Here is a 1153433-nt window from a genome sequence, read left to right on the forward strand (position 1 = left end):
CCACGCATTAACAAAGATCCAGCACAAACATAAACAAACTAATAAATAAACAAAATTATATATAAAACAAAGAAGAAATGTAACACTTTCCTTTGGTAAAATGCATGCATGCAAGGTCAGTCTTGTCTGACTCTTTGTGAACCCCATAGACTATAGTCCACTGGGCTCTTCTGTCCATGGAATTTTCCAAGCAAGAATATTGGAGAGGCTGTCATTTTATTCTCCAGGGGATCTTCTCGACCCAGAGATCAGGACCGAGTCTCCTGTTTCTCCTGCATGGGCAGGCAGATTCTTTACCACTGCACCACCTGGGATTTCCTTTGGTAAAATACTGTAGCACCACTGCAACTAGGGACTCGATAATTTATGCAGTCATTTTTGCTTAACTATATTACATAATTTTATTTACTTAACAATGGGCTTCCCTGGTGGCTTAGAGGTTAAAGCATCTGCCTCCAATGCCTGAGACCCGGGTTTGATCCCTGGGTTTGGAAGATCCCAGGAGAAGGAAATGGCAACACACTCCAGTTCTCTTGCCTGGAGAATCCCATGGACGGAGGAGCCTGGTAGGCTAAGGACACAACTGAGCGACTTCACTTTCACTTAATAATAGTACCATGATTATATTTGAGATTCAGAAGTACAAATAGGACTTTTACATGGATGCTATGTTACCTAATTTTTAAACACTAAAACAAAGAAAACAATGTCTCCCCAGAGAGTTCTGGGTCAACTAAATACAAGTTATTTTGAGTGCAGGGGAAATTTTAATGTCATGCATAGCCCTAATTCTAAAATGTAAATATTCTATTAAAATATTTGACTCATAACAAGGACAGAATAGCTGATTTTTGCTCATTTATGCAGATAATTCAATTTCCCAGTTTTTGAGAAACCCAAATAAGACGGTAGGTATTGTGAGAGGGCATCAGAGGGCAGACACACTAAAATCATAATCAGAGAAAACTACTCGATCTGATCACACGGACCACAGCCTTTTCTAACTCAGTGAAACTAAGCCTTGCTGTGTGTGTCCACCCAAGAAGGGTGGGTCATGGTGGAGAGGTCTGACAGAATGTGGTCCACTGGAGAAGGGAATGGCAAACCACTTCAGTATACTTGCCTTGAGAACCCCATGAACAGTATCAAAAGGCAAAAAGATAGGATACGGAATGAGGAATTCCCCAGGTCGGTAGGTGCCAAGTATGCTACTGGAGATCAATGGAGAAATAACTCCAGAAAGAATGAAGTGACGGAGCCAAAGCAAAAACAATACCCAGTTGTGGGTGTGACTGGTGATAGAAGCAAGGTCCAATGCTATAAAGAGCAATATTGCATAGGAAACTGGAATGTTAGGTCCATGAATCAAGGCAAATTGGAAGTGATCAAACAGGAGATGGCAAGAGTGAACATAGATATTCTAGGAATCAATGAACTAAAATGAAATGGAATGGGTGATTTTAACTCAGATGACCGTTATATCTTCTACTGTGGGCAGGAATCCCTTAGAAGAAATGGAGTAGCCATCATGGTCAACAAAAGAGTCTGAAATGCAGTACTTCGATGTAATCTCAAAAACGACAGAGTGATCTCTGTTCGTTTGCAAGGCAAACCATTAAATATTACAGTAATCCAAGCCTACGCGCCAACCAGTAACATTGAAGAGGCCGAAGTTGAACGGTTCTATGAAGACCTACAAGACCTTTTAGAACTAACACCTAAAAAAGATGTCCTTTTCATTATAGGGGACTGGAATGCAAAAGTAGGAAGTCAAGAAACACCTGGAGTAACAGGCAAATTTGGCATTGGAGCACGGAATGAAGCAGGGCAAAGGCTAATAGAGTTTTGCCAAGAGAATGCACTAGTCATAGCAAACACCCTCTTCCAACAACACAAGAGAAGACTCTACACATGGACATCGCCAGATGGTCAACACTGAAATCATATTGATTATATTCCTTGCAGCCAAAGATGGAGAAGCTCTATACAGTTAGCAAAAACAAGACCAGGAGCAGATGGTGGCTGAGATGATGAACTCCTTATTGCCAAATTCAGACTTAAATTGAAGAAAGTAGGGAAAACTCCCAGGCCTTTCAGATATGACCTAAATCAAATCCCTTATGATTATACAGTGGAAGTGAGAAATAGATTTAAAGGACTAGATCTGATAGATAGAGTGCCTGATGAACTATGGACAGAGGTTCATGAGATTGTACAGGAGAGAGGGACCAAGACCATTCCCATGGAAAAGAAATGCAAAAAAGCAAAACGGCTGTCTGAGGAGGCCTTACAAATTGCTGTGAAAAGAAGAGAAGCAGAAAGCAAAAGAGAAAAGGAAAGATATAAGCATCTGAATGAAGAGTTCCAAGGAATAGCAAGGAGAGATAAGAAAGCCTTCCTACGCATTCAATGGAAAGAAATAGAAGAAAACAACAGAATAGGAAAGACAAGAGATCTCTTCAAGAAAATTAGAGATACCAAGGGAACATTTCATGCAAAGATGGCTCGATAAAGGACAGAAATGTTGTGGACCTAACAGAAGCAGAAGATATTAAAAGGAGGTGGCAAGAATACACAGAAGAACTGTACAAAAAAGATCTTCACGACCAAGATAATCACGATGGTGTGATCACTGACCTAGAGCCAGACATCTTGGAATGTGAAGTCAAGTGGGCCTTAGAAAGCACCACTATGAGCAAAGCTAGTGGAGGTGATGGAATTCCAGTTGTACTACTTCAAATCCTGAAAGATGATGCTGTGAAAGTGCTGCACTCAATATGCCAGCAAATTTGGAAAACTCAGCAGTGGCCACAGGACTGGAAAAGGTCAGTCTTCATCCCAATCCCAAAGAAAGGGAATGCCAAAGAATGCTCAAATACTGCACAATTGCACTCATCTCACACACTAGTAAAGTCATGCTCAAAACTCTCCAAGCCAGGCTTCAGCAATATGTGAACTGTGAACTTCCAGATGTTCAATCTGGTTTTAGAAAAGGCAGAGGAACCAGAGATCAAATTGCCAACATCCGCTGGATCATGGAAAAAGCAAGCAAGTTCCAGAAAAACATCTATTTCTGCTTCATTGACTATGCCAAAGCCTTTGACTGTGTGGATCACAACAAACTGTGGAAAATTCTGAAAGAGATGGGAATACCAGACTACCTGACTTGCCTCTTGAGAAACCTATATGCAGGTCAGGAAGCAACAGTTAGAACTGGACATGGAACAACAGACTGGTTCCAAATAGGAAAAGGAGTCCGTCAAGGTTGTATATTGTCACCCTGCTTATTTAACTTATATGCAGAGTACATCATGAGGAATGCTGAGCTGGAAGAAGCACAGGCTGGAATCAAGATTGCTGGGAGAAATATCAATAACATGAGATATGCAGGTGACACCATCCTTATGGCAGAAAGTGAAGAGGAACTCAAAAGCCTCTTGATGAAAGTGAAAGAGAAGACTGAAAAACTTGGCTTGAAGCTCAACATTCAGAAAACTAAGATCATGGCATCTGGTCCCATCTGGTCCCATCACTTCATGGGAAATAAATGGGGAAACAGTGGCTGAGTTTATTTTGGGGGGCTCCAAAATCACTGCGGATGTTGATTGCAGCCATGAAATTAAAAGACACTTACTCCTTGGAAGAAAAGATAATGTATTAAAAAGCAGAGACATTATTTTGCCAACAAAGGTCCATCTAGTCAAGGCTATGGTTTTTCCAGTGGTCATGTATGGATGTGAGAGTTGGACTGTGAAGAATGCTGATTGCTGAAGATTGATTCTTTTGAACTGTGGTGTTGGAGAAGACTCTTGAGAGTCCCTTGTACTGCAAGGAGATCCAACCAGTCCCTTCTAAATGAGATGAGTCCTGGGTGTTCATTGGAAGGACTGATGCTAAAGTTGAAACTCCAATATTTTGGCCACCTCATGCGAAGAGTTGACTCACTGGAAAAGACTCTGATGTTGGGAGGGATTGGGGGGTGGGAGGAGAAGGGGACCACAGAGGATGAGATGGCTGGATGGCATCACCGACTCGATGGACATGAGTTTGAGTGAACTCTGGGAGTTGGTGATGGACTGGCATGCAGCAATTCATGGGGTCGCAAAGTGTCGGACACGACTGAGCGACTGAACTGAACTGAACTAAATGTACATAGCCAGCAAGAATCTTCCCCGCCTCCTCACCCACTCCCAGTAATGCATTCTCTAAATGAAGGCTGAAAATGGGTTGTTTACTTTCTACAACAAAATGCCCTGGCTACATCTACATTCAAACTCAGAACATTAATATGAGAACCTGAGTTGTTCAGTTTCTGGAACTGTATAGCTTATGCTCTTAAATGAAAAGATGAAACCTTAATGGTTAACAGTATATTTCTATCTGTGGACATATGCATAAATGCCTATATACATTTAGATCCAGGAAGAAGTTTCTACTCCAGCAATCTTTTCTGTAGGTCACTGAAGCCCAGTGTTTACATGGAGGATAAGTTCAAAAGATAGCTCTCGAAAAGATTAATAAAATGATACAGAATATTTATTTTGTTAGGAATATATTGAATAAACTAAAATTATTGTATTATACGTCTGTTGAATTCTATAAAAACTAAATATGTTAGGAGTTATAGCTGTGATTGAACTGTGGAATGACAATACAACCACTAAAATTATCTTCATCTCATGAATGTGTGTGTGTGTGTGTTAAGAGTATACTACAGGAATTACAAAACATCACAAAAGAGATTTATCATTATTACCCATCTCCATTAAATCGTGTTGTACAACATTATCTTTTATGTTACAACAGTCTATTTAAAGATCTTTTTTTTTTCTGTAAATCAAGCCTTAGTTATAAAATGTAAAAACAATTGAAAAATAATTTTCTAAGACACGGTGGTAAATTTTAGAAGTTATTATATGAGATATATCCAAATACAATTTAATAAATAAAGGACTCCTTCATTTAAGGATTTCACATACTCTATATGGGATGCATTAGGTAAAAAATAATCCTTTATCTGAAATTCAAATTTACCCAGGCATCCTGTATTTCAAATCACAAAAGATAACTAATCTTTTAGTTGTGTTCCAAATGTCTCATAACAAATCCATTTATTTTAAAAGTGTACTTTTTTCTTTTTAAATATAAGAAGTATTTGTTGAAAGTTTTTACTAGATTACATGCACATGGCTCAGAAATAAAAAGTCTGAGGAGGTCAGCGTGAAATCTCTAATAAATTTGCTTTAAAGGTACATCGATACATGACTACTGGAAAAACCATAGCCTTGACTAGATGGACATCTGTCGGCAAAGTAATGTCTCTGCTTTTTAATATGCTGTCTAGGTTGGTCAAGGCTTTTCTTCCAAGGAGCAAGAATTTTCTAATTCCATGGCTGCAGTCACCATCTGCAGTGATTTTGGAGTCCAAGAAAATAGTCTGTCACTGTTTCCATTTTTTCCCCATCTATTTGCCATGAAGTGATGGGACTTTTTGGGCTCCAAAATCACTGCAGATGCTGATTGCAGCCATGAAATTAAAAGACGCTTACTCCTTGGAAGGAAAGTTATGACCAACCTTGATAATATATTGAAAAGCAGAGACATTACTTTGCCAACAAAGGTCCGTCTAGTCAAGGCTATGGTTTTTCCCGTGGTCATGTATGGATGTGAGAGTTGGACTGTGAAGAAAGCTGATTGCCGAAGATTTGATGCTTTTGAACTGTGGTGTTGGAGAAGACTCTTGAGAGTCTCTTTTACCGCCAGGAGATCCAACCAGTCCATTCTAAGGGAGATCAACCCTGGGTGTTCATTGGAAGGACTGATGATAAAGCTGAAGCTGCAATACTTTGGCCACCTCATGCGACAAGTTGACTCACTGGAAAAGACTCTGATGCTGGGAAAGGTTGGGGGTGGGAGGAGAAGGGGACGACCGAGAATGAGATGGCTGGATGGCATCACCGACTCTGTGGACATGAGTTTGAGTGAACTCCGGGAGTTGGTGATGGACAGGGAGGCCTGGCGTGCTGTGATTCATGGGGTCGCGGAGAGTTGGACAGGACTGAGTGACTGAACTGAACTGAACTGATGGGACTGGATGCCATGATTTCATTTTTTGAATGTGGAGTTTTAAGCCAAATTTTTCACTCTCCTTTTAAAATTTCAACATGAGGTTTCTTCAGTTCCTCTTTGCTTTCTGCCATTAGAGTGGTATCATCTGCATATTTGAGGTTATTGATATTTCTCCTGGCATTCTTGATATCAGCTTGTGCTTCATCCAGCCCTGCATTTTGCATGATGTATTCTGCATATTAGTTAAATAAGCAGGATGACAATATACAGCCTTGATGTACTCCTTTCCCAATTTGGAACCAGTCCATTGTTCCAAGGCTGGTTATAACTGTTGCTTCTTGACTACATACCAGTTTCTCAGAAGGCAGGTAAGGTGGTCTGGTATTCCCAGAAACTTCTCTTGAAGAAGTTTCCAAAATTTGTTGTGATCCTCATAGTCAAAGGCTTTGGCATAGTCAATAAAGCAGAAGGAGATGTTTTTCTGGAATTCTCTTGCTTTTACTATGATTCAATGGATGTTGGTAATTTGATCTCCAGTTCCTCTGCCTTTTTCTAAATCTAGCTTGAATATCTGGAGGTTCTCAGTTCATGTACTGTTGAAGCTTCGCTTGGAGAATTTTAAGCATTACTTTGCTAGCATGTGAGATGAGTGCAATTGTATGGTAGTTTGAACATTCTTTGGCATTGCCTTTCTTTCAGATTGGAACGAAAACTGACCTTTTCCAGTCCTGTGACCACTGCTGTTTCCAAATTTGCTGACATATTGAGTGCAGCACTTTCATAGAATCATCTTTTAGGATTTGAAATAGCTCAACTGGAATTCCATCACCTCCACTAGCTTTGTTTGTAGTCATGTTTCCTAAGGCCCACTTGACTTCTCACTCCAGGGTCTGGTTCTAAGTGGGTGATCCCACCATCGTGGTTATCTGGGTCATGAAGATCCTTTTTGTATAGTTCTTCTATGTATTTTTGCCAGCTCTCCTTAGTATCTTCGCTTCTGTTAGGGATGTACCATTTCTGTCTTTTATTGTGCTGATCTTTGCATGAAATATTCCCTTGGTATCTCTAATTTTCTTGAAGAGATCTCTAGTCTTTCCCATTCTATTGTTTTCCTCTATTTCTTTGCATTGATCATTTAGAAGGGCTTTCTGATCTCTCCTTGCTATTCTTTGCAACTCTTCATTCAGATGGGTATATCTTTCCTTTTCTCCTTTGCCTTTTGCTTGTCTTCTTTTCTCATCTATTTGTAAGGCCTCCTCAGAGGCCTTTTTGTATTTTTTGTATTTCTTTTTCTTGGGGATGGTTTTGATCACCGCCTACTGTACAATGTTACTAACCTCCATCCATAGTTCTTCAGGCACTCTATCAGATTAAATCCCTTGAATATATTCTAATCCCTTGATCTAATCCCTCTCACTCACCTGACTTTTAAAACGCTTTACTGAAACACTTTGGGGTGTTCTTACTTTTAGGGGACTGAGCCGCCCATTCTCTTTGCATGGTTCTGCAATAACTGTTTTCCTGCTCCAAACTCTCAACTTCTTGTTTGTTCTGGTTTACTCTATCAGGCTTTGCACAAGTTCAGTAACCCAACAACATTTTCTCTTTCTCTGTGTTAAAGAAGTGTGGTTGTCGTAGTTTTATGAGAGTGAATAAAGACAAGTGTGCAGAAATGTTGTTTTGCTTGTATCCTTGACTATTAGGGCAGAAACTGTTGGTGAATGTCTTGGCCTAAGTTTATGAAGGAGTACACATGGTATGCACATGGGATTCTTGCCCACGGAGTAGAGATAACGGGCAGTGATAATGACAAAAACAGACACATTGGTGGCCCTAGAATGGGTTTACAAAATGTGCCCTGACTATACTTGGAAAAGTGTCAACAAGGAAAGCACATTGACATCTACTAGTAAGCCAGAAAGAAAAATCAGCAAGCTTCTAGAATGTACATTCTCTTGGCTTTTACAAGAGCAATGACAAAATACTATTAGTGCATTAAAATTAAAACATGAAAGGGAACATTTCTGGAAGAGAAAGGAAAACATGGGTTCCTTGTGCAAAGATATGGCAAATGCAGAAATTCCAAATTTACTTTGTCTTTGATGGAAGTGCAAAATTAACACCAATGAAACTTCTCAGTAATAAAGTTTTGGTATATCTTTTTCTAGTATGTAATTGGACACCTGAGGACTCTAATCCCTTTCCTCACCAAAAATAATAATAATAATAATAAACAAACTCTCAAAGGTCATGAATTCACTTCAATATCCTTTCCTTTATAAAAATCCAACTAATTCAAATTCAATAATGTGCTTTGTACTTTAATAAGTTGTTTTCAAATCTCCAGTGAGATCTGTGCCAAACATAACATTATTTGCTTATTAAAAACCTGTTAATTTGTAATGGCCCTATTTTAATTAAAATATTACCCAATTTAGGCAACAACTCTGTGAGAATATATTATCATTAATTTCCAAATGGGAAAATTAATACCTTAAGCTTAGAGAAATAAAGACAATTTTGGAGCAGTAACAAAAGCTAAAAAAGAAAAAAAAGTAGACCTGAGTTCAAACACAGACCTACTGACTTTAATTCAGTACTCTTTCTGTTATGCATGGGTGCTATTGCATTACAGGTAAGGCCTAGATTTGCTCTGCCAGAGGCTCATGAAAAGTTATCACATTTAAATCATTGCAACGATGAAGATTGCAACTTAAGCTTTATTTCTTCTTTCATCTAAGTTATAATAACTATGATTTTAAAGAACCTAGTATTGCACAAGATGCTTCACATATATTGTCAAATAACACAACTGAAAGTAGGTGTCATTTACATTCACAGAAGAATATATTTGGCTAGGATTAAGTAATTCATCCAAGTACATCTTGATAACATATTGTCTGGCAAGATGAGAATCAAACCCAGGGGCATGGAGCTCATTCTATGAAATCTTATCGCCTTTTATTCAAATACCTCTAGGTAAACGAGCCTGATTTATTAATCAAAAATCTCAGTTGACATATTCTCTATAATATTACAAATCATTCCTACATTTCCTTCCATAAAAGTTGAAAAAAGCATCAATATCTGTACTATCTTTCTGTATTTTTTCCAAAACTTAAAGGCATGAGATTATAAAAACAAACTACTGACAAGACTAATTTAGAAAGCAGTAATCCTCTCCAATCATTCCACCTTCACCCTCTCCCACAGAGTCCCAAAGACTGTTCTAAATGCCTATGTCTCTTTTGCCTATGTCTCTTTTATCATAAGTGACCAGTCCAGGTTCGATGCATAAATTTTCCTCTGTTCATTTCTTTGCATTTGTGCTTTTTTAATAAAATTCTTTTTTAGAAATAAAAAAATAAAAAAAAAACAAAGAAAACAAGCAAAAAAAAAAAAGAAAGCAGTAATCCTATTTTTTAAATTATATTTTAAAATTAGAGAGGTGTCAAAGAAAACTAAAATAAAACATTAAGAGGAGGAGTAAAAAGAAGCAATAAGAAATTTCTAAAGAGCAAAAGCAAAATTTTTAGAGTAAGTTTCAAAACTTGGGAGATCAGAGAGAATATAAAAATTCTAGAACATCTAGGGGGTTGATCTTTCATTAACACTTAGCCCAAATGCTAATTTTGGGTTGAAACACAATTTCTTTGCACAGGTTGACAATGTATAGTCACAAAAAGACTAGAGGTTGTGAAGTTAACAAGAGTTTCAGCCTTCGATCTTTCAGTCTTTAATAACTGAAGCAATTTGCTGATCCAGTCTGAAATACTGTGGAATCTGAAAGGACCCCCCAAAGGAAGAAGTGTTTGTTCTATTAAGAAGAATAGATATGACTTTTAACAATGCAAAAGATGATCCAGACCTGTGATTACTAAATGTCACAGCAGCTACATCAGACTTTCTTTAGACAATTTAGATTAAAAATCCTGAGGAAATTGAACATTTTAGAAAGAAAAATGTACTAATATGTAAAATAATTACTTGAATGTTACAGTTATAATACTAAATTAAGAGGATGATGTAGCTATTCAGTTCAGTTCAGTCACTCAGTCGTGTCCAACTCTTTGTGACCCCGTGGACTTTCCTTTCCATCACCAACTCCTGGAGCTTGCTCAAACCCATGCCCATTGAGTTGGTGATGCTATCCAACCATCTCATCCTCTGTCATCCCCTTCTCCTCCTGCTTTCAATCTTTCCCAGAATCAGGGTCTTTTCCAATGAGTCAGTACTTTGTATCAGGTGGCCAAAATATTGGAGGTTCAGCTTCAGCTGCAGTCCTTCCAATGAATGTTCAAGACTGATTTCCTTTAGGATTGATTGGTTTGATCTCCTTGCAGTCTAAGGGACTCTCAAGAGTCTTCTCCAACACCACAGTTCAAAAGCATCAATTCTTCAGCACTCAATTTTCTTTAAGGTCCAACTCTCACATCCATACACAACTACTGGAAAAACCATAGCTTTGATTAGATGGACCTTTGTCAGCAAAGTAATGTCTCTGCATTTTAATATGCTGTGTAGGTTGGTGTAGCTATGAAAAATAGCTAAAAAGTAATTTGCATGTTATTTAGAAACTACTGAATGTTTTAAAGTGAAAGAGAATGACAAAATAGTTTTGTGTTTGAAAAACATCACTGATAGAAGCATAAGGAGTGTGAATTTGAGTAAGGGAGGAATAGAGACAGAAAGATTAGTAGGAGTCTTTACTTATTCCAAATGAGAGTAAATTTTCAACTGTGAGGAATGGACAGGGATAGTATAAAGAAAAAGTGAAGTATTGTAGAAAATTTAGGAGATAATCCAGGTTTGACAGCACTTGTGACTCTTTGAATAAAAGAGACAGATCAGTCAATATGACCCTAGTTTTTCCACCCCACTGATTGCAAGAATGGCAGTTGACAATTGGAGCAGGGAAGTTGTGATACCAGTTTTTTCACCTTCAATTATAGATGCATTCACCAAAGTGTGAGAAAGAAAAACAAGTTTAGAAGATAAATGAAGGATAATGTAATGGTTAGTTATGTTTGATTGCTTGGCAATGCTTTAGCCATAACAAATCAGAGATTTTTTTGTTTTTTTAGTATCTAATCAGAGTTTTGAAAGCATCTGATTATAAACAATGCATACAGATTGAAAAGTTAATGCATTTATCAACTTTTATATTTACATTGACTTTGGTCTTTTAATCTTCTAGTTTAATGTTGATTGATTGTGGCATCACTAAGTGGTATGAATATGTTTGCATGTGTCAAATGAATGCCACATGCATGCATTTAGATTATTTAACTTATTAAAGGGGTAAAATTGTTTAAGAATTCTCTATGAATGTGTATGTGAAAACTCTAGTAAAGATTAACATCTATTTTTTTAAAGGGTCAAAAAATTTATGTTATACAGTGATTTCCATTTTTTGTAGATTTAATATTTTCTCCTTAGTTCACATAGTAGGAAAAATGTGTATTTTATAACAATATAGGGAACATCTCCTCTCTATAGTTATTCATCAAGTACAGTGGTCTCGGTTGTAATTTATTCTCTAGATTTTAAAGCTTGCCCTTCTTTTAAACAAGGATACAGAAAGATTTGGTGCCAAACCAAGTATATTAATAATAGCTCTAGACCTATGCAGGACACACATTTCAAAGATTCTCTTAAAAATGGCTCACAAAAGTGCTTCATATCTTTTAAAGTACTTATATACATCATTATTTTATTAGCAATGATGAAAGTAATAAGTTTTCCATTTTGGCCCAAGTGAGGACATTTCTAAAATTTTCTTTAATGTTCACCAAATAAATACTATCATACAGGATATTTTAGATAAGATCTCTGAGAGATCATGAGGGATAGTATAAGTTTTACCGAGGAGAATGTTTCCTGACATCTCTCACATAGTCAAATTTCAAACTCAGATTAATAAGCCTGAGCTTGATTGTTTCATTTTCTTCCAAATGATTAGTTTTCAGATTGAAGAATACAACAAATCTGAATGTAAATTTTACACCAGCCCTATGAAAAAGAGGGAGACTGTGATTAGGTCTAAATTATTCAATTAATAACTGAAAAAGGGCTAAGACCTGGGCATTGTGAATTTTTGTTCATTATACTTTCACTCGAGGGTATTTCATTTGCATTTGGAATTCATGCACAAATAAATATGTAGAATATTTAGGAGTTTTTAAATTTTAAACTTGAAAGGAAAATTAATGAGATACTCAAATGAGCAATAGTTTTTAAGTTGTAATACTTATTATTTTTGCTTCAGTTCATTTAGTACAAAAAAGTTAAAGTGAAAACGCTTGTGCTCTATGGAAAAAAAAAACAAAACTCATCACAAAGAGGGGTTAAATATCTTTGTGTTCTATAGTGCATTTAAAATCAGTGAGGGATTAAGATAAATTTCACTTGACCAATACAATAGAAAAAAAAAGACTCTGAATGCACATCATGTAGTGTTCATCTTCTGACAGCACAGTATTTCAGGAGATAACAGTAAGGAGGAATTTATGGCAGGTGCATTACTACTCAGGAACTAATCTCATCCACATGGCTGTTAACGTGAAATATGGATTTTAATAATCCTGACTCTGTGAGTTGTGTGATCCTGCCTGGTGGGAATGTGATTAGCCACAGCCTGAAAGATTAATTGAGATATATAACACATGATTACATCTAGCGGATTACAAGCAACTTTGATTATGTGAGAGTTTGCATAGTTAAATACAAACAAATAAACCAATATCCTATTATGACAAGAAAGAGAACTCTTTTTTCCTTAGGTCATTAAACAGGTCACTTAAAGAGAATATAAAAGTCTTTCAGGAAGAAGAAATTTTAAAGAAAAATGTAGATAGATGGATAGATGATGAATGACTAGATCACATAAAATTTCTTGAAATTTACTCCATCATTATGCATATTACCTAGAACAGAATTTTACTTGGTAAAGAAAAAGTTTCTGACATCAACACATAGAAATTTTGTTGTTATTGTTCAGGCACTAAGTTGTGTCCAACTTTCTGCAACCCCATGTACTGCAGCACACCAGGCTTCCCTGTCCTTCACCATCCCTGGTGACATGCTCAAATTCATGTTCATTGAGTCGGTGATGCCATCCAACCTCTGCTGCTCCCTTCTCCTCCTGCCTTTAATCTTTCCCAGCATCAGGGTCTTTTCAAATGAGTCAGCTCTTTGCATCAGGTGGCCAAAATATCAGAATTTCACCTTCAGCATCAGTCCTTCCAACTGAGGACTGATTGCCTTTAGGATTGACTGGCTTGGTCTCCTTGCTGTACAAGGGAATCTCAAAAGTCTTCTCCAACACCACAGTTCAAAACCATGAATTCTTCTGCATTTAGCTTTTTTTATGGTCCAACTCTCACATCCATACATGACTACTGGAAAAAACAGCTTTGACTAAAAAGGCAGAGTAATGTCTCTGCTTTTTAACATGCTGTCTAGGTTTGTCAAAGCTTTTCTTCCAAGGAGCAAATGCCTTTTAATACCATGGATGCAGTCACCATCTGCAGTGATTTTGAAGCCCAAGAAAAGAAAGTCTGTCACTGTTTCTGTTGTTTCCCCATCTATTTGCCATGAAGTGATGGGACCAGATGCCACAATCTTAGTTTTTTAAATGTTGAGTTTTAAGCCAGTTTTTGCACTCTCCTCTTTCACCTTCATCAAGAAGCTCTTTAGTTCCTTTTTGGTTTCTGCCATAAGGGTGGTGTCATCTACATATCTGAGGTTATTGATATTTCTCTCAGCAATCTTGATTCCAGCTTGAACTTCATGCAGCCTGGTATTTCACATGATGTACTCTGCATATAAGTTAGGTAAGCAGGATGACAATATACATCCTTGACCTACTCCTTTCCTAATTTTGAACCTGCTCTAATTATCCAGTGATACAATAAACTTCCATTTTTCTTGAACTTTAATGCCTACTTCCAACAGAGCTCAATTGCTAATTATTTCATGAATGATTATTGTTTCCCTCAAAAGTTTTCTCTTTGGAAAAGGTTTGCTGACATCACTCTCCATGTTCAGTACAATGAATCTGGCTGAGATTTCAAAGCACTTAACTCTAGTTTGCATTCTATTATTCTAAATAAAAAGATAGATTTTCAAATTCATCTCCCTCTATTTATTTTTCTGTATTCTGTTTTACAGCCAAACTACATGCTTTCCCAGGCCGTATATAGGGCCTCCTTTTTCCAACCTCTAAGCATACTAACACATAACCCTATGAATAACTGAATCCCTTTTTATCTATGTCTATTAATCAAGGAAAATGAGGTGCTCTAGAACAAGCAAACTCTCCTAAAGTCAATAAATGGGATTACACGCTTGTTTAAGTCAATTAAGGTTCTTGCAACCTAATGTGTATAGAATGAATATATTCAAGATGAGAGGAATTTGACTATACACATTAAGCAACTACCTCTGAGGTATAATTGAATTGATCAGAAGCATCAAGTTGCTTCTAAAGAAAGAAAAAAAAAATTAGAAATCTTCAGTTGGTAATAGTGAAAGCTAAGACTTAGGATTCAAAAAATATTTCAACAACTCTTCTCAGAGCACATCTGGATCACAGACCCAGTCTAGGACCAGAACTGGAGGGTATCCCTAGAATTCTGAAGAACACATGAAAGGCCTGCTGCTTCTGCTGCTGCTGCTAAGTTGCTTCAGTCGTGTCCAACTCTGTGTGACCCCCACAGACGGAAGCCCACCAGGCTCCCCCGTCCCTGGGATTCTCCAGGCAAGAACACTGGAGTGGGTTGCCGTTTCCTTCTCCAATAAAAGGCCTGCTACTTTATATAATTGGTAATGAAGCATAAAGTTCTAAGAAGACCAGAAATATAATATAAATATGTTCAAGACAGATCTGTATACACACTGTAAGTGATGGCTTTAAACTGGATCGCTAAAGGCACCCAGGATTTTTGAGGTTACCGTTCACTTTTGGGATTGATTCATTTCCTTTTCACTAAATAAACCATCAGTTCAGTTCAGTTCAGTTCAGTCGCTCAGTCATGTCCGACTCTCCGCGACCCCATGAATCACAGCACGCCAGGCCTCCCTGTCCATCACCAATTCCCAGAGTACACTCAAACCCATGTCCACAGAGTCGGTGATGCCATCCAGCCATCTCATTCTCCGTCGTCCCCTTCTCCTCCCGCCCCCAACCTTTCCCAGCATCAGAGTCTTTTCCAGTGAGTCAACCCGTCGCATGAGGTGGCCAAAGTATTGCAGTTTCAGCTTTAGCATCAGTCCCTCCAATGAACATCCAGGATTGATCTCCTTTAGAATGGACTGGTTGGATCTCCTTAGATACTGTCAAAAGCAGAATCATGTAAATTGAATTAAATCTTATTAAAATGAAATGTTATTTGGAAAACATTACTACAAACTCTCTAAGTTTAAGAATTTCTGAGCAATATGTATACATTTTAAAAGAAAGAATCAGATTATCTTCTGAGAAAGACAGAGTACTAAAAATGAGTCTTCTCATTTGGATAACTTTTGTATTTTTAATTTTTTACTCCTTCTTTTTGTATCTTTGAAACCACATGTATTTGATCTTCAGAAATAGCATGAATTCCAGAGAGAAACATACTCTTTCAGGAATACATAGATAGTTTACATAGATAGTGGTTAGTTAGTAAGTTAGTTAAGTTCAGTCGCTCAGTCATGTCCAGCTCTATGCGACCCCATGAATCGCAGCATGCCAGGCCTCCCTGTCCATCACCAACTCTGGGAGTTTACCCAAACTCATGTCCATCGAGTCAGTGATGCCATCCAGCCATCTCACCCTCTATCGTCCCCTTCTCCTCCTGCCCCCAATCCCTCCCAGCATCATGGTCTTTTCCAATGAGTCAACTCTTCGCATGAGGTGGCCAAAGTTTCAGCTTCAACATCAGTCCTTCCAGTGAACACCCAGGACTGATCTCCTTTAGGATGGACTGTTTGGATCTCCTTGTGGTCCAAGGGACTCTCAAGAGTCTTCTCCAGCACCACAGTTCAAAAGCATCAATTCTTTGGCAACCAGCTTTCTTCACAGTCCAACTCTCACATTCATACTTGACCACGGGAAAAACCATAGCCTTGACTAGATGGACCTTTGTTGGCAAAGTAATGTCTCTGCTTTTTAATATGCTATCTAGGTTGGTCATAACTTTCCTTCCAAGGAGTAAGAGTCTTTTAATATCATGGGTGCAATCACCATCTGCAGTGATTCTGGAGCCCATAAAGTAAAGTCTGACACTGTTTCCACTGTTTCCCCATCTATTGCCCATGAAGTGATGGGACCAGATGCCATGATCTCAGTTTTCTGAATATTGAGATTTAAGTCAACTTTTTCCACTCTCCTCTTTCACTTTCATCAAGAGACTTTTTAGTTCCTCTTCACTTTCTGCCTTAAGAGTGGTGTCATCTGCATATCTGAGGTTATTGATATTTCTCCCGGCAATCTTGATTCCAGCTTGTGTTTCTTCCAGCCCAGAGTATCTCACGATGTACTCTGCATATAAGTTAAATAAGCAGGGTGACAATATACAGCCTTGACGTACCCCTTTTCCTATTTGGAACTAGTCTGTTGTTGCATGTCCAGTTCTAGTATTTAATATTTTAAATATAATAGGTTCATGGTAAATATCACCTTGATATTACTGCTGCTGCTTAGTCACTTCAGCGACTCTATGGACTGCAGCCTGCCAGGCTCCTTTATGCATGGGATTCTCTAGGCAAGAGTACTAGAGTAGGTTGCCATACCCTCTTCCAGAGGATCTTCCTGATCCATGGATTGAACTCAGGTATCCTGCATTGAAGGCAGAATCTTTACCACTGAGCCACCAGGGAAGACCAAACATAAATTTAGTAATTGCAATTTGAGATAAAATCTGGTTCTTTTTGTTTTTTACCATACTAGGTATATTGAGAATCTTTATCGATAAACATTTGATAGTGAAAAAAAAAAGCAAAACATTTTCTTGTTCTTGTTATATATTCTAATCTTGATAACACTAAGAATATTAAATATGCTGCTAATTTTCCTCTCCCAAATTCTAATTTTTTTTTTAAACCAGGAATGTGGTTAAAAGTGGATGTGGCTTTTGGAATGAAATAAACCTGAATTTTGTAGCTGTGTCATTCCTTGTTTCACTTTAAGTGTGTTTCAGCAGCTAACTATAGCCCCCTATGTTTCCATGCCAAGTTGTTCAGGATTAATTATTTCCATTCTCACTCTATTTACAATCCTACACATGATAATACCATATATTATCATTTCTAGTAACAAAAATCTCAAAGTTGCTTTAATCTAATTACAGTGATAGAGATCCAGTAGAGTTACTCAACTGATACCTTTGTTAAACAATTGGTAAACAATTGCTGAACAATACCTCCTATATTGAAGTCCTATCAATGTAAGTATTACATGGAATGATGAAATGTGTCTTTAAAAGTGAATGTGCCTTTTGGAATGAAATAAACTTGAATTTTGTAGCTGTGTTATTCCTGGTATGTTTCTTAAAGTCTTTAAGCCTCAGATTTCCTCATCTTCAAAATAGGAAAAAAAAAAAAAAAACGCCTGCCATATGATTATTGTAAAGACTAAATGTAAAAAAAAAAAAAAATGAACATTTTTAAAGGGTTTTAAAATATGAGTTATAGGCCTGCTGTTTGAGAGATAGACATTTTCATTCAGTTTATAGAAGCAAAACTCTTTCAGTGTCCTTTTAAAGGATCTTTCGTTTCTTTAAATTAAATTTACAAATCTTGACATTTTATTGAAGTTTCTTCATTTTAAAAGGAAAAGAAAGTTACAGTACACTTCATACTTATATACTTCACAGATTCAATCTCATTTCCAGAGGTCATCACAGAAGCAAAGTGAGCAAGGGAATTTTTTATTTCCTGTATAGATGGTGCCTACTTTTGACCTTAGCAAACAGCTTTTCAAACCAATGTTTCAACACTCAAATAGTAAAAACATCTGGATCTTCTGTAGAATTCATGAATCGACCTGAAATATTAACAGATCAAACAGATTGGATATAAATACACAAGGGTGGATTCTGAATACTTGATATCCTGATAAATATTGATAAATAGTGCTTATGTGCTGCTTGTTTAAATATAATCCAAGCAATTTTGTAACACTTATTGCTGAGGATAGCAAGTATCAGGAGAATTAGTCTGTATGTCCATAGTTTTCAACTAGAAAAGGCCAATCTAATATAATAAAAACCGTAAAGTTATTATATAAGAATTTCATAATTTACGGTGATATCAATAAGCATGCTGTTTTTAACTGTATAGGATCTTTTCCATGGAAATAATTTGTAACATCTTATTCATTTAGCATTTGACATTGTATCAGAAATAAGTTGAAAGCAGGAAACTGCGGTACAGGTTGTGTGTTTTGTTGATGGCAAGGCTAGTAATAGAAAATTTCTCCATATTCCTGAATTTTATATTATTATTAGTTTTTGCTGCCCATTTGAAATATATGTCTTAACACATATGTTTGGATAGTTGTTCGGAGAAGGCAATGGCAAGCCACTCCAGTACTCTTGCCTAGAAAATCCCACGGGCGGAGGAGCCTGGTAGGCTGCAGTCCGTGGGGTCTCTAGGAGGCAGACATGACTGAGCGACTTCACTTTCACTTTTCACTTTCACACATTGGAGAAGGAAATGGCAACCCACTCCAGTGTTCTTGCCTGGAGAATCCCAGGGACGGGGGAGCCTGGTGGGCTGCCGTCTATGGGGTCGCACAGAGTCGGACACGACTGAAGTGACTTAGCAGCAGCAGCAGATTTTATAGTGAATTGTGGCTGCAAATAACTATTGCATGATAAAAATGGATAATCAGATTTCTTCAACCTGCATTCTCATAATACTTGTCTTTGATAATATAATTTTGTGAACTTTCATGAAATGAGAAGTTAACAAGAGCACCCTGTTTTCTCTGTTATTAATAGCTGTTTATTACTTAAAAAATAAAACCCACAAAAAATACAATGCATAAGTGAGGAATGAGACTTTTGTCATATTTTAAATTATTTTGTGCCAAGAAACTCTGAAAGTAGCAATATGAAGAAATTATGATTAAGACAGTACAATGTCAACAAAGTAGAATCTATTAATTATCTTTATACTTACTGTATGTTTAACAAACTGTTTAAATATTTAGATAACAATTATAGATGATGAAGCAAATTTTATTTAAAAATGATTTTTCTTAATTCAAAGTTGTGTATATTTATTATAAAAAAAGTACAAACAAACATGAAATTAAACACATTTTATTTCTTTCCTTTGTAGGTAACCATAGTGTATTTTAAAGATGTCCAATATCTATGCATGAATATTTAAAGCAGAATATATCACATCTTACATACAGATTTATAATATGAATTCATATTTGCAATGCTTTATTCTTCATATATATAATAATTTTTGCTTTGTTTCAGGAAACATTTCTAATATGTGTATCACATTGAAAAAAATTGGATATTAACAATGAGCCAATGTCCAAGATTAATTATTTTTACTAGTTATTTCATTTGAAACAAATTCCTCTGTCTTCTCATTTTGTTTAACTTACTCTGTCTCTATGAAATTAGGTGAAACAGTTTTGTTAGAAACCTGTTTGTCTTCTAACATCCTCTGAAAAATAGCTTGTTATGTTAATGAACTTTAACTATTATACACACACACACACGGAATATTCCTTGGCCATAAAAAGGAATGAAATTTTGCCACTTGCAACAACATGGATGGAGCTGAAAGGTATTGTGCTTAGTGAAATAAGTCAGACAGAGAAAGTCAAGCAGTGTATGTAGAAGAAAAACAGAAACGATCTCACACAGAGAACAAACGAGTGGTTACCAGCAAGGAGTGGGAAGGAGGAAGGGGCACGGTAAGGGTATGTGGTGAACCGGGACACTCCTATCAATCTCCCATCAGAAGATAGTCCTTCCACTGCCCTGGCCACTAGCTGTATCTCCTTGGCGTCTGGCCTGCCTAGGGCCCACCTCAACGTATTTGCATACTGCTAGAGAACAGCTCAGCTGGAAGGCCTTGAACACCTTCCTCAGGGTCAGCAGGATCAGGATCAGGATCAGAGTAACACAGATGATGGCCATAACCACTGCCAGCAAGTCCTTTAGTGTCCTACAGGAGAATTTAAACCATAACATGGGGCTTTAAAGTCCATGTCATGGTTTAAAGAAACTCTGTAATGCTTTCAAACAATGCTTTTATATTTTATACAAACCACAATGTATAAAATATATAAGCTAAAAATATATATTGCACAGCTCAGGGAATATAGCTGATATTAACAAATTTAAAGAAGATATAACCTATAAAAATACTATATCACTATGCTGGGTGCCTGAAACTAAAATTTTGTAAATCAGCTATATTTTGTAAATCAATTCTACTACAATGAGTAAATAAATAAATAGAACATTTTAAAATGCTGACCCTCAAACTACCTCACCCACTGTCTTTGGCAAAGTCTGACTCAATATAACCTGGAAAATGACAGATGTTATTTTACTTGTTGTGCAGATAGAAACAGGACAGTAACCATCGAACAGAATAAAATTCACCTACCTATTACTTATACCTCATTATACTTCTTTCAGTATTGCTCATCTAGCAGTTGTTGCATTATAAACCAAAATTGGGAATTTGACAGCATTAGAAAAGGAAAACATAAGAAGAAAAGGGAAACAAATCCACAAAGTTTTTTGATATTTTAATCAGCCACTCCAATATTTTCTATTGAACTTTTATGGCTAAGTGAAATAAAAATGAGAGGCATTAAACAAAATCATATATAAGTTCACATAGCCTCACACTGTTTAAAAACTAATGTTGTAAATATTCTGCATTAATTCGAATTTTCAGTTAATGCTGACCTCTTTGATTTTACTAAGCATGCTTATATTTCACCAATTGTACATTTCATACTCCAGATCAGGAAACTTATTTTCACATATCAAGACGTGTATGCAGAGTACATCATGAGAAATGCTGGGCTGGAGGAAGCACAAGCTGGAATCAAGATTGCCAGGAGAAATATCAATAACCTCAGATATGCAGATGACATCACCCTTATGGCAGAAAATGAAGAAGAACTAAAGAGCCTCTTGATGAAAGTGAAAGAGGAGAGTGAAAAGGTTGGTTTGAAGCTCAACATTCAGAAAACTAAGATCATGGCATCCGGTCCCATCACTTCGTGGCAAATAGATGGGGAAACAATGGAAACAGTGGCTGACTTTATTTTTCTGGGCTCCAGAATCACTGCAGATGGTGATTGCAGACATGAAATTAAAAGACACCTACTCCTTGGAAGGAAAGTTATGACCAATCTAAACAGCATATTAAAAAGCAGAGACAATACTTTGCCAACAAAGATCTGTCTAGTCAAGGCCATGGTTTCTCCAGTGGTCATGTATGGATGTGAGAGTTGGAAGGTGAAGAAACCTGATTGCTGAAGAATTGATGCTTTTGAACTGTGGTGTTGGAGAAGACTCTTGAGAGTCCCTTGGACTGCAAGGAGATCCAACCAGTCTATCCTAAAGGAGATCAGTCCTGGGTGTTCATTGGAGGGACTGATGTTGAAACTGAAACTCCAATAATTTAGCCACCTGATGTGAAGAGCTGACTCATTTGGAAAGACCCTGATGCTGGGAAAGATTGAGGGCAGGAGGAGAAGGGGATGACAGATGATGAGATTGTTGGATGCCATCACCAACTCAATGGACATGGATTTGGTTGGACTACCAGAGTTGGTGATGGACAGGGAGGGCTGGCGTGCTGTGGTTCATGGGGTCCCAAATAGTCGGACACAACTGAGCAACTGAACTGAACTGAACCATAGATACAATTTTGAATCGGAGTTACCCCATCTTTTAGTTGACACATTACTCATTCCGCTTCCAAACCATAATTTTTAACTTTCAGTCTCAAAGAATACTAGCTCTACTAAAACTGTGCATTTTTAAAGAAATAAACAAAGGAAAAAAATATGCCTTTCTCTGGATGAATCGTCAGATCTTTTAGATTGGTTTTATTTACTTTCGTTTTAGTAGTACTGTATATTTTTCATGGCTAAACCTCTGGAAGCATGGAGATCAATAAGATAATCAAGGTGGTAATAAGTAGAATAATCATTTATTCATTTAGTTATATATTTCATTAATTTGTCCAATATACGGCAGCCCATGGTGTTAGGGACTGAGAATGTATTCGCTTTGGAAGGCAGTGCAGTTACGAAGAGACATTGTGTAACCGTGGAATGCTGTGATACTTGAGCCAAAGGGATCTATTATGCAGAGCAACTAGAAACGCAGGCATTGTATTTGTGGAAATGAGTTCTAAATGTTGCCAAGATAAGAAGAGAAGACAGTGATTGCCTCTTTACAGGATGGGGGTGGGTAACTCTACAGGGAATGGTTAATAAGATATTTAAAGTTCTTCAACTGAATCCCACAAATGTAACCACAGTAAATTTACTTGAACTTTCTACTAAAACGACGTAGATACACTCTTGAAAGATTTCAATAGTAGACCATTTATCTATATCTGATATTGTGCTGAATACATTATTTGCATTATTTCAGTTGCTATTATAACTCCATGCTATAGATGAGAAAAATGAGAATATTATAATTTACTGACTTCTGCAGCTACACACATCTCATTTTTTAAAATTAATTAATTTATTTTAATCGGAGGCTAATTACTTTACAACATTATAGTGGTTTTTGCCATATGTTGACATGAATCAGCCATGGGTGTACCATAGAGACATCCAGCAACCTTCCAAAAAAACTCAATGTATAAATTTCCGGTCATATTTGAAACATATGTGTTATAAAATAATGTCCTTAAAATTTTATTATTAAAATACAATAATAAAATCTTTTCAATTTTAATATGTGCTTTTCGATTTTAAAAAGTTGCCTGAATTTCAATTTTTAAAACATTTGAAGCACAAATAAAACATTAAATATAATGAATAAATGATACTTTTAGATAATAAGTTTTACATCAAATTTTAATTCTTTCAGTCAATTTGAAACTGAGCTTTTTATGAAGAACATAATAAATTTTAAAAGTCTTGCTTAGAGTGATTTTTAAAGAGATTTTATAGGGTAATCATCAGGAAGCACACAAGATATGTTTTACTATGCATATCCAGTAGTTGATAAGAAGAAAATTGAATAGCAACTTTCTTCTCTTAATTAAAGAGCAATCTTTTTCAACAGCTTTATGTCCTTATTAACTTCTCTTTGCATTTGACTCAGAAGAACTGGTGCTTTACTTTTGTTTTTGTGCTCACAACAATAGTTCCTCTTTTAGAAATTCTCTACAATACTGTTTCAGGTATTTGCTTTCTTATCCTTGGGGACAGAGTTTACACAACTTAATTTAATGAACATCCAAATGAGATGAAAAGATTCACTGCTTTGTCATGTAGAATAATTTTATTTATCTTAATTATAGATTTGTGTGGCATGTGTGTGGTAAGTCACTTCAGTCGTGCTCAACAGAGAATCCCACTCTGTCCATGGGATTCTCCAGGCAAGAAACTTGAGCGGGTTGCCATGCCCTTCTCCAGGGGCTCTTAGCAACACAGGGATGGAACCTATATCTGTTACCTCTCTTGTTTTGGCAGGTGGGTTCTTTACCACTAGTGTCACCTGGAAAGCCCAATTATAGTATCGTAAAAATCAGCAATTTCATTTTTTTATTTTTCCACTAATTTTATAACATGTGGAAGAATGTAATAAACTAGTTAATTGTAAATACATTTTTGTATAAATAAAACAAAATAAAACTGTTTGCCATGAAACACCATGATGCAATTTCTAAAAAAATGTGTTCAAATAACTGGTATAGGAAAGGCATTTTAGATGTGCTGATATGTAGTACGTGAATATGCGTGCAGTGTTAAAGTAAAAAATGTCCTATTTCACCTCACGTATGTAAAATTACAGTTGGTAAAGGTATTTGACCTAAGAAGGAGACTATAAACTGGCTACATTTTGAATATTCATGATATATATTTATACATTTAAAATTACTTTATTAAAATGTGATTCTAGGGTTTTAAACCTCTGAAAATATTTTTAGAAAAGTGTGTTTAGTGAGTATTTGACTTTTATATCTTTTCCCTTACCTGATTGTTTAAAGAATTGAATTATATAAATTATCCTTAAATTTGCCTCTCCTTTATTTTATCTGTTAAATTACTGAAAAAGTAACACAGTTGAGAAAGCTGCTAGATTTCAGTGGCTACTGTAACAGTGATCTAAGAATGTAGGAATTATGTAGTAAGAACCCAATGCAAGAATTTCATCCCAGAAGTTTAAAGAAGTATGAAAACATAAATGCCCTGTGCATAAAGTGGAAAAAACAAGAAGTGAACCAATGGTGATAATAGTTAATGTTGAATTGTCATTTTTTATTTTTATTTGTAAGAAAAATAAATGAGGTGTATTTGAAGAGACTACCATAAAAGTACTTGACCAGTATAATGAAGGAGAACGTTAGGCAATAGTGAACATCCTCAAGATTGCTATTTTATATAATGTAACTAAATTTTTTTATTCAACATAAAATGTTTATTTTAGAATAATTTTAGATTTTCAGAAGAATTTTAAAATGGACTTCCATATACCCCATATTAGTTAGTTTCTCTTATTATTGATATATCACATTTTGTAAGGTACATTTGTCACAATTAATGATTCCATATTGATATACTCGTATTAATTAAAGTTCACATTTTATTCAGACTTACTTGGTTTTTACTAATGTCCTTCTTCTGTTTGAGGATCCCATATGGGGTACCATATTAAATAAATTACTCATCACATCCCCTTAAGGTCTTCTTGGCTGTGATAGTTTCTCAGGTACTCATTTTTTATGACTTTGACAGTTTTCAAGAGTACCGATCAAGTATTTTGTAGAATGACTTGGACTGGTCTGATATTTTTCTTATGATTATCTTGGGTTTATGTTTTTGAGGAGAAAGACTGTGGAGATAAGGCACCATTCTGGTCACACCAAATCAAGGTCTATAGTATCAACATGGCTTACTGTGTTGTTGACCTTAATCAAGGGACTGAGGTAGTATTTTCAGGTTCACCCTTAAAAATTACTCTTTTTCCTCTCTCTGCCTTTCCATACCCTTTGGATGAAAGTCACTAGAACAGTTCACACTCAAGCTGTGGAGTTTTGGAATTGTTCTCTGTGGATTTACTGACTTCCTCATTTACTGACTTATTCATAATTTACTTATGTTAATATGGACTCAAGGATATTCGTTTTATTTACTCTATACTTTGGGTATTAGTCCAATCTTACGATATTGCTCAAATTTTTCCAGTTTTGGACATATGACTCCCTTTCAGTTGGCTTCTGTGTCATTTTGACAATTCTAGTCATTATGGGTTTGCTTTTGTTTCCTTTTAGAGCACTTTTTCTTCATGCGCCAGGGTCATGGCTGACATTTTTTTAATGAATTTCATTTTTATAAGGAGAGGCGAAAACAGATGAAATACACATATGTATACACAAGTAAGTAGAAAATGTTGAATTCAGGTCAAACTCTTTCTCTAGTCTCATATTCACTGTATTTTAGAATAAATATCAGTTTATTTATGGAGCAGTAGAAAAATATGTGGAAGACTCTTATTTGAATTCTAAATGTTAGGGTTATAAAAAAAATAAACAATATAATAGATGTCACCACTTGTATGGTTCCTTCCATTTACAAGCATTATTTTAAAATCTTTTCATGTATCAATTCATTCAGTTTTCCCAGCATTCTTATCAGTAGTGTTACTAATTGCCATTTGAGGGAAGATGAGACAGAAGCATAGAGAAATTGAATACATTATATGAGGTAATAGGAATTGGTAGAGGCAAGATTTGAACACCGGTAGTCTGCTTTCACTGTGTTCTTAAACATCATAATACAGTGCTATTTTCTAAATCTAATGGACTATTAGAAAATATATAAAATATATTTTTCATAAAATTCTTACAATTAAATAAAAGGAAACGTCTGTTATGGACTCATTGCTAAAATCAAATGTATGTCTATTACGTACCCTCTGTCTCTTCCTACTTTGGCTTTTTAGTCAACAGACTGCTATCTTTCCCTTAGATCTATTTTAGTTACTTGAAAATAAACACATTGTACAAAACATCACATCATTCCTGCCTCATCCATGGATCTGCTTTCTGAATTACCCATGTCTACAAATGAATCCACTTATATGCGGAGTACATCATGAGGAAGGCTGGGCTGGAAGAAGCACAAGCTGGAATCAAGATTGCCGGGAGAAATATCAATAACCTCAGATATGCAGATGACACCACCCTTATGGCAGAAAGTGAAGAGGAACTCAAAGGCCTCTTGATGAGGGTGAAAGAGGAGAGTGAAAAGTTTGGCTTGAAGCTCAACATTCAGAAAACGAAGGTCATGGCATCTGGTCCCATCACTTCATGGGAAATAGATGGGGAAACAGTGGAAACAGCGTCAGATTTTATTTTTGGGGGCTCTAAAATCACTGAAGATGCTGATTGCAGCCAGGAAATTAAAAGACGCTTACTCCTTGGAAGGAAAGTTATGACCAACCTAGATAGTATATTAAAAAACAGAGACATCACTTTGCCAACCAAGGTCCGTCTAGTCAAGGCTATGGTTTTTCCCACGGTCATGTATAGATGTGAGAGTTGGACTGTGAAGAAAGCTGATCGCCAAAGAATTGATGCTTTTGAACTGTGGTGCTGAAGAAGACTCTTGAGAGTCCCTTGTACTGCAAGGAGATCTAACCAGTCCATTCTAAAGGAGATCAATCCTGGGTGTTCATTGGAAGGACTGACGCTAAAGCTGAAACTCCAATACTTTCGCCACCTCATGCAAGGAGTTGACTCACTGGAAAAGAGTCTGATGCTAGGAGGGATTAGGGGTGGGAAGAGACAGGGACGACCGAGAATGAGATGGCTGGATGGCATCACCGACTCGATGGACATGAGTTTGAGTGAACTCCGGGAGTTGGTGATGAACATGGAGGCCTGGCGTGCTGTGATTCATGGGGTCGCAAAGAGTCGGACACGACTGAGCGACTGAACTGAACTGAACAAATGAATCCATTATCCTCTAAGTACTCAAGCCAGAAACCAGAAGTACTTCCTACTCCTCCTTTTCTCTTACTCACTCCACTTAATCCATCAATAATTCAGTCCAGAAGTTCTGTTTATTTTTTTTACCTTTTATACTACACTCTTAAATGTATCTCTGTCTCCTTCCACCTAAATTCTATCCAGAAAATGCCTTTGTGAGATCTGTACAACAGATTCCTCGTAACCAGACTTCACGTAATTCTTGTCTTCATTTTCCAATCTGCTGTCTGGCGGCTCAGACGTTAAAGAATCTGTCTGCCATGCGGGAGACCTGGGTTCAATCCCTGGGTTGGGAAGATCCCCTGGAGGAGGGCATGGCAACCCACTCCAGTTCTCTTGCCTGGAGAATCCCCAAGGACAGAGGAGCCTGGCGGGCTACAGTCCTTGGGGTCGCAAAGAGTTGGCTATAACTGAGCGACTAAGCACAAAACAGCCAGATTGTGAAGAAATATGTTTTGGAGTTAGGCAGAAAGAGTTTAAATCCAACTTCTAAATGCCAAAATTTGGGGGGCCTTAGCAAGTTACTTGGAGAAGGAAATGGCAACCCACTCCAGTGTTCTTGCCTGGAGAATCCCAGGGATGGCGGAGCCTGGTGGGCTGCCGTCTATGGGGTCGCACAGTGTCGGACACGATTGAAGCGACTTAGCAGCAGCAGCAGCAAGTTACTGATCCTTCCTAAATCTCAGTATTTATAAAGTGGGACATGTCAATATCTACTTAGAATATAGTTTTGAGATATGATGAAAATGTGTAAATCATCTCCTCTGGTGCCTAACATATAGTAGAGATTCAAAAAGTGGTATATGTGTATCTGTGTTTTTCGATTAAAATAAAATCTAAGATCAATTTTTTTGCTTAAATATTTTATACAACTCATTATCTGTCAAAAGTCAGCCAACTGTTTCTGTAAATGTTTAGATAATCATTTTTTGCTTATAAGCCAGACAATCTTTGTAGAAAACCACACAACTTTATAATTGAAGAGTGGAAATAGCCATAGATAACACTAATCAAATGGGTTTGTCTACACTTAGCAAAACTATTTTTTCAGACCTCACATATCTGCTTATGCAACTCCTTCTATCTTGATCACCCTTCTTATTCCAGATTTAAGTCCTGTCTGTTTATTCATCATGTGTTAGCTGAGGCTTCATCTCACTCAGAAAGCCTTTTGGGAGATTTTGCTGCTGCTGCTGCTAAGTCACTTCAGTCGTGTCCAGCTCTGTGCGACCCCAGAGACGGCAGCCCACTAGTCTTCCCCATCCCTGGGATTCTCCAGGCAAGAACACTGGAGTGGGTTGCCATTTCCTTCTCCAATGCAAAGTGAAAGTGAAGAGATCTTAGGTTCCAACAGATACTTACGTATCTGTCTCCTTTAGCAACAGGGACTGTATAATACTCATTTTCCTACCTTTAGAGCATGACTCAATAAATATTTGTTCAGCCAAACTGAACTTTCATATATTCAAATATTATTCATTCCAAAAATCCTTGGTGTCATAATGGTTTAAATCAAAGGAACAATCTAGTCTATCTAAATCCTGTTGACATATTGGTTATTATATGTAAGAAATGAAATTCTTTTCCTCATCAAGTATTAATTTGGGCATTATGTGCACCAAGAAACCATGTTTGTCACCCTTGTCTGTTGTCCCAGGACCACTGGGCTCTGCTCTGTCCTTGAAGGCATCAGGTTTCACCCTCCACTGGGCCTTTGTGTCCTTAGCCTGAGAAGCCTCATTTCCTAACCTTCACCTTGTCAACTCCTGCTCATCTATCAACATTAGTTTGACATCTCTTTGCTTTAAATACAATTATCAGAGGCTGTACCTGTTTAAAAATACCTGTCTAAATGTACTGTACTTTTACATTTATTTATATAATTATTTGATTAAAAGATAAAGAGAACTGTCAGCACCATGCAGGGGATAATTTTTTTTTTTTTGCTCACTTAGGTATCACTAACCCTCAAATTTTGTCTGATGTATACAAAATAAATAAATATGTTGAATAATTGAATGATCTGAGTTAGTTTTATAATTTGTCTTTATCATAACTTTATTAAAATTGAAATAATTACATATTTTCCATGTAGCAACATTATATTTTTAGAGTGTGGATTTTACTCTTTCACATCAAAAGTAAGTCACACATATTTATGCTTTCAGTGCTATGTACACACAAACACATATACACACATATCAATGATTCTTTCATCGTATAACTATATTACTTCTCAAAACTAACAGGAAGTACAAATTTATCCCCTATATCAGAATGTTGCTTCAAGTGCTTGCTTATGTGATTATGAAAGTTTGAAACAATTATTTTCCCCATATTTTTATATGCAGTTCCTATTTAAGATTCACATTTGAAATATCCTAAAACCAATGTTTTATGATATTGTTTTCTTCTCCCAATGAGGATTCATTAGATTTAACTATTCTGCTATATATAATAAATACCCAACTAAATGTTCTAAAATAGTAAAGCTTTCCAAGAGTCGTTCAGTTCAGTTCAGTCGCTCAGTTGTATCCGACTCTTTACATGAATCACAGCATGCCAGGGCTCCCTGTCCATCACCAACTCCCGGAGTTCACTCAAACTCATGTCCATCGAGTCGGTGATGACGTCCAGTCATCTCATTCTCTGTTGTCCCCTTCTCCTCCTGCCCCAATCCCTCCCAACATCAGAGTCTTTTCCAGTGAGTCAACTCTTCACATGAGGTGGCCAAAGTATTGGAGCTTCAGCTTCAGCATCAGTCCTTCCAATGAACACCCAGGATTGATCTCCTTTAGAATGGACTGGTTGGACCTCCTTGCAGCCCAAGGGACTCTCAAGAGTTCAAAAGCATCAATTCTTTGGCGATGAGCTCTCTTCACAGTCCAACTCTCACATCGATACATGACCACGGGAAAAACCATAGCCTTGACAAGACGGACCTTTGTTGGCAAAGTAATGTCTCTGCTTTTCAATATATTATCAAGGTTGGTCATAACTTTCCTTCCAAAGAGTAAGCGTCTTTTAATTTCATGGCTGCAATCACCATCTGTAGGTGATTTCAAGCAGGTTTTAGAAAAGGCAGAGGAACCAGAGATCAAATTGCCAGCATCCCCTGGATCATGGAGAAAGCAAGAGAGTTCCAGAAAAACATCTATTTCTGCTTCATTGACTATGCCAAAGCCTTTGACTGTGTGGATCACAAGAAACTGTGGAAAATTCTGAAAGAGATGGGAATACCAGACCACCTGACCTGCCTCTTGAGAAACCTGTATGCAGGTCAGGAAGCAACAGTCAGAACTGTACATGGAACAACAGACTGGTTCCAAATAGGAAAAGGAGTATGTCAAGGCTGTATATTGTCACCTTGCTTATTTAACTTATATGCAGAGTACATCATGAAGAATGCTGGGCTGGAAAAAGCACAAGCTGGAATCAAGATTGCTGGGAGAAATATCAATAACCTCAGATATGCAGATGACACTACCCTTATGTCAGAAAGTGAAGAGGAACTAAAAAGCCTCTTGATGAAAGTGAAAAAGGAGAGTGAAAGTGTTGGCTTGAAGCCCAACATTCAGAAAACAAAGATCATGGCATCCGGTCCCATCACTTCACGGGAAATAGATGGAAAAACAGTGGAAACAGTGTCAGACTTTATTTTTTTGAGCTCCAAAATCACTGCAGATGCTGATTGAAGCCATGAAATTAAAAGACTCTTACTCCTTGGAAGGAAAGTTATGACCAACCTTGATAATATATTGAAAAGCAGAGACATTACTTTACCAACCAAGGTCCGTCTAGTCAAGGCTATGGTTTTTCCTGTGGTCGTATAGGATGTGAGAGTTGGACTGTGAAGAAAGCTGAGCGCCGAAGAATTAATGCTTTTGAACTGTGGTGTTGGAGAAGTCTCTTGAGAGTCCCTTGTACCGTAAGGAGATCCAACGAGTCCATTCTAAAGAAGATCGATCCTGGGTGTTCATTGAAAGGACTGATGTTAAAGCTGAAACTGCAATACTTTGGCCACCTCATGCGACGAGTTGACTCACTGGAAAAGAGTCTGATGCTGGGAAAGGTTGGGGGCGGGAGGAGAAGGGGACGACCAAGAATGAGATGGCTGAATGGCATCACCGACTCTGTGGACATGAGTTTGAGTGAACTCCGGGAGTTGGTGATGGACAGGGAGGCCTGGCGTGCTGTGATTCATGGGGTCGCGGAGAGTCGGACACGACTGAACGACTGAACTGAACTGAACTGAACTGAACTGAATCATCATCTGCAGTGATTTTGGAGGCAAAAAAAATAAAGTCTGACACTGTTTCCACTGTTTCCCCATCTATTTCCCATGAAGTGATGGGACCAGATGCTATGATCTTAGTTTTCTCAATGTTCAGCTTCAAGCCAACTTTTTCACTCTCCTCTTTCACTTTCATCAAGAGGCTTTTTAGTTCTTCTTCACTTTCTGCCATAAGGGTGGTGTCATCTGCATATCTGAGGTTATTGATATTTCTCCCAGCAATCTTGAATCCAGCTTGTGCTTCTTCCAGCCCAGGGTTCCTCATGATGTTCACTGCATATAAGTTAAAGAAGCAGGGTGACAATATACAACCTTGACGTACTCTTTTTCCTATTTGGAACAAGTCCATTGTTTCATGTCCAGTTCTAACTGTTGCTTCCTGACCTGAATACAGGTTTCTCAAGAAGCAGGTCAGGTGGTCTGGTATTCCCATCTCCTTCAGAAATTTCCACAGTTTATTGTGATCCACACAGTCAAAGTTTTGGCATAGTCAATGAAGCAGAAATAGATGTTTTTCTGGAACCCTCTTGCTTTTTCCATGATCCAGCGGATGTTGGCAATTTGTACTCTGGTGCCTCTGCCTTTTCTAAAACCAGCGTGAATATCTGGAAGTTCACGGTTCACGTATTGCTGAAGCCTAGCTTGGAGAGTTTTGAGCATGACTTTACTAGCGTGTGAGATGAGTGCAATTGTGTGGTAGTTTGAGCATTCTTTGGCATTGCCTTTCTTTGGGATTTTGATGAAGACTGACATTTTCCAGTCCTGTGGCCACTGCTGACTTTTCCAAATTTGCTGGCATATTGAGTGCAGCACTTTCACAGCATAATCTTTCAGGATTTGAAATAGCTGAACTGGAATTCCATCACCTCCACTAGTTTTGTTCGTAGTGATGCTTTCTAAGGCCCACTTGACTTCACATTCCAGGATGTCTGGTTCTAGGTGAGTGAACAGACCATCGTGATTATCTTGGTCGTGAAGATGTTTTTTGTATAGTTCTTCTGTGTATTCTTGCCACCTCTTCCTAATATCTTCTGCTTCTGTTAGGTCCATACCACTTCTGTCCTTTATCGAGCCCATCTTTACATGAAATGTTCCCTTTGTATCTCTAATTTTCTTGAAGAGATCTTTAGTCTTTCCTATTCTGTTGTTTTCCTCTATTTCTTTGCATTGATTGCTGAGGAAGGCTTTCTTATCTCTTATTGCTATTCTTTGGAACACTCCATTCAGATCCTTATATCTTTCCTTTTCTCCTTTGCTTTTCACTTCTCTTCTTTTCACAGCTATTTGTAAGGCCTCCTCAGACAGCCATTTTGCCTTTTTGCATTTCTTTTTCATGGGGATGGTCTTGGTCCCTGTCTCCTGTACAATATCACGAATCTGTCCATAGTGCATCAGGCACTCTATCTATCAGATCTAGTCCCTTAAATCTATTTCTCACTTCCACTGTATAATCATAAGGAATTTGATTTAGGTCATACCTGAATGTTCTAGTGGTTTTTTCTACTTTGTTCAATTTAAGTCTGAATTTGGTGTTCATGATCTGAGCCAAAGTCAGCTCCTGGTCCGGTTTTTGCTAACTGTATAGAGCTTCTCCATCTTTGACTGCAAAGAATATAATCAATCTGATTTCAGTGTTGATCATTGATCATCTGGTAATGTACATGTGTAGAGTCTTCTCTTGTGTTGTTGAAAGAGGGTGTTTGCTATGACCAGTGCGTTCTCTTGGCAAAACTCTATTAGCCTTTGCCCTGCTTCATTCTGTGCTCCAAGGCCAAATTTGCCTGTTACTCCAGGTGTTTCTTGACTTCCTACTTTTGCATTCCATTCCCCTACAATGAAAAGGACATCTTTTTTGGGTGTTAGTTCTAAAAGGTCTTGTAGGTCTTCATAGAACCGTTTAGCTTCAGCTATACTTGCCTTGAGAACCCCATGAACAGTATCAAGAGGCAAAATGACAGGATATTGAATGAGGAATTCCCTAGGTCTTTAGGTGCCCAGTATGCTACTGGAGATCAGTAGAGATATAACTCCAGAAAGAAGGAAGGGATGGAGCCAAAGCAAGAATGATACCCAGTTGTGGATGTGACCATTGATAGAAGGTCCGATGCTGTAAAGAGCAATATTGCTTTGGAACCTGGAATGTTAGGTCCATGAATCAAGGCAAATTGGAAGTGGTCAAACAGGAGATGGCAAGAGTGAACGTCGACATTCTAGGAATCAGTGAACTAAAATGGACTGGAATGGGTAAATTTAACTCAGATGATCATTATATCTACTACTGTGGGCAGGAATCCCTTAGAAGAAATGGCGTAGCTGTCATGGCCAACAAAAGAGTCCGAAATGCAGTACGTCAATGCAATCTCAAAAACGACAGAATCATCTCTGTTCATTTCCAAGGCAAACCATTCAATATTACAGTAATCTAAGCCTAAGCCCCAATCAGAAATGTTGAAGAAGCCAAAGTTGAACGGTTCTATGATGACCTACAAGACCTTTTAGAACTAACACTCAAAAAAAAAAAAAAATATCCAAGGGTCGTTCATTTCAGTTCAGTTCAGTTCAGTCGCTCATTCGTGTCTGACTCTTTGCGACCACATGAATCACAGTACGCCAGGCCTCCCTGTCCAGCACCAACTCCCGGAGTTCACTCAAACTCATATCCATCGAGTGGGTGATGCCATCCTGCCATCTCATTCTCTGTTGTCCCCTCAGTGAGTCAACTTGTCACATGAGGTGGCCAAAGTATTGGAATTTCAGCTTTAGCATCTGTCCTTCCAATGAACAGCCAGGACTGATCTCTTTAGAATGGACTGGTTGGATCTCCTTGCAGTCCAAGGGACTCTCAAGAGTCTTCTCCAGAACCACAGTTCAAAAGCATCAATCTTTGGCAATCAGCTTTCTTCACAGTCCAACTCTCACATCCATACATGGCTACTGGAAAAACCATAGCCTTGACTAGACGGACCTTGGTTGGCAAAGTAATGTCTCTGCTTTTTAATATACTATCTAGGTTGGTCATAATTTTCCTTCCAAGGAGTAAGCGTCTTTTAATTTCATGGCTGCAATCAGTACCCGCTGTGATTTCGGAGGCCAAAAAAATAAAGTCTGACACTGTTTCCACTGTTTCCCCATCTATTTCCCATGAAGTGATGTAATCAGATGCCATGATCTTAGTTTTCTGAATGTTGAGCTTCAAGTCAACTTTTTTCACTCTCCTCTTTCACATTCATCAAGAGGATTTTGAGTTCCTCTTCACTTTCTGCCATAAGGGTGGTGTCATCTGCATATCTGAGGTTATGGAAATTTCTCCGGCAATCTTGATTCCAGCTTGTGCTTCCTCCAGCCCTTGTTTCTCATGATGTACTCTGCATATAAGTTAAATAAGCAGGGTGACAATATACAACCTTGACGTACTCCTTTTCCTATTTGGAACCAGTCTGTTGTTCCATGTACAGTTCTGACTGTTGCTTCCTGACCTGCATACAGGTTTCTCAAGAGGCAGGTCAGGTGGTCTGGTATTCCCATCTCTTTCAGAATTTTCCACAGTTTCTTGTGATCCACACAGTCAAAGGCTTTGGCATAGTCAATGAAGCATAATTAGATGTTTTTCTGGAACTCTCTTGCTTTCTCCATGATCCAGAGGATGTTGGCAATTAGATCTCTGGTGCCTCTGCCTTTTCTAAAACCTGCTTGAACATCTGGGAGTTCATGGTTCACATATTGCTGAAGCCTGACTTGGAGAATTTTCAGCATGAATTTACTAGCCTGTGAGATGAGTGTAATTTTGCAGTAGTTAGAACATTCTTTGGCATTGCCTTTCTTTCACAGCTGACAATGAAAAGTAGCTCGGCCGAGAGGAGCTACCCCACACCCGAGGCCAGGGCCGGCAGCCAAGAGGAGTTACCCCACATCCAATAGGCGGTGGCTGAACTGTCGCAGGAGGGCCGAGAGGAGCTACTCTACTTTCAAGGTCAGGAGGGGCGGCCTTGAAGAGATACCCCTCGTCCAAGGTAAGGTGCAGCTGTGAAGATATATCCCACGACCAATGTAAGAGAAACCCAAATAAGATGGTTCGTATTGCGAGGGGGCATCAGAGGGCAGACACACTGAAATCATAATCACAGAAAACTAGTCGATCTGATCACATGGACGACAGCCGAATGTGGCCCACTGGAGAAGGGAATGGCAAACCACTTCAGTATACCTGCCTTGAGAACCCCATGAACAGTATCAAAGGGCAAAATGATAGGATACTGAATGAGGAATTCCCCAGGTCGGTAGGTGCCCAGTATGTTACTGGAGATCAGTGGAGAAATAACTCTAGAAGGAATGAAAGGATGGAGCCAAAGCAAAACTAATACCCAGTTGTGGATGTGATTGGTGATAGAAGCAAGGTCCGATGATGTAAAGAGCAATATTGCATAGGAACCTGGAATGTTAGGTCCATGAATCAAGGCAAATTGGAAGTGGTCAAACAGGAGATGGCAAGAGTGAACATAGACATTCTAGGAATCAGTAAACTAAAATGGACTGGAATGGGTGAATTTAACTCAGATGACCATTATATCTACTACAGTGGACAGGAATCCCTTAGAAGAAATGGAGGAGCCATCATGGTCAACAAGAGAGTCCGAAATGCAGTACTTGGATGCAATCTTAAAAATGACAGAATGATTTCTGTTCGTTTCCAAGGCAAACCATTAAATATTACAGTAATCCAGGCCTATGCCCCAACCAGTAACGCTGAAGAAGCCGAAGTTGAACGGTTCTATGAAGACCTACAAGACCTTTTAGAACTAACACCCAAAAAAGACGTCCTTTTCATTATAGGGGACTGGAATGCAAAAGGAGTAAGTCAAGAAACACCTGGAGTAACAGGCAAATTTGGCCTTGGAGCACGGAATGAAGCAGGGCAAAGGCTAATAGAGTTTTGCCAAGAGAACGCACTGGTCATAGCAAACACCCTCTTCCAACAACACAAGAGAAGACTCTATACATGGACATTGCCAGATGGTCAACACCGAAATTAGATTGATTATATTCTTTGCAGCCAAAGATGGAGAAGCTCTATACAGTTAGCAAAAACCAGACCGGGAACAGACTGTGGCTGAGATGATGAACTCCTTATTGCCAAATTCAGACTTAAATTGAAGAAAGTAGGGAAAACCACTAGACCAAGGGTCGTTAGTAGGTGTTTATTTAGGGAAAAAAAAAGGTATGATGAGGGTCCAATGGACAATGAAGTTGAAAGTTAAATAAGTAACAGATTTTTCCCTTACTATAAGAGCCTTTAGTGTACTAATGCAGAGAAGGCAATGGCAAGCCACTTCAGTACTCTCGACTAGAAAATCGCATGGACAGAAGAGCCTGGTAGGCTGTGGTCCACGGGGTCGCTACTAGTTGGACACGACTGAGCGACTTCACTTTCACTTTTCACTTTCACACATTGGAGAAGGAAATGGCAACCCACTCCTGTGTTCTTGCCTGGAGAATCCCAGGGACGGGGGAGCCTGGTGGGCTTCCGTCTATGGGATCACACAGAGTCGGACACAACTGAAGCGACTTAGCAGCAGCAGCAGTGTACTAATGAGTTTTCTGAGTTGCCTTTCCCCACCCAAAAGTAATGTTTCCCAAACTTATTTGAGGATAATTTATTAACTACGTATCTATGTAGAACTTTATCTTTGTACCTATCCCATATAGTAGTTTTCATGACTGACCCTTTACTGTACATTAAACTACTTAAAGTAGGATTACACTACACTATTTATCCCTATCTCACCTATTCCAGGGCTTCCTAGGTGACTCAGTGGTAAAGAATTTGCCTGCAGCGATGAAGACCCGGCTTTGATCCCTGGCTAGGGAAGATCCCCTGGAGAATGGAATGGAAACCCACCAGTATTCTTGACTGAGTAATCCCATGGACAGAGGTCTCTAGGGGGCCACAATCCATGGGATGGCAAAGAGCCAGACACGACTGAGTGACTAACATTCTCTTTCTTCACCTGTTACAACACTTTGTAAATAATTCATGTTGAGATAAATTTTTATTATTTAGTCGATTTGAAATGTTCAGTTCAGTTCAGTCATTCAGTCGTGTCTGACTCTTTGTGACCCCATGGACTGCAGCACACCAGGCTTCCCTGTCCATCACTAACTCCTGGAGCTTGCTCAAACTCATGTCCAGTGAGTCAGTGATGTCATCCAACCATCTCATCCTCTGTCATCTCCTTCTCCTGCCTTCAATCTTTCTCAGCGTCAGGGTCTTTTTCAATGAGTCAGTTCTCTGTTCATTTGAAATGTACTAGGATTTTTTTCTAAAACAAATTTCTACTAGATTTTTATTTTATTGTGCTACAATTTTCTGTTTCGTTTTACATACCCATATAAATTATAGTTTCTTCAAGTATGAAAAGAATAAACATGGTGAATATATTACAGCCTGAATTCACTGATTTATAAAAAAAAAAATAAGCCATTTTATAACCAATTAAAATGGCACCTTAAATTAATCTTGTAGCTCCTAGAAATCCTGAAAGTAACCTAAGTAGCCAGAGGATTATCTGAAGCTATGTTTCAGAAGGCTGCTGACTGAAGATATACATCTGAATTTTAAACTCAGGCATAAGGATTGATGCAAATAATACTAGGACTATAACTTGTGTCTCGGACAGAACCAGCACTTGATTCTTTTACTTTTGTTGAAAGTTTATTTGCCACATCAAGACATATTATGAAGACTTTTGCATTTAACTAAATCTATTTTTATGAGAAATGTACATGCACATAAAATCAGCAGAATCTTATGTTTACTATAATCTGTATCTGTAGTGGTATCAGTTATCACTGAGCTACCTAAATGTAGTATTAACTTTCATAAAGCCTAAGGAAGAATACCATGAAGTAAGTACCATGTAACGTGAGTGATTAGAATGAGCTACAGCCCATAAAGTACGGCTAATTGACCATTTTGAAAATTCATTGTGTGCTTCCTGGCCTTGACCTTCAAGATGTACCATAAGTTGAGAAATATGACATTCTGAGCACCAGCCTGTAGCTTACTTATCCAAGAGGCTCGACCCAACTGCCCGAGGCTGGCCTCCCTGCCTTCAAAATCTTGCAGATATTGCAATCCTGATAGAAGATGCTTTAAAACTCTCTTCTGGGGGCAAACTAACTATTTTTACCAGCCACCAAGTGAAACAACTCCCAAATGGAACAGGCCATTTATGGATGTCTGATCAAAGAATCCTCAGATATCGAGTAGTGCTGATGGAAAATCCAGGCTTCACTATATCCCCTTGTGATGTTCTTAACCCAGCCACACTCCTGCCTACCCCTGAGGGCTCTCTCCCATTTCACTCTTGCCTAGAGACCTTGGACCACTGGACAAAACCCTGAGAGGGATTGTTGGAAGATCCTCTCATAAATCCTGAGGAAATCTGGTACACTGATGGAAGCAACTTTGTCTTGGGTGGAAAAAGAAGAGCCGGATATGCAGCAGTCTCCAATTTTGAAGCCATAGAAGCTAAGCCTTTGCCATCAGGTCAACAAGCTACAACATGCAGCGCCAGTGCAACAAGGATATATAAAACTACAGCCAACCATGGAAAATATCACTCACCCTTAGATGGACACCACTATAAGGACTCTGAGGCCTGAGACTAGCAAGAGGGGAAGGCCCAATACCTCTCACCATCCCAGTTCAGCAGGAAGTAGCCAGAAAGACCTCGATGCCCCTATTCCCAAAGAATTGGGCCTCCCAGCTATTGATGGGGGAATGTTAGGTAGTTAGAATAGGAAACAGGGGTCCAAAATGGCAGTGGCTAAAAGACATGGAAGGGAAAAGCCTGCGAAAATAGAACAAAGGAAGGTCTGAGGACCTGAGTGAGGACCTCAGGTAGAACAAACAGCACTCCTGGCTAGCCTAATTTACATAGGGCAGGCCCAGGGGGAGGAAAAAAACATATAAAAAGCGGAGGCAAATGGCCAGGTCTTTCTTTCTCCCGCGTGTGCGCACTAGTGCATGCTCTCTCCTTTTCTCCCTCTCTCTCTCTTCTCGTCTTTTGGGTTGGCATGCCCTCACACCTCAAGGATGTACTTTCGTTTTATTTTCTAAATAAAACTGATCTACCGAAGAACTATAACACGGACTGTCCAAGAGCTGTGACCTGCCAAGGTCTTTAATGTCTGTCACTTCAAATTTTTGTTGACACGAGACAGAACCAAGGAGATTGCACTCGTCTGACAACATGAAGTTGGCTACGTAGCAATTTAGCTACCTAGAATATTATTTCAAAACTTTATTTTAATTGTTTTTGCAAAGAAGAGTGTATTGTCAGTCATCTAGTAAATTATAGGTATGATACACTGAATAGTATCTTACTGACCTTGTTAATATAATATTTAGTATCTATGAGTTGAGGAGTTCTTGGGTGCAATTCCCCATCTGGGAAGGTCAGTTATATTGATATGCAAAAAAGTGCAGAATTTGAATTGTTGATGTAAGTATATTAACCTTCAAGCTCTTCTTATATAAATAACTGTGGAGATGTCTAGGAAGTTGGTGACCTGAATACAACTCTTCACATAGACTAAAAATGCCAGTCTCTTTACTTTTCCTGAGGAAAATGTTTTCTGAAGTCTTGAATTCTATGGGAGTCTGGTCAGAAATAATTGGTATGAGGATTACTCATCTGTGGACTGATTGCTCATCTGAGGCGTCCGGATCCTGGGAAGAGTTTGGCTGACTGAGTTGAGGGTTAATATTTGTTCCAGGCCACCAAGAAGGGTCTGAACAAATGAGCTGAGCCCTCTAGTTTTCTGAGCTGGGAGGGCATATGACTTTTAAGTAGAAAAGCAGCAGCCCTCACAATCTCCATTACTGGCCACAGGAATAGAACCCACATGTTCCCTTCATCTGTGAGTCTGCTCATACCTAGAGTTCCCAAGAAGACACGTCAGAGCCCCAAAGAACCAACAACACGGTAGCAACCCTTCTGAATTGAGAAAAAGGAAATTAGTTATCTATATATAACTAATCAGTAATATATAATTACTAAGTATAATATACATAAATGTATTAAATATATAAATTATATATTATAAGTATATATAAATTTTATATCAATAAATATATGAGGAAATATAAATATATAAAATTATCTATAAATATATTTATAAACATTTATAAACTATATATTAATAAATATAAATATATAATTAATAAATTAGTAATATATAATTAGCTAAATTATATATTACATTGAGTTCACATGAAAGCTGGAAAAATAGCTTTAAGAATATTTTAAAAGTAGAATTTCCAAAGGAATTTTGGGTTAGAAAAACATACTTTTCTAACTGAGAAATCTTGCAGTTGTTTTAAAAGGAGATTATGTTAGTTTATCATTGGTTTAGAAGAGCAAGGTCAAGAAGTATATCAAAGCACCAAGAAAGAAAATAAAAGAAATAATAAGAAACTCAGATAAATCATCTCCCAGGAAACACTTTTATATATATATATATATATATACACACAAAAACACACATATATATGTGCATGCTCAGTCACTTCAGTCTCATCTTTGTGACCCAAGATACATATACATGTATATGTACGTGCACGTGTTAGTCGCTCAGTCATGTTTAACTCTTTGCAACCCCAAGGACTGCAACCCACCAGGCTCCTTTGTCCATGGGATCCTTCAGGCAAGAATATTGGAGTAGGTTGCCATTCCCTTCTCCAAGGGATCTTCCAGATCCAGGAATTGAACCCAGGTCTCCTGTATTGCAGGTGAATTTGTACATATATATGTATGTATATATACACACACCATTTTTTCATACATTTCATTCTGTACTTATTTTAAAATCTACATTAGTATTATCATTTAGTACAGAAAAAAATAAATTGGGTTACAAAAAACTTAGGAATTTTGGTCATGAAAAGACATTATTATCATAGTGAAAATACAAGTCATATAGTCACACATATTTGTCATATGAATGATGTTTGTAATGCATGCCATTGACTAAAGAATTACATCATACTTAGATAAAAAAAAAACAAAGATTTCCAAATCAATAAGAAATTATAGATAATTCAGCAGGATAGTAGACAAGACTTTTTTTTTCTATTTATATCTCCTTGTGTCACCTGAAAATTCTATTCTGTGTGTGGTTATTGTATTGGTGCATAGATACTCATTACACTTTGCCTATAATTAGGATTTCTTTCCTACTGTCTATATCTGTCAGATAAAGTTTTGCCATTCATTAATTTTTAGAATTACTCTGCTTTAAAGCGTGTTTCCTATATATAGTAGAGTTTTGGATTTCTCTTTATAAGTCAAATACATTTTTTTTTTTTTAATTTCAGAAGATGAGTTAAACCTATTCATTTTTATTGGTATGACTGATATGTTTGGGTTTAACTGTCATTTTTAGTATAATTACTATGTATTTTGTAACTTATTTACTATGTTTCTCAATTTATTGTGTCTTCTTTTGTTGTTTAACATTTCTTTTGGTGTTTAGGAAGTTTCACATGTTTGCTCTATTTATTATCTTTGTTTTTATACCTCATAATCCCTAAGTCTTGGTCCCTACATTTTCCCCCCTTATTTAGCCCTTTACTATCTGATTTCCATTTTTTGATGGTGTCCTTTAACTCACATCTATTATCTACACAAACTTTAATTATCTCATTCTATTTTAACGTTTCTCTAGCCCATCTCCTTTCATTTTATTGTTGAATACACTTTCCTTTGCCAAAGCATATACAATTTGCATACTGTTCAACCGCTCATATCCTTACCTTTATTAAAACTTACTTCTAGAATTAAATACACCGATGCTCCTCAACAGTTCTCTTGTTGAAATTTTTCCAGTTGTATTTTACCAGGTGAAGCTAATCATATAAAAGTTTTTCCAGAAACAGCCAGTGTGTATAGTGTTCCCTGGATTCTGGCATGCTAAGTTTTCTTGGACATAAAATCTTTCACTCAAATTTTGTTTCCTTAGGTTTCTTGAAATTGCTTTGCTTATTGTTCTTCAGAGTCTATAGCAGTCTATAATTAGTAGTTATATAATAATCAATAATTAATAATAATTATAATTAATTATTATTGTAAATAATTAAAAGTAATTTGATCTTTTCCTATAGATCCTAAAATATTTTTACTGTCTTTAAAGATCAATGGCTTTTGTAAGATATATCTTGGACTTCATTGTTTCAGCTCAAGCATATGATATATAGATTTAAGCTATTTTTATCTTATTTCTGCAAAGTCTTACTAAATTTAATGTAAATATAACTAACTTTGTTTCATTATTATCCTTTTGAAGGAATATATATATTTCCCTCCAAAAGATGACAATGAGAGAGAGAGAGAGAGATAAGGTTGGGAAGAATAAGAGACAAAAATAAAATGGTCAGAGAGATAGCAGCTGATAAGGAATATAGACAAAAGTGGTTGTATATCTCAGTTTCATTCTCTTGGTTGTTGACATGGTTTTCTTCTGTTCCCCATGCTTAAATTTTAATTTTTCTTCTCTTTTGGGCACCTAGCAATTTATTTTTTTAGTATTTTTCTTGAAGTTGATGCAATCAAATAATGTGGCCCAAAAATCTGTTCAGTGATTGAGTTTTATTGTTGGATTTATCTTTCTAGGGATAATTTTCTCTGTACTCAAAGCCCTATATTTCTCTCTTCTCCTTTCATGGATCTCTTAAACTCTCCTTCCCATTCTCCACACCCATAGGCTTGAAGTGGCCACTACACCTCTGGTCAAAAAACTGATGGGATTTCTCTGTTTATGGATAATCTGAAATTCATGGTATTTTCTCTGAGAAATGCTAATATGTTTGGTCTTATGTGGTTTTCTTTACATTTATTGCTGAATTATGGTTTCGGGAAAAAGACGGGTTGAAGAGTGGATTTAGGTGGCCACCATTAAGGAATAGGTATTTTTGAAATATATGTTGCAATGATTCTTTTGTTCAGTTAGGCTTAAGAATCATTCACTCTAGATTCCATAATTTCTCTTTGTCACAAACTTTACCTAATGCTTTTTAGCCTATGTTTTGACTTTTTCATTTATGAAAAACTCATTTGCTAGACAATCATGGGTAAGATCTTTATTTCAGAAAATATATATTCAAAAGTCAATTGGATAATAAAAAATCAACCAGACTTGAATATTTTATAACATGTATGTCCAATGATGTAATTTATCAAACAATTATTTATGTGTTGTTTACCTCTTCTGTGCGAGGTAGGGAAATATATCCAAAAAACAAAAATGCAAAAAGTATAAGTACTAACAAAGTATAAAGACAGAAGACTCATCTCATTTCTGAGGAATAAATCAACACAATTTTGAACAAGTGAAGAAACTTGTGTTTAATAAACATAATCTAGATTTCCAAGTAACTTTGAGATCTCTTTTTGTTTAGGAGAACTTTTGAATAATAGATTCAAAAAAAGAAAGAAACAGAACTATGATAACTGATACTGCATAAGTAACTAGAACAATATGGCATTACATGTTGCCCACTCTCCCTCAAAATATATGTATAGTTATGTAATTTTTTAAAAAATGCTGTAAATTTGACTGGTTGTTTTCGAAGCCAGTGTCTTCAAAACTTCTCATATAGCACAGTGTCCCACTGTTAGTCACGTACATGTCCTTTGGATCAGAAGCACATCCACTGGACTGATGTTTGCGGCAGCAAACATGATCTCAGATGTCTGCTGTAAAAATTGCTCCCACAAACATAAACTCACTTCACTACACTCACCATTGTGACTTTAGTTCTCTGAGCTATGCCTAAACAGAGGAGATAATTAAAGAGATGAAGGCTCCTTTTATTCTCTCTCTCTCTGAGCAATGGTCAATAAAACATAAATAATATTGGAATGCAATAAGCACATCTTTGCATAATATTCTAGGTGGCTGAGTATCATATCAATTTATCATTGTGCAACATTATAAAATATGCTTTTATTTCACAAAACCTGTTCTACTGAAGTTTTTATATTTTAATTTAGCTAAAAAATGAAAAACACTGTCCAGAAGACAGACATTTAAACAAATTTTCAGATGGATAATGAGTTTGAGTTTCTAAACATGTAGGCAAACATGTCATATACATATTTTAGAGACCTAGCACCACTCCTGTATGGGAGTGAAGAACTTTAAGTAGTGTGATTAGCATACAATGAGATCCCATGGCTGTAAGATTTTATATACTACAGAATTCCTTAATTTATAGCACTTTTATTTAAATAATAAATTTTTCTTTTGTAATGATTTGTGTGTAAGACTTTGGTCTACGGATTCATTTTTCACAGTGGCAAGTTCAAGAACTTACTAATTTTATTCTTAAGTTCTTTTTTTCTTAACAACCACCAAGTTATGAAAAAAAAAATCTATGGCTTCTGCAAAGTAATGCAGATTCAAAGTCTGCAGTATATAAAATTTTATAGGCAGAAGCCCTTGTAATTTTATTGCAGCAGGCTCCTAACACGTGTCAGCATGGCACACAGCAACTGCATTGGTCTGGGGAAGGGCCTGTGAGGGAGAAATATATTTCTTGAAAAAATCCTGTAACGTGACAAAAAGGCATATAGTATATTTATTTCTGCATCAGTTCTAACTGTACAGCACCAGGCAGCTTCCAGATTTGTACCTTCTCTAATGTTCCATTGTTATAACTTATGTTTTTGTTCTTTTTTGTATTAATATAATTATGAATAATAATAAATTCAACAATTATCCATAAAGTCTTTACAATATTCTGGGCACTCATGGTGCAATGCTGACCAAAATAGAATAGCTGTTGTGTAGGAATTCATGGTCTAGCATGGAAGTTAAGCAATTAAGTAGCAATTATCAATCACCAGAATACTAAAGTTGTCATTAGTTATTATTTGTTACATGATGGGCACTTAAGATACTTATTCAGATATGTTTAAATAAGATATTTATTTCAGGTATTTCTTTTTTCATCCAACAACCACAACATCCTTGAAAGGCAGAAGTGAGATAAGTGTAACATGCTCAAATTCTCTCAGAGCTCTGAGATGATGTGCCGAAAATTATTATTAATAATTATATCTACAGAGAGATTTATACTTTCAGAATATTTTCTTACATGTCATTTGATCATACACAGCCATGTGTGGTAATAAATCAAATACAGTTACGGTCATTTTGCATGGAGCTGAGATGAGATCCTTAAAGTTCCACAACTAGTATTTGGCAGTTACAATTTAGTACTCAGGGAATATGTTCCTTTTCCAGTTTTTCTTCCATTGTTTTAAATAACTTTAAGATTAGTATGTGAGAGTTGGACTGTGAAGAAATCTGATCGCCAAAGAATTGATGCTTTTGAACTGTGGTGCTGGAGAAGACTCTTGAGAGTCCCTTGGACTGCAAGGAGATCCAACCAGTCCATTCTAAAGGAGATCAATCCTGGGTGTTCATTGGAAGGAGTGATGCTAAAGCTGAAACTGCAATACTTTGGCCACCTCATGCGACGAGTTGACTCACTGGAAAAGACTCTGATGCTGGGAGGGATTGGGGGTGGGAGGAGATGGGGACAACAGAGAATGAGATGGCTGGATGGCATCACCGACTCTGTGGACATGAGTTTGAGTGAACTCCGGGAGTTGGTGATGGACAGGGAGGCCTGGCGTGCTGTGATTCATGGGGTTGCAAAGAGTCGGACACGACTGAGCGACTGAACTGAACTAACTGAACTGAAGATTAGTATGTTCCTATTTTTTTTTTTTTACTCTTCTACCAAAATGTACTTTTGATCTTAGGATGACATGGGCTAATATTTTTTTCCCCTCTAGTTTAGGATTTCAGTGTAATCAGAAATCTAGAAGAACCTTTCCTACTAAACACTGTGGGTGCAAATTATAACTTGGTTTTAAGAGTTTGCTCTTTATTAAAATAAGTATCCTACAAGATCACATGTGTTAGATAAGTACTTAATAGTAAGCTCTCAGAGTATTTCGGGCCATGAAGCAAGTTTGATTTCAAAAATTAATTGAGAATGAACAAAGGAGCTACAACTCAGAACTAAAAACACTGTAAAGGCTTGGTCAGCAACCAGAGGTTGGTGTAAAGGGGTTGGAAAAGTAATGTCTCTGCTTTTTAACATGGTGTCAGGTTTCTCATCCAAAAAATAAAGTCTCTCACTGTTTCCATTGTCTCCCCATCAATTTGCCATGAAGTGATGGGACTGGATGCCATAATATTAGTTTTTTGAATGTTGAGCTTTAAGCGAGCTTTCTCACTCTTCTGTTTCACTTTCATGAAGAAGATCTTTAGTTCTTCTTTGCTTTCTGCCATAAGGGTGGAGTCATCTGAGTATCTGAGTTTATTGACATTTCTCCGCGCAATCTGGATTGTACTTCATCCAGTCCAGCATTTTTCATTATGTACTCTGCATATAAGTTAAATAAGCAGGGTGACAATATATAGCATTGATGTACTCCTTTCCCAATTTGGAACCAGCCCATTCTTTCATATATGGTTCTAACTGTTGCTACTTAACCTGCATACAGATTTCTCAGGACGCAGGTCAGGTGGTCTGGTATTTCCATCTCTTGAAGAATTTCCCACAGTTTGTAGTGATCCACACAGTCAATGTCTTTGGAATAGTCAATAAAGCAGAAGTAGATGTTTTTCTGGAATTATCTTGCTTTTTACATGAACCAATGATTGCTGGCAATTTTATCTCTGGTTCCTCTGCCTTTTCTAAATCCAGCTTGAGCATCTGGAAGTTCTCGGTTCATGTACTATTGAAGTCTCACTTAGAGAATTTTGAGCATTACTGTGCTAGTGTGTGAGATGAGTGTTGATGCTGATGCTGAAACTCCAATACTTTGGCTACTTGATGCAAAGAACTGACTTCCTGGTAAAGACCCTGATCCTGGGAAACACTGAAGGCAGGAGGAGAAGGTGACGACAGAGGATGAGATAGTTGGAAGGCATCACCAACTCAATGGACATGAGTTTGAGCAAGTTCTGGGAGTTGATGAAGGATAGGGAAGCCTTGAGTTTGCAGTCAATGGGTCATAAAGAGTTGGACATGACTGAGCAACTGAACTGAACTGAGATGAGTGCAATTGTGCAGTAGTTTGAACATTCTTTGGCATTGCCTTTCTTTGGGATTGGAATGAAAACTGACATTTTCCAGTCCTGTGACCACTGCTGAGTGTTCCAAATTTGCTGGCATATTGAGTGCAGCACTTTCACAGCATAATCTTTTAGGATTTGAAATAGCTTTGCTGAATTCTATCACCTCCACTACCTTTTTTTGTAGTGATACTTCCTAAGGCCCACTTGACTTCTCACTCCAGGATGTCTGGCTCTAGGTGAGTGATAACACCATCGTGGTTATCTGGGCTATGAAGATCTTTTTTATATAGTTTTTCTGTGTATTCTTGCCACCTCTCCTAATATCTTTTGCTTCTGTTAGGTCCCTACCATTTCTGTCCTTTATTGTACCCACTTCAGTACTGTTACCTTGCGAACCCCATGAAAAGTATGAAAAGACAAAAATATATGACACTGAATGATGAACTCCCCAAGACAGTAGGTGTCCAATATTCTACTAGAGAAGAGTGTAGAAATAATTCCAGAAAGAGTGAAGAGATGGAGCCAAAGCAAAAACAACACCCAATTGTGGATGTGACTGGTGATGGAAGTAAAGTTTGATGCTGTAAAGAACAATATCGCATAGGAACCTGGAATGTTAGGTACATGAATCAAAGTCAATTGGAAGTAGTCAAACAGGAGATGGCAAGTGTCAAGATCAACATTCTAGGAATCAGTGAATTAAAATGGACTGGAATGGGTGAGTTTAATACAGATGACCATTATACCTACTACTGTGGGCAAGAATCCCTTAGAAGAAATGGATCAGCTCTCATAATCAAAAAAAAGAGTCCTAAATGCAGCACTTGGGTACAATCTAAAAAATAACAGAATGTTCTCTGTTCCTTTCCAAGGTAAAATATTCAAGATCACTGTAATCCAAGTCTATGCCCCAACCACTAATGCCAAAGAAGCTGAAGTTGAACAGTTCTATGATGACCTACAAGACCTTCTAGAACTAACACTAAAAAAAGATGTGCTTTTCATCACAGGGGACTGGAATGCAAAAGTAAGAATCAAGAGATATCTGGAGTTACAAGCAAGTTTGGCCTTGGAGTACAAAATGGAAGCAGGACAAAGGCTAACAGAGTTTTGCCAAGAGAACGCACTGATCATAGCAAACATCCTCTCCCAACAACAAAAGAGATGACCCTACACATAGGCATCACCAGATGGTCAATATTGAAATCATATTCTTTGTATTCTTTGCAGCCAAAAATGGAGAAGCTCTATAGAGTCAGCAAAAACAAGAATAGGAACTGACTGTGGCGCAGATTCAGTTCAGTTCAGTTGCTCAGTCATGTCTGACTCTTTGCGATCCCATGGACTGCAGCACACCAGGCCTCCATGTCCATCACCAGCTCCTGGAGTTTACTCAAACTCATGCCCATTGAGTCTGTGATGACATTCAACCATGTCATCCTCTTTTGTCCCCTTCCCCTTTCACCTTCAATCTTTCCCAGTATGAGGATCTTCCTAATGAGTCAGTTATTCACATCAGGTGGCCAAAATATTGGAGTTTCAGCTTCAGCATCAGTCCTTCCAATGTATGTTCAGGACTGGTTTCCTTTAGGATGGATTGGTTGGATCTCCTTGAAGTCCAAGGGACGCTCGAGAGTCTTCTTCAATGCCACAGCTGAAAAGCATCAATTCTTTGGCACTCAGCTTTCTTTATAGTCCAGCTTTCACATTCATACATGGCTACTGAAAAAACCATAGCCTTGACTCGATGGACATTTGTTGGCAAAGTAATGTCTCTGCTTTTTAATATGTTGTCTGTGTTGGTCATGACTGTTCTTCCACGGAGCAAGCATCTTTTAATTTCATGGCTGCAGTCACCATCTGCAGTGATTTTGGAGCCCCCCAAAATAAAGTCTGTCACTGTTTCCATTGTCTCCCCATCTATTTGCCATAAAGTGATGGGACCAGATGCCATGATCTTAGCTTTCTGAATGTTGAGCTTTAAGCCAACTTTTTCACTCTCTGCTTTCATTTTCGAGACTTTTTAGTTCTTTGCTTTCTGCCATAAGGGTGGTGTCATCTGCGTATTTCAGGTTATTGATATTTATCCTGGAAATCTTGATTCCAGCTTGTGCTTCATTCAACCCACCGTTTCTCATGATGTACTCTGCATATAAGTTAAATAAGCAGGGTGACAATATACAGCTTTGATGTACTCCTTTCCTGACTTGGAACCAGTCTGTTCTTCGATGTCCAGTTCTAACTCTTGCTTCTTGACCTAGATACAGATTTATCAGGCAGAATCTCTGGTCTGGTATTCCCATCTCTTTAAATATTTTACACAGTTTGTTGTGATACACACAAAGGCTTTGGTGTAGTGAATAAAGCAGGAGCAGATGTTTTTGTGGAACTCTCTTGCTTTTTTGATGATCCAACGAATGTTGGTAATTTGATCTCTGGTTCCTCTGCCTTTTCTAAATTAAGCTTGAACTTCTGGAAGTTCATGATTCATATACTGTTGAAGCCTGGCTTGGAGAATTTTGAACATTACTTTGCTAGTGTGTGAGATGAGTGTAATTGTGTGGTAGTTTGAACATTCTTTGGCACTGCCTTTCTTTGGGATTAGAATGAAAACTGACCTTTTCCAGTCCTGTGGCCTCTGTTGAGGTTTCTAAATTTGCCAGCATTTGAGTGCAGCACTTTCACAGTATCACCTTTTAGGATTTGAAAACGGCTCAGATTATGAAGTCCTTATTGCCAAATTCAGACTTAAATTGAAGAAGGTAGGGAAAAACTACTAGACTATTCAGGTATGACCTAAGGCAAATCCTTTATGATTACCCTTATTTGTTTAGTCACAAATTTACAATTTGTTGGGGTAGGTATGTAAGTAAGAATATGCCCTGTTTATAGTATGATGAGTAAAGGGCAATATGGGGTAAAAAATAAAAAGCCATAGGTATACATATGTCCACACCTTCTTGAACCCACCCCTCTAGGTTTTCACAGAGCACAGGCTTTAGGTTACCTGCACCATACAACAGACTCCCACTGACTATCTATTTTAAATAGGGTAATGTATATGTTTCAATGCTGTTCTCTCGTACCATCCCACCCTCTCCTTCCCCCACTGTGTCCAAATTCTATTATTAAATCTGTGTCTCCTTGAAGCACTGTAAATAGGACCATCAGCATTATTTTTCTAGATTCCATATATATATGTGTGTGTGTTAAATATGATATTTGCCTTCTTCTTTCTGATTTACTTCATTCTGAATAATAGGTTTTAGGCTCATCCACCTCTTTAGAACTGACTCTAATGTATCTCATTTCATAGCTGAGTAATATTCCATTTTGCATATGTAACAAAATTTCCTTATCTATTCATCAGTTGAAGGACATCTAGGTTGCTTCCATGTCCCAGCTATTGGAAATGGTGCTGCAATTAACATTGGGTGTACATGTGTCTTTTTAAATTATGGTTTCCTCAGGGTATATACACAGAAGTGGGATTGCTGGGTTGAATGATAGCTTTATTCCTAGATTTTAAGGAATCCATTCTATTCCCTATAGTGGCCTTATAAATTTACATATCCACCAACAGTGTAAGAGAGTTCCCTTTTCTCCTCCACACCCTCACTAGGATTTGTTGTTTGTACACATTTTGATGATGGCCATTCTGACTGGTGTGAGATGATAACCTCACATGTAGTTTTGATTTGTATTTCTCTAATAATGAGCGATGTTGAGCATCTTCATGTGTTAGCCCTCTGTATGTCTCCTTTGGAGCAGTGTCTGTTTAATTCTTTTACCCACTTTTTAATTGGGTCATTTTTGTTTTTTAATCTGGTATTGAGCTGAATGAGCTGCTTGTATATTTGGAGATTATTTGTCAGCTGTTTTGTTTGCTATTACTTTCTCCTATTCTGAGGGTTGTCTTTTCACCTTGCTTATTTTTGTTTTCATTTCCATTACACTAGGAGGTGGGTCATAGAGAATATTGCTATGATTTATATCAGAGAGTGTTCTGCCTATATTTTCCTCTAAGAGTTTAATAGTTTCTGGTCTTATGTTTAGGTATTTAATCCACTTTGAGTTTATTTTTAAGTATGATGTTAGGAAGTGTTCTAATTTCATACTTTTGCATGTAGTTGACCAGTTTTCCCAGACCACTTGTGGAAGAGAATGTCTTTTCTCCATTGTGTACTTTTGCCAGTTTTTCCAAAGATAAGACACCCTCAGGTGTGTGTATTTATCTCTGGGTTTTCTCTCTTGTTCCATTGATCTATAGTTCTGTTTTTGTGCCAGAAACATACTATCTTGATGACTTGATGCTTGTAGTATAGGCTGATATCTGGAAGGCTGATTCCTCCCGATCCAGTCTTCTTTCTCAAGATTACTTTGACTTTTCGGGGTCTTATGTGTTTCCATAAAATATTGCAATTATTTGTTCTAGGTCTGTGTAAAATGCTATTGATAGTTTGATAGACACTGCTCTGAATCTATAGACTGCTTTGGGTAGTACAGTCATTTAAAACGTGGAGCAACAGGAAAATTTGGCCTTGGAGCATGAAATGAAGCAGGGCAAAGGATAATAGAGTTTCACTAAGAGAATGCACTGGTCAGAGCAAACACCCTCTTCCAACAACACAAGAGAAGACTCTACACATGGACATCACCAGATGGTCAACACCGAAATCAGATTGATTATATTCTTTGCAGCCAAAGATGGAGAAGCTGTATACAGTTAGAAAAAACAAGACCAGGAGCTGACTGTGGCTCAGATCACGAACTCCTTATTGCAGATTCAGAATGAAATTGAAGAAAGTAGGGCAAACCATTAGACCATTCAGATATGACCTAAATCAAATCCCTTATGATTATAGAGTGGAAGTAAGAAATAGATTTAAGGGACTAGATCTGATAGAGTGCCTGATGAACTCTGAATGGAGGTTCATGACATTGTACAGGAGACAGGGACCAAGACCATCCCCATGGAAAAGAAATGCAAAAAAGCAAAATGGCTGTCTGAGGAGGCCTTAAAAATAGCTGTGAAAAGAAGGGAAGCAAAAAGCAAAGGAGAAAAGGAAAGATATAAGCATCTGAATGAAGAGTTCCAAAGAATAGCAAGGAGAGATAAGAAAACCTTCCTCAGCGATCAATGCAAAGAAATAGAGGAAAACAACAGAAGAGGAAAAATAAGATATCTTTTCAAGAAAATTAGAGATATCAAGGGAAAATTTCATGCAAAGATGGGCTCGATAAAGGACAGAAATGGTATGGACCTAACAGAAGCAGAAGATATTAAGAGGAGGTGGCAAGAATACACAGAACTGTACAAAAAAGATCTTCACCACGAAGATAATCATGATGGCTTGATCACTCACCTGGAAACAGACATCTTGGAATGTGAAGTCAAGTGGGCATTAGAGAGCATCACTACGAACAAAGCTAGTGGAGGTGATGGAATTCCAACTGAGCTATTTCAAATCCTGAAAGACGAAGCCGTGAAAGACCTGCACTCAATATGCCAGCAAATTTGGAAAACTCAGCAGTGGCCACAGGACTGGAAAAGGTCAGTCTTCATTCCAGTCCCAAAGAAAGGCAATGCCAAAGAATGCTCAAACTACCGCACAATTGCACTCATCTCACACACTAGCAAAGTTATGCTCAAAATTCTCCAAGCCAGGCTTCAGCAATATGTGAATTGTGAACTTCCAGATGCTCAAGCATGTTTTAGAAAAGGCAGAGGAACCAGAGATCAAATTGTCAACATCCACTGGATCATGGAAAAAGCAAGACAGTTCCAGAAAAACATCTATTTCTGCTTCATTGACTATGCCAAAGCCTTTGACTGTATGGATCACAATAAACTGTGGAAAATTCTGAAAGAGATGGGAATAGCAGACCACCTGACCTGCCTTTTGAGAAACCTGTATGCAGGTCAGGAAGCAACAGTTAGAACTGGACAAGGAACAACAGGCTGGTTCCAAATAGGAAAAGGAGTACGTCAAGGTTGTATATTGTCACCATGCTTATTTAACTTCTATGCAGATTACCTCATGAGGAACGCTGGGCTGGAAGAAGCACAAGCTGGAATCAGGATTGCCAGGAGAAATATCAATAACCTCAGATATGCAGATGACACCACCCTTATGGCAGAAAGTGAAGAGGAACTCAAAGGCCTCTTGATGAAAGTGAAAGAGGAGAGTGAAAAGGTTGGCTTGAAGCTCAACATTCAGAAAATGAAGATCATGGCAATTGGTCCCATCACTACATGGGAAATAGATGGAGAAACAGTGGAAACAGTGTCAGACTTTATTATTTTGACCTCCAAAATCACTGCGGATGCTGATTGCAGCCAGGAAATTAAAAGACGCTTACTCCTTGGAAGGAAAGTTATGACCAGCCTAGATAGCATATTAAAACCCAGAGACATCACTTTGCCAACAAAGGTCCGTCTAGTCAAGGCTATGGTTTTTCCCATGGTCATGTATGGATGTGAGAGTTGTACTGTGAAGAAAGCTGATCGCGGAAGAATTGATGCTTTTGAACTGTGGTGCTGGAGAAGACTCTTGAGAGTCCCTTGGACTGCAAGGAAATCCAATCTGTCCATTCTAATGATCGATCCTGGCTATTCATCGGAAGGACTGATGCTAAAGCTTAAACTCCAATACTTTGGCCACCTCATGCGACGAGTTGACTCACTGGTAAAGAGTCTGATGCTAGGAGGGATTGGGGGTAGGAGGAGACGGGGATGACAGAGAATGAGGTAGCTGGATGGCATCACCGACTCGATGGACATGAGTTTGAGTGAAATCTGGGAGTTGGTGATGGACAGGGAGGCCTGGCGTGCTGTGATTCATGGGGTCGCAAAGAGTCGGACACGACTGAGCGACTGAACTGACCGAACTGAACTCTAAAGTCTATGGTTTTTCCCGTGGTCATGTATGGATGTGAGAGTTAAACTGTGAAGAAATCTGATCGCCGAAGAATCGATGCTTTTGAACTGTGGTGCTGGAGAAGACTCTGGAGAGTCCCTTGGACTGCAAGGAGATCCAACCAGTGCATTCTAAAGGAGATCAATCCTGGGTATTCATTGGAAGGACTGATGCCAAAACTGAAACTCCAATACTTTGGCTACCTCATGCAACGAGTTGACTCACTGGAAAAGGGTCTGATGCCAGGAGGGATTGGGGGCGGGAGGAGATGGGGACATGAGTTTGAGTGAACTCCAGGAGTTGGTGATGGACAGGGAGGCCTGGCATGCTGTGATTCATGGGGTCGCGAAGAGTTGGACACGACTGAATGACTGAACTGACTGAACTGAACTGAAAATATATTGATTCTTTCAATCCAAGAACATGGCATATTTCTCCATCTGTTTATTTCATCTTTGATTTCTTTCATCAGTGTCTTATAGAATTTTTGCATACAGGTCTTTTGTCTCTTTAGGTAAATTTACTCCTAAGTATTTTCTTCTTTTTGCTGCATGGTGAACAGGGTTGCTTCCTTAATTTCTCCTTCTGATTTTCCATTGTTAGTTTATATGAATGCAAAGGATTTATCTGTATTAATTTTATATCATGTGACTTCACTATATTCATTGATTAGTTCTAGCAATTTTCTGGTGCCATATTTACAGGTTTCTATGTAGAGGATCACACCATCTGCAAACAGAGTGTTTCTTCTTCTTTTCCAATCTGGATTCCTTTTATTTCTTTTTCTTCTCTGAATGCTGTGACTAGGACTTCCAAAACGATGTTGAATAATAGTGGTGAGGGTGGGCACCCTTGTCTTGTTCTTGAGTTTATAGGAAATGCTTTCAGTTTTTCACTACTGAGGATAATGTTTGCTATGGGTGTGTCATATATGGCCAATAATAATAAATTATGTTGAGGTATATTTCTGCAGGCTGGAAGGTCATAGTTCCACTTAATTATGGCATCTGCCCCCTGTGGGTGTGGTCAAACCAGTGTCTTCTGAAGATTTCCTGATCTGGGGAACTTGCATCTGTGTACTGGTGGATAGAGCTGGAGCTCGTCTCCCTGAAAGTTGGTGTCTTTTCCATCAGTGAGTCTGGGGGTGTCGACGGGTTTGGCATTGCTTTGGGCAGCCTGTTTGTTAATGTTCAGTGTTTTGTTCCTGTCTTGCTGAAGGATCAATGTGGTGCATTTGGGCTTTGTGGCTTGCTTGTCTTTGGGTGAGCTTGATTTTAGTGTTGAGATGGAGGCGTTTAGGAGGGTTCTTGCCTATAAACGTTCCCTGGGCCCTGCAATTTTCTGGTGAATCAAAGTCTTGAGCTCTATTCTCCCACCTCAGGGGTTCAGGCCTGACTTCTATTGAAGCAACAAGACCTCACAAGTCTCATAGCACAGAAGACAAATCCCAAGACTCTTGGTGAAGGCAGCACTCAATAGCCCAGAACACCCAATGAGACTTACACCAAAGTCCTCTAACATTTCTAGGAAGTTCTCTGGACCTGTTGCGAGCAGTGTGGAATCAGCTCAGTCTCAGATCTGTCCTTATTCTAGTTTGTACTTCCTTCTAAAGTTCACATTTCAGTTCAGTCGCTCAATAGGGTCCGACTCTTTGCATCCCCACGGACTGCAGCATGCCAGGCCTCCCTGTCCATCACCAACTCCCGGAGTTTATTCAAACTCATGTCCATTGAGTTGGTGATGCCATCCAACCGTCTCATCCTCTGTTATCCTCTTCTGCTCCCGCCTTCAATCTTTCTCAGCATCAGGGTCTTTTCAAATGAGTCAGCTCTTCTCATCAGGTGGCCAAAATATTGGAGTTTCAGCTTCAGCATCAGTCCTCCAATGAATATTCAGGACTGATTTCCTTTGGGATTGACTGGCTTGATCTTCTTGCAGTCAAAGGAACTCTCAAGAGTCTTCTCCAACACCACAGTTCAAAAGCATCAATTCTTAGGCACTCAGCATTCTTTATAGTCCAACACATCCATATATGACTACTGGACAAACCATAGCCTTGATTAGATGGACCTTTGTTGGCAAAGCAATGTCTCTGCTTTTTAATATGCTAAGTTGGTCATAACTTTTCCTCCAAGGAGTAAGCGTCTTTTAATTTCATGGCTGCAGTCATCATCTGCCATCTGCGGTGATTTTGAAGTTCACAGGTGCCCCTAAATTTCAGTCTGATCCCAACCCTGAAACAGATGGGTGAAGGCCAAGGCTCATTAGGGCTCACTTGCTTGCTCGGACTGGGGAAGGGGAAGGATAAGGGAGCCACAACAGAGATGTATCAGGGAGCATCTGAGGCAATAGAGACCTGTAGGATGCTACAGTCTAAGATGGGTCATGAGCTCTCCCAGAGGAAACAGCCTCAGTTCGTGGGCCTCTAGGAAGAGCCAGAATGTTTAAGCTCCCAGCAAGGTGCAGGCAGTAGCCTGTACCTGCACACAGTCATGGGGTGTCTGCCACCTCTGGGGTCAGGACTGGATCAGCAGTGTTTTGTCTGCTACCTCAGGTACCATCTCTGGCTTTGGCAGTGGCGGTCACATCTAATCCCTCTGCTGTGTTGGGAGAAGCCCTCTTAGCATATTCTCCTGGTTACCAATCCCTGACCTCTCCCTGGGATCCTTGCTGGAGACTCCACACTCCACCCCTGCACTCTGCTGCAGGCTGAGGCCAGGGAGTTGCCTTGACATTCGCCCCTGCTCTCTGCTCTGGTCAAGGGGAGGCTTGCCAGCAGCTTCTCAGTGAAGCAGCTGCTAGCTGATTTCTGTAGTGAATTTTCTGTTTTGTCTTCTGAGCCTCTATTATTGAATTCCAGAAGCTGCCCACTGGTCTCACTTGTGAGGGGGTTTATTAGTGTATGGAAAAATTTCCTCCTTCATGGCTCCCTCCCTCAGGGCATACGTCCCTGTCCTGAAATCCTTTATCTCTTTTTACTTCTCTATCTTTTGCCCTACCTCGTTGCAAGGAGACTGGGTTGCCTTTTTAGGAATCTGGGGTCTTCAGCTGTCAATCAGAAGTTGTTCTGTAGGAGTTGTTCCATACTCTGATGAATCTGTGATGTATTTGTGGGGAGGCGGGTGATCTCCCCATCCTATTCCTCCACCATCTTCTTAAGTCCTCCCACTGCATTTTCTTTTTTCTGTGTTTGCACATTCATATTGAAGAATGTAAAGTCCACAACAGCTCGGGCTACACCCCACCAGAGAAAGTGCTTTTTGCAAATTTTGAATTCAAAAATAAAATATAAATTACAGACATTTATATTTTGTCATATTTTTAAAGAATATAATGCATTTAGAAAGAGCCTATCCATTAAAGAAAGTGTCTGATTGTTGAAACAAAGTCAGTTGAGGATCCGGCACTTTTATATACATTCTGAAAGGCTCTAGTCATTTTAACTCATCTCATCCTTCAAAATCAGTGACCTAGCACTCACATTTACAAATTTTCCTTGAATTTTTCATGTACTCCTGCTCAGTGTGTCAAGTGTGACAGAACAGATGTAGTCACTGAGTGATCAAACAGATGTTTCATTTGTATTACCATTCATTATAATATGTCATAATTGACAGCACACCCATGCAACTTGTAAAGTACCTAGAAATTCTTCTAGGTGTCTTTTTAAGGGAACTCATAGTTTAGAAATATTCCTATGGAATACACAGAAAAGTTGAAGATAATTTTCTAAGAGCAACTTTCATTACTGGGTAGTATTAAGCAGTTCACTTTCAGGTGAAATGAGAAGAAATTTTTGTCACTGCACAGAGCAATCATGAATACCACCAAGACTGTTCAATGAATCCCATGCAGCCCTTGCCAAATGCTTACCTCCAGTTCCTAGGTTATCTATGAATTAGATATCTAAAAATACCCCATACCTTCAAACGCCCCAAATAGATGAAGGCATAGTTTTACAGGTATGTTCTGCTACTTCTTAAATCAGTTATGTGATTGTGGTGATATTAATGATTACTTTTTTAACATCTCTGGGAAGATTCTTCATTTACATTGTCTCCTAGCTCTAGTAACTCTCATAGACAGTTTTAGGGATATCTCTATCTCTAACTCTCCAACTCTATCTGTATATCTATCTGTATTCATGCATGCATGCTAAGTTACTTCAGTCATGTCCAACTCTTTGCAACCCAATGGACTGTAGACCAACAGGCTCCTCTGTCCATGGAATTCTCCAGGAAAGAATAATGGAGTGGAGTGGGGTGCCATGTCTTCCTCCACGGATCCATTGATCCCAATGCAGGGATCAAACCTGCATCTCTTGCATTGGCAGGTGCATTTTTTACCACTAGTGCCACGTGAGAAGGGCATATATGGATATATAAAAATATAATACAATACATTATTTGTGTAGACTTTGCTTGTTGGGGGTTTGTGCTTTTTCATCAAGCTTTCTAATATTTAATATATACTTATTTGAGTCAGTTCAGTTCAGTTCAGTCGCTCAGTCATGTCCGACTCTCCGCGACCCCATGAATCCCAGCACACCAGGCCTCCCTGTCCATCACCAACTCCCAGAGTTCACTCAAACTTATGTCCACAGAGTCAGTGATGCCATCCAGCCATCTCATTCTCTGTCGTCCCCTTCTCCTCCCGCCCCCAACCTTTCCCAGCATCAGAGACTTTTCCAGTGAGTCAACTCATCACATGAGGTGGCCAAAGTATTGGAGTTTCAGCTTTAGCATCAGTCCTTCCAATGAACACCCAGGATCGATCTCCCTTAGAATGGACTGGTTGGATCTCCTTGCAGTCCAAGGGACTCTCAAGAGTCTTCTCCAACACCACATTTCAAAAGCATCAATTCTTCGGCGATCAGCTTTCTTCACAGTCCAACTCTCACATCCATACATGACCACGGGAAAAACCATAGCCTTGACTAGATGGACCTTTGTTGGCAAAGTAATGTCTCTGCTTTTTAATATATTATCAAGGTTGGTCATAACTTATTTGAGTATGTTTATTTAATCTTGACCTTTTTGAGAAAAAATATTTTTCAGCCCACAAACATAACTGTGCAAGAAATATTGTCTTTGAAAAACTCCTTAAAAATAAAATTAAAGATGCTGAACCTCTAGCTTTCTGGGATAGCTGAAAAATATTCTGTTGCATATTTTAAAGACACACAACAGAATCAGAGAGGCCCAAAAAGCTAAGGAAGAGCTGTTGCTTTCCAGTGCACTGTGGCTGTTGCTGAACTCCTGTTTTTGTGGTCCCTTTAAGCCATGTTTCTTTTGGCTTCCAAGTTTTCATGTCTCTGAATGGAACTTAGGCATATCTGCTGAGGCTGAGAATCTCTGAGTAGAGAATCTAGCTCATCTGGGTATTCTGTACAACTTGTACCCGCTGAGATTTTTCCAGCTTATCTTGCCATCATCAGCTCATCTTGTCCAAGGCATGGTCTTAGCAACTTCCTAAACTTCCACGCTTCCCAACACCCAGGAATCCCTTTCTTCTCAAGTGTTGCTTTAAAGGAAATCATCCATTTTTCCTCCTACATCTGACACTTTACACCATCTTTTCAAAAATCTTAAATTTATAGACAGGTGGAAATTTTGTCTTTTCGCATTTTCTACTCCACGTTGTGTAAAATTTCCTGAGGGAAGGAAATATAAACGGTCTAGCTAACTGTTTGGAATTTAAAGAGGGGAGACAGTAGGAGAAATGCAAATTAACATCCCAAAAGTTGTTAGGACAAATTTGTTTCTAACTTAACTTTTCCCCATAATTCACATTTATGAAGTGGTTATAGCAGGATCAAAGGGTAGGATGGAAGACAGGGACAGGTTTATTCATGATTCCAAATAAACTTATGTTTTTTATTCCATTTTGCTATGCAGATAAGTAGTTCTTTGCAACAAACCCCCTTAGCAAGAAACCACTTTTGTCTTGTCACTTTAGCAAAGCTATATTATCACTAACTTTTAAATCAAATGCCCCCATATTCTACTTGTCTCTGGCCCAGGTTCTATGACAAGACTGATAGCTGAGTAGACTCCTAGGCCAAATCAAACTTACAGTGTCCAACATCACTTTGAGGAATGACTGATTAACATTGCAGTTGCTTGCTTCCCAAAGGATTCAGATCTTTATAACAAACCTATGAACCTGGGGCTTTGAGGAGGTGGGCAACTTACCTTGAAGGAAGCATGCAAGAGACTTTTTTTTTCCCTAGGAAGAAAGGACCTGCCCATAAGTCAACATATTTAATTGTTAAGCTAAAAAAATCTCTGTTTAAAGCCTACATATAAATGCTTGGGATTTTTTAATGCAATCCAGCTTCCAAGATGTATTTGATACAAATAAGTTCCTTCTTGAAAAAAAAAAAAAAAGCATTGCAAAAATGTTGTTAATGGGAACTGTTTCAATCCTTTGCAGGCATAATTTTGGGTAAGTGATTTTCTTATAGAACAAGCAATTTAATTATAAAACTCAGTTCCTCATTTTCACCCACCCAGCACAGTAACACTCTATGAGAAAAGCTGAACGAACTGAAACCTGAACTGTTTGGTACTATGCCTGTGGCACCATATATCCATATATCATGGGTTCTCCTAATTGCCTCTTCCACTGTCTCTTCCATTATCAGAACTCCTAAATAGAACTTCACCTTTCTACAATTTCAGCCATGCTAGGCTCTGTGGAATGTCAATTGCCTATGTAAAAATCTGATGGATTCCTTACCAAGCTACCCTTTTAGGAAAGGGAGGCTGGTGATCCCAAAGTTCTAACACTATTCAGATTTTGTCTACTATATATTTGAGCTCCACAACTAAATAATGCGAATGCATTACTATCTGTGGATATGTGCTAATTTCTAGTGGGAAAAAAAAAAAAAAAACCTAAGGTGCTATATTTTCCATCAGACTGAGTGCTTTCTCCAGGACCTAGTAATGACCCAGAATTCACTTTTCTGATGAGTTGAGATGTTTATGTGAAAAGGAAAGGCCCTGCTCTGATAAGTTCCTTTTGAGCTTTCATGTGATTGCTTACATGACAGTGAGGCATTTATATGACTATTAAAGAGTGAAAAAAAAAATCCATTTACAGCCTTTTGTTTTGTTTTGTACTTAATTTGATGGATTTATCAGTCTTTTACTGGAAATAACAGTAGTGTGATTTAACTGACTTCATTGACTGACTGCTTTGGCACTATTTAGACAAAGAGGGATATATCATTTTAACTAGCAGTTTAAAAAGCTGCATAACAATCCATTGCCGAAATGACATTTTAAAAAAAAGCCTCTGTAAAATCAGTTGGCTTATTATGAGGAATCAAATATCCTGGATTAAATTCTCAAAGTCCAACCTGACTACATCAAAGAACTAATGAGATCTGTGCTCTCCTAGGAGCTCATTTAATTAACTCAAGCATTGCTTTCAAGTACGCATTACGGTGTTGCTTGTAAATTCACATATATTAAATGCAAATTATAAGCCATTTCAGAGGAGAGAGAGTTTGGTGGCAGTCTTATTTACATTTCTTTCTTGGCTGTAAGCATTTCCTCCTTCTCACGTTATACATTTAACATTGATACAAATTGAGGTTTTTTGTTTTCCTTGCTATTGTCAACAAGATATACATTAACTCCTTTAAAATATAGTAATTCTTTTAGGAAATATAACTGATTACTGATTCAAGCTTAAAATCTGGGGGCCCATATTTTAAAGGAGAGGAAAGGGGATCTACAAGCATTTAAGAATTTTATTAGTTGACTCAAAATCTGGATAAATTAGACTCTTAAGTGAAACAAGTTTTGCCCTGATAGCCAGATATTTTGCCTAAGGGTGAAGAATGAGATAAACATAACATATATGTATTTTTTAAGTTTTACTTTTAATGTGCTATAGATTTTGAGGAAAATAAAAAGACAAATCTCCTCTGTTCTACACTTTTCTGTACAGATCTAATATTTCCCCTTACAAGGTCATTTGTTGAAAATCTGAACAGATTAGTAAAACAAATCTTTCCCCTCACCTTTTATGTAATAGACACCTCTGTTGATACTACCATGTGTTGTAAAGATGTCATTAATGAAATTGGAGTCAGTGAATTTAGAGTTGAAATATAAACAAACAACAGTGATTTCTTTTCTATCTTTTCTCATCCTTATCGTGATGAAGTTCAATTTAATTCAGCAAATGGTGAGCTTACCTTAAGGTTTATATCTTTGAAATAACCCCTTTTCCAATGATCTTCTTGTCAGAGAGATTTAGTACATTTGTTTCAAATCCAGTGGTTTCTTATCTGAAACTCTTGGAGGCAGATGTGTTTCATAATTTGGGATTATTTTGGATTTTAGAAAAGTAATACTGAACACAGTTGGTATTTCAATAAACTTCTCCAGTAGAGAGTTCCATAAAACATATAATAATAGATATTTATAAAATAATGTACATATAATACACTTTACATAAGACATATTCATATTTTAGCATTGCACACATATGTTTGTACTAAATGGATTAAATAAATTCTGAATTATTTCTTACTTCTGCTCTGATTTATTCATCAAATGAGTTAGGATGGCACTCTTTAGAGCTTTTAAAGTGTATAATTGAGAATAAGTGACTATAGACTTCTGATAAGTCACTATGGTGGGCAAAATTCTCAGATGGATTCATCAGAGAATCCCACTTTCTGGTATATATGCCCTCCTTTTGAATACAGGGAGGACCTGTTGTATGATGAGATGATACATTCTTGATCACTTTATGCTTAATGAAAACAGTAATGAAATAGCTTGCCACTCCTGTGATTACATTGTGTAAGACTCTGCCATAGCTTCTAGGATGCCCAACAGCTTTGAAGAAGTAAGTTGCCATGTTATAAGAAGGTCATGCAGTTAGGACCTGAGGGCAACCTCTAGAAAATAGGACCCCAACGTTGGACCACCAACAAGATAGTGGAGGCCTCAGTCCTGCAATCACAGGGACCTAAGTCCTGCCAACAGTCTAAATGGCCTTAGAAGAGGACCCCACATTTCAGATAAGACATGAGATTGCAGCCCCTGCCAACATGTTACCTGACAAGACTGAGCAGAGTGAGCAACTAACCTGCAGTGGACTTCATATTATTCTCAACAGAGACCGAGAAAATGCATTTGTGTTGTTTTAAGTAGCAAAATTTGTAGTAAGTTGTTATGCCACATCAGAAAAGTAATACCATCAATGAATTGTTGTTGTTCAGCTGCCAAGTTGTGTTCAACTCTTCTCGACTCCATGGACTGCAGAACTTCAGGCCACTTTGTCCCTCCTTATCTTCTGGAGTTTTCTCAAGTTCATGTTCATTGCATCAGTGATGCCATCCAACCATCTCATCCTCTGTCACCCTATTCTTCTTTTGATGTCAATCTTTCCCAGCATCAGGGTCCTTTCCAATGAGTTGGCTATTCTCATCAGGTGGCCAAATAACTGGAGCTTCAGTAGTAGTCCTTCCAATGAGTATTCAGGGTTGATTTCCTTTAAAATTGACTGGTTGGATATCCTTGCTCTCCAAGGGACTCTCAAGAGTCTTCTCCAGCACCATAATTTGAAAGCATCAGTTCTTCAGTAGTCTGCCTTCTTTATGATTTCAACATTGATACATGACTACTGGAAAGACCATAGCCTTGACTATATGGAATTTTGCCTAAAGTGATGTCTTTGCTTTTAAACAAATTGTCTAGATTTATCATAGCTTCCCTGCCAAGAAGCAACCATCTTTTAATTTCATGGCTGCAGTCACCATCTGCAGTGGTTTTAGATAGCAAGAAGAAGAAATCTGTCACTCCTTCCACATTTTCCCCTTCCATTTGCCATGAAGGGATGGGACCGAATGCCACGAACTTAGTGTTTGCAATATTGAGTTTTAAGTGGCTTTTTCACTTTCCTCCTTCACCCTCATCAATAGGCTCTTAGGTTCTTCTTCACTTCTGCCGTTAGAATGATATCATCAGTTTATCTGAGATTGTTGATGAATTGTATTTCTTTCTTTTTTTTTTTTTTTTGGATTCATTTCTAATTCAAAGTATTTTTTTGGATTCTTAACCAAAATCTAACATTTTCTACAATTCTAATTAAGTCATTGTCTTAGTTCTATGAAGTAGGAAAAAAAGATACTTTTAGGTAAGGATTTTTAAGTTAATTTTATAGTCAACTGTTATCATAAAGAAAGTTTATATATAACACATAGTGGATGTTTTTAAAAAAAAAAGTTCTGATGAAAGCATAATAGAAAAGTGACTCAGTTTTAAGTTATATAACACGTCATTTTATTTTAACTAGAAGGGTTTTGGGAATGAGTCTGCTGTCAAAGATGAAACGGTAATCTGATCAAAATAAAACACACAATATTTATAATTTGGAATATCATTCATGAAAGTCTAATAGCTAAAACACTTTATATCTGTCACTTCAGTTCTTTCTAGGGGCATGAAAAGAGCTTGTTCCACGATATTAAATTTAAATGTGCTTTGGATCCCATTGCCTACAGCTTTGAATTTCTATCAGCATTTCCAGGGGTAAACTGGTTTTAGCATAGATATTATTCTTTTTAAAATCACTTCACATTTTTAACTCTTCATATTTTAACTTCTCAACTTCTTTTGTCTTTTAAAGTATCTAATTACTATCTGATCAATGCAAAGAAATAGAGAAAAACAACAGAATAGGAAAAACAAGAGACTTCTTCAAGAAAATTAGAGATTCCAAGGGAACATTTCATGCAAAGATGGGCTCGATAAAGGACAGAAATGGTATGGACCTTACAGAAGCAGAAGATATTAAGAAGAGGTGGCAGGAATACACAGAAGAACTGTACAAAAAAGATCTTCACGACCAAGATAGTCACGATAACGTGATCACTGACCTAGAGCCAGACATCTTGGAATGTGAAGTCAAGTGGGCCTTAGAAAGCATCACTACGAACAAAGCTAGTGGAGGTGATGGAATTCCAGTTGAGCTATTTCAAGTCTTGAAAGATGATGCTGTGAAAGTGCTGCACTCAATATGCCAGCAGATTTGGGAAACTCAGCAGTGGCCACAGGACTGGAAAATGTCAGTCTTCATTCCAATCCCAAAGAAAGGCAATGCCAAAGAATGCTCAAACTACTGCACAATTGCACTCATCTCACACACTAGTAAAGTCATGCTCAAAATTCTCCAAGCCAGGCTTCAGCAGTATGTAAACCGTGAACTCCCAGATGTTCAAGCAGGTTTTAGAAAAGGCAGAGGCACCAGAGATCAAATTGCCAACATCCGCTGGATCACGGAGAAAGCAAGAGAGTTTCAGAAAAACATCTATTTCTGCTTCATTGACTATGCCAAAGCCTTTGACTCTGTCGATCACAATAAACTGTAGAACATTCTGAAGGAGATGGGAATCCCAGACCACCTGACCTGCCTCTTGAGAAACCTGTATGCAGGTCAGGAAGCAACAGTTAGAACTGGACATGGAACAACAGACTGGTTCCAAATAGGAAAAGGTGTACATCAAGGCTGTATATTGTCACCTTGCTTATTTAACTTATATGCAGAGTACATCATGAGGAAGGCTGGGCTGGAAGAAGCACAAGCTGGAATCAAGATTGCTGGGAGAAATATCAATAACCTCAGATATGCAGATGACACTACCCTTATGGCAGAAAGTGAAGAGGAACTAAAAAGCCTCTTGATGAAAGTGAAAGAGGAGAGTGAAAAGGTTGGCTTGAAGTTCAACATTGAGAAAACAAAGATCATGGCATCTGGTCCCATCACTTCATGGGAAATAGATGGAAAAACAGTGGAAACAGTGTCAGACTTTATTTTTTTGGGCTCCAAAATCACTGCAGACGCTAATTGCAGCCATGAAATTAAATGACGCTTGCTCATTGGAAGGAAAGTTATGACCAACCTTGACAGTATATTAAAAAGCAGAGACATTACTTTGCCAACAAAGGTCTGTCTAGTCAAGGCTATGGTTTTTCCCGTGGTCATGTATGGATGTGCGAGTTGGATTGTGAAGAAAGCTGATCGCCGAAGAATTGATGCTTTTGAACTGTGGTGTTGGAAAATTCTCTTGAGAGTCCCTTATACTGCAAGGAAATCCAACCAGTCCATTCTGGAGAAGATCAATCCTGGATGTTCATTGGAGGGACTGATGCTAAAGCTGAAACTGCAATACTTTGGCCACCGCATGCGACGAGTTGACTCACTGGAAAAGACTCTGATGCTGGGAAAGGTTGGGGGCGGGAGGAGAAGGGGACGATGGAGAATGAGATGGCTGGATGGCATCACTGACTCTGTGGACATGAGTTTGAGTGAACTCCGGGAGTTGGTGATGGACAGGGAGGCGTGGTGTGCTGTGATTCATGGGGTCGCGGAGAGTGGGACACGACTGAACGACTGAACTGAACTGAACTGAACTGAATTACTATCAGAAATCAGTATTTCATAGAATGGTTGAAGAAGGTATCTTATAAAAATCATTGAATTCATGATCATTGTTTATAGCATCTGTTTTATTTTCAAATTTCAAACCTCATCAGCTAAGATATACGTGCTCAATTTATTCACATATATAATCTTAGTTTTTTATATGAAGCAACTTTTTCCTTATTAAGGAATGTTGATCGCAATTTGGTTCCTTCAAAGGTTTAAGTAGGGAGGGATAGAGAAGAATATTAACTGAGATGTGCATTGGGTCTTTTATAGGCAAATTTTCCCAACATGCTAAGCAGGACTGACAACTCTTCCAAACAAAGTGTCTTTCCATTTGTTGGACTCTAAGGATCCAGCATCCACCAGGATGTGACACCCTGATTTCTATTGAGGCAACGTCAGAACCCGCTCTCTAGACAAACTGTAGCAATGGTTCTCTAAAGAATACCAAGATATGGATGAGATAAGGTCATGTTTCAAGGAGCCTGAGAGGCAAGAAAATTGATGACTATTTTATCTCCTTGCCCCAAAAGTATTTTTATATATGCGTTAGTATACTATATTGATGTTTTTCTTTCTGACTTACTTCACTCTGTATAATAGGCTCCAATTTCATCCACCTCATTAGAACTAATTCAAATGCATTCTTTTTAATGGCTGAAAAATACTCCATTGTGTATATGTACCAAAGCTTTCTTATCCATTCATCTGCAGATGGACATCTAGGTTGTTTCCATATCCTCGCTATTATAGACAGTGCTGCAATGAACATTGGAGTACATGCGTCTCTTTCAATTCTGGTTTCCTTGGTGTGTACGCCCAGGAGTGAGATTGCTGGATCATATGGTAGTTCTAATTTCCAGTTTTTTGAGGAATCTCCACACTGTTCTCCATAATGGCTGTACTAGTTTGCATTCCCACCAACAGTGTAAGAGGGTTCCCTCTTCTCCACACCCTCTCCAGCATTTATTGCATGTAGACTTTTGGATAGCAGCCATTCTGACTGGTGTGAAATGGTATCTCATTGTGGTTTTGATTTGCATTTCTCTGATTATGAGGGATGTTGAGCATTTTTTCATGTGTTTGTTAGCCATATATATGTCTTCTTTGGAGAAATGTCTGTTTAGTTCTTTGGCCCATTTTTTTATTGGGTCGTTTATTTTTCTGGAATTGAGCTGCAGGAGCTGCTTGTATATTTTGGAGATTAATTCTTTGTCAGTTGTTTCATTTGCTATTATTTTCTCCCATTCTGAAGGCTGTCTTTTCACCTTGCTTATAGTTTCCTTTGCTGTGCAGAAGCTTTTGATTTTAATTAGGTCCCATTTGTTTATTTTTGCTTTTATTTCTGATATTCTGGGAGGTGGGTCTTGGAGGATCCTGCTGTGATTTATGTTGGAGAGTGTTTTGCCTATGTTCTCCTCTAGGGGTTTTATAGTTTCTGGTCTTACATTTAGCTCTCTAATCCATTTTGAGTTTATTCTTGTGTATGGCGTTAGGAAGTGTTCTAGTTTCGTTCTTTTACAAGTGGCTGACTAGGTTTCCCAGCACCATTTGTTAAAGAGACTGTCTTTTCTCCATTTTATATTTTTGCCTCCTTTGTTAAAGATAAGGTGTCCATAGGTGCGTAGATTTACCTCTGGGCTTTCTATTTTGTTCCATTGATCTATATTTCTGTCTTTGTGCCAGTACCATACTGTCTTGATGACTGTGGCTTTGTAGTAGAGCCTGAAGTCCGGCAGGTTAATTCCCCAGTTCCATTCTTCTTTCTATACTAACACATATATATGGAATTTAGAAAGATGGTAACCTTAACCCTGTATACGAGACAGCAAGAGACATAGGTGTATAGAACAGTCTTTGGGACTCTGTGGGAGAGGGTGAAGGTGGGATGATTTGGGAGAATGGCATTGAAGCATGAATATTATTATATGTGAAAAGAATCACCAGTCCAGGTTCGACGCATGATACAGGATGCTCGGGGCTGGTGCACGGGGATGACCTGGAGGGAGGATATGGGGAGGAGGGAGGTGAGAGGGGGATTCAAGAGGGGGAACACATGTACACCCGGGGTGCATTCATGTCAATGTATGGCAAAACCAACCAATATATTATTGTAAAGTAGTTCAGTTCAGTCAGTTCAGTTCAGTCGCTTAGTCATGTCCAATTAGCCTCCAATAAAAATAAATAAATAAAGTACTTTTAGAAAAAGGATTCATTCTTCTATCCATTAACATTTTTGAGAATGAACATTTAGACTATGGACAGTGAGACTATTTGAAAATACTATTTATAAAGATGCATTATTTTTCATTAAAGTAAATTTGACATAAAATATGTAACAAGTACATAGTACAGTGAACCACAAATTTTAAAGATTATACTCCGTTTATAGTTAAATTTATAGTTAAATGCAGTATAGTTAAAATGTTAGCCTTATTCTGTGGGTTGTTCAATATTTTCTTGTAGCTCATTTTATACATAATAGCTTGTAATTCTTAATGCCTACCATGTATTACCTCTTCCCTCTTTCCCCTCTCCATTAGGACCAGTTGTTTATAATCTGTATCCATGAATCTGTTTCTGTTTTGCTATATTAACTAGCTTGTTTTATTTTTTAGATTCCATATATAAGTGATATACAGTATTTGTCTTTTTCTGTCTGAATTATTTCAAGTCCATCTATGTTGTTGCATATGGCAAAATCTCAGTTTTTATGACTGAGCAGTGCTTCATTATATATATATATACACACATATATCACTCTTTATACATTTTTCTATTGATGGACACTTTGGTTGCTTCCATGGAATTCTGCAGGCCAAAATACTATAGTGAGTAGCCTATTCCTTCTCCAGTGGATCTTCTGACCCAGGAACTGAACTGGAGTCTCCTGCATTGCAGGTGGATTTTTTACCAGCTGAGCTACCAGGGAAACCCCAAAAGCTGCACTCAGTGTGGTGCCTGAAACCCATGATCCTGAGATTAAGAGTCTCATGCTCTACTGACTGAACTGGCCAAGCTCCACTAACTTGGCAATTGTGAATAATGTGCTATGAACATTGGATTCATGTATCTTTTCAAATTAAGTGGTTTGTTTCTTTCAGATATATACCCAGGAACTGCTAGGCCATATGGCAGTTCTAGTTTTAATTTTTTGAGAAGCCTCCATTGTATATTCTACACCAGATGTGCCAATCAACAGTGTACAAGGGTTCCCTTCCCTTTACACCCTCACTGACATTTGCTATTTGTGTTCTTGTTGATGAAAGCCATTCGGACCAGTGTGAGGTGATAGCTCACTGTGGTTTTGACAGGCATTTCCCTGATAATAGTGATGTTTAGCATCTTTTCATGTCCCTGCTTGCCATCTGCACATCTTCTTTGGAGAAGTCTTTGGCTTATTTTTTAATTAAGTTGTTTGTTTTCTCTTGTTGTTGAGTTGCATGAGTTGTTTATATATTTAGGATATTAACCCCTTATTTGTCATATCATTCGCAAGTATGTTCTACTATTTAGTAGGTTGTCTTTTAATTTTGTCAATGGATTCCTTTGTTGTACAAAAGATTTTAAGTTTAAATAGGTTCCATTTATTTTTGCTTTATTTTCTTTATTTTAAGAGACAGATACAAAAATCATTATTACAACTGTTTCTAAATAATTGAAGACATCCTGAGCTGAATTGGAAAACAAAACGTATAAAGCCAGGTTTCCAGAGAAGAGAGAAGCTACCTGGGAAAGCCTGGACTACCACTTTTGGCTAAAATGCCCTTATTTGGGACCCATGGATATCAATTTCCCAGGCCACAAGAACTCCCAATTTAATGTGTTCATGTTGCAAGCAGTCATTGTAAGGTGGACAACAGTGACTGTTGGTCCACAAAGAGGTATTATGAAGATTATCTTTGATGTCCATAGAGCTGTTAAAGACACAAAGCTGTCTCCCTCCACCACTATTATTTTCGTTGCTCTGACTTGTAGAGATAGAATGGGAGAAACATAAAAATAAATCTGCTTCTTTTCTGTCTTTATAGTCTTAGGATAAGCAACCTGCCAATGAGAAAATGTAGGAATCCCTCTGAGATAATTTTCAAATCTCATTGTTTTTGTCTACCACTCTATTCCTTAAATAGCACACAGAGGTTTTCAAATGTGTTGAATACTGGCTAAATGAATATAATATCCATTTGATTCCAAAACCCATGTTCTCTCACTATTCACAACTGTGAAAAAAAGTACATAACACTTTTTAGCACTTTTTCTGTCTAAGGCATATTCTCCTTAAATAGACTGTTTAATTTTTTTATGTTGTCTAAGATCCCACAGCTTTAAACTTAGATAATTTGATTTCAGAGCTAGGATTTTTAAACACTAACAGGTGTTGTCCCGTTTGTAGTGGAAAGGTCACTTGAGAGAGTGCCATCAAAAATCCAGGTAAGGTGAGATGGTATAATCTCAGAGAAGAGTACCTAAATACTTAAAACTAAGAAAAAAGTTATGCCAGAAAAGTGCCTTGCTTTTTATCTAAGGAAAGTGAAATCTATAATCAGGACAAAAACATGAGTGGTCTTCCTACAGTGCTGTTTGGAGAGAGTGATCTGGCCCACTGAAGCCTGGGTCTTATTCTTGCAGCATGGATGTTTTTATAATAGAGGTGGATGCATTGTGTCACCTTGTTTTGTTGTAATCAGCTATTCAGATAATGAACTAGATCTACCTGCGCAGAGTTCAAGCTTGCTAAACATCCTTCTGAATAATATTTGACTTCCCACTAGATTTGCTGAAAGGGAAAGAAAACACTGACCCTGAACATGAGTAGCTTATTTGATAGTTAAATTTCTCACTGTAAGTTAATTCATTAAAATTATGGCATTTATACTTGTCCTGTTGCTCTGTAATAATGTTTCAACTTAAGTAAAAATGTTCACCAAAAACTTTAATACAGAGATATCTTTCATTTTCAGATTTATGCACTAGTTACTAAAAAATATGTTTCATATTCTTGACATGTTCCAAATGAAAGGAAAAGATGTATTTCAGGTAGACTGCAATTCTTCCTGACACAGAAATGTATACTGATCTACACATATGTGTCCCAGAAATCATATCTATGGGAATGAAAAATAGTATAATTTTTCTATGAGGAATATTCATTTGTAAAATGATTGAAAATACACTCTGGAATCAAGTAATAATGGAGGTAAAATATTTGACCTATTGCTTTGTTGTTTTGTTTTTTATATTTTAAGTAATAAACATCTTGTAGCATTCTAGCTATTTGAGACTAATCACCAACACATACTGTTATTTTGCTGTTCTAAACAGTCCAGAAACAAATTTTCTCTTTTAGTATTTGTTCATTATTCATATAATTCTATTCAATTTCTATTTGTAAAACATGTGAAGTTTGTTCCAGGGAAACTAAAGTTGCAATATTGGTATTTTTATATTTACAATAATCAATATATTAATATATTCTGAACTTTCCTATTCTGAATTTTCTAATAGAAAGTCTTTCTTATTCACATTTCTTCTGTGTCAGAATTCAAGAGGGATGCTTATTGATTTTGATGAGAAACAAGCTTAATGACTGAATGAATACATGCACAGAATATTTTAATAGGTTTCAATTAATAGAAGTAATTTGGAAAATAATTTTATGATTTTATGAAAAGGTGGGAAACTATTTGTATAAGTAAGTAAGTATAAGTAAGTTTCTTGGTAAGATAACTGACATTGACGGAAAGCCTTCAAACTTTTTTTAAAATGTACATGTTTTTATCTGCTCTTTGTTAACTATTTCCAATTACCTATTAATTCAATGAAAAATGTTAATGTTTTTATTTTTATTTATTTTTTATTTTTTTAAATTTTAATTGGAGGCTAATTACTTTACAATATTGTATTGGTTGTGCCATACATTGACATGAATGTTTTTCATCGGTTCACTCATTTATTCAACAAATGTATTTTGAACATCTTTTATGTGATAGAAAATATACCTGATGAAGAATTACAGAGATAAATATACAAAATTTTTCTTCAATAAGTTCTCAGCATACTGTAGAAGACAGATACATAGGCAACAAGTACATGACAACATTATTTCTGAAATAGCAATTTTATTGAACAGTCAGCTAGGCATGAGTGTGAGCAGCTTCCTTGCCTTTTCTGGCACGGATGTGCAAGATATCACCTCGAGTTTTTGCATGCTACTTTTTGGTTGATCCTTGCTTCTGAGAGAGTGTAGCAAGATCATTACTATAAAGACATCTGTCTGTCTTGCTAAGGACACATGAAAAGTGTCAATACAAATAGATTGAGTTCTCCACAATCAAATGATAGGAAAAATGGGATACCAAGTTCATTACATGTGCATAATAAGGTAGATGTAATTCCTCCAGATAGAAAATAGGTATTAATCTACCTTGCTATCAAGCTCCTCCACTTTTGACATGATTTTCCAATTTTTCTTTCAGGCAGTGATTGCACATAGACATGAGCTGCCCAGCAAAATAAACAAAACTGAGCAAATGCTTTCAACTGCAAATAACTCTAGCTCCTGGCAATGTATTGCCCAGATCAAAAATCAATACTGAGAAATAGACTCTGCAAAAACAAATTAACTGCACTAGTGACTTGGACTTGTTCTGCAAACTTTTGTTCTGATGTTGTTTAACCCTTATTAACCCTTATTTAATCCTTCTTGTGAGAGTAATCCAATCAAGGAATAGATTATAGATATAACTGATTCTTTCATTAGCAAACTTCAGTGTAGTATACGTTTCAAAAATCCATACAGTAAAAAATCCATACACTTTCATCTCCAAATATTTTTGTTGTTGCTGTCATTTTATTTCTTTGTAATGTCAAAGTTAGTTTCCGGGACAATGTGTAATGTATTTGAACTTCAAAGCAGGATATTTCATTTAAGAATTTGAGAATGAGTGACTATTAGATGAAAGAAAATAAGTGTTTCAAATCGAGTCTTATTCTGAAATTTCCTTTAGTTTCTAACCTCTAGTATTACATAAAATGAAAAACTTTTAGTCATAATCTTACTAAGCTAGATAAATGTTATACTATATCTATAAATTATATTACTTTTGTCAGTTGTTAAATTAGTGAATGTTTACTAAAGATTTGTTGAAATAAACTTAAGTGAATTGATCAACAAGTAAAAACTCGATCTAAGTGGCTAATTTTAGCTGCTTACTTGTCCTAATATTTTAACTTATTTTTGAAAAATTTTCACAATATTGATAAAAATCTGTGACTGAAAAATTTAAAAGTCTAAATTCTAATGTTAACAATGCCAAGTTTGTCTATTTGAAATATTGCCTGTAACGCGGGAGACCCAAGCTTGATCCCTGAGTCGGGAAGATTTCCTGGAGAAGGGAATGGTCACTCACTTCAGTATGCTTGACTGGAGAACTTCACTGACAGAGGAGCCTGGTGGGCTATAGTCCATGGGGTCGCAAAGAGTTGGACACAACTGAGTGACTAACACCCCCACCTGACAGACAAAATAAATTATTTATAGCTTATTAATTATTAGATTTGAGATGGTTTTCTAAATGTTGAGACATACAGTGATAAAGGCAGACTCTGTCCCTACTCTTTTTTATCCTATCTTCTTCAGCTCACCACAGATCTCAATGACAATGCAGTCTAAGTGTAGTACAAGAAGAAACAAATAGCTTGACAATTGTTGGGCATCTATACAAGAGAAAGAGAAAAAGAGGGGAAAAAAAAACGAGTTCACTTTTCTTCCTCTCAAATGAGCTCAGAAGTTCTCAACTAGATCTCATAGCAAGATGAGCAGTAACACATTTCATCTGGGCATGATGGAGAAGGACAGTATGCAATATCAGTTTCTACTTTCTTAATTTATTTTATATTGGATTATAGTTGACTTACCATGTGGCATTAGTTTCAGGTATACAGCAAAGTGATCCAGTTATAAGTACACCTAAACCCATTCTTCTTCAGATTCTTTTCCCATATAGGTTCTACAGAATATTGAGATTTCCCTGTGCTATACAGTAGGTCTTTGTTGTATATTAACTTTTATTCTTTCTTTAAGTGCTGGAGAAAGTATCTGGATTTGCTATTCAGATATTCACTGGGGACATGGGCATGGTTTGGGGGCAAAACCACATTGATTTATATATAGTTTTATACATGAAGTTCTGTTTTATGCAGAGAAATATTTATATCTTTTTGTTCAAAAACATTTTTTCTTTTTTTTAAAAAATCATTTATTTTATTTGGAGGCTACATACTTTACAATATTGTATTGGTTTTGCCATACATTTACATGAATCCACCCTGGGCGTATATGTGTTCCCCATCTTGAGCTCCCCTCCCACCTCCCTCCCCATATCATCCCTCTGGGTCATCCTAGTGCACCCGCCCCGAGCATCCTGTATCATGCATTGAACCTGGACTGGTGATTCATTTCACATATGATAATATACATGTTTCAACGCCATTCTCCCAAATCATTCCACCCTTTCCCTCTCCCACAGAGTCCAAAAGACTCAAAAACATTTTTAAGAGCAGATCTGTTGTATATAGAATATAGGCTCTATGATACAAATCTGTTGTATATAGAATATAGGCTTTATGTGAAATATTGAGAAAACCATTTATTTTTTAAATTAGTGAAATTTAAAATTCACTAAAGTTAGTAAAATTGTATTAGGAACATGTGTATTAAGTTTCAAAAAGTGAATACTGTTCTCTTTGATGTTATTTTAATGGAAACTGTTTTAAACTATCAATATTTGAATTTAAATACATAAGATGCTATTTGAAAATAATGTCTGTCTCCTGAGAAACTCAGTTCCTTTCTAAGGGCCATACCATAGAACTGGGATCTATGTATGGTTGTGTGGATCACAATCACAAATTGTGCTGGTTGTGCTTAAGATACACTTGGTACACAGGCAGTAGTAGCTATCATTGTAATTATAGTTAATATTAACAGGTCTGCACAACCTATATCTATTACTTGTTTTTTATGCATTTAAATTACATATACACATATTTATGTGTATATATATATTCTTCAGTTCAGTTCAGTTCAGTCGCTCAGTCGTGTCTGACTCTCTGCGACCCCATGAATCACAGCACGCCAGGCCTCCCTGTCCATCACCAACTCCCAGAGTTCACTCAAAATCATGTCCATTGAGTCGGTGATGCCATCCAGCCACCTCATTCTCTGTCATCCCCGTCTCCTCCCGCTCCCAATCCCTCCCAGCATCAGACTCTTCTCCAGTGAGTCAACTGTTCGCATGAGGTGGCCAAAGTATTCTTAGGCATCGTATAAAAATACATTTATACTGAATGTTTATAAATCCCTGATTGTTCTGAAAAGATATGTGCATTAATTCATTTAATACTCAGTAAATCTATGGACTGAGTACAGAATCCTTATTCTTATTTAGATGTGTGAATATGAACACCAAAATCCAAAGCAGTCCAGAGAATATATCGTTGGAATAACACGTACTGGAAACAGAATTCTATCTCATGTAACATGACTATACATCCATGATTTTGGTCATCACAAGGTATTGCCTGCTTACAAATCTGTTTATTTATCTATTATCTGTATAGCAAATATCTGTATATATATATACATTGTACACAGACATGGCACACATATACAAAAACATATATATATTTATATATACACACATATATGTGCAATTATTCCAGTTCCCTAAAGATTTATTAAGTGAACTATGTAAAGAAATATACAAAAATAATAGAATGGGAAAGACTAGCTATCACTTCAAGAAAATTAGATACCAAGGGAGTATTTCATACAAAGATAGGCACAATAAAGGACAGAAACGTTATGGACCTAGTATAAACAGAAGATATTAAGAAGAGGTGGCAAGTATACACAGAAGAACTATACAAAAAGGGTCTTAATGACCTGGACAACCACAGTAGTGTGATCAGTCACCTAGAGCCAGACATCCTGGAGTGAGAATTCAAGTGGGCCTCTGGAAGAATTACTACTAACAGAGCTAGTGGAGGTGATTGAATTCCAGCTGAACTATTTCAAATCCTAAAATATGATGCTGTGAAAGTGCTGCACTCAACATTCCATCAAATTTGGAAAACTCAGCAGTGGCCACAGGAATGGAAAAGGTCAGTTTTCATTCCACTCCCAAAGTAGGGCAATGCCAAAAAATGATCAAACTATTGTACAACTGCACTCATTTCACATGTCAGCAAGGTAATGCTCAAAATTCTTCAAGCTAGCCTTCAACAGTATGTGAACTTCCAGATGTTCAAGCTGGAATTAGAAAAGGCAGATGAATCAGAGATCAAATTGCCAACATCCATTGGATCATACAAAAAACATGAGAATTCCAGAAAAAAAAAACAAACAATTTCTGCTTCACTGACTATACTAAAGTTTTTGACTGTGTGGATCACAACACACTGTGGAAAAATTTTTAGAGATGGTAATACCCGACCCCCTTACCTGCCTCCTGATAAACCTGTAAGAAACAACAGTCAGAACCAGACATGATACAACAAACCAACTGGTTCATATTTGGGAAAAAGGTATGTCAAGGTTGTATATTATCACTGGGCTTATTTAACTTATATGCACAGTACATCATGTGAAATACTGGGCTAGATGAAGCTCAAGCTGGAATCAAGATTGCTAAGAGAAAAATATCAATAACCTCAGATATGCAGATGAAACCACCTTAATGGCAGAAAGGGAAGAAGAACTAAAGAGCTTCTTGATGAAAGTGGAAGAGGAGAGTGAAAAGCATGGCTTAAAACTCAAAATTCAGAAAACTAAGATCATGGCATCTGGTCCCATCACTTCATGGTGAATATATGGGGAAACAATGGAAACAGTGACAGACTTTATTTACTTGGGCTCTGAAATCAATGCAGATGGTGACTGCAGCCATGATATTAAAATATGCTTCCTCCTTGGAAGGAAAGCTATGGCAAACCTAGACAGCGTGTCAAAAAGAAGAGACATCATTTTGCCTACAAAGGTCCGTTTAGTCAAAGCTATTGTTTTCCCAGTAGTCGTGTATGGAGGATGTGAGAGCTGGAACAAAAATTAGTGATTGATCTTTCAGACTGTGGTGCTGGAGAAGACAATTGAGAGACCCTTGTACAGCAGTTGATCCTAATGGAAATCAACCCTGCATATTCATTGGAGGACTGATGCTGAAGCTGAAGCACCAATACTTTGGCCACTGGATGCCAAGAGCTGACTCACTGGAAAAGACCCTGATGCTGGGAAAGATTGCTAGACAAAAGGATAAGGGGGCAACAGAGGATGAAATGGTTGGATGGTATCACCGATTCAATGGACATGAGTTTGAGTGAATTCAGGGAGATAGTGAAGGAAAGGGAAGCCTGGAGTGCTGCAATCCATTAGGTCACAAGGATCAGACAGAGTGAACGACTGAACAGCAGTTACAAATATTTCTCACATCCATGGCTGAATTTCCTGAAATGAATACCTGAGGACAATAATAATAAATTATTTTTGCTTCAATAGGATTATTTGAGTTTACATGAGATATAATACATTTCAAAAGCTTAATCCATCATTTGGAACATATGAAGTCCTTATAATAAGAAATTTTCTATTGCAAATGACAGCAATCCAACTTGGACCAGCTGAAGAATAAAAAGTCAAAAAGCAAGGAAATTTATTGGCTCATGTAACAAAATTACAGAATACTAGTGTACAATCAGTCACTTGGGGACCATGGAGGCAAGAAACATGGGTACTCTGTGGACTCTCATTATCTCTCTAAATCAGGTCTGTCTTTGTCAGGAGCAGCCTTTACAATTACATAAAGCACATCAAATGAAATTTTTTCCAGCACAGCAAGGAACATGACCAGAGGCTACTCAAGACTGGCATTCTTTTGAGTAGAATGAGATTTTCCCATCAGTTTCACTTAAAAAAAAAAAAAAAGTCCTAGAGTAGGATTCTGGATAATCTAACTTAGGGTTTTTCACATCATTGCCCCAACTAAGATGCCCCCAAAATGAGGTCACACATGCATGTGTGTGATTAGCAGAGTAGGTACAAGTGACTGACAACCTTCAACTGAACCAAAGAGTTGGGATGAGAGAGTAGTAATTCTCTCAAAAATAGTAAGCAATGACAAACCATATAGTTAATGTTAGCTGTTGCTTTTATTGTGCATTTAATAAAACTTGAATTGTGGAAGGGGTAATTGAGGGATAAGGGGAGTGTGGAAAACTTGTCCAACTAGTTAAGATCCAAATCAAATTTGCCCTGGTTTCAGTTGAGGTTTGGTGCCCCATAAAAGCAGCGACCTCCCCAGCTTAAATATCAACGGAAATATAATGGGCCCATGATTGGCTGAGATTTTGAAGTTAGTGACACTGATTCCATAAATCTCCCTGTTAGTTGGTATCTCTTTCATAGGCTAGCATCCATGTAATGGATTTAGGAGTTACAGGTTCACTGTCTGTATTTCTACTTCCCAAGATAGGTTGCTTATCATTTATTCATCCATGAACTCCAGGGCATGATGTTGTATATCCTATCCTCTCCTTGAAAGCACCCCTCTCTACTCTCCATTCAGGGATAAGAATTTAGGCTCATTTTGTTTGAGAATCTTGCCCAGAAGGACTGGAACCAATTCACAATTTAGTTACTAGAATTTAGTTTTTATGGACTGATACAGATTGCTTTTTTTGTGCTATATTTCTATTAATAGACTATACTCTTGTTTCTCCAATCAGTCTTTGACTGCTATGTTCTACGCAGTACTTCGGCCCAAGTTCTAGGTATATAGTTTTTTCTCTGCATCTCTTAAGAAATCTCAATAGCTGAAATATTAAAAATTTAATTATCAAATTCATTAAAAATATTAAAATTTTAAAAATAAAATTTAAAAATTTGAATTAAAAATTATTAAAAATTTAAATTATTAAAATTTTACAACCAGACAGCACACTCCATCTATGGGACAAAAAAAAAAAAAGATTTCTGAAATCAAGTTCTTCACTATTCCTAGTGAAGAACTTACTTTCTGGTTCTCCTTATTTCCTTCCAGCTTTTAAGACAGGAACTCTTTTCCTGGCTCTGTGTGTGCTTGTCTGGGAATTCTTCTTGGTGAAGAGACAGATGTCAGCCAGCCCACTTCCAATGACTGTATGCAGGAATTCCAAGATTCAGCCCTTTCCCTGAATTTAAGATAAATCTAAGTAGCCAGTATTCTTGCCTGGAGAATCCCATGGAGGGAGGAGCCTGGTAGGTCACAAAGAGTCGGACACGACTGAGCTACTTCACTTCAGTTCACTTCACCCTTTACAGGTACTGTTTTCAGGAGTACTTCCCAGATTTTAACTTGCAAACCCCCATCTTACTGAGTTGGCCCAATGTGTGTGTGGACTAAGATGACATATATGTACAGAAACATTGAAAATTCACTAAAATGTTTTGTGCTATTTCTTTAAGCATAAAAATGAATACATTTTCAATATTTATTTACTCATCATATGTTAGAAACAATACTAGAACCTCAGGACACACTGCAGTGCTCTCTGTAATTGCCTCATTTTCAGTATCATATTCAAATGAGATTATGAAATATAAGAGGAGAACATGGCTCATTCTAGATCTCTTTCTTAAAAATCAAGGGCGCTGTGAATTAACTTTCTCTCAGATATCATGAGATGGGAGACGTAAGAGAGAGAAAGAAGGAACTAGAACAAATGTTGAATTTATATGTGAGGGCATCTCACTTCATCACTTGTGAGAATCAGTGTGATTCTGATCTTTTAGGCAAACACAGATACAGGAGCGTAAAAGCAGGCAAATACAAGAGCCAGAATCTTTGAGAACAAGAGTTTTTCTCACAGACACATCCAATTTCACTCTTGGGCATATACCCTGAGAAAATCATAATTCAAAAAGACACATGTACCCTAATGCTCATTGCAGTACTATTTACAATAGCTAGGACATGGAAGCAATGCAAATGCCTATTGACAGATGAATGGATAAAGAAGTTGTGGTGCATACAAACAATGGAACCTTACTCCATCATAAAAAGGAATGAAATTGCGTCATTTGTAGTGACATGGATGGACCTAGAGTCTGTCATACAGAGTGAAGTAAGTCAGAAAGAGAAAAACAAATATCATATAATAACACATATGTATGGGATCTAAACAAAAATGGTACAGACAAAGCTATTTATGTGTGAAATAGAGATGTGGGAGTACAGAATGGACATGGGGATGCAGTGGGGAAATGGGAGGGCAGGGAGAGTTGGGAGGGTAGCACTGACACACATGCATTGCCATATGTGAAGCAGCTAGGGCTGGGTAGCACAGGAGCTCCCCTCAGCGCTCTGTGATGAACTAGAGGGGTGGGATGAGGGAGTGGGGTGGGAGGAAGGTTCAAGAGGGAGGGACATATGTACACATACAGCTGACTCACTTTGTTGTACAGTAGATGCTAAGACAACATTGTCAAGTAATTATATTCCAATAAAAATAAATTAAAAATAAAATCTAAAAGAACATTCAACTCTTACCTAAAACCAAGGAGAGGAAATGCACAAAGGTTGGTCCAAGGACAAGTAAGGATAAAAATTAGAGCTACAAATGATGAATGATATCCTTTGTATATTATTAATAAGTATATAAGGAGTAACAGAAGTATATAATACAAGTATATAAGTAATAATAAGGAGAGCCAAGAAGTTGGGAAGCATACAGAATACTGTTATAATAGTTAATTTCAAAGTGACAATATAAATGATAATTACAAAATTATTGACCATGTTTTATAGCCTAGCTACTAAGATGTGAGTATATCCAAAACAGATTAGTTCTGGGAATTTTTTTTTAAAAAGAACCAGTCCTTTTCTCAACAACAGAAAAAACATTACTATTGGTTATATTTGGTTTAGTTTTCCCTATATATAATATTTTAACTTTTAAAAATAGCTCTAAAAATAAAATTGACACATATTCTCCTTTACTGTCAAAAATGAAATCTAATTCATTCAGTTCTGTCCGATACTTTGTGACCCCATGGACTGAAGCCTGCCAGGTTTGCCCAACCTAGTGATCAAACCTGGGTCTCCTGCATTGCAGGCGGATTCTCTGTTATCTCAGCCACCCGGGAGGCAATCTAGAAGAGCAAATAAAGAAACAACAGTGATAAAATACTTCTCTAATAAACACTCTTCTTGGGTGCTTGTATCACAGTTCAGTTCACTTCAGTCACTCAGTTGTGTCCTACTCTTTGCAACCCCATGGACTGCAGCACGCCAGGCTTCCCTGTCCATCACCAGCTCCCTGAGTGTGTCCAAATTCATAACCATTGAGTTGGTGATGCCATCCAACTATCTCATCCTCTGTTGTCCCCTTCTCTTCCTTCCTTAAACCCTTCCCAGCAACAGGGTCTTTTCCAATGAGTCAATTCATGCTTTGTACAACACTGTACAAACTGACCTTACACAGCATGACTCGTAGTTTCATTGAGTTAGTCAAGGCTATGATCCATGTGATCAATTTAGTTGCTGCTGCTGCTAAGTTGCTTCAGTCGTGTCCGACTCTATGCGACCCCATAGATGGCAGCCCACCAGGCTCTGCCGTCCCTGGGATTCTCCAGGCAAGAACACTGGAGTGGATTGCCATTTCCTTCTCCAATGCATGAAAGTGAAAGTGAAGTCGCTCATTCGTGTCCGGCTCTTAGCGACCCCATGGACTGCAGCCTACCAGGTTCCTCCGCCCATGGGATTTTCCAGGCAAGAGTACTGGAGTGGGTTGCCATTGCCTTCTCCGTCAGTTTGGTTACTTCTCTGTAATTGTGGTTTCCATTCTGCCTTCCCTCTGATGGATAATGGTAAGAGGCTTGTGGAAGCTTCCTGATGGGAGGGACTGGCTGTGGGGGCATCTGGGCCTTGCTCTGATGGGTGGGGCCATGCCCAACAAATCTTTAATCCAACTTTCTGTTGTTATATTCTTTGCAACCAAAGAAGGAGACTGTAGTCAGCAAAAGCAAGAGGAGGAGTTGACTGTGGCTCAAAGCAAGAACTCCTTACTGCAAAATTCAGACTTAAATTGAAGAAATCAGGGAAAATCACTACATCATTCAGGTATGACCAAAATAAAATCTCTTATAATTATAAAGTGGAAGTGACAACTAGATTCAAAGGATTAGATTCCATAGATAGACTGCCTGAAGAACTATGAACAGAGGTTCACAACATTGTACAGGAGCCGGTGATCAAAACCATCTCCCAGAAGAAGAAATGCAAAAAGACAAAGTGTTTGTCTGAGAAGGCTTTATGAATAGCTGAGAAAAGAAGAGAAGGGAAAGGCAAAGGAGAAAAGGAAAGACATACCCATCTGAATGCAGAGTTCCAAAGAAGAGCAAGGAGAGATTAAAAAAGCCTTCCTACATGATCAATGCAAAGAAATAGAAAAAAACATTAAATAACAGAATGGGAAAGACTAGAGATCTCTTCAAGAAAATTAGAGATTCAAAGGGAACGTTTCATGCAAAGATGGGCACAATAAAGGACAGGAATGGTATGGACCTAACAGAAGCAGAAGATATTAGGAGAGGTGGCAAGAATACACAGAAGAACTATACAAAAAAGATCTTCATGACTTAGATAATCACGATGGTATGATCACTCACTTAGAGCCAGACATCCTGAAGTGTGTAGCCAAGTGGGCCTTAGGAAGAATCACTAGGAACAAAGCTAGTGGAGATTGATGGAATTCCAGTTGAGCTATTTCAGATCCTAAAAGATGCTGCTGCTAAAGTGCTGCACACAATATGCCAACAAATTTGGAAAACTCGGCAGAGGCCATATACTGGAAAAAGTCAGGTTTCATTTGAATCCCAAAGAAGGGCAATGCAAAAGCATGTTCAAACTACAGCACAATTGCACTCATCTCATACATTAGCAAAGTAATGCTCAAAATTCTCCAAGTGAGGCTTCAACAAGTATGTGAACCGAGAACTTCCAGATGTTCAAGCTGGAATTAGAAAAGGCAGAGAAACCAGAGATCAAATTGCAAACATCCATTGTATCATAGAAAAAGTAAGAGAATTCCTGAAAAGCATCTACTTCTGCTTCATTGACTACACCAAAGCTTTTGACTGTGTGGATCACAACAAACTGTGGAAAATTATTAAAAGAGATGAGAATACCAGACTGCTTTACCTGCCTCCTGAGAAATTTGTATGCAGGTTAAGAAGCAACAGCTAGAATCTGTCATGAAACATTCAGTCAGTTCAGTTCAGTTCAGTCTCTCAGTCGTGTCCGACTCTTAGCGACCCCATGATTGGGAAAGGAGTACCTCAAAGCTGTATATTATCACCTTGCTTATTTAACTTCTATGCAGAGTACATCATGTGAAATGCTGGGTTGGATGAAGCAGAAGATTGCAGGGAGAAATATCAATAACCTGAGATACACAAATGACATCACCCTCATGGCAGAAAGTGAAGAGAAATTAAAGAGCCTCTTGGTGAAAATGAAAGAGGAGAGTGAAAAAGTTGGCTTAAAACTCAACATTCAAAAATTTACTATTTTTTCCCCTTGCACATTGTGATTCACCCACAATGATATACACAGATTATCTTTATTCATTTCAGTGCTATATAATATCCCATATTGATATATATTATTCATGTGAGTGTCCCATAATTTATCTATTCTTATCCAGTTGATAGTGGTTTAAGTGATTTCCAGAATTTTGCTATTATAAGCTGTGTCAAATAAAGTTTGGATAGAATTGGAAAAGAATCTTAGTTAAATTTTAATGGATTGCATTATTTTTAAATAATTGGACAATTTATTGTTAAATAATTGGGCAATTTACTGCAGAGTTACCAGAGTTTCAGAAGCCACGAAAGCAGTAGTGTAATATTCTTCAGAAAGCAACAGTGGGAAATCATTTACCATTTAACATACCAGATTACTGGTGGCTTCCCTGGTGTCTCAGATGGTAAAGAATCTGCCTGCAATGTGGGAGACCCTGGGTTTGATTCCTGGGTTGGGAAGATCCCCTGGAGAAGGGAATGACAGCCCACTCCAGTATTCTGGCCTGGAAAATTCCATGGACACTGAGGCATGGTGGGCTACAGTCCATGGGGTTGCAAAGAGTAGGACATGACTGAGCAACTAACAATTTCAGGGGAGTTACCAAGAGTTTATTTAGGCCATCCATCTCCCTCAAACAACTGCAGTACTAAAAATATAAAAATAGCTAACAATAAAAATAGAATTCCAATCTTTTTTGTTCTTAACTGAACTATAAAGTGTTTCATTGATATAAGCACATGTGCATCTGATTTCAAAACTCAGGAATTTATGAAACATAAATAATACTTTCCTATTTATATAGTTTTCTAGTTTAGTTTTCTAAAGATGGAATGTATCTAAGAGAGTAAAAATAAATTTTAATTGAATTTTATCCATTTTAGATTTTGTTAAGTTTATTTTCCATTGAAAAGCAGTCAAAGAAAGCAGACAAAAGCATTTTCTTGTTTCAAAACATTGTTTTAGCATACCACTTGGGACATTCTCTTTTCCTGGGTTTCATACTTTTATATATAAAGTGACTATAATAAAATGAAAGCTGTGAAACCTCAAGTTCCAGCTTGAAAATAGTAACAAAACTGACATGAGAATATAAATATATAAACATAATTTATTTACCAACCTTGAGCCTGTCATTTTCCCCAGGGATGCTGTCATTTAAAGGACATTTTCCTGTCTCTTCTTTGTTTTCACAGTTATACAAACAACCAATAAATAAATTTGTAGAAGTAAAAATACTACTACATCTCTGGGATTCAGATTCCCTACTGATGTTACATCTCATAAAACAAAAATATTCCTAGACTCAGAATTTGGCAGATGAAAAGGTAGGAAGAATAATAATAACAAGTCCTGGGCTAAATTTTTTCATGGCTTTTATTAAGACAATTTCTAGTTTTATCATCTACTAGCTCTGGGATCCTACTCAGTACTTTTCAGTGTATTTACCTAATCTCTAGTCTTATTAATAAAATAATGATGAAGTTTTGGTAGTACAGCCCTCATCTTAAAGAGTCTGACCTACATAAGGCAAGAACAGCTAAATCTAATATTCAATGAGGATGTGCTGATCTCTGTGATTGTTGAGTTTATTGCTTTGGAATTTCATACAACTCTATGACTTTCACATTATACAGTGACATACATAAGCTATAGTTTAAATATTTTCTCATTAGTAACATACTGAAAAACACCCTAACCTAACCCTAAGCCTAAACCGTTTCTTGAAATTCCAGAGCAATATTATAACAAGTGAAAAGCAAAAGTATCCTCTTCATAGCCAATTCATTTACACTCTCCATTCTGACCTGAGAATTATTGTTAATAGTATGGTTAATATTGTCTTATTTTTTACCCCAAATGTATATTCTGTTTCCTATCCATCTACATGTGGGTGCTCAGTCATTCAGTAGTGTCCGACTTTTTGTGAACGCATGGACTGTAATCCACTTGGCTCCTCTGTCCATGGGATTTTCCAGTCAAGAAGACTGGAGTAGGTTGCCATTTCCTCCTCCAGGGGATCTTCCCAACCCAGGGATCAAACCCTTGTTTCCTGTCTCTCCTGCACTGCAGGTGGATTCTTTACTGCTAAGACATTGGTGAAGCCCCTATTCATCTACAGGGTTGACCAAAAAGTTCCTTTGGGTTTTTCTGTAACATCGTCAGGAAACTCAATCTTTCCTAACTGCACTGTGATTACAAAATCCTTCTGTCATTACAGTGGTAAGGGAGAAAGATTCCAAGTTGCATAGCTTCCACCTGCTAGGCAATAGGGTGGAGCAAGTGAGTGTTTCAGGGGCCACTAACCCCCAGGAAAGCTCTTATCTTTCTTACTTTTCAAAGTCCATCACTATTCTTCGCCACTACTGACTGTGAGGAAATGTAAAATGATTTGATAGGGAAGTGACTTGCCAGAGTTCCTCATCCTTCCTATTTAAAAATGGATGGTGTTTGGCAGAGGGAATGTGTTTTAAGGAACTTCTCCAAGAATCAGGTATAGATTAGTAAGAGAAACTAGAGACAGAGAATCAGATCATCACATGTACTAATCAATGTCAGAACTATCAACAGTTTCATGAGTTGAGTGGACATCATCCTGAAGATGGGGCTTCCCCAATGGCTCAGTGGGTAAAGAATCCTCCTACAATGCAGGAGACCTAGGAAACATAGGTGTGATCCTTGGGTTAGGAAGATGCCCTGGAGAAGGAAATGGCAACCCACTCCAGTATTCTTGCCTGAAAAATTTCATGGACAGAGGAGCTATGAAAAATTTCATGGACAGTGGGCTACAGTCCAAAGGGTCGCAAAGAGTTGGCATGACTGAGCGACTAAGTACCACAACCAGCACCATTCTGAAGATGATGTGGACAATGCAAAATAGTAAGGCAAAAGAATCAAGGCATTGCAATTAATCAGATGTAGGTGTGCAAGAGAGAGGGACACAAAGACCATCAAAGTGTTCTAAAATTTAGGAAATGGACTTTGATAAATATTGTTATCAGATGAGGGAGAAGATCTGGGGAGAGTCTATTAAATCTGATCTGCTAGATGAATACACAGTATTATGGGCCCAAATTCACATGTTGAAGTTCCTAGTACCTCAAAACATTAGGGGATATGGAAGCAGGGTCTTCAAGAGATAATTCAGTTGAAATGCTGTGCTTATGATGGGCCCTAATTCAAAGACTGGTGTCCTTGCAAGCAGAGAAGATAAGGACACTGACAGAGAGAAGTCTATTTGAAGACACACGAGATGACAGCCGTCTGTTAATCAGAGAGAGAGGCTTCAGAAGAAGCCAATCCTGCTGACACCTTGATTGTGATCTCATGCTTTGAGCCTCCAGAACTTTGAGAAATTAAATTTCTTCCACTTAGCTCTAGTCTGTGATACTTTGTTATGGTAACCTCGAAAAACTAACATATCCAGCCAAAACGTCCCAGAGATTGTTAGAGTTGGGAGTTAATACTTGGAAGGATTCAGAATAGGAATTTAATCTGGGAAAACTGTGAATGTTGATAACAACTGATGCTGAGAAATTCTTTATGGAAACACTATAACATATGTTAATGCAAAGACTTTAATTTAGAATTCTATAATAATCACTATTACCACCAGTTTATTTTTTTAAATTTCACATCAATCCCTTTAGTTAAATGATATCTTTATCGCTTCTGAAATCTCAAGGAGAGATTACATTGCTTGCCCAAACTAGTATCACTGTGTCAGAAATTGAATATAAATCCAGGCTTTCTGGCTGCTGACACTCTCAAGCATACTAAAGTATGTCTGTAATATTTACATAGACACTAGTTACTTATTTCCTTCTCTTTGGGTGAATTCTGCAGTTGTCACAATATTGCATGTTAATAATACCTCTTTGTGCCTAACAAGCATGTTAAGAAACCCTAATCTATTCACACATTCAGTTAGAAAGAAGCAAGTACTAAATATAAGACCAAGATTAGAATGCAAACACAATATTTTAGTGTATCTTCTTGATGTGTGCAAAATAAATTTCTTAGTGGTATTTGCACTGATGAGTACAATATTTCTTACATTATTTTATCTCTTGACTTTCATCATTTTCCTTTCTTGTCTCAGAGCCCTTTCTTCTCACCTGTATTTGGGGGCATTCATCTTCCACTTATTCTTTAAGTATAGATATTAATCAGACTTGAACTTAGCCTTTAAAACTCTTTCTTTAACCACTGCATATTATCTTCTAAGAGTATCTCTTTCCAATAAACTCCCTAGAGTCCGACCTCCAATGTATCTTGTGTATCATTAACTGATGAAGTTTCTAAATTAAAGACCTTTGCTTGCGGCTCTGTCATTTGGACTGAGATGGCCTTTATGTCAATATCTTGACCAGCGTCCTTTTTTCCGTGATTAGGTCTCACCTCCCTCTTTTGCCTGACCCATAGCCTCTCCAGCCATCATGCATGGTCTCTGCTTCTCTCCTACTGAAATATATGTCACAACAGCCACGGCTTCCAATGCCTATATGCATTTTGATGCTTGCTTTGCTCATTCTTCCTCATAATATTTCAAAATATCTAATCTTCTTATTCTAAATAAAATATTTTTTATACTATCCTCCTATCACTGCTCTCTTCCCATTCAAGAGAAAGCAGTGGGATTTTCCACTGTGGTCTATATCACTGAGGCCATATCTCTATGAAAGGGCTTGCTTTTCTGAATGCGATTGGCTTTGCTATTATTGCCTTATCTTCTACTCCAGACTCAAAGTTTTGATAGGAGAGAGTCTGTCTTCACTTTTCAGTAGCAAGTACCTAGAAGATGTTCTTGCTTATAGAAGCTGCTTGATAAACATGCATTGCAAGGCCAAACTATTCTGGGTAAATTTCAATTTTGAACTATGTAGTACCATTCTGCTATTCATTTTCTATCAAGAAAAGCCTTTTAGGCCTGACAATTAGTAAAATAGCTCTACTTTACAGTATTTCTAAGTAAGCTATTAGTGTAGTGAACAGGCATAAGCAGGGACAAAGTCTATACAGACTAGTTTTAAACAAATCAGCTTGTGTTCATGAAATGTGCCAAACTGATAATTCTAGGAACACAAATCTATTCTTGTCAGATTTGTTTTACACTGAAAAATGGTTACTGAGAAACTGGAGGGCTTCCCCCCGCTTTTTTTTTTTTCTTTAGGAATCTACAGCCATTGACTTGTGGAGAGTGACTTCTGTAGGTTTCAAATTGGAGCTAGCTCCCCATCCCACCAAGATTTGACCTACACTTCCTTTATATTCCTCAGTACACACAAACTCTGAACTACCTAGGGAGGGGTACATTTTCTTAGCATGCAATCAGTTTCATTTCCGTTCACATTCAGGTAAATAATATAATAATTACTTTTGCAATATAATCTTTGTCTTAGAACTAAAAGAAGGTGGTAATTTTTTTAGTCTCTCAAAGATAACCTTAAGGAGTATGCACACTAATGATGGCTTAAATAAAACCCAAGTAATAAAAAGGTAGTAACTTAAAGACTGGTTCCAAATAGGAAAAGGTGTACGTCAAGGTTGTATATTGTCACCTTGCTTATTTAACTTATATGCAGAGTACATCATGAGGAACGCTGGACTGGAAGAAGCACAAGCTGGAATCAAGATTGCTGGGAGAAATATCAATAACCTCAGATATGCAGATGACACTACCCTTATGGCAGAAAGTGAAGAGGAACTCAAAAGCCTCTTGATGAAAGTGAAAGGGGAGAGTGAAAAGGTTGGCTTGAAGCTCAACATTCAGAAAACAAAGATCATGGCATCTGGTCCCATCACTTCATGGGAAATAGATGGAAAAACAATGGAAACAGTGTCAGACTTTGTTTTTTTGGGCTCCAAAATCACTGCAGATGCTGATTGCAGCCATGAAATTAAAAGACGCTTGCTCCTTGGAAGGAAAGTTATGACCAACCTTGATAGTATATTAAAAAGCAGAGACATTACTTTGCCGACCAAGGTCCGTCTAGTCAAGGCAATGGTTTTTCCCGTGGTCATGTATGGATGTGAGAGTTGGACTGTGAAGAAAGCTGATCGCCGAAGAATCGATGCTTTTGAACTGTGGTGTTGGAGAAGACTCTTGAGAGTCCCTTATACTGCAAGGAGATCCAACCAGTCCATTCTAAAGGAGATCAATCCTGGATGTTCATTGGAGGGACTGATGCTAAAGCTGAAACTCCAATACTTTGGCCACCTCATGAGACGAGTTGACTCACTGGAAAAGACTCTGATGCTGGGAAAGGTTGGGGGCGGGAGGAGAAGGGGACGACCGAGAATGAGATGGCTGGATGGCATCACCGACTCTGTGAACATGAGTTTGAGTGTACTCCGGGAGTTGGTGATGGACAGGGAGGCCTGGCGTGCTTTGATTCATGGGGTCGCGGAGGGTCGGACACGACTGAGCGACTGAACTGAACTGAACTGAACTGAACTTAAAGACCCAATAACTTTTTGAATCTTAAAATCTAGTGCTAACCAATACAGAGCAGGTTCCTGAGACTCCTGCTAAAGTTATCGGGACTATTAAGAATTATTAAAATCTGCAACATTTAAACCCACAAAACCTCATAGTTTATCTATTAATAATAATATTTTTAAATATCTGTATAAAACTAGTTTCAAAAAATTCTCTATTTCCAGTTCTGTGATGCTGAAAGTGACAAGCCTAGATGCCTAGGGTACTAAAGCAGTCGTTAGTTTTGAAATCAAGAATGAGAAGGACACCAAGTATATTAGAACACCCAGCAGGTACATTCCAAAGATGTGTGTGTAATTCTGGGCTTTTGGAGTCATTCTAAATCCTCTCCACCTTGGCAGAGTTTTTCAGTCCCTGGACTTCAGCAGTGACATAGGAAAGATGATACATTTTCCCCTAAAATAATCACACAGCTCTGGTTGCAATTCAGTTGGAGTAAAGCTAAAAAGTTACTTGCATTATGGCAAACTTAATGCTTACAATAACTATGATTATTTAATATAAATATATACTTAGCTACATTAGATTATATGTACATATTTTTATTTTATATCTCATTCCATTAAGTGCTAAATTATAAAGCTAGATACTCACAAGAAGATCATAATAGGGTGATTTATGCAGTCAGACAGATGTTAGTTTGTATTTCAGATAAATCAGTTACTTAATACTGCCTAGCAATGTCACATTAAAAATTATCAAAATATAAATATAAGTTAAAGGAAAATGAATATGAACAGAACACTATAGTTTTTTCTAGAAAAAACAGATGTTATTCTTTTTACAGCATTATAATTATGTACTTTTTATTGAAAAATATTTATTACGCTGATTTAGTTTTTCTTTGTTAATGTAAACAATTTAAATGTCTTGAAAAATTAGACAATCCATTTTGTGCTTCTCTAATGCTATCTTTTTTTATTTTTTAGTTTTTTTTTTAATTGGAGGCTAATTATTTTACAATATTATATTGGTTGGTTTTGCCATACATTGACATGAATCTGCCCCGGGTGTACATGAGTTCCCCCTCCTTACACATGCTCATATTAACCTACACCTAAGTAAGCTGCTCACCTATATGGTTCTAAAACATATCAAATTTACTTAAGGTATAAAGAATGGCCTTTCATCTATTCCTGTCTCCTTTTCCAGGTGAACTGAACTCCATGTGCCTCTTTCTGTGTGGACATCTCAAACTCTTACTCTTCTGTATACATAAAAAAGCTAAAACTTTATTTCACTTTTCTGAAAAGTACTCAGTTTCCCCATATCCCTCACAGGTTCTGTACAATTAATTTACTGAAGCAAAAATCAACAATTCTGCAGGCTAAATTAGAAAAATAGTTGATGTATATAATCAAGAGAAATAGCCCAGACTCTACCTTTCTATGATATGAAAAATAAAGTCTTTTAATTTTAACAGGTGCATTGATGCTGAGGGTAGGAGATGCAGTAGGGAAATTTACAGTCCATGGTGCTTTACAATGTACATGAACAGGAAGTAATAAACCTAATTTATCTTCAAAATAGCAAATCGCTTCTGAGCAAATGGTCCACAAGGGTGCAATAAAAACAACAACATTAAAGAATCTTTGACATGGTAAATAATTAAGAGATTGGCCAAGGATTTGATATAAAGTTTCTACTGTCTAATCTACAAATTACTAAGACCCTGGAGTATATCTCTGGATAAGTGAATGTGCTACTCTATTCTATACTGCTGAAACAAAGTGCCAACTCTATCACACAGAATTAATGGCTAAGTGTTAACAGCAGATCTAAACTGTAACTAAGGAATAAGATTTCATCTTGAGAAAAATCATGTTCTCTACCATGTGTGACCATAAGTGTTAATTGTGTGAAGCGAGGAGTGAGGTGAGGTAGTGATGATGATGTGTTGTGTGTGTGTGTGTGTGTGTGTGTGTGAGCACATGCGCATCTGTGTAAAGACAGCAAGTGTAATTATTTGAGTCACTGGTGAAACCACAGCAAGTAAATGAATGACAATCATGTTCACATGGTTAAAATAAATCAACCAATAGAGAAAGGGAAAGTACATAGTGGGAAGTCTTCCCCACACCTCTGCCAACCTGATATCCTGTTCCTGCCACCTGATATCCTATTACTCCTTCCCCAGGAGTAATCACTACTAACAGTTTTCTTAAGGATGTCCCCAGCAATAATCTAGACATACACAGATACATCCTCAAAGCAAAACAATGTTTTAAAACTTGTCTTCAATACAGCCAAATATTTTGGTGATTATTTTTATCAGTATAAAACCATCTACTTTATATTTTAATTATTGAGTTTAATATAATTTAGTAATTTATCTTTGATGGACTTTAAATTGCTTGTGTTTTTCAGTTTTAAATGAAAAGTATGAATTATAATTACATATTTTCACTCTCCCACAGTGTAGAGGTGTGTGTATTATCAACCCATTTCAACTTAATTAAAGCCCATTTGAAGATGCCTGTTGAAATATTATTATCTAACAATATTACTAACTGAATACTCAAGTTTGAGATTTTATATTAAAACAATATAAACTTTATATTAGGTTATATATCAATTAAATCTCAATTATATATTGAGATTTATATTCAAATTTAATAAAAAATCAATCACCCCTTTAACCTTTATGTGTCTGAAACAATATATGCAAATTGTCAAGAGTGGATCTGGAAATTCATTCTAATTTTCACATTATGTGACTGAATAATTGTGACCACAAAGCATTTACATAAACTTAATGTTACTGTGATAATTTCTTACAAATTATATGCAAATAAAAGATTGTTGATGGATTTTTTTTATAATTTGAGAGACTAACTTTTAATGATTAAATACTTTCAGTTTTTAATGACAGAGAATCCACAGTATAAGACATGGATAATATTATGAGAGAGTCTTAAAACTCCTCATTTTAAAACACAATATGATAATAAAAAATTTGGTGTTAAACATAAGAATTCTTGACTCTCAGGTGGCAATTCAGTCCACTGAGTTTTTCTAGCAAAAGTCATACTGATGTCAAAATATTGTCTTTGAAAATACATGTCCTCCAACCAGATGAAAGGTTATCTTACTCTTGTTAATCTCTCTGTAACAATTCACTTTATAAAATTACATACTTTAAAAATTTTATGTGACAGATGTCATACTTAATTTAAAAAATCTTATTCTTTAAGTAAAGATTAAATAAAGTACATATTAAGTTTTAAAGAATTAATTCTTTACTTCTTGCCTTCCTTTTGTGGGCAAAAACCTGAGTTTCAGACATGCAAAATGCTTGGTTGAAGACATATATTTATAGAGAAAGAAAACAAGGATTTGAATTCTTGAATACACTTCTGAATATAATCTACTATCAACTTACGCTTTTCTATTTTTCTTCTGATACATTTTTCTTTTTTTGTTGTTATTGTTGTTATTTTGGGAGGCTTATCTGCCTTTAGTTTTTAATTTCCAATTGAGTATGTATCTTACGACGTGGCTCAGTGGTAAAGGACCCACTAGCCAATGCAGGAGACTGGGCCGAGATCTCTGGGTTGGGAAGATTCCCTGGAGGAGGGCATGGAAACCCACTCCAGTTTTTTTGCCTGGAGAATGCAACAGACTGAGGAGCCTGGTGGGCTAGAGTCCACGGGGTTGCACAGAGTCAGACGTGACTGAGGAACTGAACTGAACCGAAGGAGCCAATAGGGCTGCAATGTGGGAGACCTGGGTTTGATCCCTGGGTTGGGAAAATATCCTGGAGGAGGACATGGCAACCCACTCCGGTGTTCTTGCCTGGAGAATCCACACAGACAGAGAAGCCTGGCAGGCTCCAGTCCAGGGGTCTCAAAGAGTTGGACATGATTGAGCAATTAAGCACAGCACAAGGAGACAATAGCAGGATCTTTACTGAAGGTTCACCCAGGTTTCAATTCTACTTCTGCTATTCAGTAGAAGACATATGTTCATAGAGAAAGAAAGCAAGGATTGTGAATTCTTGAATATACTTGAATTCTTGAATACACAGTAGCTGTGTAACCTACAGGAAGTTGTTTATCCTCTCTGTGTCTCCCTTTTTCTCAAGGAATGGGAATAATAAACACCTGTCACTAAGGGTTGTTGTGAGGATGAAATAAACAAATTTCACAAGTGAAGCTAGTATAGATAATACACTCAGAACAAGATATTCAATTGGTAAGAACCTATTACCAACTTGTAGATAGGAATTGAAGAAATAGTCAAATAAAAACGCTTTATTATTAAAGGCATTGTGAAGATCTTAAAATTGACAGAACCGTGCCTTGGGACCCATGGCAAAGTGAAACACAGCAAAAGGAAACTGTTTTCTACCACTTCAGGAGAGTACTCATACAGTCAGGATCGAAAGAGACCATTATTACAGACAACAAAAGCTGCCTGATTATTTCAGAACTGGTAAGGGAGGCACACATACGTGCATGCTCAGTCGCTTCAGTCATGTCGGACTCTTTACAACCGCATGGACTGTAACCCGCCAGGCTCCTCTGTCCATGGGATTTTCCAGGCAAGAACACTGGAGTGGGTTGCCCTGCCCTCCTCCAGGGGATCTTCCTGATCCAGGGATGGAACCTGAGTCTCTTAGGTCTTCTACATTGGCAGGGAGGTTCTTTACCACTAGTGCCACATGGGAAATCTGCAGTTTAGAAGAACAGGATATCCAAGACCATTGGGCAGAGCTTGAGCAATACCTGCTTGGATTGTTTTCCTTAAGCCAGTGATGCAATGCTTTACAGATATGTCTTTATTTTATTGTTCCGAAACTGTTACTGTCAAGATATTTTTAATTAATTCCTCATATATCAAAGTTTGATTATTGATTGCAATCAGTTCTTTTGGATATTCTGAACTTAACTAGGGTACAAAATAGAAGTTTTCATTTATTCATTGATATTTATTCTAATTACTGTCTTCACCTAAGCTCTCTCTCTCTGACATGTTCGTTGACATCTTAGGATTCTTGAATATTTTTAAATATAAAAAGTCTGCTCAATTTGTAAATTTCAGTTTAATTTCCTATGTTATGATCATTTTCTTCTCATCTCCAGGGCCAGCTAAGCCTTGGCCTGAGACCACAGGAGAGAGTCTTCTCTTTTACCATTCTCGGCCATCGCTTTAAAGTTCAGATTCTCTACAGGATGCCAGAATGAGAAAGAAACAGGATAACTGCCTTCCAACTGACAGGTGCTAATATAACTTCTGGAGCTGTTGATGCCTTCCAAGAGGCAAGCACAGCCATGCTGCGGGATCCATATGAGCTTTTTTTCAGATGGGATTATGGGGGTTTCTTTAATGACTGGTTTGCTGATGTGGGAAGTAAGCTTTGCTTTACGCATTTCTGACTTTTCTCTTTCACCTCCAACCCTTGAAAGTGCACTACAGAGAAGCTTGTTGCTGGACCACTCATTCAGGTGTAGTCTGAGTGGATAATGGTCCACACAGCAGTGCAAGGGCAGCTCCCTTCTAAGTGTCCACCAGCTTACCCAATGGTGGAAGCATAGGCTGCCTCATTATAGACTATTCTCTTGTTCCATCACGTCTTTCTATTTCTCTAGAAATTATGGTTAAATCAACTAACAGAGACAATAAGTAAATTGGTTAAAGATTATTGATTCAATAAGGAGAAAGAGATGTTTTCTTCCCTTCTTGCAGACCGTATAATTTTTTATTACAAATGACTCTTTAACTGAGACTATAATAACTTGATTTGAAAATTATTTTCCCATAAATCCTGCACCCCTGATGATTCCTCTCTCAGTTAATTCTATGGATATATTGATGTTTTACCACATAAATTGGGGAGAAAGATGTTAAGATGATAGAGGGGCAATAGGACCATTTAAACCACTTCTTAATAGCTCCAAGGGAAATATTTGCCTCAAAGAACAAATTCCTTGAACAATGGATGCTTTTTAAGAATTCAGGGAAATGCTATTATTAACTTTTCAACCTTGGAACTCTGACCCTACTAGAGACAGTAGGAAAAACTTCATTCAACATGCTAATGAAATATCATTGTTTTAAATAATTTGTTTCTTATGTTCCCCAAGTTAAGCAAAATCCAAATGCCTTCATAAATTCAATTTCTTGTGTTATGTTCTTTAAATGCTGTTTTCTATGATACAGTCATCAAAAATAAAATCAAAAGGTGATTACTACTTGGGGTACTTACTTTCCTAAGAATAATAGACTGCATTCTTTTCATTACTAGGTCTGTACTTTTTCTGCATTCAGTTCAGTTCAGTTCAGTCACTCAGTCATGTCTGACTTTTTGCGACCCCATGAACTGCAGCACGCCAGGCCTCCCTGTCCATCACCAACTCCTGGAGTCCACCCAAACCCATGTCCATTGTCAGTGATGCCATCTAACCATCTCAGCCTCTATTGCCCCTTCTCCTCCTGCCCTCAATCTTTCCCAGCATCAGGGTCTTTTCAAATGAGTCAGCTCTTCTCATCAAGTGGCCAAAGTATTGGAGATTCAGCTTCAACATCAGTCTTTCCAATGAACACCCAGGACTGATCTCCTTTAGGATGGACTGGTTGGATCTCCTTGCAGTCCAAGAGACTCTCAAGGGTCTTCTCCAACACCACAGTTCAAAAGCATCAATTCTTTGATGATCAGCTTTCTTTATAGTCCAACTTTCATATCCATACATGATCACTGGAAAAACCATAGCCTTGACTAGATGGACCTTAGTTGGCAAAGTAATGTCTCTGTTTTTTATATGTTGCCTAGGTTCGTCATAACTTTCCTTCCAAGGAGTAAGCGTATTTTAATTTCATTGCTGCAATCAGCATCTGCAGTGATTTTGGAGCCCCCCAAAATAAAGCCAGCCACTGTTTCTCCATCTATTTGCCATGAAGTGATGGGACCAGATGCCATGATCTTAGTTTTCTGAATGTTGAGCTTTAAGCCAACTTTTTCACTCTCCTCTTTCACTTTCATCAAGAGGCTCTTTTGTTCCTCTTCACTTTCTGCCATATGGGTGGTGTCATCTGCATATCTGAGATTACTGATATTTCTCCAGGCAATCTTTATTCCAGTCTGTGCTTCCTCCAGCCCAGCTTTTCTCGTGATGTACTCTCCATATAAGTTAAATAAGCAGGGTGACAATATATAGCCTTGATGTACTCCTTTTCCTATTTGGAACATTCTGTTGTTCCATGTCCAGTTCTAACTGTTGCTCCCTGAACCTGCATACAGGTTTCTCAAGAGGCAGGTCAGGTGGTCTGGTATTCCCATCTCTTTCAGAACTTTCCACAGTTTGTTGTGATCCACACAGTCAAAGGGTTTGGCATAGTCAATGAAGCAGAAATAGATGTTTTTTTTTGGAACTCTCTTGCTTTTTTGATGATCCAGTTTATGTTGGCAATCTGATCTCTGGTTCCCTTGCCTTTTCTAAAACCAGATTGAACACCTGGAAGTTCACAGTTCACGTATTGCTGAAGCCTGGCTTGGAGAATTTTGAGCATGACTTTACTAGTGTGTGAGATGAGTGCAATTGTGCAGTAGTTTGAGCATTCTTTGGCATTGCCTTTCTTTGGGATTGGAATGAAAACTGACCTTTTCCAGTCCTGTGGCCACTGCTGAGTTTTCCAAATTTGCTGGCATGTTGAATGAAGCACTTTCACAGCATTGTCTTTCAGGATTTGAAATAGCTCAAGTGGAATTCCATCACCTCCACTAGCTTTGTTTGTAGTGATGCTTTCTAAGGCCCACTTGACTTCACATTCCAGGATGTCTGGTTCTAGGTGAGGGATCACACCATGGTCCTAATATATTTATTATTCATTCTAATACTACTCTGGAAAGCAAATTCCAGGAGCAGTTAATAGTTTAAGAAGTTTTTGTTTTAGTATTAAATTTGTACTTGTGAGTATGTGCTCAATCTATCAGATTTTTCCAATAATGCTGATCACAATCAAGTGTCACTATCTCAATGATCTTAACAGTAAATTGTCTACAAATTAACTGGTCACAGCTTTTACTTGTTTGAACTTTTGTAAACAACTCTGATTCTAAGTTTAAGGGTCAGTAATTATTCAGATGTAATTCCATTTCATTGACAAAGCAGAAAAAAGAAACAAATTATAATCGATGCCTATGTATTTTCTCTATGTCCTTTGTTAGCTCTTTAAGTATTTCCTTACCTATAAGAATTACTTCTGAAGATTCACATATAAATTTCGTGGATATGTTCTTCCTCTCTCCACAGTGTGTGTGTGTGTGTGTGTGTGTGTGTGTGTGTACACACATATATGGGCCTTTCCAGTGGTGTAGTGGTAAAGAATCTGTTTGCCCATGCAGGAGACACAAAAGACATGGGGTTGGTCAGGAAGATCCCGCCGAGTAGGGAATGGCAATTCACTCCAGTATTTTGGCCTGGAAAATTCCATGGACAAAGGAGCCTGGAGTGCTACAGTTCCTGGGCTTGCAAAGAGTCAGATACAACTGAGCATATATATATATATATATATATATATATATATATATGAAATATTTAGCTCTTTGTGGGGAGAGAGCAAATTAGCCAAGATGGCGTGTTTAGGCTCTGTCACCCCACATTTTGCAAATAATGACTATGTAATAGCTGAGATCATGTATAGCGCTGTGCATGGGTGTCACGAGTTACTGTCTTGGTCACAGGTAGTATGCAATATGTGTATGTGAGCTCCACCTAGAAAGCAGTGGCATTACTGCTGTGTCACGGCTGTGTCTGTTGGGTCATTCAGAGAGGAGAGAATACAGTGTGTCTGCTGCTACCGCTGCTGCACCAGCCGGGAGAGAATAAATGTGTCTGTAGTTCCTATGGCTCCTCCAGTCTCCTTCTAGCCACTTAGCTTGTGCCTTGCCTACACTGGGTTTAGCGAACAGTGAGGACAGTGAGATACAGCAAGACAATTGACTTCACAAACAGAATGAAGAGCACTACAACCAATGTAGTCGGCAGGATACCCAGCCGGCTGGGGAGCCCGAAGCTTCACTGGATGGAGGAAGCCAGTGGCCACCAGAGATCATGTGGTTCTGTGCAGCTGTGATCTTCTTGGTGTGGGCTCCAGTGGAAGATTGGGAAGCAGTGGATGGTTCACCCGATAGCATTGAAAAGGCGTTAAGGTGGTGAGTTCCTCTTTGCCGAAAAAGGCAGCACGGACTGCTACTGGCATTGTGAGATGGATTTTACTTACTGCCCTGAAGGTGAATGTGGACTGTGCCCTCTGTGATACTGTGTTGGTGTGCAATGTGGAGAGGCACTTGGAAGAACTAGACAAATGTATTGGTGTTAGAGCAAGGACCCTGTGACCTTGAAAAAACCCAGCATCTCTGAGGTGGAAAGTGATGGTGATGATGAAAGTTATGAGACTGCAAGGCAGCGAGGCCTATTGTACAGCAGAAAGTGAAACATGAGCAGTCTAAGGCCTATGGGGATCATCCTCAAGGGGCCCTCACTGTGACTGAGTTCACGTCTTATCGACCCTATACTCCGGCTGGGTAGGTTGATTTGGGTACACAATTTCTGCAAAAGCAAGGGGAACCCTAGGCAGCATGGCCTTTACGACTCTGGGACACAGGGGTGGGCCCGGTGCCTGTTGGGGGCTTTCAGGTCCTTACTGAGAGGAGTAACAGATGGCAGGTGAGACACCATTTTGAAAGCGTGAAGACCCCGAAGGGAGCCTGAGCTGGCAGGGGTCCTATCCGGGTTCAGTTCAGTTCAGTCACACAGTCGTGTCCGACTATTTGTGACCCCATGGACTACAGTATGCCAGGCCTCCCTGTCCATCACCAACACCGGGAGTTTACTCAAACTCATGTCGATTAAGTCGGTGATGCCATGCAACCATTTCATGCTCTGTCGTCCCCTTCTCCTCCTGCCCCCAATCCCTCCCAGCATCAGGGTCTTTTCAAATGAGTCAGCTCTTTGCATCAGGTGGCCAAAGTATTAGAGATTCAGCTTCAGTGTCAGTCCTTCCAATGAATATTCAGGACTGAGTTCCTTTAGGATGGACTGGTTGGATCTCCATGCAGTCCAAGAGACTCTCAAGAGTCTTCTCCAACACCACAGTTCAAAAACATCAATTCTTCAGCGCTCGGCTCTCTTCACAGTCCAACTCTCACATCCATACATGACCACTGGAAAAACCATAGCCTTGACTAGACAGAACTTTGTTGGCAAAGTAATGCTTTTTAATATGCTGTCTAGGTTGGTCATAACTTTCCTATCTGGGTTCAGTTCAGTTCAGTCACTCAGTCGTGTCCGACTCTCTGCGACCCCATGAATCATAGCACACCAGGCCTCCCTGTCCATCACATCACCAACCCCTGGAGTTCACTCAAACTCATGTCCATCAAGTCGGTGACGCCATCCGGCCATCTCATTCTGTCATCCCCGTCTCCTCCCACCCCTAATCCCTCCCAGCATCAGACTCTTTTCCAGTGAGTCAACTCATCGCATGAGGTGGCCAAAGTATTGGAGTCTCAGCTTTAGCATCAGTCCTTCCAATGAACACCCAGGGTTGATCTCCTTTAGAATGGACTGGTTGGATCTCCTAGCAGTCCAAGGGACTCTCAAGAGTCTTCTCCAGCACCACAGTTCAAAAGCATCAATTCTTCGGTGCTCAGCTTTCTTCACAGTCCAACTCTCACATCCATACATGACCACTGGAAAAACCATAGCCTTGACTAGACGGACCTTGGTTGGCAAAGTAATGTCTCTGCTTTTTAATATGCTATCTAGGTTGGTCATAACTTTCCCTCCAAGGAGTAAGCATCTTTTAATTTCCTGGCTGCAATCAGCATGTGCAGTGATTTGGGTTACACAGATGCAAATATGGGCTGATTTGTGCGGAGGTGTACTGTAAAAGTGATGCAGCTTTAGTAGAACATTGTACTGGAAAGACTGTGTCCTCATATTTAGAAAAGTGTAATCTTGTGGGTGGACTATGAAGGTCGCAAAAGATCCCTTTCGTGAAGTGGTGGCCCTGGCACCTGTAAGGAGTTTTGCGGATCCTTAATAAAAATTCCACAGGAGTGGAGTTGCCCTTGTGGAGGCATTTCTGCAATCTCACAAGAACATACTATGGACTGGACTTGGCCATAGAAGATAAAGGCACTCCACATGCGGTGTGTGGCTCTTCTAGCCCCACGAGGGCAAGGATGGCGACATGAGTTCCAAGTGATACCTGGTGTTGGGTTTCTCTGGGTTTTGGGGATCTGTTTGTTGTTGTAGCACCAGCGGTTGTTGCAAGATGTAAATCGAAGGGTCAGTGTTACTTGCCAACGAAATATCACAGAAAATGGACTGCACATGGAATGTGAGGCGAGAGACCCTGAAGGCGTGGAATGTTGGGAGACAGCAAAAGGCACTTTCAGGCTCTCACCCGCCGGTTTGTAAATAAAGACTGTTAACAGCCGAGAGCACGTATAGCACTGCGCATGTGCGTCAGGAGGTGCTCGCCCGGTTACGGGTTGTGTGCAGTACGTGTGTGTGAGCTCCACCTAGGAAGCAGCAGCATTACTGCTGTGTCATGGCTGTGTCTGTTGGGTCAGCCACGAGAGCAGAGAATACAGTGTGTGTGCTGCTATGGCTCCTGCTCCAGCCAGGAGAGAGGTCGTGTGGTGTTAGGCTATACTCTGGCTACTCATGCTGCTGTGTCAGCCAGGGGAGACTACCCCTACAGCTGCTGCGTCAGCCAGGAGCGAGACTATGTCACGGCTGCCGTGCCAGCCAGCAGAGAATAAGTGTGTCTGCAGTTCCTAGGGTTCCTCAAGTCTCCTTCCAGCCTCTTAGCTCACACTGTGCCTACCCTGGATCCAGCCAACAGTGGGCCCAGTGAGATACAGTGAGACAATTGGCATCAGGAACAGGGTGAAGAGCAATACACTCTTTCATTTCTGGTTCCACGGCAGTGTGTATGCATAGATATCAATCAAATTTTTAAGCAGATTTGCATTTTGTTTAGATTAGTAACAGTTATATTTGGTACACTGTGACCAAGTAGGAAACCAGTTTATCAGGTCAGAAACCATTGATGCTGATTGAATCATGCACCAAGATCTTAAGAATAACAGCTGATTTACTTTAAAATAGTGGCATAATTTTCCAAGTACCGAAATAGTTATGTTTTCACTAAATATGACTTTAATAGCTGGCAGGAGTTGGTATGTACCTGCCTCCATCTTGTCCCTCCAGTTAACTCTGAGAAATGTGCTCTTTCCAAAATTCCCCAGTAAGGTTATGCTCAGGAACATACAGTGGTGACTTGGTTAATAACAGTGTCTCCTCCCACATTCACTGACCACGTTCCCTCACTGTGCTACAACTGCTTTCTTCCATTGTAAACAGGGAGTCACCTTCCAAATAAGCTATAAAAACCACTTGAACTGAAACTTCCTCCAAGTCTTCTTTTGGAAGAAACCAAACTAAGATATTGTTACTAAAGAGTTAACATATAAGAACAGAGATATATGCCCTAAAACATTTTTACAATCAGTAGAACCAATCATTTAATGTATTTAAAACACAAAAATGAATAAGGGAATTATGAAATATTAAGAAAATATGCATTTATGAAAACATAAATGTTAAACACATTTATTAACACATAAAATGTTAAACACAAACATTCTAATGTTAGTAAAATTAATGAAGAATTCTTTGAAAATAAACTAATCTGTGAAAAAGAAATTTAATCATTTAAACAAATTGTTTAAAAGATTTAAAGACTAAAACAATCAAGTAATAATAGTTAATTTTTAAACATATTTTAAAAACCAGTCAAGAAAATAAACTCTATCAATGGTGTCATCTTCCAGTTTAGAGTGTATTTTTGTGTAATAAAATCACCATTTGCTCTAAGCCCTCTAACTGTACATTTTTTTAAATCAACTTATTTTCAATCAATGCCATCTCTTGGTTAGTAACTTTGAGATGTTCTTTTTAAATAGTTTTCATTTTTAGTAGGAACTGTGATCTTTTTGCTCTTGTGATTTATTTTTTAAATGTAGTATTGTGTGCTTTTTTTTTCATTTTACAAAACATATTTTACAATCTTAATCAAGTTTGGTAACATCATGGTTGTATTCTACTTGTTAAGTAAATCTGTGTCTAGAATAGGAATTATTCTTGCAATAGAAGCTGCATCAGCCAAGTTTTCACCAGGAGAAAGAAAGCTACTCTTGACAGTCCAAATGGAATGTTCAAAATGGGGAAATGCAAGGATTCTTTTGAAAGGGCTGAGAAAGTAAGCCCAGAGACATAACTCTTAGATTCTGGTGATTCAAGAGATCTGTGCCAAATCAACAGTCTCAAGGAGTGGGAGTGCCACCAATTTTTACTGCTTGCAACACAGAAGTAACAGGCTATGTGGAGATGGTCTATCAATAAATCTGCCTACAACTGACCTCTTTTATCTTTCAAATTCTGCACATGTTTTTCTTTGGTGGATTCTAACTGGAACCATATAGGGGAAAATAATCCTAATAAATGTCCTTCAGGTATTACTCTACAATGCTCAGGCAGCTGTGAAATAATGCATAATACTGTTAGATTGGCCATAGATAAGGTAAGACAGTGCTTTATTGATTATCATTTTATTCATCCTCTTGAGCTTGTGCAATTACTGAAGTTTTCTAAATAAATCTGCGTTTTCTCAACTTGAAACTTTAGTACAGCATGGTACTTTCTGCTGCTGCTGCTGCTGCTAAGTCACTTCAGTCATGTCCGACTCTATGTGACCCCATAGACGGAAGCCCACCAGGCTCCCCTGTCCCTGGGATTCTCCAGGCAAAACACTGGAGTGGGTTGCCATTTCCTTCTCCAATGTGTGAAAGTGAAAAATGAAAGTGAAGTGGCTCAGTCGTGTCCGACCCCTAGCGACCCCATTGACTGCAGCCTACCAGGCTCCTCCATCCATGGGATTTTCTAGGCAAGAGTACTGGAGTGGCTTGCCATTGGCTTCTCCAATGGTACTTTCTAGGTGTCCCTTAAGATGTAGATTTTTAGGTTTTAGATTATATATTTGTTTCACCCTAATACAAAAAAATATATTTTGTACTAGAACAGACCATGACATACTGCAAGTTTAAATACCAAACTGAGAAAACAAGCAATGCAACTGCTAGTAGTGATTAGTTGAGTCTGGAAGGGTGAGGGAAGATTTCTTGCAGGAGGTGACATTTACACTAGACTTCAAAGACAAAAAGGATTTGCAGACAGAGACAGAAAGAAGAGGCATTTCAGCTGCATCAAACTGAATGAACAAGGCAAAATCCTATAAATGTTCTTAATACTGCTGTTAAAATAATCTCCCAGAAATGTTATTCTAATCATGTCATTCTGTGAAATTAAAAATATTAAATAGTTTCTCATGTCCCAACAAATTCCTTAAAAACTTCACCAAATATGAGACAATGCAGACCCAACTGATCTTTCCACTGTCAGTCCTCATTAATATCCTACACAAAAACTCTGGCTTTGCCAGGCCAAATCAATCCTTACATATAGAGTAAGCTTTGGTCTCACTTCACACCCTTGCCATTCTTACTGGACTCTGTCCACAACTTCTACACCTGGCCCCCTACTGTGCATTACACATAACACAACCTTATGCTTCTCAGTCTACTGCAGATGTCCATGAAGTCTGCCTCTTTCTGTCCTCACTCTATGTTTTTCTCTGTTTTTATCTCCTCTTTTGTGTTTTGAGAATGCTTATTCATTCTGAATTTGATTAGGTTCATGTGTCACTATATCTTACCCCAGCCATGAGCTCATATGATATGTGATGAAAAGTTCATATGTCACTCACCTTTGTACTCCCTACCTCAGGATACAACATCTAAGAAAGGGTCGTGTATGAAACAGCATCTCAGAAAATATCTTTAGACCTGAAATATGTTATCATAAAAGGAGTCAATAGTTTCATTACCTTCCTGAAGGAAAGCAACAGGATGTAGAAAGAGTGGGAGGTATTTATGAGATTCAAAGATGTATCTCTAGAGTACTTTATTACTGTAATAGCTTCTAAGTATCTAGGGAATACAAAAATGATTTTAAAAACATAGGTAAAATGTGAACATACTTTTAACATATTTCGATCATGAATTAAGAAAAAGTTCAGTGCAATTTTTACATTAGTACAAATTGGTATTTCCTTTCTCTCTTTTAAATCTCACAAGTATAAATTAAAGGGTAATTCCACCTTTGTAGGAAAGATGCAATATTTCTAGAACATCTACGAAGGAAAGATGAATTATGCTACTGGTGATGTTTCTGTTCTGTTTAGTCTCATGACTCTCCAAATTTGTTTTTCCATGAAACACAATTTCCTTGCACCTTAATTACTATAAGAGGAATAAAAGTACTGTTCCAATTCATTCATGGCATCTACCGTCTCTCTTCCATTAATTTAATTCCTATCAGTTGGTAATCAAACAAGAAACAAATTTTGAACAAACATCAGATCACTGGAAAGTTTAATAGTAGATGAATGTAAAAGAAAAGACACTTAGAGGCCATTTCCATTCCTTCATATTGGCTTTAATATTTAGATATCCATTCATTAATTCTGGAACAATTATTTAGTTATCTTGCCATGTATGATTGCATCCATGAAATTAAAAGACGCTTACTCCTTGGAAGGAAATTTATGACCAACCTAGACAGCATATTAAAAAGCAGAGACATTACTTTGCCAACCAAGGTCCATCTAGTCAAGGCTATGGTTTTTCCAGTGGTCATGTATGGATGTGAGAGTTGGCCTGTAAAGAAAGCTGAGCGCTGAAGAATTGATGCTTTTAAACTGTGGTGCTGGAGAAGACTCTTGAGAGTCTCTTGGACTGCAAGGAGATCCAACCAGTCCATTCTAGAGGAGATCAATCCTGGGGGTTCATTGGAAGGACTGATGCTAAACCTGAAACTCCAATACTTTGGCCACCTCATGCAAAGAGTTGACTCACTGGGAAAGACTCTGAACCTGAGGAAGGATAGGGGGTGGGAACAGAAGGGGATGACAGAGGATGAGATGGCTGGATGGCATCACCAACTCGATGGACATGAGTTTGAGTGAACCCTGGGAGTTGGTGATGGACAGGGAGGCCTGGCATGCTGTGATTCATGGGGTCGCAAAGAGTCGGACACGACTGAGCGACTGAACTGAACTGAACCATGTATGAGACACCAGACTAGACGTAAGGGAGAATAAAATGACAATTATTAAAAGAGAAAACAGAATTCTCAGGTAACCTAAACAGCATGGTGATCTTGTCAAATGAAAACAGCACTACAGTTGTAGCACCATCAGGCGCAGGTTTAAACTATTTTTCTATATTTCTGCTTTAGTGGGGATGAATTTCTAAATCATTTTCATGTTCTCTCCATGTAACTGATGGGTGGTATTTTCAGAAATAATACTCTATATTTGCATAAAAATAAAGTGTGTGTACATGAAGCAAAATATCACTATCAGTATTGCATTAGCCCAGTGGTCTAATAAATATTGCCTATAGAGGGATGCTTATCAGAAATGGATCTCACCATCCTATGCTTTCTCATATATGAAGAACATTAGAGGAATTTGTTGAAAATTAGAAATGATAACTGATTATTATCAATTTATACCTCATGTAGCCATTTAATGTGTTTCAGATTGAACCAACTAAAACTCTGTTCTGGCAATATGTGGTCAATACTATTTAGTTTTATTCTTTAAATGCCTTCATTCTCTCCTTCACAACTCCCTATATCATCTACCAGCTTTTCTTGAGAGATTTTTGAAAATGATTTCCACTATATTTTTAAAAAATGATTTTGCATAAAGGGTATATGAAGGCCAAAATATGTAAATAGACATAAAACATCAATTCTTATTGAACACTATCAGGTAAGAACAATAATTCATCCTCTGACAAGAAGAATGAAAGTTCACCTAAAAATCCATATAGATTACTTGAAGTGAACTCAAAAAGCAAATGAAACCACCAAATTGTAAGTAGACATGAAATAACTATTTAGTCAATCAAAAGGAAAGCTTGTAAAGAAAGTATGCTCAAGTGCTAGCAATGAGGCTATTTGAAGTAAATAGAATATTATTTTAAGAGGGAACGAACTGTCGTTTTTTAAAGTTTTACCTTTACAATAAAAGAATCATTTTAAATCAATGCTGGATGTGAGGCACTGAGGTAGAGAGTGAGTGCACAGAGGGGTCCAAGGGAAAAGGTTTGCCTCAAAGAGCTTCCAGTTTCATCAAGTACACAGGACACGATATGCTTGCTGCACTACCGTAAGAAGAAAAAGCCAATTGAAAGACATTGCTAACAAATGTCTCATTTATTATGAAATGTCAGTTCGGAAGCTTACCATGACATTTCCCCTTTGACTTTGAAAGTGAAAGTGTGAGCTGCTCAATCATGTCTGACTCTTTGAGACCCCATGAACTGTGGCCCATGAGACTCTTCCACCCATGGAATTTTCCAGGCAAGAATATTGGAGTGGGTTGCCATTTCCTTCTCCAGGAGATGTTCTTGACCCAGGGATCAAACCCAGGTCTCCCGCATTGCAGGCAGACTCTTTACAGTCTCAGCCACCAGGAAAGGCCCTGACTTTTACTTAGTTCTTAATTTAATATATTGATATACATTTTGTCTTTGACCATCATATTTAACAACTGAAGGCAGAATATCAACCTCTCACCCTTAATTTGTAAGTCTGAGTGAACATGGTGTCATTCATTCTTTATTAAACTTTATTTAACTCTATTTTTAAAATGAGAACTCCAGTTATATAAATGAATGTTTATTAGAAACTAAGCTTTGGATGATTATACAGAGTAATAAAATATGCATCACAACTTCACTTTATAAATCAGATACTACACATACATAAGTAACAACAAATATATTTATAGCACACAGATTTTATCTTTTTTCTTTCTCAGCTAAACATCCCATCTCTCCACCACTCCTTTTTAGGTAAAAATAATATAGATTTATTTTGTGCAACTATCTACCCCACTTTTACAATCCCTATAATGTTTGTGGGGCTGATCCATAAAGACAGGGTTCTCCATTCTCTTATTCACAGTGATTTATCTGACTCTAAAAAGGCCAATATCGCTCAGGGCTGTTGCACTGGGATGAACCAGAGGGATGGTATGGGGAGGGAGGTGGGAGGGGGTTTAAAATGGGGAACACATGTACACCCAGGGCAGATTCATGTCAATGTATGGCAAAACCAATAAAATTTTGTAAAGTAAAAAAAAGAAGAAGAAGAAGAAGAAATAAAAGAGATCAATAAAGGTTAAAAAAAGTTAGCAAAAAAAAATATATAAAACAATAAAAAGGCCAATGTGAAAATAAATTTTGCATCTTTCTATATTCCATATATATGTGTTAGTATACTGTATTGGTGTTTTTCTTTCTGGCTTACTTCACTCGGAGAAGGCAATGGCAAGCCACTCCAGTACTCTTGCCTAGAAAATCCCATGGACGGAGGAGCCTGGTAGGCTGCAGTCCATGGGGTCGCTACGAGTCAGACATGATTGAGTGACATCACTTTCACACATTGGAGAAGGAAATGGCAACCCACTTCAGTGTTCTTGCCTGGAGAATCCCAGGGACGGGGGAGCCTGGTGGGCTGACGTCCATGGGGTCACACAGAGTCGGACACGACTGAAGCGACTTAGTAGTAGTAGTAGTACTTCACTCTGTATAATAGGCTCCAGTTTCGTATTATCATATGTGAAACGAATCACCAGTTCAGGTCGATGCATGTTACAGGATGCTCGGGGCTGGTATGCAGGGATGACCCAGAGGTAGGATAAGGGGAGGAGGGAGGTGGGAGGGGGGTTCAGGAAGGGGAACTCATGTACACCCAGGGCGGATTCATGTCAATGTATGGCAAAACCAACCAATATAATATTGTAAAATAATTAGCCTCCAATAAAAAAAAAAAGAAAAAAAAATTTGTTGGAACTTTTCTTGAAATAATTGAAAATAGTGCTATCTTCTAAGTAAGTTAAGAGAGACAGGTAGGTATCTACTCCATCCCATTGGATATCAAGTGACTGATAATCAAGTCACGTTAGTCGAGCCCGATTCTTTGTGACCCCATGGACTGTAGCCCATCAGTCAGGCTCCTCTGTCCATGGGATTCTCCAGGGAAGAATACTGGAGTGGGTTGTCATGCCTTTCTCCCATTCAAAGAAACAGAAAACTAAATCAAAGACAGAATACCTCAACTGCATACTCTTTGAGGCCTTGGATTCAGTTGAGCCTAAAATTGCTGCTGCTCTTTGAAATCCTCTATTGCTGGGACCAATAGTCTGCCCTTTCTTTGTTGTATAGACTATTATAAGTGAGATTTTTGTTGCCTGTATCTGAAAGAACTCTACCATAATTCTAATCAGCAATAGGTACTAAGAATACTTTAAGTCAAAAAAATGATTACTTTGCTAGAGAAAGATTATGAAGTAAGGCTTGACCAAGTGGAGTATTAAAAGAAATAACATTTGAACAGGATCTTAAAAAATGAAAAAAAATTAATAATATAACATATATCAGTAAAATCTGTATATGTATCTTAATATATATATAATATATTTATACTAGGGCTTCCCTGGTGGCTCATCAGTAAAGAATCTGCCTATAATTCAGGGATGCAGGAGACTCGGGTTTGATCCCTGAGTGGGGAAGATCCCGGAGGAGGAAATGGCAACACATTCCAGTGTTCTTGCTGGAAAATTCCATGGACAGAGAAGCTTGTTGGGCATCCACAGGGTGGCAAATATATGCAATTGAGCATGCATATATAATATTATATAAAAATAAAACATAAAATCAGTAAAAATAAATGTCATATATATTATATATATATATACATTATATATATATAATTTGTATATAGTAAGGGAAGTAATTCCAAAATGAAGGAAGGAGTCAAGAAGTATGGGGAGTGTTTAACAGAATGGTAAGTAGTTCTGACTGGACAAGTCAGAGATAACTTAAAGACTAATGGGAGTTAAAACTGGACAACTAGATTGGACTTGGGTCATAGTGCAGGTGTATATTTGGAGAACTGCTAAAAATTTTTTTAAAAAGCATAGGGTGTATATATGTATGTTCATTTGGCATTTGGGTTTCTTAGCCTTTCAATAAAAAGGTGAAACAAAACACCAAGAGGGGAAAATCGATTAACAAGTTAGCAGAAGTCATGTGTATAACCTTTCCAGGGAAGTGGCCTTTTCATTGAATAATCAATACTATAACACCTGTTCCCAAATCTAAGAACACAATCAAATTTAGATTGCATCTCTGGTAATTAGTATTCTACTAAAAACAAAGCTTAGAGAAGTTGGATCAGCATCTATTCTTGAAGCATCTTTTCACTGAAAGAGTGACTGATATTTTTCCATAGCTCAATTAAATGTACAGAAGTCATTAAAAAATGTCTCAAAATGAACCAGTTGAAAATTCAATCTCTAAATCTTCCCCAGAAAAAAAAAGTAGAATTTTCTTCTTTGTTGATTAATACAGAATAAATCCTGTTGTTTTTATTTTCCCCCAGTGTTTTGAAATAACTGTTTCTCATGATCTATTTAGACCACAAACATTTTTTCCACTATGTATTCAGAAGAGAACCAAAGGCCTTCTTCTCTCTAGTCATAGCGTATGACTTTAATTTCATTAAAACAAATTGATCGCAAGCTCATTTACATTTAAGGCAGAAGGGTGTTGTAAATTTTATTTTAACTGGCTGGAATACATGATACAAAAAAATTAAGGGGAAAAAGTCTCCTGCTGTTGCAAATATACAGTTATTAACTTAACTTATTGAATCCCACATGATAATGAAAAGTTATGTAAATGAACCAGGACTTCCACATTTCCAGGAACTAAGCAATAGAAATAAGATTTGTTTAATTAGTGCCTTGGTAGGGGAGAAAAGTACAACAGAACACTTTTAAAAAGATTCATTGTGTAAGTGCCTGTACTGAATTAGGTGTAAACTACCCAACTGTGTGTACTTCTGAAGTGTTTCAGATAAAATGAGTCAGATTTTATCCATCATGTTAGAACACTCAGTTAGCTCTTTAGGAAATAGCAGAAGATAACGTTCAAAAGCTGAGTGAATAGCAGTGCCCAAAGAGAAAATGCTGTCAGTATTTCTAGTTCCTTAAAGAAAATCATGCCATAGAACCATGTCATTCAATTCCATATTTACTGATAAATATTTTATGATATTTTCCTCTAGATATATTGTTGGCAATGATAAGCATATTGGGAAGATTATTTTATATGTCTAAGCTTTTAAAATTTTCAGGATAATTCACTTATTGTAAGGATAACTAATGACAAAAATTATACATTTTAGTTATAAATAGTATGATGTCCTTTTATATAACTCATGCAAATAATAAAAAGGATTAATTAGTGTTTACCTGCCTAAATGAAATCCTCTAAATAGAACATAGAGCAATATAAAAAGCATTATTCCCCAAATTATAAACAAAATTTAAGCAACAAATATTTATTGACCATACAATTCCTGCTTTCATATTATTAATATATATTATTCATTATTCTTGAAATGAAGAAGTTACTATTTGAGCCTTTTTGGATGATTTTGGCATTTTTATTCTAAACTTACAGTTACCCCTTTGTTATAGTTTTTTTTTTCTTTCTTTTTTTGTAGATAGCTTACAATTTTTAATCAAATTCTCTTAATATTAAGGACACTGGTTTTGCTTCTTCGATTGTTTGGCTCTAATATTTAAGCCATTTTTTTGATTCCAGGCTGATTACACATCATGCTGTGTCTAATTGGTCTGCTCTTTTTGTTCTTTCTATTCAACTTAAAGACCTTCACTTAAATGCAGTTTTTTGGGGTAGTCCTTCAATATTCGTCATGATTGAGCACTGGTTCTGTGTATCCATCACAGAAACCTGTACTTATGCTTATCACAACCCTTGAACTATAATAAATGTCTTGAGTTGTAATTGACTTATAATACTGTGTAAGTTTAATTTATACAATATATTGTTTTGGTACATTTATATATTTCAATTAATGTTTTTAGATTATCTGATCTCTCCCTATAGATTCTGGTAGATAATATATCTTGTCTGGCATTTGTATTTCTTTGGATTAGCACAGTGCCTTCCACAAATAGGCATTCAAATGCTTATTGAATTTACTAGAGGAAAATTTAAACGAAAAATTTAGGGAAGGCTCTGCCTGGTGGCTCAGTTGTAAAGAATCCACCTGCCGATGCAGGAGACAGGTTGGATCCCTGATCGGGGAAGATCCCAGAAGAGAAAAAAATAAATAACTATTAAGAATTGAAAAAAGTTATGGAAAAATATTTCTAAGTATAGTTAGATGCTTATATTTCTCTAATCTTAAGTTTTTATTATTTCTTTATCTGATCACTGTACTTAGTATTTTCTTCAGTGGAGTCACTATTTTTTAAATTGATAAACTCAGAGGCTCAGCAAAGTGTTTTCTGATCCTTGAGTGTTCCCTGTTTGTCTACACAATGAAAAAGCAACGTGAGAGAGGTTAGCTTTTCACTGGTTGGCTTCTCCATGCCCACAATTTGATATGTTACATATAGCTTTTCTGGGATTTCTGCTGGTACTAATTGCTGGGCCATCAGTCTTTAAAACTAGGCATGTAGTTAACTATATTAAGCATGGCTTTATTTATTCATTTTATGTTTTTTGGTGGTAAAATCTCAAAGAAAATAAGAGAGATTTAAAATCCTGCTAAGTCATTAACTCATCACACAGAGAGTAAGATATTTCTCAAATTTCAAAAGAAGAGTGTAAGATTTTTGCAGTGTTAAAATACTGTATACATGCAAATAATGTATATGCTTAGTTTCATTTAATTATAAACTATTAAGGAATTTTAAAATGCATATTTTGAAATAAAGACATAATTACAAAATACTATAAAAGAGATTGTAGTACTAATTATAGATAAGATAAACAAAGAGCATAACGAGTTGGAATGATAATACTTAGCCTTGAGGACAAATCTAATGTTTAATAGTGGTGTGGCTCTAAAGTTAAATAAATCTTCTCAGCCATTAACCAATATTATCTTGCAGATTCACTTTCAGCATTTGCAAAAAGATTGTGAATATTTATGTGCAAATACACAATAATTATAGATTAAATTTTCTCAGTTCCCTGAGCTAATCTAACTGTATTGATTTTTTAATATTGTACGGGGTTTTTAAAACTGAAAGAATATATGTATATATTTTAAGCTATAAAACTCAATCTAATGAAAGACAAACTCATTTCTTGACCATTTTAGGTCAACTTCACAGAATTTAGAAACTAAAAATATTTTGTTTCTTGAGTTGTTTACTTAAATTTCATTTTGATGCAAAGAAGTATAATATTAAAAAAAATATTTTATTGTTAAAAAATCTTCAGTTTGACAAGATGGGAAAGCTCTTAAGATGGATGGTCGCGACCCTTGCATGGCATTGAGAATGTGCTTGATACCACTGAATTTTACACTAAAAAATAGTAAAATGGTGAATGGTTGTTTATTCAACCACAATTTTAAAACCCTGAAAAAGCACCAAATAAAAATTTTCATTACTTATCATGATGCTTAATTCCTTACTTATTCAGATATAAAACTACTTTTTACTTTTATATCTGTAAAATTTAAGTTTTACAAATGAAACACATTTTTACATTTCTGTGATACATTTAGAATTTCTAATGGGCTATACTTATTTACTACTAGTCATATGTTAGGATCTATAAAAGTATTGTTAAAATCTAAATAGTCTTGTGATTTTTTTTGTTTGTTTGTTTTGATCAAGGAAAAAACTCTGCTTTTAAGATTTTTAGTAGGGTCAGTTTTTATCACAAGTGGGACAAATGGGACAATAGCATAGCAAACATTCTACCCACATTCTGTACTTTTTTGCTTTTCCATTTTTGTGCATGATGTCAGAGTCTGAAATGATGAATCTAACTTACTGTCCATTGGACTTTAGAATGCACAGTAAGTTAGATTCATCATTTCAGACTCTGACATCATGCACAAAGGTACAGTTAACCAACTGAATTAATTATCCAAAACCAGATATTCAAGAGTGAGAAGAAAAGCTATTAACAATTTCCCTGTATAACACATATAAACAAGAATATATGGTCACCTTATTTATGAGACATATTTGAATAGAACTGATAACACTCACATTAGTTTCAGTCACTAAACTTTAGTTTTAGTCACTTTAGTTTTCCTTAGTAAATCTCTGATTAAAAAGTAATAGCATGTTTTTGATTGAAATTGTGTGCTGAAGATATAGTTTCCCAGGTGGCTCAGTGGTAAAAAATCTGCCTGCCAATGCAGGAGACATGGGTTCAATCCCTGGGTCAGGAAAATCCTCTGGAGGATGAAATGGCAACAAACTCCAGTGTTCTTCCCTGGAGAATTCCATGGTCAGAGGAGCCTGGTGGGCTATAGTCCATAGGGTCAAAAAGAGTTGGACACGGCTTAGAGACTGAGCATGAACACACATATATGAGCTGAAGGTAGAGATTTAAAAAATATTATCCCAGGAAATTCCCTGGCAAGCAGTGGTTGGGACTCCATGCTTCCACTCCAGGGGGCACAGGTTGGATTCCTGGGCAAGGAACTAAGTTCCGACATACCAAATAGTGTGGCCAGAAAATTAAAAAAAAAAAAAAATCCATTTCCTCTTCTGATGACAAAGAACGGTTAAATATATTATAATATCTGCTTTCATCGAGATTACAGAGCAGATGATTAGACTCATGAAAAAGTGATAGAATAATAAAAGAGGTCAATATATTTGTCAAATGATTGGCATATGAAATCATCGCTCAGAAGTTCAAAGAAATGAAACCTATTCCACCCATCATGCCCTTACATTCAATTAGTTTACAATATAACAATTTCATGGAGATTATTGAATTATCAACTCTTGCTATTCTAAATTGGACTCTGTTGAGTTTAGGTTATTGTGTGATACTATATTAAATGTTATAATTACAGATAAATACGATGTGGACTCTGTCGTGCCACTCTAGTACTCTTGCCTAGAAAATCCCGTGGATGGAGGAGCCTGGTAGGCTGCAGTCCGTGGGGTCGCTAGGGGTCGGACACGACTGAGCGACTTTACTTTCACTTTTACACATTGGAGAAGGAAATGGCAACCCACTCCAGTGTTCTTGCCTGGAGAATCCCAGGGAAGGGGGAGCCTGATGGGCTTCCGTCTATGGGGTCACACAGAGTCGGACACGACTGAAGTGACTTAGCAGCAGCAGTAGCAGCATACAGAAACGTTAGCCAATAATGAACAAAGCAAGTGATAAATTTCTGCAGTTAAACTATGTAAAGGGCACTACAGAGGAACTGTTAGATTTGCCTTTGCTTTTTGTCTCAACATTCATTTTATGAAACTGACTAGTCCCAGTGCCTTCATTTTACAAATTTATCTATTCATATTTTCTTTGGCTTGTCTTCATGAGTTAATAGTTAATGCATAAATTTAGAGAATGATACATTAATATCAGTACAGCTCAGCATATCAGGAAAAAGCTTCCTAGAGCTGTAAGGATTTTAGGTATATTTCCTAGGTTTTCAATGAAGAAAATAAGAGGGTTAAAATACATATTCAAGGATAATTTAACAATAACCTTTACTGAAATTTATCTTCCAATTTTCCATCTATTCATATAACTCAGCTTTATGGAAATTTCTTGAGTCCTCATGGAGACAATGCACAAAGTATGTATGTTTTGTAAATCTAAAATCATATAAATAACAGCCTAGGTAGTATATTAAAAAGCAGAGACATTACTTTGCCAACAAAGTCCGTCTAGTCAAGGCTATGGTTTTTCCAGTGGTCATGTATGGACGTGGGAGTTGGACTGTGAAGAAAGCTGAGCGCTGAAGAATTGATGCTTTTGAACTGTGGTGCTGGAGAAGACTCTTGAGAGTCCCTTGGACTGCTAGGAGATCCAACCAGTCCATTCTAAAGGAGATAAACCCTGGGTGTTCATTGGAAGGACTGATGCTAAAGCTGAAGCTGCGATATTTTGGCCACCTCATGCGACGAGTTGACTCACTGGAAAAGACTTTGATGCTGGGAAAGGTTGGGGGCGGGAGGAGAAGGGGACGACGGAGAATGAGATGGCTGGATGGCATCACCGACTCTGTGGACATGAGTTTGAGTGAACTCAGGGAGTTGGTGATGGACAGGGAGGCCTGGCGTGCTGTGATTCATGGGGTCGCGGAGAGTCGGACACGACTGAGCGACTGAACTGAACTGAACTTCAACATTTTAAGCAAAATCTGGAGAGTTAAATGGAACTTGCATCTCTACAATTAAGCGAACATAAAGCAAAAATTTACTTAGTTTCAGCCCTCCAACTTTATTTTTTGATTATTTTTTCCTTCAATATTATGTTGGTTGTTCAAGGTGTGCTTTTCTTTAATATTTGATGCTAGAATCAAAGGATATTTTTGATCTTTTTTATTCCCGACCCTCAACATTACTTTTCTTTCTCTTTTTTTTCAATTATCCTTATTACTTTGTTCTTGTCTGCCTGATTTTATTCTTGCTTTACTTTTTGTGATTGCAGTTGGCCTTCTGCTGTTCTTGTTGATGATATTTGTGAACATTACAGCTCTGGACTAGTGACCTTAAGCCCAAACTCTGGATTTATTTGCTATTCCGCTTTCAAACTTCCTAGAAGCTAATCAGCTCTGATACCTTTCATTTCTTTAGATTCCAAATTTCAGCAACGCTCTAACGTCAGTCTTTGACTTGACCCTGCGTGTAGTGCTTTCAGTTCATCCACTCCTCTTTTTAGCACTCAAGTGTTTATTCATGTGTCAACCTCTTGACAGCATTACTGTCTCCAAGACAAGAATCCTGTCTTATGCAGTTTGAATCTCTGTTGTCTTGGCAGAGTACCTTTCAAGTAACACATTATAGTTGCTAAATAAAATAAAGAATGGTGTGAAGTAATTAGCCTCCAATTAAAATAAATAAATTTAAAAAAAGAAAAAATATATATATATAATAAAAAAAAAAGAATGGCTGATTGAATGTATGGGATGAATATTGACAAAACTGTGATTAACTGGACAAATATCTGGCAAAATTATAATGTCTGTGTTTTGATAAAAATATATATATATTTCTTTCATTTTGTAAAGGCTGCATTTGAGATCCCAGGCTACAACATGGTCAATTCATGAAAGGATTCTTCTGATTGAAAGTATTAAAAAAAAAAAAACTAAAGAAGACAATATGAGTTTAATGACTTCATTAAAAAGGGCATTTAATATACTAAGAAGAAAAATCACTAGAGTATTTACATTGTACAGATGATGAGATGTGATTGTTAAGATTTCACAAGATAATAACTTTTAACCTAGTCCATCCAAAGCACCTAAATGTTGATGCTGTTTTAGGTATCTTGTATTTATTATCTGCAAACCTTACAACAACTCTGTAATGGACATAATGCCTTTCACTCTATGGTATCAAAAGGATTAAGTTTCTGACATTGGGTCCACAGCTGGTAAATAGGAGAATCTTTTCAACACAAGTTTGCTTGACCTCAAACTCCCAAGTCCCATGCTCTTTCTGTCACATCTTGCTTCAAGCAGAAAGAACACTAATCTTGGGATTAGAGTGAAACCTGGGTTTGAATCTCAGTTGTGCAATTTAGTAGCTTTATGACTTTGAACACTCAACTTGGCAATTATAAGCTTCTATTTCCTCATATGAGAAGTCTAAATAATATGATCTACTTCATAAAGACTGAGAAAATAATAATGCAAGTGGCTGTTAATATTAGTGGGTGAATGTTATTATCTTCTTGGAAGGTTGTGGCTCTGCAAAGTCCTTAAAAATGCAGAATGCAATAGTGGATGATAATCCCTTTTGACTCTGCCTTTTACTCTCTCACATAGAATAAATTTCCCAAAATGCTCTTTATATTGAAGCAGGAGGTAGATGCCTACCCTCGAGGGTAAAGCAATTAGAGATTCATTCCCTGTGGATCTAAACTCCAGGATGAGACTAGCAGGACAATTAAAAGAGGGGGCTGGACCCTGCCCAGACCACATATTTCTCATTCTTAAAGTCAGGAGACCTCCCAGACCACACATGTGCAGAAAAGCTCCTTGGAGGTCAAGTGGAGTGGTGCTGAGGGACGAGCTACTCAAACGCCCCTGCACACAGCATCATCTCGGCTAAGAGAAGCGTGCACACACATAGAAGGCTCCTGACTGAGATACACCAAATGTGGACCATGATTCAGGCAAATCAAAATGACTGGCCAAAGTAAACTCGGAAAAACATGGCCCATAAAAGTAATTCAAATGGACTCAAGGATGTGACTCAGGGATTCTCTCTCTCCCTCTAAGCTCACCTATGTGTCTATCCACACATATTGTACTCGTTTTCCTCTGAATAAATACTTTACTTATTTCACTACTTTCTGACTTTGTGGGAATTCTTTTGTGCAGAACCGAACAGCCAGGGTCTGCACACTGACTCCCAGTCTAGGGGCCAGGCTTTGGGACTCTCCCAACCTGACCTCAGTCTCTGGCCCAGGACCAGAAACCCTACTTCAAGTTGCTGTAAGCTGAGGCCACCTAAGATCAATACTGTAGGGTAACAGAAGTCTATACCCATATTTGTCAATGTTTGCTTGAAGTTATGGCATCACAAGGTACAAAACTGTCATCCTGGATCACTGCCTACAAATATGACTTTCTTGTCTACAGCGCTGCTTCCTACTCAAATGAAGCTGTTAGAATAATGCTAGAGAAAGGAAGCACTCCTTGCAGTGAAAATATGTATATTTGCGTCCACATTTTTTTCAATTATATGGGTTGATTATACTATACATTAAACATGAAAGAATTGAAACTGGCAGATTCATAGCTATTGAACAGGACTGCTGTTTAATTATAGTTTTACTTTAAATAAATTGAATGAAAGTCTATTCTCCACTATGTATTTACTCTCAACTATAGACCCTATTGGACTTCCCTGGTAGCTCAGACAGTAAAGTGTCTGCCTACAATGTGGAAGACCCGGGTTCAGTCCCTGGGTTGGGAAGATCCTCTGGAGAAGGAAATGGCAACCCACTCCAGGACTCTTGCCTGGACAATCCCACGGATGGAGGAGCGTGGTAGGCTACAGTCCATGGGGTCGCAAAGAGTCAGACATGACTGAGCGATGTCACTTTCACAGACCCTATTAACAGGATGCTTAGAGAATCTGAGGGGCTTCTCTGGAGGCTTAGTGTTAAAGAATTGCCTGTGTAATGCAGGAGCCACAGGAGACATGGGTTCGATCAGAAAGATTCCCTGGAGGAGGGCATGGCATCCCATTCCAGTATTGTTGCCTGGATAATCCCATGGACAGAGGAGCCTAGCGAGCTATAGTCCCTGGGGTCACAAAGAGTTGGGCATAAATGAAGTGACGTGGCATGCAAAGAATCTGAAATTTTATTTATACAAAATTTTACTTAATATTTAACTTTTCTAAACTGACAGATAAATATAAGAAGTGTTGAGATTACATATATATATATATAGTAAGATTTGTCCTTGAGTCAACTTAATAAATTACAGTTGTGTCTATTTTACTTAGATGAATTATGTCTGTATTTGGTATCTCTGTTGGTGGGTTTAAACAGCTTTTGGAATGTATCTGTAATGAACCAACTACACTACTGAAGTGAAATATGGTATAATTCAGTATTAGTTTGGTATAGTTATTATGGGTTAGAAAACTCCTGTGACAGGAAATACTGTGAATGTGAAGAGCTGGCTGTTTAATTTCACAACGCACATGAAGGGTAAATATTCAAATATGATTTCTGATGTAAAAAAATATAGAAGCACCTATAGGAAAATGATCATCTGCATTGTGTCTGCTTGCACCTTGAGAAATAAAAATATAAAATAGTTTAAATTGTTATAGCAGACATGTAGCTACGTATAAGCAGAGAAAAATCACACATCTTGAAAGCAGCCGGGGCTGCTTTGTCCACAGGCAGACAAAAAGCAGAAACCTTCAGACTGACAGGAAACCACACGTTTTGGGCAAAGAAAGGTGGTGAAAGGCAGGAATCTTATGCATCCTAATGTAACCTGTTGCTCATTATGCTCTCATTAAAATAAAATTAGCCTTACTGACAAGAAATACTCATCACGCATCCAGCCATGATTACTTCTGACCTAAGCTAACTAAGGACAAAAATCCCCAATTCTGGGAAATCAACGCCCAAACTCCTCCATCCTCAGTGAGTAGTCCACCCCTTCATTTGTATGCCCCTCATAACCTGCCAAAGAAACATTTTGGAGAAGGAAATGGCAACTCACTCCAGTACTCTTGCCTGGACAATCCCATGGACTGAGGAGCCTGGTAGGCTACAGTCCATGAGGTCACAAAGAGTTGGACACGACTGAGTGACTTCACTTTTTTCACTTTCACTTCAGGTAACCTGCTTGCCAAAGAAATGCAGGGCAGCATTTCCTTACCTGTCTGTCCACTCTCCCTTTGAGTGTGTATCCTTGCTTAAATAAAACTTTACTTTCTTAACCTCTCTGCTTATCTCCAAACTCTTTCACAGCAAAGAAAGAAGCTTAAATTCACCAGGGACAACATCATCCTAAAAAACGCAGGCAAGAGCCTTATTGTTTGATCATTCATCACATAACCACAGAGGTTCAGATTATTGGGCCAAGATGACAGAGTAGGAAGATCCTAAACTCACCTCCCACAGTTGCACAAAAATTATAACTACTTGCCAAACAATTGTTGATGAGGCAGTTGTTGATGATCTGAGAGTAACAGAAAAGGTCATCTACAACTAAAGATAAAATGCCTGATTCATGTTAATGTATGGCAAAAACCACTACAATACTGTAATTAGACTCCAATTAAAATAAATAAATTATTTTTTTTAAAAGAAGGAAAAACAACAAGACAGATAGGAGGAGCAGAGACATATTAACTCACTCAAGACCCATCCCCGGGGGTGGAGTGGGGTGCTTTAGTTGCTAAGTCGTGTCTGAGTCTTGCAACCTCAGGGACTGAAGCCTGGTGGGTGATGCTGGAATGGGAAGGTAATTACACTTGCAGAGGTTCTCCAGGTGAGTGAGGGGCCCTACCTTACGTCAAGCTCCCCAGACCATAGGTCCTGCACTGAAAAGATAAGCCTTCAGAATAACCAGCTTTTAAGGTCAGAGGCTTTAAAAGCCAGAGGGAGGAGGGAGATGAAACTGCCTGCGGCCCTGGCTGGTTACTGTGACCGCTCCAGGAGCAGGAGCCCCAGGGCACCTCTCCACTAGAGCAAAGGCCACTGCTGTTATTGCCCAGGAGAAAACACACGTGGGCAGTACAGAGCTGGCTCGGATCCAGCACTGCATTTGGACAGGATGAGGGTGGTTTTTGCTGGTCGGTGCCCAAAGAGCCAGCAGATCAGGAGCTGTCTTGAGCTCTGACAGGAATGCTGGGAAATAAACCAGGGAGATAAAGAAGTACACACGTCTGGTTACAGAACAAATGACCTGAGGTAATGAAGTATACAGTGTGGGGAATATAGTTAACCACACAATTTTTTGTATAGTGACAGAACTAGACTTATTGAAGTGATCATTTTGAAATGTGTAGAAATATGGAATCTCTTTGTTGTGCAACAGGAGCTAAGATAGTGTTGTAGGTCACTGATACTTCAAAAACACACAAGCAAACAAACTCATAGAACAAGAGATCCGATTTGTGGTTACCAGAGACAAGGCATGTGGAAAAGGGGGATTGGATGAAGGCAGTCAAAAAGCACGAGCTTCCAATTATAAGATGTATATGTGCTAGGGATGTAAAGTATAACATGACAAGTACAGTTAAATGCTGCTGAACATTATACATTAACATGTTAAATTGGTTAAGAGAGTAAATCCTAAAAGTTCTTATCATAAAGAAACACAATTTTTTCTTTCTTTGATTTTGTATCAATATGAGATGATGGATACAGTGATAATCATTTCATGATACGTGGAAGCAAGCCAAATCATTATTCTGTAAACCTTAAACTTTTACAGTGCTTTATTAAAATTATATCTCAATAAAATGCAAAGAAAAGCACCAAGGAGGTCCAACCACAGTAATAAGTAGTTTCAATCACTTAGAGTTATGTGCCCTCTCCCTACGTTTCTGTAGGTATAGGATTCTATTTTTTTTATTGCTCTTTAATAACTGCTTCTTCTTTATTTCTAAAACCATTGTTTCCACCTCCATGCTATACACAGACATTGGGAAAACCTCTTAGATCTGCTCCCATTATCTGGAACATTTAATGAAGACCATCTAACGGGCTTCCCAGGTGGTTCAGTGGTAAAGAATCTGCCTGCCAATGCAGGTGACACAGGAGACATGGGTTTGATCCTTGGGTCAGGAAGATCCCCTGAAGTAGGAAATGGTAACCTGCTCCAGTATTCTTGCTGGGATAATCCCATGGACAGAGGAACCTGGCAGGCAACAGTCTATGGACTCGCAAAGAGTCGGACAGGACTGAGTGACAGAGCACACGTGCAAACTAAACCTACTGTCTTTCATTGTAACTCTCCATCTGCCTTCCATTATTTCCTAGCAAGTAGCCACTGGAACTCCTGCTTTACTGAATGTCAGGTGCTATCACTTTTCCTTGTCGTTCTTTTCACCTCATAGCCAGAACCATATACTTTACTTTCATCTGGTAATAAAACAAGTGTCACTGACTTTTCTCACAGAGACCCACTTCCCAGATTAATGGTCTTATCTCTTATATATCAGTTTTTCTTCTAAACCCCCGAGTGTGTTTAATTTTGTCCCCAGTCCTTGAACCTGACTATTGCACTCTCTGGTAAAATAAGATATACTTTAGGAATTGTTTCCACCTTCTTCCATCAATTATTCCTCAACATGGTATCATCATACCCAAGACTGGTCCTAAATGTTGTTATAGGTTTGAGCATCTATACCTGGATGAGAAATAATACCAGCCACAGAGAATAGTTTGCTTTAGGATCAAAATTAGACCAAATATATTAGTGAAATTTTCCAACTGAAAGTTCCACAGTCTTAGTATTTCAGAGTTTCTTAGAAAGAAGAGATTTGATATTTGTTCATAATGCTTCTGAATGTCAAATATCATGGTAAGTGGTTTGCACACATTGGAATGCAGAATGTTTAAATGTTAGAATTAGACTGCCTAAGTTCTTCCACTCACCATCATTACAGTACTGAATGAGTAACAAAATGCAAATCACTTTATTTATATTAAAATGGTAACAGTATGACTTGCTGTATGTTATGTGGATAAACAAAATAACACATTTGAGTCAGTGCACACAGTGCCTAGCCCACAGTACATAATATGTAATTATTAATTCTTATCTCACTTAGTCTTTACAATAACCACAGAAAAAGGAAAATGGCAATCTGTAAAAAGAAAGTCCTTAAAGAAAGAAGGACAACTAGAAAACAGCAAAACCAGAATATTAATATTGTTTTTTTCTTCAAAGCCTATGTTCTTTCCACTATAATCTTATACCCAATATGGATACTATTTCTACAACAGTTCTGAGAGATGATGACACATATCCAGTCTCAACAATCTAAAATTCTAAGTGGACAGCCTTGAAAGTCTGTCCCTAAATTGCACATGCTACATCAGCTTAAGCCAGGATATACGTATCAACTATTCAATTACTTCCCCTTTTCTGTAACAATCAATTTCTAATTTTCTACTTGGATTGTCCTTAACTCCCATTTGTTCCATGGTACCCTGAATGCAATCATTGTATTAAGCAACACCTATAACCTTAAGGGATTAGACCTGATAGACAGAATGCCTAAAGAACTATGACAATGTACAGGAGGCAGTGATCAAGACCATCCCCAAGAAAAAGAAATGCAAAAAGGCAAAAAGGTTGTCTGAGGAGGCCTTACAAATAGTTGAGAATAGAAGAGAAGCAAAAGGCAAAGGAAAAAAGGAAATATATACCCATTTGAATGTAGAGTTCCAAAGATTAGCAAGGAGAGATAAGAAAGCTTTCCTCAGTGATCAGTGCAAAGAAATAGAGGAAAACAGAATGGGGAAGACTAGAACCTCTTCAAGAAAATTAGAGATACCAAGGGAAATTTTCATGCAAAGATGGGCACAATAAAGGACAAAAATGGTATGGACAACAGAAGCAGAAGATATTAAGAGGAGGTGGCAAGAATACACAGAAGAACTATACAAAAAAGATCTTCAGGACCCAGATAATCACGATGGTGTGATCAGTCATCTAGAGCCAGACATCCTGGAATGTGAAGTCAAGTGGGCTTCAGGAAGCATCACTATGAACAAAGCTACTGGAGATTATGGAATTCCAGCTGAGTTATTTCAAATCCTGAAAGATGATGCTGTGAAAGAACTGCACTCAATATGCCAGCAAATTTGGAAACTCAGCCATGGCCACAGGACTAGAAAAGGTCAGTTTTCATTCCAATCCCTAAGAAAGGCAATGCCAAAGAATGCACAAAATATCACACAATTGCATTCATCTCACACACTAGCAAATTAATGCTCAAAATTCTCCAAGCCAGGCTTCAACAGTATGTGAACCATGAACTTCCAGATGTTCAAGTTGGATTTAGAAAAGGCAGAGGAATCAGAAATCAAATTGCCAACATCCTTTGGATCATCAAAAAAGCAAGAGAGTTCCAGAAAAACATCTACCTCTGCTTCATTGACTGTGCCAAAGCCTTTGACTTTGTGAATCAAAAGAAACCGTGGAAAATTCTTCAAGAGATGGGAATGCAAGAAAACCTGACCTGCTTCCTGAGAAATCTCTATGTAGGTCAGGAAGCAACAGTTAGAACTGGGCATGGAACAACAGACTGATTACAAATCGGGAAGGGAGTACCTCAAGGCTGTATATTGTCACCCTGCTTATTTAACTTATATGCAGAATACATCATGAGGAACGCTGGACTGGTTGAAGCAAAAGCTGGAATCAAAATTGCTTGGAGAAATATCAGTAACCTCAGATATGCATATGACACCACCCTTACGGCAGAAAACAAAGAACATCCAAAGAGCCTCTTGATGAACGTGAAAGAGGATAGTGAAAAAGTTGGCTTAAAACTCAACATTCAGAAAATTAAGATCACAGCATCTGGTCCCATCACTTCATGGCAAATATATGTGGAAACAATGACAAACTTTATTTTTCTGGGCTCCAAAATCACTGCACATGGAACTGCAGCCATTAAATTAAAAGATATTTGCTCCTTGGAAGAAAAATTATGACCAACCTAGACAGAATATTAAAAAACAGAGACTTTACTTTTCCAACAAAAGTCTGTGTAGTCAAAGCTATGGTTTTTCCAATAGTCATGTATGGATGTGAGAGTTGGACTATAAAGAAAACTGAGCACTGAAGAATCGATGTTTTTTAATGTGGTATTGGAGAAGACTCTTGATAGTCCCTTGGAGAGCAAGGAGATCCAACCAGTCCATCATAAAGGAAATCAGTCCTGAATAGTCATTGGAAGGACAGATGCTAAAGCTGAAACCCTAATACTTTGGCCACCTGATGTGAAGAACTGACTCATTGGAAAAGACCCTGATGCTGGGAAAGATTGAAGGCAGGAGGAGAAGGGGTCGATGGAGGATGAAATGGTTGGATGCCATCACCAACTCAATGGATGTGAGTTTGAGTAAACTCCAGTTGTCGGTGATGGGTAGGGAGGCCTGGGGTGCTTCAGTCAATGGGGTTGCAAAGAGTTGGACACAACTGGGAGACTAAACTGAACTGATAACCTTATCAAAGAAAAAAGTAACCTAGACAGTTGGGATCTTTCCTATCTGTACAGATGTTACTATAATCACTGGTATCATGAGAAGCTCTTTTTAAGATGTGCAGCCTAATTGCTTACCATTCATCTCTCTGAGTCTATGTATTCCTCTTAACTGTACTGTTTGTATTCTTCTCTCAAAGACAAATGGAATAGTTTCTTCATATTATATCATTTCAGGTAAACTGGTGACAAGAACGTCTACCTGAAATGTTCTATAGCTAATCACCAAACCTATAATCAATGTCTGCCTTTACTGATCCCATTATTAGATTTCTGCTATTACATACCATTGTCAGACCAAACCTGTAGCAAGATGCTTACCTAGACTCGATTAACTGCCATTTGGATGAATACTGATCCCTTGATTCCTTTCTGTTATCCTGGTACATGAAAAACTTCAGCTTTGAATTTAGGCAGAACCTGATTTAAACAGCTTTCTATAAGATTTGAACATGGTTAAGTCACATACTGGTCTTCCGTGGTAGCTCAGATGGTAAAGAATCTACCTGCAATGCAGGAGACCTAGGTTCAATCCCTGGGTTGTGATGATCCCCTGGAGGAGGGCATGATAACCCACTCCAGTATTCTTGCCTGGAGAATCCCATGGACAGAGGAGCCTGGCAGGCTACAGTCCATGGAGTCGCAAAGAGCTGGACATGATTGAGCAACTAAGAACAGAGCAAGTCAGATACTGGGGTTGCGAAGAGTCTTACAGAACTTAATGACTGAACAACAACAAAATCAAGTCACATACTGATGTTCCTAAGATTGTGATGCTTATACAAGATGAAGTGACTGATCTAATGTGTGTCCATCACACATTATAACTTTTTAAAAATAATAATATTTATTTATTCATTATGTTTATTTTTGGCCATGCTGGCTGTTTGCTGCTGCCCGGGACTTTCTCTAGTTGAGGTGAGCGTGAACTCCTCTTTAGTTGCAGTGCGAGGGCTTCTCACTGCTGTGGCTTCTCTGGCTGCAGAGCACGGATTCTGGGGCACATTGACTTCAGAGATGTGGTGCCCTGGCCTTAGGGCACAGGCTCACAGCTGTGGCTCCCTGGCCTTAGAGCGCAGGCTCACAGTTGTGGCTCCCAGGCTCAGTTGCTCTGCGGCATGTAGGTTCTTCCTGGACCACGGGTTGAAACCGAGTTTCCTATATCGGCAGGTGGATTCTTAACCATTGAGCTCACAGGGAAGCTGACACATGGTACATCTTTAATGATACTTCCACATTATTGAAGATAAGCAATGAACAATTGGATTTTTCTTCATACACCCTTCTTTTTTGCGTGCTTCATTTGATTTGGACCTTTCAATAGCAATATTTATATTTTACTTTAATCTAATCTTCAAGATTTAGAATATTGCAAGATTGACAAGATTTCTGTGACTTACTGATTTCTCCTTTCTCTGACTTGACCTTAACCCAACACTCTTGAACCAGTGTGGAACTGTGATTTGTTGGCTAATAATAAATAGATCATCAGTACCTTTGAGTACAATCCCACAGCTAGATGAAAAATGTCTTAGGAATAAACATGGGAAATCCTGGGGTTGTAGAGGCATTATAAGCACACATATACAGAGGTGATGGATAGCCCACCAGAAATTAGTATTCCTGGAACATGTAATGTCTTTTAATATCCATTTCTATACAGAACTGTATGTCCAAGACAATTCCTTTCAAAAAGTATTCCAAAGTTCTTACTAAAACACTTTAATGGCATTGACTAAAATTTCAGCATTAGATTCTCATGGAGAAAGCAGATTCCTTTCCAAGTGGACACACTTTTTTTTAAACTTCTAATCTAAAATACTGTGCGTTTCTACAGAAACAAAAATAGCTGTTTTATACTCCTCTTAAATATTGCTTTGATGCTCTTTGTTTTTCAACATATCCTCCACATTTATTTAGAGATAACTGAGCATTTTGGGGAAGAAAAGGCCTGAGACTTCAAAGTCACAAAGAATAAATCCCTTAAAGATAGATATCAGGATTGTAACACAAGGCCAGCTTGAATAAATATGAATAAGCAAAGGGTAAGAGAACAAAAATTTGAATTCCACCTGGATTTTCATACATTCATTGATCCAAACAAATCCATTCTAAGCTATTTGCATCATCTGTCACACCAATGTCAAGTCTGGGAAGGAAGGTGGACAATTGGGAATAATCATGCGAAACTGGCATAGAAAGATGAAGGGCAGGCTTAAGAAATGGAACTGTATACTTATCAGTGAGGAAGGAGAATAGCATCAAAACCAATATTAAGAGGTCATGATACAATACTCATTCCCACTGCAAGGCTGCGATATTCCTACACTTCTATGATCTCCACTGAATTAATATGCATAGCTATTGTCTTGAGACTTAAAACTCACAAAGACACACAGTGTTCTCATCATAATAATCTGCACACATATATGAAAAAGGAAATGGAAAGTTTAGTTTACTAGGGCTACTGTGACAAAGAACTACAAACGAGGTGGCTTACACAACAGAAATATAATCTCTTACTGTTCTGGAAGCTAGAACTCTGAAGTGTGGACTGTGTGGTTCTTTCTGAGGTCTGTGAGAGAAGTGTCTGTTCCACGCTTCTCTCCTTAGTTTGCAGATGGCTATTTTCTCTTCACTATAGTATCATTAACCTATGGATAAGGCTTTTAACTGGGATAACCAGAAATTATTTCTGATCAGTATAATCTCCTCTGCTTCTTCTGCTCCTTTTGTTGGAACTTCAGCTGTGCTCTTGGCTCAGCTCACGCTCGTGGTCGAAAAGTATAAATATTGTACATTCCCTTTAAACATTTCCCTTGAATTCAGTAAGTTAACAAGTTTCAATTTTACTTCTATCAACTATATCTATTATCCAACAAAAATATATTTTGGTTCTGATTAATATTACTAGACAAAGTAAATCATCACAAAGGAGGCTAGAGGTGAATATACAAAATCAGGCTTTCAAATTTATTGCACATGACATATAATTCTCTAAGAATTTGCATGTCAAAAGCTACTATGATATTGTAAAGTAATTAGCCTCCAATTAAATAAATTTTAAAAACATTTAAAAAAAGAATTTATCTCTATCTCATAATAATTATCTTGCCTACATCTCTTCATTTATCTACATGATTCATATCTATTGCTAGATTCTTGAGAACTTGCACTTCATTTGATACATTCAAAATCTCTATAGTATAATGATTATGTGGTAGTAGTGGTGGTTTAGTCACTCAGACATGGCTGACTCTTTGTGGCTCCATGGACTAGGGCTCACCAGGCTCGTCTGTCCCATGGGACTTTCTGGGCATGGAAACTGGAGTGGGTAGCCATTTTCCTTCTCCAGGGGATCTTCTTGACCCAGGGATTGAACTCAGGTCTCCTTCACTGGCAGGTGGATTCCTTACCACTGAGACACCAGCGAAGCCCATTTATATCATATATGCATATCTACATGATATTCAAAACATTTATAATACATATTTTAAATGGCATTTCATTGTATAGATACAAGCTAGTTTGTAATGATTATAAAGGTATGGGACATGCTCCCTATCCTTGAGAAAATTAAGTGTAGATGTGTGATGTTTACATCAGTCAGTTCAGTTCAGTCATTCAGTCATGTCTAACTCTTTGCAACCCCATGGACTGCAGCATGCCAGGCTTCCCTATCCATCCCCAAATCCTGGAGCTTGCTCAAACTTATGTCCATTGAGTTGGTAATGCCATCCAACCATCTCATCCTTTGTCATCCCCTTCTCCTTCTGCCTTCAATCTTTCCCAGTATCAGGGTCTTTTCCAATGAGTCAGTTCTTCGCACCAGATGGCCAAAGTATTGGAGTTTCAGCTTCAGCATCAGTCCTTCCAAGAAACATAAATACCATATGCAACCTTGTTAAATGGCTGACCCACAGAGAAAGTGTGGGCCTCTTAATTGTCTACAACTTAAGTGATATACTGTTTTCATCCATTTTTTTCTGATGAGGTGGAGAGCCTTACTTCAAGTCACCTAGATGTTTCAATGCTAGGAAAACTCTGTCTACAAGATTGTTATACAAATACAGGCTGCTTATCTTCTCTTGAGCTTGTCTTGAAGCTGCAAGTTGCAGAATGCTGGCTGAGGATTCCAGAGTGACGTATCCTAATCCTCCTGGTTTAACCCCTTGCCCTGGGATTGAGGAAGGACAGTTTGCCCTGGGAAGCTGACGTAGACTCACAGTGACTGGATCCTTAGCCTACCCATGCTCAGGCAACATTTGAAGGGGGCAGAATTAGTCACTGGCCTTCCCCTTATCCATTATAATTAGCACTTAATCAACATGAAGCATAATAAAGATGATGCATGCATGCTAAATCACTTCAGTTGTACCCAACCCTTCGAGACTCTAGGGACCTTAGCCCGAGGCTCCTCAGCCCGAGGCTCCTCTGTCCATGGGATTCTACAGGCATGAATACTGGAGTGGCTTGCCATGCCCTCCTCCAGGGGATCTTCCTGACCCAAGGATTGTACCCAAGTCTCCTGTGGCCCCTGCGCTGCAGGCAGATTTTAGTGTTACCAGGGGAAGACCTGGTAATGATAATACAAACCATTAAATGTGCTATATTTATTTTGTGGTAAGATATATTAGCTCACATTTTACTTTCAGTTCAGTTCAGTTCAGTTCAGTCACTCAGTCGTGTCCGACTCTTTGCGACCCCATGAATCACAGCACGCCAGGCCTCCCTGTCCATCACCATTTTACTTTAGGAGGGGACATTAATTTCTTATGCAGGCCTTATTTTGCCAACATAAAATGAAACTTGTTAATACTTTTAAAATATAGATAAACTCTTTATTGTGTATTAGTTCTTCAAAGTCAATCTTTAGTCCTGCAGTCATCAGGAGGATATTTTCTTCCTAATTTTAAAATAGTCTAACCATTGGTACGGAGAAGGCAATGGCACCCCACTCCAGTACTCTTGCCTGGAGAATCCCATGGATGGAGGAGCCTGGTGGGCTGCAGTCCATGGGGTCGCTAAGAGTCGGACACGACTGAGCGATTTCACTTTCACTTTTCACTTTCATGCATTGGAGAAGGAAATGGCAACCCACTCTAGTGTTCTTGCCTGGAGAATCCCAGGGACAGGGGAGCCTGGTTGGCTGCTGTCTATGGGGTCACACAGAGTCGGACAGGACTGAAGTGACGTAGCAGCAGCAGCAGCAGCAGCAACCATTGGTAAGTTTCCTTATTATTTAATTTTTTTTTATTTTGAAATGTTTCATAAGCCTGCCATTTTCTATATGGATTTTAAGCTTTCAACAAAGTGTCTGCTAAATACATAAAGTAAAACACCATTGATGTATTGTAAACATTCAATAAATTCCATTCTTGTCTGATCAAGGCATTGAAAATGGCCATGTAAGGACTCTGAGAAACATCTGCCCACAGGACTTGGTAGGAATGTAAGCATATTAAGCTTGACATTTGGTGGGGAAGGAAGGAAAAACTTCAATATATGAGATTTAAAATATTTTATAGATAATTAGATTCCACAAAAAAGCAATATCATAAGATATTTGTCTTTCTCTGTTTGACTTCACTCAGTATGACAAACTCTAGGCCCATCAATGTTGCTACAAATGCCATTATTTCCTTATTTTTATGGCTGAGTCATATTCCATGGTATATACGTACCACACCTTCTGTAACTATTCCTATGTTGATGGATATCTAGGTTGTTTCCATATCTTGGCTATTGTAAACAGTGTTGCAATGAACACTGGGGTGCATGTATCCTTTGGAACTGTGGATTTATCCAGATATAAACTCAGGAGTGGGACTGCTGGATCATATGATAGCTCTCTTCCTAGTTTTTTAAGGAACCTCTGCTGGGATTGGGGGCGGGAGGAGAAGGGGACTAAAGAGAATGAGATGCCTGGATGGCATCACCGACTTGATGGACATGAGTTTGGGTGAACTCCGGGAGTTGGTGATGGACAGGGAGGCCTGGCGTGCTGTGATTCATGGGGTTGCAGAGTCGGACATGACTGAGCGACTGAACTGAACTGATACTGTTTTCCATAATGGTTGTGCCAATTTACATTCCCACCAACAATGTAGGAGAGATTCCTTCTTTTCACAATCTCTCCATCATTTATTGTTTGTAGATTTTTTGATAATGGCCATTCTAGTTTTTTGATAATGGCCATTGTAGTTTTGATTTGAATTTATCTAATAATTACTGATGTTGAACATCTTTTCATGTGCTCTTTGGCCATCAGAATGTCTTCTTTGGAAATATGTTTATTTAGATGTTTCACTCATCTTTTTATTTTTTTAATATTGAATTGCATAAGCTATTTGTATATCTGGGAGATTAATCCCTTGCCAGTCACTTCACTTGTAAATACTTTCTCCCATTCCGTGGATTGTCTTTTCATTTTGTTCATGGTTTCCTTTGCTGTGCAAAACCTTTTAAGTTTCATTAGGTCCCATTCATTTATTTTTGTTTTGATTTTTATTCCTTTAGGAGGTAGATCCGAAAAGGTATTGCCGTGATTTATGTCAAAGTGTGTTCTTCCTCTGTTTTCCTCTAAGAGTTTTACAGTATCTGGCCTTACATTTAGGTCGTAAATCCATTTTGCATTTATTTTTCTGTGTGGTGTTAAAGAGTGTTCTGATTTCATTCTTTTTCACGTAGCTGTCAAGTTTTCCTGGTACCACTTATTGAAGAGGTTGTCTTTTCTCCACTGTAGTTCTTGGCTCCTCTGTCATAGATCAGTTGACCATATAGGTGCGCAGGCTTATCTCTGAACTTTCTGTCCTGTCCCATTAGTCTATATTTCTGTTTTTGTGAAGGTACCAAGTTATTTTGATGACTGTAGTTTTGCAGTTTAGTCTGAAGTCAGGGCACCTGACTCCTCTGTTTTTCTTTCATCAGATTGCTTTGGCTATTTGCAGTCTTTTATTTCCATATAAATTGTAAAAATTTTGTTCTAATTTGTCGTTGGTAATTTGATACATATTGCATTGAATCTGAGTAACATCTTTGTTTTCTTCAAAACATATATGTAATGACATTTGTATTCTATAACACAAAACAGTACATTTGTAAATAAATGACTTCAAATTGAGGTTGACTTATCAGACATGTTTGTTTTTGTTACATCATAGATATAATACGTAAAATAATAGACAAATCAGTAACAGATTGGAATGCATTTCCTACATGGATGAATCTATGTTTAAAATCAGTATTAAACTGTCAGGTAACAATTCTCTTCTAAAGTTACATTTTGATATGAAACCTATGAAAGGTGGATGCATTTATTTAAAAAAAAAATCAACTCAGTAAAATGATTGAACAGGGTTACTATGGTTATCTGAAAATAAATCAAATTTTCTCAATGCTTCCAGAATGTAGGTATCTTCTTTATATATTAAAAAAGTATATATAAAAAGATACTTACTTTAGACACAGTTTGTATTATGAGGATACAATGTTCTACTGCTTTGAAAACCATTGACCATCTACCTGAGGCATTTTAGAAATAGAATCAAAGAAGAAGAACTATGATTCATAATTTTAATCTGTTAGATGACTCAGTGGGTAAAGAATCTGCCTGCAATGCTGGAGACAGAGAAGACACAGGTCTGATCCCTGGGTCAGGAAGATCCCCTGGAGGAAGAAAATGAGAACCCACTCCAGTATTCTTGCCTGAAAAATCCAATGAACAGAGGAGCCTGCTAAGCCACAGTCCAAAGAGTCAGACACAACTGAGTGACTAAGTATGCTTGCCTGTAAATTACTTGTATCCAATTTCTTTCATCTTGTTTGATTAATAAAAGACATTATAAAGACATATATATCACCAGATAGTTTTGAGTTTTATAGCATTTTAAAAATTAATTTTAACTAACATTTAGAATAGATGAAAATTAAATATATCATTGCTTGTCATTAAAAATAATGTTTTGCATATATAGTAAAATATGAATTGTTCCCTATTCTGAATATCCTAAAGTTCTACAGTAAAGTTAGGAACATTTTACGATCTCATATAATATGATGATGTGAAGTATAACCTAGATATGTCCTCTTCTGCTCCCCTACGTTATTTCCTTTCTCATCTGAGTTAAATGGCAAGTGCTGGACTTTTAGCTCACACCTGAGGTAAAAATAAGCTTAATTTTGGATTCTAAACTTTTTTTTTTTTAAAGAACCTTTTCAAAGGTTAAGATTTCTTATTTTTCCACTAAGTTATCAAAGAGGCAAAAAGATTTCAAACACACACAGACACACACACACAATATGAAAAGGGCCTGCAGAATAGGAATGGCAAAGGATAGAATTTCAGAGAGCAATTATTGGTGAGTCTAAATGGTAATTCTTGACATAACTCTCACAATATGCAGGGGTATCTGGAAGCAAGGGATACTGGCACCATATTCCCTACACAGACTCATTCAACCACTTGACTTTTTAGACATATCCCAATGACTCAAAACTATGGGAGAATACCAGAAAGAGATGACAGATTGCAATAGCAAGGAGAAAGACATCATGGAGAGTTTCCTATCTTGAAGCACTGAGATGGTCTGGAAAGCAATCACTGGGCAAAGTGACCAGAGAACTAGGGAAAGATGCTAGGATATTTGCTGGGTTCTCTCTCCCTTGACTTTACCCCAAGAAGGCATCCAGAGATGAAAAATTACCCAACAAATCTGTAGGGCAGACCACCCATTGAGGATTTTGGGGGAAAGTGGTCATTTCTCCATTAAATTCCTGCTGCAAGAGAGTGGTCAATAGGGAACTGGAGGAATACTTAGTGGCCCATACAGAGGAGCAAGGAAAAGATGTTTCCTTAGTTGAGAAACAAAGCACCTGAAAATCAGCATCTGGATGCAGCCAGTGCCAAAAAAACAGCAGGTGAGAACAAACTAATCAAGTGATCTCAGGCTTTCTTCAGTTCAGTTAAGTTCAGTTCAGCCACTTAGTCGTGTCCGACTCTCTGTGACCCCATGAATCACAGCATGCCAGGCCTCCCTGTCCATCACCAACTCCTGGAGTTCACCCAAACTCATGTCCATCGAGTCGGTGATGCCACCCAGCCATCTCATCCTCTGTCGTCCCCTTCTCCTCCTGCCCCCAACCCTTCCCAGCATCAGAGTCTTTTTCAGTGAGTCAACTCATCGCATGAGGTGGCCAAAGTATTGGAGTTTCAGCTTTAGCATCAGTCCTTCCAATGAACACCCAGGATTGATCTCCTTTAGAATGGACTGGTTGGATCTCCTTCAGAGGTTCCTAAACAATAACAGAGACACTACTTCCTATAAACTGCCATCACTGCCCTCCTTTTGAGTGATGAAGTGTTTTGAAAGTTTAGAGTCAGCAACAGGAAGAAGATAGGTTAGAAATAGTTGAATTTTCCAATTACTATTCTACATGAGATTGTTTAAATCTGAAAGGACTGAGAATACTACCCAGGGTAGAGCAAATTTATGGAGAATGGAATAGCAACCCACTCCAGCATTCTTGCCTGGAGGATCCCATGGATGGCGGAGCCTGGTGGGCTGTCAGTTCAGTTCAGTCGCTCAGTCATGTCCGACTCTTTTGAACCCATGGACTGCTGCATGCCAGGCTTTCCTGTCCGTCACCAACTCCTGGAGTTTACTCAAACTCATGTCCACTGAGTTGGTGATGCCATCCAACTATCTCATTTTCTGTTGTCCCCTTTCCCCCGCCTTCAATCTTTCCCAGAATCAGGGTCTTTTCAAATGAGTCAGTTCTTTGCATCAGGTGGCCAAAGTAATGGAGTTTCAGCTTCAACATCAGTCCTTCCAATGAATATTCAGGAATGATTTCCTTTAGGATGGACTGGTTGGATCTCCTTGTAGTCTAAGGGACTCTCAAGAGTCTTCTCCAACAACACAGTTGAAAAGCATCAATGCTTCTGTGCTCAACTTTCTTTATAGTCCAACTCTCAGATCCATAAATGATAACTGGAAAAACCATAGACTTGACTAGACATTACTAGCAAAGTAATGTCTCTGTTTTTTAATATGCTGTCTAGGTTGGTCATAAATTTCCTTCCAAGGAGTAAACATCTTTTTATTTCATGGCTACAGTCACCATTTGCAGCCCAAAAAATTTTGGAGCTCCATGGATGGAAAAGCCTGGTGGGCTATAGTCCACAGGATTGCAAAAGAGTCGGACACAACTTGGTGACTTAATGACAGAGCAAATTTAACAGGTTTGGTTAGAATCAATCACTTGCTACATGGCATGGGAAAACTAAAGCTTTAGAGCCAGGAACAGTTCATGGAACTTGAATTTTATATATGTTTATATATATGTATATATGTGTATATATATATATATATATGTATATGTGTGTGTGTGTGTGTGTGTGTATGATGGCAAGTATATTACTTGTGTATTTGCTTATACCTGTTAGCAAGTCAATTATACTTGTTACCTGAACATGAATCATACTTGTTATGAATTATACTATAGGCATTTTAATATATCTTTTTGTAACAGTAGAAGGGTCTTCTGGATCAGAAACCATTTATTTCTAACACACTAGTTGAGGTCTGAAAGAGCTTTGTATATTATCTGAAAATCGAGATATATAAAGGAAATGTCTCTCAGAACAAAATGTTATTTATTTTTCCTTTTAATTTTTGGTTGAAGAAAATGTCTCATTATAACAGAATTGGTAATCGACCAGAGTATGTAATCATTTTTCAATTATATTCATTTTATATACATTACTATTTCAACCCAATATAATTAATTGTGATTATCATGATTTGTGTATTTGTAAAAGTCTGAATCATTTCATCTGATGGACCCCTTTGGTTTTACAGTTTGGCAAACAGAAGTCATTTTATACTGATGAAATGATCCTCCCCAATGCAGAAAAGCAATATATATTTTGTAAATTCATGGAAGTAGTCAAATTCTAGCACTCTGATAAGGAAACTCTGAATAGTGAATTGACTCTCCACTAATACTAAAATTCCAATTGGAATGAGAATTTTCTTCCATCTGAACGTGTGTTTAATGCCAATCTCCATCATTTCTAAGTATACTAGTAACACACCATGTTAATTTTAATTCGGAGCCAAAGATATATAAGAAAATACTCTTTTGCTTTAATTTGCTTCAATCATTTGCACACTCTTGTTCAGAATACATCTATGGGAACAGAAATCTCTTATGTTTTTCAGAGTTTCCAGGAGAACTTCCTTGATTGTCTTACTGTAGGACAGTCTGTGATAGAATTCAGTTCTGAGTAGGATTCCAGAATATTCATTTGAAATAATGACACGCTAAACCTATCTTCTGGTTTGAGGCAGCGTTTCTTAGTCAGGAAGTGGGTGATCTTTGGAAATTTTAAAACGGTCCTGAAGTGGCTCCAAAAAGTGAAACCAAGCACAGTGGCATAATTCATTAACAGCTTCCTTGACCTTTTCTGCAAAAGCTCTAATTTTGATTGTAATGCTTGGGCCCCAGACAGAATCTTCATTAAGCAAGACCCTAAAGATTTTCTAGATTGCTTAGTTCAGTATCTCTCAAACTTTAAATTGTGTCCAAGTCAGGGGGACCTTGTTTAAATGCAGATTCTGAGACAGTAGATGTGGGTAAGATTCTGCATTTCTAACAAGCTCCTGGGTTGCAGTCATGGGCCTGGGCCAGGACTCATGCTTTGAACAGCAAGAGTTTAAAAGGCTTATCACTCTTTTCAGGAATGTAATGTGCTATATTAAACTTTCATATTTATTGATTTACTAACAACAACAACAACAAAACTACAGTACCATCTTTGCAGGTGGCAGATGGCACTGTAGTTATTTTAATTAGTAAATAAATACTACAAATATACTTTAATAAAAAGAAGGAATTCAATGATGCTTAAAACTGACCATCTTAGCATCATGTACACAGCCTTTGTGTCATAAGTTATTCTTTACTTAGAAGAAGAGTTTGGAGAAAAGATGGGAAATTCATGCATTTCCCATTTACTCTTTAGCTTTTCCTAAAGTCCTAAGTCCTTTTGTGTATTAAACTTTGCTACTGTAGATTGCTTTTCAAAATCACACTCTACTATTTTCACTAATGTTTTAAGTTAATACTTGTTTAAAAGAGTTAATACTTTGAGAGGTTTAGATTATTTTCACATTGAATTTACTTATTTTAAAACAAATAATGAATCATATATATGAGGATATAATTGACACTGAGGAAAGTTCTACAAATATTTTCACTTAACATTAAATTAATGCCCTGTGACATGATGAGAGTGGTAATGAAAATAAGTCTACATTATAACCTAAGGGTATTATCAAAACTCAATTGGAAAGTGAAGATAACCTACCAGAATCATTTTAATGATAGCACCGCCTCTTACACTGTTGTGTGTAGTTTAAATGTTGCCACTTATAGTGTTGTGTTGATCTAAAAGTACCACCATTAACAGCAGTATGGCAAGCTGCTGTTAACCACCTACAGCTTTTGCTGGCAAAACTGATGCACCTATTGCTTTGTAACTAAAGTAATTCTTTTCACAGTTGCATAACAAGTTAAGAGCTCATATTGAGAGAACAGGCCAAGGCAAATCTAATATCCCACTATACCCCATTATATGATGGGTGGATTGCAATAGTTAACCTTTAACCTACTCCTAAAGTGCAGTGCCCTTCTTAACAGTGTACAGGTGAATAAAACATCATGATATGAATTGAACTTACATAAGGGTCTGGACACAAAGAAGTAGACCAAGGCTACCTTCTAAGTGCAAGCTTTGCCCAGACATCAGCAACATCCCTTAGACAGACAGGATGTTAAAGCCTCACTTGACTGCATTAGCTGGAGCTTTTCACACTAGTGCACTTAATGAAAAAAGCTACCGACCAAAGCACTCCACTCAGGAAAGCTGTTCCAAGTCAAAAGCTGGCAGCAAATAAATACTACCTTCCACAGCGCTAGAAGAGCGAACAATGTTGGGTCATGTAAGTTTGAAAACTAAAATGCTTTTTCACAAATAAAGTAAAATTGTCTGCTGAAGCCAATAAAGAGTAAACTGCATATACTGTGCATAAAAAATAGAGACTATGCTGGGTAGATCAGCAATTATAACCATTTGATACTTCTATGGAAAATCATGGTTAAAGTGTACTGATACTGGAGAGACACATATTCTTAATTACCCCACAATTTTTGTATAAAAGAGAAGATGTACTTCACCCTGTGTACTCCTGGTAAAGGCATAGATTAAACTAACTGCACACCCTAGTGATTGACTTCAGTTTGTCTTTATGCTGGAAATAAGAGAGATTTTGGAAAACATTCAAAAATAGGAATGAACATAATCCAAACCACAGGGATCTGGCAGAAGCTGTTAGATCCTTTGTGAACATAGATAAGGGAGAAGAACATATTTAGTTAAAAACAATAATACAAGAACATATTTTATACTGTGGGATTTTGTTCATAGGAAGGTAAGAACAACTTAAATATATGCTGATACATTAACATTGTTTTGTCTATATCTAAAAATCCTTTTCTACTTTAAAATCTGCTTCATATATAGTTAATTAGCCCTGAACTATAAAGACATACAATTTTTTACTATGGTGCAGTTAATGAAGACAAGAGAAAGAAATAGTATTCTTGTATATCAAGCTTTCGTGGCCACATGATGAAATTCCACTGATGGTGGTCTCCAGTGTGTGACATAATTACTTAAAAATCAGTAAAACCTGACAGCCGCCTTCACACAAGTGACAAGGGTTTGTATTCAATTTTTATGTCTTATGTGCCTTGTTGGTCTGTAACATAAAGCTGCTTTTTTGATTATGTATCCTTCGGGCATTCTAGTAATCAAGACAATATTACCAGAGAAGATAAAAAATCTTTATGCTCTTAATCCATAAATGCCTAAAATATTCATTTGGGTTTCAGGATTATAATGGAGGAAAAATCACTTCTCACTAATACAAGAAAATCTAAGGCCAGAAGTCAGAGAGATATCAAAGCTAGCTATAAAAAACAATTATGGTAGGAAAAAAGAAAATTATTTACTTTCTTTTTTGAACTGGTTTGTTGAATGCCTACGTTGTCATATTCTAGGTATTGTCATCCCTATCACTTTTGCTTCCTTTTTTTTTTTTTCCCATCTCTCATACTGCACATGAAAACCTTTGGGACATGTTGGTGGCTGTAACTTTTTCAAATATATCCAGAAATTATCACTACCTCAGCAGTCACCCTGTTGTTCCAATCATTTCTACTGTATTGGCATCCTTACTACTCTCCACTAAATTCCTAGAGTTCTAAGTTTAATTGTATACTTTCTTTGGCAAAATCTTGCAGTGACACTATTCTTCAATGAGAATAAAAGCTGAAGTCATTACAGTAACTCCAATGTAACTCCCTAAACAAGCAGCTTTCTCATTTTGTCTTTTAGCTGGGCAGAGGACCAAGATTCTCTGGAGGATTCCCAGGATGTTGAAGCTGAAACTCCAATACTTTGGCTACCTGATGCGAAGAGCTGACTCATTTAAAAAGACATTGATGCTGGGAAAGATTGAGGGAAGGAGGAGAAGGGGACGACAGATGATAAGATGGTGGATGGCATCACTGACTCAATGGACATGGGTTTGGGTGGACTCTGAGAGTTGGTGATGGACAGGGAGGCCTGGCGTGCTGCAGTCCATGGGGTCGCAAAGAGTTAGACACGACTGAGTGACTGAACTGAACTGAACTGAAGAGACCTAACAGCTAGGAGCCACTCAGGAGATGGAGCCTAGACCTCTGAGTGGACACCTCCCCTCTGATATTGTAAAATGACTGAAAAATAAACATAATATTGTTAAACCATTGGAGTATTTTCTGGTTGTTTCGGCAGTTAGCCTACACTGACAAAGCACCATGATTATAAAAGTAACAGAAGCTGTTTGATAGATGTGTGTCAACAAATTCTGTATGCCATACATTCAGTGTATAGCAGAAACCAGAGATCCAATTGCCAACATCCAGTGGATCGTAGAAAAAGCAAGAGAATTCCAGAAAAAACATCTACTTCAGCTTCATCGACTATGCTAAAGCCTTTGACTGTGTGGATCTCAATCAACTGTGGAAAATTCTTAAAAAGATGGGAATACCAGATCACTTTACCTACCTCCTGAGAAATCTGTATGCAGGTCAAGAAGCAACAGTTAGAACCGGACATGGAACAACAGACTGGTTCCAATTGGGAAAGGAGTATGTCAAGGCTTTATATTGTCACTCCGCTTATTTAAATTATACAGAGTACATCATGTGAAATGCCAGGATGAATGAAGCACAAGCTGGAATCAAGATTGCCAGGAGAAATATCAATAACTTCAGATATGCAGATGACACCAACCTTATGGCAGAAAGCAAAGATGAACTAAAAAGCCTCTTGATGAAAGTGAAAGAGGAGAGTGAAAAAATTGGCTTGAAACTCGACATTCAAAAAATGCAGATCATAGCATCTGGTTCCATCACTTCATGGGAAATAGATGGGGAAACAATGGAAACAGTGAGAGAGTTTATTTTCTTGGCCTCCAAAATCACTACAGATGGTGATTGCAGCCATGAAATTAAAAGACACTTGCTCCTTGGAAGAAAAGCTATGGCCAACTTAGACAGCATACTAATAAAGCAGAGACATTACTTTGTCAACAAAGGTCCATCAAGTCAAAGGTATGCTTTTTCCAGTAGTCATATATGGATGTGAGAGTTGGATCATAAAGAAAGTTGAGCGCAGAATTAATGCTTTTGAACTGTGGTGTTGGAGAAGACTCTTGAGAGTCCCTTGGACTGCAAGGAGATCCAATCAGTCCATCCTAAAAGAAATTAGTCCTGAATATTCACTGGAAGACTGATTCTGAAGTTGAAGCTCCGATACTTTGGTACCTGATGCACAGAACTGACTCATTGGAAAAGACCTTGATGCTGGGAAAGATTGAGGATGGGAGGAGAAGGGGACGACAGAGGATGAGATGGTTGGATGGCATCACCAACTCCATGGACATGTGTTTCAGCAAGCTCTGGGAGTTGGTGATGAACAGGGAGGCCTGGTGTGCTGCAGTCCATGGGGTGGAAAGGGATCGGATATGACTGACTGAGTCAACTGAACTGATACATTGAGTGTTCTTGAATGAAACAATATTGCTCTAGGTTAGATGCCTGAATGATAGTCAAAGTTCTTGAAGAATGAATAAGGACTGAATAGGTAGAACAAAATAGTAAAGCATGTGAGCAAGGACGAATGGAATGTTCCAAGTGGTAGCTGTGGGAATTTGGATGACCTATTGGTATTGTCAAAAGACTACTCTGGCTGAAGGTAAAAGAGAAATCAGGGAAGAGTCAAGGATAAGGGCAAAAACCCAAAAGTAACTGCTGCAACCTAGAAAAATGTCTAGGAAATAAGTGTTTCCTAGAGTCGGACATGACTGAGCGACTGAACTGAACTGAACTGAACCGAATCATCCGCACTAAATCTGCAATATAATTTCACAGTCATCTAAGAACTTGTTATCACTATTAATTGTATTCCCACCAAAGTATCAATTTCCAGCAACATCCTTTTAACAGCACCTCCAGTCCTTCCAACTGATTTGCTCAGAAACCGCTGGCTCAAAATTTTTTATTCTCTACTTTATCAAATCCACCTATTTTTCACTATGCAAGCCCTTAATCTCCCTTACTATCCTCTTTTCCTGGGATACACTCCATAATGTCAGGAATTTCCATGCCCTTGTTGCCCTCACTCCCCTCCTATTGTACTTGCCCATCGGATTTCCAGCCCCAGTTAATTCCAGTAACAGCTACTGTTATATACACATATAGATGCAACAACCAGCTGGGGAACACGAGTGAAAATTCACAACTAAACTTACTGACTTCCTTTTAAATTCCAGAACCTAAACCTCAAATTTACACTCAAACACATTTACATAATATGGTTTTCACACTCTTTAAAATAACTATTGTGAATATTTTTTAGGTCTCCTTAAATTGTCCATGTGTTCTCTTTCCACACTGAGCTTCTACTTTATTTATAGCCCTTACTCAGTTAATTAGAAGTGATTGTATCCACTACCACATCTGCAAGGTCATTCAGTTACTCCAGTATTCTATTTTTATTCCTTACAATTTAAGAGAAGTCTTTATTCTTGCTTTATGGCAAGTACTCCTTTAGTGTTGACTCATTCTTTCTTTATCAAAGGTTTTATTCCATTACTTTTCACTTTCTCTTCTTCATTTTATCAATTTCCCTCTTTCTACTGGATTATATTATACTCATTGACACAAAAATATGACCTTGTTCTACTTCCATTTAAAAAACTAGCAAAACAAAGCAAAAATTTTTCATTTCACACTGAGAGAATTATCTGCATGTCCTTGACGTTTTCCTTTTCTAATTTTTTACAGTCCTTCAAACCAAAAAGTCTAAGGAAAATGGCCTCTACCCATCAGCTCCAGTGCTTTTCCTTTATTTCACTTTCTTAACTAAAGAGCCTCTTGATGAAAGTGAAAGAGGAGAGTGAAAAAGTTGGCTTAAAACTCAACATTCAGAAAACGAAGATCATGGTATCTGGTCCCATCACAACTTGGCAAACAGGTGGAGAAACAATGAAAACAGTGAGAGACTTTATTTTGGGGGGTTCCAAAATCACTGCAGATGGTGACTGCCACCATGAAATTAAAAGATGCTTGCTCCTTGGAAGAAAAGCTATGAGCAACCTAGACAGCATGTTAAAAAGCAAAGACACTACTTTCCCAACAAAGTTCCATCTAGTCGAAGTTATGGCTTTTCTAGTAGTCATGCATGGGTGGGAGGGTTGGACTATAAACAAAGCTGAGCGACAAAGAATTGGCACTTTTGAATTGTGGTGTTGGAGAATGCTCTTGATAGTCCCTTGGACTGCAAGGACATCAAACTAGTCAATCCTAAAGGAAATCAGTCCTGAATATTCATTGGAATGACTGATGCTGAAGCAGAAACTCCAACACTTTGGCCACCTGATGTGAAGAACTAACTCACGGAAAATATCCTGATTCTGGGAAAGATTGAAGACAGAAGGAGAAGGGGATGACAGAGGAAGTTATGGATGGATGTCATCACCGACTCGACGGACACCAGTTTGAGAAAGCTCCAGGAATTGGTGATGGACAGGGAAGCCTGGAGTGGTGCAGTCTGTGGGGTTGCAAAGAGTCAAACTCTACTGAGCGAATGAATTGAACTGTAACATCCTTGGTTTACAAATATGGCAGGAAATATTCCATTTCTCACTACTTTGGGAAAGAAATGAAATAAACCATAAAATATATTTCACTCCATGAGCTTCTTAATATTAGTTCTTTCTTTTTCTACTCTAACACATATCTACGACACTCAATTTGGACCTCAAAGTTCCTTCCTAGAATCACATTCAACATTTAGTTGGCATACATTTCAATTATGTCAGACATCATGCTATATGATCTGAAAAACATTTTTCTATCTTAAAATCATTGCATGTCAATTACTGTTGTACCCGGAGCCTGCCCCTAGGGGGTTTGCCTGGAACAGACTCCCCGCCTCGCCCATATCCTTTGCTATATCTCTTAAGTACTTCGATAATTGTATCTCATTCATATTTCCTGAGTTTTTCACATTCTAAAACCACCACCAAATTGAAGAAATTAACTTCTTGATGATAATGAGCATGTAGCCCCTGACATAATAGCAGGTAAGGATTGATGATGTCAGCAGCCCTCTCAGTTCAACATCAACCAATCAGAGAATTGTGTACCAGCAGATCACATACTCTGAGTCAGCCCTCCATCACCTGATCTTTAGAAATGCTTTGCTGAAACTCTTTGGAGAGTTTGGGATTTGCAGGCGCATGAGCCACCCATTCTCCTTGCATGCATGTGAATTCGCTTCAGTCATGTCTGACTCAGCAATGCTATGGTCTGTGTAGCCCAAAAGGCTCCTCTGTCCATGGGATTCTCCAGGTAAGAATATCGGAATGGGTTGCCATGCTCTCCTCCAGGGGATCTTCTTGACCCAGGGATTGAACCCCTGGCTCTTATGTCTCCTGCATTGGCAGGTGGGTTCTTTACCACTAGCCCCACCTCATTTCAGGGTCCTGAGATAAACTTTTCTCTGGTCCAAAGTCTAATGTTTCTGGTTTGGTTAGCCTCATTGAACATTCAGCGTACAAACGTGGGTTCATTAACATTATCATTTCCATTTTAGTTTCTTATGCAAATAATAGGGTTAATAAACAGTAATGCCAAAGTTTAAACCCCAGGGTTCCTAATTTCAAATCCCAGCTTCTTTTCATTAGTCTCTGAGATTATTCATGACTTTTTCATTTCTGCATCTAGCAATCTTTTCTATTTTATTTTTGTTTTTAATATCAATAACAGCTTATAGCTCAGGTGGGAAAGAATTCACCTGCAAAGCAGGAGACCCCAGTTAGATTCCTGGGTTGGGAAGATCCCCTGGAGAAGGGAAAGGCTACCCTCTCCAGTATTTGGCCTAGAGAATTCTAGAGACTGACTAGTCCTTGGGTCACAAAGAGTCAGACACAGTTGAGTGCCTTTCACTTTCACTTTGAAATCATTCTTTATGTAACTGCCTCTATTATGCTTTTCTTCATACATATATAATCATATTAATTAATTGGTGTGAAATTCACTGTAGACAACATATTCCCATAATCACCCCTGATTCACTTTGCATTACAACATTTCTTCAAGGAAATATGACTGTTTTAATATTCTAAATAGACAAGTGATTTATTTCAAATTCTTCTTCCAAAGAAGTATTTTATTTTTGTTTTGGTAATTCAGTATGCTGAATACATGAATACTGAATGATCATGGTAGAACTTACTGAATTCTAGGTTAAAATTAATCAAGACACTTAAATATGCACATTTAACACACTTCCAAAATTATTGCATTTCTGCACCTTATTCATAGTGATTTTCGGTGCAATTGCAAACCTGCAAGTGATATGACTATGTTTGCCTGGTTTATGCCAATCCTTTTCTTTAGACATACAGTTTTTATAAAGCATTTCCCTCTACCAAATAGAATATTCATTTTAAGATGCCTCTTCAAACTCAAAGATACTGTTTATGTTAACATGTCACTCTATCATTGCTTTAGTTTCAGAGACTTGCTTCCACATTCTGTCAATGGCGTGTTCTACTCTGTAATTCTGTTCCCAAATAGCACACTACCTATCAATATACAAACAACATTGTTTTTTTAATTTCCAGGAAAAAATTCAAACCTAAGTATACTTGAGGGAAAACTATAATTACTTCACATAATTAATTACTTTTCCACAACAGCAACTGTGACAATTACTCATTCTAAGAAAGCATAATCACATTACAGAAACTTGATCCAATTATTTAGCTCCCATCACAGGCAGGGATACATCAAACATGCTGGTCTGTGCTGAGATCTGATATGTTGTGTCACATTGATGTCATTTCTACCACCCTAGATTTTTCCAATTTTTGCCGCCAAACAAAGCCCAGCCGTGTGTCTTCAGTGTCTCTGAGAGCTCACTGGGAGTTTAATGTCTCTTACTACATCTTGTTCCTAAAGTTCTAGTCCCCCCAAATTACTAATTTCATTCATGAATATTTTCTTTTTATTTTCTTTATCTTATGATGACAAAAACACAGAAAATAGAGATTTTTTCCTTGAGTTCTGAAAAGTACTATTTATATTAGGTGATTGTGTATGGTATAGTCTTAAGATTTGGGGCTGACAGTGGAGAAGGGATAGCAGTCTGAGGACTTTCTCAAGGGACAAATATTTTCTTCCAGCTCTTGTCCTCTTGCTCTATTGATTCTCTCTCTCTTTTTTTTTCCTTCTCTAATTCTGCTAAAATAAAACTTTAAAAAATTCCTCCCACTTCATTAAGTAGAATCATTTAGCTCCTTCTGTCTTTTAAGTTAACCTATTTTTCCAAGCTGTAAGCATACTCTTTTGAAAATCAAAATAGTCCATCAAAGCATTTTGTGAAACTGACATTTTTAGAGAGAATTTTGCTACAAGCTTTTCATCTGATTGTTATTTTGTTTTATTCCCTCCATAGTTTTCCTTCAGCAAAATTTTTTTATTACCAGAAAATTACTTCTGTCTTGAGAACATACACCCTCTCTCACAAACAGATTTTAAATTATCTCAGTGGTATTTGATTGGAAGTCAAGCATACCATCTAATAGAACTACACACATTATTACACAGACTGATTACAGAGAGAGTGACTTTTTGTTGGTGTCAAATGGCATCAAACTGTGGGTGTTTCTCCCACATGCCCTGTAACTGATCCTGATTGCTCTTCTTTTCAGGGCACTAGCTCCTCATATTCTGGTTAATCTGTGATTAAATTTCTGTCTCTTTGAAATTGACAAAAATACATTGTTTCTTTTAGCCAGTTCCCTTTCTACATTATTCTGTTCAGGTCTTCAATATGTACATTTTATTCCAAAAAAAGTCCCATCTCCCTGTGATGTTAATAAATGGAAGAATGTTTTTGAGTACTATTCTACATGAATGACATGGGTGGAATAGAGCATACTACACTTGCTTCACTCTCTAGTGTCAGAGGCACAATGTCAAGAGAATTGTCAGACTCTCCAGTTTTGGACAACTGTTTCTTAATAGCCAATGTAACCTTCTTGTTTTTGATACTACTCAGTTTTCAATATGGGCTTCCTTGTTGGCTCAGACCAGAGATCCAGGTTTGATCTTTGGGTCAGGAAGATTCCCCGGAGAAGAGAATGGCTACCCACTCTAGCATTCTCATTAAACTGAACTCTGATTTAACTTCAGTTACCTATAAAAAGTTGATTAATTAGACTTTCACAAACTACTATGATATTTATGATGTTTTTGTTTTTTTTTTTTGCTTAGGTGATGAAGATATTTAATATTCTTGGACAGAGTTACATATCTAATACTTTTTTGCTGCCCTGAATTTGAGTATTAGACTTTACTTTGATGTATTTCTTAAAAGTTTATGCCGTGTTAAGCAGATTTTTTTAGATAAGTGACTCTTCTTCAAATCTTTAAAAACACTTGGTCAACATGTGGATAAGAATTACTATCAACCACATGCATTTTGTGAACATGTACTATATGTACAAATGTCTTCTATGTAATGGAGGCTCCAATAAGACACGAGGCATAGTTTTTGCCTTGAAGGTTCTTACATTACACCAGTAATGTTAATAGTAAGGATAAAAATAATAGACATTTCAGGGATTGTACTAATTGCTTCATAAATATTATCTCATTAAATCTGTATATAAGATTATGAGGCAAGGACTATTCATTTCATGTGGGACAACATGATACAAAGAAAAGCATTAAGACTGAAGTATATTTAGTATATTTAAAGAGAAAAATAATACTTTGCTTTCATTGAAGTACTTTTTATTTAAAGAAAGAGGAAAATATATACTTAGAGAGGTTTTTAGGCCTTTGGCCATTATTGAGAAACTTAAAATTTATCATCTCATTAAATCGGTTTGTTTTATAACTGGTTGAGTTTAAAGGTTGATGATAATGTAGACAGGACTGAATTTAAGAAAGCTAATCAGTGAGCTTCCCTGGTGGCCCAGATGGTAAAGTGTCTGCCTGCAATGTGGCAGACCCGGGTTCAATCCTGGGTCGGGAAGATCTCCTGGAGAAGGAAATGGCAACCCACCCCAGTATACTTGCCTGAAAAATCCCATGGACAGAAGAGCCTGGTAGGCTACAGTCAATGGGTTTGCAAAGAGTTGGACACAACTGAGTGACTTTCTTTTCTTTCTTCAATCAGTGAGCAGATTTTAGGATGGGTTGGAAGAACAAAGGACTGATGGCACAGAAATGATAGAAATGGGCAGATTAGACTTGAGATGGTTTGGGCCTGGGCTTAATTAAATGAACAAAAAATAAAAGAATGGGATAACGATGTCAGATATTATAATAGAAACAATCAAGTACCTTACTATCTGACTGAATTCAGAAGAAGGAAGAGACGATGAACAATTTATTTTTCAAACACAACTTATCTTTACCATTCACATTCACCTGTTTCAACTTCGAAATCTTAAATGCCAATATCTCACTTAGTATATCAGTAGTTCATACGAGATAACAGGCCAAATACTTTATCATGTACTAAAAGGCTCTTCAGACATGATCTTCTTGACCTTATACATGATTACTTCTCTAGTCTTTACTCCTTTCATTTTAATGAACGTATAGATAGACTGTCTACAATGTTTCAAACTTTGTTTGACATTGAAACATGTATATTATCATATATGAAATGAATCACCAGTCCAGGTTCAATGCATGATACAGGATGCTTGGGGCAGGTGCACGGGGATGATCTGGAGGGAGGATAAGGGGAGGAGGGAGGTGAGAGGGGGGTTCAGGAAGGGGAACATACGTACATCCTGGGCGGATTCATGTCAATGTATGGCAAAACCAATCAATAAAATATTGTAAAATTAAAAAAAAAGAAAATAAATAAATAAAGTTAAAGTCTAAAAAAAAAAATTAAAAAAAGATCATTTACCAAAAAAAAAAAAACTTTTGTTTTTAAAGATCACTTACAATTTGAAAAAATTATTGAGATTCTCAAAGGATATCCTTTTAAGTGTATTATTTATATTTTCACTGTTAGAAATCAAAGGTTTTATATATATATATACACATATCTTAAAATAACTACAATAAATTAACAGTGAAGTCTGTTTGTGGTTGGTAGCACATTCTGTCAGTTACTCTTCCCTGAAGTGGCAGACCTACTTAGTTCATTTTAAAGAAAATATCTGCCCAGATATGTTCAAGCTTGATTAAAGTTTCTCAATCAGTCTTTCTTTGAAGTAGAAATGATGTTCTATGGAAGATTGGATGGCTAGTTTGTCTCACAATTGAAAAAAAAAAATAATAGTGAACAAAAACACAAAGTTTTTCCCTGAGGCAAACATTGGACTTCTGTATGCAGTTGTGTTGTTGTTCAGTTGTGTGTGACTCTTTGCAACCCCATGGACTGCAGCATGCCAGGCTTCCCTGTCCTTCACATCTCCCAGAGCTTGCTCGAACTCATGTCCATTGAGTGTATGATGCCATTCAACAATCTCATCCTCCCATCCCCTTCTCCCCCTGCCTTCTATCTTTTCCAGCATCAGGGTCTTTTCCAGTGAGTTGGCACTTTGCATTAGGTGACCAAAGTATTGGAGTTTCAGCTTCAGCATCAGTCCTTGCAATCAATATTCAGGGTTGATTTCCCTTAGGATTAACTGGTTTGATCTCCTTATAGCCCAAGAGACTCTCAAGAGTCTTCTCCAACACCACAGTTCAAAAGCATAAATTCTTCAGTACTCAGCCTTCTTAATGGTCCAACTCTCACATCCATACATGACCACTGGAAAAACCATAGCTTTGACTATACAGGCGTTTGTTGGCAGAGTAATGTCTGTGGCAGAGTAATATGCTATCTAGGTTGGTCATAACTTTTCTTCCAAGGAGCAAGCATCTTTTAATTTCATGGCTGCAGTCACCATCTGCAGTGATTTTGGAGGTGTACTTAATACAAACTCTCTATTTTTGTCATGCATATTATTAAAAGATTTGTATTCAAGTGTTTTATTTAGTAAAATTGATATTTTTCATGGTTTCATCAATGATGTTATTACATTGGACTAGCCTTTAAATTGTATTTAATATGCCTTTGTGTCACTGCCTTGTTTGAGCCTGGCCCTAGCAATTTCTTCATCATTACTTTTGCTCCTTCATTAAATACACCAAGGCAGTGAAAACGGCCCACAATATATTTATATTATGATGAAAAGTTTGACACTGTGAATGCCTGAAGTGACTCTGAGATCTTGTAGTTTGTGTCCCACACTTTGAGAAAGTTTGTACCAATTAAAACAGTAATCAAGGATAATGTGGCTGAAGGATAACAAGCTAGGAGGAAGGTGGTTTTTTTTTCTTTTTTCTTTTAGGTAGGGGAATATTAGGCAATTTTAGTGCTAAAGTGCATGACCTGGTAACATAGCATACATTTTTGTCAAAAGAGAGAACAAAACTATCTAACTTAAATATTCAATTTTAATGTGAATAGATTTGAATTGAAAAATTAGTTAGAGGAAGTCAAACTAGAACCCTTGAAATAGAAATCGCATCTTTCCTGCTAATGCCTTCAACACTGATAAATAATTTTCTGACTCATTTCACAAGATTATTTTATAATTATGACTTTTATTCATAGACAATAATAAATAAACATAGTGGGAAACTTCAAGAATTAATTCGTCACTATAAAAATCTTCAAGAATGAAGGACTATCTTTAAATATTTTAGAAGCAACAGTTGAAGGACTGTCCAACTTCTTTTGAATACATCTCTTTAGTAATTATTATGTGATATCCCTGTTCAGTTCAGTTCAGTTCAGTTGCTCAGTCGTGTCCGACTCTCCGTGACCCCATGAATCACAGCACACCAGGCCTCCCTGTCCATCACCAACTCCTGGAGTTCACTCAAAGTCATGTCCACAGAGTCAGTGATACCATCCAGCTATGTTAAACATTTTATTTTTTTCTATTTTGTTTATTACTCTAAGAATAGTTTTATGTTATATCTCAAAAGATAAAAAATTATCTCCCACTCATATTTTTAATTAAATGAAAATCATAACATTCTATAACAAACTACTGTACTGATACAAGTTATGACTTTGCCAACAAAAGGTCCATCTAGTCAAAGCTATGACTTTTCCAGGAGTCATATATGGATGTGAGAGTTGGACTATATAGAAAGCTGGGTGCCAAAGAATGATGCTTTTGAACTGTGGTGTTGGAGAAGACTCTTGAGAGTCCCTTGGACTGCAAGGAGATCCGACCAGTCCATCCTACAGGCAGTCAGTCCTGAATACTTATTGGAAGGACTGATGCTGAAACTGAAGCTTCAATACTTTGGCTACCTAATTCAAAGGGCTGATTGGTTAGAAAAGACTGATTCTGGGAAAGATTGAAGGCAGGAGGAGAAGGGGATGACAGAGGATGAGATGGCTGGATGACATCACTGACTTAATGGACATGAGTTTGAGTAAACTCCGGGAGTTGGCAATGGACAGGGAAGCCTGGCGTGCTTCAGTCCATGTGGTCGCAAGGAGTCAGACATGAATGAATGACTGAACTAAACTGACAGCACAATACCTAGTAGAAACATAAAAACATCTATTTGTTCTGGATTCTGTGCCTTCTCTAAACATTAAGGTTAATCATTTGAAGATAAACATGTAATACACTCTCGATTTTTTTCCTAACTGTGAAGTGTCCATTTAGAGAATATGGTTGTGGAATATGAGTGTTTGGGGGAAATGAAAGGAGATTGTGTACTGAAGGAAATAAGCAGTCTGAGCTAGTGCTCATTGTGTAAAATGCTAGTACATTTCTCTCCATTTTAATGCATTTTTCTTTTTCTTTTTTTATCATGACTAAGTGGGGTTTATTTTTGAAATACAAGGCCAGTTAAACATTTCAAAATTAATAGAACTCACTAAATTAAAAAAATAAAGCATTTGAAAACCTTACCAATTCATGATAACTTTTAGCAATCTGAAAATGAAATGATCTTGATTTAATTTTTTTTCTAATACTTGCATTTATTTTTATGGATTTCTTAATATAAAATCATGATTAAAATGAGTACCATAAAGAGGTTTGTGAGCTACAAAAAACTTTTTCCTGTTTGGTTTTCAGTATAATGATATATGAATAAAAATATTGGTCATAAATCACAGACACATGGTCAGTCTTTAACTTCATATATTCCAGACAAAAGACCTTGGACAACTAATTGAAATATCCCAAACTGTTCATATATTTTCAAAAAGGGTAACTCTAATATTTCTCATAGGGCTAAAAATAGTTTTAGAAGATATTCATATGTAGTTAAGTAGGATATTATTACTGCATAAAAAATGCCTCAATAAATACTCTTATTCACTCCATATTAGAGTTAGCATATTTTAGAAATAAAAATAATACTTTATAATTATAAATGCAAAATAATCTTCCATAGAATTCATGAGGAAATACAAAAAATCTCGAATAGCCAAAGCAGTCTTGAGGAAGAAAAATGGAACTGGGGGAATCAACCTGCCGGACTTCAGGCTCTACTATAAAGCCACAGTCATCAAGACACTATGGTACTGGCATAAAGACAGAAATATAGATCAATGGAACAAAATAGAAAGCCCAGAGATAAATTCACGCACCTATGGACACCTTATCTTCGACAAAGGAGGCAAGAATATAAAATGGAGAAAAGACAGTCTCTTTAACAAGTGGTGCTGGGAAAACTGGTCAGCCACTTGTAAAAGAATGAAACTAGAACACTTCCTAACACCATACACCAAAATAAACTCAAAATGGATTACAGAGCTAAATGTAAGACCAGAAACTATAAAACGTAGGCAAAACACTCTCAGACATAAATCACAGCAGGATCCTCCATGACCCACCTCCCAGAATATTGGAAATAAAAGCAAAAATAAACAAATGGGACCTAATTAAAATCAAAAGCTTCTGCACAGCAAAGGAAACTATAAGCAAGGTGAAAAGACAGACTTCAGAATGGGAGAAAATAATAGCAAATGAAGCAACTGATAAAGGATTAATCTCCAAAATATACAAGCAGCTCCTGCAGCTCAATTCCAGAAAAATAAATGACCCAATCAAAAAATGGGCCAAAGAACTAAACAGACATTTCTCCAAAGATGACATAGAGATGGCTAACAAGCACATGAAAAAATGTTCAACAACCCTCATAATCAGAGAAATACAAATCAAAACCACAATGAGATACCATTTCACACCAGTCAGAATGTCTGCTATCCAAAAGTCTACATGCAATAAATGCTGGAGAGGGTGTGGAGAGAAGGGAACCCTCTTACACTGTTGGTGGGAATGCAAACTAGTACAGCCATTATGGAGAACAGTGTGGAAATTCCTAATGCATTTTTCTTTCTGCTCATTCAGATACATTCAGTACCCCCTCATTCACTTAAGCCCTGGCTTTACCTGAAATTTTTTGGTGTGTATTAATAAATGTGCTGAGAGAGAGTTTCCAAAAGATCTCTAATGAGAGCATGATTAATATTAATATAAGGGATCCTCTATAACATAGAAGGGCTTCCCAGGTAGCAATAGTGGTAAAGAACCTGCCTGCCAACGCAGGAGACATAAGAGAAGTGGATCCAATCCCTGAGTCAGGGAGATCTCCTGGAGAAGGGCATGGAAGCCCATTCAAGTTATTATTGCCTGGAGAATCCAGTGGACAGAGGAGCCAGGTGGGCTATGGTCCACAGGATTGCAAAGAGTCAGACATGACTAAAACAAACTAGCATGCCTGCACATATACCATAGAGACTCCTGAGTATTGTTCCTTCCTCAGTGTAGATCCAGATTTGTTCACCAGTCCAAATATCTGTAATCTTGGTGAACAAAGATTATATAAGATATATTTTGGAAGTTTACCTTCCTCTGCAATTTTCTGGAAGAGTTTGAGTAGGATAGGTGTTAGCTTTTCTCTATATTTTTGGTAGAATTCAGCTGTGAAGTCATCTGGACCTGGGATTTTGTTTGTCGGGAGATTTCTGGTTACAGTTTCAATTTCCATGCTTGTGATAGGTCTGTTAAGATTTTCTATTTCTTCCTTTTTCAGTTTTGGAAAGTTGTACTTTTCTAAGAATTTGTCCATTTCTTCCAAGTTGTCCATTTTATTTGCATATATTTGCTGATAATAGTCTCTTATGATCCTTTGTATTTCTGTGTTGTCTGTTGTGATCTCTCCATTTTCATTTCTAATTTTATTGATTTGGTTTTTCTCCCTTTGTTTCTTGATGAGTCTAGCTAATGGTTTGTCAATTTTATTTAACTTCTCAAAGAACCAGTTTTTGACTTTGCTGATTTTTGCTATGGTCTCTTTTGTTTCTTTTGCATTTATTTATGCCCTAATTTTTAAGATTTCTTTCCTTCTACTAACCCTAGGTTCTTCATTTCTTCCTTTTCTAGTTGCTTTAGACGTAGAGTTAGGTTATTTATTTGACTTTTTTCTTGTTTCTTGAGGTATGCCTGTACTGCTATGGACCTTCCCCTTAGCACTGCTTTTATAGTGTCCCATAGGTTTTAGGTTGTTGTGTTTTCATTTTCATTTGTTTCTATGCATATTTTGATTTATTTTTTGATTTTTTCTGTGATATGTTGGTTATTCAGCAGTGTATTGTTCAGCCTCCATATGTTGGAATTTTTAATAGTTTTTCTCCTGTAATTGACATCTAATCTTACTGCATTGTGGTCAGAAAAGATGCTTGGAATTATTTCAATTTTTTTTTTTTTTTTTTTTGAATTTGAAAAGGCTAGATTTACGGCCCAGGATGTGATCTATCCTGGAGAAGGTTCCATGTGCACTTGAGAAAAAGGTGAAATTCATTGTTTTGGGGTGAAATGTCCTATAGATATCAATTAGGTCTATCTGGTCTATTGTGTAATTTAAAGTTAGTGTTTCCTTGTAAATTTTCTGTTTATTTGATCTATCTATAGGTGTGAGTGGGTATTAAAATCAGTCTCCCACTATTATTGTGTTATTGTTAATTTCCCCTTTCATGCTTGTTAGCATTTGTCTTACATATTGCGGTGCTCCTATGTTGGGTGCATATATATTTATAATTGTTATATCTTCTTCTTGGATTGAGCATTTGATCATTATGTAGTGTCTGTCTTTGTCTCTTTTCATAGCCTTTGTTTAAAAGTCTATTTTATCTGATATGAGTATTGCTACTCCTGCTTTCTTTTGGTCTCTATTTGTGTGGAATATCTTTTTCCAGTCCTTCGCTTTCAATCTGTATGTGTCCCTCGTTTTGAGGTGGGTCTCTTGTAGACAACACATATAGGGGTCTTGTTTTTGTATCCATTCAGCCAGTTTTTGTCTTTTGATTGGGGCATTCAACCTATTTACATTTAAGATAATTATTGATAAGTATGATCCCGTTGCCATTTTTATTGTTGTGGGTTCGAGTTTACACACTCTTTCTGTGTTTCCTGTCTAGAGAAGGTCCTTTAGCATTTGTTGGAGAGCTGGTTTGGTGATGCTGAACTCTCTCAGCTTTTGCTTGTCTGTAAAGCTTTTGATTTCTCCTTCATATTTGAATGAGATCCTTGCTGGGTACAGTAATCTGGGCTGTAGGTTATTTTCTTTCAACACTTTAAATATGACCTGCCATTCCCTTCTAGCCTGAAGAGTTTCTATTGAAAGATCAGCTGTTATCCTTATGGGAATCCCCTTGTGTGTTATTTGTTGCTTTTCCCTTGTTGCTTTTAATATTTCTTCTTTGTGTTGGATCTTTGTTAATTTGATTAATATGTGTCTTGGGGTGTTTCACCTTGGTGTTTATCCTGTTCGGGACTCTCTGGGTTTCTTGCACTTGGGTGATTATTTCCTTCTCCATTTTAGGGAAGTTTTCAACTATTATATCCTCAAGTATTTTCTCATGGTCTTTCTTTTTGTCTTCTTCTTCTGAACTCCTATGATTCAAATGTTGGGGCGTTTAATATTGTCCCAGAGGTCTCTGAGGTTGTCCTCATTTTTTTATTTTTTTATTTTTTCTTTTTCCCTCTCTGTTTCCTTTATCTTTTTTTAAATTTTTTTTATTTTATTTTAATTGAAGGCTAATTATTTTACATTATTGTATTGGTTTTGCCATACATTGACATGAATCTGCCCTGGGTGTACATGTGTTCCCCATCGTGAACCCCCGAAACTGGAGCCTATTATATAGAGTGAAATAAGCCAGAAAGAAAAACACCAATACAGTATACTAACATATATATGGAATTTAGAAGGATGGTAATGATAACCCTGCTTGTGAGACAGAAAAAGAGACACAGATGTATAGAACAGTCTTTTGGACTCTGTGGGAGAGGGTGAGGGTGGGATGATACGGGATTAATGGCGTTGAAACATGTAAATTATTATATGTGAAATGAATCACTAGTCCAGATTCAATTCATGAGACATGGCACTCAGGGCTGGTGCACTGGGATGACCCAGAGGGATGGTGGGGAGGGAGGTGGGAAGGGGGTTCAGGATGGGGAACACATGTACGCCCAGGGCGGATTCATGTCACTGTATGGCAAAACCAATACAATATTGTAAAGTAAAAACAATAAATAAATAAAACTGCAAAAAAAAAAAAGAATATTTAGGATATTTATTTATTTTATTTAATTATTTTATTGGAGGCAAATTACCTTACATTAATATATTGGTTGGTTTTGCCATACATTGACACGAATCCATCCCGGGTGTACATGTGTTCCCCTTCTTGAACCCCCCTCCCACCTCCCTCCTCCCCATATCCTCCCTCCAGGTCATCCCCGTGCACCAGCCCCAAGCATCCTGTATCATGCGTCGAACCTGGACTGGTGATTCATTTCACATATGATAATATACATGCTTCAATGCCATTCTCCCAAATCATCCCACCTTCACCGTCTCCCACAGTGTCCCAAAGACTGTTTTATATACCTATGTCTCTCTTGCAGTCTCTTATACAGGGTTAAGGTTACCATCTTTCTAAATTCCATATATATGCGTTAGTATACTGTATTGATGGAGAAGGCAATGGCAAGCCACTCCAGTACTCTTTCCTAGAAAATCCCATGGATGGAGGAGCCTGGTAGGCTGCAGTCTGTGGGGTCGCTAGGGGTTGGACACGACTGAGCGACTTCACTTTCACACAGTGGAGAAGGAAATGGCAACCCACTCCAGTGTTCTTGCCTGGAGGATCCCAGGGATGGGGGAGCCTGGTGGGCTTCTGTCTATGGGGTCACACAGAGTCGGACACGACTGAAATGACTTAGCAGCAGCATACTGTATTGATGTTTTTCTTTCTGGCTTACTTCACTCTGTATAATAGGCTCCAATTTCAACCACCTCGATAGAACTGATTCAAACGCATTCTTTTTGATGGCTGGGAAATACTCCACTGTGTATATGCACCAAAGCTTTCTTATCCATTTATCTGCAGATGGATATCTAGGTTGCTTCCATGTCCTCGCTATTATAAACAGTGCTGCAATGAACATTGGAGTACATGTGTCTCTTTCAATTCTGGTTTCCTTGGTGTGTATGCCCAGGAATGCGATTGCTGGATCATATGGCAGTTCTATTTCCCGTTTTTTGAGGAATCTCCACACTGTTCTCCATAGTGGCTGTACTAGTTTGCATTCCCACCAACAGTGTAAGAGGGTTCCCTTCTCTCCACACCCTCTCCAGCATTTATTGCATGTAGACTTTTGGATAGCAGCCATTCTGACTGGTATGAAATGGTATCTCATTGTGGTCTTGATTTGCATTTCTCTGATTATGAGGGATGTTGAGCATTTTTCATGTGTTTGTTAGCCATCTTTATGTCTTCTTTGGAGAAATGTCTGTTTAGTTCTTTGGCCCATTTTTTGATTGGGTCATTTATTTTTCTGGAATTGAGCTGCAGGAGCTGCTTGCATATTTTGGAGATTAATCCTTTATCAGTTGCTTCATTTGCTATTATTTTCTCCCATTCTGAAGGCTGTCTTTTCACCTTGCTTATAGTTTCCTTTGCTGTACAGAAGCTTTTGATTTTAATTAGGTCCCATTTGTTTATTTTTGCTTTTATTTCTGATATTCTGGGAGGTGGGTCTTGGAGGATCCTGCTGTGATTTATGTCGGAGACTGTTTTGCCTATGTTCTCCTCTAGGAGTTTTATAGTTTCTGATCTTACATTTAGCTCTGTAATCCATTTTGAGTTTATTTTGGTGTATGGTGTTAGGAAGTGTTCTAGTTTCATTCTTTTACAAGTGGCTGACCAGTTTTCCCAGCACCACTTGTTAAAGAGACTGTCTTTTCTCCATTTTATATTCTTGCCTTCTTTGTCAAAGATAAGCTGTCCATAGGTGTGTGGATTTATCTCTGGGCTTTCTATTTTGTTCCATTGATCTATATTTCTGTCTTTATGCCAGTACCATAGTGTCTTGATGACTGTGGCTTTATAGTAGAGCCTGAAGTCCGGCAGGTTGATTCCTCCAGTTCCATTCTTCTTCTTCAAGATTGCTTTGGCTATTCGAGGTTTTTTGTATTTCCATACAAATTGTGAGATTATTTGTTCTAGTTCTGTGAAAAATATCGTTGGTAGCTTGATAGGGATTGCATTGAATGTATAAATTACTTTGGGTAGTATATTCATTTTTACAATATTTATTCTTCCAATCCATGAACACGGTATATTTCTCCATCTATTAGTGTCCTCTTTGATTACTTTCACTAGTGTTTTATTGTTTTCTATGTACAAGTCTTTTGTTTCTTTAGGTAGATATATTCCTAAGTATTTAATTATTTTTGTTGCAACAGTGAATGGAATAGTTTCCTTAATTTCTCTTTCTATTTTCTCATTATTAATGTATAGGAATGCAAGGGATTTCTGTGTGTTGATTTTATATCCTGCAACTTTACTGGATTCACAGATTAGCTCTAGTAGTTTTCTGGTAGAGTCTTTAGGGTTTTCTTTGTAGAGGATCATGTCATCAGCGAATAGTGAATGTTTTACTTCTTCTTTTCCAATTTGTATTGCTTCTATGTCTTTTTCTGCTCTGACTGCTGTAGCCAAAACTTCCAGAACTATGTTGAATAGTAGTGGTGAGAGTGGGAACCCTTGTCTTGTTCCTGACTTTAGGGGAAATGCTTTCAATTTTTCACCATTGAGGATAATGTTTGCTGTGGGTTTGTCATATATAGCTTTTATTATGTTGAGATATGTCCCTTCTATTCCCACTTTCTGGAGGGTTTTTATCATAAATGGATATTGTATTTAGCATTTTTTTTAATCTCCAGTTTATCCACAGCATCCAGTACATTGTCTAATTCAGAGTAACATTTAATGCTTTTTTACTGAAGGAATAATATCAATGAAAGGGTACTTGGAGATTTATATGTCAATAAAGAGAGACTATCCAGTGATACAGAATAAACTCATGATTGGAACTGCAAAGTCTTACTTTTCTTTAATAACTGCCTTTAAACATCTCCTACCAAGTTTTCCTTCCCTTGCCCTAGATGACATTCTTTATGAGTCACCAGCTTTCCATATATTTTAAGGTATTAAAAGAAGACATGCTTTGCAACTGTATACGAATATATCCAGACCTGCCAAACTCAAACTTCAATCTGTCATCCCTCATCTCCCTAGATGAGGTTTGCCCTGTGCAAGGAGACCTGAGGTAGGGCCAAAGTGGTGTTTTTGTTTTTTCCCCTGTCATCCTGTCTCCTCATGAATCTTTCAGATGTTGTTGGAAAGATCAAAAGCAAAAATGCTAGTTGACTAACCACTGCTGTGATATGGTCACTGAGACTATCTGTACATCAGATAACAAAGTGCTGATTCTCTGGTGCCTTACACATAAAGAATCTTTAGAAACATCTACAAAACATTATGCTGCCCAATCCTGGATATGGCAATCCATTTTCTGGCTGATGTTCTATTCACTTTCCCCCTACGGTTCTAGTCCTGAGGCGGCTACCTCCTTTTCTTTGTCAGAGGTCATCTGCTCCTATCACTGGGAATTGACTAGAATCCATCAAGATACCTCAAGCCCAGCCACCTCTGCAGGATTTACATTTGTTCCCCAGGAAGTTTGTGACCTTTTGCCCTTCTACATGCTAGGACTCTGTGTATCATCTCATCTCATTCAGCCTTCAAGGGTAAATCCTATTGACTTCATGACTTTAAACAACAGGAGTTAGTTTCTATACTCTTACTACTATATCACCCACCCTCAAGATTTAGGGAAAGCACCTCGGCCTTTCTGAGGATTTTTCTTGCATGTTCTGCTCCATCATGATCTTTGGAAGGAACATCTGAGTTTCTGTAGCTTAGCAAGTATTTAATAGTGGAGTGAAAGACATGTCTCTTGTACTGGAGACACTCCCATTGCCACAAGGAGTTTCCCTAAAGCTTTCTCTATTGGTGTGAAGTGGGTATCTTTTTTCTTTCCCCTTAGTGACAGGAAGAGCAAACTCACTTCATTTCCATAAGTTTTATATAGTCTGATGATTCTTATATGTGAAATGAATCACCAGTCCAGGTTCGACGCATGATACAGGATGCTTGGGGCTGGTGCACGAGGATGACCTGGAGGGAGGATATGGGGAAGAGGGAGGTGGGAGGGGTGTTCAAGAAAGGGAACACATGTACACCCGGGGCGGATTCATGTCAATGTATGGCAAAACCAACCAATATATTAATGTAAGGTAATTTGCCTCCAATAAAATAAAAAAAATGCTTACCAAATTAAAAAATAAAAATAAAAAACAGCAAAAGAGATTTAAAGATTTAGTTAAAAATGAAGTAAGAGAGGAGGGGGAAAACAAGGCAAATAGTCTGAAATTAGGTGGTAGAAATCAATTGTGATTTAGTAGTAATCACAACCTCACCAATTAAATGGCAAATTTAAATAAGAAATATTTAAATAAGAAAAGAAAAACCTAGCTCCTAATATAAATACTGTTTACAAAAGAAAATTCTAAAATATAAAAATATGGAGAGTTTCAAAATTAATAGATGTAAAAGGCAAAAACCAGCAAATGATAACCAGAAAGTATTATAGTAATATTAATATCAAAAAAAATACATCATCAAAAAGTGAGAATTACTACACAGTGATAAGATTTCCAGTTTATCAGCAATATCAACTTGTATGGCCTTAATAAAATAGATATAAACATATATAATGCAAACTATGAAAAATCTACAAGATACTGACACATTCACCATTATTGTATGAATTTTCAATATATCTTTCTCAATTATTGATGGATAAAGTAGCCTGAAATAAGGAAAGTTAAAGAAAATTTAATCAACATAAGTTAGCCTGCTTGATTTAATGAACGTTTGTAGAAGTCTGCACCTAAAAATTAGAGAACATACATTAAAAAAAATTATTATTATATTTTTGACTGCACCACACAGCATGTGGGACCATCGTGATGGATCTTGGCTCCCCTACCAAGGATGGAACTGCACACCCTCCAGTGGAAGTGTGGAGCTGTAACCACTGGACTGCCAGAGAAGTCCCTAGAATATACATTGTTAAAGTATACATGGAATACTTATAAAAACGAATGGCATAATAAGCCAGAAAGAAATTCTCAACATATTTCAAATATTTATTATCATTAGACCATATTTGCTTACTACAGCACAATTATATGAAAATAAATGACAAAAGATTAAAAAAAATAAAAATAAACTTCCTTTAACCTTTCTTAAATTTCTAACGGTCTGATTGTTTAGGCAGGACTGTATTTGACCTCTTGTAGTCAATAGCTAGAATAGAAGCTGAAGCAGACCTAAAAGTAACAGAAGACCTAACAGAAGCAGAGATATTAAGAAGAGGTGGCAAGAATACACAGAAGAAATATAAAAAAAGATCTTCATGGCCCAGATAACCACGAGGGTGTGATCACTCACCTAGAGCCACACATCCTGGAGTGCAACATCAAGTGGGCCTTAGGAAGCATCACTATGAACAATGCCAGGAGGTGATGGAATTCAGTGAGCTATTTCAAATCCTAAAAGATGATGCTGTGAAAGTGCTGCACTCAATACGCCAGCATATTTGGAAAATGCATCAGTGGCCACAGGACTGGGAAAGTGTTTCCCTTCCAGCCCCAAATAAAGGCAACACCAAAGAATGTTCAAACTACCACACAATTGTACTCGTCTCACATGCTAGCAAAGTAATGCTCAAAATTCTCCAAGCTAGGTAGGCTTCAGCAGTACATGAACTGTGAAATTCCAGATGTTCAAGCTGGGTTTAGAAAAGGCAGAGGAACCAGAGATCAAATTGCCAACATCCGTTAGATCATCAAAAAAGCAAGAGAATGCCAGAAAAACATCTACTTCTGCTTTATTGACTACGCCAAAGCCTTTGACTGTGTGGATCACAACCAACTGTGGAATATTTTTAGAGATGGGAATACAAGACCACCTGACCTACCTCCTGAGAACTCTGTATGCAGCTCAGGAAGCAACATTTAGAACCGGACATGGAAAAATGGACTGATTCCAAATCAGGAAAGGAGTATGTCAAGGCTGCATATGGTCACCCTGCTTATTTAACTTCTATGCATATTACATCAGGCAAAATGCCAGGCTGGATGAAGCACAAGCTGGAATCCAGATTGCAGAGAGAAATATCAATAAACTCAGATACTCAGATGACTCTATCCTTATGGCAGAAATAGAAGAAAAGAGCCTCTTGATGAAAGAGGAGAGTGAGAAAACTCGCTTAAAACTCAACATTCAAAAAACGAAGATTATGGCTTCTGGTCCCATCACTTCATGGCAAATAGGTGGGGAAACAATGGAAACAGTGACAAATTTTATTTCCTTGGGCTCCAAAATCACTGTAGATCATGACTGCAGCCATGAAATTAAAAGGCGCGTGCTCCTTGGAAGAAAAGTTATGACCAACTTAGATAGCATATTCAAAAGCAGAGACATTACTTTGCCAACAAAGGTCCATCTAGTCAAGGCTATGGTTTTTGCAGTGGTCATATATGGATGTGAGAGCTGGACTGTGAAGAAAGCTGAGCGCTGAAGAATTGATGCTTTTGAACTGTGGTGTTGGAGAAGATTCTTGAGAGTCCCTTGGACTGCAAGGAGATCAAACCAGTCAATCCTAAAGGTAGTCAGTCCTGAATACTCATTGGATGGACTGATTCTGAAGCTGAAGCTCCAATACTTTGGCCACGTGATGCGAAGAACTGACTCATTTGAAAAGACCCTGATGCTGGGAAAGATTGAAGGCAGGAGAAGAAGGGGACAACAGAGGATGAGATGGTTGGATGCCTTTACCAAGTATTTGGACATGAGTTTGAGGAAGCTCTGACAGTTTGTGATGGACAGGGAAACTTGTCGTCCATGGGGTTGCAATGTGTTGGACACAACTAAGTTGACTGAACTGATTTGAGTCAATAGCATATGGACGTGTCTAGCAATATCTTTTCAAATATTGCAACACAATGTCTGTTCTCAGTTTTGAGGTGTAATAAAAAATTTGAGATGACTAGAAAACACTATTAGAATATAGAAGAAGATTTAAATAAAGTAGCCTAAGACATTGTGTCACAAAAATGAAATGAGGACTCACAAAGAAAGAAATGAGGACTTGCCCAAATTCTCAAGATTTGTGGCAAAGTTTAAAGTAGTACACAGCCCTCCCAATTCTAGTCTATGTCCCCAGCGCTGCCATGGGCTATTTTACATTCTGAAGAGAATCACTTATGGAAATTCACAGGAATCTTGATTTAAAACAAGGTTCTGACCAAACAGAATAACTTCACAGAATAGAATCATTTGAGTTTATGAAAAGACCATTTTTATAATCAGGTCTATTTTGCTGCTAGAAAAATAAATCTCGAGGGTTGGAATCCAAAACAGATTAGGTTCTTGACAATTTATGCTCCATAGTGAGATTCTAGTGCATTGTTTTCCCCCAATTCATTGCATTCATTTGACAATAACAACTGTTTGCTCTTAAATACAATATTCCATCATAGTTTGCCATCTTCACACTAATCTCTTTTTTGGTCTTTATTTCTACTGTTGGTTTCATTCTTCTCTTATATGCTTCATCAACATAGCAGACAGAAGATCCTTTTCCATTCTATCCTCTTTTATCCCTCATGTCCAATAAGGGGAAAGTCATCAGATGTATCCATATATTGTTTTTAAACTCCAACCTATTCTTTCCATTCTCAGTTCTACCTATAACTGTTTATCAAATTCTGGTAAACCCTGCTATTAAACATCCTCTGTTATTATTAACAAAATCATGTCAAATGAAATTTAAAATTTGTAACTATTTTTTAAGTAAAATTTTCAGAATCATAGATTTAAGGATTAGAGGAAAAATTGCTATCATCTGATCTAGCAAGCCTTTTGATGCTAAAATTATCTCTACATAATGATCATTTAGCTCATGCTTGGGAACTGACAGACTCTCTCAAGATACAGTCAATTCTAAATATCACTGAGCAACACTGACAGCTTAGAATGATCTTTTTAGACAAATTAGTTGTACTACTTATTTGACTATACTTTGACTGGTTTGTCCCACTGCATTTCTTTAGAATAAGGGTGAGCCACTTACATACAACAAACTTATAGCTCTTTTAATATAGTAGTTGTTAGCATTAACCTTTAAAAAAAATCTGTATTTTGAGCTGAGATTCTGGCCTATTTGCCATGTGACAATTCTTTCCTGCTATTGGAAATAAAATGTTGATGCATTTTACCAAGATATTAGCATCCTGAAAATGATACTTATGTATGATACAATAAAGGGAAAAATAGGTTACTTTTTTCAAAGTCTTCGCATCTTATTTTATGCCATTAACAACTATACTTACTTGTTAGGCAATATATAAAGGCAAGCTCTCAATATTCTAAATACAGAAGATAATCTACAATTGAAAGTCATTACTATTAATCTGGATATAGTAGGGGCAGATCAAATCAGTCTATAAATTATGACCAGAATCTAGACTCAAAGTTCAATTACCAAACAACAAACAAACAAGCAAAAACATTTTGCCTGCTCATCCTAAGACATTTGAATACTGGAATTCCGAATATTTTACTGATTGGTTTACAAAAGTTATTCAGCAATTAATTCAGGGAAGACATTGCAAGAGGGAAGTCTCCCCTGAATCTAGTAAAAAATTACCTTAAATAATAGCTGAATCTTTTTAATTTAGTTCTCACTTCTTTAATCCCTTTAATCTTTTCTCTCATATTATGGTTTCAATTTTTTTTTCCTCATCACTTTGCTTCCCTCCACTGAACTTATTGTTTATCTAGTTTCCATGATACAATCTAGCCTAGAACTGAACATAATAATACAGCCATTATTAACAAGTAGATCCAAAGTAGATCTAATCTCTCCCTTATTTTAGACACTGTCAGTACAGCTGAAGATCACATTAGCTTCTTTTTGTTAAGCATATACCACTGCTGACTTACAGTGAAATCCATAAATAAACACTGAATACTTGCAGGTCTAAATACTTCTTGTTGTCTTCTTTATTCCAGACATTTGCAGTAGTAACCTACCTGTTCACCCTAGTTACATTATTTCCCAAGTTCTAAAATCTATTTTCCATAAATAACCAAGCACGATCTTTCAACATGTTATCAAGTTACATCTCTCCTCTGCTCCAAATGTGATCTGATCGTTCCCTATCTATTCTACCCCTTAATATTCTTCTTGTTACATACTCTTTTCATTTATTTGGGTTTTCTCTCTTCTTCCAAACTGGTTCTTCTTCAGACACTTCTGCTGCTGCTGCTGCTGCTGAGTCACTTCAGTCATGTCTGACTCTGTGCGACCCCATAGATGGAAGCCCACCAGGCTCCCCCATCCTTGGGATTCTCCAGGCAATAACACTGGAGTGGGTTGCCATTTCCTTCTCCTATGCATGAAAGTGAAAAGTGAAAGTGAAGTTGCTCAGTTGTGTCCGACTCTTAGCGACCCCATGGACTGCAGCCCACCAGGCTCCTCCATCCATGGGATTTTCCAGGCAAGAGTACTGGAGTGGGATGCCATTGCCTTCTCCATCTTCAAACACAGTAAGTCTATTTCATCTTGATGGACTGGCATTGCTGCTGAAACACTTTCACTCAGGTATTCACCTGGTTTCCTTTTCCATATTTATTATTTTCAAGTGATATGACAAATAAGTCATATCGTGACAAGCCTGGATAAACATTTATCAATTATATTCATCTTTTCAAAAAACTAGTATTTGGTTTCATTGATCTTTTCATTGTTTTTCAGTGTCTATTTTATTTATTCTTTGATCTTTATTAATTCTTTCATTCTGCTGACTTTGGGATTTGTGCTTTTTATAATTCCTTTAGATGATATATTTATTTCAGGCTTTTCTTGTTTCTTGACTTAGGCCTGTACTGCTATAAACTTCTGTATTAGAATTGTTTTTGCTGCATCCTGAAGATTCTAGGAGACTTCCTATGTGGTACAGTGGTAAAGAATCCACCTGCCAATGCAGGGGTTGCAAGAGATAGTGGTTGGATTGGGAAGATTCCCTGGAGGAGCAAATAGTAACCCACTCCAACTTTTTAGCCTGGGAAATTCCATGGACCCTGGCAGGCTACAGTCTATGAGGCTGCAATGAGTTGGACATGACTGAACACAAAACACAACACAAAGATTTTAGAAAGTTGTGTTTCCATTTCCATTGTCACCCATGTATTTTCTTATCTCTTCTTTGATTTCTTCATTGACCCATTTTTTTTAATAACATCATGTTGCTTAGTCTCCACATGTACTACAATGCTAAAATAATCAAAACAACATGGTACTGGCTCAGAAATTGACACATAGATCTATGGAATGATATACAGCCCCTGAAATAAATCCACACATTATGGTCAATTAATTGATGACAAGGGAGGGAAGAAGATGCAATGGAGAAAAGATAGAATCTTAAATAAGTGATACTGGGAAAACTGGACAGCTACCAGTTAAAAAAGTGAGATTAAAATGTTTCTGCACATTATATATAAACATAGACTCAAAACGGATTAAAGACATAATTGTAATACCTAAAACCACAGAACTCCTAGAAGAGAAAATAGGCAGAAAACTCTCTAACATAAATTGTAGCAAAATAGTTTAGATCTGTCTCCTAAGGAAAATCAATAAAAGCAAAAATAAAGAAATGGAACCTAAAACAAAAGGACAAACTACTGAAGGAAAGAAAATATTTTCAAGTAATATGTCAAACATGGGGTTAATATAAAAGATATATAAACAGCTCTTACAACTCAATATTGAAAAAAATGAAAAACAATTTAATGAAAAATGAGCAGAGGATTTTACCAAAGAATATATAGAGATGGCTAAAAGGCGCTTGAAAGGATACTCAATGGTGCTAATCATCAGGGAGATGCATTTCAAAACCAAAATGAGAAATCACCTCACACTTATCAAAATAACAAATATAAATGGAAATGGTGAAGATACGGAAAAAAAGAGATATACAGGTAGGGATACAAATTGTTACAGTCATTGCGGGAAATAGTATGGGAAATTCCTCAAAATACTAAAAGCAGAACTCCCATATGATCCAGCGATTCCACTCCTAGGTACATATCTGAAGAAACAAAAACACTAAGTTAAAAATATGTATGCATCTCAATGTTCATAGAAGCATCATTTACAATAGTCAAGACATGGAAACAACGTGTCCGTCAAAGATGTGGTATGTGTATATACACACACAATGTAATATACACATACATACACACAATGGAATATTATTCATCTATAAAAATGGCATTCTGCCATTTGCAGTAACTTGGATGGATCTAGAGAGAATTATGGGTTTCCCTTGTGACTCAGCTGGTAAACAATTCACCTGCCATGTGGGAGACCTGGGGTGAGTCCCTAGTTTGGGAAGATCCCCTGGAGAAGGGAAAGACTATCCACTCAGTATTCTGGCCTGGAGAATTCCAAGGACTGTAGAGTCTGTAGGGTTGCAAAGAGTTGGACACGAAACTGAGCAACTTTGGGCTTCCCTGGTGGCTCAGAGGTTAAGGCGTCTGCCTCCAATGCAGGAGACCCGGGTTTGATCCCTGGGTCGGGAAGATCCCCTGGAGAAGGAAACGGTAACCCACTCCAGTATTATTGCCTGGAGAATCCCATGGACAGAGAAGCCTGGTAGGCTACAGTCCACGGGGTCGCAAAGAGTCGGACACGACTGAGCGACAGAACGGAATGGAGTAACTTTCAGAGACAATTATGCTAATAGAATAAGTCAGACAGAGAAAGTAAAATACTGTATATTATCACTTATTTGTGGAATCAAAACAAATTGCAAATGAATATATATAGCAAATCAGAAATAGATTCACAGATGTAGAGAACAAACTAACAGTTACCAGTGGATAGAGGAAAGGGAGGGTGGGCAAGATTGGGGTGTGAAATTAAAAGACACAAACAACTATGTATAAAAAAGATAAGCAACAAGGATATATTGTACCACACAGGGAAACGTGGCCATTATTTTGTAATAACTTTAAATGGAGTACACTCTATAAAAATATGCATTCACTATATTATAAACCTAAACTTTTGCCACCTGATGTGAAGAACTAACTCATTGGAAAAGACCCTGACACTGGGAAAGATTGAAGGCAGGAGGAGAAGTGGACAACAGAGGATGAGATGGTTGGATGGCACCAATGACTCAATGGACATGAGTTTGAGTAACTCCAGGAGTTGGTGATGGACAGGGAGGCCTGGTATGCTGTGATCCACGGGGTCACAAAGAGTTGGACCTAACTGAGCAACTGAACTGAACTGAACTGAAACTGATATAATATTGTAAATCAGTGATACCTCAATAAAAACATATATCCACACATCAGAATTATCAGGTTAGAATTCAAATTCATTCATACCTTTTGGATGTTTTATAACCAGAAATTAACCAAAAGCATAGCTTATGCCTCTCTTAACAGAAGAAACAAATCAAACAATTAATTGTTTCTTTTAATTCACTTAAAAATAGGTACTTACAGAAAGTATTATGCTAGATTTGGTGTATGGAACATCAAATAAAATATACTGCCTCTGCTTTGTAGAGAAGATGGCTTTATAATGTATTTAAACATGTAAAATCACAATCACAAAATATTCAAGTACTAAAAAGGAAAAGATCATCACCTACAACAAAATTTATCCCAAATCATCACCATCGGGATGGTTCCACTATACTCTAAACCCACAGTCAGTTAAGGTCATGCTGCAACCTGGACACCATCATAAACAGATCATTAGGAATAGTTAAGTTCTCTGAAAAATTTCAGTGTTAAAACAACACTGATAATTAGAATGGAAAGCATTTGTTTTTCAAATGCTGGATAGAAAAAAATATTGTATTTGACACTTCTATCAAATAAATATTTCCAAATATGGAAGTTGACTAATTTTTAAGAAATCTGCAGTTAATTTGATTAGCTATTAAAAATAAGATAGAAGACTATACAGCACTTAACCCTTTTTCATTCTTAACAACTAGTCATGCACGTTATATTTTCAGAATTGTATCCTGATAAACCTAAACAATTTATTTAAAATTAAGGAGAACAGAAATGTTTCCTTGCATTTCTTCTGTATCTCAAGTGTGTCCAGCTTGCCTTGGTACTCAGTGAATTTAGCTCTCACTCCATTTTACAGACAGAATTGATCTGTATATGAAACAAAGAGATACAAAAAAGTAGCTACTTTCTTGTTAATTACTCAAATTACTGCACAGGTGTAGCTCCCCTGAAGCCCATGCTAAGAGGTAAGACAATCTCCATGAAAAAGAAACATATTTCAGTGCTGTATTACCATCCTAGAAATTTATCTCTCTGTAAAAAAAAATGATATTGTGAACAACTGTATACATGTTCCTGTGGGTACTCGATACAATACACATTTTTTGATCATTATTTTAAAATAACAAAGAGAAGAAATGTATATGATTAATTTTCTATTACCAAATATTTATCATTGTTGAAATACTAATGCCAGTCCAGTTTAAGAAGCATTAGGTAACTTTTATGATAATGTCTAGATTAAAACATACTTTGATGTATATTGCTTTATCCTTAACCAAAATCAAGTGGAAAAATACTTTGAACATAGTTTATGTAAGATGAATAACATTTAGATGGCCTAATAAATTAGTTAATGCTCTGTTTAATCTCAAAAATACTGAGAGCATTTATTAATATTTATTCTCATTTCTCGAGGATGCTGAATCTGGTTTTCTTTAGTTGATGGTTTAATTTTATATCACCCCAGGAATTACTGACAATTTTAGATAACTTTTAACATTTTCTTTGTCTTTAAGATAAAAATAACAAATAAAATTCTCTAAATTAAGAGACAGTTACCCCTCACCTGCCGCCCACCACCTTGCACACAAGGAGAAATTAAACTGTATTCTGATTAATTACACTTCTAATACCACCAGTGCACAGCTGATAAGAGTCAGCTTGGTTTCCTGCACTGAGGTAGGCTCTGTTATCATCATGACTTCCTGGGGGACCAATTCAATGTGCACATGCATAATTTCAAAATGATCACAGAGGAGCTATAATCCATTTCTCTTTCTCAACTGCCGTAGGCCAGTCAGACTTAATATTATCAGGCACCTGTTTTCAGTAACACTTTTGTTTTCATATTTCTTTTAAAGTTCTTAGGCAGCACTCACTGACAGTGACAAAGTTCTGTGCTATTTACCACACTGCCAGTAAGAAGAAGAAGAGTGTTTGTATAACCTTATCAATGACAGACATTCTCTGTTCAATAGTGTATCATCCTTGTGGCAGAAAGAACAGACTGTCACATTTCCAATAAAATGGATTTAACCCAATGGAGGAGAATGGGGTCAAAGTAGAGAAAAAAAATGCTTTATTTGAGAGGTCTTTTTTAAATTAATTCATTTTTTATTGAAGGATAATTGCCTTATAGAATTTTTCTGTTTCCTGTAGAGAGGTCGCTTTTTAAAGCAATAATATCAAATGCATCTGAAAGCAATCCAGGGAAAGTAACTAGATGTACTTATGTAGAAGGAGATCAGTACAGATTTGAGCAACTGGATTTCCCTTTTGTCTCAACTTCATGGTACCTATCATGTCGAAAGCACTACTGTAGGAGGCAGCTTTCTCATTATTCTCCCACTGGTTATCATATATGTGATGTTTGGCATGTGACAGAATCTCCCTGAGCCTCATCACTATTAAGAGTGAAAGATGTCTTACTTGCCCAAGTACAAGGAACTGGACCTCATGATCTCCAAGTTATTTTTAATTTAAAGATTTATAAATGCAGTAAGTAAGATGAATACAATTTCAAATTTAGAAGAGATATAGATATATTTAGCTTTGATAAATCAAATTATATATTGTCTATAACTTTGACAGAAATACATAAATAGACTTGTGATGTTAACAAATATATGCTAGTATTGGGGAGTACAAAAACATTTTTGAAAACTCTTCAAACAAAAGAATGTGTGTTAATGAGTCTAAGAATAGCTGCTTTTAATTAGAATTATTCTAATAATACATATTAAAAAATTAATATTTGTATATGACATGTTTTACATGTACCATCTCCCCTAATCTCAGTGTCCTATCTTACCATTCCATTTCATTTCCCAGAAAGAAATCTATTTCCAATAAATATCGTTGTAACAGATTTCCCCAACTGTTAAACATTTAAAAAGAAATTAAAATAATTAGTAGTCACATTTCAAAAGGAATGTAGTGATTATGAAATCCATTAATAGAGGATTTCTCTATTAATTAAGCCCTTTAACTTTTGTTGCTATTGTTTATTTCTTTCAACATGGAGATTTGAATGAAAAGCAATTTACAAAGAACTCTGCAATATCAGTCAAGTTGCTTGTAAATCTGGAACCTTACAGTCTCCCCCAATCACTATTGCTACACATATTTGGAAGACGGTATATCTTTGAAGAAATACTTATAGAGAATACAACGACATGGATTTTGGCACAGTGAGGTTGAAATGTTGATGGTTTTTGTCACGTGTATATTCATAATTCAGTTCAGTTCAGTTCATTTCAGTCGCTCAGTCGTGTCTGACTCTTTGCGACCTTAGGATTTAGTAATTAGGACTCCTCCCTCGAATGATTTCACACATTCTATCCTGAAAAGCTTAAATTTTACTGTACTTAATTAATTTCATATTGATAAAAAAATTGACTAATCTTTAAAGCTTTTTTAAGCTCAGCTAATTGGGCTTCCCTGGTGGCTCAGAGGTCAAAGCGTCTGCCTCCAATGAGAGAGACCTGGGTTCGATCCCTGGGTCGGGAAGATCCCCTGGAGAAGGAAACGGTAACCCACTCCAGAATTCTTGCCTGGAGAATCCCATGGACGGGGAAGCCTGGTCGGCTACAGTACACGGGGTCGCAAAGAGTTGGACACGACTGAGTGACGGAAGGGAACGAGATTATTAGATCACAGTGCTTTCACCGTGACTGTTTCAGAAATAAAGATACAAAGAAATTCCTTTTTATTCACTGTTGACTAATACATGCAAAGATGGGCTCGATAAAGGACAGAAACGGCATGGACCTAAGAGAAGCAGAAGATATTAAGAGGTGGCAAGAATACACAGAAGAACTGGACAAAAAGATCTTCATGGCCCAGATAACCACGATGGTGTGATCACTCACCTAGAGCCAGACATCCTGGAATGTGAAGTCAAGTGGGCCTTAGAAAGCATCACTATGAACACAGATAGAGGAGGTGATGGAATTCCAGTTGAGCTAATTCAAATCCTGAAAGATGATGCTGTGAAAGTGCTGCACTCAATAAGCCAGCAAATTTGGAAAACTCAGCAATGGCCACAGAACTGGAAAAGGTCAGTTTTCATTCCAATCCCAAAGAAAGGCAATGCCAAAGAATGCTCAAACTATCGCACAATTGCACTCATCTCACACGCTATTAAGTAAACCTCAAAATTCTCCAAGCCAGGCTTCAGCAATACGTGAACTGTGAAATTCCAGATGTTCAAGCTGGTTTTAGAAAAGGCAAAGGAACCAGAGATCAAATTGCCAAAATCTGCTGGATAAAATGACTCTTTAACTAAAGCAAAAGAGTTCCAGATAAACATCTATTTCTGCTTCATTGACTATGCCAAAGCCTTTGACTGTGTGGATCACAATAAAATGTGGAAATTATGAAAGAGATGGGAATACCAGATCACCTGACCTGCCTCTTGAGAAACCTATATGTAGGTCAGGAAGCAACAGTTAGAACTGGACATGGAACAACAGACTGGTTCCAAATAGGAAAAGGAGTACATCAAGGCTGTATATCGTCACCCTGCTTATTTAACTTATATGCAGAATACATCATGAGAAACGCTGGGCTGGAGGAAGCACAAGTTGGAATCAAGATTGCCGGGAGAAATATCAGAACTTCAGATATGCAGATGGCACCACCCTTATGGCAGAAAGTGAAGAGGAGCTAAAAAGCCTCTTGATGAAAGTGAAAGAGGAGAGTGAAAAAGTTGGCTTAAAGCTCAACATTCAGAAAACTAAGATCATGGCATCTGGTCCCATCACTTCATGGGAAATAGATGGGGAAACAGTGGAAAAAGTGACAGACTTTATTTTTGGGGGCTCCAAAGTCACTGCAGATGGCGATTGCAGCCATGAAATTAAAAGACGCTTAGTCCTTGGAAGGAAAGTTATGACCAACCTAGACAGCATGTTAAAAAGCAGAGACATTACTTTGCCAATCAGGGTCCGTCTAGTCAAGGCTATGGTTTTTCCCGTGGTCATGTATGGATGTGAGAGTTGGACTGTGAAGAAAGCTGAGCACCGAGGAATTGATGCTTTTGAACTGTGGTGTTGGTGAAGACTCTTGAGAGTCCCTTGAACTGCAAGGAGATCCAACCAGTCCATCCTAAAGGAGATCAGTCCTGGGTGTTCATTCGAAGGACTGATGCTAAAGCTGAAACTCCAATACTTTGGCCACCTCATGAGAAGTCTTGACTCATTGGAAAAGACTCTGATGCTGGGAGGGGTTGGGGGCAGGAGGAGAAGGGGACAGTAGAGGATGAGATGGCTGGATGGCATCACAGACTCAATGCATATTAGTTTGTGTGAATTCCAGGAGTTGGTGATGGACAGGGAGGCCTGGCGTGCTGCGATTCATGGGGTTGCAAATAGTCAGACATGACTGAACGACTGAACTGAACTGAATACAAGATTATTATTTGTATGTTAAGACATTCACAGATATCAATAAATATGAGGTAGAAATGAAAACTAGGCATGGCTATTTTTACTGTCTTATGCACACTTAAACCACTTTATTGAGGTATGACTAATATATAATAAACTGTAAATAGTGCATACAAATTGATGATTAAACAATAAGTATATACCCATGAAATGACCACCATCAATGCTTTAAAATATATATTACCTCCAAAAGTTTTCTCCTGCTTTCTTTATATTGTATTATTATTGTTTTTAATGTTGGTGTTACTGTTGTTGTTATTTTGTGGTAAGAGTACTTAAGATCTATCCTGTTAGCAAATTTTTAAATCATACCACTTATATATAAGCTGCTGCTGCTGCTGCTGCTAAGTCACTTCAGTTGTGTCCGACTCTGTGCGATCCCACAGACGGCAGTCACCAGACTGCCACCATCCCTGGGATTCTCCAGGCAAGAACACTGGAGTGGGTTGCCATTTCCTTCTCCCCACTTATATGAGTAAACTAAAACAGTCAAAGTTATAGAATCAGAGTAGAATGGTAGTAACCAAGATGGGGAGAGAGTGGGGGGAACAAGACATATTGTGCAAAGGGTACAAAGTTTCAATTATACAACATGCATACTTCTTCAGTTCAGTTCAGTTCAGCCGCTCAGTCGTGTCCAACTTTTTGCAACCCCATGAATCGCAGCATGCCAGACCTCCCTGTCCATCACCAACTCCCAGAGTTCACTCAAACTCATGTCCATCGAGTTGGTGACGCCATCCAGCCATCTCATTCTCTGTCATCCCCTTCTCCTCCTGGCCCCAATACCTCCCAGCATCAGAGTCTTTTCCAATGAGATAACACTTCACATGAGGTGGCCAACGTATTGTAGTTTCAGCTTTAGCATCATTCCTTCTAATGAACGCCCAGGACTGATCTCCTTTAGAATGGACTGGTTGGATCTCCTTGCAGTCCAAGGGACTCTCAAGAGTATTCTCTAGCACCACAGTTCAAAAGCATCAATTCTTCAGCGCTCAGCTTTCTTCACAGTCCAACTCTCACATCCATACATGACCATGGGAAAAACCATAGCCTTGACTAGACGGACCTTTGTTGGCAAAGTAATGTCTCTGCTTTTTAATATGCTGTCTAGGTTGGTCATAACTTTCCTTCCAAGGAGTAAGCGTCTTTTAATTTCATGGCTACAATCAGCATCTGCAGTGATTTTGGAGCCCAAAAAATAAAGTCTGACACTGTTTCCACTGTTTCCCCATCTATTTCCCATGAAGTGATGGGACCAGATGCCATGATCTTCATTTTCTGAATGTTGAGCTTCAACCCAAACTTTTCACTCTCCTCTTTCAGTTTCATCAAGAGGCCTTTGAGTTCCTCTTCACTTTCTGCCATAAGGGTGGTGTCATCTGCATATCTGAGGTTATTGATATTTCTCCCGGCAATCTTGATTCCAGCTTGTGCTTCTTCCAGCCCAGCGTTCCTCGTGATGTACTCTGCATATAAGTTAAATAAGAAGGGTGACAATATACAACCTTGATGTACTCCTTTTCCTATTTGGAACCAGTCTGTGGTTCCATGTCCAGTTCTAACTATTGCTTCCTGACCTGCATACAGGTTTCTCAAGAGGCAGTTCAGGTGGTCTGGTATTCGCATCTCTTTCAGAATTTTCCACAGTTTATTGTGATCCACACAGTCAAAGGCTTTGGCATAGTCAATGAAGCAGAAATAGATGTTTTTCTGGAACTCTCTTGCTTTATCCATGATCCAGTGGATGTTGGCAATTTGATCTCTGGTTCCTCTGCCTTTTCTAAAACCTGCTTGAACATCTGGAAGTTCACGGTTCACATATTGCTGAAGCCTGACTTGGAGAATTTTGAGCATCACTTTACTAGTGTGTGAGATGAGTGCAATTGTGCGGTAGTTTGAGCATTCTTTGGCATTGCCTATCTTTGGGATTGGAATGAAGACTGACCTTTTCCAGTCCTGTGGCCATTGCTGATACATGGCTATAAATACTTGTGATATGTAACCATTTGTATCTACATTAAGCTAAACATGAGTTCACACTGAAGTCTCCCAAATCTAAACCATTATCACTTGGATCATTCTAGCCTTCTTCTCTTGTTCATCAGTGATGTCTCACTTCAACATTGAGACAATTGGCTCCCACCATCCATCATCAATTGACTTAATTGTTCAACTCCATGTATGAGCTTTTAGAGTTGCTAACACAGAGAAATAGCATTCTTAACTAGAGCACTGTCTCAAAAACAGTTTGTTTGAAAGTTATGTGGATCTGTCTCTTTTCCCCCCTACTCCCCTAAATAGAGGTTGCTTCATACATTTGGAATGCATTTGTAATAGAATTTCTGTTATATTCTGCATTTCATCCTGACATCCTCTAACCTCCTAAATTATTATTATTTTTCAATTAATTTATTTTTTCTTGAAGGATAATTGACTTACAGAATTTTGCTCTTTTCTGTCAAACCACAGCATGAGTCAGCCATAGGTATACATATATCCCCTCCCTTTTGAACCTCCCTCCCCACCCCTTCCCTCTAGGTTGATACACAGCCTCTGTTTCAGTTTCCTGAGCCATACAGCAAATTCATACATATTATTTATGTATGATAATGTAAGTTTCCATGTTACTCTCTCCATATATCTAACCCTCTCCTCCCCTCTCCACATGTCCATAAGTCTATTCTCTATGTTTTTTTCTCCATTGTTGCCCTATGAATAAGTTCTGAAGTACCATTTTTCTAGATCCCGTATCTATGTGTTAGAATACATAGGTTCATCCCCCTCATTAGAACTGACTCAAATGCATTCCTTTTTATGGCTGAGTAATAGTCCATTGTGTATGACATAAATCAAAGCAAGATCCTCTATGACCCACCTTCTAGAGTAATGGAAATGAAAACAAGAAAGAAGTGGGACCTGATTAAACTTAAAAGCTTTTGCACAGCAAAGGAAACTATAAATAAGGTGAAAAGACAACCCTCAGAATGGGAGAAAATAATAGCAAATGAAACAACTGACAAAGGATTAATTTCCAAAATATAACAAGCAGCTGACACAAACCAGAAAAACAAGCAACGCAATCAAAAAGTGGGAAAGAGACCTAAACAGCCATTTCTCTGAAGAAGACATAAAGATGGCAAACAAACACATGAAAAGATGCTCAACACTTCTCATTATTAGAGAAATACAAATCAAAACTACAATGAGATATTTTTAAAATTATATACATTAAGGATTCCTTTGTGTTACAAGTACTATTTGTTTTGATAAGTGTGTGTTATTTTCCCACCATTTCAGTATCACACAGAATAGTTTTCCCAAGTTGAAAATGCCTGTGCTTGGTTTACTTATTTAGTGATCCCCTGACACCAAGCCCTGGAAATCACCGATCTGTGCACTCTCTATAGTCTTTCCCTTTCAAAAGATCATATATAAAAATGAAACATACAGTGTGTAACCTATTCAGACTGGTTTCTTTCACTTAGCAATATGAATATAATATTCATTCATGTGTTTGTGTGAGTTGACAGTTCATTTATTTTTATTATTGAGGAATATAGCATTAGATAAAATTTCTATACTTTATTAACTTATTGAAGGGAATCTTGGTTATTTCCAGTTTTTAATGATGATTATTAAAGTTTCTGTAAACTCTTTGAGTGTGGGTATTTTGTGTTCCATCAATTTTAAAATCAGTTAGGTAAATCTCTGGTAGTTCAATTGCTTCATTAGAGGTAAAACTGTTTAGGTTTGTAAACACTGCCATACTGTCTCCCAAAGTGGCTGTACCATTTTTCCTCCCTACCAGCAATGAACAAAGTTCATATTTTCTGCATCCTCAAGAGCAACTGGCATTGCTTTTTTCTGGATCCTAGCCATTCTGATATGTATAATGGTATCTTATTATTGTTTCAATTATGAGTATATTTTTACTATAAAGTTGTATATCCCTATGAAAGCTGTCAAATTTTCATTGCTCCAATAGCCAGTTTTTAAACCTAAGGTTGTGTAAGAGTTCTATATTTCCTACTTAAACACAGAAAAGATACTCCGTGCATTAAAAAATGAATAAATAGAACAAAGAGAAAACACAATCTGGGTCTTATTTTTTAAATCTGTTTTGTTGGTTCAAATAACATCATCAACATAAAATATGCTTATGACCTTGATAACCTACATTATCTGTAATAATAATCAAGTTACCATGCAAAATAGGTCCTGTAATGTGATACTCAAACAGATAACCAGGAAAAAAAAGTAAAGAATAATAATAAAAGAATAATAAATACTGAATGTAAATATTGCCAAGTAACAAGAGCATTAATACGGGCTGTACTTCTAGAATAATTTGTTTAAATAAGAAGGTGAAGGTGAAAGAAAGGTTTTGACAATAATTATCTTTAATAAGTATCCTTTCAAGTATCTAATCAGTTTTATTTAAACAGCAGATGAATTCATGCTTTAAAAATAGTTAATATATATATGCTTCATATTAAATGCAGATGATTAAAGATCAAATCTTATGTAAAAATTAGAAATGGCCGTTGTTTTTGACATTTTTGTCTTCTTCTATAGTATTTGAATAGCAACTTACCTCCAAGCTCAGCTCATTTCACTGGAAAGAACAGCACCTAGATTCCTTATGAGCTGCAAATCTAGACATCAGGCCATCAGGGACACCACCTCAGGCTGACACATTTTGTCTTTCCATGACGAAGATAAAATACCTCCTTTGAAGTGACAGTTTATTGTGGGGGGATAAGTTGTGTCATTGCATGAAAATAAAACTTTGGAGTTATGTTACAATCTATCACTCTTCCTCCATCTGACATCATCATTTTATTATTTATTAATAAAAACATTGGATACCAGTTAAAATTACAATTTTGATAAAATAGCATATTGCATTTAGAACTAAAGTAATTATCTGCTGTTTATTTGAAATTCAATCTTTAGCTGGGTATGTTTTATTTCATCTTGTAAATCCACCCCCATTCCTCTCAGTTACTTTATCAGTTCAAGAGGAGAATGGTATTGACAAGAGGAAAGGGAGACCAGATCATCAGAAAAGATGATAATACTGCACAGAAAGAACCTGATAGGATATAGTATTTAAAGATTTCATATCTTTGGTAAGTAACTATAATCATGATGGACCAGGGTGTTCATTTAAACTTTGAATGTCTGAAACCATTCTCTTATTTCTCATGTTTTCACATTTGTCTCTACCCATATTTTATAATGATGGTTTAGATTGTAAATTAAAGTCAATAAGATGGGATGGATACTCATTTTACTAAGATTTATATGACATTTTTCTAAGTACCTTATTATATGTGCAGTGCTAACAGAAGTTTAAGGGTTGCTTTATCTTCTTTTGTTGTAAAGGGTGAATCATGACATGAGTTTAAATGAACACCCGAGGCTGTATTTAATGAAGACCTTTATATTTTTATTTGATACATAAAGCAGGCTTATTTTTTACCTGAAAGACACCCAGTGACTGACAGAAACAGAATAAGTTTCCAAGAGGAAGCCATCCTTGGTGACTAGGATTGCCTGTGTCCCAGTGTATTCAGCGTCTCTGATGTTTCTTCATTAAAAAATGCCCTGTTGAGATAGATAATACTTTTCAAAAATTGAGAAAAGAAAATACATGAACAAAAAGACAAACAAACAGAAACCAAGAAACTCATAATAAAGTGACAAATAACTTTCAATGCCAAGGTCAGGTTAATATATTGACAATAATAATAAAATTTCCATTAAAATGAATGCACAACACAAAAACTTTGGAAAAGTGATAAACCTTCCCTATCACATTTATTTATATTGAATACTCCCTCACAGGTAATAAAAACATCAGGTTCTAATGGTGATGATTTTTTCTCACAGGGAATGTATGCTGCTGCTGCTGCTAAGTCGCTTCAGTTGTGTCCGACTCTGTGCGACCCCATAGACGGCAGTCGACCTGGCTCAGCCGTCCCTGGGGTTCTCCAGGCAAGAACACTGGAGTGGGCTGCCATTTCCTTCTCCAATGTGTGAAAGTGAGAAGTGAAAGTGAAGTCGCTCAGTCGTGTCAGACTAGTAGTGACCCCATGGACTGCAGCCCACCAGGCTCCTCTGTCCATGCGATTTTCTAGGCAAGAGTACTGGAGTGGCTTGCCATTGCCTTCTCTGGGGAATGTATAATAGTTATATTTATCATGTGAGACAAATTGCTGGAGTAGAAAGATAGGGTAGAAGAACCAGTTACATTAATATATACTCCTCTACTCTAGAACAATAACTAATGATCAGTTAAGCAAGTGATTTTACATATTGTGTCTGTAGCTCATCTAAACTTCCACAGGGAATTTTTTTCATTTAATTATTAATATCAACTGCCTTTGTTTATAACTCCTGTGATTATCTGTACTGTACTATAGTTCCCTCTTTTTGTGAGTTATTTTCTCAGCATCCTTTGCTAGCCAGAACCTAAGGGAAATAAGGATTTTCATGAATATTTAACCCTTTCTGTCTAATTCCATTTTTTATAACAATAGTATAGCACATTAATATCCCTTGATTCCTTAGTCTGTCCTGAAACACACAATAAACATGAAAATACAATATTCCAGCATAGAACTTAATACTCAAAATCTTGAAAATGTGCACTAGAAACTCATAATAGACAAGCAATATCTGAGTTTTAAGGTGTCAGTTATCAGTATCCTTGGCCAAAAGCAACTAAATTGAGAAATAATTGTACAGTTTGTTGATTTTAAATAACAACTGCTTCTTTGCAACTGGTTCTTCCCAATAGACTTAGAATTTCAGGTCAACTCTTTCATTCAGGAAACATCTTAAAAATATAGAAAAGCATTTTTCCCCTAGTTAGGTCAATTCAATATAGACAGACCCAAAGAGGGAAATCTCATTAGTGAGTCTTCTACTCAAATGTTAGTTTCATTTCATTTATATTATAAAATCTAAGCCTTCAAAATCTACTTTAATCACAAGGTGAGGGATCACTAATGGAGAAAAAAGTTAATGAGTTATAACACTTGCTTCATAGACACCCTCTTTAAAAAGATACTTTTCATCATTGTTTTTTCCAAGTAAATATCAGAAATAAATACAGTTTGAAGCACAAAATGACCTTATCACTAATTTTTACAGTTTAAAATATTTTCATTATTTATACACTGCTTTTTACCAGAAAGGAAAGAAGAAAGTCAGCACTTCACACATAATAGAGACTTAAAGTTGTTGGAATAACAATTATGATTTATGAAAACTGCATATTTAAATTAGTGATTTGTCATCAATCCATGACAAAATAGGTCTTTATCAAATTGTGTGAGTTCAGAGATATTAATACAGTTTTGCTTATTTTGATGAGCTGAGTCCACATCTTGAAAACTGGTACTTTCCTTCTCTATTTACAATGCCTTCTGGTGTCCTAGGGTTTCCCTTGTGACTCAGCTGGTAAAGTATCTGCCTGCAATGCAGAAGACCTGGTTTGATCTCTGGGTTGGGAAGATCCTCTGGAGAAGGAAAAGGCTCCTGTATTCTGGCCTGGAGAATTCCATGGACCGTATAGTCCACGGGGTCACAAAGAGTCAGACACAACTGAGCGACTTTCACTATGATGTCTTGTTCCTCATCAAAATGGAAATATTTTCAGAGCATTTATATGCTGTACACTGCAAATGTCAAAGAGAAAACACACATACATGCATACAAGGTCACACACCACTCCCACACATACACTGAAGTTAACCATGGGCTATGAGGCAAATAAGGGCTTCCCCAGTGTCTTAGTGGTAAAGAATCTACCGGCTAATGCAGGAGATGTAGGTTTGATCCCTGGGTCAGGAAGATTTCTTGGAGAAGGAAATCACAACCCACTCCAGTATTCTTGCCTGGAGAATCCCATGGACAGACAAGCCTGGTAGGCTACAGTCACTGGAGTTGCAAAGAATTGAACATGACTTAGCAACTGAACAACAACATGAGGCAAATAAGCAGGGCAATGCAAGTGTAGCATAGATGCAGAGCCATCAAAAGAGAAATACATTGGTAAGGATGGCAGGAGCTGGGAATAGTGCAGAAGTAAACAAGAAAAATTCAAGAAGATATTGAGCCGAGACAAATGTCTTACTTTTGCACGGCACAAAAATGAGCACAAAGATGAATAAATCAGTATCAGACAGTGATTCACACTGTGAGAAAGTCAACAGAGTGAAGGGACAGTAAGAGAGCAGAGGATAGAGGTTATTGCTGTAAGGGTTCATGGAAGGCATTTCTGATAGGTGACATTTAAGTTCAGTTTTCATTTTCAACATGGCATTATAGAAAAATCCTTATAGTCCAGGCACATTTTTAAGTTCTTAAATAAGAATAGTGAATTTTATAACTAAAATAATACATTTTATGTTAAAATTTCTTCAAAGAGAAAAATATTCTGTGTTTGTGTGGGTGGTTGTGTGTGTGTATTCATTTTAAACATCAATGCTTGGTCTTTGGGGCTTAAACGCAAAAAATAATAGTCCTTCAAAAGCTGTTCTTTTTTAAGATGCCTCACTGACAGTTTCTTTTTGCTTGCTTGCTTTCTTCTCACTCTGTCTTTCAAGTAAAATAAAAAGTAAATAAAATAATCTGAAATAAGTTTGTATATGCTTCTCTAGAAAACACATTTATTCCATGTCTTTAATAAAATACTTGTATCAAGGTAATAAAATACTGTAAATAATCAGACATACATTAAGGTCCTACTACATGACAAGTTAAATTATAATCAGTTAATAAATATTACTAAAGCATATTCAGTTCAGTTGCTCACATATTAGGATACATATTTTAGAAATACCTTAATGGAAACTGACAGTTGTACATTAAATTGTTATTTATTGAGATTGAGAAGTCATAAATAATGTTACATATGATTATTTGGATATTTTCTTTTAAACAAACTTTTTAAATAGATTATTTCAATGTTTATTATACATGCCTATTTTCACTTGTGATATTCAAATAAAATGTATGAAGTGACTTGTTCCTTTGCATTTTTTCCTAGTTTAATGCAAATATTTGCAGGTGAAGTAAAAGTAAGTAGATCATTGTATTAGTATTAAGTCATAAATTATAAATAATACATGCATTGTGCAGTTGAATGCAAAGGCAAGTATTTAAAAACATCACACTTTAATTGGAGTCTGAAATAGGATTGCTAAACATATGTTATATAAAAATAAATCAAGTGACAGTATGCTGCCACGTGAATACAAGCTAGCTTTTCTTCTTACAGACACATATAGGAAATTGCCTAGTTAGTGGCCTGTGTACGTGAGTGTGCATAAAGAGAGGAAGATATTGAGAGAGAGATTTCTATCAATGTCTACCGATCTCTCTCTCCTTTACAGCAAAGGTTTCCTTCAGTTTGACCTCTGACTGGTTATTCACACAGCAGTCAGAATTATATTTTCAAACATAAATCAAGCTACATAATTTCCCTGTTTCAGTGGTTTATTCTTAAAATCCAAATTCCTCTTATAGCATTCAAGGTCAAATCCAATTTGGCCCCTGCCTAACTTTCTGATTTCACCTTTCGGCATCCTAGACTCCTACCAGGCTGTTTCTTGCTGCTCCTCATTTATGCCTTGGCCCCATAGTTTCCTTTGCCTGGACCCTACACCATCAGTTCTTTCCAGACTGTAGAGCTTTAAGTCAGTGAAGACTCTGGTTCTTTGGTCTTTCTTGATCCCCTTAAAATAGCCACCCCTTGCTTCCTGTCAGCCCTGTCACTGGCTTTCTTTACATTGCCCCTACTTTATTTTTCTTCTTACCAATCATTAGTGCTTAAAGTTATTATATTTATTTACTTTTTAATTATCTTTTTCTCCTACTGGACTGTGGTATCAGCGAAAGAAAGATTTTTTTTTTTTTCTCATTCATCTTTGTAAACCCAGTCTAGAAGAGAATCTGGTTGGTTTTAGGAGATACTCAGTTACTGTTTTGAATAACAATTATTGAATAAACTGGAACCTCTACTGAGTAAATAATTTGGCACAAGCTTATATGAGTAGAAAAATTATTATCCCCTAAATTTCCATAATAATGACAACAGCTACCATGTATGAAATCCCATGTATGAGACGTTGTATCTTGGACTTTACTTACACAACCTCTATTAATTAACTTGACATTACTTATTGATCAAGATAACTTGCCCAAGATCATACAAGTAGTAAAAGTCAGAACTGAGGTTGACTTTCAAGCTACATCATCTTTTACAGCATTCCCCAGATATTTCTACAAAAGTCTAAAGAAACCCTCTTATCTGACACAATTGGGCTGGTATTAAGTTAGTAAAAATATCATTTAAAATCTTACACACACACATTAAATGTTGTCATGTAACTAATACTATTTAGTCCTATATCCTTTGGCCTATCTTATTATATAGGAATGAGATCTTTTTCTGTTTTTCAATATTCTGGTGAAAAAAATTATTTATTTTATCTGAACATAAGTCCTTTTCAATAGAAGTCTTCTCTGCAATGCATCATATATAATTTTTAAATTTGTTTAGATTGGTATAGGATATGTGAAGTTGTCTAATGACAGCATCCTTGAGGTTTCATTTTATACAGTTATCTCACACACACCTATTTTATAGTATGTCCTAGGTCACTCATTTTATTGTTTGTCCAAGACTATTAGCTTTTGTTTTGTTTTGTGTTTTATCCTTTTCTTTTTTTTAATGCTCTCACTTTTGGTACACTCATATGTCATTGATTTCATAATGTTTCTTTGAATTATCTGATTAGATCAACATCTATAACCTCTACAAACAGATAACACAAAACGAACTTTTGTAAGTATACAACTTACATAGTGGCAGTGAGTAAACTAGAGGTGTTTTTACTTAACCATCAGCTTCTAAATAGCTACAAATTATTTTCATTTAAAGGGACAATAAAGGTTTTTAGTTACTCAGCAAGTTAGAAAAATAGAAATTGAGTAAAGTTCTGTTCCAATTAGCATTTGTCAGGCTGGGTGTAAATTTTAGTGAAAAGAGTAAGATTATCAACTATCTATTTTTTCTGTGTAACTTATTCTACACCTCAACAATGATTCTTGCTAAGGTTGAAACTAGTGGCACTTTTGCTGGAAGATAACCTTTAACAGTAGAGTAAGGCCAGGGAATCATAGAAAAGAATCATGAAAAAAAAAAAAAACTTATGGGAAGTTGTATTCTAGATGTCCTTGAATTTTTCTAGCCCAAGGCACCTGCACGAAACAATAGAAAATAAAATGCAGTGAAAACCTAGCAAGAAAAAATAAAAAGAATGTTTGTTGGTCTTGTTATGTTTGCTATCATGTATCTCTTGAGGACCAAGCAGCAAAGTCAGGAGATGGATACACAGAATTCTCACTTCAAAAATAATCAGAGTGAATTATGACATTGTGAATCGAAAGAATTGTAAATTAAATTTTGTATCCTGGACAAAGTGGTATGGGTTGCAGATGTAAGACTGAGCTCATAGTGTTTACATATATTGGTGGTATTATATTTTAATGGTTTTCTGTAGTATGTAGCTAATCACAATTCTGGTCTATTTTTCTCATCTAAGAATTTCTTTTGATCCCAACAGATTCTAGAGATCTGTTGATCTGCCTGTGGAAAATTGTACAGCAAAGTTTTAAGAAGGGTCAGCACTAGTCTTCTGAAACTTCAAGCCAACTTTTAATTTTATTTTTATTTAAAACACAAGGGTAGAGAAAGATATGACGCAACAGTAATTAATACTACATAGTATACTTACTGGAGACAAAGACCAGAAAAAAATAAATGACAATCACACTAGGAATTTGGTGTCAGAAATATTTTGTAATTCCTGTTGCCTGGTGATTGGTATAAGGAAAGGATGGAGGTGGAATTGTGGCTGAGTCTGACACCAGCTTCCATGAAAATTCTGACAAGACTTAAGCTGGGATCAAAACAGAAGATTTCCCTTCAGTAATTTTGGAAGTAGTGAGGTGTTAGTTGCTCAGTCGTGTCCGACTCTGCAACCCATGGACTGCAACCAGCCAGGCTTCTCTGTCCATGGAGTTCTCCAGGCAACAATACTGGAGTGGGGAGCCTTTCCCTTCTCCAGGGGATCTTCCCAACCCAGGGATCGAACCCATATCTCCCACTTTGCAGGCAAATTCTTTACCATCTGAGCCATAACTTTTAAAAAATAATATTGAATAGATTATAAAATATTTTAAGTGCTTCAATGAACTAGTTTAAAAGGAATAACTTACTAAAGATAAAAACTAACTAAAAATAGCAAGTTGAAAAATGAAGCTAACTTTCACTGTGAGACTATTCATCATATTTCACTGAACATTAGGTTGATGTTCACAACTTCTCTGGGATTCTCTGGGAGAATGGGACCAAACTCAAAACCTAGGGCCACATAAGATGGGTATTCAAATAGGAAACTCCTTGTATCTAGGATTTTGTCCATGGAATTCTCTAGGCAAAGAGTATTGGAGTGCGTAATCATTCTCTTCTCCAGGGGATCTTCCCAACCCAGCGATCAAACCCAGGTCTTTTGCATTGCAGACAGATTCTTTACTATCTGAGCCACCAGGGAAGCCCTCAAGATTATAGTGAAGGTGAATGAGAAGTATCTCTCCAGAGGGATACTCTATCTAGAGAATAACAAAGGAAAAATATTCAGTCTTAAACCATGAGACTGAATGGAAAGGAAAAAAAAAATTCTTGGTGAAAAATTAATAATCAATATTCACAACATATATAGGCAAACAAATCACAATAAATGAGAATCAAATGAAGCAATAAAGGTCAGAATCTGACCTGTAAAGAAATGACATTTGACTTTTCTGACACAAATCATCAATTAAATGTATTTGATCTATTTTTAAATATAAAGGCATTGGCATTATGAAAAAAAAGAAATAGAGATGAAGAAATTATTTAGAATGTAGCCAGGAAAGGCAAATCAATGGAAAATAAGATAAGAAGGTAAAGAGAAAGAAGCATATTGTATGAATATTTTATATACCCAAATAAATTTCCAGAAAGAGAAAAATAATATGATGAAGCAATATGGGAAGAAACAGATACTTGCTAAAAATTTACAGAACTGAAGAAATTTATCAATTTTAAAATGTATAAGAGTAGGGGAAAAAAGCAAGAAGAATTGAGACCTAGACAAATCATAGTGAAAATGCTGAACACTCAACACAAAAAAAGAGCCAGAGATTAAAAGAAGCCTTCATAATAAAAGTAGTAAAATCAGACTCACAGTTGAATCAACGACAGTAGCAATGGAATCCAAAAAACAATAGAATAACGTGTCAGTTAGAAGGCGCTGTCAATCTGAATGGCTTCTTTGGAAAAATGTATATTTGGGTCATCTACCCATTTTTTAAAAATTGAGTTGTTTTGCTTGTTTGTTTTTATAATATTGAGCTGAATGAGTCAGTTACATATTTTGGATGGTGGTACTTAAGTTGCTCAGTCATGTCTGACTCTTTTGTGACCCCAAGACCTGTAAACATTATCAGGCTGCTCTGATCGTAAGATTTCCCAGGCACCAATACTGGAGTGGGTTGTCATTTCCTTCTCCAGGGGATCTTCCCAGACCAGGTGTGGAACCTGTGTCTCCTGCACTGCAGGCAGATTCTTTACTGCTGAGCGACCAGGGAAGACCCATACATTTTGGATATTAACACTTTTATAGATATGCTGTTTGCAAATATCTTATCCCTTTCAGTAGGCAATTTTTTCATTTTGTTGAGTTTCCTTCACTGTGCAAAAGCTTTATAGTTAGATTCAGTCCCATTTGTTTATTTTTCCATTGTTGTCCTTGCTTTAGGAGATAGACCAAAAACTATTGCTGAAATCAATGTCAAAGATCATATTGCTTATGTTTTCTTCTAGGAGTTTTATGATGTCAGGTTTTACATTTAAGTCTTTAATCCATTTTGAGTTAGACATTTTTCCAAAGAAGATATACAGGTGACCAACAGGTATATGAAAATACATCCAACATTTCTAATCAACAGGAAAATTTAAATCAAAACCACAATGATATATTACTTCACATCTGTCAGAGAGGCTATTATTAAAAAGATGACAGATAGCAAGAAATGATAACGAAAAAAAGGAAATGTTTGTTCCCTGTTGGTGGGATTGCAAGTTGATATAATCACTGTGGAAAATATTATGGCAATTTCTCAAAAACTTAAACACAGAACTACTATAATATCCAGAAATTCCACTTCTGGATATTTATCTGAAGAAAACAAAAACACTAATTTGAAGAGACATATGCGTCCCCTATGATTATTGAAGCATTGTTAACAACAGTAAATATATGAAAACAATCTAAGTGCCTATAAATAGATGAATAAATAAACGATGTGATATATATGTATTTGTATGTGTGTGTGTGTGTGTGTGTGTGTGTGTGTGTGCAGGGCTTCCCAGGTGGCGCTTGTGGTAAAGAACCTGCCTGCCAATGCAGGAACATAAGAGACATGAGTTGATCTCTGGGTCGGGAAGATACCCTGGAGGAGGAGATGGCAACCCACTCCAGTATTCTTACCTGGAGAATCTCGTGAACAGAGGAGCCTGGTGGGCTATGGTTCATAGGGTTTGCAAAGAATTGGATGTGACTGAAGCAACTCGGCATCATATATACGTGTACATATGTTTATACACATTTGTGTGTATATATGTATATGTATGTGTACATATACAAATATATACACGGTTTCCCAGGTGGCACTAGTGGTAAAATCCTGCCTGCCAATGCAGGAGATGTAAGAGACACAGGTTCAATCCCTGGGTTGGGAAGATACCCTGGAGGAAGGCATGACAATACACTCTAGTATTTTTGCCTGGAGAATCCCATGGAGAGAGGAGTCTGGCAGGCTACAGTCTACAGAGTCGCAAAGAGTTAGACATGACTGAAGCAGCTTAACACACACAGACACACACACATCAGTTCAGTTCAGTTGCTCAGTCATGTCCGACTCTCCGCGACCCCATGAATCACAGCATGCCAGGCCTCCCTGTCCATCACCAACTCCTGGAGTTCACTCAAACTCATGTCCACAGAGTCGGTGATGCCATCCAGCCATCTCATTCTCAGTCGTCCCCTTCTCCTCCCGCCCCCAACATTTCCCAGCATCAGAGTTTTCCAGTGAGTCAACTTGTCACATGAGGTGGCCAAAGTATTGCAGTTTCAGCTTTAGCATCAGTCCTTCCAATGATACATATTGGTAAATCTAGACAGTTTGACTGAGAAGCTATGTGTGGTCCGAGAAGGTCTTTCTGAGGAGGTGACACCCAGGATTTGAATTGAATGGCATACAATTTGGTCAAGAATGTTCTCAAAAAAAAAAAAAAAATCCAAAAATAGTTTTATGTATAACTCTGATATATATATATATGTAAATATATATATATATGTACAACTCTGGTTAAAAATGAAATCTTGTAATTTGCAGCAACACAGATGGATTTAGAGGGTATCATGCTAAGTGAAAAAAGTCAAAGAAAAAAATGTCATATAACCCCACTTAAATATGGAATCTAAACAAGCAAAACAAGAAAAATGATACCGACTCATAGATACAGAAAACAGTTACCAGGGGTGGGGTAGGTGAGTGGGATAGGTAAAGGGGATTGAGAGGTACAAACTTCCAGCTGTACAATAAATAAACAACTGAGACATAGCACAAGCAATACTGTTGATAATACTACTACCTTTGTATGGGGACAGATTGTTGAAAGACACTGAAGTATTCATTTTATAGTGCATGTAAATGTTAAATCACTATGTAGTTCACCTGAAACTAACATAAAATTGTATGTTGATTATATTTCAATAAAAAAGAAATAATGGTCAATTTGTAATTCTAAACAGTGAGACTGTCTTGAAGGACATGAATTAACTAAAGTTCTTTCTACTCAACCAAAATTGAAGAGGTCAATTATATCTTAATAAAGCTGAGAGAGAAACTGAATTTTTCAAAATAAATCTTTACTGAGAAAAATAAAAAATGATATTCATCAGATAGAGGGAAAAATAATTGCAGAGGTAAGCTCTAAAATATATAAATGGAACATAACAGAAGCTAACTCATATAATATTTACTATATGCCAGGAACTATTCTAAGTGCTTTATTTTGGAAATTGATTCAATACATAGAGCTCCAAGAGATAAATCTAATATTCTCATTTTAAGGGCAATATATGTGAGGTACAAAAAGGTTAAGTAAAATTTCTAATATTACACAGCTATAGCGTAAACTTGAGATTTATATCTAGATAGTCTGTGTATAGCGTCCATGATTTTAAATAACACGTTAGTATAGTGCGCCTGAAAAAATATTGAGCATAAAAATACGATATGAGAGAAAATTTAAGAAAAGATTGGCTTACATGTGTCTTGGAAATGATTTTTTGGATATGACACCTAAAATACAAGCAACAAAATGAAAAATAGACAAGTGGGACTACTTCAAACTAAAAAGCTCTGTACAGCAAAAGAAGCCTTCAACAAAGTGAAAATATTTTCCCATTTTTCGTTACAGAAGGGGAAAATTATAAATATGTATTTGATGAGACGTTATATTAACCTCTCATATATATTTTGGATATTCCAAAATATATTCAAAAACTCATGTATTCATAAATCAATTACAAAAATTGCAATTAAAAAAGGAAATGAGGAAACATTTTTCCAGAGAAGATGTATGAAAGGCTAACATCTACTCCTTATTGCCAAATTCCCACTTAAATTGAAGAAAATGGGGAAAACGACTAGACTATCCAGGTATGACCTAAATCAAATCCCTTGTGATTATACAGTGGAAATGAGAAATAGATTCAGGGACTAGATCTGATAGACAGAGTGCCTGATGAACTATGGACAGAGGTTCTTGACATTGTACAGGAGACAGGGATCAAGACCATCCCCAAGAAAAAGAAATGCAATAAAGGAAAATGGCTGTCTGAGGAGGCCTTAAATACCTGTGCAAAGAAGAGAAGCAAAAAGCAAAGAAAAGGAAAGATATACGCATTTGAATGCAGAGTTCCAAAGAACAGCAAGGAGAGATAAGAAAGTCTTCCTCAGCGACCAATGCAAAGAAATAGAGGAAAACAACAGAATGGGAAAGACTAGAGATTTCTTCAAGAAAATTAGAAATACCAAGGGAACATTTCATGCCAAGATGGGCTCAATAAAGGACAGAAATAGTACTGACCTAACAGAAGCATAAGATATTAAGAAGAGGTTAAGAAATTAACAGAAGCAGAAGATATTAAGAAAAAGCGGCATGAATACACAGAAGAACCATACAGAATAGATCTTCACAGCCCAGATAATCACGATGATGTGATCACTCACCTAGAGCCAGACATCCTGGAATGTGAAGTCAAGTGGGCCTTAGGAATTATCACTACAAACAAAGCTAGTGGAGGTGATGAAATTCCAGTGGAGCTATTTCAAATCCTTAAAGATGATGCTGTGAAAGTACTGCATTCAATATGTTAGCAACTTTGGGACACTAAGCAGTGGCCACAGGACTGGAAAAGGTCAGTTTTCATTCCAATCCCAAAGAAAAGCAATGCCAAAGAATGTTCACACTACCGCACAATTGCACTCATCTCACACACTAGTAAAGTAATGCTCAAAATTCTCCAAGCCAGACTTCAGCGATACATGAACCGTGAACCTCTAGATATTCAAGCTGGTTTTAGAAAAGGCAGAGGAACCAGAGATCAAATTGTCATCATCCACTCGATCATCGAAAAAGCAAGAGAGTTGCAGAAAAACATTTATTTGCTTTATTCATTATGCCAAAGTCTTTGACTGAGTGGATCACAATAGACTGTGGAAAATTCTGAAAGAGATGCGAATACCAGACCACCTGACCTGCCTCTTGAGAAACCTGTAGGCAGATCAGGAAGCAACAGTTAGAACAGGACATGGAACAACAGACTGGTTCCAAATAGGAAAAAGAATACATCAAGGCTGTATATTGCCACACTGCTTATTTAACTTATATGCAGAGTAAATCATGAGAAACGCTGGGCTAGAAGAAGCACAAACCGAATCAAGATTGCTGGGAGAAATATAAATAACCTCAGATATGCAGATAATACCAGGCTTTATGACAGAAAGTGAAGAAAAACTAAAGAGTCTCTTGATGAAAGTGAAAGAAGGATGTGAAAATTTGGCTTAAAGCTCAACATTTAGAAAACTAAGATCATGGCATCCAGTCCCATCACTTCATGGCAAATAGATGGGGAAACAGTGGAAACAGTGGCTGAATTTTTTGGGGGCTCCAAAATCACTGCAGATGGTGATTGCAGCCATGAAATTAAAAGACACTTGTTCCTTGGAAGGCAAGTTATGACCAACCTAGACAGCATATTACAAAGCAGAGACATTACTTTGTCAACAAAGGTTTGTTTAGTCAAGGCTATGGTTTTTCCGGTGGTCATGTATGATTGTGATTGTTGGACTTTAAAGAAAGCTGAGGGCTGAAGAATTGATGATTTTGAACTGTGGTGTTGGAGAAGTCTCTTGACAGTCCCTTGGACTGCAAGGAGATCCATCCAGTCCATCCTAAAGTAGATCAGTCCTGGGTGTTCATTGGAAGGACTGATCTTGAAGCTGAAACTCCAATACTTTGGCCACCTGATGCAAAGTGCTGACTCATTTAATAAGACCCTGATGCTGGGAAAGATTGAGGGCAGGAGGAAAAGGGAACGACAGAGGATGCGATGGTTGGATGGCATCACCGACTCAATGGACATGAGTTTGGGTAAACTCCCGGAGTTGTTGATGGACAGGGAGGCCTGGCGTGTTGTGGTTCACGTGGTCACTAAGAGTTGGACACAACTGAGTGAGTGAACTGAACTGAACATCTACACAAGAAGAAGGACAACATCACTAGTCATTAGGGAAATGCAGATTGAAACCACAGTGAAATATCACCCCATACCTATTAAAATGGCCATCATTATAACAAACGCTGGCATGGGTGTTGGCAAAAGGAAATCTTGTACACTGTTGATAAGACTGTAAATTTGCATAGCCATTATGGAAAAGAGTAGGAGGATCATAAAAACATTGAAAATAGAATTACTACATAATCCACTTCTGAGACATAGACTAAGGAAACAAAACACTGATTTAAAAATATACTGCACCCCCATGTTCATTGCAGCATTGTTTACAATAGGCAAGACCTTGAAACAACCTAAATGTTCAATGATAGGTGAATAGATAAAGAAATTATACACACACACACACACACACACACACACATAGTTCCTAGGTGGTGCTAGTAGTAAAGAACCCACCTGCCAATGCAGGAGACTAGAGATGTGGATTTGATCCATGGGTCAGTAAGATCCCCTGGAGGAGGAGGAGGGCATAGCAACCCACTCCAGTATTCTTGCCTGGAGAATCCCATGGACAGAAGAGCCTGGAAGGCTAGAGTCTATAGGGTCACAGAGAATCAGACACGACTGAAGCGAGTTAGCACAGTACAGCAGATACACACACACACACACACACACATATCTCACAACATATGTATAATCACAACTTATACAACATATATAGGATTATTACTGATTATTATTCATCCATAAACGATGATGAAATTCTATTATTTGTTAAAACCTTGAAGACATTATGCTAAGTGAAACACACCTGACAGAAAAAAAAAAAGTACTGTAGTTATATGTGAACTCTAAAACAAGCAAACAATAACAAACTCATAGAAAAGAGATCAGACATGTGATTATCAGAGGCAGAGAGGGCGAAGATGGGGGCAATTAGAGGAAGTTGGTGAAAAAGTAAAAGCTCCTCGTTTAACACAAATAAGTACTGGGATTGTAATGTCCAACATGGTAACTACGGTTAACACTGTTGCAGGATATATAGGAACGTTGTTAAGAGAGTTAATCCTAAAAGTGCGCCTCACAGGGAGAATTTTCTTTTGTTTCTTTCACTTTTTATGTTATCTATATGACATGGTGGATATTAGCTGAAGCTGTTGTGGTAATCACTTCCCAATATCTATAAATCAAACCATCATATCATGTGTCTTAAAGTTATACAGAGATATATGTCAATTACTTTTCAATAAAACTCAAGGAAAAAAAGAATAAATGGAAAACAAATATGTTTTAATCAAACAAAAATAATTGTCTCTTGTGAAGTAAGATGTGAGGCAAAGCAAATTAAAATATATGAAAATAGTAACGTAAAAATCAGGACAGAAGTAAATGAAGTTATTAAATAGTTCAATAATTTATGTATAGTCAGAAAGAACATAAGATATTAATTTTATATTTTCATAAAATGTTAGATTTTCTAACTTAGCTAACAAAACAGTTATTTTAAATTTGTCAAAAAACAAATCTATATTCACTATAAACACTTACTACTTTCCACTGTTGAGTAATAAATAAAATTTTTCTATTAAAACTCTTACTCAGAATTCAGCCCATGCACAACTTGACACATGTCCTATAAAACAGAAACCTAAATTGTTTCTGTTTTCCCATGAGAAGCGCTGGGCTGATGAATCACAAGCTGGAATCAAGATTGCTAGGAGAAACATCAATAACCTCAGATATGCAGATGACACCAACCTTATGTCAGAAAGTGAAGAACTAAAGAGTCTCTTGATGAAAGTGAAAGAGGAGCATTAAAACAGTTGGCTTACACCTCAACACTCAGAAAATGAAGATCATGGCATCTGATCCCATCACTTCATGGCAAATAGATGGGGAAACAGTGGAAACAGTGGCTGAATTGTTTAGGATTCCAAAATGACTGCAGCCATGAAATTAAAAGATGCTTACTCCTTGGAAGGAAAGTTATGACCAACCTAGACAGCATATTAAAAAGCAGAGACATTACTTTGCCAACAAAGGTTGGTATAGTCAAGGGTATGGTTTTTCCATTGGTCATGTATGGATGTGAGAGTTGGACTGTGAAGAAAGCTGAGTGCTGAAGAATTGATGCTTTTGAACTGTGGTGAGAGTCTTTTGGACTGCAAGGAAATCCAACCAGTCTATCCTAAAGGAAATCAGTCCTGAATATTCATTGGAAGGACTGATGTGGAAGCTGAAACTCCAACACTTTGGCTACCTGATGCGACATGCTGACTCATTTGAAAAGACCCTGATGCTGGGCAAGATTGAAGATGGGAGGAGAAGGGGATGACAGAGGATGAGATACTTGGATGGATGGCATCACTGACGCAATGGACATGAGTTTGAGCAAGCTTCAGGAGACAGGGACAGGGAAGCCTGGCGTGCTTCAGTCCATGGGGTCACAAAGAGTCAGACATGACTAAGCAACTGAACTGAACTAATTGTTTAGTCTAACATTTAAGATTTTTAACAGTTTCATTCAAAGTGCACATCTTGTCATATCATCTATTACTCCACCTCAAACATTTAGGAGCCCAGCTAATGGAAATAATTTTTCATTTGCAAGTCCTATTTGTACTGTGTATCTTCCAAAAAAATTTTCCCACACATTCCTCAGCATAAAATGCCTTATTTCAAATTAGCTAGGAAGGAATGAAAGGCATTATTAAATGGCTTAATTGAGGGCATGCAAGTCTTAATTTAAAAATGTATTTGGAGTATTAGGCAACAGTGATATTGTCAGAATGGCTGTAGGGAGCTAGAGGTAGGGAATCAAATCAGTGAGTTACATAGGGCCAGATCGCAAAGTACTCATAGGTTTGAGAAATTAGTTTTAAATGTAATAAAAACATCATAATGAATATAAACTATTTCTAACACACACTGTTTCTGAAGTTCTCACTTTCCAATAATATCTAATTCTGTCATACAAAGTGCACAGGGACAAATGACACTCTGTACAAACTGGAAAACAGACATGAAAAAGCAATGGCACTTGCATAATATCTCCATAATTTAACGTCAGCTTTGGGAATTAGCACTCCTGTCTTTTGATTCCTGGTACAGAGAGCTACATATTATTTGCAAGTTTCATTTTCCATTTTTCTACTGACGAGCAAATGTATTTTAAATTCACAGTTGCTGGAGAGTTTAAGGAACACATTCTCACATATTTTAGGAGAGGTTCTTGTGAAAATGAATGGAATAACTTGTGACTTAAAATCTGATTTCTTGCAATAACAGGACCTCAGTGAAGGGCTAAATGTAATGACGGAAAAGGAGACCTGAGTTACTGCAGCCCATCCTGGAAAACAAACAGTTACGGCTCATGTTCAGGGTTCCACGTGGGAAGGCAGGTGAACTAAATTATAAACTTATTTAAAAGAGTTTTAAATGCATGATTTCAGGTCGATATATTCTTCCCACCAAATGGTGGGAGGTGGCAAATATTTAAGAAGAGTTAACTTGATTTCTTGATGAAATAAAGCAAACGTCTGAGAGGGAGTAGCGATGGCTTGACAGGTAGGAGAGTGTAGATACTGTGGAAGCCCAAAGGGTTTTGCGTCCTGAAGGTTTCTTTTATGTAACTCTATGGTATGAATACGATTTTAGAGTCATTGTTTCTAGCAAGATAGATGGAGTCATTATCCATCTTGGTATTTAATTTTCTTCTAATTTATTTAAATATGAAAACAAGAATCTTTTGAAGACATTTAAAATAAGCATCATTGTGCTCACTTAATCTTGGTTAAATTAAGTTTTTAATGATTTACTTAAAATTGAACCTGTATCTCCTTAGAAAATTGCACTTTGAATCATTATCGTCATCTGGCAGTTGATACCACAGGGCTAAACTGCATTTAAACAATGCCTTGTTATAGGCGCATGGTTAAAATGGGAATTGTAGATAATTCCAAGGCAATGTTTGAAACAGCTAATAGCAGTCCCCTCAGGAATCATATACAACTTTGTTCTTCATTTCCATATTAAATCCTTTCCTCAGAAACATTTAAATTCTCAAAAGATGAGTAAAATAGGGCTGATAAAAGATTTAAAAAAAAAAAAAGGAAAGCAAAGAAAGACACAAACAAAAACTTGGAAACATATCCCATGTAATGTGCATGCATGCTCAGTCGCTCAGTCTTATCAGACTCTTTGCAACTGCTCAAGGCTTCTTTGTCCATGGAAGTCTCCAGGCAACAATGCTGGAGCAGGTTGCCATTTCCTATTCAAGGGGATCTCCTTGACCCCGGGATCAATCCTGCGTCACCTGTGTCTCCTGCATTGGCAGGGATATTCTTTACCATTGAGCCACCTGGGAAGCCCTCCATACAATGTACAATTTGTTATAAAACATTAGGTGGCTCCTAGGTGGAATTTTACTTGCCATACCACAAAAATGTTTAAGTGTGACTTTCTATGTTGTTGACAGGGAACTTATAAAGAAACAGTGAGTTTAAAAAAGAGTGACTACAGAGAAGTACAGGGAGATCTTTTCAAGAAAAATTGGAGACACCAAGGAAATATTTCATGCAAAGATGGGCACAATAAAAAACAGAAACAGTATGGACATACCAGAAGCAGAAGATATTAAGAAGATGTGGCAAGAATATACAGAAGAACTGTATGAAAAATGTCTTAATGATACAGATAACCGCGATGGTGTGTTCACTCACCTAGAGCCAGACATCCTGGTGTATGAAGTCAAGTGGGCCTTTGGAAGCATTACTATGAATACAGTTAGTTGAAGTGATGGAATTCCAGTAGAACTATTTCAAATCATAAAAAATGATGCTGAAAAAGTGCTGCACTCAAATGCAAGCAAATTTGGAAAGGTCTGCAGTGGTCACAAAACTGGGAAAGGTCAGCTTTCATTCCAATCCCAAAGAAGGCAATCAAAGAATGTTCAAACTACCACACAATTGCACACATTTCACATGCTAGCAAGTTAATGCTCAAAAGTCTTCAGCTAAGTGTCAACAGTATATGAACAGAAAACTCCAGATGTTCAAGCTGGCTTTAGTAAAAGCAGAAGAACTGGAGATCAAATTGCCAACATCCATTGGATCATAGAAAAAGCAAGAGAATTTCAGGAAAAAAAATCTACTTCTGCTTTACTGACCATGCTAAAGCCTTTGACTGTATAAATCACAAAAAACTGGAAAATTTTTAAAGAGATGTGAGTACCTGACCACCTTTCCTGCCTCCTGAGAAACTTCTGTGCATGTCAAGAAGCAAGTTAGATCCAGACCTGGAACAATGGACTGATTGGAAAGGGGAGTGTCGAGGCTGTATATTGTCACCCTACTTATTTAACTTCTATGCAGAGTACATCATGCGAAATGCCAGGCCAGATGAGTCCCAAACTGGAATCAAGATTGCCAGGAGAAATATCATCAACCTCATATATGCAGATGATATAACCGTAATGGCAGAAATTGAAGAAGAACTAAAGAGCCTCTTGATGATGGTGAAAGAGGAAAGTGAAAAATCCACCTTAAAACTCAACATTCAAAAAACTAAGAACATGGAAACCAGTCCTAACACTTCATGGCAAATAGAGGAGGAAAAACTGGAAACATGTCAGATTTTATTTTCTTGGAATCCAAAATCACTGTGGATGGTGACTGAAGCCACAAAATTAAAAGATACTTGCTCCTTGAAAGAAAAGCTATGACAAATCTAGATGGTGGATTAGAAAGCAGAGACATCACTTTGTGAACAAAGGTCCATATAATAAAGCTATGGTTTTTCCAGTGGTCATGTATGGATGTGAGAGTTGGACCATAAAGAAGGCTAAGCACCCAAGAACTGACACTTTGGAAGACTCTTGAGAGTTGAAGACTCTTGAGAGTCCCCTTGGGCAGCAAGGATATCAAACCTGTCAGTCCTGAAGGAAATTGACTGAATATTCTGATGCTGAAGCTGAAGCTCCAATACACTGGCTACCTGCTGGGAAGAGCCAACTCGTTGGAAAAAACCCTAATGCTGGGAAAGATTGAACACAGGAAGAGAAGGGGATGACAGAGGATGAGATGGTTTGAAGGCATTACCGAGTCAATGGACATGAGTTTGAGCAGGCTCTGGGAGATGGTGAAGGACAGAGAAGCCTGGTATGCTGCAGTTCATCAGGTTGCAAAGAGTCAGACATGTTTAGGGACTGAACAACAACAATAGGAAGTGCAGTGGATATTTTATATCTCAAAACTGTAATCAGATAGATTATTACTCCCCACATGGTAACTACTGAAAAGGAACGTGATCAAGTCAATAGGGACGAGGAAGGAAAGTGAAGAAACCTAAATTCTGGGCAAAGCCACGTCCCTACCTCTCTCTGCCTAGTGCACTCAGTCATGGCAGCACTTGCTTTTCTAGACTCTCAAGGCCTAGTTATCTGATTCTGTTAAGGTGTTTGACGTCTCAGCAAAATGTCTAAAACCTCCAAAGGAGCATTACAGCTTCCTCGCATTGTTTCCCTCAATCAGTGAAATGACTTTGAAAATTCTTAATTTTCAATTTTCTCAACATTTACTTCAGAATCAAACATCTATTAGAGTTCACAGAGTTGCAAATGTAAGTATTTCAATAAATCCTACTCCTCATTACCAGATAATTCAGGGGAGAATTTATACAAGTGTCTAGAACTTGCCAGGATTATGATATTCATAGACCATGTTCCACAGCCATAGCGGACAAGGGACTGCTTCAGTTTTTGGAAAATGAGTAAAAATGGATTACCATAGTCTGGTATCTGAGAGAATTGGAATGGTAACTTTTTTGTAGAGTTACATTGGAGGCTTTGTTTGTATTCAAAATATTTATAGCTATTCAAGATAGTCTGAATCCTTAAAAAGTATTAAATTTATATATTTTTCAGACACAAGTGTAGTAATAATTTTGCATCATTTTACATTTTAACAAGCCAACAAGATACTATTTTATTGCTTGGGGAAGATGTTCTTGAGTTTTCATATAAGTGAACTAAAGAACTTAAGGAAAAATAAGCAGACTGATTCATTTCATAATCTAAAGTAAGTAGCATATCACATATTGCAATGGATTTTTATACACTACCTGTTTTGAAATAACTATAGATTCACAAGTAGTTGTAAAAAATGTACAGGAAGGTCCTGAGTCCTGTGCAGCTTTTACCTCTCTTCCCCTGTTGTTAATCATTAGCATCTTGCATAGCTATAGAACTCTAAAAACCACAAACAGTATTGTACAGTCTAGAGAGTTTACTCAAATTTCAACACATTGCATGCTGTCATCTGTAGAGTTTGTGTACTTCTATACAACTTTATCACGTGTCATCTGTAGAGTGTGTGTACTTCTATACCACTTTATCACTGGGTTTCCCAGGTGGTTCAGTGGTAAAGAAACTGCCTGCCAATGCAGGAGACATAGGTTTGATCCTTTATGGGGAAATTCCCCTGGAGAAGGAAATGGCAACCTCCTCCAGTATTCTTGCCTGGGAAATCCCATGGACAGAGGAGCCTGGTGGGCTACAGCTCAAGGGGTCACAAAAGAGTCAGACATGACTCAGTGACTAAACAACAACAATGACAGGTATTATGTAACTACCACTCCAATCAAGTGCAGACCTGTTCCATCACCAGAAGGCATCATCACGCTACCCTTTTTAGCATCCTCTAATATTTTATAATATTTTAAGTCTAATCCCCAGAAGCCACCAATCTGTTTTCCATCTCAATAATTACATTATTTCAAGAGTGTTAGATAAATAGAATCATTGGGCAGGAAACTATTTGAGATTGGCTTATCACTAAGCATACTTCCCTCTAGAGGTTTGTCTAAGTTGTTGCATGTATTCCTCTGCAATGCTGAACTGCAATTTATGATGTGGATTTATCATAATTGGTTTACCTATTCATCCACTGAAGAACATCTGGGTTGTTTACAGTTTGGGATATTGTAAATGAAAGTACTATTGACATATTTGTAAAGGCTTTTAAGTATGCGTGTCTTTTTAATTTCTTTGGGATAAGTGAGCAAGACTGCAACTGCTGCGTCATCTGTTAAATCCACTTTTAATTTAAAAAAATACCAAACTATTTTTCAGAATGGTCATACATTTTAAATTCTCATCAGAAATGCTGAGTGATCCATTTCTCTGTATTCTAACCAATTTTTGGTTTTAATTATTATTATCTTTAATTTTAGCTATTCCAATTGATATATGAAAGTGAAAGTGTTTGTCACTCAGTCATGTCTGACTCTTTGCAATCCTATGGACTGTAGTACCCTAGGCTCCTCTGTCCATTACATTCTCCAGGTAAGAAAACTAGAGTGGGGATCCATTCCCTTCTCCAGGGGATCTTCCCAACCCAGGCATCGGACCTGGGTCTTCTGCATCGCAGGCATTTTCTTTACCATCTGAGTCACCAGGGAAGCCCCAGTAGATGTATAGTATTAATAATAACTCATGCAGGCTTTATTTTTCACTTTTTTAATGGTCAATGATTTTGAAAAACTTTTTTATATTCTTAATTTCCATTTATATATGTTCTTCATAGTAATATCTATGGATATTTCTTACTCATTTTCTATCTAGGGTGTTTATATTTTCACTATTGAACTTTAAAAGTTCTTTGTAAATGCTACATACAGACCTTTTATCAGAGATGTGGTTGCTGCTGCTGCTGCATCACTTCAGTCGTGTCCAACTCTGTGTGACCCCATAGACAGAAGCCCACCAGGGTCCCCCGTCCCTGGGATTCTCCAGGCAAGAACACTGGAGTGGGTTGCCATTTCCTTCTCCAATGTGTGAAAGTGAAAGTGAAGTTGCTCAGTCATGTCCGACCCTTAGCGACCGCACGCACTGCAGCCTACCAGGCTCCTCCATCCATGGGATTTTCTAGGCAAGAGTACTGGAGTGGCTTGCCATTGCCTTCTCTGGAGATGTGGTTTACTTAACAAATATTTCTCCCAGTCTGTAGCTTGTCTTTTCATCCTCTTAATATGGTCTTTTATACACCAAAGCCATATTGATGAGGTCCAATTTATCTATGGTTTCTTTTATGAATTGTGCTTTTGGAGCCAAGTCTAAAGACTGTTCACCTAATCCAAAGTCCCAAAGGATATAAAATTGTTCTAGTACCATTTGTCGAAAAAAAGTTACTCTTCTCTATTAAGTTCCTTTGCACTGTTTATAAAAATAAGCCAGGCATATTTTGTGGGTGTATTTCTATATTCTCTTTCTTTTCCACTGACCTATGTGTCTGTGCTTTATCCCACTGCCTTGATTGGTATATTTTTATATTAAGCCTAAAATAAGGAAGAGTGATTATGTTCACCTTATTCTTTTTCAAAGTTGTTTTAGCTACTCTGCTTCTGTGACTTTCCATATAAATCTTGAAGCAAATTTTCTATATCTACAAAAAACTTGTGCACAGCTTCTGATAGGAGTTATGTTACACTCATAGATTTGCAGATATTTGGCATTTGTACTATGTTGATTCTTCCTGTCAATGAACAAGCTACATGTCTCCTGTTATTATATCCCCTTTGATGTTTTTCATGACATTTGATAATTTTCAGCATATGAATCATGACATGTTTTGCTGGATTTAAAACTATTTTAATTTTTTAATTAATACCTACTGATTACTTTCATAATCAGAAGAGCCAGTTCCTTATAGTCTCTCTCTTCTTCTTTCTGTTGTATGTATATGTATCTTCTGTTTCTCTGAAAACCCCAATTAATACAATAGTCCACAAATAGTGTGTGCACGCTAAGTCGCTTCAGTCACGTCTGACTCTTTGCGACTCTGTGGACTGTGGCCTGGCAGGCTCCTCCATCCATGAGATGCTCCAGGCAAGAATACTGGAGTGGGTTTCCATTCCTCCAGCCACAAACAGTATCGTTTCTTATATTTATTATAGTATGATCTTCACTATAAATATATTGTGAGGAGTAAATGTATATTCATTGGTAAGCTTTTTGATCTGTGCCCTTTTCACTTTTCTCTGCTCACAGAAACTCTGGTTCTTAAAGAGAAACATCTAAAATACATTATCCCTCAAAGTTAGATGAGATATATATGTGTTTATGAGTCCAAGTTTCTTGATATTATCCATGTATTTGTGACTCATTCTGATACTTTAAAAATTAAGCTAATGACATTTCCCATTTCCACAGCAGATCACAATTTCATTATTCTCTTAGCACAACACCAACATAATCTGCTGCGATGATTCTATATTATATAAGTAGCATATTTAATTGATATATTTAAATATACATCTTCTAATAACTGATGTTCTCAAAACATGCTGATTCACGATATTTTGGAAATGTTAAAAAATTAGAATTATACTCATTTAATTTATTTTGTATGGTATCTACTAGAGCAACCCTGAATATAAATATTCCTTATATAGGTTCATTTTATACTGATATTTTTAGGCTGTTATGACTGGCTCATACATTTTTTAAATGCTCCTAGACTCTGAGAAATATTTACATTTCCAGATGAAGAATGTAAATCTGGCAAATTTAAAGCACAGTTGAATTTCATATTTGAAATGCAAACAGATGTAATGGTCACCATAATCATTCACCAGGAAGACCCCCTTGACATATATCTTAAGTATTTTGCAGAAGTATATCATCAAAACAGAAGGTACAATAAATACATGACCACTGTAAATGGTCCACTGTAAATCAGGCAGTGACCTATATACCAGACACACTGTATAAAACTAATGGAGAATACATTTTTACTGTTCTTTTGGTACGGCTCAATTGCAGGATTTACTTTATTTCCAAGTTCTAAGAACTATCTATTTCAACTTTTGAATGCTGAGAAATAAAGTTCTGTTGAGTCAGGCTGAGGTTGTAATCGCACAGGAAAGAAAACCAGTTAAAGTCTACAACTAGTTAAAGTTTAATGATAGGCAAATTTCAGTTTGAAATAATTCTGTTCTTGGAATTTATAACGTAGATTTCAAGTCCTGGAAACGTTTAAACAGAGGTGACCGAATAAGGCATGTCAGACATGTCACACATGAGGCCATCAACTGCAAAGGGAGATATAGTGGCCTTTGTGTGGCAATACTGGATATGCTGCTCTGAACTCCATTCAAGGAAGAATTTTCTGTTCAACTTCAGAGCAGTTAGCATCTAGGAATCAGTTCTTTCAAAATCTTCCTCAGTGTTTGAGTTCCTTCTCATGATTAAAATTCCTTTAGATCTCCTTAGTCTGATGACTTTTTCTTTAGCCTTCAAGTCTCGTATCTTTCAGAAATGATTCTGTTTTTTTTTTAAATTTTTATTGGAGGCTAATTATTTTACAATATTAAATTGGTTGGTTTTTGCCATACATTGTTCTTTGACTTGCACATTAATCTACGACTTCTGCTGTGCTTTTGTTGTCGTTTGTTTGTATCCCAGTTTTCACGTATAATAGTCTGACAACAGTGAGTTTGTATCCTAACCTAAACTTGTGGTATAACCTAACCTCGAAGGTATAAGAAATATATTGTCAGGCACCCAGAAAAGGGCTTGGCATAGTTAAACACTCATACAAATGATCATATTTATTTATTATCAAATTGTCAACAAAGCAAACAATAACAGAAATCCTAGTGTAGAATTTGCTCTATATAAACTCTTCCCTCTCTTTAGTTGTCATTGTTAAGTCATTAAGTAGTGTCCACCAAATCTTTTGCAACCCCATGGACTGTTGCCTACTAGGCTCCTCTGTCCATGGAATTTCCCAGGTAACAATACTGGAGCAGGTTGCCATTTCCTTCTCAAGGGAAATCTTCCTGACCCAGATATTGAACCTGTGTCTCCTGCATTGGCAGGCAGATTCTTTACTGCTCAGCCACCTTGGCAACCAACGTTCTTTAAGCATCATTAGCTCTAAGACATTTTTCTGTATTATTCTTATTCCTTTATTCGCCAAATAAAGAAGTTTCTTACTCCACAGTTGTCTTGTCCATGTAACTTGTTTCTCCTAATATCCAGCAAAGCAGGCTACCTTAGTCAAGGACAAAGTATGCTGAGAAGAGTACTTGTGGCACACACAGGCATACTCTTTTCAGATAAATTGTGAGAATGAAGAATCTATAACCAGGGCAAATTCCCCTGCTTTGAATACACTCTGTGCTATCACTTTCACAAAAGAAAGAGCATTTAAGATTTAAGATATATTACAAAAATGGAGATCCTGGAGTCTAACTAGAGTCATCCCTCAGTACCCAGAACCTGCACAGATATAAAAATCTGTGAATACGCAAGTCCCACAGTCTGCTATCTATATCCATGGTTCTGTGTCTGCAGAGTCAATCAGTGCCAGATTGTGTAGTACTGTAGCCTTTATTGATAATAATAAAATAATACACATATAAGTGAATTCACACAGCTCAAACCCGTGTGGGTCACACATCAACAGTACTGAATCTATAAGCCTATTTAATGATTAGAGGGGCTTCCCAGGTGGCGCTAGAGGCAAAGAACCTGCCTGCCAATATAGGAGACACAGTGGACACAGTTTCAATCCCCGGGTCACGAAGATTCCATAAAGTAGGAAATGCCTACTCACGCCAGTATTTTTGCCTGGAGAACGTCATGGAAAGAGGAGCCTCGCAGGCTCAGTCCATGGGGCCACGAAGAGCCAGACACGACTAAGGGATTGAACACACACAATGCTCTGAATGCTGAGGCTATTTGTGACAAAAATGATAGAAATATATGGTGGAAAAAAAAAACTTTTATGTTGAACACATTTCCTATAAAATTTTAGCAACTTTTAATACTTTCCCTTTAGTGGCTATAGCATGAGAGATATTTGTAGTATTACGGAAAAAAAATGAAATTTTGAGACAACATACATGGGTTTAAATCTCAGCTAGATATCCAGTTAGTTTTGTGACATGGTTCAAAATTTTTAATCACTCTAGAATTTAACTTCTGTAAATGAATGATAGTAACTGGTAAATATATTCCATACATATTTAAAATATATAAATGAAATAAATGAAAGAAGCTAGCAATATAATAAGCATTTAATAAGTATTAATTGTCCTAATCTAGCTTTTTCAACTTAAGTTTTAGGTGTAAAAAATAATATTTAGAGACTATTTAGAGTAACAGCTACAGCTCAAAAAAATAAAAAAAAAATTGGGTACAACCATCATTTGAGCCACAAGGGAGAAAGTAAAACACTTGGTCTAGATTTCAAATGCAATGTTTCCACTTAATATAAATTTAAAATCTTAGAATATTGTCCTTTTAATTTTACCAAATGATGTTTAACAGAAAATTATATCATAAACAGTCTCATAGTAACATTTACATTTTAACTGGCAACATAAGATTGTTTCACTTTGCAATGAACTATAACACTGTGATAAAATTTAATTTCAAACTTAACAATTTAAAAGTCATGATCATTTAGACTAGAAATTTGAGTCATCTATGAATAAATCTATCATGTATCCTAATCTTTTTTTGTTGTTGGTACTGTGATATGGAAAAGTCATGAGACTTTGTCATCTCTCAAATGGAATTAGAATACCTGAACATAAGGTTGTTAACATGATTCAATAAAAGTATGTATGTGACAATGCTTTGGAAGTAAAGCATATTTGAGAGTTTGTCTTTATTATATTCAGAATGTTGGGATTAAAGGGAAGAGAGGAGAGTGATTCCTGGTTGAGGTTCAAGGGAAAGAGGAGAATGGTGTCAGGCTATACATCTCATCCTTATATACTGTCAGTAAAGTCTGCTGCCTGGCACCTTTGCCCTGGTATATGTACCCTTTCCCATGGCCCACAGAACATCCCAAAAGGAGTCATTGGGATTAACCTGGGTTTACCTTCTCCAGGAGGAGACTTGTCAAAGAGTATATTTCTGAAAATAAAACAAATCACTCCCTTGGCATAAGGAAAATTTAGACACATTAGTATTTCCCTTATGAATTACTTTTCCAACTACAAATTTCTGAATTTTATTCTGAAGCTGTATACTTCAGGAACAAGATAAATTGTTCTTAGGGGAAAGGGATACAAATGAGACAGGCAAATAGTTAACTTTACAACATGACTGCAAGGCAAAATAGCTATTGGCACAGACTTGAGAGTGGCACTCACTGTTCTAAAACAGTTATGGTGGTTTAAATGGTGATGATTTTGTTCATAGCCACTTTCCCCTTGAATTACTCCAATGCATTTTTAAAACTGCCACACTGAAAGATATTAATGGTGCAACAAATTGACTAGTATTATGGGAATGTATCTATTATTTTTATGGGCATATTTAATTGTACATGTTTCTTTAGGTTTCTAATTAAAACCAGCAGTAAAAATTATGTCTTTGTGTTTAAGCCTACATTTTTAGAGTTAAACATACCTCATAATTAGTACTAATATACAGATAGTTCAGAAAGAAATAGTGCTAATACATTAAAGTGGATTGGAAGTCCTATTATTAGTCTTATTATTAACATAGACCCTTGTCAGCAGGAAAAATGAAAACTACTATATGTGGAATATGTGCTGCTTCAGTTTCTTTTACACATTTTCTGATGTTATAGGCTAAATGTGAGAAAGATCAGGACATAAATGGTGGCATGATCCCAAAGGGGAGAGTTTACCCGTTCCACTGGATTTAATATTACACTGAAAACTGCATGTTTTAAATACTATCCCAAGAATTTACTAAGATTCAAACTAAAAATCCACACATTTCTGCAGACTGTTATGATAATTCATCAAATAATGATCTCTAACTATTTTTACTTAGTGTTAGGCAGTCACCAATTGCAACAGAGTTCTCAGAGTCTCTTAAGGACAGTTCCACACTTCACATTTCCAGTGGTAAATTGTATTTGACATTTAATTTAAAACCCAAGACACCATAACATGAAATCTTCTAGGTCATTAATGACATAGCATGAAGGTATTCCCTCACCTCCTTGTTGCCTGAGGCTACCTCTGTTATTTCCTAGAAGTCTCATTACTGCAACATCATGCCCATGGGGTAGTGTATTCCTAACACACGTGTATAGTCTGATCACTGGGCGTGCTTGGCTATACACCTCTTACAACTTCCTGTCAGCAAAAAACCTAGGACAACATGAACCCTTCAGACAGTAAGTTATTAATTGAATTTTTCATTGTGCTGGTAGTAGTGGTGGTAACTATTACGTTTTATGTTTAAAGAGAATGAAAAGACACAGACAATTATATATAAAAAAGAAAGAGTAGAGTGATTGATCATATAAACATCCTGCTTTGTTTGTGACTATTTTCGATTATATTATTAGGAGCCAGAATTTTCTTTGAATTCCTTCTCAGTGAATCTAGTTCTTTATGGTTTTGATCTGGTTGAAATATGACATTTGAACCAGAGAGATGTAAGTTCAATACCTGAAGCATTATTTACTAACTGTAAATCTTTCAGGATTTTACTGCACCCCTTTAAGACTATTTCTTTTCTTATGTGAGTAAGGCAACATATAATTCTGTGAATACTTTTGAAAATCCTGTACTAATAAGAACATCTCAAGTTAAATTTATGAATCGAGGAGCATACTTTCCTAAGTAGCACAGGATAATATTTAAGAGTTCATGCTGTGGGGTGAGAATGCCCAGATTTGAATTTCAACTCTATTCTTTTCTAGTCACTAAATCTTGGACAACTTATTTAAAATCTCTGAGCAAGGCTAGCACTAGCCAGTGTGGCTACTGAGCACTTGAAATGTGGTCAGAACATATTGAGATATTCTATAAGTGTAAAATAAACACTGGATTCCAATGACTGCATGAGAAAAGAAATGTAAAACATTGAAGCACATTTATTATATGTTGAAATAATTATACTTTGAACTTCAGATATTGGATGCCATTGTATTTTTTTTTACTATTTCGGTATGCTTTATTTAAATAATGTCATTTGTTTTTTACCTTAAAAATATGACTAATAGAAAAATTAAAATTACATATATGTCTTGCTTTTGGGACTTATTTTATATTTCTACTGGGCAGTGCTTCTTTAAGCCTTTTTTTCCCATCTGTAAAACTTAATTTATAACAATAATTTGTCTAGCGTTTCTTTCAGTATTAACAATATCATGCATAAAAAAAAATCATAATACTTACAACACAGTAGCTATTAGAACACATCTTATAGTTCATCATTTCCTCCTCCATGTGGGAGGGAGAGCAATTCCCCTAAATTATGAGAGAAATTGTGTTTGCTGCATTCTTCTAATTCATATCCTTAGAACAGAAAACATGAGGCAGTATTGTTTATCTGAAAGTTTTTCATCCTACATGCTGTATCTATAAATTTAATATCTTATTGAGTTTGCTTATTTACTAGTCTGTCTTTTTAAATTGAAGAATAGTTGATTTACAACACTATATTAGTTTCAGGTGAACAGCATAGTATTTGGTATGTTTACAGATTATACTCTATTGAATGTTATTATAAGATGCTGGCTATAATTCTATGCACTATAGAATACATCTTTTTAAAAAAATAAATTTATTTGCCATACATTGACATGAATCCACCCCGGGTGTACATGTGTTCCCCATCTTGAAACCTCCTCCCACCTCCCTGCCCATATCATCCCTCTGGGTCATCCCAGTGCACCAGCCCTGAGCATCCTGTATCATGCATCAAATCTGGACTGGCGATTCATTTCACATATGATAATATACATGTTTCAATGCCATTCTCCCACCCTTGCCCTCTCCCACAGAGTCCAAAAGACTGTTCTATACATCTGTGTCTCTTTTGCTGTCTCCTGTACAGGGTTATCATTTCCATCTTTCTAAATTCCATATATATGCCTTAGTCTACTGTATTGATATTTTTCTTTCTGGCTTACTTACTTCACTCTGTATAATAGGCTGCAGTTTCATCCACCTCCTTAGACCTGATTCAAATGTATTCTTCTTAATGGCTGGGTAATACTCCATTGTGTATATGTACCACAGCTTACAATACATCTTGTTGTTTATCTCTTTGGTACACAGCAGCTTGCATCTCTTAATCCCACACCCCTAGCTCACCCCTTCCCTTCCCTCCATCCTCTGATAATCACTACTCTTTTTTTCTACATCTGTAACTCTGTTTCTGTTCCATTATATATATTTGTTTGTACTATTATTATTGATTTAGACCATTTTTAAAAATTTTATTGAATTTATTACAATATGGCTTCTATTTTCTTTTAATAGTTTGGATTTTGGCCACCAACTAGGGATCAAATGCACAGTCCCTGCATTGGAGGTGAAGCCTTAACAACTGGACTGCCAGGGAAGTCCCTGTATTATATTTTAGAGTCCACATGTAAATGATATATATGTCTTTACTTGTCTAACTTATTTTACTAAGCATGATATTCTCTAGGTCTACCCATGATTCAATGACATAATTTCATTTTTCAATGGCTTACAGTCCATTATGTAAATATTGTGTTTCTCTATTCATTTGTCTGTTGATGGCACTTGGGTTGCTTCCATATCTTGGCCATCATAAATTGTGGTTCTACCAAACTGTTCCAAAAAATTGAAGAGTATGGAACTCTCCAAAATTTATTCTACAAGGCCGTCATCACCTTAATACCAAAATCAGAGAAAGACACTCCAAAGGGAAAAAGAAAAATAGGCCAATATCTTTGATGAATATACATGTAAAAATTCTCAACAAATTATTGGCAAACTGAATCTAACAATGTATAAAAAGGATTATACATCATCATCAACTTGGATTTATTCCAGGGACACAGGAGTCTTCAGCATATGTGAATCAATCAATGTGATACAACACATTAACAGAAGGAAGGAATAAAAATCATATGATCATCTCATATACAGGAATAGCATTTGACAAAATTCAACATCACTCATGATTAAAACTATCATCAAATGGGTATAGGGGGGAAATGCTGCTTTTGTTTAGTCATTAATCTGTGTCCAACTCTTTTGCAACCCACTGGACTGTAGCCAGCCAAGCTCCTCTGTCCATGGGATTTTCCAAGCAAGGGTACTGGAGTGGGTTGGCATTTCCTTTTCCAGGAGATTTTCACAACACAGGGATTTATTCCCACTCTCACTGCTTCTATTTAACGTGGTATTGAAAGTCCTAGCTACAGAAATCATATAAGAAAGAGAAACAAAAGGCATACAAATTGAAATAGAGGAGATAAAACTGTGATACTCATTCAATCTGTTTTTATTTTTAAGATTCATAGGAGCTGAAAATATGACATGCATTTTAACATCTTAAGGACAGGGCTTTGTCTTTTAACTTGTTCTGAAATAACTAATATTTGCATATTTATTGTTACAGATTTTAGAATTCCTATATATCTGCTGAAAGAAACACTGTTATTTAAAAGGAAACATACTGGTTACCAAGTACAGTATAAAGAATTTATTTAAAGACTGATAGTCTACTTTATATATTCAAATAATGCCCCCCAAATATAAATAACTTGATAAATGCAATCATTACCTGATAATGCCACTTTAGAATAATTAGCTTCTGAGGTTAAAAGAAAGGCTTTACAGAGTCATCCTAGTAAATTTGTACCTATAAAATTATTCATCTAGATTCTGTCAATCTCTCTCCCTGTCTCTGTTATACATACAAACATACATACTCATGTATGTGTGTGAATACACTCATGTATGTCTGTGTATATACACATATACACACTCACGCTCTGCTGACCCATATATTCCATCTAATCTATAACTTACCTTAGAATGTAGCTGATAATACTATTTTTTAAAGATTCAGTAATTGACAAACTATGATCTGATAAACCGTCCTAATTAGGTTTCATCTAATTGATTTTTTTTCTCTTTTACACTCTAAAGAAAAAAAAAAGGAGGAATTAAGTAGCTGCACAATTTTAGTGAGTTAAAAATAATCCTAAATGCTTGCTATTCTCAGTGTGTTTGGGCCTATCATATCTGGAAGGATTTATATTCTGAAGGAAAACAAATATAATCTAGAGAGATTAAATCTAAACTAGGGGACAGAGAAAGAAAGAGAAATAATACATTTTTACAAAGGTGGTATAATATTTCTGGCCACCTGAAAAATATATAATTTGCTGCCTATTCAACTTCTATTACAACTGCCTAGTTCAGTTCACCCTCACTTCTCTCTAAATCAGTTGTTCTTAATATAGCTATAAATTTGAATCTTCTGGGAAACTTCCAAAACATTCTCATTAAAAGAGCAGTTAATTCAACTTTCTGATAGAGCAGCTTCCCAGGTTATTCTAACAGGATTTGGAGTGGTTTCTGGCAACAATAATTTTGAGTGTCTCATTTTTTTCTTCTATAGCACCTACATTACTTTGCCAACAAGGGTCCGTCTAGTCAAGGCTATGGTTTTTTCCAGTAGTCATGTATGAATGTGAGAGTTCAACTGTAAAGAAAGCTGAGTGCCGAAGAATTGATGCTTTTGAACTGTGCTGTTGCAGAAGACTCTTGAGAGTCCCTTGGACTGCAAGGAGATCCAACCAGTTCATCCTAAAGGATATCAGTCCTGAATGTTCACTGGAAGGACTGATGTTGAAACTGAAACTCCCATACTTTGACCACCTGATGCAAAGAGCTGACTCATTGGAAAAGATCCTTATGCTGAGAAAGATTGAAGACAGGAGGAGAAGGGGACGACAGAGGATGAGATGGTTCGATGGCATCACTGACTCGATGGACATGAGTTGAGTAAACTCCATCAGTTGGTGATGGACAGGGAGGCCTGGCATGCAGCAGTCCATGGGGTCGCAAAGAGTCGGAAACAACTGAGCGACTGAACTGAACTGAACTGAAATGATAGCACCCACAGAGGAAGGAATAGAATTAACATGTAACTCAGTATTAGCAGCTTACATTCAAACAAACTAAGGCTGAACTTGAGTTTTCCTACCCCATCCTCTTCTCTCTCACCCTCCACATCCAACATATTTACCAATTCTACAGTTTCCCTTAGGTTAGTCCCTTATTCCATTGCTACCTAATGGCTTACTCTATCCAAAAGAGGCTATTGTCCTCTTTTGCCTGGACCACCGCAAGTTCCTACAATCTAGTCTTCCAACATTGCCACTTGTCTTCCTCCAGTTTGTTGCTCACAACATAGAGTAATATCTTCAAATATATTCACATCACAAAACTCATAAAATCCCTTTGTTAGTTTTAGTAGACCATGCTCTACAATGTAGGCCATGTTCACCATCGTGGCCCATAACATTCTACATGGTATGGCATCTCACTGCTTCCCAAACCTCATACACTTCCTTTTATTCACTCCACTCCGGTGATCTAGACTTTTTTTAAGTTTTTTTTAACACAACTGGTTCCCTATCAGTATACTACCTTTTGCATGCCTTGCTTAAATCTGAAATGCTTATATTTCTACTTTTCCGTATCTTGTAGTCGACTTATCACTACTCAGGAAAGCCATCATAGACAACTCCAATATGGGGAAGATTACTTTTCATATGCCTATGGAACTTTACTCTTCCCCTGTAGAATGGTAACCCCAAACTAGCACTATACATTTACGTGTGATATTTCAATTATGTAACAACATGGGCAATAATATAAAATAATATGTGATTAACTCATAAATAAAACATCAAATACATTCATTTTATAAGTACACTCGTATACATATATGTGTATATGTGTGATTTTATTGGTAAACTGCCATTTACAAAGTAGCATGTGTAGTACAAATTGTTCATCAAATTATTCTAATAATGTCCATATTATTTGCTGACTTTTAGAAAACATGTCTTGTGATATTTTGTTTAAACTAGATATTATCAGCTAAATTAAATTCCTTTCTAAGCCACGGCTTGAACATAAGGAATCATATCAAGTTTTATGAACAACAATTCCATTAAAATGATACTCATTAGTGACAATATCAATAAGCAGAAAATTTATTTCTCTTTATATCAATAATAGTATGCATGATACTAAATCTTTAACCAGTAATTACATTTAATTTATTTTTAGCCCTTATAATACCATATGGCATTTAAAAATATACCCAATATCACTATCATTAACTAAGTTATAAATTCTATTTATTGGAACATCTTATTTACTTAAGTTCAACTTAATCCTTAAGGTCAAATATGTAAGATAGAGCAGTGGAGCAGTAAGCTCTAAGTTTTATTTACAAATTTATTTTGTTCTTGGCCAAGAGGGCAAGCATTTGATAGGTTTTAGTAAAACCACTGCACTAAGCACCTCATGCGACGAGTTGACTCACTGGAAAAGAGTCTGATGCTAGGAGGGATTAGGGGTGGGAGTAGACGGGGACAACAGAGAATGAGATGGCTGGATGGCATCATCAACTCGATGGACATGAGTTCGAGTGAACTCTGGGAGTTGGTGATGGACAGGGAGGCCTGGCGTGCTGTGATTCATGGGGTCGCAAAGAGTCGGACATGACTGAGTGACTGAACTGAACTGAAAGAGGTAGAAATTAACAGAGATGGTGTAAAGAGGGACTTCTCATCAACCCCAGTTTTAATCTCCTGTCAGTCAAACCCTAGGGAATCCTATCAATGTCCACAGAGCCGGAAGTGCCTCCTTCCTCAGCTGCTCCTATGAATCTAGATGCCCTGCTCTCTTGGTCTCTCTGGGGTCCTCAAAATCAATATAGCTTCCCTATAGTCAAGGGAGTGGGGACCTTGCTGGCTGGCAATGGCTGCCTGCACATGTTGGGGCTATATGAGCTCTGTCTTTTGGCTACTGGTGTTCTAGCACCCTCACCACAAAAATTTCTTAACAAAACTAGGGGTGAAAAGATAAAATTTGAGCCAGCAATACTCTGATGTACAGTGATACTTTAGCATCTATTTTTATAAAGTTTTCACTGAGGGGGGACAATGTTAAAACCACAAAGAAACAAAAGAATTCCTTCAGTCCAGTGGTTGTCTACACTGACTACCATGAACATCCCAGAAAATACCAATTCCTAGGTCCCACACTTGAGCAATTACCCCAATAACCCATGTATTGGCTTTGGTGTAAGTATATGAGTGGAGCAGTGCTGGCTTTAGGTTGACAGGCACCATCCTGCTCTTGTGGTGACCCACTGCCTCTCCCTGGAACAAATCAGGAGACCACATAGTGGAATGTCTGTTTTCCTTTGCCTTCCTTGGATCTAAAACAAGCCAAGAAAGTAGCATTGTGGGGAGGGGGTGCACAGCTGTGTGGCATTTGCACTGACCAATCTAAACAGATGTGGAAGCTGGGTACCAGAGACCTGATTCTGTGCTTGGTGTTAATGCTGTAGCCACTGGGTAGTGAAGGGGGAAAGAAGAGGTAGTACCCCTGAGACAGCAGCTAGTTACCAGCAGTTATGTAATAATCAACTAGTTTATATGGATTAGTATGTAACGCAGTGAACTATCAGACTTGTATAATTAACTATTCCTTTGATTCTATCCTCCTACTAGGGTGGGCATTCTATGAGGTTCAGAGCCATAGTAGTCTGGTTCTTTTCTTATTTTGTTCCCTTTTTTCATGCCTAGTTTAAAGCTGTACCATGCAGCAGGTCTTCAATAAATATTTGTTATTACATGAATCAACGAGAGAAAAGCATGGTCATTCCTGTAAAGTGTGACCTTTCCTTCATGGTTTCAAGTCAACATGACAAAATCATTTTACCTTGGAAAATTAGACTCTCACTAGTCTCCAGTTTTCATTACAGACTGATTTCAAAAGGATGATTAGAAGTGATGAAAAATGTCTCTAGTATTTATGTTCTTTTAAGAGAGGGGAGCAAAACTACAAAAGGGCAGGTTGGTGGACATGAAGCTTTTGTAAATGCATGATCTTCTTTAGAAAAATAATATACAATTATGACTACATCAGTTCAGTTCAGTCGCTCAGTCATGTCCGACTCTTTGCGACCCCATGAATCACAGCACACCAGGCCTCCCTGTCCATCACCAACTCCCGGAGTTCACTCAAACTCATGTCCGCAGAGTCGGTGATGCCATCCAGCCATCTCATTCTCTGTCGTCCCCATCTCCTCCTGCCCCAAATCCCTCCCAGCATCAGACTCTTTTCCAGTGAGTCAACTCGTCACATGAGGTGGCAAAAGTATTGGAGTTTCCGTTTTAGCATCAGTCCTTCCAACGAACACACAGGATTGATCTCCTTTAGAATGGACTGGTTGGATCTCCTTGCAGTCCAAGGGACTCTCAAGAGTGTTCTCCAGCACCACAGTTCAAAAGCATCAATTATTCGGCAATCAGCTTTCTGCACAGTCTAACTCTCACATCCATACATGACCATGGGAAACAGATTTTGGTTGGCAAAGTAATGTCTCTGCTTTTTAATATGCTATCTAGGTTGGTCATAACTTTCCTTCCAAGGAGTAAGCGCCTTTTAATTTCATGGCTGCAATCAGCATCTTTAGTGATTTTTGATCCCCAAAAAATAAAGTCTGACACTGCTTCCACTGTTTCCCCATCTATTTCCCATGAAGTGATGGGACCAGATGCCATGATCTTCGTTTTCTGAATGTTGAGCTTCAAGCCAACTTTTTCACTCTCCTCTTTCCCTTTCATCAAGAGGTTTTTTAGTTCCTCTTCACTTTCTGCCAAAGGGTGGTGTCATCTGCATATCTGAGGTTATTGATATTTCTCCCAGCAATCTTGATTCCAGCTTGTGCTTCTTCCAGCCCAGTGTTCCTCATGATGTATTCTTCATATAAGTTAAATAAGCAGGGTGACAATATACAACCTTGATGTACTCCTTTTCCTATTTGGAACCAGTCTGTTGTTCCATGTTCAGTTCTAACTGTTGCTTCCTGACCTGCATACAGGTTTCTCAAGAGGCAGGTCAGGTGGTCTGGTATTCCCATCTCTTTCAGAATGTTCCACAGTTTATTGTGATCCACACAGTCAAAGGCTTTGGCACAGTCAATGAAGCAGAAATAGATGTTTTTCTTGAACTCTCTTGCTTTCTCTATGATCCAGTGGATATTAGCAATTTGATCTCTGGTTCCTCTGCCTTTTCTAATACCAACTTGAACATCTGGAAGTTCAAGGTTCACATATTGCTGAAACCTGGCTTGGAGAATTTTGAGCATGACTTTACTAGCGTGTGAGATGAGTGCAATTTGCAGTAGTTTGAGCATTCTTTGGCATTGCCTTTCTTTGGGATTGGGATGAAGACTGACCTTTTCCAGTCCTGTGGCCACTGCTGAGTTTTCCAAATTTGCTGGCAGATTGAGTTCAGCACTTTCACAGCATCATCTTTCAGGATTTGAAATAGCTCAATTGGAATTCCATCACCTCCACTAGCTTTGTTCATCGTGATGCTCTCTAAGGCCCACTTGACTTCACATTCCAAGATGTCTGGCTCCAGGTGAATGATCATGCCGTCGTGATTATCTTTGTTGTGAAGATTTTTTTTGTACAGTTCTTCTGTGTATTCTTGCCACCTCTTCTTAATATCTTCTGCTTCTGGTCCATACCATTTCTGTCCTTTATCAAGCCTATCTTTGCAAGAAATGTACCCTTGGTATCTCTAATTTTCTTGAAGAGATCTATTGTCTTTCCTATTCTGTTGTTTTCCTCTATTTCTTTGCACTGACCGCTGAAAAAGTTTTTCTTATCTCTCCTTGCTATTCTTTGGAACTCTGCATTCAGATGCTTATATCTTTCCTTTTCTCCTTTGCTTTTCGCTTCTCTTCTTTTCACAGCTATTTGTAAGACCTCCTCAGACAGCCATTTTGCTTTTTTGCATTTCTTTTCCATGGGGATGGTCTTGGTTCCTGTCTCCTGTACAATGTCATGAACCTCCGTCCATAGGTCATCAGGCACTCTATCTATCAGATCTAGTCCCTTAAATCTATTTCTTACTTCCACTGTAGAATCATAAGGGATTTGATTTAGGTCATATCTGAATGGTCTAGTGGTTTTCCCTACTTTCCTCAATTTCAGTCTGAATTTGCAAGAAGGAGTTCATGATCTGAGCCACAGTCAGCTCCTGGTCTTGTTTTTGCTGCCTTTAGAGAGCTTCTCCATAGTTAGGTATAAAGTAAATGTTTATATTGTCAGATAAAAATACCACATGCATTGCAAACTATAAAGACTGACAAATTCCAAATATACAAAATCCAGAAAAATAACATAATGACTTGATTAAATGTCTATACTCCCCAAATAATTTTACAATTTAAATATTTTATTTTTGTTTTTATGGAAAACTGCAGTTATATATTTGAACTTTTTGCTTACTTTTTTTCGTATAGCATTTTGTAATGCTATTTCACCTTTTTTCTTTTTATTTTCCTTTCTATTTCAGTACACCATGGTAATTACATTTTCCACATTGTCCATTCTAAAGTGTCTTTTTTCTTTCTTTTTTTTTTTTTTTTTTTTTACTGTTTTGACTTTTTATTCTCTACTACTAACTGCTGAAACTCCAACACTTTGGCCACCTCATGCAAAGAGTTGACTGATTGGAAAAGACCCTGATGCTGGGAGGGACTGGGGGCAGGAGGAGAAGGGGACGACAGAGGATGAGATGGCTGGATGGTATCACCAACTCGATGCACATGAGTTGGGGTGAACTCTGGGAGTTGCTTATGGACAGGGAGGCCTGGCGTACTGCGATTCACGGGGTCGCAAAGAGTCGGACACGACTGAGACTGAACTGAACTGCTACAAATTCATTTTCATAAAACTGACTATCTTTTCCACGAGTTCCTTAATTTCAATCTTTTGGTATGCCTTCAATGAAACAATTATTTAGCTACCTTTTCTATAGTCATTTATTTGCTAAGTCGTGTCTGACTCTTTGAGATCCCATGGACTGTATCCTGCCAGGCTTCTCTGTCAGTGGGATTCTCCAGGCAAGAATACTGGAGTGAGTTGTCATTTCCTTCTCCAGGGGATCTTCCTGACCCAGAGATTGAACCTGGGTCTCCTGCATTACAAGCAGACTCTTTACCGACTGAGCTATGAGAGAAGCCGTTTCCTCTCCTAGGCCATGATAAAATGTTTTGAATTTTCTGTTTCATGGCATTTATTCTAACAAAGGTTTCTTCTACTATTTTTATATTGATTCTTTTTCAACCTTTATATTGATGCCTTTGTAATTTCTCCTATACTGCTCATCAAATAATGAGTTGGATTCCTGACTGGTTATTTGTTGGCGTTTCCTCTGAGGAGTGCATGTTTTGTTGCCTTTTCTGCAATCTGTACCTCTGAATCATGTGGCCATTTTCTGGGGGTCTTTCTTGCACTTTCTTCCTTTGCAGGTTGTGCTTGATCCCTGCCTACTTCCATTAGATCCTGTAGATCTTGTTTGATGCAAATTACAGGATATCCCAATTCTGGGTGTGCATAATGCCTTCATGAAAGTTTATTTTTACTAGCGTTTCCTGGACAGTTTTATTGTCACTGTGTTCACTTCCCCTTGATAGGCTTCTGTTGCATTATATTTCATATAGAATTTGTGAGAGTCATAGCTTCTAGGCCAGTCTGTAAATGATGTATGCCTTTGGATTTCAATGAATATGCTATTTTTTTCTTTTCCTATTTTCTGTGATGCTTTTGTACGTATGATATGCAGAAAAAGAGGGAAATCATTATGTCTCTCCTGCCATGTTCAGACTGGAAGTCTTGAAATTAAGTTTTACTCTACCTTCCTTTGTATTGCTAAATTTGTTGCAACTTATCAAAATTCTCTTTTATAATTTTAAGGAAACTATTTTAACATATGATGCCATTTATTTTAAGACAGCACCTGTATAAAGGAATTGACAGGCTATTTAACTAGGGTTAAACTTCATATCCCTTGTGCACATATTCTGGTAATTTCTTAAAATGAACACAATGTCAAAAGTCACTCAGGAAACCCAAAGGGTTAGTGGCATCACGTATGCTGAATAAATGTTCAATAGATTATAATCCTTGGGGGAAATCTCAGGGAAAAGCAGTCATAAACTAAAGCACAATCAATAGATAAACCAGCAAGCAGGAGAGGCGTTTAGCCCAAAAGCAAACAATCAGTTATTTCAGACATACTAGCCTTCTCAGGGGAGACAGGTGGCTTTACTCTTAGTTAAAAGGGTAATGGATCTCAGGAGACATTTGAGATGTTAACAGGCTTACAATGAGCACATAGGTAATTGGGTACTTTGTGTTTTCAGTGTGCATGCTTAATTACAAATGCACAGCCTGTTTGTTTAATCAGACCCAATTATGGAAATAGTGTAAGTGTTTCTGTGACCAAAAGATCAGAACACTTTTGTGATCTTAGAAATTGCAGCAGCAGTGTCTTTCTCTGTATGTTGGTCTGAACTTCACAACTGTGAATACATATGACATCAAGTTCACTTGGATCAGGAATAATGCATCCAAGCTGAATATGCTGGTATCCATTGTGAAGAAACAGTAAACACAGATTTACACATAAAATGGCATGCCTTGTATATAGTTAGGTGCTAAATAAGCATTCATTGATTTGCCTTAACAAAGTATTACTATATCTCAGAGAATCAATCACTGTGACTTGAGATAATTTTCTGAAGCTTCTCACTTGTTTATAAGCTTTAATCTAGGGAGGTATGAACACAAACTATCCATGCATTGCCATATCTGAAGCCTCTAGGGATCCAAAACCTTCTGCATTCCTTTTGAGCTATTCTTGCATAAACCATTTCATCTCTTTGTAAAGTCAGTTCCGGGCTTCTTTGCTTTCAAACGTCAGTAAGAACCATGATTTCTGAAATGAAGTCATCTAATGAATTGAATAAGGTATTTTGGGCAGTTCTAAGTATCAAAGGAGACCACACAGTGGCTGGCAGGGTTTGGTCCCCAAGGTCTGATATATGTCAGTGGGAAGAGCTCTGTTTTGAAGCATTTGAAGACAACCACATTATCTCTTTTCTTCTTTTACCACATTTCTTTTTTCTATCTATTTTTGTTTTTTATTATTAAATCAAGTTATTAACACAGCACAATCAGAAATCCTGCTGAATATCAACAGACCACAAAACTCTAGTATAGCTGTATAAAGGCTTAAAGATAATTTAAAAAGTAACTCTTTTTTTTCACTTTAAAATCCAATCAGATGAATTGTCTTCACCTCAAAGGATAAATGTCACTTATACAAAAATTAAAAATAAAAGGCTTTTAACAGCAGTCTTGCTTTACCATAATTAAAGAAGTTTCATTTCTTTTTCTCATTCCAGTGATTTATGTGTGTGTGTGTGCCCTTTAGAGCAATCACATTAGTATCACCCTCTTTCTATTCTAGTTAAAAGATGTATTTTGGCGGGGTCGGGCGGTGGGGGGAACAGGAGCATCATTCTTTCTCTTCATTACACAATTTTGAACTTCTCATATGCTAAGTATCATGAGACTATGAAAAGCAGAAACACATTACAAAGGTGAAGACATAGCAAATGTTTCTACATGTGGAGCACATGGCTTATTTTTCTTCCTAGTGGCAAAAAATCTTCCCAAGCTAATTAATAGGGAAATATACTTGAACAAGTTTTGTTTACTCCTTGGAAGGGAAGTTATGACCAACCTAGATAGCATGTTAAAAAGCAGAGACATTACTTTGCCAACAAAAGTCCATCTTGTCAAAGCTATGGTTTTTCCAGTGGTCAGGTATGGATGTGAGAGTTGGACTGTGAAGAAAGCTGATCGCTGAAGAATTGATGCTTTTGAACTGTGGTGTTGGAGAAGACTCTCAAGAGTCCCTTGGACTGCAAGGAGATCCAACCAGTCCATTCTAAAGGAGGTCAGTCCTGGGTGTTCGTTGGAAGGACTGATGCTAAAGCTGAAATTCCAATACTTTGGCTACCTCATCCGAACAGTTGACTCACTGGAAAAGACTCTGATGCTGGGAGGGATTGGGGGCGGGAGGAGAAGAGGACAACAGAGAATGAGATGGCTGGATGGCATCACCAACTTGTTGGACATGAGTTTGAGTGAACTCCGGGAGTTGGTGATGGACAGGGAGGCCTGGCGTGCTGTGATTCATGGGGTCACAAAGAGTCGGACACGACTGAGCGACTGAACTGAACTGAACTGTTGCTGCTGCTGCTGCTAAGTCACTTCAGTCGTGTCCGACTCCGTGTGACCCCATAGACGGAAGCCCACCAGGCTCCCTCGTCCCTGGGATTCTCCAGGCAAGAACACTGGAGTGGGTTGCCATTTCCTTCTCCAATGTGTGAAAGTGAAAAGTGAAAGTGAAGTCGCTCAGTCGTGTCCGACCCTTAGCGACCCCACGGACTGCAGCCTACCAGGCTCCTCCGTCCATGGGATTTTCTAGGCAAGAGTACTGGAGTGGGGTCCCAGGAAACAAAGGGAAAATGCAAGAAGAAAATTGATTACTAACTATTGCTGAAGCTCTTCCTGCATGATGCAGAAAAGATCATTACCACCTATAACCATATACAGCAATAATATCAAGAGCAAAAAGGAGACTGTAGTGATAGTGTGAGATATTAAGCCAAGTTAAAGCAAACTTTATTTGTAAAAGGTGATTTTTTTGTTGCTGTTAACTTGAACATCTCTAAAGAAAACAGTGACTTACTTTTCTTTCATCATTTGAAAGTTTTACATATTACATGTAATTAGTATTACATTCATTTTCTTTGAAAAAATAAATAATGTTTAAATAAAATAACTTGAAATTTGTGTACATCAGGGGGTTTATAAAGTGTGTTCACATAAAGTATTCTGTATCAAACTTTAAAAGAATTTTGTGATGTGTGAGATTATTTATAGAGTTATTCTCATAAAAGAGTCACACGTCACCAGATTAAGTGGAAAGCCCAATTTCTGAAAGCTGAAGTGGGTAGTGAAGAAATGAAGTAATCCACCCTTAACCACATCTTTTTCATGACTTCATTCATACTATCATATCTAAATATAAATAATTTGGCTGTCAGCATGAGGAGGAGGAGGAGGGGGGAAGGGGAGAGAGGGGGTAGGGAGAAGGATTCAGCATTCCACAGTAGGAAGCTTACTGAACTTAGATTTGAAAACTCAAGTTCTATTTCTGGCTCCTTTGAATTTTAATAATATAATTTTTTGATGAGACTTAAAATATATGATGAATTTGAAAAATCTATATAAACTACATGCAACTATGCAATTGAAAGTTATTATTCTGATCATGTCATCAGTCATTTACCTCCTTAATGCATCCTGCCTTAATTGACAATTATTTGATGATGATTTCAAGGAGTACAAGCAAGGTCCCCAGTTGGCATTTTTGAACTACTCAAGCTTACTTCCACATCTCTATGTCATTGTCCATATCCTATTTATTTTGGCCAAGGTGAATATTTTTATTCTCTCTTTGGATTTCAAAATATGTGCTGAAGAAGAGAGAAGAGGCTGAAGGGTGTATGCATCCATGCCTCTGCCTTCTGCCTTTTCCAATGTCATATTTTTATCAATGAGATTTCTCACTCTTTTACTTTTTTTAATGAATTGGTAGGAATTGCTGCTGCAAAACTATTGGTTCCTCGGCATCAGATACGTTGAATGACTCAGAAGGAGCTGAGAAACTTTAAATCCTGCTTTAATATTCTTCTGATGCTTGTGTAAAAGCAAGAGGTAGACTCAAAGACTTTAGTTGGCTATAAATATAAAAAGTTTAACCAACATCTTCCCCTACATAATTTTCCTCAATCATTCTAGTAAGGAGTCCCCTATCTCTTTTGTGAAAACATTCAATTGCACAAAGAGCATGTGAGTTCAACTTAGCATAATTGACAGAGGTTGAGAGGGCAAAAAAGAGAATGAAGATGATACATAGCAGTTTATTAGAAGCAGCTTCATAGAAGAGATCAAATACATTTAGTTTTATTAGTTTATTCTGCTGTATTGATATATTCTAAGTTACTGGAAATATTACAGTTCTCACTTCACATTTACATTATTTTAATACCTGTATATAAATCCAAATGTAAATATTCTGCAAGAGAATCTAACATAAATGCTTTAATTTTCAATCCACCAAATATTTCTCTGGTTGTGTTGAATTCTCATACACTGTAAAAGCCAGGGCAAGCATAAAATAAACACTATATGGACACATTTAAATATTCTGGATCAGTGAACTGGCATAAAAGGTTGCTGCAGAAATGGCAGATAAGTAATCTAAAACAGCCAAGGAAGCATGAATGTGGAAAGAAAAATAAAGTAAATTATTTATTGACTACCTACTTAGAGAGTCTAGAATTCTTCTGGGTCTTTGAGGGTAAAATATATTAAATGCATGGTCTCTGACAGAGAAACTTACAGTCTAGTTAGTGTTGAATTAGGGCACATCAACTCTATTGACAGGACAAAGTGCCCCCTCCTTTTTTTTCATGTAAATCATAGGACTGAGTTCCTAGACTAGTTTGAATAACCACTGAATAGGACATCTTTATTTTTATTTGCTTAAACAAGCAGAAGTCTATCTACCCATAAATGAAGTTAAACTTAAACCTTAGCATTATCAATCAATAGGTGTCTTTAATAGACATAAAAAGTAGAAGCATTCCTCGGCACATATATTATAAACAAAAACATAATAAAAAAGGAAAATAATACATTCAAATCATCTTTGAAAAAGCTTTTTGTTTTTGTTTAAAAAAAATGATAATAAATTACAAAAATACACCAGACCATAAAAAATAATGTAAAACCCTGCTATTCAGAGATCTGTAGCATTTTAGTGAGCTATCATTTATACATTCATTCAACAAACACCTACTGTTGCCATGTGGCAGACACCTTATAAACAAAAACACATGTATATATCCCTACTGTCATAGACCTTAAAGTAGTGTAGTAAAGAAATCCTAACCCAATCATCAAATTAAGAAAAGTAAAACTGGTTCTGTGACAAATTCTTGGGAAAGTAGCATAATGCCAAGAATGAGAGTAGTTAGTAAGTAAAGTATCAGGATGTGACCTAGCAGGGTGATCAGGGAAGCATTCTCTAAGGAAATTAGCCTGAGCTGAGAATATAAGGATAAGTAGAAGCTCATTCAGTCAAACAGTAATGAAAAGGAATTCCAGATGTAGAGAACAACCCCGACAATAAGGAGAGAGCCCAAGCGCAAAGAAAAGCTGCAACAGGAGCTGGACTTGGCTAAGCCAGGTGTCAGATGAAGCTGGAGAGAGGGTACAGTTATGGGATCCTACCAAAAAATATCAGATGGGATAGGGACATGCTCAGATTGGCGTTTTCAAAAGTTCCCTCTAGATGAAGTATGGAGAATAAATCGAAAAGAAGAATGGTAGCATGGATGATTCAAACTAGTTAGTGGTAAGTTAGGAGGCTAGTTCAAACTGTAGATGAAAAGTGATGGTAACTTGAAGTAAAGTGTTGCAGTGGATATGGGCAAAACAAAAATTTTTAGAGATCTTACTTAGCCATAATTAATATAATTGAGTGAGAAACTAAATATGCAATGGAGAAAAAGAGAAGTTACCAAGAATGGCTTCATATTTTCTTTTCTTTTTTTTAGCTTTTCTGTTTTTGTTTGTTTTTTACTTTACAATATTGTATTTGTTTTGCCATACATTGACATGAATCTGCCCCGGGTGTACATGTGTTCCCCATCTTGAACCACCCTCCCACCTCCCTCCCCATACCATCCCTCTGGTTCATCCCAGTGTACCAGCCCTGAGCATCCTGTATCATGCATCAAACGTGGACTTAAATGGAAGACAATATCATTCACTTTAATTAAAAAAAAAAAGGAAAAAGACCATAAGCCTATGATATTTTTGGTCAGTACATAATATATCCATTGTTGCCATATTGGCCTGGCAAAAGATTGTAATTGCAATTTAAAAAATCACCTTCTCGTTACTACTTTCTTTTGGAGTGAAACACTTTTCATAATTGTAGTCACTGAAGTGACACATACAATTTAAGGTCATGGAGTTTTGAAGATCTTGTTGATGATTTCTTTCTTGTTGTTTTGGCTCCTAAAGTCTCAGACACTTTGGTGGTTTTATGCTCCTAGATTTACCATTTTTCTGCTGGTAAACATTTTCTATGTTGTGTGTTCTTCCTGTGTGTGAGTGCTCAGTCGTGTCCGACTCTGTGCCCTTCTTTGTGGACTTCCCTGATGGCTCAGATGGGAAAGAATCTTCCTGCAATGCAGGAGATCTGAGTTTGATCCCTGGGTTGGGAAGATCCCCTGGAGAAAGGAATGGCTGTGCACTCCATTATTCTTGCCTAGAGAATTCCATGGATAGAGACTGGCAGGCTAAAAGTCCATGGGGCCCCAAGGAGTCCGACACAACTGAACGACTTTCACTTCACACTTCACTTGTGGTCCGGTGGACTGTAGCCCACCAGGTTCCTCTGTCCATGAAATTTTCCAGGCAAGATATACTGGAATAGGTTGCCATTTCCTACTCCAAGGGAACCTTTCCAACCTAGGGATCAAATCTGAGTCTCTTGCATTTCATGCATTGCCAGGTAGGTTCTTTACCACTAGCGCCACACGACTATCTAGTTGGCTAAAATGCACTGAATTTGCTAGTAGACAATATGTAAGGTGATGGCCTGGCTCTCAATAGCCTTCCTTCACTATGAATGGGAACTTTTGGTCATGTCAATTTCATGAACCTGTTTTTGTCATTAACTCAGTTGTACAAGCCTTACTTAGTGTAAGCAAACCAGACTTAGTCTACTGGAAATTTGAAACCTATAACATACACATATATGCACACATGTGCACACACAGATATAGAACAATTAAAGTTGAGTCACATTAATTACAAAACTCTAAAAGAAGGTTCATAAATGATAACTGTCAGGATACCCTGAATTGACTCCAAATTAGTTCCCTTCTGGGCCATTGTTGACCATGGCCATTCAAACCTTCCTTTGATCTAATTCTTCCTTTCCTCCAACAATATTATTTTACAACAAAAATAGAATTGTCTGCTATGTCACAATAACTATACTGTTTATCATAGTTGCACACAAAATATAACATGGAAATTACAGTTTATTAATCCATGGAAACCATGTAAGCTGAAACTTATACAAAAGTTAGGTGTCCTCAACAGAAATATATGTGTGGAATTGTCAGTTGACATGTAAGAGTTATTAGAGACCAGAGATAACAAGTAAGAAAATGCTTCATGTAGAAAGTGATGTTATCACTAATTTATAGAAGACAATTAGGGTAGAGATTGGGACTCAGTGGGTGGAGCACTTAAGTCAGAGGGAGACAGGTGAGAAAATATTTAAATGTAAAGCAGCAGAAAATAGACTGGAAACAGCAATTATCTTGGGATGGCTGAGAAGTCTGAAGTCTGGGAGAGGAATAAAATGAGAGTGCTGTGAAAATAAACTTTGAGTGATAAGCAGGTACCAGATTGCAGAAAATCTTGTAGACCTTGCCAAGAGTTTCAGACTACATCCTATGAAAAATGGAGACACACTGAAGGGTATTAAGCAAAGGATTCACGTGATTAGTTTTACACTTCAGGAAAAGAGAGGCAGTAGACAAAGATCTGTGGCAATTTCCGGGGACTATTGCAGTGATGCGGACAGAGGTGATGAAGGTCAAAGGCAATAATAGGGGAGATACAGAAAAAGGAAAAATGCTAAGAAGAAAAATTTGATAGAGCTTGGTAACTGATTATATTTGCAGTAAAGAGAAGAGTGTGGGATACCTCTCATATTTCTGACTTCATACTTAATTTCCCTGCATTTGATTATTTTATCTTTAAAATGATTACTTTATCTTTAAAAACTGACAATAAGATGTTGTAAGGAATAGATTTTGGGCTTCCCTGGTGGCTCAGAGGTTAAGGCGTCTGCCTCCAATGCGGGAGACCCGGGTTCAATCCCTGGGTCGGGAAGATCCCCTGGAGAAGGAAACGGTAACCCACTCCAGTATTCTTGCCTGGAGAATCCCATGGACGGAGAAGCCTGGTAGGCTACAGTCCACGGGGTCGCAAAGAGTCAGACACGACTGAGCGACGGAACGAAACGGAAGGAATACATTTAGATAGCATTTGCAGAGAATCTATCACTGTGTACAGCATATAGAAAAATTTCAAACAGATTTAGCTTCCTTCTCCCTTTTCTTCTCTTTTTCAGATAATTTAAAATAGTCACAGAAGTACTCTTAATGCTGATCACAATTAGTTCCAATTTATTTTTCATTATATAAATGGCGAATTATTTCACCTGCTGGGATTAAAACAAATCCCTTAAAAATGTCATCTGACATAAGTATCTCAAACTAGTATTTTGTACATTCCAAATGAAATGGAAAAAAAGATTCTTTTAATGTCAAAATTTTTGAACATGGAATTAAATTTTATTAAAATATAAAATCACCTGCTGGAAATTTATTTAAAATAGAAGATTGAGTTAAAGCTGGAATAAAGTAATTCTATTTTAAAAACAAGGAAAATAAAAAAAAAAACTGCTATCAACTACATCAATAGCAATTAAAGAAACTCACATTTTCAAGTCATTCTCATTGGTGTCATTGATCTGATGTTAACAATTTAGATGAAGGTGTGTGCGTGTGTGTGAGTGCGTGTGCCATTCTTATTGCTTCATTGACCATCCTACTTTTCAAAAATAGACAAAATTGAAAAGAATAGAATGCATTATTTACCACAGAGACTAGAATATCTGTAAGGAGTTGGCCCTCTCTTACCATAAAAAGTGAGTCAAATATTGATTTTAATTACCCAAAGTTAAAAGGAAAATTTTCACTGATACAAAATAGGTTCTGCTAATCTGAAAAAAAATACAGTAGCTTAGAACATCAATAAGATATTTTACCATTATAATGGTAAAAGTAAGTTTTTATTATCACGTCTTACTGTTTATCTCACTTTAACTTAAAAATACAAGCTGGACTTAGAATTTACATCTTGCTAAATCAACCATTTTCTTAACAATACTTTCTTTTTATTCTGTCACTTATATGTAAGACTGCATATTACACAGCAACTGCTCAGTTCATACCACAATCAATAAAATGTGAGCTGCTTTCTACTATAGAGAAAATTTCCAGAAAAACCTAGCTGACCAGGAAATGTTCAGTTTGTCAAGGAATATAGATATACTCTTGTTTCTCTGTTTTACAAAAATATATATATAGATACAACTCTGGTGGCCTTAAGTATATGACTCTCCACAATATATTTTAAAAATATATACTTTTTAAAGTATCTAGCAATTACCCATCATAAATAAGGGCAATGACAATTTATGTAAAAATTGTTTACTATATAACCAGGTTTTAGGATTCAGTATTTTATTTGTACATCTTCAGTATTTTATTTATACATCTATGTATAAAAGATTTATACATCTTTTAATAAAACATCATTAGATTTAGAAAATTCATGCACCTATGGCTAAATAGAAATCCCCGATATGCAAATCAAGATTCTAATAGAGTGACTACAAGAGGGAAGGATGAAGGGTAATTTTTCATATTTTTCAAAATGTCCACAACTTGAATTTTATAAAATGCATCAGTTTTCTCTAAGTAAATCTTATGACCACTTAATGATTTCCTGTTATAAATAGGTATAACATAGGTATAAATATAATACTGAAAAACACAGACAACATCCTGGTCAGCTGAGTGAGCTTTTACCTAATACTACAAAATGAATTTTTTCTCTGAATCTCAGAGTTCAGAGAGTTTCAAGAAAACAAGTGTTTTTCCTCTAAGAATTTAGCTAAATCTACTCAGGCTGTGAATATCAATTGTAATTTTGCATATATTTTATCAAACATTATCATAAACCACAAGATCTCTACTGCTTTTTCTTACTTCAGTCAGGCTCATATTTAGAATGCTATATACTCACTGCTTCTTTTATGAAAACTATATAAAATAATTTGCTTCACAAATATGTTTAAACATATGAGTTGAATGAAAAATGCTTTTAAGAAAAGTAGGGCTTTTAAACGTCCTTTTTTATTAGGTACTTGGCTACTAGTCTGCTTAATCTATGTGATGATACTTAAGTTGTGGTTGAAATATTATGGTTTAAGAAATGTAAACATTTTACTATGAAAATCATAAATGTTCGTGTTTTATAAAAAGTACAAAATGGAAATATAGTCTTCCTTCCTGTCACCACAGCTGGTTCCAGCCTCCATAGACCCATTTATTGCAAATAATTATTATCAAATATTTTAAATTTATCTTCCCAGTAGGTTTCATTACATATATAAATATACACATATATTATGCATGAATATGTATATGAACTTTTTGGAAGCACATGCAATTCAATTTATACTGTAATTATTAATACTATATTGCATCCATTAGTTTATCCTTTAACAATATTGTAAACATATTTTAAATATCAGTAATATTTAGGCATGAAATGTCTAAGTCAAAAGACATGGGCATTTTAGTTCAGTTATTGTTTCTAAATTGCCCTGAAAAGGTTATATTAATTTATAGTCTCACCAAGAGTGTGTCTCTCTTTTTGTTCCCCTGTGTATTACTAACAGAGAAATATTTAAATCCATGTATCAGAAGTATCTTTTATTTTAACAGTTGTTTACAAGCATGGTCAACTGGACTTCCCTACTGGTTCAGACAATAAAGAGTCCACCTGCAATGCGGGATACCTGGGTTTGATCCTTGGGTTGGGAAGATCGCCTGGAGGAAGACATTGGCTACCCACTCCAGTATTCTTGTCTGGAAACTCCCATGGACAGAGAAGCCTGGTGGGCCACAGTTGCAGAGTTAGACATGCTTGAGAAATTTTCAACAACATGGTTGACTAAACGTCACATATTTGTTGCCTATATATATTCCTTATTGTGAGTTCTCTCTGCTCATGTATTTTGACTATTTTCCTGCAAAAATCATAAAATTTAAAACATATTGAGTGCTTATTATATCGGTCAAGCACTATTTTACGTAATATTCAGATATTACCTCATTTAAGTCTCACAACAAAAGCATGTCTTATTTTAATCTCCATTTTTAAAAAACGCATATAGGGTCATAGAACTGTAACAGATGGAGTAAGGATATGAAGCCAAACCCAGTGTTTCTGTGCTTACCTGCTGGGCAGTGGTTGTCTCTTGGTACTAAGTTGTTCAAATTTTTCATATTACCTTGGGAATACTTTTTCTATATGAAGAAATTTAAACCATTAAATTAAGAAAATATATACTAAGGAAATTAGCCCTACATTAAAAGATCTATAATAATTTTTCTATTTTTTCCATTGGTCTGTTGATTTTTTGTTTATACATACTTATTTGCATGAGGGGTATTATTTAAATGTAAATAAAAATCTCTGGCACATATGCTACTGATTTAATTATTGAGTTTTCCAAAATTTCAAACAAATATTTTGTGTTCAGTTCAGTTGCTCAGAAGTAACCGATTCTGTGTGACCCCATGGACTGCACCATGGCAGGACTCCCTGACCATCACCAAGTCCTAGAGTTTACCCAAACTCATGTCCATTGAGTCGGTGATGCCATCCAACCATCTCATCTTTTGTCATCCCCTTTTTTTCCTGCCTTCAATCTTTCCCTGCATCAGGGTCTTTTAAAGTGACTCAGATCTTCACATCAGGTGGCCAAAGTACTGGAGTTTCAGCTTCAACATCAATTTTTCAAATGAACACTCAGGACTGATCTCCTTTAGGATGGACTGGTTAGATCACCTTGCAGGCCAATGGACTCTCAAGAGTCTTCTCCAACACCACAGTACAAAAGCATGAATTCTTCGGCGCTCAGCTTTCTTTATAGTCCAACTCTCACATCCATACATGACCACTGAAAAAACCATAGCCTTGACTAAATGGACTTTTGTTGGCAAAGTAATGTCTCTGCTTTTTAATATGCTGTCTAGGTTGGTCATAACTTTCCTTCCAAGGAGTAAGCGTCTTTTAATTTCATGGACGCAATCACCATCTGCAGTGATTTTGTAGCCCCCAAAAATAAAGTCTGTTTCCCCATCTATTTGCCATTAAGAGATGGGACCAGATGCCATGATCTTCGTTTTCTGAATGTTGAGTTTTAAGCCAAACTTTTCACTCTCGTCTTTCACTTTCATCAAGAGGCTCCTTAGTTCTTCTTCACTTTCTCCCATAAGGATGGTGTCATCTGCATATCTGAGGTTATTGATTTTTCTCCCAGAAATCTTGATTCCAGCTTGTGCTACATCCAGCCCAGTGTTTCTCATGATGTACGCTGAGTTAAATAAGCAGGGTGACAATATACAGTCTTGAAGTACTCCTTTTCCTATTTGGAACCAGTCTGCTGTTCCATGTCCAGTTCTGTTTCTTCCTGACCTGCATATAGGTTTCTCCAGGGGCAGGTCAGGTGGTCTGTTATTCCCACCTCTTTCAGAATTTTCCACAGTTTATGGTGATCCACGCAGTCAAAGGCTTTGGCACAGTCCACAAAGCAGAAATAGATGTTTTCCTGGAATTTTCTTGCTTTTTACATGATCCAGAGAATGTTGGTAATTTGATTTCTGGGTCCTCTCACTTTTCTAAAACCAGCTTGAACATCTAGAGGTTCACTGTTCACGTATTGTTGAGGCCTGGCTTGGAGAATTTTGAGCATTACTTTACTAGCTTGTGAGATGAGCGCAATTGTGTGGTAGTGTGAACATTCTTTGGCATTGCCTTTCTTTGGGATTGGAATGAAAACTGACCTTTTTCAGTCCTGTGGCCACTGCTGAGTTTTCCAAATTTGCTGACATATTGAGTGCAGTACTTTCACAGAATCATCTTTTAGGATTTGAAATAACTCAACTAGAATTCTATCACCTCCACTAGCTTTATTCGTAGTGATGCTTCCTAAGCCCCACTTGACTTCACATTGCAGGATGCCTGGCTCTAGGTGAGTGATAACACCATCGTGATTATCTGGGTTGTGAAGATCTTTTTTGTACAGTTCTTCTGTGTATTTATGCCACCTCTTCTTAATATCTCTGCTTCTGTTAGGTCCATTCCATTTGTGTCCTTTATGGAGCCCATCATTGCATGAAATAGTCCTTTGATATCTCTAATTTTCTTGAAGAGATCTCTAGTCTTTCCCATTCTATTGTTTTCCTCTATTTCTTTGCACTGATCACTGAGGAAGGCTTTCTTATCTCTCCTTGCTATTCTTTGGAACTCTGCAGTCAAATCTGTATATCTTTTCTTTTTTCCTTTGATATTTGCTTTTCTTCTTTTCACAGCTATTTGTAAGGCCTCTTCAGACAGCCATTTTGCTGTTTTCCATTTTATTTTTCCAGCTTTGTGTTGGAGTTTCACAATTATTTTGACGAGTTCTGATTTAAAGTTAATTCAATAACACTTTTTTTGTTTCCTTTTCTGGTTTGATAATTTAACCAATATCTTTAACTATTTTCAGTTAACATAAGGCACACTTTGTCATTCCTATTTTGGATGTGCATAGATATCAGTATAAAATAAACCTTATAATATTATTTTATTAAATTATCTCTTCAACATTTATTTTCAATGCTTATTTTGCACATTTGTCTTGTGCTCTGGTGAAATGACTTCAGTTTCTTTCTTCCTTCTTAAAGTTGAGAGTTATATTTTATTCGGTGGGAATGTTTAGGACTTCAAGCCCGGGAGAGAGCATCTCAAGTGACCCTGATACAACTTTTCTGAGGGGTAGGGGAAAGAGTTTAGCTATACAGAATTTTTCAACAAGGGACAGATAGTCTAAACATCAAAAGAGTATTGTTAATTAGAGAAAACCAGATAGCTTTATTTAAGGAATTCAGCGCTTTTCTATTATATGCTCTAGAGTAGATTTCCTTCTCCAAGGGATCTTTCCAACCCAGGGATCAAACCCAAGTCTCCTGCATTTCCTGAATTTCAGGTGGATTGTTTACTGCTGAGCTACCAGGGAAACCCCATTTTCTATGTATGGGAAGAGGCAAGAGTCTGGGCTTACTGTAATCATTCTTTCATATGCATCTCAGCTATCTGGGGCAGACATCTTACAATCTGATTTTCACACCCTTAATTCCTTGATCACCATAAGGAGTAGCAGCATCCTGAGAGGTGCTGGATCAAAGGCACTGCTCTTCTTAGGCACCCTCCTGGCTCAGAAATTCACATTTGGAGGGCCAGAACTGCTGATGACTGTGACATCCTTTGTTTCCAAAATTGTTTATACTTGTGCCTCTGCAACAGTATGACTTTATCAATTTTACTAGCTACGTTACTTATATCTATACTATGAGAGTGTTATCTCTTAGTATGTAACCAGTCCTTCAACAAAAGTAATAATGACTAGGTAACCTTAAATAATTAATCAAAAATATAGTTCTGTATGCCATCAATAATTTTAATAGTGTGATTCTAGGTATGAGAAGAAGCAATGAGGGAACTATCTCCTGGATACTAATAGGTTTGAAGACAGAGGATCCAGAGTCTTTAATCTATCAGTGGGTCTAATCCAGAAATTAACACCTGGGGTGACATACCAACAAGGACAAAAAATGACTTCACTTTCTTATCTAACTCTGCAAAAGAACAAACGAACAAACAACAACAAAAACTATAATGGCAACAATCCTACTTCTTCAGTGGGAATTGTATGGAATGTAGGGTTGAGCTCACAGAACATTCTTATTCTTGTGACCTCAAACTTCAGAAATATGCATGAATATTCACTTTTAATAAGGATAAATCTATCTCATGATTTTCATTCAACCTACTGCTTTTGGTTCTGAAATATTTTTACCCCACAGACATATAACTGTACACGTTTTCCTAATTATGTTTCTGTGGGGTCACGGCCATTTTATTTTTATACTTCATGTATTTATATTTAAAACTCCACTCTTTGTGTTGTTGAATATAAGATATGGGTTGATATAAAAATCTACATTTTAAAAAATTGTGTTTTTATATCTTAATTAAATACCAGTAATTGTATTTAAAAATACTATTCAAGTAGCTGGGCAAGAGGAAAAGATAGAATTTAATTTATATGGAAGGAATGAATCTAGGTATTTTGTATGTATTAGTTACATTAATTATTCAAAAAGGTTATGAGACAAGTATTATTTTCATTTTACAGCAAAGGAAACAAAAGCTCAATAAGATCAATAAATTCTCCAGTGACAAAAGGAGGCAGTCACATATTCAGGACTTATACTATCCTGCTTTGGATTCAATACCTACGCTTTTTCTGAAAGATGGCATTTTCCATATTAGCTCTAAAACATAACTCTGTCCTAACACTTAACACATATTTGGGGCAGGAATTTGTGTAGAATACAAAAATGTCATTATATTTGACTACATTAACTGTCATTTCTGTACACTGCTCTGCAGTAAAATGAATAAAAGAAGAAAATCTCAAATTTACCTCATAAAAGTACGTGTGTGTTAAATGCAATAAGCCATTAATAACTTATGTACTCATTCATTTATGCAGTAGTCACGTACGTTGAATTTACTATGCCCAAGAAAACACTATGGTATTTAATATCTTGCCTCTACCCTACTGAAAACTATAAGGAAGTTGGAAGGAAAACTTTAAATGCAAAACACATTTACAATTGATGAAAAACTACAAAGCCACAGTCATCAAGACAGTATGGTACTGGCATAAAGTCAGTAGAAAGCCCAGAGATAAATAGAAGAAAGCCCAGAGATAAATCCATGCACCTATGGACACTTTATCTTTGACAAAGGAGGAAAGAATATAAAATGGAGAAAAGACAGTCTCTTTAACAAGTGGTGCTGGGAAAACTGGTCAGCCACTTGTAAAAGAATGAAACTAGAACATTGCTAACGCCATACACAACAATAAACTCAAAATGGATTAAAGATCTAAATGTAAGACCAGACACTATAAAACTCCTAGAGGAGAACATAGGCAAAACACTCTCTGACATAAATCACAGCAGGATCCTCCATGATCAACCTCCCAGAATACTGGAAATAAAGCAATAATAAACAAATTGGACCTAATTAAAATTAAAAGCTTCTGCACAGCAAAGGAAACTATAAGCAAGGTAAAAGACAGCCTTCAGAATGGGAGAAAGTAATAGCAAATGAAACAACTGACAAATGATTAATCTCAAAAATATACAAACAGCTCCTTCAGCTCAATTCCAGAAAAATAAACGACCCAATCAAAAAATGGGCCAAAGAACTATGTTCAACATCACTCAAAATCAGAGAAATGCAAATAAAAACCACAATGAGATACCATTTTACACCAGTCAGAATGGCTGCTATCCAAAAGTCCACATGCAATAAATGCTGGAGAGGGTGTGGAGAAAAGGGAACCCTCTTACAGTGTTGGTGGGAATGCAAACTAGTACAGCCACTATGGAGAACAGTGTGGAGATTCCTTAAAAAACTGGAAATAGAACTGCCATATGATCCAGCAATCACACTCCTGGGCATACACACCGAGGAAACCAGAACTGAAAGAGACACACGTACTCCAATGTTCATCGCAGCACTGTTTATAATAGCGAGGACATGGAAGCAACCTAGATGTCCATCTGCAGACGAATGGATAAGAAAGCTTTGGTACATATACACAATGGAGTATTACTCAGCCATTAAAAAGAATGCATTTGAATCAGTTCTAATGAGGTGGATGAAATTGGAGCCGATTATACAGAGTGAAGTAAGCCAGAAAGAAAAACACCAATACAGTATACTAACGCATACATATGGAATTTAGAAAGATGGTAATGATAACCCTGTATATGAGACAGCAAAAGAGACACAGGTATATAGAACAGTCGTCTGGACTCTGTGGGAGAGGGCGAGGGTGGCATGATTTGGGAGAATGGCATAGAAACAGGTATATTATCATATGTGAAACGAATTGCCAGTCCAGGTTCGATGCACGATATAGGATGCTCGGGGCTGGTGCATGGAGATGACCCAGAGGGAGGATAAGGGGAGGAGGGAGGTGGGAGGGGGGTTCAGGAAGGGGAAGTCATGTGTACCCAGGGCAGATTCATGTCAATGTATGGCAAAACCAACCAATATAATATTGTAAAATAATTAGCCTCCAATAAAAAAAAAAAAAATACTGCCCAGAAAAAAAACAAATACTATGGCAAGTGAAAAATGAGTCATGGCTGTAGTATCAAAATATTTTACTGCCAATATTTTTTTTAAAAAATTCAGAACAGAATAAAGGAAAAATAAACCCAAATCCAAGTGGCTCAGATATAAAAAATATTAATATTGTATTGCATTTCCTTCTAGAATAGTCTTAAATATATTATTTACACAGTTTACACCAGTGTTTGGTTAACTACATGTCACAAATTACTTGTTGGCAAAGAAATCACTTTAATGAGTCACAACTTAAAATTTTTAAAACACTAAACCTGAGGAAAAAAAGGAAAATGTCAATAGGCATTGTTTGTGGTAGGATGACATTGCTTCAAAATATTTTTAATATGCAACTTATTTATATGTATATGAGGGTCATATATACAATATATTGGTTAAGGAAGGGATCACAACATATGAATAACATTGATTTAGATTGTGTCCTAAGTTGAATTTTATATTCTGTTTTTTTCATATAAATAACATTTTTTATTTCCTCAGATATTTTTAAACCACACAGTTTCCTATGGCCATGGAATATTTCTTCAGACTGCTCCACCATGGTGTTAACAATTATTCTATGCTTGGGCATTTTGTTCTTGTCAAACTTTTACTATAACGAATTTTTCTAGATTTTTTAATATATTTTTTCAAACAGATTCCTTGGATTACAGTTATGAATTGGATATCAACTTTAAAATGTATAACTATTATTTATTTAAATATACTTATGTTTCTCTTTGCTACATTAAAATTCATATTTTTACAAATTGAATATATTACAGGAATTTAGATGAGAAAATACTTTTAATCTTCCTACACAAACCCTATTACTGGTTTCATCACATGGATCTACTCAAGTTTTCAGTGACTATTATAAAACACAAATTATCTAAAACAAATAGCAACACAGAATGCTAAAAATAAATTGAACATAGTGGTACACAAAAAAGCAGTCAATAGACTAGATGCACAGAACAGCCTTCATTCCAAAGAGATAAAGGTTTTATCTATAAAAATCTGCATAATATACATATTTTAAAGGGAGACAGTGTAATTACTCCCATATAATGACAATTATAATTATATTAACATCTGAGAATAACTGTCTTGTGCCATTACATCTAAAGAAGTATTTTTCTGTTTTTTTATTCCTACAACATGTTGAAAGTGCTTCAGAATTCACACAATACTAATTTTCTTTTGGTTCTGGTTAAATTATATATACCAGTTTAAAACAAATGGTAAAATCTGTAACACTGTTCAAAGTTTTAAAAAATTACTTAAGAATGGTTTTATATTTCTATGCCACCTTTATAGTTCGGGTTTCTCATTTCTTAATTAGTAAATTCAGCGTGCAGGTTCTATCCCAGGCTAATTTATACACTTCCGGAAGGAACGGCCACATAAATCCACGAAGTGTTGAGGTGGGGAGCCCCAACCACGTCAGATTCGTTTCACATATGATAATATACATGTTTCAATGCCATTCTCCCAAATCATCCCATCCTCGCTCTCTCCCACAGAGTCCAAAAGACTGTTCTATACACCTGTGTTTCTTTTGCTGTCTCATCTAGTCAAGGCTATGGTTTTCCTGTGGTCATGTATGGATGTGAGAGTTGGACTGTGAAGAAAGCTGATCGCTGAAGAATTGATGCTTTTGAACTGTGGTGCTGGAGAAGACTCTTGAGAGTCCCTTGGACTGCAAGGAGATCCAACCAGTCCATTCTAAAGGAGATCAATCCTGGGTGTTCATTGGAAGGACTGATGCTGAAGCTGAAACTGCAATACTTTGGCCACTTCATGCGACGAGTTGATTCACTGGAAAAGACTCTGATGCTGGGAAAGGTTGGGGGCGGGAGGAGAAGGGGACGACCGAGAATGAGATGGCTGTGTGGCATCACTGCCTCTGTGGACATGAGTTTGAGTGAACTCCAGGAGTTGGTGATGGACAGGGAAGCCTGGCGTGCTGTGATTCATGGGGTCACGGAGAGTCGGACACCACTGAGCGACTGAACTGAAGTGAACTGAACTGAACTGATACAGGGTTATCGTTATCCTCTTGCTATATTCCATATATATGGGTTAAGTCGCGGAGAGTCGGACACGACTGAGCGACTGAACTGAACTGACTAATACTGTATTGGTGTTTTTCTTTCTGGCTTACTTCACTCTGTAAAATAAGTTTCAGTTTCATCGACCTCATTAGAACTGATTCAATGTATTCTTTTTAATAGCTGAGTAGTACTCAATTGTGTAAATGTACCAAAGCTTTCTTACCCATTCGTCTGTAGATGGACATCTAGGTTGCTTCCATGTCCTGGCTATATTAAATAGTGCTGAAATGAACAGAGTACATGTGTCTCTTTCAATTCTGGTTTCCTCAGTGTGTATGCGCAGGAGTGAAATTGCTGGATCATATGGCAGTTCTATTTCCAGTTTTTTGAGGAATCTCCACACTGTTCTCCATAGTAGTTGTACTAGTTTGCATTCCCACCAACAGTGTAAGAGGGTTCCCTTTTCTCCACACCCTCTCCAACATTTACCGCTTGTAGACTTTTGGATAGCAACCATTCTGACTGGCGTGAGATGGTACCTCATTGTGATTTTGATTTGCATTTCTCTGATTATCAGGGATGTTGAGCATCTTTTCATGTGTTTGTTAGTCATCTGCATGTCTTCTTTGGAGTACTCTCTGTTTAGTTCTTTGGCCCATTTTTTCATTGGGTCGTTCATTTTTCTGGCATTGAGCCGCAGGAGTGGCTTTTATATTTTTGAGATTATTCCTTTGTCAATAGCTTAATTTGCTATTATTTTCTCCCATTCTGAAGGCTGTCTTTTCACCTTGCTTATAGTTTCATTTCTGTGCAGAAGCTTTTAATTTTAATTAGGTCGCATTTATTTATTTTTGCTTTTATTTCAAATATTTTGGGAGGTGGGAATGGAGGATCCTGCTGTGATTTATGTCGGAGAGTGTTTTGCCTATGTTCTCCTCTAGGAGTTTTATAGTTTCTGGTCTTACATTTAGATCTTTAATCCGTTTTGATTTTATTTTTGTGTATGGTGTTAGGGAGTGTTCTACTTTCATTCTTTTACAAGTGGTTGAGCAGTATTCCCCAGCACCACTTTTTAAAGAGATTGTCTTTTCTCCATTGAATATTCTTGACTCCCTTGTCAAAGATAAGGTGTCCATAGGTGCATGGATTTATTTCTGGGCTTTCTATTTTGTTCCATTGATCTATATTTCTGTCTTTATGCCAGTACCATTCTGTCTCGATGACTGTGGCTTTGTAGTAGAGTCTGAAGTCTGGCAGGTTGATTCCCCCAGTTCCATTTTTCTTTCTCAAGATTGCTTTGACTATTCAAGGTTTTTTGTATTTCCATACAAATTGTGAAATTATTTGTTCTAGCTCCGTGAAAAACACAGTTGGTAGCTTGATAGGGATTGCATTGAACTTATAAATTACTTTCGGTAATATATTCATTTTCACAATATGTATTCTTCCAATCCATGTACACGGTATATTTCTCCATCTATTAGTGTCCTCTCTGATTTCTTTCACCAATATTTTATAGTTTTCTATATATAGGTCTTTTGTTTCTTCAGGTAGATATATTCCTAAGTATTTTATTCTTTTCGTTGCAATGGTGAATTGAATTGTTTCCTTAATTTCTTTTTCTATTTTCTCATTATTAGAGTATAGGAATGCAAGGGTTTTCTGTGTGTTGATTTTATATCCTGCAACTTTGCTATATACATTGATTAGCTCTAGTAATTTTCTGGTAGAGTCTTTAGGGTTTTCTTTGTAGAGGATCATGTCATCTGCAAACGGTGATAGTTTTACTTCTTCTTTTCCTATTTGGATTCCTTTTATGTCTTTTTCTGCTCTGATTGCTGTGTGGCCAAAACTTCCAAAACTATGTTGAATAGTAGTGGTGTGAGTGGGCACCCTTGTCTTGTTCCTGACTTTAGGGGAAACGCTTTCACTTTTTCACCATTGAGGATAATGTTTGCTGTGGGTTTGTCATATATAGCTTTTATTACGTTGAGTAATGTTCCTTCTATTCCCGCCTTCTGGAGGGTTTTGATCATAATGGACGTTGAATTTTGTCAAAGGCTTTCTCTGCATCTATTGAGATAATCATATGATTTTTATTTTTCAGTTTGTTAATGTGGTGTATTACATTGATTGATTTGAGGATATTGAAGAATCCTTGTATCCCTGGGATAAGGCCCATTTGATCATGATGTATGATCTTTTTAAAATGTTGTTGGATTCTGGCTGCTAGAATTTTGTTAAGGATTTTTACATGTATGTTCATCAGTGATATTGGCCTGAAGTTCTCTTTTTTGTGTGGCATCTTTGTCAGGTTTTGTTATTAGGGTGATAGTGGCCTCATAGAATGAGTTAGGAAGTTTACCTTCCTCTGCAATTTTCTGGAAGAGTTTGAGTAGGATAGGTGTTAGCTCTTCTCTTAATTTTTGGCAGAATTCATCTGTGAAGCCATCTGGACCTGGGCTTTTGTTTGCTGGAAGATTTCTGATTACAGTTTCAATTTCCTTGCTTGGGATGGGTCTGTTAAGATTTTCTATTTCTTCCTGGTTCAGTTTTGGAAAGTTGTACTTTTCTAAGAATTTGTCCATTTCTTCCAAATTGTCCATTTTATTGGCATATAATTATGATAGTAGTCTCTTATGATCCTTTGTATTTCTATGTTGTCTGTTGTGATCTTTTCCTTTTCATTTCTATTGATTTAGTTTTTCTCCCTTTGTTTCTTGATGAGTCTGGCTAGTGGTTTGTCAATTTTATTTACCTTCTCAAAGAACCATCTTTTGGCTTTGTTGATTTTTGCTATGATCTGTTTTGTTTTTTTGTATTTATTTCTGCCCTAATTTTAATATTTCTTTCCTTCTATTAACCCTAGGATTCTTCAGTTCTTCCTTTTCTAGTTGCTTTAGGTGTAGAGTTAGGTTATTTAGTTGGCTTTTTTCTTGTTTCTTGACATATGCCTGTATTGCTTTGAACCTTCCCCTTAGCAGTGCTTTTACAGTGTCCCAGAGGTTTTGGGTTGTTGTGTTTTCATTTTCATTCATTTCTATGCATATTTTGATTTCTTTTTTGATTTCTTCAATGATTTGTTCATTATCCAGCAGTGTGTTGTTCAGCCTCCATATTGGAATTTCTAATATTTTTTCTCCTGTAATTGAGATCTAGTCTTACCGCATTGTGGTCAGAAAAGATGTTTGGAATGATTTCAATTTTCTTGAATTTGCCAAGGCTAGATTTATGGCCCAGGATATGATCTATCCTGGAGAAGGTTCCGTGTGCGCTTGAGAAGAAGGTGAAATTCATTGTTTTGGGGTGAAATGTCCTATAGATATCTATTAGGTCTAACTGGTCTATTGTATCATTTAACTTTTGTGTTTCCTTGTTAATTTTCTGTTTAGTTGATCTATCCATAGGTGTGAGTGGGGTATTAAATTCTCCCACTAATATTGTGTTATTGTTGATTTCCACTTTCATACTTGCTAGCATTTGTCTTACATATTGTGGTGCTCCTGTGTTGGGTGCATATATATTTATAATTGTTTTATCTTCTTCTTGGATTGAGCCTTTGATCATTATGTAATGTCCTTCTTTGTCTCTTTTCACAGCCTTTGTCTTAAAGTCTATTTTATCAGATATGAGTATTGCTACTCCCGCTTTCTTTTGGTCTCTATTTGCATGGAATATCTTTTTCCAGCCCTTCACTTTCAGTCTGTATGTGTCCCTCGTTTTGAGGTGAGTCTCTTGTAGACAACATATGTGGGGTCTTGTTTTTGTATCCATTCAGCCAGTCTTTGTCTTTTGGTTGGGGCGTTCAACCCATTTACATTTAAGGTAGTTATTGATAAGTATGATCCTGTTGCCATTTACTTTATTGTTTTGGGTTCGAATTTATACATTCATTCTGTATTTCCTGTCTAGAGAAGGTCTTTTAGCATTTGTTGGAGAGCTGGTTTGGTGATACTGAATTCTCAGCTTTTGCTTGTCTGTAAAGCTTTTGATTTCTCCTTCATATTTGAATGAGATCCTTGCTGGGTACAGTAATCTGGGCTGTAGGTTATTTTCTTTCATCATTTTAAGTATGCCCTGCCATTCCCTCCTGGCCTGAAGAGTTTCTATTGAAAGATCAGCTGTTATCCTTATGGGGATCCCCTTGTGTGTTATTTGTTACTTTTCCCTTGCTGCTTTTAATATTTGTTCTTTGTGTTTGATATTTGTTAATTTGATTAATATGTGTCTTGGGGTATTTCACCTTGGGTTTATCCTATTTGGGACTCTCTGGGATTCTTGGACTTGGGTGATTATTTCCTTTCCCATTATAGGGAAATTTTCAACTATCATCTCAAGTATTTTCTCATGGTCTTTCTTCTTGTCTTCTTCTTCTGGGACTCCTATGATTCGGATGTTGGGGCATTTAAAATTGTTCCAGAAGTCTCTAAGATTGTCCTCATTTCTTTTAATTCGTTTTTCTTTCTCCCTCTCTGCTTCATTTATTTATACCATTCTATCTTCTAACTCACTTATTCTATCGTCTGCCTCCATTATTCTGCTGTTGGTTCCCTCCAGAGTGTTTTTGATCTCATCTATTGCATTATTCATTGTATATTGACTCTTTATTTCTTCTAGATCCTTGTTAAAACTTTCTTGCATCTTCTCGATCCTCGTCTCCAGATTATTTATCTGTAACTCCAATTTACTTTCAAGATTTTCGATCAATTTCACTATCATTATTTGGAATTCTTTATCAGGTAGATTCCATATCTCTTCTTCTTTTGTTTAGGTTGGTGGGCATTTATTCTGTTCCTTTATTTGCTGAGTATTTCTCTGCCTCTTCATCTTGCTTATATTGCTGTTTGGGGTGGCCTTTCTGTCTTCTGGCAGTTTGTGGAGTTCTCTTTTTGTGGAGTTTCCTCGCTATGGGTGAGCTTGGACGGGTGGCTTGTCAAGGTTCCCTGGTTAGGGAAGCTTGTGTCAGTGTTCTGGTGGGTGGAGCTGGATTTCTTCTTTCTGGAGTGCAATGAAGTGACCAGTAATGAGTTATAAGATTTCAATGGGTTTGGAGTGACTTTGGACAACCTGTATATTGAAGCTCAGGGCTATGTTCCTGTGTTGCTGGAGAATTTGCGTGGTATTTCTTGCTCTGGAACTTGTTGACCCTTGGGTGGTGCTTGGTTTCAGTGTGGGTATGGAGGCGTTTGATGAGCTCCTATCGATTAATGTTCCCTATAGTCAGGAGTTCTGTGGTGTTCTCACAATTTGAACCTAATTCTCCTGCCTCTAGTTTTCAGTCTTATTGTTGCAGTAGCCTCTAGACTTCTCTATCTGTTACTTCCAAGGTGTTTTAGCTTCTGTTTGCTGGCCTCTTCAGTGTCTACTTTCCGCCCTGACACTAGGGGGTGGTGGTGAACACTTTTTAAGGCTCACTTGTTCAGTCCTGTTCTGGGAAGGGAGGAACACTGCAGACAAATATCTCTGGCGTCTGTGAGGAGTGCTTGCAATGTCCCGGCCACACTGGGTTTGCCCCCGCTCACCACGTGTGTGCTGTCCCAGTCTACACTGCACAGGCTCTAGGTTGCTCTGCCAGGAACTGTCCAAGGCCGGTGCTGGGTTGCGTGAACATCCCAGGTCTAAGCCACTCAGGTTCAGGTACTCGGGTACTCCACAAAGGCGCAGACTTGCTTGGGCCTGCATTTTGTGCCTTCCCCGGAACGAGCAGCTCAAGTGACCAGGTGTTTGGCGAGTGCAGTTGCTGCGACTTATTGTCTCCCCGGTCCCTCCCCCTTGGTTTTCTGGGTGTACAACTGGCGCACCTTCTCAGGCGGATGTTAACCGGCCAGAAACCCAAAAAGTCTTGGTTAACAATGAAGCCTGCCTGCAGTTTGGTATCGAATGTCTTTCTGGGGCCACGATTGCCCTCTTTCAGCTCTGGCTGCCCTCCCCTGCCTGTCTTGGCGGGGGATGGGCCATCCCCAGCCAGCCTGCTCTGTTCAGTCCTTTGTTCTGTGAGCGGGACTGGTGGAGTCTCAGGTTAGGGCTTTTCGCATTTTCACGGGGTAGCTACCCCACAGTCTGCTCTGCTATCTCCAGTCAGCTCGCCCAGACTGCCCTCAGGGCATTCAGGCCTGGACCTCTCTCTAAGCAGTTTAGCTGGCTCCTACCTGCCCAGTCCCCGCTTGTTAATGGTGGATGCGGGTGTCTGTGCTGCTTCTCCGCTGGGAGTTACCGTTGGGCTCCTAAGCTGTGAGTTTTAATTATTTATTTCTTTTTCTCCCAGTTGTGTTGCCCTCTGAGGTTCCAAGGGGCACACAGACTCACCTGTGAGAGTGTTTCCTGGTGTTCGGAAACTTCTCTCTTTTTTATGCCTCCCTTTCCAGGACGGAGCTCCGTCCCTATTTCTTTTGTCTCTCTTTTTATTTTTTATGTTTTTTCCTACCTCCTTTTGAAGACAATGGGCTGCTTTTCTGGGTGCCTGATGTCCTCTGCCAGCATTCAGAAGTTGTTTTGTGGACTTTACTCAGTGTTCAAATGTTCTTTTGATGAATTTGTGGGGGAGAAAGTGGTCTCGCCGTCCTATTCCTCTGCCATCTTGTTCCCGCCCCCCTCTATTTTCCTTTTTTAAACATAATCATTTAATAAATAAATTTATTTTTATTTATTTTTGTGGAAACTTTGATTTTTGGCTCAGACCCTGACTTCTTTGTTGGTCAAGGAAAAATGAGCATGAGGGCAAGCCAGGCTATTCAGATTCATGGATCAAAAAATTCCAAGATCAACCACCAGAAACAAATGTTAAAACCGTCAAAAATACTCAGAGCAACAAACTAGGATGCATAATGCAGTAGCCTAAGGTGAGGGATTACCTCTTGTTTAGTCAAGCACCTCAAACATGGAAGCAGAAGCCACTGTACCTGATCCATTGTTACTTGGAAAATTTAAAAGAACACACAGTATAAACACACATAGAATTTCAACTTGGCAATTAGCTTGCCCTTAGCCTGGAGCGTGTCATTCATTTATGGGCCAGTAACCAGGCTCCTTGCTGATTAGGTTCAGAAAATTCTAAGTGGGTAAAAGAGGATGATCCTTCCACGACACACTGAGGACTGTGCTCTCCCTGACATGGAGAAATACAGAGGTTTCACATTATTAAAAAAAAAGAAAAGAAAAGAAAGAAAGCAAATCTCAAAAGAGTATATAATTTAAGGAGGAAGGGAACTAATTGTGTTATCTTCCAGGTTCCAAAGCTTGCGTTTATAAAGAAACAGATAGGCAGCTATGAGGACCACAGAATTTTCCAATGGCTGGATTTATCCTGTATAGCAAACTCTCTGCCAGCTTTATAACATCGATGTTCAGGCCTACTGTCTATATGACCAGAGTGGATTACTCAAAAGTCATATTGAAAAAGCCGTTAGGCCAAAAACTCTAACAGCTCTCCATATTATACTAGCTCCTAAAATTAGTGAGCATGTTCTTTTTCCATTCTAAAAATAGTAATCAGAGTAGAATTATTAGAGGTACTAACAACCAATGCCTTTATTTTTCCAAATTGAAGAGTTAATTTCTACAATTAGAGATTAGTATTCTTTGAACATTACTGTCCCCTTGCTCACAATTCATACACTGAAATGTTAACCCCTGATGTGACAGTGTGAGGGAGTGGGGCCTTTGGGAGATGATTAGTTTCCTAAGGGCAGAGTCTTCATATTGGGATTAATGTCTTTATAAAAGAGACCTCACAGAACTCCCTAGACCCCTTTACTTCACGTGATGATAAAGGGGAAGTTGGCAAACTACAGCTCAGAAAAGGATTCTCACCAGAGGGGACTATGCTGGCACTCTGATTTAGGACTTCCAGCCTCCAGAACAGGGAGTAATGGATTTCTGTCATTTATAAGCCACCCAGCCTATGGTACTGTGTTGTTCAGCTGCCTGGTTGTTTCCAACTCTGCGACCCTACATACTGCAGTATGCCAGTCCTCCCTGTCCCTCACCAACTCCCAGAGTTTGCCCAAGTTCACGTTCATTGAGTTGGTGATGCCATCCAGCCATCTCATTCTGACACACTCTTCTCCTTCTGCCCTTGATCTTTCCTGGCATCAGGGACTTTTTCAATGAATCGTCTGTGCTCATCAGATGACCAAAATACTGGAGCTTCAGTTTCAGCATCAGTTCTTCCAGGGAATATTCGGGGTTAATCATCCTTAAGAATGATTAGTTTGATTTCCTTTCTGTCCAAGGGACTTTCAGGAGTCTTCTCCAGCACCACAGTTTGAAGGCTTCAGTTCTTTGGCATTCTGTCTTCTCTACAGTCCAGCTCTCACAACCTTACATGACCACTGGGAAGACTATCACCTCGACCATAAGGACCTTTGTCAGCAGAATAAGGTCTCTGCTTTTCAACACACTGTCTAGGTTTGTCGCTGCTTTCCTGCCAAGAAGCAGTTGTCTTCTGATTTCATGGCTGCAGTCACTGTCCGCAGTGATTGTGGAGCCCAAGAAGAGGAAATCTGTCACTACTTCCATGTTCTCCCCTTCTATTTGCCATGCGGTAATGGGGCTGGATATCATGATCTTAGTTTTTTTTTTTAATATTTAGTCTTAAGCCAGCTCTTTCACTCTCCTCCCTCACCCTCATCAAGAGATTCTTTAGTTCCTCTTTGCTTTCTGACACTAGAGTGATATCAGCCACATACTTGAGGTTGTTAATGTTTCTCCCACCTATCTTGATTCTGGCTTGTAGCTCATCCAGCCTAATATTTCTCATGATTTAAACATTTTTGACAGGTGACACCATGTTGGCTACTCAGACAGTAAAGAATCTGGGCAATTCCTGGGTTCAATTCCTGGGTCTGGAAGATCCCCTGGAGAAGAGAATGACAACCCACTCCAGTATTCTTGCCTGGAGAATCCTATGGACAGAGGAACCTGGTGGGATACTGTCCATTGGTTTGCACAGAGTTGGACACGACTGAGTGACTAACACTTTCCCCTTCATGAATCACTGCCTTGTTGTGGAGAAGGGGCTTGTATAACTCAATGAAGCTATGAGCCATGCTACACAGGGCCACCCAAGCACAGAAGAGAGAGTTCTGACAAAATGTGATCCACTGGAGGAGGGAATGGCAAACCACCCCAGTATACTTGCTGTGAGAACCTCATGAAATATATAAAAGGCCAAAAAGATATGACACCAAAAGATGAGTCTCCTAAGTCTGAAAGTGTCCAATACGCTACTGGGGAAGAGCAGAGGAGAATTACCAATAACCCCAGAATGAATGAAGTGGCTGAGCCAAAATTGATAGAATGCTCATTTGCTGAAGTGCCTGGTGACAAAAGTAAAATCCGATATTGCAAAGAACAGTATATTGCATGGTAACTTTTTACAGTCGTCTGAATGAGCTAAGGCAGAGATCCATACTTTGTGTTATCATATTTTTTAAAATACTAAGATCTTAATGGATACCATATAAAATCATCTGTTAGTTAGCCAATCCTTAATATGAATTAATTAAATGAGATGCTTTCTTACAAACAGCTAGTTCACAGTTGCTTGAGAGAAATGGTAGATACAATGCAAGAAAAGAAAAGGAAAAGCACTAGGATACAAATTAGTCCGGATAGGGTCCTGGTAGACGCAGAGACAATCAGAAGTCATTAAAGGGAGAAGTGAGAGCTGAGATATGTATTATGGGTTATAAAATATTCAGAGACTATTTTATTCAACCCATTCCCTTGCTTCCTACATTTTCTCCCTTTTGCTTACTTTGAGAGCAATAAAATATGCTCCCCGCACTCAAGGAGTTCATGGCTGATTAAGAAAAAGAACATCAAAGGCAAATAACTCTAATCCAATCTCAATGTCAAGGGAGCCCTTAGCAACAAGTGTTTAAGTTTATGTAGTTAGCAAAGAAGGCATCACCAAACGGAGCTTATTTCATTTGGAGCTTGAAGAATGCCTTCCTATTTGTTGCACTCACAGTAAGTTCCTGCTTAAAATTCAAAAATTAATTTAAAGTATAGACTTCCATAGAAAACGGAGTAGAAATATTAAAGCAAGCTACTGAATTGTTGGGTTTCCTAGGTGGCACAGTGGTAAAGGCTCCACCTGCCAATGGAAGAGACACAAGAAAGGAGGGTTTGATCCCTGGGTCGGGAAGATTCCCTGGAAGAGGAAATGGCAATCAACTCCAGTATTCTTGCCTGGAAAATTTCAAGGACAGAGAAGCCTGACGGGCTACAGTTCATGGGACTGCAAAGAGCTGGAGATGACTGAACACATACACACAACACAACACAACCCACTGAATTGTACAGGTCCAACACTGCATAACCATCTCAACTTCTTTTGGATGACATGAGATAAAAAGCGCATGTCTAAACTCAGGAGTACTAGGATTATTATTAAAATATTGAACTATCGTGCTACTCTACTTTTTCAGTAAAAATATTACTTTAAACCTTTTCAGACCCTGTTCACTACAGATTTATCATTCAAACTCATTGACTTGAATGTGGCTGAAGAAAAACTTGTAAGTCAAACAGCTGGGATAGAGCAATTAACACATAAAGAATGAATACAGAAAAGAGAGATTTAAATCACTCTATTAAAGTTTTTTGCTACAGTCCATGGGATTGCAAAACAGTTGGGCACGACTTAGCAACTAAACAGCAACACAACACACAGTTCTCCATAGTGGCTGTACCAATTTACATTCCCACCAACAGTGTAGGAGGATTCTCTTTTCTCAACAGCCACTCCAGCATTTATTGTTTGTAGACATTTTGATGATATCCATTCTGACTGGTGTGAAGTGATACCATACTGGAGTCTTAATTTGTATTTCTCTAATAATCAATGATGTTGAGCATCTTTTCATAGCTTTACGGTCATCTGCATGACTTCTTTGGAAAAAGAGATGACAGGATTCAGGATGTCCTCACTTTCTAGTACTTACTGTGTGCAAACATTGTAGGGTTGGAATAACAAAATACATTGAGGAAGTGAAGAAGATAAGAGAAGATGTATAAAGAGTAACACAGAGAAAAGATTATGAAGGACTATGTACATCCCTGTATGGCAAGAATCATATATGTTGAATTTCAGGTAAAAATTAAATATGACTTCAATAAAAGTGCTAATAGTAAATATAGAGAAGATAAGATTGATAACAGATATTTACTATGTGAAATAGACAGTGTTAAGTAACTTTTCAATATGAATAGACAGGGAAAGCCCACCAAAAGATGACTCCCAATTTCCCATGTGTGCTGCCAGAATTACTCCGGTGTTGTTCACTGAAATTTAGATTGAAAGTCAAGGAAACAATTTTGGGAAGGAAACAATATGTGAAATAAAGGACAGATGAGTGTGAAGTGCCTTTGGGTGGAAATGCAAATTAGGAAATAACAGGATTTTTCAACTTTAGAAGGGTACATGAATTGAGAACGTCAGGGATCTAGAGCAGAACTGCATTTTGCTTAAAAGAAATAACTGATAGGACACAAAAAATTCGCATTATTTGGAAAAGCAAAAATATTAAAAATTTATTTAACTGATATGCAGAGTACATCATGAGGAACGCTGGGCTGGAAGAAGCACAATAGGGAATCAAGATTGCCAGGAGAAATATCAATAACCTCAGATATGCAGATGACACCACCCTTATGGCAGAAAGTGAAGAGGAACTCAAAAGCCTCTTGATGAAAGTGAAAGAGGAGAGTGAAAAAGTTGGCTTGAAGCTCAACATTCAGAAAATGAAGATCATGGCATCTGGTCCCATCACTTCATGGGAAATACATGGAGAAACAATGGAAACAGTGTCAGACTTTCTTTTTTGGGCTCCAAAATCACTGTGGATGCTGACTGCAGCCATGAAATTAAAAGACGCTTACTCCTTGGAAGGAAAGTTATGACCAACCTAGATAGCACATTAAAAAGCAGAGACATTGCTTTGCCAACAAAGGTCCGTCTAGTCAAGGCTATGGCTTTTCCAATGGTCATGTATGGATGTGAGAGTTGGACTGTGAAGAAAGCTGATCGCTGAAGAATTGATGCTTTTGAACTGTGGTGCTGCAGAAGACTCTTGAGAGTCCCTTGGACTGCAAGGAGATCCAACCAGTCCATTCTAAAGGAGATCAATCCTGGGTGTTCATTGGAAGGACTGATGTTGAAGCTGAAACTCCAATACTTTGGCCACCTCATGCCTCGAGTTGACTCACTGGAAAAGACTCTGATGCTGGGAGGGGTTGGGGGCAGGAGGAGAAGGGGATGACACAGAATGAGATGGCTGGATGGAATCACTGACTTGATGGACATGAGTTTGAGTGAACTCCGGGAGTTGGTGTTGGACAGGGAGGCCTGGCATGCTGTGATTCATGGGGTCGCAAAGAGTCAGACACGACTGAGCAACTGAACTGAACTGAACTGAAGAATAATACAGTATTTTTTTTTTTTTTTTACAACATAGAATGCTTATGGAAACCATCAAGTTTGGTTGTTAGCAATGGACAGCAAAATATCATTCAATCACCTGTTACATATATATAAAATATAGAGGCAAGATTAAAGTGTTAAGGAAATATATTGTGTAAAATGAGAATATTACGCAGTATTAAATGATCTTTGAGCAATTTAAAAATAGACTCCAGTGTTATACTTATGGATCTTTTTAAATCAGGAATCTATCACTGATGACTCGATTATTGGGACAATCATGGACACTGATGGATGATGGAAAGCAGGAGAACAGATTAACTACTAAGTGCCTACTCATCAGGTCTTATACACATGTTCTTGTTAAATACTGAAGGTAGTTCAGGGGAAGGATTATTTGTCTCCATTTATAGGTGAGAATGTTATCTCTGAGAATTTGAATGACTTAGCCAAAGTCAAAGAGTCAGAGATAAAACTAGCTTTTAAACCAGGTGTGCCTTACTTCTAAGGAAGGATGATAGCATTCTCTTAGAAATAACACACTAAAAGGGTTTGCTGTGTGGATGGTTGAGTGAATGACTGAATCACTGATCCCCTAGTAATCAGCATATCTTTTACCTGCTTATAAAATACAGACCTTTTTCTGTCTAGAAACAGGCCCCGTTGCTGTTGAAGATGGAAATCGGTACTTTTGCAAATGCAGCATTTTGCTGGATACTAGGAGACAGTATTGCTGTGTCAGTGATGTCCTGAAGGCTGCATCTACATTTCCAGTTTATGTAGTTGGAAAAGGACTCATTGACAAATTAAGATTTCTAGCATTCTTTACATTAAATGTTACTTAAACAAACCTAGAGTTATTTAAACCTATTTCGAGTGATTTGCATTAATTTCAGTGTTTTCTTTCTTCATAATTGTCTTGACCTGGACCTCATTCATTTCACGAAGGAGCAGAATAATCATTACTGGAAAAGCAAATTGATGAAAAGAAGCTTGTCACTGAATGCTCCAATTACAATCCAGTTGAACAGGATCAAGAGGGAACTTCTACTTTCAATTACATGAACATTCCAGGAAAACAGTGAGTGTGTGTGTATATATATATTTGTGTATACACAAAAAGTATGCACACACGAATGAATAATATATGTATTATATATATATAATTTAACATGGATGCACCTTAATATGCACACACAGATTAGCATGTAGAAAAAAGGCACTGTTATATGGCTCTGTTAGAATAAAAAATTTATGCAATATTTTGGTAGGAATGTTCTAATATTTAGAACATCCAAATGAACATAATTTTAACAATTAATTTTAGTTCAGCAACGTACAGAAAAATAGAATACCATGTATAAAAGACACCTAAATGGAAATATATCCATTGCTATTATATTTACACAATTTTGAAAATAACGAAATTATGCCTAAACACATAAATAATAATTGGTGGTATTTACATACTATAGAATATTATGTTGCTATTAAAATCAATGATTTGTACTCATATAACAGAGCACCACCCTCTTCCAACAACACAAGAGAAGACTCTACACATGGACATCACCAGATGGTCAACACCGAAATCAGATTGATTATATTCTTTGCAGCCAAAGATGGAGAAGCTGTATACAGTTAGCAAAAACAAGACCACGAGCTGACTGTGGCTCAGATCATGAACTCCTTATTGCCAAATTCAGACTTAAATTATAGAAAGTAGGGAAAACCACTAGACCATTCAGATATGACCTAAATCAAATACCTTATGATTATACAGTGGAAGTGAGAAATAGATTTAAGGGACTAGATTTGATAGATAGAGTGCCTGATGGACTCTGGATGGAGGTTCGTGACATTGTACGGGAGACAGGGACCAAGACCATCCCCATGGAAAAGAAATGCAAAAAAGCAAAATGGCTGTGTGAGGAAGCCTTCCAAATAGCTGTGAAAAGAGAGAAGCAAAAAGCAAAGGAGAAAAGGAAAGATATAAGCATTTGAATGCAGAGGTCCAAAGAATAGCAAGGAGAGAAAAGAAAGCCTTCCTCAGCGATCAATGCAAAGAAATAGAGGAAAACAACAGAATAGAAAAAACAAGAGATCTCTTCAAGAATATTAGAGATACCAAGGGAACATTTCATGCAAAGATCAGCTCGATAAAGAACAGAAATGGTATGGACCTAACAGAAGCAGAAGATATTAAGAAGAGGTGGCAAGAATACACAGAAGAACTGTACAAAAAAGATCTTCACGACCAAGATAGGATAACGTGATCACTGACGTAGAGCTAGACATCTTGGAATGTGAAGTCAAGTGGGCCTTAGAAAGCATCACTATGAACAAAGCTAATGGAGGTGATGGAATTCCAGTTAAGCTATTTCAAATCTTGAAAGACGATGCTGTGAAAGTGCTGCACTCAATATGCCAGCAAATTTGGAAAAGTCATCAGTGGCCACAGGACTGGAAAAGATTAGTCTTCATTCCAATCCCAAAGAAAGGCAATGCCAAAGAATGCTCAAACTACCACACAATTGCACTCATCTCACACACTAGTAAAGTCATGCTCAAAATTCTCCAAGCCAGGCTTCAGCAATGTGAACCGTGAACTCCCAGTTTTTCAAGCAGGTTTAAGAAAAGGCAGAGGCACCAGAGATCAAATTGCCAACATCTGCTGGATCATGGAAAAATCAAGAGGGTTCCAGAAAAACATCTATTTCTGCTTCATTGACTATGTCAAAGCCTTTGACTGTGTGGATCACAACAAACTGGAAAATTCTGAAAGAGATGGGAATACCAGATCACCTGACCTGCCTCTTGAGAAACCTTATGCAGGTCAAAAGCAACAGTTAGAACTGGACATGGAACAATAGACTGGCTCCAAATAGGAAAATAAGTATGTCAAGGTTGTATATTGTCACCCTGTTTATTTAACATATATGTAGAATACATCATGAGGAACGCTGGGCTGGAAGAAGCACAATATGGAATCAAGATTGCCAGGAGAAATATCAATAACCTCAGATATGCAGATGACACCACCCTTATGGCAAAAAGTGATGAGGAACTCAAAAGCCTCTTGATGAAAGTGAAAGAGGAGAGTGAAAAAGTTGGCTTGAAGCTCAACATTCAGAAAATGAAGATCATGGCATCTGGTTCCATGACTTCATGGGAAATAGATGGGGAAACAGTGGAAACAGTGTCGGACTTTATTTTTTTGGGCTCCAAATTCACTACAGATGCTGATTGCAGCCATGAAATTAAAAGACGCTTACTCCTTGGAAGGAAAGTTATGACCAACCTTGATAGTATATTAAAAAGCAGAGACATTGCTTTGCCAACAAAGGTCCGTCTAGTCAAGGCTATGGCTTTTCCAGTGGTCATGTATGGATGTGAGAGTTGGACTGTGAAGAAAGCTGATCGCTGAAGAATTGATGCTTTTGAACTGTGGTGCTGGAGAAGACTCTTGAGAGTCCCTTGGACTGCTAGGAGATCCAACCAGTCCATTCTAAAGGAGATCAATCCTGGGTGTTCATTGGAAGGACTGATGTTGAAGCTGAAACTGCAATACTTTGGCCACCTCATGGCTCGAGTTGACTCACTGGAAAAGACTCTGATGCTGGGAGGGATTGGGGGCAGGAGGAGAAGGGGACGACACAGAATGAGATGGCTGGATGGCATCACTTACTCGATGGTCATGAGTTTGAGTGAACTCCGGGAGTTGGTGATGGACAGGGAGGCCTGGCATGCTGTGATTCATGGGGTCGCAAAGAGTCAGACACGACTGAGCGACTGAACTGAACTGAACAGAGCCCCAATATATGTTTTATGCAAAACACAAGCGTCTCGCAAAATGCATGTGAAAGAAAGAAAAGAAAAAAATAAAGCAAGAAAAAGTGGGAGAGAAAGAAAGGGAGAGGAAGGTGAAAGGCTGGAAGGAAAGAAGAAAAGAAGAAAGGAAACAAGGAAAACAGGGAAAGAGGAAGAAAGAAATAATGTTTAAATGAGAGAAAAATCATGTATGTCTTCTTGTTTATGTATAAACAATTCCTGAAAAAAATTTGAAGAACGTGAAAAGTTAAAATGAGTGTGGAAAGAGAGGCATTCATCTTTCATTTAAAACTCAAGTCTCTTCATTTATTTATGTATAATTAATTACAATGAACTGTTTTATTATATTTTTTTCAAAGCTACCACCAGAATCAATAGACTGATTTAAAAGGGACGTTAATGCATATGTGTATATGCTTGAGGTTACTATTACTAAATATGAACAATCTTATTACTTATGATTTTCAAATAAGATCAAAGAACATTCTTGATTTTTGTGATGGTTTGGCTTGAAGAATCATTAATAAACATCAATGCCATTTTCACCTGTGTGAATTTGTCATATAATGGATTACATACTAAAATAGTGTTCTTCAACTCACTGAGGGTTTGTTTGTTTTATTATCATAAGAAATTTTGGTTTTAGTGGCCTTCTGAGTAAAACAAATAAAACCCATGGCTTTATGAAATATCTCTTTCTCCCTTGTTAAGGCAGACATATTAGTTGACCACATATGAGTTTATTTCTGAGCTCTCAATTCTATTCCATTATTGGTATATGTGTTTTATGTCAGTACCATACTGTTTTGATTACTATTCATTTCTAATAAAGCTTGAAATCAAGAAGTGAGATGTCTCCAGGTTTCTTTCTGAAGATCACTGTGGCTATTTGGGATATTTGGTAATTCCATGTAAATTATAAGATTCTTCTGTTTCTCTAAAAATTTATATTGGAATCTTGAAAGGAATCACATTGAGTCCATAGATAATTTTGGGTGGTATGATATTTTCAAAATATTAATTCTTCCATTCCATAATTATGAAATAGTCTTCTATTTATTTGTGTCTTCTTCAATATCCTTCATCAGTGTTTTATAATTTTCAATGTACAGATCTTATAGCTCCTTGGTTAACTTTATTACTGAGCGGAGTTGAAGATGGCAGAATAGAAGGACGTGTGCCTCATTTCATCCCACAAACATATCAATATATATATATATATATATATGTATATATACACATCTTCATATGGAGCAATTCTCCCAATTATTTTAATAATTGTTTCGTTTGTTAAATGAGCAGTGGCCCCTAGGAAAAATGTGGAATGCATATCTGAGTTTGTCAATGCATAAGTAAGTCCCTTCCTATTAGATTGGGGGGGGGCATTTATCACATAAGTTCTTAATATCTGACAGAAGATATTTTATACAATCAAAATTATAAGAATGATCCTTATATATCCAGGTATAATGAGAGGGAAAAAAAAAATCTGGAAAGGGCCTGCACCCCTGGGAGGGAATCGTGGAAGAGAGAAGGTTCTCTTATCCTGGGAACCTCCTTCACCTGCTCGGAGATCTACTTGGTCAGACAGGGAGTTGCAGTTGTCTAGAATTTGCTCGAAAGGAGGGTGCAAGAACTGGCTTCCTTCCCACCAGGGTAGGGAGGGGCAGCACAGGTATTCCTTGCCACATCATCACACTCTCCCGCATAAGACTTGCACCTTCTAGTGTATGCTGCAATTGGGTGCTGAAACTCCAGCTTCAGCAGGCAGACTTGGTGAGAGGATTCTTTTTGGTAATGCAGAGACCACCCACAGGGCCTGGATTGTGATAGAGGCTGCTCTGGAGGTATATTAAGAATGGAATGTGGGCTTACCACTGTTGTTGTTTATTGTTTAGTCACTAAGTCATATCTGACTCTTGAGACTCCATGGAGTGTAGCCTGCCAGGCTCCTCTGTCCATGGGATTTCCCAGGCAAGAATACCGGAGTAGGTTACCATTTCCTTCCCTAGGGCATCATCTCTGGCCCAGGGACTGAACTTTTGTTTCCTGAATTGGCAGGCAGATTCTTTGCCACTGAGCCACCAGGGAAGATTGGAAGCTTACCATAGGAAACCAATTATTACAGTATGAAAGGCATGGCATAGTTCTCCCATCAGAGCCTTATTGTCAGCATGTTCATGGCTAGGTGAAGCACTGGCAGTCATGGGTTTTGGGAATACACACAAGCCAAAAGGCGCTGGCATCTATACTGATTGTCTGCACTCCCACAGCGGGGGTGGCTTCAGCTGACTTTGGGAGCTCACACGTATTGGAAGTGAGTCCATATCGATTATCCTTCCCAGAGAGGAGTTGGTTCCAGGGGAGGTGTCAGAAACAACATCAGTCTTTGTGGGCACACACACTAAAGTGTCAGGAGAAGTCCAGGGTCACAAGTCCCTGCTGATAGCTACTGAGGGAGAATATGAAGCCACTTTTTCCCAATGGGAGAATTTTGGTCCCACTTACTTCATACCACAGCTCAGAACCTGATCTATGGACCTTTGCTCCAACAAGTGGGGCACATTCACTGCCCCCACAGGGCTATTCTAACCACAGAGCAAAGAGGAGGCCCCACCTGATGGTCAGTGAAGGCTCTGGTTACCACAATAACAAACATACCTCCTATCAAGAGAACAATGATGATCATACTCTGAGGAAAGATAATGCAGGTATCCATACCAAAGTCAGTCTTCACACCAAAAATATTAGACTCACACAGTCTGCACAGGGACAGTAACACATAAATCTTCTGGCAGGGCACAATGGAGTGGCAACATACATTCAAAATCCTAAAAGGGGGGAAAAATACAACTACAACCTAGGATACTCTACCTAGCAAATTATCAGGTAGAATAAAAAAGAGATAAATTACTCAGTCAAGTAAATGTAAAAGAATACAGCAATGCTAAACCTATCATAAAATAAATATTGAAAAGTCTTCTGTATATAGAAAAGAAGCAAGAACCTATAGGAAAGGGGAAAATCACAATAGGAAATGCAACTATATAAAAAGACAGAATATTACTTAAATAAGCCCTGCATAGGTTGTTTTTTTTAAAAAGGAAAGAAGAAAATGTAAATTTTCCAGAATATGTTTGAGTTTATATAACTATCAATCTGAAGTAAGTAGATAAACTTTACAGGTTAACATGCTTGAAAACCAGAGTAAAAACAAATAAAAAATATACAGCATACTTGCAAAAAATGAAAAATAAAGGAATTCAAGCTTAATAAAAAATAAAACGATCAGACCACACACACACACACACACACACACACACACACACACACGCGAAAAGAACAAAGAAGAAATATAAAGTCAACTGGGAAACATGGTTCATTAACTAAAATGGCAATAAATATACACCAATCAATAATTACACTATTCTCAATGGACTAAATGCTCTAAACAAAAGACATAGAGTGGAAATTATAATGAAATAAGAACCTAAAATATGCTGCCTACAGGAGACCCATTGTAGGGCAAAAGTAACACATAGATTAAAAGTGAGGGGAAGGTAAAAGCTATTTCATGCAAAAGAAAATGACAAGAAAGCTAGGAAGCAATAGTTATATCAAACAAAATAGACCTTAAAACAAAGGTCATAAAGAAGGGCAAAGGAGAACACTATATTATGATAAAAGGATCATTATAGAAGCTGATATTACAATTGTTAACATATATACACCCAATATAAGAGCACCTTAATATATAAAACAAATCTAATATACATACGGTGAGAAACTGACCAGAATTTAAACACCCACTGATATCAATGTTTCTGACAGAAAATTAATAAAGCAACAGAGATCCTAAATTATACAATAGAAGAATTAGACTTAATTCTATCTACAGGACTATCTATCTATATACAATGGAATTCTTGTTGAATATGCAAAGAAAATAATCTAGGATAGATCACACATTAGGACACAAAACAAGTCTCAATAACTTTAAAAAAGATAGCAATTGCTTCAAGCATCTTTTCTGTCCACAATGGCATGAACTAGAAATGAACCTCAGAAAGAAAAATGAAAAAAAAAAAAAAAGAATTCATGGAGACTAAGTGAGTTTCTACTAAAAGCAAAGAATTGATCAATGATGAAATTAAAGCGGAAATCAAACAGTACCTCAAGAAAAATGACAATGAAAACACAACAATACAAATTCTATGGCATGCAGCAGAAGCAGTCTTAAGAGGGAAATTCAAATCAGTAATTGCCTTCCTCAGAAAGAAGAAAAGTCTAAAATGAACAATTTAGCCTGAGTGCTCAATTGTTCAGTTGTGCCTGACTCTTTGTGACCCCCATGGAATGCAGCCTAACAGATTCCCCTATCCCTAGGGTTCTCGAGGCAAGAAGATTGGAGTGGGTTGTCATTTCCTTCTTCAAGGGATCTTCCCAAGTCAGGGATCAAATCCACATCTCTTGTGTCTCCTGAACTGGCGGGTGGGTTCCTTACCACTGTGCCACCTGGGAAAGTCCAAAAAACTTAGCCTACCACCTAAAGTAATTTAAAAGAACAACAAACAAAACCTGAAGTCAGCAGAAGGAAGAAGATAATAAAGATCAGAGAAGAAATAATTATAATAGAGATAAAAATTAGAAAAAAAGTCAGTTAACCAAGAGCTGCCTTTTCAGAAGGATAACAAACCTCTAACCAGTTTCACCAAGAAGAGAGAGAGTACACAAACTGAATAAAAATTAAAGATGAGAAATAGCTCTTAATACAGAAATACAAAAAAAAATCATAAGAAAAAATATTATAGTTTTACACCTAGAAAATATGTACAATTTTCTAGAAACGTACAGGCTGTCAAAACTGAATCAGAAGAAACAGATAACATGAACAGACCAATCAATAAAAGTGAAATAAAATCAAACAGAATACAAAACAAAAAAGCTCCCTGCAAACAAAAGCCCAGGAGTAGATGGCTTCACTAGGGAACACACAAAGTATAACTTTCAACTATCCTTCTCTAACTCTTCAAAAAGGGTGAGGCAGTGCGAACACTACCAAAGTTATTCTATGAAACCACCATCATCCTGATACCTAAACTAGACTGAGGTACTGCAAAATAAAAAATAAGTAAAACTACAGGCCAATACCTTTGATGAATGTAGGTGGAAAAATCCTTAGCAAAATATTGTAATCTTATAACACATAGAAAGTATCATACACCATTATCAAGTTGGATTCACTCCATGGTCAAAAGGATGGTTCAGCATATACAAATAATCCAATGTGATACACCACAACAAAAGGAAAGAAGAAAAAAAAAAACCACGATTATCTCAACAGATGTAAAAAAAATCCTTTGATAAAATTCAACATCCATTCATAATAAAAACTCTCACCAAAGTCGGTATAGAGGGAACATATCTCAACATTATAAATGCTGTTTATGACAAAGCCAGCTGCCAAAGTAATACTCAGTGGTGAAAAGTTGAAAATCTTCCCACTAAATGCTGTAACAAAATGAGGATGCCCAGTCTAATGACTTCTATTTCACACAGGATTGGAAGTTTTTACAGCAATAGGACAAGAAAAAGAAATAAAAGGTATACAAATTAGGAAGGAGGAGGTAAAACTGCCATTTTATGCAGATGACATAATACTCTATAGATAAAACCCTAAAGATACCACACAAAAATTATTATAACTAGCAAATGAATCCAGTAAGGTAGCAGGATCAAGATTAATACAGAAATTTGTTGCATTTCATTACACCAACAAAGAAATCTGAGAAAGTTTATATATATATATATATATATGTATATGTATACAGTTAAAAATGTACCAGAATATAAAATATCTAGGAATAAACCTAACCAAGGAGATATAAGGCCCAAAACCTGAGAACTAGAACACACTTGTTAAAAAAAAAAATAGATGATAGATGAAAGAAATTAAAAGATATTACATGCTTTTCTACTGAAAGAATTAATATTGTTAAAATGACATATTACACAAAATAACCTACAGATTTAATGTGATCCCAACTAAATTACCTATGGAATTTTTCATGGGACTAAAACAAACAATTCTAAAATTTATATGGAACCACAAAAGACCCAGAATTGTCAAAACAATCCTAAGGAAAAAGAACAAAGCTGGAGGCATAACTAATCCAGACTTCAGACATACTACAAGGCTACAGTAGTCAAAATGGCACAGCATTGGCACAAAAACAGATATAAAGGGCAGCAGAACAGAATAGAGAGTCCAGAAATAAGCCCACAAATCTACAGTTAATCTTCAACAAATGAGGTAATAACATACAGTGATAAAAAGACAGTCTCTTTAGTAGGTGGTATTGAGAAAGCTGGACAGTCGCAAGTAAATCAATGAAGTTAGAACACTCCTCATACCATACACAAAAATTAACTCAAAATGGCTTCAAGACTTAAACATAAGACACATATCAAAAAATACTAGAAAAGAACAAAGGCAAAACTTTCTCTGATATAAATGATAGTGATGTCTTCTTAGATAAGGCTCACATTGCAATGGAAATAAAGCAAAAATGAACAAATGGAAACTAATCAAATTTGATAGACTTTGCATAGCAAAGGAAACCATAAACAACAACAACAAAACAACCTCTGGAATGGGAGAGAATAATTATAAATGATGTGACTGAAAAGTGCTTATTTTTCAAAATGCACAAACAGGTCATACCACTCAATATCAATATATGGGAAAAACCACCACAATATTGTAAAGTAATTAGCCTCCAATGATAACAAATAAATTGGTAAAAAAACACAACACATTTTTGGTGTACATCTGAGTTTTAGTGGAATTAAAATTTTTCACTCTGCTAAAAATAAATAAATAAAACAAGCAACCCAATCAAAAAATGGGAAGAACACTGAGACATTTCTCCAAAGAAAACTTACTGATGGTCAACAAGCACATGATAAGATGTTCAACATTGTTAATTATTACAGAAATGCAGATCAAATCCATAATGAGGTATTGCCTCAAATTGGTCAGAATGGCCATCATGAAAAAGTCAACAAATAATATATGCTAGACAGGATGTGGAATAAAAGGATCTCAACACACTGTTGATGTAAATGTATACTTGTCGACCACTATGGAAAACAGTATAGAGTTTCCTAAAAAACCTAAGAACAGAATTACTATATGATCCAGCAATCCCATTCCAAGGCATATATCCAGACAAAAATACAATTCAAAAAGATAGATGCACCCATATGTTCATAACAGTGTTATTTATAATAGTCACGACATGGATGCAACTTAAGCAAACTAAAGACACACACACACACACACACACACACACACATATACATATAAAATGGAATATAAATTAAAAAACAAATAATACCATTTGCAGCAACATGGATTATAGCCCATCAAAAGTAAAGAAGACAAATATTATATCAGCTTATGAAATCTAACAGATAATACAAATGAATTTACAAAACAGAAACAGAATCATTGACATAGAAAACACACTTACATTTAAAAAAGGGGGAAAGCCTGGAAGAGGGATGAATTAGGAATATGAGATTAAAAGACACATACCATTATAGATTAAATTAACAACACAAATTTACTAAATAGCACAGGGAACTACATTCAATATATTTTATAACTCTATAATGGAAAATAACACATATAAGTATATATAAAGACATACACAGATATATTAATCATTTTGCTGTACACCTGAAACTACCAGAATATTGTAAAGTACGGTTCAATTAAAATTTTTTAAAAAATATATTCCTATTTTACTGTTTTTGATGTTATTGCAAATTGTATTGCTTTTCACATAGTTTACTGTGTAGAAATGTAACTGATTTTTTAGAAAAAGACACAGGGATAAATTTCCTTGACACTGGGTTTAGTAAATTGTTATGGTTTACAATTTTCCAAGGAAGACTTTCAGGTTTGATAATGACTTAAAAAAAAAATGTCTTTGCTTTACAATTTTCCAAGGTGTTCAACATGTATGGGAAACATTCTCAACATTCCTAATCATCAGAGAAATGCAAACCAAAACCACAATAAGATAATAACTCAACAGAATGGCTGTTATAAAAAAGGCAAGATACAAGAAGTGCTAATGACAAGGTGCAGGAAAGGAAACTTGTTCACTATTGATGCAAATGTAAATTGGTGCAGCTCCTATGGAAAATGGTACAGTTGTTTCTTAAAAAAAAAAAAAAAAATTGGAACCTGTCCATTGTTCCATGTTCGGGTCCAACTGCTGCTTCCTGACCTGCATACAGATTTTTCAGGAGGCAGGTAAGGTGGTCTGGCATTACCATCTCTTTAAGAATTTTCCACAGTTTCTTGTGATGGACATAGTCAAAGGCTTTAGTTTAGTCATTGAAGAAGAAATAGATATTTTTCTGGAATTATCTTGCTTTTTCTGTGATCCAGTGGATATCGGCAATTTGATCTCTGACTCCTCTCCCTTTTCTAAATCCAGCTTGAATATCTGGAAGTTGTTTCACGTACTGTTGAAGCCTGATTCAGGCACCCAATCATGTCCGTCTCTTTGCAACTCCATGGACTATACAGTCCATGGAATTCTCCAGGCAAGGATACTGGAGTGTGTAGCCTATCCCTTCTCCAGAGGATATTCCTGACCCAGGAGTCAAACTGGGGTCCCCTGCATTGCAGATAGGTTCTTTACCAACTGAGTTGCCTAGCTTGGAGAATTCTGAGCATTACTTTGCTAGTGTGTGAGATGAATATAATTATGCGTTGGTTTCAACATTCTTTGGCATTGCCTTTCTTTGGGACTGGAATGAAAACTGACCTTTTCCAGCCCTGTGGCCACTGCTGAGTTTTCCAAATTTGCTGTCATGTTGAATGAAGCACTTAAACAGCATTATCTTTTAGGATCTGAAATAGCTCAGTTGGAATTCCATCACCTCCTTTAGTTTTGCTCATAGTGATGCTTCTTAAGGTCCATTGAATTCACACTCCAGGATGTCTGACTCTAGTCCAGTGATCATACCATCATGGTTATCTGGGTTATGAAGATGTTTCTTGTATAGTTCTTCTGTGTATTCTTGCCAACTCTTCTTAATGTCTTCTGCTTCTGTTAGGTCCATATGGTTTCTGTCCTTATTGTGCACATCTTTGCATGACATGTTCCCTTGGTATCTCTAATTTTCTTGAAGAGATCTCTAGTCTTTCCCATTCTATTGTGTCCTCTATTTCTCGGCCTTGATCACTTAGGAAGGCTTTCTTATCTCTCCTAGCTATACCTTGTAACTACAGATAACAATACTATATTAAATATTTGAGACTGTCTAAGAGAACAAATTGGAGAAGGAAATGGCAACCCACTCCAGTGTTCTTGCCTGGAGAATCCCAGGGACTGGGGAGCCTGGTGGGCTTCTGTCTATGGGGTCACACAGAGTCGGACACGACTGAAGTGACTTAGCAGCAGCAGCAGCAGCAAGAGAACAAATCCTAAAAGTTGCCATATGAAAAATATAGCAACCAGTTGAGATTTTGTGTTAACTAAATTTAGTGCAGTAATCATTTCACATATACTGAATCATTGTGCTGTACAATCTAAACTTATACTTCCCTGGTGGCTCAGTGGCAAAGAATCTGCCTGCCAATGGAGGAGATATGGCTTTGATCCCTAAGACGGAAAGATCTCCTGGAAAAGGAAATGTCAATCCACTCCAGTATTCTTGCCTTAGAAATCCTATGGACAAAGGAGACTGGTGGGCTACAGTCCATGGGGTCACAAATGAATCAGTGGCAAATCAATGACTAAACAACAAACATAAAATGGTATGTGTCAATTATATCTCAATAAAACCAAAAAAGAAAATCTTTCAACTAAAAGAAGTATGACCAGTGTGACAAATATCAAAATTAAGTAACTTTAAATAAGGGATTAATTCACTGTTAGAATTTTTTAATTTTTTTTTATCAATGACTCATATAAGAATTTGATCTGACACAATGTATATACTAACCAGTTTTAACATTTTTTGTTAAAAATTCAGGAGAAACATTTTTCAAGGACAAATTTTTGAAATTGGATGTTAACTGTCTTAGTAGTTGTAAAACTCAAAGCAGCATTGAAATATTTTAGATTTGATAATAGCAAAAATTTCTTTTGATAAATTATTTTAACAGGGAAGGAAGGCAGAAAGTCAAGACTGATTTAGGCAAGAAGGGCATTTACTGACTTGTATGATTGCAAATATTAGAAGTAGGAATGGCTTTAATCAAAGCTCCCTCTCTTCACTCTACTCACTCTTAACATGTCAGTTTCATCCTAAAATTAGTTCCCCTGATAACAAAAATGGCTGCAGTGGTTTCAGACCTCATGTACTCTCAGGATATGTTAACATGAAGAGAAATCATTTCTTTTGGCTCAGTGGTACTGAATCCACCTGCCAATGCAGGAGGCACAAGACATGGGTCCAATCGCTATGTTGGGAAGATCCCCTGGAGAAGGAAATGGCAACATACTCCAGTATTCTTTCTTAGGAAATTCCTAAGAGGCAGAAGAGCCTGGCAACTAGAGTCCATCAGCCCATGGGGTCTCAAGACTTGGACACAACTGAGTGACTGAGCATGCATGTACATGCAAAGGGAGAAAAAAAAATTTTCCTCCAAAAGTCCTAAAAATCTCCTGACACCTCACCTTTCATATTGTGTTATGCCTTCTTTCTTAAATTCATCCCTGGAGACAGAAGCCTAAATTATAATGTGCTTCAAAACTCATGTCTTTGCCAGGAAGTCAAACTTATTTAGATCCCATATCTGAATATTATGGAGAGGTTTTCCAAAAGAAAATCTGTGAAAAGTAGAGACTAGTGCTACTTAGAAGGACGATGGTAGAAGAAATTAACATGACACTTGCTTAAGAAAGATTACTTGTGAGAAAAATGAATAAGAATGAAGAATATTAGGTAAGAAATAATTGTGATAATTGCAGACTCAAGATAAAACAAACAAAAAACTTCTGAACGAGCAGTTAGCTGTACTAATAAAGAGACAAACAGATATAGGAAGCCTAAAACTATAACAACAATAGACGGCACACTGATTCTGCCCAGAACTGTAATAAAGCTGCTTTGTTACAAAAAAGAAATGCAGTGAAAATTTTATGTGTGTGCACGCTAAGTCACTTTAGTCGTGTCTGACTCTTTGAGACCCTATGGACTGTAGCCCATCAGGGTCCTTTGTCTATGGGATTCTCCAGGCAAGAATACTAAAGTGGGTTGCCATGCCCTCTTCCAGGGGATCTTCCCAAGCCAGAGGTTGAACCCGCGTCTCTTGAGTCTCCTGCATTGGCAGGTGGGTTCTTTAACATTAGTGCCACCTGGAAGGTCAGTGTAATTTTATATACTATACTTATTATAAAAATTGGTCCTTAGAAGAGAGTACAGTTTTAAGATGAACTACAAAAAAGCAGTTCAAACCCTAAAAGATGATGCTGTTAAAGTGCTGCACTCAATAAGCCAGCAAATTTGTAAAATTTCAGCAGTGGCCACAGGACTGGACAAGGTCAGTTTTTATTCCAATCCCAAATAAGAGCAATGCCAAAGAATATTTAAACTACCACATGATTGTACTCATTTCACATGCTCAAAATTCTCCAAGTAAGGCTTCAATAATACATGAACCGTGAACTCTCAGATGTTCAAGCTGGATTTAGAAAAGGCAGAGGAACCAGAAATGAAATTGCCAGCATCCCTTGGATTGTCAAAAAAGCAAGAGAGTTCCAGAAAAAACATCTATTTCTGATTCATTGACTACACTAAAGCCTTTGACCGTGTGGATCACAACAAACTGTGGAAAATTCTTAAAGAGATAGGAATGCCAGATCACTTTACCTAGCTCTTGAGAAATCTGTATGCAGGTCAAGAAACAGTAGTTAGAATCTGATACGGAACAATATACTGGTTCCACACTGGGAAAGGAGTATGTCAAGGCTGTATGTTGTCACCTGCTTATTTAACTTCAGTGTAGAGTACATCATGAAAAATGCTGGGCTGGATAAAGCACAAGCTGGAATCAAGATTGCTGGGAGAAATATCCATAACCTCAGATATGCACATGACACCACCCATATGGCAGAAAGCGAAGAGGAACTGAAGAACCTCTTGATGAAGGAGAAAGAGGAGAGTGAAACAGCTGGCTTAAATCTCAACATTCAAAAAACATAGATCTTAACATCTGGTTCCATCACTTCATGGCAAATAGATGGGAAACAATGGAAACAGTGACAGACTATTTTTTGGGGCTCCTAAATCACTGCAAATGGTGACTGCAGCCATGAAATTAAAAGACGCTTGCTCCTTGGAGGAAAAGCTATGATCAACCTAGACAGCATATTAAAAAGCAGAGACATTACTTGGCAGACAAAGGCCTGCGTAGTCAAAGCTATGGTTTTCCAGTAGTCAGGTGTCAATGTGAGAGTTGGAACATAAAGAAGGCTAAGAGCCAAATAACTGATGATTTCAAACTGTGATGTTGGAGAAAACTCTTGAGAATCCCTTGGACTGCAAGGAGATCAAACCAGTTAATCCTAAAGGAAATCAATACTGAATATTCATTGGAAGAACTGATGCTGCTGCTGCTGCTGCTAAGTCGCTTCAGTCATGTCCGACTCTGTGTGACCCCATAGATGGCAGGCTCTGTTATTTTGGCCACCTGATGGGAAGAGCTGACTGACTGAAAAAGACCCTGATGCTGGGAATGATTGAATGCAGGAGGAGAAGGGGATGTAAGAGGATGAGATGGTTGGATGGCATCACCAACTCAATGAAAATGAGTTTGAGCAAGCCCTGGGAGATGAAGGACAGCAAAGCCTTGGTGTGTTGAAGTACATGGGCATGAAAATAATCAGAAATGACTGAGTGACTAAACATCAACAACAGCAGGAAAGCAACAAAACTGGTTAAAGACATGGAAAATGTGACCTGTGTTTCAACTCTAAATCCACTGTGGCTACTCAGGGACCTGTTAGGTAACCAAAAAGATATTACAAGGACAGAAATTATAAAATGGCGAAGAGCATGAACTTGAACGCACAGTAGCTAGTGATGTAGAGAATAAAATCGCTGGTCAAAATCAACTCTAGGAAAATTTGGGATCATTTGGAATATAACCCAAACAGTAATATAACCAGGAGATTTTTTTTTTTTGCCAACTTTTCTAGGTAAGTTTCTGAAAGCATCATTACAGAATTTAAAATGGAGTTTTTATTTTTGCTGCAAAGCTTGACTGTTCCTAATACATTTTCACTTTCACTTAATAAGATATTCTCCTCATATTTTCACTACAGCTGTAACTTGTCAAATGCATCCTACTTTTTATAGCTGTGTAAAAAGTCTCTGATTACAAACAGTGAACAGTTAGTCATTTGTTGGAGCTGAGCTATATGCCTGTCATTGCAGCTCTTCTAGGATATTCTGCAGCTTTGCTTGTTTGCTCCCTCCCTCTTCATTAGCTAGTTTTGTTTTCTCTCCCTGGCTCATGCCATTATTACTTTTTCTTGGTGAACTAGAATTAACCTCTTTCTATGTTTTACTGCTAGTAAGTCCAAGGAGAAAAAAGGTAATTTTCTATTTGTGTTCACTAAATTTTTCCTTGGCTTCAACTAATATCATTTGCTTCTAATAGCCAGAATTTCCATCAAAGATAATTTCTCCATATATTTTTTCAAAAATGAAACTTGGTTTTTCTAACTTCATTTTTATAAATATTTTAATTTATCCTTAATTTTCTCTACTCTATTTTTAGAAAATGTATATATTTATAATACTAAAAGACAATATGCTTCCATAGAAATTAGTTGAGCAAGATTAAGCTAATTTCTCTCTTTCTGGAATTGCTATATGCTTGTCTAGGGAGTCTCTAATTATTGGTGTATTTTGGGCTTCCCAGGTGGGCTCAGTGGTAAAGAATCAGTCTGCCAATGTAGGAGGCAAAGAAGACTCAGGTTTGACCCCTGGGTTGGGAAGGTCCCCTGGAAATGACAACCCACTCCAGTATTTTGGCCTGGAAAATCCAAGGCAAAGAGGAGCCTTGTGGGCTACAGTATAGGGGTTGCAAGTAATCAGACATGACTGAGGAACTAAGCACAGCACAGGCTTTTTTTTTTTTAATGATTAATGTGCCATGCTCTGTGTAAAGCAATTTACAATATTTTATTTTTCTCTCTTTAAGTCTGTGATGTAAATAGCACAAACATTCATATTTTATATATAGGCAAATGGAGCCCCATAAGAGTAAAATATTCCAAATCAAACAATAAGGAAGTATTGGAACTTACACTTGAATTTCAGTCTATCAGACTACAACCGTGATATTCTTATGCATAACTTATTTCTTCTCTGTTTTCTTCTTTTAGTGTGATCATCAGGATCTACATTTAGGCTTCATGCTTTGAATTGAGACAGAATGAACATATATCAAAGTCTATAGCTATTTATGAACAGGAGATTTTTCACTGCATTTTATCTCACTTATTCATGACATTTTCCAAACAACCTCACAGAGATTCTTGCACATTCATCATCAAATATCTCAATCTAGAGTATCCAGAATGATTGTATATAGGAAGGATGAATTTGTTTAATGAATGCATTTTAATTCCTCAGTATCTTGCTAGTCAGACATTGATTTGATGTTTAAAATGATCTCTCTTAAAATTTATTTCCTGTTTCCATATACCTCTTAGGATCCCTCCATTGAGAAAGACTTGGCTGTTGAAACTGGATTTCCTCTTTCAAAACACATGGGGAACTTCTTAATATATCAAGCAAAAATTAAATAATAAGAATGAGGAGATAAAAAGAAACATTCTCTTTCTTTGATTTATGGGAAGTCAAATCCCACCTTTCATCTCTTATTTCTGACCACTTGTTAAAAACCATTTTCATGAATTCCTAGTCTGCTACACATCCCTTAAATGTTAACCCTGACAGAGTTTGAGCTCAGTCTTCTTTCCTTCTCTCTAAAAGGGCTGCCAGAACATTTCCATTATGATTTAATAATCACTAACTACCAAATCTATGTTTCAGCCTGTTTGTAATCTAATCTGTCAAATAATTTACAAAACAATAATACTTGGATATACTACAGACATTTAAAACTAGCAAGGCTAAGGGAGAATGCATAGCCTATTTCAAGGTATTCCTCCTCATTGCCAGGGTCAATGCAGGTAATTTTTAGTCCACTGCTTCACTTAAGCCAGGGAAAGTAAACTTTATTTCTTATTCCCACAATTCAGTCACCAATTTTCATCAGTTTTGTCTTTTTATTCTGTCTTAAATCTAACCTCCACATTTCTTACTTTCATAGATCAAATTTTTAATTCTTTTCGTAGACATGTGCACTAGCCTTTGAATTGCTCCCTAGAATTGAATTTACCCCTTTTCCAATTCATTTTCTATCCTGATATCAGAATAGTCTTTCTAAAGGATTAATAGACTCTTTACTGCTAGAAATTTTTCATTGCCTTCAGAACAAAATCCAAACTTTATAGTATAATACGTTATATCCTGTGTTCTAGCTATTATTTATCTCTCTGACCTACTGAATGAATGGTACTTACACAATACTTTTTAATTTCAGAAAGCATGATATTTCATGAACTAGGTACATGGTTAATGAGTTATTAACAGCATTCATGAAATATATGAAGGCATGATTCTATTCTATTGCATAGAATATATGATAATTTTACTATAATAAGAACTTGGATCAACCAAAGATTTTACATTTTTATTACAGCTATAAGATTTTAAATTGCAAAATTCTTATCTATATATTAATTAGAATTAATTACAAAATATAAGGAAGCACTTGCCATCTTTTTAAATGTACAAAAAATTATCGGTTTATTTGTTATTTCTCTTTTAAAAATAAATTTTTGTACAAAAAATTATCGGTTTATTTGTTATTTCTCTTTTAAAAATAAATTGTTACTTATTTTCTTTAGGTTGAGATGACTATCATGGGAAGAAACAATAGATACAAAGTGCTAGAAAATTAAGTAAGGCCTTTACCTGGTGATAGAAGTGGGAACAGACCTGTCAACTCTGTTAACCTGCATCGATTCAGCCATAAAATAAATATGTGACTTTACCACAGTAATCCATGGTAACCTAATTCTCAGGGACTAACTCAGACTCACAGACTAGAACATTTTGTTTAAAACTTCTATTTTCCACATATACTTATATTTTCTACAGAATCCCTGAAGAGTTTTATTCTAAGCTATTAAAGTTACATCAGTTTCTTAGACCTCATTACCAGAAGGTAACAAGATTTTCTTCACCTGTTAAATTCAAGATCTAAGGAAATTCTAGTGTATTGTGAAGCAATTATTTATCCCAATTAAGATAAAAGGTATGCAGTTCAAAAGATTTAGCATTGCCATTAAATATGCTACACACATGGATATATTTTAGGATTAAATCCATTTAAGCTTTACTTATGTGATATAGCCTGGCAGGAAAGTGAAAGGGTATGCAATTCCATTATTTTTGAGTTAAACCTTAAATACTGAACACACACATTCCTCTAAAGATTAAGAAGCACTTTATTTAGTCCTTGGTTTGCTACATGGAGTTGATTACTTCTAAATTTGATAGAAACCTGTAGAGTGAGTCTCATCAGTTCCAGGGGAGAATTCTAAAGCTCAGAATTGAATTTCTCAGAATGGCACAATGTGAAAATTAAAGGGATGTGTAGGCAGTTCCATAGATTTTAATTCTCAGGAAAATTATTTCCTGCAATACTTTTTATAATAAATGACTGTTAGGAACTTTATAAAAATCTATAGCTACAAATATGAGAAGTAATATACATAAAATATGATTATAGATACTTTTTGAATTTTATTAAACTTAGTAAATCTTACTAAAATCTTTTAAAAATTTAAATATTGTATTATAATTCATGATCACAATAATTAAAGGTATGAAGAGTGTGTAAAAAAGCAAAATCTTAGTGTGTGTGTGTGTGTGTGTGTGTATGCCAAATATATATATGCCAAACATTTATTCAAATTTTATTTTCTCACAGGGAATTTCCCTAAACATGTCAATTTCCTACTTTTTTCTTGTATACCCTGTCTTAAGTTTCTTCTCAAGACCCACTTTAACTGATACTATATATTAATTTGCTTATTCTGAATTTCACTAGAACAAGATTTGAGTTACTGCTATATCTCTAACACTTAAGACTCTAAATTAATATTTGGTAACTGAATGCATAAACTCATAATAATATATTTTAAAGATCTATGGATTTGGAATTAAACAGCATTGGCTGGAGCTACTGTTCATTATAATAAAAGGTGAAAGTTTATTGATACTCAACCTTATAGGACTTAACACACCCCCGAGGTCAGGGGCAGTGGCCGAGAGGAGCTACCCCACATCCAAGAGGCGGTGGCTGCGCGGGCACAGGAGGGCCAAGAGGAGCTACTCCATGTTCAAGGTCAGGAGGGGTGGCCTTGAGGAGATACCCCTTGTTCAAGGTAAGGTGCAGCAGCTGCGCTTTGCTGGAGCAGCTATGAAGAGATATCCCATGACCAAGGTAAGAGAAACACAAATAAGATGGTAGGTATCATGAGGGGGCATCAGAGGGCAGACACACTAAAATCATAATCACAGAAAACTAGTTGATCTGATCATATAGACCACAGCCCTGTCTAACTCAATGAAACTAAGTCATGCCATTTGGGGCCACCCAAGACAGGCAGGTCATGGTGGAGAGGTCTGACAGAATATGGTCCACTCGAGAAGGGAATGGCAAACCACTTCAGTATACTTGCCTTGAGAAGCCCATGAACAGTATCAAAAGGCAAAATGATAGGACACTGAATGAGGAATTCCCCAGGTCGGTAGGTGTCCGGTATGCTACTGGAGCTCAGTGGAGAAATAACTCCAGAAAGAATGAAGGGATCCTTCCAAAGAAAAACCAATACCCAGTTGTGGATGTGACTGGTGATAGAAGCACGGTCCGATGCTGTAAAGAGCAATATTGCATAGGAACCTGGAATGTTAGGTCCATGAATCAAGGCAAATTGGAAGCGGTCAAACAGGAGATGGCAAGAGTGAACGTAGACATTCTAGGAATCAGTGAACTAAAATGGACTGGAATGGGTGAATTTAACTCAGATGACCATTATATCTATGACTGTGGGCAGGAATCTCTTAGAAGAAATGGAGTAGCCATCATAGGCAACAAAAGAGTCCAAAATGAAGTACTGGGATGCAATCTTAAAAACAACATAATGATTTCTGTTCATTTCCAAGGCAAACCATTCCATATTACAGTAATTCAAGCCTATGCTCCAACTAGAAACGCTGAAGAAGCCAAAGTTGAATGGTTCTATGAAGACCTACAAGACCTTTTAGAACTAACACCCAAAAAAGTGTCCTTTTCACTATAGGGGACTGGAATGCAAAAGTAGGAAGTCAAGAAACACCTGGAGTAACAGGCAAATTTGGCCTTGGAGCATGGAATGAAGCAGGGCAAAGGCTAATAGAGTTTTGCCAGGAGAACACACTGGTCATAGCAAACACCCTCTTCCAACAACACAAGAGAAGACTCTACACATGGACATCACCAGATGGTCAACACCAAAATCACATTGATTATATTCTTTGCAGCCAAAGATGGAGAAGCTCTATATAGTTAGCAAAAACAAGGCCTGGAGCTGACTGTGGCTCAGATCATGTACTCCTTATTGCCAAATTCAGACTGAAATTGAAGAAAGTAGGGAAAACCACTAACCATTCAGATATGACCTAAATCAAATACCTTATGATTATACAGTGGAAGTGAGAAATAGAATTAAGGGACTAGATCTGATAGATAGCATGCCTGATGAACTATGGATGGAGGTTCATGACATTGTACAGGAGACAGAGACCAAGACCATACCCATGGAAAAGAAATGCAAAAAAGCAAAATGGCTGTCTGAGGAGGCCTTACAAATAGCTGTGAAAAGATGAGAAGTGAAAAGCAAAGGAGAGAAGGAAAGATATAAGCATCTGAATGCAGAGTTCCAAAGAACAGCAAGGAGAGAAAAGAAAGACTTCCTCAGCAATCAATGCAAAGAAATAGAGGAAAATAACACAATAGGAAAAATAAGAGATCTCTTCAAGAAAATTAGAGATACCAAGGGTACATTTCTTGCAAAGATGGGCTGGATAAAGGACAGAAATGGTATGGACCTAACAGAAGCAGAGGATATTATGAAGAGGTGGCAAGAATACACAGAAGAACTGGACAAAGGGGATCTTCATGACCAGGATAGTCACAAAGGTGTGATCACTCACCTAGTGCCAGACATCTTGGAATACGAAATCAAGTGGGCCTTAGAAAGCATCACTATGAGCAAAGCTATTGGAGGTGATGGAATTCCAGTTGAGCTATTTCAAATCCTGAAAGATGATGCTATGAAAGTGCTGAACTCAATCTGCGAGCAAATTTGGAAAAATCAGCAGTGGTCACAGGATTGGAAAAGGTCAGTCTTCATTCCAATCCCAAAGAAAGGCAATACCAAAGAATGCTCAAACTACCGCACAATTGCACTCATCTCACATGCTAGTAAAGTCATGCTCAAAATTCTCCAAGCCAGGCTTAAGCAATATGTGAACCGTGAACTTCCTGATGTTCAAGCAGGATTTAGAAAAGGCAGAGGCACCAGAGATCAAATTGCCAACATCTGCTGGATCATGGAGAAAGCAAGAAAGTTCCAGAAAAACATCTATTTCTGCTTCATTGACTATGCCAAAGCCTTTGACTGTGTGGATCACAATAAATTGTAGAAAATTCTGAAAGAGACGGGAATACCAGACCACCTGACCTGCCTCCTGAGAAACATGTATGCAGGTCAGGAAGCAACAGTTAGTACTGGAAATGGAACAATAGACTGTTTCCAAATAGGAAAAGGAGTACTTCCAGTTTGTATATTGTCACCCTTCTTATCTAACTTATATGCTGAGTACATCATGAGGAACACTGGGCTGGAAGAAGCACAAGCTGGAATCAAGATTGCTGGGAGAAATATCAATAACCTCAGATATGCAGATGACACCACCCTTATGGCAGAAAGTGAAGAGGAACTGAAAAGCCTCTTGATGAAAGGGAAAGAGGAGAGTGAAAAAGTTGGCTTGAAGCTAAACATTCAGAAAACCTCTGGTCCCATTACTTCATGGGAAATAGATGGGGAAACAGTGGAAATAGTGTCAGACTTTATTTTTTGGGGCTCCAAAATCACTGCGGATTCTGACTGCAGCCATGAAATTAAAAGACGCTTACTCCTTGGAAGGAAAGTTATGACCAACCTAGATGGCATACTAAAGAGCAGAGACATTGCTTTGACAACCAAGGTCCATCTCGTCAAGGCTATGGTTTTTCCAGTGGTCATGTATGGATGTGAGAGTTGGACTGTGAAGAAGGCTGATCGCTGAAGAATTGATGCTTTTGAACTGTGGTGCTGGAGAAGACTCTTGAGAGTCCCTTGGACTGCAAGGAGATCCAACCTGTCCATTCTAAAGGAGATTAATCCTGGGTGTTCATTGGAAGGACTGATGCTAAAGCTGAAACTCCAATACTTTGGCCACCTCATGCGACGAGTTGACTCACTGGAAAAGACTCTGATGCTGGGAAGGACTGGGGGTTGGAGGAGTAGGGGACGACAGAGAGTGAGATGGCTGGATGCCATCACCGACTCGATGGACATGAATTTGAGTGAACTCTGGGAGTTGGTGATGGACAGGGAGGCCTGGCATGCCGTGATTCATGAGTTCGCAAAGAGTCGGACACGGCTGAGCGACTGAACTGAACTGAAGTAAATAATGTCATTTGCCAGCATTGCAAGTTGACAGCATCAAATGAGCCCACACTAATGTACTCTGTACAGTGCTTTAACATTTACTAAGATTATGTGTTATCCTTGTCATTGCTGTCATTTTATGTTTTGAACCGGTGATTTAACTTTGAATTGTATCACATTCTTCAAAACATATTGTATCCCAAAAGGAATAAACAAACCTAACCACCTTGGACAATCCTGCTTCAACTCATGTGTTATATATTATGTAACAAAGTATAAGCAAATACTCAAATTGAAAAAAAAAAGATAAAATTTGGACTCTGTCATATTTCTATTACACCTACCACCTTCCTTAGAGAGATATCTTTTCTAAACATTTTTAATTTTTATATATGTTGCTTTTCATCAACAGTACCCAGAAAAGAAAATATTGCTGAAGTAGATAGAAACACGGATTCCTAAGTAATGAAGAATGTTCTCCTAGCTTAGAAGCCTGAAAAGAACAAGAATATGGGAAGAGCTGAAATGGTGGAGGAGGAGTACATATCTCTCCATGGATGCATCAGGAATACTTCTTCGAATGCAGAAGATCTCACAGAGCACCAGCTGAGAGCTGGTAGGAGTCCTTGATCACTGGAAAGGAATATACAGATTCATGCAAAACTCAGAACATGAAGGCAGGAAGGGAAAAAGAGGGAGTGAGCAGGACTGGACATACACTCAGGGGATGGGCAAGCTGAAGCAGAGGTGAGGTTTCCACATAGGGGCAACATGATTGGATAGAGAGGAAGCATTTGAGGCTGTTGGAGAATGAAGCAGCTGATTTGTGACAGTCTGAATGACAGTCTGAGATCCACAGAGACAACCCATGCTGTAGCCCTATGTACCCCAGAGAGGGACCCAAGTTCACCGGAATACACAGTGGATGGGAGCTGGAGCATATGGATTGGAGGGCAATTCCAAGGTAAGGACTGCTATTAACTACAGGGAGATGACCTGAGGGGACAGGCCTGAGGATTCTATGGTCGGCAATGCCTCTGGAGGAAAGCCAGGCAGCCATGGAGGCAGGGTGCTACTACTGAGTCATGTGCAGAGGATAAAGTCATCACTGTGGCCTCTCTCTCCCCACGCATTGGTGCTGGCAGCTGGCCAATAGAGAAAGACTGCAGAGAGGCTGGACCTTTGAGTGCCTGATGCTCTGAGCAGTAGAGAAGGACCAGCCAGGGAAGCCCTTTGAATGGCAGAAGCTAGAGGAAGATTCTGATAGCATCATATCTTCTGAACTCATGGTCACCAGGTTCCCTGAGCACCTGGAGCTGCCAGGGTCCCTGTGATCCAAGCTAGCTATGCCACCTCTAATAGCTCATGTACTCGTGGTCATTGGCTTCCCTGTGCACCTGGTGCTGCCAGGGTCCCCACTATACAAGCAGCCGTGCCACTTCCATACCCGGTCCTCACTGGGGCAGATCCATGTCCTCCAGGTGCAAACTTCTGTGGATGACCCACAAGCAGAGGTGGGGATAAAACCACAATTGAGTTCCAGGGTCAGAGTGACTAAGGAAGAGGACAGAAAACCTTTCCACCAGATGTACAATCCATAGATTAAATCTACATGATCAACTAGAGAGACTGTGTCTATAGAATATATAAAAGGCAAATGAGGGCTCCCACACAAGAAAATGCCCTAGGTCTGGAAGCTGTGGAGGTTGGAGGCAAGAACATACAGGAGCAGGGCCAAATAAGAGTTGGAGTTGTCCCCACAATAGGTTCAGGGGAGAGCTCTTCCCCTCAGTATTGGAGGGCCTCCTTGCTAGGTGGAAATGCGCTGTGACTCACAGTCTGGGAAAGGATGCTGACAGCTGAAACACAAGAAAATAATTTATTACTTTTTTAAAATATTTTGATTTGTTCTGTAGTTGGTTCTGGATTTTTTTCTCCTCTTCTTTTTTATTTTTTTCTCCCACTGTTGCTGTGGTTATTGTTTTCATTATCATTATTAACTTTATTTAAACTTTCGAGAAGTTTTATAACACATTATTTCCTTTATATACTTCTACGTCTATATTGGCTTTTGTAGGTTTGTGTGTGTGTGTGTGTTCTTTCTTTTTTTTTTTTCCTTATTTTTCACTTCTTGGTGTCTTTATTCTATAATATATAAAAATATTTTATATACTTCTATTTAACTTTGCTTTTCAATTATTTTTCTTCGTTTTCTTCACCATGTTTTTAGCTTGTCTTATTTGCTTTCTCCCTCAGTTAGCTCTTCGCTTTGGTCTTGTTTTCTGTTTTGTGTTACAGTTTTGTTTTTAATTGTTTGATATCATGTTTGCTTTCCTTCACTCACCTTGTTTCCTTTGGGCTGTTTTTATTTTGTCTGTCTGTGTGTGTAATCCTGCTTTTGTTACTATTTGTCTGATTTTCATTACCATTTGTCTAGGGCTCATTTTTTTTTTTCATTTTTTTGTGTGATTGTTTTAATCCCTATTATTGCCCTAACAAATGGCTTGTGGGATCTTGCTTGGTTCCCTGACCAGAGATAGGGCCTGAGCCTCTTGGGTGGGAGCATTGAGTCCAGGACACTAGACTGCCAGAGAACTCCTGAACCAGGAAGTATTAATTAGTGAGAGCTCCCACGAATGCCACATCCTGCATCCAAGAAAGGTACCATCCAACTACCAGCAGCACCTCACATAAACAACAAGCGAGACAAGAACACAAACCAAATCATCAGCAGACAGGCTTCCCACAGATACCTCAAAACACACCATCTCACATAGCTTTGCCTATCAGAGGGAAAAAACACACCTTTTCCCACCAAAACACATGTACAATTCCCTCCTAACATGAATCCTACACAAACCACCGGATCAACCTCACCCATTGAGGGCAAAAATCAAAAGCAAGAGGAACTACAACCCTATAGCCTGGGGAAAGGAGACTTCAAACATAGTAAGTTAGATAAAATGAAAAGACATAATAATGCAGGAAATGAAAGAACAAGATAAAAACCCACAAGACCAAATAAATGAAGAGGGAATAGGCAAACTGCCAGAAAGAGAATTCAGAGTAACGACAGTAAAGATGATCCAACATCTTGAAAATAGAATGGAAAAAAAATGAAAGAATCACTGAACACATTTAACAATGACCTAGAAGAAATAAATAATTAATAAACAGTGCCAAACAATAAAATTATTGAAATTAAAATTACTCTAGAAAAAAAACAAAAGCAGAAAAACCGAGGCAGAAGAACGCATAAGTGAGCTGGAGCATAGAATTGTAGAAATAACTGTTGAATAACAGAATAAAGATAATAGAATGAAAAGAATTGAGGATAGTTTCAGAGACCTCTAGGACAATATTAAATGCACTGTCATAAGGATTATAGGGTTTCCAGAAGAAGAGAAAAAATAAAGGGTCTAAGAAAATTTTTGAAAAGATTATAGTCAAAAATTTCTGCAACATGGGACGGCAAACAGTCTCTCAAGTCCAAAGAAGTGCAGAGTCTCATACAGGATATTCTCAAGGAGAAAAATGCTGAGACCATATTAATCAAAATAAAACAAACAAACAACAATAAAACACAAAGAAAAAATACTAAATGCAGCAAAGGAAAAGCAACAAGTATTATACAAGGGACACACCGTACTGTAAGCAGCTGATCTTTCAACAGAATCTCTGAAGATCAAAAGGGAGTGGTAGAATATATTTAAAGTGATGAAAGGGAAAACTCTACAACTGAGATTACTGTAATCACAAAGGATCACATTCAGAATTGATGGAGAAATCAAATGCTTTACAGACAAGCAAAAGTTCAGATAACTTAGCACCACCAAACCAGCTTTACAACAAATGTTAAAGGGACTTGGAGCAGGGAATAGCTACATACTTCAGTATTCTTGCTGGGAGAATCCCATGGACGGAGGAGCCTGGCAAATTGCCATCCATGGGGTTGCAAGAGTCAGAAACAACTGAGCGACTAACATACACATACACACACACACACACATAAGCAAGAAACACAAGAGAAGGAAAAGACCTACCAAATAAAAATAAATACATAAATAAAAAAACTAAAACAATTAAGAAAATGCCAATAGGAACATACATATCAGTCATTATTTTAAGTATAAATGCATTAAAGACTGCAACCCAGACACAGACTGGCTGAGTGGACATCAAAACAAGACTCCTAATATATACACTCTCTACAAGAGACCCACTTCAGACATATAAAGGCTGAAGGAGAGAGAACGAAAATGATATTCCACGTATATGGAAATCATATGAAAGCTGAGGTAGCAATTCTTATATCAGACAAAAAAGACCTTAAAACAAAGAATATTAAAAGAGATAATGAAGGACACTACATGAGCAAAGGCTCAATCCGAGAAGAAAGCACAACAATTGTAAATATTTACACAAACAATAGAAGAACACCTCAACACATAAGGCAAACACTAAAAGACACAAAAGGGGAAATCAACAGTAACACAATAAAGGTAGGGGATTTTAGCATCCCACTTACACCAATGGACAGATAATCAAAATAGAATATAAATAAGAAAACATAAGCCTTAAATGACACATTAGAGCAAATGGGCCTAATTGATATCTTGAGAATATTCCATCCAAATGCAGAAAAATACATTGTCTTCTAATGTGCACACAAAACTTTCTCCTGGATAGATCACCTCTTGGGTCACAAATAAAACCTAAGTAAATTTTTTTAAAAATTGAAAATGTATCAAGCATCTTTTCTGACAACACTGCTGACACTAGATATCAATTACAGGAAAAACTCCATTAATAAAAACAAATAAATGGAGATTAAATACATTTCTAAATATCCAACAGATTACTGAAGAAATAAGCGGGGAAGTAAAAAAAATACCTAGAAAAAAATGACAACAAAACATGATGATTCAAAACATGGGATGCAACAAAAGCATTTCTTAGAGGAAAGCTTATAGCAATACAATCCTACCTCAAGAAAGAAGAAAAACATTAAATAGGCAACTTAACTTTACACATAAAGCAAATGGAAAATCAACAACAACAAATGTTAGAAGGAAAAAATAATAAAGATCAGCAGAAACAAATGAAAAAGAAGGAAACAGTACTAAAAATCAGTAAAACTAAAAGTGTGTTCTTTGAGAAGATAAATAAAAATGACAAGCCATTTTCCAGACTCATCAAAAAGAAAGTGAAAAGACTCAAATCAACAAAATTAGAAATGAAAAAGGAGAGGTTACAACAGACAATGCAGAAAAACAAAGGATCATAAAAGACTATTGTGAGCAACTATATGCCAATAAAATGGATAATCTTGAAGAATGAGCTGATTCTTAGAAAAGCACCAATTTTCAAGATTGAACCAGGAAGAAATAGAAATTATGAACAAGTCAATCACAAGCACTGAAATCCAAACTGATCAAAGTCTCCTCCAAAGCAAAAGCTCAGTGCCAGATTGCTTCACAGGTGAATGGTATCAAGTGTTTAGAAAAGGCCTAATGCCTATACTTCAAAGACTCTTTCAGAAAATTGAAAAGGAAGGGCACTTTCAAACTCACTCTATGAAGCCACCACACCATGATACTAAAACCAGCCAAAGGCATCACACAATAAAAGAAAATTACAGGCCAATATCACTGATGAACATGGATGTAAAAATCCTCAACAAAATTCTAGTTAACAGAATCCAACAACACATTAAGAGCATCATACAACATGATCAGATTTGGTTTATTGACACGATGCAAAGAGTTTTCAATATATGCAAACCTGCAAATGTGATATACCATCTTATCAAAATAAGATTAAAATCATATGATAATTTCAATAGATGCAGAAAAGGCTTTCACCAAAATTTAGCACCCAGTTATGATACATTATCTCCAGAAAATCAGCATAGAAAGAACCTACTTCAACATAATAAAGACCCTATACCATAAACTCAGTCTTCCCAAGTGGCACTAGTGGTAAAGAACCTACCTTCCAATGCATAAGATGTAAGAGACACAAGTTCAATCCTTGAATTGAGAATATCTCCTCGATGAGGGCACAGAAATCCACTCCAGTATTCTTGCCTGGAGAATCCCTATGACAATTGACAGAGGAGCCTGATGGGCTACAGTCCATAGGGTTGCAAAGAGTCAGATATACCTGAAGCAACTTAGCACACACACATGATAAATCCAGAGCAAACATTATTTTCAATGGTGAAAAACTGAAAGCACTTCCTCTAAGATCAGGAACAAGACAAGTGTGTCCATGCTTGGCACTATTATTCAACATAGATTTGGAAGTCCTAGCCATGGCAATCAGAGAAGAAAAAGATATAAAGAGAATCTAGGCTGGGAAACAAAGAAGCAAAACTATCACTGTTTGCAGATGACATGATACTATGCATAGAAAGTCTTAAAGATTCTATCAGGCAATTACTAGACTTAACCAATGAATTTAGTTAAGTTGCAGGATACAAAATAAATGCATAGACTTCAATCCCTATCAAATTACCTATGGCATTTTTCACATAACTAGAACAAAAATATTCACTAATTGTATGGAAACACAAAAGATCCAGAATAGCCAAAGCAATCTTGAGAAAGAAGAACAGAGTTGGAAGATCCAATCTTCCTGAATTCAGACTATACTATAGAGCTACAGTCATTAAGACAGTATGATACTGGCACAAAACAAGAAATATAAACCAATGGAACAATATAGAAAGCCCAGAGATAAAGCTACACACTTGTTGAAACTTTATATTTGACAAAGTAGGCGAAAATATACAACAGAGAAAATATAATCTCTTCAATAAGTGGTACAGGGAAAACTGGAGAGTTATATGTAAAATAATCAAATTAGAACACTTCCTAATACCATACACAAAGATATAGCCAAAATGGATTACAGACCTAAAGGTAAGACTAGACACTATAAAAGTCTTAGTGGAAAACAGGAAGAACACTCTTTGGCATAAATCACAGCAAGATCATTTGTGATCCACCTCCCAGAGCAATGGAAATAAAATTGAAAATAAATATATGGGACCTAAATAAACTTGAAAGCTCTTGCACAGCAAAGGAAATCATAAACAAGAATGGGAGAAAATAATTGCAAATGAAGCAACTGACAAAGGACTAATCACAAAAATATACAAGCAGCACATGCAGCTCAATATCAGAAAAACAAAGAACCCAATGAGTAGGGGGAGAAGGCTGGGGGCGGGGACAGAAGATCTAAACAGACATTTCTCCAAGAAGACATACAGATGGTTAATAAGCACATGCAAATATGCTCAAGGTCACTTATTATTAAAGAAATGCAAATCAAAACTACAATGAGGTATGACCTCACACCAGTCAGAATGACCATAATTTAAAAAATCTAAAAGTGATAAATTCTGGAGAGGATGTGGAGAAAAAGGAACCCTCTCGCTATTGATGGGATTATATGCTGATACAGCCACTATGGAGAACAGTATGGAGATTCCTTAAAATCTAGGAATAAAACTAACATATGGCTGAGTAATCCTACTACTGGGCATATACCCTAAGAAAACCAGAATTCTAAAAGAAACATGCACCTTAATGTTCACTGCAGCACTACTTACAGTAGTCTGGACATGAAAGCAATCTAGGTATCCATTGACAACGAATGGATAAAGACAGAGCAGGACATATATACAATGGAATATTACTCAGTCATAAAATGGGACAAATTCATTCAGTTCTAGTGAGGTGGATGGAACTATGGCCTATTATACAGACTGAAGTAGATTAGAAAGAGAAAAACAAATACCGTGCATTAAGGCATATATATGGAATCTAGAAAAATGATAATGATGAATCTGTTTGTAAGACAAAAATAGAGACACAGACATAGAAAACAGACATGTGGACACAGTGGGGAAGGAGACAGTGAGACGAATTGAGAGAGTAGCATTGCAACATATACGTTACCATATGTAAACTAGATAGCCCGTGTGAATTTGGTGATGCAGGGAACTCAGATAAGTGCTCTGTGACAACCTAGAAGGGTGGGATGGGATGAGAGGTGGTAGAGAGATTCAAGAGGGGGTGGACATATACATACATACCTATGACTGATTAATGTTGATGTATGGCAGAAACCAACACACACTGTCAGGCAATTATCTTCCAATTAAAATAAACAAATTTTACAAACAAGAATGGAAGACTAGGGACAAGAAGCTGTAGAGAAGACATAATTAATATCCCTTTAGACATGATCACAAAGCATGTAGATATTTGTATTTCATGGTAATGCTCATCAGAGAAAATTAATGAGGGGACTTTCAACAATGAATGGACATGACCCATCCCAAGGTGTCAGACAGCTTCTCTCCTCAGCCACCCTACTCCAGTGTTTATGTGATGGACACAGGGGCAGAGTAACCATGGTGACACATTCTCACTGATGAATGTGAGACTTTCCAACAATAGAGACCAAAAAAAGTTTTCAATATGGCAAAATTCCTTGAAGAGACCAAGTTTCAAGTTGGTTACACAGCATCCTGTCTACCATAAAAGTGATAAATGTTTATCTTTAATGGCCTCAATATTTATTTTTCCTGCCTGGGGTGCCCCTAACTGTACCACCATCCAAGGTCTAACATAATATCTGGCCTATTGATATGTAATTCCAGGCGATGTTGCCTGAGACTAAAGAGCCCATTTTCTAAGAAAGTAGCTGTTGTCATGGGCGTAAAAACACAAAATGCACTGGCAGGACTATGTCCTTTATTAAGACAGCCAAACAATAGTGAACTGGGCTACAAAAGCCTCAGTTAAGATGCCATCCCAGAGAAGATATTCAGTAGAATTGAAATGCACTCCTTCCAGATATATGTATTTGCTGAATCAGTGACTATACCAAGTCCAATAACATGTTGGTCTTGAAAACAAGGGGTGCAAATAGAATTGATTCCTTCTTCCTTATCTTTATGTCTTTGCATAATATATGTGTTTCCTATCCTCGCCAACTCAGATGTTGCTATGTTAAAGGTTTAGTTACTAGGGGAGAAATATTTCCACCAGGAGTTATAATAAGAATTCCTCTGAACATGATGCTGCAAATATAACCAGTTTGCTTTGGATCTCTTGTGACAATAAGCTAGTGGTCACATTATTATGAGGAGCTAGGTTTGCAGCTCTGAAGACAGAACAGTAGGGTTAGGGAGGAGAATGTCTGAAACCGAGGGGGTTCACTAGGGCAACTCCTGGTGCTGCTCTGCCTGGCCCACTGACCAAGTGCGTGAAAACTGCAGCAACAAAGGCAGGACACCTAAAGATTAGACCGCTCATGAATAAAGATCTGAGGTCACTCCACTAGAAAAGCACAGAGACTAGCCTGAAGTACTGGCTAAAGGTGAGGGGAATCTAGAGAAGAGGTAGAACAGAGACACTGAATACCAATCAATAAGGATGTAAGAAGACTAGATGAAGCACTAGAGGCTGTAGCTTGCCTCTGTGATATCTTTCAGAGACTGAGGTGAGCTAAGACCTTGGGGGAGAAGAGGAATGACTGAATTTTATACCTGCCCTCCCTGTTCTTCTAGAAAAAGAAATGAGGATATTTTGTTCTCACAGAGATGGAGGTCCTGCATTGTTAAACAAAACCTGTATGTGAACGGCACTAGTGTATCTCTCTGGTGCTAGGGCTGAGAGGCATCATTTTTTCACATTAACTACCTCAGATCTTCCAGCCTTAACAGTGGTTTGTTTAGCTGCCACCATGAAGATTTGGTCTGGGTTAGGGCCTCAAATACTGCTTACAGGACAACTTCACATCTCTTTGCCTTGTGTCTGCAACTCCTATTCTGGGGATTGCCTAAGAATGGCTCCACGGACTCTTCTTGATGCTCACATATGCACAGCCTAGAAGCACTCATGTGTTAACACCCAGTGGAGACGAACTATTATCACTGAAAGGTGGGAGACTATGGGTAAATTCTGCTCTTCTCACGCCAGGACAGTCAGCCCTATATATTTGAATTCTAGGGAGATCAATTAGTCATTTAGCAGCTGTCATAGAGTGCTATGATTTCTGGGAAACCCAGGTTAAGGTTCTGGGTTTCCCCTAGTGGCTCTTTTGGTGACAAACAAAACAAAAACAAACAAACAAAACCACATCTGCAATGAAGGAGATCACCTGCAGCACAAGAGACCCAGGGGTTGAACCCCTGGAGAAGGAAATGACCACCTATTCCAGTATTCTTGCCTGGAAAATCCCATGGACAGAGGAGCCTGGTGGGCTGCAGTCCATGTGTTCACAACAGTTGGGCATGATTTAATGACTAAACTAGGACACAATCACAGTTTAAGATAAATATATCTTTTTGAATTGCATGATATTTCTAAAGTAAGAAGAGTTAACTGAAAATAAAGTTTAAAGATATAAGAACTGTGAGTAGAAATGGAATGGGAATTCTCTACCATATGGTTGTGTATAGACTCTTTGTTCAGAATAATACTGTTTACAGAAACATTTTTGACTTCTCTCATTTTATTAGTGTATGTAATAAGGTTCAAATAGTGCGCACCTAAATTTTACTTGTTTCGTTGATAAAAATCTGTAAATACTGGTCAAATTTAGGACTTATTTTTAACAATAATTTTAAGATTAATTAACATCACAAAAGACATTAATATTTGAAGAGTAATGAGTATACTAAACAATGTCCCAACATGTTTTTGAAAGAAAGAGTAACTCTCTTTTTGTGCAATCTATCACTTTACCAAGTAAGAAACCTAAGAAGTGAAATAATATGTTCAAATACTAGACATGAGTGTGTCCAGATATAGTAAAAGATTTAAACACAGGTTAAACTTTGAAATGTGAGGGCAAGACATCTGTTTCAAACCACTCATACCATAGAAATTTATCTGCCTTCATTTTTTTTCCAGTTTCTTATTTTAAATTCAATCCCTTTCTCGGTCTCTCGGCTTGCTCTCCTTCTTGTTCTTCATCTCTTGCCTCTCCTCTCAAACTCTGGCTAAGGATGTGCAGCAAAAATAGACAACACCAGAATCTTCCTGAATTCCTGGTGTAGTTGTATCATCTCTGAAGATACTCCACATTACAGAATAGAAATCTTGTTTCATAATTCATAAAAATATTACCTCAGTTGGATACTTGTGTTAAAAGACTACGTGTCATAAAGTATGTATGGATTCTGCAGTGTTGTAGGGAACTCAGGTGGGAGCAAATGATCTCATGTGATAAGCCTTCATTAATCATAGGTGTCAACATGAGTGAATAAAGCAACATTTGTGGTCCCTTAAAGGCAGGGACCACTAGAGAGAATGAGAAGTCAGAAGATATATATGAAAAATCAGATACTCTTAAGAGGAAGTCTGATGCTGTAATATTAAATTGTGTTCTAACTCTTTAGAAGGGTAATATTTCATTGTTTTAACAGCTTCTCTTTGTCATATTTACACACATACACACCAGGATAACTAATGCTCTATTGCATTTGAAGCCTGATTTTATTGAGTTACATGACTCTCTGGGGTCCCTAAATGTTATTTATCCCACTTCTTGGTTGAGTTATTTGTAGTTTAACACATAGCATACAAAGAATTTGATGGGTGCTTACATGTTCCAAGAGGAATACTTCTAAATCCAGAGAAACCCAAACTAAAAGAAAGTATTCAATTACACAAATGCATATAGGAGAAAACAAAAAGGAAAAGCAAAGTCATTTGATTTTTAAAGAAAGTAAATAAAATACTTTTATCCTTGGTAAGTCATAGAATAGGCTCTTTATGGTTTTCTGCCTTGTTTGATAAAGTCTGTATCATATGGTGTTCTACTGAGATTTACAGATGATATTCTAATATTTTTATTTTTTACAAGAAAGTATTTTAAACTTCTAGCCTTCATAAAAGTGTTGATTTTTTCCCTTGTTTTTCAATATTTTTCAACCAATTCCCAAACAAATTTTTTGACAATTATTGACCGTCCAAAGAGAAGCAATATATCCAGAGGCATTGAGTAATATAATAAAATATGTGGAGTTTTAGTAACATGACTGGGTAGATTCTCATCTATCTTGCTTCTTCTTGCACATACACAGAGAGACTGAATTTTCCACAATTCTATGTGATCAAATTGATACCCCATGACAAATTCTGAACAAGAGAACGTGGCAGGTGGTGATGTACCCCATTTTATCTTGTTTCTTAACATTTCTTGGAAGTGGATTGGGGATGTAACCCTCAGCCCTATGATTCTAAGTAAAGGATTTGAGATGTCAAAGCCACACAGTAGAAGGACACTGCAGTCCAGAATCACCACTAGGTGAATAGTTCCCAGGAGACATTCCTTACTAGCATCAGACAGTTAAGTAAGGGAAAAAAAATCCATTTGGCTGATCCATTGAAGTTTGGAACCTGAACACTGTAGAAGCCAATGGTAAACACTTCCATTATGTAGGGTCAAATACAATGATCCTGTAGGTGATTGTGAAAGTCAAATATAGTTATCAGTTCTACAGTTAGAGGGCAAGTTCAAGTGTGCAAATTTTTGTGTAACTTTGATCATTTCATATGCATTCACCTCATGAAATTTCATTGAACAAAAATAAGATATTTGACCATGACGGGTGGGTTCTTTGAGAATCTGAACACCTGAAACATGGAAAACTATAATCCTTACTGTGACCTAAAGTGAAGTTTCTCCATCTCTAGCCTCCAACCACAGAAATTTACTTGAAGTTATTTTATCACCAGGGAGTGATATGTTACTTTGTCTTCTATACAACTCTGCCAATATGTTTTCATAGAATTTTAATGTTTAGCTATTTGTGAAAGTAGAGATATTGATTATTGTGGGAAGAGCTATCTTTAAAAAACAGTATGGCAGTATATTGAAAATAATAAAATGCTAAAGTATGCTATTATTTTTAATTAATAAAAAATCAATAAGGCAATCTGGAGGAATTGTGTGTGGAGATAGCACAAAGGAAACTTATAGAAACATATCTGAAGCAAAGTAAAACATGTAATGATTTTAATACTAAAACCAAGCCAAACTCTATGGAGCCCTCCTAGGACAGACATTCCCAAGTCCTCTGCCTGCCTCTTGTCTGCATAAAAACATTTTAGCTGAAGAATAAATTTAGTCAGAGAAGGGAGAAAATGCTGAAGCAAAGGAAAGCAGTCAATAAGACCAAAGAAAAATAGGTTAGTCACTAAAGTCACAGACCTTTAGTTCCTCAACAAGAGATATAGATACTATTCTGAGCCAAATCTTTTGAGTTGTTTTACAGATGTTGAAACCCCTACCAGGGGGGAAGAGTTAACTACATGATGATCAGACTGTAGCCATGACATAAGCTTCTCCCTCTTACACAATTCTGAGAACTTGCCTCAAGGAAATGGAACCAAACCAACCCAGGAATTAAAGATTAATATACTTAGAACAATCAAGATGATGTCGATCAGACCATGATCAATTTCAAGATGACTGAAAACTTATAAATATCACGTGGAGAATGAGAGGATAGAGACATTGGACCTATAGAGAAAACATAAAATCATACAACTTATTTGTTCTGTTGTAAAATAACTAAATATGCGTATGAAGTGAAGTGAAGTCGTTTCAGTCATGTCTGACTCTTTGTGACCCCACAGATTGTAGCCTACCAGGCTCCTCCATCCGTGTGATTTTCCAGGCAAGAATAATGGAGTGGGTTGACATTTCCTTCTCTAGGGGAGCTTCCCAACCCAGGGATAGAACCTGGTCCTCCCACATTGCAGACAGACTCTTTACCATCCAAGTCACCAGAGAATTCCTAAATATGTATAAACATGTAGTTTATATAAATCTTGTTTTTATCACTTTTAGAATTAATGTACAATACAACACGCAAAAGATATCATCAGAGTACACGTAGGTGTTTTTAACATGGATAAGAAACAGTAATGATGCAGTTTCAAAAGTTGAGAAGTAAGAGGATTAAGTACAGATAAACAGATGTGTAGTAGTGCTAACATCTCCACATTTGCATTGAGATGAATCAGCAACTACTATGGAGAATTAAGAGGTCAATTGTTGTAGGAAGACACTGGTAAAAGGGTACTGGAAATAATGTAAGAGATTCACAGCTTCATGTCCCATAGCTAAAAATCAATAAATAATGTCTAGAATTAATGCAAAAACTAGTGAAATAAGTATCCTATGTAACATTATTGAGGTAACTAAAGCGAGAAAGTAAGTGCTGAAATATGTTTACTTGTAAAAAATAGAAATGCCAGTAAGGGGAATTTTGACAATAGACATTTGCTTTTCATAACTGCTTTTGGTATTTAAATATATATATATATATATATATGTGCATATTTTACTTTTTTCCTCTTTCTTTTAATGAGAGAGAAATTTTAAGAGAAAAGGGAAATTAAAAAAGAAAACTAACAGAAAGCAGTACTTAAAAGAAAGCACTGATCAGAAAGCAGACTGCCTGATAAGACAAAATATGGCATATTTAGAGACCCCCGACTACTCCCAAGTATAGATGGAAAGAGATGGACAAATAGCATAAAGTAGACCTTCTCCAGCTATTTCGTGGCATTTGAGTATGCCGTCTTGGTAAATGAGTGAATACAACAACAGAAATCATTAGCTTATTAGAAACTGCTTCTTTATGCATATTTGGACTTAAGGAACTGGTTTTGGATGAGGCAGTAGGCAAACTTATATAAAATTCAGGAGCCTCCTGGTTAGAAAAAAGATGAAAATATTATTGATGCTTCATGTTATTAGATTTCATTTTGCTGAACATTGGATATGATCTAAGGCTATCTCCTGACAAGAACTCAACTTGTTGTAGTTGTGGTTCAGTCACTAGGTCCTGTCTGATGCTTTGCAACCCAGTGAATGCAGCATTCTAGCCTTCTCTGTCCTCCACTGTTTCTGAGTTTGCTCAAATTCATGTGCATTGAGTTGGTGATGCTATCTAAACATCTCATTCTCTGCCAACCCTTTCTCTTTTTGCCTTCAATCTTTTCCAGCATCAGGGTCTTTTCAAATGAGTTGCTGCATTGAAACCACTCTTTGCATCAGGTGGCCAAAGTATTGGAGCTTCAGCTTCAGCATTAATCCTTCCAATGAATATTCAGGGTTTATTTCCCTATAGATTACCTGTTTTGATCTCCTTGCAGTCCAGTGACTCTTTTTTGAAAAAGATCCACAATTTGAAAGTATCAATTCTTCAATACTTACCCGTTTTATGGTACAACTCTTAACATTTGTACATGACTACCCAGAAGACCTTGCTTTGATTATATGGATCTTAATTGGCAAAGTGATGTCTCTTCTTTTTAATACATTGTCTAGATTTGTCACACCTTTCCTTCTAAGGAGCAAAAGTCTTTTAATTTCATGGTTGCAGTCACATTTCACAGTGATTTTGAAGCCCAATAAATTAAAATTTGCCATTGCTTTCAATTTTCCCCCCTCTCTTCACCATTAATTGATGGGACCATATACTATGATCTTAGTTTTTTGAATGTTAAGTTTCAAGGCAGCTTTTTCACTCTTCTCTTTCACACTCATCATGAGGCACTTTAGTTGCTCTTCATTCTCTGACATTACAGTGATATCATCTGCATACTTTGCCAACAAAGGACTGTCTAGTTAAGGCTATGGTTTTTCCAGTGGTCATGTATGGATGTGAGAGTTGGACTGTGAAGAAAGCTGAGCACCGAAGAATTGATGCTTTTGAACTGTGGTGTTGGAGAAGAATCCTGAGTCCCTTGGACTGCAAGGAGATCCAACCAGTCCATTCTAAAGGAGATCAGTCTTGGGTGTTCATTGGAGAGACTGATGCTAAAGCTGAAACTCCAATACTTTGGCCACCTCATGCAACGAGTTGACTCACTGGGAAAGCCTCTGATGCTTGGGGGCAGGAGGAGAAAGGGACGACAGAGAATGAGATGGCTGGATGGCATCACCAACACGATGGACATGAGTTTGAGTGAACTCCGGGAGTTGGTGATAGACAGGGAGGCCTGGCATGCTGTGATTCACGGGGTTGCAAAGAGTCGGACATGACTGAGCAACTGAACTGAACTGAACTGAGTTTGTTGATATTTATCCTGGCGATCATGATTCTATCTTGTGATTTACCCAGCCCAGCATTTCCCATGATGTACTCTGTACATTGCTGATGGACTCTTTACTATCTCAGCCACCAGAGAAGCCCTAAGGTAAATAAGCAGGGCGTCAATATAGAGCATTGTTGAACTCCTTCCCCAATTTTGAACGTGTCAGTTATTCTATGCCTGATGCTAACTGTTGCCTCTTGACCCAAATACAGGTTTCTCAGGAGACAGAAGAATTTTATTAGGAACAGCAAAAAGGAAAACTGACATGAAGGAAGATGAAGAAATCTTTAAGAAGATGAATTTGGCAAAGAGTTTCATTCCCTTCTTCAAAAACATAGAGCCTCATAAACTGTACTACAGGGACACCTGACATCCCAATTTATGACTGAATATTTTCCTTATCCCTACAATCAACCAGTATTGGCATCAGATAATGAACATCTTGTCTGTGGTCATTTTTCTATAGGCATCTGTTACGGTAAAGCATAGTGAAGATCTCATGAATAGGGATGGTTTCTAGGAATTCTGCAGTTCTCTTTTTTGAACAGTGGATGCCTTTTCTTCTTATGGTTTTCAGGTTCTCACCTATATCCTACCAGTTTGTTAATCCACTAGACTTTTCTATATGGTCTCTTCAGCTTAGTATATATTGAAAACATAATAAGAACATGAAATTCCCTGTTTGATCATGCAAAACCAAACTAAATGTCTGTGATATGCCAGACCTAAGAAAAATTCAGATAGTTTCTTATTAGTCTTGCCAAGGCCTACTCTGCTATGATTCCTACTCTGCAATATCCATCTCATTTTATTGTTGACTCTTTGTTAAGGATGACTCCTCCCAGAAGTGGAAAGACAGACACAAGTCCTCTGTGCTCTTGACCTCCCTAAACTTATCCAAGGATTCTATAATGCAGCTCTCCAATCTGTCACCCTTCTTTTTCATTGTTTTACAGCCAGTAATTTTTTTTAATATACTATCTGAATAGTAAGAAAATATTCCTAAATGTCATACTCTCCTCACTTTATAATTTTTTGTTAACATCTGCACTCTGATTTTCAAAGACATGTGTTGATGGTCACAATAGTGTTTTAACAACCAAAAAGCTAAACAAACTGCAGGTTTTGTGTCTGAAATTTACAGTTTTTAATGCTTTTTTGAAAATCAAATCAATTTTTCTCTTTTTTACTTTCACTGTGTTCTCTGGTTGCAGTTTTACACATAATTACAACAATTTACTATCAAAGATCATGGCATCTGGTCCCCTCACTTCATGGGAAATAGATGGGGAAACAGTGGAAACAGTGTCAGACTTTATTTTTTTGGGCTCCAAAATCACTGAGGATGCTGACTGCAGCCATGAAATTAAAAGAAGCTTACTCCTTGGAAGGAAAGTTATGACCAACCTAGATAGCATATTAAAAAGCAGAGACATTACTTTGCCAACAAAGGTCCGTCTAGTCAAGGCTATGGTTTTTCCAGTAGCCATGTATGGATTTGAGAGTTGGACTGTGAAGAAAGCTGATCACCGAAGAATTGATGCTTTTGAACTGTGGTGCTGGAGAAGACTCTTGAGAGTCCCTTGGACTGCAAGGAGATCCAACCAGTCCATCCTAAAGGAGATCAATTCTGGGTGTTCATTGGAAGGACTGATGCTAAAGCTGAAACTGCAATACTTTGGCCACCTCATGCGAAGAGTTGACTCACTGGAAAAGACTCTGATGCTGGGAAGGATTGGGGGTGGGATGAGCAGGGGATGATAGAGATTGAGATGGCTGGATGGCATCACCGACTTGATGGACATGAACTCCATCGAGTTGAGTGAACTCTGGGAGTTTTTGATGGACATGGAGGCCTGGCGTGCTGTGATTCATGGGGTCGCAAAGAGTTGCACATGACTGAGCGACTGAACTGACTGACTTACTATCATTTTAATTCACATTAAATAACAAAACCCAAAATTTGATACCATACTCAATATAATACAATCAATAGGCCTAGAAATATGTGAAAGACGTTACAACAGATATTAAAAAATATATATATTCTTTACTGAATCACGCTAATTTAATCTAGAAAGTCCAAGTAACTATCAGAATCAACTAAAACATTCTCTAAAAATATTACACAGCAAAAATAAACATTGCGAGAATCAGACAGACAGTAGTTGTGATCTGTGGTGGGGTGACTGAACCCAGAAGATACATAAAAATTATAAGGTTAATATAAAGAATCAGACAAAATAATCTGTGTAATTATTAATCCACAATTACAAAGAAAGCTTATAGTTTTCCAAAATAAGTAAATTAAAATGACTGTTTGATTACTACTACTACAAAGAAAGAATACAGAAAGTGGTTGTTTGATGTCCAAAATATAATTTGGACATAGTAATATTAAGATGGGATCTCTGTTTCTCTTTTCAAGTTTATTCCAATCACTATGATACACAGTAATAAAAATCTCATTTATTGCTAACAAATCTCTCTTTCAGCTCAACAATTTTTAAATAATAAACTTTAATTTTTAGAACAGGTTTAGGTTTACAGAAAAGTTGAGTAGAACGTAGTTTCTGTATGCCTCCTATCCCTATACATGCAACCCCCCCTGCCATTGACACCACGATCCTACATTTATTACAAATTGATGAGCCTACATTGACACATTAGCACCTAAAGTCTGTGGTTTATATCTATGGTTCACTCTTTGTGTTGTGCATTCTATGTGTTTTGAACTGTACAATGGGCTGTATCCATCACTATATATTATACAGAGTACTTTCCTGATCTAAAAATTCTCTGTGTTTTTCCTATTTATACTTCCTACCACCAAATCCCTGGCAATCACTGATGTTTTTACTGTCTCTACAGTTTTCATTTTTCAGAATGTCTTTTAGTTGGAATAATGTAGTATCCAGGCTTTTTAGGTTGGCTTCTTTCAGTTAGCAACATGCATTCAAGTTTCCTCCATATCTTTTCATAACTTGATAGTTGATTTCTTTTTAAAACCAAATGATATTCCATTGTCCAGATGTACAATGGTGTACTTAAACTGTTTACCTTTTGAAGGGTATCATGGTTGCTTTTCAATGTTATAAATCTGTATTCAGGTTTATATGTGAACATGTTTTTTCCAATTCATTTGACCAAATGCCAAGAAGAATGATTACCTGATTTTATGGTAAGAGTGTCTTTTTAAAAACTCATTAAAAAACTGCTAAACTGTCTTCTAAAGTGGCAGTACTATTTTGCATTCCCACTGGCAATGAATGAGAAGAGTTCCTGCTAGTCCACTCCTTTGCCAACATTTGGTGTAGTCAGTTTTTTGGATTTTGACCATTCTGATAGTTGTGCAGTGGTATCTTGTTGCTTTGATTTGCAAATTTCATATGACTTAGATGTTGAACATTTTTTTATTTGCTTACTTGCTTTTTATTTATCTTTGTTGAGGTGTTTGTTCAGCTCTTCTGCTCATTTTTAAATTGTATATTTTATGTTTCAAATCTTCTTCTTATTGCATTTTCAGACTTCTTTGCATATCTTATATAACGGTCCATTATCAGTTTTGCCTTTTGCAAATTTTCTCTCCATCTATGCTTTATCTTCTCATTCTCTTGACATCACTTTTTGCAAAACAGAAGTTTAACTTTAATTAAGTCCAGCATATCAATTATTTTGATAATGTCTAAAATATAATTGTCATACTCAATATCATCGACTTGCTCTTTTGTTACCTTCTAAGAGTTTTATAGCTTTGTATCTTATATTTAGGTCTTTGAACTGTGGTGTTGGAGAAGACTCTTGAGAGTTCCTTGGACTGCAAGGATATCCAACCAGTCCATTGTAAAGGAGATCAGTCCTGGGTGTTCATTGAAAGGACTAATGCTAAAGCCGAAACTCTAACACTTTGGCCACCGCATGAGACGAGTTGACTCACTGGAAAATACTCTGATCCTGGGAGGGATTGGGGGCGGGAGGAGAAGGGGACGACAGAGAATGAGATGGCTGGTTGGCATCACCGACTCAATGGACATGAATTTGAGTGAACTCCGGGAGTTGGTGATGGATAGGGAGGCCTGGCTGCTGTGATTCATGGGGTCGCAAAGAGTCGGACACGACTGAGCAACTGGACTGAACTGATCTTACATTTAGGTCAACATGAATAAGAACAAAAAACAATAAAGTAACATTTGCCATAATAAAGTAACTCCTCAAGTATTTACTAGAGGCAGGGGGGTAGAGAGAATGGGGAGCCAATAGTCAAAGAGTACGGACGTTCAGTTGCATAGGATGGATGATTTACATAAATCATGAATTGTACCGTACTGGGGGAGAGAGCAAATTAGCCAAGGTGGTGTGCTCAGGCTCGATCCTCCCACGTTTTGTAAATAATGTCTACATAACAGCTGAGATTATCTACAGCACTGTGCGTGCGCATCACAGGCACAGCGTGCTTGGACACGGACTACCCTGTGCAGCACACCTGTGTGAGCTTCACCATGAAGCCCCATCTGCTGCGTTGGGACTACACGGCACTGGGGCTACATAATCACATCATGGTTTTGTTATGTGAGGTATGTTATGGTTATATTGTGGCTGCTGCTACGGCTGCTGCATCAGCCAGTAGAGAAGCTGTGTTATGGCTTCTGTGCCAGCCAGGAGAGAATAAATGTGTCTGCCGTTCCTGTGGCTCCTTGAGTCTCCTTCCAGGCTCTTAGCTCATGCCTTGCCTACCCTGGGTTCAGCAAACAGTGATGACACTGTGAACAGTGAGACAACTGATGCTGTAAGCAGGATCAGCAGCATAATTGGTGCTGTGAGCAGAACTAGCAATACAAGTTGTGTTATGTGTATGTTAGTCACTCAGTCATGTCCAGTACTTTGAGACCTCATGGGCTGTAGGCCATCACACTCCTCTGTCCATGGAATTCGCCAGGCAAGAATAACGGAGTGGATTGCCATTCCCTTCTCCAGGGGATCTTACCAACTCGGGATTGAACCTAGATCTCCTACATTGCAGGCAGATTCTTTACCATCTGAGCTACCAGGGAAGCCCACATCATGTTGTCTATAGTCAAATATTCCATATTATATACTGGAAATGTGTTAAGAGTAATCTCAGGTTTTCCAACCATAAAAAGTATGAAACTGAGAAGTTGGATATATTAATTAGCCTGATGTTAAAAATCTTTTGTCATGTATATTTAAATAAAAATATCATGGTGTACACCTGAAATATTTATAACTGTTATTCCAATTAAAATAAATAAATTTTAAAAATAAAAAATAAATAAAGTAACTCTTTTGGTTTTCAAAAACTTACATTTCTGTTAAAAGTTATTACAGGTCCACACAATATATATGGATTCTAAATGATACTGATCATTGAGAAGCTAATATTAAAGGACTAGCTGGAATTATTTATCATTTAAGCAACATAGAAATGCTTTGTTTTTCATTGTTTCATAAATGTGTACCTTGTCTGTGAGAAACTAGAAGCTTTTAATTAGAAGTATCATTTCTGTTAACTTAATTATGCACTCGATAAACAACCTATTTCACTGCATTGTTTTGCTCAGTATATAAAAGAAAGTAAATGGAATACTGTAATAATACAAATTTAATTAAATTTAATTTCATAAATTATTTTTTATAATAATCATTCATAGTTGGATTAAATCTTACTATATCTTCAGTTCACAGGGCAATTAATAGTACTTTTCAATGGCCTTTTTATTCTCCCTGAAACAACTTTCACATTTGCCTTTTTCCTTACATGTAAATACCTAGAATTTCTGACTCAAAATATTATCTTAAGGATTATTTTTATTCATTTATTTATGACTTATTCACATACCATTTGTTGAGACTATTTATGTTCTCAACACATAAGATTTATTTTAAAAAACTGAATCCCTTCCATATATATTAATAATGATCACTTCAAGGGAAACCAGATATATGATAATATAATGCCAGTATAGCAAAGTATAATTTTAATAGAGTTAGCTACAGATTATACTTGTGGCAGAGAGAAAATAATTAACTGTTGAAAGAATTAAGAAGATAAATATTTGAACTGAACTATTTGAAAGCTAAATATAATCATTCAAGGGGAGAAGAGATGAGATAGATTGTCAACACTTAGAAGAGAAAATCACTGGGGAGCTTTGAAAAATAACCAGTCTTTTATCCAATATAATAAATTTGTAACAACACTAGCTGGTCAAATTGTTTTAATATTTTTCACATTGAAACAACAACACCAACTTTGTAATTTAAAATATTTCTCAGATAATAACCTAAATATATTCATTTATGTTCAATTTATTTTATTGTTCACTAGTGCTGAATGTTAGAGGTACAGCAGTGAAAACATCAAAGGGCCTATAATTTGAGCACAAACAGAACACAAGCTAAAAGATTACAGAGATGAACCAATCTAAGATATTTTGTATTATACTTGGTCATTTAAGAAAGATGACCTCAACAAAAAAGAACAAATATTTAGAAACTGATGTTGCAGGTATTCCTTAGTTCATAAATATGCTGAAATAGTATGTAAGGATAACATTGCTATATAATATATATGGATAAAGAAAAATAATGTTCTTCAGATAGAACTGAACATTTCAAAAAGCACAAGAGGGTACTGATGTCAGAGAGATGATGCTATGGAAAGTTTAAGCTCTTGTTTTCATTGAAACATCAAGTTAACAACCATACAAAAATGAAAATACCTTCACAAAAGTTCCAGAGCCCAGGAAAGAGAGTACAGAATCACAGTAATGTTTCAAGAAAAGAAGTGTTGAAAAGAATAAGAAAAGTAGTTTCACATTACCCACATTACCCCTAACTTAAGCTAGCACAGTTTAGCACGAAAGAGTGACACCCTCAGCCTGCAAGTTCTATTGTAGGGGAGAGAGAGAAGTGAGCATTTGAATTCCCTAGGCTTTTAGAGTGTTACTTGAGAGGGCTGATTTTGTCATGCCACATGTATTGGGGGAACTGACATGGTCGAACTGCTAAGGACAAGGAAAAGAAGCAGAGGCTTTTAATAATCAGTCCACGTATCTCAACAGCTGGTTCACTGTATAAACTCACATGAAGATCACAGAAGCAGGCAGACTGGATCACCCATGGATTCTGCCAACTGGCCCACCGAGGATCTCGGATCATGATGACTGAGAAGGACTTTCTCTGCAACAGTTTGTAAAACTGAAACAGATGACTGCCTCTTCAAATGAAAAGGAAACACAATTTTCCAAAAATCCATGGGACAAAGCAAAAACATTCCAAAGAGGTACGTTTCGAGTGATACAGGCATTCTTCAAGAAACAAGAAAAAATTAAAATAAACAACCTAACCTGCCATCTGAAGGAATTAAAGAAAGATAAACAAAATAAAAAGTCAACAGAAGGAAGGAAACAATAAAGATCACACAGGAAATAAATAAAATAGAGATCAAAAGTCAATGGAAAATATCAATGAAAACAAAAGGTTTTTTTTGTTTATTTGTTTTTGAAAAGACAAGCAAACTTGATAAACTTTTATCCAGACTTGTCCAGAAGAAATGAGCAAATACCCAAATAAACAAAGTAAGAAATGAGGGAGGAGAAATAACAACCAATATCAGAGAGATAATAATAATAATAAAAGAATATTATGCCAACAAAGTGGACATCCTTGAACAAACTGAAAATTTCTAAAAACACACAACATGCAAAAGCTGAATAAGAATGAAACAGATAATGTGAATTGACCAATCGTTAGCAGTGAAAATGAATTTATAATTTAAAAAACTCCCAGCAAATAAAAGTCCAGTACAGGACAGATTCACAGGGGATTGCCAACAAACCTATAGAGAAGAGCTAATACCTATCCTTGTCTAACTATTCCAAATAATTGAAGAGAGCAGAACCCTCTTCAAATTCATTTTATTAGGCTACCATTACCCTGGTACCAACACCAGACAGATAATTTAAAAAGTTAAACACAGGTCAATATCTTTGATATAGTGCAAAAATCCTCAATACAATGTTAGCAAATTGTGCTCAAAAACATAGAAATTATCAAACACCTTGATCAGGTAGAATTTAGTCCATAGATGGAAGTACAGTACTGTATTCATAAATCAAACAATATGATGCATCTGTAATAACAAAAAGAAGGGCAAAAATAACATGATTATCTCAATAGAGTCACAAAAAAAATTGAACAGCCAATCATGATAAAAATTCTCATAAAAGTAAGGATAGAGGGAATATATCTCAAAATAATAGAGGCTATTTATGACAGACCCACAGCTAACATCATACTCAGTGATGCTCAACAGTGCTAATTATCAGAGAAATGCAAATAACAACCAAAATGAGAAAGCACCTCACACCTGTCAGAATGGTGAATATCAGTATCAAATATTGGTGAGGATGTGGAGGAAAGTGACATTGATAATGAGACTGAAAGTTGATGTAGCCACTATGGAAAACAGTGTGGGGAGTTCTTAAAAAATTTCAAAATAGAACTACTATAAGATAAGTAATTTATACATTCAATGCAATCCCTATCAAGCTACCAACGATATTTTTCACAGAACTAGAACAAATAATCTCACAATTTGTATGGAAATACAAAAATCCTGAATAACCAAAGCAAACTTGAGGAAGAAGAATGGAACTGGGGGAATTCACCTGTCGGACTTCAGGCTCTACTACAAAGCCACAGTCATCAAGACAGTATGGTACTGGCATAAAGACAGAAATATAGATCAATGGAACAAAATAGAAAGCCCAGAGATAAATCCATGCACCTATGGACACCTTATCTTTGACAAAGGAGGCAAGAATATAAAATGGAGAAAAGACAGTCTCTTTAACAAGTGGTGCTGGGAAAACTGGTCAGCCACTTGTAAAAGAATGAAACTAGAACACTTCCTAACACCACACACCAAAATAAACTCAAAATGGATTAGAGAGCTAAATGTAAGACCAGAAACTATAAAACTCCTAGAGGAGAACGTAGACAAAGCACTCTCCGACATAAATCACAGCAGGATCCTCCAAGACCCACCTCCCAGAATATTGGAAATAAAAGCAAAAATAAACAAATGGGACCTAATTAAAATCAAAAGCTTCTGCACAGCAAAGGAAACCATAAGCAAGGTGAAAAAACAGCCTTCAAAATGGGAGAAAATAATAGCAAATGAAGCAAATGATAAAGGATTAATCTCTAAAATATACAAGCAGCTTCTGCAGCTCAATTCCAGAAAAATAAATGACCCAATCAAACAATGGGCCAAAGAACTAAACAGACATTTCTCCAAAGAAGACATAAAGATGGCTAACAAACACATGAAAAAATGCTCAACATCCCTCAGAATCAGAGAAATGCAAATCAAAACCACAATGAGATACCACTTCACACCAGTCAGAATGGCTGCTATCCAAAAGTCTACATGCAATAAATGCTGGAGAGGGTGTGGAGAGAAGGGAACCCTATTACACTGTTGGTGGGAATGCAAACTGGTACAGCCACTATGGAGAACAGTGTGGAGATTCCTCAAAAAACTGGAAATAGAACTGCCATATGATCCAGCAATCGCACTCCTGGGCATACACACTGAGGAAACCAGACTTGAAAGAGACACATGTACTCCAATGTTCATTGCAGCACTGTTTATAATAGCCAGGACATGGAAGCAACCTAGATGTCCACCTGCAGATGAATGGATAAGAAAGCTTTGGTACATATACACAATGGAGTATTACTCAGCCATTAAAAAGAATGCATTTGAATCAGTTCTAATGAGGTGGATGAAACTGGAGCCTATTATACAGAGTGAATTAAGATAGAAAGAAAAACATCAATACAGTATACTAACGCATATATATGGAATTTAGAAAGATGCAAATGATAACCCTGTATATGAGACAGCAAAAGAGACACAGATGTATAGAACAGTCTTTGGGACTCTGTGGGAGAGGGTGCGGGAGGATGATTTGGGATAATGGCATTGAAACATGTATGTTGTCATATGTGAAACGAATCACCAGTTCAGGGTTGATGCATGTTACAGGATGCTCGGGGCTGGTGTGCGGGGATGACCCGGAGGGAGGATAAAGGGAGTAGGGAGGTGGGAGGGGGGTTCAGGAGGGGGAACTCATGTACACCCGGGGCGGATTCATGTCAATGTATGGCAAAACCAACCAATATGATATTGTAAAATAATTAGCCGCCAATAAAAAATAAAAAAAAATAAAAAAAAGATCCAACAATTCCACTCCTGGGGTGTAAATCTGAAGAAAACAAAAGCATTAATTTAATTTTATTTATTTATTTTTATTATTTTTCTAAAATTTTTATTTAATAAATGGTATAAAGCACAATGCCAAAAACATTAACAGTTAAAATTTCACCAAATGAAAAAATACTATAGAATACACAGTTGTAAAAAGCTATGTAAAATTATTTTACAACTGCCTCAGGTTGCAAAAAGAAAAAAAAACCCAATGCCATACCTAAGTTATCCCTCTCTCAAAATAATGCCATTTATGTTATAAACCATGAGCACCCCATCAAAAGACAGGAACTGCTTTTGTTAATTCATATATATATATATATATGACTGCATCACTTTGTTATACACCTGAAACAAATACAAGACAGTAAGTGAAATATAGTACAATATAAAATAAAAAGTAACAGACCTTTGGGGCTTTACACAGAGTTAGAGTTCCTATGGGGGATAACAGCACCACAGCCGTACTGAATCCTCATGAAGGAGGTACACAATGACTGAATTACAAGAGTTACAGGAATGAGAGCTGCTCACTTCCCAGAAACTACAGCTCACAGAAAGCCAACAAAGGCATGAGATACAGACCATTTACTATGAAAGTGTAAAACTCAAGAAAGTCCACATTATTCCTACAACATGTTGAAAGTGCTTCAGAATTCACACAATACTAATTTTCTTTTGGTTCTGGTTAAATTATATATACCAGTTTAAAACAAATGGTAAAATCTTTAACTCTGTTCAAAGTTTTAAAAGATTACTTAAGAATGGTTTCTTGTATTTCTATGCCACCTTTATAGTTCTGGTTTCTCATTTCTTAATTAGTAAATTCAGCATGCAGGTTCTATCCCAGGCTAATTTATACACTTCCGGAAAGAACGGAATCTAGCAGTCAGAATCCAACAATACATTAAAAAGATCATACATCATGACCAAGTGGGCTTTGTCCCAGGGATGCAAGGATTCTTCATTATCCACAAATCAATCAATGTAATACACCACATTAACAAATTGAAAAATAAAAACCATATGATTATCTCAATAAATGCAGAGAAAGCCTTTGACAAAATTCAACATCCATTTACGATCAAAACACTCCAGAAGGCGGGAATAGAAGGAACATTCCTCAACATAATAAAAGCTATATATGACAAACCCACAGCAAACATTCTCCTCAATGGTAAAAAATTGAAAGCGTTTCCCCTTAAGTCAGGAACAAGACAAGGGTGCCCACTTTCACCACTACTATTCAACATATTTCTTGAAGTTTTGGCCACAGCAATCAGAGCAGAAAAAGACATAAAAGGAATCCAAATTGGAAAAGAAGAAGTAAAACTCTCACTGTTTGCAGATGACATGATCCTCTACACAGAAAACCCTAAAGACTCTACCAGAAAACTACTAGAAGTAATCAATGAGTATAGTAAAGTTGAAGGATATAAAATCAACACACAGAAATCCCTTGCATTCCTATACACTAATAATGAGAAAATAGAGAAATTAAGGAAACAATTCAATTCACCATTGCAACGAAAAGAATAAAATACTTAGGAATATATCTACCTAAAGAAACAAAAGACCTATATATAGAAAACTATAAAACATTGGTGAAAGAAATCAGAGAGGACACTAATAGATGGAGTAATATACCGTGTTCATGGATTAGAAGAATAAATATTGTGAAAATGAATACATTACCCAAAGTAATTTATATGTTCAATGCAATTCCTATCAAGCTACTAACAGTGTTTTTCACAGAGCTAGAACAAATAATTTCACAATTTGTATGGAAATACAAAAAACCTCGAATAACCAAAGCAATCTTGAGAAATAATAATGGAACTGGGGGAATCAACCTGCCAGACTTCAGGCTCTACTACAAAGCCACGGTCATCAAGACAGTATGGTATTGGCATAAAGACAGAAATATAGATCAATGGAACAAAATAGAAAGCCCACCATGCACCTATGGACATCTTATCTTTGACAAGGGAGGCAAGAATATTCAATGGAGAAAAGACAATCTCTTTAAAAAGTGGTGCTGGGAAAACTGCTCAACCACTTGTAAAAGAATGAAACTAGAACACTCCCTAACACCATATACAAAAATAAATTCAAAATGGACTAAAGATCTAAATGTAAGACCAGAAACTATAAAACTCCTAAAGGAGAACATAGGGAAAACATTCTCTGACATCAATCACAGCAGGATCCTCCATGACCCACCTCCCAGAATATTGGAAAGAAAAGCAATTCCAATATTCTGGGAGGTGGGTCATGGAGGATCCTGCTGTGATTGGGACCTAATTAAAATGGAAAGCTTCTTCACAGCAAAGGAAACTATAAGCAAGGTGAAAAGACAGTCTTCAGAATGGGAGAAAATAATAGCAAATGAAGCAACTGATAAAGGATTAATCTCAAAAATATACAAGCCACTCCTGCAGCTCAATTCCAGCAAAATAAACGACCCAATCAAAAAATAGGCCAAAGAACTAAACAGACATTTCTCCAGAGAAGACATACAGATGGCTAACAAACACATGAAAAGATGCTCAACATCACTCATTATCAGAGAAATGAAAATTAAAACCAAAATGAGGTACCATTTCACGCCAGTCAGAATGGCTGTTATCCAAAAGTCTACAAAAATAAATGCTGGAGAGGGTGTGGAGAAAAGGGAACCCTCTTACACTGTTGGTGGGAATGCAAACTAGTACAGCCACTATGGAGAAGAGTGTGGAGATTCCTTAAAAAACTGGAAATAGAACTGCCATACGACCGAGCAATCCCGCTCCTGGGTGTACACACCAAGGAAACCAGAATTGAGACACATGTATCCCAATTTTCATTGAAGCACTGTTTATAATAGCCAGGACATGGAGGCAACCTAGATGTCCATCTGCAGACGAATGGATAAGAAAGCTGTGGTACATTTACACAATCGAGTACTACTCAGCCATTAAAAAGATACATTTGAATTAGTTCTAATAAGGTGGATAAAACTGGAGCCTATAATACAGCATGAAGTAAGCCAGTAAGAAAAACACCAATACGGTATATTAACACATATATATGGAATATAGCAAGAGGATAACGATAACCCACTGTATGAGACAGCAGGAGAGTCACGGATATGTAGAGCAGTTTTTTGGACTCTGTGGGAGAGGGCGAGGGTGGGATGATTTGGAAGAATGGCATGGAAACATGTATATTATCACATGTGAATCAAATCAGATATGGTTGGGGGCTCCCCACCTCAACACTCTGTGGATTCATAAAGCATTAATTTTAAAAGATATGTGCACTCCAAGGTTCATAGCACTATTATTTACAATAGCCAATATATGGAAGCAACTCAAGTGTCCATCAGCAGAAAAGTGGTTAAAGAAGATATGGTATATATGTATATCAATGGAATCTTAGCCATAAAAAAATGAATTCAATTCTGTCATTTGCAAGAGTGTGAATGGGCCTAGAGTGCATCATGCTTAGTGAAATGAGTCAGATAAAGAAAGACAAACACTGTATGTTACCACTTATCTGCGAAATCTAAAACCAATGGATGTATATAGCAGAAATGAAGGAAAGATATAGAATTTTAAAAATAAAACCTGAGGTATTTTCCATCAGCTATATCTGCTTTATAAGAAAGGCTGCTGCTGCTGCTGCTGCTAAGTCACTTCAGTCGTGTCCGACTCTGTGTGACCCCATAGATGGCAGCCCACCAGGCTCCCCCGTCCCTGGGATTCTCCAGGCAAGAACACTGGACTGGGTTGCCATTTCCTTCTCCAATGTGTGAAAGTGAAAAGTGAAAGTGAAGTCGCTCAGTCATGTCTGACTGATAGCGACCCCATGGACTACAGCCTACCAGGCTCCTCCGTCCATGGGATTCTCCAGGCAAGAATACTGGAGTGGCTTGCCATTGCCTTCTCCGCAAGAAAGGCTAAAGGGGGTTATTCAAGTTGAAACAAAATGGTACTAAATAGCAATGTTTGTGCATTAGAAGTCACCTCAGTTGTATAAGACTATTTGTGACCCTATGGAATGTAGCCAGCCAGGCTCCTCTGTCCATGGGATTCTCCAGGCAAGAATACTGGAATGGGTTGCCATTTCCTTCTCTAAGAGATATTCCCAACCCAGGATTGAACCTGTGTCTCTTAAGTCTTCTGCAAAGGTAGGCAGGTTCTATAAAACTAGAGCCACCTTGGAAGACCAAACATGAAAGCATATAAAAAATATAAATCTCAATGATAAATTTAATTATAAAAACAACTACAGAATAACGTAATACTGCAACTGTGGTACAGAAATCATTTTTGAACATAGCATAATAGACAAAAATACTAAGCATAACTATAACTACAAAAAACTTAATGGAGATGCACCATTAAATTCTGACATTAATAAAATAAATGTTAAGTTATTGTGTGTATTGAAAGACTTTTAATGTTTTTAATGTAATTAAAGTTAAATTGCAATCAGCTTAAAAAAGATTTTAATTTGCAATTTTATTCAAGCTTCCTGGTAACCACAAAGGAAAAAACCTATAGTAGACTCTTGCCAGGCAAATCCAAATGGATGGAGGAGCCTGGTAGGCTGCAGTACATGAGGTCGTTAAAGTTGGACACAACTGAGCGACTTCACTTTCACTTTTCACTTTCATGCTTTGGAGAAGGAAATGGCAACCCACTCCAGTACTCTGGCCTGGAGAATCCCAGGGACAGGGGAGCCTGGTGGGCTGCCATCTATGGGGTTGCACAGAGTCGGACACGACAGAAGTGACTTAGCAGCAGCAGCAGACACAAGAAAGGTGAAAAGTATCAAAATATATCTTTAGAAAATCACCAAAAACAGGAAGAAAGAAAGAGAGGAAGTAAGAAATAAAATAACTACAAAACATACAGAAAGCAATTAAAAATTTTATATCCTTATCCATTGAAAACTACTTCAAATGTAAGTGAATTAAACTCACCAACTAAAAAGACATAGAATTCCTGTCAATGATAAAAATTAAACAAATGAAAACAATAATGACAACAACAAAAAGAAAGCTGACTTTATTCTATTTACAAGAGATTCAATTTAAAGACATACACTGGCCTAAAGTAAAGGATGCATACAAAGATGGGCTCGATAAAGGACAGAAATGGTGTGGACCTAACAGAAGCAGAAGATATTAAGAAGAGGTGGCAAGAATACACAGAAGAACTGTACAAAAAAGATCTTCACGACCAAGATAATCATGATGGTGTGATCACTCACCTAGAGCCAGACATCCTGAAACGAGAAGTCAAGTGGGCCTTAGAAAGCATCATTACGAACAAAGCTAGTGGAGGTGATGGAATTCCAATTGAGCTATTTCAAATCCTGAAAGATGAAGCCATGAAAGACCTGCACTCAATATGCCAGCAGATGTGGAAAACTCAGCAGTGGCCACAGGACTGGAAAAGGTCAGCTTTCATTTCAATCCCAAAGAAAGGCAATGACAAAGAATGCTCAAACTACCGCACAATTGCACTCATCTCACACGCTAGTAAAGTTATGCTCAAAATTCTCCAAGCCAGGCTTCAGTAATACGTGAACCATGAACTTCCAGATGTTCAAGCTGGTTTTAGAAAAGGCAGAGGCACCAGAGATCAAATTGCTAACATCTGCTGGATCATGAAAAAAGCAAGAGAGTTCCAGGAAAATATCTATTTCAGGTATATTGAATATGCCAAAGCCTTTGACTGTGTGGATCACAATAAACTGTGGAACATTCTGAAAGAGATGGGAATACCAGACCACCTGACCTTCCTCTTGAGGAACCTGTATGCAGGTTCAGGAAGCAACAGTTAGAACTGGACATGGAACAACAGACTGGTTCCAAATAGGAAAAGGAGTATGACAAAGCTGTATATTGTCACTCTGCTTATTTAACTTATATGCTGAGTACATCATGAGGAACGCTGGACTGGAAGAAGCACAAGCTGGAATCAAGATTGCCAGGAGAAATATCAATAACCTCAGATATGCAGATGACACCACCCTTATGGCAGAAAGTGAAGAGGAACTCAAAACCTCTTGATGAAAGTGAAAGAGGAGAGTGAAAAAGTTGGCTTAAAGCTCAACATTCAGAAAACAAAGATCATGGCATCTGGTCCCATCACTTCATGGGAAATAGATCGGAAAACAGTGGAAACAGTGTAAGACTTTTTTTTATTTGACTCCAAGATCACTGCAGATGGTGACTACAGCCATGAAATTAAAAGACGCTTACTCCTTGGAAGGAAAGTTATGAGCAACCTAGATAGTATATTAAAAAGCAGAGACGTTACTTTGCCAAAAAAGGTCCCTCTAGTCAAGTCTATGGTTTTTCCCGTGGTCATGTATAGATGTGAGAGTTGGACTGTGAAGAAAGCTGATCGCCGAAGAATTGATGCTTTTGAACTGTGGTGCTGGAGAAGACTCTTGAGAGTCCCTTGGACTGCTAGGAGATCCAACCAGTCCATTCTAAAGGAGATCAGTCCTGGGTGTTCATTGGAAGGACTGATGTTGAAGCTGAAACTCCAATACTCTGGCTACTTCATATGAAGAGTTCACTCATTGGAAAAGAATCTGATGCTGGGAGGGATTGGGGGCGGGAGGAGAAGGGGATGACAGAGAATGAGATGGCTGGATGGCATCACTGACTCCATGGACATGAGTTTGAGCGAACTCCGGGAGTTGGTGATGGACAGGGAGGCTGGCATGCTGTGATTCATGGGGTTGCAAAGAGTCGGACACTACTGAGAGACTGAACTGAAAGTGAAGGAATATAAAATATTCCATGCAAATGGTAAGCACAATAAAGCAGCGGTGGTTATATTTTAGACAAAATGCACTTTTAAGTAAAAAACTTTCATAAGAGAAAATTCCATACATAATGATAATGGGTCAATTTAAAAGGAAGATATAATATGTATAATCTAAAAAGCAGAACATCTATATATATAAAGGAAACACTAACAGACCTAACAGGAAATAAAGATAACAGTATGATAATTGCTATATCTTTTGCTACCAAGACCATCCCCATGGAAAAGAAATGCAAAAAAGCAAAATGGCTGTCTGAGGAGGCCTTAAAAATAACTGTGAAAAGAAGGGAATGGAAAAGCAAAGGAGAAAAGGAAAGATATAAGCATCTGAATGCAGAGTTCCAAAGAATAGCAAGGAGAGATAAGAAAGCCTTCCTCAGCGATTAATGAAAAGAAATAGAGGAAAACAACAGAATAGGAAAAACAAGAGATCTCTTCAAGAAAATTAGAGGGAGGATAAGGGGAGGAGGGAGGTGGGAGGTGGGTTTGGGAGGGGGAACTCATGTACACCCGGGGCGGATTCATGTCAATGTATGGCAAAACCAACCAATATAATACTGTAAAATAATTAGCCTCCAATAAAATTAAAAAAAAAAAAACAAGACAAAATAAAAACAGAAAATTAGAGATATGAAGGGAACATTTCATGTAAAGATAGGCTCAATAAAGGAAAGAAATGGTATGGACCTAACAGAAGCAGAAGATATTAAGAAGAGGTGGCAAGAATACACAGAAGAACTGTACATAAAAGATCTTCACAATCAAGATAATCACTATGGCGTGATCACTCACCTGGAGCCAGACATCTTAGAATGTGAAGTCAAGTGGTCCTGAGAGAGCATCACTATGAACAAAGCTAGTGGAGGTGATGGAATTCCAATTGAGCTATTTCAAATCCTGAAAGATGATGCTGTGAAAGTGCTGAACTCAATCTGCCAGCAAATTTGGAAAACTCAGCAGTGGCCACAGGACTGGAAAAGGTCAGTCTTCATTCCAATCCCAAAGAAAGGCAATACCAAAGAATGCTCAAACTACCGCACAATTGCACTCATCTCACACACTAGTCAAGTCATGTTCAAAATTCTCCAAGCCAGGCTTAGGCAATATGTGAACCGTGAGCTTCCAGATGGTCAAGCAGGTTTTAGAAAAGGCAGAGGCACCAGAGATCAAATCGCCAACATCCACTGGATCATGGAGAAAACAAGAGAGTTCCAGAAAAACATATATTTCTGCTTCATTGATTATGCCAAAGCTTTTGACTGTGTGGATCACAATAAACTGTGGAAAATTCTGAAATAGTTGGGATACCAGACCACCTGACCTGCCTCATGAGAAACCTATATGCAGGTCAGGAAGCAACAGTTAGAACTGAACATGGAACAAAGGACTGGTTCCAAATAGGAAAAAGAGTGCGTCAAGTTTGTATATTGTCACCCTGCTTATTTAACTTATATGCAGAGTACAGCATGAGGAAAGCTGGGCTGGAAGAAGCACAAGCTGGAATCAAGATTGCTGGGAGAAATATCAATAACCTCAGATATGCAGATGACACCACCCTTATGGCAGAAAGTGAAGAAGAACTAAAGAGCCTCTTGATGAAAGTGAAAGAGGAGAGTGAAAAGGTTGGCTTGAAGCTCAACATTCAGAAAACAAAGATCATGGCATCTGGTCCCATCACTTCATGGGAAATAAATGGGGAAACAGTGGAAGCAGTGTCAGACTTTATTTTGGGGGTTCCAAAATCACTGCAGATGCTGATTGCAGCCATGAAATTAAAAGACCCTTGCTCCTTGGAAGGAAAGTTATGACCAACCTAGATAGCATACTAAAAATCAGAGACATTATTTTGCCAACCAAGGTCCGTCTATTCAAGGCTATGGTTTTTCTCGTGGTCATGTATGGATGTGAGAGTTGGACTGTGAAGAAAGCTGAGCAACGAAGAATTGATGCTTTTGAACTGTGGTGCTGGAGAAGACTCTGGAGAGTCCCTTGGACTGCAAGGAGATCCAACAAATCCATTTTAGAGGATATCAATCCTGGGTGTTCATTGGAAGGACTGATGCTAAAACTGAAACTGCAATACTTTGGCCACTCTTGCGACGAGTTGACTCACTGGAAAAGACTCTGATGCTGGGAGGGATTGGGGGCGGGAGGAGACGGGGAAGACAGCGAATGAGATGGCTGGAAGGCATCACCCACTCGATGGACATGAGTTTGAGTGAACTCCAGGTGTTGGTGATGGACAGGGAGGCCTGGCGTGCTGTGATTCATGGGGTCGCAAAGAGTTGGACACGACTGAGTGACTGAACTGAACTGAACTGATATCCTGCTTTCTTTGTTTTTTTTAATCCCACTTTCAATAATGGATAGATCAATAAATAATCAATTAAATAGAAATCATACATTAAACAACACAAAAGGCAAATGAACTAACATTCATATATAGAATTTCCAGCCACTAGCAGCAAAATACATCATTTTCTCAAACTCATACAGAATACAGAATAGATGACATTTTAGTTTAAACAAATGCAATCAATTTAAAAGCTTAAAATAATTCCAAGTATCTTTTCTGACAAAACTAGTATGAAATTAGAAATAACGAAAAGAAAATTGAAAAAGTCACACATTCATGAAAATCATGAATTCCTAAAAATCATGTGGTCAAAGAAGCTTCCACTAGTGGTAAAGAACCTACCTGCCAATAAAGGAGATGCAAGACACAGGTTTGATCCCTGGTTTGGGAACATCTCCTGGAGTAGGGAATGGTAACACATTTCAGTATCCTTGCCTGGAGAATCCCAAGGATAGAAGAGTCTGGCAGGCTACGGTTCATAGGGTCACACAAGTCAGATGTTTCTTGCAGTTTTTTTCATAATAGACAGACATGGTTGCAACCTAAATGTCTATTAACAGACAAATGGATAAAGTAGCATGCATGCTCAGTTCTGTCTGACACTTTTTGGCCCACTGGACTGTAGCCCACCAGGTCTTCTGTCCACGGGATTTTTCAGGCAATAATACTGGAATGGGTTGCCATTTCCTCCTCCAGGGTATCTTAAAACGCAGGGACTGAACCAGCATCTCCTGTGTCTCCTGCATTACAGGTGGATTTTTTTATCTGCTGAGCCAATGAGAAAGTCAAAGAACATGTAGAATTATATAACAAAAAAAGATTCAGCCTTTAAAAAAGGAAATACTGCCACACAGGACAATATGAATCTGTCTAGAAGGCATTATACTAAGTAAAATAGGCAAGACACAGTCCAAATACATAACACAACTTGTATGAGGAATCTAAAATAGTCAAGATTATAAACATAAGGAAGAGAATGGTGGTTGCCTGGGGAAGCAGTAGTCACAGGATTCCAGGTTTCAGTTAGACAAGATGAATAAGCTCTAGAGATCTACTCTACTATAGTACCTATAGTTAGCAATAACAAATTATATACTTAAAATTTTGCTATAGGAGTAGGCCTTTTGCTAAATATTCTTATCACAAAATAAGTAAACAAATAAGAGGATGGGAGAAAACTTTTGCAGTTGAAGGATATATTTATAGCACAGGTTGTGGTGATGGTCTCATAGGGAATACTTATCTCTAAACCCATCAAGTTGCATAATTAAGTATGTGCAGTTTTTTGTACATTAATTGTATGTACTTACACCGACTCGATGGACATGAGTTTGAGTGAATTCCGGGAGTTGGTGATGGACAGGGAGGCCTGGTGTACTGTGATTAGGACACAACTGAGCGATTGAACTGAACTGAACTGAACTGAATATGAGTTATTAATTATATGTACTCAATATGTACTTTCTATGACTTAATAGAGTCATTTAAAATAACTATATTACCTGATTATTGAAATTCCAGTGTCAAGAAATTTTGAATGCAAATGGCCAGTAGAAACAAAGCGACCATTAAAATATTTGTAGAATATAATACCAGGTTGAGTATAGTACTGAAATAGAAGACATGGTATAGGCAAATTTCCAACCCTTTCTCTTCATCATAGACTGTAGTAAGCAGAGTGAAGTAAGGTGCACACTCTTCTCACAGATTTAAAGAACTGATGCAAATGGATTTCATAAAGGCCTTAGATTCACAATATTCCTGATCAAGTCTTGTTGAGCCAAAAATTATCTCCTTACTTTCCTTACATGGAGCATTCTTTCAGAATCTGTTGGAGTAAAAGATGTCCTGACATTAAGCTAAAACTCTTGATCATTAGCTAAGCCACAGGAAGAAACTCATTATTTTCAATGTATCAGGTTATGAGTGGGTGTTGCATGGGGTCACTAATCAGAGGTAGAAAAAAGTAGATGGTACTACTTCATTTATTAAAACTGCAGATTGGATACCAACAAGTTAAATATATCAATATTTTAGATGTTGGGGAACACGTGTACATCAAGGGCAGAAGAATAAACATATAGTGAATCTCAAGAATAAGTAAAAATGTAAGAATCATATAAAAAAGTAGTAAATGTTTAGATAAGTTAGAGATACCAAGAGAGTAATGCTTAGTAAATTAGAGATACCAAGGGAACATTTCATGCAAAGATGGGCTCAATAAAGGACAGAATTGGTATGGACCTAACAGAAGCAGAAGATATAAAGAGGTGGCAAGAATACACAGAAGAACTATACAAAAAAGATCTTCATGACCCAGATAATCACTATGGTATGATCACTCACTTAAAGCTAGACATTCTGGAATGTGAAGTCAAGTGGACCTTAGGAAGCATCACTACGAACAAAGCTAGTGGAGGTGATGGAATTCCAGCTGAGTTACTTCAAATCCTAAAAGGTGATGCTTTGAAAGTCCTGCACTCAATATGCCATAAAATTTGGAAAATTCAGCAGTGGCCAAAGGACTAGAAAAGGTCAGCTTTCATTCCAATATCAAAGAAAGGCAATGCTAAAGAATGCTCAAACTACCACACAATTGCACTCATCCCACATGCTAGCAAAGTAATGATCAAAATTTTCCAAGCCAGGCTTCAACAATATCTGAACCGTGAACTTCCAGATGTTCAAGCTGGATTTAGAAAAGACAGAGGAACCAGAGATCATATTGCCAACATCCATTGGATCATTGAAACAGCAAGAGAGTTTCAGAAAAAAATATCTATTTCAGTTTTATTGACTATGCCAAAGCCTTTGACTATGTGGAACACCACAAACAGTGGAAAATTCTCAAAGAGATGGGAATACCAGACCACCTGATCTGCCTCTTGAGAAATCTGTATGCCAGTCAGGAAGCAACAAGTAGAAATGGACGTGGAACAACAGATTGGTTCCAAATAGGGAAACGAGTATGTCAAGGGTGTATATTGTCACCCTGCTTATTTAACTTATATGCAGAGTACATCATGAGGAACGCTGGGCTGGAAGAAGCACAAGCTGGAATCAAGATTGCCAGGAGAAATATCAATAACCTCAGATACGCAGATGACACCACCCTTAGGGCAGAAAGCAAAGAAGAGCTAAAGAGCCTCTTGGTGAAAGTGAAAGAAGAGAGTGAAAAAGTTGGCTTAAAGCTCAACATTCAGAAAACAAAGATCATGGCATCTGGTCCCATCAGTTTATGGCAAATAGATGGGGAAACAGTGACAGACTTTATTTTTGTGGGCTCTAAAATCATTGTAGATGGTGACTGCATGAAATTAAAAGACACTCCATTGGAGAAAAGTTATGACCAACCTCAGATCAGATCAGATCAGTCGCTCAGTCGTGTCTGACTCTCCACGACCCCATGAATCACAGCACGCCAGGCCTCCCTGTCCATCACCAACTCCCGGAGTTCACTCTAGACAGCTTATTAAAAGGCAGAGACATCACTTTGCCAATCAATGTCCATCTAGTCAAGGCTATGGTTGTTTCAGTAGTCATATATGGGTGTGAGAGTTGGACTATAAATCAAGCTGAGTGCGGGAAAATTGATGCTTTTGTACTGTGGTGTTAGAGAAGACTCTTGAGAGTCCCTTGGATTGCAAGGAGATCCAACCTGTTCATTTTAAAGGAAATCAGTCCTGAAGATTCATTGGAAGGATAGATGTTGAAGCTGAAACTCCAGTACTTTGGCAACCTGATGCGAAAAGCTGACTCACTGGAAAATACCCTGATGATGGGAAAGATTGAAGGCGATAGGAGAAGGGGATGACAGAGGATGAGATGGTTGGATGTCATCACTGACTCAATGGACATGAGTTTCAGTAAACTCCGGGAGTTGGTAATGGACAGAGAGGCCTAGTGTGCTGCAGTCCATGGGGTTGCAAGGAGTTGGACATGACTGAGTGACTGAATTGAACTGAAATGCTTATAATACATATACCAGCCATTTTTGTATGTGTTTTATAGGCATCAAACCATTGAAGCCTTGCAACAATCCTATGAACTTGATACCTTAATGTTTCTATTATACAAATGAGGAAGCTGATGCACAGAGAGTTTAGATAAATTGCCAAAGGTGGCCCTGAGTGCATGTGAAACAGTTATCTGTCTCCATAGTCTATATTCTTTATTTGGAAAGAGTCAAATGACTGACACTGATAGGCCATAGTTAAATGGCAAAGCAGGGATAAAGAGAAGCTAAAAATAGGAGGTGTTTAAACCTGTTTAGACCATATTCTTTATCAATAGGTATAGTTTCACAGACAACTCATATTCTATCATATAATTAATGTGTGCTAGGAAAATGATGACTCCAATCTATAGTGAAGGTCAAGGATATTCAATATATGACTAGGGTTGAATTGTTGTGAAGTTTCTAATTCCTATCTGACTCTTTGCAACCCATGGACTGTAGCTCTCCAAGCTCCTGATTTATGGGATTTCCCAGACAAGAATACAGGAATGGGTTGCCATTTTCTTCCCCAGGGAATCTTCCTGACCCAGAAATCAAACCCACATCTCCTGCTTTTCACTGAACCACTTGGGAAACCGAGGGTTGAGGAGTAATAGTCTTAAATGTTATCTATATTTAGTCTGTATTTCTTCTCTTAGCCAAACTAACATTTTATGTCCTATAATAAATTATCTAGCTTGTTTTTTCCTACCCCTGGCAATGAATTTAGTCTAACGGGTCTCTGATAAATAATATAAACAGAAATGGACAAAAAAAGAAATGAATGGTTATAAAAATTGAAAGTAGCACTCAACTAAAGTATTCCATAAATAATTTAATTTTTTTTCTGTATCTCAGATTATACACACCTGTTAATGGAGGTCATCATTAATAAAGATTCAGGTTGCAATTTAATTAAGATATTATTATACACATTAAAAAAAAAAGAGAAACAGAGCCCATTATATTAAAGTTTTAAGAGAAGATTTGTGAATACCAAATAAATATAAATATAAAATATATTAGAGCAAATTTTTTTCTAATCTTTATCTCAAGTGTCATGTTTAGTATTTCTAGATTTACAATTTAGAGGATAGAAAATTATGGTCAGTGTATATTTCTAATTAATTATTTAAGTTGTATCTTTTACATTTGATTCAGATTAAAAAAATCATCCATACTCTTAATTTCACCACTTACAAAATGTTTCAGGTCATATTATATGTTACCCAGAATAAAATAAAATAAAACCAATCAATGAGTTTCTCTTTATGATAAGTCTAGTAAATGACCTTTATGCTTATTGAGGATAGAAGCTGTAAATGGATAAAAATATTTTAAAATATTAAATTATTACTTACATATTATGATAAATAGTAATTCATTACACAATAAAAACAAGAGTGTTCAGGTCATTCTGAGCCTCACTGATTAAATGTAATTTGTTTCCATTCTTATCAATATTCATATATTTAAACAAATAGTTTTTAAAAAGAAATATTAATGGAACTAGAAAAGTATGAACAGCTGATCTCTTCATGCTCTACTTTCCTCACAGGCCAGAAAAGTCATATGAATTTTAATCCATTGTTTTACATTTTAATATATGCCAGTTGTATTAGTGTTCATTATGATGAATGGGTGCTATTCTCTTTCTATATTCATTCAAACAATTATTTAGCATCGAGAGACTAAAAGAAATCCCAAATACAATTTAAAATCAACCATGGGAATCTAAAACATCAAATTGAAAATCTTTTTAGATTAGAGTCCAATAATGCATAGATTAGATTGTTTTCTCTGTGAAACATAAAGGTTTTTACTAAAGAAAAGGGCTTCACTTGTGGCTCAGATGGTAAAGAATCTGCTAGGAATGCAGGAGACTCAGGTTCGATCCCTGGGTCAGGAAGATCCCCTGGAGAAGGGAATGGCAACCCACTCTAGTACTCTTGCCTGGAAAACTCCATGGACAGAGGAATCTGGCCTGCTGCAGTCCATGGGGACACAAAGAGTTGGACATGACTGAGCAACTAACACGTTCACACTTTATTGAAGACAATATCAAAAGGCACATCTATTTTTTAAAAGTAAGAAATGCTACTCTATGACTCAAATACATTATGCAAATTTCCTATAGTTTATCTTCAAACAAGTTAGTAATAACTGAATTTTAAAAATATTTTTCCTACATTCAATATGCATTTTGGTGGCTCAGAGAGTAAAGAATCTGCCTGCAATGCGGGAGACCTGGGTTCAACCCCTGGGTTGGGAAGACCCCCTGGAGAAGGGAATGTCCAGCTATTCCGTTATTCTTGCCTGGAGAATACCCATGGACAAAGGAGTCTGGCAGGCTACAGTCCACAGTGTAGCAAAGAGTCAGACATGACTGAGCAACAAAGCACAGCATGCATTTCATTAGCAGATGTTGTCTTCGGATTAACAAGCATTTCAGAAAAGATGATCCCATATATCCCCATTGTCAGAGTGCCTATTATGGAGAAATAGAAGGGAAAAAGAAAGGAAATTGCAGCAAGTTGACTCTGAGATGATTCCCAGTGATCCCCTCCTTATACCTCTTTGCAATCTCTTCCCTCTGAGTGAAAGTTGGCTCAGAAACTTGCTTTGAATTAACAGAATACAGCAGAGGTAACAGGATGCTCTGTTTGTGATCAGATTTCAAGACACTCACTCAGGTTGCTAGCAGACTCCTTTGCTAAAATTTGAATAAAAGGTTTAAGTAATAAAATATGTGTCAAATTTTGTGTAGTATAATTTCTATGACATGTCTATATGACATTTATTATAACTCATGAATTCATTTTTAAAGAATTTTTCTGAATGTATACAATAAACTATAGTTTCATTAAAGACACTTTTAAGTAGAAGAAGTTTGAGATTTTGGAAAAGACATCAATATTGAGATGGACTAAAATATGCTCTAAATTGTAATAAAATGGAAAATTAGAAAGATGGTTTTAGACATATTTTTAAAAATTTGACTTTCCATGTATTTTGCCTTCAGGCAGAAAGGGCCAGGTGAGACCATGAGACTGATGTATTAGTCCTTGGTATTAAATCACTTTTTGGATTGTAATCACTTTTGCACTTGAGTCAGCATCCCGGAATCCCATCAGCTCTGGGACATTGATATTATCTTGTTGCAGAGCCAGAAAGACAGATTGTCAGTAAACTGACTGACTGGGCCACTAACCAAACTTTCCCGAAATCATATCGCTCAGTTGTTCATTCTAAATTTCTTCACTCTCTAATTCTGTTGGAAGAATTTGCGAAAGATGAAAGAAAGGATGTGCACTTTAGTATTCACAGAATAAGCAGAACTTTGCCAGAAATAGGATAGAATTTATAAAAGGATAGAAGATGAGAAATTTTGTGTGAAGAGGTTTTCTGAATTTCTTCAAGAATTTAGATTTATTTTTTAGATTATAGAATCCATTATGCAGGGGCTAATGTAATCATAATCCATTCTTTAGACTACCAAATTAAGGTATCATTGCCCAGTACAGTGCGCAGATTTATATATTGGAATGAAGAGACTTCATCACATATGGAATAGATAGACGCAAAGAAAAATTAGATACCTGCACAAAAGCCTATGCTATATCAATTGGGCTGAAATAAAGATTGGATTTTAGAGCTATTATTTTTCTTGAATCAATGGGTATAGAGACTGCATAGCATCTTTAAGGGGCAGGGGTAATTTAAGGATATTCCAAAAAGCTTATGACTTAAAAGAGAGTAGCATGACAAAGTTAAGAAAGACAAAGCAGTTGGGATGGAAAGAGAAAAATAATTTATTCGGTGATGCTATATTTGAAGTCTTTGTGGTATATATCACTAGAAATATCTAATAGTAACTTACATATCCATTTATTGAAACTAAAAAGTAAATTTTTATGAGTAAAAATTATTAAAATTTATCAATATATAACTCAGATTCTCAACACTGACCTCATATTAAAATCATTCAGAGGGTTTAAAAAATTCAGTGAAGGGTGACAAGAATAGCTTAACTCAAGAATAGTTTACACAAAATTTTCCTAGGGTTAGGCCGTACAATAGGTACTTTTCAAAAGTTTTACATGTGGTTCTCACTGGTAGCCAGCATGGAGAAGCACTGATAAGAACTAGTGAACTTTGTGTAAATGGATTAATTTAGAAGTAATGCTTTCTCAAGTTGTTAATAGGAGATATAAGTTTCAAATCTGAAAAAAATATTTGAGGCTTCAGTATGTAACATACTAGATATGCCTCAGGAAGAAAATCAGTACACCCAGGTATGCCTAACAACAGCTAAGCTATTTGCTTCATAAATTTATTTCCAGAATCAAACATTTAAAACTTTTCAAAAGGATGTACATGTGTATATATATATATATATATATTCAAACATAATATTGCATAAATATTCCAAGTATTTTAAAGTATTTATATGTAGGTAAACACATATGAAACTAAACACATGAAATTAAAAGACACTTACTTCTTGGAAGGAAAGTTATGACCAAACTAGACAGCATATTAAAAAACAGAGACATTACTTTGTCAACAAAGGTCCGTCTAGTCAAGACCATGGTTTTTCCAGTAGTCATGTACGGGTGTGAGAGTTGGACTATAAAGAAAGCTGAGCGCCAAAGAACTGATGCTTTTGAACTGTGGTGTTGGAGAAGACTCTGGAGGGTCCCTTGGACTGCAAGGAGATCCAACCAGTCCATCCTAAAGGAAATCAGTCCTGAGTATTCATCGGAAGGACTGATGCTGAAACTCCAATACTTTGGCTACCTGATGCGAAGAGCTGACTCATTTGAAAAGACCCTGATGCTGGAAAAGATTGAAGGCAGGAGGAGAAGGGGACGACAGAGGATGAGATGGTTGGATGGCATCACCGACTCCATGCACGTGAGTTTGGGTGAACTCTGGGAGCTGGTGATGGACAGGGAGGCCTGGGATGCTGCAGTTCATGGGGTCACAAAGAGTAGGACATGACTGAGCGACTGAAACGGAACTGGAAACACATATGAAACATACATTTGCAATATATATATACATATATGTCCACCTATACATATAGTAGATAGTAAACACCTTATACATCAACATTAATTATAGTACTGTAGGAATTTGTTTTAAAAATATATTATTGGATATTGATGTCTCTATCTACTTTCAATATATGGATACAAATTGACTGCAAATTTTCCATGCAAACTTGGTCATTGTGAAGAAAATTTCAGAGGAAGTGTTACTCAAGCACAACTAAAAGCAAGGAACAAAGAGGAAAAGAAATAATGACCAAAGACTGAGCTTTGGTGTAAAATATGTAATATATATAATCACAGAAATGCAGAATCTGTGATAGAGGGGAAAGCTCTGTCACTAATGTGAAGCAGAGTACACAAAATTTTCAATAAATTTTTACAACAATAAAGTGCAAATATGAGAAAATGAGGTGCCATTATGATATAATATTCACATACAAAGCCAGAATCTAGGGGGTGTTATTACCACATTTTCAAGTAATCTTCATTTTGGAAAAATGACTAACCAGCTGTTATTTTACCAAACTGATGACCTCTCATGTAGACATAATTTTAAAATTCTGCTTCTCTTTTGGTTGCTTTGACATTACATCTCCATTGAACTTCTAAGAGAAATCATTATGCAGTGAAGAAATTTGGTACAGATGTTGAGTAACTTCAGTTTGTCATATAGCTATTGAGACTGAGGCTCAGTTTCCCTCAGTTCACTTCAGTCACTTAGTCAGGTCCTACACATTGTGACGCCATGGTCTGTGGCATGTTGGGCTTCCCTGCTGCTGCTGCTGCTGCTGCTAAGTCACTTCAGTCGTGTCTGACTCTGTGCAACCCCATAGATGGCAGCCCACCAGGTTCCCCTGTCCCTGGGATTCTCTAGGCAAGAACACTGGAGTGGGATGCCATTTCCTTCTCCAATGTGTGAAAGTGAAAAGTGAAAGTGAAGTTGCTCAGTCATGTCTGACTCCTAGCAACCCCATGGACTGCAGCCTACCAGGCTCCTCCGTCCATGGGATTTTCCAGGCAAGAGAACTGGAGTGGCTCGCCATTGCCTTCCCTATCAATCACCAAATCCCAGAGCTTGCTCAAACTCATGGCCATTGAGTTGGTGATGCCATCCAACCATCTCATCCTCTTTTGCCCCCTTCTCCTCCTGCCTTAAATCTTTCCCAGCATCATGGTCTTTTCCAAAGAGTCAGATCTTCACACCAGGTGACCAAAGTACTGGAGTTTCAGCTTCAGCAACATTCAGGACTGATTCCTTTAGGATTGACTAGTTTGATCTTCTTGCAGTCCAAGACACGCTCAAGAGTCTTCTCCAACACCACAGTTCAAAAACATCAATTCTTCAGTGTTCAGCTTTCTCTGTAATCCAACTCTCACATCCATACATGAATACTGCAAAAACCATAGCTTTGACTAGATGGACCTTGGTCGCTAAAATAATATCTCTGCATTTTTACAAGCTGTCTAGGATTGTCTTAGCTTATCTTCCAAGGAGCAAAAGTATTTTAATTTCATGGCTGCAGTCACCATCTGCAGTGATTTTGGAGCCCCCAAAAATAAAGTCTGTCACTGTTTCCTCTGTTTCCCCATCTATTTGTCATGAAGAGATGGGACCGGATGCCATGACATATGCTTTTTTGAAAGTTGAGATTTAAGCCAGTTTTTCTACTCTCCTCCTTTACTTTTATCAAGAGACTCTTCAGTTCTTCTGCTTTCTGCCATGAGTGTGTTGTCATCTGCATATCTGAGGTTATTGATGTTTCTCCCAGCAATCTTGATTCCAGCTTGTACTTCATGCAGCCCAGCATTTCTCATGATGTACTCTGCATATAAGTGAAGCAGGGTGACATTATAAAGCCTTGACATACTCCTTTCCCAATTTGGAACCAGTCCATTGCTCCATGTTCAGTTCTAATTGTTGTTCCTAGACCTGCATACAAATTTCTCAGGAGGCAGGTGAGATGGGCTTATATTCCCACCTCTTTAAGAATTTTCCACAGTTGGTTGTGATCCACACAGTCAAAGGCTTTAGCATAGTCAATAAAGCAGAACAGATGATTTTGCTGGGAATCTCTTGCTTTTTTGATGATCCAATGGATGTTGGCAATTTGATCTCTGGTTCCTCTGCCTTTTGTAAATCCAGCTTGAACACCTGGGATTTCTCAGTTCATATACTGTTGAAACCTTGTTTGGAGAATTTTGAGCATTATTTTGCCAGCGTGTGAAATGATTGCAATTGTGTGGTAGTCTGAACATTCTTTGGCTTGCCTTTATTTGAGATTTGAATGAAAACTGACCTTTTCCAGTGTGTCCACTGCTGAGTTTTCCAAACTTTCTGGCAAATTTAGTGCAGCACTTTTACAGCATCATCTTTTAGGATTTGAAACAGCACAGCTGGAATTCCATCACCTCCCCTAGCTTAACGCCCACTTGGTTTTGGACTCCAGGATTTCTGGTTGTAGGTGAGTGATCACACCATTATGGTTATCTGGTTCATTAACATCTTTTTTGTACAGATCTTCTGTATACTATTGCCACCTTTTCTTAATATCTTCTGCTTCTGTTAGGTCCATAAAGTTTCTGTCCTTTACTGAGCCCATCTTTGCATGAAATGTTCCCTTGGTATCTCTAATTTTCTTAATGAGATCTCTAGTCTTTCCCATTCTATTGTGTTCCTTTATTTGTTTGCATTGATCACTGAGTAAGGCTTTCTTATCTCTCCTTGCTATTCTTTAGAACTTCACATTCAGATGAGTATATCTTTCCTTATCTCATTTGCCTTTAGCTTCTCTTCTTTTCTCAGCTATTTGTAAGGCCTCCTCAGACAACCATTTTGCCTTTTTGTGTTTGTTTTTCTTGGGAATGGTCTTGATCCTTGTCTCCTCTACAATATTACGAACCTCTGTCTGTAGGTCTTCAAGAACTCTATCAGATCTAATCCCGTGAATCTATTTGTCACTTCCACTGTATAATCATAAGATATTTGACTTAAGTCATACCTGAATGGTCTAGTGGTTTTCCCTACTTTCTTCATTTTAAGTCTGAATTTGGCAATAAGAAGTTCATGATCAGAGGCACAGTCAGCTCCAGATCTTGTTTTTGCTGACTGTATAGAGATTCTCCATTATGGCTGTAAAGAATATAATCAATCTGATTTGGTATTGACCATCTGGTGATGTTCATGTGTAGAGTCTTGTGTTGTTGGAAGAGGGTGTTTGCTATGACCAGTGCATTCTCTTGGCAAAACTCTATTAGCCTTTGCCCTGCTTCATTTTGTACTCCAAGTCCAAACTTGGGTGTTACTCAGGTAACTCTTGACTTCCTATTTTGCATTACATTCCCCTATAATGAAAAGGACATCTTTTGGGGGTGCTATTTCTAGAAGATCTTGTAGGTCATCATAGAACCATTCAACTTCAGCTTCTTCAGTGTCACTGATCAGGGCATAGACTAGGATCACTGTGATATTGAATGGTTTCCCTTGGAAATGAACAGGGATCATTCTGTCATTTTTGAGACTGCACACAAATACTGCATTTCAGACTTTTTCATTGACTATGAGGGCTATTTCATTTCTTCTAGGGGATTCTTGCCCACAGTAGTAGATATAACGGTCATCTGAATTAAATTTGCCCATTCCAGTCCATTTTAGTCATTGATTCCTAAAATGTTGATTTTCACTGTTATCATCTCCTGTTTGACCACTTCTAATTTACCTTGATTCAGGGACCTAAAATTCCAGGTTCCTATGCAATATTGTTCTTTGCAGCATCAGACTTAACTTCCATTCTCAGTCACATGCACAACTGGGCATTGCTTTTGCTTTGGCTCTGTCTCTTCACTCTTTCTAGAGTTATTTCTCCATTCTTCTCCAGTGACATATTGGGCACTCTTCCTTGGATGGCTCATCTAAGTAAGACCAGGAAAGGAGCTTCTTGGAGAAATGACAACTGAAATGTAGGTAGTATCTACCCCAGCAAGGAGGGGTGGGGGAATATAATTTAGACAGAAAATATATGGAAGCAAAAAATTGACTTCATTTTTAACAAAATTAAAATATACCTGTGATTCAAATTCAGGATATGTAGACTGTTTACAGCTAACATTCAAATGGGTTTGGAAGACTTTACACATTTGAAGCAGATGAATTTTTAGGGGAGTAGATGAATTTTTAGCACATTGTTAATTAGCATTGTGTTACATTTTACTGTATTTTGACAATTTATTCATTATAATTTTTAACAGTTTTATTAGATATATTATTGCAAATATAAAGTATACTTCTTGTTATTGTAGTTCTAAAATATTTATCTATCTATCTGATGTATCTATAAAATGAGACTAGAAGGTCTCCGTAATTTCAGAATGTCTCATCTTGAGGGTATGCACAGCCCCTTATTTGAACCCAGAAGTAATGTGTCAATGATAACTCTTTCCAGGTAGCTGAAAGACCTTGATTCATGAAAACTTAGAGCAACAAACTAGATCTATTCAATATTTGACTTATTTAAAATTCTGCCTTATTCAATAATTGTGAAAGTTTTAAAATGTTCAATTGTAAATTTAACTGGGATGTAATTTTAATGGTTAAAAAAAAACAAACCTTCTAAGACTTTGATTTTATGTCTATATTTCAATTTTAAGCATATTTGCAAGACTGAGCTTATATAATATACACTTTTATCAGATTTATACCCATAATTTGAACTCTTTCTTTTCATATGTCAATTTGGGTACCCTGAATCAACATAGAACTGAAATGAGTACTGATTGGGGCTGATACAGATAAGATACACACTCTCAAATATGTACTAGTGGTCAATGAAAAGACTTAAATTTTTCTACTTGAAAGATAAACCGATGGAGAGAAAGATTAAGAAAATGAAATATGTTGAAAATGTATTACCTTTTCATTTTCTAACTTCTAAAAACTAAATATGCAAAAGAATATGGATGGGTAGATTTAAGAGTACAAAGAATGAATATACAGGAAAAATGAGGAATATTATTTTAATTTGTGTGAATAAAAACAGCATAAGTATGGAAACACAGGAAAATATTTGAATTTTGAGACCTCATTGAGGCCTCCATCATTCTGATTTCCTAAGATTGAAACCCAGAGGTGGGTAGGCTTTAGGCAGCTTGGAAAAACAATTTGGAAAAGCTTGTTAGAGAATATAAAGTAAATTGAAATGGATAAACAAAATAAAAGACAGTAATTAATTTCAAATTTTATAAATCTCAACTAAATATCATGGCATTAATGCTGAGGATGTCAAGGAATAAATGTCAAAGATAAAAGCAATTTTGAATTTCATATGTCTCTTTTTTCCATTTACTCGTTATTACAAAGTGATAGCAGTGATATTTAAACAAGTTATTCTTTAACATACCAATAAAATATTTATATGAAATGGTTTCTAGCCATAAATATAAAATTCAGCTTCTCCAAAATCTCCACTAACATATCTATGAGAATACAAAACAAAGAAGAAGAAAACCCATGCTTTCATTAAAGTCAGAATGATATAAAACTGGGACGATAGAAAGGAGGTGACTGGAAAGAAGGTAAGGAAATGTCTCAGTGTTTATATAGGTTGCATTGTGTAACCATCCATCATATAGACCCATAATTACAGCAGTTTGAGGCAGTTATTGTTTACAGTGTTTACTTAAAGATAGGTTTGCTGGGAAGGGGAAGGGGCAATTTACCAGCAATTAATTACACTCTCTGGTTGGACTTCAGTCCTCATTAATGGTGTTCACAGTTCAAATAGATAAATGGGCTCAAGTATATAGTTCATGTTGGACACTGTAGTAAGTCACCGTACTATTGGTTCAGATAATTGGGGCAGAAGATACTATTAAGTCAAGTAGGGGCTTACAGAATGGGTGCACAGAGGATTATCAGACACTAGATAGCTATGCACACTTTCTTTTTTGTCATCAGTGTATATGAGAAGGGAGTTTACTCAATTTGCATACTGAGCACAGATAAAGGCAATCCACTCTCTTCCTCTATCTACCTACCAGATAAAATAGAGCATCCCTTATCACAAAGAGCATGCACAGAACATTATCTTAAGGACTTGGAAGTAAACATCATGGAAATTTATTTATAGCAAATCAAAAGGAAATTTTAGAAATCTATTTCCAAATTCAGTATATATATATTTTTTTAATTTTTGTTTTCATTGGAGGCTAATTATTTTACAATATTAGTTGGTTTTGTCATATATTGACATGAATCCACCCAGTGTGTACATGAGTCCCCCTTCCGAACCCCCCTCCCACCTCCCTCCTCCCCTTATCCTCCCTCTGGGTCATCCCTGCATACCAGCCCTGAGCATCCTGTAACATGCATCGACCCTGAACCAGCGATTCGCTTCACATATGATAATATACATGTTTCAATGCCATTCTCCCAAACCATCCCACCCTCACCCTTTCCCACAGAGTCCCAAAGACTGTTCTATACATCTGTGTCTCTTTTGCTGTCTCGTATACAGGGTTATCATTTCCATTTTTCTAAATTCCATATATATGCATTAGTATATTGTATTGGTGTTTTTCTTTCTTGCTTACTTCACTCAGTATAATAGGCTCTAGTTTCATCTACCTCATTAGAACTGGTTCAAATGCATTCTTTTTAATGGTTGAGTAATACTTCATGGGAAATAGATGGAAAAACAGTGGAAACAGTGTCAGACTTTGTATTTTTGGGCTCCAAAATCACTGCAGATGCTGATTGCAGCCATGAAATTAAAAGACGCTTGCTCCTTGGAAGGAAAGTTATGACCAACCTTGATAGTATATTAAAAAGCAGAGACATTACTTTGCCAACCAAGGTCTGTCTAGTCAAGGCAATGGTTTTTCCCGTGGTCATGTATGGATGTGAGAGTTGGACTGTGAAGAAGGCTGATCGCCGAAGAATCGATGCTTTTGAACTGTGGTGTTGGAGAAGACTCTTGAGAGTCCCTTATACTGCAAGGAGATCCAACCAGTCCATTCTAAAGGAGATCAATCCTGGATGTTCATTGGAGGGACTGATGCTAAAGCTGAAACTGCAATACTTTGGCCACCTCATGCGACGAGTTGACTCACTGGAAAAGACTCTGATGCTGGGAAAGGTTGGGGGCGGGAGGAGAAGGGGACGACGGAGAATGAGATAGCTGGATGGCATCACCGACTCTGTGGACATGAGTTTGAGTGTACTCCGGGAGTTGGTGATGGACAGGGAGGCCTGGCGTGCTGTGATTCATGGGGTCGCGGAGAGTCGGACACGACTGAGTGACTGAACTGAACTGAATACTCCATTGTGTATATGTACCAAAGCTTTCTTATCCATTCTTCTGCAGATGGACATCCAAAAGTCTATATGTAATAAATGCTGGAGATTGTGTAGAGAGAAGGGAACCCTCTTACACTGTTGGTGGGAATGCAAACTAGTACAGCCACTATGGAGAACAGTGTGGAGATTCCTCAAAAAACTGGAAATAGAACTGCCATATCATCCAGCAATCGCACTCCTGGGCATACACACTGAGGAAACCAGAATTGAAAGAGACACATGTACTCCAATGTTCATTGCAGCACTGTTTATAATAGCCAGGACATGGAAGCAACCTAGATGTTCAAATTCAGTATAATGCAACAATGATTGAGATAATATGGAAAAATATAAAACTGGTATAAACACTAAGAATTAAAGAATTTGGAAAGGGAAAACACACCAAATGCTTTATTTTAGTGATCTATCTATATATAATCATTAAACAGACTAGTTCCAAATTGGGAAAGGAGTACATCAAGGCTATATTTGAACTTATTGAACTTATATAAACATTTCAGTTGAGTTCAGTCCAGTCGCTCATTCAGGTCTGAATCTTTGCCAACCCATGGACTTTGGCACTCCAGGCTTCCATGTCTATCACCAACTCCTAGAGTTTGCTCAAACTCATGTCCATCGGGTCAGTGATGACATCCAACCCCTCATCCTCTATAGTCCCCTTCCCCTCCTGCCATCAATCTTTTCAAATCATCATCAGGGTCTTTTCAAATGAGTCAGCTTTTCGCATCAGGTGACCAAAGTTTTGGACTTTCAACTTCAGCATCAGCCCTTCAAATGAATTTTCAGGACTGATGTACTTTAGGACTGACTGGTTTGATCACTTTGCGGTCCAAGGGACTCTCAAGAGCCTTCTTCAGGAAGATTTCTCCAAGAAGAGATGCACAGTACATTATTTGAAATGGCTGGCTGGATGAAGCACAAGCTAGAATCAAGATTGCCAGGAAAAACATCAGTAATCTCCTGGAGAAATGTCAATGTCATAGATAGGCAGAAGACACCATCCTTATGACAGAAAACGAAGAAGAACTAAACAGCCTCTTGATGAAAGTGAAAGAGGACAGTGAAAAGTTAGCTTACAGCTCTACATTCAGAAAACTAAGATCATGGCATCTGGTCCCATCACTTCACAACAAATTGATGGGGAAACAGTAGAAACAGTGACAGACTTTATTTGTGGGGGCTCCAAAAACAGTGCAGATGGTGACTGCAGCTATGAAATTAAAAGACACTTACTCCTTGGAAGAAAAGTTATGACCAACCTAGATAGCATATTAAAAAGCAGAGACATTACTTTGCCAACAAAGATCTACCTAGTCAAGGCTATGGTTTTTACAGTAGTTATGTATGGATGTGTGAGTTGGACTATAAGGAAGGCTGAGAGCCAAAGAATTGATGCTTTTGAACTGTGGTGTTGGAGAAGACTCTTGAGAGTCCCTTGGACTGCAAGGAGATCCAACCAGTCCATCCTACAGGAAATCAGTCCTGAATATTCATTGGAAGAACTGATACTGAAGCTGAAACTCCAATAGTTTGGCCACCTGATGCGAAAAGCTGACTCATTATCCTGATGCTGGGAAAGATTGAAGGCAGGAAGAGAAGGGGACGACAGAGGATGAGATGGTTCGATAGCATCACCAACTCAATAGACATGAGTTTGTGTAAACTCTGGGAGTTGGCAATGGACGGGGAGGCCTGGTCTGCTGCAGTCCATGGGATCTAAAAGAGCCAGACACGACTGCACAACTGAACTGAGCTGACACAGCTAAAGGCTCTGGTGTAGTCAATTAAGAAGAAATAGATTTTTTCTGGAAGTCTCTTGCTTTTTTGGTGATCCAACGGATGTTGGCAATTTGATCTCTAGTTTCTCTGCCTTTTCTAAATCCAGCATGAACATTTGGAAGTTCTCGGTTCACATACTGCTTAAACACGGTTTGCAGAATTTTGAGCATTACTTTGCTAGTGTGTGAGATGTGTGCAATTTTGCAGTAGTTTGAAAATTCTTTGGCATTGCCTTTCTTTGGCATTAGAATGAAAACTGACCTTTTCCAGTCCTGTGGCCACTGCTGAGGCTTACAAATTTGCTGGCATATTGAGTCCAGACTTTCACAGCATCATGACACAGGGCTTCTTGCATTTCATTCTAACAGTACTTTGAATTTTAACTCAATTCTTTGCAAATGCAATCACCATTGCCTAATAAATTGCCCACCCATCCCCCCATCCTAACTATTTGGTCAGTCTCAGAGAATTCATGTCATCCTTCTACTACCTTTTACTGGATATTTTGCTGCTCCAAGGCTGCATGTTCCAGATAGACTTCTTATGGTTCACAAACTGAAATATGGACATCCATGTGTGTTTGCAAATATATTCCACAGAGCATGTTGTCAGAACCTTAGGTTATAATTTAGAGGCACCTTCTTTACTGAATTTGGTCCACATGATAAAATATCTGTTATGGAGATTAGATTTTCTTTACCATTTCCTGATTCACATTTAACTTTCTCTTACTTTCACCTTTTTTATTATTATTATAAAAAAGTGCATTACTACTCATCATTTTAAGGTTTTCCTGTATCATATGAATCATGTGTGAGCCCTGAGTTTAAGCTGATTGATAACTAAAATGACATTTGATTATGTGGTGGTTTAGTGTGTCTCCTGCGACCCCATGGACGCCTGCCAGGCTCCTCTGTCCGTGGGACAGAGGCAAGAATACTGCAGTAGGTTGCCATTTCCTTCTCCAGGGGATCTTCCCAACCCAGGGATCAAACCTGTGTCTCCTGCGCTGCAGGTAGATTCTTTACCAACTGAGCTATGAGGGAAGTCTCACTTTTGATTATAGATCTCTAAATTTTAACATATAACACTAAAGGATGTTAAATAATTAAGTGTATTGACATTTAAGATACTTGCTTCTTGGAAGGAAACCTATGCCAAATTTAGACTGCATATTAAAAGCAAAGTCATCGCTTTGCTGACAAAGATCTGTATAGTCAAAGCTATGATCTTTTGACTAGTCATGTATGGATGTGAGAGTTGGACCATAAAGAAGGCTGAGTGCCAAATTGTAGCACTGGGAAAGACTCTTGAGAGCCCTGTGGACAGCCAAGAAGTCAATCCTGTCAATCCTAAAGGAAATCAACCCTGAATGTTCATTGGAAGGACTAAGGCTGAAGCTGAAGTTCCAGTATTTTGGCCACCTGATGGAAGAGATGAGTCATTGGAAATGACCCTGATGCTGGTAAAGACTGAAGACAAAAGGAGAAGAGGGCAACAGAGGATGAGATGGTTGGATAGCATCAGAAACTCAATGGACATGAACTTGGGCAAACTCTGGGAGTTAGTGAGGAACAGTGAGACCTGGTATACTGCAGTCCATGGGGTTGCAAAGAATTTTATACAACTTAGCAACTGAACAACAACAAATTGCTATTTCAAAACTCTTTAATTCTATTTACATACTTATGTAAATAAATTTTCTCAGACCTTAAATCTATTAAAAATAAAGATAGAATTTATGGTTAAATTTGTCTGTTTTAATTAATATTTGTCCTTTGGTACTAAAACTAGCTAAACGGAGTTTAATTTGACCCCTTAAGATATCCATTGAAAATAATATTATCACCAATAATTTATCATAATTTTAACATATTCATATATTTTATCAGTTATGTAATAATATAAATGTCATGATTTCTTAGCTCATAAATTTCTGAGATTTAGAGTCCATTACATTGAGGAATTGATGCTTTTGAACTGTGGTGTTGGAGAAGACTCTTGAGAGTCCCTTGGACTGCAAGGCGATCCAACCATTCCATTCTAAAGGAGATCAGTCCTGGGTGTTCATTGGAAGGACTGATGCTAAAGCTGAAACTCCAATACTTTGGTCACCTCATGCGAAGAGTTGACTCACTGGAAAAGACTCTGATGCTGGGAGGGTTTGGGGGTGGGAGGAGAAGGGGACGACAGAGAATGAGATGGCTGGATGGCATCACCGACTCCATGGACATGAGTTTGAGTGAACTCTGGGAGTTGGTGATGGACAGGGAGGCCTGGCGTGCTGTGATTCATGGGGTTACAAAGAGTCGGACAGACTGAGCAACTGAACTGAACTGATCATTACAAGAAATTTAAATGAAGAGTTATTGTGAACCGAGATGAGATAGTCAATAAAAGAGTTTTAAAAATCAAATTATGTTACATTCAACTAATTGAAAATCTGAGTTCAAGGGAAAAATAAATTAAAATTTCTGAATGCTAAAGATAAGTTTGATCATTTATTTTGTAATAGGTAATGGCGATTATCATGTTGCCAATAAATATATGAATTCTACCAGTCATATTTGTGAAGAACAATATTTACAGTCCCTAGAAATATACCTCCTGGAGCTATTTTAAACTTTTGATAAAAATAACATTTCATTTTAAACACAGTAAGTATATACTTCTGTAAAATTATTAAATGCACCCAAAGTTTAATTTTTGCCTCCTTCACTAAACAATAAGACTCTTAGTGGCAAGGGTAGTAAATTATTTCCCTGCTCAAAACCCTTCATAATTTAGTTCTTTTTTTCTACAAGTATTGAAATTCTAACCAGTTTTAAAGAGACATGTCATATCCTGCTTCTTTTTTAAACTCCCTCTGATCACCTCAGATAATCAAAATCTTCTCCCTTTAAACTCTGTTGGTCACTGCTATTTGCATTATTCTGGCAAACTGTATCTATTCTGCCTCACCAGAGCTGCGTATTTCACTATCTGTAATACACAACAAGGGAATTCCTTGATGGTTCAGTGGTTAGGACTCTGAGCTTTCACGCCAAGGGTCTGGGTTTGGTCCCTGGTTGGGAGCTAAGTTCCCACAAGTAGCGTAGCCAATTAAAACAAATCAAAGAAAAATTCTTTAAAAAAATACATATTGACATACACACGTTCATTCTTTTACCTTATTAATATTATCCACTAATCTTAAATAATTTTGTAAATCTATAGAAAATACATTTTCTCATATTGATTAAAATATAAGTTCTATTAGAGCAAGGGTCTTGCCTGTCTTCTTTTCTATGTGCCAAGGATACACAGCATGTTACCTGACACACGGCAGGTATTCAAACATTTGTTGAATGTATTTTTCAAAAGTCAGTAACTACATTTATTACATTTTTATATTAAAATGTCTAAGCATGCTTTTTTAAGAATATGTCCCAGAATTTAGTTTTCTCAGCTTCAGCTTTAAAAAAATAATAAGCAACTTTGGGTTGAAATGGCCATACATTAATAATTAGAGATAATGAAATATTAGAGATAATTAGAGATATTGATATTCAAGTTTCATCAACTTGAAACTATGTCATCCACTTGATGAAGTTTAGTACCATATGGGCTTTAACTTTTTTATGTAGGTATTAAACAGAACTTAGGCCTTCAATCTCAAATGTAAAAGGGCAAATAGTTGGAAAGGCAGCACAAGAAAATGTAAGTACCAAAGAAGTCTACATTTTTCTGAGACGAACTCTTCTGTCACGGTATTCAATTAAAGTTGTCATTTTGTCTCCTGAACCCTTGGTTAGACACATGACAGAAAGGTTTATGGTTAGTCCTGGAGATTGATTTAGATAGCTCTGAGCATAAGGGATTAATTTATTCTCATAATAATTCTTTACAAGGTGTCCTTAATAATTCAAAAGCACTTCAGTTTTGGATATTTAATATTCCTTCTTCTTCCAGAAATTATATGCAGAGAAAACAAATTGATAATATATTTTTCTTTCTTCAATTTTCATCACGATGAACTACATAAAACTACATTGTGGTTCCTCGGAGGAGCACCTATGTTGCAGGTGGCTTGATGATCCATTTAAGCGTACTCTCAGGTGACTTCTTTTCACATTCATTCTTGTTAGTTTTAGAAAAGTTTGTATCTGACTTTGCACCGTAGTTTCATTTCATGACTTTTGAAATAAAATATTTTCAGAAAGTTCAGGCCAAGAACTTTACATTTTAAGTATTTTGGTAGATTATTTGTAGATTTTTAGGCCCTTCTAAATATGCTAATCTGAATTCCACCTTACAATGCTTTTTAATGGAACACGAAAACTTAATTTACTTTATTCTATTTTAATGCCATGTCTTGGCTCAGGTTTATTCTAGGTTTAATTCTAAACTTTTAGTGGAAACAATAAGGAATGGCTTCAGGCCACTGAATTTAGATAGTAATTTACTTTTTTAAAAAAAATTTCTTATTGTTTAAAGCTACGGCTACACGTATCAATGAGGACAGTGTACTTTCTTCATTCCCTGAAAGCATCTGCTTTCATGAATTTATGTTACTTTATTGATTTGGTATGGAAAACAGAGACAATTCTAAGACCATGTTAGAACTTTAGTTAGTATATATTTATGACTTCCTTGCCATGTTCCTTTCACATTTATTATTATTTCTGTTCTACTGAATTCATTCAGGTTAGAATACCTTATTTTTTAAATATAGTCAATCTTCATTATTTGCAGCTTTTGTATTTGAGAACTTTTTACTCATTAACATTTATTTGTAACTCTGAAATCAACATTCAAAGTGTTTTCCTGATTGTTTACCTATGTATGCATGCATGCTCAGTCTCAAAGTCATGTCCAACTCTTTTTGACCCCGTTGACTGTAGCCCGCCAGGCTCTTCTGTCTATGGAATTTTCCAGTCAAGAACACTGGAGTAGGTCGCCATTTCCTTCTCCAGAGCTATAGATGTGTGCAGAGTGGCAAAAAATATTGTCACTTCATGAGAACATTCTCCGCTAAGGTTAAACAAGGTGAAGCTTTACCTTATTTCAACTTGTTTCAACTCTCATACAGAGATGATCAGAAGATGGAGAGTGCAGTGTACTACAAGAAGCTTGGGGCGTGGGGTCACTTAAATGGTATTTAAATCCAAACTCTGGTATCTGTTAGTGGAGTGGCCTCAGGAAAGTCATTTAAAATTCTGAACTTCATTTTTCTTGAGAAATAAAAATAGTATAATCTGCTAGGATGAGCAGTTTGTATAATTTATCATTTATCTATCAATCTATTAATCCACTCATCTGTCTATATATTTTCAGCAGTAAGACTTTATGCCAGTGAGAAATATTCATTGCTTGATTTTATGCAAGAAACACCATTCAATAATTCGTTAAGGAAAAAATTAAAGTTATACCAAGCATAGATTATATCGTATATTATAAGTATAGCATTGCAAGTTTTATTTCATCTGCCTTGGCTTCTCTCCTAGGATCATTTCTATAAGTCTAACTACCTACTATTGGAGAGGGAAATGGCAACCCACTCCAGTGTTCTTGCCTGGAGAATCCCAGGGATGGGGGAGCCTGGTGGGCTTCCGTCTGTGGGGTCACACTGAGTTGGACACGACTGAAGTGACTTAGCAGTAGCAACTACCTACTAATCATCTTACCCAAATGTCTTACTCCATGATTATGAAATCTAGTATTAGACTTCAGACCCTGCCAAATTTTTAAGCACCGTTTATTTTTCCACAACGTTAAAAACTTAGTCTCAATATGTGAAACGAATCGCCAGTCCAGGTCTGATGCATGATACAGGATGCTCGGGGCTGGTGTACTGGGATGAACCAGAGGGATGGGATGAGGAGGGAAGTGGGAGGGGGGTTCAAGATGGGGAAAGCATGTACACCCAGGGCAGATTCATGTCAATGTATGGCAAAACCAATATAATAATGTAAAGTAATTAGCCTCCAATTAAAATAAATACATTAAAAAAATTTAGTCTCTACCTAGATCTCCAAATTACGAAATTTAGCATGGTGCTTAGTATCATGGAAAAGAGGGATGGGCATAAACAGCCTTGAGACTGGGTCTTAGGCCTTCCATTTACTAGTAGTATCACTTTTGGCCAGTTCTGTACAATCTCTGATCATTAGTGTCCTCACCTATATCTTCAGTACAGATAATAGAAGTGCCAAATTTATAGTGTCTTTATGTGATTGTATGTGTGTATGTGAATATTCATGGAATAATATGTATTCATTGAAAGGGCCGATGCTGAAGCTGAAGCTCCAATACTTTGGCCACCTGATGCGAAGAACTGACTCGCTGGAAAAGACCCTGATGCTGGGAAATACTGAAGGCAGGAGTAGGGGATGATGGAGGATGAGATGGTTGGATGGTATCACCAACTTGATGGACAGGAGTTTGAGCAAGCTCCAGGAGTCGGTGATGGACATGGATGCCTGGTATGCTCAGTCCATGGAGTCACAGAGTTGGACACCATTGAGTGAATGAACTGAACTGAATATGGATAGCAAATTATATAGTGTCAAAGACATATTGATCTTATGATTTTTAAATATGTTGATGAGAATGTGTATGGTGCACTGCTATGAAGAAGAGTATGGAGGCTTTTCAAAAACAGACTAGCATATGATCCAGCAATTCCACCTCTGGGTATTTATTTAAAGAAAATGAAAACACTAATTTGAAAAGATATATGCACGCACATGTTCACTGAAGCATTATTTACAAAAGCCAAGTATGGAAACATCAGGGAAGTGTACAAATGAATAGATTAAAAAAAATCTATGTATAACTATCCATATATATAATTGATAAAATGTATACATATATATAATGGATAAAAATTGTATATATGAATTACTATATATCCGGAGGAGGCAACCCACTCCAGTGTTCTTGCTTGGAGAATCCCCATAGGCGAGGAGCCTAATGGGCTACAATCCAGAGTGTTGCAAAGAGAGAAATGATTTAATTGAATATATATATATATGTATATATAGAGAGAGAATAGAATATTATTCAGTTATAAAATAGAATGAAGTATTGCCATTTGTGACAACACGGATAAACTTTAAATATATTATGCCAAGTTAAATAAGTTAGTCATAGAGAGAAAGAGAAAGATATGTACCATACGGTTGCTTAAAAGTCTTAAAAGAACAACAACAGCAACAATTAGCTAATAGATACAGAGAACAGATAGGCAGTTGTAAGTGTTGGGTAGGGTAGGAGAAAAGGGTGAGCTGGTGTTTTGTTTTCACTGCCTAGTCTAAATAAATTGAATAAAAAAGTTAAAAGTCCTGTATCTAAATAAATTGAATAAAAAATTTAAAAGTCCTGCATCTCCCTAAAATTATGTCTATACAACGTCACTCCAGTTTAATATATAGTTAGAAATATTTGCTTCTATTATTGTCAAGATATAAGAGAATGGAAAAAAAATCCATAAAATAAAGAACACGGCAATGGAATCAAAAGATTTGAATTTAACCCTATTCTGCCTTCTAATATTACTGATGCTTAACTTTACATATAGCATTACACCCAATGCCTGTCCCATTGCATATGACTCAGACGGTCACTACCTAAGTGATAAAGTCCGCATTTCTGTTTCTTAATCTATCAGAAGCAGATTTTATGAGCACTCTGTAAAAAAGTTAGATAACAAATATGAATGAAATATCTAGAGTGTCTGAGGATAAGTAATCATTAACTAGTAACCATTATTTTTATTGTTATTATCTGCATTTCATTAACAGGATGATGACTTACTCAAGTCTACTTGGAATGGGGGCTCCTATACTGATAGAAAGGAGAAGGCAATGGCAAGCCACTCCAGTACTCTTGCCTAGAAAATCCCATGGACGGAGGAGCCTGGTAGGCTGCAGTCCATGGGGTTGCTATGAGTCAGACATGACTGAGCGACTTCACTTTCCCTTTCCACTTTCACACATTGGAGAAGGAAATTGCAACCCACTCCAGTGTTCTTGCCTGGAGAATCCCAGGGACGGGGGAGCCTGATGGGCTGCCGTCTATGGGGTCACACAGAGTCAGACACGCCTGAAGTGACTTAGCAGCAGCAGCAGCATATTGATAGAAAAACTGTGAAGCTTCTTAGGATGCTAAAGTTGGAGATAGTTGAGCTATATTAAAAATACAGGAGTGAACTGTTGATAACTCATGCTGAAATTGACCTCTATTCAAACAATGGACTCTTTCTGTCTTGAAACACTAGGCTTCATCATTACACTCTCAGTTAACTTATATCCTAGTAATTGATTGTGCAATCATTTATTGACCACACGTTTTTTTCCTGACTGTATATTAGATGCTGGGAATATATTGTGGAAAGAAATAGTCCGGGTTCCTACCCTCAAAGATCTTACTGCCTAGTGGGAAAAATAAATATTAAACCACAGTTCAGCTAATTAAATATAAAATCTCAGAGTGTGCTAAGTACAAAGACCAAAGTGATCAAAGTCAATGTCACTCAGTGGAGACTGACTCTTTGCCGTCCCATGGGTTGTAGCCCGCCAGGCTCCTCTGTCCACTGGATTTCCTAGGCAAGAATACTGAAGTTGGTTGCCATTTCCATCTCTAGGGGATCGTCGCTACCCAGCGATTAGACCCAGGGCTCTCACTTACCAGGCAGATTCTGTACCATCTAAGCCATCAGGGAAGCCTGCTAAATACCAGAGGGGTACAGTATATAGGGTTCTATGAAACGGTAAAAATACAAAAAATAATAGAGGCTGTTTTGCCCAAGGACATACAACAAATAAATTCAATAGTGCAGTAATCAAAGTCTATGCCCCGACCAGTAATGCTGAAGAAGCTGAACTTGTACGGTTCTATGAAGACCTACTAGACCTTCTAGAACTAACACCCAAAAGAGATATCCTTTTCATTATGGGGGACTGGAATGCAAAAGTAGAGGTCACAAAATGTCTGGAATAACGGACAAATTTGGCCTTGGACTACAGAATGTAAACAGGGCAAAGGCTAATAGAGTTTTGCCAGGAGAACGCACTGGTTATAGTAACCACCCTCTTCCAACAACACAAGAGAAGACTCTACACATGGACATCACCAGATAGTCAATACGGAAATTAGATTGATAACATTCTATGCAGCCAAAGATGGAGAAGTTATATACAGTCAGCAAAAAAAGACCGGGAGCTGACTATGGCACAGACTATGAACTCCTTATTGCCAAATTCAGATTTAAATTGAAGAAAGTAGGGAAAAACCCCTAGACCATTCACCTATGACCTAAACCAAATGCCTTACAATTGTACAGTGGAAGTGACAAATAGATTCAAGGAATTAGATCTGCTAGACAAAGTGCCTGAAGAACTATGGACAGAAGTTCATCACATTGTACAGGAGGCAGGGATCAAGACCATCCCCTAGGAAAATAAATGCAAAAAGGGAAAATGGTGATCTGAGGAGGCATTACACACAGACGTGAAGAGAAGAGAAATAAAAGGCAAAGGAGAAAGGGAAAGATCTACCTATTTGAATGCAGAGTTCCAAAGAATAACAAGAGAGATAAGAAAGTCTTCATCAGCAACCAATGCAACAAAATAGAGGAAAACAATAGAATGGGAATCTAGAGATCTCTTCAAGAAAATTAGAAACACAAAGGAAATTTTTCATGCAAAGATGGGCACAAAAAAGGACAGAAATTATATGGACCTAACAGACGCAGAAGATATTAAGAAGAGGTGGCAAGAATACACACAAGAACTATATAAAAAATATCTTCATGACAAAGATAATCATGATGGTGTGATCACTCACCTAGTGCCAGACATCCTAAAATGTGAAATCAAGTGGGCCTCAGGAAGCATCACTATGAACAAAGCAAGTGGAGTTGATGGAATTCTAGTTGAGCTATTTCAAATTCTAAAAGATGATGCTCTATAAGTGCTGCACTCAATGTGCCAGCAAATTTGGAAAAATAATCAGTGGCCATAGGACTGGAAAAATCAGTTTTCATTTCAATCCCAAAGAAAGGCAATGCCAAAAATGTTCAAACTACCACACAATTGCACTCATTTCATACACTAGTAAAGTAATGCTCAAAATTCTCCAAGCCAGAATTCAACAGTACATGAGCCATGAACTTGCAGGAGTTCAAGTTGGATTTAGAAAAGGCAGAGGAACCAGAAATCAAATTGCCAACATTCTTTGGATCATCAAAAAAAGCAACTGAGTTCCAGCAAATACATCTACTTATGCTTTATTTACTATGACACAGCCTTTGACTGTGTGGATCACAACAAATGGAAAATTTTTCAAACAAATGGGAATACCAGACGACCTTATCCACCTCTGAGAAATCTGTATGCACATCAAGAAGTGACAGTTACAACCTGACATGCAACAACAGACTGGTTCCAAACTGGGAAAGGTGTACATCAAGGCTGTATATTGTCACCCTGCTAATTTAACTTCTATGCAGAAAATCATGAGAAATGCTGGGCTGGATGAAGTACAAGCTGGAATCAAGATTGCTGAGAGAAATATCAAAAATCGCAGATATGCAGATGACACCACCATTACGAAAGAAAGTGAAGAAGAACTAAAGAGCCTCTTGATGAAAGAGGAGAGTGAAAAAGTTGGATTAATACTCAACACTCAGGAAACATGAGTTTCCATAAGATGCCATAAGATCATGGCATCTGGTCCCATCACTTCATGGCAAATAGATGGGGAAACAGTGGAAACAATGAAAGACTTTATTTTCTTGGGCTCCAAAATCACTGTAGATGGTGACTGAAGCCATGAAATTAAAAGACACTTGCTCCTTGGAAGATAAGTTATGACCAACCTAGACAGCGTATTAAAAACCAGAGACATTGCTTTGCCAAAAATATGGTTTTTCCAGTAGTCATGTATGGATGTGAGAGTTGGAATATAAAGAATGCTGAGCACCAAAGAATTGATGCTTTTGAACCGTCGCGTTGGAAAAGTTTCTTGAGAATCCCTTGGACTGCAAGGAGTTCCAACCTGTCCATCCTAAAGGAGATCAATCCTGAATATTCATTGGAAAGACTGAGGTTGCAGCTAAAACTCCAGTACTTTGGCCACATGATGTGAAGAACTGACTCATTTGAAAAGACCTTGATGCTGGGAAAGATTGAAGGTGGGAAGAGATGGGGATTACAGAGGATAAGATGGTTGAATGGCATCACTGACTCAATGGAAATGAGTTTGAGTAAACTCTGGGAGTTGGTGATGGACAGGGAGGCCTGGTGTGCTGCAATTGGACACAACTGAGGGACTGAACTGAATTGATACAACAAATGAATAATGGAGTTGTAACAGTATTGTTCTAGTAGTGACATTTTTTATTCTTGTAGTCTTCCTTCCTTTAAAATTTTAAATTAAAATCTTTACATTAACTTTTTAAATATCCATCTGGATTTTTTACCTAGAATGGAACTATTTCTATCATGATGTTTCTTTTGGCACAAGTCTGTTCTTTATATTGGCATACTTATATTTTTCCTTGATTTTTCTGCTAATAGTTGTTTTTATGTTAGGATTCATTTGAGAACCAAAAAATATTTTAAAAGGCAATTCTGTAATCACTCTTTCAAATGAATTTTTTCATAAATAATTTTACTCAAACGTGAATACATTAATAAAGGTAATTACTAAAAACAAAGAACTGTCATGAAAAGACGAGAAGCCTTAAATGCATATTAGTAGGTGAAAAATGCTACACACCTTATGATTCCAACTTGTGTAACTTTTTCAAATTGTCTTTTTTTCACTTAGGAAAATATAACACTACAGAAGCAATAAAAAGATTAGTGGTTGTCACAGACTGGGGGTGGAATGAAGTGAGGAATAAATGTTGGAGTTTCAGGGCAGTGAAAGTAACTTGAATGATACTATAATGATGTCTACCTGTCATTATATATTTATTCAAACCCACATAATATACACCACCGAGAGTGATCTCTAAATATAATCGTAGAGTTTAAATGTTTGTGGAGTGTCAATGTAGGTTTGTTGATGGAAAAAATTTGCCTCCCTGGTGGCGGTTGTTGGTCATCAGGGAATCTATGCATGTATCAGGATAGAGTGTCTATGGGAAATCTTTCTACCTTTCTCTTAATGTTGTTGTGAAAGATAAAACTGCTCTAAAAATAAAATCTGAAAAAAGAAAATAATCATCAATAGTACTTAAATATATAAAAGATTATCATTTTCAGTTTTGAACACTTCTAAAACAAATATCCATTTCATTAATTAAGTAGCATGACTAATTCTTTTGAGGAGTTGCATTTCCCCAGGCAGTAAAGAATACCCCTAAAAGTGTTCTAGAATATTCCTGCATTACCATGCGTTTGAATGTTCATTAGAAATTTAGTTCAGTTCAGTCTCTGAGTCGTGTCCAACTGTTTATGACCCCATGGATGGCAGCACACTGGGCGTCCCTGCCCATCACTAACTCCAGGAGTGTGCTCAAACTCAAGCTCATCAAGTTGTGATGTCATCCAACCGTCTCATCCTCTGTTGTCTCCTTCTCATCCTGCCTTCAATCTTTCCCAACATCAGGGTCTTTTCCAATGAGTCAGTTCTTTGCATCAGGTGGCCAAAGTGTAGGAGTTTCAACTTCATAATCAGTCCTTCCAATGAATATTCAGTACTGATTTCCTTTAGGATTGATTGGTTGGATCTCCGGGCAGTCCAAGGGATTCTCAAGAGACTTCTGCAACACCACAATTCAAAAGCATCAATTCTTTGGCACTCAGCTTTCTCTATGGTCCACGTCTCACATCCATACATGACTACTGGAAAAACCATAGCTTTGAATAGAAGGACCTTTGTCAACAAAGTAATGTCTCTGCTTTTTAATATGCTGTCTAGCTTGGTGGTAGCTTTTCTTCCAAGGAGAAAACGTCTTTTAATTTCATGGCTGCAGTCACCATCTGCAGGGATTTTGGAGCCAGAAAAAATAGTCTCTCACTGCTTCCATTGTTTTCCCATCTACTCACCATGAAGTGATGGAACCAGATGCCATGATTTTAGTTTCTTGAATGTTGAGTCTTAAGCCAGATTTTTCACTCTCCTCTTTCACTTTCATCAAGAGGCTCTTCATTTCCTCTTCACATTCTTCCGTATGGGTGGTGTCATCTGCATATCTAGCATTGTTAATATTTCTCCCTGGAATCTTGATTCCAGCATGTGCTTCATCCAGGCTGGCATTTTGCATGAAGGACCCTGTATATAAGTTAAACAAGCAGGGTGATAATATACATCATTGACATACTCATTTGCCAATTTGGAACCAGTCTATTGTTTCAAGTCAGGTTTTAACTGTTGCTTCCTGACCTGCATACAGATTTCTCAGGAGGGTAAGGTGGTCTGGTATTCCTATTTTTTGAAGAATTCTCCACCGTTTGTTCTGATCCACACATTCATAGGCTGTGACATAGTCAATAAAGCAGAAGTAGATGCTTTTCTAAAATTCTTTGCTTTTTCGATGATCCAATGGATGTTGGCAATTTGATCTCTTGTTCCTCTGCCTTTTCTAAAACCAGCTTGAACATCTGAAACTTCTCAGTTCATGTTTTGTTGAAGCCTTGTTTGGAGTATTTTGAGCATTACTTTGCTAGCACATGTGATGAGTGCAATTTTGCGGTAGTTTGAGCATTCTTTGGCATTGCCTTTCTTTGGGGTTGGAATGAAAACTGACCTTTTCAGTCCTATGGCCACTGCTGAGTTTTCCAAATTTTCTGGCATAGTGAGTGCAGCACTTTCACAGCATCACTTTTTAGGACTTGAAATAGCTCAGCTGGAATTCCATCACCTCTGCTAGCTTTGTTTGTAGTGTTGCTTCCTAAGGTGTACTTGGCTTCAGACCGCAGGATGTTGGCTATGGGTGAGTGATGACACCATCATGGTTATCTGGTCATGAAGATCTTTTTTGTATTGTTCTTCTGTGTTTTCCTGCCACCTTTCCTTAATATCTTCTGCTTCTGTTAGGTCCATACTGTTTCTGTCCTTTATTGTGCCCATGTTTGCATGAAATGTTCCCTTTGTATCTCTAATTTTCCTGAAGGGATCTCTAGTCTTTCCATTCTCTTGTTTTCCTGTATTTCTTTGCATTGATTACTGAGGAAGACTTTCTTATCTCTCCTTGCTCTTCTCTGGAACTCTCAATTCAGATGGGTATATCTTTCCTTTTTCTTTTTCTCCTTTGCCTTTAGTTTCTTTTCTTTTATTGCCTATTCATAATGCCTCCTCAGACAACCATTTTGCCTTCTTGCATTTCTTTTTCTTGAGGATGGTTTTGATCACTATGTCTTGGACAATGTCACAAACCTCTGTCTGTAGTTCTTCAGGGACTCTGTCTATCAGGTCCAGTCCCTTGAATCTATTTGTCACTTCTACTGTATAATTATAAGGGATTTAATTTAGGTAATAACTGAATGGTTTAGTGGTTTTCACTACATTCTTCTTTCCTTAGAAATATCTTACTACCATTCAGTTCAGTTCAGTTCAGTCGCTCAGTCGTGTCCGACTCCTTGCGACCCCATGAATCACAGTACACCAGGCCTCTCTGTCCATCACCAACTCCTGGAGTTCACTCAAATTCATGTCCATGGAGTCGGTGATGCCATCCAGCCATCTCATTCTCTGTTGTCCCCTTCTCTTCCCACCCCCAATCCCTCCCAGCAACAGAGTCTTTTCCAGTGAGTCAACTCTTTGAATGCAAGGAAATAGAGGAAAACAACAGAATAGGAAAGACAAGAGATCTCTTCAAGAAAATCAGAGATACCAAGGGAACATTTCATGCAAAGATGGGCTTGATAAAGGACAGAAATGGTATGGACCTAACAGAAGCAGAAGATATTAAGAAGAGGTGGCAAGAATGCACAGTAGAACTGTACAAAAAAGGAGTTCATGACCAAGATAATCGTGATGGCGTGATCACTCACCTAGAGACAGACATCTTGGAATGTGAAGTCAAGTGGGCCTTAGAAAGCATCACTACAAACAAAGGTAGTGGAGGTGATGGAATTCCAGTTGAGCTATTTCAAATCCTGAAAGACGATGCTGTGAAAGTGCTGAGCTCAATATGCCAGCAAATTTGGAAAACTCAGCAGTGGCCACAGGACTGGAAAAGGTCAGCCTTCATTTCAATCCCAAAGAAAGTCAATGCCAAACAATGCTCAAACTACCGCACAATTGCACTCATTTCACACACTAGTAAAGTCATGCTCAAAATTCTCCAAGCCAGGCTTCAGCAATATGTGAACTGGACTTTTAATCTCGGTCAGTTACTTTTTAAATCTGTGTCAACTATTTGATCATTCTGTACCATCCCTTTTAGATTTATTTTTTAAAAATCTCCAGATTTGGCCAATAGTCTTTTTCACAGCAAAAAAGAATTGTCTGTTTTCTTAGGTAAGCCTTGCTTACACTGAATCTGGGCCTCACCAACATGAATTATGACTTACTTCGGATAATTGGACATGAGACCAAGTGAAGTCAGTAGAGTCTTGATGATGCTGGGGAGATAGCATTCTGGAATGTTGCTACTATTATGGGAGGAGGCCTGGTATGGTCACCTTGAGAGAGAGACAGACCCTCATATTTGTGCTTTCCCAGATGAGACACTTTTAAGTTGACATTACAGCTGAAGACACCACAAATATGAGCTCATGTGGGACTACAGATGAACTTAAACTAACCCATAGAATAGTGAGAAATATTTTTTGTTTGTTTTGAGGTACTAAATTTTGGGTTTATTTGTTATACAGGAAAGGCTAACTTAAATAAATTATACACAAATATACCAAATCTCTCAAGTATTATTTGACCATAGTGAAAAGGACATTTTAAATATTGTTACTAATTTTCAAACCACAGAAATTTATATGTTTTAAGCAAGCAAATTAAGTCATTTAATATTTCCATCTTTTTCCTAGGGAACAGACTGCAGAAGACCAAAATTCAATAATTTCTGCTTAGCTAATGGCTTCTATTTAAACGAGCATTAAAATTAATTTTCAAGATCATTATCCATGAACTTTCCATGCAGTTAGAAAAATTCAGAAATGTTCAACATAATTCTGAAAACTGTAAAAACTCATTAAAATGTCTGTTGAGCAGTTGGAAGTTCCTTGAAGGAATAGGTAATTTTCAGTTCCTTTTTGTGTACACTAGTATAATGGCAAGCTCATCTTAGGCAATGAGACATTTATATATAAAATAATAAGAATAATTCTCTATTCTAGGAAATCTCTGTGCAGAATATCATGAACCAAAGAGTGGAAGTTCCTAAGGTGGAGTCTCTCTCTTGATGGTTACAAAAAACTGTATTTATAATAGATTTTGACATGATTATTTGTAACAAAATAAATAACATAAAGTTTATAAAGTGGAAAGGCTTCTAGGCTCTGAATGGTTTCTTTTTTAAATTTCTCTACACATTTCTTTACAAATTAAACTGTGCATATGCATGATGCACTCACTGATGCTTTCAAATTATGATGCTAGAGAAGACTCTTGAGCAACCCTTGAACTGAGAGGAGATCAAACAAATCAATCCTAAAGGAAATCAACACTGCATATTCACTGGAAGAACTGATGCTGAAGCTGAAGCTCCAATACTTTGGCTACCCAATGGAAAGAGTCAACTCATTGCAAAAGACCCTGATGCTGGGAAAGATTGAAGGCAGGCAAAAAAGGGGATGGCAGAGGATGAGATGGTTGGATGGCTTCACCAACTCAGTGGACACGAGTTTGAGCAAACTCCAGTAGATAGTGAAGGACAGGGAAGCCTGGAATGCTTCAGTCCATTGGGTCTCTAAGAGTCAGACAAGCTTTTGTGACTGAACAACAACATGATGTACGCATTAGCTATTAGCAGTACAAAGCATTTACAGATTTTAGCCTCTCACAGCTTATGTCAACTAAACATCTTGTTAATTAATGTAGTTCAATAAAGTCTGCAGTCTGCTTCTTTTGTAGGCAGGGTACACAGCAATTTTATTTATCATTTCTTGGTTCTCATGTAATAATATATTGTAAGATTCTGCCTGATGCTTTCTAGTTATATTTTCCTAACAATGGATGACATTTGAAAGCCCCTCATCCTTTGCATATTTATGGCTTATCTAAAACATTTAACAAATTTCAAAGAAATTATAAATCTTAATTTATTATTATAAAACTATTTGTACAATAAATGCATAAAAATATTATAAAATATTTCACTCAAGAGCTCATGCTGATTGTGTTTATGATAAGAGCTGACACACTGCAATTTCCATATAATTAGTATTTTATAAGTGCTTTACTCACACTGACTGTGCAGAAACATAACTACAATAACTCTCACATTACAAAGTTTATTGTTCTTATTTTACAAATGAAGAAACTGGAATGGGGTATTTATGTAATTTCCTCAGGTTATATGGCTGTTAAGCAGCAGAGGTAGAAAATGAACCCAGGGGACTTAACTTGTATTTTCTTCTGTTCTCAGCATTGTGCCACACACTCAGAGAGACAGAAGAGAACTACAACACACAATTTTTAAGTTTAAAGGACCAAAGAGACAAACAACTGAGAAATGCTTAATAAATATGAAAAATGACATGCATAAAAGAAAGCATCAAGTTTAACGCTGAGATGTATAATAGAGAATAATTATAAAAATATGCTTACTAGTACTAAGAAACAGAATTTCTTTTCCATATATGAACGTCAATCTCTGAAATGATCTTACAAAGCAAATTAATTATCGCCTTTTAATAAGTGAAGAAATTGAAGGTCAGAGTTTAAGTAATTTACCAGGGCTAGTCATTCAGTACATGACAGTGCTAATATCTATCCTTAAATTTGTGTGGCTCAAAGTATGTTCACTCTTTGTTACAGAACACAGAAAATAATATTAATGACAACAGGCCTGGAGAAAGAGTGGCAGGGTGTTTCCCTCATCTATAAAAGATAGGGAAATTTGTAACAGATTAAAAAAAAAAGAAGTGCTTTCCAGAAAATAGGGAAAGGCTATGTGGTTTTGGGGAGGGAAAAAAAAACAAAAACAGAAACACAGGCTTAGGAGTAGAGATGGGTACTAGAAGTTTTTGAAGAAAGGATGAGGGTCAGTTAGACTTCTTAAAGGTAGAGTAGCCTAGATTATATTGACTATAATTGAGCAAGAAATTCATCTGAGACTGTAGCCTACCAAATTAATAGGCAAGAGAACTTTGGTTACAGAAATAGAAATGCAAAGAAAGATTCAGACATAATGAATTATACTCATCCTGACAAAAATATTACTTGAATAGAGCATTTTTCAAATGATATTTTTATATACTATGCAGACTAAATTGACTGAATGTAAAAGTGAAAGATAATAATAAAAAACCTGATAATATCAAGATTAGTTTTAAATCTTATATACAAGCTGATAGCTTCATTGGCTGGAATAGACAAAGAAATAGAAGGATAGCATAATTTGTGGATTAAAATGGTAATGAAATCAGTGAGAAATGTGTTGATATTGAGGTGATATCTGAGATAGAAAGTGAAAAAAAAACAAAAATAGATAGGAACATTCAAACAGATTCAGGAGAACAGACAGTATCTGAGTATTATGATCAATAGCACATCCTCCAAAATTGATATATTATGAAAAAATGTCATGGAGAAGAATATTATTGCACCCTCAGAAATGCCACAGCTGAAATGTGGGACAAAGAGAAATCAACAAAGGATACTGAATAGGAGCCATCTGAGAGGTAGGGAAGAAACCCAGGCAGGATACATCACGAGGCTTCTGCAAATCCAGGGAAGTATTTTAAAGAAGGAAAATTCCTCAAACTGAATATTAAATAATACTTTCTTTGAAAATGGGGAAAAAAGAGGACTGAATGGGTGAAGAATAGAGAACACTGTCCATTTCCTTAGTTAACACTTCTGCTTCATCCAGCAACATCCTAGTTCTTTGAAGGTAGAAGACAAGAGCAAGAGATATAATAATAAAAAGGATCAAAGAAAAACTATTTTACATTTGGGAAATATAAGTGAATCTGTAAATATGTACATGCACTCCCATCACGAAGTGCTTAGTAAATGTTTGCTACTAAAGTTATAACGTAAAATAAAGGAACCTGAACCATCCTTTGAGCAAAGATAACTTACTAAGCTATGAAGGAAACTGACATTTATTGAGCAAGTACTATCTTTCAGACACCATGATACTTTGAAAAGTTGCTAGAAAAATATAAAGTCATAGTTATTGTCACTTTCTTGCCATTAATATTAAAACTAATATCTTACTTCATTAGCTGCAGGAAAACCAAATTCTTCATAGTAAAATAAAAACAGTATATAGTATCATCTTCCTGTAAGGTAGAAAATTAAATCACAAGCTGCAAAGCAAATTAACTAACTTTCTGATTAAGTTCTTGAGCATATTAATATTCAGACATGGATAGAAGATGAAGGAAAACTGTATTAACTACCCTTGTCAACACGGTGATGCTCTTGTTTTATGAATATTTATTGGGGGAATAAGAGGGATTAGAACTGACCATGTGTAGTTGGACTGTGAAGAAAGTTGATGGCCGAAGAATTGATGCTTTTGAACTGTGGTGCTGGAGAAGACTCTTGAGAGTCCCTTGGACTGCAAGAAGATCCAATCAGTCCACTCTAAAGGAGATCAATCCTGGGTGTTCATTGGAAGGACTGATGCTAAAGCTGAAACTCCAATACTTTGGCCACCTCATGCGAGGAGTTGACTCACTGGAAAAGACTCTGATGCTGGGAAGGATTGGGGGCGGGAGGGGAAGGGCACAACAGAGAATGAGATGGCTGGATGGCATCACCGACTCGATGGAAATGAGTTTGAGTGAACTCCAGGAGTTGGTGATGGACAGGGATGCCTGGCGTGCTGTGATTCATGGGGTCACAAAGAGTCAGACATGACTGAGAGACTGAACTGAACTGAAATGAACTGAAAGCAAAATAATCTTAAAAGATTATATTAGAGATCTCAGAGATGTACCTGAACTTTAACTGCACACAGACACACAAACACACACTCCTTTGGAAGGTATAACATGAATTTTTTGACACTTGATTTCCAAAAATACTCTAAATTTCTAAGAAATCTAGTAAAATTATTCAAATGACCCTAACTTTCCACATTCTTTTTCCTGTACTCTTTAAATCTTGAAGGTGAGTTCATCTTAAATAATATTCTACATGTGTTCCCCATCTTGAATCCCCCTCCCACTTCCCACCCGGGGCGGATTCATGTCAATGTATGGCAAAACCAATACAAGTAATTAGCCTCCAATTAAAATAAATTTGAAAAAAATAAGAAAAAAATAATATTCTATATTTTAGGTTAAATGTTCAATAAAATAGAAAATCAAATTGAAAGATGAAAGTAAGTAAGGGTTTTTAATGAAACTAATTTTTAAAATACAAATATAAAACAAAATAATATGTATGTGCATATGTATGCTGCTGCTGCTGCTGCTATGTCACTTCAGTCGTGTCCGACTCTGTGTGACCCCATAGACGGAAGCCCACCAGGCTCCCCCATCCCTGGGACTCTCCAGGCAAGAACACTGGAGTGGGTTGCCATTTCCTTCTCCAATGTGTGAAAGTGAAAAGTGAAAGTGAGGTTGCGCAGTCGTGTCCGACCCCTAGCGACCCCATGGACTGCACATATGCACATAAACCAAATATATGAAAGAATGTATGTATCTACATATCTATGCTCAGCAGTTTGAAGAGTTCACTCAGGTAAAACAAGGCAATGCATTTAATGCACACTTAAATATTCTCTCCCTCTAAAGTAACGTGTGCTGTGTGCTTAGTCACTGAGTTGTGTCCGACTCTTTGTGACCCCATGAACTGTAGCCTGCCAGGCTCCTCTGTCTATGGAGATTCTCCAGGCAAGAATACTGGAGTGGGAAGTTGTTCTCTTTTCCAACTAAACTAACATGGATACATATAAACAGTAAAATTATATCTGCTCGTAAAAGAAATGCAGGATAGACAATCGTTGAAGAAAAGTATGTTAGATGTTTTTATATCCAATTTTCCCCCACTAATTAAGGGCACAGAAAGTGTAAACATGGTAAGATCAGGCATTTCAGCTTTTAACTTTTTCCCACACAAGTATCATCCTCTATCTCTGAACATCCTTGATAATTAAAGAACACAATATCATTTAAGCCTTCATATTTTCTTTATTCTTTTCTTCACTTTATGCACTATTTTCTTAGAAGTAGGTAACTTCTGACTTAACATAACTTTATAGAAAATTCTCCACAGTGAATAAATAGTGCTTTCAATAAAGTTATTTTAAAGTCTAAATTGAAAAGATTCTAATTCCCACTCTCCTTTATGTTCAAATTGGATAAACTTTAATATCACTGGCAGTACTATCTGTTTCAAAGAGAGGAAAATTAACGATCCATAAACAAGTATTCCAAGTGCTTGTTTAGGTCACCAAACAATGACCCAGTTCCCAGAAAACTACCTAATATTATCTTGTTTCTATTTTTTTAATCCATGTACCACTGACTCAGGAAAGCTCCTTTATATATAATACATGCATAAGCAGACATAAACTGTAATGGGAAGAGCAAATTTCCGTTTGACCCATCGTTATTAAGAATTTATAAATTCATAATTCTCATACCTCTTACAAATGAGAAGTGACATCTATTTGCATTTTTCTTAGAGGTCTGTTTTTGATTGTCAGCAAAACTGACTTATGACACTTATTTCAAAGGTTTTGTCAAAATACCATTGAAATGTATACTCGTTACTCACTATAAAAAATCAGTGTTTAAATATTTGCATAATAAAGCATCAACAACAATAATTTGTTTGAGATTTGCATTTTTCTTAATAATTCACTGCAATTACATATGGAAATAAAAAAGAGCAGGAGCTAATCATTCTTGAATAATTGTAATTTAGATCCACCTCTGCAAAGATCAAAGAAAATATTTTCATTTGTTTGAGCATTTTGATGAGTAGATGCAGCTATTCTTTTAACCAACAAGCCAGTAGGGACTTCAGTCTTTGCCTTACTTTCTTCCATCTATGACCTTTATATTTTTTTTACTTTCAAAACACTTTGAAATTCATACATTGATTCTTTTGTGAATTATTTTATCAGTTTATTGAACTGGTTTTGAATGCAACTATATTAGTGGCATAGTTCTAGAGGCCACAAAAGAAGAAAACTTGGAGGATGTTTTAACATCATATATAGGAATTGAACGCTGCCCCAGTGGCTCAGAAATAAAGAATCTGGCTGCAGTGCAGGAGCTGCAGGAGCCGTGGCTTCCATCCCTGGGGCAAGAAAATCCCCTGGAGAAGGGCATGGCAACCCCCTCCAGTATTCTTGCCTGGAGAATCCCATGGACAGAGGAACCTGCTGGGCTACAGTCTGTAGGGTTGCAAAGAGTCAGACAGGAGTGAAGAGACTTAGCATCAATGTACACACATAGGCAGTGAGGCTTCCCAGACAGCGCAGTGGTAAAGAATCTGTCTGTCCAGGCAGGAGACACAAGAGATGTGGGTTCAATCCCTGGGTTTGGAATATCCCTTAGAATAGGCAATGGTACCCCATTCTAGTATTCTTGTCTGAAAAATTCCATGGACAAGGAGACTGGTGGGCTACAATCCATCGGGTTGTAAAGAATCTGACACAACTGAGCATGCACATATAGGCAGTGAGACATGTTTAAGATGGGTCAATCATAATGTCATTACATGGGTCAAGCCCCTCCCTGAATGTTACCCTTCGGCCATCTCAACCTCTAACCGTTTATAAGGATTCATGGTTCGTATTGAACACTACTGGGTTCACAAACTTGATCCCAGGCCACAGATATCTCAGCAGTAATGGTAACTGACTCAATGGACATGAATTTGAGGAAACACCCAGGGATAGCGAAGGAGAGGACAGCCTAGTTTGCTGCAGTCCATGGGGTTGCAGAGGCAGACATGACTGAGCCACCAAACAACAACTGGCTGCATCATCTTCCCCCATTTATTTTTCCATTGACCACAGAGGCTCAAAACACGTGGTTTGTTTTCCCCACACACTCCCATGGGTGGCTACAGATGGGGAGAAAGAAAGTATAGATCTTACAAACTCAAAACAATGTTGTTAATGTCTTTGGCCTATCCTAAGTGTCATAGACATGCATCCACATAAAAACAAGCACACACTGACAAGCATAATCACATCAAATCATAGAGATTAAGATAAAAGAAAATGAAAAAGGAACCACTGAGCTCTGTCCCCATAATATCAACAACAACAACAACAACAAATTTTCACTCTTAATTGACATCAATTCAGTTCAGTTGCTCAATTGTGTCCTACTCTTTGCGACCCCATGGACTGCAGCACACCGGCCTCCCTGTCCATCATCAAACCCCACACTCTACTCAAACCCATGTCCATCCAGTCAGTGATGCCATCCAACCATCTCATCTTCTGTCGTCCCCTTCTCCTCCCACTTTCAATCTTTCCCAGCACCAGGGTCTTTTCCAATAAGTCAGTTATTCACATCAGGTGGCCAAAATTAATGGAGTTTCAGCTTCAGCATCAGTCTTTCCAATGAATATTCAGGACTGATTTCCTTATGGATGGACTGGTTGGATCTCCTTGCTCTCCAGGGGACACTCAAGAGTCTTTTCCAACACCACAGTTTACATAATTATACTTAAACAATGACTTCCCTAGTGGCTCAGATGGTAAAGAGTCCGACTGCAATGCAGGAGACCTGGGTTCGATCACTGGGTTACGAAGATCCCCTGGAGGAGGGCATGGCAACCCATTCCAGTTTTCTTGCCTGGAGAATCACCATGGGCAGAGGAACTTCGAGGGCTACGTCCATGGGGTTGCTAAGAATCAGACACGACAGAGCAACTAAGCATACATACTTAGTAATCATCATAACCTTGGGTAAACTAAATGAGTCTAATACTTGCCATGAAACAAGGCTAGCAAGACACATACACAAGTAACTACAATATACAAGGAAAAAATGTGAAAATACCAACAAAAAAAGTAGGAATGAAGTTGAAGTCTACATAGGATGATCAGGGAATAGCCCTAGTGGAGACAATAGCTGACTTACGCTTTGGAGAGATAGCATAGTGTGTTTTCCTGAAATCAATTCCTCATTAACTGCAGTCCAGTTCAGTTCAGTTGCTAAGTCATATCTGACTCTTTGCAGCCCCACGGACTGCAGCACCCTAGGCCTCCCTGTCCATCACCAACTACCAGAGCTTGCTCAAACTCATGTCCATCGAGTCGGTGACGCCATCCAACCATCTCATTCTCTGTCGTCCCCTTCTCCACATGCCTTCAATCTTTCCCACATCAGGGTCTTTTCCAATGAATCAGTTTCTTCATATCAGGTGGCCAATGTATTGGAGCTTCAGTTTCAGCATCTGTCCTTCCAATGAATATTCAGGACTGATTTTCTTTAGGATTGACTGGTTGGATCTCCTTGCAGTCCAAGGGACCAACCAGAAGTAAAAGTAGGGATACAGGCTAGTCCAAAGCTCAGTCTGTTAGTCTAATTGCGCTGGACATTAATGGAAAAGAATGTGGGATCAGGATGCAAAAGAAATGAAATAGGATTTTAAATATTTTAGTCTTTTCCTTGCAACTAACTTTGAGCTAAGGTGTAAGACTATCACAGTGGTATAGAGTACCTGATACAATCAAGATATCTTCTGCTGATAACTAAATGTATGGTTCAATACAAATTTATAATTTAAATTCTTGAGAAGACAATCTGCATGTCTCAAATCATATTTTGTGTCATGTTCTAATTAGTTACTTTGGGTTCACCTGAATTCTGTCATCAGTAATGAAAGGAAGACCGTTAGTTTAAAGCTGTCCCTTACGTAGGAGATGACAATTTGGTAGTTTTACATTCAAGAAATTATGTATGACTGCCCCAATATAATTCACATGTTCAGGGCAAGGAAAAAGAGACAATGTTAGTTGGTGCATACTAGTGTGGGAGAGTTTCCTAGTTCATATGTTAGAAATTTCTAGGGAATACTTACACAACAATTAGGGCAAATCAAACATTGTTTGATGCTAAAAATTTTTTGTATACAGTTTCTCCATCTTTGGCTGCAAAGAATATAATCAATCTGATTTCGGTGTTGACCATCTGGTGATGTCCATGTGTTTTACCAAATATGAAGCATGCAGAAAAATAATATTACAATTGTAGGTTTTAATAATCCAGATTAGTTGGATTAATGGATTAATAATAATAAAAATAATGATCCACTAATTAGCTGGATTAGTGACTATCCATAACTAGCTATTCAACAGACAATTCTGAACATCAATGGAGAAAGCACAGTGGATTGGGAAAACTAAGGTGTCTATTTATATTAGGTATAATGGTATGTAAATAATTTCTTAATAACATTTTTAAATAAAATAGAGAATGTTCTCAATTATAGGTGCCAAAACCAAGGAAATAAATTATGTTTTATGTTCAAACAAAAGAGTTTAGATTTTAAATGTTAGTAATAATTCCAGTTGTCATTTTAGTTGCACAAGAAGCCATTAACTTAATAAGACAATTTCAACAGAAAAACATACCCCTTTTAACACAGCAGTGTCCCAATAAACCTAATTCACTAAAAATTAGCTGCTGTAATTTATAAGAGCACTTATTGAGATGAATCACTTGTAGAGGTAATTATCCTCATTTATTGAAAATTATGGAAAAAATGTGAAGAAAACATTTTTTTAACCGAAGGAAATACATTGTAGTGAATTAAATCCTCAGCCTAACCACACACATACACACAAACTAATATATTCAATGCTATATTCAATCATTTTAGTGCTTTAACACTTGCTATTTTTCTAATTCATTTGAATTATCTATGTTGTTCCATATAGTTTATTTCCTTTATTCCACTCACATCTGCATTATCTAGCTATTTTGGGAATATTGCATAATCTATTCCAAATGCTAGTGCGTTTCCTTGTATACATTTTTTAAAGAATCTTAATTACAGGAGGAGGCAAAATGAGTGCTTCTTATCTACACCTAAATGTATAGTATATGTCTAGGTTTAGCGATAAACATGAAGTGGTACAAAAAGTTAAATTTGGCACATTTGAACAGGTCTATTTAAAACTGGAGATCTTAATTATTTTTAAATTGACCTTTTACTTAAAAGGTGCATATTCAGTCCCTGGGCTTCCCAGGTGGCGCTAGTCGTAAAGAACCTGCTTGCCAATGCAGGAGATGTTAAGACATGCAGGTTCAATCCCTGGGTCAGGAAGATCCCCCAGAGGAGGGTATGGTAACCCACTTCAATATTCTTGCCTGGAGAATCCAATGGACAGAGAAGCCTGGCGATCACCATCCATAAGGTCGTAAAGAGTCAGATACGACTGAAGTAACTTAGCATGCATGCATTTAGCCCCTAAATCCTCATTATACCTGGCATCCTACACATCTGCATGAGTTACCTCTGATCTGAGTCCTAATCACACCTTTCCTCTGCTGCAACTGTCTGTGCTATAATCATACTGGTTTTTTAGTTCCTTGAGTGTACAAAATTCACTTTGACATTTGGACATGAAATTAATTATCACTGAATACAGTTCACACTCAGTATCCATGGGTTCTGTATCCATGGATTCAATCACCATGGATCAAAAATATTTGAAAAATATCCAAAATGTTTCAAAAAGCAAAACCTGAGCTTACTATGCACTGACAATTATTTACCCAGCATTTATATTGTATTAGGTATTATACAGGTGACTAACAGGTGACTAAGTATATTGGATCATGCTCACAGGTTATATGCAAAAAATATAACATTTTAATGGACTCCTCGAACTTTGGTATCCCATGGTAGGTCCTAGAACCAAACTCCCACAGATACTGAGGGTCAACTCTATTTTTTTCATGTCTCATTAAATGTTTGTTGAATCAACTGACAATTTGTGAAGTTGAGGTGCATCCTAAGGGGACCCAGAATAAATCATTTTTATTTGACCATTAATCTTCTAACACAACTAAATCTTTACCATTAGTTTAAATGTAGCACTAAAATAATGATTTACAAGCATTTCACACATAATCACTTTTGCTAAGCAACAAAAACCAGATACCCTACTGTATGTTGAACATGATCTAATCTAAAAAAAAATAGAAAAAAGAATTAAATATGAAATATACCAGTGATTTCCTCATAGTTATGGAAATTTAAAAGGTTTTATTACAATATGTTGTAGAGCTTTAAATCCTTCAAATTACGTGGTAAATATGTTATGGTCAGCTAAACAAAAATTACATAAAATGAAAAATAATTTTTTAGCATTTTATATTACTGATGTTACAATTAAATTTATATTATTTAATCAGAGTATTAGGATGAGTTTCCAAAATTAACATTTTCATAAAATACATATTTAAACATAGTAATATTTGAAAGCAAGTTTAGGTGATCATAAAAATGGAAAACCATGTTAGAAATACACAGCAACAAATCCACCTGCAACTCCCATGAAAGCCATTCCAAGCCATGTGACTTTAAGGAAATCACATAGTTGTATGAGTTGGCCAAAAAGTTTGTTCAGATTTTTCCATAAGACATGGACAAATGAACATTTTGGCCAACCCAATATCACTGAAGATCATCAACATTTATCTGTAATGATCTGAGTGAGTAGTCTTTGACATGTAACATACTAATCCCCAGGCCCATATAACTTTAAAAAAATTTTGTTTTCAATTATTTTCTTCAAATAATAACAATAAAGACAGTGAAATATTTAGAGGGGAAACTTGGATTTCACTTTTGGACTATGTAAATGAGAGCTTTACCATGTAAATTTGGACAATGTAAATAACAGACTTTATTTTTTGGGGCTCCAAAATCACTGCAGATGGTGACTGCAGCCATGAAATTAAAAGAAGGTTACTCCTTGGAAGAAAAGTTAAGACCAACCTAGACAGCGTATTAAGAAGCAGAGACGTTACTTTGCCAACAAAGGTCCATCTAGTCAAAGCTATGGTTTTTCCAGTAGTCCTGTATGGAAGTGAAAGCTGGACTATAAAGAATGTTGAGCACCAAAGAACTGATGCTTTTGAACTCTGGTGTTAGAGAAGACTCTTGAGAGTCCCTTGCACTACAAGGAGATACAACCAGTCTGTCCTAAAGGAAATCAGTCCTGAATATTCTTTGGAAGGACTGATGCCTGAAACTGAAACTACAATACTTTGGCCACCTCATGCGAAAAACTGACTCACTGGAAAAGACCCTGATGCTGGGAAAGACTGAAGGCAGGACGAGAAGGGGATGACAGAGAATAGATATTTAGATGGCATCACCGACTCAATGGACATGAATTTGAGTGAACTCTGGGAATTGGTGATTGACAGAGAGGCCTGGTGTGCTGTAGTCTATGGGATCACAAAGAGGCGGACATGACTGAGCGACTGAACTGAACTTAAATAAAAGATATCCATCAGGTATCCAAAAAAGGAACTTGAATGAGAAGATGGATATGGGAACATGAAGTCCAGTAACAGGCTGGTGGTAAAAAAGCACATTTGGATGTTTCCAGCATGTCAAAGGAATTACAGCTTGGAAATAGAGAAAACTTAGAGAGCGGTTATAAATGGAAATAGAAAGGTGACACAGGATGAAGTCTTTGGGTACTCAAACATTGAAAAGTTATTGAGTACATGAAAAAAAGAGCTTACAATAAAGAAAGGTGGCTAGTGAAGTGGGAACTGTTATGAGAGTTATTGTGAGAAAACAAAATATTGAATTTGGCAGTACTCTGTGACCACAATGTGATAAACAAAACTTGGGGCTTCTGGTGACATGCTAGTGGTAAATAACACACCTGCCAACTCAGGATACTTAAGAGACATGGGTATGATCCTGAATTGGGAAGACCCCCTGGAGGAGGGCATGGAAACCCACTCCAGTATTCTTGCCTGGAGAATCCCATGGACAGAGGAGACTGGCGGGCTACAGTACATAGGATTGCACAGTGTCAGACACAACTGAAGCAACTTAGAGAGCATGATACAGCAAACATAAAAATTATTATTGACTTCAATGAATAAAAAGTAATCTAGAGGTAATAGTAAAGTTTTTGATAACGGATCAGATGAACTGAACCTAACAAGGCAATATCTGTCAATGATAAAGAAAGTCATGAGAACACCAATCAGTATAAAAAGAATAATCACAAGATGAGCAAAGTGTACATCAGCAAGCATCCTGACAAACATGGTGAAGTGATTAAGATCCAAAAATAAGTAAGCTGTATAAGATATCAGGAAAATGGTTAATGGTCAGGACAATCAGCATATTTTCAGCCAGGACCATGGTATCTGACCAATCTCACTATGAATCTCAACACAAGTAATGCAAACTCTCTGGGTCTCTATCTAAATGTGAAATGAGGAAAATTACAATACCTATCTCATAGTGTTCTCTGTATGAAGAAAGTAATATCATAAAATACTTACCAAAATCCCCAGCTCAGCAATTGATATGTAATAATTAACAACACTGTTACCACAACAAGCTTCCCAGGTGATGTTAGTGGTAAGGAACTCACCACTAGTCAATTGGAATTCAAATCAGGTGTCTCTGATTCTAAGCGATCTCTTCTTGTCCTTTCAAATAGTAAGACCTTTAATAGATTTGTTATGAAAGAAGTTCATGCATTAGTTGGATTCCAAGATCTTTGAGAACACGTTCAACTCTGAAATGTCTGTGAAAATCTGATCAAATGATGACTCATTTTAAAGTTGAACTCTACTTTTCCTAACAACTATGAAATCCTGCACTATAATTATTTCTGTGATGGTCTGAAATATTTAATAAGTGCCTTCCCTATGAATGTTCTCATATATAATTTCATTGCCTATATGTACATGGTATGGGCTTCCCAGGTGACACTAGTGGTAAAGTCCATGGCGTGAATGCTAAGTCGCTTTAGTCGTGTCTGACTCTTTGTGACTCTATGGACCATAGCCCGCCAGGTCCTCTGTCCATGGGATTCTCCAAGCAAGAATACTGGAGTGGATTGCCATGCTCTCCTCCAGGGTATCTTCCCAATACAGGGATCCAACCCTCATCTCTTATGTCTCTGGCATTGGCAGTTGGGTTCCTTACTGCTGGATGCCACCTTGGAAGCCCAGTGGTATAGAATCTGTCTGCTAATGCAGGAGATGTAAGAGATGTGGGTTCAATTCCTGGGTCAAGAAGATCCCCTGGAAGAGGGCATGGCAACACATTTCAGTATTCTTGCCTGGAGAATCCCATGGGCAGAGAAGGCTGGCAGGTTATGGTCCATAGGGTCGCAAAGAGTCAGACACAACTGAAACAACTTATGATGCACAGTCTCACGTACATAGTGTAACATGACAATAAAGGTCATTCAGGCTTCTTTGGGTATTGTATATAATTCCCCATTAAAGAATGGTGCACCAATATATAAGTAATGATGTAGGTTTGATAATAGATAGAACATTTTTTATATACTATAGACAAGTTATTGGACTGATCTGAGACTTAGTGTTCTTTCCATGTGTCAGAGTAGATAAAGCTCAGTAAATTTTACATATTTTCTCTTTCACTTCCAGTCCCATTTCCAGTTAAGCAGATCCATGTGACAAGATGTGGGCAAAGTGTTACAAACTGAAAAGACATCTCATTTCTAGGGCAAAGCATAAAGGGAGTAGATGTGAGTTTCAGTGTGAACTCTGTGCTGTGTTCTCTAGTGTGAAGGCCCCCTGATGAGATAGTAAAACCAGAAAAACCCCAGAGGGTTTAATTCCTGAATGACCTCAAGAGCAAAGCTGATGAGTCATCTAGACCACAGCAGAATTTTCCTGAGCAGGAAATAAACTTTTGCTTTCCTTAAACCACTGAGATTTGGAGATCTTTTATTAATATGGCATAGCTATGCTATCTTGACAAATCTACTTCTCATCCACAAAAAGATGACAGCTCTGTGTGGTTGTTGTAAACATAGAGACAATCAACATGAATAAACTAGCAAGATAAGTATGTGCAAGAAATGGTAATTATGAATATTGCTATTAGGAAGTAAGTCTTTTTGACTCATGTCATAAGAGAATTGTCAAGCTGCCTTTTATATAATGAAAGAAAGAATACATTTGTACTTCTGATATCACATTGCAATATTCTCGTAATAACTATCATTTCAGACTTAAAAGATGACATTTTTACTATAAGGAAGTCTATAATCAATTGCACAAACAAATTTATTTAGATTTAAAATCTATATCATTCCTTCAAGCATTCGGATTACATAATTGAGATCATATTCTTTGTTAAGAGATATATTGACTATGATCCTGAAATTGAACATGAGATTAAATTTTTAAATAATATACACCAAATGCTCTTGATTACTGACTTTGCTGAGAAACCAGTATGGTGTTCATTTTAATTAAGAAATTTTTCTTAAATTGTCAAAACAAAATGCCTAGTATAAATATGGGCTTTCTAAATATGTATACCATTTCCACAGCAATTATTTGGCACCTATTATATAGGAACATGCTTCTGAAAATGAAGAATATAAACAAACACAGCTGTTAAAGATAAGTCGCTTTATCTCCTCAGTTACTATCAGTAGATTTAAAGAATTTCTGCTGGTAAAAAGAAGATACTTAAAAAGGATTCTTATTAGAGACGCTATGTCCTATATTGAATAAACCTGCCTTATGTTATTTCTTAACACAGACTTCAAAAGGTGTAAGAAAACTTAAATTATACTAAAGTCTTCTGAGAATAGCAAAGAAAATTAAAAGCTGTGCATCTTATTCTGTTTCATAAAACCAGAGGAAATTATTTAAATGTGATATAAAATATTGTTTTACCTGCAATATAAAATATGATGGGGTACCTTGTTTCTGAAACAAAACCTCTAAACCGTAACTCACTAGACATAAGTAGATTTACTATGCTAACTTAAGCATGGAATATGGCTGTTTTCTGTATATCATTTAGAAAAACATAAAAATATTTTCAAAAGAATGACTATTATCTACTGTTTTTATCAGAAATATGCTAGGTGATAAATATGACATTGTCATTGCATCAAAATGTGTTTTTTCAAATTTTCTCATGATGTTAGAGAGAAAATCAAAGTTGTGGAGCCAAACGCACTGTCTACTCCTAAACCTGATTCATTCATTACCTTCTTTAATGAATTCGTTAAAGAATTAAGCAAATTAAAACTTTTGTCTGTTCATCTAAAATTATATATGCCTGGGTTTGGGACTGTAACCTTCATGATAGCCATGGCATTGAGTACATTATGACACTGAATATACAACAAACAACAGTAATGACAATAACTTCTCAGTGTTTTTTGGCAAGTCCTATTTGATCTGCTTTCTTGTTTTGTGAAACAGACCTCCAGTTGTTTTAGTATAATAAACACAAGTAACGGTTAGTAAAACACAATCTGCTTTAGGCATATCCAAAATAGCAGCATCCCCGGACCATCATGCTTGGGAGTTTATAATCAATATTCAAATCCAAAACCCTCCTTTTCAAAATTACTTCAAGAAAACACCATTTCCATAAATCACATCTGTTCCTGTCTGTCAGTTCTCATATGGATTGAATTCACATCATGTGATTGATAGTCTTAAGAACTACACAAGTTAAAAGAGTCTCTTCTCAGTTCAGTTCAGTTCAGTCGCTCAGTCGTGTCCGACTCTCCACGACCCCATGAATCACAGCACGCCAGGCCTCTCTGTCCATCACCAAATCCCAGAGTTCACTCAAACTCATGTCCACAGAGTCAGTGATGCCATCCAGCCATCTCATTCTCGGTCGTCCCCTTCTCCTCCCGCCCCCAGAGTCTTTTCCAGTGAGTCAACTCATCGCATGAGGTGGCCAAAGTATTGCAGTTTCAGCTTTAGCATCAGTCCTTCCAATGAACACCCAGGATTGATCTCCTTTAGAATGGACTGGTTGGATCTCCTTGCAGTACAAGGGACTCTCAAGAGTCTTCTCCAACATCACAGTTCAAAAGCATCAATTCTTCGGCGATCAGCTTTCTTCACAGTCCAACTTTCACATCCGTATATTACCGCGGGAAAATTTGAATATAATTATATAATTCTAAATAATATTACCCATTGAAGGTCAAATATTGGATTTGACTTCAGCAATGCTTTATTTTTTGCTGTTTCTAAATATGTATCTTTATTTATTCTTTAACCTTTCTTGGTACCTGGGTAACATTGATTAACAAGGTTGTGTCACTTTCTACTATAGAGCAAAGTAAATCAGTTATATACATACATCATTTTTTAAAGATTCTATTCCCATATAGGTCATTAGAGAGTTCTGAGTAGAGTTCCCTGTGATATACAGTAAGTCTTTATTAGTTATCTATTTCATATATAGTAATACATATATGTCAGCCAATCTCTCAGTTTATCCCACCCTGCTCCCCCCCTTTACCCTTTGGTAACCAAAAATTTGTTTTCTACATCTGCGACTCGATTTATGCTTTGAAGATAGGCTTATTTGTACTTTTTGTTTAGATTTCACATATAAATAATATTGTGTAATATTTGTCTTTGTCTTACTTACTTAATCTCTAGGTCCAGCCATGTCACTGCAAATGGCATTATTTCATCCTTTTTATGACTAAGTATTATTCCATTTTCTTTATCCTTCCTCTGCTGATAGACATTTAGTTTGCTTCCACATTCTGTCTATTGAGAATAATGTCACAATGAACATTGTGGTGCATGCATCTTATTGAATCATGGTTTTCTCTGGATATGTGGAAACAGAAAAGATACCAAATAGCCAAATGAACATTGAGAAGGAAAAACAGAGCTGAAGGAATCAGAGTCTCTGACCTCATACTATACTACAAAGCTACAGTAATCAAAACGGCATGGAACTGGCAGAAAAACAAAAATGTAGATCAATAGAATGGGATAGAAAGTCCAGAGATAAATCCATGCAGCTATGATCATTGAATCTATGACAAAAGAGGGAAGAATATATACGATGGATATTATAGTCTTTTTAATAAGTGGTGCTTGGAAACCTGGACAGCTACAGGTAAAATTGTGAAATTCAAACATTTTCTATCATCAAACAGAAAAGTAAACTCAAAAGGAATTAAAAACCTAAATGTAAGACCAGATACTATGAAACTCTTAGAGGAAAACATCACAGACCACTCTTTCACATAAATCACAGCAAAGTCTTCTTTGATCCACTACCTAGAGGAATGAAAATAATAAATAAATAAACAAATGGGACATAATTAAACTTAAACACTTTTGTGCAGCAAAGGAAAATATAAAATGAAAAATTAACCCATAGAATGGACTTTTCTCTGAAGAAGACATTCAGATGGCCAACAAGCACATGTAAAGATTTCAGCTCAGTTCAGTCGCTCAGTCGTGTCTGACTCTTTGTGACCCCATGAATCATAGCACGCCAGGCCTCCCTGTCCATCACCAAATTCCGGAGTTCACTCAAAATCATGTCCATCAAGTCGGTGATGCCATCCAGCCATCTCATTCTCTGTCGTCCCCGTCTCCTCCCGCCCCCAATCCCTCCCAGCATCAGAGTCTTTTCCAGTGAGTCAACTCTTCGCATGAGGTAGCCAAAGTATTGGAATTTCAGCTTTAGCATCAGTCCTTCCAATGAACACCAAGGACTGATCTCCTTTAGAATGGACTAGTTGGATCTCCTTGCAATCCAAGGGACTCTCGAGAGACTTCTCCAACACCACAGTTCAAAAGCATCGATTCTTCAGTGATCAGCTTTCTTCACAGTCCAACTCTCACATCCATACATGACCACGGGAAAAACCATAGCCTTGACTAGACGGACCTTTGTTGGCAAAGTAATGTCTCTGCTTTTTAATATGCTATCTAGGTTGGTCATAACTTTCATTCCAAGGAGTAAGCATGTTTTAATTTCATGGCTGCAGTCAGCATCCGCAGTGATTTTGCAGCCCCCCAAAATAAAGTCTGACACTGTTTCCACTGTTTCCCCATCTATTTCCCATGAAGTGATGGGATGCTCAGCATCACTAATTATTAGAGAAATGCAAATCAAAACTACAATGAATTATGACCTCACATCTGTGAGAATGGCCATTATCAAATAATCTACATGCAATGAGTAAGTGCTGGGGAGAAACTGTGGAGAAAAGGGAGCCCTCATACTACTGTTGGTGGGAATGTAAACTGGTACAGCCATTAGGAAGAACAGTTTGGAGATTCCTTAAGAAACTAAATATAGAGCTACCATATGATCGAGCAACACTTAATTCAATACCTAGAAGGCAAGATTAGAAATTAACTTAAATATACTATTATGTATTAAACCAAAAGAAAAATACATCTTTAGTATTAAGCTAATCATTACAGATGTTAACACAATCTGATGTTCCTTAAGCAATATGATATTCAAAGTATAATGTATATGTGCATACACTCTCACACACACACCTACATACTTTCTATTTTATCAAATAAACCATAAGGACAATCACAATTATCTACTTTTCTCTGTGTCTTTTTAATCAGTTAGTTATTAGCAAGATTACTATATTTTCAACATCTTTTTTTTAGCATCCCCTTCACCTTTTTGTTCTAAATAAACTTGATTTTCTCCATGCTTTCTCTGTTGCATTCTCAGTAGTCATCTTCTCTCTACAGTGCTCTGCAGGCTGGGAAGTGAGATAAATATACTTTTTGTTCCTCATTACTGCTTCCAGAAGTTTAACCTTATATCCTCTAAGTAGTCCAGTTTTGAAGGAAGATCAGGCCATCAATCTACACAGCCCTCTAAACTTCCTGGTCTTTCATACCTCTAGCGTCTCTACCCTTATTCTTTGATTTTAACAACTAGCTACTGTCTCCTCCCTCCCACAGGAATTTGGACATCTTTGGTGATAACAGTAACAAGACAGCAATTCTTCCAATAGCCTTTCCTTTCAGTTTAAAAACCTTTATGCTAATAACCTAGCTACTCACTAGGTACTGCTGCTGCTGCTGCTGCTAAGTCACTTCAGTCGTGTCCGACTCTGTGTGACCCCATAGATGGAAGCCCACCAGGCTCCCCCATCCCTGTACAGAATCACACCATTATCAAGAACTTCATTCGCTACATTATAGTAATTTTACACAGCCCATTCTTCAACCTCCACTTTCTATTTTCTGGATCACTGATTCTAGTACTTGATTCCAGAAAAAACCTCTAATCTATTGACCCTGGCAGCTTTCTGTTCTCCTTCTTCCTCTCCTGTTCTTGTTCCATCCTTATTCAACACAGATAATAAAGCTTTTTGGATAAACGCTCCCTTGCATACATTGTCAACATATCCCTTTCTTCTTTCCTCTAACAAATCCCTTACTCTGGTTAAAATTTTAACCTAGTTGCTCTTTTCTGTATCTGAGCAGCTGATAATTTCTAGAGACAAAATACAGAGTGCCCCAAATCCTGTATCTAACTTCTCATTGTACATCTCTTGATTTTCTCCTCCAAATTTGCTCCCTTTGCTTGTTTTTTTCCATAGCAAAAATAAATAGCACAGATAAATTTTTGCTTTTTAATTCTCAAGCCAAAATCCTTTTGATCACCTTCAACTTCTGTTTCTCATACATCCAGACCCATACTACATTTTAGTCCCTTCATATTACCATGGTCCAGCCACAATCCACTCTCACTGGGATTACTGCAATGGCCTTTTTCTAATCCCTTTGTTACCATACAGTTTATTTTCCTTGATGCAGTCAGATTGATTCTTTAAAAAAACTATACCAAAACATGTCTTTCTTCTGCTTACATACTCCAAGGTTTCAGTCTCACTCACACCAAAAGTCTTTTAGATAATCTACAAGAGCCTACATGACCTGATTCTACCCATCTACCCCCACCCTCATCCTAGTCACTGCTCCTTCACTGCCTCTCTTAGTGCCACATCTAACCTTGCTCCTCAAAGCATGCTCCCCTGACTAGCAGCATTCACATCGCCAGAGAGATTGCTATGATTGCAGGCATTCAGGCCCCACAGCACATTCCTTAAAACAGAATATGCACGAGAATTCTCTTGTGGTCCAGTGGCTAGGACTGTATTTCTGCTACAGGGGCATGGGTTAAATACCAGGCCTGGGAACTAATATCCCACAATTCATGCAGAATGGCTAAATAACAAAGAAAAAACCCAGAAGGTGCATTGTAAAAGGATCACTAGACAATCTGTATGCACTTTATGAAGATCACATATGTAGGTATTATTTGTGTAGGGATATTTTAATTGATGTTTAACAATTAAAAATAAGCTTAATTCCCCTTATTCAAAATGAAGGAAGAGATTTCCTTCTCTTCTATTTTTGTTAGAACATTTACCTTAGAAAACATGTCAGTCTCTTTGAAATGTATATTAAACTTTTTAGAAACTTTTTGAAAAGAAGACTTTTGTCAGTTTTAAGGCTTAAAAATGGTTTTCTCAAGGAACTGGAAGCCATCTGTTTGAAATGTAAATATCAAGGAAAATAGTGCCCTCATCTCCCAATTTTTCTGGAAAGGCAGAAGACTAACTTCAGTGGCCATCCTGATCTAAGTTGCAAAACTACCAACAAAAGTAGAAGTTTGTTTGTTTTGGTACAGATAAAGCCAAGAAGGTAGCATAGATGGTCACTCACATTAATGGTAAAATTAGGATGAAATATATATGACTTCTGCTTTATTGACTATGCCAAAGCCTTTGACTGTGTGGATAACAACAATCTGTGGAAAATTCTTAAAGAGACATGAATACTAGTCTACCTGACCTGCCTCCTGAGAAATCTGTATGCAGATCAAGAGGCAACAATTAGAACTGGACATGAAACAATAGAGTGGTTCCAAATAAGGAAAGGAGTACATAAAGGCTGTATATTGCTACCCGGCTTATTTAACTTCTATGCAGAGTACATAATGCAAAATACCAGGCTGGATGAAGCACAAGCTGGAATCAAGATTGCTTGGAGAAATATCAAAAACTTCAGATATGCAGATGACAGCACCCTTATAGCAGAAAGTGAATGAGCCTCTTGATGAAAGTGAAAGAAGATGGTGAAAGAGTTGGCTTAAATCTCAACATTCAGAAATCTAAGATCATGGCACCCAGTCCCATCACTTCATGGCAAATAGATGGGGAAACAACAGAGATGGTGAGTTACTTTATTTGGGGGGGCTCCAAAATCATTGCAGATGGTGACTGAAGACATGAAATTAAAAGACACTTGCTCCTTGGAAGAAAAATTATGACCAACCTAGACAGCATATTAAAAAGCAGAGATATTACTTTGTCAACAAAGGTCCCTCTAGTCAAAGCTATGATTTTTCTAGTAGTCATGTATGGATGTGAGAGTTGGACTATAAAGAAAACTGAACACCAAAGAATTGATGCTTTTGAACTGTGGTATTGGAGAAGACTCTCAAGAGTCCCTTGGACTGCAAGGAGATCAAACCCGTCAATTCTAAAGGAAACCAGTCCTGAATATTCATTGGAAGGACTGATGTTGAAGCTGAAACTTCAAAACTTTGGCCATCTGATTCGAAGAACTGACTCATTTGAAAATACCCTGATGCTGGGAAAGATTGAAGGCGAGAGGAAAAGCAGACAACAAAGGATGAGATGGTTGGATGACATCAATCAATGGACATGATTTTGAGTAAGCTCTGGGACTTGGTGATGGACATGGAAGCCAGACATGCTGCAGTCTATGGGGTCGCAAAGAGTTGGACATGACTGAGCAACTGAACTGAACTAAATGTATGACAAAAGATGTTGTCAAGACTTCTTACTTGAGAACTAGTTATTGTTTATTTTTCAGTTCAGTTCAGTTCAGTCACGCAGTCGTGTCCGACTATTTGTGACACCATGAACCACAGCACGCCAGGCCTCCCTGTCCATCACCAACTCCCAGAGTTCACTCAAACTCATGTCCATCGAGCCGGTGATGCCATCCAGCCATCTCATTTCTGTCATCCCCGTCTCCTCCCACCCCCAATCATTCCCAGCATCAGAGTCTTTTCCAGTGAGTCAACTCTTTGCATGAGGTGGCCAAAGTATTGGAGTTTCAGCTTTAGCATCAGTCCTTCCAATGAAAACCCAGGATTGATCTCCTTTAGAATGGACTGGTTGGATCTCCTTGTAGTCCAAGGGACTCTCAAGAGTCTTCTCCAGCACCACAGTTCAAAAGGATACATATATAATGGGTAGTATTTGATTGGCTAAATAAGTGGTGAGATTCCTGTCTTTCCAATCACTTCACTGATCATTTTTAATATCATATTCTAGTTCAATGCTTATTCATAAAAAGTTATTTTCTTTCTCTACTGCCTTTGTGGAGAAGATTCCTGGGATGGGAGAAGGTTTTGTATTTAATTTTATTTCCCTGACATTCACAAGTCATAACCTGGAAGTTTAGGGGCTACACTCATTAATCTTCCCTGGTGGCTTCCCCAGTGGCTTAGATTGTAAAGAATCTGCGTACAATGCAGGAGAACCTGGGTTCACTTCCTGGGTTGGGGATCCCCTGGAGAAGGGATTGGCAACCCACTAGATTATTCTTCCTTGGAAAATTCCACAGACAGAGGAGCCTGGTGGACTCTAGTCCATGGGGCTGCGGAGCCATTAAAACTTTCACTTTCACTCAGATATCTAAATCTTATCTTACACTCAAGCTAAACTTAACCACCCTGGCATCCTTGAGTTCCTTAAATATTGTAAACACTTTAAATGGCTGCTGTTTTCTCTGCATGTACACTCATCCCCAAGATGACTTTCAGTTAAGAAAACTGCTAACTTATCAAATACTTTTCTTCACTATTTTATTAAAAAAAAAAAACTTCTCTATTCCTTTTGTTTCTAATTTCCCTTTCTTTATAAGTACCTAAAATAATAATTTTAAAAAATCTCTTTTGTTGTGTTTTTTCAATCATCAGAATATTAACTCTGTTAGGACAGAAATATTATTTATATTTTTCTCATCTCTATCTAGTCCAGCACCTAGAACAGTTCCCTTTTTCATGATACATGTGCAATGAATTATTCCAACATATAGTGGAGAGTAAGTTGTCATTCATATGAATGTGTTAATGATCCTAATCAAATGCTTAAAAATATTTAGTTTTCCACTCAAAAAAAAAAAAAAGTTATGAAACCAATTAACCTAGGTTATACATTATGGTGATTTTAATGACAACTACTATTCAAGTTATTGCTGAAAAATAAAATATTAGAAGCAAATTAAACCTCTTCTTTTTGTTCTCCTTTTAAATTTCTGTTCGTGATTCTTCTCTTTGTCTCCTATCCAACCCAAGATTTCTACCTCTCGCTGTCTTGATTACTCTGATGACCTCAATCAAAAGGCAGTTACCTACTGAGGGTGGAAGGTAATTATTCCTATCAAGTAGAAATTGAACATACCTAAATAGACAGCTGCAGTTCTTTTCAGCATGACATTATTGCCACAAAATTTGACTCTAGAAATTTGTGATGCATGTAAAATCTATGATAAGTTGTTGATTTATTTGCAGGATAGCTATTTTTTCCACTAAAAGTCATCTTTCTAAAAGCCAGAGTAAATAAGGGAGTGAACTGGATTTGAAGAAAAGATTTGCTCAAATTTCTAAATTAGACTTACAAAGAAAAGTTCATTCTAAGTTAATTTTATTGGACTAAGGAAATCTTTCAGAGACTTCACACACACACATATCATAAAATTCTAAAACATGCAATGCATTACCACTCAGAAATGGGAAAAATCAAAGACATGGCAAATTATTATCATGTCTCAATACTGTAATAATTATACAACATAAATCCCATTATTTAAAAATCTGAATGTACTAGAATTTTTTTTTTTTTAATATTAAAATCGGTTCCATTTTGGGAGTTTCTAAAGTAGCCACTTGCACCAGGGAAGGAGAGAAAAATGCTTTCAGTCCTCCATCTATAACTAATCAGGAACCTACTGGAATTCCCTCAAATAGATACCCCCATTCGCATGTCCCCTGCCTGCTTCTTATTTGTAGAAAAGCTTTAGTCTCCCCGGCTTCCCTGAGTCACAAAAGGCTGGCTCAAGAATTAATGATTTAAAGAATGTAAACACATAGTAACAACAACAACAACAAAAATCAGGTGAGGAGAACTGGTAACAATTTAAACAGTAAATCAGTCATATGGCAGACATAGAATCTTTAGTTCCTCCCTGAAGGTCATAGATAACAGTGAGTGATGCACATTCTTGAGTTGTTTTGCAGATACTAAAACCCCCACCAGATAGAAGTTAACTGTACAATGAATAGGAGCACATAGGCTTCAGACCCGCTGAAGCCTAAGGATTGATGATGTTAACATGTGTAATACTGATTCTGTGACGTCACCTTCAACCAGAGAATCATGCACAAGCTGATCATGCACTCTGCAATGCTTCCCCTCACCTTGCTTTAAAAACGTTTCCCTGAAATTCATCAGGGAGTTTGGTCTTTTGAGCATTAGCAGCCTGTACTCCTTGCTTTGTTTTCTGAATGTTGAGCTTCAAGCCAACCTTTTCACTCTCCTCTTTCACTTTCAACATTCAGAAAACAAAGATCATGGCATCTGGTCCCATCACTTCATGGGAAATAGATGGAAAAACAGTGGAAACAGTGTCAGACTTTGTTTTTTTGGGCTCCAAAATCACTGCAGATGCTGATTGCAGCCATGAAATTAAAAGACGCTTGCTCCTTGGAAGGAAAGTTATGACCAACCTTGATAGTATATTAAAAAGCAGAGACATTACTTTGCCAACCGAGGTCCGTCTAGTCAAGGCTATGGTTTTTCCCGTGGTCATGTATGGATGTGAGAGTTGGACTGTGAAGAAAGCTGATCGCCGAAGAATCGATGCTTTTGAACTGTGGTGTTGGAGAAGACTCTTGAGAGTCCCTTATACTGCAAGGAGATCCAACCAGTCCATTCTAAAGGAGATCAATCCTGGGTGTTCATTGGAGGGATTGATGCTAAAGCTGAAACTCCAATACTTTGGCCACCTCATGCGACGAGTTGACTCACTGGAAAAGACTCTGATTCTGGGAAAGGTTGGGGGCGGGAGGAGAAGGGGACGACGGAGAATGAGATGGCTGGATGGCATCACCGACTCTGTGGACATGAGTTTGAGTGTACTCCGGGAGTTGGTGATGGACAGGGAGGCCTGGCGTGCTGTGATTCATGGGGTCGCGGAGAGTCGGACACGACTGAGCGACTGAACTGAACTGAACTGAACTGAACTCCTTGCTTGGCTCTTGCAATAAACCTTTCTCTTCTCCAGACTCTCATGTTCTGGTTTGTTTGACCTCACTCTCCATTGGGCTCTTGAACTTCTCATTGTTCATTGGGCACTTGAACTTGGATTCAAAACCAATTTCTGTCACCTTTCTTACAGCTTCTTTCAACAATAAGAGTATACAGAGTAAATCTCCTTCCTACTTCCCTTGATAGCTTCTTTAAAATGAAATTAGAGCACTGGTCACTGAATTATTGTCAAAATCATTCAGCATTGTAAGTTATGTTCTAAATATTTATTTATTCCATTCATTTTTCAGTGCTACATAAACTCAGTAGTTGGATATAAAGTTGGTTGTTCACTCCAGTATCTCCAGAGCTTAAAACAGTGCCTAGCACAAGGTAGGAACTCTCTCAATATGTATTAGGAGAAAACATTCAATTAATAATATACAGCTAGGATCATACCCCAACTATAAAAGAAAGCTCTTCTTATACTGCTTTTGTGGGCTCTTTCTGATAAAAAATATTACTTCTGATGAAAAAAATGAATTAAAATTTTCAGGCAATAAAGGGGAGGTAGGAAAGGATGAGGAGGCATTTGAAAGTGGGGTCCTGCTGTGCACACTTCCCAGAAGCTACATTTCAGAGACAGTGCAGCTGGGGAGTGGCGCTGCATTTCTATGGACAACAAATGGCTACAATGCTGAGAGCTGCTCCAATTTCTGGGCCCCATAAGGGCTAAATTCAAGTTCGAAATGGAAAATACTGTCAGAATTTTATTTCAGGTAAAGAAAAGCTCTACTTTGCCTACATTTTCTTATGTAACCATAAGATCTGACAGTTATTAGTTAGGTAGCAATTTCTTTTAAATTCCCTCTGATTCACTGCTTTCAATATATCAGGTATTTAATGACGTATTTTTCCATCATCATCTTATTTAATCCTCTCTGCAACTCAAATTATGTAAGCATTATTATGACCCCTTTCAGGAAAGGATTTTGAGGCTTAAGAGAGATATGTTGTTCAAGTTCTGGAAGTGCTAGGATTTGCACTCTAGAATCTTGCTTTTTTTATTACAACAGTACAATAACTGTTCTAATTATTACCATTAACATTGAAATTCTCTATGTTGCATTTCAAGTTGAAATTTCTAATACCTGTGTTTTCATGCACACTGAAAAAAGTCATATTTATTTTAACTGCAACTCATACTTGATATATACTTTTGGGGAGAATCTTTTCCCCATATTTTTTAATTTACTTTTTCCAAATACATTTCACTGAAGTAATTTTCTTTTTTGCAAAGGAAACTGTATGACCGTTTATCTAAAATTCACTGAAGAGGTCTTTTGAACCAAACCAAGGTAACAGTCAATAGATTCATAGTTTTGCATTACAGAGAGTGTACTAAATCATTTCTAACAGGCTTTCAGTACTGGACACATTTTCCCAGGACCCTGCATTTACCTTGATTGCAGTCTTATGCTGCTCTATTTTAATTATCTATCCTCTTCTTTATGTTATGACTGCCTGGTGAACAGAGCTTCCATCTTGTTCCCTGCCACTTACTTGATGAAGAACACAATTTTTGTTGCATAGAATTTTCTGAATATTTACTGATATAATAAAAATAATTAATGGGCCTCTATGAGTTATTCAGAGAAGTAATTCATTGAAATATAAGGATAAAAAGAATTTATGTAATCACTTAATTGTCAGGGAAGTATCACAATAGAAAAACCTGGAAACAAGAATTGCCAATCTACTACTGACTTAAATTTCCCCAGAAACTGCCATCAGTTTCTCTAGCCTTCCTTCAGTCTTCCCACACTGCACAGCCCAAAATATCGTAAATAAAAGATGCTAATCAAAAGCTGGACATAATACATACCATTCATTAGCTGTTGCTGCTGCTGCTAAGTCACTTCAGTCGTATCTGACTCTGTGCGACCCCATAGACAGCAGCCCACCAAGCTCCTCCGTCCCTGGGATTCTCCAGGCAGGAACACTGGAGTGGGTTGCCATACAGTCCATATAACTCTGGTTTAGGATTGTCCCTAATTTCATTGCTGTGAGGCTCTATATTTAACACTTCTAGCCCTAATAAGCTAAAACAATCAATTACCCCTTCTGGGCACAGCATGGTTTCAACACTCATTCAAAGTTAGAGAATAAAAGCAGAAACAACCACTTAAACCAAAAATAAAAAAGTGCAATAATTTGTAAAATAATTTTCAATACTATAAAATAAACCTTTGAACTTCTGAGAATTTCCTTTTATTTCATATCCTTTTAAACCACCGAAAGGCAAAGCCCAAGTTCTAGAAATTGAGTGAGGTCACCATGTAAAGTGACATGGACTGTTCACATCTCCAGAGGGTACAATTCATGTTGACTGCAGTTTCAAAAGCATCCTGGGGCTGTGGAGTGCAGCTGCTCTGATACAGGTGATGGTGGCAGGATCTCTTCTCTCTGTGTAGTTGAAGAGCATTTCTGAGAAATAGGAGATGAGGAAGTGAAAAGAATTCTTGTTGCTCACTTACTTTGGTACTTGCTTAGTGACAGGCACTATGCTCTGCAGACACTCTACATCTCTTACCATGTATAATCTTCACTTTTTACAGTTGGGGATATTGAGTTTTGGAAGGAATAAGTAGAATTGCCATAACCAGATAAGTAGAAAAACATACCTTAACATACATGATTTGCCTAACTCCGTATTCTGCAATTCACGTAGGTAGTTTTGTAACAAAGAACTTGCATGTCACCCAAGTGAATATGAACTTGTGTAAAGATGCTAGGGAGATACAAGAATATTTATTCAGGACCATGACACAATTATATAGATAATTTAGAAAATTAACTGGCATGAGTGGAATGGATACTGGGTGGAACTTACTGAAGGCCAATAAGACTCAAATTGCCTGTCAGCTATAATAGTTCTTTGGAAAGAAAGAAACCACAAGGAATTATTTCTAAAGGCAGTTGATGTGGCTTTCAAAACCAAGTGCACCAAGTTAATATCAATAATCAGGAATCACTGCCTATACTAAAAGACTCCAATAAGAAAATTACTTTTGGCTGAAGATAAAATAATTCAATCAGATGTTCTCTACATGGAAAATTCAGGGTGAGAAGCAGACAGAAAAGCAGAGATATCTAAGTATCTAAGCATTAGAGGGATACTCCAAACAACCCCTATAACTATTTGAATACCAGGAAAAATTTCCTCATCCTTATGACTGCTGGCATATGTCTCTTCTTTCAAGTCTAAAAGATATAGTGCATATGTCTCTGGTATGCATTTTAAGAACTATATTTTAGGAGGTCACGAGGAGAAGAAAAGGAAATACTTAGAAAACCTTTCATAGTGCCTTTGGTTACCATGTTAGGAACTGGAAACATGCAAGTAATCTTCTCCATTCAGAGCTAAATACTTGCAGTATGAGTTGCCCCTTTAGACATAACATTGGAGACTTAAACACAACTGATCTTTCTAGATACTTAACGGTGTGATGTCAACTTAGCACTTACTGTTTTTTCTTGCCTTTGGATCTAGTTAAACAAAGATGCAAGCAAGCAAACAAAAGCACTCTTCACACGATTTCCTATCCATAGAGAGTAAGACTAGCTCTACATCTTTTGTTAAAGTCATTTCCATATTGGTTATTTAATATTTTTCCTTTCATTCAGAACCAGAAACTACTTATTCTGAGCAACCTGTTCATTTAAGTAGCTTTTTTTCTATGTTGTTCCCTAATATGCTAGCTGAAACCAAGAGGAAATCGCATATATAATCTTGGATTAACCTTTGCAAGACTGACTTTTCCAGCACTACTGTAACCAGCAGAAATATAAAAGCAAGGCATCAGGTACTTCAAAGATCCTGAATAGTTTAATCTTTAAATTACTTCTGGGACCAAGACTATAGTTTCAAAATCTGTAAAACTGTTGCCCACATCAGCATAAGTCAAAGTTTGAAGAATAACTCTCAGAGCTGTGTTTAAACACAGAAGTTTTCTGATGATATCATAATGAAATACATCTCATCTCATCCAGTTGAGGGCTTCATCTCAACAAAATAAGAATAATAAAGTCTATTAAATGTAACAATACTTGGACAAGACCTTTAGTAAACTCCAGGAGACAGTGAAGGACAGGGATGTCTGGCATGTTGCAGTCCATGGGGTCACAAAGAGTCGGACACGACTTAGCAACTGAACAACGACAATGACAACTATACACCGACATATTTGCTCATGTCATTATTGTACATTTACGATTTCTACTCTAGTTACAATCACTGGCTAATAAAATGTGCTTTAATAATCTACAGCTTTAACAAATCAAGCTTTGCCCACCAAACCCATGAATGTGTTTAATTACCACTCAAAAATCAGACTAAGGCTACCTAATATAAGAATGGCTTCCTGAAAAAAATTAAAACATAAAATACAATCAAACTTCTATTTGACATAGTAGACCTATTTTTCACTTGACAATACTGCAATTATAAAAGCAATAATTTAAAAGAAAATGTATCAAACATTTTCTCCACTAAGGGAACAGTGTTTAGAGTCAGCACACCCTTGTTAGATTACAGGATGGATAGATGACTAGATTAGTTTCTCCCTCTTTGGAATTTAACCTCTCAAAGCACATACTTTCAATAACATGTAGCAACTACAATGCAGGACTAATATTAAAATGGTCTTTTTTCATGAAAATGTGCATGGTAATTAGATTTTACAAAAGGAAAAAATAAGAGTCCTGATATGCAGCATTTACCAATCTCCATGGTATAAGTACTACCCCCATGGCTGATTTCAAGTTGCCACTGTGATGTCATTAAATCTTGAGTGGGGAAGACAGGTGCACAAAACTGAGATTGGATATGTGCTAGCTCCAGCACATCACTGTCTGTTACACTCTGATTTTATTTTAAAAACTTAGGTATTTTGAAATGAAATAAACATTATTGACAAAAATCAAGTGCAGAATAAATTGACTTTTTCAATGTGGGCAAGTCACTAGACTAATGGATCTCAGTTTCTTACTTCATAATATTCCTTTGGTGTCCTTCTACCATCCTAAAGTGTTGAAAAATTATGAACTGATGATAATGGGAATCTGAAATGAATCTTATGTAACAATGTGTTAATAGGTTAACACAACAGTGATGCAAGGTTATCACACGATTTATCTTTTCAGATGCCTGTTGACACAATCCAGGACAGCAAATATTTAGGGAAGCACAATACTGAGTTTCCATTTTATTTGAGGTTTTTTTTTTGAAACATAATATAAATGACAATTGATAATGTTGACCCAAAGGCAATTTAAAAACCGCGGATAATACTGTCTTCTAACTGCTTTCTTTTTCTGTTAAAATAAAATTAAACATCCTTAATCTGGGTATATCTTTGACTGCCTCCCATCCTCTCCTCTGTCATTCCACTCCAGACACAAAGACCTCCGTGCCAGTCCTTGAGAGCATTAAGTTTACTTTTGTTTCAAGGTTTTGGACATTTCTTTTTCTGCTGGGAACACTTTCCCCTAGATATCCAAGCTCCCTATTTCCGCCCAAACTTCAACTCTATGCTCAGATGTCACCCTAACCAAGAGAATCTATCAGAATACTCCCCCTGCTTCTGCCACTACCTATCCTTCTTATCCTGCTCTGTTCCTATTCCTAGCACTGATCTCCTCCGTGACATACTCTATATGTGTTTGATCACTGCTGGACTTCTTTGAAAGTTAAGAATCTTGCCTTCTTTTCTACTGTATCTCCAAGACACAGTGCTTAGAATAGTTCTTGGTACTCAGTAGGTACTTATTATATATGCACACACACACACACACACCGATACCCACACATACACAAACACACACACACCTTTCTGTTTCAGAGGGGGTAGAAAATAGCATCAGTGGCATGCACTAAGTTGAAATCTTTCTAGAGGAAATAGTCAATTTAAATTGAATATATTCAGTGACACCAATGTGCGTGCATATATGCATGGTTCAGGCACTCAGTCATGTCCGACTCTTTGCATCCCCAAGGACTATAGCATATCAAGCTCCTCTGTCCATGAGATTTTACAGGCAAGAAACATTGGAGTGGGTTACCATTTTTTACTCCAGGGGATCTTCCCAACCCAGGGATTGAACCTGTGTCTGTTGTAGTCTCTTGCATTGGCAGGAGGATTCTTTACCACTCTGTCACCTGAGAAGCCTCAAGTGATACCAAAACTACCATATGAGTACTTTTTATTATCTCTTACTGTTTGTTTAGCTAGAGCTAATGCATTATAAAACATAGCTGAACAGAAAGACAATATATAACAGCTCTCCTATTCCATGATGGGAGGAGGGAACCAGTCAGAATTTCTTTTCACAGATCAACTAATTAACACTGACATACTTAGGATCACTAAAGCTCCTTTTCTTTTATAACTATTTGTTGATTAAACAGAAGATCTAGTTATTTGTATTAAATTTGTTTCCTAGCTTAACAGCCTGGTTTTTGGCTGACCATAAGTAGGTATGTGAGAAATGTGTCGACATTTAATTTATGCACAGCCAAAAATCAATTTATTCTAAACAGAAAAATTGGCTGTAGCAGACTACTTGAGATTATAAATACAAGTATTTTTCCTTGCAGATGGAGAAGTTTCTTACTGTGAAACTTTTATCAACTTTACAAACATGTCATAAGAGAGTTATAGATTCTACAGAGATTGAATTCTCAGCACAACAAAGACATGAGGAAAAATAGACTTCAAAATAGGACTATTGATGTTTTACCTTTGCTGAATGCCACAGTGATAATTTGTCATATTATCAGTTACTCTCTGCTATACCAGGAAATTTCTGATTGTGTCTTTTGCTTTGGGGTTGGTTTTCTGCTATGCATTAATCATTCTATAAAGTTCTACCTTCCCCATTAATATTTTACTCTAAATATTTTCTCCAGGATGCTTTGAACTAGATTAATTTGCTTCTAGAGAAACAGCAGAGGCAGATGCTTCCTTGACTCCTGAATTCTCACTTTAAAGAACAGTGAAATAAAAGGTTAACAAGGTATCAACAGATAAGCTATGTCATCTGTCTTGGAATCCATCTGCTACTGCAGTTTACAATAAAGTAATTCATAAGTTTGGTGTGCAGCTTGTTGTTGATGTCTGCTTGCTGACTTACTCTAGGAGTTTAAAACAATTAAATTAATTATATTCATCCTTTTCTGATTACTTGTTAAATATGATTTACTTGTTAAAATATGATTGTGGTTAGCATAGTGATTTGTAAACTGTTTACTTTAAAACTTCTGTCCTAGGATCTGAAAAATAGAAAAGGCAAACATTCAAATACCTTGGCCCCCTAAACTATAGCTGCTCCTGCTAAGTCACTTCAGTCGTGTCTGACTCTGTGTGACCCCATAGATGGAAGCCCACCAGGCTCCCCCGTCCCTGGGATTCTCCAGGCAAGAACACTGGAGTGGATTGCCATTTCCTTCTCCAGTGTGTGAAAGTGGAAAGTGAAAATTGAAAGTGAAGTCGCTCAGTCATGTCTGACACTTAGCGACCCCATGGACTGCAGCCTACCAGGCTCCTTCATCCATGAGATTTTCTAGGCAATAGTACTGGAGTGGCTTGCCATTGCCTTCTCCTCTAAACTATAGAAATAAAGGTAATTTGAAATAGAAATATTCAAATAAAAACAGTCTCCTGGAACATGCTACTCTTGAGTTCATCTCCAAGCCATACAGAAATCTGAGAACTGTGGTAATAGGAGCAGACACTCCACTTTTCCTACTTATCTGTCCTTCAACTTCTCTAATTGAAAACTACAACTATACTGTGTGTATCTCTCCAGTTTGGGGAAGAACCTAGCTATGACGCAGACATAGAGAACAGACTTGTGGACACAATGGGAAGGGGAGTGTGGGATGAACTGAGAGATTAGCATAGAGACAATTACATTACCTTATGTAAAATAGATAGCCAGTGGGAATTTGCTGTATGACATAGGGAGCTTAAGCCCTTTGCCCTGTGACACATATAGGGGTGGGAGGATCAAGAGGGAGGGGCCACATGTATACCAACGGCTGATTCATATTGATATATGACAGAAATCAACACAATCTTGTAAGGCATTTATCCCCCTATAAATGTTAAAAGTTAGAGAAAACATATAAATAAATTTATGTTATCAATATAAATGTATCAACATCAGTATAAGTTTATTGAAAGTTTAATATGTTTTATTATATAAACCAAACTACCTTGAGAGTAATAGAATTTCTCAAGGACACTGAAATAGAAGACTTACTAAAATTTAGATGATCTCTGAAAAATGTTCTGCATAAAATCTGTAAATAACTTTGGGCAATCTGCTTGCTTTCTATTACTATATATACATTGTGGTTTGGATACTTCTACAATTAGGTTGGTAAAGGAAAGTGCATAAAACTGCCGATTCATTACTTTTCTAATAATAAAACTGTGACGAGTAACTATAAATGATTTTCAAGGAATACAGTGAGCAATAGCTATAAGGAACACAGAGGGGGTACATTTCCAAAATAGCATGTGCCATATGTATGCACAAAACCAATTATACAAGTAATGTATATACATCACTCATGTCATGTTCTGCAAATCAGCAAACCTTTTAACATTCCTTCTAATGAGAAGTTTGCTGACTATTGCTCAGGGAAAATTAGGGAGGATTTGAGTAGTAATTTCTGGAGAAATTTACAGCTGTTTAGTTCTCTATTCTCTTTCTCTCTCTTTCTTTCTGGTTTTGGATCTCTTTCCTTTAGTCACCAAGAAAAAACACTCACAAGTTACACTTAGAAGCTTTTAGTTCCATAGTTAAGACTCTGGTTAAGCATCTAGTTAGATCTAGTTGGATCACTCTTCCATGGCTCTAGCAACATTGATCTAGCTTTATAGATGTTTATGAAGGGAAAGGTATATTCATTTTATTCCTACAAGTTGACTATTGGGATTTTTTTTCCCCTATTGCATTAACTGTGCCAGTTTTTCCAAAAACTCAAAAGGACTTCCCATATTTTTATAAGCTGAAACAAGTAAAGCAAGGATGTATGTTTTCTGGAATACATTTAAATTTTAGAGTTTCTAGGTAAGAAACTCTAAGATACAACCCAAGGAGTAAACACTACTTCTTCCACAATCCTCCAATATATTTGGGATTTTTATCAACCGTGGTGGCTCAGTGGGAAAGAATCATCCTGACAATGCAGTCAAAGCAGTTTCGATCCTTGGGTTGGGAAGAGCCCCTGGAAAAGGAAATGGCAACGCATTGCAGTATTCTTGCTGGAAAATCAAATGAACAGAGGAGTATGGTGGGCTATAGTCTCAGTTCAGTTCAGTCGCTCAGTCGTGTCCGACTCTTTGCGACCCCATGAATCACAGCACGCCAGGCCTCCCTGTCCATCACCAACTCCCGGAGTTCACTCAAACTCACGTCCATCGAGTCAGTGATGCCATCCAGCCATCTCATCCTCTGTCGTCCCCTTCTCCTCCAGCCCCCCAATCCCTCACAGCATCAGACTCTTTTCCAGTGAGTCAACTCGTCACATGAGGTGGCCAAAGTATTGGAGTTTCAGCTTCAGCATCAGTCCTTCCAGTGAGCACCCAGGATTGATCTCCTTTAGAATGGACTGGTTGGATCTCCTTGCAGTCCAAGGGACTCTCAAGGGCTATAGTCTATGGGGTCACAAAAGAGTCAGACACAATACAGCAACTAAATAATAACAACATCAAGATATTTATCACTTTTTAAATTATTATCAGTTTATAAATGTGGTTTGAAAACTAGGCCTTTAGCAAGGATATAATTTAACTGTTTCATGATTGGGAAAGGAGTATATGACATAGCTGCATATTGTCACCCTGCTTATTTAACTTACATGCAGAGTACATTATGTGAAATGCCAGGCAGGATGAATCACAAGCTGGAACCAAGATTGCCAGGAAAGATATCAACAGCCTTACATATGCAGATGATGCCACTTGAATGGCAAAAAGTGAAGAGGAACTTTAGTTCCTTTAGTTTAGCCTCTTAATTAGAGTTAGTCGACAGTGAAAGAGCTGGCTTGAAACTCAACACCAAAATAACTAAGAGCATGGCACCTCATCTCATCACTTCATGGCTAATAGCAGGGCAAAAAGTGGAAGCAGTGAAAGATTTTATTTTCTTGGGCTCCAAAATCACTGCAGGTGGCAACTGCAGCCATACAATTAAGACATTTGCTCCTTGGAAGAAAAGTTATGACAAACCTAGAAGTGAAGTTAAGTGACTCAGTCGTGTCTGACTCTTTGCAACCCCGTAGACTGTAGCCCACCAGGCTCCTCCATCCATGGGATTCTCCAGGCAAGAATATTGGAGTGGGTTGCCATTTCCTTCTCCAAGGGATCTTCCCAACCCAGGGATCGAACCCAGGTCTCGTGCATTGCAGACAGATGCTTTAACCTCTGAGCCACCAGGGAAGCATGACAAACCTAGACAGTGCATTAAAAAGGAGAGACATCACTTTGCCAATAAAAGTTCATGTAGTCAAAACTATGTTTTTTTTTTTTTTTTCCAGTAGTTATGTGTGGATGTGAGATTTGGACCATTAAGAAGGCTGAGCACTGATGCTTTTGAAAACTGTGGTGTTGGAGATGACTCTTGAGAGTTCCTTGGATTGCAAGATCCAACCAGTCTATACTAAAGGAAATGGTCCTGAGTGTTCATTGGAAGGACTGATGCTGAAGCTGAAACCCCAATACTTTGGCTACCTGATGCAAAGAGCTGAGTTATTTTGGAAAAGACCCTGATGCCAGGAAAAATTGAGGGCAGGAGGAGAAGGGGTTCACAGAGGATGAGACAGTTGTGAGAACACTACTCAATGGATATTAGTTTGATAAAAATTCGGAAGATTGTGACAAACAGGGAAACCTGTTGCATTGCAATCCTGGGGTCACAAAGAGTTGCACCCCACTTAGTGACTGAACAAGAGCAATGATGTTCACATCTGTACAGAAGAATGCCAAGTAATTTATGTAGATATTTTCATAACTTCTCACTTAGTACGTATGGGCTGTGCATAATGTCCTTATTCCTAAGAGTAAAAACTCAAAACAGAAAAATGAGTAATGTTACAGATGAAAAAAACCTCTGTTTATTGATGAAGGTCAACATCAACTGTGATATATCATGTTGCCATAATGTATTTTTTATATGATATGACTGTTTAGAATTCTACTTCATTTCTATGATCTCCCTTCCAAATCTCTAACCCCCTTATCATTAAAAATCAGTCAAATTTCAATTCAGTGACATGCTACCAAACACTTGACCAATACTTCTCAACTGTCAGAGTCATCAACTAGGGAAGAGGAAGAAACTGTCAAAACCTAAAGGAACCTGGCCTTTGTTGTCAGAGTCCTAGGGGAAAATACTGACTTTGTGTTTGCCAGCTATTTGATTTAGGCAAGCTGTCAAACTTTCTTAGATGCTCAGTTTTCTCATCTATAAATTTGGAGTGAAAACATCTGAGAAAAAGTGAATGTATTAAATGGAATAATTTAGGTAAGATACCAAGCATTTTTTAGATGCCTGGAATGCTGGAGGCACTAAAGAGATACTGGTCTTCTTCCATCTACCTTTTTATACCACCAGGAATTTAATTCACGCTAAAGTGCTAAGCATTGACATCACATTCCAGATAGGTAGCTGTCATTTTATCTTTTTCTCATTATTCATGTAAAATATGAAAGGTGCTTTATCTTTTCAGTGTTGGGCTGCTTTTATACAGCATCCTTAACTATGTATCTAACTTATGACAGAAATAGCTTCCTTGAAAATGTGCTCCTCCATCAAAATATTTTCACTAATTTTTTGTCTACTTACACTTTGAGTTTTTATATACCTTATAGTAACAGTAACTTATTTTTCCCTCGGTTTGCATCAAATGTCTTATACTTTCATTAATTACAAAGGGAAACATTGTTTTATTAACATTTGCAAAATTTTAAGAGTACTGACTGATTAAGGTTTATTAAAACGGGTTGTGGTTTCACAACCACAAATATAAATGTCCCTATTGTATATTTACTGGGTTTGTAAAAATGCAAAGAGTCACAATCATCTGGACTATAATCAGATGTATCACATATTTTATCTAAAAACAAAATTATTTTAAAGATTATAAATTATTTAGGTATTTCACTAAAGGACTTAAAATCACCTCAACAATTGTTAAGTTCTTTAGTTGTTTACTATTCTATTAGATTTTAGTAAATCTGACCTCTTCTGTGCTTGTCTTTAAGAATAAGGACAAAGTAATCATTGGTTTGAAAATTATCTTATACCACAGTTTCTCATAAACCATGAAAAAGCTAGCATCTACTTTGATTCTGGAATAGCAGAAAAAGTAAGTTATTGTACAATTTTAGCTTAGTGCCTATTTTATATTTTCAAGGATGATAGTTTTAATGTAAATAATAATTCCTTTGCTTATTCCAATATTACAAAGATACATGAAATCTTTATAATAAAATGGTTTTTACACTTCTCTTAAAGTATTTGCAGTGAAATTATGAAAAACAAACATAACATGAAATATTTCTAACCAAATTTTCCCCTGCTTGCTATTGACTTTAATTTTGCTCAGCCAAAAAATATACACAAGTTGATATTCAATAATACTAAATAGACTTCAATTTCCCTTTCTCTTGAGGAATACATTTCATTATCTACTTACACCAATCGTTTGTGAATAAAAAGGGTATTTTGTACACTGGCAAAGATATGGAAGGCATGATACTTCCCTAATGTAATTTCAGCTAATTAAAGACTCATTAAGAAAGAAATAGAAATGAGAATTTGCCTGAGAACTTTCTGAAGTAATTTTAATTTTTAATCATTTTATTCTCACACTAATTAAACAGTTTGATGGGTATCTGTAGGCTATTTACCTGGTTTTCTGTATTTTATCCTATAGTTTACTGTGGGCCCATCATCAAATCGTGACATTTTCTGAAAATATTCAGATATTTTTACCACATAGCTCTGTTTTTAAGTACAATGATTGTACCATTCACATAATTTACCATAGAAATGTATATACTTCCCTTCAGTTCAGTTCAGTTCAGTCACTCAGTCGTGTCCGACTCTCTGCGACCCCATGAATCACAGCACGCCAGGCCTCCCTGTCTATCACCAACTCCCGGAGTTCACTCAACTTCCCTTCAGCTCTATTAAAAAAGGAATTCTAGGGAATCGCAATATTTAATGCATATATAGGATGGAGGAAGATTAAATGGGAAAAGGGAAAAAAAAAATGAAGAGTAAATGACAGAAAGGAAAATCAGAAGAAAAAGGACTATGATAGAGTTAAAAAGCATGGTGTGAAGTCTTAGAACACTTAGGTTTTCATCCTAGCTATACTAGTTATAAGCTGGGTGACCCTGACCGATGTGTACCTAGTTCTCTCAACACTGGCTACTTCCAGTAGAAGGAACAACACATAGGGCTTCCCCAGTGGCTCAGACAGTAAAGAAGCTGCCTGAAATGCAGGAGACCCGGGTTTGATCCCTGGGTCAGGAAGATCCCCTGGAGAAGGGAATGGCTACCCACTCCAGTATTCTAGCCTGAAAAATCTCAACAGAGGAGGCTGGCAGGCTACAGCCCATGGAGTCGCAAAGAGTTGGACACGACTGAGGGACTGACACTTTCAGAGTATGACTTTCAAAAAACTCACGATAATATTTACCATCAATAGTTCTGAAGATTAATTTACCACAGAGCCTGGCCCATGTTTTCAGTTCCAAGCTACTGTTAAATCACTCTGATTATCCAAAACCTACTGGCTTTTACTCAAATACATGGTTACAATATACCTTCTTCCACACCTCTTGAAGTATACTTCTGCAGCATCAAACTTATCACATTTCCATGCTTGTGAGTTTTTACCGTTATTATTTATATAACTATTCAGTGGATTTCCCTTCCAGCTGGGGATTTTTATTACTGGACACTTCTTGCTATTCTTTTAATGTAAAGCCTGAATGTTCCTCCTCGAAGAGGCTCTTCTCAAATTAACCAGGAAGAATTTATTATTTTATTTATAGATTTCCATTTCTAAGTTTTGGTATAATTTTTCTTTTTGCACATATGTGTCCCAAGTTCAGTTGTTTTGTCTACAATATTAGATATGGAATGATTAATTCCATTAACAAATTTGACTTTATCTCGGGGCACTTGGAAAAGCCCTGGCCCATGTCCAATCCTGCTTCAGTCTTTCCACAAAGGGGGCCTCGTTAGAATCCAGTGCACCCCAGGAAAACTCTATACTATACCTGCTTCATATGTTCAGTTCAGTTCAGTTCAGTTCAGTCGCTCAGTCGTGTCCGACTCTTTGTGACCCCATGAATCACAGCATGCCAGGCCTCCCTGTCCATCACCAACTCCCAGAGTTCACTCAAACTCATGTATGTTAATAGCCTGCAAATGCTGCCCAGGACACACAATCTACATAGGAGAAAATTCTATGCAAGCCTGAGACATTAAGTCCAGGAGAGGTAAACCTTTCATTTAATTCATAGAAACAGAAAAAGAAATGAAAACAAGATGAAAAGATAGAGAAATATGCTCCAAGTGAAAGAACAAGAGGAATCTGCAGAGGGAAAAAAAAGAAAAAAATAATGAAAGAGACAGGTAATTTTCCACATAGAACATTTTTAAATTTTTTTCTTTTATTGAAATATAGTTGCTTTACAGTATTGTATTAATTTCTGCTGTACAGTAAAGTGATTTAGTTATACAGTATAATATATACATTATTTTTTCATGTTCTTTTCCATTATGGTTTATCCCAGTATATTGAATCTAGTTCCCTATGCTATACAGTAGGACATTGTTACTTACCCATTATATATATAATAGTTTCCATCAATTAATTTCAAACAAAAAAATCCATCCCTCAAAGAAACCAAAAGAATCCCAAAGAAAAAGAAATGCAAGAAGTCAAAGTGGTTTACAAATACCTGAGGAAAGAAAAACTGAAAGGCAAGGGAGAGAGAAAAAGACATACCTAACAGAAAGCAGAGTTTCAGAGAATAGCAAGGAGAGATAAGAAGGCCTTCTTACATAAACAATGCAAAGAAATAGAGGAAAACAATAGAATGGGAAAGACTAGAGGTCTCCAAGAAAATTGGAGATATTAAGGGAATATTTCATGCAAGGATGATCATAATAAAGGATAGAAACAGTAAAGAACAAACAGAAGAAAAAGATTAAGAAGACCTAGCAAGAATATAGAGAAGAGCTAAACAAAAAAGGTGTTAATGACCTGGATAACTGTGGTGGTGCGATCATTCGCCTAAACCAGACAACCTGGAATGGGAAGTAAGTGGGTCTGAAGAAGCACAAGGTGGAATCAAGATTGCCGGGAGAAATATCAATAACCTCAGATATGCAGATGACACCACCCTTATGGCAGAAAGTGAAGAGGAACTAAAAAGCCTCTTGATGAAAGTGAAAGAGGAGAGTGAAAAGGTTGCCTTGAAGCCCAACATTCAGAAAACAAAGATCATGGCCTCTGGTCCCATCACTTCATGGGAAATAGATGGGGAAACAGTGGAAACAGTGTCAGACTTTATTTTTGGGGGCTCCAAAATCACTGCAGATGCTGATTGCAGCCATGAAATTAAAAGACGCTTACTCCTTGGTAGGAAAGCTATGACCAACCTAGATAGCATATTAAAAAGCAGAGACTTTACTTTGCCAACCGAGGTCCGTCTAGTCAAGGCTATGGTTTTTCCCGTGGTCATGTATGGATGTGAGAGTTGGACTGTGAAGAAAGCTGATCGCCGAAGAATTGATGCTTTTGAACTGTGGTGTTGGAGAAGACTCTTGAGAGTCCCTTGGACTGCAAGGAGATCCAACCAGTCCATTCTAAAGGAGATCAATCCTGGGTGTTCATTGGAAGGACTGATGCTAAAGCTGAAACTCCAATACTTTGGCCATCTCATGCGACGAGTTGACTCAGTGGAAAAGACTCTGATGCTGGGAGGGGCGGGAAGAGACGGGGACGACAGTGAATGAGATGGCTGGATGGCATCACCAACTCGATGGACATGAGTTTGAGTGAACTCTGGGAGTTGGTGATGGACAGGGAGGCCTGGCGTGCTGTGATTCATGGGGTCGCAAAGAGTCGGACATGACTGAGCGACTGAACTGAACTAACTGAACTGAAGAAGCATTACTATGTACAAAGCTAGTGGAAGTGATAGAAATCCAGCTGAGCTATTTAAAATCCTAAAAGATGATGTTTATAAAGTGCTATATGCCAACAAATTTGGAAAACTCAACAGTAGCCACAGGACTGGAAAAGGTCAGTTTTCATTCCAATCCCAAAGAACGGCAATGCCAAAGAATGCTCAAACTACCTTACAGTTGTGCTCATCTTACATGCTAGTTAGGTCATGCTCAAAATCCTTCATGCTGGGCTTCAACAGTACATGAATTGAGAACTTCCAGATGTACAAGCTGGGTTTATTAAATGCAGAAGAACCAGTGAACAAACTGCCAACATCCACTGGATCATAGAGAAAGTAAGGGGATTCCAGAAATTACTTCTGATTTATTGACTCTGCTAAAGCATTTGACTGTGTGGATCATAACAAACTGTGGAAAATTCTTCAAGAGATGGGAATACCAGACCACTCTAACTATCTTTTGAGAAACCTGTATGCAAGTCAAAGAGCAACAGTTAAAACCATCCATGGAACAACTGACTGCTTCAAAATTGTTGGAAAGGAAAACAGGCTCCTGTATATTGTCACCCTGCTGATATAACTTCTATGCTGAGTACATCATGAAAAATACTGGGCTGGATAAATTGCAAGCTGGAATCAAGATTGCCTGGAGAAATATCAAAACCTCACATATGCAAATGACACTACTGTAATCACAAAAAAAGCAAAGAGGAACTAAGCAGTCTCTTGATGAAGGTAAAAATGAAGAGTGAAAATGCTCGCTTGAAACTCAACATTAAACTAAGATCATGGTATTGGGTCCCAATACTTCATGACAAATAGAAGGGGAAAAAGAGGAAGCAGTGACAGGTTTTACTTTTTTGGACTCCAAAATCACTGTAAACAGTGACTGCAGCCATGAAATTAAAAGATGCTAGCTCCTTGGAAGGAAATCTATGAAAAAAACTAAACATAATTTTTAAAAGCAGAAACATCACTTTGTGGACAAAGATAAGTATAGTCAAAGCTATGGTTTTCTCAGTAGTCATGTATGGATGTGAGGACTGGATCATAAAGAAGGCTGGTCCAAGAATGAAGAACTTTGAATTTGAACTATGCCTTTGAATTTTGATGAGGGAGAAGACTTTTGAATGTTTCTTGGACTCCAAGGGATCAAACCACCCAATCCTAACGGAAATCAATCCTAAATATTCATTGGAAGGACTGATGTTGAACTTCTAACACTTTGGCTACCTGATGGGAATAGTTGACTTATGGGAAAGACCCTGATGCTGGGAAAGAGAGAAAGCAACAGGAGGGGGATATAGCAGAGGATGAGATGATTAGATAGCCTCACTGACTCAATGGGCCTGAATTTGAGAAAACTCTTGGAGATAGTTTAGGACAGAGGAGCCATCATGCTGCAGTCCATGGGGTCACAAAGAGTCGGACACAACTTAGTGACTGAACAAAACGATCCATCACTTATTACCCTGAGCTCCCCTGTGACAATCACAAATGTGTTCTCTGCGTCTCTCATTTTATTTTATCTCTTTTAAGACTTCCCTGTGTTGTGCAGTAGGTTCTCATTAGTTACCCACTTTATAAATGGCTATATATGTATATGTTAATCCCAACCTCCTAATTTTTTTTTTTTTAGATCCAACCTCCTAATTTATCTCATAACCCCTTTCCCCTCTTGAGATTCATATGTTTGTTCTCTACACCTGTGTCTCTATTTCTGCTTTGCAATTGAGGTCATCTATACTATTTTTCTATATTTCATATATATGCATTGATATGTGGTATTTGTTTTTCCCTGACTTACCTCCCTATGTATGACAGTCTCTAGGACCATCTACATCTCTGCAATGACACAACTTTGTTCTTTATTATGGATGAGTAATATTCTATTATACATGGGTACTATCATTTCTTTATCTGTTCCTCTGTTGATGGATATTTAGGTTGCTTCAAAGTCTTGGTTATTGTAAATAGTACTGCAGTGAAATTGGGGTCCATGTATCTTCTTGAATTATGGTTTTCTCTGGGTATATGCACAGGAGAGGGATTGCTGGGTCATATGATATTTCTTTGTTTTTTTTTAAGGAACTTCCTTACTGTTCTCCACAGTGGCTGTACCAATTTACATTTTCACCAACAGTATTGGAGGATTTCCCTTTTTCCACACCCTCTCCAGAATTTATTGTCTGCATATTTTCTGACTGGTGTGAGGTTATAACTCATTGTAGTTTTTATTTCCATTTCTCTAATAATTAGCTATGCTGAGTATCTTTCATGTGTTTGCTGACCATCTGAATGTCATCTTGGGAGAAATGTCTATTTAGGTCTTATACCAATTTCTGGATTGTGTTGTTTCTTTTTTTGATATTGAGCTGCATGAATGGCTGGTATATTTTGGAAATTAATCCCTTGTCAGTTGCTTCATTTGCAAATATTTTCTCCCATCCTGAGGGTTGTCTTTTCATCATTTTTATGGTTACTGTGCTGTGCAAAACATTTAATTTAATTAGGTCCCATTTCCTTATCTTTGTTTTTATTTTCATTATACAAGGAGGTGGATCATAAAAAGATCTTGCTGCAGTTTATGTCAAAGAGTGTTTTGTCCATATATTCCTCTAAGAGTTTTATAGTGTCCAGTTTTACATTTAGGTTTTTGATCCATTTTGATTTTAATTTTGTGTATGGTATTACAAAGTGATCTAATTTCATTTTTTTACATGCAGTTATCTAGTTCTCCCAGCATCACTTATTGAAGAGACTACATTTTTTCCCATTGTATATTCCTGCCTTCTTTGTCATAAATTAGGTGACCATAGACATGTGAGTTTATCTCTAGACTTCTATCCTGTTCCAATTATTTGTATTTCCTTGTCTTTTTCTGTTCCAGTACCACATTGTCTTAATTACTTTTACAGCATATTCTGAAATCAGGAGCTTGATTCCTCAAACTCCATTTTTCTAACTCGAGATTACTTTGGCTATTTGGGGTCTTTTGTGTCTCCATATGAATTGTAATTTTTTTTTCTAATTCTGTGAAAAATGCCATTGCTAGTGTGATAGGGATCATATTGAAAATGACTATATCGAAGCACTTGAATTATAGTCATTTTCACAATATTGATTCTTCTAATGCAAGAACATGGTATACTCTTCCACCTGTTTCTGTTATATTTGATTTCTTTCATCAACATCTTATAGCTTTCTCTGGACATATTTTGCCTCAATAGGTAGCTTTAGTATCAGACATTAAATACTTTCTGTTGTGATGATAAATGGGACCATTTCCTTAATTTCTCTTTCTGATCCTTCAGTGTATAGAAATGCAAGAGATTTCTGTGTATTAATTTTGTATCCTGCAACTTTACTAAATTCATTGATCAGCTCTAATAGTTTTCTGTTGATATTTTTACGGTTTTCTATGTATAGTATGTAATCTCCAAACAGTTACAGTTTTACTTCTTTTCCAATTTGGATTTCTTTTATTTCTTTTTCTTCTCTGATTGGGGAAGCTAGGACTTCCTAAACTATATTGAATATAAGTGGTAAGAGCAAACACCCTTGTCTTGTTCCTGATCTTAGAGGAAATGCTTTCAGTTTTTCACCATTGAAAATAACTTTTTCTGTGGATTTGTCAGATATGACCTTTATTGTTGAGGAAGGTTGCCTTTATGCCCACTTTATAGAGAGATTTTATCATAAATAGGTATTGCTGAATTTTGTTATGGAGATGGTCATATAATTTTTATTCTTCAGCTTGCTAATATCACATTGATTTACATATATTGAAGAATCTTTGCATCGCTGGGATAAATCCCACTTGATCATGGTGTCAGATATTTTTAAAGTGTTGGTGAATTTTGTTTCCTGGTATCGTGTTGAAGATTTTGAACCTGTATCCATCAGTGATATTGGCCTGTGCTTTTCTCATTTTGTTGTACCTTTGTCTGGTTTTGGTATCATTATGACAGTGGCCACATAGATTGAGCTTGGGAGTCTTCTCCCCTCTGCAAGTTTTGGGAATAGTTTCAGAAGGATAGGTGCTACCTCTTCTCTAAATGACTGATAGAATTTGCCTGTGAAGTCATCTTGTCCTGAACTTTTGTTTCTTGGAAGATTTTTAATCACAGTTTTAATTTCATTACTTGTACCTGGTCTGTTCATATTTTCCATTTCTTTCTGGTTTAGTCATGGAAAAATCTATGTCTTCCATGTTGTCCATTTTATTGGCATACAGTTGTTTGTAGTGTTTCTTATGCTCCTTCATATTTCTGTGGTGTCAGTTGTAACTCCTCCTTTTACATTTCTAATTTTATTGAGTCTTCTTCTTTTTTCTTGATGGTTCTGGATAAAAGTCTGTCAGTATTGTTTCAGTTCAGTTCAGTCGCTCAGTCGTGTCCGACTCTCCACGACCCCATGAATCACAGCACGCCAGGCCTCCCTGTCCATCACCAACTCCCGGAGTACACTCAAACTCATGTCCACAGAGTCGGTGATGCCATCCAGCCATCTCATTCTCCGTCGTCCCCTTCTCCTCCCGCCCCCAACCTTTCCCAGCATCAGAGTCTTTTCCAGTGAATCAACTCGTCGCATGAGGTGGCCAAAGTATTGGAGTTTCAGCTTTAGCATCAGTCCCTCCAATGAACACCCAGGATTGATCTCCTTTAGAATGGACTGGTTGGATCTCCTTGCAGTCCAAGGGACTCTCAAGAGTCTTCTCCAACACCACAGTTCAAAAGCATCGATTCTTCGGCGATCAGCTTTCTTCACAGTCCAACTCTCACATCCATACATGACCACGGGAAAAACCATTGCCTTGACTAGACGGACCTTGGTTGGAAAAGTAATGTCTCTGCTTTTTAATATACTATCAAGGTTGGTCATAACTTTCCTTCCAAGGAGTAAGCGTCTTTTAATTTCATGGCTGCAATCAGCATCTGCAGTGATTTTGGAGCCCAAAAAAATAAAGTCTGACACTGTTTCCACTGTTTTTCCATCTATTTCCCATGAAGTGATGGGACCAGATGCCATGATCTTTGTTTTCTGAATGTTGAGCTTCAAGCCAACCTTTTCACTCTCCTCTTTCACTTTCATCAAGAGGCTTTTGAGTTCCTCTTCACTTTCTGCCATAAGGGTAGTGTCATCTGCATATCTGAGGTTATTGATATTTCTCCCAGCAATCTTGATTCCAGCTTGTGCTTCTTCCAGCCCAGCGTTCCTCATGATGTACTCTGCATATAAGTTAAATAAGCAAGGTGACAATATACAACCTTGACGCACTCCTTTTCCTACTTGGAACCAGTCTGTTGTTCCATGTCCAGTTCTAACTGTTGCTTCCTGACCTGCATACAGGTTTCTCAAGAGGCAGGTCAGGTGGTCTGGTATTCCCATCTCTTTCAGAATGTTCCACAGTTTATTGTGATCCACACAGTCAAAGGCTTTGGCATAGTCAATGAAGCAGAAATAGATGTTTTTCTGGAACTCTCTTGCTTTCTCCATGATCCAGCGGATGTTGGCAATTTGATCTCTGGTGCCTCTGCCTTTTCTAAAACCTGCTTGAACATGTGGGAGTTCACGGTTCACATACTGCTGAAGCCTGGCTTGGAGAATTTTGAGCATGACTTTACTAGCGTGTGAGATGAGTGTAATTGTGCAGTAGTTTGAGCATTCTTTGGCATTGCCTTTCTTTGGGATTGGAATGAAGACTGACCTCTTCCAGTCCTGTGGCCAGCGCTGAGTTTTCCAAATCTGCTGGCATATTGAGTGCAGCACTTTCACAGCATCATCTTTCAAGACTTGAAATAGCTCAACTGGAATTCCATCACCACCACTAGCTTTGCTAGTAGTGATGCTTTCTAAGGCCCACTTGACTTCACATTCCAAGATGTCTGGCTCTAGGTCAGTGATCACGTTATCGTGACTATCTTGGTCGTGAAGATCTTTTTTGTACAGTTCTTCTGTGTATTCCTGCCACCTCTTCTTAATATCTTCTGCTTCTGTTAGGTCCATACCATTTCTGTCCTTTATCGAGCCCATCTTTGCATGAAATTTTCCCTTGGAATCTCTAATTTTCTTGAAGAGGTCTCTTGTTTTTCCTATTCTGTTGTTTTCCTCTATTTCTTTGCATTGATCACTAAGGAAGACTTTCTTATCTCTCCTTGCTATTCTTTGGAACTCTCCATTCAGATGCTTATATCTTTCCTTTTCTCCTTTGCTTTTCGCCTCTCTTCTTTTCACAGCTATTTGTAAGGCCTCCTCAGACAGCCATTTCGCTCTTTTGCATTTCTTTTCCATGGGGATGGTCTTGGTCCCTGTCTCCTGTACAATGTCACGAACCTCCGTCCATAGTTCATCAGGCACTCTATCAATCAGATCTAGTCCCTTAAATCTATTTCTCACTTCCACTGTATAATCATAAGGGATTTGATTGAGGTCATATCTGAATGGTCTAGTGGTTTTCCCTACTTTCTTCAATTTAAGTCTGAATTTGGCAATAAGGAGTTCATGATCTGAGCCACAGTCAGCTCCTGGTCTTGTTTTTGCTAACTGTATACAGCTTCTCCATCTTTGGTTGCTTCTCAAAAAATCAACTTTTAGTTACATTGATCTTTGCTATTGTTTTCCTTTTCTAGGCTCATTTATTTCTGATGTGATCTTTTTTCTTTCTTTCCTTCTACTAAGTTTGGATTTCTGTTTTGTTGTTCTTGCTCTAGTTGCTTTAGATGTAAAGTTAGGTTGTTTAAGATTTCTTGTATTTTGAGGTAGGATTGTACTGCTACAAACTTCCCTCCTAGAACTGCTTTTGCTGCATCCCACAGATTTTGAATCGTCATGTTTTCATTGTCATTTGTTTCTAGGTATATTTTATTTCCACTTTTATTTCTTCAGAAAACTGTTGACCATTTAGAAACATATTGTTTAATCTCCATATGTTTGTGTATTTATAGCTGTTTCCCTATAATTGATATCTAGTGTCGGCAGTGTGGTCGGAAAGGATGTTGATATGATTTCAATTTTATTAAATTTGCTGAGACCTGATTGGTGATACAAGATGTGCTCTGTCTCATACGAGTATTGTTACTCCAGATTTCTTTTGATTTTCATTTCCATGGAATATGTTTTTACCATTTCCTCACTCTCAGTCTGTTTGTGTTCCTAGGTCTGAATCAGGTCTCTTGTAGAAAGCATATATATGGGTTTGTTTTTTAAACTTTTTATTTTGTTTAGCCAATAAACAATTTTGTGATAGGTTCAGATGAACAGAAAAGGGACTCAGCCATACATATGCACATATTCATTCTCCCCAAACTCCCCTCCCATACAGGCTGCCATATAACACTGAAAATAATTAATGTGATATACAGTAGGTCCTTGCTGATTTTCTATTTTAATTACAGCAGTGTGTACATGTCCATCCCAAACTCCATAACTATTCTTTCCCCGATCCCTTCCCCCAGCAACCGTAAGTTTGTTCTCTGTGAGTCTCTCTATTTTGTAAGTAAGCTCATTTGTATCATTTTTCTTTAGAGTTCATATATAAGAGATGTTATAGATATTTCTCCTTCTCTGTCTCACTTACTTTACTCAATGTGACATCCTCTAGATCCATCCCCGCAAATAACATTTTTCATTCCTTTTAATGACTTAGTAATATTTCACTGTATGTATGTACCACAGCTTTTCCTTTCTGTCAGTGGGCACTTAGGTTACTTCCATGTCTGAACTATTGTAAACAGTGCTGCAATGAATATTGGGTGCAGGTATCCTTTCAGATCATGTTTTTCTCCAGCTCAGGAGTGGAATTGCAGGGTCATATGGTAGCTTTTTAAAAAATTTTCAAAGGACTATCCATACTATTTTCCATAGTGTCTGTACCAATTTCAGTTCAGTTCAGTTCAGTTCAGTCGCTCAGTCGTGTCCGACTCTCCGCGACCCCATGAATCACAGCACGCCAGGCCTCCCTGTCCAACACCAACTCCCGGAGTACACTCAAGCTCATGTCCACCTTCCCATAAAGAGTGTAAGAGGGTTCCCTTCTCTCCACACTCTCTCCAGCAATTAATATTTGTGGATTTTCTGATGATAACTATTCTGACTGGTGTGAGGTGATACCCCTTTGTAGTTTCGATTTTCATTTCTCTAATAATTAGAGATGGGCTCGATAAAGGACAGAAATGGTATGGACCTAACTGAAGCAGAAGATATTAAGAAGAGGTGGCAAGAATACACAGAAGAACTATACATAAAAGATCTTCACGACCAAGATAATAATGATGATGTGATCACTAACCTAGAACCAGACATCTTGGAATGTGAAGACAAGTGGGCCTCAGAAAGCATCACTACGAACAAAGCTAGTGGAGGTGATGGAATTCCAGTTGAGCTATTTCAAATCCTGAAGGATGATGGTGTGAAAGTGCTGCACTTAATATGCCAGCAAATTTGGAAAACTCAGCAGTGGCCACAGGACTGGAAAAGGTCAGTCTTCATTCCAATCCCAAAGAAAGGCAATGCCAAAGAATGCTCAAACTCCTGCAAAATTGCACTCATCTCACACGCTAGTAAAGTCATGCTCAAAATTCTCCAAGAGAGGCTTCAGCAATACGTGAACCTTGAAATTCCAGATGTTCAAGCAGGTTTTAGAAAAGGCAGAGGCACCAGAGATCAAATTGCCAACATCTGCTGGATCATGGAGAAAGCAAGAGAGTTCTAGAAAAACATCTATTTCTGCTTCATTGACTAGACCAAAGCCTTTGACTGTGTGGATCACAATAAACTGTGGAACATTCTGAAAGAGATGGGAATCCCAGACCACCTGGCCTGCCGCTTGAGAAACCTGTATGCAGGTCAGGAAGCAACAGTTAGAACTAAACATGAAACGACGGACTGGTTCCAAATAGGAAAAGGAGTACGTCAAGGTTGTATATTGTCACCCTCCTTATTTAACTTCTATACAGAGTACATCATAAGGAACGCTGGGCTGGAAGAATCACAAGATGTAATCAAGATTGCTGGGAGAAATATCAATAACCTCAGACATGCAGATGATACCACCCTTATGGCAGAGACTGAAGAGGAACTAAAAAGCCTCTTGATGAAAGTGAAAGAGGAGAGTGGAAAACTTGGCTTGAAGCTCAACATTCAGAACACTAAGATCATGGCATCTAGTCCCATCTCTTCATGGGATATAGATGGGGAAACAGTGTCAGACTTTATTTTTTTGGACTCCAAAATCATTGCGAATGCTGACTGTAGCCATTAAATTAAAAGACGCTTACTCCTTGGAAGGAAAGTTATGACCAACCTAGATATTAAAGAGGAGCTTTGTCAACCAAGCTCCGTCTAGTCAAGGCTATGGTTTTTCCAGTGGTCACGTATGGATGTTAGAGCTGGACTGTGAAGAAAGCTGATTGCCGAAGAATTGATGCTTTTGAACTGTGGTGCTGGAGAAGACTCTTGAGAGTCCCTTGGACTGCAAGGAGATCCAACCAGTCCATTCTAGAGATCAGTCCTGCATGTTCATTGGAAGGACTGATGCTAAAGCTGAATCTCCAATACTTTGGCCACCTCATGCGAATAATTGACTCACTGGAAAAGACTCTGATGCTGAAAGGGATTGAGGACAGGAGGAGAAAGAGACGACAGAGAATGAGATGGCTGAATGGCATCACCGACTCGATGGACATGAGTTTGAGTGAACTCCGGGTGTTGATGATGGACAGGGAGGCCTGGCGTGCTGTGATTCATGTGGTTGCAAAGAGTCGGACATGACTGAGCGACTGAAATGAACTGAACTGAACTGAATAATTAGCAATTTTGAACATCTCTTCATGTACCTCTTGGCCATCTATGTGTCTTTGGAGAAATGTCTATTTAGGTCTTATCCCCCATTTTTTTTGATTTGGTTGTTTTGATCCTTTTAAGCATCATAAACTGTTTGTAAATTCTGAAGACTAATGCCTTGTAGGTCAGATTATTTGCAAATAATTTCCCCCAATTTGTGGCTGTCTTTTCATTTTGTTTATTGTTTCCTTTGTTCTTCAAAATCTTTCCATTTTATCTCGGCCCCATTTTTTTATTTTTGTTTTTATTTCCATTATTCTGCGAGAGGGACTGAAAAAGATACTGCTGATTTATGTCAGAGAGTACTCTATCTGCTTTCCTCTATCAGTTTTGTACTGTCTATTCTCACATTTAAGACTTTAATCCATTTTGAAGTTGTTTTTGTGTATGGTGTTAATTAATGACTAATTCATTTTCTTACATGTAACTGTCCAGTTTTCCCAGCACAACTGTTGAGACATATGGGTCTTGTTTTCGTATCAATTCAGCCAGTTTTTTCATTGGAGCATTTAATCCATTTACATTTAAGTTAATTACCAATATCCATGTTCCCATTACATTTTCTTAGTTGTTTTTGGCCTTTTAGGTCATTTTCTTCTCTGGTGTTTACTGCCTTAAGGAAGCTCCTTTAGCATTTGCTGTAAAGCTGGTTTGATGGTGCTGAAGTCTCTAAACTTTTATTTGTCTGTAAAGCTTTTGATTTCTCTGTCAAATCTGAATGAGAGCCTCACTGGGTAGAGTTGTGTTGGTTATAGATATTTCCCTTTCATCACTTTAAATATATCCTGTCACTCCTTTCTGGCCTGAAGAGTTTCTGCTGAAAAATCTATTGATAACATTATGGGGATCCCCTTCATGTTATTTTCTGCTTTGCCCTTGAAAGTGAAACTGAAAGTCACTCAGTCATGTTCAACTCTTTGTGACTATAGCCTGCCAGGCTCCTCTGTTCACAGAATGTGTTCACAGTGTTCAGACATGAACACTGGGCGTGGATAGCTCTTCCCTTCTCCAGGAGTTCTTCTCAACCCAGGGATCAAGTCCAGGTCTCCTTCATTGCAGGTGGATTCTTTACCATCTGAAAAACCAAGGAAGCCCAAGAAAACTGGAGTGGGCAGCTTATCCCTTCTCCAAGGGATCTTCCTGACCAGACAGATTCTTTACCCACTGAGCTACCAGGGAAGCTTTGCCCTTACTGCTTCTAATATTTTTCTTTGTATTTAATTTTTGTTAATTTAAGTAATGTGTGTCTCATCTTGTTTCTCTTTGGGCTTATCCTGTATGGCAATGTCTGCACTTCCTGGACCTGGCCAACTATTTACTTTACCATGTTCGAGAATTTTTTTTTTTACTATAATCTCTTTAAATATTTTATCAGACCCTTTCTTTTCTCTTCTTCATCTGGGACCCCTATGATTTGAATGTTGATGTGCTTAATGTTGTCCCAGAGGTCTCTGAGATTGTTGTCATTTCTTTCTATTCCTTTTCTCTTTCTTCTGCTTCTCATCAGTTACTTCTACCAGTCTATTTCTAGCTTACTTATCCATTCTTCTGCCTGAGTTATTCTACTATTGATTCCTTCTTGAGTATGTCTCATTTCAGCTATTGTGTTGTACATCACTGTTTTTTCTTTAGTTCTTCTAGGTTCTTGTTAAACATTTCTAGTATCATTTCAATTCATAACTCCATTCTTCTTCCAAGACCTTGGACCATCTTTACTATCATCACTCTCAACTTTTTTCAGACAGGTTGCCTATTTCCTTTTCATTTATCTGGTATTGTAGGTTTTTATCTTGATCCTTTGCCTGCTACATATTTTTCTCTTGTCTCAGTGGTCTCCTTTTCATAGTCTGGTTGTATTTCCTCTTGCTTCTATTTTCTGGTATTTGATGGATGAAATTTGTCCAGGTGCTTGTATAGGCTTCCTGTTGGGAGGGATGGGTGCCTGCACGCTGGTGGATGGAACTGAGTTTTTTCTATCTGATGGGCATGCCTGTGTAAGGTGGCGTGCTGTGAGGTGTCTGTGAACTTAGTATGACTTTAGGCAGCTTGTTTGGTGATGGGTGGGGCTGTGTTCCCTGCCTTGCTGGTTGTTTGGTGTGAGGTGTGCGGCATTGGAGCATTGACATGCCTTTCACAGACTGTCCAATGTGTCCCCTTCAATCCCCCTAAGGTCCCTTTCTGTCTTATCTGATTTCCCTATCATGAGGAGGCTTTTCTGAGTGTGGGGATCTCTCCTTACCATAAGGCTCTTGCCAGGGGTGTCGGTCCTTTTTCTGATTCCTTTTACTTTTTTTTTTTCTTTCTTTCATCCTATCTGGTTTACAAGTGGATTTTTCTTACCCTTAAGGTGTCTGCAAATTTTCCATTAATGTTCAGCAGGTTCTCTGTGATAATGTGTTCCATTTGTACATGTATTCTTGATCAACTTGTGATAAGAGACAAATTCCATATCCTCCTATTCTGCTGTCTTGACTCCTCCCTCCACATCAGTTCAGTTCAGTTCAGTTCAGTCGCTCGGCTGTGTCCAACTCTTTGCGACCCTATGAACCACAGCATGCCAGGCCTCCCTGTCCATCACCAACACCCTCCACATAAATAATTAAATTAGAAGTCATAAAGAGGTTACTGGAACTCAAGAGAACAATGATGGGGCATGAGAATTTCAGAAAAGAGATGAAAATTGGAAAAAAAAAACTAAACAAACAAAGAAACAAAAGATAACGGAAAATGAAGGAAAGCTGAAGAATGCATAAGTTACCTACAAGTCAAAGTAGTGAAAATTACTCAGAATAGCAAAAATATATATATTATTATTTTTTTTTTTTTTTTAATGAGAATAATTTAAGGGACTTCTGGGCAAACATCAAGTGTACTAACTTTCACATTATACAGGTTCCAAAAGGATAAAATAGAAAATCGTATAGAAATTAATTAAAGAAATAATGGTCGAAAACTTTCCTAACATGGGGCAGAAAACACATATCCAGCTCCAGGAAGGACAAAAATCCCAAATAAAATAAACACAAAGCGATTCACACAAAGACATATCATAATCAAAATGGCACAAATTAAAGAGAATTTTAAAGGCACGAAGATAGAAATAATGTGTCATATACAAAGGAAACCCAGTACTGTTATTAGCTTAATTTTTCTGCAGAAGATTTACAGGTTATAAGGGAATAGCACGATATATTAAGAATGCTAAAAAAAAAAAAAAACTTTAAAATCAAGAATACTCTCTTTGATGATGCTACTATTCAGATAAACAAGAGGTAAACTAAACAGTCTCCCATAAATGCAAAAAACTAGGAATTTGTTACCACTAAACCAGACTAAGCAGAAAGGTTAAAGGGTCTTCAAACGAAAAAGAAGAGGATGTAACTAGAAATTTTTTTTTTAAATGAAAGAAAAAATTCCACTTTTAGAGGCAAATACATTATGAAGAATCAATCACTTAGAAAGGTTATAAAGACAAAGTCTTTATAAAGGTTAAAAGACAAAGTCTTAAAACCAACTATCAGTGTAATGAGCAATTAAGGGACACACAAAGTGAAAAGATGTAAAATATGATATCAAAAACAAACAGTGAGTGAAAGCATTAGTCTCTCAGTTGTGTCCAATTCTTTGTGACCACAGTGTTCTCCAAGAAAGAATACTGGATTGATAGCCATTCCCTTCTCCAGGGGATCTTCTAAACTCAGGGATCAAACATGGGTCTCCCCCATTGCAGGCAGATGCTTTATCATCTGAGCCACCAGGGAATCTCACAAAATGTGAGAAGAGGGTATAAAAATGTGCTTTTAGAATGCATTAAAACTTAAGTGACTATTAGCCTAAAACCAATAGCTGTATGTATATATCAGTCACCATGCATAAACCTCACGGTAACCACAAACCAAAAACCTACCATAGATACACAGAAATTAAAGAGAAATGTACCCAAACATAACTTTAGGGAAACTCAAACCATAATGAAAAACTCGAAAAGAAAAAAATGAACAGAAAAGAACACAAAATCAATCAGAAAATAATTTTTAAAATTGCAGTAATTACAGATCTATCAATTATTGTTTTATAATGTTCCAACTGAAGGAACAGCATGGCTGAATGGATTAAAAAACTCACAGTCCTGTATCATGCATTGAACTTGGACTGGCAATTCGTTTCACATATGATAATATACATGTTTCAATGACATTCTCCCAAATCATCCCACCCTCGCCCTCTCCCACAGAATCCAAAAGACTGTTCTATACATCTGTGTCTCTTTTACTGTCTCATATACAGGGTTATTGCTATCATTGAGGGGGTTCAAGATGGGGAACACATGTACACCCAGGGCAGATTCATGTCAATGTATGGCAAAACCAATACAATAATGTAATTAGTCTCCAATTAAAATAAATAAATTAGAAAAACAAAACAAAACAAAGGAGACATTAAAAAAAAACAACAACTTACAATCCATCTACAAAAATCCTGCAAGAGACTCACTTTGGATCCAAAGACACACACAAATTGAAAGTTAAATGATGGAAGAAGATATTGCATAAAATGAAAAAGAAAATGAAACGGTAATATTCAGATTAGAAGCAAATAGATTTTAAAACAAAGACTGTAACAGCAAACAAAGGGAATCACATATCAATGAAGGGGCAATTCAAGAAGACAATATAACATGTGGAATATTTCGGTATCCAACATAGGGATACCTACATTTTTAAAGCAAATACTAACTAATCTGAAGGGAAAAATAGACAATATAAAATAGTAGGGATTTCAACACCACACTTTTAAAAATGGATAGATCATCTAGACTGAAAATCACTGGACTTAAATTACAGTTTAGACCAAATGTCTTTACCAAATGTTTAGAGAACATTCCATATGATGGGAAAAAGACAGTCTCTTCAATGAACAGTGTTAAAAACAAAACAAAAATGGACAGCCATATGCAAAGAAAAGTCATGGACTACTACTTTATATCAAACATAAAAATTAACACAGAGTGGATTAAAGACTTAGATATAAGACTATAAACTATAAAACTCCCAGAAGAAAACATTGGTGATAAGTTCCCTTATGTGGGTTTTGATGATTTAATTGACCCCAAAAGCAAAAGGTGTCAAAAACTGGTCAACTACTAAGACTATATCAAACTAAATCACTTCTTCACAGCAACAGAACCATAAAGAAAATTAAAAAACAAACTACTGAGTGGAAAAAAATTTTGCAAATCTTACATCTGATTAAAAGCTAATATCACTAAAATATCACTAAAATAAAACAAACCATCCAATTAAAACTTGGGCAGAATAACTGAATAGACATTTTTCCAAAGAAGATACACAGATGGCCAACAGGTACATAAAAAGGTGTTGAACATCATTAATTATTAGGGAAATACAAACCAAAACCATAATGAGATAAATATTGTTTCATACCTATCTGAATGACTATTATAAAAAAATAGAAAATAAGTGTTGGCAAGGATGTGGGGAAAAGAGAACTCTTCTGCACTGTAAGTGGGAATACTGGAAAGACTGATCCTGGGAAAGACTGAAGGCAAAATGAGAAGAGGGAGGCAGATAATGACATGGTTAGAGAGTATCACTGACTCAATGGACATGAATTTGAACAAACTCCAGGAGATAGTTTAGGACAGACGAGCCTGCTATGCTGCAGTACATGGGGTCTCAAAGAGTTGGACATGACTTAGCGACTGAACAACAACAAATTGGTTTTACCATATGAAAATCAGTGTGTGGGTTTCTAAGGAAATTAGAATTATTGTACGATACAACAATTTCACTTCTGGGAACACATCCTATGGTATGATAACATATAACAAACAGTTAACAGATAATTTATCCTACTACCTTGAAGAGATAGCTGTACTGTCATGTTCATTGCAGACTTGCACAATAGCCAAGATATGGAAACAATCTAAGTGTTTGTCATCACAGGTATGGATCAATAATATATGATATATATGGGGCTTCCCTGATAGCTCAGTTGATAAAGAATTGCCTGCATGAAATATATGAAATACTATTATTCCTTTAAATAGGATGGAATCCTATATTTGCAACATCATGAATGAACCTTCAGTTCAGTTCAGTTCAGTTCAGTCGCTCAGTCGTGTCCGACTCTCCGTGACCCCATGAATCACAGCACGCCAGGCCTCCCTGTCCATCACCAACTCCCGGAGTTCACTCAAACTCATGTCCACAGAGTTGGTGATGCCATCCAGCCATCTCATTCTCTGTTAAGACTAAATAAAATCAACCAGAGAAAGACATAACTATTTGGTATCACTTAGATGTGCAATTGACTTAAAAACAAAAGTTAAACTCAGAGAAACAGAGAGTAAAAAGTGGTTGCCAAGGGCTAGTGGGAAAAAGAAATAGGAAGAGGTTAAAAAGGATACATATTTTCAGTTATAAGATAAATTAGGTCTGAAGATCTACTTATAGCATGCTGATTATAGCTTCTAACACTGCATTGTATATTTGAAATTTGTTAAGATAGCAAAACTTAAATGTTCTCATCAATAAAAAAAGTAAATACAAAATGTGTGAGGTGATAGATTTGTTAATTAATTTGCTGATGAAAGCACTGTATAGTTTAAATTGTTGTTGTTGAGTCTCTAAGTCATGTCCTACTCTTTTGTGACCCCATGGACTGTGGCCTGCCAGTCTCCTCTGTCCATGGGATTTTCCAAGTAAGAATACTAGAGTGGGCTGCCATTTCCTCCTCAAATGGATCTTCCTAACCTAGGGAGAGTCTTTATCATTGGGCCACCATTCACAGTGTATGCATATATCAAATCATCATGTCATGTACTTTTAATATTTTATAACTTTATTTGTCAATTATATCTCAATAAAGTTGAAAAAATTAAATTACTAACTCATTAGTCTACAGAAATATAAAAAATTATAAGCTTAACACAATATGGAAAAATCTAAAACAAGATTATTTCAATCTTTTATGAATCAAATTATAATATTATTTTATACATTTTATGTATGTCATCAATGCATTGTAAGATAAAGATACATTTGTTTGAAAATAAATTTATTTTCCTTACCTGTAACAAGTATGTATTTTTTCAGTTTTGCCTTCTGTTTTCCATTTGATTGCAAGGATTTTATTTTGCTTAAATATGAAACCATTCAACAATATTCATCAGATATTTACTACATGTCTGTCACTGTACTATGTGTTAGCACCGATTAGATAATTAAGGCAAGCTTCAGCATCTGATATTTAGAACTGGACAGTCTGAGAGGTAAGAATTATAATAACTGGCTTAAAAATTAAATTTTAACTTGAAACCAAAGGTAATCAAACTCTCAGATTCGATTAAAGGAAAGGCCCATTCTGGTTAATGTGATTTTTATTAATTAAGAACTCATTAAGGAATAACTAGATGAAATCCTACACCATAACTTTCCAAATTAATTTAAATCTCTAATCACATTCTGTTCCTACCACTTGGGGCAAATACCAGGTTCTGATTTGCATCCACCTGTATTTTGACATTTTATGACCCATTAGTGATTCTGCAGTTTTCTTTCCAAATGTTACTATGCCTAACTAAAATATATTACAATTTTATTTGTCTATTTAGGTGTGAGTTTGCGTGTGCAATGCAAAATTACTTGAAGCTAATATTTATATAAGACTTATTTTAACCTGCAAAGGAAAAAAAATCATCCTTTTGCTTTAATCAATAATGTTTATCTACAAGGTAAAAGTTATAGGATTCAAGAATCTAGAATCAGCAATTGCTGAATTATTATAGGAACTTCATTATACAAAACATAGGTCCAGGTAGGATGTTGCTTGAAGGTAGTGGTTATTTCTACTACCCATTCCATTGAGAAAGGGTTTAACCTGGGATAGAAAATAAAACCAGTGAGGGAGATCTTAAACTGCAGATGTGGAAGAGAATCAGGAGTTGAGAGGATGAAGAAGGAGTATTCAATATTAGCTGTACAATGGACTCACCTGGTGAGCTTTAAAAATAGTTACTGTTACATGGGCTTCACCCTCCTGATATCATTATTTAATTTGTCTTGAGTGCTGGTTGGCTGAGATTTTTAAAACCGGTATCAGTGATTCCAATGTGCAGCCAGAATTAAAAACCATTTCCTGATTCCAGGCAGTGGCCATAGCATGGGAAAGACCAAGGATTGAAGGACATGTTTAAACACCTAAAAATATCACAGCTTGGGTCCAAGGAGACAGGAGGTAGCAGTGTGGAGAATGGAGGAAGGGGGCCCTTGCAGCAAGGGCAGAAGTTTGGCTGGGCAGGCTGGGGTCCAGAAAGAAGAGGCAGGACCTGCAGGTGAGATGGAAGGGGCATTTCTGTTGAATAGACAGACATCTCATGATCACCAGGTGTCAGGTTGATCCTGAACCAATTCCAGTCAGTTAGTATTAACTTTCTGTAGGTTATAATATACCACTACCCACAATAAGGACTTCCCTCATAGCTCAGTTGGTAAAGAAGTCCCCATGCGATGCAGGAGAATCCTGGGTTGGGAAGATGCCCTGGAGAAGGGATAGGCTACCCACTCCACTATTCTCGGGCTTCTCATGTGGCTCAGCTGGTAAAGAATCTGCCTGTAATGCAGGAGACCTGGGTTTGATGCCTGGGTTGGGAAGATTCCCTGGAGAAAGGAAAGGCTACCCACTCCAGTGTTCTGGCCTGGAGAATTCCATGGACTGTATAGTCCATGGGGTCACAAAGAGTCAGACACTACTGAGTGACTTTCACTTTTACCCACAATAAAATAGTTTGCAAACCATTTAAAAGGTAATTTATAGCTAATTGGAGATAGTATCTAATAATGAATTGAGATTTATGAAATTTTCATTGAAATGTCTTGCCATTTCAGTATGGTAATAAATACTCCTTGCAAAGATAAAACAATGTAGTTTGGATATGCAATGATACATGTCCAAACAGCAGAGAATGCAGTAAATTGTACATCTCAATTGAGGAATAATAAAAAATGAGTGGGTAGAATTTTTAATGGGCAATTGTAATGTCAATCAGTTGTTACATTTGCTTTCACAAGGTAAACAAATCTATAATAAAAAGTATTTATTGTTTATCCTGATAATCACAGTTTAGATGAGGGGAGTATATGTGGCCAGAAAGAAAAGACTGGAAAGAAAATATGACTAGCTGGACAGAAGCTTTACAGCTGATTACAGTATCAATAAAATAAACATGAAATGTCAAATAAATAAAAAGTTCCACAGGCATAGCACCAGATATCTGGGAAAAAGACATTAATATAGTGAAATAAATGGCTAAGTCAGGTGAATTTTCATAAATGTTACTGTTTAAATAGCAATAAGAAGATATTTTATCTTGAGGAGAAATGCTTACAAACAGTGAAAATTTCTTGGTTGTTTACCCAGCATGTTTCCCAATGTCCAGCATCTCCTAAGTACTGAGAATTATTATTATTATCTTCTATTAGCTTTCTTTACCCCACATTTCTTGAATGCTTCAGACAAAACTGACATGACCCAAGTACAAGAGGTGGGCATAGCTTTACTGAAGGCCAATAATGATTATGCTGTCCAGTTCTCCAAGGAATTTAGAAAAAGTGATTGGAGTCCATCAATATATCTACATATATATACCATTGGTTCTTGTCCTCATAAATTTGTTCAGGGGAAGCCACATAATCTTTATGTAAGGAAATTGTGCTAATGATTCCATGTTATGAAGTGCCATTATATTTCTTTAAACACCTATACCAGAGACAGTCTTCCTCCCTGTATGGATGAGTAGCTTAGCATTGCTGTAGCCATTTTGAGAACCTGTGAAAATTTGCGTATGGAGGAAGTTTGAAACCCAATAAAACTTTGTGGGTTCATCCTGGGAACAAACCCTTCCAATCCTCATACTTCCTGTTTGACTTTCCCCAGTTGCAAAGAGTACACTAAAATAGCTAATGATCAGAGAAGTGAGGTAAAGACAAAACAAAGGAAAAGCATTAGAGTAAGAAAAATGATAAAAGCTTAAACAAAAGTTCCACAATAAAAGAGAATCATAGAACTCCTAGCTCCTCCTCAATGGATATACATAACGATCTGACCCAATCTTTGAGTTGTTCTGTAGAAGTTAAGACACCTATCCAGTGGAGAATGTTGAGTATATGCTAACCACAAGAACATAGACTGCAGACTGGATGGAACTAGAAGTTGATGATTAAGATTCCCAAAACATCACCCTATTACAACACCATCAACCAAAAATAAGAAAGTGTTGGGTTACACTCTGTAACCCTCACCTCAAATGTTGACATTAAAAAATCCTTCCCTTTAAGCCAAGAGGGAGTTTGGGTCTTTTGCACATGAGCTGCCCATTCTCCTTGCTGGTGCTCAGCAAATAAATGCTGTACTTTCCTTCTCTCCTAGTCAGTGTCACAGATTGACTTGGCCGCATGTTGGACAAGCTGATCCATGTTAGGTTTGGTAATAAACTGACCTTATAAGAATGTACAGCAGAGATTCCCCTGATATTCCTGTGAAAGTGAAAGCAAAAGCTGCTCAATCTTATCCAACTCTTCTCAACTCCAAGAACCATAGTCTGCCAGGCTCTTCTGTCCATGCAATTCTCCAGGCAAGAATATTGGAGTAGGTAGATCCCCATTCTCCAGGGGATCTTTCCAGCCCAGGTATCAAATCCAGATCTCCTGCATTGCAGGATTCTTTACTGTCTGAGCCACTAGGAAAGCCCAAGAACACTGCAGTGGGTATCCTTGCCCTTCTCCAGGGGATCTTCCAAACCCAGGAATTGAATTGCGGTCTCCTGCGTTGCACATGGATTCTTTACCAGCTGAGTTACCAGGGAAGCCCTCTAACATTCCTCCTGAGCAAAATTTTAAAACATGGACCTTCCAGGAGTATGCATTGATAGGTCTTCTTTATTGTCTAAGTTATTTTTAATTGGTTTTTCTGACATTTGAAATAACAACCAAAAAAAGACTAAAAATTGTTTCAGGGAAAAGCAAATTCTGACTCCCTGTTGGATCTATTTATTTGACTTCTTTTTGTTGATTTTGTTATTATAATCATACATAATGGCCTACTTCAAAGAATCCTGCTTTCCTGCCTTTTAAACTAAAGTGCCTTTGTTCAGAATCCTGTCCACCTGTAGTTGACAGGAGAAGGAAGAAATTAACACATCCCATGCTTGAGGCTTACCAATCTAGAAATAGTTGCAAGATTAATGACCTTTTTACTTTGTTTCCTTACCTCCCCCATCTTTAATCTATAAAAGAACCTGGCATCCAGATGCTGATAAGATGGTTATTTTGAGACATTAGTCTGCCATCTTCCTGGTCAGCCAGTTTTCTGAATAAAATCTTATCCCTTGCCTCAACTCCTCAACTCCAATTCACTGGCCTGTCACAAAGCAAGCAGAGTGAGCTTGAACTTGGTAACAAAATGACACCTAAGCAATCTAAGAAAAAGCAGTAGAGTTCATGGTTATGACTTCCTACTTACAAATTCTCGCACTCTACTATGTCTGCCTTATAGATTTCTTTTCTGAACAATCTTACCATAACTCAATTTCTCAACAAATTGAGTATTTGATGTATTTTCCTCTTTTGCTAACACACTACCATAGAATTACTGTTTTATGAAAAAAACATAACACCTATCATTTATTCTCAGTTCAAGTCCTAGTCCACAATTATAGGCATGTCCTGATCCAAGTCAGGCAATACTACTTTTGGAGAGACTTTCATTTTTTCAAAATTTGTTATTCTTCCTTTCGTGGAGTTTAATTTGAAAATAATCCTTAGGTGCTCAACAAGAAGAAATTTCTTATTTGCAAAGTAATAAACATTTTGAAAGTTGCAATATTTTACTCTTTCCACCAATACACTGAGTTCTGATATTTTTTAAAGCAAATATGAAGAGTAAATCTAGATTATAATAAGGCTGAATTAGGTTTCTTTGGGCTTCCCTGGTAGCTCAGGTGGTAAAGAATCTGCCTGAAATGCAGGAGACCCCAGTTCAAATTCTGGGATGGGAAGATACCCTGCAGAAGGAATAGGCTACTCACTCCTGTTTTCTAGGGCTTCCATAGTGGTTCAGTTGGTAAAGAATCCACCTGCAATGCAGGAAACCTGGATTCTTTCCTTAAGATACTATAATAGTGCAATGAGTACCTTTTGGATTCAGAGATCTATCATGGGATATGGAGATAAAGAAGTTTCTTATACTACTTTGAAAACTTGGATACAGTTCTTATGAACTTCATGAAACAGTATTATCAGTTTAAATTTCATTGTAATATATCCACATTTTTCTGTTGTCCTGAGCTTCTTGGTTGGGGGTGAAACTCATTGAAGTGTATTCTCAGTTTGCAATCAAATAGCAATCAGATTTAGAAAAGCATATTGGCAAATTCCAGAGTGTTTGCAAAACTATCATTATTTTAAAGGAGGTACATTTGTAGTTTTGCAAGTTGAACCAGGGTGCCAAAATTGTTTAAAAGTGAAGGATGCCATCCAGGGATGCATTATTTACAGGAGTTGTGAAAGCATTAGAAAAACAGGCTTGAATTGCTGCATTTGCATTAAAGCACAGTTTTACTGCCACACAAATAGTGCCTCTCTTGAAATGGAAACTGTTAATAAATCTAACACTTTATAGCTTTCATTGCAAAAGCTTTTTGAGCGGGAGAGGGATCATTCTGCCTTGATGGAACAGCACTATTCATTGTTCAGCTACAGCAAATGGAAGAATGACTAGGGAATCATCAATGCACTAGTAATGTTTCAGATTGATGTGTTTTATCACCCATGGAACTTGGATGAAACCCTCCTGGTCTTTTTAATACTCTTTCTTGGAAGCTGAACTTCAAAACTTCCCTTTCATGTGAAAAGAATTTAAAGAGACTTTAGAGTCTGGGTGCATCAGCCATGGCAGCGTGGTACCCAGCAGTCTTGACATCTGCACAGGCCTTCTGTGTCCCTGGTAGCTTCCCTGCCACTGTTGGAAACATGTCATTATCGTCAGATGATCTTCCATGTGGAAAAGCCTAGAGTAAAGCAGCTTCTGCCTTGTTAAGACAAGTGTTTCCAACTACTGTACAGTAAAAATTACAGTGGCCACGGAAATTTACAAGACTATTTGAAGCAAATTATAGACCCATCTGCCCAGTAAAATAGAAATATAATTTCTAGAAGTATTTAGTTTTAATATAAAAAATCTTTTCAAACTAAACATATGAGAATTCAATAAATACCAACTGTGGGAAAGTAATAATTCCCCTGAATAACTTGTTTGCTTCCTAAGGTATAATTGATCTTATACAAAATCACTCAGAAGCTAAAGCTGGCAAAAACCAACAACTTAACCTGAGATAAATGACAGTCTGTATTACAATATTCCCTTTACAGTACATAGAAAAAACAATTTCTGAAATATTTTGTATTTTTCTTTTTTCTTTTTTTTCCTGTTCAGCAATAATCACAGACATATGGGACCAGACTGTCAGAAAAACAATAAAGCTAGTTACTCATTATTTCTTCAGGTCTTTTGGTTCCTGTTTCTCTGAAAGTTTTAAATATTCATATAGAAAAGAGACTAATGATAAAAGTGATCATTTCATTTTCATGAATACAATATTTAATAAAACAAAAATAACTTACAGATACTAGTGAAATATAGTTTGCCTAGTTCTTCTGGTTTGTGTAAGAATGAACTTTGTGTTACTGAATCCTGTCAGAAGCTAAGACCCTGACAAGAAAAAGAAAACATTAAAAAACAGTGAGAGATGAGTACAGTGGAGGAGTAGGTGGACGTGGATTACATCTCTCTCCACCGATACATCAGGAACACACCTTCAGACACAGAAGGGCATGCAGAACACCAGCTGAGAGCAGACAGGAGTTTCTGACCAGTGTAAAAGAATCATGTCATTGAGGCTTTTCTTGGAATAATTGGAGTGTGATGATGGAGCAGGGAGAAAAGTGGGGATGGAAATTGAGGAAAAGGGTCTCAGCCCGAATTTTCCAAACTGGCTATTTATCTGGTTAATTCTTCATCTTTCCTCATCACCATGTCTGAAATGAGAAAATCTTGCTAATGATAATAAACTATGTCAAGAACAACAAAAAAAGAATATATAGAACCACAAAAAACTTGGTAGGATGAAGGAACTAGGCGGAAAAACAGGAGTGTTACTAGGACTGGACCTGCCCTTGGCAGGTGGGGGAATTGAAGCTGGGGTCTGATCCCCACATGGGGGCAACTGTCTGGGTTAGAGGAGAAACATTTAAGGCTGAGAGCGAGACAGCTGATCTGTGGCAGCCTAAATGGAATGATAATCAGACAGTCCTTGCTGAAGCCATACATACCCCGGACAGGCACACAGGTTCCCTGGAAGCCGCAGCAGTTGGGAGCTGGAGTTTAGGGACTATGGAGCAATCCCAGGGAGAGGGCTGCTGTTGACTGTGGAAAGACGCACTGAGGGGATGTGAGGGAGGAGACTGTGGTGGGAAATGCTGTGGAGAAAAGCCAGGCAGCTAAGGAGGCAAGGCGATACTGCTGAGTCATGCATAGGGGGTGTAGCCATCATCATAGCACCTCTCTCCCCCGACAGGCCAGTGTTGGCAGCCAAACAATAGAGAGGCCTGATATTCTGAACTACAGGAGGACCCCACCCAGGGTGCTCCTTTAAGTGCCTGATGTGCTGAACAACAGAGAAGGACCACAGACAAGGGAGCCCTGTAAGTGTCTGAACAGGCGGAGGTATGGGAAAAAAAAAATGGCCAAAGACGCCTTCTGATCACCAGCTACAAGAGGCTTGAAAAAAGACTCTGATAGGGCCAAAACTCCTTCAGTGGAGGCAGTCCATATCCCTGCACATTTGGGTCCCCGCAAGCCAAGCAGCTGCACCACCTTCACGGTCAACCCTCACTGGGACAGAACTGTCACAGGCAAAAAAGTCCTGCATCTATGCAAGCAGGGACGCTTCGGTTATATCCAACTCTGCAACCCTGTGGACTGTGGCCTTCCATGTTCTCTGTCAGGGGGGGTTCTCCAGGCAAGAATACTGGAACATATTGGCCAATACCAGTTGCCATACCCTTCTGCTGCTGCTAAGTCGCTTCAGTCATGTCTGACTGTGTGTGACCCCTGTAGATAGATGGCAGCCCACCAAGCTCCCCCATCCCTGGGATTTTCCAGGCAAGAGTACTAGAGCACTATATTTCCTGCTGCCTTAGCCACCATCTCCCCTGAGTTCCTGGTGCTGCTAGAACCCCTACGACACAAGCAGCTGCACCACCTCCACCCCTGGCCCTGACAGGGGCAAACCCAAGCCCTCCAGAGCAGCCTCAGGAGCAAACCCCTGTGGACGACCCACATGCAGAAGTGGAAATAAAACCACGACCGAAACCAAGGGGCAGTGTGACTAAAGAAGACCCAAAACCTTCCCATCAGCTGTACAAGCTGCAGATTAAATCCACATGATCAACTAAGCAGACTCTCTGTCTATGGAATATATAAAAGGTCACTGACAGCTCCCACAAAAGAGAACACACTAGTGCTATTAGCCATGGACATTGGAGGCAAGAACACACAGGAGTGGGAGCAGATTAGAGTATGAGCTGCCCCCACAGCAGGTCCAGAGATCAGCACAGTGTTGGAGGGCATCCTAGGGAGGTGAGGTGGACTGTGACTCCAGTGAGCGAAAGGACTCTGACAAGTGACTCAAGAAAATCATTTATTATTCTTATGCTTTGACATGTTCTATAGATTCTTTTGGATTTTTTTTTTTTTTTACTGTTTTGTTTTCTTCTTTTTTCCTCTGCACCCCTCTGTTGTAGTTGTTGATTTTATTGGCACTAGGAAATCTAATTATGCTACTGAGCTTTTTTTTTCTTTTCTCAGTCACATTTTTTATTGCTGTTATAAAACCCTGCCTCTGTGTTGGGCTTTTGCAGTTCTGTGGGGTTTTCCTTTATTTTTTCTTTTTTTTAATCTCTTTTTGAATTGTAATTATAAATAATCTTTAACATATATAAATCTTCTTTATCTAGCTCTATTAAACTTTGCATATTTATTTTGTTTTCCTTTCCTCTCAACATATTTGTTAGTTTTGTTTTCACTGCTTTATTCCCCACTTGGCACCTTGCTTTATTTTTGTTTTCCAGTCTGTGCTTTAGTTAGTTTTGCTCTTAATTTGTAGATATAATTTTTGGTTTCCTTTGTTTGTTGGGTCAATCTATTGTACTTTATTTTGTTGGACTGTTTTGATTTTGCTTATGGGTTATATGTATGTATGTATATTCAGTCACACTTTTTACTGTTATAAACATCAGCTGCTATGTTGGGCTTCTGCAATTCTGTGGAGTTCTCCAGTATTTTGACATTTTTTTAATCTTTCTTCTTCCCTTTTTTTTTCTTCTTTCTCTTTCAATTTTAATTTTGAATTTTTAAAAATTGTATTTTTCTACATTTATTAATTTGTTTGCTATTCCTATTGTACTCTTCCCTTTGCAGCTAATCTTTAATGTATGTTTCTCTACCACTATTTAACCTTGAATATCTATTATTTCTTTCTTTCCTTTCCTCTCAACATATTTGTTGGTTCTGTTTTCATTGCTTTATCCCCCACTTGGAACTTTGATTTAGTTTTGTTTTCCAGTTTGTGAATTAGCTAGTTCTGTAGACATAATTGGTAGACATAATTTTTGATTTCCTTTGTTCACCAGAAAAATCTACTGTATTTTATTTTTGATCAACTATTTTGATTTTGCTTATGGGTATATATGTATAATTGTATATTCCATTATTTTATTTATTATTTGCCTGATTTGACAACTGCCATTTGCGTGGAGTTCATCTTTGGTTTCTCGTTTTTGGGTATTTGTTTTAATTTATGCAGTAATAAGCCACTTGGAAGATCTTCTTTCTAGACCTCAGATCAAACCCTGAGATTCTGGAGTAGGAGCACTGACTCCAAGACACTAGACTACCAGAGAACTAACCATCAGTTCAGTTCAGTCGATCAGTCGTGACTATTTGTGAATCCATGGATGGCAGCACACCAGGCCTCCTTGTCCATCACTAACTCATGGAGTTTATGCAAATTCATGTCCATCGAGTAGGTGACACTATTCAACCATCTCATCCTCTGTCATCCCCTTCTCCTCCTGCCTTCAATCTTTCCCAGAATCAGGGTCTTTTCCAATGAGTTAGTTCTTTGCATCAGGTGGACAAAGTATTGGAGTTTCAGCTTCAGCATCAGTCCTTCCAATGAATATTCAGGACTGATTTCCTTTAGGATGAGCGAGTTGAATCTCCTTGCAGTCCAAGGGACTCGCAAGAGTCTTCTCCAACACCACCATTCAAAACTATCAATTCTTTGGCACTCAGATTTTTTTATAGTCCAACTCTCACATCCGTACATGACTACTGGAAAAACATAGCTTTGACTAGAAGGAACTGTGTTGGCAAAGAAATGTCTCTGCTTTTTAATATGCTGTCTAGGTTGGTCAAAATTTTCCTTCAAAGCAGCAAATGTTTTTTTAATTTCAAGGCTGCAGTCACCATCTGGAGTGATTTTGGAGGCCCCCAAAATAAAGACTGTCACCATTTCCACTGTTTCCCCATCTATTTGCCATGAAGTGATAGGATTAGATGTCATGATCTTAGTTTTCTGAATGCTGAGTTTTAAGCCAACATTTTCAATCTCCTCTTTCACTTTCCTCAAGAAGCTCTTTAGTTCTTCTTCGCTTTTTGCCATAATGTTGGTGTCATCTGAGTATCTGAGGTTAAAGATATTTCTCCCAGCAATCTTGATTCCAGCCTGTGATTTAACTGGTCCAGCATTTCTCATGATGTGCTCTGCATGTAAGTTAAATAAGCAGGGTAACAATACACAGCCTTGACATACTCCGTTCCAAGTTTGGAACCAGTCTGTTGTTCCATCTCCAGTTCTATCTGTTGCTTCTTTACCTGCGTACAGATTTCTCAGGAGGCAGGTCAGGTGGTCTGGTATTCCCACCTCTTGAAGAATTTTCCACAATTTGTTGTGATCCACACAGTCATTGGCTTTAGCATAATCAATAAAGCAGAAATAGATGTTTTTCTGGAACATTCTTGCTTTTTCGATGATCTAACTGATATTGGCAATTTGATCTCTGGTTCCTTTGCCTTTTTTAAAACCAGCTTGAACATCTGGAAGTTCATGGTTTAGACACTGTTGAAGCCTGGCTTGGCGAATTTTGAGTAATATTTTGCTAGCATGTGAGATTAGTGCAACTGTGTGGTAGTTTGAGCATTCACTGGCATTGCCTTCCTTTGGATTGGAATGGAAACTGACCTTTTCCAGTCCTGTGGCCACTGCTGAGTTTTCCAAATTTGCTGGCATATTGAGTGCAGCACTTTCACAGCATCATCTTTTAGGATTTGAAATAGCAAAACTGGAATTTCATCACCTACACTAGCTTTGTTCATAGTGATGCTTCCTAAGGCCCACCTGACTTTGCATTCTAGGATGTCTGGCTCTCGGTGAGTGATCACACAATTATGATTATCTGGATCATGAATATCTTTTTTATATAGTTCTTCTGTGTACTGTTGCCACCTCTTCTTAATATCTTCTGCTTCTCTTAGGTCCATACCATTTCTGTCCTTTATTGTGCCCACTCCATGAACTAACCATCAGTTCACTTCAGTTTAGTCTCTCAGTCGTGTCTGACTCTTTGTGACCCCATGAATCACAGCACACCAGGCCTCCCTGTCCATCACCAACTCCCGGAGTTCACTCAAACTCATGTCCATTGAGTCGGTGATGCCATCCAGACATCACATTCTCTGTCATCCCCTTCTTCTACAGCCCCCAATCCTTTCCAGCATCAGAGTCTTTTCCAGTGAGTCAACTCGTCACATGAGGTGGCCAAAGTATTGCAGTTTCAGCTTTAGCATCAGTCCTTCCAATGAACACTCAGGATTGATCTTCTTTAGAATGGACTGGTTGGATCTCCTAGCAGTCTAAGGGACTCTCAAGAGTCTTCCCCAGCACCACAGTTCAAAAGCATCAGTTCTTCAGTGATCAGCTTTCTTCACAGTCCAACTCTCACATCCATACATTACCACTGGAAAAACCATAGCCTTGACTTAGAGAAATGCAAATCAAAACTACAATGAGATATCATTTTGAACCAGTCAGAATGGCCATCATCAAAATGTCTACAAACAATAAATGCTGGAGAGGGTGTAGAGAAGAGTGAACACTCTTGCACTGTTGGTGTGAATGTAAATTGATACAGCCAATATGGAAGATGGTATGGAGATTCCTTATAAAGCGAGGAATAAAAGCAGCATATGACCCAGCAATCCCACTTCTAGGCATATACCCTAAGGAAACCAAAATTGGAAAACACAGATGTATCCCATTGATCATTGAAGCACTATTTACAATAGCTAGAACATGGAAGCAACCTAGATGTCCATCAACAGATGAGTGGATAAAGAAGTTGTGATACATATATGCAATGGAATACTACTCAACCAATAAAAAGAATGCATTTGAGTCAGTTCTAATGAGGTGGATGAACCTAGAGTGAAGTAAGTCAAAAAGGGAAAGATGAATATCATATTCTAACACATATACTTTGGCCACCTCATGCAACGAGTTGACTCATGGAAAAGACTCTGATATTGGGAGGGGTTGGGGGCAGAAGGAGAAGGGGACAACAGAGAATGAGATGGCTGGATGGCATCACCGACTCGATGGACATGAGTTTGAGTGAACCCCGGGAGTTGGTGATGGACAAGGAGGCTTGGTGTGCTGTGATTCATGGGGTTGCAAAGAGTTAGACATGACTGAACGACTGAACTGAACACATATATATATAATCTAGAAAAATGTTACTGAAGAATTTTTTTAAGAGTGCAGCAATGGAGAAACAGACATAGAGAACAGACTTACGGACATGGAGAGAGGGAAGGAGAGGGGGGATGTAAGCAAAGAGTAACATGGAAACTTACATTACCATATGTAAAATAGATAGCCAACGGGAATTTGCTGTATGGCTCAGGAAACTCAAACAGGGGCTCTGCATCAACCTAGAGGGGTAGGCTGGGGAGGGACATGGGAGGGAGGTTCAAAAGGGAGGGGTATTCTTATGGCTAATTCATGTCATGGTTTGACAGAAAACAATAAAACTATGTAAAGCATTTATCCTTCAATTAAAAAATATATTTTTAAAAATGAAGAAACCGATATTACTTTTAGACTTCCTGTCTCTCATTGTCTTGTGACCAGCATATATTAAAGAGTTAATGTTAAGTCAACTGGCTATTCATAAAATCGTACATGAGATGAAAGGTGGATATGTAGGAAAAGAGCAAATAAATGATCTATAAGCACATGCAGATACTTGTTATCTTTAGTCTCAAAATACCTGAAAAAAAGAAGAACTCCTACAGCTGTATATTGTTTCATATCAGAGCTATGAAATTTAGAATTGGTGGTGCAGACTTACAAAAATGTGCAATGTGAAACTGTGAATTAATCTTTCTTTGGGCCAAAATGGAGGACCACATAGAGAGTTTGAGAAACTTTTCCAAAGAGGCGAAGGAGAACATCAGTATATATGTGAGTTTGGTGGAGGGGGAGTACATGCAATCAAGCACACATATTTTTTGCAGGTTTCTGTTAGTCATGAGGAGCAGACGTCACCATGAAGGATTCTAGTGCTTTTCCAGATACAAGGAGACGTATGAACTGGCTTCTGAAAATAACTATTCAAACAGCTGTTCTGCACTTTTCCCTAAAGTACAGAGTGCCTCATTTCAGTTCTCCACCCTGAATTCTTTTGAGGGGTTGTTGAAAATAAGCAGCTGCAGTAGTGCATGATTGAATCCTTGTAGAGGTAGATGGCAAGTGCCCATAGCAAGTTTCAGTGTGTAGTTGCCAGTGGCTTCCAATCTTTATTCAACAACAAAAGTCTCTTTAATTACATTTTGCTATCCCTCTGCATCCTCATTTATCTGACAGATTTCACTTTCAGGTAATAATTATTTTCTGCAACAGTTAAAAGTCAGAAAAGGTTGTTTACCATCCAGTTTCTTCATGGCTGTGTCTGGGCTTTCTCAGGTGGCAAGACTGCTAGTTCATGTTTCACATGTTCTGGAAGAAAGCTATCACCTTTCTGATCCTAGTCATTAACAAGAGGAGAATACATTAATAATGCTTAGCCAAGCACAGGATTCTCACAGCAAGGATCTATACACAGTTTCTCTGAGCATCAGAAAATTCTGAAGACAACTTTTAAATCCTTAATGCCAACTTCAAGCTTGAAGTTTCCCTTTGTATTTTGCAGAGACTAAGATCCACTTCTCCCTCAATCCCATAGGTCTATATCAAATGGGGGTGTGTGTCATCTTCAAACTTCAGGTGCCCCCACTGCCCAGATGAACAGCTTAGCCCTGTGTCCGTACCTTTTAATGAAAATAATTGCTATAATTAGTCATTATTTCTAATATGTTGGACCGCCAAAAAGGTTGAGAACCACTGTCCTAAAGCTAAAGAAATGAGTTCTAAGAAAAACACTAAAGACATAGGATTCATAAATAATAGGAGTCATATGAAGTTTCCATCTGAAAAACTTGACTGTGCATTTTTGTCCATGAAAAATGGAACACTATATCATGTAAACATTATGCAGAAAAGCACACTTTAAAAAATACCGTGGAAGAGAAAAAAGACATCTTCTGACTAATCTTGAGAATCAAAAATTCTGTCACTATCCTACTGAAAATCTATCAAGGTATATCCACTGCTTTTAGAATGAAATTCATATTTCTTAATGCGACATTAAGCTGTATAATGTGTTTTGTTTGATTTTTTTCATCTAAATAACCCCCACAGATTTTCATCAGTTTTTTTTTTTTCTTTTTAATTCTTCAAATCTCAGCTTAAATGATATTTCCTTCATGCATGTTTTTATAACAATTCTCCTCCTACCTGATGTTCCTCATCCCAATGTTTCTATGAAATACCTTCTATGATAATATTGGATATTATCGTAGCACTTGACATGCTGATTTGAAATTTTAAAAATATTCCAGAGTAGCATTTTAGGGATGCTCCATACTGCTCTTCATAGTGTCTAACAAAAATAGAGGTATCATATAACCCAGAAATCCCATTCCTAGGCATTTATCTGGAGAAAATCATAATTTGAAAGGATGAATGCACCCCAATGTTCACTGCAGCACTATTTACAATAAGTTAAGATGTGGAAGCAACTGAAATATCCATCAACAGAGGAATGGATAAAAAAGATGTAACATATATTACTCAGTTATTAAAAGGACCAAAATAGTGCCATTTGCAGAAATGTGGATGAACCCAGAGACTCATACAGAGTGAAGTAAATGAAAAGGAAAAGTAAATATCACATAATATTGCTTATATATGGAATCTAGGGAAAAAGGTACAGATGAATCTATTGGCAAAGCAGAAACAGAGTCACAGATATAGAAAATAAATATGGTTACTAAGGTGGGAAAGTGAAAGTGAAAGTTGCTCAGTTCAGTTCAGTTCAGTCGCTCAGTAGTGTCTGACTCTCTGCGACCCCATGAATCAAAGCACGCCAGGCCTCCCTGTCCATCACCAACTCCTGGAGTTCACTCAAACTCATGTCCATTGAGCTGGCGATGTCATCCAGCCATTTCATTCTCTGTCGTCCCCGTCTCCTCCCGCCCCCAATCCCTTCCAGCATCAGAGTCTTTTCCAGTGAGTCAGCTCTTCGCATGAGGTGGCCAAAGTATTGGAGTTTCAGCTTTAGCATCAGTCCTTCCAATGAACACCCAGGATAGATCTCCTTTAGAATGGACTGGTTGGATCTCCTTGCAGTCCAAGGGACTCTCAAGAGTCTTCTCCAACACCACAGTTCAAAAGCATCAAATTTTCGGCGATTAGCTTTCTTCACAGTCCAACTCTCACATCCATACATGAACACGGGAAAAACCATAGCCTTGACTAGACGGACCTTGGTTTGCAAAGTAATGTCTCTGCTTTTTAATATGCTATCTAGGTTGGTCATCACTTTCCTTCCAAGGAGTAAGCGTCTTTTAATTTCATGGCTGCAATCAGCATCTGCAGTGATTTTGGAGCCCCCAAAAATAAAGTCTGACACTGTTTCCACTGTTTCCCCATCTATTTGCCATGAAGTGATGGGACCAGATGCCATGATCTTTGTTTTCTGAATGTTGAGCTTTAGGCCAACATTTTCACTCTCCTTTTTCACTTTCATCAAGAGGCTTTTTAGTTCCTCTTCACTTTCTGCCATAAGGGTGGTGTCATCTGCGGTTATTGATATTTCTCCCAGCAATCTTGATTCCAGCTTGTGCTTCTTCTAGCCCAGCCTTCCTCATGATGTACTCTGCATAGAAGTTAAATAAGCAGGGTGACAATATACAAGCTTGACGCACTCCTTTTCCTATTTGGAACCAGTCTGTTGTTCCCTGTCCAGTTCTAACTGTTGCTTCCTGACTTGCATACAGGTTTCTCAAGAGGCAGGTCAGGTGGTCTGGTATTCCAATCTGTTTCAGAATTTTCATGTCCAACTCTTTGCAACACCATGAACTATACAGTCCATGGAATTCTCCAAGTCAGAATACTGGAGTGGGTAGCATTTCCCTTTTCCAGGGATCTTCCCAACCCAGGTATCAAACCCAGGTCTCCCACATTGCAGATGGATTCTTTATCAGCTGAGCCACAGGGAAGCCCATAACTACTGGAGTGGGTGCCTAGCTTTTCTCCAGAGGATCTTTCTGACCCAGAAATCAAAGCAGTGTCTCCTGCATTACAGGAGGATTCTTTACCGACTGAACCCAAAGAACGTTCAAACTACCGTATAATTGCACTTATTTCATGTCCTAATGAGCTTATGCTTCAAGTTAGGCTTCAGAAATATGTGACCCGACAACTTCCAGAGGTACAAGCTGTATTTAGAAAAGGCAGAGGAACTAGAGGTTGAATTGTCCAACGTTAGTTGGATCATAGAGAAAGCAAAAGAATTCCAAAAATGCATCTACTTCTGCTTCATTAACTATGCTAAAGCTTTTGACTGTGTGGATCACGACAAACTGTGGAAAATTCTTAAAGAGATGGGAATACCAGATGAGCTCACCTGTCTCCAGAGAAACCTGAATATGGGTCAAGAAGTAACAGGTAAAACCAGACATGGAACAACTGACTGGTTCAAAGTTGGAAAAGGTGGTATATTGTCATCCTGTTTATTTAACTGTATATATTACATGAAATGCCAGGCTGGAATACTCACAAGCTGGAAGACTGTTGAAAGAAATACCAACAACCTCGGATATGCAGATGATACCACTCTAATGGCAGAAACCAAAGATGAACTAAAGAGTCTCTCGAGGGTGAAAGAGGAGCATGAAAAAGCTGGCTTACAACTCAACATTAAAAAACTAAGATCATGGCATCTGATCCCATTACTTCATGGCTAATAAAAGGGGAAAAAGTCGAAGCAGTGACAGATTTAATTTTCTTGAGCTCCAAAGTCACTGCAGATGGTGATTGCATCTATGAAATTAAAAGATGCTTGCTCCTTGGAAGAAAAGCTATGACAAACCAAGACAGTGTAGTAAAAAGCAGAGACATCACTTTGCTGGCAAAGTCCGTACAGTCAAAGCTATGGTTTTTTCAATAGTCATGTACAGATATGACATATGGACTATAAGGAAAGATGAACACTCAAGAATTGATGCTTTTCTAATTGTGGTACTGGAGAAGACTCTTGAGAGTACCTTGGACTGCAAGGAGGGCAAACCAGTCAATCCTAAAGGAAATCAACCCTGAATATTCATTGGATAGAACTTACATATCCATTGAAAGGACTGTTACTGAAACTCTACTACTTTGGTCAACTGATATGAAAGAGCCAACTCATTGAAAAAGACACTGATGAGAAAGATTAAAGGTAAAAGGAGAAGAGGGAGACAGAGAATGAGATGGTTAGATGGCATCACCAACTCAATGGATATGAATTTGAGCAAACTCTGGGACATAGCAGAAGACAGGGAAGCCTGGCATGCTGCATTCCATCGGGTCGCAAAGAGTCAGATATGACTTAGTGACTGAACAATAACAAGTAGACACAGATCAATATTTTTTCTAATTATCATCTTGGTCATAAAAACACATAAATGTTTTCATAACTATGTATATATGTATATATATAAATGTTTTCACAAGTATATATAGAGGACAGATATATATATATCTCTGTGTGTGTGTATATATGTATATATATATATATACTGTGTACATATGTGTGGGATATATAGATAGAGGTCTATTCCACACATACATAAACAGTCACACAGCACACAACACACACATATATATGTATGTATATATGTGTGTGAGTGTGTATGTGTGTGTGTGCATGCTAAGTTGCTTCATTCATATCTGACTCTGCAGCCCATGAGGCTCTTCTGTCCATGGGATTCTGCAGGCAAGAATAATGGAGTGAGTTTCCACGTCCTCCACCAGGGGATCTTCCCGACCCAGGCATCAAACCCAGGTCTCTTATGTCTCCTGCATAGAAGGTGCCAACTGGGAAGCCTATACATACACTCACACATATATTTTTTCTATGTTTCCACATATTTTGGGACTTTTTTTTTTAGTTTATAAAACCTTTATAGTATCTAATGCTCAGATTTAGTAATATAGGTAATAGCTGGTAGTGTTTTCTCTGGGTCAGATATAACATCCAATTATTAATATCTCCTTTCATGTCATATTGATTATATTATATTAAGCCTCAAGTGGCACTTAAACTGAAACACTAATTTGATTTGAATCTCAATTGAGAAAGCTATTGAACCAGAAATCAATCACTCACTGATAACTACTTAAAAGTCTTTGATTCCTCATAACCATCACTACCTAACACCCACCACAGATCTTTGTATAATTAAATTTTCAGTTAGAGATAATATTAACCAAAAAAGAGAACTTGTGAGATGATCTCAAATTCACTGTAGTCATTCATGTAATTCATTAATTCACAAATGAATATTTATGCACATATTAGTTGTGAGGCTTTGTTTTTGGTACTGAGGACAGAATGCAAAAACATAATAATGAAAGATGACTTGTTTTTAAAAAGGTAACTTTTTGGTCAGGGAAGAAGGGCAGAGACAAGTAGTAAAGAATAAATCAATAAATTCTGGAGATTTCCCTGGCAACCAGTGGTTACGAGTCTGTGTTTCCACTGCAGGGGGCATGGGTTCAATACCTGATTTGGGAACTAGGACCCCACAGGCCACATGGCATGACCATTAAAAAAAAGTTTGTATCAGGTATCATAAATACTAAAGAGAAATATAAACAAACAGTGGAAATAAAGTGGGCCCAGTGCTACTTTATGTATTTATATTATTGGATTTCATGTGCAGAAGATTATATTTAAAAAATACCTCTTCATACCAAACTATTGTCAGTGGTACTGCCTTGTTATTATCTTATTTAATTAATTAGTTTATTTTATTCTTTTCCTCGTTTCCCCACATTGCTTTCTCAGATAAAAGCAACTGTTCTAATAGAATCAGTGTATATCATACTGCTTGTGTATGTTTTCATAAACTAGTATTTATAATATTAACTAATTGTAGTGAATTCAGAGATCTCATTTTCTTTCTCACTTCTCTTTTTATCTAGTTCTAAGCTTTTCTACACATACATCTAGTCAACTGCATATAAGTTCACCACATTATACCAGAGAATTCTTTGGCCATTTTGCATTCATTAATTATAGGGGTGATGCTTAGTGTAAGACCTTTGGTCTGCCAATGGTCTTTATATAGGATGGTAAACTATATATTTAAAGTCTAGTCCCATACCAAGCTGCAGGCAGGCTTCATTGCTAACCAAGACTTCTTGGGTTCAGCCTGGTCGATATCCGCCTGAGAATGTGCACTGGTTGTACACCCAGAAAACCGAGCGGCAGGGACCAGAGAGGCGATAAGTAGCAGCGACCACGCTTGCCAAAAGCCTGGTCACCTGAAATGCTCAGACCGGGGAAGGCACAAAACGCAGGCCCAACCAAGTCTGCACCTTTGTGGAGTACCTGAACCTGAGATGCTCAGACCTGGGAAGTGCATGCAACCCAGTGCCAGCCACGGACAGCTCCTGGCAGAGCAACCTAGAGCCTGAGCAGCATAAATAGGGAAAGCACACATGCCACGAGCGAGAGCAATCCCAGTGTAGCCAAGACATTGCGAGCAGTCCCCATAGATGCCAGTGATATTTGTTAGCAGCGTTCCTCCCTCCCCACAGCAGGACTGAAGTTCAGTTCAGTTCAGTTCAGTCACTCAGTCGTGTCCGACTATACGCGACCCCATGAATCACAGCACGCCCGGCTTCCCTGTCCATCACCAACTCCCGGAGTACACTCAAACTCATGTCTATCGAGTCAGTGATGCCATCCAGCCATCTCATTCTCGGTCGTCCCCGTCTCCTCCCGCCCCCAACCTTTCCCAGCATCAGAGTCTTTTCCAGTGAGTCAACTCGTCGCATGAGGTGGCCAAAGTATTGGAGTTTCAGTTTTAGCATCAGTCCTTCCAATGAACACCCAGGATTGATCTCCTTTAGAATGGACTGGTTGGATCTCCTTGCAGTCCAAGGGACTCTCAAGAGTCTTCTCCAACACCACAGTGCAAAAGCATCAATTCTTCGGCACTCAACTTTCTTCACAGTCCAACTCTCACATCCATACATGAACACTGGAAAAACCATAGCCTTGACTAGACAGACCTTTGTTGGCAAAGTAATGTCTCTGCTTTTTAATATACTATCAAGGTTGGTCATAATGTTAATTCCAAGGAGTAAGCGTCTTTTAATTTCATGGCTGCAATCAGCATCTGCAGTGATTTTGGAGCCCAAAAAAATAAAGTCTGACACTGTTTCCACTGTTTTTCCATCTATTTCCCATGATGTTTGTTTTCTGAATGTTGAGCTTCAAGCCAAACTTTTCACTCTCCTCTTTCACTTTCATCAAGAGGCTTTTGAGTTCCTCTTCACTTTCTGCCATAAGGGTAGTGTCATCTGCATATCTGAGGTTATTGATATTTCTCCCAGCAATCTTGATTCCAGCTTGTGCTTCCTCCAACCCAGCGTTCCTCATGATGTACACTGCCTATAAGTTAAATAAGCAAGGTAACAATATACAGCCTTGACATACTCCTTTTCCTATTTGGAACCAGTCTTTTGTTCCATGTATTCTTCTGACTGTTGCTTCCTGACCTGCATACAGGTTTCTCAAGAGGCAGGTCAGGTGGTCTGGGATTCCCATCTCTTTCAGAATGTTCCACAGTTTATTGTGATCCACACAGTCAAAGGCTTTGGTATAGTCAATGAAGCAGAAATAGATGTTTTTCTGGAACTCTATTGCTTTCTCCATGATCCAGCGGATGTTGGCAATTTGATCTCTGGTGCCTCTGCCTTTTCTAAAACCTGCTTGAACATCTGGGAATTCACGGTTCACATATTGCTTAAGCCTGGCTTGGAGAATTTTGAGCATGACTTTACTAGCGTGTGAGATGAGTGCAATTGTGTGGTAGTTTGAGCATTCTTTGGCATTGCCTTTCTTTGGGATTGGAATGAAGACTGACCTTTTCCAGTCCTGTGGCCACTGCTGAGTTTTCCAAATTTGCTGGCATATTGAGTGCAGCACTTTCACAGCATCATCTTTCAAGACTTGCTCAACTGGAATTCCATCACCTCCACTAGCTTTGTTCGTAGTGATGCTTTCTAAGGCCCACTTGACTTCACATTCCAAGATGTCTGGCTCTAGGTCAGTGATCACGTTATCGTGACTATCTTGATCGTGAAGATCTTTTTGGTACAGTTCTTCTGTGTATTCTTGCCACCTCTTCTTAATATCTTCTGCTTCTGTTAGGTACATACCATTTCTGTCCTTTATCGAGCCAATCTTTGCATGAATGAAATGTTCCCTTGGTATCTCTAATTTTCTTGAAGAGATCTCTTGTTTTTCCTATTCTGTTGTTTTCATCTATTTCTTTGCATTGATCACTGAGGAAGGCTTTCTTATCTCTCCTTGCTATTCTTTGGAACTCGGCATTCAGATGCTTATATCTTTCCTTTTCCCCTTTGCTTTTCGCTTCTCTTCTTTTCATAGCTATTTGTAAGGCCTCCTCAGACAGCCATTTTGCTTTTTTGTATTTCTTTTCCATGGGGATGGTCTTGGTCCCTGTCTCCTGTACAATGTCACGAACCTCCGTCCAGAGTTCATCAGGCACTCGATCTATCAAATCTAGTCCCTTAAATCTATTTCTCACTTCCACTGTATAATCATAAGGGATTTGATTGAGGTCATATCTGAATGGTCTAGTGGTTTTCCCTACTTTCTTCAATTTCAGGACTGAAGAGGTGAGCCAAAAAACGTGTCCACCATCGCCCCCTGGTGTCAGGATGGGATTTAGACACTGAAGAGACCAGGAAACAGAAGAGCTTTAACAGAAGGAACTGCCTTGGAAGTAACAGATGGAGAAGTCTTGAGCCTACTGCAAGAATAAGACTGAAAACCAGAGGCAGAAGCTTAAGGCCAAATCCTGAGAACACCAGAGATCTCCTGCTCCAGGGAACATTAATTGATAGGTGCTCATCAAATGCCTCCATACATACACTGACACCAGGAACCACCCCAGGGTCAACAAGTTTCCGTGAAAAACATACCACGCAAATTCTCTAGCAACATAGAGAATAGCCCTGAGCTTCAAAATACAAGCTGCTGAAAGCCACTGCAAACCCATTGACATCTCAAAGTCATCACTGGACACTTCCTTGCACTCCAGAGAGAAGAAATCCAGCTCCACACACCAGAACACCGACACAAGCTTCCCTAACCAGGGAACCTTGACAAGCCACCCGTCCAACCCCACACACAACGAGGTAACTACATAATAAAGAGAACTCCACAAACTGCCAGAAGACGGAAAGGCCACCCCAAGCACAGCAATATAAGCAAGATGAAGAGGCAGAGAAATACCCAGCAAGTAAAGGGATAGGATAAATGCCCACCAACACGAATAAAAGAGGAAGATATAGGGAATCTACCTGATTAAGAATTTCAAATTTTAATTGTGAAAATGATTAAAAATCTGGAAAGCAAAATGGAGTTACAGATAAATAACCTGGAGAAAAGTGTTGAGAATATGCAAGAAATGTTTAATAAGGAATTAGAGGAAATAAAAAAGAGTCAATATACAATGAATAATGCAATAGATGAGATCAGAAACACTCTCGAGGGAACAAACAGTAGACTAACAGAGGCAGAAGACAGGATAAGTGAGCTAGAAGACAGAATTATAGAAATAAACGAAACAGAGACGGAAAAAGAAAAATGAATTAAAAGAAATGAGGACAATATTAGAGACCTCTGGGACAATGTTAAACGCTCCAACATTCGAATCATAGGAGTACCAGGAGAAGAAGACAAAAAGAAAGACCATGAGAGAATACTTGAGGAGATAATAGTTGAAAACTCTAAAATGGGGAAGGAAATAATCACCCAAGTCCAAGAAACCCAGAGAGTCCCCAACAGGATAAACCCAAGGCGAAATACTCCAAGACACATATTAATCAAATTAACAAAGATCAAACACAAAGAATAAATATTAAAAGGAGCAAGGGAAAAGCAGCAAATAACACACAAGGGAATTCCCATAATGATAACAGGTGATCTTTCAACAGAAACTCTTCAGGCCAGGAGGGAATGGCAAGACATACCTAAAGTGATGAAAGAAAGTAACCTACAGCGCAGATTACTATACCCAGCAAGGATCTCATTCAAATATGAAGGAGAAATCAAAAGCTTTACAGACAAGCAAAAGCTGAGAGAATTCAGCATCAACAAAGCAGCTCTCCAACAAATACTAAAGGATCTTCTCTAGACAGGAAACACAGAAAGGGTATATAAACTCGAACCCAAAACAATAAAGAAAATGGCAATGGGATCATACTTATCAATAATCACCTTAAACATAAATGGGTGGAATGCCCCAACCAAAAGACAAAGGCTGGCTGAATGGATGCAAAAACAAGAACCCCATATATGTTGTCTACAAGAGACCCACCTCAAAATGAGGGACACATACAGACTGAAAGTGAAGAGCTGGAAAAAGATATTCCACGCAAATAGAGACCAAAAGAAAGCAGGAGTAGCAATACTCATATCAGATAAAATAGATTTTAAAACAAAGGCTGTGAAAAGAGACAAAGAAGTAATTACATAATGATCAAAGGATCAATCCAAGAAGAAGATATAACAATTATAAATATTTATGCACCCAAAATAGGAGCACCGCAATATGTAAGACAATTACTAGCATGTATGAAAGGGGAACTTAACAACAACACAATAGTTGTGGGAGACATTAATACCCCTCTCACACCTATGGATAGATCAACTAAACAGAAAATTAACAAGGAAACACAAACCTTAAATGATACAACAGACCAGTTAGACCTAATAGATATCTATAGGACATTTCACCCCAAAACAATGAATTTCACCTTTTTCTCAAGTGCACACGGAACCTTTTCCAGGATAGATCACATCCTGGGCCATAAATCTAGCCTTGGTAAATTAAAAAAAAAAAAACTGAAATAATTCCAAGCATCTTTTCTGACCACAATGCAGTAAGATTAGATCTCAATTACAGGAGAAAAACTATTAAAAATGCCAACATATGGAGGCTGAACAACACGCTGCTGAATAATGAACAGATCATAGAAGAAATCAAAAGAGAAATCAAAATATGCATAGAAATGAATGAAAATGAAAACACAACAATCCAAAACCTCTGGGACACTGTAAAAGCAGTGCTAAGGGGAAGGTTCATAGCAATACAGGCACACCTCAAGAAACAAGAAAAAAGTCAACTAAATAACCTAACTCTACATCTAAAGAAACTAGAAAAGGAAGAAATGAAGAACCCCAGTGTTAGTAGACGGAAAGTAATCGTAAAAATTAGGGCAGAGAAAAATGCAAAAGAAACAAGAGACCATAGCAAAAATCAACAAAGCCAAAAGCTGGTTCTTTGTGAAGGTAAATAAAATTGACAAACCACTAGCCACACTCATCAAGAAACAGGGAGAAGAACCAAATCAATAAAATTAGAAATGAAAATGGAGAGATCACAACCGACAACGCAGAAATGCAAAGGATTATTAGAGAATACTATCAGCAATTATATGGCAATAAAATGAATAACTTGGAAGAAATGGACAAATTCCTAGAAAAGTACAACTTTCCAAAACTGAACCAGGAAGAAATAGATCTTAATAGACCTATCACAAGCACGGAAATAGAGGCAGTAATCAGAAATCTTCCAGCAAACAAAAGCCCAGGTCCAGACGGCTTCACAGCTGAATTCTACCAAAAATTTAGAGAAGAGCTAACACCTATTCTACTCAAACTCATCCAGAAAATTGCTGAGGAAGGGAAACTTCCAAACTCATTCTGTGAGGCCACCATCACCCTAATCACAAAACCTGGTAAAGATCCCACAAAAACAGAAAACTACAGGCCAATATCACTGATGAACATAGATGCAAAAATCCTTAACAATATTCTACCAATCAGAATCCAACAACACATTAAGAAGATCATACATCATGACCAAGTGGGCTTTATCCCAGGAATGCAAAGATTCTTCAATATCCGCAAATCAACCAATGTAATACACTACATTAACAAATTGAAAAATAAAAATCATATGATTATCACAATAGATGCAGAGAAAGCCTTTGACAAAATTCAACATCCATTATGATCAAAACCCTCCAGAAGGCGGGAATAGAAGGAACATTGCTCAGCACAATAAAAGCTATATACGACGAACCCACAGCAAACACTATCCTCAATGGTGAAAAATTGAAACCATTTCCCCTAAAGTCAGGAACAAGACAAGGGTGCCCACTCTCACCACTACTATTCAACATAGTTCTTGAAGGTTTGGCCACAGCAATCAGAGCAGAAAAAGACATAAAAGGAATACAAATTGGAAAAGAAGAAGTAAAACTATCACTGTTTGCAGATGACATGATCCTCTATACAGAAAACCCTAAAGACTCTACCAGAAAACTACTAGAGCTAATCAATGATTACAGTAAAGTTGCAGGATATAAAATCAACATACAGAAATCCCTTGCATTCCCATACACTAATAATGAGAAAATAGAAAGAGAAATTAAGGAAACTATTCCATTCACTGTTGCAATGGAAAGAATTAAATACTTAGGAATATATATCTACCTAAAGAAATAAAAGACTTGTACATAGAAAACTATAAAACACTAGTGAAAGTAATCAAAGAGGACACTCATAGATGGAGAAATATACCATGTTCGTGGATTGGAAGATTAAATATTGTGAAAATGAGTATACTACCCAAAGTAATTTATACATTCAATGCAATCCCTATCAAGCTACAAAAGATATTTTTCACAGAGCTAGAACAAATAATCTCACAATTTGTATGGAAATACAAAAAACCTTGAATAGCCAAAGCAATCTTGAGGAAGAAGAATGGAACTGGGGGAATCAACCTGCCGGACTTCAGGCTCTATTACAAAGCCACAGTCATCAAGACAGTATGGTACTGGCATAAAGACAGAAATATAGATCAATGGAACAAAATAGAAAGCCCGGAGATAAATACACGCACCTACGGACACCTTATTTTTGACAAAGGAGGCAAGAATATAAAATGGAGAAAAGACAGTCTCTTTAACAAGTGGTGATGGGAAAACTGGTCAGCCACTTGTAAAAGAATGAAACTAGAACACTTCCTAAAACTATAAACCAAAATAAACTCAAAATGGATTAGAGAGCTAAATGTAAGATCAGAAACTATAAAACTCCTAGAGGAGAACATAGGCAAAACACTCTCCAACATAAATCACAGCAGGATCCTCCAAGACCCACCTCCCACAATATTGGAAATAAAAGCAAAAATAAACAAATGGGACCTAATTAAAATCAAAAGCTTCTGCACTGCAAAGGAAACTATAAGCAAGGTGAAAAGACAGCCTTCAGAATGGGAGAAAACAATAACAAATGAAACAACTGACAAAGAATTAATCTCCAAAATACACAAGCAGCTCCTGCAGCTCAATTCCAGAAAAATAAATGACCCAATCAAAAAAATGGGCCAAAGAACTAAACAGACATTTCTCCAAAGAAGACATACAGATGGCTAACAAACACATGAAAAAATGCTCAACATCCCTCATAATCAGAGAAATGCAAATCAAAACCACAATGTGATACAATTTCACACCAGTCAGAATGGCTGCTATCCAAAAGTCTACATGCAATAAATACTGGAGAGGGTGTGGAGAAAAGGGAACCCTCTTACACCGCTGGTGGGAATGCAAACTAGTACAGCCACTATGGAGAACAGTGTGGAGATTCCTCAAAAAACTGGAAATAGAACTGCCATATGATCCAGCAATCGCACTCCTGGGCATACACACCGAGGAAACCAGAATTGAAAGAGACACATGTACTCCAATGTTCATTGCAGCACTGTTTATGATAGCGAGGACATGGAAGCAACCTAGATGTTCATCTGCAGATGAATGGATAAGAAAGCTGTGGTACATATATACAATGGAGTATTTTTCAGCCATCAAAAAGAATGCATTTGAATCAGTTCTAATGAAGTGGATGAAACTGGAGCCTATTATACAGCGTGAAGTAAGCCATAAAGAAAAACATCAATACAGTATACTAACGCATATATATTGAATTTAGAAAGATGGTAACCTTAACCCTGTATACGAGGCAGCAAAAGAGACATAGGTGTATAGAACAATCTTTGGGACTCTGTGGGAGAGGGTGAAGGTGATGATTTGGGAGAATGGTATTGAAACATGTATATTATCATATGTGAAACGAATCACCAGTCCAGGTTCGACGCATGATACAGGATGCTTGGGGCTGGTGCACGGGTATGACCTGGAGGGAGAATATGGGGAGGAGGTAGGTGGGAGGGGGATTCAAGAAGGGGAACACATGTCCACCCAGGGTGGATTCATGTCAATGTATGGGAAAACCAACCAATATATTATTGTAAAGTAATTAGTCTCCAATAAAAATAAGTAATAAAGTCTATACAAAATTATATTGTGATTCTATCATTGTTTTATGAACCATATATCTTCAACATTGGAATTCAATTCTAATATCATCTATTATAATTCATTTTCCAATGACTATATTCCCTCTACAAGAGCTAAGCTGACACATATGAATGGAATACTTGAACACATCCAGTGATACTGACTGGGAGACAGACCAAATCAGAGTCAGACAGTTATGCCTATTAGAAAGCTCTCTTTTGTCATTTAAGGAATAAATCTAATGAAAAAGTAAAAATAGAAAATGATGACTGGCAAAGGAGTGTCAAGTAAGAGATAATATCATGAAATAGCTTAGAAAAATAGAAATATGTTAACCCAAAAGCTCAGCTGAAATGTTTCCAGCATGGGGATAGAAGCGTCTAAAGACCATGAGTCTAAGTATTACAGCAGAAGGGTTCCCACAAACTTTAAAGATAAAGTGTGGAAGAAAATTATGTAATGGGCAAGGACAAAGAAGAGTTAAAAGCAATTATAATTCTTCTTAGGTTTGTATGAAAAATATATTACACATGGTATTTAAGCTAATGACATAGTCTAAAATTCTCTTTAACTCTATGAGGAATTCACTGCCTTGCATTATATGCAATCTGTGAAAGATGCAAGGTTCCCTTCTCATATGTGTTTTCAAGAGAACAAACAGAAATGATTTAACATTTAGGATGTAAAGCATTCCGGTTGTCTATTAAAAAAGCAGAAATAATTTTGTAGGGTGCTTTGCTTTAGTCAGTCAGAGAAAAGTAAAAGTGAAGAGTGTATTCTAAAATTTAGCAAGGAACTAATATGTGCTTTTCTGCATCTCCATATTTTTTTTCATAAGCATGAAACCAAAAACAGATATCTCCAGGCACTTTTGAGATAAAGAATACATTCCTAACACTCCAGTTGCTAGTGGAGTTACTACTAACATTTTCATATTTGTAAATGGAGGTTGTGAGAGTAGGAATGAGGTGCATCTCCATATTTTTTTTTCATAAGCATGAAACCAAAAACAGATATCTCCAGGCACTTTTGAGATAAAGAATACATTCCTAACACTCCAGTTGCTAGTGGAGTTACTACTAACATTTTCATATTTGTAAATGGAGGTTGTGAGAGTAGGAATGAGGTTGTATTTCACTGTCAGGGATGGATGTAAAGTCTAAATGATGTAGATTAATTAATAAATCTATTTTAGAAAATGAGGTCTTCAATTTTTAGAATAAGTTGAGAATAAAGAAAGCAAATTAGGACTTGCCTAGAATAATGAATATAAAATAATGCAGTTGGTCCTTCATATTCACAGTTCTGCCATCTGTAGATTCAACCAAAAAATAGAAAAAAAAAATCCAGAAGGTTCCAAAAAGCAAACTTGTATTTGCCAAGTGTTACAAACTATTCATACAGCATTTGTAAATGTATTCATAGCTATTTCCATAGCATTTGGATTGTATTTGATATTATAAGCAATCTAGAGAAAATTTAAACTATATAGGAGGATGGTTGGAGAAGGAAATGGCAACCCACTCCAGTGTTCTTGCCTGGAGAATCCCAGGGACGGGGGAGCCTGGTGGGCTGCCGTCTATGGGGTCACACAGAGTCGGACACGACTGAAGTGACTTAGCAGCAGCAGGAGGATGGTACATGGGTTACATGCAACTTTCCATTATAAGAAACTTGACCACCTACAGTTTTGGTGTTAGTACGGGGTCCTGGGTCCAGTTTTCCAGGGACATAGAAAGGTGACCCTACAACAAAGTTTAAAAACAAACAAACAGCAACAGCAAAAATCCTAGATATTTTAAAAAGTATAAATTAAAAACAGCACGATTTTCTATTAAATATAAAAAAAAATTCTACAAGAATATCAATTGTAATAAGGCATTTGGTGACATGATAAAAATAATCAAAAACAAGACCAACATATAGAAATGCTGCAGTTTAAAACAAATGTACTATACTACTGTAATAAATGTCCCGACTCCCTAAAATATGAGTTATTACTGCTTCTTTTTAAACAATGACAATTCTAGCCCTGCTCTAGCCACATCTAAACAAATGAACATAAAACGCTTAATAGTTTGGTACAAAAGTAATTGTGGTTTCATACCATTAATTTTAAGTTATGTAACTAGGCTAAAATACCTATTTTTTTAATCAAAATGGGAACCATTAAAATCAACACATTGTAATCAAATAAGTTTGTTTATCCCTGTAGCATAAAAATTTATGCTTCAGAATTCGACAGACTTTTGGAAAGTGTTTTCTGTCCCCAGCTAATTGTGGAAGTATTTTTTCCTGCAAAAAGTTATCAAGACACTTGAAGTGGTAGTTGATTGGCAAGAGGTCTGGTGAATATGGCAGATGAAGCAAAACGTGTAGCCCAATTCATTCAACTTTTGAAGAATTGATTTTGCGAATTACAGTTAGGCACTGTCATGGAGAAGAATTGGGCCCTTTCTGTTGAACAACGCCGGCTACAATTGTTGCAGTTTTCAGTACATTTCATCCATTTGCTGAGCATACTTCTCAGATGTAGTGGTTTTGCTAGGATTCAGAAAGCTGTAGTGGCTCAGAAGGGTAGCAGACCACCAAACAGCGACCATAACCAATTTTCGGTGCAAGTTTGGCTTTAGGAAGGGCATTGGAGCTTCTTCTCAGTCCAAACACAGAGCTGGTCATTTCCAGGTGTCGTATACAATCCACTTTTCATCGCACATCAAAATTCAATCGAGAAATGGTCCATTGTTGTTACATAATATAAGAAAAGACACTTCAAAACAGTGATTTATAAGATTTTTGGTCAGTTCATGAGGCAGCCACTTAATCAAACCTTTTCACCTTTCCACTTTGCTTCAAATGCTGAATGACGGTAGAATGATTCACCTTGGGTTCTTTGGTAACTTCTGGTGTAGATGAAAGAGAATCAGCTTCGATGATCCTCTCCACTGGTCTTTGTCAACTTCTGATGGCTGGCCACTGTGCTCAGTATCCTCAAGGTTCTCTTCTCATCTCCTTTGCAAAACTTCTTGATCCACCACTGCACTTTATGTTTGTTAGCAGTTCCTCGGCCAAATGTGTCGTTGATGTTGTCAGTTGTCTTGGCTGATTTATGATCAATTTTCAACTCAAATAAAAAAAAATTACTCAGATTTGCTTTTTGTCTAACATAATTTCTATAGTCTAAAATACATATAAACGGCAGGTAAGAAGTCATTAGCAAAAAAACATAAAGTGAGGGATGTGCATTAAAAATGATGTATAACATAACCACATTTATTTAAGAATGTATTCCAATATCAAACATCAGGTTCAACAGACTGGTTCGAAATAGGAAAAGGAGTACGTCAAGGCTGTATATTGTCACCTTGCTTATTTGACTTATATGCAGAGTACATCATGAGGAACACTGGGCTGGAAGAAGCACAAGCTGGAATCAAGACTGCTGGGAGAAATATCAATAACCTCAGATATGCAGATGACACTACCCTTATGGCAGAAAGTGAAGAGGAACTCAGAAGCCTCTTGATGAAACTGAAAGAGGAGAGTGAAAAGGTTGGCTTGAAGCTCAACATTGGGAAAACAAAGATCATGGCATCTGGTCCCATCACTTCATGGGAAATAGATGGAAAAACAGTGGAAACAGTGTCAGACTTTATTTTTTTGGGCTCCAAAATCACTGCAGATGCTGATTACAGCCAGGAAATTAAAAGACGCTTACTCCTTGGAAGGAAAGTTATGACCAACCTTGATAGTATATTAAAAAGCAGAGACATTACTTTGCCAACAAAGGTCCGTCTAGTCAAGGCTATGGTTTTTCCCGTGGTCATGTATGGATGTGAGAGTTGGACTGTGAAGAAAGCTGATCGCTGACGATTTGATGCTTTTGAACTGTGGTGCTGGAGAAGACTCTTGAGAGTCCCTTGGACTGCAAGGAGATCCAACCAGTCCATTCTAAAGGAGATCAATCCTGGGTGTTCATTGGAAGGACTGATGCTAACTTTGGCTACCTCATGTGACGAGTTGACTCACTGGAAAAGTCTCTGATGCTAGGAAAGTTTGGGGGCGGGAGGAGAAGGGGACGACCGAGAATGAGATGGCTGGATGGCATCACCGACTCTGTGGACATGAGTTTGAGTGAACTCCGGGAGTTGGCGATGGACAGGGAGGCCTGGAATGCTGTGATTCATGGGGTGGCGGAGAGTCAGACACGACTGAGCGACTGAACTGAACTGAATAATATACTTAATCATTAAAATGACCTACATCCTGACAGAACTTAACCCAAAACAGACCCCACTTCACTGAGTCCTTTCTAAACCATTCAGCAAAAGCACATACCATATATCAAGCCTATTGAAACTCACTGTTAGTGACACACCCCGTGGTTCACTGTGAAGTATGATCTTCTTTGCTGCAACAAGTCAGTAAATCTAACTTTGTTCAATATTAGCTAAGTCAAGCAGAATGGACTGTCAGTGTGTATCATGAGAAAAGAGTCAATTGTTGGCAGTCTCTGATATGATATGGAAATATAGGAATTAATTACTACATTTGAAGTGTTATTTTTGAAATATTCATCAGACAAGAAGCATGATTATCAGCTTAGCACATTTCTTTCTCCTTTGCACTCTCATTATAGCAGGTTGGGTAAATAAGTGACTGGGGTAATTGGGAGAAACTCAAATTGCCAATATTTTCCAGTGTGCTGGAAAATACTTCTTGCCATCCAGCATGGATAAAGAAATCTGATCACAACATGGGCAGATAATCCCTGAAAAAGCAAGTCAACTGTGCCTTAACAATGCCATTGTTAGATACCTTAGATAGGATGCCTGAAAAAGAAAAACAAACAAACAAAAACTACATTTAGATTTGTTTTTAAGCACATTTACTTTGGGATGGCCTGGTCCCAGAAGGAAAAGATACATGAAATAGTTCCTCAGTCAACACAAATTTTGGAGTCAAATCTCAGCTGAACCGTGGTCTTCAGATAATGTAAGCAAGAAATGCCTATACACTGTTTTAAGCTCCTGACATTTTGGAGCTGTTTATTATGACAGATGGGCTTCCCTGATGGCTCAGCAGGTAAAGAATCTGCCTACAATATAGGATATGCAGATTCCATCCCTAAGTTGGGAAGATCCCTGAAGGAGGAAATGGCAACCCACTCCATGATTCTTGAATGAAAAAAAAAAAGAAAAGAAAACCCATGGACAGAGGAGCCTGAGCAACTAAACACAGCTTATTATGACAGTTATCAGAATATGAAATGTTACGTTATTCGCTCAGTCGTGTCTGACTCCTTGCAATCCTATGCACTATAGCCCACCAGGCTCCTCTGTCCATGGGATTCTTTAGGCAAGAATACTGGAGTGTTCCATTCCCTTCTCCAGGGGACTTTCCTAACCCACTGATCAAACCCAGGTCTTCCACATTGCAGGCAGATTCTTTACCATCTGAGCCACCAGCATATAACTAATATACTGATTCTCTAGAATAAAAAGCTGCAAGTGGAATGTGGATCAAAATTCTCAATATACAACATACAAATCATTATTTTTATAATCATACAATATTTTTTCTTTGTGACTCCTCCCACCTCCCATTCTAACTCAAATTTAGCCACATTGCTAGATAATTTTATGATTCATATAGAAAGTAAAAGTCAAAGTCACTCAGTTGTGTCTGACTCTTTGTGACCCCATGGATTATTCAGTCCATGGAAATCTCTAGGCCAGAATACTGGAGTGGACAGCCTTTCCCTTCTCCAGGAGATCTTCCCAACCCAGAGATGGAATCCAGGTCTCCTGCATTGTAGGTGGATCCTTTACCAGCTAAACCACAAGAGAAGCCCAAGAATACTGGAGCAGGAAGCCTATCCCTTCTCTAGTGGATCTTCCTGACCGAGGTATGGAGTTGGTGGTCTCGTGCATTGCAGGTGGATTCTTTACCAACTGAGCTATCAGGGAAATCGTATGATTCATATAAATAATCCACTTGTGGTAGATTAAACCTGGATGTATATTTGTTTTAATCTTGTCTCATTGAGACAGATTATATTTTCACTTCTTGAATCTACATTGAAGAACCTCCATCCATAGTTCATCAGGCACTCTATCTATCAGATCTAGTCCCTTAAATCTACTTCTCACTTCCACTGTATAATCATAAAGGATTTGATTTAGGTCATACCTGAAGGGTCTAGTGGTTTTCCCTCCTTTCTTCAATTTAAGTCTGAATTTTGCAATAAGATGCGACGCTGGCTCTGAGTGCGCAGAAACGATGCCGGGATGTGCAACCGACCAGGCACAGAAATATGGCCAAGAGGAGCTACCCCTCGCCCGAGACCAGGGGCAGCAGCCGAGGGGAGCTACCCCATGCCCGATGTCAGGGGAGGTGTCCGAGAGGAGCTACCCTACGTCCAAGTGGCGGTGGCTGCGCGGGTGCAGGAGGGCTGAGAGGAGCTACTCCACGTTCAAGATCAGGAGGGGCAGCTGTGAGGACATACCCCTCATCCAAGATAAGGTGCAGTGGCTGCGCTTTGCTGGAGCAGCCGTGAAGACATACCTCACGATCAAGGTAAGAGAAACTCAAATAAGACAGCAGGTATTGGGAGAGGGCATCAGAGGGCAGACACACTGAAATCATAATCACAGAAAACTAGTCGATCTGATCACACAAACCACAGCCTTGTCTAACTCAATGAAATTAAGCCATGCCGTGTGGGGCCACCCAAGACGGGCGGGTCATGGTGGAGAGGTCTGACAGAATGTGGTCCACTGGAGAAAGGAATGGCAAACCACTTCAGTATACTTGCCTTGAGAACCCCATGAACAGTATCAAAAGGAAAAATGATAGGATACTGAATGAGGAATTCCCCAGGTTGGTAGGTGCCCAATATGCTACTGGAGATCAGTGGAGAAATAACTCTTGAAAGAATGAAGGGATGGAGCCAAAGCAAAAACAATACCCAGTTGTGGATGTGAATGGTGATAGAAGCAAGGTTCGATGTTGTAAAGAGCAATATTGCATAGGAACCTGGAATGTTAGGTCCATGAATCAAGGCAAATTGGAAGTGGTCAAACAGGAGATGGCAAGAGTGAATGTCGAAATTCTAGGAATCAGTGAACTAAAATGGACTGGAATGGGTGAATTTAACTCAGATGATCATTATAGCTACTAATGTTGGCAGGAAGCCCTTAGAAGAAATGGAGTAGCCATCATGATCAACAAAAGAGTCTGAAATGCAGTACTTGGATGCAACCTAAAAAACGACAGAATGATCTCTGTTCATTTCCAAGGCAAACCATTTAATATTACAATAATCCAAGCCTATGCCCCAACCAGTAATGCTGAAAAAGCCAAAGTTGAATGGTTCTATGAAGACCTACAAGACCTTTTAGAACTAATACCCAAAAAAGATGTCCTTTTCATTATACAGGACTGAAATGTAAAAGTAGAAAGTCAAGAAACACCTGGAATAACAGGTAAATTTGGCCTTGGAGCATGGAATGAAGCAGGGCAAAGGCTAATAGAGTTTTGCCATGAGAATACACTGGTCATACCAAACACCCTTTTCCAACAACACAAGAGAAGACTCTACACATGGACATCACCAGATGGTCAACACTGAAATCAGATTGATTATATTCTTTGCAGGGAAAGATGGAGAAGCTCTATACAGATAGCAAAAACAAGACCTGGAGCTGACTGTGGCTCAGATCGTGAACTCCTTATTGCCAAATTCAGACTTAAATTGAAGAAAGTAGGGAAAACCACTAGACCATTCAGGTATGACCTAAATCAAATAGACTGGGTGGGCAGACAAGAACATGTGCATGTATGCACTTACCATAACACTCTGCTTGACCCCGTATTATTGTAAGTAATTATTTTATTTTATTAGGCTAATCATATTAACATTATGGCTTGCAATTGCAATTTTCTTTTAATTTTTGTCTGGATATTGACTGTGAAACTGATAAACATCTTTTACTATTGTGATCATGTAACTATTACTTACTTAATATCACTGTATCTTGATTCATCAACAGAAAAATTATAGAAATCTGTATCACCCAAACTACCATTTAATAGAAAAACCTGTAATCCCCTGTTAAAATCCAGATGCATATCAGAATTATATTGGAATTTTTTGAAACATACAAATGCCACATATTTCCTTTTTTTTCTCCAAAGCTCCAGATATGTTTCTAATGAGCAACCGTGTTTAAAAACAACTGGACTATATGATGATCTTTTACTTTTATCTAGTTTCACATTTTCTATTTCACATTCAGTGTTCCTATTTCATATAGTTTATGTATTCAAATGTCACCCCTCTTCATTTATTTATAAAGTTCTTTCACAAGCCTTTATCAATCATAGTAGGAAGGCTTCTGTATACATAAATATATAATAATATCTGTATATACATAGTTTACAAAATTTATAAATTTTTGCCTAAATAAAAATTATGACACTTTGATTCCACCTTTTTTTACTTAGGTTAGAATGCCAGATTTCTAATTAAAAAAAAATAGATATTCAACAAGCAACAAAGATTTACTGTAGTATAGGGAACTATAGTCAATAGATTGCAATAACCAATAATGGAAAATAATTTCAAAAATAATATATGTGTATATGTATAACTGAATCAACTTGCTGTGCACTGGAAACTCTGAAAGTCAACTATATTTATAAAATATATATATATATATATATATATATATATGTAAAGCTCAAAAATAACAATAAATAAAATGAATTTTGTTATCTGGGGGAAAAAAGACATCAAGCTGCACACCTTAAGTATATACAATTGTTTTTTTTGTCAAATATGATGCCAAAAGCTCAGTCTCTGTACACTTGGGCCGAACTGTCTTTCTTTGGGATTGGAATGAAAACTGACCTTCTCCAGTCCTGTGGCCACTGCTGAGTTTTCCAAATTTGCTGGCATATTGAGTGCAGCACTTTCACAGCATCATCTTTCAAGGTTTGAAATAGCTCAACTGGAATTCCATCACCTCCACTAGCTTTGTTCGTAGTGATACTTTCTAAGATTCTTTGCAGCCAAAGATGGAGAAGCTGTATACAGTTAGAAAAAACAAGCCCAGGAGCTGACTGTGGCTCAGATCATGAACTCCTTATCGCCAAATTCAGACTTAAATAGAAGAAAGCAGGAAAACCACTAGACCATTCAGATATGACCTAAATCAAATCCCTTATGATTATACAGTGGAAGTGAGAAATAGATTTAAGGGACGAGATCTGATAGATTGAGTGCCTGATGAACTCTGGATGGAGGTTTGTGACATTGTACAGGAGACAGGGACCAAGACCATCCCCATGGAAAAGAAATGCAAAAAAGCAAAATGGCTGTCTGTGGAGGCCTTACAAATAACTGTGAAAAGATGAGAAGCAAAAAGCAAAGGAGAAAAGGAAAGATATAAGCATCTGAATGCCGAGTTCCAAAGAATAGCAAGGAGAGATATGAAAGCCTTCCTCAGAGATCAATGAAAAGAAATAGAGGAAAACAACAGAATAGGAAAAACAGGAGATCTCTTCAAGAAAATTAGAGATACAAAGGGAACATGTCATGCAAAGATCGGCTTGATAAAGGACAGAAATGGTATGGACCTAACAGAAGCAGAAGATATTAAGAAGAGGTGGCAAGAATACACAGAAGAACTTTACAAAAAAGATCTTTACGACCAAGAAAGTTATGATAACGTGATCACTGACCTAGGGCCAGACATCTTGGAATGTGAAGTAGTGGTCCTTAGAAAGCATCACTACGAACAACCTGAACCTTCAGTTCAGTTCAGATCTGTTCAGTCGCTCAGTCGTGTCCAACTCTCTGCGACCCCATGAATCACAGTACGCCAGGCCTCCCTGTCCATCACCAACTCCCAGAGTTCACTCAAACTCATGTCCACAGAGTCGGTGATGCCATCCAGCCATCTCATTCTCGGTCGTCCCCTTCTCCTCCTGCCCCCAACCTTTCCCAGCATCAGAGTCTTTTCCAGTGAGTCAACTCGTTGCATGAGGTGGCCAAAGTATTGGAGTTTCAGCTTTAGCATCAGTCCTTCCAATGAACACCCAGGATTGATCTCCTTTAGAATGGACTGGTTGGATCTCCTTGCAGTACAAGGGACTCTCAAGAGTGTTCTCCAATCAGGCAAGTTTGTCCACAGTAGGCTCCTGCCTCCCTAAATGGGAAAATACATCCTCGAAGCGTGAGGGCATGACAATCCAAAAGACATGAAGACAAGAGTGAGAGAGACAGTGCGTGTGGGAGAGCTACCACCCCCCTCCCTTTGGCTCCTCTTTTTATATGTATTTTCCTTTATTTTCTAAATAAAACTGAGCTGTAACATGGAGCTGTAACACTGATTCATCTGAGAGCTGTAACACAGTTCCATCGTTTCAGAGTTTTGTTGTGACAAGACAGAACTGAGGAAATTACACATTCCCTTGACAGATACAACATAGTATGGTAAGTACTACATTAGAGACTGAAACATACTACTGAAAGATACTGAATAATTTTCCAAAAATTATTTTTTTTTCTTATATTACATAATTCTCTAATTATTTTATGTTATTTTCTTCTTTTCAGATGCATTCTGAATTCTTAAAAGATATTTATTTAAAAATGGCTAATTACAGTTTACATGTTTGTTAATATACATTTTTAAAATATCTAAATTAAAACATACATATGACCCTGTTTACATGAATGTTTCAAGTAACTGATAAAAATTACTTCATGAATTTGTGATGTTGGGTTTTGTAATTATAGGAGAGCAGTATTTGCCACTCCACCATGTATCTCTTTGGCATATCGTTTTAAATCAGTTGTTTTTGAGAAACCACAGATGAAGGAAGTGTTCAGAAAACCAAGTAGGAGTTTCCCTTTTGTAAGAAACATTTACATTTATTAAAGAAATCTCCATTTTAAGGGTGTCTTCCTCTTTGGTATCAGGAAAAGAAGGATGATCAAGTATCTTTATCAATGGAAAAGACTTAAATCTGCATAACAATCTTACCCTTGTTTACTGTGTTCTTCCTGGTAACCTGCCATAAATGACTACTCCTCACCCGCAATATTCTTTTGTGTTTAGCTGAGGATGCTATTTAAGATAAAATTTTCAGTCATTTTGGCAAGTTTTTCAGTTCTCCTTGGTTTCTCCCATGTGTACATGTTCTTGAACCTTTCTTCTTTTCTTTTTTTTCTCCTATTAATCTGTCTCATGCCAGTTTAATTCACAGACCAACCAGAAGAACCTAGAAGGGTAGAGGAAAATCTGCCCATCTCCAACATAATCTTAGATGTCAAACTGTTTAATAGAGGATTTTGTAGGTAAACCTAGGCATAACATGTCTACAATACGAACAAGATGTTTTAAGTCAGAGCATCATCCCAAGCTATATAGGGGAAAATGTACTTGAGAAATGTCCTATAGTTTAATTAAATCTTGATTTCCAGCTAAAATTACTTTTTTCTTTTCCCAAATGGATCTAAAAATTGCAAGTTTTCTGGCAATCACTGAGGAGTCTCCATCCAGATATGAAACTACCCCTGCTTTCCCCTCACTGAAAGGTCTCTGTCACGCCAGGCACATGGCATATTTACTGCCTTTCTTAAGAATTTTTTAATATCTTTATATTTTTATTTATTAGTTTTTTATGGTTATTCAGTGAAATATGAGTCATATTAAAGATTATTACTTTCATTCACTTTGCACTACATATTATATGGTAACACAAACATTTGTTTCTCTAAATACATATGTTTTGATAATACAATGATGACCTAAGGGCTATCAAAATAGGACAACTAGGATATTTGTAAAAGGTCAACAGACAGTAAATGTGAAATTTATATAAAATGCAAGATCAAAGCTAAAACATAATTTGATTATGTTTTCATTAATAGCAAGTATAAGGGTATGGGCAATGATGAGAGTTGCTCCACTGTAAAATGCATTTATCATACGCATGTAAAGCAGAGCTTCTTTTGGCTTTTTTCCATATTAGTAGTTGATATATATTTTTTAAGGTTATTCTGTATTGGTTCTTTTTCTCCTTGTATGTATTACCAAGATGAACTTGGGTCCACCACTCATCTGCCATGCAGCAAAGCCAGTTTACTAACAGTAGGCTGTAGTGAAGAGAAGTACAGTGTTTATTTTCAGGGCATCCCCAGGTGGCTCAGTGTTAACGAAACCGCCTGCAATGCAGGAGATGAGGGTTTGATCCCTGGGTTGGGAAGAACCCCTGGAGAAGGAAATGGCAACCCACTCCAGTATTGTCTGACAAATCCCTTTGACCTAGGAATGTGGTGGGCTACAGACTATGGGATTGCAAAAGAGCTGGACGTGGCTTAGTGAAGGAAATGGCAACCCACTCCAGTGTTCTTGCCAGGAGAATCCCAAGGATGGCGAGGGCCTGGTGGGCTGCCGTCTATGGGGTCGCACAGAGTCGGACATGACTGAAGCAACTTAGTAGCAGCAGCAGCAGTGACTAAACATCAACAGCAAGCAAGGAGAGTGGGGAGCTCATCCTCAAAGGACCCAAACTCCTTGATAGCTTTCAGTGAAGGATTCTGAGAGGCAACATTTGATGTGAGCATTGCAGCTTGTAGACTTTCTTCTGACTGGTTGATGATGTTGTACTAAGCGATGTTTTGGGAATTTAATCAATGTTCTGGTTCCAACCAGTATGGCAGTTTATTATGTGCTTGTGGTCAGCAGGTATTCACCATCCTCCCTAGAGCAACTCAAAGATGTGTATCAGATTGTTATATATGTCCCTAGAGGAGGAATTAGGACTCTTGTTTTATTACTGAACTAAGGTTTCCTAACTGCTTTTCCTTTGTTCTGTGTTTTCTCACTTCCCTAACTGGTGACTACTTGACTTTGCTCTTTTGACTCAGTGAAGGCCCAGAAGACTAAAGCCTGTTTCTGCAAATAAGAAACAGGAAACAAAGAGGAGCTTCTGTACCCAAGAGAGCCCCAGAGGGTGATGCTCAATTTCGCTCTCCCCTTTTCTTTGACACACCTCAATCATGAAGTAGACAGGAGTAGAATAGAAAAGAAAGTTTTGGATGAAAATGTTAATCATAAACTTAGCAATAGAATTCGGTTTTAGGAGCACTCAGCTTCACATGCTGTCAATAACTTCTGTGAAGTCTCATTCTTTCTCAGTGGGTTTGGCACTTCAAGCTAAACATGTATACAGCAATGTGCACAGTGAAATATGCACAGGGGGCTTTTCATACTTAGTTGTCTAAAGGAAAGTAGACAGCATAATACCTAAGGCTACAGGAATTACACTTCAATTTTTGTGACTTTTTTTCTTGATGAGAGTTTTTATATTTAAATATATAAATTAAAGCATTATTAAGGATAACTAAAAACAGCATGTAACAGAACAAAGAGATCCAAAACTGAAAACAAAATTTGGGAACAACCTGACAGCTAAAGCTGTATCCCTGTACCCAGAATAATCTTGGCTCTCTTTCCTCCTTTAATACTGGATATCAAAATAAAGGTAAAATTCCATCAATTAAATTTAAATTTTCCTCTAATAAAATAGTCCATTTAATCCTCATTTTAATATTACTGAGATCATGTAAAAACACTGAACAATAACATCTTATTTGTATATTTCTCCAGCTTGCATATCTGACTTTGAGTAATAGCTCGATATATATTTGTTGCAACTAGTATATGTACAGATATGTATATACATATAAAATTTCAGGGGAAACTATATAAATATATATAAAGCATATATTTTAAAGCATTTTATATAATTAAACTATATATAATTTTTAAAATTTATGGTTTATATGAATAGTTTTATAACATGAATATAATTTGTGTACAGTGACAAATGCTATATTTAAAGATATTTCCCATAACTCATCCACCAGTTTTTTCTTATATATGTAAATAAATATTTATTGATGATGTAAGGATTTTTATTCAGTATAGGAAATACACACTTTCTCAAAACAAACAAACAAATGAGCAAAAATAGAAACCTGAGGAGTCAGGCTGCCTCCTTTCAACAGAAACCTGCAGAGCCAATTACTGTGAACGGAGCTAGTGTATACTGATGAGGGGCGGCTCCTTGCCTCTGTTACAGCTGCTGGAAATCAGCCACTATTGCCTCCAGGCCTTTTCTCCCAACGCCATAGGAGAAGGGGTAAGCGAACAAATACCCACAGAGATTCAGTTCAGTTCAGTTCAGTTAGGCTTTGTTATTCTTTACAAATATTTAAATTTCATAATATTCCAGTCTTTTCAAAAGTTTAGCAAATCATTTCAGTTTTACCACAAGAATCTTGTGTACAAACTAGCCCTGATCAAATTTAAGCAATTATAATATACCAATTGCAACACAGAGCAGTGATAATATCACTTGTTTTCATCCATGCCTGATTCTAGAGGCCACCTATCCCATTTCTGTACTTTAATGCCAACTCTCTCAGTCAAGGAATATGCATTAAATGTGACCATTAATAAATGTGATTTATATTTACACAAAGAAACATAACTTCAAAGATACTGTATCTTGTGACAGGATTTTGATTATAGCATATAGCAGAAACACTTGAATTGCTCAATAGCGGCAACATTTCATCTTTTGATGGTAGGTTTGCATTTTACAAGTAGCTGACATTTCTTCAAAGTCAAGCATGGAAAATAAGGTATGTGAATAATTTCAATAATGTTATCAAATCCAAGTTCATGTACCCAAAGCACAGTGAGGCCAAACAAACTGAAACATCAGAGTTTGGAACAGACAAAGGTTTATTTCAGGGCCAAGCAAGGAGAACAGATGGTTCATGCTCAAAAGACCCAAACTTCTGGGTGGCTTTATAGGCAAAATTTGGTGATGGTGGTGGGGTGGTAACTTTCCTCTGATTGGTTGATGATGAGGTAACAGGGTAGTGATCTGGGAATCTCAGTCATCAGTCTTCGGGTTCCAACTAGGCTGGGCTTTCTTTGTCTGTGCTCAGTCTTAAGATATCCTCTGCCTGAGTGTGGCCCCGAGTTCCTGTGGAATAACTCAATGATTGTTATATACATATCTCTTGAGGAGGGGGGCAGGTCCCTGTCCCATATTGCACTATTGTTTATTGATTGTCTTTCCTAGGTTTCTGCATTCTTTCACTCTTCTCTTCAGTAACAATTTGAATATGCCCTTTGGAACTCAGAGAAGGTCTAGGAGCTTGAAACAAGCAACAGGAAAGGCTTCTGTACCCAGGAGTGCTCCATAGGGTTCTACTTGGTTTTGTTAATACTGTGCTTAGTCACAATGGAAATGCAGTGACAACATTATTCTTGGTTACCTAAAAACTGATAATTAAATGTCATTCCATCAAACCTAAAGTAGATTGAAAACAAACAAAGCAAAAGCCCCAAACTGTGCAATGATGATATTTGTGAGAGTTAATCTAAAGATTATTGTGTACATGAATTTGGTTCCCAATTTTTTTTTTTTTTTTTTTTGGTGGCAAAGCTAAAACTTAATTAGTTGCTCATTCCTGTCAAACTCTTTGGTACTCCATGGACTGTAGCCTGCCAGGCTTCTCTGTCCGAACACCCTGGTTCAATCCCTGTGCTGGGAAGATCCCCTGGAGAAGGGAATGACAACCCTCTCTACTATCCTTGTCTGGAGAATCCCATGGACAGAGGAGCCTGGCAGGCTACAGTCTATGGGGTCGGAAAGAGTTGGGCACGACTGAGCAACTAACTCTTTCAAAACTTGATTTAAGTTTCTTGACTGATTATTTGTCTGTTTGTTTGAAATTTTGCTACAACTTTTGATTCCTCCAAAAAATCTAAAATAAAAACATTTTATTTTGTTGTCAACATTAAATGCCTTTATTTGTTTGAGAAAATAGTTCAAGATCTTCACAACTGCTCTCAGATTTTCCCTTCACCTGGTAGATTCAGGCCCCAATAGCATTCTTGGGGAAATGTAATTTGTCTATGATTGACAAGTGTGTTATAATATATGTCCTCATAGCCCTGTTTCCTTTTTCTTTCACAGCACATCTCATAATGATAACTATTTATTTATAAAAGTATCTATAAAATATCTTCTTCTTCTTCTTTGACTCTAAGTTCCAACAGGAAGCAATCATAATTCTCTTGCTCTCAGATATATATCTGGCACCTCGCATAGTTCTAGGCACAATACTAAGTGCTAGATACAGGTACTATGCCATATTTTTGTTTAAATTATTATTAAATGAAGGTTATCTGTTGAATAAATATGTGAATATTAACTTATTAAGTAAAATAATAAATCCCCATATCTTCTAGATAATGGAAAAAGAGCATGGGTTATCATATTTTGGGAAATTTTAACTTTATTTCTTTTTTTACCGTTACCAAGATGTGTTTATAGAGGCAAATTTCTCAATTGTATTTTGAGATAGTCAAAACTTTACCAAAATGTCTTGAAGATATTTTAAACCTAGAACATACCCAGCAAATGAATATTAATGGAAAATAACATATCACAAAATTGAGGAACATATCATCAGCAAATAAATTGCAATTCTGTGAACAAACAGCTAATATTCCTCATTGCTAATGAGAAACCAGTATAAATAAAATTCAGTATAAATTCAGGATTAGAAGCTCTTGCATCTGTGTCTGACAGCCATGGATATTTTCCAAGATAACTTAGCATTCCCCTCTGCTTGACTAAATTACACAGATTCTTTTCCCATTATAGGTTCCTGACATGCCTTTTCTTATAATATTTACTTTAGAAAACTTATGATTATAAATTACCACTCTGCCTATTTGAAATGTATATAAATCTTCTCCTAACCTCTTGTCAGCTTTATTACCCACAGTATGTCTTTTGTCAAGGACCAGGAATCATCTCTTTGAAATGTATTCATCAAAGAAGATAGCATCTTATTTCCCAGTCTCTGTGAGAGGGTAGGAGCCTAAGTTTGATGGGTACCAATTAGGAAACACAGTGACCTACCTAATCACTGAGAAAAAACTGCAAACTCAGAACTCAATATGCTTAACATATCTCATTGATCAACCTCCTCTAGTATTTTTCTGCTGGTGGCTCAGTGATAAACAATCTGCCTGCCAATACAGGAGATATGGGTTCAGTCCCTGTGTTGGAAAGATCCCCTGGAGAAGGAAATGGCAACCCATTCCAGTATTCTTGCTAGGTAAATCTCATGGGCAGAAGATTCTTGCATGCTACAGTCTATAGGGTCGCAAAAGAGTCAGACATGAAGAAGTGACTAAAGAACAACAATTTTTCTGCTGGCTCACTCAATGCCATATTTGTGAAATCATCCCACCTTTGCTTCAACAGAGATGAGTTCAGTTCTCCTTTACTGCAATAACCTTGAAAGCTTTCTTTTCCTGTGTAACTTTGTCCAGTGCAATTTCTGATTGGACAATTCAAACCCCATGTGAAGAATTTAGTAACCATGGGCACCAGAACAAGTTTTGTGGCACCTGAAGTACATATATTCTGATTGATAAAATGGGGATTACATGTGTAATGTACCTAGCACTAGTATGAGAATTATACATGTAAAGTGCTCAACATAAACCTTGTGTGACATATTACAAGCACTGGCTTATTACTAACTAATACACACCATTGTCACTATATGATCTTGTATTATGAAATTGATTGTTTTAGTATATGAAGATAAAACCAATATTCACAAAATGAATTTTAAATTGAAAATAACTGGGCATTTCAAACTTATATGTAGTTATTTTTTCTTTAGGCTGAGAGTTCTGAATGGCATACTCAGAGGATTCTTGAATGACCCAATAAACACTAAGTTTTCACAATTATTTTGAATTAACTGGAAAAAGGGAATGTGGGAATAGTAAAATGGGGAAAAAAACCACAAAGCTATTCAGTTTCCTAGGTAGTTGATTTGGACACACATTAGCACTGTGATCCCAGTTTTTTCAAGAATTGTGATCACATAAAAATTCCTTTAATCATAAGATCTTGCAAAATAAGTCCAAATGTCTACTGCAAACTGGTGTCAGAAATTATCGTCAGTTTCAATTTAATAAAGATATTCAGAAAATTGAATTTCAGGAATCGGGACAGTAACTTATTGCCAAATCAATTACTTTTTATCTCAGAGTTACAACAACAGACTGAAATCTTCATTTTCCCTCTAGCTGCCTAAAATGGGTTATTTATGATGTTTATGAACAGTTTATGATGTTCATAGGTGGGTGTTCATGATCTTAACTTACTCAATGTCTTCTTTAAATTTCAATAGTAAGTATTCTCCTTGTCTTCCTTTTCCCTCTCTTTTTGACAGAGTACACTTTTTGTACATTTCTTAGTCAGATGATCTTAACTAGTTCTTTAGAAATTGCTGATCTTACTACATTTTTCATAACGGTACACCAGTGTTACACAAACAACAATGTGTAATCAGACTCATATTTTCAGACAAGCACTTTCTTTCCACCTGTTATTATATTTGATCACCTGTAATACTAATTTACATTCCGTAAAATGCTCCTGCTACACTGGAAATAAATAATGGAAGAAAGCAGTATGTTCTTTGATAGTATCAATTCCAAGTTCAGGATCAAACTCTGTCTTTCACATGCAGAGACTATAATGCTAGGTTAAACTATAATAAAGGAGCAGAATTTGCCACCCCAAAGTGTGTCTCTTTAGTATAAACATCATTTTAGGCTGGTTCATTTTTAAGAAACTACAATCTTTCAGAAGCTCTGAAAGTCAAGTAGACATAAGACTTGTAAGACGTATTTATATGAATAAGAAAAACCTGTTTGTAAGGATGTCTCTCCTTCTTACAAGGAAGAGGGTGATGACTCTAAATTTCTCAATACTCTTTTCAATGAAGAAGACTACTTAGATGTGCATAAAAACCTTACCCTTGTTTATTGTACTTTTCCTGGTAAATTCTCATAACTGAATCCTCACTCCAAACATCATTTACCTTTAGTTGAAGAGTATGTGAGGTGAAGGTTTCCCCCATTTTTAGTTTTTCAGGGTTTGTCCATGTAAACATGCCATTAATTTTTAAATTAATTTTTATTGGAGTATACGTGATTTATAATGTTACATAATTTTCCTCTACAATGCAAAATACATTTATTATACATATAATATATATATCCCCATTCTTTCTTAGATTATTTTCCCATATAGGTCATTACAGATTACTGAATAGAATTGCCTGTGCTATGCAGTAGATTTTTATTAGTTATCTATTATTATTTACACAGATTTCTTTCCCATTATAGGCTCCTGATATTCCTTTTCTTATAATATTTACTTTAGAAAACCTGTGATTATAAATTACCACTCTGCCTATTTGAAATGTATATAAATCTTCTCTTAACCTCTTGTCAGCTTTATTATCCACAGTATGTCTTTTGTCAAGGACTAGGAATCATCTCTTTGAAATGTATTCATCAAGGAAGATAGCATCTTATTTCCCAGTCTCTGTGGGAGGGGAGGAGCCTGTTTGATGGGTACCAAGTAGGAAACACAGAGACCTAATCACTGAGAAAAAACTCTGAAAACTCAGAAGTAACTCAATGTGCTTAACACATCCCATTGATCAACCTCCTTGGTAAGGTCCTCTAGTACTTTTCTGCTGGCTTAATGGTAAAGAATCCCCCTGCCAATGCAGGAGATGTGGATTCAGTCCCTGTGTTGGGAAAATCCCCTGAAGAAGGAAAAGACAACCCATTCCAATATTCTTGCCAGGCAAATTCCATGTGCAGAGGAGCCTAGCAGACTAGAGTCCATAGGATTGCAAAAGAGTCAGACGTGACTTAGCAACTAAACAACAACTTCTCTGCTAGCCTACTCAGTGCCATCTTTATGCAATCATCCCACCTTTGCTTCAGTAGAGATGAATATGGTGATTCAATGGTGGTTCAGTGGTAAAGAATCTGCCTGCCAATACAGGAGACATGGGTTCAAGTCCTAGGTCAGGAAGATCCTCTGGAGAAGGAAATGACAACCCACTCCAGTATTCTTGCCTGGTGAATCCCATGGACAGAGGAATATGGTAGGCTATAGTTCATGGGGTCATAAAAGAGTCAGACACGACTTAGTGACTAAACAGCAATAATAAATATAGTAAAGTGTATATGTCAACCCCAATCTCCCATTTTATCCCTCCCTTTCACCTGTCCCCCTTGGTAACCATAAATTTGTTTTCAACAACTTTCATTTTTCTCTTGTTAATCTTTCTTAAACTGATTTAATTATTAGGTCCACTAAAGAACCTAGAGGAAAAACTTTTCTTCCCCTACACTTTTTTTTAAATGCTTCTTTTGTTTTTTAAATGTTTCAAACCATTTAGTTTTCATGAATAATACTGGCTTTAAGTTTTCTAGATTAGTACAGTTAATGAAGACCATTTCCCAGCATAAGGATGAATTGTTTGAAAGTGGTATAAACTGACAGCAGCCCACATGTTGAGTGACAAGGCAGGTTCCATAAAACAGCAAAGGTTTTATACTACTTTGTTTCTTCATTGTGCTGAAAATTTCAGGTGATTAAATCCTTAAAATGTATTTTAGAGTTGGATGATTAAATATTGTCAGATAAATTTAAACTTTTACAGCATAATGCCATAAAAAGCATTTTAATATCTTTGATTTCACTCTATCAAAAACAAATTATTTTTCCAGTATAAATATCCACAGCTTACTATGGATCCTATCTGTCGATATCACAATATGACAGCATTCAGACACTTGTTATCTGCAAAGGCAGTGTATCTGCTATTTGTCACTAAGAAACATTCAGAAACAATTTCCCCATTTCTATTATTATGCAAAATGTGTCAGGACAAGAAATGCACAGGGGGAAAATTACTCCTTTGGTGAGATATTTTGACACAAAAAATCTTTCCTCATCAAAGATGAAAAGCACCTTGTCAGTCACTTCTAATTGCTGCCTCATTTCTGTCAGTGGAGAGAAAATCAGCTCCTTGTGGTGACGTCACAGAGGCATTTACCAATGTGCAGATTTGGCCTTGGCATGTGAACACTGTTTGATGAACTCAGTCAGGTCTGAATCAATGTACACAGATAGGGTGACCATTCATTATAACTATTAATCTTTTTAAAAGTTGCCAAAAGGACATTTTATCTTTTTGCATGAAAATGTCATGTCATCCTTGGTATCAGTGGATGCCTTCCTTCCCCAGCCTTTTCTGATATGCTTATGGCATTAAAGTGTAATAACTACCAAAACTCACATTGAAAGAATCAATTTGAAGAGCTGTAAACTTATTAAACATTAAAATAAAAAATTCCCTGTCCTGTGATTGTGATTCATATCCATGACCAAATGAATGGGCAGGAATGGAGGCATGTGAAGGTTGAGCTGAGTAAACGCAAAATCATTAACTATGTGTGGAAAACACTTTTTTAGAATTATAGTTCCGGCCATTTACTTGCAACAGATTTTCCAGGCAGATCATAATGAAACAGAGGGATAAAAAATAATCATTAGTGAGCAAACCAGAAATCATATTAAAGCTTTCAGTAACTCCTCTTTGTATTGAAGCTGGTCTATATGGAGGATCCATTAATAATGAAGATGGATGGGATGCTAGCACCTCAGGGCTTTCCTCTGGCAACTTTTAAGTTTATGATGGCATTGCTAAAACCTTCTGTAAAACCCTATTCCCTGGGCCAACCCTGACAGAAAAGAACTTCTAAGTAGAAGCATCCACAATATATTATCAGAGGAATAGAGGGGAATAACTGCTTATACGCCCTGACCATTCTCTCACTGTTATTTGCATTGATCGGTTTCTTGATCTAATTTATTTCAAATAAATTATGCTACATTTGATTAGCTGCTTCTAAAAAAAATTGCAATGTATTCATATAATAACCCTTTATTGAGGGGCTGTTACCTGTCAGATCCCACAGTAGGCACTGAAAATACTAAGACAAATTGAATTGGGAACAATCTGTGTTCTCCAGGAGCTAAAGTTATTCCATATCATATTTTATTTATTTAGAAATATCATATCAGATTTAGAGCTTGGATCATAGCCAACTCTGTTAAGAGTATCTGAAATTAAATGAAATGGAGTGGCAAGGTAATTCAGAGTATTTCTAGCATTAATACTAGACTACCTCTAAAGCTCTCTAAAATTGTTTTTTATCCTCTGAACATGGTCACTGTGGTGGGATGGTACAGTAGAAAGTCTACAAAATTAGAGTCAGAAGGCCGAGATGCAGGTTTGTGCTATGCCACTTTCTAAAAGTGCAAATTTAGAAAACTGTTTTACTTAATATGATGCAGGGCCATCTAAAATGTGTCACTTTGGCATAAGGATTACTTTAGGCTGATTGGTTTTAAAAAGATAGAAGTCTCAGAAAGCTTTTCTTTTTTGTGTTCAGTTCTCAGTTGCTAAGTTGTGTGTGACTTTTTGGGACCCCATAGACTGAAGACCCCCAGGCTCCTCTGTCCATGGAATCTTCCAGGCAAGTATCCTAGAGCAGGTTGTCATTGCCTTCTCTAGGGGATCTCCCCAACCCCCGGGATCGAACCTGCATCTCTTGCAGCTCCTCACTGGCAGGTGGATTCCTTACCACTGTGCCACTTGACAGTTCTTTTACTTTATTACCTCCCTCTTAACTGCATAAAACAATTTAGAAATGAGGGTCTTTTCTGGGAAGGGAAGAATCATCAGAGATAATGGCAAAGAACATGAACAATGTGTGCAGTAGACTGGGGGATTTAGTAAGACCTGCCTGTTCACAGTCCTCTCTCTGTTTCACTGTCTTTGCATGGCATGGTAAACATCTGCTTACCAAACACTGGCTTTTCCCACATTCCATCAAATCATCTTCCTTTTTACCTTTGTCCCACACACCTATGCCTTTCTCCTTAGCTCTGGGTGGCATTTAAGTTGCAATTGTCTGATTCCCAGGTTTCATATTCTTAAGTAACCCTGTATGTACATAAGTAAATTTATTTTTCTTTTATTAATCTGTCTTCTTACTGTCATTGTTCAGTCACAAGGTTATGTCTGTTTTTTTTGCAACCCGATGGACTGCAGCACACCAGGCTTCCCTGTCCTTAACTATCTCCCAGAGTTTGCTCAAACTCATGTCCATTGAGTTGGTGAATGCCATTCAACCATCTTGTCCTCTGTTGCCTTCTCCTTCTGCCCTCAATCTTTCCCAGAAGCAGGGTTTTTCCAGTGAGTCAGTTCTCTGCATCAGGTGACCAAGTACTGGAGTTTCAACTTCAGCAGCAGTCCGTCCAGTGAATATTCAGGATTGATTTTCTTTAGGATTGAGTGATTTGATTGCCTTGTTGTCCAAGGCACTCCAAGAGTCTTCCCCAACACTGAAATTTGAAAGCATCAATTCTTTGGTATTCAGCCTTCTTTATGGTCCAATTCTACATATGTACGTGACTACTGGAAAAACCATAGTTTTACTATACAGACCTTTGTCAGCAAAGTGATGTCTCTGCTTTTTAATATGCTGCCTTGGTTTGGTATAGCTTTCCTTCCAACGAGCAAGCATCTTTTAATATTATGGCTGCAGTCACCATCCACAGTGATTCTGGAACCTGAGAAAATAATGTCTGTCACTGTTTCTGCTTTTTCCCCTCCCTTCTATTTGCCATGGAGATATGGGACCAGATATTATGATCTTAGTTTTTGAATGTGGAGCTTTAAGCCAGCTTTTTTCACTCTCCTCATTCACCCTCAAGGAGAAGGCAATGGTAACTAACCCACTCCAGTACTCTTGCCTGGAAAATCCCATGGATGGTGGAGCCCGGTAGGCTGCAGTCCATGGGGTCGCTAAGAGTCAGACACGACTGAACGATTTAACTTTCACTTTTAACTTTCATGCATTGGAGAAGGAAGTGGCATCCCACTCCAGTGTTCTTGCCTGAAGAATTGCAGTGATGGAGGAAGCTGGTGGGCTGCCGTCTATGGGGTCGCAGAGTCGGACACGACTGATGCGACTTAGCAGTAGCAGGAGCATTCACCCTCATCAACAGGCTCTTTAGTTCTTCTTTGGTTTCTCCTATTTCTGTGTTATCTGCATATATGAGCTTGTTGATATCTCTCCTGGCAATTTTTATTCCAGTTTGTGATTCATTCAGCCTCACATTACGCATGACATTCTCTGCATATAAGTTAAATAAACAGAATAAAAATACACAGACTTCTCATACTCTGTTCCCAACTTTAACTAGTCCATTTTCCTATGTCTGCTTCTAACGGTTGACGTGCATACAGGTTTCTCAGGAGACAGGCAATGTCATCTGGTATTCCCATCTCTTGAAGAATTTTCCAGTTTGCCGTGTGATTCACACAGTCAAAGCTTTTAGTGTAGTCAATGGAGCAGAAATAGATATTTTTTCTGAATTTCTCTTGCTTTTTCAGTGATCCACCAAATGCTGGCAATTTGATCTCTGGTTCCTCTGCCTTTTCTAAATCCAGCTTGTACTCCTGGAAGTTCTCAGTTAATGTACTATTGAAGCCTAGCTTGAGGGATTTTGAGCATAACCTTGCTAGCATGTGAAATGGGTACAATGGTAGTAGTTTAAATTCTTTGGCATTGCCCTTCTTTGGGATTGGAATGAAAACAAACCTTTTCCAGTTTTGTGTCCACTGATGAGTTTTCCAAATTTGCTGCCATGTTAGGTGCAGCAATTTATCAGCAGTCATCTTTTAGGATTTGAAACAGCTCAGCTGGAATTCTATACCTCCACTAGCTTGTTTGCACTGCTGCTTCCTAAGGCCTACTTGACCTCACACTCCAAGATGTCTGGTTGTAGGTGAATGAGCACACCATCATAGATATCCAGGTCAACAAAACGTTTTTTGTACATTTTTTCTGTTTATTCTGCCACTTTTTAATCTCTTCTGTTAGGCCCTTGTCATTTCTGTCCTTTATTGTGCCCATCTTTGTATGAAATGTCCCCTTCATATCTCTAATATCTTTGAAGAGAGCACTAGTCATTCCCATTTTATTGATTTCCTCTATTTCTTTGCATTGCTCACTTAAGAAGGTTTTCTTATCTCTCCTTGCTATTATTTGGAAGATTGCATTCAATTGGGTGTATCTTTCCCTTTCTCCTTTGCCTTTGACTTCTCTTTTTCTCTAAGTTAGTCTGTCTTAATTTAATTCATTATAGAAGAGCCAAAGAACCTAAAAAAAGTTTCCTCCCTAATAACATTACTTTTCACTTATTGAATATTGATTATATGTTACACTTGATAAATGTGTGTGTTTTATTCATTAAATCCTTATAACCTCTCTATAAGAAATGCACTGCTATCATACTCATTTTACAGATGAGAAGAGAAATTGAGGGGTAGTGTGATTAAGAATCTTCTACAGTATCAAAACTCTAAGTAGCAGAGCTGGGGAGTACAGTGAAGCAAGGTCCACCTGAAAGCAAAACCCACACTCTTACCTTTTGGGTCACTTGGCCTCTTCCCGCTGGCCTTTAGATCAGGTCTTCATTCCATTTCAGCAAAAACCTCACAATAATGTCTCTGCCTCCAGTCTTTTTCCCTTCAAAGTCACCCTTATGCAGTTGCCAAAGTAATCTATATAAAATGTAGATCTGACCATATTCCAGTGCTGCCAAATCTCTCAATAGTACATTGTGAGGCCTTTCAAGAGAATAAATTCTCTTAAGTATAGATGCCCACCTCCACCATGGATCACAGAGTACAGGGTCAACACTGTTAGTGTCATTTCCTTTACTTTTTTCCCCCCTCAGGATTTCACTACATTCTAACATAAAGCCCATGATTCAGACAAAGTAAAACAATCTTGTTTTCACAAAATAATTGGAGAGTTCTGTTCAAATAGGAATTCAACTTTTCACAAAATATTATCCTTTGACATTATGGGCATTATTGAGGCTTAAAATATTAAATAGTGTTGAACCTTTGCTTGTTCTAAGAACTAATGTGGAATCTTGTCCTTATCTCTTCAGGCAATTATCCCATTCATTTCCTCTGACCACATTTCAGATGAGGATCTTGAGTTACCTTTAAGCAAGGAGATAGTTTATATGCAAACATTTGGAAAACACTGTGTGCACTTCACTGAGCAAAATATGCTAAATATATGTTGGATAAACTAAAAACAAACAAACAAACAATATTGTGCTATTTCTATAACCACCTGAGTATTTTAATGAAAATAAGAATTTATTAGCACTTAAACTGTGATACTTGAGGAAGTTAACACAGCATATGAATATATCTGAACTCTTCAAACAAGCAATTTAATTTAGAATTATCTAATGCCAACATCTGCTGGATCATCGAAAAAGCAAGAGAGTTACAGAAAAACATCTATGTTTGCTTTATTGACTATTCCAAAGCCTTTGACTGTGTGGATCACAATAAACTGTGGAAAATTCTGAAAGAGATGGGAATACCAGACCACCTGACCTGCCTCTTTAGAAACCTGTATGCAGGTCAGGAAGCAACAGTTAGAACAGGACGTGGGAGAAGAGACTGGTTCCAAATAGGAAAAGGAGGACGTCAAGGCTGTATATTGTCACCCTACTTATTTAACTGTTATGCAGAGTAAATCATGAGAACCACTGGGCTGGATGAAGCACAAGCTGGAATCAAGATTGATGGGAGAAATATCAATAACCTCAGATATGCAAATGACACCACCCTTATGGTGGAAAGTGAAGAAGAACTAAAGAGCCTCTTGGTGAAAGTGAAAGAGGAGAGTGGAAAAGTTGGCTTAAAGTTCAACACTCAGAAAATTAAGATCATGGCATCCGGTCCCATCACTTCATGGCAAATAGATGGGGAAACAGTGGCTGACTTTATTTTTCTGGGCTCCAAAATCACTGCAGATGGTGATTGCAGCCATGAAATTAAAAGACTCTTACTCCTTGGGAGGAAAGTTATGACCAACCTAGATAGCATATTAAAAGGCAAAGACATTACTTTGCCAACAAAGGTCTGTCTAGTTAAGGCTATGGTTTTTCCAGTAGTCATGTATGGATTTGAGAGTTGGACTGTGAAGAAAGCTGATCGCCGAAGAATTGATGCTTTTGAACTGCGGTATTGGAGAAGACTCTTGAGAGTCCCTTGGAGTGCAAGGAGATGCAACCAGTCCCACCTAAAGGAGATCAGTCCTGGGTGTTCATTGGAAGGACTGCTGTTGAAGCTGAAACTCCAGTACTTTGGCCACCTGATGTGAAGAGATGACTCATTGGAAAAGACCCTGATGCTGGGAAAGATTGAGGACAGGAGGAAAAGGGGACAACAGAGGATGAGATGGTTGGATGGCATCACCAACTCAATGGACATGGGTTTGGGTGGTCTCCGGGAATTGGTGATGGACAGGGATGCCTGGCGTGCTACTGTTCATGGGGTAGCAGAGAGTCGGACACGAATGAGCAAATGAATTGAACTGAATGAACAATAAACACAATTATCACATTAATTAAAACCTTAATTTATTAAAAAAAAAACCTTTTTATTCTCTTTACTGATATTGTACCATTCATAAATTTTATCAAAGAATCTATTTTATTTCCTTTCCCTTTCAGCCTTGTGGCATTTTTAATGGGTATTTTCTATTTTAAAATACAAAGACTCTCAACTTTTCTTAGCCAGTGTGATAAACTGGAAATTGATAAGACTTTGTTTCACTTTGCTTGAGGCATTTTATAATTATGCCCTCATTATTATTATTATTTGGCATGTGATGGAAGAAGACATTTTATTCTTTTTCCCAGTGAGAGAAAACAGATATGGTGATAGCTCTCTAAAAAGCTATCAAGTAACTAACAATCACAACTGTGAAGATCACTTCATATTTGTACCTGTGATGGAAAGTACTGTTTATAATTATTTGTTCTCTCCTTTCCTGTGACATTTCTCTGCCTCCAATGCAGGATACCTGGGTTTGATCCCTGGTTTGGGAGGATCCCCTGGAGAAGGAAATGGCAACCCACTCCAGTACTCTTGCCTGGAGAATCCCATGGACAGAGGAGCCTGATAGGCTATAGTCCACAGAGTCTCAAAGAGTCAGACACAACTGATTGTGTCCGAGTTCACTTCACTTTTGCTTTCATATTGAAGGACACCTCCACTATGGACATAATGTTTTCTAGTGACAAAGGACAACACCAAATGAACAAACAGAAATACACAATATTTTCCAAAGCTTTTCCTAGAAGTTACCCAAAGCAAATCCCATACCCACATTAAGGTTTACCCTTACAGCCACCAGGGAAAGTCCCAAATAAAGAAGAAAGCCTATGGCTTCAGCCTTAAGCCCAAAGTTGTCATGATGAGAACAACAAAACCTGGGTTAACAATGAATTTGTTATTTTACGATATAACATATTAAATAACTAATACTGTTTTATTAATGTGTATTTAGAAATTTATATGTTTATACATTTCACCTGACAAATTACAGAAAAGGCTCTTTTTTAAAAGACTTGGGTAATCAAACTTATAAAGGATTAATTTAATAATAAATATATTTAAAATCAATTTAAGAATAAAGGTAAAAAATGAGATAAAAGACTTATCCTCTGAAACCTACAAAACACTGATGAAAGAAATTAGATAAGAGAAATAAATGGAAAGGCATTTTGTGTTCATGGATTTTAAGACTTAATAGTGTTATGATGAGTGCTACACAAAGCAATCTATAGATTCAATGCAATTCTACCAAAACTCCAATGGCATTGTGTTTTGGTGTCTTCATTGTTTGCTTGTTTCAGAAGGTGGGAAATTCATCTTAAAATTCATCAGAAATATCAAGTGACTGAATAAAGGAAACTTAAAAAAGAACAAAGTTTGAGTACTTCCACTTTCTGGTGGAAAATTTTTCTACATAGCAGCAGTAATATAAGCAATATGGTACTGGCATATGGACAGATATTTGTACCTACAGACCTAAACAGGAAGTCCAGAAATAAATCCTCAAATTTTTGGCTAAGTTATTTTTGACAGTGCCAAGACCATTCAATGGGTAAAAGACAATCTTTTCAACAAATGCTGCTAAGAAAACTGAACATCCGTGCAGCAGAATAAAGTTGCTTATTTTATCTCATACAAAAAATTAACTCACAATGTATCAAAGACCTAAACATAAAAGCCAAAACCATATGATTATCAGAGGAATCCATATGGGGAAATCTTTATGAACTTGGATTTGACAATGATTTCTTGGATACTAAACTATAAGCACAGACAACAAAAGAAAAAAAAAAAAAAAGCATAAATTGGACTTCATCAAAGTTAAAACCTCTTGTGCACCAAAGGATATCATCAGGAGAGCAGAGTGAAAAGACAACCAAGAGAACAGCAGAAAATACTCATAACTCATACATCTGATAAGAGACTATTACAAAAAATATACAAGAACCTGCAACTCAACAACAAGGAAAAAACAATTTAACAACACAAGTAATCTCACATATTAGGCTCTATTTTAATTATATTATATCAGGCATTTGTTTATATATATGTATGTCTCCATTAGATATTACATTCCTAAAAACAACAACAACAAAAAAAAAACAACAAAAAACTTGTTAGAGTATATACTACAATCTACAGATATGAAAAATGTCTATCATTTTATATGAAAGATATTGGGTAGTTGATGTTTATTTGTTGATTTCAATGGAAATGATTTCAATTGACATGGCCCTAAAAGAAAATTTTGAAATTTAGAAAAAACATTTAAACTTCTTTAAAATAGCAGTTCAGAGGAAATAGGAAAGTTGCATTAAAGGAGAAACCAATGAAACAATAAATTAACATCCTTTAATGCATGTGAAATATGGAACAAATTTTCCATCTAATTTTTTCATTTTAAAGTTTTTAATTGAAGGATAATTGCTTCATAGAATTGTTGTTTTATGTCAAATCTCAACGTGAATCAGCCATAGGTATACATATATCCCCTCCCTTTTGAACGTTCCTCCCATCTCCCTCCCCATCCCACCCTCTAGGTTGATACAAAGCCCCTGTTTGAGTTTCCTGAGCCACACAGCAAATTCCCCTTGGCTATATATTTTACATATGGTAACGTAAGTTTCCATGTTACTCTTTCCATACATCTCACCCTCTCCTCCCCTCTTCCCATGTCCATAAGTCTGTTCTCTATGTCTGTTTCTCCACTGCTTCCCTGTAAATAAATTATTCAGTACCATTTTTCTAGATTCCATATATATGTGTTAGAATATCATATTTATCTTTCTTTTTCTGACTTACTTCACTCTCTATAATAGGCTCTAGATTCATGCACCTTGATAAAACTGACTCAAATGCCTTTCTTTTTATGGCTGAGTAATATTCCATTCTGTATATGTACTACAACTTCTTTATCCATTCATCTGTTGATGGACATCTAGGTTGCTATTTAAATAGCTCTAGAGCTATTTAATAGCTAGATATGATTTAAATGGTTAGCTATCTATTTACAATAGCTAGAACATGGAAGCAACACAGCTAAATATTTTGCCTACTTATTTTTAATAATTGGAAGATCAGTTGGTTTATGTTTAATCTTGTTTTGAGTTTGTTTCTATATTGTAAGAGAAATACACTCAATCACTGTTCACACAATTCTAAGAGTTCTGAATTCTTCAGATATAATCTAATTGTGTGATCTATATCATTAATCAATACAAGACATAAAGAAAGGCCATGAGAAAATGCTTGAGGAGATAATAATTGAAAACTTCCCTAAAATGGGGAAGGAAATAGACACCCAAATGCATGAAACCCAGAGAGTCCCAAACAGGATAAACCCAAGGCAAAACTCTCCAAGACAAATGTTAAGGAAATTAACAAAGATCAAACACAAAGAGCAAATATTAAAAGCAGCAAGGGAAAAGCAACAAATAACACACAAGGGGATTCCCATAAGGATAACAGCTGATCTTTCAATAGACACTCTTCAGGCCAGAAGGGAATGGCAGGACATACTTAAAGTGAAAAGAGAAAAATCGACAACCCAGATTAGTATCCCCAGCAAAGGACCTAATTCACACAAGAATGAGAAACCAAAAGCTTTACAGACAAGCAAAAGCTGAGAGAATTCAGCACCACCAAACCAGCTCTCCAACAAATGCTAAAGGATCTTCTCTAGACAGGAAACACAGAAAAGGTTTATAAACTTGAACCCAAAACAACAAAGTAAATGGCAACAGGATAATATTTATCAATAATTACCTAAAATGTAAATGGGCTGAATGCCCCAACCAAAAGACAAAGACTGGCTGAATGGATAGAAAAACAAGACCCCTATATATGCTGTCTACAAGAGACCCACCTCAAAACGAGGGACACATACAGGCTGAAAGTGAAGGGCTGGAGAAAGATATTTCATGCAAATGGAGACCAAAAGAAAGCAGGAGTAGCAATACTCATATCAGATAAAATAGACTTCAAAAAAAGGCTGTGAAAAGAGAGAAAGAAGGACACTACATAATGATTAAAAGGTCAATCCACAAAGAAGATATAACAATTATAAATACATATGCACCCAACATAGGAGCACAACAGTATGTAAGGCAAATATTAATAAGTATGAAAGGGGAAAGAACAGTAAGGACAATAATATTGGGAGACTTTAACAGACCACTCACACCTATGGAGAGATCAACAAATCAAAAAATTAGCAAGGAAACACAAACTTTAAATGATGCAATGGACCAGTTAGACCTAATTGATATCTATAGGACATTTCACACCAAAACAAGGAATTTCACCATTTTCTGAACTGCACATGGAACATTCTCCAGGATAGATCACATCCTGGACCATACATCTAGCCTTGGTAAATTAAAAAAAAAAAAAAGAGAGAGAGAGAGAGAGAAATCATTTCAAACATCTTTTCTAATCACAATGAAGTAAGATCAGATGTCAACTACAGGGAAAAAAAAAAAGGAAAACTGTTAAAAATACAAACATACCGAGGCTAAACAACATGCTTCTGAATAACCAACAAATAACAGAAGAAATCAAAAAAGAAATCAGAATGTACATATAAACAAATGGAAATGAAAACACGACAACCCAAGCCTATGAGATTAGGTAAAAGCAGTGCTAACGGGGAGGTTCATAGCAATACAAGCTTACCTCAAGAAAGAAGAGAAAAATCAAATAAATAACCTAACTTTACACTAAAAGCAACTAGTAAAAGAAGAAATGAAGAACCCCAGGGTTAGCAGAAGGAAAGAAATCATAAAATTTAGGGCAGAAATAAATGAAAGAGAAACAAAGGGACTACAGAAAATAATCAACAAAACTAAAATCTGGTTCTTTGAGAAGATAAATAAAATAGCCATTAGCCAAACTCAACAAGAAAAAAAGGGAGAAGAATCAAATCAACAGATTTAGAAATGAAAATGAAGAAATCACAACAGACAACACAGAAACACAAAGGATCATGAGACTATTATCAGTAACTATATTCCAGTAAAATGGACAACTTGGAAGAAATGGATAAATTCTTAGAAAAGTATAACCTTCCAAAACTGAACCAGGAAGAAATAGAAAATCTTAACAGACCCGTCACAGCACAGAAATCAAAACCGTAATCAAAAATCTTAAATAGATGGAAAAATATATCATATTCATGGATTAGAAGAATCAATATAGTGAAAATGAGTATACTACCCAAAGCAATCTATCAATTCAATGTAATCCCTATAGAGCTACCAATGGTACTTTTCACAGAACTATAACAAATAATTTCACAATTTGTATGGAAATGCAAAAAACCTCTAATAGCCAAAGCAATCTTGAGAAAGAAGAATGGACCTGGAGGAATCTACTTGCCTGACTTCAGGCTCTACTACAAAGCTACAGTCATCAAGACAGTACGGTACTGGCACAAAGACAGAAATATATATCAATGGAACAAAACAGAAAGCCCAGAGATAAAGCCCATGGAAACCTGATCTTTGACAAAGGAGGCATGAAACTACAATCAAGAAAAGACAATCTCTTCAACAAGTGGTGCTGGGAAAACTGGTCATCTGCTTGTGAAAGAATGAAATTAGAGCACTTTGTAACACCATACACAAAAGTAAACTCAGAGTAAAGATCGAAATGTAATATCAGAAACTATAAAACTTCTAGAGGAAAACATAGGAAAAACACTCTCTGACATAAATCAGAGCATGATCCTCTATGACCCACCTCCCAGAGTAATGGAAATAAAAGCAAAACTAAACAAATGTGACCTAATTAAACTCTTTTGCACAACGAAGGAAACTATAAGCAAGGTGAAAAGACAGACTTCAGAATGGGAGAAAATACTAGCAAATGAAGCAACTGACAAAGAACTAACCTCAGAAATATACAAGCAACTCCTGCAGCTCAATTCCAAAAAAATAAACAACCCAATCAAAAAATGGGCCGAAGAACTAAACAGACATTTCTCCAAAGAAGACATACAGATGGCTAACAAACACATGAAAAGATGCTCAGCATCACTCATAATCAGAGAAATGCAAATCAAAACCACAATGAGGTACCATTTCACGCCAGTCAGAATGGCTGCTATCCAAAAGTCTACAAGCAATAAATGCTGGAGAGGGTATGGAGAAAAGGGAACCCTCTTACACTGCTGGTGGGAATGCAAACTAGTACAGCCACTATGGAGAACAGTGTGGAGATTCCTTAAAAAACTGGAAATAGAACTGCCATATGACCCAGCAATCCCACTTCTAGGCATACACACCAAGGAAACCAGAATTGAAAGAGACACATGCACTACAATGTTCATCGCAGCACTTTTTATAATAGCCAGGACATGGTAGCAATCTAGATGTCCGTTTGCAGACAAATGGATAAGAAAACTGTGGTACATATACACAATGGAGTATTGCTGCTACTGCTGCTAAGTCACTTCAGTCGTGTCCGACTCTGTGTGACCCCACAGATGGAAGCCCACCAGGCTCCTCCGTCCCTGGGATTCTCCAGGCAAGAACACTGGAGTGGGTTGTCCTTTCCTTCTCCAATGTGTGAAAGTGAAAAGTGAAAGTGAAGTCACTCAGTCGTGTTCGACCCTTAGCGACCCCACGGACTGCAGCCTACCAGGCTCCTTCATCCATGAGACTTTCCAGGCAAGAGTACTGGAGTGGCTTGCCATTGCCTTCTCTGCAATGGAGTATTCAGTCAGTTCAGTTCAGTCGCTCAGTCGTGTCTGACTCTCCGCGACCCCATGAATCACAGCACGCCAGGCCTCCCTGTCCATCACCAACTTCCGGAGCTCACTCAAACTCATGTCCACAGAGTCGGTGATGCCATCCAGCCATCTCATTCTCGGTCGTCTACTCAGCATTAAAAAGAATACATTTGAATCAGTTCTAATGAGGTGGATGAAACTGGAGCTTAGTATACAGAGTGAAGTAAGCCAGAAAGAAAAACACCAATACAGTACACTAACGCATATATTTGTAATTTAGAAAGATGATAAAGATAACCCTGTATACGAGACAGGAAAAGAGACACAGGTGTATAGAACAGTCTGTTGGACTCTGTGGGAGAGGGAGAGGGTGGGATGATTTGGAAGAATGGCATTGAAACATGTATATTATCATATGTGAAACGAATCGCCAGTCCAGGTTTGATGCATGATATAGGATGAACGGGCCTGGTGTACTGGGATGAACCAGAGGGATGGGATGGGGAGGAAGGTGGGAGGGTGGTTCAAGATGGGGAACACGTGTACACCCGGGGAAGATTCATGTCAATGTATGGTAAAACCAATACAATAATGTAAAGTAATTATCCTCCAATTAAAATAAATAAGTTTTAGAAAAAAATAAAAAATTTCTAAGTATCCTCTATTCTAAAGTAACAATGAATAGTACTAACTTATTATAAGACTTGTCTCTTCAGAAGTTATATTCACGTAATCAAGTTTGATTTATAGAAGTGAGCCAAAACCCACTAATGAAATTTTATGTTCCATTGTTCTGCATATACTTTTGATTTTTAATATTCCATTGAGGATGATTCTTCCTTTTACTATAATTGTCAATGCTGTGTCATTTATTTGTGTCAGGAATAAATGTGTGTGTGTGTGTGTGTGTGTGTATTTTCAAACTTGCAAAGGAATTCTGTGATTTCTAATATACATTTTTGTGCTTTTACATAGTTTCAGTTATAAAGAAAGATCTTCCCTAAGATAACAGCTCATCATTCAGCAATTTCTACATACTGTCCCCAGTACTGTTGAGCATGAAGGGAATGTAGGAGGTTGGGAATAGGAAAAATGAATAAGGCTTGTGAAGAAACAAGTTATTAATAATAAGAAAGAATTTGGAGTAACATAGTTGAGAGTGCAAATGGCACTTCTGTCTTTGATCTGTTAGGTGTCCGTGGGAAAATTATTTAAATGTTCTAAATGTGTTTCCCATCTTTTCAACAGAAATATTAAAATTTATGTAATTGGGTTATTACATTTAAAAAATAAAAGCTTGGCACAAAATAGATAATTACTCATTGCTAGTTTTCTTTTCCTGTACTTGACTATCTTAAAGCTTGGTGCTATCTATATCTGTTTATCACTGATTTAAATAAAAATTATTCATTCTAGCAAATGTAGAGGTAAGATAGCCTTTAAAAATAGAAACTTAATTTAAAACCAAATAAAGAAACTAATTATTTCTTTTTTCAAATACTGCCAAGTCAGAGAGTCCATTTTCTTTAATAATAATTTTATTAATATGACCAACTAAATGTAATTGTATTTTATCCCTTGTGTTCTTATGAATATTCATTAAATGTGAATTTTTAAAATATTATATATATTAGGGCTTGGCTATCCTGGGTTTATTATTAAAAGTAAAACATATCCTAAGAATTCTGATAGGATCGTGCAGAAGTTTCTTCCAGTTACATGTCTGCAAATGAAAGTCACTTTATACTGCAAGTGCTCCATATGCTTCTTGAGAATGCTGGAAATGCATGAAAGTTGGAAATGGTAACATCCTGCTGACAAGTTTGTAAAAACATGCATTTGGGTTAGTAAGATTAACTGATTAATCTTGACCATGGTTTATAAATAAGCCTCTCTCTACCCATTTTTTCTCAGCTATAAAGCAGAGAAGGCAACTTGGATTATTTTTAGTTAAATGCTGAATGTCAACCACATAGGAACTGCTCAATAAAGAGTGCCTCTTATGATTACTTTGACATATGGTCATGTAAGATTTGTAGAGTTCTGAAAGTAACTTCTTTAAATTGTTTCTATCAATACCATCAAGCACACTGAAAGCCATGTTAAATTTGTGTGTTGGGCGGGGTGGTGGTTAAAGCCCTAAATCTAATGTAAAGAAAATATATCCCTAATAGAATCATATGGAACATGATATATGCATCTGGGATGACAGGGAGAATGAAAACTTAAAGACCTATATTATGGGTCACAGTCTAAAGAGGACCTGGGTCAGTCATAATAGTAAGAGACTTGGGCACCTGGGAACTAAAGCCTGATTAAAGTCACTGAATCACTGAAGAAAAGCACTTCTGACAATATTAGAGTTAGCCCCCAAAGAATAAAAGGACAAGCTTTGTAAAATATTTTTAAACAAATAAACTGAATTATAAGAAAATAATGTGTCAAATACTCTACCTTTTCCAGATCATGCCCATCCCCCATCCCATTCTCATCACCACAGAACCCCATTTAGTATGTGCCAGAGAGTGAGGTTTTATAATTCTATCCTTTGCAGGTCTAGGGAAGTTTTGAGGTCTCTGTGGCTACCAGATCAGATTCCAGTTCCATTGGAGGGCCTCTTGAACTGATTCTGAATTGCAGTTATCCAGTTTTATTTGATAGCAATAGGAAATCAGTCCCAGGGAAACTTCATGAAGAATGGGATTCATGTAGTCATGCTTTAATTAATTAATTGCATCAACATATATTTATGCACTCAATGCTTACTATCAGTGCAGAATGCTCTACAGACTCAGATTGTGTAACCAAAACAAAACAAAATTGTTGAATACACGGGGAGCATTTGTAGTATTACAAACAAACAGTAAGCAGTAAACCAACAAAAAGTAAGTAATATATGTGTTGATACCTGCAACATAAGAAAGATAAACTGTGTTAAGATTGACAAAAAGTGAAAACTCTGTTACCTAAGAAAAAGTGGTGTGAAAAGGCTTATTTGAGGAGTTGACCTTTGAATGATGATTTAAATGAGTGCAAGGCAGGAGTACATCAGGGCTTTGGGACATTCAAGACAGTTAACAGGGATTTTTAAAGGTCTTGAGATAGGTATATTTAAGAGACAACAAAGAAGCCTATGTTTCTACAATATATTGAATGAAGGAAAGAGTAGGCAGAAAGGGTGGAAATATTAACTAGAAACCCACATCTCACTAGGGTGCTGTGGGCCATGATAAAGTTTTTTTTTTTTTTTTTTTTAATGTTATCTTGTTTTATTACAACCATGGCAGGGTTTTGAGCAGGGAGCTGCTCTAATCAGATTTATATTTTTCAAAAGAATCACATATATTCACTGGGATTCCCTGGTGGCTCAGAAGATAAAGAATTTGCCTGCAATGCAGGAGACCTGGGTTCTATCCCTGGATTAGGAAGATCCCCTGGAGAACGGAATGACTAAACACTCGTTTCCTTACCTGGGAAATCCCATGGATAGAGGAGCCTGGCAGTCTACAGTCCATGGGGTTGCAAAGAGTAAGGACAGACATAAACACACCATCATGTGTAAAATAGGTAGCTGGTGAGAAGTTGCTGTATAACAAAGTGAGCCCAGCTTGGCACTCTAGGATAGGGGAGGGGAAGGAGACTTAAGAGGGAGGGGATATATCTATAATTATGACTGATTCATTTGTAACATGGCAGAAACCAACGTAACACTGTAAAGCAAGCTTCCTTCAATTAAAAAATAAATTTTAAACAATTAAAAAAGAATCACTTTTAATGCTTTGAGATAAACTTAGGTGGCAAAAGTGGAATCATGGAGACCAGTGAGGAGATGGCTGCCACAGGAGAGAGATGACGGTGAAAAGCATGGTAAACTGATGATTATACATATTCATCTCTCATGCTTGCATGTATTCAGGTACATGCACAACTGTATTAACTGAATACTGACTTATATCTATAAAGATATAAGTCAACTGAGGAAATGTCTAATGAACTGTCCATAAGAAACCTATTGTTAAGAGAGGTGACATAATATTAATTCAGTTATTGTTCGACATCTTAGAATGTGCTATCATTGCTAAAAATAATATCACATTCTAAAACATTAAACAATAATTGAATTAACTGCATGAATACTTGGATGATCTTCTGACTGACAGAATGTCATCACATCAGACAGGTTGAACGCATATCCATCAACCACCTAAACAAATAAATAACAACCTTTTAATGGGTAGCAAGCATTTTTCTTTAAAGCAGTTATGTGTAAACAAGATTAAAACAACCACTGTCTTGAAAGATGTCAATAATAAATTCAGACTGGTCAGCCCAAACACAGATATAATGTGGGATATAAAACCAACCTTATTTATCTAAAGGCTGGAGAAAGGAGTCAGCAGAATCAGAACACACAGCAGATAAATCAATCACATTCTCCAGTGACAGAGATGTAAATGTTCTGGTAATTGTCAATCATCCTCACTACTGGAACAGAGTTGAAGATAACACGGTTGAGAGAAAGAAGCACTCCTCTTCTGACTCAATCTTAAAACACACAGGCTAAATTTGACCATGATTCAGTTGTTTTGGTACATATGCTGGAGACCACACAAATTGGATTATCTGCACCCTATTAGTCTCAGAGTTATAAAATATAACTCCCATGTACAGTAAAACACATGCATAGACTAGAACAAAATCATCATTCACCACTCAGCCTTTGGGACAAGCACATACCTAATTTTGTGTAACTTAAAACATGGTCAGGTATCCAGAGTTTTCTGAGTCATCCTATTCTGTAAAAATAATATATAATAATTGTAAAACATAAATGCAACTAAAATAATTTTTCATCACTTTGAAAGAGAAATCAAGAATTTATATAAAAAAATACAATGATTCATATGAGGTTTGTGCCTCCACTCCATTCTGCCCAAAGAGCTGGAAACAAGCAAAAGTACTGCAAGAGAGAAACAGCTACAATGGGCCTTAAATATTGCCTCCTCATTGTCGTCGTCTGCCAGGACTTACAGGGAATCTTCAAGTTTACTGACAGCATGGGGGTGGGTGGCAGGTGACTGGCAATGTCACAAAAGGAAGAAAAGGCAGGAGATTCATGGTCTGAATTTCAAAGTATCTGTGGTGTGAGAGAGAGGCGAAAGTGGCTCTTCCAGGCAGGGACAGGAGACGGTCATCCCCATGCACTGACACAATCAACACAACAACCCCTGAGCTATTACAGGCGTTAATATTTTGCAACCAAGAATAGAGAGCACGCTGACTGGTAGGGAAAAGACACTCTAACCACAAGGACAGGTCAGACAGTCTAACCACAAGGACAGCAAAAAGACACAGGATTCATGAGCTCTCTTGTGCTCCCAGACACATCTTGAAAAGGAGTGGTGGAAGATGATGCCTCCTGCTTGCAGACATAATGTTCTACTAGGGAATTCCATGAACTAACTGAGCATTTACTCACATCAAAACTGTGGAAATTAGAGAAGACTGAATTTTATTTAACAAGTATAACTTTTTTTTCTTGTTTTCTTTGTTCTGACTTTAGGGCCTCGAAAGAAAAACAAAACAAACCTAAAATTTTGGCACACTTCACATATCATGCTTCAATTTTTATCTTTCTACATAAGGTATTACTGTTACGTAAATTATAAGAGCTAAGGAAGAAAAATAAATATATTATGGAAAAGAAAAAGGAGCAGTAAAAGCCATTTCAACTGATACTCTCAAAATACCTTTCTGTGCAGGAGACCATCAATTTAAAGAATAAAATACTTCAGCTGTAATAAGCATCATAAATAGATAACATTTATTTCCAGACTGCCTTTTCAATGCTGGAAGGTCATTCCACAGCTTTTCAGAAAAGCAAGCTCTATGGCAACACAACAGTCTCTTGCAAGATTACTCAGGGATATTGATATTCCTGGATATTCACACAGCTATCATGTACAAATCTGACACACTGAAGAATTCTGAACTTTCTAGTTTCATTTAATGCTGGGCATTTAATGTCTCAATCTGTGTTGAACATGGCACATATCCCTCTCTGTTAATGGCATTTGTCCTGTCAATGTCATCTGCTTTAGATTTCAATTTCCTAGGCAGGAATAAAGTCTATTTGGCAGAGAGTAAAAAGAAATGTTATAACCTTTCAGCACATTCTAATCAGGTTCTAGCTATAGTGTCTATTTAACACTATATTTTCAGATTCAACTTATGCTCCATTGGAGATCTAAGCTTCCTAGGCAGACGCTTGGTCTGTTTGGCATAGGAATAAAATATATAGTTGTAATGTTTTGGCATTTATAATCAGGTGTAGCCTTCTTAACAGTGAACTCCACATTTTCAAATTTCATTATATATAATTTCACTAAAGAGACTGGAATGTTGTATTCAATTTGGGGAACTAGTCACAGAGATAAATACAGGTAAACTGGGGCCAAATCAAGGATGATTTTTTTTTTTTTAATTTTCTTGTTTAGACTATACTTCATTTCATAAAATATTGATGCTTGGGCATTATATATATACACACACACACACACATATATACTTATATATACATAAGTCAGAGTAGACTGTTTCTAAGTCACATCTGAGAAAACAAAGGTGTGAGTGCCTGGATGGAATATGCCATGGCAGAATATGGGCACTAAGAGAGAGAAATAATTTCACTCTCATTAAAATAGACCAAAGTCACATATTTTCCATAGATCACATCAACTATTTTCATGTAGACCCCCTATACGAGTAGGGTTCCCTGGGGTTGTCTTATAATATTCCAAAGAGATTTGTCAGGGGTAGTGAGTAGAGTTAAGCTAGAGTTAGGGTAGAGTTTACCTAGCAGTTCAGTAGAGCACAGTTAAGAGAAGAGTTGGTAGGAAGTAAGAAATTATAAATGACCACCTAGAATAAACACATTTGTCTCTGGGAAGAGAATTGTAGATAAGAGATCTCAAGAATTTGGGAATTGAGTGGAGGTCATTGAAATATACTTAAAATACCTCAAATTTGTGTGTTAGTCACTCAATTGTGTCTGACCCTTAGTGACCCATTGACTGTAGCCTGCCAGGCTCCTCTGTCCATGGAATTTTCCAGGCAAGAATACTGGAGTGGGTTGCCATTTACTTCTCTAGGGGATCTTCCCAACCCAGGGATTGAATCCCTGTCTCCTGTGTCTCCTGCACTGCAGGCAGGTTCTTTACCTACTGAGCCATTCGGGAAGCCACATCTCAAATTTACTCACAGATAAAGATTCAGAATTAAATGTATGTCAGGCACGGAAAACAGTAATAGCTCATAACATTACCAGTCAAAGAATACCTTTCCTAAACTTCGCCTCTCTACCTAATCGGTACTTAAATCTTAAAGGAGATTAAGTTCATTTAATGGATAAAGGAGTTGAAATGCCCAAAATGGAGAATTAGAGGAAAAATAAAAACACCTTTTCATATTATTTATTGGCTTCTCACTTGGAATAAACACTTCCTGGAGAGGAAAGGATTTGAGCTCTTATATAATACAGCATATTTTAGTTGCCTAAATAAGATAGGTGCTTCTTAATCACTTTAGAGAATCACTAGGCATTGTTTCAGAAACTTCTCTTATATGCCTCTCATTAATCACCCATCTTGGTCCACAGAGATAGACACTGCTCTATTTTTTCTCACTATAGATGCCACTTGTCCATTTGATAACTTACATATACAGAATTGTATGGTTCATTCTCCTCTGAGTAAGGTTTGTTTCCTAAAACATAATATTTTTGAGATTTACTCATACTGTTTAATAGTCGGTAGCTTATTCTTTCTTATTGTTGAGTAGTATTCCTTTGTATGCATGCAAAGTTGCTGAGTCACTTGAGTCATGTCTGACTCTTTGTATGCTATGGACCATAGGCTGGCAGGCTCCTCTGTCATGAGATTCTCCAGTCAAAAAAACTGGAGCGGGTTGCCATGCCCTCCTCCAGGGATCTTCCCAACCCAGGGGTTGAACCCATGTCCTGCACTGGCAGGCAGGGTCTTTACCACTAGTGCCAACTGGGAAACCCATTCCTTTGTATAGGAAATCTCAATTTTTTAATTCATTGACCTTTGGTGGACACCAGGACTGTTTCTAGTTTTAGGCTATTATGAATATATCTAATATTGATATTCTTGTACATTCATGTCTGAGGATATATGTTTCATTTGTTTTTGGTAAATACCTAGGAGTAAAATTGCTAGATCATAAGATAAGTTCATATTTATTTTTATAAGAAATTGCAAGAACTTTCTCCAAAGTGGTTGAACCCATTTGTTAGGAGTGTATGTGTCTTAATTTTAGACATTCAGGTGGACATGTGAGTAATATATGGTTCTTTTGCTCTTTTTTTACTTAGTAATTCTTGAACAGTGAAAGCAGATGCTAGGAAAATGAGATCATGTTGATCACACAGGCTGCAATATACTTAAAGGTATTTTATAATATCAAAAAACATGATCACTGTTGGATGAAGTTACTATCAAAATATACAAAATAGACTTTTAAATGGACTTCAATAGTATAATTTTAAAAAAATATTTTTGACATGTATTTATTTTTTCAAACTTCTATTGCCTTCATTCTAATTATGTATACAGGCAGACTCTGGGAACATTATGCCCATGTCTATAACTAAAAGAAAATGAAAAATTTGGTTTATGTTAGAATAAATACTTTCTAAAATCTAAGACATCAAATGTAGGAAGCTTACTGATTATTCTAGAATATTGGAGCACAGAATAAAGGTTTATATATTTGCTTTACCATATACTTAACCATTAATCTGTTCCATGATCCATTCATCTACCTTACATACCTGTTATTAAATGAGATTATTGCAAGTTTTCTAGTTAATTTTATAAAACCCCCTTTAAAAGCGTATTCAACAAGAAGGCAAACTTCCCCATCCTCAGCATCTCCAGATGGCTTAAACCAGATCTGCTGCCACTCCAAGTGTTCAATACTCGCAAAGATCCATTACACCATGGTGTAGCTAAAATAAATAAAGGTTAAAAGATCATAAAAACAAGACCATATGCCCAAACATGTTTGTTCACCTTGGCAGTGGCAATGTAAGGACTGAATCAGATTATATCCATCTTGCCAAGAAACTGGATCAAAACTAGGGGGGGCAATAATCTGTCATATTAGACAGAGCCACAGATCCAAATGATATTTTCTGTAAGGGTGGTGGGGGGAGGAATAGCCAATATACCCACATCTCTGCCAGATACTTTCCCTGTCAGCCAGGAAAATAAGAAGGCTACAGCTCAACTATGAAAGAATGTTGAAAGATTTAATTTTCTTATGGGCAAATATGTGAAATTTCATTAGAAGAAATTCCCCTTGGTCAAGGCATGGCTTTAAGGCTGTCTTCCCAGAAAGTAGTTATGATCACCATCCCAACTTTAGGCCTCTCTATCATTGTTCACTTTCTCTATAACATTTATCACTTTGTAACAAACATGTAATTTATTCATTATTGTATTCACTGAAATCACCCACTAGATTATAAGCTTTGTGATGGAAGAAATTTCTGTTGCTTGTTTTCTTACTTGCTTCACTCATTTGTGGCACATAGTGCTTACATACCTTTGTATCCATGTATAAATGAATGGACATGTGAAGACTACTGAGGCAACACTGGGCCATGTTTCAGGAGAAAAAAATATATCAATGCTATGCACACACTAGGGAGTATTCTAGAGCTAAAAGTATACTTGTTACATAAACACAGTCAAACAACAGATGAAGCAGCTTAGGATCATCTGGAACAGGGCAGAGCAAGGTGAACCAGTGGTAAATGGGTATGAAGGCTCACCCAGAAGAGGGACTGAGTAAGAGATAATAAAGAGTCAGGGAAATGTCAGAAGGAAGTCTTTAACTGAAAGGTTTCCAACAGAAGTTAGCAGCCTTAGATATCAATTGCTTCTTAAATCTAGACTGAAGATCAGACAACTTTCATGGGGTGCCTTTAAAAGCACAGAGTCTCACTCAAAAGAGCTCTTGGAATAAGATCAAGAGTATTAAAACAAAATGGTAGCAGCACAGTGGTCACTGTGTTCTAGACCTTACACTTTGAACCAGTCATACATCAAAGACTCTACCTTCTTCAGGAAAATGTTCTATTTTCAGAAGATAGATTCATAGCTGTGATCCCTTTGTGAATTTATTTAAATTTAATTTATTAGAAACCTAAGACATTTTTAATCAAATAAAAAGGTGGCTTACTAATGATAATCCAGATATATAAATAAATCTATTTTTCAACATGCTTTTCTGCTTGTGTTCAAAAATTGAAGTTTAATACTTTTGCCTACAATAAACTCCACACCTTGATCATATTCTCCAAATAATCCACATAAGTTATTTTTTTATTTTTTAAATTTATTTTTTAAATTTACTAATTTTAATTGGAGGTTAATTACTACCATGTTCGTGGATTGGAAGAATAAATATTGTGAAAATGAGTATATTACCCAATTTAATTTTTAGGTTCAATGCCATCCCTATCAAGCTACCAACAGTATTTTTCACAGAGCTAGAACAAATAATTTCACAATTTGTATGGAAACATATAAGGTATTATAAAAAGCAGAGAGAAGCCCTTTTCTGTTAGCAAAATTAGAAAAGACATGATGTTTATACCATTTAGTTAGAGTTCCACTGATAGAACAATCCCTATATTACTAAGATCCAAAGATAATTGTGGGTTATATCATGGTAGAATTGGAATTTAGTTATAAGAAACTTCCAATTAATAAATACCAAGTAACTGCTTACCTAGGTTATACATCTTTTTAATTTCTTATTTTCACAGCCAAGTTAAATTCAAAATAGATCAATTTTGGTTCAGACTCATGAAAAGGGAAATTCAGCTGTTCACCAATCTAAGAAAAGTTACTCTGACTCTATGGTTTTTCTTCTTACATAAGAACAAAATAAATTCATTTTAATATAGTTATTTTTTTCAATTTAATTATTGGTATTTGAATTTAAGCAAACTCTGGGAGATAGTGGAGGACAGAGGAGCCTGACATGCTGCAGTCCAAGGGGTTGCAAAGAGTCAGACACAACTTAGCAAGTGAACAACAATTTTTCTTCTATATATAGTTTTCATTCAAATAAATTGACAACTTTTGTTCCTGATGAGTGAGGAATCTGTCACTGAATTCCATGTGAATCCCTTATTCTGTTTAGAAGTCTGCAACACTACCCAGGCCCCACGTCATTCTTGCACTCCTGATGAAGACAACCTCTTCAATCTGCTAAAGAAAGACAAAAAGTGGGCGTGTTCTTAGATAACATCACTGGTCATATAACAGGACTGTTTCAAAGTCTGAGACATATAGCCTAGAGAATAACTAGAATTATGAAGGAACTTTAACTCTGAGAGTCAAATTATTTTAAAACACAAGAGATAATAATCCAGACATGTGAAAAATCAAGCAGGACATGAAAACTTTCTGCCTCTTCCATTTGATATAATGATTAAATGAGATAATGCATATAAAATGATTAGCACAGTATCTGGCTCGTAGCAATCACCCAGTGGCCTTTGGCAATATTTCAGGAAAAAGTAAAATTTGAATTGTTGCATCTTTACTTCTTCAAAGATTTAACAAAAATGAAATGATATTGAAAGTTATACCAACAAAATTTCTAAATCAATATAAATAATCTTACAGCAAAATGAAAATAATAGTATTATTATTTAAGAAATGCTGAAGTTTGGGGATATTGTAGAAATATTCAAGGGTGAAGTGAGTATAGATATCTGTGATGACACTTGTAAGCTTTTAAATTCAGAGATACTATGATTCTAGGACATAGAGTTACATTCAAAATTTACAGGAGTTATTTATTTATTTTTTAACTTGAACAAAACATCCCATAATAAAGATACATTTAGATACTCCTTAGGTAGATATTCATAATATGATATATTGATAATAAATTGTCAATTCACAGAAGTCTTAAAGCAGTCTAAGTTTAAAATACACATTGAGGCAAAGTAAAATAATTTAAACATTCAATTAAACAAAAATCTGTGAGAGAGTAAATAATTATAAAATGTATGTAAGAATGCAAAATAATTGATTTAGAGATGACATATTTTACTTTATTCTGATCCAATGCTTTGCAAAACACATATTTAAGAGTGTGTTTTCAGAATGTGGCTAGCTTAAGTTACACCAAAAACTATCATAGAATCCATATTTTTAAAGCTATAAAACTTATAAAAGTGGAGATATAAGTATGAATTACTCAACAATTTCCAATATTATGACTCATCCATATGTATCCTTGATGATAAATATAAAATAATTTACCCAGAAAGAATAATAATGTCATTAACAATATACTAGTTTCATCATTATCTTCATTAAAAGCAAAGGAGGACATTTTCTTTGGAGAAATTTGGCTTCTAAACCATCCTGACACCTTAAATAAGAGACATACCAACATTGAATAACCCTGTTCCCAAAATATCCAAGATGCTAGGGAAGTAATAAAATTATTCAGTATCATTTGCTCTTTAAATTTCATCTTCACTTATAGTACATTAGTGACTGAAAAAAAAGTATATATATATATAATTTCAACTAAAGGTATGAAAGATTGAGGGCAGGAAGAGAAGGATGCAACAGAGTATGAGATGGTTGGATGGCATCACCAACTCAATGGACTTGTGTTTGAGCAAACTCCTGGAGACAGTGAAGGACAGGAAAGCCTAGCATGCTGCAGTTCATGGGGTTGAAAAGAGTCAGACACAACTTAGCGACTAAACGAAACCAACAATGGTGTGAAGGAGAAATCAGATATAAAAAGAGGTGAGGCTTCAAGTCAAATAATAAGGGAGGACTTAAGACCCAGAAGTCCTGGAAATTTTATTTGACAGTATTTTTAATGTTTCTAATTTTTTGCTAATTATTTACATAGCTATTTTAATTTTGATTAGATTATAAATGCTTTTCCCAATATACCTTGTAATGTGCAAGTGTAGTCAAAAGTTTCTTATAGTTAAACTGACTAATAAAAATAGTTTTGGTTATGATAATATATGTATATGTGTTCTGGTTTTTAATACCCATACAATGTAAGCATTATCAGCACAGGTTTCCATTTTGAGGTAATTTTAAAATATCAAAATGTCACAATTTTGATGATGATTTAGATATAAAATAAATTCCTATATGGATAATTTATTTTACAAATATAAAAAATACCAACAGCTTCAAATAAGTCATTCTGTTTTAAATTTATATCATTTAGGGATTTTATATCTTCACAGCTTTCCCTAATTTCTCCCAGATATATAATTATACTGGCATATTCCATTTTGTCCAGTAGGCTAATTCTTTGAGGGTTCTTACTGATATACTTCCAGGGGCAGAATTATTGGTCTTTTCATGGCCTTTTTAGTGAAAAATATAAAATCTAGAAGTAGCACAGATATGTACATAAATCTAAAGTATAAAACGGTAATAGTAGTAGCATAACAAAGAAACAAAGAAAAGTGGCATGTAATTTTAAAAGTGGGAGGAATTTCCTTATTTAAGAATCAAAAGAAATGCCATTTTAAATAATATTTAAAGGATAGCAGTATCTCAATTGACCTATATATATTACCTCTTTAATTCAAATAAATCTGTTTCTACACAGTTAAGATGTTTCTGCCAAACATTTGTTTAAACTTTTAGATCAAGTTCTTTCTACTAGAGGAAGACAAACTAATAGTTACTGCATAATACCTGGATGTATTGATTCTGTGGGTTCACTGACCTGTGAGAGGTGGCTGGTTTACCTCTAAGAGGCAAATCTGGATACAACTGTGGCAGGAGGAGGGAGGGGAGGACTGCCAGTAGCTTAATGAGGTTTTCTAAGAAAACCTACCGGTCTGGGGAAATATAGCCCTAATTTACTTGGCAAACAGAGCATGGATAGGATTTCCAGCTCAGATTTCCTCCTTGGCCATGAACCTTGCACAATGCATGATCTGATCAACTGTGTATGATGGTTTTGAGAAGATGGAATAAATCATCAATTTGCCTGAGAAGAGGAGAAGAAAAGGAAAAATAGAGAGGAAAGAAGGAAGAAAAGGAGGGAAGGAAGAAGGAAGGAGGAAGGAAATATACAAAAAGTGCCAACTCTGATTTTTCTCATCATCCTAAAATAGATGCCAACAAAGGTCCGTCTAGTCAAGGCTATGGTTTTTCCAGTGGTCATGTATGGATATGAGAGTTGGACTATAAAGAAAGCTGAGCACAGAAGAATTGATGCTTTTGAACTGTGGTGTTGGAGAAGACTCTTGAGAGTCCCTTGGACTGTAAGGAGATCCAACCAGTCCATCCTATAGACCGGTCCTGAGTGTTCATTGGAAGGACTGATGTTGAAGCTGAAACTCCAGTTCATTGGCCACTTGATGCGGAGAGCTGACTCTTTTGAAAAGACCCTGATGCTGGGAAAGATTTAGGGCAGGAGGAGAAGGGACAACAGAGGATGAGATGGTTGGATCGCATCACCAACACAGTGGACATAGGTTTGGGTAGACTCCGGAAGTTGGTGATGGACAGGGAGGCCTGGCGTGCTGCAGTTCATGGGGTCGCAAAGAGTGGACACAACTGAGTGACTGAACTGAGAACTAAAATAGATAATTTCCTAAATGTATGATGGCCCTTATCTGGGAATTCTATTGAAAAAAAAATCTTTCACAACTTTCTTAAATATAATAGATAAAAACTTCTCTATATGGTGGGGATGGGGTTATCTTAATGCTTCAAACTATCTCAAGAAATAGTCCATGACCCAGGCAGGCACCACAGTGGAAAAAGCTAGATTATCAGAAGACACTATCCAGAGCCACACCATTTTCTCAGAAATCCTTGTTTTTGTTTGGAAATGGCAGCAGTAGAAGTTGCTATCCTTTCCATTGCTATTTCATCCTTGTTTCCATCCAGTCTTCAGTCACAAATGCACTTTGCCCTGTCGGGGCTCACCTCCTCACCAGAGCTGTGACTATTGGCAACAGGGGAAACTGTGAGAGAGCTCACGGTTCTTGACCACATCAGTAGAGAACTCAGTAGCCTTCCCTCCTGGGTCTGTGAAGTACTCACAATCTATGAGAGTGTAAATAACAAAGGTCAACAGGCCCAAGGAGATTAAGGCCTTCTAGGCACAGCACACATTGAGTGTGTGTGAAAATTAGAAAAGGGAGGCAGGTGTTCTCAGTACCATGTGGACATTTTTAAAAATAAACTAGTTCACAGTTTTTGCATTACATCTTTAAAATTAATTAAATTTTCTTTGTGTTTGATCAATTAAGCAGAATTACTGCCCTGCCTTTCATAATAAAATATATTTAATACACAAAGTTAATATTTAAAAGCAATCTTCATAAGTAACACATATATCAAAGAATAAGTCAAATATAGAATTATATCTATGCTATCATTATAGCTCTGTGAAATTAGTTTTGCCATGGACAAGAACTGAAAGAAAACAGAACTTAAATGTATTATGTTTTGTGAAATGAATAAGGGTAAGGGATTTTTCATTTTTATTTTACTCCTTAAATATTTTTTAAGGAGATCAAACCAGTCAATCCTAAAGGAAACCAGTCCTGAATAGTCATTGGAAGGACTGATGCTGAAGCTGAAACCCCAATATTTGGCAACCTGATGCAAAGAACTGACTCACTGGAAAATACCCTGATGCTGGGAAAGATTGAAGGCAGGAGAAGTGGACAAAAGAGGATGAGATGATTGGATGGCATCACTGACTCTATGGACATGAGTTTGAGTAAGCTCTGGGAGTTGGGGATGGACAGGGAAGTCTGGCGTGCTGCAGTCCATGATCACAAAGAGTCGGACACGATTGAGTGACTGAGCTGAACTGAACTATGTATTTTTATAAGTGTATTAATATATGTAATTAATCTCTTATGTATCTCCTTTTTGGAAAGTTTTTATTTAAATACTTGAGGCTTTATACTCAGTTATTATTACCTTTGGGAGCAATACAATAAATTTTTAATATTTCTATATCAATGAGACTAGAAGAAAGTATACAAAATGGAAATTGTATTTCATAGCTATTCTGGAGAGAATTTAATAATGCATTTATATTTAATGCATTTAATTTAAATAAGCTTTCCAGTAAATATTCTTTTAAAATAATAATTTACATATACATTAGCAGCAAATGTATACAGTTTACATTGAACAGAACCAACCTTTGAAAGTCTTTTCCAAGTATATTATTCTTATTTATACTATATGTGATAGAAAGACACAGGTTTTAACACCCTCTGTGCATAAGTCCAACTCTTGAATTTTTCTCATTTTTATTGTGTGACTTAGAGATTTCTTCCCTAAACTTCAAACTCCTTATTTATAAAATGAGAGTAACAGCACCTTCATCTCTCAGTTGCTTCAAGGTTTAAGAATTGAAAACAATGATACAATCGACCATAAGAATAAGGGTGTGGACAATTATGAGTTCTGGTTTGAAAATATCTGTTACCTCTGAAACAGGAAGAAAGGTGAAGTTGGCAATGTGTTAGTTCAGAGCAAAGCACTAAGGAAAAGACATCATCCCAAAGAGTAATCAGGCTCAGTTTATATCCCTAAAAATATAATATGCCATCTATAACAATGTGTAACTAGTTAGTAAGAAAATATTGCACATTAATACATGCATACTCATATCCCCACATGTCTGACTTTTAATGTGATTCCTGGCCAATGCTTTATTTGAAATATCAAATACTTATGCATGCATATATGTAGCAAGTGCTTTTTCTCCTGCTTTGCAGTTCTTCATTTCCATACTGAAGAATCCAACACTTGGAATTAATACATGATATAGCATTGTGTCAACAATGTATCTGAGAGAAAGCATCCACATCTAAGGGTTCTGACTCCATCCCCCATTACTTAGTGCTACTATGTATTTTTAACTTCTCTCATCCATCCAATAAGAGTCCAGAAATATCTTGTAAGTGCAGTGACTTAAATAGGCTATGACCTCGAGGAACAAGCAATGAGCTAGATTTAAAAGAAGACCTGAGCTCATTTTTTATTTCTCCTTTAAACACACTTTTCTTAATTTTTGAATGCTCCAACAGCTGGGTATCCAGAGTCAATCATTTCCTGACTTGTATGTTTATATTAAAAAACACTGCATTTTTTATGTCAGTATCTGTAGCAGATCATGAGCTCTAAGCTATAAGCTTTTAAGGTCTTGGATATAAATGTTATTATTATTCAATAACTATTTTTTAAATTTTTTGCTCTTATTTGTTTTGTCCCATTAGATGTATTTATCTTCACTTCTATTTTTCAGAATGAAAAGTAAGCTAAAAATTTCATATATACTTTTTTCAAAAGATATTTTTTAATTTAATGGAAATCATCATTAGTATGAAGACTCAGATGAAAATTTGAAAAAATTAAATAACATTAAATACATTTTTTTCAAAACAGTTTTATGAGAATGACTTTTGATATCTTTAAACAAGACCTGAAATAATCTGGGGACCACATTTTTTGTTGTTGTTTTTTGGTACTGTTTTGGTTAACCAAGGACCTGGTGGAAAAAGTGAAAGTCCCCCCACCTTTTCTTTTTCTCTTCAAAACACATTTTTTAAAGGTTTTTATACACTTCCCTTATAAAATTTAACAAGTTATAGAGTTATTGGGTTTCTCCAGTGGCTCAGATGGTAAAGAAACTGCCTGTAATGCAGGAGACACAGGAGATGTTGGTTCAGTCCCTGGGTGGGGAAAGATTCCCTGCAGAAGGGCAGAGCCACCCAATCCAGTATTCTTGCCTGGAGAATCCCATGGACCTGGCAGGCTACAGTCCATAAGATCTCAAAGAGTCAGACACGACTGAAGCCATGAGCACACATAGAATTATTATTGGAGAAAGTCTTACTTGAAAAAGTTCTTAGAAAGCATGAGACTGCAAAGCTTTCCTGTGCTCCACTGCAAGCTTACTTATGCTCATTGAAGGTGAGGGGATGAGTGCTCTGAACACACTTAAGTACTTTTTTTAATTAATTACAAAAGAGTTATCTTTGAAAAGTCTGCCAAATAAATTTATCAGGGATTATCTCTATAAAAGAAATTTGTTTATATGAAACAAATTTTTGTGTTGCTCTTATAAGCCAAAATGTGACCTTTTTTTTTTTTTTTGATGAATGATTAACCATTATGGCTTTTTCCATTTGAAGACTATTAGATAATTAGATAATCTACATAAGCTTTTTGTCCTGTGTACAGTTTTAATTATACAGAGTTAGAAATCATAATAATAAACAGATGTATGGATGGAGGGAAGGAAGGAAGGAAAATAAAAAGACAGAGATAGGAATAATAATACAGTTTTCGGATTATATTAAAGCTCTGTGGAAAGCATCTCACTAAATTTTATTTTATTTTTATTTATTTATTTTAGTTTTTAGCCAGTCTTTATTTCTTTTTGTGGGGGGGGGTTAATTTATTTATTTTAATTGGAGGCTAATTACTTTACAATATTTTGTTGGTTTTGCCATACATTGACATGAATCCTCCCTGGGTGTACATGTGTTCCCCATCCTGAACCTCCTTCTACCTCCCTCCCCATATCTTCCCTCTGGGTCATCCCAGTGCACCAGCCCCGAGCATCTTCTATCATGTATCGAACCTAGACTGGTGATTCGTTTCACATATGATAATATAGGCATTTGAATCTTCTTTAACTCACAAAATCAAGTATTTTTATAATGTTGGAAGTGATCTTGGATATCATATCGTTTTCCAAGTGTAGGATATTTCTTAATGAAGCATTTGGTGACATAAGATATTAAAATGTCAGAAGTTTTTCATCAGAAATCTTTTTTTTTTAAATTGTTAGCGTCCTGTTTTTTGGAAGGAAGAATGTTTGTATTAGCCTCTGTGCTATCTGTACTAGCTTCTTTCACCTTTTTCACACGCTATTCCTTTTTTTTTTTTTTAAATTGACAGATAATTCCTTTACAGAATTTTGCTCTTTTCTGTCAAACCTCAACATGAATCAGCCATAGGTATACATATATTCCCTCCCTTGTGAAGCTTCCTCCCATCTCCCTCCCCACCCCATCCCCTAGGTTGATACAGAGACCCTTTTGAATTTCCTGAGCCACACTGCAAATTCCCATTGGCTATCTATTTTACGTATGGTAATATACGTTTCCATGGTACTCTTTCCATACATTTCACCCTCTCCTCCCTCTTCTCATGTCCATAGGGCAGCAATGGAGAAACAGACATAGAGAATAGACTTAAGTTATTCCTTTTAAACAGCAAAGAAAACGCAAACTGTCTCTAAGTCTCTTTTTCTCCAGCCTATGTATCACCATTCTTTTCTTTGCTTTCCAGGTTGTTAATGCCTCTCAACCAGATGGACTCTGACCAGGCCGGAGGAGAGTGACGCCAAAGCAGCCTCCATTTGGGACGCAATTTCCCATGATCATTTCTAGTAGCCGTTTTTCACTTTTCACTTTCACGCATTGGAGAAGGAAATGGAAGCCCACTCCAGTGTTCTTGCCTGGAGAATCCCAGGGATGGCGGAGCCCCGTGGGCTGGCATCTATGGGGTCGCACAGAGCCGGACACGACTGAAGCGACTTAGCAGCAGCAGCAGCAGGTAGTACTTTTTCAAGTATTTTTAAATCCTGTAAAGTTTTATTTATCAACAATAAGTAGAAGATGTTCTTCTGTTATTTAACATTATTTTTCAATGCCTTTCCTAACACTAATAAATATTTTCTAAATATGGAAAAAATCAGCATAACAAATAATTATTATCACTGGTTTATTTCAACATAGGTTAGGTAGCCTATTTGTTAAAGCACGGTGAGGTGCCCTTGAATCAAAGAATAAATTATCCATTATTTGTATGATTTATCATTGCAATCTCTCTTATTGTAGTTATTTCTATTTGGATGCTAAACGCATCAGGAATTTCTTTATCCTTTCACAGGAATTTTCTTCAATCATGTGATTGATTCAATTTTTATTGAATTCCAGATGTCAGAGACTGGACTCAAGGTCTGAAATGTTGTCTCCTCAGTGATTCAACAGACAGATTAATGTCCATGACAAAATGTTCTTGTGAGGCTAAATCTAAAATTTTTGTTTTTCCTTTTTTCTACCCTCAGTTTTCACTGTTTGTAGATAAAATACTTCTCCTTTCTTAAAGAGCACAAAACCCACTAAACCCCATGGTTATCCAGTATGGTAGATACATATTCTGATTATTCCAATTTTATTAGTGTGGAATTGAGACTATGGGGTTGCTTCCTATCATACCATTTTGAAGTACCAGAGTTAACAGTTAACACTCATGATTTCTGATGGCAAATGTCATATCATTTCAAACTTCCAGATTGCCCCAAATCACCAAGAACTCAAGCTATAAAACTGTAATATAGAAACAATATCAAATGAGACTAAATTTAAGTATTAATTCGGATTTGTGTGCATTTCATCTGAAAGTAAATTCTAGCTGTTTCATTTGGGGAACATTGTATTTTATTTTGAAATGACTATTTATTACCAAATCAGTATTCAATATTTTAATCATTGCATTTAAATAAAAATTCTGGGATTCTGGGAATTAAATGTTAGTTATACATATTTATTATAGTAAGAAGCATTTCATGCAGAAGCCTGTGCTCCTGTTACAACATTGAATTTCTACTTCATCTATTGTTGGATATTTTAATTTATAAAAGGTATAATATTTAACATGCAAATATGATAATAAGCTTCCTTTTGCATGTTTTTTAATACATAAATTATTTCAATAACTAAAACAGTTATATATTTTGAATGAATTATTGTTGAACCAGGCAGGTCAAATGGGGAGAGAGGGAGACTTAGAGGAGAAGCTGAAGTAAGCAGAAAAGTTTAATGTAGATTTTTGTAATCAGGGTATCATAGCTTTCACAATTAACTATTTAATTTAATCATTTAGTTTCATAAAATTATACCTAATAGTATTAATATTAATAATCATTGCTGTAGAAAAAAAAAAATCTCTGTATTTATCCTCTGCTTTTTCCTCACAAACATACTCTAACCAGATGTCCCTTCCTATCACAACTACCACTGCACTGTAAAAGTTCTTAGCAAAGAAACAGTGAAACGGAAATAAATAGAAAGGTGATAGATACTAAGTTCTCATCTGAGGAGACCTGTAGCAGCTATCGTCATGGGTATTCACTTTGTCTTTCTTATAAGCTGTCTTTACAAAGATCTGGATCAGTGCTCTTCAGTTTTTCCATCAATCTCTGTAACTTCTCTTTCTCAGGCTCTTTGGTCAGTTTTACTCATCTCTGTAACATACGTTTTAGTTCATATGCTTATTCCTTTCTCTAAATTCTTCTTGATTATTGGCATGAAACACCAGCACAAACTCCCAATTTTATATCTACAGCTAACTCAGCTTTCTTAAATCCCAAATACATGTGTCCAACTTCCTACTGTATATCTTCATTAGAATGTCACATAGGCATTCCACGCTTGTCTGAAAAATGACCTCCTCACTATCCCCACCCAACACCTGCCATCTTCTCAATCTCAGTAAGTAGACACTCCATCTTTCCAGGTGCCCAGGCAACTTCCACCTTCCAGTTATCTGGGCACAAAACACGGAGAGCATTCTTTACACTTTTCCTGTCCTTTCATGTTGCATCTAATCCATCAATAAATGATTAAAATGTAAATTAAATCATGATTTTCCTCACTTCAAAACCATCCAGCATTTGATTCCCATCTCAATGAATGTAAAAGTTAATAGTTAAATTTCTCATAATAACTCAATTTTTTGTTTTTTGATCACATCAGTTCGTTGGTTTTGTTTTTCCTGCTCTCCCCTTTTTCTTTCTTCTCCAGCAGTCTGATTGCCCAGAACACAACAGGTTATTTGTGTCTGTCGTTCCTCTGACACAGAAGAGCCACACGGTCACCACCCTTACTCCCTTCATGTCCTACAGCAAAGGTCTCCTCAGCAGGACACACTTTCATAGTCTCCCAAAAACAAAAAAGACAAAAACACCCTAACCCAACATCCTCTAAACCTTTTAACTCTGATTCATTTTTTCCAAAAGATGCATCACTTCAGTATAGTGTACATTTTTATTTATACACTGTTCAATGTTTCTCTTTCCATAATGGAAAGTCAATTTCAAAAGATTAGAGATTTTTTTTATTCAGATTTTATACATGAATGTATTTTTAGATCATTCATAACAGAATATCATATATGTCTGTGAAAAACTGAAATATTGAAAATTGATAAAACATTAATAAAATTTTAGAAAATTGAGAAAGAGATGCTATATTAATTTTCACAGATTACTTATATATCTCATAACAAAAGCTCATACAATTTACAAAAAATATAAACAAATAAATAGGTAAACAAAATAAATACATTCATATAAAATGAAAAGAAAATAATAAGAAAACAAAATGGAGGATATCATAAAATCCATCACAGTTCATTGGCTACAGTATGGCTGTCATTTGAAAGAAATCCTGTAGCAATCAAACAGAAGGGAATACCTTAAGTGACATTACCTTCAGAATCCATGAGGTTAAAATAAACAATCTCTCCCATATTCATCCAACAATAAAAATAGCAATATAATTAAATTTAAAATAATAAAGTTAGTTATTCAGAAGATACAACTGTTCTTGGTAATAAGAAAAGCGAGATATCCCCCACCTCTACTCTAGCCCAACCCCATAAGATAATACTGTCAGACATGGTAGATAACATGCCTAACTCATTCCTATAATTTGAGTATGACTGACTTTTATGTCCCTCAATACAAATCAAAAATATATGCCAAAGGGCAATTCAGTGCAAGTAATTTAGAAAAAAAAATACAAAATATAGCTCAAGGGAAACATAAATTTTAGAATAACTGGGTCAAACATTTTCAAATGACTAAAAATAATTTACAGGTAATATAGTAGGATATATTTTGTGTTACATCTTTGAAGATGCTTTGTGTTAACAACACTGCAAAATTACACTGATTTATTACACTAATGCAAGTTGAAGTGACTATTCCAAAAAGAATACAAAAACATTTCCTATATTACATCATTTTCACAGGAACATACACTCATGGATTTGATTTAAACTAAAGCATATGATAAGGAACATAATACTTAAATATGAATACTATAGTTTAACAATTATTCTAATCTTAATATGACAGTAACAATTGAAATAATAAAGAAACCAAAATTAAGCAGTTTTATTTTTCTTTAATTTTACTTTATATAGAACACAGAAATAATTATTTATATTACACTTCAGATATTCTTAAAATATTTCTCACGCACCATTTTTATTCTCTGAAATGACTCAAGCAAAGAAAAATAGATATTTCTGAAAAACTCTGTGACTTACTATTTTTACTATAATATTTGCAAACTAATTTATATTCTATGTGTATAATATACATTCCCAAAGTCTCTTCTAAGATTATGCTTATCACCATTCCTCATGTAGCTAAATATTAGGGGAAAAATGAACGTGCATTCCCTTTTCAAAGCAAATTACAGAGAAAAACTATCAAAAACTTACACTATTACTTTCCTTCAAACTCCAAAATGCTCTGTAAGTATCCTTATATCACCTAAAAATTATTCTCCTTAAAGACTAAGTTAAAATACGTTCCAATTCCACCTAAATTTAAAATACATAAAATACAATCATTTTAATTTTACTTAAGAATTCATTAATTCTTATAAAAATCGGTACCTTTAAAAATGTTTCCCTCTTACTAAGTCACTGTCATTTTCTTCATTTTTGCCCAGTGTTTATCTAAACAGTTTAGTTTTTACTTCTAGTTATTAAGTTTATAGACATGAATAAAAATTGTGACATAAATAGGAAAAACAGCCTTTCTTTCACAACAAAGGCCACAGAAGTGGAAATATAAGGTAAATTATAAAATACATATTAGCTAAAACATTCCACAATAGTTTCTATCCATGAATGTGTGAGGCCATGCCATTCAGGAAATTCTGACCACACCATATAATTACAGGTTCTTTTCAGTCAAGGTATGGGCACATTACAAAAACTGAAACATTATTTTAGAGAGCTTATTTTGATTATTTTGTATCTAATAGGCAATTTGATATTTCAGACTAAATTTTCTAGTGTTTGATGTACAGATACAATAATTTAGTTCATGTTTGTTGAGTTTATTTGTAGTGCAGACGTATTCCTCCAATAAATTGAAGGATGCGCTGTGCTGTGCTTAGTTCCTCAGTCGTTTCCGACTCTTTGCAACCCCATGGACTGTAGCCTACCAGGCTCCTCTGTCCATAGGGATTCTCCAAGTAGAATACTGGAGGGGGTTGCCATGCCCTCTTCCAGAAACTGAAGGACAGAATCATTATAAAACAAAATATTGATACCTTTAGCCAAGACTAAGAGAGAGGGGACATATGTGAGCAGATGTCTGATTCATGTCGATATATGGCAGGAACCAACAAAATATTGTAAAGCAATTATCTTCTAATTAAAAAATAAATACATTTAAAAAATCTAAAAATAAAAACCCAGCAGTCACTCCTGGGCATAGATCCAGAGAAAACCATACTTTGAAAAGATACAGGCATTCCAATGTTTATGGCAACATTATTTACAATAACCAGGAAACGAAAGCAACCTAAATGGTCATCAGAAGAGGAATGGGTATGACTTACGTGATGGTCCACTGGTTAAGAATCTACCTGCTAATGCAGGGGGCATGGGTATGATACTTGGTCTGGGAAGATTTCACATGCCATGGAACAATTACACTCATATGCCAAAACTACTAAGCCTGGACTGCAACTACTGAAGCCCACTTGCCCACTTGCAGAGTCCATGCTCTGCAACAAGAGTAATGACTACAATAAGAAGCTGAGCACTGCAGTGAAGAGCAAGCCCCGCTCACTGCAACTACAGAAAATCTGCTCACAGCAATGAAGACCGAGCACAACCAAAAATAAACAAATTATTAAAAATACAGAGGAATAGATAAAGAAGTTGTGATACATACATACATTGGAATATTACTCAGTCATAAAAAGGAATGAAATTGTCATTTGTAGAGACATGGATGGAACTAGAGACTATTGTAGAGTGAAGTAACTCAGAAAGAGAAAAACTAATATTGTATATTAACACATATACATGGAATCTAGAAAAATGGTATAGATAATCTTACCTGCCACAAAGAAATACAGACAACAGCCATAGAGAAAAAATGTATGGACACCTAGGGGGAAGGATGAATTGGGATTTGGGATTTTATACACTATTGATAATGTGTATAAAATAGATAAACAATAAGACCCTACTATATAGCTCAGATAACACTGCTCAGCTTTGGAGTGACCTAAATGAAAATAAAATTCATAAAAGGGGTTTTATATATATAGCTGATTTACTTTGCTTAACAGTAGAAATTAACAATCAGACTTGAAGACATTAGATAAAATCACTAGTCCTTTCAGGTATGACCTAAATCAAATCCCCTATGATTATAGAGTGGAAGTGAAAAAATAGATTCAAGGGATTAGACGTCACAGAAAGAGTGCCTGAAGAACTAGGACAGAGGTTCATGGCATTGTAGAGGAGGCAGTGATCAAGATCATCACCAAGAAAAACAAATGGAAAAAGGCAAAATGGTGGTCTGAAGAGGTCTTACAAAATAGCTGAGAAAAGAAGATAATCTAAAGGCAAAGGAAAGATATACCTAACTGACAGTAGGCACTGAGAGAGGGCATCAGAGGGCAAACAGATGGAAACCACAATCACAGACAACTAGCCAATCTGATCACACGGACCACAGCCTTGTCTAACTCAATGAAACTAAACTGTGCTGTGTGGGGCCACCTAAGACGGACGGGTCATGGTGGAGAGGTCTGACAGAATGTGGTCCACTGGAGAAGGGAATGACAAACCACTTCACTACTCTTGCCTTGAGAACTCCATGAACAGCATGAAAAGGCAAAAAGATAGAACACTGAAAGATGAACTCGCCAGGTTGGTAGGTGCCCAATATGCTACAGATCAGTAGAGAAATAACTCCAGAAAGAATGAAGGGATGCAGCCAAAGCAAAAACAACACCCAGTTGTGAATGGGACTGGTGATAGAAGCAAGGTTTGATTCTATAAAGAGCGATATTGCATAGGAACCTGGAATGTCAGGTCCATGAATCAAGGCAAATTAGAACTGGTCAAACAGGAGATGGCAAGAGTGAACATCAACATTCTAGGAGTCAGAGAACTAGGATGGACTGGAATGGGTGAATTTAACTCAGATGACCATTATATCTACTACTGAGGACAGGAATCCCTTAAAAGAAATGGAGTAGCCCTCATAGTCAATAAAAGAGTCTGAAATGCAGTAAATAGATGCAATCTCAAAAATGACAGAATGATCTCTCTTCGTTTCCAAGGCAAAATATTAAATATCATGGTAATCCAAGTCTATGCCCTGACCAGTAACGCAGAAGAAATTGAACAGTTCTATGAAGACCAACAAGACCTTCTAGAACTAAAACCCAAAAAAGATGTCCTTTTCAGTATAGGGGACTGGAATGAAAAGGTAGGAAGTCAAGAAACACCTGGAGTAACATACAAAATTGGCCTTGGAATACAGAATAGAGCAGGGCAAAGGCTAACAGAGTTCTGCCAAGAGAATGCACTGGTCATAGCAAACACCCTCTTCCAACAACACAAGAGAAGACCCTACTCATGGACATCAATAGATGGTTGACACCGAAATCAGACTGATTATATTCTTTGCGCCAAAGATGGAGAAGCTCTATACAGTCAGCAAAAACAAGACTGGGAGAAGACTGTGGCTCAGATCATGAACTCCTTGTTGCCAAATTCAGACTGAAACTGAAAAGTGGAGAAAGCCACTACACCATTCAGCTATGACCTAAATCAGATAACTTATGACTATACAGTGGAAGTGAGAAATAGATATAAGGGACTAGATCTGATAGATAGAGTGCCTGATGAATTATGGATGGAGGTTCATGACACTGTACAGGAGACAGGAATCAAGACCATCCACAAAAAAAAGAAATGCAAAAAAGCAAAATGGCTGTTTAAGGAGGCCTAACAAATAGCTGTGAAAAGAAGAGACGTGAAAAGCAAAGGAGAAAAGGAAAGATATACCCATTTGAATTCAGAGTTCCAAAGAATAGCAAGGAGAGATAAGAAAGCCTTCCTCAGCGATCAATGCAAAGAAATAGAGGAAAACAATAGAATGGGAAAGACTAGAGATCTCTTCAAGAAAATTAGAGATACCAAGGGAATATTTCATGCAAAGATGGTCTCAATAAAGGACAGAAATGGTAGGGACCTAAGAGAAGCAGAAGATATTAAGAAGAGGTGGCAAGAATACACAGAAGAACTATACAAAAAAGATCTTCACGACCCAGATAATCACAATGGTGTGATCACTCACCTAGTGCCAGACATTCTGGAATGTGAAGTCAAGTGGACATTAGGAAGCATCACTATAAACAAAGCTAGGGGAGGTGATGGAATTCCAGTTGAGCTATTTCAAATCCTGGAAGATGATGCTATGAATGTGCTGCACTCAATATGCCAGAAAATTTGGAAAACTCAGCAGTGGCCACAGGACTGGAAAAGGTCAGGTTCCATTTCAATCCCAAAGAAGTGTAAAGCCAAAAAATGCTCAAACTACCACACAATTGCACTCATCTCATACGCTAGTAAAGTAATGCACAAAATTCTCCAAGCCAGGCTTCAGCAATACCTGAACTGTGAACTTCCAGATGTTCAAGACGATTTTAGAAAAGGCAGAGGAACAAGAGATCAAACTGCCAACATCCGATGGATCATTGAAAAAGCAAAGAGTTCCAGAAAAATATCCATTTCTTCCTTATTGAATATGCCAAAGCCTTTGACTGTGTGGATCACAATAAGTTGTGGAAAATTCTGAAAGAGACAGGAATACCAGACCACCTGACCTGCCTCTTGAGAAACCTGTATGCAGGTCAGGATGCAACAGTCAGAACTGTACATGGAACAACAGACTGGTTCCAAATAGGAAAAGCAGTACGTCAAGGCTGTATATTGTCACCCTGCTTATTTAACTTATATGCAGAGTACATCATGAGGAACGCTGGGCTGGAAGAAGCACACGCTGGAATCAAGATTGCTGGGAGAAATATCAATAACCTCAGATATGCAGATGACACCACCCTTATGGCAGAAAGTGAAGAAGAACTAAAAAGCCTCTTGATGAAAGTGAAAGAGGAGAGTGGAAATTTTGGCTTGAAGCTCAACATTCAGAACACTAAGATCATGGCATCTGGTCCCATCACTTCATGGGAAATAGATGGAGAAACAGTGGAAACAGTGTCAGACTTTATTTTTTGGGGCTCCAAAATCACTGCAGATGCTGATTGCAGCCATGAAATTAAAAGACGCTTACTCCTTGGAAGGAAAATTATGACCAACCTAGATAGCATATTAAAAAGCAGAGACATTACTTTACCAAGCAAGGTCCGTCTAGTCAAGGCTACGGTTTTTCCCGTGTTCATGTATGGATGTGAGAGTTGGACTGTGAAGAAAGCTGATCGCCGAAGTTTTGATGCTTTTGAACTGTGGTGCTGGAGAAGACTCTTGAGAGTCCCTTGGACTGCAAGGAGATCCAACCAGTCCATTCTAAAGGATAGAAATCCTAGGTGTTCATTGGAAGGACTGATGCTAAAGCTGAAACTCCAATACTTTGGCCACCTGATTCAAAGAGTCAACCCACTGGAGAAGACTCTGATGCTGGGAAAGATTGAAGGCAGGAGGAGAAAGGGGTGACAGAGGATACGATGGTTGGATGGCATCACTGACTCAATGGACATGAGTTTGAGCAAACTCCAGTAGATAATGAAGGACAAGGAAGCCTGGTATTCTGCAGTCCATGGTGTCGCAGAGAGTCAGACATGACTTGGCGACTGAACAACAACAAAGTAAACTGTCAAAAGGGCTGGAGACATTCGATGCATGATACAGGATGCTCGGAGCTGGTGCACTGGGATGAACCAGAGGAATGGGATGGGGAGGGAGGTGGGAGGGGGGTTCAAGATGGGGAGCACATGTACATCCAGGGCAGATTCATGTCAATGTATGGCAAAACCAATACAATAATGTAAAGTAATTAGCCTCTAATTAAAAAAAAAAAGGACTGGAACAATGAATCTCAGAAAGATGACTGCTAAACCTTCAGTTAACCACTAGCTTTCAAAGAGAAATTGCAAAAATTATATATAGCTGTCATTAATGATCATTTCTTCCAACACTGAGACATAAAACATTAAGAAAAGCATCAGGGGTCACTAGAACTGGAAAGATCATGTAAAACTTCTACTTCGAAGTTCTATATCTTATGTCTCCTGTTGAGTGAACTCTTTCCCTGAGTCTCGCTGGCAGGTCTTCTGAGAAGTGCAGTTATTACGTCTCCAGGCTCTCTAATGTACTAGAGAGAATGAGGAAATATTGCTATGTGCTGGCAAAAATAAGGCAGAGTATTATGTAATCATTGTTTCTATTAAGATCAGGAGCATTTTTTTATATTCAGTTCAGTTCAGTTCAGTTCAGTTGCTCAGTCCTGTCCGACTCTCCGCGACCCCATGAATCACAGCACGCCAGGCCTCCCTGTCTATCAGCAACTCCCGGAGTACACTCAAACTCATGTCCACAGAGTCAGTGATGCCATCCAGCCATCTCATTCTCCGTCGTCCCCTTCTCGTCCCGCCCCCAATCTTTCCCAGCATCACAGTCTTTTCCAGTGAGTCAACTCGTCGCATGAGGTGGCCAAAGTATTGCAGTTTCAGCTTTAGCATGAGTCCCTCCAATGAACATCCAGGTTTTTTATATTACATCTTCTAAAAACTTATGACAGGTGAGTCACTTTTCTGTGTTTATTTCATATCCCAAAACAGACCCAGGATTTAAATATTATTAATGCCATGAAAGAGTCATAGCTATTCTTTTTTTTCCTGCTCTTTGCCTTCTTCTTCCCTCCATACATCTCGTTTTCTTTCTTTACGTTGCTTCATCCTTTCTTTCCTTACTCTTCCTTTTGTTTCTTCCTGCCTTTTTTTGCTTTTCTTCTTTCTTTCCTCCATTCCTCTCTACACCTTTCCTACCTTCTCTACTTCCTATCCCTCTTCCTCCTCTCTCTTCTTTCCTTTCTTTCTTTCTATCAGGTCATTAGAATGGACAAAGGAGTTCAAGATGGTGGAACCATGCAACAGGTAAAATTTTTAAAAACGCCTTTGGAAGAGGAGGTTGAAGACGGGCGTGGGGACACACCCCCATCCCTGATTGGCCCTGGATATAACCAATAAGGATAACACGGATACCAAGCTCTATCTGCATTGGGCTTATCCAGTCAGACACCAGGGGGAGCTTACAGAAAGTGTAACAAGGGAAGCCAAGAGCTATCGGTGTGCTTCTTCATGACTTGGCCTGCCATGGCATCTCAGGAGTGTGCTGCCTGCTTCCCACTTGAACTGAAACTGAGCTCTATCTGAGTTGTAACTAGTTTGTCATTACAAATACTGCGTCATGTCTTCTTCATAAAATGCTGTCTGAGTTACAAGTGGTCCACCATTCCAAATATTTGCTACAACAAGACAGGAACTGATGGGGAGGAGAAAACAAAACTGAAACTTCCTTCCATACTTACTTTTTAAAATCTCACCAGACTCTCAAGTGAAATTTTGTTCTACTCAGTGGTAAAATAATATGCTACACATTCTATCACAATAGCAATAATAAAAAACACCTTCCAGATATCAAAGTCCAAATGTGTGTATGGATAGATGACAGATGAATAGATAAGTAGGTGGATAGATAAACAGATTATAGCCTTGTTTAATTTCAACTTCTCATACTCTTGTAAAATGAGATATCCACTTTTTAAAGATGATGGAAACAAAGTACATAACAATTAAGGCTAAGTTTCCACAGTTGGTAAGTTTACAGCAGAAATTCAATCCTTGTTGTTTATTATTCCAAAGCCTGTAGTCTTTCCATCTGTCAAAATTACATCAGTTCATTCAATAAAGATGACAGTTTTTAGGGAAAAGGATCTATATCTTATTAATAATTTTTCTGTCTGGGATTTACTATGTAAACTAAGCTTAGTACAGAAAGAATAACAATTTCATACATCTACTAGGAGAGATAGCAGCAAGCTGCTGCTGCTAAGTCACTTCAGTCGTGTCCGACTCTATGTGACCCCATAGACGGCATACTACCAGGGTCCTCTGTCCCCGGGATTCTCCAGGCAAGAATACTGGAGTAGGTTGCCATTTCCTCCTCCATGGTAGAGATGGAGACCCTAATATATTTTGTAGGATAGATTTGAGACATTCAATTAACTAAGCATTCGAGGGTTCCATTGCTTGTATATAAGCAGGATTAAACATAAACTTTCTTATATTTGAAAACTACTCCAGGAAAATCATTTTGGTTTTTATTTTCCATACTCAGTTTTCCCTGGTATCTATATAAAGATATAGAAGAACATGGCATAGTCAAAATGTCAACATTTCCTGTTGTTGTAAATTCTTTCAACAATAGTATATTCAATAAACATTACTATTTGTCTTTCAAGTATCAGGTATGACATTTTTGTATACATTCATATCACCTGAAGTGTTTGAATGTTTATAGTTTGCAAATGCCTACTATCATGCTAGCAAAAGTATATGTAATATAAACCTAGGCACTCCATATCAGTACACAACAGATTACTGTTATTTCCCCTCTAGATTTAGGCTAATATAGTTTTCTTTGTATCCTTAGGTACTCCAACTGGAAAAAGATTAGTTCACCAGCATATCTTCTATGAACAAACTGATACTGAAGATCACCCCCTTGGTAGTGAACTTAAACCACCCCCTCATCTCTACAACTGGCAGACAGATCAATGCTTAGATAAATGCTAGGAAATTCATACAACTTCCAATTATATAATATTTGACACTTACTGCATGGAAGGAAAGTTATGACCAAGCTAGACAGCATATTAAAAAGTAGAGAAGGTGGGAATAAAAGGAATATTCCTCAACATAATAAAAGCTATATATGAAAAACCCACAGCAAACATTATCTTCAATGGTGAAAAATTGAAAGCGTTTTCCCTAAAGTCAGGAACAAGACAAGGGTGCCCACTCTCACCACTACTATTCAACATAGTTCTGGAAGTTTTGGCCACAGCAATCAGAGCAGAAAAAGACATACAAGGAACCCAAGTTGGAAAAGAAGAAGTAAAACTCTCACTGTTTGCAGATGACATGATCGTCTACACAGAAAACCATAAAGACTCTACCAGAAAATTACTAGAGCTAATCAATGAATATAGTAAAGTTGCAAGATATGAAATCAACACACAGAAATCCCTTGCATTCCTATACACTAATAATGAGAAAATAGAAAGAGAAATTAAGGAAACAATTCCATTCACCATTGCAACGAAAATAATAAAATATTTAGGAATATATCTACCTAAAGAAACAAAAGACCTATATATAGAAAACTATAAAACAATGGTGAAAGAAATCAGAGAGGACACTAATAGATGGAGAAATATACCATGTTCATGGGTTGGAAGAATAAATATTGTGAAAATGAATATATTACCCAAAGTAATTTATAAGTTCAATGCAATCCCTATCAAGCTACCAACGGTGTTTTTTACACAGCTAGAACAAATAATTTCACAATTTGTATGGAAATACAAAAAAACTTGAATAGCCAAAGCAATCTAGAGAAAGAAGAATGGAACTGGGAGAATCAACCTGCCGGACTTCAGGCTCTACTACAAAGCCACAGTCATCAAGACAGTATGGTACTGGCATAAAGACAGAAATGTAGATCAATGGAACAAAATAGAAAGCCCAGAGATAAATCCATGCACCTATGGACACCTTATCTTTGACAAGGGAGGCAAGAATATTCAATGGAGAAAACACAGTCTCTTTAACAAGTGGTGCTGGGAAAACTGGTCAGCCACTTGTAAAAGAATGAAACGAGAACACTCCCTAACACCATACACAAAAATAAACTCAAAATGGATTAGAGAGCTAAATGTAAGACCAGAAACTATAAAACTCCTAGAGGAGAATATAGGCAAAACACTCTCTGACATAAATCACAGCAGGATCCTCCATGACCCACCTCCCAGAATATTGGAAATAAAAGCAAAAATAAACAAATGGGACCTAATTAAAATTAAAAGCTTCTGTAAATCAAAGGAAACTATAAGCAAGGTGAAAACACAACCTTCAGAATGGGAGAAAATAATGGCAAATGAAGCAACTGACAAAGGATTAATCTCAAAACTATACAAGCAACACCTGCAGCTAAATTCCAGAAAAATAAATGACCCAATCAAAAAATGGGCTAAAGAACTAAACAGACATTTCTCCAAAGAAGACATACAGATGGCTAACAAACACATGAAAAGATGCTCAACATCACTCATAATCAGAGAAATGAAAATCAAAACCACAATGAGGTACCATTTCATGCCAGTCAGAATGGCTGCTATCCAAAAGTCTACAAGCAATAAATGCTGAGAGGGTGTGGAGAAAAGGGAACGCTCTTACACTGTTGACGGGAATGCAAACTAGTACAACCACTATGGAGAACAGTGTGGATATTCCTCAAGAAACTGGAAATAGAACTGCCATACGACCCAGCAATTGCACTCCTGGGCATACACACCGAGGAAACCAGAATTGACAGAGACACATGTACTCCAATGTTCATCGCAGCATTGTTTATAATAGCCAGGACATGGAAGCAACCTAGATGTCCATCTGCAGATGAATGGATAAGAAAGCTGTGGTACATTTATACAATGGAGTATTATTCAGTAATTAAAATAATACATTTGAATCAGTTCTAACGAGGTGGATGAAACTGGAGCCTATTATACAGAGTGAAGTAAGCCAGAAAGAAAAACACCAATATAGTATACTAATGCATATATATGGAATTTAGAAAGATGGTAATGATAACCCTGTATATGAGGCATCAAAAGAGACACAGATGTATAGAACAGTCTTTTGGACTCTGTGGGAGAGGGAGAGGGTGGGATGATTTGGGAGAATGGCATTGAGACATGTATATTATCATATGTGAAATGAATCGCCAGTCCAAGTTTGATGCATGATACAGGATGCTCAGGGCTGGTGTACTGGGATGAACCAGAGGGATGGGATGGGGAGGGTGGTGGGAGGGGGGTCAAGATGGGGAACATATGTATACCCGGGGCAGATTCATGTCAATGTATGGCAACTATGTAATGGCAATAATGTAAAGTAATTAGCCTCCAATTAGAATAAATAAATTAAAGATAAAATAACTAAAATTTAGAGACATTACTTTGTCAACAAAGGTCTGTCTAAGACAAGGCTATGGTTTTTCCAGTAGTCATGTATGGATGTGAGAGTTGAACTGTTAAGAAAGCTGTGCGTTGAAGAATGGATGCTGTCCAACTGTGGTGTTGGAGAAGATTCTTGAGAGTCCCCTGGATTGCAAGGAGATCCAACCAGTCCATCCTAAAGGAGATCAGTCCTGAGTGTTCATTGGAAGGAATGATGCTGAAGCTGAAACTCGTATACTTTGGCCACCTGATGCGAAGAACTGAGTCACTGGAAAATACCCTGATGCTGGGAAAGTTTGCAGGCAGAAGGAGAAGGGGATGACAGAGGATGAGATGGTTGGATGGCATCACCAATTCAATGGACATGAGTTTGGGTAAACTCCGGGAGTTGGTGATGGACACTGAGGTCTGGCATGCTGCAATCTATGTGGTTGCAAAGAGTCAGACACAACTGAGCAACTGAACTGAACTGAACAAATTATTTAAGTCATTCTATTTTCATTCACATATCTATGTTTTTTTTGGTATACTTTATATAACAAAGTTTCTAGGAATTATTTGAAAATAGTATCTTCCAAAAGACAGAAATCTAAAATACAGTTAACATTAAATAGCTGATTTTTACAAGTGGCGAAATACTTATCTTTATAACAAACATCTTAGGACAAATTAAGATTATATTAGTGAATAACAATTTTGGAGAGAACTCTTCAGTCTCCCATCATGACAATTAGGAATTGTACATTCCCAATGATTTGGATACACTACACTTAAAAAACTATTGTGGACATTCCAGTTATTAGCAAGTCCTAATATGCAGCCATAATTATCTTTATGCCATGTCCTCATTTTTTAAGTTGCCAACTCTGGATACCACACTATAAATATCATAACAAGTAGCAAAGCTGTTAACATACACAATACATATATGCAACTAAAGCATGTGAAAAGGACTTTTCTTTCTTTCAAATTTCTATGCAATTTTCAAGAATATTAAGGACGAAAAATTAAATTTCTCATTTCTTTATAACGATACATCCCACTCTATTTTTATCAGTTGTTGTACTCTTTTATTTACAAACATTGCTACTAAGAATTGGGGATAATTTTTTTTTTTAGGGGATAAGAATTCTGCCAATTCTGAAAATCTATAAACCTAGAGCCACTCGGCTCTTCTCTAATGGAATGAAGCTCCTTCTCTTGGAACTGAGCCAATGTCTATTAAATAGCATTGTGTAAGCTATTCAGTGAAACATTTCTTTGTCAGAGGCTGAACTCAAGACCATATATATATACACGTTAACACTTATTATGGGAGGAATTTAATTGATTGTGTCAAATGAAACTGTCAGTGTCTTCAATGAATGTTTTTAGTAGTTGTAGTGACAGACTAGGTATCTACATGAAAAAGGGCTTTATTTAGAGTGACACTGTGAATTCACTCTCATCAGATGCATCAACTCTAATTAACTTATGTCTTTTTGGAGTACTCAGTCTGTCTCATTTGTTTCAACTGTCTCCTATTCTACCAATATTCTTTTCAATTATCCAGACAGAATAATAGCATGAGTGACATAACAAGAGTTAAGTAAAGTATGCTCTGCTCAAACCTGTGTCCATAGGTTCCCTGTATAGTAAAATGTTTCCTAACCTCAACATGAAATCTAGATATATTAATAGGTTGACAAAAAGTCTCTTCTCAAGAATTAGAGTTCTGTTGAATGACTTGAATTTAACACAGTTCAGCTGGTAATTGATAAAATGCACTTGTTCACAGGTGGCATAGGCATTTACTCTCTTCTATTTCCATCTGCTAATATGTCTACCGTAAATTTAAAATTGCATATCCATCATCCATCTGGAAGTGAGCATTAGATCCCAAATCATCTTACCTGCAGCTGCTATGCTGTGTTCAGTTGTCTTTCTCTGAAAATGTCACAGGCCTCATAAGTAAAGTTCCTAAAACTGCAAAATTCATTTAAGTTGTCTGCATATAATTTATCTCTGGTATCACTGATATTAGATAAGTAGCATATTAACATAGAGTTTGATTTGCTAAAATCCTGCAAAGATTAAGAGTTGAAGACAAAATGCTTGATGTACAGGAAATAACACCTTTCAAATGTGTACATATCTTCTGTAGTTAGAACATAAATTATTATTTTAATTTTATTTTCTATACTCTCAGATAATTCTTGTAGTAACAAGCAGAATTATGATGGCAAAATTTCGCTGAAAAGTCTGTCGAATATTAGAATATGCCAATGGACATGGGGAACTAACTCTTTTCTACAGTTTGGGGTTTCATTGTCAGAGAGTTTCAATCTACTTCCTTCTATTTTCTCTCCCCTTATTTTCTAGTGTTTGAAAGATGAAAAATTGATGTTGTTTTTAATCCATAAAATTAATTTAAAGATACCTGGTGCAGTTAAGACCTTCAATAAAAATGAAAGACTGGTATCATTTCATGGAATGAATGAAAACACCTGAAATGTAAAGTTTTCTATAGTGATCTGCGAGAACATGAATGTGACTAGCAGAAAGTAAACTGCATGTTAGACTCTTGAATTTACAGTCTCCTATAGAACTGTTCTCTAGATTTAGTCACTTTCCTTCTGTAATTTTCAAGCCTGATGAAACTGAAAGCATAGAATAGATATAGGAAAATACTTTTCATTATTTCAAATCAATTAACTTGAATTAACCTGACAAATTAAAGGACAAATCCATAGTAGCCTTGAAATTAGGAATGATATTGTCAATATTTTACGAATAATTAGAAAACAAGAACAGACGTTTCCATATCCAAAATGGACTGACCTCCTGAGTTGATTATCTTAAAATATATCATACATTTTAGAGTTAAGTAGCACACAATGGCAACGGCAAGCCACTCCAGTACTGTTGCCTAGAAAATCCCATGGATGGAGGAGCCTGGTAGGCTGTAGTCCATGGGGTCGCTAAGGGTCGGACACGACTGAGCGACTTCACTTTCACTTTTTACTTTCACACATTGGAGAAGGAAATGGCAACCCACTCCAGTGTTCTTGCCTGGAGAATCCCAGGGACGGGGGAGCCTGGTGGGCTGCCGTCTATGGGGTCACACAGAGTCGGACACAACTGAAGTGACTTAGCAGCAGCAGCAGCAGCACACAATGGATTAAATTGAAATAATCTCTCATGCACACTTGTGAATATTACAAATGTTTCTAATCATGTGTTATAAAACAGTTTAAAGTATTCATTTTAAATATTATTTAACTACACAATGCTTATTTTTACTCAAAATAGATGTAATTGATATTTAATGATTTGGGTTGTTGTTGGGTTGGTGTTTTTCCTATACATGACTTTCTGCTGATACAACCTAAGTACTGCCTTCAAACTCAAGCTGTCAAAAAACATACAATCCATCCCCTAGGATGTTGGTTGATAAAGATATGAAACAAGAGGCTATATGAGAGTACTGTTTCTCTTATAGTTTTCAGCAATTAAATACAATACTTATGTACTTACCAAACTCATATCAAACTAAAATTTTAATAAAAACAAAATATTTTACTATTTTCACTTCAATATTTTACTATAATATTTGTAGATTGTTTGTGTTTACTAGTACAACTAAGTTTATTTTTTAAATTTAAAATAAAAGTTATATCAAGTAAAAAAAAATCTTTAAAATATTGAGTTGTTAAGGAATTCTATAAATGGCACACACAGGTTTACATTATTTTTACATTATTTTATATTATTTTACAATATTTTATTAAATTATTACGTTATTTTTTCCTTCAACATTCCTTTAAATTTCAAAGGTATATTAATAAAAGATAAACTGTACCTTCTGTCTGAAAACAGGGCCCCAGTTATAAACTTCAGAAAGGAACTGGTTCTGTACAGATATCCTTTTGAACAGTCATCCAAAAAATGATGCTTAGTAGATCTTGAGTGACACTAAACAGCAATCCTTTAAGGTCACCTGTTAAGAAAATATATCTGCTATTATGGTTACAAATATTTTTTTTAACTTTCCACTATTTGAACAAAATCTACTTTTCTTACTAAATATTTTACATAATTGTTCAGTTTAGCTATTCAGAAAATAACTATGATATTTACCAGTATCAACAGATGTTTATAATTTGTCTAAATACTGTATATTTACTGAGTTGTTACATCACCAGATTTAATTTTTCCTTTATAATTTGTATTTACTAAGAAACAGAAAAGAATATCAAAGCTAAATTTTCAAGGACTTCAAAAGCTTCAAGAATACTGGAGTGGACTGCCATTTCCTACTCCAGGGGATCTTCCTGACTCAAGGAACGAACCCTGGTCTCCTGAATCTTCTGCACTGGCAGGCCGATTATTAACCACTAGTGCCACTTGGGAAGTTCTTCACAATGTATACAGATGTCAAATCATCACGATGTACACTGTAAATATCTTACAACTTTATATGTCAATTACACCTCAATAAAACTGAAGTAAAAAATAGCACATTAATTAATCCTTTTATTTCAGCTTTTGGGAAGCTTTTATAATTCTTTACTGTTTTTAGCAGTCACATAATTAAGTTGTTTTTATTTTCCATTTATTTAGGGGATTTATAATATTTATTACTTTTAAAGCTAGTGACTTTCATTTTTAAATATGTTAGAAAATCATGTAAGTGTATGTAACTGCTGGTATTCCCATCTCTTGAAGACTTTTCCACATTTTCTGATCCACACAGTCAAAGCCTTCAGTGTAATCAATAAAGCATAAGTAGATATTTTCCTGGAACTCTCTTGCTTTTTTGATGATCCAACGGATGTTGGCAATTTGATCTCTAGGTTCTCTGCCTTTTCTAAATCCAGCTTGAACATCTGCAAGTTCAAGGTTCACGTACTGTTGAAACCTGGCTTGGAGAATTTTGAGCAATACTTTACTAGCTTGTGAGATGAGTGCAATTATGCGGTAGTCTGAGCATTCTTTGGCATTGTCTTTCTTTGGGAATGGAATGAAAAGTGACCTTTTCCAGTTCTGTGCCCACTGCTGAGTTTTCCAAATTTACTGGCATAAGGAGTGCAGCACTTTCACAGCATCATCTTTTAGGATTTGAAATAGCTCAGTGGAATTCCATCACCTTCACTAGCTTTGTTCGTAGTGACGCTTCCCTAAGCGAACTTACTTCGCGTTCCAGGATGTCTGACTCTGGGTGAGTGATCACACCATCATGATTATCTGGGTCATGAAGATAATTTTTACATAGTTATCCTGTGTATTCTTGCCACCTGTTCTTAATATCTTCTGCTTCTGTTAGGTCCATTCCATTTCTGTTCTTTATTGTGCCCATTTGCATGAAATGTTCCCTTCAGTTCAGTTCAGTCACTCAGTCTTGTCCAACTCTTTGCAACCCCATGGACTGCAGCACGGCAGTCCATCACCACCTCCAAGAGTTTACTCAAACTCATGCCCATTGAGTCGGTGATTCCATCCAACCATCTCATCCTCTGTCATTTCCTTCTCCCACATTCAGTCTTTCCCAGCACCAAGGTCTTTCCAAATGACTTAAAGCTCTTGGTATCAGGTGGCCAAAGTATTGGAATTTCAGCTTTAACATCAGTCCTTCCAATTAACACTCAGGACTGATCTTCTTTAAGATGGACTGGTTGGATCTTTTGCAGTCCAAGGGACTCTCCAGAGTCTCCAACACCACAGCTCAAAAGCATCAGTTCTTCAGTGCTCAGCTTTCTTTGTAGTCCAACTCTCACAGTGATACATGACTACTGGAAAAATCATAGCTTTGACTAGATGGACCTTTGTTGGAAAAGTAATGTCTCTGCTTTTTAATATACTATCAAGGTTGGTCATAACTTTCCTTCCAACTAGCAAGCATCTTTTAATTTCATGTCTGCAGTCACCATCTGCAGTGATTTTGGAGCCCAAGAAAATAAAGTCTGTCACTGTTTCCATTGTTTTCCCATATAATTGTCATGAAGTGATGGGAGCAGATGCCATGAACATAGTTTTCTGAATGCTGAGCTTTAAGCAAACTCTTTCACACTTCACTTTCACTTTCATTAAGAGGCTCTTTAGTTCTTCTTCACTTTCTGTCGTAAGGGTAGTGTCATCTGCATATCTGAGGTTATTGATATTTCTCCCTGTAATCTTGATTCCAGCTTGTGCTTCCTCCAACCCAGTGTTTTTCATGATGTACTCTGCATATAAGTTAAATAAGCAGGGTGACAATATACAGCCTTGAGGTACTCCTTTTCCTATTTGGAATCAGTCTGTTGTTACATGTCCAGTTCTAACTGTTACTTCCTGACCTGCATACAGATTTCTTAAGAGGTAGGTCAGGTTGTTTGGTATTCCACCCTCTTTCAGAATTTTCCACAGTTTACTGTGATTCATATAGTCAAAGACTTTGGCATAGTCAATAAAGCAGAAATAGATATTTGTCTGGAACTCGCTTTCTCGATGATCCAGCTGATGTTGGCAATAATTAACACTGCTTTATGCTATATAAGAAAGTTGCTATGAGAATAAATCACAAGCTTTCTTATTACAAATAAATATTTTCTAATATTTCTATTTTTGTCTATAGATGATAAATGTTCTCTAAGCTTAAGGTGATAACCATTGATAATCATAAATGTAAGCCAAATCATTATGGAGAACACCTTAAACTTCTGCAAACATCTAAATAATATCTCTCTAAAACTGAAAAAAAAATATAATACCATTCATTAATGATTTATTCCATATTTGAAAGAGAAGTAATTACATTTAACATGTTTCTTCTCATTGAATAAATGTCATTTACTTTTTCTAATTATTAATTTGTAAATTAATCCATTGATTTTTCTTTCTTCAAATATTGTTGCTACTGAAAGCAAGGAATAAAAATATTGAATCTTTCCAGAATGAATTAGGTTCTATTACTTCATTTGTGAAAAACAAAGAGAGACTTGGAGTGATTCCAGCGGTAAACTGAGACAACTCACTTGCAATAGCCAATTGATACTAAGAAAGTTTTTAAGGTACATTAAGAGTCTGATGCTAGGAGGGATTGGGGGTGGGAGGAGACGGGGACTACAGAGAATGAGATGGCTGGATGGCATCACTGACTCGATGGACATGAGTTTGAGTGAACTCCGGGAGTTGGTGATGGACAGGGAGGCCTGGCATGCTGTGATTCATGGGGTCACAAAGAGTCAGACACGACTGAGCGACTGAACTGAACTGAACTGAACTGAACTGAATATTCAATTCAGCCTATATGGGGATATTTAAACCCAGAATCAATAAACACTATAAATTAGGATTTTTAAAACTTACTCATTTGGTTGTTTTACCAGCACATCACTGCTAATCACCACCTCAAAGTGTGAAACCAGAGCACATTTTAATTAGAATGTAAACACTATCATCTCTTAGAGGCAGAGAGCAAAAAATGCAGGCCCAGGTCCATGAGTTAATTATAAAACTAGCTGAGCTCCAGAAAGATGAGTTTGCATATCTAACAAGTCTGTTACCCCAGGGTCAGAGTTTTGATTGGGAAGGAGTGAGATGCTGAGATTCATAAGAGGGACGTCTGGCTAAACCTCTCAGGAATACTGAATCCCATATACCCTCTGGGCCTCCTGATGTTGTCTACCCCTTTCAGGTAAAGATGTAGATGTGTGTGTGCTCAATCACTCAGTCGTGTCTGAGTCTTTGCAACCACAAGGACTGTGTGAAGCCCGACTTTCATTACTGGATCAATAGTGCTTTCACTTAGTTTTGTGTCTTCAGAGGCTCCTGTGACCAGCTGACCAAGACAGAGAAAGGCAAAGAGTAGGTCAGGGACAGATCTGATTTGTGTGTACATCGTGAAAATGAGCCCGCCAGGCTCCTCTGTCCATGGAATTTTCCAGGCAAGAATAATGGAGTGGCTTTCCACTGCATTCTCCATTGCAGCGTCCCAACCCAAGGATCAAACCAGCATTTCTTGCATTTCCTGCACTGGCAGGCAGATTCTGTACACTGTGCCACCTGGAAAACCCTGAAAGTTGTAGACAACACATCCCAAATCAGACATGATCAGAACCAGAGAGTAATAAAGTGAATTGGATCAATGGTTCCCATTGTCATGTGTATCAGTTCAGTTCAGTCGCTCAGTCGTGTCCGACTCTCCGCGACCCCATGAATCACAGCACGCCAGGCCTCCCTGTCCATCACCAACTCCCGGAGTTCACTCAAACTCATGTCCATCGAGTCGGTGATGCCATCCAGCCATCTCATTCTCCGTCGTCCCCTTCTCCTCCCGCCCCCAACCTTTCCCAGCATCAGAGTCTTTTCCAGTGAGTCAACTCGTCGCATGAGGTGGCCAAAGTATTGCAGTTTCAGCTTTAGCATCAGTCCCTCCAATGAACATCCAGGATTGATCTCCTCTAGAATGGACTGGTTGGATCTCCTTGCAGTATAAGGGACTCTCAAGAGTCTTCTCCAACACCACAGTTCAAAAGCATCGATTCTTCGGCGATCAGCCTTCTTCACAGTCCAACTCTCACATCCATACATGACCACGGGAAAAACCATTGCCTTGACTAGACGGACCTTGGTTGTCATGTGTATACCTGCATTCTATCTTTCTTGTACTCTGTCTGGTTTTTCTATGCAATGTTATTAAAGATCTGTGTCAGAGGAGGTAGTCCTGACTTTCATTACTGGATCAATAGTGCTTTCACTTACTTTTGTGTCTTCAAGGCTCCTGTGACCAACTGACCAAGACAGAGAAAGGCCAAGAGTGGGTCAGGGACAGATCTGATTTGTGTGTACATCGTGAAAATGAGCTATATTATGACAGGCTGATTCTTGAAGATATACATGGTAGAAATTCTTTCAAAGAACAGAAGACCTGGTCATTAAATTTGTGTTTAAAGAGAAGCAGATTAAAGTAAGAATATATAAATGGGTCATGGATAGGAATTGGGCTAACATGAAAAGTGACTATGGATAATAGCAAATCCAAGATTTGGCGTTAGCAATCTGGAGATCCAGAAGAACGAAGGGCATAGACCCTGCTGAAAGCCAGCACACTCCAGACCCAAGAAGAACCAATGTTTCAGTTCAAGTCTGTGGGCAGGAGAACACTGATGTTCCAACTGAAGGCAGGTGGGCAGAGGAATTCCCTCTTACATGAAAGTTAGACTGTTTGCTTTATTCAGGCCTTCAATTCCCTGGATGTGACTCACCCACATTAGGGAGTGCAATCTGCTGTACTTAGTCAAAGGATTCAAATAATCTCCTTCAGAAACACACTCACAGAAACACCTAGAAAAATGTTTGACCAAATGTCTCTGCAAACACTGTCCCAGTAAAGTAAACAATAAAACACTAAGTATCACATTTTTTTAACCCCACGTCCTCCTTTCACTTTTCCCTATTTCATTTTACCCAATAAAACCACATTCCTCAAATAGGTATCTATGACTGTCTTCATTTTCACACCTCATTCCCTTTTCCATTAATATCTCCCTTCATTCCCAAAATTCCATCTTGCTTTTTGGAACTTTATTTTATTCTCTATCAGAATCTTAAGTGTGCATTTCATCAAAATTCATTCTTGGCCTTTAATCTTTACTCTATAATCTCTTCTGAGGAAATCCTTGATTTCATCATATCTCCTAAACAAAAACAAATGCCAAATTTATAACCATTTTTTTCTCTTGGATTTTTCAAAATCACGATAAGATTAACATATCTAAAATTGAAACCAGGAACAATATTTGCTTCCCTTCACCTGTTTGTTCAATTTTTGCTTCCCTGTCAACCATTAACAACAACCATATCACCTTCCACCATTCTCTATCTCAGTGAATGATTCCATCATCTTTCCATCTTGTGAAAGCCACAAACCTTAAGGCTTTCTCAGATATTTCATTCTTTCTTAACCATAAATTCAGTAGTTTATCGAATCATGTTTACTGGATCCCTATATATTTCAGAACGTTGTCTTCTCTATTCCCACTACCATTCATTTAAATGAACATATTTTCCTCATTTGCAATTGAAATCAGCCTCCCTGCTTTTCACTGTGTATCCACTTTAAAATATTGTTCATGAGACGTACAGATGGCCAAAAAGCACATGAAAAAAGTGATCAACTTAACTAATTATCGGAGAAGTACAAATCAAAATGACAATGGATGTGAGAGACGATAAAGAAAGTTGAGCACCAAAGAACTGATTTTTTTTAAATTTATTTAATTGGAGGCTAATTACTTTACAATATTGTATTGGTTCTGCCATACAGTGACAGGAATCCACCACGGGTGTACATGCGTTCCCCATCTTGAACCCACCTCCCTCCCCATATCATCCCTCTGGGTCATCCCAGTGCACCAGCCCCGAGCATCCTGTCTCATGCATCGAACCTGGACTAGTGACTCATTTCACATATGATAATATACATGTTTCAATGACATTCTCCCAAATCATCCCACCCTCGCCCTCTCCCACAGAGTCCAAAAGACTGTTCTATATATCTCTGTCTCTTTTGCTGTCTCACATACATGGTTATCGTTAGCGTCTTTCTAAATTCCATATATATGCATTAGTATACTGTATTGGTGTCAATACAGTATACTAGGATTGACTGTCAAGCCAGTCAATCCAAAAGGAAACCAATCCCAAATATTCATTGGAAGGACTGATCCTGAAGCTGAAGCTCCAATACTTTGGCCACCTGATGCGAATAACTGATTCATTGGAAAAGACCCTGATGCTGGGAAAGACTGAAGGCAGGAGAGGTAGGGGACAACAGAGGATAAGATGGTTGGATGGCTTCACCAACTTGATGTACATGAGTTTGGGGAAGCCTGGTGTGCTGCAATCCACCAACTTTATGGGTTCATAAAGAGTTGGACATGACTGAGTGACTGAACTGAACTGAATCACCTCATACTAGTCAGAATGGCCATCATCAAAATTTCCACAATCAGTAAACCCTTCTGCACCAATGGTAGGTATGTAAATTGGTATAACTAGTATGGAGAACAATATGGGGCTCTGTATAAAACTAAAATAGACTTACTGTATGATCCAGCAATCCCAGTTCTCAGCATATACCTAGCAAAAACCATAATCCTAAGAGATACATACACCTCAGTATTCATTATAGCACTATTTACAACAGCCAAGACATGGAAGCAACCCAAATGTCCATCTACAGAGGAATAGATAAAGAAGATGAGGTGCATATATACAGTGGGATATTGTATATTCAGCCATAAGAGAATGAAATAATGCCATTGGGGGCTTTCCTGGTGGCTCAGTGGTAAAGAATCCACCTGTAATGCAAGCAACGCAGAAGACATAAGTTTGATCCCTGGGTCAGGATGATCCCCTGGAGAGGGGCGTGGCAACCCACTCCAGTGTTCTTTCCTGGAGAACCCCATGGAGACAGGATCCTGGTGGGCTACATTTCACAGGGTTGCAAAGAGTCAGACAAGGCTGAAGTGAGTGAGTCAACATACGCATAAATCGAAGTAGAAATCATCATACTAAGTGAGGTAAGTCAGAGAGAGAAAGACAAATATGTATCACTTATATGTGGAATCTAATGTAAAAAATGATACAAATTAACAAATTAATTTATTTTTTAAACAAACAGACCTGCAGGTATCAAAAACAAACATGTTTCCCAAAGGGGAAAGGTGATAGGAGGGATAAATCGGGAGCTTAGAATGAATACACACACACTACTATATACATATCAATAACTAAATGGGCACACTGTATATCACAGATAATTCTACTCAGCCTTCTGTGATATCCTATATAAGAAAAGCATCTTAAAAAAAGAATGAATATAAGTGTATATTCTACTGATTCATTTTGTCATACACCTGAAAGTAACAAAACACTGTAAAGCAACTATACTCCAACAAAATTTTAAAAAACACAATGAAATATTCTCCATTCTGTAGCCAGAATGATAGTTAGACTGAAAATCAGATAAGTGGCTGGAGTTTTTTTTTTTTCCCTTATTTATATGTTTTTGTAATTTATATGCATAAAATTTATTTCCTCTGTGTGTATATAATTTTCTTATTATGTTCTATTCATTGTGCTAGTTACTAGAATTTCAAATGTGAACAAAATAAAGACCTGTCCTTAAGTGGATCCAGTGAGACAGGAGGACTGGTGAACAGCCAGTTTCAGTCAGTGCTGTTTGATAAGTTCTGTAATAGAGGTCAGCCTGGCACTTAAGTATCACAGGAAGGTGCCCAGTCCATTGTTGAGCATTCAGGGAAGGCTTTCAGGTGGAGGTGACTTTCATGCTGAAGATGACAGTTGGACATAAATGGGTATAGTTGTGGCTAGGGATATGAGTTGAATTATGTGGATAGGGATCTTGTTTGCTGCATTATGTAACTTAGAATTGTTTCCCAGGTGGTTATGAGAATTAAAAAATAGCTTACTGAAAAAATACCAATGGCAATGCAATTTTGAATACTTCCACACACATTAAGTATCACAAACACTTCCAATAATATGGGTCATTTAAGCTTCAACATGGTTTTACCAATGTCAAATCTCCCCCACCCCCCGCAGCGGCCTATAGCACACAGAAGGTTACAGAGTAAGTAAATGCCAGAATCCAGAAAATCACACATCAATCCATTTTTTTTTCTGTAAACAGGTTATAAAATTCTGTCATTACTAAACAGACTTCATTGATCTAACACTGTAAAAACTGCCCAAATATTTAATTAAAGTCAAATACTCTTATTTGTCTCTTCAAGGATATTTAAAACCTTAACTTTTAAGTGTTGGTTATTGTAGTGAACCATTTAGGAAATATAGTCAATTTTTAATGATACCAGGTGGATCATCCTAATTTCAGATTAACTACATCCCACTGACACAATTTCTTCCCCACCCTGCTGCCACCTGTCTGATACCAAATTCACTCAGCTGTGGACACTGACAGCTGGTTCTTCAGAGGGGAGTGGGGCAAGCAGGCATCAGGTGAAAACGACTCATTAGCAATGAAATGGAAAAAATGTGCAGACTTCCCCGCAGACATTTTGGATGAAGCATAGATTTTTCTCCCAAGGCTTCTCTGTTATGTTTGAAAGCTAATTGCAAAATGATAATAATAATGTATTTAATTTTATAAAGCTTTTGAAGTTACCATGATGCAATGCCTTCAGATTTAATTTATTTATATTTCCTCAAAACCAGTTGAGGTTTCCATTTGGACATGAATCCTAAAGGCTGAAAGATAAATACCCTGATGTTTTGGCTTTCTGTGCATGTCCAAGGTTACTGCATTAGAAAGAACCCTGAGACAGGGAGTTAGCACACTGAATTCTAGTCATTCATTAACTACACAAAACCACATAGTTCTCTTAACTCCCCTGGACATCAGATTGTATGTGAAGAAAAGAGAACTAAATGAGCACAGTGTTTAAATTATGCTTAATTATAGATATTTATCTCTCCTGTTTCCTTGGAATTCTCTGGTGGCTCCGATGGTAAAGAGTCTGCCTGTAATGCAAGGGACCCAGGTTCAATCCCTGGGTTGGGGCGATCCCCTGGAGAAGGGAATGGCTATCCACTCCAGTATTCTGGCCTGGAGAATTCCATGGACAGAGAAGCCTGGCAGGCTGAAATCCATGGGGTCACAAACAGTCGGTCACACCTGAGTGACTAACACTTCACTTCCCTTTCCTGTTATTTACTGGAAGTTATTAATAGATGACTTATTCCTCTCAAATATCTATTATATTTTTGGATTTTATACTACTTAAAGATCTTTTCATTGGGTATGTGAAATAGTAATAAAGACAAAGTTTTATGCCTGAACCTTCAAAATGGAGTTTTCAGAAAAGTGCAAAGACAGCTCAGTTTTCATGAAATTAAAAATACAGACTTATTATAAAAATGTCTCATATGCTACAAAGCATTAATGATTGAAACATTTATAGAAACATTTTAGTGTGAATTAATAGTTGTGCAATGTCTCCTAAAGGCACTTCAAACCATGGAAAGTTATTAATGTTTAGCTAAAAAATTTTTCCCATTTCTAAGACCAAAATGGTTGCAACACTAAAATAATAAGAAATAAGCTTAACACACAAAAAAAGAGTTCTCAGTGCACAGTGACTTCCTAATAGTAAACTGTAATGTGTGCCTTTTAGGACTTTGGTTCTGAAGAATATGTCCAAATGTTACTGACACACTGATGTGCAAAAAAAGGAAATATTATATATATATATATATATATATATATGAAAACAATAAGACAGATTGGTAGAGCTTCAAAAATAAAACTTTTCTAAACCCAGGTTCACCTTTTATTATCTGAATTCTTTTCTCAAACATGTTCATGAATCTTCAGACCTTCCTCATTTCCCAACAGTCTGAAGCTCGGGCATTAGCGGCAACCACTAGAAGCCACACTCTTACATCTGTCACTATTAGTTAAGAACACCATCCAACTTCAAGAAAACTAGAATATTTCTCCTTTAGACGCTTTTGCTTCCTCAGTGAGGGGGTCAAAAGGGTTGCCTACAGCAAGTAACTAAGCACAGAATTGGTTGCTGAAATATTCTATTTCACAAAACCATGAACTCCCAGACTAGCCTTGTTACTGCTTTTTGTCATACACTTACCACACACGTCTTCTACCTTGAAAAACTTGTATCTCCCCTAAGTCCAATGTCATGAAACAGAACTGTTTTTCAGACTCTGCAGCAAATATCTTCACAAAGGAGACAGCAGGCTGAAGTCAGTTTTTATAGACTTTATTCTCCTAGGGCGCTGAGAATCTGTGAGAGCAAGTAATGCTGAAAAAGGTCTTTCGTGCCTTTCTAACACTGGCACTGCAGCTGTTAGCACTTCTGGTGTCAAGGTACAAATGTCATGAAGGTACTGTCAGTAAAGTAACACCCGTGAAAAACAGCCTGGCAGTCTGGCTGGCCGCCAGCGCCCATAATCATCTTGTTATATGCTGCTCCGAGCCGGACTTCTGTTATCACCATTCCCTCCGATAGCTCTTAATTGAAGCAAAGGGATTTGCTTCACATCAATAGACTGAAAGGGTATTTCTGAACTCTTTAAAAGTGTAATTTCAAAGCTGAAAACTAACTGAGGTGCTTAAAATATTATGGTTCAGCTTTCTGTAATTCATAAATTGTGTGTCATGGGAGGAAATAGCTTGAATAAAAACGTGTTCCCCAATTCCCCAACTAGAGTCTTCTATGAAGAGAGTACAATTGAAAACTTCTTCAAATGGATGAAAGATATACAACACATGATGCTTATTTTGAAACTCTATATGAGTTCTAATTAGAAAAAAATAAATCAGTGAAGAGATTTCTTAGACTTTGAGAGATTCTAGAGTTTATTACAAAAATGTATAAAGAATCTTACCATATTGTGTCTTTCCTAAGACTCTTGTCACCTGATTTGGTACAATGCCACAGTGGGAGGAGGGGCAGTGGATGAGGCCTCTCCCCAGGGATAGGACTCCAGGGACTGGAATATCCACAAATTGCTCGACATCATAGGTTACCTGACAATTTGCAGTTATCATCAACTTTACTCTTGGATATGGTAATTTACTAAACTATTTGTCAGCAATTACAGAACAATGCCCTTGGCCTCGGAGCTAAGCTTGTGGACACTTTTTCTGGAGACATCTGGCACTGCAGCTCATAATCAGAAAGTAAGAAGAACCCCTCTAGAAAGAAATAGCTTATATTGCCTTTATCTTCCAATTAACAGGGCAAGCGTCACAGGCATTACTTTCCCAAGACTACATCTCATATGTATAAACACACATGTGCACACTCCCATGAGGTGCAAATCTCTATCTTTTGTATCATCCTATTAAAACTGCTTGGCTGACAATACAGTATTCATTCAACTAAAAAAATAATTATGGAAAAATTCACTGGCTTCTGGTATATTTTCAATTAATGCAGTCCTCTTCACTCTAATTATCAACATCAGTGTCCTATTTTTGTGATTTATCTTCCAAACTTCTAAGTATCTAATTGATATGCCCATATGGACATCTTATAGATCCCTTCCAGGTGGCGCTAGTGGTAAATAACCTGCCTGCCAATGCAGGAGACTTTAGATACTGGGGTTCAAATCCTGGGTTGGGTAGATCTCCTGGAAGAGGGCATGGCAACCCACTCTTGTATTCTAGCCTGAAGAATCCCATGGACAGAGGAGCCTGGCAGGCTATGGTCCACAGGGATGCACAGAGTCTAACACAACTGAAGCAACGTAGCACACAGCATACAAACTTATTATTTTCTTATCACCCCATAACTTTTACTTTTCATCGTTACCCACTTTTCCTGTGACTTTTCATGCATGCCATTCCCTGGCAAAAAGCAAAGTAAAATATAAAGCATCTTTTTTCCTTAACACGTATTTTTAAGCCAACTAATAATTGACTATACTCTCCAATTATGATAGGTGCCAAATCTGGACTCTTTTTTTATCCTCAATACTAAAATTCATCCTGGAGGTTTTCTATCCTGGGCAATAGCAGTAGCCTCTTGACATTTTCTTCTCATCCCTCTTTCTCTTACTACCTCAATGTATCCTGTCCTTTCAAACCTCTTTGCTTCCTTATGAACAAATCTACAGTGCCACACTTACAAACAGAGGCATCTGTGAACTTCCCTTTACCAAAAATAATGTTCAAATCCTTAGCCTGTGGCTATTTACCATCTATTTTTTCCAGCTTCATTATCTGATAGTACCCCTATGCTCACCAGACCAATGCTTTCATTTTTCCATGATGAAAAATGGACTCTTAGCTCTGCTTGAAATAGACATCATCCCCCCCCCCCCGCCCCGCACTTTAGTACCTTGCTACTCAAACGGAGAAGGCAATGGCAAGCCACTCCAGTACTCTTGCCTAGAAAATCCCATGGACGGAGGAGCCTGGTAGGCTGCAGTCCATGGGGTCGCTACGAGTCAGACATGACTGAGCGACTTCACTTTTCCTTTTCACTTTCACACATTGGAGAAGGAAATGGCAACCCACTCCAGTGTTCTTGCCTGGAGAATCCCAGGGACGGGGGAGCCTGGTGGGCTGCCGTCTATGGGGTCACACAGAGTCGGACACGACTGAAGTGACTTAGCAGCAGCAGCAGCACTCAAAGTAAGGTCTGCAGAACAGAAACATCAGCATTGTCTGGGAGACGGTTAGAAACGCAGAATCTCAGGACCATGCCAGGCTACTGAAGCAGAAACCTCCATTTCACAAAACTCCACTTTGTATTATACACAATAAACACTCTCTCTTCCATGAAGCACTCTTTATCATTCCACTACATTCTTTTCATGTCCTACCATGGTGAACATCCTAAACCCTGCTGGATATTTTAATTACACTCAGACACTCCTTCCCCTCATCTTTTTCCTCCTCTCATTTTTCATTTTCTCCTCCTCTTTCCTCTTTTCTTCGTTTCCTACTCTCCTTCACGTCTATCGTTAATAGCAGCAACAGAAGAAGTTGTTCCATTAACATACACCTCTGGCTGAGGGTCAGTTTATCTCTCAGAATTTTTTCTTCCAACCCGAATCTTCTTCCAATGTTGCTCCAGTGAAAGTTGAGATTTTCTTTTCTTTTTGTCCAGAAATTAAATATTATTTTGTAATTTGATGATAAAATTAAAACTAGCCTTTACAAAGATTGCTACTACTGAGGCAGTTAAAGTAGTTATATGGAATGAGATGTTATATTTCCAACTATACATGGTATGATATAGCCATATTCATGTAACAAATGAAACAATTCAAAAATGTTCATGTGGTAGAATAAAAGTATATACCTTTGCTACCAAACCATATCTGTATAGTTGTATAAAGTGTGCATTTTTAGAAGAGCAATTGTAGATTGCTAAAATATGTTTACTTGCTTAAATACACTATAAAACACATAATGAGAAGCTATGACAGTGAAAGCACTAGTCTCTTAGTTGTGCGCAACTCTTTGTGAACTCATGGACTGCAATCTGCCAGTTGCTCTATCCACAGAATTCTCCAGGCAAGAATATGGGCTGATGCTAAAGCTGAAACTGCAATAACTTTGGCCACCTCATGCGACAAGTTGACTCACTGGAAAAGACTCTGATGCTGGGAAAGGTTGGGGGCGGGAGGAGAAGGGGACGACCAAGAATGAGATGGCTGGATGGCATCACGGACTCTGTGGACATAGTTTGAGTGAACTCCGGGAGTTGGTGATGGACAGGGAGGCCTGGTGTGCTGTGATTCATGGGGTCGCGGAGAGTCAGATACGACTGAGCAACTGAACTGAACTGAACTGAACTGAGCCATTCCATTCTCCAGGGGATCTTCCTGATCTAGGGAACAAACCTGTATATTCTGCACTGCAGGCAGATTCTTTACCCTGAGTCACCAGGAAAGCACACCTAGCATTATTCAATTTAGAAGTGTTTTCTGACTATGTGAATCTTTGCATTTGCTTATACATGGTCAAATGCCTTTCATATACCACTTAGCTCTGACCCCTTTGCGACTAATGTGGGTTCACATCTATTTTCTGGCTCATGTTCTCAGATACCTAAGAGCAAGGCAGTCCTCACCATTCTTCCCTATAAAAGCCAAACATACACTCATTTTGGAATATCTTCTTATAGACAAATTCCTTACTGAGAGAACAAAATCTGACCTATGATCAGGGCTGAAGTGATATAAAATTATGGTACAATTTTGCAAACACAATATTTACTCCTCTAGATGAAAATTATTAGATCATATCTTTGCTTTTCAGTTGTCTTGATTATTAGAGGCACAAATTAAAAGAGCTTTGGTAAAAGGCCTTTACAATCAAACTATACAAAATTTATGAATTATATGTAAGTCAATCCTTTTTGATACAAACTTTTCTTTGAAGATGTACACATTAACTTGAAGCAAGATGCTTTATATCATATGCAGGGTCTGTTTTATGTGGTAAATTAAATTCACATAAGCAAGACAAATCCCCATAAAATACTCAATAAATCATGTTGTCCTCTCACTCAATAGGTGAGAATTTGATTGCTGTTTCAGTGTTAACACCTTAGCACATTTCAGCTGTCTATAGAAATCTTCAGTGTAGAATAAATTAATAGACGGATGTGTTGATATCAGAAATTAAAGATTCAAAGAGAAAATGGATTAATAAAACTTCCTTTATACCCAAAGAAATGAAGATCTGTGTCAAACTACAAATAATTCAAGCTAAAAAATGGGTCACAATGATTTACATATTTGAAGTTGATTTGCTTTTACTCCTAAATCATGACCTACATTTATTAAATTATTTTGCTAGTGTGATCCTATATGCTGATTGTTAAATCTTACTTGGTTTACATTCAGTGTCTATGCTTTGAGCTTAGTATCCCAGGAAAACACAAACGACCTTGAAATCTTGGATAACATGATGGTATCTGAGAGAAAATCTAATTTGGCTATAGAAAGTTAGGTGAAGTATGATTCCAAATAGTTCTGGTGTTCCAACTCCTTTATCTTTTTCTTCTGTTCTATTCTCTTTCTAATAAATTCAATCCCTTATATCCTGCCTACGAATAGAATGACTACACTCATTAAAATCTTATTTTCTTCTCTTCTTAATAGCAGATTTAAAAATTGCATCTTCATTCTTCTAATTGCTTTTTGCCATTTAATTGTTTAAGACTTGGAACAAAACCTTAATTTCTCCAAATTCCTTTGGGTTTTTTTTTTTTTTGCCATTTATCACACAAGATTTCTTTGAGAATAACAATAATTATTGAATCCTTACTAATTGCTGCAGAGTCTTCTCAGAAAATCACTGATAACATTTAAACAATCCGACTCACTGGAAAAGACTCTGATGCTGGGAAAGGTTGGGGGCGGGAGGAGAAGGGGACGACGGAGAATGAAATGGCTGGATGGCATCACCGACTCTATGGACATGAGTTTGGGTGAACTCCGGGAGTTGGTGATGGACAGGGAGGGCTGGCGTGCTGTGATTCATGGGGTCGCGGAGAGTCGGACACGACTGAGTGACTGAACTGAACTGAACTGAAGTAGAAAAGCCAAATAATTTGTCAACATCATAAAATTCAAGGAGGACAGACTGAGTAGAGCCCATTTCACTAACTTCCAGGATATTTCATATTCATGAATGAGAAGGAAGGATGTTATAATAGAAACTATTATTTATCATGTGGAGGAAAAATATAAATTCCCTGAAACTTATTCATTATATGTAACTTTCTACAGTTATCTGTACTGAATGTCCTATATCATCTTTATTTAATGTTCACAACAATAAATAAGTCATATATAAGTCATCATTATGATCTTTACCATATAAAGAATATAAGGCTTGTGGAGTGTTTTTAATTTATTTTAGGTCAAAGAGCAAGTATAGGTCAGGGTCATTTTTCAAAGTAATATATGTTGGCTTTAATTCAGAGACGTCATATTATTTTTTTTGCTCTCAAGCTTCATCATTCCATTGTAATTTTTGAGGAAGCAAATGACACATGTATTTGGTTTTGCTTTTGTTATTGGGCTTATATAAAATGATTACTCAAATCTTACTGGAACAAATTTTCTCTACTGAATTTCTGATACTTAATTTCAGATAATGTAGATCTGACCATAGTCAAATAATAAATTGATAGACTGTTGGAATTTCTCTCTTGACTGAAAGGCTGTGGCCGGCAACAAAACAGCCATCTGTTGCAATGTCTTCAGAGACAGTGGTTTAGGAGATATAAAATCTGAGAGAATTTTGTACAAGTTATATCTCTAAAGAGTCAATAGGGTTACAATAATGTTTCAGACAAAGATAAGAAGCTAAAATAAAATTGTTTTAATCTATTTTTCAGGGTTTTGAGTATAGTCAGAAAACTAAAGGTACTGGAATATTAAATAAACAACTAAGATTATGGTCAATTTTATAACAAAATAGCACGAAGAATAGAGTATAACTGCCCTAAATTGGGTGGTTCTTAGTGGTAAAGAACCCACCTGCCAATGCAGGAGATTTAAGAGATGCAGTTAGATCTCTCTGTTGGGAAGATCCCCTGGAGGAGGGCCCGGCAATCCACTGCAGTACTCTTGCATGGAGAATCACACAGACAGAGGAGCTGATGGGCTACAGTCTTAGGGTCAGAAAGAGTTGGATATGACTGAAGCGACTTGGCATGCGTGCATGCCCTAAATTACAAAGCTATTGATTTCAAGAGTTAGACTTTTTAAAATAGTCTATATTTCAAGAACTACTAAAAATAAATTTAACTTTAGGTCATTTTTATACATTTGGAAAATATCCAAGTAAGAATATTTTGTTTTTAATAAAAAGAATAATAAAGGGACATATTTGAGAACAGTAGTGTGATAAGCTCTTTGAAGTCTCTCCCCAGTGAAACAGTGAAAACTAGTGAAAATAATTTTAGAAATTATTTTTCAAGTCTTTGGAAACGGTCCTAAGGGTACACAACAAATAAACACACAGATTTCCTTACTATATCTATGTTACAGGCGCCAGAGTCCATGGTTCTAGAGCCATGACTTCCTCTTTCATTCAATGGCTCCTATTCATAAGCCCCCTCCACACACATGCCGGCTGTACTGTGATGAAGAGGGCCACTCTGATAATCGTGTCCAAGAGGATGGGGCTCCCCAATTGAAGGCTAAGGTATCTCCATCCACAACTCATTTTATAATGTCAACATAATGCTGAAACCAAGCTCTTAAACTGACACTATAATAAAGTGTGTATGCGTGTACACATACACATACACACATAAATTTCCCTGGTGACTCAGAAACTAAAGAATCTGCCTGCAATGCAGAAGACCTGGGTTCGATCCCTGGGTTGGGAAGATCCCCTGGAGGAGGGCATGGAAACCCACTCCAGTATATTGCCTGGTGAATCGCCATGGACAAGGAAGCCTGGCAGGCTACAGTCCATGGGGTTGCAAAGAGTCAGACATGACTGACTAAGTACATAAACACACACACAGACATATATAAATGTATATATACACACACACACACACACACACACACACACATATCCTTCCTAAAGACAGACACAAAGTTCTTTGAAAAAAAAATGAGCAAAATTAGCAAAGCAAACCTGGCAACATATTAAAAAATATAATATATTACAACACAGCAGGACATATAAAACTCTAGTATGATGTGACATAATAAGAATGAAAATTAGGTGAATTTCCTACTTAAAACCAATCAAACTAATAAAGCATATTAGAATAAAATAAAAGTAGGGAAATGCATATGGTCATCTTAATAGATGAGGAAACAATGTTTGATGAAATTTAACCAACAGAGAACTAACATACTGTGATATATTTTCAAAAATAAACACTTGATATGTACAATAGAATGAAAAATTTCAAATATTCCTGTAAAGAAAACATCAAGATGCAAAAATATATAGTCCATGATATCATTTTTATTAATTTCAAAATCAGGGAAATCCCATCTACAGTGATCTAAATGAGGAAGTGTTTGCCAAGGTAGTGAAAACTGAAGGAAAGTATAAGAAGTATACTTCTCTGGTTAGGGAGATATTATACATTTTGATTAGGATGACAGTTACACAGGGATACATGTTTTTTTAAACTCATTAAAATGTACACTTAGGACAAATACATTTAATTGTATGTGATAAAACTCAAAGGGCTTCCCAGATGGTGCAGTGGTAAAGAATCCTCTTGCCAATGCAGGAGACACAACAGATGTGGGTTTGATCCCTGGGTTGGAAAGACACCCTGGAGGAGGAAAAGGCAACTCACTCCAGTATTCTTACCTGGAAAATTCCATGGACAGAGGAGCCTGGCAGGCTATAGTCCATGGGTTGAAAAGATCCAGACATGAGTGAGCATGCATGCATGCGTCTAACTTCACACAATAAAAGGGTAAAGAAAGGCAAAAAAAAGTAAACAGTATTAAGAAAAACTTTCCTAATGCAATAATTAACATAATTTGTTACATGGCTATGACATTATTTAAGAGTATCACATCTATTCTTCCAAGATTTTTAAATTATGCTATATCTTTCTGAAAACATATTTGTTTGTAGTTTATAACATTTCCTTGGTAGCTGGTGCCTAAGAAGTTGAGGATTACTGTATTTTATTTTGCTTTTTAATTTGTATGCAAAATTTAAAGATTACTTTCTGTTTACAGTTATTACAAAACATTGGCTATATTACCTCTATTGTATGATACATTTTGTAGCCTGTCTTGCAACCGATAGCTTGTAGCTCCCACTCCCCACAGGCTTCCTGGTGACTCAGACGGTAAAGAATCTGCCACAATGAGGAAGACCTGGTTCGATCCCTGGGTCAGGAAGATCCCTTGGGGAAGGATATGTCAACTCACTCCAGAATTCTTGCCTAGAAAATTCCATGGACTGAGGAGCCTGGTGAGCTATAGTCCATAGGATCAAAAAGGGTCAGACACAGCTGAACCGCTAATATTTTTATTTTCTCACTCCCCTACTCCTGTTTTACCCCCTAAAAAGATAATAACTAGTTATTATAGTTCTTTTGATTGTGGATCTGTTTCTTTTCTGTTATATTCACTAGTTTGTAATATTTTTTTCGGTTCTACATATGTGATATCATACATATCACATACATATGATACACATACATATTTACTTTTTTTCTAACATTTTCACTTTTGGAGGCTTCAAAATCACTGCATGTGGTGACTGCAGCCATGAAATTAAAAGACGCTTGCTCCTTGGAAGAAAAGCTATGACCAACCTAGACAGCATATTAAAAAGCAGAGACATTACTTTGTCAACAAAGGTCCGTCTAGTCATAGCTATGGTTTTTCCAGTGGTCATGTATGGATGTGAGAGTTGGACCATAAAGAAAGCTGAGAGCTGAAGAATTGATGCTTTTGAACTGTGGTGTTGGAGAAGACTCGAGAGTCCCTGGGACTGCAAGGAGATCCAACCACTCCATCCTAAAGGAAATCAGTCCTGAATATTTATTGGAAGCTCTGATGCTGAAGCTGAAACTCCAATATTTTGGCCACCTGATGTGAAATGCTCACTCACTGCAAAAGACCCTGATGCTGGGGAAGATTGAAGGCGGGAAGAAAAGGGGATAACAGAGGATGAGATAGTTGGATGGCGTCACCGACTCCACAGACATGAGCTTGAGTAAACTGCAGGATTTGGTGTTGGACAGGGAGGCCTGGCATGCTGCAGTCCATGTGGCTACTAAGAGTCGAACTTGAATGAGCGACTGAACTGACTGACTGACAATAGCTTGGAGAATTCTCACCATTTGACTCCATGTAATAATTAATACACGTAATTATTTTTTCAAAATGAATGTTTTTTTTTTTTTTTGGTACACACCCAGGAGTGAAATTTATGTGTCATATGATAGTTATAGTTTTATTTTTTTTGAGAAACCTCTATAGAGTTTTCCACAGTGGCGGTTTTCATAGAACCAGACAAAAATTTTGAAATTTGCATGGATAACCAGAAGTTGAAAAATTTTAAATCTCAATGCACATTACCAAACTGCATTAGAAAATGATTAATAGTGATTTACTATATTACTATATTAATTACTACATTGATTTTTAATTTTGCTCTACATTTCTCTCTCTAAACTTATAAATTAAAATTATACACACAGATATTTATATAATATACAAATCAATTCAGTTCAGTTCAGTCGCTCAGTCGTGTCCGACTCTCCACGACCCCATGAATCACAGCACGCCAGGCCTCCCTGTCCATCACCAACTCCCGGAGTTCACTTAAACTCATCTCCATCGAGTCGGTGATGCCATCCAGCCATCTCATTCTCTGTTGTTGTCCCCTTCTCCTCCCGCCCCCAACCTTTCCCAGCATCAGAGACTTTTCCAGTGAGTCAACTCATCGCATGAGGTGGCCAAAGTATTGCAGTTTCAGCTTCAGCATCAGTCCTTCCAATGAACACCCAGGATCAATCTCCCTTAGAATGGACTGGTTGGATCTCCTTGCGGTACAAGGGACTCTCAAGAGTCTTCTCCAACACCACAGTTCAAAAGCATCAATTCTTCGGCGATCAGCTTTCTTCACAGTCCAACTCTCACATCCATACATGACCATGGGAAAAACCATAGCCTTGACTAGACGGACCTTTGTTGGCAAAGTAATGTCTCTGCTTTTTAATATATTATCAAGGTTGGTCATAACTTTCATTCCAAGGAGTAAGCATCTTTTAATTTCATGGCTGCAATCAGGATCTGCAGTGATTTTGGAGCCCAAAAAAATAAAGTCTGACACTGTTTCCACTGTTTTTCCATCTATTTCCCATGAAGTGATGGGACCAGATGCCACGATCTTTGTTTTCTGAATGTTGAGCTTCAAGCCAACGTTTTCACTCTCCTCTTTCAGTTTCATCAAGAGGCTTCTGAGTTCCTCTTCACTTTCTGCCATAAAGGTAGTGTCATCTGCATATCTGAGGTTATTGATATTTCTCCCGGCAATCTTGATTCCAGCTTGTGCTTCTTCCAGCCCAGCATTCCTCATGATGTACTCTGCATATAAGTTAAATAAGCAAGGTGACAATATACAGCCTTGTTGCACTCCTTTTCCTATTTGGAACCAGTCTGTTGTTCCATGTACTCTTATGACTGTTGCTTCCTGACCTGCATACAGGTTTCTCAAGAGGCAGGTCAGGTGGTCTGGGATTCCCATCTCTTTCAGAATGTTCCACAGTTTATTGTGATCCACACAGTCAAAGGCTTTGGCATAGTCAATGAAACGGAAATAGATGTTTTTCTGGAACTCCCTTGCTTTCTCCATGATCCAGCGGATGTTGGCAATTTGATCTCTGGTGCCTCTGCCTTTTCTAAAACCTGCTTGAACATCTGGGAGTTCACAGTTCACAAATATACAAATACATAAGTGCATAGTCACACATGTATATATTTATATTTAAATTGTAGAATTTTATGAGATATATTATATGTACACACCCATCAAACCATCACCTCAGCCAGGTAATGATCACTTTCAATGACCTTAAAAGTTTCCTTTTGTTTCTTTGTAATCCTTCCCTGTAATCTCATTACCAGAGAACTGAGGATCCAGTTTCTGACATTATAAACTCTTGCATTTTATAGCTTTTCTATGACAGAATCATTTGCGACGATCTTTTTTATCTGTCTTTCACCCAGCACAATGATTTTGAGACTAATATATGCATTTATTTCTTAATATACTTATATCAAATAATCATTTTCTGAGTAATATTATACAAAATAATGAACTGCTGGCATTTGATGATAAACAATGTAGGATTTTTTAGGGTAGTGAATATAAGTGCACAAAACAAGTACTAGATCTTGAGATATTTCTGGGTTTTAGTGTGTAGCGAGGTAGAGCCCAAACAAGAAACAACAATCTTGATAAACAAATATGGTACATCTTATAGGTTAGGGCTGCCATAACCAATAAGATGGTGACTGGTGGAGCAGTCCTGAATCAAGGGAATTTGTATATAGAGTACTTTATATATTTGTACAGAAATACTTCTGCTTTCCTTGATCAGATTCTAGACTGAAAAAGGAACAGGCAAAAAATATGGCAATTCTTAAAGGCATCATCTTCTGAAGAATGAAGAAGAATGGGATCTCCCAACAAATAGAAGACACTAGTCTTCTGGTAAGACAGGATTGTAGTGGACACCCCATTCTTTCCATCAGAACCCCACAAGGCCATGCACCTGGAGTAAGAACCATGACACAAGAATAAGAACTATGCACTAAGACTAAGGAAAAAGCACTAATACAGACTCTTATCAAAGTTAACATACAGAAAAACCACACATGTGGAAGAAACCTGCCAACAACTTTCTCTAAGCCAATGTGGTGAAGGCAATGAAGGACTAGAATGACCCATCAGTGAACTCTGGAGGTCATAGGCCAAAAATCCACCATATGTCATGCATGGAAACTCCCCTGTCCCAAATTTCATGCTACCCATGAAAACACCAGTTAGACAGTTACGCCTGCACAGATTCTTGTATCATTCCTTTACCCTATCACCAATCATTCCTTAGCCCTGACCCCATCTGACACCCACAACGAATATCCTGCTCAAAAGCCAATGAAGAAACAGATCTGAACTTTGCCTTCTGTTTGCCTGCTTGACTGCCTTGAAGTAAATCCTTTTCTCTCTGCATAAGACAGTCACCTCAATATTTGGTCTTTCCACTGCCTGGTGGAGAATGAGCCCACTTCCTGGGTTACAAAAGCAACAACAAACAAAGAGAAAAAAAATGATGCATAAAATAAAAGAGATGAGAGACACAGACCCACAAATAATCCATATATTAGACTTAGCAAAAATAATTTCAAAAAACTATTATTTGCATTAAAGATAGAATATGAAAAACAGATGAAAAGATGAAGTACTAACAGAGAATTATACTATACAAAAATTTAAATTTATATTTTAGAGTGGTAACATACAATATCAAGATTTAATAACTCATGCACTGGACTTAATAGGAGAATGAGAAAAACAAAAATAACATTAATAAACTTGAAGACCAGCCAACATAAAACATGCATATTTAATCTGGGACAGATTGGTATCTGGTCCCATAACTTCATGGCAAATAGATGGGGAAACAATGGAAAAAGGGACAAACTTTATTTGGGGGGGATCCAAAATCACTGTAGATGGTGACTGTAGCCATGAAATTAAAAGACACTTGCTCCTTGGAAGAAAACCTACGACCAAACTAGACAGCATATTAAAAAGCAGAGACATTATTTTGTCAACAAAATTCCATCTAGCCAAAGCTACAGTTTTTCCAGCAGTCATGTATGGATATCAGAAGCTGAGTGCCGAAGAATTGGTGTTTTTGAACTGTGGTGTTGGAGAAGACTCTTGAGAGTCCCTTGGACTGCAAGGAGATCCGATCAGTCCATCCTAAAGGAGATCCGTTCCGTTCCGTTCAGTCGCTCAGTCGTGTCCGACTCTATGCGACCCCGTGGACTGTAGCCTACCAGGCTTCTCTGTCCATGGGATTCTCCAGGCAAGAATACTGGAGTGGGTTACCGTTTCCTTCTCCAGGGGATCTTCCCGACCTAGGGATCGAACCCGGGTCTCTCTCATTGGAGGCAGACGCTTTAACCTCTGAGCCACCAGGGAAGCCCAGTCCTGAATATTCATTAGAAGTACTGATACTGAAGTGGAAGGTCCAATACTTTGGCCACCTGATGGGAAGAACTGACTCATTGGAAAAGACCCTGATGCTGGGAAAGATTGAGGGCAGGAGGAGAAGGGGATAACAGAGGATGGGATGGTTGGATGGCATCACTGACTCAACGGATATGAGTTTGAGTAAACTCCAGGAGTTAGTGATGGACACGGAGGCCTGGCACACTGTAGTCCATGGGATTGCAAAGAGTCTGACATGACTGAGCCACTGAAGTGAACTGAATCTGTGAAAGTACAATAAGAATGAGAGAAATAGAGCATGAATGATACTGTGTAATCACATGGGCAAAAGTCTTAACATAAATGTAATTAGAATTCCAGAAAGAAAGGAGAGTCATTGAGACAAAAGCAAAATTTGAGGAAATAATAAACATTTTTTAAGTCTTGTACGCATCTTTATTTTCTCCTTGGACATCTGTTCATTCGTGTAATTTTTTCACTTCCTTCTCAGTATTTTAATATTTTCTTTCCATTTGTAAAAGCTCTATACTTTATTATTATCAACCTTAGAGTATCCTCAGAAGTAAAGTCTAAAACATTAATAAGCACATATATTTTCTTATAAATGTATAAAGATTCTCAATTATTCATAGAGTAAACCCAAACTCAACTCAATATGGTTTGTGAATACTTCCATGCTGCTGCTGCTGCTAAGTCACGTCAGTCATGTCCGACTCTGTGTGAGCCTGTAGACGGCAGCCCAACAGGCTCCTATTCCTGGGATTCTCCAGGCAAGAACCCTGGAGTGGGCTGCCATTTCCTTCCCCAAGGCATGACAGCGAAAAGAAAAAGTGAAGTCGCTCAGTCGTGTCCGACTTTTAGCGACCCCATGGACTGCAGCCTACCAGGCTCCTCCGTCCATGGGATGGTCCAAGCAAGAGTGAATACTTCCATAAATGTCCCTAAATAACTCACTCATTTCTTATCTTTTGAAATCACTTGTTCTATCATGTCAACCACTCGCATTCAGTTCAGTTCAGTTCAGTCGCTCAGTTGTGTCCGACTCTTTGCGACCCCATGAACCACAGCACGCCAGGCCTCCCTGTCCATCACCAACTCCCGCAGTTCACTCAAACTCATGTCCATCGAGTCGGTGATGCTATCCAGCCATCTCATTCTCTGTCGTCCCCTTCTCCTCCCGCCCCCAATCCCTCCCAGCATCAGAGTCTTTTCCAGTGAGTCAACTCGTCGCATGTCAAGGCAAACAGATGGGGAAAAAATGGAAACAGTGAAAACTTTATTGTCTTGGCTCCAAAATCACTAAGGATGGTGACTGCAGCCATAAGACTAAAAGATGCTTGCTCCTTGGATGAGGAGCTATGACAAACCTAGACAGCATATTAAAAAGCAGAGACATCACCTAGCTAACAAAGGTCTACCTAGTCAAAGCTATGCTTATTCTAAAAGTCATGTATGGATGGGAGAATTAAACCACAAAGAAGGCTTGGTACCAAAGAACTGATACTTAAAACTGGTTCTGGGGAATAATCTTGACAGACCTTTACACAACAAGGCGATCAAATTAATCAATCCTAAAGAAGATAAGTCCAGAATATAATAAATGACGCTGAAGCAAAGGCTCCAACACTTTGGCCACCTGATGGGAAGAGCTGACTCATTGGAAAACACCCTGATGATGTGAAAGACTGAGGGCAACAACACAAGAGAAGACTCTATACATGGACATCACCAGATGGTCAATACCGAAATCAGATAGAATATATTCTTTGCAGCTAAAGATGGGGAAGCTTATTCAGTTCAGTTCAGTCACTCAGTCATGTCCAACTCTCCGCGACCCCATGAATCACAGCACGCCAGGCCTCCCTGTCCATCACCAACTCCCAGAGTTCACTCAAACTCATGTCCACAGAGTTGGTGATGCCATCTAGCCATCTCATTCTCTGTCGTCCCCTTCTCCTACCGCCCCCAACCTTTCCTAGCATCAGACTCTTTTCCAGTGAGTCAACTCATCGCATGAGGTGGCCAGAGTATTGCAGTTTCAGCTTTAGCATCAGTCCTTCCAATGAACACCCAGGATTGATCTTAGTCGTGTCCAAATCTTTGCGACCAGGGACTGTAGCCTGCTAGACTCCTCTGTCTGTGGGATTCTCCATGCAAGAATACTGGAGTAGGTAGCCATTCCCTTCTCCAGGGGATATTCCCGGCCCAGGGATCGAACCTAGGTCTCGATCGTTGCAAGCCGATTCTTTATTATCAGAGCCACCAGGGAAGCCCAAGTGACTGCATAATATTCTGCATATATTACCCTGTCATTTTAACAGTCCCCAAGATTATAAACCTTTGAGTGTAGAAAGCTTGTTTTTAATCTTTATGTCCGCAGCACCAACTACAGTGCATTCAGAGTCAGTTCAGTTCAGTAGCTCAGTCATGTCCGACTCTCCGCAACCCCATGAATCACAGCACGCCAGGCCTCCCTGTCCATCACCAACTCCCGGACTACACTCAAACTCATGTCCACAGAGTCGGTGATGCCATCCAGCCATCTCATTCTCCGTCGTCCCCTTCTCCTCCCGCCCCCAACCTTTCCCAGCATCACAGTCTTTTCCAGTGAGTCAACTCGTCGCATGAGGTGGCCAAAGTATTGCAGCTTCAGCTTTAGCATCAGTCCCTCCAATGAACATCCAGGATTGATCTCCTCTAGAATGGACTGGTTGGATCTCCTTGCAGTATAAGGGACTTTCAAGAGTCTTCTCCAACACCACAGTTCAAAAGCATCGATTCTTCAGCGATCAGCTTTCTTCACAGTCCAACTCTCACATCCATACATGACCACGGGAAAAACCATTGCCTTGACTAGACGGACCTTGATTGGCAAAGTAATGTCTCTGCTTTTTAATATACTATCAAGGTTGGTCATAACTTTCCTTCCAAGGAGCAAGCGTCTTTTAATTTCATGGCTGCAATCAGCATCTGCAGTGATTTTGGAGCCCCAAAAAATAAAGTCTGACACTGTTTCCACTGTTTTTCCATCTATTTCCCATGATCTTTGTTTTCTGAATGTTGAGCTTCAAGCCAAACTTTTCACTCTCCTCTTTCACTTTCATCAAGAGGCTTTTGAGTTCTTCTTCACTTTCTGCCATAAGGGTAGTGTCATCTGCATATCTGAGGTTATTGATATTTCTCCCAGCAATCTTAATTCCAGCTTGTGCTTCTTCCAGCCCAGCGTTCCTCATGATGTACTCTGCATATAAGTTAAATAAGCAAGGTGACAATATACAACCTTGACGTACACCTTTTCCTATTTGGAACCAGTCTGTTGTTCCATGTCCAGTTCTAACTGTTGCTTCCTGACCTGCATACAGGTTTCTCAAGAGGCAGGTCAGGTGGTCTGGGATTCCCATCTCTTTCAGAATGTTCCACAGTTTATTGTGATCCACACAGTCAAAGGCTTTGGCATAGTCAATGAAGCAGAAATAGATGTTTTTCTGAAACTCTCTTGCTGTCTCCATGATCCAGCGGATTATGGCAATTTGATCTCTGGTGCCTCTGCCTTTTCTAAAACCTGCTTGAACATCTGGGAGTTCACGGTTTACATACTGCTGAACCCTGGCTTGGAGAATTTTGAGCATGACTTTACTAGCGTGTGAGATGAGTGCAATTGTGCGGTAGTTTGAGCATTCTTTGGCATTGCCTTTCTTTGGGATTGGAATGAAGACTGACCTCTTCCAGTCCTGTGGCCACTGCTGAGTTTTCCAAATCTGCTGGCATATTTAGTGCAGCACTTTCACAGCATCATCTTTCAAGACTTGAAATAGCTCAACTGGAATTCCATCACCACCACTAGCTTTGTTAGTAGTGATGCTTTCCAAGGCCCACTTGACTTCACATTCCAAGATGTCTGGCTCTAGGTCAGTGATCACATTTTTGTGACTATCTTGCTAGAGAAGATCTTTTTTGTACAGTTCTTCTGTGTATTCCTGCCACCTCTTCTTAATATCTTCTGCTTCTGTTAGGATCATACCATTTCTGTCCTTTATCGAGCACATCTTTGCATGAAATTTTCCCTTGGAATCTCTAATTTTCTTGAAGAGGTCTCTTGTTTTCCCTATTCTGTTGTTTTACTCTATTTCTTTGCATTGATCACTGAGGAAGTCTTTCTTATCTCTCCTTGCTATTCTTTGGAACTCTGCATTCAGATGCTTATATCTTTCCTTTTCTCCTTTGCTTTTTGCCTCTCTTCTTTTCACAGCTATTTGTAAGGCCTCCTCAGACAGCCATTTCGCTCTTTTGCATTTCTTTTCCATGGGGATGGTCTTGGTCCCTGTCTCCTATACAATGTCACGAACCTCCGTCCAGAGTTCATCAGGCACTCTATCAATCAGATCTAGTCCCTTAAATCTATTTCTCACTTCCACCGTATAATCGTAAGGGATTTGATTGAGGTCATATCTGAATGGTCTAGTGGTTTTCCCTACTTTCTTCAATTTAAGTCTGAATTTCGCAATAAGGAGTTCATGATCTGAGCCACAGTCAGCTCCTGGTCTTGTTTTTGCTAACTGTATACAGCTTCTCCATCTTTGGCTGCAAAGAATATAATCAATCTGATTTCGGTGTTGACCATCTGGTGATGTCCATGTGTAGAAACTTCTCTTGTGTTGTTGGAAGAGGAGGGGCGGCCTTGAGGAGATACCCCTCGTCCAAGGTAAGGTACAGCGGCTGCACTTTGCTGGAGCGGCTGTGAAGAGATTTTCCACGACCAAGGTAAGAGAAACCCAAATAAGATGGTAGGTATTGGGAGGGGGCATCAGAGGGCAGACACACTGAAATCATAATCACAGGAAACTAGCCGATCTGATCACATGGACCACAGCCGAATGTGGTCCACTGGAGAAGGGAATGGCAAACCACTTCAGTATACTTGCCTTGAGAACCCCATGAACAGTAACAAAGGGCAAAATGATAGGATACTGAATGAGGAATTCCCCAGGTCGGTAGGTGCCCAGTATGCTACTGGAGCTCAGTGGAGAAATAACTCTAGAAGGAATAAAGGGATGGAGCAAAAGCAAAACCAATACCCAGTTGTGGATGTGACCAGTGATAGAAGCAAGGTCCGGTGCTGTAAAGAGCAATATTGCATAGGAACCTGGAATGTTAGGTCCATGAATCAAGGCAAATTGGAAGTGGTCAAACAGGAGATGGCAAGAGTGAACGTAGACATTCTAGGAATCAGTGAATTAAAATGGACTGGAATGGGTGAATTTAACTCGGATGACCATTATATCTACTACTGTGGGCAGGAATCCCTTAGAAGAAATGGAGTAGCCATCATGGTTAACAAAAGGGTCCGAAATGCAGTACTTGGATGCAATCTTAAAAATTACAGAATGATTTCTGTTCGTTTCCAAGGCAAACCATTCAATATTACAGTATCCAGGCCTATGCCCCAACCAGTAATGCTGAAGAAGCCGAAGTTAATCGGTTCTATGAAGACCTACAAGACCTTTTAGAACTAACACCCAAAAAAGATGTCCTTTTCATTATAGGGGACTGGAATGCAAAAGTAGGAAGTCAAGAAACACCTGGAGTAACAGGCAAATTTGGCCTTGGAGCACGGAATGAAGTAGGGCAAAGGCTAATAGAGTTTTGTCAAGAAAATGCACTGGTCATAGCAAACACCCTCTTCCAACAACACAAGAGAAGACTCTACACGTGGGGAAGCTTTATACAGTCAGTAAAAGCAAGACTGGGAGCTGACTGTGGCTCAGATCATGAACTCCTTACTGCACAATTCAGACTTAAATTGAAGAAAGTAGGGAAAACCACTAGACCATTCAGTTATGATCTAAATCAACTCCCTTATGATTATAAAGTGGAAGTGACAAATAGATTAAAGGGATTAGATCTTACAGACAGAATGTCTGAAGAACTATGGATGGAGGTTAGTGACATTGTAGAGGAGATAGTGATCACTGAACGTCCCCAAGAAAAAGAAATGCAAAAAGGCAAAATGGTTGTTTGAGGAGGTCTTACAAGTAGCTGCGAAAAGAAGACAAACTAAAGGAAAAGGAGAAAAGGAAAGATATACTCATCTAAATGCAGAGTTCCAAAGAATAGCACGGAGAGATATGAAAGCCTTTCTCAGTGATCAATGGAAGAAATATAGGAAAACAATAGTCTGGGAAAGACAAGAGAGCTCTTCAGGAAAATTAGAGATATCAAGGGAACTTTTCATGAAAACTTGGGCACAATAAAGGACAGAAATGTTATTGACCTAACAGAAGATATTAAGAGGTGGCAAGAATACACAGAAGAACTATACAAAAAAGACCTTCATACCCAGATAGTCACGATGGTGTTATCACTCACCTAGAGCCAAACATCCTGGAATGTGAAGTCAAGTGGGCCTTAGGAAGCCTAGTATGAACAAAGTTAGTGGAGGTGACAGTATTCCAGTTGAACTATTTCAAATACTAAAAGATGATGCTGTTAAAGTGCTACATGCAAAATGCCAGAAATATGGAAAACTCAGCAGTGACCACAGGACTGGAAAAGGTAAGTTTTCATTCCAGTCCCAAAGAAGGGCAATGCCCAAGAATATTCAAACTACCACAAGATTGCACTCCTCTCAAACGCTAGCAAAGTATGCTCAAAATTCTCCAAGCCAGGCTTCAACAATACATGAACCGTGAACTTCCAGATATTTAAGCTGATTTAGAAAAGGCAGAGGAACCAGAGATCATATTGCCAACATCTGCTGGATCATCCAAAAAGCAAGAAAGTTCCAGAAAAATATCTACTTCTGCTTTATTCCCTACCCACTACCCCAAAGAATTTGACTGTGCAGATTACAGCAAATTGGAAAATTCTTAAAGAGATGGGACTACCAGACCACCTTACCTGTCTCCTGAGAAATCTATATGCAGGACAAGAAGCAACAGTTAGAACCAGGTATGGAACAATAGACTGGTTCCAAATAAGGAAAAGAGTACGTCAACATTGCATATTGTCACCCTACTTATTTAACTCATATGCAGAGTATATCATGAAAAATACTGGGCTGGATTAAGTGCAAACTTGAATCAAGATTGCTGGGAGAAATATCAATAACCTAGACACACAGAAGACACAACCCTTGTGGCAGAAAATGAAGCCCAACTAAAGAATCGCTTGATGAAAATGAAAGAGGGGTGTGAAAAAGTAGGCTTAAAACTCAACATTCAGAAAACTAATATCATGGCATCCAGTCCCATCAGTTCATGGCAAATAGATGGGGAAACAATGGAAATAGTGACAAACTTAATTTTGGGGGGCTCCAAAATCACTGCAGATGGTGACTGCAGCCATACAATTAAAAGACAATTGCTCCTTGGAAGAAAAGCTATGACCAACCTAGACAGCATATCGAAAAGCAGAGACATTACTTTGACGCCAAACATCCATCTAGTCAAAGCTATGGTTTACCAGTAGTCATGTATGGATATGAAAGTTGGACTATAAAGAAAGCTGAGCACCAAAGAATTGATGCTTCTGAACTGTGGTGTTGGAAAAGACTCTTGAGAGTCCTTTGGACTGCAAGGATATCCAACCAGTCAATCCTAAAGGAAATCAGTCCTGAATATTCATTGAAAAGACTGATGGCAAAGCTGAAACTCCAAACTTTGACCACTTGATGCAAAAAACTGACTAATCAGAAAAGACCCTGATGCTGGAAGATTGAAGTCAGGAAGAGAAGTGGACAACAGAGGATGAAATGGTTGGGTGGCATCACTGACTCAATGACATGAGTTTGATCAAGCTTTGGGAGTTGGTGATGGACAGGGAAGCCTGGTATGCTGCAATACATGGGTCTGCAAAAAATTGGACATGACTGAGTTACTGAACTGAGGAGGAGAAGAGGGCAACAGAGGATGAAATGGTTGGATGGCATCAGTGAGTCAGTGGACACGAGTTGAGCACACTCATGGTGATAGTGAAGGGCATGAAAGCCTGGCCTGCCAATGCAGGAGACGTGGTTTAAATCCCTGGGACTGAAAGATGCGCTGGTGGAGGAAATGGCAACCCATCCCAGTATTCATGCCTGGAGAATTCCATGGACAGAGGATCCTGGCAGGCTACAGTCCATTGGGTCGCAAAGAGTAGGATACAACTGAGTGACAGAACAATAACAGCAACAACTATACACATATTACAACAAATGTGATATAATTTTTGTTCATTAGTTTGTTTTTTCTACTCTGAGTTCTTCAGCAACTATTTGTAGCTTCTCTATAAATCTTTCTTGGATGAATAGAAGAGTAAAGGAAATATATAACAAAATAGAATAAGAAGTTATGTTTTATAGTTGGTACTAAGAGGAAAAAGAAGTAAAGGCTATAGATTATGGTTTGGATATTCTCCATTATCCTGACAGTAAATTAGCTTTTCATTTGGATGTTACTTTCTTTCAGAAGAGTTTGATGCATTTTAAGTTGATGGAGTAGTGCATGTTATTAAAGCCAGGAATCATAAATTATTCCTTAAATAATCAAGTCTTGGGAAAATGGAAATTCAATGAATCACATACCACTTGAACACTGATTTAGCTTCTGTACAACCTTATGCTGGGTTGGCTACACAACCTTTTGGCTCCAGCAGGTCTGCATACTTTCTAATTTGCTTGAAAACTGCGTGAAAATATTCCCATGGCCCTCTTGTAAAATATGACAGCCTGACATTTCCTTTAATTACAAGACCTGATCTGTTTAATAGCACAAAATTGGCCTCCAACTTGACAGGCCTCCCCTTCAAAAATCGATAGTTAGACTCTAGGGCACCAGCTTGGTCATCAAGATCAATATCAGAAAAAAATATAGCTTGTCAGGACCTCTCAGCCTTTCATTGATTCAAATGGGCAGCAGCTCACAGATTAAATAATAATATTAGAGCTCTGGCCCAACAAACAGAAGCCTCTTGCACTAATTTCAGTATAGGCAGATGAATCTGTGATAAATGATAGAAGCATAATATAATTATCCCAGTACTGTAGCTAGATAAAGCTGAACATTTTCAGAGAGAAAACATATATATAGATAGATAGATATACATATATATATATACTATATATATATGTAGAGAGAGAGAGAATACATTTCTTGAGATTTTTCATTAAGTGAACAAAATAACAAAAGTCTCATTAGAAATAAAACAGAATCAAAAAACACTAAAGAGTCATCTTGGAATTTCCAAAGAGTCAAAGGAAAATTAACAGGAAAACAAAAGAAAAAAAATAAGAAAAAATAATTTTTTATAAATATAATAATAATAATAAAATGTGCTAAAGTTTTAGAAAGGATATTTAACTAGAAATCAGTTTTCTTTAGCTCTAGTGCTGGATAATTATATTGTTACATAAGTCACTTAAATTATATATGCTTTGATCTCCTACTCTGTCATAGGAAGGACTAGGAAGATATTATCTAAGTACTATTTTAAAACTCAGGGACAAAAAAAAAAAGCACATAATAGTCTAAGTTAACTTTATATTTCACTAGTAACTGAAATAAGTCTATACAGTGGTTTTCTTTTCATTTCTAATTTGAATGCTAACAGAAGGTTTGAATGCAGGTCATAGCAATGGCGAAGGAGAAATTAAAATCATACTCATAAGGATATTACATTTTCCTACAAGGAAGTACAAAAACTTGAAAATAAAAGGGTTTGTGATTTCTTAATACTTTCAAATTTTAAGGATTTTGTACTAAACATTACACTTATAAATATTTAAGTTGGTAAGTTCTATGTTAGTGAATTTTACCACAATTAAAACTTTTTTAATATATAAAACTTTTTTAAAGGTTTTTGTTTATTTTGTAGTAAAGGGTAGAGAAGTGCATATAAACTATTCATAGTGTAGAAAAAAGGACCCAGCAGGGCCCTTTAGTGCCCTCTCAGGCATAAAAATCTTTCTATGTCCCCTTTTCTTGTTTATAGGAGAAAAAACCTTTCAGCTTTCTAGACCTACTCTGAGTTCCAAAGGTCAGATTCAAACAGTTAAACTATTCAGGAGAGTGAAGGAACACAGAAAGAAACAATTGTGCACCCTTGGGGCCTGGTCTTGTTTCTCGTGGGGTGGGGAGGGGAGCACAGCTTGATGGGAATCTCTGAGTTCTACCAGAACTAAGGCTCCCATCCAGGTGGAGGATGGCAACTTCTAGCTGAGCACAAGCAATGAACCCTATGCTGGTTGAAAGCAGAAGGTTGGTAACTGAAACTCTTCTCACAATGCTGTTAGCTCACAACCAATCAGAGGAGAGATACCCACCCTTCAGCCCTCCCCACAAATTTTGCCTATAAAAATTTCTTCCCAAAACCCAAAAGAAAGTTCAAGCCTTTGAAGCATGAACCATCCATTCTCTTTGTTTGGCCCTGCAATAAATAAAACTTTCTCTGTCTAAACTCTGACATTTGAGTTTATTTGACCTCAGGACCAGTCGGGCACAGGAACATGGGTTCAACAAAAATAACTTGGAAACATTTTTATATATCTAATTACTACACTAACAATGATGTCTATGGTAGTTACTTTACTTTCTTTACTTCATTTAAATATCTCATATATACAGGTTTGTTTATCTTATATTCATACGCTTCATATTTTTACCTTCTTTTTATATCCATTACCTCACTTCTTGTATGGATGCACAACAACTACAAAAGCTATTACTTTATATATAAGAAAACTGAAATGAATATGTAATGAGTAAATTACTCAGTGTCCAGAGATAATAGTCACCATAGCTTGGATTTAAAATCATTTACTGGATAGTTAAATTCAACTTTTCTACTTGTGATCCAAAGCTCAATGTCATGCTACTTATTTTTAAAACTTAAGGTATAGTTTTTCCCTTTAACTTAAGTTATATAGTTTGCTAGAAAAAATGTGGTTGCTTTGGATAAAATTTCAACATTTAAAAATGGTATGAACTTTCATGTATTTTAAAATAACACTTCTATCAAAGATACAATCATTTCATGCAAACAACAACGATTTCCTATTTAGAAAGCTAAAATGGTAATTCTGACTACTACAAACATTGCTATGAATTTTAAATTTCCACTTCATTTTACAGAAAGGAAAATGCTTTTCTCAGTTGTTTGGAAGTCTATATATGTAGAAATAAATGTAGGTCATTTTTATTAAATCACTAATGAAAACTTGGCCTAGAATTATTTCCCTGTTTACATAAATTTTAGGCATCTATAACCAAGAAAATTTACTAAGTCACAAATTCTTTTGGTTTCATTTAATTAGAACTTCACAGACTGCCAACTTCTGCTGTGTGTGAAAGCCTACCAGATGTTATTGAGTGTTTCCTATGTTAGGAAAACATATGAGAAACAGAGACTACCTGCTTTCTTAGAACACTTTAAACTTTACTGAGAAATATATTTACATATTCATCCGTTTTTATCTCTAATTCATTCTGAGAGACAAAGCCTTGTTAAGGCAGTGTTCTGGCCCCATGTTTCGTTTTGTTTTTGTCTGAAGGTAACAGTTTCATTTCTACTAGAGTCATGTACTTCTTTCATTCTGAAATGGTTATGGTTGAAACCATCTCTTGAAGCAAACCCCAGCACTATTTTTAAAACTGTCTTTATTTTAGGGTTATTGGCTAGCCATGGGAAAATAAAATAATATCTAAAACATTATTAACCTATCAGTGGGCTAATGGGTAGACCAATTAGTAACCATTAGTGAGCATAATGTTTTCTTTCTTTTTGTTACCAAGACCACAGAATAGTATTTAAATTATTTTCAGAATAGACGATATTATGTATTTATTTATTTATTTATTTTTGCGGGTAGTTTGGAATTTGTCCTAAACTATTTATGTAAAGATATGTGAACCTCTTTGTACTCTCAACTGGTAAAGTAAGGCAAACTGAATTATACAGGAATTATTTTAATCAGAATCCTTTCCTTGTACAAAATGTACTATGAAAATAAGGCTTTTTGATGGAAGAGCTGGAGGGAACAAGAGGTAACTCTGTAATATTGGACTCTTCAAGATAGACTTGGTCTGGGAAGATCAATTTATACAACTCTTGATTATTCATACAACTCATTTGATTATTGGGGGTAGGGCAAACAGTGAGAGAGGTCCTGGGTGAAGAAAATTCAGGCAATTCAAAGACAAACTTAATTTCTATCACAAACTTCTTAGGCTCAGTTTTTCTCTCTGTATTCCTTACCTCAGATCAAGACACTTGATTTAACTCTAAATCATTTTAGATGTTGTGATTTTCAAAGTATAAGGTACTTGGAGAAAGGAGACTTTATCTCTGTTGATACAGGCATTAAACGGAATGAAGCATCTGGGCAAATAAGCTCTGAAAGTTGTGTTTAGAAGGAGGGGTTTTTGTATTAAGCCATTTAAAGGTATGTGCAAATATGCCACTCATTAGTATGGTGTTAATATAGAACAAAGTTAGCTTTCAAAAAGGAAAATAATTAAATGGAGATGAGTTGATGTCCTAATCCTAGATACAGTCACCTTGTTATCTTTTTCAAACTTTTAAGTATCACCAGTAGAAATTCTGATACAGTCATTTAGGAGATGCTTTCCATTCCCAGAATGTTAACACTAGTACTGATGAGTACTTGCTCAAGCAGTTTGAACACAGATTACTAGAAGGAGGATAGCCCTGAAGTTTTCCAGCTAAAGAAAGTGGAGGGCACTGTTGGCATTTAGTACCATCAAACTGAACTAAAGAGATGGCAGTTTAGGTCAGCATTTTCTATTCTTTCCTCCAGTTTTAATCTCAAGTGTCATTTCCAATCTTTTGTAGGTCACAAGGTAGATTATAATTATGCTGCTACATAATCATTTGTTCCAATTTGTATTAAATTGCTTTGAAGATAAATGTGGTTCAAATTTGTAATACTAATTGATATTTGTATACTTGCCCACTATTTAAAGTCATGTATTCTAAGTATAGTATTTTATAACACTGTCTATTCAGGACATTTTATAAATGTGTATACATGAGTCTAGTGCTTATAAAACTTATGAGCATACTAGTTTATTTGAACATACAGAGTACAGCATTTAAAAATTTTTATGATTAATTCTCTTCTAAAATCTTTCAGCATGGAAGAGTATACAGACAGTAATATAAGGTCAATATTGTGTTGGTGAATAAATAATGCATAAAGTATATGGTTCTTGTTACTGCAAAAATTAGAATAATGAATAAATATTAAAATACTGTTTATGTAAATTTTGTGTTTTATTGCTTAAGAGCTATGAAACATCCTGACAACTGTTATTTATGTAATTTAACACACACACATGCAGTTATATTCAGTGTATTGTATGTATCTTTATTTTACATCTAGGTATATGTGCATATAGGAATCTACAGGTTTCTGTCACCTGAAAGCATTCCTATGAAGTCTAAATAAGCCAAAATGGCATAAAGCAAGGATGAAATTATCTAAAGAAACATATTCCTAAGGGATGCATAAAGTAAATGGAGATAAAGTATAGATGCTTATAAACACACTTCTGAGATGCTGAGTGTGGATCCTGGGGAAGAATCTTGACATTGATACTCTTGCTTCTTGAAGTGGATGCTCCTCTATAATGAATGAAGTCTATTTTCATTTTTTGTCCTTTTTTGTAAAAGCTAAAATTCTCTTGGCATTTGTCTCAGGTAAAATAATTACTAATGTAGACACTGTAAAAGTGAAGTGATGTAAAGTGAACCTTTGAGAATCAGGGAATGCCAGTATACAGAGTTACATATATATTTCAACAATTATAAATCAAATATAACTATATTATAGAAAATATTAAATACGGTATTTGCATTTATTTGAATTATAATGGCGTTTACAGGGAAATTCATTCTGAAATTCACAGCTATGAATATTCCTATTTGAAAATCACGATGCACTCCAGGGCACCACTTCATATTGAGAACTTTCTAAAAACCAAAGAGAGTTTTCTTAACATTTTTTGGTATATTTCTCAAACATAGGATTATTAAATATTTTAAAAAATTGTTATTGAAATATATTTCACATAACATAATATCCATCAATTTAAAGTGTACAGCAAGCCTCCTACATATGAACAAGTTCCATTTTGAAAGCACATTTGTTAACTCCAATTTTTTTCACCTAGGTACTAAACTAACATAATTGGCTATATAGTACTGTACTGTAATAGGTTTATTACATTTTTTCACACAAATAATACATATAAAACAAACAAAAAATTAAAACATTTTTAATCTTACAATACAGGACCTTGAAAAGTACAATAGTACAGTACAATAGCTGGCACTTCTTAGTAGTATCAGCTACAACACCTCTGCTTTCATGATTCCTTACAGACATTCCAGGCTCTACATAAAGACATTGTACTACAACACTACACAGTACTACAAGCAAAGTACACAAAAGTACAACCACTTATAGAGGAGCCTGCATGTGACAATGTGTGCTGGTCATGTGAACTAACTTATATGACTGGACTTGCGAACACATGTTCACATCTTTGGAAGTTTGCAACTTGAAGGCTCATATGTAGGGGGCTTACTGTACAGTTCAGCCATTTGTAGTATATTCACTGAGCTTTGCAAGAAAAACTAATGTAAGAGACTCCACTGCTTCAGAAAGAAATACTTTATCATTTAGCATTCACTTTCCATTCCCTCCTGTATTTTATTTATTTTTTTATTTCATTAAACTGAACCCTATATTTTTGTCTTGGCTTTAGGTAAATTTGGCTATTTTGATGACCTTTTCCAAGATCTAACTTTTGGTGTCATTGATTTTATTGCTTTTATATTCCCCATTTGATTTTTTAATATCTAATACTCATCATTTATTTCCTTCTGCTTACTTTGAATTTATATTGTCTTCTTTTTCTAGTCTCTTAAGGAAGAAAGATGGATTAGTAATTCAAGATGTTGCATCTTTTTTAATATAGGTATGTATAGTCATAAATTTCCCACTGGTGACTTCTATGATTGTATCTTATAAGTTTGATGTGTTATGTTTTTCTTTTCATTCATTTCAAAGTATTTTTTAAATACCATTCTCTTCCCCCCAACTTTGGCCCAAAGGTTATTTTAGGAATGTGTTGATTATTTCAATGTATTTGTGAATTCTTTAAATTTTTCTTTTCCTATTGATTCCTAACTTAATTACACTGTATTTGAAATAATACTTTGCATGCTTCCAATCTTTTTAAATTTATTGAGAATTATTTTGTGGCTTGGTTTATGGTTCAGTCATGAGAGTGTTCCATGGCCATTGGAGGAAATATATACATATATATATTTTTTTTTCTGCTGTTGGATAGAGTATTATGTAGATATTTATCTAGTATAATTAGTTATAGCAATGACCAAGTTTTCAACTTTTTTCTTTTATTTTGCATAAATCTATATATTATTGAAAGCAGGGTTTAAAGTCCCTAACTATTACTGTTAAATTATCTTTCTCCCTTTGGTTCTTCAGCACTCAATATAGAGCCTTGACATACTCTTTCCCAATTTGGAACCAGTCTGCTGTTCCACGTCCAGTTCTAACTGTTGCTTAGGGACCTGCATATAGATTTCTCAGGAGTCAGGTCAGATGGTCTGGTATTCCTATCTCTTGAAGAATTTTCCAGTTTGTTGTGATCTACACAATCAAAGGCTTTGGCGTAGTCAATAAAACAGAAGTAAATGTTTTACAGGAATTCTCTTGAATTTTCTATGCTCCAATGGATGTTGGCAATTTGATCTCTGGTTCCTCTGCCTTTTCTAAATCCAGCTTGAACAACTCCAAGTTCACATACTGTTGAGTGCCAAAGAAGTGATTCTTCTGAACTGTGGTGCTGGAGAAGACTCTTGTGAGTCCCTTGGACTGCAAGGATATCCATCCAGTCCATCCTAAAGGAGATCAGTCCTGGGTATTCATTGAAAGGACTGATGCTAAAGCTGAAAATCCAATACTTTGGCCACCTGATGTGAAGAACTGACTCATTGGAAAAGACCCTGATGCTTGGGAAGACTGAAGGCAGGAGGAGAAGGGATGACAGAGGATGAGATGGCTGGATGGCATCATCTACTCGATGGACATGAGTTTGAGCAAGCTCTGGGAGTTGGTGATCGACAAGGAAGCACGACATGTTGCAGTCCAGAGACCCAAAGAGTCAGACATGACCAAGTGACTGAACTGACCCTTTGGTTGTAGTTTTTGTTTCATGTGTTTTAGGACTCTATTGTTAGCTGCAATAGTATTTGTAATCATATTTTCCTGATGGATTTGTACTATTTTTATTATTAAATGCCCCCTTTTGTCTCTAGTAAAAGATTTTGTCCTATAGTCTGTTAGTCTCATATTAACATAGGTACTCCAGCTCTCTTCTGATTTTATCTACATTGTATATCATTTTCCCTCATTTTATTTTCAATCCACTTGTGTTTTTACATATGTCTCTTGTAAACAGCATATTGTTAGACTTAAGATTTCTGTCATTTTTTAAATCTATTATCCCAATTTCTGCTTTTTGGAGTATTTAAATCATTCATATTTAATGTTATTACTATTAAGGTTGAGTTTGAATCTGACATATGCCTTTTTTTTCCTATGGGCTTTATGTATTTTTTCCTCTGTTACTTGATTCTTGTTCGTTTTCATGTCAAATACACACACACACTCACACACACATATTTAAATGATCTTAGCAAAAAAAGAAGTGTCTCTGTTTCTTAATTTATGAAACTAAAGCGTCCCCCAACAGGGATACAAAAGTGAATTTCCAACAGTGAATCTTATTTTTTACTTAGTAAATAAACTCCTGCTTTAAACACACTTTTACTATGTTAAATAAGAAGTTACTTGCAGTGTAATTGTAACTTCCCACACCTCCAAAATGCCACTACACTCCTATGTATCTATTTCACAAATTTTAAAGTTGTTTGAGTTTTCTTAGAGTGGGGCATATTCATTCAAAAGTGTTGTTTATCATCTAACTTTTGAACTTGATGAATATATTTATTACTTCATTGTGGTGATGGTATCATAGGTATATGCACATGTCCAAGTTCATCAAATTGTATACCTTAAATTTGTGCTAATTTTTACATATTTATGCCTCAACAAAGCTGTAACATACAATAAAATGTTGTTTACTATTCAGTTTAGTTCAACAACCACTTATTAAGGATTTGTTAGAAGTAAGCAGAATATACAGTGTAGGTGACCAATAGATTCAAGAGACACTAGTAAACAGAGTACCTGAAGAATTGTGAATAGACATCCATAATATTGTACAGGGGCAGCAAACAAAACCATTCCAAAGAAAAAGAAAAGTGAGAAGGCAAAGTGGATGTCTGTGGAGGCTTTACAAATAGCCGAGGAGAGGTAAGAAGGGAAAAGCAAAGGAGGATGGGAATGGTACACCCAACTAAATGCAGAGTTCCAGAGAACATCAAGCAGAGACAAAAGGCCTTCTTCAATGAAACAAGGAAAGAAATAGAGTAAAAGAAAGGAAAGGGTAAGACTAGAGATCTCTTCAAGAAAGTTGGAAATATCGAAGGAATATTTCATCCATAAATGGGCACAATAAACAACGGAAATGGTAAAAATCTAATAGAAGCAGACGAGATCAAGAAGAGATGGAAAGAATACACAGAAGAATTGTACAAAAAAAGACCTTAACGACCTGAATAACCATGGCAAAAATTGTAGTGTTTCGCTCAGAGCTGGACATTCTGGAGTGTGAAGTCAAGTGGAACTTAGGAAGCACTGCTGCCAATAAAGCTTGTGGAGGTGACAGAATTCCAGCTGTACTATTTAAAATCCTAAAACATGATGCTATTAAAGTGCTGCACTCAATTTGTCAGCAAATTTGGAAAAGTCAGCCATGGCCACAGGACTGGAAAATATCAATCCTCATCTCAATACCCAAGAAGGGAAGTACTAAAGAATGTTCAAACCACCAGACAATTGCACTCATGTTCCATGCTAATAAGTTTATGCTAAAAATCTTCCAAGCTACGCTTCAGCATTATGTGAACTGAGAACTTCCAGATGTTTAAGCTGTGTTTAGAAAAGGCAGAGGAACAAGAGATCAAATTGCCAACTATCATTGAGAAAGCGAGGGAATTCCACAAAACATTTACCTCTGCTTCATTCATTATGCTAAAGCCTTTGCCTGTGTGGATCATAATAAACTGTGGAAAACTCTTTAAGAGATGAGAATACCAGACCATCTTACGTGCTTCCTGAGAAACCTGTATGTGGGTCAAGAAGCAAAAGCTAGAACCGTGTATGGAACAACTGACTGGTTCAGAATTGAGAAAGCAGTATGACAAGACTATTTATTGTCATCCTGTTTATTTAACTTATACACTGAGTACATCATGCAAAATGTCTGGCTGGATGAGTTACAAGCTGGAATCAAGAAAGGTGGGAAAAATATCAATAACCCAACCTCAGATATGCAGATGATAACACTATAAGGACAGAAAGCTAAGAGGAACTAAAAAGCCTCTTGATGAGGTTGAAGGAGGAGAATGAAAAGGCTGGCTTAAAATTCAGTATGAAGAAAACTAAAATCATGGCATCTAGTCCCATCACTTCATGGCAAATAGATGGGGAAAAGGTGGAAGCAATGACAGATTTCCTCTTCCTGAGTTCTAAAATCGCTGCAGATGGTGACTGAAGTCATGAAATTAGAAGATGCTTCTTGGCAGGAAAGCTATGACAAACATAGTGTGTTAAAAAGCAAAGACATCACTTTGCCAACAAAGGTATGTACAGTCAAGGCTATGTCTTTCCAGTTGTCGTGTATGGATGTGAGAGCTACACAATAAAGAAGGTAGAGCACCGAAGAATTGATGCTTTTGAACTGTGGTCCTGGAGAAGACACTTGAGAGTCTCTTGGACAACAAGGAGATCCAACCAGTCAATCTTAAAGGAAATCAATCCTGAATACTCTTTAGAAGAATGGATGCTGAAGCTGCAATACTCTGGCCACCTATGTGAACAGCTGACTCATTGGAAAAGACCCTATGCTGGCAAAGATTGAAGGCAGGAGGAGAAGAGGGCGACAGAGGATGAAATGTTTGGATGGCATCACTGATTCAGTGGACACGAACCTGGGCAAACTCTGGGTGATGGTAAGGGACAGGGAATCCTGGCATGCTGTGGTCCATGGGGTCATGAAGTGTGGGACATGACTTCGCGACTGAACAACAAAGAAGAAAGCAAGCAGGGAGCATGAAGTATCATGGAGATAGATATACAGTCTTTGGTCTACTAAACCCAAAATCTGTATAGTCTCATGTACATTTCCTATTAGCTGCACTTTATTTTTCTGTGCACTGTGACAAATTTTCCTCTTTGTATTGAAAACTGGATGTTTTCAATCATCTGTAATAACAACTTTGGTATCCAACTGCTCTTTCCAAGGTTTCTTGTGACGTTTTATTTTGCTTTTGGGAGCTGGTCATTGTGATTTTATTTGTACTGTTTTTTTTAGCACTTTCTTGGAATAAGTCTGTGGACTCTATTGTCTATAGTATATAACCAGAGAATTTTCCGCTATTCTGCTATTTTTTAAACTTATTGTGCTTTATTATTATAAACTGACTTTATAAGGCCCAATATTGGGTCAGTATAATTTGTTAGTCAATGACTGGTCAGAAGATTTCCTAGATACCTTGTGTTTATGTCTTCCACTCTTTGTTCGCAAAGACGGCCTTTGAATTTACCTCTTGCTTGCTTAAGACCTCTAAGGTGTGCCAGAGTTTAGGAACTGGTGTCTCTTCCCTCCCAGATACTTCTAGGGCATATACACAGTTTTGAGCATGCATCAAGCTTTTTATAAACACAGAAATATGTTAGAGATTTTCAGATTTTCTTGTGGTAGTCTTATTTTCTGGGATTCTATTTAAATTCCTGGAAGAGTTTTGGTTCACACTAACCGAAATTTAAAGAAAAAGAAAAAAAAAAAAAAAACTCCAGCTAATCGTCAACCTTTCATTGATAGCAAAGCAGGAACATTAAGGGATGTTTCCCAGACACCTGCCAGAGTGTGTATGTGTGTGAAAAGAGTAAAGCAGTAATCTGTGGAAGTGGGGGTGATGAAGAGTGGGCCATTCTTCTGGAGTCGTAATAGAGGGGAGAGAGCAGAGCCTCAGAGAGGCTGGTTTCTGGAGAAAAGTCCTCAGAAGCTATGTTGAGCTCAACTCTCAGGAACAGCAATTGCTTTAGGTTCAGGAGGCTGTGCTTGCTGTGGTAGATTTTCAGGAGGGGCTATAACCAGCTGGATTCAGATTCATCCACGTACAGGAGAAGGTGACGTGAAAGTCCATAAAGTGGACACAGCAGTGATCACATGCCCCAGGATGGAGAAGAGCAGCAGCAGCACCAAGAGACTCTTCTGAGGCATTTGGGCACACCAACTGCCAGCAGTCAGTCCCACTGCCAAAGACCAGCCTCCAAGGCACACAGGGAGCTGGCCAGCTTCAGCCTTGTGCTGACCTTCATTCTAGACTTGTGCAATTTGTCTTCACAGTCAGGATGGCTGCTTGTGCAATGAAGAAAAGCAATCCTCTGGCCAGGAGTTACCAGATAAATGTTCGAAAAATCCACAAAGTTCATGGCAGCAGCCAGAATATCTCCACGGCCAACATGAATCAAGCCAGTAATGATCAGCAGGGACCCCACAGTAGTTGACTATGCCTGGAAGAAGAGATGGGCATTCTCCAGGGGCTTGGGCTGTTAAAAAGCGGCTCCTCTGGGCTTTGCCAGGCACCCTGGGGGTTTTGGGGGAGGGACCATCAATGACTGTTGCTCCTGCCTTGCCATCACTCCACGGACAAACTGGCTTCTGAAGGCAGATGGGCTGCAGCCTGGGTCGCTTCAAACTTGCTGGAGGGAGTTGGAGTCAGGTATTGGAGATGTCGCCAGCAGTTTGCTAAGTTTTAGCAATGCATTTGAAGTAGGTTTCTCGTATGATGGCTGAACTTGAGTCAAATAAAAAAGTCACCATTCTTTGAGACTGGAGATTTCCCAGAGAAATGCAAGTTTGCAGAAACACTGACTATGCTCTACAGATAGGGTTTTTCACAGACCTCTGAACATGGTTACCTCTCTCTCTCATCTTTTGCAGTGCTTCTGGCTTTTGGTTACTAAACTTTCAGCTGGAAATGGAGGAGAGATGAGATAGCCTTGAATCTGACACATCACAGACCTCTCACTGTGTTACGGAGGTTATGTAGCCTCTCCTGGGTTTTCAGTTAGTTCTGTAGCTTTGACTAGCTGCCAGAATGCTGAAGTGGTTGATTTCCCCCATATTTTCACTGCTTTGTTGACAAGAGTCACTGAGGTCCACAGTCCACTATTCCAGAATACGATGTCAACACCTCTGTTTTGAACTGTCACTCTAAAGTCAATAGCTCTTATCCTAATAAGAATCTTCTCAGGCAATTTTTGTCTTTCTTTTGAGATGTCAACCTATTTAGTACCTCTTGAAACACCTTGCTATTCCTCCTCTTAGTTGTGGATAAGTAGTTTATATCTTTATAAGTAGTTTATCTCTTTATTTTCACCACCAGCCTACCCCCCATCTTCAGCTCTTTTCTTTAATTCCTTACTCACAGGTGCTCTATTTTTCCTTGATTTCACTAGTAAATCCCACTTTCCTTTGTCTTCCAGATTTAGTCTTACGTTGATGCACTACATTTTCACCTTTCACTGATTACTGCCTTTCAATGGTTCTGCCCAATAAGTACCAATTAACTTTGGCAACTCTGTTTTTAACCTGCAGTCTTTCATAAATTTTTCTCTTCTGTGTATAGTATCATTTTGCCCTTTTAATTCTATTAGTTGAGATGCTCATGACTATGTAAATTTTTCTTTTCTTTTTGGCTAAGTGTCAACCCTATGCTGCTGCTGCTAAGTCACTTCAGTCATGTCCGACTCTGTGTGACCCCATAGACGGAAGCCCACCAGGCTCCCCCATCCCTGGGATTCTCCAGGCAAGAACACTGGAGTGGGTTGCCATTTCCTTATAGAAATGATAAATTATACTAGGACTATTTTCCCCAAATTTTTAAATTTATGAGTCTGATATTTCTGGAAGTACTTTTCTCCTCATATTACTAAATGTACTAACAATGGTAGTTCATCCATCAGATTTCCTGGCTCAAACACTGTAATGGTTTTAAAAGCAACAGTAGCATTGATCCACTTTGCAAAATCACAGCATGATTCAGAATTTAAGTACTGCCACTTATTTGCATTCTTTCTTCTCACCTACCTTTTTCTTTATATGAATAAGTCTTCAGAACAGATGGTGGAAGATTATCAATAAAAAGTTTTGTTAGCCTCAGTGGGAAGCCACTACTCTCAGTCAAAATGTATTGCTTAGCCACCTGCTCATTTATCACATGCAAGACAACATTTTTCTGTTTTAGGCACTTTATGGGAAGAAAGCTAATTATGTTTTTTCTTATGGATTAAAAAACAGAGAAAATATTCAATTTTCTAACAGCACTTTTACAATACACTATGTATCCATACAACATGTAGCTATAGTTTACATTAATTGTTGACTTCTACTTTAATGATTCTTATTTTAATTAATCAAGTTACTTAAATTTCTCAAGTCTGAGGATTTGTTTTTTTTTTTAATTTAATAAATGGTACAAAGCACAATGCCATAAACATTAAAAGTTAAAATATCACCAAATGAAAAAAATACTATAGAATACACAGTTTCAAAAAGCTACATTAAGTTATTTTACAACTGCCTCAAGCTGCAAAAATAAAATAAAAACCCAATGCCTTACCTAAGTTATCCCTCTCTCAAAATAATGCCATTTATATTATAAACCACAAACTCCCCATCAAAAGATGAGAACTGCTTTTGTTAATTCATATATATATATATATATATATATATATATGTGACTGTATCACTTTGCTATACACCTAAAACAAACACAACACTATAAATAAAATAAAGTACAATATTAAATAAAAATAAGTAACAGAACTTTGGGGCTTTACACCGAGTTAGAGTTCCTATCAGAGGGATAACAGAACCACAGCTGCACTGAATCCTCATGAAAGAGGCACACAAATGAATGGGTTACAAGAGTTACAGGAATGAGAGCTGCTCATTTCCCAGAAACTACAGCTCACAGAAAACCAACAAAGGCACGAGATACAGACCATTCTCTTATGAATATGAAAAACTCAAGAAAGTCCACATCACTCCTACAACATGTCAAAAGTGCCTCAGAATCCACACAATACCAACTTTCTCATGGTTCTGGTTAAATTACATATACCAGTTTATAACAAATGGCAAAATCTGTAACTCTGTTCAAAATTTTAAAAAATTACTTAAGAATAAGAGGATTTGTGTTTTTAGAAAGCAAATTTTTGAGAAGTTAAATCAGATCCTAATTTTTAACTAATACATAACAAAAACTTAACCGAAAGTAGTTAGAAGAGATTCAGTTACTGTAAAATATAATATGTTACATCCAATGTGTTAACAATTTAACTGCATGTGTATGAATTGGATGTTTGTATCCCCCCAAAAATTTTTTTAGGTTTAAGCCATAACCACAAATGGGATGATATAGAGATGGGGCCTTTGAGAGATTATTAGGGATACATTAGGTCATGACATGTGGAGAAAGCAATGGCAACCCACTCCAGTACCCTTGCCTGGACAATCCCATGGATAGAGGAACCTGGTAGGCTACAGTTCATAGGGTCGCACAGAGTCAGACGCGACTAAGCGATTTCACGTTCACTTTTCACTTTCATGCATTGGAGAAGGAAATGGCAACCCACTCCAGTGTTCTTGCCTGGAGAGTCCCAGGGACAGGGGAGCCTGGTGGACTGCCGTCTATGAGGTTGCACAGAGTGGGAGACAACTGAAGAGATTTAGCAGCAGCAGCAGCAGGTCATGACATGAAGACCTCATGATAGGATTAATGGCATTCTAAGAAAGAAAAATAGAGAGAGATACCCAAAGCAAAGAAAGGCCCTGGGAGAACATGGTGAGAAGGGACTATCAGCAAGATAAGATGAGAGCTCTCACTAGGGAACTGAATCAGCAAACATTTTTATCTTGAATTTCCAGCCTCCAGAGCTGTGAGAAGGCTATGTTTTTACAGCAGAATCAACAAATGAAGACAGCATATTTATTTATATATATCATTATTCAACTGTCATAAAAATATAGTTTACATCCCATTACTGCCAAAATATCATCCTTGAGAAAGATTAAGCAAGAAGTAACCTTTGAAAACCTCTACTCTAAACTCTTTATTAAATAAAAGAAGAATATGATAACCACAAATTTAATGGATTTATCCAAGTATTTTGCAGGAAAACATCCTAGGTTTTAAAAAATTATCTCTCACATATTTATAATATTTTACTCCACTTTATTAAATAAGTTATAGTTAGACAATTTAGATCTATTATTTTTGAAATTTTCTATATTTAATAATTAGTGACATATTTGGAAAGAGAGCCGTGTTGACTGTATACATCAGTTCAGTTCAGTCACTCAGTCGTGTCCGACTCTCCGCGACCCCATGAATCACAGCACGCCAGGCCTCCCTGTCCATCACCAACTCCCGGAGTACACTCAAACTCATGTCCACAGAGTCGGTGATGCCATCCAGCCATCTCATTCTCGGTCGTCCCCTTCTCCTCCCGCCCCAAACCTTTCCCAGCATCAGAGTCTTTTCCAGTGAGTCAACTCGTCGCATGAGGTGGCCAAAGTATTGGAGTTTCAGCTTTAGCATCAGTCCTTCCAATGAACACCCAGGATTGATCTCCTTTAGAATGGACTGGTTGGATCTCCTTGCAGTACAAGGGACTCTCAAGAGTCTTCTCCAACACCACAGTTCAAAAGCATCAATTCTTCGGCGATCAGCTTTCTTAGATCTGCAGATATCGGCCATAAAATAAACTTGATGGCTAGAATATCTTAGATAAAATGCCCACTACATAACAGTTATGCTCCGATTGCAGTGTCATATGAAATTTTAGGAAATTACTAAAATTCCTGAATGCATAATGAACTTTAATGAAACTACCAAAAGTTAAAGAACATTGCCAGGAAAGCATTTCATCAGTGATTACCATAAGAAGCAGATACATATAGATATTATTTACTAAACATAAGAAGGATATATCTAGTAGAGGAGAAAGTCTTTGCAAAGTCTGCTTGCATCTTTCAGTTCCAATGATTAAGAAAATGCTTTATGATCTTTTTGGAAATGGAGTCTCACTATCTCCTATGTAAAATATCCAGCAGCTAGAAAAGGAATCCATTCCTTCCCTACTCAATCTCCAGACCCAACATATGACTGACGTAATACCTCTTTCCGTAGTGAAAGTGGAAGTATAATTAGAAATACCAACTCTGTATTTTTTTTTTTTTTAATTGCATTACTTCCCGAGAACTTTGGGGAGGCTACCCATAGTAAGTTTCTGGAAACTTGGTATTGTTTCAGAGCCCAGGTGCTCATCCAGTAATGTGAGACTTCATCTTTCTGGTCATATATACATATAAATTTTAGTAAAAAGTAGAGGAAAGATGATCACCTGCTTTAGAATTATAAGGACAAACATTTGTATTCAATATCTACTATTTTACAAGGCATTTTTCCTAAATTGTGCAAGTCTGTATCTTTCATGTCAATGTATGGCAAAACCAATACAATAATGTAAAGAAAAAATAAATAAATAAAACTAAAAAAAAATAACAACAGCTATTTTTCCTGAAATTTGTAAAGATTAAATAAACTAAATAAGGTTCCTAGCACTCAGTTAGTGCCCAGTAAGTGTGTGTTTACATTTAAAACATGAAGGGAAATCATCATGGGAGTACTGAAAAATATCCAGCCCTTTTTTTTTGTTGTTTTGGATTGTTGCAGATAGTCATTATGCAATTCTGAGGAAAGGAGTAGTGTCATCGAAAAAGGTGATTATAAATGCATGTATATTTTAAAACCACTTAGTAGTGTAATGTCACAAGGAAACAACAATCACCTGTATAAGAAAACATAGATACTTAGCCAAGATTACTGCAGCAAAATAAAGCTATACCATTCATAAACATGATAGCTTTGTGAAAGCTAACTATGAGATGGGTGTAAGATGTGGGTTCAATCCCTGGATTAGGAGATTCCCTGGAGAAGGAAATGACATCCCACTCAGTGTCCATGCCTGGGAAATCCCATGGACAGAGGATCCTGGCAGGCTACAGTCCATGGGGTTGCAAAAGAGCCAGACATGACATAGTGACTAAACAACAACAACACGTTTGTTATGAAAATGTAGTTTTCTATCAATTATTTCATGACCATATAAAGTTAAAATTAGATCTGTAACAATGATTGATACTTCTTGAGAAATGCTCTTGAAAATCTGGTAAACAGATTTCAATTAAAAGAAAATATGACACATTAAAACAAAAGGAAAGAGAAGGGTTCTTCAGTGAATCAAAGAAAGGTATGACTAGGTATGTGCTTAGTTGCTCAGTTGTGTTCAACTTTTTGAGACCCCATGGACTGCAGCCTGCAAGGTTTCTCTGTCCATAGAATTCTCGAAGCAAGAATAGTGGAGTGAGTTGCTGTACACTCCTCCAGGGGATCTTCCCGACCCAGGGATCGAACCCATGTCTCCCTCATTGCAGGAGGATTCTTTACCTTATGAGCCACCAGGGAAGTCCACGACTAGGTACAGGAAGCATTAAAAGGAAAAAAGGTTTTAGATAACTGTAGCAGGATGTTCATAATTTGGTGAAGACTGAATATATAGGAGGAGACAAGAATATTTCAAAGCTTCAAAAAAGAAGTTTTTTTTTTTCATAAAGTATTTTTTGTTGATTATATTGGTGATTATCCAAATGAATAAATATGTGTCACTGAGGAAGAACAGAAAAAGGATATAATATTAAGTAGGGAGCTAGCAATGTCTACTGCCTGATTGCCAAATAATATATAGTCTTCCTTCTGAGACGATTTGAGAATGTTACAATATGCAATGTGTGTATGTATCCCAGGAATAACAACAGAGTTAAAAAAAAAATGGCTGGGTGATAGACAGACTGTTTCTTACCTAACCAAATAATCCACTCCTAGTTAATCATAATTACAGAAATTTTGTGAAAATAAAAACAATTTCAATAGAAAATACAGACACAAAACACTAACAGTTATAATTAATGGTACAGAAATATCTTGATAAAATTATAAAGGCAGGAAGAGACTTGATATAGGTTGAATACGATTAAGTCAGACAATATGTTAGGTCCTTTTCTGTATATTATCACCTCACAGTAACTCTAAGAACTTGATGTCATTATTTGCATTATATAGATCAGGGATTCAGAGTAATAAAATGAGTAAGTTTTCTAAGGAAAACAAAAATAGTAGTAAGTGGTAGAACTGCAAATACAACCTAGATATGACTACGTAAATCTTGCTCTTTCATGATGACTCCATGAGAATCTGGCAACTAAATAAAGAACTCAAATCCCAGAAAAGATGTTTCCACGCTCTGAGAATGTAAACAAGAATAAGTGATATATATATTTAGCCTGCTTTTTTCTGAAAATTTCACAAACTAGTGAAATTCTAAAGGTCAGTTTTCATTCCAATACCAAAGAAGGGCAATGCTACAGTACAACTGCATTCATCTCACATGCTAGCAAAGTAATGCTCAAAACTCTCCAAGTCAGGCTAAGATCAAAATTATCCAAGCCAGGCTTCAATAGTACATGGACCAAGAATTCGCAGATGTTCAAGCTGGATTTAGAAAAGGCAGAGGAACCAGAGATCACATTGCTAAAATTTCCGCTGGAACTAGAGATCACATTGCTAACATTTCCACTGGATCATGGAAAAATCAAGAGGATTCCAGAAAAACATCTACTTCTGCTTCATTGACAATGCTAAACTCTTTGACTGTGTGGATATAACAACAAACTGTGGAAAATTCTTCAAGAGATGGGAATACCAGACCAACTTACTTGCCTCCTGAGAAATCTGTATGCAGGTCAGGAAGCAACAGTTAGAACCAAACATGGAACAACCGACTGGTCCCAAATTGGGGAAGGAGTACATAAAGGCTCTATATTGTCATCCTGCTTATTTAACATATATGCAGAGTACATTATGCAAAATGCTGGGTGGATGGAGCACAAGCTGGGATCAAGATTGCTGTGAGAAACATCAGTAACCTCAGATATGCAGATGACACCACCCTTATGGCAGAAGGCAAAAAGGAAGTAAAGAACCTCCTGATGAAAGTAAAAGAGGAGAGAGAAAAATCTGGCTTAAAACTCAACATTCAAAAATTAAGATCATGGCATCGGGTCCCATCACTTCATGGCAAATTGATGAAGAAACAATGGAAACCGTGACAGAATTTATTTTCTTGAGCTCCAAAATCACTGCAGATGGTGACTATAGCCCTGAAATTAAAAGATGCTCGCTCCTTTGAAGAAAAACTATGACTAATGTAGACAGCATATTAAAAAGCAGAGACATTACTTTGCCAACAAAGGTCATCTAGTCAAAGCTATGGTTTTTCCAGTGGTCATGTAAGAATGTGAGAGTTGGACCATAAAGAAAGCTGAGCACTGAAAAATTGATGTTTTTGAACTGTGGTACTGGAGAAGACTCTTGAGAGTCCCTTGGACTGCAAGGAGATCAAACCAGTCCATCCTAAAGGAAATCAGTCCTGAATATTCATTGGAAGGACTGATGCTGAAGCTGAAACTCTTAATACTTTGGCCACCTGATATGAGGAACTGACTCATTGGAAAAGACCCTGATCCTGGGAAAGATTGAGAGCAGGAGGAGACGGGGATGACAGAGGATGAGATGGTTGGATGGCATCACCAACTCAATGGACATGAGTTTGAGCAAGCTCTGGGAACTGATGATGGACAGGGGAGCCTGGCGTGCTGCAGTCCATGGGGTCGCAAACAGTCAGACACGACTGAGTGACTGAACTGAACTAACCTAGCTATAATAGCACTTAAAACTACTCAAAGATTCTAATTATTCTATATTCAATTTTTCAAGATGACATCACATTGTATTTAAACAAGGGACCCTTTGAAGTGAATTTGGTGTTCATGTAAAGTGTAAGACTTGACAGGAAGAGACACAATTCTTATATCCTTTGACGATAACAAAACTTGGAAATGACATTACACTAATCAAAACAGAACTACATTAAAGCTGTATTCATCATCAATGGAGATTATAAAGTCTGATAAATGACAGTTAAGCAAATTATGTATCTTGAAATTGGTACACAATAACAATGAGATCAATTACCACATTATAGAGTTCAAAATGATACCAAATACTATGACAAAAAACTAATTTAAAGGTTATCATTTAATTGATTAAACTATTGCATTCTTTTAATATCAATAGATGAGCATCATGATGAAATGTCATCATTTTCAAGACTACAAAACCACTTGAACATTCTGAAAACTTCTTGCAGAAATGCTCATAGTTGGTTTCTAATTGGCTAAATTTCAGTGAGTGTCCTAACTGGCTGGCTCCAGATGTACTTTAATGATAACATAATTTTACAAAGAAAAAAGAAACAAAAAAAATCCAAAACACTGCTTCTATTATATATAGCAAACAATTTGCTTTCATATATTCCACCAGCTAATTACCCATAATCATTTGGCCCATTTGCTTATGTACATTTTTGCTTATGCTTGGGTGTCAGCAAGGAAAAGTACAATGAAAACAAAATTTTCCTGTTTATTTTACCATGTAAGCATAGATATCTGCAGCACAGAGCTGACAAAACATGCTGAACATACTAAAGTGAAAAGAGGATAAAGGGCCTGGAGAAGGTAGAATAAAATGAGAAGAAAGTATTAGAACAATTCTCCTCATGCTCCTCTTCCTTTTTTGTCTCTTTCTCCTCCACTACCTTCTCCTTCTTCTTGACCTTTATTTCATTTTTCTTTCTTTCCCTTCCTCTGTCTGCATCCCCTTCTTTCTCCTCTTTCTTCTTATAAATATAATATCATTAATATCATATCTTTCACATTAGCTGTTGAAAAGGTGTAAATTGATGACATTAAAATAGTTCCTAAAAGAATAATTTACAATGTAATACTAGAGATATTTTCATTAGATTATAGTGAGTATGCTATCTTCAAATTACAGAGAAATACATAATGGTGTAATTTAATCTCATTACCATTTTTTCAAGGTAAATTATTCAAAGTAATTATTGGACACTGAATACATAAGTGTAACTCTCTTTCAATGTGCGTTAGTCTTCCATAGTCATGTATATCCCACTTGTAATAGGAAGGAGTTAATTGAATGTTATAATTTAGATAAGCAATAGCTCTAAGGATGGCAGTTTCCCAGCTTATAACTTTCAGGAGAATGTGAGGAAAGGGTATTTGAGTAATGGGACTAATTTTGTAAATAAAACTTATATGGTACTACTTTTCTTGGATAAACCCACACTCTTTTTTTAAACATTTCTTAAAATATTTCATAAAATCCTCACTTAGTCATCTCTGTCTCTTCTGTTTATTGTTCAGATCCACATAATGATGTCTTTAAAAACCACAATACAATCCTTGAATACATAAAACAGAATGAGGAGTAAATGTCAACAACTTCAATCACCTATCTAAGCGTTCTGCTTACAGTATCCCAAGATTTTACATAGCTTCTGCTTTAAATGTTTTCAATGAAAGAAACTTGATAAAGTTAACTAACTGTGATGATAGCTTTTCAAGTATTTAAAGACAGTCATGTCTTCCAAAAGCCTCTCTTTCCAGACAATACATAAATTCTTCAAAAATTCAAAATTATTATTGGAAGAGATGCCTGTGGCATATTCTAAATTCAAAAAACAGTGCAACTAAGTTTAGCATAGGATCTAGAAGATTTTGTAAAAGGCTCACGGTGGCACAGTGGTAAAGAATCCACTTGCCAATGTAGGAGACTTGTAGAAGACACAGGTTCGATCTCTGGTTCAGAAAGATCCCCTGGAGAAGAAAATGGCAACCCACTCCAGTATTCTTGCCTGGGAAATCTCATGGACAGAGGAGCCTAGCATGCTATAGTCCATGGGGTTGCAAAAGTGTCTGATGTGACTGAGCATGCATGTAAGGAACACAAGAATTTTTTTGTTTCATTGAACATATGAATGTACAGTGAAATCATTTTCATTTTTTATAGGTTGTTTTCTTTAGTTTCAGGAACTACCAAAGCACTTTTATAGCAAATTTCTGTAAATATTAGGCTTATTTTGTTATTATAATGATAATGTATATTTACTAATCTTTAAGGGTTTTTAAAAACACTGGTCGCTCATCAGGTTTAAAGTATTTCCTATAGGATTAGATCAGTTAACTGGAGGAGCGCATGGCAACCCATTCCAGTATTCTTTCCTGGAGAATCCCCATGGACAGAGAAGCCTGGCGGGCTACAGTTCATGGGGTTACAAAGAGTCATATATGACTGAGTGACTAAGCATAGCACAGATTAAATAACATTTTAACCTTAAGTCTTTTATTGCATCCATGAGGTACACTAATATGTCACTCAAATCCTCTTCATCTGTCTTGAAAATATAAGACAACTGTCATCTATGCTATAGTTTGTTAGGTTCAAAATCCTGCTGATTCAGATCTCACCTCTCTACTAGTATTTCTATTTCTGTAGGTTTTATCCCTTAGAAACTCAGCATAATAGATGAGTTGGAAATAGATGAGAAAACAAGAATCTTCAGTAGTAGAGCCAGAGAGAAGATTGGGTATAGAAAAGTCACAGGTGCTGTACAGATATAAGAGAGCAAAACTGAAACAGTAAAAGCAGCTCATCCCTCTTCTTTATAACAACAGACAATTTTGCCAAATCTGCCTTTCTCAAACAGGAATAACAGAAAGTGGAAAGGAATGATGATCACATTAAAAGTAAAGAGGAATATATAAAGATTTTGATACCCTATTTTCTCTGCTTTCCACATATATCTTAGATTGCCACAAGCCCGTACTGTCTGTCCACAGCTGCTACTGCAGTAGATCATTCAGGTTGACCACTGCCATTTCCTAAATTATCATTCTCTACATTCATAGAGAATGAGTGTATATGCATACTAAGACATTTCAGTCATGTCTGACTTTTTGTGACCCCCTGGACCGTAGCCTGCCAGGCTTCTCTGTCCACAGGATTCTCCAGGCAAGAATACTGGAGTGGCTTGACATGCCCTCCTCCAGGGGATCCTCCCAATCCAGGGATTGAACCTGCATCTCTTGCGTCTCCTGTATTGGCAAGTGGGTTCTTTACTACTAGCACCACCTGGGAAACCTAATTCTCTACTAGACCTCAATCCAAAGCCCCAAAGTCATCCTCAATTCTTTGTATTTTTTTCTCTTTACCTTGAACACACAACTCTAAATTCATTCTCTGCTCATTTGAATTTTCTATACCTAGTAACTGAGTGTTTATTTACTGAAGAAATTAATAGCTCCCTCCCTTGGTGAACTTCGAAGCAAGGGCACACATGAAAGGACAAGATCCTGCTCCATTCTCCCCAAAATCCCTAAAGCTTTCTGCTACACCAGATAAACTCTTGACTGATGGAAATAGTAAGATGGGAAGGAAAAATCTCTGAAAGAATTGTATTTTTAATCAATAGCCGCTGCTTTTAAATATAGGTATTTAAACCTGAAAGAAATGAAATAATTTAGTTGGCAAGTTTTAATTCCCCTAAACCTCTTGATTTAGTCGGACAGAGGTGTAATAACAAGGTTATGTTACAGAAACTAAAAAAAATTCCTCATCTGAATATATGTGTCCACAGTGAAATTCTGAGAAACTGTTATATACCTTCCTGGTAGACTATAAGAAAGTATAAAAAGACATTTACATTTTTTCCACATTCACATTGATTTTTATCTGTTATGATTTTCTGGAGTTTCAAAGTAAGTGAAATAAATATTTCACCAAAGTTTAAATTTGTTTTGGAGTAAGCAAAGTGGTATAGCCACTATGGAAAATGGTATGGAGGATCCTTTCAAAACAAAAATAGAGCCACAGTATAACTCTGCAATCTCACTCCTGTGCATATATCTGGAGAAAAATATGGCCCAAAAGGATACAATGGCTTACAGTGAAGTATTAGTTTCAGGTGTTAACAAAGTGAATCTGTTATATATATACAGATATCCACTAGATTCTTTTGGATTCTTTTCTCATATAGGTAATTATGGAATACTGAAAAGAGTTTCCTGTGTTGTAAGCAATTCCATGCCTGGTCATACACCTCAGAAAACCCTAATTCAAAAAGATATATAACATATATGACAAACCTACAGCTAACATCATTCTCAATGGTGAAAAGCTGAAAGCATTTCCTCTAAGATTAGGAAAAAAACAAGAATGTCAACTGTCAGCACGTTTATTCAACAAATTTTGAATGTCCAAGCTACAACAATCAGAGAAGAAAAATAAATAAAAGGAATCCAAATAGGAAAAGAAGTTAAACTGTCACTGCTTACAGACGACATAATACTATACATAGAAGATTGTAAAGACACTACCAGAAAACTAGTAGAACTTATCAATGAATTTGGTTAAGTTGCAGGTTATAATATTAATATACAGAAACCAGTTGCATTTCTACACACTGACAACAAAGGATTAGAAAGAGAAATTCAAGACACAATTCCATTTACCACTGCCTCAAAAAAGAATAAAATGACAAAAGACCTATATTATGAAAACTGTAAGGTATAAATGAAAGAAATTTAAGAAGACTCATAAGGAAAAAAATATACCATGTTCGTTGATTGAAAGAATCAGTATTGACAAAATGACTGTACTACCCAAGACAATCCACATATTCACTACATGTGAAAAAAGAAATTAGATAATTCTTTAGTACATACAGAAAACTAAACTCGAAATGAATTAAAGACCTAAATGTGAGGACAGATACTGTAAAAATCCTAAAGGAAAATATAGAATACTCTCTGACATAAACTGCAGTAATATACTTTTCAATCCATCTCTCAGAATAATGGAAATAAAAACAAAAACAGGATGTACTTAAAAGTTTTTACATTGCAATAAAAAGAAAGAAAAGACAACACATAATTAGGGGGAAATTATTTGTAAATGATGTGATTGAAAAGGGACTAGTGCCAAAATTTATAAACAGCTCACGAGTCTTAATATCATCAAAACAAACAACCTAATGAAAAATGGACAGAAAACTTAAATAGACATTTCTCCAAAGAAAACATACAAATGGCCATGAGGCACATGAAAAGATGTTCATCACTGCTAAATATTAGAGAAAAATATAACAAAACTACGATGAGATATGACCTCACACCAGTCTATATGGCTATCATCAAAAATCCACAAACAATAAATGCTGGAGAGAATGTGCAGAGAGGAGAACCCTCCTCGACTGTTGGTGGGAATGCAGACTGCGTACAGCCACTATGAAGAACAGTATGGAGGATCCTTATAAACAAAAATAGAGCCACTCTATGACCCTGCAATCCCACTCGTGCACATATATCTGGAGAAAAATATGCCCCAAAAGGATACATGCACTCCAGTTTTCACTGAAACACTGTTTACAATAGTCAGGACATGGAAGCAACCTAAATGTTTTATTCAATTTTCAATATTAATGCTTTCCTCTTTATCTATCTATCTATCACTACGTTTATCTATCTCAGATCCACAATCTGTGCTTAAAGTAAAAGGCTGCTGGAAATGTGATCATACCAAATACCTTATGCAAAAGCTTCCCTGGTGGCTCAGAGGTTAAAGCGTCTGCCCACAATGCGGGAGACCTGGGTCTGGAAGATCCCTTGGAGAAGGAAATGTCTACCTACTCCAGTATTCTTGCCTGGAGAATCCCATGGACGGAGGATCCTGGTGAGCTACAGACCATGGGGTTGCAAAGAGTTGGACACGACCGAGTGACTTCACTTTCACTTACCTTGTTTTTGGCATAAACTGCTGGCAATATAGAATTTCAAAAAAATTGTGGGTACCACCCTTTAGAGAATGACAGCAAACATATATGTACAGCATAATATAAACCTGACACTGTACTAAGCCTTGGGAATGCAAAGATTAATAAGCTATAGCCCCTTTCTCAATTATCCATCTTATGAGGAAGACAGCCATATAATTAACTAGAGTTTACTAGGGTAATATCTTATAGTCACAGTGCCATTTACAATTACCACGTCATTTACCATAATATCAATATATGTATGTATAAATATTCAGTGTATCAATAATTACATATAATTAATAATTAGTGATAATATACATATATATGTTCATGCCATATTCATTATATGTCACATATATTTGACAATTATCTATGGTATAAAAACAATCGAAAAAAGCACAGGAAAGGCAGCTGAAATCAAGATCGCTAATAGACTACTGGAATACAAAGTAAACAAGAAAATTTTTCAAAATTGGAGCCAGAGACCTGGTACTAAAGACATAATTATCATGGATAGGAAATAATTTTTAAAATTTTATTTATTGATAGGGGAGGAGGGAGGTGGGAGGGGGGTTCAGGAAGGGGAATTCATGTACACCTGGGGCGGATTCATGTCAATGTATGGCAAAACCAACCAATATAATATTATAAAATATTTAGCCTCCAATAAAAAATTAAAAAAAAAGAAAAAGTAAACTCTGTTAATATAGAACTCTACGGCTGTAAAAATATTCCCTGCTTTGTGTGTGTGTGTGTGTGTGTGCATGCATGTGTGAATCATGTTATGTGTATCATTTGTTGATAATATTGCTCTGGAAGTTAACAGAATGGGGGGACTCAAATCCCTATAAGTTCAACTAACTGTATGTCTCTAGTGTATGGAAAATTTGGTGGTAAATGCTTAGGCTGATAAAGACTAGAATATCATTTAATAAGAGAACTCTCATTCATTTTAAGTCTCAGAGCACACATACAGTTAAATGCTAGCATAGAGACACACTATATTGGTTACATTATCTCAGTAGTGTTTTCATGCTAAAGTTTATTTTGAAGATTAGATGCATATGTGTGACAGAGAAATGCTTCTTCAAACACACACACACAAACAAATGTGATATATATGTCTGAAGAAGTCTTGGAAAGTTAATCTACTCCCCTGTATTGATATGAAGCAGGTTTCTTTCAAATCATTTCTGTTAAGAGCATCTGTTACCCTTTTTAAACATTTCTAAGCAATCAGAGAGCTTAATATCTGTCTCTTTTTCCTAATCACACACAGTGTTGAATCTAAATCATTATTTTTTTCTTCTCAGGGCAGTAAGGTAATTTTTTTTAAGCTACAATTTTCTATACTATAAAATTCTGTGTCCTGTAGTAATGCCATAAATGTGATACCTGCATTATTTAGCAAAAATCTGGCTGCACACCAGAACCAGAAAAGATTTTTGCATTACCATCCTACAGACAAAATAAAATTAATCATTGAATGTGATTATTATTAATCATAAATTCCTTGAGACCTTGAATTCAGGATTGATGAGAGTAATGTCAGTAAAATGATAGAACAGAAGCCTTCACACATTTTGCCCCCAGAAGAAAAGCAATTTTAACAAACATGCACAGAAAATGGTGTCTTTGTGGAAGTCTAAGGGTTCAACAGAAAAGTTTAACACACTGTTGGAGAAAAAAACATCTAAGATTATAAACAGAGAAAAAGATGAGAGGAGCTCCTTCACTCTACCTGTACCCTCCTTCAGGGTAGTGCACCTCATTGCCAATAAAGACCTTATGGGACACTGATTTCTCCCATGGTGAAAAGTGCGAGTTTGAGAGTGAGTGTCCAATTTCCGTGGGTGAGTCGGATGTTGCCAAAGAGACCGGCTTCTTTCTTGTCTCATTCAGAATAATGAAGTGTGCTGCACAGCTGGGAATGGAGAGAACTGGGGACGAAGTCTGGTGGGCTCTCAGAGGATACCAAAGGGACATGGACCCTACTAATGACTTGGCAGATTCCAACAGGAAGTCCACTTAGGTTCCTACTAGGGATGCATCACTTTCACACTCCTACAACTGGTCAATGGGCACCCCTAACAATCTGCACCTCACTCACACACACTCCGAGGCCACTGACAGTTCCAAGTGTGTACCCTCAAGTATAGTAATTGCAAACTAGTGCAGATGGCAAAGGAGGTGTGGATCTGTGAGACAAGGACAGAGTTTTCGGCCTGTTGTAGTCCCATTTGCTTAGTTTTGTTTTCATTGCCTAGAACTGAAAAATTCAATGAAGAAAATTTTAAAAAATGACAAATATAATAAAAAATGTTAAAAGCCAACTTGATCAAGCAGAAGAAGGAGTCTGGATAATCAAATACAGATCATCTGGAATTATCCAGTCAGAGGGCACAAGAGAATGAAGGAAAAAAAAAATTAACAACTGTATACGAGTTATGGGAAACCAGTAAGTGAAAAACATACACAGAGACGGGGAAAAGAGGTAGGAGAGTTATTCAAGGAAATAATGGCTGAAAAATGTCAATATTTAGGGAAAGACTTAGGCACCATGAAGCTCATACGTCCTCCAAAAGATTCCCCCTCACACACACAAAAATGTCTAAGGCACATTATAGTAAAAATATAAAATTAAAGACATAGAGAAAAAATTTAAAAACAACATAAAAATATCTTAACATACAAAGGAACCTTTAAGGCTATCAGAAAACTCCTTAGAAGAAATTTTTCTGAGCAAGAGAGGAATGATATATTCAAAGTACTAAAAAAAAAAAAAATCATCTTTCAACAAAGACTACTTCACCCATCAAAGCAGTTCTTCAGAAATTAGGAGAAATAAACACGTTTCCATACCAAAAAAAAAAAAAAAAGAGGTAATTCATTATGACTAGACTTGTATTATAAAATATGCTGAAAGGAATTGATCAAGTTGAAACGAAAGGACTCTAATTAGAAACATGAAAACATATAGAAATTAAAAATACATTGAAAAAGTAAGTATACAGTCAAACTCAGAATATTCTAATACTGTAATATGGTGGGATATTAATCACTTAACTCTAATATATAGATAAAAGAACAAACATATTAAAAACAGCTATAGACGAAATATTTTAATGGATACTCAAGGTAAAAATATACAATTTATGTTAATAAAAAATAAAATGTGGGAGGGGGAAGATAGAAATTTTGCATGCAATTGAACTAAGTTGTTAACTTAAAATAACTATAAAATGCTTTATGCAAGGCCCATGGTAACCATTAAACAAAAATTAACAATAGAGTCACAAAAGATAAAGAGAAGGAAATTAAAAATACAACATCACTCATTATCAGAGAAATACAAATCAAAACCACAATGAGGAACCAATTCACGCCAGTCAGAATGGCTGCTACTCAAAAGTCTACAAACAATAACTGCTGGAGAGGATGTGGAGAAAAGGGAACCCTCTTACTCTGCTGGTGGGAATGCAAACTAATACAGCCACTATGGAGAACAGTGTGGAGATACCTTAAAAAACTGGAAATAGAACTGCTATATGATGCAGCAGTCCCACTTGTGGGCAAACACACTGAGGAAACCAGAATTGAAAGAGACACGTGTACGCCAAAGTTCATCGCAGCACTGTTTATAATAGCCAGGACATGGAAGCAACCTAGATGTCCATGAGCAGATGAATGGATAAGAAAGCCTTGGTACATATACACAATGGAATATTACTCAGCCATCAAAAAGAATACATTTGAATCAGTTCTAATGAGGTGGATGAAACTGGAGCCTATTATACAGAGTGAAGTAAGCCAGAAAGAAAAACACCAATACAGTATACCAACACATATATGTGGAATTTAGAAAGATGATAAAGATAACCCTGTATGTGAGACAGCAAAAGAGACACAGATGTATAGAACAGTCTTTTGGACTCTGTGGGAGAGGCGAGGGTGGGATGATTTGGGGGAATGGCATTGAAACATGTATATTATCATATGTGAAACGAATCGCCAGTCCAAGTTCAATGCATGATACAGGATGCTCAGGACTGGTGCACTGGGATGACCCTGAGGGATGGATGGGGAGGGAGTTGGGAGGGGGATTTAGGATGCGGAACACCTGTATACCCGGGGCGGATATGTCATGTCATTGTACGGCAAAACCAATACAATATTGTAAAGTAATTAGCCTCAAATTAAAATTAAAAAAATTAAAAAGAAAAAGAAAAGAAATACCACTATGGAAAATCATAAATTCAAAAAGGAAGACAACAAGAGAGGAAGAAAGATATAAAGGAACCACAAAATTAGTCAGAAAACAATTAATAAGAAGGTGTTATTAAATCTTCATCAATGAATAATTAATTTAAATGTTAATGCAATTAATTTGCCAATCCAAAGGCACAGTGTGACCAGATGGATAAATGAATAATACCCAACTATATGCTGCCTACAAGCGCATCATTTAAGGTTTAAGGACACACACAGAGTGAAAGTGATGAGATGGAAAAAAACAGTCTATGCAAATGAAACCCAAAGAAAATTGAGTTAGCTCTACATATATCTGGTAAAAAGACTTCAAGCAAAAGCCTGTAACAAGAGTTGAATAAAGTCATTATATAATAATGCATCCTGTGCGCTTAATCACTCTGTCGTGTCCAACTCTTGTGACCCCATAGACAGGAGCCCGCCAGGATCTTATGTTCATGGGATTCTCCCGGAAAGAATATTGGAGTGGGTTTCCACTTCCTTCTACAGGGCATCTTCCCGACCCAGGGACTGAACCCAGGTCTCCTCCACTGCAGTCAGACTCTACCGACTAAGCCATGAGAGAAGCCATTTTATAATAATAAAACGGTCAATTCATGAACAGAACTTAACAACTGTAAATATGAACCAAAAATTGAAGCACCGAAATATATTAAACAAATATTAACAGATCACTTCCTGGGAAATAGATGGGGAAACAGTGGAAACAGTGTCAGACTTTATTTTTGGGGGCTCCAAAATCACTGCGGATGCTGATTGCAGCCATGAAATTAAAAGACGCTTACTCCTTGGAAGGAAAGTTATGGCCAACCTAGACAGCATATTAAAAAGCAGAGACATTACTTTGCCAACCAAGGTCCATCTAGACAAGGCACGTATGGATGTGAGAGTTCGACTGTGAAGAAAGTTGATCACTGAAGAATTGATGCTTTTGAACTGTGGTGTTGGATAAGACTCTTGAGAGTCCCTTGGACTGCAAGGAGATCCAACCAGTCCATTCTAAAGGAGATCAGTCCTAGGTGTTCATTGGAAGGACTGATGTTAAAGCTGAAACTCCACTACTTTGGCCACCTCATGCGGAGAACTGAGTCATTTGAAAAGACCCAGATGCTGGGAAACATAGAGGGCAGGAGGAGAAGGGGACGACAGAGAATGAGATGGCTGGATGTCATCACTGACTCGATGGACATGAGTTTGTGTGAACTCCGGGAGTTGGTGATGGACAGGGAGGCCTGGCGTGCTGTGATTCATGGGGTCGCAAAGAGTCAGACACGACTGAGTGACTGAACTGAACTGAACAGATCTGAAGGGAGAAATAGACAACAATACAATAATAGTAGGGGACTTCAATACTGCACTATCTGAACTAAAAGACAGATCAATTGGACAGAAAATCAATAAGGAAACAATGAATTTAACTATATGTTAGACCAAACTGACCTAATATACATATAAAAGCATTCCACCCAACAGCAGCAGAGTATACATTCTTTTCAAGTATACAAGGAAGATTCTCAGTATAGATCCTATGTTAGGTAAGAAAACATTTCTTCACAAATTTAAGAATATTAAAATCATACTAAGTATCTTTCCTGATCATACTGTTATGAATCTAGAAAGCAATAACAAGAAGAAAACTGTAAAACTCAAATCCGTGCAAATCAAATACACTCCTGAAAAACCAATGATTCAAAATGAAATCAAAAGGGAAATAAAAAAATATCTTGAAACAAACAAAAATGAAAACCCAACATACCAAGATTTCTCAGATAAAGCAAAGCAGTTATAAGAGGGAAGCTTATAATTATATATGTCTACATTAAAAAAAAGAAGAAGAAGAAGAAAAAATACCTCAGATAAACAATCCATCTTTACACTTCAAGGAACTGTAAAACCAAGAACAGATCCAAATCTCTCCCAATGCAAAATAAATAAAAACAAAAATATACAAATCAGACCTAATTAAACTCTAAAGTTTTTGCAGATCCAAGAAAAAAGTTCAAGAAAACAAAATGACAGCATAATGAATAGGAGAACATACTTGCAAATAATGTGGTCAAAAAGGGTTTAATATGCAAAATATACAAATAATTCATACAACTCAATATTAAAGAAAAATTAAATGGCCAGAAGACCTACATAGACCTATCCCTCAAAGGACATACTGGTAGCCAATAGGCACATAAAAAGCTCAACAATTCTATTCATTAGAGAAATAAAAATCAAAACCACAATAAAGTAGTATCAAATCAGACCAGTTAGAATGCCTATCACCAAAAAGTCTACAAATAATTAATCCTATAGAGGATATGGAGAAAAATGTAACCCTCCTATACTGTTTGTGGAAATGTAAACTGAAGCAGCTACTATGGAGAACAATATAGAGACTCTTTACAGACGTAAAAGTAAAACTACCATATTACCTGGCGAATCCACTCCTGGGTATATACCAAAGGAAAAAAAAATCTAATTTGAAAAGCTACATGCACTCCAATGTTCACAGTAGCACTATTTACAACAGCCAAGACATGGAAACAACCTAAGTGTGCATCAACAGATGAATGGATAATGAAGAAGTGTTATGGTACATGTCTTTGTGTTGTGAAAAATTACATATATATCCATGGAATATTTTCAGCCATAAAAAAGAGTGAAATAATGCCACTATGGCAACATAGATGGACCTAGAAATTGTAACATTAATAATATGATGATTTATATTAGTAAGTTAGACAAATATTTATATGATACCACATATATGTGCAATCTAATAATAATACATTTATGAATTTATAAACAAAACAGAAACTGACAGTAAACAAACTTATAAACACAAAGGGGAAAGGTGTGGGGGTGGGATAAACTAGGGTTAAGGGATTAACCAATACAAACTACTACTGTAAAATAGATAGGCAGCAAGGTTTACTGTATAGCACAGGGAACTGTACTAAATAACTTGTAATAACCTAAAATGAAAAAAAATCTGAAAAAATTACCCAATCAGTTTTCTCTACCCCTGAAATTAACGCAACATTGTAAATCACCTGTTTCAATTTAAAAAATCAAGAGCAAACTAAGTCCAAAGTTAGCAAAGAGAGGAAAAAGCAAATATGGGAGAAAAATAAATAAAACAGAGAACAGAAAAATAATAGAAAAAATCAGAGAAAGTAAGGGCTGTGTTTTCGTTTTTCTTTTTTTTTGAAAAGATAAAATTGACAAAACATTTAGATAGGCTAAGGCAAAAGATAGTAAACTCAAATAAATAAAATTAGAACTGCCTTATGAGAAATTATAATGATACCACAAATATCCAAATGATCATGAGAGATTACTATGAACAACTGTAATTACTATGCCAATATCCTGGATGACCTATATGAAAAGAACAAATTCCTAGAAACATATAATCTAGCAAGACTGAGCCATGAAGTAATAGCAACCCTGAACAGACCAATAGTAAGTAAAAGTTTCAATCAGAAATAAAAGGGAAAATAAAAAAGCCACTTACATACACAAAAAAGTAATGGTCCTATTGGTTTATGGGTGAATTCCAAACAAACATAAATATAAGATCAATATAAACTTTCTCACACTTCTAAAAGTCACAAGAGGAGGAAATACGCCTAAACTCACTTATCAGACCAGCATTACCCATAAGCCAGAGAAGGACACAATCAGAAAAGACAATTACAGGCAAATTTTCTTAATTAATATAGATTAAAAAATTCTCAAAAAATATTAGCAAACAGAATTGAAAGCACATCAAAAGGATCATACACCATGCCCAAGCTGGATTTAATCCTAGGTTGAAAGTGCAGTTCAGTTCAGTCGCTTAGTCGTGTCTGACTCTTTGCGACCCCATGAACCACAGCATGACAGGCCTCCCTGTCCATCACCAACTCCCGGAATTCACTCAAACTCATGTCCATGGAGTCAGTGATGCCATCCAGCCATCTCATTCTCTGCCGTCCCCATCTCCTCCTACCCTCAATCCCTCCTAGCATCAGACTCTTTTCCAGTGAGTCAACTCGTCGCATGAAGTGGCCAAAGTATTGGAGTTTCAGCTTTAGCATTAGTCCTTCCAATGAACACCCAGGATTGATCTCCTTTAGAATGGACTGGTTAATTATACACAAATCAATGTGATACAACATATTAACAGAATGAAGGATAAAACTCATATCTCCACCCATGTAAAAAGAATCTGCTGCTGCTGCTAAGTCACTTCAGTCGTGTCCGATGCTGTGTGACCCCATAGACAGAAGCCCACCAGGCTCCCCCATCCCTCGGATTCTCCAGGCAAGAACACTGGAGTGGGTTGCCATTTCCTTCTCCAATGTGTGAAAGTGAAAAGTGAAAGTGAAGTTGCTCAGTCATGTCCGACTCTTAGCGACCCCATGGACTGCAGCCCACCAGGCTCCTTCATCTATGGGATTTTCCAGGCAAGAGTACTGGAGTGGCTTGCCCTTGAAAAAGAATCTGAAAATTTCAACTTTTCATGATAAAAAGTCTCAATAAATCAATAAATCAGGTATAGAAGAAATGTACTTCAACACAATAAAGGCATATATGCAAGGTCCATAACTAGGGTTATACTCAACAGTGAAACCTGAAGGATTTTCCTCTAAGATCAGGCACAAGACAAGGATGCCTACTCTCATCACTTCTACCCAACATAAAACCAGAAAAAAATTCTATCCAGGGTAAATAGGCAAGCAAAAGAAATAAAATATACACAAATAAGGAAACAGAGTTTGCTACTACAGATGATAATCACATATGTGCGTTTGTGTGTGTGTACTTGCCTGGTAGCTCAGATGGTAAAGAATCTGCCTGCAATGCAGGAGACCCAGGTTTGATCACTAGGTTGGGAAGATCCCCTGGAGAAGGGAATGGCAAACCACTCCAGGATTGTTGCCTGGAGAATCCCATGGACAGAGGAGTCTGGCGGGCTATAGTCTATGGGGTCACAAAGAGTCGGACACAACTGACCATCTAACACAACAACAACAAATGTATATATATACACACACACATATACATATACACTCTCTCTGTATATATAGAGAGAGATCATATAAAAAGCAGTTACATTTCTACATGCTAACACTGAACTAATGGGAAGATAAAACAATATCATTTACAATAACATTAAAAACAAACAAAAATACTTAGAAGTAAATTTAGCCAAGGAGGTGAGGACTTTTACATTAAAAAATGATAATAATTTGATGAAAGAATTTGAGAAAGACACTAATAAATTGAAATCAAGTTGATACTTCAGTAACACTGTTTGAACTTTGTGGATCCACGTATACATGGATATTTTTCAATAAATAGATTTGTGGGTTTTGCATATGCAGGTTCAACAAACTACTGATCAATATTCCCATCTGGTTGGTGGAATCCTCAAATGTGAAACTCATGGATTTATAGGACCAACTGTATTCATTGTACTACCCCATTTTATATAAGGGATCTGAGTATCCATAATTTTGGTGTAAGTGTGTGCTCCTGGAACCAATCCCCTATAGATACCAAGGGATGATTTTGTATATCCCATATTCACAGAATGGAATACTGTTAAGCTGTCAGTAGTACTGAAAATAATGTTCATTCAATGTAAATCCTATCCAAACTATAAATCCTATCAAAAGTTTCATTTTTACAGAAATAGAAAAAAGAAAAAATATTCTAAAATTCCTATGAAACAATAAAAGTCCCCTAAGGCCCAAAGCAACTTTGAGAAAGAAGAACAAATATGAATGCATCATACTTCCTAATTTCAAATCATAATACAAAGTTATAGTAATCAAAACAGTATACAAGAATAGACATATAGACCACTGAAACAGAATACAGACCCCAGACACAAACTCACACGATATTTTCAAGCAGGAACACACAATAGGGAAAATATAGTCATTTTAGTAAATGGTGTTGGTAAAACTGGATATAAACATGCCAAAAAACAATATTGGGCCACTCACAAATTATAGCTCAAAATTGATTAAATATTTAAACATAACCTTAAAACTTTTAGGAGAATAGAGAAAAAAATTTCTTGACTTTGATCTTGGCAATGATTTTTTTTTTGGATATGATATCAAAAATAGAGGCAACAAGAGAAAAATAAACAAGTGGGATTATATCAAAAGAAAGTTTTAAAAAGCAAAGGAAACCATCAAGAAAACTGAAAGGAATCCTACAGAATGGAAGAAAATATTTGCAAGCTTCACATGTGATAAGAAGCTAATATACAAAACATTGAAGAACTTATGAAACCTATATAAAAATAAAGTAATCCAATTAAAATGGGTAAAAATCCTGAATAGATATTAAGAAAACATCAGTTCAGTCGCTCAGTCGTGTCCGACTCTCTGCGACCCCATGAATCACAGCACGCCAGGCCTCCCCGTCCATCACCAACTCCTGGAGTTTACTCAAACTCAAACTCATGTCCATCAAGTTGGTGATACCATCCAGCCATCTCAATCTCTATCGTCCCCTACTCCTCCCGCCCCCAATCCTTCCCAGCATCAGAGTCTTTTCCAGTGAGTCAACTCTTCACATGAGGTGGCCAAAGTATTGGAGTTTCAGCTTCAGCATCAGTCCTTCCAATGAACACCCAGGATCGATCTCCCTTAGAATGGACTGGTTGGATCTCCTTGCTGTACAAGGGACTCTCAAGAGTCTTCTCCAACACCACAGTTCAAAAGCATTAGGATGGCTTTTATCAAAAATACAACAAATAAAGTGTCCATGAGGTACCTAATGATGGAAATGTAAATTGGTACCTAAGATAACTAATGATGGAAATGTAAATTGGTAAAGCCACTATGGAAAATAGGATTGAGGTTCACAGAAAAAGTGAAAACAGAATAACACCATATGACCCAGCTTCGAGATATACATCTGAAGGAAACAATAGACAGATATTTGTGCTTCCATCTTCATTGCTCTTCATTTCAGCATTATTCACAATAACCAAGATATGGAGATGTTCATCACCAGATGAATGAATAAAGAAGATAAAGATGGGTGTGTGTGTGTATATACATATAATATTACATATAATTTTGGACTTCCCTTGTGGTTCAGCTGGTAGAGAATTCACCTGCAATTTGGGAGACCTAGGTTCAATCCCTGGGTTGGGAAGATCCCCTTGAGAATGAAAGGCTACCCTCTCCAGTATTCTGGCCTGGAGAATTGCAAAGACTATATAGTTTAGGGTGTCACAAAGAGTCGGACATAACTGAGAGACTCACTTTCACATATAATATACACACACACATAAATAATGGAATATTATTCAACCATAAGAAGGAAATCCCTCAGTTTGCAACAACAGGGATTAATGTAGAGGAACTTACACTAAGTAGATCAGTAAGACAGAGAAAACACTATATACTTTCCCTCATAATTTGAATTAAAAAAATTCAAATTCATAGCAAGATAGAGTTTAACAGTGGTTATCAAGAGTGAGGAGTTGTGGAAGATGAAGGGATGCTAGTCAATGGATGCTAGTCATCTTCAGTTATAAGATGAATAAGCTCTGAGGATTTAATGTACAACAATGTGATTATAATTAATAATACTGTTATATACTCGAAATTTTCTGAGAGTAAACTTTAACCACTCTTTTCACACACAGACACATATACAGAAGGAAACTTTATATTATAGTTGTGTTAATTAACCTGACTGTGGTAATCACTTCATAACGTAGACTTATGCTAATTCATCACATTTTGCACTTTAAATATCTAGAATTTTATTTGTTAATTATACTTCATTAAAGGTAAAAAATTAAAAAAAATAAAAGAGGCTAAATGGCTTTCTTTTTTTCCTCTACTCCCTAAAATGATCCACATCATTTTCCTACAACTACTGAGAAGTAATAAATAAATGTAGAAACATATTCAGGTGTAAGAAGGGTGAAAGAGAAAAGGAGAGAAAAAGGAATGTACCTTTTTTAAAAAATTTTAATCGGAGGCTAATTACTGCACAATATTGTAGTGGCATTTTCCATACATTGACATGAATCAGCCATGGGTGTACATGTGTTCCCCATCTTGAACCCCCCTCCTACCTCCATCCCCATCCCATTCCTCAGGGTCATCCCAGTGCACCAGCCCTGAGCACCCTGTCTCATGCATTGAACCTGGCCTGGCGATCTGTTTCACATATGATAATATACATGCTTCAATGCCATTCTCCCAAATCATCCCACCCTTTCCTTCTCCCACAGAGTCCAAAAGGCTGTTCTATACATCTGTGTCTCTTTTGCTGTCTCGTATAAGGGTTATCATTACCATCTTTCTAAATTCCATACATATGTTTTAGTATAATGTATTGGTGTTTTTTTTTTTTTCTGGCTTACTTCACTCTGTATAATAGGTTCCAGTTTCATCCACTTCATTAGAACTGATTCAAATGTATTCTTTTTAATGGCTGAGTAATATTCCATTGTGTATATGTACCACAGCTTTCTTATCCATTCTTCTGCAGATGGACATCTACGTTGCTTCCATGTCCTGGTAATTGCAAACGGTGCTGTGATGAACACTGGGGTGCACGTGTCTCTTTCAATTCTGGTTTCTTCGGTGTGTATGCCCAGCAGTGGGATTGCTGGGTCATATGGAAGTTCTATTTCCAGTTTTTTAAGGAATCTCCACACTGTTCTCCATAGTGGCTGTATTACTTTGCATTCCCACCAACATTGTAAGAGGGTTTTTCTCCACACCCTCTCCAGCATTTATTGTTTGTAGACTTTTGGATAGCAGCCATTCTGACCAGCATGAGATGGTACTTCATTGTGGTTTTGATTTGCATTTCTCTGATAATGAGTGATGTTGAGCATCTTTTCATGTGTTTGTTAGCCATCTGGATGTCTTTGGATAAATGTCTGTTTATATTTTTCACCCACTTTTTGATTGGGTCATTTATTTTTCTGGAATTGAGCTGCAGGAGCTGCTTGTATATCTTTGAGATTAATTCTTTGTCAGTTGCTTAGTTTACTATTATTTTCTCCCATTCTGAAGGCTGTCTTTTCACCTTGCTTATAGTTTCCTTTATTTTGCAAAAGCTTTTAAGTTTAATCAGGTCCCATTTATTTTTGCCTTTATTTCCATTACTCTGGGAGTCAGATCACAAAGGATCCTGCTGTGATTTATGTCAGAGAGTGTTTTGATGGTGTTTTCCTCTAGTAGTTTTATAGTTTCTCGTCTTACATTTAGATGTTTAATACATTTCGAGTTAATTTCTGTGTATGGTATTAGAAAGTGTTCTAGTTTCATTCTTTTAAAAGTGGTTGACAAGTCTTCCCAGCACCACTTGTTAAAGAGATTGTCTTTTCTCCATTGTATATTCTTGCCTCTTTTGTCGAAGATAAGGTGTCCATAGGTGTGTGGATATATCTCTGGGCTTTCTAGTTTGTTCCATTGATCTATCTTTCTGTCTTTGTGCCAGTACCATACTGTCTTGATGACTGTAGCTTTGTAGTATAGGCTGAAGTCAGGCAGGTTGATTTCTCCAGGTCCATTCTTCTTTCTCAAGATTGCTTTGGCTATTCGAGGTTTTTTGTATTTCCATAAAAATTGTGAAATTATTTGTTCTAGTTCTGTGAAAAATACCATTGGTAGCTTGATAGGGATTGCACTGAATCTATAAATTGCTTTGGGCAGTATACTCATTTTCACTATATTGATTCTTCCAATCCATGAACATGGTATATTTCTCCATCTATTTGTGTCATCTTTGATTTATGTCATCAGTGTTTTATAGTTTTCTATATATGATGCTGGACAGATCTGGTTATAAATACTGGTTTGGCTACATACTACTTTGTAGCTTTGGGCAAGATAATGAACTTTCCTAAGACTTGATTCCCTCACTACTAAATTAGAGATGGATGAACTTGAGTTACTGTAATGATTAAATGAGAAAAAAATACATTAAATGCTTAACTCAATGCAAAGCACAAAGTATATATTCATTCAAGATAGTGTCTGATTAGTGTCTCTTTTCTAGATCTTTTATAACTGCTGGAAGACTCAGAACCCAATTTTGTACTTAATGGGTTCTCATTATATATTTGTTGAATTAATTGAGGAGTCTTTCTCAAATATTCCAGAAATTCACTCTTTAGAAGTTTTCCAATTCCACTGTAAGTTCTAGTATTACTCACTAGTGGGCATCAGGTATTTATTTATGTTCACAAAGTGAATTCAGTGCATTCCAATGCATTTTTTTCTAAGTAATTCTGACAACTGGAAAATTCTTTCTTACAATTAGCAAAAATCAGTCATTAAATTTAACAATTGTTTCTCAAGTAAAGAGCCCTTTAGATATTTGTGTAAATGGATATGGCATGGATGCCCTCACAGATTTTTCTCTTCTCCAACTACATGGAACTGATATTTCATAAATTTAGTTTGGGTCAACAACAATCCTTAAATTGGATACAAACACTAGAGGCATTTATTAAAAAATAAGCATGATAGATTGAAAACATTTTTTGTGTTTTCTTCCAAAACCAAATTAAAATGAAAATAGAGGGATAAAATTAAAAAAAGGAAAACTTTGAGGACATGGAGACGTGAGCAGCTGACAGAGAAATGCTAGAAAAAATTTGGAAGGTGGAAAGAAGGCACAATGTAAGTGTGAGAGTTGGACCATAATAAAGGCTGCTGTTCTGTGCTGTGCTATGCTTAGTCATGTCTGACTTTGCAACCCTGTGGACTGAGCCTGCATGGCCCCTCCGTCCATGGGGATATTTCAGGCAAGAATACTGGAGTGGGTTGTCATATCCTCTCCTGGGGATCTTCCGAACCCAGGGATTGAAACCAGGTCTCCTGAATTGCAGGTGGATTTTTTTACCGACTGGAGCCATGAGCGCTGAAGAATTGATGCTTTCCAACTGTGGTGCTGGAGAAGACTCTTGAGAGTCCCTGGGACAGCAAGGAGATCAAACCAGTCAATCCTAAAGGAAATCAACCCTGATTATTTATTGGAAGGACTGGTGCTAAAGCTTCAGCTCCAATACTTTGGCAACCTGATTCAAAGAGCTGACTCATTAGAAAAGACCCTAATGCTGGGAAAGACTGAAGATAGGAGAATAGGAGGACAGAGGATGAGATGGTTGGATGCCATCACTGACTCAATGGACATAAGTATGAACATACTCTGGGAGACGGTGACGGATAGGGAAGCCTGGCATGCTAAAGTCCATGGGGTCACAAAGAGTCGGGACATATTGAGCGACTGAACAACAACAAAAAAGAAAACAAAAAATTACAATACCTTACTAAAGACCAAAGCCAATAAAATCACTGTGCTAGATCTAGAGATGAAACAAGGAAGAAGCACTGGGAAATGCACTGTCCAAGGTAATGTCTAGCTGCCTTGATCAGGATAAAAGAGAACTCATGAAAATAATCCTCAGAAGGAACAATATTTATCAAATAATTAATGAAAGCTTTAAAGGTCATTATAAAGGAGATCCAACCAGTCCATTCTAAAGGAGATCAATCCTGGATGTTCATTGGAGGGACTGATGCTAAAGCTGAAACTGCAATACTTTGGCCACCTCATGCGACGAGTTGACTCACTGGAAAAGACTCTGATGCTGGGAAAGGCTGGAGAAGGGGATGACCGAGAATGAGATGGCTGGATGGCATCACCGACTCTGTGGACATGAGTTTGAGTGTACTCCGGGAGTTGGTCATGGACAGGGAGGCCTGGCGTGCTGTGATTCATGGGGTCGCGGAGAGTCGGACACGACTGAGCGACTGAACTGAACTGAACTGAACTGATATATATATATGTATAATATCATTGCTGTTCACTACTTTTTAAAAAATTATTTCCAAAGTATAAGGTGCTAGAAAGAAAGGGTGGGTGAAAGAAAAATTCAGCTGAAAGACAGAATTATATGACATAAGCGAATATATGACTCAGATAGATCTTCTCTAGGATTTGTCAGTTTCTGTAAGCAGAAACGACACTGAAGCACCAAATGGATATTAGCAATGACGCTAATGATCATACAACCAGAAAATTAAAGTAGTGCAACATAAAGTGGTATAGCCAGGTAATACTCAATTATATCATAGTTGTTTTAATGAATCTATAATGTTTATTCATGACAAAATAAAAAATAATTACATGTCACTGGATATTAGATATATACTTTAAATGAACAAAGATATCATCTTAACTTTCCATAGAGTTTTAACCTGAGACTTGCAAACATTATTTTTTTTTATTTAAAAAGCTCAACATCTAAAATTTAAGAAAGATATTTGAACATAAATGCAGATGATTTTCACAGAGAATACTGACAAGTTAGAACTGTATCATATAGAAGAACAATGCTGATCTGAAAAAATTTTTATATAATAGTAAAATTCAGTAGAATTGTACTTTATATTTAGGAACTCAAGCTGAACTATGTCTCAGTTGGCAACTTTTTTAAAAATCTTATTAGAAATGAAAGTTCAAATGTAATGATCCTGAACTAAGGATGAACAGTAAATAATTGTATTCATTATTTGTTTTTCATATCAATGAGGAAAGCTTAAAGTAGAATATATTAGTATGGTTTTTAGCCAGATTATTAATATGTGAAGATACACTGGAAACACAAATATTAAGTTAAAAAGGAAGTGCAGGAGAAGTATATAGAAAGCATTTATTTACTTTTTGATAAATACAATTTTAAGGCTGTTATGTATTTTTCCCGTATCATTTATTTGAGTTGGCAAGTATTTTTCATTTAACTTTCCCTGTGATGCCACCACATTCCAACAGTCATGTACCACAGGAGAGTGACAAATACAAATACACTAAAAAAAAAAAAAAAACAAAACAGCTTTATCTTCAGAGCTACAACTCTAGTGAAGATTACAATTAACTTCCAATGAATATTCAGGATTGATTACCTTTAGGATGGACTGGTTTGATCTCCTTGCTGTCCAAGGGACCCTTAAGAGTCTTCTCCAACACCACAGTTCCAAAGCATCAATTCTTCAGCGCTCAGCCTTATTGATGGTCCAACTTTCACATCCATACATGACTACCGGAAAAACCACAGCTTTGACTAAATGGAACTTTGTTGTCAATGTGATATCTTTAATACGCTGTCTAGGATTGTCACAACTTTTCTTTCAAGAAGCAAACATCTTTTAATTTCACGGCTGCAGTCACTACCTGCAGTGACTTTGAAGCCCCCCAAAATTAATTTTGTCACTGTTTCCATTTTCCCCCCATCTATTTGTCATAAAGTGTTAGGACCAGATGCCATAATCTTAGTTTTTTGAGTTATAAGTTTTAAGCAAGTTTTTTCACTCTCCTCTTTCACCTTCACCAAGAGGATCTTTAGTTCCTCTTTGCTTTCTGGCACTAGGGTGGTATCAATGCATGTCTGAAGTTTTTGATATTCCTCCCAGCAATCTTGATTCCAGCTTGAGCTTCATTCAGCCTGGCATTTCGCATAACATACTCTGCATATAAGTTAAATAAGCAGGGTGACAATGTACAGCCCTGACATACTCCTTTCCCAAGTTTGAACCAGTTCATTGTTCCCCATGGACTACAGCCTGCCAGGCTTCTCTATCCATGGAATTGGCAAGAATACTGGAATGGGTAGCTATTCCCTTCTCCAGGGTATCTTCTTGACCCAGGATCAAAGCCAGGTCTCTTGCATTGCAGACAGATTCTTTACCCTCTGAGCCACTAGGGAACCCCATTCTGATTAATGCCTTCAAATTCATCTTCAATTTTATCAACCATGTTCCTGGTTTGTTAATCTAATGTTAATTCCATAAACTAATTTTTAAATTTTGGTTATTAACTAGAAATGCTGTGTTTCTTTTCTCCAATCTCCTTTCTTTTTTTCCATGTTCATTCTTTCTTAGTTCTTTCCTTCAAAAATATGCATTTTTAAACATGTTATAATTGATGAATTACAAACTAATAATTTTTATCACTTGTAGATGGAATCGTCACATGTTATTACTTCTGATTTCATAAATAGTCACCAGTTTCATGGTGCTTTTTTATTTTTGTTAATTTTAGATTGTCAACTCATATCTAAATCATTACTGGTTCACATCTGCAAAAAGAAGCCTATGGGCGAGGATTGAGTGTATGTTCCTCCACAGAGGACTGCTAAACCCAATCTCTCTAAATTAATCTGGCAGCTTGCAGCTTCTTAGACTATATAAGACTATATAAGGACTGTACAAGAATCAAAGAAACTGAAACATATAAGAGAGTGGATCTATGCCTACATTTGAAGGTAGAAGCTTTTTTGTTGTTGTTGATCATTTGTTTTTTCTACTTAGATCTCAGTTTAAGAAAGACACATTTCCACAAGTGTTTTTTTTGTTGACAACTGAATTTTTCTAGTCAAGCTTTTCACCAAACACATATATTCTTAACTTTCTTAGCTTTATGTGGCATCGTCTTTCAACTCTCTACCAAAGGCATCTACCTAAGACAGACCCACAACCATCTCCTATGATCTTTTGATTTAATGCTTTTGATATTACTATTAAGCATCAATTTAACTCAGACAGAATAAACTCTCCATTATATTCATTAATTTTCTCAATAGCTAATGGTTTATTTCATATATTTGAAAATATATAAAATTTTAATTATTCATTTGATTTTTGCTATTCCATTTTCTCCACCACCAAACCCACCATCTGTACCTTCTGGTGGAAGCACTGAAATACCTATAATTGCTGACAATACACACTTCAGTGAAAATACTGCTGCTTTCACTTGGGAATAGATATCAGCATAAGTGACCGATATTACTGTGGAGACTGAAGGAGTAATATTTTTAAAATTCTAAACTTCAGTATCACAAATGAACAAGGAACTTTAAAAATACTAAATGATAGCATGAACACATTCAATGATTAAGATATCTTTTAAACTTTTCTGAAGTATATATATATAAAAACCTCGCATGAAGGAATGGTTTAATTGACAACCATATCAGTTCAGTGCAATACAAAGCTGCCCCAACAAGCAAGTTAAACTAATTTGCAAATGTCAAGCATGTCCCTTTAAATTGGTTCACTAACACACTTTTGGAGAGCAGTGTCAAGAACTAGAAGTCACTGGCATTCCTTATTAGCAGATCTCTTGGACAGGGTAAATAGGTTTAGACAGAATTAGATTGATTAGCCTGCCTTAGAATGCAGTGCAGCATAGCAAGCTCCAACTGTTTTTCATCTGGTAGATAAAGAGTGAAACATTTCCAGCAATCTAGGTTTCTAATGAGAGCCAGAATGTGTCTCAGCCAATCAGCAAACTGAGGTTCACTAGCTGAGACATGCATGTATTTGTATGAATCTTCCACTCCTAATTTAGACAGACTTTGGTGAAGCACGCAAGAAGGAGGCAGTTAATTCAACAGAAAAATTAAATGCAACTATGTTAAAAAGCATTAAGAGAAAATACTGAAGTAACAAAACACACAACTGCTGAAATGTTGGAGTGGTAAGAATATAGAATTTTGTGGCGTGTGTTTTAAGAGTGATATTTAATTTCCTGGATTCTTCACTACATTGTTTTTTCTCAATTGTCATTGTACCTAAAGCTCTGATTTTTTCTTTAAAAAAATGTGAGATAAGTATGTGGGGCTATCCAAGTTGCAAGGGAGCAGGGAGAAGTACCTTATAATATCAGGACCTCATTAACCCCAAGAATATAATCAAAGTGACATGGGTGATGTCACAGGACTGTCAGGCACAGGACTGGAAAAGGTCAGTTTTCATTCCAATCCCAAAGAAAGGCAATACCAAAGAATATTCAAACTACCACACCTTTGCACTCATCTCACACACTAGTAAAGTCATGCTCAAAATTCTCCAAGCCAGGCTTCAGAAATATGTAAACTGTGAACTTCCAGATGTTCAAGCTGGATTTAGAAAAGCCAGAGGAACCAGAGATCAAATGCCAACTACAAATGGATCATGGAAAAAGCAAAATAATTCCTAAAACAACATTTATTTCTGCTTTATTGACTATGCCAAAGCTTTTGACTGTGTGGATCATAAGAAACTGTAGAAAATTCTTAAAGAGATGGGAATACCAGACCACCTGACCTGCCTCCTGAGAAGTGTCTATGGAGGTCAAGAAGCAACCGTTAGAACTGGACATAGAACAACAGACAGATTTCAAACTACGAAAGGAGTATATCGAGGCTGTATATTGTCACCCTGCTTATTTAACTTATATACAGTGTATATCATGTGAAATGCTGGGCTGGATGAAGCACAAGCTGGAATCAAGATTGCCAGGAGAAATATCCATAACTTCAGATATGCTGATGGCACCACCCTCATGGCAGAAAGTGAAAGGGAACTACAGAGCCTCTTGATAAAAATGAAATAGGAAAGTGAAAAACCTGACTTAAAACTTAACATCAAAAAACTAATATCATGACATCCAGTCCCATCACTGTATGGCTGTGATGGGGAAACACATCCCCAAACACAGATGGAGAAACAATGGAATCAGTGACAGACTTTACCTTTTTGGGCTCCAAAAGCACTGCAGATGGTGACTGCAGCCATGAAATTAAAAGCACTTGATCCTTGGAAGGAATGCTATGACCAACCTAGACAGCATATTAAAAAGCAGAGACATCACTTTGTCAACAAAGTCCATCTACTCAAAGCTATGGTTTTTCCAGCAGTCTCACATGGATGTGAGAGTTGGATCATAAAGAAAGCTGAGCACCAAAGAATTGTGGCATTGGAGAAGACTCTTGAGAGTCCCATGAACTGCAAGGAGACCAAACCAGTCCATCCTAAAGGAAATCAGTCCTGAATATACATTGAACACACTGATGCTGAAGCTGAAGCTCCAATACTTTGGCCACCTGATGCGAAGAGCTGACTCATTTGAAAAGGATCTGATGCTGGGAAAAATTGAAGGCAGGAGGAGAAGGGGACAAAAGAGGATGAGATGGATGGATGGCAACACTGACTCAAGGGATGTGATTTTGAGCAAGCTCTAGGAGTGACAGACAGGGAAGCCCAGCGTGCTGCAGTCCATGGGGTTGCAAAGAGTTGGGACATGACTGAGCACCTGAACTGTGTTACATGTATGATATGCTTTTTGGCCTGTGATATGTCTTTCATGTACACTTGAGTAATTTTTATTTAATACAGATTAATATGTAGAATTACAATAATTATGGTCATGTGTGAATGAGCCATATATCTTAACTTTGGCAGAGATATTTATTAGCTAGGATGATCATGGGTGGTAAGCTATGTAAGCTCTTGTCTCTTCATCTTGTAAAGTGTGCATAACATTGCTTCTATGATAATGGCTCTTTTGAAAATTAATGAAAGTAAGGTATACAAAGTATATATTGAAATGTTTATGGCATATGAGGTATTCAGTATTGCATCTGCATTATTCTCATCTCTTTATATTGAATTTGCCCTCAAGGACATAAGATTTTAAAATAGTGTATTATAAAGATATCTCAGATTTCTATGAAGTAACTCACTTTCCAGAAAATGTGTCATAGTGGAAAAAAGGATTTTGGAATAGGACATACTGATTTCCATATTCACTGTTTTTATATTATTTAATTCCCTACCATCTTCATTACTATATCACACGTGTAAAACACAGGGTTGTAATTGAAATTGTAGTGAAAGCCTGTACCTCGTGCTAATACACAGTGAGCACACAATAAACATCATATTGACACCTTTAAACAACCTAAAAACTTTCATTTAATAACAATAGATTCTCATTCTGCAAAGGAAACCATTGTCAGTATATGGAGGGACAATCTGAGTTAATATTTAAGTCACCTAGATTCCTGAGTCTGAACACAAAGATTTATGTCTTTGTATATAAACAGTTTACATGAAATATCACTCATTGGAATCCATGCTCAAGTCCACACCTGTCCCCATGAAAAACTGACCTCAATAATTTTTACTTTCCTTCCTTATAAATCATTTATGGATTTACCTGACCGCATTCTGTTGGAGTGATCCAGAGACACTTTGTAAACCCTTTCCTGGTTTTATAAACACTTCAGTAGAGAAAACTAGTCAACTTTCAGCCATCACAGTTCTTAATGTTGCTTTACTTTTTCACATACAGTTTTTTACCTGTGATACATACTGGTTTTCAGAGACCTATATTTAAAATTGGAATCAAAGAAGCCAAACTTCCCTTTAGTTATACATCAGTCCTTCCACTATGCCTTGAGGCATAATAAATATAGCTCTGTACTGCAAGTAGCAAAATGATGGTTAAAAGAGGAAACATGTCTTCTCTTGTCATGAACTACAAACACAATGTCTCAGAAAAAAAACAACCATGTCAGCACAATTCGAGAAATAAAACCACAGGCTGTCACTGGTCTTTACAGAGCAGTGTGGTAATGACAGTGAGCAACTCTTCTGAAAGACCATTCCAGGCAGAGTGAGCCTCAATGGTGTAAGTGCATGCTCTGAAGAGGTTAAATCTAGCATCAAAGTCCAGGAAATTGCTATATAAAATATAGACCTTGAGAGGTGACAACAAATATGAAGCTGGAGTATTAGTATTCAAACACTATCAATGCAGTACATAAAGAGTCAAATGACAGAAGTGGTTATTTCAGAGTAGAAGAAAATACTACTGGTTAACAACAATATGGAAAAAAGGTCTGGCTTAAAATTTTAAAATAATTAAACTTCTCACAGGGTATAGGGGCTGCATCTAATTAAAAAGATCTCCCCATAACACAGAGAACAATATAAAGCATGTTATTCCATCTATAAGACTAGTAAACACTTTCAAAATGATGACATGTATGTTGCTGTAGGAAATGAGGCCCTTCATACTTGAGTCATAATGGCTTAAGCAGTCAAATGAAACTGGACAGCAACAGGAATATATACGTAAGATATTTTTAAAGTTTTTGTAATTTGTTCTAACAATTACAATGCTTTGGGTCTCCTTTTTTTGGAATAATCTTAATTACAAAATAATTATGTGCAAAGATTTTGATTATAGTGCTATTTCTTTATAGGAAGATATTAGAAATGTCTAAAATATTTTATAAAAGTAGAATGATTAATTTATATCATAAAACTTGACAGAGTCATAGTCCTGAAAATAATATTTTGAAGATTATACATGTGTATATATGTGTTCATACTCAAACATTTCTTAACCAGGGCTTTTATTCTACAATTAATGCTACTGCTATTGGTATATTAATAGATAAAATTTATTAAGCAGCTAAAATTTCTCATTCTTCAAACAATTTATATTTAATATTACAAATAATTCTCCTTAGGGCTTCTCAGATTGCATTAGTGGTAAAGAACCCACATGCCAATGCAGGAGACATAAGAGATGTGGATTCAATCCGTGAATTGGGAAGATCCCCTGAAGGAGGGGATAGAAACCCATTCCAGTATTCTGGTCTGGGAAATCCTATGATTAGAGGAGCCTGGAGGGCTACAGTCCATAGAGTCACAAAGAGTCTGACACAACTGAAGCGACTTAGCAGGCATGAATGCCTAATTCTCATCATAACTGTATGATGTAAGTCCTGTATCACAGATAAAAGAAACTGAAGTTAAATGAAGTCGCTCAGTTGTGTCTGACTCTTTGCGACCCCATGGACTGTAACCTACCAGGCTCCTCCGTCCATGGAATTTTCCAGGCAAGAGTCCTGGAGTGGGTTGCCATTTCCTTTTCTAGGGATCCTCCCAACCCAGGGATCCAACCCGGGTCTCCAACACTGCAGGCAGAAGCTTTACCATCTGAGCCACCAGGGATGGGGAGGGAGGTGGAAGGGGGATTCAAGATGGGGAGCACATGTACACCCGGGGAAGATTCATGTCAATGTATGGCTAAACCAATACAATGATGTAAAGTAATTAGCCTCCAATTAAATAAATTTAAAAAAAAAGAAAATCACAGTCAAATAGTTGATCTGAGACTTGAATCTATACAATTGAATTATTTCAAATTGAAGTAATTAGGTTTGGATGAGATCATGAGAGTGGAGCCTTCCTGATGTAATTAGTGCCTTTACAAGAAGAGGAAGAGGCACCAGAGCTCTCTCTACCTGCTAGAATACAAGAAGGCAGTCATCTGCAAGTCAGGAATAACTTTCACCAGAACTCAATCATGCTGGCAAACTGATTTTAGAGTTCCCATTCTCTAGGACTGTGAAAAGTAAACATATGCTATTAATTTTTTTTTTTAATTTTCAATTTTTTCTGGAAAGATGCAGACACTAGACAAGATTCAAATGGATGACCTGTAATTTTAAGTATTATTGATTATTTTATCATTAATCATCTGATTATTCAGATACATAAATATGTTTTGCTATATGCTTTTATGATTTCAAGGCTCATGAAATGGAAATACATGAAAAAATCTGGGCATATGTAATTTTTTGACTGTGTGTTAATTTCTTAAAGTAAAGATAGCTCAACTGAATATAAAAGTTAAAGTCTGAAGAAAAGGAAGCATTGTGCCTGTGTGGGGAGTTCAGCGGGAAACTAAAAACATACTCAATGAGAAAGTTAAATCATGGAGTATTTAGGAAGATGTGATCAGCTTTTTCAATTTTTTGTTTTGTTTTTAAGAGAATCAAGAAGTAGACAAGGTGAGAAAGAATCCAGAGACTGGCAAAATTTGGGAGCCAGAGAGCCTTTTGCAGTCAAAGTCTTAAAGGGCAAGGAGATAAAGCAATTAGTAGACTCCAGAGAGAAGATATACACTTTTCAGTGAGTACTAAAGAATCAGTGCTCCTCGGTAGGAACAAATCCAATCCACAGCAGCTCAGTAGAGACAGCAGTAGAAAAATTGATACCCACAAATTCACACTCCTTGCCCTCTTTTTCCTGCTGGTACCTTGCCTGTGAAGACAACAGGAAATCCAGAGAGTCACAGAATTCTCTTTATGGAATGCATAACGCCAGCTTCCTGGGGCAAGAACAGGCTAGAAAAGAATAAAGTAGACTAGCCTGTGGTAGATTATTTACAAAAATGGTTTCAATTATTTCACTTTCTGTATCTATGCCCTTTCAATGTGACTGTGCTTCATCTTCTATTAAGATAATGAACCTTGTAATTTCTTTTTTTTCTGGTCACGCAGAGCATAGAACAAGTATATGCATACCCTTGAGGTTCTGAGCCTAAACCACAAGAGGTTTTCCTTCTTTTAACACCCTGTTCAGACACCATGAAGGTAAGCACATGCTAGACTGCTGGGTGATGAGGAATCAGTGGTCAAAAGTGGGTAAGCTTAATTGGTCCAGTGAAGGTCCAAGTAATGCTAGGCCAACCAAGAGCAGCAAATCTACCCACCTAACTCTGAGGTAACCATGGTTGCATAAGGAATTCAGCTTATTAATGAACACAAAAACAATAATAAACCATTGTTGCTTTCAGTTACTTAGTTTGGGACTGGTTTATTATGAAGCAATAACTAATCACTGCAATATTCTCAGAGTTTACTCATTCAAAAAATTTTGTTAGCCATGTTAGATGAACAAGCACTGTACTAAGCATGGCATAGACATAGTGATTAAATATGAACACATAATCTATTTATGCAAAATGTAAGTAAAACACATAGTGTTTTAACCACATGAAGTGTGTGTGCTCAGTCATATTTGACCATTAGTGACCCCATGGACTGTAGCCTGCCAGGTTCCTCTGTCCAAATGAAGTGTGAAAGTCACTCAGTCATATCCGACTCTTTGTGACACCATGGTCTATACAGTCCATGGAATTCTCCAGGCAGAACACTGGAGTGGGTAGCCTTTCCCTTCTCCAGGCATCTTTCCAACCCAGGGATTGATCCCAGGTCTCCCACATTGCAGGTGGAGTCTTTACCAGCTGAGCCAAAAGGGAAGCCCAAGAATACTAGAATGGGTAGTCTTTCCCTTCTCCAGGGGATCAACCCAGGAATCCAACTGGGGTCTCCTGCACTGCAGGCAGATTCTTTACCAACTGAGCTATCAGGGAGGCCCTCCTCTGTCCAAGAAGAAAGACAAGTACAAAAAATAATTAAAAGCATAAAAGTGAAAGACGTGCTTGTTGAGTTTTTAGTTGTCAATGAACCTAGTTTTTCTACTAGTCTATGAAAATAAATAGAATTTCATGAGGATACTATTCTTAACCATTTATTCTATTTATAATACATTAGTAAATATTTTATAACTATGGCATATACATAAATATAGTAATACATTTATTCATTTTGAAACATTTCCGAGTTTGTCTTAAAAATATATAAAACACTGGATGTCTGCATAGTTTGTACTTCCATGTTACAAAATATTCATAAAAATATACTACAATTTATTTGTGACTGTTATATTATTATTACTATTAATGATGAATAATAACAATATATAGTATTTTTCTAGTATTTCTGACACTGTGCTAAGTGTTTTGAAGGCATTTTTTGATGTTACTTGAATAATGGTAATTTCTCCTTTTACTTATTTGCAAAATAGGGTTTGAACACATAAATTAATTTTGTCAGGTCACACAATATAAAGTGGTGACCTGGCATGACAATACTCTCTCACACACATACACACACTATATATGCCTATTAAAATGTACTATATATGTGTATATGTGTTAGTTGCTCAGTCTTTTCTGACTCTGCAAACCATGGACTGTAACTCTCCAGGCAAGAATACTAGAGTGGGTAGCCATTCCCTTCTCTAGGGGATCTTCCTGACCCAGGGATCAAACCCGGGTCTCCTGCATTACAGGCAGATTCTTTACTGTCTGAGCCACCAGGGAAGCCACAAGGGAAGCTTGTACAGTAGTTTTTATTTATACACTAATCTCTAGATGAGTATTTCTCCCTGCCTCAACAGTATGAGATCATAAAAAAGTAAATCACAATCATTTTTCTCTCCATAATATTAGAATCAATTAATTCGAGACTATTAATTAAATGTTTGTTTTGAGGTAAGTGTTTACAGTTTGTTGAACTGCATAAGACTGTGATTTGTTTTACTTAAATAAGGCTTCTGCAAAAATTTGCAAAAACAATACATATCTTAGTGTCTCTGCCCATTTACTTTATTATAGACAGATTTTATAAGAATTAAGCTAAAGAATTAAGAAATGAGCAAAACAAATTGTATCTTCTAAATTCAACACGTAGGAATTCAAAATTCTCTCCTCTATTAAAAAGAACTAAGTAATTCAACATTCAAGGACTCTGACAAATATTTCAGATAAATCAGAAAAAAAATATAAGATTTTGAGATTAATGTTTATCATTCAAGATCATAAATTCAAACTAGAGATGTGTTTTAACAAGAGAGAAAAACAGTTCACAATAAGTACAATAATTCATAAGAAAGCTAGAATTACTGTCTCTCAATTATTAAGACTTCACATGTAACACATGTACACCCAGGGCAGATTCATGTCAATGTGTGGCAAAACCAATAAAATATTGTAAAGTAATTAGCCTCCAATTAAAATTTAAAAAAATAAAATAAAAATTGAAATAATAAAAAAAAACAATACAAACAAAAAAAAGACTTCACATATAAACGGTGAAAATAGCGAAAGAGGCTTCTACACTGATTCTTGTTTGGAGCTTGTGAAGGTTATCATCTATTTGATTTTATTCTTCAAAGGCATTCACATGTATCGAATAGAAGTCCAAGTGAACTTTCTATGATGATGGGAACGTTTGATGACTACAATGTCGAATATGGTAGCTGCTGCTGCTGCTAAGTCACTTCAGTCGTGTCTGACTCTGTGTGACCCCATAGACGGAAGCCCACCAGGCTCCCCCATCCCTGGGATTCTCCAGGCAAGAACACTGGAGTGGGTTGCCATTTCCTTCTCCAATGTGTGAAAGTGGAAAGTGAAAAGTGAAAGTGAAGTCGCTCAGTCGTGTCCGACCCTTAGCGACCCCATGGACTGCAGCCTACCAGGCTCCTCCATCCATGGGATTTTCTAGGCAATAGTACTGGAGTGGCTTGCCATTGCCTTCTCCGATGGTAGCTACTCAAGGCTGTATATTGTCACCCTGCTTATTTAACTTATATGCAGAGTACATCATGAGGAACGCTGGGCTGGAAGAAGCACAAGTTGGAATCAAGATTGCTGGGAGAAATATCAATAACCTCAGATATGCAGATGACACCACCCTTATGGCAGAAAGTGAAGAGGAACTCAAAGGCCTCTTGATGAAAGTGAAAGAGGAGAGTGAAAAGGTTGGCTTGAAGCTCAACATTCAGAAAACAAAGATCATGGCATCTGGTCCCATCACTTCATGGGAAATAGATGGAAAAACAGTGGAGACAGTGTCAGACTTTATTTTTTTGGGCTCCAAAATCACTGCAAATGCTGACTGCAGCCATGAAATTAAAAGACGCTTACTCCTTGGAAGGAAAGTTATGACCAACCTAGATAGTATATTAAAAAGCAGAGACATTACTTTGCCAATAAAGGTCTGTCTAGTCAAGGCTATGGTTTTTCCCGTGGTCATGTATGGTTGTGAGATTTGGACTGTGAAGAAAGCTGATGGCTGAAGAATTGATGTTTTTGAACTGTGGTGTTGGAGAGGACTCTTGAGAGTCCCTTGGACTGCAAGGAGATCCAACCAGTCCATTCTAAAGGAGATCAATCCTGGATGTTCATTGGAAGAACTGATGCTGAAGCTGAAACTGCAATACTTTGGCCACCTCATGCGACGAGTTGACTCACTGGAAAAGACTCTGATGCTGGGAAGGATTGGGGGCGGGAGGAGCAGGGGACGATAGAGATTGAGATGGCTGGATGGCATCACCGACTCGATGGACATGAACTCCATCGAGTTGAGTGAACTCTGGGAGTTTTTGATGGACATGGAGGCCTGGCGTGCTGTGATTCATGGGGTCGCAGAGAGTCGGACATGACTGAGCGACTGAACTGAACTGAGCCACATAGGCTATCTGAGGAGCTGAAATGCAGTCAGTGTTACTAAGGAAGTACATTTTTTATTTGATTGTATTTCAATTAGGTTAAATGTAATTATAAAAAATGTTTATGTGACTGGTTGTAAATACAGTTACAGAGGAGGATTCTGAAAGATAGAAACTTTCTCTTCCCCCAAAGTTCCCAAGAACCAAAGTATATTTTATACCAATGAAAAGAACATCAAAAGTAATAAATAGTTATATACTTTTATGCTTTGAAGGTGATTTGACTATTCAGAACATCATACAATGTAATCAAAATTAGATTTTTAATAAAGCATGGTTATTTTTCAAATTCAATTGTATTTATGAATTACAATGAATGAAATAAAACACAGAACAAATTAGAAATGTCTCAATTACTTTAGGAACTTCCCTGATAGCTCAGTTGATAAAGAATCCGCCTGCAATGCAGGAGACCCTGATTCAATTCCTGGGTTGAGAAGATCCCCCGGAGAAGGGATAGTCTACAAATTCCAGTATTCTTGGGCTTCCATTGTGGCTCAGCTGGTAAAGAATCAACCTGCAATGTGGAAGACCTGGGTTCAATTCCTGGGTCGGGAAGATCCCCTGGAGAAGGTGAACGCTACCCACTCCAGTATTCTGGCCTGGAGATTTCCATGGACTGTATAGTCCATGGGGTCACGAAGAGTTGGAGAGACTGAGCAGTTTTCACTTTCACTTTCAATTACATTAAATTCCTTCAAAAAAGTATCAAAATCAAATATTAAGCCAGAGAATATAGGGAAGTTTGAAAATGATTTACTTTTCTGTACCGCAGGTGTGTGACATCTTAGCTATGAAAAGGCAGAATTTCTTTTCTCATTCACATCTACTCTCACTTAAGCAGGTAGCAGGAGAGACAAACACCAGGAAGAAGTATGAATCAATAATTTTCATTTCCCAAGAAAAATAGTTCTGTACAAATAAATCTGACTCCTATTCATTTGGAATACACTAGGGAAGCAGGTCTTGCATTCAATGATCTTCAACTTTTAAGTGAACTAGCATTTTGTGTGGAGAATCATCTACAAGGTGGTAAAGAAAATTAACTGTTTCTTCTTTTCTGTCAACGTTAATGTACATGAGTCAGTTTGGAGGATAAAATCAAATAGGTGATAGTCTTCACAAGATTCAACAAAGAATCAGTGTTTAAGTGCTGCATCTCAGATTTTCCCTCAGTCTATCTAGAACCACCTCCCTCAGAACTACAGGACTGACTAGCTCCTCTTACCCCCCGAGTCACTTTACTTTCTTTCTAGAATATTCTTAGCTAAAAGGGCAAAGGCATGCTCATGGCATAATCACTTCTGTTTCTATTGTGAAAATTTAAAAGCATTGAGATATGCTTTCAATGTCTCCTTCGGAAATGTAACATATAATTAACTCTCTCAATGTAAAGTTCCTAATTTGAATTCAACAGGAAATCTTACACAAACAACATTCTTCAAATATTGTTGTAAATTACTTCCTCTTAAAAAATCAATAAGGATGTAATCCCTGAAAAGGATAGACTGGGATATATTTCTGTTAATATTAATTTTAATTTATTTTGAAAAATAAATATTTGTATCACTGAATATATATAAACATATATAAATATATAATATCACAATTTAGTAATTATTGGAACTATTTCTTTCAGCAGTCACATTGAAATGGTATGTGTCTGGTTTATTTGAATGACATCAATACATCCTTTAATGTTAAGTCACATAGTACAGATTAATTTCTAAGACTGTGTGCACTTCACCATTGTTACATAGTATAAAATATCTGAATTAGAGGAAAGAAATGATTGAAATCAAATTAATTTAGGTGAAATATAATTAAGTAAAATATAGCATTTCTTGGAAATTAAAGGAGAAGTTTGCACTAGCTATTTTTCTACAAGCTCTTAATGACCAAATTTCAAAGTAAGTTGACAAATCAATGAATTGTGATTTACAATTTAAAAAGTAAAATCACTGCTTGTGATTAGGCCAAATACAATTATAGAGGTGGGTGTTTAAAGCGTACTTTCCAAAAACAACTAATCCTAGCTTGAACTGTGACACAGAAATTTAGTTTTGTGATCTTGGGAAATATACTTAGGTTCTCTGTGCCTCAGTTTCTTATGTGCTAATGGATTAATAATAATACCTACAATATAAAGTTGAAGTGAGAATTAAGTAAGTTTTCATGTATACACCTTGGAGGATGGACAGTAACATAAATACTATATATTATGTGTTATTTCAAAATATGATCACAGAATCTTTGATGTACCTATATTGAATGGACCTCAACCGTCCTCCATTTGAATATTAACTGTTACATAATAACTTGCTTCTGACTCACTAGAAAAGACTCTGATGCTGGGAAAGGTTGGGGGCAGGAGGAGAAGGGGATGACAGAGAATGAGATGTCTGGATGGCATCACCGACTCTGTGGACATGAGTTTGAGTGAACTCCAGGAGTTGGTGATGGACAGGGAGGCCTGGCGTGCTGTGATTCATGGGGTCACGGAGAGTCGGACATGACTGAGCGACTGAACTGAACTGAACTGAACAACAACATGTGGGAGAAATGGCTGAGTATGTGACTTCTCAGTGTAGGTTATAAAAGACACTGAGTTATTTATTGTTCTTCTGGCTTGTAGCACTTACTTTGAGGAAAAATGGTGCAGCATCATTTGGACCCTAACACAAGCCTAAGAAAAGGTCCTGGAGTCCTCCTAAAAACAGTCTACAAGGACCAGAGGTTACTTGCTAACAGCTATGTGAGTGAGTCATCATGAAGGTGAAACTTCCACTTAAGTCAAGCCTCTGGATCACTGCAGTTCCAGCCAACAGCTAGACAACATCATGAGTAACTAAAAACTCTCACAACTGTGGTAATTAATACATGCTGTTTCGCCTGGTAAAAGTATTCAGGTTATTTGTTAGCCCAAATTAGGTAACCAAAACAAGTGTCAGTTATTATTATTTAGTCTATACAGAATTAATAATTGGAGAAGGCAACCCATTCCAGTATTCTTGCCTGGAAAATCCCATGGATGGAGGAGCCTGGTGGGCTGCAGTCCATGGGGTTGCTAAGAGTCAGACATGACTGAGCGAATTCACTTTTACTTTTCACTTTCATGCATCGGAGAAGGAAATGGCAACCCACTCCAGTGTTCTTGCCTGGAGAATCCCAGGGACGGGGGAGCCTAGTGGGCTGCCGTCTCTGGGGTCCCACAGAGTTGGAGACGACTGAAGCGACTTAGCAGCAGCAGCAGCAGCATTAATAATAATAACTGACACTTGTGATGCTGTGAAAGTGATGCACTCAATATGTCAGCAAATTTGGAAAACTCAACAGTGGCCACAGGACTGGAAAAGGTCAGTTTTCATTCCAATCCCAAAGAAAGGCAATGCCAAAGAATCCTCAAACTACCGCTCAACTGCATTCATCTCACACGCTAGTAAAGTAATGCTCAAAATTCTCCAAACCAGGCTTCAGCAATATGTGAACCGTGAACTTTCAGATGTTCAAGCTGGTTTTAGAAAATGCAGAGGAACCAGGTATCAAATTGCCAACATTCGCTGGACCATGGAAAAAGCAGGAGAGTTCCAGAAAAACATCTATTTCTTCTTTATTGACTATACCAAAGACTTTGACTGTGTGGATTACAATAAACTGTTTAAAATTCTGAAAGAGATGGGAATACCAGACCACCTGATCTGCCTCTTGAAAAACCTATGTGCAGGTCAGGAAGCAACAGTTAGAACCAGACATGGAACAACAGTCTGGTTCCAAATAGGAAAAGGAGTATGTCACGGCTATATATTGTCACCCTCCTTATTTAACTTATATGCAGAGTACATCATGAGAAACGCTGGGCTGGCGGAAGCACAAGCTGGAATCAAGATTGCCGGGAGAAATATCAATAACCTCAGATATACAGATGACATCACCCTTATGGCAGAAAATGAAGAAGAACTAAAGAGCCTCTTGCTGAAAGTGAAAGAGGAGAGTGAAAAAGTTGGCTTAAAGCTCAACATTCAGAAAACTATGATCATGACATCCGGTCCCATCATTTCACGGCAAATAGATGAGGGAACAGTTGCTGACTTTATTTTTCTGGGATCCAAAATCACTGTGGATGGTGATTGCAGCCGTGAAATTAAAAGACGCTTACTCCTTGGAAGGAAAGTTATGACCAACCTAGATAGCATATTAAAAAGCAGAGACATTACTTTGTCAACAAAGGTCTATCTAGTCAAGGCTATGGTTTTTCCAGTAGTAATGTATGGATATGAGAGTTGAGACTCTAAAGAAAGTTGAGAGCTGAAGAATTGATGCTTTTGAACTGTGGAGTTGGAGAAGACTCTTGAGAGTCCCTTGGACTGTAAGGAATTCCAACCAGTCCATCCTAAAGGATATAAGTTCTGGTGTTCATTGGAAGAACTGATGTTGAAACTGAAGCCCCAACACTTTGGTCATCTGATGCGAAAGGCTGACTATTTGAAAAGACCTTGATGCTGGGAAAGATTAGGGCAGGAAGATAATGGGACAACAGAGGATGAGATGGTTGGATGGCATCAGCGACTCAATGGGCATGAGTTTTGGTAAACTCCAGGAGTTGGTGATGGACAGAGAGCCTGGCGTGCTGTGGTTCATGGGGTCACAAAAAGTCAGACACAAGTGAGCAACTGCACTGAACTGAATAATGCATTAAAGCATTATTTAAAAGTGAATAAATTATGTTAATGTATTTTCCCACTCCACAGATGACACTGTTTCTGATGTTTAATAACAAATGAAAAGTAACACTAAACTTTTAGAATGAAAAACATTAACATAATACTGATTTAAGTCTCCTTTTTTTTTTTACTAAGTGTTTTTACAAAATATTTAAAACAAATAGAAAAGGTATTTTTTTCCATTAATGTTTTATTTAACTTGAGCAATTACTTAAGTGCCTCCAGTTCAGAATTCAAGAGTTTAATGAAATTAATTTTGTTATATGATACATACTTTTATTGTAACTTAAAATGATTTTTGTTATTGACAACTCATTTTAGAAATGGAAATTATACCAGGTAAATTCTAACACCTCATGCACTCTTTCACCCAGTCTTTTAGCAAATATTTATCATGTTACATACATAGTTCTACCTACTGAAGATGTAATGGTGAAGAAGACAAACATGATTGCTTGCCTTAGGGAGCTTACATTCTTGAAAAGTATGCTGGTAACAACTCTGATTGTCATCTTAATTATACACAAAAGTTTTTATTGGATCACTGCTATCATAATGAATAGGAAAATGCACTCTGTGCAGAGTCCCTGTCTCACAGAGATAATTTGTATGATACATTGATTAGAAGAGAGCCATAATGATTGTACAGGACCACCTTTCAAATTGAATCTGAATTTAGCATTCTTTTTTAAAAATATATAATAGCTATAGACATAATATTAGAAATTCTGGGAGTGAATTTCTGCTCCTAAATCCCTATTATATCTCCATCTTAATTCACAAATTCCTATTAACATAAAAAATCAATGTTATAAAATTTAAGATGACAGCTGTGGGTAAAATCTTATGTAAACTTATATTTACACTCAAGAGAAAAACTCATACATTTAGAGTACTAACTGTGATATAAGGAGCAAGGCAGGAGATGGATCAAGGACACTGACTTACAGATAGGCTCAGACTGATAATCCCTTGGTAAGAAGATGCTGAAAAATTATTTGACAGACAAAATTTTTCAGAATCATAGCAAAATGAGAAGAGATGTACTTACATAGAAGAACTTTATATCCTGCAACTTTACTGTATTCATTGATTAGCTCTAGTAGTTTTCTGGTAGAGTCTTTAGGGTTTTCTGTGTAGAGGATCATGTCATCAGCAAACAGTGAAAGTTTTACTTCTTCTTTTCCAATTTGAATTCCTTTTATGTCTTTTTCTGCTCTGAGTGCTGTGGCCAAAACTTGCAGAACTATGTTGAACAGTAGTGGTGAGAGTGGACACCCTTGTCTTGTTCCTGACTTTAGGGGAAATGCTTTCAGTTTTTCACCATTGAGGATGTTTGCTGTGGGTTTGTCATATATAGCTTTTATTATGTTGTGGTATGTTCCTTCTATTCCCAACTTCTGGAGGGATTTATCATAAATGGATGTTGAATTTTGTCAAAGGCTTTCTCTGCAGGATATAAAATCAACACACAGAAAACCCTTGCATTCCTATACACTAATAATGAGAAAATAGAAAGAGAAATTGAGGAAACTATTCCATTCACTATTACAACGAAAATAATAAAATACTTAGGAATATATCTACCTAAAGAAACAAAAGACCTGTACATAGAGAACTATAAAACACTGGTGAAAGAAATCAGAGAGGACACTAATAGATGGAGTAATATACTGTGTTTGTGGATTGGAAGAATAAATATTGTGAAAATGAGTATACTACCCAAAGTAAATTATACATTCAATGCAATGCCTATCAAGCTACCAACGATATTTTTCGCAGAGCTAGAACAAATAATCTCACAAGTTGTATGGAAATACAAAAAACCTCGAATAGCCAAAGCAATCTTGAGGAAGAAGAATGGAACTGGGGGAATCATCCTGCAGGACTTCAGGCTCTATTACAAAGCCACAATCATCAAGACAGTATGGTACTGGCATAAAGACAGAAATATAGATCAATGGAAGAAAATAGAAAGCCCAGAGATAATCCATGCACCTATGGACACCTTATCTTTGACAAAGGAGGCAAGAATATAAAATGGAGAAAAGACAGTCTCTTTAACAAGTGGTGCTGAGAAAACTGGTCAGCCACTTGTAAAAGAATGAAACTACAACACTTCCTAACACCATACACAACAATAAACTCAAAACGGATTAAAGACCTAAATGTAAGACCAGAAATTATAAAACTCCTAGAGGAGAACATAGGCAAAACACTCTCTGACATAAATCATAGCAGGATCCTCCATGACCCACCTCCCAGAATACTGGAAATAAAAGCACTAATAAACAAATGGGACCTAATTAAAATCAAAAGCTTCTGCACAGCAAAGGAAACCATAAGCAAGGTGAAAAGACAGCCTTCAGAATGGGAGAAAATAATAGCACACGAAACAACTGACAAAGAATTAATCTCTAAAATATATAAGCAGCTCCTGCAGCTCAATTCCAGAAAAATAAACGACCCAAGCAAAAAATGGGCCAAAGAACTAAACAGACATTTCTCCAAAGAAGACATACAGATGGCTAACAAACACATGAAAAAATGTTCAACATCCCTCATAATCAGAGAAATGCAAATCAAAACCACAATGAGATACCATTTCACACCTGTCAGGATGGCTGCTATCCAAAAGTCTACATGCAATAAATGCTGGAGAGGGTGTGAAGAGAAGGGAACCCTCTTACACTGTTGGTGGGAATGCAAACTAGTACAGCCACTATGGAAAACAGTGTGGGGATTCCTTAAAAAACTGGAAATAGAACTGCCATATGATCCAGCAATCGCACTTCTGGGCATACACACCAAGGAAACCAGAATTGAAAGAGACACGTGTACTCCAATCTTCATCGCAGCACTGTTTATAATAGCCAGGACATGGAAGCAACCTAGATATCCATCTGCAGACGAATGGATAAGAAAGCTTTGGTATATATACACAATGGAGTATTACTCGGCCATTAAAAAGAATGCATTTGAATCAGTTCTAATGAGGTGGATGAAACTAGAGCCTATTATACAGAGTGAAGTAAGCCAGAAAGAAAAACACCAATACAGTATACTAACGCATATAAGTGGAATTTCAAAAGATGCAAATGAGAACCCTGTATACGACACAGCAAAAGAGACACAGATGTATAGAACAGTCTTTGGGACTCTGTGGGAGAGGTTGAGGGTGGGATGATTTGGGAGAATGGCATTGAAACATGTATATTATCATATGTGAAACGAATCGCCAGTTCAGGGTCGATGCATGTTACAGAATGCTCGGGGCTGATGTGCGGGGATGACCCAGAGGGAAGATAAGGGGAGGAGGGATTTGGGAGGAGGTTTCAGGAAGGGGAACTCATGTACACCTGGGGCAGATTCATGTCAATGTACAGCAAAACCAACCAATATAATATTGTAAAATAATTAGCCTCCAATAAACATAAAAAATAAATAAATGAAAAATAAAAACAAAAAATAAGGACCACAAAATTATATACCTAATTGTCTTCTTAAATTTCCATATGAAGAAGAATTAGAATTCCTTTCAGAGGAAATTAAAATAATGAATGTTCTTGGGTTCTGTATCTATAGGTAATTTTTCTTTCTTTTTTGATCTTATCTAATTTCCCTTATTGTTATATCAATGTTATTTATGCAATAAATATAATACAGTGATGGGAAGAAAAAAAAAGAACTTTATAGATTAATTTGGAATGTGTTTTTTTTTTAACACATACTCTTACTGTTAAAATAGCGTTATTAGCACTACTTCCATATATGTAAATAAACAAATTTCAACATTTCAACTCATAATATAAAAATAATGATAGGTTATTTGGAGGCCTCCAAGTACAGGGGTAGAATTATTATAAAGGGCTAAACTAAACGACTGGAATGTAAATAAAGGGATTGAGAAAGATTCAGATCAACCTTAAGCAGTTCTATGCTGGTTTATAACTTCGAAACATGTATTTATAAAGTCTTCCTTCTCCTTTGCATTTTTCATCAGATAAATAGCTAGATATGTAGGGAGAAAGGCCTAGCAACTAACCAATTTAGACAATCAAAGATTGTCACTTACAAAATGAAGTCTTGGATAATATATTAGCTTATTTTATATCTAATTCTTATAGAGTTTCTTTGCTCTATAAGACATTTATATTCATGAAAAACAATCCTCCCATAGGAGTGGCTTTTATTACTTTCCTGAGAAATCTACATTCATATCATAGATGTGTTTATATTTCAAGTAGTGCTCTCTCCCACACAGACTGATAGGCTTCAGTATCAAACGGAATTAAGTCCAACAGAAGGTCAGTCAACATCTTGTTAATATAAGGATATCTCAGGATGTAAAGGGAGACTCCAACTCCTGCTCTTACTGTGAGGAAAGTGAAATGGTTTAAGAACGGCCTTCCCTGACCCATATACACAGTGAAAGATCTTTTCTTCTTTGCAAATATGTATGCTTAGAAGAAAAACTGTCCTCTCTTAGCAGTTCTATGTTGAATGTCAATCAACACACATATCAACTGTGTTAAATACATCGTTTAGCAAGTAACTTTTGTATACATAGCCTGTTTTTCTTTTTCCTCATAATTTAAAAAAAAAATCAGGAAACAGAAAAACCTTCATGTTTTATATTATTAAAAATTATTATGGTGATGAAACATATCATACATTAAGACAGAAAATGATTATTAATTATTTCATTAAAAAAAAAAAACAAGGAAAGTGAAAGAGACAAATGGTTTAATACAGGACACTCAGGAAGTCTCTAGCAGAAATGGAAATAAGAGAACAGTACTAGGCAGCTCACTGGTGCTCAACATTGTGGTGCTTCAGCTCTTCAACAGGATGATTAACTTTGACAGGTTAAATTAACACAAACATAAAACAGAGGAAATCTATCCTTGCTTGTCTCCTTGCCAGGAAATACAAGCCTGTAATTGCTGTGATCCCACTCTTCAGCATAAACCTGGCCAAATGCTTACATCAAGAGATTGATTTTGAACAGCAAGACTCTACTCTGATTTTAGGGTCATTGGAGATTAGCATCCTTTTCACAACAGAGTTTTCCCTTAAATTCTATCCAGGTTACATGAAAGTACAACTAAATACCTTGGCCTGTATAAACACATGCTTTAAAAGGAATCAGACAAACATAAGACCAATACTTTAAAATGAATTACCCATCTATAAAAAACCTTTTTTATGTGTATACTTTTTCCATAAGGATGAATCAGCAGATCTAACAATATATTTGTTTAAAAATATACTTGACATGTGTTAATCCAATGATTCCCTATCGAGGATGCACACTTTAAGACAAAATTTTTTGGTTTTCACATTAAAGATACTATGACCTCTTTCTTCTTTACATAAAATACAAGAAATAAATTCACTGTTGGAGGATATCTTTTCAGGCAAACAATGCAGGGAATAATGATAGTATTTGTTTAACATCTTTTCAAAGGCCTGCTTTAATAATATTCAACCACCTTGAAAACAGTCTCATTAAACTGATCGTGATCCTTAAAAATAGTCAAAATATTTTGACAGGTTTTCATTTGCTTAGTCCTGGCTTTGTTTTTCTAGATTCTATGACTCTTTGGGTCTACTTTCCAGCCCTGGATATTAGCTTCTATGTACCTTTATTTAACTAAAATAGTTTTTTTTCTTTTTTTTAAATTCTGGTTTACTGCACTGTCCTAAACAATGTTATATGCATTAAGTTTTTAAACCCCATAATAACTCTTAGTTAAGAAAATTAAGGGGCAGAGAGATTAAAGAACTTGCCAAAGACCAGATAGCTAGAAAACAGCAGAGTAAATATTTAAATTTGTGTTTGACAGTTTAACTAAATAAGAAATAATGCTCCTGGGTATATATCCATGCTGTTGGTCCAATTTGTGTCCATGTAGGACTGGCTCCATGCTTTATATATTAAAAATGCTAGAATTTAGAATAAAAACAACCACATATGAAAACTTGCTCTCAGTAAGAGGAGAGTGCTTTTCAGTCGTACAGAAGTACAGTTCTTAAGGATTTCCTGGAGTTCTTGCTAACAATGCAAATATACATTTTAGAATATGGGACTTGTGAGTTTATGAAATTTAATAGCATTGCAGTTGTGTGTGTGCATGAGAGAGAGAGAGAGAGAATGAGTATTTGGAGCTCACAGCGGAGTTCATACACTTATGTATTAGTACATTAGAATGTTTAACAAATGAGATCCAACAAAATGCATGCCAATTCATTTATTAATGTTTGTCACTGATTTTATGTGCAGCTGAGAGTGGTATTATGTCCTTTCATTAAAAGAAGATGGGAGCTTTAATTGTTGGGGTTAGAAATAGGTTTGATTTTATCAGGTCAATATTGCTTTGACCAAGTATCAATTAAACTGACAAGACTGTACTATTGAATGAAGGAAGCAGTTTAATTAAAATTCATTCTCTAGCCTTCATAATGAGGGAAAAGGATCAGTGTTAATATACACAGATTATAACTTAAAAACCAAAAGCAGAAGTCTTTATCAAGACTGAATTTTACATTAGAAGGAAAAATTGGAGAAAAAAGAAAATGATAATTTCTATTTTTTTTATTCTACATATTCTAAAAGTACTCCATTATTTACTTCTGCTTAATCTTTAAAACAACTAACAAATTCAAGTTACTATTAGAGGTATATTACCAAATGAGAAGTCCTAGGATTCAAAACTAACAAATTACTTCTACTTTCCTTTATCCAAAGTTAAACAATAATTTTCTGCTCTCCTTTTGCGCTATTTATTTATAACAAACACACACACACACACACACTACACTGTCATAATCTGTTTATGCAATTAGTTTCCCCACTGAAATTCTAATTCAGTAATACACAGTATTCATCAGCAGCCTTGTATTAATCTTTATATTACTAATATCAAAAGCAGAGTTTAGAATAGAGCAGGCAGTCAATAGCTATTTACCATATGAATGAGATTACATTATTAATTGACAGCCTACCCCATTCAGTTAGATAATAAATAATATTATATTAAGAAAAGGTGGCAAGAATCCACAGAAGAAAAGATTTTCATGATCTAGATAACGACGAGGTTGTGATCACTCACCTAGAGCCAGACATAGTGGAATGTGAAGTCAAGTGTGCCTTAGGAAGCATCACTACGAACACAGCTAGTGGAGGTGATGGAATTCCAGTTGAGCTATTTCAAATCCTAAAAGATGATGCTGTGAAAGTGCTGCACTTAATATGCCAGCAATGTTGGAAAACTCAGCAGTGGCCACATGACTGGAAAAGGCCAGTTTTCATTTCAATCAAAGTAATGCTCAAAATTCTCCAAGCCAGGCTTCAACAGTACATGAACCAAGAACTTCCAGATGTTCCAGCTGGATTTAAAAAAGGGAGATGAACCAGAAATCAAACTGTCAACATCCATGGGATCATCAAAAAAGCAAGAGAATATCAGAAAAACATCAACTTCTGCTTTATTGACTACGCCAAAGCCTTTGACCGTGCAGATCACAGTGAACTGAGGAAAATTCTGAAAGAGATAGGAATACCAGACCATCTTATCTGCCTCTTGAGAAACCTGTATGCAGGTCAGGAAGCAACAATTAGAACTGGACATGGAACAACAGACTGGTTCCAAATAGGAAAAGGAGTACGTCAAGGCTGTATATTGTCACCGTGCTTATTTAACTTATATGCAGAGTACATCATGAGAAACACTGGGCTCGAAAAAGCACAAGTTGGAATCAAGATTGCTGGGAGAAATATCAATAACCTCAGATATGCAGATGACACCACTCTTATGGCAGAAAGTGAAGAAGGACTAAAGAGCCTCTTGATGAAAGTGAAAGAGGAGAGTAAAAAGGTTGGCTTAAAACTCAACATTCAGAAAACTAAGATCATGGCATCTAGTCCCATCACTTCAAGGCAAATAGATGGGTAAAAAATGGATACAGTGACAGTCTTTATTTTTGTGGGCTCCAAAAATCACTGCAGATGGTGACTGCAGCCATGAAATTAAAAGACGCTTGCTTGCTCCTTGGAAGAAAACCTATGCCTAACCTGGACAGCATGTTAAAAAGCAGAGGCATTACTTTGCCAACAAAGGTCTGGCTAGTCAAAGCTATGATTTTTCCAGCAGTCACCAGTAGTCATGTATGGATGTGAGAGTTGGACAATAAAGAAAGCTGAGTGCCAAAGAATTCATGCTTTTGAACTGTACACCCGGGGCAGATTCATGTCAATGGATGGCAAAATCAATACAATAATGTAAAGTAATTAGCCTCCAATTAAAATAAATAAATTTTTAAAAATAAAAAATAAAAACTGTTCAGTGAACTACTGCATTGGAGAAGACTCTTGAGAGTCCCTTGGACTGCAAGGAGATCCAACCAGTCAATCCTAAAGGAAATCAGTCCTGAATATTCATTGGAAGGACTGATGTTGAGGCTGAAACTCCAATACTTTGGCCACCTGATGTGAAGAACTGACTCATTTGAAAAGACCCTGATTTGGGGAAAAGATTGAAGGCAGGAAGAGAAGGGGACAATAGAGGATGAGATGTTTGGATGGTATCACTGACTCGAGGGACATGAGTTTGAGGAAGCCCTGGGAGTTGGTGATGGACAGGGAAGCCTGGCGTGCTGCAGTCCATGGGGTCACAAAGAGACACGACTGAGCGACTGAACTGACTGAGCCTACCTCACTGAGTTATATAGTAAACAACACTATGGAAGGAAAAAGTATAAAGTACAATTGTCCTACTAATAGATAATTTATTTTGCAAGGTAAAATATTGGAATTCATATGTGAGTAGAGAGGAAGTGAAGCAAGATTGCGATGTGCATGGGAGGTAAGTTGCTTTAGTCATTCTCAACTCTTCGGGATCCTATGAATTGTAGCCTGCCAGGCTGCTGTGTCCAAGGGGATTCTCCAGGCAACAATACTGGAGTGGGTTGCCATGCCCTCCCCTCAGGGGATCTTCCCCAGCCAGGGACTGAACCCACATTTCTTGTATCTCCTACATTGGCAGAAGGTTCTTTACCCCTAGCGCCACCTGGGAAGACCACAAGATAGCAAAGCTTCACTTACATTGCTAGTCAAGCAATTTTACTTACAGGAAGTCAAGCAGAAGTTTCCTTTCTACATTAGGGAACAAAATCCTTCAAACAAGATACCCGATATTTCACCTTCTTTCTGTAAACTGCAACAACTCTTATCATTTTGCATAGCGTTTCAATAATGTCAACTTCTGACATACTATCATTTCTAGTTCTGTTGTCCTTAAAGCTACATTATGCACTAAGCCAAGTAATTAGAGTGTCAAATAATAGGGCCAGGGTCCCAAATTAACATGAAATATCATCATCCTGTTGCCAGTGGCAAAGCAATGATAACAAAGATAAATCTACACTCCTCATTCTAAACACCTATTACAATAAATGAATCAGTAAAAATCATATTTGGGCTCAGTTCCACAAAATGTACCATTTCTACTCTGTTTTCATAGAGTTCCATGAAATAACATTTCTTTCTCCAACATTACTCTTATTCTAGATTTTGAAATAGCTTTCTCTATAAACCTTACTCTTTCAAGTATCTTTTGAGCTAATATTTTTATTTTTAATTTCTTTGAAAAAAGCAAAGTCAGTGTATCATTTTAATTTATATTCATTAAATATTCATATAGGGGATTTCACTTTGTCTGTTTTTTTAGTCAACGTTCATAATCTTTGCAATAAAAGACTAAGAACCTTCAACACACTTAAAGCTTTGTTCAGTTCAGTTCCGTTCAGTTCAGTCGCTCAGTCGTGTCTGACTCTCTGCGACCCCACGAATCACAGCACGCCAGGTCTCCCTGTTCATCACCAACTCCCGGAGTTCACTCAAACTCATGTCCATCGAGTTGGTGATGCCATCCAGCCATCTCATTCTTTGTCGTCCCCATCTCCTGCCACCCCCAATCCCTCCTAGCATCAGACTCTTTTCCAGTGAGTCAACTCGACGCATGAGGTGGCCAAAATATTGGAGTTTCAGCTTTACATTAAATTAATTAATGTTTAATTTAATCATCAATAGTAATACCTACCAAGTCATGTTAAAATTTAACATTATCAAAATGAAGATAAATCAATATTCATTTTTCAGGAAAAGAAACAAGAATGACAAATTTTATTTTACTGTAGAAACTATCCTTAGACAATATGTTATATTACTCACACAAAAATAATTTCTTTAGAAATAGTTTATGAAATATGAGAAAAAGGAAACAGCAGGTTTCAAAACTTCAGCTTTAGACATAAATCCCTTAAAAACTTTTAAACTACTGAGTACTTTCTAAAGTAGGTTTCCACAAACTACATGCTATCATTAAATGTCATCTTCAGGTTGCATCACACGAAGTAGTCCAAGTCTGTCTTCCTATACTTCTGCTATTGCTTTTTTAGAACTTCATCTGTTCCACTGCCCAGTAACTTCTCACCACCACACTCAAAACACAGTACCTCTTTCTAAATTCCATATATATGTGTTAATATACTGTATTGGTGTTTTTCTTTCTGACTTATTTCATTCTGTATAATAGGCTCCAGTTATAAATGGAATTTAGAAAGATGGTAACAGTGACCCTATATGCAAGACAGCAAAAGAGACACAGACGTAAAGAACAGGCTTTTGGACTCTGTGGGAGAAGGCGAGGGTGGGATGATTTGAGAGAATAGCATTGAAACATATATATTACCATATGTGAAATAGATCACGAGTCCAGGTTTGATGCATGAGACAGAGCACTCAGGTCCAGAGCACTGGGATGACCCTGAGGGATGGGATGGGGAGGGAGGTGGGAAGAGCTTTCAGGCTGGGGAACACATGCATGCACACGCATGGCTGATTCATGTCAATGTATGGTAAAAACCACTACAATATTGTAAAGTAATTAGCCACCAATTAAAATAAATTAATAATTAAAAAAAAACACAGAACCTCACAAAATTATGTAGCCATTGGTGGCCAGTTCAATTCAGTTCAGTTCAGTCGCTCAGTCGTGTCCGACTCTCTGCGACCCCATGAATCACAGCATGCCAGGCCTCCCTGTCCATCACCAACTCCCGGAGTACACTCAAACTCATGTCCACAGAGTTGGTGATGCCATCCAGCCATCTCATTCTCCGTCGTCCCCTTCTCCTCCCGCCCCCAACCTTTCCCAGCGTCAGAGTCTTTTCCAGTGAGTCAACTCGTCGCATGAGGTGGCCAAAGTATTGCAGTTTCAGCTTTAGCATCAGTCCCTCCAATGAACATCCAGGATTGATCTCCTTTGGAATGGACTGGTTGGATCTCCTTGCAGTATAAGGGACTCTCAAGAGTCTTATCCAACACCACAGTTCAAAAGCATCAATTCTTCGGCGATCAGCCTTCTTCACAGTCCAACTCTCACATCCATACATGACCACGGGAAAAACCACTGCCTTGACTAGACGGACCTTGGTTGGCAAAGTAATGTCTCTGTTTTTTAATATACTATCTAGGTTGGTCATAACTTTCCTTCCAAGGAGCAAGCGTCTTTTAATTTCATGGCTGCAATCAGCATCTGCAGTGATTTTGGAGCCCAAAAAAATAAAGTCTGACACTGTTTCCACTGTTTTTCCATCTATTTCCCATGAAGTGATGGGACCAGATGCCATGATCTTTGTTTTCTGAATGTTGAGCCTCTTTCACTTTCATCAAGAGGCTTTTGAGTTCCTCTTCACTTTCTGCCATAAGGGTAGTGTCATCTGCATATCTGAGGTTATTGACATTTCTCCCAGCAATCTTGGTTCCAGCTTGTGCATCTTCCATGATCTAATTCCATGTTTATAATAATACATATATCTAAGGATTCATATACTATATACGTTTTTTATCTTAAAATTACATTGAATCAATTTTAATAACATGAAAAACATTTAAACAAAAATATTTAAAAGGTTGAACTACTTACAAACAAATTTTGCATGTAAATTATTTAGTTTATAAAATCTAATGTAATATATTTAGGAGGAGTATATTACAGAAGAAATAAGTTAAAGAAGGAATAAGTAAAAGTCTTCTTGTGCAACTTTGAATAATCATTGTTCTTCATTGCCCATACTTATAGAAACAGGTATCATCTGAGAGAAAGTCACACTATTTTAAAATTGTGTGGTAATTTTAGTTAGTGTATATTTTATTTAAATCAATAATTGATAATTTTATACTAAAATTTTAGCATTATTAAGGAGAAGGCTCAATATAGCTACCAGTAAACAACTACCAGAACTAGTAGTATAATACCAAATAAGGGATAATAAACATTGATTAGATGATTTATTCTGTTAACTTCGAATTTGTACAGTACTGTTGATTTGGATAATAACTAAAGTATATTTGGCCACTTTTCATAAGTGAAATAAAATAATTTATTTTCTTCTTTCCCACTAAAGCTAGATTTTTAAGCAATTATTATTCACAGTATAATGAGTACCTGTCATTAACAGAATTAATTTCCTAGGAAAATTAATTTGATACATTCAGTTTCAAAATATACTGAGGCATACCAGACACAATATATTTATATAGAATAACATATACATTTTGTTGTGGTTCAGTTGCTCAGTCATGTCCAACTCTGCGACCCATGGACTGCAGCGTGCCAGGTTTCCCTGTCCATCACCATCTCCCAGAGTTTACTCAGACTCATGTCCATTGAGTTGATGATGCCATCCAACCATCTCATCCTCTGTTGCCCCCTTCCCCTCCTGCCCTCACTCTTTCCCAGTATCAGGGTCTTTTCCAGTGAGTCAGCTCTTCACATCAGGTGGCCCAAGTTTTGGAGCTTCAATATCGGCATCATCTTTCCAATGAATATTCAGGGTTCACTTTCTTTGCGATGGACTGCTCTGATCTTCATGTATAGTATATATGTATATGTGACTGAGAAACAAAGTAGGCAGAAGAAGCAATTATGCTCATTAGTGATGCATCAAATTGAAAAAACCTTACATGGGAAAGAAAAATGATTTCCCTATTTGTAAGTAAGTGTTAGTCGCTCAGTCGTGCCCGACTCTTTGTGAACCCATGGACTGCAGCCCATCAGGCTCCTCTGTCCATGGGATTCTCCAGGCAGGGATATTGGAATAGATTTCCATTTACTTCTCCAGGGGATCTTCCCAACCCAGGGATCGAAGCCGGGTCTCCTGTGCTGCAGGCAGATTCTTTACCGACTAAGGTACAAGAGAAGCCCAAATCCAAATTATTAACATTATAGTTCAAAGACTTCTTAAGATAACAGGACTTAACTGCTTTAAAGATAGTTTGGGCTTTAATATTAATGATTTTAAATTAGTTAGGGAGCATATAAGCTGGTGTATTTTATGCAGTCAAACCCATAGCATTCAATAAAATTCATTCTGTCTTGGAGAGGTAAAAAGGAGTTATAACAGATGAATCCGTTCACCCTTCCTTCCTTTCTTAATGCATTTGGCCTAATGGAGTATTTATTAAAAACCTATGATAATATGTAACTCTGTGCTAGATGTTGCAGGGACATGAAGAGAAGTATAAGCCACTACTGTCACCCTCAGGTACTTCAACTCTGTATGAATAAATACATAAATAATTTTAAGCAATAGAATTCAATTTTATATTTTAAATTAAGAGTATCCTGAAAACACAGAAGAGTAATACATGCCTGCATATTAATACAATTTCAAATAACTGGTACAAACTTCACTTGGTTTTCATTCATGGTACTGTCAATTCATATGTATACACAAGATAAGACAAAGTAAAAAAGAGAAAATGAATTTATAAGAAGCAAATGCTTATTTGGTTCAGAAGTTAGGTTATGCCAAACTTTTGGAAGAATCTTATGTAGCAGGCTGAATTTAAGATGAGCCTTGAAAAATAAGTGAAAATTAAAGAAAAAATAATAGGAAGAAGTATTCCTAGAAGATAACTCAGTAATTATTATTTTCAAAGTTATCATTATAATAATTACCATAGTGATCACAATCAGTTCAGTTCAGTTCAGTTCAGTTCAGTCGCTCAGTCGTGTCCGACTCTCCGCGACCCCATGAATCATAGCACGCCAGGCCTCCCTGTCCATCACCAACTCCCGGAGCTCACTCAAACCCATGTCCACAGAGTTGGTGATGCCATCCAGCCATCTCACTCTCGGTCGTCCCCTTCTTCTCCCACCCCCAACCTTTCCCAGCATCAGAGTCTTTTCCAATGAGTCAACTCGTCGCATGAGACGGCCAAAGTATTGCAGTTTCAGCTTCAGCATCAGTCCCTCCAATGAACACCCAGGATCGATCTCCCTTAGAATGGACTGGTTGGATCTCCTTGCGGTACAAGGGACTCTCAAGAGTCTTCTCCAACACCACAGTTCAAAAGCATCAGTTTTTCGGCGATCAGCCTTCTTCACAGTCCAACTCTCACATCCATACATGACCACGGGAAAAACCATAGCCTTCACTAGATGGACCTTTGCTGGCAAAGTAATGTCTCTGCTTTTCAATATATTATCAAGGTTGGTCATAACTTCCCTTCCCAGGAGTAAGTGTCTTTTAATTTCATGGCTGCAATCAGCATCTGCAGTGATTTTGGAGCCTGACACTGTCTCCACTGTTTTTCCATCTATTTCCCATGAAGTGATGGGACCAGATGCCATGATCTTTGTTTTCTCAATGTTGAGCTTCAAGCCAACCTTTTCACTCTCCTCTTTCACTTTCATCAAGAGGCTTTTGAGTTCCTCTTCACTTTCTGCCATAAGGGTAGTGTCATCTGCATATCTGAGGTTATTGATATTTCTCCCAGCAATCTTGATTCCAGCTTGTGCTTCTTCCAGCCCAGCGTTCCTCATGATGTACTCTGCATATAAGTTAAATAAGCAAGGTGACAATATACAGCCTTGACGCACTCCTTTTCCTATTTGGAACCAGTCTGTTTTTCCATGTACAGTTCTGACTGTTGCTTCCTGACCTGCATACAGGTTTCTCAAGAGGCAGGTCAGGTGGTCTGGGATTCCCATCTCTTTCAGAATGTTCCACAGTTTATTGTGATCCACACAGTCAAAGGCTTTGGCATAGTCAATGAAACAGAAATAGATGCTCTTCTGGAACTCTCTTGCTTTCTCCATGACCCAGCGGATGTTGGCAATTTGATCTCTGGTGCCTCTGCCTTTTCTAAAACCTGCTTGAACATCTGGGAGTTCACGGTTCACATATTGCTGAAGCCTGGCTTGGAGAATTTTGAGCATGATAGGAAAACCAATTTTTAATGTTTACTTCAATTTTTATATTAAAGGTTTCATACTGTTTTATTTATTTACCACTAATTACTTCTGTGGTGTAAAACAGGAGAGATTAGGCACATTTCCTAAGACCACAGACTTAAGAACTGTCAGAGGCAAAAATCGTGTCTAGGTGCTCTGTTTCCAAAGATCATGCTTTCAAATATCAGTATTTACATCCCAGCTTAAAGGAAAATATTGAGAGGTAGAAACAGTCATGGTGAATCTTAGGACCATACAATCGTGTGTGTGTGTGTGTCTGTCTGTGTGTTTTGGTTCACTTTGGAAAATAAATCTTAGTTATATAAGATAAAACAGATTTCAGACCAAGAGAATCACCCTAGAGTATATCTCGAGAGAAGGCTTGGGTGTATGGAATGCAACTGGAACTGATGGAGGGGTGCTGAACATAAACTTTGAATTCTTATGACTTGTACTATGAAGATTCAATTATATGAAAATTTAGAGTTTTAGAGTCCTAGCTCAAACAGACAGAGAAGGCAATGGCAAGCCACTCCAGTACTATTGCCTAGAAAATCCCATGGATGGAGGAGCCTGGTAGGCTGTAGTCCATGGGGTTGCTAAGGGTCGGACACAACTGAGCGACTTCACTTTCACTTTTCACTTTCACACATTGGAGAAGGAAATGGCAACCCACTCCAGTGTTCTTGCCTGGAGAATCCCAGGGAGGGGGTAGCCTGGTGGGCTTCCGTCTATGGGGTCACACAGAGTCGGATATGACTGAAGTGACTTAGCAGAAGCTCAAACAGACAGTACTTAGAGTGTCTGCCACAAACACCACGATAAAATTACATACTACAGAGAGACCACTCTAGATGTAGCTAGCAAAGAATTACATCACATTCAGATATTACTTGTTATTTTACCCATGATGTTGAGTAGAATATGTCACACTCCCAAATATGCCTCTTTGGCTTAAGGTTTGCTCTTGAGCTGATTCCTTTTTTTAGGAAAAAGAAAACACAGGAGAATATCTGAATATTTAAAAGTTACTACTCTGAAAGAGATGTTCACATTTAAAAAATGTAAATATTCATTTGTTTATCATAAGCAAAGTCTTGTCTGACTCTCTGCAGCTCCACGGACTATAGCTGGCCAGGCTCCTCTGTGCCTGGGATTATCCAAGCAAGGACACTAAGAGTGGGTTGCCATGCTCTTCTCAAGGGGATTTTCCCAAACCAGGGATTGAATCCACGTCTCCTCTACTGTCCGGCATTCTTTACCACTGAGCCACCTGGTAAGCAAGGGTGTCTTCTTCTCTGTACCATGAAGAGAGCAATGACGAAAACTCTAGATATTTCTATCAACAGAGAAGATAATTTACTTAATCTGGACAACAACCTTTCTTCGTTTATTATGCTTTGTCAGAAAACCTTCTATACCTGGCTTTTCTCTCCCTGTAACATCTATCCATCTATTAATATCTAAATATATACCTTTGCATCCTTGTATCCCTGGGATAAGACACACATTATCATGGTATATGATTCTTTTAATGAGTGGTTGCTTTGACTTGGTTTTCCAATATTTTGCTGAGGATTTTTGCATGTATGTTCATCAGTAACGTTGGCTTATAATTTTCATTTTCTGTGATAGCTTCGGTTTTCATATCACAGTGATGCTGGCCACACAGAATGCGTTCAGAAATGTCCTTTCCATTGAAGAGTTTTGGAATAGTTTAAAAAAGATACATGTTAATTTTCTATATATTTCATAGAATTTGCCTTAAAGACTTTCACTCTTGAACTTTTGTGGGTTGACAGCATTTTTTATTACTGACTCAATTCCATTACTGGCAACTGATTATTTCATATTTCTTCCTGATTTAAATCATGGAAAATTGCACATTTCTACAAAGTAGTCCGTTTGTTCTACACTGTCCATTTTATTGGCATATAGATTTTCAAAATAATCTCTTATGATCCTTAGTATTCCTATAGTGTCGGTTGTACTTTCTCTGCTTTCATTTCTGCTTTCATTGTTCTGGGTCTCTGTCTCTTTTTTTCCAGATGAATCTGGCTAAACATTTATCAGTTTTTATCTTTTCAAAATTCAGCTCTTAATTTCACTGATCTCTTCTATTATTTTTTATTCTTTCATTTATTTCTGTTTTGATCTTTTTTTTCTTTCCTTCTACTAACCTTGGATTTTGTTTTTACTTTTCTTGTTCCTTTTGGTGTAAAGTCAGGTTATTTATTTGAGATTTTTTTCTTTACTCCTGAGGTAAGTTTGTATTGTTACAAACTTTGTGGTTAGAATTTGTTTTGCTGTGTCCCATAGATTTGGATCACTTTTTCCTGTTTTTGCATATTTTGCATACTTTTTAGGTAAGAAGTGGATTTATTTAGAGAGAAACACACTCTACAGAAAGTGTGGGCCATCTAAGAAGGCAAGGGAACTTCCAAATATTTTTTTTCTTCCTTCCTTTCTTTTCCTCATTTCTCTTTCTTTCTTTTTTTTCTCCTTTATTTTATTTTTATTTATTTATTTTTTATTGGAGGCTAATTATCTTACAATATTATATTGGTTGGTTTTGCCATACATTGACATGAATCCACCCTGGGTGTACACGAGTTCCCCCTCCTGAAACACCTCCCACCTCCCTCCTCCCTTTATCCTCCCTCTGGGTCATCCACGCACACCAGCCCCGAGCATCCTGTAACATGCATCGACCCTGAACTGGAGATTTGTTTCACATATGACAACATACACGTTTCAATGCCATTCTCCCAAATCATCCCACCCTCACCCTCTCCCACAGAGTCCCAAAGACTGTTCTATACATCTGTGTCTCTTTTGCTGTGTCGTATACAGGGTTACCATTTGCATCTTTCTAAATTCCATATATATGTGTTAGTATACTGCATCGGTGTTTTTCTTTCTGGCTTACTTCACTCTGTATAATAGGCTCCAGTTTCATCCACCTCATTAGAACTGATTCAAATGCATTCTTTTTAATGGCTGAGTAATACTCCATTGGGTATATGTACCATAGCTTTCTTATCCATTCGTCTGCAGATGGATATCTAGGTTGCTCAATTCCACAAAAATAAACGACCCAATCAAAAAATGGGCCAAAGAACTAAACAGACAATTCTCCAAAGAAGACATACAGATGGCTAACAAACACATGAAAAAATGCTCAACATCCCTCATAATCAGAGAAATGCAAATCAAAACCACAATGAGATACCATTTCACACTTGTCAGGATGGCTGCTATCCAAAAGTCTACATGCAATAAATGCTGGAGAGGGTGTGGAGAAAAGGGAACCCTCTTACACTGTTGGTGGGAATGCAAACTAGTACAACCACTATGGAGAACAGTGTGGAGATTCCTCAAAAAACTGGAAATAGAACTGTCATAGATCCAGCAATCGCACTCCTGGGCATACACACCGAGGAAACCAGAATTGAAAGAGACACATGTACTCCAATGTTCATTGCAGCACTGTTTATAATAGCCAGGACATGGAAGCAATCTTTCTTTCATTTCCTTGGTATCTATTGGTTGTTTAGTTCCATATTGTTTGGCTTCCACATGTTTGTGTTTTGTTGCAGTTTTCTTTTTTTTTTTCTCATGGTTGTTTTCTAGTTTCATAGTTTTGTGGCTGAAAAACATACTTGTTATAAACTTTCTCAAATCTACAGAGGCTGTTTTGTGGCCTAATATGTGATCTATCATGAAGCATGTTCCATATACACTTAAAAAGATGTGTATTCTGCTGCCTTGCATGAACTGTGTTTTGTATGTATTATCTACTAATTCCACCTGATCTAATGTGTCTTTTAAGACCATTGTTTTCCTACTAATTTTCTGCCTGGAAGATCTGTCTACTGATGTCAACGGGGAGTTAAAATCTCCTATTATTACTATATTACTGCCAATTTTTCCCTGTATGTCTCTCAATATTTGGTTTATACATTTAAGTAGATCTATATTGGTTGCATATATATTTATAATTGGAATATCATTTGGACTGACCCCTTGACCAGTATATAATGTTCTTCTCTGACTTTAGTAACAGCTTTTGTTTTATGATGTAAATATAGTGCTTTGGAAAAAAATCCATTCATATAGAATATATTTTTTCATCCTCTTGGTTTCAGACTGTGTGTAACTTTTAGACCTGAGATGAGTCACTCATAGGCAGCGTTATATACAGGACTTTTCTTGTCTCCATTCAGTCAATGTATTTTGATTGGAGCTTTAGTCCATTTACATTTTAAGTAATTACTGTATGTAAGTAAGTATGTACTTGTTGACATTTTGTTCGTTGTTTTGTGTTCCTTTCTTCTACTTTATTTTCCCTTGTGATTGGATGATTATCTTTAGTACTATGTTTAGAGTCCTTTCTCTTTTGTAGATGTGTGTATATATACAGTATAGATTTTTGGCTTGTGGTTACTGTGATGTTTATATATAGCAATTTATATCCAGACATATTTCTAATTTAGTTTCTGAACTCTTAAATTCAAACATATTTTAGTGCCTTGCCCTTTTAGTCTACTTTCTTCACAATCACTGTTTTTAACACCATATTTTATATCTATTTGCCCTGTATATCCCTTAACTGCTTATTGTGGATATAGATGATTTTACTAATTTTGTCTGATTTATTACCACTACTGTGTATATATATTTACTGATACGTTTTGTCTTTTCTTAATTTTCATGTGTCTAGTTGCAACTTTTTCTTTTTCACTTAGAGATATCTTTTTATCATTTGATGTAAAGCTGGTTTGGTTGTACTTAACTCACTTTGTTTTTATCTGTAAAAGTTTTGATCTCTTTGTACAATCTGAAAGGATGCTGTGCTGAGTAGAGTACTCTTGGCTGTAGGTTTTTCCGTTTTATCAGATTAAATTTATTGTGATACACCTTTCTGGCCTGCAGAGTTTCTGCTAAGTCACTGACAGTCTATGAGAGTTTCCTTTTATATAACTTAGTTTTCTCCTTGCTGCTTATAATATTCTCTCTTAAAATTAACTTCTGACATTTTAATTACAACGTGACTTGGTATATTCTTCTTTGTGTTGACTCTGTTAGGGGTTTTCTGTGCTTCCCAAACTCGGATATCTGTTTCCTTTCCCAGGTTAGGAAATTTTTCAGCTATTACATCTTCAAATAGTCCTGCAGTCCCTTTTTATCTCTCTTTTCCTTCTAGGATGATAGAATGCAAATATTAGTGCACTTAATGAACTGTGGTGCTGGAGAAGACTCTTGAGAGTCCCTTAGACTGCAAGGAGATCCAACCAGTCCATTCTAAAGGAGATCAATCCTGGGTGTTCACTGGAAGGACTGATGCTAAAGCTGAAACTCCAATACTTTGGCCACCTCATGCGACAAGTTGATTCACTGGAAAAGACTCTGATGCTGGAAGGGATTGGGGGCAGGAGGAGAAGGGGACGACCGAGAATGAGATGGCTGGATGGCATCACCGACTCGATGGACATGAGTTTGAGTGAACTCCAGGAGTTGGTGATGGACAGGGAGGCCTGGCGTGCTGTGATTCATGGGGTCGCAAAGAGTCGGACACGACTGAGCGACTGAACTGAACTGAATGCTGTCTCAGAGGTCTCAAAAGTGTTCTCATTTCTTCTTATTCCTTTTTACTTTTTCTGTTAGGCTTCAGTGATTTCTAGTATTCTGTCTTCCAACTCACTGGTACTTTCTTTCATAACATTTTGTCTCCTGTTGATTCCTTCTGTATATTTTTCACTTAGTCATTACAGTCTTTATTTCTGCTTGGTTGTACTTTATAATTTTTTTTTATTAAAAACTTTGAACTACTTGCTCTGTTCATCCATTCCTTGCCCAAGATCTTTGATAATCTTGACAGTTATTACCTTACACTCTTTCTAGGGTAACTGGCTATCTCTGCTTCACTTAGTTCCTCTTCTGGGGTTTTATCTTGTTCCTTCATTTGGAACATGTTCCTCTGCAAACTCATTTTGCCTAAGTTGTTATTTTTATTTCTATGTATCTAGTCCATCCGTCCGTCCGTCCATTCCGTCGCTCAGTCGTGTCCAACTCTTTGCGACCCCGTGGACTGTAGCCTACAAGGCTTCTCCATCCATGGGATTCTCCAGGCAAGAATACTGGAGTGGGTTACCTTTTCCTTCTCCAGGGGATCTTCCCGACCCAGGGATCGAACCCGGGGGTTGATTATATTTTCCAACAATGGAGAAGTGACGTTTTGTAGGAAGTATTCTATGTGTTCCATCAGTGCACTTCTCTCTGTTCTCCAGAGCTCTATGCTCTAGGCATGCCCCCTATGAAGGTTACATGGGATCTTCTTTTCTGGTGGGTTGAAAACTGTGGGTGATCTGGTAGGAGTGTTTTTCCTCTCATCTATTTGTGTCTTAGGACCATCCAGCATTGGACTGCTGGAGAGGGGAGTCAGTAATTACAGATATCTATGTGTATTACACATATTTATGCCTGAGTATCTTGAAGGTTGTACTGGTCTGATGGTACTCAAGCTAGAGCAGGCTGTCTAACTGGTGGGGTGAGGGCCCAGAGGATTTGGGTGCTGCTGCCTACCCGCGGGAGTAAGTAACTGGATCCCAAGGTCTCTGGAAGCAGGGCCAGGTAGTCCGGGGTCTTGTACCTCCTCACTGGTGTTTTGGGGCTGGGTTCTTGGCCCTTTGGTGAGCAGGCCTGTGCCCAGGGGTGCCTATGGGCCTAGGGTGTCTTTAGGCAGTCTGTCTGATGGTATGTGGGCATGTGTTCCAACACAGGTAGTAGCCTGGCCACTGGCATTCCGATACTGCTACCTATGTGCCTGGGCAGGAGCAGGGCTTTTTCCTGAAGCCAATAGTCTAAAGGGAGTATTCTAAGATATTACTTATCAGTACGAGTGTCCAAATGGCAGAAAGAGCTTCCCCAAAAGAGTTCTGTCAGTTTCTATGTCCATAGGGTGAGCTCCAGTTGCCTCCTGCCTCTCAGAGAACATTTCTAATATCAGCAGGTAGGTCTGACCAGGTTCCCTTCAAATTACTGCTCCTGATTTGGGTCCTATTTCCCACAGCCCTCTCAGTCTCCTAGACTTTATTAATGGCCTTCGAAGCCAAGCATTCTCGGAACTCACCTTTCCTGCATAGGAAGCCTGAGTCGGGGCCCTCAACAGGGACTCTGACTCCCTAGCTCCTCGCAGAGATCATCTTCAAGTGTAATCACTCTCATGGTTGTGGGTTGCTCACACAGAGTGTGAGCACTGACTGCACTGTGACTCTGCCTCACCTACCTGTCTCACTGGAGTTCCTTCTTTGTGTCTTTAGTTACAGAAGATCTTTTCTGGCAGGTTTGAGTCATTTTTATTGCTGGTTGTTCTATACAATGGTGTAATTTTGTTGCTTCTATGGCAGCAGGTGAGCTCAGGGTTTTTCTCCTGGCCATCCTGGGAACTCTTTATAAAATCTTTATTTTGTCCTTAGCTGTAGATGATATTTAAAGTGGTGCCTTGGACCATTTCAGGGAGTTACTCAAGTTTCCCAGGGTATCTCTCAAGTATATTTAAACTTCTTTTTGTCTTTCTCCCATTAATCCACCTTTTAACTACCAAGAGATCTCATTCAAAATCCTAGACACATAGAGGGAAAACCATATTTACACCACTATCAGTCAGTCAATCATTACAGTCGCTCAGTCATGTCCAACTCTTTGCGACCCCATGAATCACAGTATGCCAGGACTCCCTGTCCATCACCAACTCCCGGAGTTCACTCAAAATCATGTCCATTGAGTCGGTGATGCCATCCAGCCATCTCATTCTCTGTCGTTACCTTCTCCTCCTGCCCCCAATCCCTCCCAGCATCAGAGTCTTTTCAAGTGAGTCAACTCATCGTATTGGAGCTTCAGCTTTAGCATCAGTCCTTCCAATGAACACCCAGGAATGATCTCCTTTAGAATAGACTTGTTGGATCTCCTTGCAGTCCAAGGGAGTCTCAAGAGTTTTCTCCAATACCACAGTTCAAAAGCATCAATTCTTTGGCAATCAGCTTTCTTCTATTTTCAAAGATATTTATGTTGATATTTGTTACAAAAATGTATACATCAAAATTGTAACATTTGTGTGTATCAGAACCTGACTTCCCAACTACAAGGCAAAGTCAACTAAAAATAAATTATCCTATTTATATAAAATGAGTTATTAAAATTCTTTAGCAAGGTGTTGTGTCACCAGTATTCACTATATTCCCACCCCCAAATTTTATGGTTTATAATTAAATTTCTTATTTTGATGTTTATTAGGTTTTTGGTATTTGTGGTTTTAGTCAGTCAGTTATGCCCGGCTATTTGCAACACCATGGACTGCAGCACACCATGCTTCCCTGTCCTTCATCTTCTCCTGGTGCTAGCTCAATCTCATGTACTTTGAGTTGGTGATGTCATTCAACCACCTATTCCTCTGTTGTACCTTTCTCCTCTGCCCTTCAATCATTCCCAGCAACAAGGTCTTTTCTAATGACTCAGCTCTTTGCATCAGGTGGCCAAAGAACTGGCATGTCAGCTTCAGCATCAGTCCTTCCAATGAGTATCCAGGACTGATTTCCTTTAGGATTCACTAGTTTGATCTCCATATTGTCCAAGGGACTTTCTATAATCTTCTCCAATACCACAGTTCAAAAGCATCAGTTCTTCGGTGCTCAGCTTTCTTTATAGTCCAACTCTCACATCCATACATGACCACTGGAAAAACCATACCCTTGACTAGACGGACCTTTGCGACTGGATCTCATGATCGTCATTTATTGAACATTGAGATTTAAGCCAGATGGTTCTCTCTCCTCTTTCATCTTCATCAATTCAGTTCAGTTCAGTTACTCAATCATGTCCAACTTTTTGCAACCCCATGAGCTGCAGCACGACAGGTCTCCCTATCCATCACCAACTCTCGGAATCTACCCAAACCCATGTCCATTGTGTTGGTGATGCCATCCAACCATCTCATTTTCTGCCGTCTCCTTCTTCTCCTGCCCTCAATCTTTCCCAGCATCAGGGTCTTTTCAAATGAGTCATCTCTTCGCATCAGGTGGCCAAAGTATTGGAGTTTCAGTTTCAACATCAGTCCTTCCAATGAACACCCAGGACTGATGTCCTTTAGGATAGTCTGGCTAGATTTCCTTTCAGTCCAAGGGACTGTCAAGCATCTTCTCCAACACCACACTTCAAAAGCATCAATTCTTTGGCACTCAGCTTTCTTTAAAGTAGAACTCTCACATCCATACATGACCACTGGAAAAACCATAGCCTTGACTAGAGGGACCTTTGTTGGCAAAGTAATGTCTCTGCTTTTTAATATGCTATCTAAGTTGGTCATAACTTTCCTTTCAAGGAGTAAGTATCATCTTCATCAAGAGGCTCTTTAGTTCTTCTTCACTTTCTGCCATAGGGGTGTTGTCACCTGCATATCTGAGGATATTGATATTTCTCCCAGCAATTGATTCCAGCTTGTGCTTCATCCAACCTGGCATTTTGCATGATGTACTCTGCATAGAGGTTTAACATGAAGTGTGGCAATATACAGCCTTGATATTCTCTTTTATCAATTTGGAACCAATCTGTTGTTCTATGTCCGGTTCTAACTGTTCCTTCTTGAACTGAACACAGGTTTCACAGGAGGCAGATAAGGTGCTCTGGTATACCCATCTCTTTAAGAATTTTCCACAGTTTTTGTGAGCCACACAGTCAAAGGCTTTGGTGTAGTCAATGAAGCAGAAGTAGATGCTTTTCTGGAATTCTCTTGCTTTCTCTGTAATACAACAGACATTGGCAAATTGATTCCTGATTCCTCTGCCTTTTCTAAATCCAGCATGAATATCTGGGAGTTCTTGATTCACACACTGTTGAAGCCTAGTTTGGAGAATTTTGAGTACTACTTTGCTAGTGTGTAAAGTGAGTGCAACTGTGCGGTAGTTTGGAAATTCCTTGGTATTGCCTTCTTTGGGATTGGAATTGCTGAGTTTTCCACATTTGCTGACATATTGAGTGCAACACTTTAACATCATCATATTTTAGGATTTGAAATAACTCAGCTGGAATTCCATCACCTCCACTAGCTTTGTTCATAGTGATGCTTCAAGGTCCACTTGACTTCACACTCCAGGATGTCTGGATCTAGGTGAGTCATCACACCATCAAGGTTATCTGGGTCATTGAGATCTTTTTTGTATAGTTCTTCTGTGTAGTCTTGCCACCTATTTTTAATATCTTCTGCTTCTGTTAGGTTCACAACATTTCTCACCTCTATTGTGCCCATCTTTGCATGAAAATTTCCCTTGATATCTCTAATCTTCTTGAAGAAATCTCTAATCACTCCCATTCTATTGTTTCCCTCTATTTATTTGCATTGTTTTCTTAGGAAGGCTATCTTATCTCTCCTTGTGATTCTCTGGAACTCCTTCCATTCAGATGGATACATGTTTCCTTTTCTCCTTTGCCTTTTGCTTTTCTTCTTTTCTCAGTTCTTTGTAAGTCCTCCTAAGACAACCATTTTTCCTTTTTGTATTTCTTTTTTCTTGGGGATGGTTTTGATCACGGCCTCTTTTACAATGTCAGAAACCTCCATCCATAGCTCTTCAAGGACTCTGTCTATGAGATCTAATCTCTTGTATCTATTTGTCACTTCCACTAGATAGTTGTAAGAGATTTGATTTAGGTCACACATGAATGGGCTAGCGGTTTTCCCTATTTTCTTCAATTTAAGACTGAATGTGGACTTCCCTGGTGTCTCAGATGGTACAGAGTCTGCCTACAATGTAGAAGACATGGGTTAAATCCCTGGCTCGGGAAGATTTCCTCAAGAGGGAAATGGCAACCGACTCCAGTATTCTTGCCTGGAAAATCCCATGGATGGGGGACCTGGTTAGCTACAGTCCATGGGGTCGCAAAGAGTTGGACAGAACTGAGTGACTTCATTTTGGCAATAAGGAGTTCATGATCTCAGCCACAGTCAGGTCCTGGTCTTGTTTTGCTGACTTTATAGAGCTTCTCCATTTTTGGCTGCAAAGAATATAATCAGTCTGATTTCAGTACTGACCATTTGGTGATGCCCACATGTAGAGGCGTCTCTTGTGTTGTCGGAAGAAAGTGTTTGCTATGGCCAGTGTGTTCTCTTGGCAAAACTCTGTTAGCCTTTGTTGTGCTTCATTTTGTACTCCAAGGTCAAACTTACCTGGTACTCCAGGTACCTCTTGACTTCCTACTTTTGCATTCCAGTCCCCTGTGATAAAAAGGACTACTTTTTTTCCTGTTAGTTTTTGAAGGGCTCGTAGGTCTTCATAGAATCATTCAACTTCAGATTCTTCTGCATTAATGGTTGGGGCATCTGTTCAGTTCAGTCTCTTAGTTGCATACAGTTCTTTGACAACCCATGGACTGCAGCATTCCAGGCTTCCCTGTCCACCATCAACTCCCAGTGCTTGTGCAAACTCATGTCCATCAAGTCGCTGATGCTATCCAACCATCTCATCCTCTGCCATCCCCTTCTCCTTCCTTCAATCTTTCCCAGCATCAGGGTCTTTTCCAACAAGTCAGTTTGTCACATCAGGTGGCCAAATTATTGGAGCTTCAGCTTCAGGATCAGTCCTTCCAATGAATATTCAGGACTGACCCCCTTCAGGACTGACTGGTTTGATCTCCCTGCAGTCCAACGGGCTCTCAAGTCTTCTCCAACACCACAGTTCAAAAGCATCAATTCTTTGGCGCTCAGCTTTATTTATGGTCCAACTCTCACATCCATACATGACTACTTGAAAACCCATAGCCTTGACTAGATGGAACTTTGTCAGAAAAGTAATGTCTCTGTATTTTCATATACTGTCTAGGTTGTTCATAGCTTTTCTTCCAAGGAGCAACTGTCTTTTTTAATTTCATGGCGGCAGTCACCATCTGCAGTGATTTTGGAACCCCAAAAAATAAAGTCTCTCACTGTTTCCATAGATTTCAATTACTGTGATATTGAATGGTTTTGGAGGTTACTGAGATTTCTTAGAAACATCTATTTAAATAAATCCCTTAAAACTTCTAATATGTACATATAAGGTATAATATCCTCTATAATAAGCCTTTTAAAGAATGAATGTCTCAATACATTAAATCCAGTAAACAGAGTCTACTGAATTGGTATTTTATTTTTTGTCTTTATAAAAATATTAGGTTGAACATTATACATTTTAATAAAAAACATCAGTTATACTCTCAGTTCTTATTGAAAAATACCTGATACATAAGAAAATATGATCCCTCCAAAATTTTTGTTTTAAATTATATTTAAAGCAAGTCATGCACATACACACATTACACAGACATTTGAATTAAATGCTCACATACATAAAACAGTGAAATGCTATAAGAAGATTCATTTGATTATACAGAAACTTTAAACATTTACATGATGAAAAAGTCCTAAAACAAATAGGAGAGCAACATATCTAGAAAATATTTTTAATTCAAATACTAGGCAAAGGATTACCACATATAATATAAAAAGGATTAACAAACAAAAAAGATGATACATGATTAAAAGTTACAAATAAACACTTAAAAGAACATCAAATTCAAAGTGCCAACATTACTTTAAAGCATGCATAAGCTTACCAGTAGCCTAGAAAATGAAAATTATAATAACAATAATTTATTTCATAAAACGTGAATCCAGAAAAAGTAAACAAAAGCAATAATGTGCATTGATTTTAGAAATGGAGAGTGAAATGTACTTTCATTCACTGTTACTAGAAATGTGAAATGTTACAGTAATTTCAAGTCAGTTTTGAAAAACTCTGTTATATTTTAGAATGTACGTAACACACAGAGAGACAGACATATATTTATTTTAATTAAATCTCAACAGTTCTTATCCTCAGAATCTATACCCTGGATATAAAAACATTATGGTTCAGGGAGAAAACATCTCAAAATAAAGAATTCTGAATAATAGGGAAACATATGACATGTTGTGCCATATGCCAGTAACAAGTGAATTACAACTATACCAGCTCACTACTGAAGATAAATATATTAAGTAATCAAGTCAAAAAGAAAGCATAATTAGTATGATTTCATCTTTTAAGCAAAAAACTGATTATTTTCCAAAATCTAGTATATGCATATTATATAAATGTTTATGTAAAAATACCTTCATATATATTTATAGAATCTTAGGAATAGGTGCACAGAGGAAAAATACTAGACTGTTAACTTGGAAAACAAGGAGAATGCACAGAAAATCACTAATATGTAATTACACTTAAGGCAATGGCAAGCCACTCCAGTACTCTTGCCTGGAAAATCCCATGGATGGAGAAGCCTCCTAGGCTGCAGTCCGTGGGGTCGCTAAGGGTCGGACACTACTGAGCGACTTCACTTTCACTTTTCACTTTCACACATTGGAGAAGGCAATGGCAACCCACTCCAGTGTTCTTGCCTGGAGAATCCCAGGGACGGGGGAGCCTGGTGGGCTTCCGTCTATGGGGTCACACAGAGTCGGACACGACTGAAGTGGCTTAGCAGCAGCAGCAGCAGCAGCATGAAAAAATATGTATATTGATATATAATTTGTTTGCATAGCAAAAAAAATACACAAATGCATTATTTTAATGTGCACATATCATGTAAGCACAGTCCATAATATGTGCAGGGACTATTTGTGATACTATATTTATACTCGTTAATATTATTTATTGTGTTAAATTAAATTTAAAAGCAACTTGATATATCATAACTTGAACATAATAGTATGTTTTTTATTAAATTGTTCTCTTATTAGCCTATTATACTCCAGCATAATATTTAATAAATATTTAATTCCAGAAGATACAGGCAGGTATTAACTTTTTGGAGGAAAATAAGTATCTTCTTAGATTCATGTCAATGTATGGCAAAACAAATATAATGATGTAAAGTAATTAGCCTCCAATTAAAAGAAATAAATTTTAAAAAAGAAATAAATTAGATTAAAAAAAAAAGAAACTATAAAGATAATCTAGTCCAACCACTTTGCTGATTCCTTAGAATCTCCTCTTCAGCATTCCTACTGATTGATCATGCACTCTTTTCTTCTTTTTTTTAAAAACTTATTTTTAATCGGAGGATAATTGTTTTACAATATTGTGTTGGCTTCTTCCATACAACAATGTATACATTGTTGTAATGTATACATAAGTATTCATTAAACTCTTGCTCAGAAAAAAAAAAACTTTACAGTCTGAAATCTATATGAGAACATGCTTTTGATGATAAGAAAAAATTATATTTGAGTGTCTTTTCTGTTTTCCAAAATGCAACTCTATCCACTGATAGTATACCCAGTGAAATTTGATTCACTCCTGAATTATTTTGTCTGCAATTCAAATTAGCAAAAGTAAACAACAACAATGACAACGGTATCCCATGTACAGATTTTCATATCCTATTTGGCACTGCATTACCATTGTTATAAATGAGAGTATATTTATATATTGATCTGAATCAATCCAGATTTTAAACTAATTTTAAACTACTTTCTGGATGTCCAGAGATGGAAAATCTTTTCATAAATTAAAAAATTCCTATCTGGTAATCAAAAAGAGTATGCCTAAAATACTCATGCATAAACAAAACTAAATGCAACATGTAATATGATGTCACAAGCACAATAAATAATCAGCAATATATGTCTCATGATAAACTGTTAAGAATATATTGATACTATGTTGTCTGTGTTGTCTGAACATAGATATAAAAGTTTAAGATTGTTTTCACTTGAATTTGGTATTAGCATTTAGTGAGAATTTAAATTTTAGATGTTCAAGAAGAGAAAGACAGCAAGATACAGTAGTCTTCCCTTATCTGCGGCGGTTACATTTAAAGAACTCCAGTGGATGCTTGACAGCTTCCCTGGTGATTCAGTTGGTAAACTCTAGTATACAGTGCATAGGAAATCCCATGGCGAGATGAGCCTGGCAGGCTACAGTCCATGGGGTCACAAGAGTCAGATACGACTTAGCACCTAAACCACCAGCAGATGCCTGCAACCACAGACAGTACAGAACTGTACAGATAGTGCATATGCTTCTGACACATACATACCTATGATAAAGTCCAGTTTATACATTAGGCACAGTAAGAGAGAATCCAAATTGTTTGCATCACTACTCTTGATATGCAGGGACACTACAAAGTAAAATAAGGGTTACTTGATTACAAGCACTGTGGTATGAGGAACAGTAGACCTGACAGCCAAGATGGCTACTTGGTGACTCACAGGTGGGTAGCAAATGTGGATATGGTGACTCACAGGTAGGTAGCAGTGTGGATATGGTGACTCACAGGTAGGTAGCAGTGTGGATATGGTGACTCACAGGTAGGTAGCAGTGTGGATATGGTGACTCACAGGTAGGTAGCAGTGTGGATATGCTGTACAAACTGATGATTCACATGCCAAGAGGGATAAAGTAGGATGGGGTGAAATTTCATCCTATGCATCAGAACAGTGCATAATTTTAAGTTTATTTTTTGTTTATATTTAGAATTTTCCACTTAATATCTTTGTACTATAGTTGACCACAGGTAAGTCAAAACTTGGAAAGCAAAACTAGACATGAGGGGGAACTATGGTCTAGCAATGAATGTAAGATTTAAATTTGGTAAGTTTCTACTATGTCTTTGCTGGACCTTTGATGAGTCAACCTCTCACATCTCTCTGTAACACAGAAATGACACTTCTTTCAAAAACTTGAGTTTAAAAATGTAATGTGAAGTACCTGATGATTATTTCATAGATATTATAGCACAACAGAGAATTACAATTATGATTTTCATATACTTCTGCTATATTTTTTCAAAACAATTCTCCATTCCTTTACAGAACTTTCTCTTTAAGCTATGCCCCTAAAATCACATGCATACTATTCCTATGCAGATATAAATAGTTATGATGATAATTACAAGACAGTCTTCATGCAACTCTCTTTAGGTTCAGAAATGAGTAAATTTTTTTCAATTACTTTACCTAAAATCTATACCTCTTAAGACAGAATCAGAGAAGTATAACCACTTTAATATTAGGAACAAAAATTATAAAGGAATCAGGACTTTGGCTGATCAAAAAAAATCAATAAAATTCAATAATGTCCTTTCAGTTGGCCTCATCAATCTCAGTAAAATGTTCTCATCCTGAAGTTCTAGCTGCTTTAAACATATGTTTAATTATGTCTCCTTTTAACATATATATTTAGGAATTGGTAGGTTAGTAAAACAGAACACTGATAGATTAGTAAAAAAGAACATTATTTTTAAAGCAGTTTTCAAAAATGATTCTTTATTCTCCACTCATCTACAACTAGATTGTACTTTCTTGAGCAATTCTCTTAACCTGTAATAGGTCACTTAGTCTTAAGTAAAAGGATTGTTTTATCTTTTTTTATACTTATGAAACACTTTTTTTAGTAAATATGTGTGAAAAACAGTAGTGAAAACAATAGAGGTATTAAAAACAAAACTTAATGAAAGAAGAATACAAACAAATTTGCCCAGTTCCCTCAGATCTTGTTCCTACTTTTGCTTATAAATATTCTCCAACTACTGTAACATGTGTGTCACTCCCAGAGAATGTCACTCTACCACTCAGCATCTGAGTGATTTTGAACAGCTTGAATTTTAAAGTTTAAGTTTCTTCTTAAATGTAATATGCATAATAATATTAATATAATATCTGTTTCATAGGGTTTTAATGGACTCTCAATTAGATAACATGAGCAAAATATTGCCTCGTAGACAGTAAGTACTTGGGAAGTGTTCAACTATAGGTTTTATCAGTATCTTCCTCATCACTATTGCAATGTAATTATCCTTTTTCCTGAAGCTGTTTATAATATCTACATCCCAAAGCTTTCTTAATCATACATGGAATAAGTACATTTGTCCTTTGAAACCACTGACTTTTTACTTGCTTTATGTATTTCTTAAACATTGTGAAAAATAGTTCATGTGTGATTACAGCTTAAAAAATAATACCACAAAAATACCTAAGATATTCTATCAATAAAATAATAATACCAGTTTGTATACTGGTTGTGAAATCACTTACATTAATTTAAGTTCTATATTTATATTATTTCTGTAATTTTATTCAGTAAGTTTCACAGAAGCTACTGAAATAAATCACTTGCTTACTGGAAGAGTTGGTATAAACATATTTTCATATATATTTTCAATGTTATGCACCCATTGTACCTTTTTAAAGTACCATTTTTCTAGTATTTCATTATATTAACATCTCAAGAACATTATGAAATAACTGAAATTAAGTAACTCAAAGATTTTATAGTCCAGTTGCCACTGGTGATCAAATGAAACATCACTGTATATATAATTTGCTCTCCCAAACAGTGCTGAACTCAAGTATAATAGCTCTTCATTCCTAATAGTTTCATAGACGGCTTTTGGCAGCTATATCAAAAATAGCTGCAGGACCCTTCTGTTTCAAAAGAACACTCATTTCTCTAAGAAACTATGCATGAAAATAAGAGAAACTCGGTATTTATAAAAATTTAAATGCCTGACATTTATGTACACTATAAAGAGTCTAGATGTCCAGATATGAAACAAACATACCTATGACATACATCACTTGTCCCTCAACATCCAGATTGCCTATTTTTTCATTTTGGATTTTAGAAAAAAACTAAGGAAATGACTATGTTTTGCTGTTGATTCATTAAGTTCTGTCTGACTCATTGTGAATCCATGGACTGCAGCAGGGCAGGCTCCTCTATCCTCCACCATCTCCCAGAGCTTGTTCAAATTCATGTCCATTGAGTTGGTGATGCCATCCAACCATTTCATCCTCTGCCTTTCCCTTCTCCTCCTGCCTTCAATCTTTCCCAGCATCAGGGTCTTTTCAAAAGAATCAGCTCTTCGCATCAGGTGGCCAAAGTTCTGGAGCTTCAGCTTCAGCATCAGACCTTCCAATGAATATTCAGGACTAATTTCCTGTAGAATTGACTAGATTGATCTCCTTGAAGTCCAAGGGATTCTCAAGAGTCTTCTCCTGCACCACAGTTCAAAAGCATCAATTCTTTGGCACTCAGCCTTCTTTACAGTCCAACTCTCACACCTGCATGTGACTACTGGAAAAACCATAGCTTTGACTATACAGAATTTTGCTGGCAAGGTGATGTCTCTGCTTTTAAATACGTGTATAGGTTTTTTAATAGCTTTCCTTTCAATGAGAAAGCATCTTTTAATTTTATGGCTGCAGTCATCATCTGCAGTGAATTCAGAACCCAGGAAAATAAAATCTGTCACAGCTTCCACTTATTCTATTTGCAGTGAAGTGACAGAACTGGTTGCCATGATCATACTTTTTTGTATTCTGAGTTTCAAACTAGCTTTTTCAGTCTCATCTATCACCCTCATGAAAGGTTCTTTAATTCCTCTTCATTTTCTGCCATTACAGTGGTAATGTCTGCATATTTGAGGTTGTTGATATTTCTCCCAAAAGTCTTGAGTATGAAATGCAGTACTTCAGCGCAGCCTCAAAAATGACAAAATGATCTTAGTTTCCGTTCAAGACAAACCATTTAAGATCACAGTAATCCATGTCTATGCCACAACCACTGACAGTGAAGAAGTTGAAGTTGACCAGTTCATTGAAGACATAAACACCTTCTAGCTCAGTTCAGTTCAATCTAGTCTTTCAGTTTTGATTCTTTGCGACCCCATGGAATGCAGCACACCAGGCTTGACTGTCAATCACCAACTGCCATAACTTGTTCAAGCTCATGTCCATCGAGTCAGTGATATCATCAAACCATCTCATCCTCTGTTGTGCCCTTCTCCTCCTGCCTTCAATCATTCCCAGCATCAGGGTCTTTTCAAATGAGTCAGTTCTTCGCATCAGGTAGACACAGTACTGGAGTTTCAGCTTCAACATCAGTCCTTCCAATGAATATTCAGGAATAATTCCTTTATGATTGACCGGTTGGATCTCCTTGAAGTACAAGGGAGTCTCAAGAGTCTTCTCCAATACCACAGTTCAAAAACATCAATTCTTCGACACTCAGCTTTCTTTATGGTCCAACTCTCACATCCATACATGACTACTGGAAAAACCACAGCCTTAACTAAATGGACCTTTGTTGGCAAAGTAATGCCTCTGCTTTTTAATAGGCTGTCTATTTTGGTCATAGCTTTTCTTCCAGAGAGCAAGCATCTTTTAATTTCATGGCTGCAGTCACCATCTGCAGTGATTTTGGAGCCCCCAAAATACAGTCTCTCAGTATTTCCATTGTTTCCCCATCTATTTTCCATGAAGTGATGGGACTGGATGCCATGATTTTAGTTTTTTGACTGTTGAGTTTTAAGCCAAATTTTTCACTCTCCTCTTTCACTTTCATCAAGAAGTTTTTCAGTTCTTCTTCACTCTTTCTTCCATAAGGGTAGTGTCATCTGTGTATCTGAGGTTACTGGCATTTCCCCCTGAAATCTTGACTCCAGCTTGTACTTCATTCAGCCTGGCATTTTGCATGATGTACTCTGCATATAAGTTAAATAAGCAGGGTAACAATACACAGCCCTGACACACTCCTTTCCCAATTTGGAACCAGTACATTGTTCCATGCTTGGTTCTAACTGTTGCTTCTTGATCTGTATACAGATATCTCAAGAGGCAGGTAAGGTCAGAGGTCTGGTATTCCCATCTCTTGGAGAATTTTCCACAGTTTGTTGTGATCCACACTGTCAAAGTCTTTGGCATAGTCAATAAAGCAGAACAGATGTTTTTCTGGAACTCTCTTGCTTTTCCGAGGATCCAACAGAGGTTGGCAATTTGATCTCTTGTTGACATTCTAGAACTAACATCAAAAAAGATATCCTTTCAATCACAGAGGGTGGGAATCAAAACTAGAAAGTCAAGAAATACCTAAAGTATCAGGCAAGTTTGACCTTGGAGTACAAACACAGGGCAAAGCTAGCAGAGTTTTAATAAAATAATATACTACTCATAGCAAACACCCTTTTCCAATGACCCAAGAGACAACTATATGCATGAAAATCATCAGATAAGTAAAGAACAAAATCAGATTGACTATGGTCTTTGCAGTTGAAGATGGAGAAGCTCTATACAGTCAGCAAAAGCAAGACCTTGAGCTGACTGTGCCTCAGATCATTAGCTCCTGATTGAAAAATTCAGGCTTAAATAGAAGAAAGTAGGAAAAACCACTAGGACTAGTAAAAAGTATGTTTACTAATTGTAAAACATACTCTTCTTCAAAAAAAACTATGAAAGAAGAAATACTGCCTTTTTTTGTGTGAATACAGGACTGGAAAACATCAGTTTTCATTCTAATCCCACAGAAAGGCAATGCCAAACAATGTTCAAACTACCGCACAATTGCACTCATCTCACACGCTATCAACTAATACTCAAAATTCTCCAAGCCAGGCTTCAACAGTAAGTGAACCATGAACTTCCAGATATTCAAGTTGGATTCAGAACAGCCAGAGGAACCAGAGATCACGTTGCCAACATCTGCCAGATCATTGAAAAAGCAAGAATTCCAGAAAAATACCTAATTCTACTTACTGACGACGCCAATGTCACTGATTGTGTGCATCCCAAGAAACTGTGGAAATTTCTTTGAGAGATGGGAATACCAGACCACCATACCTGCTCGCTGTGAAATTTGTATGCAGATCAAGAAGCCACAGTTAGAACTGTACATGGAAAAATGGACTGGTTCCAAATTGGGAAAGGAATATGTCAATACTGTATATGGTCACCCTGTTTATTTAACTTATATACAGAGGACATCATGCAAAATGCCAGGCTGGATGAAGCACAAGCTGAAATCAAGATTACTGGGAGAAATACCCATAACCTATGGTATGCAGATGACACTACACTTATAGCAGAAAGTGAAGAACTAAAGAGCCTCTTGATGAAAATGAAAGAGGAGAGTTCAAAAGCGGGTTTAAAACTCAACTTCAGAAAACTAAGATAATGACATCTGGTCCCATCACTTCATGGCAAATAGATGGGGAAACAATGGAAACAGTGAGAGAATTTTATTTTGGGGGGCTGCATAATCACTGCAGATGGTGACTGCAGCCATGAAATTAAAAGATGCTTGCTCCTTTGAAGAAAAGCTATGACCAAACTAGACAGCATATTAAAAAGCAGAGACATTACTTTGCTGACAAAAGGTCCATTTAGTCAAAGCTATGGGTTTTCCCGGAGAAGGCAATGGCAAGCCACTCCAGTACTCTTGCCTAGAAAATCGCATGGACAGAGGAGCCTGGTGGGCTGCAGTCCATGGGGTCGCTACGAGTCAGACACGACTGAGCGACTTCACTTTCACTTTTCACTTTCACACATTGGAGAAGGAAATGGCAACCCACTCCAGTGTTCTTGCCTGGAGAATCCCAGGGACGGCGGAGCCTGGTCGGCTGCCGTCTGTGGGGTCGCACAGAGTCGGACATGACTGAAGCGACTTAGCAGCAGCAGCAGCAGCAGCATGGGTTTTCCAGTAGTCATGTATGGATGTGAGAGTTAGACTATAAGGAAAGCTGAGCACCAAAGAATTGATGTTTTTGAACTGTGGTGTTGGAGAACACTCTTGAGAGTCCCGTTGACTGCAAGGAGATCCAACCAGTCAATCCTACAGGAAATCAATCCTGAAGATTCATTGGAAGGGCTGATGTTGAAGCTGAAGTTCCAACACTTTGGCTACCTGATATGAAAAGCTGACTCATTGGAAAAGACCCTGATGCTGGGAAAGATTGAAAGCAGGAGAAGGGGACAACAGAGGATGAGACTATTGGATGGTATCACTGACTTGATGGACATGAGTAAGCCCCTGGAGCTGGTAATGGACAGGGAATTCTGGTGTGCTACAGTCCATGGGGTAGCAAAGAGTCGGAGATACTGAAGTGACTGAACTGAACTTCATGTGTTCAAGTATTTCTAGCCCGCTGATAATTACTATTCACCTCAACAAAATCTATGTAGATTTACATAATTGAAATTTATGGCTGTTGATTCATGGCATTATTGAGCTTTAGGAACAACAGCTGCTGAAATAGACCAGCAATTAACAACACTGGAGAAATTAAAGAACTACCTATAGATAACACACGGGGAAAAAATCAAAACAGGGATCATATTTTTATTTTGTAAAAATGCCAACTCTTTGCATGCATATTTACTATGCAGACGTTAGGTTTGAAAATCAACTCTTTATTTTTCATGGACTAAACAAAGGATGCAATTTTTGATTAGACTTGTTATTTTCTTGAATAATTTTTTGTAGTTTTTAATTTTATATGGCAAAAAATTAGTTATTTTAAATTCATATATATCTTTATCTAGGCTTTCCTGGTGGCTCTGTGGTAAAGAATCCACCTGAAATTCAGGAGATGGCAGGAGATGTGGGTTTGAATCCTGGGTTGGTAAGAACTCTTGGAGGAGGTAATGGCAATTCACTCCAATATCCTTGCATGGAGAACCCAATGGACAAAACAGCCTAGTGGTCTACAGTCTGTGGGATTGGAAAGAGTCAGATATGACTGAAGCAACTGAGCAGGCATGCATGCATACCTTTACCTTAATATACATGCCTCTAGGATATTCATGTGATTAATTTGTCGGCAATATCAAAGAAACATCATTTTTTGTTTTGTTTTGTTTGTTGATTTGCTAAGTCATATCTGACGTTTTTGAGACTCCATGTACAGTAGCTCATCAGGTTTTTCTGTCCATGGGATTTCCCAGGCCAGAATACTGGAGTGGGTTACCATTTCCTTCTCCAGGGTATCTTCCCAATTCAGGGATTGAACCTGCATATCCTGCCTTAGCAGGAAGATTCTTTACAACTAAGCAACCATAGAAGGCCTGAAATATAATCACTGTAAAATCTTTGAACAGAATTTAGAGTATAAACTTTCTTTAACTGATGCACTGTAAAACATTCATTCCAAATGTTCACAGTAACTTGTTTTATTTACTCATTTAAATTCACCCCAATATTATCATATATACTCAGGTATTCTTCATCAACCGTTTCATTTTTATGGACACATTTTTCTTTTAAGTAATTCTCCATAAATCATTCCCCCTAAATCACTTCTGCTATTAATTAATATTCACTGAATTACTCATCTAACAAATGTTTAATGTTCAGTTCTCGTCAAGTGATGACTGAATTGCTCTCCTAATAAATTTTGCTAAGGACAAAGGACAACACTGGGAAATGGTGAGGGGCAGGGAAGTCTGGCACGCTGCAGTTCATGGGATTGCAAAGTGTCAGACATGACTTGGTGACTGAACAACAGCAATGACAAAAGGACAATATAAATTATAAAAATAATTTGTTGATAAAATTTTGTCCTCACTCCTTTCGTTCATCTTTTTCTTTCTCCATTGGTTCAGTATCTTTATCTTTTGCACAGTTTTAACACTGCAAAATTTCATTAAGAAAACATCAGCTTACTCAAAATAGTGCAGGAACATCTTGGAGATACAGGTAACATTCTAGACCACTTCAGGAAAGCAAATATGCCAAAAAAATGAGTCACATTTTTGTTTGTTTGTTCTTAAGCACAAATAATGTTTACATTGTACTACAGTCTATCTGTGCATTTGTCTATGCTTAAAAATACAAAGTATATACATTAATTAAAATTGCTTAAAAATATTAAGTGTCACCTGAGCCTTCAGCAAGTCATCATCTTTTGGCTGGCAGACAGTACTGCCTCAGTGTTGATGGCTGCTTACTGATCAGAATGGTGTGTGCTGAAAGCTGGGGTGGTTGTGGCAATTTCTTGAAACCAGACAACAGTAAACTTTTGCCACATCAGTTGACTCTTCCTTTCATGAACAGTTTCTCTGTAGCATGCAATACCGCTTCATAGCATTTTATTCATAATTGGAGTTAAAGCTGTTAAACACTGTTGCTGTTTCCTCAACTAAATACTTCAACCATGTTCATGGCCTCTTCAACAGGAGCAGATTACATCTCAAGAAACAACATTCTTTGTTCATCCATAAAAAGTAACTCCTCATGCATTCAGTTTTGCCATAGATTGCAGTGATTCAGTCACATCTTCAGGCTCCACTTTTAATTCTATTTCTTACACTGAAATTCTTGAATCCCTCCAAGTCATACATGAAAGTTGGAATCAACTTCTTCCAAACTCCTGTTAGTGTTGATATTAACCTCTGGCCTCAGGCTTCCCTGATAGCACAGTTAGTAAAGAATCCGCATGCAATGCAAGAGACTGTGGTTCAATTCCTGGATCAGGAAGATCCTCTAGAGAAGGCCTAGGGTACTTACTCCAGTATTCTTGGGCTTTCCTGGTGGCTCAGCTGGTAAAGAATGTGCGTGCCATGCAGGAGACATGGGTTTAATCCCTGTGATGGAAAGATCCCCTGGAGAAGGGAAAGGCTACCCATTCCAGTATTCCGCCCTGGAGAATTCAATGGACTATACTGTATAGTCCATGGGGTTGCAAAGAGTCGGACATGACTGAGTGACTTTCACTTTTACTTTGAATTACAAATGTTATTAATGAAATCGAAAATGCTGAACTTGTTCCAGAAACTTTTCAATTTACTTTGCCAAGATCCATCAGAGGAAGCATTATGGCAGCTTTAACCTTATGAAATGTATATATGAAAATAACACATGAAAGTCAAAATTATTCCTTGACCCATGGGCAACCAATGGATTTTTATTAGCAGGCATGAAAGAAACATGAATCTTATTGTACATCTCCATCAGACCTTCTGGGTGATCAGATACATTGCCATTGAGCAGTAGTATTTTGAAAGGATTTTTTTTCCCCCTGAGTAATAAGTCTCAATAATGAGCAAAAATTTTTCAGTAAATTTTGTTGTCAACAGATGTGCTTCATTCAGTCTTTTTTTTAATTCCATTTAAAGAACAGAAGAAGAGTGGGTTTATCATAATTATAAAGTACCCTAGGATTTTTAGAAAGGTAAATGATCACTGACTTCAACGAAAAGTCACAAAGTGTCATTGATCCCTAACATAGACTCAGTCTGTCCTCTGAAGCTTTGAAGTCATTTATTAACTTCTCCTTTCTAGCTATGAAAGTCCCAGATGGTATTTTCTTCAAATAGAAGGTATTTTGTCTACATTGAAAATCAGTTGATTAATGGAACCACTTTCATTAATTACCTTAGCTATATCTGAATAACTTCCTGTAGCTTCTACATTAGCACTTGCTCCTTCATCTGGCACTTTTATGTTATGGAGAAGGCTTCTATCCTTAAACTTCATAAGCCAACCTCTGCTAGTTTCAAACTTTTCTTCTTCAGTTTCCTTACCCTTCTCTCAATTGTCTTCAGAATTGAGGAGAGTTAGGGTTTTACTTTGGTTTAAACTTTGGGTTGGGCTTCTCTGGTGGCTCAGTGGTAAAGAATCTGCCTGCAATGAAGGAGACTCTGGTATGATCCCAGGGTCAGGACTCAGGTATGATCCCCTGGAGAAGGAAGCGGCTATCCCGTCCAGTTTTCTTGCCTGGAGAATTCCATGAACAGAGGAGCCTGAAGGGTTATGCCCCATGGGGGCATAAATTGAAAAGTTGTACATGACTGAGTGACTAACACTTTCATTAAAAGAATGTTATGGCTAATTTGACCTTATATCCAGACCACTAAAACTTTGTTCATATCAGCCATACGGTTGTTTTGCTTTCTTATCATCCATGTGTTCAATGAAGTAATGCTTTTAATTTCTCTGAAGACCTTTTTCTGCTGTGTTCACTGCCTGACTGATTGGTTGGTGTAAGAGGTCTAGCCTTTGGCCTGTCTCAGCTTTCTATGTGTGCTCCTCACTTAGCTTATTCATTTCTAGCTTTGATTTACAGTGAAAGACACGTGACTATTCAGACTCTCCACTTAATCACTTACCAGGCATTACAGGGTTAACTACTGGTCTAATTTAAATATTGTTGGGTCTCAGGGATTAGGGAGGCTTGAGCAGAGGGAGACAGATGAAGAAGGGATACTCATGGTAGCAGTCAGAACACAAAAAATGTTTAGTCGATGAGTTCACCATCTTTTATGAGCAGGTTTGTGGTGCCCCTAAAAGAATTAGAATAGTAATGTCAAAGATCACTAGACACAGATCACCATAACAAACACAATAACAATTTTAAAGTTTAAGATACTGTAAGAATTATCCAGATTCAACATAGAAACAGGAAGTGGACAAATGCTGTTAATGGTGCCAATTTTCTATGCTTGCACTGTGTAGTGTTCTAAGCTGTTTCAGTCATGTCTGACTCTTTGCAACCCTATTGGCCATTGACTGCCAGGCTCCTCTGTTCATGAGATTTTCCAGGCAAGAATACTGGGGTGGGTTGCAGTGTCCTCCTCTAGGAGATCTTTCTGACCCAGGGATTTAATCCACATCTCTTAAGTCCCCTACATTGGCAGGTGGGTTCTTACCATTAGCACCACTTGGAAAGTTCATTTTCTATGTTTAGCTTTTATTAACTACATTTCAAAACTTATTCATATCAGGACAACATAAGAAATATTTATCATGTTAACAATAGTCATTGAGTGAATATAAAGCATGAACTATAATAAAATACAGCACAATATAATGTTTTAAACTGTACCTTAAATATATAAAATAAGTGATACTGAGATTTTATTTTATTTTTTATGAAGCTAAGATTACTAAAATAGGAATAGGAAAAAAGTATCTGTTCAAGGTATCAGCAACTTGACTTGGAATCTGGAGCAAATATAGTTAATATTATTATTTCTACTCTTGCCTTTAAAAATACAAGAAGATAAAGTTAGAACAAAATAAAACTACTGCTAATTATAATTATTTTATTTTGTAGTTTCATTTTAAATAAAGACATATTTTACCACTGTAAAATCCTCCTCACTATTTATTTTTCCATATTCAGTATAAAATGTGCAAAAAACTTTAAGGAGCACTTCATAAAAGAAAAAAATAAGAATAGCCAATGAAAGAATAACTAATCTGGTTAGTTGTCACTGACGTAATCTTTAAAATGCAATTCATACTCTCCAAATAAGAAAAAAAAATGTTATAAAGTTTAGAATCAAGTGCTTGTGAAATGATAGGTCTACAGGGACTTTTACACACTTTTGATGGGAGTATAAATTCCTACCACCGATTTACATGAGACTATAGAATCTTCTTCCTACCAACTCCTCTGCAAGCCAATTTGAGTTGAGAACTTGGTCACTTACAAAAGAAAAACTAAAAAAAACTCCTGACTGATGAAAGAGGGAATGTAAAGAATAAGTTCAGGAAGAAATTGCAGAAAAATAGCTTTTTAAAAAATAACTTTTAGAATGATTATTTTTAATAACCTGTTGGAGACACTCATTATAAATTGAGGAGTAAAACTAAAAAATATCTAGACTGAATAGATGAGTTACAGTGAAACCTGAGAATATTATAAAATAACAAGAAAGACATATATGAAAAGATGAGAGATTCATGAATGGTCCCCTGGAAATAAGTATCATTAAATTGTCAGTGGAAAAATAGGTCAGAGAGAACAAGAGTAAGGATTGAAGAAGAAAATGGAGTATCAGGTGACAGAAGGGTCTCAGAAATCAAGGAAGAACCTTTAAAAATAAATAAATAAAATGGAAAAAAAAATAAAAAAAATTCTTCAAATTAAAAAAAAAAAGAATGATGAGTCCTGAGGCCCCAATGAACATGTTATTTGAGAGAGAAATATAAACTGATTTTTAATAAATAATTCAATATTAACTTGAATATAGGAAATTATTATCTATCTATTTAAAGTTAGGTTCATATTAAGTGTTTACCTATCATATTTATTCCTATTGTTTTCTTCATGACAAGACAAAAGAGCTTATTTATATAATCACGGATGTACACATGGCAAGTTTTCCAACCACCATTTCTACATTTTATGAAAGAAAATATTATCACCATATTTTGAAAAAAACTCAACTTTTAACATTCACACTTTGTTCTTCACATTGGATTATTAGCCAAAATAATGATTCATTGTTGTTCAGTCACTAAGTTGTGTCCAGCTCTTTGCAATCTCATGGATTTCAGCACACCAGGCTTCCCTATCCTTCACTATCACCCAGAGTTTGCTCAAATTCATGCCTATTGACTTGGTGATGCCATCCAGCCATCCCATCCTCTGTCATCCCTTTCTTCTCTTGCCTTCAATCTTTTCCTGCATCAGAGTATTTTTTCCAATAAGTTGGGTCTTTTCCAATAAGTAACCTCTTCACATCAGGTGGCCAAAGTACTGGAGCTTCCACTTCAGCATCAGTCCTTCCAATGAATATTCAGGGTTGATTTCCCTTAGGATTGACAGCATTTATGCTTTCGCACCAAATAAAGAACTTATTACTCTTTTTTTCTTTTTCTTTTTTACTTTACATTATTGTATTGGTTTTGTCATACATTGACATAACTCTGCCCCAGGTGTACATGTTCCCCATCTTGAACCCACCTCCTACCTCCCTCCCCATCCCATCCCTCTAGTTCATCCCAGTACACCAGCCCTGAGCATCCTGCCTGTATCATGCATCGAACCTGGACTGGCGATTCGTTTCACATATGATAATATACATGTTTCAATGCCATTCTCCCAAATCATCCCACCCTGGCCCTCTCCCACAGAGTCCAAAAGACTGTTCTATACATCTGTGTCTCTTTTGCTGTTTATAATAGCCAGGGCATGGAAACAACCTATATGTCCATCTGCAGACTAATGGATAAGAAAGCTGTGGTACATATACACAATGGAGTATTACTCAGCAATTAAAAAGAATACATTTGAATCAGTTCTAATGAGGTAGATGAAACTGGAGCCTATTATACAGAGTGAAGTAGGCCAGAAATGAAAACACCAATACAGTATACTAACGCATATATATGGAATTTAGAAAGATGATAACGATAACCCTGTATACAAGACAGCAAAAGAACTTATTACTCTTACCTGACTATTGGAAGGACTGATGCTGAAGTTGAAATTCCAATACTTTGGCCACCTCATGCGAAGAGCTGACTCATTGGAAAAGATCCTGATGCTGGGGAAGATTGGGGGCAGAAGGAGAAGCGGACGACAGAGAATAAGATGGTTGGATGGCATCACCAACTTGATGGACATGAGTCTGGGTAAACTCCGGGAGTTGGTGATGGACAGGGAGGTCTGGTGTGCTGTGATTCATGAGGTCACAAAGAGTAGGACACTACTGAGCAACTGAACTAACTAACTAACTAATAATTAGCAATTTACAAACAGTAATGTAGGCCAGAAAATCAAGTTTTTATATATAGAATTATATTTATTCTACATATGGCCACCTACATTTATTGTTTAAATTACTTGCTAAATAGAATATTAGTGCTGTAGTTTTAAAATACTGATATAGAAGATACTCTAATCACTGACTAGTTAGTTGATGTTGCCTTTTTGCTTTTTTTTTTTTGTAGGTATTTAAAATAATTCTGCCTGAACTGGTTTACTTTGTTTCCCTCAAACATATACTCTCTACATAAAATGTACCTGGAAGCACTGTTATCTCCTACCCTGAGAGGGTAACATTATACTCTTCTATATTGAATAATTTTTATTTTAGACACATATTATACAGATGAAAGAAAACTGAGACAATAAAAAATAAACCATTTCTTTCAAATTCCTATATGACATTCATTATTTTATAGTATGGAGAATTTTAAAGGACACACTACATGGTTGGATAATAATGTATTCTTTTCTTGAGAGAGAGATATCACTTCTAGGTTACTGTGCCATCAGCAAAATTACTACCATTTCTTATCTGAGTGAAATGTTACTTTGGAAATTAGTTATATACAGCTATTTTTTCCCCCAAAGAAAAAATTTTACCCTACGGAGATCTATACTAATCAAAATTACACCAGATTTATCAATTCCAGTAGCTTCTTTGCTGTCTTCTTCAAACAATACTTTCCATACTAGAATCTCAGGCATTTAAGAGATGAACTTTATGAAAAGTAGCAAATATGTTGCACCTCCTTAGTTTTTTTAATACAATTATATCTGGTTTCTTTGGAATAGACATTATTGATGAACTTATATCAAGCAATTTTCCCAGCGCTATATTAAATTTATAAATGAATTAAGAATTTATCACTTTAAAGTATTTTAAGGTTTAATATACTTTATGCATTTCCTGGTATTGCATTGGGTATTGGACATCAATAGACATTCAATGAATTTGTAATAGAAAGTAATGACTACACAATTTCAATGTTAAGAAAGACCTTGTCTAAAGCAGCCAATGGTAAGTTCAATAGGTTTGTCATGCAGGAAGTGAAGATGTAAGTTAATTGATTATTGGAACAGAGGAGACATCACTATTTAGTGCTTCATCACGTAATCCCCATATTTATGTCAAGATGTCTATTCAATTCAGTTCAGTTCAGTCGCTCAGTCGTGTCCGACTCTGTGACCCCATGAATCACAGCACGCCAGGCCTCCCTGTCCATCACCAACTCCCGGAGTTCACTCAAACTCATGTCCATCGAGTTGGTGATGCCATCCAGCCATCTCATCCTCTGTTGTCCCCGTCTCCTCCCATCCCCAATCGCTCCCAGCATCAGACTCTTTTCCAGTGACTCAACTCGTCGCATGAGGTGGCCAAAGTATTGCAGTTTCAGCTTTAGCATCAGTCCTTTCAATGAACACCCAGGATTGATCTCCTTTAGAATGGACTGGTTGGATCTCCTTGAAGTCCAAGGGACTCTCAAGAGTCTATTCAATTAGGTTATGACAAAAATGCAAAACAGTTCTTGGGGTGTCTTCACTGAAAGCCAACTAGCAATCTCAATAGGAACCATCCCCAAACCCTCCAACAGTAGAGAGTTGAAATCAATGTTTTAACTTGTCATATGACAAACTCAGAAATAATCCTTCTCAGGATTCAATGTTTATTATAATCTGTTTAAATACAGTTACTGGATAAAAAATGGCCTCTATTTGTGATTTTCTATTTTTCTTTAGATTGTTAATACTGAACATGTTTGCAATGTTTCTTTAGAAACATGAGAGGGCAGAGGGCTTCCCTGGTAGCTCAGTTAAAGAATCTGCCAGCAATGTAGGAGACCCTGGTTCTATGGGTCAGGAAGATCCGCTGGAGAAGGGATAGACTACCCACTCCAGTATTCTGGCCTGGAGAATGCCATGGACTGTATAATCCATGGGGTGGCAAAGAGTCAGACACGACTGAGAAATTTTTTTAAAAATTTATTTGTGATTTTCTATTTTCTTTAGATTGTTCATAATGAACATGTTTTCTGTTCCTTTACAAACACGAGAGGGAATTTTAGCTTTATAAAACTCTGAACAGAGAAAAAATATACCATGGTAGAACAAGTGTGAATTCTCCTATCTGCATTTAAATCCAAGATTCTCACATGTTAGATATAAGCTATTAGATAAATTTTTGCCTCAGTTTCCTCACTGTCAAAAGGGTAATAATAAAAGTCCTTACTTCAGAGAATAATCTAGATTTTAACAACATAATCCTATTAAAGAATTCAGATCATCTCTGGCATACAGCTTGTGTTTGGTGAGTTACTACTCTTATTACATACATTAAATCTGTAAGCACTCCATCTAAATATTGAATTTTCTTGCCAAAATATTCGAATTTGTTAGGTTATCACACCTATTTTATGCTTGTATATCAGCTACAGTACTAGACGCCTACACCTAGCAAGGTCTTGTCCACATCAATTTTCAAATCTGTGAAATACAGCAGGAAATAGTAGGACTTGATCCTCTTATTTGCAGTAAAATAAAGGAATGGGATTATCATAAACTGTCTTTTTATGATACATCATACTTTGGAGTAAGTTCTTTATATGCACATATCTGGTTAATAATATTTATTCCGTGCAAAATTAAATTTTACAAATGAAAAAATCAAATCATAAAACTGAAACAAACCATGTTTCTAAATTAAGAATAGAGTAAAAATGTGTATCTCAATTTTCTAAGTCTAAATCTCTTGCTTTTCTGTTGTTGTTACATTGTGTATTCTCCCTACTTTTAACATTTATTATGTTAATAAATGTTAATAATTTCTTAAAACTATCCAAGGAAGTTTCAAAGATATTTTTATGTTACAGAGGAGTTGAGGTGAAGTGAGTGAAAGTGAAAGTTGCTCAGTTGTCTCCAACTCTTTGGGACCCCATGGACTGTCCATGGAATTCTCCAGGCCAGAATACTGGAGTGGGTAGCCTTTCCTTTCTCCAAGGGATCTTCCAAACCCAGGCATTGAACCCAGGTCTCCCAAATTGCAGGCGGATTCTTTACCGGTTGAGCCACAAGGGAAGCCCAAGAACACTGGAGTAGGTAGCCTATCTCTTCTCCAAGGGATCTTCCCGACCCAGGAATCGAACCGGGGTCTCCCGCATTGCAGGCAGATTCTTATACCAACTGAGCTATCAGGGAGTCGAAGGCACATGCAAAATTCCATATGAATATTTGACTATACTATTAAGGTATCATTTTGACTTTCTAACTTTTCACTTTTTAGTAAAGATATAAACTTCTATCAAGATAAATTTTCAAGCAAAGTGTCTAATACTTTTTCAGCCAAAAATTAAGTTGCAAATCAGCAGCATATGTATTAATATTGTGTTATTATAACTTGTTGATTTACATATTTTTGTATTAAGTACATAAAGAGACTAGCCCATAATTAGCAATTATTTCTGCTTTTGCCAAGTGTTGGTTTCTGTTGTGGTGGTACTTAACCTCTCTGAGTACTGTTTATACTCAGAGAAAACCAACCCATTTATTAACAAGAAACAAAATATTCAGATTAGGGTGGTTTGCCTTTCCTAGTATTTCTATGCTAAGGCTCATTTCATAAAGATATTTTTAAAATACAGTGATTTCACACTTGAGTTTACTATTTGGCAGCTGTTGCAATATTCTACCATAATCACCCTGCACATAGCCTTTGGAAACATTTATACAGGCATTCCTAGCTTCAATTTTGATGTCACAGCTATGGTCCAGAAACTTGTGAGTGGTGCTACTTGCACTGCAATTCTCTTTAATGATGGTTTCTGCCCTGTGACAATATAAAAAGTGTTCTTCTATCATTAATCTGTAAGCTTCTGGTACTGAGGCCAACTTCATCATATTGTCAGTATGACAATTCTCCAAGAACCTGCTGGATTACAGCCATTGCCTTATTGCCATTGTCAGTTATTACACAATTAGGTGAAATTATGTGTGGGTAGGGTAATTCAGATCTTTCAACATTCATAATGATGATGAACTACTCTAGTTCTTATTGCATTACCTGCTTTGGCTAACAGCACAAAATGTGTTCACTGGATAACAACCAATGCACCAGTTAAATCTATGATATTAAAATACAGTCTTAGATCTCATCTTTCTTAAAGGTGGAATCTTGAGTGGTGAAGTTCCCAACTGCTGGAACTTCATGGACAAATAGTTTGGGCTCAACTAATCAGGTGTATGATGTAAGGTGACATAAGCTCCTATCATTTCATTTAATGTCACTTAAGGTGATGTTCTAGGAATAACATAGCCCCAGGTCCCTGTAGATCACTAGGTTTCAACGGTCATGATTGTGCCCTCCAGAAGACACTGGGAAGTGTCTGAAGACACTTTTGATTGTGATCATGTGTGCAGTGGGGGGTGCTACAGTGAGTAAAGGTTGAGGATGCTGCTAAGGATCCCGCAATACACTGGACAGTCCTTTCATCCCCTCCAACAATTATCTGACTCAAGATGTTAACAGTGCTAAAGGTGATAATCCTGACTGTTGTTTAGTCACTAAGTTGGGTCTCTTTGAGAGTCCATGGACTGTATCCCAGCAGGCTCCTCTGTTCATGGAATTCTCCAGGCAAGAATACTGGAGTGGGTTGCTATTTCCTCCTCAAAGAATCTTCTTAACCCAGGGAGTGAACTCATTTCTCCTGCTTTGCAGGCAGATTCTTTACCACTGAGCCACTTGGGAAGCCCGATTCTGACTTTAGGTGACAAAAATCTGAATTTCAACTAATGCCCTTCAGGGGAATACAGTCAGAATATAAAGTTGTTTTCTGGTCTCCACTCTTCATATAGTCCACAAATGCTTGTACAGTGAAAATTTAAAGTACAGAAGTGTAGAAAAGGATATCGGAGAAGGTAATGGCAAGCCACTCCAGTACTATTGCCTAGAAAATCCCATGGATGGAGGAGCCTGGTAGGCTGCAGTCCGTGGGGTCGCTAGGGGTCGGACATGACTGAGCGACTTCAATTTCACTTTTAACTTTCACACATTGGAGAAGGAAATGGCAACCCACTCCAGTGTTCTTGCCTGGAGAATCCCAGGGACAGGGGAGCCTGGTGGGCTTCCGTCTATGGGGTCACACAGAGTCGGACACGACTGAAGTGACTTAGCAGCAGCAGCAGCAGCAGCAGCAGAAAAGGATATAATGTAGAGTATAAGAATATATTTCAGGAAAAAAGTCTTAAGCACCTTTCCTCTAGAGTTGATGGCAGACAGACACATTCAAAAATAGAGCAACACTAAAAATACAACTATTTTTAATTTAAGTCTGTGTTTGAAGCAATAAGAACTTGGGTATATGTAGTTTGACACTGATGTCAATAATTTTTGCATGCACCATTCTGTATTAGAACTGTAGCAAAATAACACTATTTTTTATCATCAATTTTCACATATATTTTTTCCATAGAGATTTTGTCAAAAGTTATTAAGGAATCTGACTTTAGATTCCAACTAATCAATCACTCATCAGTACTTTTCTAAGTGTGACCAAAGCGCCTATCACTGTCCTTTCATTACTCTAAGAAACGGTTCTGGATACAAGGGAATCTAGTTCACTCAAACGGTAGGAGAAAAGCACTTGAGTGTCATTCCTCTAAGTCTTGTTAAGTTGCCAGAGCCTGTAGTTCTTTATGTTTTGCTAAGAAACACTTGTGGGTACTTTTTTCATATTCCTGGACCTGAGCACGAAGGAGCCTGATTTAGTAGGTGTGGAATAAGATACAAAAGTAGGCATTTAGAAAAAAAAAACATTTTGGTGATTTCATGCTGATGATTTCAAACCATAGTTTCAGAGATTCAACTCTAAGTTCACAAGTTACTTGTGAGAAACCGAATAGGAAGAGTCATACAGGTCGAAAATTTTAAAGACTTGTGAACAATACATTGCTATTACTTTATAACAATAATTTATTGATTCAACAATTGTTGCAAGCAATTTATCTGCCACAAGTAGTCTAGGCACTGGGGATATGGTTATGAATAAAACAAATAAACAAAAATATAATATGCTCTGATGGAGCTTACATCCCAGTGGGAGAAGACAGAGAATGAATTACTAACATAAGGCAGAAACAATTAATAGTTTTCTTCAGATGCATATTTTGGGATGATTTATTAGTAAACTCTAGAATGAGATAATACATTTAAGAATTTCTTTCCTTTGAAATATGTTTCTTCTCCACATCTCTCTCCATAGACCCACAATTCTATCAGTCAATTTTTAAAAATGTTAATTAATACCAAAATAAGAGGCTAATGTTAGCCTCCAATTAAAATAAAAAAACAAGAACAAGAAAAAATAAATAAAAGGCTGATGTTTACTTGAAAGCAGTGCCATATCTGACTCTTATATGAGGTTGTTTCCATTTGTCACACTGTATCTAGAAGTAACAATCTTGGAAAATCTTTCTGACATTTATTTTCCACTTGTGAAAATCTACTGCATGTTTTATTTTTGCTGCCTTTATACCTCTGTCTTAGAATTACCTACATTCTTATAATTATATGTTTTGTGTGATATAATGAGATGTTATCACCTCGTTACCTAACAAGACACAATTTTTTGAAGTTCTCTGATTTGAAGGACAAAGAGAAATTATAACATGTGTTTCTGTGTGTGTACGTGTTTTCATGTTTTTTGGTTTTCTGATTCAACTATCTGGTGCACTAAATTTGGAGAATGTGAGAAGCATTTCAATCAACAAAACAAAAAAAAAACACTGAAAATTTAAAAAATGTAGAATACAAAGTTTAAATCTATTTATTTACTAAAGATTTTCTTATAGCTTTTATTATGTGATTGTGAATTCTAATTATCAAAGATAAGATAAAATAAGCAGTGTTATCTAAACATACTCAATCTTGGATTCCTTTTCATTGAACTTACAAAAGGACCATATGCTGTGAAAAAGTGATTAAGAACACAGGGAAATATGGGAAAGATTTTTTAAAGCTGAAAAGCCAAATTAAAAAATATTTTATATACAGACACATGCACACACTCACACACACAAACAAGTATAATTATATAATTATATGACCAGTATCTCATTAAGCGTGAAATGGTTAAGCAGAAATACTCCCTTTCTATTTCATGCTAAAATTTAGTGATTTTAGTGCTTGCATTTCAATCTAAAGGAGAAATAATTTTGAGATTATTTCCTAATCATTGTCACTCTTCTCTCCTGAGAGAACACAGCACAGTTCATTAGATATTAGACACACATCAAGACATTAGAGAGAACTGTATCAAAGGAAAGAATACAATAAAAGGAAGGAGTAGTCAGAGTAGAGAACATCGAATCTTTTGTTGGAAAATATGTAAATTTGGGCTTGTATAGAATAGACTGGAAGAAGAATAGACTGGTAGAAGAGACTGGTATAAGCACACAATCCACAGAAATAAATACCTAAAGGTACATACAGAAAGATACTATGAACACACACAGTAGGTATGGAAATAGATCTTAAAATAAAAATAAAGGTTTAAATGAATTAATTTCACTACTGATAGGTTATTATTAAATGAGATAGATGATCTATAATAAAATATCCTCCAAATCTGGAATTGTGTATATTTACACCCTGACTTGCCGCAGGAAAGATTTAGAGTAATTACTAACTTAAGACCATTTTAAATTATAAAATTCATATTTATAATTTCTCTGCTTCATATTTCATTCTTCAGTAGTGAAAATATACAAAGTTTACACTGATATAATCTTTGTTTGGTTACAAGGCCACATCCTATCATAAAATAAATCTCGACCCAAACAGAAGTTACCCCTTAGTCACACTAGTCAAGGATGTTGCGGTTTGTTTTGTTTTTAATCTGCCCAGTGTGGCAGATGATCTAGGTCATAATTTTAATGATTATTATTCTTAATAGTATGTGTTTTTATGCTTAAATTAAATATAATAAACTTCAGGTAGTTCTCATTCAATGGGTTCAGTTCTATCAGTTCACAAAGCATCTTATCTTCATAAACTTTTACTTTCATTTATTAATTCAAAAAATACTAGGTGTTTACTGTGCTTCCATTAGATTACAATTCAAAGTGTCTGTCTAATTATTATTGTACATTTCCTTGCATTTGTTCAGTACTACCTGGTGACAGATGACCCTGGAGTACTGTCTTCCATGGGGTCTCAGCGTTAGATAGAGACTGAACAACACTACCACTGGTCCTTGCATTAAGACCCCAATGTCAAGTTAGCAAAGCAATGTTTTCAACACCTTTTAAAACACTGTCTCAGTGAAACTGTTCCATTAAAGAATATGACAGAGTCAGCATGCATCAAACCTCAGTTAATTTATTTATGGCTCAGTCACTCCAGATCCCACTGAGAATTTATTTTTACCATATAAAATGATAACAAGTTTAGTTACTTGGTGATCTTATTCTGACTAATTTTAGAAATAGTAGTGTGTGCATGCATGTGTGTCACATATGCATAAGCACAGAGAAATTAATCATTACAGAACAACAATTAATGAGAAAAAATAGTAAATCAAAAAAGTCAAGCATTCTGGTATCATATTTGTGCTGGATAATAAAAAATAACATTATAGATGTACTGATAAATAATACTTGTGATAGTGATCCTTAGATATTAAGAAAATGCAAGCTGATTCCTCTTTCATGACTGTCCAAATACTTATTTCCCTGTGGGAAATCCATTGTGCCAGGTTACTAAGTAGTATCATTTGGCTGGGCAAAAAACAAAGAAACCCTCTCCTTATACACAGGCTTTAAGTTCTGCCAAAGTGTAAGAAAAATGGAGAGCAAAAGTTCAAGGAATGTGATCAGAAAAGTCAGAAAAAGGATAAAAGCTGATATATGAAAAAGAAAATTAAAAAATGCAGTAGAAAATGAAGGCATGAAGATACAGAAGCATCTATTTTAAGCTGTGTTATAATATTAATCAGAATTTTATCTGTTAAATTAACTTATTAAATGCCTCGTCTCTTGATAATGGTGCATAAACAAATTGTTTTTCCTACATTTTTCTTTATGTCCAGATAGAAGAAAAACAGTTAAGCAACCATAGTTATAATACAGAAAAAGTAATATAGTAGATTCTCAAACATTAGCTCCATTGGAATCATCTGGTATGATTCTTAAGTTGCTGGGCCCTGTCCCCGAATTTCTTTTACAATAGGTCTGGGATAGTGCTTGACAATTTTAATTCCTAATTTTATTAAGTTTCTCATTTTTAAATTTTAATATCTATCAGGTCCCTAGATCACGTTGATTCACTCCTAGGCATTTAGAGAATCATTGATAAAATGCATGGCCTATTTTCAGGAATTTCTAAAGATGCTAATGGCAACCTTAGCATGGAAAATTTCTTCTCTACAGTACGTTTACTTGATACTGTAAAACTATAATGCAATTCCTTTAAGGTAGCAGTCCCCAACATTTTTGGCACCACAGACAGGTTTCGTGGAAGACAGTTTTTCCATAGATTTGGGTGGTGATGGTTTCAGAATGATTCAAGTACATTACATTTTATTTTGCACTTTATTTCTATTATTATTACATCAGTTCCACCTCAGATCATCAGGCAGTAGGCCTGATAGGGGGATCTCTGTACAAGGGATAAACAAGAAGTTATAAGATACCTAAGTAAAACACATTTTCAGTATATTTGCATCAACATTTTTTTCAGGAAACTATAACAACAGGTGACCAATGGATTTGAAGTGGCATATTTTTTTGGCATGGTGCCCACCCACAGAAACTGATCATTCATGTCGTAATTTACTTTGGCCACCTCATGCAACGAGTTGACTCACTGGAAAAGACTCTGATGCTGGGAGGGATTGGGGGCGGGAGGAGAAGGGGACGACAGAGAATGAGATAGCTGGATGGCATCACCAACTCGATGGACATGAGTTTGAGAGAACTCCGGGAGTTGCTGATGGACAGGGAGGCCTGGCGTGCTGTGATTCATGGGGTCGCAAAGAGTCAAACACGACTGAGCAACTGAACTGAACTGAACTGAACTGAACTACATGAGGTCTATGAAAAGAGATGAGTGGTTATGGGATGTGAACAAGTATACCACTGTCTATGAAAAGCCACAGTTGGCTTACAGAATCACTCTCCCATAGTCATTTTGCATCCCTCAACAATCTTAAAAGCAATTCATATAGGAAAATAGCGGTCACTTAATATGTGGGAGACAATATGACTATATCAGAAAATGCCCCATTAACTTGGATTAAGAACAAAACCTTTTTAAATTATTGATCCATAATAAAACCAACTTGCAGAAACATTATCATTCAAAACTCAACGAAATCAGAAAATAATTTAATACTTTTTCATTCAATAATTAAACCTGATAAGTTTAAATTTACTTTAATCTCTTAAAATATTATCAGAAACTAAGCTTTACACTGTTTCAGTTCCATTACTTTATAAATTCACACCTCCCTGGTAACTGAAGTTTTATTTTAAAAATCATATATTTTATTAATCAGCTACATGATTAAACATTATTAAACCATAGTTTTTTACACTGTTATTTATAATTAATTAAAACTGGAAATAAGCCAAATGAAAAGTATAGAAGAATAGAGAAATAAATTACTATGTAAACCTATAATGAAATATAGAGTCAACAAATATTATAGTAGGAGTTAGGGTTATATGCATATAAATAAAGGAAAACAACAAGAATGGGAAAGACTAGAGATCTCTTCAAGAAAATTAGAGATACCAAGGTAACATTTCATGCAAAGATGGGCTCAATGAAGGACAGAAATGGTATGGACCTAACAGAAGAAGAAGATATTAAGAAGAAGTGGCAAGAATACACACAAGAACTGTAAAAAAATATTTTCACGACCCAGAATCACGATGGTGTGATCATTCACCTAGAGCCAGACATCCTAGAATGTGAAGTCAAGTGGGTCTTAGGAAGCATCATTAAGAGCAAAGCTAGTGGAGGTGATGGAATTCCAGTTGAGCTATTTCAATTCCTGAAAGATGATGCTGTGAAAGTGCTGCACTCAAGATGCCAGCAAATATGGAAAACTCAGCAGTGGCCACGGGACTGGAAAAGATCAGTTTTCACCCCAATCCCAAAGAAAGGCAATGTCAAAGAATGCTCAAACTACCTCACAATTGCACTCATCTCACACACTAGTACAGTAATGTTTAAAATGTCCACGCCAGCCTTCAGCAATACGTGAACCATGAACTTCCAGACGTTCAAGCTGGTTTTAGAAAAGGCAGAGGAACCAGAGATCAAATTGCCAACATTCACTGGATCATAGAAAAAGCAAGAGAGTTCCAGAAAAACTTTTACTTCTGCTTTACTGACTATGCCAATGCATAGTCAGACAGGATGGAACAACTCTACTTTTTTTCTTACACTGTTGTTGGGATGGAAATTAGGTCAGCCACTATGGAAAAGAGCATGGAAGTTCCTCAATAAACTAAAAATAAAACTACCATATGGTGCAGAAATCCCTATCCTGGTTTCCTGTCCAGGAAAAAAAACACTAATCGGAAAAGACACTTACAACCCAAAGTTCATAGAAGGATAGCAGCAATATTTATAATAGCCAAGACATGGAAGAATGTAATCCATTCAACAGATGAATGGATTGAAGAAAATATGATACACACACACACACACACACATTGGAGAAGGGCGTGGCTACCCATTCTAGTATTCTTGCCTAGAGAATCCCATGGACAGAGGAGTCTGGAAGCCATGGAGTCACACAGAGTCTGACATTACTGAAGCAACTTGGCACAAAAGCACATACACAGATACACACATATGACATTATACACACAAACACACGCACAGAATGGAATAAAACTCAGCCATAAAAAATGAAATTATGTCATTTGTAACACTGTGGCTGGACCTAGACAGTATTATGCTTAGTAAAATATGTCTGACATAGAAAGACAGATACTCTTATTTTATCATTTATGTGTGGAATTAAAAAAAAAAAGATTGCACAAATCAAAACAAAAACAGGTTCACATACACAGAAAACAAATAACTGTTCACCAGTGGGGGGAGGAAAAGGAGATGTACAATAGGGGTATAGGATTAATAGATACCAATTACTATGTATAAAACAGAGAAGAAACAAGGATATATTGTGCAACACACAGAAATATAGCCAGTTTTGATAATAATACTAAATGGAGCATAACCTATTAAACATTTAATTATATAAATTAATTGTCATTATTAAAATATTGCATATTAAAGCAACAATGAATTTCTAAAATCTATTATATTTATATAGCCCAATTATCATGAAACTTTTTTGTGTGAGTAAGACTTTGGAATAGATGTTCTATTATATTGATAAGAGTATATGTTTTTAATTTGTTTCTGGAAGGCAGGGACTCTATATATTTACAGGTTTTAAAGTGTAAATAACATTTTATTGAGCACCTTCAGGTCTAATGATGGATTTAAGGAAAAACATTAGAGAAGTTAATAAAAAAACTTATCTACTAGTATGTCTGCAGCATCATTATGCTTAGGACAGATAATTTGAAAATAATGTGAATGTCATTAAGCATCATTATAACAGATAGCTATTATGCCATTAAATGTCACATTAACATTGCATATTAATGATATGGATCAATATTCCCAATAATTGACAATAAAAATATCCATGATAACTGTCAAGTCAAAAATGCACACTGCAAGACTGTATTCAGAAGATACTGTTACATACAGTGTTTAGTATTGACAGAAATAGACGAAAAGGCCATATTCCATATTACAACAGTGGTGCATTTGTACATAGTTTAATACAAGAAGTAGTAGTAGCATTATTATTAGTTGATATTCTAAAAGAACATTTTATTTCCCAGGGATTAACCTAAGCATATATGGATCCTGTCATTTAATAGTCCTCACACAATCTTTATAAGTAAGATATTATTTTTATATCTATTTTACCAATGAGGAGACTAAGGTTTGGAGAAGATAAATAATTTCTCTAAATTTGTAGATATAGAAAACAGTTGAGTGAGAATTTGGTCTAATCTAACTGAGATTTATGTTGGCTCTGTGTACGTGTGTGTATATGTTTGGTAGGAGACAGGGAATCCTAAGTTTTGTAAATTTTACTAAAACAATGCTCAAAATTGATATTCAAAAAAAATCTAGAAGGCTTCCCAGTCTTCATAGTTTTGTTTTGTTTTTTTCTTATTTAAGTATGTGATAAAGAGCTTGCATACACTGGTAAATATCCTCTTCAGACAGAGAACCAAAAATTATACCTCTTGATATTTGGAATCATCAATTCAAAGGACATGAGTTTGTTCAAATTCCAAGTGGTAGTGATAGACAGGGAAGCTTAGCATACTGTAGTCCATGGGGTTGCAGAGTTGGATATGAGTTGGCAACTAAACAACAGTATTTGTAATTGCTATGATTTTATTATCTCAGATTAGGTGGCCTGAACAACTTAATAAACCAGCATCTAGAAAGACTGGCATCTAAGAAACATTGAAATGATATATCTAGAGGAAAAGAATAGAGGAAGGCAAAGTATTGGAGAACAGAATAAGAGAAGAAAGAAGGAACCCACAGTAGTGATAAAGGAAAATAAAAAAGAATGGGACAACAAGCAGAGACAGAAGGACCAGTGTTCTCCAATACACAAATTATTAAACCAAATTAACTCACATCATTACTCAGGATTTCCAACATTATTGTGAACTGTATACCACAAAATATCGGTGCACAATGCTGGATGCTCCATACAGAGAATGCATTTTACTCACAGCAAACATCTTTTTCTGACTAGATTTTTTTTTTACAGAATAAAAGCATATTGATCACTCCATAACTGTGGAGTTTATTCTGTTCATTTAATTTTGCATTGGAACAGTTTCACATCTATTAAACAATAAAAAAAAAAATAAACGACTGTCATATCCCATGATGGGAAGTTCCTTTTGATTCACCCCAAAGGCCAGATTCAGTCACTTTCGGTCAGTGCAATCAATGAAACAATCTCAGTTCAGTTGTCCCCTAAAACAAAGGAGTCCAAACTTTATTCAAGCAAATTCTGCTGGCATTCCAGATATTCTCCTTAATTAACTCATAAGATTTGTTCAAAATTCAACAAAGATAAAACCTATTAAGAGAGTATAATTCAAAGGGAAAACGTCAAACACTCTTTGAAATAGTTTGAAGTATTCTTAGATTTAACGAGATCTCGACAAATCAATGTATTCAGACTACAGTGTATTGATGGCTGCCATAAGAAACGCCTATTATAAGATATCATCAAGGACACTCTTCACTATAATTACAGACCCTTCTGTACATAATTCAGGAGTAATATAATAAATGTAATTTTCCTGGGAACATGGTAATTTTTATGTTTTAATTTATGGGGATACTAAATTATGAAACTGATATTTTTTTCTCTTCCCTCAGCAACTACATAACTTTGGTTTAAATATGTGGCTCATCCATGAATAGATTTCAAAAGTTGACATGTAAAATATATACATTTAGCCTCATGTAGGATTACCTTTTATACGTAATCTTTAATATTTTTCTTTCTTTTATTTTTTCACTCATCTTTCACCTCCATTTTCATATATACTAAAGATTCATTTATGTGCTATCTTCGGCTTCCTCATTTTTTATATCTTGTATGCAAGACTGCACTGGAGAAGGAAACGGCAATCTGCTCCAGTATTCTTGCCTGCAAAATCCCAAGGAGAGAGGAGCTCATGGGATACAGTCCATAGGGTCACAAAAGAGTCAGACACAACTCAGCGACAAAAACACAACAACAATGTAATACCACACAAGACGATGATTGAATAAATAAATGAAACACTTTCCTAAAGCATTAAATGTGAGTTAATATCTGATTATACATATATGTTGGAATCAATTTCAGTGTAACTACTAAAACAATTTTAGTTTTCTTGGTTTCCAAAAAAATGGGTTATTTTTGTTTTATATTAAAAAAAGGCATACCTCAGAAAACCATTTCATCTGGCTTTAAAGTCACTTTAAAAGTATCTGTAGATCACAAATGGTAAAATCTGTAACTCTGTTCAAAGTTTTAAAAGATTACTTAAGAATGGTTTCTTGTATTTCTATGCCACCTTTATAGTTCTGGTTTCTCATGTCTTAGTAAATTCAGCGTGCAGGTTCTATCCCAGGCTAATTTATACACTTCCAGAAGGAACAGCCTCTAGAATCCACAGAGTGTTGAGATGAGGAGCACCCAACCACGTCAGATTCATTTCACATATGATAATATACATGTTTCAATGCCATTCTCACAAATCATCCCACCCTCACCCTCTCCCACAGAGTCCAAAAGACTGTTCTATACATCTATGTTTCTTTTGCTGTCTCCTATACAGGGTTATCATTATCCTCTTGCTATATTGAGACTGCAATGCACTTCTTTGTTTTCCCATGAAGTGGTTATGGCAAGCTGAGTAGTTTCTCAGAACTGTTGTTGATGATGGTGTTGCTTATTCATGTAATAGTACCTTTGTTAGTTTAGCCTATTTAACATGTGATTGTCAATTAGGCAGAAAAATCCAGCAGTAGTGAAGTGAAAAAATAGTTATTATTCTGTTCACTTACCCTAGAATAGTTATCGAGCAATGGAAGCCACATACTCACAAAACAAATAATCCAGTTGTAACAGGAAGTGATAGAGATGTATACAGGGTACAGGGAGAATTAAATAAAAAGTGAGTGGGCTTCCCTGGTGGCTCAGCTGGTAAAGAATCCGCCTGCAATGTGGGAGACTTGGGTTCGATCTCTGGGTTGGGAAGATCCCCTGGAGAAGGGAAAGGCTACCCACTCCAGTATTCTGGCCTGGAAAATTCCATGGACTGTGTAGTCCATGGGGTTTCAAGTAGGAATAGTGATACAGAGTATAGGATTACAGGCAGAACTACACAATAAAACTTAATAAATGTAACAATATCTGCAACACCTGTTAACAGTTAAAAACCGTACTGAGTATTTTCCGTTTGTATTTAATGCTAAACTCTAGATATAGAGTACAGAGAAATAGAGAATTCTCTATTTTGAATCCCTTTCTGCTTTTACATGTTCTAGACTTCTGCCATCCTTCTGTAGATAATTCCTCACCTCCTTTCTTTTTCACTTCTATACGTGAAATTGTATTAGTAAATAATTACTTTATATAGTTTGATTCATATATGATTAAAATATAAAGGTTATCCCATCACTATGTCATGTTATCCTCTCAGTACAACTTTTCTCTTCCTTCTGTTGGTTAACTCTGACCAGTTCTTTTATGCTTAATACAAAAGGTCAAGGAATGTCAACATGGATAAACTAAAAACACTTTTACTTGAGGAGATTTTTGGTATCTACATGCTATTTGAGCATGTATGTTAATCAGTACACTCCCAAAATTCAGATTTCAATATAGAATATGTTTTTGAATATGCTTTTCTTGTTTTGCCTGAATTTCAAACAGAAAGTTGGGAAAATTCCTCTTATGGAATTTTTAATAACTACAGGAGAGTCATCAGAAAAAGTTTCTAAGAAACTATAAATAGTTCTTCCCTTTCTGAGAGTGAACAATATGATTTCCCCTGATTTAAAAAGTCTTATATACAATAATTCAACTCAGTCATGAGAAAGCACTATAAAGAACTTCTGGGTGAATTATCTGAAATTAAATGTATCCATGTGGACATGTAAAAGGAGGGGAAAAACCTCAAACACCTGCTTTATGGAAAAGAAGTACTTGAAGATGACTTCCTTCATGAAACCTTTTCTCGCCACTCTCTCTCTAGCTGGGTAAGCCATCCTGCATTTGCGCTTCAATAAAAATCTTTACCTTCCTATTTCTACTAAAGAATCATATTTCATAATTTTATCTATTTAACATTTTCCATAATCCCACATCCCAGACCCCAAAACTGACACGAAAGAGGAGCTCACATTCTGAAACTGAATTGGGAAAATGAGTAGGGCATTCAAAACATTTAAGCAGTAAACCAAAGCCTTTAGATCATAGGGATAGCAGTAGTATTAATTGCTCAGTTGTGTCTGACTAATTGCAACTCCAGGGATTGTAGCCCACCAAGCTCCTCTGTCCATAGGATCCTCCAGGGAAGAATACTGGAGTGGGTTGCCATGCCCTTCTACCAAGGCTCTTCTTGACCCAGAAATCGAACCCAGGTCTCCTACATTACAGGCAGATTCTTTACAGGATGAGCTGTAGGGAAGTAACAGGTCATAGGGATAAGTACATATCAATTCTAGTTAAAACCAGATTAGTACTATGACATTTTCACAGTTATCAATTACAAAACTGAAGATATAAGACACCTGTACCCACATTAAGTATCCCACGAGTAATTTACAGCTAAAAGGAAAATAATATGCTTATATGGTAACAGGCTATTATAATGCCCAAAAGCTTAATAATCACTAATGATTTGCTTTAAATTGTGATAAATCTTTTAACTATGTCATTGAGTTCTTGTTCGGCTTATTCCTAAGCCTGCTCATTAAATATTAAAATAATAAGTAAAAAGTGAACAAGAAAACATGCAAACAGCCAGATGCCATATGACATAGTTTTTTCACATCTAAAAGTGGAAACCATATATCTTGCTAATTGAAAAATTTCCCTAAAATTAAGTGAATTCACCTTCAAAATTGAAAGGTCAGATTTCATGATTAATTGTTTTATTACATTTTTTTAAAGGTCTGTCAATCATTTTTGCAATCACATTCTGTTAACTTCAAGGCCAGTATGACTGTGGTCTTGCCAGAAAATAATGAATAATCTTTCCAACTGTATAAAGCAAAATATATTATTCTAAAATGACCATCCCCATTGGAGAAAAAATACTTTCTAGACTCTTAAGCATGAATATTTAACAATAAAAGAAACATCTGAATATGAACTTGATTCCATTAGAAAATAGAAAAGTTAGTCAGGAAATTTTAATAAAAGCATGCTATTTATAGTTAGCAATTGACCTGTTATCCTGAAAAATCAGTATTTTGGTAGCAAGATGAAATTATTTCTCTTATTTTTCTTTAACATATATATACACACGCATACGTATGTATACATTTTTAAGAACAAAAACCATGTTGACAGAAGCAGCACAGTGAACACTGAGGCCAGAAAGTTCATTTGCTCTAGTTATGCTGACACTGTAGCATGAAACAGCTCCTGTATTCAAAGCCTTGATAAATGCTTCCTATTTTAGAAACATGAATTCCTCCAAGGTGCCCCTGGAGGAAAGCCCTTCAAGCTTTCATGATTTCCTCTAAATGTTTAAAATCATGCTCCCCTTATGTGTTATGAGTAACAATTACTGGCTTCTTTTCTGGAAATAAAATGTGCTTTACTTTGTTCTTCGTCTTATTGGCTTCATGCTGTGCCCTGTTTTTTGTTAAAATTGTGATACAGTTTTTATCATTCAAGGGATGAAAACAGTAATTTTAAAAATATAGTAGTTCCTTTCTTAAATTTCATGACTAAGGTGAAGAAACTAAGATTTAAGTAACAGAAAAATCTGTGCAGTATTTAATGCCAACTATTCACATTACCAGATAATAGTATGACCTACAAAAGTGATTAAAACACATCAATTCATTAATTTAGGGTATATCCAACAAAAAGTGATGTTTGTCATATTTAAGACAATCAGTAATATTTATATGTTTTATCTAGAATTCAAAACTAATGATAGCTTTTACATAAAATATCTAATATTAAATTATGAAACAATTTTTTAAATTTAATTGCTGATAATAACACTAGTATCCTGTATATTTATGACAGAACAAATTGCTCAGTATATGCTTGAAAAATTACAAAATATGAAACTTAATATGATCTTAATCATTAGAAAAATGCTTATGATGATAATAAAAATGTGAGTAGAAATTATCGTTCTAAGGTTAGTGTATATATATATATGTATATATATATCAGCAAGTGTTTTATATATATATATATATATATATATAAACACATATAAATACACATATAATCTCCTGTATTGGCAGGTGAATTCTTTACCACAGAGCCACTAGGGAAGGCCCCCCTAAAATAAATAAATAAATAAAAAACCTACCTGCCAATGCAAGATATGTAAGAGACACAGGTTTGATCCCTGGGTTGGGAAGATCCCCTGGGTTGGGAAGATGCCCTGGAAGAGGGCACAGCCACATACTCCAATATTCCTGGAGAATCCCATGGACAGAGGAATTTGGCGTGATACAGTCCACAGGGTCTCAACAAGTTGGACAGAGAAATGCAAATCAAAACCACAATGAGGTACCATTTCACGCCAGTCAGAATGGTGGCTATCCAAAAGTCTACAAGCAATAAATGCTGGAGAGGGTGTGAAGAAAAGGGAACCCTCTTACACTGTTGGTGGGAATGCAAACTAATACCGCCACTATGGAGAACAGTGTGGAGATTCCTTAAAAAACTGGAAAGAGAACTTCCATATGACCCAGCAATCTCACTCCTGGGCATACACACCAAGGAAATGAGAATGAAAGAGACACATGTACTCCAATGTTCATCACAGCACTGTTTATAATAGCGAGGACATGGAAGCAACCTAGATGCCTATCTGCAGATGAATGGATAAGAAAGCTGTGGTACATATACACAATGGAGTATTACTCAGCAATTAAAAAGAATACATTTGAATCAGTTCTAATGAGGTGGATGAAACTGGAGCCTATTATACAGAGTGAAGTAAGCCAGAAAGAAAAACACCGATGCAGTATACTAACACATATATATGGAATTTAGAAAGATGATAACGATAACCCTGTATATGAGAGAGCAAAAGAGACACAGATGTGGGAGAGGGCAAGGGTGGGATGATTTGGAAGAATGGCATTGAAACATGTATATTATCATATGTGAAACGAATCGCCAGTCTAGGTTCGATGCATGATACAGGATGCTCGGGGCTGGTGCACTGGGATGCCCAGAGGGATGATGTGGCGAGGGAGGTGGGTTCAAGATGGAGAACACCTGTACACCCAGGGTGGATTCATGTCAATGTATGGCAAAACAAATACAATATTGTAAAGTAATTAGCCTCCAATTAAAATAAATAAATTTTTAAAAAATTAAAAAAAAAAGTTGGACAGGACTGAAGTGACTCAGCACATACATCTTATATCTATCTATCTGTTTATATATAAACCTGCAAGGCTAAATGTAAATGTAAATTAAATAATCTAAAAGAAATAAAATCAATATATTTGACTCTGCATTTTTAAACTTCATGTATAGCATAAAATAACATACATAAAAAGGCAGACAAATGTGACAAATGGTTTGTTTGTACGAGAAAGTTGAGATATCAATACTTAAGAAAAGAAATATATGCTTATGAGAAAAATCTTTATTTCAAAGAGCACAACTTATTTCACAGAATATTTAAAATCTAATAATACTATATTCTGGTAAGGGTTAATCCGTTTCTCTTTATAATTGCCTCAAAAAGAGGAACTATCCAATAACTGAGTACCATTCCAATCAACCATAGGGTACGGTAAATGATACCTAAAAATTAATGTATTACCAAAATGTTTAATGATATTTGAAAATATCCACATTTTACATTGACAAAAAAGTTGAGTAGCAAAACCATAGGTCACATATTCATGTGTGCTCAGCTGTGTTCAACCCTTTGTGACCCCATGGACAGATTCCTCTCTCCATGGGATTTTTCAGGCAAGAATACTGGACTGAGTTGCCATTTCCTTCTCCAGGGTATCTTACCAACCCAGAGATGGAATTCAAGTCTCCTGTATCCCCTGCATTGCTGGTGGATCTTTTTTTTTTTTTACTACTGAACCACCGGGGAAGCCTAAAACCATAGGTAATTATTATGCAAATCCATTTCACCTGCCCTCACTATTCATCATCATTTTAAGAATTACATGTTCTCCAAGAGAACAATAAGATGTTGACCCAAGCTGTATCCAAGAGCTTGGAATCAGCGGCCTCCAGCTGACTGAGCTGGTTAAGACTGGATGGGTAGGACCAGTGATGCTTCAACTGGGCATGGAGAAGCTGCTTGGTGACTTTTGAACTTGCAGAAGCTGGTAGCTTAGTAATGCTTGTGCAGAACGAAAATTACCATGTCTTTTTACCAATCACTTTTCCACACACTCCCCATGCCTCAGATCATGCTGCTTCTTTATTCTTTGTCTCATAAATACCTTGAGCTCCTTGCCTCCCTTGTGAATAAACTCTCTTTGCTGCAAACCTCTGCATCCAATCACTTTGGCTTCTTGTGTGTAGGACAAAAGAAACCTGTTTCAGTAGCCACACTGCATATAAATACACACAGGTATATGCTCATGTATCTTTAAGTATAACTATGTCGTGAATATACAAACTAGATTGAAAGAACAATAAAATATTTACATTACATTGATATAGCCCTAAATGAAAAGATCACATATTTCCTCCTTTTGTGCATGACTCCATGTGTTCTAAGTATTCTGTCATTCTTAAAATAAGAAGTGTTCTTTTTAATAAAAAATAAATTTGTTTTCAAATTACACATTTTACAAGCTCCTTTTTTCATTATTAATAATTTATCTAAACATAGGATTTGGCAAGAGTGAACGTCGACATTTTAGGAATCAGTGAATTAAAATGGACTGGAATGGGTGAATTTAACTCGGATGACCATTATATCTACTACTGTGGGCAGGAAATCCTTAGAAGAAATGGAGTAGCCATCATGGTCAACAAAAGAGTCCAAAATGCAGTACTTGGATGCAATCTTAAAAATGACAGAATGATTTCTGTTCGTTTCCAAGGCAAACCATTCAATATTAGAGTAATCCAAGCCTATGCCCCAACCAGTAATGCTGAAGAAGCTGAAGTTAATCGGTTCTATGAAGACCTACAAGACCTTTTAGAACTAACACCCAAAAAAGATGTCCTTTTCATTATAGGGGACTGGAATGCAAAAGTAGGAAGTCAAGAAACACCTGGAGTAACTGGCAAATTTGGCCTTGGAGCATGGAATGAAGCAGGGCAAAGGCTAATAGAGTTTTGTCAAGAGAATGCACTGGTCATAGCAAACACCCTCTTCCAACAACACAAGAGAAGACTCTACACATGGACATCACCAGATGGTCAACACCGAAATCAGATTGATTATATTCTTTGCAACCAAAGATGGAAAAGCTGTATACAGTTAGCAAAAACAAGACCAGGAGCTGACTGTGGCTCAGATCATGAACTCCTTATTGCCAAATTCAGACTTAAATTGAAGAAAGTAGGGAAAACCACTAGACCATTCAGATATGACCTCAATCAAATCCCTTATGATTATACAGTGGAAGTGAGAAATAGATTTAAGGGACTAGATCTAATTGATAGAGTGCCTGATGAACTCTGGACGGAGGTTCGTGACATTGTACAGGAGACAGGGACCAAGTCCATCCCCATGGAAGAGAAATGCAGAAGAGCGAAATGGCTGTCTGAGGAGGCCTTACAAATAGCTGTGAAAAGAAGAGAGGCGAAAAGCAAAGGAGAAAAGTAAAGATATAAGCATCTGAATGCAGAGTTCCAAAGAATAGCAAGGAGAGATAAGAAAGTCTTCCTTAGTGATCAATGCAAAGAAATAGAGGAAAACAACAGAATAGGAAAAACAAGAGACCTCTTCAAGAAAATTAGAGATTCCAAGGGAACATTTCATGCAAAGATGGGCTCGATAAAGGACAGAAATGGTATGGACCTAACAGAAGCAGAAGATATTAAGAAGAGGTGGCAGGAATACACAGAAGAACTGTACAAAAAAGATCTTCACGACCAAGATAGTCACGATAACGTGATCACTGACCTAGAGCCAGACATCTTGGAATGTGAAGTCAAGTGGGCCTTAGAAAGCATCACTACTAGCAAAGCTAGTGGAGGTGATGGAATTCCAGTTGAGCTATTTCAAGTCTTGAAAGATGATGCTGTGAAAGTACTGCACTCAATATGCCAGCAGATTTGGAAAACTCAGCGCTGGCCACAGGACTGGAAGAGGTCAGTCTTCATTCCAATCCCAAAGAAAGGCAATGCCAAAGAATGCTCAAACTACCGCACAATTGCACTCATCTCACACGCTAGTAAAGTCATGCTCAAAATTCTCCAAGCCAGGCTTCAGCAGTATGTAAACCGTGAACTCCCAGATGTTCAAGCAGGTTTTAGAAAAGGCAGAGGCACCAGAGATCAAATTGCCAACATCCGCTGGATCATGGAGAAAGCAAGAGAGTTCCAGAAAAACATCTATTTCTGCTTCATTGACTATGCCAAAGCCTTTGACTGTGTGGATCACAATAAACTGTGGAACATTCTGAAAGAGATGGGAATCCCAGACCACCTGACCTGCCTCTTGAGAAACCTGTATGCAGGTCAGGAAGCAACAGTTAGAACTGGAAATGGAACAACAGACTGGTTCCAAGTAGGAAAAGGTGTACGTCAAGGTTGTATATTGTCACCTTGCTTATTTAACTTATATGCAGAGTACATCATGAGGAACGCTGGGCTGGAAGAAGCACAAGCTGGAATCCAGATTGCTGGGAGAAATATCAATAACCTCAGATATGCAGATGACACTACCCTTATGGCAGAAAGTGAAGAGGAACTAAAAAGCCTCTTGATGAAAGTGAAAGAGGAGAGTGAAAAGGTTGGCTTGAAGCTCAACACTCAGAAAACAAAGATCATGGCATCTGGTCCCATCACTTCATGGGAAATAGATGGAAAAACAGTGGAAACAGTGTCAGACTTTATTTTTTGGGCTCCAAAATCACTGCAGATGCTGATTGCAGCCATGAAATTAAAAGACGCTTGCTCCTTGGAAGGAAAGTTATGACCAACCTTGATAGTATATTAAAAAGCAGAGACATTACTTTGCCAACCAAGGTCCGTCTAGTCAAGGCAATGGTTTTTCCCGTGGTCATGTATGGATGTGAGAGTTGGACTGTGAAGAAAGCTGATCGCCGAAGAATCGATGCTTTTGAACTGTGGTGTTGGAGAAGACTCTTGAGAGTCCCTTATACTGCAAGGAGATCCAACCAGTCCATTCTAAAAGAGATCAATCCTGGGTGTTCATTGGAGGGACTGATGCTAAAGCTGAAACTGCAATACTTTGGCCACCTCATGCGACGAGTTGACTCACTGGAAAAGACTCTGATGCTGCGAAAGGTTGGGGGCGGGAGGAGAAGGGGACGATGGAGAATGAGATGGCTGGATGGCATCACCGACTCTGTGGACATGAGTTTGAGTGTACTCCGGGAGTTGGTGATGGACAGGGAGGCCTGGCGTGCTGTGATTCATGGGGTCGCGGAGAGTCGGACACGACTGAGCGACTGAACTGAACTGAAACATAGGATTTAAAGGATTGTCATCATGCCCAGAAATTTTGAAAAGAAATATTATGTAATATTGTTCAGAAATAATTTTGTTTCCTTTACTTGCATCTTGAATAATTACCTTAAGAGATAAGAGATAATTTTTTCTGACTCCTGGGAAGTTTTTTGAGTTTGCATGTTTTTAGGCTATTCTACCAACATGAAATATAGCAGTCTCCAGGCAATTAATAAAATAATGCTATCAAACACAAATAATATTGTAGTCACATGTAGGTATATCTTACATTTTATGTATTCTTTTGAATGAAAGAAACTAACATTTCTTAGCTAATTCGCTACCGTTATATGTAAAGCACAATGATAGTCATTTTTGCACTTATCACACTGCAGAATTCCTCTCAGAATTTATCTCACAGTTGAGAAATCTAATGCTTACAAAGGTACAGTTTACCTAATGCCAAACACTTAGTAAAGGTTTACTGGAAAATAATTCTATTTTTCAACAATTTAATTGGAAACAAAATTTATTGAGCACAGTTATCATATATCAAGTGGTACGAGACAGAGAAAGGTGAAAAGATGTGAGCTCATCACATATGTGTGACTTTGGACTATTCAGTTCAGTTAAGTTCAGTTCAGTCGCTCAGTTGTGTCCGACTCTCCGCGACCCCATGAATCACAGCACGCCAGGCCTCCCTGTCCATCACCAACTCCCGGAGCTCACTCAAACCCATGTCCACAGAGTTGGTGATGCCATCCAGCCATCTCACTCTCGGTCATCCCCTTCTCCTCCCGCCCCCAACCCTTCCCAGCATCAGAGTCTTTTCCAGTGAGTCAACTCGTCACATGAGGTGGCCAAAGTATTGGAGTTTCAGCTTTAGCATCAGTCCTTTAGGAACTTAATATTTAGAGGGAGAAGAACATATGTCTGTTTTAGTCACAAAGTGATTTTCTATACAAAGATATCACATATGTGTTAAGGTAATCTAGTAGAGTTTTACCTTGATTTCAAAAGAAGACTTCACAGCCGAGTAATGTTGGCAGGCAAACTTTGTGGAGGGATGTGAGGAAGGAAACACACAAAGTAGGCCAAGTATGGGGTTGGAAGATAAAAAGTGAGAAGTGACAGGCAGTTGTTTAGTGAGAATGTGCACACAAATATCATCCACAGTCATCTGTGCCAAAAAGCAGATTTGACCTATACTGTTTGGATTATGCTGAATTAATACATATTTGGTTTTCATCTGTAATATGTGTATGTTACACCAGAAGTGTGTGTAAGGGTGTTTTACAAACTCACACATTAGTGTTCCTTTACTTTGCTAACATACATTTAAATGTTTAATTCAGGGCTGAAATTATGTGATAGATTGACTAGAATCCATTTTTAGTTACTCTATTAGCACCGAAAGCTTTTTTTGGTCATGAATTTCAACAAACTCCAAGAGATAGTGGAGAAGAGAGGAGTCTGGCATGCTGCAATTCATGGGGTCTCAAAAAGTCAGATACAACTGAGCAATTAAGTATACCACAGTCATATTTTAAATGCAGTTAAATTCTATCCATGGTTTTTCAAATAGAATATCATTATCTCTTAAATGTGTTTAACAGTTTTCTAAGACATTATAAAATATAATTATTTTCATAATGATGTCAAATGATTTTATGTACTTCAGTAAAATATTATTAAACCGAGGACTAAGTGGTCTTTCAGACATTTCCTCGTTTATTGTTAAGAATCAAATATATTTCTCCTATGCATTACATGCTTATCTGCAAAGCAACCAAACTCACACCTCAATCCACTTTAGATATTTTAAGTACATGTTAAAAATTAAAATAAAAACAAAATGTTTTATTAATATACCAAAATGTCTTTAGTAGTACTTTCTCTTTCACTAGCATATATGGGAAAAAGTATTAAATAAATTGCATTTAAAATGATTAACTAATGAAAAAACATGTACATTTTCAACAGAGCCCCACATTAGAAATATATGAATTGTGTCACACAGATTTGGTTCTAAGAATTTATGGAACATAATCAAATGCAAGTAGGTCAAAGAAATGTTAGTGGGAATATTTGGAGCCTATCCAATAGAGTTAAGATTCTTAATGATAATAGGTAATGATTATCTAAGGGAATCTAAACAAATCCAAACTTTTGAATGCTTCTGAAGTGAATGTCTAAACTTCTGAAACATTCATAGAGAAACATTTCTAAGAGACAAGTTCAACTGGGTCATTTGACTGGTTCTACCACATGAAATTAAAAGACGCTTGCTCCTTGGAAGGAAAGTTATGACCAACCTTGATAGTATATTAAAAAGCAGAGATATTACTTTGCCAACCAAGGTCCGTTCTAGTCAAGGCAATGGTTTTTCCCGTGGTCATGTATGGATGTGAGAGTTGGACTGTGAAGAAGGCTGATCGCCGAAGAATCGATGCTTTTGAACTGTGGTGTTGGAGAAGACTCTTGAGAGTCCCTTATACTGCAAGGATATCCAACCAGTCCATTCCAAAGGAGATCAATCCTGGATGTTCATTGGAGGGACTGATGCTAAAGCTGAAACTGCAATACTTTGGCCACCTCATGCGACGAGTTGACTCACTGGAAAAGACTCTGATGCTGGGAAAGGTTGGGGGCGGGAGGAGAAGGGGACGACGGAGAATGAGATGGCTGGATGGCATCACCGACTCTGTGGACATGAGTTTGAGTGTACTCCGGGAGTTGGTGATGGACAGGGAGGCCTGGCGTGCTGTGATTCATGGGGTCGCGGAGAGTCGGACACGACTAAGCGACTGAACTGAACTGAACTGAACCACATGAAAAATCACTTCGTGAACTACAAAAAAGAAATATGAATAATTGCACATCCTTGTTTTCTTTTTAGCAGTAGCCATTCTTCTTTTATTCTCTCAAGCTTCTACTGGCCTGTTGCTGTGACCTCTGTTTTTACAGAGGTCATTACATGGAGAAACAGCTTCCCATTTTGCTTCAGTTTCCTACTAGGTCTATTCCTTCTGCTTTTTTTGTTGTTGTTCTTTTTATTGGTTTCTCTTCATCTCCTCATTCCATAAATGTTGGAGTGCCTCTTCCCTTTTTGAATTTACTTATTGTTCAGTCACTAAGCTGAGTCCAACTCTGCAACCTCATGGACTGCAGGACACCAGGCTCCCCTATCCTTCACTATCTCCCAGAGTTTGCTCAAACTCATGTGCATTGAGTTGGTGCAGCCATCCAACCATCTCATCCTCTGTCGTCCCCTTCTCCTCCTTCCCTCAATCTTTCCCAGCATCAGGGTCATTTCCAATGAGTCAGCTCTTCGCATCAGGTGGCCAAAGTACTAGAGCTTCAGCTTCAACATCATTGCTTCCAATTAATATTCAGGGTGGTTTTCCTTTAGGGTGACTGGTTTGATCTCCTTTACTGCCTTGGATATTTCATCTAGTCCTTTGGCTTTATATGCCATTTGACTATTATTGAAAACCAAAAAATCTGTATGACTAGATTCAATTTCTCCTCTGAATCCCAAACTCTGTTTCCTTCTAATGTCCCCAGATGAGTTCCAGATAGTCTTTTCACAACTAATGCTCCATTAGGCAAAACTGAGGCTTCAAATCACCATCCCCTCTTCTGAGAGTTATGATTCCACTTTCCTGTTTTTCAGAATAAATGCACTGAAGTCATCACTGATCTGAGGGCTAGGCCTGTAAGCTTCTGAACTGAATCGTCACTGGAGACGTGGATTGCCCTGGAAAGAGAATGTGTCCTTGGATGATACTACTTTCCAGTCTGGAAGAGACCCAGCTATAACCGATCAGTCAATAACATTCTCACGAGCTGACATAATGGATGATTTCACATAAAAAGAGATGCCATCTATGCTACACATCACTGCATCCACTACAAATACCTTCCAGGGCAATTGGAAATTTGGGGTCTTTTCACAAAAGTTAATTTTATTATTTTCACATGATAATTATGTCACAGAGAGGAGTTGCTAAGTCTGAGCTTATTTTTGTCGTTGGTAAGTCTTCTGAAGTTTACCTCTGCTGTTTTATAATAAATATAGGATGTATTAATTAGTGTAAGGGTCAGAACAACATTCAGTTCAGTTCAGTTCAGTCGCTCAATTATGTCCGACTCTTTGCGACCCCATGAATCACAGCACGCCAGGCCTCCCTGTCCATCATCAACTCCCGGAGTTCACTCAAACTCACGTCCGTCGAGTCGGTGATGCCATCCAGCCATCTCATTCTCTATCGTCCCCATCTCCTCCCACCCCTAATCCCTCCCAGCATCAGAGTCTTTTCCAGTGAGTCAACTCGTCGCATGAGGTGGCCAAAGTATTGGAGTTTCAGCTTTAGCATCAGTCCTTCCAATCAACACCCAGGACTGATGTCCTTTAGAATGGACTGGTTAGATCTCCTTGCAGTCCAAGGGACTCTCAAGAGTCTTCTCCAGCACCACAGTTCAAAAGCATGAATTCTTCAGCGATCAGCTTTCTTCACAGTCCAATTCTCACATCCATACAGAACAGCATTAAGATAATAATTTCTTATACTGCATATACTGAGCATTAGTCAAATGTTCGAACAACAATAAAATACATTAACAGAAATAAAGGTAGAAACATATCTCTGGTCTTTAATACCTTCAAAGTGTTTTAGATGTTCTCTGTGCTAAATTGTGGAATAAAAAAATATTTAACATTTTTAGCATCTTTTCTGCAGACTTATTACTGAACATCCATTAGGTTATTTTATAATATGTAATGTAATGTAATTATTCATATGGTTCTCCAGTTTTGTAAGGATACTGGAGTCATCTGACATTCCCGTCTCCAGTGGACCACGCTCCTTTCACATGTAGCAAGGTAATGTTTAAAATCCTTCAAGCTAGCCTTCAGCTGTATGTGAACCGAGAACTTCCAGATGTGCAAGCTGGATTTAGAAAAGGCAGAGGAATTAAAGATCAAATTGGCGACATCCACTGGATCATAGAAAAAGCAAATAAATTCCAGAAAAAAAAATCTACCTCTGCTTCATTGACTACATTACAGTCTTTGACTGTGTGGATCACAACTGTGGAAAATTCTTAAAAGATGGGAATATCAGACCACTTTACCTGCCTCCTGAGAAGCCTATATGCAGATTAAGAAGCAGTTGCTGCTGCTGCTGCTGCTAAGTCACTTCAGTCGTGTCCGACTCTGTGTGACCCCAAAGACGGAAGTCCACCAGGCTCCCCTGTCCCTGGGATTCTCCAGGCAAGAACACTGGAGTGGGTTGCCATTTCCTTCTCCAATGTGTGAAAGTAAAAAGTGAAAGTGAAGTCGCTCAGTCGTGTCCGACCCTTAGTGACCCCATGGACTACAGCTTACCAGGCTCCTCCATCCATGGGATTTTCTAAGCAATAGTACTGGAGTGGATTGCCATTGCCTTCTCCGTAAGAAGCAGTCTGTTCCGTTCCGTTCCGTCGCTCAGTTGTGTCTGACTCTTTGCGACCCCGTGGACTGTAGCCTACCGGGCTTCTCTGTCCATGGGATTCTCCAGGTAAGAATACTGGAGTGGGTTACCGTTTCCTTCTCCAGGGGATCTTCCCGACCCAGGGATCGAACCCGGGTCTCCCGCATTGGGAGACGCTTTAACCTCTGAGCCACCAGGGAAGCCAGTAGTTAGAACTAAATATGGATTGGTTCCAAATTAGGAAAGGATTATGTCCAGGCTGTATATTGTGACTTGCTTATTTAACTTACAAGCAGAGTACATAATGTTAAATCCCACGCTGGATGAAACACAAGTTGGAATTAAGATTTCTGGGAGAAATATTAACAACCTCAGATACGCAGATGATACTACTCTAATTTCAGAAAGTGAAGAGGAACTAAAAGCTTCTTGATGATGGTGAAAGAGGAGAATGAAAAATCTTGCTTCAAACTCAACATTGAAAAAATTAAGATCATGGCATCAGTCACATCAGTTCACGGCAAATAGAAGGGGGGAAGTCGAAACAGTGTCAGATTTTATTTTTCTGGGTTCCAAAATCTCTGAGGACAGTGACTGACATCATAAAATTAAAACAAACAAACAAACAAACACTTGCTCCATGGAATAAAATCTGACAATCCTAGACAGTTCATTTTAAAGTAGAGACATCACTTAGCTGACAAAGGTCCATATAATCAAAGCTATGGTTTTTCCAGTAGTCATGTATGGATGTGAAAGTTGGACCATAAAGAAGGCTGAGTGCTGAAGAACTGATGCTTTTGAACTGTGGTGCTGGAGAAGACTCTTGAGGCTCCCTTGAACAGCAAGGCGATTAAGCCAATCAATCCCAAAGGAAATTAACCCTGAATATTAATTGGAAGGAATGATGCTGAAGCTCCAATTCTTTAGTTTTGTGATGCGAAGGGCTTATTCATTGGAAAATACCCTGATGCTGGGAAAGATTGAGAGCAGGAGGAGAATAGGGTGACAGAAGATGAGATGGTTGGATGGGCATTATCAACTAAATGGACATGAGTTTGCGCAAACCCCGGGAGATGGGGAAGGACAGGGAAGCCTGGCGTGCTGCAGTCCATGGGGCTGCAAAGAGTTGGACACAACTGAGCAACTGAAGAACAACCAGTACTTTGAATGGCATTCTCTGCAGTGTAGCTTTTTGTCAGGAACACAGAAGTTCTCTTTTTATTTTTTTTTAATTTCTGTTCGGGATACATGGTGTATGGGGAGATAAAACAGTTACACAGACCACAGTAAATGAATGTACTTTAAAAATACATATTTTATAGCAAATTACTGAGGAAATAGGGCAAAAATAGCTGGAAAACTAAGTATTTCAGAAAGAACATAAAATGCCCCTCCAAATATTTGAGAGGCTTAAATGTGGCAAGAAGCTTTAGACTTAATATCGCTGGTTTCAAGTAACAAAGCTATCAATGAAAGGAAGCTGCAGAGGGCAGATTTCTACTTGATGTGAAGAACTCATGATGATTAGTACCATCAAACACCGGGGTGAGTTTCTCAAGGGTTGAGGAATTCCTTATTACTGTAGCTTTTCAAGTATAAGACAGAGACAATTTTGTTGGGATAACAGAAACAGGGCTAAAGCATTGTTTATACTTCCAGATAAACTATACAATCTTTCCACATTTAAGATTAAATAATTCAACATCAACCTCTGTACATTCTTTAAAGTTATAAGAATCTGAAGCAAAACTTTGATACTGCTTCTTTAAACAAAGAGAGAGAGACAAAACGTGGATTAAATTCATGATACTTTTCAGATTTGAGGGACAAATATATTTTAATTTAAAATTAATCCAAAGATTAGATTAATATTACTATGAAGCAAGAAATGCATTGTGATTTATTAAATTTATCTACTTAAATGGGTTAATGAGCCCCATTTTCTCTCTCTCTCTGATTTAAAAGTTGTGGAAAAGAATCACTGAGATTTTATTTTCCTCTGACAAACACAAGGCTACTATGGTAAGCACTACATTTGATTTGGTATCAATTCCAGGCCCACTTCCATCTCTATCTGAGAAAGAAACCGTGATGACAGACGACTGGAGCTGAGTTCCTGCAGAGCCGTGATCACTACTGGCACGTAAGAGACACTGCAGTTCGACCAAAGGAGGAAGAATGAGTGAGCGGGGCTGTGACTGTTCTTCTTTTTTTTTACAAATCTAATTAATAGCACATGTTTTTCTTTTAGTTGCTTAGTATTAAAAGAAAGCTTAAATCAATCATAAACAGTTATTAACAATGAAGACAAGGGAGAAATAAAATGAACTTTATTGATCTGAAACAGAAGAGATTTTGTAAAGGAAACCATATACCATCTATAAGAACTGGAACGGTTTATAATGTAAAATGACAAGTAATGAGGAAATCATTTTAATAAAAGACATCCGAATCTTATAAATTTTGGAACTTAAGTTTGAACCAGTAACAAAATGTAGTGGTTTATAAATGAACAATTATATATTGATACAGTTTATAAAAGCAATATGTACTATCTATTATTTTTTTAAATCTTCATAAGCTTGGTTGGGAAATTCTATTTTATTTTATTTATTTATTTTTTAAACTGCAATATATTCATTTATTTTTTATTTTTTTATTTCTAAAAAAGAATTTTATTAAAAAAGCACAAATGCAAAGAAATGAACAGAGGAAAATTTATGCGTCGAACCTGGACTGGTCACTTATGATAATATACATGCTACAATTCCATTCTCTCCAATCATTCCACCTTCACCCTCTCCCACAGAGTCCCAAAGACTGTTCTAAATGCCTATGTCTCTTTTGCAGTCTCTTATACAGGGTTCAGGTTACCATTTTTCTAAATTCCATATATATGCGTTAATATACGGTATTGATGTTCTTCTTTCTGGCTTACTTCACTCTGTATAATTGGCTCCAATTTCATCCACCTCATTAAAACTGATTCAAATGCATTCTTTTTGATGGCTGAGAAATACTCCATTGTGTATATGTACCAAAGCTTTCTTATCCATTCATCTGCAGATGGACTTCTAGGTTGCTTCCATGTCCTGGCTATTATAAACAGTGCTGCAATGAACATTGGAGTACATGTGTCTCTTTCAATTCTGGTTTCCTCGGTGTGTATGCCCAGGAGTGCGATCGCTGGATCATATGGCAGTTCTATTTCCAGTTTTCTGAGGAATCTCCACACTGTTCTCCATAGTGGCTGTACTAGTTTGCATTCCCACCAACAGTGTAAGAGGGTTCCCTTCTCTCCACACCCTCTCCAGCACTTATTGCATGTAGACTTTTGGATAGCAGCCATTCTGACTGGTGTGAAATGGTATCTCATTGTGGTTTTGATTTGCATTTCTCTGATGATGAGGGATGTTGAGCATTTTTTCATGTGTTTGTTAGCCATCTTTATGTCTTCTTTGGAGAAATGTCTGTTTAGTTCTTTGGCCCATTTTTTGATTGGGTCACTTAGTTTTCTGGAATTAAGCTGCAGGAGCTGCTTGTATAATTTGGAGATTAATCCTTTATCAGTTGCTTCATTTGCTATTATTGTCTCCCATTCTGAAGGTTGTCTTCTCACCTTGCTTAGAGTTTCCTTTGCTGTGCAGAAGCTTTTGATTTTAATTAGGTCCCATTTGTTTATTTTTGCTTTTATTTCCAATATTCTGGGAGGTGGGTCTTGGAGGATCCTGCTGTGATTTATGTCGGAGAGTGTTTTGCCTACGTTCTCCTCTAGGAGTTTTATAGTTTCTGGTCTTACATTTAGATCTTTAATCCATTTTGAGTTTATTTTGGTGTATGGTGTTAGGAAGTGTTCTAGTTTCATTCTTTTACAAGTGGCTGACCAGTTTTCCCAGCACCACTTGTTAAAGAGACTGTCTTTTCTCCATTTTATATTCTTGCCTCCTTTGTCGAAGATAAGGTGTCCATAGGAGCGTGGGTTTATCTCTGGGCTTTCTATTTTGTTCCATTGATCTACATTTCTGTCTTTATGCCAGTACCATACTGTCTTGATGACTGTGGCTTTGTAATAGAGCCTGAAGTCCGGCAGGTTAATTCCCCCAGTTCCATTCTTCTTCCTCAAGATTGCTTTGGCTATTCGAGGTTTTTTGTATTTCCATACAAATTGTGAGATTATTTGTTCTAGTTCTGTGAAAAATATTGTTGGTAGCTTGATAGGGATTGCATTGAATGTATATATTACTTTGGGTAGTATACTCATTTTTACAATATTTATTCTTCCAATCCACGAACACGGTATATTTCTCCATCTATTCATGTCCTCTTTGATTACTTTCACTAGTGTTTTATAGTTTTCTATGTACAAGTCTTTTGTTTCCTTAGGTAGATATATTCCTAAGTATTTAATTGTTTTCATTGCAACAGTGAATGGAATAGTTTCCTTAATTTCTCTTTCTATTTTCTCATTATTAGTGTATAGGAATGCAAGGGATTTCTGTGTGTTGATTTTATATCCTGCAACTTTGCTGTAATCATTGATTAGCTCTAGTAGTTTTCTGGTAGAGTCTTTAGGGTTTTCTGTGTAGAGGATCATGTCATCAGCGAACAGTGAAAGCTTTACTTCTTCTTTTCCAATTTGTATTCCTTTTATGTCTTTTTCTGCTCTGATTGCTGTGGCCAAAACTTCCAGAACTATGTTGAATAGTAGTGGTGAGAGTGGGCACCCTTGTCTTGTTCCTGACTTTAGGGGAAATGCTTTCAGTTTTTCACCATTGAGGATAATGTTTGCTGTGGGTTTGTCATATATAGCTTTTATTATGTTGAGGTATGTCCCTTCAATTCCCACTTTCTGGAGAGTTTTTATCAAAAATGGATGTTGAATTTTGTCGAAGGCTTTCTCTGCATCTATTGAGATAATCATATGATTTTTATTTTTCAGTTTGTTAATGTGGTGTATTACGTTGATTGATTTGCGTATATTGAAGAATCCTTGCATTCCTGGGATAAAGCCCACTTGGTCATGATGTATGATCTTCTTAATGTGTTGTTGGATTCTGATTGCTAGAATTTTGTTAAGGATTTTTGCATCTATGTTCATCAGTGATATTGGCCTATAGTTTTCTTTTTTTGTGGGGTCTTTACCAGGTTTTGGGATTAGGGTGATGGTGGCCTCATAGAATGAGTTTGGAAGTTTCCCTTCCTCAGCTATTTTCTGGAAGAGTTTGAGTAGAATAGGTGTTAGCTCTTCTCTAAATTTTTGGTAGAATTCAGCTGTGAAGCCGTCTGGACCTGGGCTTTTGTTTGCTGGGAGATTTTTGATTACAGTTTCAATTTCCGTGCTTGTGATGGGTTTGTTCAGATTTTCTATTTCTTCCTGGTTCAGTTTTGGAAAGTTGTACTTTTCTAGGAATTTGTCCATTTCTTCCAGGTTATTCATTTTATTGCCATATAATTGCTGATAGTATTCTCTAATAATCCTTTGTATTTCTGTGTTGTCAGTTGTGATCTCTCCATTTTCATTTCTAATTTTATTGATTTGGTTCTTCTCCCTTTGTTTCTTGATGAGTCTGGCTAGTGGTTTGTCAATTTTATTCACCTTCTCAAAGAACCAGCTTTTGGCTTTGTTGATTTTTGCTATGGTCTCTTTTGTTTCTTTTGCATTTATCTCTGCCCTAATTTTTATGATTTCTTTCCTTCTACTGACCCTGGGGTTCTTCATTTCTTCCTTTTCTAGTTGCTTTAGATGTAGAGTTAGGTTATTTAGTTGACTTTTTTCTTGTTTCTTGAGGTATGCCTGTATTGTTATGAACTTCCCCCTTAGCACTATTTTAAATTTCTAATGATTTCCAGATAGAATAAAGCTTGGTAAAGTTGAGTCTGAATAAAACATTATATTTTCATTTGTAGTTTATTCATAAATTTGTACATTTTCTGTTTTTCTTCTTTTCTTTTTTCTATTTCCCTCCCTTCATTTTACCTGTATATGTGTATACATTTTCTCATTTTTGTTGTGGATTTTGTACATTTTATTAGATGGATATAATCTATGCACATATAAACTGCAAGTAATTTACATTAGTTGCATCCATTCATTATATATGTGTGAAATATTAATATTTTGTCTTAGCAAGCATATAAAAAAAACAAGGTATAAGAAAGCAAACAAAAAAAAACACAAGGTAATTTTTGTCATTTTAATCTAATTGTTTTATAAATATAAACATGTGTGGCAAAGATAAATGAATCTCTAAAAGACAGGTTCAGCTCAGTTCAGTCACTCAGTCATGGATTCCCTGTCCATCATTGAGCACTCAGAGTTTGCTCAAACTCTTGTCAATCAAATCATGATGCCATCCAACCAACTCACCCTCTGTTGTACCCTTCTCCTCCTGCCTTTCAACCTTTCCCAGCATCAGGGTCTTTTCCAATGACTCAGTTCTTTACATCAAGTGGCAAAAGTATTGGAGTTTCAGCTTCAGCATCAGTTCTTCCAATGAATATTCAGGACTGATTTCCTTTAGGATGGACTGGTTGGATCTCCTTGTAGTACAAGGGACTCTCAAGAGTCTTCTCCAGCACCACAGTTCAAAAGTATCAATTCTTTGGTGCTCAGCTTTCTTTATGGTTCAACTCTCACATCCATACATGACTACTGAAAAAACTATATCTTTGACTAGACAGACCTTTGCTGGCAAAGTAATGTCTCTGTTTTTTAACATGCTATCTAGGTTGGTCATAGGTTTTCTTCCAAGGAGCAAGCATCTCTTAATTTCATGGCTGCAGTCATCATCTGTAGTGATTTTGGACTCCAAGAAAGTGAAGTCTGCACTGTTTTCATTGTTTCCCCTTCTACTTGCCATGAAGTGATGGGACCGGATGCCATGATCTTAATTTTTTAATGTTGATTTACTGAGCATGGCCCCGTCCATCAGAACAACACCCAGTTTCCCCCTCAGTCAGTCTATCCCATCAGAAAGCTTACATAAGCCTCTTATCCTTATCCATAAGAAGCAGACAGAATGAAAACCACAATCACAGAATACTAACCAAACTTATCACACGGACCACAGCCTCATCTAATTCAATGAAACTATGAGCCATGCCGTGTAGGGCCACCCAAGACAGACGGGTCATAGTGGACAGTTCTGAAAAAACACGATCCACTGGAGAAAGGAATGGCAAACCACTTCAGTATTCTTGTCTTGAGAACCCCACGAAAAATATCAAAAGGCAAAAAAGGCAGGTCTCTTATGATAAAAAATAATTATGTAGGCCTTAGGCTTCCCTGGTGGCTCAGAGGTTAAAGTGTCTGCCTGCAATGCGGGAGACCTGGGTTCGATCCCTGGGTCAGGAAGATCCCCTGGAGAAAGAAATGGTAACCCACTCTAGTATTCTTGCCTGGAGAATCCCATGGACGGAGAAGCCTGGTAGGCTACAGTCCACAGGGTCGCAAAGAGTCGGACACGACTGAGCGACTTCACTTTCACTTGTGACTTTAAATACATTGATGTAGTATTTTAAATGATTTTCTCCTGTTAGTTATTCATATCTTCCATTAAAAGATAAAACTTTCACATATAATCCAAAATTGAGAGAAAAAATGATAATAAAATTGTGACACTTGTGTTACACGTGTGTGCTGTATAGCAACAAAAAGAACGAAGGCATATATTATTTACCAGAATTTTAAAATGTTTTATGAATTACTTACATGTACAAAAGTATTCCTCTAAATAAAATTAATATAAAATGCCATAAAATTTGGATATTATTATAGATACTTATTTTTATTTCATTTTAAAATTCATAAAATATACTCCAACCTAAACTATGCTCCTGGGACACAAAATAATAAAAGCGTTGTGACTATTAATCACAATAAAAGAGCCAAAAAAAGGCATAACTTTTAATATGTTTTCCACAGGGAAGAATAAACTGTAAAGATGTACTTATTTGAATGCATGTGACATTTATATCACTCTTGAGACACAGAAAAGAATTTAGGTAATTGTAATATTATGCATAAGCCTAATCTACCTTTCCAATTTTTAAACAAACAAAAAAAACAGTTCTATGTATTCCTTAGGAAACTGAGGAGTAGAACTTCAGAGATAAATTAATTTTTTCTATCTATAATCTGTGTCTTTGAGGTAGTATAAACAAATTTAATTATTTCCTCAGATTATTTCTCCACTGGGAATTAAATAAACTGGAAATATATCCTTTTTTCAAGCATCAATTTTATTTTATTGGTATTGGAATATAGTTGATTTACAGTGCTGTATTACTTTCAGGTGTTCTGCAAAGTGAATCAATTACATGTAAACATATATCCACTTTTTTAATAATATTTTCCCATATAGATTATTACAGAGTATTGAGTAGAGTTTCCTGTGCTATATATAGCAGGTTCTTATTAGATATCTATTTTATATATAATAGTATGTGTGTGTCAATCTAAATTTCCCTATTGATCCCCTATTTCCATTAGTAACCAAAAGTTTGCTTTCTCCATCCATGACTTCTGTTTTATAAATAAGTTCATTTGTACCCTTTATTTTTAGATTCCAAAGATAAACAATATCATCTGTTATTTGTCTTTCTTCATCTTACTTCACTCAGTATGGCAATCTCTAGGTCTATCTATGCTGCTGCAAATGGCATTATTTTGTTCTTTTCTAAAGCTGAATTAAAATTATTTGAAAATGTATAGTGATCTACAAATGAGTTAAAAAATCAACAAATATTTGCTTGCATTCTAGAATTATACTGACATTAAGTTTAATAACCATATCCCTGAACAGTTAGTTCATTTCTCTTTTTTTTAACCAACTGAATTTTATTTACCCAAATTTCAAACTAACTTAATTACTCCTCTGGCTGCTAAAACTTTTATTTTTAAATCATATAGATTTCAGGACAAGTGAGACAAGCAATCCCAGAAGATTTTATCTCATCCTGTGTTGCATTATCCACTTGACAGACTAAGAAACTGATATTTACAGAAATTATTAATTCATCAGGTAAAGAGTTAGAATTATCTGAGTCCCTTATGTTTACTTATACTTTTATATTGTCTTTATGTCAACAGTGTTAAGGGACATACTTCAATATTTCTGTACAAAGTGTCTCCTGGTATTAGCCTGGCCCTGGTAGTAAGTAAGACTTTTTTGATCTGTACCACTTTAACATACACAAGTGAAATTATATATACTCCTTTCAAGTGTACCTGTTCTATTATGATATAAAGTTACGTGCAAGTAATATTAATGAAATCTTTAAAATATAACTTCAGTAATCACTGCCATCTATTTGTTGGGAAATCATGTTTTTTTAAACTTATTATTTATGATTTTCATCTGTATAGTTTATTCTAGGCAAGGAGTTCAACAGTTAAGAGACAGGGACAATTCATAATGGAAAATTGTGTTCATAGTCCTCAATCAACTCTTGTTTCTTTGGTGAAGTAACACACACACACACACACACATGTGTGTGTTTGCATATATACTCAAAATTCAAAAGTTCTAATGAATATTTCTCTTCACTTTTATAGAGTGACAACTCAAGCCTGTGCTCTGGTTTTTAATATTTGAATTAAAATAGCACATAGTAAGCACATAATAACTACATAGCAAGGGGATTATTAATAGAAATTACATTTTATTTCAAGTTGACAAAATTAATGATCTGTGATTATATAAAATTATAAACAATTGGTGATCAAATGTAGAGCTAGAAAACTGTTGTGAACTAGCTTCAGCATAAAGGATTTATTGGGAGAATATTATATTATCAAGAACAACTGTGGCAAAACAAAACTGAGGACAGTAATACAACTGGGCCTCAGGAAAACTCACTTAAAAATCTATATATATATCAACAAGTTTCTCTGAGCTGTCATCTTGAATTATTCCAAATGAACCAAAAGTTTTTGATTTAACTGCTAGGAAGAATGAAGTTGATTATTTACTGAGATACAGAGCCTGCAGGAATAGCTATTTAGATGACAGGCAGTGGTGAGAAATCAAGTGCTATATTAGGTTGTTTTGAATTTATAATCATCCCTCACACAGATTAATGCAGTAGCCTACCAAGTGGTCTCCTTGTTTAAACCCTTTTCTCACACCCCTTCCCTCCACAATATATTTCACATTGTAGTTGGTGAGATCTTAGTGAAACTAAAGTCAGACCATAGTGCTTTTCTACTAAAAATCCTGCAATAGCTCTCTATTTACTCAGAGTAAAATCCAATCTTTACTTCAGTCCATAGGCCCTTTATGATCTGACTCTCTATTACCAAGATGCTTGCTCCTTGGAAGAAAAGCTATGGCCAACCTAGACAGCATATTAAAAAGCAGAGACATTACTTTACCAACAAAGGTTCATCTAGTCAAAGCTATGGGTTTTCCAGTAGTCATGTATGGATGCGAGAGTTGGACTCGAAAGAAAGCTCAGCATCGAATAATTGATGTTTTTGAACTGTGGTGTTGGAGAACGCTCTTGAGAGTCCCTTGGACTGCAAGGAAATCCAATCAGTCAATCTTAAAGGAAATCAGTCCTGATTATTCATTGGAAGGACTGATGCTGAAGTGGAAACACCAATATTTTGGCCACCTAATATGAAGAACTGACTCATTTGAAAAGACCCTGACGCTGGGAAAGACTGAAGGCAGGAGGAGAAAGGGACGACAGAGGATGAGATGGTTGGATGGCATTACTGACTCGATGGACATGAGTTTGAATAAACTCCAGGAGCTGGTGATGGACAGGGAGGCCTGACATGCTGCAGTCCATGGGGTTGCAAAGAGGAACCTAACTGACTAACAGACTGATTCTATTACCTCTCAGAACTCATCTCAATGCTCTTCCACAAAGCACTCAATTCCTACTTCATCCTCTTCCTTAATTTTCCTTGAAAAAGCAAATTCCTAACCAAGGGATGCTGGATGGATCTCTGCCTGGAAGGTCCTCCAGATATATTCATGTGTAACTAGTCACCTTGTTTATCGCTGTACTCATTGTTACCTGCTGAAGACTGAGGTCTAGCCTATTCAACAGATCACCTCAGCTAGTTTTGTCCTGTGTGTGTTTGTTCAGTCACTCAGTTGGATCCGACTCTTTGGCAGCTGGTGGACTGTAGTGTGCCAGGCTCCTCGGAATTTTCCAGGCAAGAATACTGATACTCCAAGGGATCTCTACAACCTGACCCAGGAAACGAATCTGAGTTTCTTGTGCCTCCTACCATGGTGCCACCTGGGAAGCCCCTTACTTGTCAACCTACTCCCTGTTGTCATAAGTTCTTTTTTTTATTTATTTTTTTAGTTTATTTATTTTAATTGGAGGCTAATTACTTTACAATATTGTATTTGTTTTGCTATACACTGACACGAGTCTGCCCCGGATGTACATGTGTTCCCCATCTTGAACCGCCTTCCCACCTCCCTCCCCATACCATCTCTCTGGTTCATCCCAGTGCACCAGCCACGAGCATCCTGTATCATGCATCAAACCTGGACTGGCAATTCGTTTCACATATGATAATATACATGTTTCAATGCCATTCTCCAAATCACCCCACCCTCACCCTCTCCCACAGAGTCCAAAAGACTGTTCTATACATCTGTGTCTCTTTTGCTGTTCTGGATACAAGGTTATTGTTACCATCTTTCTAAATTCCATATATATGCGTTACAACTTCTAAAACCCTTAATCATTCTATAATTTTTCTTTTTTCCTTAGCCTTTAAAATTTAGTATATCATACTATACAACTTATTAAACTATTTCTTATTTAGTGTTTTAATCTTTTATTAGAATATATCTATAAGACTCTATGTACTATCACATAATCCCTGAGGAGGCCCCTTTTCTGTTGACTGTTGTATTTCAAATGTCTAGAGCAGTACAAGTCATTTAATCATCCCAGAAAAAACATCTATTTCTGCTTTATAGACTATGCCAAAGTCTTTGACTCTGTGGATCACAATAAACTGTGGAAGATTCTGAAAGAAATGGGAATACCAGACCACCTGACTTGCCTCTTTGAGAAATCTGTAGGCAGGTCAGGAAGCAACAGTTAGAACTGGACATGGAACAACAGACTAGTTCCAAATAGGAAAAGGAATACCTCAAGTCTGTATATTGTCACCCTGCTTATTTAACTTATATGCAGAGTACATCATGAGGAATGCTGGGCTGGAGAAGCACAAGCTGGAATCCAGATTGCCGGGAGAAATATCAATCACCTCAGATATGCAGATGACACCACTCTTATGGCAGAAAGTGAAGAGGAATTAAAAAGCCTCTTGATGAGAGTAAAAGAGGAGATTTGAAAAGTTGGCTTAAATCTCAACATTCAGAAAACAAAGATCATGGCATCTAGTCCCATCACTTCATGGAAAATAGATGGAGAAACAGTGGAAACAGTGTCAGACTTTATTTTTTGGGGCTCCAAAATCACTGTGGGTGCTCATTGCAGCCAGGAAATTAAAAGACACTTACCCCTTGGAAGAAAAGTTATGACCAACCTAGACAGCATATTAAAAAGCAGAGACATTACTTTGCCAACAAAGATCTATCTAGTCAAGGCTATGGTTTTCCCAGTGGTCATGCATGGATGTGAGAGTTGGACTGTGAAGAAAGCTGATCGCCTAAGAATTGATGCTTTTGAACTGTGGTGTTGGGCAAGAGTCTTGTGAGTCCCTTGGACTGCAAGGAGATCCAACCAGTCCATTCTAAAGGAGGTCAGTCCTGGGTGTTCACTGGAAGCACTGATGCTATAGCTGAAACTCCAATACTTTGGCCACCTCATGCGAAGAGTTGACTCACTGGAAAAGATTCTGATGCTGGGAGAGATTGGGGGCAGGAGGAGAAGGGGACAACAGAGAGTGAGATGGCTGGATGGCATCACTGACTCTATGGACATGAGTTTGAATGAACTCTGGGAGTTGGTGATAGAACTGAACTGAACTGATATGACATTCGATGAGATAAAATGTCACAAAAATTGAAAAGGATGAGTGGTACAAATGAGAATGGAAGATCAGATTGGGATGGCAATTATCTTGTGCTATAATTTGATTTCAGTTTTTTATTTTTAAATGGAAGTTATTAGAATAATATTTATTTGTTCACATGTGGTTACTTTAAAACAGGTGGCTATTCCCAGCTCAATAATCCATATTGTGGCAAATAGAAAATCTTAAACCTTTCAATAAGACTTCACTATTTTTTCTTAAAAAGTTCCTTGTCATTTTTAGAGTTCAGAATATGGAAATAAATATATGCTTATTATAAATTAATCACAGATTACACTCTGTTAAGTTTCATATTAGTAGAGTGCATAGATACTTAGTTGTATTTGTAGAAAAACTTTAATATTTAATGAATCTGTATTTATGTTAAATGTTTAAATTTGGGGACTTAGTGTTTTATTATAACATTTTAAATATTATTAAAATATAATTGCCCTCTATTTAAAAATGACATGCAAATCAAAATGCATAAAGTGCCTAATGGTAATTGTTTAATTTATATTATATAAACATAGTTGTTTCTCTTAATCCATAATAAACATTTTACTCCACACTACTTTCAAATAACTTCCCTGAAGAAACTGTATTTTGTCATAATTTCCAAGCCAAAAATATTTCAAAGACAGCTAGACAGTAAAATTGTGCTTGATTGACATAATTATAATAGTCTTATGTTTGAATCCCATCTCACCTCACCATACCCTAAACAATAATCTGAAAATTGAGGAGTTCCTATGTTAAACAAAATAACTCCTACCCGCTAAAAAAATAAATTTGGAATTGTGTTTTTACAGAATACAGCAAAAATCCCGCCTTACTTTCTAATAACATGTGAAGCAAACTTTAATTGAAATCTTGTTTGTAAACCTATGGTAATATGTTCAAGAAATAATTTATTATTATGCTGGCTTAGTAGTAAGTATGAATCTTGACAGAAGAGGTATCCTTAGGGTAATTTTTACCTTAGGGTATTAATGTAACTTTCCCATAAGCAGTATTAAAGGTCATATTCACATTACGGCACTTCTTTGTATTGCCAAAAAGCTACCCCACGTCCAATAGACTGTGGCTACGTGGGTGCAAGAAGTCCAAGAGGAGCTACTCCTCGTTCAAGGTCAGGAGGGGCGGCCTTGAGGAGATACCCCTCATCCAAGGTAAGGTGCAGTGGCCGTGCTTTCTTGGAGCAGCTGTGAAGAGATATCCCACGCCCAAGGTAAGAGAAATCCAAACAAGACAGTAGGTATTGCGAGGGGGCATCAGAGGGAAGACACACAGAAATCATAATCACAGGAAACTAGTCGATCTGATCACATGGACCACAGCCGAATGAGGTCCACTGGAAAAGGGAATGGCAAACCACTTCAGTATACCTGCCTTGAGAACCCCATGAACAGTATCAAAGGGCAAAATGATAGGATACTGAATGAGGAATTCCCCAGGTCAGTAGGTGCCCAGTATGCTACTGGAGATCAGTGGAGAAATAACTCTAGAAGGAATGAAAGGATGGAGCAAAAGCAAAACCAATACCCAGTTGTGGATGTGACTGGTGATAGAAGCAAGGTCCAGTGCTGTAAAGAGCAATATTGCATAGGAACCTGGAAAGTTAGGTCCATGAATCAAGGCAAATTGGAAGTGGTTGAACAGGAGATGGCAAGAGTGAACATAGACATTCTAGGAATCGGTGAATTAAAATGGACTGGAATGGGTGAATTTAATTCAGATGACCATTATATCTACTACTGTGGGCAGGAATCCCTTAGAAGAAATGGAGTAGCCATCATGGTCAACAAAAGAGTCCGAAATGCAGTACTTAGATGCAATCTTAAAAAAGACAGAATGATTTCTGTTCGTTTCCAAGGCAAACCATTCAACATTACAGTAATCCAGGCCTATGCCCCAACCAGTAACGCTGAAGAAGCCGAAGATGAATGGTTCTATGAAGACCTACAAGACCTTTTAGAACTAACACCCAAAGAAGATGTCCTTTTATTATAGGGGACTGGAATGCAAAAGTAGGAAGTCAAGAAACACCTGGAGTAACAGGCAAATTTGGTCTTGGAGCACGGAATGAAGCAGGGCAAAGGCTAATAGAGTTTTGCCAAGAGAACGTGCTGGTCATAGGAAACACCCTCTTCCAACAACACAAGAAAAGACTCTACACATGGACATCACCAGATGGTCAACACCGAAATCAGATTGATTATATTCTTTGCAGCCAAAGATGGAGAAGCTCTATACAGTTAGCAAAAACTAGACCAGGAGCTGATTGTGGCTTAGATCATTAACTCCTTATTGCCAAATTCACACTTAAATTGAAGAAAGTAGGGAAAACCACTAGACCATTCAGATATGACCTAAATCAAATCCCTTATGATTAAACAGTGGAAGTGAGAAATAGATTTAAGGGACTAGATCTGATAGATAGAGTGCCTGATGAACTCTGGATGGAGGTTCATGACATTGTACAGGAGACAGGGACCAAGACCATTCCCATGGAAAAGAAATGCAAAAAAGCAAAATGGCTGTCAGAGGAGGCCTTACAAATAGCTGTGAAAAGAAGAGAAGGGAAAAGCAAAGGAGAAAAGGAAAGATATAAGCATATGAATGCAGAGTTCGAAAGAATAGCAAGGAGAGATAAGAAAGCCTTCCTCAGTGATCAATGTAAAAGAAATAGAGGAAAACAACAGAATAGGAAAAACAAGAGATCTCTTCAAGAAAATTAGAGATTCCAAGGGAACATTTCATGCAAAGATGGGCTCGATAAAGGACAGAAATTGTATGGACCTAACAGAAGTAGAAGATATTAAGAAGAGGTGGCAAGAATACACAGAAGTACTGTACCAAAAAGATCTTTACGACCAAGATAGTCACGATAACATGATCACTGACCTAGAGCCAGACATCTTGGAATGTGAAGTCAAGTGGGCCTTAGAAAGCATCACTACGAACAAAGGTAGTGGAGGTGATGGAATTCCAGTTGAGCTACTTCAAATCTTGAAAGATGATGCTGTGAAAGTACTGCACTCAATATGCCAGCAAATTTGGAAAACTCAGCAGTGGCCGCAGGACTGGAAAAGGTCAGTCTTCATTCCAATCCCAAAGAAAGGCAATGCCAAAGAATGCTCAAACTACCCCACAATTGCACTCATCTCACACGCTAGTAATGTCATGCTCAAAATTCTCCAAGCCAGGCTTCAACAATATGTGAACCATGAACTCCCAATGTTCAAGGTTTTAGAAAAGGCAGAGGCACCAGAGATCAAATTGCCAACATCCGGTAGATCATGGAGAAAGCAAGAGAGTTCCAGAAAGACATCTATTTCTGCTTCATTGTCTATGTCAAAGCCTTTGACTGTTTGGATCACAATAAACTGTGGAACATTCTGAAAGAGATGGGAATACCAGACCACCTGACCTACCTCTTGAGAAACCTGTATGTAGGTCAGGAAGCAACAGTCAGAACTGTTCATGGAACAACAGACTGGTTCCAAATAGGAAAAGGAGTACGTCAAGGTTGTATATTGTCACCCTGCTTATTTAACTTATATGCAGAGTACATCATGAGGAACGCTGGAAGAAGCACAAGCTGGAATCAAGATTGCCAGGAGAAATATCAATAACCTCAGATATGCAGAAGACACCACCCTTATGGCAGAAAGTGAAGAGGAACTCAAAAGCCTCTTGATGAAAGTGAAAGGGGAGAGTGAAAAGGTTGGCTTGAAGCTCAACATTGAGAAAACAAAGATCATGGCATCTGGTCCCATCACTTCATGGGAAATAGATGGAAAAACAGTGGAAACAGTGTCAGACTTTTATTTTTTTGGACTCCAAAATCACTGAGGATGCTGATTGCAGCTATGAAATTAAAAGACGCTTACTCCTGGAAGGAAAGTTATGACCAGCCTTGATAGCATATTAAAAAGCAGAGACATTACTTTGCCAACCAAGGTCCATCTAGTCAAGGCTATGGTTTTTCCCATGGTCATGTACGGATGTGAGAGTTGGACTGTGAAGAAAACTGATTGCTGAAGAATTGATGCTTTTGAACTGTAATGTTGGACAAGACTCCTGAGAATCCCTTGGACTGCAAGGAGATCCATCCAGTCCATTCTAAGGGAGATCAATCCTGGGTATTCATTGGAAGGACTGATGCTAAAGCTGAAACTGCAATACTTTGTCCACCTCATGCGACGAGTTGACTCACTGGAAAAGACTCTGATGCTGGGATAGTTTGGGGGCCGGGGAGAAGGGGACGACAGAGAATGAGATGGCTGGATGGCATCACCGACTCTGTGGACATGAGTTTGAGTGAACTCCGGGAGTTGGTGATAGACAGGGAGGCCTGGCATGCTGTGATTCATGGGGTCACGGAGAGTCGGACACAACTGAGCGACTGAACTGAACTGAACTGAACTGAAAGTCTTTCTTGTAAAAGCGTATTTCAAATAACCACAGTGAAACTATAGGTGTAACTTCTTCCTTTATTAAAAAGCTTCAGTGTATACCATTAAAATCATCTTGTAATTACTCCTTTCTGATATAGAGAGAAAACTATTTGAACTACATGCACTAACCTCTTAATCTACAAAGCCTGTTTATGAATGCAATGATTTTAATGCATTTTATGTTTCCACATATCCAACAATCATTCAGGGATCAAATCTTGCAGCTAACAATTTGCCATTAAACATTCTGTCAATAGATCATTCTTTTTATAGTCTGGTACATTTCAAAAAGTGATTGAGCTAATTAAACACAACTGTGAAATTAAGCAGAGATTTAATTAACATTATTTGATGGCTCTGGAAAGGACATTATTATTAACAATGACATTTCAAATAACTCAAATCACAGTTAAATTTATTAACCCAGGCTTTTATTATTACTTACTGCATTACAACTTTTTTTTTTTTATTGAAAAATAATTGCTTTACAGAATTTTGCTGGTTTGTGTCAAACCTCAACGTGAATCAGCCATCAGTTCAGTTCAGTTCAGTCACTCAGTCGTGTCCGACTCTCCGCGACCCCATGAATCACAGCACGCCAGGCCTCCCTGTCCATCACCAACTCCCGGACTACACTCAAATTCATGTCCACAGAGTCGGTGATGCCATCCAGCCATCTCATTCTCCGTCGTCCCCTTCTCCTCCCGCCCCCAACCTTTTCCAGCATCACAGTCTTTTCCAGTGAGTCAACTCGTCGCATGAGGTGGCCAAAGTATTGCAGTTTCAGCTTTAGCATCAGTCCCTCCAATGAACATCCAGGGTCGATCTCCTTTAGAATGGACTGGTTGGATCTCCTTGCAGTACAAGGGACTCTCAAGAGTCTTCTCAAGCACCACAGTTCAAAAGCATCGATTCTTCGGTGATCAGCCTTCTTCACAGTCCAACTCTCACATCCATACATGACCATGGGAAAAACCATTGCCTTGACTAGACGGACCTTGGTTGGCAAAGTAATGTCTCTGCTTTTTAATATACTATCAAGGTTGGTCATAACTTTCCTTCCAAGGAGCAAGCGTCTTTTAATTTTATGGCTGCAATCAGTATCTGCAGTGATTTTGGAGCCCAAAAAAATAAAGTCTGACACTGTTTCCACTGTTTTTCCATCTATCTCCCATGAAGTGATGGGACCAGATGCCATGATCTTTGTTTTCTGAATGTTGAGCTTCAAGCCAACCTTTTCACTCTCCTCTTTCACTTTCATCAAGAGGCTTCTGAGTTCCTCTTCACTTTCTGCCATAAGGGTAGTGTCATCTGCATATCTGAGGTTATTGATATTTCTCCCGGCAATCTTGATTCCAGCATGTGCTTCTTCCAGCCCAGCATTCCTCATGATGTACTCTGCATATAAGTTAAATAAGCAAGGTGACAATATACAACCTTGACGTACACCTTTTCCTATTTGGAACCAGTCTGTTGTTCCATGTAATCAGCCATAGGTATACATATATCCCCTCCGTTTTGAACTTCCCTCCCATCTCCCTCCCCATCCTACCCCTCTAGGTTGATACAGAGCCCCATTTGAGTTTCCTGAGCCAGGGGGCAAATTCCCATTGGCTATCTATTTTACATATGATAGTGTAAGTTTCCATGTTACTCTTATATATGCTTCAGCAAAAAGCGAAGAGCTGCATGGCAATACACAATATACTGCTTATAAATGAAGACACTTTTCTAAAGTAAAAAAAATTAAAAAGTGTAAATATAGCTAAATCCTTTTATCAAAGTATTTATATTTATTATAACAAAATATTTTCTACATTTTCAATTATTAAAGCACTTGAAATTATTTTTATCATGGTAAATAAACATATATTATTAGCAAAATTTGTCTCATAAAAACAGAACTAAAACAGTTAGAAAGGGAAAGATAAACTTATAATATCAGTGTTACCTTTGTAGTTTGATCTCTTGGATTTCCACTGATCATGGGCCTGAATTTTTGTCACAGCCTAATAAATTTCAGTTGTTACAGGCCAATTAACAGGTAGGGAAAACTATACTTCTTGGAGTGTGCTTCAGCAATATGACACAGTTATAACTGATTACTTGAGACTGTGGTACATGACTACTCTGAGGATTAAGCTACCTGACTGCAGATTTGGTACACTGCAATTCTAGTGCTTTAATCCTTTGAGAGTTGTTGCTATAATTATTGCATGTTGTACATCCTACAGACCTTTTTTCTTTACAGTATTTCAAATAATTTTATATATAACAAAATTATTCAATTTACATCAACTTTTCTAAAGAAAAAGATTTTATATTTCCCCATTCCAGATTCTGATGAGTTGTGACTTCTCATCACAACATATAAATTTTCAAATAAAAAGCAAATAAAATAATTATATTAAGGGCTCATACATTTTTATTGTATTGATAAAAATAATTTGACCTAATTTCTTGGAAAACGTTGTTGTTGCTGTTGTTCAGTCACTAAATCATGTCCAACTCTTTGTGACCCTATGGACTGGAAAGCACACCAGGTATACCTGTCCTTCACAATTGCTCAAACTCATGTCCATTGAATGCATAATGCCATGCAACCATCTCATTCTCTGTCACTCCCTTCTTCTCCTGCCCTCAATCTCTTCCAGCATCAGAGTCTTTTCCAATGAGTTGGCTCTTCACATCAGGTGGCCAAAGTATTGGATCTTCAGCTTCAGCACCAGTCCTTCCAATGAATATTCAGGGTTGATTTCCTTTAGTATTGCCTGGTTTGATCTCCTTGCTGTTCAAAGAACTCTCAAGAGTCTTGTCCAACACCACATTTTGAAAGTATCAATTCTTCAGCAATCAGTCTTCTTTATGGTTCAACTCTCATATTCATACATGGCCACTGGCAAAACCATAAATTTGACTATATGGACTTTTGTCAGCCAAATGATGTTTCTGTTTTTTAATATGTAGTCTGGGTTTGTCATAGCTTTTTTTTTTCTTTTTTCTTTTCCCAGAAGCAAGTGTCTTTTAATTTCATGGCTGCAGTCACCGTCTGCAGTGATTTTGGAGCCAAAGAAAATAAAATCTGCCACTGTTTCCATTTATTCTCCTTTTACTTGCCATGAAGTGATGGGACCAGATGCCATAATGTTCGTTTTTTGAATGCTGAATTTTGTCAGCTTTTCCACTCTCCTCTTCCACCTTTACCAAGACACATTTTAGTTCCTCTTTGCTTTCTTCCATTGGGGTGGTATCATCTGCATATGTGAGGTAACTGATATTCCTCCCAGCAATCTTGATTCTAGTTTGTGATTTGTCCAGCCTGGCATTTCTCCTGATGTACTCTGCATTTAAGTTAAATAAGCAGGGTGACAATATACAGCCATGACATACTCTTCTTCCAATTTTGGACCAGTTCATTGTTCAACGTCCGATTCTAACTATTTCTTCTTGACTTGCATACAGATTTCTCAGGAGGCAGGTAAGGTGGTCTGGCACTCCCATTTCTTGAAGAAATTTCCACAGATTGTTGTGATCCACACAAAGGCATTAGCATAGTCAATGCAGCAGATGTTTTCCTATAATTCTCTTGCTTTTTCTATGATCCAAAGGATGCTGACAACTTGACCTTTGGTTCCTATGCCTTTTCTAAATCTGGCTTGTACACCTGGAATTTCTCCATTCATGTAGCATTGAAGCCTAGCTTCAAGGATTTTGAGCTTTACCTTGCTAGTATGTGAAATGAGCACAATTGTATGATAGTTTGAACATTCTTTAGCATTGCCCTTTTTTGGTATTGGAACATAACTGACCTTCTCCAGTCTTGTGGCCACTAGTGAGTTTTCCAAATACTGGTATATTGAAGGGAGCACTTTGACAACATCATCTTTTAGGATTTGAAATAGCTCAGCTGGAATTCTATCACCTTTGCCGCTTAGAAAACAGTAATTTGATGTCTTCTAGGAAATTACTAAACAGGCTAGAGTTCTGCATTTGTTTATTTGTTAGTTTTTTGTTTATTTGTTTTATACTTTGTCACATACGAAAGTAATTCTTGGCAAAAAATTTGAATGAACAATTTTGTATCCTAAATTGCATTCCAAAATCTTTGCTTGACTTTGTTAAACATATTTCAGTGACAGAGATTTCAACAATTGAATGAAAACCTGCAAACAGGTAGATTATAAAGATAAATCTCTGAAATCTGCAAAGACTATTAGTTAAAATTATACTAAGGTCATCTAGGGAAATGGGGGTAAATTTTTTTAAAAGTCTTTTAAAAATTACACACACACACATATGGAAAAATCAGAGTACAAAAAGGGAAATTTGTTAATGAACTGAATCTTCTACCTTACAAAGCACATGCAGGCCATTATTTAACTCCAGACTGAATAACAAAACTAATACACAAATAAAATCAAAGTAAAATGTATTTTTATTTAAAAGAACAAAGACAAACCATCTGTGGATAGTAAAAGTTCTCTTCACATATATAAATCTATCAGGAAGACGTTCCCTTTATAAAGATTCCTTTTAGAAATAGATCTACTTTCACAGGCCAAAGGAAACCAGCACTAGGTGTATCATAATTAATTAACAGACAATAAACAGTCAGAAGACACAGAAGAAATGCAGACACATTACAGAAAGATATTAAAAATAAATTTTAAAATAAACTGACACTAGAGGAAATAAGTTAGGGAACAGAAGGAAACTAGTAACAACAACAAAAAAAAAAGCATTCGAAATTTTATATGTAGATTCAAGAAGGTATTACAGCCTTACAAAAAAAAACTATAAATAAATGAACAAATCAGCAAAAAAAGACATACTACAAATCATGAAAATTACTGCTAAGATAAAAAATATACTAACCTGATAATATGCTTCTATTTAAAATAGATAATATATAGGAAAAGAAATGAAATATATAAAGAAAAAATACAGATCAATTCAGTTAATGAAAGAGGAAAGAATGATTAGGTAAATAATTAAAAGAGAAGTACAAAATATCTTTACCAAAGGCAAAGTTCTCTTCACTGTGAATAAAATAACTAAAAATACAATACTTATCCCCATGGATTTCAGACTATCATTCTAACGGTTGCTTAGCTGCTAATTCGAGCCTAACTCTTGTAACCCCATGGACTGACTGTAGCTCGCTAGGCTCCTCTGTCCATGGAATTCTACAGGCAAGAATACTGGAGTGGGTTGCCATTTCCTTCTTCAGGGTATCTTTCTGACGCAGGGATCAAACCCCTGTCTCCTGCATTGCTGGCAGAGTCTTTATCTGTTTAGTCATTGGGGAAAATTTTTAGAAAACAATAGAAGGACATGTTCTGGCTAATGGACACTCTACTGGTAAGTGGGTGGTATAACTTGATTTGTCAAATGCCTCTGAACCAGACGTAGAGTAGAAAACTTCAGATCACTCCAGGCAGCTCACACAGGGAGGGCTGCAGGGAATGCATCTGTTTCTACTGTGGTCTACAAGGAGGTGATGCTCTATTTTCTGAATAAGGTTGAATCATTTTTAAAAATTCCAACAAAATGAGAGAAGGTGTACTTAACTATTCCTGAAGAAACACTTAAAAAGAAACATGATATTGCACAAATCTCTTTCTTGTGACATCACTTATAACAAAATCAATATACAACAAAACAACAGCAAACACTGTCCTCAATGGAGAAAAACTGAAAGCATTTCCTCTAAAATCAGGAACAAGACAAGGGTGCCCAATCTCATCACTACTATTCAACACAGATTTGGAAGTTCCAGCCATAGCAGAGAAGAAAAAGAAATAAAAGTAATCCAGATTGGCAAAGAAGTAAAGCATAGAAAACTCTAAAGATGCCATCAGAAAATTACTAGAGCTAATCAATGAATACAGTAAAGTTGTAGGATATAAAATTAATACACAGATATCCTTTGTATTCCTACACAGTAACAATGAAAAATAAAAAAAAAAAAGAACTAAAGGAAACAATCCCATTCACCACTGCAACAAAAAGAATAAAACACTTAGGAATACATTCACCTAAAGAAACAAAACACCTGTATACAGAAAACTATAAAACACTGATAAAGAAATAAAAGATGACACAAATAGATAGAGAAATATACTATGTTCTTAGATAGGAAGAATCAATATTGTGAAAATGAGCATACTACACACAACCATCTATAGATTCAATGCAGTCGCTATTAAACTACCAACAGTATTTTTCACAGTACTAAAACAAATAATTTCACAATTTGACAATTTATTCAAACAAATAATTTTACAATTTCACAATTTGGAAAGACAAAATTGCTTTGACAGTTTATTCAAATAAATAATTTCACAATTTTACAATCTGGAAAGACAAAATTGCTTTGCCATGAATAGCCAAAGCAATCTTGAGAAAGAAGAATGGAACTAGAGGAATTAATCTTCCTGAATTCAAACTATACTACAAAGCTACAGTTATCAAGATAGTATGGTACTGTCAGAAAGACAGAAATATAGATCAGTGGAACAAAATGGAAAGTCCAGAAATAAATCCATGCATTATGGACACCTTATCTTTGACAAAGGAGGCCAAAATATACAATGGAGAAAAGACAGTCTCTTCAACAAGTGGTTCTGGGAAAACTGGTCAATTATTTGTGAAAGATTGAAACTACAACAATTTCTAAAAACATATATAAAAATAAAGTCAAAATGGATTAAAGACCTAAATGCAAGCCCAGAAACTATAAACCTATTAGAGGAAAACATAGGCAGAACACTGTCTGACATAAATCACACAAGATCCTCTATGACCCACATCCCAGAGTAATGGAAATAAAAACAAAAATAAACAAATGGGACCCAATTAAACTTAAAAGCTTTTGCACAATGAAGGAAACCGTAAGCAAGGTTAATAGACAGTTCTCAGAACAGGAGAACACGCTAGCAAACAAAACAACTAAGAATTACCTAAAAAGATGCTCAACATCACTAATTATTAGAGAAATGCAAATCAAAACCACAAAGAGGTATCATCTCACACTGGTCAGAACGGCCATCAGCAAAAATCTACAAACAATAAATGCTGGAGAGGATGTGGAAAAAGGGAACCCTCTGACATTGTTGGTGGGAATGCAAACTGGTTCACACACTATGGAGAACAGTGTGGAGATTCCTTAAAAACCTGGGTATAGAACTGCCATACAACCGAGCAATCCCCATGCTGGGCATACACACCGAGGAAACCAGTCCATAGCAAGGGATAAGCCTTCAACAGTTTCTAGTAACTTATTCTATATACTTATGGGGACCTGGTCTCCAGAATATCTCCCTTCCATCAGTGTACCGAAACTCTTGTACTCAGTGCTCTGTATAGTCTTTCTTTGAATCTATGAGATTGTCCTGTGACTCCCTTTTCACCAACAGAATATGGACAAAGTAATAATTAGTGACTTTTTAAAATTTATTATTTTATTATTTTTTTATTGGAGGCTAATTACTTTACAATAATATATTGGTTGGTTTTGCAATACATTGACATGAATCCGCCCCGGGTGTACATGAGTTCCCCTTCTTGAACCCCCCACCGACCTCCTTCCTCCCCATATCCTCCCTCCAGGTCATCCCCGGAGAATAACTGCTTTACAATGTTGGCTTGGTTTCTGCCATACAATGACTTACCCACACAGTGGGGAAAGAAGAGGGTGGGACAAACTGACATAGTAGAATTGAAACACATATATTACCATATGTAAAATACATAGCTAGTGGGAAGTTTCTGTATAACAAAGGGAGTCCAACTCAGTGGCTTTTGAAGCTAGGTCATAAGAAGTTTTTCAGCTTCTTCTTGGTTTTCTTGCAATACTTATTTTTCAGGCACTATTACCCTTTCCTTGGAATCCAGCTACTCTGCTATGGGAAGGCACATGCAGGTCACTTTCAGGTGCTCTAGTCACCTGCCTCAACTGACCACAGAATAAGAAGCTAGTACCAGGTGATAGCCAGGTGAATGAGCTATCATTGTGTCCAGCTCAACTGAGCCTTCAGAAGCCTCTAACCTCAGCTATTACCTGCTCACACCTGCATGACAGATCCTAAGCAAAACTGTTCACCTTAGTTCAATCAACCTATGGAAACAAATAATAATTTATGTTTGTTTTCAGCCACAGTTTTAAGCTAATTTATTTCACAGCAATAAATAACAGGAACCCTAGCATCTAAATCTAGGTACATCTATTATCAAATATTTCCCTTCCTATAACATGCAATTCTTTTTTAAAATGTTCAGTTATTATACATTGATAAAATGTAGCCAACCACTTTCAACGAAACTTGGATTTGAAGACAGTAGCTTACCCTCAGGAAGCAGTTATCTCTTAAGACATTTGAATACTCAGTTTCAGCCTTAAAATTCCTGTGCATGAATTATATCTCTGACCAACTAATATAAAGCTCCTGTCTCTGTTCTGGGGTGATGGTATATAAAAAATATTTTGAATCTGACAAAGGAAGTGTCATCTTTTACAAATCAATGTAAGAATATGAACTGGGCATTTGCTTGGATGAGAGTTGATCAAATAACATTATTTTCCTGAGTTTATAGATATTGTAGGCAGAAAAAGACATATGAAGATTTGGTTTTGATAAAAAGGAAGACTTAGGGCACCGTATGTCTAGGAGTAAGTCATTACTATTAAAAGATTCCAGAAGTGGAAGAGAGGAATTTCAATATTATGGGTAAGCTTATTTGAGAGGAGCAATAATGATGGTAAGTCTTCATCAAAGGTTTCTTCTGTTTTGTTTTGTTTTATTCCTTGTCTTGGATTCAAGTTGCCAAAACTAACAGAGACTGTGGAATGATGTATCACCTAACTTGGAAACAGTGTTTTAAAATTCTATTTGCTTTTATTTTAAATAAGAAATATGCAAGCATATTATCCCACATGTCAGAAATTTTACTGCATTACTGTTCCTATAATATAAACAAGTAAGCACATTATGAATCTGATTATCTTGCTTATAAGAAATTATTCTTTAAATATTTAAGGTTTTAAATATACCAGTTTAGCAAGTAACAATATGAAATTCAGGGTAAAGATGATAAATTGAAAGCATGCAATTTTCTCTCCATAAAATAAGACATCATAAAATGAAAACAAAGGGGGAAAATGATGGGAAATTCAGAGTGGAGAGGAGCTCAAGGCTTCTGCTAAAAAAAAAATAAAGAAAGAAAAACTCTGGAAAATCAAAAGTGGCTATACTGATTGGTATGTACAGCATTTGGCTATTTTGAGAACTCAAAGAGGATATGTTATAAACAAGGAAGCCACTTTACCCTCACACAGCACTGAGTAACTCAGAACTGAAACTCAATGATGATTTCAAACCACAACGCTATAACCAGAAAAACAATCAATAAAAAGATAGGATAAAGTGATTTTTAGAAAACTGAGGATTCAGAAACCTTTTAATTCTCTGATACACATTTTCAGTGGAAGTAATTTGAGACTATGATCACAAAACAGAAGGGAAAACAAAGAAGAAGTCAGATGCTGATTATAGGAACAGCAGATTCTATCCATCCTCGGAAGTTAAGGGAAGTCCCAGGAAGGCAGCAACATGATTCTATCGTAAAGATGAATCCAAGGAAGATGGTCATGGGAAATGCTGCCTTACATGATAACATGTCTCACCCACAGGACAAACTGCAATCCACTGGGAGAAACTTTTATGGGAAATTTTGATACTGTTCAGTAATTAGGGAAACATTTATTACAGAGTGATTTCTTGTGTTTTTTTCTTGCTGTTGTCTGCTTGAGTTTGTCAGATATTTATTCCAAATTATTTCTAAAGAATCTATATTTGCAGACTACACTTAGAATTCTAAATTAGATGGGTTTCAAAATAAATATGAAGATATAAAGTTTTTCTTTAAAAATGCAGGTTCCCCCCCCCCATTTTGGACTGAGTGAGCTTTGTGTTGTGTTATGTGATGCACACTTACTTAACAGAATGTAAGTTCACCAAACTGTCAGATCAATATTTTCCAGAATGTCAATCAAGCTGAGAAAGTACAACTGTTCAGCACAATGAGCTAAAAATGCCTCAGAAATAAAAGCTTCTGGCAACTGCATGCTTAATATTTTGAAGCAAAGCAGATTCAGGACTCAATGCCTCTGTGCCAGCTTTCATGTGGCTATACTCATGCCACAGCAAAGCCTCCTTCAGACCTCGCTGCAGGGCTTTCACTTTCTTTAGGGAGTTGAGCAGTGCATTTAACACTGTAGAGAAACTTTTCAGCTATATATCCAGTTCTGGCTCTTAGACCTTTTCCATATTGCACCCATCACAGGTGTTACATAATGATGCTGACATAACATTGGTCTTGGCCAGAAGCTAGTCATGATTTTCTGACAAAACAGCAAAAGAAAAAAGAATATTACCCATTTCACTTAAAGGTTAAATTTCTTTTGAGAACTGGTTTAATTGTTCTGCTACAGGGAGGAGGTATGTCAATATTAGGTTCAATAACATGAACACTCTTAACTGTTAAAAGAGAAAAAGAGAGGAATGAATGACTTCGCATTCTAATCTTTTCTTAGTTACATCCAGGTAAAGGGATCTCAGGCAGATAATGACAGGCTATATTAACTCGGAGTATTTCTCTGATCTACACTTGATTTTATATCTCAGTATTATCAGACAATTAAATATTGCTTTACAAATGTAGTGTAAATATTGCTTAATGAGATCTTTGAGTTTTGATGGTCTATATTTCAAGAATCAAAGAGAACTAAGAACACCTTTGCATAAGCAATGACAAAGATTTTCTCAAAGTATGTAAAACTATATACATAATATTTATTATGGCCTTAATAAACTGTTATGAAGTTTATTTGTATTGACATAGATTTGCAGTAAATTCTTTAAACTAAAAGTGTCCATTTAGAAGATAATTAAAGATATATTTTGAATTAATATATAATCTTTATAAGACATGTTTCTAAATGTGAAATTTCATTTTAAGGTTATAACAGTAACAGTTATATAGACAGCCTTTGTTGTAAGAGATGTTACATGGAACTCTGCAACTATAGTTAATATTGTCTTTTAATGAGCTCATGTTTACAAAAAGATTTATCATTAGTGTTTTTCAGATGGTAAATTCTACTGTACTGATTATCTGGTACTAATTTAAAATGGGACTGAGAAATCTATGTTATACATTCAGGAATTAATCTACTAAATAAAGCGGACTATACCTTCTAGACTACATTTTCTATCTCAGAGACAAACCAGTTAGTCAATATTTTGCTGTTAGGTGGTACATAAAGCAAACTGAACTTTCATAAGGCCCAAAGATTTTTCTGTATAACAGCAATGTGCATGTGTGTTCAGTTATGTCTGACTCTTTATTAACACAGCCACAGTGGGGCCCAGGAGAGCTAATAGATAAGCTACAAAATAACCACAGAGACTTTTACAACTCCTGCACATGCCCCCCCAGGCACACAGTGGATACAAACTGACCACTGGGACTTCTCCAACTCTAGCAACTGACCCTTGATACATAGTTGTGTCCTCAAGTGACCTTAGGCAGCTTGGAGCCTACTGCTGCTGCTGCTAAGTCACTTCAGTCGTGTCAAACTCTGTGTGACCCCATAGACGGAAGCCCACCAGGCTCCCCCGTTCCTGGGATTCTCCAGGCAAGAACACTGGAGTGGGTTGCCATTTCCTAAGGGTTCATAAATATACTATGCATACATATATTTGATTATAACAGACTGACTTATGGGAAAGACATGTGCAATAAAAACTGTTGTTAAGTAACTTGCAACTGTCAAGCAAAACTGTCAGTCCAGGCCTGCCTAAATGAATACATAAAATGCTGTCTTAAAATCCCCTGTACTTCATCACTTAAGCACCAGTGCCTCTTCTGGCTTGGCCCACCTCTCCCTTGAGGTGATCTTTCTGTTCCTTCCCTAATAAACTTGTTTCTGCCATGGAAAAGGCTTCAGATTCCTCTTTGTGTATATATACCAAGAATGGAAGTCCACAAGGGAGGGTCCTTTTCGACCCTCCTCCTAACCTGTATCAATGAAAAAATCTGCCCTAAGTGGCCTGCTGACCCCAGAGGAATAAGAGGCATCTGAATCAGACCTGAGCACATCCTAACATGGAACCAAATACAGGTAAGATCAGTCTACTTCAGCTCATTCGCAGCTGACCCAAACAAGCAAATACGAGACTAACTGGTTGCTTTCTTAGGGCTCTTAGATTTCTAATGGTATGTCATATAGTGTTGTTATAGCAATAACTGATACAAAAGCCATTTTCCACAAATTTTTCTATCATAATTTCATTTTTGAGTAAATTTAGTCTAAAAGTAAATGACCAAATGCTTAAGGCTCACTATTTTTATTATTATAATTTTTTTAATTTATTTATTTTAATTGGAGGCTAATTACTTTATATTATTGTATTGGTTTTGCCATACATTGACATGAATGTGCCCCGGGTGTACATTTATTTTGGAGATCGATCCTGGGTGTTCATTGGAGGGACTGATGCTGAAGCTGAAACTCCAATACTTTGGCCACCTCATGCAACGAGTTGACTCACTGGAAAAGACTCTGATGCTGGGAAAGGTTGGGGGCGGGAGGAGAAGAGGACGACAGAGAATGAGATGGCTGGATGGCATCACCGACTCTGTGGACATGAGTTTGAGTGAGCTCCACGAGTTGGTGATGGACAGGGAGGCCTGGAGTGCTGTGATTCATGGGGTCACGGAGAGTCGGACACAACTGAGCGACTGAACTGAACTGAACTGAATGCACTAAATCATAGGTGATGTTGGGGACACAAGCTAGAATATAACTGAAACTATCTTCAAGGTCACCATCAGCTTTATTTTTAGAACTCTGCATCATGTTGAGATCAAATCTGTCAGGGGCAGTCTCAATAAAATAAAACTTAACAGCAACTGAACAGCAACTAAAAACAAACAAAAAACAATGTTTCCCCTCAACAAGAAATTGTAAATAGTCTTTAGTTTAAACTTAGTTACAAAAGAGTGAGTACTCCCCTTTTATTCACCTTGCAGGGAAATATACAATATTTTTACAATTCACATAATGTTCAACATAAATTGTTGCTGCTGCTGCTGCTAAGTCACTTCAGTCATGTCCAACTCTGTGTGACCCCATAGACAGCAGCCCACCAGGCTCCCCCGTCCCTGGGATTCTCCAGGCAAGAACACTGGAGTGGGTTGCCATTTCCTTCTCCAATGTGTGAAAGTGAAAAGTGAAAGTGAAGTCACTCAATTGTGTCCGACTCTTAGCGACCCCACGGACTGCATCTTACCAGGCTCCTCCGTCCATGGGATTTTCCAGGCAAGAGTACTGGAGTTGGGTGCCATCGCCTTCTCTGCATAAATTGTAAACCCCTATAAATCTTATGGCAAAAGTTTGTAAGACATTTTTGTCAGTTATGACTTTTTCAACATCTTGATTCATCCTCTCTTTAAATATCATTTAGCTCAGAGTATCTTTAACCAGGCTAACTAGGAAAATAATCTATGTTATTTTTATCTTATCTGAAACTTTTGCTTGCCTGCAACAGTGTCCTTGGTTTATCTTACTCTAAGGGTCACAGTTCTACAAGCACTGTATAATCTCTCTCTCTTATAATCTAGGAAATCCAACTTCATCACAGTACTCAAAATTCTCTATATACTTAAGCCAACAAGATTACTGACTCTCTTATTTACCAGTAAGCTCCTTACTGATACAACTGTGTCTTACAATCCTATATCTAACACTAATAAAGTATAAGGCTTATACTTCAAGATTTCACCATTATAGGGAAACAGAGAGATACAATCAAAAACTGCAACTATGTGTGTGCTAAGTCACTTCAGTCATGTCCAACTCTTTGTGATGCCATGAACTGTAGCCCACCAGGCTCCTCTATCCACGGGATTCTCCAAACAAGAACACTGGAGTGGCTTGCTGTACTCCAGGGGATCTTCTTGACCCAGAGATCAAACCTACATCCCTTACTCTCCTGCATTGGAAGGCTGGTTCTTTACCACTAGCACAACTATGTGGGGTAAGTGCAAAGAAAATGAATACTCGAGGAGAGTGAGATGACATGGCGGGGGTGAGGAAAAGAAACTTTCCTTCTTTCCTGATGTGTGGAGAGAAAAAGCAAAGAAAGCCATTGTGGAATCCTCAACAGAAACAGGAACATCAAATTTCTTTTTTCAATTTTCATTGGACTATAGCAAATTTCCAAAACTCAGCAGTGGCCACAGGACTGGAAAAGATCAGTCTTCATTCCAATCCCAAAAAAAGGGAATGCCAAAGAATGCTCAAACTACCGCACAATTGCACTCATCTCACACGCTAGTAAAGTCATGCTCAAAATTCTCCAAGCCAGGCTTCAACAATATGTGAGCCATGAACTTCCAGATGTTCAAACAGGTTTTAGAAAAGGCAGAGGCACCAGAGATCAAATTGCCAACATCCGGTAGATCATGGAGAAAGCAAGAGAGTTCCAGAAAAACATCTATTTCTGCTTCATTGTCTATGCCAAAGCCTTTGACTGTTTGGATCACAATAAACTGTGGAACATTCTGAAAGAGACGGGAATACCAGACCACCTGACCTGCCTCTTGAGAAACCTGTATGCAGGTCAGGAAGCAACAGTCAGAACTGTCAGAACAACAGACTGGTTCCATATAGGAAAAGGAGTACGTCAAGGCTGTATATTGTCACCATGCTTATTTAACTTATATGCAGAGTACATCATGAGGAAAAATAGGCTGAAAGAAGCACAAGCTGGAATCAAGATTGCTGGGAGAAATATCAATAACCTCAGATGTGCAGGTGACACCACCCTTATGGCAGAAAGTGAAGAGGAACTCAAAAGCCTCTTGATGAAAGTGAAAGAGGAGAGTGAAAAGGTTGGCTTGAAGCTCAACATTCAGAAAACTAAGATCATGGCATCTGGTCCCATCACTTCATGGGAAATAGATGGAAAAACAGTGGAAACAGTGTCAGACTTTATTTTTTGGGGCTCCAAAATCACTGCAGATGCTGACTGCAGCCATGAAATTAAAAGATGCTTACTCCTTGGAAGGAAAATTATGACCAACCTAGATAGCATATTAAAAAGCAGAGACATTACTTTGCCAACAAAGGTCCATCTAGGCTATGGTTTATCCAGTGGTTATGTATGGATGTGAGAGTTGGACTGTGAAGAAAGCTGATCACCAAAGAATTGATGCTTTTGAACTGTGGTGCTGGAGAAGACTCTTGAGAGTCCCTTGGACTGCAAGGAGATCCAACCAGTCCATTCTAAAGGAGATCAATCCTGGGTGTTCTTTGAAAGGACTGATGCTAAAGCTGAAACTCCAATACTTTGGCCACCTCATGCGACGAGTTGACTCACTGGAAAAGACTCTGATGCTGGGAGGGATTGGGGGCGGGAGAAGGGGATGACAGAGAATGAGATGGCTGGATGGCATCACCGACTCGATGGACATGAGTTTGAGTGAACTCTGGGAGTTGGTGATGGACAGGAAGGCCTGGCATGCTGTGATTCATGGGGTCGCAAAGAGTCGGACTCGACTGAGCAACTGAACTGAACTGATAGTTGATTTACAATGTTGTGTCAGTTTAGGTGTACATCAAAATCAATATGAATCAGTTATACATATTCATATATTCATTCATTTTAGATTATTTTCCCATAGAGGCCATTACACAGATTATTGAGTAGAGGAATCTGTGATATATAGTAGATCCTTAGTTATTATTTAGTTATTTATTTTATATATAGCAGTGTATATATCAGTCCTAGTCTCCCAATTTAACCCTCTCTGTTTTTCCTCCCTGGTAATCATGGATTGTTTTCTACATCTGTAGCTCTATTTATGTTTCACAGATAAGTTAATTTCTACCTTCTTTTTAAGATTCCACATAATGTTAACTATCCATCAACAGAAGAATGGAATAAGATGTAGTACATATATACCATGAAATATTACTCAGCCATAAAAAGGAACAAAATAATGCCATTTGCAGCAACACAGATGGACCTAGAGATTGTCATATTGAATGAAATAAATCAAAGAAAGATAAATTTTAGTTTTAATAATAAATGGTTTCGCCAATCAGTAATGAAAGTCCATCTGTAGCCATGTGGTATGCCTTAAGTAATAATGTTTACTAGACAAATTATTTCATTTACATTATAATAACCAAAGTTTTATAATAGTATCTACTTTCAAATTAGAAATTAATGAATTATATAAGTGAATTCTTGTGCTAAATGTCACCCAATAATTAAGAGGTGGAATTGAGAACTGAACTTAAGACTCCCCTTTGTCTTAAATCCAATGTTTCTTCCATTCAGAGAACTGGGAATGACAGACTCAGCAGCAATAAGAAATAAAAACATGAGTGTGGGTAAAGAAGAACTCATAATTCAGTTATATTCTTGGAGTAAAATTGTAAAAATATTATTTTACTGAATAATTTATGTTTTTCTACATTTTGAATTCTGTATATTTTTTAGATAATCTTTACATTGTGAATGTGAAAAAAAAGGGAGAAAATATGTCAAATTTTATTAATTTCATGTATTTTTGAATGGATATATTAAAAAATATTTAAATTAAATTTCTATATTCAAAATCTTCTTTTTTATGCTTATTATTTATATTTATTTATTTATTTAAATTATTATTTTTATTGGAGGCTAATTATTTTACAATATTATGTTGGTTGGTTTTGCCATACATTGACATGAATCCACCCCGGGTGTACATGAGTTCCCCTTCCTGAACCTCCCTCCCACCTCCCTCCTCCCCTTATCCTCCCTCTGGGTCATCCCCAAGCATCCTGTAACATGCATCAACCCTGAACTGGCGATTCATTTCACATATGATAATATACATGTTTCAATGTCATTCTCCCAAATCATCCGACCCTCACCCTCTCCCACAGAGTCCCAAAGACTGTTCTCAATTAACTAGAGGATCTCAAATTTGGGTCAATAATTTTTTTTTCCTTTCATAGAAATTAGCTCCTAAGAGTCTGACATGCAATAATTTTTAAAAGTACTTACATGTTTTCTTATGTATGCATATAGTTTCAAACCTGTTTTAGTATGTTACTGTTATAGGCTGTAAGTTTTGAGTGGAAATTATAAAATTTCTAATTTTATAATATTATGAACAAAGAACATATATATAACACTCATTCTTTGGAATTTGTTAAGAACTGCTTGTGGCAGAGTGCTTTCAATTTTAAAAATATTCCACATGTGCTTAGAAATTTGACTATTATATATTCTAGACTTTCTATGGCCAGGTGCTGGAAGAAAAGAAGGCAGTCAAATAGATCAAGTGATGATAGCTAAATATATAAGTATAGATAATATTGTCTCTGATCCAGCTATTCTTTCACCTCTGTTAAACTTACTACATGCATAATCAACTTTTCATATCTATCCTTCAAATCAATTTGTCTCATGAATTCCAGAGTAGAAACCATCTGGTTTGTGTATTTATTGTGCTCTGTGATGCCTCTGTGCTTTTTATTTTCTCTTTTCTTGACTTCAATAGGATTATATAATATTTTCTTCAGTCCCTTCCCATAATAGATTGAAAGATACGCATACTCCTATTCTTTCATGGCCTACCTTTGTATTTTTAATGTGCACATCACACTTATTTACAAAGTTAATTTTGAAAAGAGAAACATTGGGCGGAACATTGGGAGGGAACTTGGTCACCCTTGTACACAACATGTTCACTATCCAAAGTATATAATATTAGTGCACACATTAGAAATATACATATGTGAGTTAAAATAGAAAAAACAGAAAATAAAAAAGCATATAAGAACTCAATATACCAAAAAATTCTAGGTACTGGGAATTGATACAGGGGAAAATTGGTAGATACTAATTTTGCTTTCACAACAGAACATAAAGTATCACCTAGCTAGTAACATATACAAAAATGAGTTTCACAAGATTCTAAAAGGACAAAACAGTTGAATATAAACAAAACAAAAATGGAAAAAATACACATACACAAACACACATGATTGAACATATCCATGTGAGAAATAAAGCTCAAATCTTTAAAGAAAAAAATGGACACATAGAAATTTACTTCTTTTTTTTCTGAAAGTTAAACTATACAACAAACGAAACCACATGAAATAGAACCTATTATACAGAGTGAAGTAAGCCAGAAAGAAAAACACCAATACAGTATACTAACGCATATATATGGAATTTGCTGCTGCTACTGCTGCTGCTAAGTCACTTCAGTCGTGTCTGATTCTGTGTGACCCCACAGATGGAAGCCCACCAGGCTCCCCCGTCCCTGGGATTCTCCAGGCAAGAACATTGGAGTGGGTTGCCATTTCCTTCTCCAATGTGTGAAAGTGAAAGTGAAGTTGCTCAGTCGGGTCTGACTCTTAGCGACGCCACGGACTGCAGCCTAGCTACCAGGCTCCTCCATCCATGGGATTTTCCAGGCAACAGTACTGGAGTGGAAAGATGCAAATGATAACCCTGTATACGAGACAGCAAAAGAGACACAGATGTATAGAACAGTCTTTGGGACTCTGTGGGAGAGGGTGAAGGTGGGATGATTTGGGAGAATGGCATTGAAACATGTATGTTATCATATGTGAAACGAATCGCCAGTTCAGGGTCGATGCATGTTAAAGGATGCTCGGGGCTGGTGTGTGGGGATGACCCAGAGGGAGGATAAAGGGAGGAGGGAGGTGGGAGGGGGGCTCAGGAAGGGGAACTCATACACACCCGGGGCGGATTCATGTCAATGTATGGCAAAACCAACCAATATAATATTGTAAAATAATTAGCCTTCAAAAAAATAAAAATACAAAAAAAAAAAAAAGAAATAGTAAAACGTATGTTCAATTCCAAAAAAACAAAATTACAAGTCAATGTCATTGATGAACACAATGCCAAAATTCTCAAAATTCTAGGAAACAATCCAACAACATATGAAAAGGATCATACACCATGACCAAGTCAGGTTTATCCCAGGGATGTAAGGATTCTTCAATACATGCGCTTCAATCAATGTGATGCACCATACCAACAAATTAAAAGATAAAAATCATATGATAATCTGAATAGATGTAGAAAAAGGTTTTGACAAAATTCAGCAGCAATATATGATTAAAAACTCTTCAGAAAATCAGCATAAAATTAATCTACCTCAACATAATATAGGCCATACATTACAAATACACAGTAAACAATATTCTCAATGGTGAAAAATTGAAAGCACTTCTTCTAAGATCAGGAACAAGACAAGGGTGTCTACTCTCACAATTATTATTCAATGCGGTTTTGGAAGTCCTAGCCACAGAAAGCAGAGAAGAAAAGGAAATAAAAGGAATTTAGACTAGATAAGAAAAAGTAAAACTCTCACTGTTTGCAGGTGACAATATTATAAAGAGAAAACTAAAAACACCACCAAAATTTAATAGAGCTAATCAATTAGTTTAGGAAAGTTGCAGGATACAAAATCAATTCACAGAAATCCCATGTATTTCTCTACATTAACAATGAAAAATCAGACACATTTTCCCTTGCAACAAAAAGAATAAAATTCCTGGAATAAATCCACATAAGGAGTCAAAAAGACCTGCATACAGAAAATTGTAAGACACTCATGAAAGAAATCAAAGACAACACAAACACAATATATCATGTTCTTGAACTAGAAGAATCAACAATGTGAGAATGTCTATATTACCCAAAGCAATTTAGATTTGGTATAATCTATCAAATTACAAATCGCATTTTTCATAGAACTATGAAAAAAATTTCATAATTTACATGGAAACACAAAAGACCCCCAATAGCCAAAGCAATCTTGAGGAAGAAAAACAGAACTGGAGTAATCAATCTTCCTGATTTCAGACTAAATTACAAAACTACAGAAATCAAGATGGTACTGGCACAAAAATACAGATCAATGCAATAAGATAAAAAGTTGAGAGATAAACTCATACACCTATGGGGACATTATATTTGACAAAGGAGGCAAGAATATACAATGGAGAAAAGACAGCCTCTTCAATAAGTGGTGCTGGGAAAACTGGAAAGTTATGTGTAAAAGAATGAAATTAAAACACTTTCTAATACCATATATAAGAATAAATTCAAAATGGATCGAAGACATAAACACATGGCCAGAAATTTTAAATATAGGCAGAACACTCTTTGACATAAATCACAGCAAAATCCTCTTTAACCCACATCCTAGACTAATGGAAACAAAAACAAAAAAAGCAAGTGGGACTTAGTTAAACTCAAAAGCTTCTGCAAAGCAAAGGAAACTATAAACAAGGTGAAAAGACAACCCTCAGAATGGGAGAAAATAACAGCAAATGAAACAACTGACAAAGGATTAATCTTCAAAATATACCAGCAGCTTATGTAGCTCAATACCAGAAATACAAATAGCTCAATCAAGAAATGAGTGGAAGACATAACTAGACATTTCTTCAAAGACATATAGATGGCCAACAAACACATGAAAAGATGCTCAATATCGCTCATTACTCAATTCAGTTCAGTTCATTTCAGTCGCTCCGTCGTGTCCGACTCTTTGCGACCCCATAAGGAGATCGCTCATTATTAGAGAAATGCAAAACAAAAGTACCCTGAAGTATCACCTCACAATGGCCAGAATGGCCATCACCAAAATCTCTACAATCAATAAATGCTGGGTGTGGAGAAAAGAGAACCCACTTGCACTGTTGGTGGGAATGCACATTGATACAGCCACTATGGAGAACAGTATAGAGATACAGCTAGTATGGAGAACATTATGGAGATTTCTTAAAAAAAAAAAAAAAAACCTAGGAATAAAATAATCTTATGACCCAGCAATCTCACTACTGGACAAATACCCTGAAAAATACATAACTGTAAAAAAGTTTACTATACAATAGTGAACTGCATAAGGACTGTAGAGTCCTTACTTTGATTTTATCTCAGCCATTTTCTCTGTTAGTTTTAAAACACATTCATTATAAAGGTCTTGTTTGATTGGTTTTTCTAAAGTAGTCTATTTTATTTCCTCTTAAGTTTATAATATTTTAACTGTGAAATCACCTCTGTAGATACTGTTTTCAATAGTTTGATGCTATGGGTTCTAAGGTAATTCCCCTGAAATAGCTTTCTCTGCATTTCAGTTTTCATTTGCTTTTGCCAGTTTCTGGGCCCATGGGTTTTGCCATATGTATTTCTTTCTTTTTTTTTTTTTCAATGTCAGAATTTCAGCATCATGAAGGCAGTGTGAAAAGTCCCAATACATGTGTGGAATATAAGTCATTCAATTATCACTTTTCTGTCATTTACAGGTCAAGTAAAGACCATGTTGTATATTTCATTCTCAAGCAACTAAGGCAAGATTTTTGTAGTCCTGCATTTAAAGATAGGTCCTATATTTAGACATTTTCCCAATTATTTGATTTATCAAGGACACCAGTTATCACTCTACTGTGCACACAGGCTGACACTGTTGATTGCCTTCCCAACACATTCTTAGATCCTGAGTCCTAGGGCATATGCAATGTACAATTCCCAAGCTTGTTTAATCATTCAAATTTGACTTCTGCTATTTATTCTTACTTTGTATGTACTGTTTTGTTTTGTTTTCGTTCCCAGTGTTTTTTCTTTCTTATTTTCAACTTTGCCATGCATTTAAAACCACATTTTATTTCAATTTTCATGTTTATAGTGATACAAGGCTTTGCATATTAGTCTATCAAATGGATGAAAAATCTGATAAAAACATCTCTTCCTAAAAGAAACCTATAGCAGATATTTTATAAAATAAACATTTTATAATATAATTATGTTTATATACTAATGAGATACATTTAAAAATCACAAAAAGTTTTAATAACAATAGAATAGGTCTTTGAGTTTTCATGACCAGATTATCAAATTGGTTTTCTCAAGCATTAAACAGTTTATAATTATGTGCAACATAAAGTACCAAAAGAAATAAATTCCAGGAACATATGGAGATGGTCATTTATGTTGAAGTTAGCATTTTGGTGCTGCTATATGTGCATCTGTTTCTGGCAGATGCAACTTAATATTACTTGTAACCAAAGTTCCCCAAAAAACAAATATAATAGCATAAATGTGTCATCCTGTCTTCAGTATTAATACCAACTATGGAATGTTCTTTTTAAATATAATATTTCCATATGGTAGATAGGTAAGCCTTTTTTAGCTAAGCTTCCTAAAAGTGGTTTTATTTAAAGCTTATGTGGTATAAAAATTCATAATGTACATATTAATACTAAGTACATACTTAATATTAATACTTAATATTAAGTATGAGATGTTTTATTTTTTTGGTAATTTTTAAAAAGCATTTTAAAATAATTACAATTTGTAACCCTAGTATCAAATGCCATTTTAAGTATATTTTATTATACAATTTATGCTAGCACATCTAGTTATCCTACTTATATACTGTTTTTCTAATTTTATAAAACTTTTCCTTTAACTAACTTGAAATAAGAAAGCCTCAAGAAAGTAGAAATGCTTTAAAGGAAAAATGGCTTCAGTATTTGACTGTTTACCTCATAGCCAAACAAACTAAATATTAAATATACTATGGCACTTTAATATAATAAGGTACAAAATAAGCATAAAAATCATGTTTCAAATAATTCAAAGGTGAGTCTATACACATAAAAGTTGCTTAAACTTACTCTAAGAGAAGTTTTCTGTTTACATATGTTGAGATAACATTCCTCACCTATTAGAATGACAAAATATAAAGTGTCTGACAATAGAGTCTGTTGGCAAGAATGTGAGGAAAGAGGCATTCTTAGCAGATGGTTAAGACTAAAAAATGGAGAGAATTTGACTGTGTCTAACAAAATTATACACGCAGTCACCTTTGAATCAGCAATAAATTTCCAGAGATCCATATGAAAATTATACTGCCAAAATATGAAATAACACATATACATGATTATGTATTCCAGCATCATTTACAGTAAGACTGAGTCAACACAACTATTCTCTGTTCATCGTCATAGGACTGGTTAAATATACTTTTGGGAAGGAAATGGCCATCCACTCCCGTATTCTTACCTGGAGAATCCCATGAACACAGGAGCCTGGCAGGCTATGGTCAAAAGCGTTGGACACAACTGAAGCAACTTAGCAAATATGCTGTGTTATACCTATGCAATAAAGTATTATTGATCTGGAAAATGAAAGATTTCTACATTGAAATAAAATCAGCTCCTAAAATCAGGTGTTCATTGTCGTTCAGCTGCTTAGTCGTGTCCTACTCTGTTACGGCATGGACTGCAGCACATCAGGCTTTCTGTCCTTCACCATCTCCCAGAGTTTGCTCAATCTCATGTCTATTGAGTCATGAATGATGTTTACATTCATTCAACTGGCTGTGAAGCAAAGATATTTTTAAAACTAATGTTTAAGTGAAAAGGTTGGCTTGAAGCTCAACATTCAGAAAACAAAGATTATGGCATCTGGTCCCATCACTTCATGGGAAATGGATGGGAAAACAGTGGAAACAGTGTCAGACTTTAGTTTTTTGGGCTCCAAAATCACTGCGGATGCTGATTGCAGCCATGAAATTAAAAGACGCTTACTCCTTGGAAGGAAAGTTATGACCAACCTAGATAGCATATTAAAAAGCAGACACATTACTTTGCCAACCAAGGTCCGTCTAGTCAAGGCTATGTTTTTTCTCGTGGTCATGTATGCATGTGAGAGTTGGACTGTGAAGAAAGCTGATCGCTGAAGAATTGATGCTTTTGAACTGTGGTGCTGGAGAAGACTCTTGAGAGTCCCCTGGACTGCAAGGAGATCCAACCAGTCCATTCTAAAGGAGCTCAATCCTGGGTGTTCATTGGAAGGACTGATGCTAAAGCTGAAACTCCAATACTTTGGTTACCTCATGTGACAAGTTTACTCACTGGAAAAGAGTCTGATGCTGGGAAGGACTGGGGGCGGGAGGAGAAGGGGACGACAGAGAATGAGATGGCTGGATGGCATCACCGACTCGATGGACTTGAATCTGAGTGAACTCCAGGAGTTGATGACGGACAGGGAGACCTGGTGTGCTGTGATTCATGGGTTCGCAAAGAGTCACGACTGAGTGACTGAACTGAACTGAACGGAAGGAACACTGGAAACTGAAAAATATAATGAGTATTTTAAAAATACAATTACAAATTCCTGGGAAAGAAAGTATTCATGCTCAAAAAAAAGCATTCCTGAGATTAAAAACTTTAAGAAAAATTACATAAGGCTGTGAGTGCTCTGATGTAAAAGATAATTCAAGGTAGAAAAAAATCTCTTTATTGTGTTTCTAGGACTATGAATGATGGACCATTTCCTCCTTATGTGGTTTGGATGAAAAGCAATCAAAATGTAGAATCAAAAATTATTTTTATCTCATAGGACATGTTTGTAGGAATTAAATTGCAAGTTAGATTTTATTTTTGTATAATCACAAATTCTAAATTGCTTCCTATTTCTGCTTTTAAATAATATGTGACATTGTTCGGCATTTAAAAAAATACTCTCTTCTGATATATTAATAAACCTATGTACTAAGGGATTACTTTTAAATCATGATGCTTCTCTGTATTTAATTTCCCCTACTTCTTCATCAAAAACAAAAATAAATACTTTTATCTCCAACAAAGAGTAAAATTTGATTCATTAGCTCTTATTGTTTAGTCACTGAAAATTTTCAGTTCAGCTTTAATGCATTTATTTCTTTACAAAGGTATTCTAAAAAAAAAGGTGAGAAGAAAAGTTCAGTGCATTTCACAATGATCCTAATTAAGATCAAGAAAAGATACTGTTTTTGAGTATTTCACTGTACAGGCAATCAACTTCTGAGAAAAAAATTGTCCATTACCTCTGAGTTCAAAAGATCAATTAATTTTATTTTTTAAAGAAATCAGTCTATTTTAGTGACCATTTTCTTAACTCTCACCCAGATATCCTATCAAGATATTTAAACTTACCATTCTACTGTTATATTTTAGGTATGTTTAGCAATCATTTTTCATGATAAAAACTCAAAACATACTTGAGTATGCAGTCCACAGGCTGCAGTCCACAGGGTCGCAAAGCCTTGGACAGGACTGAGCATGCATGTAGCCTTTTTCAGAGCTGTCCACATATTAGTGCCAGCTGAAACAAAAGAGGACTGGAATTATCTCGGCCAGTAGGATATCACAGGAAAATAAGAGAACTGAGGAAGGAACTTTGGAGAACAACAAGACTTTAAAGTTAAAAGAAGATAGTTTAGCAAGGAAGACAGAAAGGAATACTCAGACATAAGAGAAAGACCAGGAAAACTACTACCATGGAAGATGGAAGATACTACTAAGATGGAAGATAATTTTAAGGAGACAGGAGCAGATGACTAACGGTGATGAATTTACCAGAGATTTGAGTAACATACTGACTCAAAAAATTACCGGCTTATCCAACAAGGACTGTTATCATCATCTTGGTGAGAAGAACTTCAAAGGATTTATCACTCAGAGGAACAACTTCTATCTGGTTTCTCGAACAGTTTTCATATAATGATTCGAAGTTCTTGCAACTTCTGAATTAAATTTCAAGTAGTCTTTTCAAATTTAACTTTCACTGAAAATGTCAGATGGAATTTCACCACTGCCACACAACCAGAAAAATGAGAGAAGTTGATGCAAATATCTCTACTTTGCATCTAAGTATCTAAGAACATCATTAGTGAAAGATTAGGTTGAGCTAGATATTACAAAAAATTAAATGTTTTGAATATAGAAACTAATCTTAATAATCCTAACTGCATAAAGACACTGGTTAAGTAGGAGTCTAAGCAGTCATGAACTCAAAAAAACATTGAGTATCTACTATATTATAGACTCTGTTACAGATAGTTGCATATATGTATAAATAAGAAAAACTTGATCACAAATCTAGTGGCAAACTACTGTAGGTTAGGTGAAGTTAATGCTTCCTGAAATCATCTTCAGTTCAGTTCAGTTCAGTCACTCAGTCGTGTCCGACTCTTTGTGACCCCATGAATCACAGTATGCCAGGCCTCCCTGTCCATCACCGACTCCCAGAGTTCACTTAAATTCATGCCATCGAGTCGGTGATGCCATCCAGCCATCTCATTCTATGTCGTCCCCGTCTCCTCCCATCACCAATCCCTCCCAGCATCAGAGTCTTTTCCAGTGAGTCAACTCGTCGCATGAGGTGGCCAAAGTATTGCAGTTTCAGCTTTAGCATCAGTCCTTCCAATGAACACCCAGGATTGATCTCCTTTAGAATGGACTGGTTGGATCTCCTTGCAGTCCAAGGGACTCTCAAGAGTCTTCTCCAGCACCACAGTTCAAAAGCATCAATTCTTCAGCAATCAGCTTCCTTCACAGTCCAACTCTCACATCCATACATGACCACAGGAAAAACCATAGCCTTGACTAGATGGACCTTGGTTGGCAAAGTAATGTCTCTGCTTTTTAATATGCTATCTAGGTTGTTCATAACTTTCCTTCCAAGGAGTAAGCATCTTTTAATTTCATGGCTGCAATCAGCATCCGCAGTGATTTTGAGGCCCAAAATAATAAAGTCTGACACTGTTTCCACTGTTTTTCCATCTATTTCCCATGAAGTGATGGGACCAGATGCCATGATCTTTGTTTTCTGAATGTTGACCTTCAAGTCAACCTTTTCACTCTCCTCTTTCAGTTTCATCAAGAGGCTTTTTAGTTCCTCTTCACTTTCTGCCATAAGGGTGGTGTCATCTGCATATCTTTTTTTTATAACTTCACAAAAGCTTGTTTTTGCTGACTACACAGAGCTTCACCATCTTTTGCTGCAAAGAATATAATCAATCTGATTTCAGTGTTGGCCATCTGGTGATGTCCATGTGTAGAGTCTTCTTTTGTGTTGTTGGAAGAGGGTGTTTGCTATGACCAGTGTGTTCTCTTGGCACAACTCTATTAGCCTTTGCCTGCTTCATTCTGTACTCCAAGGCCAAATTTCCCTGTTACTCCAGGTGTTTCTTGACTTCCTACTTTAGCATTCCAATCCACTATAATGAAAATGACATCTTTTCTGGGTGTTAGTTCTAAAATATCTTGTAGGTCTTCATAGAACTGTTCAACTTCAGCTTCTTCAGCGTTACTAGTTGGGGCATAGGCTTGGATTACTGTGATATAGAACAGTTTGCCTTGGAAACGAACAGAGATCATTCTGTCGTTTTTGAGATTGCATCCATGTACTGCATTTCGGACTGTTTTGTTGACCATGATGGCTACTCCATTTCTTCTAAGGGATTCCTGCCCACAGTAGTAGATATAATTTTCATCTGATTTAAATTCACCCATTCTAGTCCATCTTAGTTCACTGATTCCTATAATGAATATGTTCACACTTGTCATCTCCTGTTTGACCACTTTCAATTTGTCTTGATTCATGGACCTAACATTCCAAGTTCCTAAGCAATACTGCTCTTTACAGCATCAAATCTTGCTTCTATCACCAGTGCCATTCACAACTGGGTATTGTTTTTTCCTTTGGCTCCACCACTTCATTCTTTTGGAGTTATTTCTCCACTGATCTCCAGTAGCATATTGGGCACCTACTGACCTGGGGAGTTCATCTTTCAGTGTCCTATCTTTTTGCCTTTTCATACCGTTCATGGTGTTCTCAAGGCAAGGATATTGAAATGGTTTGCCATTCCCTTCTCCAGTGGACCATGTACCGTCAGACCTCTCCACCATGACCTGTCCATTTTGGGTTAGCAAAAACAAGACCATGAGCTGACTGTGGCTCGAATCATGAACCCTTTATTGCCAAATTCAGACCTAAATTGAAGAAAGTGGAGGAAACCACTAGACCATTCAGGTATGACCTAAATCAAATCCCTTATGACTATAGAGTGGAAGTAAGAAATAGATTTAAGAGACTTGATCTGATAGAGTGCTTGATGAACTATGGATGGAGGATCGTGACATTGTGCAGGAGATAGAAATCAAGACCATCACCCAGCAAAAGAAACACAAAAAAGCAAAATGGCTGTCTGAGGAGGCCTTACAAATTGCTCTGAAAAGACACAAAGTGAAAAGCAAAGGAGAAAAGGAAAGATATGCCCATTTGAATGCAGAGTTCCAAAGAATAGCAAGGAGAGATAAGAAGGCCTTCCTCAGCGATCAATGCAAAGAAATAGAAGAAAACAATAGAGTGGGAAAGACTAGAGATCTCCTCAAGAAAATTAGAGATACCAAGGGAACATTTCATGCAAAGATGGGCTCAATAAAGGACAGAAATGGTATGGACCTAACAGAAGAAGAAGATATTAAGAAGAAGTGGCAAGAATACACAGAAGAACTTTAAAAAAAGATTTTCACGACCCAGAATCACAATGGTGTGATCACTCACCTAGAGCCAGACATCCTGAAATGTGAAGTCAAGTGGGTCTTAGGAAGCATCATTAAGAGCAAAGCTAGTGGAAGTGATGGAATTCCAGTTGAGCTATTTCAATTCCTGAAAGATGATGCTGTGAAAGTGCTACACTCAAGATGCCAGCAAATATGGAAAACCCAGCAGTGGCCACGGGACTGGAAAAGATCAGTTTTCACCCCAATCCCAAAGAAAGGCAATGCCAAAGAATGCTCAAACTACCTCACAATTGCACTCATCTCACACACTAGTACAGTAATGTTTAAAATGTCCACGCCAGCCTTTAGCAATACGTGAACCATGAACTTCCAGATGTTCAAGCTAGTTTTAGAAAAGGCAGAGGAACCAGAGATCAAATTGCCAACATTCACTGGATCATAGAAAAAGCAAGAGAGTTCCAGAAAAACTTTTACTTCTGCTTTACTGACTATGCCAAAGCCTTTGACTGTGTGGATCACAATAAACTGTGGAAAATTCTGAAAGAGATGGGAATACCAGACCACCTGACCTGCCTCTTGAGAAACTTATATGCAGGTCTGGAAGCAACAGTTAGAACTGGACATGGAACAACAGACTGGTTCCAAATAGTAGTACATCAAAGCTGTATATTGTCACCCTGCTTATTTAACTTATATACAGAGTACCTCATGAGAAACACTGGGCTGGAGGAAGCACAAGCTGGAATCAAGATTACTGGGAGAAATATAAATAACCTCAGACATGCATATGACACCACCCTTATGGTAGAAAATGAAGAACTAAAGAGCCTCTTGATGAACGTGAAAGAAGAGAGTGAAAAAGTTGGCTTGAAGCTCAACATTCAGAAAACTAACATCATGGTATCCGATCCCATCACTTCACGGCAAATATATAGGGAAACAGTGGAAATAGTGACTAACTTTATTTTTCTGGGCTCCAAAATCACTGAAGATGGTGATTGCAGCCATGAAATTAAAAGATGCTTACTCCTTGGCAGGAAAGTTATGACCAACCTAGACAGCATATTAAAAAGCAGAGACATTACTTTGTCAAAAAAGGTCCATCTAGTCAAAGCTATGGTTTTTCCAATGGTCATGTATGGATGGGAGAGTTGGACTATAAAGAAAGCTGAGTACCGAAGTATTGATGCTTTTGAACTGTGGTGTTGGAGAAGACTCTTGAAAGTCCCTTGGACTGTAAGGAGCTCCAACCAGTCCATCCTAAAGGAGGTCAGTCCTGGGTTTTCATTGGAAAGACTGATGTTGAACCTGAAACTCCAATACTTTGGCCACCCGATGCGAAGAGCTGACTCATTGGAAAAGACCCTGATGCTGGGAAAGATTGAGGGCAGGAGGAGAAGGGGACGAAAGAGGATGAGATGGTTGAATGGCATCATCGACTCGATGGACATAGGTTTGGGTGGACTCCAGGAGTTGGTGATGGACCGGGAGGCCTGGCAAGCTGCACTTCATGAGGTGGCAGAGTTGGACACAACTGAGTGACTGAACTGAACTGATAGTGTACTTTGAATGTTAAGGCAATTTTTAATAGATAAGTGTTATTTACTCAGTTGTATCCAAGTCTTTGCAACCCCCTGGAGTCTGGCCTGCCAGGCTCCTCTGTCCATGGGATTCTCTAGGCAAGAATACTAGAGTAGGTTGCTATTTCCTTCTCCAGGGGATGAAACCCAACAGAAGGGTTTGATCAGACTGAGGGTACAAACCCAGGTCTCTTGCACTGCAGGCAGAGACTTTACCGTCTGAGCCAAAAGTTAAACTTAATCGCAGAATTGACAAGTTAGAATATATTTCACCACTTTCTGTTGTAATAGGTTACTATTACTGAGGCAAGCTGTGACACCTCTATTGGCAAATACATGATTTGATGATTAAATAAAGCAGCCCACTTACTTTAATTATCGAAACCTAATAAATGGTAAGGGCTTCCCTGGTGTCTCGGAGGTTAAAGCGTCTGCTGGGAATGTGGGAGACCTGGGTTCAGTCCCTGGGTTGGGAACATCCCCTGGAGAAGGAAATGGCAACCCCCTCCAGTACTCTTGCCTGGAGAATCCCATGGAGGGGGGAAAAGGTAAATGTTATGTCTGAATTTTCATTCCCTCTGTTCCAGAACCCCAAACTGTTGGATGACATCCAGAGTACTAAAGGGATCTAGACATAGTGCAAGACAAAAACCTATAATGCTGTGGTACAGGGAAAACCCTGTCACAGCACTGCTGTGCTCTGTAAGATGTTACTTGGTTTGAGTAGCTGTATTTGTATCCATATTCACTAGTGAACTGTCACTGAAAAATGTCTGCTTTTGAAGCCAAATTGTCAGTGAATCCCCAAAGGAAGCTTTACAGGGAACTATTATTATAATGACCAAAGGGTTCCTGTAGAGCATAACTGTGAGGCACAGAATTCAATTGTGCTTCAATCCACTTCATTATCAAGTAGCTTTGTGACAAAATAATGAAAGTGGCATTTATTCACTTTGTATATACTTTGTTAAAACAAAGGCTTCATTTTAAAGATAATAGTATGAAATATTAAAAAATTAACGTGGAATAAAAACAATGTACCTGCACTTCAAAGGATAAGTACTTACTAATCAAAAGAGTTTATTACTACTGAAAAGTAAGGGTAATTTAATGAAATATAAGGTTCAAGAAGATATTATAGAGAGATTATAATATAGTAACCAAGTGAAATATAACAATTATAGCTGAATAAGAATATTGGTCAACTTCCAATTTTTTAAGGATTTGAGTGCTATCTAAATTCACACCTCAACACTAAAGGACACACATAACTATGGACATATATAGAAAAAACACCACCACTTCCAAATTGTATCTGGCTGTGAAAATATTTACTGCATTTCTATATCAAGGAGAATGTGGCAACATGAGGATAAAACCCAAAGTGAGAGCACTCCACCTGAAGCAAATGTGTGAGTTATTGGATCATTGTGATGTGAATCTTTAAATCAAATGAAAAAAATTACAAAGTAAATTCTATATAGCCCTTTGAACACAGCTTTGGGCATAAAGATTATATTAATCCTGCACCGCAGGAGTGGTGCAAATGCAATTGTAAAATTACATCAACATTTTAGAAATAGCTATAGAAATTAGGTAAAGTGAAAGTGAAGTCGCTTAGTTGTGTCCAACTTTTTGCGACCCCATGGACTATAACCTATCAGGCTCCTCTGACCATGTGATTTTCTAGGCAAGAATACTGGAGTGGGTTGCCATTTTCTTCTCCATGGGATCTTCCCAACCCAGGGATCGAACTCAGGTCTCCTGCATTGCAGGCATATGCTTTACTACCTGAGCCACCAGGCAAGCCCCTAAAATTAGGTAAAGTTGGAGAAGATTCGAGAGTCCCTTGGACTGCAAGGAGATCAGTCCTGGGTGTTCATTGGAAGGACTGATGTTGAAGCTGAAACTCCAATACTTTGGCCACCTCATGTGAAGAGTTGACTCACTGGAAAAGACTCTGATGCTGGGAGGGATTGAGGGCGGGAGGAGAAGGGGACGACAGAGAATGAGATGGCTGGATGGCATCACCGACTCTATGGACATGAGTTTGAGTGAACTCCAGGAGTTGGTGATGGACAGGGAGGCCTGGCGTGCTGTGATTCATGGGGTCACAAAGAGTCAGACACGAGTGAGCGACTGAACTGAACTGGAGTTATATTTTACTTTTATGTGTAGTGTATTATGGTGATTTACACTTGTTAGGTGAAGGCAGGCATACATTTGTACGTATTCGATAAGAAGGAAAATAATTTAATATACATAAAATATGTATATTTGGTATATACACACAGAAAATACATATATAAATTTATAAAGCATATTATATACATGTATCCATATAATTAATGTCATATCACTTCATCTTATAAATTTAATTTCAATACTGGCACATTTCTGGCATTAAATACATATATGTGAAATGGATTTTTTTTCCTACACCAAAACACATATTTCAGATGTCTAGGATGTTTTATCTACATTAAAAAAACCCATACTATTACAACTGAAATAATTGACTATTAAGAACCATTCACTTTTCAAACAAATAAAATTAGTAACATGAAGATAAAAGTGTTCCATGATACACAGTATATATTTCTAATGTATTTCAAAATATCTGACAGTTACAAAGAATAATTAAAAATGAATGACCAAAATATACTCTAAAAGCAACCTAAACAGATTTTTTTAGACAATGTATCATTCCAATTAATTCTATGTTTAAGTGCAATTTGGATTACTATTACTCACTTTTCCTGGTTCTAGATTTGCTAGTTTTTTAAAGTTGCCAGTTGTGTCTATTTAATATTTCAGTTACCAATTTTATCTCTCTCATCTGCTACTTTCCTTCTGTCCTGCTTACTTCATATACAATTACCTGATAAACAGTGTTTAATACATTATAACTTCACCTAGGCTTAAAAATTCTCTCTGATTTTTACCCCTGATAAGCCATTCCATTTTAAGAACATGGCCTGCTTCCATCAAGTTCCCTAAGGTGTTGACATTACCTGCTGATGCTGCTTTTGATGCTGATCTAGGTTCCTGAACAACTCACAGAATTTTAATTTTTTAATCTATTTATTTTTCAGTTCTATGTACATTATATATATATATATATATATATCGCATTACTTTTTCTAAATTCATCTTTTATACTTGTGTAATATCCTGTACTTTTATTTATTGCTTATTTTTTTATTTCATGAGGAACAGGCCTCAGGCGTCCTGGCTCTATCTAGCTAACAACCTAGTAACTGAGGACAATTTCTTCACCACTTACACATACAGCTTTCTCTCTTCTCCAGGATTAGGTACATGCTCTGGACATGCAACCCACTTACCAGTCCAGCTGCTCAGTGTGATTCACTGTACTGATACCACACTCTGTTCCAACTTCTCTGACATACTTACATGCATACTTAACATTAAGCTTTTGTGTGAGGAAAAAAGATTTTACTTAAAAAGAACTAGTACAGCCACTATGGAGAACAGTGTGGAGATTCCTTAAAAAACTGAAAATAGAACTGCCATACGACCCAGCAATCGCAATCCTGGGCATACACACCGAGGAAATCAGAATTGAAAGAAACACATGTACTCCAATGTTCATCGCAGCACTGTTTATAATAGCCAGGACATGGAAGCAACATAGATGTCCATCTGCAGACGAGTGGATAAGAAAGCTTTGGTACATATACACAATGGAGTATTTCTCAGCCATTAAAAAGAATACTTTTGAATCAGTTCTAATGAGGTAGATGAAACTGGAGCCTATTACACAAAGTGAAGTAAGCCAGAAAGAAAAACATCAATACAGTATACTAACGCATATAAATGGAATTTAGAAAGATGATAACAATAACCCTGTATACGAGACAGCAAAAGAGACACAGATGTATAGAACAGTCTTTTGGACTCTGTGGGAGAGGGCAAGGGTGGGATGATTTGGGAGAATGGCATTGAAACATGTATATTATCATATGTGAAGTGAATTGCCAGTCTAGGTTCGATGCATGAGACAGGATGCTCGGGGCTGGAGCACTGGGATGACCCAGAGGGATGGGATGGGGAGGGAGGTGGGAGGGAGGTTCAAGATGGGAAACACATGTACACCCGGGGCAGATTCATGTCAACGTATGGCAAAACCAACCAATATAATATTGTAAATTAATTAGCCTCCAATATAAAAAAAAAAAGAATCTGCCTGCCAATGCAGGAGACTTAAGAAATGCAGGTTCGATCCCTGCTTTGGAAAGAGCCCCTGGAGGAGTTCACGGTAACCCACTCCAGTATTCTTGCCTAGAGAACCCCATGGACAGAGGAGCCTGGCAGGCTACAGCCCATAGGGTCACAGAGTCAGACACGACTGAAGCGACTTAGCACAGCACACAGCACATGTGAGCGCACACACACACAATTATGACAGATGTACGGCAGAAACCAACACAGCCCTGTAAAGCAACTATCCTTCAATTAAAAAATAAAGATTAAAAACAAAACAAAAAAAAAAGAAGCACATAATGGTGATTTTCAAAGAAATAAAAGAATCTGTGTTTTGGCTTTTCTAGTCCTTTTATTTTAGATATGATAATACTACTGCATTTTAATTATTTGACTCATTATTTCAAAAAGTATTACTGGCTATCTACCATATGTCGGGCACTTTTCTACCTGATGACACTATATAGCCCTTATAGAACAGAGTAGTGGATAGAGACAGAAAATAGACAAGCAAAAGTTTTAGGGAGTCAGATGATGAAAAGTGTCAAGGGAAAATAAGCAGGGAAGGGACAAGGAGTACTGATGGTGAAGATATTATTTTAGTAATGTCTTCAGCTTTCACTGATAAGGTAGTGTTGCAAGAAGCTTGAAAATACATGAATGAGTAGGTTTCCACGCAGTATTCATAGTATGATATTCTAGACATGGTACTAGAGAATTGGGTTAGATCCTTGACTTGTCCCAGGATTTATTTACAGCAGAAATGTCACTGCTATTATACAACAAACAGCTAGACAGTGGACAGGAAGCAGAAGTTTTGGTCATAATGGACATATAACCAACATCTTGTCAAGTTCTGTAAACTATTATGAGAGTCTTTACTCTAAGAAATGTTTGAAAGCACTGAAGAGTTTAAGCAGATAAACTTCTAGTTTATCCTGAGCTTCCAACATTGGCCTACCTGCCAGCCACACCTATCTAGTAATCCCAAATCAGATTCCATTCTCTTCTGCTTAGACTCTTCAGTGGCAATACACTCCAGTATTCTTCCTGCCTGGAGAATCCCAATGGACAGAAGAACCTGGTAGGCTAACGTCCACAGGGTTCCAAAGAACTGGACACAACTGAAGTGACTTGGCATGCATGCATTATTGCAAAAATGCAGAGAAATAGTGGCACTTAGTCAAAAGTTATAGTAATGGAGGTAGCAGGAAGCTATCAGATTCTAAACATTTTTCAACATAGTGCCATAACATTTTGCTGACAGACTGAAAACAGAGTATGAGAAAAAGTGGCATCAATAATGACTCCAAGGATTTTGGCCTGTGGAACTCACAACAGGAATTGTGGAGCCAGCATTATAGAGATGGGCAAGGCAAGACAGAAGGACGTGCAAACCTGGCAGAAAGATTGAGTCTGATTTTGGACATTTAAATGTTCCCTCATAGCTCAGTCAGTAAAGAATCTGCCTCCAATGCAGGAGACCTGAGTTCAATTCCTGGTTCAGAAAGAACCCCTGGAGAAGGAAATGTCAACCCACTCTAGTATTCTTGCCTGGAGAATACTACAGAGAAGACTGGCAGGCTACAGTCCATAGAGTCCCAAGAGTTGGACATGACCTAGAGACTAAAACACCAATGTTGAGATGCCTATTATACATCCAAGCAGTGAGGCAAATTGAATATACAAATTTACACAGGAAACTAAATATAGACATCTCAAATTTAGTAAGAATTCTGGACTATCAATGGAACGGTCATCCTATGTAGAAATGATACACTTTGGTATACAGCAGAAAGTAATATAGTGTTGAAAATCAACTATATTCAATAAAAAAATTTTTAAAAAGGGCAAGGCTGTCTTTAAATCAACTATATTTCAATAGAAAAATATATTAAAGAAAACAATGCAGTGAGGTAACACAGAGAGAAGACATGGTCTAAAGACTGAGCCTTATAAGATCTGGGATAGAAGGAAAAAGCCTTGATTTTTCCAAGGTGATTTCCCAAAGAATTGAAAAATAAAAGAGTGAGAAATTGTATCAAAGCTGCTCTTTGATGGAAAACATAAGGACTAGAAGTTACAATGGGGTTTAGCAAATAAAAATCACTGGGAACCTTCCAAGATCAAGGAAACCACGTGGTAGTGAGGTAAACATTGTTCTGCAGTGAAAAGAACTACTTGCCAGAGTGACAGACTTTAGATAACAGTGTATGGAGTAATAGTAAACGACACTGAAGTCAAACAAACTAAAATTTTAAGCCTTGAAATAATTTCCACTAATAGCATATATAATAAAATTGTCATATTCATCCCCACTCCATTTATTTATGATTCTGAAACTATAGAGTAACTTTAGTTCTGCTAGGTTCCACTTCCTTGTCCTGAAAAATTTAGTACTGCTGAGAAAGAATCCTTAAATAATCTATGCCAAAACTACATCTAACTTCTCTGGAATTGTTTTATCCAAAAATAAACTGCCAAGTCACCTATCTGAAGAGATCTTTTCGGCTGCCACGTTCTCTAGCAGAAAGAAGAAAGGCAACTTTTATTCAATCTTTCTTAAGATTTGTGGCCTGAACTCCCGCTTCATTATCCAGGGCCCTCATCCAGCATATGGTTCCTGACTCTTCTCCAGTGAATTTCCCTAAATAGGACTCTTTGTTCTTAATCAGATAAACCTACTTCTTTAGCACTTTCAAAACAAACTTACCAAACAAAAAAGGAAATCTTGTATTTATGATTTAGCAACTGAACAACAATGTGTTTAAATTTATCCCCACCCACACTGATAGTTTTATAAATGCAGAAGGCCCTTCAACAATGCACAGTTTAAATTTTGCATATGACTTAGAGTTTGCCCTCTATATATGTTGTTCTGTCTGCAGTTTTGCATCCATGGGTTCAACCAACCTCAGATCATGTAGGACTATAGTATTTAATACAGAAAAAAAACAGTCCTAAGATAGTGGAGATTCGAATAGGAAGGGGAGACCACTTTCTCCCCCACAAATCAATCAAAAGATCATTTGAATGTGGAGCAACTTTCACAAAACAAGTTCTGAACACTGGCAGAGGACACCAGGCACCCAGAGGCACCCTGATCCCTTCGAAAGGAGGTAGAACAAAATATAAAAGATGAAAACAGAGGCAAAGGATTTAGGGATGGAGACCTGTCCTGGGTAGGAAGTCATAAAGGAGGAAAAGTTTTCACACAATAGGAAACCCTCTCACAGGCATGTCAGTGGGGAGCTTTGAAATCTTAGAGGACAACATAACTGGGGAAAAAAAGAAACACACACACACACACACAGAATATGTGCCTAACCACAACCACCAGCAGAGAAACTTACATCCACCAGCAATGAGTGGGGCCTCAGTAGGGAGGCACAGGTTGCATCTTCAGTCTGTGGGGTAAGAACTGGGCTTGAATGTACAGAAGACAATGTGAGGGGGCTAATATGACATAGCAACCCAAACCGTGGGACTGCCAGAGACCACCCCCGCCACAAAATAAAAAGAAAAAAAAAAAAAACAGATCTAGCCTGAGTTAGGGTCTAAGGCTGCACGGAGACTCCAAGTGGCCTCACAGAGCAAAGGGCTATGCCCTAGAGCAAGTCTGCTCGCATTTACAGTGCTCTCCAGAGGCAGAGGCACGTGTGCAGCAGCCAGAGCTGGAGGCAAGGGGCTGTTGCAATCCTGGCCCCAGAGACCACATCTTTCATCAAACTGACCAGGTTGCCAGTTGCTAACCATGTCTTCCTGGGATCCTGGATGATTCATACCCACCAGGAGTGTCACAGCCTGAGATCAGCTCCCCATAGGAGATACACTGCACACCTGGGACTGTGCCCTCGCAGTGCACCTGGGAAACCGAGCAGCCAGGATCAGGGAGGGGCATAATACACTTGGCCCAACTGGGACAGCGTGCTTGCGAAGCACTCATTCACCTGAGTGGCTTGGACCAGGGAAGGGCACAAAACGCACAGCCCATCTGGTTCTATGCCCCTGCAGAGCACCAGAGAACCTGAGCACCTTAGACATGGGAAGGGCATGAAATGCAGGGCTCTCCTGAGATAGTGCTGTTGTGGAGCACCCGGGAGTCTGAGCAGTGTGGACCTGGGAAATGTACGCCACCTTGGGCTATGGCAAACCAATCCACTGAAGGCATTCCCCACACATGCCAGTGGTATTTGTTTGTAGCGTCCCTCCCTCTCCACAGCACAACTGAACAAGTGAGCCTAAGTAAGTGGCCATCTTACCCCCTCATTTCACGGTGAAAATTAGACATTGAAGAGACTTGCGAACAGAGGAAGCTAAAGTAAACAAAGAAGGGGGAACTGGCCCTCAAGTGACAGGTGCAACAGATTAAAACCATGCAATTAATGCCGAGACTATGCATTTTTTGAGGGGCAACTACAAACCTTGAGAACAAGTACAAGCCAGAGCAAGCACTATCTGACACTGAATTGACCCAACACTACCTACAAAAGCTGCAGAGAAATCCCTATATATATTATTAAGTGAAGTCACTCAGTTGTGTCCAACGCTCTGTGACCCCATGGACTGTAACCTACCAGGCTTCCCCATCCATGGGGATTCTCCAGGCAAGAATACTGGAGTGGGTTGCCATTTCCATCTCCAGGGGATCTTCCCAACCCAGGGATTGAACCTGGGTCTCCCATATTGCAGGCAGACGCCTTAACCAGGGAAGCCACCAGGGAAGCATTATTACCACTTTTTTAAAAATTTTAGTTATTATATCTTTAACTTTCATTTTTATAGCCTACTATTACCTTTCCTTAAAAAATCCTATTTTTAAATTAAAAAATTTTTTTTTACAATTAAAAGTCAAAATAGAGTAGCTATGGTTCAGACATCCTGGGAAATGACTATTTCCCAGATATCCTGAAAAATGAGTGATATTATGGGTGTGATTTCAGATTAGATGCTGTGACCTAATGTAGAAGTTAATGCTCCTGTAATGCATTTTTGCTTCTGTACTTTGCTTGCTGCTCGTGAAACCAAAGTTACTCCATTTTAAGATAAGGTTGTTTTTAAGTAAAGATTCCTAAAATTGTTTTTTAAAAAATAAATAAATAAAAATTTAAAAAATGTAAAAAAAAATAAATTCAAAAAAAAAGTAAGAGCTAAAAGTATAAAATTTTTAGAAGAAAATATGAGTAAAAAAATCTTTGTGACTTTGTATTAGATAAAATTACATCAAAACATACGTAACAAAGAAAAAATGAGATAAACTGGACTTTTAAAAAAAAATAAATCAAGTTCTATCACTTTAAGAAAAAAATAAAAAAATAAAAACAATTTCCATAAATATATAGTTTTAATTTTTGTGATCAATTTTTTTGTATCTTTATATGGTATTTTTGAGAATCTAAACTCTATTCTAAGTTTTTAATCTTTACTTTTTCATATTTTCTATCAATTTTGTACATTTAAGAATAAAATCTTCAGTGTCCATTTTTACTTAGGGATTTGATTATGGGCCTGATTGCTCTCTCGCCTTTTGACTCTCCCTTCTCTCTTCTGTTTCACCTCTACCTCCTTCCTCCCTCTTCTCTTCTCAACATAACTCTATGACTCTCTCTGGGTGTTCCTGGTTGTGGAGAGTTGCTTCACCATTAAACTAGGGGTTTTATCTTCCATGCTGTATGGATGGAGAAGTCTCAGGCACACTGTAAGAGAAGGACCAAACCCCGGACACAGGAGGCTCAACTCCAGAACATCAGAGAACACCTGACTCCAGGGAACACTAACAGACAAGAGCCCACCCAAAAGTATCCATACCTAGACTGACACCAAGCTCCACCCAAGAGCCAACAAGTTCCAGTGTAAGACACTCCACGCTAATCATCCAGAAAAACAGAAAACATCCCTGAACTTTAAAAAATGTATGGCCCAAAGCCATACTAAACCCATAGACACTCCAAAACTCACTACTGGACACTTCATTGCACTCCAGAGAGAAGATATCCAGCCCCACCCACCAGAACATTGACACAAGTTCCCCTAACCAGGAAACCTTGACAAGCCACTGGTCCAACCCCACTCACAGGGAGCAGATTCCACAATTAAGAGGAAACACAACCTTCTAGCCTTCAGAAAGGGCATCCCAACACATCAATCTAAACAAAATGAAAAGGCAGAGAAATATTCAGCAGGTGACGAAACATGATAAAATCCCACCAAACCAAATGAAAGAGGAGGAGATAGGAAGTCTACCTGAAAAAGAATTCAGAATAATAATAGTAAAGATGATCCAAAATATTGAAAACAAAATGGAGTTACAGATAAATATACTAGATCCAAGGATTGGGAAAATGCAAACAATGTTTAACAAGGACCTATTAGAAACAAAGAAGGGTCAATTAATAATGAACAATGCAATAACTGAGATTAAAAACACTCTGGAAGGAATAAACAGTAGAATAACTGGGGCAGAAGAGAGGATAACTGAGGTAGAAGATAAAATAGTGGAAATAGATGAAGTAGAGAAGAAAGAAGAAAAAAGAATAGAAAGGAAATGAGGACAACCTCAGACACCTCTGGGACAATGTTAAACGCCCCAACATTCAAACCATAGGTGTCCCAGAAGAAGAATACAAAAAGGAGGGCATGAGAAAATTATTGAAGAGATAATAGTCGAAAATTTCCCTAATATGGGGAAGGAAATAGCCAGCCAACTCCGAAATATCAGAGTCCCAACCAGCATAAACCCAAGGTGAAACACCCTAAAACACATATTAAGCAAACTAACAACAGTTAAACACAAAGAGCAAATATTAAAAGCAGCAAAGGAAAAACAACAAATAATATACAAGGGTATCCCCATAAAGATAACAGTAGATCTTTCAATAGAAACTCTTCAAGCCAAAAGGGAATGGCATGGCATACTTAAAGTGATGAAAGAAAAAACTTACAACCAAGATTACTCTACCCAGCAAACATCTCATAAATATATAAAGGAGAAATCAAAAGCTTTATAGATATGCAAAAGCTGAGTGAATTCAGCACCATGAAACCATCTCTTCAACAAATGCTAAAGGATCTTCTCTAGACAGGAAACACAGAAAAAGTTTATAAAAACAAACCCAAAACAACAAAGTAAATGGTAACGGGATCATACTTATCAATAATTATCTTAAATATAATTATTTAATTACATTTATTAATGTAAATAAAATTTACATTATTTATTAATGGGTAAAATGCACCAGCCAAAAGACTAAGCATAGCCAAATGGATACAAAAACAAAACCCCTACATATGCTAATTACAAGAGACCTATCTCAAACTTAGGGATACACATAGACTGAATGTGAGGGGCTAGAAAGAGATATTCATGCAAACGGAGACCAAAAGAAAGCAGGAGTAGCAATGGTCATATCAGATAAAATAGACTTTGAAATAAAGACCATGATAAGAGACAAAGAATGATACTACATAATGATCAAGGGATCAATAAAAGAAGATATAACAATTACAAATATGTATGCACCCAACACAGGAGCACCTCAATACTAACAGTAATATTAGCACCTCAATGCTAACAAGTATGAAAGAGAAATAAACAGTAACACAATAATAGTGGCGGACTTTAATACCCCACTCACACCTATGAATAGATCAACCAAATAGAAAATTAGCAAGGAATCACAAGCTTTAAATGATACATTGGACCAGTTAGACCTAATAGATATCTACAGGGCATTTCACCCAAAAAAACAATGGATTTCACCTTTTTCTCAAGCGCACTCAGAGCATTCTCCAGGATACATGACATCCCGGGCCACAAATCTAGCCTTGTTAAATAAAAAGAAAAAGACGGAAAAAAAACCCGAAACCATTTCAAGCATCTTTTCTGATCAAAATGCAGCAAGATTATATATCAACTGACAGAAAAAAAACAAACTATAAAAAACACAAACATATGGAAGCTAAACAGTATGCTTCTGAATAACCAACACATCATAGAAGAAATTAAAAAATCAAAATATGCATAGAAACAAATAAAAATGAATATATGACAACCCAAAACCTATGGGATTTAGTACAAAGCAGAGCTAAGAGGCAGGTTCATAGCAAGGTCATGAGAGACTACTATGAGCAACCATATGCCAATAAAATGGACATCTTGGAAGAAATGGACAAATTCTTATAAAAGTATAACCTTCCAAAATGGAACCAGGAAGAGATAGAAAATCTGAACAAACGAATCACAAGAATAGAAATCGAAAATATAACCAAATATTTTCTAATAAACAAATGCCCAGTACCAGGTGGCTTCACAGATGAGTACTACCAAAAATTTAGAGAAGAGCTAACACCTAGCCTACTCAAACTCTTCCAGAAAACTAAAGAGGAAGGCAAACTTCCAAAGTCATTCTATAAGGCTACCATCACCCTGATACCAAAACCAGACAAAGATGCCACAAAAAACAAAAAAAGAAAACTACAGGCCAATATCACTGATGGACACAGATGCAAAAATCCTTAACAAAATTCTAGAGAACAGAATTGCTTTCTAGAAACCAGAATTGAAATAGACACATGTAGCCCAAGATCTCCTGGAGAAGGAAATGGCAACCCACTCCAGTTATTCTTGCCTGGAAAATCCCATGGACAGAGAAGCCTGGTGGGCTACAATCCATGGGGTCGCAAAGAGTCAGATACGACTGAGCTACTTCACTCACTCACTCACCCCAGTGTTCATTGCAGCACTGTTTACAATAGCTAAGGCACGGAAGCAACCTAGATGTCCATCGGCAGATGAATGGATAAGAAAGTATGGTACACATTACAGAAGGGAATATTACACAGCTATAAGTAGAGCACATTTGATTCAGTTATAATGAGGTGGAAAAAACTGGAGCCTATTATATAGAGTGAAGTAAGTCAGAAATAGATACACCAATATTGAATATGAATGCATATATATGAAATTTAGAAAGATGGTAACGAAGATCCTATATGCAAGGCAGCAAAAGAGACACAGATGTAAAGAACAGACTTTTGGACTATGTGAGAGAAGGCAAGGGTGAGATGATTTGAGAGAATAGCATTGAAACCATATGTAAATATATGACCAGTGCAAGCTCAATGCAAGAAGCAGGGCGCTCAATGCAAGAAGCAGGGCACTCAAAGCCAGTGCTCTGGGACAACCGAGAGGGATGGGCTGGGGAGGGAAGTGGCAGTGGGGTTCAAGATATGGAGACACATGGAACCTGGGGGTGATTCATGTTGATGTACGGCAAAAACCACCACAATATTAAATAGCAATTATCCTCGAATTAAAACGAATTAATTAATTTTTAAAAATCCACATATAAGTGGACCTGCACAGTTTAAACCCTTCATATTCAAAAGTCAACTGTAATTTGAATTACATTATCATTTTCACATAGCCTCCTTTAGTACTCTTAAAACTTAATCAGAAATTAGAATAGTTATTACATTTTTCTGTGTAAGAAAACGGAATCTTTGCAATTTTCAATGATTACTTAGCCACCATGGTAGAACTTGAACTGTTACCCCAAGTTTTAGACATACTGCTTCCCACCATACCTGCTTCCTGCATATGAAGGACGCACAGATGTGCATCAAATCACCTTTCTGTATTTGTTGCCATGAACTTGTGTAATGGATATTGTTCTGGCTTTAAATGAAATTGCTCTATTTGAGGAATTTTAATAGAAGTCAGCCACACGTGCATTAACCTAGTTTCTCAAGTTAACTCTGGAGAAACATTCCATTGCTTCTGCATAAAATTTTCAACTGTTCTTTCTCTGAGATTAAAATATTGAATATTATAAAAAATATTAAAATATTGAATGTACTTGAAAACCGGTAACATATTATTATTACTTATCATTAACAATTTAGGGTAATGGAAATAATAGTATTGATAAAACTAATTTGGAAACTATCAGTTCAGTTCAGATGCTCAGTCATGTCTGTCTCTTAGTGACCCCATGGACTACAGCATGCCAGGCTTCCCTATCCGTCACCAGCTCCCAGAATTCACTCAAACTCATGCTCATTGAGTCAGTGATGCCATCCTACCATCTCATCCTCTGTCGTCCCCTTCTCCTGACTTCAATCTTTCCCAGAATCATGGTCTTTTCAAATTATTCAGTTCTTTCCTTCAGGTGGCCAAAGTATTGGAGTTTCAGCATCAGCATCAGACCTTCCAATGAATATTCAGGACTGATTTCCTTTAGGATGGACTGGTTGGATCTCCTTGCAGTACAAGGGACTCTCAAGAATCTTCTCCAACACCACAGTTCAAAAGCATCAATTCTTCGGCACTCAGCTTTCTTTATAGTCCGACTCTCACATCCATACATGACTACTGGAAAAACCACAGTTTTGACTAGACAGACCCTTAACTGGCAAAGTAATGTCTCTGTTTTTTAATATGCTGTCTAGGTTGGTCATAAGTTTTCTTCCAAGGAGTAAGAGTCTTTTAATTTCATGGCTGCAGTCACCATCTGCAGTGATTTTAGAGCCCCCGAAAATAAAGTCTGTCACTGTTTCCCTATCTATTTATCATGAAGTGATGGAAACAGATGCCATTATCTTCATTTCCTGAATGGTGAATTTTAAGCCAACATTTTTACTCTCCTCTTTCACTTTCACCAAGAGGCTCTTTAGTTCTTCTTTGCTTTCTGCCAAAAGTGTGGTGTCATCTGCATATCTGAGGTTATTGATATGTCTCCCGGCAATTCTGATTCCAGCTTGTGCTTCATCCAGTCCAGCATTTTTCATGATGTACTCTGCATAAAAGTTGAATAAGCATGGTGACAATACACAGCCTTGATATACTCCCTTCCAAATTTGGAACTGTTGTTCCATGTCCAGTTCTAACTGTTGCTTCTTGACCTGCATATAGATTTCTCAAGAAACCATAAGCAAAGAGACATCCAACAGAACCTCATGAATAGCTTTAAAAAAACTGTGTATTCTTAGAAAGCATCCCCAAAAGTCCTTGAGTAGTCTGGATAACTTTGTTTTAAGCATTTCAGGAGACTTGTATGTCCTATTTCAACAGAGTGAAGAGTTCATTCATTATAAAATTAAAATGAATAGGGACTCAGAACAGGTTAGTTTTAATGATGAAAGGTCGTTAAGACAGAACTGGAATAAGGGACACAGGACAACAGGGAATTAGCTGATTAACCAGTGAACTAACTGGTCAGATAAAGACAGAAAGGATTTAAGAAACTAATATATGCAATCTACAAAGCTAAATTAGATAACTAAAACTTTTTAATAGCAAAAAACTTGGCCTTGTTTACATAAACAAATTTTGACACCACTCTCTATGTAATAAATGCTACATATGATTTGTTTATTTATTAGTATTATATTAATCACTTGTGGCATATTATATCTATAAAATAAAATTTTAGATAAAGAATGCAAATATGAAATACAAAGCTCATGAAATATAAGCTATAATTCCTCTAATAAAGCCATTACAATAAAGCTCGATACATAATTTACTGGACTGCAAGTTACATGGAAAAAAGCCTAATATATACTTTGCATGTGATGCAGTCATGTTAATGATGATAATGAAAACCATAACTTCTGTAGGTGTCGACTTCTCTATCTTTAAAGTTGAAGCATTAATATTGTATTAGCATATTTTTCCATTTAATTTAGAAATGCATTTCTAAAACTGTAAATTGACATGACATTCTTTTTCTTTTGCTGGTACTAATACCATGATTTCATGATCACTGACTAATCAGCACTCAGAAAAAAGGATTTTAAAAACAGTTCAAGCCTGTACATGTGCCTGCAAAACGCTAATGTGCCAGCTGCTGGAAGCCTGCAGTCTCCTTTGAATTAAGGAATAAAGTAAAATTGAATGTGCATCTCCTCAGCCTTATTTAATGGCTTATAAATCATTTGCAACAGAAAACAAAAAATGTTTCTTTTCTATTTTGCAACCTAGAATTACATACTTCTTTAAACATTATTTTTCCCTCTGTATCTCTCCTTTCTCAAAAAAAAAGATATTCATTATATTCTCTTAATTATATGCTTTACATGATAATGATCTAGAGTACACCTGTCCAACTGGGAATCTGTTACTTCCAACACACTGTAATAAATCTCAGAACTAGAACCCACATTACAGATAACCTAATAAAATTTTCTTATTTAAAACATCAAGAATCCAAGCCCTTGAGACCTAAAATGATTGACCTAAAGTGATTTGCCCAAAGTCACACCCTATAGATTACAAGATTAGTAGACCAACCTGTCCTACTATGCTAGCCCGCTTCTCTGATTACAATTCCCAATTTCAGAAACCAGACCAGTGCTCTTATTGCAAGAAATGCATTGTGAATGGGAAAATTTTTTTAAAGTAAGAATTATTGTATCCATGCTTAATAATTTTTGACTTATTGCTGCTGCTGCTGCTGCTAAGTCACTTCAGTTGTGTCCGACTCTGTGTGACCCCATAGACGGCAGCCCTACCTGTTAGCATATTTAATTTTTGTCCGTATTATACTGTTTACATTTAGCTTTGGGTTTACTTTTCTTTTTTTTAGTCAGAAGTTCTTCCTAAATGTCATATGCCCATCTGCAGGTTTTAGACATTGAACGTATCGATCATCTCTCAAGTCACTTTCTCGATGTTTTCTTTTTAACAATGCTGCAATACTCTGAATTTTCCCAGTTATATTCTCTGATTATTTACATTACAATTACTCTCAATATGGAAGTATTATTTTCACAAAAGTTTTAATGTAAATATTTACCCTTAAAGTTGTTTATCAGATTTCTTGGTGTTTCCAAATCTTATTCTCTTCAGCCTTTCTTAAACTGTCTTCATTCAGTAACCTGTTACTGAGCTCCTACTATACACCACACTGTTAAGATGTGGAGATACTAAGACTAAAGCATGCTCTCTATTCTCCTTTAGCTAATAGTCAGTGATTAGCTAACTTCTTTTGTCATTCAATTATTCAAATCCACTTTTGGAATATTTTCCCAAACTACAACACAAAACAAGAATACACTCACCCTTAAACCAAGACCATAATAACTCCACTCTTCAGTCTATCAAGCTGTTGTATTTCTTGTCTTTTTAATCTTTTATACCTTAGACCCTCATGCTGGGAAAGACTGAGGGCAGAAGGAAAAAGGTGCAACAGATGATGAGATGGTTGGATGGCATCACTGACGCAAGGGACATGAGTTCGAGCAAACTCCAGAAGACAGTGAAGGATGGGGAAGCCTGGCATGTTGCAGTCCATGGGATTGCAAAGAGTCAGACATAACTTAGTGACTGAACAACAACAAAAGTATCTTTACAGTGTTAAATAACAAAAATCCAGAGCCAACCCACCTTTAGGTGAAGTACCAAACTCCACCTTTTAAGATATATTCTAGGTATGACCTTAGGAATTACGCTTAAGCTCTCTGAGACTTATTTTCTTTACATGCAAACAGGAATGTTATTAGAACTACTTCAGATGATTGTTGAGATACTTAATCAATATTCTAAAACAGGACAATGTTTGGCATATAATAAGTGCTACAAGTATTAGCAGTTATTACTTGGAAAATCCTTATTCCAAAAACAAAAACTCCCCCTTATTATTAATTTCATTACATACTATGCAACTTATCTTTCTTGACATATTACCCAATTGCTGCTGCTGCTGCTGCTAAGTCACTTCAGTCGTGTCCGACTCTGTGCAACCCCATAGACGGCAGCCCACCAGGCTCCCCCATCCCTGGGATTCTCCAGGCAAGAACACTGGAGTGATTACCCAATTACCTAATCTAAATATTTACAGGATGTTTCTTCAATTATTTGTATACTTGAACCAATACCAATTATGCTCTTGTCTTTGTACATTACATTAACCTAGTTTTGTACATTATCTTCCAGATGAAGATTCTGTATAACTTAATCCAAATATATGGAGATATTATTTTGCACTGTTACAATTATGAAAATTCAATCTACCTATAAATGTTTGACTTAATTCAACTGTACACAAAATATGTCCCTCTTTTTCTCTCTTTTTTCTTCTCTGTCTTTTCTCTTTCTCCTTCTTTCTCTTTAATCCTTATTACTGTCTTGCCTTGGGCCATCACTCCAATCAGGGTACCAACAGTCTTCTCTTCCTTCTCTCAGTAGATCAAATACTCGCAAAGGTTCGTTTTCCTTAATAATGATATATAGTTTATATTACACCAACACACTCTTTGTTCTTGTTCCTCTTTAGTTTCTTCCTTGTATTTTGAAATGAGTTATCTCAATAAAATTACATATTATATATGGAAATAGATATATACATATAAAATAAGTATATTCTATTTTATTTTACATGTCCCTAAATTTATATTTCTCTATGCGTCTCTAAGCCACAAATATTAAACAGTGCAGAAATTCCAGGAACACTAGTTCTTTTCCAAGTATCAGCATAAACATATTCAGAGATTACTCTTGAGGCTAACTATGAGTATATACATCATTTCTGTTTCATTTTCTTATCAAAAGTGGTTATGATTTAGTCAAAATATCTAATATAAGCCATGACTTATAGTAGTAGTTTTCTGTAACAAATAAATATTTGATAAGAATAAATTTATAATAAATATCTCTTGTATCAGATCTATTTTTAAACTCTATGTTGTGGATATCACAATATACTTTTTAATATTCAAGCCTCATTTCATTATAATTATATCAAAATATATTATGATGGATTATAATCCATTTTAAGAGAGATGGATTTGACAAACAGTTGAGTAGAGTCAGAATCATAATGAAGATATACTGGATCTAAATATTTAAGGTGTTTGTTTACCTTGCGTTAATTATAAAGTTAATAAACACCTAAGTTATTCCATACCATGGTTTCACAAAACTCTATCCATAACTGAGTTTATTTGAGAATGAACGATTATAAAGAGAGCCAGATAAATTCTTATTTTGGTTTTACCTTATATGAGATTTTTGTTCCCAATTTCAGAAGTAATTAATTCTCAAGTATCATAGCAACTAAAGTTTAACTTACATAAAGTGATAAATTCTGTGTCTGTATTTATAGCTAAAACAGAAATGGTAACAGGCTAGATCACTGTAAGTACTGTCCAAATGAGCCACTTATAACATCTGTATAATTCCTACTTTTTTATATACAACATTCTAGGACTAATCAACTTACCTACATAATTTACCTAATACAAAATACAGCTGTTTACCTGCGTATTGATCTGTCTGTTGCCTTTTAATACTAACTTGTGAGTCAGCTTATAGAAATGTTATCAAATTTAATAAAATACTTTATAAATGACTGGACCACAGAGAATATAAATAGTATAAAGCTAAGATTGAGATTAAAAAAAATATATTTCTCAACCTTTAATTTTTTTCTGATATTTAAAATTTCTCCTTAAATTTGACTGTGAACCTTCTGACAATCAAAACAAAAAGATTCACAAATCTGTCACATGCTTCTCAGTTAATACAAAAGAAAAACATATTGATGCTTCAGAGATACAAAAACTTTAAAGTGATTAATTCTAAAGGAAAGTTTCCACTTGGCTTTTACAGAACTGTGGTGGACAGTGTTTCCAATAACATCTACACAACATTTAAAAATGAGTTTTTAAGGTTGCTTCTTACAGAATTTTTCAATGAAAATTTATGGAATTAAAACCATTACGTAACTCAATGAAAGATATTCTTCAAATAGATCTGTTTCCAAATCACCCCAACCACAATACAATGGACAAAAATCCAAAAGAAAACACTAAACCATGATCACTGTAAATTGGACAGAAATATAAAAACTTTATTAATTGTGTAAGTTTAGGCCACTTTATACTGTACCATTACAATGTAAATTAATATATTTTTCAAAATCAGTGTATGATATAAAATCTAAGTCTAAGAATGCCTCTTATGTATTACTATGTCATTCAGGTCAACCACATCTCCCTCTAAGGTACACTGGGCACACTTAGGACAGTACCTGAAAAACCTTTACTATGTTTGGAGTCTTGAAATAAAAGTTCCCATTTTTACAATATGTTTATATTGGGAGACTAGAAAATTATGGTCCAGGTATCATTATTTTATAATGATTCAATGAATAAAAGTTTTAAAATATCAAAATGCCACCGTCTTACACCAGATGATGAACCTAAGCCAGTCTTAGAAATCTTGCTTCCATTTCCAGTGATAACTTCAGGGAGGGACAAACACCCAAATCTGACAATACAATAGGAAGGTTGGTATTAGGAAGTCCTTGGGGAAAGTTGCCTTACCGTGAAAGAGGTATCATTTTTGGTTGTGGTCTGTTATATGAGCCTGAGAATGAACCCAGCAATGAGGAAGGTAAACACTGATTCAAAGCGAAAACTGAAAAGGCCCTGGCTTCTGTAATGTCACTGAGCCATCAAATCATGAAACTGTAAAGTCTCACTTCTCTCTGGATAGCCTGTTATGTGAGAGAATTTACTTTTATCTGAGTCTGACTTTGCTCAGATACTCAAATATATCTTGATTTTAGCCACAATTAGTGCTTGTTTTAAAACAGTGTCCTCCCTTTCCTCTTCTCTCTGGGAAACACGACAGTATATTTATAGACACGTAAAAAAAAAACTTATTAATAACCAAGTATATCTATGAAAATTAGAATGCTATTAAAATGCATGAAAGACTGAACTTTACCTCCTATAATAGTAAGATAACTTGTTTCTACCTAATAATTATAATCCACTAATTTTTCTCTGAAATATTGCTTACTTAAGAGAATTTAATGAATGAGTCCTTTATTGTTTTCAGAATAATAGCCTCTATCAACAAAAAAGCTTAACTTTCAACTCTGTTTTATGAATTCTTATTAATGGTTTAACAAGATGTGTAACAATCACAACTATCAGATTTACAACCCCATTAACTACTGATTGGTAGATAAATGCTAATTTGCATTCTGTAATAAACTTCATGCCAAACAAACACCTATTCATTAAACACTAATAAAAGCAAAATCATTTTAAGCATTTTTATGTTGGAGAGCATTTTACATGCTAGCAAGGTAATGCTAAAAATCTTTCAAGCTTAAGCTTCAGCAGTACATAAACTAAGAACCTCCAGATGTACAAGCTGGGTTTAGAAAAGGCAGAAGAACCAGAGATCAAATTTCCAACATTTGTTGGATTACACAGAAGGCAAGGGAATTTCAGAAAATCATCTACTTCCATTTCATTGACTATGCTAAAGTCTTTGACTGTGTGGATCACAACAAACTCCGGAAAATTCTTAAAGAGATGGGAATAACAGATCATCTTACCTGACTCCTAAGAAGCCTGTATGCAAATCAAGAAGCAACCATTGGAACCGGACATGTAATAACAGACAAGTTCAAAACTGGGAAAGGAGTCAGTTCAGTTCAGTTCAGTTCAGTCGCTCATTTGTGTCCGACTCTCCGCGACCCCATGAATCACAGCACGCCAGGCCTCCCTGTCCATCACCAACTCCCGGAGTTCACTCAAACTCATGTCCACAGAGTCGGTGATGCCATCCAGCCATCTCATTCTCTGTCGTCCCCTTCTCCTCCCGCCACCAACCTTTCCCAGCATCAGAGTCTTTTCCAGTGAGTCAACTCGTCGCATGAGGTCGCCAAAGTATTGCAGCTTCAGCATCAGTCCCTCCAATGAACATCCAGGATTGATCTCCTCCAGAATGGACTGGTTGGATCTCCTTGCAGTATAAGGGACTCTCAAGAGTCTTCTCCAACACCACAGTTCAAAAGCATCGATTCTTCGGCGATCAGCCTTCTTCACAGTCCAACTCTCACATCCATACATGACCACAGGAAAAACCATTGCCTTGACTAGACGGACCTTGGTTGGCAAAGTAATGCCTCTGCTTTTTAAAATACTATCAAGGTTGGTCATAACTTTCCTTCCAAGGAGTAAGGGAAAGGAGTTGCTGCTGCTGCTAAGTCACTTCAGTCGTGTCCGACTCTGTGTGACCCCATAGACGGAAGCCCACCAGGCTCCCCCGTCCCTGGGATTCTCCAGGCAAGAACACTGGAGTGGGTTGCCATTTCCTTCTCCAATGTGTGAAAGTGAAAAGTGAAAGTGAAGTCGCTCAGTCGTGTCCGACCCTTAGCGACCCCACGGACTGCAGCCTACCAGGCTCCTCCATCCATGGGATTTTCTAGGCAAGAGTACTGGAGTGGCTTGCCATTGCCTTCTCCGAAGGGAAAGGAGTATACAAGGCTGCAAATTGTCACTCTGTTTATTTAACTTATATGCAGAGTACATCATGCAAAACACCGGGCAGGATGAAACACAAGCTAGAATCAAGGTTTCAGGGAGAAATATCAACAATCACAGATATGCAGATAGTACCACTCTAGTGGCAGAAAGCAAAGAGGAAATAAAGAGCTTCTTGGTGAGGGTGAAAGACGAGAGTAAAAAAGCTGGCTTAAAACTCAGTTTTCAGAAAACTAAGGTCATGGTATCCAGTCCCATTGCTGCTAAGTCACTTCAGTCGTGTCCGACTCTGTGTGACCCCATAGACGGAAGCCCACCAGGCTCCCCCATCCCCAGGATTCTCCAGGCAAGAACACTGGAGTGGGCTGCCACTTCCTTCTCCAATGTGTGAAAGTAAAGTTGCTCAGTCATGTCTGACCCTTAACGACCCCATGGACTGCAGCCTACCAGGCTCCTCCATCCATGGGATTTTCTAGGCAAGAGTACTGGAGTGGCTTGCCATTGCCTTCTCCGGTTCCAGTCCCATTATTCCATGGCAAATAGGAGGGGAAAAAGTAGAAAGTGATGGATACTATTTTCTTGGGCTCCAAAATCACTGCAGATTGTGACTACAACCACGAAATTAAAAGATGCTTGTTCCTTAGAAAGGAAGGTATGAAAAACCTAGATATCATAATAAAAAGCAGAGATATCACTTTGCTGACAAAGGTCCATAGAGTCAAAGCTGTGGTTTTTCCAGTAGTCGTGTACAATGTGGAGAGTTGGACCAAATAGAAAGAAGGCTGACTGCCAAAGAATTGATGCTTTCAAACTGTGGTGCTGGAGAAGACCCATGAGAGTCCCTTGGACAGCAGGGAAATCAAACCAGTCAATCATAGAGGAAATCAACCCAGAATACTCACTGGAAGGACTGATGCTGAAGCTGAAGCACCAATACTCTGTCCACCTGATGTGAAGAGCTAACACACAAAAAAAGATCCTGATGCTGGGAAAGATTGAGGACAGGAAGAGAAGGGGGTGACAGAGTTTGAGATGGTTGGATAATATCATCAACTCGACGGACATGAGTTTGAGCAAACCCTGGAAGACAGTAAAGGACAGGGAAGCAGGGCGTGCCGCAGTCCATCAGGTCACAAACAGTCAGGTACAACTTAGAGACTGAACAACAACAATTTCAACTTTTAAAAAAATAAAAATATTTTTATAAACTTTAATTAGACAAGGTAAAATTGTTTACTTGACATTTTAATAGAAGAGAAACTTTTAAGATCTCTCTAGTATATAAAATATACATATGTGTGAACAAGCATGCACATACACACAAAACACATCTAATTAAAAAAGGACAGTTATTATTCATTTTGTATAAATTTATATATTTATACATATATGCATAAAACACGATGTCAGAATATATTATATGCATTTTTCATATATACACACAAACCTACACACAGGTACAATGCCATTCGTATCCAAATTGTAGTGCTTAATCAATAAATCAATGTTTGAAAAAAATGATTATTTGTTTTGTATTTATTATTTTATATATTTATTTACTAAATTATTAGGGAAAGTACTTGCAGTTTATCAGCATTTTGTATATTTTAATAATTACACTAGAATTTTTATTTCTCAAGTTAATTTTCCAATGAATTTAAGCATACTATAAGCAACTTTATCTGCAGACCAAAATTCTAGTATAATATATCTGCATAATATAAACAGAGGAGTTCTAATACAAAGTTCCAAACAGTTCAATATTCACAAATACAACAGTTTATTCTTAAATTTTAATTTGCATTCATTTGACTCAGCTAGTACATAAACTTTTAAATTTTTCTCCTTTAATCTCATAAATACTTCTAACTAATTGATTTTCCATCAGAACTCTTTTCTAAATAAAAATTTACATTATTCATATTAATCAGAAAATTATTTAAATTTTAAATTCAGGTTAGTTTCACTCTCCAAAATAAATCACAGCAGGATCCTCCAAGACCCACCTCCCAGAATATCGGAAATAAAGCAAAAATAAACAAATGGGAGCTAATTAAAATCAAAAGCTTCTGCACAGCAAAGGAAACTATAAGCAAGGTGAAAAGACAGCATTCAGAATACGAGAAAATAATAGCAAATGAAGCAACTGATAAAGAATCAATCTCCAAAATTTACAACTAGCTCCTGCAGATCAATTCCAGAAACATAAATGACCCAATCAAAAAATGGGACAAAGAACTAAACAGACATTTCTCCAAAGAAGACATACAGATGGCTAACAAACACATGAAAAAATGCTCAACATCCCTCATAATCAGAGAAATTCAAATCAAAACCACAATGAGATACCATTTCACACCAGTCAGAATGGCTGCTATCCAAAGTCTACATGCAATAAATGCTGAGGAGGGTGTGGAGAGAAGGGAACTCTCTTACAGTGTTGGTGGGAATGCAAACTAGTACAGCCACTATGGAGAACAGTGTGGAGATTCCTCAAAAAACTGGAAAGAGAACTGCCATATGATCCAGCAATCGCACTCCTGGGCATACACACCGAGGAAACCAGAATTGAAAGAGACACATGTACTCCAATGTTCACTGCAGCACTGTTTATAATAGCGAGGACATGGAAGCAACCTAGATGTCCATCTGCAGACGAATGGATAAGAAAGCTGTGGTACATATACACAATGGAGTATTACTCATCCATTAAAAAGAATGCATTTGAATCAGTCCTAATGAGGTGGATGAAACTGGAGCCTATTATACAGAGTGAAGTAAGTCAGAAAGAAAAATACCAATACAGTATACTAATGCATATATATGGAATTTAGAAAGATGCAAATGATAACCCTGTATACAAGACAGCAGAAGTGACACAGATGTATAGAACAGTCTTTGGGACTCTGTGGGAGAGGGTGAGGGTGGGATGATTTGGGACAATGGCATTGAAACATGTATGTTGTCATATGTGAAACAAATCGCCAGTTCAGGGTCGATGCATGTTATAGGATGCTCGGGGCTGGTGTGTGGGGATGACCCAGAGGGAGGATAAAGGGAGGAGGGAGGTAGGAGGGGGGTTCAGGACGGGGAACTCATGTACACCCAGGGCGGATTCATGTCAATGTATGGCAAAACCAACCAATATAATATTGTAAAATAATTAGCCTCCTATAAAAAAAAAAGGAAAAAAAAAAAGAAACAATGAGCATAATTCCTCAAAAAAAAAATAAATTCAGGTTAATATATTACATAAAATCACAATAAACTTGACAGAAGTTAAGGCCCAATTTATAATTAGTTCCACATATTTGCACTCTTTTCATCATTAACCAAGAGACTTACTAACAGTGAATTATTTACCTAGACAAATTGATGTTACACACTCAAGAATATTTCTGCAGGAAATCAAAAGCAGAGGTTAAATGTACTCAAATCAAGAAATAAATAAAACGTACCAGTTTTTAGTGCGTGTCTTGTTTAGTAATTCCTACGCTGAGTACTAGAAACTGAAATTTCAATTACTTTCTAAATATGACAATCTTTATAACATTACTATGAAAATAATTTATAGTTTGCTAATCAAATGTGCTGCATCATCAAAAAAGCAAGAGAGTTCCAGAGAAACATGTATTTCTGCTTTATTGACTATGCCAAAGCCTTTGACTGTGTGGATCACAATAAACTGTGGAAAATTCTGAAAGTGATGGGAATACCAGACCACCTGACCTGCCTCTTGAGAAACCTATATGCAGGTCAGGAAGCAACAGTTAGGGCAGTCTGTGTAACTCTCCTTAAAGCTATCTGTGAGATTCCCATATAACTTTGAATAAAAGACAAATTTTTATATTAAAAAAAAAAGAACTGGACATGGAATAACAGACTGGTTCCAAATAGGAAAAGGAGTATGTCAAGGCTGTATAATGCCACCCTGCTTATTTAACTTATATGCAGAGCACATCATGAGAAATGCTGGGCTGGAAGAAGCACAAGCTCGAAACATGATTGCCAGGAGAAATATCAATAACCTCAGATATGCAGATGACACCACCCTTATGGCAGAAAGTGAAGAGGAACTAAAAAGCCTCTTGATGAAAGTGAAAGAGGAGAGTGAAAAAGTTGGCTTAAAGTTCAACATTCAGAAAACTAAGATCATAGCATCCATCACTTCATGGGAAATAGATAGGGAAACAGTGGAAACAATGTCAGACTTTATTTTTCTGGGCTCCAAAACCACTGAAGATGGTGACTGCAGCCATGAAATTAAAAGACGCTTACTCCTTGGAAGGAAAGTTATGACCAACCTAGATAGCATATTTAAAAGCAGAGACATTACTTTGCCAACCAAGGTCCGTCTAATCAAGGCTATGGTTTTTTCCGTGGTCAATTATGGATGTGAGAGTTGGACTGTGAAGAAAACTGATCGCCGAAGAATTGATGCTTTTGAACTGTGGTGTTGGACAAGACTCCTGAGAGTCCCTTGGACTGCAAGGAGATCCAACCAGTCCATCCTAAAGATCAGTCCTGGGTGTTCATTGGAAGAACAGAGGCTAAAGCTGAAACTCCAATACTTTGGCCACCTGATGCAAAGAGCTGAATCATTGGAAAAGACTCTGATGCTGGGAGGGATTGGGGGCAGGAGGAGAAGGGGATGACAGAGGATGAGATGGCTGGATGGCATGACCGACTCTATGGACATGGGTTTGAGTAAACTCTGGATGTTGGTGATGGACAGGGAGGCCTGGTGTGCTGCGATTCATGGGGTCACAAAGTGTCGGACACAATTGAGCAACTGGACTCAACTGAATCAAATGAGAAACATATAAAGAAATTCTATATAAAGAAGTATATTAGAGAGTATATGAACAAACCATGATATTGCTAAAAAATCTTTTAAAATGGAGATTATATATATATATAGATAATTCACTTCATTAAATTTTAATTGCGAAATAGATGATTTGAAAATTATTAGAGTAATTATTTAAAATAATGGAGAAAATTTCCATAAATGCTCAAAAATGTGATTCCAGTGAAAGATAAAGCCTTTCTGAATACTCAATTTAATAAAAAACCAGCAGATTTTTAAAGTATGTCTTTGAAAATCTTTTTGTTCTGTTACAAATAGGCCAAATGACTTGTATTTCAGAAAACAATCTAAATTGTTATTTTTGTTTTGCAAAGTCACAATCTAGGAAAATTAAAACAGTGGAAATCAATAAAAAAAAACAGGAAATTTTTCAATATGAATTTCTGTTAGTTATTTATGAATTTTACCTTTGAAAATTACCTACGAGCTACTGTGATACAGACTGTTGAATAATATGTGAAGTCAATAAAATGATGTGTCAAAAACAACAAATCCTATTTTCATGTTCCTATTTACATAATTTCTTCAGAAAAGACAATTTCTTGTGTGAAGAGAGAAGCTAAAAGTAGAATGTCACATATCAATTTAGGAATACGTAAAAGAAGTCCTGACCATCTACACTGTTTCTAACAAACAGTAAGACTTATCTACTATTTAAACTGACAAACAGTAAGACTTATCTACTATTTAAACTGACAAACGATCACCATGGATGTTTATTATAGAGTTATGATTAATTGAATTACCTGTTTTCACTAATGAGATTCGCTGATCATTTGTTTCTAAGGTCTCAAGGTAAAATAAAAATGCAAACCATTTATTTTATGAGCCAGGCTCAATACTATTTGTAGGTATTTTCAATAAAATGGAAAAAGCTTGAGTTATCTAAGCTACCTAATATCTACCTCTGAGCTGTGCAACTTCAGACATGTGGTTTGATGTTTTCAGTCTCTTTCTTTTTATGTGACAGAGTATTTGTGAAAATAATGCATTAAAACAAGCATTGCACAGTAAAACTTAATAATTATTTGCTTTCTGTATTGGTCAATAATTTTAGCAAATAGGAGACATCTTTTATCAACAAGACATGATGTCTAGAGATAGATGTTTCAGGAATTATTCACCAAGAATAACCTGGAATTTTTCTATCAGTGGCATGTGGATATTTCATGCTCAGGTTTATTGCCTCATAGTCCCAAGATGGCAGCTGTAGCTTCAAGCGTCAGCAGTACATTGAAAAGCAGAAGCAAAAGGGTGATACAGTTAATTTTCTACAAAGGCTCTCTTCTTTTCTCAATGAAACACAACGTTTATTTGAATCATTAAGAAAACACTCCCTGTATAATAACAGGCATTCCTAGCTGCACATAAACCAAACAAAATATGTATCATTCAAATCAAACAGGATGACTATTATTGGTTTAGACCACATATGGTACACCTCCCAGCATATATTTGTTTTCTAGAAAAAAATTTAGGCTCTATCCACCAAAGAAGGGAGTTTAGGTTTGGGTATTATGAGCAAAATAAGCACAGAAAAAAGGAATTAATTCTGAATGGAGACTAGGGAAAGGCATAATAGTGACATTTTACAAGGACTACTTGTTGCAGAGTGACAGGGCAAATGTCAGCTTAAACAGTGGGAAAGGTGTTATTAAAACTGAGTAACATAATTTTAGCTAGTCTCTTCTTGCAAATCTCCAAATCTTCTTCCAAACATCTCCAAATTTCAATCCATTCTTTGCCACGTCAATGGTGTTAACTTTCTAAATTAGGTCATTTAATTCGGTGTCTATACCATTTCAAAATTATTTAACTCCAAAATAAAGAAACCTGAGAACAATGGATTAAACAAATTAGTTTTGCTTTTCACACATAAATAATAATTTTGGAATATATCAGTCCAGGATTCTTATGATAGTCCCAAGATGTCACCAGGAAGCTAGTCTAATATTTACAGTGTTCTGCTCTACCATTCATAAAGAGTTACATGACTGTCCATTTTCAAAACTGGGGTGCTGGAGAACCAAATATACTGGGAAAGGTCAAGAGAATAAACCACCCATGAAGGCACCCTTTATAGGGTCTCCTGAGAGGACCATCAGTGACTTCTGTCTTTATCTATGACCAGAACTGTGTCATCTGATTTTTCTTGGATGGAAGGTGGACAGATGTTATTCTTTAAATGTACTGCTCTGTAAAAAAGTGGAGATTGTATTACTGAAAGAGAAATAGTCATTTAAGTGTTCAGTATCCAATTAGTTGTATCTCACATATCCTCAAAATATTTTAAAATGTGCACCATTTATCATAAATTAAAGGAACATATTTTAAATATTCCTATGTATAGTTTTCAAGATTATTGTATAACTGGTCTAATTATTTTTTCAATATTTAATTAACATTCAAACAAATATTCAATGAATTCATGGTGCTGTGTTGTGCTTAGTCACTCAGTCATGTCTGACTCTGTGACCCCACCAGGATTCTCTGTCCATGGAATTCTCCAGGCAAGAATACTAGAGTGGATTGCCATGCCCTCCTCTAGGGGATCTTCTCAATCCAGGTCTCACACATTGCAGGTGGATTCCTTACTGACTGGGCTACTAGTGATGCTCAAGCTATACTGGAGTGGGTAGCCTATCCCTTCTCTAGGGGATCTTCCAACCTAGGAATTAAACCGGTGTCACCTGACTTGCAGGCAGATTCTTTACCAGCTGAGTTACCAGGGAATCCCAAATTCATTGTATATGTAGACTATTCTATATCACAATGAAATAAAAGGAATATGGTGGGGTGTCTCCTCTAAAGGTGCTTTTCCTAGTTCACCTCTATATCCAGTGTGTCAGCTATTGAATTCTTCTTAATTCATAACATTTTTTACTGTATAAATGTGATAAAATAATAAACTTGCCCCCAGTTTCCTGACCATTAAAACTCTACTAGTCTTGTAAGAAAACAGTTCAAATTCCAACTCTTACAACCAACCTTCCTAGATCTACTTATTAGAGTTCATTTTTATCGTGTGCATGTTCAGCACATGCTATGTAACTCACTCTGACTTTTTGAAATTTGCTCTTCTTAAAACTAGTTGTTTATGTGCCTTGTCTCCCTCACTGTATTTTGAGCTCCTTAGCTCAAATTAAATATCTAACTCATATCTGTATCTTTGCCAGTGCTTCAGAGTAACTACTTCATAAATATTTGTAGATAGTTTTTATACTCTATATTTACCTTCTGTCATCACTAAATGGCAAGTCTGCACTTTTGGCATGTGAGACTGACTGAATACTCTTCTTTGGGTCTTAAAGAAACAGTTACAATAAGTGATCATTAGCAGTTCAGTACAGCAAAAAGTGAAATATTTGTCATATTATGCACTCTTAGTGACATGTCTAGATGAGGCTTAGTGTCAAAATTGGAGATGGGCGCAAATATGGCAGATGTAGGATATAATCCACAGACTTGTCTAGATGATGGAAAGGAGGTACTATAATATGTGTTTTCCCACATGTTGTCATTAGGATATAAGCAATGATCTATAAGCTTAGTTAGATATTTCCCAAATTGTCAAATTTCTAACACTGGCCTAAGAAAGTAAAATTACTGGCTTATATAATTTTTATTTCCTAAACTAGTCCAATTATTTCAACATCTTTTATGAAAGATTAGAAGGAAATATGTTAATTTCAACATCAGAAAAATCAAGAGATGTTTCTGTATCATCATTTTAATACATTTAATTGTGTGTATCCTCTCATTGAAGTTTAAATTTCATGAAGGCAGAATTATTCCAGTTTTATTCACCTGTGCTCCCTGGGTCTAAGACAGAACCTAACAAGAAATGGAAGGATAATAAATATTATTAAGCAAAGCAATTTTAAGAAAAGAAAGTTTCTAACAACGCAATTTCTTTCTTGATCCAGTTACTTCATAGACCAAATTTCATTGAACTATTAAATACCACAAATAACTAGCAACAAAACAAATTATTGAGGTAAAATTGGTGCTTTCCCTTAGTTTTCCCTTTCAATATTTTTCCCTTTACATATTTCACTTTCAAAATGAATTTATTATTATGCCTTATGCCATAAAACTTGGAAAATTAATGAAATTTTCACTTTAAAATCTGGCTTTATGATACTGTGTCTCATGAGTTGTTTTAGATTATTATACTATAAATATTGCACCAAATGTTAAATACTATGTGCTGTAGTCCCTTTTGAATCTGATAAAATATATTTTAGATAAGGAATCTAATAAAAGTATATATTATGCATGTTGCTGCTGCTGCTAAGCCGCTTCAGTCATGTCCGACTCTGTGCGAATCCACAGACGGCAGGCCACCAGGCTCCCCCGTCCCTGGGATTCTCCAAGCAAGAGTTCTGGAGTGGGTTGCCATTTCATTCTCCATATTATGCATATATATTAGCAAAATATCTAATCTGATTACTAGCTATCCAGTAAATATGCATTTGTTAAAAATTAACTCAATATACTACATAAAGGAAGAGATAATCTCAAAGAATTATCCAATCTAGTCTTCGAAAAATTATTTCTGAGTTATATGAGAAAACTGGGGCCTCAGAAGTAACAAAACTTTTCCATTTCAATGAGCAGATACACAGTAACATTATATGACAGAATTAATAAATTCTAGTAATACTGCCTCTATAAATACCCAAGTAAAATCAGAGTAATCAGACCAATTTTGTAAAGTAATATTTAGTTTTAAAAACTTCAATCATCAGTATGCCTAAAATTACAACTCAGAAGCACCATATGTACTACAGTTCTTTTTTATGTATGGTGGTCTTCCAAAAGCACTGATTTTGGATCATATGGCAGTTCTATTTCCAGTTTTTTAAGGAATCTCCACACTGTTCTCCATAGTGGCTGTACTAGTTTGCATTCCCGCCAACAGTGTAAGAGGGTTACCTTCTCTCCACACCCTCTCCAGCATTTATTGCATGTAGACTTTTGTATATTATCATATGTGAAACGAATTGCCAGTTCAGGGTCGATGCATATTATAGGATGCTCGGGGCTGGTGTGCGGAGATGACCCAGAGGGAGGATAAGGGGAGGAGGGAAGTGGGAGGGGGGTTCAGGAAGGGGAACTCATGTACACCTGGGGCAGATTCATGTCAATGTATGGCAAAACCAACCAATATAATATTGTAAAATAATTAGCCTCCAATAAAAATAATTAAAAAAAAAACAATGACCTATTAAAAAAAAAGCACTGATTTTTTCACATAAATCTTCATGAGAAATAGAATTCAAATTGTTCTACATTGGAATGTTTTATCATGTGGGCTTTTAAAATTTAACTTATTATGTAATAAAATTACAATCTTAGGAAATTACTTCTTAACATTAAAGGGCTATATTTTTTTACCTATTACCCAGTGGTATGTATAAGAGTATAACTACTTAACTACATAATTTTTTTTCCTAAGTACCTAAGTTTATTTTATTTTGGAATTTAAACAGTGTTTATTAATACACAGGAATTAATAGTCAAATATTAAAAGAAAATCAAAATGTATGCCAGTTAATGAAGAAGACATCTCAGGGCAAATTTTTAAAAGTAGGGGGAAAAGAACTAAAATAAATGAGAATAACAAAACTAGAAAACCGATAAGGAAAACAAGATGACCATTGTCAGAAAGAAGGCTAGGGAAATCCTCAGTAAAGGCCATGAGAAGGAGGCCTGCGGAAATCCAGAGCCAGAACATTTGATGGAGATGAAGCACACTTTAAAAGATACTTAGGTTCTTGGCTAGACCTACATGAAGATCATTCACTAAGTTGAGAAGGCTAGAGAGGAACAGGCTAAGAATGGGACACCAGGAGTTCAGTTATGAATATGCTAAATTTGATACCAAAGAAGACATTTCAGTGGAGAGCTCAGGAAGGCAGGTGGATGCATGAAGCTGACATTTATACCTACAGTTTTTGGTTTTTATTTTTTAAGTGAAATCAATCATTTGTCTAATCTTCATGTGGATATATTATAATGATTCTATTAAGAGAGTGAGATCACAAATTAGGAGAACAGAGAAGCTTTTCCTAACTTCTCCATGTATAGCTGATTATCCTGCCCTTATGTCCTTTCAACACCCTGTAATTGAAACAAGTATATTATCATATGTGAAACGAATCACCAGTCCAGGTTCAATGCATGATACAGGATGCTCAGGGCTGGTGTACTGGGATGAACCAGAGGGATGGGATGGGGAGGGAAGAGGGAGCAGGGTTCAAGATGGGGAACACATGTACACCCGGGGCGGATTCATGTCAATGTATGGCAAAACCAATACAATAAAGTAATTAGCCTCTAATTAAAATAAATAAATTTAAAAAAAGAAACCTCTGTTTTAATACATGTCATTCAGCTTCTAAATGATTTTATGTCAATATTCTCTGCCACTGTAATTTTGAAACTAGAAAATATTGCCTTTATTCTGCACCTTTTGTGTTTAAAACAAAATCTAGCAGTTAGTTCAGCCTGCTCAGAAGTTCAGACTGCCACAGTGTGTGCGTGTCAATTCCAAACTCCTAATTTCACTCTCCCCCTACATTCCTCTTCAGTGACCATAAATCTGTTCTTTATTTCTGAGGGTCTAGTTGTGTTTTATATATAAGTTCATTTGTATCATATTTCACATGATTGAAAATTTACTTAACAAAAAAAGGTTTATACTTTATGGGCACTTCTAGAATTGTGAAGTCACTTACGGGAAATTTAACTAGAGATACAACCAGTTTGGGATTTTAAAAATGGTAAGAATATACTTGTAATTGTATCCAAAATAATGAAATCAGGGGGGGTCACAGTTTCACACAGAATAATTTGTTTTGTTCAGTTCAGTTCAGTCGCTCAGTCGTGTCCGAATATTTGCGGAACCCCATGAATCACAGCATGCCAGGCCTCCCTGTCCATCACAAACTCCCGGAGTTCACTCAAACTCATGTCCATCGAGTCAGTGATGCCATCCAGCCATCTCATTCTCCGTCGTCCCCTTCTCCTCCCACCCCCAATCCCTCCTAGCATCAGACTCTTTTCCAGTGAGTCAACTCGTCGCATGAGGTGGCCAAAGTATTGCAGTTTCAGCTTTAGCATCAGTCCTTCCAATGAATACCCAGGATTGATCTCCTCCAGAATGGACTGGTTGGAGCTCCTTGCAGTACAAGGGACTCTCAAGAGTCTTCTCCAGCACCACAGTTCAAAAGCATCAATTCTTCGGCGATCAGCTTTCTTCACAGTCCAACTCTCACATCCATACATGACCACGGGAAAAACCATAGCCTTGACTAGACGGACCTTGGTTGGCAAAGTAATGTCTCTGCTTTTTAATATGCTATCTAGGTTGGTCATAACTTTCCTTCCAAGGAGTAAGTGTCTTTTAATTTCATGGCTGCAATCAGCATCTGCAGTGATTTTGGAGCCCCCAAAAATAAAGTCTGACACTGTTTCCACTGTTTCCCCATCTATTTCCCATGAAGTGATGGGACCAGATGCCATGATCTTCATTTTCTGAATGTTGAGCTTCAAGCCAAACTTTTCACTCTCCTCTTTCACTTTCATCAAGAGGCTCTTTAGTTCTTCTTCACTTTCTGCCATAAGGGTGGTGTCATCTGCATATCTGAGGTTATTGATATTTCTCCCAGCAATCTTGATTCCTTTTGTTTTGTTAATGGTTGTTAAACTGTTGGAATCAGTTTTACTGATTCTCTTTTTCTAAATTAAAAATATTCCCTCAGTATTGCATGGCAGTTGTGATATGTGTCTTCAAAATTACAAGCTTTAATATATGCAGTACTTTTAAAAAATTAATAATTGAATTAACAATTCTCTATTCTTCACACAAGAGATGTGATCAGCTATAAGATGGTGATTCTGCTGAGGAAACCCTCTTTATATTTTTGAGACCACTTTCCCTCTCTAATTCCCCCCATCTTCACCTAAGTGGGTGTTCTCTGTTTTTGCTACTTAGACACAGTACCTTTAACTAGACAGGCTGCAGTGTAAGCTTTGGATCATATGAGGCTGAAGTCAATTCATTCACTGGCCTCACAAGTAGCTAGAATATACATCGTAGCTTTTCAAATGGTGAAACATTTAGCCTACAGGTAAATATCCTGAGAAGAACGCCAATATTACTGAGAAACTAATTGGTCAGAGTTTCTCTGCTGTTAGTCTTTTTAATTAAATTGTGAACAGACTGAAAGCCAAGGATAACCTTGTTATTGTTGTTCAGTCATCCAGTTGCATCCCACTCTGCGACTCCATGGACTGCAGCACTCCAGTCTTCCCGGTCCTTCACCATCTCCCAAAGCTTGTTCAAACTCATGCTCATTGAATGAGTCATGCTATCCAACCATCTCATCCTCTGTCATCCCCTTCTCCTCCTGCCTTCAATCTTTCCCAGCATCAGTGTCTTTTCTAATGAGTTGGCTCTTCACATCAGGTGGAAAAGTACTGGAGCTTCAGCATCAATCCTTCCAATGAGTATTCAGGATTGATTTCCTTTAGGAGTGATGGGTTTGATCTCTTTGCAGTCCAAGGGGCTCTCAAGAGTCTTCTCCAACACCACAGTTCAAAAGCATCAGATCTTTGGCACTCAGCCTTCTTTATGGGCCAATTCTCACATCCATATTTAACTATTGGGAAAACCATAGCTTTGACTATACAGACCTTTGAAAGCAATGTAAAGTCTGTGACTTTTAACACACTGTCTAGGTTTGTCATAGCTTTTCTTTCAAGGAGCAAGCATCTTTTAATTTCATGGCTTCAGTCACCATCTGCAGTGATGCTGGAGCCCGAGAAAATAAAGTCTGTCACTGTTTCAATTGTCTCTTCCATCTATTTGCCATAAAGTGATGAGACTGGACTTAATTTTTTTAATGTTGAGTTTTAAGCCAGCTTTTTTTTTTCTCCCTATTTCACCTTCATCAAGAGGCTCTGTAATTGCTCTTTTCTTTCTTCCAGAAGGTTGGTTTCTTCTGAATATCTGAGGTTAATGAGATTTCTTCCAGCAATCTTGATTTCAGTTTCTGCTTCTTCCAGCCTGGCATTTTGCATGATGTACTCTGCATATAAGTTGAATAAGCAGGGTGACAATATACTGCCTTGGCATACTCCTTTCCTTATTTTGAACCAGTCTGTTGTTCCACGTCCGGTTCTAACTGTTGCTTTCTGATCTGCATACAGGTTTCACAGGAGGCAGGTAAGGAGGTCTGGTAGTCCCATCTCTTTAAGAATTTTCCACTGTTTGTTGTGATCCACACAGTCAAAGGCTTTAGAGTAGTCAATGAAGCAGATATTTTTCTAGAATTCTCTTGGTTTTGCTATGATCCAACGGATGTTGGCAATTTGACCTCTGGTTTCTCTGCCCTTTCTAAATTTAGCTTGAAAGTTCTGAAAATACCTCCTATAATTACTATTAATTTTTATTAAAATTCAGGGTAAAAAGGGCCTGAGATGAAGAAAGCTGAGAATGTTAAAAAACAATAATTGTCTACAGTTTGTTCTGCTAGATGTAATCTGTCCATTGACATAAAAGAGTCTCACTGCTTTTGAAAGCAAACTTACTTCTTTTAGAAAAACAACTAAATTTGGCATATAACTTCAGAAACAAATTGTAAAGTTAAAATAAATTTTTTGCATCTAAAATCCTATCCCAATTTTAATAGTCTAAAGATGTTCTTTTTCATTTATAACATCACCAAATAAACTTCATTTATATTTTAATTACTCCATTAAAATTAGCAAATCAGAACTGTAGATGTATCAGAAGAGTTATTCAACCTCCTCTGCTTTTAAAATTAATCTCCCTTTCAGTAATAAACAGTCTGCTAATTATGTGTCACATTAAGCATCATACTAACTTGAGAGAAAAGGAGACGTTACACTGTGATTTTAGTTGCATCATACTCTGAAGTATTGAAAAATATATTAAGGTCTTAGAGTCAGAAGGCAAGAACAGCATAACCTTGTTGAAAATGTATTTTTATATATTTCAACAAAACATTCTATTATAAAAATTTTATCCACTGTAGTCCTAAACACAAGTTCTAAGAAGAAAAAATGCATTGCTTCCAATTAATGTTCTCTCATTGTAAATACATATGAGCATTTAATTGAGAATAACTAACATCAGGAACGGAGAAGGAAATGGCAACCCACTCCAGTGTTCTTGCCTGAAGAATCCCAGGGACAGGAGAGCCTGGTGGGCTGCTGTCTATGGGGTGGCATAGAGTCGGACACGACTGAAGCAACTTAGTAGCAGCAGCAGCAACATCAGGAAGCATTAATTTTATCATTTTTCCTTGAAAATGTTCACTGCCCAAAGACTGTTCTATACACCTGTGTCTCTTGGGCGAGGGAGGGATGATTTGGGAGAATGGCATTGAAACATGTATATTATCATATGTGAAACAAATCACCAGTCCAGGTTCAACGCATGATACAGGATGCTCGGGGCTGGTGCACCGGGGTGACCCAGAGGGATGATAAGGGGAGGAGGGAGGTGGGAGGGGGGTTCAGGAAGGGGAACTCATGTACACCCAGGGCAGATTCATGTCAATGTATGGCAAAACCAATCAATATAATATTGTAAAATAAAAAAGTAAATAAAAAAAAAAAAGAAAATGTTCACTGCCAAGCAATGGGTGTTGGTTTAATAGTGCTCATGCTTAGCAATTTACTTTCTAAATTGCTATAAATGACACGGTAATTATAACCTCTATTTTCTCCTTAACCAATTAGTTTTCTATTTGACTCTCTATACATATGGTACTTCGCTTCTTGTGTAATAGATTCAATTTGCAGGCACAACTTCTAAGGATTATATAATTTTTGTCCTCAGTTCACTTTAAATAAAAACATGAACAAAGCCTAAACATCTATAATACATAATTTATTTTCATTTATCTTCAAAACATTTTACACATGGATAACTGATTTATACTGCTGCATATTCCTACTTTATATATTTTCAATATAATTCACCTTTGCCTCTCACAAATTTCTTAGCTAGTTATTCAATCTTACCTTGAATTTGAAAATACTGTGCAAACATCCTAGAGACATTTTGTAACTTATATAAATATATCATTTCAATATTAATTAGTATTAATCTAGGATTTATTAGCTTAAATAATTATTTTAGAGTGCTAATGAGTTAAGATTTTTACAGGAACATGTATTCACTAAGTTTACATATAATATAAACCAATTCTATGGCACCAAACTGCTCAGATACTTTGTGTGAGAATAAAAAGGAGATGGCTACTTAAATTGAACACCACTGATAAATAAATCAGAGTACTTATATTTGTTTTAAGAATTTTCATGAGTGATTGCATTTGATCTTTATCACACTTGTTAACCTAGGCAATGCAGTACTGTCCTTCATCAAGGTTGAAGAGTTTGACACCGAAATAATTCAAGAAAGTTGCTCAAGGTCACACAGCTAATCAGCTGAGGAGAAGGCACTGGTCCTATGGTCTATAAAGCCCTACCTCTCCTGTTTATCAAAATCATCCTCATCATTTGTGAAAAGACTTGTCATGGTTGTGTTTGAGTAGGCATGTTCTTTATCTGTCCAAAAGAAGCTCACAACCTAATTTGTGAAGATAAGTAGAGAAAGATAAAGTAGTCTTAACTACTTATAACTAGATGTGAATCACAGTAACAAATTGCCTAGAGGACCCTGACACTGAATTTAATTTCCAAAAAGATTAATCTAGGATCATGAGTAAAAGGAATCACTTTCACACATATAGAATGGACAAATCCTACAGAATGATTAACCTGTTTCATGAAATGGATAATGAAAAAGAAATGCTCATGAAGTTAGATATTTCAGTCTTAGAATTCATTGCATTAGAATATTTTTGTTAACCAATATAATCAAGAAATTATCCAATAATATCAGTGACATGTTACAAAGCTCAGATTATAATTTACAAGTTCCCTAATTGTTTTTATTGAGATATAATATATTATCAAAATATCCTCGCTCTAAAACAATAATAACTGAGATTCCCAATTTTAAATGTTTCCTTTTTAGTTACTAGTCACATGATGTCATGGATTTCTTAGCAGAGAAAGATAAACTTATCCAAATTTCATTCTAAGAATGTAACCTTAATTTCTCAGCTATAATGATCACAACTGTTTATAATAATGATTAAAACTGTTCTTACCAATTTTCTACCAGGCTCTGGGCAATGTATGATCAAGTGAGCTCATGTCAGAAGAAACAATGGAAAACTTGTAAAACAAACACCACTTATCTTGTAGATGGGTCAGTAGATGCATTTTGTGTTGCTCTGCCAATGTATTGACTCATTTCCAAATGGAATGCTTTTCTTGATTTTAGCCCTTTTATTTAATATTTTGCAAACACAAGAAGGTATAGCATATTCCTTCTGCTTTGCTGTGTACTGTTCTAACAGTTTGTCCAATGGAGGTGGCAAAAACATTAGAAATATCTACTACAAGATCATAAGGTGGGAGGATTATTCTAAGTCAGACAGATATAAATTTTTATCAGTGAAGCTCTATTCATTCTTGCACTCCTACTTCTTCAATATTTCTGTTTATTTACTTTTTTTTAGTAACCCACAGATCTGAATGAATCATGTGTTGGCTGCTGTCAACAAAATAAAAACTAGTCTCACAGAATTCAGTTGTCAATACTTGCAAATCAAGATCTGTTCTTGAAAACAGAGGGAAAGAAAAACATCACTATACTCCAAATTTAGATTTAGTCAGATATAATGAGCAAATGAAATATCTCACTTTATCACTGATTTGTTTATCTATATAACCTTATAAAATTCATGCTTCATTTTCTTTAATCTCTTCATTAATTCAACTACTCCACAGAGATGCTATCATCACTATCACAAATTTCCCTTTGAGTGAAATAACAAGCTTATGAATCAAAAGTAAAATGTTAAATTAATACTTACACTTATTTATATTCATTAACCTTGCAGTAATAATATGGAGTAAAACAGTGACTTACAGTATCTTGGGGGATAGTAAGTATTCTGTAAACTATATCTTTTATAGAAACTATCATTAAAATATCTGTTAATGAATTTTCTATATTTTACAAAATTAAATATCCCAAAATGAACATTTCCATAGATTTATTGCTTTATACAGCCTGTTAAATCATATTCTCTTTCTCCCTATCTCTTTAGCCTGTCTCCACTGTTCAGCCTTTAGCTTTTGGCATCTTTCTTCAGTCTAGTCTGGAATTCACTCTTCTCTATAACTGCATACTCTCTAGAGATGCACGTATCAATAATCTCCAAATGTCTACTTCAAGTCTTGCCTTTATTTGAACTTTAGATACATACGTCCCTCTGCTAGACATTATCAATTCTATATCAAATTATATACAAATTTCTATATACAAATTCCAAACTTACAACATCTTGAGAATAAGTTGGAGACAGAGACCAAGAGTGGTCTATTCTGCATGCATCTGTAGAGCATAGATTAAAATATGTCCCTCTAACCTCTTTCCACTGACCTCAGTTATTCAAGTTTCACAGACAAACTATAATTCTACTCTCATAGTTCTTTGGATTAAACAAAAAAATGTTAGTATTTATCCTTCTAAGTTCTCCTGTTTAAAAAATATTAAATTTCTTTAAGTTTCTACATATGAGATGGAAATGAGATGCTATATTTTCCAATAAATCTCCTTCAGATGAATACTTTTCCTTATAAACAAGGCACTTAGAACATCCTTCATTTTAAAATAGAAGCTCCAATATTTTGGCCACCTGATGTGACGTGCTGACTCACTGGAAAAAACCCCGATGCTGGGAAAGATTGAGGGCAGGAGGAGAACAGAGTGACAGAGGAAAAGATGGTTCAGTGGCATCACCGACCCGATGGACATGACTTTGAGAAAACGCCAGGAGATAGTGAAGGACAGGGAGGCCTGGCATGCAGTCGTCCATGGGGTCGCAAAGAGTCTGACATGACTGAGTGACTGAACAACAGTAACAGCAAGGTAAGTATGTGTGCTTAGTCGCTTCAGTCAGTGGCAGAGTCAGACACGACTTAGCGACTGAACAACAACAACGTCCAGGAACATTCAGTAAAATAGTCCCTTGTGTGTGCTGTGTGTTTAGTCACTCAGCCGTGTCTGATTCTTTGTTAGGCCATGGACTGTAGCCCTCCATGCTCCTCTGTCCATGAGGATTCTCCCAGCAAGAAAACTGGAGTGGGTTGCCACGCCCTTCTCCAGGGAATCTTCTCAACCCAGGATCAAACCCAAGGACTCCTGTATTGCAGGCAGACTCTTTATCTTCTGAGCCACCAGGGAATCCCATGAACTTCTAATCCCAGGAAATACTGGGTAACCTATTTCCTTCTCCAGTGGATCTTCCTAACCCCAGGAATTGAACCAGGGTCTCCTGCATGGCCTGCAGGTGTATTCTTTACCAGCTGAGCTACCACGAAAGCCCAAAACAGTCCCTTTCAGTTCAGTTCAGTTCAGTCGCTCAGTCTTGACCGACTCTTTGCGACCCCATGAATCACAGCACTCCAAGCCTCCCTGTCCATCACCAACTCCCGGAGTTCACTCAAACTCATGTCCATCGAGTCGGTGATGCCATCCAGCCATCTCATTCTCTGACCTATGCTATTTTCCTGGATGATTATAAATTTCTAATTTTGCCTGGATTATAGGTGACAAGATACTACAATGTTGAACAAAAGAATAAATTTCGATTCTTAAAACATTCTAAAATAAAAAGTGTAAGAAAATGTGGTGGTTTATCCAGTTATAATTCTACAAGGATGTTGACTTTTGATTACAACACTTAAAGCTTTAGAAATAATTAATAAGGCTGTTTAATAAGTGCTACTGTAACTCCAATATGTCATGAAATATCCTGCTTTTTTTTGAAAAATAAGAATAAGAAAATATCATGTGGTCATTGGAATCAGGTCTACCTAAGGTCCTGCCTTTTATAAAACTCCAAAATGAAGCAAACAAACTGCAGAATATGTATTTGAATAGCTTTCTCTGATCCTCAATTTGTCCATGAACTCTAGAAGAGCCGTTTTCAATGTATGGCAGTACAAAAATATGTTATATGAGAAATAAAGGTAATATGTTGTGAATGGAAATGACTGGACAGCATCTGCAAAGAATTTTCCTACTTAGTAAAAGGATCTTTTTCTAAATCTCCAAAATGTTAGGATTAGAGTCACTAAAAATGGTAAAATTAGTATTTCACAAAATGTTGATATATTTAACTTTAAAATGAGCCATAGCTTTCCTCTTTAAATACTGAAATGTTTCATGTATTTTAATGAACAAATGAATAAATGGAAGCAGGAAAAAGGGAAGGAAAGAAGGGAGGGAAAGAAGGAGAGAAGGAAGAAGGGGGAAAGAAAGGAAAGAAATGTTGGTCTCTAGGGTGCTACTGCGGAGAAGGCAATGGCAAGCCACTCCAGTACTCTTGCCTAGAAAGTCCCATGGATGGAGGAGCCTGGTAGGCTGCAGTCCGTGGGGTCGCTAAGGGTTGGACACAACTGAGCGACTTCACTTTCACTTTTCACTTTCCACTTTTACACATTGGAGAAGGAAATGGCCACCCACTCCAGTGTTCTTGCCTGGAGAATCCCAGGGACGGGGGAGCCTGGTGGGCTTTCGTCTATGGGGTCACACAGAGTCTGACACGACTGAAGTGACTTAGCAGCAGCAGCAGCAGGGTGCTACTGAAATATACAATACCACCTCCTCTCTAGTTTGGTCATGATCTCTGGCTCTGTTAATTTGTTGCTTTGCCATTTTCCTTCAATGCTTCATGAGTTTCTGTATAATTTTCAGCAATTAGATTTTTAGCTGCATAAGAGAAGTAAACTAGTATCTATTGTTTTTCTAGGTAGAATGTTGTAAAGACTATGCAGCTCTCTTTTTTATATTCATTTTTGTCTGCCTTTAAAAATTATCTTTAAAACCTTCTACAATATTTGATTAAAAGCAATGTTTTTGATCTTAAGTTGTGTATTTCTAATTTTTTGAATTAACTGCTCTATATATTTTTACTGATTTCATGTAAATCAATGTAATTTCAAAATCACAATATTTTATTTGACTAGGCCATTCCTCCTGAACTTTAAGTAGCTTCTAAAATTATTAAATAGAAATACAAAATTAAAATTAGCATAAATTGAACAAGCATGAACATCATGAGAGCCAAAAGATTCAGTAAAACATTTATTTTTGATCTAAAATTTTTAGCTTCCACAATAAATAAAACAGGATTCAAACTGCCAACTACATTTTGAGATCTAAAAGAAGGATACATAAGTTTTAACTATAAATGATGGAAAGCTGGTATCAATTTCAAACTATACTTGCTTTTGTTCATAAAAGCTTTTTAAAAAAATCTCTCATTCTCATTTAATATTACTGCAAAGTGACTGTACGTTAAAGTTGCCAGAGAGGAAATTTTATTATTTTACACCAAACATCAATTTCTTCTAGTTACTTTTCACTAAAGAAACATTCAATCAGTAATTTAAAAAGGAAAGTTATGAAACATTAAACACATATTATAATAGGAAAAATAAAGCACTATGTAATTGAAGGAGTATCAGAATAACTCAAATTTACCCTGGGAATGTGTTTCAGATGCTCTTCAATTGATGTCAAATTAGCTGCCCAGGTTTCTAATAATAAGATATGATTAATTAATTTTTAGTACAATACACAAATGCAGTGTTATTTTCTTTCAACAAGTATTTTGTATTTAAAGCATCCCACATTTCACATAACCTTTTAATACTAAATGTTGAATATAAGGCGCTTCTTGTGCTTTTTTCCTCCTCTGTAGAACTATTATTATCCAGCAGTTGCTACTTTCTCTGCAAAAGCCATACCTGTTCTTTAAGCAAAGTAGCTGCAATTTCATTTGCTTCCTTCTCTCCTACATATCTATTCTAGCTCAGAATAGAAAAATTGGATCTTCTGGAAGTAAAATTGGAGAAGACAATGGCATCCCACTCCAGTACTCTGCCTGGAAAATCGCATGGATGGAGGAGTCTTGAAGGCTGCAGTCCATGGGGTTGCTGAGGGTCGGACACAACTAAGCAACTTCACTTTCACTTTTCACTTTCATGCACTGAAGAAGGAAATGGCAACCCACTTCAGTGTTCTTGCCTGGAGAATCCCAGGGATGGGGGAGCCTGGTGGGCTGCCGTCTATGGGGTTGCACAGAGTCGGACATGACTGAAGTGACTTAGCAAGAGAAGTAAAACATCTGACTGAAGAGTAACTCTGTATACTCAGTGAGGACCAATTTTTTAGTTTCAATATCTTCAAACACATTATATCCCTATATATTCAGCAATGGCCTTCTTTTATGTTTTAGAGCTGACTTTCTAAATTTTTGTGGGTTTGAAGAGCTGATTATTTTAATCAAAATTAAGATATTCTAAAAGTGAAGGAACCGCTTTAACAAGGTTGGAAAACTTATTACACAAAAGTTCTACTTCTAGTGCATAAAAATTAATTACAGGGAAGAAATGGAGTAGCCATCATGGTCAACAAAAGAGTCCGAAATGCAGTACTTGGATGCAATCTCAAAAACGACAGAATGATTTCTGTTTGTTTCCAAGGCAAACCATTTAGCTCCAAACCTTTTTTGTCTGCCTTTAAAAATTATCTTTAAAACGTTCTAAAATATTTGATTAAAAGCAATGTTTTTGATCTTAAGTTGTGAATTTCTAATTTTTTGAATTAACTGCTCTATATATTTTTACTGATTTCATGTAAATCAATGTAATTTCAAAATCACAATATTTTATTTGACTAGGCCATTCCTCTTGAACTTAAAGTAGCTTCTAAAATTATTAAATAGAAATACAAAATTAAAATTAGCATAAATTGAACAAGCATGAAGATCATGAGAGCCAAAAGATTCCAATATTACAGTAATCCAAATCTATGCCCCAACCAGTAATGCTGAAGAAGCTGAAGTTGAACGGTTCTATGAAGACCTACAAGACCTTTTAGAACTAACACCCAATGAAGATGACCTTTTCATTATAGGGGACTGGAATGCAAAAGTAGGAAGTTACGAAACACCTTGAGTAACAGGCAAATTTGGCCTTGGAGCACGGAATGAAGCAGGGCAAAGGCTAATAGAGTTTTGTCAAGAGAATGCACTGGTCATAGCAAACACCCTCTTCCAACAACACAAGAGAAGACTCTACACATGGACATCACCAGATGGTCAACACCGAAATCAGATTGATTATATTCTTTGCAACCAAAGATGGAAAAGCTGTATACAGTTAGCAAAAAGAAGACCAGGAGCTGACTGTGGCTCAGATCATGAACTCCTTATTGCCAAATTCAGACTGAAATTGAAAAAAGTAGGGAAAACCACTAGACCATTCAGATATGACCTAAATCAAATCCCTTATGATTATACAGTTGAAGTAAGAAATACATTTAAGGGTCTACATCTGATAGATAGAGTGCCTGATGAACTCTGGACGGAGGTTTGGGACATTGTACAGGACACAGGGACCAAGACCATCCCCATGGAAAAGAAATGCAAAAAAGCAAAATGGCTGTCTGAGGAGGCCTTACAAATAGTTGTGAAAAGAAGAGAAGCGAAAAGCAAAGGAGAAAAGGAAAGATATAAGCATCTGAATGCAGAGTTCCAAAGAATAGCAAGGAGAGATAAGAAAGCCTTCCTCTGCTCCATAATGTACAACCAGGAGATTAACAACAGATTATAATCATTTAATGAATGAAGTCAGGTGACTTGGGGTATACCAGGCTTCATCTAATGAAAGTTCTTATAATTCTTATTTGACTAATAACTGCTAGCTATGGCTATATTATTTTCTATGTCACTTGTTTCACTGAGCCTGTGATATAATGTTGAAGTGACAGTTCCATATGAGATCAATAATTGTAATAATGTGACTTAAGACAGTGGTCCAGAGACATTTGCTACTTGCAAGGCCTGGTCCAATTTTAGCACACGAGTGGCCCATCACTTCCCTAGACCTGGGAATGAGCGTTCCCAGCACCGCGGGACACAATGGCCATGAAATGGTGTCACATGGTCAGATATGTGGCTATGAAGGGACCCTGCTGACTGGAAGTTGGTACTTGTCAGCTGGCTCTAAAAAGAATATATCATGACCATTGCAAGCTGCTGACCTTCAACACCCCCTGAAAGAAGTTCAGGGTGAAAATCAGGAATGAGGCACTCTGCTCTGAAAAAAAAACAAAAAACAAAACTGGCAGAACAGGCCTTCAGATAGTTAGATCTTTTCAGGAAAAGGTTTTATGAGTTCCAATTCTTGCATCTTCTCATACCTAGAAAAACACTGAAGTCATTAATGGTGAAATGTGCTTTGGCTATTAAAAAAAAAAATTTTTTTTTTTTTTTTTTTTTACAATTAAAAGTCAAAATAGAGTAGCTATGGTTCAGACATCCTGGGAAATAACTATTTCCCAGATATCCTGAAAAATGATATTATGGGTGTGATTTCAGGTTAGACGTTGTAACCTAACATAGAACTTAATGCTCCTATAATGCATTTTTGCTTCTGTACTTTGCTTGCTGCTCATAAAACCAAAGTTACTCCATTTTAAGATAAGGTTGTTTTTAAGTAAAGATTCCTAAAATTGTTTTTGAAAAAATATAAAATAACAACAAAAAAAAAAAGGAAAAAAAAAAAAGAAAGCCTTCTTCAGTGATCAATGCAAAGAAATAGAGGAAAACAACAGAATAGGAAAAACAAGAGATCTCTTCAAGAAAATTAGAGATTCCAAGGGGGACATTTCATGCAAAGATGGGCTTGATCAAGGACAAAAATGGTATGGACCTAACAGAAGCAGAAGATATTAAGAAGAGGTGGCAAGAAGACACAGAAGAACTGTACAAAAAAAGATCTTCATGATGAAGATAATCACGATAGCGTGATCACTCACCTGGAACCAGACATCTTGGAATGTGAAGTCAAGTGGGCCTTAGAGAGCATCACTAGGAACAAAGCTAGTGGAGGTGATGGAATTCCAGTTGAGCTATTTCAAATCCTGAAAGATGATGCTGTGAAAGTACTGCACTCAATATGCCAGCCAATTTGGAAAACTCAGCAGTGGCCACAGGACTGGAAAAGGTCAGTCTTCATTCCAATCCCAAAGAAAGGCAATGCCAAAGAATGCTCAAACTACCTCACAATTGCAGTCATCTCACACGCTAGTAAAGTCATGCTCAAAATTCTCCAAGCCAGGCTTCAGCAATATGTGAACCGTGAACTTCCAGATGTTCAAGCAGATTTTAGAAAAGGCAGAGGAACCAGAGATCAAATTGGCAACATCCACTCAATCATAGAGAAAGCAAGAGAGTTCCAGAAAAACATCTATTTCTGCTTCATTGACTATGCCAAAGCCTTTGACTGTGTGGATCACAATAAACTGTGGAACATTCTGAAAGAGATGGGAACACCAGACCACCTGACCTGCCTCTTGAGAAACCTGTATGCAGGTCAGGAAGCAATAGTTAGAACTGGACATGGAACAACAGACTGGTTCCAAATAGGAAAAGGAGTATGTCAAGGTTGTATATTGTCACCCAGCTTATTTAACTTATATGCAGATTACATCATGAGGAACAATAGGCTGAAAGAAGCACAAGCTGCAATCAAGATTGCTGGGAGAAATATCAATAACCTCAGATATGCAGATGATACCACCCTTATGGCAGAAAGTGAAGAGGAACTCAAAGGCCTCTTGATGACAGTGAAAGAGGAGAGTGAAAAGGTTGGCTTGAAGCTCAACATTCAGAAAATGAAGATCATGGCATCTGGTCCCATCACTTCATGGGAAATAGATGGGAAAACAGTGGAAACAGTGTCAGACTTTATTTTTGGGGGCTCCAAAATCACCGCAGATGCTGGTTGCAGCCATGAAACTAAAAGACGCTTACTCCTTGGAAGGAAAGTTATGACGAACTTTGATAGTATATTAAAAAGCAGAGACATTACTTTGCCAACAAAGGTCTGTCTAGTCAAGGCTATAGTTTTTCCTGTGGTCATGTATGGATGTGAGAGTTGGACTGTGAAGAAAGCTGATCGCCGAAGAATTGATGCTTTTGAACAGTGGTGCTGGAGAAGACTCTTGAGAGTCCCTTGGACTGCAAGGAGATCCAGTCCATTCTAAAGGAGATCAATCCTGGGTATTCATTGGAAGGACTGATGCTAAAGCTGAAACTCAAATACTTTGGCCACCTCATGCGATGAGTTGACTCACTGGAAAAGAGTCTGATGCTGGGAGGGATTCAGGGTGGGAGGAGACGGGCACAATAGAGAATGAGATGGCTGGATGGCATCACCGACTCGATGGACATGAGTTTGAATGAACTCCAGAAGTTGGTGATGGACAGGGAGGCCTAGCGTGCTGTGATTCATGGGGTCGCAGAGAGTCGGACACGACTGAGAGACTGAACTGAAGTGAACTGATTCAATAAATGAAGCAACTATTGCTTTAAATTTCAAAAGCATCCTATAATGTATCTCAACATGGTTTGAAGATAAACAAGATTAGTTTAAAAGCTGCAAGTGATTGAAGGAAATTTTTGAAATGTACCTAGGTTTATATATACAATTTCAAAAAATCACTCATTCCCATTTAACATAACTGCCAAGTGCTTGTGCATCTAAGCTGCCAAATAGGAACTTTTAGTTCTCTGCTTAACATTTCATCCATCTTTCTTATGGGCTGAGAAAGATTTATACCTAGAAGGCAGTATCCAATGAGAAAAGGAAAGAAAAGCTAAAGCTGTTAAAGGAAAAAAAAATGCTAATAATAAATAGAACCATCTAACACCAATCATGTTGAATTGTGGTATGTGTATATGTATTGATTAAAATGTTTCTTGGAGATATATTGAGATAATAAAAAGAGAAAGGATGCACTTACATAATATTCAGTATAAAATTGAACTACCTTACATAAATAATACTTCAAAAGAGATGGTTCAAAACTTTTTAGCACAAATGTGAAATAATCTTAATTATAATATTTTATGAAAAATGTTTTCAAATCAAGGAAAGACCTAAATACTGGTTTTATATTACAGATAGAAGACAGGACATAAAGATCATTGTCATTTATTTCTCAAAGACAAGAGAATGTCCATAACCTGAGAGTTCAGTGTTAAAGAAGAGGAGAAAAAAAGAAAATGTCCTTTTCCTCTGTTCTTATAATCTCCATGACTAGAAGACTTACATATAAATCATATCTTTCCAGGGAAAAGCAAAGCGTATGCAGATAAAATTAGTGTTTTAGACCTGACAGACCCTGTAGTCCTTCAAGCTAGTAAGCGGTGGGTAAGGGTGTCTTAAGGCGAAACTATTTCCGAAAATAATGGGTAGAAACTAAGCAGCAGTGCATTGTATCTCCTTACAATTAAAAAATACTTCTGTAGTTCATACAAAAGTAGATTAGATAAAAAATAAATGGAAATCAACTTAATTAACTTTTATAAGATTTCTGTTGACCCTGTGCAGGTATGTTCTTTTATTCTATCTTAATTAAAAGGCTTCTATACTTTAGTGGAGTGGAAACTACCTCATATAATGAGTATCAACGAAAAAGAAAGCAGTAGAGAGATAAATGACTGTCAGTGGACCAGGGAAATTTGATAGGCTAGAATAGTTCTAATGGAAATGTGAAGACTTTTTTATATCCCTAGATACATAGTTTGCTCCTGCTTTTTAGAAGACACTTTCTTTAAAACTAGCCTGATTTGCATCACTTAAATTTGTTTCAAAACCCTTAACTGAGATGTTTAATGATTAATATATCTGAAGTATTTGATATCTAGAAAGTTGAAACACAAAATATATGCACAGCCTTTCTCAGGGTCATTTCCACAAATCATAATAAATAAACTGAAATGTCAAGTCAGTCATGGCATAATAAAGAAGACTTTTATATAATAATTATATTACATAATTGTGCAAACAAACATCAGCATGAGTGTATGTTATCTGATGTCCTCATAACTAGATATATTGCTTGCTCAATACCTGATCAAAATTTTAAATATTTTTAACATCTAAATAACATTTCACTAAAAATAAAATGCTATGTTTTCCTTATAGGGTCTAATTTACTCATAATAAAGCACTGAGGGAATATTATATTTTATATGTTACATGATCTTGGTGTCTGCCAAAAGTCATTAACAGTGGAATTAAATCCAAGTATCTATAATCCATTTAAATCTAAAGTCCTATTATGTCTTCATTATTCTGTACATCTGTCCAGCCTATGACAATCACAGTTCTACTGGGTTAGCCAAAATGTTCACTTGGGTTTTCTGTTAGATGGTATGGAAAACCCTGAATGAACTAGTTGGCCAACCCAATATTATATACTGTTATTTCCTCTTGCTACTTATCTATTATGTGATGGCTGATAAGGCACAGCTTCAGCAAATAAAGAAGATAACGTTGGAAATAGTAGAGATACATAAAAGACATACTTCAGACACAGAACTGTGATGCTCTTGGTAAAAGAATTGTTATGCATACATGTGAGGCAGGGTTTACACATGATTTGGGGGGAATGACATAATGGAGGAAATAAGATGACAGAGGAAGAGACACAAGGACATGTTAAATGTGAACTTGTGGTTTTGAATTTAAGTGATTTCATTAATGAATTGTTTGCTTTAACCAGAATGCCAACTCAAGGGACAAAAAGCAGATTTCAGATATATTGTGTAGGAACAATTGAGACAGCATCCATGTAGACATGTCTGAGGCAAGGAAATACACTGCTTTGTTTCTGCTGATTCATCTATGCCAGAAATAAAACGTGGAGGATTAGTGCCTCTATGAAGATGAAACTGCTGGGGAATCCATGCGGGCCCAGAAAGCTGCTTGTGAAAGAGTCACCGACTTCTTGCGGCTGGAAGCCGCCACTCCGGTGGAGCCAAGCACACTGGCCCGCATAACTCACTGGTTCCAGGTCATCAGGGGTCTCATCTTGCCGTCCATCTTAGTTTAGGATCCCTCACTGGTCTTCACTGGAAATGACAGACATGTCATTCCTGGTGACCTGAGACTTCACCTTCTGGCACTCATGAAGGGTTGCTCCCTATGTGACCTGGCAGCGTCAGCTGCTAAACCAGCTGGCACCCACTGGGACTTGACTAATGCCATATCCAGTGGCCTGGCAACCAGATTTTGCCTTTTCCTGCTGTCACTCGTGACAGTTAAGGTCCTTCCTGAGTTTACCAAGTAAGAAAATGACACCTAATAATACAGAAAAGGAAGAGTGTAAAATATTGGGGTGTTGGAGCGGCTGTGAGGAGATACCCCACATCCAAGGGCAAAGGAGAAGCCCCAGCAACAATGTAAGAGGGGCGAGAGCTCATTTAGCATCAAACCCCATACCTGCCAGAGACGCTCAGAGGACTCAAACAAACCGTGTGCGCACCAGGACCCAGACACCCCACAGAGAGTGAGCCAGAACTCTGTTTGGGTGTCTCCTGTGGAGGTATGGGTCAGCAGTGGCCTGTCTCAGGGGCAGGGGCTCTGGGTGCAGTACACCTGGGTACGGCATAAGCCCTCTTGGAGGAGGTTGCCAATAACCCACCACAGAGCCACCAGAAATTACACAGGACTGGGGAAACAGACTCTGGGAGGCCATAAACAGCACCTTGGGCACACCAGGACTCAGGAGAAAGGAGCAGTAACCCCCAAGAGACTGACCCAGAATTGCCCATGAGTGTCCAGGAGTCTGTGCTGCAGGTGTGGGTCAGCGGTGGCCAGCTAAAGGGTTAGGGACACAGAGTGCAGCAGTGCCTGCATGGGAGCTTTTGAAGGAGGTCGCCAATATCTTCATTACCTCCACCATGGTTTGGCCCCAGGTAAATAAAAGCGAGGGAACACAGCCCTACCCATCAACAGAAAACTGGATTAAAGATATACTGAGCATGGCTCCACCCATCATGACAAGATCCAGTTTCTCCCCCAGTCAGTCTCTCCCATCAGGAAGCTTCCATAAGCCTCTTATCCTTTTCCATCAGAGGACAGACTGAATGAAAACCACAATCACAGAAAACTAATCAATTTAATCATATGGAACACATTTTTGTCTAACTCAATGAAACTATGAGACATGCCCTGTAGGGTCACCCAAGACAGACAGGTTATGGTGGACAGTTCTGACAAAATGTGGTCCACTGGAGAAGGGAATGGCAAACCACGTCAGTATTCTTGGCTTGAAAACCCTATGAATAGTATGAAAAGGCAAAAAGATAGGCCACTGAAAGATGAACTTCCCAGGTTGGTAGGTGCCCATATGCTACTGGAGATCAGTGGAGAAATAACTCCAGAAAGAATGAACAGATGGAGCCAAAGCAAAAACAACACCCAGCTCTGGCTGTGACTGGTGATAGAAGAAAAGTTCGATGCTGAAAAGAATAATATTGCAAAGGAACCTGGATGTTATGTCCATGGATCAAGGCAAATTAGAAGTGGTCAAACAGGAGACGGCAAGAGTGAAAGTCAACATTCTAGGAATCAGTGAACTAAAATGGACTGGAATGGATGAATTTAACTCAGATGACCATTATATCTGCTACTGTGGACAAGAGCCCCTTAGAAGAAATGGAGTAGCCATCATGGTCTACAGAAGAGTCCAAAATGCAGTACTTGGATGCATTGCCAAAAGCAACAGAATGATCTCTGTCCGTTTCCAAGGCAAACCATTCAATATCATGGTAATTCAAGTCTATGCCCTGACCAGTAATGCTGAAGAAGCTGAACAGTTCTATGAAGACCTACAATGTCTTCTAGAACTAACACCCAAAAATATGTTCTTTTCATTATAGGGGACTGGGATGCAAAAGTAGGAAGTCAAGAAACATCTGAAATAACAGGTAAATTTGGCTTTGGAGTACAGAATGAAGCAGGGCAAAGGCTAATAGAGTTTTGCCAAGGGAATTCACTGGTCATAGCAAACACCCTCTTCCAACAACACAAGAGACGACTCTACACATGGACATCACCAGATGGTCAACACCGAAATCAGATTGATTATATTCTTTGCAGCCAAAGATGAAGAAGCTCTATACAGTCAGCAAAACCAAGACTGGGAGCTGACTGTGGTTCAGATCATGAACTCCTTATTGCAAAATTCAGACTTAAATTGAAGAAAGTAGGGAAAACCACTGGGCCATTCATGTAGGACCTAAATCAAATCCCTTATGATGATACAGTGGAAGGGAGAAATAGATTCAAGGTATTAGATATGATAGACAGAGTGCCTGAAGAACTATGGACAGAAATTCATGACACTGTACAGGAGGGAGGGATCAAGACCATCCTCAAGAAAAAGAAATGCAAAAAAACAAAATGGCTATCTGAGGAGGCCTTAAAAATAGCTGTGAATAGAAGAGAAGGGAAAGGTAAAGGAGAAAAGGAAAGATATACCTATTTGAATGCAGAGTTCCAAAGAATAGCAAGGAGAGATAAGAAAGCCTTTCTCAGTGATCAATGCAAAGAAATAGAGGAAAACAATAGAATGGGAAAGACTAGGGATCTCTTCAAGAAAATAAGAATTGCCAAGGGAACATTTCGTGCAAAGATGGACACAATAAAGGACAGAAATGGTATGGACCTAACAGAAGCAGAAGAAATTAAGAAGAGGCAGCAAGAATACATAGAAGATCTATACAATAAAGATCTTCATGACCCATATAATCACAATGATATAATCATTCACCTAGAGCCAGACATCCAGGAATGCGAAATCAAGTGGGCCTTAGGAAGCATCACTATGAACAAAGCTAGTGGAGGTGATAGAATTCCAGTTGAGCTATTTCAACTCCTAAAAGATGATGCTGTGAAAGTACTGACTCAATATGCCAGCAAACTGAAAAACTCAGCAGTGGCTACAGGACTGGTAAAGGTCAGTTTTCATTCCAATCCCAAAAACGCAATGCCAAAGAATGCTCAAACTACTGCACAGTTTCACTCATCTCACATGCTAGTAAAGTAATGCTCAAAATTCGGCAAGCCAGGCTTCAACATTATTTGAACAGTGAACTTCCAGATGTTCAAGCTGGATTTAGAAAATGCAGAGGAGTCAGAGATCAACTGCCAACATCCACTGGATAATCAAAAAAGCAAGAGTTCAGAAAAACATCTATTTCTGTTTATTGACTATGCCAAAGCCTTTGACTGTGTGTATCACAGCAAACTGTGGAAAATTCTTAAAGAGATACACCTTACCTGCCTCGGGAGAAATCTGTATGCAGGTCAGGAAATAACAGTTAGAACTGGACATGGAACAATGGACTGGTTCCAAATAGGGAAAGGAGTACATCAAGACTGTATATTGTTCCCCTCCTTATTTAACCTCTATGCAGAGTACATCATGAAGAACGCTGGGCTGGATGACGCTCAAGCTGGAATCAAGATTGCATGTAAAATAGCAATAACTTCAGATACAGAGATGACACCACCCTTACGGTAGAAAGCAAAGAACTAAAGAGCCTCTTGATGAAAGTGAAAGAGGAAAGTGAAAAAGTTGACTTAAACTCAATATTCAGGAAATGAAGATCATGGCATCTGGTCCCGTCACTTCATGCCAAATAGATGGGGAAACAATGGAAACCATGACCGATTTTAATTTCAGGGGCTCTAAAATCACTGCAGATCATGACTGCAGCCATGAAATAAAAGAGGCCTGCTCCCTGGAAGAAAAGTTATGACCAACCTAGACAGTATATTAAAAAGCAGAAGCATTACTTTGCCAACAAAAGTCCATGAAGTCTAACCTATGGAATTTCCAACAGTCACATATGGATGCAGAGTTGGACTATAAAGAAAGCTGAGCACCAAAGAATCGATGCTTTTAAACTGTGGTGTTGGAGAAGACTCTAGAGAGTCCCTTGGACTGCAAGGAGATCCAACCAGTCCATCTTAAAGGAGATCAGTCCTGGGTGTTCATTGGAAGGACTGATGTTGAAGCTGAAACACCAATACTGTGGCCACCTTATGCGAATAACCGATTAATTTGAAAAGACCCTGATGCTGGGAAAGATTGAAGGCGGGAGGAGAAGGGGATGACAGAGGATGAGATGGTTGGATGGCATCACCAAAACGATGGACGTGAGTTTGAGTAAACTCCAGGAGCTGGAGATGGACAGGGAGGCCTGGTGTGCTGCAGCCATGGGGTTGCAAAGAGTCGGAAGTGACTGAGCGACTGAACTGAACTGAACTGAACTAAAGTGCCTTTACCTCCAAGGACAGAGGAGGTTGAGGAGTGTTTTGATAGAGAAACTATCGAAACACGTGAGATTTTCAAGTGGAACAGTTTAAAGAAGGAGAAAAATGGCACTTAAAAGGAAGAGGTGTAGAAAGAATGGCCACTTTAGAAGTACAACCTGAACAATACAGGAGTTTAGAATACTGGGGATTGAAATGCCAAGAAGCTAGTTGAAAGAAGTTTAGAGTAGATGCTCAAAACATAGTAGTGCTAAAATAAAGCTATCAGTATTATTATATTCATATAACATGCAATCTACTGAAAATGATTATATTCATGTACTAAAAAATTGTTCATTAGTTATTATGTGAAACAGTGATATAATCGGGAATACAGTGATGCAAAATGGAAAGAATCACAGAATTAATCTTTCAGTAAAGATAATTTCAGACACTGACCTCTATAACTATTTAACTTTATTAAATATAGAATATAATTGGCAGGCTTCCCTGTATGTTCAGTCATAAGCAACCCATCTGCAATGCAGGAGACATGGGTTCAATTTCTGTGTCAGGAAGATCTCCTGGAGAAGGAAATGGCTACCTACTCCACTATTCTTGCCTGGGAAATCCCATGGACAGAGAAGCCTGGAAGGCCACAGCCCATGGGGTCACAAAAGTATCTGACAATACGTGGCCACTAAACAACAACAATGTAATTGGTAGAGTGACTGCTATGAATCTACACGAATTTTACCAAAAAATGGAATGTTAGCAATAAACCTTTATTGAGCAGTAATGTGAAAAAATGTATGGTATCAAATAAATAATTAGAACAGGTAGCCCTTAACAGGCTTTCCATTACATAGAGAATCCAAACCCCTTACCAAAGACCACACGGATGATCTCCTTCCTAACTTTCCATACTTCCTTAGTCACCCAGTCTTTTCTTTCCATTTTAGGAGCATATCATGCTTATTTTACTAGAACTGTTTGTACTCGCTGTTTCATCTGTCTGGGATGCCCTTTTCCAGCTTTTACATGGTTCATCTATTTTAACTATCAATTGTCACCTATCATACTTCCCCATGAGTTACATTCTATCATGCCATTCTGGCCTACTTTTACCTACTACTACTTTGACCTACTAGTATGGTCTACAACCTAGATAGCATATAAAAATCAGAGACATTACTTTGCCAATAAAGGTCCATCTAGTCAAAGCTACCGTTTTTCCAGTGGTCAAGTATGGATGTGAGAGTTGGACCATAAAGAAAGCTGAGTGCTGAAGAATTGATGTTTTTGATCCGTGGTGTTGGAGAAGACTCTTGAGAGTCATATGGACTGCAAGGAGATCCAACCAGTCAATCCTAAAGGAAATCAGTCCTGAATATTCATTGGAAGGATTGATGGTGAAACTGAAACTCCAATACTTAGGCCACCTGATGCAAAGAACTGACTCTTTGGAAAAGACCCTGAAGACAGGAAGAGAAGGGGACGACAGGATGAGATGGTTGAATGGCATCACCAACTCAATGGACACCAGTCTGAGCAAGCTCTGGGATTTTGTGATGGACAAGGAAGCCTGGCATGCTGCAGTCCATGGGGTCACAAAGAGTCGCACGTAACTGAATGACTGAACTGAGAACTAAACCGATGGCCTACTTAGTTCAGGCATAGCACATATTACAATTATCAGTTATTTATTTACATGTTTTCTTGACTGTATTAATGTATTTCCCTGCTTACTTCTGTTCCTTTCAGCAGAATGGAGAGATGATGTACCTTGTCTGTATTATTTAATCTAGTCAATTAAATCAAGATTTGGTAAATGAATGAATGAAATGATAGGTAAGAATTTGTATACTTACAATTAGCAGAACATTGACAGGCTTACGTTATTATGTTCTATTTGTAACAGGAATACATGTTCATAATAGCAATTTTAGAATACATACAAAATGAGATAATACAAATCTACTATACAACCATCAAAAAACAAGTAACTTTATAGTTTTTTATTTACTTCTATTCTTTTTTTTCATGTTTTCACATAGTTTATATTATGTTTTTGAATACTATATTTCTTACCTAGCAGATGTCGTAATCATGTTTCATGTCATTAGAAATTCTTTTTAAATATCATTACATTGTGTATTATCTCACAGTATAGAAGTTTATATGTAGCTGCTATTTTCTTATTTTTCATAAAACTCTAGAGCCATGTTGACACAATAACTGTCTACAACTCAGTATAAAATACTTATAATGAACCTCTAGAAGTAGAATTACTGTGTTAAAGGGCATGATGAAGTACAGGCTCTTGATCCATACTACTAAATACATCTAGTAAACTTTTTAAACTTGGACTTATATTAGTGAAATATGAAAATGTCCATTTTAACATGGTCATCAACATGTAAAACGTTATTACAATGTCTTAATTGCAAATAACATCTAAAATTATATCTCAGTTCTTTTGAATATATACTTTAAATTTTTTTTAATATTAGCGAGGTGAGGTTGATTATTTGTCAAGTGGTTATCAACCATTTTAATTTCGTCACACTTATTTACTAAATAATTAACAACTGATTCAATCTTAGGAAAAAATTAGCACCTTCTAGGCAGAGTGTTAGCTTCCCTGCGGTTCAGTTGGTAAAGCATCAGCAGGAGACTCAGATTCCATTCCTGGGTAGTGAAGATCCCCTAGAGAAGGGCATGGTAACCCACTCCAGTATTCTTGTCTGGAGTACTCTGTACAGAGTAGCTTGGAGGGCTACAGTCCATGGGGTTGCAAAGAGTCCAATAAGACTCAGTAGCTAACACTTTCTCTTTCACTTTCATGCATAGTATGTGTTTGTCACTCAGTCATGTCCGATTCTTTATGACGCTTTGGACAGTAGCCCACCAGGCTCCTCTGTCCACAGAATTCTCCAGGCAAGAATAATGTAGTGGATAGTCATCCCCTTATCCAGAGTATGTTTCCAACCCAGGTCTCCTGCATTGCAGGTGGATTCTTTATCATCTGAGCCACCAGGGAATCTCTCTATGAATAGTGGTAATTGTAAATGATTTTAGTCTTAAAAATGTAAGCTGAATAAACTGCAATGAAATTATTATTAACAAATCTTATTCTACATCACATATTTGTCTTAATGTGATACAGTGATGGGCAATCCCAACCGGGCAAAAAAAAAGAAGAAGAAAAAAATAAAACTACTTCATCCAGCCTAAACGTGAAGGCATGCTTTAAAGACATGAAAGTAGAATCCTGAAGGACAATTTGCAGAGCAAAGAGTAGGTGAAGGGTAGAGGAGTGTTTCCGGTTGACAACTCTGAGAAGAGCTGAAGCGTAAGACCAGAAATCTGATGTGGACAGAGTTCATCAGCTAGAGGGCATGAGAGAGGCAGAGGGTTAAGAGCCAGAAAGAGTGAGTGAAGTGAGACCCTGTAGGGTACTGTGTTTTATACAATGATTTTACACTTGAGCCTAAAGGCAGTTGGAAACTGTAGGAGGATAGATACAGCAAGGGTCTCATCCTGGCTAACACAAGGATAAGACAAAAGCAGAGCAAATATACTAAGTAGCCCAAATAAGATTTGTGGAAAAATACCTATGCCACAGAAGACAGAATGCAGATAAGAAAGAAGCAAATTCGACATTTCACTGGTACGGATGTGGTGTGGAAGACACATGAGTGAGAAGAAAAATAATAGGAGAAGTTGGACTAAGATGATTCCTACACTGGACCTGTGTGTTTGAGTTATAGTGACGATGAGGTTAAAGTAGTAGAAATGAAGAACGGTAATACATCAGATTCAGTTCAGTTCAGTTCAGTTCAGTTCATTCGCTCAGTCGTGTCCAACTCTTTGCGACCCCATGAATCACAGCACGCCAGGCCTCCCTGTCCATCACCAACTCCCGGAGTTCACTCAAACTCATGTCCATAGGGTCGGTGATGCCATCCAGCCATCTCATTCTCTGACGTCCCCTTCTCCTCCCGCCCTCAACCTTTCCCAGCATCAGAGTCTTTTCCAGTGAGGCAACTCATTGCATGAGGTGGCCATAGTATTGCAGTTTCATCTTTAGCATCAGTCCTTCCAGTGAACACCCAGGATTGATCTCCTTTAGAATGGACTGGTTGGATCTCCTTTCAGTACAAGGGACTCTCAAGAGTCTTCTCCAACACCACAGTTCAAAAGCATCAATTCTTCAGCAATCAGCTTTCTTATGTGCTTTTCATAGTGTATGCATACCTCTCACCACAATGGCATTATAGTTGGAAAAGACTCTGATGCTGGGAGAGATTGGGGGTGGGAGGAGAAGGGGACGACAGAGAATGAGATGGCTGGATGGCATCACCGACTCGATGGACATGAGTTTGAGTGAGCTCCGGGAGTTGGTGATGGACAGTGAGGCCTGGCATGCTGTGATGCATGGGGTCGCAAAGAGTCAGACACAACTGAGCGACTGAACTGAACTGAACTGATATTTAGTGGTGATATGCCACCCTAAAAAGAGTCAGGCCTTTTTACCCAAACTTCACTCTATTGTTTTATAAATCTTAAATTTTTTTATAAATATTGTATTCATTTAAATTGTACAACATGATGATTTGTTATAAATATACATAGTGAAATGATTACTACGGTCGAGCTAATTAACATACCAACTCCTCACAGTTACCACTTTGTTTCTGTGATAAGAGCATCTGAACTCTACTCTGAGTACATCTCCAGTTAATATCATTCATTACAGTCATCATACCTGTACAATAGATCTCTGGCTCTATTCATCCTACATAAATGCATATGTGTTCCTTTGACCACCGGATGCCCATAAACCCCTTCTATTTCCACTTTGTTTGGCCACTATTCTGTGTTCTGTTTCTAAGAGTTTGTCCTTTTATTAATTTTTTTTCTTTTAGATTCAATGTATAAGTGACATCATATAGAATTTATCTATCTCTGTCTGGCTTATTTTACTTAGCATAATGTCCTCCAGGTTCATGCAATTTGTTCCAAATGGCAAGATTTCCTGCTCTCTCATGGCTGAATGAAATTTTATGTATGCTGTGCTTAGTTGTTCAGGCATGTCCAACTCTTTGTGACCCCATGTACTTTAGCCAGCCAGGATGCTCTGTACATGGGGATTCTCCAGGCAAGAATACTGGAGTGGGTTGCCATGCCCTCCTTCAGGGATATTTCGAACCCAGGTCTCCCACATTGCAGGCAGATTCTTTACTAGCTGATAGCTCATCTCTCTCTCCATATATATATATATATGGAGAGAGAGAGAGAAAGAAAACTTATGCGTGTGTGTGTATATATATACATATATACACACATCACATCACATATTCTTTATCCACTCATCTGTTCACAGACACCTAGGTTTTTTCCAAGTCTTGGCTATTGTGAATAATGCTGAAATGAACATGAGAGTGCAGATATCTTTTCAAGATACTGATTAAGCTTCCCTTGGATATAAACCCAGAAGTGGGTTTGCTGGATAAGCTAGTTCTAATTTTAATTTCTGAAGAAACTTCACACTGTTTCCCATAATGGCCATTCCAATTTACATTACCACCAACAGTATACAAGGGTTCCAATTTCTTTCATATCTTTACCAATAGCTGTTTTCTTTTGCCTTTTAGATGGTAGACATTCTAACTTCTGTGAGCAGATATCTCACTGAGGTTTTGATTTACATTTCTCTGATGATTAATAAAGTTGAGCACCTATTCCCATATCCTTCTCCATCGTTCCCTTCTCCTCCCGCACCCAACCTTTCCCAGCATCAGAGTCTTTTCCAGTGAGTCAACTCATCACATGAGGTGGCCAAAGTATTGCAGTTTCAGCTTTAGCATCAGTCCCTCCAATGAACATCCAGGATTGATCTCCTTTAGAATGGACTGGTTGGATCTCCTTGCAGTATAAGGGACTCTCAAGAGTCTTCTCCAACACCACAGTTCAAAAGCATCAATTCTTCGGCGATCAGCTTTCTTCACAGTCCAACTCTCACATCCATACATGACCACGGGAAAAACCATAGCCTTGACTAGACGGACCTTGGTTGGCAAAGTAATGTGTCTGCTTTTTAATATACTATCAAGGTTGGTCATAACTTTCCTTCCAAGGAGCAAGCATCTTTTAATTTCATGGCTGCAATCAGCATCTGCAGTGATTTTGGAGCCCAAAAAAATAAAGTCTGACACTGTTTCCACTGTTTTTCCATCTATTTCCCATGAAGTGATGGGACCAGATGCCATGATCTTCGTTTTCTGAATGCTGAGCTTCAAGCCAACCATTTCACTCTCCTCTTTCACTTTCATCAAGAGGTCTTTGAGATCCTCTTCATTTTCTGCCATAAGGGTAGTGTCATCTGCATATCTGAGGTTATTGATATTTCTCCCCGCAATCTTGATTCCAGCTGTGCTTCTTCCAGCCCAGCGTTCCTCATGATGTACTCTGCATATAAGTTAAATAAGCAAGGTGACAATATACAACCTTGACGTACACCTTTTCCTATTTGGAACCAGTCTGCTGTTCCATGTACAGTTCTGACTGTTGCTTCCTGACCTGCATACATGTTTCTCAAGAGGCAGGTCAGGTGGTCTGGGATTCCCATCTCCTTCAGAATGTTCCACAGTTTATTGTGATCGACACAGTCAAAGGCTTTGGCATAGTCAATGAAGCAGAAATAGATGTTTTTCTGGAACTCTCTTGCTTTCTCCATGATCCAGGGGATGTTGGCAGTTTGATCTCTGGTGCCTCTGCCTTTTCTAAAACCTGCTTGAACATCTGGGAGTTCATGGTTTACATACTGCTGAAGCCTGGCTTGCAGAATTTTGAGCATGACTTTACTAGCCTGTGAGATGACTGCAATTGTGCGGTAGTTTGAGCATTCTTTGGCATTGCCTTTCTTTGGGATTGGAATGAAGACTGACCTCTTCCAGTCCTGTGGCCACTGCTGAGTTTTCCAAATCTGCTGGCATATTGAGTGCAGCACTTTCACAGCATCATCTTTCAAGACTTGAAATAGCTCAACTGGAATTCCATCACCTCCACACGTGGTTTAAAAAAAAAAGATGTATACAGACTTTCAGGGAGTTAAACCAAGACGGCAACATAAGTGGCATCTGATGCCCCCTCCTCCCACATGTGTACCAAGTGCACAGCTACAAATGAAGTAATTCCTTCTGAAAGATACCTGGAAACCAACTCAGAAACTCTACACATCCAGCAAATGAGAAAATACATACACTGAAACAATCAGAAAAGGCTGAGATGCACTCTCCCCGTAATAACCGCTCTTGATACAGAGTCATAAAATTAAGAGGGGACGTCAACTCCTACCCCGGAGTCAGGCCTCCAAACACATAGCTTGGAAAGCCAATAGGATTTCCATCCACAATACATACAAGACTTCAGCAAACAAGGCACTTCTTGGTGGATACCTGAGCACCCACCTTGGCTATTATTACCCCAGGGCTCAGATCAGAGAGACCAGGTAAATATGGTCTAACTGCATATTTTAAAAGCTGCTGTGAGAGTCAGGTTCCTTTAATAGCACACATCTCAGGACCAGCAGCAAGACTTGGAAATCAGGTGGCAGGGGCTTCCCTGGTGGCTCAGTGGTAAAGAATCTGCCTGTCATTGCAAGAGACCTGGGTTCAATTCCTGGTTTGGGAAGATTCCTTGAAGAAGGAAATGGCAACCCACTCCAGTATTCTTGCCTGGGAAATCCCATGGACAGAGGATCCTGGTGGGCTGCAGTCCATGAGGTCACAACAGGGTTGGACACGACTTAGTGACTAAACAACAACAAAAGGTGGCAGACCCTCCCCACCCTCTCCCTCCAGCCTCATCCAAGTTGCCAGTATCTCCCTGGAAGGCGCTTGTACACTCCCCTGTGTCTAGCTTCTGTGGCTGCTGCCTGAAGACAGGTCCTGGCCTGCCAGACTCTGAGAGCCAGTGGGACTTGCCTTAGGAGACCCAGAAGCACAGCCCTATATCTATACACCTTGGCCCAGCTTAGAAAGTGAAAGTCGCTTACTTGTGTCCTACTCTCTGCGGCCCCATGGACTGTACATTCCATGGAATTCTCCAGGCCAGAATACTGGAGCGGATAACCTTTCCCTTTTCCAGGGGATCTTCCCAACCCAGGGACTGAACCTAGGTCTCCCGCACTGCAGGCGGATTCTTTACCAGCTGAGCCACAGTAGTTGTTGCAATAGAGCAAATTTAACCTTAAAAACCATTCTAAACTTGAGTTTACTAGGACTTTCTTTATGAATGAAAATAATATTTAGATTGCTACTGAGCTAAGACTATATTTGCATATATTATATCTAAAATCTCTATTCTAATATATTTAAACTTCTCTAAGAAGCGACAGTTTTAATACAAAAATTTTTTAGCCTTTCAACTCATGTAATGGAATACTCAAGGAAAATGGTTTTATATAGTTGAACATCTTCACTATCTCAACAAACATGTCTTCCTTCTTGTTGAAAATAAATGGGATTAATAAACTGTGGCAATTTTTCCTAAAGCAAGTTACAGCAAAGCTCTACATACCCCTTCCCAGAAAATAAATTACATCGATAGCAAGAAGAAAAAAGATACAGACAAATACAAAATTCTTGTCAGAAAGTCACCCTATATTTAAAAGTTATACGTGCCTGCATTTTTGCTTTGTTTTGTTTAACATGTTTATGAATAAATAAAGGATTCTGATCCCTGGTGCCTCGAATGAGATAGAGAATCTATGATTCTATGTTAACATAAAGACAATTTTAAACGGACATACAGTTTTGACTGTACACAACCTCTGGCATTTGATGTCTGACTCAGAACCAGTAATAAGAGGGATAAGGACACAGTTTACCTTGGAAAAAGTTTCAATGCTTGAGAGATTTTGCAGTGAGTTGTGGGCAAACCCATCTTCCAGGCTCTCCATCTAAATGTCTCTATCACCCTGGGCAGCTGAGGCTGCTTTAGACAACCTAACAATCCCACCAATGGCAGAGAACAAACTCTGTGTAAGTTAAGCAGCAGAAGCTTTTAACATTATTGTTTATCAGAAATGAAACAAACCAGAAACAAACTTCTATTTTTCCTGCTATACTAATTTGTGCTGTGCTGTGCTTAGTCATTCAGTTGTGTCTGACTCTTTGCGATTCCATGAACTATAGCCCACCAGGCTGCCCTGTCCCTGGGGATTTTCCAGGCAAGAATACTGGAGAGGGTAGCCATGTCCTCCTCCACGGGATCTTCCCAACCCAGGGATCGAACCCAGGTCTTCTGTACTGCAGGCAGATTCTTTACATCTGAGCCACCCCACCAGGGAAGCCCATAAGTAACTGGTATGATGGGCATGGGGGAATAAAACAAGCTAACAATAGATGTATTTGAAGCTGAGTTCAAGCTCTTAACTGAAAATACAATAATGTGTAGTTGTGCTGTTAAGTAAAGTTGTTTTTGACTGGAAACATTTAATTTTTAACTAATTGTATGTGTGTGTGTGGGTGTGTGTGTGTATATATATGTGTGTATATATACATACATATATATATATATATATATATATATATATCACAGAGAACACATATACAGCCTTGATAAATCATGTACAATGTATGGGATTCTAATATATGATAATAAAGCTGAATCACTATTTCTCAAAATCTTGTGAAAATCGGATGAGCAAATTTTGTTCATCTGCATCTCTGGCTATAATTTTGTGATAAAGAGACAGGTATAATAAATTATTGTAACTCATGCAGACTGCACTTTACTAACTGTATATAATCCTTAAAGCCTTATACTATGGTATTCTATCAGAGATTAAAGGAGATATATATCAATGGAGTTACTACATGTTATTTTGCTATGAAATGAAGATTATTTCTGAAAATGGTATGCAAAACTTATCAAGTATTCAAGTATTTTAGATTTATTGAAATTGTTTTCCAAACAAGGGCCAGGATCTAGATGTCCTCCAATTCTAACCTCTGCTGCCACAGTCTTTCTCAGCCACTATGTATACTATTAATTCCACCATCCACAAGACTGGTAACAGAAAGAATATTTAGTTGGCAGTAGGATTGATAAAGGTGAAATTAACGGACTTAAAATACAAAACATTCATTTCAAGACTTTAAACAAGTTTAAATAATTTAAGATATTTCTACTGACATATATTGAAAATTTATTTATTCTTTCAACCCCAAATCTTATCTATAAAATTCATTAGAAATATTTAAATTATACTATTTAACTTCCAACATTGTTTAAAAATTAGATCAAATATAAGTATGGCAAAACCAATAAAATAATGTAAAGTAATTAGCCTCCAATTAAAATAAATAAATTTAAAAAATAAATTAAATTAAATTAAAATTTAAAAAAATTTCAAGAATTATTTCAGAAGCATTGTGATTTTAACTTAGTTTTTAATTTATTAGATGTTTTAAGAAACATATAATTAGATGTTTTAGGAAAATATAATTTCACGTGTCAATCAGAGTTATAACTGAGGTTACAGTTTTATAAACTATTTTGAAAATGTACTCTTTAAAAAAATGATATTCTATATGCTTTCCACACATTCTCAGATGAATGTGATATACAACTTTCAGAAAATCCTAAGAAAACAACTGATAAACCAAATGGAGCCACAAATCTCCCCAAACCCACTGGGTATGTATGTAAAACAATTATCCAAATTTCTGATTCTTCTACCCAAATGGATTCATCTATTCCCCAAACGTGCTAAATATTTTGCTTTCCCTACTTAGTAAATGGCATTGCCATCTACCAGTTTCTCAAGTCACTATTTTTTCACAAATAAACAAAATGATACTCTTAAACCATAAATTGGATCACGCTACTGTACTTCATAAACTTGTCCAAATCTTTTAACAATTTTCTGTTTTAAAAATATCTTTCTCACTAGAATATAAAATGTATGAGGAAAAAAGGAGTATTTATTCTGTTGGCCCTTTGCACGCTTCTTGTATGCACGCTGCTGCTGCTGCTAAGTCGTTCAGTCGTGTCTGACTCCGTGGGACCCCACAGATGGCAGCCGACCAGGCTCCGCCGTTCCTGGGATTCTCCAGGAAAGAACACTGGAGGGTTGCCATTTCCTTCTCCAATGTGTGAAAGTGAAAAGTGAAAGTGAAGTTGCTCAGTCCTGTCTGACTAGTAGCAACCCCATGGACTGCAGCCCACCAGGCTCCTCTGTCCATGCGATTTTCTAGGCAAGAGTACTGGAGTGGCTTGCCATTGCCTTCTCCGTCTTGTATGCATAAATCCTGACAAAACAACATCAAGAAACAAGCACTTTAAAATAAAGGAAGCAGTATGAACTATGCCACTAAGCATACCGAAGAGATGCAAACATCCACGATGATATGATAGTGCTAAGACTTAAAAAGACTGAATTTAAAACAGAATGTCAAGTGTTTTCCCTAAACTGTTCATTTATTCTTCACATTGTTAAGTATATAGATTAATTGAAGGGAAAGCAGTATAGTTTTATATAAAATTAATTTATACAGACACAGACCACACGTAATAAAGGTGGAATTCAAATGAACAATGAAAACACAAAAAATTTCAAATTATCTAGCAATCAAAGAAAAGTGAACTGAAGTAAAATGTAAAAATATTTGTACTACACCTTGGGCGGATTCATGTCAATGTATGGCAAAACCAATACAATATTGTAAAGTAATTAAACTCCAATTATACCAACTTTGAATTGTGAAGAGTTCAGGAATGATGCAAATGTAATTCTAGGGTAAAAATTAGTAAATGCTTCTAGAGGGAAATTTGACCATATGAATGAAAAGGTTAACAAATTCAATACAGCACAGTGTGGTGGTTCTCAAAATAGATAACTTTTATAGCATCTTTCACATCAAACCTCCTATTTCATAACTGAGTCCATTTAAAAGGCATTGCAATCAAAATTCTTATTTTCAACACTTATGTTCATTTCTTTTTCTGAACACTGTATTCTTTACTTTGCTTCCCACATTTTACTTTGTGGGAGTAGTATTTATGTGCTGACATTTTTTTCTTTTCTAAGAAGAGTATGTTCCTTAATGTCAACACTGATTTCTAGTTTATACTTTCAGTTCAGTTCAGTTGCTCAGTTGTGTCCAAATCTTTGCGAACCCATGAACTGCAGCACGCCAGGCAGTGTCCATCACCAACTCCCAGAATTTACCCAAACTCATGTCCATTGAGTCGCTGAAGCCATTCAACCATCTCATCTTCTGTCGTCTCCTTCTCCTCCCACCATCAATCTTTCTCAGCATCGGGATATTTTCAAATGAGTCAGTTCTTTGCAACAGGTGGCCAAAATATTGGAGTTTCAGCTTCAATATCAGTCCTTCCAATGAGCACCCAGGACTGATCTCTTTCAGGATGGACTGGTTGGGTCTCCATTCAGTCCAAAGGATTCTCAAAAGTCTTCTCCAACACCACAGTTCAAAAGTTTCAATTCTTTGGTGCTCAGCTTTCTTTATAGTCTAACTCTAACATGTATACGCAACTACCAGAAAAAACCATAGCCTTGACTAGATGGAACTTTGTAGGCAAAATAATGTCTCTTCTTTTCAATATGCTGTCTAGGTTGGTCATAACTTTCCATCCAAGGAGTAAGTGTCTTTTAATTTTATGGCTGCAGTCATCATCTGCAGTGATTTTGGATCCCCAAAAAATAAACTCTGCCACTGTATCCCCATCTATTTGACATGAAGTGATGGGACCGGATGCCATGATTTTAGTTTTCTGAGTGTTGAGCTTTAAGCCAACTTTTTGACTCTCCTCTTTCACTTTCATCAAGAGGCTCTTTAATTCTTCTTCACTTTCTGCCATAAGTGTGGTATCATATGCATATCTGAGGTTATTAATATTTCTCCCAGCAATCCTGATTCCAGCTTGTGCTTCCTCCAGCCCAGCGTTTCTCATCATGTATTCTGCCCACAAGTTAAATAAGCAGGGTGACAATATACAGCCTTGACATACTCCTTTTCCTATTTGAAACCAGTCTGTTGTTCCATGTCCAGTTCTAACTGTTGCTTCCTGACCTGCATACATATTTCTCCTGAGGCATGTCAGGTGGTCTGGTATTCCCATCTCTTTCAGAATTTTCCACAGTTTATTGTGATCCACAAAATCAAAGGTTTTGGCATACTCAATAAAGCAGAAATAGATGTTTCTCTGGAACTCTCTTGCTTTTTCAATGATCCAGCAGATATTGGCAATTTGATCTCCAGTTCCTCTGCCTTTTCTAAATCCAGCTTGAACATCTGGAAGTTCACGGTTCACGTATTGCTGAAGCCTGGCTTGGAGAATTTTGAGCATGACTTTACTAGCGTGTGAGATGAGTGCCATTGTGCAGTAGTCTGAGCATTCTTTGTCATTGCCTTTCTTGGGACTGGAATGAAAACTGACCTTTTCCAGTCCTGTGGCCACTGCTGAGTTTTCTAAATTTGCTGGCATATTGAGTATATCACTTTCACAGCATCATCTTTCAGGATTTGAAATAGCTCAACTGGAATTCCATCACCTCCACTAGCTTTGTGCATATGGATGTTTCCTAAGAGTCACTTGATTTCACATTCCAGGATGTCTGGCTCTAGGTGAGTGTTCATACCATCGTGGTTATCTGGGTCGTAAAGATCTTTCTGGTACAGTTCTTCCATATATTCTTGCCACCTCTTCTTAATGTCTTCTGCTTCTGTTAGGTACATACCATTTCTGTCCTTTATTGAGTCCATCTTTGCATGAAATGTTCCTTTGGTGTCTCTAATTTTCCTGAAGAGATGTCTAATATTTCCCATTCTATTGTTTTCCCATTTATATTTTAATTCTACCCATTTTAAATTGTATACTTTATGCAAGACAAAAAGTAAGCTGACACATCTGTAGATGTGTTATTATATTTAACTAATCTGTCCCTTAAAAGATGTTACAAAGTTGTTATTTTTATGTCCACTTCCATATGAATAAATGGAATTTCAATTAATAAAAGTCCTTTGCCAAAAGCCATACAGTTTACTAAATGCAGGGAGTGCCAGAATGTAATCCCAGTCTGCTTGATATTCACTCCACTGTATTGCTCTCATGACAACCTGTTATACATGGCTTTGCAGATATGTATACATACAGAGATTGCTTGATAGATTAATGCTCACTAGAAATAAGCCTGGGTCGTCCTGGTTGCTGATTAAACAATTAACATGCTTGCAATAACTACTAGATGTAAGATAACTGTATGATTAAAAAATAAACAAACAAACACATGTTTGGTCTGCTACCGACTCATGGCACAGAGCTCTTAAAACACTTGTAATTTCCTAAGTGAGAAGAATGCTAACAGCAACTCTTGTATTAATATTTGTCATTGACTTTGTACCTGACAAAGGCTCTGAAGTCACAAGAGCACTGGAAGCATGTTTTGTCCAACTGAGGTGACTCTGGGTGGGCTCCTAGATGGCACCTGGATGAGCAATGGTCACTGAAAAACTAAGCCATGTTTAGGAACTTGGAATTTTCAGCCCCAACTCTCATTCTCCAGATAAGGAGAGGAACTTAACAGGGATTTAAAAATTGATCATGCCTATGTGTGGAACCTTCCCTCGAGTCCTTATAGTACAGGATTCAGAAAAGCATCAGGGTTTCCCTGATAGCTCAGTTGGTAAAGAATCCACCTGCAATGCAGGAGACCCCATTTCATTTCCTGGGTCAGGAAGACTAGAGAAGGAATAGGCTACCCACTCCAGTATTGTTGGACTTCCCTTGTGGCTCAGCTGGAAAAAAATCTGCCTCCAACGCGAAAGACCTAGGTTCAACCTTTGGGTTGAGAAAATCCCCCGAAGAAGAGAAAGGCTACCCACGCTAGTATTCTGGCTTGGAGAATTCCACGGGCTGTATAGTCCATAGGGTCACAAAGAGTCGGATACAACTCAGCGACTTTCACTTTCAAGTATTATGAATTGTAATATAAATGAAACAAAAGTGAATCAATAATAAAGAGATAGATATATATACAAGATGATTTCATATGGAGTTTTGTGGAGTTTCCCAAAGGGCATCAAGACACAACTGAAATAAAAATGCAATCAAGTTTTCTTGGATTTTGTATTATAAGGAGATACTTAGTTTAAAAAAAATATGCAGGGAGATAATATTTGATATAATAAATTGGAAATTTATAGAAAATATTTTTTGGAATAAAGTGATATAGCAGATGCTGTTTGTGCCTCACACCACATTCCTCTGGCTTATTTATGATTATTTCAGCTGTAGATATACCGGGCAATGCTTAAGCTAACTGGCAGCATTTCATTTCAAGGACATTGAACTACCTGGAGATACAGGGCAGTTGACATGTCTGATAACCTTCAACCAAAAGTATCAGAAGCTAGTAGAGAAAAGCTTCAGCCTCCTGATTTCAAATGGACAGTTCTGAAGGACAGTTTTTATATCTCTTCAGGGTGTTCCCAGGTGCTCAGGTGGTAACCAAGGCAGTCATACACTCTAGTCTTTCCTTCTTTTCTGCTTTATTTTCCCCATGTCTTTACTATTGCTTTCCATAATTACCTGTAAAATAAACTCCTTGCACAGAAGATGTTACTTCAGGTTCTGCTTTAAAGGCAACTCTTACAAATACAGATAGTATAGTATTAAAAAATAAATTTAAGAATAATTTAGATAAATTAAGGGCTGATAAATGTATGAGGATGTTAGTCTCTATATCCACCATGAAAGACTGAATATCACTGATAAGACCACATACAAGGTAAACCTAAGCTTGCAAAGGTACAGTTTTTCAGGTTTGACGAGACAATGTTTCTATATGCTGTGTGTATTATGAGAAAAATAATTTCAATTACAGTTCACTTAATATATATTTTCCCCAGAATGTGACAATAGCCTTTCAGATCACTATTGAAGCAAATTTGAGATTTGTCTTTAACACTGGCTTTTACAAAGTTTGTATAAATGGTATTTGTAAGTCTCACTATTTAAAAGTCTAATGTAATTCACCTGAAATTATAAAGGGATAGAATGGAAAACAGACAGAAAAGAGAATGCAAGTCAGCACAAGTTTCTTATACCTGATTTGGAAATCAATCTTAGTTAGACAAAATTTCAGTGATGGTTATCTGCGGAATATGGGTAAGGCACTCATTTTATTTAGTGTGAAAAATAAAATAATCTAACACAATACAGTGTTCTAGCTTCGACATTACCTTCACAATATTGAAATTAGCTATGGCTTTACATCCCTGAAGGATACTTAAATATAATTTGGTTAGCTACCGCCCTCAAAACTTAATATAATTCATGGATATTTTAGGCTTTCAGGGAAGTGGTAAATGTATTATCTCTATAAATATCTTAGTAATTATTCCAACAAAAGTCTATGCACTCAGAATCTAGTCTTTCTCATTAATTCTTTCTATAATAGATAATTCTCAATTAAATTGGTTTTATTTTTATAAATTCATGTCTTGACACTTTCATTTTGAATTCTAACCCTAATCTGCAGCTTATGTTTATGGAAAATTTAATTCATTTCCTATGAAAAACATATTTCAGATTATGATATAAACTTCATGAGGTCAGAAATACCTCAATTATTTTTCTGATAAAATTTGCAATGCTTCCATTTCATATGCAGTATATAATAGATATTTAATAAATTTTTAATAATTAATAAAACATTGAACTTTTTCAGTAAACACTGGAAAATAAGCTATTTTACAGATCTCAATGACTCAAAGTTATAGCCCAAAATTCAGCATGGTGCTGAAATCTCTGTTGCAGTGATTATGTTTTCTTCTTTGTTAAACATTAGTCATAAGTTAGGTTATGTTATTACAGTTTTCAGTAAAGTATATTTCACTGAATGTAATTTTCAGGTAGAATCTTAACCTATGATATTAGAAAATAAATTTGATTACTCTCTTATGGGAGAAAGTTAACAGATTACCTAAAATACAGACATGCAAAGTAACATGTTCCGTGAACTGAAGAGCTGAATATTTATGCCAATAAATTTTTCTGAGCGTGAAGACCTATAGTCATACTAATCCAAGTGCTATAAGCATCAAGAATCCATCTTATTAATTAGGTTTCACAAGGAATCCACAAAATCTTTATAAAATACATTAAAAGGATTCATAGTATTCAAAACCTCATCAGCTTACTGCATTTATAGAATTAATCTAAAACTATATAATTTGACATTATAAATATATATACATATATGTATATCTTATTTCTACCTGTATTTTCCAAATTCCAATGAAGAATTTTAACTAAATATAAAAAATAATTATAATCCGATGCATTAAAAGAGGCCATGATTCAATATATAGGTTCCTGACACATATATCTATCAAAAGAAGCTCTTGTCTGCAAATTTCAGCAATTACGTACCCTAGGGACTCTTCCTAACTCTCTGTAGTCCTTAACCCCAAAACATCAAAATCACCACAGAAGAACATAAATTTATCAGATTATATCACTATATATATTCTGGAAATATCAGGAACACCTTTCAAATATCCTCTTTTTAAAAGAAAGGAAAATTAGGACAGGAATCACTTCTCTTCTAAGTTTTCTTGGCTCAACAATTCCTACATTCACAATACCCCCACATACAAAACACATTATTTCACTCATACATACTATAGACAAAGACTCAACTTCTGATATACATGGGACACAGTTCATGGTGTGTCCTGTGCAGCTGCATAGAGTCACATGCTTAGGATCTCATGCTTGTTTTAAGAGTCCACCATCACCATCTTGAAAGTAGGAGGCTCTCATTTTTCACTTTTAACTGGGTCCTGAAAATTATGTAGCTGGCAGTAAAGAGGCACACTTTTTAATGTTATTAATATTATCTATGAAAAAATTAGACACATTAGACTGCTTCCTGACCATCTATGTTGGTCAGTTCAGTTCAGTCGCTCAGTCATGTCTGAATATGTTGGTCAGGATGAGCTAAATTATGTTGTAGTTACAAACTACTAAAATCTCAGTGATTAAACAACAAATAAAAGATTGATTTCTTAGCCATGTTATATGACCATCTGGGGATTCACACTATCTTATTATTACTGATATCTATTTCTAAAATATTTCTAAGCCATTAAAAACAGGAGATTTTATCGTCTAGAGATTAAAGATTATAGTGTCAGAATTCCTTGCCAGGAGAAGACAAAACTTCTTCAATAATGAGAAAAATCAACTCCCCCTTTATCAAAACTCAGACTAACTCATTACTAATAAGTGAATGAAAGATAAGAAGGGAACTTATGAAATCTGTGCTGTTGAAGTTAGTCTAAAATGTTAAATTAGAGTCTTTTTGAATGATTATACCCTAATAATCTGGAGAAGGGAATGGCTATCCACTTCAGTATTCATGCCTGGAGAATGTCAAGTACAAAGGAGCCTGGCAGGCTACAGTTCATGAAGTTGTAAAGAGTCGGATGCAACTGAAAGAGTAACGCACACACAGCAAATCTGCTATAGCACTGTGACGTGCTCACAGCTATTTGTTCTCCAAGGTGAACGCTGTTTTCAATGTTTCAACAGGATTTATTACTTAACGTCACTAAGCATGCTTTCTAAAGTGAGATATTTCATGCTAAATTTGATCCAGTGTCTCACTGCTGCTCCTCACCACACCCCAGTCCATAAGCAAACTATTCAGCACTGTATTCAACTCAGAATTATGCATTTTCTTCTCTTCACACATGCTGTTCCCTCTGTCTCAATACTTTAGTCTTTCTTTTCCTTTCTCCTTAACAACTGCAATCATCTTGTGTAAATATTGCATTCTTCAAGTTTACTATGAAAAGTAAATTCCTTAAGAAATCCTGGGAGAGTGGATACTTTGGGTTCCCATGCTATACTATACTATTCCTACTATGCATACAGGTTCTGATCTGTTTTCAAATGTGTGCATACTTGTCTGTGGTCATCAGGTGATTAACTCTGAGTGGAGAGGAGCCTGAATACAATAATCACAAAATCTCTAGCACTTATTATAGTAAATATTATTTCAATTGAATTAAGTAGATCAGCTTGTGAAAGATCCTAAGAATTAGTAAATATTTTTTAATAACTTGAAAATACTACTCTTTATTTGATGTAATTCTCTATGTTCACATTTTTATGGGGGTTTTGTTATAATTGAAAGGAAAAAGGAATTGTTTATGGCCACTTTTATCTCCATTACATATAAGCAATGCAAAGAATGTTTTACTGGAAGCCATTATGCCTAGGGAAGCAATATCCAACAGCGGCTTGGAAGTAAACTGATAATTCAAATGTTGATGGTTCTATTACCTCTGCTTCTAAGGTGATGTACAACAATATGTAATCATTCTCAGTTCTTCAGACACATTTTGCTTATTTTAAAAACAAGAATGATAGAATAGGATATATGGATATAATGGCATATATAGTGTAAAGAGGTAACTGGAAGTTTTGGATTTGTCTTTGTATAGGACTGTGGAAAATCTCTATGTACTTTCATTTTTAGTTCCCTTTCCTTAAAATTAGTATAATAATATTTAACTCACAGGGATATTATGAGCACCACATGGGGAAATATGCATGGACATAGTGTGTGAATTGAAAAGATTTGTATACACATGAAAACAAATAATTAAAAAGTTTTGCTTAAAATATATTAACTTACCAAAGCTTACACTATTCACTAAAAAAATATAACGCTGTGTTTTCAAGAGTATAAAATATACCACACTGGGTTAATATATCTGTTCAAAAAGACACATGCATTAACACCCTATATTCATACATATGGGGAGCATTTATTGAAATAAAAAGTCCAACTGATATGAGAATATACATATATATTAGTATATATACATATATATCCTTTATTTATAGTAAATTGTTTAATAAAAGCTTATGGATAATGATTATAATGAGCTACTCATTTTCTATGTAACTTTACTTGGTTATTAGTTTTCTTAATCTTGACGATAATTTTACTGTTGTCAAAACTATATAAAATCACTTTGAAGCATTTAGAAAGCTATAAGAGGAACATAGATATTTAATGAGATAATTTTATCAAATTCAACACAAAATCTGTATTTTTTATTTTCTCTTTTTGAAAAGAAAGATGTATCTATATTTTTATAAATTTTATATGTTTTGCTTGTACTATTAGAAAGCATTTGCTTTTAAAGACTCATACCTATCACAGGATATTCAGTTTACAAATACAAGGAAATAGTATTTACCTCATATCTAATAACTCCTCCAGAACTGTCACTTACACTACAGATATAAAGTTCAAACTTAAGAATTCTTATCTTTCCAGCTAACTATGTAAATCCAAATCAACTGTACAGCTTCCATGACTAAAATAACTGAAGAGAGGACCCTTTGTCATACTGTTGATGTGCCAGAATCATATTTTATCCTAGTGTCTGGATTTTTGGAAACCAAATCAGACCTAAACTAATTCAAAATTTCAAAGCATGCCTTTAACATTATAGTACATTTATAGTCAGTGTGCTTTTTGATGAAAGGTAAACTTTTATAGCAAAAAAGCAAAATGGCGTGTCTGAGGAGGCCTTACAAATAGCTGTGAAAGGAAGAGAAGCGAAAAGCAAAGGAGAAAAGGAAAGATATAAGCATCTGAATGCAGAGTTCCAAAGAATAGCAAGGAGAGATAAGAAACCCTTCCTCAGTGATCAATGCAAAGAAATAGAGGAAAACAACACAATAGGAAAAACAACAGATCTCTTCAAGAAAATTAGAGATTCCAAGGGAATATTTCATGCAAAGATGGGCTCGATAAAGGACAGAAATGGTAAGGACCTAACAGAAGCAGAAGATTTTAAGAGGAGGTGGCAAGAATACACAGAAGAACTGTACAAAAAAGATCTTCACGACCAAGATAGTCACGATAACGTGATCACTGACCTAGAGCCAGACATCTTGGAATTTGAAGTCAAGTGGGCCTTAGAAAGCATCACTATGAACAAAGTTAGTGGAGGTGATGGAATTCCAGTTGAGCTATTTCAAATCTTGAAAGATGATGCTGTGACAGTGCTGCACTCAATATGCCAGCAAATTTGGAAAACTCAGCAGTGGCCGCAGGACTGGAAAAGGTCAGTCTTCACTCCAATCCCAAAGAAAGGCAATGCCAAAGAATGCTCTAGCTACCACACAATAGAACTTATCTCACACGCTAGTAAAGTCATGCTCAAAATTCTCCAAACCAGGCTTCAGCAATATGTGAACCGCGAACTCCCAGATGTTCAAGCAGGTTTTAGAAAAGGCAGAGGCACCAGAGATCAAACTGCCAACATCCCCTGGATCATGGAGAAAGCAAGAGAGTTCCAGAAAAACATCTATTTCTGCTTCATTGACTATGCCAAAGCCTTTGACTGTGTGGATCACAAGAAACTGTGGAACATTCTGAAAGAGATGGGAATACCAGACCACCTGACCTGCCTCTTGAGAAACCTGTATGCAGGTCAGGAAGCAACAGTCAGAACTGTACATGGAACAACAGACTGGTTCCAAATAGGAAAAGCAGTACGTCAAGGCTGCATATTGTCACCTTGCTTATTTAACTTATATGCAGAGTACATCATGAGGAACGCTGGGCTAGAAGAAGCACAAGCTGGAATCAAGATTGCTGGGAGAAATATCAATAACCTCAGATATGAAGATGACACTACCCTTATGGCAGAAAGTGAAGAGGAAATCAAAAGCCTCTTGATGAAAGTGAAAGAGGAGAGTGAAAAGGTTGGCTTGAAGCTCAACATTCAGTAAACAAAGATCATGGCATTTGGTCCCATCACTTCATGGGAAATAGATGGGAAAACAGTGGAAACAGTGTCACACTTTATTTTTTGGGGCTCCAAAATCACTGCAGATGCTGATTGCAGCCATGAAATTAAAAGATGCTTACTCCTTGGAAGGAAAGTTATGAACAACCCTGATAGTATATTAAAAAGCAGAGACGTTACTTTGCCAACCAAGGTCCATTTACTCAAGGCTGTGGTTTTTCCCGTGGTCATGTATGGATATGAGAGTTGGACTGTGAAGAAAGCTGATCGCCGAAGAACTGATGCTTTTGAACTGTGGTGCTGGAGAAGACACTTGAGAGTCCCTTGGACTGCAAGGAGATCCAACCAGTCCATTCTAAAAAGCATCAATCCTGAGTGTTCATTGGAAGGACTGATGCTAAAGCTGAAACTGCAATACTTTGGCCACCTCATGCGACGAGTTGACTCACTGGAAAAGTCTCTGATGCTGGGAAAGGTTGGGGGCGGGAGGAGAAGGGTACGACAGAGAATGAGATGGCTGGATGGCATCAGAACTCTGTGGACATGAGTTTGAGTGAACTCCGGGAGTTGGTGATGGATGGGGAGGCCTGGAGTGCTGTGATACATGGGGTCGCGGAGAGTCGGACACAAATGAGCGACTGAACTGAACTGAACTGAAACTTTTATAACCTTTTTCATTCAAAAATTCTAGTCCCCTTATTCTCCATTGCAGCCATCCTTCCTTTCAGGTAATCTACCACACACCACCACAAGTGTAGAAAAACTATAATAATTTTAAAGCAGAAGGAAATTGAACTCCTTAAAAAGGCAGTATAAATAGTAGCCAAACAAGGCATAATCCGGTTATATCAAACACAACCAGATTTCTTTCTCTCCAGTAAAAATCATGACATTGTTTTAATTCAAGACCCAACTTGTCCTGGATTCTTTCTGCAATGCAGCTTTGGACTGATCATAATTATTAATATTTCTAAGTTAAAATAACATTCCACAGAAACTCAAAAATTAATTTCCTTAAAGTCTTTTGATATAGAGAAATAACTAAGCAAAACTATTTATTAAGTATGCAAGATCTGTTCAGTTCAGTTCAGTCGCTCAGTCGTGTCCGACTCTCTGTGACCCCATGAATCACAGCACGCCAGGCCTCTTGTCCATCACCAACTCCCGGAGTTCACTCAAACTCATGTCCACAGAGTTAGTGATGCCATCCAGCCATCTCATTTTCTGTCGTCCCCTTCTCCTCCTGCCCCCAACCTTTCCCAGCATCAGAGTCTTTTCCAGTGAGTCAACTCGTCGCATGAGGTGGCCAAAGTACTGGAGTTTCAGCTTCAGCATCAGTCATTCCAATGAACACCCAGGATTGATCTCCTTTAGAATGGACTGGTTGGATCTCCTTGCAGTCCAAGGGACTCTCAAGAGTTTTCTCCAACACCACAGTTCAAAAGCATCGATTCTTCGGCGATCAGCTTTCTTCACAGTCCAACTCTCATATCCATACATGACCACGGGAAAAACCACAGCCTTGACTAGACGGACCTTGGTTGGCAAAGTAACGTCTCTGCTTTTTAATATGCTATCAAGGTTGGTCATAACTTTCCTTCCAAGGAGTAAGCGTCTTTTAATTTCATGGCTGCAATCAGCATCTGCAGTGATTTTGGAGCCCAAAAAATAAAGTCTGACACTGTCTCCACTGTTTTTCCATCTATTTCCCATGAAGTGATGGAACCAGATGCCATGATCTTTGTTTTCTGAATGTTGAGCTTCAAGCCAACCTTTTCACTCTCCTCTTTCACTTTCATCAAGAGGCTTTTGAGTTCCTCTTCACTTTCTGCCATACGGGTGGTGTCATCTGCATATCTGAGGTTATTGATATTTCTCCCCGCAATCTTGATTCCAGCTTGTGCTTCCTCCATCCCAGCGTTCCTCATGATGTACTCTGCATATAAGTTAAATAAGCAAGGTGACAATATGCAGCCTTGACGTACTGCTTTTCCTATTTGGAACCAGTCTGTTGTTCCATGTACAGTTCTAACTGTTGCTTCCTGACCTGCATACAGGTTTCTCAAGAGGCAGGTCAGGTGGTCTGGTATTCCCATCTCTTTCAGAATGTTCCACAGTTTCTTGTGATCCACACAGTCAAAGGCTTTGGCATAGTCAATGAAACAGAAATAGATGTTTTTCTGGAACTCTCTTGCTTTCTCCATGATCCAGCGGATGTTGGCAATTTGATCTCTGGTGCCTCTGCCTTTTCTAAAACCTGCTTGAACATCTGGGAGTTCGCGGTTCACATATTGCTGAAGCCTGGCTTGGAGAATTTTGAGCATGACTTTACTAGCGTGTGAGATGAGTGCAACTGTGCGGTAGTTTGAGCATTCTTTGGCATTACTTTTCAGTAAAAAAGTTAAAAGTCCTCCAAAAATATCTGAATAATAAACCAACAATTTTAATATTCATTCTGTCTTATCAATATGCTTATACATATGTACAATTTAATAGAGAAGCACTTATGTATGTATGCATGTGTGTTTCCTTACTTTTTCTGTACTACTGTCAGTTCTATTAAACAAAGTTATAAAGATATTTCTCTTTTATCGTTTTTAAATATGCTGGGGGTATCATTTTCAAGTATTCCTAGCACAGATGATGAAAAATCTATATATCTTCATGAGTTCCAAGAAAGACATGGATAATTAAAATGGGGAAACATTTATAGCTATCACATTTTTGATAATAGCATTTTGGACAAGTATTATCTAAGGTGAAATTTTCTTCTCAAGTTGAATTTTATGGTTCTGCTTTTCATCTTTTTCTCAAGTGGCTTTTGATATTGTAGAATAAATATTGGATTATTGATGCTAAGAAAGATGTATAAATTAACATGTATAAATTAATGGCTTTTTTTGGTTAATTTAAAAAAAAATTATTCCCCTTAGATGTTTCTTATTGGACATCTTAAGTGTGCTCTTTGCTCTTGAGAAGAAACAGTATATTACAATCTAAATCCTATGGCATGCTTTGTTTTCACTTGTAAAGGAAAAATGCATCATAATCAATTTCATTAGTAATACTAATATTCCATGCTTTCAACAATTCCAGGCGTTACCACCAATGGCTTAAAGATGAAACTATTAAAGGATCAATATGATCTTTAATTTTTTTCTAATGTTAATTCATTTGAGGTTCCATAATGATGTGGTGTATGTGTTTGCATCTATATCATCAAAATAATCTATAATATACTATATGAATGATATACATATATACTATTATAATATCCAAACATTAACCATATATTTTCCATGTTTATATATGTGCAACATATTTATTATTAATGTACTGTGAAATAAAAACATACTCATAATTTTTATAATACCACTCACAATTTCTAATGACCTAACTATTAACATATCTTGTTCAATAAGTATTAAAATGTAAGTTCAAATAAAAGTGTCATACTAATGAATACATATGAACTGTGTCCCACACTGCAGTTTTTCTACTTCTGTTATTATACATTCTTAAATATTTTGCATATTTTTCATTCTATGGATTTTTTTTTAAATAGTTCCACATATGACTTCATTGTTAAAATCTATTTCAGATTTTGTACTATTTTTTTTCCATTGTAAATAATAAAATTTTAAACTCTTCCTTTCAAATTTATACTCAAAGCAGTTCATATGGCAAGTGTTTCATTTTTTCAGACTACTTAAAAAGAGATTCAACAGAGATTCTCTAGGATCATGAATTTTTCAAGTAATACCCACTGTGCAATGCTGTTTCAGTAGGCTTTTCATGTGTGACTAAAAGCTAAGACAGTAACAGTGTAATTTCCAACAGGAAAAATGTTTGAATTTTCAAATAGACCAGATATTTTTATGTTCACAATTATGAAAAGTTGAAAAGAATTAGCAGGTCTAAGTTACTTTGCAATTCTGAGGGTATTCTTATACACAAAGCATCAGACACAACTGAGCAACTGAACAATTCTCATATTAGAATCTTGTCACAGAGGATGCCAGTTTCCCTATCAACTCGAAGGATTTTGTTTTCTTTTTTTGTTGTTGTTGGTGTAATTTTTTTCCCAAAGCAGGTTCTGTACTACATTTTGATTCTAAGTTCAACTCATGTTGTCCCCGACTACTGCTACTACCCTAATGTTGGGCCCTTGCCTTCTATTTACTGCAACCACTTAAACAGAAAGAAGCATACAAATGATGCAGTTGTCTCTGTCATATCTGCAGTATGGCAGTGGAGCTAAAAAACACCCTAATTCACAAGATCTGTTAAAAGACCACTTAAAACAGTCGTTGCACAATTTGTTGTTTATTCGCTAAGTCGTGTCCAACTCCTTTGTGGACCCATGGACTGTTTGTTGCCCATCAGGCTCCTCTGTCCATGGAATTTCCCAGGTAAGAACAGTGAGTGGGTTGAAATTTCCTTCTCCAGGGGTCTTCCTGACCCACGAATTGAACTTGCATCTCCTGCATTGGCAGGCGGATTCTTTACCACTAAGTCACCAGGGAAGTCCTGTTGCATGATTAGATGCTGTTACGTATCTGTAGGGATATTCCCTTTGGAGCTGAGTCTGAATTCAAGATTCTGTTATTTTCATTTAGAAGACAGAATATACAGCAGTATGTCTTTATTTAACACACTTAATATGCCCAGGATGCATCATGGTTTTTACACAAGGGCAGTATATCCTTATTTAACACACTTAATATGCCCAGGATACATCATGGTTTTTGCACAAGGGGCTTCTAAAATTTAAGTAAAGCTTTGATTATCAGAGGAGGGAGGTTTCTTATTTGCTAGTTTTTGCTGTTTATGGCTGCTGCTGTCTGCACTTTTCAAACAATATGCTACATACTCAACAAAAATGATTTCAGGTATTTACATAAATTCCATATAATGTGTACTCATTAACCTAATGTATAGATAAGAATGCTGAGAACTTAACATATATCTTAGGACACATGGTAAGTATATGCACAGCAAGGTTTAAACTCAGATATGTCAGCCTCCAGAGTCGAAATTCTTAATCTCTCCTCCTAGAAGTGAGGAAATTAACTAGAAGGCTAAAACAGATCAAATAATCATCACAACAATATAACTTAGGTTTGTGCAGTACTTCTAACAGAGGGAAATTCTGTCCCCCTTGTCACAGATATTTAATAATGGTACTACTTTTGTCTTCATTTAAAGCTTGGTATTTCATCATTCATTTTTGCATTAATTTCTATTAAAATATTGTATTAAGTATTATTTACCTTGATTACTCGGCTTTTAGTATCCCCTTAGTGTTGAACCTATGGTCAGGATTTCACTGAACTCACCCTACACCTGAGGTTCTGAGGACACTTTTGGTTGTCATCACTTAGAAGTGTATACATTGCCTCTAGCAGGTAGGGACTAAGGATACTGCTATACATTCTAAATGCAAAGGACAGCCTCCTACCACAAAAATAACGCAGCCCAAAATAATAGTGCCTCTGCTGAGAAATCCAGGGTTAGTAAGTACTTTATGCATTACAAAGAACTTTGGTAATCATTAATTAATTTGAATCAACTACTAAGTCAGATGTATTTAAGAATACTTTTAATCCTACTTCTATTTCCATTTCTCTGTCTTCTACATTTGCTGTGTAATTTATTTTGAATGGTGAGTAAGATAAGTCAGACAGAGAAAAATAAATATCATACGATACTGTTCATATGTGGACAATAAAAATGGCACAACTGAACCTATTGACAAAACAGAAATAGTCACAGATATAGAAAGCAAATGCATAGTTACCGTGGGGAAAATAGTAGGCAGGAAGGATGAACTGGGAGATTGGGACTGACATATACACACTGCTGCTGTGTCATGCTTAGTTGCTCAGTCATGTCTGACTCTTTGCAACCCCATGGACTGTAGCTTGCCAGGCTCCGCTGTCCATGGGGTATCTTCAGGCAAGAATACTGGAGTGGGTTGCTATGCCCTCCTCCAAGGCATCTTCCCAACCCAGGGATCGAATCAGGTCTCCCAATTGCAGGCAGATTCTTTACCACCTGAGCCACCAGCGAAGCCCCATATATGCACTACTACATATAAAATAAGATAACTAATAAGAACCTACTGTATAGCAAAGGCAACTCTACTCAGTACTTTGTAATGACCTATACGGGAGTAGAATCTAAAAAAGAGTGGATATATGTATATTTGTAACTGATTTACTTTGTCATACAGCAGAAACTAACACAAGATGGCAAATCAACTATAATCCAATAAAATTGCTTAAAAATAAAAACAAATTTAAAAAAGAATGCTTCTTTCTATGCTTATAGAGACGAAAACACATATATTAATTTTCTACAGTTCTCAAATTCATTGTCATAAACCTCGAGCTTTAAAGCAACAGAACTGTATTTTTTCACAGTTCTAGAAACAAGAAGACCAAAATTAAAGTATCATAGCAGAAGTCTTTCTAAAGATTCTAGGGGAGAATTCTTCTTCTTGTAACTACAAACATTTAATGCCTTAGAGCTGAATGATTACAATTTCTGTCTCATCTGGCTTCTCCTCTGTGTCTTCACTTTCTACTGTGAATTCTTTTATAAGGATGCGTGCAATGAGATTTAGGGCCAGCTCGGGTAAGCCTGCATGATCTCATCTTGAGTTCTAATTTACTTAATTACAACTACAAAGACCCCTTTTCCAAATAAGCTTATGTCACAGATCCAGTGGTTAAGGCCCGGAGATCTATAAATTGGTTGGGGGGGGGCAGGGACAATTCGAATTGCTACATCAAGAAATTAGTATTAAGCGCAAATTCCTTTTTTTTTTTTTGCTGGCCCATGATATGAAAGTCATTCTAAGCTTGATGAAAGAAATTCTGTTAATGACTATAATGACTACATAAGATATTCTGAATAAAGACGAAGGTGATGGTATAAGAAACATTTTGAAGGATTAAAATAGTCAAAATATTTTGAGCTGAGGAACAGAATGTAAGGACTGAATGACATGCAACAGTGCTGCATAGGAGGGCTACTATTACACACATATATTACACCATCTATTCCTATTCAGAAATAGCAATAAACAAATATTCTTTGGCAGCAATACAGAAATGCCTCATATAAATTTTTATTTCCTTTTCAAAATTCATATAATATATATTTTAGTGCATACATCAAGAAGTTCAGGAACACTGCTCTGATGTGATTCATTTGCTTCTTTCATGGACTACCTTACTACTCAAAGATGCACTTTATACTATTTCTTATCTATTATTTTCCTTGGAAACAGGGCTGGCATGGAAACAAAGAGAAAACTTGAAAGAAAAACCTTTTAAATGATACACAAAAAATATTTAGTCATGAAGACACTCTGTTTCCTCTCTTTAAAAATATTGTCTGCAGGTCATAAAACAGATCAGAAAAACTACTTTATCTCTGTCACTAATTTATAAACTTTTCTTCCCAAATATTCCATTTAATTTGATAGCTTTAACCCAAAACTACTTTGTCATAAAACCACTTTAAATTAGAATTTAATTTACCAAGATAGCAAAACAAATGAAATTTAACTATAAAATAATAGAATCCAGCTTAAACTTAACCTGTACAAACTTGGTACCTATTTTTCCTGCAGAAAAAAAATGTTTTGAGTTCAAGTGACATGTGACATCAACCTACTTTTAGAACTCCCCAAAAATAAAGGCAACTATAACCACTAAAGTTCATTGTCCACATATTAAATGTCAGGTTGTTCCTAATATAATTATATGTATCATGTAATGTATCTTCATAGCAACTTTATGATTTGGGAACTATTATTATTCCTATTTTACAAAGGAAAACATCAATACTGGGGCATCAATGTGTTAAATAACATTCCCAGTGGAGTACAGCCTAGAATAGAGGATCTGGGCACTGAATAAGATATCGGGTTTCAAGTACAGAACTACTGTAGCAACTGTATCTCTAAGACAGTGAGTGCCTCTATAAGGGGTATGTGCATGCATGCATGTGTGCATGTGTGTGTGTTAAGCTCTAAGTGTAGAAGGAGAATATGATTCCATAGTCCAATTAAATATCCTTTTGTATCAGTATCTTTAAATCATTTATGTTCATAAATGTTAGTTCTTTAGTGCAAAATAATAAAAATACTCATATAGCAATTTGTATATGGGCTATTTGAATTTTGAATAAATGAACTATAGCCTCTATACTGAAAGTCATGGAATGGTACATAGTGAAGATCCATCAATGAGTAGGTCTTAAAATATTTTTTATCAGAATTTACTTTCATAGTGATAGCTTTAAGACTGATGACACCTGTATTTGATTTTTTCCTGTATTGCAGACAGTGAATAGTTTCTAAAGACTAAATCTACCTCATAAAAGTCTTTCTTGCTTCAAACACTTTCTGATATTATATATTTATTAAATTTCTTGATATTTCTGTGCAATGTAAGTAGCACCCACACTTCCTATACACTACTTAACTTCACAGCTGGTCCATGCAAAGTAAGTTATTTTGTGATCCATTTGTTCTAAGGAAGACATTTCTAACAGTGCACAGCTCAGACTAGAACTGTTATCACTAGAGTTGCACTTTTTAAATAATGATGTTCAGTTTCTATTTTTAGATACCAGTGAGATAACACCTGTCTAGACAATTGGTCTCTGGACTGTGAAACTAAAGACAGCTGAGAAGCAGAAAAAAATCATGTCAGTGACTAGTATGAAACCATTAGTATTTCTTGTGGAAACCTTTTAGTCCCTGAGAAACACTTTCTATTAAAGACTGATGGGCAATTTAAGCCTGTTATGAATATGAATTAGAAAAATGTAGTTTGACAGGGAAAATGTTTAGTTCATAAAAGACTAAGGGAGAGTGACCCATTGTTGTACTTAGAATTCATGGATCAGACACACCCTTTAAACAATCCAGGACTACAGTCTTCTATCCTCCAAGAAGTATAACAGTTACTAGAAATTATTTTGCCACAAAGTCAGGCTAAAAATGTCATAGCACAGCTGATTTTTCCCCTTTTCACCCAGCTGTCCCCTGTGGAAACTAATAAGTTGAAACTGGCTCTAGTTACCCCAAGGAAATATAACAGACAGCCAACATATACAGCTCTGATTACACTGTCTTACACAGCCTACTCTGTCAAATATGTCACTCTCCAAGGTTAATACCCGTTTCTTCAGAGGTAATGACATATGCATGATGGAAATTCAGCTGGTTCCTTCCAGTTTACAGGTTTAAGCATTCATCAATAACAAGCCAGTAAATATTTATTTATGGTAAAAAATGTATCTCTATATTATTAAAGCCATGGATGATAAATATGTTTAGCTGAATAGATGCTACTTAATTATTTACTTCGAGAAAGAACCCATTATTTCCCTCCCCCACAAAACAGTAAATAAGGTACACAAAATTTTTCATCTCTAAAAGAAACCAAATACATCAGATTTATTTTATATCAAAGAAGTATATTTTTAAACTCACAAATATATAATAAGTGTAGTTCCCTAAAACTCCTGCCTTTTAGTTTAATGTTATATAGACTTTTAAAATCTTGTCTCCTTTCTTTTGTGTTACTAATAGGAAGACTAATCTTTTATCTTCAGTTTATAGAAGTTTCCATTCTAATAGGAAGATATCATCCAATTTAAAGTATATATTAGTTTTTCTTATGTAGGTATTACTATCTGAAAATAAGGTAACTTGTTTTACTAAAATTAAGAAAACACTGTTCTTCAAAATAATAAATACCCCTTTTAATCACTATTAACATCACTGAAACTGATAAGTTTTCAAAAACAGATGCAATTAAAGGTTTTGGTTTGGCAATCTAATACTGAGTCACTCAGTGTAGAGATTTTAACAACTTCAAATATTAAGAAATGTACTGCCTGTGTAGATACATTGACTTTATAAAATCTTTTTATCACACGCTATTATTAATTTGACTTCAAAACCACACAAATACCTTAGGAAAAAACTGCCATATAACCTTGACTAAAATTAAGCCCATTTAATAGTGTATAGTTAAATGAGATACATTCTATAGATTATATTTATGTATTAAGTTAGTCATATTATAATCATTTTACAGCCATTTTTGTTTGGCTTTTATCTTTTCTGATAGAAAATTTATATCCTGTAATACATTTCACTTTGTTTCTGCATTGTCTCCTGGTCAATGACTTTGACACATTTTATGCCTTCCTAAGACTAAAAAATTGTTAGAGTGTACGTGCTAGGAATACTGGATAAAATTCAGAAAGCAACTATCAATGAAAGAATAAACCAATGGTTTCCTCGACATACACCTTGAAATCAATTATGTGGATTATAAGAAAACTGAAGTTAATACAGGTTGTTTGAAAGAGATATACAAATAAGCAGGATATAGTGATATCTGGGGCTTCCCAGGTGGCACAAGAGGACAAGAATCCACATGCCAAAGCAGGAGATGCAGAAGACCTGAGTTTGATGCCTGGGTGAGGAAGATGCCCTGGAGGAGGAAATGCCCAGTATTCTTGTGTGCAAAGTCCCATGGACAGAGGAGTCTAACGGTCTACAATCCATGGGGTCACAAAGGGTCAGACGCAGCTGAGGATGCACAACTGAAACTGACCCCTAACAGTGCAGCACTGCACATCAGACACAGCAAATACAACGGCAGCTTTAATTCTCGCATCCACAGGACGTTTCCTCATAATTCAATTTCTAACTTGAGAACTACAGTGCTTTTGAAACAATCTTAAAATTATTTTCTGCTAAGTATATCAGAAAGGAAACTAAAGTATGCTATGTATTAATAATAAATGTAGGTCTAACACTGAAGCTGAAGATCCATTACTTTGGCCACTTGATGCTAAGAGATGACTCATCAGAAAAGACCCCATTGCTGGGAAAAACTGAAGGCAAAAGGAAAAGAGTGTGGCAACGGATGAGGATGTTAGATAGCATCAGCAACTGAAGGGACATTAATTTGCACAAACTCTGCTAGATAGCGAAGGACAGGGAAGCCTGGAGTGCTGCAGTCCATGGGGTTGCAGGGTTGGACATGACTTAGTGACTGAACAACAACAAATACACAGTCTATGCAAGCACTGGAATTCCAGTTGAGCTATTTTAAATCCCAAAAGATGATGCTGTTACAGTGATGCACTCAATATGCCAGCAAATTTGAAAAACTAAGCAGTGGCCACAGGATTGAAAAGGTCAGTTTTCATTCCAATCTCAAAGAAAGGCAATCCCAAAGATTGTTCAAACTACCCACAACTGCACTCATCTCACACGCTAGCAAGGGAATGGTCAAAATTCTCCAAGTCAGGCTTCAATAATACGTGAACTGTGAACCTGAAGATATTCAAGATGGATTTAGAAAAGGCAGAGGAACTAGAGATGAAATTTCCAACATCTGCTGGATCATCAAAAAAAACAAGAAAGATCCAGAAAAAACATCTACTTCTGCTTTATTGACTATGCCAAAGCCTTTGACTGTGTGGATCACAACAAACTGTGGAAAATTCTGAAAGAGATTGGAATACCAGACCACCTGTCTCCTGAGAAATGTTTGTGCAGGTCCAGAAGCAACAGTTAGAACTGGACATGGAACAACAGACAGGAGTACGTCAAGGCTGCATGTTGTCACCCTGCTTATTTAACTTATATGCCGAGTATATCAAGCAAAATGCTGGGTGGATGAGGCACAAGCTGGAATAAAGATTGCTGGCAGAAAAATCAATAACCTCAGATATGCAGATGACACCACCCTTATGGCAGAAAGCAAAGAACTAAAGAACCTCTTGATGAAGGTGAAAGAGGAGAGTGAAAAAGTTGGCTTAAAACTCAGCATTCAGAAAACTTAAGATCATGTCATCCAGTCCCATCACTTCATGGCAAACAGATGCGGAAACAATGGAAACAATGAGTGACCTTATTTTGGGGGACTCCAAAACCACTGCAGATGGTGATTGCAGCCATGAAATTAAAAGACGCTTGCTCCTTGGAAGAAAAGCTATGCTGCTACTGCTGCTGCTGCTAAGTCACTTCAGTCGTGTCTGACTCTGTGCGACCCCATAGACGGCAGCCCACCAGGCTCCCCTGTCCCCGTGATTCTCCAGGCAAGAACACTAGAGTGGGTTGCCATTTCCTCCTCCAATGCATGAAAGTGAAAAGTGAAAGTGAAGTCGCTCAGTCATGTCCGACTCGTAGCGACCCCATGGACTGTAGCCTACCAGGCTCCTCCGTCCATGGGATTTTCCAGGCAAGAGTACTGGAGTGGGGTGCCATTGCCTTCTCCAATGATCAACTTAGACAGCATATTAAAAAGTAAATATATTACTTTGCCAACAAAGGTCTATCTAGTCAAAGCTATGGTTTTCTCAGTATTCATGTGTGGATATGAAAGTTGGACTATAAAGAAAACTGAGTGCTGAAGAATTGATGCTTTTGAAGTGTGGTGTTGGAGAAGACTCTTGAGTCCCTTGGACTGCAAGGAGATCCAGTCTATCATAAAGGAAATCAGTCCTAAACATTCATTTGAAGGACTGATGCTGACTCTAAAAATAGAATACTTTGGACACCTGATATGAAGAACTGAATCACTAGAAATGACCCTGATACTGGGGAAGACTGAAGGCAGAAGGAGAAGGGGACGACAGAGGATGAGATGGTTGGATGGCATCCCTGACTCGATGGACATGAGTTTGAGTAAGCTCCAGGAGTTGATGATGGACAGGGAAGCCTGGCGTGATGGGGCAGTTCATGGGGCAGTACAGTTGGACACAACTGAGCAACTGAACTGAACTGATTCAAGCATTATAACAATGGGAAATATCTGACAAACTATTCTTACATATTCACTTGACTGAGTTTTTGAAATATTTGACTTTAAATATAAGATGAAATAATTCTGTGTGAAAAAAAAAGTGTAATAAGTGTAATTCCAGTATAAAGATATGAAGACAAAAAACAAAGATCTAAAATATTAGATCTTAATGCTAGATCTAAAATCTAGACAAATCATTAAAATACCACTACATTTCACCATGCAGTTTTCCTACTTTGAAGGATTACTCTGGGGATCAAGTGAAGTAAAACACTTCAAAAGTCTATACAGGGCTTTCCTGGTGGTTTAGTGGTATGGAATCCTCCTGTCAAAGAAGGAGACACAGGTTTGATATCTGATCCAGGAAGATCTCACATGCTGAGGACTACCCATGCACCACAACTACTGAGCCTGTGCTCTAAAGTCCAGGACTTGCAACTACCAAGCCCACATGCCACAACTACTGAAGCCAACATGCCCTAGAGCCCACGGTCTGCAAAGAGAGAAGACACTGCATCCAGAAGCTTTCACACCACAACTAGCAAGCATCCCCCACCTGCCAAAGCTAGAGAAAAGCCTGCAGCACAGGCAAAAATTACTAAACAAATTTAAAAAAAAAAAATCTATGCAATACTAGACAACTCAGTGGTATTGTTATATTTTGCATGTTTCCAGTTAAAAGGAAACACTTATTTGAATATTCTTCCCATCCTGATATTTATTTTAATGCAATTACTAATCTATTAAATTTATAAATATAATCAATTTCATTTTTCCTAAAAAGAAGCATTATTGTCATCAAAAACAAATTGTTGTTTTCATCACAAATAAATTCTATTATAACAAAAAGTAATTGCATACAAATAAAACTTTTATTCTAAAGTAGACATTTTAACTAATTCTAATAGCTTTTTATATAAAATCAATAATTTTTTAAACCAATGAACTTTAATATATATTAAGATGTTTTTATCACATTCTTTTCACAGTTGGATATATTTAACTACTAGACATTTTTCAAAGGAACAAAAGCATTCTCAATGAGGTTACTGCAAACTGTTAGCTCATTTAAAACATACCTGCTTATTCATGTAAATTGAAGACAATTTAAATTTTGTTTCTATTTGAATGAATATCACTGTATCATGTTTAAAATCACTATACTTAAACACAATAGATGAAAAAGAAGTAAGACATTTTACCAGTTGAAAAACAGTAAATACTTACTAGTTTTGAAAAAGCATCTCCCAGTAAAGGTTACCTCTTTCTTATCACTCTTCTGTAAAAATACTTTATACTCTTAATTAATTGCTTAAGAATAAAGTCTGAAGCCCTTAGTCTCTCATCCAAATCTGTCCTTATACTACAGTTCCAACTGTATTTGTCAATTCAGTCTTTACATTCCTATAAAACCCAGCCATTAAAACTCTCAGACTCCATCATAACACAGACACATACACCTTTTAGTTTCTTCCACCCCTAAAGTACCCTCATGCTAAGTACCTTTACGTCTCATATTCTGCAACTATTCATGGCAATTTTCTGCTCTTATTTTGGCTCTTGACTGAAATTCCTTCTCCCACTCAAAGTCCACAACAAATGCTAGTCGTATTACTAAACACCCCAGATACAGTCAATAGGTTCCATAAAACGTATAATTATATTGATGTTTCATCTCATGACTTATCGCTAGTTGAACACATCTTTGTTAGCATTTCATATTCTTCAGTAAACTCTTCTTTACAGAGGCAAGAATAAAATATTGAACAGACTGGTTGGGGGAGTAGGAAATATTCAAGTGGAGGGCTCTAAATAGCCACTATACATTAGGTAAAACATTTTCTAGCCACAGTAGGTTACAAATGTGACTAGCTATTGAGACTATCTAGGACTCAAGGTGGAAAATAAATATTTTCTTACTAACCATGAACTTCCTTTCTCACACTAAACTGACATATTTTACACAAGCTTAATGTGTTAATATCGAGAGGTTCTTTAGTATTTGTAGGAGGGGACATTGATTAAAAAAAAAAAATTTGCAATTTTCCACCTACCCATGATTTCTACTCCTTGCTATCAAGGGGATGTCTTCTCCACAAGCGGCTACACTTCCCTCTGCCATTGTAACACTGTCACTATTGTTCTTCTTCTTGTGTAGATTTTTATTTTTTCTTGTCATTGCTGTTTTCTGCCATAGTTGCCACGTGCTTGAGCTATCTTATCTTTTAAAGATATTACAAGACATTTCTACCCTTCTCAACAGAGCACTGATTTTATCATGGGGATTTTATTTCTACATTTAGATGGTCATCCGTTTGTCAGAAAAGGTTTCGTTGATATCAAGAAGAATATTTCTTAGTTAGTTCCTCAGTATTTCTAGATATCTTTCAAAAGCCTAGGATTTACATGTTAATATTTCATAATTCTTAACAATTAGACTTCTAGATTCCCTTAGACTGGATTAATAATTTAGATATACATTAATTTAAATTATACATGGATAGTACTACCAATAATTATGACATATTAATGAGATTAATCAATAATGCATTATATTGATAACATATAATTATTATTGTTATTCTTATGATAGTTATTAATGAACAAAATGACTTAACCTTGCAAGATATTCAATACATCATGATAAAATGCAAAGATGCTTAATAGAAGCAGGGTACAAAATAAATAAAGATAAATACTGACAGTAACTTGATACAAACTATTATCAGTAGTAGTCAGAAATCTACTAAATTTTATTATCTCATATTTTCTTTATCACTGTTTTTTCAAAATGACTTACAATATATTAAATACTTACATGAAGTAATTATACAGCCCTTTAGCTTGAAAATCATGAAGCACTTTAGGAAAAGGGCCTCTAATTTGAAAATCAGAGATTTACATAAGGTATTAAGTTCTTTGAGCCTCAGTTCAATGACTCAGTCATGTCCGACTCTTTGTGACCTCATGGACTGCAGCACGCCAGGCCTTCATGTCCATCACCAACTCTTGGCGCTTGCTCAAACTCAAGTCCATCAAATCAGTGATGGACCTGAGCCTCAGGACCATCATAAAGATAACTGTAGTTATGTTAACTTGTATTTTCCTTTCCTCACTCAGCGATATAAAATAAAAAATATAATGATATATTATTACTGGATACGACATAATCAAAGTTTGCTATTACAAACTATCCCTACTTTTATCACTGTTAATTTCACAGATGCGTTTATTTGACATCACTTCCTATTCTCACATTTGTCAGCTTCAAGGTCTCGGTTTATTTTTCTGACCTACTGTACTGTAAATTTAGCTGGCATTTAGCTTTCACAATTAGGTCACATTTAATGATAAAAGAAAACAGCTGTTGGTTAAATATTAACTAAATAATCACATACTGACAACCAAAATAAAAAAGAAAAATGAAAACAAATTGAAAGCAAATACAACACATTTTCAATGTTCTGATGACTCTACAACATATATCCAAGACTGCCTCATTTTATCTATGCTTTTCCTTTGATTCTTTCCACCACTGCCTAGTAAGGCCTAGTGCCTTAAAACAAAAATCGAAAGGGCTTGTACCTAGGCTCTCCGTCGCTGAAAATACTACCCTAATTATCTGTGTAACCAAATAGAATCATATATTCTATTATGTTTATTGGGGTATGGCCACAGGCCTATTGGTAATTGTCCACTTTTAACTACCTAGGGTTAAGGCAAATGAATCATGGGTTCAGACTAGTTTCAGGGAATTTGGGGAGGTGGGTTTGGGCACGTACACTTAGGGTATAAAAAAGAAAAAAAAAAACAAAACAAAGATTGCAGGAGAATATCCATCTTAAAGCTTAAAGCTCACTTTTTTTTTCTTTTTACTGCTATCAAAATTAATTCAGAAATAATCACGCCTTAGAAGAATTTAATCTGATTTTGCTGTTTTGTCTATGTGAAACTTTCCATATTTAAATTTTAAAAAATGTCTTTCTACTCATCAACAAGCCAGGAATTAACATATAAAACTCCTAGTGTTTCAAATGTATTTATATTTTCATTCAATTAACTGATATCTATTGTGTGACCTAGAATAATAATTATATACAAAATAGTTACATTAAAATTCCATACATCAGAATAAAGAAAACTGAGAATCGGAAGACTCACTTTCAAAGTAACAATTTGCTTTTAAAAATAATGACAAAATTAATTGCACAAAATTGTTTAAAAATACCAGGAAGTACTGAAACATAAAAATGACAAAGTAAAAATAACCTATAATAGCACCTCCTTGAGATAACAACTATTTTATTATTAAATTTCAATTCTTCTTTTTCTGTATATACAAATACATCCATACAAAAATAGAACCATGCTATTTTGTAATATGTTTATTATAGTCAATAATATATACAATGTCCCATATTATTAAATGTACATAAATATCATTTGAATGACTTAATGGTATTTCATATGTAAGCTTCCTGGTGGCTCAGCTGGTAAAGAATCCACCTGCCTCCAATGCAGGAGACCCAGGTTCAATCCCTGGGTCAGTAAGATACCCTGGAGAAGGAAATGGCAACCCACTCCAGTATCCTTGCCTGGAGAATTCCAAGGACAGAGGGCCTGCCAGGCTACAGTCCATGGGTTTGCACAGAGTCGGATGACTGAGCGACTAACACCAACACCAAACTATATGACACAGATTCTGTTATCCTAGACCCAACAGTTGAACTAGTAATCAAATCCAAGTCTATCTGAAACCAAGGGGTGCAGTCTTTCCAGTTTATCACACAGGAATTTCCATGTAGTTCCTACTCATAGAGCAAAGGGGAAAGTGAGCAAAGTAATAGCAACAGGACCACAGTGGGAAATTACAGACTTCATTCACTCTAAAAATTCTTCTGCATCGACAGGCAGATACATATAGAATACACAAGTATCCTATCACTTCCATTACTTTGCTGCTGCTGCTTCTAAGTCACCACAGTCGTGTCCGACTCTGTGCGACCCCATAGACGGCAGCCCACCAGGCTCCCCCATCCCTGGGTTTCTCCAGGCAAGAATACTGGAGTGGGTTGCCATCTCCTTCTCCAGTGCATAAAAGTGAAAAGTGAAAGTGAAGTCGCTCAGTCGTGTCCGACCCTCAGCAACCCCATGGACTGCGGCCTTCCAGGCTCCTCTGTCCATCAGATTTTCCAGGCAAGAGTACTGGAGTGGGGTGCCATTGCCTTCTCCTCCATTACTTTAGACCTTCTCAATTTCATTTCCTGTATTTCCTATAAGGTCAAGAATCTTCCAGAGATGTAAGCTTTTGTGTAGTCAGAAGAATATGTTAGAAATAGCCTTCCTGATAGTACCAAGGAGTCTGTGCTTTGGCACACTATTCAGGTTGTAGTTCCTCTGTTTCTTACAGTTAAGACCCTTTAATACACAGGTAATTTGCAATACACATGCATAAGGATAAGAGATTTGTGGGGACGTTTCGTTGTTAATTGACTGTCTTCATCACTTGTTCTTCCTGGAAAGAAAGTCTAAGCAAATAATTTTAGAACTTTATAAGTTCTTTTACTGGAAAGACACTGAGCAATGATATCTTATATTAGTCATGTGGAGCTATATGCAGAACTAGTTCTGAGAAAATTGTACAGTCTAATAAATCTTTTTTGACCCTGTTTTCTTCTCTTGTGCCTCTTCCCCCCTTTCTGTTCTATAAACATACACACTAACTTCATGAGCCTGCTGGTCTAGCTTTACTGAAAAAGCCATCCTATACACAGTTGGCACTCTGTATCCCCAGGTTTTGTTCCTGTGGATTCAACCTACTCTGGATTAAAAATATTTTGACAAAAAAAATTCCAGAAAGTTCTAAAAAGCAAAACTAATCTTATCAAGTTCACAACTAATTACCTAGCATTTACAATGTATTCAGTTCAGTCACTCAGTCATGTCCAACTCTGCGACCTCATTTATCACAGCACGCCAGACCTCCCTGTCCATCACTAGCTCCCAGAGTTCACTCAAACTCATGTCCATCGAGTCAGTGATGCCATCCAGCCATCTCATTCTCTGTCGTCCCCTTCTCCTCCTGCCCCCAATCCCTCCCAGCATCACAGTTTTTTCCAGTGAGTCAACTCTTCGCATGAAGTGGCCAAAGTATTGGGAGTTTCAGCTTCAGCATCAGTCCTTCCAATGAATAACCAGGATTGATCTCCTTTAGAATGGACTGGTTGGATCTCCTCACAGTCCAAGGGACTCTCAAGAGTCTTCTCCAACACTACAATGTATTAGGTATTATTAATATAAGTATTTGTGAGATGTTTAACATATATGTGAGGATGTGCCATAGGTTAGATGTAAATACTATACTGTTGTGTAAAAGGGACTTGAGCATCATAGATTCTTGAGAGGGGGTCATGGAACCAGTACCCATGGACTGAGGGACCACTGTAAACAGAAGAAAGGAGTGATTCTACATTTTAAGAGGGTAATTTTTAACATAAAAGAACATCTCTATTGCCTCTTTTTACATAACTTTCAAAATTAGTGATATGCAGATGTAAAAAATACTTGAAGCCTTGGGCTTTCCTGATGTTTTAACTTTTTCTAAAACAAATAATCATCGTGGTAAAAAAAATTATTGAGCACATACACACATACATAAATACACAAGAATCAGACTTCAAAATGTTAACAAACAGGATCTCTCAAAAAAGCAGTATATTACAAGAGGTATGTTTCGCATTCTATTTGTGAATATCCATCCACTCAAGGTATGGATCGATAGGGAAACTTCATTGAAAACACATTTAAACATTATCACAAACAAGCACCTAGAAGCCAATCATGTAAGCTAATACTTAATGCACTAAATGTTAAGACTGGCCTAGATAATTTCATGATTTTTCAACTTAGTTTCTGCTCATATCCAAAAATTAAGATTTAAAATTTAAATACTCATGTAACACAAAAAGTAAAGTTACATACTAAACGTGTTTAGCATGCATATTTGAATTTGTGTTGTTTATACCTTTATTCTTTATCTGAATTGTGATTAAAATAGACTTAAATACTTTATTCAAAAATTGATGGTGTGTTCTAAAGATAATAACACAAATCGCCAGTTGACAGCTCACTTCACTTTTTAAAGCTAAATAATCTTTTCTTTAGAAACAATATATAGGTAAATGGCTTAAAGCACAGTTGTTGTTATTGTTTAGTCATTAAGTCATGGCCAACTCCTTTGTGAACCTATGCACTGTAGTCTTCCAGACTACTCTGGCCAGAGGATTTGCCAGACAAGAATAGTGGAATGGGATGCCATGCCCTCCTCCAGGGGATCTTCCCGACCCAGGGAATGAACTGAATTTCCTGCATTGGCAGGTGGATTCTTTACTGCTGAGCCAAACAGGGAAGCCCTGTCAAAAAGTACAGAATCTGGACTAAACCTTGGCTCCCTCACTTAGTAGTAATGAGACTCCAGGCAAGCCGCATCAGCACCCTAATGCCTATGTCTTCATCTAAACAATGGAGACAATGACACTCATAGAGTTAATGTAAATGAGGATTAATGAGCTGATCTACATGAAGTAATATTTATATAAAGTGACCTAATATCAAGCCTCTTCCAGGTCTTAAGAAGTGCTGTGTTAAGTATTATTAATACTTGTTTTCTGTAGTGACTAATAAAAGTTGGTGGATTATGTTATAATACAGTTGTTAATATAACGCTGGTAGATCGAGTGCTGGAGAAGGAAACGGTAACCCACTCCAGTATTCTTGCCTGAAGAATCCCATGGACGGAAAAGCCTGGTAGGCTACAGTCCACGGGGTCGCATAGAGTTGGACACGACTGAGCGACGGAACAGAACAGGAACAGATCGAGTGCAGAAATTACATGGAGTTTGATACTACTCTCATTGAAACTACACATTTAAAACAAAATACCTTCTATGTTAAACATGACTGCCATTTCCTTTCATAAATTTACTATCATGTAAGTAAATACTGATGCTAGGAGGGATTGGGGGTGGGAGGAGACGGGGACGACAGAGAATGAGATGGCTGGATGGCATCACCAACTCGATGGACATGAGTTTGAGTGAACTCTGGGAGTTGGTGATGGACAGGGAGGCCTGGCGTGCTGTGATTCATGGGGTCTCAAAGAGTCGGACACGACTGAGCGACTGAACTGAACTGAAGTAAATACTTAATGTGACAAATTTCAAGGCAGGTCCAGTTACTTCATATTTTTTCACATGATATTTGACATTTTTAAGAATCTTCAGTGACTTAAAATGAAAGTGAAATCACTCAATCGTGTCCAATTCTTTGCAACCCCTTTGATTGTAGCCCATGGAATTTTCCAGGCAAGAGTACTGGAGTGGGTTGCCATTTCCTTCTCCACGGGATCTTCCTGACCCAGGGATCACACCCGGGCTCAGTGACTTAAACTGGTATTTATAAACAGATATAATCAGTTGTAAGATTAAAATATTAAATTTAATATTTAGAATCAGTTAATAAAAATAATGAATCCCTCAATGAAAAATTTAATAGTTGTTTTTGTGTTGATTCATTTTTATTAATCCCCACTCATGAGACTAGTAACTCAATCATATATTTCTTTTGTGCACAGGATACTAAGAGTACATATTAATACTGAGTATCATAAGGATCCTGAGAGTACATATTAATAAACACTGATTTACCTAAGTGAATAATATAAAAAATATGATAAATGCTTTACATGGAAAAACATAACTGAATTCAAGGTCTTGCTATTATGTCTTCCTTCTCCTCTGCCTTGACACACAGTGTTTTCTTGACTTTCCCACTGATGCTTCTCTTTTGGCTCCTCACTTTTTGTCACCTGTGACTCCTCTGGGTTGCCTCAATGTACAGTTATTACATAAAAGGTGCACTTGGCACTCTCATCAAGAGCTATTCCTTTCTAAAGCTTCTGTTTATTATATTTGTGTTGTATTTCTCCCACTTTCTGCATTTCATTACACTTTGGTGACCTTTTATCACAAGCTGCATCCTTCTGACAAAGTCATCATTCTCTCTCAAGATTCACATTTCTTTTTATTTCTTCTGTTAGTAACTTGACATATAAGGAAAACCTCAGGCTTGCTCTTCAGGATCACAACCGTGAAGTCAAGACCACAGGAGCAATTCCTTAACAGGTCATATACTCGGTTCTAAATAAGTATATCCCCAGTATCCTGCAAGCACATCTGCCAGTAACTCTAACAGTAATTATTTCCCTCTGCGACACCCCATCATTGGCAGTACCAGTGTACAGAGGAGGACACGCACACACAGTGATGCAACCTGAGTGGTGGATGGATGCATACAGGAGAGGCACAGACACACCAGTATGATATATGTGTGTAAAGGCATGTTTGGGGAAGACTTCTGAAAGAGATAAAGTAGCTCCATCTGAATCAAAGTTTCAATATTCTCTTACCATCTGCTCTGTGAACCTGTCCTCCAAAAAGGCTGCTCACAACATCCACACAGTTTTAGGCAAACAAGAAGTATCAGGAGCAGGACAGGGGGCATATTTTATGAAGCTCAGTGCAAAACAAAAAGGTAGGACTCCTAGTACAAAATTATTATGAATCTCAAGACAGTGGGTCCTTCCAAGCATGGGGCATGGTGACTGTACAGGTCAAATATCCATGAAGTTGGCTCTGGTCAGAAGGAAGAATGATTCTCAAGAACAGTAAGATTCCTCTTTTCTATTTTCTGTTGCAAAATTCCTTGCTATATGCAGCCATGGGTAACAGACATAGCTGGAAAGCCTTTTAAAACTACAGCTTGCACTGAATTGAATTCACTTCACTAATATTTATAGAGCAGTTACTTTGTATAGAATACCACATTTATTACTGGCAAAGAAAAAAGTATACACTGTGGCCCTAAAGGAGATCAAAGAGTACTAGGGAGAGAATTGCTTACAGCACTGAAGAAAACATTAGACTGTGGGAAATGCTGTAACAGAGCTATGAATATTAGCTGTTCCTTTCACCTGCTCCTGCCACATTGCAATATCTTGTTTGCTTATCTGTCGCCCAAGAGTCCTCAAAGTCCTTTTTATTACATTAACCTTAGTACATAACACTGTACTCTGTGTATAAAAACTCAAGATTTTAAATTTAAGAGTAAATAAGTGGTCCAAGGAAGAATCATATAAAATTGTAATTTTTTCTTAGGTTTATGTCTGAAAAAGTATAATCTTTTGAATCACTTGCTAACTAAGTCTGAATTAGAATTCTGACTCCTATTTATTTTACAGCCTGTTCAAGAGAGGTAGTTGTTCTGCTCTTTTTTAATTGCTTTATTTTTTTTTTTTACTTTTCTAATTTATTTTAATTGGCGGCTAATTACTTTACATTATTGTATTGATTATGCCATACATTGACATGAATCTGCCCCGGGTGTACATGCGTTCCCCATCTTGAAACCCCCTCCCATCTCCCTCCCCATCCCTATTTAACAGAAGGAGGGTTCATCAGCCTGAGGACTGCTATGAGAAGGAGAAACAATGTACACAGGGTGCTTGGCCTCTCCTCAATCCAGGTGCTGTAATGAATCACACTTCTCTCTGATACTCTTTCTATTTAGCATAGTCGGAAGGAGCACAAAGTCTGGATTTAAGTTTTACAACAACTGTGTTAAATAGAGGAAAACAACAGAATGGGAAAGACCAGAGATCTCTTCAAGAAAATTAGAGATACAAAGGGAACATTTCATGCAAATAAGGGCACAATAAAGGACAGGTATGGACCTAACAGAAGCAGAGATATTAAGAAGAGGTGGCAAGAATATACAGAACTATACAAAAAAGATCCTCATGACCCTGATAACCACAATGCTGTGATCACTCACCTAGAGCCAGACATCCTGGAATGTGAAGTCAAGTGGGCCTTAGGAAGTATCACAACGAACACAGCTAGTGGAGGTGATGGAATTCCAGTTGAGCTATTTCAAATCCTAAAAGATGATGCTGTTAAAGTGATGCACTCAATATGCCAGCAAATTTGGAAAACTCAGCAGGGGCCACAGGACTGGAAAAGGTCAGTTTTCATCCCAATCCCAAATAAGGGCAATGCCAAAGAATGTTCAAACTATCTCACAATTACACTCATCTCACACGCTAGCAAAGTAGTGCTCAGACTTCTCCAAGCCATGCTTCAACAGTACATGAACCATGAATTCCAAGATGCTCAAGCTAGATGTAGAAAATGCAGAGAAAGTGAGGTCAAATTGCCAACATCTGCTGGATCATTGAAAAAGCAAGAGAATTCCAGAAAAACATCTACTTTCACTTTATTGATTACACCAAAGCATTTGACTGTGTAGATTATAACAAACTGTGGAAAATTCTTCAAGAAATGGGAATGCCTGACCACTTGATCTGTCTCCTGAGAAATCTGTATGCAGATCAAGAAGCAACAGCAAGAACCAGGCATGGAACAACAGACTGGCTCCAAATCAGAAAAGGAGTACATCAGGGCTGTATATCGCCACCCTGGTTATTTAACTTATATGCAGAGTACATGATGCAAAATGCAGGACTGGATGAAGCACAAGCTAGAATCAAGATTTCAAGGAAAAAGATCAGTAACCTCAGATACACTGATGAAAACACACTTATGGCACAAAGTTAAGATGAACTAAAGAGCCTCAATGAAAGTGAAAGAGGACAGTGAAAAAGCTGGCTTGAAAGTCAACATTCAAAAAACAAAGATGAATATCCTTCAGTCCCATCACTTCATGCAAACAGATAGGGAAACAATGGAATCAGTAACAGACTTTCTTTTCTTGGGCTCCAAAATCACTGCAGATGGTGACTGCAGCCATGAAATTAAAAGATGCTTATTCCTTTGAAGAAAAGCTATGACCAACCTAAACTCATATTAAAAAGCAGAGACATTACTTTGCCGACAAAGGTCTGTCTAGTCAAAGCTATGGTTTTTCCAATAGTCATGTATGGATGTGAGAGTTGGATTATAAAGAAAGCTGAGCACTGAATAACTGATGCTTTTGATTGTGGTGTTGGAGAACACTCTTGAGAGTTCCCTGGACTATAAGGAGATCAAACCAGTCAATCCTAAAGGAAATTGGTTCTGAATATTCATTGGAACGACTGATGCTGAAGCTGAAACTGCAATACTTTGGCCACCTGATGCGAAGAGCTGACTTATTTGAAAAGACCCTGATGCTGAGAAAGATTGAAGGCAGGAGAAGGGGACAACAGAGGAGGAGATGGTTGAATGGCATCACCGACTCAATGGACATGAGTTTGAGCAGACTCCGGGAGTTGGTGATGAACAGGCAGGCCTGGTGTGCTTCAGTCCATGGGGTCACAGAGACAACTGAGTGAATGAACTGAACTGAACAGCTGTGTTACACTGAGCAGTTAACTTAACCTCTATGGGCCTCCATTCTCTTCATGAATGAAACAAGGACAAAAATAAAACCATTACCACAATGTTCTCATGGAGATTATGTAAGTTTTATATGTAAAGCATTGGGAAACCATATCTAACCCATGGTAAGTATTTTAGAGTCTCTGCAATTAGTAGTATTACTTTGAAAGTGAAAGTGAGATTCTCTCAGTCGTGTCTGACTCTTTGCGACTCCATGGTCTACACAGTCCATGGAATTCTCCAGGCCAGAATACTGGAAAGGGTAGCCTTTCCCTTCTCCAGGGCATCTTTCCAACCCAGTCATTGAACCCAGGTATCCAGCGTTGCAGGCAGATTCTTTACCAGCTGAGCCACAGGGAAACCCAAGAATACTGGAGTGGGTAGCCTATCTCTTCTCCAGGGGATCTTCCTCACCCACGAACTGAACTGTGGTCTCCTGCATTGCAGGTGGATTCTTTACCAACTGAGCTCACCATTATTTAACTGGAGCAGTATTAAAACCTCAAATTCTTATTAGACTCCTTATATGGGATCCCATCAAAATAGCTCTTCCACATAGCCATTCCACAATGACTTCATTCAAATTCACACAGGTATATTTTTCTGAATGAAATAACACATTGCTTCCCCTGATATACAAACAATTCTATTAGCTTCCCCTTGTTTACAAAATAAATATTAAAAAAAAAAAAAACTCTGAATCCCCTCTCTTCTTTCTGGTCTCTGAAAGCTCTTATACCTAAACTTCAAATACAGATTAAAAATTTATTATCAGTGTCCATATATTTGCTTTTATATTTATATGGATATTTTTAAATCTTTATATTTTGCTCCTTATTTACCTTTACATATTTTGACAGGTACATAGGAAGCTAGTAAATTTATTGTGATTTATCATTTGACATATAGGCCCTTAGTGAAACCAATTAAAATTGTGAAACCGGTTAACAAACATTTTTATATTACATATTCAGTGTTATCAACAGAGTCAAGCTGTTTGAAAGTAACTAGACAGAAAGAGTAAAGGAAAAGTAACTGAGATAAAAATCTGTATCTTGACCTTTTTTCTGACCATTTTGACATTGGGAAGATTTCTTAAACCTTCTGACCTTAATTTCCTTCCCTATCAACAAAGGGAAAAGAATACTTTCTCTATTTAATTCACAGGGACATTGTGAGAACCAAAATACTGAAATGAAGATTAACAAACTTAGAGCTATTATAAGATTTTAATATAAATATATCAAATATTTTCATGTATTAAAATAAACATGAGCCATACTTATATTATTCATTACTATAATAAAATTCCAAATTAATAAAACTATTTTCATTCTACTTAACACATTTTCTTTCAATGAAGAAACTAATGTTTCTAGTACTAAAGGTACTAGAACAAAATATGAATCAGAGGTGTTTATTATGAGATTTCACATTTTTATAAATAAAAAGAAATTCAGAATACTAAGCTGTACTCAAATTTTAAGTCTTAATCTTTTATTTAATTACAATCATATACAAAATGAGCTTTTTATACGCATGATCCTGGGTATAAAACTTATAAATCTTTCCTAGCTTGCTCCTTTGAAGGAAAGCTATGACAAACCTAGGCAGCATATTAAAAAGCAGAGACATTACTTTGCCAGAGCTATGGTTTTAACAGTTGTTATCTATGAATGTGAGAGTTGGACCATAAAGAAAGTTGAGAGCTGGAGAACTGATTCTTTGAAACTACAGTGTTAGAGAAGAGTCTTGAGCGTACCTTGGACCGCAAGGAGATCAAACCAGTCAATCATAAAGGAAATCAACCCTGAATATTCATTAGAAGGACTGATGCTGAAACTGAAGCTCCAATACTTTGACCACATGATGCAAAGAGCTGACTCATCAGAAAATAAGTGGGAAAGACTGAATTCAGGAGGAGAAGGGGACAACAGAGGATGAGATGGTTGGATGGCATCACTGACTCAAGGGACATGAGTTTGAGCAAGCTCTGGGAGTTGGTGATGGACAGGGAAGCTTTGTGTGCTGCAGTCCATGGGTTCACAAAAAGTCGGACACAACTGAGCAACTGAATTGAACTGAACTGAGCTGATATAATGTGAAAATGAAGCGTAAACTACTACGATTATAATTGCATTTGATTAATAAAGAAATGTATATTAACCTGATAAACAACATCTTAGAAACAATATGCGGTTATCTGTTGCAGTAAGTAGAATTTGGGTATTGAATTGATAAAAATATTTTGAAAATGTTGTTAATAAAAGGAAATAAAACAGACAAGGTATGCAAATGATAACCCTGTATAAGAGACAGCAAAAGAGACACAGATGTATAGAACAGTCTTTGGGACTCTGTGGGAGAGGGTGAGGGTGGGATGGTTTGGGAGAATGGCATTGAAACATGTATTTTATCATATGTGAAACAAATCACCAGTTCAGGGTCGATTCATGTTACAGGATGCTCAGGGCTGGTATGCGGGGATGACCCAGAGGGAGGATAAGGGGAGGAGAGAGGTGGGAGGGGGGTTCAGGAGGGGGAACTCATGTACACACGGGGTGGATTCATGTTAATATATGACAAAACCAACCAATATAATATTGTAAAATAATTAGCCTCCAATAAAAAAAAAAAAAAACAGGGTAAGATTTTACCAACTTCTAGAGCTCTTTAATGCAATGTTACCAAAATATTAGATTTTTTTCCTATTCCTTGAAACTTAAATTAGACTTTTAGCACTAGAAAATCAGAATTGTTTGAAAGAGCTAAATAAAGAAAGGTAAACACATAGGAAAACCTAGAAGTAGAACAAAATAAAAACAGAAATATATAAAAACCATAGGGTAAATTTAACAGAAAAAGTCAAATGTATGAGAACTATATCATATAAAAGTAAAGTCATTTAACAAAATTAACAATGGATTGGAAAACACAAATATTATCATCTATAGTTATTTATGGATTCACTCAATGCATTTTTAGTGAGACCCATTTATGTATAAGGCAATGATCTATGCTTTGGAAACATTAAAAATAATCATTCAGAGACCTGCCCTTAAATTAGCTGGAGTCAAACAGAAATTCTAATACATGAACATAAATAACCACAGCGCAGATCAGAGAGAAGCAAGACTTACAGTAGACATACAGACCAACTGTTATGGTGTTGCTGCTAAGTCACTTCAGTCGTGTCCGACTCTGTGTGACCCCATAGACGGAAGCCCACCAGGCTCCCCAATCCCTGGGATTCTCCAGGCAAGAACACTGGAGTGGGTTGCCATTTCCTTCTCCAATGTGTGAAAGTGAAAAGTGAAAGTGAACTCGCTCAGTCGTGTCCGACCCTTAGCGACCACACGGACTGCAGCCTACCAGGCTCCTCCATCCATGGGATTTTCTAGGCAATAGTACTGGAGTGGCTTGCCATTGCCTTCTCCGGTTATGGTGTTAGAAAAGTCAAAGATTGTTGCATATGGTAGGCAGCTCTTGAGTTGAAGAGATTGTTTTACAGATAGAGCAGGAAAATAGGATCTTGCATAACAGAAAATGAAACAAGTATATATGGGTAACATCAATTTAATTAAGGATCAAGTCTAGCACATGTGGATAAGCTGTTTGGTGGGGAAGCAGAAAAATATAAGACTTCAATAAGGTTCTGAAGTGCTTTGAATAACAAGATAAAGATCTCTATTTCACTGGTAAGCAGAGAAATTGTAGGCAATTTTTTTTTCTTTTTTTTCTTTGGACAAGAGAATAATGTCACTAAAGGAGTGCAATAAAGCCTCAACAGAGTAAAACCAAAATAGCCTAACATATGATGTCAGGGACCTCATTTTAAGAGCTCTCAACTCTAGACAGAGGATCACTGCAGGAATACAGCAATGAAGCATGAAGGGTCTAGTGTGGTACTCATTCTAGGAATAGAAAACAGGACAACCGCAGATTATGGGTAGGGATTTAACTGCTCACATTCCCCCAAATCATCCATATCTGCTAAAGTGTAATCTACTGTGGAATCACAGCTTTCCCTCTTACCCTGAAGTTCCTCTGACAGTAATTCTGGGCCACTACTGCAGAAGGAAATTTTTAAGAAATAATCAATGCTATCCATTAGTTTGAAAATAAGTATGTAGAGTGATAGTAAGTGGGAAATATGTTCAGTTCAGTTCAGTTGCTTAGTCATGTCTGACTCTTTGTAACCCCATGGACACCAGGCTTCCCTGTCCAATGCCAGCTCCCGGACCTTGCTCAAATTCATGTCCATCAAATCAGTGATTCCATCCAACCATCTCATCCTCTGTCATCCCCATCTCCTCCTGCCTTCAATCTTTCCCAGCATGAGGGTCTTTTCCAATGACTCAGTTCTTCACATCAGGTGGCCAAAGTGTTGGAGTTTCAGCTTTCACATCAGTCCTTCCAATGAATATTCAGGACTGATTTCCTTTAGGACTGACTGGTTTGATCTCCTTACTGTCCCAGGGATGGTCAAGAGTGTCCATTGGGAGATGAATGGATAAGAAAGCTGTGGTACATATACACAATGGAATATTACTCAGCTATTAAAAAGAATGCATTTGAATCACTTCTAATGAAATGGATGAAACTGGAGCCTATTATACAGAGTGAAGTAAGTCAGAAAGAAAAACACCAATACAGTATATCAATGCATTTATATGGAATTTATAAAGATGGTAACGATGACCCTATATGCAAGATAGTAAAAAAGACACAGATGTAAAGAACAGAGTTTTGGACTCTGTAGGAGAAGGCAAGGGGGGATGATTTGAGAGAAGAGCACTGAAACATGTATATTCAGTTCAGTTCAGTTGCTCAGTCGTGTCCGACTCTCCGCGACCCCATGAATCACAGCATACCAGGCTTCCCTGTCCATCACCAACTCCCGGAGTTCACTCAAACTCATGTCCATCGAGTCGGTGATGCCATCCAGCCATCTCATTCTCTGTCGTCCCCTTCTCCTCCCGCCCCCAACCTTTCCCAGCATCAGAGTCTTTTCCAGTGAGTCAACTCGTCACATGAGGTGGCCAAAGTATTGCAGTTTCAGCTTTAGCATCAGTCCTTCCAATGAACACCCAGGAGCGATCTCCCTCAGAATGGACCAGCTGGATCTCCTTGCGGTACAAGGGACTCCCAAGAGTCTTCTCCAACTCCACAGTTCAAAAGCATCAATTCTTCGGCAATCAGCTTTCTTCACATGTATATTACCATATGTGAAATAGATCGGCAGTCCAAGTTCAATGCTTGAAACAGGGCACTCACACTCAGTGAACTGGGATGACCCTGAGGGATGGGATGGGGAGGGAGGTGGGAAAGAAGTTCAGGATGGGGGACACATGTACACCCAAGGCTGATTCATGTCAGTGTATGGCAAAAACCACTACAATATTGTAAAGTAATTAGCCCCCAATTAAAATAAAAATTAATTTTTTAAAAAAGAGCATTCTCCAACACCACATTTCAAAAGCATCAATTCTTCTGTGCTCAGCTTTCTTTATATGCTAGTGTGCATGAATGCAAGATGTGATTAAAACAAGGTGTAATGTTTCTCAGGTGCCACCTTGATACCCAGAGGAAGTTATCAAGTAGTAATCTATAAACCATTTTAGAGCCCAGAGAATATACAGGGGTGGGTAATACTAACATGGAGAAAAAGAAAGGGACAGAACTGAGAGACTAAGGAAAGAACATCAGGGAATACCCAAATTTAACAGATAAAAGAAGAGGAAAGAATCATAGAAGAAATGCAGGGTATTGCCTATATAGGAGAAGGGAAATCTGGTGATGTGTGGGGATTAAAAATATAAGAAGTAAGTAATTGGACAAAAAGTAATGTCAATTCTCTCACTTCATCTAATGTTTAAGTTTTTTATATATTGATCATCTATTGTGATTTTTTTAAAATCACATAGAAGTAGAGGGAAAATGTAGAAACATTATCCCTGAGTAGTCCTAAAATGCAGAATTAACCATTATTAAGCTTTTGGCCTATTTCCCTCCATGTACTTTTACTTTTAGGGCTTCCCTGCTGGCTCAGTGGTAAAGAATCAGTGGCCAAGTGGCCAAGCAGAAGAGACAGGTTCATTCCTTGGGTCAGAATGATTCCCTGGAGAAGGAAATGGCAAGTCACTCCTGTATTCTTGCCTGGAAAATAACCATGGACAGAGGAGCCTGAGGGGCTACAGTCCATGGGGTTGCAAAAAGAGGTGAACATGATTTAGCAATTAAACAAAAACAATTTTTACTTATGTGAAATCATACTGAACATACAGTGTCATATTACAGCTACATTTTCACTTATTTATATTTCTCATTTCATTCAAAGTTCTTTTAAACAGTATTTGAATGTAGGCACAATATCCACCCTTTATATAATAAGTTAGATCATAATTTCTACATCTTCTCATAAGTACATTTTAAATGCATTTCTTTTTCTATTCCTTTTGAGAAAAATGCTCAATAGTGTGTATGTTTTCTTTGTAAACAAAAAAAGATCAGCAAGCCTAAATCCCAATGAACTGGTGAATGCAAGCTAAAAGTTTTTACTTGATATTTTTTCTTTCCCAGATTACATCATTCCTTGCACTGAAACAAGAGTTTCAGTCCAAAGCAATGGTTCTCTCTGAGTACATTTTCAATACTTGTTTTTAGGGATGGTGGACTTCACAGTGATTAGGCACCACAGACACTGGCAACTGTATCTGCTGTCGTGATTTTGTTTGTAAGAGCAAACACCCAACTCTTCCATTAGAACATCTCCATGTGAAAACGAATGCTAGTTTAGAATTGCACTCAGTTCATTTCTCCTTTATGATACACTTAGTTCTTTACATTGATTTTTTTAATTGTGTGGGTAGATTATATTATCTATGAATTTTATCTTAGGATAATAAAGTAAATATGACAAATATTGGTTGTGGAAGGGGATGTTGGCTCTGACAGGTAACAACGATTAGTCTCAGGCCTTTATACTCAAAATTCCTTATTAATAATTGATACATCATCTACCTGCTTGCTAACCTAATATAAGACTCAGTGTGTTTATTTTTAAACTAAGTCCTATGCATTAAAACTGTGTTACGTTTATCGACTTTGTTTTTAAAACCGAAGTATAAATTAGGAAACGATTTATTAAAATGTGATAATTTGAAAACAAGTATTAAAAACTAAGAACATTAACACAGTGTCTAACAGTGGTTTATTTCAATTTGTTGGTGCTAAAAGGATCAATAAATAGATATGATATCATCTTGAGATCATTGTGTAAGTATGATGACTGAAACTTCTGAGAAATGCATCTGTGATTATCTTTTTCTATTAAATTATAGATTAATTGAAATCAGACAATGGAAACTAGACAATTTCCTGGGCATATGCAGAAATTATCATTATAGCATGTGTATTTGGGTGAATAAAATCCGAGATATCTTTCCTATACAGTTGCCTATGCTTAATGCTTACTGAAGTAAAAACACTTCTTTGTTAAATTTATAAGGCTGCAGCTTCACAGGTAACTCTTTAGAGCACCATTCAATAAAAGGCATTAACATATGGAAGAGACTGCAAGGAGGGAGTTTATTTCTTTGACAAGTAACCTTTTCCATATTATTAAGAAATGTAAAAGAAAACATGTTAGAATAATTTTTAAAGTGAATGCAATGAGATATTTTGTTTACAAATGTTTAAAATATATTACATGAATTTATATTTCAGAGGATCACACATGCATTTAGAAAGTAATATTTTCTATCTTCACCATATACTCTACAGCTTCATGACAAGAATAAATATGTTCTTTTGAAAAGAAATATTATTTCTCAATAGGTGAGAAAAACTTGTAGCAAGTCTTAAAAAGAGTTAATGCAGCTCTCTCCAAAGAAAATCTTCTATTTCAATACGTTACATACATTATCTAAAACTTTCAAAGCCCTCTTATTTCCTTTTGCATTAAGTCTACATCTCTCCTTAAACTGTTCTCACCACATGCCTACAAATCTGTTTTCTATTTTCCTCAAAACATAATGTCTCAGAAACTGCTGACTGCCTATTCAATAGCCATTCGCTCCATTTTCCTTCTTAACAGTTTTCTGCTCCCTCTCAGTGTGGCACAGGGATAAATCATAAATATTAGTCAGTTATGTTAATTCAATTCCCAATTCTAATGAAGGCTGTGACTTAGTTATGCCAAATAAGGAGATTCTGCTGAGGAAATCTGAGAAAATATTTACTCACACCGAAAATCCACCCTGTGTCTTCTGGTCTGTAGAACTGTAACTGAATATGTTACTTTGTACTGTGGTAGAAATCTAGCCATCTATAAAAGGGTCAACCTGAGGACCAAGTCCACAATTCAAAGACAAAGTTAAAAAAAGACAGATTAAATGTTCAAAATTTCTTTCAAAGCTTCTCTCCACTATACTTCATGACTGCTATGGCGGTAACTGTTAAATGAGGTAATATGTTCCCTTTAAATTTATACTTTCCTGAGTTGGATTTTCTGTTATTTGGTACCAGGAATGTCATAACAGACATCATAGTGAAATGTGCAATATTCATATTTATCCATTAGTACCTTGTTCCCTTTGCTTTGAATACACTATGTTTTTCTTTAAGCCTACTTAAATTCTTAATGTATTCAAGAAATAACAAGAAACTCACCTCTCTATAATCTTAGGCTTAACATAATCACCTTCACCTTTCTTCTCCCTCTGTGAATTTGCACTGCACTCATGGTTAATAAAATACAACTTGGCATAAAATAATATTTTAGTGTTTAGTATTTGCCTTATATGAAATGATGTATTCAGCATATGCTAAGCATCTTTAGTGTGTCAGGCCCAGTGATACATATGTGGGATACAGAGTGTAATAGTACTCTGTTCCTGTCCACAAACAGCTCAAGAACAGAAGAAATAACAAATAAAATAAAAGTAATTTCTCTATTTCTGCAAAGACTAGAATACACATATGTATAAGGGGCAGTGGCAGCAGAAAAGAACAATAATCTGGTCTATCTGGAGTCATTCAGAAATTCTGAGCCATGTCTTAAAGAACGACTTGAAGTTCATCAGGTTAACAAGGGTGATTAAGGGCTTTATAGTCAAAAAGGATATGATATACAAAGGCAAATGCCGGGAGCCAGCGAGGGAAATCCTACCCGTGGCAAAGGTCAACTGGGGAAGAGGCCTGACGGGCAAAGGCTAATCAGGGCTCGAGGAACCCCCTGGACTTACCTGAGCATCTACCCCAAAGAAAACTGGAGTCTGACTGCTTTACTATCTTACGCCTCTTACCAAGTCCTCTAATACTTACAGGGGCTTCCCCCCAACCACCTTTCTCTGAAAACATTAATTCAGAGCTGTAGTTTAAAAGTTCTCCTCGGCTTAATAGGAGTGTTCCAATCCAAGCCCCTCTGATAGCTTTCTAACTTGCATGACAAGTTTGTCCGGGCTCTTATAACTATGAGTGTGACTGTTTATAGCCTCCTAGCCATGCAAGGACAGAAAGCCTAATATTCTAAAATACAGGAATCTGTTGAAGAAGTTAAAATCATTAGAATAGTACTAGAAAAGATTTCATTGTTGAATCAATGCTTGCTGCAGTTTCCTCTATTGTATCCTTGGAAATATATTAATCCTTTGATTTAACCACATCAGATCTTAAGTTAATAAATTCCTTTCTTGCAGCTCACTACACCGGTGCCTTATAGGAATGTAACTTTGTTATGTGTCTAGCACCTGACTCTAGGAAAGTCACCTTAAAAGAATATAAGCCTTTTACTTGCTAACTAACCTATTGTTAGGAGGGCCATAAACTGTTAGCAGGCCCCCTGGCCAGAAGAGGATGTAAACCACCTAAAACTTTTATCACAAGACACACAAATAAGCCCTGATCCTGATAAGGGTCAAGACTGCTGACCCCACGCGATTTTGGCATGACTCTACCTCCCTTTCTGTTTCTTATGCGCATAACTTAGGGTATAAAAGCAGCACTGGAAAAGAAAGTTTTGGGCCTTGCTCACTGAAGTTTGGTCTCCCCGTGTCGTTCTTTCTCTCTTTCCATCCTTTTCTCTATTCTCCTTTTTCTGGTTGAGATCCTTGGAGCGCTGGGCCCTCTGCGTTTACTTATCTGCCTGGGCTTCTAAGACTCACTCGAGGGGGTGCCCTGGTGGGGTGCCTCAAGTGATTCGAGAGGGCGCCTGCGGCCTACATAAACAGAGCAAACCCCATGCTGGGGTTTTATTGGTTTCCAGCGTAAACCAAGGAATCATCAGCCCCTGTCTCTCTCTCTCTCTCTCTCTAACGCCGACGCCGTTCATCCCGAGGATACCCTGGGTCATATCGGGGCTGGACCCCGATAGGCAAAGAAGTGTGAAACAGCATGACACCTTCAAGGAACTGAAGTTAATTTGTTTTGGTTTGAGAACAAACTCCAAAGAGGAAAGGGCTCATAAATTGAGCTGGAAAGGTAGGCAATGAATACATAAAACAAACAAAAAAATTGTGTTCTATATTTGTTCTCCAATTAAATTGTGAGGTCAGTTATGTTTTCAGTGAACATATTCCAGAAACGCAAGATGATAATGATATCAAACTCCCTGCACGTTTGGACCATAGATTTACTTAAACTTGTCTGAGAGTATTTGACTCATTGAGTTTTGAGACAGTTGCCATTATATGCTATTACACTTTTTTTTTTTAATTCAATAGCACCTAAGACTGTTCAGTGAACACTGCAGGTATTCTACTTCTTAATGGATTTGCTATGTTGGTTATATAGAGTAGGAAAATCTTGCAGTGAAGATTTACTATGGTATTTCCTCATTATTAGTAATTTAATTTTCTGTTTTTAGAGTGAATTTAATATCCCACATTCCATGGAACAACTACACTCGTGTATCACAGCCACTGGGCCTGCACTCCGAGAGCACAGGCACCACCACTACTGAGTCTACGTGCTACAACTCCTTGAAGTCGGTGCACCTAAGGCCTGTGCTCCACAAAAGACACAACAGCAACAAGAAGACTGCACCATCAACAAAGAGCAGCCGCCTCTTGCCACAACTAGAGAAGATCCCTCAGTAACAAAGCCTAATCACAGACAAAAATACAAAAATAAAGATAAATGAATAAATATTTATTTTTTAAAAAAATACAGAAGTGAGTTGCCATTTCCTTCCCCAGGGATCTCCCTGACCCAGGGATCGAATTTGTATCTCTTGCATTGGCAGGCGGACTCTTTACCACTGAGCCACCTCGAAAGCCCATCTGCCTCCTTAAGTTTTGTTTTACTGTAGGTGGAAATGAACCATAATATTTCCCCAAATATAAATCCACCAAAAGTTTTCTTTGCATAGACTGTCTTTATCTAAGTTTATAGACACATAGATTATTGTTAATAAATAATTCAGTTCAGTTCAGTTCAGTTCAGTAGCTCAGTCATGTCCGACTCTCCGCACGCCAGGCCTCCCTGTCCATCACCAAATCCCGGAGTTCACTCAAACTCATGTCCACAGAGTCGGTGATGCCATCCAGCCATCTCATTCTCCGTCGTCCCCTTCTCCTCCCGCCCCCAACCTTTCCCAGCATCAGAGTCTTTTCCAGTGAGTCAACTCGTCGCATGAGGTGGCCAAAGTATTGCAGTTTCAGCTTTAGCATCAGTCCCTCCAATGAACATCCAGGATTGATCTCCTTTAGAATGGACTGGTTGGATCTCCTTGCAGTATAAGGGACTCTCAAGAGTCTTCTCCAACACCACAGTTCAAAAGCATCGATTCTTTGGCGATCAGCCTTCTTCACAGTTCAACTCTCACATCCATACATGACCATGGGAAAAACCATTGCCTTGACTAGACAGACCTTTGTTGGCAATGTCTCTGCTTTTTAATATACTATCAAGGTTGGTCATAACTTTCCTTCCAAGGAGTAAGCGTCTTTTAATTTCATGGCTGCAATCAGCATCTGCAGTGATTTTGGAGCCCAAAAAAATAAAGTCTGACACTGTTTCCACTGTTTTTCCATCTATTTCCCATGAAGGGATGGGACCAGATGCCATGATCTTTGTTTTCTGAATGTTGAGCTTCAAGCCAACCTTGTCACTCTCCTCTTTCACTTTCATCAAGAGGCTTTTGAGTTCCTCTTCACTTTCTGCCATAAGGGTAGTGTCATCTGCATATCTGAGGTTATTGATATTTCTCCCCGCAATCTTGATTCCAGCTTGTGCTTCTTCCAGCCCAGCGTTCCTCATGATGTACTCTGCATATAAGTTAAATAAGCAAGGTGACAATATACAACCTTGACGTACACCTTTTCCTATTTGGAACCAGTCTGTTGTTCCATGTCCAGTTCTAACTGTTGCTTCCTGACCTGCATACAGGCTTCTCAAGAGGCAGGTCAGGTGGTCTGGGATTCCCATCTCTTTCAGAATGTTCCACAGTTTATTGTGATCCACACAGTCAAAGGCTTTGGCATAGTCAATGAAGCAGAAATAGATATTTTTCTGAAACTCTCTCGCTTTCGCCATGATCCAGCGGATGTTGGCAATTTGATCTCTGGTGCCTCTGCCTTTTCTAAAACCTGCTTGAACATCTGGGAGTTCACGGTTTACATACTGCTGAAGCCTGGCTTGGAGAATTTTGAGCATGACTTTACTAGCGTGTGAGATGAGTGCAATCGTGCGGTAGTTTGAGCATTCTTTGGCATTGCCTTTCTTTGGGATTGGAATGAAGACTGACTTCTTCCAGTCCTGTGGCCACTGCTGAGTTTTCCAAATCTGCTGGCATATTGAGTGCAGCACTTTCACAGCATCATCTTTCAAGACTTGAAATAGCTCAACTAGAATTCCATCACCTCCACTAGCTTTGTTAGTAGTGATGCTTTCTAAGGCCCACTTGACTTCACATTCCAAGATGTCTGGCTCTAGGTCAGTGATCACGTTATCGTGACTATCTTGGTTGTGAAGATCTTTTTTGTACAGTTCTTCTGTGTATTCCTGCCACCTCTTCTTAATATCTTCTGCTTCTGTTAGGTCCATACCATTTCTGTCCTTTATCGAGCCCATCTTTGCATGAAATGTTCCCTTGGAATCTCTAATTTTCTTGAAGAGGTCTCTTGTTTTTCCTATTCTGTTGTTTTCCTCTATTTCTTTAATGCTGAAGAAGCCGAAGTTAATCGGTTCTATGAAGACCTACAAGACCTTTTAGAACTAACACCCAAAAAAGATGTCCTTTTCATTATAGGGGACTGGAATGCAAAAGTAGGAAGTCAAGAAACACCTGGAGTAACTGGCAAATTTGGCCTTGGAGCACGGAAGGAAGCAGGGCAAAGGCTAATAGAGTTTTGTCAAGAGAATGCACTCGTCATAGCAAACACCCTCTTCCAACAACACAAGAGAAGACTCTACACATGGACATCACCAGATGGTCAACACCGAAATCAGATTGATTATATTCTTTGCAACCAAAGATGGAGAAGCTGTATACAGTTAGCGAAAACAAGACCAGGAGCTGACTGTGGCTCAGATCATGAACTCCTTATTGCGAAATTCAGACTTAAATTGAAGAAAGTAGGGAAAACCACTAGACCATTCAGTATGACCTCAATCAAATCCCTTATGATTATACAGTGGAAGTGAGAAATAGATTTAAGGGACTAGATCTGATTGATAGAGTGCCTGATGAACTCTGGACAGAGGTTCGTGACATTGTACAGGAGACAGGGACCAAGACCATCCCCATGGAAAAGAAATGCAAAAGAGCGAAATGGCTGTCTGAGGAGGCCTTACAAATAGCTGTGAAAAGAAGAGAGGCGAGAAGCAAAGGAGAAAAGGAAAGGTATAAGCATCTGAATGCAGAGTTCCAAAGAATAGCAAGGAGAGATAAGAAAGACTTCCTCAGTGATCAATGCAAAGAAATAGAGAAAAACAACAGAATAGGAAAAACAAGAGACCTCTTCAAGAAAATTAGAAAATAAATAATTAATCACTATTTAATACTTACTTCTTAAAGAAGTATATTTAGAAAATAGTTACTTTTCCTACACAAGAAGAAAAAGTATGTGTCAATAGAAACAGTCACTTCAACTAGATGTGTATCATTGCAAACCACTGAGATAAAATTAAAATTGTGTCTAGAATCTATTGATAGTGTTAAACATGTGGTGATTATCACCATATGTAATTCTTGCTTGCAGTTATGCTATTAAATATAGTTGGCTCACAGTGTTGGCAAAGAGTTCGTCTTCCTTATTGTTACATAAATACCAGCAGCAATGTTTATCAGATTTTCTTCCCCTGGAACATTATATAAATTTCACTTTAAATTTTGATCAGTTGTTAAACTTTACATTCCATAACAGTGTTAAGAGTGGCAACAGATCCCAAATGCTTTCTGCCAAATACCCAAATTTGAAGCCTAGGTATGTCACAGAAGGCCACATAAATTCAATATATTCACTAAGTTTCAAGAAATAAGATATGCTAGCATAGCTTATTCTATCTCCTGAGTATCACAGGAAAATATATTGCACATGGAGCTACAAGAACCACAGTGGTGCTCAACCCTAATCAGTACCATGTATTAAAAAATATATATATCATGGCTCGACTGGCTAGAAGCAGAAGAATCACAAAATAAGCAATCCTTTAGGAGGAGGAAATACCATAGACAATTCAAAGAAACAAAAAACAAACCTACACCATGGGCTATAATTTTCATTCATTAGAAAATACAGAGCTAGGTTTCCTAATGTTTTCCATCATATGCATTCCTTTAACTTCCTATATGCCCCGTGAAAATTTCACACAAATAATATCCATCTTCCAAATACCAAAGAAAACGAGATACTGCATTTTCCATGGAATATATAAGAAAATATTTCCCAAGTCATATAAAGTAGACATAAAATTCCAGTTTTAACATTTGTGCATATATCTATAGGATGACAATTATTTAAGAAGTAACTTCATCTATTTAAAAAACTTAATGTTTTTAAAAAACTCAATATCATGTGATAATAAATGTCTGGAAATTTAGATACACAGGAAATCTCACAGTTCACTTCTCAGCTCAATCAGTATTCCTTAGGTAAAATGTATGTGTGTGTGTTTCAAGTTTCTATTTATATATTTGAAAATGTTAAGTATTTTTTCTACCAACAGGAAAATCCTCCTTAAAAGTAAATTACTAATTCTGAAGACAAAAATTATTCCAAATCATAAAAGTGAGGTCGATTATACAGTAGTAACAGTTCACAAATGACACCCTACATAATGTTAAATGGCAATCTGTATCAGTAATAAGATTTTGTATTTTTGTTGAAACAAAATTTTCCTTAATGATTCTGTTAGGTTTGTGCAAAGTAATTGCAGTTTTGCATTGTTTGAGCTTAGATGTTTGATACTGGAATGCATTCTTAAATAATGGTGGTTATGTTTTGCCTCATTTTAAAGTGCAATTTTTAAATTTTTTGCTAATGATTTATTACTTGCTATTATTTTATATTTATTTTAGACTAGGGAAATGATATTAGACAAAAAGCAAATTTGAGCAATTTTCTTATTCAAGTTTAAAATGGGTCACAAAGCAGTGGAGACAGCTCTCAACATAAACTATGCATTTTGCTGAGGAACTGCTAATGAACTTACAGTGCAGTGGTGGTTCAAGTTTTGCAAAGGAGACAAAAGCCTTGAAGATGAGGCACTCAGTGGCCGATTGAGAACCATAACCGAAGCTGATCTTACATCTATATAAGAAGTTGCCAAAGAACTCAACATCAACTATTCTATGGTAATTTGGAATTTGAAGCAAATTGGAAAGGTGAAAAACTTGATAAGTGGGTGACTCATGAGCTGACCAGAAATCAAAAAAGTCATCATTTTGAAATGTCGTCTTCTCTTATTCTATGCAACAACAATGAACCATTTCTTGATTAGATTGTGACAATTAACAAACAGTGGATTTTATACAACCAGTGATGACCAACTCAGTGGCTGGATCAAGAAGAAGCTCCAAAGCACTTACCCAAGCCAAACTTGCACCAAAAAAGGTCACGACCACTGTTTGGTGGTCTGCTGCCCATCTGCTCTACAGCTTTCTGAATCCTGGCAAAAACCATTACATCTAAGTACGTTCAGCAAATTGATGAGAAGCACCGAAAACTGCAATGCCTACAGCCAGCATCAGTCAACAGAATGGGACCAATTCCTCTTCTCAACAATACCCAACCACACCTTGCACAACCAATGCTTCAAAAGTTGAACAAACTGGATAGGAAGTTTGGCCTCACCCACCATATTCACCTGTCATCTCACCAACTACCAGCTTATTCAAGTTGTCAAGCATCTTGACAACTTTCTGCAATGTAAATGCTTCCACAACCAGTAGGAGGCAGAAATGCTTTCCAAGATTTTGTCAAATCCCAAAGCATGGATTTCTATGTTACAAGAATGAATAAACTTATTTCTCATTGGCAGAAATGTGTTGATAGTAATGGCTCCTACTTTGATTAATAAAGATGTGTTTGAGCCTAGTTATAATGATTTAAAATTCAAGGTCCGAAACTGCAATAATTTTTTCACTAATCTTAAATATTTCACTTTTTAGGGAAATATGGAAAGCGAAAAAGCAAGTACTTCACACATGCAACAGTATTAACAGCGAACAAATAAAAACACAGTGATACTATCATAACGCACTTTCATTCCTAAACCAGAATTTAATCATTAGTATTTTATGATAATTCCCCGACAGCTGTCAGTATGAATTAAATGGAAAGAATGTTTCAAGGCTGTTAAAAAAACACTATTTATAGGAGATAAAATAAGGTTAATTTGATAACAGAGTAAGGAATATTATTGCTATTTTTCTTTTATATTTCAAAGCTTTGAGATGGCTTCAAGTTGAAATATTCCTTCCAGCATTACCTTTATTTTATCAGCGTTTATTTCAAAGTGTAGATGAGACCAAAAAAACATAAATCTATAGATGGGGAAACAGTGGAAACAATGGCTGATTTTATTTTTCTGGGCTGCAAAATCACTGCAGATGGCGATTGCAGCCATGAAATTAAAAGACACTTACTCAAAGTTGTGACCAACCTAGATAGTATTAAAAAGCAGAGACATTACTTTATCAACAAAGGTCCGTCTAGTCAAGGCTATGGTTTTTCCAGTGGTCATGATGGATGTGAGAGTTGGACTGAAAAGAAAGCTGAGCGCTGAAGAATTGATGCTTTTGAACCGTGGTGTTGGAGAAGACTCTTGAGAGTCCCTTAGACTGCAAGGAGATCCAGCCAGTCTATCCTAATGAGATCAGTCCTGGGTGTTCATTGGAAGGACTGATGTTGAAGCTGAAACTCTAATACTTTGGCCACCTGATGCGAAGATCTGACTCATTTGAAAAAACTCTGATGCTGGGAAGGATTGAGGACAGGAGGAGAAGGGGACAACAGATACGAGATGGTTGGATGGCACTGCCGACTCAATGGACATGGGTTTGGGTGGACTCCGGGAGTTGGTGATGGACAGGGAGGCCTGGCGTGCTGCAGTTCACGGGGTCGCAAAGAGTCAGATGCAACTGAGCAACTAAACTGAATTGAACTGATTCTTACTTAAAACAGTTCTAAAATAAAAAGAATAATGTTTGCACAATCTGTATCTGAATTGCTCATTATGTGTTTTTAGACAATTTATCTTATGGTATTTGCATCTTTAATTCCAAAAATACTTGTTCACTGACATTAAAGATAATACTTTTTAATTTAGGCTTATACATCAGAAAAATATGCAAACCTTTACATATGAACACTTAATATTCTAATTTTAAATTATTTTACGATCTGTTTTGTTGGGAAACAAAATGTGATTTTGAAGGATGTCATTTGAAAATCTAATGCAGTTTATTGATATATTAAGATATCTGTTAAAAGCAGTAATTCATTAAAGTGCAGAGTTTATAACCAACCAGCTCTATACTTTGTTCTGATTTTCATATGGGTGTCTGTCCTGAGCACATAGAGAGAAGGTCTGGGTTTTCATTTTTATATATACATCATGTTACAGAGAGAAAATATTACTTTATCTTTAGTATGTTTTTCAATGCCAAATAGGTTTTATACCATCCCAGTTATTTTAGAAAACAGAGAAACACCATCTAATAGCTGGTATATATTCTAACTTAAGAACATTGTGCCTTGAGATATATGCCTTGTTTTTTTATAGTGTTCTATTTACTGAGTTTATCCTGGAACCAAAGAAACACCAAAGAAACCCTTGCTGGAGTGAACTGCGCTAGCAAACACATTTGAAAAACTGCAATAAAAAAATAAACTAGCCTGTAAAGATTTGATTGGGTTCCTTATAAAAATTACATTATAGAAAGGAGACATTTAACTTCAGTGACATCTAGGTTTAATTTTAATAATCAGCAACATGAGAAATTTATTTCCTCTCTGGAAGAATTAACACCTGGGTAAGAAAAAAGACAAATTTCTAAACATGGAAAAACTAGAGAACAATGAAAAGTATATGTTGCAATTACAAAATAACATAACTCTTAACTAAATATAATGGGACTTTTAATCCAAATATGCGTTATCTCTTTCAAAGTAATCACTTTAGACAACCATTCAGATAATGCCAATAACAATCTCATCATTCAAGACATTCTTCCTCTCTGTTTCCAGATTATTCAGTTATTCTTAATGACAGCATATTTTCCCCAAACCTGATACCAGTTTAATTTACTATGCATACAGATCAATTAGAGAATCAGGAACATTTTTAAGGTATTTGTTTCCTTTTCACCTTAAATAAATCAGGTGTAGGAACTGTATGATTTTTTGAGTTCTGGAAAATGTGTATACCATTTTAACAACCACCCCAATTATTTCCTTCATTAAAGCAACATCCCCTCATGCTTCTTCACATTTACTCCAAAACCCTCATAGGCTATAGCTGCTCTGATTTCTATCATAATTGACTAGTTTAGGCAGGTTTTCAACTTATTTAAGTGGAATTGTACAATACGTGGGCTTCCCAGATGGCACTGATGGTAAAGAACCTGCCTATCAATGCAGGGGGCTGAGGGATGCGGGTTTGATCCCCGAGTTGCAAAGATCCCCTGGAGGAGGACATGGCAACCCACTCCAGTATTCTTGCCTGGAGAATCCCGTGGATAGAGGAGCCTGTCAGGCTACAGCCCACAGCAAAGAGTCGGACAGGACTGAGCGACTTTGCATGCATACATGCATGCACACACACATAGAATATGTACTCTTATGTCTGACTTCTTATGCTCATTTATTAAGTGTGTTCTGAGAGAATTTGTGGGATTGTATTATTATTTCCTTAAATCTTCAATAGAATTCAAAAGTGAACTACGTTAGCAAAAAATTTTCTTTATGAAAAAGTTTTTGATAACAAATTTCATTGATTTAACTATTCAGATATCCTATTTATTCTTGTGGCAGTACTGACACATATTTTTCAAGGAGTACATTCATTTTATCTAAGTTGCAGACAAATCCTGCAAATTTAATCTGTAAAGATGGCTTCGTTTAGAAATACTGAAAAAAATTTTCCATGTGAAATCTAGGTGTACAAATAAGGCCAATTATTTGTGTAAGTAACAGTTAATTTATATTGCATAAAGTAAAAATACAGATGATAATAATTTACAGGGCAAATACTTAATACTTGTGGTTTACATATTAGCTATATATGTACCCTAATATTAAACTTACAGCTAGTATAGTCCAGTTTTTCCTAAATTGTAATTTTTACCACACTGACTAATAAATCTTAAAAATTCCTGTAAAATATTCTTTAATTCATATAATACATGAAAAATTCACTGATAATCCTTTTTTTACTTAACTTTCCTAAGCATTTTTTTTAAGTAAACTGTTCTCCTAGCTTTATGGACTGTTTGTGATATTTCCAGCATATACATAATTTAATGATATTATAGATTATAATCCTTATCATTCTCAGCAATAAGCCTTCCAAAACGAAGCATCAGAGGAACTTATAAAGGCAAAACACATCTGTCAAGAAACAGGCCTAGATTCAAACAGCTATATGCACCCAACTAGTAGAGTGACCAAAGGTATAAATTTTATGCTTTCTGAGCTTCCATTTCATACTTATAAATGCAATAGAAATAAGATTTGTGATGATTCAATGAGATTATGAATATAAACCTGATGAATTAGCCTAACACAGTGCCTAATACTTTGTGTGCTTTCTAAACTTTGCTGCTCAAAGGATAGTCCAAAGCCAACAACGTCAAGTTCTCCTATGAGCTTGAAGAATGTCAGGCCTCATCACAATTCTACTGAATCATCATCATCTGCATTTTAACAAATTTCCACATGATCAGTATGCTCATCCCCATTTCACAATCAGTTTCTAATTCACTATTAGTACTATTATTATAATAGTAGTCCGCTATTATTAGTACTCTTAGTTTGTAATCACATTCAGTTTAGTTCAGTTCAGTTCAGTCACTCAGTCGTGTCTGACTCTTTGTGACCCCATGAATCACAGCACACCAGGTCTCCCTGTCCGTCACCAACTCCTGGAGTTCACTCAAACTCATGTCCATCAAGTTGGTGATGCCATCCAGCCATCTCATTCTCTGTTGTCCCCTTCTCCTCCTGCCCCCAATCCCTCCCAGCATCAGAGTCTTTTCCAGTGAGTCAACACGTCACATGAGGTGGCCAAAGTATTGGAGTTTCAGCTTTAGCATCAGTCCTTCCAATGAACACTCAGGATTGATCTCCTTTAGGATGGACTGGTTGGATTTCCTTGCAGTCCAAGGGACTCTCAAGAGTCTTCTCCAGCACCACAGTTCAAAAGCATCAATTCTTCGGTGCTCAGCTTTCTTCACAGTCCAACTCTCACATCCATACATGACCACGGGAAAAACCATAGCCTTGACTACACTGACCTTGGTTGGCAAAGTAATGTCTCTGCTTTTTAATATGCTATCTAGGTTGGTCATAACTTTCCTTCCGAGGAGTAAGCCTCTTTTAATTTCCTGGCTGCAGTCAGCATCCGCAGTGATTTTGGAGCCCCCCAAAATAAAGTCTGACACTGTTTCCACTATTTCCCCATCTATTTCCCATGAAGTGATGGGACCAGATGCCATGATCTTCGTTTTCTGAATGTTGAGCTTCAAGCCAACCTTTTCACTCTCCTCTTTCACTTTCATCAAGAGACTTTTGAGTTCCTCTTCACTTTCTGCCATAGGGGTGGTGTCATTTGTATATCTGAGGTTATTGATATTTCTCCCGGCAATCTTGATTCCAAATTGTGCTTCTTCCAGCCCAGCGTTCTTCATGATGTAATCTGCATAGAAGTTAAATAAGCTGGGTGACAATATACAACCTTGACGTACTCCTTTTCCTATTTGGAACCAGTCTGTTGTTCCATGTACAGTTCTCACTGTCACTTCCTGACCTGCATACGGGTTTCTCAAGAGGCAGGTCAGGTGGTCTGGTATTCCCATCTCTTTCAGAATGTTCCACAGTTTATTGTGATCCACACAGTCAAAGGCTTTGGCATAGTCAATGAAGCAGAAATAGATGTTTTTCTGGAACTCTCTTGCTCTCTCCATGATTCAGCAGATGTTGGCAATTTGATATCTGGTGCCTCTGCCTTTTCTAAAACTTGCTTGAACACCTGGAAGTTCCATTCAGATATGACCTAAATCAAATCCCTTATGATTATTCAGTGGAAGTGAGAAATAGATTTAAGGGTCTAGATCTGATACATAGAGTGCCTGATGAACTATGGACGGAGGTTCGTGACACTGTACAGGAGACAGGGACCAAGACCACCCCCATGGAAAAGAAATGCAAAAAAGCAAAATGGCTGTCTGAGGAGGCCTTACAAATAGCTGTGAAAAGAAGAGAAGCGAAAAGAAAAGGAGAAAAGGAAAGATATAAGCATCTGAATGCAGAGTTCCAAAGAATAGCAAGGAGAGATAAGAAAGCCTTCCTCAGCGATCAATGCAAAGAAATAGAGGAAAACAATAGAATAGGAAAAACAAGAGATCTCTTCAAGAAAATCAAGAGCTATCAAAGGAACATTTCATGCAAAGATGGGCTTGATAAAGGACAGAAATGGTATGGACCTAAGAAGGGGATGACTGAGAATGAGATGGCTGGATGGCATCACCGACTCTGGACATGAGTGAGCTCCGGGAGTTGGTGATGGACAGGGAGGCCTGGCGTGCTGTGATTCATGGGGTCGCGGAGAGTCAGACACGACTGAGCGACTGAACTGAACTGAACTGAATTGAATAGAAGCAGAAGATATTAAGAAGAGGTGGCAAGAATACACAGAAGTACTGTACAAAAAAGATCTTCATGACCAAGATAATCACGATGGCGTGATCACTCACCTAGAGCCAGACATCTTGGAATGTGAAGTCAAGTGGGCCTTAGAAAGCTTCACTATGAACAAAGCTACTGGAGGTGATGGAATGAATTCCAGTTGAGCTATTTCAAATTCTGCAAATTTGGAAAACTCAGCAGTGGCCACAGGACTGGAAAAAGTCAGTCTTCATTCCAATCCCAAAGAAAGACAATGCCAATGAATGCTCAAACTACCGCACAATTGCACTCATCTCACACACTAGTAAAGTCATGCTCAAAATTCTCCAAGCCAGGCTTCAGCAATATCTGAACCGTGAACTTCCAGATTTTCAAGCAGGTATTTACATTGCTCTGGCTATTTTGAAAAGATCCTTTTTGATATTCTCTAGGCTGATTATATTAGTATTGAAATCTGACAGAAATATGCATAACATCTGAATGAGGTCACTAGTGTGAGTTTGAAAAAAAAGGTATCATTTTAAAACCATTGGTATAATTTGATATGTATGTTCAAAATACATTTAAAATTTAAAAAATATCCACTCTGTCCTAGAAGGTATACCCTATATATAAACATAGACATAATAGAACATAGATATAATTCTTGTTTTAAGTTAATTAGAAGTAAATAGAAACATACATATAATGATCTCATTTGTCCCTTAGTTCATCTAATTTTTTATCTGCACACATACAAATATATCTGAAGGTAATTCTGTTAAATGCTTTAAATAGTTCCATCTAGAGAGAGGGCCTGATGTATTTTTCATTTTCTTCTCTTTACTTTTCTGCATTGCTTGCATTTTTATTAATACAAAGAAAGCATCTAAAATTAGTTTCAGAAAAAAGTAATTATTCCTGAACACAAATAAAAGTTTTCTCTTTTTTTTATAAAACACACCTAAAATCTAAACCAAAACTCTCTCTGTACACAAATCTCCTTGAAGTAAGAAAGGGGAAGACCTGAGACAAAAAGAGGAAGATGAGAAGATCCTTCTCCTCACTCAATAAACTAGAACAGCCAATGACAGAAGATAAATTTTGGAGTTACAAGTCTTCTGAAGTTATTAGGGAGACGATACTACCCAGAGCACAGCCAAGATAGATCCTGACAGGGCTATTTTCATACCAGTGGGGACTAAGTAGTCGTCAGGAAGCCAGCTCACCAGCTGTGTAGGAGAGATTCTACCTGAGTGTGGCTGGCTGGCACCTCAGACCTCATTAACAGAAGAGGGAGAGCTGTCCCCTACACCTGAAGAAGTTAAGTGGCTAATTAAATCCTTCCCTGCTGATGCCAGGAAACAAGCCGGAGGGCTCAGCTTTAACCCCAGTACACTTTTGTAAGCAGTAACACTGACATGAGCAAAGATCTTGAAATTGCTGCCTAAAGCAAAGAGCATGAGTGAGGTTTATATGCTTAGCAGAGTGATTCTTGGAAGACAAGTAAAACTAAAGAAAAGAAACTTGTATTTATAAAACAGACCACTTTCAAAGCATTTAAAAGACCACTTTCTCTTTTAAAAATAATAAACAATCAACCTATGTACTCTTAGAAAAAACAGTTACTAAGTATCTGATATATGCCAAGTACTGATGAAAGGTGTGGACAATAAATAAATTGAACCAGAGGGATGGGATGGGGAGGGAGGTGGGAAAGGGGTTTAAGATGGGGAACACATGTACAACCAGGGTGGATTCATGTCAATGTATGGTAAAACCAATACAATATTGTAAAGTAATTAGCCTCCGATTAAAATAAATAAACTAAAAATAAAAAAACAACAGAAAAAAAAAAAAAAACATTCAGCATCTATTCTCTAGCAGATTATGGTCCAGCAGGAGAGACAGACTTATAAACTAACAAAACTAAGGATCACAGTAATCACAGAGATATCCACAGTAACAGCATGGAAGGAATATAAGCACAAGGTGATGTCATGGTATCTACCAATCTAATGCCGCCTTTTCAGGACAAAACGGAGGGGATATTTGACTTTGATTTAGACTTTCTTTTGAAGGTACCCTTCAATTCCTTTTTTTTTTTTCTTTTTACTGACCCCCTATCCCCACTTAAGAGTTTCCTGACCCTTATCTGCCCCTTTATCCTAAGGCTGGCTTATATCTAAGTGATAAAAAATTTCAGATGATTGTACATTAAGGAACTATCATTAGGACAGGCATATTTATCATCCAAGAGTCAATCTGGGGGGATAACCCTCATTTTATAGAGGATCAACTCTGAAAGGCTCAATTTTCTATCAAATGATTCCTCATGGATGATTTTCTTTTGTTTGGCAATAACCTTCAACCATGCCAGCTTCCCATTACCACTTTCATATAAGGGAAGAATGAATCATTGCCAACTAGAGTGAATGATGCCAGCTAAGGAGGGGAACTCTGCTAGAATTGTGGCTGACACAAGGCAAGAGTCCAGGAAAAGAGTCAAGAGAGATTTCCTCTTTCATTCACTATAGTGAGATCTGATTTCTTTATTAAATATATTCAATTCCTAGAACTCACATCCTGTGCCTTTCTACAAATAATTTTCTATTTGTCCAACCAAAATATACTCGATCATATTATGTGCTACTTATGTAAACTTCTAAAAGATTTCCCTGCCTATCACCACATATTTCAGACACCACACTCAAAGCAATCTTTCTAAAAGCCAAAACTGATTATGGAACATTTTTTTTAGTAAAATTCCTCCAATACTTTTTTATGGCTTTCAGGATGAAAGCTCTAGTTTCCCAAGAGCTTAGAGACCTGGCCTGTCTCTATTTCCTGTCTCAAGCATTTTGCTAGCTCACCTTGCTCAAGCTGTGCTTTTTCCTAATGTCTCCAAATAGATTGTATCACCAGATGGTCTAGTATCTTTAAACAAGCTTTGTCTAGATGCATAGTCCCCTGCTCCAAACCATGCAGGAACTGAACTCATGTCTAAGCTCTTCTTTTTTGAGTCTTCTCACATGAATGAATTAAATTATCCTATATCCCATCACATCATAGGCATACCTTTTCATGGTATGTACCACCCTGTATTACAAGTGTTGATTACTTGTCTTTCTTCTACAGCTTGGCGCCTTGCACAAAGCAGGCATATAAAAGGCATTGTGTAAATATTTATTAAATTAATGGAGTCTTAGAATATTAAGGTAAACTTTATCTTAAGATATTAAAGATCATCTACTATAGCTTTATGTTGTGTTAAGTTGCTTCAGTTGTGTCTCCTTTGCAGCTCCATGGACTGTAGCTTGCCAGGCTCCTCTGTACATGGGATTTTCCAGGGGCTCTTCTGACCCAGGGATTGAACCCACATCTCTTAGGTCTCCTGTGTTGGCAGGTGGGTTCTTTACCACTGACACCACTTGGGAAGCGCATCCTTATGTTACAGAGGTAGAAATCTGCTTTGCTTTTCTAAATGGGATCTGTCAAGTTTTCCTCAAACTTCAAAGCTTTTCAATTTTCATTTTATTTTCCTCTTCTGAATACTCTAAAGTATTCCCGTCCTCTTCACTGCACACCCCTACATTCCTCTTCAAATGTTCTTGTATTTCAATGGTAAAGATGACACAAGTCAATTGTCCCATTCTCAGTCTTCTAGCGAAGATTTCCTCTTATGTTTAATTCAAATTGATTGCTTGCTTCCCTTGCACATCTCTCTATTGGCAGAACTGCCAATATTTATTTTAGGAGAACAAAAGCTCTTTAAAGAGAAGGAATATAAAAGTAAGGGGCTGCCAAGAGCTGCATCAGCATCTGGTCACTATGATAATTCTTACAAATTATCTGATTATGCATACCATTAGTATTTGAAAGACCAAAATGATGCTTTTTAGAACTAAATAAAAAACCTAGAAAGGAACTTCTAAATAGTTTCCCTCCTATGAAATTCCCAAAATACCAAAGTATGTGGATATTAGTCAGGGTCTTCAATGAAACAAACCCCAAAATGGAATCAGCTATGCAAGTGAGTTATTGAGGAAAATGCCTGTGCTATAAAATGAAAAGGAGGTGGGAAATTCAAGAGAGCTGACAGAGTATAACAAGGTTCTGACTATGTGAAGAAAAGAGAAGTGAGTTTGGATAGAAGATCTTAAACTGCAGTGCAGCTGGAAGAAAGTGTGGTATGGACAATGGTAAGTCCTTGAGTCTGAGTCAAGATCATAAAAGCCCCAGGTCTCCCAGGAACAAACCTGCCTTAGTATTCTTGCTGTGCTTAGATACTAAGTCAGGTATAGCTGGTGGGAAAAGAAGCATCAGCTTAAATACAATGATATATTTTAAGGTGTAAGAGCTGGGTCAATTAGAATCCCACAGTATGTTTTACATGGCATGGCTTTCATTATTGGGAAATGTCCTTGATATAACATTAATCAATATATCATCTATATTGGGTAGTCATTTTATCTACTTGTTACTGAACCTAACCCCGGTCCACTCACTTACATGCAGTAAAACCAAACTACTGACACCAAGCTGGAGTGGATCTGAGACTTGCCTCCCTCTCACTCCTTTGCTTGGTGCCCTGCCATAAACCCTTACGTTGATCCAAACTCCCACTGTTAGAGTTTGGATCTCTGCACAGCAGGCACAGAAACCTTTTGCTTGGTTACACTTATTACAAAGTTCAAAACTGTGAATTCAAAACCATATGCTAAACGTATATATTTTAAAATGTGGCTCATTATTAACTGTGTTGATATTTCAACAGAAAAGTTAAAAATATCAAACTTTTCATTCATTGCTTTTGTCAAATAGAGGATGAATCAGCCCTAATAAGGCCAGCACACTTGTATATGGATATGCATGTGTAGGTGGTATCCTTTCAAAATATGTGTAACCTTTCACATTTTCTAATGAAACTATATGTGCTTTTATAATGACCTCTGGGTTTTAAGTTATCTGCATATAAATGTTGCTGTTATTAATTCAATACAACATAAAGAGATGGCAACACTATGAAATCATTCATTTTCTTTGACTGAAGATAAAGGAAACTGTAGAAGAAGAAAGATGTTTTTGTTCTATAACTAACCTATGATTTTAAGATTCACTGTTTTTTCAAATTATTTATCCCGAATCTTAATACTTCTGTACTCGTATAGTCCTGCTAAATTTGGTAATTCTGTCTCCTTTACCCTTTTAAGGATAACTGTCACTGTGATTTACCACTGAAAACCTCGCTTACTGCCTTTTTATCCCACACGTCCTTAAGATAATTGCATACCTTCAATGAGAGCAGATTTCCACATGATCACTGTGAATTTGAAGACTACCGATTAACTTGTATGTCTCCTACTCTTTTAGGTATAGCCTTACTTTGAAATTCTATTTTCATCTATAACGGGAAACACAAACTCTAACAGGCATTTAATTGAAAAACTGAAATGCTTTTAAAATGGTATCATTCTGCTTTGTTATTCTTTTATTACAAAAATTAGTAGTGCTAAGGTTTTCATTATGAAATCAAATTATAGAGCAAACATGTTCTTTACTAGGAAATTACTCTTACTTTCTAAATCTTAGGCCACATAATTTCATTAAAGGTTACAAAATAGAAATAATTTTATTCTATAAAATATGTTTTAATATCAAATTAACATTTATATATTATTTAATCTTAATAAAACTTTAGAAATAAAAAAATATGATGTGATTAGAGGACACACTGCTCCAAAATATGGCACCTTGGCAGGCTGAATATTTTAAGTTAAAGTAGTTTGAGAAAATGGCAGAAGCAAGGTCACTGTGCCCTCCCCCAGCCCCGCCTTCTGCCCCCGAGAAAAGTCACAGAATCCTCATGTGAGAAGCTCCTCCATATACCCTGTCTTCCCTCTTCCCCAGAGGAAAGGGGCATCCTTATTTTCAAAGACCAAAAGATGTCAAGAAGAACCCTAAGAAACAAGCATTGCTAAGTTTCCCCAAGCACACTACAAAACCCCATACTCCTTAAAATATTGAAGGGGAACAGAATTTGCCACCCCAACATATGCCACTTTGGCATAGGCAATGTTTTGAGCTAAAGGCAATCAAAACCCTACAGATTCAGGAAAACATGTACTGCCCCCTCAACTGCCTAAATTTACACAGGAAAGGCATCCTGTACCAGAAAAGGAGTTATTGAGGGGATACCCATTTACCTAAGAAACTTATCTGTGTCACAGGGCAAACTCTGTTTTCCAAACATCCTCACACAACTTCCTGTAAATGGCCTTCCTTCCCTCTGTACCCTAACTCATATAAGACTCGATTACTTCGATATCCTGGAATTTCATCTTTTTATAATATACATAAAAAATTTGGTTTTTTCCTGCTAATGTGTCTCATATCAATTTAATTAGTAGACCAGCCAAATAACTTAGAAAAGAAGAAGGGAAAAGTTTTCTCCCCATAAATTAACATATTCTTCCATACTGTGCACTCATGCTTCAAAACCTAGCATAAAAATACAAAGGCCTGTCTTTGTGTCTTCATATCTTTCTGAAAAGCTCCCATGTCATGTAAAGGTGAAAGGAAAAGTGTTAACCACTCAGTTGTGTCCAACTGTTTGTGACCCCATTGACTGTAGCCTGTCAGGCCCTCTGTCCATGGAATTCTGTATATGTAAAACTTCTCTTAAATAAATTTGTGTTTTTTCTATTAATATATCTCTGACAGATTAATTCTCAGACCTAGTCAGGAATCCTAGGAAGGTTAAGGAAAACTACTTCATCCCCTACAAACACTTCTAAAAATTTTATTTATTTATTTATTTTTGAAGACAGTTTATTTATTTATTTTGTTTTTACTTTATATTATTGTATTGGTTTTGCCATATATTGACATGAATCTGCCCCGGGTGTACATGTGTTCCCCATCTTGAATCCCCCTCCCACCTCCCTCCCCATCTCATCCCTCTGGTTAAAGATAATTTTTTAATGAAAATACCACTTTTTTAAAGTATTTTGTTTTTTACATGAACTTTTAAAGTAAAACTTTGCTCCTCTCTTTGTGATACCACATACTTTGTAGAGAACATGAAACGATTTTTCATATACTAAAAATTTATTAACAAAGTCTGTGATATTTTAATATAAGTTTCATTAAAAACATTTGGGTTAAAGACTTGTTCAATACCAAAAAGACTATGAGACCTTCAACTCACAGCTTATTCATACGGTGAATGAAGAGATGGATATGTTCATGATCATTAGCCAATTATCAAAAAATTTTCATATAAAAAAGAAGTCTCATTTAGCTTGTATGTCATTACTTTATACGAACAGCTTCCACTTGACTGTTTTCTGACAAAATCTGTTATTTCCATAATAAAAAAATTCAAATGATCTATACATTTTACTGATTTAAATTGTTATTTCCTGATATGTTGTATATACAGGACTCTAAAATCTCAGGATATGGTACCAAGAGAATCCTTGGTGTGTGCACAGAAATAACTGGCAAAAGATGCTCAAGCAGCTGTTACATTGACAATTGAATTCAAGAGCTTCTGAAGAGACAAGTAGAAAAGAAACCATAAGAACATAATAGCAAGAAGAGCTCACATAGTGTAACCTGGCTGTGAAGAACTACAAAGCAAGAGGGTTAGGCAGACTGACTATCTGAACAAATAAGGTGATTAACTTCACAAGAAGTTTGCATTTGACTCAGTGATGTTCTGAGCCACTGTATCTGACTCAATACTCAAGATGCTGTTGTTCAGTCACTAATTCACGTCCGACTCCCATGCATTGCAGCCCACCAGGATCCTCTGTCCTCCACTATCTCGCAGGGGTTGCTCGAAGTTCATGTCTGTTGAGTTGGTGATGCTATGTAACTACCTCATCTTTAGTTCTTACCAGCCTCAGGATCTCTTCCAATGAGTCAGCTCTTTGCATCAGGTGGCCAAAGTATTTGAGCTTAGGCAGACTGACTGTCTGAACAAATGAGGTGATTCACTTTATTTTTTTTAATTTATTTATTTTTTAAAACAAGAAGTTTGTCTTTGAGGAAGTGATGCTCTGAGCCACTGTGAATCTGACTCAAGACATGAACAACACATAGCAATGCTTAATCAATGTGTTCTGAACAAGTCAATCAGCCAGTGAAGAGCAGCACCAGAATCATACCCACAGATACACAAAAAACTAATTTATGCAGTGTGATAGTCATACATAAAACTAAAAAAGCACATTTATTTAGTCAGATACAAGTATAGATTGACTACAATATGTTTCCAATATAGGAGATTTAATTAATTTACCCCACTTTTATTGGATGACCGAAAGCACCACTCTACAGCAGAACAGTAAAAACAAAGAGAAAACACTATGTTTAAGAATAAATTTCATTTAAAGCAGCATACCCAAAATGTTATTTATATATATAATACTGCACAAGTATTTTTGTGGTCTATTATTTTTTTTCATACTAAGTATTTGAAACTTGACATATATATATATATATATATATACTTTTTTTCCTTTTTAGCATATCTCTATTGCTGCATTGGACTGCAAAGCTATAGAGATTCTTATAGAAGTGATCTTAAAAGAAATGATTCCCAGAAATTGTGTTTCCCACACAAAGTCTACATTAACTTGCTAGCACAATAGCCTATACTCAGTTTTTCAAAACCTGTTCAGAAGTCTGATAACATTAGGAAAAAAAAAATTTTTTTTTGGCTCAGATGGGAAAGGCATAATTCCAGGGGTGTGAAATCAAGTAGTAGATTTGTTTTAAATAATTGGAATTCTTCATAGACTCTTATAATTCCAAAAGAAAGACTAATAATTTAACCTTACATAAGGAAGGCTGGCTCTAGGCTAAGAAGTTAAAATGGCAAGAGTAGGAAAAAAATGCTGCTTTTGTATTTGGTCATTCATCAAATTATAACTCCTCTAACATTCATGGTTTCCAAAAACCATACATACATGTGTGAGTGTACATGTAACACATCTAAATTTTTTTTCTATTTAGTATATTTTTGTTAAATATTCTCTTTAGGTTTGTATTCTCTGTACTTATGCATTTCTAAATAAGCTAAGTTTTCTGGTTTGGTATAATTTCTACCACTCAGAAAGACAGCAAACAATACAATTTTGCTCCTTGAACTGTAGCTTTCATTTTATCATGGCTCTTTGTCTTCCTCAGTCTTCTCCCTGGTATCCTCTGGAACTCCATCTACTTTATACACATGCTTAAGTCTCACCAGCTAAAACAAAAAGGACCTTCTCAATTAGATGGGTCATATATATATATATATATATTTTAACTCTCCTTCCATTGTTAAGAAACGTTTCCTGAAAGCTGCTTTTACTGGCTGTGCCAACTCTTCACTTTTCCTCCCAGTCCAGTCTTGCTTCATTGACTCTGTCTTCACTGTCACTGCTAAAGGCCCTGCTGAAGTTCTAGTTGATAACTGATCCCCTTACAGGGTGAACTAATACTAATTCCCTGGGCCTCCCCCTTGGGGTCACTGACCTCTTCCTTCCAATTGTCCTTTCTTTACTCTTTAAGCAGGATCATCTATTCTCAGGGCTTCACTTATCATCTCTATGCTGCTGACTTGCTAAAATATGCCCAGACTCGACCTCTGTTCTAAACAGCAAACATTTTAAGCTCTATCTAGATTTCCTACATCTATGTAAATATGTCCAGTATGCAAATAATCATACAAGAAATTGCTGATAATTACTAAGGGCCATCATGTCTCCCAGAAATCTTGATTCCAGCTTCATCCAGCCCCACATGTCACATTATGAAATCTGCATATAAGTTAAATAAGCAGGGTGACAAAATACAGTCTTGATGTACTCTTTTCCCAATTTGGAACAGTCCATTGTTCCATGTTCAGTTCTAACTGTTGTTCCTTGACCTGCATACAGTTTTCTCAGGAGGCAGGTAAGGTGGTCTGGTATTCCCATCTCTTGAAGAATTTCCCAGTTTGTTGTTTTCCACACAGTCGAAGTCAATAAAGCAGAAATATATATTCTTCTGGAACTCTCTTGCTTTTTTGATGATCCAATGGATGTTGGCAATTTGATCTGTGGTTCCTCTGCCTTTTCTAAATCCAGCTTGAACATCTGGAAGTTCTCGGTTCATATACTATTGAAGCCTTGCTGGGAGCATAACTTCCTAGCTTGTGAAATGAGTGCAATTGTGCAGCAGTTGGAACATTCTTTGCCATTGCCTTTCTTTGGGATTGAACTGAAAACTGACTTTTGCCAGTCCTGTGGCCACTGCTGAGTTTTCCAAATTTGCTGGGATACTGATTGTAGCACTTTCACAGCATGCTCTTTTAGGATTTGAAATAGCTCAACTGGAGTTCCATTAACTCCACTAGCTTTTTCACAGTCATGCTTCCTAAGGTCCACTTGACTTTGCATTCCACGATGTTTGGCTCTAGATGAGTAATCACACTATCGTGGTTATCTGGGTCATTAAGATCTTTTTGTATTCTTCTTTGAATACAGATCTTCTGTGTATTCTTGCCACCTCTTCTTAATATCTTTTGCTTCTGCTGTGGCAGGCAAGTTCTTTACCACTGAGCCACCAGGGAAGCCCAGGTGCTTGATATGGATTATTTTCAATAGTTCATATGGCAAGTCTATGATGTAAATATAATCTGTTTTACACATGCAGAAACATTCATGTGTTAACTGATTTGTATCACTAGTAGATTCTACAGAGCTAATAAGTATTGAAATCAGGAACTATGATACTATGGCTATACATACTTTTTCTAATTTTACAGAATTTTAGTTAAAGGCTTTCATTAATGAGAACTCAACCTACTCTCATTATTAATCTTTTGAACTACTAAAGATTAAATTACCTTAAATTAAGGTACCTTAAATTAAACTACCTTAAATTAAGAGGTATACTATAAAATTATTCAGAACAACATCCCAAAGCCAAACTCTGTGAATCCAAACCTTGGATCTGATGCCCTTAAACAGTATAATCTTGAGCAAGTTACTCAATATTTGTGGGCCTTGTTTTTATCACTGGGAGCAAATGCATAAAAACAGCATATAAATATAGAGTTTTATCCATATACAAAAATTTGTACACAGTATATCTCAATAAATATTAGACATTGTTAACACACCTCACGAGACGATTGACTCACTGGAAAAGACTCTTATGCTGGGAAGGACTGGAGGCGGGAGGAGAGGGGACGGCAGAGAATGAGATGGCTGGATGGCATCACCGACTCGATGGACGTGAGTTTGAGTGAACTCTGGGAGTTGGTGATGGACAGGGAGGCCTGGCGTGCTGTGATTCATGGGGTTGCAAAGAGTCGGACACGACTGAGCAACTGAACTGAACTGAACGCTATCAGTTATATCTTTATGCATCTCCCAGTTCCTATAGTTACAAAATAATGTTTCTCCAATATCATCTGCTAAATAATTTCTTGGCTTCCATTAGTACAGAGCTGCATACTGGCTGTTATGTTAGTTTCTTTTCATCCATCATTCCTGTGCTAAATATCCCTGCTTGTTTAAGTCCTCTACCAGAGTTCATCTGCAGGCTACTAACTGAACAATCAAAATATCTGTCAGTTCAGTTCAGTCGCTCAGTCGTGTCCGACTCTTTGCGACCCCATGAATCACAGCACGCCAAACCTCCCTGTCAATCACCAACTCCTGGAGTTCACACAAACTCATGTCCATCCAGTCAGTGATGCCATCCAGCCATCTCATCCTCTGTCATCCCCTTCTCCTCCCGTCCCCAATCCCTCCCAGCATCACGGTCTTTTCCAACGAGTCAACTCTTTGCCTGAGGTGGCCAAAGTATTGGAGTTTCAGCCTCAGCATCATTCCTTCCAAGGAACACCCAGGACTAATCTCCTTTAGGATGGACTGGTTGGATCTCTTTGCAGTCCAAGGGACTCTCAAGAGTCTTCTTGCAGCACCACAGTTCAAAAGCATCAATTCTTCGGCGCTCAGCTTTCTTCACAGCCCAACTCTCACATCCATACATGACCACGGGAAAAACCATAGCCTTGACTAGATAGACCCTTGTTGGCAAAGTAATGTCTCTGCTGTCTATGTTGGTCATAACTTTCCTTCCAAAGAGTAAGCGTCTTTTAATTTCATGGCTGCAATCACCACCTGCAGTGATTTTGGAGCCTAAAAAATAAAGTCTGACAGTGTCCACTGTTTCCCCATCTATTTCCCAAGCCAGTTTACAACAAATATATCTGTAGGCTAACAATACCAAAGCTGTGTGTATTTTCACCCTGATTATTTAACTTCTATGCAAGAGTACATCATGCAAAATGCGAGGCTAGATGAATCACAAGCTGGAATCAAGACTGTTGGGAGAAGTATCAACAAGCTCAGATATGCAGATGTTACCATTAAGCACAGAAAGGCAAGAGGAACTAAAAAGCCTTTTGATGAGAGTAAAAGAAGAGAGTGAAAAATATGGCTTAAAACTCAACATTAAAAAAACTAAGATCATGGCAACTGGTCAAAGCCCTTCATGGCAAATAGATGATGGGGAACAAGTGGAACAACAGTGACAGATTTTATTTTCTTGGGCGCCAAAATCCCTGCAGATGGTTAATTACAGCCATGAAATGAAAAGGCACTTTATCTTTGGAAGAAAAGTTACAGCAAACCTAGACAGCATATTGAAAAATAGAGACCTTACTTTGCCAACAAAAGTCTGTGTCATCAGCTGTTTTTTCTAGTAGTCATGTATAGATGTGAAGGCTGGATCACAAAGAAGGCTGAGAACTGAAGAACTGATGCTTTTGAAGTGTGGTATTGGAGACGACTCTTGAGAGTACCTTGGACTGCAAGGAGATCAAACCAATCCATCCTAAAGGAAATCAATCCTGAATATTCATCTGAAGGACTGATGCTGAAGCTGAAGTGCCAATAATTTGGCCACATGATGTGAAAAGCTGACTCGTTAGAAAAGACCCCGATGCTGGGAAACACTGAAGGCAGGAGGAGAAGGGGACGACAGAGGACAAGATGGTTTGATGGCATCACCGACTCAGTGGACAGGAATTTGAGCAAGCTCCAGGAGGTGATGAAGGACAGGGAAGGCTGGCATGATGCAGTCTACAGGGCTGCAAATAGTGAGACATGAAAGGGTGACTGAAAAACACTTTGCCGACAAAGGTCTATATAGCCAAAGTTATAGTGTTTCCAGAGGTCAAGTATGGATCATATGAGAGTTGGACCATAAGGAAGGCTGAATCCCAAAGAAGTGATGCTTTTGAATTGTGTTGCTGGAGAAGACTGTTGAGAGTCACTTGGACAGCAAGGAGATTAAACAAGTGAATCCTAAAGGAAATTGACCTTGAATATTCATTGGAAGTACTAATGCTGAAGCTGAGGCTCTAATACTTTGGCCATCTGTTGTGAAGAGCCAACTTACTGGAAAAATCCATGATGTTGGGAAAGATTGATGGCAGGAGGAGAAAGAGACAACAGAGGATGAGATAATTAAATGGCGTCACAAACTCAATAGACATGAATTTGAGCAAACTCTGTGAGATAGTGAAGGACATAGAAGCCTGGTGTGCTGCTGTCCATGGGGTCACAAAGGCAGACATGACTTTGCAACTGAACAACAAAAATCAATAATAACTGTATGGTCATTATATTTGTTGACCTGGAAGTACCTGGTACATCCCTATTCCTAGTCCCAGGTAGGCTGCTATACATAAAAGACTGAAACAAATGTTGGTTCTCATATGCTAACTAATTTATAGTCCCCTTTGAATTTTCTACATCAGATTATTTTGCCTGTTTCTTTCTAATGCTGATTGTTGTATGGAACCCTTTAGATTTAATTAGATCTGCTGAAGCATCATCATAGTCTGAATCTGGGTCATGTTCTCATTTTCAGAAAGATCATTTACTTCAAAACTGTCATGAAGTTTCTTCCTACTATTGAATAACTCCAATAGTTTCCAAAATTCTCCAGCTGAGCCCAATTAAATCAAAACTCACTGATTTTAATTACTAAATCTGCCTACAGTTTATGAGTTCAGAAAGATTCTGTCACCTTTTAAAGCTAAATCCAGCTGAAAGTTTGCCTCATTATCCATGCCTGTAACCTCTTCTTTCCATTTATGAAGACTGTGGTTTTCCTTTTATTCTATGTGGAATATGCCTTATTTTTTGTATCTCTCCCAAGAGCCTGCAATGGATCAGACTATTTATAGCAGCAAGAGAAGAAAGCCAAGGTCAATCCATGTATCACCCTTACTTTTGTGGGCCCAACCCCATAAAGCTTCTTTTCTTTTCAGACTCATTTGGGCTGGATCAGATTTTCATTTCCACTGCTGCTAATATGGGTTCCCTGATACTGCCCACAAACTCCCTGTTCCCAGAGGCATATTTCATGGATATTTATTGTTAAAGAATGAAAACAATTTTTCAGTGCAGTGATATTCAGACAGGGGAAAAAAGCATAGATATTCACAGCTTTCGCCCCTCCCCTCAGTCATCAAAGGAGAATTTATTTGTTATCAGATATTAGATCACAAAATTTATCTGTTTTTAGATATCAGATCACAGTCGTACAGGAAGGGCAATGGATAATGACTGACTGAATTGTTCACAGGTTATATGAAATAATTTCTAATTTACACAAAGCCACTTAAAAATAAAATTCTCAAAACTGGGAATGGATTTATGACAATGGAGAAGGGAAATGCAGAGGGGCTGGAGTTTGGAGGGAATGACCATAATGGAGATTAGAACGGCAGCAGTACTGTGTGAGGAACGGAAAGAGATGAGTAGAGGCATTTTAATCTGCACCCTGTGGTACACCCTATTGCCACCTCTTCAGAAGCCCTCCCTAAACATATAGCACTTTGAAGAGCTTTTTGTGTTAGGTTTTTTTCCTTTTGAGGGTTTTAAAGCTATCTGAGGATGAATCTGAATATGAAAACAGAGGCCCAGTTTTATTTTGTTTACATATTTTTATTTTGTTTACATAACACCAACAAAATACTACAATGCATTCAATGAAAAACAATGTATTATTTAAGCCCTTTCTCTCCACAATAGATCTATGAAATATTTTTTGCATTGCTTCTGTATAATGAAAAAAATCATTTCCTATATCAAGCTCATATTTTTCCTCCCTGTCTGTTACTAATTAAATCTTCTATAAAATTTAATTTACTACTGTGCATTCACACACACATACACAAGTCTGGACACATTTTTTGAGAGGCCCCACTTCACACAAATTGCTAGATCTTAGTTCCCCAATGAAAGATCAAACTTGTGAGCCCTGCAGTGGTACTGCGGAGTACCAGCCACCGGACTGCAAGGGAATTCCTGAGATTAGAAAAAATTTTTAACCTAAAATACTTTCATTGATTTCATTTTTCTTCAAAACTACAGTATTGTGGTTGTCTGATCTTTTAGTCCAAGAAAAACCACACCTCAAACTAACACAATCCTTAACAAACCTTTGATTAGTACTCCTCCTGTTTCATCATAAAAGCTTACTACTCCAGTAACCAAGGAGTACTAAGAAATGTGTTTGTGTTGTTGTTTTATTGTAGTTAATCAAATAAAATTCCTTATTTTCCAATCAAGAGATTAACTACAGTTTCATACATACCCATATTTACTAGTGTAAAATTTAAACCAATCTTTTTCTCTCTTACACTACCATTCCAGTGTTAAATTTTAACATTTTAAAATAAATTTAAATCAGTAAATGGAAAATATAAACAAAAAAATATATCTCACTATGACTTGCATTTGAATTACATATTGAGCTTAGGCTCACAATTTACAAACTGACTACAGTTAGATTAATTTATGAGCAATTACTACAATCACAAATTGCATTCATATAAATGAAAATGATCTTTCTGGAAATATATGCAAACTTGACCCATCACATACGTACAAAAGAAGTCTTGGGATACACAGAATCCCTTAATGAGAAAATAAAATAAGCAGTTTGGAACTGGTACATATGACATTATTATTAGTAAGAGGAGATAAAACATATAGAAATGCTAAAAGAAATATTAACAGAGAGACTGAAAACTCAGAATACATATTGTAAATAGGATGTCTCAGGAAAGTCAATAATATTGGCAGCAAGAAGCTTCTAACACTTTTAATGAGAATGTGGTAAGTGTATGTGAATTACACTTGATAATAATGAATGGGCAGAAAAGGGACTGCCGAGATTTTCAGAGTAGAAAATCTATTGGTCATTCAGGCCCATAAATGACTAAACGAAATTATTTATCATATCCTGAGAATATTTAGCTCTGGGAACTAACCTGAAATAAAGTGTAGTATTAATTTTAAATTTGTTTTCTTTCTGGCAATGGACACTAAGGAAGCAATCTCTACCAGCAGCATCACAGAACATAACAGAGGAGCAGTGAAGTAATTTCTCTACTAAACAATGGTTCGGGCTTTCTGTAAAATAATAATCTACACTACTTTCTATGATAATGAAGGACAACAAAGTCTAACAATAATTTATTTATAGGGACTACATATAAGCCTAATAAATAAAATCCTACCAGTTTTCCTAGCATTATGCATTCAATTGTTAAATGGTTGCCTTACTCATATAACTAAAATGACCACTGTGTCATGTCATGTCTATAAATTAAAGAGAAAGAAAGCACAAAAGTAGGAAAGGGGGAAGGAAGGAAGGTAGGGTGGGAGTCAGGGAGGGAGGAGGGAACAAACAAAGGGGCCATTTCTCCAAAATACTATCATAAATGGATATTAGTTCTAGTCCCATATCCCATCATTTTAAAGATTGATGGACTTGAATATGCAACATCTCTCATTCCCATGCTTCATATGTGTGTGTGTATGTGTGTGTGCATGCGTGCATGTGTGTGTCTGGCAAATTATAGGTAATAGCACATGGACCAACATATTTGACGTGTATAAGTTATTTGCTAATTAAACCCTGAATTATAAAAGTACTCGTGAAGGAGAAGTACTTGGAAGAAATTTTCCACAGCCCTCATATCCATTAGTACAGTTCACTCTTTTTTTTTTTAATTTAACTTTTATGTTCTTTTAACACCAAGAACATTTTCTTACAAAACAGAGACTCACCGACTTAGAACACGAACCCATGGTTTCCAGTGAGGAAGGGACAGTTAAGGACTTTGGGAAGGTCATGTATACACTGCTATATTTAAAATGGATATCAATAAAAATGTATTGTATAGCAATATACCTATTGTATAGGCAATATAGCATTGATTATTATTTGTATGCATATGGAACTCTGCTCAACGTTAAGTACAATTCACTCATATAGAGGAAACCTAAACCAATAATGGAAATTGAAAAGATTCAGTTAGCTCCTAGAGAACAGGAGGCCATTGTTTTATAAATAAATTTATTTAAGCTAGAAATTAAAAAGCATAAGAAACAATTTTTTTTTTAATTCACTGAATAGAAATTTGCAGTAGACTACATCTGGGACAAGGCTGTATTAATCTTGGAAAACACAGTTCTAAGGAGGGAGAAAGACAGGCAAACAGAGACTTTTTTGCAAGACTAATCTGCTCATGACGGACAGGTCATGGTGGAGAGTTCTGACAAAATGTGGTCCACTAGAGAAAGGAATGGCAAACCACTTCAGTATTCTTACTTTGAGAACCCCATGAACAGTATGAAAAGGAAAAATAAACTGACACTGAAAGATAAACTCGACACTGAAAGATAAACTCCCCAGGTTGGTAGGTGCCCAATATTCTACTGGAGATCAGTGGAGAAATAACCCCAGAAAGAATGAAGAGATGGAGCCAAAGTGAAAACAACACCCAGTTGTGGATGCAACTGGTAATGGAAGTAAAGTCTGATGCTGTAAAAAAAAAACAATATTGTATATGAACCCGGAAGGCGAGGTCCATGAATCAAAGTAAATTGGAAGTGGTCAAACAGGAGATGGCAAGAGTAAACATTGACATTTTAGGAATCAACGAACTAAAACTGACTGGAATGTGTGAATTTAATTCAGATGAGCATTATATCTATTATTGCGGGCAAGAATCCCTTAGAAGAAACGGAGTAGCCCTCAGAGTCAACAAGAGTCCAAAATTCAGTACTTGGGTAAATCTCAAAAACGACAGAATGATCTTTCTTCATTTCTAAGGCAAGCCATTCAATATCACAGTAATTCAAGTCTATGTCCCAACCACTAACGCTGAAGACACTGAAGTTGAACAGTTCTATGAAGACCTACAAGACTTTTTAGAACTAACACCCAAAAAAGATGTCCTTTTCACCATAGGGAACTGGAATGCAAAGTAGAAAGTCAAGAAATACCTGCAGTAACAGGCAAATTTGGCCCTGGAGTATGAAATGAGGCAGGGCCAAAGTTAGCAGAGTTTTGCCAAGAGAACGCACTGGTCATAGCAAACATCCTATTCCAACAACACATGGACAACACCAGAAAGTCAATACCAATATCAGGTTGATTATATTCTTTGCAGCCTAATATGGAGAAACTCTATAGAGTCAGCAAAAACAAGACCAGGAGCTGACTGTGGCTCAGATCATGAACTCCTTATTGCCAAATTCAGACTTAAATTGAACAAAGTAGGGAAAACCACTAGACCATTCAGGTATGACCTAAATCAAATCCCTTATGATTATACATTGGAAACAACAAACAGATTCAAGTGATTAGATCTGACAGAGTGTTTGAAGAACTGTGGATGGACATTTGTGACATTATACAGGAGGCAGTGATCAAGAGCAACCCCAAGATAAAGAAATGCAAAAAGGCAAAACGGATGTCTGAGGAGGCCTTATAAATACCTGTGAAAAGAAGAGAAGTGAAAGGAAAAGGAGAAAAGGAAACATATACCCATTTGAATGCAGACTTCCAAAGAACAGCATGGAGAGATAAGAAAGCCTTATTAAAAAATAAATAAATAAATGGATATAAATGCAAAAAAAAAAAGAGAGAAAGCCTTCCTCAGTGATCAATGCAAAGAAATAAATAATAGAATAGGAAAGACTAGAGATCTCTTCAAGAAAATTAGAGATACCAAGGGAACTTTTCATGCAAAGATGGGCACAATAAAGAACAGAAACGGTATGGAACTAACAGAAGCAGAAGATATCACAAGGTGGCAAGAATACACAGAGAAATTATACAAAAAAGATCTTAAGATCCAGACAACAATGATGGTATGATCACTCACCTAGAGCCAGACATTCTGGAATGTGACATCAAGTGGAATATAGCAAGCATCACTATGAACATTGGTAGTGGAAGTGATAGAATTAAAGTTGAGCTCTTTCAAATCCTGAGAAAGTGCTGCACTCAATATGCCAGCAAATTTGGAAAACTCAGTAGTGGCCACAGAAATGGAAAATGTCAGTTTTTCATTCCAATCATAAAGAAAGGCAATGCCAAAGAATGTTCAAACTACTGCACAATTGCACACAGCACACACATTAGCAAAGTAATACTCAAAATTCTCCAAGCCAAGCTTCAATAGTATGTGAACCAAAACTTCCAGATGTTCAAGCTGGATTTAGAAAAGACAGAGGAATGACAGATCAAATGCCAACATCCACTGCATCATCAAAAAAGAAAGAGAATTCCAGAAAAAAAAACATCTACTTCTGCTTTATTGACGAAGCTAAAGCCTTTGACCGTGTGGATCATTAGAAACTGTGGAAAATTCTTCAAGAGGTGGGAATACCAGACCACCTGACCTGCCTCCTGAGAAATCTGCATGCAGGTCAAGAAACAACAGTTAGAACTAGACATGGAACAACAGACTGGTCCCAAATTGGGAAAGGAGTACATCAAGGCCGAATATTGTCACCCTACTTATTTAACTTATATGCAGAGTTCATCATGCAGAATGCCAAGCTGGATGAAGCACAAGCTGGAATCAAGATTGCCAAGAGAATGAAAGTGAAAGAGGAGAGTGAAAAAGTTGGCTTAAAGCTCAACATTCAGAAAACGAAGATGATGGCATCCAGTCCCATCACTTCATGGCAAATAGATGGGGAAACAGTGCAAGCAGTGGCTGACTTTATTTTTCTGGGCTCCAAAATCATTGCAGATGGTGACTCCAGACATGAAATTAAGAGACATGAGTGTCCTTGGAAGAAAAGCTATGACCAACCTAGACAGCATATTAAAAAGCATATGCTCCTCACTCCCTTTACAGCCCAGAGCAGGCATGCTGTGTCTGTTTTTTTTTTTTTTTTTTCTGTCTGTACAATGGGAGGAAGCTACATCACAGTTGTTGTCAGGAGTAAGTAACCTGATACTAAAATGCTCACCATAGTGCCTGTCATACAACAGATACTTGGTGATGAATGTTAATGCCCTTCCTTATAGAAAACAGGAGCTCCGACAGATGCTGCCACATGAAAATAAAATAGGTGAATGAAAAGAAGAGACTACTGATGAACAAGAGATTATTTTATAAAAAACAAAGCATAGATATTACTTTCTTGATAAAGGTCCATCTAGTCAAAGCTATTGTTTTTCCAGCAATCATGTATGGATGTAAGAGTTGTATTGATGCTTTCAAATTGTGGTGTTGGAGAAGACTCCTGAGAGTCTCTTGGACTGCACAGAGATCAAACCAGTCCACCCTAAAGGAAATCATTGAAAGGACTGATACTGAAGCTAAAACTCTAATACTTTGGCTACATGATGAGAAGAACTGACTCATTAAAAAGACCCTCCTGATGTTGGGAAAGATTGAAGGCAAGAGAAGGGGACAACAGAGGATGAGATGGTTGGATGGCATCACTGACTCGACTGACATGAGTTTGAGCAAGCTCCTGGAGTTTTTGAAGAACAGGGAAGCCTGGCATGCTACAGTCCATGGGGTTGCAAAGAGTCCAACATGACTGAGCAACTGAACTGAAATGAATCTGCTCAAGTTCACTACAGATCCCAGAGCACTCTATTGTAACACTGGCTAATCTGAGCTTTAACATTTCTCATTTCTAAAAGAAATTTGAGTCAGTAATCCTTGCAGATCATGAGGAAATAATTTGATGGAATGGAGAATAGCCTAGAAGGAATTTCTATAGTTTGGCGATAAATGGACAATGAGGGAAATACCTTTTGAAAGCCATATACTGCTGAATGCATTCATTCATATTTTATTTCTTGAGGAAACTTGAAGAGCTCTTTTCTGTAATTTCTGTGAGTTCAGTAATTCAACTTGGTTGGAAAACAACAATAAAAAATTACTTGTCTGCTTTCCTAAAAAGTGAGTGTGTGTGTGAATAATATATATACAATGCCCACCGTTAGTTGCCCCTTCTTCCCACTCTCCATTCAATCTTAATCATTTAAAACTGTCTAGAGAGTCTGATCTCATTATCTGTCTGAACTCTGCGGCACTTTGCCCATTCCTCTTTTTTGCCTTCCTGTCTGCTCTGATGACTGGAAGAGTGCCAATCTTTGACTAATGACAGTGAAGAGAGTTTATGCAGATAAAGCAAACTGGACAAGTGGGAGAATTAGGCAGAGTGGGACACATCAGCAGACTGGGGAGGAGCTGTGATAAGAGAAGCCAGCTCAAAGAAGATGCTCAGAAGGCAGAGCTGTGTAATGGAAGGAACTGAGTCTTCAGAAGTAAAGATCTCTGAAACTGAGCCCTGGCACAAAACACCCTATGTGTGTGTGATTAAGCTATTTAAATCTCCAACTTGTAGCTTCCTCATCTCTAAAACTGAGAAAATACTTTAATTTGCAACCTAAGGAGATAATTTAAGGGTGCTTTTGTTATGCAGTAATAGGTTATACTGTTGACTATTATTTGTATGCATATGGCTCTCACTTTTATCTCCCTATTGAGACCTCTTCACTAAATGTTAGACTTGAATATCTAGTCACTTAACTGACATCTCCTGACATCTACTCTTAGTTATCTAATATCCAACACAAACTATGTATCAAAAATGGAGCTGTTGATCTTCCCTTCCAAATCTGCTTTTCCCTCCATGTATATATAAATATATATATATATGTATGTGTGTATCTAGTATATATTTTATGTAATGTATATGTACTATATATAATATGTAATATATATCATATATTATGCAATATAATACTCATGTATATGTTATTATATATATTAATGTAATATATATAGTTTAATATATATGTAATATATATGTATGTACGTTATATATATATGTAATCCATATCCATATATATATAAAATCACCTCAAAGTAAACTGTACCACCCCATGTGCTGAGGCCAGAAACAAGTCATCCTGTTCCTTCCCCTCACATTCAAGATCAAAATGGCAAGCACTGTCTGTAGATATATCCAAAATCTGACCACCTGCATCGGTACCACCTTGCCAAGGTCTGCATTACTTTTTTTAATTTGCAGTAGCCTTCTTAATATTCTGCATGTTTGCACATTTGCCTACTCTCCCTATAATTTATGCTTCACCTAGGAACCAAAATTGCGCTACTGAGTATCAGTCAGAATATAAGCTTCTCTACTCAAAAGCCTCCAGAGATTCCTATCTCACTCACAGTAAAACCCAGCGTCATTATACTGACCTCCAAGTTTCCTGACTCCATCCCCTCATCTTCTCCCAAACTCCTTATACTTAGTCAACCGAATCTGACTCGTTTATGTCCCCAGGAATATAGGGAAGTTCCTGCCTAAGATGTTTACACCCTTTTCCTATAACTAGAATGTTCCTCTCTTTTTTTTGTTGTTGTTCCTTAATTCTTAATTTACATTTTTATTTATTTTTTGTAGTCTATTTTATTTTATTTACTTTTTTGTACTGTTTCTTTCTTTTTTTTTGTAAAATAATTAGCATCCAATAAAAAATAAAATAAAAAAAATAATGTTCTTCTCTTTTAAGTCTTCTTGTCTTACTCTCTGGTTTCTAATTTTTTCTCTAGCTAAATTGTTAAACTTTTCTACTCTGTCTCTCCCAACACTGCCAACTCTCTTCTCTACATTTTCCCCTCAGCATTTATGGCCATCTCACTACATATACTTATATTTGTTTCACTTACTTATTACATATATGTCTGACAGTCCTATTAGAATGTAAGCTCTAATGTAAGTGGGCATTTTTCACCTTCCTTTTTTCAATATTTCATCCTTAGCATTGAGAACAGTGCCTGGTACAAAGTAGGTACTTAAGCATTTACTGAATGAAGAAATGAACTATAATTAAAAAATTTACTTTTAAATATATTCAGTGACACATAGTTGAGTCATGTATAACTGAATTAAACAGTCCATCCATTGGATTGATTTTAGACACACAGACATACTTATAGGTTACAGCTGGGCTTCTTTTTTGTCTAAAAGTGTCATCTCCCTTTACTCAAAAGCATACTTAGAAAGGACCAGGAAGAATCAGGTCTCTCCCAGTCTGAAATAAGCAAATACTATTATTTATTATAAGGAAAACCTTTCAATACATTTGGAGAAGAAAGAGTAAGCCTGCATTGTACAGGTTATATACAGACTTTGGGTGGACATAGTTCAGAACTATATGAAAGCCTGGAAATTGGAAGTAAAGATAGATGACTGCTACTGAAAATCTTCAAGATAAACACATCAGGCTCACTGAAGGCAACTTAAGAGCATGCAGTGGTGGACAGAATGCTCCAAGTGCTTCAAACGCAACACAACCATCTGTTCCAAGCAACAGAATAATTTAAGTTACCTCTGATCAGATTAAATTGTGCTTCTCAAGGATGCTCAAGCTTGGCCCTTTAGTGAGAAGCTGAAATTTGGTCTACAGGTAGTGTTCATAATTTTCCTTATATTTCAGGAGAGTTAAGACCAAAGAGAAAAAATGATGATGGGCAACCAGGAAAGGAAATAATACTATCTGTCCTACTGAATGAGAAATTCAAAATGAAAGCCTGTCAAAGTTTATATGTGATACTATTTATATGTATTATATGAATGACTATGTGTTGTATCCCAAATTTGTTTCCACACATAGAGGTTAAGGAAAGAATAAAAATAAGCACAAGTCACTGAAGACTGGTAGGTGGCAAGTTTTAATAATCAAGGGAACTTACATACGTGGGTAGTCTTAGGTGACTTCAAGACCAGTCTCACCACTGACTCACAAGAATATTCAAAGTTTATATAGTAGCCTTAACTGAGTTGCCACATATTGAGTCCAAATGGTATCAACAACACTTTATTCTGTCAAGGCTATCATTGCAATAGCTGTTAGCATGAGAATAGCAGGTGGGGTGTGCATAAAAGGATAACAGAGGGGAAAAAGGAAATGAGCCTCCAACTATCAGGACCCAGGTCATGGGTCAAATAGTGGTCACAATCTCCCAATGAAAGCCTCTAACATAATGATCCTATAAAACTTTTCCACGATTAAGAATCATGTTTTATTCAGCACAAAATCTAAGTCACTTCTGGTATTGGGTGTGGGGAATGCCACCATCAGGAAAGCCGTTACTGGTAGCAGGGCCACTTATCCCACAAGAAGGCAATAAGAAGGGACAGACTTAGTTCAGTCAGTCCGGTTACAAGCTGGGACCCTGAATATGAAACTAGTGATTCAAAAGGAGAAACTTTTAGTAACTGCTTCAATAGGAGAGGGGTGTCATCCAGCAAACACTGGCAGCAGTGTTCATCATCTGCATCAGCCATGCTCTAACCAAACTGTACTATCAATGTATGTGTGGCTGTCTTTCAAACTGTCTAGTTTCAATTGGCTCCCTCTACCTTCCCTTAGTTTGGAGCATGGATCTCAGCTTAACATTATTCCAGTGTCCTATTTGAATACTTTTCAATAAGCCTGTTTCTTCTTAAATTAAAACACGTAAGTATTTTTTGTTTATTACCAGCACTCTGGCTGGTTATAATAGTATAGATGTGCAAGTGATTTTCTTCTAGTAGAAAATAAGTATTCAGTGAGATGGCTGATTATATGCTACATAGTTTATCATAGATTAAATCTAAGATTTGAAACAACGTATAACATAAAAACAAGTAAATAAGAAGAGGGAATATTGAAATTCTTAACAGGGAAGATCAGATAAATGCAACAGTACTCCACATCTATGTTACTGAAGCATGAAACAGGAAAGTATTGCAATGAGAATGTGTTTAAAGCTACTAGGCCTTTAAAATGTAACACAGAAGGTGAAAAGGGAAAACCTGAGGGTAAAAGCGTGCAAGCCTTAAAACTGAAACTGAGGGAGACAACCCAAAGGCAACATTCACTGGAGCCTGGATGATCAGGCTGAAGGACTAGAGAAAGCCTAAGGGCAAAAATGCATTCGGGCCCAACAGTGAGTTAGAAAGGATCCCTTCAGGGCAAGACTCATTTTGGTTCTAGCAATAAGTTACAATAGACCAAGCTTTGAGGCAGCATCCTTAATGCCCTGGAATTGAAAAACTAAGCATATAAATAGGGGCAGCCTGCATTTTGTATAAAATGATAGTAAGTCTGATTGGCAAGAGCTGGGATGTGGCAAGCATTTAAATGTGCACCATAGGGCTTATAAGAAAACTAAGCAATGAAAGAGAAAAAGTGAAAATGGGATTGGCAGTGAGCAGCATATATTGATTAAAAACCTGTACTGAGTGCAACATTGTAAGCCAGAGAGTCAATGTGCACATCTCCTCAATCAGTATATATTAATTCTTATTGACTGATCTATTTTCATAATGTAACAGACCTCTAAAGAATCAGAATAAACTGTATCCTGATAGCTGATATTGACTTAGTAATTAATGTTGGAGAAATCTCTACAGTATAGAGGGGGGAAGAAAAAGGATATATCTTAAGGTTAGTTATGCAGAACAGTAAGATTCCAATATATTTCTCTTAAGTAATAAACAACTTGAATACTACAAACAGAAATGTGAGCTGTCCTAAAAAATTTCACGGGCATTCAAATTTATATTTAGTCTTTGTATCACCAGTCACATGGCTTAATATAGTTAATGAGTAGGCCTGTCTACATCAGTGGTTCTCAAAGTGTTCTCACAGATCAGCAATACTGGAATTAACTAGAAACTTCTTACAACTGCAAATGCCAGGGCACCAGCTCAGATATTTTGAATTCTGGGAATGGAGCCTAGTTATATGTGTTTTTTATAGCATTTTGGGTGACTGTACTTTAAGGTACAATCTACATTATTTTTACCATGCTACTAATCTTAAAAAAACTTAGCCCAAAAGATGAATTTTCATATAGCTTTATTTGTTTAAGGAACTTTCTAACACATCTGAAAAATAAACTATGCACTAACCCTTCATATGAATTATATTCTTCTTCTAGGAAAAATTATTCAACTAGGCTCATCCATACAACTGTTTACTCTTAAATGCTTCTTTCAACACAACCATGAAAATGTCAACCCTTGAATCTTGGCAATAAAGTAAAACTTGTGTTGGACTTGAACTCATATTTTTTTGTCCCAAACTCCCCAAATGCTTCTAGGAGTAAAGTGGACTTTTTTAAAAAGAAATATGTGTGTGTGTGTGTATAACATATAATATGTGCATACATATTTAGTAATGTTTATATGTATTATTAGAATACTTTTAGGAAGTCCTTTTGGAAAACATCCATCTCAATGGAAGCATGTTTTATTACTAACAAAATTACTATTTGTCTTAATACGTTTTCTTCTTTCCTTTCTGTAGAAGTTTGTAAGAAAGAAGACAAGTATAAATTCATCCAAGAGCCATCTCCAAAGGGCCAATGAGTTTAGATGGTCTCACTGAATTAGCCTCTTAACAGAACAAATCCTGCTTTATAGCCCATATGATAAAACTTGGTATAAATTTTCTCAGACCTGTTTTGTTTTGCCCATAAAAGTCTGGTTCTGAAAGATATCGCTTCATCCAGCCACCTCACCATCAAAAATCAACAGACTGTGCATTGCTTTAGATTTCAGCAGTACAACCATGATATGCCTAGATGCAATTTTCTCAACATTTGCTGTTCTTGGGTTTCACTAAACTTCTTAGGTCTGTGAGCTGATGTCTTTCCTCAGTTTTAAAAAATTGTCAGTAATTATCTCTTCCAGTATTTCTTTCTGTCCTGTTCTTTTATCCTGTTTGGGGGGCTAGAGTAGGAATGCTGAAAGAAACTTTCAAGCACTCAGGTTTCACACTGATACAAAGTGTAAAGGGACCTAGTTTGGTGAAGACAAGTATAAATACTGAAAGAGACCTGCTCAACAAAGGCACAGTTGTGCAGAACTTTAAGTTCTCCAGGCTGTACCCTAAGTAAGAGCAATGAAAATCTATGACTGAGAGAGGGGCAGGGAAGATGAAAGAGATTCTTTGCTGAAGTGTAAGCATTGGGCATTTCTTGAAAGTTTGAAGGCAGCACAGGAAAATCTGAACTCTTCAGGTAGAGGAGGTCTTCAATGGGTACAAAGCAATGACTGATTCTGGCTGGGGCAGAGGCAAGAAAGCCTAGAGATATCCCTCTGAGATGCATACAAGCAGGGGCTGAGGAAGGATGAAGGCAAAGCAGGAGAATGAAAACAAATCCTATCAGTATAAAACAACTAAGGGGAGAAGCAGTTAAATGCATCTTTAAAGTCCTTAAAGAAAAACTGCTAATCTATAATTTTATATCCAGTAAAAATATTCTTTTAACATGAAGTCAAAATAAAGCCAATTGAAAGCAGGCAAAACTGAAAGGATTTATCATATCTCTGGCAGACTTGTACTATAAGAAATATTAAAAACCAATGCACTGTCTCTTTTTCAGTCATTTTTATGTGCTTCATTTGTATAGTTTCACTTACCATGTCTTCAAGTTCAATAATCATCTCTTCTCCAATGCCTAATATATCATTAACCCACTTGGTATTTTTTTTCATTTCACACATTGCATTTTTCATCCCTTCAAGTCCAATTTGAGTCTTTAACATATTCTGTCTTTACTTAACATGAACAATATTTACTCCAGCTTCTTAAACTTAGTGAAAGTGAAGGTCATGCAGTTGTTTCTGACTCTTTGCAAACCCATGGACTATACAGTCCATGGGATTCTCCAAGCCAGAATACTGGAGTGGGTAGCCTATTCATTCTCCAGGGGATCTTCCCAACCCAGGGATCAAACACGGGTCTCCCTTATTTCAGGTGAATTCTTTACCAGCTGAACCACAAGGGAAGCACAAGAATACTGGAATAGGTAGCCTATCCCTTCTCCAGCAGATCTTCCCCACCCAGGAATTGAACCAGGGTCTCCTGCATTGCAGGTGGATTCTTAACCAAATGAGCTATCAGGGAAGCCCTCTTAAACTTAGGGAATATAGTAACTGTTTATTGTTCTCATTTACTAATTCTATTTTGTGTGTTCCATTTGTATTGGTTCTGATAATCTCTCTCTATGGACCAATAATACCATGCTTCTTTGCACAACGATAATTTTTGATTGATCACTATTAACTGTATCTTCTTCAATGCTATATATTTTTGAATTTGTATAACTATACTTGAGTTTTATTCTATGATGTTGTTCTTTAGGAATAGTTTGAGCCATTCAGGTCTTGCTTACAAGTGCTGTTAGGAGAAAACAGAGCAGTATTTAGTTTAGGAATGATGGAATGATTTTGCTACTGCTGAGGCAAAACTCTTGTGAGTACTTTACCCAACACTCCTCATAAATTATGAGGTTTTCCATTTTGGCCAGTGCCCTCCATAAACACTGAGTATTATTCCTTCTAATCCTTTCTGCATTGAGCAATTTCCTCACCCTCAGACAGTGATGACTACTCAGCTGAAGACCCACAGAGGACTCTGCAAACCTCCAAAGATCTCTCTCCCTTTCTCATAAAAGCTTTTTCCTCTGCTACACTCTTATCTATGAACTCTAGGTTCCTAGGTCTCCCCAAACTCCTAGCTTCATTTTCACAATTTGTCTGGGTTTTCTCCCTTGTGGCTTGTGAAACCTGCAGGCAATAAGCCAGGAAAATTGTAGGTGTTATCTCATATGTTTATATATTGAAGTGAATCACCACCCTTTATTGCCTAATGTATGATGTCTTAAAAACTGTTGTTTCATATACTTTATTCAGGAAAATATTTTGCTGTTTTATTGTTTATTCAGGAAAATAAACTTCATTCCTCTGGGGAAAAAAAAGAAACAAAAGGACAGGGAGGTGGGGGATGCAGAGGGACTTGAGTCTAAAACTAGGATGTAGTCTTGTATATCATGCTTTGATGCTTGGATTTCACCATGTACTAGACTCAAATTTTTGAAGAAGTCTAATTTGTAGCTATTTTAAATGTGGTACCTAAGATATAATAAGATTTAAGAATTAGAAAATTATCTCTTGTGATAGCATTAAAGTTTGGAAAAGGACAAGACTAAATCCACCAAGCAAGTAGAACTTACATGACTTAAAAACATTCTCCCTAAATTCAGAACATTTCCAGGTCATATATTAAAACTGCTCTCTCCTCATAAAGTCCATCCATACCACATATAATGAATAGATATGTTTTACAAGTGAACACTTGAACACATTAACTACTGTTATGAAAATGTTTAGCAATTCATTAGTTCTTGTAACTTTTAAAAGTATTTTTCAAGATATTCCATCAATTTTGCTCAACAAAGCTCACCCACTCATACTTTGTATCTTTTAGGAATGCATATAAATATGCAATAAATACACATACATATAACCATATACCCCATATTTATCTGCCTCCTCAGTAGCACAATCTTTGTTCTACCCAATTAAATCCTATTTGAAGTATCACAATTATTAATACCTTAGTACGACTGTTCTTCCAAATTCTGTGCCTTTGTTTATGATATTTTCTCTAGTAAACTTTACTTTTTCAATCTCTCACAGTTAAAATCCAATTCATCCTTTAAGACCACAGTCAAAAATTACTTTTCCAATTTTGCTTCCCCAGAACTCCTAGTGATAATAAATTTCTATATCATTCTGGGTGTAGTTATATCGTGACTCTGTGAGTTTCAAAGGCCATAAATACTTTTGTGTGTATCTGCATAAATTCCTAAGGCTTAAAAAAAGGTAAATAAATAGTAAACTTCAATGTACATATGAATAAAGAGTAAATGGATAGATTGACTGATGCCTAATCATTTGTATAACGTTTTCCTTCCTACCTTCATTAGATGATAAGTAAATGAGTCGCTAAGCAAATATTTTACTTCCTATGTAATGACTTTCTCACAATACACACTGCAATGCTATCAACACAGTGGGTAATCAATACTCACTGTTGACTGTTGTACTAAAATAAATTTACAAAAATAAGCCAAGCTTGTTTCTAGTAACATAACTCCCCTTGGTGATTTTTGGCATGCTAAATGAAATCACCACCGGAAAGTTTATGAATGATACACTGAATATTTCAAGTGAATGTCATACTTTTAGATATACCACCACTAACTGCAATTGCTAGAAATATTGAAAATTTAAGTCTCAAAAGTGAGAAAATTCTGGATGGCAGTAATGATTCATCTATTTGATTCTTTCCCTTTCAGACCAAGTACACTGATGCCATTACACGGCATTAAATGAAAATTAACAGAAATGATGTTCTTCAAATGCACTATAAAAAAGAGATCTGGCTTATAATTAGTAAGAATAATATGATGTAGGAGAGAAATATACATGCCTCCTGAAATAGCTTTCACTAATATGAATGAAATCAGGAAATTATTATTTTCCATATTTATACTGATTATTTGATTTCAATAAAAAGACACTTACTCCTTGGAAGGAAAGTTATGACCAACCTAGAGAGCATATTAAAAAAGCAGAGACATCACTTTGCCAACAAAGGTCTATCTAGTCAAGGCTATGGTTTTCCCAGTAGTCATGCATGGATGTGAGAGTTGGCCTATAAAAAAAGCTGAGCACTGAAGAATTGATGCTTTTGAGCTGTGGTGTTGGAGAAGACTCTTGAGAGTCCCTTGGACTGCAAGGAGATCCAACCAGTCCATCCTAAGGAGATCAGTCCTGGGTGTTCACTGGAAGGACTGATGTTGAAGCTGAAACTCCAATATTTTGGCCACCTGATGCGGAAACTGACTCATTGGAAAAGACCCTGATGCCGGGAAGGATTGAGGGCAGGAGGGAAGGGGACGACAGAGGATGAGATAGTTGGATGACATCACCGACTCAATGGACATGAGTTTGGGTAAACTCCAGGAGTTGGTGATGGACAGGGAGGCCTGGCGTGCTGCAGTCCATGGGGTCATAAAGAGTCAGATACGACTAAGTGATTGAACTAAACTGAACTAATTTTATTTCATCCCCCCATGATTAATTTGGCCATGTTAAATGATACTATTCTGAACTTGAGTTATGAAATAACTAGAATATTATATAGTATACAAATAGGATATTAATATACACTCAAAGCACATATATTCAGTATACATATATGTATGCATATGTGTGATATTAGCATATATATAGGATATTAATAATTGCTACATATTGAGATTCACTTAAGGAAATAAGCTATGATTCAAAAAAAGGCTGTAATAAACTTATTGCATGTAAAAAGAATTTCTTACGATGAGAATATATTCATGTTTCATCCCATGATTATTCCTTGAGATAGGAATGAAAATATTGAAATTTCAAAATACTGCTCAAGTTTATATATTGCTAAATACATGCAAAGCACCAAAATATTAACCATGTGCCAAAAACTTATATTATATCACCATTAAATAGCCTGTTTTCCCCAAGAAATGTCTTAAGCTGAATATGAATAATTGCATACTACATATGGATTTATTACTTCAATTTAAAATTGAATCCTTATTTCCTTAAGGTATGGCCTTCTTTTTCTCCAATATTTATTCTATTTGAAATATTAATTCTGATATAAAGGAGCTCTGTTCCTGAGAAATAACAATTAATGAATTAATCAAAGTAAAGAATAGAACATCTTCCACCAAATTAGGATAGGAAAACACATATATTTCAAATAACATAAATGTTATAAATTTATTTTTTAGCTTTCTTTACTCTCTTAAATATAAAAAAGGCATAAATTGTTTTAGTTTGTATTTCACGTGATAGTCTCAAAAATACATATTCTTCTTATGTTCTCATTTTCTATTTTTTTTCCTACTAAAGTGTCAGTCAACACATCTCACTGGGGAGAGTTGACTGTTTTTTTTGGCAGTAATTCTCCATACCTAAGAATTATGTTAGTAATCACATTCTGAAAGAATGTGTTTCTACTAACTCTACTGCAATGGGCCCCAGATTTCCAATTTGCAAGTTTTAAATTAATAGCTGTTTACTGTGCTATACAATGAAATGTAGTTATCATAGAAACATTCATTGCATAACACTTTCACCATCAACTAGATTCACAATACTACCTAGTCTTTAGAAATAAAACAAAAAAGGACATGCAAAAGTTTATTCTTTCCTTTGTAAAATGGAAAATGTGGAAAATAGGATAATTGTCATGTAGGATTGTGACAAAATGAAAATATAAAATATTTGATTTTCAGTCTTCATCACTCTCATTTAAAGAACTGACAGGGATATATAGACATGAATATGTGAAAATATATATATTGGGGCTTGAAAAAAATTGTTACTAATTTGCCTCCATTCTCTCATTTCCCGTTCTTTATTCATATGAAAAAAATATTAATGTTTTTCATGTAGGTTTTCATCCTGCAATAATGAATAGATTTTAGATATACTCTGGAGTAATTGGCCCTTAAAGGAATCAGGGTGACCATGTACTGTCATCATTATAAGGGATATGCTCATTTAAGTCATATTTCAAAAGATAGCCAGAGAATCTGAGAAAATCTCACATCTTGTGCATTAACTTTTCTGTTTTACTTCTCTACCTAGCTGAGGTGAATGTGCAAATAAAATTAAGTCAATTGCTAAGGTTAAGTCAACTACAAAAGCCACCTTCAATTTACTAAGTATTGTAATTAAGATCATTACAAAGGAGGAAAATGAAACTAAGAGAAGATAACTTGTTCAAGCACAAGCACCAAATTGTGAACTTGGGTGATTTGGCTCCAGCATGACTACTGTTTGACTATATAGAGCATCCACAGTATATGATATTACTATGTTTCTGAAATCACTTCCAGAAAGGGAAGAGGTATCCCTTTTTGAGACAGGAGCAGAGCAGTAGCAAAATTAAAATTGCTTGTGAATTAACACAAAATAAACAGCGTTTTCAAGGACATTATTATAGGTTTTTAGTCCAACTATACAATGAAAGGCAAACTAAGGAAAAAGGAAGGATGAACCACTTTTGGTGAATTTCACCAGAACAGAAACAACCTTTGCCTAAGATGTAGACTTGCATGTGTGCTAAGTCACTTTAGTCATGTCCGACTCTTTGTGACCCTATGGACCATAAATTCAGGCTCCTCTGTCCATGGGATTCTCCAGGCAAGGATATTGGAGTAGGTGGCTATGCCCTCCTCCAGGGGATCCTCCTGACTTAGAATGTAACTAATGGCACAGTTCATTCAGTTCAGTTGCTCAGTCGTGTCTGACTCTTTGCGACCCCAGGAATCACAGCACACCAGGCCTCCCTGTCCATCACCAACTCCCAGAGTTCACTCAAACTCATGTCCACCGAGTTGGTGATGCCATCCAGCCATCTCATTCTCTGTCGTCCCATTCTCCTCCCGCCCCCAATCCTTCCCAGCATCAGAATCTTTTAATACTTATTTCAGACAGGTAAATTCCTCTTGAATTGCTTTTCTCAATAATAAAAATTTTTTGGTGTACCAGCTATTAATAAGAATCTGGCTTTGCTAAACTAAGCCTGCAAGACAGTGTAGTCTCTAAAGAGCTGACAAACTGAAAGCTTCATGTGATGCACTAGAATGTAGAAACTAATTAAACACAAATAGTATAAACAATAAGAACAACCAACTTGTATATGCCTCCTATACAGTAATTTATTTCATAGCTAATAATATGAAAATATTTAAATAAAGGTCCTGGATAAGTAAGATTTTTATTCTGTGGTCCTTTAAAGAGAGCAATTCCTGAAAATAGAGAAAAACTGGAAATAATGAAGCATTTTGATATTAATTGTAAAATTGGTCAATATTCTTTTAAAAAATAACTGATATCCTAACATCATATAAATAACAGGAGCACAATTCATGACATCACCTCTGGACTGAGATAGCCTTGCTCTTCCCTAGGTTGTACACCAGTACCATGACCTTTTTAGAGCAGATATTAAAGTCACTCCATTGATTTAATGTGTTGGGTCACCTTCAATTTTATCTGTAAACTGACATCAGAAGTCTGATTTACTATCATTTTAAGACTTAAGTTTGTGCACTGACTGTGAAACCTACCGGGCAAAACATAAGGAAAAGGGAAAGTTATTCCAAAAGAATTTAAAAAGGGTGGCATTATGTTATTATAAGCCTTACAGTTGTATATGTCTGTCAAACAGCTTGCTTTGTTTTCAATTATCTTTTGTAAAAATGAAATATACCTGATTTTTTTCATAAAAAAGGCATGGAAAAAGAATTAACTTTCAGAACACATTTTTAAAATATGTTAGATATGTGAAAATCTCATAAGCTATATTTTTTAACAAATACAAATAAATTTCCACAACTATGTAAGATGAAAATGAAAGTGAAAAGTGCTCAGTTGTGTCTGACTCTTAGCAACCCCGTGGACTATATAGTCCATGGAATTCTCCAGTCAGAATACTGGTTGGGTAGCCTTTCCCTTTTCCAGGGATCAACCCAGGGATCAAACCCAAGTCTCCTGCATTGCAGGTGGATTCTTTTACCAGCTGAGACACAAGGGAAGTCTGAAAATAACTGTATGAAAATAAATCTGAAAGTTTCAAAGTTTGGAACAGGAACAACGGAACACTTGTTTAATTTATGTATGAGTTATGGAAATAGCTTGTGCCATGATTTGTGTTGCTGTTACCTAAGATTTCTTTTTTGTTTTTTAAATTAGAGTAAAATTTCACAAAGTCAAAAGAGGAACAGTTGATCCAATTAAGAAATCATTTTCATTGTTCAGATGGTTGAAATTCTTGATTAGTTTTTACTGGATGAATTACTAGAAACATAAGATCAATACAGAAAAATTTTATAATATACACCCTGTTTTGAAGTGAAGTGAAAGTCACTCAATTGTGTCCAACTTTGCGACCCCATGGACTATGATGCAGTCCATGGAATTCTCGAGGCCTGAATACTGGAGTGGGTAGGGTAGCCTTTCCGTTCTCCAAGGGATCTTCCCAACCCAGGGATCAAACCCAGGTCTCCCGCAGTGCAGGCGGATTCTTTACCAGGTGAGCCACAAGGGAAGCCCAAGAATACTGGAGTGGGTAGCCTATCCCTTCTCCAGCGGATCTTCCTGACCCAGGAATTGAACCGGGGTCTCCTGCATCGCAGGCAGATTTTTTTTACCAACTGAGCTCTAAGGGAAGCCCCATACCCTGTTTTAGGAGCTTTTAAAAAACTGAAATTACCTACTTTTCATGTATACAATGACAGTTACAATTTATATATTATTGCACTCTAAATGCCCTAATTTTGCAAGACACACCATACATGCACACACATCTTTTTAGTTTTTTTCTAAGATCAAATAATAAGATCACCCTTATGTATTATCACTTCTCAATATTGATAAACTTATGAGATATGTATTTCACTCACATAGGACGAACAAGTTAAGAGTACTGGAATAGAAAAGGCTATTAAAATGTAAGCCTTTAATAAACTTCAGCTATTATGATTGACATCATTACTTTTTTATGTCATACGGGAAAAATGTTCTACCCACATATTTTTTGTTTGGGTTAATCATTTAAAAATAGGTAATGACTGAAATGTTTAAATGATAATATTTTATTTCTCAACAAACAAGTAAATAAATGTTGAAGTGAATGATTTTACAAATATTTATTACAGATGTATGAATAAACTTTAACCGTGAGAAGCTTTAAAAATTCTCTTGTCTACTAATCCAAATCAATTTTATTAAGTCATTCGTGCAAATGGAAAACAATGGAGCAGAAAAATGAAATGTTGAAAACATATGTAATGATTACAAGTACAAAAGTCAATAATAAAGACTTACAACACTTAAAAAATAAAAGACTATATATTTATCAATGTTTAGAACAAAAATTGCAAATTCACAACTGATTTCTCAAGAATTATATAAAGAGATATTTATCAAATTAAAGAGCATTAGCTTAGCTTAAAACTTTTAAGTGTTTATACATGGTATGTGGACCAATAAAAATTCTTGTCCCTGACTCTCAAATATTAGGGAAGGGCATGGTTTCATATATTTATTTCATATAACATATATATATATATTTCATGTAACAGGATTCGATTGTTACTTCATATTCTTTACCTACTTGGTATAAGAAAGACTTTTCTCTCTGCAGTGAATATGAATATAATTAATGCTTTAAGAGAAGAGAGAGTATAGCACAAAAGAAACTTACTTCATGTTGTTTATTGAATAACTGGTAGACTATATTCAGAGACATTAAAACAACTCTCTCACATTCTCCCATTTATCATCAGAACATCCACAGAATTCAGATAATCACAAAAAAAAGTAAAAATAAAGAGAACAATTCTCTTTGGGTGGCATTCAGAATCAATATCATACAGAAATCCATCTCTAGACATTCATATTTTTAGTTAACACTGTGTAACCGAAATTCTAGTATCATTTCTGTTTTAAAACCATATTGTTTTAATTTTATTATAGGAAAAATGGTATGAGTAGAAAAATGTGAAAGTGAATAATATTTAATATTAGGAAATTATTAAGATTCAGTCAATATTATATAGAAAATAGAGCTTTTTTAGGTTAAAGACACTAGAAAATTAAATATCAGCAATATTTTAGCAACTTTCTAAGATAGTAATATCTCTATTTTCACATACATTAAATGACCATTTCTTAATTATAAGGCATTATTATACTTTTTTACTATTCTTTAAAATATAACACACCTGATTTTCGATAGTGCAACTTCTAAATATTCTGACAAAATAATGAAATTTAGAAGTTAATTTCTATGGCACTATGATTTTATTCCTCTAATATTTAGCAACATTCTAGGAAATGAGTTCTGCAAACATTGTTTAAAAAACATATCTCCCCTCCTACATCTCCTTTCCTAAGCTATTTTCTCCATTTTCTAATCAAGAATAGGAAAGGTTTTAGTCAAATTAATTTAGTGTCCAAGGAGATACCTCTACTGAAGAATGTAAGCTGTACGGTTGAAATGGTTTGGGGCCTGAAAACAAAGAAAGCTATGTAGATCTTGAGAAATTTAAATTAAATTGTAAATGTTAGAGAAGGAATCACAGTCCCCTGCAGTTGTGGCAGTACACTAAGGAGATCAATGGAAATGAGAATTCCTCAGCTATCAGAATTGTGTTTTAAAGAGCTATTCCAAACTGCCCTTGTGTTCATTCACCTGTTCATTCATTTAACAAGTATTATTAAGTAGGCAATGTATAACAGGCAATGCACAATTTGTAAAATCCATAAAATAAAATTTGAACTCACAGATTTTCAAAAATAGAAGTGTGTTATTTATCAAATAATCATGGGTTTCCCTGGTTCAGATGGTAAAGAATATACCTGCAATGCATAATACCTGGGTTCGATCTCTAAGTCTCAAATATCTCCTGGAGAAGTGAATGGCTACTCACTCCACTATTCTTGGCCTGAAGAATTCGATGGACAGAGGAGCCTGGTGGGCTACAGTCCGTGGGGTCACAAAGAGTTGGATACAACTGAGTGACTAACACTTTCATACAATCACATAATTTCATAAATATTATAATGGGAACAAATTTTCCTGAAAGAGAAAATTATCAGACAGATGGTTTGCCTTTCTGATGAAGTAATACTCTAGATCTAAATAGTAGGAAGTATGTAGGTAAAGAGAGAGTAAGGAATGTTTCAGGCCCCCGGAACACAATGCACAGAGACAGTGAGGAGGGAAACATGTTGGCAGATCTCTATATTCCATGAGCTATTTGTATTTTCTCCCTGAAACCGTTATTACAAAATTAGACGAGCACCATAGCTAGTGGTGCTAGCCATGATAGATTAGCTAATAGATTAGAAATTTTTACTTACAAAACTCAAATAAGTATTACTGATTTGGACATCGAAATTAAATTATGGCCCTTAGTCATGTAATAAACAGCACTCTGTATATTACCAATAACTATCACCAAGTTCTTTCCATATGTGCTAAAAACTTAAAGATTAAGGGATATTATTTACGATAACATTACTATTTATACTCCAACTAATTTAAACAACAAAATCTATGGCTATCTAAAAATACATTTCATGAGAGTTGTTGTTCTGTCACTAAATCATGCCTGATTCCTTGCAATCTCATGGACTGCAGCATACCAGGCTTCCTGTCCTACACTGTTTCCTGGAGTTTGTTCAAATTCATGTCAGTTGGTAATGTTAATTAACCAACTCATCCTCTGCAACCCCCTTCTCCTCCTGCCTTCAATCTTTTCCAGCATCAGGTTCTTTTTCAGTGAGTCAGCTCTTCACATCAGGTGGCCAAAGTATTGGAGCTTCAGCTTCAACATCAGTCCTTCCAATGAATATCCAGGACTGATTTCCTTTAAGATGGACTGGTTTGATCTCCTTTCAGTCCAAGGGACTCTAAAGTGTCTTCTCCAAGGTGAGGGTGGGATGATCTGAGAGAATAGCATTGAAACATGTATACTATCATATGTGAAACAGATCACAAGTCCAGGTTCGATGCATGAGACAGGGTGCTCAGGGCTGGTGCACTGAGATGACCCAGATGGGATGGTATGGGGAGAGAGGTGGGAGAGGGGTTCAGGATGGGGGACACATGTACACCCATGGCTGATTCATGTCAATGTATGGCAAAAACCACTACAATATTATAAAGTATTTAGCCTCCAATTAAAATAAATAAATTTAAAATAAAAATAAAGAGTCTTCTCCAGCACCACAATCTGAAAGCATCAGTACTCTGGCACTCAGTCTTCTGTATGGTTCAACTCTCACTTCCATACATGACTACTGGAAAAAGTATACCTTTGACTAAACGGACCACTGTCAGCAAAGTGGTATCTCTGTTTTTTACTACACTGTCTAGGTTTGTCATAGCTTGGGGCTTCCCTGCAGGAAACCCAGGCTCGATCCCTGAATCGGGAAGATCCCCTGGAGAAGGAAATGGCAACCCACTCCAGTATTCCTCTCTGGAGAAGTGCATGGACTGGGGAGCCTGGCAGGCTACAATCCATGGGGTCGCAGAGTCCAACATGACTGAGCAACTAGCACACTTTTCTTCTAAGGAGCTGCTGCTGCTGCTGCTGCTGCTAAGTCACTTCAGTCGTGTCCGACTGTGTGTGACCCCATAGACAGCAGCCCACCAGGCTCCCCCGTCCCTGGGATTCTCCAGGCAAGAACACTGGAGTGGGTTGCCATTTCCTTCTCCAATGTGTGAAAGTGAAAAGTGAAAGTGAAGTCGCTCAGTCATGTCTGACTCGTAGCGACCCCACGGACTGCAGCCTACCAGGCTCCTCCATCCATGGGATTTTCTAGGCAAGAGTACTGGAGTGGCTTGCCATTGCCTTCTCTGTTCTAAGTAGCACGTGTCTTTTAATTCCAAGGCTGCAGTCACCACCCACAGGGATTTTGGAGCCCAAGAAAAGAAAATCTGTCACTGCTTCCACTTTCTCCCCCTTGTATTTGCCAAGAAATGATAGGACCAGATGCCATGATCTTACTTTTTAAATGTTGAGGTTTAAAGCCAGCTTTTTCACTCTCCTGTTTAACCCTCATCAGGAGACTCTTTAGTTCCTCTTAGCTTTCTGCTACTAGAATGGTATCATCTGTATATCTGAGGTTGTTGATGTTTCTCCCAGAAATCTCAATTCCAGCTTGTGATTCATCCAGCCTGACATTTTGCATGATGTCCTCTGCATATAAGTTAAATAAGCAGTGTGACAATATACACCCTTGATGTACTCCTTTCTCAATTTGGAATCAGTCCATTGTTCTTTGTCTGGTTCTGTTGCTTTTTGACCCACACACAGGTTTCTCAAGAGACAGGAAAGGGTTTTCCATCTCTTGAAGAATTTTCCACAGTTTGTTATGATCCAGCCAATCAAAGGCTTTAGCGTACTCAGTGAAGCAGTAGATATTTTTCTGGAATTCCCTTGCTTTCTCTATGATCCAAAGAATGTTGGCCATGTGATATCTGGTTCCTCTGCTTTTTCTAAACACAACTTGTACATCTGGAAGTTCTCATTTCATGTACGCTGAAGCCCAGCTTGAAGGATTTTTGAGCATAATCTTACTAGCATGGGAAATGAGCACAAGTGTATTAAATAACAGAACATGGTAGAATTTGTGTATGCCTTCAGTAAGCATTTGTTGAAGGTCTTAAGTGTTTGGTGATGGGAATAGGGACTTTAGTAAAATGATCTTTACTGAATTAACAGGAAGAGAGGTAAGGTATGCCAACAAATGAGTCTGGAGAAGGGAAGTGTGTAAGTACACACAGGTATTAGCTCAAGTAAAAGCAGGATAAGAAAGTGTCTTGCTTTTATTTTTAAAACTGGATCAGTTTCTATTCTTTTTGGACAAAAGCAAGCCAGTGAATGTATGGGTCTTCCATACTGGCTCAGACAGTAAAGCATCTGCCTGTAATCCAGGAGACCAAGGTTCGATCCCTGGGTCAGGAAGATGCACTGGAGAAGGAAATGGCAACCCCCTCCAGTACTCTTGCCTGAAAAATTCCATGGACAGAGGAGCGTGGAGGGCTACAATCCACGGGGCCGCAAAGAGTCAGACACGACTGAGCGACTTCACTTTCTTTCTTTAAGCCAGCAAAATGGGAGAAACCGAAGATACTAAAGAGTAGGCAAAAACCTGAGGGATGGAGACCCAACAGAAGGAAAAATAAAACGACTGAATAAAAGCAGATGTGGAAACAAAAGTGTTTAAAAGGCAAAATTTTCAGGTAAGTTTTGAAATAATAAAAATGTTCACAGAAATGGTTTGTAAGGGTAAATACCTACTCTATCAAAGTTAAGGCCACATTCTGAAAATTCAAGGCCATCACAGCCTATCTTACTAGGTTTGTGTTCTCACTGAATAAATAAGAAACATAGATTTCTAGATTCAAGGACACCATTTCAGTTTAAAACCAAATCACATTTCTTTATCTCTAAAGTTTTTGTTTGTCCTGCGCTTAGTTGCTCAGTAGTGTCTGACTCTTTGCAACCCCACAGACTGTAGCCTGCCAGGCTCCTCTATCCATGGAATTCTCCAGGCAAAAATACTGGAGTGGGTTGTCATTTCCTTCTAAAAGGGATCTTCCCGACCCAGGGATAGAACCCAGGTCTCCAGCATTACAGGCGGATTCTTTACCTACTGAACCAACCAGGGAAGCCCATATAGCTTTTATTTACATCTCCTAAATTGCTTTTATTACTATCATTAATACTAATTCATCAAAAGGGCATTAATTAAATTTTTCTTTTTTTTAATTTTACATTGAGCCCTAAAATTATGGCTAGGAGAAAAATGTTAGTGGTAAATACTTGAGATTTATGACAGTTTTTACTTCTCTTAACATAAAAGATGTTGAAAGCATACACAATATCTCTATATATCCATCAGCAAAACCACTGATATGGATACTGTGGGGTTTTGATTCATGAATAAATGTTCCAAGTAAACTTGATATATTGCTAATATATAAAAATGAGTTTGCTCCATCTACATGTCAACTCACCTTCAACATAGTAAACAGCAAATAAACACAGGATGAACTGAAGTGTACTCAATTTTTACTTCGATTTTTGCATGAGCTCTTAATATTTCTTTTATTTTTCTTTGGTAGTTTCTTTGAATTTTTATAACTTTAGGTTTTTAAATTTAAATTATATGTAAAGTAACATAGTTAACTGGTAAATATAAAGCCTAAGAATAAGGGCATCAAATATTACCAAACATATGTATTATGCTCATTAACCACGTAGGTACAATATTTATTCATATTATATTCACATATAATATGTTTAATGTATATAATTATTTTTATGATAAACCTTTGCTACAGGAATTTCTTTTTTCCAAGACTAATAATTTAAGTAATGTCTTCAGTCTTTGAGTTTTCATAGTATTTGGAATAAAAAACAATATATATAAATATAAAAACAAAATGGTTTTGGTTCTAATCATTAAATTTTCTAATTTTTTTTTCAAAATTTACATATATCTGTGTCATAATTAATTATCTCTTCCCTTTGCCTGCAGTAATTGGCACCTTGTTAACCATCGTCCAAACTGTCCAAATCTTATCCCTCTGCTGTTAGTAAAGATCTGCTGGGGAATTGTTCTTATCAAATTGATTCTGTGCCCAAATGAAAAATAAATTCCTAACCCCTCTTTCACCTTAAAAATTGCTATGTCTGAAATTAAAAAACAAATTAAAATGGGTATATTCAATTTATCTGAGGGATTTTCTTTTTGATACTGACATACTACATCATTTTCAATGTAAAAAAATCTCTGGATTTCTTTCATAGACATTTAGGAATGCCAAGGAACATACCTTTTTAATGTTTGATAGGCCTGATTCCCCCAGGCCATCTATTTCTCAGCACTGGGACCACAGAAGCTAATACAATTGTTTTCTTTTCTGCTTTTGGAGTCAGTGCTCAGCATGCAGCAAGTATACACACTCATTCGTCTTTCCCCTTGTTAAACAACTGACTACTATTCTGTAATATCATGGAAATGAGAAGTTAATTTTAACTGTGCACACTGAAATGTTTGTGACTCCAGCTAGTGTTCTTTGTATTTGACACTTGTAAACTTATTTTTTCCCTTGCTTTCTATTGAGGCAGAGAGAAAACAATGAACAGCAGCTTGCCTTTTCTGTATTTATCTAGTGATGGAAAAAATAATATAGATTCTGACACAGTATTTCCTGTTGATGACACAAGTTCCTGTTTAGAGGGAATTGGTTCAAGGAATGGAACCATAAGAAAAAGAAGAAAGAAGAGCAGGAGACAAAGGAGGTAACAGCACCCCAAGACTTAAATAGTGTCAATGATCTAAAAAACTGAGAAATACTTTTAGGCTTGTTGGGATCAAAATCCTCTCTAGTAGTTCCCTGTTCTTTTTTCTCCTAAAACGCATTTACTATTTTTGTATTCCTGATGTTTCTATGACCTTATTACACTGAGTTTATGGACTCAGTTTTTAATCGTTATCAAAATCATGGTGACTACAGCCATAAAAGTCACTGACTCCTTGGATGGCAAGTTATGACCCACCTAGACAGCATATTAAAAAGCAGAGACATTACTTTGCCAACAAAGGTCTGTCTAGTCAAGGCTGTTTTTCCAGTAGTTGTATATGGATGTGACTATATAGTCGTGTATGGACTATAAAGAAAGCTGAATGCTGAAGAACTGATGCTTTTGAACTGAGGTGTTGGAGAAGACTCTTGAGAGTCCCTTGGACTGCAGGGAGATCCAACCAGTCCATCCTAAAGCAAATCAGTCCTAAACATTCATTGGAAGGACTTATGTTGAAGCTGAAACTCCAATACTTTGGCCACCTGATGCAAACAGCTGACTCATTTGTAAAGACCCTGATGCTGGGAAAGATTGAAGGCAGGAGGCGAAGGGGACGACAGAGGATGAGATGGTTGGAAGGCATCACCGACTCACTGGACAGGAGTTTGAGTAAATTCCGGGAGTTGGTGATGGACAGGGAGACCTGGCGCGCTGCAGTTCATGGAGTCGCAAAGAGACACGACACAGCAACTGAACTGAAAATATATTACCAGAATAGGGGAAACATTATTTTTTAGAATAATATAATTATGTTTTATTTAAAATAGACCGCAACTTTTCTGGTGTCCAGTGGTTAAGAATCTGCCTGCCAATGAAGGGAATCTGAGCTCGCTCCCCAGTTCAGGAAGGTCCCATATGCCACAGGGAAACTAGGCCTATGTGCCACAAGTATTTAGCCAGCGCTCTAGAGTCGGGATGTTGAAACTATTGAGTCTGTGTGCCCCAAATTTTGAGCCTGCACACCTAGAGTCCACGCTTAGCAACAAGAGAAGCCACCAAAATGAGAAGTCCATGCACCACAATGAATAGTGGTCTCTGCTTAACGCAACAAAGAGTAGTCCCTACTGCCACAACTAGAGAAAGCCTGTGCACAGCAAAAAGACCCAGTGCAGCCAAAAAATAAATTAAAAAAGTAATAGAACCCAAGATATATCTACGACAAAAATTTAAATATGTTGAAAAGATATAGAAAATGCTTTTTCACCTAACTTTTTTATTATTATTATGATTCCTTTGTTATCTAATAGACATTCACCACATGTTAGTTCAGTCAGTTCAGTTCAGTTCAGTCGCTCAGTCGTGTCCGATTCTCCGTGACCCCATGAATCACAGCACACCAGGCCTCCCTGTCCATCACCAACTCCCGGAGTTCACTCAAACTCATGTCCACAGAGTCGGTGATGCCATCCAGCCATCTCATTCTCTGTCGTCTCCTTCTCCTCCCGCCCCCAACCTTTCCCAGCATCAGAGTCTTTTCCAGTGAGTCAACTCGTCGCATGAGGTGGCCAAAGTATTGCAGTTTCAGCTTTAGCATCAGTCCTTCCAATGAACACCCAGGATTGATCTCCCTTAGAATGGACTGGTAGGATCTCCTTGCAGAACAAGGGACTCTCAAGAGTCTTCTGCAACACCACAGTTCAAAAGCATCAATTCTTCGGCGATCAGCTTTCTTCACAGTCCAACTCTCACATCCATACGATCCATACATCCACGGGAAAAACCATAGCCTTGACTAGACGGACCTTTGTTGGCAAAGTAATGTCTATGCTTTTTAATATATTATCAAGGTTGGTCATAACTTTCCTTCCAAGGAGTAAGCGTCTTTTAATTTCATGGCTGCAATCACCATCTGCAGTGATTTTGGAGCCAAAAAAAAATAAAGTCTGACACTGTTTCCACTGTTTTTCCATCTATTTCCCATCGTGATGGGACGTGATGGGACCAGATGCCATGATCTTTGTTTTCTGAATGTTGAGCTTCAAGCCAACCTTGTCACTCTCCTCTTTCACTTTCATCAAGAGGCTTTTGAGTTCCTCTTCACTTTCTGCCACAAGGGTGGTGTCATCTGCATATCTGAGGTTATTGATATTTCTCCCAGCAATCTTGATTCCAGCTTGTGCTTCTTCCAGCCCAGCCTTCCTCATGATGTACTCTGCATATAAGTTAAATAAGCAAGGTGACAATATACAGCCTTGACGCACTCCTTTTCTTATTTGGAACCAGTCTGTTGTTCCATGTACAGTTCTGACTATTGCTTCCTGACCTGCATACAGGCTTCTCAAGAGGCAGGTCAGGTGGTCTGGTATTCCCATCTCTTTCAGGATTTTCCACAGTTTATTGTGATCGACACAGTCAAAGGCTTTGGCATAGTCAATGAAGCAGAAATAGATGCTCTTCTGGAACTCTCTTGCTTTCTCCATGATCCAGCGGATGTTGCCAATTTGATCTCTGGTGCCTCTGCCTTTTCTAAAACCTGCTTGAACATCTGGGAGTTCACGGTTCACATATTGCTGAAGCCTGGCTTGGAGAATTTTGAGCATGACTTTACTAGCATGTGAGATGAGTGCAATTGTGCGGTAGTTTGAGCATTCTTTGGCATTGCCTTTCTTTGGGATTGGAATGAAGACTGACCTTTTCCAGTCCTGTGGCCACTGCTGAGTTTTCCAAATTTTCTGGCATATTGCGTGCAGCACTTTCACAGCATCATCTTTCAAGATTTGAAATAGCTCAACTGGAATTCCATCACCTCCACTAGCTTTGTTTGTAGTGATGCTATCTAAGGCCCACTTGACTTCACATTCCAAGATGTCTGGCTCTAGGTCAGTGATCACATGATCGTGACTATCTTGGTCGTGAAGATCTTTTTTGTACAGTTCTTCTGTGTATTCTTGCCACCTCTTCTTAATATCTTCTACTTCTGTTAGGTCCATAACATGTTAGTTAGCAGATTGCTAACTTGTTGAATTGGAATAGAATTATATGGTAGGTAGAACTAAGAAGTTTATACAGGACATTTTACTCATTGCTACTTGAGATCTGATTCAACGGTGAAATTGAAACATGATATATCATTTTTCATTTTAAACTTTACCTATGTAGTATCTTACAATAAAGTATAAAATAGTATATACCCTTCTCAATTTCACTGTGCTTAGAAGTTTTAATTTTGTGGAACTGATTTATAAATGATGTATAAAATGAAAAATATGTGCCCATGTTTCAGAAGTGCTAAAGTAATATTGGTCTACTGCCCATATTTTTATAGCATGCAATGTTACATCTTCTATAATAAGCCATGCAGATACAACAAAATTCATAAACTCAATGGATTCTGAAATTGAAATAAAAATGTAAAAATGTTTAAAAACCTTCAACACAAATTCTTCAAGGTTATATAAGCTTGGTTTCTTTATTATAATTAGGAAAAGATAACTTGGACAAATAATGAGTTTTACTGACTATCAGGTCCAGTTTCAAACCCAAACTTACACAGAGGTATAGTAAAGAATACTTGCTGAGAGATCATTCTGCATTATACTATACTAAAGGTAATTTGCTTCTTATGCAGCATTTGTCAATACTGGAATCTTCAAAGCCTTTTTATTTCGAGTGAATTATGTTAGGACAAAGGGCTAATATAATCAAACAAACATTTCACTTGTTGATGTTATACAAAGTAGTTCAAAAAAAGAACAAAATATGTTCCTATCTTTAAAGCAGTTTATTATTTCCAGGGAGGAAAAGTAGTTTTTGCATGGAGATATCTGGAAGCTTCATTTGGGGCAAAAGTATAATGTCAGCAAAAGTATAGAGATGGGAAATGTAATGACAGGTTTTGATGTAGGCTGTGGCTCAATTCACAATGTGTTCACTGGTGTAGTTGCAGAGGAGCCTTGAAAGCATTTCTAAAGGACAGTTATAGAACTCCTTGGCATGTTGCAGATTCTGAAATGTGTTCTTCAAACAGCCGGGGCCGTTAGAACTTTCAAAGCAAGGAAATGGCATGACAAGACATGAAAGATCTGAAAGATTATTGAAAGATTATTCCATCAGAAAGATTGATACATGGGAGAATACAGAGAGATAAAGCAATCTGGAGATGTTACTCCAGTGAAAGATGCCCTAAACTGGTGCTGGGCAAATAAAGTATGGAAGACTAGTTTGAAAATGAGAGGACATATTTGTCGAGAAATGCTCCTATGCTTGAAGCCTTTCCCAGTCTACCCAAGTAGAACTGTCTCCTCCTCATTTTAACTCTATTGCATCTTTTTCACACAGCAGAGGAAAGGGAAAATAATGTTATTTACAAAATATCTCTGACTTTTCACAGATGTGCATTTTATTTTTTCAAAAATTTGGCAATGCCTCAGATCATTTTTAATTGACTTCTTTTTTTTATTTTTATTGGAGGCTAATTATTTTACAATATTATATTGGTTGGTTTTGCCATACATTGACATGAATCCGCCCCAGGTGTACATGAGTTCCCCCTCCCGAAGCCCCCTCCCACCTCCCTCCTCCCCTTATCCTCCCTCTGGGTCATCCCCACATACCAGCCCCGAGCATCCTGTAACATGCATCGACCCTGAACTGGCGATTCGTTTCACATATGATAATATACATGTTTCAATGCCATTCTCCCAAACCATCCCACCCTCACCCTCTCCCACAGAGTCCCAAAGACTGTTCAATATATCTGTGTCTCTTTTGCTGTCTCGTATACAGGGTTATCATTTGCATCTTTCTAAATTCCATATATATGCATTAGTCATGTACTCCAATGTTCATTGCAGCACTGTTTATAATAGCCAGGACATGGAAGCAACCTAGATGTCCATCTGCAGACGAATGGATAAGAAAGTTTTGGTACATATACACAATGGAGTATTACTCAGCTATTAAAAAGAATGCATTTGAACCAGTTCTAATGAGGTGGATGAAACTAGAGCCTATTATACAGAGTGAAGTAAGCCAGAAAGTAAACACCAATACAATTTAATTGACTTCTTACTGCTATGCGTTTGTTGGTTTCAGTTAATATGTAAAGGGAATAAGAAAAAGATCAATGTAATAGATTTAAACTGAGGAAGGGCAAAAGCAGGAGCTTAAGAAATGCTTTATTAAATATATAAAATGTTCAAAATATTAGGCATAAATTAAAGCAAGATACTTTTCATCTATTCCACCGGGTATAAAATGAGAATTTTGGTATACACTGTACTGCTACAGTATGGAGAGGCAGACATTCTAATACATTGTTGGTGGGAGTACTAATTGGAAACATCACTGTGGAAGGTAATTTGGCAGTAAAACTGATATTCTAAATTCACTTTCTCACTGACCTAGCAACTCTACTTCTAGATCTACCCACACACGTATAAAAATGCATATATAAGAATTTTCATTTCATATTCATTCATATTTGCTTATAAAATAAGTTGACAAAGAATTTCAAGTCAATGATTATTTATATAGACTATGATATATATTTATTACAGAGTAGTTTAAAGTGTTCAAAAATTGTATACCTTTTTGAATTGTAATGCACAAAGCCAAAATTAGTTTAAGAAAAAAATAAAGACATACTGTAACAGCTTCATAAAGGATGTAGATACAAAGTCCTGTTAAGGATGGCTACTTTCGAGAGGAGTTAGAAGACATTTCAGGGGTTTTATTATATTCTTTTTATACTGTTCATTGTCAATTCTATGATGTTAGGAAAAAAAGATGACAACAGTATTTATTCTCTACATTCTGAATTGTGAGAGCTGATTTACTCTGCAGTGGCCAGACTGATCATGCACCCAATGGAGCAAATCATTTGTACTCTAACATAAAGTGTCTCAGGATCATATTTAAAATAATTTTCAGACAGCACAAGACTCTTTATCAATGAAGGGCTAGAGAGAAATATAAGCACCTTTTTGTTACTGGAAAGTAATTCCTCTACAAAATAATGGCTTTATAAATTAATTCTTAATATGATGTTTCTATTATTTTTACCTAGGAAAAAAATTAATAAGAAGATATATCTATTTTAATTTTCATTTTTCTTTTTCCTCTTGAGAAAACCTGAATTACCGTACTGTGTTTGAAATAAAAGGATAAAAACCTAACTATAGAGTAATTTCTTCAGATAAAAAAGAAATTGATCTCAGATAGACCATTTATCTAAACACTAGCTAAAGGCAAACACTAACTAAATAAAGATTAACATTTGGAAAAAATAGTTAACTTGAAAATAAATCAAGATAGTTGTCTTAACTTTTAAGCAACTATTAAAGTTGTAATATACAGGAGGCATCTGATCATGCAAAATATCTAAACAGGGAAAATAAGAATCAGAATGAGAACACTGAATAATTTCTTTATTCTAAATTAGTATTTATCAGAACAACTAGACAATATATTTTAACAGATGGCATTTGTATATTCAATCTTGGAAGATCAACCATGCATTTATATCTAAAGCCTATTATCTTATAAGACAACTACATGCAAAAAAGATGAAAAGACACTTTCATTTCAGGTAAAATATCAGCTCTAGGCATTTTGAAAAGTATCTCATGATATGAATACTTCCTTAATCACATCCTTATTGAACAGCGTAAAATTGCTTTCTATCAGCTCCCTCTCCTGTCTGCTTTGTAGCTTTCTCCACCTTTTATTTTCCCTCTCTCTCCTGTATCTCCAGACACAGTATAGCTTGACCACACCTTTTTGAAAGATACTACTTTTTTTTAATTCTTCCATTTTTTAAATAATGTGTCAAATCTTCTGCAATAATAAAATGATCTGTATTGGAAGCAGTTGGATTAGTTGTACAGATATAAAACATATACACATTTAAAGTAGCATACAGATGATAAATATGCTGATAAGAACTTCTTGTCACAACAGCCAAGCCAATAAAAGCAATATACCAAATATTACTTTATAAAAATATACCTGTAAAATGTTTATAAAATGAAATCTTTTTACTATTAAATGAAAATTCAGCTTAAAAGATACACATATATATATTTGTTTTAATGAATTAACAGTAAATCATCATTTAATGATTACAGCATAAGCCACTCTCATAATTTTTTTTAATTAACAAGAATGTAATAAAAATAAAAGAAGCAAATAATTGAAGGAACTTATTTTCAAATTAATATACTTTATACCATTTTGTGTCACATGAAATTCAAAAACAATATTTGAAATATCTCCCCCTCCTACCAAAATAGATCCTATGTTCTAAATAATTTTGTAAAGGGACATTAAAGACTTATTTTTTTTATAACAACTACTTTTTTTAAGCAAATAAAAAGACAATTAAGAACGAAATCATCTCTTTAAATATGTGCAAGTAAAATTAAGAAAACGAAAAGAAAGCATCTATGGGCAAATATACAAGGCTGTGCCTACAAATTAAGTGATTTTCTTCATATTTGGAAAATCAGAATGATTGTACCCATGTATATTTATACAAAATTCAAATGATTTTTCTGCCTTTAAATATTTCTTGAACCTAAGCATAAAATAAGATTTTTGTAAGCAACTAGACCTACAGATGAAGAATATGATTTTGCCTTCTGAATCTATAGTCTCATTGCCTCCCTTAAAAAGAAAAAAAAAGAAAAGTTAGTAGTAGTTAACATCATCCTTCAACAGGAAAAGAACTGAAAGCTCAGAAAGGTTATTGTTTTGTTCAGGGAAACCAACAGAAGCTGCTGAGCCAGGACCAAGCATGGGTGTAACAAGTCCATATTCTTTCCATGGCCTCCCCATATTCCAGGAACATGATCCCTTTTCTTATTATCTCTATTTGGTGGACTCTATCCTAAACTCAGCTGTCCACAACTACAGTTCTGTTTCAATTTTCCTCTTCACCAAAACTTCACATCAAATACAGCCTCTGAATCACAGCTGATCAAAACTTGAAGAGAAAAAGTCCTTTACTTTCATTGATTTTAACTTTTGTGCTTGAGAAAGGAAATATTGATAAACTGAGGAAGTGACCTGTCCAACTAACAAGCTGAAAAACTGGGGCTAAACTTCATCTTAAATACCATCTAATCTTAAAATGAACTGTTAACATCTTGCTTTTGAACAAAATTCCAATTCTACAATTGTCTCCTGGAATTCTTTACATTTCCTCATTTGATATATATTAATATTTTGCATTACAAAGAGTTATCTTTACATTAAGTAATCTTTCTACTTCCTTCTAAACATCCACATCATTTCTGCCTCTCTTCTCACCAACTGAAAACGATTTTGCCAATCCCTAACTGAAACTTCTTTCAAGTTCCAGTGTTTCTCGTTTTACCTGGGAAGTCAGCTAAATCCATCCCCATTTTTGTTCCTCCAAGGAACTTAGAAATGTGTGAGCAATAGCTCAATAATTATGTTTACGCGTACATTTTCTTAAGTTTCTTATTGTGTTCTGACTGATTATATTCCATGTCTCCACTGTCAGGGATCAAGTTTCACTTGCTTCAGATCTCCAAAAGTAGTGGTACTATAAACACTAATTTTTAAAGAAATGTCTACTGAAGTAAATTATTTAAATGAAAAAGAAGATACACAGAATAATCTTTAAAGGATTCTGGTCTATGCATCTCAGTATCACTGCCCACAGGTAAAATGGCATTGTGCCTCACACAAAGACAGAGTATTTTGGTATACAGATAACTTGCTGCTTATATGTTAGAAGGGAATAGAGTAAAATCAAAATTTCTTCCCAGGTTTATGCTTTTGATGTTTCTAACATGTCGTTTTTTTGTCACTGAAAAGCTGATTTTTTTCTTTTATACTATCACAACTGGATGACATTTTACTATTCTGATGTTGCACATAAATAAAGATTAAGTACCTTTTCTAAAGTTACACAGCTAATAAACTGTAGAGCCAAGACTGAATCCTAAAATTCAAACACCAAATCCCCTAATGCATACTGCCTCTTTCTATTAGATACAGTACTATAATTATCAAAATAACCTTTACCACCTGCTTCTGTTACTACTATTACCACTACTATCTAGTAGGGACTGTGTAAGCAAAGCTTCACAGCCTCACAGTTAATCCACCCCTGCAAAATGACTATTGCCAACACCAGTACCATAAATATTCCATACTTAATAACTGAAAGAAATCAAGCTTATTTATAACAACATAATAAGAACTGCATTTTTGCACAGCATCTAAGCCACATTCACCACAAATCCGTCTATATCATTAGAGACTAGATGTTTCTAAGATACTAAACTTAGCACTATAATGAGATGTAGAAAAATACAACATTCATGTAAAGTGGTTAGGTGAATCTTGGAACCAAAGGTACTTCAGAATAACTTAGGCACTAGGAAGTAAATGCAGCAATTAGAGAACCAATGCTAGCATGAAACAGTATATGCCGGAAAGTTGCAGTAGAAGTAAACTAACAGCCCTCTCCAAAAGGAGAAAGACTGAAAATGTGTATCTCAGCTGTATATAACTCTTAAGTGCACATTTCACATTGAATTGTATTCACCCTATGTGCTTATTTCCTCCACCAGCCCATGAGCTACTTATTTCCCTTTACATTCTTACTTGACAACAACTGCCCACTAGGGACCATTTGAGTGAGGGAAATAATGTAAAAATTAATTTGAATGTGAAAAGAACTACTTTCATTTAATTTTACTCACTGAAGTATAAACCACCAAGACCATATTAAGGAATGAAAAACAAACATACGTAGTCATAAGTTTTCAAACACACTTATAATATTAAATTTTCATAAAATCAATTTTGGATCATTTAACTTAAATCTCGGTATTTCATATTAAGGTTACTGTTCTCTGAAAATTTCACAGTTAAGTTGTAGATGAGGTAATATCTAAAGAAAGTAAAAATTCAAAGAATATTAAAGATCATTTTATTTATATTTTCTACTAGAGTTATTTGCAATGTTTGGTTGTATGCATAGAGTAGAACAAATCTCAGATCAGCCATCAATCATTTCAACCAATCTTTTACCTCATCTTTGTACATGTATCTTATTGCCTTCATATACTCAGTATTTAAAGAAAAAGAGAGTCTTAAAATGTGAAGTCACCCCACATGGACACACACAAAAATTATTGTCTTAATTAGACAAAGAAAAGTTTAAGAGAAGACATCTGTAAAACTATTACTATAGCAGGAACCCAGCAATATATAACTGCCTTTCCACTGAGCTGCACTGTGCCAATTTTACAGTTTAGCATGTTCAGCTCTACAGAAGAAAATTTTTAGCACATATTCATTCTAAAATAATTTACATCATGTTTTTAAAATTAAGCACAGAGGAACTTTGGTTCAGAAACAATGATAGCTAAATACTATTATAGGCTCAAAATTGCTCTGTTTAATTCCTTTATTACTGTAACAGTTAGAATTTATATAAAAGTTGATATTTGAATTCAAAAATACTGCCTATTTCTAAAAAACTTTTGTTTCACTTTCTGTTTTGCATTTTATTAAATGCTAAAATTGCTACTCTCCTAAGGGAGCCCATAATTTAAATTTTATCCAAACTTGTCAAGTCACAGGAATATTCTCTCCTCACATTTTTCATTGATTTTCTATTTCATTTAGTGTATCTCTAAACATGAATCACTGAAGAAAACAACTGCCAATACAGGGAAAAAATATTAACAAAAGAAATGGAAAATTCTTTCTAAAATACTGTAGAAAAAAACAACTACAATTATTTTCCTCCTTGGGTTCCCAGGTTTCTTAAATGAAACTGTCAAAAATCTTCTCCCATTTGATTCAGCTGTTGAGTGCACACTAAGTTCATTGTGAAAAAGTTCACAGCTAGCAATTAAATTGTCTAGACGTTCAGCTTTTGGTTAAGAGAATATGGGCATAGCTATTTTCTCTGAGTTAGTATAACTGAATTTTTAATTTTCTAATCTTAAAAATTATAAAACATTAGTTTTACAGAAAATCAACGGCAAAAGAATATTACATATATCCTAGTTCTGATTTGAGTAGAAATCAAAATAAGATTTTCACAGCAAAAAAACAAAATATAAACTATAAAAAGATCTGATTTAGACATTAAAGAGACCTCCCATTTTTCCATCAAATGTAATGCTAATCATATAACTTCATCTCTTTATAAATCTCTACTACTCTTTATGTTAAATAAAATACTAGCTGTGTAAGGCTCCTCCCAACACTTTCATTGTTGTTGTTCAGTTGCTAAGTCATGTCCAACTCTTTGTGACCCCATAGACTGCAGCACACCAGGATTCCCTGTCCTTTACTATCTACCAGAGTTTGCTCAAATTCATGTCCAATGAATTGGTGATACTATCAAATCATCTCACCCTCTGCCGCCCCCTTGTCCTTCTGCCTTCAATCTTTCCCCATATCAGGATCTTTTCCAATGAGTTGGCTCTTCACATCAGGTGGACAAAGAATCAACACTAAGTGGTATTCTTTTGTCACCTTTTCCTAAATGTTCTCATTACTCATCATCAATAACTCATGAGATGTGTGCTTATATTTAATGAGATGCTTATTTTAGCCTTAAGAACTTTCCATCAGTAGCTCCACACACTACAATTTGAATAATGGCACTGAAACAGGAAGAGCATCAAATTACGAAGTGTCAATTCTATTACAAAAGAGGGAACTTACAAATTTCTTATCATTATATATACTCAAAACTGGCAAAATTAATCATCACTAACAGTTTTATTAATTTTTGAACATAAGAGATTCAATTAACCTAGTTTATATCTTTTAGAAAAGAATATAAAGAGATAAGTTTCAAAATAAAAAATAAGACAAAGCCAAAATCTAAATATGACATTTTTCTAAGGTTTCAGAAATATTGCGGAGGGGCACTTAACATTATTTAGATGCCCAGGAAACAATTTTACAATTAATGATTATAAATGCCAATTAAAAAAATTATTTCTAGAAAACTACAATTCTTTTTTATATTTCTACTGTAATCTGTATTTTCCAAGCAATAGTCATCTTAATCACCAGGAATTTCTTATTATTCTGAAAGTATAAGAGTAACTCATCAAATATTGTATTATTTAAAAGTCAGTTCTTATATAAAGCTGAAATGGGAAAACCTAGTAGTTTAAAATTAAACTCTTTGTTACCTTTGGTTTAGTTTCAGAAAATTTTGTTCTTTAATACTTATAAATATGAAATTAAATATCTGAGAAGATAAAGATGTAACCTCATACACTCAAAAGTAAATTTTTCACCAAATAAATGTACCATTTCTCTACTACTTAACTGACTAAACACAAACTACTGCAACTAGTGAAATATCTGTGAAAACACATTAAAAATGTGTTTTTGACTCTAGACATTATAACTATAATTACTATATTATAAACTCTCTCTCAATAAGAACCCCTTAAATTTTTTAGCCTCATGATGAATATTTCTGCCAATATTATGACTATCAAGAGAAAGAGACTTTCAATCTACCTTTTATCACCTAAGTGATCAGCAAAATTTCTCTTCCTGAACTCCAAATGCTATACTTACTTTACTGGATCATAACAGAAAACGAGATGATCTCCTTCTTGAGCATTTAACAGCTATAAGGATGATAAGGAGCAAGCAGATTCTTATTCCCCATCATAAAATGTTTATTCATATAATTACACTTTTCCAGTCAATAGTCACAAACAAGAGTTTTTGATTACTCAGATGAATGAAATACTTTCTAGTTCTTCCTTGCCTGATATATATAGTTTCTTAAATTTTGGATAACATTCAAATTAGTCATTTGAACCATAGGCAGGTTCATATTTTAGTAAAGACACAAATTGTAAAGGTATGCCTGTGGGAAAGCTTATACACATACATTAGTACACTATGTTAATATGTTGTTTTCTTTCAAGATTTTAACTTTTTTGGTCTATACAAGTGAGTAGAAGAAATATTTGGAACTATGAATGGAATAAGAGAAAATGTGCAAGTCCTACTAAGATCTTTTAAAATAAGTCCACTTGTTAAAATTAAAAAGTGGTATCCACAGGGAAGCAAGTTAATCAGTGACCACTGAGAAAATCAGCATAAAAATCAGTTTTGCACCTGTGTTGTCAAATCCATCCAATAAAACATTTTTGGAACTATTTACAAATGACATGACTATACTTTCTAAAGTTGCTCACATCACACTGTTTTATATTAGATTAAGAAATGGTGGGTTCACTGATTTTTTTTTTTTTTCTATTTTCCAAAAAGAACAGAATTTTGATTATTTTTCAGAATTACCTTATGGCCTATTTCTAGAGTTCCATTTCCCTGTACTAAAGAAAAGAGCTTCCGTTTTTTGACCAGCTCTAATATTCTTGCCTAGGAAATCCCATGCACAGAGGAACATGGCAGACTACAGCTCATGGGGTCACAAAATGTCAGGCACAACTGAGCGACTAACATTTTCAGTTTCAATAAGTCTTATGAGCCGATGATTCCACTGAAACATTTAAAGTTAAGAAGTCTGTACAATATGCAATACTCTGGAATATGAAATTAAAGACTGTTTAACTTAAGGGGTTGACAAGGATGAAGATGTTCAACATTTACCATATACACAGATTTATAATAAGTAAAAACCAAATGAAGTTAAATATATAGTCATATCAAGTTCACAGGATATAATTTTAATTTAACCACCAACTTATTAATAAAAGAATTTAATATCTTTCTAAAAAGCAAATATATAATAAAGCCATTTAGAAATTCCTCATATCTACATCAGTGCAATACTACCAAATTTGTTGTACTCATTTTCATGAAAATAATTAACTTAAAAAACTGTAAAAATATCTAAGAGGAATATTAACTGAAAGCATTCCATTTATCAGAACCTTTCTAACATTATACTTTGAATATTAAAAAAATATAAAACAGGAGCAATTACTTGAACAGGTCTGAGTAGAAATGTGAGACACTGTTCGTAATAGTTATTAACCCTAAATCTTAAGTGTTACAGAGTTTTTCTATACTTCATTACTTTTTAAAATGCACCAGTCTCTGATGTAGAGTTATTGATCACAAATGTTCAGAAAACAGACCTCACAAAGATCCCACCACTTTGAGCTTCCGACCAGCCTCTTTCCTGCTATAAACTGCTAAGAAGTTCATGTAGCATATAAGCACAACCTTGTAACACTAATTTAAAATATCTTATCAGAAATAAACCTCTCCCACTTTATGTCTGTATCTTTAGGAATAAGAAATAAATAAATCTGAGGTCTTGAAGTTGGAATTTTGAGATATCAAATAATATAAATATACAGGTCTATTTTAATTAAGACAAATTTCCAACCTCTTAGTTAAAAAACTGTTTTAACCATATTTAAAAAGAGAAGTAATTCAAGGACTACAGGTAAGCAAAATAGGTGCGGAAGGATAGAATGGGCATCTCACTATATTTTAAGTATCTTGGTCTCATCAAATTCCTAAATTAGTTTTTAATGGTTACAGAACAGTAAGTTCCTCTGTAAAACTTCATCTTAACCAAAGGAACTTATTTAAATCAACTTTAACCTAGACAAGTTTAACCAGACACGCTTTCATCCTTTTTTTTTAATTCCATAAAAGTATACCTTTCTGTTGGAGCTAAAAGACAAACTCCCAAAATGACTTGGCTAGCACCACATGCTCTTTACTTTCTCCATCCGGAGAGCCCTCTACCCTTTACTGACACCCTCTGGTCCTGATCACTAAGTCAGTTTTGATATTAACCACACTCCAACCTCTCCCCTGGAGATGGTAAAGATTTCCTAAACCGTTAAATAAAAAAGATATATAAAGAATTATATATTAACCAGACTTGGTCCATTTTTAATAGTGTCACTTAACTGGACACATAAGATTAAACACTTACAAGAAACTAGTTTTAATTATTTTTCAAATAAACATAGCCCGTGTCTACATTCAAGGTGTGATTTTAGCTTATCTTCTTAACTAAATAAAGATTTTAGACCACCTAACATTTGAAGTATTACTCACTTTGGAAACACTAAGGTATTTTAGCAATTTATTTAAAAATCACACAACTGTAGCTTCTCAGATCTATTTTCAAATGCATCCTCCTTGTGCCTCACAATTTACAAGCAAAATCTGGCATTCAGTTAATCTATTGGGGTAATGTTCTTTTTTCTAAACTTTGAGAACTCAAACTATCTATGCAGCTGTGTATGGAATCAAAGAGAACTTGAAATGTTTTTCCTCATTTTTTAGTTGTCAGATGTTTTAAATAAGAACAATCTAAAACCACCACCAATCCTTGCACAAAACATTGGCACTTATATTGTAACAAACATTTTATTGATTTTCTATTTTCAAATACACTTTAATACCATCTCACCACACTCCAGTTACTTTTCAAATTCTATTTTATTTGTATATCTCATTTCCTTTTTTTAAATGAATTTTGGGCTTTGTTTTCTTCACTAACTTAGATGGTCTTAGTAACATCTTTTACTTTTTATTCATTTGTTTCATGTGATGTATTGTTACATAGTCATATTGTTTTTTCCACTTGAATCAAAGGAACATAATATACCTGTCAAGTATGAGATTCAATATACTACTCCACAGAAAATATATAATAATCTGAAGTAGGAAAATATGCAAAGAAATATTTGTGAGTGGCTTAAAATTCATTACAGGCACTTTGAAAAAAATAATGACCTAATCATTACTAATTCTTTTTTGTTTAGGATCACAGCATTAATCATGATGAGCTCTTTAAGCTTGCTGTGATAGTCCTAAGTTATTTCTGCAGTCTTGTTATAGTTGAACAGTACACAAAAATACCTCTATTGATTTTAAAACTTGACCCACTATTTGTGTGCAGTTTTCAATGCTAGTATTCTAATGAACATCTATTTCTTTCATCATATTTTCAGTTAAAATAGAAAATCAAAATAGTATGCCATCTTTAAATGACTTTATCTTTTAAATTAACAGAAAAAGCAGACGAACTGAGCACAGGGTGAAGCAATTCACAGTTAAAAGGTTTTCTTTTTCTTCCAAATCTGTGCTTTAATTACCACATTGATTATAGTTTTCATGACAGAGGTTATGAAATTTAAAAATAAAATAATTCTCAAAAATTTAGTGAATATTTGTATTTTCAAAATAAGGTTAATTAAAAAACTGAAAATTTTTGAGGTTGTCAGTGTTATTCTTAACTTACTGTATACTATGTTCATATGTATGCAAATTAATGCTCTCTCCAATTTTTCAATAAAAAACTCAGTAAGGAGTTTTCAGTATATTTCTGAGCATATTTTTATATTCATTTAAAAAAATCTGTCACCTTCCTACACAACACTGAGAAAATACCTTAGCATAATGCAAGATACTTGTTTGTTCAGTCTCTCGAACTTTGCAGAACTCCACTTACAGAGCATCTCTACTGAATTTTAACAAGTTATCGCACTGCCAGATGTCCAGTGATCTAGGCTCTATTTTCACAAACACACTGCTCAGTCAGAAGACACACATTCAGTACCTGAGAACGACAGCCTATTTTCTGAACATTTAGTTTCTCTTGCAGACAATTTCGTATCCTCTCCTGACATCTGTCACCTTCCAGTTCAGTTGTAGGAACTGTTTACTCTCATTCTGAATGACATTACGAGGTACACAAATAGATTATGCTTAGCGTTGCCTCAACTTTTCTGACCTAAAATCCCAGCAGAGAAAAACAGCATGTTTAATTTCAAAGAAGAAGAAGGTTGGGGGGCGGGGGGGCGGGGACGCGGAGGGAAGAGCAGCTTTATGTGACAGTTTTTAAATTCTGGCAACATGGCAAGAAAGGATGGCTTTGCAGAAGCGAGCGTGTCAAAAACTGTCAGCGCCTGGGAAGCCAAGTGCACAGTCGCTGACAGCAGTCACCGGCGAAGGAATGTCAGCCACTTACCAAGGAGACGCCAGGCTCCCCCGCCGTTGCTCCGCGACTCTCAGTTCCCTTCTGCCATCCTCCTGTCCGTCGGCATGGCTCAGATAACAGCCCAGGCTCAGGTCCACCTCAGCCTGTGGCAGGAAACCAACTGCGGAGTTCCCAGTCCTTCACAGAGAATCCTCCAGCTCGCCCGGCCGCTCCCTGAGGAGGGGACGCAGGTAACGCATCCTTCCCGCGCGGCGCTCCCACGGCACTCCGGCGGCCGCCTCCTGGCCGACACGCTCCCCCGCTCGGTAGTTGGTTAAATCGGGGGGCCGGAGCGGCGCCTCCCCCGGCGGGCGCGTCCGGGGCCCGGGCGTCGCGGCCAATGCGTCCGCGCGGCTCGCGAGCCGCGCCTCTGACTGGCTGTGCGGCCCGGCGGCCCGCGCCCGCCCCGCCCCCCGCGCCGCCGCCGCCCGCGCCTCCCGCCGCTGGCCTCAGTCGGCGCGTCCCCCGGCGAGCGGCTCCCCTCGCCCCTGCAAGGGCTTTCTCTGGGTCTCAGCGTCTCGCTGGTCAGCCGCTATTTCCCCCGCGGCCCAATTCCGGACCCTGCCCCGCAACCTGCGCGAATTTCAGTCAGAGATTCCAGCGCGGCCGCGGCGCAGCGCGCGGGGCCCCGCCGCCGAGTTCCTGCGCCTCCGGCCGTCTCCCTCGTCCCCGGTCCTCAGAGCCCCGGCGCCTTCCCTCGCGAGGCGGCCCCGGCTGCTGCCTTCCCTGAGGCGGGCTCCTGAGTGGACTTTCCCACTTCGGAGAAACCCCTCAGGTCCTGCCTGGGAAGCGCGTCTCTTTGTTTCTACACTTGCGAGTTTTATCTCAGGGCTCTTAGACGCTCTTGTGTTTGTGTCTCCCAGATTCCCCGCCCGCCCCGGCTGACTTCGAAGTAAACTGAAGACCGAGTGGGCTTAGTCTCAGACAGCAGCCCCCTTTGCTTTGTGAATGTTTCCTTTCCCGATGGATGTAATTGGAAACATAACACAGGTAGTAAATCCACAGTGTGGCAGCTTTAGTGCCATTGTTCAGCCAGTCCCGCCTCCTACTTTTCCTGAGCCCTTCTCGAATTCTCTCCCTTCGTTGGATGTCTAATTGTTGGTTAAATTATGCTACATGTCTTTGGCAACCTATTTCCATGGATGGCGGGGTTAGCACCTGTCTGTGTGATGAGACGGCAGTCCCACCCACTGTTCGCTCTTTCTGCCTGTCGGCCTCTGGAACTGGGAGCGAGCCTCAGGTCGCCCAGGCTGCCGGCCGGCGTCCGCCTCTCTCTGATCTGAGTCCAGCCTCACCCTCGCGGAGACTGTTTCTCCTGCTCACTTAATCCCCTGATGGGGTCTGACGGCTCTAATTGGCGAGGCGAGTTCAGTGTCGTGCAGCCTGGAGCTGGAAGCCTTCCTGCCACTAGCTCTGTGTTCTCTGTTTTGCAGCTTTTCTGGTAATTAAAATTAGTCTTTTTCCTGTTTCTTGGCTTCTTCTCATTCATCCACACATGTTGTACAAACAGCCAGTCTCTGCTTTTTATGGCTACCCTCAGGATCTGGGCTGATTTCTTGTTCCATAGCGAAGACAAATGTGTGTGTTCACATTTAATGCTTCTCTACCCTTCCATACTTTTTTATTTTCTTTTCCCCACTTTCCCGTAATTAGGTTATTTTCTTTATGTGTTAACTGAGGGATTGTTGTCGAGATTCGACTTCTCTGGGCTTTTTCTCTGCTTCGCTGGCTCCACTCTGGAGTCAGGCTGTTGGTTCAGGGAGAGAATCACCAGGACTTTTATAACCTCTTTAAATATATTACGAAATAGATTCAAAGTCTAAAAGCTGAAAGCATTTTCTTTTATTGTGCAGTGGGGTTTTTATCTTTAAGTGTTTATTATAATTGAGCACATCCAGCCTTAATGGGGGGTACAGAGGTTGAGCTGGTTTATAGTTTGCTTCAATTTCCAGAACACCTTTATATTACATGTGATTTGATAATTTGGCATTTGAGTCATTATCTCATGTATTTCATGTATTTTCTTTCAACTAGTGTTGTTTCAGAAAGGATTTAAATTGTCTTACAGGAATTTTTTCAACTAAAAAATTAATAAAAAATGTAGGTCAGTCACATCAAGACATAGGGTAAAGTGGTAAATAGTAGGAGAAATATGAGGCCAGGAATTAAGTTTTCCAGAGAAAAGTCCATTTACGTTTTGTTAGAAATGGCCCTCTCAGTGCCCCATGAAGGTAGTAGTCAATGTAAACAAGGAAACACTATCAGTCACATGATTCATGGCACCCCCTACAATTAACATGAATAAGGAAATTTATGTTTCAAATAATGTGGATGGATTAAATCTTTTTTCCTTTTTTAATAAAGGCTTATATATAAAGACTTATATTTTGACTTTTATAAAGGAAGTGATATTTTAAGAATGGGCCAGAAACATTTGTAACAAGAAGATGATGTAATGGGACTTTGAAGGGTATCTGATAATTTAGAGAGGAAGAAAGGGAAGGATGAATCTGGTTAATTTCTGTTATTTCAAATTTAGACTGTTAGCTTCAAGTCTTAATTTAGGGTCATTGGGTTATATGGACACATTTCAGCAAGATTTCAGGATAGGTGACTTTATATTGTTCCATTTTATGGTATTCTATATTAATACTATGTATTTTAACATCCACTCATGTGTTATATGTGGCTATATGAGTCTTTTTTTACTTTAACATCTTCCTGAAATTTTGAGAATTTTGCTATGATGGTCTATATCTTTGTGCTGCATATTTGAAAAGTATGAAAAGTAAGTATTTATTTAGATCATGTTCGCCTTAGTATCCTATTACATCCACAGGGTTTGGGAATATGCAGTTCAATGTTTGAAATTAGAAAAAACAACTGCATAACATAGGAAACTAAAAAAAAAAATTTTCTTGTAGTAGGTCGGCCAAGAGGAAACTAACTCCTTTGTTTTCCAAATTTTCTCACATGCATCAAAACTATGATTTTCTATTATTCTCATGTGAAAATGGGATTTTCAAATATGGTCCTTACTTACAATTGTAATTAAAAAACATGAGTATTATTCATTACCTCTTATAAAATCCTAAGGCTGTTTCCTTTGAAAAGTCATTATTAAAATATTTTATGTTTCTAGTTCAGAATGAAAGTGGCTTTTTAAAAAAAATAACCAGTTCATAGTCTACTGTGGTAGCGTTTGAACATTAAATCAATTAAAATGTCATTTGTAAGTGAGTTAAGTGGTTTAGTGAGTAATTTCCTCCATACTCTGGTTAGGGGTACCTGGACCTAACTGTCATGTTGCTCATCTGAGCTTGTTGTCTAACCATCTTTGTGTAAATGTGTTAATCTCTTTATCTCCTGGTCCCCAGTGGGCAAGTGAGCAGATGCAGAACATCTGGAGCAGTTGAGTTGTCTCTGAGCTTTTGTCTTATTTTTGTTACAGATTTTTTCTTTAAATTGTGCCCTCTTTTTTTTTCTCCTTTCATATGACTCAAATAAGCTTCTAGATTCTTGTTAGTAGACCATAATTACAGTTATATCCCAACAAACTGTACCATAAAACATAGAGAAACCCAGAGCAATACTCAATTCACGTTTAGTCCTTTTCCTTGGATCGCCTTCTTTGCTTAATAAAGCCACTTTCAGTATTTGCATATCATATTCTGTTTTGAAGTTTTAGTCCTCTATACTATATGTTAAAAAGAATAACAAATGTGAAAATACTTAGAAACAAAATTAAAGACGTTAAAATCGTGCATTGCCCATATACACTAGTGTTCCCTATAAGTGTAAATAAAACATGAAGATCCAAAAGTAAGCTTTCACTTGAACTGGACAACTTATAATGATTTTGATTTTATTTTAGGTTTCTTAGAACATCAGTTTTACTACTTACATAGCAGCTGTTTTGTGAAAGCAGAAATAAACATATCCTAATCAGACTTGGAAAATATACCGACTTAATTAATTTAACAGCTGTTTCAGTTACCAACACTAAAGAACATAGCCTATTTTGTAGATGTCTTGATAACATCTGCAACCACATCTATTAAGTGGTGTGAGAGAGAGAGTTCCTATTTGGCTGTTTTGGTGCTCATAGTGCCAACCTATGCTCACTGAAGCTGTGGATGTAACTGACCTCTAAGAGGGCCTCGTGCTCACCCTCTGCAACATCTTTGTCTAACAAAAAATATTCTTCCTTAGAAGAGAACAAAAAACATTGTAAGTTAAACAATTTAGAAAACAGGAGTAAAATTTTCAATCTTAAAAAATTTAAAAGTAAAGGTTACTTATTAGTTTCCATACAGTAGCTTTCTTTAGATAAGCACTTCCATTTTTTCTTAGATAAGTGTTCAGTACAAGAAAGCCTATCTATCGTAATACATTTGTAGATGTCTAACTTCCATTCCATATAGCATTGCATTACCAAAATCTTCTTATATGAAATTTCTATAAAGAAACAAGAACTAGGATCTATTTGTTTACAAGCTCTTGTCTCTGCTTACACACCAGTTTTCTCAATCTGTGATAAAAATTTCTAATGGCTTCTTATATTCTAAATGATTTTAAAGGATTTTCTTATATGTATTGCACCTTGATTATTTCCCATCTCTTTCCTATTTCCCATCACTTTCCTATCTCTCGGGTGCATTAACTTGACATTTTTTGACATTTTGCCCCAAATGAGAATAATCTTCCTTAAATACCTTTGTCTGTTTCTTCAGACAGAAACTTTCTTCGACTCTCCTGTGTCTGTTTTATACCTGGACTCACAGGTTTCTTTTTTCAAATTTGTATTTATAATCCAGTTTAAGCATTGTATATAGGTGGTCTTTTTTGGAGAAGGAAATGACAGCCCACTCCAGAATTCTTGCCTGGAAAATCCCATGGACAGAGGAGCCTGGCAAGCTACAGTCCATGCTGTCGAAGGAATTGGGCACGACTGAGCCACTCAACTACCACCACCAGAGGTCTTTCTGAATAGAACTAGACTGTATGCTTCCTATGGGCCAGGAACTAAATCCACCCCCAAACTCTGATGAAATGTGTCTTTAAACATTTTTATTGGTTGGGTAGTGTCCATGTAGGAAGCCTCATTAGTTTGTCAGAGATTCACTCCAACTGGCTGCATTATGAAGCAGAAGCAGAACATTTTCACCACCTACATTTCTGTTCACCAGTAAGCCTGTAGATAGCAATTATTACCACTAGATGGCAATCGTGTTCTAATTAGGAATGTCAGCTTCTGTCCTAGGGATTTTCTGAATTTTTAGGGAACTCAGAGGAACCCCTAAACTAGTAATTGAGACTATAAGAAGAGTTATCTATATACTTTAACATACAACATCTAATAAACACATCAACAAGTTGCAAAGTGTCAAAATTTTAATAGGTGATCTTAAGAGCTATTAACATTTGTTGAGAGCTAACTATACACTTGGGGCTTCCTTTGTAGCTCCGTTGGTAAAGAATCTACCTGAAATGCAGGAGACCCAGGTTCGATTCCTGGCTTGGGAAGATTCCCTGGAGAAGGAAATGACCACCCACTCCAGTATTCTTGCCTAGAGAATCCCATGCACAGAGGAGCCTGGTAGGCTACAGTCCATGGGGTCACAAGAGTCGGATGCAACTAAACCACCACCAACTATACACAAGGCATTGAAACAGGTATGCTTTAGATGAACTGTCCATTTAATTCTAGTAGTCTAGCTGAAAGTCAAGCTCAAATAGCCTGCCTCCACCATGTGTTCTTAACCAGTTCACTAACCCAACCCCTATTTTGATTAATCAATCAAATTACCACTAAGAAATACCAGATGCAAAGAACAGACCTGATATACAGAAAATGCAATAAATGGAAAATAATTTTAGTACAAGTGTGTGACAAGATTAATGCCATATTAAACATACGGGTTGGCAGTTTATACCATTTTTGTTTATTCTCAGAAATATGATTCATTCAAGTGACATGTATTAGGAACTTACTTTCCTAAACACTATACATCCATGAAGTGAGGTTTTAATGAAGCATTCGTGTCAATACTTCAAAAAGTGAATAACTAGATTCTCTCATTCTAGTGTTTTGCCTGGATAATACTTGATTCAAAATGCTAATTGGCACAAGACGGTCCACAATTTTGGAGGAAAATACAGAGTTTTCACAATATGTGCTGTTTGTTTAGAAGAGATGACATTTTGGTGATCCAAATATATTTGTCATCAATTCTATTTATATCTGGTTTGTGATCTTTGTAACTTAAAAAAAAAAAAGTGTTTTCCCGTCACCATGTCAGATTCAGCCTAGCATCCAGAAATTGGGCTGTGTTCTTTCTGACCTACCACCAGACTTCACTCAAGGTAACTAACAACAATGAAGGGATTAGGACTCCACTGGCAATTGTTTCCTTAATGCAGGAGGCTTTCTCTGGAAAGTCTCTCTGGCTTTGCAGATGACAATGGTAAAAACTTGCTTTGTGTTTGTGAAATTTTGAGATATAATTTATAAACTGTGCAAGTACAGACACGACACCATTATTTTGTGCTTAAATAGCATCTTTCTTGTAAGGATCGCAGGCCCATTTAATACAGCGACAAAATTAATCAATACCGTATAGCTCCATGACACGACTTTTATACACCTCTCATTATTTCCTGTGCCACATCATTTGCGAAGGTACACAAACTTTATACGAAGGAAGAGAATAATACACTGTGAACTTGCTTTCAGTTGGAATTGGTGAAGATACATTCCTAACGAGATGAAAATAAAATACTTCAGGTATCCAAGTACAATATAATGCAACTTTATTATCCAGCATTAACCAGTTCTTAATTATTAGCTGGCCAAGGCTGGCAGTCTTATAGTGAAGAGAAAGGTGTCTCTGACGGATAGTCCCAAGGAAAACCAGAAGGCTGAACAAGGTGTCATCATGTCAGCTCAGGCTTCTGCTAATGAGATAGGAGATGGTGATAAGAACCCAGCAGAACAAGAAATTATATCAAAACTCAGTGGAAAACAATATGAGACAAGAAAAAATTCACAATATTTGTTGGAAAATGACAACAGTGGGTGTTCTACACTCATAGTGACCCTTAGGACGATGCCACCAACAGTGACAAGCCCTGAAGGGTGACAGTGTATTTGTTTTACAGTGGAAATCAGCACACTTAATGTGTAACGGTCTATATTACTGGTGATAACTGCATGTTTGACCGGGAGAATTTTGAAAACTTTTAATAGAAAAGCCATTAAACAGTTTTAAGTCATTTAACTATTTAATGTTGAACTCTCAGAGCAATGTGGGTGTTAACAAAAATTGCATTCTCAACTTTTTAATATATAATATACTTACCAGTTAAAATTAAAAATAGATGAGAGAAGTGTTCCAAGTGTTTTTCACATAAGCAAATATTTATTTTTTCTGTTTCCTATCTCGGCATTTATTTTTTATGTTAAATATTACTTAATAGTCTTGTATTTATGACAAGAGTTCTGAAATGGATTTTTATTTGTAAGATCCCTAATTTGAATTTCTTTTTGCCACTGATACTTGGATAGCTGATTTAAAAACTAAATTTATTTTTGTTCATTTGATAGATTAATATGATAATATAAATTTTCTTTTTTTTAACTGACGCTTACCTTTATAAAAGTCGCGGAGAGTCGGACACGACTGAGCGACTGAACTGAACTGAACTGACCTATATAAATGTTTCTATTACTGATTATGTTAAACTGTGTCATATACCACGGTACACCATCATGACTCTTAAGGAGTTTATACTCTAAACATGTATATGCAAAGTCCAAAGTGCCTTAGCAGAGATATTCTCAGTATTCTGGAGAATGACATGGGAGAACACCGCTCTGAGCGTTGAAGGAAGTTCTTCAACAAGGACATGCATTTGAATTGGCTTAGAATGAATAGAAGAATTGACTCAAACTGACTAAAAATACCTAATCGGCCTCTACATCTATATCCACTTCTACATTTATACATCTATCTGTGAGTGTGTGCTAAGCTGCTTCAGTCATCTCCAAATCTTTGCAACCCTGTGGACTGTAGCCCACCAGTTTTCTCCATCCATAGGATTTTCCAGGCAAGAATACTGGACTGGGTTGACTGCCCTCCTCCAGGAAATCTTCCTGACCCAAGAATTGAACCCACATCTCCTGTGGAGTCTTTACTGCTGAGCCACTGGGGAAGCCCCTATACATTCATATCTATGCTTATATCTATATCAGTTCAGTCATGCTGTGAGGTCTAACTCTTTGCAACCCCATGGACTGCAACACATCAGCCCTCCCTGTCCATCACCAACCCCCGGACCTTGCTCAAACTTATGTTCATTGAGTCAGTGATGCCATCTAACCATCTCATCCTCTGTCATCCCCTTCGCCACCTGCCTTCAATCTTTCCCAGCATCAGGGTCTTTCCAAATGCATCAGTTCTTCACATCAGGTGGCCAAAGTATTGGAGTTTCAGCTTCAGCATCAGTCCTTCCAATGAATATTCAGAGCTGATTTCCTTTAGGATTAACTGACTGGATCTCCTTGCAGTCCAAGGGACTCTCAAGAGTCTCCTTCAACAGCACAATTCAAAAGCATCAATTCTTCAGCACTCAGCTTTCTTCATAGTACAACTCTCATTTCTATACAAGACTACTGAAAAACCATAGCTTTGACTAGATGGACAAAGCTATGTTGGCAAAGTAATGTCTCTGCTATTTAATATGCTGTCTAAATTGGTAATAACTCTACTTCCAAGGAGCAAGCATCATTTAATTTCATGACTGCAGTCACCATCTGCAGTGATTTTGTAGCCAAAAAAAATACTATGTCACTGTTTCCACTGATTCCCCATCTGGACTGAATGCCAGGATCTTAGTTTTCTGAATGTTGAGTGTTAAGCCAAATTTTTCACTCTTCTCTTCCACTTTCATCAAGAGGCTCTTTAGTTCTTCACTTTCTGCCATAAGGGTGGTGTCATCTGCATATCTGAGGTTATTGATATTTCTCCTGGCAATCTTGATTCCAGCTTGTGTTTCATCCAGTCCAGTGTTTCTCATGATGTACTCTGCATAGAAGTTAAATAAGCAGAGTGACAATATACAGCCTTGACATACTCCTTTTCCTATTTGGAACCAGTCTATTGTTCCATGTCCAGTTCTAACTGTTGCTTCCTGACCTGCATACAGATTTCTCAAGAGGCAGGTCAGGTGGTCTGGTATTCCCATCTCTTTAAGAATTTTCCACAGTTCGTTGTGATCCACACAGTCAAAGGCTTTGGCATAGTCAATGAAGCAGAAGTAGATGTTTTTCTGGAACTCTCTTGCTTTTTTGATGATCCAACAGATGTTGGCAATTTGATCTCTGGTTCCTCTGCCTTTTCTAAATCCAGCTTGAACATCTTGAAGTTCACGGTTCATGTACTGTTGAAGCCTGGCTTGGAGAATTTTGAGCATGACTTAACTAGTGTGTGGGATGAGTGCGTTTGTGTGATAGTTTGAGCATTATTTGGCATTGCCTTTCTTTGGGATTCCCTGGTGGCTAAGAGGGTAAAGCGTCTGCCCACAATTCAAAAGACCTGGGCTCAATTCCCTGGGTTGGGGAGATCACCTGGAGGAGGAAATGGCAACCCACTCCACTATTCTTGCCTGGAAAATCCCATGGATGGTGAAGCCTGTTGCAGGCTACAGTCCATAGGTCACAAACTGGTGGAAATGACTGAGCGACTTCACTTTCACTTTTCTTTGTGATTGGAATGAAAACTGACCTTTTCCAGTCCTGCGGCCCCTGCTGAATTTTCCAAATTTGCTGGCATATTGAGTGCAGCAATTTACCAGCATCATCTTTTAGAATTTGAAATAGCTCAACTGGAATTCCATCACCTCCATTAGCTTTGTTTGTAGTGATGCTTCCTAAGGTCCACTCGACTTCGTCCTCCAGGATGTCTGGCTCTAGGTGAGTGATCATACCATCATGATTATCTGGATCATGAAGATCTTTTTTGTACAGTTCTTCCATGTATTCTTGCCACCTCTTCTTAATATCTTCTACTTCTGTGAGGTCCATACCATTTCTGTCCTTTATTGTTCCCATCTTTGCATGAAATATTCCCTTAGTATCTCTAATTTTCTTAAAGAGATCTCTAGTCTTTCCCATTCTATTGTTTTCCTCTGTTTCTTTGCATTGATTATTGAGGAAGCCTTTCTTATCTCTCCTTGCTATTCATAGATATCTAAACTTATATCAATATCTATGTCTATCCAGCCCCATGATAGGTGCACAGTGTGCTGTTTCAAATTCATGTGTTCTGTAAAGTTAAAGAATACGAGTTGATGCTGGAGCCCCTGGAAAGTGCAGAGCCTGAAATGATACTGAAGTAAGTAGCGACTCCATTCTGAAAAGACTTCAGTCAGTTCAGTTCAGTCACTCAGTCGTGTCCGACTCTTTGCGACCCCATGAATCACAGCACGCCAGGCCTCTCCGTCCATCACCAACTCCCGGAGTTCACTTAAACTCATGTCCATCGAGTCGGTGATGCCATCCAGCCATCTCATTTACGTTCGTCCCCTTCTCCCACCCCCAATCCTTCCCAGCAGTCATATCCACAACTGGGTATTGGTTTTGCTTTGGCTCCATCCCTTCATTCTTTCTGGAGTTATTTCTCCACTGATCTCCAGTAGCATACTGGGCATCTACTGACCTGGGGAAATCCTCATTCAGTATCCTATCATTTTTCCTTTTGATACTGTTCATGGGGTTCTCAAGGCAAGTATACTGAAGTGGTTTATACATCATCTTAAGGAAATGGAATCATTGTGTAGTTATAATCAAAAGGCGGTAATTCTGTAGATGAATAGCCTTGAAACAAAGAAATCAGTTAGGAAGCTGTTTGTAGCCATAGATCATAAAAGAAAAAACTAAAAAATATGGCAGGGCATTGTATTCCAGAAACTTTTAGGATGAAAAATCAAGAGGACTTGTGGAGTAGCTGGGCATGTAGGAGGGTAACTGGAAAGAGTCACTGAGCATTAGCTCTGTTCTTCTTGGACAGCAGACCTAGGTACACCATGGTGAACAAAACAAACAAGAAACAAACTCTGCCCTCTCAGATGTTATATTTCATTGAAAGATGTAGATAAGTAAATAAGACACTACATTGAACCCATTGGGCTAAGTAGAACAGTGGGAGAACTCTTGTTGCTCAAAAATAGTGGGCTTATCTGAGATGCATTCTTTAGGGAAAAATATTGAGTTCTACTTTGAAGATACTAATACGGATTCAATTGTGCAGCACCGAAGGAAGTGGACCAGATAAAACTGAGTGCCTGTGTTTAAGGTAATAGATCTTGTTTTGAAAGTCAGTTGGTATAGTTTAGCTGATGCATGGAATAAGTGGGTTTATATCTCAAGAATGATATCTTAAGAGGTCATGAACAAAGATGGGAACTTGGAGAACACCATATTTTAGAGACATAGAGATATAAGAACTAAAACTGGACACTGCAGAGGCAATATCATGTATGTAGAAGGAGAATCACTTAAAAGGATGTCAAATAAGCCAAAACTGGAAAGAACTGCAAGAAATAGGGCCATTCATAGATGCATCAAATTCAAAGAAATAAGAATGAAAAAACAATATTGTAAAGTAATTAGCCTCCAATTAAATAAATTTATATTTAAAAAAAGAAAAAAGTTTTTGCTTTGGCTTCAAGAAGCTTGGAAATCTACACAGGTGTGTTGCAGTTATTTAAAAAATGCTTCGAAAGCAATGGAGAACATGAACAGATCATCCAAATTTTGACACAGTTGTTTTAATGAAGTACAACACAGAGAAAGATTGGGGGGGGGAAGTTCCACCCGGTATAACTCTTTATTTGGCTGAATTTCATTTGAGATCAATTGTACAAATATATATATTTGAAGGTTTTTTGTTTTTGTTTTTCTGAAGAGATGTTTTTGAAACATAGCATCTTACTTTTTTCTATCATTATCTTTTTGTTGTTACAAGGAAGATTGTATTTTAGGTATTCAATTTCTGGTGCCTAATCCATACATAGCCTTGACTAGACGGACCTTTGTTGGACTGCAAGGAGATCCAACCTAACGAGATCAGTCCTGGGTGTTCATTGGAAGGACTGATGTTGAAGCTGAAACTCCAATACTTTGGCCACCTCATGTGAAGAGTTAACTCACTGGAAAAGACTCTGATGCTGGGAGGGTTGGGGGCGGAAGGAGAAGGGGACGACAGAGAATGAGATTGCTGGATGGCATCACCGACTCGATGGACATGAGTTTGAGTGAACTCCGGGAGTTGGTGATGGACAGGGAGGCCTGGCGTGCTGTGATTCATGGGGTTGCAAAGAGTCGGACATGACTGAGCAACTGAACTGAATCCATACATAAAATGGATATGGATATTTTGTTTATCTAAATATTGTATATGAGTTTCTCTGGTGGCTCAGACAGTAAAGAATCTGCCTACAGTGCTGGAGACTCTAGTTTGATGCATGGTTCAGGAAGATCCCCTGGGGAAGGAAATGGCAATCCACTCCAGAATTCTTACCTGGGAAATCCCATCGACAGATGAACCTGGCAAACTACAGTCCATGGGGTTGCAAAGAGTAGAGGACAACTGACTGACTAACACACACATATAAATATATAACACTTTATTCTGACAATTTAAGAATGATTTTTTCTTAAGACAAAAGGCACACTATAACTCAGAGCCCTTACTACAGCATGTGTATCAGCTTATAACAACACGGCACTTGCCAATTCCCAATTGAGAGAAGCCAGGCAGCATGAATGCTTACAGAATAAATTAAAGTCACAGGAAAACTTACTCATTTAATTTGGTCCCAATTAGAGTGATCCTCCTCAAATAAAATCTGCTAAGATTAGTCATACCTAACATCTTTATGTCTTTATTAATAACACAAATGAACATAACTAAAGTGTACTGTTATGATCTTAATTGTAAAACACTGTCTGTTATAAATTGTCACAAATGATGAGTTATATATAACAGAGTCTTAAAACTCAAGTCACTGCTGCTAGATGCAAATGTGATGCCATATATGATTTCCTTCTAACAAATAAAAAGGGAAAAAGAGTCCTCCACGCAATATACTATTGTTTAGAAATTATTTACTAAAACTGAAATAATAAAATACCAACCAAAAAGAAAATATACCTCAGGTTGATTTAGGAACTTACAGAGCAAATTAAAACATATTTTAGCTGTTTTCAGACAAAAAGGCCAAATCAAAAAGTCTTTTGAGGGTAAATTCCTTCATTCAAAAAAATACATAAATAAACAGTTCTTTTTTGAAAACAAAGAATATATTTCTAAACCAACTGATGGGCTGGCATGATTCTTAACTATTATAATGAGAATGCAAAATTATTTTTACAACTTTTTTACAACTTCTTACAAGTTTAATTTGGCATATGCATATTTTTAATTCTCTTGAATTTTCTGAGATGAATGTTTAAATTTGGTCTTCCAAAATTATTTAATATATAAAAAACTGAGCAGAATATGACTTTTTATTTTGGTTTGTGCTTATAGACATGAATTTTAATTAACTCAGAAACAGGTGATAATAAGATTAGCAGCATATATAAAGCATGTAGTTAATAGAAGCAGAACTAGAGGCAGTTAGTGGAATTCGTGTTTTTTTTCCTACCGAAAAACTGAATCCTAAATACTAATTGTTTATGCCAGTCCAATAACTGCAAATATCACTAATAGCATCATTAAATCATCTAGCACTACATTTTAAGCAATAAATAGATTTACTGATTTGGTATTACATTGGCATGGTGGCTGGCTTATTAATATATTTTCCATGACTTTATATACACTGCTAAACTTGATTTTGCAACATTAATTTTGCCTGTTTTAGAAAGATTAGAAACATGCTAACTATGCCATAGGTACAGTGTCTCTATGCCGTACTCTTAAAATTACTCAGTGACTTCTAAGGTTTTTGATTATTTGTATGCTTTTAAGTGATAAAGAACTAGAAAGAGTTATGAAGTAAAAGTACTGTCCCCTAATGACTCCAAAAATGAAATATAAGAAATTTATTACCTCTGGAGAAGGAAATGGCAACCCTCTCCAGTATTATTGCCTGGGAAATCCCATGGACAGAGGAGCCTTGCAGGTTACAGTCCTTGGGGTAGCAAAAGAGTCGGACACAACTGAGCAACTAAACAACAACATGACTTTTTTATCTGAAAGATCTATATATTTTACCTTTCATACTTTATATTATCTAAAGAGTCTGGCGTGAATGTTGTTTTGAGAGTAGAGGCCGTGGACTTCTGACATTTCTTGTAGTTTATTTATTCATATAGAAGAAACAGTGTCTATCTGACATGTGATGTATGGAGAACGAATGAATTTGTTTCCTTCTGTTCTGTTTGCAATGTGTTCTTTACTGTCTTCCTGCCCTTTCATCAGTCCTTCCTTCTTTTTTTGGTATCTTCGTTTTTTAATTCTTTAGCAAAGATATATATGAAACTCCAAAAAAACAACAAAAACAGTAGCCTTTCTATTCTGAAAAGTGTATTTAAAAAAATAAATAAATAAAAGAGCACCCCCCAAAAAAATAAATAAATAAATAAAGGCATGCAAACTGGAAAAAAAAATAATAAAAAGATAAAAGTTTTAGGGACTGAGATGGTCAATCTTTATGGTCTACGAACTGCTTTGCACTTTTAATTAATATGTTAATGTCCCCAAATTTTTGTTGTTGTTATTGATTACATCTGTTGACATTCGTAATTTAAGAAATTAAAATGAGAAACTTGAAAACAGTTATTTATAATCCATTTCAAACTATCAGTAATGAATCATTGTTTGCTAGAATAAACATTTTATGAATATGTCTGTATTATTTTTTAAATAGTGAAGAGATTAACATCATTTTATGTTTGTCAAAAGTTAAAAAATATCTGCCTTAATAGAAGACAGATGGATTCTTGTTTCTGCTTCTGCATTTAATCTGTTTCAATAAATGTGACGTAGCTTCAGGAAAACCCCACTCTACATTCATGGGAGAATTAAAGTATAAAAAAAGCAAATACCATATTAGCCCTGTTGTAAACATAGTTTGATTTCATATACCTCCTAAAAGGGTCATCAACCCCCCAGATCCTAGGACTCCCTTTTCAGTCAGTTTAGTTCAGTTCAGTCGTTCAGTCGTGTCCGACTCTCCGCGACCCCATGAATCACAGCACGCCAGGCCTCCCTGTCCATCACCAACTCCCAGAGTTCACTCAAACTCATGTCCACAGAGTTGGTGATGCCATCCAGCCATCTCATTCTCGGTCGTCCCCTTCTCCTCCTGCCCCCAACCTTTCCCAGCATCAGAGTCTTTTCCAGTGAGTCAACTCGTCGCGTGAGGTGGCCAAAGTATTGGAGTTTCAGCTTTAGCATCAGTCCTTCCACTGAACATCCAGGACCGATCTCCTTTAGAATGGACTGGTTGGATCTCCTTGCAGTACAAGGGACTCTCAAGAGTCTTCTGCAACACCACAGTTCAAAAGCATCAATTCTTCGGCGATCAGCTTTCTTCACAGTCCAACTCTCACATCCGTACATGACCACGGGAAAAACCATAGCCTTGACTAGACGGACCTTTGTTGGCAAAGTAATGTCTCTGCTTTTTAATATACTATCAAGGTTGGTCATAACTTTCCTTCCAAGGAGTAAGCGTCTTTTAATTTCATGGCTGAAATCAGCATCTGCAGTGATTTTGGAGCCCAAGAAAATAAAGTCTGACACTGTTTCCACTGTTTCCCCATCTATTTCCCATGAAGTGATGGGACCAGATGCCATGATCTTTGTCTTCTGAATGTTGAGCTTCAAGCCAACCTTGTCACTCTCCTCTTTCACTTTCATCAAGAGGCTTTTGAGTTCCTTTTCACTTTCTGCCATAAGGGTAGTGTCATCTGCATATCTGAGATTATTGATATTTCTCCCAGCAATCTTGATTCCAGCTTGTGCTTCTTCCAGCCCAGCGTTCCTCATGATGTACTCTGCATATAAGTTGAATAAGCAAGGTGACAATATACAGCCTTGATGTACTCCTTTTCCTATTTGGAGCCAGTCTGTTGTTCCATGTCCAGTTCTGACTGTTGCTTCCTGACCTGCATACAGGTTTCTCAAGAGGCAGGTCAGGTGGTCTGGTATTCCCATCTCTTTCAGAATTTTCCACAGTTTATTGTGATCCACACAGTCAAAGGCTTTGGCATAGTCAATGAAGTAGAAATAGATGTTTTTCTGGAACTCTCTTGCTTTCTCCATGATCCAGCGGATGTTGGCAATTTGATCTCTGGTGCCTCTGCCTTTTCTAAAACCTGCTTGAACATCTGGGAGTTCACGGTTCACATATTGCTGAAGCCTGGCTTGGAGGATTTTGAGCATGACTTTACTAGCGTGTGAGATGAGTGCAATTGTGTGGTAGTTTGAGCATTCTTTGGCATTGCTTTTCTTTGGGATTGGAATGAAGACTGACCTTTTCCAGTCCTGTGACCACTGCTCAGTTTTCCAAATTTGCTGGCATATTTAGTGCAGCACTTTCACAGCATCATCTTTCAAGATTTGAAATCGATGGCATCACCAACTCTGTGGACATGAGTTTGAGTGAACTCCGGGAGTTGGTGATGGACAGGGAGGCCTGCCGTGCTGTGATTCATGGTGTCGCAGAGAGTCGGACACAACTGAGCAACTGAACTGAACTGAACTGAACTGGAATTCCATCACCTCCACTAGTTTTGTTCGTAGTGATGCTTTCTAAGGCTCACTTGACTTCACATTCCAAGATGTCTGGCTCTAGGTCAGTGATCACATTATACAAAGGACACTAAATAGCCAAGGAATCTTGAGAAAGAAAACCGAGCTGGAGATATCAGGCTCCCTGAGTTCAGACTATACTACATAGCTACATTAATCAAGAGAGTATGTTAGTGGCACAAAAAACAGAAATGTAGATCAATGGAACATGATATAAAGCCCAGAGATAAACTTACGCATCTATGGTAACCTAAATTATGACAAATGAGGCAAGAATATACCATGGAGAAAAGACAGTCTCTTTAATATGCCATGCATGTAAGAGAATGAAATTAGTATGTTTCCTAAAACCATACACACAAATTAACTCAAAATTGATTAAAGACCTAAAATGTAAAGCCAGACACTTTTAAAACTCTTAGAGGAAAAGACAGAACACTCTTTGGCATAAATCCCAGCAAGATTTTCTTGTCCCACTTTCTAGAGGAATGAAAATAAAAAGAAAAATAAGCAAATTGTTCCTAATTAAACTTAAAATCTTTTTCACAACAAAGAAATGATAAACAAGACAAAAAGAAAATCTTCAGGAACCTTCCTGGTGGGTCACTGATAAAAAAAACCCACTTGCCAATGCAGGAAACATGGGTTTGATCACTGATCCAGGAAGATCCCACGTGTGGCAGAGCAACTAAAGCCAGAGCCACAACTACTAAGCCTGTGCTCTAGAGCTCGGGAGCCACAGTTACTGAAACTATGTGCTGCGACTACTAAAGCCCATGCACCCTAGAGACCATCCTCTGCAGCGAGAGAAGCCACCACAATGAGAAGCCCACAGAATGCAGCTAGAGAATATCCCCCATTTCCTGCAACTAGAGAAGACTCCATGCAACAATGGAGACCTAACACAGCCAAATAAATGAATGAATAAATAAATAAGACAATCCTCAAAATGTGAGAAAATACTTGCAAATGAAGCAACTAATAAGTGATTAATCTCCAAAACATTCAGAAAGCTCATGCAGCTCAATAAAAAAAAAAAAAGAACAAAAACAAATAACTGAATCCAAAAATGGGCAGAAGACCTAAATAAACATTTCTCCAAAGAAGCCAAACAGATGACCAAGAAATACAAAAAAAGATGCTCAACATCACTCATTATTAGAGAAATGCAAATCAAAAGTACAATGAAGTATCACCTTACACCAGGCAGCATGGCCATCATCAGAAAATCTACTACCAATAAATGCTAGAGAGGGTGTGGAGAAAAAGGAACCCTCTTACATTGTTGATGGGGATGTATGTTTATACAGACACTATGGAAAACATAATGGAGATTCTGCAACAAACTAAAAATAGAACGACCATAACTCTGCAGTCCCACTCCTGGAATAAAACTATAATTCAAAAAGATAAATGCACCCAATTTTCATTACAAATGCCAGGACATGGAAGCTAACTAAATGTTCATCAGCAGATAAATGGTTAGAGAAGATGTGGTACATATATACAATGGACTATTAACTCAACCATAAAAGGGAACAAAATTGTGCTATTTGCAGAGACATGAATGGAACTAGAGGCTGTAATACAGAAGGAAATTAGTCAGAAAGAAAAAATAAATACCATATAATATCACTTATATGTGAAATACAAAAAAAAAATACAGATGAACTTATTTGCAAAAGAGAAATAGAGACACAGACACAGATGTAGAGATTTGGAGTATGGATACCAGGGGTGAAGGAGGGTGGAATGAATTGGGAGATTGGGGTTGATATGTGTATACTACTATGTTTAAAATAGATAACTAATGAGAACCTACTCTCCACCACAAAGAAGTCTACTCAAAACTCAGGTGAGCTAAATAGGGAAGAAATCCAAAAATGAAGGAGGAAATATATGTATATGTATAGCTGATTCACCTTGCTAAACAGAAGAAGAAAACACAATATTTTAAAGTAATTATATTGCAATAAAAATTAATTGAAAATAAAATGCAAAGCAGAAGATATTGAAATGTTGCCTACATCTGCATTTTCAACATATTTTAACAAATATTGTATTTTTTGAATTAAATTTTTAAATTAATTATGTTTAAATATATTAATTAATATTCAGTTCAGTTCAGTTCAGTCACTCAGTCATGTCCGACTCTTAGCGACCCCATGAACCACAGCACGCCAGGCCTCCCTGTCCACCACCAACTCCCGGAGGTCACTCAAACTCATGTCCATTGAGTCGGTGATGCCATCCAGCCATCTCATTCTCTGTCGTCCCCTTCTCCGCCTGCCCCCAATCCCTACTAGCATCAGAGTCTTTTCCAGTGAGTCAACTCTTCGCATGAGGTGGCCAAAGTATTGGAGTTTCAGCTTTAGCATAAGTCCTTCCAATGAACACCCAGGGTTGATCTCTTTTAGAATGGACTGGTTGGATCTCCTTTGTTTAAATTAATAATTAATTAAATTAATGTTTAAATATATTACATATGTTAAATGTGTTAACATTTAAATAAGATAAAAGAGATGCAGTATATTGCATGAATATTATTTTTTAAATACCAGATTTTTTGTCTTCTCTCCTAACCCATATAAATTTTATAGCTTAGTAGATGATAAAGGTGGCCCCTCAAAAAACATTAGCTCTGCTTTTCCATCGCTACCACAAATGGCAGCATGATTTCTATTACAGATAACTGATCAATCTTTATTCTTTACCACTCTCAGTTTTTGTTTCTTTTCTTTTATTTTTTTTGAGAAGTAACATGTTCAGTGCCAAGGGAAATGTCATGATTTTGCCTGAGCCAGTCATGGTGACTCTATGCCTCTGCTTGGGGCTGGTTGAGGAAAGGGCAATGACATATAAGCAAAGACTGCTTCAGAGATTTTATAAAAGATTTTCCTCCCTCATGGAGGCAAGGATGGCATGAGAAATGCTCATTTATTCCTCTTCACCCTTCCTTGAGCTGTGGGCACAGCCTGAAAATGTGGTTTCTCTAACTGTATCAGTCATATTACCCTGACCAAAGAATAAGCCAAAGGACTAAACCAAACTGCTTAAAAATGGTGGAATGCTTAATATTATGAAATGTAAAAGTAGAAATGTACAGATAATAATTCTTAATAATTTGCTTTCTTTGCTTTACTCAGTTACTTTTCATAGATTTTCTAATGTATTGCCAAAATTCTGTAATTAAATGACATTCCTATGAAATGTAAAAGCACATGAATGTTAACTAGAGGATATAACTATATGATTAATGAAAACAAAAGTATTTAATTATTATATTGTTTCCTATATTCATAGAGTATCTGGAGGCTGGAATTATACAGTTTTAGAGTTAGGAGCAGACAGCTTAAGGTGTCAACATAAAATTTTAAAATAACATAGCCTTAATCTATGAAGTCTATCAAATATAATAATTTAGAAAATTTTCACTTGACTCATTAAATTATTATTAATTGCACAATAGGTTTGTAATGTACTTGGTTAAAAAATCCTTTAGGCCATAAGGCATTAATTAAAACTTCTTAAATTAGTAACAAGTCTCTAATCAAATAATTTATTTTGAGGAAACAAGAACATGATTAAAAGCTCCTTCAGGGATTCTTCACTACCCCTGTGACATAATAATGTAATTTTGAATTAGTAATAAAATACTTAAAATTGTGTCAAGTTTTTGTTTAGGAAAATAGTATTTCTCTTATACTTACTATTCTTATTTTCTCCATCTTTAAACATCTGCTATTCACTCTGAAGTTGGTGGTTGGTTCCTCTCTAGCTCTTCTCTGGTCTATCCTTAAAGCAACCTCCTCTTTTCTTTAGAAAACATAAATCTGATAGGCTAGTCACTTAAAATACTCAAATTGCCTCTCATCTCTGAATACACTACAGTATGATTCAGTCATATATGATTTGGCTGCCACCTCTCTTCTTCACTCTTACTTCTTTCCATTCAGAGATTACCCTTTCCCTACTCAACTAATGATTCCTCTTGAAATCCCTGTGCTAGAAGTTATCTCTTATTCCAATGTGCGTGCATGCTAAGTCACTTCAGTCGTGTCCAGCTCTTTGTGATCCTATGTACTGTAGCCCACCAGGTTCATGTGTCCATGAGATTCTTCAGGCAGAAATACTGGAGTGGGTTGCAATGCCCTCTACCAGGGGATCTTCCTGACCCAGGGATCCAACCTGTGTCTCTTAAGTCTCCTGAGTTGGCAGGCAGTTTCCTTACCATAGTGGCACCTGGGAAGCTTCTCATGGTCTACATTTTTACTAAATTTGGCGGTCACACTTCTTCATTTTTGTCAGTCTATTATGTATGAAATAATATCTCATGGTAGAGGAAGCTGATTTATGATTTTGTTCATTTTGTACAGGTTTGCCCTTTATAGCCTTGCTTTACATTTTTTCAGATCCAGATTATTTGTCAGCTATATGTACTGCACATATCTTCTCTTTGAGAATGTGGAGGGTATTTTTTTTTTAATTCTTTATCTATAGTATGTTGGATAAACCAGTTTTCTTACATGTAATGAATTGAATATTTCAAGATTTTCTGTTAGTGTTAACAATAAAATGTATTCATCGACACCTGCTACTTGTGCTGAAATGATAAGATATACTTTTTATGCTGTTTTCTAAAATGTTGTGGATTTTGTTCATTGTGCACAATTTTTAAAAAAGGTTTTCCTTTCACACAGGTGTGTGTTTCACGAATTATTTCATTTTTCCCATAGAGAATGTTTTTTACAAGTTAAATTTTTAAGAACCCCATACTTCCCATTCCTCAGTAGTACCTATTTTTTTGTCATATACTTGTATGCACTCTCATATATGACTGTTTCTGGGATCTCTATTTTTTCCACTGACAAATTGGTAATTATTCGAGTCAATATCACACAATTTTATTGATATAGTTTTATAGATCTTTTTGATTCTGATAGGCAAAACTTCACATATGAATTTTACTTATCAGAATTGTCTTGGTTATTCTTATTTATTTGTGCTTCTTATACAGTATATCTTACCAAGTTGCTCACAAAACTTTATGGTGGTTTTGTCTATGACAAATCAAAAAAATTTTCTCTACAAATGCATGGTATACAGATTGTTTGAATTTTTCCTAGTTACTTTTGTGTTTGTATTGTATTTGCTCTTAAACTTCTATGTTTTAAGTTATGTTTTGACCTTTCCTTCTGGTGCAGCAATTATAAGTATCATTGCTAATATGTAGAAATACACTATATATTTGTTTTGCATCTTCTTAAGTTACTGAACTCACAATAAGCCAGTTGTAGGGATTTTTTTTTTTAAACTTTTAGATTACTGTAGTTTCCTATAGATAATCATATCATCTGAAAACAAGGACTGTTGTGTTGCTTCCTTTTCAATCTGTATGCATTTTTATTTCCACTTTTTGCCTTGTCTGTTGTTGTTCAGTTACTCAGTCTTGTTCTAATCTTTGCAACCCCATGAACTTCAGGCTTCCCAGTACTTCACTATCTCTGGCCTTATTGCCTCGCTCAAAATTCAAGTACTATGTTGAATAACATCCTTGGAAGGAAAGTTATGACAAACCTAGATAGCATATTAAAAAGCAGAGACATTACTTCGCCAACCAAGGTCTGTCTAGTCAAGGCTATGGTTTTTCCAGTGGTCATGTATGGATGTGAGAGTTGGACTGTGAAGAAAGCTGAGCACCGAAAAATTGATGCTTTTGAACTGTGGTGCTGGAGAAGACTCTTGAGAGTCCCTTGGACTGCAAGGAGATCCAACCAGTCCATTCTAAAGGAGATCAATCCTGGGTGTTCATTGGAAGGACTGATGCTAAAGCTGAAACTCCAATGCTTTGGCCACCTCATGCGACGAGTTGACTCACTGGAAAAGACTCTGATGCTGGGAGGGATTGGGGGTGGGAGGAGACGGGGACGACCGAGAATGAGATGGCTGGATGGCATCACCGACTCTATGGACATGAGTTTGAGTGAACTCCGGGAGTTGGTGATGGACAGGGAGACCTGGCGTGCTGTGATTCATGGGGTCACAAAGAGTCGGACACGACTGAGTGACTGAACTGAACTGAACTGATGTTGAATAAGAATGGTGAGAGACAATACTTTTGCCTACTTCCTGATCTTGTGGAAAAGTCTTTTTGAACATTAAGTATAATGTCAAATGTCAACATTTTAAAGTGTTCCTTATTAAATTAATGAAGTTTTCCTCTATTATAATTTTCTGATATTTTTGAAAAAATTAATACTGAATTTTATCAAGTGATTTTTTTTCATTAATTGAAATGATTATGTGTTTTTCCCTCATTAGCCTAACAGGGTAGATTATATTGATTGAGTTTTGAATACCTGGCCAGTTTCAGATGCATAGAATAAACGGTGCTTGATCATTTTGTACAACCCCTCCTATGTATTGCTAAATTATATTTATTGCCTTGATAATATTTTCCTGAGCAGTTTGGCCCCTATATCCATGACAGTTATTGATGCATCATTTTCTTTTACTTTTCTTTCTTTTTTTTTTTTCCTGTACTTTGAATTTAGTAGCATGATAATACTAACTTCAAAAACTGTGTTAGGAAGAATTCCTTTTCTCCCATTTCTTAAAATGATTGGGTAGAATTGGTGACAATTTCTCATTTGAGAATTGATTAAATTCTTCAGTGAAATCCGGGTCTGAAAATTCCATTTTGGAAGAGTTTTAAATTATGAATATTCAATTTTCTTAATTTTTGATAGCTACAATGACAATACTGATGTCCTCTATTTCATTCTCACTATTGACAATTTTTATCGTTTTTTTTCTTACTTATCAACCTTATTGATCTCTTCAAAGAGCAAGCTCTTTGTTTCATTGATTTTTCTCTATGGTTTTTCTATTTCATTGATTTCCACCCTTTATTACTTACCTCTTGTTTGCTGTTTTGTTGTTTAATATTTTTTGTTCTATTTTTCCTAGATTCTTGACATGTGAGCTTATGTTATTGATTTGAGACTTGCCCTCTTTTGTAATATATTCATTTAGAGCTAAAAGGTCCTGTCACTACTGCTATATCTGTAACCAATACATTTTTATATGTTGTGTCTTCATTTTCATGTAGATATATGCTTTTTTAAAATTTCCCATGAAACTTACTTCCCTTGACCCATAGGTTATTTAGAAGTTCAATATTTATTGCTCACATTTTAGGTTATCTTCCTGTTTGATTTCTAGTCTGATTACACTGTGGTTACAGAACACAATTTACATGATTTCAATTATTTTCAATTGGTAGAGGTTTGTTTTATCATCCATTTATGATATACTTTTAATATGTTTTGTGCATTTTATCCTGTTCCTTGATGGTGATTCTGTTATTCTTGCTGATTTTCCATTTATGTGCTTTTTTCAATTTTTGAGAAAACTCTTGCTATCCATAAGTGTGAATTTGTCTATTTCTCCTTTAAATTTTATCATCTTTCACTTCATTCATTTTGCAACTGTGTAGTTTGGCTTCAGTTCAGTTCAGTTCAGTCACTCAGTCATGTTCGATTATTTGTGACCCCATGAATCACAGCACACCAGGGCTCCCTGTCTATCACCAGCTCCCGGAGTTCACTCAAACTCAACGTCCATCGAGTCGGTGATGCCATCCAGCCATCTCATTCTCTGTCGTCCCCTTCTCCTCCTGCCCCCAATCCCTCCCAGCATCAGAGTCTTTTCCAGTGAGTCAACTCTTCACATGAGATGGCCAAAGACCCGCTTCAGCTTTAGCATCAGTCCTTCCAATGAACACCCAGGATTGATCTCCTTTAGAATAGACTGGTTGGATCTCCTTGCAGTCCAAGGGACTCTCAAGAGTCTTCTCCAGAACCACAGTTCAAAAGCATCAATTCTTTGACAATCAGCTTTCTTCACAGTCCAACTCTCACATCCATACATGACCACTGGAAAAACCATAGCCTTGACTAGACGGACCTTGGTTGGCAAAGTAATGTCTCGGCTTTTTAATATGCTATCAAGGTTGTTCATAATGTTCCTTCCAAGGAGTAAGCATCTTTTAATTTCATGGCCGCAATCAGCATCCGCAATGATTTTGGAGCCCCCAAAAATAAAGTCTGACACTGTTTCCACTGTTTCCCCATCTATTTGCCATGAAGTGATGGGACCAAATGCCATGATCTTAGTTTTCTGAATGTTGAGCTTCAAGCCAACTTTTTCACTCTCCTCAGTATAAAAGTACCAGGTCTTCTTGGTAGGTTGACCCTTTTAACTTTGTCTCTCATAATCTTCTTTGCTCTGAAGTAAAATTCGTTTTGCTAAAAATATACAAAATCATAGTTTTGCTTGCTTAATACTTTATATTTTTTATTTCTTTTCCTTTATAAAATATAAATTACTATATTTTATATGTAAAGATATTGTCCTGGAGAGAGCATATAGTTGGGCCATTAAAAATACTCTGCCAATTCCTGTCTAGGAGTTATTGTAGTTATACTCTTTATATTCAGTGTAATTATTGAAATGTTAAGGAGTAAGATGCGAGAGACGCTGGCTCCGGGGGCACAGACGCGAGAGAGGCCGGCTCCGGCACAACCGGCCACGCACAGAAGCTTGACCGAGAGGAGCTACCCCACGTCCAGGGTAAGGTACAGCAGCTGCACTTTGCTGGAGCAGCTGTGAGGAGATATTCCTCAACCAAGGTAAGAGAAACTCAAATAAGATGGTAGGTATTACGAGGGGGCATTTGAGGGCAGACACACTGAAATCATAATCCCATAAAACTAGTTGATCTGATCATATGGACCACAGCCTTGTCTAACTCAATGAAACTAAGCCATGCCGTGTGGGGCCACCCAAGATGGAAGGGTCATGGTGGAGAGGTCTGACAGAATGTGGTCCACTGGAGAAGGGAATGGCAAACCACTTCAGTATACTTGCCTTGAGAACCCCATGAGGGTATCAAAAGGCAAAATGATAGGATACTGAATGAGGAATTCCCCAGGTCGGTAGGTGCCCAGTATGCTACTGGAGATCAGTGGAGAAATAACTCCAGAACGAATGAAGGGATGGAGCTAAAGTGAAACAAATACCCATTTGTGGATGTGACTGGTGATAGAAGCAAGGTCCGATGTTGTAAAGAGCAATATTGCATAGGAACCTGGAATTAGGTCCATGAATCAAGGCAAATTGGAAGTGGTTAAACAGGAGATGACAAGAGTGAACGTTGACATTCTAGGAATCAGTGAACTAAAATGGACTGGAATGGGTGAATTTAACTCAGATGACCATTATATCTACTAAGGTGGGCAGGAATCCCTTAGAAGAAGTGGAGTAGCCATCATGGTCAACAAAAGAGTCAGAAATGCAGTACTTGGATGCAATCTTAAAAACGACAGAATGATTTCTGTTCGTTTCAAAGGCAAACCATTCAGTATTACAGTAATTCAAGTCTAAGCCCCAACCAGTAATGCTGAAGAAGCCGAAGTTGAACAGTTCTATGAAGAACTACAAGACCTTTTAGAACTAACAACCAAAAAAGATGTCTTTTTCATTATAGGGGACTGGAATGCAAAAGTAGGAACTCAAGAAACACCTGGAGAAACAGGCAAATTTGGCCTTGGAGCACAAAATGAAGCAGGGCAAAGGATAATACAGTTTTGCCAAGAGAACAGACTGGTCATTGCAAACACCCTCTTCCAAGAACACAAGAGAAGACTCTACACATGGACATCACCAGATAGTCAACACCGAAATCAGATTGATTATATTCTTTGCAGCCAAAGATGGAGAAGCTCTATACAGTTAGCAAAAACAAGACCAGGACCTGACTGTGGCTCAGATCATGAACACCTTATTGCCAAATTCAGACTTAAATTGAAGAAAGTAGGGAAAACCACTAGACCATTCAGATATGACCTAAATCAAATCCCTTACGATTATACAGTGGAAGTGAGAGATAGATTTAAGGGTCTAGATCTGATAGATAGAGTGCCTGATTAACTCTGGATGGAGGTTCGTGACATTGTACAGGAGACAGGGACCAAGACCATCCCCGTGGAAAAGAAATGCAAAAAAGCAAAATGGCTGTCTAAGGAGGCCTTACAAATAGCTGTGAAAAGAAGAGAAGTGAAAAGCAAAGGAGAAAAAGAAAGATATAAGCATCTGAATGCAGAGTTCCAAAGAATAGCAAGGAGAGATAAGAAAGCCTTCCTCAGTGATCAATGCAAAGAAATTGAAGAAAACAACAGAATAGGGAAAACAAGAGATCTTTTCAAGAAAATTAGAGATATCAAGGGAACATTTCATGCAAAGATGGGTTCGATAAAGGACAGAAATGATATGAACCTAACAGAAGCAGAAGATATTAAGAAGAGGTGGCAAGAATTCACAGAAGAACTGTACAAAAAAGAGCGTCACAACAAAGATAATCACGATGGCATGATCACTCACCTGGAGCCAGATATCTTGGAATGTGAAGTCAAGTGGGCCTTAGAGAGCATCACTACGAACAAAGCTAGTGGAGGTGATGGAATTCCAATTGAGCTATTTCAAATCCTGAAAAATGATGCTGAGAAATTGCTGCATTCAATATGCCAGCAAATTTGGAAAACTCAGCAGTGGCCACAGGACTGGAAAAGTTCAGTCTTCATTCCAATCCCAAAGAAAGGCAATGCCAAAGAATGCTCGAACTATCGCACAATTGCACTCATTTCACACGCTAGTAAAGTCATGCTCAAAACTCTCCAAGCCAGGCTTCAGCAGTATGTGAACCGTGAACTCCCAGATGTTCAAGCAGGTTTTAGAAAAGGCAGAGGAACAGGCGGAGAAGGCAATGGCAAGCCACTCCAGTACTCTTGCCTGGAAAATCCCATGGACGGAGAAGCGTGGTGGGCTGCAGTCCATGGGGTCGCTACGAGTCAGACATGACTGAGCGACTTCACTTTCACTTTTCACTTTCACACATTGGAGAAGGAAATGGCAACCCACTCCAGTGTTCTTGCCTGGAGAATCCCAGGGACGGGGGAGCCTGGTGGGCTGCCGTCTATGGGGTCACACAGAGTCGGACACGACTGAAGTGACTTAGCAGCAGCAGCAGCAGCAGCAGAGGAACAGGAGATCAAATTGCCAACATCTGCTGGATCATGGAGAAAGCAAGAGAGTTCCAGAAAAACATCTATTTCTGCTTCATTGACTATGCCAAAGCCTTTGACTGTGTGAATCACAATAAACTGTGGAACATTCTGAAAGAGATGGGAATACCAGACCACCTGACCTGCCTCTTGAGAAACCTGTATGCAGGTCAGGAAGCAACAGTTAGAACTGGACATGGAACAATAGACTGGTTCCAAATAGGAAAAAGAGTACACCAAGGTTGTATATTGTCACCCTGCTTATTTAACTTCTATGCAGAGTACATCATGAGGATGACTGTGCTGGAAGAAGCACAAGCTGGAATCAAGATTGCTGGGAGAAATATCAATAACCTCAGATATGCAGATGACACCACCCTTATGGCAGAAAGTGAAGAGGAACTCAAAGGCCTCTTGATGAAAGTGAAAGAGGAGAGTGAAAAGTTTGCCTTGAAGCTCAACATTCAGAAAATGAATATCATGGCATCTGGTCCCATCACTTCAGGGAAATAGATGGAAAAACAGTGGAGACAGTGTCAGACTTTATTTTTTTGGGCTCCAAAATCACTGCAGATGCTGATTGCAGCCATGAAATTAAAAGATGCTTACTCCTTGGAAGGAAAGTTATGACCAACCTAGATAGCATATTAAAAAGCAGAGACATTGCTTTGCCAGCATAGGTCCATCTAGTCAAGGCTTTGGTTTTTCCCGTGGTCACGTATGGATGTGAGAGTTGGACTGTAAAGAAAGCTGATCGCTGAAGAATTGATGCTTTTGAACTGTGGTTCTGGAGAAGACTCTTGAGAGTCCCTTGTACTGCAAGGAGATCCAACCAGTCCATTCTAAAGATCAATCCAGGGTGTTCATTGGAAGAAATGACGCTAAAGCTGAAACTCCAATACTTTGGCCACCTCATGCGTCGATTGACTCACTGGAAAATAGTCTGATGCTAGGAAGGATTGGGGGTGGGAGGAGACAGGGACGACCGAGAAGGAAATGGCTGGATGGCATCACCAACTCGATGGACATGAGTTTGAGTGAACTCCAGGAGTTGGTGATGGCCAGGGAGGCCTGGCATGCTGTGATTCGTTTGGTCGCAAAGAGTCAGACACGACTGAGGGACTGAACTGAACTGAAGGAGTAAGTCGGCTATTTTACTTTTTTCTGATTTTTGTTTCTGTTTTATTCTATTTTCATACTTGAGCACTGTTTAGAATTTCATATTAATTTATCTACACTTTTGATTAGTATATCTACTTTTACATGCACTTTTAATGGTTACTCTGAGTATTTCAGTATATATAGTAATACAAAATGTCACAATCTACTAAAATCATTATTTTACCACTTTTAGTGGAGTAGATACACTTGCCTCTTTGTACATCACTTCACCTTACCCCATTTATAGTATAATTATCAAGTATTTTCTCTATGTATGGAACTATATTTTATAGTGCTATAATTTTTGCTTCAAGTACAAAACAAAAGTTAAAAAATCCACAGGAGAAAAAAGAGCTTATTGCATTTATCGATGTTTTTACTTACTGTTTCTTCACCCTTCCTGGTGTTCCAGTTTTCCGCCTCTCATTATTTCTTGTTTAGAGAGCTTCCTTTAGTCATTCTTTTATTACTAGTTCTGTTACCAAAGAGCTATTTTTGTATTCCTTCATCTCAAATGTTTAGATTTCTCCTTCATTGAAGAAGTATATATTACTAGGATATGTTTCTAGTTAATAGTATTTTTCAGTTTTTGATATTGTACCACTTCTAACTTCCATAGTTCTGTTAAGAAATCTACTACCATTGAAACTACTTGTCCTATACAGGTAAGATCTCAGAAGTTTTTCTTTTCCTGCTGCCATCCTCAAGCTTTTTTTCTGTGCTTTGGAAAAATATCATGGTGTCTTGGTGCAGACTTCATAGGGTTTATTTATCTTAAAATTTTCTCAACTTCTTTCATCTGGATGCTTATGTCTCTTGAAAAATTTGAGATGTTTTCAGTGGTCATATTTTTGAGTATTTAGTCCCAGTTTTATTGAGATATACTTGGTGTATATTACTTTATAGTAAGATGTACACAAAGAGGTTAGACTTACAGAAAACATGAAATGATTACCAAAATAAGTTTAGTGAATGTCCATTACAATATATAGATACAAAATATAAGAAAAATATTTTATTTGTGATACGACAGACCTATTAAGATTTTTTTTCTCTTAACTTTAATTTTTTCATACAGCACTATTTATTATTTTCATCATATTGTATTTTACATTCCTTGTACTTATTTAACTTATAGCTAGAGGATTATACCTTTTAACTCTCTTCCTCCAACTCTTTCCCCATTTGCTGCGGTAGCCACAAAATCTAGTCTCTGTTTCTATTTCTTTGTTTGTTTTTGATGTACAGTAAACTCACAACATGGTGTCAGACCCTGGTGCACAATATAGTGATTCAATATTTCTATACATTACAAAATTGTCACTACAATAAGTCTAGTTACCATACCACTAAACAAAGACTATATTATTGACTATTTTTCCCGCAATGTACATTTCATCCTCTTGACTAATTTATTTTGCAACTGAAATTTTGTCTCTCCTTATGTCCCTCACCTATTTCTCTTTTGCTCCCATTTCTCGCTGAAAAGCACCAGTTTGTTCTCTATGTGTATAATATTGTTGTTGTCATTGTTGTTGTTATGAGTGTCCATTTGTCTTTCTTTTAATTGGGTTTTCTTTTTTTTTTTTTTAGAATCCACACATATAAGTAAAATCACAGCATATTTGTCTTTCTCTGTATGACTTATTTCACACAGCATAATAATGTTCCACCTTTACAGGAGGAAGTGAAGAGGAACTACAAAGCCTCTTGATGAAGGTGAAAGAGTAGAGTGAAAAACCTGGCTTAAAACTCAACATTCAAAAACCTAAATTCATGGCATCTGGTTTCATCAGTTCATGTCAAATTGATTGGAAACAATGGAAACAAATGAGAGACTTTCTTTTCTTGGGCTCCAAATACACTGGAGATGGTGACTGCAGCCATGAAATTAAAAAACATTTGCTCCTTAGAAGAAAAGCTATGACCAACCTAGACAACATATTAAAAAGTAGAGACATTACTTGGTCAGCAAAGGTCCATCTAGTCAAGGGTATGGTTTTAGCAGGAGTCATGTATGGATATGAGAGTTGGACCATAAAGAAAGTTGAATGCTGAAGAATTGATGCTTTTGAACTGGGTTTTGGAGATGACTCTTAACATTCCTTTGGACTGCAAGGAGATCCAACCAGTCAATCCTAAAGGAATCCTGAATATTCATTGGAAAGACTGTTGCTGAAACTGAAACTCCAACACTTTGGCCACCTGATGCAAAGAGCTGACTCACTGGAAAAGAACCTGAAGCTGTGAAAGACTGAAGCCAGGAGAAGGGGATGACAGAAGATGAGATGTTGGATGACGTCACTGACTTTATGGAAATTAATTTCAGCAAGCTCCAGGAGTTGGTGATGGACAGGGATGCCTGGCATACTGCAGTCCACAGGGTTACAGAGTTGGACATGGCTGAGTGACTGAACTGAACTGAATAATGTTCTAGATCCATTCATGTTGTCCCAAAGGGCAAGATTTTATTCTGTTTTATGGCTGAGTAATATTACATTCTTTATAAGTACTATATCTTTATTTATTTATCTACTGATGTGCACTTAGCCATATCTTGGCTACTGTAAGTAATGCTGCAATGAAGAGAGTGGTTCATATACCTTTTCACATTAGTGGCTTAGTGTTCTTTGACTAAATACCCAAAAATAGAGTTGCTGGATTGTATATTAGTTATATTTTAATTTTGAGGAATCTCCATACTTCCATGCAAGTTGCATTCATTTACATTCCCACAAACATGGCACAAGTGTCCTCTTTTATCTATATCCTCACCAGCACTTGTTATTTCTTGTCTATTTGACATTAGTTATCCTGAAAGGTAATAAGGTGATATCTTATTGTGGTTTTGAATTGCATTTCTGTGATGATTAGTGATGCTGAGCATCTTTTCACTTGCTTACTTAATATATTTATGCCTGCTTGGAAGAAATACTTTTGCAGGTCCTCTTCCTATTTTTTAATGAGGTTGTTTGTTTTTTGATGTTTAATTATGATATATTAAATTTGAACACATTTTAACTATGCTTCATTTTTACCCCTTCTCCTTCACATTTCATGTTTTTGGCATCATATTTTACACATTTTTATTTTGTGTATAACTTAACTGCTTATAGTGGGATATAGATAATTTTAGAACTATTATCTTTAAAACTTATTACTATAAGCAGTTGTTCCTTTACTTTTACTGTGTAATTGCCTTTAATAATGATATCTTTCCTTTTATAATTTTCATATTTCTTGTTATAGTTTTTTTCTTTTTCTCTTAGAGAAATCACTTTAATGTTTCTTACAGAGCTGGTTAAGTTGTGCTGAACACTTTCAGCTTTGTTTTTCTATAAGACTCATTTTTTCCCCTTCAAATCTAAGTGATAACCTTGTCATGTAGAGTATTCTTGATTGCAGTTTTTCATTTTCCTTTCATGACTTTAAATATATTGTGCCACTCCCTCCTGTCCTGCAGAGTTTTTGCCAAAAAACAAACAAGTAAACAGAAACACCCAGTTGTTTTATGGGAGTTCCCTTATAGATGACCAGTTGCGTTTCTCTTGATGCTTTTAAGATTCTCTCTTTATCTTTAATTTTTGCCATTTTATTTGAAATGTATCTTGGTGTGGTCCCAGATGACTGTTTTATCTTGGTGTGGGAGTGAATGTCTGTTTCCTTACCCAGCTGAGCAAATTTTCAGCTTTTATATCTTCAAATATTTTCTCTGTTCCTTTTCTTCTCTCTTATCCTTCTGAGAACCCTAAAATCCAAATGACAGTAAATTATTGTTGCTGCAGAAGTCTCTGGTCGTGCTTTTAATTTTTTTTCCTTTTACTGTTCAATTGTGGTGATTACTATTACTCTGTCTTTTGATTCTCTATGTGCCTCTGTTTTATTTAATTGACTCTTGATTATTTCCAGTGTATTATTATTTCAGTTATTGTAATAATAAACTTTTGGTTTACTTTTTATATTTTGAAACTCAATATTAAACTTCTCACTCTGTTTACCTGTTCTTCTCCCAAGTTCATTAAGGATTTTTATGACTGTTACTTTCAACTTTTTATTTGGTAGATTGAGTATTTCTATTTTACATGGTTCTTTTGAATTTTTATCTTTTTTCCCTTTTATTTAAATCATATTCCTCTGTGATATCATTTTACCTGATTCTGTTTTTATTTCTGTCTATTAGGAAATAACTCTAGAAGGAATAAAGGGATGGAGCAAAAGCAAAACCAATACCCAGTTGTGGATGTGACCAGTGATAGAAGCAAGGTCTGGTGCTGTAAAGAGCAATATTGCATAGGAACCTGGAATGTTAGGTCCATGAATCAAGGCAAATTGGAAGTGGTCAAACAGGAGATGGCAAGAGTGAACATAGACATTCTAGGAATCAGTGAATTAAAATGGACTGGAATGGGTGAATTTAACTCGGATGCATTACTTTGCCAACCAAGGTCCGTCTAGTCAAGGCAATGGTTTTTCCCGTGGTCATGTATGGATGTGAGAGTTGGACTGTGAAGAAAGCTGATCGCCGAAGAAGAGATGCTTTTGAACTGTGGTGGTGGAGAAGACTCTTGAGAGTCCCTTATACTGCAAGGAGATCCAACCAGTCCATTCTAAAGGAGATCAATCCTGGGTGTTCATTGGAGGGACTGATGCTAAAGCTGAAACTCCAATACTTTGGCCACCTCATGCGACGAGTTGACTCACTGGAAAAGACTCTGATGCTGGGAAAGGTTGGGGGCGGGAGGAGAAGGGGACGACAGAGAATGAGATGGCTGGATGACATCACCGACTCTGTGGACATGAGTTTGAGTGTACTCCGGGAGTTGGTGATGGACAGGGAGGCCTGGCGTGCTGTGATTCATGGGGTCGCGGAGAGTCGGACACGACTGAGCGACTGAACTGAACTGAACTGAACTGAACTGATTAAGTAAGGCTGTTACATTTCCATTCTCAGAGAAATGACCTTATGAAGAATATATTTTATGGGACCCAGCAACACATTCCCCTCTGTTCATGATGTCTGTGTACTCTAGAGTTGCTCCCTATGTGGACTACAAGGGCCTTTCTGTTGTAGCAGGGCTGAATACTGTGGGCATACTCATAGGAGAGGATGCCAGTGGCTTCCAGCCTAACTGGAAAAGTGCAAAGGATGCTGGCCTGTGGTTAAGGAGGGTTTGGTACTGCTGTAGTTGGTATCTTGGTGTACGTTTTTGACATGAAGAAATGCTGTTCCATGAGTGAAGAAATATTAACCTAGAAAGAATGCAAGGCAGACTAGTAAATATTTATTTTTCAGGTATTATTTTTGCATATATTTCAGACCATCCCAGAATAAAAGAAATGAAAGAAAGCAAAATGGTTATCTGAAGAAACCTCACAGATAGCTGAAAAAAGAAAAGTGAAAGGCAAAGGAGAAAAGAAAAGATGTATCCATCGGAATGCAGAGTTCCAAAGAATAGCACATAGACATTCCAGTGATGTCCATGTGTAGATTCTTCTCGTGTGCTTTTGGAAGAGGGTGTTTGCTATAACCAATGTATTCTCTTGTAAAACACTGTTAGCTTTTGCCCTGCTTCATTTTGTACTCCAAGGCCAAACTTGCCTGTTACTCCATATATTTGTTACTCCATATATTTCTTGACTTTCTACTTTTGCATTCCACTTCCCTATGATGAAAAGGACATCTTTTCTGGGTGTTAGTTCTAAAAGGTGTGGTAGTTCATCGTAGAACCATTCAACTTAAGCTTCTTTAGCATTTCTGGTTGGGACATAAACTTGGATTACTGTGATATAGAATAGGCAAACTTGGAAATGAACAGAGATCATTCTGTCTTTTATGAGATTGTACTCAATTACTGCATTTCAGACTCTTTTCTTAACTATGAGTGCTATTCCACTTATTCTAAGGGATTCTTGCCTGCAGTAGCAGATACAATGATCATCTGTATTAAATTTGCCCGTTCGAGTCCATTTTAGTTCACTGATTGCTAAAATGTCAATATTCACTTTTGCCACCTCCTTTTTGACCACTTCTAATTTACCTTTATTCATAGACCTAACATTCTAGGTTCCTAGCAATACTGTTCTTATTGCTTCAGACTTTACTTCCATCACCAGTTACATCCATAACTGCACACTGTTTTAACTTTGATGCTGTCTCTTCATTCTTTCTAGAATTATTTTCCCATTCTTTTCCAGTAGCATATTAGGCACCTACTGACCTGGGGAGTTCATCTTACAGTGTCATATCTTTTTGCCTTTTCATACTGTTCATGAGGTTCTCAAGCCAAGAATACTGAAGTGGTTTGAGATTTCCTTCTCCAGTGGACCACATTTTGTTAGAACTCTCCAGCATGACCCATCTGTCTTGTGTGGTCTTACACAGTATGGATTATTGTTTCATTGAAGTAGACAAAGCTATGATCCATGTGATCAGTTAGGTTAGTTTTCTATGATTGTTGTTTTCATTCTCTCTGTCCTCTAATGGATAAGGATAAGAGGCTTGTGGAAGCTTCCTGATGAGAGGGACTTGCTGTGGGGGAATCTGGGTCTTGCTGTAATGGGCAGGGCCATGCTTGGAGTGGAGGGATTATTAGCTAAGAGTCGCACACTTCCTTTCTTGCTCCTTTCAGTTCTTGTTGGGCATTTTTTTCTTTTTTGATCTAAGCCTATTGGCATTTTGTTTCATTGATACATATTTTAAATAATGTTTTCTGTATTTTTTCATTCTATGTGTTTAAAGTTGAAATGTGAAAGACAACTAATTTGGTCTAACAAACTGATTATAATTCTACTGAATATTCTTTGAAAATTAAAGCATGCATGTAATGTATTTTTCAATATTTTTGTACTATATAAAGAATTTTTAAGAGTAAATACTGAATGTTACTTACCTCTAATACCAGTCTATATTCATACACTGTTGAAAGTAGCTGCAACGTAAATCTGAAGAATGTTTTTTCTCACAGACACAAAACCCAAATTTTATCAAGCAGACACTGAACAGTAAAGAGAAGCAAAAAGATAAAGGGTATACATTTAATATAAAACTTTAGATGATTTTTAGCAAAAAGACAATAGAGTTTTGAAAATAACACTCTGCATCTTCTAGAAAAATCAATAATGATTCTACCGAAAATAAATTTTTCCACTGCACACACAAGCATAATTAATTGATGTTTGAAGGAGAAAAGTCAATATTTTCCATCTTATCAAAATATATTATTTTTAATTAATTCATTTATTTTAATTGAAGCTTAATTCCTTTGCAATATTGCATTGGTTTTGCCATACATTGACATGAATCCGCCCTGGGTGTACATGTGTTTTCCATTTTGAACCCCCCTCCCACCTCTTTCCCCATATCATCCCTCTGGGTCATCCCAGTGCACCAGCCCTGAACATCCTGTATCATGCATCAAACCTGGACTGGCGATTCGTTTCACATATGATAATATGCATGTTTCAATGCCATTCTCCCAAATCATCCTACCCTCGCCCTCTCCCACAGAGTCCAAAAGACCGTTCTGTACATCTGTGTCTCTTTTGTTGTCTCGCATACAGGGTTATCAGAGAAATGCAAATAAAAACCGCAATGAGGTACCATTTCATGCCAATCAGAATAGCTGCTATCCAAAAGTCTACAAGCAATGAATGATGGAGAGGTGTGGAGAAAAGGGAAACCTCTTACACTGTTGGTGGGAATGCAAACTAGTACAGCCACTATGGAGAACAGTGTGGAGATTCCTTAAAAATCTGGAAATAGAACTGCCATATGACCCAGAAATCCTACTGCTGGGCATACACACTGAGGAAACCAGAATTGAAAGAGACACATGTACTCCAATGTTCATCACAGCACTGTTTACAATAGCCAGGACATGGAAGCAACTTAATGGACAAGAAATCTGTGGTACATATACACAATGGAATATTACTCAGCAATTAAAAAGAATACATTTGAATCAGTTCTAATGAGGTGGATGAAACTGGAGCCTATTATACAGAGTGAAATAAGCCAGAAAGAAAAACACCAATACAGTATACTAATGCATATATATGGAATTTAGAAAGATGTTTTTTCTCTTGTTTCTTGAAATAAGTTTGGATTACTATGAACCTTCCCCTTAGCACTGCTTTTACTGAATCCCATAGGTTTTGGGTTGTCGTGTATCATTTTCATTTGTTTCTATGCATATTTTGATTTCGATTTTGATTTCTTCTGTGCCTTGTTGGTTATTCAGAAGCGTATTGTTTAACCTCCATATGTTTGTATTTTTAGTAGTTTTTTTTTTTCCTGTAGTTGACATGTAATCTTACTGTACTGCATTGTGATCAGAAAGGATGCACAAAATGATTTCAATTTTTTTTTTTAATTTACCAAATATAGATATATGGCCCAGGATGTGATCTATCCTGGAGAATGTTCTGTGTGCACTTGAGAAACAGATGAAATTCATTGTTTTGGTCTGAAATGTTCTATAGATATCAATTAGATATAACTTCCATTATATCATTTAAAGTTTGTGTTTCCTTGCTGATTTTCTGTTTAGTTGATTTCTCCATAGGTGTGAGTGGGGTATTAAAGTCTCCCACTGTTATTATGATACTTTTCATTTGCCCTTTCATACTTGTTAGCATGTGCCTTACATATTGCGGTGCTCCTATTTTGGGTGCATATATTTTTATAATTGTTATGTCTTCTCGGATTGATTCTTTGATGATTATATAGTGTCCTTTTTCATCTCTTTTCACAGCCTTTATTTCAAAGTCTATTTTATCTGATGTGAGTATTGCTACTCCTGCTTTCATTTGGTCTCCATTTGTGTGAAATATCATTTTCTAGCCCTTCACTTTCAGTCTGTATGTGTCCCTTGTTTTGAGATGGGTCTCTTGTACACAGCATATTTAGGTGTTTGTTTGTTTGTTTTCTATCCATTCAGCAAGTATTTCTCTTTTGGTTAGGACCATCAGCCCATTTACATTTAAGGTAATTTTTGATAAGTATCATCCTGTTCCCATTTACTTTATTGTTTGGGGTTAGAGTTTATAAACCTTTTCTGTTTTTCCTGTCTAGAGAAGATCTTTTAGTGTATGTTGAAGAGCTGGTTTGGTGGTGCTGAATTCGCTCAGCTTTTGATTGTCTGTAAAACTTTTTATTTCTCTTTCATACTTGAATTAGATACTTTCTGGTTATAGTAGTCTGGGTTGTAGGTTTTTCTCTTTCATCACTTTAAGTATGTCCTGCAATTCCCTTCTGGCCTGAAGAGATTCTATTGAAAGATCAGCTGTTATCCTTATGGGAATCCCTTGTTTGTTTTGTTGCTTTTTCCCTTGCTACTTTTAGTATTTTATCTTTTTGTTTGATCATTAATTTAGTTATTATGTGTCTTGGGGTATTTTGCCTTGGGTTTATCCCATTTAGGACTCTCTTGGTTTTTTGGTCTTGGGTGGTTATTTCCTTCCCCGTTTTAAGGAAATTTTCAACTATTATCTCCTCAAGTATTTTCTCATGGCCTTTCTTTTTTTCTCCTTCTGTACTCCTATGATTTGAATGTTGGGTCATTTAATATTGCCCCAGAGGTCTCTGAGGTTGTCCTCATTTTTTTTTATTCTTTTTTTCTTTTTTCCTCTCTGCTTCATTTATTTCCACCATTCTATCTTTCACCTCACTTATCCTCTCTCCTGCCTCAGTTATTCTACTGTTGGTTCCCTCCAGAGTTCTTTTGATCTCAGTTATTGCATTATTTGTAATTGATTGAATCTTTTTTATTTCATCTAGGTCCCTGTTAAACATTTTTTCCATCTTCTCAATCCTTGTCTCTAATCTATTTATCTGTAACTCCGTTTTGTTTTCAAGGTTTTGGATCATCTTTACTATCATTATTCTGAATACTTTTTCAGGTAGACTCCCTATATCCTCCTCTTTTGTTTGGCTTGATGGGCGTTTATCATATTCCTTTACCTGCTGAGTATTTCTGTGCCTTTTCATTTTGTTTAGATTGCTGTGTTTTGGGTGGCCTTTCTGTAAGCTGGCTGTTTGTGGTTCCTCTTTATTGTGGAGGTTGCTACCTTTGGGTGGGGTTGAACTAGTGGCTTGTCAAAGTTTCTGGTTAGGGAAGCTTGCATCAGTGTTCTGGCAAGTGGAACTGGGTCTCTTCTCTCTGGAGTGAAATGCAGTGTCCAGTAGTGCGTTTTGAGGTGTCTATGAGTTTGGTGTGACTTTGGGCACACTGTATTTTAATTTACAGGGCTGTGTTCCTATATTGCTGGAGAATTAGCATGGTATGTCTTGCCCTGGAACTTGTTAGCTCTTGGGTGGAGCTTGGTTTCAGTATAGATATGGGGGCTTTTGAATGAGCTCTTATTAATTAATGTTCCCTGGAGTCAGGAGTTTTCTGGTGTTCTCATGTTTTGGATTTAAGCCTCTTGCCTCTGGCTTTCAGTCTTATTCCTTCAATAGCCTCAAGACTTCTCCATCCATACATCACAGATGATAAACTACCTAGGTTAATGGTGAAAAGATTCTCCATAGTGAGGGACACCCAGAGAGGTTCACAGAGTTACATGGAGAAGAGAAGAGGGCATAGGGAAATATAGGTGACCAGGAGGAGAAGAGGGGGAATCAAAAGGGGAGAGAGCAAGCTAGCCAGTTAACAGTTCCCTATGTGCTCTCCACAGCCCAGAACACTCAGAGATGTTCATGGAGTTACACAGAGAAGAGAAGGGGGAGAAAGGAGATTGATATGACCTTAGGGGGGAAAGGGAGAGTCAAAAGAGAGAGAGCAATCAGGCCAGTAATCACACCCAAAGTAAAAATGGGTACTAAAGATTAGATTCTTAAAGGTACAAAATGGATAAGAAATACCAAAAAGCAAATATTAAAAGTCAAGGGTAGAGGTTATACTCTCAAAAATACAATATTAAAAATACAAAACAAATACAATCATAAAAATTGTAGTATATATATATGAAATTTGCTTTAAAAATAGGGTCTTTTTTGCAAGGTAATAGTAGGTTATAAATATGAAAGTTGAGGAGTAATAATGAACTAAAAAATAAAAATATTTTAAAAACTAAAAAAAATGATTAAAATATACTAGGAATTTGTCTGGAGCTGTTGAGGGCAGTGTGCGGTCAGTTCAGTTTCAGATAGTTCCTTGTTCCAGCTTGCACTTGTTCTCACGGTCTATAGGCCCCTTCCAACGTTTAGTCAATGCTCACTATAGGGTTTTAATCTGTTGTACCTGTCACTTTCAGAGCAGTTCCCTCTTCTTTGTTTATTTTGGCTTCCTCTGTTTGCAAGCCTCTTCATTGTCTAATTTTTGCCCTTACACAAGGGGGTGAAAGTGGTCACTTATTTAGGCTCACTTGTTCAGTTGTGCTGTGGGTAGGGAGGAACACTGCAAACAAATATAACTGGGATGTGTAGGGAGTGCTGTCAGTGTGTGGACCACACTGGGTTTGTCCCAGCTCACAGCGTGTGTGCTTTCCTGGTCTATGCAGCTCAGGCTCCAGAGTGCTCTGCAGGGGAACTGTCCAAAGTGGGCCTGGGTTGTGTGCACTTCCCAGGTCTAAGCTGCTCAGGTTCAGGTTCTCCGGTACTCCACAAAGGCACAGACTCCATTATGCTTGCATTTTGTGCCTTTCCCAGGTCCCAGCAACTCAGGTGACCAGGTACTTGGTAAGCACACTGTCCCAGGTGGGCTGTGTCTTGGGTGCCGGTCCAGGTGCATCATGAAAGCGCCGTTTCAGGTGTGCCGTGTGTCTCCTCTGGGGAGCTGATCTCTGGCTGCGACACTCCTGGCAGATGTCAACTGTCCAGGATCCCAGGAAGACTTGGTTAGCAACTGGGAGTGTGCTCACAGTTTGGTGGAGGATGCCATCCCTGGAGCTGAGATTGCCCCTCGCCTTCCAGCTCTAGTTGTTGCCTGCCTGCTTCTCTGCCTCTGGGAGGGGATGGCCAGTCCGCAGCTCGCTAGCTCTCCTCTGGTGTTCACTCAGTCCTTTGTTCTGGGAGCAGTCCAGGTTGCACCTTGGTTAGAGCTTTTCTGGGAAAGTTCTCTTTCTCTATCTTTTTTTATTTCTCTCTCTATCCCACAGTTCGGGTTTCTATCTCACGTTAGCTCCCTCAGATTGTACTCAGGGCATTCAGGCCCCATCCTTACCCTAAGCATGCAACCTTCATCCCTTTTCAGCTCCCGCTGGTGGTGGCAAAGCAAGCATCTGGGCTACTTCTCCGCTGGCACTTGTGGTTAGGCGCCTGTTCTGTTTGTTTTTTGTTTTTTCCCCTCCCAGTTATGTTGACCTCTGAGATTCCAAAACTCCCCAGAGACCCGCCAGTGAGAGGGTTTCCTACTATTTGGAAACTTCTCCTTCACTACTCCCTCCCAAGTACTTGTCTCCATCCCTAACTCTTCGTTTCTCTTTTTATCCTTTATATTTCATCCTATCTCCTTTTGAAAAGAATGGGCTGCCTTTCTGGGTGCTGGGTGTCCTCTGCCAGTGTTCAGAAGTTGTTTTGTGGAAGTTGCTCAGCATTCAAATGATACTTTGATGAATTTGTAGGGGAGAAAGTGGTCTCCCTGTCCTATTCCTCTGCCATCTTAGGACTGCCCCAAGTATCATTATTTTAAATTTTAATTTTTTATTCCTGTTGTTGTTTAGTTGCTACGTTGTGCCCAACTTTTGTGACCGTGTGGACTGTAGACTGCCAGGCTCCTCTGTCCATGGGATTTCACAAGCAAGGATACTGAAGTGGGTTGCCATTTCCTTCTCCAGGAAATCTTCCTAACCCAGGGATCAAATGCCCATCTCCTGCATTGCTGGTGAAATCTTACCACTAAGTCACCTGGAAAACCTTAGCAAACAGGTTTTTACTTTGATAATAGCATATTTGACATAGATGAGAGTGAAAAGACAGACTTGAAAAAATTTCAAAAGTCTCAATTAATCTTGAAATATATACAAACAATGCCAGTGTGTTAATATTGGTCTAATTATTCTCATGACTGTTCTATTAATATTAGCTATACAGATTTCAATAATGCTACTTTCTATCCAACTGTTTTATTATAATCATTATTGCTGTCCTTTAATTGGACTTATTAAACTTCAAGTCTTTACTCTTTTGGAGGTCCAGGGCAATAAACTTTTATGTTTAGCACTTAAAGTTATAAACACTTGTGTCCACATTTTTTTATTCCTACTTGTTAGCTTTGCATTCAGTATAGTTCTTTATTTTTATTTTATAGTATTGTTATCTACATTTATCTGTTGGTATATGTTATAGTCCAAATAATGCTATTTTTCATCCTTACAAAGTTTTGAAATAGATAGTACTAAATCTCCATTGTATAACTAAGTACCGTGTGGTGAAAGGATTTCAAACATGTCCAAAGCTGTAGAGCTCCAAATAGTAGAATTTAATTTGTAAGTCATATCTGTATGCTTTGAAAACTTTTCTCTTAATAGTTGCACCCTTTGCCTCCTACATACATAAATAATGGTTAAATAAACAAGTCATTACAATGTCATAATACATCATTTTTAATGCTGGTATTTATCATTTATATTCATATTTCTTTTCCTATATTTTTTCTTCATTATATTCTCAAATTGCACTGTATATTTAAATTGAATTAGATATAACATACCTATTTACTTCTTCATTTTACAATTTTATTTTGTTTCTTCACAAGTCTTTTAGGATTTATTCATATAAATAGTAATAACAATATTTTACCATCATTTTATAAGTTGATTGACACATTTAAATTTTATGCACACTCTACCTTTGCTTTTCCCTACATATTCAAGCAGTTTTATTGTTGTAAAAGTGTGTCATGCATACTTACTTTCACTTTTATGTCTCTTTGATGTTAGTGTTTAACTTTTGTTGATCACTCCAATAATTTAGGAAGAATTGAAAGAATAACCAACAAAAACAAAACAGAAAAAAATGCCAAAAATAGCATAAGATACTAGTGCTTTGAATATGGTAAGTATTCAATAAATATTTGGGGAGAAATAGATTTTGTTTATTAGTGTACTTTATGTAGAATATTTAAGCATGTAAATGCATATAATACTTGTACATTTATACATGAAAATGTATTTATGCACTTTAAATATATGCATAATATATTAAGAAGCTTTTAAAAAATGAATATTTGAAACAATAAAATTATAAATATGTTTCTTTAGCTGTAATAGATGTTCATTACATTTGTTGATTTAAATCCCAAAATGGTTAGCTAAATGAAGGAAAAGAACCGTACATGGAGTGACTTTATCATATTTTAACCTAAGTTCATGAGGTTATATTGTCATATCTCTATATCCAGGGAAAATCCTTTCATACTTTAAATAGTTTGATCATTCATGATGCCTCAGTAGTGACTTAAAGCAAGTACCAAAGTGTAGCATGGATTTGTTAGAGATGGTCTGCCAGCCACAGGGTACTGGTAATGCACTTTAGAATCCTTAGTGGTACTTTTAAAAAGAAGTGAAGGGAATGGAATGTTATCAATTGATCATGGTATCTTTATGTGCAGAATTACAATTTTAAAGTAACTTCCAAAATAGCTATGATATTACATAATTTGTACTTTTGCCACCGATTTTTTTCTTCTCTCTTTAACAAAATAATTAGAATCATTTTTAGCTCGTGAATAACTACTTAAATTGTATGTTCTATGCCCTAGATTTTTTCATACAATGCTCTCTTACTGTTTGTGCCAGTGTAGAATTTAAGGTAACATTTTTGTTTCTCATTAGTATATATCCATCAAAAAAACTTTCTGAGAGTCTTTTATTGAGGGTATGTGTAAAATGTAAGCTAGATCTCTTGTTTCAGTTTGAAATGAATTTTGCACTTCAAGGTGATGCCACCTTAGCTACACTTATATCTAGATGTTTTATTTCTATGAAATTTTTTGCTCTTACTCCAACATGAGAAAAATATTCTTATAGCATCTACCTTCTTAACTGTTTGCTGTGAGAGAGACTGTGATTGTTAAACTGTAATAACAAAATATTTCACTGTGGAAAACATGATTATTTCCTTCTTCAAACAATGTAGTGGTTTGTTGAGTTATATATTTTAAAATGTAAAGAATCTCTGAGAAAGACAACTAATTTATGTCAACCATATATGTATACTTTATTTTTCATCTTACTAGAGAGATATCTAACCCTGTTTTCATGCTGAAACAAACATAATTTTGAAAATACTAATGCTTTGAGAACAAAAAGGAATCAAAAAGGGAAGAATCATAGGACTCACTCTAGCACAAGAATGGACTTGTGAATACAGGGGGGAAGAAGAGGGTGGGATGAATTGAGAAAGTAGCATTGACCTATATACACTCTCATATGTAAAATAGATAGCTAGTGGGAAGTTGCTATATAACACAGGAAGCTCAATCTGGAACTCTGTGATGACTTAGAGGGGTGGGAAGCAGGGTTGGAGGGAGGTTCAAGAGGGATGGGATATATATATATATACATATATATATATATATAGTTATGACTGATTTGTGTTGTTGTACAGAAACCAACACAGCATTATAAAGCAATTATCCTCCAATTAAAAGCTAGAAACTAATTTTAAAAGAAATACTCATGCTTTGGCTTCACTCCTATAAGAATCTGAGAGTAAGGTCTAGGCATGATCATTTGTTAAGCTCTCCAGTTTAATCTATTATATACCTAAGGATGATGACTGCTCCTGACAGTAAGTGATTGACTTTGTTGTGCTATATATATATATATTTTTTTGAAAGTTGAATATTCTCTTTATTTTGATCATGATGTCAATTTTGTGCTTGTAATCTAATATTCTGTTGGCATCTGGAAATGCCATCTTCAAAGAAAAAGAAATACATATTCTTTAAAATGTCTATGTAGACATAATGTAAAGGTCCTAAATCTAGTGAGAAGAGTGGCAATTTGGCAAGACATAAATTTAATCAATAGATGTACGTGCGTCATGTAATATTATGGAGAGGTTAAACATATAGTAGATTCCTCATCTGGGAGCTTACTGAATTGAATTAAATATATTACTTTGTGAGAATGCTTCTTTAGCTCTTACACTGGCTTGTTGACATTATGGGTTGTTTCCCCAAACTTTGATTTACACCCGGGGCGAATTCATGTCAATGTATGGCAAAACCAACCAATATAATATTGTAAAGTAATTAGCCTCCAATAAAAAAAAAAAAAATAAGATGTTCAAGCTGGATTTAGAAAAGGCAGAGAAACCAGAGACCACACTGCCAACATCCACTGGATCACTGAAAAAGCAAGAGAGTTCCAGAAATACATCTAGTTCTGCTTTATTGACTACACCAAATCTGCTGACTGTGGATCACAACAAACTGGAAAATTCTTCAAGAGATGGGAATATCAGACCATCTGAGAAATTTGTATGCAGGTCAAAAAGCAACTTGTCCAGTTAGAACTCGACATGGAACAACAGACTGGTTCCAAATCAGAAAAGGAGTACATCAAGGCTGTATATTGTCACCCTGCTTACTTAACTTCTATGTAGAATACATCATGTGAAATGCCGGCCTGGATGAAGCACAAGTTGGAATCAAGACTTCCAGGAGAAATATCAATAACCTCAGATACCCAAATGATATCACCCTTATGGAAGAAAGCAAAAGAAGAACTAAAGGCCCTCTTGATGAAGGTGAAAGAGGAGAGTGAAAAAGTTGACTCAAAGCTCAACATTCAAAAAACTAAGATCATGGCATCTGGTCCCATCACTTCATGGCAAATAGATGGGGAATCAGTGGAAACAGTGTCAGACTTTATTTTTTTGTTTGTTTGCTATATATTATAAGAAAAACTACTACCACCACCATCTGTTGAAAAACTTCTGTGTGTCAGGGCTTCATATATTCCATTATTTTATATTATCATCACAATAACCATATGTATTAATTATTTCTACTTTTAGATGATAAAGTAGAATCAATAAATTCACAACTTACATAGCATGCAAGAATTAGTGCTGAGGTATGTATTCAGGCCTGTAAGCACAATTTTATTTATTGCATATGACATGTGTGTTAACATGATCTGCTTCACTTCTACATGCATGTGGGCTAAGTTATACTTCAGTAATATCCGACTCTTTTCAATCTTATGGACTGTATAGCCCACCAGGCTCCTCTGTCCATGGGATTCTCTAGGCAAGAATACCGGAGTGGGTTGCCATGCCCTAATCCAGGGGATTTTCCTGACCCAGAGATTAAACCCAAGTCTCCTGTGGCTCTTGCTTTGCAGGCAGATTCTTCACCACTGAGCCACTAGGCCCTTTTATACCAAGTTCTTTCCTGGGAACAAAGTAAGATTTCACTTCCCTGACCTGTTGTAATTAGTTGAGGCTGTATGACTAGTTCTGTCCAGTGATCCATGAAGGGAAATGATGTGTGCCACATTAAGTGTGGACACAGGATCCTCAACCATGGTGTCAAAGGATGCTGCATGTTTGCAGTTATGAAATGGTGGCACATCTGTCAGAGCAAGACTTTGAAGGATTATGTGAAGCAGAGCCTTCACTTGATCAGCTTTGAATGTGTAGTTGAGTGACACATGAACTATATTGTGCTGAGCCACTGAGATTTGTGTGTTGTTTGCACAAAGGCAGCACCTAACCCATCCTGTTGAACACATTTATGAAAGTTTCACCTTTCTAACCTGAGCCACTTAGGTACCTAAAAATATTCCTAGCTAATAAAAGGCAGATACTCAGTTGAGGCTGTTGAACAGACCACTCTTCCTCAGGATGAATTTAAAGTGTGGAGAAGAGGAAAATAAGTTTTCTCTCTATCCTTTGAGTTCTTATCTGAGACTCCTATAATAAAACACAGATTAACAAGCAAAGAACAGACAGAAATGTATTAACATTCATTCCTCATGTATACATGAGAGGTACCCAGGGCAAGATCAGTAACTCAAAGACATGTCTTATAGAACTCAAGATTAAACAACATCTTAATAGGGAAAGGGAGGAGGGAGTAGGTTTCTTAGGTGAGAATAAATGATTTTTAGGAAAAATGAAGGGGATTTTATAAGAGTAGATGGGATATATGATAGCCTGTGACAAAGTTTGTTTGTGGTTTTGACTTCTAGTCTCCTAATAAATCTTTCCTGATGGATGAAGTTCTCAAAGAGAAGATTTATGATCTTTGAATTCTTTTTGGAGTATTTCTTTTTCGGCAGAGATGTGGGGAGTTCAAACAAAACCTCTTTCTCTTCATTCGCTTTTTTATAATGTGCATATAGCTCAAAATAATCAATATACCAAAGTGGCATATTTGGGTTGGCATAATAAGCTATCTTTCAGCAGCAAATCAATTTCTAGTTGTGCTTTATTTGTGCTTGATAAATAATTCTACTTGAAGCTAGGTTTTACTTTCAGACTATTGGATTTATTTTCTCCAGAGGATGTTTATACATTTTATATGTATATAACATATTCATCCAGATAAGAATGAAAGCTTAACTTCTCAATAAATAACCAACAGATCTCCATCTTGGAACATCCATACATCTATCCATACATCCATTCACTAAATATATATTGAACCTGTGTAATAGGTCTGCAAAAGAGAAACCTTCATCACACATTAGAAGGACCAAGTTGTCACTACTATCGTGGTGCTCCAAATTCATTAAGGTGTATCATCAGGGGTAAATAAAAATAGCTAAACCACTCATTGGGTGATGGATGCTTTTGTTGGGAGACCCTCATGGTGATCATAGCAGGACTCTACATCTTGGAACCTTCTTCTATCTTCTAACCATAGGCTGATATCCTGGAAAGGACTGAAAAAAGGATCCTCAAATTTTAATATACTTTTCCTCCAACTTTCTAGGCTTAAAAACTGGGAAGAGGTCTATGACTAAAGAATTCGTTGGAGGCATTAGGCTAGGAGCCAAATAACCACTGGGCTTCCCTGCTGGCTCAGACAGTAAAGAATCTGCCTGGAATGCATGCAGGAGACCCAGGTTTGATCCCTGCATCAGGAAGATTCCCTGGAGATGAGGATGTCTACCCACTTCCTTATTATTTCCTGGAGAATTCCATGGACAGATGAACCTGGCAGGCTATATTCCATGGGATTGCAAAGAATTAGACATGACTGAGCTACTAACATGATGACATGTTCCTCAGAGGCTTGAACCTAATGCAACAAGGAAAATAAATGTTTAGCACCATGTAAAAGAGTTATTGGCTGGAAAAGTCTACTCTATGCATTGAAAAAAGCTCACAATGAGAAATAATTTTTTTTTTCTGTAGTAAAGTTATGTCTACACTAAGAGAATGACAGCATGATTTAGTAAAATGCTATTTTGTATTTTTAGTTTGTGTTATTTTGCTGCTCCTTGTTGTGAGATAACAAAGTATGCCAGTATTTATTTGTATTTTTTATTTTTGCTTTTCAACACATTGTATTATTTTAAAAACAGAATCTTCTTGAAGAGGTATCCTCCTTAGTATCTGTTTTCTTAAGTCCTCATTGAGATGATTAAGCAAAAATTTTCTCGGAGGGGAAAGGGAGATTAATGAGTACTTGGGGCCCCAATGATCATTGTGCCTATCCTTGTGGTAGAAATTCATCCTTTGGTTGGAAAAGAGTGGGAGAGGACTTATTATTCTCAAAATTAAATGTACCTCACTACTTTGAATGTCCATAGTGATATAGTGAAGCCATAGAGAAGAATGACTTTGTGGAGAAAGAATGCTTAACCTGACAAACATCTACATTGTCAGACAGCTATAGACTTTGTTTACTACCTGCCTTTCAGAAATCATGGTGTCATGGACAATGAAATATCCATATAACTAGTATGGATGAAAGACCTGGGAGACCTGCCTGAAGCTGTAAATTGAAAACATGTATGGAACCTTAAAAAAGGAATGCAGTTATAAAAACTGAATTTATCCTAGCCTTATAGACTATTACATAGAGCAGATTACTTTTGATTTAAAGAACAGTGCAAACTTTGTATCTATTCATCTAGAAAGAAAAGAGGTTAAGTTAGCAGTTAATTGAACAGTAGGGAATATTTTAACTAATCTCATGTCATTTATAACTTTTTAAGTGTCATAAGCAGGTGGGACCAGAGTGAGAAGTGAAATATGAAACTCTAAATTATCATTTATGAAATGTTTCCTTCAGTTCAGTCCCTCATCACGTCCGACTCTTTGAGACCCCATGGACACCTGGCTTCACTCTCGATCACCAACTCCCGGAGCTTGCTCAAACTCATGTCCATTCAGTCAGTGATGCCATGCCAACCAACCATCTCATCCTCTATCATCCCCTTATCCTGTCTTTAGTCTTTCCCAGCATCAGGGTCTTTTCTAAGGAGTCAGTTCTTTGTATCAGATGACCAAAGTATTGGAGTTTCAGCTTCAGCATCAGACCTTCCAAATAATATTCAGGACTGATTTCCTTTAGGATTAACTAGTTTGATCTCCTTGCTGTCCAAGGGAATCTCAAGAATCGTCTCCAACACCACCGTTCAAAAGCATCAATGGTGCAACTCTCACATCCATACATGACTACTGGAAAAACCGTAGCTTTGACTAGATGGACGTTTGTTGGCAAAGTAATATCTCTGGTTTTAATATGTTGCTTAGGTTTGTCATAACTTTTCTTCCAAGGAGCAAACTTCAGCCAACATTTGCAGTGATTTTGGAGTCCCCCAAAATAAAGTCTGTCATTGTTTCCATTGTTTCCCCATCTATTTGCCTTGAACTGATGGGACAGTATGCCATGATCTTAATTTTTTTAATGTTGAGTTTTAAAACAGCTTTTTAACTGTCCCCTTTCACTTTCATCAAGAGGCTCTTTAGTTCCTCTTAAGTTTCTGCCATAAGTGTTGTGCTGTCTGCATATCTGAGGTTATTGATATTTTTTCTGGCAGTCTTGATTCCAGCTTGTGCTTCATCCAGCCTGGCATTTTGCATGATATACTCTGCATAGACGTTAAATAAGGAGGTTGACAATATACAGCCTTGACATACTCCTTTCCCAATTTGTAACTAGTCTCAGGAGGCAGGTTAGGTGATCTGGTATTCCTAGTTGTTTAAGAATTTTCCACAGTTTGTTGTGATCCACACAGTCAAAGGCGTTAGTGTAGTGCTGTGATTCATGGGGTCGCAGAGAGTCGGACACGACTGAGCGACTGAACTGAACTGAACTGAACTGATGAAGCAGAAGTAGATGCTTTTCTGGAATTCTCTTGCTCTTTCTATGATCCAATAGATGTTGGCAATTTGAACTCTGGTTCCTCTGCCTGTTCTAAATCCAGTTTGAACATCTAGAATCACAGTTCACGTGCTGTTGAAACCTGGCTTGGAGAATTTTGAGCATTCCTTTGCTAGCATGCGAGATGAGTGCAATTGTGTGGTAATATGAACATTCTTAGACATTGCCTTTCTTTCTTACTGGAATGAAACCTGACTTTTTCCAGTCCTGTGGCCACTGCTGAGTTTTCCAGATTTGATGACATATTGAGCACACCACTTTCACTGCATCATATTTTAGGATTTGAAATAGCTCAGCTGAAATTCCATCTCCTCCACTAGCCTTGTTCTAGGAGGGATGCTTCCTAGGGCCCACTTGACTTTGCATTCCAGGATGTCTGGCTCTAGGTGAGTGATCACACCATTGTGGTTATCTGGGTCATAAAGATCTTTTCTGTATAGTTCTTCTGTGTATTCTTGCCACCTCTTCTTAATATCTTCTGCTTCTCTTAGGTCCATACCATTTCTGTTCTTTATTGTTCCCATCTGTGCATGAAATGTTCCCTTGGTGTCTCTAATTTTCTTGAAGAGATCTCTAGTCTTTCCCCTTCTATTGTTTTCTTCTATTTCTTTACATTGATCACTTAGGAAGGCTTTCTTATCTCTCCTTGATATCCTTACTGTCTCTTAAAAGTGAAAATTATGAAGCTATTTTTTTCCCTAATTTACTAGACACTAAGATTTCCCTTTACTGTCTTTTATGCGTATGGTAGGTATTTGAAATAGACTGTACAATGCCATGTACTGAATTCATCCTTAATTGCCCATAACACACATACACATTCAAGATAACTTCACATAGCCACCCTAGCCTGTTGTTGTTGTTCAGTCACCCAGTCATGTCCGACTTTGTGACCCCATGGACTGCAGCACACCAGGTGTCCTTGTCCCTCACCATCTCCCAGAGTTTGACCAAGTGTTCATGTTCATTGCATCAGTCACGCCATCCAGCCATCTCATCCTCCGACACCTTCTTTCTCCTTTTGCCCTTGATCTTTCCCAGAATCAGAGACATTTCCAGTGAGTTATCTGTTTGGATCAGATGACCAAAAAACTGGAGCTTCAGTTTCAGCATCAGTCTTTCCAGTGAATATTCAGGGTTACCTGAGAGCTAATTCTAAGGATCCCCTCCTTTCCTGAGGGAGTATGCCTGTCCTTCCTATGCCTGATAACACAGCTGTATAAGAGATATGTTAGATAAAAGCTTGATTTTGGCCCTGATTCAGTCTCCTCATGGGTCAGACTCATTTCGGGCTTATCTAGCAGAGCCCTTCATGGGGGAACATTTCCAGGTCATTTTCTAGTTTTTTTCTAGTTTGATCTAATCTGCTAGCTGAGAAGCTATGTTAATAGGTACATTTATTGGGATGGCTGACTTTACTAGAAAATAAGAATTATGGAAGTCTGTAATGCCAGTGAAATATCCTCAAAGAGCTTCATTTTCAGTGGTTCGCTTCATGCAATTTTGTGGTATGGTACAAGTTATCATTTCTTGAAAGCATTATCTTGCTTTGACTGTACAACTTTTAGACTTTTTTGAAGAGTTAACAATTATACTAATTTTAGAATATTTCAGCCTCTTAGGGAAACCTGATATCTAGTAAATTAGTAATGTTTGGCCACAAAAACTCTTTTCAGTCAGTCTTGATATTTTCAGGCAATTTGACAAGTGGGATATTCTGGAAGTTTCTTGGTATAGACATTTCTGTGAAAATTTTCTTTGAAATAACTATTCTCTGTCAACCTTATTCAGTCACACATGTTTTCAAATACTTAAAAAAATTATTTTCTGGAAGCATTTCTTATAATAATCATTTAATTCACCATTAGAATAACAATTATAGCAACTTACTTTTAATTGTTTAAAGTTTACATTATTATAATTATTTTCATCTTCTAATTTAAATCTTGTTTAAAAATAAATAATCAGTACAGTAACAATGAATTGCATTTATGTTCAGAGTGTTCCTCAAAACTGATATTTTTTTCAGTTGTTTTAGAATGGAGGTTTTAGAATATAAAATATTTTTATATTTATTGTTATATATTTAATAATACATATATATTTATTATTTTATAATTTTATATTTATTATATATTAATGCTTGTCTTTACTGATCTTGATTTTAGAGTGAATAATCTCTTCCCTTTGCTACTTTTTAATCCTTTCTTTTAAGTTTTAACTTTTGAGTATAATACAATATGAGACATAATAAAGAAGGAAAGTTAGCACCAAAATTTTTCTATAAATATTTGTATATGGAATTTACACATACATCCTTTCAATTGTGGTCCTGAAATGTCTAAGCACTGCACTTAAATGTTCTTAAATGTTATTTTCTCTCAATTCATATTTTTGACAAAATACATACCACACACTCATGGAGTTTGCTTGTATTGAAGTATTTTTGGTTTGCTTTAACTATTGAGGTTTCTGTCCATGTTAATTTTTATTATTGTCCTTAAATCCAGATTTAAGTTATGAATCATGGCACAGAATTCAGCACTGGGTGTCTGCAAAAATGACAGGGGCATTGATCCCCCATGGACCCTAGTACAACAGAGGAAAGTCAGGCATGGTTGGCTTGTCACAGCATGGTGGCTTTCTCACAGTGGGGGAGCCTTAAAACACTTTAGAATGAGTGCCAGCTGAAACAATGACCACAGTGGGTAATCTTATGAAATTTTATGGACAGCACATGCCTCTGCATTAGCTTTGATAAAAGAAGAGACAAGGGAGAAAATAATAGAAGGAAAATGAGCTGACAGGGCTTCTGTAAGTTGACAAAAACACCTGGGCACTTGAAGGGATTACTGAGGACAATATACAGGGCTGGGGTGACTTAAATTTCACATGGAGACTTGAGGTTCAGAAACTGTTGTTGAATTTGTACAATAATTTTTAGTATAAGCCCACCTCATCTCTACTTCCTGAACATGGAGAAAAGCCTGGAGAAATGTTAACCACATAAATTAAATTTCCAATTACATGTGTGTGTGTGCAAATGTGTAATAAAAATAAAATTATCCTATAAACTTACCCATCACCTAAATTGTTTAGTTGCTCAATCGTGGCTGACTCTTGCAACTCCCTGGACTGTAGCCCATTAGGCTCTTTTGTCCATGGGATCTCGCATGCAAAAATACTAGTGTGGGTTGCTTTTTCTTTCTCCAGAGGATCTTTCTGACCCAGAGATTGAGCCTGGGTCTCCTGCATTGCAGGCAGATTCTTTACCACTGAGTCACCAAGGAAGTCCATAAGCAAGATACTTCTGAACAAAATTTAGAAGCCTATCTCACTTCAGGTTCAGCCTCGCCAGAAGCTATGGTGAATGGTAATCTTGGCTTAAAGTTTATTTTGGGTGGGAAGGCTTGTAATTTCTTTTAGAATATAGATATTTAGAATAATAATGTGTCTATTAAGTATATCATACACAAAACATCTATACAATTACAAATGGCAAGTGTGCAGTTGCTGATTTTTATCCACTGAACATATTAATGTAATTAGTGGTAGGTTGAATAATAAGGTGTTATTGAAACCCCAGATTCCTCATTGTGCTTTCTTCCAGTTCCTAATTAACACACCAAGGATAATGACTCCCTTAATTTTCAACACCATAAGTTAGTTTTCCCTGTTATCAAACTTTCTACAGATGAAATCTTACAATATATGCATTTTTCAACTTGGCTTACTTTGTCAGGTATCAGCCATGTAATTTTATGTTTTAGTGATTTTCTTATTTGGATATTCTTTTTAAAGTTATATGCTGTTTTCTCCTTGATAAATATGAATTCTTTCTATATCTGGTATATCAATTTGTTTTCAAATTTATGTTATATATACTTTTTCTTCCTATCTTAACATTTAACAGTTTAATAATTGCTTAAAGCACAGGAAAGATTTAATGTCATCCAGTTTTTCAAAAAATCATATTATGATTAATATTTGTGGTGTGTTAATAAGAGTGTGTTCATTTAAGAAATATTTCCTGATAAATTATGGAATTGATGTTTGTTTATGGTGTGAAGTAGGGAAAAGAGTCATATTTTCATATGCATATAAAATTAAACATTTAAAAACTTTGTTGATAAGACCCTCCTTTCTTCCCTGTTTTGCAGTGTCATATTTTCTTAAATCAGATGCCAATACATGACCTCTGTTCTAATTTATGTATTTATACTTTCCCCAATACTGCATAGGTTCAATTGTTGAGTTTATAAGAAGCGTTGAGATCTGATAGTATAAGCTCTCCATTTTTTAACTTTGTTTTTCAAAATTGTCTTGGTTATTCTTATCCTTTTACTCTTCCATATCAATTTTAAAATCAGCTTGTGAGTGTGTTGAAAAATCCACCTGGAATTTCAGTTGGCATTTCAATGAATCCATAGATGAATTTAGGGTGAATTCATGTATGGATGTTAGAGTTGGACTGTGAAGAAAGCTGATCACTGAAGAATTGATGCTTTTGAACTGTGGTGCTGGAGAAGACTCTTGAGAGTCCCTTGGACTGCAAGGAGATCCAACCAGTCCATCCTAAAGGAGATCAGTCCTGGGTGTTCATTGGAAGGACTGATTTTGAAGCTAAAACTCCAGTACTTTGGCCACCTGATGCAAAGAGCTAACTCATGCAAAAGACCCTGATGCTGGGAAAGATTAAGGGCAGGAGGAGACGGGAACGATAGAGGATGAGATGGTTGAATGGCATCACCGACTCGATATACATGGGTTTGGATGAACTCCGGGAGTTGGTGATGGGCAGGGAGGCCTGGCATGCTGTGATTCATGGGGTCGCAAGGAGTCAGACATGACTGAGGGACTGAACTGAACTGATTAGTTACATTGTCTGACCTGTGGTGTTTAAAAACAAAGTTTCATTCTGGCACTAATTCAACTTTGTCCTGAGGCATTATCCTTTTGATACATCCCAATGTTTTACTTACTAATATTTTGCTTAGAAATTTGCATTTATTTCTAAGAAAATATTTGCTTGTTACTTATATTTCATGTATTTTATTGTCATATTTGATGTTAAAGTTATGCTGTCTCCTTTGTTCAGAAGCATTTTCACTTTTTGTATACATTGCATTTGTCCAAAGAAAAGTTGGTGCTCTTTTGTCTTTAACAGAACATACGAGAAACTTAACAGGTGAATTAGTTTGTTCGTAGAGATCTTTATAAGGTGAGCTGTAAATATAGATTCAATTTTAAAATAGACAATAAACAACTTCAATATTTTTCCTTTTGATTGGTTTTTTAACTCCTCTATTTTTTTAATTTTTTCCATTTAACTGAAATTTTCAAATTCAATGCTACAGGATTGTTAATGTTAACTTATATCTTTTTAGCATCTAATTGATAAATAGTGAAGGACTCCTTTTCATTGCGTATAAAAGTTTATTGTACCTATTCTTTTTTCTTGATTAATCTTAATTGTGTTTTATTAGTTTTATTTATCTTTAAAAGTAACTTATTTTGTTGATTTTCTAATCTCTATTTTATTAATGTACATTATTATTTTTCCTTTCTTTAAGCTTTAGGTTAACTTTTTAAAAATTAGTTGAGATAGCTTTATCAATATTGGGTTTTTTTTTTCTTTTTATATATGAGTTTTAAGATCCTAATTTCCTTATAGGTTCTGAATTCCCTATAATATTCTAAATTTGCCTGCATTAAATGCATCATTAATTTTGGCATGAAGTGTTTTTTTTTTAAATCATTTAGTTCAACATAGTACTAACTTCATAATTTATTTTGACAATGAAGTTTTTTTCTGGAAAATAATCAATGTCTAAACCTTTTAAAATTTCTCTATTTTTTCTGTTATTTTTTTTAATTAATTTGACTACATCAAAGAATATATCCTGAGTGACTTAATTCTTACGAAATTTCTTGAAGTTTGCAATGTCGAACAAATACAGAACCAAATTTGGAATGGACATCATAAATAGTTGAAAGGAACATATATTATTTTGTTGTTTCTCTCATTATCCCATCTATATCAATTAGGTCAAAACAGTTAATTTTTCTATGCAAATTTCCTGTCATCACTACTATTTCTTTGCTTGTTTTATCACTTTTGTGTAAGGTGTTTTGAAATATCCCACTCTGAATATTGCTGTTCAGTTGCTCAGTCATGTCTGACTCTTTGATACCCCATGGACTGCAGCATGCCAGGCTTCCCTGTCCTTCATGAAACTCCTGGAGCTTGCTCAAACTCATGTCTATTAAGTCATGATGCTATCCAACCATCTCATCCTTTGTTGTCCCCTTCTCCTCCTGCCTTCAATTTTTCCCAGCATCAGGGTATTTTCCTCTTCGCATCAGGTGGCCAAAGTATTGGAGTTTCAGTTTCAATATCAGTACTTCTAATGAATATCCAGAAGTGATTTCCTTTAGGACTGACTGGTTGGATCTCCTTGCAGTCCAAGGGACTCTCGAGAGTCTTCTCCAACACCACAGTTCTAAAGCATAAATTCTTCAGCCCTCAGCCTTCTTTATGGGCTAACTTTCACATCCATACATGACTACTGGAAAACCATGGCTTTGACTAGACGGACCTTTGTCAACAAAATATTGTCTTTGCTTTTTAACACACTGTCTAGGTTTTTATTTGCTTTTCTTCCAAGGAACAAGTGTCTTTTAAATTTCATGGCTGCAGTCAGCATCTGCAGTGATTTTGAAGTCCAAGAAAAGAAAGTCTGTCACTGTTCCCTTTGTTTCCCCATCTATTTGCCTTGAACTGATGGGACTGGATGTCATGATCTTTGCTTTTTGAATGTTGAGTTTTAAGCCAGTTTTTTCACTCTCCTCTTTCACTTTCATCAAGAGGCTCTTTAGTTCTTCTTCACTTTCTGCCATAAGAGTGGTGTCATCTGCATATCTGAGGTTATTGATATTTCTCCCAGCAATCGTGATTCCTGTGCTTCATGCAGCCTGGCATTTTGCATGATGTTCTCTACATATAAGTTAAAAAGCATGGTGACAATATACAGCCTTGATGAACTCCTTTCCCAATTGGAACCAGTCCTTTGTTCCATATCTGGTTCTAACTGTTGCTTCTTGACCTGCATACAGATATCTCAGGAAGCAGATATTCCCATTCTCTAGATGGTATTCCCATCTCTAGAAGAATTTTCCAGTTTGTTGAGATCCACACAGGCTTCCCCTGTGGCTCAGCTTATAGAGAATCAACCAGCAATGCCGGAGACCTCGGTTCAGTCCCTGGGTTGGGAAGATCCCCTGGAGAAGGGAAAGTTCCACTCAAGTATTCTGGCCTGGAGAATTCCATGGTCTGTATAGTCCATGGGGTCACAGAGTCGGACACTACTGAGCTACTTTCACTTTCACTTTTCACACAAAGACTTTAGTGTAGTCAGTGAAGTAAATAGATTTTTTGTTTTCTGAATTCTCTTGTTTTTTCTGTGACCCAATGAATTTTGGCAATTTGATCTTTGGTTAATCTGCCTTTTCTAAATCCAGTTTGAACATCTGGAAGTTCTCAGTTCATGTACAGTTGAAGCGTGGCTTGGAAAATTTTGAGCATTACTTTGCTAGCATGGAAAATGTGTGCAGTTGTGGGGTAATTTGAACATTCTTTGGCATTGCCTTTCTTTGGAATTGGAATGAAAACTGAACTTTTTCCGTCATGTTTTCCATATTTGCTGGCATATTGAGTGCTGCACTTTAACACCATCATCTGGATGAATGTAGCTTTTTCTATATCTACTCTAGTTGCTTTAATTTTTTCTTAATATTATATATTTGAGGTCATGTTATTGTTGGTAAACAAATTACAAATGTTTATATAATAATTTTTTTTTCTTCCAGGAACACAATGCTTTAAAGTTTCCTTTTTTATATATACTAATATAGGGATCTAGTCCTCCCCTGGTGGCTCAGCAGCAAAGAACCAACTGCCAACGCAGGAGATGCAGTTGGATCCTTGAGTCAGGAAGAAGCCTGGGAGAAGGAAATGGCAACCTACTCCAGTATTGTTGCCTGGGAAATCACACGGACAGAGGAGCTGGACAGGCTTCAGGCCACGTGGTCACAAAGAGTCAGATACAACTTAGAGACTAAGCAGCAGCTGCAACAATATAGGGATGTAAGCTGAATTTCAGTCGGGCTTTTCCTGGAATTACATAATTTTTCCATCCTCTAATACCAGTCCATTCTAAAGGAGATCAATCCTGGGTGTTCATTGGAAGGACTGATGCTAAAGCTGAAACTCCATTACTTTGGCCACTTCATGGGTTGAGTTGACTCACTGGAAAAGACTCTGATGCAAGGAAGAATTGGGGGTGGGAGGAGACAGGGACGACAGAGAATGAGATGGCTGGATGGCATCACTGACTCTGTGGACATGAGTTTGAGTGAACTCTGGGAGTTGGTGATGGACAGGGAGGCCTGATGTGCTGTGATTCATGGGGTCGCAAAGAGTTGGACATGACTGAGCGACTGAACTGAATTGAACTGAACTGAATATTTAGTCTCTCTCTCTCTGCATATATGTAATGTATATCTCAGGTAAGAACTATATAACCTGCTTTAAAAATTATAATCTGACAATCTTAGTCTTTTACTTAGTATATAGTTGTTGTTGTTTTTTTTAACATAAGTCCCATATTTATCCATTTCTATATACTTATATGTATATCTTACTAATTGTTTTGGTATATACTCAACTTTCTCAACTTCTTTGAATTACTTTTTAAATTATATGATCAACTTATTATATGTACATTATTTACTAAGAATTTGTAATAGAAAATTAAACATGAATTTTGGAATCATTTTATCTTATACAAACTATTATATTAGACAGTCTAAATTGTGTTAAAAACCTCTCATTTTGGGGGTCATATATTTTAATTATATATATATTTACTGTATCCATAAATATTTTTTATAGCTAATATCCAATATATATCATATACACATTTACTCTTTCAAGTGTAATCTTTTCTTCCTGCTTCTTCTGTTTCCATCTAGAATGACAGTCTTTATACACAAACAGCACTCTTTATTGTTTATGTAAGGGTTCACCACCCTAATGGCAGAAAGTGAAGAGGAACTCAAAAGCCTCTTGATGAAAGTGAAAGAGGAGAGTGAAAAGGTTGGCTTGAAGCTCAACATTCAGAAAACAAAGATCACGGCATCTGATCCCATCACTTCATGGGAAATAGATGGGGAAACAGTGGAAACAGTGTCAGACTTTATTTTTTTGGGCTCCAAAATCACTGCAGATGCTGATTGCAGCCATGAAATTAAAAGGCGCTTACTCCTTGGAAGGAAAGTTATGACCAACCTGGATAGTATATTGAAAAGCAGAGACATTACTTTGCCAACCAAGGTCCATCTAGTCAAGGCTATGGTTATTCCCGTGGTCATGTATGGATGTGAGAGTTGAACTATGAAGAAGGCTGATCGCCGAAGAATTGATGCTTTTGAACTGTGGTGCTGGAGAAGACTCTTGAGAGACACTTGAACTGCTAGGAGATCCAACCAGTCCATTCTAGAGGAGATCAATCCTGGGTGTTCATTGAAGGGACTGATGCTAAAGCTGAAACTCCAGTACTTTGGCCACCTCATGCAACGAGTTGACTCACTGGAAAAGACTGATGCTAGGAAAGGTTGGGGGCGGGAGGAGAAGGGGACGACAGAGAATGAGATGGCTGGATGGCATCACTGACTCTGTGGACATGAGTTTGAGTGAACTCCGGGAGTTGGTGATGGACAGTGAGGCCTCACGTGCTGTGATTCATGGGGTCGCGAAGAGTCAGACATGACTGAGCGACTGAACTGAACTGAACTGAAGGGACCCCATGAATCACAGCACGCCAGGCCTCCCTGTCCATCACCGACTCCTGGAGTTCACTCAAACTCATGTCCATCGAGTCGGTGATGCCATCCAGCCATCTCCTTCTCTGTCGTCCCCATCTCCTCCCAGCCCCAATCCCTCCCAGCATCAGAGTCTTTTCCAGTAAATCAACACGTCGCATGAGGTGGCCAAAGTATTGCAGTCTGAGCTTCAGCATCAGTTCTTCCAAAGTACACCCAGGATTGGTCTCCTTTAGAATGGACTGGTTGGACCTCCTTGCAGTCCAAGGGACTCTCAAGAGTCTTCTCCAGCACCAGAGTTCAAAAGCATCAATTCTTCGGTGATCAGCTTTCTACACAGTCCAACTCTCACATCCATACATGACCACTGGAAAAGCCATAGCCTTGACTAGACAGACCTTTGTTGGCAAAGTAATGTCTTTTCTTTTTAATATGCTATCTAGGTTTGTCACAACTTTCCTTCCAAAGAGTAAGCGTCTTTTAATTTCATGGCTGCAATCAGCATCTGCAGTGATTTTGGAGCCCCAAAAAATAAAGTCTGACACTGTTTCCACTGTTTCCCCATCTATTTCCCATGAAGTGATGGGACCAGACGCCGTGATCTTTGTTTTCTGAATGTTGAGCTTCAAGACAACCTTTTCACTCTCCTCTTTCACTTTCATCAAAAGGCTCTTTAGTTCCTCTTCACTTTCTACCATAAGGGTGGTGTCATCTGCATATCTGAGGTTACTGATATTTCTCCCGGCAATCTTGATTCCAGATTGTGCTTCTTCCAGCCCAGTGTTCCTCATGATGTACTCTGCATATAAGTTGAATAAGCAGGGTGACAATATACAACATTGACATACTCCTTTCCCTATTTGGAACCAATCTGTTGTTCCATGTACAGTTCTAACTGTTGCTTCCTGACCTGCATACAGGTTTCTCAAGAGGCAGGTCAGGTGGTCTGGTATTCCCATCTCTTTCAGAATGTTCCACAGTTTCTTGTGATCCACACAGTCAAAGGCTTTGGCATAGTCAATGAAGCAGAAATAGATGTTATTCTGGAACTCTCTTGCTTTCTCCATGATCCAGCGGATGTTGGCAATTTGATCTCTGGTGCCTCTGCCTTTTCTAAAACCTGCTTGAACATCTGGAAGTTCACGGTTCAGATATTGCTGAAGCCTGGCTTGGAGAATTTTGAGCATGAGTTTACTAGCGTGTGAGATGAGTGCAATTATGCGGTAAGGGTAGGCGTATTAATATGTTCCTTAGTTGCTTGTTTGAAATCATCTTTAATTCCATTAATGATGATATTTTTGCTGAATATATAATATTCAGCATTTTATTTTGTCTGAATATGGCTGTAGTTTTTTTTTTTTCTGGTTTCTGTATTTCTATGAACAGTACTACTGTTGCTCTTTCAAGTGTAATGTGTCCCTGTTTATGCCTGCTGTTAAAGCATCTTTATATTATTTTTTTTTTTGGCTTGGTTTGTCATGATGTACGGAGATGCAGATTTCTTTGTATTCATTTTGCTGGGAGTACAGAATTTACTACACCTGTGATTTGATGTTAGTATTTGATTTAAGGAAATCCTTTACCTGTGTTTCTTGAAGTATTGCTTTACTCTATTCCCTTTTTTCTTTGTATTACTCTGATTAAAAATATTCTAGACATTTTAAAAGAATCTTTAAAAAGAGTGAAATATGTATACGTGTAACTGATTCACTTTGCTGTATGCTGCTGCTGCTAAGTGGCTTCAGTCTTGTCCGACTCTGTGCGACCCCATAGACGGCAGCCCACCAGGCTCCGCCATCCCTGGGATTCTCCAGGCAAGAACACTGGAGTGGGTTGCCATTTCCTTCTCCAATTCATGAAAGTAAAAAGTGAAAGTGAAGTCGCTCAGTTGTGTCTGACTCTGCGACCCCATGGACTGCAGCCTACCAGGCTCCTCTGCCCATGGGATTTTCCAGGCAAGAGTACTGGAGTGGGTTGCCATTGCCTTCTCCGACTTTGCTGTATAGCTGAAAGTAATAAGACATTGTGAATCTACCTATACTCCAATAAAAGTTAAAAAGGAAAACAATAGAGAAAACTGGGTGAAAAATATATAGGAGCTGCTTGTACTCTTTATATGACTTTTCTATAACTAGAAAACTGTGCTTAAATTAAGCATTTATTTAAATTAAAAAAATAAACTCAAAATATATGCTAGGCTTTTGATTTTGTTTCATATATCATTTATGGTATTTTTCTAGTCTTTAGTTTCTCTATGTGCTTCAATATGAATGCTTACTGTTACTCTGCCTTTTGGTTCCTTTCAGTATATTAATTCCTTTTTTCCGTTGTGTCCATTCTGCTATCAGAGTGGTTTGTCAAGGTAGGATTTTCAGATGATATATTTTATCCTATATTTAAAATATAATAATTATATCTATTTAAAAAATTTCTTAGAAATACAGTGTCAAGTTTATCACTGAGTCTGTTTATGTCTGATCATCTTTTGAATTTCAACCCCTGTCTCTTAACAAAATAATCAATTTTGACCTTTATAGTTCAAAAAAAGTAGACTTTTTTTTGACAGGTTTCAAAGTTCATTTGTAAGGATCAAAGCTGACCTCTGTCACTAGAGCTGTCACTCTGGCTAAGGTATAGCTTCCTGTGTGTTCTGAGAATCTGAGATGATTACCAGATTGTGTATGTGACAGCTTAGTTTCCTGATCAGGGATTGAACACACACTCCCTGTATTGGAAGCATGGAGTCTTAACACCAGATCTCCAGGAAAGTCTAAGAGACTTGTTTTGTTGTTGTTGTTGTTTTGCCACTTTATGTATTCTTTTAAATTGAAGGATAACTGTTTTATAGAATTTTGTGGTTTTCTGTTATACATCAACAAGAATCAGCCATAGGTAATGTTAACCTCCAACACTGCAAAAGTTCAGAATTAACTGAATGCCTTGATGTGAAAACTGACAGGGCAGTGAAGTCATTTCCCAACCCATTCTTCTCACTGGAATTGGAGCATTCTTTTATCTCTATCAGCTTTCCATCATAGCCTAAGGGGAATATTGCATCTCTGTTAATTTTCTTGCCTCTTGGTAGCTGCTCCTAGCCAGGGCTCTTTCCCAGACTTCAACTTCTTGCTCTTTATTTAGAACTGACAAATGTCCTAAGAACAAAATGGGCTGCAAAATTTGAGCTCATTTTTCTTTTTTTTTTCTTTTTTGAGTTGCTACTTCTTTTTCCAGAATTTTACCTCTGTCAAATTGTGCTTCAGCTTCTTTCCAATTTTTAACTAAAGTTTTTTAAAGGAAAATGTTAGCTTTTTAAACTTGGTTTTGGTAGGAATGTTGTTATTCTCATTCATCATAACTGTAATCAAACCTTCGGTAATATAACCAATTTATTTTGTTCATAATTTTGACTCTCAAAAGATATGACTTTTTATATACCTTATAGAAAGTTGTATTTAATTATTATCATTACTACTGTAAAATAATATTTTCTTATACATCATCTAAAAATAAAGCACATTTGACAAACTAATTGTGCCTGAGCTGTATAGTAATTGATAATTAATATATTGTGAATACCTCCCCCACACACAGAGCTTTTCCAGTAACAAGAGATTTTCATTTGCTGTTGAAAATGTGAATTTGAAACACAAATACTTAATGTGAATTTTTATGTATGATGATTATTTTTAGTTCCACAAGTATTTTTTATAAGAAACTTAAACTTTTTAAATCTAATGTGTACATTTAATAATGAACTTTTCGTTTATAGAGAGCCTACTATGTGTATAGCATCCATTTAAATGACAATATATTTATAGACAAGGGGATTTTTTCCTTTGATTCATACTTTATTTGGTTTTAAATTTTAACCATAAAAGAAAGGCATGAAGCTGAATTTGCAAATCCAAGTCTTATCTGAAGTAATAGAATACAAATGGCTGGCTCTCTGAACAGTTTCACCACTTTGGATGATGAATTCCAATAAATATAACATTTTAAATTGACTATTCAAATTATGCGATACAATATTTCAACTTTTATGCTGCTGAAATTCTAACCACCAAACTTTTTTTGGTCTTGGTATAACTTGGTATACTCCAAAAGTTACTGAAGTTTTTTTTTATCCTTTGAGAAAATTGCAATGACTATGTTAAAATTAAATGTTTTCACAATATTTATACCTATAGTTAATATCTTTTATATGCTGATATGTTATAAATACACTTACTTGTTATGCATATATCCATATATACTTATATAACAATGTAATTATCGATAATACAACTAATTATATCTTACTCATCTTTTTATCCTCAGTATCTATATATTATGTGACTCTTGCACTATTAAATGTTTCTTAAATATATAAATAAATACATTCATTGTATTTGTTCAGATTACACATGTAGAACTTACATTTTGCAATTCTACTTTAAAATACACATTTCACTTAAAGATACCATAATAAAGGGGCTTTTCTGGCTGGCTCAGTGGTAAAGAATCTGCCTGCCAATTATGGAGAGAGGGTTTCATCCCTGGTCCAGGAAAATCCCACTTGCCAGAGAGCAATTAATCCCCTGGGCCACAACTATTGAGCCTGTGCTGTAGAGCTCAGGAATTGTAACACTGAAACTTAGACCCTAGAGCCCATGCTCAGTGACAAGAGATGCCACTGCAATGAGAAGCCTCTGTACCGCAATAAAGAGAAGCCCCTGCGCCCCAATAGAGAAAACCCAACACACAGCAACAAATGCCCAGCACAGCCAGAAATAAATGCATTAAAGAAAGATATCTTAATAAGGAAAATCCAGGGAGAACTTGTTTACTATGGAAAATTCTATGTTCTATATTTATAGCTTCTGATTGTAATGCTGTGTTTCTAGGTATTGAACAGTAATCACAACAGCTAAAAATGAGTAATTAAATTACCTAAAGCTCCAAAAATAATCTTATAAGAGGAGTGTGGCCAAACAGAAGGACATAGTCCTAGGAGAGTATATCCAAATATCATAATGAATTAAGAAAATAGACAAAACAGAAGAAAGAACAGATATGTCAGTAATCACTCCCATGAGAAGCCTACCTTCCTTTAATTAAGAGAAAAATCTTGCTTACCTACTAAATTTATTAAAATAGAGAGATATATCAGATGAGCATAGAATACAATTAGCAATGGGCCAATAAATATTTACTGACCTCCTACTTATAGCTGACACTGTACTACAAATGTAAGTAGAGAAAAATACCATTTATAATAGTATCAAAAATGAAATATTTAGAAATAAAGTAACAAAATGTATGTAAGTACACTAAAAGCTACACAATATTACTGAGATAAACTAAAGAAGACCTTGGAGTACGGAATGAAGGAGGGCAAAGGGTAATAGAGTTGTGCCAAGAGAACGCAATGGTCATAGCAAACACCCTCTTCCAACAACACAAGAGAAGACTCTACATATGGACATCACCAGGTGGTCAATACTGAAATCAGATTGATCATATTCTTTGCAGGCAAATGGAGAAGCTCTATACAGTCAGCAAAAACAAGACTGGGAGCTGACAGTGGCTCAGATCATGAACTCCTTATTGTCAAATTCAGACTGAAATTGAAGAAAGTAGGGAAAACCATTAGACCATTCAGGTATGAACTAAAACAAACCCCTTATGATTATACAATGGAAGTGAGAAACAGATTTAAGAGACTAGATCTGATAGAGTGCCTGATGAACTATGGACGGAGGTTCGTGACATTGTACAGGAGACAGGGATCAAGATCATCCCCATGGAAAAGAAATGCAAAAAAGCAAAATTGCCGTCTGGGGAGGCCTAACAAATAGCTCTGAAAAGAAGAGAAGAGAAAAGCAAAGGAGAAAAGGAAAGATATAAGCAGCTGAATGCAGAGTTCCAAAGAATAGCAAGGAGAGACAAGAAAGCCTTCCTCAGAGATCAATGCAAAGAAATAGAAGAAAACAACAGAATAGGAAAGACTAGAGATCTCTTCAAGAAAATTAGAGATACCAAGGGAACATTTCATGCAAAGAGGGGCTCAAAAAGGACAGAAATGGCATGGACCTAACAGAAACAGAAGAAATTAAGAAGTGGCAATAATACACAAAAGAACTGTACAAAAAAAATCTTCATGACCCAGATAATTACGATGGTGTGATCACTCATCTAGAGCCAGACATCTTGGAATGTGAAGTAAAGTGGGCCTTAGAAAGCATCACTACGAACAAAGCTAGTGGAGATGATGGAATTCCAGTTGAGATATTTCAAATCCTGAAAGATGATGCTGTGAAAGTGCACACTCAATATGCCAGCAAATTTGGAAACCTCAGCAGTGGCCACAGGACTGGAAAAGGTCAGTTTTCATTCCAATCCCAAAGAAAGGCAATACCAAAGAATGCTCAAACTACCGCACATTTGCACTCATCTCACACGCTAGTAAAGTCATGCTCAAAATTCTCCAAGCCAGGCTTCAGCAATACGTATACTGTGAACTTCCAGATGTTTAAGCTGGATTTAGAAAAGGTAGAGGAACCAGAGATCAAAATGTCAACATCCGCTGGATCATGGAGAAAGCAAGAGAGTTCCAGAAAAACATCTGTTTCTGCTTTATTGACTATGCCAAAGCCTTTGACTGTGTGGATCACAAGAAACTGTGGAACATTCTGAAAGAGATGGGAATCCCAGACCACCTGACCTTCCTCTTGAGAAACCTGTATGCAGGTCAGGAAGCGACAGTTAGAACTGTACATGGAACAACAGATTGGTTCCAAATAGGGAAAGGAGTATGTCAATGTTGTATATTGTCACCCTGCTTATTCAACTTATATGCAGAGTACATCATGAGGAACACTGGGCTGGAAGAAGCACAATCTGGAATCAAGATTGCCGGGAGAAATATCAGTAACCTCAGATATGCAGATGACACCACCCTTATGGCAAAAAGTAAAGAGGAACTAAAGAGCCTCTTGATGAAAGTGAAAGAGAAGAGTGAAAAAGTTGGCTTAAAGCTCAGTATTCAGAAAACTAAGATCATGGCATCTGGTCCCAACACTTCATGGGAAATAGATGGGGAAACAGTGTCAGACTTTATTTTTTTTGGGCTCCAAAATCACTGCAGATGCTGATTGCAGCCATGAAATTAAAAGACTCTTACTCCTTGGAAGGAAAGTTGTGACAAACCTAGATAGCATATTAAAAATCAGAGACATTACTTTGCCAAAAAAGGTCTATCTAGTCAAGGCTATGGCTTTTCCAGTGGTCATGTATGGATGTGACAGTTGGACTGTGAAGAAAGCTGATCACCGAAGAATTGATGCTTTTGAACTGTCGTGCTGGAGAAGAATCTTGAGAGTCCCTTGGACTGCAAGGAGATCCAACCAGTCCATTCTAAGGGAGATCGATCCTGGGTGTTTATTGGAAGGACTGATGCTAAAGCTGAAACTCCAATACTTAGGCCACCTCATGCGAAGAGTTGACTCCCTGGAAAAGACTCTGATGCTGGGAGGGATTGTGGGCAGAAGGAGAAGGGGACGACCGAGAATGAAATGGCTGGATGGCATCACTGACTCGACGGAGGTGAGTTTGAGTGATCTCCAGGAGTTGGTGATGGACAGGGAGGTCTGGAGTGCTGTGATACATGGGGTCGCAAAGAGTCAGACACAACTGAGTGACTGAACTGAACTGAACTGAAGCAACACAGAAGGTTGGGGAGACAGTCCCTTAAATAAATAAAGGTCATAAATAGGTAGAGTTTTGCTGAAGTGGTATGTTTTTCCTCAATAGAACTTCAGAATTTGTTATCCTGTTTCATTAAATCTACTAGAAAACATTTATCTTTCCCTTATATTTTAAACATAGTGAGTCTGATCTTTAAAAAAAAAATGAAGTTCTTTAATACCACTTTCTATTCTAGAACAAACTTAAAGTTAGTGAGATACATATTGGTTGCATGCCATTGATTTGCTTTTTTAACAGATACTCAAAATCTATAGTAACAATTACATGTCAGTAGTTATCCACTCTCGGAGAAGGCAATGGCAAGCCACTCCAGTACTCTTGCCTAGAAAATCCCATGGATGAAGGAGCCTGGTAGGCTGCAGTCCTGGGGTAGCTAAAGGTCGGACACGACTGAGTGACTTCACTTTCACTTTTCACTTTCACACATTGGAGAAGGAAATGGCAACCCACTCCAGTGTTCTTGCCTGGAGAATCCCAGGGATGGGGGAGCCTGGTGGGCTTCCGTCTAGGGGGTCACACAGAGTCGGACACGACTGACTTAGCAGCAGCAGCAGCAGCAGTTATCCACTCTACATGCTGTGTTTGGAGGAGAAGAGGAGAAAAGAAGAGAAGAGAAAAGAGACTAGAAGGGAAAAATGACTGTAGTGAAGGAATGGAAGAAAGTGATAGGGAGATTAGAAAAGCGAGAATTACTAACCCAAGGAAGGTGGACTTCATGGATTCAAATAGTCGCTTAGCAACCAAATTTCCATTTGACCATTTCTCTATTTTTTAATCAAATCATTCAATATTTATTGACTCCAATTCATGTGCCAATCACTGTGTAAGAAGATAGAGATATAAAAAACTTACCAATCACTATTTCTGCCTGAAACTTATGAGATATTTTTAGTATATATTTTCAAAGCAAGCAATTTGTTAATTTATTTTTAGCTATGGCACTGAGGACTCTTGAGAGTCCCTTGGAAAGCAAAGAGGTCAAACCAGTTAATCTTAAAGGAAACCAACACTGAATACTCTTTGGAAGGACTGATGCTAAAACTGAAGCGCCAATATTTTGGCCAACTGATGCAAACAGCTGACTCATTGGAAAAGATCCTGATGATGGGAAAGACTGAAGGGTGAAGGAGAAGAAGGTAAGAGAGGATGAGATTGTTGGATGGTGACACCTATTCAATGGACTGAATTTGGGCAAACTCCAAGAGATGGTTAGGGCTGGGAAGCCTGGCATGCTGCAGTCAATGCAGTGGCAGAGTCAGACACGACTTGGAGACTGAACAATAAGAAAATGGCCCTGATATTTGAATAGAACTTTTCCAATATTATGAAAGCAATCCAATGAAATGTGATTTATGATGGGGGCTTTGAGACATATCAGTTAATTAAATATATGCTATTATTATTCCATCTTTTAAGATGCTAAAATTGAACATCTAAGAGATTGCTCAGCTGTTAAAGAACCCACCTACAATATGGGAGACCTGGATTTGATCCCTGTGTTGGGAAGATTGCCTGGAGAGGGGAATAGCTACCTCTATGGCCTGGAGAATTCCATGGAGTGTGTCCATGGGGTCTCATAAAGTCAGACATGTCTCAGTGACATTCACTTGCACTTTGAAGGGATTAATAAACTCATTTGAATATAACTCTGTGAAATAATCTAAAATGGTTTGGGTCCTGGCAGTCCCAAGCCAGTTCTGATGGTCTCATACTTTGGTTCTAGGATTTATTTATTGAAACTTTATTGCAACTCTCTATTCCTGCCTTGCTATCCTATGATTTGAAAGTTTCTCAATTTTCACTCATCTCAACTGCCATTCAAGCTTACTTTCCACAATAATCTGATGGTGAGTATTTAGACAAAAAAGTGAACCATAGTACCTAAAATATATTATTATGTGGAGTTGCCTGGAAATTCATGTTTTTTACTCCTCACAGCAACTTTATCAGATGAATGGTAGCTTTATCTGTTTTTATTTTTGTTTTAATAGCAAAGATTCAGAATATTTGGCTATACTAACACTTCATCAGCTATGACACAGATATTACCATTTACTTTCCTGTATTAAATTAAGAAATACGCAGCTCAGTTCAGTTCAGTTGCTAAATCGTGTCCAAATCTTTGAAACCCCATGGTTGCAACACCAGGTTTCCCTGTCCATTACCAACACCTGGAGCTTGCTCAAACTCATGTCCTTTGAGTCAGTGATGCCATGCAACCATCTCATCCTCTGTTGTACCCTTCTCCTTAAGCTTTCAATCTTTCCCAGCACCAGGGTCTTTTTCAATGAGTCAGTCTTCGAATCAGATGGCCAAAGATTTGGAGTTTCAGCTTCAACATCAGTCCTTCCAATGAATATTCAGGACTGATTTCCTTTAGGATTGACTGGTTTGATCTCCTTGAAGTGCAAGGAGCTCTCAAGAGTCTTTTCCAACACCACAGTTCAAAAGCATCACTTTTTCGGTGCTCAGTTTTCTCTGTAGTCCAACTGTCACAGCCATACACGACTACTGGAAAAACCATAGGTTTGACTAAATGGACCTTTGCTAGCAAAGTAATGTCTTTGCTTTTTAATATGCTGTCTAGTTGGTCATAACTTTTCTTCCAAGTAGAAAGTGTCTTTGAATTTCCTGGCTTCAGTCACTATATGCAGTGATTTTGGAGCCCAAGAAAATGAAGTCTGTCACTTCACTATTTCCAGTGTTTCCCCGTCTATTTGCCATGAAGTGATGGGACTGGATGCCATGATCTTAGTTTTTTGAATGTGCAGTTTCAAGCCAGCTTTTTCTCTTTCCTATTTCAATTTCATCAAGAGGCTCTTTAGATCTTCTTCTCTTTCTGCCATAAGGGTGGTGTCATCTGAGTATCTGAGGTTATTGATATTTCTCCCAACAATCTTGATTCCAGCTTGTGCTTCATCAAGCCTGGCTTTTTGCATGATATGCGCTTCATGTAAGTTAAATAAGCAGGGTGACAATATACAAACCTGACACAGTCTTTTCCCAATTTGGAACCAGGCTGTTGTTCCATGTCCAGTTCTAACTCTTGCTTCTTGACCTGCCTACAGATTTCTCAGGATGCAGGTAAGGTGACATGATATTCTCATTAAGAATTTTTCAGTTATATTTTGATCCACACAGTCAAAGGCTTTGCTGTAGTCAATAAAGCAGAAGTAGATGTTTCTCTGGAAATTTCTCTTGCTTTTACTATGACCCAACTGATGTTGGCAGTTTGATCTCTCTGGTTTTGCTGTCATTTCTAAATCCAACTAAACATTGGGAAGTTCATAGTTCACGTACTGTTGAAGCCTCGTTGCAGAATTTTGAGTATTATTTTGCTAGTGTGTGAAATGAGTGCAATTGTGTGTTAGTTTCAACATTGTTTGGCCTTGTCTTTCTTGGGTCTGAAAAAAATTGGCCTATTTCAGTCTTGTGGCCACTGCTGAGTTTTCCAAATTTGCTGGCATATTGAATGCAGCACTTTAATAGCACCATCTTTTAGGATTTGAAAGAGCTAAATTGGAATTCCATCACCTTTACTAGCTTTGTTCATAAGGATGCTTCCTAAGTCCCACTTGACTTTGCATTCCAGGATGTCTTGCTCTAGGTGAGTGATCACACCATCGTGATTATCTGAGTCATGAAGATCTTTTATGTATAGTTCTTCTGTGTATTATTGCCACCTCTTCTTAATATCTTCTGCTTCTGTTAGGTCCATACCATTTCTGTACTATATTGTGCCCATTATTGCATGAAATATTCCCTTGGTATCTCTAATTTTCTTGAAGAGATCTCTAGTCTTTCCCATTTTATTGTTTTACTCTGTTTCTTTACATTGATCACAAAGGAAGGCTTTCTTACCTCTCCTTGCTAGTCTTTGGAACTCTGCATTTAAAGGGGTATATCTTTCCTTTTCTCCTTTGCCTTTAGCTTCTCTTCTTTGCTCAGCTATTTGTAAGGCTTCCTCAGACATCCTTTTTGCCTTTTTGCATTTGTTTTTCTTGGGGATGGTCTTTATTACTGCCTCCTGTACATTGTCTTTAACCTCTGTCTATAGTTCTTCAAGCTCTCTGTCTGTCACATCTAACCCCTTGAATCTGTTTGTCACTTCTACTGTATAATCATGAGGGATTTGATTAGGTCATGCCTGAATGGTCCAGTGGTTTTCCTACTTTCTTCAATTTCAGTCTGAATTTGGCAATAAGGAGTTCATGGTCTGAGCCACAGTCAGGTGCTAGTCTTGCTTTTGTTGACTGTATATAACTTCTCCATCTTTGGCTGCAAAGAACATAATCAGTCTATTTTTGATATTGACCATCTGGTGATGTCCATGTGTAGAGTCTTCCCTTGTGTTGGAAGAGGGAGTTTGCTTTGACCAGTGCACTCTTGGCAAAATTCTGCTAGCCTTTGCCTTGCTTAATTTTGTACTCCAAGGCCAAACTTGCCTGTTACTCACGAATCTTTTGACTTCCTAGTTTCGCATTTCAGTCCCCTGTGATGAAAAGTATATCTTTTTTGGGTGTTAGTTCTAGAAGGTCTTTTAGGTCTTCATAGAATCGTTTAGTGTCAGCTTTTTCAATATTACTGATTGTTGCATAGACTTGGATTACTGTAACATTGAATGGCTTGCCTTATAATCAAACAGAGATCATTCTGTCATTTTTGAGATTGCACCTAAGTATTGCATTTTGGACTCTTTTGTTGACTATGAGGGCTACTCCTTTTCTTCTTCATTCTTTCTGGAGTTATCTCTCCACTTTTCTCCAGTAGCATATTGGGCACCTACTGAGCTGGGGAGTTCTTCTTTCAGTGTCATACCTTTTTGCCTTTTCATACTGTTCATGGAGTTCTAAAGGCAAGAATACTGAAGTGGTAATTTGTGCATAATTTTGCAAAAACCACTAAAATACTGTAAAGTAATTAGCCTCCAATTAAAATTAAAAAAATTTAAAAATATCATCTATCAGTAAGCATATGATAAAGTGTTTGGGGATCTGAGGACTTTCTAATATCCCCCAATACTATCATTTCTATAAATTTATAAATGGAGTCTTCAAAAGAATATAAAATGGCAGTACAGGAATGCCATAAGTAGAATAAATGAAACTCCTATTCTATCCTTTATCCTAAATGTAATTTTAGGTGATTACTTTTTTAGTCATTATTTTTATAACTCACCTGGCTAATTGATGGGTATGGAAAATTAGACTAAGGTCTCAATCCTCCATGAACAACTGCCTCATTAGGCTGCATTTGTTTCAATTTTTGTGGTGGTGGTGGTAAATACCTGAGAAAATAAAACATTTTAATGACCAAAGCTTCATATGGAGTTATATCCATAACTCTTTAAATGTGTAGATCTATACAGAAAGAATCCATATTATGTGTTAGGCATAGACTCGTTCTTAGCAGCAAGCTCTAAATCACAATGTTAAATACTAGACATTAGTAAAAGAATCGCATGTGATGATTATTAATTATTTGCAGCAAGACATTTCATGGTTCCTCCTTGTCTTTAATGTCTTTCTCTACCTTTCTATTATGCCAAAACTCAGATATCAGCAGCTTTCCCAGACATTTCAGATAATAAAGAAAATTGTTACATTTCAATCGCTAAACAACATTTTACTTACTTTCATTTTGTATTGCTTCAGAAGTTTATTGTCTAGCTGTCCATTTTTGTTGTTGGTGTTAAAACTGTTTTCTGCTTTTTTATATTTTCTGAATGCCTTCAAAATTTTAAGTATTGGGGATAATCCACACAAAAATGTATTTGTTTAGAAAGGCAGCATAGTTTTTTTTTTTTTTTTTTTAGGAAGGCAACGGTCTCTGATCATAAAAGTTATGGTATTTAAGTTGCCTAGACTGTCCTGTTAATTATTATTTCATATTTATAACCAATTCCGTATAAATTATTCCATCTACTCCTTCATTTAGCAATCAGAATATAAAAACTAAGACAAAGAAGTGAGATGCCAGAAATATATTCCTTGTCAGGGTATAGGAAACAATATGGAAACAAGGAGAAGAATGTAACTCACATACTTAAGTTTCATGAAATTATTCTTAAAATATTACAAAGCATTAGCTATGAAAAGGCCAATCAAAATGATTTCAGGCAGAGGTAAGTCATGTGTAAATACAAGGTGCCTTAACAAACATTCTGTTCAGTTCAGTTCAGTTTCTCAGTCGTGTCCAACTCTTTGCTACCCCAAAAATCGCAGCACGCCAGGCATCCCTGACCATCACCGACTTCCGGAGTTCACCCAAACTCATGTGCATCGAGTCGGTGATGCCATTCATCTCATCCTCTGTCATCCCCTTTTCCTCCTGCCCCCAATCCCTCCCAGCATCAGGGTCTTTTCCAATGAGTCAACTCTTCGCATGATGTGGACAAAGTATTGGAGTTTCAGCCTCGGCATCAGTCTTTCCAATGAACAACCAGGACTGATCTCCTTTAAGATGGACTAGTTGGATCTCCCTGCAGTCCAAGGGACTCTCTGTGGTGACTCTCAAAAATGGGAGTAGGTAGTCTGGGTGAGTCTGAATATTCACAGCTGGAGGGTATTGATGAGAGATGAGACATGTTGGTTTATCATTTAGAGTTCATTTTGAAGGTAATTGAGAACACATGAGATGTTATTTTATTTGTGGCCAACCCAATCTGAGCATTACCAAGAAATTTTGAAACACGTAGTTTCAGTTTAGCTAAGGAATATTACAACATCATCACTATCCACCCTTGTAAATCTGAAATCCATACATAATTTCTGTAACCACATATAAATTCCAAAGAAGGAAAATAGAAAACCATGTTTTCACATTACCTGAAGCAAGAATCACCTTGTACAAGTGAAAGCATACTAGCCTTTTCCCAAAGTGAGAAAGAAAGACCTAAATATCATTTTATCCATTTTTGAGTGGTATATATCCTCTCTTCAGTCAATTGCATCTTTCTGTGATATCTTGAAACTTATAAACTGAGATTTTGCTACCACTATTAATACAATTTATGTTATATAGGAATGGGAATGGAAAACATATATAAACCTTTATGTTAAATGAGGTAAAACCTCAAATAATTTGGAAGACATCCGAAATATTTCAAGAGAATTGTGTTGGAAATACTGTCATCTTGGATACTGAGTACAAAGGGAAGAGCTTATTTCAACACTAAAAAATGTTGGCAGGGTGCAAACTGAGAAAACTCCTCAAATGTCAACATGTGATTGTTATGTGTCATGAAAATAAAGGATGATACAGACAGCAGAAATAAAAGAATAAAGGATGAAATGTTTCTACAAAAGAAACTTCTGATCTACTATTTTATAGTTATTAGTAACGCTGATATAGGAGCCACAGGATAAATGTTTCACTCTTTCCCCTTCTTTTGCAGTCTAGTGAGTTTATACACAACATGCAAGAATTTCTGAATGTTATTCCTGAGGATCACTATACAATTCTGATGCTACAAGTAATATAGGGATTTCTTGTATGGTCTTTCTTTTTTTTTTTCCCAACAAGGTCATTATGTGAAGGGTAAATATCTCTGTTCAAGGTGTTTACTGAACCTTAATATACTATTTAAATATTTTTTATATCAAGGCACAAGTCAGAATCTTCAAATCTAATTCTGGTTGTACTTTCTCTCTTGTACTTCCTTTCTGACCTCACCTCCTGGTGTCCCCCACCTTGCTGCAAAGAAAAGGCTCTACCTGTTTTCAGTTTTGCTAAATTATATGACTTTGTTAAAAATTGTAAAGTATAAGTTTAAGAATCTTAGGTCTGGTTCTTCATATTAAAGTGTGGTTTTGGGAAACTTGGAAATTCTTTTGAATAAAGCTTAGATTTTGAGATGATGACCTATGACTTAAAAAAATCAGATTTAAAATACACGGTAAATAATTTTCTATGCAAATTTAGTGTTTGGGGTGATATAGATCAAATGACAGGTTGAATATGAAAATATATTTAAATATTATGATCTTTATGCACGCTGAACTAAGAACCTCACTATATGTGCCTCCATTTTCTGCAAATTGTATATTCTGCCAAGTGTTTTTTCTTTTTTGATAGGAGATTCATACTTTATTTCTCCAGTTGAAATAATTATACAGTTAAATATAAATTAAAGGCCTAGTTTTACAAGAAACCCAGGTCCTTTAGGTGGTTCAGTCAAAGAGGTAAGACCTCTGGCTGATTCACATGAAATGCATTCACTCCTTGGCCCAGGTTTCAGGATTCTACCATCCTTGAGTTCATTAATAGTTTCCTCAAAATCCTTAAGTGTCAGATACTCCTAGTAGTTTTCATTTATTTGAACCATTGGTGGGTTTACACAGGCTCCTATACATTCCACCAGAGTGAAAAGTTGGTCAGGTGTAGTCTCTCCAACCTTTATTTCAAGTTTTTTTTCTTAATGGCCTCCAGTATACTGTCAGACTTTCAGTGCATGCAAGGCATAGTAGTGCATACTTGAATATACTTTCCAACTGGCTTTGCAATATATATTGTATAAAAAGTCAGTACATCATATACTCTCATCGGAGGTACTTGTAAAACTTCTTCAACTTTGTTCATAGCAGAGTTGGGCAGCCATCCATTCTTTCTTTGGGCTAAATCCAGGATCAGAAGCACAGCTTCTGCTTTATGCCCCTTTGGGTGTTGTTGTTGTTCAGTCCTTCAGTCGTTTCTGAATCTTTGTGAACCCATGAAGTGCAGCACACCAGGGTTCTCTGACCTTCAATATCTCGTTGAGTTTGCTTAACCTCATGTCCATTGAGTCGATGGCATCATCCAACTATCTCACCCTCTTTTGCCCCCTTCTCCTCAATCTTTCTCAGCATCAGGGTCTTTTTCAATGAGTCGGTTCTTCACATCAGAGGTCCAAAATATTGAAACTTCAGCTTCAGCACCAGTCCTTCCAATGAATATTCAGACTTGATTTCCTTTAGGATTGACTGGTTTGATCTTGCTGTCCAAGGGAGTCTCGAGTCTTCTCCATCACTGCAGTTCAAAACCATCAGTTGTTCAGCATTCAGGTTTATTTATGGTCCAGCTTTCACATCTGTATGTAACTACTGGAAAAACCATAGTTTTGATTCTACAGACCTTTGCTGACAGAGGGATGTCTCTGATTTGTAATATATGTCTAGGTTTGTCGTAACTTTTCTTCCAAGGAGCAAGAATCTTTTTATTCCATAGCTGCACTCACTATCCACAGTGATTTCGGAGTCCCCCAAAAGAAAATCTATCACTGTTTCCATAATTTCCCCATCTATTTGCCATGAAATGATGGGACCAGATGCCATGATCTTTGTCTTTTGAACATTGGTTTTTAGACAAGTTTTTTTTCACTCTCCTCTTTCATTTTCATCAAGAGGCTCTTTGGTTTTCTTCACATTCAGCCATAAGGGTGGTGTCATCTGCATATTTGAATTATTGATATTTCTCCCGTCAACCTTGATTCTAGCTTGTGCTTCATCCAGCCCAGCATTTCATGTGATGTACTCTGTAAATACATTAAATAAGCAGAGTGACAATATACAGCCCTGACATATTTCTTTTCCAATTTGGAACCAGTCTGTTGTTCCATGTCCAGTTCTAACTGTTGCTCCTTGACCTCCATAAAGATTTCTCAGGAGGCAGGTAAGGTGACCTGGTATTACCATCTCTTTAAGAATTTTCCACAGTTTGTTGTGTTCCACACAGTCAAAGGCGTTGGCATAGTCAATAAAGCAGAAGTTGTTTTTTTTTTTTTTAACAATTGTCTCTGTCCTCTTAAGAGTTTTCCACTGTGAAATCAAATAGAATATCCAGGTTATTGTGAGGAGTATCTCTGTGCACAAATAAGGCTCCTCCAGCTCCATTCTGCACAGCTGTCTCATGCAAACTCCTCAAAAGTCTTCTCCACTGGCAAGGCTGGCTGGGTGGGTCCATGGGTCCAGAGCACCATAGAGATCATGGTGGACCAAATTACCTGCCTCCCAAGTGGTTTTTGTTTTCATTTTTTAATGATCATTGCATGATATCATGAATAAAAAAAACTTAATAAGAAATCAGGATATTCAAGTTTTAGTAATAGTTAATTCATAGTTCTTTAACTACCAAGTATATTTTATGTACTTAACACATGTTTAAGGCAAAACACATTAACAGATTATCTCATTTGTTTTCTTTGATATCCTTTCTGTCTGAAGGAAAGATATTTGTAACAGATGGGCCCTACAAGAGGCTCCTTAAAATTTTGTCTCTATAATCATAGGGCAAATGGATTATAATTTTAATTTTCAGAGCTCCAATATAAACTGTAATACCCAACTGCTTTCTACCCTTCTTGAGTTATCAGTTCAGTTCAGTCATTCAGTCGTGTCCAACTCTTTGCGACCCCATGAATCACAGAACGCCAGGCCTTCCTGTCCATCACCAACTCCGGGAGTTCATTCAAACTCATGTCCATCGAGTTGGTGATGCCATCCAGCCATCTCATTCTCTGTCGTCCCCTTCTCCTCCCGCCCCTAATCCCTCCCAGCATCAGAGTCTTTTCCAGTGAGTCAACTTGTCACATGAGGTGGCCAAAGTATCGGCATTTCAGCTTTAGCATCAGTCCTTCCAATGAACACCCAGGATTGATCTCCTTTAGAATGGACTAGTTAACAAATAAAACAACAATTTGAAAATTGTTCTTTTCATTCTAAAGTTGTATACTTAAAAAAACAAAAACAAAAACAAAAAAAAACAAAAAAAACAAGCCAGGGGGCATTATGTTTATGTACCTCCTTCATTTTATCAAGATTGATTCAAACACTATGGTATGTATGAGTAGACAATTCACATAATTTACTTTTACTTATTGATCAGCACATCTAAAATAGTCCTGATCAAGCAAGAACTACAAATAATTTGTATGTGTTTATGATTGAAATGTTTTTGAAATCTTCCTTCCACAATTTTAAAACAAGTATAGAATATTTTTTAAACATACCTGGTTATGTATTCCTTCTAAATATGCTATTTCATTAAACTTTCCTCATATTATGTGGGTTTAGTTATTATATGTGGGCATTTTTTACCTAATTATCTTTAAATGTTCTATTTTATTGCAAATTAAATACACAGATGGTATTTGGAATTTTTTTCCTAAGCTTTTTCCTTATGTGTATGGATATTAGGGAAAACTTGGTATTTTGGTATTAATGTTAATAATTCTCATATTAAAGTCCATAAAATTCTGGAAGCTCATCTTCTTTTGGCAATGTTTAGGTTACAGTTAAATATGTTTTTATTGTGGGATCTAGGGCATCTGTTGGAGAAGGAAATGGCAACCCACTCCAGTGTTCTTGCCTGGAGAATCCCAGGGACAATGGAGCCTGGTGGGCTGTCGTCTATGGGGTTGCACAGAGTCAGACACGACTTAGCAGCAGCATCAGGGCATCTGTGATCATCTTACTAGTAGAGAAAATCAGAGAGAAATTGAACAGACATTATAGGAAGAAAGAAATGATTCTGAAGGAATTCTTGGGAATCCATGAATCCTTAATGTCTCATGACAGACATGACAACATTTAGAGTGTAATGAAAGGAAACTGTCAGCACACCACTGTGGTAGTGGAGAGGAGTGGAGATCGTTTAACTCAATTAACTGGTCTTCATCTAAAAACCTTCCAGATGAGGCCAAAATGAACTGCTGTGAGGTGATGAATCATACGTTTTAACCTTATAATATTTATAATTTTATTTAATTATAAATACATCATGTTTTAAGCCTATACATTTCAGGTCTGGAGATAGAGCATTCTATATCTGCAATTAAAATAAACAAATGTATGTCCTTTCCAGGATATCCAGAGAACACTAGTTACTCACAAAGAGGAACATACCATGCAATATGACTCAGAATAACATAGATGAGAAGCTAATCTGCTTTCCATACCCACCAATTCTCATTTAGAAGAGAAAACTCCTGGGACATCATTTAATGAATAGCTAAAAATTCATTCAAAACATATACAATAGATATATTTAATATGCATAAGATGCATCCCCAATATAAAACTGATATTTTCAATATAAACATTAAATAGATATATTATATGACAATTATTTTTTTCTGAGGAGTATAAGCATAGATTCTTGTGATATAAAATGTTATTGCCTATTATTTTGTGCATTTAACATATTCAATTAAATGTACATCATTTTAAGTGTTAATATACATAATATTTTCCTTCAGCTGCCAGTGATAAACAATGATTTTGTTTACACTATACAAATAATAAGCAGGAAAGTGTCATTTGGGAAAAAAAATGTGAAGCTACATCTTAGAAGAAAAGCTATGACCAACCTGTACAACATGCTAAAAAGCAAAGACATCACTTTGCCAACAAAGGTCCATCCAAAGCTATGGTTTTTCCAGTGGTCATGTGTGGATGTGAGAGTTGGACTGTGAAGAAAGCTGAGCACCGAAGAGCAGATGCTTTTTAACTGTGGTGTTGGAGAAGACTCTTGAGAGTCCCTTGGGCTGCAACAAGATCAAACCAGTCCATCCTAAAGGAAATCAGTCCTAAATATTCATTGGAAGGACTGATGCTAAAGCTGAAATTCCAATACTTTGGCCATCTGATGTGAAGAACTGACTTATTGGAAAAGACCCTGATCTGGGAAAGATTGAAGGCAGGAAGAGAAGGGGATGATAGAGGATGAGATGGTTGGATGGCATCACTGACTCAATGGACATGAGTTTGAGTAAACTCCAGGAGTTGGTGATGGACAGGAAAGCCTGGCATGCTGCAGTCCATGGGGTTGCAAAGCGTTAGACACAAGTGAGTGACTGAACTGAACTGAACTGATATCTGTGAGGAAGCTTCAAATTATAGTATCAGATTATGTATGGCTTTCACATATTAAGTTATTGCCCATGTGAAGCAACATATTATCAGAGAGAAATTATTTAGTATATACATAATTAGGCCATGAAAACCTCAAGTAATCTCTCCTTTGAAAGAGCCTCTTTTGTCACTGTTTTTTAAACAAGAGACTATTTTTGCTAACTCAGTTCTAAATTGTACATTAGTCTTAATTCTTCTTTGTATGTGAGGAATGTCATAAAACATCAGGTTCTTCTCCTTGCAGTTCTCCTTTCCAGTGTCATCTGTGTTGGCTGAGGAGCTTCCTGATGACCTGTTGAGTTGGTGGAAAAAATGAATGAATTAATGAACAAATGAATAAACAAATCAAGCCTAAAGCTGAAAATATTCCATGAGTGGGAGGGAAGGAGGGAGAAAAAGGAATATTTTGAACTTTTCATTTACTGATGTTTGATGAGGTGATGTTTAGTTTCCTCGGGATTCACTTGTGAATTAAGATGGAAGGGTCAAATGTTATTTTTTCTAAGAGTCTCTGAGCCATAGAAATAGGAAATTTGGGCCTTAGATATGATCACTTCTCAAATCAACTCTAAGCAGTATTTAAGTAGGACCCAAGACCAGAAAATCCCATGGATGGAGGAGCCTGGTAGGCTGCAGTCCTGGGGTCGCTAAGGGTCAGACACGACTGAGCGACTTCACTTTCACTTTTCACTTTCACACATTGGAGAAGGAAATGGCAACCCACTCCAGTGTTCTTGCCTGGAGAATCCCAGGGATGGGGGATCCTGGTGGGCTTCCATCTGTGGGGTCACACAGAGTCGGACATGACTGAAGTGACTTAGCAGCAGCAGCAGCAGCAAGACCAGGAAGGAAGAATAATGTATTATAGAGAGCCTCACATTTGCATAAGGGATCTTTCATGTTATATTTACTCAACTTCCAAATCTTTTAAAGTTAGTGGTAAGCCTTAAGAACTAATTTTTGTGACGCTTTTTCTTTAGTAATGAATTGGATTATTGGAAAACTTTTAGGTTTTATTGTTTAACAAAGAAATATAGTTGTCATAGGTTATTTTTTTTGTAAGAGGTAAATATTCCCTACAGAATTTCTCATTAACGTTGGACACACTATAATAAAAAACAGGCAAAACATTTCTTAGAATAGGTCCATTCTCAAGGGATTCATTAAGAAAAGATCATAACATACATTGCATACCTCCTAAAACATGGATATGTGCCTTATGCTGTAGTTATATTTAAGTAGGATTCAGTTCAGTTCAGTTCAGTTCAGTCGCTCAGTCGTGTCCGACTCTCCGCGACCCCATGAATCACAGCACGCCAGGCCTCCCTGTCCATCACCAACTCCCGGAGTTCACTCAAACTCATGTCCATCGAGTCGGTGATGCCATCCAGCCATCTCATTCTCTGTCGTCCCCTTCTCCTCCCGCCCCCAACCTTTCCCAGCATCAGAGTCTTTTCCAGTGAGTCAACTCGTCGCATGAGGTGGCCAAAGTATTGCAGTTTCAGCTTTAGCATCAGTCCCTCCAATGAACATCCAGGATTGATTAAATTAATTAAAATAAAACTATTAGAGACTTGGAAATCCATGCATGAATTTCTCGCTTGAATATGACATTTTTTAATGTCCTGAGTCCTTTTGAAAACCATTATTAGCATAGAATATCTGTGCCTAATATATTGTAACAGCTCTTAACCCTTGTATACAAGATTAGTACAAACAATCAATCATTAGTAGCAGATTTTAGAAAGAGAATTCTGATGTGTTGATATGAATATATTCCTATAGGCTCATTTTTCACTTGCAAAGACAGAGAATGTTTAGTTAAAAACCAACCTTATCTAGGAATAGCTGCATTTCTGTCAGAGAGAAAGCTGATAGAAAGATTTGGCAGCTATAGAAATAAGATATATCCTAGGAGTTGTGTTTATTTTTTCCACACAAATTCCTTCAAGAAATATGTATGCCTCATTTTTTATTAGTGTAAAGGAGAAAAAAAAATCCCTTTCTCTTGGAAAATCCACTGTCACATATATTGGTATTTTTAGTACCTTAATAAAACCCAGGGGTTTGTTCTAAAGAACATCACATTATGGATGTTTCCTTGAGAAAATGCAACAGTGAGCTTTAGTTAAACAAAGAATTATACCTCTTTGTTTCAAGTGAATTTAGTTTAAATATAGTCATTTGAAATATAAGTTTAAGCAGAATTTTAATTAGCTTATAAGCCCTGGGATATGCTTCTCAGTAATGATGAGTGTTTTGAGTCTCTACTTTCAGACTCACTCCATATTAATTTTAGCATGATAAGCAACCTTGTCTTTCATGCATTTTAAATTCAAACATATAAGATTGTTATTGACCCTAGTCATTATATATTAACTCCATGGTACCTGATTATTATCATCTGATCCAGAAGTTCAAAAGTATCCAGCATTGCCTCTGAAAAAGTTCCAAGTTAGAAGGGAACTGAGACATTGATTTATTAAGAGATAGTTGGTTTCTTGGACAAAACATCCTTGTGTTCAGAAATAGGGGTAAAATGTTAAGCATAGCCTCTGTTTAATCTCCTTACATTACAAAGACAGTGTTAGTAAGTGATAATAATCTTAGCTGCTCTATTAATTACATAAAGCTGACTGCCAAAGAATTGATGCTTTTGAACTGTGGTGCTGGAGAAGACTCTTGAGAGTCCCTTGGACTGCAAGGAGATCCAACCAGTCCATTCTAAAAGAGATCAGTCCTGGGTGTTCATTGGAAGAACTGATGCTAAAGCTGAAACTCTAAAACTTTGGCCACCTCATGCGAAGAGTTGACTCACTGGAAAAGACTCTGATGCTGGGAAAGGTTGGGGGCGGGAGGAGAAGGGGACGACAGAGAATGAGATGGCTGGATGGCATCATCGACTCAATGGACATGAGTTTGAGTGAACTCCTGGAGTTGGTAATGGACATGGAGGCCTGGCGTGCTGTGATTCATGGGGTCGCAGAGAGTTGGACATGACTGAGTGACTGAACTGAACTGAACTGAACTGATCATTTGAAAAGATTGATTTATATAACCTATCAGCATGGTATATTCCTTAGAATTTAATTCTTTTAATGATGTTTCCACTGAAGAGATTTGAACACATTTTATGACATTTATTTTAAATTTTCAATGCTTTTGAAATAAATGTAAAATTATATTTTAAAATAGCTTATTTTCTACCTAGAATTTCCTATAAAAGTGATCTCTAAGTAAAATGGTGATAAGAAGTTACCTGTGTTTTGTTCTCAATCTTAAGAATGTATCTTTTGATAATTAATTATGAAAACTGCTGTATATTTTTCTTAAATGTTTTAGATATTTGGTGATGGATACGGAGGCCTGGTGTGCTGTGATTCACGGGGTCACAAAGAGTCGGACATGATTGAACGACTGAACTGAACTGAAGGTGGATTAGGTAAGTATTTACCTAATCAGTAAATCTCTGATTCTGATCATTTTGCAACAGTTATGAAAAAGAACCTTTTGTTCTTTAAAAAAAGTTGAAGTATTTGGAACTTAAGAACACAGTATTATCTTCAGTTTATGGTTAAATGATTCAGAAAGAAAATGAAGAGCAAAGAAGAGAAGAAATTCAATCACCAAAGGTGAAAACTAAAGATAAAATAAATGGAGCGTTTTACAAGTAAAACCCTTGAAATGTAGATTTCTTGTAGATGTATTCTTCACGTTGTAAATATGTTTTGTAGAGTGAAGCCATGGGAAGCCATGTGTAACAGAGCTTAGACATCCAAAACTAATCAATGCTGAGGTGGCTAAATACCTAGCCTTTTACATGTAAACCTGTCTGCAAAATTAGCTTTTTTAAAGAAAAATTTGGGGGGTTAATTTATCATTCAAAAATCTTGCATTTTCAAAAATTCAGTGCAAGCGCCAGGCGATCTGTGTCTAAGGATGCGATTTTGAACCATATGGGCAGTGTACAAAATATCATGAAACAACTGTTTCCACACTTGCACCTGATCAAGAGCAGTGCTTCTCCATTTGTTTTGCAGAGAAATGTTTTTCATTTCCCGTGTGTTCCATTTCCCTCTGAAATCCTTGATCTGATTTTATCCATTTTTTAAGGCTCCTCTTTTCTCCTTTCTTAAGGCACTGTTGCTATGGCACTTTTCTATAACCTTTTCATTCCTGTGTACAGTAGCTTAAAATTGCAGTGATTGAGCATAACCCACTTGTTTGTATAAATTATTGAAATCCATTTGCACCCTGTAAGAATGGACTTAAAAGTACTGCTGGGCATGTGTGCTGAAAGTACACTGATTGCTCAAATATGAGGAAATGGCCCAATGAACATGGTTGTGGGAGGGAAGAGGAAACAAAGCTAGTCAGATGTGAATTGTATTTGTTGTAATAAACATGTTAAAAGAAAAAAAAATAATAAATGGAGCGATTTATCTTTGATCAACTAATTATTAATCTACTTAAGGAGTGCATAAGACTTATTTGCACTCTTCTTGTAACTTATCTGTACATTTGTAACTATATTAAAGTCACAAAAATATTTGCAACGAACATTCTTTCATTTATGCATTCAAGATACTATTTTGGGTGCCAACTTTGTGCCTGGCCCTGCTATAGAGATGCTAGGGTTCATCTGATAGACATATCCATTTTCTTACAGAGTTTATGGAGTAGTTTTCAATCGATATTTTGTAATATTATTTATGAATTTAATTTTAATGTGAAAATCATGGTAGGCAAAGTATGAAGAAATTATAATTGCAAGGTAATTCCTTAAAGTATTTTAATGAGGAGAATGAAATGAACACATAGTTATAAAGTTCCATCTATTTTAGAATATGTGTTTTTATACTTTGGATATAATATAGAAATGATTTTTTACCTCATTCTTCTGAATTTATATAGTATCTCCATTTCTGTACACACATTTACCAGATAGCAATAAATTGGATAAGTCACCTTGGCTCTTCTACACTACATATTGTGTGTGTATACATACAGTGGAATATTATTCAGACATAAAAAGTGAGAAATTCTGATACCTAAGTTCTACAACATGAAAGAATCTGGTAACTTTATAAATCTCATAAGACAAACACACAAGGAAAAATATTGCATGATTGTAATTATATTAATTATATAGACTATGTAAATTCATAGAAAAACAAAATAAAGGTTATGAGAGTCTGAAGGGAAAGAGGAATTGGACCTTATGTTTTCACAAATACAGGGGTTCTGTTAGGAATAATGAAAAATTTCTGAAAATTTTGGTGACATTTTTGCAACATTGTAAATGTACTAATGCCATTAAAATGTATAAGCATACTTCAGAGACATTGTGGGTTTAGTTTCCTACCATCAGATTAAAGTGAATAACACAATAAAAAGAATAACACCTTTTTTTGTTGTTTGTTTCCCAGCATGTATAAAAGATATTTGGAAAACACAGCCATAAAATAATCTGTATGATTCAGCAAGAGGGAATTTCATGGTGATATAGAACTTCAAAAAACAAAACAAAAAAAAAAGAAAGAACAAAAAGAAACAAAAATATCTCAAATAAACAACCAAACTTACCATCTAGAAGAATTAGGAAAAAGAGCAAACAAGGCCTTAGCAGAAGGAAGGAAATAAATATTCAGTTCAGTTCAGTCGCTCAGTCGTGTCCGACTCTCCGTGACCCCATGAATCACAGCACGCCAGGCCTCCCTGTCCATCATCAACTCCCGGAGTTCACTTAAACTCATGTCCACAGAGTCGGTGATGCCATCCAGCCATCTCATTCTCCGTCGTCCCCTTCTCCTCCCGCCCCCAACCTTTCCCAGCATCAGAGTCTTTTCCAGTGAGTCAGCTCGTCGCATGAGGTGGCCAAAGTATTGGAGTTTCAGCTTTAGCATCAGTCCTTCCAATGAACACCCAGGATTGATCTCCTTTAGAATGGACTGGTTGGATCTCCTTGCAGTATAAGGGACTCTCAAGAGTCTTCTCCAACACCACAGTTCAAAAGCATCGATTCTTCCGCGATCAGCTTTCTTCACAGTCCAACTCTCACACCCATACATGACCACAGGAAAAACCATTGCCTTGATTAGACGAACCTTGGTTGGCAAAGTAATGTCTCTGCTTTTTAATATACTATCAAGGTTGGTCATAACTTTCCTTCCAAGGAGCAAGCGTCTTTTAATTTCATGGCTGCAATCATCATCTGCAGTGATTTTTAGAGAGGAAATAAATAAAATGGAAATTTAAAAAGTAGAAAAAAAAATCAATAAAACCAAGAGTTGGTTTTTTAAAAGGTTAAATACAGTTGCCAGACTTCTAGCCAAACTTACAAAGAAGAAAAGAGAGAGAACCCAAACAAACAAAATAAAAAATGAAAAAGTAGAATTTAATGTACAGAATATATATATATATATACAGAAATCTGTCATATTTCATTACACAAATGATGAATATCAGAGCACAAGCAAATGGAAAGATATACTGTTCTCATATATTGGAAGAATTAATACTGTTGAAATGTTCATACTCCCCAAGGCAATCTGTAGGTTCAATTACAAATCCTATTAAAATACCAATGGCCTTTTTCACATAACTAGAACAAATAATTGTAAAATTTGGTATGGCAACACATAAGAACCCAAATAACCAAAACAGTCTTGAGGAAGAAGAATCAACCTGGAGCTGTCATGTTTCCTAACTTAAAGCTATGTTCTAAAGCTATAGTAATCAAAACAGCATGGTAGTTGCACAAAAACATACACATTGATCAACATAATACAGTAGAGAACCCAGAAATAAATTCACACTTATATGGCTAATTAATCTATGACAAAAGAGACAAGAATATACAATTGGGAAAAGAAAATCTCTTCAATAAATAGGGTTGTGAATAACGGAAACCTACATGCAAAACTATCAAACTGAACTACTTTCTCATGCCAAAGACTTAAATGTACCCTTTGAAATCATAAAACTTCAAAAATAAAACATAGGGAGTGCACTGTTTGACATCACTCTTATCAAAATTTAAAATATTTCTTCTCCAGCAAAGAAAATAAAAACAAAGCAAAACAAAACAAATGAAACTACATCCAGCTAAAAAGCTTTTATACAGTGAAGGAAACTATCAACAAACTACTCAGGCAGTTTCCTGAATGAGAGAAGATACTTACAGGTGGTATCATCAATAAGGGGTTGATATCCAAAATATACCAGGAATTAATACAACTCAACAGGGGAGCCTGATGGGCTTCCGCGTATGGGGTCACACAGAGTCGGACATGACTGAAGTGACTTAGCAGCAGCAGCAGCAGCAACATAAAAAAATTAAAAATGGACAGAGGTCCTGAATAGAGACTTTTCCAACAAAATATGCAGATAAGAAAATGTGTTCAACATTACTAATCATCAGGGAAATGCAAATCAAAAACACAAAGAGATATTACTTCATACTTGTCAAAATGGCTATTATCAAAAAACAACAAATAACAAGTGTTAGTGAGGATGTGGTAAAATGAGAAACTTGTGTACTGTTTGTAGAAATGTAAATTAGTGCAGTCATTATGGAATATTGGAGAGACACAGAAGTACAGAACTGTCTTTTGGACTCGGTGGGAGAGGGCAAGGGTGGGATGATTTGGGAGAATGGCATTGAAACATGTATATTATCATATGTGAAACGGATTGCCAGTCCAGGTTTGATGCATGATACAGGTGCACTGGGATGACCCAGAGGGATGATATGAGGAGGGAATTGGGAGGGGGGTTCAAGATGAGGAACACATGTACACCCAGGGCGGATTCCTGTCAATGTATGGCAAACCAATACAATATTGTAAAGTAAAAATAATAATATAATAATCACGTAACCTACCAATTCTACTTCTGGGTTTTTACTTAAAGAAAGCAAAACAGTTAATTCAGTGATTAAAAAATATATATGTACCCTTATGTTCATTGAAGCATTATTTACAGTGGTCAAGATATAGAAGAAACCTGAGTGTTCATTGATAAATACATTAATTATATATATTTATATATTGATATATATGAGCATATATATATATATATATATATATATATATAATGGAATATTGTTGCTGTTACTCAGTCACTGAGTCATTTACAACTCTTTCAACCCCATGGACTGCAGCATGGCACATCAGCCTCTTCTGTCCTCAACTATCTCCCAGAGTATACTCAGTCATAAAAAAGAATGAAATCTTGCCATTTGTGACTACGTGAGAGGATCAGCAGGTTAAGTAAATTAAGTAAAATAGGTCAGACAGAGAAAGATAAATACCATATGATTTCACATGTGGAATATAAAGCCAAATCAGAAAAAACAAATGCATGAAAACAGACTCAGACACAGAAAACAATCTGCTAGTTGCCAGAGAGGATTAAATTGGGGGGGATGAGTTAAATAGGTGAGGAAAATAAGAAGTACCAGCTTTCAGTTACAAAATATATGTCATGAGAATATGCATCATAGGGAATATATAAAATATCAGTGTAATAACTGCATGGTGACAGATGGAAAAAGGTTTATTGTGATCATTTTGTAATGTATAAGAAATAAAAAATAAGTGAGTTCACTTAAAATCAGGACTAAAATTTAATAGGAAATAATGAAAAATAGGTTTCATAAGAAATAACAAAATTTAAAACTGCAGATTTTGTTGTAAGTTTCCAACAGAATTATACTTCAGTCTACATCACATTTCATCTGATACTTGATTTTAATACCATGAGTATAAAGGGGATCATTTAGAAAAGAAAAAGAAAAAATGGTTAAAATGGTAAAGTTAATGTTAAATTCATTATAACACAATAAAAAATGCAATTGTGTGTGTGTGTATTTTGGACAAATTTCACAGTATTTTCAGATTCAGTATCCTGGACAATAAAATAGAAATGGTAATATTATTCCTGAGTCTAAATTTTACTGCTTCCCACATGATACCAAAAATTGAGAGATGAATTGTTGGGGTAAGTTATATTGGCAAGCAACAAGTGGTTGGGGCAACCCATTTCTGCATAGTTTTATTCAGAAAACCAAGAGATTGAGGAGATGGTGGATTAGTGTCCCAAAGAACCATCTTACCAGAGTTAGATTTCAGGTTTCTTTTATATTAAAATGGAAGGGAATTTGGTTGGTTGTTTCAAACTTCTTGGTGCCAGAATCCTTTGTTCTCGCATCTGTCCACTTAGGTCTGATTTCAGTGTTCCTGTAAACCAACAGTACAAATAGGCAACTTTTTAATCTCTACAGGAAGAGAAAAGCAAAAGGTTGGAGCCTTGAAAATGAACTATCCTGTATGTTTCAGGCTATAGGTACCATTCTTTTAGTTATTAACTTGTAGCAAAAGCAGGAGAATATAAATGTTAAAGTAAAAGAAATAAACTTAAGATGGAGTCAGATTTTGTCTGTCCTATTACTAATTTGGGCTTCCCAGCCCAAGTGGTAAAGAATCTGCCTGCCAAGCAGAAGTTGCAGGTTCAAGCTCTGGATCAGGAAGATCCCTAGGAGTAGGGAAATGTCAATTCACTACAGTATCCTTGTCAAAATTGACAAGAATGGGTGGCAAAAGTGTTGGACATGACTTAGCGACTAAACAAAACCAAACAATTACATCAATTATTTGTAGGTCTATATCAGGATATAATCTATATAGCCTATCATATAATAGTTACTTTTTTAATGCAGTGCTTGTATTACATTGTGTGTGGAGAAAAATAAGGATCATAGAAATGTGTATCAGAGCTAATAATTTCCTAGTGTCAATTTTCAATCTTTTCTGTGAAATACCAAGAGAAAGTGTTAAGCAACAGAGATCAGTGAATAAATTTTAAAATTCTATAGATCAAAAAATAAACCAAATAACTGAATGAAATATCACTAAATACATACATATACACATTACTGAATTCCTTTGAAACAGAAATATAAGCAAGATGGTGAGTTGTTTCAGGGACTGTGATATAAAATTATTTATTAAAACTTGTTTATTTTAACAAGTTATCATGGAAACTGTCATTCTTGCAAAGTCAGACTAAGGCATGCTTTTGTTATATAAAGGTATCTCATGATTATGCAGTTATGGATCTGCCCAGACTATCAGAAACAGATGAGATGTAGTTCCATGCAAGTGTAATAATCTAAGTCTAATATGCCTAAACTGAATGTTAAGTTTTTAGATTAATCTAAAGATGCTAATAATAGAGATTCCCTTAGGAGTAGTCCCTGAGGCAAGGATTCAACTGCAAGCAAGTAATTGGAAAAATGAAGGACAGAGGATAAGGAAGTAAGTTAGACAAACAGAAGGGAAAGGAATAAGCTATTACTGAGCTGCTTATTACTGTGAGCCACAAAATTGATTGCAGAGAACACACATTTCAGATCTCTCCTGCTTGAGAACTGAAAGCTGGAATTTGTATACCAACTTTCATCACCTAGGTGAAGTCTGATAACAGGTAGCACTGACTCCTCAACACTCTGATATGGAGCACAAGAATGGAAAGTGTTATTTCAATGACTTGACTGCAGGAAAATACAAAGAAATACATGCCCTAGTGGAAGAATTTTATGTTGTGTGCATTAAAGTGATAGAAAACACAGAGATTTACTGGACACCACCATCACCTGCTAAAGTAATTAACATCTTATCAACTATTGCTACCAAATTATTATTCTTAATGCTTTTTGCTACTACTATTATAGTTTAAATTTTATATCACAGAGAACAGGCTGGAAAGAATAATCATGTCTTTTGTTAGCAGAAAACCAGTAGCAAGAGCATGCATCAGCACAAATAACGTATTTTCAACTTTTTTTCTGAAACTTTGAAGGACTTTAGCAATTTTACTTGGGGGTGTTCCTTAATTTTCCCTTAAAGAAAAAATTGAAGATTTCTTCACCTGTCTAAGTCAACATGCAACTAAGAAATGAATCAAATAGTAGAGAAACACTTAGTTTATTGTCACAGAAACCCAACTGACCAGAATTTTTATTTAGACATTGAATGAGTATATTATTCATGTAGAGCCTTTTGATTTAAAGAACAGTTATTTAATTAGCAATGTTCTGGTTCACACCAAGTTTGTACCATGTTTCCCATGAAATGTTATGCGTTATGATGGAGAGTAGGGGACACAAAAATTCCCATGGAATTTTCATTTCTAAGGAAGCACTGGAAGATTTTATTTCCTTTTTTTTAATTGAATATAGCTGATTTACGAAGTAGTGTTAGTTTCGGGTGTACAGCAAAGTGATTCAGTTATACATACATACATATATATATATATGTATATATATTTTTCAGATTCTTTTTCCTTATGAAAGTAAAGCTGTTGTCACTCAGTCGTGTCTGACTCTTTGCAACCCCATAGACTGTAGCCCGCCAGATTCCCCTGTCCATGGAATTCTCTAGGCAAGAACACTGGGGTGGATTGTTATTCCCTTCTCCAGGGGATCTTCCTAACCTAGAGATCGAACCTGGGACTCCCTTATTGCAGGCAAATTCTTTACCATCTAAGCCACAAGAGAAGCCCCTTATAGGCTATTACAAAGTATTGAGTATAGTTCCCTGTACTATAAGGTAGGTCTCATTGTTTATTTATTTTATATACAGTAGTGTGAAAATGTTAATCCAAAACTCCTAATTCATCACTTCTTCTCTTTTGATAAACTTAAAATTGTTTTCTATGTCTATGGGTCTATTTCTGTTTTCTATATAAATTCTTTGTATCTTTTTTTTTTCTTTTATTTTAGGTTCTACATATAAGTGATATCATATGGTGTTTATCTTTGTCTGGCTTACTTATTTAATATGACAATCTCCTGGTCCATCCATGTTGCTGTAAATGGCATTGTTTCATTTTTTTATGACTCAATTATATTCCTTCATATAAATATACCACATCTTTATCCATCCATCTGTTGATGAACATTTAGGCTGTATTCATGTCTTGGCTATTGTAGTGCTGCATTGAACACTGAAGTGCGTGAAAGTAACTGAAAGTGAAAAATCCAGTGCCAGATAAGGAAGAACCAACCTTTAAAATATATATTTGAGTTGTGAGATCTAAAGTAAATTAACCTACTGTGTCTCAGTTCCTTCATATGAAAAATAGGAATAAAAGAATATAACTAATGTATAAATTTATAGTATGAATTAAATGAGTAGATACATAGAAATACTTAATACAATACTAGAAAATATTTGTAAGCTGTTATCAGTGTTTCTGCATACATGTGCATATGCATGCATTCATTTCCATTAACGAATATGTACCAGTTTCTTCCAAAACTGAGTTTATATGGTTGGGCTCAGAGACTCTTATGCTGGGAAAGGTTGGGGGCGGGAGGAGAAGGGGACGACAGAGAATGAGATGGCGGGATGTCATCACCAAATCTGTGGACATGAGTTTGAATGAACTCCGGGAGTTGGTGATGGACAGGGAGGCCTGGCATGCTGTGATTCATGGGGTCACAGAGAGTCGGACACGACTGAGCGACTGAACTGAACTGAACTGAACTGGAAAAAAAAAAAAAAGTAGACTCTTAAGTGCCCGTCTTTGAATCTTTATTTTTTTTAATTTATTTTAATTGGACACTAATTACTTTACATTATTGTATTGGTTTTGCCCTACATTGACATGAATCTGCCCCGGGTGTACATGTGTTCCCCATCTTGAACCCCCCCTCCCACCTCCCTCCCCATCCCATCCCTCTGGTTCATCCCACTGCACCAGCCACGAGCATCCTGTATCATGCATCAAACCTGGACTAGCGATTTGTTTCACATATGATAATATACATGTTTCAATGCCATTCTCCCAAATCATCCCATCCTCTCCCTCTCCCAAAGAGTCCAAAAGACTGTTCTATACATCTGTGTCTCTTTTGCTGTCTCGTATACAGGATTATCGCTATCATATATCTAAATTCCATATATATGCATTAGTATACTGTACTGGTGTTTTCCTTTCCAGCTTACTTCACTCTGTATAATAGGCTCCAGTTTCATCCACCTCATTAGAACTGATAAAAATGTATTCTTTTTAATTGCTGAGTAATACTCCATTGTGTATATGTACCACAGCTTTCTTATCAATTTGCCTGCAGATGGTCATCTAGGTTGCTTCCAGGTCCTGGCTATTATAAACAGTGCTATGATGAACTTTGGAGTACATGTGTCTCTTTCAATTCTGGTTTCCTCGGTGTGTATGCCCAGGAGTGCGATTGTTGGGTTGAATGGCAGTTCTATTTCCAGGTTATAAGAAATCTCCACACTGTTCTCCATAGTGGCTGTACTAGTTTGCATTCCCACCAATAGTTTAAGAGGGTTCCCTTTTCTCCACACCCTTTCCAGCATTTATTGCTTGTAGACTTTTGGATAGGAGCCATTCTGACTGGTGTGAAGTGGTACTACATTGTGGTTTTGCTTTGCATTTCTCTGATTATGAGTGATGTTGAGCATTTTTCATGTGTTTGTTAGCCATCTGTATGTCTTCTTTGGAGAAGTGTCTGTTTAGTTCCTTGGCCCATATCTTCATTGGGTCGTTTATTTTTCTGGAATTGAGCTACAGGAGGTGCTTGTATATTTTTGAGACTAATTCTTTGTCAGTTGCTTCATTTGCTATTATTTTCTCCCATTCTGAAGGCTGTCTTTTCACCTTGCTTATAGTTTCCTTTGCTGTGCATAAGCTTTTAATTAGGTCCCATTTGTTTATTTTTGCTTTTATGTCCAATGTTCTGGGAGGTGAGTCATGGAGGATCCTGCTGTGATTTATGTCGGAGAGTATTTGCCTATGTTCTCCTCTAGTTTTATACTTTCTGGTCTTACATTTAGATCTTTAATCCATTTTGAGTTTATTTTTGTGTATGGTGTTATGGAGTGTTCTAGTTTCATTCTTTTACAAGTGGCTGACCAGATTTCCCAGCACCACTTGTTAAAGAGATTGTCTTTTCTCCATTGAATATTCTTGCCTCCTTTGTCAAAGAAAAGGTGTCTGTAGGGGCATGGATTTATCTCTGGACTTTCTATTTTTTCTATTGATCTATATTTCTGTCTTTATGCCAGTACCATACTGTCTTGATGACTGTGGCTTTGTAGTAGAGCCTGAAGTTCGGCATGTTGATTCCCCCAGTTCCATTCTTCTTTCTCAAGATTACTTTGGCTATTAGAGGTTTTTTGTATTTCCATACAAATTGTGAAATTATTTGTTCTAGCTCTGTGAAAAACACCGTTGGTAGCTTGATAGGGATTGCATTAAACCTATACATTACTTTGGGTAATATACTCATTTTCACAATATTTATTCTTCCAATCCTTGAACACGGTATATTTCTCCATCTGTTAGTGTCCTCTCTGATTTATTTCACCAGTGTTTCATAGTTTTCTATATGTAGGTCTTTTGTTTCTTAAGGTAAGTATATTCCTAAGTATTTTATTGTTTTCATTGCAATGGTGAATGGAATTGTTCCTTATTTCTCTTTCTATTTCCTCATTATTAGTGTATAGGAATACAAGGGGTTTCTGTGTGTTGATTTGATATCCTGCAACTTTACTATATTCATTGATTAGCTCTAGTAATTTTCTGGTAGAGTCTTTAGGGTTTTCTGTGTAGAGGATTATGTCATTTGCAACAGTGAGAGTTTTACTTCTTCTTTTAAAATTTGGATTCCTTTTATGTCTTTTCCTGCTCTGATTACTGTGGCCAAAACTTCCAAAACTATGTTGTATAGCAGTGGTGAGAGTGGGCACCCTTGTCTTGTTCCTGACCTGAGCGGAAACACTTTCAATTTTTCACCATTGAAAATAATGTTTGCTGTGTGTTTGTCATATATAGCTTTTAATATGTTGAGGAATGTTCCTTCTATTCCCGCCTTCTGGAGGGTTTTGATCATAAATGAATGTTGAATTTTGTCAAAGGCTTTCTCTGCATCTATTGAGATAATCATATGGTTTTTATTTTTCATTTCGTTAATGTAGTGTATTACATTGTTTGATTTGTGGATATTGAAGAATCATTGTATCCCTGGGATAAAGCCCACTTGGTCATGATGGATGATCTTTTTAATGTGTTGTTGGATTCTGATTACTAGAATTTTGTTAAGGAATTTTGCATCTATGTTCATCAGTGATATTTGTCTGTAGTTCTCTTTTTTTGTGGCATCTTTGTCAGGTTTTGGTATTAGAGTGATGCTGGCCTCATAGAATGTGTTTGGAAGTTAAGCTACCTCTGCAATTTTCTGGAAGAGTTTGAGTAGGATAGGTGTTAGCTCTTCTCAAAATTTTCGGTAGAATTCAGCTGTGAAGCCGTCTGGACCTGGGTTTTTGTTTGCTGGAAGATTTCTGATTACAGTTTCAATTTCCATGCTTGTGATGGGTCTGTTAAGATTTTTTATTTCTTCCTGGTTCAGTTTTGGAAAGTTGTACTTTTCTAAGAATTTGTCCATTTCTTCCAAGTTGTCCATTTTATTGGCATATAATTGCTGATAATAGTCTTTTATGATCCTTTGTATTTCTGTGTTGTCTGTTGTGATCTCTTCATTTTCATTTCTAATTTTATTGATTTGGTTTTTCTCACTTTGTTTCTTGATGAGTCTGGCTAGTGGTTTGTCAATTTTATTTACCCTCTCAAAGAACCAGCTTTTGGCTTTGTTGATTTTTGCTATGGTCTCTTTTGTTTCTTTTGCCTTTTTCTGCCCTAATTTTTAAGATTCCTTTCCTTCTACTAACCCTGGGGTTATTCATTTCTTCCTTTTTTAGTTGCTTTAGGTGTGCTTCTGCTGCTGCTGCTAAGTCACTTCAGTCGTGTCTGACTCTGTGTGACCCCATAGACGGAAGCCCACCAGGCTCCCCCGTCCCTGGGATTCTCCAGGCAAGAACACTGGAGTGGGTTGCCATTTCCTTCTCCAATGTGTGAAAGTGAAAAGTGAAGTCACTCAGTCGTGACTGAGCTTTAGGTGTAGAACTGGGTTATTTAGTTGACTTTTTTCTTGTTACTTGAGGTATGCCTGTATTGCTATGACCCTTCCCCTTAGCACTGTTTTAAACTGTCCCACAGGTTTTGGGTTGTTGTGTTTTCATTTTCGTTCATTTCTATGCATATTTTGATTTCTTTTTTGATTTCTTCTATGATTTGTTGGTTATTCAGAAGCGTGTTGTTCATCCTCCATATGTTTTAATTTTTAATAGTTTTTCTCCTGTAATTGAGATCTAGTCTTACTGCATTGTGGTCAGAAAAGATGCTTGGAATGATTTCAATTTTTTTGAATTTTCGAAGGCTAGATTTATGGCCCAGGATGTGATCTATCCTGGAGAATGTTCTGTGTGCCCTTGAGAAAGAAGGTGAAATTCATTGTTTTGTGGTGAAATGTCCTATAGATATCAGTTAGGTCTAACTGTTCTATTGTATCATTTAAAATTTGTGTTTCCTTGTTAATTTTCTGTTTAATTATCTATCCATAGGTGCAAGTGGAGTATTAAAGTCTCCCACTATTATTGTGTTATTGTTAATTTCCCATTTCATACTTGTTAGCATTTGTCTTACATATTGTGGTGCTCCTATGTGGTATGCATATATATTTATAATTGTTATATCTTGTTCTTGAATTGATCCTTTGATTATTATGTAGTGTCCTTCTTTGTCTCTTTTCACAGCCTTTGTTTTAAAGTCTATTTCATCTGATATGAGTACTGCTACTCCTGCTTTCTTTTGGTCTCTATTTGCGTGGAATAACTTTTTCCAGCCCTTTACTGTCAATCTGTATGTGTACCTTGTTTTGAGGTGGGTCTCTTGTAGACAATATATATAGGAGTCTTGTTTTTGTATCCATTCAGCCAGTCTTTGTGTTTTGGTTTTGGCATTCAATGCATTTACAATTAAGGTATTTATTGATAAGTATGATCCTGTTGCTATTTTCTTTATTGTTTTGGGCTCGAGTTTATATACTCATTCTGTTTCCTGTCTAGAGAAAGTCCATTAGCATTTGTTGGAGAGCTGGTTTGGTAGTGCTGAATTCTCTCAGCTTTTGCTTGTCTGTAAAGCTTTTGATTTCTCCTTCATATTTGAATGAGATCCTTGCTGGGTACAGTAATCTGTGCTGTAGGTTATTTTCCTTCAACACTGTAAGTATGCCCTGCCATTCCCTCCTGGCCTGAAGAATCTTTATTGAAAGATCAGCTGTTATTCTTATGGGGATCCACTTGTGTGCTATTTGTTGCTTTTCCCTTGCTGCTTTTAATATTTGTTCTTTGTGTTGGATCTTTGTTAATTTGATTAATATGTGTATGGGGGTATTTCATCTTGGGTTTATCCTGTTTGGGAGTCTCTGGGATTCTTGGACTTGGGTGATTATTTCCTTCCCCATTTTAGGGAAATTTTCAACTATTATCTCCTCAAGTATTTTCTTATGGTCTTTCTTCTTGTCTTCTTCTTCTGGGACTCCTATAATTGGGATTCTGTGGCGTTTAATATTGTCCCAGAGGACTCTGAGATTGTCCTATTTCTTTTAATTCGTTTTTCTTTTTTTCTTCTCTGTTTCTTTTATTTCTATCATTCTATATTCTAACTCACTTATTCTATCTTCAGCCTTTGTTATTCTACTGTTGGTTCCCTCCAGAGTGTTTTTGATCTCATCAATTGCATTATTCATTGTATTGACCCTTTTTTATTTCTTCTAGATTCTTGTTAAACCTTTCTTGCATCTTCTCAATCTTTGTCTCCAGGTTATTTATCTGTAACTCCAATTTGTTTTCAAGATTTTGGATCATTTTCACTATCATTATTCAGAATTCTTTATCAGGTAGGTTCCCTATATCTTCCTCTATTGTTTGGGTTGGTGAGCACTTATCCTGTTACTTTATTTTCTGGGTATTTCTCTGCCTCTTCATCTTGCTTATATTGCTGTGTTTGGGGTGGCCTTTCCGTCTTCTGGCAGTTTGTGGAGTTCTCTTTATTGTGGAGTTTCCTCGCTATGGGTGAGTTTGGATGGGTGGCTTGTCAAGGTTCCCTGGTTAGGGAAGCTTATGTCGGTGTTCTGCTGGGTGGAGCTGGATTTCTTCTCTCTGGAGTGCAATGAAGTGTCCAGGAATGAGTTATGAGATGTCAATGGATTTGGAGTGACTTTGGCAGCCTGTCTATTGAAACTCAGGGCTATGTTCCTGTGTTGCTGGAGAATTTGTGTGGTATATCTTGCTCTGGAACTTGTTGACCCTTGGGTGGTGCTTGGTTTCAGTGTAGGTGTGGAGGTGTTTGATGAGCTCCTATCGATTAATGTTCCCTGCAGTCAGGAGTTCTCTGGTGTTCTCAGAATTTGGACTTAAGCCTCCTGCCTCTGGTTTTCAGTCTTATTCTTGCAGTAGCCTCAAAACTTCTCCATCTGTCACTTCCAAGGTTGCTCCCTCTGTTTTAGCTTCTTCTGTTTGCTGGTCTCTTCAGTGTCTAATTTCCGACCTGACACTAGGGGTCGGTGGTGGACACATTTTAAGGCTCACTTGTTCAGTTGTGCTGTGTGGAGGGAGGTACGCTGCAGACAAATATCTCTGATGTCTGTGGGGAGTGCTCGCAGTGTCCCAGCCACACTGGGTTTGCCCCACCTCACGGTATGTGTGCTGCCCCAGTCTACACTGCACAGGCTCTAGGTTGCTCTGCCAGGAACTGGCTGAGTCCAGCGCTGGGTTGCATGCACATCCCAGGTTTAAGCCACTCAGGTTCAGGTTCTCGGGTACTCCACAAAGGCGCAGACTCAGTTCGGCCTGTGTTTTGTGCCATTCCCCAGTCTGAGCTGCTCAGGTGACCAAGTATTTGGTGAGCATGGTTGCTGTGACTTATCAGCTCCCCGGTCCCTGCTTCTTGGTTTTCTGGGTGTACAACTGACACACCTTCTCAGGCGGATGTCGACCAGCCAGAAAGCCAAGAAGTCTTGGTTAGCAACGAAGCCTGCTTGCAATTTGGTATCAGATGCCTCTCTGGGGCCACGATTGCCTCCTTCCAGCTCTGGCTGCCCTCCCCTGCCTGTCTTGGCAGGGGATAGGCTGTCTGCAGCCGGCTAACTCTGCTCAGTTCTTTGTTGTGTGAGCGGGTCTGGTGGAGTCTTAGGTTAGGGCTTTTCGCCTTTTCTCGGGGTAGCTATACCACAGTCTGATTTGCTATCTCCAGTTAGCTTCTCATAGCATTCAGTCCAGGTCCTCAATGAAGCCAGCTCCTCCCTGCCCAGCCCCCACTTGCTAATGGCGAATGCTGGCGTCTGCACTGCTTCTCCTCAGGGAGTTACCATTGGGAGCATAATCTCTGGGTTTTAATTTGTTTATTTTTTCTCCCGATTATGTTGCCCTCTGAGGTTCCATGGCTCGCCACAGACTCGCCAGTGAGAGTGCTTCCTGGTGTTTTGACTCTTCTCTCTTTTTTAAACCTCCCTTCCCAGGATGGAGCTCTGTCCCTAACCTCTTTTGCCTCTCTTTTTATCTTTTGTGCTTTTTCCTCCCTCCTTTCGAAGACAATGGGCTGCTTTTCTGGGTGCCTGATGTCCTCTATCTGCATTCAGAAGTTGTTTTGTCGAATTTACTCAGCGTTCAAATATTCTTTTGATGAATTTGTGGGAGAGAAAGTAGTCTCCACAACCTATTCCTCTGCCATCTTCTTCCCTCCTCTTGAGTCTTTATTTTAAAATAAATTTGATAGTTTTCTGTTTTGTCAGAGGAGAAATTAGATAGCATTCATAATGTTGAGTTGATAAATGTATTTTGTGTTTCAAAAGGTATTTAACCTTCTCCTGACTATTTGATTTATCTCACTTTTAATGTTTACTAACATGAGTGGTTACAACAATCTACTTTAATTGCCAGCTAATAAATTATTCATAACCCATCCTGTGCCACTATTCTGAGATTTAGAAGAAAATGAAAGAGAACTTCAAGATTATAATTTATCTAAAGATAATTTCCTACTTATATATTTATTTACATTATTTATTCTTTGAGTGCTCTCATGACTCAGATAAGTATTTACTTTGTTAGAAAATCTTTTAATGTAGCATGACACTGTGCTTGGAACTTGTAAAGCTTTATAAGTTGAATAACTATAAATATTTAAAATCATTTAGATATATTTAAATTCACCTTATTCCTGAAGAATATTTTTCAGTCAGTATATAATATTTTTTCTAGAGTACTTAAGTGAATATGCTATCTTCTTTGGCTAATCGTAAATTCAAAGAACAAATTGAAAGCTATAAGCCAGTGCTTAAAAGCTTAATTACAGGAAATTATTTGGCATATTGAAAACAAACCAGTTGCAAAAATAGAATTAGTTAGACTTTATGGATTAAAAAAAAGCTCAAAAATGTTTGATTAGTTTAGGGAACACACACTACATAAATTAAGTGTCAATTTTAAGTTTATAAATTGATTTTATTGAACAATATGTAATATCTTAAAAATTCCTTGTGAGAATGAACTTGTGCTTTAAAAGTATTTTTAAATTAAAGTAAACATTTAAGGTAAGCAATCGTTAAATAATAAATAGTACTTCAGTTATAAACTTATTTCATTATCATAAAAGTGAGAGAACCATCCAATCTCAATCGGACCAAAAATGGATGCATGGACAGACATTGGTGGATTAGAATGCAGCTGGCAACTCATACATTGCCGTCCATAGAACTATAATATCAACTATTTATTTCAACCACTCCATTTTCTACTTGAACCAAATTTCTTTGAGAATAGAAAGGTATATACAATATGGTCTCTGTCCTCTAGAAACATCGCCATACTAAAATCAACCTATCCAATTATATCTATCTTATATTGAATTAACTAACACTTTTTTCTATATTAAAGTCAAGGGGAAATGAGAGAGGAAAAAATTAAGCTTTAGTGGCACAGAGAAGTCTGTCAGGTAGTTTCAGAAAGTACTCTATGGTACAAATGATAGTAAAACCATAATACTTTGATGTCATTCATCCAGCTATTATCAAGTATTGAGTTTTCCTGGTGGCTCAGGTGGTAAAGAATCTGCCTGCAATGGGTGAGACCAAGGTTCAATCCATGGATCAAGAAGATCCCTTGGAGAAGTGAATGGCTACTCACACCAGAATCTTTAACAGTAAAATTCCCTGGACAGAGGAGCCTGGTGAGCTACAGTCCATTTGGTTGCAAAGAGTTGGACATGGCTGAGCAACTAACACTTCACTTTAACATAGATTAATCACGCCAATTTCATGCTGTGCAGTGAGCTTCGTAAAGAGGATAAAAATACACAGCTCCATAGGATATGCCAGTCTAATAACTGTGTGTGTTCAGTTTCCAATCATTGTCCAACTCTTCATGACCCCATGGACTGCAGCACGCCAGGCCTCCCTGTCTTCCACAACTTCTCAGAGTTTACCCAAGTTCATGTCCATTGCATCGGTGATTCCATGCTATATAGGAATGAACAGATGACTGCAGGGTAGTTTTGAAAATGAACTCATTTATTTCATTCTTTGTCTAGGTCTAGATAAGCCTCAGTGTTACAGTTTGCAATGGTATGTTCCTTTCAATTTCTAATCTAACTACATTTGAGCCAACTGGAATTTGTACATTCTCAATATTTTGGATGTTTTAAATTTATGGCCTCATTTTTAGCACTTATTTCTACTTAAACTTTTCAGTATACTTTAAATATTAATATTAATGTGCTCATATTTTTCTTGTTCTTATAGAATCATTTAGCTATCAATATTTTGTACTAAATACTTCAAACATTTATTAATATTTAATATTATTCCATGTTTTTCTTTTGTGAATAAAAGTCCTCTTATAATATTCATTTCAGAACTCTAAAAACTTCATCATAACATACCTCTTTATTATAATAATAAATAAGAAAAGTGAATTAGATACTTTCAATTACATAAATTTGACATGTGAGATGATATCTCTCCTATGTAATCAATATACTTATCAATATTATTAATTGTGTTGATTTACTATCCTAGTGTTGCAAACTCACCAGTGGGGCAAATCAAAGCCATAGTCATCATCATGGAGCATGACAGGCAGATTCTTTTCTTTGAGGAAAGATCCTGAGGATTTTGATCTTAACACAAATTCAGGTACACAAAATTCGGTTTCCTTATTTTTTCATTTCTTTGATTTTTTTGTAAAGAACATATCACCTGAGTTCTAAATGTTAAGTATAAGAACTAAGACTTTGAGCAGCAGGATAAATCTAGGAAAATGGAATATGTATGCTATAGTACCTTTGTAAACTTAATAAATACAGTAGCCTATTCCTCAGAATATTTCAGAAATATCTAGAAGCATGATTTGACAAATAATTTATGTCCTGATTAAGAATTGATCTTATTTCTAAGGTACTTTCAATTAATGATTGATATCTCTATAACCAAGTCATTGAGTTATAAATCAGGTTCTAATCCAGTTTTCCAAGTAAAGTGTGGTGAAGTAGGGTAGATAGAGTTTTCTGATGAGTTAGGTGGATGTTAATCAATAAATCAACATTTTTTATTCTGAGCAGTATGTTCAAGAAAAAGAATAGATAGAAATTTAAAAGTAATTTCAAATTTCACAATTGTATAAGTAAACATAATTTATCATTTTCCTAACAGGTAAATCGGAGAAGGCAATGGCAAGCCACTACAGTACTCTTGCCTGGAAAATACCAGGGACAGGGGAGCCTGGTGGGCTTCCATCTATGGGGTCACACAGAGTCGAACAGGACTAAAGTGACTTAGCAGCAGCAACAGGTAAATATTAGAAAACCATATTTCCTATTTTTAATGTATTAATTTATTAGCAGATTTGGGGAGAAGTTAGAAAATTTTCTACTAATCCTCCATCTCAATTTAGGAACGACTTAAAATACATATTCTGGATTCTGGCTTGCAACTCAAAGTAGAGAACTGAAAACAGTCTCACAGCTAAAAGTCTTGTGCTAATTACAAATTAACTTTTCTTGAATTAATCAGAGAACTAAAGTTGCAAGACAAACAACAGAAATCTTGAAAAAGGATAACTTCGGGGAGTAAAAATACCTGAACATTTGGTTACCTGAGGCAGATATTATCTGAAACCAAACAATCCAGTAAGATGGTTAAGCTAGAAATTTTTTTAATGAATTTCTAATGATCAAGAATGAACTGGTGTGGGCTTGATGGGACAGAAATATGGGGTTCTCAACCCCTCACGTTGTCTTCAGGAAGCTCACTGGAATCTTACACAGTGGACCAGAAAAGTCTAGAGAAAGACCACTCACCACCCCAACCCTCCACCCTTGCTTACTGGGGGAGGGGAACAGCAGTCATTACTGAAATCTGTTCTACTTATTTCTTTCCTTTCCAATGCAAAAGCATAGACTCCAGAGAGAAAGTCATCAAAACCTGTGGGTACAAGCAGAAAACTAAACCAACTTGGATGGGAAATGGAATCCAACACCTAAACCTTTCTCTGTTAATTAACAGACGCCTTGATCTTCTGAGGATGGACTCCAACACTGTTACCAAAATCTGTATAAAAGCATCATTCTTTTTTTTTTTTTTTTAAATTCTGAGCTGTACATATGCAAAGATACCCAGTAGAACCCAACAGCTGGGGGCAGAAAATACTAAAGAGTAGTTTCAGAAACCAAGTTTCTGAAAAGCAAGGCTATACTTTAATTCCATATCAATGTGGACCAGCTGTAACAGTGTGGGTTTTTAGCTGTTACAGTGTGGGTTTAAATCCCTAAAGCCAAAAACTTTGAGGGGGAAACATACCTTAAAAGTAATTTTCTAACCCTAGGAATAAGCACTGTACCTTAGGAGTTAGGGAAAATCTGAAATAGAACCACCTGAAAAACTATCAGGCAGTATCAATGTCAACAATTGCTATTTAATTTCAGAAGAAAGTGAAAATAAATCTTATCTTTCTTTAGAAAATAGATACAATTATTTTACTTACACTGGAGATTTTTTTTAATTAATGAATAAGCATCATGCTAACTATGAGATTGCTCACCTCCTTTTAAAAGAGTATACTATTTCCTTTAAAAGAGTATACTATTTCTTAGGGCAAAAATGATTTCATCTGTTCTAGTTGTAAAATTCCTTCTTATAGCTTAAGAATCCTCCTATATGGTCTTTACGAATTTTTTTTCTTTATGCTGGAATAAGTCAATTATTCCATTCATCCTTTGCTTTAATACTGTTTTATGTTTATATAACAATTCATTATAAGTATTTTTCCCTGAAGTAAACTGTGTTCTTTGAAGACCTCTTTCTACTTCTTAATCTATTTCTCTTGGACATGAATAGTGCTTTGTCCATAATAAACCTTTAATTCATGTTCTCTGGAGAATGAATAAAAAAAGGAAGAAAAAACAAAGAAAGGACATAAACATGACCTTATTAATATTGAAGAGATCTAAAAACTTCCATGTTAAATTTTAGTTGTTTCAACTTTGAAAAGCACTAATTTTTTTTGACGAAAGCACACTCTTTCTCCTTAGAGAAAATGTAGAGCTTTGGACTGAACTTGAAAATATTCCATCCTGAAATTATATGCCAGATAGTCCATATTGCATATTTCCATAACTATGGAATGCTTATGTTTCTTATAATTCCAATGAAATCCTCGAAATGATTTTTGAATGAAAAATCCGAACTAGTTTACACTGGATTGCATTTGCCCTCTTTTTAATAATTCATTCAGTTCAGTTCAGTCACTCAGTCGTGTCCGACTCTTTGCGACCCCATGAATCACAGCACGCCAGGCCTCCCTGTCTATCACCAACTCCCAGAATACACTCAAACTCATGTCCATCGAGTTGGTGATGACATCCAGCCATCTCATTCTCTGTCGTCCCCTTCTCCTCCTGCCTCCAATCCCTCCCAGCATCAGAGTCTTTTCCAGTGAGTCAACTCTTCACATGAGGTGGCCATAGTATTGGAGTTTCAGCTTTAGCATCAGTCCTTCCTATGAACACCCAGGATTGATCTCCTTTAGAATGGACTGGTTGGACCTCCTTGCAGTACAAGGGACTCTCAGGAGTCTTCTCCAACACCACAGTTCAAAAGCATCAATTCTTTGGCGATCAGCTTTCTTCACAGTCCAACTCTCACATCCATACATGACCACGGGAAAAACCACAGCCTTGACTAGACGGACCTTTGTTGGCAAAGTAATGTCTCTGCTTTTTAATATGCTATCTAGGCTGGTCATAACTTTCCTTCTAAGGAGTAAGCGTCTTTTAATTTCATAGCTGCAATGAGCATCTGCAGTGATTTTGGAGCCCCCAAAAATAAAGTCTGACACAGTTTCCACTGTTTCCCCATCTATTTCCCAAGAAGTGATGGGATCAGATGCCATGATCTTCGTTTTCTGAATGTTGAGCTTCAAGCCAACCTTTTCACTCTCCTCTTTCACTTTCATCAAGAGGCCTTTGAGTTCCTCTTCACTTTCTGCCATAAGGGTGGTGTCATCTGCATATCTGAGGTTATTGATATTTCTCCCGGCAATCTTGATTCCAGCTTGTGCTTCTTCCAGCCCAATGTTCCTCATAATGTACTCTGCATATAAGTTAAATAAGCAGGGTGACAATATACAACCTTGGCGTACTCCTTTTCCTATTTGGAACCAGACTGTTGTTCCATGTCCAGTTCTAACTGCTTCCTGACCTGCAATACAGGTTTCTCAAGAGGCAGGTCAGGTGGTCTGGTATTCCCATCTCTTTCAGAATGTTCCACAGTTTATTGTGATCCACACAGTCAAAGGCTTTGGCATAGTCAATGAAGCAGAAATAGATGTTTTTCTGGAACTCTCTTGCTTTCTCCATGATCCAGCGAATGTTGGCAATTTGATCTCTGGTTCCTCTGCCTTTTCTAAAACCTGCTTGAACATCTGGAAGTTCACGATTCATATATTGCTGAAGCCTGGCTTGGAGAATTTTGAGCATGACTTTACTAGCGTGTGAGATGATTGCAATTGTGCGGTAGTTTGAGCATTCTTTGGCATTGCCTTTCTTTGGGATTGGAATGAAGACTGACCTTTTCCAGTCCTGTGGCCATTGCTGAGTTCTCCAAATTTGCTGGCTTATTGAGTGAAGCACTTTCACAGCATCATCCTTCAGGATTTGAAATAGCTCAATTGGAATTCCATCACCTCCACTAGCTTTGTTCGTCATGATGCTCTCTACGGCCCACTTGACTTCACATTCCAAGATGTCTTGTTCCAGGTGATTGATCACACCATCGTGATTATCTTCGTCGTGAAGGTCTTTTTTGTACGGTTCTTCTGTGTATTCTTGCCATCTCTTCTTAATATCTTCTGCTTCTGTTAGGTCCATACCATTTCTGTCCTTTATCAAGCCCATCTTTGCATGAAATTTTCCCCTGATATCTCTAATTTTCTTGAAAAGATCTCTTTTTTTCTTATTCTGTTGTTTTCCTCTATTTCTTTGCATTGATCACTGAGGAGGGCTTTCTTATCTCTCCTTACTATTCTTTGGAACTCTGCATTCAGATGCTTATATCTTTCCTTTCCTCCTTTGCTTTTCACTTCTCTTCTTTTCACAGCTATTTGTAAGGCCTCCTCAGACAGCCATTTTGCTTTTTTGCATTTCTTTTCCATGGGGTTGGTCTTGGTCCCTGTCTCCTTTACAATGTCACAAACCTCTGTCCAGAGTTCATCAGGCACTCTATCTATCAGATCTAGACCCTTAAACCTATTTCCTACTTCCACTGTATAATCATAAGGGATTTGATTTAGATTATATCTGAGTGGTCTAATGGTTTTCCCTACTTTCTTCAGTTTAAGTCTGAATTTGTCAATAAGAGTTCATGATCTGAGCCACAGTCAGCTCCTGGTCTTGTTTTTGCTAACTGCATAGAGCTTCTCCATCTTTGTATTACTCAGCCATTAAAAAGAATACATTGAATCAGTTCTAATGAGGTGGATGTAACTGGAGCCTATTATACAGAGTGAAGTAAACCAGAAAGAAAAACACCAATGCAGTATACTAATGCATATATATGGAATTTAGAGTGAAGGTAACGATAACCCTGTATGCGAGACAGAAAAAGAGACACAGATGTATAGAACAGTCTTTTGGACTCTGTGCGAGAGGGTGCGGGTGGAATGATTTGGGAGAAAGGTATTGAAACATGTATATTATCATATGTGAAATGAATTCCCAGTCCAGGTTCGATGCATCCCAGGGGCGGGTGCACTGGGATGACCCAGAGGGATGATATGGGGAGGGAGGTGGAAAGGGGGTTCAAGATGGGGAACACATGTACACCCGGGGAGAAGTCATGTCAGTGTATGGCAAAACCAATACAACATTGTAAAGTAATTAGCGTCCAATTAAAATTTAAAAATAAAATAAAAAATAAAGCTGAGTCAGAAGTACTTTTATGGAACAATAGACTGCTCATTGAGAAGAGCTTCTCAATATTTTCTCTTATGTAGGACTGCCTTTTTTTAAATATTGTGACTTTCCTCTCTATATCTTTAGAGTTTGAGTTTCCTTACTAGAGAGATCAGCAGAAGAATATGGTATTTAATCACATCTGCTATTTGTGGATTGTACCTTTTATAAACATTAATTTATCCTTAAAATCATATTCAAGTGTTTAAAACATATCTTATGGTAGAAAAACATTTTTAGAAACATTTCCAGAAATATATAAGCTTTTCTTGTGTCAAAGTTGAGAATGATTAAGTAGTATTCATTAAAGTATTATTACATGTTAGTCTGAGGTGACAAAATGTGGAGATAAAAAATCTTCATTTTTAAGTTATGATGTCTCTATATCCGTTCATAAAACTATCTATTTATATATATATAGATAATGGAGAAAATTCATTGCAATCTTTAGGAATAAAGTAATAAAACTATTGTGAGGTTCATGGCATACCAAAAAATAACAAAATGTTCAAATGCAGGGACCTACTGAAAGTCCAGTGGTTAAGACTATATCTTCCAAAGCAGAGGATGAGGGTTTGATCCCTGGTCAGGCAGCTAAGAGCCCACATGCTTCTACACCAAAAACAAAACACAAGACAAAAGCAACATTGTAACAAATTAAATAAAGACTTTAAAAATAGTCCATTGAAACAAGATGGGCTGAAAAAAGATGGCGGAGAAATAGGACAGCAAGACCACTTTCTCCCCCACAAATTCATCAAAAGAATATTTGAACACTAAGTAAAGTCCATGAAACAACTTCTGAATGCTGGCAGAGGACATCAGGCACCCAGAAAAGCAGCCCATTGTCTTCAAAAGAAGGTAAGATAAAACATAAACGATAAAAAGAGAGACAAAAGAAGTAGGGACGGAGCTCCGTCCCGGGAAGGGAGGCACAAAAAAAAGAGAGAAGTTTCTGAAACCAGGAAATACTCTCACAGGTGAGTCTGTGGTGAGCCTTGGAACCTCAGAGGACAACTCAACCGGGAGAAAAAGAAATAAATAATTAAACCTCACAGCTTACAAGTCCAAAGGTAACTCCAGCAGAGAAGCAGAGCAGATGCCCGCATCTGCCATTAACAAGCGGGGCCTGGGCAAGGAGGAGCCAGCTGAACTGCTTAGAGAGAGGACCGGGCCTGAACGCCATGAGGGCAGTCTTGGGGAGCTGACTGGAGATAGCAGGGCAGACTGTGGGGTAGCTACTCCATGAAAAGGCAAGAAGCCCTAACTCAAAACTCTGCCAGCCCCACTCACAGAACAAAAGACTGAGCAGAACTAGCTGGCTGCGGACAGTCCATCCCCCACCTAGACACGCAGGGGAGGGCAGTCAGAGCCAGAAGGGGGCAATCGCGGTCCCAGAGAGGCATCCGATACAAATCTGCAGGCAGGCTTCAGTGTTAACCAAGACTTTTTGGGTTTCTGGCTGGTTAACATCCGCCTGAGAAAGTGTGCCAGTTGTATACACAGAAAACCGAGTGGGAGGGACGGGGAGGTGATAAATTGCAGCGACTACATTCGCCAAACACCTGGTCACATGAATTGCTTGGTCCGGGGAAGGCACAAAATGAAGGCCCAACCAAGTCTGTGCCTTTGTGGAGTACCCGAGTACCTGAACATGAGCGGCTTAGACTTGGGACGTGCATGCAACCCAGCGCCGGCCTCAGACAGTTATCGGCAGAGCAACTTAGAGCCTGTGCAGTGTAGACTGGGACAGCACACATGCCATGAGCGGGGTTAAACCCAGTGTAGCTGGGACACTGTGAGCACTCCCCACAGACGCCAGAGATATTTGTCTGCAGTGTTCCTCCCTTCCCAGAACGGGGCTGAACAAGAGAGCTTTAAAAAGTGTCCACCACCTCCTCCTTGTGTCAGGGCGGAAATCAGACACTGAAGAGACCAGCAAACAGAACCTAAAACAGAGGGAACCACCTTGGAAGTGACTATACAGGTTGTACAAAGTCACTCATAACCTATTGACATCTCATAACTCATTACTAGTCACTTCATTGCATTCCAGAGAAAATAAATCCAGCTTCACCCATCAGAACACCGACACAAGCTTCCCGAATCAGGGAATCTTGACAAGCCACCCATCCAACCTCACCCATATCAAGGAAACTCCACAATAAAGAGAACTCCACAAACTGCCAGAAGACGGAGAGGCCACCCCAAACACAGTAATATAAGCAAGATGAAGAGGCAGAGAAATACCCAGAAAATAAAGGAACAGGATAAATGCCCACCAACCCAAACAAAAGAGGAAGAGATAGGGAATCTACTTGATAAAGAATTCCAAATAATGATAGTGAAATTGATCCAAAATCTTGAAAGCAAATTGGAGTTACAGATAAATAATCCGGAGACGAGGATTGAGAAGATGCAAGAAAGGTTTAATAAGGATTTAGAAGAAATAAAAAAGAGTCATTCACTCAGTTCAGTCACTCAGTTGGGTCGGACTCTCCGTGACCCCATTAATAGTGCAATAGATGAGATCAAAAACATTCTGGAGGGAACCAATAGTAGAATAACGGAGGCAGAAGATAGAATAAGTGAGTTAGAAGATAGAATGGTAGTAATAAATGAAGCAGAGAGGAAAAAAGAAAAACGAATTAAAAGAAATGAAGACAATCTCAGAGACCTCTGGGACAATTTTAAACGCCCCAATATCCGAATCATAGGAGTCCCAGAAGAAGAAAACAAGAAGAAAGACCATGAGAAAATACTTGAGGAGATAATAGTTTAAAATTTACCTAAAATGGGGAAGGAAATAATCACCCAAGTCCAAGAATCCCAGAGAGTCCCTAACAGGATAAACCCAAGGCGAAATACCCCAAGACACATATTAATCAAATTAACAAAGATCAAACACAAAGAACAAATATTAAAAGCAGCAAGGGAAAAGCAACAAATAACACACAATGGGATCCCCATAAGGATAACAGCTGACCTTTCAATAGAAACTTTTCAGGCAAGGAGGGAATGGCAGGGCATACTTAAAATGATGAAAGAAAATAACCTACAGCCCAGATTACTGTACCCAGCAAGGATCTCATTCAAGTATGAAGGCGAAATCAAAAGCTTTACAGATAGGAAAAAGCTGAGAGAATTTAGCATCACCAAACCAGCTCTCCAACAAATGCTAAAAGACCTTCTCTAGACAGGAAACACAGAATGAGTGTATAAACTCGAACCCAAAACAATAAAGAAAATGGCAACATGATCATACTTATCAATAATTACCTTAAACATAAATGGGTTGAACGCCCCAACCAGAAGACAAAGACTGGCTGAATGGATACAAAAACAAGACCCCCATATATGTTGTCTATAAGAGACCCACCTCAAAACAAGTGACACATACAGATTGAAAGTAAAGGGCTGGAAAAAGATATTCCATGCAAATAGAGATCAAAAGAAAACAGGAATAGCAATACTCATATCAGATAAAATAGATTTTAAGACAAAGGCTGTGAAAAGAGACAATGAAAGACACTACATAATGATCAAAGGCTCAATCCAAGAAGAAGATATAGCAATTATAAATGTATATGCACCCAACATAGGAGCACCACAATATGTGAGACTAACACTAACAAGTATGAAAGGGGAAATCAACAATAACACAATAATAGTGGGAGATTTTAATATCCCTCTCACACCTATAGATATATCAATTAAAACAAGGAAACACAAAAGTTAAATGATACAATAGACCAGTTAGACCTAATAGATATCTATAGGAAATTTCACCCCAAAATAATGAATTTCACCTTCTTCTCAAGTGTACACGGAACCTTCTCCAGGATAGATCACATCCTGGGCCATAAATGTAGCCTTGGTAAATTAAAAAATAAATGAAATTATTCCAAGCATCTTTCTGACCAATATTCAGTAAGACTGGATCTCAATTACAGGAGAAAAACTATTAAAAATGCCAACATATGGAGACTGAACAACACGCTGCTGAATAACGAAAAAATCAGTGGAGAAATCAAAAAAGAAATCAAAATATGCATAGAAATGAATGAAAATGAAAACACAACAACCCAAAACCTGTGGTACAGTGCAAAAGCAGTGCTAAGGGGAAGGTTCTTAGCAATACAGGCATACCTCAAGAAACAAGAAAAAAGCCAACTAAATAACCTAACTCTACACCTAAAGCATGGAGAAGGAAATGGCAACTCACTCCAGTGTTCTTGCCTGGAGAATCCCAGGGACGGGGGAGCCTGGTGGGCTTCCATCTATGGGGTCACACAGAGTCAGACCGACTGAAGTGACTTAGCAGGACACCTGAAGCAACAAGAAAAGGAAGAAATGAAGAACCCTAGGGTCAGTAGAAGGAAAGAGATTTTTAAGATTAGGGCAGAAATTAATACAAAAGAAACAAAATAGACCATAGCAAAAATCAACAAAGCCAAAAGCTGGTTCTTTGAGAGGGTAAATAAAATTGAAAAACCACTAGTCAGACTCATCAAGAAACAAAATGAGAAAAACCAAATCAATAAAATTAGAAATGACAATGAAGAGATCACAAAAGACAATACAGAAATACAAAGGATCATAAGAGACTATTATCAGCAATTATATGCCAATAAAATGGACAACTTGGAAGAAATGGACAAATTCTTAGAAAAGTACAACTTTCCAAAACTGAACCAGGAAGAAATAGAAAATCTTAACAGACCTGTCACAAGCATGGAAATTAAAACTCTAATCAGAAATCTTCCAGCAAACAAAAGCCCAGGTCCAGATGTTTTCACAGCTGAATTCTACCAAAAATTTAGAGAAGAGCTAACACCTATCCTACTCAAACTCTTCCAGAAAATTGCAGAGGAAGGTAAATTTCCTAACTCATTCTATGAGACCACCATCACCCTAATACCAAAACCAGACAAAGATGCCACAAAAAAAGAGAACTACAGGTCAATATCACTGATGAACATAGATGCAAAAATCCTTAACAAAATTCTAGCTATCAGAATCCAACAACACATTAAAAAGATCATACATCATGGCCAAGTGGGCTTTATCCCAGGAATGCAAGGATTCTTCAATATCCACAAATCAATCAATGTAATACACCACATTAACAAATTGAAAAATAAAAACCATATGATTATTTCAATAGATGCAGAGAAAGCCTTTGACAAAATTCAACAACGATTTATGATCAAAACCCTCCAGAAGGCGGGAATAGAAGGAACATTCCTCAACATAATAAAAGCTATATATGACAAACCCACAGCAAACATTATCCTCAATGGTGAAAAATTGAAAACGTTTCCCCTAAAATCAGGGACAAGACAAGGGTGACCACTCTCACCATTACTATTCAACATAGTTTTGGAAGTTTTGGCCACAGCAATCAGAGCAAAAGAAATTCAAATAGGAAAAGAAGAAGTAAAACTCTCACTGTTTGCAGATGACATGATCCTCTACACAGAAAACCCTAAAGACGCTACCAGAAAATTACTAGAGCTAATCAATGAATATAGTAAATTTGCAGGATATAAAATCAACACACAGAAATCCCTTGCATTCCTATACACTAATAATGAGAAAATTGAAAGAGAAATTAAGGAAACAATTCCATTCACCGTTGCAATGAAAAGAATAAAATACTTAGGAATATATCTACCTAAAGAAACAAAAGACCTATATATAGAAAACTAAAATACATTGGTGAAAGAAATCAGAGAGCACACTAATAGATGGAGAAATATACCATGTTCATGGATTGGAAGAATAAATATTGTGAAAATGAATATATTACCTAAAGTAATTTATAAGTTCAATGCAATCCCTATCAAGCTACCAACGGTGTTTTTCACAGAGCTAGAACAAATAATTTCACAATTTGTATGGAAATACAAAAAGCCTCGCATAGCCAAAGCAATCTTGAGGAAGAAGAATGGAACTGGGGGAATCAACATGCCAGACTTCAGGCTCTACTACAAAGCCATGGTCATCAAGACAGTATGGTGCTGTCATAAAGACAGAAATATAGATCAATGGAACAAAATAGAAAGCCCAGAGATAAATCCATGCACCTATGGATACCTTATCTTTGACAAGGGAGGCAAGAATATTCAATGGAGAAAAGACAATCTGTTTAACAAGTGGTTCTGGGAAAACTGGTCAACCACTTGTAAAAGAATGAAACTAGAACACTCCATAACACCATACACAAAAATAAACTCAAAATGGATTAAAGATCTAAATGTAAGGCCAGATACTATAAAACTCCTAGAGGAGAACATAGGCAAAACACTCTCCGACATCAATCACAGCAGGATCCTCCATGACCCTCCTCCCAGAATATTGGAAATAAAAGCAAAAATAAACAAATGGGACCTAATTAAAATTAAAAGCTTCTGCACAGCAAAGGAAACTATAAGCAAGGTGAAAAGACAGCCTTCAGAACGGGAGAAAATAATAGCAAATGAAGCAACTGATAAAGGATTAATCTCAAAAATATACAAGCAACTCCTGAAGCTCAATTCCAGAAAAATAAACGACCCAATCAAAAAAATGTGCTAAAGAACTAAACAGACATTTCTTCAAAGAAGACATACAGATGGCTAACAAACACATGAAAAGATGCTCAACATCACTCATAATTAGAGAAATGCAAATTAAAACCACAATGAGGTACCATTTCTCGCCAGTCAGAATGGCCGCGATTCAAAAGTCTACAAGCAATAAATGTTGGATAGGGTGTGGAGAAAAGGGAACCCTCTTACACTGTTGGTGGGAATGCAAACTAGTACAGCCACTATGGAGAACAGTGTGGAGATTCCTTAAAAATTTGGAACTAGAACTGCCATACGACCCAGCAATCCCACTCCTGGGCATACACGCTGAGAAAAGCAGAATTGAAAGAGACACATGTATGCCAATGTTCATCGTAGCACTGTTTATAATAGCCAGGACATGGAAGCAACGTAGATGTCCATCCACAGATGAATGGATAACACGGTGGTACATTTACACAATGGAGTACTACTAAGCGATTAAAAAGAATACATTTGAATTAGTTCTAATGAGGTGGACGAAAGTAAGTCAGAAACAAAAACACCAATACAGTATATTAACATATATATATGGAATATAGCAAGAGGATAACGATAGCCCTGTATACGAGACAACAGCAAAGACTTGGATGTGTGGAGCAGTCTTTTGGACTCTGTGGGAGAGGGCAAGGATGGGATAATTTGGGAGAATGGATTGAAACATGTATATTATCATATGTGAAACAAATCTGATGTGGTTGGGGGCTCCCCACCTCAACATTCTGAATTTAAGAGGCCGTTCTCATTTCTTAATTAGTAAATTCAGCATGCAGGTTCTATCCCAGGCTAATTTATACACTTCTGGAAAGAACGGCCTCTTGCTGTTGTCTCGTATACAGGGTTATCGTTATCCTCTTGCTATATTCCATATATATTTGTTAATATACTGTATTGATGTTTTTGTTTCTGACTTACTTCACTTTGTATAACAGGCTCCAGTTTCGTCCAAGTGATGTGGACTTTCTTGAGTTTTACACATACATAAGGGAATGGTCTGTATCTCACGCCTTTGTTGGTTTTCTGTTAGCTGTAGTTTCTGGGAAATGAGCAGCTCTCATTCCTGTAACTCTTGTAACCCACTCATTCATGTGCCTCCTTCATGAGGATTCAGTGAGGCTGTGGTGCTGTTATCCCTCTGATAGGAACTCTAACTCAGTGTAAATCCCCAAAGATCTGTTACTTATTTTTATTTCATATTGTACTATATTTTATTTACATTGTTATGGTTGTTTCAGGTGTATAGCAAAGTGATACAGTCATATATATATATATATATATATTTACAAAAGCAGTTCCTGTCTTTTGATGGGGAGCTTGTGCTTTATAATATAAATGGCATTATTTTGAGAGAGGGATAACTTAGGTATGGCATTGGATTTTTTTTTCTTTTTGCAGCTTGAGGCAGTTGTGAAATAACTTAATGTAGCTTTTTGCAACTGTGTATTCTATAGTATTTTTTTCATTTGGTGAAATTTTAACTGTTAATGTTTATGGCATTGTGCTTTGTACCATTTATTAAATAAAAATTAAAAAAAATCTTTTTAAAGAATATTCAAATGTATAAATGTAAAGTGAAAGTTGCTCAGTCGTGTCTGACTCTTTGCAACCCAAAATATTCTCCAGGCCAGAATACTGGTGTGGGTAGCCTTTCCCTTCGCCAGGGGATCTTACCAACCCAGAGATCGAACCCAGGTCTCCCACATTGCAGGCAGATTCTTTGCTTGCTGAACCACAAGGAAAGCTCAAAAATACTGGAGTGGGTAGCCTATCCCTTCTCTAGCGGAGCTTCCAGACTCAGGAATTGAACCAGGGACTTCTGCATTGCAGGCAGATTCTTTTCTAACTGAACTATCAGGGAAGCCTCTGATAAATATAAGTATAAAAATAAACTAAATTAAATTTGGTGTTTAGCTCAAGTCTGTTCTGAAATAATTTATATGTTTTAGAGTAATTTGAACCTGTTTTTAAATTATTATTCCTAGCTGTAATAAATATATAAGCTTCACATAACTTAATCATTCTCATTAGATACTTTTATATAAATCTTACTTCTACTTTTAGTCTCATATTAAAGTACTGAACACTCAAAATATTTATTTAAAAATATATCTTCTTTGACATAAACTCTTCTCTGATATTCTTGTCTTTCGAAAATTTATTGTCATTTATTTTTGCTATACCATCAATAGATAACAATCTAAAAGTCTGCATCAGCAAAGCAATATGCTAGCAGTTGACTCTGACCCATTTGAAAACCTTTAATAGGTATTTTTAAAGCTAACTGACCTGTCATGAGAATTGAACTTCAAGTCATAGTACATGACCTGTATCTTTAATGTGACATATGTTCAATCTATATGGCAATGGCAACAGATTGATGTCTTGTTTTGAGTCAGCGATAATTAATTTATTTTGGTTTCCTATCAATGTGTCTTTGGAGTTTTAGATTTAGATTTTTCTAAGATTACTTTGGACTTTAAAGATAAAACAATGGTTAATAAACTCCCTTGAACTCATGCTAAGTGTTTGTAAACTTTTCTATGCACGTGTACTCTTATTATATACATTTTTTCTAAGTTGATGTAGAAAACTATTAACAACACAAAATGAAAATAAAAAACTTGTCTAAATTTAATCATTTAGAATGTCTTGTGATAAAATGTGTTTGCTAATTTCTTTTCTGTAATCACAAGCCTTTTCTGCTGTGATGAGCTATTTTGATGGCTTTATAAATATATTTGTGTATAACCTTACAGAGTACAGCATAGATTCATATACAATATATTTTTGAGCTGCAAAGCAAACCTGTAAAACAGGAACTGGTATTGCTAAATTCACATAATCAGCAGTTGCCTAGAAACCCCCAGTTTTTATCACTAGAATTTATGCATTCAGTTTTATCGAAGTGAAAATCATTTAAATTCACATATCACTTATGGGAAACCCCACATGCTATCTACCTCAGTGTCTCTCAGAATACTGAAAGCTTATAGGTTTCCTAGTTACTTCTCTCTTAAATTACTAACACCTACTGAATGCTTGATTTTACTAGGCTTTCATCTTATGGTTGGTTACTGCTCTGCCATAACTAAAGACTAAAAACAAGCTCGTGTTTTACTGACTTATTGGAACTTTCAAGACACTGGTTATAAAGCAATATCTTACTGGAGAAACTTAAATCTTTGTTTGTAAAAATCCCTTGGCCATTTCTGTTCCCCTCACTGAATTTCATTTTTTCCCATGTTATTTTGTGGCCTAGTGATTATTTATCCTTTTCACATTTTTCTATCTCATTCATCACCTCTTTCTTAAGATAATATCTTGGGAATTCAGTTTCATGTTCTTATAAAAAAATGTAACCAACTTCTTGACTCCTGGTCACTCTCCACATATCTAATGATTAATTAACAGACTCAAGAAAACCAACATCCATCTACTCTGGATCTAACTGTTCAGCATACATAAGATCTGGCAAAGGCTTTGAATAATCTTCACTCCCTGAAGTAAGTATAATGAAGCAACATAGAACTGAGTTTCTCACTGATCTAAATTATCCCATTTTTTAGCAAATGCAGTGTTTTTTATTAACAGCAGTATTTCACTTCCAACTCTATTTCATTTTAAAGAAATGACCACTAAAATGATGGAACTATTTTAATGGAAAGATACTAAAGGTGTGTATCTAGACATAAACCTTAGTTCCTTCCCTGGGTTTTTTCTTCTTTTTTAAGTCTTTTAATTGATTTCCAGTGACACTGATGTATTTAACATAGACACACTTATTTAGGCACTTTAGAAATATGCATGAATATAATTTCAGTATGCCTGAGAAAGCTCACAGTTATGCATAATTGCTCAAAAGTTACATGAGATGTATTTGAAATTGTTCAAAAACAGTTTTTGGTCATTTAAAAAGTGATTGTTGTCAGCTTCAATCAGGAAGACACAGCAAGTGCCTACTTACTGAAATAGTAGGAAGTAAACAATTTTCATTATGTGTGAAATTGACCTATACTGCTGAAATAGAAGGGTCTCATATAAGGTTAAAGAAATCTCCTCTTCATCCCCTCAGTTCAGTTCAGTTCAGTCTCTCAGTCGTGTCTGACTCTTTGCGACCCCATGAACTACAGCACGCCAGGCCTCCCTGTCCATCACCAACTCCTGGAGTTCACTCAAACTCATGTCTACAGAGTTGGTGATGCCATCCATCCATTTCATTCTCTGTCGTCCCCGTCTCCTCCCACCCCCAATCCCTCCCAGCATCAGTCTTTTCCAGTGAGTCAACTCGTCGCATGAGGTGGGCAAAGTATTGGAGTTTCAGCTTCAGCATCAATCCTTCCAATGATCAATCTAGAGGATTGATCTCCTCTAGAATGGACTGGTTGGATCTCCTTGCAGTCCAAGGGACTCTCAAGAGTCTTCTCCAGCACCACAGTTCAAAAGCATCAATTCTTCGGCGCTCAGCTTTCTTCACAGTCCAACTCTCACATCCATACATGACCACTGGAAAAACCATAGCCTTGATTATACGGACCTTTGTTGGCAAAGTAATGCCTCCGCTTTTTAATATGCTTTCTAGGTTGGTCATAACTTTCCTTCCAAGGAGTAAGCATCTTTTAATTTCATGGCTGCAATCAGCATCTGCAGATTTTGGAGCCCCCCAAAATAAAGTCTGACACTGCTTCCACTGTTTCCCCATCTATTTCCCATGAAGTGATGGGACCAGATGCCATGATCTTCGTTTTCTGAATGTTGAGCTTCAAGCCAACCTTTTCACTCTCCTCTTTCACTTTCATCAAGAGGCTTTTGAGTTCCTCTTCACTTTCTGCCATAAAGGTGGTGTCATCTGCGTATCTGAGGTTATTGATATTTCTCCTGGCAATCTTGATTCCAGCTGGTGCTTCTTCCAGCCCAGCATTCCTCATGATGTAGTCTGCATATAAGTTAAATAAGCAAGGTGACAATATACAACCTTGACGTACTCCTTTTCCTATTTGGAACCAGTCTGTTGTTCCATGTCCAGTTCTAACTGTTGCTTCCTGACTTGCATACAGCTTTCTCAAGAGGCAGGTCAGGTGGTCTGGTATTCCCATCTCTTTAAGCATTGCAAATAAGGGAATTTGGAAGATATACCAGAGAGGATAAGAAGATGTCGTTCCCCTTCTGTTCCACTTCTTTTACTCAAGAAATGTTAAACAAAATGCTATCAGGATAGGAGTGGGTGGTAAAACATCTTATTGGAAGATTATCTTCTTTTTCCTGAATTTTGGAAAGCAGAACACAGTAGAGACGCATTCATCTTATCCTAATCCATCTATTCTCAGCTAAGTGGCACATCTAGGGCTCAGGTAGTGAATTATGGGATTTGTAATGAGGTGGGGCCCAGAAAGCAACAGGCAAGATCAGCACTGAATTTAGAACTAGTTCCCAAGGCTGTCTGCAGCAGTCTACATTCTAGCATTTGAGGGCAAGAGATAATGCAATGTTTCTCAAAGAGTATCAAAAGGCCAAAGGCAGCAAAAAACATAGTCGATTTTCAAAGTGCACTGTTATGGCTCATATCAGACTTCTTAAGCCAGAATCTCTGTAGATAAGAAATGTGTGATTTTAGTGGGATTTGTAGACACTAAAATGTGAAAATATTTTCTGCACATGAATGCTTCAGTACCTACAATAGAGCATAGCTGGAAAAACAAAAGAGCTAGTCCTAAATTCACAAAGAAGCATAAGGGTATTTGAAAATAATGGAGACCCTTAAATTCTAATATAATCTAGTAACCAGGAAGCAGGTCTAGTAGATTAAAACTTAGAATTTCAAAACATGAGAAAACAGATTTCCCAGGCAAAAATCAGATCAGTTCAGATCATTTGCTCAGTCATATCTGGCTCTTTGAAACCCCATGGACTGTAGCACACCAGGCTTCCCTGACCATCACGAACTCTCAGAGCTTGCTCAAACTCATGTCCTTCTTGTCAGTGATGCCATCCAAGCATCTCATCCTCTGTGGTCCCCTTCTCCTCCTGCCTTCAATCTTCCTCAGTAGCAGGATCTTTTCCAGTGAGTCAGTTATTCCTATCAGGTGGCCATAGTATTGTAGTTTCAGCTTCAGCATCAGTCCTTCTAATGAATTATTCAGGACTGATATCCTTTAGGGTGGACTGGTTTGATCTCCTTGTAGTCCAAGGGACTCTCAAGAGTCTTATCCAACACCATAGTTCAAAAGCATCAATTCTTCAGCACAGGAATACTGGAGTGTGTTACCATTTCCTTCTCCAGGGAACTAGAAAACTATGTGCCTGCAAACATGATTAAATAAAATAAAAACTTGTAGTAGGAGTAAAAACTTGAAGTTAGATAAGGAGAAGCAAGTAAAATTTCTAGTAGCTATAGATTTCTAACATTCTTGCTTAAATTGATATTTCATTTTCTATAAAATTTATATAGATACAATATACATTTCTATAGTCTTTCAGTGAAGAACTTGGTTTAAATATAAAAAAAAGAATACAATAATTACATGAAGAACAAGTCTCTCTGATCTCAATTTTCATTTCAGAAATAGATTAAATTTCCAAGTCTCTATTACCAGAAAGCATGGCTTAGTGGCATTACTCTGTGTGTGCTCAGTCGCTTCAGTTTTGTACAACTCTTTATGACCCTATGGACTGTAGCCCATCAGACTCCTCTGTCCATGGGTTTCTCCAGGCAAAACCACTGGAATGGGTTGCCATGCCCTCCTCCAGGGGATTTTCCAAACCCAGGGATTGAATCTGTGTCTCCTGCATTGTGGGTAGATTCTTTATCATCTGAGCCACTGGGGAAGGCCAGTGACAATATTTCACAATATAAATTCTAATTATTGCAATGTCATTACCGAAGTTGAGAGGAGCACATTCTAGTAATAACAAATAGAAAAATATGGGCAACCCAAACTGAAATCTGTATCAAAACAACTAGTATTAAATGTATCTTACATCTCTTTAAGTTTTCTCTTAAAATTGAAATAGAGTTGATGTATTTGTTAGTTTCAGGTGTGCAGCAGATTGGATATTTAAATACATTAAAAAAGTTATTACCACAGTAATCTAGGTACCATCTATCCTCATACATAGTTATTATACTATTGATAGTATTCCTTATGCTATATAATACATCCCCATGATATTTATTTTATAAACTGCCAGCTTTTTCTCTCTTCTCTCTCCTTCATCAAGAGGCCCTTTGGCTCTTCTTCACTTTCTGCCATAAGGGTGGTGTTATCTGCATATCTGAGTCTAACTAAGTTTATCAATTTTGCTTATCTTTTCAAAGAACCAGCTTCGAAACCAGTGGTTTCATTGATTTTTTTTTTACTCTTTGTTTTATTTATGCATACTCCAGTATGCGTTATTTCCTTTCTTCTAATAACTTGGATTGTCTTTTTAAAATTAATTCCTTTAGGTATAGGTTAGAGTGTTTATTTGAGATTTTCATTGTTTCTAAGGTAGGTGTGAATTTCTGTAAACTTACCTTGTTGAACTGGATTTGATGTTTCCCACTGATTTAAAAACGTTGTCTTTTAATTTTCATTTGTTTCTGGGTGTTTGCTAATCTCCTCCTTGATTTTTTAACAACCAATCAGTTGTTTAGTGCCATAGTAGCATATCATTTGAACTCCACAAGTTTAAGTTTATTCCAGTTTTTTCCCCTACAGTTAATTTTTAGTATTACAGCATTATTATTGGACAAAATGATTAATATCCTTTATTCTTATTTAACTTACTAACACTTGTTTCATGGCCTAGCATGTGATCCACCTGCCAGAAAATTTCACGTATATTTAAAAAGAATACGTATATTGCTGTTTTTTAATGGAATGTTTTCTATATATTTCTTAAGTCAACTGATATATCAGTTAGAGCCAATCTTTCTTTATTGATTTTACTTTCTGTATGATCTTTCCATTAATGTAAGTGGGGTGTTAAAGTTCCTTAATAGTTCCTTAATATTATTTTATTACTGTCAAAGTCTCCATTTATATCTGTTAATATTTGCTTTATGTATTTAGGTGCTCTTATTTTGGGTGCACATATATTTACAAATATTGCATCTTCTTGAATTGATCCCATTGTCATTTTGTAACATCATTTTGTGTCTTGTTACATGAGTGAAAGTTGCTCAGTGGTGTCCGGCTCTTTGTGACCCCATAGACTATATAGTCCAAGGAATTCTCCAGGCCAGAATACAGGAATGGGTACCTTTTGCTTTTCCAGGGGATCTTCCCAACCCTGGGATCGAACCCAGGTCTCCCACATTGCAATTGGATTCTTTAACAGCTAAGCCACCTCGGAAGCCCTCTCTTGTTACAGTCCTTGTTTTAAAGTCTATTTTATCTAATATAAAAATTGCTATCCTAGCCTTTTAGTTTGTTTTGTTTAATTTGCATAGAATGCCTTTTTCATTTTCCTCACTTTCAGCCTGTATGTGTCTTCAGATCTAACGTGAGTCTCTTGTTGACAGCACACACATGAGTCTTGGTTTTTCATCCATTCAGCAGCTCTGTGTGTTAAATAGAGCATTTAATTCATTTACACTTAACATAATTATTGATAGATGTACTTATTGATCACATGTTGATTGCCTTCTGGTTGTTTTGTCATTCTTATTTGTTTCTGTATTCTTCCCTTGGTCTCCTGCCTTGTGATCTGATGACAATTTTTAAGTGCTATATTTGGATTAATTTCTCTCTATTTTTGTGTATTTATTATATGCTTTTGGTTTGTGGTTACCAAATGTTTATTGTTAAATCCTTTACACTTTTGGTACCTGTTTTAAATTGATGAGCTCTTAAACTCAAGCTTAAGATTAAGCTTAATTTTAAGATTAAAATCAGTCTTAAACTGTCCTACACTTTTAATTTTCCCCAAACATTTTATGTTTTTGATGTGATAGTTCATGATTTTTATCTTTTAGTGTCTCTTAAATATTGACTGTGTCTATAGATGGTTTTACTAGTTTTGTCTTTCAACCTTCCTTCTACATTTACAAGCATTGATCTACTACTTTTACTCCATGTTTGCTTTTGCCAATTAAAATTTTCCCTTTCATATTTTTCATATGTCTTGTTATCTTTGCTTTCTGCTTGTAAAAATCCTTACAACATTTCTTGTAAAGCTTGTTTAGTGGTGTTAATCTCTTTTATGTTTTTATGTCTGTAGTATCCTTTAATATTCCTTCAAATACAAATGAAATCCTTGGTGGATACAGCATTCTTGGTTGTAATTTTTTCCCTTTCTTTACTTTAAATATATCATATCACTCCTTTCTGACCTGCAGAGTTTATGATAAAGGTCAGATGATGTAACCTTATAGGATTTCCATTGTACATGACTAGTTGTTTTCCCTTGCTGTTTTTAGTATTTTGTTTATCTTTAATTTTTTCCATTTAATTGCAGCTGATCTTGATGTGATCCTTTCAGGGATGATCCTGTTTGGTACACTCTGTGCTTAATAGATCTGGATGTCTTATCTTTTTTCTTTCCCAGATTTAGGGAAGTTTTCAGCTATTATTTCTTCAAATGAGTTATCTGCCTATTTCTTTTCTTCTTCTTCTGGGATCCCTATAAGACAAATATTAGTACATGTGATACTCTCTCAAATATCCTTAAACTATCCTCATTTAAATTTTTTTTACCTCTTTAGCTTGGTTAATTTCTACTACTTTGTCTTTCAGATAGATGATCTGTTCTTCTGTAACATCTAAGCTAGTTTTGATTTCCTCTAGTATAATTTAACTTTCAGTTATTGTATTCTTCACCTTTTATTGATTCTATTTCATGTTTTATAGCTCTTTGTTGAAGTTCTCACTGTGTTTTATTTCTTTCTGAAATCATTGGGCAACTTTATAATCATTATCTTAAACTTTTTATCTGGTAGTTTGCTTTTTCTCTAACTGTATTTAGGTCTTTTTCTGAGATTTTTGTCTTGTTCCTTCATTCGGTGCATCTTTCTGTCTCATTTTTTCTAATTCCCTGTATTTATTTGTAAGTATTAGGTAGGTTTGTTACATCTCTTGATATGGGAGAAATGGCCTTATGTAAAGATTACCAGTGCACCTATTAGCATGATTCCCTCTGGCTACCACAGCTCAATAATCTAGGTGTGTCTCCTATGTGGGCTGCAGGCCCAATCTGTTATGTTGGGGCCAAATACAATAGAAGCACCGGTAATGAAAGTTGGCTCCGATGCCCTGTCTCATGTGGCTTCCTTGGACTCTCTGGTGGGTGGAGCAGTCTCCCCACACTCCTGACTGTGCATCCTCAGGCCTGGCTGCTGCAGGCCTCTAATAGGCTAGAGGAATGACTAATAGGCTTGCCAGTGCTGGTGTCAGCATGGTAAAACAAGATACTAAACAGCTGATACCATCCTCTCAGTCCCCAGGAGCAACTCTGCCTCTATGGGAGGCTCAGCAAGATCAGTAAGTGGATCTGACCCAAGTACCTCTCAAACTCATTCTCTTTATTGGGACTCAGAGCATGAATTTATGAGCATGCTCTTTAGAAGTGTTCTCTCTTTCCAATAATGCTCTGACTCTCCTGAATGAAGCCCCATTGTTTTTCAAACCTCAGCTTTCTGAGGGGAATTGTCTTTCTGTTGCTGAATTTCTTGCCTGAGAAATTCAGCCAAGATGTGTGGCTAGGACCCCTCACTTAATGAGGAGAAACTCTGTGGTTGTGATATTCCTCCTGTTTGTGCTCGGGTGTATGGGTCTTGTCTAGGCTGCCTCTTTGTCCCTCCGACCCACTGACTGGTTTCCTTCTTTATGTCTTCAACTGTGGAAAACCTTTTCTGTCAGCCTTTAGATTATTTCCATTTCTCTGTGAGTAGTTGTAATTTTGGTATGCTTTTAGGAGTAGTTGAGTTCGGAGTCTTCCTACTTCACCATTTTGATCTATCCGAGTCATAAATTAATTTGATTTTCCTGACTAAATACAAGAATAAAGAAGAGTAGATTTTATTGTTCTCCTTTAATATATAAACAGAAAATGATTAAAATATAATTATTCATATAACATAATGAATACCTTTACTTTTTAATATTCAAGTTGTTGTTCAGTTGCTCAATCATATCCGACTCTTTGTGACCCAATGGACTGCAACACACCAGGCTTCCCTGTCCTTCAGCATCTCCCAGAGCTTGCTCAAACTCATGCCCATTGAGTTGGTGATGCCATCCAACCGTCTCATCCTCTGACTTCCCTTTTATTAGGCATAGATATTTGTAACTAATACAGTGAACTTAAATAATAACTTTTAAAAATATAAAAGCATCAATAGACTGTTAGTACATCATCACAGGTTTGAGGATCAGTTCATTCAGTTCAGTCACTCAGTCGTGTCCAACTCTTTGCGATCCCATGAATCACAGCACGCCAGGCCTCCCAGTCCATCACCAACTCCTGGAGTTCACTCAAACTCATGTCCATCCAGTCGGTGATGCCATCCAGCCATCTCATTCTCTGTCGTCCCCATCTCCTCCCACCCCCAATCCCTCCTAGCATCAGACTCTTTTCCAGTGAGTCAACTCATTGCATGAGGTGGCCAAAGTATTGGAGTTTCAGCTTTAGCATCAGTCCTTCCAGTGAACACCCAGGATTGATCTCCTCTAGAATGGACTGGTTGAATCAGTTAGGTTTAAGTAATAAACATGTTACCAACTGGGCTTCCCAGGTGGTACTGGTTGGAAAGAATCTGCCTGACAATTCATAAGACCTAAGAGATGTGGGGTCAGTTACTAGGTTGGGAAGATTCCCCTGAAGGAGGGCATGACAACCCACTCCAGTATTCTTGCCTGGAGAATCCCATGGACTGAGAGGCCTGGTGGGCTATAGTCCAGAGGGTCACACAGAGTAATACACGACTGAACTGACTTAGTGTGTATGTACACACACACGTTACTAACAGTAAGTGCTTGATTCAGTACCAGTTATTTAAACTTCCTAAATTTGGCAATCTTTATCTCTAAAACAAGACTAATAATACTATTACTACAGGGTTATTGCCAGGATAAGAATAGTGCATGTTTTCTGGTCAATAAACATAACTATTAACATTATTCTTTTTCGTTGTCTTTGAAGTACAAGTTAACATGTTTTTGTTGTTATTTTCTCTGCTGGGTGTATTTCTAATATTTTCTTTTGGGAGGAGAATGATCTTATATCTTAAGTTTGAACACGATCTTGTATAGAGGAAATATTCTAAGAAATTCCTTAAGCAGAGAATATAAAACCTTGCTTCCTTGATGACCTCAGTTTGACCCATTCAGTTATTACATTATGAAGATGTACACAGAGCAGATATAGAAAAAAATTGGATATTTGCCTTGTTTTAGCTAGTCTTCAACTTGGGAAGTAGACAAAACTAATATATACAGAAGGATTACTGGCAAAATAGGCAAGATATTGTTTTATTATTAGCAGATAATTTCTAATAAGCTACTTGGGTACCTGAGGAATTTTACTTTTTTTTATTCTAAGTATGTGTTCTTAATTTCAGAGAAAAGTAGATCATGAAGTTGATTGGCCACATATTCCTCACCTTTGACCTAAGTGCAGATCATCCAATTCAAATAGTGCAGATCATCCAATTCAAATAGTAGCCTGGATAGGCCATCATTTTCAAATTATAAACATTCAAAACCTAGTGAGCAATATATTTATATATGGATCCACAGTAATTGTGCATGAACACACAAACACTTGCTAACATACATATTCACACACACTTCAGTTCAGTTCAGTCACTCAGTCATGTCTGACTCTTTGCGACCACATGGACCACAGCATGCCAGGCCTCCCTGTCCATCACCAACTCCTAGAGTTTACCCAAACTCAAGTCCATTGAGTTGGTGATGCCACCCAGTTATCCCATCCTCTGTCGTCCCCTTCTCTTACTGCCTTCAATCTTTCCCAGCAGTGTCTTTTCAAATGAGTCAGACCTTCTCATCAGGTGGCCAAAGTATTGGAATTTCAGCTTCAACATCAGTCCTTGCAATGAATATTCAGGACTGATTTCATTGAGGATGGACTGGTTGGATCTTCTTTCAGTCAAAGGGACTCTCAAGGGTTTTCTCCAACAGAGTTCAAAACATCAATTCTTCAGCGCTCAGCTTTCTTTATAGTCCAAATCTAACATCCATACATGACTACTGAAAAAACCATAGCCTGAGTAGATGGACCTTTGTTGGCAAAGTAATGTCTCTGCTTTTTAATATGTTGTCTAGGATAGGAAGACTTTCCTTCCAAGGAGTAAGATCTTTTAAATTCATGGCTGCAGTCATCATCTGCAGTGATTTTGGAGCCCCACAAAATAAAGACAACCACTGTTTCCACTGTTTCCCCATCTGTTTGCCATGAAGTGATTGGACTGGATGCCATGATCTTCGTTTTCTAAATGTTGGGCTTTAAGCCAACTTTTTCACTCTCCTCTTTCACTATCATCAAGAGGATTTTTAGTTCCACTTCACTTTCTGCCATAAGGGTGGTGTCATCTGCATATCTGAGGTTATTGATATTTCTCCTGGCAATCTTGATTCCAGCTTGTGCTTCATCCAGCCCAGCATTTCTCATGATGTATTCTGCATATAAGTTAAATAAGTAGGGTGACAATATACAGCCTTGATGTACTGCTTTTCCTATTTGAAATCAGTCTGTTTTTTCATATCCAGCTCTGTTGCTTCCTGACCTGCTTACAGATTTGTCCTGAAGCAGGTTAGGTGGTCTGGTATCCCCATCTCTTTCAGAATTTTCCACAGTTTGTTGTGATTCACACAGTCAAAGGCTTTGGCATAGTTAATAAAGTAGAAACAGATGTTTTCCTGGAACTCTGTTGCTTTTTTGATGATCCATCGGATGTTGGCAATTTGATCTCTGGTTCTTCTGCCTTTTCTAAAACCTGCTTGAACATCTGGAAGTTCATGGTTCACGTACTGCTGAAGCCTTGCTTGGAGAATTTTGAGCATTACTTTACTCGCGGGTGAGATGAGTGCAATTGTGCAGTAGTTTGAACATTCTTTGGCATTGCCTTTCTTTGGGATTGGAATGAAGACAGAACTTTTCCAGTCCTGTGGCCACTGCTGAGTTTTCCAAATTTGCTAGCATATTGAGTGCAGCACTTTCACAGCATCGTCTTTTAGGATTTGAAACAACTCAACTGGAATTCCATCACTTCCATTAGCTTTGTTCATAGTGATGCTTCCTAAGGCCCACTTGGCTTCACATTCCAGGATGTCTGTCTCTAGGTGAGTGATCACAAAATCGTGATTATCTGGGTTGTGAAGATCTTTTTTGTACAGTTCTCCTGTATATTTTGCCACCTCTTCTTAATATCTTCTGCTTCTGTTAGGTCCATACCATTTCTGTCCTTTTTTGAGCCTATCTTTGCATGAAATGTTCCCTTGTTATTTCTGATTTTCTTGAAGAGATCTCTACTCTTTCCATTTCTATTGTTTTCCTCTATTTCTTTGTACTGATCACTGAGGAAGGCTTTCTTGTCTCTCCTTGCTAGTCTTTGGAACTCTTCATTCAAATGGATATATCATTTCCTCCTTTTCTTTTCACTTCTCTTCTTTTCATAGCCCTTTGTAAGGCCTTCTCAGACAACCATTTTTCTTTTTTGCATTTCTTTTTCTTGGAGATGTTCTTGATCCCTGTCTCCCTTACAATGTCACAAACCTCTGTCCATAGTTCATCAGGCACTCTGTCTATCAGATCTAGTCCCTTGAATCTATATGTCACTTCCTCTGTATATTCACAAGGGATTTGATTTAGGTCATACCTGAATGTTTTAGTGGTTTCCCCTACTTTCTTCAATTTAAGTCTGAATTTTGCAATATGGGGTTCATGATCTGAGCCACAGTCAGCTCCCAGTCTTGTTTTTGCTGACAGTATAGAGCTTCTCTATCTTTGGCTGCAAAGAATATAATCAATCTGAATTTGGTGTTGGCCATCTGGTGATTTCCATGTGTAGAGTCTTTTCTTCTGTTGTTGGAAGAGGGTGTTTGCTATGACCAGTGTGTTCTCTTGGCACAACTCTTAGCCTTTGCCCTGCTTCATTCTGTACTCCAAGACCAAATTTGCCTGTTACTCTAGGTGTTTCTTGATTTCCTACTTTTGCATTCCAGTCCCATATAATGTAAAGGACATCTTTTTTTGGGTATTAGTTTTAAAAGTCTTGTAGGTTTTCATAGAACCATTCAACTTCAGCTTCTTCAGCATTACTGTTCAGGGCATAGGCTTGGATTACCGTGATACTGAATGATTTGCCTTGGAAATGAACAAAGATCATTCTGTCGTTTTGATCATTGCATCCAGGTACTGCATTTTCGACTGCTTTGTTGACCATGATGCCTACTTCATTTCTTCTAAGGGATTCCTGCCCACAGTAGTAGATATAATGGTCATCTGAGTTAAATTCACCCAACCCAGAGACACTTAGTTGAATAAAAAGTTTCACACAAGGTCAATAAAAAATTTCACAAATAAAAAGTTTCACCTTAATAAATGTGAAAGGATTTGATATTTTCTGCACATAATTATTTTTTTAATTTCCAATTTATAGTGCTGTGTCCATCTCAGTTTGGAATCTAAGTCATTAATCAAAGATAGGAGCAAGGATATTATTTTCTTTTCTTGTTGTCCATAATAAGATGGACAACCTAGTTATAGACCAAGCACAGCACAAATAAAAGCAGCAGAAATGACTTTATTAGTTACAGATGGTACTGGTGTGAATAACTTTTATTATATTCTAGATCCCTTATAATTAAATTCCCCATTACTGTTGGCATTTTTCAGCTAAATCTTTGATTAACATGTGGTAGAATGAGGACTTATGCAACATATCATGTGGGAAGCATTTTACTACGTAGGAAAACAAGTGGAGTCTAGTTAGGAGAAACTAACTCTAAATCATGCACACTTTAATGATATCTGCAAATGACATCTATCCTCTGCAAAGTCAAAATTGGACTAGTTGCTCATTATATTACTTAATGTTCCTTATAAAAAAATCTATATAGTCAAAATATGCTGCAATTGGTGTCTAAGAAAAGAATATCCTTTCAGAAATAACTAATTTGCTTTGTTGTTTAAACAATGATAACAATATATAATTTTGTTTCCTTTTCTGTTTTATTTAACAGGACTAAAGTGTTAACCAAAGTATTGATAGTTTATATTTATTTGCTTTCATTGCAAATAATTGAATATCTTATTTTTACTTATATTTAATATTTATTTCAACATTATAAATCATCAAAATTTATGCAATTAAGTGTAAATTATTTTATTTTAAATAAGTAATAACTGAATTTTTTATAAGTACATGCAGTTGAGGTGTCATTTTTATTTTTATTAATTTTATGTATGGTCTTTGAAGGAAACAGTTATTTTGTTCTTATTGGAACATTGTGCTTCATGCTGAAGATTAGTTAATCTTAGTGTTGGCTCAGAGATGTTTCAATCAAATTAAAAAAAAGAGTAATGATCACCAGTGATAACTCAGAGCAAATTTCATTTGGTTAGGACAATAAAATTTAGTGTTGTAGTAGGAGGCATGCTCCCTATTAATATCTGCATTTGAGTTTAGCTCCAATAATTATGTGTGTGTGTGTTTTACTTAATATCTTTAACTCTCAGTTTCTCTAGAAGTAATGTAATAATAGCATCTACCACTAAAGGCTGACGTGAAGATATGTATAAATGTATCCACGACTGAGTCTAACATGTTTTCTCAGAATGTCTTACAAATTTATCAGAGAGAATATCTAAGTGAGGTCTCAGTGTAACCTCAAATTTTATTTACATATATTATACAATGAAATTTATTCTCAAAATTGAATATTTTGTGTTCAGCATTAATAACTTTCTCTGCTATAAAATTGTACATTTCAATACATAAAATAAGAAAAATATAGAAAAAAGCTGTAATTAAAAATGATTATTTTCACCACTCAGAGATAATCAGTTAATATTGGCTAGTTTGCTTTCAGTCTTCGTTCATATATAAATTAAAATATGAAATCATATAATTGAAAGCATACAAATAAATGACATAATGTATGCCAGCCACTTTTGGAGTAGGAAATGGCAACACCCTCCAGTAATCTTGCCTAGAAAACTACATGGACAGAGGAGTCTGGTGGGCTACTGACCATGGGGTTGCAAAGAGTTGGATTTCACTGAGGACAAACACGCATGTGCCAGTCATTAGACATTGATAAAGTAATGAAAATGATAGATAGGGTCCTTGATTTCATACTGCTTGAAAATTCTGTGGCCAATGGAATAAAATACTTACAAATCATATATCTGACAAGAGGTTATTATTTGGAATTTGATTAGGACTCCTACAAATCAATGACAACAGCAAAAACACCTGATTAAAAAATGGGAGAAGAACTTGAAACCAGTAATTTATTTTATTACATGCTCTTCTATGTTTACATGACAATTAATATTCCTACTTAAATGCCAATTTAACAACTTTTCTCATGACTTGATCATAAGAAAGCAGAATGCCCCATTGTCTACTAAGTGGGCAGAAGACTTAAATAGACGTTTCTCAAAAGAAGACATACAGATGGCTAATAAACAAATAAAAAGATGCTCAACATTGCTAGAGAAATGCAAATAAAGACCACAATAAGGTGTCAACTCACACCACTCAGAATGGTCATTTTATATATATATATAAATCTGCAAATAATAAATCCTGGAGAGGGTGTGGAGAAACGGGAACCCTCTTATACAACTGATACAAATGTAAATTGACACAGCCACTATGGAGAACAGTATGGAGATTCCTTAAAACACTAGGTATAAAACTACTATATGAACCAAAATCCCACTACTGGGCAAATACCCTGAGGAAATTGTAATTGGAAAAGGCACATGTACTCCAGTGTTTATTGCAGCACTGTTTATAATAACTAGAATTGGAAGCAATCTAGATGTCCATCGACTGATGAGAGATGAAGAAGCTGTGGTACCTATATATAGTGGTATGTTCTTCAGCCATAAAAAGGAGCACATCTGAGTTAGTTCTAATGAGGTGAATGAACCTAGGGCCTATTATACAGAGTGAAGCAAGCCAGAAAGAGAAAAACAAATATAGTATACTAACACATATATATGAAATCTAGAAAGACGGTACTGTTGAACCTATTTGAAGGGCAGCAATGGAGAAGCAGACATAGAGAAGAGACTTGTGGACACAGTGGGAGAAGGAGATAGTGGGACAAATTGAGAGAATAGCATTGGAACCTGTGCGTTACCACTTGTAAAATGGATAGCCAGTGGGAATTTGCTGTGTGATATAGGGAGCTCAGGGATTCCCAGGTGGTACTAGTGGTAAAAGAACTCACCTGTCAATGCGGAGCCTAAGAGACATGGGTCCGAGCCCTGGGTCAGGGAGATACCTTGGAGGAAGGCATGACAACCCACCCCAGTATTCTTGACTGAGGAATCCTGTAGATGGAGGAGCCTGGCTGGCTACAGTCCATGGACACGATTGAAGTTACTTAGCATGCATACATGCAGAGAGCTCAAACTCAGTGCTCTGTGACAATCAAGAGAACTGGGGTGGGTGGGGGGGGGTTGGATAGGGTGAGAGGTAGGAAGTAGATTGAAGAGGGAGGGGACATATATATATATATATATATATACCTATAATTGATTCAGGTTGATATATGGCAGAAATCAACACAATATTGTAAAGTACTTATCCTCCAATTAAAAATAAATATACTTATTTTTATAAATAAAACATATTTATATTTATAAATAAATAACAATTATAAATTTATTTATTTATAAACAGATAAAATGTATTTGAAGCTATGATAAAAAAATCTCCCAAGAAACAAAAGCCCAGGACAAGATGGCTTCACAGGAGAATTCTATCAAGCATTTAGAGAAGAGCGCATGCTTATCCTTCTAAAACTCTCAAAAAATTGCAGAGGAAGGAACACTTCCAAACTCATTCTACAAAGCCACCATTATTCTGATACTAAAACCAGACAAAGACAACACAAAAAAGGAAAACTACAGGCCAATATCACTGGTGAACATAGATGCAAAAATCCTCAAAATTTTAGGAAACCGAATTCAACAACACATCAAAAAGCTCATACACAATGATCAAGTTGGGATTATTCTAGGGATGCAAGAATTCTTCAATATATGCAAATCAATCAATGTGATACACTATATTAACAAGCTGAAAGATAAAAATCATATGATAATCTCAATAGATTCAGAAAAAGCCTTTGATACAATTCAACACCCATTTATTATTAAAACTCTTCAAAAAATGGGCATAGAAGGAACCTGCCTCAACATGGTAAAGGCCATATATGATAAGGCTACAGATATCATTGTTCTCAATAGTGAAAAACTGAAAGCATTACCTCTAAGATCAGGAACAAGACAAGTGTGTCCACTCATTACTATTATTCAACATAGTTCTGAAAATCATAGCTATAGCAATCAGAGAAGAAAAAGAAATGAATCCAGACCAGAAAAGAAGATGCAAAGCTCTCACTGTTTACAGATGACATGATACTGTACATCAGTTCAGTTCAGTTCAGTTAAGTCGCTCAGTCGTGTCCGACTCTCCGCGACCCCATGAATCACAGCACGCCAGGCCTCCCTGTCCATCACCAACTCCCGGAGTTCACTCAAACTCATGTCCATCGAGTCGGTGATGCCATCCAGCCATCTCATTCTCCGTCGTCCCCTTCTCCTCCCGCCCCCAACCTTTCCCAGCATCAGAGTCTTTTCCAGTGAGTCAACTCGTCGCATGAGGTGGCCAAAGTATTGCAGTTTCAGCTTTAGCATCAGTCCCTCCAATGAACATCCAGGATTGATCTCCTCTAGAATGGACTGTTTGGATCTCCTTGCAGTATAAGGGACTCTCAAGAGTCTTCTCCACCACCACAGTTCAAAAGCATCGATTCTTCGGCGATCAGCCTTCTTCACAGTCCAACTCTCACATCCATACATGACCACGGGAAAAACCATTGCCTTGACTAGACGGACCTTGGTTGGCAAAGTAATGTCTCTGCTTTTTAATATACTATCAAGGTTGGTCATAACTTTCCTTCCAAGGAGCAAGCGTCTTTTAATTTCATGGCTGCAATCAGCATCTGCAGTGACTTTGGAGCCCAAAAAAACGAAGTCTGACACTGTTTCCACTGTTTTTCCATCTATTTCCCATGAAGTGACGGGACCAGATGCCATGATCTTTGTTTTCTGAATGTTGAGCTTCAAGCCAACCTTGTCACTCTCCTCTTTCACTTTCATCAAGAGGCTTTTGAGTTCCTCTTCACTTTCTGCCATAAGGGTAGTGTCATCTGCATATCTGAGGTTATTGATATTTCTCCCGGCAATCTTGATTCCAGCTTGTGCTTCTTCCAGCCCAGCATTCCTCATGATGTACTCTGCATATAAGTTAAATAAGCAAGGTGACAATATACAACCTTGACGTACACCTTTTCCTATTTGGAACCAGTCTGTTGTTCCATGTCCAGTTCTAACAGTTGCTTCCTGACCTGCATACAGGTTTCTCAAGAGGCAGGTCAGGTGGTCTGGGATTCCCATCTCTTTCAGAATGTTCCACAGTTTATTGTGATCGACACAGTCAAAGGCTTTGGCATAGTCAATAAAGCAGAAATAGATGTTTTTCTGAAACTCTCTTGCTTTCTCCATGATCCAGCGGATGTTGGCAATTTCATCTCTGGTGCCTCTGCCTTTTCTAAAACCTGCTTGAACATCTGGGAGTTCACGGTTTATATACTGCTGAAGCCTGGCTTGGAGAATTTTGAGCATGACTTTACTAGCGTGTGAGATGAGTGCAATTGTGCGGTAGTTTGAGCATTCTTTGGCATTGCCTTTCTTTGGGATTGGAATGAAGACTGACCTCTTCCAGTCCTGTGGCCACTGCTGAGTTTTCCAAATCTGCTGGCATATTGAGTGCAGCACTTTCACAGCATCATCTTTCAAGACTTGAAATAGCTCAACTGGAATTCCATCACCTCCACTAGCTTTGTTCGTAGTGATGCTTTCTAAGGCCCACTTGACTTCACATTCCAAGATGTCTGGCTCTAGGTCAGTGATCACGTTATCGTGACTATCTTGGTCGTGAAGATCTTTTTTGTACAGTTCTTCTGTGTATTCCTGCCACCTCTTTTTAATATCTTCTGCTTCTGTTAGGTCCATACCATTTCTGTCCTTTATCGAGCCCATCTTTGCATGAAATGTTCCCTTGGAATCTCTAATTTTCTTGAAGAGCTCTCTTGTTTTTCCTATTCTGTTGTTTTCCTCTATTTCTTTGCATTGATCACTGAGGAAGGCTTTCTTATCTCTCCTTGCTATTCTTTGGAACTCTGCATTTAGATGCTTGTATCTTTCCTTTTCTCCTTTGCTTTTCGCCTCTCTTCTTTTCACAGCTATTTGTAAGGCCTCCTCAGACAGCCATTTCGCTCTTTTGCATTTCTTTTCCATGGGGATGGTCTTGGTCCCTGTCTCCTGTACAATGTCACGAACCTCCGTCCAGAGTTCATCAGGCACTCTATCAATCAGATCTAGTCCCTTAAATCTATTTCTCACTTCCACTGTATAATCATAAGGGATTTGATTTAGGTCATATCTGAATGGTCTAGTGGTTTTCCCTACTTTCTTCAATTTAAGTCTGAACTTCGCAATAAGGAGTTCGTGATCTGAGCCACAGTCAGCTCCTGGTCTTGTTTTCGCTAACTGTATACAGCTTCTCCATTTTTGGCTGCAAAGAATATAATCAATCTGATTTCGGTGTTGACCATCTGGTGATGTCCATGTGTAGAGTCTTCTCTTGTGTTGTTGGAAGTGGGTGTTTGCTATGACCAGTGCGTTCTCTTGACAAAACTCTATTAGCCTTTGCCCTGCTTCATTCCGTGCTCCAAGGCCAAATTTGCCTGTTACTCCAGGTGTTTCTTGACTTCCTACTTTTGCATTCCAGTCCCCTATAATGAAAAGGACATCTTTTTTGGGTGTTAGTTCTAAAAGGTCTTGTAGGTCTTCATAGAACCGATTAACTTCGGCTTCTTCAGCACTACTCGTTGGGGCATAGGCCTGGATTACAGTAATATTGAATGGTTTGCCTTGGAAATGAACAGAAATCATCCTGTCATTTTTAAGATTGCATCCAAGTACTGCATTTCGGACTCTTTTGTTGACCATGATGGCTACTCCATTTCTTCTAAGGGATTCCTGCCCACAGTAGTAGATATAATGGTCGTCTGAGTTAAATTCACCCATTCCAGTCCATTTTAATTCACTGATTCCTAGAATGTCAACGTTCACTCTTGCCATCTCCTGTTTGACCACTTCCAATTTGCCTTGATTCATGGACCTAACATTCCAGGTTCCTATGCAATACTGCTCTTTACAGCACCGGACCTTGCTTCTATCACTGGTCACATCCACAACTGGGTACTGGTTTTGCTTTTGCTCCATCCCTTTATTCCTTCTATAGTTATTTCTCCACTGAGCTCCAGTAGCATACTGGGCACCTACTGACCTGGGGAATTCCTCATTCAGTATCCTATCATTTTGCCCTTTGTTACTGTTCATGGGGTTCTCAAGGCAAGTATACTGAAGTGGTTTGCCATTCCCTTCTCCAGTGGACCACATTCGGCTGTGGTCCATGTGATCAGATTGGCTAGTTTCCTGTGATTATGATTTCAGTCTGTCCGCCCTCTGGTGCCCCCTAGCAATACCTACCGTCTTATTTGGGTTTCTCTTACCTTGGTCGTGGAAAATCTCTTCACAGCCGCTCCAGCAAAGTGCAGCCGCTGTACCTTACCTTGGACGAGGGGTATCTCCTCGAGGCCGCCCCTCCTGACCTTGAACGCGGAGTAGCTTCTCTTGGGCCTCCTGCGCCCGCGCAGCCACCGCCTGTTGGACGTAGGGTAGCTCCTCTCGGCCGCCGGCCCTGGCCTCAGGCGTGGGGTAGCTCCTCACGGCCGCACCTCTTTTCGTGGTTCGTTGCGCCGCCGGGGCCGGCGTCTCTCGCGTCGCGTCTGCGCCGCCGGGGCCGGCGTCTCTCGCGTCGCGTCTGCGCCGCCGGGGCCGGCGTCTCTCGCGTCGCGTCTGCGCCGCCGGGGCCGGCGTCTCTCGCGTCGCGTCTGCGCCGCCGGGGCCGGCGTCTCAAACCCTAAAGATAGTATCAGAAAATTACTAGAGCTAATAGTGAATTTAGCAAAGTTGAAGGACACAAAATCAATACACGGAAATAACTTGCACTTCTATATACTAACAATGAAAAATTAGAAAGTGAAATTAAGGAATCAATCCGTTTCACCATTGCAACAAAAAAATTGAATATCTAGGAATAAACTTACCTAAGGAGACAAAAAAACAGACAATTATAAGAAACCATTGAAAGAAATCAAAGATGCCATAAACAGATGGAGAGATATTCCATGTTCCTGGGTAGGAGAATTAATATTGTGAAAATTACTGTACTACCAAATGCAATCTACAGATTCAGTGTGATCCCTATCAAATTACCAATGGCATTTTTCACAGAACTAGAACAAAAAATTTCACAATTCACATGGAAACACAAAAGATCCCGAATAGCCTAAGCAGTCTTGAGAAAGAAGAATGGAGCTGGAGGAATCAACTTTCCTGACTTAGGATTATACTCCAAAGCTACAATCAAGACAGTATGGTACTGGCACAAAAACAGAAATATAGAACAATGGAATAAGATAGACAACCCAGAAATAAACCCATGCACTTATGGGTCCCTTATTTTTGACAAAGGAGGCAAGAATATACAATGGGGCAAAGACAGCCTCTTCAATAAATGGTGCTGGGAAAACTGGACAGTTACATGTAAAAGAATGAAATTAGAACACTTCCAAAACCATACACGAAGATAAATTCAAAATGAATTAAAGATCTACATGTAAGACCAGAAACTATAAAACTCTTAGAGGAAAGCATAGGCAGAACATTCGATGACATAAATCAAAGCAAGATCCTCTATGACCCACCACCTTGAGTAATGGAAATAAAAACAAAAGTAAACAAGGGGGACCTGATTAAACATAAAAGCTCTTGCACAGCAAAGGAAACTATAAGCAAGGTGAAAAAAAAAAAAAAAACCTCAGAATGGGAGAAAATAATAGCAAATGAAACAACTGACAAAAGATTCATTTCAAAAATATACAAGCAGCTCGTACAACTCAATACCAGAAAAACAAACAACTCAATCAAAAAGTGGGAAAAAGATCTAAACAGACATTTCTCCAAAGAAGATATGCAGATGGCTAAAAACACAAGAAAAGATGCTCAACATTGCTCATTATTAGAGAAATGTAAATCAAAACTGCAATGAGATATCACCTCACACCAGTCAGAATGGCCATCATTAAAAAGTCTACAAACAATAAGTGCTGGAGAGGGTGTGGAGAAAAGGGAATGCTCTTGAACTGTTGGTGGGAAAGTAAATTGATACAGCCACTATGGAAGATGGTATGGAGATTCCTTAAAAAATTAGGAATAAAGCCAATATATGACCCAGTAATCCCACTCCTAGGCAAATACTCTGAGGAAACAAAAATTGAAAAGACACATGTATCCCATTGTTCATTGCAGCACTATTTATAATAGCTAGAACATGGAGGCAACCTCGACATCATTTAACAGATGAATTCATAAGGAGTTGTGGTACATATACAAAATGGAATATTACTCAGCCATAAAAAGTAACACATTCGTGTCAGTTGCAATGAAGTGGACAAAACTAGAACATATTAAGCAGAGTGAAGTAAGTCAGAAAGAGAAAGATAAATATAGTATTCAAGAAAATTAGAGATACCAAGGGAACATTTCATGTAAAGATGGGCTCGATAAAGGACAGAAATGGTGCGGACCTAACAGAAGGAGAAGATATTAAGAGAGATGGCAAGAATGCACAGAATTGTACAAAAAAGATTTTCACGACCAAGATAATCACGATGGTGTGATCACTGACCTAGAGCCAGACATCTTGGAATGTGAAGTCAAGTGGGCCTTAGAAAGCATCACTAAGAACAAAGTTAGTGGAGGTGATGGAATTCCAGTTGATATTTCAAATCCTGAAAGATGATGCTGTGAAAGTGCTGCACTCAATATGCCAGCAAATTTGGAAAACTCAGCAGTGGCCACAGGACTGGAAAAGGTCAGTCTTCATTCCAATCCCAAAGAAAGGCAATGCCAAAGAATGTTAAACTACTGCACAATTGCACTCATCTCACACGCTAGTAAAGTCATGCTCAAAATTCTCCAAGCCAGGCTTCAGCAGTACATGAACCATGAACTTCCAGATGTTCAAGCAGGTTTTAGAAAAGGCAGAGGCACAAGAGATCAAATTGCCAACATCTGCTGGACAATGGAGAAAGCAAGAGAGTTCCAGAAAAACATCTATTTCTGCTTCATTGACTATGCCAAAGCCTTTGACTGTGTGGATTACAATAAACTGGAACATTCTGAAAGAGATGGGAATACCAGACCACCTGACCTGCCTCTTGAGAAACCTGTATGCAGGTCAGGAAGCAACAGTGAGAACTGGACATGGAACAACCGACTGGTTCTAAATAGGAAAAGGAGTACGTCAAGGTTGTATATTGTCACCCTGCTTATTAACTTATATGCAGAGTACATCATGAGTAACGTTGGGCTGGAAGAAGCACAGGCTGGAATCAAGATTGCCGGGAGAAATATCAATAACCTCAGATATGCAGATGACACCACCCTTATGGCAGAAAGTGAATAGGAACTAAAAAGTCTCTTGATGAAAGTGACAGAGGAGAGTGAAAACGTTGGCTTAAAGCTCAACATTCAGAAAACAAAGATCATGGCATCTGGTCCCTTCACTTCATGGGAAATAGATGGGGAAACAGTGGAAGCAGTGTCAGACTTTATTTTTTTGGGCTCCAAAATCACTGCAGATGCTGATTGCAGCCATGAAATTAAAAAACGGTTACTCCTTGGAAGAAAAGTTATGACCCACCTAGACAGTATATCAAAAAGCAGAGACATTACTTTGCCAACAAAGGTCCGTCTAGTCAAGGCTATGGTTTATCCCGTGGTCATGTATGGATATGAGAGTTGGACTGTGAAGAAAACTGATCGCCGAAGAATTGATGCTTTTGAACTCTGGTGCTGGAGAAGACTCTTGAGAGTCCCTTGGACTGCAAGGAGATCCAACCAGTCCATTCTACAAGGAGATCAGTCCTGGGTGTTCATTGGAAGGACTGATGCTAAAGATGAAACTGCAATACTTTGGCCACCTCATGCGATGAGTTGACTCACTGGAAAAGACTCTGATGATGGGAGGGATTGGGGGCGGGAGGAGAAAGGGGCAACAGAGAATGAGATGGCTGGATGGCATCACTGATTCGATGGACATGAGTTTGAGTGAACTCCGGGAGTTGGTGATGGACAGGGAGGCCTGGCGTGCTGTGATTCATGGGGTCGCAAAGAGTCGGACACGACTGAGTGACTGAACTGAACTGAATGGAGAAACAGACATAGAAAATAGACTTATGGACATGAGCGGAGGGGAGGAGAGGGTGCGATGTATGAAAAGAGTAACATGGAAACTTACATTCCCATGTGTAAAATAGATAGCCAATGGGAATTTGCTGTGTGGATCAGGAAACTCAACAGGGGCTCTGGATCAACCTAGAGGGGTGGGATGGGGAGGGAGATGAGGGGAGCTTCACAAAGGAGGGGATACATGCATACCTATGGCTGATTAATGTTGAGGTTTGACAGAAAACAACCAAATTCTATAAAGCAATTATCCTTCAATTAAGAAGAAATATGAAAAGATATATAAACCATACCATGATCCAGATTTATACAAAGTATTTGTTTTCTTCTTTTTGAAACTTTATTTTATTGCATTGCCTTGAAAGATTTGTGGTTACACTCAAACATCTCTTTTGGTTATTAATCTGCTCAGGAGTGTTATAATCCTTCATTGTTCCATGGAATCTTAAGACTCTTGAGCTAATAATGCCAGTGCAAAAATTATTCTCTTCCATAAGATCGATAGACTGTTCATTCAGTGATATAATTGTGATATTTGTGGATCAAAAATGTAATTTTAAGAAAATTTAGAAGACTTTAAGTATGAAGAGAATTTTGGAAGTATTTCACATCTAAGCTTATGGTCCTCCTCATAAATTTAAGAGAGGACAGCTTAAGCATCTTGCATCTTATATCTTATCTAGTAAAATGTCAAAATTACCACAGACCTGATGACAGTAATTCTACATGGAAAATCCAATAGATAGCTAGTATATCTGTATCTCACCCTTTTTATTCTATTCCTAAAGCTCAAATTCATTGCTTTAATTGACAAACATGGAGTATTATATAGAAGTCAAGTTTAAATGCCTATAACTTTTATTTTTACAGTCAATATTGTTATTTGAAAAGCTAAAAATTTATTTTCCAAACTAGGACTGGAAACTTCAATTTATAATTTCCTTAACTAAGCCTGTATTTTAATGAATTTCTCCCTGTCAGTGAATGCATCCAGCCTTTTACTTTAAACAGTGTTTGCATTTATTTTTGACAAATGTTGGCCTTATTACAAAACCATTCATTTATATTAATCAACTTCACATAACAATTGACAATTGAACCAATATCCTTTCCTTTAAAACTGAGAAATGTAATGCAAGTCCTGCATGATATTACCACCTGACTTTAATTTCCTCCATATGAAGGGGTTATAGGCACTTTAAACCTGATATGTACCACCTTGTTTACCATATAAGTCACTGCAAGTTATTGCTTTGAATATCAGAGATCAATGGCGTAATTTATTTTTTAAAAATAATGCATTCTCACTACGCCCAAAATAGTTTATTCTGATATCTAGAATTGTTTACATCAAGGTACATAGAATGAAACATAAGTCTTGGAAAACTCTTTATCCTTCAAAAACACAGCAGTGCATGCTGATTCAACATGTTCACCGTTTCCTAAAATATGTCTGCAATCCTTATTATTACCTTCCTCCTCGCAGCCATGCTCACTGTAGTTCACTGTAGCATACCATCATGCCCTGTCACCTGGACTATTGGAACAGGCTCCAATCTAGTATATGTGCTGCAAATTCTTGCCTCATCCATTTGGTTCTATACAGCAATATCTCTGGTGGCTCAGTCAGTAAAGAATATGCCTGCAGTATAGGAGACCCAGGTTCAATCCCTGAGTCAGAAAGATCCCCTGGAGAAGGGAATGACAACACATTCCAGTCTTCTTGCCTGGAGAATTCCATGAACAGAGGAGTCTGGTGGGCTGCAGTCCATGGGATCGCAAATAGTTGGACATGACTTAGTGACAAACACAAACACAGTAATATAAAAAAGGATTTTCTAAGAACAAAAATAGAGGTTCAGTTCAGTTCAGTCGCTCAGTCTTGTCTGACTCTTTGCGACCCCATGAATCACAGCACGTCAGGCCTCCCTGTCCATCACCAGATCCCGGAGTTCACTCAAACTCACGTCCATCAAGTTGGTGATGCCATCCAGCCATCTCATTCTCTGTTGTCCCGTTCTCCTCCATGAAAATACTAATACAATTGAATGATACTTTTGAAGAAAATAGGAGAAATACAAACATTTGTATCAGAAGCAAAAACAGTCTTTCTATGGATGTTTATATTAACAAAATGATAAATTATAATAAACAACTTTAGGCCAGTATCCTTTTAAAACAAAGTCAACTTAATAAATTCATGAAATATAAAATAAATAGGAAATTCTGGAATTTGTATGTCTTTTACAAAAATTGATTTATATCACTAACATAGTTCCATTTAAGAAAAAAATAATAGCCCAGACATCTTCAGTGCTAAATTCCAAAAATCAATTGAAGAAGAATGGATAAAGATGAATATGTAACAACACTGACAATCAGAGCTCATGAAGAATGAAAAGAAGAGAGAAGTCACATCTGATTGTTCTCGTGGTGATGAGGATGATGCTATGTGACTCATGGCTTGGGCTAAAAATGATGCTCAGTATTTTGCACATTCAGTTCAGTTCAGTCACTCAGTCGTGTCCGACTCTTTGCGACCCCATGAACTACAGCACGCCAGGCCTCCCTGTCCATCACCAACTCCTGGAGTTCACTCAGACTCATGTCCATCCAGTCGGTGATGCTATCCAGCCATCTCATTCTCTGTCGTCCCCATCTCCTCCCACCCTCAATCCCTCCCAGCATCAGAGTCTTTTCCAGTGAGTCAACTCGTAGCATGAGGTGGCCAAAGTATTGGAGTTTCAGCTTTAGCATCAGTCCTTCCAATGAACACCCAGGATTGATCTCCTTTAGAATGGACTGGTTGGATGTCTCCCAAAAACCCAGGATCTTCATATGACATAAAATATGCTATTTGTTCTGAAACATGTGATTCCCTTGACTTTTAACACACCTTGTTGAACTTTTCAGTTTAACTATATAAAATAATAAGAGTAATAAATTTACTACTACTACTACTAGTGAAATATAATGAAGATAATATAATATAAATGAAACTAATATAATATTTGTTGCTCAGTCATTAAGTTATGTCTGACTCTCTGAGATCCCAAGGACTGCAAAACACAAGGCTTCCCTGTCGTTCACCATCTCCCAGAGCTTGCACAAACTCTTGTCCATTGAGTCCATGATGACATCCAATAATCTCATCCTCTGTCGTGCCTTTCTCCTCTTGCCTTTAGCCTCTCCAAGCATTATGATCTTTTCCAATGAGTCAGCTCTTCGCATCATGTGGCCAAAGAATGGGACTTCAGCTTCAGCATTGGTTCTCCCAATGAATATTTGTTTGCATTTTCTTTTCTTGAGGATGGTTTCAAACACCACCTCCTGTACAATGTTACGAACATCCTACTATAGTTCTTCAGGCATTCTGTCTATCAGATCTAGTCCCTTGAATCTATTTGACACTTCCACTGTATAAAGATAATAGTAATGAAAAAATAATAAAAAGAGTTATTAACAATATTTATTTAGTACTTAATATATAGCAGATATGTTAAGTTTTTTAAGAGAATTTTCTTATGTTATTACAATTCTCTAAGAAATCAGTATTTTAAATTCCATTTCATAGACCAAGAAAGATATGTTTAATAAATCTAATTACATGCTCAAAGTTACAGAGCAGAGGCAGTATTTAACCTAATTTCTGGCACAAGGCAAACTCTTAATGACTATACTACACAATTTAGAGTTTTTACCTTTGCTTCATCCTGTATTGTTTTTCATAATTCAGAATTCAGTTTGTGAGTAGCCTCTTTCATGGAACTTTCCTAAAATATACCTATACTGACTTTATCAAATAAGCTAACCACACTTTTGTAAAATATAACCTCACTGTATTTTAAGCTTTTTTTGGTTTCTGAAACTTCAGTTTATGAGTTGTGCTTTTTTTAAAAAAAAAAAAATTGTTTATTTTAATTGGAGGCTAATTACTTTACATTATTGTATTGGTTTTGCCATATATTGACATGAATCTGCCCCTGGTGTACATGTGTTCCCCATCTTGAACCCCCCTCCCACCTCCCTCCCCATCCCATCCCCCTGGTTCATCCCAGTACACCAGCCCTGAGCATCCTGTATCATGCATCGAACCTGGACTGGCATTACACTTTAAAATTCTATCGTAAAAGAGAATGAATAAAATCAATGATGGAGTATACATTATGTTGCTAAATTGGAAATAATTTATCACAGCAAAGATCCATTGCTAAAGGAAATATTGGTCCTCCTTTTGAGATACCAATTTTTTGTTTCTCATATAAAATGAGAGTACACTTTTAAATATCCTTTAAAAATAAAAAACAGTATGAGCCCCCTGTTTAAGATGTTAATAAATTATGAAATCTCATAATCTGAAAAGTCATGGTCTACACTGAAGTCTTATGGGACCCTATATTTATTTATGTACAGATTTTCTTCTTCACTGTAAAAACTCTTTAAGGATTAGTCATTTCTTATTTAACTTCACATTATTGGGGCCATTATATATTCTGCTTGTAGTGCAGGCCTAATATTGCTTTTGAATGTAGAGACATACTTGTGAATGTTTCTTTCTAAATCCAAGTTTTCTGTAACATGCTGTCAGTCCAAAATGTATACCTTATTTCTTGCTGTCAACACTACTGCTATTACTGCTACAATTACAAACCTGCTCTCTTACATTACCATTTAAATATTTCATGTGTATTATCCCCCACCCTTTTTCCTCATAAAAACATGTTGCAGCAGATGGGGCACATTCAGTTATTTCAATTTAGCAGGAGAAGAAATTAAAGCTCAGAGAGATAAAATATTTGGTAACAATTCTTCAATTATTAAGTTATGGAGTTGGAAGCAGAACCTGATTCTTTTATTAGCCTAGTGAACACAGCTCCATGTCATATTCAGGTTCCTCCATCTCAAACTAGTTTATAAGCCCCACATTGTTAAGGACTATTTTGAATATTTTCTCACAGAGGTTGTACAAGTGCCCTACATATGAAGATTTGAAAAGTAATAATAATCTTTTATACACAGTATCAATCAACAGGGTATATTGATACTGCGTATAAAATAGATAACTAATGAGAACCTAGTGTATAGCTCAGGGGACTCTACTCAATGCTCTGTGGTGACCTAAATGGGAAAGAAACTCAAAAAAGAGGGGATATATATACACTGATTCACTTTACTATACAGTAAAAACTGACACAGCAGTGTGAAGCAACTATACTCTAATAAAATTTAATATAATACAATCAAAGAGAGTCAGTTAAAGAAGTCGGTAGTTAATATTTGGAGAGTCTTAAATCCGGACGGAGCTTCACTGGTGGCTCAGTGATAAAGAATATGTTTGCCATTGCAGGAGACCTGGGTTCAATCCCTGGTTTGGGAATATACCCTGGAGAAGGAAACAGCAATCCACTCTAGTATTCCTGCCTGGAAAATCTCATGGACATAAGAGCCTGGTGGGCTACAGTCCATGGCTGCAAAAGAGCCAGACACGACTGGACAGCAATCAAATCAGGATACTTTTTCAGACTTGTCAAATAACTTACTTTGGTCAATATTATATCAAATAACTAGAATAATTTGATTTAGGTATACAGTTTTCAAGCTATCTTTCATCATTACCCATGCTTAACGTGTGAACATGCTGAGTGGTTTCAAGTCTCTTAATCACCTTTCTTTTTAGAGCTAATTTAAGATCAACTAGGAGAAGGCAATGGCAAGCCACTCCAGTACTCTTGCCTAGAAAATCCCATGGATGGAAGAGCCTGGTAGGCTGCAGTCCATGGGGTCGCTAAGGGTCAGACACGACTGAGCGACTTCGCTTTCACTTTTCACTTTCCACTTTCACACATTGGAGAAGGAAATGGCAACCCACTCCAGTGTTCTTGCCTGGAGATTCCCAGGGACAGGGGAGCCTGGTGGGCTTCCGTCTGTGGGGTCACACAGAGTCGGACACGACTGAAGTGACTTAGCAGCAGCAGCAGCAAGATCAACTAAGAAGAAAATACTTTGGCCACCTCATGCGATGAGTTGACTCATTGGAAAAGACTCTGATGCTGGGAGGGATTGGGGGTGGGAGGAACGACAGAGAATGAGATGGCTGGATGGCATCACCGACTCAATTGACATGAGTTTGAGTGAACTCCGGGAGTTGGTGATGGACAGGGAGGCCTGGCGTGCTGTGGTTCATGGGGTCGCAAAGAGTCGGACACGACTGAGCGACTGAACTGAACTGAACTAAAGAAGAAAAGAAAAATGATTGGCCATACTTTGTTCTCCTACAAGAAATCATGGATCTCACTTAAAATCCAAAGGCATTCTCTGAATACTGATGCAAAGTACAATGTCAAGAAAATCATGGAAGAATATACTTTTGTGTAAATTGGAGACTGAACATACCAACAATGGTCTATATGTATTTTGCCATCTTAAAATAATTTTTAAAATAAAGACTTTATTTTTTAGAGCTGTTTAAGTTTCACAGCAAAATTGAGGAAAACATGCAGAGGTAGTCCATATACCCCCTGCTCCCACTCATATACAGCCTCAACTCACCTGTAAAAGTTACTCTTCATGACCCATGGACTGTAGCCTGCCAGGCTCCTCTGTCCATGGAATTCTCCACTCAAGAATACTGGAGTCAGTAGCTATTCCCTTCTGGGGTTCTTCCAATCCAGGAATTGAACTCTAGTCTACTGAAGGTTGCTTCAAATTTTGGCAATTATAAGTAAAGCTTCTGTGAAAATCCATGTACATGATATAGGATGTTCAGGGCTGGTGCACTGGGATGAACCACAGGGATGATACGGAGAGGGAGGTGGGGGGGGTTCAAGATGGGGAACACATGTACACCTGGGGCAGATTCATGTCAATGTATGACAAAAATAATACAATAATGTAAAGTAATTAGCCTCCAATTAAAATAAATAAATTAAAAAAAAAGAAAATCCATGTATAGATTTTTGAGTGGACATAAATTTTCTACTCCTTTGTGTGAATAAAGCATGTTTTGTCTTGTAAAAATCTGTCAAACTGTCTTCTGAAGTGGCTGCACCATTTTGTATACCCACCAGCACTGAATGAGGGTTCTTGTTGCTCTAAGTCCTTGTCAGCATTTGGTGATGTCAGTATTCCAGATTTTCTAATAAGTGTGTAGTGGTATCTCATTGTTGCTTTAATTTCCAGTTCTGTGATGACATATGATATTGAGCATCTTTTCATATGTGTATTTGTCATTTGTATATTGTTTTAGATGAGGTATGTATTAAAATCTTTTGCTCATTTTAAAAATTGGGTTATTATTAAATTTTAAGAGTTCCTTTTATATTTTGATAATAGTCATTTATCAGATAGGTCTTTTGTAAATATTTTCTCCTAAGCTGTAGCTTATCTTGTCGTTTTCCACAGGACAGATTCAAAAATATTTTCAAAATCCAAAAACACCTCACATCCAGATGAATCTGAGCCAATGAAATATTTAAAATTCTTACAGTGCTTAGAGATCCTTCTACTTTGAAATCTTGGAGATGAAATTATTTTTGGTGCAGATGACACTAAGCACAAAATTGAGAAGATTTTGGATGAGATTCCAAGAATTCTGGCATATCTTCGTCAATCATATACCCTAAACGCTTCTCAAGTTCCATTGTTATATTTTCTGACGTCACCAGCAGTTGACTTTTAAACAATAGGAATTTCAGTTTATCTTGCATATATAAATCGCTGTCACAAAATATTAGCTTAACGGGGAACAGAATAATGACTTAAATAAGCAGATGAGGTTTTTCTTTTTTCGTTTAATTGCAAGTTTAAAGCCACAAATTTTATAGTAGCATCAATTAGAAACTCTAAAAGGATAATATAAATCTAGATTGATATATGCTAACTTGGAGACATATATGACTTTTGTGAATTCTTGCCTTTGTTATCTCTCTCCTCTATAGAAAAAATATTTTAAATACGCTACAAGCATATTTATATTTAAATATGCTATGAGGACATTTCCCAATTTGGACTGGTTCCAAACTGGGAGAGGAGTATGTCAAGGCTGTATATTGTCACACTGCTTATTTAACTTATATGCAGAGTACATCTTGCAAAATGCCAGGTTGGATGAAGCATAAGCTGGAATCAAGATTGTCAAGACAACTATCAGTTACCTTACATATGCAGATGACACCACCTTTATGGCAGAAAGCAAAGAGGAAATAAAGAGCCTCTTGGTGAAAGTGAAAGAGGAGAGTGAAAAAGTTGGCTTAAAGCTCAACATTCAGAAAACTAAGATCATGACATCTGGTCCCATCACTTCATGGCCAATAAATGCAGAAACAATAGAAACAATGACATAATTTCTTCTCTTGGACTCCAAAATCACTGCAGTCATGAAATTAAAAGATGCTTGCTCCTTGGAAGAAAGGCTATGACCAACCTAGACAGTATATTAAAAAGCAGATATATTACTTTGCCAACAAAATTCAACTAGTCAAAGCTATGGTTTTTCCAGTAGTCATGTATAGGTGTGAGAGTTGGACCATAAAGAAAGCTGAGCACCAAAGAACTGATGCTTTTAAAATGTGGTGTTGGAGAAGACTCTTGAGAGTCTCTTGGACTGCAAGGAGATCCAACCAGTCCATACTAAATAAAATCAGTCCTGAATATTCATTGGAAAGACTGATGCTGAAGCTGAAGCTCCAATACTCTGGCCACCTGATGTGATGAACTGACTCATTGAAAAAGACCTTGATTCTGGGAAAGATTGAATGCAGGAGGAGAAGGGGATGGCAGAGGATGAAGTTGTTGAATGGCATCACTGATATTGGACATGAGTTTGAGCAAATTCTGGGTGTTGGTGATGGACAGGGAGCCTGGTGTGCTGCAGTCCATGAGTTCACAAAGTGTCAGATGTGACTGAGTGACTGAACTGAACTGATGAGTATCTTAGTATAAGAAGGAATATAACCAGTCTGTATGTACTATCAGACACTCGCTATTATTAGATATATTTTCCTTCCTTAAAAAAAAGTGAATAATAAAATATTTTGTATATTCCTGAAAGTATCAAGGGCCTGCTGCACTGTGACTGATGGATAAGTCACTCTACCTCATAGAAATACTTTTATTAATTTAGTGTTTTTATTTATTTCAAATTTCATTAAGATTTACTGTTTCCCATTCTGTTAGGAAGCTGAAATTGACCAGGTTATTAATCATAGCTAGCAATTTTTCCACTTGTACCTATTCTGTGCAATACTCACTCAAACATTGTTCCAAATACTTTTACACATATAAGTTCATTTAATTTTTATAACAAGCATAAGAGGAAACATTACTTGTTAAATTTTTAATTGAGTAGTTGACAAAGTATTATATTATTTTCAGGTCCATAACATAGTGACTCAGTAATTTTACAGATTATAGTCCATATAAAGTTATTATAAAATGTTGGTTCTATTTCCTGTGGTACATTGCATTCTCATGTCTTACTTGCTGTTTAGTTATCTGTACCTCTTAATCCGTTTCACTTGTCTTGCCTCTTTTCCCATTCCTTTTCCTACTGTTAGCCACTGGTTTGTCCTCTGTATCTGTAAAACAATGCTGTTGCTGTTGCTGTTAAGTCACTTCAGTTGTGTCCGACTCTGTGTGACCCCATAGACGAAGCCCACCAGGCTCCCCTGTCCCTGGGATTCTCCAGGCAAGAACACTGGAGTGGCTTGCCATTGCATTCTCCGGTAAAACAATGAGGATTCATCAAAAAATTAAAAATTAAACTACCACAGGAACCAGAAATTCCTGGTTGTATATATCTGAGTTATATCTGAAGAAAACAAAAAAGCTAATTCAAAAAGATATATTCACCCCAATGATCATAGTGGCATTATTTGCTGTAATCAAGATATGGAGGAAGTATAATTTTCATGATTTCTCTTTCATTTTCTGCTGTTGCATAGAATATTTCTCCAAAACAATGTAAAACAACAATTATTTTATTTTGTTCACATTTTGTGGATTAGGAATTTGCTAAGAGCTTACCTAGTGGCTCAGTGGTAAATAATCTACACCTGCCAATGCAGGAGACACTGGTTCGATCCCTGAGTTGGTAAAATCCCCTGGAAAAGGACCCACTGGAGTCAACCCACTCCAGTATTCTTGCCTGGGAAATCCCATGGACAGAGGAGCCTGGCAGGCTACAAGTCAATTCTGTCTCAAGTGTAGCTCCACAGAAGAGTGGTTACGCGTAATGTCTCTGGAGCCGGAATGGACTGGGTTTAAATACTAGATTTCCCATTTAATTTACTTTACCTCTTTCTACAATTTTCTCAACATCAGTAGGAAATTGTGACAATTTAAAACAAATCTATAAATTCTTTGACACTCCCTCTACTGAGAAGTATGGTCTATATTTCTTATTCTTGACTTTAAACTACTCTTTATGACTTAAAGAACCAGCACAATATAGCAAATATGATGCTTTGTCTGCCAAAGCTGAATCAGAAAAAGCTATTGAGTTACTTAATTATCTCTGTTTGCTCTGGTGAAAGTCAGAACGCATGTGCAAAGTAAAACTGCCCTTTGATACACGTGTATTTATTTCAGTCAACAATTCCAGCTGATCTCTCTACTGTAATATGTCAGATCACTTTATTTAAACTCGTCAATTTTTTATGATTCTTTTGAAGATTAGAGCAAAAGATGAAACATTAAAATTCATTTAGCCCACCTCAGGGATACTGTGACTCATGGGCCAAATCTGGTCAATAATCCATTCCTGTAAAAAGAATTTTATCAGAAAAAAACTTCACCTATTTGTTTACATATTGTCTATGGCTGCCTTTTTGTTTCAATGGCAGAATTCAGTGGTCCCCTTATGGATCATTTCTTCCCAAAATTCTACAATAGTTATTATTTGTCTTTTAAGAAAATTTTTTCCAACTCCTATTTAAAGGATCAGAGATTAAAGGTTAAGGTAAGAGAGAAAACAGGCATTGTGATAAGAAAGGTTGAATAGCTAGCCCATTATTACTAAATCAATCAGTGTAGAGATTAGTACTAGTGTACAGGTAATGTCTCTAAAGGGAACATTCATTTTCATTTTATAATATCTGTATTTTATTCTAGTGATAGCAACATTCAATTATATAATAAGAGTCATAGTATTAAATACATAAAAATGCCAACAGCATCATGCTATAGTGGAAAGAACATAAATTTGAAATTAGAACAGAAAGAAGTCTTCCATTTATACTTATCAATAGTTTATACTGTCAGATCTCTGATTTGTCAAATAGGATTTTTGAGTTTTAATTAATTACTACATATAAAGTATATTCAGTCTCACTTGTCACTGTTGTGACAAGAATACCTTATGTGTTGACTTAGAACAAGGTATACCACTTCCATACTTATAAGTTATGAGGAAGAAACCAGGATAAGCTAAGACAAAACCTAGACCTGTAAAACTGAGAATTGAAAGTTAGTTTTAGTCCCCAGGAAATAATATTATTCAGAGAAACTTAGGAAATTATTTATGTGTTATGTAGTAATTTGTCAATAGGCACAAAAGAAAGTTGTATTTAGAATCCCTATTATTACAGATGGAAGAAAAATTAACAGTAACCAAAATGAAAGAGTTCAGTTCATATTAATCTGAAATTTTTGAGCCCATCTTTAAGGTTATTGAATAGGTGCTTTGATGACAGTTAAGGCAAGAAGAACATTAGAATTATCTCATTTAGCTCTTTCCATAAATCTTTGACAATGATACAATTTTCCTTGTTTCTCACATGAGGAATTGAGGCTGAGGAAATTCAAATGTTATGTCCAAGATCCCAGAATTACCAAGAAGCAGAATCAAAATTTGAATCACGTTGTGATATAAAACATGTGTACCATAGAATTGACCATCACTAAAGGAGAAAAGAGAAATTTGGTTATTTGAAATGCAATTTCTCAGAAATAATATCATGTTTTCATGTGTGTTAGTTTTATATGCTAATACAAATAAAAACAATAATAACAACAATGATAAAAATCTCCACAAAATATAGATGTTAATCTTCCAATGTAATACTATCATTAAGCCTTTTTTACCCCTTGGTCTTTCCAACCACCTCAAAACCAATAAAGAATTCTGATTTGAGTCTCCATGACAGGCAAAATGATACAACTATTAAGAGAAATGTGATGCTCTGTCACTTCCTAGTCTTGTGCTTGTAGTGTTACTTAAGCTGATCTAAAATATATTTATCTCATACTGTTGTTGGGAGGATTAAGTCAGACAATGTACACAAACTTGTTAGCACAGAATTATCAAATAGAGACTTATGGAATTCAAGCTGTTGTGCTATCCATATTATTGCCTTTTGGCACCTCAGTAAAGAGATGCAACTTTGGGCAACTTCAAAGATGTTTTTGAAGAAGGTTTTAGCAGTAGATATGAAAAGTCGAGGGTAAGTCTCCAGGCTCCAGAATAAGGGACTCCAGGCCCTTTAAATTAAGAAGAGCTTAAGGAGATATGGTGAGTAAATGTAATATGAATCCTGGAATTGAAAAGGGGCATTAGGCAAAATCGAAGAGACTTTGAACCTAGTATGGGCTTTAGTTGATAATAATGTATCAATATTTATTCATTAACAATAAAACAATATATAATACAAATATAAGGTATTAATAATAGTGATTGGTGCTTTTAATAATAGGATTGATGCTTTTGAACTGTGGTGTTGGAGAAGACTCTTGAGAGTCCCTTGGACTGCAAGGAGATCAAACCAGTCAATCCTAAAGGAAATCAGTCCTGAATATTCATTGGAAGGACTGATGCTGAAGCTGAGACTCCAATACTTTGGCCACTTGATGTGACGAACTGACTCATTGGGAAAGACCCTAATGCTGGGAAAGATTGAATGCAGGAGGAAAAGGGGATGACAGAGGAAGAGATGTTGGATGGCTTCACTGACTCAACGGACGTGAGTTTGAGTTTGCTCCAGGAGTTGGTGATGAACAGGGAAGCCTGGAGTGTTGTAGTTCACGGGGTCATAAAGAGTTGGACACGACCTAGTGACTGAACTGAACTGAATAATAGGGGCACCAGGGTACAGGATAAATGGAAACTCTATATTGTACCTTTGTAATTTTCTCTATGTATAAAACAAAATAAAAAATAAAGTCTATACATTTATATTTGTATAGAAATAGTTGATTTAAAATACAGTGATTCAATATTTTTATACATTATACAAATGTTGTTACAAAGTAATGGCTAAATTCACTGTGCTGTAGAGTATGTCATTATTTCTCGTCTCTTCTATACTTAGTGGCTTGTATAACTAAGTCCCATATTTCTACCTTGCCCCTGGCACCTTCCCTCTCCCCACTGGTAAACACTAGTTTGTTTTCCACATAGGTGAATCTCTCTGTTTTGCTATACACATTGGTATGTTTTATTTTTTAGGTTTCACATAAAGTACCGCAAGGAGATCCAACCAGTCCATTCTAAGGGAGATCGATCCTGGGTGTTCATTGGAAGGACCGATGCTAAAGCTGAAACTCCAATACTTTGGCCACCTCATGCGACGAGTTGACTCACTGGAAAAGACTCTGATGCTGGGAAAGGTTGGGGGCGGGAGGAGAAGGGGACGACAGAGAATGAGATGGCTGGATGGCATCACCGACTCTGTGGACATGAGTTTGAGTGAACTCCGGGAGTTGGTGATGGACAGGGAGGCCTGGAGTGCTATGATTCATGGGGTCGCAGAGAGTCGGACACGACTGAGTGACTGAACTGAACTGAATAACATAGAGTATTCTTCCTTTCTCTGTCTGACCTATTTCACTAAGCATAATATTCTCTAGGTCCATCCACATAGCTGCAAATGGTGGGATTTTATTCCTTCTTTATGACTAATATTCCGTTGTAGGTATATACCATATCTTCTTCATCCATTCATCTGTTGATGGACATTTGCTTCCATCTTGGCTATTGTAAATATTGCTGCTATGAACATTGGGAGATATGTATCTTTCCTAATTAATGTTTACCTTTTTTGGTATATATACCCAGGAATGAATATATCATATAGTAGTTCTATTTTTAGTTCTTTGAGGAAACCTCATACTGTTTCCCACAGTGACAACATCAATGTACATTCCAACTGAGATTGCACAAAGTCTCCCTTTAATTCCACATCTTTATCTACATTAGCTATAGTTACAGTTATATTAGTTACAGTTATTAGACTTCTTGATGATAACCATTCTGACTGATGTGAAATGTTATCTCATTGTGATTTTGATTTGCACACCGAGGCAATGGCAAGCCACTCCAGTACTCTTGCCTAGAAAATCCCATGGATGAAGGAGCCTGGTAGGCTGCAGTCCATGGGGTCGCTAAGGGTCGGACACGACTGAGCGACTTCACTTTCACACATTGGAGAAGGAAATGGCAACCCACTCCAGTGTTCTTGCCTGGAGAATCCCAGGGACGGGGGAGCCTGGTGGGTTTCCGTCTATGGGGTCACACAGAGTCGGACACGACTGAAGTGACTTAGCAGCAGCAGCAGCAGTAAATAATGGGGTTGATAATCTTTTCATGTGCCTGTTTGCCATCTTTTTGTCTTCTTTGAAAAAATGACTATTCAGGTCTTCTAGTCATTTTTTAAACAAATTTATTGGTTTTTTATATAGAATTTTGAGAGCTGTTTATAAAATTTGAATATTATCATCTTATCTGTGATATCATTTACAAATATTTTCTACCAGACAGTAGATTGTCTTTTCATTTTATTGGTTTCTGTGCCAAAACTTTTATATTTAATTAGGTTCCACTGTTTATTTTTACTTTTATTTATTTTGCCTTAGGAAACAGATCTAAAAAATATTTCTATGATATATGTTATAGAGTATTCTATATATTTATTTTTTCTTCTTGTAATTCTACGGTTTCAGGTCTCATTCAGTTCAGTTCAGTCGCTCAGTCGTGTCCGACTCTCCGCGACCCCATGAATCACAGCACGCCAGGCCTCCCTGTCCATCACCAACTCCCAGAGTTCACTCAAACTCATGTCCACAGAGTCGGTGATGCCATCCAGCCATCTCATTCTCTGTCGTCCCCTTCTCCTGCCGCCCCCAACCTTTCCCAGCATCAGGTCTCATAGTTAGGTCTTTGATTCATTTTCAGTCTGTTTTTACATATGGTGTGAGGTTATGTTCTAATCTCTTTCTTTTGCATGTAGTTGTTATTCCAGCCAGTCACCTTATGTCTTTTGATTGGAATAGTTAGTCCATTGGCATTTAAAATTGTTATTGATAGGTTTATGGTTACCACCGTTTTATTACTTGTTTTCTGATTGTTTTATAATTCTTCTCTATTTCTTTCCTTGTCGATTGATGATTTTCTTTAGTAAAATACCTATGTTCATTTCTTTTCAGTTTCTGTATACATACATAGTAGATTGATGATTTGTGGTTACTATGATGTTCATATATGTGGTGTGCATGCATGCTAAATCGCTTCAGTTATGTCCGACTCTGTGCAACCCTGTGGACTTCAGCCCTTCAGGCTGCTCTGTCCATGGTATTTTCCAGGCAAGAATACTGGAGTGGGTTGCCATGCCCTCCTGCAGGTGATCTTCCCGACTCAGGGGTTGAACCCACATCTCTTATGTATCTTGTATTGACAGTCAGGCTCTTTACCATTAGTGCCACCTGGGAAGCCTGTATATACTTGGGCGTATAACGATTTATATCTACTTGTTTTAAACAGTCATTTAAGTTCAAACACATTCTAAAACACCTACATTTTTGCTCCCTTTTCCCTCATTTTTTTTCTATTGTCATGTTTTACATCTTCATGCTTATCTTTTAATTGCTTATTGTAGTTACAGATGCTCTTACAATCTTTTTTTGCCTTTAATCTTTTTATGGTTCAATCATATGATTGAATCCCAGTCCCTATTATATATATATATATATTGCCTTTCCTGGTGGGCTTTTCCCCTTTCCTATATATTCTTTTCTATTTAGAGCAGACCTCTTAACATTTCTTTAGTGTAAATTTAGTATTAATGAACTCTTTTAGTTTTTGCTTGTGTGAAAGGTTTTTATCTTTCCTTTGATATTAAATGAGAATTTTTCTGGGTGTAGTTTCAGGTTTACTCCCTGTTAGCACTTTGAATATATCATGCCACTCCCTTATGGTCTGCAAGTTTTCTGCAGAGTAGTCAGCTCATAGCATTATGGGGATTACCTTATAAATATTACTGTTTGTTTTTATCTTTCTGCCTGTAGAATTCTTTCTATATCTTTTGCTATTACCATTTTAATTATGATATATCTTTGTCTGAGTCATTCTTTTTCATCTTGATTGGAAATCCCCATCCCACCATGCTTTCTGTACCTGAATATCTGTTTCCTCTTTCAGGTTTGGGAAATTTTCAGCCATAATTTCCTCATATGTAATTTTGATCCCCTTCTTTCTCTCTTCTCTTTCTTTCTCAAGAATTCCAATAATGCAAATATATGTAAGCTCAATTTTACCTCATAAATCTCTTAAACTTTTTTCACATTTTGATAGCCCATATGTTTATTAAATGACATTTTATCATCAAGCAATTAGTAATAATCTTTCCTTCTTTTCTTGTTCCTTTAACACGTATTTAGTAAGCATCTATTACATACCAGATATTATTTTATGTGCTGGAATAAGATAATAAGCAAGTTAAATAAAAAATAAGCATAAATCATTTTCAAACAATGATGAAGAAAATAAAACAGGTGATATGATAAAGAATGTCTAGGTGGGGGTATCTACCTTAACTCCAATGATCAGGAAAGTTGTTCCTGAAGAGTTTCAGATAGATCAGAAGCAAGAGAGAGGCAAGAGTTTTCATCAGATAAGTTGCAAAAGGAATCATAAAAGTCCTAAGATGGTGTATTAGTCTCCTACAGCAGTTGTAAAAGACTACCACAAACTAAAAACTGTTTTCTTCTAGCTGTGCTGATGTGGTTATTTCCATTATTCTATCTTCCAGATCACTTATGTGTTCTTCTGTATCACTTAGTAAGTTATTCCTTCATTTCTGGTAGTGTTTGTTTTTAATTTCAGTTATTGAATTGTTTATTTTTTAGATTTGGGTCTTTTTCCTATTTTCAAATCCTTGTTAAATTTTTATTATATTCATCTATTCTTTTACCTAATTAAGTTAACATTCTTATTACCAATGCTTTGAGTTCTTTATAAGGTAAATTGTTTCTTTCTATTTTATTATTTTTTCAGAGGTTTTCTCTGACTATTTCAATGAGACCGGTTTCTCTACAATTTCATTTTGCTTAACTTTCTCTCCTTCCATTAATTTAGATGAAACAGTTACCTATTGTAATCTTGAAGTAGTGCTATTATGTGGGAGCATCTGTATACAGACTATGGATGGCCAGTGCATTTGGTCACTCTGGGTTTGATATGAAGTTATAGGTTTCCTCATGTTGTTGTGGCAGCTATCACTTCAGTAATATTTGGGGCTGGAGGTGGAGATGCTAGAGCAAGGGCTGGCAGTGAGGCATGACTTCCTTTCTGTTCAGTTTCTGTCATCACCCTCATGGGGTAGGGTTTGATTTCAAAGTACTGGATCAGAAGTTCTGAGAACGGGCCCTGAGTTGGCTCTGTTACTTTCAAGTGTGTACTTCCAGCATAGAAATTCTTGCCCCAGCAGGGGATAGTTCTGAAATAAGGAATGCCTATTCATGTTTGTTTGTTTTCAGTAGCAGAGATCCAAGGTGTCTTCAATGCACTGCTTGTGCAAATGCCTACAATTGCTTGTCTTGATCTGAACAGATGCAGACTCAGGTGAAAGTCCCCTTTGTCTCTCACAGTTGATCACTGTCCCCAGCCTCCACTGTTCCCCCACCTCCTCTGTGGAGCCTCACTATAGTGCAAGTGTGCCCATGTGGACACTTTTGTATATCAAGGTGTGATCTCTAATAAAGCAGCCACTGTCAGAGTTCTGGGCTCTTTCTGAGGGACTTTTGAGTAGGTGCCAAAAACGGTCACCAGCCCATGATCACCCCAGAACTAGGTTGCCTTAGTGTTCCAGGGCCAAGTTTTCTCTCTGGTTATGTCATTCCTAGAACCTGTGCCACACTGCAAAGTGCAGTAAATAGGGATGAAGTGTTTGCTCTGCTCAGGTTGTGGTGCATGCCAAGGCAGGTGTGGGAAATCTGAAAGCCATTACAGCAGTCTCCAAACTGCCCTCTTCACTTTTCCTTAGGTGGAATCCAGCAAGAATGTGCTTCTCATAAGTGGAGGGCTGACTTATCATAGCCCTCCTGTTAGTTTCAGTGGTCCTCCAAATAGCCAAAGGGCATCATCTCCCATGGAGGTGGGGGAAAGGTGGATGTAGGACATGGGGATTGGGCCTCCCAGTCTGTGACTTTTGCTACTCACTCCAGGCAGTTTTCTGACTGTATTCTCTTTTTCCCTTTGAGTTCCTTCTGAGAGTCTCAGGTCCCAATCTGATTGCCATTCCTTCTTACATGTTCATCTTTTTTACAGTCTTTCTACCAGTTTCCATTCAGCTTTCAGTGAGAACTGTTCCACGTGTATATGTATTATTTTTTGAAATTTACTTATTTTTTAGTTGAAGGAAATTACTTTACAAGATTTTGTTGTTTTCTGTCAAACCACAGCGTGAATCAGCCATAGGTATACTTGTGTGCCCTCGTCCTTGAACCTCCCTCCTACTTCCCTCCCCATCCCACCCCTCTAGGTTGATACACAGCCCCTGGTTGAGTTTTCTGAGACATACAGAAAATTCCCTTTGGCTATCTATTTTGCATATGGTAATGTAAGTTTCGCTGTTGCTCTCTCCATATATCTCACCCTCTCTTCCCCTCTCCCATGTCCATAAGTCTGTTCTCTATGTCTGTTTCTCCACTGCTGACCTGAAAATAATTTTTTTGGCGCCATCTTTCTAGATTCCATATATATGTGTTAGTATAGGAGCAGGGTTTTTTCAGATGACCAGTTCTTCACATCAGGTAGCCAAAATACTGGAGCTTCAGCTTCAGCATCAGTCGTTTCAATGGATATTCAAGACTGATTTCCTTTAGGATGGACTGATTGGATCTCCTTGCAATTCAGGTGACTCTCAAGAGTCTTCTCCAATACCACAATTCAAAAGCATCAATTCTATTATAAAATGCATCAGTCCTTATTATTAATATATTATGCTTTCTATTGTATATTGTTTTATGATGAATGAATACCTTTTGATACATAATTATCAACAAACCCATACTGGGTTCAAAGTCACTTTGATTTTGCCTAATGCCCTTTTTCATTTCCAGGATTCACATTACATTTACTCATCATATCTCCTTAAGCTCTTCTTAACTTAAAGGGCCTGAAGCTCCTGATTCTGTTCTGTGGAGACTTACCCTCGACTCCTTCTCATATCTACTGCTAAAACCTTCCTCTAAAACATCTTTGAAGTTGCGCAAATTGCCTCTGTCTCTTTACTGAGGTGCCAGAAGGCAATAATACAGATGGCACAGCAGTTTGAATTCCCTGTTTCTGTTTGATAATTCTATGCTAACAAGATTGTGTACATTGTCTTATTTAATCCTCCCAACAACAATATGAGATAAATATATTTTAGGTCAGCTTAAGTAACCTACTACAAGCACAAGACTAGGAAGTGGCAGAGCAACACATTTCTCTTAATAATTGTATGTTTTTGCCTGTCATAGAGATTTAAATCAGAATTCTTTATTGGTTTTGAGGTGGTTAGCAAGACCAAGGGGGAAAAAAGGCTTAATGATAGTATTACATTGGAAGATTAATTGCTTTAATTTGGGATAGATATATTTTTATTATTGTTATTGTTGTCTGTTTATTTTTATTAGCATATAAGACAGACACACATGAAAACATAATAATGCTTAGCTCTTCTCTAAATGTTTGATAGAATTAACCTGGTAAGTCATCTGGTCCTAGGCTTTTGTTTTATGGGAGATTTTGGATCACAGTTTCAATTTCAGTGCTTGTAACTGGATTGTTCATAACTTTTATTTTTCCCTGTTAAGTCTTGGAAGATTGATCTTTTCTAAGAAAATATTTCTTCCAGGTTATACAGTTTATTGCCATATAGTAGTTCATAATAGTCTCTTATCAGTTCAGTTCAGTTCAGTTCAATTCAGTCACTCAGTCGTGTCTGACTCTACAATCCTTCATATTTCTGCATTGCCCATTGTAACCTCTCCTTTTCATTTCTAATTTTGTTGATTTGAGTCTTCATCTTTTTTTCTTGATGAGTCTGAATAAAAGTTTGTCAATTTTGTTTATCTTTTCAAGGAAAAATCTTTTAATTTTATTTATCTTTACCATTGTTTCTTTCATTTCTTTTTCCTTTATTTCTGCTCTGATTTTTATGATTTCTTTCCTTCTGCTATTTTTGGGGTTTTTCTTTGTCCTTCTTTTCCATTTGTTTTAGGTGTAAAATTAGGTTGTCTAGTCAATGCTTTTCTCATTTCTTGAGGTAGGATTGGTTCGTTATAAACTTCCCTCTTAAGAACTGCTTTTGCTCCATCCCATAGGTTTTGAGTTGTGTTTTCATTGTCAATTTTTATAGGCTTTTTTAAAATTTCCCTTTTGATTTCTTCAGTAACCTGTTTCTTACTTAGAAACATATTGCTTAATCTCAATTTTTTTTACAGTTTTTTTCTTGTGATTAATATCTAGTCTCATAGTGTCGTCATCAGAAAAGATGCATGATTCAATTTCAATTTTCTTAAATTAATTGAGATTTGATTTGAGACTCAAGATGTAGTCTATCCTGGAGAATGTTCTATGTGAACTTGATAAGAAGATTCATTCTTCTGCTTTTGGATGAAATTCCCTGAAGATATCAATGTGATCCATCTCATCTAATGTACCATTTAAGACTTGTGTTTCCTTATTAATTTTCGGTTTGGATGATCTGTCCATTGGTGTGAGTAGGGTGTTAAAGACTCCCACTATTATCGTGTTACTGACAATTTCTCCTTTTATATCTGTTAGTGTTTGTCTTATGTATTGAGGTGCTCCTATGTTGGGTGCATAGATATTTACAATTGTCATGTCACCTCTTGGATTTATCACTTGATCATTATGTAGTATCTTTCCTTATCTCCTGTAATATTCTTTATTTTAAGGTCTACATTGCCTGATATGTGGATTGCTGCTCTAGCTTTCTTTTACTTCCCATTTGCATGGAATATATTTTTCCGTCCTCTCACTTTCAGTCTATATGTGTCTTTAGGTCTGAAGTGGGTTTCTTGTAGACAGCATATCTACGGGTTTTGTTTTTTGATCCATTCAGTCTGTGTCTTTTGGTTGGAGCATTTAATCCATTTACATTTAAAGTAATTATTGATATATATATATATATATATATATATATATGTTCTTACAGCCATTTCTTAATTTTTTGGGTTTGTTTTTGTGGTTAACAGAGTTCTGCCAAGAGAGAACACTGGTCATAGCAAACACCCTCTTCCAACAATACAAGAGAAGACTACAGAAGAACATCACTAGATGGTCAACACCAAAATCGGATTGATTATATTATTTGCAGCCAAAGATGGAGAAGCTCGATACAGTCAACAAAAACAAGACCAGGAGCTGACTGTGGCTCAGATCATGAACTCCTTCATGCCAAATTCAGACTGAAATTTAAGAAAGTGGAAAAAACCACTAGACCATTCAGGTATGACCTAAATCAAATTCCACATGACTATACAGTGAAAGTGAGAAACAGATTTAAAGGACTAGATCTGATAGACAGAGTGCCTGACGAACTATGGATGAAGGTTCATGACATTGTACAGGAAACAGGAATCAAGACCATCCCTAAGAAAAAGAAATGCAAAAAAGCAAAATGACTGTCTGAAGAAGTCTTACAAATAGCTTTGAAAATAAGTGAAAAGCGAAAGAGAAAAGGAAAGATATACCCATTAGAATGCAGAGTTCCAAAGAATAGCAAGGAGAGATAAGAAAGCCTTCCTCAGTGATCAATGTAAAGAAATAGAGAAAAATAATAAAATGGGAAAGACTAGAGATCTCTTCAAGTAAATTAGAGATACCAAGGAACATGTCATGCAAAAATGGGCTCAATGAAGGACAGAAATGGTAGGGACCTAACAGAAGCAGAAGAGATTAAGAAGAGGTGGCAATAATACACAGAATAGCTGTACAAAAAAGATCTTCATGACCAATATAATCACAATGGTGTGATCACTCATCTAGAGCCAGACATCCTGGAATGTGAAATCAAGTGGGCCTTAGGAAGCATCACTATGAACAAAGCTAGTGGAGGTAATGGAATTCCAGATTAGCTATTTCAAATCTTAAAAGATGATGCTATGAAAGTGCTGAACTCAAAATGCCAGAAAATTTGGAAAACTCAGCAGTGGCCACAGGACTGGAAAAGGTCAGTCTTCATTCCAATCCCAAAGAAAGGCAAATGCCAAAGAATGCTCAAACTACCGCACAATTGCACTCATCTCACATGCTAGTCAAGTCATGCTTAAAATTCTCAAAGCCAGGCTTCAGCAATACATGATCCGTTAACTTCCAGATGTTCAAGCTGGTTTTAGAAAAGGCAGAGGAACCAGGGATCAAATTGTCAACATCCACTGGATCATCGAAAAAGGAAACGAATTCCAGAAAAAACATCTATTTCTGCTTTATCGACCTTGCCAAAGCCTTTGACTGTGTGGATCACAATAAACTGTGGAAAATTCTGAAAGAGATGGACATACCAGAGCACCTGACCTACCTCTTGAGAAACCTGTATGCAGGTCAGGAAGCAACAGTTAGAACTGGACATGGAACAACAGACTGGTTCCAAATAGGAAAAGGAGTATGTCAAAGCTGTACATTGTCACACTGCTTATTTAACTTATATGGAGAGTACATCATGAGAAATGCTGGGCTGGAGTAAGCACAAGCTAGAATCAAGATTGCAGGGAGAAATATCAATAACCTCAGACATGCAGATGACTCCACTCTTATGGCAGAAAGTGAAGAAGAACTAAAGAGCCTCTTGATGAAAGAGGAGAGTGAAAAAGTTGGCTTAAAGCTCAACATTCAGAAAACTAAGATCATGGCATCCGGTCCCATCACTTCATGGCAACAGATGGGGAAACAGTGCAAACACTGACTGACTATTTTTCTGGGCTCCAAAATCAATGCGAATGGTGAGTGCAACCATGGTATTAAAAGACGCTTGCTCCTTGGAAGGAAAGTTATGATCAATCTAGGCAGAATATTAAAAAGCAGAGACATTACTTTGCCAACAAAAGTCCATCTAGTCAAGGCTATTGTTTTTCCAGTGGTCATGTATGGATGTGAGTGTTGGACTGTGAAGAAATCTGAACGCCGAAGAATTGATGCTTTTGAACTGTGGTGTTGGAGAAGAAACTTGAGAGTCCCTTGGACTGCAAGGAGATCCAACCAGTCCATCCTAAAGGAGATCAGTCCTGGGTATTCATTGGCAGGACTGATGCTGAAGCTGAAACTCCAATACTTTGGCCACCTGATGTGAAGAGCTGACTCAATGGAAAAGACCCTGATGCTGGGAAAGTCTGAGGGCAGGAAGAGAAGGGGCCAAAGTAGGTAGAGATGGTAGGATGGCATCACAGACTTGATGGACATGGGTTTGGGTGGACTCTGGGAGTTGGTGATGGACAAGGAGGCCTGGTGTGCTTTGGTTCATGGAGTCGCAAAGAGTTGGACACGACTGAGTGAGTGAACTGAAGTGATTGTCATTTTCTTAATTGTTTGGTTTTTTTAATTAATTAAATTATTTTAATTGGAAGCTAATTACATTATTGTATTGGTCTTGCCTTACATTGACATCAATCTTCCCCGTGTGTACATGTGTTCCCCATCTTGAAACCCCCTCCCACCTCCCTCCCCATCCCATCCCTCTGGTTCATCCCAGTCCACCACCTTTGTGCATCCTGTATCATGCATGGAAACTGAACTGGTGATTTGTTTCACATATGATAATATACATGTTTCAATGTCATTCTCCTAAATCATCCCACCCTCTCCCTCTCCCACAGAGTCCAAAAGACTGTTCTACACATCTGTGTCTCTTGCTCTCTCATATACAGGGTTATCGTTCAGTTCAGTTCAGTTCAATCGCTCAGTCATGTCCGACTCTCCGCGACCCCATGAATCACAGCTTATCTTTCAAAATGTGGATCTTTCTTCTCTTATATATCCTGACTGTAAATCCCTTTAACATTCATTGTAAAGCTGGTTTGGTGGTACTGAATTCTTTTAACTTTTGCTTGTCTGAAAAGCTTCTGATTTCTCCAGCAATTTTGAATGAGATTCTTGCTGGGTAGAGTAATCTTGGTTGTAGATTTTCCCCTTTCAGTACATTAAATGTATTCTGCCATTCCCTTATGGCCTGCAGAGTTTCTGCTGAAAGATCAGCTATTAAACATATAGCATTTTCATTGTATGTTACTTGTTGCTTTTCCCTTGAGGTTTTTAATTTTCTTTCTTTGTGTTTAATCCTTATAAGGTTGATTAGTATTGGTCTTGGCATATTTCTCCTTGCTTTTATCCTGTATGAGAGTTTTTGCACTTCTTGGACTTGATTGACTATTTCCTTTTCCATGTAGGGGAAAATTTCAACTATGATCTCTTCAAAAATTTTTCATACCCTTTCTTTTTCTCTTCTTTTGGAACCCTTATAATTTGAATGTTGTTGCATTTAATATTGTCCTAGAGTTCTCTGAGACTATTCTTAACTCTTTTCATTCTTTTTACTTTATTCTACTCTTCAGCAGTTATCTCCACTATTTTATCTTCCAGCTTACTGATCCATTCTTCTGCTTCAGGTATTCTGCTATTGATTTCTTCTAGGGTGTTTTTAATTTCAGTAATTGTGTTATTTGTCTCTTTATGTTTATACTTCAATTCTTCTAGGTCTTTGTTAATTGATTTTTGCATTTTCTCCATTCTATTTTGAAGGTTTTTGATCATCTTTACTATCATTCTGAATTTTTTTTTCAGGCACTTTACCTATTTCCTCTTCATTTATCTGGACTTCTGTGTTTCTAGTTTGTTCCTTCATTGGGCAGTGTTTCTCTGCCTTTTCATTATTTTTTAAGCTTATTTTGTTTAAGATATCCTTTTCCTAAGCTTCAAGGTTGAATTCTTTCTTCCCTTTGGTTTCTGTAGTCCTAAAGAGACGCCGGCCCTGGCGGCACAGACGCGAGAGACGCCGGCCCCGGCACAACCGACCAGGCAAAGAGGCGCAGCCGAGAGGAGCTACCCCACGGCTGAGGCCAGGCCCAGCAGCCAAGGGGAGCTGCCCCATGTCCAACAGGGGGTGGCTGAGCGGGCACAGGAGGGCTGAGAGGAGCTACACCATGTTCAAGGTCAGGAGGGGCGGCCTTGAGGAGATACCCCTCATCCAAGGTAAGGTACACCAGCTGCACTTCGCTGGAGCGGCTGTGAAGAGATTTTCAACCACCAAGGTAAGAAAAATCCAAATAAGACGGTAGGTATTATGAGGGGGCATCAGAGGGCAGACACACTGAAATCATAATCACAGGAAACTAGTTGATCTGATCACATGGACCACAGCCGAATGTGGTCCACTGGAGAAGGGAATGGCAAACCACTTCAGTATGCTTGCCTTGAGAACCCCATGAACAATATCAAAGGGCAAAATGATAGGATACTGAATGAGGAATTCCCCAGGTCGGTAGGTGCCCAGTATGCTACTGGAGATCATTGGAGAAGTAACTCTAGAAAGAATAAAGGGATGGAGGAAAAGCAAAACCAATACCCAGTTGTGGATGTGACCGATGATAGAAGAAAGGTCCGGTGCTGTAAAAAGCAGTATTGCATAGGAACCTGGAATGTTAGGTCCATGAATCAAGGCAAATTGGAAGTGGTTAAACAGGAGATGGCAAGAGTGAACGTAGACATTCTGGGAATCAGTGAATTAAAATGGACTGGAAGGGGTGAATTTAACTCAGATGACCATTATATCTACTACTGTGGGCAGGAATCCCTTAGAAGAAATGGAGTAGCCATCATGGTCAACAAAAGAGCCTGAAATGCAGTACTTGGATGCAATCTTAAAAATGACAGAATGATTTCTGTTCCTTTCCAAGGCAAACCATTCAATATTACAGTAATCCAGGCCTATGCCCCAACCAGTAACACTGAAGAAGCCGAAGTTGAAGGGTTCTATGAAGACCTACAAGACCTTTTAGAACTAACACCCAAAAAAGATAACCTTTTCATTATAGGGGACTGGAATGCAAACGTAGGAAGTCAAGAAACATCTGGAGTAACAGGCAAATTTGGCCTTGGAGCACGGAATGAAGCAGGGCAAAGGCTAATAGAGCTTTGTCAAGAGAACGCACTGGTCATAGCAAACACCCTCTTCCAACAACACAAGAGAAGACTCTACACATGGACATCACCAGATGGTCAACACCGAAATCAGATTGATTAAATTCTTTGCAGCCAAAGATGGAGAAGCTCTATACAGTTAGCAAAAACAAGACCAGGAGGTGACTGTGGCTCAGATCATGAACTCCTTATTGCCAAATTCAGACTTAAATTGAAGAAAGTAGGGAAAACCACTAGACCATTCAGGTACGACCTAAATCAAATCCCTTATGATTATACAGTGGAAGTGAGGAATAGATTTAAGGGACTAGATCTGATTGATAGAGTGCCTGATGAACTCTGGACGGAGGTTCGTGACATTGTACAGGAGACAGGGACCAAGACCATCCCCATGGAAAAGAAATGCAAAAAAGCAAAATGGCTGTCTGAGGAGGCCTTACAAATAGCTGTGAAAAGAAGAGAGGCAAAAAGCAAAGGAGAAAAGGAAAGATATAAGCATCTAAATGCAGAGTTCCAAAGAATAGCAAAGAGAGATAAGAAAGCCTTCCTCAGTGATCAATGCAAAGAAATAGAGGAAAACAACAGAATAGGAAAAACAAGAGAGCTCTTCAAGAAAATTAGAGATTCCAAGGGAACATTTCATGCAAAGATGGGCTTGATAAAGGACAGAGATGGTAGGGACCTAACAGAAGCAGAAGATATTAAGAAGAGGTGGCAAGAATACACAGAAGAACTGTACAAAAAAGATCTTCTCGAGCAAGATAGTCACGAAAACGTGATCACTGACCTAGAGCCAGACATCTTGGAATGTGAAATCAAGTGGGCCTTAGAAAGCATCACTACTAACAAAGTTAGTGGAGGTTATGGAATTCCGGTTGAGCTATTTCAAATCTTAAAAGATGATGCTGTGAAAGTGCTGCACTCAATCTGCCAGCAAATTTGGAAAACTCAGCAGTGGCCACAAGACTGGAAAAGGTCAGTCCTCATTCCAATCCCAAAGAAAGGCAATGCCAAACAATGCTCAAACTACCGCACAATTACACTCATCTCACATGCTAGTAAAGTCATGCTCAAAATTCTCCAAGCCAGGCTTCAGAAATATATGAATCGTGAACTCCCAGATGTTCAAGCAGGTTTTAGAAAAGGCAGAGGCACCAGAGATCAAATTGCAAACATCCTCTGGATCATGGAGAAAGCAAGAGAGTTCCAGAAAAACATCTATTTCTGCTTCATTGACTATGCCAAAGCCTTTGACTGTGTGAATCACAATAAACTGTGGAACATTCTGAAAGAGATGGGAATCCCAGACCACCTGACCTGCCTCTTGAGAAACCTGTATGCAGGTCAGGAAGCAACAGTCAGAACTGTACGTGGGACAACCGACTGGTTCCAAATAGGAAAAGGAGTACGTCAAGGCTGTATATTGTCACCCTGCTTATTTAACTTATATGCAGAGTACATCATGAGGAACGCTGGGCTGGAAGAAGCACAAGCTGGAATCAAGATTGCTGGGAGAAATATCAATAACCTCAGATATGCAGATGACACTACCCTTATGGCAGAAAGTGAAGAGGAACTTAAAATCCTCTTGATGAAAATGAGAGGAGAGTGAAAAGGTTGGCTTGAAGCTCAACATTCAGAAAACAAAGATCATGGCATCTGATCCCATCTCTTCATGGGAAATAGATGGAAAAACAGTGGAAACAGTGTCAGACTTAATTTTTTGGGCTCCAAAATCACTGCGGATGCTGATTGCAGCCATGAAATTAAAAGACGCTTACTCCTTGGAAGGAAAGTTATGACCAACCTTGACAGAATATTAAAAAGCAGAGACATTACTTTACCAACAAAGGTCCGTCTAGTTAAGGCTATGGTTTTTCCCGTGGTCATGTATGGATGTGAGAGTTGGACTGTGAAGAAAGCTGATCGCCAAAGAATTGATGCTTTTGAACTGTGGTGCTGGAGAAGACTCTTGAGAGTCCCTTGTACCGCAAGGAGATCCAACCAGTCCATTCTAAGGGAGATCAATCCTGGGTGTTTATTGGAAGGACTGATGCTAAAGCTGAAACTCCAATACTTTGGCCATCTCATGCGACGAGTTGACTCACTGGAAAAGACTCTGATGCTGGGAAAGGTTGGGGGCGGGAGGAGAAGGGGACGACCGAGAATGAGATGGCTGGATGACATCACTGACTCTGTGGACATGAGTTTGAGTGAACTCCGGGTGTTGGTGATGGACAGGGGGGCCTGGCATGCTGTGATTCATGGGGTCACGGAGATTTGGACGCGACTGAGCGACTGAACTGAACTGAACTGAAGGTTGGTCCAGTGGTTTATGTAATCTTTGAACAGAGTGAGATATATGCTGAGTTTTATTCTTTATTTCCTCTGATGTGTAGTGTTGAGTGAGGTGCTAATCCTGTCTGCTGATGATAGGTTTGTATTTTTGTCATTTGTTGTTTGGATGAGGCATCCTGCACAGGGTGCTACTGGTGGTTGGACGATGCTGGGTCTCTTTTACAAATGGTTTCCTTTGTGGGAATTCTCACTATTTGATATTCACTACTGAACTGAACTGAACTGAGGGCTAGAGTTCTGTGGTAGTCTAGGTTCTTGGAGTCAGTGCTCCCACTCCAAAGTCTCAGGCCTTGATCTCTGGCCAAGAACAGAGATTCCACAGGTGGCTTGCTATGGCATTAAATGAGATTAAAACAAATACCCAGAAGTGAGAAACTGAAGAAGAACCGTAGTCAAGTGGCAGTTACAAAATCGGGCAAATAATAAATAAAATAATGGAATATATCCACACATATATATACAATCATAAGAAAAATCAAAATAGTCCAACAAAAATAAAGTACACTATATTGACCCAGTGAACAAAGGAAACCAGAAGTTAAGAACAAAACTAACTAAAGCACAAACTGGAAAACAAAGCTAAAGCAAGATGCTAATTGAGGAATAAAGCAATGAAACCAAAACTAACAAATATGCTGAGAAAAAGATTGAAAGCAAAGAAAGAATAGAAACTCAAAGTTCAATAGAGGTAGATAAAGAAGATTTATATACATTAAAGATTAACTGCAAGGGAAAAAAACAGTAGGAAAAGCAAAGGAATATATGTAGAAAAAATAATAATAGGTTAAAAAATTGAAAAATTTAAATAAAAAAGAGAAAACAGGAAAAATTAAAAAAAATAAAAAGGTAACGAAACTCCACAGAACTGCAAAAAGCCAATATAGAAGCAGAGATTTATAACAGCAATAAAAAGTGTGATTAAGAAAAAAAACTCAAAATCTTAATTAGATTTCATAGTTCTAATAAAATCAATAACTAGAATAACGTGGGGGGGGGATGAAAGAAAAAAAAAAGTAAAGAAAAAAATCCAAAAGAAACTACAGAAAAAAGTCAAAATATAAGAGTAATAAATGTTTTTATTGAGTATCTGCTCTCAGTATCCTTTCCCTTTCTGGGAGTCACAGTCCACCTCACCTCCCTAGGATGGCCTCCAACACTGTGCTGAACTCTGGACCTGCTGTGGGAGTAGCTCAGACTGTAACCTTGTCCTACACCTGTGTGTTCTTGTCTCCAAGGTCCACAGCTACCAGAAATAGTGCATTTTCTTTTGGGGGGAGCTCTCAGTATCCTTTTATATATTCCATAGATGCAGATTCTGCCTAGTTGATTGTGTGAATTTAATTATCAGCTTCTACAGCTGGTGGGAAGGTTTTGGGTCTTCCTTAGTCAGACTGCCCCTGGGTTTCAATTGTAGTTTTATTTCCACGTCTGTTAAGTGGGTCAGCCACTAGGGTTTGCTGCTGAGGCTGCCATGGAGGACTTGGGTCTGTCCCAGTGAGGGCCAGGTGGGACATTGGGTAGCTGCTTGGGTCACAGGAGTTCTGGCAGCACCAAGTACTCAGGGAAGTTGGCAGCTAAGGCATCAGGAAATACAGTGCTCTAGAAGGGAATGGCAACCAGCATTGGCCAATATATTCCAGTATTCTTGCCTGGAGAATCCCACTGACAGAGAAGCCTGGCAAGCCACATTCCACAGGTTGCAAAGAGGAAGACACGTTCAAAGTGACCCCTTGTACATAGATGCATAACTTTTTTTTTTTTTTTTGGCCTGTGACAGCTCTGCCCCATTGAGTGTTGAGCGTGAAGGTAGTGCACCTGCTTGGGTAGGAGGGACCCTGACGGTGCCGAGTGTGCAGGAATTAAGACTTCTTCAGCCACAGGAGTTATGGCCCTATCAGTGTCTTTTTTCAAGCCATAGCTGGCAATTAGAAGACTTTGGCTGGTCTTTCTCCATAGCTCCACACTTTCAGGCACTTAGTGGGCTCCCTTGCCAGGGGTCGTTCTCTGTCGTTTGTTGTTTGTCCCTGGTTGGGATCCTACTCTGTAATTTGGTGCATCAGTCACTTCAAGGGGCACCCTAGGTGGGGTCCTACTCTGTTGTTCCTGTGTTAGGCACCTGATGGGCCAGTCTCTCTATTTTTTCATCTGCTGACGATGACGTGTGGTGAGAGAGGCTATGGAGATGGCTTCACCCACTACGAATGACTCAGCAGTATTGCCTTGCTTCCATGGCTGCCTGGCTTTCCTCCACAAGCATCTCCCACCACGATCTCCTCCCTCATGTCCCCTCAGTCCATCTCTCCATAGTCAATAACAGTGCCCACCCTGGGATTGTTCCACAATCCATATGCTCCAACTCCTAACTGCTGCTCCTTCTAGGAGACCTGTGTCCCTGTCCAGGGCATGTATAGCTGTGGCAAGGACTGTCTGATTCTCATTCCATTCAGATCCCCCACTTGCCAAGGTCAGGTTCAGTCCTATTAACACTCCTGTTCTCCCCCCCCCAATTCTTTTGTCCTACAGAGCTTTGCATGGTTCTATATATTCTTTTCCAGTGTTCAAGTACTCCTGTCCACTCTCAACTGGTGTTCTGCAAGCACATCTGTTTCTGAGGTTGTATTCCTGATGCATCCACAGAGAGAGATGTACTCCATGTCCACCTACTCCTCTGTCATCTTTTTCCTGTTGACCACATGTATATGCATTTTTAATATGTTCATGGGAGGAAGTGAATTTCACATTCTCTTACCCCACCATCTCGATCTAACTGCCAATAAAGTTTATTTTTAAAAAATGTTCTATTGGCTGTCTTTTGAGAAATCCACACAATGAAGTCAATTATTTTCTTGAAGTTTACTTGAAGGTGACATATTTGGGGCTCTTATTTCTAATAAAGAATATTTAATGTTATATCTTACAAATGCAGAAGCATAACAGTATCATTGAGGAAGCTTAGTACATAAATGAAATTAGGGCAAGCGTAATCATAAACAGACTTGGCCATTTGACCAAATTTCCGAGATACACAAAACCACACATTTGGACAGGCTTTTATCATAGAAAATTATCTCCTTCTGTTTAATGCATGATAGAATATAGAAGATATATTATTAATTCATGCATATAATATTCATACAAAATAGAGTCTACTAGCTATGGTATGTCGTTTATTATTTGCAATGTCTCAAATACAATGTAGTGATGTTCAGTTTTCTTTTTTGAAATGCCATAGGGAAGAACATTATAATGAAAGTATTCCTCATCTTGCAAAATCTATTTCTGGTTTTCTTCATATTTTGCAAGTGATCTAAGTTACGAAAGGCAATTTGAATTGTCAATCACTGCCTGATCCTGGTTTAAGTGACGAATTTTGCTTAGAATCATATGGCATACACAGATTACTTTCAAAGGAGAGTTTTCTCTTTCAAATGTTACAAATATTAAAACTTTACCAAAGGAATTCATATTGTCAGGAAAAAATATGACAGTATTTTTTCAATTACAAAATATATATGCCTTTCAAAGACACTGGTTATTTTCATTGGAATGAAAATAACTTTTCATTACTTTTTTATAATAAAAGTAATTTCATACATTGTTTTCTACTGAGAGAATGAACCAAAAATGAGCCTTTTAAAAATCTGTCTTGATAATTTAAGCATGCAAGCAGGCATACATAATTATTTAACAAGCTATTTCATGTGCCAGAAAGTAGACTATTTCAAAATAAATGAAGGGAAGTTCTTGTAAATATTAGTATCCACAGGGCATGTATATACATATATGTATTATTATTAAATAATAAGTAAATTAACTACATTTCTTATCTTTAAACATTATATAGATTCAGATTTCACCTTTTACCCCTACTTTATTTACAATGCTATTACTTTTGAAATTTAAGTTTTTATTGGTAATCTTTAATTGTGTTTCTTTCTCTTAGTTTAAGTACTGCAGAGGAGTATTCAGGGGAAGGTCTCATTCAGCATATGAGTCTACATTGTTTAAATTTATTGGTGTAGTTTAGAACCACAGGACCAATTTCCAAGCATCAATCTTTTCTTCTGGGAAGTACTTCTCTCTTCCCACACTCTAATCACCCAGAAGGGAGTTGGCATATTTGTACAAACCATTTCGCCTCTTGACCTCCAGTTGAAGATGAGTCAAGGAAAAATAAGGTCAATGAATCCTTCCCTGGGATCTCTGGTCCTGGAACTAAGATGGGAGATTTTTGTCTCTTTCCATCAACTGAACTTACAATGTATAAAACACAGAGGTGATGTCTAACACCATAAAGAAAGAAGTAGATCACAGGCAGAAAATTAGAAATCTATCACACAGAGTAGAAATGGGAGACACACTCAAAAACATTCAGTCAACAAGTCCCTGTTGTTCCTGAGGCTGGGCTGCACATGTCAATTTAGTAGACCCCACTGGTTCCCATCAAGATGCATTTGACTGATTCTAGGTGCTTGATTCTAGGTGCTTACCCATCAATTTGGTTTCTCTGAGATTGTTCATGGTCTTTTGGTAGATCCCTCTTTCACTTAAATCAATCTACATTGAACTTATATCACTTACTTCAAAGAAAATTTTAAGTACAGAAAATCCTACCAAAATACTATAAATGACATCTCAAACAATCAAGTGTGACAAATGTAGTGATACTATTTTTATGTAATTAATGAAATAATCTGTATCAACCTACTGCAGGTAGACTAAAAGTAATGACTAAACACTAATAGCCAATGTTGTGCTATTTCAAATAGACCTTTAATATATTTTTGTTTTAATATTGGCAATGAACATCCTACTCCCATTTATATCACAGTATCTAGGAAGGTATTCTAGCATATTTTATTTTCAGAGATGATCTATTAGATAATCTTGAATACAATGAAATTCACATGATAGTGTAAAATATTTCTTATTGAATAATGTTTCATATATATGGAGTCACCATAAAATTGGCTGAGCTGATATCACTGTCCTCAGCCATTAACTAGAGGGTTGTAAAGATTAAATAAGGGAACACATTTGAATACCTTATATCAGTTCAGTTCAGTTCAGTCGCTCAGTCTTGTCCGACTCTCCGCGACCCCATGAATCACAGCACTCCAGGCCTCCCTGTCCATCACCAACTCCCGGAGTACACTCAAACTCATGTCCACAGAGTCGGTGAGGCCATCCAGCCATCTCATTCTCCGTCGTCCCCTTCTCCTCCCGCCCCCAACCTTTCCCAGCATCGGAGTCTTTTCCAGTGAGTCAACTCATCGCATGAGGTGGCCAAAATATTGCAGTTTCAGCTTTAGCATCAGTCCCTCCAATGAACATCCAGGATTGATCTCCTTTAGAATGGACTGGTTGGATCTCCTTGCAGTATAAGGGACTCTCAAGAGTCTTCTCCAACACCACAGTTCAAAAGCATCGATTTTTTGGCGATCAGCTTTCTTCACAGTCCAACTCTCACATCCTATAGCATGCAATTAATAAATATTTTTTCATTCCTCTTCTATACCATTATTTTTTCTATGATGGATTATTATAATTATCTATTCCCATTGATAAATACACATTGAAATTCTATTGTGTTCTTTTTTTTTTAGGTAATTAATTTATTTTTTATTGGAGGCAAATTATTTTACAATATTATATTGGTTGGTTTTGCCATACATTGATATGAATTTGCCCCGGGTTTACATAAGTTCCCCCTCCTGAACCCCCCTCCCACCTCCCTCCTCCCTTTATCCTCCCTCTGGGTCATCCCCACATGCCAGCCCCGAGCATCCTATAGCATGCATTGACCCTGAACTAGTGATTCGTTTCACATATGACAACATACGTGTTTCAACGCCATTCTCCCAAATCATCCCACCACCTCACCCTCTCCCATAGAGTCCCAAAGACTGTTCTATACATCTGTGTCTCTTTTGCTGTCTCGTATACAGGGTTATCATTTGCATCTTTCTAAATTCCATATATATGTGTTAGTATACTGTATTGGTGTTTTTCTTTCTGGCTTACTTCACTCTGTATAATAGGCTCCAGTTTCATCCACCTCATTAGAACTGATTCAAATGTATTCTTTTTAATGGCTGAATAATACTCCACTGTGTATATGTACCAAAGCTTTCTTATCCATTCGTCTGCAGATGGACATCTAGGTTGCTTCCATGTCCTCGCTATTATAAACAGTGCTGCAATGAACATTGGAGTACACGTGACTCTTTCAATTCTGGTTTCCTCGGTGTGTATGCCCAGGAGTGCGATTGCTGGATCATATGGCAGCTCTATTTCCAATTTTTTGAGGAATCTCCACACTGTTCTCCATAGTGGCTGTACTAGTTTGCATTCCCACCAACAGTGTAAGAGGGTTCCTTTCTCTCCACATCCTCTCCAGCATTTATTGCATGTAGACTTTTGGATAGCAGCCATTCTGACTGGTGTGAAATGGTATCTCATTGTGGTTTTGATTTGCATCTCTCTGATTATGAGGGATGTTGAGCATTTTTCCATGTGTTTGTTAGCCATCTTTATGTCTTCTTTGGAGAAATGTCTGTTTAGTTCTTTGGCCCATTTTTTGATTGGGTCATTTATTTTTCTGGAATTGAGCTGCAGGAGCTGCTTGTATAATTTGGAGATTAATCCTTTATCAGTTGCTTCATTTGCTATTATTTTCTCCCATTCTGAAGGCTGTCTTTTCACCTTACTTATAGTTTCCTTTGCTGTGCAGAAGCTTTTGATTTTAATTAGGTCCCGCCCAGGTCCAGACGGCTTCACAGCTGAATTCTACCAAAAATTTAGAGAAGAGCTAACACCTATTCTACTCAAACTCTTCCAGAAAATTTCTGAGGAAGGGACACTTCCAAACTCATTCTATGAGGCCACCATCACCCTAATCCCAAAACCTGGTAAAGACCCCACAAAAAAAGAAAACTACAGGCCAATATCACTGATGAACATAGATGCAAAAATCCTTAACAAAATTCTAGCAATCAGAATCCAACAGCATATTAAGAAGATCATACATCATGACCAAGTGGGCTTTATCCCAGGAATGCAAGGATTCTTCAATATCCGCAAATCAGTCAACGTAATACACCACATTAACAAACTGAAAAATAAAAATCATATGATTATCTCAATAGATGCAGAGAAAGCCTTCGACAAAATTCAACATCCATTTATGATAAAAACCCTCCAGAAAGTGCGAATAGAAGGGACATACCTCAACATAATAAAAGCTATATATGACAAACCCACAGCAAACATTATCCTCAATGGTGAAAAACTGAAAGCATTTCCCCTAAAGTCAGGAACAAGACAAGGGTGCCCACTCTCACCACTACTATTCAACATAGTGCTGGAAGTTTTGGCTACAGCAATCAGAGCAGAAAAAGAAATAAAAGGAATCCAAATTGGAAAAGAAGAAGTAAAACTTTCACTGTTCGCTGATGACATGATCCTCTACACAGAAAACCCTAGAGACTCTACCAGAAAACTACTAGAGCTAATCAATGATTACAGTAACGTTGCAGGATATAAAATCAACACAGAGAAATCCCTTGCATTCCTATACACTAATAATGAGAAAATAGAAAGAGAAATTAAGGAAACTATTCCATTCACTGTTGCAACGAAAAGAATTAAATACTTAGGAATATATCTACCTAAGGAAACAAAAGACTTGCACATAGAAAACTATAAAACACTACTGAAAGCAATCAAAGAGGACACTAATAGATGGAGAAATATACCATGTTCATGGATTGGAAGAATAAATATTGTAAAAATGAGTATACTACCTAAAGTAATTTATACATTCAATGCAATCCCTATCAAGCTACCAAAGATATTTTTCACAGAACTAGAACAAATAATCTCACAATTTGTATGGAAATACAAAAAACCTCGAATAGCCAAAGCAATCTTGAGGAAGAAAAATGGAACTGGGGGTATTAACCTGCCGGACTTCAGGCTCTACTACACAGCCACAGTCATCAAGACAGTGTGGTACTGGCATAAAGACAGAAATATAGATCAATGGAACAAAATAGAAAGCCCAGAGATAAATCCACGCATCTATGGACACCTCATCTTTGACAAAGGAGGCAAGAATATAAAATGGAGAAAAGACAGTCTCTTTAACAAATGGTGCTGGGAAAACTGGTCAGCCACTTGTAAAAAAATGAAACTAGAACACTTCCTAACACCATACACCAAAATAAACTCAAAATGGATTAGAGAGCTAAATGTAAGACCAGAAACTATAAAACTCCTAGAGGAGAACGTAGGCAAAACACTCTCCGACATAAATCACAGCAGGATCCTCCATGACCCACCTCCCAGAATATTGGAAATAAAAGCAAAAATATTGTGTTCTTTTATCTTTTAAAAACCAGGGAGTTTTGGACACAAAATGATCCGAAGTATGGAACGTTTATTCTTTTTCATTTTCTTTTTCTTCAGACAATCATTACTTTAATACTTTCTTGTCAAAGTTGAAGAAGTCATCTAAATATGCTAACATAAAGCTGTAGTTTTTCAGTTTTCCTTTAAATTTCAATCATTCATTCACAAACTTTAGCACCCATTCATCTGAGAAATGATTGAAATATACATTTCTGAGCCTTAACTGAGTTTTATTTCTTCCTCCTTCTCCTCCTCCATTTCCTCCTCTTTCTTTCTTAAGTAATAGAGGAACCTCTCCATTCTTCATCAAAGAAGTAAACATCTTTAAAAACATGGTTACATGAAACCCTCATTTCTTAAAATTATAATAATTTTACAAAGCCCTTTTTATTTTATAAGGCTCTCATTAATCATTTGCAAAATGAGTGAATAAAGTAACTTCCTCACATCTTCGAAGTCCTATATTGCCCATATTTCTGATTTTGACATCTTCTGTAAGACAAGTGAAACATTTGGTTTTATCTTTTCTTCATTCTGTCTTAACCATTCTATAATTTTTGCAACATTAGGACTGCCACCAAATTTTTCACCAATTTTTTTTTTCACAGATATTCTTCCCTTGTGGCTCAACTGGTAAAGAATCCACCTGCAATTAGGGAGACCTGGGTTCGATCCCTGGATTGGGAAGATCTCCTGAAGAAAGGAAAGGCTACCCACTCCAGTACTCTGGCCTGCAAAATCCCATGTACTGTACAGCCCATGGATTCCCAAAGAGTCAGATACAACTGAGAGACTTTCACATTCTCTTATAAACTTCTACCTCTCATACTGCCTTTTCTTTAAACGCCTTAAAATGTTCATGAATTTGAAAGCAGATTATTTTGAATCAGATTTATTTTTAAAGTATACAAGAAAACCAAAGTCATTCAAGATTTAGCTAGAGATGTTAATTTTTTAAATTTAAAAAAGTATTTAAAAGAAGTTTTAACATTCATGTTTCCTTTTTTTTTTTTGCTTATTTGTTGCTGATATATGACCCTTCTCTTTAACAGAAAATGACCCCTTTAAGTAAATTCAGAAAACACAATTTGAGACTTCAGTAAACTGGATGCAAGTGATGATTTGGTATATTTTGTGATCATAGGCTATTAGAAAAATAAATTGATACATTCATTATCTCTGCCCACTTGTTTTGATCCAATGAGAAAGCTAGTTTTGGTATTCTTTTATTCCAAAGCTTCCAGGTAGTGTATGCACCTACCACTTTGAAGTCAAGTATAGTTTAGAAGATTTATATTCAGGATTTAACATCAGTAGCTTCAGATATTGCTTTATTTTTGTTTATTTTCGTATTTATGATTCCTCTTCCTCCAGAATTTCATAGCCCATATCAAGTAGCAAATGTTAGTTGAACATACTCTGATTGGTGAACAGCATCTTAGAAATAAAACAACTTTGAAATCATACAAAATATTCATTAAATTTCAACTCTGTAGTTTATTAATTACATGTCTTGTGTCAATAATTCAAGATCCCTTACAAATCTATAAATAGAAATATTCTACATGCTTCACTACTTTCTGTGAGGATTAAGCAAGAGGTAATAGAAGCAAGGTCCAGTGCTGTAAAGAGCAATATTGCATAGCAACCTGCAATGTTAGGTCCATGAATCAAAGGAAATTGGAAGTGGTCAAACAGGAGATGGCAAGAGTGAACGTAGACATTCTAGGAATCAGTGAATTAAAATGGACTGGAATGGGTAAATTTAACTCAGATGACCATTGTATCTACTACTGTGGGCAGGAATCCCTTAGAAGAAATGGAGTAGCCATCATGGTCAACAAAAGAGTCCGAAATGCAATTTCGGATGCAATCTTAAAAACGACAGAATGATTTCTGTTTGTTTCCAAGGCAAACCATTCAATATTAGAGTAATCCAGGCCTATGCCCCAACCAGTAACACTGAAGAAGCCAAAGTTGAACGGTTCTATGAAGACCTACAAGACCTTTTATAACTAACACCCCAAAAAAGATGTCCTTTTCATTCTAGGGGACTGGAATGCAAAAGTAGGAAGTCAAGAAACACCTGAAGTAACAGGTTAGTTTGGCCTTAGAGCACGGAATGAATCAGGGCAAAGGCTAATAGAATTTTGTCAAGAGAACGTACTGGTCATAGCAAACACCCTCTTCCAACAACACAAGAGAAGACTCTACATATGGACATCACCAGATGGTCAACACCGAAATTAGATTGATTATATTCTTTGCAACCAAAGATGGAGAAGCTCTATACAGTTAGCAAAAACAAGACCAGGAGGTGACTGTGGCTCAGATCATGAACTCCTCATTGCCAAATTCAGACTTAAATTGAAGAAAGTAGGGCAAACCACTAGACCAATCAGATATGAATTAAATCAAATCCCTTACTGCAGATGCTGATTGCAGCCATGAAATTAAAAGACGCTTACTCCTTGGAAGGAAAGTTATGACCAACCTTGATAGTATATTGAAAAGCAGAGACATTACTTTGCCAAGAAAGGTCCGTCTAGTCAAGGCTATGGTTTTTCCCGTGGTCACGTATGGATGTGAGAGTTGGAATGTGAGGAAAACTGATCGCTGAAGAATTGATGCTTTTGAACTGTGGTGTTGGAGAAGACTCTTGAGAGTCCCTTGTACCGCAAGGAGATCCAACCAGTCCATTCTAATGGAGATTGATCCTGGGTGTTCATTGGAAAGACTGATGCTAAAGCTGAAACTGCAGTAATTTGGCCACCTCATGCGACGAGTTGACTCACTGGAAAAGACTCTGATGCTAGGAAAGATTGGGGGCGGGAGGAGAAGGGGACGACAGAGGATGAGATGGCTGGATGACATCACCGACTCTGTGGACATGAGTTTGAGTGAACTCCGGCAGTTGGTGATGGACAGGGAGGCCTGGCGTGCTGTGATTCATGGGGTCGCAGAGATCGGACACGACTGAGACTGAACTGAACTTAAATGAACTCAATGATTATACAGTGGAAGTGAGAAATAGATTTAAGGGACTAGATCTGATAGAGTGCCTGATGAACTCTGGATGGAGGTTCGTGACATTGTACAGGAGACAGGGACCAAGACCATCCCCATGGAAAAGAAATACAAAAAAGCAAAATGGCTGTCTGTGGAGGCCTTACAAATAGCTGTGAAAAGAAGAGAAGTGAAAAGCAAAGGAGAAAAGGAAAGATATAAGCATCTGAATGCAGAGTTCCAAAGAATAGCAAGGAGAGATAAGAAAGCCTTCCTCAGTGATCAATGCAAAGAAATAGAGGAAAGCAACAGAATAGGAAAAACAAGAGAGCTCTTCAAGAAAATTAGAGATCCCAAGGGAATATTTCATGCAAAGATGGGTTCAATAAAGGACAGAAATGGTATGGACCTAACAGAAGCACATGATATTAAGAAGAGGTGGCAAGAATACACAGAAAAACTGTCCAAAAAAATCTTCATGACCAAGATAGTCAAGATAATGTGATCACTGACCTAGAGCCAGACATCTTGGAATGTGAAATCAAGTGGGCCTTAGAAAGCATCACTACGAACAAAGCTAGTGGAGGTGATGGAATTCCAGTTGAGCTATTTCAAATCTTAAAAGATGATGCTGTGAAAGTGCTGCACTCAATATGCCAGCAAATTTGGAAAACTCAGCAGTGGCCACAGGACTGCAAAAGTTCAGTCTTCATTCCAATCCCAAAGAAAGGCAATGCCAAAGAATGCTCAAACTACCACACAATTGCACTCATCTCTCACGCTAGTAAAGTCATGCTCAAAATTCTCCAAGCCAGGCTTCAGCAATACGTAAACCGTGAACTCCCAGATGTTCAAGCAGGTTTTAGAAAAGGCAGAGGCACCAGAGATCAAATTGCCAACATCCGCTGGATCATGGAGAAAGCAAGAGAGTTCCAGAAAAACATCTATTTCTGCTTCATTGACTATGCCAAAGCCTTTGACTGTGTGGATCACAATAAACTGTGGAACATTCTGAAAGAGATGGGAATACCAGACCACCTGACCTGCCTCTTGAGAAACCTGTATGCAGGTCAGGAAGCAACAGTCAGAACTGGACATGGCACAACAGACTGGTTCCAAATAGGAAAAGGAGTACGTCAAGGCTGTATATTGTCACCCTGCTTATTTAACTTATATGCAGAGTACAACATGAGGAACGCTGGGCTGGAAGAAGCACAAGCTGGAATCAAGATTGCTGGGAGAAATATCAATAACCTCAGATATGCAGATGACACTACCCTTATGGCAGAAAGTGAAGAGGAACTCAAAATCCTCTTGATGAAAGTGAAAGAAGAGAGTGAAAATTTTGGCTTAAAGCTCAACATTCAGAAAACAAAGATCATGGCATCTGATCCCATCTCTTCATGGGAAATAGATGGAAAAACAGTGGAAACAGTGTCAGACTTTATTTTTTGTGGCTCCAAAATCACTGCAGATGCTGATTGCAGCCATGAAATTAAAAGACGCTTACTCCTTGGAAGGAAAGTTATGACCAACCTTGATAGTATATTAAAAAGTAGAGACATTACTTTGCCAACAAAGGTCCGTCTAGTCAAGGCAATGGTTTTTCCACTGGTCATGTATGGATGTGAGAGTTGGACTGTGAGGAAAACTGATCGCTGAAGAATTGATGCTTTTGAACTGTGGTGCTGGAGAAGACTCTTAAGAGCCCCTTGGACTGCCAGGAGATCCAACCATTCCATTCTAAGGGAGATCAATCCTGGGTGTTCATAGGAAGGACTGATGCTAAAGATGAAACTGCAATACTTTGGCCACCTCATGCGACGAGTTGACTCACTGGAAAGGACTCTGATGCTGGGAAAGGTTGGGGGCGGGAGGAGAAGGGGACGTCAGAGAATGAGATGGCTGGATGGCATCACCGACTCTATGGACATGAGTTTGAGTGAACTCCGGGAGATGGTGATGGACAGGGAGGCCTGGGGTGCTGTAGTTAATGGGGTCGCAAAGAGTTGGGCACGACTGAGTGACTGAACTGAACTGGATGTGCAAAATACTGAGCATCATTTTTAGCCCAAGCCATGAGTCACATAGCATCATCCTCACCACCACGTGAACAATCAGATGTGACTTCTCTCTTCTTTTCATTCTTCATGAGCTCTGATTGTCGGTGTTGTTACATATTCATCTTTATCCATTCCTCTTCAATTGATTTTTGGAATTTAGCACTGAAGATGTCTGGGCTATTATTATTTTTCTTAAATGGAACTATGTAGTGATATAAATCAATTTTTGTAAAAGACATACAAATTCCAGAATTTCCTATTTATTTTATATTTTATGAATTTATTAAGTTGACTTTGTTTTAAAAGGATACTGGCCTAAAGTTTTTTATTATAATTTATCATTTTGTTAATAAAAGCATCCATAGAAAGACTATTTTTGCTTCTGATACAAATGTTTGTATTTCTCCTATTTTCTTCAAAAGTATCATTCAATTGTATTAGTATTTTCATGGAGCAAACTTTATTTTTTATTTTCTCTACTGTGTATTTGTATTAGATTTAAAAATTATTTTAACTGACTCCAATTTTGCATGTTATATGGGCTTACTTTTCTATTTTTAGCTTTTTGATTTAAATAGTGAGATTGTTGATTTTCAGGTTTTATTTCCTAATATAAGCTTTTAAGTATTTCCAAATATAAGCATATAAGTGTATAAACTTCAATTTTCGCCTCCTTTAGCTATGCTCAACACAGTTTTAATTTAATGTTTTTCATTCATTATAGGGACTTTGCTGGTGACTGATTGGTAAAGAATCCACCTGCTAATGAAGGAGATGTGGATCAAATCCCTGGGTGGGAAAGATCTCCTGAAGAAGAAAATGTCAACCCACTCCAATATTATTAACTGGGAAATCCTGTGGACAGAGGAGGCTGGCAGGCTACAGTCTATGGGTTCGCTGAAAAGTAGGATGCAATTTAGTGACTAAACACAACAGCAACAACAGCATTCATTATTGTACAGGGCAGAAACCTCTGAAGGAACCAGTACTGGGATAGGGAAGCCTCAACTGTAATTGATTAATCACTAGAGGCTAAGTATAGACAGTTCCGAAAATTAAGAAGCTCCACCAGCATGCAGTAATACAAGTTGTCCCATGTTTTTGAGTTTTACCACCAGGAGCTCTACTACTATGACACAGATTATATCAGAGAAAAATTCCCTCATGCTTTCAACAAAAGATGGGGGCAAGTCAACCTTTTGAAAAATGCAGAGCATTTTCTTTCATCTTAACAAGATATGATTTCAGGAGAAACTATATAACTGGAGATTAACCTACCTGAGGGAAAGAAAAAACCCAACTCCAGCACTCTCCAGATATCCTGTCCCATCTAAAACTGAGACCTCTTTACAGGACATTAGATGCTTCCCCTCTCCCCCACCATACCACTGCATTACTAAAGGCTGTTTACTGCAGGTCTTAACCAGAATGTTATATTCAACTCTTTACAAAAACTACAAAGCATAATGAAAGGGAGAAAGAAAGAGTTTGAGAAGATTAAACAAGCTTCAGAACCAGAGTCAAATACATCAGATATGTTGGACTTATCAGATTAGGAATTTTTAAAAAAGTAATGAATACGCTAAGGGCATTAATTCTAAAGTAGACAACTTGAAAGAAGGGATAGTGTAAACATAAAAGTAGAAATTCTAATAAAGATTCAAAAATAAATGCTAGATCAAAAATGGTAACAACACGAATGAAGAATGCCTTTGATGGACTCCTTAGCAGAGTGAACATGGCTGAAGAAACTCCAAGCTTGCGGATATGACAAGAAATTCCAAAACTAAAAAACAAAGAAAAAAATCCCACCAGAACAGTGTTCAAGATGTGCAACATCTACAAAGGTTGTAAGATACACATAATGGGAGAGCTAAAAGGAAAAGAAAGGATAAGAATCAGTATGTAAAGTAATGAAGACTGAGCAGTTTCTTAAACGAATGACAAAGAGCAAATCACAAATACAGATAGCTCAGAAACACCAAGCAGGCTAAGCACTAAAAATTATGCTAAATCATACTGTATTCAAAGTTTAGAAAAAGAAGCAAAAAGAAAAGACCAAAGGGAGGAGATTCTCATCTATAGTGAAATGTACTTCCAGAAAAGTTTTTCTCTGTCTCCCATTTATTTATTCACGGTCAATTGAAAACCTTTATGTGGATTTTCAACTGTGCAGAGGGTCTGTACTCCAACCCCTGCTTTGCTGCTTTGTTCAAGAGTCACCTATATAGAGTGTATATATATATATATATATATAATAAATGACAGCAATGATACAAGGTATGGAATGAAGAACTAGGAGAATTTTGCTTTTGTACAGTACTTGCCTTACATGGAAAATGGTACAGTGTTAATTCAGAGTGGATTTGGATTAGTTGTAAATAAAAATTACAAACTCTAGGGAAAACACTAAAAAATGTAAAATTAGGAGTATAACTAATATACTATGAAATGAGAGAAATTGAGATCATAGAAAATTTTCAATTATAACCATAAAACACAAAATGTGTGGAAGACAAAAATAAGAAGACCGACCAAGTTCAATAAACAGAAAACAGTATTAAAAAATGGTTGATTTTATTCTAACTTTGTCAATATTCACTTTAAATATTATGGTCTAAATACACCAAGGGGCTTCCCAGGTGGCTCAGAGGTTAAAGCGTCAGCCTCCAATGAGGGAGATCCGGGTTCGATCCCTGGGTCGGGAAGATCCCCTGGAGAAGGAAACGGTAACCCACTCCAGTATTCTTGCCTGGAGAATCCCATGGACGGAGAAGCCTGGTAGGCTACAGTCGACGGGGTCGCAAAGAGTCGGACAGGACTGAGCGACAGAACGGAACGGAAAGGAACGGAAATACACCAAATAAAAGACAGAGATAAGCAGGGTGGATCAAAATACAAAATCCATTTTTATGTTGTCTATAAAAACCTTAATTTAATTAAGGGGATACACTTATAGATTAAGGGTAAAGAAATGGAAAAAGATATAGTACTAATCAAAAGAAAGTGGATCCAGCTATACTAACTCAGTACAGACTTCAGTGTAAGGAAGGTTATTAGGATTAAATATGGACATTCAGTTCAGTTCAGTCACTCAGTCGTGATCAACTCTATGAGACCCCATGAATCACAGCACGCCAAGCCTCCCTGTCCATCACCAACTCCCGGAGTTCAACAACAAAAAGATAAATTCTCCAAGAAGACATACAAATCTTTGATATGCATGCACCTGGCAACAGAATGTTAAAGTCTTTGACATATATTGATCTACCCTGGTTATCTCTGTCTTTTATTTGCTGTTTTATATTAATATTAACATTTAAAGTGAATATTGACAGAATCAGAATAAAATCAACCCTATTTGTTGTTGTTGTTGCTATTTTCTACTTGTTGAACTTGTACTTTGTCTAAGAGCGATAGAGCTACAAGGAGATATAGACAAATCCACTATTATTTTTGGAGAGTTTAACACTTCTTTATTAGAAACGGACAGATCCAACAGACAAATAAACAGTAAGGATATAGTTTAAATCAGTAATAACATCATCACCTTGATTTAGCTGACATCTATAGATTACTTCATCCTGAAACAACAAACCATACATTCCTCAAGCTCACATGAAACATTCACAAATATAATCAACATTTTGGGTCATAAACACACCTTAACAAATTTAAAAATAATAGGAATCATATAATATCTGCCCTCACACCACAGTGGAATTAAACTAGAGAGCAGTATCAGAAGTATGACTGGACAATCCCCAAATATTTCCAGATTAAAACCACTTGTAAGACACATACAGTCAAAAACTAAGTATCAAGATATATTTTTAAATATTTTGGGCTAAATGGAAAAAAATGCAACTCTCCAACACTTGTTTCATATACTAAAAGTGGTGTTTAGAGGAAATTTTATGGCATTGAAAGTATATATTTGAATAGAAAAAAAGAAAGATATAAAGTCAATAGTCTAAGCTCCCACCTTAGAAAATCAGAAAAGGAAGAGAAAATTAAATTTAAAGTATACAGAAGAAAAGAAAATATGAAAATTATAGCAGAAATTATAAGAAAAAAACAATGCAAATAAAAACTAGTTATTTGAAAAGATAAATAGACAATAGATTAATGCCTCTACCCAAGCTAACTAAAAACAAAAAATGAGAAGATTTAATTAGCAATATAAGATATAAAGAAGGAAATAGAGAAGGAAATGGCAACCCACTCCAGTATTCTTGCCTGGAGAACTCCATGGACAGAAGAGCCTGGCAGGCTACAGTTCATGGGCTTGCAAGGGTTAGATATGACTTAGCACTATAAGATATGAAAAGAGGGGATTTCACTGTAGATTCTGTGGATATTAAAAGGACAGAAAATATATGAAAGAACTAATTAAATGGAGAGATATTCCATGTTCAAGGAAAGAGGACTCAAGTATAGTTTTTCCCGACATGATTGATAGGTTCAATGCATTCTTAACCCAAATTCTGGCAAGTTATTCTGTGGATATTGACAAGCAGATTATAAAGTTTTTATGGAAAGCAATACTGTTCATACTGCTCATGGGGTTCTCAAGGCAAGAATACTGAAGTGGTTTGCCATTTATGACCAACCTATATAGCATATTGAAAAGCAGAGACAGAAATGAACAAACTGTGTTCATATTAAACACTGTACATAAGCATGGGTTATTTTTTTTGCCATCTTGTAATAAACATACAAGTATTGTGACTACATTGAGGTTTTACTAACATAAATTTTAAGAGTTTGCATATTTCACAAATGATCTGGTGTGTGAGTGCATGAAAATGTTGCTTAATTTTTCTTCAATCACGGATGAGAAGCCTTTAACTTTGGCCTGCAATAGTTGTTCGATTATTTTTTCATTTTGTAAATAATGTTAAAGTTTTGTAATAAAATAGTTATGTTCTGATATCAAAAAATAAATAAATAAATAAAAAGAAGACACATTACTTTGCCAACAAAGGTCCATCTAGTCAAGGCTATGGTTTTTCCAGTGGTCATGTATGGATGTGAGAGTTGGACCTTGAGGAAAGTTGATCACCGAAGAATTGATGCTTTTGAGCTGTGGTGTTGGAGAAGACTCTTGAGAGTCCCTTGGACTGCAAGGAGATCCAACCAGTCCATTCTAAAGGAGATCAGTCCTGGGTGTACATTGGAAGGACTGATGCTGAAGCTGAAGCTCCAGTACTTTGGCCACCTCATGCAAAGAGTTGACTCACTGGAAAAGACTCTGATGCTGGAAGGGATTGGGGACGGGAGGAGACTGGGACGACAGAGAATGAGATGGCTGGATGGTATCGCTGACTCTATGGACATGTTTGAGTTGGTGATGGACAGGAAGGCCTGGCATGCTGTGATTCATGGGGTCGCAAAGAGTCGGACACGACTGAGCGACTGAACTGAACTGAACTGAACTGAATTGATGGAAAGCAAAATCTGAGAATAATCAGCTTGTTATTAAAAGAGAAGAATAAAGTTGGAGGACTGACATTTTCCTATTTCAGGACTTAACAGTAGTCCAACTACAATATCCACGGTAGTGTGATATTAGTGAAAGAATGGTCAAAAAGAACAACAGAACAGAATTGAAAGACCACAAATAGAACCATATATAGCCAATTGGCCTTTGACAAAGCAGAAAGGAAATACAATGGAGCCAAGTAATTATTAATAATGGTGCTGGATCAGGTGGACATTCACATCCCAGAAAAATGAATCTAGACATGGACCTTACACCATTCAGGAAAATTAACTCAAAGTAGGTCATCAATCTAAATGTAAACGTGCAACTGTAAAGCATCTAGAATGTAATGCAAAGTAATTAGCCTCCAATTAAAATAAATAAATTAAAAAAAAAGTTACCTCTAAAACTGAAACAGAATTAAAAGAGTAAACTCTTAAAGATTTTGTAACATATGTTTTATTGACCATAGAGGAATCTTTTGGAATTTATTGAATCTTTGGAGAATTAATGACACCTATAGTAAAAAGTGTTAATAAAAAAAAAAAAAGAAAACCTAGAAGTCCTTGGATATTGCAATGACTTTTAAAATACACTACCAATATTAAAATCCATGAAATATTTGACAACCTGATTTCATTAAAATTAAGAACTTCAGCTCTGTGAAAGACAGTGTCAAGAGATTTTGAATATAAGCAACATTCTGGAAGAAAATACTTGGAAAAGAAGTATCTAATAAAGGACTGTTATCCAAAATATACAAAGAACTCTGAAAACTGAACAATACAAAAAATTTTAAAAAATTGATTAAAGAATGAGCAAAAGAGCTGAACAAGAAATATACACAGGTGACAAACAAGCATATGAATGCATCATCAATTTGTATCACATGAGTAATGTAACCTAAAACTACAATGCAATAACACTCATAATACTGATGAGATGACCAGAATCTGAAACACTGAAAACACCAAATGCTGACAATGATGTGATGCACCAAATCAATCTGAAATTTATATCTACATAGAAACCTGAATTCTGATAATATTTATAAGCTTTATTTATAATGGCCAAAAAGTCGTTAGCAATATAGTTTTTCTTCAGTAAGTAAATGGATAAATAAACTGAGATACACCCAGACAATGGAATATTTTTTAGTTCTAGAAATAATGAGCTATACAGCCATACAAAGATATGGAGGAAATTTAAGTGCATATTACTAAATGAAATAAATTAATCTTTAAAGCTTACAGACCATCTAATTTTATCGATCTTAAATTCTGGAAAAGTGAAAACTATAGAGCAGTAGAATGATGAATGTTTGCAAGTATTCAAGGGGAGGGAGAGATGAATAGGTAGAGCACAGAAAAATTTTAACCAAGTGAATTCTACATACATAGCATATTGTCCTCTCTAAATCAAATACTGATAATTATGGATAAAGAGAATATTTAATGTGGTATTATCTTTAAATTTTGTATTACTCAAATAAAGGCAAAAAGTTGTGAAATAGCAAGCTAAACCTAATCATGTCTATAATTTAGTTCAGTTCAGTTCAGTTGCTCAGTCATGTCCAACTCTTTGAGACCCCCTGGACTGCAGCGTGCCAGGATAACCTGTCCATCACCAACTCCTAGAGTTGACTCAAACTCATGTCCATTGAGTCGGTGATGCCATCTAACCATCTCATCCTCTGTCATCTCCTTCTCTTCTTTGCCTTCAACCTTTCCCAGCATCAGGGTCTTTTCAAATGAGCCAGCTTTTCGCATCAGGTGGCCAAAAAATTGGAAATTCACCCTCAACATCAGTCCTGCCAATGAACACCCAGGACTGATCTGCTTTAAGATGGACTGATTGGATCTCCTTGCATTCCTCCAAGGGACTTAAGAGTCTTCTCCAATACCACAGCTCAAAAGCATCAATTCTTTGGCAATCAGCTTTCTTTATAATCCAACTCTCACATCCATCCATGACCACTGGAAAAACCATAGCCTTGAGTAGATGGACCTTTGTTGGCAAAGTAATGTTTCTCCTTTTTAATATGCTGTCTAGGTTGGTCATAACTTTTTTTCCAAGGAGCAAAAGTCTTTTAATTTCATGGTTGCAGTCACCATCTGCAGTGATTTTGGAGCCCAGAAAAATAAATCTGCCACTGCTTCCACTGTTTCTCCATTTATTTCCCATGAAGTGATGTGACTGGATGCCATTATCTTACTTTTCTGAATGTTGAGCTTTCAGCCAACTTTTTACTCTCTTCTTTCACTTTCACCAAGAAGCTCTTTAGTTCTTCTTCACTTTCTGTCATAAGGGTGATGTCGTCTGCATATCTGAGGTTATTGATATTTCTCCCAGCAACCTTGATTCCAGCTTGTAATGTCGGTAATTGTATGTAATGTCTACAGTTACATTTATAATAATAAGCATTGCCCTTAGAAGTTGTTCATAATTGATTAAAAGCTTGGCACCACCATATGGTATGTAAGTAAGAGGAAGTTTAGATATAAATGAACAGGTAACTTGAAAGTAGAAGTATGGGATAACATATCCTAGGCAAATAATAAGATTAATAATTCTAGTGTGGTTATAATATCAAATTTATCTTCAAGAAAAAAATATTATAAGTACTAAGGTAAGTCATCTCATAGTGATAGGAGAATTAATTCAGTAGGAAGACAAAGGTCGTAAAAACAGATAATAAATTGACTAAAATAAAGAAGTTAATAGAAAAATCTAAAGCATAGTTTGAAAATATATCACTGAGTTTCAATAATTGATGAAAATGTTAAATACAAAAGTCATAAAGTTACAGATCTGAACACATTATCAAAAATCTTGACCTAACTGTAACTTATAAGGCAAGTACACATAAAAACTGCAAAATACTCTTTCTTTAACATGTTATTCACTGAAAAGTACTTATTATTGGAGCATAAAAAAATGTTAATAATTTAGAAAAATTGTAGTATTTTAGATATTTGGTATTATCTTACCGAAGGAGAATTGTTATAATATAAAGCAATAAGATATCTTTAAAAAGCTCTCATCTTAGAAATTTAAAAGAAAACCACAATTTTAATATACATATGAATAAAATGTCAAAATTTAAAATTGCATTCTATTTCAACCTGGGAGATGAAGAAATTATAACATATCAAAAGTTGGTGGATGCATGTAAAGCAGTGCTTAGAGGAAAACGTTTACCTTTAATTGTTTACATTTTAGACTTGGAGAAATATCTACCTCCACAATCAATGAAATAATTTTTATTTACTTTAAAATGAACTTAGTTCTTGATTTAAAGAGAAGTTGCATAGATAATACAGAGAGTTCTCATAAATGTCTCACCAAGTTTTCCTTGTTGTTGACATTTTATATTGCTATGAAATAATAGTGGTTCTTCAGTACAAATAAAAAGAAATATTTGGTTGAAAAATATCAGCAAATTTTACACAAAGTGTAGAGGAGTAAGAACATAAAATAGATGAAAAAAGCTTAAAAATATATATAATTTGCTGAAGTATGGTTTTTTATAAATATCAATAAAGTAAATAAAATCTTATCAATACTGAACATGAAAAATATATACATATATATGCTATTATTTTCTCCCATTATGAAGGCTGTCTTTTTCAGAATGGGAGAAAATAATAGCAAATGAAACAACTGACAAAGAATTAGTCTCCAAAATATACAAGCAGCTCCTGCAGCTCAATTCCAGAAAAATAAATGACCCAATCAAAAAATGGGCCAAAGAACTAAACAGACATTTCTCCAAAGAAGACATAAAGATGGCTAACAAACACATGAAAAAATGCTCAACATCCCTCATAATCAGAGAAATGCAAATCAAAACCACAATGAGATACCATTTCACACCAGTGAGAATGGCTGCTATCCAAAAGTCTACATGCAATAATTGCTGGAGAGGGTGTGGAGAAAAGGGAACCCTCTTACACTGTTGCTGGGAATGCAAACTAGTACAGCCACTGTGGAGAACAGAGTGGAGATTCCTCAAAAAACTGGAAATAGAACTGCCTTATGATCCAGCAATCGCACTCCTGGTCATACACACCGAGGAAACCAGAATTGAAAGAGACACATGTACTCCAATGTTCATTGTAGCACTGTTTATAATAGCGAGGACATGGAATCAACCTAGATGTCCATCTGCAGATGAATGGTTAAGAAAGCTGTAGTACATATACACAATGGAGTATTACTCAGACATTAAAAAGAATGCATTTGAACCAGTTCTAATGAGGTGGATGAAACTAGAGCCTATTATACAGACTGAAGTAAGCCAGAAAGAAAACCATCAATACAATATACTAACGCATATATATGGAATTTAGAAAGATGCAAATGATAACCCTGTATATGAGACAACAAAAGAGACACAGGTGTATAGAACAGTCTTTGGGACTCTGTGGGAGAGGGTGAAGGTGGGATGATTTGGGAGAATGGCATTGAAACACGTATGTTGTCATATGTGAAATGAATCACCAGTCCAGGTTCAACGCATGATACAGGATGCTTGGGGCTGGTGCATGGGGATGACCTGGAGGGAGGATATGGGGAGAAGGGAGGTGGGAGGGGGGTTCAAGAAGGGGAACACATGTACACCCGGGGCAGATTCATGTCAATGTATGGCAAAATCAACCAATATATGAATGTAAAGTAATTTGCCTCCAATTAAAAAAATAATATATATACATATATATGTATAGGTTAATCACTTTACTATATACTTGAAACAATAGGACATTGTTGATTTACACCAGCATAAAATAAAAAAAATAAATAAAGTCATTGTAGCAGTCACACACAAAAAAGAAAAATAATAGAAACAAAAAGCACCATCACAGAAAAGTGGAAATAATTCCATACAATTTATAGATTGTTTTTAAATTATCAGAAATATTATGAATAATTATATGCCAAGAAATTTGATATACATTTTATTCACATTTAGCTTCCTATAAGTAAAATTTCAGGATCAAAGGGTTTTATTGGTAAATTAGTCATTTAAGGAAGTTATACAGCACACTTAAATGAAAACTTCTGAAGGATAAAGAGAAAACAATTTGAAATCTCTTGTGAGGTCATTTAATCCTGGTACTAAAATTGACAAAAACACTAAAATTAAAATCACCTCCATGAATATAGATGTAAATATTTTTAACAAAGTATTATCAGCAAAATTCAGGACTATGTGCAAAGTAAAACATTATAAAGAACAAACAAATGTAGCACAAAAGTACATTGAGTACCAAAGAGATTTATCCCAGAAATGTGCAGTTGGTTTAATGTTTTATTTTCTTTTTTTTTAATTGGAGGCTAATTATTTTACAATATTATATTGGTTGGTTTTACCATACACTGACATGAATCAGCCCCAAGTGTACATGAGTTCCCCTTCCCGAACACCCCGCCCATCTCCCTCCTCCCCTTATCCTACTCTGGGTCATTCCCGCATACCAGCTCCGAGCATCCTGTAATATGCATCGACCCTGAACTGGTGATTCGTTTCACATATGACAACATACGTGTTTCAATGCCATTCTCCCAAATCATCCCACCTTCACCCTCTCCCACAGAGTCCCAAAGACTGTTCTATACACCTGTGTCTCTTTTGTTGTCTCATATACAGGGTTATCATTTGCATCTTTCTAAATTCCATATATATGCGTTAGTATATTGTATTGATGGTTTTCTTTCTGGCTTACTTCAGTCTGTATAATAGGCTCTAGTTTCATCCACCTCATTAGAACTGGTTCAAATGCATTCTTTTTAATGTCTGAGTAATACTCCATTGTGTATATGTACTACAGCTTTCTTAACCATTCGTCTGCAGATGGACATCTAGGTTGCTTCCATGTCCTCGCTATTATAAACAGTGTTACAATGAACATTGGAGTACATGTGTCTCTTTCAATTCTGGTTTCCTCGGTGTGTATGCCCAGGAGTGCGATTGCTGGATCATAAGGCAGTTCTATTTCCAGTTTTTTGAGGAATCTCCACTCTGTTCTCCATAGTGGCTGTACTAGTTTGCATTCCCACCAACAGTGTAAGAGGGTTCCTTTCTCTCCACACCCTCTCCAGCATTTATTGCATGTAGACTTTTGGATAGCAGCCATTCTCACTGGTGTGAAATGGTATCTCATTGTGGTTTTGATTTGCATTTCTCTGATTATGAGGGATGTTGAGCATTTTTTCATGTGTTTGTTAGCCATCTTTATGTCTTCTTTGGAGAAATGTCTGTTTAGTTCTTTGGCCCATTTTTTGATTGGGTCATTTATTTTTCTGGAATTGAGCTGCAGGAGCTACTTGTATATTTTAGAGATTAATCCTTTATCCATTGCTTCATTTGCTATTATTTTCTCCCATTCTGAAGGCTGTCTTTTCACCTTGCTTATAGTTTCCTTTGCTGTGCAGAAGCTTTTGATTTTAGTTAGGTCCCATTTGTTTATTTTTGCTTTTATTTCCAATATTCTGGGAGGTGGGTCTTGGAGGATCCTGCTGTGATTTATGTCAGAGAATGTTTTGCCTTCCTTCTCCTCTAGGAGTTTTATAGTTTCTGGTCTTACATGTAGCTCTCTAATCCATTTTGAGTTTATTTTGGTGTATGGTGTTAGGAACTGTTCTAGTTTCATTCTTTCACAAGTGGCTGACCAGTTTTCCCAGCACCACTTGTTAAAGAGACTGTCTTTTCTCCATTTTATATTCTTGCCTCCTTTGTCAAAGATAAGGTGTCCATGGGTGCATGGATTTATCTCGGGGTTTTCTACTTTGTTGCATTGATCTCTATTTCTGTCTTTATGCCAGTACCATACTGTCTTGATGACTGTGACTTTGTAGTAGAGCCTGAAGTCTGGCAGGTTAATTCCCCCAATTCCATTCTTCTTCCTCAAGATTGCTTTGGCTAGTAGAGGTTTTTTGTATTTCCATACAAATTGTGAGATTAATTTGTTCTAGTTCTGTGAAAAATATCATTGGTAGCTTGATAGGGATTGCATTGAATGTATAAATTTCTTTGGGTAGTGTACTCATTTTTAAAATATTTATTCTTCCAATCCATGAACACGGTATATTTCTCCATCTATTGGTGTCCTCTTTGATTATTTTCACTAGTGTTTTATAGTTTTCTATGTACAAGTCTTTTGTTTCCTTAGGTAGATATATTCCTAAGTATTTAATTCTTTTCATTGCAACAGTGAATGGAATAGTTTCCTTAATTTCTCTTTCTATTTTCTCATTATTAGTGTATAGGAATGCAATGGATTTCTGTGTGTTGATTTTATATCCTGCAACTTTACTGTATTCAGTGATTTGCTCTAGTAGTTTTCTGGTAGAGACTTAGGGTTTTCTGTGTAGAGGATCATGTCATCAGCAAACAGTGCAAGGTTTACTTCTTTTTTCCCAATTTGGATTCCTTTATGTATTTTTCTGCTCTGATTGTTGTGGCCAAAACTCCCAGAACTATGTTGAATAGTAGTGGTGAGAGTGGGCACAGTTGTCTTGTTCCTTACTTTAGGAGAAATGCTTTCAGTTTTTCACCATTGAGGATAGTGTTTGCTGTGGGTTTGTCATATATAGCTTTTATTGTGTTGATGTATATTCCTTCTATTCCCACTTTCTGGAGGGTTTTTATCATAAATGTATGTTGAATTCTGTCAAAGGCTTTCCCTTCATCTACTGAGATAATCATATGATTTTTATTTTTCAGTTTGTTAATGTGGTGTATTACATCGATTGATTTGCGGATATTGAAGAATCCTTGCATTCCTGGGATAAAGCCCACTTGGTCATGATGTATGATCTTCTTAATGTGTTGTTGGATTGTGACTGCTAGAATTTTGTTAAGGATTTTGCATCTATGTTCATCAGTGATATTGGCCTGTAGTTTTCTTTTTTTGTGGGATCTTTACCAGGTTTTGGGATTAGGGTGATGGTGGCCTCATAGAATGAGTTTGGAAGTTTCCCTTCCTCAGCAATTTTCTGGAAGAGTTTGAGTAGAATAGGTGTTAGTTCTTCTCTCAATTTTTGGTAGAATTCAGCTGTGAAGCCGTCTGGACCTGGGCTTTTGTTTGCTGGAAGATTTCTGATTACAACCTCTAGTTCTGTGCTTGTGATGGGTCTGTTCAGATTTTCTATTTCTTCCTGGTTCAGTTTTGGAAAGTTGTACTTTTCTAGGAATTTGTTCATTTATTCCAGGTTATTCATTTTATTGCCATATAATTGCTGATAGTATTCTCTAATAATCCTTTGTGTTTCTGTGTTGTTGGTTGTGATCTCTCCATTTTCATTTCTAATTTTATTGATTTGGTTTTTCTCCCTTTGTTTCTTGATGAGTCTGGTTAGTGGTTTGTCAATTTTATTTACCTTCACAAAGAACCAGCTTTTGGCTTTGTTGATTTTTGCTATGGTCTCTTTTGTTTCTTTTGCATTTATCTCTGCCCTAATTTTTACGATTTCTTTCCTTCTACTGACCCTGGGGTTCTTCATTTCTTCCTTTTCTAGTTTCTTTAGATGTAGAGTTAGGTTATTTAGTTGACCTTTTTCTTGTTTCTTGAGGTGTGCCTGTATTGCTATGAACTTCCCCCTTAGCACTGCTTTTACAGTGTCCCAGAGGTTTTGCGTTGTTGTGTTTTCATTTTCATTCATTTCTATGCATATTTTGATTTCTCTTTTGATTTCTTCTATGATTTGTTCATTATTCAGCAGCGTGTTGTTCAGCCTCCATATGTTGGCATTTTTAACAGTTTTTCTCCTGTAATTGAGATCTAATCTTACTGCATTGTGGTCAGAAAAGATGCTTGGAATAATTTCATTTTTTTTGAATTTACCAAGGCTAGATTTATGGCCCAGGATGTGATCTATCCTGGAAAAGGTTCCGTGTGCTCTTGAGAAAAAGGTGAAATTCATTGTTTTGGGGTGAAATGTCCTTTAGATATCTATTAGCTCTAACTGGTCTATTGTATCATTTAAAGTTTGTGTTTCCTTGTTAATTTTCTGTTTAGTTGATTTATGCATAGATGTATGTGGGGTATTAAAATCTCCTTAAAATCTCCCACTATTATTGCATTGTTGTTAATTTCCCCTTTCATACTTGTCAGTAATTGTCTTACATATTGCGGTGCTCCTATGTTGGATGTATAAATATTTATAATTGTTATATCTTCTTCATGGATTGATCCTTTAATCATTATGTAGTTTCCTTTTTGTCTCTTTTCACAGCCTCTATTTTAAGTCTATTTTATCTGATATGTGTATTGCTACTCCTGCTTTCTTTTGGTCTCTATTTGCATGGAATATCTTTTTCCAGCCCTTCACTTTCAGTCTGTATGTGTCTCTCGTTTTGAGGTGGGTCTCTTGTAGACAACATATATGGGGGTCTTTTTTTCGTATCCATTCAGCCAGCCTTTGTCTTTTGGTTGGGGCATTCAACCCATTTACGTTTATGGTAATTATTGGTAAGTATGATCCCATTGCCATTTTCTTTATTGCTTTGGGTTCGAGTTTATACACGCTTTCTGTGTTTCCTTCTAGAGAAGATCCTTTAGCATTTGTTGGAGAGCTGGTTTGGTGATGCTGAATTCTCTCAGATTTTGCTTGTCTGTATAGCTTTTGATTTCTCCTTCATATTTGAATGAGATCCTTGCTGGGTACAGTAATCTGGGCTGTAGGGTATTTTCTTTCATCACTTTAAGTATGTCTTGCCACTCCCTTCTGGCCTGAAGAGTTTCTGTTGAAAGATCAGCTGTTATCCTTATGGGAATCCCCTTATGTGTTATTTGCTGCTTTTCCCTTGCTGCTTTTAATATTTGTTCTTTGTGTTTGATCTTTGTTAATTTGATTAATATGTGTCTTGGGGTATTTCGCCTTGGGTTTATCCTATTGGGGACTCTCTGGGTTTCTTGGACTTGGGTGATTATTTCTTTCCCCATTTTAGGGAAGTTTTCAACTATTATCTCCTCAAGTATTCTCTCATGGTCTTTCTTTTTGTCTTCTTCTTCTGGGACTCCTATGATTCGAATGTTGGAGCGTTTAACATTGTCCCAGAGGTCTCTAATATTGTCCTCATTTCTTTTAATTCGTTTTTCTTTTTTCCTCTCTGTTTCACTTATTTCTACAATTCTATCTTCTAGCTCGCTTATCCTGTCTTCTGCCTCTGTTATTCTACTGTTTGTTCCCTCCAGAGTGTTTCTGATCTCATCTATTGCATTATTCATTGTATATTGACTCTTTTTTATTTCCTTTAAGTCCTTATTAAACCTTTCTTCCACCTTCTCAATCCGTTTCTCCAGGTTATTTATCTGTAACTCCATTTTGCTTTCAAGATTTTAAATCATTTTCACCATCAAAATTCAAAATTCTTTATCAGGTAGATTCCTTATATCTTCCTCTTTTGTTTGTGTTGATGGGCATTTATCTTGTTCCTTTACTTGCTGGGTATTTCTCTGCCTCTTCATCTTACTTATATTGCTTTGCTTGGGGTGGCCTTTCCCTCTTCTGGCCGTTTGTGGAGCTCTCTTTATTATGTAGTTTCCTCGCTGTGTGTGGGTTTGGACGGGTGACTTGTCAAGGTTCCCTGGTTAAGGAAGCTTGTGTCAGTGTTCTGGTGGGTGGAGCTGGATTTCTTCTCTCTGGAGTGCAATGAGGTGTCCAGTAATGAGTTATGAGATGTCAGTGGGTTTGGAGTTACTTTGGGCAGCCTGGATATTGAAGCTCAGGGCTAGTTTCCTGTGTTGCTGGAGAATTTGCATGGTATGTCTTACTCTGGAACTTGTTGACCCTTGGGTGGTGCTTGGTTTTAGTGTAGGTATGGAGGCGTTTGATGAGCTCCTATCGATTAATGTTCCCTGGAGTCAGGAGTTCTCTGGTGTTCTCAGGATTCGGGCTTAAGCCTCTTGCCTCTGATTTTTGGTCTTATTCTTGGAGTAGTCTCTAGACTTCTCTATCTGTCATTTCCAAGGTGGTTCCCTCTGTTTTAGCTTCTGTTTGCTGGTCTCTACAGTGTCTAATTTCTGCCCTGATACTAGAGGGCGGGTGGACACTTTTTAAGGCTCAGTTGTTCAGTCCTGTTCTGGGAAGGGAGGAAAGCTGCAGGTAAATATCTCTGGCGTCTGTGGGGAGTGCTCGCAGCGTCTTGGCCACACTGGGTTTGCCCCCGCTCACAGTACGTGTGTTGTCCCAGTCTACACTGCACAGGCTCTAGGCTGCTCTGCTGGGAACTGTCCAAGGCTGGCGCTGGGTTGTATGCACTTCCCAGGTCTGAGAGGCTCAAGTTCAGTTTCTCGGGTACTCCACAAAGGCGCAGACTTGGTTGGGCCTGCTTTTGTGCCTTCCCAGGTCCGAGCAGCTCAAGTGATCAGGTGTTTGGTGAGCGCGGTCGCTGCGACTTATTGCCTCCCCGGTCTCTGCCACTCAGTTTTCTGGGTGTACAAGTGGCGCACCTTCTCAGGTGGATATTGACTGGCCTGAGCCCAAGAAGTCTTGGTTAGCAACAAGCCTGCCTGCAGTTTGTATTGGATGCCTTTCTGGGGCCGTGGTTGCCCCCTCCCGCTCTGGCTGATCTCCTTGCCTATCTCAGTGGGAGATGTTGGATGGGCCGACCGTAGCCAGCTTGCTCTGCTCAGTCCTTTGTTCTGTGAGCAGGGCTGGCAGAGTCTTAGGTTAGAGCTTTCCATCTTTTTGTGGGGAAGCTATCCCATTCTGCTTTGCTATCCCCTGTTAGATCTCTCAGATTGTTCTCACGGCATTCAAGCCCAGTCCTCTCTCTAAGCAGTTCAGCCGGCTCCTCCCTGCCCATCCCCCGCTTGCTAATGGTGTATGCAGGTGTCTGCGCTGCTTCTCCACAGGGAGTTACCATTTGGCGGGTAATCTGTGTGTTTTAATTATTTCTTTCTTTTTCCTCCCAGTTATGTGGCCCTCTGAGGTTCGAAGGCTCCCCACAGACTGGTCAGTGAAAGTGTTTCCTGGTGTTTGGAAACTTCTCTCTTTTTAAAGCCTCCCTTCCCATGATGGAGCTCCGTCCTTACCTCTTTTGTCTCTCTTTTTATCTTTTATGTTTTTTCTTACCTCCTTTCGAAGACAATAGGCTGCTTTTCTGGGTGCCTGATGTCCTCTGCCAGCATTCAGAAGTTGTTTTGTGGACTTTATTCCGTGTTCAAATGTTCTTTTGATGAATTTGTGAGGGAGAGAGTGGTCTCGCCGTCCTATTCTTCTGCCATCTTGTTCCTCTCCCGGTTTAATGTTTTAAAATTAATGAAAGTAATTCACAACATCAAAAGGAAAACATACGTGTATGTACACACACCAAAAATATTACAAAAGATAATGGAAAATCATTTGCTGATTGTCAGAATTTTTTACAATAAAAACTCAGCAAACTTTGAACTGAAGAAAAGATGTTAAATACACAATTGATAATGTCTATTAAAAAAAACAAACACAAAGATACATTTAGCATGACCTACTTAATACATGCTCATTATAACTGGAATAAGGCAAAGATATTTTTTCACAAGCTGATTTTGTGCTATAATTGTTGATCAGTCCAATAAAATGTAAAGACAAATTAAGATTATAGATACAAAAGTTAGAACTATTTGCAAATAGCATGGCTATTTATTAAGAAAATGTTCATGAATCTAAAATTAACTGCTGAAACTAAGTAGGAAATTTACCAAGGTGATAAAATACAATGTCATTACACAAAATTTTAATCTATTTGCTGTGTTTGGATCAAACTAGTAGAAAGTGAACCAAAAAACATGTATTTTTAATAGCAAAAGAAAATAAAATATCAAAGAGTAGATCCACCAAAAGATGTGCAAGAGTTTTATACTCTTGATCTGAAATTTACACTGACAGAGATATTTCTCCAGCAAAGATGGGCTTATTTAGGATTAGCAGAGAATTGCAAATTGAGTTTTGCAACGATAAAGTGCACTTGCACTCATTTGCTTCAGTCTTGTCTGACTCTGAGACCCTATGGCCTGTGGCACTCCAGGCTCCTGTCCACGGGTTTCTCCAGGCATGAATACTGGAGTGGGTTGCCATTTCCTCCTCCAGAGGATCTTCCCTACCTAGGAATCGAACCCAGGTCTCTTTTATCTCCTTCATTGGCAGGCGGGTTCTTTACCACCAGCGCCACCTGCAAAGCCCCAAGATGCACCACATTTAAAGTTTCACTTGGCAAAAGAAGGAGAACACTTTTGTAAAAAGGAAAAGGAAGCTGGGAAGGCAATATGAAACAGAGACCATGGCTTTTCATTGGCTAAGTTCTTGCTAGGAATGAAGAGGGGATATATATATATTTTTCCTGTTGGGCTCAGTTGTTGCAGGGCATGAGAATTCCCCATTCTGGACTCCAGTTCTATTCAATGGAGACTTTACTAAGCTTATATAAATATAGAATTCATGGATGTAAGGTCTTCTGGTGGTCTTCTTGGCTTCCCCTTCCCGGTGGTCATCTTGGCTCCTTCTTCCCCTCTTCATCTCCTGCTGAAGGGAAAAAGTCCCGCCATACCGCTGAGGAATTTCTGACATAATAACCCTCTGCTGAGATCTACCCTCCTTCCTGACCTCCAGAGCAATGAACCCGGTCTCGCCACCTCGACTAGCTGACCATTCACAATCTTGCATTCCTGAGCTTTGCCTTATTTAGGCCTGTCCAGGTTATATGATGTCACTTCCTGCCCCGAAGACATAAAACCCTCACTCTGCTTTTGTTCGGGGCAGAACTCCTCGTGGCCATTCTTGCAGTCAGTGGGTTCTGCCCGGAAGCGCACTGCCAATAAAGCCTGTTACTTTCCCTTGATGTCTGGGTTATTTCCTTACAGCTTGAGACACCCATTTTCGCAACCTTACATTTGGCGCCCAATGTGGGGCTTGAGGAGAGAGCCCTCCCAGCTGGCCACGGGGCTTGCGGTTCCCTCGGGCCTGGCTTGATCCACCACCTCACTGAGACTGTTCAACCATCTGACAGGATACGGAGTAAGTTCCCTGGGTTAGGTCCCGGAGTAGATCTCCCCCTTGGCGAGTAATCCGCGGGAGTCCAGTCCTTGCGGGCCAGGCCCGTCACGAAAATCACAGTGCTGTGTCTGGCTCCCTCTTCCAGTACCAGTTGAGTCGGAGACGTCCGCCTCAGCTGTGATAACCCCCTCTGCAGGCCAGGTCCTGCTTCCTGGGCACCAGCCGATCTCGGAGATGTCCATTTTGGCTGCAGTTAGCCTCCTTCGCTGGGGTGTTAGATCTCCTGGGGACGCCTGGTTGATCTACTCCGTAGCTCGCCAAAGGGGACCACTGCTTCCAAGCCTGACCAGGGTTGGTCAACTCCTTTAGATTGCCTTCTGGCCAACCTTAAAACTCTGCATCTTTCAAACGATATACGACGTAAACAATTGATTTTTCTCTGTTCTGAGGCCTGGCCCCAATATTCTCTTGACAATGACTCAAAATGGCCCTCAGTGGGAACTCTCGATTTTGATGTCCTCCGTGATTTAGATAATTACTGTCGAAGGACGGGAAAATGGTCTGAGGTACCATATGTGCAGGCTTTTTTGTTGTTGCGCTCCCGTCCCGCCCTCTGTACTAACTGTTCTCCTTCTCAGATCCAACTAACAATGCCTCCACCTGTGCCTCCATCCGCTGCCTCCCCCTCGGTAACCATCTCTCCTACAGCTCCAAACTCTCTCTGCTGATAACATCTGAGGTCAAACGCCACAAACCATGGACGAAAATTCTGCTTTCACAGTCCCTCCGGAAGACTTGGTGGCCCCTCCTCCTCCATATGCTGTGGCAGCCCCAACTCCTCCTCCTCTATCACCTCCTACCTCTCCAATTCCGCCAGATCCTCCTACAATTGCTGCTCCCACTCCTCGATCTCCCTCTCCAGAAAAAGCAGATCAGAGACCCCGTCCGTTCCCTCCCTCCATCCGCCTCTTCCAAAAACACCTCCTCCCATGGATTCGCCTGTTAGTTCCCATACTAGGTCTCAAACTCTATCTGCCATATCTGCTCCTATACCACCCACACCGCCCGGTTCCATGTTTCCGTTTCAGCAGATCATCAGACCTGAAGGGCTAGCCTATGTCCGTGTTCCTTTTTCGTTGCAAGATCTGTCACACATTGAACAAAAACTGGGCTCCTACTCGGCAAATCCTTCTAACTACATAAAAAATTTCACTCAATTGTCTCGCTCTTATGCTATCACTTGGCAGGATGTCTATGTAATTCTAGGCTCCTGAAGAACAGCAGGTCATTTGGGCGGCGGCCAGGATGGTAGCTGACCAGCGCCATCTAGCAAATCCAGCTGATCCTGATCGGCCCCCAGCTGCTGCCGCTATTCCAGATAGGGATCCAGGTTGGGACTATCAGGATGGAAGGCGGGGAAAGGCAAATATTCGGCACCTGATAGAATGTTTATTAGAGGGAATGGAGAGGTGTTTACCTCTCTTAAAGTTGTTAATATGTTAAAACTGGATGAGGTAACTCAGGGGCCTGATGAAAATCCGGCAGCTTTCCTTAATCGACTAACAGAGGCCCTACTTACTTATACTCGGATTGTCCCTGATTCCCCAATGAGAGTCGCCACTTTGGCTAATCGTTTCATTTCTCAATCAGCTCCGGATATTAAAAAAAAGCTATCCAAAGCAGAGGACGGACCACAAACCCCGATCCGAGATCTGGTAAAAATGGCCTTTAAGATATATAACGCACAGGAAGAAGTAGCCGAAGCCAGCCACAAGGCAAGGCTTAAACAAAAGGCCCAACTTCAGGCTAGTCTCCTAGAAAAATATACCCAGTCACTAGTAGCAGCTCTAATGCTGGCTACACGGCCTCAGGGGGGCCCCCAGAAGATACCACCAGGAAAATGTTTTAAATGTGGCCAGGAAGGGCATTGGTCCCGCTTCTGTCCTAATCCTAGGCCTCCGACTAAGCCATGCCCACACTGTGGGAAACAGGGACACAGGTCGAATGATTGTCTGCAGGGGTCTCAGACTACGGCCCCTCCAGGCTGAATCCAAAACCCCCAAAAGGTGGTTCAACTCTCGTCCCCGACTCTAGAACTTCTCTCTCTCGATGAAGACTGACGACGCCCAGACTCGGGGACCCCCATCACTCAAGCCGAGCCTAGGGTAATGCTTCAAGCAGCGGGTAAGTCTATCAATTTTTTGATAGATACTGTGGCTACTTATTCCATGCTTCCTTCTTATGGAGGACTTTTAATTCTTTCCCAGGTCTCGGTGGTGGGTATTTATGGCAATCCTTTCCACCCACTTCAGACAGGACCTCAATTATGCCAAATTGATGATCATTTATTCACACATTCCTTCCTGGTACTCCCTTCCTGCCCAACTCCTCTATTAGGAAGGGATGTTTTAAACAAACTAAAGGCAACTATACACCTGCCTACCTCAAATTCAGGCAATAACTCATTCTCTTCCATACCACTACTTCTCCTATGTGCCTCTAATTCAGTTTCGATAGATCCTATAATCTGGGACACAGAAATACCTATAGTGGCTACTCACCATACGCCAATCCTTATCAAACTCAAAGATCCTACCCACTTCCCCAGCCGTCCTCAATTCCCTATCTCACAAGCGCACCTGCAAGGTCTTAAACCGACTATTGACCGCCTTATGGGCCAAAGACTTCTAATACTTACTACCTCTCCTTGTAACATGCCTATTCTCCCAATACCCAAGGCTTCTGGAGGCTACCGTTTAGTCCAGGACCTTTGCTCAATCAATGAAGCTGTAATTCCTGCACACCCAATAGTCCCTAACCCTTACACTCTATTATCAAACATCCCTCACAACACAACCCATTTCACTGTAATTGATCTAAAAGACGCCTTTTTCACTATCCCGTTACACCCCGACTGCCAATTCCTTTTTGCATTCACCTGGACTGATCCCGAGACCCAATGTTCTTCCCAGTTGACCTGGACTGTTCTCCCTCAGGGATTTAGGGATAGACCTCACTTTTTTGTCCAAGCTTTAGCTCGAGATCTGGCCTCCTGTCCCCTAAATCCTAGTACTCTTCTACAATATGTAGATGATCTACTTCTTTGCAGTCCTTCACAAACTCATTCTCAGACACACACAGCCATTCTCCTCAGTTTTCTCAGTTCCCACGGATACAGAGCATCAAAACAAAAGGCCCAACTAACTAAGCCCTCCGTTACTTATCTGGGCTTACAGCTGACCCCAACCACAGAAACACTCACACCTGATCAACTAAAGATCTTTAGAGAACTTTTGCCTCCTATAAATGGCTATCAAATTCTTTCCTTCGTGGGTCTCACAGGATACTTTAGACATTGGATACCAAATTATGCCACATTAGCCCGCCCCTTATACACGGCTGCAAAAGAGACTCCACAAGGCCCTCTTTCATCTGAGTCAGAGGTTAAAAAGGCCTTCCACGCTCTCCAAAAGGCCATCCTTTCTTCCACTGCCCTTTATTTGCCCAATCCTAATCTGCCTTACCACCTGTACACAGATAAAAAGGCAGGGATAGCATATGGGGCTCTCATGCAGCCAGCAGGTCCTCAATTACTCCCAATAACATTCATCTCAAAACAACTGGACCCTACTGCTAGCGGGTGGTTCCCATGTTTACGGGCCCTGGCAGCAGCAGCAACCCTCTATGTTGACGCAAAAAAATCTAAAATTAAGACAAACTTTAACCCTTTTTTCTCCTCATCATCTGGCTAACTTGCTAGCCTCCACGTTTCTTGCCACCTTAGTGACTCCAGACTCCAACAATTTCATTTAACTTTCCTAGACAACCCACACATTTCAATAAAACGAAGCCCTCCCCTTCACCCCCTAACTTCACTCCCTGCTCTCCCTACAACCTCTTCTGCCAACCCAACTGACTCACACATCTGTTCAGAAATTATGGAAACTCTTTCCCAGCCCTCTCCTAATCTTTACGCTGAACCCCTAAAATGCCCTGATAATACCCTTTTTGTAGACGGCAGTTCCAAACAATATGCCAATGGATGTCGCATGGCAGCTTATGCCATTGTAACCAACTCAGGTATATTACAGGCTAATACACTCCCAGAAGGGACTACTTCCCAAAAAGCAGAATTAATAGCCTTAACATGAACCTTACTTTTATCGGCTGGAAAGAGTGTTAATATATACACAGACTCTAAATATGCTTTTTTAATCACACATTCACACTCAGCTATTTGGAAAGAAAGAGCCTTCCTTACCACCAAAGGCTTTCCAATTACCAATGCTCCACTTATTACAAAGTTCCTAGAAGCCATCTCACAACCTGCCCAGGTTGCCATCATACATTGTAAGGGACACCAGAGGTCCACTGATCCTGTATCCATGGGAAATAATAAGGCCGATCAAATAGCCAAACACTTGGCTGTAAGCCAAGTACCTTCATCCATATTATTCCTAAAAACTTCTCTCACTCAACAATATTCCAGTGATGTAGCCAGAGGCCTTTTATCCCAAGAGGGGTCCTCCCGGCATCCCTCAGGCTGGATTATGTTACATGACAAACTAGTTTTACCAAAGAGACAAGCCTTAACGATTATCACAGAAATTCATAACTCTCTTCACATAGGCCCAAAAGCCCTTCTGACCTTCCTAAGTCCTCTCTTCTCTCCTTTACATCTCCAGCAGGCAATTCAAACAGCATATGACCAATGCCTGATCTGTGCAAAGACCTCTCCTCAATGAGGTTTTCTAGCACCTCATAAGACTCATCAGTTATGGGGCCATCTTCCTGGCCAGGACTGGCAAGTTGATTTTACCCACATGCCTCGACATAGGTCTTTTTCGATACCTTCTGGGCTTCGTTGACAGCTTCTCGGGTTGGCTAGAGGCATACCCCACAGCGTCAGAAACTGCCAGCACAGTTGCAGACAAATTTCTAAATCATGTTATTCCCAGGTTTGGCCTACCCACTTCTATGCAGTCTGACAACGGTCCAGCCTTTGTCCCTCAAATAACCCAGCAAGTGGCTAAAGTCCTAAATATCTATTGGCATTTACATATTCCTTACAGGAATACACAGAAGAACTGTACAAAAAAGATCTTCACGACCAAGATAGTGACGATAATGTGATCACTGACCTAGAGCCAGACATCTTGGAATGTGAGATCAAGTGGGCCTTAGAAAGCATCACTACGAATAAAGCTAGTGGAGGTGATGGAATTCCAGTTGAGCTATTTCAAGTCTTGAAAGATGATGCTGTGAAAGTGCTGCACTAAATATGCCAGCAGATTTGGAAAACTCAGCAGTGGCCACAGGACTGGAAGATCCCAAAGAAAGGCAATGCCAAAGAATGCTCAAACTACCGGACAATTGCACTCATCTCACACGCTAGTAAAGTCATGCTCAAAATTCTCCAAGCCAGGCTTCAGCAGTATGTAAACCGTGAACTCCCAGATGTTCAGGCAGGTTTTAGAAAAGGCAGAGGCACCAGAGATCAAATTGCCAACATCCGCTGGATCATGGAGAAAGCAAGAGAGTTTCAGAAAAACATCTATTTCTGCTTCATTGACTATGCCAAAGCCTTTGACTGTGTCGATCACAATAAACTGTGGAACATTCTGAAAGAGATGGGAATACCAGACCACCTGACCTGCCTCTTGAGAAACCTGTATGCAGGTCAGGAAGCAACTGTTAGAACTGGACATGGAACAACAGACTGGTTCCAAATAGGAAAAGGTGTACGTCAAGGTTGTATATTGTCACCTTGCTTATTTAACTTATATGCAGAGTACATCATGAGGAACGCTGGGCTGGAAGACGCACAAGCTGGAATCAAGATTGCTGGGAGAAATATCAATAACCTCAGATATGCAGATGACACTACCCTTATGGCAGAAAGTGAAGAGGAACTCAAAAGCCTCTTGATGAAAGTGAAAGAGGAGAGTGAAAAGGTTGGCTTGAAGCTCAACATTCAGAAAACAAAGGTCATGGCATCTGGTCCCATCACTTCATGGGAAATAGATGGAAAAACAGTGGAAACAGTGTCAGACTTTGTTTTTTTGGGCTCCAAAATCACTGCAGATGCTGATTGCAGCCATGAAATTAAAAGACGCTTGCTCCTTGGAAGGAAAGTTATGACCAACCTTGATAGTATATTAAAAAGCAGGGACATTACTTTGCCAACCAAGGTCCGTCTAGTCAAGGCAATGGTTTTTCCCGTGGTCATGTATGGATGTGAGAGTTGGACTGTGAAGAAAGATGATCGCTGAAGAATCGATGCTTTTGAACTGTGGTGTTGGAGAAGACTCTTGAGAGTCCCTTATACTGCAAGGAGATCCAACCAGTCCATTCTACAGGAGATCAATCCTGGATGTTCATTGGAGGGACTGATGCTAAAGCTGAAACTGCAATACTTTGGCCACCTCATGCGACGAGTTGACTCACTGGAAAAGACTCTGATGCTGGGAAATGTTGGGGGCGGGAGGAGAAAGGGACGACGGAGAATGAGATGGCTGGATGGCATCACCGACTCTGTGGACATGAGTTTGAGTGTACTCCGGGAGTTGGTGATGGACAGGGAGGCCTGGCGTGCTGTGATTCATGGGGTCGCGGAGAGTCGGACACGACTGAGCGACTGAACTGAACTGAACTGAACTACAGGCCTTAATCATCCGGCAAGGTTGAACAGGCCAACGGCATTCTCAAGAACCATTTGACAAAACTCTCCGTCGAATTACACTTGTTCTGGGTTGAACTTCTGCCGGCGGCACTTACTCGGATCCAGACTACTCCACACTCAAAAACAGGTTTAACCCCCTTTGAGCTGTTATACGGTAGGCCGTATCTACTCACCAACCTGCCAGACCCTCCTTTGCCTCCTCTCGGAAACTACCTGCCTTATTTTACATTTCTCCGATCTCTCTTACGTGAACACGCAGATCGATCTCTGCCCCAGCCTAAGGATGATAAATCTCAGTACCCCCCTTTAAGTGCTGTGGCCCCCGGTGATCAAGTACTTTTAAAGTATTAAACTCCCGCCCCTCTTAAGCCTGAGTGGACGGGTCCCTTTACTGTTATCCTTACAACTCCCATAGCAGCTAAACTCTTGGGACATGAGTCCTGGTATCATTTGACCCGACTGAAGCCAGCACCCTTACATGGGTTGACTCTACAATCTTCTTCTCTGACATATTCTTATACCTCAAAAAGTTTAGGTCCCACCAAACTTGTTATCTCCCAAACTCCATTACCTCTTATTGCTGAAACTGAGTAATGCTCACTCATCTTACTAGTTGGGACCCAACTCTTTTATCCTTGCTGGCCCTACTGTTTGCTGTCGGTTTAATTTCTGTTGCCCCCAGCGACTGGTCGCCCTTTCAACGTTTCCTTTTAGGCTTCTTCTATTTACTGGCTTGTACACTCCAATCTAGCTGTTATTATTCCTTCGTTCTTACCTCCCTACCAATTCAGGTCTCTAACCTTAGCCAGCCTTGAACATTTCCTGACTTGCTCCAAGACCTCCGGTTGGCAACACCCATCACAGACTTTGCTTCCTTTACTCAAGCAATTACCAATTTATGGTTATAAGGCACCTTCCTCCCTTACACTGATACCCAAATAGACTTCTTCACTTTGATTCTTGTCTATATCCTCTTCACCTAAGACAGACATTCCCAGCCTTCTACTCCAACATACTCACATACGTAAAAAAAAAAAAAGTTTAACTCCTACTAAACTCATTATCTCCAAAACCCTAGTTTCCACCTTAGTCAGTCCATTTATTTTGCTTGTGCTTATTTTAACCTTTGGCCCTTGCATTCTAAATAGGCTTGTTAGTTTCGTCACTCAAAGGATTCAGGCGATAGTTCAGGCTGCCACTTGAAAGATGATGGTGCTAGCCATGTATTCCAGAGTCCCTGCCGAAGACCCAAGACCATAAGACCTCAAATGGAGACAAGACTACTTAGAGTCCAACCATGACCCCTTCCCACGACGCCCCTGTTCAGCAGGAAGCAGCCAGAGATGACTACGTCACCCCTTATCCTATCAAAAGGGTCAGAATGTAAGATCGGACCCTGGTGGTCTTCTTGGCTTCCTCTTCCCGGTGGTCATCTTGGCTCCTTCTTCCCCTCTTCATCTCCTGCTGAAGGAAAAAATTCCCGCCATACCGCTGAGGAATTTCTGACATAATAACCCTCTGCTGAGATCTACCCTCCTTCCTGACCTCCAGAGCGATGAACCCGGTCTCACCACCTCGACTAGCTGACCATTCACAATCTCGCATTCCTGAGCTTTGCCTTATTTAGGCCTGTCCAGGTTATATGATGTCACTTCCTGCCCCGAAGACATGAAAACCGCACTCTGCCTTTGTTCGGGGCAGAACTCCTCTTGGCCATTCTTGCGGTCAGTGGGTTCTGCCCAGGAGTGCACTGCCAATAAAGCCTGTTACTTTCCCTTGATGTCTGGGTTATTTCCTTACAGCTTGAGACGCCCATTTTCGCGACCTTACAATGGATGCATGTCATATTCATGATTATCAAGAAACTAATTTGCCTTAAATTGATACATAAATTTGCTATAATGCAATAAAAATCTGCATAATTATTTTGATAGAAACTGGCAACTAGTTATAAAACTTACATAGAATTGCAAAGAATTCAAATGACAAGAATAATTTTAAGAGGGCAAATTTGAAAGACTTACTCCACATGACTTTATAATTTACAATAGAGTTTCAGCCATCAGGAGATTGCGGAGAAGGCAATGGTAACCCACTCCAGTACTCTGGCCTGGTAAATCCCATGGACGGAGGAGCCTGGAGGCTGCAGTCCATGGGGTCGCTACCAGTCAGACACGACTGAGCGACTTCACTTTCACTTTTCACTTTCATGCATTTGAGAAGGAAATGGAAACCCACTCCAGTGTACTTGCCTAGAGAATCCAAGGGATGGCGGAGCCTGGTGAGCTGCCTTCTATGGGGTTGCACAGAGTCGGACGCGACTGAAGCAAATTAGCAGAAGCAGCAGCAGCAGCATCCGGAGAGTGCAGTATAAGCATTAAGAGACACAATACTGTCAATGTAACATAAATATGTAAGAAATATAACAACATCAAAGTGAAGAAATTTAAAAGTTGGAGAGAAAAACTTTTCAACTGAAAATTGGATTTCAGGGCAGAAAAGTACATATCTATTTTCTATTATATGTAACTTAGAAAAACTATTTTGAATAAAGCATAAAAAGTTGTCTTCACTGCTTTAAGGTAGCTTGGTCTTGTCTGACTCTGTGCAACCCCATGGGCTGTAGCCTGCCAGGCTCCTCTGCCTGTGGAATTCTCCAGGCCAGAATACTGAAGTGGGCAACTGTTTCCTTCTCCAGGGGATCTTCCCAACCCAGAAATTGAATCCAGGTATCCCACATTACAGGCGAATTCTTTACCATCTGAGCCACCAGGGAAGCCCAGAAGAGACATATAAAACTCTAAATATAAAATTTAAAAATTGATATCTTATACTCCATCAATATGATAAACCATCAAAAGTCACACTTTAGAAAGTATAAATGAAAGCTACAGACTCTGAGCAAATATTTGCTATATGTATTTCTTACTCAGGACTTGTATTTAGAATACATAAATAACTCTCCCACGTAAATTGTGAAAAAAAATTACGTATAAACGGGAGTGTTAGTCTGGGTTTTCCAGAGACAAAAAATGAGTATCTGTCTCTATATAGATGTAAATAGAGTCAGAGAGAGAGGAAAGAGAGACAGAGACAGACAAGAAAAAAGAGAGAAAGAGACATTATGTTATAGTGTTTTTACTTTAGAAACACACACACAGAGACATGTATACACACACACACTACACCATTCTCAAAGATAAGGATGATTCAAGTTTGGTTAGAAACACAAAGGGTCTGTTCATCATCCTTGAGTAAGAGAGAGGGGACACCATATATAACACAGATGTTAGTTTCCTAGTGAGAAAAAAGGAAATCTAGTGCTTCTCTTTTAAAAAATAAAATGTGAAATTTTCATTATGACACCCTTTCCCAACTATTATAAAACCCCCACTAAGAAAGCTCTTACTAATATGGCAGAGATTGAGATAAACTCTAAAGTTCCAAAGATAAATAAAATTTCTTTCCTTCTGCATTTTGTGATCACTATTTCTTTTTTAAAAAATTTATTTATTTTAATTGGAGGCAAATTCAGTTCAGTTCAGTCGCTCAGTTGTGTCCGACTCTCTGCGACCCCATGAATCACAGCATGCCAGGCCTCCCTATCGATCACCAACTTCCAGAGTTCACTCAAACTCATGTCCACAGAGTCGGTGATGCCATCCAGCCATCTCATTCTCTGTCGTCCCCTTCTCCTCCTGCCCCCAACCCTTCCCAGCATCAGAGTCTTTTCCAGTGAGTCCACTCGTCGCATGAGGTGGCCAAAGTATTGCAGCTTCAGCTTTAGCATCAGTCCTTCCAATGAACACCCCTTAGAATGGACTGGTTGGATCTCCTTGCAGTACAAGGGACTCTCAAGAGTCTTCTCCAACACCACAGTTCAAAACCATCAATTCTTCGGTGATCAGCTTTCTTCACAGTCCAACTCTCACATCCATACACGACCACGGGAAAAACCACAGCCTTGACTAGATGGACCTTTGTTGGCAAAGTAATGTGTTTGCTTTTCAATATATTATCAAGGTTGGTCATAACTTTCCTTCCAAGGAGAAGCGTCTTTTAATTTCATGGCTGCAGTCAGCATCTGCAGTGATTTTGGAGCCCCCCAAAATAAAGTCTGACACTGTTTCCACTGTTTTTCCATCTATTTCCTATGAAGTGATGGGACCAGATGCCATGATCTTTGTTTTCTGAATGGAGACAAATTACTTTATATTATTGTATTGGTTTTGCCATACATTGACATGAATCTGCCCCGGGTGTACACGTGTTCCCCATCTTGAATCCCCCTCCCACCTCCCTCCCCATCCCATCCCTCTGGTTCATCTCAGTTCACCAGCTCTGAGCATCTTGTATCATGCATTGAACCTTGACTGGCAATTCATTTCACATATGATAATATGCATGTTTCAATGCCATTCTCTCATATCATCCCACCCTCGCCTTCTCCCACAGAGTCCAAAAGACTGTTCTATACATCTGTATCTCTTTTGCTATCTTGTATAAAGGGTTATCGTTATCATCTTTCTAAATTCTATATATATGCGTTAGTATACTGTATTGGTGTTTTTCTTTCTGGCTTACTTCACTTTGTATAATAGACTCCAGATTCATACAACCACTATGGAGAACAGTGTGGAGATTCTTTTCTTTTTTTTTTTAAATTTATTTTATTGATGGCAAATGTACCTTACATTAATATATTGGTTGGTTTTGCCATACATTGACACGAATCCGCCCCGGGTGGAAATAGAACTGCCATACGACCCAGCAATCACACTCCTGGGCATACACACCAAGAAAACCAGAATTGAAAGAGACACATATACTCCAATGTCCATCGCAGCACTGCTTATAATAGCTAGGACATGGAAGAAACCTAGATGTCCATCCACAGATGAATAGATAAGAAAGCTGTGATCACTCTTTCTTAAATGATTAAATTCTAACAATAAATAATGCCCCTCTTCCTCCCTGCCCACCAAAATTCATATACTGAAGTCCTACCACCAGTTCAAACTGTGATTGTGTTTGGAGTTTGAGTAATTTACAGTGGAAATTAAACTAAAATGAAGTCATTAAAGTAAATCCTAATCCAATATTACCCATGTTCTCATAAGAAGAGATTCAGATATAGACACAGAAGAAAGCTAATGTGAAGGCACAAGAAGATACTCATCTACAAGTCTAGGAGAGAGGCCTGGGACAGATCCTTCTTTCATGGCCTTCAGAAGGGAACAACACTGCTAACACTGGCCTCAGGCTTTTGGCCTCCAGAACCATGAGAAAATTCATTTCTGTTGTTTAAGCCACCCAGTCTGTAGTACTACGTTACAGCAGCCTTAGCAAGCAAATACAAAATACATTTAAACAGTAATTTATTTTCCTGATTTATACTCTGTTTTAAAATAGACTTATCATTTAGTAGTTTAAATGCTAAACCAGTAATTATATGAAAAAACATACTTATATATTTCCTGCTGCTGCTGCTGCTAAGTCACTTCAGTCGTGTCCGACTCTGTATGACCCCATAGACGGCCTCCTACCAGGCTCCCCCGTCCCTGGGATTCTCCAGGCAAGAACATTGGAGTGGGTTGCCATTAACTACACAAAAATAAAAATGAAAATTAGATTTTTTCCTTTTCATTAGATTTACATAAACACGTAGTACTGACATTTCCATGTGTAAATCCTTCTAGAATAGGATTCCCTTGGTATAAATAGAATCATAATAATGATAAAGATGGTGATGGTGATGGCAATGATGGTTTCAGTTCAGTTCAGTTGCTCAGCCATGTCAACTCTTTGCAACCCCATGAATCACAGCACACCAGGCCTCCCTGTCCATCACCAACTCCCGGAGTTCATTCAAACTCATGTCCATCGAGTTGGTGATGCCATCCAGCCATCTCATTCTCTGTCGTCCCCATCTCCTCCCACCCCCAATCCTTCCCAGCATCAGAGTCTTTTCCAGTGAGTCAACTTGTCACATGAGGTGCCAAAGTATTGGAGTTTCAGCTTTAGAATCAGTCTTTCCAAAGAACACCCAGGATTGATCTCCTCTAGAATGGACTGGTTGGATCTCCTTGCAGTCCAAGGGACTCTCAAGAGTCTTCTCCAGCACCACAGTTTAAAAGCATCAATTCTTCGGTGCTCAGATTTCTTCACAGTCCAACTCTCACCCATACATGACCACTGGAAAAACCTTTATTTATAATGTCACAGGCAGTATTCTAAATGTGCACATATGCTATTAATAACATATTTTTTTCTTTTTTAAAAAGTTTTATTTAATAAATGGTACAAAGCACAGTGCCAAAAACATTAACAGTTAAAATTTCACCAAATGAAAAAATACTATAGAATATTTAATAACATATTTAATCTTCAAAATAAACCATGAAGTAGATGTTATTATTTTCACTTTACAGTATATTACATTTACATTTTGTATTACAAATGGGGATCACTTTCCCCAAACCATGAGAACATTATTTAAATAAAGGAATTAAAGTTTTCACAGGCTAGATGGTGTTCCTTCTTTGTATGTATGTATGTGTATGGGCTTTCCAGGTTGCCCAATAGGTAAAGAATCCACCTGCAACGCAGGAGACACAGGAGATGAAGGTTTGATCCCTGGGTTGGGAAGATCACCTGGAGGAGGTCATGGCACCCACTTTAGCTTTTTGCTTGGAGACTCCCATTGACAGAGGAACCTAGAGGTTTATGATCCATAGGGTAGCAAGACATACCTCAGTGACTGAGCATACATGTATCCATGTATGTGTATACATGTATACACACATATATACATGTATGCATATATATACACTATATTTACATATATAATACATATGCATTTTAAAGTGTATGTACACACTACACTTAAAATACATATGACTACATTATACAGAATTATATTGTTAATGTTAAATTTTAACACATGATAAAGATATATCTACCCCAAAACATTGAGTTTTACCTTAATTCTACAACTACTGTCTAGGATTTGATAGTCTATATGTATCATTTTTTATTTAAATTTCTCCAAATTCATGGTCATTTTGGTTGACCTTAGCTTTTTCCCCTGTATAACAATCAATGTTGTAATGAACAACATGGCTTATACCACTTTTTTTCATTCTTTATTTCTCTGTGGAAAATATTAATAGAGAAATTGCTATTATTTCACTAAGTAGTAGAGAAATTGCTAGGTTAAGATATGGAAATAAAATATTTGTATAGTCACTGCTAAATCTCTTTTCAAAATCTTGAAACAATTTAAAATCCTTCCACACTGTATGACAGTGTCTTTTCTCAAAGTGAAGACTTTTAAATATTAAGGTTATTTTATTTATACCACAGAGAACAGATTTAAATGATTTATTGATATTCCATAAAAGACAATTTTTTAGAAGTGCACTAAATCACACAGAACATCAAAGGTCTTGTTGATTATAGTAACCCTGTTATCAGAAGATCATGCTGTAATAATAATCTTAATTGCTTTTCTTCCTTTCTTATTTATCTTAAAAAAGTGTAGTTATCATCCTCTTTCTTTGTTTGGCAAGTTAGCTCCATTATAAACTAAAATTAAATCAAATTCATAATCTTGTCTTCTTTCTGGTATTATTAGATCTCTTTGTATGGGTAATTCTAATATGGATACAGATCTTCATTTTATCCAGGAAATATATCTTGGCAGCATATTTTAATATCTTGACTTATCATGCATTTATACTTTGATTTAACCTCTTCTCTATTCATAACCTTGATCCCAATTACTTTTTTTCCAGGATTCCTTATTATTGCCAAGGCACACATCGAATTCTCTTGACCCAATTAGCATAATATTTCTTTCCTTGGGGAACTCAAGTCATTTTGTTTGGATGTGCATACTTGTGTATGTGAATCTAATGGTGTTTTCTCAGGCACTATAGAATTATTATGAAAATGAAGCAAACAGCTATAAATGCAAAACTGTAAGACTGACAATCTGCACTTCAACTGCCCATTCAAATGAGATGACAAAAATATTGGTAGCTACACTTTTGTAGAAATGGTCTAGTTTAATGCCTATCAATCAATAATCAATGCAATAAAAATTAGGAATACACCACAGCTCTATGTAATCACTTTGTATTATTTCCAGATGACTGAAGATCGCAGTCAGCAGAGCTGTGAATAAATGGCCCTACTAATTTCAGTGAATATTTATTGAATACCTACCTTGGGGAAGCCTCTCTGCAAAATTTTGTGAATAGATCTACAACAGGATTCATGGTTTTTCTGACTTACTTCCAGCAAGACTCTTAACAATCAGATTATACACATAATAAAGAAGTTTATTTGTATTTATATACTAGACCTTAAGTGCATCAATCAAATCTGAGGGGAAACACACACACAATAAAGAGAAATATCAAATAACCACGAGTAAGATTATTTTGTATGTCATGGACTATTTGTTGAAATACTCTTTTCTCTCAGAAATGACATCCTCATTTTGGTCCAATTCAGTCTCTATTCAGAAAGCAGGGGAACAAGCCAGTAGTGCATTGCATACATATTTATTAAGAATTTCCTCTATAAACGCACAGCAAGCACTGTTCTTAGGCTAGAAATTCAATGGTAAACAAAAATCTTGTGCTTTCATGATGATGTTGGAGAGATAGACAATGAACCAATAAAAATAAATAAAATGCCAACGGATAACATATCCTTTGGAGAAAAGTATTTCTGGGATACTGTTAGGGAGGATGGGGGTTGCTGCCTTCTATAGGTGGTTAGGGGTGTTCTCCTTGATAAGATTATGTTTGAAGACGGACATAAATGCTGTACACTTGGCAGTCACCTGGATTTATTTCCTCAGAAAGAGAATTTCCACCAGCATGAAAGGAAGTATTAAAGCCCTAAGTTGTCAGTTTACATTGTGATATAAAGAACAGCAAGGAGGTAAATCTTTGTGGAACACAGTGGGGAAAAGAGAGAATGGTAGAGGATGAATGGGAGAAGCAGTGAGTGAGAGATCATGTAGAGGATATCATGTAGACACTATGGTGGCCTCCATAGTTATGTCCTATATAATGCCTTTTCTCTGAGCATAGGTAGGACTTGTCATAACTTTTCACTATTAGAATGCAAAGGTGATGGATGTTACTCCCATGACTTCACAGGATATATGCACTCCATGCATCGAACCTGGACTGGTGATTTGTTTCACACATGATAATATACATGTTTCAATGCTATTCTCCCAAGTCATCCCACCCTCGCCCTCTCCCACAGAATCCAAATGACTGTTCTATACATCTGTGTCTCTTTTTCTGTCTCATATACAGGGTTATCGTTATCATCTTTCTAAATCCCATATATATGCGTTAGTATACTGTATTGGTGTTTTTCTTTCTTTTGGCAAAACCAATACAATAATGTAAAGTAATTAGCCTCCAATTAAAAAAAATATATATATATATATGCACTCCAATATTCATTGCAACAATGTTTACAGTAGCCAGAACATGGAAACAATGAAAATGTCCAACAGAGGAATGGATAAAGATGTGTTGTATATACATATGGAGAAAGAAAAGAAAACCCACTCCGGTATTATTGTCTGGGACATCCCATGGACAGAGGAACATGGTGGGCTATATCCATGGGATCTCAGAGAATCAGACATGACTGAGACTGAGCACACATATTCATATATGTATACACACATATACGTGCACATGAACACACACAAATACACACACACAGTGGAGTATTGCTCAGCAATAAAAAGGAACTAAATTGTGCCATTTTCAGAGATATGGGTGGATCTAAAGATTGTCATACAGAGTGAAGTAAGTCAGAAAGAGAAATATCATACATTGGCACATTGGTGTGGAATCTAGAAAAATTGTACAGCTGAATCTATTTGCAAAGCAGAAATAGAGACATAGACATAGAGACTAACTATATGAACACCAAGCAGGGAAAGTGAGGGTGAGATGAATTAGGAGATTGGGATTCACATATATGCACTATTATATATAAGTTCAGTTCGGTTGCTCAGACGTGTCCGACTCTGTGACCCCATGAACTGCAGCACGCCAGGCATCCCTGTACATCACCAACTCCCAGGCTACCCAAACCCATGTCTATCGAGTCGATGATGTCATACAATCATATCATCCTCTTTCGTCCCCTTCTCCTCCTGCCCTCAATCTTTCCCAGCACCAGGGTCTTTTCCAATGAGTCAGCTATTCGCATCAGGTGGCCAAAGTATTGGAGTTTCAGCTTCAACATCAGTCCTTCCAATGAACACCCAGGACTGATCTCCTTTAGGATGGACTTGTTGGATATCCTTGCAGTCCAAGGGACTCTCAAGAATCTTCTCCAACACCATGGTTCAAAAGCAGCAATTCTTCAGTGCTCAGCTTTTTTATAGTCCAACTCTAACACCCAAACATGACCACTGGAAAAAACCAAAGCCTTGACTAGAGGGACCTTTGTTGGCAAAGTAATGTCTATGCTTTTAAATATGCTGTCTAGGTTGGTCATAACTTTCCTTCCAAGGAGTAAGCATCTTTAAATTTTATGGCTACAATCACCATCTGCAGTGAGCCCCCCCCCCCAAAAAAAATAAAGTCTGACACTGTTTCCACTGTTTCCCCATCTATTTGCCATGAAGTGATGGGACCAGATGCCATGATCTAACTTTTCTGAATGTTGAGCTTTAAGTCAACTTTTTCTTTCTCCTCTTTCACTTTCATCAAAGGCTCTTTAGTTCTTCCTCACTTTCTGCCATAAGGGTGGTGTCATCTGCATATCTGAGGTTATTGATATTTCTCCCGGCAATCTTGATTCCAGCTTGTGCTTCATTCAGCCCAGTGTTTCTCATGATGTACTCTGCATATAAGTTAAATAAGCAGGGTGACAATACATAGCTTTGACGTACTCCTTGTCCTATTTGGAACCAGTCTGTTGTTCCACGTCCAGTTTTAACTCTTGCTTCCTGACCTGTATACAGGTTTCTCAAGAGACAGGTCAGGTGACGTGGGATTCCCATCTCTTTCAGAATTTTCCACAGTTTATTGTGATCCACACAGTCAAAGGCTTTGGCATAGTCAATGAAGCAGAAATAGATGTTTTTCTGGAACTCTCTTGCTTTTTCCATGATCCAGTGGATGTTGGCAATTTGATTTCTGGATCCTCTGCCTTTTCTAAAACCAGCTTGAACATCTGGAAGTTCACGGATCATGTAATGCTGAAGCCTAGCTTGGAGAATTTCAAGCATTTCTTTACTAGCGTGTGAGATGAGTGAAATTGTGTGATAGTTTGAGCATTCTTTGGCATTGTCTTTCTTTGGGATTGGAATGAAAACTGACCTTTTCCAGTCCTGTGGCTACTTCTGAGCTTTCCATATTTGCTGGCATATTGAGTGCAGGACTTTCACAGCGTCATCTTTCAGGATTTGAAATAGCTCAACTGGAATTCCATCCCCGCCACTAGCTTTGTTCGTAGTGATGCTTCCTAAGGCCCACTTGACTTCACAGTCCGGGATGTCTGACTATAGGTTAGTGATCACACCATCGTAATGGGTCGTGAACATTTTTTTGTATAGTTCTTCTGTGTATTCTTGCCACCTCTTCTTAATATCTTCTGCTTCTGTTAGGTCCATACCATTTCTGTCCTTTATTGAGCCCATCCTTGCATGAAATGTTGCCTTGGTATGTCTAATTTTCTTGAAAAGATCCCTAGTCTTCCCCATTCTGTTGTTTTCCTCTACTTCTTTTCATTGATCTCTGAGGAAGGCTTTCTTATCTCTCCTTGATATTCTTTGGAACTCTGCTTTCAGATGCTTATATCTTTCCTTTTCTCCTTTGCTTTTCACTTCCTGTCTTTTCACAGCTATTTGTAAGGCCTCCTCAGACAGCCATTTTTCTTTTTGCATTTGTTTTTCTTGGGGATGGTCTTGAACCCTGTCCCCTGTACAATGTCACGAACCTCCATCCATAGTTCATCAGGCACTCTGTTTATCAGTTCTAGTCCCTTAAATCTATTTCTCACTTCCACTGTATAGTCATAAGGGACTTGATTTAGGTCATGCCTGAATGGTCTAGTGATTTTCTCCATTTTCTTCAATTTCAGTCTGAATTTGGCAATAAGGAGTTCACGATCAGAGCCACAGTCTGCTCCTGTTCTTGATTTTGCTGACCGTATAGAACTTCTCCATCTTTGGCTGCAAAGAATATAATCAATCTCATTTCTGTGTTGACCACCTGGTGATGTCCATGTGTAAAGTCTTCACTTGTGTTTTTGGAAGAGGGTGTTTGCTATGACCAGTGCGTTCTCTTGGCAGAACTCTATTAGCCCTTGCCCTGCTTCATTCTGTACAACAAGGCCGTATTTGCCTGTTACTCCAGGTGTTTCTTGACTTCCTACTTTTGCATTCCATTCCCCTATAATGAAAAGGACATCTTTTGGGGATGTTAGTTCTAGAAGGTCTTGTAGATCTTCATGGAACTGTTCAACTTCAGCTTCTTTGGCATTACTGGTCGAGGCATAGACTTGAATTACCGTAATATTCGATGGTTTGCCTTGGAAATGAACAGAGATCATGCTGTCGTTTTTGAGATTGCATCCAAGTACTGTATTTTGGACTCTTTTGTTGACTATGATGGCTACTCCATTTCTTCTAAGGGATTCCTGCCTACAGTAGTAGATATAATGGTCATCTGAGTTAAATTCACCAATTCCAGTCCATCTTAGTTCATTGATTCCTAGAATGTCAATGTTCACACTTGTCATCTCCTGTTTGATCACTTCTGATTTGTCCTGATTGATGGAACATTCCAGTTTCCTAAGCAATATTACTCTTACAACATCAAATCTTGCTTCTATAACCAGTCCCATTCACAACTGGGTGCGTTTTTGCTTTGGCTCCATATCTTCGTTCTTTCTGGAGTTATTTCTCCACTCATCTCCAGTAGCATATTTGGCACCTACTGACCTGGTGAGTTCATCTTTCAGTTTCCTATCTTTTTGCCTTTTCATACTGTTCATGCGGTTCTCAAGGCAAGAATACTGAAGTGGTTTGCCATTCCTTTCTCCAGTGGACCACATTCTCTCAAACCACTCCACCATGACCCATCCGTGTTGGGTGGCCCCATAAAACATGGCTTAGTTTCATTGAGTTAGACAAGGCTGTGGTCCATGTGATCAGATTGGATAGTCGTCCATTACTATAGTTTTGTTCTGTCTGCCTCCTGATCCCCTCTCTCAGTGCCTAACGTCTTACTTGGGTTTCTCTTACTTTGGACGCGGGGTGTCTCTTCATGGCTGCTCCAGGAAAGTGTAGCCGCTACTCCTTACCTTGGATGTGAGATATATATATATAAACTATATATAATAGATTATATGTATATATATTTTTATTTAGACTATATTTCTATTTTTATATAGACTATATATAAAATAGATTACCAATGAGAACCTACTGTATATCACAGGGATTCCTACTAAGTGCTCTATATTGACTTAGCTCTGAAGGAAATCCAAAAAAGAGGGGAAAAATGTATACTTATAACTGATTCACTTTGCTGTACAGCAGTATCTAACATAACGTTATAAAACAACTATGTGTGTGCATGCTCAGCCACTCAATCATGTCTACTCTTTGTGACCTCATGGACTATATATTCCAATAAAATTTGTAGAAAATGCAGTATGCTTTTACATACACACACAAGATTCTCTTTCTCAATGTTGGTTTTGAAAAAACAAGTTTTTGTTTTCTGATAGAGTCTGTGGACAGGGTCACATGACAAGGAATGCAGGTGACCTCTAGCAATGTGTGACCTGTGCATGGCAGCCAAAAAGGAAAAAACAGACCTCAGTCTTACAATCACAAACTAGAAGTGGATTCTGCCAATAAACTGAGGAAGCTTGGAAGTACACCCAACCCCTGATGAGCCCATAACCCTGTCAGCATTAGGATTTCAGCCTGGTGAGACCTGAAACAAAAATCGTGGATAAGCTGTATCCAGACACAGTCCTGAGAGACAATAAATATGTGTGATCTTAAATCTTCTAAATTTATGGAGCAGTATGATACAGATACAAGATGTGTTAAGGTAGTGTAAGGAATTTGTATGTCATTGCCTTACTCAAAGATGGAAATGTTGAAAGGTTTTGAACATAGAAGTGTCATGATCTGACCTACATTTAAAAGGTTGGCTTGGCTGCTGTGATGGAAAAAAAAAAAAAAACAGAGGAAAGCACAAGGGTGGAGATGTGGGGCTTTTAGAAGACATTGAAATAATCTAAACAAGAGATTTTTCTGTTTTAGGCTTGAGTGGTATGATGTGATTTGATTATAAGTTGGAGTTGAAAATAGAAATGTTAGAGAAAAGCCAGGAATACCAAGTTTTTTGACCTGAACAAATGAAAGACTCAGTTGTAATTGGATATGACAGATAATCATGAAAGTTGTACTAATCATCTGTTCCCCAAAGTAGACCTTTGCTGACAAATGTCCCTACAGTCAAAGCAATGGTTTTTCCAGTAGTCATATATGGATGTGAGAGTTGGACCATAAAGAAGGCTGAGCACTGAAGAATTGATGCTTTTGAACTGTGGTGTTGGAGAAGACTCTTGAGAGTTCCTTGGACTGCAAAGATATCCAACCAGTCCATTCTAAAGGAGATCAGTCCTGGGTGTTCATTGGAAGGACTGATGCTGAAGCTGAAACTCCAATACTTTGGCCACCTCATGCAAAGAGTTGACTCACTGGAAAAGACTCTGATGCTGGGAGGGATTGGGGGCAGGCGGAGAAGGGGATGACAGAGAATGAGATGGCTGGATGGCATCACCGACTCGATGGACATGAGTTTGAGTGAACTCCGGGAGTTGGTGATGGACAGGGAGGTCTGGCGTGGTGTTATTCAGGGGGTCGCAAAGAGTCGGACACGACTGAGTGACTGAACTGAACTTAACTGAAGTTTATGTTTAAAAAGTAAACATCCTTCTAAGTTTATTTTCCATAGTAATATTAATAATGATAACAAGCTAGTGGGACTAACAACTAACATGTGTTTAACACCTCTCTGTGCATGTATGCTCAGTTGCTGTCATGTCCGACTCTTAGCGATCCCACAGATTATAGTTTGACAGGCTTCGTGTCCATGGGATTATCTCAGCAGGGATATTTGAGTGGATTGCCATCTCCAAAGCTCCAGGGAATCTTCTTGACCCAAGGGATCGAACCTGCATCTCCTTTAGCTCCTGCATTGGCAGGTGGATTCTTTACCACTGATTCACCTGGGAAGCCCACTTTAACATTTATTATTCACCATATGTTGGACTCAGCAATTTATGAGTCCTATCTTATCAGTCACTTCAAAGCACTCTGACAGATGATTCATTTAATTTACCAATGAAGAAACAGAGGTTAATAACATGGCTAAGTTGTCCAAGGTCACAGAGGTGGTTAATGTCATCAGATAGGGTTTCAGCTTCTGTTCATCATCGAAGTCTGGGCTCTTAAGCATTATCATTGATGTCCTGGTTTTCACCTTGAAAGGTAGTTAATGTTTGATGATTTATATTTTTCATTTTATCTCATCAACTGCCTTTTCTTTGTCCATAGCTCTGATCCAAATTTCTCTCTTCTGACTTTGCCTAACTCCAAATATGAATGCTGCTGAAGTGCCTTCTGTATGTAGCCAATCTTTGGTATATGTAATAAAACTAAGTCATGATGGAGTGGCTGGCTGTTCCTAAGTGGGAGCTAATATTCTAGCCAAGATGATTTCCCCCCTCAAACACAGAATGACAGCCCAGAGATAAGACAAAAGGTTAAAATTAGAGAAAAACGAAAAAGATACTTTACAATTTTCTAAGTGAAGGAGAAAAAATTTGTGTGGAGGGTCAGTAAAGTTCATTTCTTTTCTTCTTTTTTCTCCTCTGTGGTCTGTTCCACAGACCATACACTTTGTGATTTAAAAGAAAATAACTTACAATAGCCCCTTTTCTTTTCAGAAATCTTTCAAATTGGCAAACAGCCATTTGGAATGCTAGGCACATTCTGGTCTTTCTACACTGACGTGAGGTTGGTACTTGTCCAAGAAAGAAATAGTCTTTATTTTCTATGCAACCAGAGAAACTACACTCCTTTCCAAGAAAATCTATCTTTATAGCCAAATAGTTAACCCTGATATCTCTAGTTTGACTCAAATTCCCAGATTCATGAACATACAATCTGAATAATGTTGGCAATGTTAAAACCATGTTCTTTCAATAGATTAGAAAGATAAATAGATTAATTGCCAGGTGAGTTTTACAAACTCAATGTTAATGAACATTGTAACCATTTTTTATACAGATAAAGTAAGCGGGTTCTTCCTTTTCTGCTTAATATAGTCATTCAGATAGAAGGCTTAAGGACATGTCTGCTTAGCCTTATGGTGATCCACAGCTCCTGACACGTGTGCATGCACACACACACACACACACACACACACACACACACACATACACCATTGTTAACTTATTTGGGGAAAAAACATAACTCTAAAAGTCTTCTATATGCCTTTTATGTATACTAAGTCCATAGCCTTGGAAGCTTTATGTATAAATTTGATGCCAATCCCACATAAACATATTGTGATTTGTCAAGAAAATAGGCTGCCTAGCAGCTCCTATTTCTTTAACTTCCAATATCTCAATTCATATATGTTTGCTGTGTATTTTAAAATTTTCTAAAGATTAGGTTAAGGAAATAGAATTGCTGGAGCAAAAGACTTTATATATATATATATTTATTTATTATCAAATTGCTTTGAAATACATTATATATGTATAATTTAGTATCAAATTGCTTTATAAAATGTATAATATGCCTATATTTTTAAATTGTCTTAAGAGTATATTATGTAGTATTTTACATATAAAATATACATTATTCTCATTATTTTCAATTATAATATTTAGCCAAAATTATTACTGAATATATTTATGTATTAATATCATATATAGTATATTGCAATGCATTATATCATTTATTATATTACTGCATATGTGTAATATTATATGCTATATAGGTTATAATTATCATTTTCATAACTAATATGATAAATATATTGTAATATGCTTATTTTGTATCTATAATTTCTATATTAATTGCATAATTGTAAGCGTTGCCAATTTTTTCCCTTGCACTCTTTTTTATATTAAAACTTTTATATATTTTAAAAATATTTACTTCAAGACTTTCATTTACTTTTCAACTTTGTGATTTCTCTTTATGAGCATATTTTAAAAATTTACTTAATGTAAATGAAATATATTTTACTTTATTCAGTGTGTGAAGCAGAGTGTCTGACTTTGGTTTTTCTAAAATGTATACCATTTGTCCCCAAATTTGTTGAAACATCATATTGTCTCCTGTAAGTTAAAGATGATATTTAATATAAATTAAATCCCAATATACTATTGGTTCTTTATCTTGGGTTTATTTATTCTGTTCCATAGAACAACATTTAAAATTTTTTGTGATAATGACAAATACATTCAATTATGATTCCCTTATATTACATTGAAACATGAAAGATCAGCTACCTTGTGCTGGGCTGCATCCCACCGTACTGCAGTCTTTGCAACTGTCCAGCCTCGAAACTAAAGAAGAATTCAAAGTCAGAGACAGAGACATCAATAATTTGTTGAACAGGGAGTCTGAGGTAAAGACCCAGGAGCGACACACTGCCTTGTATGGCTAAGGGCAGGCAGGACTCCACAGCCAGCTTTGCTACTCAGGAGAGGAAGAGGCTACCAGTTACAGGGTGAATGACATCAGAAGGGCTCCCTGGTTACCAGGGGAACTGTGGAAGGAATGCGTTCCCCAAAACCCTTCAGGTTAGCAATCATCTAGAGGACTGACATTTCTTGTTGATCCCCCAATAATGGAGCCTCAAATCTGAGAATCAGAACAATTCTTAGCTGGAAGTTAAGGGATCATGCAAGCAGTTACTGATTGAATTCTAAGATTAGGAGGGGGATGCAATCAGGGACTTCCCAGGTGGTGCTTGTGGTAAAGAACTCATCTGCCAATGCATGAGACTTAAAAGAATCTAGTTTGATCCCTGGGTTGGAAAGATCCCCTGGAGAAGGAAAAGGCAACCCAGTCCAGTACTCTTGCCTGGAGAATCCCGTGAACAGTTGAAGAGCTGACGTCCATAGGGTCACACAGAGTCAGACACGACTGAAGCGACCTAGCACACAGGCACGCAATCATGTGAGTAAGGTGAAGGTGAAGCAGAATCTGGTAGGGCATCCTCATCCTGTTCAGTCACTCAGTCGTGTCTGACTCTTTGCGACCCCATGGACTGCAGCACACCAGGCTTCCCTGTCCTTTGCCATCTCCCAGAGCTTGCTCAAACTCATGTCCATTGAATCAGGGATTCCATCCAACAATCTCATTCTCTGTCATCCCTTTCTCCTCCTGCCTTCAATCTTTCCCAGCATCAGGGTCTTTTCCAATGAATTGGCTCTTCACATCAGGTGGCCAAAGTATTGGAACTTCAGCTTCAGCATCAGTCCTTCCAGTGAATATTCAGGGTTGATTTTCTTCAGGACTGACTGGTTTGATCTCACAGGGGAATTCTACCAAACATAAAACCTATCCTTTTCAAATGAGTCTAAAATTTTGAAGAAGAGTTAACACTCTCAAATTCATTCTATAAGGTCATTATTATGTTGATGTGAAAACCAGACAAAATTTAAAAAGAAAATTGCAGGCCAGTATCTCTCATGTATGTTTATACAAAAGTGCCTAACAAAATGTTAGCAAACCCAAATAAAAAATAGAAAGGATTATGCACCAGGAGTTGTGTAGATAGAAAACACAAATACCACAGATAGATCGCTGTGACTAATGAGATGGGGAGAAGGAACTTACTTCACCCAGTTTCTGGACTTAAGTATTTTACTGATTTTGGACAAGGAGTTTATAATATTTGATGATTTATCATGTAAACTGTTTTGAAGAATGGAACCAAAAGCTATAGGTTGCTACCTCCAAGTTACACATCCCCTATACCTTCAATAATTTCTTTTAGGCCAGTAGATTTCATATATGATACCCCATGTAATAAAACCAGTGAATCCAATTGTTGCCAACGAACTGCTATACTTTTATTTTTATTTTTTTCTGTAAAGGAAATCCCTGGCTCTGATGTACCATTAAGCTAAATTCCAGACAAAGTAGCCAATGTTCTTAAACTCCTGAATACTGGAGCTAACTCATAAGTATATCCTCGTATTCATTCAAGGGATACACTTTAGTTTATATGACAGGACCCCGTAGGTGAATTGCAACACAAGCCCTTAGGATTTTGAAGAAAACTCTAACATTCTCTGCTGACAGCTGTCTTCTTTTGAGAAACAACTTTCAGCCTGCTACTAAGCCTTAGTAGAGATTGAATATTTAATCATGGGCCACCAAGTTATGCAACCTGAGCTGCCCACAATAAACTGGATGTCATCTGACCCACCAATCCATATATTTAGTCATGGACAATAGCTCTCCGTCATCAGAAGGAAGTGGTAAGTATATGATCACGCTCAAGCCACTCCTGAAGGCACAAGTAAATTACTTCAACAAGAAGCCCATGGTCTTCACTCATACTGCACAAACTTCTCACTCCCAGCCTGTGGTATGCTAGGGAGTTCCCTATGCTCAGTTGACAGAGGAAAAGAAGCCTTGGGTTTTGTTAACATTTGATTCTGTGCAATATGCAGGCACTATTCAAAAGTGGACAGCTGTATCATTATACCCTCTTTCTAGGATATTCCTGAAAAATAGTGATAAAGGGAAATCCTCCCAGTGAGCAGAACTTTGAGCAGTGCCCAAGACTGTCCACATTGTTTCAAACAAGAAATGACCAGATATGCAATTACTGATTCCTGCTTGTGATTAGTTTCTTGCCACAGACTTGGAACTCATATGATTTAAAAATCGGTGACAAGGAAAGCTGGAAAATAGGTATATGGATAGAATTTTCTGCATGAGTAAAAAACATGAATGTATTTGTGTCCCATGTAAACTCTCATCAAAATGTGACCTCAGCAGAGAAAACATATTTATCGTCAAGTGGATAAGATAACTTTTCTGTGTATACCACTCAGTCTCTTTCTCCAGCCAACCTTGTAATTCCCCAAAGATACGTGGATAAAGTGATCAGTCAAGGCAGGGGTGGAGGTTATGCCACCATTGGGCTTATAATATGGCCTTCCACTAACCAAAGCCACCTGGCCACAGCCACTGCTGAGAGCCCAATCTACAAGCCGTAGAAATCTTTTCTGAGTCCTAGATATGGCACTCTTCCACAGGGTGATTAGTGAGCTCCCTGGTGTTGGGTTGATTATACCAGGGCTGTTTCATCATGAAAGGGCAGCATTTTGTCCCTATTGGAATAGATACTCTGTATATGGATTTGTCTTCATTGCATGTGGTGCTTCTTCCAAAATCACAATGTGTGGAGTTACATGTTTCATTCATTTCCATGGTATTACACACAACATTGCTTCTAATGAATAAAAGTTACTTCACAGCAAATGAAGTGCAGCAATGGGCCAGTAATTCACTGGTGTTACCATGTTCTTCACCATTCTGGAGCAGAGAGCCTGATAGAGCAGTGGAAGGACATCTTGAAGTCTGTTACAGTGCCAGCTATATGGCAATGTTTGCACGTATGGGACACATTTCTCCAGAAGACTGTTTATTCTAAGTATACAATGTATGGCACTGTTTTTTCTGATCCAGTATTCACTGGTCCAGGAATCAGGAGATGGAAATTGGAGTAGCACCACTCGTTATTACTCCTAGCTATCCATTAGCAAAAATTTTGCTATCTATTCCCATGATTTTGTGATTCGTTGCCTAGAGATCTTAGTTTTAGAGAGAAGTTTACTTCTACCAGAAAACACATTGATTCTATTTAACTGGAAGTTAAGACTGTGGTCCAGTCACTTTATTCTTCTCACACCTCTGAGTCAACAGATAAAGAAGGAAGTTACTGGAGTAATCGATCCTGACTACCAAGGGGCAAATCTCACTATTATTCCACAATGGGACTAAAGGAGATTATGTTCAGAATAGAGAAGATTCCTGTTCAGGAATGGTTTAGTTTGTCCCACAAGGAAAATAACTGTGACCATGAGATGCTTGCTGAAGGAAGAGGGAACATGGAAAAGATAGTGGGAAAAGGTAATTATAAATACCAGCAATGACCACTTGGACTTGTGTTGGTTATTTCTGTGTATCAACTCAGTTGGTACATGGAGTACCCAGATAGCTGGTTAAAAATTATTTCTGGGTGTGTCTGTGATGATATTTGCAGAAGAAAATAGTACTTGAATTCATGGACTGAGTGAAGCTGATTGCATTCCCCAATGAGAGTGGATATCATCCAGTCCTTTGAGGGCTTCAGTCAGGAAAAATAAGAGCCAGAGGAAGGTCAGATTTCGCTCTTTGCCTGACTGTTGAAGTGGGGTATCAATATTCTCCTGCCTCTGTCTTTGTGACTCTGAAGCCTTCAGAACACATTTCTTGCTTTCTTGGGCCTCCAGTTTGCGTGCAGAAGACCCCTGAAATATCAGCTTCAATAATCAAATGAGCCAATATCTCATAATAAATCCTTTTTGCCCAAATATATGTACACATGCTGTGTAAGTGCTGCACTCAATGTGTCAGCAAATTAGGAAAACTCAGCAGTGGCCACAGGACTGGAAAAGGTCAGTCTTCATTCCAATCCCAAAGAAAGGCAATGCCAAAGAATGCTCAAACTACCGCACAATTGCACTCATCTCACACGCTAGTAAAGTCATGCTCAAAATTCTCCAAGCCAGGCTTCAGCAATACGTGAACCGTGAACTTCCAGATGTTCAAGCAGGTTTTAGAAGAGGCAGAGGAACCAGAGATCAAATTGCCAACATCCGCTGGATCATGGAGAAAGCAAGAGAGTTCCAGAAAAACATCTATTTCTGTTTATTGAGTATGCCAAAGCCTTTGACTGTGTGGATCACAATAAACTATGGAAAATTCTGAAAGAGATGGGAATACCAGACCACCTGACCTGCCTCTTGAGAAACCTGTATGCAGGTCAGGAAGCAACAGTCAGAACTGGACATGGAACAACAGACTGGTTCCAAATAAGAAAAGGAGTAAGTCAAGGCTGTATATTGTCACCCTGCTTATTTAACTTATATGCAGAGTACATCATGAGGAAGGCTGGGCTGGAAGAAGCACAAACTGGAGTCAAGATTGCCAGGAGAGATGTCAATAACCTCAGATATGCAGATGACACCACCCTTATGGCAGAAAGTGAAGAGGAACTAAAGAGCCTTTTGATGAAAGTGAAAGAGGTGTGAAAACATTGGCTTGAAGCTCAACATTCAGAAAACGAAAATCATGGCATCTGGTCCCATCACTTCATGGCAAATAGATGGGGAAACAGTGGAAACAGTGGCAGACTTTATTTTTCTGGGCTCCAAAATCACTGCGGATGGTGATTGCAGCCATGAAATTAAAAGACACTTGCTCCTTGGAAAGAAAGTTATGACCAACCTAGATAGCATATTAAAAAGCAGAGACATATCTTTGTCAACAAAGGTCCGTCTAGTCAAGGCTATGGTTTTTCCCGTGGTCATGTATGGATGTGAGAGTTGGAGTATAAAGAAATCTGAGTGCCAAAGAACTGATGCTTTTGAACTGTGGTATTGGAGAAGACTTTTGAGAGTCCCGTGGACTGCAAGGATATCCAAGCAGTCCATCCTAAAGAGGATCAGTCCTGGATGTTCATTGGAAGGACTGATGTTGAGGCTGAAACTCCAATAATTTGGCCACCTGATGCAGAGAGCTGACTCATTGGAGAAGACCCTAATGTTGGGAAAGATTGAGGGCAGGAGGAGAAGGGGACGACAGAGGATGAGATGGCTGGATGGCATCACTGACACAATTGACATGGGTTTGGGTGGACTCTGGTAGTTGGTGATGTACAGGGAGGCCTGGCATGCTGTGGTTCATGGGGTTGCAAGGAATCAGACACTACTGAGTGACTGAACTGAACTGATGTACACACTTAGTGAAAATGAAAAGGCAATTAGAAGAAAAATGTAGTAATAAGGGCCAAACAAGGATTCAGGTCACACAAGCATGACATTTGATATTACATAACCAGGAAAACCCAACCTTCCAGCTGCAGCCCTTATTGAGTGTGTCTACAATATGCCTCTCTAATTCTAGTGTACTAAATCTTTTGTAGATCCTGCATAAATGCTGAGATTAAGTCAAGCTGGATTACCTTGATATATTGGAGAAACCTGAGATTTCTACTACTCACATATAAATTATTTTTCTCCATTTCTAACATGAACATTTGATTGGCTCAATTACTTCCTTGGTCTCTTCTTCGATATTCTGCCCTTTGGCTTTAAGTCTGTTTTTGAAGGGAGCTACTGCTTTGAAGACTGAGTTCTTTGAAGGTAAAATACTTCTAGTCTTCACTCCATGTGCTGAACTATTATCACTTCTGTCCTCCCCTCCAGCACTGTGTTGCTAAGAACACTCACTGAGTTCAAAGAAACCTGTACCATTGGATAAAGAAAAGCAGAAAGCATCAGGGAAGGAGAATCAAGCAGTTATACATACTACCCCCATTTTTCTGTTCTTGCTTTTCTGGTTATTTCAGTGGGAGAAACTTTATATAGTGAACAGCACATATTAAAAATAAATCTGTTCTAATGAGGTGGATGAAATTGGAGCCTATTATACAGAGTGAAGTAAGCTAGAAAGAAAAACATCAATACAGTATACTAACGCATACATATGGAATTTAGAAAGATGGTAACCTTAACCCTGTACACGAGACAGCAAAAGAGACACAGGTGTATAGAACAGTCTTTAGGACTCTGTGGGAGAGGGTGAAGGTGGGATGATTTGGGAGAATGGCATTGTAGCATGTATATTATCATATGTGAAATGAATCACCAGTCCAGGTTCAACGCATGATACAGGATGCTTGGGGCTGGTGCATGGGGATGATCTGGAGGGAGGATATGCGGAAGAGGGAGGTGGGAGGGGGGTTCAAGAAGGGGAACACATGTACACCCAGGGTGGATTTGTGTCAATGTATGGCAAAATCAACCAAAATATTAATGTAAAGTAATTTGCCTCCAATAAAAAAAATCTGACTTAAAAAAAATAATAAATCTGGAGAATTCTCTGGAAATTTTAAATCTATTTAAACAATTAAGAAGTTATGCTATTTAGCATCAGTTCATTTAATTAGAAATTAATTTTTCTAATTATTTTTATTATGGGAAATTATAGATAGTTTACTGATTTAGTTATTTTAAAATGGCATAAGTACTTCCACGATGTTGATCAACCACCATTGTTATTATTACTATTTTAATTGGAGGAGAATTGCTTTACAGTGTTGTGTTGGTTTCTGCTGTACAGCAATGCGAATCATCTGTTAGTGTGGATATGTGTATATATCCCCTCTGCCTTGAGACTCGCTCCCACCCACCCCCATTTCACCCCTCTGGGTCATCACAGAGCACTGCACTAGGCTCCCTGTGTATACAGCAGTTTCCCACTAGCTATCTCTATTTTATACATTGTGATTTACATATGTCAGTGCCACTTTCTCAGTTCATCCCACCCTCTTCTTCCATCACTGTGTCCACAAGATTGTCCACTATGTCTGTGTCTCTATTCCTATCCTGCTTATATGTTCATCAGTACAGTTTTTCTAGATTCTGTGTATATGCTTTAACAATGTTTGTTTTTCTGAGTTCACTCTGTATAACAGGCTTAGCTTCATCCACCTCATTTTAACTGACTCAAATTCATCCCTTAAATAAATAAAATCACATTTCCATTTATTGACACTTTTCAGCTCTTTAGATAGCTTTAGTAAAACATATTATTTAATTGAAATATGAAGAAAATATGGCTGATAAAACTTGAAACACAATGTTAGGTTAAAATTGTGGTAATTTCTGTAGTTAGTGTTTTCCAACTGTAATTATCTTAAAATCTAAGAGTAGTATTTGATATTCTACCATTGTATACCTTCAGGTCACTTGAAAAATTTAAAGAATATTCTTTGAAGTTGTCTTTTTCAGTTTAAATGTTCAGTCTTTAAGGATATTTCCTCTTTTCCTCCCTCGTAGAAAATACATAACAAGAAGATAACCTTTGAAAAACAAAGAAATAGGACTGAGAAGAAATCAAATCTACCAACACCTTGATCTAACTTCTAGTCTGCAGAACTGTGAGAAAAAAATTTCAATGGTATTTTGTAATGGCAGCCCTAATAAACGTCTTAATTTCAGTTATTTGTTGATACAGATCAGGTGAAAGCAAATTCGCACCACAACCAAAGCACATGAATTCATGCTTTTTTTTTTTTTTTTTGGCTATGTCCCATCAGGCAAGGGAAGCAAAAGCAAAACCAAACTAAAAAGTTCTTGCATAGTAAAGGACGCAATAAAATGACAAGACCACCAACTGAATGGGAGAAGATATTTTCAACTGTTTTATATGATAAAGGGTTAACATCCAAAATATACAAAAAACTCATATAACTCAACATCAGAAACAAACAGCCTAATTAAAAAATGGGCTGAGGATCTGATTGGACATTTTTCTGAGGAAGATATGCAGATGGCCAATAGACACATGAAGAGATGCTCTATAGCACCAATCTTTAGTGAAATGCAAATTAAAACCACAACATATCACCTCACACTTGTCAGAATGGATATTGTCAAAAACACAATAAATAGCAATTATTGGTGATGATGTGAGAAGAGGTAATCCTTATACACTGCTGCTGGGAGTGTAAACTGATACAGCCACTATGGAAAACATTATGGAGATTCCTCAAAAACTAAAAACTGAATTACAGTATGACCCAGCAGCACCACTCTTAGGTATTTATACAAAGAAAACAAAAACACTGTTAGAAAAGATAAATACCCCCCACATATTCATTACACTATAGATAAGATACAAAATTTACATGAATTTATTTATAATAGGTAAGATATGAAAGCAACTTAAATGTCCATTAATAAACAACTGAACAAAAAATGTAAAAAAAAGTCTTGCTATTTACAACAAAAGAATGAACTGTGAGGGTTTATCATGCTAAGTGATATAGTCGGAGTAAGACAAATATTGTGCTGTTTCACTTATATATGGAATGCAATAAAACAAAATGAACAGACATAACAAGGCATAGACATAGTTAAAGATACAGAGAACATGTGATTGCCAGACAGGAAGTGAGTAGGTGGAGGAAAGCAATTGCTGAGGAGGATTAAGAGGTACAAACTTACAGTTGTGCAATAAATGAGTCATGGATTTGGGTACAAAATGTATGGTGGGGCTTTATATTCAACTATGAAATTTGCATGGTGACATATTGTAACCAGGCTTATTGTGGTGATCATGTTGAAATCTATAGAAATATCAAATTACTTTGTTTTGTAACAAGATCTAACATGGTGTTGTAAACCAATTATACTTCCAAAGCAAGCAAACTCATAGAAAAGAGATCAAATTTGATCAAATTCCATTGATGGAGAGATGGGTAAGTGAGGGACTGGGGGAGGGGGATTAGGATGAAGGTAGTCAAAAGTACAAATTTCCAGTTATAATTTTAATAAGTACTAGCGATGTAATGTACAACATAATAAATATGATTAACACTGGTGTTTGTTATATATGAAAGTTGTTAAAAGAATAAACCCTGAGTCCTCATCCTAAGGGAAAAAGATGTGTCTATTGTTTTATTTAGTATCTATAGGAGATAGTGGATATTCACAAAACTTGTGATAATGATTTCATAATGTGTGTAAATCCAATCTCTCTGCTGTACACCTTATACTGTGCTATATGTCTGTTCTATCTCAATAAAACTAGAAGAAAAAATTAAATGGGAATATACAGAGACTCAAAATTGTTTGGTCCTGTCCTTGCTTTCTGGAGTTCCTAATTCAAAAACTTTTTTTGTTTGTCACCACTATTATAATGTTTATGAGGGGCAGGGTTTTTTTTTTTTTTTTTCCTGTTTTCAAGCAACTATATCACCTGAAGTTAAAAGAATATCTAGAACATAGTAGGCTTTTAAGAAACATGTGTTAAGTGAATGAATAAATAAACATATTTATTAGATACTCAGTAGGTATTGATACTCTGGTGTAATGAGAAAGCTTAAGTACTTGCACCCATGAAGCTTACTGTCTATTGTTTACAACAATAAACTTGGAAACAGTATAATACAAGAACATGATAAAAATAAGAAAGAAAATAAAAATCAAGTAATATGATAGTGAATGGCAAGGAATTGAATATCATCTACTTGGGTGGGCAGAAAAGGTCTCTCTGGGAGATTTTACTTGGGCTGATTTTGATAATGAGGAAGACCAACCATCTTAACATGTACAAGAAATGTGTTCTAGGTATATGGTACAAAATGTGCAATGATATGAAATGGGAATCAGGAAGAGATTTTCCAGGAAGTGAAAGAATGTAATGTTGCTGAAGAATTATGGTCACGGAGAAAGGATGAAATCAGCAAAAGTCACTCAGTTGTGTCCAACTCTGATAATTCTCCAGGTCAGAATACTGGAGTGGGTAGCCTTTCCCTTCTCCAGGGAATCTTCTCAACCCAGAGATTGAACCCAGATTTCCCACATTGCAGGCAGATTTTTTACCAGCTGAGCCACAAGAAATCAGGGATGTAGACAAAAAGTTCAGGCTGCATGGCCTCACCTACACAGAAAATTCAAATTTTATTCTAATTTTAACTGGAATAACGGCCACATGACAGCTTTAAAATGGAGGGAAAATAACTGAGAAGAGCTGTGAAAATATCTTTTTTTGCTATTGCTATGTGGTGATTGGATGGTCATGGTGTGTGACACTATTGATTTTATTGTTTTATTTACTGAACCACTTTGCGTAGTTAAAAAATAAATCCTCTTTATTTCAGGCAGTTAGATATTGACTATTGTTTAAAAAAAAACCTCTTTATACATTCAATATCATACTTTTTCTCAGTCAATTTAATTAATTTTAAAATTCTTTTTAGTTTTTTCAATGTAATTAAGGTTTATACAATTTTCACACAACAGCAGGACACAAATGCTATTTGAGTTCCCATAGACTATAAATCAGGAGTCACTGGAACATATCCAGTTACATAAAACAAGGTGCAAAACTTTCAAGATCTGGAAGTCTTGAAATCATGAAGAATCTGTTCTCTTACCACTGTGAAATTATGTTAACAATCAATATGAAAAGATATTTGAAAAAAATCCACATATTTTTGAGTGCAATGTGACATTTACCAAGAGACATCTTTGACTTAGCCATTGAAAGTCTCAATAAAGTTAAAAGACTAAAAAAACACAGAGGGTGATTACAGAGAAGAAAGCATTTAAATGAGAAATTAATATCAAAATCAGAAGTTAATATCAAAGATCCTGTAAAGACCCCATGTATTTGGAAATTAAATGTCCACTGTTAAATGGTGGATGTTAGAAAATATTTGTAACAAAGACAATGAAAAGAGAATTTATCCGAATATGTTGCATGCAGTTGAAACTGCTCAATGCAACTATAATGTAGAATCTTAAATAAGATATAAAAGCAAATAATGGATCACAGCATAAAATTTTGTGAATTGCAGCACTGTTTATAATAGCCAGGACATGGAAGCAACCTAGATGTCCATCTGCAGACGAATGGATAAGAAAGCTTTGATACATATACACAATTAAAAAGAATGCATTTGAATCAGTTCTAATGAGGTGGATGAAACTGGAGCCTAATACAGAGTGAAGTAAGCCAGAAAGAAAAATACCAATACAGTATACTAATGCATATATATGGAATTTAGAAAGATGCAAATGATAACCCTGTATACGAGACAGCAAAAGAGACACAGATGTATAGAACAGTCTTTGGGACTCTGTGGGAGAAGGTGAGGGTGGGATGATTTGGGAGAATGGCATTGAAACATGTATGTTGTCATACGTGAAACGAGTCACCAGTTCAGGGTCGATGCATGTTACAGGATGCTCGGGGCTGGTGTGCGGGGATGACCCAGAGGGAGGATAAAGGGAAGAGGGCGGTGGGAGGAGGGGTTCAGGAGGGGGAACTCATGTACACCCGGGGCAGATTCATGTCAATGTATGGCAAAACCAACCAATATAATATTGTAAAATAATTAGCCTCCAATAAAAAATAAATAAAATGCAAAAAAATATTTTGTGAAATTTGAACAAAATCTATACTTTTGTTAATAATACTGTATCACGTTGATTTCCTGTTTTTTTACAACATAAACTTATTGATAGTCTTAAAATTCAATTCAAAATTTTCAAAAACATAGTGAATTTTCTAGACTATATAATATATAATACCACTGTGTTATATAAGAGATAACAGAAGCTGTCAATGGAATTCTCCAGGCAAGAATACTAGAGTTGGTAGACATTCCCTTCTCCAGGGGATCTTCCTGATCCAGAAATTGAACCTGGGTCTTCTGCACTGAAAGCAGATTCTCTACCAGCTGAGTCACCAGGGAGGCATAAAATATAATACCATTTTATCATTATTAGTCAACAGAAAATAATAGAATTCTATATCACAAGAAAGAAAAAGTGAAATCGCTCAGTCGTGTCTGACTCTCTGCAACTCCGTGGACTCCTTGTCTTTGCGATTTTCCAGGCAAGAGTATTGGAGTAGGTTGCCATTTCCTTCTCCAGGGAATCTTTCCCACCCAGGGATTGAACCCAGGACTCCCACATTGCGCGCAGAGTCTATACCATCTAATCCACCAGGCAAGCCATATCACTAGAACTACCACCATTTAATAGAAACTGAAACATGTATATTATCATATGTGAAACAGATCGCCAGTCCAAGTTCGATGCATGAGACAGGGTGCTCAGGGCTGGTGCACTGGGATGACCCAGAGGGATGGGATGGGGAGGGAGGTGGGAGGGGGGTTCCAGGATGGGGAACACATGTAAACCCATGGCTGATTCATGTCAATGTATGACAAAAACCACTACAATATTCTAAAGTAATTAGCCTCCAATTAAAATAAAATTAAAAAAGAAAACCCTGTAATCATTTTTTAAAATCCAGATGCATATTAAAATAATATTGGAACTTATTGAAAAATACAAATGCCCAGGTATTGCTTTCTTTTTTCCAAAGCACCAGATGTGATTCTAGTGAGCAGACATGTTTAAAAACAACTGGACCATATGATGATCTTTTATAAAGTTTGTTTCACTTTTTCTATTTCATATTCATTTCACTTCCGTTCCGTTCCGTCGCTCAGTCGTGTCCGACTCTTTGCGACCCCGTGGACTGTAGCCTACCAGGCTTCTCCGTCCATGGGATTCTCCGTCCATGGGATTCTCCAGGCAAGAATACTGGAGTGGGTTACCGTTTCCTTCTCCAGGGGATCTTCCCGACCCAGGGATCGAACCCGGGTCTCCAGCATTGGAGGCAGACGCGTTAACCTCTGAGCCACCAGGGAAGCCCCTTAGGGCTCCCATTTCACTTACTTTATGTTTTCCAATTTTCCCATCTCTTTTTTTTTTTTTTTTGTTCTTTCTCAAGCATTATCAAGTGTAGTAGAAAAGCTTTTGTATACATGCCGTTGTGCATGGTAAGTCACTTCAGTTTTGTCTGACTCTTTGTGACCCTATAGAGTGTAGCCTGTCAGGCTTCTCTGTCCAAGGGATTCTTCAGGCAAGACTGCTGGAGTGGGTTGCCAGGCCCTCCTCCAGAGGATTTTCCCAACCCAGGGATCGAACCTGCATCTCATGTCTCCTGCATTGGCAGGTGGGTTATTTACCGCTAGCGCCACCTGGAAAGCCCCATAACTAAATTGGTCCACTTAAATGATTCCTGTTCTATCCCTAAGGCATGTCTGACTCTGTGACCCCATGAACTGCAGCAAGTCAGGCTCCTCTGTCCATGGGATTCTTCAGGCAAGAATACTGGAGTGGGTTGCCATACCCTCCTCCAGGGGATCTTCTGGATTCAGGGATAATCTCCTGAATTGACAGGTGGGTTCTTTACCAAGAGAACCACCTGAGAAGCCCTTTGTGTGTGTGTGTGTGTGTGTGTGTGTATGTGTTTGTGTGTTTCTGTTGTATGTATAATATATATGTTTTCAAAAACATGAATTTTTGCTTCAGTTCAGTCTCTCAGTTCAGTCACTCAGTTGTGTGCAACTCATTGTGACCCCATGGACTGCAGCACACCAGGCCTCCCAGTTCATTGCCAACTCCAGGAGTTTACTCAAACTCATGTCCATTGAGTCGGTGATGCCATCCAACCATCTCATCCTCTGTCATCCTATTCTCTTGCCTTCAATCTTTCCCAGCAGAGGGAAAAGATTGAATCAAATGAGTCAGTTTTCATGGCATTTTGATTCCACTTGTTTGACTAAGAATGATAGATTTCTAATTTATATTCACTCAAAACTTTGATAAAGTTCAGTTTATTCTGGCATCTAATATTACTGATAAAAGTCAATTTAATTCTCTAATGGCTATCATTAATGATTTTTAAACAACTACAATGTTTATACAACTATTAAAAGTTGAGACTTCACTGAATATATGTTTAATATATATCTATATATGTGTGTGGGTTTCCCAGGAGGCTCAGTGGGTAAAGAGTCCACCTGCAATACAGGAGGCAGAGGAGATGTGGGTTCGATCCCTGGGTCAGGAAGATCCACTGGAGAAGGGCACAGCAACTCACTCTAGTATTATTGCCTAGAGAATCCCATGGACAGAAGACCCTGGAAGGTTACAGTCCATAGGGTCACAGAGATTCGAACATGTATGAAATGACTTAGCAGCAGCGACAGCATATATGTGTGCATGTTTGCATATATATAAATGTATTTGACTTGCTCTGTGCATGTATATCTGTACTGTGTGAGTTGTTTGTTTCATTACTGGACCAAGAGGTTCTGCATTAGCCAATCCCATTGATCCTGCATCAAAGTAGGCCCTCAATTGTCATTGGGGAGACTGAATCACTGTTACTAGGTATAGGGGTGACAGGCTGAAATTTAAATATTCCTTTCCTTGTCTTGTTAACTTATTTTTCAACTAGCTTGTTGTAGTAATCTTTGTGTTTCCATTTTCTCTTTCAAATATAGCTGTTGCTAATAAATGGAGTTTGTAAGAAGTGAAGAATTTTACAGTCTCCACTCTAATGTTCCTATCATGCAAAAAAAAAAAATAGTTTTCAAGCAATTTGTGTACCAAAAATATATTTCAGATGAAAATTAAATGCCTAAAATATTTGGTAAAAGGATGTAGAAATCTCTGCTGCAAGTATTTTCCCCACTATATCTTTTCATAGGTTCATCCCAATTTTATGATCTTCTGAATTTAATAATATCTATCAAAATATTTGTAAGTAGTATCCTAAGACAAAAGCTAACATCTAACACTGGAATTGTACTTTCACAATCACATTCATAAGAATAACATATTTACTTAAAATTACTGCATATAAAATATTCCTGTGTTTAAAGCAAAGGAGAATTTATTACATGGTTAAATCACAGTTGAAATGTATTTGTAAAGCTATATATTAGATAAATGTAATACAGCTAATGAAATTCTATGGCATGAACAGTCTGCCTTGAGCATATATTATTTAAGGTCTGTGCAGACTGAGTGTTTTAATGCTCATTGTGCTGTTGATCATTATAGGTTTTTGACATCTTAAAAACAGGTTATGTTTACATCATGTGGATATGAAGATAAACAAACACATTAAAACCTAGAATCTCCTCTGCAATACAAGCTTTCATCTTATAGGTGCTTATTATGAACAGCAAGCTTTTCACAAATGGTTAGACTCAGGCTTAAAAGGGTATTGAATGACTTTTTGAGTTTATAGTGCTGTTAAAATTGTAGACAGCATTTTTCACTAAATATAACGACATTCAAGGAAATGACAGGTTGCAGTGTCCCTTTTTATATCTATAAATTCTGTTTCTGTGTATGTGTAAGAGCGAGGAAAATCTGAGAATTGTCACATCATACTCCCAACTTCCTATTCCTTAATGCTTTTGCATGATGGTCTACTGGGATCTCATTACCCCATCTATAGTTGACCCATGTTTCTATTTTAGTAAAAGTGCAACTTCTTTTGGGTCCCACCCTCTCAGTTTGGCTCATTTCAAGTTATTGTTTGAGTACTTATCATGTTCAAGACAAAATGCCAGGCAATGAACACTCAAAAGTGATCAAGCCAGATCTCCTTTTCTGAAGGAAGTGTTTGAATATACATGTATGTTCACAAATATTTTCTTTGTAAAAAAGTGAGTGGAAAGAGGTGGCATACATAAAGTGCTATGGTGGTGTGAACAATGCTGAACTTTGGAAGAGATAATCTGATTATTTAAGTAAAGTATAGAAAACTGATTATGAATTCATATATTACCCTTCTAACCCATATGTAATGTGAAAACATGAATATTTTAATTATTCACATAAAGAAGTCTGGCTCTAGGTGAGTGATCACACCATTGTGATTATCTGGGTTGTGAAGATCTTTTTTGAACAGTTTTTCTGTGTATTCTTGCCACCTCGTCTTAACACCTTCTGCTTCTATTAGGTCCCTAAAATTTCTGTCCTTTATTGAGCCCATCTTTGCATGAAGTGTTCCCTTGGCATGGCTAATTTTCTTGAAGAGATCTCTAATCTTT

General features: G+C 37.2%; 1 long non-coding RNA gene and 1 pseudogene across 1 annotated transcript; both read right to left on the minus strand.

The window, feature by feature from the left end:
• Positions 1–181683: 181683 nt before the first annotated feature.
• On the minus strand, positions 181684–909866 carry LOC148775540 (uncharacterized). The gene is made up of 3 exons (XR_016039033.1): positions 909613–909866; positions 508680–508817; positions 181684–181797 (listed from the first exon to the last, which is right to left on the minus strand). It is a non-coding gene; the product is annotated as an uncharacterized LOC148775540 (long non-coding RNA).
• Positions 909867–985780: 75914 nt separating this feature from the next.
• On the minus strand, positions 985781–987591 carry LOC129554922 (NADH dehydrogenase [ubiquinone] flavoprotein 2, mitochondrial-like; annotated as a pseudogene).
• Positions 987592–1153433: the final 165842 nt, after the last annotated feature.

The sequence above is a fragment of the Moschus berezovskii genome, chromosome 14 (genome assembly GCF_049115385.1).
Source record: "Moschus berezovskii isolate FMDL1 chromosome 14, NW_MosBer_1.0, whole genome shotgun sequence".
NCBI classification, from domain to species: Eukaryota; Metazoa; Chordata; class Mammalia; order Artiodactyla; family Moschidae; genus Moschus; species Moschus berezovskii.